The sequence below is a fragment of the Podarcis liolepis genome, assembly GCF_965112155.1.
Source record: "Podarcis liolepis genome assembly, chromosome: 6".
In the NCBI taxonomy this organism is placed as follows: Eukaryota; Metazoa; Chordata; class Lepidosauria; order Squamata; family Lacertidae; genus Podarcis; species Podarcis liolepis.
Window position 1 is genome coordinate 54,613,140 of NC_139559.1, and position 1,153,433 is coordinate 55,766,572.

The window sequence follows — 1,153,433 nt, forward strand, 5'->3', positions numbered from 1 at the left end:
GATCACACCCAAAAGTCTTATCAATCTCAAAAGCAGTCTGCTGTTACCTAGCCAGCTTGTTACTGGATCCACTCAGTCCTCTACTTTCTGATTATAAAATGGTTGTTTAGTTATATTTGCGCTCAAGTATGATTTATGAGGGCTGAGGGCAGGATGGGGGGAGTTGTTGATTGACTGCTTTGTGTTCACGAAAGCAGTCTGGTTGTAAGGGGAAAGGCTTCCACAGCATTAATCATGTTAGACATGATTTTCCACTAGAACTAAACAAACACTTAGACTCATACCTGTAAAAACGAATGTCCTCAGGAACAAACTATACATTATGCAGGAGATTGGTGATGGGATCATTGGGGGTGTGTGAGAGAGAGAGTTTCTTTTGGTAATGAAGAGCAGCCATGAGGGGGTCTTGGTAATTTACCAAGAGTAGTAGTGATGGCTGGAGCAGGGTGCCATGTTTTTGCTGAAACTTCCCCCAGCACCTTCCTTATTAGTAGAGTACTATGTAACAACACAGCAGAGGGCTTTTCAGTGGTGGCACAGCAGTTATAGAACACCTTTCGTCAAACGATGTGCTGGAGCCCTAAAACATACTTATTTTCCTAGGGGTTTTAATTTGTGCAATGCCTTAGTTTGCCATCTATTTTTTAGCTGCCGCTTCAGGCTATGACTTTATTGCCTATTTTAGTGCATTATAGAGCTCACTGCATTGGAATCTATTGGGTGAAGGGCAATATACAAATATGTTACATAAATAAATACAATTAATCTTTGCCCTTACACTTTGCAGATCTAAATCATTCCACTCAAACTGGGTGAGAGGGAGGATAAATCTATTTATCTCCAACAACTTGGTCCTCAGATGGTTTCCTTATCTGATTACGTTCAAGGTCAGAACCTTCAAATGATACACTCCATGGCCACTGGAGTCACACAGCACCCATGAGGAGAGGTGCAAAAAAATTGGCAAGCCTCACTTGCAGCAAAATGGGTGATGGGAATCAATCATCCTGCTTCGAAATTCAAGGAAGGAGTGATTTCTCAAAGTCAAGTCACTCAGAACCAGCAGCCAGTGCTAAAGAAAGACATTTCACTGCCTGAAGTGGAGCACCAAATGCTGTCCCATCTCTCTGCTAGGGCCAGCTATTATTATTATTATTATTATTATTATTATTATTATTATTATTATTATACCCCGCCCATCTGGCTGGGTTTCCCCAGTCACTCTATGCAGCTCCAAATAGAATATCAAACAGAATAATACATCAAACATTAAAAACTTCCCTAAACAGGGCTGCCTTCAGGTGTCTTCTAAAAGTCGGATAGTTGTTTATTTCCTTGACATCTGATGGGAGGGTGTTTCACAGGGCAGGGGCCGCCACCAAGAAGGCCCTCTGCCTGGTTCCCTGTAACCTCACTTCTCGCAATGAGGGACCCGACAAAAGGCCCTCTGAGCTGGACCTCAGTGTCCGGGCTGAACAATGAGGGTGGGGACACTCCTTCAGGTATACTGGGCCGAGGCCATTTTGGACTTTAAAGGCTAGCACCAAAACTTTGAATTGTGCTCGGAAACGTACTGGGAGCCAATGTAGGTCTTTCAGGACGGGTGTTATGTGGTCTCAGCAGCCACTCCAAGTCACCAGTCTAGCATACTCAACCATTTGGACATCAGATCTTGCCTTCATCTAACCCCACTGCCCAAATGCCACCTCCCCAAAGAGTTTCCTTTACTTTGCTACATGATAGGGGAGTGGGGAGTCTTGTTGCTTCAGAGTGCCACCAGCTAAGGTGTCCCATCCTTTCCCCACTCTTGAGAAAGGAAAAAGCTTGACCCTGCAGTCCTATCTACATAGATCTCACATAACCCGTTTTAAAACAGCTGCATTGGTTGCCAGTTTGTTTCCAGACACAATTAAATGTAGTCACATTAGTGATGAAAGCCCAAAGTGACTCAAATACCTGAAAGACAGCCCCCCTCCCTACAGACCCCTCAGGTATTGAGCAAAGTGGGCCTTATTGGCTGTTACACCACCTTCAGAAGCTTGGAGTGGCCCAGGAGAGGGCCTTCTCTATGGCAGCCCCTAAGTTGTGTATATTTTTTAAAGAAAATGAGTACATTCTATTCTAAAGCATGTTTCTATCTTCATGCAGAATATTGGAGGGTATGACATTGTGTTTTAATTGCTGTAATCTGCCTTGAGACTTAGAATGAAGGGGGGCAGTAGTTGTTAACAACAACAACAACAACAACAACAATAACAATTTATGCAAGAAAGACAAGACTTGTTTAATAAGCAGAAGGTCTAAGATGATTTGTTTCCCAAAATGATTGAACAATGGTGGTCTGAAGTCCACAAGAAATGTGCTGCAAGTTTGGCACTGGCACTGCCAAGCATATGTTCTCTTCTTGTGATCACATTTGCAGCAAAGTAAGCAGCAGGCAGGACGCAGGTGGAACTGTGGTCTAAACCTCTTGGGCTTGCCGATCAGAAGGGGTGAGCTCCCATTGCTCAGTCCTAGCTCCTGCCAATCTAGCAGTTTGAAAGCACACCAAAAAGTGCAAGTAGATAAATAGGTACTGATCCAGCAGGAAGGTAAATGGCGTTTCCGTGCGCTGCGCTGGTTCGCCAGATGCGGCTTAGTCATGCTGGCCACATGACCCAGAAAAACTGTCTGCGGACAAAGGCCAGTCTGTAAACTGAGATGAGCACCACAACCCCAGTCGCCTGCAACTGGACTTAACCGTCAGGGGTCCTTTACCTTTTTTTAAGCAGCAGGCAAGGCAACCTCTCTGATCTCACTCTGGGATTCTGAGTATCCCTGCAAGTGACCTGGAAAGCTGGCAAAAAAAATTGTAGAAGCATGCCCAGGAGATTGCTTAGTCATTTGGTAATGGGTCTGAGTGAAGGTATGTGGAGACGTTATCACACCATGTTATCAGTTCAGTTTAGAATGAAATAAATCAGCTCAGATATTCTGATCATCAAAGAAGTTTTGTCTTTCTTTGCACAAGCTGACTGGAAGGGGCAAAACTATTTGGTGGGAAATGCTGACCTATGTTTTCTTTTCCTGCCCTTTGACATGAAATTATTAGGCCTGTCAACCAATTTGTTAGTCCATTAACTGCCCTGTTGTAACCAATTAATAATTCAATTCATCAGAGAAAAATTCAATTCATCAATTCACAATACCAGGAAGATTCCTCTGGCATGCTTCCATAATGAGGCAGTTATTCTTTGAGTCCCAAAGCCATTTCATGAGCTCAGTGGATTCTTTAGGCAGACAAAGCAACTCGTTCACATATGTTGAAATCACCCATCACTGACCATGCATCTAGAAGGATTTGTTTATTTGATCTGTCCGTCTACGCCTGCTATATTTTATATAACTCCCTTTAACTTGCTAATGGTTTAGAAAAACTTTTTAAATTTGCTTTTTTAATATATTGACTCCATGGTCCTAGCCTATCAGGGACCACATAGTCATCCTGATAACTCAGTGCTATGAAAACATTGTTAGAGTTTCTGCAAGCAGAATCCCTGATCTCAGCCTTGTGTCAAGTAGACATGAATTTGCTCTCCAACCCAAGAATGAGTTTCAAAGCTTTATTGCAGAATGGCCTTAAAATAATTACAAATAAATGTTACAAAAATAGAAAGTAACACATTGTTCTTTAACAAACATGATTTTGCAACAGCACTATGTGTAACTCTTTGTAACATTACGCCAAACCTTGACTAAGCAGTTTTGTGACTGCCATGCTACCAGGAGGTAAGCCACGGTTTGGCTTAGCAATATGCGTAGACCCAGGTTTTTAAAAAATATTTTATTTTCCAAGATTTTTTAAAATAACATTTTCCTATTCATCTTAACACCAAATTCATCTTGTTTGACTTCCTCCCCACCCCACCCCCCTGTTTCCATTTTTTTTTTCATTTCTTCCCCTTTCATATAATTACTTTTCCAATTAATTTTCACTTCTTCATATTTAACTAAAATCTCAAATTAGTTCATAAATGCTACACCAATCCTGCTAATGTTTTCACATATTTACAGTGTTCTTTAGCATAGTCTATAATTTTTTTTCCAGTCTCTCAAATTTCTTCTCGTCCTGGTGTCTGATCTTCATGGTAAGTTTTGCCATTTCGGCATAATCCATCATCTTAATTATCCATTCTATGTGTAGATCCAGGTTTGTGGTTTGCCTCCCAGGAGTGGTAAGCCTAGAACCACAAATCATAAGCCAAGAGCAAACACCTTGGTTACAGCTCTTGGTTTGTTTGGAATGAGGCAAACCATGATACTTAGCTCATGGCAGTAGAAGCAAGGGAGGAATGAGGTGTCCATGATGTTCTAACTATGAACCAGTAAACTTGCTGATTCATGCTAACTCATAGTTTGGCTTAGCATTCCATTATATGGAGTCAGACTGAGGCTGCTGCTTTTTGCTCCCACTCTGAATGGGTGGATAATTTCACCTCAATTTTCACCCCTAAAAGAAAGAACTTTTTCACAGTACAGTACACATTTTTTTCACATGTACGCCCTTTAAGCTCAGCACTACTAGAAACTCAGCACTACTTGAAACACATAATACCTTAATAGCTTCAGACTAAATAAAGTGTGTGCCAAAACTACTAATATTTTAGACCTATTTACCAAAAGTCTGTGAAATCGGAGTAAATTAAAATAGGCAAAGATTTAGCACAGTACTAATTATAGCACTTGGGGTGGGTAGGTGTTGGTGAGCCACCAAAAAAAGGAATTCCTTTTATGTTCATCAAGCCCAACTGCTTCTCAATTTGTTACCCAGATAATTTTGTTAGAGATTCTCTTTGTTGTGAGTGTTCAGTACAAGGGGAATCATTCATAAAGTGGCTCCATGCCTGTGGCAGCAACAGAATGCTCTCAGTACAATTTTGTGTGTTGTCATGGTGATGCTTCGCAAAAAAACACCTTTGGAAGGTGTGTTGTTGTTTTTTTGAATGGTCATTTTTAGGCCAATCAATCCAGCTTATTGTTAATGCAACCTTTATTATACAGCACAGCACTTTTGTGCATTCTATTGTCTATTAAAACAGACTTTCATTATAGCACTAAATGAAGTCTTGACCCACAGTCACGTCTCCTAAAATACACGTAATGGGGAAAGGGGTTACAGTGGAGAGTAAATTAATATTACAAAATACAAGGGAAATATCTTTTTTCTCAGTCATGTCATTTCCCATGTTATTGCACTTTTCCTATACAGTTGGTAAGTTTGATACCTTTCGATCCAACTTATTAAAAATATGTGTGTTCCATCTATCTGCACTGTGTAGGCTTTGCAAACTATTTCCCCCTTTTTGTCCGATACAGTAAAACATATATTAAATGTTTCTCTGTGTATCACTGGTATCCAAATAATGCAACACACTGATTATTCCATTCTGTAATTCCATTGAGAGGACATTTTGAGTAGATTTATGATATCATAAAAGGACATCAAAGAGGATGCAATATTTGCAACTCTCTGCTTTGCAAATAGTGAACTGAGGTTAGGATGGAAAACCCTTGCTGAACCGGTGTCCGAGTGCATACCTGGACTCTTGTCTTCCCAGGGGTGGCATTATGATAAATGTTGTTTTTTTCTGGAACCTTTATCAGCTGCTGGACAGTGTAGACATGTTTTCATTTTTCTCAAACCTTTCATGAGGTTTCATAACATCTAGCAATCAGTTTTCTATTCAGAGTGTTTCCCCTAAAACACAAGTCCTCCAGGCACCACACGTCAGATCCAGCAGCAGGTGCTTTAGTTCTATTATGAAATGTTGACTGCACAAATTTCACTCATGGGATAAATCTGGTCATTGCCATCTGCAAAGTATATGAATAAACGGGGGGGGGTTGGGGGGAATGTATTCTAGCCTATGCCAAATGTGCATATGAAAGATCAGGGATTCCGTTGTAGCAACTTACAGGGATTAGAACATTATTAGCTTCAACACTAGAGTACTGATCATTAACATTAAAAAAGAATGATTCAGCTTTTTCTTTCAGTGCATGTAAGCAGGGCCGTCTTAAGTATAACTGGCACAGTGGTGCAAAGATCCCTCCGACGCCCCACCCCCACCCCATTTCCCAGAGTTGCTGACCTTTTTACAGCACTGCCGGCACCTTTGTGGGGCTGGAGGAGGTGGACAGTGGCTGGAGGGCAGCTCGTCCGGCAGGGAAGAGGCAGAGCTGCACTGCTTCAGTGAGGTGGGCAAGGGTGGTGAGCTGATGCCAAGAGGTGCCACGCCCAGCCTCCGCCTCTTCCCTGGCGCCTGTGGCCACGGCAGGCAGAGGCTTCGGGCATGGCGCTGCTTCAGCACGGCATGGCGACGGCAGCGAGCTGATGCTGGGAGGTGCTGCAGCCAGCCTCTGCCTCTTTCCTGGCACCCTCCAGAACTTGGTGCCCTGGCGCCCCTCGCCACCTGCCTCTATGGGCAAGACGCCCCTGCATGTAAGTCCCTGTTCCTGCATCAGGCACACTTAACATATGCAGTTGTGGTTCCTCCAGGGGACAAATGTTCCCAGACCAATGGAATTCCACCCAGAAAAATGGTTGTTTCCAACAAATAAATTGACCCTCTCTCTTGGAGTTATTGAAATCAATGGTTTAGCATTCTCAAAAGATGCCTCTGGAGTAAGTTTGTTCTCTTAACTTCAAGGGGCCCCATCAAAACAGAAGCAAATCATCAGAATCCTTCTACCAAGTTTAATGGCATCGAGCCAGACCCCAGAGATGCCTTGCCCTTCTTCTTCAGCTACAATTCACCACAGAGGGTTCTCATTCTTCATAACCAAAGCCAACCCATATTTGTATTCAGGACATTGACAAAGTACAGTACATTGTGTGTGTTTCCTGCTGTTGATCACATGATCTATTTTGGTCTCATCTCACGCATGTTTTCCTTGGGCCATTTCTTCTAGCGGGTCGATTTCATTTGACTTAATCTGCCCAATTCTGCTGAGTCACTCAAATAGCCTTTCTCACTTAGCCCCTATTCCACATGACAAGGACTCTGGTTCCTTCTCCCCACCCCCCCACCTTTTTTATTTCCAGCACCAGTTTCAATTTCCTTTGCCAGTACTAATAATATCTATGTGCATGGCACACTATATACAGGCCTGGCTTCTGGGTTCTGTCAGCAAAGCTGTTTTTTCTCAACAGTTTATTAACAGTGTTACAGCTAGGCAAATGGGGAAAAAGGATGTCACTGCCAGGAAGCAATTTTGTTTAGCCATGTTGCAACACTTGAGTTATTATTAGGTTCCATTGAAACCAACAAAGGCTTCTGAGCATGGTTATGATTATGACTGGTGCACACTTCTCCACGCTTGACAACTGCTCCCTGTTTATTTCAAATAGCCATAAGGACCATTCTTTTGGGGGGAAGCTTATTTATTTGATTGGGGGAAAATAACAATAATAATGGCGAAAAGGGAAGCACTTCAAATCAGAAATATTAAATATCCAGCTCTGCAGATGTGCCACGTGAAGAAGTCACCCAAAACTATAAACACCACAGCAGCCAATCATATTGACAACACATAATAACACCTTACATGGAGAAAAGGTTAATGCAGATGAAACAATTTCTCATTGCGTAATATATATTGTTATTATTTTATTATTATTACTTCCCAATCACCAGGCGGGTCAGCATTGAAATACGTTTTGAGTCTAGATAACTGTGGACTTCTTAACAATATTACATGCCACCCAAACCTCTAAGCGGTGCAAGATTCCAGATGCTTGCCCAGGGTTTGTGTTTCCTTTGGAATGAGGCACAGTAGAGACCGTGGTGTCTTTATGATATATGGTTTATTTATACATCTATACAACCTGAGCCTGTAATGGAGGGGTTCACAATATTAGCACACCAAGAGGGTCTTGCTTCTTCTATAGCCAAATCTTTGGATTTCAGCAGAAATCAGGATGTATCTCTCTCTCTCTCTCTCTCTCTCTCTCACTCTCTCACTCTCACTCACTCTCTCTCTCTGCCTTTCCTGCCTGCTGCTTTTGCATCCAGCTTCTAGCTCATTCAACTCTTCACTCTGGCCTTTTGTCTTCCCATCTAGCAGACAGTTAAGGGAGGGAGGTCCACCTATTTGTTCTATGGCAACCCATACTGTACTTCGCAGGTGATTACCAGGCTGGCTTGGCTAGTCCAGCAGTTGAATTCCTGCCTGGATTCAGGAATTGGAAGGGAGACTCACACTATTTTGAGTCTTTATGCAGACTACCTCAAGTGGAAGCACTGGAAGTGGTAACTTCAGAAGTGCCTGTGTTTTCTCTGGGTGCTGAGCAGACACCATCTTAGGCATCTTATACAAACCCCTTCAGCAGTGCTGACCAAATGATCCTCCTCTTGGTGAGAAAAAACAAGTGTTAGGCTTAACAGAGAGGTATAGTTGGGAGGAACACAAGCATACTTCAGCTTTTCCTCTTCTTGCCTTTAGGCAGATAGATCCAGAATATATGCCAAACTGTTAATGCTACCAGCAAATAGATAGAAGCATATGGGATATGGCAAATCAGGGAGTGAGCTCTTTGAGATGACAGTCCATCATTTGCAATAAGTAATTCCAATACGAAAGCCAAAATGTGCTTGTGAGCTTCTGATGACAGATTCTTGTCCAATAATGTATCCATCCTCTGTTACAGTGGGACATCTGTTTTATATTTCAGCATGTCTGACCTGTAACTTTGGCTGATCTGATTATTAATTCATATTTTAGTTATCAGAATGCAAAGAAAATATATATTTTTTTAAAAGGGGGAGAGAGAAAGAGTGCCTTGGTATCTCACTGATGTGCCTGAAATACCACAGTAGCCTCCCACAGTTTACCTTTGGGCTGAAGATTAAGCATGAGGAACAGCAGTGCAAAGGGAGAAGATATAAGCAAATGGATCAGAAATTCCCCATGGAATTTCTCTTTCAGCATCTCTGATATCTTCCATGACTCAAAAGCAGTTTGGAAGTATCTGCAATTCAGTGTCCCTTGGGAATTTGGAAGGGGTAATATGTCAAAAGTTCTTTAAAATCTGTTGTTGTTTTTTTAAAGAAAAGAAATAGAAATATTGGCTTTATGCAAGATTATGAAGTTAACAGTCCCAAATGAAGGTCTATATTTTGCATAATATACAAAGTGATTTGCAAAATAGCCCAGCCAAGGTTATGCACTTTGGAACTCTGTTTTATTTCAGTGGGAGACTTTAGTATGTGCTTAATAGCACACTCTAATGCATGCCATCTCTGAAGTCCCATTAAGGCCGTGGAGCTTAAGTAAGTAGGTATGTGACTGCAGCATAACTCTCTCTCATTAAAAAACAGTGGGACTCCCAAGTGATTCAAGATAGATCATGACATGTGTCTTGGCACTGTGTGCAGCGATAAACTTTTCTGCTGTGCCCTTTGCTTTTAGGCACTACCCTGTGGGAATGCATTGTTCCTTGCCCTCGTGATGCTCATAGCTGCTTGTCTCACGTTTATAACTCATATAAACTTAAACAGGAGCTGTCCTAATTGAACTCTGAAGAGGTGCAACCCAGATATAGGTTTACCACCTCATCTGCTATTTGTAACAGCCAGAGTCACTTTTTTTTTTTTAAGGCTGAGAGAAGGGAGGGAGAACTCCCTCTATTTCTGCCATGGGGGTGGCTGGTAAGTCAACATGCCTGCTTCCTGTTCAGGAAGTGTCATGAACTGGCAGGACAATGGGGAGGAGGAAGAGGAGGAAGAGGATCCTGGTGAGGGATGTAGCTGGCACTGAGACACACCAGGGCAAGCTGGGGGTGGGGAAGGAGAGGTTGGTGTAGTGAGAGGATGGGGGTCAGCACATAGGAACCAGAGCAGCAGAACCCATTACCACAGAGGGGCCCTGTCTTCATGAACACAGCAGGCTCTGGGGGCATAGGGAGCAGTGGGAGGGGCGCTCTAGGAGGCTAAGGCAGGCAAGGGCCCACAGCCCAGCTCCCTAGCTGGCCAGGTGGAGCTCGCTAGCTCTGGGAGGAGATGTTTGATTCCTCAGCTGGAGTAGGTTCAGAACAGGTGAGGGCCACATGCCTCATCAAGCCCAGGTGCTGAATCAGCATACAATATACAAAAGGGAAGCAGAGGTCAGGTGTTGTTTCTGCTCACCTGTCAATTTTAATGGACCTTGATCTGGATGCTCCTGGACCTCTATGAGACTGTGCTTTGGGTTTGACTCTGGACTGTATCCTGATGGCTGGACTTTGGACTTGGCTACTTGGATTGACCCTGAACCTCATTTCCTGACCTTTGGACTTTGCTTGTGTAGATCAACTCTTGGACTTTGAACTTTGCATACTGACTTGCTGCCAGGTAGGCCAAGGGTTCAGGACAGGAAGGTTTGGAGGAGGAGTGTGAAACCTCCAGTCCATGAACCTATTTAGGCCCACAAGGCCTCCTGCTCTGGCCAAACCACACCCTGTGCCTTGTGTCATGCTCTGTGAGACCACACTCTTAGCCGATTGTTTGGTCTTACAGAGCATTTTGCAATGAGCTTCACCGAGAAATGACAGTAAGCTGATTGTTGGGTCTTATAGAACTCTTTGAAAGGAGTTTTGTGGGCTGTGCTTTAGCTCATATTATTTGATTTCAAACTATGCAGGCAACAGGTTTACCTGATGTCATTGTAATATCAGGTGACTGATGGGCAGGTAGCCCCACGCACATGTCAAACATGGCCTGCAGGAGTGTGGGGTGGGGAGATAATGATCTGCCCCCCTGGCTAGATCCAGTTTGCCACCCCTGGTTTAGAGGATGCACTAGACATGAACCTAGGCAACAAGCTTATTGTCCCCTCCTGGTACGAACAGATACAATACACCTAAGGGATATTCTGCAAGTTTGTATTTATGAGCTGATTAGCATTTTCAGCACTACACATATTAGAGCTGCACTGAGCAACCCTGAAGTCTTGTGCATTTCTGTTTGAGAATGGAAGGGCTTCCTACTTGTACAGAGGCCCATTATTCTTGTGTGTCCTCCTGAATTCTCACACACCCAGCAGTGCTGCTCTCGAGGCTCTCTAGAGTCACTTAGTAGGAGAGCCATAAACCACAAGTAGGCACAGACCCTTAGAAAGCAGAAAATGTCAAACTTTCTGATCTACTGATTCCCTGAGGAAATATATATTATGAACTATCATGCAATAAAACATTGGGGTCCTGCTCATTTTTTGAGAATCAGAAGCAGTCTGATTAGAATTGCTAATTATCTGCTGAGTAGGTGAAATGCAATTTGTATTGGATCTAGTTTTTGGATAACCAGGATAATACAATTAAGTTCTTTTAATTACTTTGTCCTGTAAGCTTTAGCTAGGCTCTGTTGTTCTACCATGAGATTTGTAAGAAGATGGTCATTTCTAGGTGTTGTTGATTATTATTATTTTTTAAAAAAAGTAGTCTACAAGCTTATTTCAGATGGTCTATGGCAAGTCCACATTAAACATGTTGGTTTCTAATTGTATTTTTATTGCTTCTTTTATTTATTAGATTGTATTTTTATTACATACAATAATAATTACATGGAATTCAATAATTGGTTTGTTTTTTTAATTATTCCAGTAGATTGGAATTATGGAATAATACAAGAAATAAAAGAAGCAATAACAATACAATTAAAAATCATGCAGTATATTGCACAGCAGGATGGTCTGCCCAGATGCTCATCAATTTTCAAATGGTTTATGGGGGGGGTAGAGTTTGGGACCTTCTGCCTTGCAATCTTCCTATTCAGAGTGGAGATATATTGGGTATTGTAGACTTCAGGCTTGCAGGATCTACTTTGGTTTTTTACCAGAACCCCAAAATTCACTAATCAGAATCAGGTGCTGAAATCATTTCACCAAGAATTTGTTTCAGTTGCCATAACTGAACAGAACTCAGTCCTTCCGCCCTAAAAAAAAAGCCCACTTCCGATTAATTTCAGAAATATAATTTAGGGCAGAATGGGGGGTTAGTGATTTTAATGTACAGTTGTGAACCAGAAATCCTTGCCCATCTATTGAAGATCATCACCCCCAGATCTGCCAGCAGCTCCCTCTCTAGCTTCTGCACACCACAAACACATCATGTGATAGACCCGATCTTTCCAGTTGACGCGGTTCAACCCTACAGCACATGGCAGCATGCATAAACAGATGTCAAACAAGGGCATATCTTGGAATGATGAGTTAGTAAAATATAGAGACTTCTTGTGTGAATAAAAATCCCTTTCTTGGGGTGGGGGTGGGGGGATGCAGCCGGGTCTTGAGCAAATACCCAAACATAGACTTCTGATGACAGCTGCACAAACATGACTTAGTATAGTAGATCTCACAATTAAAATCAGGCTGCCCTAATTTGAGGGGAAAATAAACACAGGCCAGGGCTATGTTGCTTGCTTTCAAAAAGAATCAGCCTGAGAAGAGACAGTCCTTTCAGTTCATTGCAGCCTCAAATTGGGGGGGGGGGGAGAGAGAGAGAGACCAGTCTTGCTTGTGGCATCTGTGACTCACTGCTGCTCCAGCAACAGAAATAACCTGATAGAAGAAGGTCCAGCTGAGTGAAACGATAGGAGTTGAGGATTTCCCATTATTGCTTTTGAAATGAGCTGAACTCTTCCCCTGGCAAGTCATTTGCATTGGAGTGCAGATTTTTAAAACAATTGTTGAGTGATCATGACACTTGACAAAGTCTATTTGCCATGTCCTGTATCAGTGCATCCCAAACTTCTAACCCCCAGGCAGGGCCGGATTGAGGTCTGATGAGGCTCTAAGCTACTGAAGGTAATGGTGCCCTTTATATGTCAAGCTGTCCTTTGTCAACAAAAAATTGTCACTGGTTTTTGTGTTGAATATATGCTGCATGGTAATTTATGGACCTAATAGGTATCTAAAGCCATTTTATTTGGTTGTGTGTGTGTTTTTTTTCTTATATTTTGGAAATGTATATCCAGGTGTTTTTTCATTTTAATTTTTTGGGGGCCCCAAGAGAGTGGGGCCCTAAGCTATAGCTTGTTTAGCTTATACATAAATCCGCCACTGCCCCCAGGGACCACTTGATATTTGCTGAGCACATTTTGGGGGAATACTGTATAGGCCAAACAGAGGCTGGAATGGTGGTCACAGATTAAGGTCACAACCCACACATTTACCTGGGGTTTGGAGTAAGGGTCACTGAACACAGTGAGAGGAGGCATACATGGGTTGTGAGACATCCTTAATTCTGAAATACAATAGTTCAGACATCGCCCCCACCCATGTATTGGAAAAACAAGTGTGGGAAGACCGTGAGGCTTTGAACACTCTGATGCTGAGGATCACAGTGCCACCCCCCATACACCCCTGTGCATTTGACCACTGAACCAGTCCTTTCAAAATTCCTCCACCACCACCCCAAAAAAGGTCATGGAGGGTAAAGAAAATTTCTCAGAAATATTGCAGGGGTTCTGCACACCCCTGCAGTGCACTGCCAACCTGGAGCTCTCTGACTCTTGCCACCATTCCATCCCTGCCCTGATGAATACAGCATTGGCACCAGAAGGGCATCACTGTCTCGCTGCTGCCAATGCCGGCCCATCCATGAGGCATGGTGAGGTGACTGCTTCAGGCAGTAGGCTCCAGAGGGGCAGAAGGTCCCAAAGAAGTAGATCTTTGTTGTTGTTGTTTAGTCATTTAGTCATGTCTGACTCTTCATGACCCCATGGACCAGAGCACGCCAGGCACTCCTGTCTTCCACTGCCTCCCGCAGTTGGGTCAAACTCATGTTCATAGCTTCGAGAACACTGTCCAACAACCTCATCCTCTGTCATCCCCTTCTCCTTGTAGATCTTTATCCACCCCTTGTTCTTGATGTAGATCTTCATTCCCTGCTTCTTCCCTGGTGGGGAAGGGGGGCACCATTTTGTGATTGGGGCCAGGGTCCAAAATGTCTCAAGCCAGTCCAAACTCCTCACTGACCACTAGAGGGGTGATGCAGCTCTCATCCTCAAAAAGCTTAGCCACATTTAAAAAAAAAAAAAAGATGGCTACAACATATATTTCGCCAAGCAATGTTACAGGAAAGGGTGAATTCCTTTATTTTCTAGGCGACCATCTTTCCAAACTGCTGTGCAACCTTTTTAATAACTCTGGCTGCAACGAACGGAGTGTAACGTTTCTATTTGTCCCGGCTCCAGAGCACAGCTAACATTGCTCCCTACTGTCTGCTGGCTCAGTTCAGGGGAAAGGATATTAAAATATGTGCAAAAAGGGATGGTTTCCCCTCTTGTTTAGATTGTCTCCAAGAAAGCTGCACCTGCCTTGCCCCTTTGCTCTTTCTCCCAGATGACACAACTCCTTCCTCCCATTCCTCTTCCCCCACATCCCCTAGTGTTTGGCAGGGGACAGGCAGACTCATAAATGTTCTCTTCATTTGCTAGTGAATCATTCTCTCCGACTATTGAAAAACAGGCCTGCACATTGCATTAGAGCAAACGGCTCAGAGCGTGCTAGTGGAACATTTCTCTTCCTACAACATGACCCAGAAGCTGAGCTTTTCGACACGTTCGACTGATATAATGCACTTAATGCAACGTTAGCACCACCTTCTGGCAACAAAACGAGAACCCCAGAATTTCCTGCTGAGTATGAAGTGACAGGGAAAAGTGGAGGAACCTAATTCAAAGCACCAGTGTAGTTGCTGGTTCTCTTCTCTATCTGCTCCCCCTTGCAGTGGGGTTGCGGGAGGAGAGAACCACCCTCATCCTTTTCTGCTTTGTTCCACCTCTGGAGAGGAAAAGGCCAAAACCCACATAGAATCATAGAATCATAGAGTTGGAATAGACCACAAGGGCCATCGAGTCCAACCCCCTGCCAAGCAGGAAACACCATCAGAGCACTCCTGACATATGGTTGTCAAGCCTCTGCTTAAAGACCTCCAAAGTAGGAGACTCCACCACACTCCTTGGCAGCAAATTCCACTGTTGAACAGCTCTTACTCTCAGGAAGTTCTTCCTAATGTTTAGGAATGTTGTAGTTTGGATCCATTGCTCTGTGTCCGCTTCTCTGGAGTAGCAGAAAACAACCTTTCTCCCTCCTCTATGTGACATCCTTTTATATATTTGAACATGGCTATCATATCACCCCTTAACCTCCTCTTCTCCAGGCTAAACATGCCCAGCTCCCTTAGCCGTTCCTCATAAGGCATCGTTTCCAGGCCTTTGACCATTTTGGTTGCCCTCCTCTGGACACGTTCCAGTTTGTCAGTGTCCTTCTTGAACTGTGGTGCCCAGAACTGGACACAGTACTCCAGGTGAGGTCTGACCAGAGCAGAATACAGTGGCACTATTACTTCCCTTGATCTAGATGCTATACTCCTATTGATGCAGCCCAGAATTGCATTGGCTTTTTTAGCTGCCGCGTCACACTGTTGGCTCATGTCAAGTTTGTGGTCAACCAAAACTCCTAGGTCCTTTTCACATGTACTGCTCTCAAGCCAGGTGTCACCCATCTTGTATTTGTGCCTCTCATTTTTTTTGCCCAAGTGCAATACTTTACATTTCTCCCTGTTAAATTTCATCTTGTTTGTTTTGGCCCAGTTCTCTAATCTGTCAAGGTCGTTTTGAAGTGTGATCCTGTCCTCTGGGGTGTTAGCCACCCCTCCCAGTTTGGTGTCATCTGCAAATTTGATCAGGATGCCCTTGAGTCCATCATCCAAGTCGTTGATAAAGATGTTGAATAAGACCGGGCCCAAGACAGAACCCTGTGGCACCCCACTAGTCACTCTTCCCCAGGATGAAGAGGAACCATTGATGAGCACCCTTTGGGTTCGGTCAGTCAGCCAGTTACAAATCCACTGAGTGGTAGCATAGTCAAGACCGCATTTTACCAGTTTCTTTACAAGAATATCATGGGGCACCTTGCTGAATGCCTTGCTGAAATCAAGGTAGGCTACATCCACTGCGTTCCCTTCATCTACCAGGCTTGTAATTCTGTCAAAAAACGAGATCAGGTTAGTCTGACATGACTTATTTTTCAGAAATCCATGCTGACTATTGGTGATCACAGCATTCCTTTCTAGGTGCTCACAGACCGTTTGCTTAATGATCTGCTCCAGAATCTTCCCTGGTATTGATGTCAGACTGACTGGGCGATAATTATTTGGGTCCTCTCTTTTCCCCTTTTTGAAAATAGGGACAACATTTGCCCTCCTCCAGTCTGCCGGGACTTCGCCTGTTCTCCAGGAATTCTCAAAGATGACTGCCAGCGGTTCTGAGATCACATCTGCCAGTTCTTTTAATACTCTTGGAGGCAGTTCATCTGGCCCTGGAGACTTGAATACATCTAAACTAGCCAAGTATTCTTGTACTATCTCCTTAATTATTCTGGGCTGTGTTTCCTCTGCTGAATCATTTGCTCCAAATTCTTCAGGTCGGGCATTGTTTTCTTTATCGGAGAAGACTGAGGCAAAGAAGGCATTGAGGAGTTCAGCCCTTTCTGTGTCGCCTGTTTGCATTTCACCATCTTCTCCTCTGAGTGACCCCACTGTTTCTTTGTTCTTCCTTTTGCTACGGACATACCCATAAAAGCCTTTTTTGTTGCTTTTAACCTCTGTAGCAAGCCTGAGTTCATTCTGTGCTTTAGCTTTTCTGACTTTGTGTCTACACGTGCTGGCTATTTGTTTGAATTCCTCTTTGGTGGTTTCCCCCCTTTTCCATTTTTTGTACACATCCTTTTTTAATCTTAACTCAGTTAAAAGTTCTTTAGATAGCCACCCTGGCTTCTTTAGGCACCTTCCATGTTTCCGTCTCATTGGTATTGCCTGATGTTGTGCTTTTACTATCTCCCTCTTAACAAACTCCCAGCCATCATGAACTCCCCTTCCTTTTAGTATTACTGCCCATGGGATCTCACCCAGCACTTCCCTAAGTTTTATGAAGTCGGCTTTCTTAAAGTCAAGAAATTGAGTCCTAGTATGCTTGGCTGCTACTTTCCACTGTATAGAAAACTTCAGAAGAGCATGATCACTCGCGCCTAATGATCCTTCCACTTCTACCCCACTAACCAGGTCATCAACATTGGTTAAAACCAGATCTAAAATGGCTGTTCCTCTTGTTGCTTCTCCCACTTTCTGGACAATGAAGTATCCGGGTAATTGAAGTCCCCCATTACTACTATCTCCCTTCCTTTTGCATGCTTGGCCATCTGTTCCAGGAAGGCATCATCTATGTCCTCCGTTTGGCTTGGGGATCTATAGTAAACTCCCACAATGAAGTCTCTGTTATTCTTCTCTCCCTTAATTTTGACCCAAATGCTCTCACTTTGGCTTTGAGGTTCTAAATCTTGGATCTCTTCACAGGTATACACATCCCTGACATATAACGCCACTCCTCCTCCTTTCTTGTCTGGTCTGTTTCTCTGAAATAGATTGTGTAGTGGTTGGGAGTTACTCGTGCGTAATCCTGCCCCGTTTGAGCATCGGATTGCCTGGTTAAACCCTCCGGACTGCACAGCCCATCTTAGCGTGGCTGCCCTTAGTCACTCGTAGAATCTGTCTGTGGGCGTTTCTTAAAGCGCTGCCAACATAACAGCTGTTTGACGCCCAATCGTCTCCGCCTCTCACTGCGTGGGAGTCTCCTGCACAGGGTGGGCATGGGCAGCGGGGTGCTTGGGCTCTCCTCACTAACTTCCAATGAAGAGTCCTGGAGCCCCTGCACCTCCCTGTCCCGTTGCTCTCCTGGATCCCCGGTGTTACACTCATTCTCTTCCCCTTCTTCCCAGTTGAGTCTCCCCCTAGCGCTGGGACCTTCTCCTGCAGAATCAGAGACCCTCTCCTTCTCCCGTGCCTCTGATGTCAGTTCCCTGACAGATTGTATCCCCCCATTATTACATTCCAATCGTGGGACTTATACCACCAGGTTTCAGTGATGCCTATTATGTCATATTTAGTTTGCTGTACCAATGACTTTCGGGTAAAGTTGTTGGGGGGGGGTTGCCAATTAATTTTTATTGCTTTTTAAAAAAATTTAACAAATTAACATCAAATTAGTTCAAATTTAATACAAATTTAAAAGCTGACTTCCCACCCCACTACCTTGATGTTTCCCTTCCCTCCCTTACTCACTGCTCAATGTTACATACATCCCCTAATTCCATAGGTGAAGTTGTTTTAAGGAGGATATAACTTTGGCTGAGAAATGCAGGGGAGGGGGAGAAATGCAGTCCTTAACCCTTTATTCACTTGCCGCCTCTCTCTTTTTTTAAAAAAATGATATTTATTAAGAGTTTTAGAATTACAGAAAAAACAGAGAAGAAAAAGAAAGAGAAAAAACAAAAGAGAAACAATCTACGATCAAACAATACAAATTGATAAAAATCAAAAACAAAAAATAAAAACAAAGCACATAACACAACACAATCAAAAGGCAAAAATAAGCCACAAAAATTTAAAAACAAATCCAATATTCTCAAATCCTTATCTGCCATTACCTTCTTTCTTTGACCTCCTCACTCCTCCCTTTTTTTGTATCCTAATTGTTAATAGTCACAGCAAATCCTTTCCATTTTTCATAATATTCTGTCATTACATTACCTTAATCTATTTTAACCTTATCTTACTATAAAAGACCCTAAAACTTAAAACTTAGATCTTATTTATACCAATTTCTCATAGCCATAAGATGTTCTTACATAATTCTTTTAACATTTTTGCTAAAGTCAAATAATTTCATTCCAACATTTTTCTAACATTCATCAATTTTATAGGGCAATCCTAATAAAAAAAAATTTTTTTTCTTCCAATCTTCATCCAGCGTCTCTTCCTCCTAGTCCCGGGTTTTGTCAGTCCTTTCTATCTCATCAATCTAGTGCATTAACCTGGTAATCTTATGTCCGAGGCCCTTAAGTCTCTTCCATGTCCCTTCCGCGGCTCTTCTTCATATTTATACCTGTACTTTACTTTGTCTCCTGCTCCTTTCACTCGTGGGAACTCCAACTTGACAGTGTTTTTGACCCTTCTCGACAAATCAATCCCTTTTCCATGCTCCACACTAAACTCCATGTGGTATTTAAAAACATATCTCAAAGTCCCTCCAGAATTAAGAGCCCCCACAACCCCAAACATCTCACAACCCTTCCATGTTTCTGTCTCATTGGTATTGCCTGAAGTTGTGCTTTTACTATCTCCCTCTTAACAAACTCCCAGCCATCATGAACTCCCTTTCCTTTTAGTATTACTGTCCATGGGATCTCACCCAGCACTTCCCTAGGTTTTATGAAGTCGGCTTTCTTAAAGTCAAGAAATTGAGTCCTAGTATGCTTGGCTGCTCCTTTCCGCTGTATAGTAAACTTCAGAAGAGCATGATCACTCGCGCCTAATGATCCTTCCACTTCTACCCCACTAACCAGGTCATCAACATTGGTTAGGACCAGATCTAAAATGGCTGTTCCTCTTGTTGCTTCTCCCACTTTCTGGACAATGAAGTTGTCTGCAAGGCCAGTGAGGAATCTGTTTGACCTTATGCTCTTGGCTGAGTTTGACATCCAACAAATATCCGGGTAATTGAAGTCCCCCATTACTACTATCTCCCTTCCTTTTGCATAGACGCTCTGAGAAAGGAAAAAGGAAAACTTCTTACCTCCTCATCTTTAAAAGGGAGGCTACGTTCCAAAAGTTGCCAAATATCCCACAAACTTTCATAGGGGACAAAAATGATCTGTGTAAGTGTATGGGGAGGCATCTCTGACTGGCATTAAGACTGGACTGAAATATCCCTTAAACAGACAGAATATACAGAGCTGTTTGTCCCCCATGAAAGTGTGTGAGGTATTTGCCATTAATTTAGAATGAAGCACAACTGTATATTTCAAAGCATAACTTTTTGGGAGCCCTACTACTACTACTACTACTACTACTAATAATAATAATAATAATAATAATAATAGCTGTGGTCCTTGTATTAAAGTAAGCAACACACACATACAAGGGCTGGCTGTCCTTGAAGGCAAATTGGAAACTTCAATCAGTCCAAAATATAGTAGTCAGCTGACCTTCCACTTAGAACTATTATAACCCCTATTTTAAAAGAGCTGCACTGCTTGCCAGTTAGTTTCCAAGTCCAATTAAAGGTGCTCACGCTAGTGTTTAAAATCCCAAATGTCTTAGGCCACAAATATTTGAAAGACTGCCTCCTTCCCTAGAGACTCTCTTGCATGTTAGGATCAGCAGAGGGGGCCATCTTGATAGTTCAAGTCGCCTCAGAAGTACCATTCTCAGTGGCAGTTCCTAAGTTGTGGAATTCCCTCTCCTTGGCCTTTGACACTTAGACAGAAGGAGGTTCCGCCCTATTCCTGCAACTGCAATTTGTTTTAAATTGTTTTTAATGTTGTATTTTACATTGATATAGCCTGCCCTGAGACCTTCTAGTGAAGGGTAGGTGGTGGTTGTTTTGCATAAATAATTTCCAATCGGTGTGTCAGCAAAAGGTTTCTTGCATTGTGAGATGGAAAAGCAAAGTCTGGGAAATTGCCCTTGTCTGCATTTTCCACAAAAAACAACAACAACCCTAGCATAATGATTTCCAACACAGTTTCAGAAATGAAGAAAGGTGATTAGAAGCACACTTCCTCAAAATGGCCATTAGGGGGGAGAATAAGACAGAAAATGATGGATTGCTATGGCAGTGTTTTATGGCAGATGACATTGCTAGAGGGGAGCTGTCCTTCATAATCAGGTAAAATATAATGGTGAACACTTATCACTTGTAAAACCTGACGATTCGTAACATTTTCCGCAGGAGGATGAATGTGAAACCTTCTGCCCTGTCCAAAGACAAGTGCAGACTCTTCTATTCTGTGTCAAGTCTGTGTGGAGTTTCTTTAGCAGTACAATTCTACACTTGGCTACAGAAGGTGTATACGTAGATGATTGCAAGTGTGTATATGTATGATTGCAGCCCAAGTAAGTCCATTTAACCACAAACATAAGAGAATGTTGGTTTTCTTTAGGGGCAGTGTTGGAGAGTTGTGGGTGAGGGGACACTCAGTGGAGGAGCATCTATTTTGCCTCCAGAAGCTCCCAGGCTGAATTCTCAGCATCTCAGTAGGGCTAGGAGAAGCTTCTACCTGAAACCCTGGAGAGTCTCTTACAGTTGGTGTAGGCAGTACTGAGCAAGATGAGCACAGTATAAGGCAGCTTTGTATGTTCCTACATCAAATGCCTCCAGCCACCAGCTCCATGCTTTCCCCTCTTGTCTCCTTCAGCTTATGGCTACAAAACAATAACCCAGAAAAATCAAAATTCAGCCTAGGGGTCATTATTGGGACTATATTATATCACATGAACACTACAATTCCATTAGGGAATGTATAACAGACCTACCTGTATGGAACAGGGCAAGACATGTCTAGTTAAATGAAGCTTTTGTAAACCTAGAAGTGCTGGCTTTCCTTCATGGTGAACTCTAATTTGCCTTCCTTTCTGGGTAGACCCATACAATTACTGAAAATGGCACGTTTTCAGCATCAAGGATCAAGCTAAATCATTTGGCCAGCTAAACTGGGGCTCCTTCTGGTGGCTGACTCTTGCCCTTTGGTTTCCTTTCAGGAAGTGGGCGGTAACGTTTTTTGCCTTCTCAGGCTAGGACTACCACTTGGGAGGAGAGATCCTTTTCTGATGACTCCAGGTGGTTCTGCGAAGGAAATAAGAGAAAGATTCAATGGATCTCTAAGCATCTCCCTATAGGACTCTGGAGACAGTGCCCAAACACCTCCCTGAGATTTAAGAAATGAGATCCACTGCCTGGGTCCGCTAGGAACTGCCAGTTTTTGGGTCTTGTAGATGCTATCTTTGGGCACATCCCTGGCTCAGCTTCTCCATCTTCCTGCTCCCTCCACTCTGTTCTGGGACTGTTTAAGCCCTTCTCCTGATCCTGTTCCTCCTTTAGCCTGATCTCAACCAGCTTTCCCTCCTTTCACTTATTGAGCTGACAAGTGAGTGAGCCATGAAACTGCCTGATTTATTGTTCAGGGTGCAGGCTCTCACCAGCATGGTCTCTGAAAGGCCCGGCCGTGGTGGGACCAACCATGGCCATCTTAAAGGGATATACTGCAAGAAAGCCATGTGCAGTAGGCAGAACCCCAGCAGTCCCTCACACTGAAGCAGGATGGGATATTATCTACCTTGAACTAAAAGGAAAAAGCCAGTTTTAATGGCCATTTTGGCTGTGAGTCCTGGGAGACCTGTTCCCTACCTTGCAGGCCTTTTCTACCTGGCCTGGGAGGGCAGGGCCCTGACTGACTCCAACTACTAAAGCTGAAGCTGCTGAACAAACACTGGGGCAGGGTAGAGTTGGGGGGGCTTTTGAAGGGGTTGTTTTGGCATCATCTTGTGATTTCTGTGTAAGTTGTTCAGTTTGGATGTGTACTTTTAAATGTTTTATTTATTGTTTGTGACTACCTTTGTCAAGTTGTGGTCATGTTGTAAGCTGCTTTGAACATGGTTTGAAATGTGACAAATAAAATTATGTGTGTTTGTATGAGATACCCAATGCATTTGGAGCTTTTGATAAAATCACTGCTATAAAAGGTTTTCTCCACTGCCACCCCCACAAGTACTCATATCCAAAAATTAGTTTTTGGAAAGATGCTGATTGCTTTGTCATGAGCCCTGAGTGCATGTTTAATCAAGCCAACACAACAGTTTCGGTGTGAGCGTGTCACCTGATCTTAAATTCTACTAAGTGTTTGCTTTCTTACACTTGTGAGCTTTAAATAACAACTCAAGGGGGTTGATTTTCAGAGTAACTGTGGTCACCTGGAAAGAGGCTCCACTTTCTAACCTTACATAGTACTGCCATGCAATTTATTGTGTTTTACATACAGTGACCCATTTTGCATGTAATGCTAAGTCAAACCATGGGTTGTCTTTTATTTGTCAGATGAGTACAGTGGTGCCTCGCAAGACGAAAAGAATCCGTTCTGTGATTCTCTTCATCTAGCGGTTTTTTCGTCTTGTGAAGCAAGCCCATTGACGGATTAGCGCTATTAGCGCTATTAGTGGCTTTTAGCGGCTTATCTGCTGATCGGATCAGCTGATAAGTGGCTTAGTGGCTTAGAAAAGGGGGGGGGAACCCCGCAGGAACTCGCAAGGCATTGTCGTCTTGCGAAGCAAGCCCATAGGAAATTCGTTTTGCGAAGCACCTCCAAAACGGAAAACTCTTTCGTCTAGCGAGTTTTCCGTCTTGCGAGGCATTCGTCTTGCGGGGCACCATTGTATATTTGTCACCAGGAGTGGTTTAGTCTCAACACTGATCTAGCCTGCTCTTTCTTTCTTTCTTTCTTTCTTTCTTTCTTTCTTTCTTTCCTCCCTCCCTCCCTTCCTTCCTTCCTTCCTTCCTTCCACCCTGACATTTACTCTAGGACTTAGAGACTCAGGGTGAAGTATGATTATTATTACCATCTACTAATAATTCACTTGCCAAAAGGGATTGCCCAGGGATTGCTGGGGAACAAGCACCTTTTGTTGGAAGAGCACCTGAGCAAGTCACTCCTGTTTCTCTACTTTCTTGATGTTTAGCACCAGAAAAGAGGAAGTAATCCTCTTCTTCTGTAATACAGATCACTAATGTAAGCAACCAACAGGCACGGGCCACTTCCTAGAAGGACTTCTCCAGCAGTTTAGTAAGGCTCAAATGTTTCAGGGGTAGAGTTGGGCAGTCTTTTGTAATATGGCTCCCTGTGCAAGCCCAAAATTTAGCACCCCTAAATGGATCTTCTCAATTATGGATGTTCTCATTTTTGTGCCCCTTCAGCTCAGTGCCCTGCATGGGGGAAGCACCCACCCTGCCCTAAATCCGCTGCTAGAGAGAGGTTGGTCCCTGGTTGCTTGAAGGAGGCAGTGGTAAAACATCTTCTTGAGAAAAATGCCTATTCACCTTTTTAAGGTGTCATGGGGCAAACACACATTCAGGAAGTTGATGCAGGTGCTCATCTGATAGACATTGAGCTAGGTAATCTGTGATAATCTGCAACTGGTCTTGGGTGGAGTCTGATCAACTGTGAGCGGTTTTTCTGGTCAGGTGGTTTTGAATGAAACTACCACAGTGTATGTAAATAATCCAAGCCAAAGCAAATGTCATTCAGCCCCGGCTTCCAGTTATCAAACACAGGGATGAGAGGGAGGGAGGAGAAATGTAGGCTGCCTCAAGCACACATCAAGGAGTGCTGGTGAGGAGTGTCCAAGCCAGCCAGCCAGCCTCCACTTTGAGATGAGCCAAAAGTAAGGCGAGGCAATAGAAGGAGGAAAAGGGCAAGAGAGAAGGAGACAGAAGCTCAAGGTATTGTGGAACTCGGCATCATTCAAGGGGCCAGGATTATCCTAAAGATACCATAGCAGGGTTGAATTTATCAGTTGCTAGTTGGGAAGAAATAGGCATTCTAACAATACAAGTCATCCTATGGAACATTTGTAACAAAATTTTATAAAGCCACTATGCAGTATTGATGTTTTCCAATTATAAAAGCTCCGGATGTATGGCTCTTCTCCCCTAATAGCTTTGCTATTAGTATCTTGCAAGATAAAAATACATATTTCTCAGCTATTATTTTGAAAGGAGCACTTATGAATCACAAAATGACTATGTCGTTGTTCGTGAGGTGCACTTTGCTTTCAAACTGCAACAGGAGTTGCGAGTGACTCAGGAGCTGTGGAAGGGCAGGGCAAGCAGGACATAAGGGAAAGAAGAATGCTGGCTTGGGAAGCCCTGCAGCATAGAAAATCATAGATTTGTAGAGTGGGAAGGGATCCTGAAGATCATCTAGTCCAACCCATTGCAATTTCTTTGGGTTGCATCCAATGTAGTGCTAAGTTTAAAAAAGATTGGCAATGAACTTGTTTCACTCGCTCAGGAATTTGGAACCTGCGGCCCTCCATGAGTTTTGTAGACTACAGCTCCCACCATTTTTTATCATTGCCCAAGCCAGCAGGGGCTGCTGGGAACTGGAGTCCAATGGCATCTGGTGGGCCACAGGTTCCCCCTCCTTGCAGATTGTCCTGTTCAAGTGTATCCTCTTGTGCAAAGGGTTCTGCAGTTGGATAGCTTGTATTCATATGTACAATTTGTACAGAAAAGAAAAGTGTATCTGAAGAAGTGTGCATGCACACGAAAGCTCATACCAAGAACTAACTTAGTTGGTCTTTAAGGTGCTACTGGAAGGAATTTTTTTATTTTGACTATGGCAGACCAACACGGCTACCTATCTGTAACCAGAAAAGAAAAGGAAATTCTACCGCATTTCCACCAACCCAAGCTCTTGTGTAACCATTGCATTTATTTTCCCAGAACTTGGTTGCTGCTTTATTTCAATAGGTTAGTTTATTTTACCTTATTTTAGCTCTGCTTGAGTTATCAGCTGTGTTTTATTCTATATAATGCTTTCGGTACTGATGCAGTTTAATACTCATGCCTGTAGAAATGAAAAATCACGGGAGACGAGAGAGGCAGGTGTAGCTAGGCGTCTGTCTGGGCGGACCCTGAGAGCCTCTTTTATTGAATATTACAAGCATTGCCAAAAGTGTGCCTGTGGCTGATTGGTTGATACATACACACAGAAACTTGTGATTGGTTAACATAAGTACTAAGGCGGGAATTACATGTGAAAGGTGGGGATTACATGTGATCATTTATCATTGATGGAGAGAAGGCTGAGAATCGGAGCTAGAACTAGACAGGCATGAAGCCTCCTAATTGAATTGTAACTAGGGATTAATTGGCACAAACAATATAACAATCGGGTTCTATAATTATGGTCAGCTAGGTATGGAGAGCAAGTACAGTTTGTTTTCCATGAGCTTAGGATGTCTGTTACTAATGATTGATCATATCATGTAACAATGTAATCAGGTTTTATGATCAGCTAGGCGTGAAGAGCAGGTTCGTACAGTGTGTGCAAAAGCAGGGAAAAACCTACAAGCAAGACTTCTCAGAAAGCAAGAGAAAAAGAGGAGCAAGGCTTCCCCAAAATGGAGCAGTTTTGTGCAGAAAGAGACTTCCCTTTACATGCCGTTGACTGCCACCTTGAAGCTGAGGTAGTAGATGGTATATAAACATTTTAATGAATGAAGAAATAAAATGAAATAAAAATGAATGGTTTTACCCATGGTCTTGTTGTAGACTCCTAGCACAGTCTGAACTCTTGTTGACAACATTGCTACAATTATTATGGAACAATAAGAATGTCACCAAAATGGCAATACATTGTTTCTTGCCATTAAATATCTGAGAGTTATTAATATCATGTCCCACATGCCCCAGATCTCCTTTCTGGTTGAAATGGGGCGCCTGTTTACTACTACTACTACTACTACTACTACTACTACTACTACTACTAATAATAATAATAATAATAATAATTTATTATTTATACCCCGCCCATCTGGCTGAGTTTCCCCAGCCACTCTGGGCGGCTTCCAATCAAGTGTTAAAAACAATACAGCATTAAATATTAAAAACTTCCCTAAACAGGGCTGCCTTCAGATATCTTTTAAAGAGAAGATAGCTGCTTATTTCCTTCACATCTGAAGGGAGGGTGTTCCACAGGGCGGGCGCCACTATTGAGAAGGCACTCTGTCTGGTTCCCAGTAACCTCACTTCTCACAATGAGGGAACCGCCAGAAGGCCCTCGGCGCTGGATCTCAGTGTCTGGGCTGAACGATGGGGGTGGAGAGGCTCTTTCAGGTATACAGGACCGAGGCTGTTTAGGGCTTTAAAGGTCAGCACCAACACTTTGAATTGTGTTTGGAAACGTACTGGGAGCCAATGTAGATCTCTCAGGACCAGTGTTATGTCCCAGCGGCCGCTCCCAGTCACCAGTCTAGCTGCCGCATTCTGGATTAATTGCCGTTTCCGGGTCACCTTCAAAGGTAGCCCCACGTAGAACGCATTGCAGTAGTCCAAACGGGAGATAACCAGAGCATGCACCATAAGATAACTAGAGCATGCACCACTCTGGCAAGACAGTCCGCAGGCAGGTAGGGTCTCAGCCTGCGTTCCAGGTGGGGCTGGTAGACAGCCAGGTGGAGTTGGTAGAATTGCATTTTCCATGGCACCCAATTTCCCCAGATGCACCACACATGGATGGGAGTGCTTTACCAGCTCACAAATCCTGTAGCTGTCATCTTGTGAATAGGTACCTACCTGGCCCACTTCCCAGTACTTACTGAGAGTGATGGCATGGCCAGGAGGGTGTGATTGCCAACGCCAAATGCTTCTGGGAGGCTTTGTAAGCAAGCAGTCCCTTGAACGTGCAATGCATGCCAGGAGACTAGAAACACTAGGAAATTGCCGTTCTTATGGTACCCAGCTTTTACTTACATGTAGTGATATTCAAGAGTTCAGTGAAACAGAAGCCTTTGTGTCTTGAATGGAGATGGTCAAGCCACCCCTTCCATCAGCCTCTGATGCAATTTGATGGAAAGGGGAGCAGAAAGGTCTAATTCACTGAGCAAAGACTGAGCTGGGTTCTGAGGTTTTCAGTCTGTGATGTGTAGGGACGTCATTTATCCCCACCACCACCATATATGTACGCACACGCATATATGTAAATTTAAGGAAATAAATACAGTGGAACCTTGATTCCTGAACGGCTTAGTTGCTGAACAAATTGGCTGCCAAATGCTGCAAACCCGGAAGTAAGTGTTCTGGTTTGCGAACTTTTTTTGGAAGCCAAATATCCAACACGGCTTCTGCTTGAGTGCAAGAAGATCCTGCAGCCAATCGGAAGCCCTGCCTTGGTTTTCGAACAGTTTTGGGAGTCGAACGGACTCCTGGAATGGATTAAGTTTGAGAACCAAGGTACCACTGTAATACAATAAGTTAAATAAAAATGCAATGTATCTCACCATAATGAGGAAGACTGTGACCTGATGTATGTGCCATCCAGCTGCTAACTGAAGTTGGGTTACTTTAAGGCTCCTGTTCTCATGTCTTAGGGATCTTTATCTTTGAACCAGTGTTGATCCTCTATTAGAAGGTTCTTTGGTTCGTGTTCTGCAGAGTAGAACACATGGCTACTTTAATGTCATTTCCTCACATTAGCAATGCCTAAGGATACCAGCTGCTGCTGTTGGCTTTGTGCACAGCATACATGCCCCCCCCCCGAGAATCCTGGGAATGGTAGTTTGAGAATGCTGATAATTGTAGCACTGCGAGGGATAAGCTACAGTTTCCAGGATTTTGGGGGTTGGTGCTTTAAATGTATGGTAGGTATGCAGTCACTGTTTGTTTGTTTTCAGATTAGGATACAGACTCCATTGGGTCTGGTCTGCAGCTATGTATCCTTTGATTTTTCCCGATTCCCCCCCCCCAATTGCTAAAGCAGTATGAATATAGATCTGTATCCTTTTGCCATATATTCACATTGTGTGATCTTCAAGGATTGTGATCTCCTGACCTGAGCGTCCTAAATCTTACCTGTAGACAGATGTTTGTAGATGTAGACGTGCTTCTTGAAAGACCTGTGGGATGCTGGAGTTACTAGTTAACACAATAGTATTTCAAAGCTTACCTAGGCTCAAGGTGCATCACGTAGACAAGATTTTACAGTTTGCTAATGGTTCTTGCAGAAATCATTGTAGTGAAAAAGCAAAGGTTGCCTATAAGTCACACAGTGGTTCAAATAATATTTCTGGAAAGGCATCATGAAACTATTTCCCTAAAACCTCTCTTTCAGCTGCTTAAAGAAATGAGATGGTGGCTCTTTCATGACATCAAGTTAATGTTTAAATAGGTTGTTCAGCAAAAAAAACCCCATGGTTTGGGCTCCTTGTTCAAGAAAATGCTGCTTCATTATTTGATGGTGGCTTCCATTCCTGCAAGCTCACCTATGCAATCTTAATAAGTAACCTAAAAGCTGACTTGTGTGATTTAGTAACAATGTGGGAAATTTGTGTCTAAATTGCTGATCTTTGCTTCCTTTTCCTGCTCTTGGGATGGAGCCCTTTGGTTTTATTCTATCAAAATCTATTCAGAACCTTATTTCTGCTGCAATGTTTTGGGGAAAATCTGTTGGATGTTTGCTTGCCAGTGGTGGATTGAACCAAAGCTGGCAGAGACAAAAAGATGCTGGACTAACTAATTTCAAAAAAATGACATTCGTGATTCAGTTGTCACCATGTCTATGCCAGATCAGAATTCCTAATCCCATGCAGGTCTGCTCAGAAGTAAGCCCTGTAATAGGAATGCAGAACAGTTAGTACAGCAGACCAATACAGCTCCTAATCTAGAAATCTAGGGAAAGTACTTCCTTTCTGATTTTAGTGTGTTATACACACAAATGGCAGAAGTCTACCAATTTATTCTCAGACAGCAGGAGAAAAATTTATCCCCGCCCGCCAAGTCAGACAGTATTGCCCCGTTCAGTTGTCCTGAAAATGCATAGAAAGATGAGGAAACACTTTCTGAAAATAAGGAAGAAGCAAAAAGGAAAGGAGAGAATGGAAGACTGAGCAACATGAGAAGGTGCCCAGGAGGTCATGTCAAGGCTATATGAGATCCTCAGATTGCCCACCTGCCAGCATCTCTTTTGCTGTTATCTGACTACATGTTAAGACCTCCACAAGGAGAGAATCCTGTGACTGTGAGTAGGACTGCCAGTGAGAATTTATTTATTATAAAGGTAGGAAGCATCCCCTTAGATGCTTTTTTCTTTTTCTTTTTAACCGGTGCTAGGCTGCAGAAACACTCCATTAACAGGACAAGCTTTCTCCTATTCTACCTTGCTCAGCTGGTACACTTTCTCCTCTTCCACAATTGTCCTTGTTCATTTTTTTGTGATGCTACCAGTGTTTGTTTAATGAAGAAATGTGTTGCTATTGTGAAAGGTTAACTGGAAGTCCTTTACAAGTGTGACGTGCAAACAATCCTCGCCAACCTACTTCAAGGTGCAGAGTGCATATACTCTGTTCACAGAGAACATGAAAGCAGAGGGGAAACGTAGATGGCCCCAATGAAGAAAAATAATCCAGACTGAAAGTTAGAGCAGATTTCATTTTTTTACCACTTTACCCACAAGATGGTGCTGTGCTACCCATGAATGCATAGATACCATTGTCTTTATGGTTCCTAAATTGCCATTTGAAAAACTATTTTATTAGGATTGGTGAAACAGTGTTATAGCTAGCGCCTGTGACCATTTACTGAAAATTAAATCCCACTGAGTTCAATAAGCATAACATCTCTAAGTTCTGTTTCTGTGCGTGACGGTAGGCTGGCTAGCTAGCTGGGAGGGTTGTCATCGCCTCCACCCCACTTGAAGGAGAAACGACTCACCCTGTGTCTGTAAGAACCAAGGAAGCCATCTAAACTGCGGCATAAAATGGCTCCCCGTCTGAAAATGGGAGTATCTATGCCAAAGAGGAAGCTCTGACAACCAGACTTTGGGGACAGGGTTAGCATTATATGTGGCAAGCCTCGTTTTGGTTTCACTATCTTCCGTAGTTCTGTGTACCAGTCAAGCCCGCATAACAGCTGTTTCCATAACAATTATCAATAAAGTAATTATGGCGCAATTCAGCCCTCTGACACACAGAGCTAAACTACATTCCTCCTCCTGCCCTGACTCACGAGCTGTGGTACAGCCACGTCAGCAAATGAGATGCTGCAGCTGTCAGTATTTAAATGCCAAGGAAGGGGGCTGGAGAAAGCTTGCTGTTTCTAAGAAGATGCGTCCAATGTCAGAGTGTCATGGAAGAGAGACAGCTTGTCTAATGGAGACCACTGCTTTGGGCAATATTAGAGATAACCAGATCTGGAATCAGTCCCCACAACCACCACCTTCAAATAACTTGGGTTATTTCATTGCCCAATGTTGATCCTGCTTTATCCTATTCTACTTACCTATTTAAAAGATGTTAGTACTGAGCTGGTATCTAACTCTAGAGCAGCAGCCCTGAGCCCAAGAGCTACAGCCAGAAGTGGCTCACCCTGTGAGGCAGAACTGCAGAGCTTCCCAGCCTCTGCCACCCACCAGGAGAGAGGAAAGATGGCTGAGAGGTCAGGGTGTGTAGGCATACCAGCAGAGACAATCTGGTGCTCCCACCAAAATGTCTTCACTGCTCTGATCTCCTTGCCTCCTTTGTTGGAGGTTTTTAAGCAGAGGTTGGTCATCTGTCATGGGTGCTTTAGTGGAGATTCCTGCATAGCCAGAAATTGGACTAGATGACTCTCAGGGTCCTTTCCAACCCAACTCCCAGGAAGCAACAGCAACAAACTTGCCAGGAAGCCCCAACAAATGATCCACTTCTGGGTATAGCAAATCTCTACTACAAGACTTTTCTTCTCCTAATCTGTTTGTGCCTTAACTGGAGGGATCAGCCAGGAGGGGAGTGTAGAAATTCTGCCTTTGTTTCTAATATGTTCTTCTCTTCAAAATGTTAAGCTAGAGATTGCTACCAGGTGATCTGTTTATACTGTAAATCACTTCAAGATGGCTTACGGGAAGCCATTCAGAAGCCCATTGGGCCAAGCAAAAATCACACAATGTTCTGCCACTGAGAGGTCAAGAAGAATCAACAGGGTTGCACACCCCCTGTTGATCAACAAAGGGGGGTCCTCTCTATCAACAAAGGTCATTCATTTATCAGGAGCCTGAACTGAAATGGGGTTAGAAACTTGGTCTCATCCACACAACTAATGACATATCAAGCCAGATTATGCAGGCTTGGTTTATGGACTCACGTTAGGTACCTGCTACGGCTGAAATTTTTGAATTGGCCACAACTCTCTCTAAAAATTCCAGCACACAATGCATATATGTGAGAAATAGCTGTGACGAAAAAGTTGTTTAGCTGGTTCAAACATTACAGCTGAACAGCACAGATCCATACAGTGTATCAAAGCTGCAACGTGTGAATTGTCTGTTTTGATGGACCTGCCTGCTTCTTCATCAACATTCTCACTTTCTCAACCCGGTTAATTATTATTAAAAGGGAGTAATGAGGAGAAACGTGTGCCGAAGTCCATTGTGAGATAAAGAGGCAACAGGCGACACCTTTTTGGGCAGTCATGAGCCAAACACCAGCCACTACTGAGCCACCCACTGCCAGGCCTGAAGAGAAGAAACTTACCTTTGAAGTGCCAGACATCATTGTTGTCGTCCTTTACTTCGCCTTTGTCCTTGCTGTTGGAATATGGGTAAGTCAGCCGTTTTGCAATGACTAGTGGTGCTAGATGTCTCTTGTTTTTAAGAAAGGCCTCTTCACTGAACAACATAGCACTGTAGTGATGCTCCTATTTAACATCTCTTTTCCTTTTGGCTGCATAGAACAGAGCCAGGTTTTCTCCCTTTTTCCCATCTAAGCTCCTAGGTGGGCATAAATCTGTGTTCAGCTGTGCTTTTCAGAGCTGCAAAGCCATTGTTTTTTTCCCTCCTCTTCATTTCAGTCTTCTCTTCGAGCCAGTCGGGGAACAGTTGGAGGCTATTTCTTGGCTGGAAGATCCATGACATGGTGGCCAGTAAGTATGTAATAACCCACACCTTGAGAACAGCCTTTGCCAGATGTTGCAGATGACTGCAGCTCCCATTAGTCCCAGGCAGTGTAATGGTGGGATCTGATGGGCGCTGAGTCCAAGAACATCTGGGGGTGCCGAGTTGGTTGCATTACTCTTGATCAGAGGTGGCCAGCCTTCCAGATGTTGCTGGAGTAAAACTCCCATCACCAAATCACCATTGGGCTTGTTGTCTGAGCTGATGGGAGCTGGAATCCAGTGCTTTTCTTTCAGGGGGTATTCAAGGGTACGCAGTTCTGGCACCTTTTTCCCCTAGAAGAAAAGTACTGCTGGAATCCATCAGCATATTGAGGGCACCATGTAGGCTATCTCTGTTTAAAAAGCAGTATTCCTTACAGTGTGGTTTAAGCAATTGACATATATACAGATGTCAAGGGATAGTTGATGTCAAGGGATAGGCTGAGAAAGAGGGAAGATGAAACTGGGATGATCCTTGCTGTGGTGAAAAACGAGTGAAAGAATGCTGCACTAGCTGTAGGACGAAAGTGGTGAGGGTGGGGGTGATAAGAAAGGAAGAATGTGGCATATCTTTCCTGCTGTAAGAAATATGTAGCTAGGAAGGTTATGCCAACTGCTGCACTCTCAGTATCACAAATCATAGCCTTGTTGCGCGGTTGCAAAGCAATTAGTACTGCAAGCACTGAAGGAAATACATACTGAAGATTTAAAACTTTAGGGCAGTTTTTAAAATACATAGTTTTCCAAGAGTGTGTGTTTGTGAGTGAATATGGATGTGAATATGGCAATTGAAGCCAAAACACTGTTTCAAGGGAAGTCCTAGTGGACACACTGAAGCTCAATTCATGCACCGGATTGCACTGTTAAATGCTCATGCACCCAAATGAACCACCAGTGATGTAAAGCAGGGATAAGGAACCTATGGCTGTTCAGTTCCCATCAGTCCCAGCCAGCATAGGCAATGGTCAGAAAAGATGGGAGCTGGAGTCTATTAACATGTGAAGGCCTCGGGTTCCCCATCCCTGGTGCAAAACCTTTAGAAACAGCAATAAACAAGCAGCCATATTGCTGGAAGCATATGAAGCGTATCAATTCTGGAATTTAATATATATCAGGTAACATCAGGCTTTTGCAAAGTGGCATTGTTGTTGCAAAGAAGAGAGCCAATTTCTTTTTTAAAAATCCAGCACATCCAACAACCCTAAAGATAAAAACAAAAACAAGGCCTTTTTCAAATAAAAATGAAAATTAACTCAAGTTCAAGAGCAGTTCCCATTCCTCTCATGAAACAACGGCAGGAGTCTCTTTTGCACTGTCTAGTAACTTCTTCATTTATTGAGCAACTGTGTTAGGACTGCAACTCTCCACACTAAACCACCCAGATATAAATCTCCAAAATGATTCACTGGAAAGGCATAAACCTTTTGAAGGACACATTTTCTTTGGAGCAGAAAGGTAATATAACAATAATTTAAAGACCCAGAGAAATAAGTGTCAGAGGAGTAAATATCCTTTTTGCCCTGTCACAAAAGAACACAAGGCTGTAGATCTTGCAAGTGTTTAACTGCAAGCTGAATGCAGTTTTGAACTCCAACATTAATTGTAAATTCCATAGGCTACGTTTTCTCCCCTGGAGACACGCACTCGCACCTGGTTATTGTTCTAATGCGCTTTGTGATTCACTTTCTCCCAGGTGACATGTAAGCATTGGCTTACCTGTAGCCTCTACAGTTTCATTGCAGGAAATTTAAGGGGCTGCCAAGAAGTCAAGTGTCCCCATCATCGTTCCTGCTGGACTTAGTTTTTTCAGGGAGAACAAAACTTCCTGGGAACTGAATCCAAGCAGAGGCTTGGATTCCCATCACCCTGAGTAAGGTGGCTGTTTAGCATTCGTCATTTATCTCTTGTTTTGGTATCCCATGGAAGCCCAGGGCAGCTAACAGCAACAGTGAGATACAAAGTATAATAAAACAATGATTAAAATATCTAGCAACATGGAGCCTTTAATTTGGGATGCCTCCTAAGTGTCCTTTCTAAATGAAGACCTGATCTAATAATCCTGCTCATGTTGCAGGAAATCTCACATTATACACTATCTTCAACTTTTTGCAGATCCACCTACACTGTGGGTTACCAGAGCTTGGGTTCAATAATGTGGAAAGGCAGCATACAGAGTTCCCAGAGAAGAGGGATTGGTTGTTAAACTACTTTGGGAATTGTAGCTCTCTGGAGGTGGAGGAATAGGGACCACTTAACAACTCAGCACCCTTAACAAACTACAGTTCCCAGTGTTATTTGGGGAAAGCCATGACTGTCTAAAGTGACATGTATTGTGCCCATGAGGCCTCAGTTATGAACCAATTCCCTTTCCAGGGTTTCACTTTGGGGCTGAGAGGACCATTACCTAAATCGTAACAGGCCTTTGCTTGGGATAGGAAGTAATGTTTCCCTAAACTCTTAACTCTGCCTCAGGCTGATTAGTGTGACTTTTCCTCCCCCAAACCTGGAGGAAATGTTGGTAGAGGATGAATCGCTGCACAACATCCTTTTACTGCCTCTGTGTTCCAGGATATAGGGAGCGCATTATGGGTTTAGACCCAAGTGCTGCTAGGAAAATTATAAACTCTGGTTACTTAAGGCCACTGTGGCATTGTATTACATGGCTTTACGTCGCCTCTTTTATACTGTCTACTACAATAAGGACATGTGTCTTAAGGAAAGTGTTTACATTTCTTGGGAGCCTTTCTGTTTACCCAAGATATGAATGCGTATTGTAGCCGTTAGTCTTTCAATCAGAGGCTTCCCAGATGAGATGTTTGCAAGTGTTTGCTTCAGGAAAAGTTTTCAGTCTTATCTCGTATTAATATTTTAACTATCCCAAAGGTCTGGAGCAGGTCAGATTCCATTAATCTTTGCTTAGGGCTCAGCAGTGCAAGAGGCAGAAAGACCTGCTACTTGGAAAAGGAAAACCACAGAGCAAGTGAGGCAATACCTTTTATGGGGGGTGGGAACACAGTAATGTTGAAAATGCTGGATTACAAAAAATAAAAGTGTAAGTATTGAAAGCAAACAGCAACAAGGGAGTAATGTCACATTGGTCCAGTAACAGGTAGAAAATTAGAAAAATGGAGCAGACTAGTCTGGAATCCTTTCCCCTAGTATTTTGTTAGGTTGTTGGGTCTTCTTATTTTCACATATACATAAGGAGCATGCATTCAGGAATATTGTCCAGAGACATCTGGAATGGATGAAGCACCTACATTTCTGTGATATAAACCTATGGGGTCAAAAGCCATAAGTTATCTCTAGTCACACAAGCGCTTTCCTTTAAAAAAAAATAACAAAAAATATTTCTTGCAATCACATCAGGAAATAACAGTACACAGCCAGTATGTACTGGATACAACCTGAGGTGTGCCTCATAACTTACGTCTACATTTTCATATATTCTCCTCAGTAACAGCACTGTTAAAATAAACCCAAGGTATTTCACAGTCTCTAACCTTTCACAGTTTACACTCTGTATATTTTTAACCAAACAGAGCCACCTACTTTAAACACACACTGCTGGGCTGGGTGCCCCATTGCTTGTCAAGGCAATATTTTCCTTCATGGCAGGCCAAGCTGAAGCTTCCAGCATGCAGTATAAATATTTGCCCGCAGATATGTCCTGCATTCTTTCATGTAAGACATGATCCAGTTCCACCCTGCCCCTGCTCCAGAGTCCCTGGTTTGAGATGCTCCAGGTTGGCTGTGACGCTTGACTTGAATCAAGTTGTCTTTACGTTGCAGAAAACATCAATTCATGTAACTCTGGTGAATCCTTGAAGGTCTCCTTCATTACAATGAATATATTACAATGAAAAATTGATTATTGCATGATAAATATGTAAATGTGTTTATTTAAGTATTTACTTTGAAAAGCATTTGCCCTTTGCAGATGTTAAGTGGCTAAAATGCATGATCACCATTGATGGCATGGCTGATCACGCTGCTCAGCCATTAACCATCTGAAAAGCGTAGATTGACACCTTCAGACTCAAAATTTGCACCACCATTTTTGTTTTCAACACAGTTACAACATTCTTAAAACATCATTACATACTCTGCAACCTTGTTCCTCTTGGCAGTGCCACTATTTATGCACATTATCCATATCTGTGTATTTATATTTGTACATGTAGCAGACTTAAAAGTTTGGCTGGTTTGGAGCTTCATGTTCAGCTGGTTTGGCCAATTAGCAATGATTAACCTGAAGTTAGGGACGCGGGCGGCGCTGTGGATACAACCTCAGCGCCTAGGGCTTGCTGATCGCATGGTTGGCGGTTCGAATCCCCGCAGTGGGGTGAGCTCCCGGCTTTCGGTCCCAGCTCCTGCCAACCTAGCAGCTCGAAAGCACCCTTAAGTGCAAGTAGATAAATAGGTACCACTTTATAGCGGGAAGGTAAACGGCGTTTCCGTGTGCTGCGCTGGCTCTCCAGATGCAGCTTGTCACGCTGGCCACGTGAGCCGGAAGTGTCTCCGGACAGCACTGGCCCCCAGCCTCTTAAGTGAGATGGGCGCACAACCCTAGAGTCGGACACGACTGGCCCGTACGGGTAGGGGTACCTTTACCTTTACCTTTAACCTGAAGTGTAGGAAGCAATACAGTTGAATGAGGTTTTGTGTGACATCCTCCATGACTGGCCACCCAGAAGATACTGGAATGGCCTGATCAGTTTTCAAGTGACCAGGCCAGCTGATTGATCTGACATTATCACTTCCACGTTGAGACTAGTTTGGGGTGTGCCTTCTAAAAGTGCACACATACAACCACTAGTGGGATCTGGAGCCATCCTAAGACATTTTGCTCCTTGGAACAAGGAGGAATAAGGAAGTGGAGACAAACCAAGATAGAAATTCACCTTGGGGATAAATGAGGCGTATATAGATACAAGCTAGCAGCCTAATACCTGACATTGCTCAAAAATCAGGAAGCCAAAAAATCAGCACGGTTTTGAAAGGGTCAGTCCACCATCTTGATTTAAAATGGTGTCCAATTGTACCCAAACATAAACAAAAATCCACTCCTTGTACTCAGGAACCATCGTGTTAAATTTGGTTACGATATCATAGGAGGTGCCCAGATGTGTAGCAAACAGACAACTTTCCAAAATATATAGCAGAGAAATAAACAGAGAAAAACATGCAGTCAGCTCTTCCAATTTATGCTTAATTATGCAGATTAAAAGATTATGGCATTTGAGTAGTCCAAGTATTGGCAGCCAAACACTCAGAGCAGTAAAGTAGGAATCTCCATCACTTATGATCTTAGGATGAATCATGCAGTCTTTGTTTTTAAACAGGGAAATTAGATTTTGAGGTGTGAACTCTATGCTTTCTCCCCACAGATAGAACATACAGCTGACCTTTTTCTATCAACTAACGGCAGCATTTTGTGTTTTAGATTGGAGCATCTCTGATGTCAAGCAATGTGGGGAGTGGCTTATTTATCGGCCTGGCGGGTACAGGAGCTGCAGGAGGCTTGGCCGTTGGGGGCTTTGAGTGGAACGTAAGATGTCCTTGAAGGATTCAACTTGCTCTTGACAAGGGATGTGGGTGTGGGCATCAGCTTAGTCAAGTGAAGAGGTTATTTGGTACTCCCCAATGCCTGAGTTTTATTGTATCTCCAACAAGACAATTGGAAATGCATAACTGATTTCAGCAGAAATGTTAGTAGGCTCATGTGGCACATTCCAATGTAAATAAGCAGGATAAAATTAATGCTAGAGCACATTTTCCTAGAACAAACAACAGTCTGAAACTTGGAAACCTCTGTAGCTTCAGATTTATTTTTTATTTATTTTTTTGAAACATTGGGCTGGATTCATTTGTGCTAGCCAAAGCCAGGGCAGCAAGACCCACATGACCCAGTTACCTCCCCAAATCCCCCAAGAGGATCAAGAGAATCCCCAGAACAGCACATGGGGGCATGGAAAAAGGGGAGATGATTCTATCTGGCAAGAATGAATGAATTAGATGTAGGATTGCCTGTTCGAGGTCTTGAAACATTGCCTATAGCTTTAAGAGCACTGAGTCATAAAGAGTGTATATAGCATCATGGTATTGAAAGAGGCTATTTGACCACTGCTCCATCTTCTTTAGCCTGCAGTGCCATCTAGGTGTGTAGTGCCATTGTTTCAGTGGCTGGTGTCACTTGTGATCTTGGAACTCTTAAAACAAGTTTCTTGGTCTGAATCTGGCAACCTTAGCTGGATATGTATATATGACAAAAGTCAGAATGTGACTAAATTAACTTTTTGTGGTTTGGCATTATAGTTTACTATCTATCTGCCCTAGCCAGATGGGAGAATGAGCCCCTAGTTTTTGCCATGTACCCTTGGTCATTTCTTGATGGTAGGAATTGTTCTAGCTATATGTACTCTCTCCCAGAGTTGCCAAATGAGGAATGTCAAGTAAAGGGTTGGTGCCAAGGATTAAAAACAAATGTTTAGTGGATAAGTTATTCTCTAGTTCACCGCTATGGATTTTAGAGAGCATTGGGGCAAATTTGTTTCAAAATTGAAAAGGATGCTAACATGAACACTACTAATGGCAGTATTCTACTCCTAAATGTGAAACTGTCTTCGAGCAAATGTTGATTCATAATAGTCACTTGCAGCAAACGTCAGTTGTATTAATACATTCCTGCAATAAACTCCTATAGAGTTTCTAAAATAAGAGGATTATCTTGTGGAAAAAAATGTTTTAAATGACAAGTGCCTTTTAACTTTCATCAAATTCATGTTATTATCATGATGATGATAATATAGTATTTATGGTAGTTGAGAGGTAATGTGGTTCCCACTTCTATATATTTCAAGAGGGTGTGCAGAAAGCAGGAGAAGGCAGGAGAAGTGAAGTGAAAGAGGCTAGCTCTGTGCTAGCATTGTTTGAAAATCATGGCTATGCCGCTACTGGAGGAGCTGGTGCTGCATGCAGTGACAATGCTTCACTCACAGCGCAGGTCTGCAGCTGTCCTGAGGGATGTGTGAGCTTCTCTGCTGCCAACAAAACCGGCAGGTTGGCTGTCTCTAAGATGAATGACTCCTCTTGGTGCAAAAGGTCACCCAGTAATATACCTCCTGTTGCCACAAAGTTCACTCTGGCTAGAACAACAATGATGTGGGATGAAAGAGGGGGCTCCAAAATAAGGCAGCATTCATCTGAGCTATCAACAGTGTTCACCTTCAAGCAGCCTGATCCCATTGCTTGGCTTTAACCACAGCAGTGTGAGCCCTGATGTACGTTTCAGCAGTGGTGGGGGACCCATGGAGTTCCAGATGTCAGAGTCTAAAACAGGCATAGGCAAACTCGGCCCTCCAGATGTTTTGCCCAGGATCTATTTCTGGCAACCCACACCCATGGCTTTTGTGATTCACCCTTGTCTTTTGAAAAGTACTGATCAAAGATTGTATCCATTCTCATCTTTACTCCAATCTGTCTAGGGATGGGTGGACTCACAGAAGCCCAGTCCATCCCAATTCTCAAAAGTGACAGGACTAAGTATATTCTGTTCCATTTCCAGGTGTATTTTTAAATTCCACCTGCAAGCACACATTAGGAATATGTGTTTAGAAGCATCTTATGAAGTAGTCTGAGCATTGCATTCACTTCCCCCAGTTTCTGAAAGTGTGTTGCTAGCCTTCCATGGCCTGAGCAGCTAGGGTCTTTTTGCTGTCACATGCCTTGAGTGAAGACAGAGCAAGTCTCCCTTGTAATGACAATGCTTAATGACGTTCCATTGCTCCCGGGGGGAATTGTACAGAAAAAAACCCCACAATTGCCTCCAATGCTTAAAGGGGGAGACGGGACTAGACCACTAATAGAATTTGCCAACCTGCTGATTCTGAAGTGGATCATTCTTCTAATCTGGGTCAAGATCTGGCCAGATTGATCAGGTGAGTTCACACTGGAATCTGAGTAGGGCAGATTCCTTCTCCATTCTTACATTAATCCAATGGACTTAGAGCATCTTTTCATCCCTTCCTTTACGTAGTTGAGAACCAAGCAAGGCATTCCAGTTTTGTAGCACATGTTGTATCTGCCATTCTTGTTCATTAGAAATACTGACAATTTGCCTTTCCAATTTTTATATAAACTATTGCTTGCATAGAATTGACTGTGTAGCACAAAGTCTGGGCATCCATTGCATGTGTTCTTCTTCTTTGTTAGGCCACCTGGGCATTGCTGGTCCTCGGCTGGATCTTTGTGCCAGTTTACATCTCTTCGGGAGTGGTCACCATGCCTGAATACCTGAGGAAAAGATTTGGAGGGCAGAGGATTCAAATCTACCTATCTGTACTGTCCCTCATCCTGTATATATTCACCAAGATATCAGTATGTATCTCGGGGAAATAGAGTTGTAGCCTGTAGAGCACAGCACTTTCACAGGGAGGTAATGGGTCATTAGTGTGGAAAAGTCATTCCACTATCCTCACTGAACTAGTCCTAAATACTGGATCAGTCCCTTCACTAAACATTATATACAAGCTTTCAGGGCTACCACTCCATGTTGGAGGAGGCCTGTGGTGGTCTCCCTCTTCCATCAATGGGCCCTGGTGAGCTTGTGTGATAGTAATCAATGGTTGGATCTACCTGCCATTGTAATGTTCTCTCCAAAACCCTCATTACTCCAGGGTCTTATGAGAAATTTAAATGCAATGAGACCTAGCTGCCTGATACAGCTTGGACTGCCAGGCCAGGATTTCGTTTAACAGGTGGGGCAGAGCAAGTGTCAGCCATAGGCCCAGTTGGGGTGATGGAGCCTTGACAGGTGTCCAGAGATACCAGGTATGAATTCAGCTAGCTTTTGTCAACACATGCATCAGTTGAGATTCTGGCATTTCTGATGCCTGGTTTGATTATTTTCAAGAGTGATTTTAATGTGATTTTCCAGGTAGAATATTTCTTAGAGATGTCATAATCCGATTCTACTGGTATCAAGGTCCTTTTTCTTGTATTTGTTCCAGACAGATATTTTCTCTGGTGCACTTTTCATCCAAGTCTCCCTTGGTTGGAACCTTTACCTTTCTACAGTGATCTTGTTGGTTGTGACAGCCGTCTACACTATAGCTGGTAACTATGCTGTATAATAATGTCACTACGAAAAGCCAGATATAGCCAGATAGTGTGGACAGTTTCAGGTCATGGTTCATGAATACCACTGAGGGGGCATCCAGTAGGTGGGGATTTCAACTGATACCAACCAAGCTACCTACAATGGACTTAAAAGTATAGCACCTGTAGTCAGGTTGGTGGGTGGGGAATGTTGTAAACTTCAGATATCTCCAATGTGCTGCGTTCAGACTCGTGCTTTCAAAGCAACTTTGCTGGATTTGAGGATCAAGCTACTTGAGGTGCTCAGCTGTGTGACTGTCTTCCCTGAAGTGTGTGCTTGAAGTTAAAGCAGCTGTGAGGAGCTAGTATCTGCAGCAGGAATTTACGAGGAGGGCAGAGGGTGTTTCTCTCCTACCCTGCAGACCATTCTTTTCTTCTTCTTTTTTAAAAAACACAATTTTCAAGCCCAGGTTGTCATATGTCCTCATTTTCCAGAACACGTCTTCTTTTTCATGGGTAGAGTCGTCACAGTGATCCATAGTTAAAAGTGGAAGTTGGCAAATGTGTCCTCTTTTTCGCTCTTCAAAATATGGCCGCCCAAGGCCAGGCAGGCATATTCTCTCCCCAAGAGGCAAAACGTCAGCTTAGAGTAGGCAATTTGGAAAAGAAAAATAGCCTAAGGGGAAAGATTGAGAAATGGCCCCTTTCCCTTTCTGATCCTGACTGCAGTTTCCTGCAACTGATTTGTCACAAGTTTGGTCCGAAATGTGCAAAGTTTGAAGAAACAGTGGTTTCATTATTCCATTCCTGAATTGCAGGGGTTTGGTTAGATGCCTTTGGGTTCCCTTCCAACTCCACAATTCTATGATTCCATGATTCATTTTATGTACTCAAAACCTTAGTTTTTGTACAATCATGGAATTGTAAAGCTGAAAGAGACTCTGATCTGATCCAACCCCCTGCAATGGAGGAATATGCAGCTGCCCCATATCAGCACCACGGTCTAACCAACTGAGCTATCCAGGCTCTTGCTCATGTGTTAAAATCGCATTCTTTTCATCGATTCATTTATTAGAATCACATTCCATTTTGTAACCGAGTAAGGGAAAACACAAAAATGTAGAAATATTGGTCTTTGAATCAGTTCTTTCTAATCTTTTTCACAGGTGGTTTAACTGCAGTGATATACACAGATGCTTTGCAGACTGTGATCATGGTGCTTGGAGCATTGGTTCTTATGTTTATCGGTGAGATGAAGATGGGATTGTGTTGCTTTATTTCTTTGACTAATAGAATGACACATCTTGAAAAAAATGCCAAAAACCATCTGGGTTGATGTCGTCTCAACTTCTACATCAAAGTTTTTTTTTTATGAGAAGAGAAAACTGGACTTAAGTTTAGTTATATGTTTATTATGTCTCATCTAATATCTGCAAAAGCTCTGCACAATTAATATGGCTTGTTTATCCAGTGTGTGGCTTGTTTGAGCATCTGAACCTAGCCTAGCAGATTTAACTATTTTGTATTCTGGCAACCAACTACAATGCAAAGATATGGTTTGTTGTTGGCTTGCAAAATGTGGCTTGTTTTGACTATAGTTTGGTGTCATGCCTGAACCCAACAACCTTGCTTACTTTGGGTTTGTCTGGCCACTTAAAGTGCCTTCCATGGGGGAGGGGGTAATTATTGGTAATCCATGGAGTCAAAAGCTTAAAGCCCTTCCTTCCAAATGCCATGGTCCCAATCCAGCTTACCCCTCCCCACAATACTATTCCCCAACACAAAGAAAACCATTAACAATTCATATTACAAATTTCACATCTGGTTTGACCCTGCAAAATGTGGCTGGAGGGGACGATGCATGGCTGGGGGGGAAATATGGGTGGATGACATGAGCTTGCTGACTGGACTGTGGCCTCTTTCATTTTAGGCTTTGATAAAGTTGGGTGGTACGAAGGACTGCAAGAGAAGTATAGTAGAGCCATCCCCAGTGTCATTGTACCAAACACTACTTGCCACTTGCCACGGGAAGATGCCTTCCATATGATGAGGGACCCTATCAATGGAGATATTCCATGGCCTGGACTTATATTTGGCCTCTCAGTGCTTGCTCTTTGGTGCTGGTGCACAGATCAGGTAAAGTAAATCAGATAAAGTAAATATGTCTTTCTTGCTGCATGTTTGATATATCACTGCCCTCTATAGGAGAGTTTTAGGACTAATTTATTGTGCTGGGATCAAAAACCCATTGGATTATTTCAGTCAAAATCAGCATATGAGATCTCTGTTTCCTTGTATTACAGCACGTAGGAATCATTTGCATTACTCAGATTCTGAGCACGCATTAAAAAATTCAGAGGCAGAGTTAAAGCCTAATGTCACGAGAAAAAACAATGGGTGCCTTCAGTGCTAGTTGCACTTAGAGTAGGCCCATTAAAGTTAATAGACACAGTTAACTTAGGCTCACTAATTTCAGCAAACTAAAGAAACAGCCCTAACTCAGCCCTGTTACTTGAGGTAATGGGATGGAATACAGTGGTACCTCGGGTTACATACGCTTCAGGTTACAGACAGTTCAGGTTACAGACTCCGCTAACCCAGAAATAGTACCTCAGGTTAAGAACTTTGCTTCAGGATGAGAACAGAAATTGCGCAGCGGCAGCAGTGAGAGGTCCCATTAGCTAAAGTGGTGCTTCAGGTTAAGAACAGTTTCAGGTTAAGAACGGACCTCCGGAACGAATTATGTTCTTAACCCGAGGTATCACTGTAAAAACTTTCCTTATAACCAGTCCGATTAACCATGCATTAATTGTATAGTACATTTAAAGCTCACAAATGGTTTTTTTAAAATCATAGATTAAAAGTATACATTTTAACAGGATACGTATGTTTCACATGTATTTAGGCAGCTTTTGTCTCTTAATTTGAGAAAGGTTATCTCTTGAAGATTCTTTACAAACCCTCTAGCCTAGCCTTCAGTTTTTAGCGACTGTCATTTCTTAACAATTTGGTCAAAAGATTGCTTTGACTATCTTGGTTCTCATCCGTTTCCAAGAAAATGTGAAACAACCTGTGCAAAGTTTCCTTAAAACTAACTGGTTCTCCTTTCAGGTAATTGTGCAAAGGTCACTCTCTGCGAAGAGTCTCTCTCATGCTAAAGGCGGGTCTGTGCTAGGCGGTTATTTGAAAATCTTCCCAATGTTTTTCATTGTCATGCCGGGCATGATTAGCAGAGCTCTCTATCCAGGTAAGCTCCTGCTGGCTGTTCTAAGGCTACAAGTGCCCACAGGTGGCCATTTACAAGGAGGGTGGACAGCTGTAAACATGCAACTACCTACAGTAGGAACTCATCCAGCTATATGGGGAGACAAACTTTCCCAACTTGGTCATTGGATAGGCAATAATATTGTATTTGCTAGCTATTTGCAGTAAATTTATAAGCAGCGTTCACAAAGTAAACACAGTCATCTGCTGTCACCCTATATATGTATGGGTGGCACTGTCAGAAGTAATAACATTTGGGACAGGAAACGCATGGCATAGATCTCAAACACAACCTGAAAAGCATATGTCTGCTGCACACTTAATCACCCATAAATGTAAACAACAACTGCTTCCTCTATATCTCCTATAACTAAAACCTGCATTTCTTTATTTACTTGCTTGCTCCAGATGAAGTGGGATGTGTAGACCCAGAAATCTGTGAAAAGGTCTGTGGAGCAAAAGTGGGTTGTTCAAACATTGCCTACCCTAAGCTAGTAATGGAGCTCATGCCTGTAGGTAAGGTAATTCTATTCTTGTCGAGAGCGAGGTGGACTACATGGGCAAGCGTTGGCCTGCTGATGAAGTGGGCTAGTGCCTGGGTGGGCTGGTGAGAGTTCGCTGGTGAAAGTTAACTAGGCTTTCCTTGTTGACTTCTTAGGACTCCGTGGCTTGATGATTGCCGTGATCATGGCTGCCTTGATGAGCTCTCTCACCTCTATCTTCAATAGTAGCAGCACCCTTTTTGCCATAGATATCTGGCAGCGACTCCGCAAGACGGCCACTGAACAGGAACTCATGATCGTCGGAAGGTCCTTTTTTCTTCCCCACACCTTAATTTGCTTATCAAATATGCTCCCTGAGCAGACACTGCCCACAAACTGCCTAGTACCCTCAGTTTCCCCTTATCTGCAGGTGCACCTAGTGCAGTTTCTGAAGAGGTTTCATGCCCATGATTATCAAACTTTCTTGTGTGCCCTCCTGTTAAGGTTCAGTTGGAGCCCAAGCAATGAGTGAACTGCGGCAAGAACTTGTGAGATGCTGCAAAAGTCATAGGAAACATTCCACGGTGTATATTCCGTTTCCAGAGCCGCATATTCTGCTTCAGTTAAGAACTGAAAGCAACTCAAACTGAGCCACAAAAGTCTCTGATCCAAATCACTGAACCTGATCCCAAAGCAGATTTAGTTGGACCAAACACTCATGTCATTGCCCTCCACAGCTGGTGTCCTCCTGTCTCCATACCCAACTCTGCAGCTTGTGCTGTTGGCTGTGTGCTCTCCCCATTTCTGGGATTGCTCTGCAGCTGTTCAAGTGACTTCTGCCTGTAAAAAATCATGGCCGCCAGAGATGCCTCATCTCTGCGGGATGGGAGCTGTCCACGATCACTGCAGCAGCAGCAGCATGTTTGCAGCTTTCCCTTAACGTCCTTTTGGTCAATGAAATGTACTCTCTGTTTGAAGTCTTGACAAAGCATCACTTGCTGAGTTTTCCCCAAACCCCGTTGTGCCGTGAAGGGGGAAATCCCCACCCCCCTTTCCATGGCTCCATAGAGAACATCAAAAGTTAGATTTGTCAAGTTGTGCAGAAGTAACATGCTTTGTCCTGCTCTTGCAGGGTGTTTGTCCTCATTCTCGTTGCCATTAGCATCCTCTGGATCCCCATCATCCAGCTAGCCAACAGCGGTCAGCTCTTTGACTACATTCAGTCAATAACCAGTTACCTAGCGCCACCCATCACTGCCCTCTTCATCCTAGCAATCTTCTGCAAGAGGATCAATGAGCCAGTAAGTACAGAATCAATGAGGAGGTGCGTATGAATAATAGCATCTCCCAAATGTCATCGTTTCATAGTTTTTCAGGGCAGACAAGACCATTCATTACGATTATATTGACTGACTTTCCCTTGAATGCAACAACTGTGGAATTTAGGCCCATTAGAGGACAGCATCCCTTTAAAAAAGATTCTCGGGGCTTTGATTACTGGTTTAACTGAAAGAAGTGATAAGGCACAGGAAGTGAGAGGGGGGAGCAGGGAGAAAAGAAGGGACTTCATAAAGATTCACCAAAACTTATTCTCTCCCCCCCCCCCACTGCTTAGAAAGTAATTCTTATTCAGAAACTGAATTTCCCTAGCTTTAATCTTCCAGTCATCAAATCTCCTTTGGTTTGAGACTTCAAGAGAGCTGAGCCGTATATAATTACGTGGGAGATCTAGCCACATTGTGAAATCAAGCCAAGTTTCACTTGTTTCTTTTTGACAAACTTGCTAAATAGACCCATTTCTGCAGAACTGTATGTCCCGGTATAACACCAGCACCTCAAGTTGAGGGGAACGCCATTTTTCTCTAAACCCACACAAGTGAGCATTCAGTAACCACCTTCTGGGGCTCAGGACTCAAACCCCAGGTGCCCCAGTGTGCAAGGAATACCAGTTAGGACTTGACTTCCTGAGGACCTTGGGGACTGTGCCTGTCCCAAACCCATAGCATTTAATAGGATAATTTGAATAGGTATACTCCCTTCAAAGGGAATGGGGCAACCCAAACATTGACCAACTCACTTCAGGTCTTTGCCCCTTCAAACCCAGTTAAGGGTATTGGGGTGGGGAGTGGAAGGAAAGCGCTTTGTTTTTGTTTAAAGGGAATTTCAAGGAATAAAAAGAAGTGGCATGTTGTAAAGTAAGACCAAACAAAAACAGATATCTGTTATTCTAGGCTACTTGTAGATGTGCAGTATAATTTCCTGGCCTTTTAACCCATAGGAACCCATAGTTCTTTCATCAGTTTCCAACACCATCAGATTCCGCCCCCCCCCCAGGTGAAAGCCATACATTTCATGCAAACTTAGGTTTTTCTATCCATTCAGTCCCCCTTGCTTGCTTTCCCTCCCCTCCCCTTCCCATGGGCACTCTTTCTCTAGCTCAGTAGAGTTCCACTGCTCTTTACATCATTGTAACTCCAACCACTCCATAAATGAACCCACACAAACATACACAGCTACATAAATGTCATTTACATAGGTCTGTTGTTTATCCAGTGTGGTTTGGGCAATGGCTGCATTAATTCTGTTCGTATTCCAGCTAATTGTATAGCTTGACTGATGAAATTTACAGGAACTTGGAGGGGAACATTCTCACTTAATGCTGAAGAGCTAGTTTAGGACCTATCAATGTTTCTAGGGAGACTGGTGGTCAAAGCGAGAAGGGTCCTGGAGAAACTCCACCTGATAATATGGATGCGTTTTAATCTGGGTTCCAACCAGGCATGCTATTTTATCATTTCTGTGCTTGCTTTAACACATCCTTGCAATTTCAGCCCTATGTCCTGGGCACTAACTTGATATCTGATCCTGAGTTCATGCCCCAATGCTGTCAGCCTAATCCTAACTTCTCCTCCTGATCTGAAAGCCATCCTCTCCAACGTTGTAGCAGTGCAACACTATAATCAGTTCACTCATTAGTCTTTGCTGTCTTTTCAATGTAATTAGTCCCACGGGAGCCTCTCTAGAAGTTTCCACTGTGCTTCTGCAGTAATTAAAGGCTTGTAATGATGTGGGTTCTTATCTTGAAAATCTCTGCCAGGATGGAATTAGGGACCCCGGTTTTGTGTTAAGGACTCATGCGGTTGGTCCCACTCTTTGTATGCCTTTAAACATTAAACTAGTGCTGTAGGATAAACTGTCCAAAAAGCTGTTCTGAAGGCATTACTTTAAAAAGGTACTGTATTTTTCGCTCTATAACACGCACCCGACCATAACACGCACATAGTTTTTAAAGGAGGAAAATCTGTAGGCATGCTACCCGTAGGCATTCCCTCCATAACACGCACAGACATTTCCCCTTACTTTCTAGGAGGAAAAAAGTGAGTGTTATGGTGCAAAAAATACGGTAAATACATTGGCTCAGAGGCAGAGTGTTACAGTGGCCAAACGCTTATTGGTCTAGGGATGTGGGTTTTTTTGTTACCAGAACCAAGATAACTAGGTTAAGATTTGAAATAAGATTTCTAAGTCTAGATATGGCAATCTTATATATTAGGCGACAATGACTCTCATAAACAAATACCTGTTAAAATTTAAATGTAGTACATATGTTTAAATTATAACTAAATATGTTTTTAGCCCTTCTCCCAATAAACAACGAAATTGGATCATGTTAATTTCCAAACTGGGATGTTTTAACAAAATCAGTAAGCAAGGACTGGATTTAACTAACTCATTCCACCAGTGGAAGCCAGCCCAAGGAATTCCACTAGCATAACAGGGCTTTCCCCAACTCTCCCCCCCACACACACTCTAACCTCCACTATGAAGGGACAGGAGAACCTGCAGAACACCATGTGTTGGTAGTGGAGACGCCTCCCTTGGGCAAGCAGAAATACTTGCACTGATGGAGCAATCTCCCAAACACTGATTTGAATCCCACCCTATATTTCCAACTCCACCACTCAAATTTCATCACATCTCCCTATGTTTTGTTCCCAGGGAGCTTTCTGGGGGCTGATGTTTGGGTTAGCAGTCGGACTCGTTCGGATGGTTATGGAGTTTATCTACATGGCGCCCTCCTGTGGAGAGGAGGACCAGAGGCCAGCTCTGTTGAAAGATGTGCACTATCTGTACTTTGCTATCCTCCTGTGTGTACTAACAGCAGCTGTCATCATCACTGTTAGTCTCTGCACACCACCAGTCCCAGAGGAAAATGTAAGTGGCTTTCAAGGATGAATATTCTTTTTTAAAACAAAACAAAACACTAAAACACTTGCTTAGTTTTCCTTGTTGTACCTTGGACCCCTCAGTACTACTGTAAACTGGAAAGCCCTACAAAGAAGTCTTCCTTCTCAATGATCTTGCTTCCCAGGTATTATAGGGTTAAAAATCATTTAGACTCAGTGAGCACTGGAAATGGAGAGCAGGCTTCCATGCTGTGAGGACACTACTGGCACATCCTATCAAGTAGAGAGGCAGACAGTGGGGAAGAAATCATATTAGAATGGGCTGCTGAGGAGGGGGTGTAATGGCTCTAATTGAACCCTCTCTCGTATTTCAGAAGAGACGGCATCAATCTTGTAAGCTAACAAGATTAATATTGTTGGAGCCTTGGCATTTAGAAAGAACATTCCATCCCAAAGTGATCTCAATTACATTGAACGACTGAGGTTTGGTAGCAAAGAACTTTATTTCATTTGCTGCATAAAACTGGTTAAAAAAAAAAGTTTTCTTTCAGTGAGTTCTTGAAGAGATGCTTTGAATACTTTCTCACAACTCTGGTTTTCCCAAAAGCAGTCCAATCCTGGTTTTACTGGGTCAGCTTAGTGAAGAATGGAAAGAGTTTTCCTCAATGAACAAAAGTATGGATCATATTCTCAACAATAACCCATGGGTTCAGAGTGCCTGTAGCCCTCAGCTTTTCCAGGTAGCCTTCCTTCCAGGTGGCAGACAGCTTCAACTCCACTTAACTTCCCATATCAGAGTGGGGCTCTCAGAATTGTATGGCCTAGGAATGGTGAAGAGATTTGTCCAGGCTGCATTTTTCGGTGAGCTGGACTAATATGTAATCTGAAGCATAATTATCCTTCAGATTTTGCACTGGTCCAAATTTTAGAATGCAGGTTTAAAATACATATTTTGTGATAAAACGTGTACTTAAATATGAATATTCAGACAGATTTTTAAAAAACCAAAATGTAAATATGCAATGGAACACATGCAAAACTGACAAGGACTGAAAAGAGAATGGGCCATTCATCCTAGCATGGCCACAAAGGAGTGATTAGCGAACCTCAGGCTGAAATGATCTCTTGAATGATCTCTTGAATGGATAAGGACCCTGGCTCATTGGTGCAGAGTTGAGTACAATCCTCCTGGAGTTTTATCTGGGAAAGAGTGACTACACATGGCCTCACAAAACTTTCTCTGATGACCTTCTCCTCTGACAGTAGCAAATGGACAGAAGAGGAAGGAGAGATTTGTATCTGGTGTTTGAGGAGTACCGTTAATGCACCAAGCTTTAAATGAATTACAGCCTAAAAACAGCAAGCAGAAGCATTTTTCCCTGCTGTTTTGGACACTCTCCCATCCCTGTGGTGATGGATGCTGTACTGCAAAACAAATATGCAAAGAATTTGTTTGGTATGCCTCAGAGTTCATATGTCTTCATTGTACATAGCCCATATTGTGTCATGTCGTCCTTGAAAACTCTGCAAAGGAGCTTACAATTAAATTTGAGACTGTGAAGCTGAAACGCAACTGCCAGATGCCAGATGGCATTTTGGAAGAGAAGGATTTATTCTAGTTCGACAGAGGAAAAAGGGGGAGGGAAAACTTTTTTAAAAAATCTTGACAAAGTTTCTTTTAAGGTTTGTCAGACGAGAACACGAGGAAGTGGGGAGTGGCAGTGGAGGAAGTGAGGTCACAAGAGGATAGCGGTACTGTATTAATTCAATTAAAAACTATATCCCACTTTTATTTATAAAATAAACTTGGATCAGATTGCAAAAATAGTAAAAGGTCTAAAAAGACAATGGGAGTCAGGATTATGTGGGAGTAATGGGGTTGGTGCAGACTCTCTTCCCCACCACTTCCTTCTCCTCACAGCAGCTCTCCCCCCCCCCCCGAATACTGAAACTATTCTGCTAAGGGTTAGTGAACCCTACTGATTTATTTCTTTAGATGATTTATATGCCCAGGGTGGTTTACAGCAAAGCACCCAGATCAAAATCCATAAAAACAGAGTAATCCTTTAACAGCACATAACAACTAATTAGTGAATAACAATTAACTAATAGCAGCAGCAGCAGCAATCACATCTCCCCTCCTCCAAATGCCCACAGAAAAAGATGAATCATAACTAGCCTCCTAAAACTATAGTTGGAACCAAATGCACCTTAGCAGTATATCAGGAGCCACCACTGAAAAGGCCCTTTTCAAGGCTATCACACCATTTACCTCATTCTACAGAGAGAGTACCAGGTGGGTTTCATCTGCTGATCTTAGAGCATGGACAGGTCGAGTCAAGACATTGGGGGCTTTAAATGGGGTGGGCTGTAGCATGGGGAGCAAAGGGGAAGAAAGATCCTCCCAATTCGGGCAGAAACATTTACCATGTTGCTTCCACTCAATTTTGTGGGATTCTCACTCAACCCTTATGGTTATTTGAATGTCATTCATTCATCAGATAAGAAAGTCCTGCAGCCACTGTACCTCCCAGCTTGTAGGTTTACTACTCCTTCACCTGCTCAGTGTAGTTTGTAGAACTCTAGTATGTGCTTGAAAAAAACAAGAGAAGACAGGCTAAGCAACTGATGGAGTAATGGGGTCTCAGGTTGGCATGATGGGCCTTTCAAAAGACACATGGTCTCTCTCCAGATGAATACATATGAACTCTAGTATGTCAGAAATAAGTGTCCTACACAAGCAAAAGTCATGATGAGCCTTGCCCATGAATCTGTTTCCTATCCAATAAGTGCATTTTAGAGTTACAAGCATTAATCACGCCTGCACTTAAATTAGTTTAAGTGTTTTTGTCGCTACTGCTAAAACTATTTTATTTCATCCTAATGTATCTCTTCCCCTTCACTCACCAACAAGCCATTTGTGTTCAGAGGAAGAGGAAAATGTCTCCTGGATCCTTTTGTGTCCTCCAATTTCATTACATTCTAGTTAGATTTAATGAGTAACCAAAAGGGGGAAAAAAGGAAAGGAACGTAAAAAAGAAAGAAAGAAGCCCCTAAAAGGATTCTTCAGGAAAGATGAGGATCATCAAATCAAAGCAATTTAGCACAATGTGACAAGAAAGATTAGCCTTGCCTGATGCTCATCTTGGTTGAAAATAATTTAAATAAAGCTATAAATCTTCCAGAGATTATACAACTTTTTGTGTCAGCTGGAAACTGCCTTCCAGATTTTGTGCCTGAAATTCAAAGTATTAAAACTACTGTTCATTTATAAGTGACCTTTTGAGAGTTACTTTCCAAGTAGAGTAGTATGCTAATGGCATGCTATGTGCAAATGTATCTGTATTAGAACTCCCTACAACATTTTTGTTTTTTAGAAAAGCAACTTTAGGAGGGGTCAGTTTGGAGCAGAGAAGTGGGGAGGGGTGTGCTTTATGCTTCAACACAAGAGAGATGGGTGGCTTCCACATGAACTGGTGCTGCTTCCACATGCAAGTTTTTCACATGTTGCCATCCTCTTCAAAATACCCGGGAGGTTCCAGTTCTCTCTTCTGTTTTGTATATATAAAGGTTCTGTGTGCCACTCTACAATTCTATGATTTTATATTATCGTGATTCTGGGAGACAGCGAATCACAAGGTACTTACTTTCGAGTAGACATGCATCAGATTGTGATGTGCCTTTTTAGTACGAGTTGCAGGACAACCTATCCCCACACAATTCATGTGGCTAAAGCCATGCTCCTTTAAGCCCTTCTGTGTCAATCTTGCTAGGTCTAAAGCAAGCAGATGCATAAGCTAATGGTACACAAATATTCTGCAGCTTCACACCTTTGTTTTTGATTTGCAAATTACCCAGCTTGCCCGACTGACATGGTGGACTAGACACAGCAAAACAGATGGAAAAGACTTGGAGAGCCACACCTGCCCAAGCACAGAGATGATTTCCTCCAAGAGAGAGAATGATGTACCGGTAGATACTGTTCAGTCAGAGAATGGAGATTTAGTATGTAAAGAGCATGGAGGTATGTTACCTGTTTTCTTCTGCCAGTTGTGTATTTTTGTGTGCGCACAATATACATAGGCCATCCCGGGTCCATTAAAGCCAACAGATGACTAGAAAGCTTGCTCCCTAACCTTGTGTCCTCTGCTTAGTATAAGTGGTTTGCCAGACTAGACAGGCCATGGTAGATAGGTGCAACTTTCTGCTCATGATATAATGTATAGTACTTTTTCCTGATTTTTATGGTTGTATCTTTTTGTAAACTGCTTTGGGGGTTTTAAAATCAAGCAGTGTATAAATGTTATGAAATAAATAGGGAGAGAAATGTTCCTAGAAATTAGTTGAATCTATTAGCATGGTAGGTTTTGTTTTTTTGCAGCAACATGTGCCAAATTCTACAAAAACTGATCAGTGTAGCAGCCAATAGGTTATATTTTATAGCCCGCCCCCCCCCCATGACTGTTGTTCTTTAAGAGGCCTATTTTGAAACAATTTCCTTTGATATGTAACATTTCTCCACTAAAATGAGGGAAACCAAAGATTGGAAAGCTTAATTGCACTTTTGGTCAGAGGAGTTACCGTATTTTTCGCTCCATAGGACGCACCGGCCCATAGGACGCACCTAGTTTTTTTGGGGGGAAATAAAGGGGAAAAAATTATTTTTCCCCCAGGTGCGCTGCGCTAAGCCTGAAGCTTGGGGTGTGCGGAGCTCAGCGCGCCCCAAGCTTCTGGGTGCAGGCAAGCTCTCCGCTAGCCCTGGGAGAGCTGGGTTTCCCACGGCTAGCGGATAGCTTCCTGAAGCCTGGAGAGCGAGAGGGGTCGGTGCGCACCGACCCCCCTCGCTCTCCAGGCTTCAGCGAAAGCCTGCATTCGCCCCATAGGACACACACATTTCCCCTTCATTTTTGGAGGGGGGAAAAGTGCGTCTTATAGGGCGAAAAATACGGTACTCTTTTACAAGTGCACAGCACTGCAATGTTATCTTCTGGCAGCAATTTCAGAGCAGAAAAGGGAAACCCAGTGGTTGCAACTTGAAAGTTGGATGGATGTCAAGTGTTGTGTTTAGCTGGAATAATCATCATTCCTTATCACAAAAAGATCTTGCATAAAATGTTTTAGTCATTTTCATACAGAATGCGAGTCAGCTCAGTGAGGAGATGCCACAAATATTTGTTTAGGATTAAAGCCATTCTCCTTGCCTCTCAGTCTAATCCGCAGGTATAATGGGAAACAACAACAAAGCAGCTTAAAAACCAATAAATGTATTATGACATGAACTTCTGACAAAATAGACTGCAATCCACTAAAGTATAAATCAAAGCATAATAAATTAGTTTGGTCACATCCACACCATACATTTAAAGCACATTTAACATGCCTTTAAGACACACTGATACCCACAAGGAACCCTGAGTACTGTGATCTCTTAAGGGTGCTGGAAATCCAAGCTCTGTGAGGAGTAAACTGCAGTTCCCAGGGTTCATTGTGGGGGCGCCGTGTGCTTTAAACGTATGGGGTTGTATCCAACACAGCTAGAAGTCACTTAGCAGTATACTTGCTCCACTGGTGAAATGTTTTGTACCAGTGGAACATTGTTGCAAGAGAGAATGCACAAGCAAATTTTTGTGCAATCGGCTATGCAATCTGTTGCACTAGATTCCTCTGCTGCACAACATTTAAACGCACCCTTGCACTGGCAGACAGAGCATTGGATAAAGCCTGTGGCCTTTAAGGTGCCACAACACTTTGTCGTTTTTGCTGCAGCACACAGCTACACTTCTGGAAATTGTTGCATACCAAGTAAAATGGGATAACGTTTACAAAGCCCCCTCCCAAAATCCTTGGATTTTCTAACTTGACTGAATTCCCACCCTTTGCTCAGAGCTGTTGGATTTATCTTCATCAAAGTGTTCCTTTTAGAGCTCATTGTCCCATATCTTTGTACAAGAATGGGGAAACTGTGGTAATGCACATGCTGTCGAGCTCCAACTACCATCAGCCCCAGACATCATGGCCAATAGTCAGGGATGATGGGAGCAACATCTGGAGGACCACAGGTTCCCTAGCCCTGCTTAGTCCCTATGGAATAACAACTAGGCTAGCCCACATTTTAAGTCCAGGCTTTTGAACTGAGAAAAAAGGCAGGGAATCAGGAGACGGGGGGCACTATTATCCGCTGAAACTCCTTATTGTGGAGAGGTCCAAAGGAAACAGGTCTGGAAACCACTGAAAAACGAGGAGACCAGACTTTGTGGGTCTGACAAGTATAGTTTGATTCACATTCGAAGCAGCTGTTCAACCTAATGTTGTTAATTATTTGTCACCTTTGTTTTCACATGAACTAAACTCATCTGTCCTTGCATCTGTTTGTAAACAGCTATCCTGAAGATGAGGTTATTAGCACTGACGGCAAAGGAAATGTAACATCCTTCATGCAAAAGCATAATGAGGCTCTCTGTGTGTGTGTTTATGCCATTTTAGTACCTCAAAGGGCTGCGCTTGGAAAAATAAGTGGGAAAGATATAAGATATAAGGGTTTCCTTCTGTTTTATATCTGGTCTGTTCTACCATGAGAGATGAAGAGGTTCAACAGGTGAAGTGAAGCATTCCCTAGCAGGCAGATGTTATTAAAGGCACAGGAGCTGAGAAAGACAGGGCCACAATGCTATGCACACACACGTCATATTAACCAACAGATCTCATTTGCTGGAGGGACTTCACAGAAAGAAAGCAGGACAACAAAGCAAGAGCCTCTACTTCACAGCTTAGCATCCAGGAGCAAGGGCTTTACCTGTGTTCGCTAATAAGGTCCTTCCAACCGTGCACCCAATAGTATTGGTTCCCATTCATTATGAAGTGTCCATGGGATCTAAATGCTGCTTCCTGGTAGCTTTAATAGTTAGGCTATAGCAGTGATGGCCAAACTTGGCCCTCCAGTTGGTTTTGAACTACAACTCCCATCATCCCTGACAGGACCATTGGTCAGGGATGATGGGAATTGTAGTCCCAAAACAGCTGGAGGGCCAAGTTTGGTCATCAGTGGGCTATAGTCTAGAAGTGGGAGCCAATGCTGGAGTTCAGGGGATTCAAGCCACCTGGGGATTGGGGTAGTACGTTGACCAGCAGTATAATGTCCTCTTGGCTCCAGTAACCAGTGCAGTAGCCATACTGTACTTCGGAGTTGGGGAACCTGTGTGAGTTCGTGACTCTCCCATACTTCATCGGTCTCTGTCATAAAGTTACCGCATCCTGCTAAAACTGTAAAATACCAGTAAGTGGTTCATATAAACACACAAAACGTTAAAAAAAAACCTACACCGTTTTCCTCATTTTTCCCCCATTCAGGAGCGAAGCATCCTTGCTGGAAGAAAGTGTTTTTCTGGTTCTGTGGGATTTCCACTGACCCCAAACCCACTTTAACCAGAGAGGAGGAAGCGGCGCTTGAAAAGAAACTCACCAGCATCAAGGAAGAGCCAGTGTGGAAGGCTGTTTGCAATGCCAATGCTGTAGCTCTCTTGGCTATTAACATCTTCTTATGGGGATACTTTGGATGAGCCCAGTATTGCCTCGCTCCAGTTAGAACAAGCACAGGCATCAACCGGAAGCTACAAGTTGCAATTCATCCAGCTGTGGACCTACACTGTGGCTTTAGCTGGTCCCTTCTCTCAGTCTGCACCCCTATCGGTGATACCTTGACCTACCTCATTGGGTTGTTGTGAAGACACACGATAAAGTGATTTACACACCACAAGTCTAAGAAATATTTATTATTAATAGCTGTTACTTTCCTCCAAAGCTCCATGCTTCTGAAAATGGAAAGACGTCTTCTTTATTTATATATAAAGTGGGGAGAAGAACTACAGGGTAATTTTTTAAAGCAAGAGATGCAATTAATATACCTTCCGGTCAGTCTTATTTCTTGAATGGCATGTACTCAGGCTGCCAGTCAATGTAGACAAAACTAAGCTAGATGGGGCAATTATGTGACTGGGTATAAGGAAGCTTCCTATGTTCCTATCCGCAGGTAAGCCTCAGAACAGGAGGCAGCTAATATCAAGAGTGTGTTCATTGTGCTCCTTTGGCAGCTGCCTATGCAGTGTTTAATTCAAAGGTCCAGCCAGGATGTGCTGCATGAATTGTGCTGAGAAACAGAATAGGTTTCTGAATGCATTCAGGTGGGGTCGTTGGAAACAATGGAATATAAAATCCAGATTTCCATTCTGTTCCCAACCACTGATGGCACCATCAGAACTAGCAGCACCAGAACTAGGCATCAGTTCAACCGAGTAGAACTGTTTAGAAGACCTATATGCAGTCTCATACTGTACAGACATGCATGGGTCAGAGGCTCTGACTCACTAAAGAAACAAATTCTTTCCAGTAGCACCTTAGAGACCAACTTTGTTATTGGTATGATCTTTCGTGTGCATGCACACTTCTTCAGATAAATCACTAAAGAATGATTTTTTTCATGCTGGGACATTTCAAGAAATGAGTTGTTAGCACTATAGAATTCATACGTGTGTTTGTGTTGTAAGCAGATTGTGATATAGCAGCACTATCCTAGGTGCAGTGAGTTGCCTCAATTGTAATTGACGTGTAAGTCCCTTGGCAGCAGACATTTTTAATGATGTCAATGCATACTTTCTTATTAATCTTCCTTGCTAGGGCTGTGTCGATCAGCAAATGATTATCATTCATTTTCCTGACAAATCTATCAAGGTCATTCATTATTGTTCCACACACAAAAAAAGAATCTTCTTTTAAACTAAGATTAATGACTTGCTGTTTTGTTGTCAGGCTGGCTGAGCAAGAGGAAATGAAATTAACAATGAACCCCTACAAACATGTCACTGCACTAATTTATTGGGGAAATATTTTAAAATGTTATCTGAAATATAGTGGGTTTAAAAAGAAAACCTGCTTCTATGGCACATTTTTAGTACTGTAAGCAAAAAAAAACCCTCTACAAATTTGAGGAAGATGGGCATCAGATTTGCAAATCACTTTTCATCTTTTATGCACTACTCCCTATAAATTCTAAATATATAGAGGAGTTAATAAGATGACTTTCTCACCAATTAAGGCATTCATCTTTATTACACTGCAATCCATTTTGTCCAACACCAAGAAAATCCTTCCATGCTCGTTCATTCAAATTTAAAAAGACTTTCAGCTGCTAGAGACCATTCAGATCAGATAATTACCTTCCATTTCCAGCCTGAAATCCAAACTTTGTTCAGATTGTTATACTGGCAAACTACAATGGCACATTAAAAACAGCACAGTATTCTGGGATGTTTTCTTACAATGTTAGCAAGCACTAAATAGTATACGGCAGTAGTTTTCTTAAATAGTTGAAAAACTCTTTTGTAAGAACAGTTCCTTTGCTATGCAAGCACAACTGGGGTATGTGTGTGGCAGCGCTACACCACCACCTCATGTCAGGTGATGTCACACAACCATGTACCTAGGAACCCTGGCCCAGTCAGGTTTGTGAAACCTGCATGGGTGTTCAAAAATGTACATATTTTCATCTTACACACTGTATGGGTTTGTGGTGGTAACACCAGTGTACATGCAGCTGAAAGGGGATGCGGGTGGTGCTGTGGTCCAAACCACTGAGCCTCTTTGGCTTGCCAATCAGAAGGTTGGCAGTTCGAATCCACCCAACAGGGTGAGCTCCCATTGCTCCGTCCCAGCTCCTGCCAACCTAGCAGTTCAAAAGCACACCAGTGCAATTAGATAAATAGGTATCTCTGCGGTGGGAAGGTAAACAGCGTTTCTGTGTGCTCTAGCTTCCATCATGGTGTTCCGTTGTGCCAGAAGCGGTTTAGTCATGCTGGCCACATCACCCAGAAAGCTGTCTGTGGCCAAAGCCCACTCCCTCAGCCTGAAGTAAGATGAGTGCCGCACCCCGTGGTCGCCTTTGACTGGACTTAACTGTCCAGGGGCCCTTTACCTTTTACATGCAGCTGCCATCCTTGTTCTGGAAAGTGTGGCACTCTGCTAAGGCAAGAGTTCAGAAGTGTTGTCTTCTCAGTTTGGCACAGCTAAGGAGCTGGAAGTGAGTGGCAGAATCTCTCACTGTTGTTTAAAGGGCAGTTCCCACAAGTGGTCTGCTAACATGAGCGATATTACTGGGTGAACTGAGAGGTGACAAAATGCTACGTAGCTTTTGCAGAGCAATGGAAGCACTAGTGGGACAGAGGCAGTCACATTTCAGTAACTCAGTGCTGCTGAAACAGTTTAGCACAATGCGGTGGGGCAGGCAGCACTGCCCTTAAGTATCGGACACACTGAAACTGTTACGCCAGAAGAAGAGAAAATCAACCTCTGTACAAGCGAAAAGATGGTCCCTGGTGAGATGGTGATTCCTATCTACCATAGTCTGCATTTAAGCAAGGAGATGAAGAATGTGTATGATAACTGCCAATGGAATTGATTCCAAGAGGTGGTTCCTCATCAACAGAGGCAAAAGCATTTTTCACTCTTTCTCTGTTGCCTGTGGGTTCTGTTCAAACCATTTTGTATTGTGTCTGGGTCATTCATCTTATCACAATGATACGACTGGGTTTAAAACTCAGTCGGAAAAAAGCTACCCTACACGTGTTACCACTGAAGTAGCAAGCAGACTTCAGAGATGTTGGGGCTTTTTACACAGAGGGCATAAGAGAAAGCACAAAACAACCCACACCAATTTAAAAAATTTAAACTGTTTATATTGCTGTAACTGCCCTGGGATCTTCTAGTGAAGGGCAGGTAATAAATCTGATGATGATAATAATATTCTGCATGTAAAAGTACAAACAATTGCAGTACTCTTTAGAGGCTTCTGAAGATATTCTACTCTTCATACAAATAAACCACATAATTTTCTGCAGTGCTGAGACCTGCAGCAAATCAACTTGCTAAGCAAATATATTGCCCAAAGCTGCACTTTTTTTCAAAGAGAGACTCACTAGCTGAAGTCATGTAATTGCACAGAGACTTAACAGTGGTGTGGGAAAGGGAAGTTATGTCTCCAACACTTTTTAGGAGAGTATGTTTAATAGATGTTTATTAATTTTTCAAAAGTACAGAAAGGAGGAAGGCTTATCCTTTGCTATCTAGAGGCATAGGAAATGGGAAGAAACAAAGACAACTTTCTTTTAAAAATTACAGCTTGAATGTGGAGAAAAATACCGCTAGAAACATCTCAAGATATTTTATTCCAGTTTTTGCTGTGAATTGGTGGAGCTCCCTTGTTAGCAAATTAATGGAAACTCAAGCCACTTCTTTGGAATAATGTAATTACTGTTACGCCTTTTTAATTGTTGCTTAAAATGGGAGTCGTAAGGGAACCTTCAGCAATGAGTCCTGATCACTTACACGTGGGACTTGTAATCGTTTCTGTTGGTGCAACTGTTTACAACTGATGGGGACAGAAGCACTGTGTTGGAAGCTCCAGCAAACCACCATTTTAGTTTTTTTGTTATCCTACAGCCATCATCTCTGAAGATTTACAGACAGGCATAAAACAGATTACTGTTATAATTTCTTAGTGTCCGCAGGGCTAAAAAGTTTGGAGAACTTTAAAGGTTATTCGAGAGTGAACTGAAGCTTTGTTTAATATCGAGAAAAGGGAGGTGGCAGAAACTCAGCTTTTTACTTTAAAAGCTCTGTTTTTCTAGTTGCCTTCTGACATTCATTTGCAGTGAGCCACACGTTTAAGTGCCTTGCTATTTGATCCTCCAAATTCAGTGGAATGAGAATGTGTTTAGGCAGTATTAGCTCTCCATCGTGCTTTTGTGCAGTGTATGCACATCTTGAGATCTCAGAGTCTGCACTGGAAGAGGCCAAATGGGCCACCATTACCAGCATCTCTGGGAGGAGACCAAAGGTAGTCAAAGCAGAATACAACATGAGTACACCATATTTCAGGCCTTCTAAAAGCTCATCCAGATATCCCACATTTTTCTTGATGGTTACTGTAGTGCTCAATATGTAGCAAAGGAAGAACCCTGAAAAGGCAGATCTTGGGATTTTTTAGTGTATGGCTTCCAAAGGCCTTGAAGCTTTTCTCAGCCATGTGGACTAACAAGGTTGAGCATCATTGGGAACACCCGAGGTAAATGGGCTGTGGATTAGAAGCACCGAAACATAGCATTCAGTCTGCAAAATTAGTGGTGCTGAGTGGTGGTTTCATTCCTGCACCACTGGCTATGCTGTCCTTTCAACGCCTTTGTTTAGGAATGGATTTTTAATCAGCAGATGGAACATGATCAAAGCCATGATGATAAATAAACTGCCTCCAATGGTGAAAATTTCAGCAAGGGAAGCTTTTAACTTTCACGAAGACAAAAGACATCTGCTATCTTCTCTGTTTAAATCGCATCAAGGTATATAGAGCAGCACAGCAATTTAGAATCCATGCAACTTTCCAAATAGTATCTTAATCTCCAGCCCTTATTTCTGGTGTTAACAATAGAACATTCATTCACTTTTATACACTAAGCACAAGGCATAATTAAGAAAGCAACTCTCGTGTGTATGCTAAGCCCCTGCCTTGATTGGCCAAATTATCTTAGATTATTTAGAATGCAAGACCCTGGAGCATCCTCCAGGAGTTTTTGTGTTTCTTTGCTATTTTATCTTCTGACAAGTTTCCCGAAATAGAAGAATGGGGTACAGTACAGTCGAGTTGCATTGCAGCCAAGATACTGCCTACACAAATGCCAGGGAGAGAAGCAAAATGAACCCCGAGCATATGGTGCTCTGCTGACAGAGCTAAGAAACCAGTTCTGCATGAGCAGCGAGGAACATCTTGAAGCACACAAGACATATGTGTTTTAGGGAAAAGATTGAAGTGTTTCATAATAGAAAAGGACAAAGTGAAATACAAGTGCTGCATAAAATTTTAATTAAAAACTGGTTTCACCCTTCAACGTGACTAGGCAATATGCTTCACAGATGGATTTCGTATTTTAAGTATTATCCGTACCAAAAAAGTAAATGAGACAAATAAAGTCTTCAAAAATGCCACAGAGGCTAAGATGTATGTAAACACTAGATGATTGTGCAGAAAACAAGGCAGGCAAGGAAAGCAACCTTCTGTCAAATGTTTACTGCTGGAGAGTGGAGAAAACCAGTTCACACAATTGCAGCCTTTGAATACTTTCATCCTGCTGAAGTCTTTCCCCACCCCAGGAGAGGGCCAACTCACAACTGCCCTGTATTAATTTTATGCCACACAGATTAAAATGGCAGCTGACAAATTAAAATATATCTGCCTATGAAGACTGAATTCAGAACTGTAAAAATACAGAATCTTCAATATTAAAATTGAACCAGTTCAGTTTAATTTCTTGTTTGATACTATCTATAAACTTATCCTCAACCTCAGTGAAATGGGTATATTTACCTGTTTCCTTAAGAGTGATGTATATGGAAAGAACGCTACTGTTGCAACCTAAAATTCGTGATTCCTGAGGTACAAACACCAAATATGATTCTTTCTGGATAGTAATCTGCACAAAAAGTAAAGTGTGAAAAAAACTTAACAAGCAAGGATGGAGCTTTAAGAGAGCTCTGGAGTAATAGTCCAAGAGGTAGGGTCAAAAAACGCATGTCACAAAAGGTATGGGTATCTAGACATCTTACAATAGTCATGGCATTCCCAAAACTTCCAATCTAATGAGCAACCACGGGAGTGTCTAGCTGGTAACAGCCTCTCCAGCTCCCTTTGTGGAACAAGTAATTATTACATCAAGAAGGTACATGGATGAAATAATCTGTATCTGTTGGGGAATCACACACACAATTTCAAACTACCAATCTGACTGATTTTGTTGGGTTTCTTTAAAAAATAAACTATTTTTAGATCAATGGGTATAGATGTTTAAAAAAAAGAAGAAAAAAAGAAGGGTGAAATGCCTCCAAAAAGGGGCAATAGGGACTGCTAATTACATAACTGCTACATGGCTGAAACAGGTACTACTTGATAGAAACCAAATTACTGCATCATAAACCCCCACTCTATTATTTTATATCAGGCCAATTCCAGATCAGAAAATGTAATTTAACAATTTCCACTGTACTAAATTGGAACTATGTAAGTCAATTCTCAGACTGTGAACTGCTTTAGCATTTATTTACTTAGTAATTACTTTAACTTGAAGATATTTTGGCTTCAGGAAAAGAATCATTTATCTGATATTTTATCACAGGGGTGGGGAAACTTTTTTGGTTGGCAGGCCAGATTCTTATTTCCCCAATCCTGCCAAGCCAAATTCGATTGGTGGGCAGTCACCTGCCAGCACAATGACATCAGATGATGCTATGCTTTGAAGCCACAATTGTTGGGGTTTCAAAGCACAGCATGATTTATTTGAAAGTCCTTTTGCAAACAGCCCCATACTGCTCTTTCAACCTCTGACAATGAGAGGGTCAAAGAAAAGTGTGTGGCTGCTGGAAAAGGGGATTTCAAACCAAGAGTCTTGGTGCACCACAGAAAAAAACCAAGGTTGACTAAGGGGAGAAATGGAAACAAGACAATATGCCAGTGTTTAGAATCAGGAGTGAGGAAAAGAAAATCAGCCTGCAGTTTACATTCCTTCATGGGCAACCTTTTCAGGGTTGCATACCAATGGCAAAAGTTGGTGGAGAAATTGATCTAACACTTACCTTTGTATATTAAGCTACATTCCTGCCACATGGATATCTGAGGTTTCACACACAACACACATGCATCCTCCATTAAAACAAGCAAGGGGTACTGTCACAATTCAAGGACACATTCCAGCCTAGCAAAAGTGTTCAAGGACAGCACAGTATAAAGTTGGTCAGTAGCCTGGAGTAGAGTCCTGAGAGCCTGATAGAGAGGCTTCAAGAGCTGCATTTGACCCAGGGCCTGAGGTTCGCATCCCATGCTCAAAGTTCCAGCTTCTTAACAGTGTTCCAGTAAAAATCTTCCTAGCACTTAACAGGAGTGCTGCTTTCTTACCTCTCCAGAAAATAATAGAATGTGCATATAGAATATAGAATATAATAGAATGTGCAGAATATAATAGAATTTTCTCTTCCAGTAGGAGCTGTGCAAAGTTAAACTCAAACCATCAGTACAATCAGACCATGTAAGTTTCAAACTGAAAGAACTAATAAAAGGAAACTTGGGAATCTTTGGCTCATTTATTTATTGTGATGAATAGCCTAAACCTCTCCCCACTGCTGTTACTAGGTAAGATTTCAGCGTCTTTGTGCTTTAGGAGAGGACTTGACACTTTTGTCTCCATTAACTGAAAGTCAATGCTCAAGTAATTAATGTCTAAGGCATTTTAAGAGTTCTGCATAACTTTTCCTTCCTAACTTTACTAAAAACCTTTTTCCTTCCTAACATTATTAAAAAAAAAACCTTTTGTTGCTTGCAGTACAAAAACATTCTAACAACTTCACAGCTGTCTAATGCATTTACAATTGCTAGAGGAGCACCATGTTGCTTTAATATACGTCAGGAAAGTCACTCAGAAATGCAGGGACTCTCCAAAATTGTGATAGTCTTTAACTATCCATACTTTAAATGTTTGCTAGCATATCACCAGATGTTCTAGCAATTATCATGGCCACTATGACACATTATTATTGAGCCAGAAAAGGCAAGTAGGCAACTGAACCTGGTCATCAGATTTAAAGAGAACCAATCAATATTTTAAAAGCCTAGCTCACTCAAGACCAAGGCCAATACAATCGTACCTCCGCTTATGTATCCCTCCAGTTACGTAAACTTCAGGATACGTAAGCGGCAAACCCAGAAGTATATTTCCAGGTTTTTGCCCAGCGCGCATGTGCAGAAGTGGTAGACCACTTCTGCACATGCAAGGAAGCGATCTACCGCCATGTGCACAGAAGCGGTCTCTCCAGTTGTGAAAACCTTGGGATCTGGCTGGACCTCCAGAACGGATCCCATCTGCAACCGGAGGTACCACTGTATATATTGTTAGTACAGTATACATAGGAAATTATATTTTTACACAGACCAAATATATATTACATGAATACAGTAATTCTCAAAAGACACTTCACACTGGAATATTTTTTCACACAATCACAAGTTACCAAGGTATAAATTTATCAGATTTCAGACTCTGGTATGTATTTGGAATGAAAGGAATGAAAAACCACTCAATATCAATTAGGATGAGCAAAGCTGAATTTCTTCCCATCTGGAACTCAACCAGGTTTTATGTGCAGAAGAGAAGTGAATATATGGCAAAGGATTCTGGAGAAGAGCAAGGCACAATCCAGAGAAATTCCCTTCTCAGAAGGCCCACTAAAATGGGGGATCTACCCAATAACAAAGTAGTTTTATTATTAACTGTGACACTTTGTAAGCAGCTTTATTTCAGCACAGTTCACTATCTTAAAATACCACCAATTATTCCAATACTCAAGGAAAAAAACCTTGAACGTGGTGGAACAGGTATACCTTTGAAAGATTAGAAACACACAGCGACTGAGTGGAAGCCATTACAGTGTCATTTTGCACATCAAAAAGTCATTTTAAAAGCCCTCACTGACTTCAGGTGTGCCGAAACAAGACCCAGTTTACACCAGCTGAGCCCTAAATCAGTGAAAGTTGAGAACAGCATGAATGGCAGGCCCTATAGACATAAATATTACACTTGCACTCTCTCAGTGGACTCTGACAGCTTTAACATTAGGCTCCATCACACAAAGAACAGTGGTTGTTTATTTCTGACAGCTACATGATTAAAAACCAGTAAACCAGGAAGGCTACAGCAAAGTCTTTTTTTCTTTTTTTTTTAGATGTTGGGCTTCTTAAAAAGAGGTGCATGTTTTTAACACAATGATAAATCACGTTTATGACAAAATCTGTCAAAGGTTCACAAACATTCATTTCTGTATCACTGTGTGGTAAGAAGGCACAAGGTTTGATCCACAGGGTTCTAACAGCACAAATAGAAGGAATACTTTACAGGTTAAAAGCTCACACTGCAGCATAACGTCATACCTACAAAATTCACTTCTATATACAAAGAACAAAACAAAACCATATAAGATCTGAAGCACCTAGAACCCTTGATTCATCAGGAATATCCCAAAGGGGTAACGTAGTGTGAATAGTGAAACCCGTATTGCACTAATCCAGCCAGTTTGTTCCAGATGAGGGAATGTGATTTAACTCTGCCCCCTTTCTGCTACAACTTCATCTTGCATTTCCATGTGTCTGGACCAGAGTCCTCCACTGAAATGAATAGGAAGCACCCTCATTTAACAGATTTGCAGCTGTCGAACCACACATGGATTTTTGGATCAGCATATAGAACTTCCAGACTATACCAAACCTCCATGCATTTTTGGAAATCCCACGGCATTCTTAAAATTATTTTCAAAATGAACCCAATACAAACCCAATTTCCAAACGGGCTGAGCTAAATCCAGATTGGCTGGATAAGACAACCAGAGGTGCTAAATTGAATAAAAGATTGCAGGGGTCTAGCTAAGCCCCGCCCTGCATAATCAACCACATGACACAGTGCATATACACTATTTGAATGGAAATGCCCATAAATATTTTTTGTGGGGGCCAAAGCCCCCACAGCCCCTAAGGACTGTTTCCTATGAAAACAACATATCCTTGCAATACAATTACAGTAATATGCCAATATTTAGGCATATCTCACTGCTGATCACTAGAAGCTTCTGCCCAAGGAATTAACCACTCAGGGTGACTTCAGCCACCATATCTTAAACTAGCCATTGAGAATTTCACCATTATTTTGTTGCTGAGATTTGGTGTTCATCTGTGATAAAGATCTTGTGATTTGAAGGGATATTACGATTCCATAGTATAATGCTAAATTTCCATTTGGTAAATTGTTCTCTACATCCATCCTCTGTTGCACTTTTATGAAAACTGCATCGAAAGTGGCTAACTTGTTCATCACTGCACACCACACGGGCTTAGAAATTTTAAGATACTTAAATCCACAAAGCATTTGGGATTCCTTTTACATTCCTTTCGATTTCTGAGCTCACGGAGCACATTGTCAACACTTTTTCAATATAAGGAATTGCTGCTTTATGCTGATTACATTTTTATATTGTTTGCAGAAAATACCATGCCTGGCAGGAATTTTCGCATGCTGCAACACTACTTATTTATTTTGGAAAGAAAAGATTTCTTCTCTAAATTCCAGCTCGCTCTTCATTGAACCAGTTTTTTCTGCACTTGAGTAGACAGCTCTTTTTAAGATGCAAAATGAAGCTGGTGGAATTGTGCCATCTCATGCCACCAACACACCACTTTGTGGATGACAAAAGATAAGGAACAAGCACAGAAAAATGTTATTTAAAGCGCTGCTTGGGAACTTGGACATTTGCATTTGATAGAAGGGATTTAAATTGTATTAGAAGGCAAGGTGCACTAAACAATTACTGTTTATTACTATGTTGGTTCATTGCCTGAAATGTTACTTATCACACCCTGCAAGTCAAAGAGGAGACAGAGTCTGCCCTATGCACACTGCTGTTTGCCAGCTAACAGAAGGTTAGCCAACCACAGAAAGTGATTTGGGGATTATACATGGGTAAGGATGAGGAATTTCTACCTGCTTTCATATCTCAAATAATCATTAACATTCAACAGACTGTATTATTCTACAACTTTTAGAATTATATAATTAACATGCCCAGGGCTTGTAGGCAGAGACAGGTGAAGCAGAAAAGTGAGGGATATTTGTGGGGCCAAATATTATGGGCAGAAACAGGTGCAACTTCACCCCAAAATTTTGAAACAGTCCAAGTGTTCCACCAGCTACTGCGGTGATAAAAATACAAGGGGAAAGATCTATTCCTGGATGTTTGGTGACGCTCCTCTTTTGTCTTGACATCTATCACTAGGAACTCAACCTATTGCGCAAAGTGATTCTGAGGGAACTACTGGAAAAAGAGTGACCAGAGAGCGAGTACCATTGAATTAAGTGGGACTTAGCTCTGAAATAGACCACACATGGGTTTGCACTATTGATGTAAATGACCACTCAAAGGCTGCAATTCTAAATACACTTACTAGAGAGTAAGCCCCATTCAACACAGTAGGGCTTACTTCTGAGTAAATATCTCTAGGAACAGGATTGTGCTGTAGCAATATTCTATAACAGGCATAGGCAAACTCGTCCCTCCAGATGTTTTGGGACTACAATTCCCATCATCCCTGATCACCGGGCCTGTTAGCTAGGGATCGTGGGTGTTGTAGTCCCAAAACATCTGGAGGGCGAGTTTGCCTATGCCTGTTCTATAATAATGTCCTACACCTCTGTGTGTAAGTCATTCTGCTTAAATTCTGAATTGCTTTGCTGGTGTGGAGGAGGAGTTGTGTAAAAGCCAAGGAGGAGGGAAAAGGTATTGGACAGCGCTAGCTCTCCAATGCTTCAATTGCATAGGCGAAAAGCCACAGCTTTGCCTTGCTACAGGGAAATCAACACCCTGTGATACCAATAGCTCACTCTCATCTCAGCTCTAGCTACACCTCATACTAAAGACCACCATGCTCAACAGGCCTGAAAGCAAAAGGCAAAGAATTAAAGGGTAATACAGAGGGGGCAAGCCACCAAACAAGGTACTCACAATACCTTCCCACCTATTGGCATTAATTTGTCTAATTTGACACTCAGGGCTTTTCTGTTCACATAATAATTTAAATAATAATTTTATCATTTATTCCCCACCCATCTGGCTGGGTTTCCCCAGCCACTCTGGGTGGCTCATATCCATTCCAACATATGTATCCCAACCCTACATTCCAAAAGTACACTACATGACCTGTATGGATCATAAGTAATTGTTGGTTATAATGTTTTGCTGGGTTTCATCCACCTTTCTGTAAATTCATCCATATGCTGGAATTACAACTTTTCTGTGTCCACTACACTATCTCCTGGTCCATCTGCAGGAACAATTCAAAGTGATGGTACTTACGTAAATGACTTCAGACCTGGATAACTGAAGGACCACCTTCTAACACAGGATCCTGCTTCAATACTGCATTTGTTATTTTAGGCACCTCTCTGGATCCCACCACCATCCATCATGAGATGACTGATGACCAGAGAGGGCCCTTCTGAGTTGTGGCATTCGGCTTATGGAATGCCATCTCCAGGAAGGCTTGCCTGGCACCACGTATTCTTATGTTGAGCTCTATGGAAGATTTGGAAAATAAATAATAATAGTGCCCTGTGATTTCCACTACATGCATCCTGTCAGTTTTGCTGAGGGGTGGTATAAAAATACTTCTAACGGGTTGGACTCCCAAGTCCCATCAGCCTCCGCTGGCTGGCCAATGGTCAAGAATGATGAGAGTTGCAATCCAGCAACGCTTTCAGGCCTGTAAGTTACCTGCCCATGCTTTAAATAAATCCATCGACATCTGACAAAATGTAGATGTCTGTACAGAGCTGGCAGAGATAGGAGACTTTCTGAAAGACACAATAGAAAATGGAGATAGGCAGGCGGTAATCTTGTGCATTGCGTACCCCTCACACTGTTTTCAGATACATCTGAAACCACCTTTGGGCATCTATTATTTCTACGCTCTAATGATATAAGTATTCCAAAAGGAGTATGTTTACTTCTTTCCTTTCTGACAAGAAGTAGAAGCCAAACACCCCTGCCTCTATAAATTTCTGAATGCCTAAAGAGCAGGCAGCCTGCCCTTATTTGTTAGCATGGGATATACTCAGTGGAAGGCTGGAAAGGTTTCTTCTCAGGGGATGTTTCAAAACTGCTGGTGAACATTTGGTGGCCTTTAGAAGAGAGATGCCCGCTCTGCCAATGCCGCTCTGCCAATACATCCCTTGAGCCTGTAAGAACAGACTCCAAATTTGATCAGTTTGAGGTGCAGAACATTCATAATGTTTGCATTTGGGTGGGTGCACTAGCTGATGTGCTCGAAGCCTTGCTCTTTTTCATATCCAATAATGCACTGATATATCTCTGATGCAGTCTGAAAGGACACTGGGTCCTATTTGATCAAGGGATGATTGGGAGCATATATAAGGGAAGTGATATACTGCTGACGTAATTAAGCTAAAAGAGGATTACAAATAGAAGCATAATGATTAAAAAATAGCAGAGAGAAAGGAGGAAGATGTAGCCCATCGGTGTGCAGAAGACTGGCACAGTTGGCTTACTTCACCCATGCCTGACAACAACAACAACAAAAAATTTGCAGGCAAAAACACACACACAAAACCACTTGATTTTTACAACAAAATATGGAAGGTCTATTGTTCACATGACAATATTTCAGGTCTTATAAATCAATTCTGAATACTGTATTAGGCTTCTTATGTTCACTCTCCCTCATCCCCAACTCTCATATGTCCATGGCTTCCCCACCACTTGCCCAGAGACTATTGCAAGATCCACAGATTTTCGGTGACATGCTGAATGATATAACACCCCTGAAAAAGAGCCCAACAGATACTTTTCAGTAGCACAGTATTGGAAACACATTGCAACCATAGAACAACTGTTTCCACATGTGCCTCTATTAGTGCTCTAGGCAAGACACATACCTACATGGACAGCGATGTAGTGGAGATGTGTGCAATTTATCCTAATTCAATTGGAAGCCAGATGCTTTAGAAATGGGGAGCCAAAACTACTAACATGCCTATAAATCCCATAAACAAACAATGTACCCTACTTAAAACCCTCCAGATTTTATTTATTTTCCTGTTGAGAGTCCCAGCCTCAGAATTTCACAAACGCATATAAAAACAGAGAGAGAGAGAGAGAAACATTTGTTAGACACACAACATTTTCATTAAAAATATTGATCTTTTATACTGTTCATTTTCACCTGCATCACTATCAGGAATTTATTTATTCTTTGATTTTGATCCAGAAGCTTTTCGGTACATATTTCGATAGATTTTCTGCAGACTGTCTTCAAAGATTGCTCTGTGGGGTTTGCTTTTATATTCTGCAGCTTGACTAGTCCAATAGTCATCATCATCCAGTTGAACCATGATGCTCTGCCGTATAGATGAACTAGTAATACCCAAAAAAACCCCAAACACACATCTATTAAAATGTGATCTTTTGAAAAGGAAAAGAGTGAAGGACATTTATTATTTGATTACTCTTTAAGTAGCATAGGCACTTGAGTGACACCTACAAGGTTTGTTTACATGGCTATTTCCAAAATAGACAATATTAAAGAAAACCTGTCCTGACTGCACTTTCTGAGTATACTCTACAGATGTCTCACCTCAGAAATATACTGGATCCTTCTATAGTTTCATAAATATGGAAAGTGACTGTTCAGTGTCATTTCTTTCTATGTGCAGATATGTTTGTATTCACTTGATTAGTTTCTGATACAGTCACTTTGTCAATCACCTCGGCATCTATGAGCCCAAGATTATTTTTATAGGTTTTGATCCACCCAGTCTCCAACACGCACCTGGTGGCTTCTGAGCTTTTTCTTCATGGTGAGATACTGCACCACTGAATTAAGTTACTATTTGGACAGGGCTGATTATATTGGTCTTCCATAACAAGCACTCTGATAGACCCTAGCTACATGCCTGCTATAGTCACCTACCCTAATAGTATGGAATGCTACCATGCGAATAGTGGCTCCCAAGTCACAGTTTTCTACACTGCTCTCATAAAAAGAGATACTGGTCATTTCAACTAGTAGATGAGTCAGCATCTCCTGGATGGCTTTCACTGGTCAAGATAAATATCATACCTGCTTGAGAGTTGATTGTGCCCTAAGCACCTTGTCAGCATTTGAGTGCAAGACCCACTGCTTGATTCAAATACCAAGTTTTCCATAATTCTGTCCTGACCTCTAATCTAAGAAGCAGCTTGGAACTTAAGTCCGGCTGAATGCAGATAATTTTTAAATGTAGGTGATAACTTGCATCACAGCAGGCAGCATATGATTTATCCTTTAGATGAGAGACAACTGGATTGACCAGCAGATTAGTTTCATTTTGCCCTGAGGGGAGCAGAGAAGAAGCCGATACTGCTGCTTCTAAACTCTTGTATTGTCTATTTTATTGTAACCTTTTAATTATTGCTTATTGTGCCAATAGTCTTATGTGAGGTCCACCTATTTAAGGTATATTAATACCATAAATAAAACACACACACATATATACATATTTCGTGGATGCTAAAGTGGGTGAGAAAAAGGAACTGTTTATCAGTGCTATATAGCCATGTAATGGCCCTTTTAAAGAAGACCATGATAAAACTTGCAGGCTTTAGCTTTATATTTGAAGCCCAGCTGACCATGTACTACTTATTAGTAAGGTAAAATGCAGTGAATGGAGACAGAACAGGAGCACAGTATGAGGAATAGCACCCATAACTCTGGTTCCATAAAATCCAGACTTTTCCACCTAGAACCACAGTCATCATGACAGTCTGAGATACGCTCATGAAAAGCGGCAGCACTTCCTGTGATTTCCACGTCAACATACTGACAATGTCACACTTTTTGAGTGTGCTCACTTTTGGTGCATGGCCATTAGTCATCCCTTCCTCATAAGAAATTCAACAGTGGAACGGACACAGCTACATCCATGTTAGAAAAACGTCAGTCTGCCGCCTTAACTGGAAACTATCCTGACAAGCTGAGCTGAAGTGATCTGGGGATTACATGCACAAATCATATTAAGAGCAGGGTAGCTGCACTCAGCTCCACTTTCGGAAATACCTGTCATATACCTGTCACATGCTTTTGTTCCATCTCCTTTAGAGTCCCACAAGTTCCTTTCAAAGTCACTTGCACTTTAAATATTTCAGCATCACGGACCTTCTGTGCAGTCCCAATGGTTTTCAATCATTTACTTTAGTGTGAACATTTGGTCAGCAAAACTACATTCTCCTCTGAACTCTGCCTTGGTACGGTTATTTATGAGGACGCTGGCAGACTTCAAGCTGTCAGAATGTCCTTGAGTCCCTTTCTTTATCCCCAACTCTCACGACTGCTCCACAGAATGTGATGAACCCATCAATACCCAGACCCTACTTGCATATGACATTTCAAAGTCCATCGTTTTCGCTAATGCTGTGGCAGTAGTTGTTGCAGATTCTTTATTCATGCCTGTAGGTCCCAAAATGATCCCCGTGTCCCAAACTATCACCAGACATATGCACATAGCTTTGCTTGCATCAGCTGACAAGACGAGGCTTAGAGTATGAGAGGCAGGGGAGGTGTTGACAGGATAGTAAGAGAAGCAGCCCTGGCTTCTCATATTATTCTGGCAACATGAAAAGGAAGAGAATAGCAGCAGATTAAATCAATAGACGTAAGAGTGCCTAGGGTTATGGTGGGCTGTGCTTCAAGTGTAAACCAATTCTGTGCATGGATTGGTTTAGAAAGTTATACAAGTCTAGTTCACTTGTATAATTTATTCCAACTGCAACAGGCATAGATAAGGAGTATTTTGGTAACAATTGCAGTGACAGCAGTGAATGGAAAAGCTACGTATGGACTAGGACAAGGGGGTATAATAGGAATAGGAGCTTTACCTGCTCTGAAGATCACTGTGGCTTAAACGGTCTCTGTCTGAAATGTCTTTCTTCTTATTGGAATCTTCTGTCTTAATTGAGTCTCTTGACTTAGCAGAATCGTCTTTTGACAAACAACTCTCATCCTAAGGAATCAATACAAAGATGATAATCTCATGTGACTGAAAAATGTAGTCCTTTAAAAAAAGAAAGACAATTATATGTATTTTTATTTCATTTAAAAAATTAAATCTTGATCAAAACGAACACTTAACAGCCACCAGAGACATGAAAACAGTGGCAATGCAGCGTAAGGTAAGCAAGCTACGGGCTCTTCCATTGACATGCGCGGAAGGGATGGGAACGAGAAAAAAGAAAGGGTAAGGAAGAAAAGGGAGCATCTGGAAATGGGTGGCCAGAGGTCACCATGTGATCCTGTTGAGGACCCAAAGGTACAATGGGTTTCACAAAGCAATTTGTACATAAAGACATAATGTCATGAATAGTTCCATGACAGATACAATGTTCAATGGCAAAAATTGTTCATATATGTTATAAAAGTTATCCCCATGTACTAATGAAAGGAAACATTTTTTTAAAAAGCGGGGGTGGGTGGGTATTTTCTCCATAACACTTTAGGGGGAAACGTACAAAAGTTAGCCTTTGCCTTGCACTGTGAGTCCTTAAAATATTTCTCACTCGTTTATGGATCTCTTCTCCATTTACTGTTGCACTCCAGCCAGAACGAAACCTATAATCAAAAGAGAAAAAGGGAAGATTTTAAGTTATGGGCACCGTTTGATCTTTAGAAATGGATACAAGGTCAAATGGTTCTCTATTATGATGGCCTCATTTTATCAAGTGTAAAACTTACTGTTAATTCCAGTAACGTATAGTATATATTCTGCAATGTATGCTACATTAGAGGAATATATTAAGCAAATATTGATTTCTGCATATTCATTATCTAAATTTCTAAAATATTCAAAAAAGAAATATAAGTATTGATGTTTACTAAATGATGGGGCAAAGAGATGTACAGCACAATGCTAAACATGGTTACGAAGCATGATTTCAACATGACTTTGAAGCCAAGTGTGCTTCATTCTCCAACTATCTGATGCATTGTATTTGTCACAAACTGAAGCTTCCTGTAATTGTCACAATATTAGCCCTGAGAGGGACAAAGTGAGGACTAATATCACCCCTTAAAACAAAAAACCCCTGTAAATCCCTATGGACATTTCTTTAGTGAAATGACAAAATAATCCACTAGTGTGCGCTGTGGCATAAGAAATGTTCACTCATCACACACACCTCAATTTTCTACATTCAAAAATTTAGGTATTAATAAAAACAGTATCAGCGCCTTTTTAATTGTCTAATTTTAGACATAACTATAAAACCTAATCCACACTTTAAGCCATTACATTAATATTTACACCACCCAAAGTCACCATACAACAAAGCTAAAGCTAAAATTTAACACCCATAATCTAAATTGAAACCATTTTATGATGTGCAACTCCTACTGGAGTTATTCTCTGAAGCTCATTTTCAAAAAGCAATTTCTTAAAACTATAAATAAACAGAATTTCTAAAGCATAAAGACTCAAATAATGCTTGTGCAAAACCGCCAACTTCTTACATATGGGATTAAGGTGTTGGTAGTTTCTTGCAGTGCTGCCAGAATGGTCGTATTATTTTACTCTGACAAAACCAAATAAACTTCTACAACTGTATTCTTTGTCATACTTCCAATTTTCCTCGGGACTAGCAAACATTCTGCAGTTACATCAGTTTAAATTGTTTATCGATTCCAATAGATTGTATAAACACTTTGGATATATAGCTCGGTGACCTAGAGTAAGCCAGATCAATATAGAACTACTCATAATTCATTTCAAAGATGCTATGTCGAGAGCAATCAACAGAACAAACTATTTTCTGTTGTAATGTAGCTAAAAGCATTTTCCCTCTTTTATAAGGACTTTTAAAAAATGATAAGCAGAGTTGTATTTTTCAGCAAAAAGAATCAAGGAACAAATCCAGAAATCTTATCAATGTGGCCAATCTAAATTTTACATATTCATCAGGATAAAGTAGACAATTTAAGTGAAATCCTATTCATGTCTACTCTGAAGTAAATTCAAAATGAGTCTTACTTGCAGGTAAGTGCCTATATGACCGCAGCCTCAGATGTACAAAAAATAAGATTTGTCCACATGGACTGTTTAAATAGAAGCTTACCACTCTATAGTTTGCAATGGGTATGTATTTTCAGAGACAGCATTTCTAGCAATAAGTGCTCAAATCCTCTATTAGCAAAGAATACTAATGTATCTCATATCAACAAAGTAATTACAGGCACATTCTGCAAAAATCATTTGTGGCTCTTAATGTAGTGCTTTCCCCCTGCCATAGTGTATCACAACAAGAAGTGCAATTGCACTTCTGTGGCTTCCATGAAGAATTTATCAGTTTCAAAAGGCAGAGGATTTGTGCTGAGAGGAGAAGGAGAAAAAAACATACAAGGACAAACTATCACAGGGTAAAAATCAATAAAGTACTATAGTAGCAGATGCACATCTACTGAGCAAGCAACTATTGTAGAAAGGGCGGGGGAGAGAAGGGGAGAAATTGCTCCATGGATAACTACAACTGCAAAAGCGAATCTCTGAGAACTTACCAATGCAATTATGCTCATTAACAAAACCAGATTTAATTTAAACGTAATATGGCCTAGCAAGAGTCATTCAGTACACAAGGAGCACTTTTAGATGCCAAGAAATTAGCCCTGGAATAATCCAATGGAAGACAGCTATATCAAACCATATGAAATCAGAAACAATGCAACAAGAATTAATTAAATCAAACAGAGATTAGATAAAAATGAGGTCACTTATGATTCCCCCTCCCAGTGAATTCAGGCCTTATTTACACATTAGGCTGGGCTTAAGGAGGGAACACAGGAAATGAAGACTCCCTGTGCCTGCTCAGGGGCCTCCCATCCTTCACTTTGTCCCATAATCCTAGAAAGGAAAGAGATTTAGATACCATTTCAGGTTCACCGTGGTCATTCTTGCCAGAAAAAGGGATGTGTTTGTACTGCTTGTAATTTTCTTTCTGGAGGTAAATGCAGTTGGGTGTGCGGTGGAAAGAGTGCTGCTAAAAAGAAAAGCTTTTCTACAGCTTTCTGTCTCCCTATCAACAGCACACTACAGCTTTCCAAGTTAAGTACAAAATGTTTACCAGCCTGAACACCTGGGCCTCCCCACCAAACTACTCATCCAGAAGGCACTGCCACACCACACCCAGTGAGGAGGAAGGTAGCCAATGCCTCCCCTTGCCCACAGAACAATGGACACTATGATGGAAAAAATGTGCCCAAGTGCTTGTGGATATCCTGCGCTACCATACCAGCTCTTGGAAAGTTGTATGAACAGATCACCTCCGGAAAGCATTAAAAACACAAATGGAGGCTGCCAAACCTACTGCCATTTCAAGTAAAATCACTCCATCTGTTTTGACAAATATTTCACAGGAGTCTGAATATGAAAGGAAGTAGGTTAGAGCATCTGGCATATAAAGAATGATGTGGTGAGCATTACAATAACCAACCTTCTCAAGAAACACTTTGGAAATCTATTGTTCTGACCTACAGCAGACAAGATCAAGTCTTGATGAACCATATCAGACAAGTTACAGAGGCCAAGAGTAACTGCTCGTGATGAGCTGCACCTTTCCGTTTCTCTAGGCCAGCCAGGCAGTTTTTGATACCTGTCAACTGCAGAACAGACAAGGTCACATCACGCTGGGTGAATCAATCCCCAAGATATGCAGTCCCCTATAACGACAGGAAACTGTAAGCCTCTCTCTATGCCTGTATCACCTCGTAGAATCATTGGCACTCTGTTCACAGCTCCATCTCAATGACTGAGATCTGTAGCCGAGAGAATCCATTTTCTAGCTTACTGAGATGTCTTTACGTAAGATGGATATCTGTATCAGACTGCCTTATTTGTAGCTCAGACTCTTATTGTCTTCTAAGGCCACATCTTCACCTCAGTTGCTGCTATTCAGAATCGGCACGAAACAGAGAAGAGCATTGCATGCTTGTTGTGGGGAAATCTTGAGGCAGGACTCCTTTTAGTCCCATTTCAAATGCAGTCCAGATTCATCAGTAGGGACCTTTATAGCCTCTCCTTAACTGGAAATGACTCAGAGGTCAAGGAATGTGGGATTTCGTTTGTCATTTCTCCCGTCTCTTAGTTCAGTTCGGAAAGCAAAGAAAACTACAAGTTTCACCATCCCTGACAAAAAAACCAATGCTTCCAAGTCATTTCCAGTTAATGGAGATGCAAGAAAAGTGTTTCCTGTTACTAGTTACCTTCCTGCTTTGTTCTTAAATGTGTTTATTTGGAAGGGGGAATTGCTGGTGGAGAGCTTGGAGGAAAAAAGATTTTTTTATTTTTACAGGTGAGCTAGGGGTAGTTGTCCATTCTTGGTAGAAGTTATGTTCCAACCCATAGTCTCAGCCAGAACCTCAGGTACCAGCTGAGATGGAAACATTTCTAAAAGGTCTCCAGGGTATGTCTCTTTGCAGTGGGATCTGGGCCTGTTCCAAAATTGGCATGAGGCACACTGCAGGCGGTGTAGACACTTCCCCAGGAAGCACAACACTCACCATGAGACCTCAGGAGTGATGAAGAAGTATCACTGTCACCTTTCACTTGCTACATCTGAAGCTCCAGACATGCATACATGTCCAGAATGAATAGCAGAATCTATTTTAAATCTCACAATCATTCGGGAGTTTTGACAAAGAGAAATGAATAGATTCTGCAAACCCCAGAATCTGTTTTGCATGTAAGTTAATATCCACAATGTAACATACATAATGTCACCTCATCTGTTACAAACAACCAAGACAACATCAGCAAAAATACAATACAAACCACCAGAGACCAAATGCAAAACAAACATTCCACTATCCAATGGAATCTGCCCACTCACAACAAGGTGCCCATGCCGCTCAGACCACTTCCATACAGAGAGCACATTGCCATCCACTCCAAAGAGTCAGGATTAATACAACTGTAGCTGACACTGCAGACCTTGGTGCCATAGCATCAACAACAGGGAAAGAGCCACACAACAAGAGCACTTTGGCTCATGCCCCTAGCTCAAGTAGCTCTCAAGTGAATAAAATACCTGCAAGGTGGGAGAGGCAAGACAGGCAAGCACAGCTTCCAGTGTCAAGGTGTTTCCCCTTAGTGTACCCTCCCCACCAACCTCTTGCAGTCAGAAATGCAAGTCACTGACGAAGCTGAGGGGAAATTTGGAATGTGACAGATGACATATAATTGACCTGCTGAAAGTGGCTGACTGTTTTAACCCTCAACTGTGAACTGAATAGTACTGTACATACAATGGGAATTAAAGGCATTTATGAAATGAAGGTAACAAAGTTCCCCAGCTGGACTGTACCAGTAGGAGTACTTGAATAGGGTCAGCTGCTTTGTATCTCAACTCTGGAATATCTGCCTTCAATGCCAAATTAGTATATTTAAAGCCAATGTTGCCGCATGGCTTATACATCACTACACAGGCATACTGCTAGAGACACTTCATCCTAAGATTTTAATTATCATCATACCAGAAATGTGCCAATACGCCAACAAACCTTAAGTTGTTAACCTATCGGTAAAAGAACCAACCACCTGAAATACTAAAAATACAGGTAACACTGAGAAGACAGCACATTTGTTCAGATTTTGTGGATAAATGACATTACCTTTCTCTAAGAGACAAGCAATTAAACATAGGAGTTGAGTAATACTTCTGCAGTTGTGGAGGTGCTGAATGCATTAGCAGTTGAGTTGAATGGAGCTGCCTACCAGCTATACTCGAAATCAAGTGCTCATCGTAACTGTGAGAAAAACGATGAAGGTCTTTATCAGAATGTGACCTGGTAGCCTGCCGGAAACAAAAAAAAGAGGAGCATAATTTTAAAGAAAGATACATAGTATGTTTAACATCTTGGCTATACCTGAGTACTACAGTACTGAGTATTGCAGTACAATGAAAACATTGTTTTTGTATATTAAAAATCTGAAGCAGCAGAAATAGCTAGAACACTACAACAAAGGAATCACAGTCCTTTGCACCCTAAATGCCATCTCTCAGATCATCCACATATTTGAAATTTCCACTTCAGATTTTGAAAATTCTGGTGACTGCATGAAGGATGTTTTATTTAATTTCTTCAAGGTAAGGGGTTGTTCCCAGCATATTTGTCTTATTAGTGCAAGGACTTCCATTTGCACAACAGGCCTTCCTCTCTTCTCCCTTTGCAAATTGAGAGCAAGCAGGGATAGAAGAGAGAGGGGAAGGTCCATTGCATAGGCAGAATTGTGCTAATGGGATGACTGTTGGATGCAACCCTAAGACAAAAGTGTTGGCCATATTTAGTAAAATGTCACAGTAAATGAGATTCTACCAAGATTTAGATGCAATGAAAATGAAATAACATGCCTTCAAGGCAGCCCTGTTCAGGGAAGCTTTTAATGTTTGATGTATTAGAGTATTTTAATATTTTTTTGGGAAGCCGCCCAGAGTGGCTGGGGAAGCCCAGCCAGATGAGCAGGGTACAAATAATTTATTTTATTATTATTATTATTATTATTATTATTATTATTATTATTATTATTCAAATAAAACCCTTTTTGAGATTTAAGCAATGAATGGCAGGATTGCCCAAGTCAAGAGAGAATATAAATTTTAAAACAGTGTGCTTGTCTCAAGGTGCCTAACTTCAACATATATCTAAAATAAACACATTATAAAAACAGTTTAGAAAAAACAAAAACAAAGCAGAAACCTCTCAGGCCACAGTAATGCCAGAATGTAAACATTTTGAGCTGGCATCCATCAGAGAGGAAGCCAGATAGAAGGATCTCCCGAAGTTCCACAGCCCTACGGAAGTGAAGCCCCTTGCCTGTGTTACTGCCTACTGAAATTTGGATGGTGCTGGAACACAGAAAAATGGCCTCTTCCATTGTCCTAGGACAGAGGACAAGAACGTATGGGAAGAAACAGTTCCTTAAATATTTTGGGTCCAAGCTGCTCAGGTCTTTAGAGGTGATAACCGACCCTTAAAATTGAGCACCGAAATGACTCAACTGTCAAGGAGATTGACGTTTAGGCAGATACTCACTTTACTCCAATCATCCCTGCCAAACTCCTCCAACTACACAATATTTTCCACAATAAATGAGGGGAGTAGCTTTTACGACACCTTCACAAGCTGCAGTTGATGGAGCAGTTCTCCAAAACCAGCATGGAAATGCAGCAGGATAGCAGGAGGAAGGATCAGTCCATCACTTTTGTGCCTGTTCACTTGGTAGAAGGCACAGGGGTTTCTGTTTTTATTAGTCTGTTAGAGGGCTAGTAACCTGTGTTTTCATGCTGGCCATAGAGAACGGGACTTCTCCTCCTCCATTGCCACCATGGAAACACAAGTGATAAGCCTCTTAGCAGGGAGCAAATATTTTTGCAGGCTTATTCACAAGGCTGTCATAAGAGCCACTATCATGATGGTGAATTGATTGTGTCTAATAGATCATTTAGGCAGCAAACCTAACCAAGTCTACTCAGAAGTAACTCCTACTGAATTCATTGGGGCTTAATCCCCAAAAAGTGGAGTTAGGATTGCAGCCTTAGTTGTGAATCATCACCAGAATCCTCATTTATAAAGCGGTCGCTGACACTGGCATAAGTCAGTGTCCAACAATCAATGTATGCAATGACATTTATCTTGAGAAGAGCAGGGACAGTCCTTTGAGTTAGGACTTGGAAAGTTGCAGCTGACAATACTTGGCTAGATAGATTCATCTAGGCAGCTTCAGATTTTACGTGTTCATTGTGGCAGTTAATTTTTCCTCACAATTTGTGAGGCTGTCATATTTTAACAATGCAAAATATAGAATTGTCAATGGTAAGGAAATAACATTATACAGCAGTAAGCCACTCAGCTAAGATAGTTTTACTCAGCTCATCATATTCAGTTTTAATTATGCAACCTCCTTTTCAGTACTTACTTTTCGATTCTTGGGTCTATAACTGCCAAGAAGGGTAGGATCTAAAAAAATAAAATAAGATAATGTCTAATTTGCAAATACGTGTCTTTGCTTTTATAGTGCGCATTTATAATACCAATGTTCAAAAAGTCCCCAAAGTATTAGTCCTACTGCACTACCTTCAACTGCAACCTCTGAGAACAGTGGCTTGTTTGATTACCACACAGTATTAATGGTAACTGAGCACATAAACTGTTTGGACAGTGAAATAATTTAGAGTTTGGGACATAATTAGTTATTCAAACCAATGTATCAGTCTCTGGATGCATGAATGCATCAGCAGTGTAAAACACTTGGGATAAAACAAGATACTTCCATTGAAATATCTCTGCTGAATAGATTTTCCACATAAGACAACAGCTTTTCTGGTTCTGTTTTTCTGGGATGTATTAATCTTCCTTCCATTCTTCAAATGAAGCTCCTTACAAGAGAGCATCATTTGGGAAATGGACTAAATATTCTCTTACAAGGATTTTTCAGGACCAACAGGAGGCAACTCCACAAAAGGGTCCCAGAAAAGCTGTTTGACAGTGGAATTTGCTGCCAAGGAGTGTGGTGGAGTCTCCTTCTGTGGAGGTCTTTAAGCAGAGGCTTGACAACCATATGTCAGGAGTGCTCTGATGGTGTTTTCTGCTTGGCAGGGGGTTGGACTCGATGGCCCTTGTGGTCTATTCCAACTCTATGATTCTATGAAAATTAATAGGAAAAATAAGCACAATAATGCTTGTTCTATTGTCTAAGCCTTCCCTTTTATTGTCGTGGGATCTTGTTAAGAGTTTTTCACCCCATGGCAGGTCTGTCTCCCCAGTGGAGAGAAGGATTCTGTCTTCTTTCCCCCCTGCTCCATGCTCTCCTACAGGCTGTTGTCATCTCTATTCCCTCACAGAAGGGGGGAAATCCCTGTCATCTTTTCTTTCCCACTCTGGGTCCTTTTAAGTAACAACCCTTCTCCCTTATAGTCCCACTGTAAGGCCAAGTCCCACTCTTCTGCATGTACATGCAGAGAGAGAATCGATTTCTATTCCCCTAGCCTCACCAACTCTCTCCAGGCCTCCTAAAAAGCCACAGAAGATTTATTCTCCTTCTCTTCCCCCAGGTCCCCCAACTTCTAGGTGACCTCATTTGTCAACACCAGCAGCCACAACTGAGTCTCTACACTGGAGCAGCTTGGAGGCAGCAGCAGAAATGAGCCAGCCCTATAAGACAGGAATAGGAAAACTCGGCCCTCCAGATGTTTTGGGATTACAACTCCCATCATCTCTGACCACTGGTCCTGTTGGCTAGGGATGATGGGAGTTGTAGTTCCAAAACATCTGGAGGGCTGAGTTTGCCTATGCCTGCTATAAGGCATCAGCAGCATATTACTAAAATCTCACTGGAAGCAACCTAAAGCCAATACAGTACTAACAATCAAGAACAGCTTTACTTATTAGCTTTCATTATTATTATTAGCATTTATATGTATTTCCATCCAATTTTCTGACCAAAATGCTGCTTACAGGTAAAAAAACCACATATACAAAAATATTAGAAACAATGTTCATTTTTTTAAAATTAAAAAAAAACCTCATTTATTGGTAATTATCACTTAACACAGAACAGAGGTAAATAAGTAAGTTCACAACAAATAGCAATGGATTGGGCCTCTACTGTAACACCTAATAATAATAATAATAATAATAATAATAATAATAATTTTTATTTATTTATATCCCGCCCTCCCCAGCCAAGGCTGGGCTCAGAGCGGCTTACAAGCAATAATAAAAACAAGTCGAATGATTGCAACTTAAAAACAAAATTAAAATACAACATTAAAATATTAAAATGAAGCCTCATCGCAGGAGAAGAAGAAAAAGAAAAGATAGGGAGGGAATCAAATTAGCTTCGAGCCAAAGGCCAGCCAGAACAACTCTGTCTTACAGGCCCTGCGGAAAGAAATCAGATCCTGCAGGGCCCTGGTCTCATGAGGCAGAGCGTTCCACCAGACCGGAGCCAGAATCGAAAAGGCCCTGGCTCTGGTTGAAGCCAATCTAACTTCCTTAGGGCCCAGGACCACTAGGGTGTTGCTATTTATGAACCTTGAGGCTCTCCGTGGGGCATACCGGGAGAGGCGGTCCCGTAGGTACGAGGGTCCTAGGCCATGAAAGGCTTTAAAGGTCAAAAGCAGCACCTTAAATCTGACCCTGTACTCCACCGGGGGCCAGTGCAGCTTGAAAAGCACTGGGTGAATATGCTCCCATGGCAGAGACCCCGTGAGGAGCCTCGCTGCAGCATTCTGCACCCGCTGGAGTTTCTGGGACAGCTTCAAGGGCAGCCCCGTGTAGAGCAAATTACAGTAATCAAGCCTGGAGATGACCGTCGCATGGATCACTGTGGCCAGGTCGGGGCGGGAAAGGTAACAGGAGTCATAGTATTAGGCTGCAATTCTATACACCTGAGGTAGGGACCTCTGATCCTTGGGACTGTATCAACACCACACTCCCCGCCCCCACATTAATAGGGGGTATTAATTGACTTGGATAGAAAAGGCAAACTTGCAGTTAAAATGCATGGAACTAATTGGCTGCCTTAGTCCTAAGGTCTGAAATGTATGTATCAATAAAATAATGGGTCACCATATCAAGTAAATTTGGACTTGTGGATCAAAAAAGGTTGGGAACCACTGCTGTAAAGGACTGCACTGCAAAAAGAATTACATAGGACCTCTTTTTCATGTTACTGTTAGGTTCATGGGCCACTAGGTTAACACTGAAAGCCTGTGGACGTGTGGGAGATATTCCTGTCTCAGCAACTGCCCGTACAGTGGTGCCTCGCAAGACGAAATTAATTCGTTCCGTGAGTTTTTTCGTCTAGCAAATTTTTCGTCTTGCAAAGCACGGTGTCGGAAAAGTTTTGGAAAAGCTTCAAAAATCACCAAAAACCTCAAAAAAGGCTACCACACCGCGTTCTATGAGTTGTTCCTCGAAGTCAAGTCGCAACTGTATTAACGCTGTTAAGAAAAAGGAAACAAACTTGCAAAAAATGCAAGAAGTTTTCGTCTTGCGAAGCAAGCCCATAGGGAAATTCGTCTTGCCAAGCAGCTCAAAAACCGCAAAACCCTTTCGTCTAGCGAGTTTTTCGTCTTGCGAGGCATTCGTCTTGCGGGGCACCACTGTACTGGTATACAATAAAGTAACTCTGACATTTTTAAAAGATATAAATCTTGCTGCATGAACTCTTCTGGCATGACTGCAAGCTTGTGACATGGGAAAAAGCCATGCTGGGCAGCCTCCATGCCACTTAGCAGAACAGGGAGAGACAGAAATTCTGGGTACTAGGAGAGTTTACATGAGAACGATGTGATACACCAGAATTCAAGCCACACTGCAAACAAGAATGTGGATAATATTATCTTACGTGGAAAGGTTCTTCTCTCAAGCGGAACGGTTCACAGAGGGAAATTACGTTCCACCCCGGGGATGATCTACAAAGAAAAGGGCTCTCTTATCTGATGCTCTACCCTGAGACTCTTAAACAATAATTGAGACCTCGTTTTTGATCCCTAGAGACTATGACACACAAACAAAAATCCATATAAAAGTATGCACAAATGCCAAAAACCTAACAAAAATGTTTCAAAGCAGTATAGTGCCTTAATTGCAAATGAACATGACAGGTGGTAACACCGCGAGAGAACGCTATATGGAATTGCAATGGCTTTCAACACGGCTTTTCTCTAACAGGTTCCAACTCTAATCCATGGATTACTGGAAGCAACAGAGCAGATAATCCAAGGGGTGTAAATGGGAAATAAGAGATCATAAGCTCAGTGAGACTTCCTGAAAACACAGTCAGCAGTGAAGGCTGACTTTATAGGAGTATGGGGTTGTATTTTTAAAGTCAAGTGAGAGATATGAAACACAAAATGTCTAGATTGTAAGGAATGAGGCAAAAAGACTTGTAGACTCCCCAGTCAGGAAGATGGTACATATCAACAAGGAATACACAAGTAGTATTTGCTCCTGTTAAAAAGCTAAGATATTTTAGAATTATCTCATCACTAGCAATATTTACAAAAATGTGTTATGCTGTTACCAAGAATGTAAGGAATCAGATACTGTGTTAAAAACCAGATTTTTTAAATGAACTAGAACAGAGACAAAATTCAGGCCACTGTAGTAATTACACATTGTAAAATATAAACATGTTTATGTCTATAATTGCACACATCTTTTGTATACAAAAAAGTACTTACCATAGGTTGTCTCGGGCCAAGCATCTTTTATATTGTCCTTAGGACGGCACCAAGTAAAAACATCAGGTGAAGCTGACAGCTGTTCTGGCTGAAAATTAAATAATTTCTTAAGTGTTTTATTTATAGTGTAAAATGTGTGTCTGTATACAGTGACCCAGTTTGGACATACAAACAATGGTTTATTGTTCAATGCATGAGTGCTGGACTCATGCACTCCTCCCTACCCTACAGCCTTGCCATAAGGTTAGTCGCTTATGCTTCCATTGCTGTTTAATTGCAGCTTAGTTTTACACCTGAATCCTAAACTATGATTAATCTAAAGTATGGTTTATGGAAACAAGCCAGCTTCCTGGTTTGAAGTTGGCTTGTTTCCATAAGCTGCAGTTAAGACCAACCACAGTTTGTCTAGGTTCAGACATATCACGTAATTATAATTAGCTAAAAACAGAAGTGCAAGCTATTAGACTTCCAAATTCCCAGCCCTGCCAAATTATATTATCATTACCTCAGTTTGTCATACACACTTGTTTGTCATTATGTCTAAATAATGCCTTTTTAAAGTGTCTTATTGAAAGAATCAAAGACATTACAATTTACACATTATATGATATTTAGGAAGAAAATAGTTGGAAATCCATTGGATACACTTTCAAACCCAGAAATATGTGTGGCCTGAGGCCTTTATTTGGCCATGTACATCATACTCCTGGTCAACAAAATCATGACATTAGACATTTCTCCAGAATATATTTTTTTTAAAGTTTTCCTTGTTTTACAAAAGTAGCCTAATTAAAACACACACACACATAAACATAAGGGCTTTAGCCCTTTTAGAACTTTCAGCTACTATCAAGCAGAATTTATACAACCATTGTGCTATCCAGTGCAGTGGGAAAATAGACACACAAATAATTCAACATGGCACTCATGAAATAACAGGTTCTTTGTCAACTGCCAGCATCAACAAAAGAACTTGAGTAGTGAATTATTTTACATTTAGAGCGCTTAGGAGAAAATAAGCAGCCACAAAGAGAAAGAGCTGAATGAAAGGCTTCTTAGAGTAACTGTGAACAGCAAGATTTGCTCCTGGCTTAAATTGGAATTGCTGTAGGGCATACATACACGTCGAACTACAAATGGAGGTCTATCCGATTCTTTTCTGAAATCAAAAGGTCCTAGGTCTAGATGGGCCAGGCGTTGTCTAAGTTGCTGAAGCTCACACATTCGCCTTTTGGTGTAAGGAGATGGAGATCGAGAAAGAGAGGCTACTGTGGGCTGCTCATACGTTTTTGCTGCTAGGCCCTGCCTGTTCCTCTCAAGTGAGGGAGGATTCTTTTTTGGTGACCTTATCTGTGGCGTCCCATCTTTGGATGAACGTTGCTGCTGGTCTACGTTATCCTGAATTGAAGAGAGTCAATAAGAAAGAATGAATGGCTTCCTCACTATCAACAATACAGCATTCAACAATTACCGTATTTTTCGCTCTATAACACGCACCTGACCATAACACGCACATAGTTTTTAGAGGAGGAAAACAAGAAAAAAATATTCTAAACGAAACAGTGGATGCATGATTTTTGTGGTTCATGCTGTGGCCACAGACATGTGATCTGACGGTGAGTTTGGGGTAGCCCAATGCAAAAATCTTGAGGATCCATGTGGCTCCATGCTTTGTAACCACGTTTTAAGTGGGGAGGGAAGGAAAAGCACTCAAGGGACAAGGAGCACGCGTGGGGGGTGTGGAGAAGGATGCTGCTAATAATGCAGGAGAGGCTCCTCTCCTCTGCCACTTTGCTCCTTTAAAACAAGCAGGCTCTGCTTCTCTCCCTCCTCCCCGGCAAGGAAACCACGATAGTAACCACTCTGGGACAAATCAAGAAAAATTGCGACCAACACTCTCCCCCAACAAGCGCAGTGAGGTCAAAACACACACAGAGAGACACACAAAGTGTCAATCCTAAAGTCGCAGGGGCGCTGGGAGAGCGCAGGGGCGCTGGGAGAGTGAACGGGAAGCAAGAGAAGGAGAACGATCCCTCACACACACACAGACACACAGAGTGTCAATCCTAAAGTCGCAGGGGCGCTGGGACTGCTCACGACTGCAGCAGATTCCCCCGCTATCCATAGGCATTCGCTCCATAACACGCACAGACATTTCCCCTTACTTTCTAGGAGGAAAAAACTGTGTGTTTTGGAGCAAAAATTACGGTATATTGCTTTTAACACAAAAAGTCTCCAGAACAAACTTCAAAACCTCAAGATCACACACAGCTTCATTCTTGGAGGTGTCTCATTCTTCCCACTCTCTGCTTCTCTTCTATTCTTAGGTTCACCTGCCCTACAAGAACACTGAACCATCTTCCACCGCCTAGAAAAAAGAAACACTCTGATGCTCCTTTCAGAGGAGTTTCCTCCACCATTACTGGCATTGGTCTACTCAATCAAGAACAGCATATGGTGAAAAGAGTGGTGGTCCAAGCAGTAGTATTTTGCCTTGCTTACATATACAGGAGTTGCATACACAGGAGTCGTCAAACATTGGGGGGACCTAAAAATTGCAGATAAAGAGACTAGACCACAGAATGGTGAGGGCATGCCATGCACCCAAATCAACCACTGCTGCACTCACTCTCAGAGAACCTATTTGCATCTCTCCTCTGTTCAGAACAAATGGAAAAGTGGATGTCCAGTCCTTCCTATCTATGAAATATGAGCATGTTCAAGGCAACATGTTCAATGCAGAAGAAGTTAAGGCAGTGCCAACAAGAAGTGAACAGGAACAGCAAACAGTGTCTTGTGAATGGTGGACTTTTGAGGAGGCATATGATACCCAGGATCTTTTGCAGGCATCATAGGGGGTACTAGTCCCAGCAGGTTACCCTTGGAGTAGGGTATCTAATGCATTTATCTATTATTATTATTATTCCTATAAAATATTACTTGCCTATCTTTCATTGCAAAATACTAAATTCTTGGGTAAACACAGATTCTTGTAGCTGCCACTTTCAGATTCACTTATTTGCAATGTTCAGGCTGCCTTTTACTGAACTTGATTGAAGATACAAATCAAAATTTCTGAGAAACTTTCATAAGAGGAATTTCACCAAAAGAAACAATCTAGCTATCAATACTCAATCTAAAAATTAAAGTGCAGATAATTAAGTTATGCTAACCTGCTTTTGAGCTTTTTCTGAACGTAACAGGTTTTCAGAAATAAGACAACTTGTGAAAAACTTCAATTTTGGTGCAATTCCCTAGAAGAGAGACAATAATTGAACATCAAGCTCCAACTAGAGAGATAAAGGGTATCAAAGAAGTAAATGTCACCTACTGCAACAAACCATTCCTAATTTTAACAGTTTCCTTTGTTAATTTCAGCCTTTAATAAAGATAATTAGAAAAGACAGAACAGCAATGGTAAATGTCAAGAAGATAACATTTGCATTTCTGACAATTCAATTACTGATGATTATATTGCTTTTGTACTACAATTAAGGTCTGCCGTTTATTTCAACACACTGCTTTGTCAAAAGCATTTAAAAAGATTTTCATGGCATGTTACATATCACTAATTAAAAGTCAAGTATTGCTGTACAACCTTTACTCACATCACTTTCAAACTTTTTGATATGGACAATGGAGACATTATGATATCCTTTGTTTACACAAAACCTACATTTCCCCTATGTTTGTTTGCCACATCTTAATGCTGGACAAAGGAAAACAAATTATAACAAACTCATTTTACTTTTCCAAAAGTAAACACCCCGCCCCACCAGCAGTGAGGGCAACATCATGGTTATAAAAGAGAGTATCAGGCAATGCCTGTCAACCAGAATGACAAGATGCAGATTTTTGCATTTTCCTCCCTGTAGCAGGCAGAAGGTGTAGTCACTGGTAGAAATATGTGGCACAAGGAATACAGGGGAAGTAGCATAGGATTTGCCATTTGTGGGGGAAATGTTTCCTCCCATTCCATTCCTGTTATTTGTGTCCAGTCTTAATCCTCACCCTATATTGTGTCCTTGCCCTAACTAGACTTACTGCAGGCAACTTGCACTGATACCATGTGAAACGAATTGCACCAAATGACCCCATATGAAGAAATGGGTGTTAACCTGGAATTTTGTAGCACACTCACAACTCAAATAGGAATCTGCTGAACTAATAAAAATGTTTGCTAAAAGCAGCCATTCACCACAGGATCTGTAGGTAGCCAATGAAATGCCATTTTTAAAAAGATACAATAAAGTGAAATCTATGTAATTATAGATCTGTCAAGATACATTTTGTTCCAAGGACAGTAATGGAAATAATTGCAAAAGGTAGGAATGGCACAGAGAAAAACAAGTTTTGTTAAGCAGCAGCAGCAGCTTGGATTCTATAATAGAAGTCATTCCTCACTATTATGGGAAGTTTATACTGGTTCAGACTACTTATTCATCTAGCTCATTATTGTCCACTCCTTGGTGTTTAGGTGGGCTTTAAAAATATTTTTGTTCAGGATTGCTTTTAATTAGTGTGTTGAATATAGTCTTATATACTGCTATGGCTTGCTGTGGTACATTGACTGAAATGTTGACATAACTGTGATTATGTTGTTATTTTATACGGTTTTAAATACATTTCAACATTGTAAGCTGTCATGGGAAAATACTGTCTTTCGAATGGCAGCCAATAAATTTATTAGATAGATAAACAAATAAAATATTTGACCAACAGAAGCTTTCCAGGGTCTTGGGCAGAGGGATTTTCTATACTGAGAACCTTTTAACTGGAGATACCAGATGAATCTAAAGCATGCATTCTGCAACTGAACTATGATTCCTTCACAGAAGACCATTCTTGTTTATAGCATGTGGTGGCAATAGTCAAAAGCATATCCCCCAACCAAGTCGCATAGCAACAAAATGTCAGAAAAATTCAATTCAAATAAGCAAGAGGAAGTGTATGCTCTGTGAAACAAAATGTATTGCATAGAACAGTACAAATGGATCAGGCCTTAATTCAGCACATCTCTTAAACAAATATCCCCAAAGCCTGGACACTGAATCATATATTGTGATAATGTGGATCTTAAATAATCCACATTGTACACGGAGCATATAAAAGTATTGAGCAATATTTCAAAGCAAAGAACAATTTCACCACTTACTGTAAAACCAAAGGCCTTCTTCATTAAAATTTCACGAACTGACCCTCGTTGTCCAGTGATTGATTTAGGAGCAGGGAAAAGGAAATCTCTTGTATTTTCCTCATAAGTGGCTAGAATTTCTCCAACTGAAAATAATAGTTATACATATGATGGGGGGGGGCAGATATCACCTGCTTTCTCTTTTTTATCAAATATAGGCAAGCCAGACTGTATACAAAAAGGATAGCCCAATTGAAGTTAAGCATTTTTGAATCCTACTAATTTCATTAGAAGAATTAAATACAGACCTATTTTTTCCAACTGAAACCAATGGGTTATATTCAACTTTATATTCAACCCACTGAAATCAATGGATTATCAAGTTCTGCCTTCAATAGGTCTACTCCCAATATGATTGACATGGAAAATTATCCTAAAGACCATGTAAGCAATTCTACTAGTTGATAATGGCATTTTAAAAAGCAGATCAGAGCCATCAGGAAGAAGCAAAAAATATAAATCTAAACTGATTTTTTAAAATCCATTTAAGAAAGCTCCCTGTTTAAAATTAATGTTCTCAAATTTTAACACACCAGCAAAAAAGAGCACCTTGTCAAAACAATCCAGAGCAAAAGTGATAGAAGGTTATGTTGTGTATTGAACATAATTGGTTATTAGCAATGTCTGTGCCTGAGAAGGAATGTTGCTTGTAAGTAGATACTGAAAAATAAGATTAATTCCCAGTGCATGATTGGATAATTACATAAATAGACAACAGCTGCATGATTGGCAGTTCAGTTATCTATGTAAAATTTATTTTTATCAGTTTAAACAACCTTACAACTACAAAATAGACTATCAAGAATTTAAAATACGATACAAAATTCCACAATAAATCAAGTTTGAAACAATCTTTCAATTAAAAGTACCAATAAAAATAACCCAGATGCAGCAGAATGACACCTCAGACATCTGAAAATGGAAGCGACTCCTATTTGTCAACCACAGGCTCCTGGTCTGCTAACTGAATTCTACTAGAGGCAGAAGGGCGAGATGATTTTCAGTGGTCCCTTTTTCAATCTCTACCCCCCCCCCCCGCACCAGGTCCCGCAAGAGAATCCTCCATCCACCTGGACATAGAGGGCTGCACCCCATGGGAACATTTAGATATTGGGTTCCACTGAAAATATTCTGGATCCAACCAAATGTAAACTAGTGATTGCTCTAAAAAATTTAGCCCACCAACAAAACAGACTTTTGAAGGAGAAAGGCTTTTATAGCCTTCCTGAAACTCTGGAGAGTATTGGCCATAGGGATCTTATGAGGGAGAACATTACACTCTGCTCCCCCTTACCCACGTGCCAAGGCTCAGGTGGTCAAGACACTCAGTATGGAGATTCATCAGACATTTTACAAAAGTGGTTTAGAAAGGCAGTTTCTAGTATATCTGTGGACTAAAATATAAATGCACCTTTGTAGGCTCTGCACATGAGGAAACTGTAGAGTGAAGATCATAGAATCATAGAATGATAGAGTTGCAACTATCCTATATGGGGATCAAACCTGCAACCTTGGCGTTATCAGGACTACGCTCCAACTGAGCTATCATATGGACAAACACAGAGAGGTAAGCAGGGAAGAGGCCATTATCTTCCCTGGTGTAAGGATAGTGTGTATTGTGATTCTATGCAACAGTGGAAGATCCACAGCTAAGGAAGGTTTATTACGCTGACTCTGAATAGTTGAGAACTATGCTGTTTGCAACCTGAGAAGCAGAGTCCTCTGCAATATGTTAGGCATTCATGAAAATTTCTCTAAAAAGCTCCATAATTCATGAATTTATCAATACCTGGAGGAACAGTTTGTATTAATTCAAGCACTGTTGTGTCACCTAGAAAAAAGAGGAAAACTATAGTCAGAAGTTGTTTTGAGATGCAAACGAAAAGCTTTACACCAATTTAACTTTCTCTAACCTGAACAGAGAAGGTTTGCACAATTTTGATGAGGCAATGATTAGCAGAGATGGATAGTGGACACATTAAGGGGGAAATAGTAGTGAAGATACTAGTTTTTAGCTTGTAAGAGCAGATGGGTTGACTGCTCTGACACTTAATATACTTTTAGAGCTTATCATACATCAGATAATCCAGATACATATGGTACAACAGCTGCTTCCTGAGGTTGTTTAAGTGAAATCTTTATTCCTGGCATTTTGGAGGGGTAACAGGAAGAATGCCCTTGGCTGGTTGTTCTATTGGCTGCTGTATTCCACCAGTTAGACAGTACTGAAGCAGACACTGGACATGTACTACCTGAAGAAATAACATATGTAGATGTCATGGTACACGGCAGACAGTCAAAACCTCTTGCATCCCTAAGACTAATATTTGAGACACTGTGGCAGTATAACACCCTTGAAGTGTGAAGGCAGGCTCAAATCCTCTGGTGTTCTGATTACAATATGTTTTGCTATCATAAGCATATGGCATAGATAATTTCCATATATAGTGACATGTAATTCATAAAGTTGACACCTGCTCAATTAAAGGTAAAGGTAAAGGACCCCTGGACAGTTAAGTCCAGTCAAAGGCGACTATGGGGTTACGGCGCTCATCTTGCTTTTCAGGCTCAGGGAGCCGGCGTTTGTCCACAGACAGCTTTCTGGGTCATGTGGCCAGCATGACTAAAGTGTTGGCACAACAGGGCACCGTGTCGCGTGCCAGAGCGCACGGAAATCCCACCGCAGCAGTACCTATGTCTCTACTTGCACTGGTGTGCTTTTGAACTGCTAGGTTGGCAGGGACAGAGCTACCAAGTAGCAGTATTCAATTGCAGCCTTCAAGTCAAGATTTAGCTAAATCTTTCTCCCTTGTTTATTTAACATACCCCACCTTTCTTCAGTCATGGATAGCTCAGTTGGTTAGAGTGTGGTGCTGATAACACCAAGGTTGCAGGTTTGATCCCCGTATGGCAGAGCTCTCCAACCTTTTCATGTTGGTGACACCCTTTTTAAACATGTATCAGTTCGTGACACAATAATTCAGTTCTATTAGCAAACCGGAGGTTAAACTAACCCCTTCCCAACCCCGGGAGGAGCGTGGAGAACGTTCACACGGCACACCTACACACTGCAGCCGATACACTAACAGGTCCCGACACACAGTTTGGAAAGCTCTGCCATATGGGATTGCATATTCCTGCGTTGCAGGGGGTTGGGATAATGATCCTCCGGATCCCTTCCTACTCTACAATTCTAAGATTCTATGAAACTTAATGAAGCATACATGGGTTTCCTAGGTGGTCTTGGCCCAGGTATGGGTCAGACCATGATCTGCACAGCTTCATCAAAATGACCATTTTATATTTCCCCAGAATTAAAAGATAACCTGAGCTTTTGTTAACTTGCTTTCTTGTATTGTCTTTAATCTCTTTGCTATCCTATTTTCACTCTCTTTCTCTCTCATATTCAATAGTGACTAGTAATATTTTGTGTTTTTCGGGGGAGGGGGCAGAGATTAGACTTATGACAAATCTCTGCAAGTGTGATAATGAGCAAAGGTTCACTGAATTTTAAAATTACAAAAGCACCAGTTATTCAAAAGATTATCAAAAATATTCCCAACTGAATACATAGCAATCCATAATTAAACTAATTCTATGGGTTTTCATCTAAAACTTAGTGAGATATTCCAATGAACACAAACACATTCTCATCTTAACTTAGGGTGTTTTTTTGTTTCCTTGGCACACCTTACTTTGAAACTTTCTTTTATTTATTTTTTGAGAAAGTGAAGGTGACTTTATAGTATATTGCAACTGTCATTTTCTCACCATTCATAAAAAAACCATACAGTGGTACTTCGGGTTACATATGCTTCAGGTTACATACGCTTCAGGTTACAGTCTCCGCTAACCCAGAAATAGTACCTCGGGTTAAGAACATTGCTTCAGGGTGAGAACAGAAATCGTGCTCCGGTGGCACGGCAGCAGCAGGAGGCCCCATTAGCTAAAGTGGTGTTTCAGGTTAAGAATAGTTTCAGGTTAAGAACGGACCTCCGGAACGAATTAAGTACTTAGCCTGAGGTACCACTGTATTCTGGCTTTTTTCCTAATCTCCCATTGGCTTTTCATACTCTATACTTTAAAGTAATTTCATGCAAAGAATATAATAGAGATAAAAAGTTTTTTAAAACCTACGTTCAAATAGTTCAACAAGGTCTCCTGGGTCAACTACATCAGTATATACCTAAAATGAAAATTTAAGAAAATGAAATGGAACAAGTTGGCCTCAGCTATAACAAGGACATAGAATATGGCCACCATAATTTTAAAAGGAAAGGAAAAGGAAAACTGCACTCATTTCTTTCAAAGAGAAAGCAAAAACCAAGATTCATAATTTGGCACAGAGACATAAGCTTTTTCACAGAAATAACCCATTTTCTTCTCTGATTTTTGCCCTTTCCAGTATTACTTTAGTCATATATTCAACCATAAATAACAGGAATGTAAATCTGTGTTGCTTTCAACACAATGGAAAAGCCCACTGCTTACTACCAAATGGGAGGTGGTATTCTTTATTGGTTACTTTATTAGGCACTTACTAATGAAGAGTAATGAGAGTATCAACTCACTTTTAGAGTGCATGATAAGATGCACTTGTGAGAACTGACTGAAAGTGGTGTTAATTCTAGCAAGCTAGGCTGTATGGGCTACAAAGACCCGTGTGGGTGGGTGGTGCCATAAGCCATGACACTGTACAACCTCATGAGTCTGAAAAACTGCCTGTGAATAGCTACCTTCACTGAACAGTAAACAGGCCAGGAGACTATGGATAATGCAAGACTGGGAAGGACTCACATATGCACCCTACAACAGAGTTGTGAACTTGCAGCTCTTCTGATGTTGGACTACAACTCTCATCATCCCTGGTCACTTGGTCATGCTAGCTGGCAATGTTGGAAGTTGCACCTCAAGAACATGTAGGGGTCACACTCCTGCCCTACAACCATTCTTGAATCAACTTATTAACTGTAAAATACGCAGTTTCCAACCTAAATATCAATTAACACTTGAACACAGGAACTGAGTTCCCATGTGGGTGGGCTTCCCTGTTGACTTCAGTGTGAAGTCAGACATGTATGAATAACAGGAAACTGTGCACAGGGCTAACAATAAACAATTAAGGCAGAGAGGAAACCTTTGTTCATGCGACTGTTTGTACATTGCATTTTCCATCCATGTAAGTAGTGCTTAGATCAAAATGCCAGTAATGCACTGAATGTCATACCCAGGACACGGTGAACATTTACCTTTTCAAATATCAGTTTTTCATTAAATAGAAGGGGAAATATTGCACGAACAGACGATGTCTTCTTATATTGTCCTAGAATGCGGGCACTGATGTAAAGGTCATCTTTGGCTTTCAGGGTAACTCCCGGACATGTTATCTGGAAGATCAATGTTCAATTATGTCACAAAATTTGTATAGCTAGTTGATGCCAACATGGGGTTGCTGCTAAAAAAACTGCATCCCTATACTGAATTCTCTGTCTGCTCCTGCTCAGCATCTTTGGCTGCAGCTGCCACAGGCAAGGAAATGAAGCATATCATAATGTCACAACATTAAGTATTTCTACACAAACTTCTATCGATATGATAATGCAGTAATTTCATATAGTTTTGTTTCAATTAAAAAAGAAAGAAAAACATGTTGCAGGAGAGGGGGGAAACTAGATATGGCAATGCCATTTTCAGGAGCAGCGTTGTATCAAAGAGTAAAGAGTCTGTATTGAATTTTTAGTTCAAGCTAGGAGAAAAATGACACCAATATTGAAATGCGTGTTTATTTATTGTTTACATTTATAGATCACCCTTCATCCAATAGGATCCCAGGGCAATGAACACACAAGATAAAACAATAAAACAATTTCAGCATAATTAAAGCATCACATTACACCAATACAACAGCTCAGCAGCTGCATTAGAATTATCAATTCCACTCACAGACCTTTCAAATGACTGGGTGAAAAGAAGTGTTTTAAGCAGTTTTCTAAAAGTCATCAATTGCGGGGGGGGGGGGGGGGTGTGTCAAGATGGGGACAGCTGTATGCCCGGCAGGGGGTGGAAGTTCCACCAGCAGATTGCCACCACAAAGAAGGCTGTGGATCCCCCCTGCATCACTGTAAAAAGGCCCTTTCAACCAGTGAAACTGCAAGATCCTACACTACCAAATTGCAGAACTCAACTTGACAGATATGTGTGAGATGTTCCATCAAGTAATTGGGCCCTAACCTATTTAGGGCTCTACACATTACAGTCAACACCTTGAATTAGGCTGACCGGCAGAAAGGGAGCTGGTACTACAGTGTTAAATGATTGTTTATCCACAAACAACTCCCAACCCATGCAGTCACATTTTGTGCTGGCTGCAGCTTCCGCACTGTCCTCAGAGGAAGTCCCACATATAACATATTACAGTGGTTCAAATGGCATCGTATCAGAGCACAGGTCACTGTGGTCAGCCTATCCCTGACACTCCTAAGCACTGAAGCCACCTGGGCCTGAAGTTAGTACCTGCTGCTTCAGGTAGAAAGAGACTCCATCTAGAACTGGTTCTCTCCCCAGTTCTCAGACATGAAAACCATTATTGTTGGGCTTGAAGGGGGAAAGTCCCCCAGGATCATGGAGACATATGACATGGGGCATCCCAACATTTATCTGGGGATTCAGGGTCATATAAACTTTACTTTGGAGTTCAGAGAAAGATGAACTCCCCCCTTTTTTTCCGTGTTCCAAACTTTCCAGCAAATAAAGAACAGGAAACAAGTAACCATCATCATGAACAAAGTTACAGCTTGTGGTTTGTCTGGAGTGAGACACATGCCCAGGTTTGAACAGCACACTAAGTCAAACCATGGCTTAGCTCACAGCAGTACAACTGCTGGAGGACAGGAGAAAGAGCAAAGCAACCATGATCTTTTCTCTGGGGACCTGCACATTCACACTAAGCCATGATTTGCCCAAGCGTTACATGCAAAACTTGTCACTCCTGCAAGTATTTTAGCAGCTGATTAATTGCATTCAGCACCAGATGTGCCCAACTCACATTCCACACAGGGATTGGTGCAGAGTTTGCGAAAAAGGCAAAACGCTGGCGTCTAATTGGTCAGGAGGAAATGGAGAGGAGGAGATTTAATCTAACGGTTACTGAAGCATTTCAGGAAGTTTGGGGGTGGGGAGGGGAGAAGAGGCAAAATGAAGTTTCCAGATGTACTCGAGAACGTCAGTCAGTAGAAAGGGGGAAAGAAAAAGTTGGATGGGGCAGGATTTTAGAAACAAATCAAATAGAACCACGTTTTCTGATTGGGCAGCTTTGCTTGTAACAAATCCATCAGCGGCAGCAAGTGGGTCACAGACCAGGCGCATCAGTCATGCACCGGGTCCACCACCCTCCCGATTTCCGCCAACACCGTTAGGAGGAATTAAAAAACCCCTGCCAGGATTAGATCAAGAGTGCGCCCCCATCTCGCCCCACCCTCATGATTGGGGGGAGGCTTTTTATTTCGTTTTAAAGCAGGAGTGTTAGAACCTGAAGGCGAAAGAGCAGCCCCACAAAGGAAGAAAACTTTGAAGGCTCCCCCAAATCGCTTCCTCCAGGTCTCTCCCGTAGACACCGAGGCGCCCCCTCCGCCATGGCATCTTGGCCCCCATTCCCCTCTCGCATCCCCCTGTGTCCCACCCAGAGGCCACCATCTTGCCCCCGCCGCGCGCGCTTAACCCTTTCCCCGCCGCCTAGTTCGCCTCACCGAGCGGATCTGCAGCTCCAGAACGCAGAGGAAGCCCTTGCTTGGCGGCATTATGGGGAAGGAAGAGGACGGCGGCGGCAAAGGCGGCCCCACTGTCCCACCCGCAGGGTGGGGAGGCACGGGGTGGAGAGGTCGGAGAAGGGGACCTTTCGGTCCCCACACAGGACGTGCTGCACAACTAGGCCCCGCCCGCCCGCCGCCCGCCCTGGACGGACTCGGTAACTATGGCAGCCGGAACGCTAACGGGGCCCCTGAGGGTGGGGAGGGGGCGTGGCTAACGGAACCCTCGCTGCTTTGAAAAGCAAAGAGGGATTTTGAAAAGGAAAATCTAATTAATTCAGAGCCCCCGGCGACCGTCACTTCCGGTTCCGATTGCAGCGCTTGGCTTCCTTCATGTAGGGGGCGAGAGTGGGGAAGGAAAGAGGGATTTTTTTATTTTTAAGGAAAAGCTCCCATGGTAGATGTGTGTGACAAGGGAAGGTCGAAACACATGTATTTCACTGATGGCGACGTTTTGAATCTATTATCTGCCTTCTAAACGTGTGTTCTTGTAACTGTCTTGGGACTTTTGGGTGATGGAAGGATTGTAAATACCCGAAGTTAATAAAGGCCGAGATTGATCAGTTTATTGGGTTCCCCTACATAGAAGCGCTTTAAAACGTTTTGGGTAATGAATCTTCAGTAGGGCCTGTGCAGAACCTTTTTTAAAAAAACCGGAGGTGGACCAGAAAATTGTGCCTAATCCCGTGGCTAACCTGCGGCTTCTAAACCAACTCCCATCTTGCCCATCCAGCACAGTCCATGGCCAGCAACGTCTACAGGGCTGTCCTGTAGCCCCCACTGTTTTACTTCTTTATTTTATTTTTTGAACAAAATTAGTATACAACTTGCTTGTAATAAAACCTCTAAGTGGACTACAGGAATATAAAATAAAAGTACTAGAATTAATGATTATAAACCCAGTTAAAAGCAGGGATTAAAAATCATTAAAGAGATGGAGTTCCGGTGGGATGTCAATAAATAAATAAGCTTGCAGACTTCACGAAAACTGCCCCTCACCGGTCGTTAATCAAATCTATCCGCTGAGTTATGCAGACCTGCGTTACAAACAGCTGGCACTCTTGCTGTGTGGCAGATGCTGAGGTAGAGGCGCTACATATGCAGGAAGAAATCTCTTGGAGTTGGCACAACACTTTGGGCTTTTAATTATCAAAGTAATTATTCCGTCTCCGAATATGAATTTTCAAGGTATCCTACACTCACAATAGATAAATTATATTTTAAAAGGTCATAAAATACAACCAGGAAACAAGGAAGATATCAGGAAACAATTTACTAATACAATCTCATAATTGTAGAGTTGGAAGGGATCTCAAGGATCTCATTTCCAACAATCTAGTCCAAACTCTTGCAATGCAGGAATCTCAGCTAAAGCATCCATGACAGATGGCCATCCAACCTCTGCTTGTCACATTTTAGTGCCTTTGAATCGCAACTGCAAAGACCTTTCCCCAGATTGCTCACCTAGCCTTGGGGCAGTAGTACCCAAGAGCCTCAGATTGTTACCTTAACAGTCAAACAGATTGGTGTGGGAGCAGGGAGTCTTTTGGGTGGATTAACAGCTGCATTTGGGGCAACTGAAGTTTCTTTGAAGTATCAGAGGCATCCCTACATACAACACACTGGAGCAAACTAATTTGGATGTTGTCTGGGATAACTTGCCAAGGGGTCAGGGTTGATGTTGGCAAAAGGCACATGGTGCCTCAGATGCTTATTGGTAATCGAGAGAGGTAGCTCTAAACTGCACCCTTAAGCTGCAAACTGGATCCTTTAGGGGAATTGGACTCCAACTCCCAATATCTCATCATTGGCTGGGATTGATGGGAGTAGAAGATCAAAGACATCTGGAGGACCAATAGTTCCTTAACCGTGGTTTAGGGGAAGTCACCTCACAGGTCAGGTAAGCACAAAATATGATGTGTACCTTACTATACTGACATGGTAGCAATTGTGTGGCCCAGGTCAAGCCCTCTATTTCCCATTACCCATTAGCATTCTCATGAAAACTGCTTACTGCACTAGTTGAAACAGAAATGCTTCACTATTTTCAAATGAAGCAGCCTCTGGTGCCCAAAACACCCTTTATATAAGAAGTAAGTTGTCGACATTTCTTCTCCCACACCTGTCCATGCATTTCTTTTACACCTATGCTTTGTGTGCCACTACTGTGTAATATCTGGCAATGGTGGCTGCTGAAAGCCTCAATATTGCTGCTGCCTGTTCCTCACTACCTTGCACTGAGTTTGAGCTCCATTCTGTTTATTCATATCTTGCAAATAAACTGTGCTCTTACGTTCCACCAAGTGGCTAAATCAGCTTTTCCCCAAACCAAAGTCCGCCAGATGTTTGGACTACAACTCCCCATCACTGAACTAGGACCTGGGGGACCAGCGTTCAAATCCCCCCTTGGTCATGAAGGTCACTTGGACTAGTGACCTTGGACCAGTGACTGCCTTTCAGCCTAACCTACCACACCGGATTGTTGTGAGAATTATATGAGGAAGGGGAGAACCACCACTGTGAGCTTGGAGAAGAAGGTGGGATATAAATACAATAAATAAACAAATTAACATTCTTGACCGTTGGCAATGCTGGCTTATGAGAGTTGTACTCCAACGCATCTGAAGGTTGAGGAAGGCTAGTCTAAATAATAAGAAATGCAGTAGTGGAGAATACGTTGGTTATTGTGCCCTACATACTGCTGTCTTTACTAATAGTATTGCACTCAATGAGATTTAGCTGAGCGCTGATCATCCACTATATCCTACATTTTGAATTATTTGTATAATCCAACCTTCCTCAACCTGATACTCTCCAGAGGTTTTGGACAACTGCCATCATCCGTGACCATTGGCCATGCTGGGGCTGCTGCTAGATAGGAGTCCGACAACAACTGGAGGGCATCAGGTTGTGGAAGCCTGATGTAAGCAAAAATGTGCATATCAATTTTCCTTAGATGCTGGTACAAAAGTGAAAAATTATTCCTGTCCGTTTAAACTCCATGTTTGCCTGTTTACTTGTAGTTTAGTACATTTCTTTGTAAGTGCTAAAGCCCTCAACAGAAAGCAAAAATCTATGAGACTTGATGGACCATTTGTCTTATCTTGGATGGCATTTCATCTGTTCATCCCTGATTAATTAATTACCGGATTAATAGTACATTTCACAGTAACCAAACTGCAATTTGTACAAATTTGTTTAGTCAAGGGAAGAAGCCAAAAACATTAAAATGAAACAATCCAACAAAGACAGGCAGAATGTTATAAGAAAAGAGATTATAACTAGCTCTAGTGGGAGCAAAATGAATCACATTATCAAAGCGTAATGAAACAGGGAAGGTAGAATGATAGATTATAGATGAGATTAGAGGACGGAGATTACCTAAGGGTTTTAGAAGAATTCACAAACTGTATTTTTACACAATCTTTTTGCTTTAGCACAAAAGGAAAGAACTCATGTTTTAGAATACACTGATATTCTTTGCTCAGATAGAGACCATGTTCACTTTGTGTTCCACATTTGCATATTATATTATACATTCATCAGCCATCTGAAGGGACATCAGCCCCCCCATACTGGACTTATATCTTAAAACTGTTTTGAGCAGCAGTCCATGCACATATTTTCACTTCATAAATGCTTCAGGTTCAGCAGAGTGTCTTCAGACCGTGAGGGTGATTTATATTATAAAGCAATTCAGATGTGGCTCTCCAGATGTTATTGGACTCCAGTTCCAAGAAGCCCTTACCTTTGGCCATAGTGACTGCAGCTGATGGGAGTTATAGTTCAGCAAAACCCAGAGGTCCACAGGTTCCCTTTATCTGTTGTAAATCATCAAAGCCATAAACACGAGACATGAATGTGTGTTGGCTGGGTAATCACACATACTGTGTGAATTAATGAAAAACACAGTTACTCAGCCATTATCACTCATTTGCACTATCTGTCATCTATTTACTGCATTTACATAATATAGTATAATGGCGAAGGGGAGGGAAAGAGACAAAAGCATTCAATATTTTGATCATCACATATCTGGAAATTTGAGTCCTATTTATATTCAGATGAAGGTTCTTGGAGGACAGACAGTAAATTGAAACTAACAGAAGATTCATCACAATATGACATTTCCCTGTAATTTTTCAGTGGTTCCTCGTTAAGTGAGCCAGGCAAGGCAAAATCAAGACACCACCAATGAAAGTTCAATCACTGAAATCGAGCTGTCGCTTCCTATGGTTGCATCTTGGTTTTGCCACTTGAAATGCATTTGTGAGTTTATGGAACAATATCAGGGAAATGTCACCTCATGATATTACAGTATTTCCCTCTAAAAGTAGAGTATATGAACTTATCAGATAAGCAGATTTTTGCAATGGGGGTTCTGCTATGCATAGGCAAAAGCATTCCTGGATTGACTTTATACTTGCCAAATGCTCAACGTTATGATGGGTAATGTGTCTCTGGATTTTATTATATATAATTGTCATCTGTACAGACTCGCCACAAAGACATATTCCAGCCTATTGCAGGACCCTTGTTAGAGAACTCAATCACATGTGTCAAGAATATTGAACCTATTTTAATACTTTTCCTTTTCCCCATAGACATAGCAGCTTTTCACTTGCATGCAAAAAAGTAAAGAGGTGAACTCAGGGACATACCATTAGGATGTGGTCCCCCTGTTAAATTGGGGGTCATAAAACGCTGATTGGTAGGCTTAATTTGGCCCAGCAGAGGCCCTAATTTAGCCTGCAAACTATTTTTACCAAAACATGCTTAGTAGCCTCACTCCACCACATGTGGGGCAGGTACAGTGGAATGATCTGGAGCCTACAGTGAGCTCCCAATGGTCCCTTTGCAAGAGGGGCTCCATGTCAGTGCTAATCAGCTGATCAGCTCCAACAGAGAGACCCACATGGATCAGCTGCACTAGTGAGTTCCTGCTTGGGAATTCCCCAGTGCAATTGAGAGAGCTCTGTTTTGAAGCAATTTGCATTGAAAGTGCTTGCTACATCAGAAACTCTGCAAAGAAAAAATATATCAATTTCAGCAAACGTTTTCAAAGCAAACCACACGAACGGAGCATGCCTCTTTGAAGGCACGGAGGCTCCCCCTGCCAATCAGCTTTCAAACATGCATACTCCATTAGTGCAAAGCAGTTTTCTTGCTATGGTGTGGGGGGTGGGGAAGCTCCATTTAAAGTTACCCATAATGGGAGTCCTGTGGCACCTTGGAAACTAACAGGTTTATTCTGAAGTGAGCTCTAGTCCACCATAATATATCTGCTTGCCCTTATGACACCACAGATCTCTTTTTTGTAGTCTTCTTATTATGTTAGTGTCTCTTCATACCTGTTGGTAGACTGGTCCAATGAGACATGGACTTTAGTATACATAGTTTCAAATGCATTTTAAGACCAGCTTTGGGGTGGGGAATGAATGAAGGTACTGGATTGAAAATATTACAATGAAATTACAGAGAGGCCCAGTTCTCATGGGACAGAGCTCCCTTGATGGCAGCAAATGGTGGATCCAGACAAGGCTAAGCAGTGGGGAGCCTCTGCCGCATCCAGCCCCTCCCAGTATGGCAGACTGAGGGTTTGGACTGGTGTGCCTGGGGCACTGAATATACACTGAGTATAAAAAGAAGAAAGTGTGGGAGATTTAAGCAGTCAAACCTAACAATGCATATATGCTAGCTGGTATATGAAGGGGTTAAGGACCACGAGTCTTCTAATTGAAAGAGTATGCTCAGTTAGGTCACGCCCCCTTTTCTCCTAAAAAGGAGGAAGTAAAGACTGTTTCCTGTTCCTTCCTTCTCCTCTCTCTTCACTGTGTACCATGCAGGTGGATGTGTCTCATCTTGGTTCCTAACCTCAGGCACATGGTTGTAGTTCTTCCCAAGTATTTTACCTGCATTATTTTATTGCTGCTGCAGAAGGAAAATGCATGCCTGAGACCTGGAAACTGTAAGTATTTTAAACTTTGTTGGTATGTGGTTTGTTTATTGAAAAGGGCATAAACAGGGGGTTAGCTGCTTCACACAGCTGAACGGAATAAGTAAGGTTTAATAACCTGTATTCCTACACTTCACTAAACTGCTTAATGATGGGAATTAAATTCTGCTGTGGGCTTTCTCTCACCAGAGAAATTGCAAAGCCCTGTATTTTGAAAACAGGGACCAGCCGTTTTCCTTTGTGTTCATCCACACACGTGGGTCTCTAGAGTTTTAAATATAACTAATATATCCTCTTACCAATTTCCATATCAGGAAGGTGGGGGGAGAAGTGGGTTAAAAAAACAACAGTGAAGCAATGCAAAAGACAGTAGTAGGTGTGCTACAGTACTATGTAGAGCAGAACACAAATGAATATGGAGTCCAAGCATATGAGTAAGATTCAATCAGTGTGTGAGAGAGACCCATTTCCAGCTAGAAAGAGCGAGATCAATAATGTATACAAACGCCTAAATAGGGGAAATTACTTTCTGCAGTCAGCTAGAGACCAGATACTATAATATCAAATTTGCTTATTAATTCCAATTCAGCAGCTTCATGTTGAAGCGCAGGGGGGGGGGAGGGGAGATCAGATAGGGAAAAGGTTGGAGAAAAATGATTATAAGGTCTGCTACAAATGTCCAGGAAAGTTGGACTTCACTTATTCCTGAGTGTTTCTATTTTAAATGCCTTTGACCTATGTTATCAATGGGAACTTGGCCCAACCTATATCAGGGATTGGAACCTGTTGGCAGGTCCTAACTCCCACCAGCGCCAGACAACATGGTCAATAGTCAGGTTGATGGGAGTCAGAGGAGTACAACATCTGGAGGATCACATTTTCCTATCCCTGGCTTGTTTAAATAGGAAAAGGGGATTGTTGGACAATGGCATCTTCATGCCAATAAAAGATGTTTAGGCAAATGAGCCCTCAATATTATCTGATGGTGCCTGGTCCTCTGGTAGTACTCCTTTCTTCTTTGGTGATCACTTGTAGCCAAGTAAGATTGTCTTCCATGAATGTGGTCTTAACAGTGAGTCTGTAGGTGACTTTGGAGGCTAGTGCTGGATCCACACATCTTTCCACAGTGGGGTCATAGGTTTCTGGGTGGGAGTTGATCACAGTGAGGATTTGCCAAATCTTAGATCTTCCTGAGTTCATGTTTCTTCAAAGTCCATGATGGCTGTTCTCAATTGGAGCGCTTGGAGGCTAGTGTTTCCCAGTTGTCGGTGTTTAACTACTTTTTTTTTTTTGCCTTGAGAGTGTCTTTAAACCTCTTTTGTTATCCACTGACATTACACTTTACATTCTTAAGTTGGGAATAGAGTAGTTGCTTTGGAAGACGATAATCAGGCATCCAAACAACATGACCAGTCCAATGAAGTTGATGTTGAAGAATCATTGCTTCGACAGTGGTGATCTTTGCTTCTTCCAGTGCGCTGACATTAATTTGCCTGTCTTCCCAAGTGATATGTAATTTTTTTCAGAGACACTGTTGATAGAATATTTTGAGGAGTTTGAGATGGTGTTTATAAATGGTCCATGTTTCACAGTAAAGTTGGTAGCACAACAACTGTATAAACAAGCATTTGGTTTCCCTGCAAATTCCATGGTGTACTAAAGAAGTTAAGGGAACAGAATTGGCACTGCAATAAGGAAAGACAAGTATACCGCCCAACAGCTGTGGAAGATTTATTTATTTATTTATTTATTTATTTATGGTATTTCTTTCCCACCTTTTATAATTCCTCCCCCGTGTGTCATTTCCAGAATCTTCAAGGGTAGACTAGAACCTTTTTAGATTTGAAACGTATAAAAGCTGCCTTATACTATTGTCTACACTGACCGGCAGTGGATTGCCATGATTTCAGACAAGTAATATTCCCAGCCCATATGCAGATGCTGGGAAATGAACCAGAGACCTTCTGCATGGAAAATGGATGCTCTGCCAATGAGCTATAGCCTTTCCCCATGGAGAGAAAACTGTAGGTGATGACAGTGGTATTCTGAAGTATGCTTGTTCTTTCCCTATTTCACAAGAGGCCTTAGGAAAGGAGATTTAGAATAGTAAAAGACAAAGGGGGAAGGGCTAAGCACTGTTCTAATAAAATTCAGACTTATTTACAGCTGATTTAAAGTAGGAATAAAAATCATAGAATCATAGAGTTGGAAGAGACCACAAGGGCCATCGAGTCCAACCCCCTGCCAAGCAGGAAACACCATCAGAGCACTCCTGACATATGGTTGTCAAGCCTCTGCTTAAAGACCTCCAAATAAGGAGACTCCACCACACTCCTTGGCAGCAAATTCCACTGTCAAACAGCTCTTACTGTCAGGAAGTTCTTCCTAATGTTTAGGTGGAATCTTCTTTCTTGTAGTTTGGATCCATTGCTCCGTGTCCGCTTCTCTGGAGCAGCAGAAAACAACCTTTCTCCCTCCTCTATATGACATCCTTTTATATATTTGAACATGGCTATCATATCACCCCTTAACCTCCTCTTCTCCAGGCTAAACATGCCCAGCTCCCTTAGCCGTTCCTCATAAGGCATCGTTTCCAGGCCTTTGACCATTTTGGTTGCCCTCCTCTGGACACGTTCCAGTTTGTCAGTGTCCTTCTTGAACTGTGGTGCCCAGAACTGGACACAGTACTCCAGGGGAGGTCTGACCAGAGCAGAATACAGTGGCACTATTACTTCCCTTGATCTAGATGCTATACTCCTATTGAGGCAGCCCAGAATTGCATTGGCTTTTTTAGCTGCCGCGTCACACTGTTGGCTCATGTCAAGTTTGTGGTCAACCAAGACTCCTAGATCCTTTTCACATGTACTGCTCTCAAGCCAGGTGTCCCCCATCTTGTATTTGTGCCTCTCATTTTTTTTGCCCAAGTGCAATACTTTACATTTCTCCCTGTTAAAGTTCATCTTGTTTGTTTTGGCCCAGTTCTCTAATCTGTCAAGGTCGTTTTGAAGTGTGATCCTGTCCTCTGGGGTGTTAGCCACCCCTCCCAGTTTGGTGTCATCTGCAAATTTGATCAGGATGCCCTTGAGTCCATCATCCAAGTCGTTGATAAAGATGTTGAATTAAGACCGGGCCAAAGACAGAACCCTGTGGCACCCCACTAGTCACTCTTCTCCAGGATGAAGAGGAACCATTGATGAGCACCCTTTGGGTTCAGTCAGTCAGCCAGTTACAAATCCACTGAGTGGTAGCATAGTCAAGACCGCATTTTACCAGCTTCTTTACAAGAATATCATGGGGCACCTTGTCGAATGCCTTGCTGAAATCAAGGTAGGCTACTGCGTTCCCTTCATCTACCAGGCTTGTAATTCTGTCAAAAAACGAGATCAGGTTAGTCTGACATGACTTATTTTTCAGAAATCCATGCTGACTATTGGTGATCACAGCATTCCTTTCTAGGTGCTCACAGACTGTTTGCTTAATGATCTGCTCCAGAATCTTCCCTGGTATTGATGTCAGACTGACTGGGCGATAATTATTTGGGCCCTCTCTTTTCCCCTTTTTGAAAATAGGGACAACATTTGCCCTCCTCCAGTCTGCCGGGACTTCGCCTGTTCTCCAGGAATTCTCAAAGATGACTGCCAGTGGTTCTGAGATCACATCTGCCAGTTCTTTTAATACTCTTGGATGCAGTTCATCTGGCCCTGGAGACTTGAATACATCTAAACTAGCCAAGTATTCTTGTACTATCTCCTTAGTTATTCTGGGCTGTGTTTCCTCTGCTGAAACATTTGCTCCAAATTCTTCAGGTCGGACATTGTTTTCTTTATCGGAGAAGAATGAGGCAAAGAAGGCATTGAGGAGTTCAGCCCTTTCTGTGTCCTCTGTTTGCATTTCACCATCTTCTCCTCAGTTGCTCAGTTTTTCTCTTGCATAATGCGTAGTTTGAAATAAAAGAGAGAGCAAGCTGCAGTTCTCACTGAGGCAAAACCCTTTGTGCCTCAGTGTGTTTAAGAGTAAAACACTTCTACAGGGGCCTGAAAAGCTTGTGAGTTCTTAAAAATCCCCAAAACATCTTATTCTTAAAATCTTCACCGCTCAAGAACCAGCTTGCAAAATTAGTAGAGCAGAAATATTTTCTCTCCACATCTATGTTGAACCTCTGTACTGTTGATATGCCTTCCACGGCCCTTTCCCTTATGGTAATATGTAGCTTGACCATATTACTTGTTACTGTGTAATGTCATTAAGTGGATGAGCAGCAGTTAAAAGAAGGAAAATCAGGTCATGAGTGAACCAGAAGTTGAGGACATTGTGAGGCAAAATATGAGAGAAGTAGAAAAAACACATGTTGACTTGATGTGTGAGATCAAAGGTAGTGTGAGAGGGCTTCTTCTTGTGCAATGGGACTTGTAATGGAAGTACAGTGGTACCTTGGTTCTTAAACTTAATCTGTTCCGGAAGTCCGTTCCAAAACCAAGGCGCGCTTTCCCATAGAAAGTAATGCAAAATGGATTAATCCGTTCCAGACTTTTAAAAACAACCCCTAAAATAGCAATTTAACATGAATTTTACTATCGAACGAGACTATTGCTCCAGAAAATGAAAGCAGTAAACAGTGTACTGCAGTCACACAATCAATCACTCAGTAGCTGAACTGGGTTCCACACAGTCAAAAAAATAAAACAAAAAGAGCCGCAAAAACAAAAACACAAAATAAATAGCAAAAATAGGCAGACCTCAGTGTAACACTCAAAATGGAAGTGTGGCACTCAAATCGGAAGCGCAACACTCAAAACGGAGCATGTTTGAATGAATGAATGAATTTATTAATACGGTCACAGACCAGCCGCAACATACACAATATCGCAGATCATAAAAAAATATCAGAAATACAAAGGACAATATGAATATAACAAGGATTTAAATATAAAATTAAAATTAATTATTAGCGTGCTCCCTGTAGTTAACATTTAGGGGTTTGGTCATTATGGGATACCACTTGCTTCCTGCGATTGATTGCTGACACACAGAATTTGGCTACATTTAATGTAGTCTTGGGATTCTTGTCCTCTAGCAGTAGTTTTAAACTATGGAGTTCCGATACTTTCCTGGACTTTTGCAAAACAGGTGTAATAAAAGTCAAATGTATATCCTCATAAAAACGGCAACGTAATAGTACGTGTGGAGCAGTTTCAACTTCCAATGAGCCACAAGGGCAGACCCGTGCTGTATATGGTTTACCCTCAAATCTGCCCTGAAGTAAGGCAGAAGGGAGAACGTTGAATCTGGCGAGGGTAAAAGACCGTCTGTATTTGGGTACCTGAAGACCTGACAGATAATTAGCTGGAGAGAAACCTCTCCCATGGTCCCTTATTGCTGGATGTTTGATCATTTCGCTCATGTGGCATTGTAATTCTACGTCCCAGATACGCTGGCGAATTGTAGTCCTAGCTTTCTCGAAGCCTGTCGCTGTCAGGGTCTGCTGTGGGATCCCCAAGCCTTTAAGCTTTTCTAGCAGTGTAACTTTCCATTTGGATTGGTAGGTATCTAATAAGGTTAAAGGTGCCAGCCCAACCGGGAAGAAAATAAGCTTTAGCCAATAATGAATCTTCAATATCCAAATCCGAGTACCAATAGGAATTTGCCCAACCTCCAAACGGACCGCTATGTTGGATACGCAAGAAGGGATCCCCAGCAGGCAGCGGAAAAACTTAGTTTGGAATGCCTCTAAAAGAGTAAGGTTTTTAAAGCTGCAGATCTGGGATCCATATAACAATTGTGATAGTATTTTGGCAGCAAAGACCTGTGAGGCTGTCGGTATGTGTTGGCCCCCTTTCCCATAGAAGAATCTTATTAACGCTTTGGTAGATCTTTCTGCATTTGCAATCTGAAAGCGCCAGGAGCCCCTTTCCTGGAAGGTTACACCCAGGTATTTAAAGGTTGGTACCTGTTCTATTGAGCGATTGTCTATTCTCCATTTGTGCCTCCTCCTTTTTTTAGAGAACACCATGACTTTGGATTTGTTGTAGTTAATTGTTAGTTGTTCGATGCTGCAGTATTTAGTAAAAGATCTCAAAAGTTTTCTTAATCCAACGCAAGAAAAAGAAATTAAAACTGTGTCATCCGCATATAAAAGGACCGGGAGGGGCGTACCAGCCAATTTGGGGGGGTGGGCATTTTCTTTCTCCATATTTCCTACTAACAAGTTGATATAGAAGTTAAATAGAGTAGGCGCAAGGACACACCCTTGCCTGACCCCCTGGTGGATTTGGATTTCCTTGGATAGGTGGCCCAGTCGGTCACACCTTACCCGGATCTGTGTATTTTCATATAGACTGTGGGTGAGATACAGGCGTTTGTTTATATTTGCGGCGCTTAGCTTTCCCCAAAGCCTGTCCCTCGGTATTAAATCAAAAGCAGATTTGAAATCTATAAAGGCCACATATAGGGTACCTCCTTTTCTTGATGTATATTTCTCCGCAAGATGTTGGAGAACAAGGCCCTGGTCTAAGGTTGACCGATTTGCCCTAAAACCAGCCTGTGCTTCTGAAAGAATGTGGTCTTGTTCCAGCCAGTCCACTAATTTGTCGCATAGGTGGGCAGCGTACAGTTTGCTAATGATACTAAGGAGGCTGATTGGCCTGTAATTAGCCGGGTCTGATCGGCTCCCTTTCTTGAATAAAGGGATGATGATTGCTAATCCCCAGTCCTCAGGGATAGTGGCCGATTGATCTATGCTGGTAAATAGGGCAGCTAACACAGGAGCCCACCATTCAACATTAGCCTTGAGGAGTTCCGGAGTAATGTTGTCTACGCCGGGGGCAGAGCATGTTTGACTTCTGAAAAAAGTTTGCAAACGGGAACACTTACTTCTAGGTTTGCAGTATTGGATTCCAAGTTGTTTGAGTACCAAGGCATTTGAGAACCAAGGTACCACTGTATTGTTACGCAAGTGGGGGTACATCATTGGAAGTTACCCAGAAGGACGTGGACCAGTCTTGAAAGTGGCAGATGAGCCTGAACAAGCTGCACAGTCTTTATATAGCCAACCTAGGTTTATGATAACAGAGATCCAGATCAGTGTTTCCAGCCTAAGACGTCATTGTTTCTGTTACTGATTCACATCTTCCAACGTGGATGTAGATCAGGTGCTTCAAGCAAATTTATCCCAGAGACACATGAAGTGATGCTGCTAAACACATCAAAACTGTGCTTAGTTCCCTGCACTGAAGCAGTGTGTATGTGCTATTGTATTAAATTAGAATGCCCAGTAGGTGATTGCTTTTGTTCAGAAGCTCAGTCTCTCTATATAAAATTAATAATTTTCCTCAGCAGCTATGCTGCCTAAGCAAAGTTTAGCCTAAAACAATTCTTCTACTCACATTATAAACCCATGAAAATAGGGGGCTTATAATGCGAAGGCAGCTAGACCTTTAACAATAGCGTCATGAAAGACGCTGCTATAATTAATGATACTTCAGGAAGATTTATGGGCCTCAGACGGAGATAAAACAGAAATATCATTGCTTCTTTGCCTCCCATCATTTTATCCTCTATAAAATTTTATGTGAAATAAGTCAAATGAAAAATGTAAGCTCTTAATCTTTTCCTCGAGTCCCATCTATTACTTGATGAACACTTTTGTAGAATAAATTAGAGCTTTTTATTTCTTATGTATGCACCATTTTGTATTTGAAAAGCAGGGGGAAAGACATTGTTGGGCTGGCTAAGGCACCATCCATAGTATGGATAGTGGGGAAATGAAAAAGCGAAAACTTCGGTTGCGATATATTCTTTGATTTTTGGTAAAATCTTCCCTGAAATTATTTTACAATCAAGCAGTCGATAGGACTGGCCCTTTGCTGGACAGTTTAGCTCTGGACAATGGTGAATTTTCAGAAATCCCAGAGTAAACCTTATCATCCAGCTACTGCTGCTGCTACTACTACTACTACTACTACTAAGAGTCAGGAACAAAGTAGAGACAAATATAGGAAATGACTTAAACAAGTGAAATGCTTTAGCAAATATTCTAAATCATAATATGCTCAGTATCAATAGCAGTAAGAGATGAAAACTGAAAGCAGAACTACACAGGGGCAGAATAGAGATAATGGAGAATGAGCAAGAGAAGAGATTGGGGCTGCCACACAAAGTAGAGATGGAACTCTTTACAGTGGACAAGTATTACTAAGCCTTCTTTTGTGTTGGGATAGCAGGAAAACAGGCATTAATCAGGCCCTTCCAAATATGAAGGTAAAGGGACCCCTGACCATTAGGTCCAGTTGTGTCCGACTCTGGGGTTGCAGCGCTCATCTCGCTTTATTGGCCGAGGGAGCCAGCGTACAGCTTCTGGGTCATGTGGCCAGCATGACTAAGCCGCTTCTGGCGAACCAGAGCAGCACAAAGAAATGCTGTTTACCTTTCCGTTGGAGCGGTACCTATTTATCTGCTTGCACTTTGATGTGCTTTCGAACTGCTAGGTGGGCAGAAGCAGGGACTGAGCAACGGGAGCTTACCCCGTCGTGGGGATTCAAACCGCCGACCTTCTGATCGGCAAGTCCTATGCTCTGTGGTTTAACCCACAGTGCCACCTAACACATGTGGGAGAAATTCCACCTGTGAGGCACTGCAGGAAACAACTAAGGGAACTCAAGTGGTCCAGAGCACTAATGCTGAACCACAGCACCCCCTCCCCTACATTATTCATAACACTGTCTCACATAAGTTACATTACTGGTGAGGACCCAGCAGCCTCAGTGACCCAGCAGCCTAGGCACTGCATTCATTCTTTCATTCATTCATTCATTCATTCATTCATTCATTCATTCAGTGCAGCCTAGGCACTGAATTTAGAATCTGAGTTCTCCTTAATGACACACATCAATTCTTTATAGAAGCAAACTTTACTGGGGTTATTTAAGTAACAACAGAAAAAGGTCCTGTAGCCCAATGCAATATAAATGAGTAAAACAAATTAGAAGTTCAGGGACCCTTGGAGTATAGAACCAGTACACACTAAAGTAAGAAAGGCTTTTCCATCTAACATTAGCATATACCTTTCTCTCCAACCTCAAACCACCCAGTCCCAGCACTGCATCCAGGCACCAGCTTAAAAGTTGGGTGTCATCATTGTGCCCCAAACCTAATGACTATTCCCGATAGCGTCATATACACATTAAAGGTAAAGGACCCCTGGGCAGTTAAGTCCAGTCAAACTTGACTAGGGGGTGCAGACCTCATCTCGCTTCAGGCTGAGGGAGCTGTCGTCCACAGTCAGCTTTCCGGGTTATGTGGCCAAAATTATTAAACTGCTTCTGGCACAACAGGACACTGTGATGAGTGCCAGAGCACATGGAAATGCCGCATTGGGGGTGGAATAGTGCCCTGCTGGACATACTCTTATACAGAGTGAATTAAAAATTGTGATTTATAAAATAATAAAACTTTTTTTAAAAAAGTAAACACCAAGTTTCTCTAGAATAATAACTTATTTAATAGTAATTAATCTGAGTACAAGTATGCAAGCCTTACACTCAATTTCAGAACTGAATTAATGCCTCCTACCAGATACATTGAGCTAAAGGAGGCTCTTCAATGTAAATGAACCAATTTGATCATTTCTCAGGATTCTTTTCCACTCTACCTACCAAGCACAGGCACTTCATATTCACTTTATAGTGAAAATAAACTGCTCCAGTTCATCCAGTAATTATCACACTTTTCTTCAACCTGTCAGTTATGAGCTTTTCATTTTTGCTACTTTGTTTTTGTGAGTGTGGGGCTGGTCCAAAGCAGAGTAAATCAGAAAGGAGCAATGCTGGAAAGAAAAGGAGGCAATGTGCTGTGTGCAGGTTTCTTATATACTCACGTTGAGCTTCACAAATACCATGGCAGATAGTCATAAGGCAGGCCCTATAGATGGGAATATATAGGTAGGTAAAAAAGGAAAAGACATTCAGTGCAACAAATAAATGCTACACCTGGTTGTAAAAAATGAAACAACAGTGCAAAAAATGCACCATTTACTTGCAACTGAACACAAGTCATTGCTCAAATTTGTACCATTGTTCATCAAGTATATGAAGAAGTTTCCATGAGAAACTTGATTTAAATAGGTTTCTCACTAAATTACCTTGATTGAAATCAGTTCTGCCTGCTTTTACAACTTCTGTCCATAAACTGTGAGAAATCCTGGCGAATGAGCTGGAGACAAGCAAATGGTCCGACAGTGGAACAAATTGATGGTAGTCCTCCCTTGTTGAAGGTCTTCAGAGAAGGAACTGGCCAGTCAACTTTTGCAGATGCTCCAGTTCTGGATTTCCTGTTTTGAGATTAGAGTATGTGTGTGCGTGGAGTAGGTGGCCTATGATGCTTCCTTCAACCAGCGGTGGAGTGTATCTTCCCAGTGCCCAGAGTGGGCCCACAAGGTGATGTGAGGAGGATGCAACAGGGCAGGCACACGCCCTTCCAATCATCCCCGAAGCAATGCCCCCCCCCATTACCCTGCCCACGCTACACCGCTGACTCATACTAAGCATTACCTCTTGGTTCCTCCTTGGTGAATCTCAACATGTTCTCCACCTTATTCCACGAGAAGAACTGGCTAGATCAAGCATATAGGAAGAGGACAATTCAAGGACCATTCAGTATGTCAGAATCAGCACGCAACTGCAGATTTTTGCAGTTCTTTCAGTATAACTAGCAATCTGTGTAAGCTGAAAGGGTGCTTCACGACTCCCTGTAACACCACAAAAGCGGATTATGGGGTAGGTTGCCTATTTCCTGTGGGAAGCCAGCATGCTGGAACAGTGCATGGATCTGGGTTCTCTTGCTGCTATAGAGCATTGGCTGCACCAATGGGATTCTCCGTGATAGCGGGTTCTAGAATGTTTTCTAAATATATGCTGTAACATTCCTTTGAACTGATCCTGCCCACAGAGCTTGGTGGCTAACTAGGTTTTCAGCCCATCTATTATTGATCATGCCTCTTAAGTCTGCAGGAGATTACTTTAACATAAGATTATTGCTGCTCTGCATTGTCTGACTTTTAAGTTTCGGAAGCAGAATTGATCTTTGATGTGTTTTAAGTCTATAGTAATTTGAAGCTCAAACGGACTGACTGCAGCTTTATGGGAACAAAGCTATTGGAACATGATAGACCTTGCCATGACAGGGCTTCCTCTGACCTAATTTTTCTTCTGGGCTTATCTTTTTCATTCATCAAAGTTGCACAAAGCCTTTGGAAAGCTGGGTTTCAATGGAAACACCTGCAAAACTCTGAAAGCCGCCTCATAAGTGGGTTTCTGTTTCTCTACCACCAAATATACTATGTCTAAATGTGCTGTTTTGCAGTTTCTACACCCCCTTTTGTTGAAACTAATGAGTCACGATTAGAGTAATGCTTTTCTGTGACTTCAAAACCATTTTGCTTAATGAGGTACTAAGTCTTTATAATTAGGCCCAGAAGGGAACTGGGACATGGCCCCTTAAGAGCAATAATTATTTAGGTTATTTATGGTAATAAAATGTAGAAAATAGGAATGCTTCCTCAGAATGTGGCTATTTATTCTTTTACATATTGCCTAACAGGCAATTACCCTATTAATGCAACGTTTTGTTGCTAAAGACATTAATTGAAATGTAAATTAAATGTAAATTGGCTAATTAAATTGATATGTAATGAACTTGTCATGCAGGCCTCTGAGATCAGATGCATTTGGCTAATAAACAAGTATTACTGAAGTACAATTGTGCCAGTAGAGTTTAAGTTGCATAAGCACTGCCTTTATATGTAGCCTCAATATCAAGTGGTTTGCAATGAGTGGTTACAATGAGATGTTTCAACTTTAGTAATATGACTCTTCATGTGCAGCAAACTCCTGTGCAATTTCAGTGGAGTTGTTAATTTCCTTCCTTAATTTTTTGGGTGGTTGATAGAGTTAAGCGCTGAATGTTTTCTGGGCCACTGACGGAGCCCACTGAGCAGTAGTCGAGAGAACTGTGGGACTTTATGAAGAAACTCTCTATGAAGAATGAAAACTTAGCATTTATATTGCACTTCATAGTGCTTTGCATACATATTCTCAGCAAACCTTGAAATTTTCACAGGCAAGCCAATATTTATTAATCCCAGAAGGCCTGATCCAGAGGCTCCAGCTGGGGCAAAATGCTGCAGCTAAGCTGTTGATGGAGACAGACTATTGCCAGCTGATAACTCGGGTGCTCAAAAGCTTCCACTGGCTGCATATATGCTGCTGGGCCAAATTCAAGGCTCTTATATTATTTTACAAGGCCTTTAACAACTTGGGTCCAACTTGGGACTGCCTGTTAGTGGTCCCCCATGGCTTGGATTCAGAGTTTATATCCACCAGTTGCTTGTGTTCAGTGTTGTGGGCCCAGTTTGATGGAACGCTTTTCCAGCTGAGGTCAGACGGACCCTCTCCCTGTTGAATTTCCTGGGCCTTTTATTGCAGCAGGTATTTGAACTGATTTTATAGTTTTAACTCATTTTTAGTCTCCTGTACACTGACTATAATTAAGCAGTATGCTAGCTGTTGAAATTAAACCAATAAATAAACTAACTCTCTTTCATTAGAAGTTTCTAAGCAGAGTCTGGACAGTCTTATCAGGGATCCTGTCGCAGTGGGTCCCAAAGGGCTAGTGGCTGTTGCTTAGATTAGGCTAAAACGTTGCTTATACTTTCAGAAACCTCTAAATAAGTCAAGACAGACTCGGAAATCTCTTATGAGTTCCATTTCCCATCACTTGCTATGTGATAGCTGGAGATGTCAGGGATCAAAGCTGGGGTTTTTTTGCATGCAGAGTGGGTGCTCTGCCACTGAGCTGTTTCCATCCCTACAGTCACTGCACACTTTGCCATTGCCAAAGTGCCTGTACCCGCTTGCTAACTGTCGATGCCATTTTTATTTTATCCATATCAGGCTCTGTTCAGAAGATCAAACCTAAAAATGGTCATAGCAGAAATGAACCATGGTGGTGGCTGGGAGGTCAAGGGGAGGCAGAATCAGAAGGCACTTGCATTGGGTAGCAGGTAAAGGTAAAGAGACCCCTGACCATTAGGTCCAGTCGTGACCGACTCCGGGGTTGCGGCGCTTATCTCGCTTTATTGGCCGAGGGAGCTGGCGTACAGCTTCCGGGTCATGTGGCCAGCATGACTAAGCCGCTTCTGGCGAACCAGAGCAGCACAAGGAAACGCCGTTTACCTTCCCGCCAGAGCGGTACCTATTTATCTACTTGCACTTTGATGTGCTTTCGAACTGCTAGGCTGGCAGGAGCTGGGACTGAACAACGGGAGCTCACTCCGTCGCGGGGATTCGAACCGCCGACCTTCTGATTGGCAGGTCTTAGGCTCTGTGGTTTAACCCACAGTGCCACCTGCTTTCCAAATATGTGAGAATGATGATTTTATTATTTGTATCCCACCTATCTGTATCCCACTCTGGGCGGCTTCCACCAAATATAAAAGCATGCTAAAACATGGGAGATTAAAAACTTTCCTATACAAGACTGCCTTCAGATGCCTTCCAAAAGTTGTATAGTTATCTGTCTCCTTGACATCTGATGGGAGGGCGTTCCACAGGGACTCTCAATAAAACAGGCGCATGGATACAGGGGAGCACATGCCACTGATCCCAAATCCCAGCATTTTTTCTTTCTTTCTGTATCCTTTCGGGGGGGGGGTTGTTATTTGAGCCGGAGAATCTCTGCCGCTTCAAAATCAGCCTCTCAAATTAAAAAGAAGCATGGTTAGAAAATGGATCAGCTGGCTGCATCTATGGTAATGAGCGTAAAACGTATGCAGTCCAGTCACTTTGCTTGTCCTGTATCATATCTTTCAGCAGGCTAATTTTCCAGGCTGAAATGCACAGAGGATTTTGGTTCAGTGGGTTTAACTGAAGCGCAGCTATCTGGAAATGGCAGCGTTATCTACTATAAAGTAATGCCTTTCATTTGATCTCCTATTTTAGGCTAGGCTAGCAAAGTCTTAAATGCCTGGAAAAGTATCTCATCATACGCTGGTCCTCAGGTAGGTCATCTAGTCCAAGGCTGCCAAGTCATTTTCCAGCACCAGTTTCTGAGATGGCCCGAGATGTTAACAATCTCCCTTCTCGTTGTGCTGCACAACTGCATTTTGTGAACAGGAAATCATTTTCCCCTTCATTTTTTAATTTGAGGAGCAACCTACCTTCCTAGAGTTCCAGTTCTTCTGGGGGTATTTAGAAACGCACACATTCCAATTTATACAGCTACCGGTATCTTGTTTTCCATTATATACCTTCAAAGTGCTCACAATATGAAATATATTCCATGGGTGAATAAATAGTAGCCAACATTGGCCTACAGTACAAATTAATTGTGAGAAGGAATTGAATGAGAATTTGAAAATAATAAAGCTTGGCCACTTTGGAGTATTCAAAGTAGTTCACATATATTTAAATATAGGAAAGCACTCTCCTAAGGGTCCCAAGCATTAACTGAGCAGTATTCAGGTTAAGTGCATTTATTAAAATGTTCAACATGCACACTACTGCTTGTCATCCCGAGGTATTACTCTTGCGTAGTGATGCGGATGGCGCTGTGGTCTAAACCACTGAGCCTCTTGGGCTTGCTGATCAAAAGGTCGGTGGCTCGAATCCCCGCGACGGGGTGAGCTCCTGTTGCTTGGTCTCAGCTCCTGCCAACCTAGCAGTTCGAAAGCACACCAGTGCAAGTAGATAAATAGGTACCGCTGTGGTGGGAAGGTAAACGACATTTTCGTGCACTCTGGTTTCCTTCACGGTGTTCCATTGCACCAGAAGCGGTTTAGTCATTCTGGCCACACAACCTGGAAAGCTGTCTGTGGACAAATACCGGCTCCCTTGGCCTGAAAGCAAGATGAGCGCTGCAACCCCATAGTCACCTTTGACTGGACTTAACCATTCAGGGTTCCTTTACCTTTTACCTCTTGCATCTGCCTTTCCCACCCTTCCTGCCAGTCCCCTGCCCCCCCCCCAATCTTCCACAGGAGGGAAATATTGCCTTGGGAAAAGGGTTAACAGGTAAGGGAGAGCAAAAGAGTGGATCAGGCAAGTGGACAAGGCGACATCCTGCATGAAGTGTTGGACACACAATCCCTAAGACTGGGAGAGGGCCTTTTTGGTGGTGGGCCCTGTTTATGGAATGCTTTCCCCAGAGAGGATTGCCCGATGCCTACTCTTGCTATCGTTCTGTCACCAAGTGAAGACCATTAAACATTCTCCATGGTTTTAATTTTAAAACCAAAATATTATTACAGTGGTACCTTGGGATGCGAACGGGATCCATTCCAGAGCCCCGTTCGCATCCTGAACAGAACGTAAGACGCGACAGCACGTCTGCGGGCTGCGTTTCACTACTTCCGCGCATGCGTGTGATGTTATTTTGACCGTCTGCGCATGCGCGAGCAGCGAAACCCGGAAGTAACACGCTCCATTACTTCCGGGTCACCGTGGAGCGCAACCCGAAAATACTTATCCTGAAGCATATTTATCCCAAGGTATGACTGTACTTCCAGTTGTTTGCCCACTGGTTTGGCTTTCATATTTATTTATTTATTTATTGCTTTTTTCATTGTGTAAATCACTCTGAGGCTATTTATATTGAAGGAGAGGTTTTGATAATACCATGTACATCTTCAAACTGGGTGTATTCCTCACTCCTATTCTCAGAAGTAGTAGTGGGAAATTTGGATGGCTCAGCTAATGTGGCAACAGCTTCACTTGCCAACACAGGGTGTCTTCCTTACCTTTTCAGCCTTTACACCTCAATCCAAACCACTCCTGTCACTGGAGTGGAAATGAGGAGCAGGGAGTATTCCCATAGCTCAGGTCCTTTAGCTGTATAGCTGGTCATGCTTGATTATGATCTTCGCACGGTAGGTAGATAGTTTGCATCAGTCTAAAGCTCACTTTGGTTCCTTCCATTTCATTTCCACTAATGGCATCTTGACGTGCACTTTATGGTGTCTTCAGTTCTTTCAAAGATATAGATTTTTGGAAAAACGGCCAGTAAACGTAGTTAGGAAATCCATTGCACTCTTGCAATATCATTAATCAAACATACATCATCATTCCCCACAGCCCTTCAGGGTGTGACCTTTGTTCAGTTCCTTACCCCCACACCCTCTACAGGCATTAAATAAATCAGTCCGAGCACAAAGTCAGTCAGCTTCTGATCCTGATATTACTTTAGCTGATTTGTTTCCACCAGGTGTCCCTAAATGGTTAACATCTGCGGTTTCCAGAGAGAGAAACGTGATGAACACAGCAAGAGGGTAAGAGCTGATTAAAATTCATCCTGCTATATCATCCATAAATAAGAAATAAAGATGAGAAGAAAGAAAGAGACATGTCTGTGATTAATCAATCTTAAAATGGTCACTGCCTGCTTCCTGCATTTCATACAAATGCAGCTCACATACAGACCCCCAAAGAGTGGCAAGCATATTGCTTTTATTAGCCAGAAATATGAAATTCAACAAATATCAGGTATTTTATTCAGATGCACACTCAAACAGTATTATAAATCACAACATCATCAAACTATGCAAAGTCAAGTATTAACGATCTGGGTCTCCATTCAGCTGCTGATAGTATTGACATGTTAGGGAAAGCTGAAAGTCTTCATTGATTAGTCCATGTGATTAACCAGTTGATTAATCACAAATTCAAGGAGCCTTTTAAATGAGAGCTATCCCCAGGGGTTGCAGTGCTGATAGCATCGTGATGAATCTGTGATCTCTTGAATTAAGCCATGTGTTTTGATGATGTTCTAAACAAGGAGCTGCCAGGGTTATTTAAGTAAAGGTAAACTAATCTACGCTAAGAGGATCCTGTTCTGCTATCAGTTACACATAGCCCCATGTTGAAATGGTGGGCAGGGTTGCAAATAAGAGATGCTGTAATCTTGATTGTGCAGTCAATTTGCCCAATTAAAAAGATAAAATGCAAAAGAGTGAACTGATCTGAAAGATCATCAGTTTATTGCACAGTGTTGCAATGTTCAACCCAGTGAATTAGAATGAGAAAATTCTACAAATCCTAGAATAATAGAATTGCACAGTTGGAGTCTACCCCAAGGGTCATCTAGCCAAACCCCCTGCAAAGCAGGAATCTCAACTGGATCATACATGACAGATGGCCCTCCAACCTCTGCTTGAGAACTTCCAAGGTAGGAGAATCCACAGCCTCCCAAGGGAATCTGTTCCACTGACTAACACCTCTTACTGTCAGAAAGTTCTTCCTGATGTCTAGTCAGAATCTCCTTTCTTGTAACTTGAACCTATCCAAGTTTGCTTCATCTTCCATGTGGCAGCCCTTTAGGGATTTGAAGATGGCTACCATATCTCTTCTCAGTCTCCTCTTTACCAGGCTAAACATACCCAGCTTCCTCAACTGCTCCCCATAAGGCTTGGTTTCCAGACTCCTGATCATCTTGGTTGTCCTCCTTTGCACATGGTTCCAGCTTGTCTATATCCTTCTTAAATTGCGGTGCCCAGAACTGGACACAGTATTGCAGGTATGGTTTAACCAAGGCAGAATAGAGTGGGACTATTACTTCTCTTGATCTAGACACTTTTCTTCTACTGATGCAGCCTAGAATGGCATTAGCTGTTTTTGCTGTTGCATCACACTGTTGACTCATGTTAAGCTTGTGGTCTACTGAGACCCCACGTCCTTTTCACATGTACTTCTGGCAAGCCATGTATCCCCCATCTTATATTTATGCAGCTGATTCTCCCTTCCTAAGTATCTTCCATGCTCCAGGTCATGGATCTCGTCACACGTGAACACATCCTTTACATATAATGCTACTCCTCCTCCCTTCCTGTTTGATCTGTATCTTTTGAGCAGGTTATACATCTGAATTTCTAGATTCCAGTCATGGGTCTCATCCCACCAGGTTTCAGTAATGCCTAGGTTAGTTGATCAAAAGAGGAAAATGAAACCTAGCTTCCAGATATCAGTGTCCCTAGCTGGCTGCCTATGATTTTTTTGATTCCTGGTTCTTGTCCTACTGTTGCCCCTGGTCAAGCCAAAAACCCAAACTAAAAACCCAACACTCACCCACAGATGTTTATAACACAAATCTTCCAAACTGCCTTCAACTCTGAGAAAAATATAACCAGCCTGGATCCCATTTAATCATCTTCTTCATCATCCATATCCATCATAGAAGGAATGGGTGTCTTTCATATTTTAAGGTAACCAAAACTCCCTGTGACATCTGAACTGGGGAGACTGGCTTCTTTGAACTATGGTTTGAGAATCAAGTCAGGTCCTGAAAACATGGTTTAATCCTGGCTTGTTCTCATTAATGAACAGTAGATTTGCAGCAGCTTGCTCACATAGTAGAAAGCCATAGTTTCCCATTACATGTGGAGCGAGCGAGTGAGAGAAAACGATCTCTGAACAATGTTGTGTTTGCACTATCTCCAGGTAAGGCAGCAGGCATGCTTTTTTATTTCTGAACTTGCAGCTGTATATATATTGTTTCTTTTTAGGTTATAGCAGTTCACAGTGGTTTCCAGCAGATGAACTATTCAATTACTTCAGGGCTTTTCCATTTGTAATAGTATGGAGCAGTGATAGCCAGAAGACTTCACCTGTCTTTTAGAGATAGCCAGACTGGCAATTTGAAACTGTTCATTTTATCCACACCAGTAAATTTCATAAAATGGTTATAGAAAGATTCCTTTTCTGTCTGCAGAACCTTCTCCCGGGAATTCCATATACAATATTGTCGGAGCCGTAATGGACACAACCTGAGATTGCATTAATGTTCCCCTAGCAAAAGAGTCAACTCATTTTGTGTTTCTGTAACAGGTTTGCAGCTTGGCGGTAAAGGTGCTTGATAGTGTGATAGGACAAAAAGAATAATTTTAAATGAAGGCCACCCCACCCTGTCACTGAAAAGTGCCTAATTCCACCATCACAGAGAGTCCAATTCAAGCTAAGACTATCTGTGCTTGGGGGTTATGGTAGGATTTTTTTGTCAGAAGAGCAGAATGCGCAGAAAACAAAGTAATTTTATTCTTTTTTAAAAAAAATTATGGTGAAAGGTCATCTTTAGTGGTTCACCTTTGGGTCACATACTGTTTGCTTAACCCCTTCATCAATAATAACACCAGTGGAACAATCGAGTTGTAAAATTAAGAGGGACCTCAGATGCTTATTGATTTACCCCCTGTACTGTTCCTAAAATGTCTCTTGCTTTTTCTTAGAAACTCTTTATTGGTGAAGATTCCACACCTTTGTTAGGTACCTCATTTTACTGCCCATATATAACCCCTAACACTCTGCCTTTTGTTCTCCTATGTAGCAGCTAGGTTGGGTGGGGTGGGGTGAGGAAAGGCCCACCCATTAGTTCTATGGCACAGAGCAACCTATTTCGTTATGCAAAATCCAGGTCCTTAGCTAGCCAGCCAAAGCCATTACCTTGACAAAGGAACTGATTTGACAAAGTTCCTTTTGTATATTTTACGCTCACAGATAGAGGATTGCAGGCTCAGAAAGGGGAACCAGGGTTCCATCCAGATTAACCCCACCACCAAGTCATAACAGTAACTAAGAGAAAATGTGTATTTCTGTACCACCATCTCACAAAATATCAGAGCAGTATACAACATAACTAAAAACAATATAAATAATCATTAAGGTAAAGGTAAAGGGACCCCTGACCATTAGGTCCAGTCGTGGCCGACTCTGGGGTTGCGGTGCTCATCTCGCTTTATTGGCCGAGGGAGCCGGCGTACAGCTTTCGCGTCATGTGGCCAGCATGACTAAGCCGCTTCTGGCGAACCAGAGCAGCGCACGAAAATGCCATTTACCTTCCCGCCGGAGCGGTACCTATTTATCTACTTGCATTTTGACGTGCTTTTGAACTGCTAGGTTGGCAGGAGCAGGGACCGAGCAACGGGAGCTCACCCCATCACGGGGATTTGAACTGCCAACCTTCTGATTGGCAAGTCCTAGGCTCTGTGGTTTAACCCACAGCGCCACCCGGGTCCCTTTTAAATAATCATTAAAGCAAGTTGCTAATTTAAAAGCTGTCAAGGCCTGTTGGCATGAAAAAGTGTTCAAGAGATACCTGAAAGTCAAAAGCGAGTGTGTTTGCAGAATCTCTTCTGGAACAGCCTTCCACAGCATGGGAACTAAATGTCCAACTTCTAGTGATGGCCAGTCAGTCCTTTGTAACACAGTGCCACACATGTACATGTCAGAACACCTTAATCGGCTTTCCTTTTTTGTGAGCTCTTTCACCAGCAAGCATGGGAGAGAAGTGCCACCAGGAAGCCAAAAGAGATGGATGGAAGAATACTGATTTTGAGGGACATGTGATCTTCCACCCGGAAATGCCCCGTTTAAATAAGAAGCTACTCCACACTGCAAATTAATGCCAGTTGGTAGACAGCCAAGTTCCTTTTTGCATATTTGGACAGTTTTGCTATGAGTGATCTGCAGTCTTCACTGCAAATGGTGACCTGCTTTAACAATCAAGAAACAGACCGTGATAAAGCTAAGAAGTTGTGCGATAGCATGACTAAAGGCACAGGATACAAGGGAGAAATGCGAATGAGGGAAGAGTGCAGAGGAGAGCAGGGGCAGAAGTGAAGACCCAAAGGTACTCAGAGCAAGAAGAGCCGAGGGACTTCAGAAAGAAAGGAGGGAGCAATTGATCGGAAAGGGAATTTGAGCTAAGCAACCCCCTCAACTACAGCCCTGCTTTGAAGCTACATTTCCATAAAATTCCCCACCATATGGCCTGTATTACACTTAAATACAGTTGTTTTCACATGCACACAGTGTTACTATTTCTGACAGCGAATTTCAAGTTCTAGTGGCATATGCTGGGAAACAACTCAATACATGCATCAAGGAAAAATGAAATAATGGGCTTACCTACGTTGCCTGTATAGAGTTGAAACTTCCTGCAGAGCTTGTCGATCAGAAGATGCAAAAGGAACTGCATACTCGTTCAGGAAATCATGCTTTTGCCTATATTGCAGTTGTTGACAGTCCAGGGATCTGCTTTCGTTGCAAGGTGACCCATGAATTCATTCAGTAATGAGGGAAAGTAGTCCTGCACATGTTCAGAGACTTTTTTTTTTTTTTTGCTTCACAACATATGTTCAGCAGTAGTACTGAAAACTAATTCCAGGACTCAGAGCTGTTGTCTGAAATTAAATCTAGCAGCTCTGCCTATATCCAGAGGCATTTTGAAAGTTTGGATAGGCGTCATGGCATTCTACTACAAACAGGAAGTTCTTTCCAGGGCCAAGGTTTGGTTCAAATTGAGTCCTGAGTTTACCAGTGCTATCGACCCCTATGGAATTTAACAAATTATGCTGCTATATAGCATAACCTTATTTTGCTTATTTTGCATCACATACAGTGGTACCTCAGGTTAAGTACTTAATTCGTTCCGGAGGTCCGTATTTAACCTGAAACTGTTCTTAACCTGAAGCACCACTTTAGCTAATGGGGCCTCCTGCTGCCGCCGCGCCGCCGGAGCCCGATTTCTGTTCTCATCCTGAAGCAAAGTTCTTAACCTGAAGCACTATTTCTGGGTTGGCGGAGTCTGTAACCTGAAGCGTATGTAACCTTGAAGCGTATGTAACCCGAGGTACCACTGTATTTTGAATGGACTATTTGGGCTTTGTTGGAAGTTCAGCATTTTTTGCCATTACTGTTACCAAAAAAAAAAAAAAAAAAGTTTAGGTCTCTGAACATGGACAAAAGTCTGGAGCAAATAGCACAGAGCCATGGTAGAGAACTGTGCATATAGAGGCCATTCTCTCTAAGCAATGAATTTCCTGTCCTACGCTTCTTTTACTTTTCCAGCAGATACTATATGGTCACCTGCAACTTTTAACACTGATGAGGACTAGAAACAATTTTTGAAAAAATAATAATAATGAAAGCCAACTTTCAATATTTCTCAGGAATCCACACTTGGAGCAAGAAGCAGATTCTGTATAGTATATTTTCAAGGCAAAATGTTAGTAGAAACATTTGCAAAGAGGACTGCAAAAACAGTTGTGGGAAGGAAATGAAGTTCTGTGGAATGGAGATGTAGTACAGTAGTTCCCACAGATCTCAATCTGCTGTTCCCTTGATGTAAAGAAGAAGTTAGAAGAGGTGGAAGCATTTCAGTTGATTGAAAGATGAATTTTGAAGGCGTGAAGGAGAAGAAAACTGAAAAATGGCACCCAGCCTGTAATGAGGAGGGATGGTGGTTACACGCAAACAAGTTAGGGTAGAAGATACAAGGGAAGAAGAAAAAATACAATTTTATTTATTTAAAGCCTTTTTATACTGCTCTTGCACACCAAGAGTCTCCCAAAGTGGCTTGCAAGACTCAGATTCTATCTCAGGTTCATAATCTAAAAGACACAATGCTGAAAGAGAAGAGCTGGCTCAGAGGCCCTGAGGTACTAGTCCTCTTACTAGCCTGTAGGAATGACTGCAAATGACAATTGAGGGAAGAGCCTGATGGAGCTGGTTTTTCAACAGAGCAGACATAGCTATGCTGAATTAAAGCTGGCATTAAGTGATTCAAAATATATTAAGACAGAATAACAAAGGTGGGTTAATGAAACAGATAAGAAGACATTATACAACATGGCTTCTGTGTACAATTTAGCTGAGGTTATGGTGTGGGGTCTGACCTATAATCAGACCCTTAGGATCCCTTTCCCCCATATGAACCAACCTGGACCTTGAGATCAACATCTGAGGCCCTTCTCTGTGTGTCCACCTCCCAAGGAGACTCACCTGGCATCGACGGTGTTGTCCTCCTGGCACCTGGGAAACCCAGTTTTATTTTCTTGGGCATTTGGACAGCACCGATGGTTTGGCCATTTCTTCTGGTGTTCATCCTTATTTATTTTATGCTGCCGGGTGATTTTTTGGGTGAACACTTTTAGCATATTTGTTTGGTTTTAGTGGATTTTTTATTATATATTATGGATATTCTCTGTAAATTATTTCGGGACTGCTTTCGTGTGAAGTCATACATACACTGAATAAAATCTCATCTAACCAAGTGAAAAGCAGCAGCAGTAAAGCTCTTATTTGCCTTTGGTAACTAAGTGAGCCTGCCAATCAATGAAGAAACATGAGCATGGACCAAAATAAAAAATAAAAGCAACAGTTGCATTTAACTCTTTATTAAGTGCTCCAAGAGCAAGTGACCAGGTTTCACCTGGTCTTGTGTATAACATAGTACAGATTTCCTCAACCTGGTGCCTTCCAAATGCTTTGTCCTGCAACTCCCATCAGCTTGAGGCAGTACAATCGTTTTAATCGAAAGCATTTGGAGGGTACCAAATTGAAGACTGACATGACATAGCATAACATAAGTAACATAACATAACAAACTCCATTCAGAAAGCAGCAGCAAACTTTGCAAGTATTTTGATTCCATCAACATGTTGAATGGACACACACATATCAACCAACTTTGAAAATATTCAACTGAAACCTTACAAAACTCAAACACAGTATCAGTAGTTTCACGCACAAGGCTCCCTCTGCCTGCTTTTTAATCCATACTGGTTAGAGGTCATTTTGATTATCAAGCTTTCTTTGCGAGTCATTACTTTGCATATATTCTAGAGGAGCCAAGAGTAGATACATTGGCATTCAGTAGAAGTATTACAGGAGTTTCCCTTTTCCTACAAGGATTTCTCTTTCCCCTTTCCCCCCTGAAAATTCTGCACCTGATTCCTCAATCTTTTCTGGAGGTTTCAGGGATGCTCCAGAGCAGATTGGTGCTGGTACTGAAAGGAACAGGAAAGGGGGGGGGGGGAGGTTCATTTACTCCTGTCCACACAAACTTGGATATCACCCACTCTTTAGATATTAAAGATGACACATCACAGTGTCCTAGGGAATATTGCCAGGACCTGTATCCATGTGAATTAACCCCTTTAACACTTGCAAATGATATATGTCTTACGCAATAAATGTAGAGATTACCCAGCTTTCTTCGGTTTGCTCAGTGTTTCGAAAAGCTCTTAACATGGCAGGAAGTAATTTGTTGGTTTGCTTTTGAGGGAAAAGGCTTGCGATTAATCAACCAATAACAAAATCAACAGTAGCATTTGCAAGTAAAGTAGCATCTCCCTCCCCCCCCCTTTCAAAAATGATTGGCTGGAAAGAGAAAGGGAAGCCATTTTGAATCCAGTTTTGTTGTCCCAGCTTCTCCGAAGGGTTTATCGTTTTAGTGCTTTATGATGAGTGCGTGGGTTCCTTAAGAGTTGCCTGAGTTCTCTTCTCGGTCTTAGTGGAAGGTTGGTTATTCCCTTGAGCCCGATGGTAGGAACATCTATTGGAAGATGCTTTTTCCTTCCTGCCAACAAATGAAGACAACAAGAGATACTGGTAAAATACATTCCAGTGTTGACAGTGCTGCATATGTGGAATGATCCTATGAAAATACTTGGGAAGAATCTCAGAGCCCAATTGTTTGCTGCCAGGAAAATCCCAAAGAAAGATATAATTTGTTTAAAAAGCTCAAAATGAGCCCTATTCAGGCACTGAACAAACACAGAGAGAAAGCTATTCTAGCCATACAATTTATTCCTTCTGTCTCTTGTTACAGGGATAGCACTCACAGTTTTCTTTTAACAAGACAGCACAACACAGCACAACACAGAAGACTTGCGGTGTCTTTGTAATACTTGTCTTATTTGCAAATGGAATACCACAGCAAGCTAGAAGCAAATCAACACCCGTAAAGGATGCACCTAGTCTGCTAACCCTGCCTTAGATTCCCAAAGGGCAGCTTTAGCTTCTGTAATATTGCAAATGAAATCCTCCCAGTTTATATTGATTCCATCCTGAAGAGGGGCAGGGAACGGCCTTCCAGGCCTCTATATTTAGAATCTGAGACTCTCTCCAGACCACACCCCTCACTGGCCTTGTACCAATATTTTGTACCAGTTTCTTTGCTTGCCACAGTAAGAACTTAAAGTGATATGATTAGTGAGGTGATATTTCTTGGTAGCACCATAAGCCTTATGGCTTAAGATAAACACATGAAGCACACTTCCTAAAAGGTTGCTCCTTCATTATGTATGATCTCGCAGCATCAGATAACATAGGCATGCAGAGTACGAAAGAAGAGGGGAAAACACAGTGACTTATTTAAAATCAAGTTGATGGGTGGGTGGAAATTTTCTTGGGGGCGATATCAGAACATGTGGGTTATCCCTGCTAAACTGAAACACCTGGGACTTTAACCGTGTGGTGCAAAGCAGAGATTTCATTGCCTGTCAGCCAACGATTCTTCATTTCAAAGAGAGAGCAGGATAAGGCATTGTCAGTACATAGAGGGTCGGAACAGTTCCTGGTGCTCCTCCTACTGAGATGAAGAGGTTAACTGCCCAACTTTTCCTTCTCTTGTGCTTCTGCCGAAAGGCACAGCCTCAATTTGTGTGTTTGCTGCATCTGCATCCATGCAGCCTGTGCGCAAAATATGGGGCTGCATTGTTCCAGACGGCATTTTGATTTCTAAAGCCCTTGACAGGGTAATTGTTGTAATAGGGTATTTTGGTGAGCCCTCTGCTTGAGGCTGTCCAAGCAATGCAAATCTCTCTGATTTCTGTAAATGGATCCCTTTCACTGAGCCCACGCAAATGTGTCACAGTTTAAAACTGAAAGGGTTTTATTTTTCTGCCTCCAGCAGCAGCTACAAGCATTGAGATCTGCAATTAAAATGTGCAGACGCATGTAGGAGTAAAACTGACAGATTATAATTATCAATAGACAAGGGGGGAAACAAAAATTAATTTCTGAGGCAAAACATATAATTTGCCTTTAAACGGTAATAGCTATTCCATTCCTCATGCAATTTACTGCTCGGCAAAATCAGACTTAAGTTGTTTGGGATTCCAGCATCTCTCCCCTGCCCTAAATTACATTGACCTATGGGAGTGTGATGTGGGCTTTCAAGTGGATGTCAGTGGACAGTATATGAAAATGCAAAGATAGCAGATAGCAGAGGCTATGGGTGCAAGCCAACTGGTGGTCCTAGTAGTGTTGTAACTGGAGAATCTGCTAATGGGGGTGAAGGGAAAGTATCTGACAATTACCTCTCCGCCCTGCAGCCCCAAAGGTTTCTGATAATCTGTTCTGGAGGGGTGGGATAACGCAATGCAAGAGAGCATCTCAGATAGCAACACTTGCTTTGAATAGGGTGGGGGGACAGTGCCATGTGTGTGAGGCAGTTTCCTATAGGCTTGTAGTGTGTGTGTGTGTGTGTGTGTGTGTGTGTGTGTGTGTGTTAGATCAATTGGAACTGCTTTTCTCACCGTGCTGAATGGCACGGGCCTCACTCCTGCAAGAGAAGTGCAATTGCTGTACAAATGTAATTTTAAAAAACGCAATGCAAATTTTATAAATGTAATAGAGGGATAGAGGGATAACCTTTCAACAGAGGAAATGCTTAGGAACAAAGAATGGTAATGGACCTGAGGATAGCTCTGTTGGTAATGTGAGGGTGCAGTGCATATTTTACAATGAACAGATTTAAAAAAAAAAAATCCCTGAAATGATACAGCATTGCTCTTGATGGAGAGGCAATCTTGCCCTTCTTTGTTTTTAAAAGCCTGCATGAGAACTTGTGTGATAAATCAAGCCAGCACTCACTCACTGTTATAAACTGTAGCGATGGAGATGGGTCACAGGATTGTGCCTAATCCTCAGTGATATCACAGATACTGTATTGTTAAAAAGGCACTCATGATGGTCTTAGAGGAATGCACAGATGTCTTTCACAGGACATGGCACTTGTGATTTGGGGAATGGGTTTCAGATCCAGGTTATGGAATCTGAAGGAAGGTTCCCCCAAAGCCCAAATACTTCCCTTGATCTCACATGCTGGTATCACTTCGTATTGACTAGGGGCAAAATGACAAAATTATGACACTCAAGCAATAGACAAATAGCTTCTTTAAAAAAATATGTGTGGCATCTTATGCTGCTGAAATGTAAACCTTAATACTCGAGTCACTTCCTTATCATCAGAAGTAGAAGAATGTGTATTTTATGAAAATACTCTGTCTGTGATGACATTTAATTAAATTGGATTTACTAAATGGTTCAGAAAGCCTGTTTTCCAATTAACTGAAGCGTTTCACAGGCAGGCTATTTCTCTACCTGCTGTGGTGTCTTAACAGCACAGGCATGGTGCTCAGGCTCAAAGATTTACCAAGGCCAGGCCCTTCTCGAAGCACTGTGCCAGAAGCTAAAATAGAAAGAGGGACATGCTCTGATCTTATCTTGCCGATTCTAGTGTAAGAAATACAGCTGATATAATCACTGAAAGATTTCAGAATTATCTGTTTACAGGCGAAATATGATTTGCTCAGTATTTCTGTAGTCGCTGACTATATGGATGGACTATGAGCTGCATGTAATACAAACACATCAGAGATTGTGTAGCTGAGAGAAGTGTGTTTTGTTTTGTCAAATTCTGCTGCTTCACAATGCATCTGTGATCACTCTTGGCTGCGAGGTGGGGCAAAGTAAAAGGTGCAGAGGTGTCGCAGCCCGAGTGCAGGTTCAGTGAAAGAAACGATAGCAGCATTGTGAAAATGCACAAAAGCTGGAGATTCAGTAATCCACCCCACATTCTCACACTCTGGTGGTTTTGTTTCATCAGTCTCAATAATCACCTCATTCCATTCCATATGAGTTTGTCTGTGAATCCCTCTCAATGGTGGAGCCCCTTCTGTCTTCAGAGTTGTGGTGAGGGTACACAAGAGACAAGATCTTTTTATATGGTGCCTAGACTGTGGAACAGTGCCCCAAGAGTGGTATTCCTGCCCCATCACAGCCCTCTTTTAGGTAGGCAGTCAAGCTTACATCATTCCAGAAAATTTGTAAGGAATTGTGACCTTATGTCACTGTTTCTGTCTGTTGCAGTTTTTTCTTGGAAGATATGTTTTTGTACTGTTTTATAGTTTTATGGCAAGCTTCCTCGGATATCAGCTTACAGAAAAGAAGGGCATAAATTGTAGCAGCAAAGAAACACTTATTATTTATTTGTATGTTTATATTTTGCATTTCTTCCGTCATTGAGCTCATGGTGGTATAGGTGGGGTTTCCAGATCCAGATCTACTTATTTCAAGTGAGATACCTTCATTATTATTTGTCTACATGCCTTCAGGGGTGGAGAACTTGTGGCACTCCATATGTTGCTAGAGAACATCATCCCTGACCATGCATGAAAAAGGACCAAGCTGGCTGAGTTCCAATTGCAGCTCTTGGGCTACAGGTTGCCCACCCCTGGCCTACCACTTCCCAATCATTAGTACTTGTGTGAGAGCATAGCCTTCACCCTCTCAGTTATGTCATTTAAATACACATACTAGGCTTGCCGATCAGAAGGTCGGCGATTTGAATCCCCGCGATGGGGTGAGCTCCCATTGCTCGGTCCCTGCTCCTGCCAACCTAGCAGTTTGAAAGCACGTCAAAGTGCAAGTAGATAAATAGGTACCGCTTCGGCGGGAAGGTAAAAGGTGTTTCCGTGCGCTGCTCTGGTTTGCCAGAAGCAGCTTAGTCATGCTGGCCACATGACCCAGAAGCTGTACGCCGGCTCCCTCAGCCAATAAAGTGAGATGAGTGCCAGAACTCCAGAGTCATCCGTGACTGGACCTAATGGTCAGGGGTCCCTTTACCTTTTACTGAACTCAGAAAGCTTGGGAAAGTAATTTTTAATTAGTTTTGAGTTTTTAATAATACTAGCAACATTTTTAAAAAAAAATTGTGGAAAGCAAGCTCATCAACGATTCCATCACACACACACCACTGTATCACTGCCATTCAGGAACATAGATACCACATTCTGGAGATTTCATGCTAAATCAGGATGGCTTTGCTAGGTACACAACTGACCACGTTTACCGTAATTACATTAAAAAAGGTAAAGAATTCTTTTTCAAAAAAGCCAGATGCATTTTGAAGCCTACCATGTACTTGAGATTGGTGCCAGTGGCCTCTCTGTGATGCTGTTTAGCCTGTAGTAATCCAAAAAGGTTCTGGCCACATTCCTTCCTAGTTTCATATCTGAGTGTCTAATTAAGGAGAATTGCTTAAAAGAGTTTTTTAAAATCCAAACCAGCTGCAAAGGTAAATTACAGTGATATGATGCATAAGTAAATTTGAGATTAATACTCCAATAGATCTGACCTTAATATTTATTAACAGGTTTACAAGTGTCATAATTGGGTATCACTTTTGTTCAAACCAAGTAATATGTTGCTAAAATTGTAACGTATGCTCCCATTTAGATTACCTCATGCACACTCATGTGACTTGGCTACTCTGAAGCAGATGCTCAACTCCTGAAAGGGAATGTTACGTACAGCTTGATTATGTATCACCTTTACATAACCTACTGAACCAAACACCCTGTCCCTCCAGCAAACACCAATGATTGTCCATGATTTTGTATGCACTTCCATTTTGTGCACACATACATTATATTATTAGCTTTTTGTCCATTCTGAAACTTAAATCTATTTGTGTCTTGTACAAATGCAGTTATCAGTAATTACCTGATGCAATTTCCAGTAGTGGGAAATTCCAGAAGTATAACATTTCAGGGTTTCCAGGCATCTTATGTAAAGATGCCAACTTCTAAATGAAGCATTTGTTATTACCCGCCTACTCACATTAGGGATATCAAAACAAATGAATTTAAGATGCAGAGTTCACACTCTGTGGGGGGAAATATCTCTGCTCATTATTTTTTCTTCAAATGGAGAAGATGACTAATGTGAAATCATGTAAAGTCTTAGCTCTGTGGCTGAAAGCTGGAAGTATTATACAGAGAAACTAATCCAAGAGGTTTGTAAATGAGCTACAGTCTAATTGTAGAAATGACCCTGAAGCCTATGCAGGATTATTATTCAACTGGGGCAAAGGGAGACAAAGTAGTAGAAATACCTTTATATATATATATATATTCAGAATCAACTTTTATTAGCAAGAATGTGCCAGGTTTCACCTTGAATCAAGCTATTTCTCATAAGGAGGATAAACCCGAGTCTGGATTGTACCACTTCTGACTGTAGGTGGGGGAATCACATCATGGAAATCTGTAAGAACAAGACTTCACACTCTTGGAAATAACTGAGCTTTCATTTAAAACAAGGACACTAGTCACTTCAAGTAATGTTTGATGTCAGCTCAGAACCAACCACTGTTTGTCATGAGGGACCTAACCCAAGATCTAGGCAGGAGTAGAGAACCTGTGGCCCTCCAGATGTTGCAAGGCTATAGTTCCATCATCCTTGAACATGCTTGCTGGGGCTGATGGGAAAGTTTTTTAAAAAGAAAGAAAACATTCATGATATCATTCAGAAGGTATTACTATTATTATTACTCTGCTTCTTAATGTAGCACAAGTCTCAGTGACCAAAACCTTTTCTAAAGTCCTGCAGATACACTGTGCAGCACCTGTTTCATTTATTCTTTCTCCGGATTTCAGCTTAACTACATTTGATGTAGGTGCATATGAGAGGTCAATTGTTTCATCTATCATTGGCTCCAGGTGTTTAGTACTTCATAGATCTCCTGCAGAAAGCTGCATTGGTAGTCTGAAAAAGCTTGATCTTGGGATGTTTCTCAGTCACTCTTTGCAGACAATTGCATCTCTCACATGCAAAGGAGATAAAGGCTTTGCACCTTTACTATTGTAATGATTCTCTTATCTCAACTTCAGATGCGCCCCAGTGTCTCTGTCCTCTAATCAGTTGAGCTGGTAACAAATGAAATAAGGGTGCTGAAAAAGGGCTGGTTCTTAAAATCCACTGTACAGGGACTCTTTGTCCACTATAATTGCAGCAATGTCTTCAACTGGTTCCTTTTTCTTTCTTTTGCTTGACTTTTATTTTTAGTTTTTCCTCTTACGCTATCCTGCATTTGCAATCTATAAAATTATGCCACAGGAGAGAGAGATAGAAAAAAAACCTTACTTGACCCAATGCAGTGCTTACTTCAATGGAATTAACAATGGCTGCTTCCCTGGATTTCAATTTTCCAAATGTGTTCCCCAGAACATTGGTTCCTGCTGTCATTACCATCCTCGTGATGGCTATTGGATTAGTATTCCTTCCTCTTTTCTGGCCCAAATGACATGGTGAAAGACCTGCTCTTGGAAAAACAAAAGTGGCAGCAGTTTCTCCTCTGCTAGTGGCTACATTTCAATACTTTTGGAAGGAATATAAGAAACCTTAGCCCCCTAGGAAAGGATATCATTTGAAGTTAATGGTGGGTGAAATTTCCTGTAACGCTATCAATTACCCATTTTTACCCATCCCAACTGGTCAGATAAAGGCACGTAAAACCTTGCTCTTTATTTAAATCCAAGTAAAACACCATATTTCTGATTAGTTTCAGTTTCTTATTATGCAGTATCCTTTCCACTTCTATAGTCCTCTTTGCTGTCATATTGAAACACTTTGGGGAGTCATCCATTGCCAGTTTTCACTCAAGAAGATTTGTTGCTCCTGTTTAGTGTCAGTCTGCTCACAACCATTCCCTGTAATCGCAGCTTCAAGAACTGCACACAGAGCCTTCTTCCAGCAATAAAAACCTCAATTTGGAAACCTGTTAGCGCTATGAGTCTTTAGGGGAGGTACTAAGCACTGTAGCTTTAATAGCTCACTGATCATTTAATAATGTTGCCACTGCAGAGACCAGTCGCACTATGATCCATCCTTGCGCTTGTTTTACTTCTTAAAATGTGGGGTCATTTTGCTTTCAAGAGTGTGGGTTGACTTCCCACCCCCACCCCCCGTTTTGCAAAGCAGTGGCAATTATTGGAATTAATAAGACTCCTTTCAAAGCCACAATCTCATTTTAATAAGATCTGTTGTGTCATTTCTATGCCACAGTGAGTGAGGCTTCTGCCGCGATAAGGATTTGACAAGGGCAAAGCCAGTTAGCAGCGCCGTTCAATATTTGATAAGTCCTTTGGGGGTCTCCATCAAACGGATTGGATCTTAACTTTTATGTCTCTTCTAGAGGACAGCACCTCCATCAGCCTGAAATGCTATTGGCTGGGTTATTAGTTATGGAACTCATCCAAGTCTATCCCCCTAAGAGGATTAAGAACTATGACCTTCTAGACTGGAGGTATCATTTGACAGACCTGTGTGCTTCTTTGTTTTATGCAAGCAGTTAAATTATGAAAAAAGAGGAGGAAGAGGGAGGGAGATGCACACAGAGGAAAAAGCCAACAACAAGATACAGCTCTGCTGAGTATGCCAACTTTGCTAGAAAGTCAGTTTTCCATTACAGAAATTGCGGCATTTATCAAGCAGAGAATTTCCTCTCTTTCATGTAACTATGGCCTAGGAATATATTTTTGTCGGTTTCATTAAGAAATAGGTCCTTAGGTGTGTGGGTACTGATGTTCAAGACTATGGAAGCTTTTCCTGAGTTGAAACTCTGTCTTGTACATCTCTTTCATCACAGTTACACTAAATGAGCATTATAAATCATCCTCTCCTCTCACACACCCCATCTAGCAAACCAAACAATTCTCCCCACTATCTGGCTGAATATTTTTTCAGCTTCAAAATGCAATCCCCCCCCCTTTAATGGTCACCTACACTTGGGAATGCATGTAGAAAATCAGAATATCAAAGAGAATGGTCCAAGCTAGTCAACTTCCTAATGTGCTAGTTTTCTATGTACATGGATTTTAAAAAACAGGATAATAGAAAGACCAGCATTCAGTTACCATAAGTCTGTTGTAGAGGGTTGCAGGTTGGACACTCCATATGAGATTTTGAGCTGAGTTGCATGCTTAAAAGAATCATGAGAATGTATATATAAATACCTCCCAACATACTTGCATGTAGAAAAGCTGCATGTTGTGAATGAGCTTAGCCTTCTCTCTGTAGTGCTAATTTTCTCTTTGCAAATAGTTGTTTTTAGGGATGGGGGACAAAATTGGTTGAGTTCACATTTGAAGGTGGACCTGCCTACCGTAATTTGCTCTGCCTGAAGCAAAAAGTGAACCGGAGGACAGCTATCCTTTGAAATTTGCACTTCTCTGAATTTTGCAATGCAGCTCTCCAGACAATGTGTACAAAAAATGCATCTATTTGAGTAAAGTGTGCATCAAAATGCATAGATTTGTGAAAACAACATCAATGCATTACATAAATGCTACTGAATTTTCACAATGACCCTTTAAAGAAAGGAAATTTGCAACTGATACGGACAATGACAGAAGCGTCCGGATATAGCTTGTTTATTTTCAATAGTGGACTGTGTTCAAACATGTGGTCCTGCACCTGTAGTCTGCAGTGGTGCAATCCAAGAAAGACTGTACTTTATTCTTCTTCTCAGCATATACATTAGCAAGCAGAGAAACTCAGCGACATCAAGTGCTTTCTCTCTTTTTTAGAAAAAAGGTGCCAGTATGCACCATGAAGTTGTTATAGGAAGAGACACACTTTTAACATGGGTGGGGGGGGGGTATGAAGGTGCCAGTACTGTGTACCTTTGAGGACCCCCCAGAAAAAGCACTGCCAGCATCAATAGCTCTATATCTATGTGAAAGGAGATACAATTCACTGCCCAGTGATTTAATACAGATTCTTTCTAAAAGAATATAAGCTGTTCCCACAACGTATTTTAAAGCGTTATAAATTGTACTTCAAAAATTATGTTCTTTCAAGATGATGGCACAGACTGCTTTCCAATCAGAAATGAATCCCTTTAAAGCACATTCCTATACATACTGTACCTGTTTAGAAGACCGTCTCATTGAATTTAATAGGATTTACTCTCAGATGAGTGTGTCCACTAAGCGACTAAAATTAGCTACCACGGCCTGGTCAATGGTAATCTGGTCCAACATGTGCAGTGGAAATCATGGAAATGGCACACTTAGGCTTGTATCCAGTGAGGCGTTAAGTAAGCCTCCTGTCAGCGCAAGGATTTCCACTTGCACCATGGGACCCCCCCCATTCTGTCTCCTCTCCCCTTCCATCCCCTAAATCTGTTATGGGGTTTTCTCCAATGCTCCAGAACAGATATAGAGAGAATGCAGGTCACATGCGCATTAGGAGCCCTAATGCGCATGTGGAAATCCTTGCACTGACAGGATGAGGGACTTGGATATTGAACTCATATTGCACATGCCAGTTTGGGTGTGGCCTCATGCAACCAGACTCTGAACAGAGAAGAAACAAATACCAACAATCCATGCAAACCAAGGGAAATGTTCAAATGTCTTGCCTGGTACAATGCATCACAAAGAAACGAGAGGAATTACCTTAGTAAATGCTACTTGGCACACCAAATTGAAATGGATCAGATTTACTGGAAAAGAATAAGGAAATCTGATGTCCAAGGACCTGGGCTGAATTAAGTAGAAAGGTTTTTAGTCTTCTCGTTGGATGTTGCATATTGCTGTCATGCAATCAGAACAAGGGAAGGGCTCCCATAACTTATCCCGTTTGACCCCCTGCCAAATCAGGATTCCCAGCCTTATACTGTACAATACCTGATTAACAGCCATCCATTCTCTTCTTAGAGACCTTTTGGGAAGGCTGTTCTGCAACTTCCCTGAGGTATTTGCTCTACAGCCCACCTGTTCTTATGTCTAAAGCATTTTCTTCACCCCTAATGTTAAGAGCAGATGAAGTGGCATGGAAGCCAATTTGCTTGCACAGAACCAGCAGGCTCCATCATGATAGAGCTCCCCTGGGGGAAAGGTTGACAGCCTCTGATGCTGTACCTTTAAAAAAAGACTTGCAGTCCCTAAGTAATAGTCATGCTCCAGTGTGTTTAGTATTTTGGCTGAGCTCAGTGCAAACCACAGTGATTTAAAGCTTGGAGATCAAGTAGGATACAGCAGATTCAGAATTATTTATTTCTTTACTGCAGAAAGCCTCGCTACGGATTATTTACTGCATGTGGGGCTATTTAGGATGGGGGGTGTTGTAGATTGATTGAAATTTTTCAATTAAAACAAGCAGTCTTTTAAAAAGATTTAAGGTTTTATCAGTGAGAAGAAAATAACTCAAAGAGGCAGAAGCTCTGGTAATTCTCTGGCTGCAAATAGGGGCCAAAGGGAAGGGGGACTAAGGAAACTTTATTTTTCAAGGGAAGGTCAAAATTAAAATGGGGGAGAACCTACCAGCATTACTGTTCTCTCCTTCACAACATTCATGTTATCTCTCCTCCTTGGTTATCTATGATGTCTGCTAATATTTAATGGGAGCAAGGAATTGTTCTGGGGATTAATTACAATCAGAGAGCTGTTTCAGTCCACAGCACCATACATTGCATCTGAATGAGATCTAGTGATATTATTCATATAGCATCAATGTATGTGAGGAGGGGGATGAAAACAAGGTTTGCAGAGGTCAGGATTTTTCAGCCTAATTTAAGGTGCTGCATCTTTTATCTGAGGGAGTTCAGCGTTTTTTAGGAACATTAGTTGCATTCAGGCATCTCAGTAATAGTGCCAGTTTAGATTTTTTAAAAACAACAACAACTGATATTGCATCTTAATCACTTACATAAATGTAGTGCTTCTGTATGCAATGGATAGCTGGAATTCAGCTGAAAGTTCTACTCAACACAGTTCCAGTGAATTAGGAAGCAAATGGGAATTTGGCAAAACCTATTTTATAGCCCCGAACAAATTTTTTAGGTGCTTATCAGGACTGCAGTAGGTTAAAACATTACTCTAGACACCTTTAAAGGTGAAGAGGGGACTAGACAGCAGTATTCATGAGATTCAAACTAGAACGGGCAAAGGGCAAATGGAGAAATTACACGGGGTGATCTGCAAGGTTAGTCAGAGTAGAGTTATTGGGGAAAGAGGAGACGAGCAAAATGAGGAAGAGGCAATAATGGAAAAGTCAGAGGATTAAACCAAGGGGGTTTAGTCCTCTGAGGGTCTGAAGGCCACATTTTCTTGTGGGCAAGTTTATGGGACCTGAATGCCAATGGTGGGTGTAGCCAAAAGCAAAAGTAGGGGCCTGAAGGGGCACATTTGGCCTCTGGGACTGAAGCTTCCTGGCCATGAAAACTACCCTGCGCATCCCTGGGAAATTCGCCCCCCCCCCAGGTTTTTACTTTGCCCACCCCTGGAAAAATTCCTGAAGATACCCATGCACCTCATAGATCATACAGGTATTGGTATATAAGTCTGCAGCATGATTTAGTTTTGATTAAGATCCATCTGCAAATGTTAAAGCACTGTAACCATCCCTACCAGTGGGTTCTGTGGGTTTTTGTCCTCAGGTGTGTTAGTCCCCCCCCCTTAAATGCACTGCGTTGCTAAGAAGAGAGAAAGAACCTGCTGAGGGATGCTTGCCTCATGAGTTATCGTAGATTAGAATTTCATAGGATAAAATCCTGGTACAACAGCCCTGTTTTTTCTAAAAAGCTTTTATGTACGTAATCCATAATTTATTATAAAAATGGGGTATTAGAAGGGGCTGTAGGAAAATAATTGACTGGAGGAGGAGAAGTAACACTGTCAGCTCCAATCCCTCAAGGCCCATAGATTTCCCCAGCCTCAGCTTCCATTCCCTGCTTAGATCCTGGGCACCTGCCAAGTAAGCAATCTGAAGAGCTACATATTGACCAAGCATAATTGCAGTTCTGATTGTGCCCAATAACAAGGAAAGATGGAGCATGGGGTTGAGAGGCAGACTATAACACAAGAGAGAGAGAGAGAGAGAGAGAGAGAGAGAGAGAGAATATATACCCCCACACCACTTTTCATTTGTAGGAAAATACCGAAATGGTTTCCAGTGTATTAAAACTATACAAAATCCTATTAAAATAAACGAGTTAAATAAAACAGTATCGAACAAAAACAAAAAAATAATCAGCACAGTAATCCGGTGTGAGGTATCAGTACTTGTTGTTGTAGTCGTTTAGTCGTGTCCGACTCTTTGTGACCCCATGGACCAGAGCACGCCAGGCACTCCTGTCTTCTACTGCCTCCCGCAGTTTGGTCAAATTCATGCTGGTAGCTTCAAGAACACTGTCCAACCATCTCGTCCTCTGTCGTCCCCTTCTCCTTGTGCCCTCCATCTTTCCCAACATCAGGGTCTTTTCCAGGGAGTCTTCTCTTCTCATGAGGTGGCCAAAGTATTGGAGCCTCAGCTTCAGGATCTGTCCTTCCAGTGAGCACTCCCGGCTGATTTCCTTAAGAATGGAGAGGTTTGATCTTCTTGCAGTCCATGGGACTCTCCGGAGTCTCCTCCAGCACCATAATTCAAAAGCATCAATTCTTCAGCGATCAGCCTTCTTTATGGTCCAGCTCACACTTCCATACATCACCACTGGGAAAACCATAGCTTTTACTATACGCACCTTTGTTGGCAAGGTGATGTCTCTACTTTTTCAGTACTAACTGAAAACTGATGTCTCTACTATCAGTACTGTCAGCAAATGCAGGCTAAAGTACATTGCAGATCAGCTGCGTTCAGTTTGGTAGATCACAAGTTGTGCAAGTTGTCATGCCCTCACTCAGAATAAGCTAAACAAACCAATGCTCTGATTCAGACCCGCCCCTTATATTCCCACACCTGTCGTAACCTAAGCAGTTGTTAAATCCTCTCTCCCCCACCCCAAGTAGTTATAATTTCCTGGCCAGTAATATTTTTATAGTTCATTCTCTCCAGGAATCCTCTTGCTCCTCTCAAATTGTGTCAAGTCTCCCGAAGAACTCCTGGGCCACCATCAGCCTTAAGGAAGATGTGACTATGGACAGAGTTCAGATACAGTCAAGAGCAAATGATCAAAACAGTGTTGTCATATCCACCGGCAAGGATATTTTGAGGTCTAGGCCTAGACTGAATGAGTGAAGAAGGAAAGGAGTGCTGGAGCAAATACATGGGCCAGAAAACATTGCCAAAATAGTGTGTTTCCTAGACCCTACTACTGGAAATCATGTCTGGACAAAAACAATTCTGAAGATGCATGGCAGGAAAGTGATTTTATGCATAATTTGCAATGGTAGATGGAAAAAACAAAACAAAACACCAGCACCACTTGCTCTGTTTTGGGGGGTAAGCTTACATTCCCAGCCCAAGATGTATAAACAAGATAGCCACTGAATCCCACTGATGAGAATTTAGTGCAAGTCCTTAATTAAAGAAGAACTAGAAGAAGAGTGCATGTCAGTTGAACACACTCAGGAGAATGCAGGAGCTTGGTGAAATTGAACAGGGGGGAAGCAAAAAATAGAAAGTAAATGGAAATTGTTCAAAGGTAATTGAATGTATGTCTGAGCATTTATGTGTGCTAGCTAGCAATAAATACACTTTGCGGCAAAGCAAGCCAGTATGGGCAAATAAAGAAAGTGCAGAAAGCAATCAAGGGGAAGGAAGAAGCATAAGCAAGCTGAACTAAAGTACTGCTTTGAGCTGGAATGGGAGAGGAATAAAAGCCAGAGTGAGAGAGTCAGTTTGCACTCCTGCAGCTGATGCAGAATTATAGACATGGCAAGTAGGACAAAACCCACACAATTGTCTTAAAAATATAAATATACTGCCCACCACCTGTACAGATACCAGAGTGAGGTGCAGTGCATAAAATAAATAAACCATATGATATGATAGATGCGGTAGAAAGTCTAGCAAGATATCAGGCAGACGTTCCAGGTCACTAAGTTGCTCAGTGTCAGGAAACGGAGCTTTTGCTGGGCCACGACTATAGGGAGATTTAATGGGAATTCTGGGTTGACTTTTCTAAGGTGTGTGTGTGTATGGGGTGTGCTGCTGACAGGTGAGCATCTTTCATTGCTCTATGTACAAGGAGTTAATACAGAGAGTATAATCCCTGCAGGACAAACAGCACCATTTAGAACAGCCTTTTTCAACCATGGGTCCCCAGCTATTGTTGGAATACAACTCCCATCATCCTTAGCTAGTAGGACCAGTGTTCCAGGGTGATGGGAGTTGCAGTCCAACAACATATAGGGAACCAAGGTTGAAAGAGGCTTAAGTGTTTCTGGGACTCTGAATTCCTGCTGGGGAATGAAAATCCATTGCTTTGTCTCCAGTCCACTTTCCCAGCTTGATCCTCTGAAATGTTTGGTTCAGAAGCATGAAGAAGGTGGAAAATTATCTAGATAAATTTATGTTTGGCTCCCTTCAACAGGTGCATAAGAAATGGAGCTTAGTTTGCCATAGGTCCAAGTTAAACTCTGTCTTAAGAAGGGGACTGGCTTCCACCGGTCACTATTTCCCATTAACGTGATGAATAGTCACATGGTTAATAGTTCTCCTTTGGGAATCACATACACTGAAACCCAAGACTCTACTCAGGCCCGAAGGGAAGTGTTGAGATATCCTAGCAGCTGGATTCATTTTCTCAATTTTCTATTGGCAAAATCAGGAACTGCAAGTTTCTAAAAAAATTTGGAGGAATTATTAGAGCCTTCTGCTGCCACCTGCTGGACCAGGATCGATTGCAGCACTCCAAATGTTTCCATTTTCCAATGCTCTTGATTCCCACCCACCCCCATTCTACACTCTCAATTTTTGCATATTGGCAGAGCAAGCAAGGGACTCCAACTCCATGAGACGGGCCAAAGGAAAGAGACTTTCAGCTGTGCATTTAGACCTTGGGAGGAAATGGCAAGTTTTGAAGTTCAGAATATCTATGTATCTACAATCTTCTGGCTGCTAATACTTCTGGGTTTTTAAAGAACTTTTTAAAAATATGGTTGTTTGGCCATCTCTCAGGTGTGTGTGAGAGGATGCAGAAGCAGCTATCTAGACATGCAGATTGGGGTTCCAGGTGTGTGTGATTGTTTTTTTTTTGGGGGGGGGGTTCTTCAAGCTAGAACCAAATATAAAAGAAGAAAATTTCTAAACCCAAAACCTGTCCCTGGTCTCTGACCCATGGGTTTTATTTACGGGGGTTTGCCCATAATCTTATTTAAATTGCTGAGATAAATCTGTGTAGCTATTGCTCAAATCCTGAACTGGTGAATTAGCATTTCAAACATTTTATAATATGTATTAAAAGTAACAATGGAGGGTGTGTCAGGTAGTAGTAGTAGAAGAATGAATGAATGAATAATGTATGATGTTGAACAAAGCCATTATGATACGTTTACATCTGCACAGCAAAGCAACACATATGGAGGGAATATGTACAGAACTTCTTCTAGATCTGAAATGCCCCTCCCACATTATCTTTCTTAGGTAATGCCTACTTTTGGGGCCGAATTGCTACTGATGTGTAGTCGCTGTTCTCATGATCAACATCGGGCAAATTTCACTACTGCGTGATTAACTTCCAGTCGCATGGCTACCACAGCCAACGCTGCTAGACAGCTCAATGATTTTAGCAAGGAACAAAGAGTCTTTTCACCTTTCTTGCACCTTCAACAACTCACTTAAAAGGCAGGCAGTGAATTTGACCTGCAAGGATAACCCCTATGGGACCCGGATATCACTTATCGAGTCTAAAGATTGTGCCCTAGTCTAGGCTGATGTGAAGTGCAGCACCCTTGGCTTGAGTTCTTTCCCCTTCCTTGCTTCAACCCCAGCACAAAAAAACCTGTCACCTTGGCTAGGAAACATACTACCTCAATCACAATCACACTTCAATCACCAGACTGTCTCTTTCTCAGCTCCTGTCCTTGGTTCTGAGTATTTACAGCCCATCTGTCAGTCTCAAACACACTTCTCATTCAAGAGGGGAATTAATCTCTCTCCTCCTCCACCTCCACCACACATTGCCATTTGCCATGAACTGCTTCCCTTTATCTCATCAAACATTTTCTTTGACTTGGAAAATGCTTTGCACCCACCACATCTGGGCAGGTAACTGACTGCACTGTTACTTAGTTACCCCCTATATGGCTTTCCCAGCTAACAGACATATTCACTGCAATTTTTAAAGTAGGTACAGAATTCAGATGCCACATGAGTGCCGTCTCTATGTCTGCACATTAAATAAGAGCCAAATTCTTGTAGAACATATCAGCAATGTGCCATTAATGTAGAGTACCCCATTCCAGATTCCCTAGCATTTTTGCTTGGGAAAGAAGGGTGTGTGTGACAAGGGTGGCAGTGACAAAGATATACTTCTGCAGAACTGACCCTCTCATTACTTTAATATCAACCCAGTGCAGGATTTAAGGTGGTGTGAGCTGTTCTGCCATACAGGGAGCTGAGCCATGGGGGCACACAATTGAGATGATCCATAATGGTGAAGATTTTGGGGTGCCAGATGTTGGCCTTGCAAAGGGTGCCATAGTTTGAAAGATTACCAAAGTCTGCCTCCAATCAACCTATGCTAACACTATGGTAACAGGAATTTCAGATTTCCTAAAGAGTGAAATATACTCCAATCCTATAATTGCCATTGGCAGTTCTTTTCAGATAGCTGAGAATAAAATGATAGAGGTGTTGTATGTGTTTTCCCAATACAACCCCATTGTCATTCTCAGATTTGTGCAGTACTTATTTTATTGTTGTTGTTTTTAAAAAACCTTCATAAGCCAGTTGACTGTATGTTCCACAGGAAATAGCACCTGTATTAAACCACCTTCAACACTCTTATCTAAAAAAGCTTGCATCCTAAATGCTTATACTGCAACAGACATATGCACTTATAAGATAGATAGAGTGATCTTTATTACATTCCTCTAATTGTGCTACATGTTTTATTTAAATGTAATAAGTAAAGCCCAATGTGGAAATGATAAAAAAACCAAAGGATGTTAAACTGTGCACGCAGGCTTGCTGTCATTTACTGGTGTTTATATTAAACACTGCCTCTTCCTGTCTTGTTCTTCTGCCAACATTAATGCCTGGCTAATGATGCAGATTGCAACTCCTGTGACAGAAGATAATTGTGCAGGCATGGTTCCTTCACACTTGAATTTACAGTGTCTGTTAGCATGGTAAAAGGAAGAGCAGAAGGGACTGCAAACAAACTTGGCTTGAAGTGAACCAAAAAAATTAATCTGCCTAACATTCACCCGCATATGTGGTTTCATATGCAGTTGCTAATGTGTGCAGTGTTCATCCACTAGCCCTCCTAGGCTAGATCAGTTTAAAACAGGTGAGAAGGCACTCATTCTTCACGTGGTGGATGTACAGGAAGTCAGTCTGGTTCTTTCCAGCTATTGTTGGACATCAGCCCCAGGCAGCATGGTCAGTGGTCAAGGATGCTGGGGCTGAAGGCAAACAATATCAGAGGGCACTGCATTGGCTACACGTGGATGAATACTGGGTTAGAAGATTTGGATTTAGGAGCCCTATGGTCAAAACCCCACGTGGACCATGAAGATCACTGGCTTGCTTTGAGCCAAACACTGTTTTTTAGCCTAGGGTTGTTGTAATGAAGACAAAGTGAGATAACTCCTTCCATGTACACTGTTCTGAACTCCTTGGACAAGGGATGAGATATAATTGCAAGGGGCATATTTTATATTAGAAGTATATCCAAATTGTGAAAGTGTCTCTTGATTACCTAGATGGAGAATGCAAAGATATTTGTGTATGTGTGTGTAGAAACCTCTGTTTTTTATATGGCTGGTCTTTTCCACATCTGTTTATTCACCCACCTTTGCCTCTGACTACACTCACTGGCTGCATCTAGCTGTGCTTGTCACTGGTGTGTAGCCAAGAGAAAACGTGGACTTTGGGATGAAAACGTTTCCTTCCCTGCCTGATTTTGATTTTATTTCATAAAATTTATACACTGTAAAAAAAATAATCCCTCAAAGCAGTTTACAAAAAAAGATAAAACAATAAAATTTCCATCATAAAAATTAACAACAATTTAAAACTTTCAAAAAGTTGAAATAACAATAAACTAAAAACTGATTAAAACTCACACCAACTTTCTAAACATCTGGGTAGGCTTGTCTAAATAAGAAGTTTTTAACAGGCATGGAAGGTGCTTGCCTGGTGTCAATAGGCACAGGGCTTTCCCAAATGTAGGTGCTGCCACACTAAAAGATCAAGTTCTTGTAGGTGATTGACTACATGGAATTGGCAGAAATGACTGGCAGAATCCGAGAACAGGGAGAAGAGTCGGTGAAAGAAGACTGGAAGAAATTCAAAGACTACTTACAGAAACATTGTAAAATTAATGAATGTTAGAAGGATGTTGGATAGAAACTAAGCGGTTTCCAGCTGTAATGTTTTAAGAGATATGGACAAAAAAAGGTTTCACAAATGGGTAAAAGTTTAATGGTAAGGATTTGCTGAACTAACAAATTGAACTGGAATACAAAGAAGGGAGGTACGAGGAGGTCCGAGGAAATAAGTGTATGGAAGTTATGTTATTGAAAATTAATGTGTGTTTTTAACTGTTTTTTTTAATTTGGTATGTTTATTCTTTTTTTTGTTATATCTTAAAAACTTTCAATAAATATCTTTTTTTTTAAAAAAAAAAAGATCAAGTTCTTGCAATGGGTATTATGGAACACCTGTAACAGTGCCAGTTCCGCCAGAAGCAGTTGTGTGGGCATGTATGGGGTAAGGCAGACTCATAGGTAAACAGAGCAAATGAGAATACAGTTGTGCGTAGAAGAGCTTTTGCGTTGCAGTTCAGCCATTATATGAACAATGTGGAATTATTAATTGAGGACAGCGGAGCTGGGTGTTTAGTAATGCATCATCTAATGGACAGTATATGTGCCTGTTCTGTAGCAAGCATCCTTCTTTTATGCTTTCAAAAAAATAAAAATGTAGCAGTAGCCCGAGGGAAAGAGGGGAGGGAAGAGAAACAATTTACCTTAATGACATGGTTTGCTTAAGAATTAAGTGTTGATGAAAGTTGAAAGCTAAAGCTTACTTTTTAATTCACAGACCAGCTGCAACACAGCATGAGGAGAGAGTGGGGGGTTGGCCGTTTCATTTGCTAAAACACCTTTCTCCTGGTACGATGATGACTATACTCTTCAGTAATTCAATTTAATTGAAATGCCACGCTTGTTAAATCTAAGTCCTATATTGATCAACATATGTCAACTGTGGAAAATTGCACTAAATTGTGTTACATTTCCTGGGATGAGTCAACTGTCCACTGGTGTCTGAAGCAAGCTTAGGCTACCGAGGTAAGATTGGACCAGGACTGATATTGCATCTAGAATTGGATTTTCTTATCAAGTCCTTTCTTTTCTTTTTAAAGAACAAATGAAAGAAAAGAGACATACCCAGAAAAACTGCAGGATCTCATAAGCGTTGGTAATCAGGCTATGCCAGCCCAGCACTCTTTAAGAGCAAATATTGCAGCAGCTAAACGTAGTGATGGCAATGGGAAGATTAATATCAGACTGTACTTAAGCAGCAGAGTAGTTGTAACTACTTAGACCTGAGGTCTAAGGGCTGTAGGGCCAGTTCACATGTGATTCATTTCCTACAAGAACATAAGTGCTCTGCTGCATCACACACAACACCAACCAGTCCAGCATCCTGCTCCCACAGTGGCTAACCAGATAACTGTGTGATAGTGCTCCCTCCTCATGATCCCAAGAAACTGGAATCCAGAGGCATTCTGCCCCTGATAGCGTAGATAATAGGTAGCCATTAGTAGCCAATGATAGCCTTAGCTTTGAATTTATCTAAGCCCATTTTAAAGCCATCCAAGTTAGTGGCCATCACTATATCTTCTTGTAGCAGATTCTATGGCTTAGCTATGCTTTAGAATGCACAGAGTCAGTTGCCTGATCCACTAGGTTGCAGTAATGAAACAGAAACCCCAAACCACTTTCATTTTTTAAAGCCGAAACATGGTGTTGAGGCTTTGGGCATCCAGATGTTGCTGGACTACAACTCACAGCATCCTTAAGAATAGGCCAAGCTGGCTGGAGCTGATAGGAGAAGGAATCCAACAACATCTGGAGAGTCCGAGGTTCTCCTCCCTGCCTTGGTTTAAATATGGCAGCAAGCCACACACCAGATTGTGTTCAGATCACTTCTCAACTTGGACAGACTAACCACATGGAGTTGAAGAGATCAGCACCTGGCAGTTTCTCCTTTTCAAGTGAAGATTCTCAGTAGCAACTGATTACACTGCACTTTCAGTGTGTTGCTTCACCTGTTAAGTGCCTCTTGCGTAACACTTTGAATGATAGGTGCTTTTACTTTCAAAAGCATTCAGAAGCCATATTCAGGCACACACATGCACATGGCTTAATTGACGCTGTTTTCACAAGTCCTTCATGTCACCTGCAATATCAAGTCATTTAAGTGATATTTTCACAACCTATTTACTGAGGTACCTGCCAATCAATCCGCCCACACGGTAAAACAGAAAGTGTTTGGAGGATGGGAAGAGCTTGGAAAATGGCAGAGAAACTGTCACTTTCCTCCAATGGCAGTCATCATGGTAGCTTTGCTGGATTACATTGCTTGACACTTCGCTGGAAATAAAATTTACAGGCTAAAGCCTCCACAATCTTGACAGCAAAAAAAGCCCTGCTCTGCAAATCAATAAAATTCCACCGAGAAGAGTGTGCCACACATGTGCACAAACACATAGTGAAATTCTATATAGATCTACTCGGATATAAGCCCATTGAATTGATGGTCCCCAGGTAAGCTGGTTTAGGGCTGCAGCCAAAATAGATGCATTTTAGAAACACCCACCACTTTACTGCTTCTTTTCCTTTTAAATGTATAAAGGGAAATGCAACTGAACAGGACAAAAAGCTGTAGCCCTTTGACTGTCATTATATATAAGTAACATATAGTGTATCAGAATAATCTGTAATTTCAGACCTACTTTTATTTCACTATTTGTTTTATGCCTTTGTTTTCCTCTGTTTCTATCCCAGCAAACAATGAGTGCTTGAGGGCATGGCCAAGGGTTTGGGGCTTTGTCTGGTTACCTAGTCTGTAGCAAGCAGCACAGGAAAAGATTCGTTCAAGAACGCTGAAATGCCACTCAGTGTCCTTACTGCTTCTCTTTGCACAAGAGAGTTCAAGCGACAAGATATTTTGCAGTGTCCTCCATGGAGGCAGACTTGTGGACACTAGTGTCATCAGTGAAGAATAGGAGCTGCACATTTTGCCATGTATCTCTGATTCTCCAAGGGCACAAGGACTCCAGGCTAATGAATGGTAGAAACAGGCAGTGGGTGGCATGGATAGAATCAGGGTGAAACCTGTGAATCCACTTGAGAGTATTGCCGTCTAGCCCACATTTAACTCGTTTGCTAACCAAAAAACATGGACAACTTTGTCAAATGCTTTGCTGAAATCAAGATAAATTACATGTGCAGCATTCCCACAACCCATTAAGCTAGTCACCGAAGTAAAAGATGGAGAGATAAAATTAGCCTGGCAGGATTTATTCTTGACAAAGTCATGCTGGCTCTTACTAATCATTGCATTTTAAATAAAACACAAATGAACTCTTTTTATAATCTGTTGTAGTGTCTCCCCTTGTATCAAATATAAACTTGACCTGCAGTTTCCCAGAACTTCCTTTTCCCTGTCTCCTTTCCACCTCACCCACGGGCAAATTCAGAGTGGAGAAAGGCAAAAGGAGCAATAAAAGGTGGAGCTGGAATATAGGAGGTCCACAAAATATGGAGTAGTTGCCTATTTAAGTGACCCCCACATGTTGATATTGTGAAGTGTGCGCAGCACAGGGCAAAACAACAGCAAGCACATTCCCTCCTAGCAACTGTTTACAAAAGCAGATAGCTACCTACCATTTATCTCGCAGAGCCGGACACCACCTATAAGCTGGAATGCCAAAGGTCATGTGTCCATGAGACCACTTCCCCCTGCTTGCTTTAGTGTGATAAAACCGAGAGCCTGCCCTGTTCTGATGAGTTGGCGCATCATGACTTCAGAACCATTATCTCAATTCTGAGTCACCTGCTGTGTGGCTATAGCAGCAACTTTGGCAGCTAAATGGTTTAAAGCACGTATCCTTTCATCTGCCAGACCCCCCTACAATACAAATGATGTTGGCATGGCTGCATTTTGTCTACAGCAATTCAATAATTTGGAGACAACAATGTCTCACAGATCTCTGCTGGAAAGCATATTCAAACATGTACCATTGACTCCTGTGTTGATTACTCACACAGGGGGCTTAAAAAAGAATGCAGTCATCAGCAAACACAACAGTGCACACAGAAAACAGGAAGATGGAAGCATTCAAAAGTACTAAAGAAAACCCTCCCCGTGCTCTTGCCAAACTCCTAATAATTTTGGCTTTCCAAAAAATAAAAAATAAAGTTGGATTATTCTGCTCTTCATGTATCAAAACAACCAATTAACACAGCTAATTAACGTCATGAACAGCAGTCAAAAGAATGGTAATTTAAATTCAGGATTTCAAAGCTTTGCTGATCGTGGGCCAATGCAGCTAAGCACAGGGAGGCTGAAAGTGTTTGCTTATTGCAATACAATTTTATAGTGTACCATCAATTAGCAGCATCACAGGGAATGCTCACTCGCATGATTCATTTGTCTAATCAGAACAAAAAAAGGGACAAAAAAGAGGGGGAGAAATAACACTCCTTAATGTATGCAGTATCAATTTTTCCAAATAATTTATACCGTAGCTGGAAATGATTGTGAAGAACAAATTGTCCTTCTTTAAAGTGTACTGGCATACAGAGTTTGTTTTTCTTCCCTCTAGGGTGTTCAGAATATGAAATATGGCACAACAGGGTCAAAGAGTCATAGGACATTTTTGAAATCATTCCTTAAGAAGTTTGCAGCACAGCCCCAGACATGTCTGCTCAGATGTAAATCCCACTGAGTTCAATGGAACTTACTCCCAAGTAGGTGTGTACAGGATTGCAAATTACTAGCAAAATAAAGACTGTCAGAGGATATCATGTTTTGCCCCTAGCATCTTGGTATCTTTTGGACACAAAATGCCTGTAGTGAACATGGCCAAGAATATCCAGGAAAGGATATCGTAACTTCTGTTATGAAATTCTCTCTTGCCATTGCTTTCAACACTGCACACATCCTCATCATCCAGACGCTCTGCCTCTTGCTTCTTCCATGTGCACAGTGCACTGGTGCTGCCATCTTGCTTATAAACAGCCATTTCTTGTGTTTTCTGTCACATCTGCCCACTCTTTAGATTTTGAAGATTCTACCAGCAACCCATCCCTATCCTCAACACTTGAGAAGTTTACTCCTCTCTTCCAGTAAACTATTCTCCTAGATCATCTTTTCTTTCTTTCTTTCCTTCCTTCCTCCCTTCCTTCTTTCTTTTTTTGAAGTGGACTTTGCTGAGTTTCTAAAATTTCCTTCTAAGTTTGAGGTTGGAGAACTTTTACCAGTTTCTTATACAGTCGTACCTTGGACCTCAAACGCCTTGGCTCCCAAACAAATTGGCTCCCAAACTATCGAAACCCAGAAGTGAGTGTTCTAGTTTTTGAACAGTTTTCAGAAGCCAAACATCCAGCGTGGCTTCCGATTGGCTGCAGGAGCTTCCTGCAGCCAATCAGAAGCTGTGCTTTGGTTTCCGAACGTTTTGGAAGTCAAACGGACTTCCAGAACAGATTCCGTTTGGCTTCCAAGGTACGACTGCACTCTGCTTAACCAAACTGTAGCCTGGTTGCCAGTGGCAGCCAGTCTGGTGGGGGCAGAGCTACAGAATTGCTTTGCCAATGCTGGCACTGTTATAGCTTATCAAGATGGAAATGGGGCTGCATGGAAACTTCCACCACGGCCCTTTGCCATTACTGCCAGTGGGCCCCCACAACCTTGTCACCACGACTGCCCTGCTCTTCTCCAATCCCATCCAAGTAAACTGTAGAGACATGGCTCTCTTCCACCATACTGGTTGCTCAACTGAATGAATTGTCTCCTTGATACTGGTGTCCTTGCTTCCCTCCTTCCAATTTTAGATAATAAGCTCCTCAGTCAGGAAACTGGTTTTTCATTCACTAGGTTGTAAAGTGCAAAGTACATGGATGATACTATATTATTAACAGACAGCAACAGCAACAATAATCATGGTTCTATTTCTATTATACAGAGAAACAGTGGTGAAAAAAGTTAACATGCAGCTCAGAGTGGTTTTCTGTAAATCCTTGGGACTATTACCACTTTTTAAGGCATAAAGCTCTAATGAAGATCTATAGACTCAATCTCCCGAAGTCACGGTTTGAATCCCTGCCTCCTTTTTATTAAGCTCTGGCCGCTCTTGCCCACTCAATCATCCTTAGCATAAAGGAGTGCATTAGCTGCTTCTTTCATCTTATATAGAAAGAGATTTTCATATCATGTTGCAGATTTTTGATAAAATGCCTAAATAATGGGCATTTATTAAAAGTCATGTGCTTTATGTGGATGTGCTATCAATTCTGGTAGTGAAAGACAGAGGCAGATGTAAAGGTCAGATCGTAATCAACAAGATGAAGCTGAAGGCCCAACAATCATCCTATTTATTATGTATCTGATGTAGCTCATCTCCCACCTCCCAGAACATGAGATTCAACACAATGTACTTGTTTAGCCAACTTAGGGACTCAAAGCCACATCTTACAGCATGAAGACTGCTGTGTTTTGCCCTGTTTATCCTTTAGTTCTAAAAGTATTTCTGTGCAAAATCTGCCAGTCAGACAAGTCAGGAGGATGCTGTCTGAGTCATCCATAGTTATTTACTTATTGTTCACTTACTTAGAGTCATTAACCATAGAAAATAGTGCTGTTCTGTTCTAGTGGTTTCAGCTAGCACTGTAAAGAACATCTTTGGGTAGATCAAACCATAGGTTTTGGCTCCAACTATGTTTTATTCTGGAGAGCTTATCTCTGTGAGAATGAAGATAAATTGCAATCTCTTAAGTTTTAGTTTCACATCAGGCATTGCAGCCTTCACCCAAGTTCCACAAAGTCTACCTTTTGTGAATTTACACCAATGACTAAACTTAATCTGAACTTCATTTGTGTGCATTTTAATTGTGACTTAATGGATATGCAAAATGCTATACGTTACAATTAATAAGCCCAGCTAGCAGGGGGGAAAGGAAGTCTCATAATGCACCTTGTAGAGTCAGGCCATTATCAATCACCATTTTAATGAAGCATAATTACATCTGTTTATGGTTCCCACCAGGTAAGGCAATAATGGTAGGTGCAACCAAATAAACAGAGAAAACGAGTTGCTTCTTAGAGCTAATATTAATTGAACAACAGTAACTGGGCAGGCCAAAGCTGCCCCCCTACAAAGCCATAAAAATAACAGTACTGGTTAAAATCCAAAAGAATATAAGTAATGTGAACTGGAAGTAGTTAATTAACAGTGCAGAAACCACTTTAGGTGAAGTAAAGCCACACACTATTGGGTCAGTTAAATTAAGAAGTCATTTCGGCACAGCCAGTATCTTCAGACCACATAATAGCTCATGAATTTTCCACTTAAAAAAATGTTGCTCTTTAGATGAATGTTGAAACAGGGGTTTCACTTTAGTTCAGATGTTCAAATGCATCATTTCCAGTAGTGGATGGCTTGGTGGGGCACCACCAGTCACTCAACCTCTGGTTGGCCATGATACTACTGCTTTCTGAGAGGCAGAGCTAGGAGATGAGGCAGTGGGCAGATTAGCATGGTGCAAATACATGGGCTGGAGAGCTAGATTTGCTCTGCCAGTGTGTTCACACCACCCTCTACTCCCTCAAACTTCTCAACTGAGCAGAGACATGGGCAATTTGAATTTCCACTGCCTTATTCACATTTCTGATAGACAACTGGAGGTCAGGAGCGAGATCAGCAGGCACTATCCCAGTCCCTGTCCATTCATGCATTGAAAGAACATGTGAAAAACACATGATACAATTCTGCTGATGAAGTTAAGCAGGTCTGGCCTGGCCATGTAAGCTGCATCACTGAGAAACAGCATGGGAACCATATTTAAGCAGCTCCAAGCTCTTTGGGGGAAGAAGCAGATATACTGTATGAGTTCCCTGAGCTCCTGCTATCTATAGTAAGAGATGAAAGAACTCTTTCAAATCTATGCCTCAGTGCCTCATGCATGTAAGTAGCAGGAGGCAAATATGTATAGAAGCACAAGTTCAGAAGAAACAGTGTTTGTTTGGGAATGTGTTGGGCTAAAGAAATAAGCTTTGATACACAGACTAGAAGAGTGACTGCCAACCTTTTTGGGCCCAGGGGCACATTTGAAATGTTGAGAGTATGTTGTGGGCTCCAGTCACAAAATGGCTGCCACAAGGGAGTGTTACTTGAAAGAAAATTGATAATGCTTATATTCCTATATAAAAAGCCACAAGTGATTGGTTGACCTGAAAAACCAGAGTACAAATCCCTACACATTCACGAAAATGACTGGCCAATTTTGCATCAGTCACTGTCACACAGTTTAACTTATCTCACAGGATATATTTCAGCTGCCTGAAAGATAAAACAACTGCAACAGCCAGCCCCAAATGTTTAGTCTATCTAATTTAATTTCTCCACATTATGTTCCAAGGGATAGCATAACTACAACCTCTATCTGGACTCCTAGACATGCCTACTCAGAAACAAGCCCTATTTAGTTTAGTGGGTCTTAGTCCCTGGTAATTGGGTAAAGGATTGGAGCCTAAAAGGTATTGTCTCCAATGACTGAAATCCTAGACACACCTTCTTGGGAGTAAGCATCACTAAATACAGTGGGACTTGCTTTTGTATAAACATGCATAGGCTCACACTGTGAAGCCATTCCTTCTGGATTGCTGACTCCACACCAAGTAGTGTTGCTGTCTCTTAAGATACATTCTTAATGAAGCCACTTTAATGATTATACATATATAACTGAACTTACCCAACCTGGCTAATGTAGCCACCTACATCCCTGCCACCCACCGTGATGTCCATTTGCATTAAGTCCTGTGTTATTTGGATCTTGTTGACTAAGAAAGAGCATCTCAACCTGCTGCAGTGGCCACAACATCGAAAGGATTTGAATATACAGCCATGAATATACAGCAGGCATTTTCCACTACAGAGGCAAATAGGTTACTTTCCTCCCCTATACGACACAAAACATATTGCAGCCAGCAAATAAAAGGATGGGAGGAGGAACCCAATCTGCAGAAAGAGCTCAAGCTACCAGTTGAACCGTATTCCATTTGTTGCTACAGAGATTGAAAGTGGGAGGAGAATTTCACTAGAAAGAAAGAGCTAGCCAAACAAACGGCAGAAAGGGGACAGAAAAGGAACTCAAGTGCTCTGCAGCTCATGTACCCAGAGTGACTCACCTTGGGTAGCTGACTGTGGACTGCTTTGAATGGGTACATGATGCACCTGACACCAATGGCATAAAGCCCCAAATAGAAATGTCATTCAGGGCAGGGAAAAGCAAAGAGACAAGACTCAAGGCAAGGGTGGGGGGGGCATCCCACCTGCCGCTCCCTCCCCCACTCTAAATCAAAATGCATAAAAGAGCAGGAAGGCAGTCTATGAAGCAAGGGAGGGGAAGGCATCTATAAATGGCTAATACAGCACTCCTAAAAATCAACAGGTTTTACTGTCACTTTCTGGGACCCTTAGAAAGCTCACCGATTCTAAGATGAAGCAAGCTGGGCAGACATCCCCATTGCCTCTTCTCTCTACCCCCCCCCATCAAAATGGCCTCCAGGTCTAAAAAAAGAGGAAAGGTAGACCCCTCCCTGCTTCTCTACCTTCATCAAAATGCCCTCTGGGGCAATAAAAGGGGGAAGACAGTCCCCTCACCACTACCCCACAAATAAAAATGCCTTCCTATGCTAGAAAAGTAGGAAGGCAAACTATGAGGGGAGTTAGGAGTTCTTACCTGCTTCTTATCTGTCCCCCAAAGGAGGAGAGCTGTTGACTGCCCAACCAATTGGAATAAAAGGGGGTGGATTCTTCCAAGGCCAGGAATTGCTCTGAGACAATATGAACCTCATAAAGGGTACTTGCACATTTTGCTGCATAACTTTTTTCTAGGAAGTTTTGGGACCCTATCTACACAGGCATCATGGCACCAGTTTGGCAACCCCTGAACTAAAAGTTCAGTATGCTAGACTGAGATGTAAAGATTGGCCCAAAGTTAACAACAAATTTCAGGCCGAGCAGGAATTTGAATCCAGATAACTTTGGTCTAGGTCCAGCACTTTAGCCACTATATTACACTGTCTTGGGAAAGGACAGTGCCAAGACAGACTCAAATGCTCAATAATAATGCATATACTTTATCGAAATGCTTGCTAAAAGCAAAGCCTGTGATTAGCTCATGGTGTCGTTCAGATATAGAATCACAGAATTGTAAAGTTGAAAGGGCCCATGAGGGCCATCTGGTCCAATCCCCTGCAATGCAGGAATCTTTTGACCAACATGAGGCTTGAACCCACAAACCTGAGGGTAAGAGTCTTGTGCTGTACTGAGCTATACCTGATAATATTTCTCCATGGGGTTATTAGCAGTGGACCAAAGCAGTACAGTGGTACTCCGGGTTACTAACTTAATTCGTTCTGGAGGTCCGTTCTTAACCTGAAATTGTTCTTAACCTGAGGTACCACTTTAGCTAATGGGGCCTCCCACTGGCGCCACGCAATTTCTGTTCTCATCCTGAAGTAAAGTTCTTAACCTGAGCTACTATTTCTGGGTTCTGAGTCTGTAACCCGAAGTGTCTGTAACCTGAAGCGTCTGTAACCCAAGGTACCACTGTAGTTATTGGAACATGAAGTCTCCCCTAACCCTGAGGAAATAAGTAGTAGATAGGTAGCCGTGTTGGTCTGCCATAGTCAAAATAAAAAATTCCTTCCAGTAGCACCTTAAAGACCAACTAAGTTAGTTCTTGGTATGAGCTTTCGTGTGCATGCACACTTCTTCAGAAGTGAAGAAGAAGTGTGCATGCACACGAAAGCTCATACCAAGAACTAACTTAGTTGGTCTTTAAGGTGCTACTGGAAGGAATTTTTTATTTTGCCTGAGGAAATAAACCACTGACACCCCCCCCCCCACACACATGGTTTTTCGCTGAGACCAATCCTGTGGAAATGAAATCTGAATGTGTGGTTTCCAGTGAAGAGAAATTGAGTCAATCTTGTTTTTCCTTTGACTGTGCTGAACTCCTTCTCCTACTGACCTCCTCCCCCTTTTGCTGCAGCTTGCAGGAGGAGCCAAGACGCCATGGGACATAATGTAACATCACAGCCAGAAAGTTGGAGCTCTTTTATGATTTCCTTGCCTGGAACCATTGGAGGAGGAATACCTCCTAGTTGGTTGGGCATGATCAATATTACACCCAGGATTTTCTTTTTTTCACGGGAGAGATTCATATGAAGGTGGCTGACTTTCAGCCACCTCAGACCCCACCCCCCCTCAGGGCCTTCTGAAGCAATAACTATTAATACATTACTTGCCATTTGTCTGATGCAATTCCTTGCTCCACATCCATCTTTGGAGAGCTGACTTTCATTAACACTTCAAAAATAATTTAAGGTTTTCGCTGTGAAGGTTAGAAACTTTTCACAGCTCAGAGCTAATAGCTCTGCTGTTTATATGCTATAATGTCTTGATAACCTTTTCAAACCCACAGTGGCCAGCAGCTGGGACCTGCTCTTGCTATTTTTGTTCCCGGAAAGTAGCAGCAGAAATGCTGTGACTTTCTGCCCTTCGAATGGGCATTTCTTCTCTTTAGGCTTTTCTTTCATATTCACGCTAACAGAAAAGACCTCACCTTTTCTCCTGTACTGAAAGGCAACCAAACCTGCCTTTCCCAGGAGAAATGAACTAGTCAAACTGAATCGCAGAAACCCAGCTCCAAATCAAAGCTTTAATTTGGGTGAAGCATTGGGGAAAACAGTGGAGGAGTGGGGGAGAAAAAAATCTCAGGACTTCTCCCTAAAACATAGAAGCATTTGTATATGTGTTCGTGCACACATACATAATCTATGGCAGAGATCTTTCTGATATTTGACAGAGGTGACTGTCAAAGCTTATGTAATGGCACAAGACCTATCCAGGAGGTATCAGCAAGCTTGTGTGTACCCCTGGGTTTGCAGAAATAGCAAAAACAAAAACAAAAAAACTCTACACAAACAAACCCAAGGGCTAGGGGAGGCAGAGATTAGTATCCAGCATGCATACACACCCACCCATACCCCCACTTGATGTTTGGTTTGCAATAAGACAATGTATAAGTTTTTAAAAGAGAAAATATAAATAAATCTAAGAGAAACAGTCATATTTGCTGCTGGAAATGGGGGAGAGAGAGAAATGGGAGTTACTAACAAGAGTGATTCCAAACTGTTACTATTTTCAGGTGGGATTCAGTCACATACTGGAAAATTAAGGCTGTGCAATTAAAATGGATATGGGGGAGAGCAACCTACACATCTAAAAAAAAATCAGACTTTTTGTGATAAGAAAGGTGATGCACTGGAAAGTGTGGAATAACATTTGCTTGACATAATATCATCTACCCTCCCTGAAAACAAATCAGAATGAATTCTTAGTAAGTAACCAGTGTCATCTAATCTTCCTGAAAACAAATCATGATGAATGATCCGTAACCAAGGTGCTTGGAGGAAGCACAAAGCTGGAGGGGTGTCCTGATCCTCTCTGGGACAGGATCTCTCACTTGCCTCTTTGCCTCCCTTTATCTACTTGTAGATTTGTAAATAAAGCAAATATTCTAGAAATTCTGTTAAGTCTCTGTTCCTTCTATCCCATTTAAACTGCTAAAGTACTATTTGCCCTTATAGCAACCCAGCCAGGTTTTGTAGGCAGCTTAGCTAAATTCCCCAGAGAAAGTGACAAATTTAGTGGAAAGCAGCAGTGAGAATGGCTACAGATCAGGCAGTGGAACAGAAAGGAGATGAAATGGCCGAAGTAGCTAAATTAGGTCAGTGCATATGACTTTCCCGCTGCCGTTTTTAGGTTATGCAAATGACTTGGGGAGACAGAATTTTTAGGCTTCCCAAATTCACTGGCAGGGCTGAGAAAACACAGCCAAAAAGCAACCCACGATTTACAGCTACTCCGGAACTGGGTCAACATACGGCAATGTGAAAATTAAAGTCAACAAATGCAAAGTAATGTTTGTTGCTGTGCGATTCTGGGAGCCCCTGCTAGGCCTAATTTATATAAATGGCTCTGAGAAGCTGACTGAAAACTGGTTAAGTCTGCTGACAACATGGAATTGGGCATCCGAGTGGATGCAGCAGGAGGGGGGAGACCAGAAGAAGAAAGAAAAGCCAGCATAGAAATGTTAGTCTCCTTCTCCCAGCCATGTTGCTTGGCTGATGCGCAGCAAATGAGGCTTAATGTTGACAAATGCAAAAGCAATGCATTTTATTTCTTAACAAAAGCAGATGACAGAATAGGACTTTCCTGGGATCTCAGCAGCAGTAAGTTTGCAACATCCAGAGCAGATAAAGGGGGAAGGAGGGGAAGAGGCTCTTTCTTCACATAGCACAACCAAAAGATGCATTTTCACATAAGGAATAAAGCAGAACTGCAGAAATAACTTTCACCTGCTCAACTTTTCTTCTAAGTAAAAAGGAATGAATTGAAAAATATATTTGCAAATAGATGTATTTGAATAGTAAAAACTCCATTACTATCCTGCTCAAAACTGGCCCCTCCTGTAAACAGACAAATGTCACACAAATTTTAAAAAGCAGACAGCACCCCCAAACAAGCAACAATAAGAAGCCCATAAGCCTCAACTAAAAGGGGGAGGAAGTGACAGGATGCCTTGGTGGGTGTCAAGGAGAATGTCTGAGGGTGTTACGGTGCCCATGGGTTCCACACTGGGGACCCTTAAATGAAATGGCAGGAATAGCCAGAGATTAGCTGGAGACCAGGTTGAGGGGTTTTCATTCCCACCATGAGATTGCTGATGGATGGATATACATTGAAAGTATCCTTTCAGTATGGGTATGCCTACATTTATGGGCCTTTGTCTTAATTTATGCTTCTGGGTTCATTTAGAATGTATCTACATGGCTTAGAGGTGGGAAAGGGAAAGTATAACCTACAGGTCTGCCAGTTAATTGGGTCTCCTTAGCTGGGCCATGTGTAGATGTCATTTCCCCTGAACTCTGATGCTTTTCATATTCCATACATTCCAGAGTGATCTTTCCCGTTCAGAATGCAAAACAAGAATCACTGCCATTAGGCTGAGTGAGAGAGCCATGTCAGACACCTGATTTCAGGCATCATGAAAGGGCAATAAATGGTTTGCTATTTAATTTGTTTCTATTTTACTTTTACTACCAGGGAGGGAAGGAGGTGCTTGCGGGATTTTCTGACTCGGGTACTAAATAACTTGGATGGCCTTGGTTATTACACACTTTGGCTTTCATTCATTCATTGGTTTGTCTATATGCCACTGTTTGGCTCAAAGGTCCCCCAAGCAGTGAACAGATTAATACAAAAGCAAATATAATACAAAATAGCAAACATTAGGTACCCCATCATCCACACTTTGTGCACTAGTGAGCTACATTCATGCTCTCACCACAAAGGCAGTTCCCCAGCATCTACCCTCTCACTTAGAAGTCAGGTTGACTCACCTCTCCATCTTTGACCTAGGAGCAAGCCCATTCACAAACAATTGTCAATTGGGAGTTTCCTCACCCTCATCCTAAGCCAAAGGACCAACCCAAAGAGTAACCTTCACCTTTAGCATCAGCTCCCTCTTTAGTGCTGCCTCAATCATCCCACAGACACCTCCAAATAAACAGGCTTCTCCTTAGAAACAGGTAAGGTGTGGCCAAGTTCTCACTTTTGCTCTCCACAGGTAAGGCTAGATGGCTCCACCTTCTGGCTCCTCAACAGGCTGTTCTCCACAGGTGCAGAAGCAGATGCAGTAAAGAAGAGTTGGGGAAGCTAAATTTGGCATTCGCCTTCCTATTATTGTTACCCGCTGTCTCCATTTGTTTGTGTGAATGGAGGGGACAGGGGCACCATCTGCTTCCACTCTAAACGGTGAATGCCTTGGGCTGGCCCTGCTTCCTAGCCATTGGCTCCATTAGGAAACACCTGTCAGACGTTCGGCACATTAGCAAGCAATGTCAAGCAAAAGAGGTTTGAGCAGACAGCATCCATAACAGCATGGTATAGAAAAGGAGTGGGGATGTTTTTCAGCCCAAGACCCGTTTTTCTTTCTGAGGATCCTTCCAGAAGCTAAATGCCAAGGGTGGGTAGAGCCAAAGGCAAAGGTGGGCAGAGGAATGAATATGAATGTTACCTGTGTTCTGTAGGCTAGATTCTACACACACACACAGCCACACCCTCTCCATCCATTCAGGAAAGCATAAACACTCGAGAAGAATGGAAAGCAAGGTGGGGGAGGGGTTTGTGTCCTGGGAGTACAAAGGGCTGGATAGAGAAGCCCTGCAGGCCTGTGGTTTTTCATCCCTGGTCTAGGTTAATGATACAGACATTGGGAAGCACAACGCACACCAGAATTACCATAGAAGGCACAAGGAATAGTTGCAACTACAATAGGAGAAAAAGCAATGTCTAAACTGAGTAAAAAAATAGGACATTGAGGATAAAATACAAGGTCCTACCTTGACCACCAACTTTATAGCACAATTAAAGGGTGTCTCCATTTAAAACAACATTTATTCTGTAAGTTCCAGTGAAGCAAGAAGCATCTGTTGACACCAGCATTAGAGTGACTAAATGAATAAAAAGTCCTAAGCCACTGTAAAGAAGACCTGTGAGAGGAAAGGTAATATAAAGGGCTAGACACAGATGTACTGTATCAAATAAAATCCCAGTGCGTGACCCCTTTAAAAACAAATCAACTCAAGCTTTCAGACCTTCTCTGTGCATTAAACCACTTGAAGCACAAGTCAAATAGTACAGAAATCTCTGCAAGACCACTGTTAACTCAGTGTTGAATCCGAATTCCCACCCCCAGTAATCCTACTAATCCAAGGGCAGGTGGCCATTGGCAGATTTCAAGAGACTTGCTTAACACCTTTATAAAGAAAGAAACAATGGAAAGTACACCTAGAGAGCAGGTCATAAATTGCTAACCTAGAGAGCAGGTGGTAAATAGCACAAGTGGTTTCTGTACTAGCGTAGGGGAAAAAAAACTATCTTCAGTTTTGTCCGAATTATACAATGAAATTTTAAGGTATTTAAAATCAGGGATGTATGAAACATACCCATTTAGTTCTATGGATATATCCACATGTATATTGCAAATACTCCAAGTATATATTGCATGCCCAGGGTGATTATGTTCATTAGAGTAATATGTCATACCATTGCTGCAAAGGTCATTTGCATTCTGGTTTAACTACTCTGTAATCAGAACATATTCTTCCCCATCATCATGCCTCATTCCATGCAATTGGTTTAACTGTCAATACTTTGGACAAGTCATCACTTCTTTTGCGTATTTGAATCAGCAATAACTGCTTGGAAACTTATTACAGGAACACCCTGTTTTATTGTATTTCACCTACATTGCTGCTTAGGAGGAGGTTGTGGGTGCAGCTGCAGGCAGCCCAGCTGCTTCCAGGAGAAGGAAGCCTCTTCTTGCCACAGGAGTGGAGCTGGTTAGGGTTGGAGGAGGGTTTTCCCTTCCCATTCCTGCAGCCAGCGGGTCATGGCTTAATAAGCAACTCTATAGTGTCAACATAACTAAATGCACTGGGAAACCATTGTAACTCACTTTAGTACAATATTCACTTTATTGTGCTGGTCTGGAACTGAACCTGTAATATCTATGAGTCTATTTATAACTAATAAGAAGGTATTTAGGAAATTATTGCCTAATTATTAAAATTTGATTGCTACTGATAGTGGACCCCTCTGGTGGAGTTCATAGGAAATTTAAGAGAGAGAGAGAGAGAGAGAGAGAGAGAGAGAGAGAGAGAGAGAGGACTGACAGTCACATTGAAAGTCACCTCTTAAATCATTACAATATTAATTGTATACATCGTATTTAACTTTTGGGACCAAATTCATGACACGCGCAAGATCAAAATCATGACAAGATTCAAGCAAACACTTGTGCTACTAGATTTGCTCATGTTCCTATACATACATACAACTCACAAACCTGTATCTTATCCATGTTGTCACAGAAGCTACTCAAACTCACATTGCCCAAACCATAAGTGCAAACTTTTCCTGTTACAAAGCTAAAAAGAAGCAGATAAACTGCCTTATATCGGGTAAAGATGGGCAGGGAAAAGGTACTATGGGGAAAAGCTCAAATGCAAATCACAGGACTTTAGAGCAGCAAGATTATGGGAATGAGCAAGATAGAGGTAGTAGGAAGACATTAATAATTACCTGTCCCAAGGAAGGGGGAGTAAAGAGTTTTATTGCTTTCAGAGTTTTACTGTGACCTGCGGGTGCAAGGTCAGGGCTGGGTCTTGGACTCTCGGCAAAAACTAAGCACAAATTATTTGAGGCTAATCCGCCTGGACATCATTAACAGCAAGCTTGTGAGCTTTCAGTAAACAAGCAGAAAATATTTTCTAGTCTCAAGTGTTGATGGGGTGGCTCAAGGTAGGCTAGGTTTCATAAATTCCCACTGAGATAAATCCTCTCCCTACCCTAGGTTCCATGAAAAGGCTTCCTTTCAGGGTAACACTGGCTTGTGCTTCCTGCAGGGGTCTTGACTAATGTAAGAGGAGGAAATGGGCATGGCTAAGAAGCAGGGAGGCAGAAAGGATGCAAGATTTGTGATCCAGGTAAGCTGAAGAAGTAGTCTGACTCCCAATGGCATCCATGGTGTCAGAGAGTTGGATGATGTGGAAGAGCGTCCTGGAGGATTTCAAAAAGCTGAATGAATAGGAGAGAGACATGGGACAGCTTCAGTGGAGAAAGATTGGTCATAGTGGAGAATGAGAGGTGACCAGTTAGTTGTAAGAAAGAAACTTCTTGATGGGCATAGCTGTAACACAAAGAGTGATCTCATTAAGGACAGGGCTGGAAGGAAGGGGCATTGAATGCCAAGGATATAGCTGTCAATAAACATCACAATACAATTTTCCTGCCAGAGAGAGGCAGGGAGGTCATGAGAGAGCTCTGGTTAATCAAAACTCACAGCCCAGGTGACTGAGATGTCCCTCATTGGGAAAGGTGGGGATGTTTCCAAAGGAATATAATCCAATTAGTGGGAGAAGATGCTTGCTGGAGGATGCCCTATTGTTACTTTCCTAGAGTTAATTGATAATTGAATAAGAGTTTAGTGGCAAAAGTTCCAGCAACTAATTAGGCTTGAGCATATGTCTTCAGACCCTTGCACAGTTCAATCTCAAGTACTGTTGTTGTCGGGGACTTTCTTTAGCTTACTGCTAAACTGGGATGTGCTTAAATCTGAACAATAATCACTTTCTCTGATTCACCACAATGGCACCAGGTGCACTGCTCAGAGCAGAGCTAAAATGCACACACAGTATCCGGGCAAGTGCAGAGTTTCAGTTTAACTGAGTTCTCCGCAATACTAGATAACAAAAGATACAACTACGTTCGCTTTCAACAATTTGGAAGCTCAAAATGCAGTGGTTGACAATTAGCAACATCTTGATGAATGTCTATATTTCTGGTTTTGACCAGCAACCAAACTTTTGGTGGTTCAAAATGCCTGGAATCCTACTCTCCCCTTAACTCTGGGGCACAGATGCAGCTTCTCATTAATATGAGGTAGTGTAGCAGACTAGCAATTGTGGAGAACATGATGAAGGCTGGACCACTACTGTGGGTGAGGCAGAGGATACCAGATGAAGCCACAGGCTGTTAAGGGCTGAGCTTCCTGATTCATTTGAGTCATTGTGCTTAACAAACACTGTGATAATTTCCTAGTGCACTACAGGGAAGAAAGACAGATTGATAGTTACTTCTCCTTTCCTGGTCTAAGAGTAAGCAGTAGAACATTGTGCCCTTGAAATCTGTAGAAGAGAGTGTTGGTTTCACTGTTGCAGCTGAGTGACAGAAGACTGCATATTGGCAATGAAATGTTCAAAGAGGTATGAGCTGAAATCCGCTAAAACAATGAAAGGTTCACCAATGCAAGTGAGGCTGCAACCAGCTCTGTCAGAAATGCATAAACATAATGCTGAGGCAGGCCACATATTGACCTGGAAGATTGATTTCACGGCCTCCTAGAAGGAACATTAACTGTCTATGGCTGGAGTCTGAAGGTGTACTTCGCTCTGGGCTTTCACTGCTCTTTAGATCTGGAGTCTTTGCATCAAAGGTCATCAAGATCAGCCAGTATATGATCCAAGTTAGGGGCCTGTCAGAAGGAAATCTCAGAAACAAATCACCCTGTAGCAGCAGCATTAGTTCCAGGTAGTTTAATGGGCCCGGGGTGCTTTGAAACAAGAGCTGCTCTTTATGTTTTAGGGAGATATGATGGAATGCCACCTAAGAGTATGAGTTTTCTGGAAGCCCTGGTTGCAGGCCTATGATTACTTGTGCTATAGATTAACAGGAAAAATACTAACAGAATATTAGGGACCAGGTTCATTATATTCTTTAAACACAGTGAAACACAGTAGTACGTCTTGGGGCTTTTAATGTTAAATCTGTACATTAGCCCTTGCCCATTTCACACATGCTTGTGGCTGCATCTGATATACTTCATACAGGCTAGAGATGCATGCCCTTGTAAACGTCAAGGTCAAACACAAATATCTTGTATAGCACTTCCCCTGCGGTTCCCATGGACTCCCCATAGGCCCTGATGGACCCAGTTCCATATTAAGGGGAAATCAAAGCACAAGTTCTCTCACGCAACAAACCCACTGTACTACATGCCAACAAATAAGCATGCATGCCCTGATGCCATTCACATACTTCTGTGATGGGAAGTGGTAATACGTTAAACACTTTGTGGTATGGAGCTAGAAGCAACACCAGTTAGAAACAAGGTAATTCCAGAAAGAAACGAGTACTAGAATGAGGAGGGAAGAGGATGCACAAATCTTTTTTGCAGGTTGCGATAAGGAAGAGCAGGGGTTTTGCTTACATCCTGACCCCACTTGAGTAGCACCGACACACAGATCCTTAGTTTCTTATAAACATGCCACATAAATCCACGTGGCTCTTAAGAAACAAACACAGCATCCATATAAAATACAATCAGATTCCATCAGGGGCTGTTCTGTATTTGTGTCTCCCCCCCCCCCCAGCAGTTTCCAAAGTGTAGAAGAGTTTGCAAATTGTATCATGCTGTTCCTGTTAATGCAGCTCAGGTTGTTGAGGGTCCTCATCCCCAGTCAGAGCAGGAGTCAAGTAGATTTGCTAGGAAACTGTTCTGACTTCTGCAATGTTTTCCCTCCTCCCCTAGCTCATTTTCCATTGACACCTCTAGCCTGGTTTTCTGGTTCCTGGCAGGGTTAACTGGCAGACCCAGCAGGGGGGAAAGGAACGTCTCTGCCCCCTAACCGATTTCCTTTTATCACTGCTTGCTGTCCAGTTTGCAATGAACAGTTGGCTCCTGAAAGGGTTACATTGCCAGCTCAACATGCAGGAGATTTATTACAATTCCACGATGAGGCCTAGTTTATACCACACAGTCACAAAAGTGTGACCTGCAGCTGTAGAAAAGTTGTTGCCACCATGAAAGAGCACAGGTAATTCATTGAAGCGACACTATTTAGACTCTTGCCGAGCAGAGCAAGATGGTCCAGAGATCTCAGCAGATCAGGACATCTTGATCTCGTCAGCCCAGCTAAGGCAACCATAAATAAAAACAGCCCTAGGGATTGTTCTCAGTTTCACCAACAGAGAGCACTTTGTTCCCTGCAGTGGGTTGAGGTGTGTGTGGGGGGGCTGTTTTGTTTTTAACAGGCCAAATGACTAGATCATGTCAAGAAATACAACCGGCCATTAAGTGAGTTTGTATGAGGAAGCCTCAGCTCACTGCCGTTATCTATGAAGTTGTAATTCTTAAACTGCTTCAGAACAGAACATAAAGCATAAAAGTGATTGCATTAAACAGAAGCTGGGACTTTTAGGAAACAGTTTAAGATGGACAAAGCACTGTGCAGCTCAGGATGGAAACCTGGTGTCTGTTAACTTCATTATTCAGCATGACACACCCCCCCTCCTTTAAACCTATTAGATATGATTGCATTTGCCCCCAGGAGCACATAACCATTTACCCTCCTACTCAATGAAGAAATCAAAAATAACTCAGTTTGAAAATGATGATGGGACCACTTTTTTCTGAAAAGGACATCTATTTGCTTAAATTTAGCAGGATACTTTTAAGAGAATGTCAGAAAGAAGTTTTGCCAATTTTTGATGGAGGGGAAGGGGAAGAAACCTTTATTTTGGCAGAAGGTGTTGTGCGACCTTCTGTCTCAACAGGCTCAGATCAGCCTCCAAGCCTATAGGAATATGTGTCATTATAAATTTATTTTAAACAATTTACATCCCATCTTCTTTCCATGCGAGAAGCAGAGGCAGCAAGATTTCACACCATACCCTGGAACCACAATTGAGGAATGACCCTGCTAATCCACTAGTTACAGCATGCATGGATATCAATTTAGGCATCATTTGAGGTGGGTGGGCAACTGCACCAGCAATGATAAAGGTCTGTCCCCACAGGGTACAAATGTGTTATGTATGAACCCCAACCTAATTTTCTTCATCAAAATTTTAATATAGATTTAACATGTACCAGGCACTAGTGATTGGCTTCATGGGATTCCAAGAGCAGACTATCTGAAAAGTAGCCTACTGCTTGATCACATCCCCCTGTTACCTTCTTTGGCTGGAGCTTACCATGCACTGCTTTATATCAGTATTTACTCAGCCCTTTTTATGGAACACATACTGTTTTAGATATAAGTGGTGCTATTACAGGCTCACAAAAACAACATGCGCTCAGCATTCTTAAAACATTGGCCTGAGCTCTGGTTTTTGGTGGGTTTTTAAAAATATCATTATTGCTACATTTCTACAGCATTCTCTGGTTTTACTCTTTCGGGAAACAACACATCTAAACTGCGTGCCTGCTTTTGGTTTCCTGACGCTGGGTGGCTGCATTTTGTTTCTATTCATTTTTAATTTACAAGCAGGTGTTTGAAAAGAGCCATCCCAGTAAGAGGCCCATTGATTTATGTTCTATTCCAGTAAGTTTCCTTTATTAAAAATGGCACCAGCAGGAGTAGCTTCTAAAAATGAAGGACTCCTATTGGTTTGACAATATGCTTGCATCGTTCACCTGCTCACATCTCACCCAACCAGTTTTTTTTATTTATTCACACCTTATGTATGCATTGTGGGGATACAGGGTATGTAAGCAACTCAGCTCTGGTTCATACATTTGCATGAAATAGTGGGGCATAGGGTCCCTCTTTGCAAATAACCTCCCATCTGAGCCAGACCTTATGGGGGAATGCCTGGAAGATACAGAGGCCTGCTTCACTTGATTCTTTCGGGGAAGGCGGTCTGTGAACTGGACTGGCATGAGACTGAGCTCACACAGGCAAGAGTTTTCTACGTGGAAGAAGGGAGAGGTTTGTGTCCTGTTTCACCAGTGCTTCTGTGGTACTGATGCTGACTGCCAAAGGGCTGTTTAACACTTTGCACAGCCAACATGATTTCAGCATGTCTATCACAATAAACACCATACCAAATGAAAGGGAGACTCATCCCAGTGAATGCGCTGAAAGCACAATGGGTATGTAACAGATGAGGTGTGGCCCTAAGCAGAAAAGACTAAACAAGAGGTAGAAGGCAGTTGAAATGAATTTGCCCATTAACCTACAGCAGGGCAGTAGCGGGGGGGGGGGGCTACTTTTCCACTGAACTGTTATCTAGAAATGAAATGACATGATTTTAATTATGCTGATCTCGTGTTGTACTCTGGCTAATTAAAATTGCCCCATTGGTAGAAAAGCAACCACAACAGACAGCAGAACCAATCCCAGGTGAATTAGCCTATTTAACTGTAGCAGTTCTTTGTTGGCCTATCAGCTCTGTGAAAGAATACTGTATAACCTTTCCCTCTACTACAGTGTAAAGACCATAGCCAAGAATAAGCATTCCCTCAATGCCTTTCTTAGGTTTCTTTTGCACCCTATTTTCAAAGCAGTTGGCAAAATATCCTATTTTATTTAACCACTCAACCTTGTTAGACTGAGGGACAAATGTCTTGCCTAAGAATGACTTGGAGGGATCAGTTCTTCAGTATTCCATGCTCAACTATTTTATGCTCTACAATGTTGCTTTTTTCTTTCTTTCTTTTTTTGTTTTGTTCTGCAGTGTTTCAGAAATGCCCCTGCAACACGATCATCTATCGACATAGCTCCTGGCACCTAACGATCGTGAGACCCACCACTGGCACCTCAGTTACACTTCCACACAAAATCCTGAACAACTCCTGCAATGTTAGAAGGAGGCCCAAAGAACACCTATGGATGAATAGATGACATCAGTGAACATTTTGGAGTGATTTACAACAGCTTTGGTATCAAACAAATGTGATGCCTGGAAACTATCCTAAAGGGACGCCAAGAGAGCTTTTGAGCTGGTTTTAAAACTCTGTTGATTGCTGTTTTGACAATAAATAATCCCAGAAGGGAGTTACGGAACAGATTGCAGCACTGGAGGATTTTGAAACAGAGAATACAAAAAAAGGGCGGACCATTTCTCCAAGGACTGACAGACAGTATGTCCATTACACGTGTGCTGCACTGGGTGATGACGAACATATATTCCCTATAGGATACAAGGAAACATATATGCATGCTGCATAAAGACTCAATGCCTGTTTACAGCATTAAGATTTAGAGGTTGCCATGCCCAGGTTTCATCCTAAGACTGTTAATCTTTAATGATGATTTTCCAGTTTAAAATCCCTAGACCAGTCACAGATCCTTGTATTTCTCTGTGAAATCTCTAGTCTGATGGGAACTCTGTCAGCAACTCCACGCCAGAATGTTGTTGGTTCAGATCTACCTCTGCCCTTGCTTCCTCCAAGGTTGTGACCTAGTGCTGGTGGCTTGTTTCCATATGCTACACCTGCTCACAAGCCACAGGCAGATGAAAGAGAAGTTAAGACTCCCTGATCTGGTCATGGACTTGTTAAAATGTAAACAAGTCTGAGTGGCAAACAGGTCATTTGTAAACATGATCCTATTATAGCAATCTAAAGAATGTTCCTGGAATGTGAACTAATGCAATATACAACGATGTTGTTGGGAATCACGCTTCCCAACTATACAAGGTGGAGAGACATTTGGTATGGTATACTCTGTTTCCCTAAAACAGACTCTAATAGGAACCTGGCTGCAATGCAAAAGCTGAGGACAAAAACACCTGCCTGAGTTGAGTCACCATCCAGTTTTCCCTCAACATGCTGGCTGGGAAGCAACAGCAGTTTTTTTTTATTTATTTTGATGTGACAAGAGCTAGGCTGGCTTTGGAGTTGATTAACATCATCTGTTGCTGCCTATGCACTTGTCCCTGCACCCTCATATGTACAGGTGGTGGTTCATGATACACATTTATAAACAAATGGGTTGTTGTTGTTTTCTTTAAAAATACCCTATAACCCTTGTACCTCCTATGGCAGAAACACCCCCCCCCCGTAAAGATTGTTCCTGAACTTCCCACTATAATGAGATGATGACACTGAAAGAAAGATTGCATCAGGTTTGCAGAACAACTTTGTAGTATGAAGTTATCTTTTAAGAATGCCCTTCGATACAACAAAAACCTAAATGTAAACCAAGCTTTGCCTCCTATAACAACAACAAAGTAAATGTCCAGATCAACTGATCCCTAACTTGACTCACAAACTTCAGCTACAATCAATGGCAGTGTGAAACGTTCCATAAATATTGTGAGAATGCGAAAACACCTGCAACAGCAAGCAATTAACTCCTTCCTTTTATTAAAGCCTCATTTAAATCCAGCTACATACTTCTACAGTGACTGCTAACCTTGAATTCACATTGGCAAGTGTGTCCGCAACTGGCTTTCTGTGTGGATCACTTTTGAGAACGTTTAAGACAAATGCCTGCCTGTTCTTCAGTCACCTCTTTTCTAACCAATAAGCCGTGAAGCTACTGAAATCATTGGCAAAATTACTCTTGATGTTAACGGGGGATGGTTTGGCATAGCACACTGCAGTAAGGGGATGAATTGAGGCTGATGCACATACTAGGCTGATCCTGGCATGGTCTGACAGGCTAGTGCTCCAATTTATGCCTGATGAGGATATAACCCAAAGAGAAGAATGGAGCAGAGACAAATGTCTTTCATCTATTTACAGCAGCATCTGTAACCCTAAATATGATTATTTACTGTCTTCTGTATGTAAGAAAAGGATGAATCTCAACCTATTATAGCTACAATGTGGATAATTTCTTTCCCCCAGCTATTACAGAAATGCTTGAATCACCATGATGATAACTACTGGCCACCATCGCTGCCTGCCAAGTGAAACTGAAGCTATAAAGATTTTAAAAGCAGGGGCAGTGGCTTGACTTTATTTCACAGCAACAAAGAAAACATCCAAATATTTCTCCTGTAAGGACATTTGGAGGAAGGAGGAAAATCTCATTTGTGCCACAAGAGGGCACTTTAACTACAGACAAATGCAATCTATGCTGTTTAGGAATCACCCAGGAAAGAAGGTGATGGAGGAAGAGGAAAACTGCTTAGTTATCTCCTGGGTTATAGGATGATTGCATTTGACTGCAGAGATACAGAAAGATGCACCAAGCCAGTAGTTTGCAACAGAATTCCCTATTTGCCTGCTGCTGCTGCTGCTGTTGTTGTTTTCTTTTTCTTTTTTTAAAGTCATATGGGCTGGCCCATATATACTGCAAAAGGGGCAAACTTAAGGAAAAACGAAGATTGTATTGACCAGATGCAGGACACATGGCATTGCTTTTCAAATGAAAAGCCACAAGAACGCCAAAGCCCATGGGTCCAAATCAGTCTCTTAGATCGGACACGCATGACCCACCAACCCAAGTGCAGATCACCAGCCATGCAGGACAGGACTGTTCATCGGGGCTTGAGAAACCTATGGGGATCATTTCTTTTGCACTTTGCCTGGAACTGCCAAACAGAAGGCAGAGATTGCTATGCATATATATGGGAGGCCACAATACAGGGATGGGAAGCTAAATCTGGCTCGGTGGTCACAAGTTGGGCTGGCCTGTCACTATAGGTGCTCCTTAACCCCCCATACTATTTCTGATGCCCTTTCTAGGTATCTTTCTCTTTACTTGCACTCTGTGTGGAGAGGGAAACCTTTAGGGCACCTTTGCAGATATATCCACAAACTTTACTAGCAGAACACATTTTTATATGGTGAAATCATGCCCATTTGAGGCTTGAAAGCCAACCCCTCCCAAATAAACTCCCCATTTGCAGCCCCTTACCTGCACAACTACCTGATTTCACAGAGCTCCATGTGAACATGAGTCTTTCTGTGTGCACTGGAGCTGCAGAAATCTTGTGACTGGTATCTGCCTCACACACGACGGCGATTAAGGTTTTGGAATAACTCAGAAGGTTGCTTTAAGTTTGTCTGGTGTAAGTGTTTAAAGTTAGCAGGCACATAAGTAAGCCAGGCACGGACAAACTGGGGATGAAGGTGTGTTTCTCAGACAGAGCTGGCAGCTGCCTTCGTTTATCGGCAGGCCATTTATCATCTCAAGAAAAATATTGACGGTTCACAAGATTCACACTTGCCCTGGCCCTGGGCTGAAGAAATGCTGTCTTCCAGGAAGGCTTTGAAAATGGAACCAAATCAAGGAACTGTGCCTCAAAAAGAAAGGGAGGGCATTGTATTAAGCAAGCAGAGGAAAGCGGGAAGACTCCTTGTGTGAAAAGCTGGCTACAAAAGGATAACACTGGTGCCAGCCACTGGGAATACATTTCTAGTAGATTCCATCTTTCTACCCCAACAAAAGTAGGCCTAAAAAGACTGATGTGGGCATTTTCAGGATATTGCCAGAGAGAACAGCTGGCTGTGAATTACAAGAAAACCCAAGTCATGGTTTTCTCAAGAAACTATAGAGCCCATAGATGGAGCATGGACAACCAGCTCATTGAACAGGTCAAAGTTTTCAAATATCTCAGCCTTATTTTCCAGTCTACAGGGTCATGGGGAGCACAACAGAAGTGTGCAAAAGAAAAAGCTTCCCAGAGTATCAAAATTCTGACACGCTTTTTCTACAGAAAAGGTGGTAAACATACACTATCAGCCCTAGAAGTGTTCCAAGCTAAACCCCTGGCACAGTTATTATATGGGGCTCAGATCTGGACAGGCACTCAGCTTGGATCTATGGAAGCTGTCCAATCAAAGTTCTTAAGGCAAATTTTCTCTGTACCACCTCATTGCACCTAATCTTCCCTTGGCAGAATTACGGGTATGGCATAGGACACTTAACTATTGGCTTCGCCTAAACTGAAATCCCCCTGGTCTAATATCCCTAGTGCTGCAAGATCGTCACAAGAGCACCTGGACTAAAATTGTCTATCAAAAACTTCACTCTTGTGGTTTATCACCACAACAGCTACTCACACTGGATTTTAGTAAAGCAAACAGTCTAATTAGTCAGTGCCTAAATGATATTAAGCGAGAGGACAACTTGGCCATAATAAGGAAATTTTGTCCATGGTACGACTATTTCCCACCTACCCATTTCAACTTGGTGGCGCATGCCCTTCTGGCTTGCACTCTTTATAAAGACTTGAGGAATGAGGTTATCATCCCTCTTTTATTGTCCATTCCGGGTCACCCAGCCACTGTCACAGTGTCCTTTCTTTTGGCAGATCAAAATGAGCAGGTGACAGCAAAGATTGCAGGTTTTTAGCTGGGGCAATTAGAATAAGATCCTCTATTTGACTATTGATTCAAAACCCAAAAATGTATTTTATATAATTGACTTTTTATCTTTATTCTTTGTATATTGTATTGTTGTTTTATTGCTATGGTCGGTGGCTGATGCAAATAAAGATTCATCCATTCATTTATCTCTAGTAGCTGCATACTGCAGAAGTTGTTTCGGACAATAGCTGAACCATTATGTCTTTGCTCCTGTAAATGTAGATATGTGGACAACGCACACCTGTGCCACAACTAAACTAATGTCATTCCAGGATGGCGGGCTCGGAAATAAGCTGTATGTCTCAGAAAAGGATTTTAGCACACTGTTTGTCTAGCCTTCCTTAAACCAATAACTTAAGGGCAAGGGCCAAGAATGGAGCATTATGAGTGCTGTGTTCCTGGTTTGTGTGGCCACTGTCAGTGGCAAGGAGTTTTGAGCAGGGCTCCTGCTAAGGTGACACATCAAGCTGGGTTTAAGGTCTCACCCTTGGCATAAGAGGGCAAGTGGGTGAGGATGCATTTGGGTTCCCTAGCACTTTCCTGTGCCCTTCCCTATTGCCTCTGGATGGTGCCGGCTTACCCATGATGAGGGGTGGAAAGCGAGAACTAGCCATGCCCAGCTGAGAAGGACTAAGTCACTTTGAATGGAGAAACATATATGCTAGTTATAGGTAGTAGTTAGTAGTTAAATTTGTGGGGAAGTGTATCCACAACTGTTTCTTTGCTGACTTCCTTAAGTATGGCAGAGTGGATTGTATGTGAAGGAGAAGAAAAGCAAGAACTGTAGTTAGTCTAGGATTTGTTATTCTGCTGAAAGGCAAGGATTTCTAAGGAGCCTGAGAGATCTAGTTGTATCTCCATGGGGATTTAGACACCTTACTGCTGCTTGTTCTCTGGGTCAACTTCTAAATCTCATGTCCAGGGGATTAAGGTGCAAGTCAGAAAAATATACAATCACAATGATACCATGAGTTCTGGTTGGTGACAAGTATGAGATGGAGCAATGATAGACATATCCTGCACTACTACTACTTCTTCTTCTTCTTCTTCTTCTTCTTCTTCTTCTTCTTCTTCTTCTTCTTCTTCTTCTTCAGCATCTCACATTCATCTTTGGATATACCCCTCTCCAGTGTTCTCGGTTGTTTGCTTCCTGCACCCACATAAGGCTTACTGTTAATCTTAAATCATGCTCTCATCACATAGGTGGCTGTCTCCTTAGTCTTTTAAAATGGTAGGGTCCCACACAAGCATATTCCATTGGCCTGAGTCATCTCTTGCCACATATCCCGCACATGCCCATTTTAACTCTGCAGACATATGCAGGACACCTGGCAAGCGATGGAATAAAGTAACGCTAGTGTGGAGATCTCTTACATGTGAAGAAATGATCAACCCCGGAAGATAGTTCCACTTAAATTATTGGTAAAGCGAGCTGAGAAATAGCACAGAATTTGTTAATATAAAAGCAGCAGCAACACAAATGAATATGGATAGCTGACACCGCAGTTGCAATGCAGAATGGGGTCATCTAAAGTAACAGTGTTAAAAAACAACAACACCTCTTGGAAAAATAGCTCATTTCTAAGTCCATTCCAAATTTTAAGCTTCAACATGGTCCTGCAGACATCAACAGGAATGAGACTGCTTGTAAGACAACACACGCACAGCCTCTTTCCTGTTCCCAAAACATATTTGGCAGCAGCACTACCACCACACGGAGAACTCTTGAGAAAGGCTGGTACTGTTCTCCTAATTATGCCTGAGGATGCTGCCACAACAATGTCCCAGGTACAAGGACCAGGGAATTCTAAACAACGGGCATTCATTTCCATACACACACCCAAATCCAAGACCTGTCACTGCCAGGGCTTTTTTTAAAGCCAGAACTCACTGGAACTCAGTTTCAGCACCTCTCAGGTGGGTACCATTGCCATTGTAAGAGAACAAGGGAGGTGTTCGTGGTGAGTTCTGGCACCTCTTTTTCTAGAAAAAATAGCTTTTGAGTAGTAGTGGTGGTGGTGACCTGTGCTATCTTAGAAACTGCTTAAATAAGATTTGAAGAGTGGGTGTTCATTGTTTATGAGGAGGGCTAGATTTTACTCCTTCGGACAAATCATGCCATTTTGTACATGGCAGCCAAAGTAAAAAAACAAACTACATTTAACACAGAAACAAAGATGCCTGTAATAAAGGTCCTGCTCTTAGGGCTGTTCAGCAACAGGAAAGTATGCCAGGTTTGCGGAATTCACTGGAACTTTGTTTGCTATACTAAAGGTGGATTCAATTTGTTTCTTAGCTTCTCCAGACACTTTTTAAAAATGTAGGGCAGGGAGAGAAAAAATCCGTACCTAGCAGGATGCTGTGCATTGTCATTAATTAAAGTCTCTAGAGAGTACAAAGGCAAAAGCAAAAATGAGAGTATTATTGCTAAATTAAATCAATATTGCCAGCATTCTCTTGTGACATAAATACAAAATAGGCATGCAGGCTTCCCATGGTCTCTGGAATTTGAATGGCATAAATAATATGCTGCCTTCCTAGAGCAGATTACCAAGCATTCAAAAAGGTGAGATGTCGTAGTCTATGAGAGATTTTATTTCTGTAGGGGATGCCATAGGGTCAGTAGTTTTGACCAATCAGTGGTCACTTCGGCAGCTGCTGGTTGCCATTATTACTACTACTACAGGGAATCAGACAGGGGGCCTTCTTGGTAGTGACACCCACCCTGCGAAATGCCCTCTCATCCAATATTAAGGAGATGAGTAATTATGTAACATTTAGGAAACATCTGAAGGCAATCCTGTATAGGGAAGTGTTTAAGGTTTAAGGATTTATTATGTTTTTATATATGCTGGAAGCTGGGTCAACCCAGTCAGCAGGGCAAGGTGAAAATTCTTATAATTAATAATTATTAATTATTATATTCCACTCAGCTTTGCGCCAATATGGTGGCATCTAATGTTGTTCTTGTTTTGTTCATGCTCCAAGCTGCCAGGTCCCAGAATTTATCTTCCCTTTGCTCAGACACCGCCAGCCCTAGTTCTTGCCACTGTCATCTCACAACATTCGCTATTTTACAAAATTCGCTATTTTATTCTTAAGGATTTTCTTATATGTTACTCTAATCCTACTTATATCCCCCTTATTAATTACAGAGGGTACCCCCCTCAAAAAAAAATCCTAATAACTCTTAGAAGATCTTTCTTTGCCTCCTTGCATTGCCCATCAAAACAATTTCTCTGGCTTCCCTGTATACCGTTTGTGGCATTGGGATATATGAGATAGGGTCTGATGACTGTATTACACACACACACACACAAACACAAACACATATTGTGCCTTGGTCAGACCACACCAGGAGTACTGTGTGGACTCTCCTTTCTTGGAAGTTTTTAAGTAGAGGTTGGATGGTAATCTATCATGTATGATTTAGTTGCAATTCCTATATTGCCAGGGGTTGGACCAGCTGATCCTCAGGGTCCCTTCCAACTCTACAATTCTATGAAACGTAGAAGCTCCGCTGCTATTGTAAAGAGCCCCATTGAATCTCTGGCTAGAAAAGGAATTTCCCAGAGACACTCCTGCAAGAAGTCTAGAAGCACAATACAGCACAGTGAACTTGTAAGCTTATTGCAGGCAAACAGGAACTTATATGGAGTGAGGAAGTATGTGTGCAATAATTGAAAATAGCTTTTGTTTTAGTGTGGCGATAAAGCAGCATTTCACAGATGGTACAGAGGACCAGGATCTTACTAATGGCTTGCTAGGCTGATACTATTATAAACTTGGCAAATGGTGCATGTGGAAGCTAGTAGTGTACTGTAGCATTTGCTTTGGCTGCAATTAATTGATAACTTAGATTCCTGCTGACACTTACTTTTTTCCAGAAGAGAACTGGCAGAAGATATGCAACTAGCATTTCATTTTCTCATTATAAAGGAGCATACTTTTTTTTTTTAAAAAAAAAAAAATCTACCTCTTGATACCAAGCACATTGGAATGTGAAGAAAAAGAACTTGGGAGGAGGCAGGGGCCAGGGAGCTGAGTTCTGAGTTAAAACAAATGTCGCTAATGGAGAAGGCAAGGGAAAAGGGTATGGCAGTGCATGGTGGAACAGCAGAAACCTGTCTTCACATATTGCTGAAAAGGAGGATGTGCATCACCACATCCAGTGCTAGTCTAACTCAGAGTAGACTCACTGAAGGGAACAGGCTTGACTAACTTAGGCTCATTAATTTCAGTGAGTCATCTCTGAGTGGTCTTAGTTGAATACTACTCTTAGACTGGACACATCTTCAAACAGAGGGCTGTCTTCCGATAGCCTTTCAAACAGAAGACTGTAAAATCAGGAACATGGTCACCTTCTGCCTTGCTCTGCATAATCTGTAAGTGGCACATGTGTGTATACAGGGCTGTACCCAGCAGTGTTAGAATAGAACCACTAAAATCACTGAAATGAACTTAAACTAGTTACAGGTAGGTAGGCGTGTTGGTCTGCTGTAGTCGAAACAAAATAAAAAAATTCCTTCCAGTAGCACCTTAGAGACCAACTAAGTTTGTTATTGGTACGAGCTTTCGCGTGCATGCACACTTCTTCAGATACCTACGCATGCACACGAAAGCTCATACCAATAACTAACTTAGTTGGTCTCTAAGGTGCTACTGGAAGGAACTTAAACTAGTTGCTTTCATTTATTTCAGTGGGTTTGCTCTGAGCATGACTTAGTTGGATTCAACCCATAAAGTCCAGCCCAATAATATGCAATAATTATCCCATACAATTGGGTAGGAAAGATCAGGGATGTGTGGATGTTAGGTCAATTTTGTGGAGGCAAGGCCAACCAAGGAGGAAGCAAATGTATGAGGTCCAACATGTTTAGCACATTCATTGTGCCATACGCACATATAAGATTCGACATCAAGGTGGGATGTGAAGTTAAAAATGCATTCAGTTTGAAGACTAGCAACATGGCAGCTCTAGAGAAGACATTCTCAGAACTTCTATTCAGGTAATAGAAATAAATCTTATTTTAAATTTAGCAATATGCACCATACATGCATTTGTTTGTACCTATATTATCCTTTAATCTGAGCAGTCCATACACACACACACACACACACACACACACACACACACGGTGTATTAATACCTTCTGTTTAGAAGCCATACTCACAAACATGAAACATGGCAGAACATCTCAAAAAACCCCAGTGATACACAGATTTTTGTAATTAATCTATGCCCCAGGGGTCATTCAAAGTGTTCATTGCCCCGTCTTATTTGTACTTCAGACAGATGCAAACACACAGGTACCAAGTCAGTTGCCAAGCTAAATCTCCAATCTGACATGGTTGTTATCAACTTTACTCTCTTCAGGTAATTTTTGTAGACTGTTCATAGTTTTTAAGCCCTTCATTGCCTCCACTGCCTTTCAGCTTAGTATTGCCCTTTCTGTTGCACCTAAGTTTTGCAAGTATAACTAATAGGAATTTAACATTTACCAAAGAATTATTTCAACTATAGGTTTAATAGCATTTTTATGGTTCTCTGAACAGCCAAGAGTTTAGCTATCAGTTCCATCTGCTTCGCTTCCTTCCAATTTGCTTATATGTAAGAGAAAGGAATAAGGACAAGCTTAAAGAAGGAAAAGAAATTGTGGTGCTCCCATTTAAATATGTTTCCCATTTAAACACTTTTCTCCTTGTAATTTTTTTGTTTCTCTGTACAAGCACCATAAATCATAACCATTGTCCATTTCTGTTTAAATAACCAAACTAAGAAGTTGAAAGCAGTGAACTGGGGGGGGGGGGCGCACACAGAGTTGGTTTATTCTGTGCTCTTATTGAAATGTAAAGCATAGGAGACATTTTCAGCTCCTGTTTTGCATGCAGATTCCTCTCCTCCTCCTCCCCCCCCCAACCCCCCAACCTGGGCTGAACTTCCACCCTGACACTAGTGAAACCCCATTGAAATTTATGAGCACATCACATGGGTGGCACAAGGGTTATACATGCATCAGAGGTGAGGCATTTTTGCAACGTTTCCAGCAGCACCAAAAGCTACCCTTTTAGCACTTTGAGAGGACAACATAAAAGGGAGTGTAAAAATGCTTGCCCATACAGAGCGAGGGCAATGAATGATACAACTGGTTGGAATTCTTCACGTGCCTAATGCAGCAAGCTCTGTTAGTTGGCTTTGTTTCCTTTAAGTGATGTCATCACACAATCAAATCTGATTGGCTACATTGCACCTGGATGTCATCCCACTTGCTACATGACTTTTGACTGATAGATCTCTCTTAAGAAAGTGAAGAAAACCCTAAACAGGAAAAAAATACGCTGAAATAGTATCAGACAGAGGAAAGCTATTTTCAGCCTCAATGGTGAAATGCAGAAATGTACACCACAGCCTTAATAAATATTGTGGTCCTGTTTTGTAGCCCATAGTCAGTACATGTGTAGTCACTGTGGTACTTTCCAGATGTTGCTGGACTACAACTCCCATCATTCCTAATAATTGGAGATGCTGGGGCTGATGGGAATTCTAGTCCAACAACACATGGAGGGTATCACATTGGCTATCCCTGTTCACTGCTACCAGAAATAGTTACTGCTTCCTCTTCCAGCATCTTCAGGAGAATACATGCTATTGGGTTGGATCCAGCCCAGGTTTGACCAGCTTAGGTCTTATTGAAATTAATTGGACATCCATTAGTTGTAACTAATATTTCATATTACTTTCAATCGAACCTAAGTGCTACCAACTTGTTCTGGATCCAATCCACAGATTTCACTGTGGGCCATATAAATAAAATTAACATATTGTTTGAATTAACATAATCAAATTACACTTTTAAATTCTCCTCTTAAAAAGTACAATTAGCTACAGAAGGGTTCATCTCAACACAGTTCAGTAGAAAAAAATGTTTTCCCTGCAGTCATTAATGAACTCCAAGGTCATTAAAAAAAACCTCAACCATGTTATTTAATTACCAATTTGCAAACATGCCCATAAAGAGCTGCTGCAACCTAACTAGCATGGTTTCATTTTAGCTGCAAGTACGTCGGTTACCAGGACACATCTTGACATTAAAGAGGGTGATTTTCAACGCTGACGTGTTGTCTTCTTAAGCTTGATCATTTATAAATTAGAAAAACAGTGCTCCACACAATACATTAAAGAACTCTGCTTTGTCTTCTACTTAAGAAATGCAGCTAACTAGAAATCACAATCACCGAGTCTCTCTGGTAAATTAGGATGATTTGACAAGAGTGATTTCTTAGATAAAAAGCTGGTGTTTTGAGTACAATCCCTGGCAGAGACAGGAACTCTTATCCCTATTCCCATGATAAGGCTGTCTTTTTATGCTTTCCTAACATGCCTCAATAGCTCCACAACATAATCTTCAACAAATTTCTTTATATCCAAGCTTGGGCACTCTAAAGGATCGTGGAATTTATAATGAAACAGTATTTCAATTATAATGAAATAGTATTCAATTAATCATTCTTGTGCCAATTAATTTAGCTTCTGCAGTGATGATTTTCAAGAAGCTTGCTAGCCCTGCTTCTAACTTCCCAACCACAGTCATTCTTGGCCAGGGTCACAGAAAGTGAAATGTAACATCAGAAGGTGGCAGGGAATGAGTGCAATGGAATTCAGGGCAAGGTAGGGCTTCTCCTCTTTGAGAGATCTAACATCCGCAAAGGAGGAAGGAGAGGAAGTTACATCCAAGCAGGGTAAGATTTTCCACATTAATACACAGGTTATGCTAACATTTTCCATGTTTGCCTGTTCAAACCAGCTTGTGCTACTTTTAGCACAGCAGGGTCAGCCATGCTTATGGAAATCAAACTGCAGTCTCAGCTTTTCTGTACCTCATCACCAAAGATAATCACTGCTATCTACAACTTATTTTCTGCTCTGGCTGGCTGATGGCAATGATGTATGAAGCAAGAGTGATATAGCTCCATCTGCATAAGACAAGTTGATCCTGCAGAGATATAAAGAGCCCCAACCCCCCCCCCCATTCCCCAAAAAGGGAAATAAAAAGGAAGGATGACTTTTAGCAGGGAGCTGAGGAAGTGGGAGATGTAAATCATGGAGGGAATGCATAATCAAGGACAGCACAGTCTTTTTTGAATAGTGACTGGCATTTTCTCACAGGGGCTAAAATTGCTTTTGACAGTTTAGACCAGGATTCAGAAGAGGTTGACGACAGAACAAATTTAACACTTGCCACTGGATATAGAAGCTAATAGAAACTTCTGGCAAACCTTTGGAATATTATAGAATAGTATGAATAAACAGAAAAGGTGCACATTAATGAGGTTATACAATATACAGCCCTAAAAGAGGGGGGAGAAGACAGGTATATAGACATAGTCTTTGTTTCTACGGTTATTTTACTTGAAGAAGTTCTTGGAAGGAAAGCTTGCTATTGCCTCCTCCATCCTGCAGCCACCTGCACCCCTCATAAAACCTCAAGAGTATAGAAGGGCCCCCAGAACAACATGTGATGGGGAACAAAAGACTGATGGCGAAATGGGGGGGTTCAACCCCAGATTAGGCAGAAAGCTACCCAATTTAGCCTGGTTCTCTTCTGACCCAACAGCTCCCTCATGTCCCATCCCACATTCCCAGATACTCTGGCAAATGTGACACAAATGCTGCAGGGAGAATGAGGGGATGAGAAACATTCCGCCCATGAATTTTCTGATACTAAATTACTTCAGGATCCAAGCCATATCCTAACAGAAACTTCTGAGAAACCTTGAAAAGATGATATAACAGTGTGGTTGAGCAAAGAAGGTATTTTTTTGAGCTGCTGTTATTCCAAGTCTTTGCTTACCTTAGATTCCCAGGTCGTGGTAGAGCGAAAACAAAAACTAAAGCATCACAAAGGATACACGTTTCTTCTGTGTACGGGACTGTAGAAGTAGTCCCTCCAACTATGTAACTGTAGAAGGAAACTTCCAGGGTGTAGCAGTAAGAGGTGTCATCAAGTAGCCCGCCAAGGAACCGACGGCCTGTCCCTGCCTTAACAGCATCTCGGTTGAAGGAGGTGCTTGACTGTAAGAAAGAGAAGGTGAGAAATCAACTGGAGCAGGGCTGAGGCCATACTACTGAAACACAACTGGAAAGGTATTTCCCAGAAAAAGTCCATGCACATGCAAACCACATATTTGAGTCCAAACTCCTGCATCTAAAGAGAACACCAGTGCCAGTTGTTCTCGTGTATATGCACGTTACCTCAGTAGAATGAAGAAGCTGCTGTTTGTAAGTTTCCCATAATATGGCAGCTATCAACTAGAGGGCGGAAGCTTTGCCTTGAGAATTCAGCACTTGAGGAAAGGGTTAAGTTCCTCTACCCCAGCACTTCAGTCTCAATCCAAACCGAATGATGCAGTCTGCCTCTGGATACCAGTTGCTGGGGAGAAAATTACTGTGGGCTCCTGCCTTGCTTGGTTGGCTACTGTGAAAACAGGATACAGATCTAAATGGGCCTTTGGTTTGATCCAGAAGGGCTCTGCTTACATCTAAATCTCTCCCCTGCCCCAAACATCTGCTCTTCCCTAAATTTTAAAGAAACAGGAGATGTAATCAGAGATCTCTGTCATCTTATCTAGTTAGGTCTGGTTCTAAAGAGAGAATTCACTAAAACACAGTCTATTCAAAACACAATTTTATTCACACGTTCACATATATAGGCGTTCCCATAGTTCTTGGAATGTTCAGATCCCCTCACCCCAATGTACGTATATGTAGACAGGAAGTCCAAGCACACCTCACTGGGATACTGCAAGTCCAAGCACACCTCACTGGGATACTGCAAGTTCACATCTCACTTCTGCTTTAATGCTCAGCATCACCATATAAATTTTAAATAAATTTTATTTTCTCTATGCAGAGAAGAACTCTGGGGGGCTGTAGGATGTTCCTACGCATCTGGCTCTCTGGATGGGCTCCACTACCCTGAGAGATTGCAAAGATAATTTCTTTATCCCTGTCCCAGTGCTGCCAGAATCTTCTTTCCCACCCCACTCCTCTCTTATTTTCATGCAGTGCTCTGTGTTCTGCAGGGTGGGACAACATCTTATTTTACAGCTAGAACTATTTCCACTGAGTAGCCATTTTAATTTACTGCAGCAGCAAAGTCTCTTTGTCGGTCAACAAATGTGTGCAACATCTAACCCTTCTTTTCTGCGCTCAACCTTGGGCAATTCAGTGTTCTGTCACAAAATCCAGAATGAATTTGTATCCTACCGTGAAAGTGTAACAGCCACTAGGTGGAGCAAACTCTTTGCCTAGACTGCAGGTGAGCTACTGACAAAGCAATAAAAGACCCCATGCCCACCACAAGCCCCTGAAGCCAGCTGTCTTGTCAGCCTAGAACATATGCTCGTTCACTCCATGCAATACCAGGACTGCCAGGAACCAGTACCTGAGAAAATGGGAGTATAAAAATGATTTTTAAACACACACACACACACACCCCGCTGCTTGATTTCCTTAGCTCCTTGTAACTAGGACTTGAGAGCTAACAGATATGTAGGAATTCATGGCAACTCTTGATAAATGAGGTGTACAGGGAGACTGCAGTTCAAAAAATACCTGCTGCTCTATCAGCATTTGATATGTTTTAAAGCTTCTCATGTTATAAAAAGGCAAGTCTTGCGGCTAATTAGAAGTAGATGGAACCCAGTTTCCTATTAGCATTAAATGTAGGAAGCTTTAGCTGTTTCACTAATGTTTTATGATAGTAACATTCCCACTGTTGACTGTTTTGTGCCAAGCAGTACTCCAATGCATCCTCTCTAATGAGATCCAAAGTACTGATTTTCAGTCTCTGTAGCAGCAGAGTGGACCATCTTATTATGAAAGAAGGGTTGACAAGTGGAACCTTAAAGAAGAGAAAAGTAGGGCAGGGCTGTAGAAATGGTGAAGGAGCAGAAATAGGAACTATTGGAGAAGAAGGCTTCATTTTAGAAAGGCTTTCACTAGCAACTTATGAGGTACACTTAACTGTAGCAGCTAGGCATTCAGATCACATTATACTTATCTGGTGACAATCTGTTTCCAGGCCCAATTTAATGGACTGATTATTAACCTTTAAAGCAGAAAATGGTTTTGGATCAGACTCTCAGAGCAACTACCTGCACCCATATGAACCTGAAGTTGGAGGTCCTGCAGTGTCAACTGGTTAGAACTGGCAATGGGCCACATATCACATTCACTGCAGCAATGGCAACTGCAGGTTTGCTCCGCTGGCCATGTATGGCTGGAATCAGTAGAGTCGCCACATCTTCTGCCTTCTGTGGCTGCTAATGGTGAAACTCACCATTTGGAAATCCAAGCCTTAGAGATTTCCAAGTCCAGAGACGATGCATCATATGCATTTATGCTCTTAAAATGTTCATAAGGAAGGAATGCAGATAGAAGAATGTCTACATACAGATATAACTGTGAAATTATCACAAATTTGGCATGGAGTGGTGCTTCCTTAAAGTAGAGATACAAATCCATAGTCTCCTGAGAATACTTATCTATAAAAGGCAAGTTCTTAGTCCTTAAGATTGCAGGTGAAATCTCAAAAATAATGTGGCAAATGCTTTCACCCTAAGCCAGGGATAGGAAAAACTGTGGTCTTCCAAAATGATGTTGGATTCCAACTCCCATTAGTTTTAGCCAGCATTGTCAATTGTCAGGGATGATGGATGTTGTAGTTCCATTGTAATCTGGATGTTCCTCACCACTGCCCTAAGTAATACTTCAGTAATGAAATGGCTGCAGTGTCATATGAGAAGCTCCACATTTTATCTTCAACAGAAAACTCTCTCCTATCATCCTAGTTTGATACGACTACCACCAGCAGCCACACACACACACACACACACACACACACAACCACATCCTGGTGTCAGGAGGACACAGGAGCTCCAGCTGCCTCCCACAACATTCCTATCCTGGCTCACTCAAATGAAAACACAGGTGAGCCAGGGGAGAGACAGCTGGAGGTCAGCAGCTGCAGAACATTAATCAGATACCCAGGGTAGCTGCATAAAAGGCAAGGTTTGGGAGTGTTTGGATAGAGGTCCCAGGAAATTTATTAATGGTGGAGAACAGACACTGGAAGAGGGAAAAGGGCAAGACCAAGGAAGATAGAAATAAATTGAAGTGGCTTCAGTTAGAGTGAGAAAGGAGGGAAATTAAGTCAGGGGTGGGGAGTAACTCCAGTACAGAACAAGTAAGTGAAAATTGCAGAATAGCAAAGGCAGGTAAAGGGAACTGCTACACTATAGGCAATCAGACATGGGTATAGGAAACAAAGTTCTACATGTTGGAAATAAAAAATAGTTCAAGCTGTAGTCAGACTGCTTGACAGAACACAGCTTAGTTTAAAACCTGAGTTGCAGGACCTTGGAGAGCTCCAAGCAAGACAATTGCACACTTGCTCCAACAAGGCCTAAAAATCCAAATGAGACCTATCTTACTTCTCAGTTCAGACTACTCCTCTCAGGCTCAGGCTCTGTCTTGGAAATGGATGAGCTGAAAGTGACCAAGACTGCAGGCTGCATGCAACCCTCCAGGTCTCTCTATTTGGCCTTCAGGACTCTCACCAGGCCACACACCCTACTGGATCTATTCTGTGCCCTCCTTAAGTGTCTTTGCTGTGGTGGAATGTATCACTGAAGTGCTTGCCTGGATGGAGAGGTGGATGTGGAGGCTGCTGTATGGCTGGAGTGTAGCCTGCTCTTTTAAGAGCAACATATTACCCATGTTACCCAGCCTGGGAAGGTTGCCCATGATGGAAAGTGGTCCTTGGGCTGAAAAGGGGTTTGACTCCTGCTTTGAGGGATTTTGCCAGTTGTATGTAACAGACACAGGCCAAACTATTCTCATGTTATGAAGGATTATGCACAAACAAAAACATCTCAAAGATATAGCAAGAAAACCTAAGGGTAGAAGCCAATATACACCATTTCCATCTATAGTTCACTACATTTTTATGTTCCCTAAGCAGAACAGAAAATAGAGGATTAGGAAAAATTAAACCTGTTATACATCCTATCAGCCTTACCAATGCAGGCAAGCAACAGTTAAACCTATGAATTTCCATTACTCCTTTCTTTTGTATTGAGTCTTTTAAGTAGATGGCTCTGAATCATATGTGCAGGAACATGTAGGAGAGCTAATTTTAAGAGGATTTCCATTTCAGGCTCGAGGTACAAACAAACACCAATAAAAGCCACAGGCACACAGATCTAATTGCCCAATGGATCATAGGCAAAACTCACCACATGCAATCTCACTTAATCTTCTGATGAAAGAAGAAGTCTTATTCGCATTCCATACAGTGTAACTGGAGAATGGAGACCCATATGAGATGAAAAACTCACGTAGGTCAAGCTACTGTTTTGCCACATTTCCAACAGCCGTGATAAGTGGCAGAAGCCTTCTGAAGGAGGCACAGTAGAGCTCAGAACACCCTGAAATGGCCACACCATAAGATATCTAGTTTCCTGCATCAGATTTGATTAAGAGTAAAATCTAACAACCAGACCTACATCGATGACCTTGGACTTTGAGGCATGGAAGTAGAGACAGGTCAGGAAGGCCTCAGACCCCATTGCAATACCCTTTTCATCTCTTCCAATGCCTCCTACCCAGACATACACAAAAAGAGATTATAGGTGGGTGCTACATCACCACACAATTAATGCTGTTTTTGCACTGGGTGAAGCAAGATATTCTGCAGCAGTCATTCATCAGGAAATGGAACTGGTTTCCAGGTTGGAAGGTGATAAACTTGGTGGTCATTTCCAGTATTATTTAACCATAGTTTTCTATAGGTCCCTGTTACCTTGGGGGGTGAGAAGCAAGAAGTTGAGTATCAGGATCAATAGGATACATATATTTGCACTGAGATAACACTTTCCATGTTAGGTGCCTTTCAAGAGGTGCTTTGTTTTTGTTTACTGAGCTAGAGAAGAACTAAAATACTACAACAACAAGCCCAAACTCTTCTGTATAGTCCACCCTTGCAGGTTCTGGGGGCAAAAGTACTTTCATCATTCCTCTCATATCAGTAGAACTGCCAAGTTCTCCAGAAACCTCCTCCTATATAAATATAACAAAAACTAGGCCCTTGCTGGTGGTTTTTATGAGTGTAACTTTTACTGGTATGTTTGCTTAGAAAATTGGTTTCATCCCTAAGCACATGGGATTTCTTCCCCCTGGGCCTTTAAAACAATGTATGTGGACAAGAAGTGGCAAGAAGAAAACAAGAAAGAGTTGTGTGGATATTTCTTCCTTTCTGTTATTTTTGGGGGCTATAAATTAATTTGAAGATGGCCCTGTGGCTAACACGAGCAGATTGGTTTAACATCATGTGACAGATTGGTTTCATTTAGCCAGGAATATCCAGAGGGTCCTCGTTCCTGAGCAACCAGCATTTGCAGTCTTAAAACACATACAGTTCCCATCCTATTTTTTTGTTTGCCTCCAAAATGAACACCAAAATTCCTATGGCATGTCCAATGTACAGAAATGTATTCCAAAGGAACAAAAATAAAATAATAGTTCCATTTGTCTTCTTAGAAAAAAGGGGGAATAGGAGAGCTTCTATAGCAGAGCTACTGCAATAAATTTATCTGTTATTTTACATGCAAGCAGAATCCAGTTTTGTGATGATGAGGAAAACGTAGCTGGTTTTAATCCCAGCTATCTCAATTTTAAGTGTCGCTATCAAATTTGCTATGGCAGTGTCAGGGTCAGAGCCAGTACATTGAGAGGAGCCAATGAACTCCAGGAAAACCAGTATTCAAGACTAAAGGATTATTTGAGGCCAAAGAAGAAGAAGAAGAAGAAGAGTTTGGATTTGATATCCCGCCTTTCACTCCCCTTCAGGAGTCTCAAAGCGGCTAACATTCTCCTTTCCCTTCCTCCCCCACAACAAACACTCTGTGAGGTGAGTGGGGCTGAGAGACTTCACAGAAGTGTGACTGGCCCAAGGTCACCCAGCAGCTGCATGTGGAGGAGCGGAGACGCGAACCCGGCTTCCCAGATTACGTGACTACCGCTCTTAACCACTACACCACACTGGCTGAAACATAAAGAATTTTATACTCCTTCTTCCACATGAAGACCCAGTGGTCAGTTTGAGAATCTAAACCTGTGAATACGGATGAATGGATTCCAAGAGCCTAAGTCCCATTATTTCAAAGGAGGGATATTTAATTATGTACTTAACTTTCTCTCCCATTGAAATCAATTACAGAGATTGCTTTGGGCTAATTCCATGGCTAATTTGAAGACATGGCAATTCTCTGAAATTTAGGTAGGAGTATGGGAAGTTGTCATATACTGAGGCAGACTTAACTGACTTATCCATCTAACGCAGCACTGTTTATTATACAGTACTGGTGGGCAGTGGCTCTCTCAAATTTCAGATATGGACCTTTCCCAGCCCTGCTTACATATGCTAGGGATTTCTGATAAGAAATTATGTAAATACCTAGATTAGAAAGTGGTGGTATTTCAAACCGAGTGACATTTTCTCAGAAAGAATAAGTGTCCATAATTGTTAGGGATTCAGAGGATTAATGTAAGTAGCCAGAAATAGTTTCCCAACAGATCATCTATGTCAAAGTCTTTCAAGCCTTTGCAAAGTTTTATTCTGCATGGTTTCCATGCAGAATTTCAAGGAATGCAGCACAATACGCAAAGAGAAGACATTTAGGAGAGTGACTATCCAAGATCCATGACTGGGCAGTAGCAGTTCTAGGCAGCACGATTCTGAGAAAGTACCAGTCAGCTAACCTGGACAACCAGTAGTGATGTATGGAAGTATGGAAGTGAGAGCTGGACCATAAAGAAGGCTGATCGCCGAAAAATTGATGCTTTTGAATTATGGTGCTGGAGGAGACTCTTGAGAGTCCCATGGACTGCAAGAAGATCAAACCTATCCATTCTTAAGGATATCAGCCCTGAGTGCTCACTGGAAGGACAGATCGTGAAGCTGAGGCTCCAATACTTTGGTCACCTCATGAGAAGAGAAGACTCCCTAGAAAAGACCCTGATGTTGGGAAAGATTGAGGGCACAAGGAGAAGGGGACGACAGAGGACGAGATGGTTGGACAGTGTTCTCGAAGCTACAAACATGAGTTTGACCAAGCTGTGGGAGGCAGTGGAAGACAGGAGTGCCTGGTGTGCTCTGGTCCATGGGGTCATGAAGAGTCGGATACGACTAAATGACTAAACAACAACAACCTGGACAAAAGGAAGGTGAGAAAATGCCTGTGGCACAGTTCTGCTCTGCCCAACCTGTCCCTTTAAGATTGCTACCCTTGGCAGAAGGAACGATGCCCAGGAGCTGGTTGTTGACTGACTGCTTCTGTCATCTGAACTTGGTTGAAAAACTGCAGGAGTCAACACTTGGCCCACTTTGGGTGAAAAGAGTAAAAGGAAGGGGTCACCAATATGGGGCCTAATCAAGACATCTCAATGATTACAGCTAGACCTAGCATCTGCCTGAGGTGGGTGGATGGATGGGGAATGAAGCCCTCTCTGACTGACTTTGTCCATTTCCTTTTCCTGGAAAAAGAAGAGCAAATGGGCCTCTCTGATCCCATTGCAAAGAGCACAATTAGTCATCCCCAAGCTCTAATGGCTTCTTGAAATGCTCAGCTGCTTTTGATGACTAATCTGCTAAGTAAAATAAGTGATGCCTAGCAAGGCAGCACACTCCAAATCCAGCTTTAGCTTTATATTATGAATGACATCAGATGCACTGGTAATTAAATCAGCAGATACTCATAAAATCTGGTGACTCAGCCTTTGTACTAGTGACTTTTAACTTTTGTCCATGAAAATATAAATAAGTAAGGTATGATCATTTACTGAAAAATGTTTGCAGGTAAAACTTTGAGTTTCAAATTCCTCCCTCAGATAGAATGGATGAGAACCATTCTGGTTATAAAGAAAGTAAGGCTATGTCCAAATTAGCAAACACGTCATATGTCATTTGTTTTGTCCTTCATTTAATTGACTGCTACTATGGTCCCCCTCACAAAAATGCCCGGGGTGATCTTGAGATAGAGAATCTAAAGGATGTAATGATGATCACTAACCTGGATGGCTTTGAAAAGGGGATTATGTGTCCTTATGTAGGATGGATCCTGAATTCATCAGACTTAGTTTGTGGTAGAAAAAAATAGCAGATGAAATTAGCAAAAGAACAGTTCAGGGATTTACAAAGTTGTTCTAAAACTTCCCTGGAGACCCAGCTGTTTGGAGGGAGCAGCTTCTGACCAAGCACATCCCTAGACAGAACAGCCATTTTTCCACTGATAGAAGAATGCCCCATTTTATTTATAAGAATCACCCAGGGCAGCAATAGCGGTATCTGGGGACTCACCATATCAAACATGTAGATGGAGCATTTGCACAACCAGATATTTAGAGTATCACTCACCAATGGGAATAAGCTCCTTATGCATGAAATACACTCCACAATATAGTAATGCAAATTTTTCCCAGCCTAATTAAAGTAAACCATTCAAGTGACCATCTTCAGGATGTTGTTTTTGAAGCGGAAGACCAGGATTTGCCTGAGCTTCAGTCATGCAGAGTGCTGAAAGAAATCCCTTTGAGTGTAGACTCACAGATAGCATGTAAAATCCAGACAAATGATTGCTTTGCCAGTGATTCCCATTTTGCAGCAAACAGGTTATTAGTGTGGGACTCTGTACAAGGAGCCTGCATTCAAAAAGCCTGTTCATTATTAATGGAATATGAGCTTTTGACATCAAAGGGGATCCATTATGTATGCTAAACGGTGGTGTGAGAGAAAAGAAGGACCTGCATTTCAAGTCCTCTCGGTGCTTTTGTCCCTTGTAAATCAATCAAGCTTGACAGATACTTTAAGGAGAGTAATCTTTTCAATGATACTGTCAATGGATAACATAATGGAACATTGTCTTGATGCTGTGTGAAGACATGAAGCTAGTCAATTACAGACAACACTTCATGCAGCCGCCAGCTTTCACTTGAAGCAATTCTAGGGAAGTATTCTAATCCTTACAAATGTCTGCTGTAGCATACAATGTAAATGAGACCTCCTGAAGCTTCAGAAAAATAATTAGCTACAACAGTGGCCCATTCCCACACTTCTCAAACATGGGCATGATAACGTTTACTGTGCAGTTTTCCGTCCTTCTGGAGCGTTCGGTGCCTGCTGTGTATTTATATACACAGCTTTCTAATTGTCACCGCTTTGTTCCTCACACCCACAAAGGCTTATACCGAGAGTGTCATATCTGCACATATCTCTTAACAAAGAAATCCTGGTAGCCTGGCCAACTGTATTCCCTGCTGTTCTTACTACTATAGCTCAAGACACTACTAGGGCTTGTTTATTTAGAAAGAGTCGAGAGTTTTGCAACCATGTGGGACGATCACAGGATTGTACAGACCTCAACATGACAAGGGTTTCTGACACTAAGGCAGAGATTTGCAACAGGAGCATCCCTGTTACATGTTGGGAAGTGACCAAAGATTTGCTCATGTCATCCAAATTATAGTAGCCTGTCAAGCAATAGAGAACAGTAACGGCCACCAGTAGTACCTGGTGGAGAAGGGGTATCCATAATAAAGCATGTCACGGATCTTGCATCCCCCTGGTTAAACATTTGCAGATCTTTATTTTAAAACAAGATTTCTTTAAAAAAAAAAAACACATCCAAGTACAACAGAAGGAATGTGAGCTGCCAGTTTAAACATGTGGATCAACAAGACAATGAGGCTATTAGTTTGGGGCCTGCTATTTTGTCCAGCGATAACTGGCATTTGAGTCTTGTTCCAAGTGAATTCCTCCCTGTACAAGGTCACACACCAAAACTGCTGAGTCAGTGTGAGAAGCTGTGAGCCAGCAGCTCCCAGAATAATCTCAAATACGCTGGCTGCCAGCATGTGCTGAAGCCTGCCAGTTGCCTCTGGAAGTGACCTGGAGCAGGAGGCAAACAATGTTTATTTGATTGTTGGCACCTACTTTCTCTCTTCCTAAAAGGCTTCTCTTCCTCTAAAAACAACAACAACAACCATCACTACCAAATGACAAGGATATGCACCCTTCCTTCCAAACAGAATTAATTTAGTTTGTATTTTATCCAATATGAGAAGATACATAGTAGCAGCAGTTTAACAATTCAAGCCTGGCATATAATAACAGTCTTAAAGGGTCGAGTAAGTTGTCCCAGCTAGTTCTGAACCAAATGGTGATCTAGGCAAGGAAAATGTCTGGCTCCCACTCCATTTGTTCAAGTTTTTAAAAACTTGCATTCCCCCCCCCCCATTTTTTACATTTGTAGCCTAGTTCATTATTTCAATGCACAATCTGCAAGCCTGTTTTATCTTTGTCATATAAGACAATATGTTTGCCTGCACTGATTTGATCACAATCAGTCATATGCACATAATTTGGCAAATTTCCACAAGGATATAATATAGCAATCTTGTTAATGCAATATTGGCCACACAGACTGGCAGCTTTACAAGTAAATATGAAAGCACAGGATTAGAACGGCAGAACACGGGTAGCCTTTTTGTAAAACCCACCATCTCCCTTGGGCTAAGTTCATGATGAAAACCTCCCTCTCTAGAGCTGCTATTTGCCCCACGATGCATCGTTATTTAAGTGTCCATTGTTCAAACTCCCACCCTCAATGGCACCATCTTGCTTCTATCCCCAAAGGCACCGTAGGTGCTATTTAAAAGTTTAAAACCAGACACAATAATTGCAATCACTCTACCAACTTCACATCTATTTGGACCCCTAAAAAGACCAAGATGCTTTTTTTTCCTGTTTGGGACTGGGCACACTGTTTCCCAATCAAAACTATACCAGAATCCTGGATTCCTCCATCATTTTCTAAGATTCTGACTCAGGGTAGGCCATCAAAAGAATCAAAGAAGTTTGATCCCTGGACAATTAAATTACGGCTTTAATGTGCACACATCCCTACCCACCCAAAAGACTCCAGTTTTTATACTAACTGAGAAGAAAAATGACCTAGCTGCATCTTAAGCCAGTAATGTCAATCACAGACACAACTTCCTGCATTGAATAAAAGGTGGGAGCACTACATGGCAGGGCATAACGCTGGCTGCATCTTTTGCCTCATATTTCCTAGAGACTTAGAAAAATGGAATTGGAATTTGGGCCGGGTAATGATCCAGAATTCATGGAAAATCCACCCCAGTGGGCCTTATGGCAACCTTACCACTGTAGTGAAAGCATTTCTCAGCAGCAGGACCTTAAGCTATTAGTAACATACTGAAGATCTTGACCTCAAAAGTGGCTTTGACACTTTTGACCCTTGGCCTACACTTTCTGCAGATAGATACCCAAGCACTGTCACCAAATCCAAGTGCATGTCTTACCTTAGTTTGTTTATCAGCTCTGCACTACAAAGTTTTTCCTTTTTTTTTATTAAGTGAAACCATGAGATGCAAACAATTTCTATACAGTACTGTGAGGTGGGGAAAACCCTTCAGGCTAGCATTATTGCTAGTAGACAAATTGGACTCTCTGTTGATTGCTTTGTTTCCAATATGCAGACTCAGCTGCTTTACGTTGTTTCTGTGCAGGAAAAGCCAGGGAGGCCCTTTATAGCATGTTCCCTCTTCCTGCACCTTCAAAATATGGGTTATTAGGATGATATTGGCTGTGACTGGAATAATGCAAGATTAAACACAACTCAGCAGCTGGAACATCCATTGATGGCATATTCTGGCTGGCTGGCTGGCCTCAGAAAAAAATTAAGCACTGAGGAGAAAGGAAAAGGGGGAAAAAAAATAAAGGCCAGGTCAGGTTGCGAGGGGTGGGGTGGGGGGGGGAGGGGAGAGAAATATCTGTCCAATATAGCATTTAAGGGATACAACATAACATCCCATTTTGACAAACAAACAAAAGTTTTTGTATCAAGTACATTTTTTCAGTTAACCACCTTGCTGGATCAGACCACTGTTCCATCTAGTTCAGCACAATATTTCCAAAAGTGACTTGCCATATGTCTCTGGCAGCTCACAGCCTACCCCTGAAGTCCGACTCCTGGTAGTCAAGGATAAGCTATATTGCCTCTGAACATGGCACTTCCATTGAGGGCAAAAATCTATTCTAACTCTGTCCTCTGCCATCAGCCCCAGCCAGCATGACCCAAGGGTCAGCAATGATGGCAGTTCCAGTCTAGCAACATCTGAAGGCAGTGCTGGATTTACGTATAATCTAAACAAGCTATAGCTTAGGGCCCCACCTTCTTGGGGGCCCCAAAAAAGTTTAAAGAAAAAAACTGGATGTACATTTCCAAAATATAAGATAAAAAACAAATTACTTTGATAAAATACATATTTTGTTATGTGCAAATGGCTTTAGATACCTATTAGGTCCATAAATTACCATATAGCAAAAAAACAGCGACAAATTGTTGTTGACAAAGGACAGCTGGACATATAAAGGGCCCCATTAGCTTCAGTAGCTTAGGGCCTCATCAAATCTAAATCTGGCCCTGTCTGAAGGCGCATGTTCCTCGCCCGTCTCATAAACCCAGTATACAGTCAGTTACAAATGTGACCAGGCTCTACTGGTTGTGACAATGCTGCCACAACAAAAGTGAATCCACTAAGCAGCAGCAACACACACATATCTCAGCCATCATGGCTTGTATGGAGCACGGGCTGCCTGAAGACTCTGGTACTGCCAAAGGCTGAATGAGTTGTGTGAATTTGTATTTAATAATACTACAAAAAAAAAAAAATGAAGGGAAGGGAAGGGGGAGGAAATACAGTAGAAAAAGAGAGAGAGAGAGAGTTGCTTACAAAGGAGAAGTCTTCAGCATTCTGGCAGAGTAGCTTGGGGAAAATAGCCTGTCTCTGAAATCTTTCCTCGTCTTCAAAAATGTTCCCATACATAAAGCCATTCATCATCGTGGAGTGAGCATGGATGTCGATATAGAATTCCAGGGTAACTTTCTGTATAGAAAATATATACATGCACACAAAAGATAAATTGAAAACATATTTCAAAAGGGAACTCAGCTATAAAGCAACAATGTCATCCCTGAAAATCAAAACATATAGCAGTAGGAAGTGTTGTGCCAGAATGAAGACAGTGTACCAATTAGGGCTGCTTCAGGTCTTTTCCAAAGTGGCACACACAGCCCTAAAGCTGACATTCCTGTGCAGATGTTTCTCTTTGAGATGCTCACACATCTCGGCCCACTCTTGAATGGAAATTTTCCACTCATCCATATGGAAATTGCTGGTTTTACCCAGACCTAAAGATCTCAACTGAAGAGAAAAAGAAGTTTTCAGTTTACATCTCTGTAATAAAAAGAGAATGGTGGAGTTCATTGATTATCCATGCCAAACAATTACAAACAGTCTACAGGTTATTTCATAAAATCATTTTTTCAGGAAGAAGTCACTATGGATGATAAATCATTATAAAGCTTCTGTACATTTGTACCTAAAACTGTTTCCTTGTGTAGTGAATGCTTGTAGGAATTTCTCACCTCATGGTGACATTTCCTTATACAAAAGACATTCTGAGCACTTGAAAAGGTGAAATCTGGTAGATGGACATGTAAAGAGAGTGAGGAAAATATTTTAGGCTGTAATCCTATACCTGCTCAACTGGGAGTAAGCCTCATTAAACTCAATGGGACTTATTTCTGAGTAGACATGTATAGGGTTGCACTGTCAATTTTATAAAGCATGTTCTCCTTCATGGAGAGCACGTGTTGTGGTGGGGGCTAGCAAGACACCCCGCTGTTGCTGGGTGGGAAAGAGTTTGGCCACCATTAGCAGAGGGCTGACTGTTGCTGGGGAGAATTATATGTTGCCATTTTTTGATTGACAGCCCTAGTCTTTAAATGCCCTGCAAGCAGCGTTGAGCTTCCTCTTTTCGCTGTGTGCATCAGATCACCCGCCCTCCCTCCCTATTTTAGGCTTTTCGCTTGACCTTGCTATGCCTGTCATGGGGTCGTCTGCTGTTGGGGCAGGGGCCCAGTAGGAATTTTGTCCATTTGGCTGATTGGCTGGTGCCATTTGGTTTTTGCCTACTGCGTAGCAAATCGTCACAACTTGTAAGGTTGCAATTAGGCATTGGTTTGGGAATTGGTTGGTGGAGAGGTATGGATTCGGCTGTGCCTGCCCCTCCAATAGTGCTGCTGCTGCAAGGGTTTTCCATTAGAGGAACCCAAGGGCTCGCCATGCTTTTGTCCGAACCATGTCAAGGGGCTAGGGCCATGCAAGAGCCCCTGGGAGCATTTGGGGAGAAGTGAGGCATGGTTCCCAGTCCCGTCTCTCTCCCTGGGTGTCTTACCCTTTTCTTACTTCGCAGGCATGCGAATGTCAGACTGTCTCCATGCGGGGTCAGATAGTTGCAACCAATGCCTAAGCAATCACTCACATTGCTTGTAATTTAATAAAGTTGTGGCCAAAAGTATGCCAAAAACCTCAAACAAAAATAATGTGTCATTTGTGTTTTATTGGGGGTGTCTTGGGGACCTTGACACACAAGCTACAGTGAAGATTCTGAAAGCCTTGGAATCCTTGTGATTAAGAAGCAGGATATGTACCATAAATAAATGAATAAAACACATTAAGAGTATAAAACCAAAACATGGGAAAGAAGAATAAAACTGATGGTTAAAATCAATTCAGTATTAAATGGGTGAGCCTTCCATCTTGATTCAAAATGGCATCTAATTGTATCCAAACACAGGGGAAAACCTGGCCCTTGATCCCTGGAACCATCATGAAATATTTGGTTAAAATCAATGCAGTTTTGAAGGCTTCACTCCACTACCTTGAATCCAAATGGTGTTGTTGTTTCCAACCTTAGATGAATCTTGGGAACCATCGTGCAAAATTTGCTCACAGTATCTCAAGAGGTGTCCAAATGCATACTGAACAAAAACTTTCCAAAATATATACCTATAGGTGTTTTGAATTACAACCCCCATCACCCTTGACAATGGGCCATGTTGATCAATGGGAACTGTAGTCCAAGAACATCTGTATGGTAACAGGTTGGGGAAGGCTGTCTTAGAGTATATTTTCAATGCTTTGTAAGCTGTAGCCAGAACTCAATTAGAAGAGTGAAAATCAACCAACAATCAAATAACCCTTCACTATTCTTCTCATTGCACAGTAGCCCAACCCCTCTCAGTAACATGGCCAACTTTGCACTCGTAATTACCTCTCAGAGGTCCAGTTGCCGGGCAGCTCTACCAGTTAGGAGAATGGCATTTTAGTATTATACATGTTCTTTTTTTATGAGTCACATCTGATGATGATAAAAAAATGAAACATCCTTCCCATTCATTTGCCCAGCAATGGATTCATTGTTAATGTAACACAAATATTCGTAGCAGAAAGATTCTCTTTGTTTGGAACTACAAAGAAGGCTTCCTGGCCTTATAATGGCCAGCACTCGCAGAGTTATTCTACTGCTACACTTCAGGTTTCCACTTCATTTTGCTGGTATTCATTGTGTTACGGAATATGACTATGGAGAGCTGTTTTGGAGCATGGTACCACAGTTGAATTAAGGTACATACTCTATTTTTTCAAAGAAAACAACAATCTCACTTCATAATGCAATTGTTTCTTGTATTAATTTTTCTGGAATAGAAGGCATCTATGATACAAAAAGAAATAAAGGCTACAGCAATGTTACTCAAAATGGAGGGCGCAAGATCCAATGGCATGTCAGCTACATTTGTCTGCTGCCAAAGTTAATCACAGGAATTGCTCTCTGGTTTATAGACTTTCATGAGTGGGGAAGAACCCAACAAGCTCAAAACCTGGCAATTGCCATATTCAATCATGCCACAGTAATGAAGAATTAAGTCTTTATGGCAAAGGATGAAGATAGCAGAGAAGAAAATATGGCAGTGATTTATAGAAAGCATGGTGATTTGCTAGGTCTAAGTATCACAAAGGATTGGTAACCCTGTTCCATGGTCCACGAATGCCCTTCTGTTCATGGAAATGTCTCTGATCGGGTGACAGCTTCCATAAATGGAAAGGTGCCTTTCCCTCTGCAGTACAGTGGTACCTCAGGTTACATACGCTTCAGGTTACAGACTCAGCTAACTCAGAAATATTACCTCAGATTAAGAACTTTGCTTTAGGATGAGAACAGAAATCGTGCTCCGGCGGCACGGCAGCAGCAGCAGGCCCCATTAGCTAAAGTGGTCTTCAGGTTAAGAACAGTTTCAGGTTAAGAACGCACCTCCAGAATGAATTAAGTACTTAACCCGAGGTACCACTGTACTCTGTGTACCCCAATCTGACCCAGTTGTTTGGAGGACTCTGCAGAATTGAGAAGGATATGTGTGGGGATGACAGAGGAAGTTGCATGGAAAAGGGAAATTTGTTAGTATCCCCTCTCTTCACCTTTCATTCACTGGTCCCTCCACTGGATCAGGCAGCAGAAATGAAGGACACCTCTGGATACAACACAGTGCTTTGACATTGGGCTGTTGATATATATGGACTATTAATGCCAATCTCCAACCAAATGAAACTGAGTACCTGGCCAAAAGTCAAGGGTATGTTGGCTCAAAGGGGCTTCCAGGCAGAGCTTAATATCCCCAAAGGCTGATTCAGGTATTGTAAACAGGTTATCAGCAAAGGTTTCTTAAGGTCTTTTTTACTCTTTAGATTTTGCTCAGAAAGGATAGATCTGGATTAAATTCAGAGGGGAATGTGGCTAGCATTTTGGTGCTGATGGCATTGTGTGGATGCTGTGAAGAATTTGCATGCATAAGCAGCAGCGATCCTGTAATAAAAAACCCTCCTCAAAGCACCCTAAATCAAAATACCATGTCTTAATTGGCTGATGAAATGTAACATCAATTGCCAAGTTGCAAATTGTCCCTTTAACCCAATCTAAGAAACAGGAAATGAAACCACCATGGTGTGTCCTGCACATTCCCCTTCTGCCATTTGACACCCCGCCCCTTCCTGCCTCTTGCACTGAGTGGCAGGTGTGTACTCTCACAGCTTAAAGATTGCTAGACCACATTTCACTGACAGACACAATTTTGCTGATAATTATGCTAAAAAAAAAAAAAAGTTTTAGAGTTCTCCAGCACTTGAAAAAACATTAGTTGCCAAAATCACACTGCCTGGAGCTTTCTGTAACTAAAAGCCAAAAATATGTGGAAGCAAATCAAACTGTGAAGCTTTGAATTTAAAATCAACCAACAAATGATAATAGAAAACACTATGCAATGTTTAGCGATAATAACAATACCTTACAGGTATTATCAAGATGAAGTAAACATTGGTTGCATAGATGTTCCAGATTTCCTAGATAATTAAAGGTATATTTCATTTCATTATTATAAGCCAGTATTTTCCAAGCCCAAGTCTCTTCGAGCATGTCTGTTCTTATAACTATCCTCAACCAAAGGAGGATGGGGATCAAGAATTAATTATCGAAGGCAGCAATCTAGAAACAACAACAAAAATGTTGAATTTTGAGGTGTTACAAAACCCAATAATCATCCTTCATACTTTCCCAACCTTTCCTTGTGCATTCCATGAAGTATTGGAGGAAAGTGTGTTCATTCTGCATTTTCATTTCATAATCTTGATGACTTTGGAAGACCATTAATTAAACAGCCCAAGGAAAAATGATACGAACAGCCTGGGCTGCTAGGACCACAGTTGATATCCCAATGCAATTATGATTCTTAAGCACAGAGATTTCTTTTTTTAAAAAAAATCAATAAAAGCTATAAAACAAAAAGGGATAAATGTGTATTTAGCCCCAAACACAAGTCACTGGAGAGGAAAGCAATGTAGGGAAAAGGTAGTGCTGCAAACCAGCTGTCACTTCAATATAGATTTTATTAATTTTCTGCTATAACCCTGAACTAAGAAGGAATTGAAGGGCTTCCTTTACTCAGATATTGTACAAGAAAAGAATGGAATCATCACTCCCACTTTACTTTATGGAGGATTTAATTCATGGAGTTAACACCAGTGCTCATTTGAAAGTATTTCTTCTTTTTCTCCCAAGGACTTTGCTGCAGAACAGAAGCTCAGAGCTAAATATGGTTGTGTATTTCTTTTTTTAGAATTATACCTTCCCATGCTTCTCAAGAGCAGTCAGCAGCAATAGCCTCCCAGCACCAGCATCCCTGTCACTTACCAGGAGTAGGTGAGACGAGGCTGTAGTTTGGTCAAGCTCTGTGGGGACACCAGTGCAGCCAACCTGGCCCTCCTGCCAATGCACTCATGCAACCCCATCCTCACTAAAGTGTCTCCCCTCAGCCTCTCAGTAAGCAACAGCAATGCCAGAGCTAGGAGCATTGTTCGTTTGTTTCTAAAATGAAATGCAGCCTTAGAAGGTTGCCATTTTGAGTGGGCCAACCTAACCCAAAGACCATCTGCCATGGCATGGGGGTCCACATTGTGGGAGGAGAGTGCTGAATGCAGCACTACTTTGAACATAATCTATTTGATATTTACCATTTAATATTGAAGGAATCTGAAGGCATCCCATTGGATCACCCTCTCAGACAAGAGCCCCATTCTTCAAGAGAAGATCTGTTGTTGTACCCTGGCCCCTGCCTCATCACAACAAAAGCCTCTGCAGCCCTGGCCCTACCAACCCTGGACCCCTAATGTCAGCTGGAGATATGGCTTCATTTTATGTCAGTTTCTTTAAAAAACAAAAAGAAGACACTATAATGCTTTTTTAAAAAAGTTTTTTTGGGGGGGGTGTGTGTTTTAATTGTAATTTTCATCTACCCAATGATCCCTGGAGCATGTTATCATACACTTGCAGGCAGCGGCCCCTGCAACTTAAATTTCCAAGTTTTGAAAATGCCAAGAGCTTCATGATGATATATAAAAACCCATCCCTCAAATTGCTTTCCTTTACCTTTGCACTTATCAGAAGTGAGGCAAGAGGTTTTACTGATATTTTGAGTCTGATTCTGTCATCATTACTTCCAAAGAGATACTTTTCCTGTGCCAACGCAGTTGTACAGCAGAAGGCGGCTTGGCTAGTCATTTCACAAAAACTACCTGCCGAGAGATTTTCAGCTCTTCAGCCCTTCAAATCCCACAACTGTCTATGTCTCCAGACACCAGTTTCAAAAGCCCAGCATTCATTATTTTTATTATCAACCTTAAAAAAAAACTTTTGAGACTCTCTCTCTCTCTCTCTCTCTCTCTCTCTCTCTCTCTCTCAAAACAAGTTATCTACAAAATTCAGGTTGAGTATTTGTTTTTCAGTGGTGGGGGTGTCCTTAGATGAATCTCATGAGGCAACTGTAAGTATTTTCTGTGTCAATAAAAAAATAAGTAAAAGTTTTTATTGCAGACCATATGACAAATTATGGCTAGTTTACCCTGCACAAGCACATATTGTATAAATATCATTTCAAAAGGCTGTGGTCAAAGCTGTAAAACTCAGATAAGCTGGAAAAAATTCAGGATGCTTCACAAGAAATATACAAAACGGAAGTCATGGCGAAATCATTACAGAATGTGCTGAAGCTGGTGACAGGGAGGCAACAAGATGAACAGGACTGTCCCAGCTTGGCCCCTCACATGTTGGTTATTGTAGGGGCAGGAGGAAGAATGACTGACAAGGGCTGTTGTAAGTGTGTGCGTGTACACACAAAGGGGCTTGCTGGATCACAGCTTTGGTATACCATGGTGTAACTTAATGTTATAAAGGAAAACAGCACTTTCCCACTGCTCTATATTCTACTCTCTTCATTTGACCTCTGTAATATAATTCATATGTGACATGATGTGTGGGTTTTGTGCTCCCACTTCATATAAATAATGGCTCAATGCGTGGAAGGGACACAGAGAAGGGTGACATCACATGGCTTGGTATACTATATCATGAGGCAGAAATGTGACATAAGGATAGCTTCATGGTTCTTGTAACAACTAGTTCCATAATGGAGCTGTTCCTATTTTGATTCCGTTTGAGTTTGGGAGGTTTTTAACAGGACATGTTTAACAGGGGTGTTTAGGAGGGGAAGAAATGTCATTAAACATCTCAGGGGCTCTGGTGTATATATTATTCCCTTCAGTTATAGGTGACTGATCTAAAATTCTAAGAACAATTTGAAACCCTTAACTTACCATTATGCCATCCCTCAAGTGTCCCTTTGTAAGTTAGTGACTGGGGTTTAAAATCCCCAAATAGGAAATCTTCAACTAAGAAATGATGAAACATATTAAGCAGACAGCATCTTTTCTCTGTTTAGCTTAGAATGGAGTACCTTCTCCTAATGACCTTTTTCTCTCAAGAAAATTAATTTTTAAGTGGAGAGGGGGAAACACAAGGAAAGCAAAGATTACTGTGTGGAAAATATATCAATATCAGCAAGAAAGAGATTTGATTTTTTCATTGCTTCAGGTTTGAGTCTTTAAAAAACAAATAGACATTCTAGTCAGACGTGAAAAGTCAAAATTTGCATTTAAATTGAGGTAATTTGGGCTACCTACCCACCCCCTCACTTCTCTCTCAAGTGCAGAACACAAACTACTAGATCTCTCAATTCTCACAAATGGAAGTACAGCAAAGAGGTTCGCCTTTCACTAACTACACTTAGGGTTCAAGCATAAGAAGTGCCCAGATGATTCACAGGCTACTTAACAGTTGCTAACCTGTTTCAACAGACATTTCATGATGCCAAAACTCTCAGATAAGGATGGGAAATCTGTCTATTTCTATCCATATCACTTCTGCATGGTTTTCACTCATAGTTCTGTTCCGTATCTGCATTAATCTGCATTTTTAAAATAAAAAACCTCTTTCAAACTATGCATTTAAATACGTATTTAAATATGTAAATGTTCACTTCCTCTCAAAGCAAGTATTTAAATGCATATTTTCCCTCAAAATATTATTTCAATGAGTATTTTTATACATTTAAACTACCAAAAACTGCATGGCAGGAAAGTGCAGAATCTGGTATTTTATAGCTAAGTTCCAATCCACACGAGTCTGAGAGATGAAGATCAGGTCATTTAATATAGGGACGCACACAGACAGGATTCTGCAGGCATCCTTACAATGATCTGCAGAATCCAGTTTGTGCGGATTTCCTACCTCAGATGACCTGATCTGCACCCATCAGACCAGGCTCAGGAGCAGGGATGGGGAAACTGTGGCCCTTCAGATGTTGTTGAACTCTAACACTGACCAGTCTAAGCCTCTTCCTAGCTAGAAATCACTTGCATAACCTTCCACCAGGGGTGTTAGGGGAGGAGTAGTACCTGTAGTGGGGGACACCTCATGCTGTCCACCTTTGGTCCCCACCCTGCACTCAGCTCTCACCTGTGGCTCCTAGAAGCTGTTAGCATGCAACAGTGGCCACACCACAGCAGATGGCTTTGATTGGCTGGCTAAACCAGGTGAAGGTATCCAGTGAGTTAGGGCCTTACCCTGCATGTGAAGACAAGCTCCAGAGGATTGAGCAGACAAGAGTGGGGCAAATGGTCAAGAAGGCGGTTTCTGCAGATGCTGTAGAGTAGAGCTTTCCAAACTGTGGGCTGCGACATGGAAATGTGTTGGCTGCAGCGTGTAGGTGTGTTGCATGACATGTGTCCGTATCTCTTATAAGGGGTAAGTTTAACCTCCAGTTTGCTAGTAACACTGAATTAGTGTGTTGTGAAATGATGCATGTCTAAAAAATGTGTCACCAACATGAAGTTCTGAAAGCTTTGCTGTAGAGGGAAGTGAGGGGCAGGTGGGGCTTATCCACCTGGGAAGGTAGCCCATCTAGGAGAAGGAAAACTCTGGTCCTTAACCTCTGCTGCCTTACGGCATGTCTTCAGGGGAAGAAAAGATACAGGCTGGGCAGCTAAGAGACAGAACCATGCCCAATTTCTGCTGGACTTCTGCTGGAATTAACATCTCTTGTGGTGTTAATGCTGTGAACCTATCAGATGAGGCCTGATAGCTGGGGCCTCATAGTCCAAAATATCTTCAAGTGGAAAAAGTAGGCTCAGGATGTATATATGTGTAAGTAAACCATATATCCTAAAGACATCACAGTCTCCAATGTGCCTCATTCCAACAGAATCATGAATCCCAGGGTAAGTGCCTGAAGCTCCTGGAACCTTGTAGCACTCAGAGGTTGGGCTGGCGGGCAACAATAGGATGAAAACTGCCACAAGTAGAAGCAAATTGAAAAAGCTGAAACTGAAACACTAGGATGGCAACAATGGCAACTGTTTGCAGTCCTGTTTCCAATGTTTCGACTCAGTTAACAATGTAAATGAATAACCTGAGGGTCCCTCAACCACAGGGGGGCTCTAATTCTGCACATACTGCCACTGTGCCCAGATTTCTCTAGCAACACAATAAGGCTCAGAGACATTGTAAGACGTTACAGGTCCAGAACAACATGAGGCATCTTTGCTGGTCCCAGGCACTTCCTCCTGACCTGGATTTGGATATGAAAGGCCAAGGGAAATTGTGGATGCATGGAGGATAAATTGTCAGTAAGCACAATTTGTGACCTTACACAATATCATTACCGATCAGAGTGTGTTTCTGTAAAGGTATGAACCTCAGCTTCTAATTTCCAGGCTGTTTGGACCATGAGCCAACGTGAGATAGCTTTAACCCAGGTCTTAAACCAGCCTGTGTTTTGACCACTGAATAACAATTCTGAGGCAAGTTTGCAGCTGCTGAGTAAAATTGTGGGTTTTCCAACCTTTTAACCCGGGATGGAAGTAACCACGCCAGTCCAATTATCGCCCTGACAACTCCACACCTTCCTGGCATCCTTTCTTATATCCTTTCTGAAACTTCTTCCTATCCCAAGCTGCCAAGAAAGCTCTGCTGTCAGTCGGCTGCTGGGTTTATTACACCATCTGAACCTTGTTTTTATTTGTGTATGTTATTAAGGAGACAGTTCTACCAACCCTTCCAGGTGCCTGTAACCTTCATAAAACAAACAAGGCCTATAGACAGACAGTGGCACGCTTCCCAGAACTGCGCCTTCAGCTGGAAAACAAGAACAATGTTACCACATGCTTTGACTTTTAAAAGATGCAGCTAATTGAAGTGCCTCCTCATGTCTTTCTCCAAGTATATGTGTGTGTTTTTTTCTAAAAGTAAGGCAGCAAAATGGCTAATGCCGCAGATGGCCATAGAGGAAAAGGAGCATGTTACAGTTTTCTTGCTGCCACACACTTTCAATGCACATAGAACTGGTCCCCCTGAGAGTGATGGGATGATGATATTCTGTCACTCCCAAGGGGAATTACACGGGGCGGGGGGAGCTTTTATTTCCAGGAAAAGGTAAAGGGACCCCTGACCATTAGGTCCAGTTGTGGACGACTCTGGGGTTGCGGTGCTCATCTCACTTTACTGGCCGAGGGAGCCAACGTTTATCCACAGACAGTTTTCCCAGGTCACGTGGCCAGCATAACTAAGCCACTTCTGGTGAAACCAGAGCAGCGCACAGAAGTGCCATTTACCTTCCTGCCAGATGTGATTTCGAACTGCTAGGTTGGCAGGAGCTGGGACCAAGCAATGAGAGCTCACCCCGTGGTGGGGATTTGAACCACCAACCTTCCAATCAGCAAGCCGAAGGCTCAGTGGTTTACACCACAGCGCCACCCGCGTCCTGCATGCATAGGGTTGCATTATTAGTTTACTAATTTGGGATCAGCCAAGACTGAAACGAAAAGTGCACCATCTAATTGCTATTAAGTCCCCTGTACAAAAATATAAATTGGTGGTTACATTGTAAACTGAGACTGATGTTTCCAGTGATTTAGGTAACTGATAACAGACTCTGCTACAGGTACTTTCAGAAAAATGTCCATATTATTCAAAAAAAAGGGTTCTGCATTGTGCAATGCTAACTTGTGGTGGTGTTTGATTGAATGTGACAGTTTCTGGTCTAGGAACTGCCGTGAACATTTTCCCCACAAGTCTGTTACTTCCCCAGTCAGTGCCTAGGGGCCAACACAGCCTCAAGTCAACCCTTGCTAGTGCTATGAGATGGCTTCTATTTGGGAGGAGGAAACAAACAGGCAGATAACAACAACAACTGGAAAGACTTCACTTTGATTTTAGAATGTTATTGAGGGTTTAAATAGTACTCCCTCATCTCCTCTCCCCAAAATTTTGTGATCTGTAAACCCAACAGCACTGTTTCTGAATGCCTCTCAGAACCTTAGAGATGAAGAGCTGGGGGAACATAAAGATCACCAATCAAAACCTATCATACTGAAGTACAATCCTGATGTTCAAAAAAGTGTCCCTGGCCAACAAACATGTGTGCCATGTGCAGAAAGCAAGAGAGAGAATCACACCCATGACAAAAGTGTCCACTGCAAAAGGAAAGTCTTTTAATAAAACAAAGCAGTGCAGTTTGGCAGGCAAGCCAGACCCTGCCAGAATCTTAAGCTATCAATGAATCTGGCCTTAGAAAACCTTCTTCCTTAGCCCCATCTATTCAGCTCCTTCTGGACCAGGTGGTGGGGTATAGGAACAAATACACACGCAGAATCTCCTCAAGCCTGGCAGTGCCGCTGATCTCCTTGCAAAATGACTTTGTGCTTTGCCAGTTGTCCAGTGTTTAGTGTTATTTTATGTAAGAGCTGATGCTTGAACAGAAATGAAACAAAATCACCCTTAAAACAGGAGTAGAATAAAGTTTATGAAGATACTATGCTGATCATTATTTGGAAGGGCCCTCTAGGACACAATGACCTTCTCAATGAGTTGGCTTGCTCTCTTGTTTTCATGTGGTAATCATTTCTCCTGAATGGACCCCAATACAACCATGATAAATGTCATGTTCACTGCAACAAAAATGATGGTAAGAATCAGCCCACTGGAGATATTGCAGTAAAAAAACGACAACCAACTCCTATGTTGGCTTGCACGAACTTTCTACTTGATAAGTAAAGGATATTAGGAATAATATTGTTGCATACCACCCCAATCTCCAAGCAGTGTGAGATTCCAGGGGTTCCAAGCACCTACCCAGGGGTTTGTTTTTCCTTTTGGACATGAGGCACAATGGAGACTGTAGTGTCTTTAGGATATATGGTTTATTCACACATATGTACAACCTGAGCCTATGATGAAGGGGGTTCACTGCATCAACATCCCCAAAGGGTTTGTTTTTCTCATAGCTGCAGCCTTGGATTCAAAGGCAACCATCATGCTCTGACCCTCTCTCAAGCTTGCTGCCTTTACCAGTCTGCAAACTTGTCTTCCTCTAGGTAACATCACAGCCAACCCTAAAGGCTCTAATTCAGACTCTGCCTGTGTCTTCTAACTAACTATCTGAGAGCTGTAGGAAGACCCATCCATTTGCCATCTGGCCCAGAGCCTCCTCTCTTTAGCTTTGTTAATGGTCCATCACCTTTCCCTTTGTTCTCTCTTAATGGCTCATCTCCCAGGCGATTACCTCATGAGGAAACTAGCCTGTCTTATTTTTTAACCCTTGCTGAATTCAGGGGTTTAAGAGGTTTGATTAAATTTGAACACTTACTGTCCAGGTCCAGGAATTTAGGGGAGCCTGGCACCCACAAGCTCATAGCAACATATTGCAACAGGGCCTGCAACAAAATGCTGTAGTGCGGAGTGCCCTTGTTCAGGGAACAAGCCAGCCATGCCTTCTTCCAGGATATTCCAGTTCATTCCACACTGAAGACAAGCAGAATTAATCCCCATTGCACTCTAGAGGTGTCATGCGCAAACAACAGTGCTTCCAAAAAGTTCCAGTTCCTGGTGGTAAAATATGTTCTACTGGGGATCACTTGTCTCCAGGTAGGTTTTTGACCTTGGGACAGAGAAAGGGCGACAGTAGGGGAGGATGCTTTGTGAATCTTCCACTGGGGCAAGATATGGGGAACTCGTGCATCCCTCCCACACACATAGATTCATTATAATCTGGCAACCATAGCAACTAGCTTTTGGAAAACTGCCGTTCTGTGTTTTCTCAGAAGGCAGCCACTTTTGTGTGTTACAGGAGAGTCGTTTTTTTTCCATATTAAGCAGAGCACAGCTACTTTTTAAAAAACCTAGAAAGCTGATAATTGTTGGTCAGATGGGTTGATGTATGTATGCAGTGTGGTAGTTTGCCCTCCAAGCTGGAGAACACAATAGTTCCCGGCATGCCTCTTCAGACCCTTCCTGTTGTCTAGAAGCTTTCTGTGTTTTTTTAAAAAAGAACATGAATATATATAGCATTTCCCCCTCAATTTTTTGGAAGTTTCAGCCTTCTCATTGTTTACAGTCTCTTTAATCACTCCACAATAAATGGAGCAATGGTATGCTTATCTGCAGCTAAGACTGTGTCCACATAGTCAACAAGAAATCTTTTGAGCATTCCATTGTGCTATTGTGTTTGCTATCTTCTCCAAAGATATCTACAGAATAAAGGTGTGTGTGTGTGTGTGTGTGTGTGAAAGAGAGAGAGAGAGAGAGAGAGCACTGCAGTGTGAAGCATGAGAATATTAATTTAAATCACCAGCCAGTAATAATAATAATAATAATAATAATAATAATAATAATAATAATAATTTTTTATTTATTTATATCCCGCCCTCCCCAGCCGAAGCCAGGCTCAGGGCGGCTAACAACAATATTAGATATTATTTTTTAAAGCTCTCAGTTTGAAATATACAAATACACAGTAGATATTTAACAGCATGGAAGGAATGAAGGTACTTTCCTCATCAGATTTAAATATGCCTCAATAAATGCTTTCAACCAACCTAATTTTTTTATTTTACAATTCATCCAATTCTGCAATTGCAATTCATCCAATTCTGAAGTTGGTTCAGATTTTTTTAAAAAAGAAAACAAGCTGCATACGCAGACACAAGAAGTTAATGCAACAAACAGAAATTGCTGCCTTATAACATAAAGCCTGCTAAGTCTCACTGCAATCTAACATATACTTAAATTGGAGAATGCTTGTCCTTAAAATTAAGCTTTTGTGTAAGTATTACACAATTTTCACAGAACAAGCTCCATTGAAGGCAAAGCTTACAAATTTATGGGAACAAGGTTTGGAAGAGATTGATTCTGGTCAAAAAATGATGTGGACTTCTTTTTAAAAAATAAATAAACATTTACAAATAAGCAAATAAATAAACAAACAAACATTTATTTTTATATTTATTTTCACCAGAGGCCTGCAACCAGTGAAGTGCATCTGTCTCCATCACTATTAACTTTTAGGTGAAATTTAAAAACATTCCTGTTTACCCAGGCATTTGATGGCTGAAAGTTCTGTCCCTGCCAACCCTGAAATTATTAGTTTGAGAGTAGGTGATTGCTTTTAGGAGTTCTAAAATGTTTTTGAGAAAGCTGTTTTAAACTGTTTAAATTTGTTTGTTTTTTTAAAGAAACTTTTAATTGTGTATGTTTGCTGTCCTAGGTTATTTTGGAGGAAGGTGCACGGTACAAATCAAATCACTAAATCAAATAGGTTCATACATCTCACCATCGTCACCAATCAACAGATTATGGGGGCAGGGATTTCCGAACTTTTGTCCATTTGTGTGTCTCATGAACCCTGAGCCTATTCCTACCCCTCCGTTCTACTTCAGATTCCAATTCCCACAATATTTGAGAGAGAGAGATGGGCAGCTAGAGAGGGAGTAGGAGTGACCCCAGACAAGAGGCATTGGGACTTATGGGGAGGGAAAACAATTATGGGCACACTTAGAACTTGGGAAGTGGGGCATTTTTCTGAGCATTCTCCATTTCTCTTTGTAACTGCCAGCTCAAATCAAGTTTGAGGGAGCTTATCCACTGCTAGAGAAGACATTGAATCCAGTTTAGTTCTACATCCTCTTCTTGCCTCAGCAGCCTTGAGACTCTAGAGCTTAGGTTTGGGTTGAGCCATGTCCTAGAGCTAACCAGCCTCTTGTTTCTTTGCCTATGGCTGTTTCTCTGCTCCCATCTCCAATATCATTACCCCCATGACCGCTTCACCCCCTGCAATCACATGATCCACCATACACGCTGGTACATGTTCAGATTGTAACCCAGTGGCAAACTATTTGCAATCCACACACATTCCACACTGGTGGTCTGTCTGCATCTCCTATGCTGTGCAAAGGCCCTCTGCGATGCAGTGTAATCCTTCCCACAAAACCCTACACATCAGTGCTTGTAGCACGAGCGCTCTGATGTAGTGCGGCATAAGATAGTAGACGAATTGCCCTGTACGAGCTTCATGCTTTCTGTTCTGTGCTCAGAATCACCTTCTCAACTCTTATCCCAAATCTCGATGCTTTTTTCATCGAGCCCCACTGCTTAGATCCCCCCCCCCCCCAGTTAATGATCTCTCAGCTCCGCCTCTGATGTAGGCTGGCTCTGATCACACTCTGCCCTGATCAGCCCACACTAGACACCAATGCTGACAGTCATATGGGATCAGTTGTCAGGGTAAGCACAGTGTGATAAATGTTGTGCTCCTGTGCACACTTTAGAAGCAGCTACTGTAGCACCCTGCTGATTTTATTAGTAGCTACCCAAGTCCTTGTAAATGTCATTGATTCATTCATAAAGCTATGGCATTTTGGTCTTTTAAAGTGTAGGAAAAGATTCATGTGCAACCGAGTTCGAGCCTTCCTTCCATGAATACAAAGTCTAAAAGGAAGCTCCTGTGGAAAAGAAAGATTCCCACCCCCAGCTCTGTTTTCTTTGTTAACTTTGTGGAACAAAGTGCTTCTGTCCTGCCCCTCCTCCATCATCTTATCTCTTCCCCTTCTATTTTGTCTTTAAGGCTCTGCATCTTGGAAACCACTTTTGTGATTTTTATCTCCATGATTAAAGTAGAAGACTTTATTGAGTTCTTTGCATCAGCCTCAAGATCTGCAATGCAGGATTTTACATAACGCTTCACTACTTCTCACACCATTACTATTGGTAACCTGATAGAAAAGAAATGCAAGATACCATGTTGCTTATGTTGTATGTTTCTGGGATTATGTGCGTGATTAGCAAAAAGAGGGGGAAGAGCTACATGTGATAAGGAACTGCAGAACCAAACATGCAGTTTTGCACACCACTGCGACCAGGAAGTGTTCTTAGATAATGGCAGTTTGTTTGTTTGTTTGTTTACAAAATAGAAAACAATTAGAAAAAAGTGCCTCAGCATTTCATTCCACTCCAGCCGCTTCCTAACTAAAAGGTCAAGAGGAGGGAAAGCAGTTAGAAAGTGCCAACATCTCTTCTTTCACTGGCATTCTGGATAAGATATTCAGGGGTGGGGAAATAAGAAAGATCAATTGATCTGCCATTTGGGTATTTTAGTGTGTGCATTTTTAACTTAAGCCTGTTTGATTAAATGATTGAAGCTGGAAGTCTGACTGACACCCAGCACAAGGTGATCATGTGATACGTTATCTCAGAGGACCGGAGAATTTATCAAACAATATCTTTTATTGGACCAAATAGCTATTTAAAGTGTCACAAGCTTTCAGCAGAGGCAGCATACACCCTTGATGAGCTTCTGGAGTGGGAGGTAATGATGGCTTGGTATCTGACACACAATGGCAGAAGCCTAAACTGTTCCATGCATGCTATATTCTTTGCTTAAATGTCAGATTTTGTAAGTGATGCTAATGCTCTGATTCAACAAAAGAAAGCTCACATCCTCAAGTAGAAACTGTGAGAATGTTTCCAGAAGCCAAGCACAGCCCTTGGTAGAGAAGATTACATGTTTGGGTGCAGAGGTCTCGATTTAGTCTTTGCCATTCATTGCAAATGATTGACACTATTTTATTGCGGGCTGCATGCATGAAGCTCATGTTCCGCCTTTTCAGTCAGGGAAATATGCATACAATCTCCAATTGTGCATCATTTTTTAAATCACATGCAACACATTCTAGCAAATGTAGGAGTCACATTCAAATTAGACACGTAGTGAACACACACACAAAAATGTTAAGTATTACTTGTAAAAACAGCCTAAATCTTCACATTTTTAAATTAAATTTATATCCTAGGGTGACAAATTACAGATGATTTCAGATCACTTTCCGTCTTGCCGCAAAATAATAATAATAATAATAATAATAATAATAATAATAATAATAAGCCAAACCATGGTGAGTAATAAGCCAAACCAAGTCTGGAAGAAAAAGAAGTGTTTCTATGCATGTCCAGTGTGCCTCCCACCTAGCACGGTAATGTTCACCATTTCCTTGTGCCTCCCACCTTGCACGGTAATGTTCACCATTTCCTTGTAGCTATTAAAGTTCTTATTGTAACCTTTTATCACAATTCATGCAAAATATATTTTCTCATGCTGAAAAGGCTTGAAAATGAAGAGTCAGGAATGAGTGTGGCCAGTGCCACCCCCCCCCCCCCGCCATCAAATGTATAGGAGTACTCTCATTTTGACTCAAAAAGATCACCATTTTATAGTTCAAATTGGAAAAAATAAATACAGTAAATGTACAAAGATTCATGAAATGTTTATGGGTATGCATACCCCTGCATCCCCCCCCCCCCGAAAAAAAGCACTGAGTGTGGCAATAGAGTGTTGAGCAGCAACGAAGACTTGCCAATCCACTAAGTTAATAGTCCATCTTTATGGCACCATTTCCATGCACATTTCCACTAATGAGTGGGAATTTATTCAGTTACAACAAAATGTTTTAGCATTCATTTAGAGTATTCAAAGTGCTCTACAGACATTATCTGAACAATTCTTACAACAGCCCTGCAAAATAAGTCAATATTGTTATCTCAACATTGCAGCTGGGAGGTTGAAGCTGGAGAACTGTTAGATTCACATTTGATGTATGTTTTGAATCAAGGACATCACAGCTCATACATTTTAAACATTATACTCTACCAGCTCGCAACAGATTTGGGACCCTTCAGAATAGGCTCCAGGGTTGTATTCAAATAAGCTTTTACTTGGTATAGATGCAATGAAATGAGCAAACCTTAGTCATGTTTATTAACTTCAGTGGGTCTACTCTGAGAAGGACTAGCACGGAATACTACTTTGTATCTTCCAGCCTTCACTGGATTTCAAGTCCTTCCGAAAACAGAATGAGTCCTTCTGAAACCAACTCGCTATGCAAGTTTACAAACGAAAATTTAGGGAGACTCCGAAAGAGAGCAAAAGAGGGAACAAAAGAGAGGGAAGAAACAGATGAAACAAAACCAGCCTCTCTTATTCCCTGTTGGAATGCATCAGAAGGCCTGCACCTGGAAATAACATTTTTACTTGTGGAAGAAGCAAAGTAGAGAAGGAGCCACTGGGGTTAAGCATTGTTGCTACAACATCTATGTAATGAATTGCTTGGCAGAGTACTGCTATTTTTAAAATCTTTTTTTTTCCTGAAGGACAATTTGTTTTTTAACTGAAAAGAGCTTTTAGGAAGCTCTCCAAGCTTCAATTCCTACTCATGTCAGATCTTGCTCTTTTGTATTTGCTCTTTTACTCTACAATGCTGTTGTTTGAAGTATAGCAGAATATGTATGTTTGCTACCTCTGGTTCATCAGGGTGTCATGTTTCTTTGCTGTCAAGGAGACAGAACATTGCTACTTTCCTCGGGAGAAGCTTTGTCCATGATGTATGAAATGTCACATATAATTAGGCTTCTCCTATGAATTACATTTATTAAACTATGTTTCCATATCAACAGGTATGTTACAGGGAGTCTGGCAGGAGAGAAAAATGGTGGTACGTCAGAGCAGGGGAATGTAAAATCTGATCATCCGTGACCCATCTGGCCTATACAGTTTGGCTATTGGTTCCTCTCTTAACTATCAGGCCTGCTACTTTGGATTAATCAGTCCGGGAACTGCAGCCAATGCAAAAAATGGATTACCAGTTGCTATAGAATTCAATGCTTGGAAGGGAACCAATAGGTGACCTGTCTCAGTTCAAGTCTTTACCCTGAAGCCAAACATTTTGTAGACTAAGCATCTTGACACATGCCCGGCCAACCTTTCCCTACAATCTCCAAGGATGGAAATTCTCCAACCACCCCAGGCATCCTGTTTCATTGCTGCATAAGTTAATGGACTCTTCCTAGTGCTTAATATCCAAATTATTTTTTAAAAAAATTCCTTATAAACAGAATAATTAGTGCAACTCATATATTGCTAAAGTTGTATAGTTTAGAATGTAAGTATCTAATCACAACAAAATTACAGTGAAATAGTGTGAAGCTGTTTGACTTGAGTCTCTCATTATTCAAGCATTATCTCAAACATTTAATTAAGACAACCATTTGAAAAGAGAAAGCCAGCAGCCTAATCCAATTGCTTTGAATGGCTACCAGCCTAATTGTAAATGGTTGATGTCCAGCCTTTTCTTCCAAGATCTCAGTCGGTTTCCAAATCTATACCAGTGGCACCAGGAGCAGATAATTAGATATTTACATTTTTAAAGACATCCTCTTGGAGATATTCATGCATCATGCCCTAGGTGTGTGTGTTTTTCAAAAGTCGCTGTTTCACAGCCTGTTAGATTAGAAACCATAAACCACTAGCCAGTGTGCAGCAAATGATCATCAAACAAACCATTTCACAGTTTCAGTTTAGGAATTTAGAAACAGATGAAAAACCTCAAAGCAAGAAAGACCTGCAAATTCATGAAGTCAGGAGATCTCTAAATGAGGGGAGTCAATAATGTCAATCTCAACAGAAGAGATAACCTATCACAAACTGGGAAACAATGAAAAACTTTTAGGATTAAAACAGAGTCTTATTATCCACTGGCTTGTTTGTTTTTTTGTTCTCAAATCAAATAACCAAACAGTTTACTCAAAACAAGCTGCTTATGTTATCAGCATTTCCCATTTACCTTTTGAAATGCTGGCATTTAAAGAGAAGATTTCTAAAGGTAAAATTGATGCTAATACAGAATCCTATTAAGCACTGTAGGGCAAACTCATTCAACTCAATCTGAGCTTTTTACTACCCAGTTAAAAGAGATACTTCTTAGAAAGTACATATACAACAGGATATCAGAATGATTGGGGATAAGGTTACAGATATTTCAGCAGAACTTTATTTCTGTCAGATTATTTGCAATAATTGTTGTCGCACAAAATGTACTGCTTAACTGACATTCTGCTTCACCACAAAACACACAAAAATAGGCAACTTCACTGGGGAGAAAAATCATGCAGAGTTTCTCATAAAATAAGAAGGTTCTAGCTGTGCAGCTGACACTTGACGAAAGAAGCATGAAGCTCATGATAAGGTTTTGAAAAATTCAAGATTACAAACAGCTGAACAACTTTATGCAAATATATTCACTTACTCAGCTGGCAAAACTGTAAAACAAAAACAATATAAAAAAGCATTAAGAAGCTTAATGTTTGAGCTTAAACGTTTTTTCCGTTTCACTCATCTATAAAATGTTGGCACTGAGAGCAGAGGAAACGAATCTGTCTTTCTGTATATATTGCATTATTTCTTTGAAACACTGCTTGAATATCAGATTCTATACCTCACAATTAGTGACTGGCTGGGCTGGGATTTCAGCCTAGCAAGAAGGATCTGCGCTATTTGCTTCAACTAGGATGCCTCTGAAGATGCATCGCAGGCAGATAGCACTTAAGGGCCAGTCACAGTTGCATGGATCTATAGGACCAGAGTGCTAATCACTTCAGATATCAAGTGGCGTAATTAATCACCAGCCATTTAACATTTTAAATACATCAGAAAAATGGTCCAATACGGCTGAAAACATTCCATTGTTTTATGAAGGCTGGCCGAGTGTGACTTCATATTGTCCCAGGAGACATATTTAGACGTTACCCCCACATGCAGGGGGAGGGGGACTATTCCCGCGACACTGTTACAGACACCCATGTGTTCAGCAGGACATCTGCAAAGGACATGCAGGCAAAGGCAGGCAGGTGTTGCTTGCAAGTGAGAGCTTCAGTCATGCAAGGTTGCTGTACCTACATGTGTACAGCTGCACACACACAGCTTCCCCTTTGCAGATGCCCCACCGAGGGAACAGTAGGTGGCTGGTCATATAGGGCACATAAGATTGGTGGCAGGCCAGCATGGGTGGTCCCACTTCTGTTCCATGCATTGAGGAGCACCTATATGCTGCCTGGACTGGTGTTTACTCATGACAAAGAAAGATTGTACCATGTGCCTAAATTAGGGGTTTCAGAGAAATTCTCCAGATTGGTATCTATGCACAAACCTGGAGTGTTCTGGCACCCAAAAATCCATCCAGAAACAAAACCTTTTGTGCTTAGCTTTGTTTTCCTACATCCATTTTCTCCAGGGCTTGCAGGAAAACAACTTAAGGGGTATCTCAGAGAATCATTGGAAAGGGCAGAAGGGCAGCATCCTCTTTCTCTTTGCCCCGGTGCAACCATTAGGAATAGGAATGATTGGTTATTATGCAATGTTTTCCTGTCCTTGAGGACTAGGCTTGATCTGTATATAATCCTAGCAGCAATGCATCCAGTTGTAAACTGCGCCAGATGAACACCATGCCACACGGGGAGCTATTAAATGCAAGACAACTTCCTATGTGGTTTGGCTGATTTCCTGCTGGCAAAATCTCTTTTTCATGATTCTGTTTTCAAGCAGTGGCCCTGCCATTAGTGCAGTGCAATGGACTGGGCCAAAAGTGATTCGTCTGGTCTTTGGCGGTCCTCTTTCCCTCACCTTGTACCTAGTCATGCACAAGATGCCCAATATGCCTCACATACAATCTTACATATCTGCTCAGCCTCCAAGCCAAAGGGGCAGCTTTTCTCCAATTGCAAGCCTATATTTTACATCCTTCCTAGCAGAGTAATTTCAGGCGGCTGCTCACAGTTGCTGTTTAGGCCACGGGGCACAGTGGAATTCTGCACAGTCTTCTTTCTGCCCCAGCCCCCTACTATCCTGTTCATTCAGCACACACACACCACAGCAGGAGTCATTGCACATCTGTACAAAGGACAAGTGGAAGAGTGGAATGACAGTTCTTTTAAAGAATGAATCAAAGTGCAAATTAACAAACACCAAATTTGCTGTAAACATTAAATACTTCAGACACAAAACCTTCTGCGCGATACAAGAGCGCTTTCAGCATTATCTATTCACAACAGCTCTCCTCCTCCTGAGGGTCATAAACACAGAGAGACGGAGCCAGGGAGAGAAGGGGAGGGGGGAGCTGGAGGAAATGCTCTCGTTGAAATTCAACTCACAGCAAAAGCAATTTCCGAGTGTGCAAAGTGCTGTCAGCAGGCCTGATGTTTGTGTATGAAATATAGACAATATGACTGGCCCATCGGCAGCCACTGTCAGCCTGATGGATGGCGCCTGAAAAGAAGTAAAGCGGCTGCCGTTAGGGCCCAGTCTATCAGCCTCTTGAAGGAGATTCAGGGGCTTAATAGAGGGAAAACTCTCTACTAATCGGACAAAATTTCCAGCTGCGATCGCCAAGGAAATAAAAGGGATGGGGATGAAAGACCTGAGCTAGGAACACAATGCACGGAGGGGGAAAGCCAATCTCTCTCTCTCTCCATATCTTATGCTCTTTCCTTGTTCCATGGACATATATGTATATGGTATGTTTCAGCACTCGAATTCTTTTGACATGACAACAACCCCACCCCATTTTTCTTCCTTCAGATGGGCTAAACCTATTTTAGAATGAGCTATAAAAACAAACATTGTTGAAAGCCATTCATGTACATTATCTAATTATTCCTTGCACAAACCCTATAGGGCAGGGTTAGGTCTCCCACCTCCACCACCATACTGTAGCAAGAGGGGGAGGACATTCTGACGTACACCATCTCTATGCGTTTGTCTGCACCAGTTTTCTCCAGGAAGACTGTTGTAGCGAGCAGAAGGCCAGTCTGGTTCAGAGCCTGGGAAGTGGCTCCATTGCTTTTCTCTTCCTTATCAGAAGGAACTCTGCTCCAGTCATCACTTGTCCTGCGACTTCAGTAGTAACAAGGTCACTCCATCACCAGCCAGAAGACTAAGGGCATGAGCACCAGCCAGGAGAGAGCAACCTGGCTCCAACTGGATATAAAGCCCTGTTAAAAACTCACCACTTTTAGTCTAGCTCTTGTCAAACTGAACTCTCTCCTGCACCTTTACCCTCAACTTCAGTTTCTTTGCTTGTCTTATCTTCCAGTTTGTCAGCCTGAGGCCAAGGGCCTTGCATTTCATTTCCCTTCTTGCAACAGCCCCTACCAGTAGCAATGAACAATGGATTTAAACTGGCACGACTGATTTGCATTTTTTTTTGTCTCCCCAAATTTAATTTTTTTATGTATTACATTTGTAATAAGTTCTCTGGGTGTCCAAAACACCCTAATGTATAAGATAAAAATTCATAATAAAACACTAAAACCAGAACAAAAGAGACCACAACCGGGGGGGGGGGGCACAACAAAAACTAAAACCAGAATAATACACAGTAGTCAAAACCAGTTAAAGTCAGAATAAACCAACATGGGAAAACAGATGCACCAGATTTATTGTAATGAAAAAGCCTGACCTGAGAGAACAAGCAAACCATAGTGCGGGTGCCACCACTGAAAAGCCCTTCTCCCTGCTTACCACCACCTCAATGCAGAGTTCAGACAGCAAAAGAGACATCAAAGCTCTTCTACAAATACAAAAAAAGTACACTTAAGAGTAGAAAGCAGGGGTCCTTTGTGGATCCTTCAGTCTGAAAGGGATTTAATCATTCTAAAAATCTCCTTAGGGGGAGGGCTAAGAATGCAGTGGGATGGCGTCCCTAATTTCTTTAAAAAGGGAAGATCCAGTTCTTCATACTGGAGTTACTGGCCACCAGTGCAGTACAAGTAGTGATTAATCACAACTGCAGCCAGTTTGCTTCTCTTTCTGTTGTGGGCTATAAAGGTCTGTAGGATGCTATGCATGAGAGAAGTCCCTCAACCTTGATCCTTTGTTGTCTGGAGTCAGATTGCTGATCAATAGGATGAGACTGTAAGGGTCCTCTGGGTTTTACATCCTGATACTTTGCTGCTACCAGCATTATAATAAGTACCAAGCCTTATACCCACTAAATTTGCTCCATGGTATGCAAAGAAGGTTTTGTTAGTTTTTTAAAGAACAGATAACAAAGCATGAATCTAAGCACTGGGCAGAACATCTATATGTGGGGAGCATAGATGGCTTCTTAGATTTCTGCCTTCCTTTCAAAAGCCCAGAATACATCCCTCTCCATTCCTGTTGATTAATCGGCTACTATAAAAATCTGATGAGGATGACAATTTACGATAAATAAATGACCCTGGATCACTGCCAAATGAATGCAAAGTGTATTAAAAAGACTTTCCACACCGTGTTTTGACAAAGCTTTTGTGTTTTGCACTGTAGATACTGTACATATTTTTTTTACATGGGAAATCAAATAAATAAATAAGCAAATAAATAAGCATTGCTAACACACTCACATGGGACAGAATCCAGCTACAAACAACCCATTTATTTTAAGACTTCAGTGCAGCAGAAATTCCCAATCAGAGATAGAAAGAATGATTTTTAAGGGTGGCAGGGGAGATATTTTGGAGAAGCGGGAATAATTTAAAGTAGAATATGATTTTTTGATGAGGCTGCCAAAATGAAAGGCTCCTGGAGAAAAAAAAAAAGTTAATTTACATACAGACAGAGCTGTCAGCCGAGTCACTGCCAGAAAGAATGATAACAATTCATTTGGTAACTACTCCCTTGTTAAGAAAATAGCAGCATCCAGGGGCTTTATTTGCTTGCTACAAAAGAAAGGTTCCCTGAGCAGATTTTTTGATGGGAAAACACAACTTTTCTATGGGGCTTGTTTGTTTTTGCAGCTGTCTATAATAGTTAGGACTCTTTGCTTTCAGCCGAGAAGGATCTAGGACAGGGGCTCTGACAGTCCATCTTTATAGCCCTTTGCAAACCGCTAGTATGGAGTCATCAAGGCCTGGAGAAGGAGCACTGGTCCCACCCCAACATTCACATGCTGGTGGCTATTAAACAAAGAGCTTGTAGGCACGCCCAGTTCCAGGTTATGGGCCTCCCAGATACATTGCCCTCAATGGACCACCCCTGCTGGCACAGTGGGCTCTCTGCCAGGCCTAGATCCCTCACCACTTATCGGTCAGGCTCCCTGCCCACCAATGGTAGCAGCACTGAGCAGACCTCCAGGCTTGCATGATGCAACCTACATCAAGGCAAGGACAGCACCATGGGGTGGGGGGAGAACAGGCGTGCAGCCCTGGAATCCTCCTCAGTGTAACCACTGGGCTGCACAGTGTTTCTGGCCTGGAAATGCTGCTGAGCAGTGCTCAGGGCTCCCACAAGCGATCTTGCTAGCATTGCCAGTTTAAGTACATCAGCCCCCACCCCTGCCCAGATGTCCATAATCGTAGCAGTGTAATAAAGAAGTTTAAGATGCACCATGCGTAACCAGGGCTGTGTGCTGGCACCAGGCCTGACCAATGGCTCTGTGCAGAGGATTTGAACGAGGGGTGGAGGATGAGGTGGGATTAGGACCAGCTAGAGCAATCCCCTTTATTATTACAGTTGGTTACATTTTATAGAATCACAGAATTGTAGAGTTGGAAGGGACCACGAGGTTCATCTAGCCCACCCCCTGCAATGCAGGAATCATTTTGCTCAACATGGAACTCCAACCCACGACCCTGAGTTTTAGAGTCTATTGCTCAACTGGCTGAGCTATCCCAGCAGGATTCTTCTGGTACAAGGCTGCATCTCACAAGGTTGCCTCATCATGTTGAAACCACGCCCTGGGACTTGAATTCCCCCACTGGGTTATCTGCTCAGGGCTTTAACCTTCAGATCCACCTGCCAATCTTCTTTTTTCTGCTGCACTGATAGTTAAAGGCAGGCAGCCCCAACATCCTGTCTCCATTCAGATGCTGCTCCAATCCAGTACAGTGGTACCTCAGGTTAAGTACTTAATTCATTCCGGAGGTCCGTTCTTAACCTGAAACTGTTCTTAACCTGAAGCACCACTTTAGCTAATGGGGCCTCCTGCTGCCACCGTGCCGCCGGAGTACGATTTCTGTTCTCATCCTGAAGCAAAGTTCTTAACCCGAGTTAATATTTCTGGATTAGCGGAGTCTGTAACCTGAAGCATATGTAACCCAAGGTACCACTGTACTTCCTATCTGGGTTTCCTCTAACTATAGCTTGTCTCTCTATGCAGAGGGAAATCAAGACATTCATATTCTAGCACCCTAAAAACTAATGTTCTGATCAGCCCTAGGCACCATTTAATCTCCTAAAAACAGGAGCAGAGCACCCTGTTTAAAGCCTAAATGCAAAGCCAAACTGTTGGAGCTGGATGATCTGGAGCTGGTGACAAAACCTGAATATTATTTGTTTTCAGGGAGATTCTAGGCTGGAGTGGGAGAGTTCAGATGCCTGCCTTGCCTTCCATTGTCTCTGAATGCACTGATCAATCTCTCGCCCTGCAACACGAAACAGTGAAAATCTCTCCCCAGCTTTAACTTTGTAACTATCACTGTCTTTTGTGATTTAATTTATGCCCTCACAATGCAAGCTGTGTGCACAGCCAATATTATTTGTAGACACCTATTTGGATACACTTCCTATTGTGTGTCTTCATGATTTAATGTGATTTTCTAATGCGTTTCTCAAATGCTGCCTTGCAGCTCAAATACAATTCAAGAAATATTTGCAGCTTTCCATTTTCTCTGCCTGAGTGCACAGCAGGCAGTAGGTTGGGAGCAGGAAGCCACGAGACAACACTCATATTTCTTTCCAGTCCCTCAAACACAAATTTCACTATGGAAGATGCTATAGACCAAACACATTTTGGGTTGTAGGAGAGGGTGCCCCTGGAGTCACAGGATCTCTCTGCCACTGGTGGAGCGACAGGCCCACACCCAGAAAGATCTGACCTCCTCTGCTCCCTACGTGAAGCTGCAGAAAGGTCCTCAGCAGGTGTTCCTCTAACTTGGAGAGAACAAAAAGGAGGCATTCTGAGGTGTGTGTGTGGTGTGTCTACATTTGAGAGTCCTCCCAGCTCCCTAACATACCCCTGGAATGGGACAAATACAGTTCATTTGCATCCCATTGACTCCAATGGTAGTGAGACTGTATGCTGTTTTTTTTAAAGACACAGAGAAGAACAGAGAAATGCTTTGTGTTCTGCTGGTGCATGCCTGGTAAGGCACAGGACAAGGTAATTTGTCTGCCTCAACCCCCTGCCCCCTTTTTTGGTCTGTTAGAGAGGATTCTACAATCTCAGAGTTTTCAGGGTGGTGTTTTTTTAAAAAAAACATTCTTTCAAATATATGCTGGGATTGGAATAGACTAGAGGGCCATCAAAGTGGGTGCCAGGCCTTTAGCGCCTTTAGGGTGGCAGGGTGCAAACCCCACTCCCACATAAGTATGCAAGCCTATACCTACTTGGAAGCAAGTTCCATTGGATGGTAGCCAACTCAGTCATACTCAGAGCAGACTCACTGAAATCAGTAACCTAACTTAGGTCCACTGATTTCAATGGCTTTCTTCTGTGCCTAGTATCACCCATTGTTTATGAACGGACTTACTCGGCAATAAGTGTGTTTAGGATTGCAGGTGTCAGCATTTACTGGTCTTGAAATTCTTTTGATATTCTGTTTAAACAGAAAGCACCAGTCCTTGAATTCTAAGTGAAATTTGGCAGTAGTGAGTTCAATGTATTTTGCTGATTTCATCATAACCTTAATTTCTCTTAACTTCCCTTCCTCATTTGTGATTTCCCAAGCATGAAACACCAATTTTTCAGCTAAGGATACATTCGGTGGCAGCTCTGTTTAAAAGGTTTCACCGGGACCTACAAGTTAAGGCAGACAACATGCATTTGAGACAGGGGACATAAATAGCATGGGACAAAACTGTGATCCAGCAACATCTGAAGCGCACCATGTTGGCTTCCCTGGTATAGGAGTTGGAGGCATTTGACAATATCAGGGCAGGGCATTTTTCAGTGAATGTTTCAAATATTATTTTTAAAACAGACACATCTGCCATAGTAGCAGAATATTGCTGTGTTCTATTTTTTGACACATCCCACCTAAGAAAACCTGAAGGAACAAGGCAAACAAAACCAGGCAAAGAAATTTCCAGCAAACTACATATACTTATGAGAGGTGGGGGTTTATTAGCTACATAATAGAAGGATAAAAAACCCAGAGGATTTGCTTGGTTTTTTTTTTTAAACTAGATAATCTTCTAACTATGTCCACAGCTGATAGAACTTTGCCAAAACGGTGGACAAGAGAAATATATTTGCAGTTTCTATGGCTTTAGTAATTCATTCTATCCATAACTTTTAAAAAAAGAGAAATGCATGAGCAATATTTAATAAAAGTTGGTGTGACGGTAGAAAATATCTTTGCAAGATGTTATGTTTCAAAAAGCAATCATGTTACAAGGTGTGATGGATAAATATGAAGAAACAGCTTGAAGGTAAGGTATTCATCTTCTTTTTATGACAACACTAATACATTTGTTTCACTCCTTAAATTAATTTTCTAATAGTAAGAAAGGTCAAAAATGAACTAGAGCAATATGAGCCTTTTTGTCATCTTTAACAAATTATCCAAAACAGCTCTGTCAGATCAGAAGGGATAACATTTTGAGTAATAAATGTTCATACTTACTAGCTGGTCAAAGCTAATTCTTTCCAGGAAGTGGATATATCTGGAAGGCACAGATCCATTGATTTAATCCCCCCCTCACTTATTTGCAGTTTGGCCTTTTTGCAACCAGATTTACAGGGTTGTGTTTTGGGAGGCTGACATCAATTAGATGGAATGAGACCAAACGTCTCATATCAGTAATGTGGCTTAAACGGTCTGCGGATAGAAATCTATTTTGACAGACAAGTTCTAGGAAAGAGACTGAGGGTGGGGAGGAAACAATTGTCAGTTAATGAGATGAGACCATGTCTCTTTTCAAATTTTTAAAAAGGCAAATAAAACAAGATTCATTCCATTTCTGTTTTGGGAAACATTTATTTTTCTACAGTCTGCAGTTGTGTGGATGGCAAACTGGGACTGAGAGACAATGCTTTGCCAAAGGCCAGAGTTGGATTCTGGCTGAACATGAAACTAAACCCAAAGCTTCCTTGTCCAAGTTTAGCATTCCAACTACTGGATCCCAGGCTCTCTCAATTATAGGCTTTATGTTTCAGTAATAGTTCCCATTGTGAACCCATGCAGTACAATAAAGTACAGTGGTACCTCAGGTTACATACGTTTCAGGTTACATACGCTTCAGGTTACAAACTCCGCTAACCCAAAAATAGTGCTTCAGGTTAAGAACTTTGCTTCAGGATGAGAACAGAAATCGTGCTCCGGCGGCGCGGCGGCAGCAGGAGACCCCATTAGCTAAAATGGTGCTTCAGGTTAAGAACAGTTTCAGGTTAAGAACGGATCTCCAGAATGAATTAAGTACTTAACCTGAGGTTCCACTGTACTCAGTATTAGCAGTGGTGGAAGCCATAGTCCTATCATGGTTTTGGATGTTCAGAGTTGGGGAGAGGAAAGCACATGTTTTAGACTGTATGCTGTCCATGCTTAACTTTCACATTTTTTCCTCACAATAAAAGTGTGTTTCCAATGTGGTGAAAGCTTTGCACATGAGAATAAGATGCATATGCTCTCTTTTGAGTGCTGCTAAAAGGGGTCTGAAACAGAAGAAGGAAGCTCTTCTACTTCCTCCTCTCCCCTCTACATCTCAAAATGCCCAAACCTGCTCCTATAATTTTCATGGCCCAGAAATCTCATTGAGAAAATGGAGGCAGAAACCACTGAATCAACTCAAAAAGAGCATAAAAGGACAAAGAAATCAGCCTGTCCATAAGAATGTGATCGGTTTGTAATCACCAATAAAAATAATCTCTTCTTTGTTCAACCAAGAAAATGGCCCAGGGTAAATTTCCAGCCGTCTTTTTTTCTTTCCTATGTTTTAAAAAAGTTTAAAGTGAAAGAAATAATTTAGAAACACAAGGAAAAGAGAGGTTCTCACAACTTGGTGAAATTATTCCAAATCCATAGTGCAGAAGTGAGTTAAACAAAGGTCAGGCTCTGTGCTGGGAATTCCTCCTGACCTTTCAATGCAACATCCATCATCGGCATTACACAGAATATGCCATTTATCATACAGAACAAAGAGCAAACCACAACATCCTCCCATAGCCCTGAAAAGCACAAAACTTCAAGAGTTATTCTGCTTTTGGATACTACTCAGGTGTTCTCAGGTTACCCAGTTGCTAATTTGCCACTGACTGCTTCTAGTTGATCACTTCACTGGTTTATGATGTTATTATATGCTATAGGCACAGATGGTTACTCCAAGAGGCAGGCAGTGAGGTGTGGTGGATTACATAGGTATAGACATGATTATGACAGGAAACAGCATGAAATACATGACATGAAATACATCTACAAGGATTTTGTGTCTGTAGATAAAATAACACCTGCAGGGGTTTTTTTTTTCTTGCTGCAAACAAAATGGACATCTAAGAACAAAGATGCCTCAACTGGGTGATGTCTGCACACCCTCTAACACTTTAAAGCCAAAATTGGGATGCCATCTTCCCTTTTTTAAAATCATGGTTGTCGTGATTACACATCATCGTTTCTCCCCTTAAAAGTGCTTTTCTGGAGGGGCGGGGAGATCATGCCACAAAATCATTAGAGATCATGTCAACCAAAATGACTGTCGTTCTCTCGTGATAAAAAGGTATGTCCCTCCCAGTTTTTCTGGGACACTTGCAAGGTATGGGTCTGCAGCTGTCTCTGGTCTTCCCCAGACCCCTCAGCCCACCCCATATTATCCCTAATGGAGGCTGAAGCCCATTGGAACTGGTGGGGCAGAAGGCTAAGAGTAGATGGAGCAGAGGAAATGGCTGGCAGAGCAAGAAACAAGGAAAGTCAGAGCCAACTAACTCTGGTTTTCTCCCTATCCTCTTCTCTGTCAAGTTCTGTAAGGGCAACACTGAGGGAGGAGGAAGATGATAGGCAGTGCCACCCCTGGGCTAGATTTAAGGGGGAAAGGCAGGAAAGTGGGGACTGGCCAAGACAGGCTGAGCTTGGTGAGTCAGTGCCCCACATACCCTAAGAGACCAACCTCCACTGCTTCTTACTCTCTCTGCTTTCTCAAACAACCACACAGATCTCTTAACAATAAAAAACAAACCTAAGTAGCTTCTTAATGATGTTTTGCACTTCTCTTTGAGAGCTAAACCACAGATAAAAGTCCTCAGATCCACATGTTAGTAGACAGGAACACGATAATATTCCTTTCCCAAACTCCAGTCCATCTAGCTGCCCCAAATCCCAGTCCATTTGTAGCTGCAGAATCTGAAGATCTTATGGAACATGCTAATCATGAATGGGCAAGGCTGTTAGCATCCTATTGACATCTAATGAGAAAAGAAGGCAGAATATAATGCAGTCATGAAAGGTGGGGGAAGATGTGAAGCCAACTTAACGCAGCTTTGGGGTTTGGTACTGCAGAGTGCTGCAAAGTAATACAAATGCTCTTACATGTGATGTTAGGGGAAAAAACACATGCACTATTCTAAATGTGATGGTGTATCTATTAGTAGGTGAGATAAAACCCAAGATCCCAGGAAAAGGAGGGTAAACCTCACTCTCAGAAGATCAAGCTAAGTGCATATTTTTGCTGCTGCTATTTACTGCTTTTCATGATGAATTATATTGTCAGTGTAGTGTTATTTTTAATGTATTACAATTTTATTTTAATATTGTATGTATTTGCTGCCCTGAGATCTTTGGGTGAAGGTTAAATTACAACAGTTCTAAATAAATGAATAAAACCAGGTCCATGAATATGATTTAATATATTTCTTTAGTTTTGAAAAGTGTTTTCCAGCCTTCATCCAAAGGTTCCAGGGCTGGCGACAAAGCATTTATATACAGTTGTACCTTGGTTCTTGAACGCCTCGCTACTTGTCCATTTTGGTTCCCGAACACCACAAATCCAGAAGTAAGTGTTCCAGTTTTCAAACTTTTTTTGGAAGCCGAATGTCCGACGCAACTTACGCAGCTTCCAATTGAGGGCAGGAAGCTCCTGCAGCCAATCGGAAGCTGAACCTTGTTATCAACAACACAATTTTACACTGAGAAACTAGGCTGTATGTCTGGCTTAGTAATGAAATACATTCGAGAGACTGATAGGGAAGGAAGCTTGCACCTCCCCTGATAGTTTCCCATACCCTCTAGCAAAAGTCTATATCACATAGAAAATCCTTGCAATATAACACACAAAATATCTTAGGATACATGTGCTACAACTAAATAAACTTGCCTAGTTGCTCTTTGTCTGAGTTATGTCCCACAGGAAAGCAACTGCATCTCAGTAAGTATGGAAGTAATTCATAACCAGAATTTTTCAGCTCACAACCACAACAGCCCCTCCCCTCTAATTCCATTCAATATCTACAGTCCTCCCTAACCTGGCTTGTTTTAAAAAAGCCAATTTGAGTCATAATGACTTATTTTGTGGAGAAATGACCCATCTAGTCCACCATCCTGTTTTCACAGTGGTTGACTAGATGCCTGCAGGAAGCCTCCAAGCAGCACCTGAGAACAGCGGCACTTTCCCTTCCTGCTGTTTCCAGCAACAGGTATGCAGAAGCATATTGCCTCTGACAGGGGAGGTAGATCACGCCATCATGGTTAGTAGCCACGGAAACAAAACAAAGCTCATCAAAAGCCATATTCTCAAGCAGCACTGGCCAAATATGGTACTGATGGATACCTGAGAAGCTAGTAACCTACCTATGCAAAGTATAGGGCCAAAATCCAGAAATTGAACAAATCAAGCACAGCAGAAGGGCAGCACATGAATATATAATGTGCTTCTGAATGTGGTATTTGATATACAAATATAGGCATGCTAGACCAATATTGTTGTAACAGATCTGGGGTAACAGAGTTCGGGGTTACCAGGACACTGAGACAGCTAGAGTCAGTGGATATTAGAAATTAAGAAATGGTAGAATTTAGATAATATTTGGAGTATTGCTGGGAAGTTGCCAGACACTAGATTTAAAAGACAGGCTGAACCAGTGATCCTGTCCAAGAGATTACTGATAGAGTTGCCATTAAGAACACAAGGAGAACCATGAGATAACCCTCATGGTTAGGGTTGCCATTCCCAAAAGAAAAAAACAGGATACCCCGAAAGAGGAAGAGCCCAAAATTGTTGAGGCTTTTTTTTAAACAAAACCACCAAAATTGTTCAGCTCCCCCCTTTTTTTTACAAAATCTCCCCAAAAATAATAATTGATTGGCTTGCCTAAAATCCAGGACAAAGCACTGCCTTTTGGAAATCCCCCCCCCCAACCTTTGGCAGCCCTACTCATGGTCCCTTCCAATTCTTCAATTCCAGGCCATTAAAGAGCAACTGACCACGTAGATGCGTCCTCCCCCCCAGCTGTGTGCTAGTTAGCAGAAGAAACATCAGAGTTGGGAGGAGGAGGTTAGAGGAAGCATGATGTCACACAGGAAAAATGTGGCCCTTTTGCAGGTCTGGATAAGGGGGGTGAGCAGACTGATGGGGAGAAGCTGCTTGGAGCAAGGGTTCTTGGGAATGAGAAGGGTGGAGTCAGAACTCCAGGCTGAGGGCAGAACTATCATGGCAGGCAGGATGAAGGCAAGGCAGGGAGAGAGGCACAGAGATGTCTAGGAATCCAGTGGAGGGCTGCTATAAAGGACGGGCTTCTCCTGAGATGTGAATGCTGTGAAATCTCTCTCTGCTGAAAGCTTCCGGTGTAAATCTGTGCAAATAAACATATTTCAATCATATTTCAAAGACACTGCAGACTCCGCCGTGCCTCAGTTGGGGTGGCCGGCCCATAACATTATGAACAAATCAAACAGCAATGAAATAGGGTCCAAAGCCTTAAGATCTCACTCATGGTACAAACGTCCTCTGCCCTCAAGAGAGGTTGCTGCCTATTCCAACCGTTCTATTGTGAAGAGTTTTTGTCTTCACTGGGTGCCATGTAGACTTTTAAGTGATATGTGATTTGGAAGGCTATCCAGAGCAAGAAGGGCTTGCCTCAGCATTTGTTATCCTTGGGCAGCTGCTGGAGCTCCAGTATTATAGCAGGGCCATGACTAACGCCTGCCCCAGGGCTCAAATTTGACCAAAAAATTTTCCAACACAAGATGCTTAAGTTATTGCAAGAGGCAGGCATCTCTAATCAGCCCTAGTGGGCTGAGTCTAGCCAGCATTTTAATTTTCCACAAATGCACCTGGCATGGTATTTTTCTGGACACTGTAAGAAATATAAATGGAAACTAGCCCCTGTTGCCCAGTGCTGTTCACGAGGTAAACCACCAGAGCCCAGTGCTGAAGGAGGAAACCACCCAAGAGTAGTTTGCTCAGTCCCCACATGCCCAGACTATCCCTGGTGCAAGTAACATTATGGAATCTGCTGGCTGCTATATTGCAGAACATTTCAGGAATAAGGTGTTCAGAAGAGTGGAAGAACAGAAATGGAAGAGTTAAAAAAAAAATATTTCCAGAAGAAGTAGGTTCGCAGCACGAGTAGCTAGGTTTAGCAATAATCCAGGCTCAGCTGCAGACAGGAAGCAGAGGAAATCTTGTAAGCCTGTTCTTATGAGGTTTCCAGCTTAGTTACTCGGATTCAAAATGCCCAAGGCAAAAGCCAAAATGGCCCTCCAAATCTTAAGAGTAACATCTACTGCTGTGTCCATCTAGCTTGGTCTACAAATTACTAAAATGCACTGGGGGGTATGTAAGAATATATACACTCCTAACTCCAGCCATGTAATATTAAGCACACTTTCAGGACTAAGGGAAAAACAACAACTCTGAGCTCCAAGATTCAGTTGAAAAGAGAGCGCTTCACTGAGTGATCAGAAAGAGGACAGTTGTCAACATTTACAACTGAGAATACAGGGGGAAATTTATTTATCACAAGTTAAGCAGCTTAGTACTTCATGTCAAGAATCAATTATTAAAGTCAGCCTAATAATCACAGAATCATAATAAATTCAGTAAAGTCAACTGTGGTAAATATTACACTAATTAGACATCTGTTCATTCAGATTCTATGGTTGAAGTCAAGGTCTGGCATACAGCTATGTTGTAAAAGTGGAAGTCATTTATGGCCCCAGAATATTCCTTAGGGGAATATATCCACTGAATTTTTCAATTCTCTTAAGCCATGACTCTTACGACATGTTTATCTAGTGGCTTCCTTCACTCCTAGTTATCTACTGCAGAACATAGCCAAGACTTTGGGAAAAAGCAGGTACTGTTACCATGCCAGTTTTCCTTACTGGATCAGAAGTGGGAAGTTAGCCAAAGGGACTGCAGATTATCCCTGTTTGCTCCGTAGTTGAGCAGGGGGTCGACAAATCTATTTCTAGTCTATGGCATCCCCGCCCCTGGTTTTACCCATAGCAGTTCCTTTCCTGCATCAATCTGAGATTTTTCTTTTTAAAAAATCCTCTCAAAATACATATGCAAATGCATTATTTTATATGTTTAAACTGTCGAGAACTGTTTTGCAACATGCAGGGAAGTGTGAAATCTGACGGATTGCTAAATTCCGATCTGCGCTAAAAGGTGTGGAGTAACCCATTTTGTGTGCAGTTTCACAAAGATTCCATTCTCCAAACACTCCAAGACGGCATATGGGCATTTTGTTTGTGCACTGTGATGATGATTTGATATGTGAAAACACCACACTGACATCCATCAAAAATAGCTGCGCGCCCACATCCTTAAAGTCAAATATCAGAAAATGCTTGGCGGCTATGGCTACAATTCAACCCCTCTCCTTTGCACTGGAAGGGGACAGATGGATTGGGGCCTCTCCACCCAGTCTTGCTTGCCTTAACCACCCGCTGCCCGCAGAATAAGAGGAGCAGCATTCCACCCCATGTACACCCCGCATTGAGTCTTAGCTGATTATTAAACAGCAAATGGTGAATCACATCCTTTTGCAGCAGGGTATCAAGAATCTCCTGGATTTAATTTTCTCAACTTTTGCTGCTTCTGTTGGTGAATCAATTTGAATGGTAGCCAGATTTATAGGGGGCCTTTTAAGGTTGATTAAAATAACCCCAGCATTGAGAGGATTATATCTCACTAGGGAAGCTGTAGATCCAGCTTTGTATAGAATAAATGCCATTTCTTTCTCAGCACTCTTATCTATCTTTTGCACATAATCCTAACTTTCCTTCAAGAGCAGAGAGATGAGGAAGTTGGCAATTGGTCTGGATACCCAAAAGACTACTTGGCACACCATGGTCCCTGGAGCTGAATATGCAGTTGGCTCCTTTTCTCCAACAGAATATCTGGGGAGGTGATCAACATTCTCATATTGGTCTGTTCAGCTACTGTCAGAAAAACAAACATTTCCATTAAGGACATGGACGTGCTTTTGTATCATGCTGTATATGGAAGTGTAATGAGATAACATGGAGAATAAAGATGCATGTGTCCTTGTGCCCCAGCAAGATACTTTTAAAATTCTGGCAGAAAGAGTTTTAGGATTGCTACAGGGAAATAAGGACTAAGGTTAGGCCTCATATTTTCTTCCTTCAGTTGTCAGTAGCATCTGGGCACCTTATTAGGAGGTTTTGGGGACTGGACCTTTGGAAATATAGGGCCTAGTACAGATGCATGTGACTTGCTACAGCTTCTGACGGCCCATCCTGTGGATACCATATTGATTAACATGCAGTGAAATTCCATGCAAGTTTATTTAGAAGCAAGATCCTCTGCTGCAGCCCAACCATGCAACCCCGTGTGTGCTTACTAAAAGGTCAGTCCCACTGTGCAGTCTAATACTGCAAAGCTAAACACACTTACTAGGAGGGAATAAGCCCCCTTGACCATGATATGACATTCTTCCAAGCAAACCTGCATGGGATTGTACTATAAATGTATTCATTCTAACTGGTACATTATGTACATATTCTCTGCTTATAACTGTCCACAAACAACATGAGGTGGATTGATCTCTTGGAAACATTTGGGGGCCGCCATGGGAGAGGAGTGATGGAAGGGGTATCCAGCAGTTGCATACAATATAATACCACATTCTACTTAATCTCTTCAAAGTACCAGGGTAAAATGGACACACAAAGCACCAATATTAAGAGGGGCTTCTCGCTGTCCAGGATGTAAGGATAGCCACTCTCAATTACATCCTAAAAATTAAAACTATTTCTTTAAAAGGTCTCATGATATTTGACTTTAAAAAACAAACTGTCATCAAGTGGTAACCCTGTTGTTATATCAGTTTTTACCTGTGCTTCCTGAATTAGATAATTAGAATGGGGGGGGGGGCGTTCCAAGAGGAGGCGATGTGGCTTGGTTTTTGACTTTAGTTTTCATATCAACTCTTGATAGAATATGCCTACCACTTGCAATGAAAGCTTGGTGCCCTTAACAATATTTGGTAAATGCTGAACTCCAGCTCAACTGCAGCCAGATCAATAGAGTTCTTATCAAAGGGATGTAAACAACATAAAAAGACCATTTCTGCTTTATGATTTAAAACCACTGCAATAGCAGAGAACCCATTTGTTAGAAAGCATGGTGACCATCTGGGATTGGTATATAGAAGCGATTTCAAGACGCAGAAGATCAAATTCTTCACTGTCTAAAAGCCAAGCCAGGCATTATCTTGGTAATATGGTCCCAGCCCCACATTTGCTGAGGCAATAGGGAACACAGAGATAAGGTGACATTTCTGAAGGGGGGCTGGCAGGTGCAAAGGGTGATGTATTTCTCGCCCTACCTTTTGGTTCAGAATCCAGGTAGCAGGAAAACCTTAAAATTGCAGAGTTTGAGATTTGTAGGAAAGAATCCATGGGATGGGGGGTGGGGGGAGAGGAAAGTAAAGGACTCCTTGCCACCCATACATTCCAGCTATGTGAGCAATGTTGCTTGGCTCCATTAGCAGAATATGTTTTCCACTTATGGAAGGCTTGTTTCTGATCTAGTGGAAGAGCCATATGCCTAGAATTTCCCAGACACAGTGCTTTTTTCTGGGGGGGGGCATAGGGGTGCGCATACCCCTAAACATTTTGTGAATCTTTGTACTTTTGTCCATTTACTGTATTTATTTTTCCTGATTTGAATTATAAAATGTTGATTTTCTTGAGTCAAAATGAGAGTACCCCTAAAAAAAAATTTTTAGGGGGGGAAAAAAGCACTGCCCGGACATATCCAGAACACTGCTGTCAGAAGCATTGTAAGGGCAGAAATGTCCTGGGAACTACTTTTTTGATGATTTTGTCAAATAAGCTCAACAACTTTTCACTGTTTGAAATATGGCACCCCTACTATATGAGAAAGTGGCCAGAGATCCAGATGAATTTTTTGAATTGTGCAAGCTGTTATCTGCCTTGTGGCCCTGATCCGGGGGGCCCTAACAGGTTGACGCAACCTGTGGACAACCTGCCCCACCGTGGATCCCGTCCTGAATTAGTCTGGCGGTATGGCTAATGTTTAATAAGATTGTTTAAATTACAAAAACTCCTAATTAAACATATAGCCTGGGAAGGGAAGGGGGAAATAGATGTTGCATCTCCTTTCCTCTGGCTCCCAACCAAGAGTAGAGAGGAAGGTCAATTTTGCTGAATGGGAAGCCACCGTGCACCTGTCAGGACTGATGCCCCTGTTGACATTCTGCATGGTGCTGTTCTAGAGCAGGAAGGAGAGTTAGAGTCAGGCAGCTCCTACCTTCTCCAGGGAAGATGCAGCTGGTAGTCAGGGTAGCTTTAACCCCTTGTGCTGGGGCTTCCTGCCCAATGCCTGCCTCTCCTTTCTGTCTGATGCCCCACCTGTTGACAGCCATGGATAGCTCTGGGCCACCCAACCCAACCTGTAGCAAACCATGGATGTCTGTACCTGACTTGTCCAACTCCTGAGCCCCTCTAAATATGCCCGATATGACTTGGAGCTTGGATGAATCTGGTGCCCAGCTCCAGTTTATACCCTACCAGTGTTTTTATGTTATAGTATCTATTTCCTTAATCACCATACTTCTTATGCTATAATACAATTCCTGATACACTGTGGCTGATATAATAATACATTATATGATTCTTTGCATTCAGACCTTGCCCCAGAAATATATTAATTCAAGTATTTTTCTCTCGGCAAGGAAAGTACAAGAATTGGGGGGGCAAATTTCTAATTGTTACCCTAAGCTTCTATTAGATTGCCTTTTGCCACAAAGGTGTGTTTTTCGGATACACTGGAGACAGTGTATCAGAAATTAATTTGTCCAAAGCAGGTTAAGATCTGACCCTGTAGGGATAAAAGGCATCAGTTCGGTCACACTCACTCGCTCTAACACAGCTCTCTGTGTTACTGCAATTTCAGCCTGTCTTGTTCCCCGATGCCCTGTGGGCTTCTGCTCAAGATCAGGATCAGGGAAGGACATGGACTCCTACCAAGCTATAGTGATACTAAAAATGTGCAGTGGGGCTCCTGTATATGCCAGAAATGAAATGGTGTACAACAGATTGGTACCACTCTGTTACCCTGTGGTGGGTTGGCTTGTTTATGTTTAGTTTTGTGGTACCTAGAAAGGAACTCAACAGAATTGGATAAGACCGCCCATGTCTGAGACTGCCGCTGACTTGGTTTAAGTAGGGTTGCCGTATGTTTGGATTTAGTTGTCAATAAAAACAATACAGGATCATATTCCATAATTCTACCTCAATACTTTTTAGCAGGATGATATATCCGCCATATATGTAGATGAAATATAAGTCTTTCATTGGCAGTTCCAAGTTGTTGAATTCCTGTTCTACAATTGAACCATTAGTCTAAATAGAAACTTATCTCACATTTCAAAAACAAAAAATCACTACAGTGGTACCTCGGGTTAAGAACTGGAGGTCTTCTCTTAACCTGAAACTGTTCTTAACCTGAGGTAACACTTTAGCTAATGGGGCCTCCTCCTGCTGCTGCGCCGCCACAACACGATTTATGTTCACATCCTGAAGCAAAGTTCTTAACCTGAGGTATTATTTCTGGGTTAGTGGAGTCTGTAACCTGAAGCATCTGTAACCTGAGGTACCACTGTACTTGCAAAGAAGGGTCTTGGCCTACAGCCTAACACGCCGCCCCCCCCCCCGGACACAATAACAACATCGTAACAATATATAACATAGCTATGTAGGTAGGTGCACAGTCCACTTCAAAGTTACATTTCCCCCTATGAATGTCTTCAAAGGATGGCTCATAAGGGCTGTCTGCATGCAGGGGAACATACTGTGAGAACAGGATACATCTAGAGACAAGGTGTATTAGAAAAAAATGTTACATATATTAACTGCCTTGTAGCCATTCCCCTTTCATATACAGCCCCTCTATAGCTACAACCTTCTGTTGTCACGCTTTCATCCACTTGTGTATTACTCTTTTTTGTGTTAGCCACATTTAAAATGCCAGGAATGAGGGTTGTTATTATATATCTAGTGTGAGAGAATTTTGGCAAACTAGTTTCATAGTTGTACAGAATGCAGTGCACCAAGAATATGGGTTTAGATTTTGCTCTGTTTTATTTGCTCTGTGGTCAAAATAAATCCTTACCCCACAAGGAATTAACCGCTTACTTTGTTATAGCTGCCCACGTGGAAATAGCATGATATTGGAAAGGTGATGAGGATTTCTCCTAAAGGTTCTGGCAGCTGGCACTAGATGACAAGTTTATGTACCAATGCAGTCTAGCTAGGGAAGACATTAAGCACGACACATTTCAAGAAAATTGGATGCCTTTTCTTTCATTGTTCAATTCCAACCCAGAGGAACCTGGAAGACTTCTACCTTGGGGGGGGGATTCTTTAAGTATAGGTAAAAGGTAAGGGATGTGGGTGGCGCTGAGCCACTTGGGCTTGCAAATTAGAACGTCAGCAGTTTGAATCTGCACGACAGGGTGAGCTCCTGTTGCTCTGTCCCAGCTTCTGTCAACCTAGCAGTTCGAAAGCATACCAGTGTGAGTAGATAAATAATTGCCACTACGGTGGGAAGGTAAACAGTGATTTCCATGCATTCTGGAACTCATCACTATGTCCCGTTGCAGCAGAAGTGGTTTAGTCATGCTGGCCACACGACCTGGAAAGCTGTCTGTGGACAAACACCAGCTCCCTCAGCCTGAAAAGCGAGATGAACGCCACAACCCCATAGTCGCCTTTGACTGGGGTCCTTTACCTTTATAAGTATAAATTTATATGTGCTTTGATAGTTACTTTTTCATGAACCTATTTTGTATACATACATTGTGTGATTAGCAGGCAGTCAAGTGAGAAACACGATTTGCATGAACAATTGTTGAACCCTTGCTTATTGTTGTCATATTTGTTTATCTTGAAAGGATAGGAAATGAAAGGAGGTGCACTATGGGTTGGATCCAGACTTAGCAATGGGGTAAACTACTCAAGACACAACTTGGCCCACTGATTTCAGTGGAAATTCAACACAACTAACTTAGGGCACAATCGTAAGCAGATCTCTGGCTCAGCCAGCTGGTTCTGAGCCACACAGTGGCCTCAAACCTAGCTCACCATCATAGCCCCCCCCCCCATCCCAACTCAGCTGGGGGCTCAGCTGTCTGAGTCAAAACCAATGTGAACACAGTAGAAGCTGCACCCTGGAAAATAAAGAGAAGTTGCAGCATTGACCCACAGGGAGAAGCAGCCACAAAGTCAGTTTGGGAGGGGTAAAAGCCCCAATAATACCCCCATCTCATATGTGGAGGACCAGCAGCAGCCACAAACACACCTAACAGAGGCTGGCAGAGCAGTCCAAGCTGCCCTGCAGCACTCAGGAGCACTGATCCCTCTGGAGGTGGGGAAATGCCACCACTAGCTTCCAGCCCCCAGTACTACTTGCTTTGCAGGGAATCTGGCATCATGGCTGCCAAGAACATGTGGAGAAATGTAAAGGGTTGCCAGTCATGGGCAGGGGAAGGCACCTGCAACCTCCACCTTCATTACCATCCAAATGTTTGCTTGCCTGCAGATACACAACTAAATACACTGCAGACTTGGTAACAATGGCTCTCTCCCACATCTGGTATTTAATTTTAAAACATAATTGCCAGTCACATCATCAGTGTCATGTGTGGTTAAGGCCCTCAGAAAAAAAAGGAGACACCATCTATTTAATGGTTATCTAGGGCAAAATGCAAACCTAGTCTGCTTCATTTATTCATATTCAAAATGGCCACAAGATCTTTACTATTGAGAGATAATGGAATTATTTGGAGTGGAAATGGGGGAGGGGAAGGAGGTATACTGAGCAGAAAACAATTGTTTCCAACCATCCAAATGTTAGATGAGATGATACCACTTGTAGACTCATAGTATAGAGAGCTCAAGTGTGCAATTTAGACACAAAACCCCTGCCAAGTCTATTATTATATTTTATTCGTCCACTGCACAGTTTCACATTGATGACTATGCTAATAGCATCATTTCAAGAGTGGAAGCAGAGCCTGAAAATGGACACAATTTGCTGCCCTGACAAAAGGGAAATTTATGTCAGGCACCAGCAGGGTCTGTGCATTCATGAGACCAGAGTGTTATTCTTGCATATGAGTTATTTGGTGATGAACAGGAATCACAGAAGTGGTGCAAAAGTGGGAGGTAATTTAAGCAATGCTATCATTTGAAATGGGCTCAGGTTGTGAGATATGGATTGGCTGCAAACTGCAGACCACTTGAATGCAAGTTAGTGGATTAGTTTTTTTCCAATAGAATGTAATGTGTCTCCTGAAAATAAGACCTTTCCTCTCTCTTTTTTATTCAGATAAAGCATCCTACTGCAAATGGCAGAGCCACCTTGCAATGTTTCGTAGAATAAATATGTAAAGCTACTTTCCAGCTAAGGCTATTTTTTGTATACCAAGGTGGGGATTCGGGACCAACAGTGGACTCATGTGACCACATTTTTTCACTATTTTTCATAGTTTCAAGTTGTGGCCATTTCAATCCCAAATATGTTGTCATGTTAATCCATCCCATGTTGAAGCAGAATGAGGAATTAGTCAATGAATTGTAATAGTGATCCACTAGCTGCTTTCAGTCCTTGAAGGAAGGGATACATGTGCGATCTGATACAACCTACCCCCCACCCCACAAAAAGGAATGGTAGCAATATTTGCTTTAATACACTACTATTCCCTGAAAGGGAAGCTGTCAGTGTGAGATGGAGCATCAGGAATTTTACTCAACAAGAGCCATCTATAAAATCCCATTACACTTCTCAGAAAATGCCTGTTATTTATTTTATATTTTCAAATCCACCTCCATCTGTGCTGAGAGGTTTTTCTTAGGTCACATACTCAATAATCCTTCCACACTTTGATGTCACATATTCAATAATTGTCTGTCTTCCACTCTTCTTTGCTCCTTAATCCATCTCCCCTGATTAGCAGCAATTTCACCTTCAAAACACCCCTGCTTCTCCGGCCAAGCATCTGACTGATTTTCTGTTTATGTAACATTTGCAAATGCTATTTCCTTTCTGCTCTGAGTTTCACATAGCAACACCTGCCTCCGCACTGCATTAAACAGCAACACCATTTCAAAATTTGCATTTGGGGCTATGTCTATTAGAGCAACACTCTCCCTTTTTGCAGCTAGAACATTACAAAAGCAAGCATGTTCAATTCAGACCATGTATTCAGCATAGAGTGATCACAAGGGTTGCTTCAAACTCTTGATAAAATAGGTAGGTTCTTTGGCTTTATTACCATTGGTAGTCCCATAGAAAGAGACATTTCAGAAGTTTTACAATGCTAATCACAGGAGATGTTTTCCAACAGATCAGCCTTCACAAACCTGGTACCCTACAGTTATTTTGGACTAAAACCGTCACCCTGATGAGATGTGTAGCCCCAAACATCTGGAGGACACCAAGTTGGGAAAGGCTACAATAGATAGTCTCCCAGACAGCAGATGAATTGCAACAGAGTCTTGATCAGACCTGTGCAACGTGGAACTGGTCATGCAGCTAAAGGTTATATGCAGAAGAACCAAGGAAGTAGAAGACAGGGCGCTGTAGTAGCATGTTTGAGTAAAAAACACAACCCTACCGTGCTGAATTATTGCCACAATGTCTCAATGTGCTCTTGAATCATCAAGACACTGTGTGATGGTGCATGCGGAAGATAAAAGAACAGTTTTAGATAGATGCTTAGCTACTATTTCAGTGTGAGGTTGCTCACTCACCGGATTGTTGTACATCTGAACAATGAGCTGCTTGACACCGTGGAGAGTGGGATGAGCCCAAGGCGAGGGATCTGCCCAATGCCTGTTTAAATCAAAGCCCATTAGGGAGCACCTGTAAAAACAAAGACAGGACAAGTTGTCAGCGCTCAAGAGGCCAGTTTGAGTGTGTGGTGATGGAAGTTTGGTTTCTCACACTACCTACTTTTCTTTCAGCCGCCCACCACTCCAGGTGAACTCCTGCCTTGCCAAACTGACACCAGTTGCAGGCTGAAAGTCCGTCACTCATCTCACTCCATGTATCTCTGTGTTCTTGGGATGGATAGGGGGAGTCACACTAAAGGCTTCTAACAATCAACTTTGGTTGTAATAGGTGCACGTTTTGTGCTTCTCCTTCCCATAAGGCTGGTGTTCAGCTTGAAACCTAATATGCCCAAAAGGGTCTCATCTGATTGTCTTCTACCTACTCCCAGACACTGCATCAAGATTTTCAGCAAAGGAAGACCAAGATAGTTTGATTTACACCAGCAGCCTCTCTCTCTTCCCCACCTTGTGGTTTTAACATCCCGATGCAGAGATCGGGGGGCACGAAAGCTTGCCCACTGGTTTGTATCCTTTAATAAAAGTACTGCCCTAATTATGGATTTGGGTTTTATATCAAAGGTACAATATAGAAATTCCTGAAAATAAGGAGGAACCACACAAAGTCACAACTTTTGCTATATGTAAAATGAAACAATAAAAAAGTCATTTTGCTACTATACTCTAGAGCTTCTAGAGAAGCAAAGAGCTTTCACTTGATACTAGGTGAATGGCTATTACAATCTATTATTTAAACATATCTATGGAAACAGCTGAGATTTGTTCTTGTAAAGCTGTCTGATGAAAATCCCCAATGTCTGAGAAGGAATAAGGAGAGAGAAAGAACATTCATAAATACTAAGCCACACATTCTCCAGCTAAAAATGGGGAGAAAGTAAAGGAGAGGGAAGCTGAAATAGAAAATTAAACAGTTTGTAATCCACAAACTAATTAAGCTGTAGATCCTGAACTGAATGTGTTTTGCACAATAGTTTATTTCCTATTCAGTTGTCTTAGGGCTGCAGTGTTATAAGGGAGGGAGCCCCATTGAACTGAATGGGACTTACTTTTGAGGAGGCATATGTAAGATTGCATATTAGCATTTTAAAACATGGGGGGCCAATCTGTAGTATAAATGTCATAAGCAGCACAGATATCCATCTGGTAACCCTGAAAGGAGCTGGGAGGCCATGAAACTCAGCTGTGGCATGTGGTATACAGTCAGGGCAACACTCCAGCTTGGCTCTTCAGAACTGCAAGATGCCACTGCAAAGCACTGGAATGCCACCAGAATGGCTCTGTCCATATTCTAGATTTTAACTGTGGCCCATGTGCCAAAAACCTTGCCTTTAAATCAGACCATTTCTTGGTCTTTTAGAAGGGAAATGTACTAATGGGACAGCATTAAGATGAGAGAGAATCAGCCCACGGCAAAACACACTGTAGGGAACCCAACAGTTTCTTCTGTCCCCTTCTCCCCAGGTATCTTGGCCTGAGCAAGCTGAAAGGCTGTCCTTTTTCAATTGAAAAATCTAGCCTCCCTTCCTCACTCAGATATACAGTTGCTTCAGATGGAGAGGGGGGATTCCCTTCAAATACTTGCAAGTGGCCAAGAAAAAACTGGACCCCCACTTTTAAGTATTTTGGAGGTTGTGTTTGAAACAAGCATGCACCCTGATGTGATGCATGTATGATTTGTACTTAGGGAAAAAATCTTGTGAGAAGCAGCTCTGATTCACCCTGGGCATATAATTTATCCCTTGAAAGAGCTCTTGGCTGCCTGCTATTGTCAAGGAAGATTTAATAACATGCCTGAAGATGTGTGTTATTTTTGGTTTGCTTATTTTTCTTACAGTCCTTCCTTGCTTTCAAGAGTGTTCAATCTATAGAAAATCGCTGGGACCTCTGACTTTTCTTCCTTTGATTTCCCCTGTCTTTTATTTCCTGCACCCACTATATGCCTGCAGAGTCTCTTACAGGCCTATTCCCAGAAGGTGAGAGAAATGGAGAAGAATGGGCTAAAGGAGTTAAAGAAATCCTTTTTCATGCCCATGATTTATTACAAAAAGAACTGCACACACTTCCCGTCTGCTTTGTGAGGAAATGCTGGTTCACTGAATCAGTACTGGGTGAATGTACAGATAATACCCCACACAAAGCCTGCCAGTGCAAATCCACAAATGGCACTAGTGGGAAGGGTCAGGATTTGAAAATGAAAAAGGGAAGGGGAGCATAAAAGTACCATCTCTCTCTCTCTCTGCCCCTCCCCATTAGAGTTGAGAGCGGGTATAATTGGACTGTGTAGCCACTTTACTTGAAGGCATGAATGCTGGCTGGAACTCTTCTGAGTCTGTAGCATGTAGCAGGAAAAGTCTCGTGCATGCAACAATCACAAAACCAAAGTCTTAAAACTGTACATCAACACTTTGCTTCCTATATTAAAAGAATTATTTAAGCACTACTTAACTTATCTGAGGTTGTCAAATTTCAAAATCAGCTGCACTTAGGGATGGGGGGAAACATGTCCAGTTTAATTCCCAATTTCCCCAATCTTAAATCTGGTTCGCTACTTTTCCACATTGGTTTGCATTAAAAATAATTTTAAAAATTTCATGAAAATTTTGGAAGCATAAATTAGGAGAGCTGTGAATGGGACCCCCCTGATGGCACTCCAGACCAGGGCTTGACATGCTATTTTTTCCCTTAGGTTAAATTCAAATGTCATTTCCCTCTCCATGCAGTGTCTTTCTATTTTATACTTTGGCCATGAAATTGTAGCATTCATGTCAATGCAAGTTATATATAGGACTGGATCACTGTGCTTGAGGAAGGACTTTTCTGGTGGCCTGACACTATTGGGACCTGACTCCAGTGACAGCCACTTCTGTTGCTATGCCAATGCTTGCGTCTTATGCATTCGGTGCAAAAGTGCTTGAGTTCCACTTGCAGAAGTGGGCCAGATGGTGCCAACATTATGTGGCATCCTCAAGGCCATCTAAAGCCCCAAAGGAGCCAACATCATTAGCAAAACCTAGTGCATTGCTAAGGGCTTTTTAAATGGCAAGTGATACAAGTTCGTTAGCTCGGCTCCACATGCCAATGCAGGATTCTGGGTTAGCAGATATGGCATGAACAGCAGTTTGCACCACAGCAGTTAGTGGCTTTGTAGGAGCAGGGCATCCTGATTAGATTTCTCATTTTGCTTTTATTCATTCCAAACCCACAGGGCAATTTGGTAATGAGGCATGGCATTTGGCTGCATTTCCACCCAGCCAGCTTTCTGCACCGTTTTGCTTCCGTGGACTTGTAACTTTAAGAGAACTCACAAAAGAATATTTAATAATGAGTTTCTTAGCACAGACAGAGTGGGCAGATCAGCATTAGCTGCTGAAGGCCACATGGTGGAGTCGACGTTTGTAGAATGAGTGACACAATTTTAAACAGCGAGTGATAGTTAACAAAGCACTCCTCCATTTTCTCTTGTTAAATAAAAATAAATGTGCAGTGATACATGTCTCCTTCCCATGTGCCCACCCATTCCCCCCTCCTAACTTGTGGGAGTGCTACTTCCTGGCACGAACATCAAGGAAGAACTGGGGCATTCCACAGCATGCACTGCATTCCTCTAAGATCAGCAAGAAATACCTTGATTCAATGTTTATTTTCTTCTCTTTCACACAAATCTCAGTAAGGCCAGAGGAAGAAAGCACCAGTCTGTGCATAGTTGCATGTGTGGGCTCATTTAAATATACACAACATATAAATGGTGCTTTGCCTAACTAACACAAGCCTCCACTATAAATAGCTAAGTGGGCAAGAAATGAAATGAAAAATAAAATGCACCAATGGCTGAGATTTATTTTTCTTGGGGGGGGGGACTTAAGTAGTCTTCATCACACATACAGCTATTTTAAAAAGTAGCCTGGTTTTAATAGTTATCAAACATTCCTCCACTGGCTACGTAAATCACTAGTTAAGAGACACTAGTCTTATTTTCTAATATAGACCTGCATTCCTCATTCTTGAGGTGGGGAGAGAACCATGCCTGCCTATGCTGCTGGATGTCTGCAAAGGGGCATTCACATACATATAGCTGTACAGTGGTACCTCTGGTTACGAACTTAATTCATTCCAGAGGCCCATTCTTAAACTGAAACCGTTCTTAACCTGAGGTACCACTTTAGCTAATGGGGCCTCCTGCTGCCGCTGCGCCACTGCTGCACAATTTCTGTTCTCATCCTGAGGTGAAGTTCTTAACCCAAGGCACTACTTCCAGGTTAGCGGAGTTTGTAACCCGAAGTGTTTGTAACCTGAGGTACCACTGTATGTGTGTTGGAACTCCGTGCAATTGGGAACCTTGCACAGTTGATTGAGAGAAGTCCCTAAATTGTTTGCCAGATTTCTGGAGGATTACCTGCACCCATATGAGCCTGCCAGAGTCTTCAATCCTGCTCTCTGGTCTGGCAGTAAGATCCACCAAACTGGTAGTTAGTCTCCAGAGATAAGAACTTTTCACTGATGGCTCTATATGTTTCAAACCGTCTCCTTCGAAAGGCACATGTGGCATCTGCATTAGCCTTTAAACATGAAGATATTTCTGTTTCAAAGTGTTTTTTGCCAAAATGCTGCATGCTGGACGTTTTAGCTGCTGCTGTTTTAGTGTGAGACAGGGTTGTTTATTTTGTACTTAATTGTTTTATCCTGATGTCAATAAGCTACCTCTGGAGAGCTATGCCCTGAAAAAGGGGGTGGGTTTCAAATCCATTAATTAATCACTTAATGTACACAAAAATAAGTACTGGGATTAAAAAAAATCAGGCAACTACTTGCATACTCAATCCCAAAAATAGTTGGAATGCTGTTAACAAACTAGGCACCACTAGTGTGCTAGTCCCACCATCAACCCTACCACTGAAATCATTAGGACTTACATCCCAACAGACAAACATAGGATCGGGGCTGCATATCACAGTGTTGCACAGTACAAACATAACATTTGGAGGACACTACTGCACTTTCTTTTCTTTTTACACACACATAAATATATTTAAATATCAGGCCAGTATCTATATCACATAGCAAAAGGTCTCTGCATTGATAATAAACCTTTACTTCTCCCTAGTTGATTCTGATCACGTTGGGGTGCTTTTTGCACTCACAGTAGTCAGTCTGGTATCTGTATAAGCATGAGCAGTGCATATGTCAACCAAAACACCCCAGATCTCAGCAGCAGCAATTTCTCCTATCCCATTTTATACATATATTCAGAGCACTGAAACTGGTGGTGATAGCAGAGATGCATAAGACACACATTCACACAACAGTATTTCTATGAATACAGATACCCCAAGGGCTATTTTGAATGTTAAGAATGCCCTGCATAATTTTCGGGCATCTCTTGAATATTGTTCAGTTATGCTCAGTGTGGATTTGTGATCCTGAAAACGCATACCCTATTGCCAACTGACGTCTGATCAATAAAAGGTATCGCCTATTTTGCATCTCATTGGAGGAAAGCCAGCACAACACCTAACTTCTATTTGCTATTTTCATAATAATTTGCACAGTCCCTCCACAACTGGGCTCTCATGAGTTACTGAATTACAGCAAACCACTATCACTGTCTGCTGACGGAAAAGTCAAAATATATTTCTGGGTAAGTAAGGAACAGATTTCAATTTCAAGCTTCCAAGGGCATAACATAAAAAAGCATTTAAAAAAAATATAGAAATACAGGGCATAGGAAGAGAACATTGATAGAGTCCTTTAAAAACAAAAGAAGGAAGGAACAGCATTTGAGATGCAGCAGCAAGACTGAATCATTTATATAGCCGGAGAAAAAGATCTTATTCATTTCACACAGATTGCTCATTCAGATAAGCATGTGCTAGAGCTGACTTTGTGACACCAAACATAGTATTTGCAATGGGTAGAAAACAGAGATGGTTGAACTGTTTAGGAGAAGGGGAAATGCTGACATTTTCAATACCAAGCAGCATGGTTTCAAAATAATTCAATAAAATTTATTTTTCTTGCTTTTGTTGCAATTGTCTTTGTTGGAGGAGTTGCTGAAAAACAATGCTACTACTGATTTTCCTATTTCCAGTCAAGGATGGAACAGAACAGCACAGGAGACAGATAGGCATATATGATTTTTTTTTAAAAAAAGAGCTGTATGTCTTAAGCAAAAGAATTCTGAGCTAGCATGAAGAGTATTCTTAAATGCTTGAAAATCTACCAGAACATGAAGAACAACTTTTCCCTCCTTTCTACCAAGGGAAAAGGAAATGGACCCAATCCAGCAGTCTTAATCTGTGTACAATAATGATGATGCACATTAGGAAAAACTGTTAGACATTGCCACAGTTCCATAAAACTTTGCCACAGTTCCATAAAAGAAGCAATATAACACGTCTTCCATAAGTGCATAAAGATATCAGGGGAATCTGATGAAGATCAGCAGGACAGTTCTGCCTATCTGTTTCTGCATATGTGCACCACTATCACAGTGGTGATGCAGTCTGTCCTCCCAGATTGGCTATCCAAGCCTTAATTAGGAGGCAGATGCATGTGCATTTTGCAAATAGATGCCCCAAAGGTTTTCATTCAAGTCCTCTTTAATATTCAATATTAAGCGACAGAAAGCAACATTAAATATATATTAGGCTATCAGGGGTGGGGAGGAGAGAAAACCAGGAAAAAATAGTATTTAAAGAAAGTGGGGGGCATCTTTAAGGATGTTTCAGATTGGCATATTGTGGGTAGAGGAGAGATTTAGTCCTCAGATTAGGTGGCGGAAGAATGAAATCTTAATTAGAAAAGGTACTTTGCTTTCACCAGTCAGCAAATCCACACCTTAAAATAATTTGGAGAGGTGGCTTACAAACTGCAGATAAGCAGAAATATTCAAAGTCATTGAATGGTCTAACACCATGCAAGGTGATGCAAAAAAATTTTTAAAAAATAAATTAGTGAAGAGCAGCTATCAAGACAGTCTCCGGAAAAGCTGCATGTGTAATCACAGTTTGCTTAAGGGTGAACCTCATTAACAGTGTCTCTGATTAGGCTGTCGGGACTCTCCCAGCAGGAATCTTTCAAAAGTGCTGCTGCAGGAACAGAGTTTAATGTTTCACTTTTGGAACTAACAGATGAAACAGGGATGCTGAAATTAAAATGGATTTTGCTTGCTTCAAAAAATAGATGACCCATATGGTGCTGGCTGAAGCCAAAATACCATGGTTTAATCAACTAGTAACTAGGGGTGGGCAGATCTGACGATTTTGGTTTCTCTCAGCATCTCATTGCTATAAACTCAAACAAAAAAAGCAGCCGGTTCCTGGAGGGGTTCTCTGGCCAGCTTAAATAAGTCCAAACAAGCCAGCACCTGGCATACCAGTGGTAGACCCTGTGGTCTGACATTTCAGCGGTGCCCTGCAGAATGCCAAAGTTTGGCACCCTGCTCTTCCATTCTACATCACAGTTGTGGCGTCCCCTGCAGTACCCCAAAGGCTCTGCACCCAGCGCAACCAAAACTGGGCACGTTCTCCTAAATCTGCCTGTGGGCATGCTGTGATGTGCAAACCTGGGCTTATGGTTTGTTTCTCTTGAAACAAATCATGGGCAGAAGCCAAGCTATGATTACCACTCATGATTTGTTTGAGTGCAACAAACCATGATCCTGGATCCACATGTTAAGCCACGCCAGATTCTGGCATGTTTGTCTTTTTCCCCCTCTCCCACAAGCAACAGTCAGGAGTGGGGGAGCAGCAGCTCATGCTCACTAAACCATAGCACATTTTAAAACGTAGTTTAACGTTGCAGGCAAACCAGCTCCAAGTGTCAGATGCGTCCATACAATGCAGTTTTGTGTCATCACACACAAGATGAAGAAACCTAAAACAAACTCTAATTTCAGCTTCTAGGGCATTTGTTGTAGCCTGCAAAACAGATATTAGCTGTATGATATTGCCGCTTTGCCCATCCTTTGGAATATTATTTTCATGCTGCTGGGTAAAAGTTTTGCTGCCGTACTTTCTCCCAGTCTTTTGTAAAATAGCCACCAATCAGCAGGGGAGAATGGTTGTTCTTCTGCAATCTTTTCCTTCATTTTATTTAGGCATCAGCTACACAGCAAACAGATATTAATATGTGCAGAGCTGCTGAATAAATGTATGCGCTTATGGGGTGTTCCCAGGGTGTGTTGGGATGGAATGAAAATGAAAGGCCTGCATCAATTGTCTCTCCCAGTTCTTCAGTTCTAATCAATGAACTCCAAGAGCTTAAGGGCTCTCAAATCCTTCCTGCCTTTTCCTGCTGCAGTTAAAGGAGCCCTGTTGCCCACTGTGACGTCTGTACCACTATCAGTGGCTTCTCAGAGAGTCCAGGCAAAGTCTCAGTGGTCCTGGCTCAGCTTCAAAGATGTGGAAAAATTAATTGGATGGCATGAAAGTTACAGGAGAAAAGGGGGGAGAAAAACTTTGCATGAAAAGACTTCCGACAAAAGAGTTTAATGAAATCTCTAATCCAAAAAGCTACAATACAGATGCCCAGCAGCACACTTGATATTATATCTGAACCAATAATGATTATGTGCATTTGGGGGTTGTTGTTCTCCCAGACTGAGTACATCACTGTAAGGTGCCACTGTGCAACATGTACGTGAATTTATTTTAACATAATTTATTAATCCTGCTTTTATTTTGTTGCATCAAGTAGACATGAATATCAATATTTGCCTTGTTATTTGTTCCCCTGTTATGCAAGAGCTTAGCTAATAAATACATAAACTCGTATATTCCCAACAGATATTTGATTCTCAGCATCCATTTGCATTGTTCTCTATTTAAGCTTTTGTTGAAAGATGAGCCAGATATTTGTCATGACGTGAAATTCATAACTTCAGAAAACGCTGTATCCAGTTGGCACAGCTCTAAATGACACGAGTGTTCTTCTGAGGTGACTGGCTGATGGTCCAGATAACTTCACTGTTTTTCAGGTCTTCTCTCTTATGTATCATAGGACCCCCAACACTGAGGACCTTGAAAAGGATGATGAGGGGGAGGAAGAGGCCATGGATCAGAGCCCTCCTGGTCAAGTTCCTGGTCAGACCCCTCCACTGAAGCTCTCCCTCTGGATTTCTGACATGTGCCTCTATAAAAATTCAATACATTCTTGTGATGCTCACTCAAAAACACTCCAATCATAATAGCAACGGTGCAAGAAGTGTGTCAGAAGTAGATGTCTGAGACAGCAGTTCCTGTGGTATGAATACTCATCCCCCTATCTGTCTTTGGTAAGCAAGTGTTAGAGGCTTTGATTGCACTTTGAAATCTTCTTCACCAGGTATACTGGAGCAAACAACATGTAGAAACCTTTAAGAAAAAACACCTTCCACTCACTAGAAAGACATGCATCATTGATAGCCACCTTCTCCCCACTGTGGTGCTCAGAAATGTTGACAAGCACCTTCTCTACATTGCAATGTTCAGAAAACTCAAAATCCCTACAACAGTAGTTCTGTCTTGAGGGAAGATGCCTGGATCCCATGCAATAAATTAGTAAGTAACTGCCCGTTTATTTTGCACACACACATTTATGGGAACGGTTTGTAGAAACAGGAACCATTGCAACTCAGCTGATGAGGCCAGAACTAAATGCTTCTTCAACAGGTTCACGCAGGACCCACACATAAAGCACGTTTCCCCTAAAATGCCTGAATTCCTCTCACCTCTGCGTCAACACAGCATTACTCCTCCAGGTGCGCTTGAGGGAATCAGCAAAATTTACTGTTCGTGTTTTGCTTAAAGTGACTGCTGAAATCCCCCTTCCCCATCCATTATCACTGTATAATCTGTGCAATTCATCAGCTCAATGGCCACATCAGGAATGAAAGGGGGAAGAGTCCATTAGTAACCAGAGCACGGATGTTATACAAGGCAGAAGGTTTATGATCTGCACAACCTGAAATAAATGCTTCTTCTTTTTCCCTGGGGACTTAGGTTAACACTGAGTAGCTGCAAGTTAATTCGCTTACGGTTTTATTAATACACATCCCTTCCGGCTTGTCAGGAGGATGAGGGAGACATAAAATAAAATGCTTCCCTCTCCTGGATCCATAGTTATCCCACATCTTCTGCATACCAACAGTTTCTAATGTGCTATTCCTCTCGGTGATTTGGGGACCACTTTCAAGAGTGTCTCTTTGTCCTAGGTCAAGTAATCGCTTTACACACAGCTTATAGCTAGGCTTAAGTTAAATTGTATTGAATCAAAAGATAAGTTCTCGCCTGTTTTATAAACATGGTCAGAATCTCAGTACATCACATTTGGAAAAGCAATCTGAACTGCCTATGTTGCAAGAGCAGATCGGGGACAACCTTAAGCAAAGCAGCGAAAGCTAAGTGGCTGACAATGTAAGATTCAGTTGCAAGATCAAACAAATGAGCAGAAATCAAAGTGATCTGCTCTTGCAAGAGCTCACCTGCAAGATTAAATAAACTGACTTATTGTCCATTGATCTCTTAGCAGACCCGGCTGCAAGATTATTATTTGTTTATCTATTATTTGCTTATTTTCTCTTTACAGACCTTTCACTAATATGGTTGCATCATTTTCCATTGGGGAACCTTTTTGCCCTTGGCAGAGCATCTGCTTTGCCTGCAGAAGGTCCCAGGTTCAGTCCCCAGCACCTCCAGGTAGGAATGGGATCCACCACTTTCTGAAATCCTGGAGAACCACTGCCAGTCACTGTATACACAATACTTAGTTGAATGGACCAATGGGCAGCAGAAGGCAGCTTCCAATGTTTCTATGCAATCCATCTATGCAATGTTTCTATACAATCCATCCCAAACCATCTCAGCTCTTTCGCAAGACACAAATAGAAATGTTGCCCAAATTTAAATTTGTGCAAAAATGGACACCAGGCAGGACCTTTGCCCTGATCAGAATCCCACATCTCTTCTGCTAGTTCCAAGTTTTGCCCCAGTGCCACATTTTGATGGGGTGGACCTGCCCTGCTAGTCCTAAGCACCACAGCCTATAATAAATGACAATAAAATGAAGCACGGTCTAGTCACTTTTCTGCTGTCTCTTAAAAGTGATCAACTTTTCCTTTGATTTGATTGTACAGTTGTGCTGCAGATGGAGTTGTGCGGGGACTACAATGAGGTTGCTTTCATGTTGTGCTACTGACACTGCCCTAACACCTAAAAATACAAATTAAATAACAAAAAGCTGCTGCTGTGATGTTTGGCTGTGAGTCCATATTGGCTGTGAGTCAGGGAGGACCTACTCCCTGCCTTTCAGGCTTTATTTCCACCTGGCCTGTAAAGGTGAGGCCCTGACTGACTCCAGCTACAAAAGCTGAAGCTGCTGAACAGACTCTTGGGTTGGGTTGGGGACTTTGTGTGTGTGTTTTTTGAGGGTGGGGGGTGTTGTTTGGTTGCATCTTTCTTTCAGATCTTCTTGTGATTTATGTGGAAATTGCTCAGTTTGCTTCTGTCTTTTTCCATGTTTTATTTATTGTTTATGGCCACTTTTGTTATGTTGTAGTGATGTAATTTTCTCAGGTTGTAAGCTGCCCAGAGCGTGGTTTGAACTGTTGAAAGGCACCATACAAATAAAACTATGTATGCATGCATGTATTTTGCCTAATGACTTTCAAGGAATAAGTAAAAATCCTAGCTATCAAATTCCAGATCATTTTTAGCTACCCTGGGTTCCTTTTGGAGGAAATGTGAGAAATATTAATAAATTAACCACAAAACAACCAAAGAAGATTCTGAGTAATATTACCCCTAACATGCTCACTGGAAGGACAGATTGTGAAGCTGAGGCTCCAATACTTTGGCCACCTCATGAGAAGAGAAGACTCCCTGGAAAAGACCCTGATGTCGGGAAAGATTGAGGGCACAAGGAGAAGGGGACGACAGAGGACAAGATGGTTGGACAGTGTTTTCGAAGCTACCAACATGAGTTTGACCAAACTGCAGGAGGCAGTGGAAGACAGGAGTGCCTGGCGTGCTCTGCTCCATGGGGTCACGAAGAGTCGGACATGACTAAACAACAATAACAACACGCTTAAAAGACAGAGGAGGAGCATGTCCATTCACATACACTGGTTCTAGCCCTACAAGTATTCAGAGGAATATCTGAAATAGCTTATGCATGCCCACACTATCAGCAACCCTGAATAAGAAGTTCCTCCAGTCACATTGAGAAATCCAACGTACTCATATTGATGCAGTATCTAATCTCACCTCAGTTGGAGCAAGACTACAGAAACTGTGAGAAAAAAGAATGCTTGTTACCATGGCACTGGGGTGGGGGTGGGGGAACCCCTAAGACACATCCTAGATGAATCCAAGAGCATTTTAATTTGGGCAAATTTGTCTGCAATTTTGTCTGCAATTTCTGATCATGCCAATTTGATGGCCATGATTTCTATTTATATGTAACAACAGAGTGGAGTGAAAAGGGCAAGATCCTTGTCCAAGGAGCATTCAATACATCCCCCCCCTTTTAATTATGGAATTTAGAAGATGGTGATTGAATCAGCAAAACTTTTTACCCTGCCCTCCAGTGGTCAGTGGACATCTTTCAAAAATGATAAATGCAAGTATTGACAACAACAACAACAATAAACAACAATAATAAACAGCAGAGCAAAACTCCAATTCATAAGGACTCACAAGAGGTAATATTTTGAAAATTAACCATTTTTTTAAAGTCTGGAAACACAGGAAGAGCCTCATCTGGCACTGGGAAGAAAGCAAAGAAGGCACCAGGTGAGCATCTCTGGGGTGGGCATTTCATAGGCAAGGATCCAGGCTTTTTTTCTCTGGTTAGACACTTCCTGGAGGTCCGAAGGTGGGAGAGAGTGGGCAAACCTCAATGAATGGTTTTGTGGGCAGGAGGGTATGGTTTACCTTACACAAACGAAGTGCCATATGGAACCTTAAAGTCAAGTGTCAGCACACTGAACTGAACTCAGAAGAGAACAGGGAAGACAATAAAGTTGTTTCAAAACTGGGGTAATAAAATTCCAACTCTTGGTCCCTGTTAGCAGTCTGAAAGTTACATTTTGAACTATTTGGAGCTTCCAGCCTGTCTTCAAGGGTAGCCCCACAAATGCCAGCCTGGGAATTAACCACCAGAGCATGGATAACAGCAGTGAGGCTATCTATCACGGCAGAAATGAATTTACTGTATAGCAACTGATCTAGAGAGTTATATTTGGTAGGCAAGCAATGATGGGATAGGAACCAGTGACTGGGCATGATAGGTAAATAGCTGCAAGCTTTGCTAGATGGAGAAAGGGCCTATAAAATGGCTTGGATCTGGACTAGGCTTTGCCACTATGAAGCCCAGAGAGAGCTGAGCTCCATATCTAAGATGAATGCACAAGTATCAGAACAAAAGAAAACCTAACAAAGGTTCATTAAAACACATATCCTTTAATTAATACAAAGAGGAGCTGTAAGCCATTCAGAAAGTGGAAACAAGCCCAGAAAAAGGTCAAGCAAAGACCAAGAAGGAAATCTAAAAACGTATTTCCATATTTCAATGGAGCTTAAGCAAAATAAACCTCCAGTTTCAGTTGATTAGAAATTGGCTATGACTAAAGCAGCAATCAGGATCAAGGCTGTTTAAATGGAAAATAAATAGATTTGTTGCTTTAAGGGGGCACGGCTCATTCCTGGAGGAATAATGGCAGTTATAAAAAGAACTATGGTTTCAATTCTCTCACATTAGGTCTCCTTGTGCCATCTTCTCATGAGAGGAAATGGGTTACTTTGTATTTTCAGATCAATGTTACTAGAAGGTGAAGGACAGAGCAGTCACACTCAAACTAGCTACAATATGACACATTATTAAGACTGCCACCACAAAATTGCCCAGCCTTTTATACATGCCGGATTAAATTAGACATTTCTGCACCAAAAGAAAAGTAAAGGATGCTTTATTTAATGTTGCTAAAAAGGTTCAGATTCAATTGACATCCCAAAGTGTGAGGTTTTGTTGCTAAAGCGCTTACGCACACGCTATTGATTGGTGCAATCCTCTGTGCAAGAGAATTTGTCACATCAATAGCAACTGAAAAATACTCAGGAGCTGTAATATGGTTTAAATGAGCAGTTACCACATCAATATAAAGAGCATTTTCAGCATCAGGCAGTAGAAACCCTTTTGCAAGCTGGTATTTGTTTTAAGATAAGAGATGACAACCATTTTACAAGGGAGTTTTTTAAAGCAACAGAAAGAAAAATCTCAAAATGACTGAAAAACTGACTTAAAACTGTCAGCAAAATGAACAGTGAAACCAGAATGGAAATATATACATGCATATATATGCATAAACATGTGTATGATACAGACATGTTTGAACCACAATTTTCAAACAAAAGATGGTACTTGTCTCTAAGGCAGTTCCTGTTAGTACGCCTTGACCAAAGGGTGATAAAACTAGTCAAGGAGTTCTTTACCTCATTCTTAGTCCCTTAAATGTAACTGATTACAAGTAAGAGAATGGCTTCTTACATATAATTTTGGGTTGTGCCAAAGCTGTTTAAAACATGTGGGATTTTTGTTTGTTTGTTTGTTTTTGTTTTAGTCTTTGGGTGTCCTGGGGAGTGAATTTCTGATAATTTTTCACAGTAAGTGAAAAACTACCTGTTCCTCATCCAGTGACATAGAGTGGGTTGCCAGTGCCCGGGGCTGCGTGGAGTGGGTTAGTGGGAGGGAGGGAGGAAAACAGATGGCTTATGCATTTAAGCACAGAAATAGGGGGAGGGGGGAGAGCCATTCTGTTTTCTGGAGAGGTCACTTTCTGGTTTGCACGGAGAAGCTGTTTTCAACGAAGCCCTGCAAAAGAAGTGTGCAGTTGTATTGAGGCAGCCCTGGTTGTTGAAATTTTGCATCCCTAATGATTTTGCACCTGGGGCAACCACCCCTGTGGCCCCCATGATACACCACTGCCCTGATCAGCTGTACCACCCCAAAAGAAAGACATCGGTTGCATACCCTGCCAATCTTACCAATGCAACAGAGGTCACATTGGTTGTTGCTGTGAACGGCAGAGACCTGTAAAATCTACATTGGTTGCCTATATGCTACCAGTCCACTTCAAGGTTGCTGCTGACATGTAAAGCTGTGAATAAATTGGGGGACAAATATGTGCAGGAACATCTCTCCCTATATCAACCTGCCTGGGTCTTTAGATCTGCAGGGGAGGTCTTTTTGGAAGTCCCATCAGGAACTGTGGTACAGTGGATGGCGACTCAAGACAGAGCATTGTCTGTGGTGGCACCCCAACTGTGGAACACTCTCCTGCCAGAAATATGGCTGGCACCAATACTGTATGAGTTTTAGTGCCAGCTGAAGACAAAGCCAGTGTTGCCCGTTTGTAATTGAGGACTTCCTTTCTGCTGTTGATTTGGTATGGAGTTCAGATTTGTTTTTAATTTGTTATACTCTCTTTTACAATTTTAATGTATTTGTGTAGGTGCTGAGATCACTTATGAATAAGGGCAGTATAGAAATCAAATAAACAAATAATCCACTTGGGACCCAGTATCTGAGGGAGTGTCTCTTCCCATTCCAGTCTGCTTATGTCTTATGATCTTTTGTAGAGGTACAAAGGTAGTAGAAACTGTACTCTGTGCTTCCTCAAGGACAAAGGTCGTTGATAGTGTCACGCAGGAGAGGGCCTTTTCTGTGGTGGTAGCCCAACTTTGGCATATCCTCCCTAAAAAGACATGTCTAGTTGCAACATTACAATCTTTCTGGAGCGAAGTTAAGCCTTTCCTGTTTGTCTGGGCATTTTGAGATGGAAGTTTGCTTAGGACTGCTGTGACAGCTGAGTCGCTACAGCATCAGACTCTTAATCGCATGATCATTGGTTCTCGCCGCATGTTGGGCAAACAATTCCTGCATTGCGGGGGGTTGGACTAGATGACCCTTGTGGTCCCTTCCAACTCTACAATTCTGTTAGCCTATGCTTTTGTTACTTAGCTTTAGTATTTTTAGTTTATTATTTATTGTTGTTTAGGTTTTTTAAAAAGATTGTATCTATACTGTGTGAATTGCTTTTGCACTTTTGTTCACTGCCCTAGAATCTTCTTCCGAAGGGCAGTTAATAAATATTTAAAATATGTAAGTAAATACATTTTAATAGACAGAATACTGTGCAATTATTAGTTTATAGACATAACCACAAGGGTTTGATGTAGAGAGATTAGGATGAGAAACAGGGGGCAACCCAAATTTCATGACTGAGTGGAATCCCGTTATTGCGCTTCCCACATCTGAACACAATGCTCTGCCCATAGAGATGCCCCCACAGCTTTGCCTTTCACTGAGATAATTGTACTCTTGATTTTGTCATTCAGACTCTGCAAGAGGAAAATGAATGCATGCAGTGGTAAGTTTTGAAGAAACTGAAGAGAAATTTCACAGTATCCAGATATCTTTAGGATAACTGCTTATTTTATGATGACTAATAGGCAATTACTATGGTAATTCTGCAATACAACATGTGTGAGGTATCGGAATGAGAAATTATAGGTAACTATTCCAGACCCATTTCTATGGTAACAAAAAGGAATTGTCATTAAATAGCAGTTATGCTGTGGCTGTACCTGGTAATTATAGATTTTTTTACGCCTAGAAACATAAATAAACCAATACATTTATTCGTAGGTTTATGATTGTTTACTTATATACACTTTTAGGTGCTATATAAATAATAATGATACTATATAGCACTTGCAATGACAAATGCCTAATTAGGAAAAATAAGCCCCATGAAGAGCTTTGTTTTGTCATCCTGAGATGGATATTCCCCGTTACAACTTGAAGTAATTTATCAATTACACATACCGGTACATGAAATGAAACTAAAACTAAGACTTGGGCTTAACAGAGAAAGAGGCAGTGTGTTTAGCACAAAACTATCCAATCTGCCCTTACCACATGATAGTGAGTGTTGATCGCATGAGAATGAATGTGTCTGGGATTGAATTAGGAACACAAAGGAGCACATGCACCAGCCCACCCTCAGTGATGCAGGGGCTCCCAAATCCCCACATTCAGCAGGAAAGTCTGAAGGGGTTTCTTAATACATTTGGATTAATGAGTTTAGAAGGTGGAGTGGCGCCTCATGGGATTCTGCTATCTGAAGTGAGTGGGCTTCATGGGTGGGCTGGCCCTGACTGGGAGCTCACATTAAGACAGAACTCTCAGTTTTAGGAAGATCTTAAGAATGTTCAGCCAGATATGCAGGGGTGTCTTACCCATAGAGGCTAGTGCTGCGGGGTGCCAGGGTGCCAAGTGCTGGAGGGCACCAAGGAAGAGGCGGAGGCTGGCCGCGGCGCCTCCTGGCTTAGCTCGCCGCCCTCGCCTGCCTCAGCCATGCCGCACCGAAGCAGCGCCACGCCTGGCACCTCCATCTGCCGTGGCCACCACAACATGAAGCGTCCAGCTGAGCCAGGAGGCGCCGTGTCCAGCCTCTGCCTCTTTCCCGCCGGAGGAGCCCCCCTCCAGCCACTGCCGGCAGCGCCGTCCTCCCTAAAAAAAGGTGGACAACTCTAGGAAACGGGGTGGGTGGGTGGGAGGGAGCTTTGCACCACTGCACCAGATATGCTTCAGACGACCCTGCTCACAAGTCCCCTCCAGACTGCCACACTAAACATGAAAAGTCAGGAGGTCAGGGATGAGTAGGGTCACCATATTTCAACACCCCGAAAGTTGTTGTTGAGCTTTTTTAAGGAAATCCCCTGGACATCAGTTCTGCCTTTGGAATTCCGGTAATGTCCAGGAAAATCTGGACGTATGGCAACCCTAGGGATGAGCCTAGTAAATATGGGAACATGGCTGGGGTCATTGCTGGTACTTACCATAAATTTGTTACAGTAAGTGCCACACCAGTGCTTTTCTTCTAGGAAAAAAGTGCTGGTGTGTTTGGCAAAATGGGGGTGTGTTTGGCAAAATGCCTGCCCCTTCCCCCCTATACACATTTGCCTTCATGTTTTCAGTCTGAATCCCTGAGGAGGACTGGGGTGTCATACAGAACCTTTAATGTGCTACTTAGGTTGCACCCACGTACCTGGAAGCAAGCCACATTGAATTCACACGAACTTACTTTTGAGTAGAAATGTATAGGATGATACTGTAAATGTGGAAACAAGTTTCCATGTGAGAGTGAATTCTTCTTCAAGCCAAAGGAAGATGGCGGCGGGAAACCACTGTTGCAATGTTAACATGTTATGTTTATCTGGTGGTGCATTGAAACAACAGTCCCAAATGCTTTGGTAATAGTAGGTGTAACACTGGGTATGGACCAGGGGACAGGCGCTCTTGCCTTGAGGCAGCGTTCAGCCCTCAAATGTTTGGTCTCAATCCTGAAACCTGTTTTCAGCATCAGGGCCAGTCATTTAGTAGGTGAAACAATAAAGAACAGGGAGCTTGGTTTGGAGCTAACAATGGTTTGTGGCAAGGCCCATGTAGATATAATGCTTACTTTAGAGGAAAGGTAGAGGGGACTTTGGGGGGGGGGTAATGAAATATACAAGCCATTCCCATGTTCCCATTCACCCAATCACAATCTTTGTGTGTTTTGTTTTATTTATTAAAAAAAAATCTATCTCATCCTAAATTCCAAGGCAGGTTATACAGATATGAACGCCATAATTTTTACAATAATATCCTAGAGGGTCAGCTAAATCAACCAACAATGAGACCCGATTAAAAAAAATGCTGTGGATGGATTGGGGAAATAGGACAATAGAGTAGGCAGTCCTCACATTTTCCCATGTTATTCCATTTGAAAGTAGAAATAATACTGAATCCTCTTTCAGGTATCACAGGCACTATATTTTGCAAATAACAAAAATAAAAATGTATCCAGCTCCATTCAACAGAGGTGAAAACAGAGAAAGAGTGGCGCTTTGTGGCATTCCTTCTCTAAAGTAGGTGGGTGTAACTGAATTTGTTAACGCTGGCTCCCCATCGCTTCCCCCAACTAATTGGGCACATTGCGAACTTCCTAAGAATAAGTCTAGCAAATGACTGCCTGGAGCATCCCCCTAGCAGGGCATTCTCTCATCAGCATTCACTATCTTCACCAGAGTGCAAAGGAGGGGAAAAGCACATTCTCCCAGGAGCATGTGAAGAGGAGATAAAAGGGGGAATAGTGACTCAGAAAGAAAGGAAAGGCTCTCAACTCCACAGAAGGTTTTCTTTTTGCCATCTTTCTTGCAGATTCCTCACCTAAGGATCATGCTACTTCCACATATAAACAACAAGATTGTGATTCCTTATTATCTCTTCCTAGCAGGTCTTAGTATAATTTCAGTTCGATGCCAGCTGGGAAGGAGAAAGTTTGGGCTTTTTGGTTTTTGCACTGAGTGATGATTTCAGGTTGGACAGCATCCACTGGGGACACTATTATTCTCCCTTTGTGAGATGGCCTTCAGAGGAACAAATCTCTAAGTAACCATTGCATGCTTGTGTGCGCTCTTGGGTTTGAAAGATTTATTTACCAGCTTATCTCCCATGCATGGCTGGATTGGTTTTTGTTTTGTTTTGCTACCTTGGGAAAAGCTATTTTCCTTCCTACCTGGCAAAAATGTGCTAGTCTGAGGTTAATAACATTAATTGGTAGGATCTAAAATTGCACAACTATAAGACCGCTCATGTAACAAATATTTTCTGTTGCTTTTGCTTTACTAAAGTCCCTTGCACTCTCAGAAAAGCCTATTTGGTGGGTGGTGTCATCGTGGGGGACACTTCTACAAAAAAGCACTTCCTGCTTGCACAACTTTGGATCCAACCCAATTTGTTCTGTTTCAAAATTTAGAGAGCAGTAGCCATGTTAGCCTCTTGCAGCTTAGAATCTTAGCAGCTTAGTAACAAAATTAACAAATTTATGAAGGCATATATTTCAGGAACTTACATTTTATGAAGCAGACTGTAGTTTGCAAACTACATAACAAATTTGTAAGGCTTTAAGTTGTCACCAGACTTCCTTTGTTGTAGAATTGTGGCAGGTGCAACTTTATATACAGTTTTAAACTGTAATTGCATTAAATTCAGATTTAAACATTTTAGGGTTATGCAACACAAAATTCAATAAATGCAGGGGAAGGAATCACCATGCCGAAATGCTATTGGTGTAAGTCATCCTGTCCTATTATTAAAAGCCTCCCTTTGGGCTTTGCATGGCCTCCTTATTAGTGACTCCATAGGAAAAAAACAAGTTTGGGGTGTGAAGGAGTAGTAAGGCCAGTTCTTCGGGGGGGGGGAGAAGATATATATACATTAAATATGAATATATGATGACTGAAAGCTAAGGGATATGAATGGGGGAAATGATACCCCTCCACGATCCCTTCCTGTCTGTTGGAGTCAATCCTGTCCAAAAGAGTTGAACATCAAGCAGAGCTGAGAAGCTAAACATTTTGGATTCTAGAAGGACTGAACTGATGTGCTGAGATAAGAATAATATGTACTTGTTTCCACATCCTCATAATGCATACCTACACATTTGTGAATGACTAGATCACTGAGAAGATCCCATCCATCTCACATCTTCCAGTGCGGTGAGGGTGATCAGGAATGGTTAAGAACTTGTTGGATAAATATTTGGATTTGGAATACAAGAAGGGGAGGTGAGGGGAAGTTGTGGAAAAAAGTTATTGAAAATGGGACTCTAAAGGTTGAATTCTTTTGTTTTTTCTTTTTGCTTTTCTGTATTATTTGAAACTCTAATAAATATTACTTTAAAAAAAAAGGAATGGAAAAACAGTGGGGAAGGGGTCACTTAACCATGTTGCTCATGACCAGGGGTGCCATCTTGAATAAAATATTGGGGGGGGGGAGAGGGAAGCAGGGAAGCATTGCCCCACAGAATCGATCACATGATGTGGCGCATGCACACCATTTGAATGGCAATGTCCATCAACTTTGGTAGGGAGCTCAAATATTTTATTGGGGACCTTTAGAAGACATCTGAAGGCAGACCTGTTTAGGGAAGCTTTTAATGTTTAATTGGTTATTGTATTTTAATATTCTGTTGGAAGCAGCCCAGAGTGGCTGGGGAAACCAGCCACTCTGGTTGTTGTTGTTGTTGTTGTTGTTGTTGTTAAATGCTTATCAGGTTATTGTTACAGACATTTGTATGTAATGTTCTGTTGGGCTTCAGAATATCCTATGGGAAGCACTGAAGTGAAATAGGAAGGCGCTTATAAAAGTTAGACAGCTCTCTATCACCACTGACCCTTAACACCATGCTAGTATAGAGAGAGAGCAGCAGAAAGACCTTTCCCTACCAGCACAGACACTGCAAAGATTTCAGGTTTGAGATGTGACAGGTCTGCATGTTATAATTAGCATGTATACTTTCCTTGCCCAACGTGTGTCACTGTCACAGCAAATAAGTGAAAGCAATAATGAAAGGGTGTGGAATAGAGAACAGCAGCTGCTACCTGCTAGCTCCCGATTCATAGACTACAAAGCTTTCAGAGGAAGTGTAGGCATCTTTTGCCGCTGCCTTGTCACCGCATTTCAAGGGTGCTTCAGCAGAGATCTGCCACTATTAAAAAACATATTCCCTTCCATGCCATCTTGGGGTCTCTCATCTCGGCAAGGTGAGAATGACAAATTGGAACTAATCTAAGCTGAAGATGGCACAATTACAGCCGTCTCGCCTGCAGGAACAGATTTCACTCGTTCAGCTACACAGTGACAAGTTTAGAGCAAGCTTGGGATAAAGGAAAGTTCAGCAGAGGCCTCAGGAGGTGCAGCTTTTAAATCAAGAGTACTATGTTGCCTTTCCTTGGCCTGTCTATTGTTGCCGTAGGTATCGGAATATATCCAGAAGGTGTTAATGGTAAACTGCTGGGAAACACGAAAAGACATATCCAAAATCCAAAGAAGGATCTTGCTCAGAAGTTGCCAAGCATTAAAGATTATGGAATCGTATTTATCTGAATGTTTTGCAGGGAGAATGCGTGAAGATTTCATTAGGTCCACATTGTTAAGCAAACGGACCTGATTCTCACTTTCAGGATGAGTATGTATATCAGAATGCATTTATCCTTTGGTTTCACACTCTGCAGAATCTTGTGAAATACTTATTGGCTCAAAAAATCACCCCCTGAAGCATATTTTAGGTTGAAATGTATAGAGAAGATAAAATGAGTATAAAAATGTATGCTTTAGGAAAGTTTGTAGGAAACAGTGTATTTTGTGAAGAGAAATAAATGCTTAAAAGATTTTTGTGCTTTTCAGAAAAGTTGAACATGGATGCAGAAACAGGACAGAACTATGTTGACTGGGTAACAAAATCACAAGCTTTCTGCTACATCCTCTTGAACAACAAAGTGTCTGGGCATCAACCAGTTCCAGGTACTACTAGTATTGTCTAATCTCCTGTGGATTGCACTTTGTACAATTTGATCAAACAATAGGTAAAGGTAAAGGGACCCCTGACCATTAGGTCCGGTCATGACCGACTCTGGGGTTGCGGCGTTCATCTCGCTTTATTGGCCGAGGGAGCCGGCATACAGCTTCCAGGTCATGTGGCCAGCATAACTACGCCGCTTCTGGCGAACCAGAGCAGCGCACGGAAACACCGTTTACCTTCCTACTGGAGCGGTACCTATTTATCTACTTGCACTTTGACATGCTTTCGAACTGTAGGTTGGCAGGAGCAGGGACCAAGCAACAGGAGCTCACCCTGTCGCAGGGATTCGTACCGCCGACCTTCTGATCGGCAAGTTCTAGGCTCTGTGGTTTAACCCACAGCGCCACCTGCATCCCAACAATACAGATCAAACAATACAGATAAGTAATAGATGTTTAGGAAGTGGGATAATTAGTTTGCATTGGGAAATGTATCTGGGACCTGCTAATAAAGGGTGGGTTATAAATATAACAGCAGCAGCAGTAGCAGCAAATCAGCATGATATGAAGTACTCAAACAAATATATTCAGGGTCAAGAGCACAGGATGCATAGAGGCAGCATACTGCTTCTATCTAAGACCTGGCAAAAATGGCTAATAACTAATGAGGCCGATACAGCCTTATCTTCAACAGCATAGTGGCAACATAGGGAAATTATTCTGGTTTGCTGCCCAACAATAAATGACATTGATTAATGCTGACCATGCCAGACTAACATTTAAAGGATATTTTATTCATCCCATAACTGCTAGAAGAAGGTACTAAGTACCTTGTCACACGCAGCTAGTGGTGTGGAGTGTAATTCAGTTTAGGCAGGGTACTTCTCTCAGCAAAATTAACTTAAATCCAGAAACACTGACTTAATTAATTGGTGGATCACACTGAAACTACATTTTACTGGAGTACCAGAACTCAGATTTCAAATGGGACTGATAAAAGGTCATTCAGTAAACTTCAGCAAATGAAACTCTTGCTGTGAATTATTCAATAGCCATCAAGTATTCACATTATCAAGATTTTAATATCCTTCTTCCAATAATAGGCAGCATTCTGCTTACTATATTCATTTTTAAGTTATTAGTTACATTAGGCATTTTTGTAAATGGTGTGGTGAAATGCAAGCAAATCTAATGCTTTTCCATCCACCTCATTAGCAGTCCTTTTACTTCAGAATAGCTAAATTTCCTGCATCTGATGAAAAGGCTAAAATTATAATGTGCTATCAGTTCAGCAATTAAGGAACGAAATATAATTTTCTTTTTGTAATAATACCTAGCTTCTCAGGGGACACTGAAAATGATGGGCCAGATGTGTCTAAGAAATATTGGGCACCTCAGTTGTAGTCGCCATAAATTATCATAACCCTGCTCACACAAAAATAAAAAAAATCAATGAAGGGTGGATGAATGCATGCAGGTAACAAAAGTTACTTCGCTGTAGTTATTACAGTTATTGCTACAACATAATCTTACCCCTACCTCAAATTTCTACTACAGAGGCAAAACAATTCTTGAATCGTGGGGCCTTCTCAGCAGCATCCAAGCATTTACAACAGAATTTGTGTGCTTCACAGATAGAAAATCTGACCTATAGCACTAATTTCTGAGCATTAATCTCTCCTTCCCCACAGAAGGCCTCATGATACTTCAAAATGGAAGCCTGAATGATGCTTCACATGAATGCTTCCATACTGAAAGCTTCTCCCTGAATTGTTTGATTTCAAAATGCAGAGAGGCTTACAACATTATTCTTCCACCCTGGATTCTTAAGTGTTATGGTCCCAGGACATACCATGTGCTTTGGTTGAACACCTGATTTGGCCTGAGAATTACTGAGAAGGGTAAGAGGAATTTCAGGTATGAAAAATGGAGCAAAAGTAACACAGGATAACATTACTACTTTCCTCAGAGCATCCAGAGCTATAAAAGTAAAGTATTAATTGGGAGGAATGCATTCAGTTATTGTTGAGTAACTCCAAAAGCGGAAGGAAAACTCCAGTTAAATTGTGTAAAGGTTGGCTGGTTGGGATATTTTTTATTTAGTTTTTGGCAAAATGAAACAAAGCTGAACAAAGTATAGTGAAATTTGACTCCTGCATTCAAGAAAGTATGCAGTATTAAAAACATCATTTCATCATCAATCTATTATTCTGAATAAAGTTGAACTGATGGTACCTCGTGCCACCATTTTAACCTCTCACCCCTATTTTCTGGCAACATACAATATTTGCTTTAATTACAATGCACATTATAAGCAAACTTCCACAGTCTTGGAATGAAAACTCATACCTGTAATTGCCAAGATAAACTCCATCTGGATTAAGCATCGGCGCAATTTTGAAGACCAAATGATCACGCAACACTTTGGCAATTGGATGTGGACTCACAAGAAAATCAATGATACCTGGGAGAAACAGGGGAAAGAATATTAATTTGCCATTATTATAAATCAGAAATTCAAAATATGTTATACAATATATATTTAATTCTGGCATTTGGCTGACTAGATTTCACAAAGGCTTTCCATTACCCACACACTAATTTAATAAGAACATAGATTCCGCATATCATAATATTAATATGAAGTAATGAAAGAAATGAGTAGACTTTAGTTTGATTGTACATGTGTAGAAATGGTGATTAGTACTGCTTCAGTTCCCATCCCCTTCCTATGAACAGTTTACACACCATCCTTCTCATTCAACCCAAAGTTAAATGTCTCAAGGCAGGTTTTCCTATCTAGACTAGAAAAACAAAAACACATTCCAAATTACATAATAAATATTTACATGAAAATTGTTGCATTATAATAAAACTAAAATTCTAAAATTAAAACAGAATACCCAGGATGCTGCTCTGAATGGACAACAGATAATTTCTCTATTTATGTACGAATGTATATCCCGCCCATCACACAAACCGTGAGGATTGGACATGTAACATCTAATTCCTTAGAAATCAGCACTGGCACACCACAGGGATGTGTGCTAAGTCCCTACCTGTATTCATTGTATACATACTGTCAGGGGTTCAGGAGCAGAGGCGAGGGCAAGGGAGGAAACAGAGAGCGAGGGGGAGGAGTCCGAAGAAAAAATGAGTGATGACGACGACGACCCGAGATCTCCGAGTCTTTCCAGTGAATCAGAAGATTCACAGAAAGGAGCGCCAGTGGCCAGAGCAAGGGGGGAGCCTAGGGGAACACCCCAGGAAGAAGGGTCCAGAGGGGGTTCAGAGGGCAGCAGTTGGAAATCAGGGCCAGCGTCCCCAACAGAGCGCAGTGGAGACGAAGGGCGCCAGGTATCGAGCTCTGGCAGCTCGCAGCAGGGGGGAGGACATGAGTCAGGAGTGGCCACACCTCCATCGGGGAGCGAGGAAACGGTCAAGCGGAAAGTGGCAGGTTGGGCGCGCGCGCCAAGTTCAAATGCACAGGAAGGCGGCGCAGTAAGCAGCCCGGAAAGGGAGCCAGGTCCTAAAGCCCGACGCAAGGAGACAGAAGGGTCCGGGGGGTCAGCGTCAGAAGAGTCCAGGAAGGAAGAGATCCCGGGGGGGCAGAGGGACCCAGAGAAGAACAGTCAGGCGGAAAAGGTGGAGTAAGGCTAGGGTATTAAGTTGGTGTACAGGGGGCGGAGACTCAGACGGAGCTTCGCCGGTCTAGCTTATAAGACGTAGAGCTGCACGCGGCAACTTGGAAATGGAAACTGTAACTCAATAAAGACTTTTATAAAGTGAACGCTGGCTAGCGTGATCCTCTGTGAGCTAGGATCTGGGAGCAGCTCTGACACATACGATTGTGTATCATCTAACCCATCTACTGCAATTATTAAGTGTGCAGATGACACCACCATAATGGGTTTAATAACAGGGGGAGACGAATCAGCGTATAGAGGCGAGGTCCAAAAAATATCTACATGGTGCCTAGGGAACAACTTGCACCTTAATATCAGCAAGAGAAAGGAGATGGTGTTGGACTTTCGGGGGAAGAGAGGAGAACTAGCCCCACTGTACATCGGGGAGGGCTGGGTGGAGAGAATCTCTTCCTTTAAATTCCTAGGAGTTTATCTCAGTGAAGACCTTACTTGGAAACTAAATACAACCCGGGTGGTTAAGAAAACCCAACAGAGACACCATCTCCTCAGAGTATTGCGGAAGAACAATGTCAATCCCAAATCTGATGATCTCCTTCTACCGGTCAACAATAGAAAGTGTCCTTTCATACTGCATCACAGTGTGGTACGCTGGTTTGACATCATCTGATAGGAAGTGCCTACAGAGGGTGGTGAATACAGCACAAGATATTATGGACTGTCCCGTGAATCCGCTAGATGAAATAGCGGACGAACGTTGCCTCAGGAGAGTGAGGAAAAGTCTCAGGGATGATTCACACCCTGGCCAGCACTTTCTTGATCTCCTGCCCTAAGGCAGAAGATATAGAAGCATGATTAGTCGCACCAACAGGGTAAAGAACAGCTTCTATCCGTGGGCTGTTAGGCTGCTGAATGAAAAGATAACAACAGGGCAACTGATTTTCGGGTTTGGTGGGTATGCGTCAGTAAACAAGGGGAATTAAGACTAAGAGAGCTGAGTGGGGGTGCTCATGTAATCTCACTGTATACAAGTTGTACAAGTGACAATAAAGTATTTCAATTTCAATATGGTCACACCACAGCTTATAAGATATCAAAATCAATCCAATGAAAAGATATAAAAATACATTAAAAATAAAATGCAATTAAACATTTTAGCAGTACAAAAATCAGTATGCACAAATCTGACAACCATATAGATTTCTTCCACATGCTGTCATGAGTCAACAAGGCTGCTTTATGGTCACTGCCTCTCTAAAAGCTTTGTACTACTTACTGAAGTTGGTGCAGAAGAGATATGCTTCTTGAATGGAATAAATTTAAGTTACAGTGGTGCCCAGCAAGACGAATGCCTCGCAAGACGGAAAACCCGCTAGACGAAAGAGTTTTCCGTTTCGGAGGTGCTTCGCAAAACGAATTTCCTATGGGCTTGCTTCGCAAGACGACAATGCCTTGCGAGTTCCTGCGGGGTTTTTTTCCTCCCCCACCCTTTTCTAAGCCGCTAAGATCAGCAGATAAGCCGCTAAAAGCCGCTAAAAGCCGCTAAAAGCCGCTAAAAGCGCTAATCCGCTAATCCGTCAATGGGCTTGCTTCACAAGACGAAAAAACCGCTAGACGAAGAGAATCACAGAATGGATTATTTTCGTCTTGCGAGGCACCACTGTACTTAGGAGTTACTTAGGCATTACTTGAATCAAAAATACTCTTTTGCAGCCTATACAATCCAGCAATCCCAATAATGAAGGCAATTGAAGTCTTGTCAAAGACTAGATACTGTCGATACTCAGAATATTCATCTTAACCTAGTTTGACATAGCTAACTTGATATTGCAGAGGTAGGGCTAGGCCATGGCCAGAAGTTTCCCACTGAAGAGACTGATTCAGCCCACACACTGTCTGCATCTGCCCACATGGGACTGCCTGCTTTTGCCACTGTTGGTCCTTAAGCACTCCAGAGAGCTATGGGTGGAGTCATGTGGGCTATGAAGTTTTCATTGCCTTCTCTATTCCATTCTGCAAAAAATAGAACTTGCTCAGGGTCTGAGGGAATCTGTTATATTATGCTTTTTTGATGTGTGATGTTTTATTATGCATTTATATATGGTGGAAGTCATCCATAGCTGCTGGAGGAACCCAGTCAGATGGGTGAGGTACAAATAAAATCACCACCACCACCATCATTATTTGCCATCAAGGGAAGTTAGTCACACTATCCTTTTTGTTTAGTTGCTCTGAAAGCACAAATTAAACTTCTAGAAAAACTTATACAGAGGAGCACCTATGTTTTGCCTCCATAGTCGAAGGCACTATTTTTTTTTGGGGGGGGGGGATACCAGTTGTAGGAGGGGAGAGTGCTCTTGTGTTCAGGTCCAAGGTGCTCATTGTGAGAACAAGATGCTGGACTAAATGGGCCACTGGCCTGAGCCAGAAGGCTCTACTTACGCTCTCATTTCTTGGAGAACAATTTAGCAGCTAAAACTAACTGCAAGAGAATGTCACCATAGGGAAGGAAAGAAAGAAATGAATAAGAAAAGCAGAAAGCTGATAAACACAGGAGGTCTCCTAGAAGGTAGGAGAGCTGTGCAAACACAAGCCATACCTCCCACCGCTGAATTCTTTAGCTCTCAAGAAGGTTTTCCTGCTTTCCTACCAACTAAACAGAAGGGAACTTCTCTACAAATGGGATTTGAGATGATATGAGTTCCTTTGTGTTTGCTAGGGGAATCTAGAGTTATCATGTCTTGAGATTCACTGCTGGGAGTATCTACTGATCCATTGGGCATATAGCTATAGTTGGCAAGATTACCTACACAGACCTCTTGTGAATGCCCCAGTCTAGGGCATCTGCAAGGCAGCAAGTTGTGCTTCGCTATAGTAAATTATTCAACAGGTATTCCAATTTTATACTGCGAGGCCAATTTGTATGGGGCCCTGAATATAGTCACACTAGAATACCTATGAATAACATTCACACAATTAGTATCACATCTAGTTTGGTCCTAAATGAGAATGTGGAATTTCAACATAATTCATTAAAGGCACAGAAGTTTTCTAATCAAGAGCAAATGCAGTCTTGTGTCTCTAATACTGAACTTGAACCAGGGAAACTAAATTTTCTTTTTGCCATGTATCTCACAAAGTGAGTAGATTTGTGTCTATCACAATCTCTCATCCTAACTTACCATAGAGGTTTTATGCAATGATAAAATCAGATAACCCCATGTAAGCTGCCCTGGGCTATTTAGAGGGAAAGTGCGGTGAAAATGTGGCAAATTACTCTATATATTCCAAAGGCTACTCTGTGAAGCTGAACACTTGTACTGAATTGTCACCTACCAACATGTCTGTCATTTAATTTCTGTAACAGGTTGGATTAAAGCAAACTGGAAATGAGAATCAAATCTGATCAGCATAACTTCTCTAATGTGATGTTACACTTTGGAATAATCTCTCCTGGGAAGTAAAGAAAGGCATATGAATAGTTTAAAATAGGAGAGGAAAAAGATCTATGGAATACGAAAGAAATATAACTTCTCACTGTACCTCCAAAATGGGTTGGCATAGACTAATTGGATGCCTTGGAAAGCCTTCTCTCTTTTTTGTTTTTTTATAATACAGTCAACATTTGGTGTTAAACTAATATGCACTGCATGAAAGAACATTAAAAATCCATTTGGCAGAACTGAGGCACATGGCAATGGGAAGGATTCAAAGCAATGCTCTCTCAAAACTGACCAATTTTGGCATAATGAGTATTTGCTTTATACACAACAGATCTAAGCAGTTACAGTGGCAGAAATGGAGAAAACCATTTCAGTACAAGTATTGTGAGGTAAACATGATGTTACAGATGCATCAATTTCCTCAACAATACAAGATTCCATAAAACATGCTGTTTCTGTGTTTCCAATTATTCTGCGTTAAAAGCTGGGACCATATACATCTGCCTTATTTGAACTACATTTCCCAAATGTTTTTCCCATTATGTTTTCCTTTTTCTCTGAGAGGTTTTGAGACAAAAGAAATTGCTGAGAGGATGGGGAAATAGGCATATATATATATATATATATATATATATATATATATATCCAGCTTCAAGAAAAACAAAAACAAACATTATGACAGCCTTCAGTGAAGATTGTATCTTAAAACCTTTATAGCAAAAGTCAAAGGCAAATCTCAGTTCTAAAGACAAGAAAGAAATGGTCTATTGATCATCATGACAAAGATGCAAATGAAACCTTCCTTATATGTATGTTAATACCCCACAATCAAATTATAGTGAGGACTCAGTCAGTATTATTATCTCAAAGCTTTTCTTTCAGATGAAGATGATAGCCTTCAGATCAAGAAGGTTTAAAACTAAAATAATTTGCTTGTTGTGTTAATTAATCAATGCAAACTAAAACTTACATCTTCTATAATCAGCAAGAAACATATCTTGTATTTCGTTAAACCAAGGTGAAGAATCTGGCAGAAACCAGGTCCATTTAATATAATTTACTTGAAGACAGACACTGTGATAGAACAGATGCCCTAATTTATTTGTTGGTCCTTCTATTAGAATAACAGTTTGCTGGTAAACAGGAAGACTAATGATGCCAGTCACCCTTGTTAGTGGCTAATAATTGCTTAATTTGTCCACTAATTGACCTATGCTACTGTTGAGGCGTTGGACCGTGTTGCAGTGCTGGAAGAAAACAAGACCACTATAATGTTACCTCTGAGAATGACTTCTGGAAATGGAACTACTTGTTGCAATATATTTTCTCTTCACAGATGAGCAGATTAATTGGGTTGCCAATTAGTGCCCTATTTTTATAAAATAATAATAACTGTATTTCCATATATTTCTTTGGATTTTGGAATTATTATGCTGCTCTTGGTCAAATGGTGTGATCCAGTTTGAATCAGCAAACCAAACATGAAATATAAGTAAGTTAGTTTTGAAAGAAGGAGGGGGGAAAGATGTCTTGATGGCTAAAAGATCAATTCCTCAAACTAGCATTCAGTTCTGGATGAATTTATACAGATCCAGCGCTCCCATGCAGCAGGGTTGAGTGCCCTGCTTCAGGTTGTGCCATGGGGGTAGGAACTGTTGTTTGGGTAGAACAAAATGGTGACCCCAGTATGGACTGAGAGAACTATTTGGGCTCTGCTTATGGGAACAAAATGTATTGGGCTTGTACTGCTCTGATAAATATGCATAATTCTGCTGGATACTTCTCTATTTATGTCAGTAATTTATGTATCTATATGCAGAATGTGATATCAAACATCACTCGAATGGACTTCCACTCAGGTGACTGGACCCCTTTCCTCTCCTCCCCCATGTGCCCCACATCTGCTCAGGAGCATTTCCCAACACTCCAATGAATATTTGGGGGGCACATGGGCTGGAGGGGAAAGGAAAGGAATTGAGAGGGAGGTCATTCCACTCATGGATGTCTATTCCACTTGCAGGGAGACATAACTGGCTATAACTCACATATTTTTATGAACATATATTTGCTTCCTCCATTGGACTGAATGGAAAATCACATGCAAAAATAAAAGATAATAACACCACAGCTGTTCTTTTGGTAGTATCCAAATAAAACTTGGAAGAAACCAATGGAAATTCAAAAAGAAAACAGCTCTCCATTGCATTGCTAGACTCAAGCATAAATAACCATCATTCTTTCAGCTCAGACAGGATCAATTAGGATAATCTGAAATATATTACTGTCTGGTTGCATATGCAAAAGAATGCATGAGTTGCTTCTCAGGACATAAAGTTACTGCTGGTACTAAATTCAAGATTGCCCTCTTCTTATTGCATAAGAACTATAAGATACGGTAAGATACTGAAAAATGTTGTGGATAGCCAGCTAGTCTTCTAGGAGATTTACCTTTCACCTAAGACCAGAATTAAATAGTGAGGATTTTCAAACCAATGCTCAATACAGTCTTTTTTTATGGCACCTCCACATCACACTCATGCCTATCCCAAATCGATGGACTCAGAAAAAGATTTGGAAGCAAAAAGTGAGCATATTAGATATGCTTGAGCCACAACTACTGAAAACCATATTGTGTTATAGGTTGGCACAACATACAACAGTAATAATATAGGCACAGATTCAAATGCAGCTTTAGACTCCAGTGTTACTGTAATAAATAAATATACGTAGAATAATTTATTAGAGCTCACACAGAAGTGGTACTTCAGTCAAATTCATAGCAAGCTTTGCAAATTTCGTAAGCCAATAGTCTGATTTATTACAGAGGCAATGGGCAGTACCAAAAAGAATACGCTTTATTTATTTGATGCCCTCCTTCTTCAAACACAGTCTACTAACTGTACACAAAAAAGTGGGGTGGGGGAGGGACACACAGACATAGTTTTACTCTCCTAATGCTTTGAACAGATTCAGGCTTCTCTACAACTTTGGTGTCAGACATGTGATATCGCCTGTTGATCTCTTGTATTTCCTTTTGTAGTGTTCCTTTAAGCTTCCTTGATCTATGACCAAAACTTCGTTGTAAAAATTATACATCTTACCTATTCAGGTTGCTCACACTAAACATATCCCATGGTTTCACCATTCCTTCTGTATGCTCCTAACACATTGAATTCCTTTATATAATGCTGGCATGCCCGCCCACCCACCCCACTCACACACGAAAACAAAGATCACCACAGCCAATCACAAACAAAGGAACACAAGTGAACAGCAGAGAACCTGCACGAGCAACGCTGACACCAAACCCTACATACATTCAGCAAAACAGAAACATCGCCACCCAACCCCACCCCCACCCATCTTCCCCCCTCCACCCCTTTTCTTCCTAATGTCTCAACAAATGAAACCAATTTGTAAAAAAGTTACATGGAAAAAATACGAGAGACATTACACATACTTCTATAAAACAAGAAAATCTTTAATAAAAATATATATATAATGCTGGTATGCCCTCTCTTTCAAGTGCGTCTTAAAATATTCCAGAAAACTTTTCATACACTGCACTTAAGCTATGTGCTGTGGAGAGGAGCATTTCTTCACATATATATGCTTCAGCTATTATATCTTCTTTCTCCTTTGGTCCTACTGAGGTACTTTAACTGTGCTCAACTGTACACAGTACATTTCTCAGGACAGAGACCATGCTCTTAGTTCATATAGAACCTTCGGCTGATTAACATTCTAAATGTTTTTTAAAATGTGTTTGTGGGAGGGGAGTTTATTGGTTTGTTTTTGTTTCATTATGCATTTTGTGTTTTCGTTTTGTATTTTTATGTTGTGCACTGTGATCTTTGGATGAAGGGTGGCATACAAATTTAAGAAATATAAATAAATAAATATAAATAAATATCCCATGTGTGAACCACTACAATAACAACATCCTCTATTTTCGCCTTAATTATTTGGAAAATCAAAACCAAATATATGGGTAATGCCAGTATTAAACACATTTCTGTGCACAATGCATATTCACCACAGCGCTGTTCACTGGAATTACTCATTGAAGCCCCTGTCCTGAAGTTTTTCTGATATACATTCAAAATGAATGTTGATAAATGACCCATGTTGGCTAGTATAATAGATATCGACAAGATCAAGCATTGTGCTGTCATGGGAATTTTCTCTAGAAAGGATGATTGCCCCAAAGAATCCATAATGGAAGGTCAATGTGAATGCTAACACTACTTATTTTAGGCATGGGGGGGGTCCTGCTACCGAGTTTTTATTTTTTAAAAAATAGTAAAGTTGTGTGTGAGACAAGTTGTAGAAAAAATTGTGAGGAAAGGTGAAGTTCAATGTTTATTTTTAAATATTTTACCAAGGGTTGTTTTATTTAGCACACACAACACTACTCTTTATATTTCAGAGGACATGTGTTGTCTAGCATGCTTTTCTATTAGTAGGTTTTTGCTGACATGCAAAATTAATATAAACATGCATCTGTTTTCAAATCGTAAGCTCCTTGGGTCAAGGCCTCCCATTCTTTAAGCAAAATTATCATCAGTATACAGTATGCACTGTTAAGGAAGAAATCTTTAATACCTTTTCAGATAAGTCACTGACTATGCACTGGAAAGAAGGAAGAAGATAGTAAATTCAGTCCACCTCGTGAGGAATGCAAAGTCTTGATTTATGTCATCATCATGTATTCTACATTCAGAAAACTCTCACAAAAATAGAATCTGCACGCCAGTCAAGCTAGCAGCTGTGTTCTGGTTTTGTGGTTCCTCTGCTGAAGCAGGTATGCAGTGAACAATATCATTAGACAAATTCAATAACTACCAAGCCAACATTGTGGAATCACAGGAATGTGACCTCTAAGGTCATCAAGTTCATTTAAGGCTGTAACATTTAATCAATTAATCAGTTAGATTTTAATTAAAAACTTTTGAACAGTTAAAATTAATCAAGGAGAAGGCTTTTCTTTTTTTTAAAAAAAAGTTAATTACTTTTTAACAACAGCATTTACAAAACCAGTAGATGTCAGGCGCCATCTTAGAAGAGGTATCCCCCCTCTTATTTGCCACACAGAAGGAAATCTATTTTCTAAGGTGGTGATTGCAGTACTCCATGTGCACATCATCTGAAAAAGGTAGGATAAAGTGCCTTCAGAACTAATATTTTTACTCAAATGCACTGACTAATTGATTAAAACCCATATGATCAATTGGCTATAGATTTCTTTATTCAGGCGATAGCCCTAAGTCCATTATATAAACCGCACGATGTATCATATTGTGAATACATCCTTTGGGTTAAACTAATGTAAGTTGCCAGTGCTAGATCAAAGGCATCAATAAACTAGAGAACCTAGAAGAAGAAAAGAGCAGAAAAGCAGAGTGAGAGGACCCTATTAATTGAAAAGTTCCATCTTTAATCATTATTAGAGTTTGAAAGATTAGCTTAATTACAGTTAAAAACATTCTTCCATCAAATGATCAAGGGGCTGCCTGGTGGTTATATCCAAGGAGTGCAGAGTGGCATGCATGCTCCTATTCCCCCTGTTCATGTATTGAGGTAGATTTGGCTGAAAGATAGTGACTGGACAAAGGTCACCCAGTCAGCTTCATAGTTTAATGTGATATTTGAAGCTGAGTTTTCCCCATCCTAGTCCAACGTTCTGAGACCGTAGTGCATATTGGTTTGAAGCTTAAACATATTTGGGGGGGGGGGTGCAGTGCATATCTCGGGATCCGATGTTGGGTAACTGCTCTGTTACTTTATACGAGTACCTGGTATTTGCTTCCACTTATACTCTGCTTCTATATTTGCTGGGGGTGGGGAAGCAGTTATCACAAAATCACTGTAAGTGTCTAGTGCGCTCCCAGACAAAGAAAGTAAGGCCCATGTGTCATGTGTGAGTGCATTTATGTAGGTCACCGCAAAATAGATAGATAGATAGATAGATAGCTAGATATAGCTAGCTAGAGCTAGCTAGATAGATGATAGATAGATAGATGATAGATAGATAGATAGATAGATAGATAGATAGATAGATAGATGATAGATAGATGGATAGACAGACAGACCTTCCCTCACTCTGAGCTGCTGCCCAAGTGAGGGAAGGTAGCCTTCGATCGACCAGTGATGCGGGGGGGGGGGAGACCTCCCTCCCCCTCCGCTGCTTCGCCGTGTATCCGCGCTCCCATCCTGGCACCATTTCTGCTGGGCACCTTCTCACCCTCTGTGGCCAGCTGTGTGCACTGTCTCCTCTAAGGCAGGCAGGGAAAGGCTGGGCAGTGGCCCCAAGCGATTTCCAGGGGGAGTCTCTCTCTTTCTCCCTCTCTCCTCCCTGCGCACCCTCCCCATTAAATCCGGGTGAGTTGCCTGCACATTACTTTCAGCGGCAGTGTCTGTATTTCATCATATCAATTCATGGGAGGTAGGTATAGGGTAAGCTGTATATCTGTTTCCTTGGAGGACCATTCATTCCCTACTGCAGATGTTCATGCGTTTTAATGCAGTATTTCTTTCACATGGTTTAGCTGTTTCAAAATTCTGCAGCTGCAGTTTGGAGCTTTTTGCTGCTCTTGTACCTTTAACTGTTATTGACTGGCATTATTTTGGGGTATTCTGATGGAGTGCCATTGCACACATGTTCTTCTGGATACAGGCATCAGGTTAGCCATTGTGAAAAACAGCATCCTGTACCGGTTGGGCCATTGGCCTGATCCAGCGGTCTCTCCTGTCCTTATCAGATGATTTTGATGAAGGCTTTTTGGCAGAAAACTAACCTAAAATATAAATAATAAATAAATACATCCTGAGCCTTAAGCCACCACACTGGATACTGAACTTGAATTCCCTGAAGCTAATGACATGGATCTTGCCTTTAAATGCACAATTCTCAAAAGCAGGAATCACATTCAACTCTCGCACTCCTTCAGTAGTGACAGGTGGTAGACAAACTTTCAGTACTGGAGAGAGAACTCTTTTAAGCCCACAGCAAATAAGTATCTTAAAGAGTTTTAATCTCACGGCAAGAGAAAACCAGCTGGATAAGATAATTACATATGACAGAAAGGATGGCAGTCAATCAAGGGCATATCGAGCAGCAAAGACAGGTACATATGCTTCATGATATATAGCCACTCATGACTTAATTTCAACTTAATGATTTTTTTTAAAAAAAAAACATGAACCAACTGAAACTGTTAGAAGACTTACTGCTACGCATGGTGCACTACTTATCTCTTAACTAAAAGCCAGCTTAATAAAAATCCCAATACTTATGTTGTTGTTGTTTAGTCGTTTAGTCGTGTCCCACTCTTCGTGAGACCATGGACCAGAGCATGCCAGGCACTTCTGTCTTCCACTGCCTCCCGCAATTTGGTCAAACTCATGCTGGTAGTTTTGAGAACACTATCCAACCATCTCGTCCTCTGTCGTCCCCTTCTCCTTGTGCCCTCCATCTTTCCCAACATCAGGGTCTTTTCCAGGGAGTCTTCTCTTCTCATGAGGTGGCCAAAGTTTTGGAGCCTCAGCTTCAGGATCTGTCCTTCCAGTGAGCACTCAGGGCTGATTTCCTTAAGAATGGATAGGTTTGATCTTCTTGCAGTCCATGGGACTCTCAAGAGTCTCCCAATGCTTATATTTTAATATAAATATTAGTAAAATGCTTTCCCCAAATTTTGTTCACATACTTTCTGATGCTGTTTTCTTATAATACGTTTGGACACATAACTTGGTAGGCACTGAACAACAATGGGCTCAGGTCAGAACCCTGCGGCACCCCACTTGTCACTGTTTTCCAGGATGATGAAGAACAATTAATGAGTACTCTTTGGGTTTGGTCAACCAGCTACAAATCCACCTAACAGTTACCTTGTTCAACCCACATTTTACCAGTTTCCTCACGAGAATATCATGGGGGACTTTGTCAAAAGCCTTACTGAAATCAAGATACACGATGCCCACAGCATTTCCCTGATCTACCAAGTTTGTAATTCCATCAAAAAAAGAAATCAGATTGGTCTGGCATGACTTATTTTTGAGAAACCCATGCTGGGTCTTAGTAATCACAGCATCCTTTTCTAAATGCTCATGCACCTTACCACCTCTTTTCCTGTCTTGGGCTGCAGCTCCCTTCTTACATCATTTATTCTGTTATCACCAGGTTGAGCATCACTTATTTTGTGAAGAATAACACAAAATAAAAACAAATGCAGATGCTATTGGTTGCTGTCATATTGGTTGCTTCAGCAACTGTGCATAATATTTAGGGTTTGATTTTATAGATCCTATGTGCTATCTTAGTATTTGGCATGATGAAAGATAAGCTGCCTTGGGGACCCTTTGAAGTATAACTCTTTAAAAGGTACACATTTCAAAAATAAAAATAGAAAAAATAAAAAACAATGACTAACTAGCAGGAAATCTTATACCATTATGAAATACGACATGATTATCATAAACATGGTCAAAACTGAGTCACTAATCTAAATGGAAAAGTTAAACACATTTCAGATTTCTTCTACTGAATCCCATATGACTCAAACATGCTAAATCTGGGCAGAAGCTAAAGAGGAGGAGCTAACATGGTGCCCTCCATAAACCGTTGCATTCTAAACTCCTGCTGTCCCTGATCATTGGCCATGCTGGCTGGGGCTGGTTCCTCATTGCTTCTTCAGCTTTAAAAACCTGGTCAATTAAACATTATAAATATTTTGAATACATAAAAATCCAGCTATATACTCCAATTACAAGATGTGTTCAGAAAAAGTCTCCCCCCCCCCCGTTAATTCCTATGAACAATGCATAATGTGCAATTTCTTCTTTCATTTCTTATGGGCAGTTAGAGAGATAGAATGAAATTAACCTCTTCTTCAGTTCACAGATATCTAATGTGTCTTTTGATGCACTTCTTTTGGTTAATGTGATTCTAGAATGGCAGCCCTATGGAAAGCATTACCTGCATGGGCTCCAATTTTAGCTAAGCTGAAGGAACCATTTTTAATCAACAGATGAAAGAAGAGTCACTTGCCTGGCTTTATGCTGTCCACTGGGGAAAAGAAAGCTGATTGATTTAGAGGAATGCTGAGCTTTATTACAGCAGATTTGTTCTTTTATTTACCATATCGGAGTTCTCTGCATTTCCAGTGGAACTAAGGGGCTCCCTGAAGTACAGGATTAAAAGCAAAGGAAATCTCAAATAATGGGATAAAACGAGTGTGTAGAAAATAAGTTATTGAATTAGATTGCAGTGGATGGAACAGAGTGGATTCCACTACAAAATGCAAGGCATCTGGGTAATTTGGTGCTCCACTAAAATGAGAAAATGCCCACGTTCTCAAATCAGCAGTTCGCATATTCTGCAGTGTGTCACACCAGTCAATACAGCCCTGTTGTCTAATAGGACAACATGAGAGTAAACTACACAGATGCCTAAAAGCACGCAGCATTACAGGTTTGGTTCCAATGCCAGCCTAACACTTTTTGCTGCCTGAGGCAGCAATCCAATCATGGTATATAGTACCCAAGGCTGCTCAAGTTATTTTGGCACCTGAATCAGAATATTCTACAACTGCCTCTCCCTCTTCCAAGCAGAAACAATGCAACGACAGCAACTCGAGTAACTCACAGTTTACTGCCTTTTCATGACACCCAGAATCAGCTGCCTCACTTTGCCTACTACAGCAAGAGCTACCATGATGCCCTCCAGATATTGTTGAACTGTGACTCACCATCATTCCCAACCATAAGCCACGTTGGCTTGGACCAGTGGGAACTGGAGTCCCAACAACATCTGAATGGCACCAAGTTCACTACCCTGGCCCAAAGGTTCCAAGCCAATTTTTGCTGCTTCATCTATGGGCTTTTAATCTGTGTGTGTTGGGGGGGGGGCAGTGTTGTTTTTGTTTGCTATTACGGCATGTATTTTGGTGTGTTTGTATTGTACACTGCCTTGTGAACTTCAGATGAAGGGCAGTACAGAAAATGAATGAATGATTTGACCACCCTATCCAAGTTGAGTCAGAGTGGATACTCGTGACAGGGATCCTGACATGTAATGAGTTGACATCTACAAGAGACCCTCACCTGAAGAGCCCGGTGATCAGCTGGGCATTTAAATTAAGGTTACCAGATTTTTTCCAAAGAATCCAGGGAAACTTTTTTTTAAAAAAAAAGAGAGAGAGAAAATATTATTAAATTTAAAAAATAATAATTAAGAAGTAATATCTTCTCTTCTGTGGTCTCCTCTGTCACGCGGCCTTCCTCTGGACCCCAGCCTGTTCTCTTGAAGTGCTAGCTGCTGTGGAATAGACTCAGATTGGGCTTGGGCTTGGCCACATGTCCTTGCCCTCCCAGTGCTCTCCTACCTCTTTTCCTCAGTGGCGGCAGCAGTGCGGCAATGTCAGGGCTCCCCTCTTTTTTCTCCTTCCTCTTTCTCTCTCTTCCTTCTCCTTCACCTCTCCTTCTCCCTGCGTTGGCTCTGGGGTTTTCCTGGCCCCAGAACCTGCTGGGCAGTCAGCAGAGTAGCTGGAGAGCCAGTGTGGTGTAGTGGTTAAAAGTGGTAGACTCGTAATCTGGTGAACCGGGTTCGCATCTCCGCTCCTCCACATACAGCTGCTGGGTGACCTTGGGCTAGTCACAATTCTTTGAAGTCTCTCAGCCCCACTCACCTCACAGAGTGTTTGTTGCGGGGGAGGAAGGGAAAGGAGAATGTTAGCTAATTGAGACTCCTTCGGGTAGTGATAAAGCGGGATATCAAATCCAAACTCCTCTTCTTCTTCTTCTTCTTCTTTTGTTCCCATGTGTGTGTACGTGCCCCTTCTGGGGTTGTGCAGGCTGAAATGATTACAAATGGGTAAGCTGTTCTTCTCCCAAGATAGATCCTCCAAACTCCTCCTCCTCCTCCTCCTCCTCCTCCTTCTTCAGCAGTTTCCCCAGTTGATGCACTGGGTGTCCCCAGTTCCTCCTTGGCAGTGGCGGTGGCAGTGGCAGTGGCAGTCTCAGCAGCCCGGAGCCAGCCTGGTAGCGCAGTTGGCTCTGGCTGGCTTTAGGAGCTGCTCGCTGGCATGGCATCCACCATTTTGCATCACCAGAAGTCCCCATATGGTGTGCCTTGTGCCGTTGAACCAATCACACAACATTCAATTCCTACTAATAAATCTACAACACTTAAAATATAAATCCAGGGACATTAAATGAAATCTGGGTACATTCCAGGGGCGGATTTTGCCCAGGGACAGATCTGTAAATCCAGTGACTGTCCCCGGGAAATGGGGACGTCTAGTAAACATAATTTAAATGGTGAGATTAAAGTTTAGATAACCTAATGCCAAGCTGTGTAGGGTTTTTACACTCTTACCAACACAAACTTGGCTCAGTAGCTAATTGGCAAGCAGTGCAGTTCCTTCAGCAATGTGATAACATACGGCAATAGTCTGCCCCTGGTGAGTAGAAGAGCTGCTGCTTTTTGCACAACTTCCTGGCCAACCTCAGGGCAGCCCCACATGGTGCGCAGAGACAGGTTTGGAGATGTGAAAACAGCTCCACAGTATCAACACAACTGGCATAACTACTAGGCAACTATATCTTGAGGTTTTGAAATGCAGAGTAGTCCTAAGCAATAGAAGATACTTCTGCTGGCTGCTTGGAAGCCTTCTTTTTATTTTACTGGGATTACCTTGAAAATGAGATTGGCAAACAGAGCACGAGAAGCAGTGACTCAAGAATAAAAGAGCTGCTGCAGAATCACACCAGATCTTGACTCTGTGCGTGTGATTTTATGTAATGTGGTAAAAATAAAATAGTCTCCTGGCATTTCTTCCAGCTCACTCTGTTGTCTGGGTGACCAGTTATCTTCCAAGATTCCTAGAAACATGGTGGTTTGAACTTCTATCACTCATTTTGTTGCAAACCATCAAATCATAGCCTCAGGCCCCATTTTGATGCGATGTATGTAGACTTGTAGTAGGAAAAAACCTCAAGCTGTAAAAAAAGCTCCTGGTTTGGGAAATAAGATTATGAGCAGCAATCCTAGTAACAAAATATAGCAACAGTACAGTGTCCGCAAAAACTGTGGCTGAGATGCTGTGACAGAAGATTCCTCATATGTATCATCTGATAGTCAGGAATATTATATTAGAGATATGATATGATGAAATGATATGATTATGATATGATGATAGGATATATGATATGATATGATATGAAGCTGCTGGCAGTATCTAGATGGAGTAAGCCGAAACAAAAATCATTTTGGGCTTCTTCTTTTCTTTTTTTAAAGGGCATTTATCACTTGCCAACATCTTATTTAGAATTTCATATTTAAATATGTTTTATTGGATTTGCTGGGCTCTCTGGAACTAGAGGTAAGGCATACACAAGCATATTCACCATAGACAAAGTCATCCTTTGCTGTATCTTATTAATTCTAGTTTTTCTTATGTTTTAGCATGTCATACATTCATGTTCTAGCATTTCATACAATACCAAATTGTCTTCAGATTACAATTTAAGGATCTTGTTTGTGACCTGTAAATGATTTGAACCCAATATAATGTTGTCCTAAATTCCAGTGAGATGATGAACTCCAAGATGAACTCAGATAATCCTTTTAACATGTTTTAAAGGATAAATATCTTTTATCCATGTACCAGGTTCAAAATAGAAGGGTCCACACACACACAAAATCTGCATAAGGTATTTGTAGTTAATTTATTCCACTATTGCACCCTGCTCCCAAGACACCTGGGTTGAATCTACACACATATTAAAAACATTCTGAAAATGCTTTTTTAAAAAGCGTTTAAAAGAATACACAAAATTTTCCATAAGCCTCACCATCGCCATCTAGCGTCACATTGTGTATTGCACTTAAAACACACTTAAAACGCTTTATTTGCAGCTGTATAGCTGAGTCCCTGGTTTCTTTTGAAAGATACTATTGAAAGAATGCCTTTTTGGAGCTAGGTCTCAATCAGTCAGGGCTGGGGTTTGTCCTGGATTTTAAACAAATTAACATGTATTTTTTATTCTCTTACTAAATATTCCCTTAGTAAAAATCCTCAGGATGGGACAGACAATAGAGTTAAATACTGTATACATAGGCAAAGGTAAAGGAACCCCTGACCATTAAGTCCAGTCGTGGCCGACTCTGGGGTTCTGGCACTCATCTCGCTTTATTGGCCGAGGGAGCCGGCGTACAGCTTCCGGGTTATGTGACCAGCATGACTAAGCGGCTTCTGGTGAACCAGAGCAGCGCACAGAAACAAGGTTTTCCTTCCCACTGGAGTGGTACCTATTTATCTACTTGCACTTTGACGTGCTTTCGAACTGCTAGGTTGGCAGGAGCAGGGACCGAGCAATGGGAGCTCATCCCGTCACAGGGATTCGAACCGCCAACCTTCTGATTGGCAAGTCCTAGGCTCTGTGGTTTAACCCACAGCTCCAGCACTTGATAACGGATCACCCTTGCAGCTCATTTAACTTGCTTAGCAACCAAATGTTTTAGGAGCTATAAAAATTATCTACAGGAGTTTAATTTATGCTACAGGAACAGCCTGTAAAATTATAGTTTGGAAGATCGTGTCAGACCCATCAGTAAGAGGACATATCTGAGGGATAGTGCAGCTGCTCTCACATTGCCCCGGGGATTCATAAATTCACTTGCGTATCCTGAGCTGAGTGGGTGGTTTTGTTGCTTGGCTTTTGTTTTCTTTAATTTTCCTAATGCACACAGTAAGGCACTTAGAGAATTTCTTGCCCCCCAAATGAAATCTGTTGCTGCCCTTTCCGTGAGGTAGCTTGTCTTTTCTCACTGCAGAGCAAACGAAAGAGGGATCCCCGGAGGACCATGCCGGGACCATATGATATAGGTTTTCTTAATGAACGATGCTGGATTTATCTGAATCATTTTGAAGACATTCTGCAAAAGAATGGCGAGCTTGTTCATTATTATTCAAAGTTAGTCCCTCTTGTGACTTGGTGTGCTTCAGACAGCAGTAAATTTTTGCCGGATTATGGTGCTCATTTTAAGAGAATTAGCTAGTGTTAAATGCAGCCGAAATGTTAACGCCGTAGAAATGAATAAGAATATGGCTTTTTGTGATGTCTAATATGAAAGGGTCACAACCTTGAAAAAATCGATTACTGCATTTCAGGGGTGAGACATAAGTTCTGAGTGAAAGGACAATAGTTAAATTGACACATTATGGGCAGAATTAATGTAAGCACTATAGCTGACCCCACAATGTGAGACCTTTTCCTCCCCAACAATGACCTTAGAAGTAAAGAATCAAAAACATCAAATATTGTGCAAAGAACAATGTCAACAACCTATAGCTTTTAAGTGTGTTCTGAGTGCTTTTCATCCATCTCTGCCAAAATACTGCTGGGCCTTTTTTGCAAAGTAATGTGCCATACTGAGTCACTGTAGGTGGGGATATGACCTATGGATGACTTTATTTGGAAAGTTCACGAAATATAATTTCATTTTCACTTTATATATTTTGAAGATAATGTTGGTTTAAGGAACAGGTATGTATAAAAGGAGAATTCCTGGATGCCAAGATCCAAATTTGGGGCAAATACTCTTTAGTGAACCCCAGCGGAGATTTAAAATCACAACTTTTGCTATGAAATAAAGCAAAGAAATATAGGCTGCAAAGCCTTACAATGTGCCCTTTAAAGTGAGTTACAAATCTTCCCTCTTTCTCCAGCATAGAAAAAGAGAGCACATCTTTGGTGAGCTAAAAATTACAGTATGGCAAGTACATTAATTAAATATCTAGGTTTGTGCCTTGCAAAATGCTGCGTCCAGAAATCCTGCTGATTCTTGGAGAAATATGAACCTCTGGACGTTCTGGGGGTGAGTGAGTTTGGCTCCTGAAAAAAACCTCCAGAGCACAGTGAGCAGAAAATGCTGAAATTGCCTGACAAAGTCTGATAATGAATATCTGGCAATCAATGAGAGTGGAAGAACCCACATTTCTTCAGGATGGATCATGAGTATTTCAGACAAGAGAAGAAGAAAAGAAGAAGTGATTTATATGATGAAAGGCTAAACCTCCTGGGGAATCCTATGTCCACAGAATCCTGCATGCATCAGAAATCTCTTCAGATTCAGAAATCTCTGAATTTGAGATGAAAGTCACACACGGAGGTTACTCTGCTGCTGAGAGAGTTTGCTGGTTGCCATATCAACTGGACTCCTACATAGGAAAGGTTTCCAGCCACCCTCCGCCCCAGTCTAAGATGTGCATTAGAATAAAGTACTGCTGCCGATCAGCTATGCCCCTTATCAGCAAGGTTGAGTTTGTTCTAATATTTACATGGCCCGACTGAGTTTCATAGAAATGAAGACTTGGTTGCCCATTTCTGATGGCTGCAACGGAGCACAAATGTTATGCTACAAGCTTTATATAGCAAATATATATATTTCACTGTAGAAGCAGTGGTATGTCAGGGACTGTAAAGCTCATGATAATAGCTGATGGAGAAAATAGAGGTTTTGTTTGTTTGCTTTACAAAATGGACTTGTCTCACACAATATATAGCAACAGATGTTTCCTTATGCTTATGTCTTGAGAAGTCAATCCAGTACATGGATGCTAAAAGTGGACAGGGGCAAGAAAGACCCCCAGTATGACCTTATGACCCTCGACAGCTTCACCCTTGTTGTTTTAATTATCCCAGTGACTTGAAATGTTTTATACTGTGATGCCAATAAAGGGATTTGATTTGATTTGATTTGACCCCCAGGCCTGGCTGTAACAGAATAGCTCCAGTGAGACTTAGCTGGTGCTGACTTTATTAATTTTTCAGCACCTGCTCAAGGTGATTTTATTCTCATGGGGTTTTAATTAATACATTCATTTCTATCTATCTTGCTTTATTAATGCTTTTATATGTGTTTGTTAGCTATAGTTTAATTGTGTGTGAATTTTATTTTTTATTTTTAACTGTTGCAGTGATCGTTAGCTACCTTGGAAGCGTCACCTGAAAGGTGATCTAAAAAACCCTTTAAGTTAAAAAAAAATCAAGCTTACGTTTCTGTCACATCTTGCATGTTGAGCAGCTGCTGTTTTCTCAGTTCAGTAGGCCAGAGGTGGGTCCAGATTGTTTTAGTACTATCCAGCCATTTGTCTTCCATTGTAAGCAACAGGCAGAATTGTACCAGGCTTCCCACACTTTTGGGTGCAGCTCTTTTTGTGTGTAAGCAGCCTGCTGTGTTCCACTCACATAGTGAGTCATGTGGGTGAGTGAGTTGTGATGCACTATACCACACCATTTAGTGTTTTTTGGAATGCTCTCCCCAGGGTGGTTCATCTGACACCTTTGTTATATATCTTTAGGCACCAGGCAAAAATGTTCCTCTTCAACAAGGCCTTTGGGTGATTAATATTCTACAGCTTTTTTAAATATGTTGGGGGGGGGGGCTATTGTTTCGGTGTTTTTGGTTTGATTACTTATTTGTGGTTTTATATTGTATTTTTATCTTGTGAACCACCCTGAAATCTTTTGAGGAAGGGTGGTATATATATCTAACAAATAAAAAATAAAGTAAATAGATTTAGTAGAATGCCTATTTTAAATCAAATTTTAAAATTTCTATTAAAGTGCTTTCATTTCAGTGCTATTGCACAAATATGTGTTATTAAAGTAGCCACAAGGATAATTTTAACTGAACCTCAGGTTACACCTGACTCTCACCTCTTTTTCTTTATACAAAAGGCTTCTGTATCATTTAGGGGGCAATCACATCACAAAGTGGTGCATAATCCATACAATTAATCAAAACAGTTAATACAGCAGTAAAACAAGAAAAGATCAAATGCTGCAACTTTGATAAAACCCTATGGCTGCTACTGACAACTGAAAAACAAAACATGCACCAGCAAGTTACACGTTTAGTATTAGGTTTGGTTTGGTCTTAGAAAGGATCAAAGAAGGCTAAAAACTGATGAGCGAGGGCAAAGAAGAAAGAAAGTAGGAACACAATGATGAATGAGAAATCAGATCTAGCCTTCTCGGTATTGACGCCTGCCTTGTGTAATGCCCTCCCGTCAGGTGTCAAAGAAATAAACAACTATCTGACTTTGAGAAGGTATCTGAAGGCTAGGGATGTTTTTAATGTTTGAGGGTTTTTTGTGCTTTTAGTATTTTGTTGGAATCTGCCCAGGGTGGCTGGGGCAAACCAGTCAGATGGGCAACATATAAATAATAATATGATGATAATGATGATGATGTAAGGAAATATAAAAGACTAGGAACACTCAAGCGAAGCATAACTCCATGCCTGATATATACACCATTTGTGCCAGACAGCAACTCAAGGCTGCCTGTCTGTAAGGCTGTTTTCATCACTGCTGTTACAAGAGTTCTTTACCAGTTTATAAATGGAGACATTACACAGCTATGGCCTCCCAACAAGGAACCGTTTCCAGTGGCTGGGTCACAGTCACACATGAATGCCACTTCTCACAGCACTGTGTGGAGATATCCAGGGAGAGCAGGAAGCAAGTGGAGGGCAATTTAGAAAGAAAGGAACTGAAACCAAATAAAAATAAAAATCAATTCAGCTGAACTGTGCCAGGGCAGGCAAAGAACAAAGGGTCAACAGACAAAGCAGGAAACTATAGACTAGCAAGATTAATATCAGTTGCGGGGGAAATCTCGAAAACTATTGAAGGTAAATGGAAAAAAGGCTTTTTCAGAAGGTAACCATGGCTGGACACCAAAATCATTAACCCAGCTCATATCACTCTACCCCACCATATATCAAATCTGGGAACAACCCCACCCTGAAACCATTTTCTCATTATGAAACTGAGCTCATATTAATGATAGCTACTGTGGAAATTAGTATTATTTATATTGCTTCAAAAAATAAAGAAAGAAGGAACCAATGGCAGCTTTTAAAGTTGTGCATCAGTTGTTGTGGTAAAAGAAAATCAAGAATATATACCAATTTAAGGGGTACCACAGTGGACAGACCCTAAGTGGGCATGCTGAATGGTGCAAACTTTGACCTCACAAAGAGAGGGAGGGGAAACCATTTTAGCCTTCTTATTCAAGGTTAAAAGATATTTATTTTTCTTTGTGAGGCCAAATAAATAGCTTGGAAAGAAAGGGAAAGTTCCTAATCTTTAGCAAGAAAAAAAAATCTTAGTAACCCACAGTACTGACATATCTTGCTGGTTCAGACATTCAAGGTCTTCTGTGAATGTCATCAGGTGGCATTCCCATGGAAAGTGTAAAGTGTGGTTTCCATGGAGATAGCTACAGCTTCTCAGAAGCAAGTCTCATAATCATGGCAGCTGAGAGGTAGGGTGCCATGAGCTTGAAATATCAACCGGGAAGCTGATTTTTCCCCCCCTCTAGGTAAAAAGGTTGCATGCTACAGTCTCCAAACAAATGCCCCCCCCCATGGGGGCAGCCCTGCCATGTAGTAGAGTGAAGGAAATAGCTTCAAGTAACTCCCTGGGCACAAACTAATGCAAGAATGGTAGCAAGGTTTTATGTAATATTTGCCCCAGCAGCCTGGAGGCGCGCGCGCGCGCGCGTGTGTGTGTCATTTTGGGTGTTATTTCCAGCAGCAAAATATCTTGCACCAGAATTGGGGGCATACCCCATGGTGAAAATTTGGAACATCTGAAGTGATGTGGTTAATATCTGCTCTCACCAGCGAGGCTGCATTCAAACATATTCGCCATGCAAATTTGGTATGCTATCATGGAGGCATGATACTTTTACTATGTCAAAAGGGCATGTGAAATGAATCTCAAGTCTTTTGCTCCCAGGTGTATGGTAGCAGGCATGTCCAAAGTCTGTTTTGTGGGCCTAATTCAGCCCCCTGGCCAGTTTTATCTGGCCGCTGTGGCAGTTTATTTATTGGAGTCAAAAATCTCAACAAGCTCAATCTTTAAAAAAAGCTCAACACACACGTTGACTTCATCAAATCTGGCCCTCTTTTAAAAAAGTTTGGGCACCCCTGGTATGGTGTTCTAAAGGTCATGAGAATACTGGGAATATGAGCCCTCAATGATTACCCTCATACACGGTGATACTAGAGCATACCTTAGCAAACACCTTGTCCCAAACATCCCTCCTAGCAGTTGAATTCACCTGGAGAAGACTTGCTCCAGGTCCCATCCTATAAAGGGTGGTATATATCATGAGGTCTCAGAGACAGCCTTTTAAGTGGCGGTGCCATGAATGCAAAGTGCCTTTCCCAGGTAGCTCTGCTATCTACCTCCCCAACAAATTTACCCGGACTATCAGGCCGTTGAGCGCAACTAAGGACGCTGCTATAGTTGTTTTTATTGCTAATATTGCGTGAATCTAATATTGTTGAAAATGGCTTTACAATGGCTTGCTATAGAGTACGCATGCTGGAACACATTGCCATGCAACAGTAGAGGTTACTTCAGTTGGGTCTCTTATAGTTGGAAATGAAGGATCATGGAACAGTTCTAACAAACTTTCATAGCAGGAGTTCATATGGGTGAACAGTACGTAGACTTATCTGCTACTGAATATTTGAAATGCTGTTTAAGCAACATCTCCCGGTGGTGGTATCACTGGATTATAGCAAGAAGCATAGTGTCTGCATCTTTGTGGGTGTTTCAGGTCAGAGAGCTGCACAGAGGGTATTGAGACAAATTTACTTTCATATCTCAATCCGCAGATACCATCATTTTGAGATTACAGCAGGCCCACAGGTAGAAAAATAGTTAATTCAGTTCTTTTTCCCCATAGGGGACTGTCTAATCCGCTAGAGAAATGGAAATGTTTCACAAAAATGAAATCTAAATCTGCAATGATCCTATCTCTTCAGTCAAGGCCCCATCACCTATTGCCATCTTTTGTCTGGCCTATTTGCTGGGTTTACTCATAGATAGGAAGCTATTGGTCTGTTTTAGAACTTACTATTAAATCCTAGTGCTAGTCCTGCTGCTGAACACAGATAAAAGACATTTTTAAAAGTAGCTAAAGGTGGAGGAAATAGAACGACAGAATGTGATTGGATTGATCATATAGATGTGTATGTATGCACACACACAACTGAAAAAACCTCTGGGCATCTCTGCTCCTTAATTACTCCTTAAAATTAAATTTAACTCTAAATAAATATTTTCAAAAGCTAGTATTTTATATATATATATTGCCTGAAAATTTATTGGAGAATAAACAGGTAATTAAAGACCGTTCAAATTACCTGAAAAAAATGCAAAATGACATTTTAAAGAAATTTGCTATTTTCACTACTGTAGGGCAGAACAAGTTTCCTAAGTTCCCAAACTCAGGCACATGCAACTATGAACCACAGCTATTACAATTTCCCTAAGGTCACATTATTGGGGCTGAGAGAGAGAAAGCTTTCTTGTGACTATAGTAGAGAAAAGTAATGGTCTCTTATATTTATGCTCATGGGAATATCTTTTTATTGGTTAAGTCCCTTGGATGATGTCTCTGAGAAGTGAGCTGGAAAACCATCACCCATTTGGAGGGGCTACACTGGACTCTTCCAGGGAATAAATTCCCAAGACCATCAGAACACAAAGAAACATTGTAATCACTAGACGTTCCATTACATGTTGGAAGAGTGAGCATCTGTATATGATGGAACATCCAGGTCACCTAGCATGAGATGCATTAAATAGATGCTGTGCCCAACTCCCAAATCCATAGCCCCAGTGGATCCAAACTTACTTAGAAAGTTTCAGGTTCTTTCTCCACCATAATGGAAAGAGGCTATGTACTAAAAGTAAAGACATTAGGCTCAACCTGCTGTTTGGCACTGAATAGATTTTCATTTCACGCCACTTGATTTAACTTGGTTTGGCGAGAGAGAACATTGACTTAAATTGTGTAATGAGAAGAGATCTAAAAGCCACGTTTTGGCTCCACTCTTTTAAGATATTACAATCCCAGATGTCAGTTTTGCTGTTGCCCTCTTACTCATCGGAATACATGCTCATTTTGCAGTTTACAAAACGTCAAGGTCTCTTGGAGGTCAAACTATGCTTAGCTGAAGATGAACTATATGTGTCCAGCCATTGGATATTCGGTGTGTGTCCCCCCCCGCCCCCAGATAAAGAAATGTTCCAAGGTTGTAGGGAGGGCATTACAACCATGCAGAATATATTACAGTAAAAAGACCAGGGTGCAAAGGTGGTATTCTCTTTCACACACAAAATGCCTGGAACAATGAAACTAAAAATGGGAAATTGCTTAAGTAGATTTAGTAATTCTGTGAAGCTCTTCTGCAGGCTGTGATTTACAAGGGTTGAGACCTCATTTACATGCCATGAAAATGTGAAGAAACAGAAGTCTTTAAGAACACAGCCAAAGAGTGGACTTATTATACAATCAGATCTTTAACTCCTGACTGAGCTTTGTTTACACAAGAAAGAAGTAAATAAAAATTTGCAGTGATCTCAAGGCAAGGAGATGATCCACGGGTCAAAAATCAAGATAACATTTCCTATGTGACTACTTCACTTAAGGTCAGGCAATGGAGCAACTAACATCACAGAGAACATACCTGGTTGTAACCTGGGTTAGTTTTGGAAATTGGGTGTTAAGTATTGGAATTAAAAATACAGAGAATGTAAGAAGAGTCCTGCTGGATCAGACAAAAGACCCATCTAATCCAGCACTCAGCTCCCAGTTTCCTATCCCCACCAGCAGTACAGGAGTGCAATAGCCCTCTCCTGGTTGTGCTTCACAGCAACAGGCATTCAGAGGCACACGTCATCTGATGCTGGGTAATCTATTGCATTAGCAAAGAGATCTCTTTAGAGTGCAAGCCTGGGAAGTGTGTATGGAGGTCCTGGGCTGCCCAGAAAACAACACACACACACACACACACACACACACACACACACACACACACCCTCAGCCTGACTGATGTGGTCCAAAGGAAAGCAGAGCAATATATTTTGCACCAGCTTGGTTCTTGGAAGGAGGAGTACAAGATACCATCCAACTGACTCCACTCTGGATTTGTGCAAGGTTTACTCAGTCCAGTATACCTGAAGGAGCGTCTCCACCTCCATTGTTCTGCCTGGACACTGAGGTCTAGCGCTGAGGGCCTTCTGGCAGTTCCCTCACTACAAGAAGTCAAGTTACAGGGGACCAGGCAGAGGGCCTTCTCGGTAGTGGCACCCACCCTGTGGAACGTCCTCCCACCAGATGTCAAAGAGAAAAAGAACTACCAAACTTTTAGAAGACATCTGAAGGCAGCCCTGTTTAGGGAAGCTTTTAATGTTTAATAGGTTATTGTATTTTAGTGTTCTGTTGGAAGCCACCCAGAGTGGCTGGGGAAACCCAGCCAGATGGGTGGGGTATAAATAATAAATTATTATTTACTACTACTACTACTACTACTACTACTACTACTACTACTCCTTAGCCTTTTGTTCCTCTTCAAGATGTCCTGCAAAGCAGCAGGTACAAATTATTCCTTGGGATTTACTCCCAAAGCCTTTCTCCTGAATGACAGTGGAGGTTTAGCGTAAGAGTTTTCCTTCTCCCAAATATGCTACCTTCCCAGGTTCATGAGCCCCATCTGCTCCTCATTTACTTCTATAGCACATGCAGTAACCACCTTCTTGACAACTGGACCCACTACTGGTCTCGTCTGCCAGAGTCTGTCTTCACATGCAGGGGTTTGAGATCCATCTGCAACCCTCACCTGGTTTAGCAAGCCAGTTGAAGCCATTCTCAGGGTGTGACTGCTGTCACATTTTGAGGGCTTCTAGGAGCCACAGGTGAGAGCTTGAGTGCTGGGTGGGGCCCAAAGGTGGACCAAGTACCCCAGAGGGACCACGATGAGTCCCCCACCAGAGATACTACTCCTCCCCTAACACCCCATACACCCCTCAACAGGGTTTGCTTACAGGAAAATACAGTGGTACCTCGCAAGACGAATGCCTCGCAAGATGGAAAACGCACAAGACGAAAGAGTTTTCCGTTTTTTGAGTCATTCCGCAAGACGAATTTCCCTATGGGCTTGCTTCGCAAGATGAAACATCCTGCAAGTTCTTTCGAGTTTGTTTCCTTTTTCTTAAAGCCGCTAAGCCGTTAATAGCCGCTAAGCCATTAATAGCCGCTAAGCCACTAAGCCGCTAATAGCCGCTAAGCCGCTAATAGCCGTGCTTCGCAAGACGAAAAAACCGCAAGACGAAGAGACTCGCGGAACGGATTAATTTCGTCTTGCAAGGCACCACTGTATGCCTAGGTTAGCAGACTAAAGCTCTCTCCTAATTATGCTGAGGCTGTGTGTGAGAGAGTCTAATTTGTTAGGTGTATGTAACCAATAATAACTGGGCAGCTGTTCAGCCAGATTTACTCAGAGAAGAGATGATCTATAGATCAGATCTATTACAGTTCTCAGGTAATTTTGTGTGCATCTCTAATCAACTGTAAGACATAGAATGGATATAGCAAAACCTGTGTCATTATATCAGTTAAACCCAAAGCAAAGTTGAAAATGCAATCAAGTAGAAATTCTTATTCAGTTCAATGTCATTTCAGTCATAGGCTCTCAGAAGTATGTCACTGAGTCCTCTGAATATACAGTTGTGCCCTTCATTTTGTGTGATCAGTGGTACAGCAGCATCTAAGTCTACTTTTCCAGAGAGGTTGGGGTACTCTGATTTCATATCAGCCCTTACAATACTAATGGCACACAAGAGGCCGTTTCGCAAGGGGCATTAAGCAGAATGGCTCAGTGAACATAGAAATTCACCAAGTTCCAATCCATGAATTCCCAAATAAGTCAAGCATGCACCATAACTGCAGACAAGAAAATTTCCAATATACATTTCCAGCTCTCATTCTTTTATTGTCTTACAAAGAGTTTTGATGCTTTCGGAGTCAAAACTTGAAAAACAGACCATAGCTTCCTTCGGGGCCTTTTGATCAGGTTACCCTTCTACATGTTTAATTATTTCATTCCAGTTAATCTCCAGTGCTAGATTATAACAGCCTTGCTGGTTTACATGCTGATCCAGACTGCCAGATGCTTCTGGAAGCTCTCAAGTATGAACAAATGTGAGTTTTATCATTCCTCCGGCTTATTAATGTGCTTATTAAGACTTTGTTTAAAATTTAAAATCAAGGAACACCTGCTTAGGGTTTGGAGATGCGCTAAGGACCTTAAAGGCCATGGACATATCAAATGCAGGGATGAGAAGTTCCCATTCCTAGCTTTCATTTCAAGCACCGTCATATGGAGCTACTTACCTTGGCACACAAAAGATGATGGTGTTTCGCCGGGGTGCACACGGGCTGTAATAAACACAACTTTCTGCTCTGTTCCAGGACGAAGGTTTACTGTTGAGGAAAACAAAGAGACAAAAAATTGATAGTAACAACTCTGAAATTTTGTACTTGTATGCAGGGCATAGTTTTCCCCCATTATTTATTTTATCTCAATGAATTGGAGCTTCATAACCATCAGATATGTAAGAGATTCAAATTTGTAAAGAAAAATCTTGACTGTCCCTATTTTTTTCTTGCACAGTTGGAGTCTACCCACATAGGTCACTAATTGATGGAGATGAAGTGTGCGGGGGGGGGGCACAGGCAGACACGCCAATTATCCCCCTTTCCTCCATGCATACTGAGTTGGCAATCCTTCTGTCTCAAGAGACAACAGAAGAGTGTGCCATGGCGGCGGGGGGGGGGGGGTAAAGTTAAACCATTGGAGAGTTACAGCACATAGTGTACATCAAATAATTGCACTGGCCTTATATTCTGTTTTTACCAATTCAAACATGATTTTAGCTGCTGGACAATAAATGTGAGTAGAAAAAAAATCCAGATATTTCTATGCCATTAAAAAGGGAATGGCTAACAACAGCACTATCTTTCTAGAAAAAGAGGAGCCGGGACTCACCTCCCATGTTCTCTTATAATGGCAATGGCGCCCACCTGAGAAGTGGCAGAACTGAGTTCCAGATGGAAAAAAGAAAGCAAGCCCTGACTAACAATTAGTTCTCATAGAAACATATTGTGGGCTATTAACACTCTTCTGCTAAGTCCCAGGCTCTGGCCAGGTATTGCCGCAAGGCAACCTACTGGATAGTTGTATTCAAAGGAAAGTTATATTTAATTATTTTTATTTTTAATAGAAATGGTTGTTCCAGCCTGTGTCAATCAGAAGCCTGAAAATCTGAAAGAAAACAACAACACTTATCAATACATTTTCAGTTCCTCTCCAGAAGCAATTAGCCAAACAGCCCTGGAAATATTCTCTACTCTTGTATTCTTTTAGTCTCTTAGGAAGTCCTACAACTGCTTAGCCTGTAGTCCAACCATTTATTTGGTCTTTGATGTGCTAACATCACACATCTCTGGTGCAAATTTGAGCCCTGGAGGCAGAGAAATCTTTCAAGAGAATGTTTCTGACAAAAGCAGCAGCTGGTGGGGTCAACCCTGTCTCTAGAAGAAAAATGAGAAGCAGCAGAAAGGAACATAATAATATCAGCAAAAAACTGATGATCAACCAGTGTCATCAGGATTAGCACAGAGTGATGAAGAAGGGTGGAGATAAATTAGCCATGAACTATACAAGGTGAGAGGTAGAAACTGTAGTTTCTGAAGCTGCAAATTGTTAAAGAGAGAGAAAGAGAGAATTATGTTAAGTAACCATCAATAGGTAACATGTGCCACAGTTTTTGTTTCTCTTACTTTTTATTATGTTTTATGCTGTGCTCCATTAAATAATGTATATCATTCTATTAATTTACAGTCAGTATGGAAACCGTGATATAGGTGTGCATTATATAGCTGCCAAACTGTAATACAGGGCTAATAGATGAGACCTATGAGATCAGGAAAATGGTGTAGGGCCACAGATCAAACACCCCTGCCATAGGCACAGCTCTACTGATTGGATTGGATCTCAGCAGCTTTGACATTTGCAGGGGTGGGGAGGAGAAAAGAACTAGGGCAGTCTAATAATGGATTTCTTAAAACACATTTCCTTTAGCACATCCCCTTTAACTGTAACTTTAAAAGGGGAAATATCCGCTCTTCTTACACAATATAAGATGGAAGAAAATAGCAACCAGGGAAGACAAATATTACCACACTTGGATAGATATGGGATCTGGCTTGCATTACTGAGACTTGGGTGGGTGAACTGGGTGGGCCTGACCTTACCGAACTGTGCCCACCTGGCTTTCAGTGCTGCACCAGGGTAGACAAGCAGTGGTTCTCAAAGGGTGTGGCACACCACACTGGTGTGCCAGGAGGGGATGGCAAGTGTGGCGGGAACATTCAAGGCCAAAAAACATGTAAAAATAAATGAACAGAAAGTTTGAAACTAGAAAATATCAGGTATGAAGTTTATGCATCTTTTCCCTCATTAACATGGTGGGGCAGTTCAAGTAGCATTAGCGAATACACACTACCAGATTTTTTTTTTGGAAATCAGTCACTCAGTTAATAAAACATATTTTACAACTTCACGCCCAGTTATACACATTTCCAAGTATTGAAGTGTTTCAGCTTGTTATGTATCTTCTCTAACCTTTTCCTCTGCCATGTGTCTTAAATGTCAAAACAGTGTGTGTGTGTGTGGTGTGTGTGTGTGTGTGTGTGTGTGTGTGTGTGTGTGTGTGTGTATTCACTATTCTTATATATGAAGCAATAACATTTCTCACTGGCTATAACACCTTTAAATGAAAAAAATGAGGAAGCGACAATGTTGCTACCAAGAAACAGAACTCAGGATAAAATAAACGATACTGTATATAGTCTTGTCTTTACTGTTAGTGGTATATCTGTTGGGGCAGGTGGGGGAATCGTCTCCTTTATTGACTTCAGTGTAAGATAACACATCCTTTCTATTTTGGGACAGTAGCCAGGCTGCGAGAAAATGAAGGAAGATAAGAAATGTGATAGGTAGATGCTGGAATGTACAAGATATTTATAAAACGTGGAAGGAGATGTGGACGAGAGAGAAAAGACAGAAAGGAAATGTTTTTGTTTTGTGCCACTTGTCAGCACAGAACAACACACCACACACACACACACACACACACACACACACACACACCATTCAGCTCCGCTATTCAAGAAAGGTGACACATCAATAACATGTTGACTCTCAGACTGCTCTGCTGACTGCCTGAATCTGCCTCCTTCATGCCACGGGGCCTTCAGATGCAATAGCATGGGGGAGGAGCACAGGGGTGGATGCCCTGGGTGCAAAATTGTTAGGGGCCCCAATTTTGTTAGGGGCACAACACCCGGTGCTGCCTCAATGCAGCTGCATGCTTCTGTTGCTGGGCTCCGTTGAAAACGGCTTCTCCATGCAAACCAGGAAGTGACCTCTCCAGACAACGTAACAGCTCTTCTTTTCTTATCTCTGTGGTTGTGATTTCCTGAGTGACGCAGACGCCGTTAGGCGGTTGAATGTGCACACACCATTTCCCTCCCCACCCACTGCACAGCCCCGGGCACTGGCAACCCACGCTATGCAGATGTACTGAGAAGATCGGGTTGTCCATCTGCCAAAGTGAAATGGTGACACAGTTGCAGAAATGACCTTTCATTACAGATAGAAATATGTAGAATTACCGGGTGTTTGTTTTCATTTAGTTTCATTTCTCTGCTGTGTTGTTATCACGCTGAGAGCTAGCCAAAAGAGAGAGCTGATGGGCTTTCAATCCAATCAGAAAAATAATATTGTCTGGTTGCACTAACAATGCTAATACTCATTATGCATTCAGAACATGTCATTGAATCTGCCATCCCAGATATTTGAGGATAGGCATTCAAAACAGAAAACCCATGGCGGTTTGTGTTCCCTGCTGAAATTCAAATGTTCCTGTGAAAGTGAGGTGGATTCCAACCATTTCATATTAATCTGGCAGTCTGAAAATTAGAGCCATTACAATGATCTAATTTGAGCTCTTGATGTGTATGCTGTTGACCTAATAGACAATTGATTTTCTTCCGCTTTTTTCTGCTGACCATGGGGGGGAAATGCAAATTGGGCATTATATTTGCACGCTAATTTTATTGCGCCCTTGTGTCTTCATAAAAAGGTAAAGTTTGGGCTAATAAAAATAAAACATTTCTGGTCCTAATGCAAGGAAATGTTTATGCAGGCAGGTAACAAATTGGTTTGTCATTTAGGGGAACATAAAGAACGCTATAATCATCTTTAGGGAAAATAGATAGGGGCTTTTGCTTAGCTTTTAGCTTTCATTTGCAAAATCACTTTAATGTAGTGCAGCATTTCTAAGACAGAGTGACAGGAAATTAGCACATCTGTTGCCTCATTCCCATCCACATATGCAGTTTATTAAAGCCCTGGTGAGCGGTCAGGAGAAAAGCATAGAGACAAACATGATCAAACAAGAGAAATGGAGGATTTACAGTGCTGTCCTATACTTGCTTACTCAGAAGTAAGTCCCACTAAATTTAGTGGGGCTGAATCCCACATAAACCATCTTACTCATTCTCTCTCTCTCTCTCTCTCTCTCTCTCTCTCTCTCTCTCTCTCTCACACACACACACACACACACACACACACACAGAGAGAGAGAGAGAGAGAGAGAGAGAGAGAGAGAGAGAGAGAGAGAATCCACTAGGGACAGGTAAACACAAATAAATCTTATAAAGACATTTGGAAGTCAAAGGCTGAAGCCACTTGCCACTAATCTTTGCGACACTGGGATTTTGGAAGTGTAAATATATTATGTGTGATCTCTTTACTTAGCTGTTATTTTTCTTCTTTCTTTTTGCACCATCTGAAAGATAAGAGTTTCCAATGGATTGCGAGAAAGTGAACTGCAATGGTAGCTTTGGCAGGCAGCTGATCAGCAGCCTGAGATCTCTAGACCAAAATCAGCTGATCTGCTTAGATCCAAGAGGATCAAGCCAGCCCTTGAACTACTCAATACTGTTTCCTCCCTCCATTCCCCCCCACCCCCTTTAATGGAAATAGTGTACTTCTCCCTCACACTTTCCTCATTGAAGGTGTTCTATGCAGAGGGCGAAATTATGCAAACTGTTTCAGTGTTAATACTTGACTGCGTTTTCAACTTAATAGCCCAGCAAGGGAATGTTCTTGTCAAGCAAAAGGCCAGCAATATCTTCTGGTAAAATTATTTCCAAATACAGAAAGTCAGAAATGGCAAAGCAATTTTGAGAGAGGGGATTTTTGCCCTCCCCACTTCTTATTTGTTTGTTTTTAATCTGCATGAAGTCTTGGAAGCAAACATTTCTGCATCTGTGCTTTCTGACACTGTCATGCTCAATGCCCCTGCAAGGAAAGGAAATTAACTAGCACACAAAAGCTGCTAGGTTTATGCTTTTCCTCCCACCCCCCTCTTCCTCTGGACAGGATTTTGCATTTAGATTATTCACAAGCATCTGCATTTTTGGAATGTACTTTCCCATGGAATGGAATAGAAAAAAGAGGAGTATGAGTGGCATGTTATTTTATTCCAACAGCCAAGATTATAGTAATGTGCAATTAAGGGTGCAGCACATAGCATTTATTGTCACCTGCCTGCATCCTCACTGTAAGCATAATAGTTCAGCAGACAAGTCCTTTGCTTGCTCTCTTTCCCCCTTTCCAGCTTTGCTATTTATAAGACCATAGAACAGATAAACCCCCATGCCCCTCAGAGATGAAAGAAAGGCAGCTTCTGATGCTAAAGATAAGTGGTACAGTAAAAACATGCCTCCTCAAAGGCATAGATCATCTGCTTGCATTTGATGTATAATCCCAAAATTCCAAAAAACCAATCCAAATATCCTCAAAATGTCATCTGAAGAAGTACTAGAGCAAGAGTGGGAGGGGAAATTCAGGACATACAATTCAAGCCATTTCTTTCCCACAGCATAATTATTTAAATGGTATTTTCCAAAGAAAGGTGTTTTGGGTATGTGTCTTCTGTTCCCTTGAATACTAAATACCACGGTCTATTCCAGCAAAGGGATTATGTTGTGGAATCAGGCTTTTGCACGTGCCACCAACATGGATGCCAAGTCCACATATGGTGTGCATATGGGTGCAGATCTGCATCATAATGCTTGCTCAAGACCCATGAAAGTATCTTTGCTCATTTTTGGATGCAGATGTGCATCACCATCTTGGGCAACTAGTTGTTATATGTGATTAAAATATGGATCGGTGAGCACAGATGGGTCAGCAATATCTACTACTAGGCCGATTTGACTTCAGATTAACTTAACTTTACCACCACCACCCCAAGAAAACTGTTGAGTCTAGTTGCCTGCCACAACATGTCACATAGTATTGGTACACTTAACACCACATAATAAGGATCAACCAGGTATCCCCAACATTTGCAGTGACAGGTCTGAAGGGTGACTGATCTGTCTTGTGCTTTCTTCTCCAGCCTCGATCGTTGTAGTTTGGTACTATCAGAAACAGGAGAAAATAGACTGCAGCACCAAGAAAAGAAGGAAGGCTTGATCCCAGAGTTTCTCCCCAGCACTGAGCAACATTGGGCTTTATTGCCAGCCATGCTCTGCCTAATGCAGAGCAACTTGATGAAGCCCTGTGAGCTTTCCCAGCCAATACATAATAAGGGGTTCCTAACTTGCAAGGGTCGTCAACCTTTTTGGAGCAGTGGGCACATCTGGAATTTCGAGACCATAGGCACCAGTTACAATACATAAATAATCAATATGTGTTCCATGTACAGTATTGTTCCATTTGCATTATGATTCCCCAGTTAGTAGGTTTTATTATATTGATGGGTGGCTCCCCATGGGTTCACCAGCTGGTACTAGGGCTTGTCATGCAGCACAAAAGGCTTTCACTTCCAGGACAGATGCTCAATTTAATCAGACTTTTATAATGTTAATAGTCTGACACTAACAAAACTTTGATACCTGGTCTAGACCAGTCCTATATGAAAACCCATCCAGTTGGATTGCATGAATCAAAGATTTGATAAAGCTCTTCTCCTCCCTCCTTGTGTGCCTGGTCACCTAGAACTGCAATTATGGGGCAGCCCCTAACAAAACACATTGCACAGCTAGGGGGTTTCCTTCAGCTTAGAAGGTCGTAAGCTGTACTGGTTTTGTCTAGATAAATTAGGGTTGCCATATTTCAAAGAGCAAAAAAGAGGACACATTTTCTGACTTCTACTTTTCACTATGAATCGCTATGACGACTCTCATGTTACAGACCCATGAAAAAGAAGGTGTGTCCTGGAAAAAAGAGGACATATGGCAACCCTAAAAATGACATCACAGAAGCTATGGCAGAGCAGCATATTTTCATTATGCTGCAGTTACACTAACATAACTAGATTTTCCTCTCACTGCCACTATCAGTTGTGTTTCAGAGATCAATCTGATCATGTTGAATGGCTTGAACTTTTGCAGGGCACACACTTAATGAAATATTGAAGATGAAACATGGTCCTGCAAGGGGCCAGAGGATTTATATTCCAGCCAAGTATGCAGTGCTTGCTAATGCACAGCATACGTCGCGTTATTATAATAGGTTTTCCCTGATAGTGTATCATACCAATAGGGAGTGCAAGGTGCTATGAGGGAAGATCAGCCCTGGGGGAGTTTGCAGTGCAGTCTGGGGCAAAAACAACAGATTTGCCAGTAATTGTACATGGGGAAAAATGCAGTCAGACGAGATACGTTGCCAGGTATGAGTTGTGCCAGGAAAATTGGGTTTAGACAAATTCATACCAAGAAATCTGTCAGAAAATGTTGCAGTGGGGAATGCTTCTGTTTCAGGTGTCAGTCAACCAGGCTCTTCTCAGGGAGACTCCATTCCCAATTCCCCTTTCTGTCCCCGTCCCCCTCCAATAGCCATGGTGACTCTTTTTTGCACTGACCACTGATGCAAACCTTATGGCTTCCTGGAGCCTGCTGATACCTCCCTCTTGTGCATGGATGATGACAATTCGGCTCCACAGAGATTGAAACTGAGAGAATGAGTTCACTATTAGCACACAGGATAGCTAGATGGAACCTCCACACCCAGAGGCAATTTGCTACTGAATCCCAGATGATGGAAAGCAAACATAGAAGATGACAATTGCCTTCAGGTCAAGCCTGTAGGCATATGGATGAGCCACTGTGGGTCACAGGATCCTGGACTTCATGGATCTTGTTATTGGTGTCCTGTGGTCTTCTGAGTGGTCATCAAGAAAGATAATAAAGGGCATCAATTCACTAGGAACATCTCTTTTGCCTTTATAGTATGCCTAATGCTGTCACTGCCTGTTTAGTGACCTACCTAAATAACTATTACTATCCGATGACAACATGAACAAGCAAGGAGATTTTGATTACTCTGGAGCTCTTTTTTATTTTAAATTCATTTCAGCCTTAGAGTTTGGTCATATAGTAAAATCCAATACAAAATGTCAAGGGGTTATAATTACAGGACGAATGTCCAGATAAATGAGGCTATAAAAATGCAGATTATGGTGCACACTCTATCACTCACAAACACAAAACACACAAACAGGCTATGCAGAATATTAAATTATGTGTCTAAAAAATATATTTTAAAAAGCCTACCCAGCAAAATGTGTTTAAAAAAGGGAAAGGAAAAACCCAAGTCTACCAGCCTAGGGAGAGCTTTTAATTAACGTCAAAGGCAGCTTTAATAGTCTGGGGGGGAAATAATCTAGCACAGCAAGAACTAAATTAATAAAATAAATGCAGCATGCTGAAGCCCAAGGGCCTTGTTCACAGCCATCATTTATTTAAAGGATGGGATATGTCAGTGGAGAGATGCTGTGAAAGAAAGAAGGAGAAAAAAAGCGATGGAAAACTGGATGCCTGATTTTGTCAAGGCAGAATCTAGCCAGGCATATTTACTAGCACTAGCACTAGTGTTCTCTTTTTTAATGCATAGTTTATTGGGTGTTTGTTTGTTTTATAAAAACCTATAATAAGCAATAAATAAAGGAAAAAGAAAACACATTAGCAGAACACGACCATTCATAATACCATTTTACAAAACCGGGCACATGTGGTCAACGCCAAGAGGAAAAAAGAGAGAAAATGATAGAGGAGGGTCGGATACAGAAGGGGAAGGGGGGGGAGCCTCTGGCGGAGCTCATATGACATTTCATGCAAATAGCTCTAAAGGGTTCCCAGATCTCAGAATAGATATGCTCTTTGCACCTCTGGGACAAAGTAGCTTTTCATAGGCAAGAGAGGAAAGGCCCTCCAAACAAGGAGGTATCAGGGGAGCTGTTCAGTCTTTCCAGTTTTGGAAAAACAACTAAACAAAAACCCACAGTCATTTGGCCACAGATAAAGTATGCCGGATCCCACTGTGGTGCCCCTCCTTCAAATTCCAGGATATTAGGGTATTAGGATTAGGATTATGAGGTGAACATCCAAAAATTTCAGAGAACCACCACAGGACAAGACCAGATCGTATGGTCTAATGTCAAATCAGGGATGACTCTCTCTGGGTTTGTGACAAAAGAAGTAATATGCTATTAGCATACAAGGCCACTTCATGTTCCTCCCCTGCCACTACTACTGCTCTTGACCATGAGAGGAACTTTTTTCCTGGTGCATGTTAAGGACCAGCAACATATAATAAACCTAGCTGTCTAGCTAACGGTAGAGTGGCCATTTAAGTATCGCACACACAAAGGAAATGCATCACCAGAAAAGAGGGGGGAAACAGTTTTGCATTACATTTGCACATTCCATACACTGATTCAAGCATAAAAGTAATTGCTATAATTTAAACAGAAATACAATACATCTCACCACAGTGTGGAAGGCTGACAAAGTGACCTGTGCACCTGTTCAGTCTGCTATCCCAGTGCTAAATATTGATGGGCAATTTCAAGAGCCCCTCCTCCTGCTCTCCCTTCTTATGGTTATCTTTAAACCAAACTATATCTCTAAATCATAGAATCATAGAATCATAGAGTTGGAAGAGACCACAAGGGCCATCGAGTCCAACCCCCTGCCAAGCAGGAAACAAAGGACTGTTCTCTGACAGCCCTTCAGAAGCTGGGCATATGGCCACCCTAACTAAGGCTGTGGCTTTTATTCCAATCTATGCTTCTGCTGCTTGTGTCTCATTCAGTGTGTGTGTGTGTGTGTGTGTGTGTGTGTGTGTGTGTGTGTTGGGGCAGCTGTTGTATGTTGACCAGCAGACAGCAGAAGACATTGCCCATGATGTGTTATCCTAGGGCAGATTCTTAGTTGGAATTCTTGGCAGAGTTCCTTTTAAAACACCAGGGCCAGCATAAAACTGTCTTGGTTTATGTTGTGCTGATATGGAAGCATTTTCAGGAGATCCCAAGAGCCATGATGTAGGGGTTAAAATGTTGGACTAGGACCCGGGGGACCAAGGTTCAACTCACCAATTGTCCATGAAGCTCAATGGGTGATTGTCAGCCAGTCTCACCCTTGGGCTAAACTAGCTCACAGGGCTGTTGTAATGATAAAATGGATGGGGAGGGAAAGAGCCATGTATGCTGTCCTGGGCTCCTTGGAGAAAGTGTGAAATAAAAAAAATAATGGTGTTCATACACCTCTATACCAATTTTCTTTTCTGATACCCATTGGTTTAATGAACTAAGACTACAAATCTGAAATCTATCCTATGAAGACAGGTGAAACCCCAATAAAGCAGGGTTCACAAACACCCCAATTCCACAGATAGCAGGTTTTGTGCCAAAGTAAGGATTTCACTGGGGGGAGGGCATACAATCTCAACCCAAAAACCTGAGTTAAAAATAATAGCCAAAGGAATATTGATTTAATTTAGCATTGTCTTTGGCTTGCAGAATCCATTGTCCTATTGTGCCTACATATATAGACCTTCTAATAAATCTATTACACTTCAGCTGTGTGGACATAAGTGTTTCTCATCTTGTTAATTTTGTTCTCACTTTATAAAGCCGTTCTTGTGAGCTAAGGAGATCTGCATGCAATACAATACAGCGGAAGAATGTTAATGGTTTCTCAGCACAGCTTAAATCCATGAAAAGCTTCCCTTTTCACAGTCAGACATAACAGCCAACCTCAGGTCCACTGCAGCTTTAGCAATCAACCAGTCTAATTCTTTTTATAAAGAACACATTACATTAGAAGATCACCGTAAAGCTCTTTGCCATCTGACCATGTACAGATCTGAGGAGGGTGGTGCATGTGTAGTGGGGAAAAGAAAGAAGGGAATAAGTACAACGCAGAAGAGGAACAGGAAAGCTAATGAAACCTTGAGAGATGCAGAATGCAATTAAATTCACCCATAAGGAGCTGAATATTGCAAATGCAACAATCATAACCAAGGGGACATAAATGTATAGTATGTAACCTGATTTTTAAAAATATATATTTTTGAAACTTTTCTTAATCCGATTAGGAGGAAGGTATGAACACTAAGTATCTATTACTATTCATATGACAACCTTCCTGTTGTAGAGTTAGCTTTAAAAATCAGACATCAAGATTTGTTCCCTGAGAAGACAGGAGGCATTAGAGAAAAGAATGCAAGTTTGCTGAGGAGACAAGTCCCATTGTTTTCCACATAAATGATGCTGGGTTACCCCCTGAAGGTCATGCAAAAAGGAAAAAAAGATGCATTTGATGATTTGGTGCCAGTATGTCATAGAATGAAGTCTACATAAAACAGTGCATGAAAAACATTCCACTTTCCTATCCTTCAGCTGAGAATAAAGCTCTTGAGCTGCATGCAAATAGGTCAACAGCTCATGATTATTGTGAAATCCGAGTATATCGGCATATCTGTGTAATAAAACTGGCACAATTAATAAGATATCATTAAATGGAGAGCTAATGTGTAACACTCTCCTATCAGATACATGTAAACAGACATTATCATAACAAAGCTGGGAACTGCATTATCAAGGAGCTAAGTATATAAAAAGCTGTCTTTTCCAACACTGAAGCAATTTATATTTGAAGAGTGTTCTTTCCTATTGAGATCTTCATTGGCTTGTATAAAAACACTGCTTTTAATCTCCAATCCCCACTGGCATTTTCATATAAGCACTAGAAATGCTATTGGGCTTTAGAGATTTAATTTAATGAAGGAAAAGTATTTCTGTTAAAGTGTATATATATTTTTCAACAACACAACATCTTTAGAGAAGCCAGAGAAACTGGGATTATTTCAAGTTTTCAAAAACTGGCTACCCTGTGCCCTTTCAGAGCTGCTTCGTCACAAAGAAAGCTTAACAGGGGCTGGGCCTGCAAGGTGAAGGATAAGGGACCCTCAAATCCAGATGAATTGCTAAAAATGCCAAGCTTTTGCTTCTGAAGAAGCCCTGCCTCATTTTTTTTTAAGAGCCTCACTGCACTAGAGACTTTCTAGTGGCTCATTTCCTGATGTTTGACTGCATGTACCCATACAAAGAAGATGAGGAAGTTTGGGAGCAGATCAAAGGAAAGTGCTCTTTCCTTATAGCAATTATATAGCTGACAGCGTAAGATCTGGACTAGTTGTGCCAGCACTACTCCTACAAGCATGTACCAAGAGTGTGAACAGCCATGCTAAACAATCTCTAATCTCACAATATCATTCACTTGGAGTCCATCTCTGTATGAACATGCAAAACATGAACGCATATGAAAAACTAACTGCTTAAGTACCCTTAGGAGTACAAAGCCCATGATGCAGTTCAACCATGGATGAGTGAAACATTTGTGAAAGCATGTGGGACATCATATTGAGAAGCCACATTGCCCTGAAGAAACGGCTACAAATATGGAATCGCTTGAAATTCAGACAGGCGGTCAGTTTTTCTGCAAAAAATCTTCTGCAAAGTATTTGAGAACAGAATCACAAGTTACAGTTCTTCCTGCAAGTTTTGTATGTGCCTGACTTTTAACTGAGAACTGAGAATAGGTACAAGAGGGCTTCTTATTGGTAGCTGACCACAAATATAGAATTCATTCCGAATATTTCACAGCCTGATTTAGAGCCCGCTTTTTAAAAATAAACAAATACCATAATTAAATCTTTTCTTTTACTAGCCTGGTAAGCTGAAATGTCTACAGGATCAACTCTTGCTACTTTCAGCTCTTCCTGATGGAGATGGTGGTAAAACCTCTCATTAAGAAATCATCCCTGGACCAGAAAGACCTGAAAATCTATTGTCTAGTCACTAGTGCTCCCTTCCTGGGCTGGTGGTCACTGAATAGCGACACTAAACTCTTCCGAATGAGATTAATTTTCTGTGTCCATTTCAACTGGGGTTAAGACCCAGAAACTGCCTTGGCAACTCTGCTGCTTTGTGAGGAGAGACAGGGGGATTGTGACCAGGTTGGTTCTCTTTGTTCTCTCAGCAGTTTTTGACACCATCAACCATGGCATTGCGGAAGTTTTCTTGGGGGAAGGTAGCAACACTTTGTGAATAGCTTCCATTCTACTCGGATAGCTGCCCCCCGAAGGTGGTGCTTGAAGAGTGCTCCTCAGTCTTGTGGAGCTTCCAATGTGGGGTTCTGCAGAGGTTGATTTTGTCCCTGGTTGTGTTTCACATTGACACAAAACTGCTGAGTGGTTTCAGCTGGTGCTTTTGAGTGCATTATCAATATACTGAGGAGATGCAGCTGCTTCTCCTTAGCATCTCAAGTAGGTGCAGTGGTTAGAAATAACTTGTACGTGAACCTTTTCCCTTGGTGTGAATCTTCACGCTCTCTTATATCACAGTCCTTACAAACTTGAGCTCTGACCCTTTCCCTTATCCTTTCCCCTTGTTTCCATCCTCCTTTTTTCCTCTCTGAAAATATGCCAGCTTCCTTTCCCATCCTACCAGCAAAAGGCTATTTGGTACCCTCATGAACTAAGTGCCCCGACAGGCAATCTGTCTTTGTGGCGGATAAGCTGGCCTTGAGTTGTTACCATGTGTGCTTGTTTAAGGCAAAGCCTGAGCATATTTGTATCACAGCATTTTATCAATCTTGTTTTTAGAGGGATTTTATGTGTTTGATTGAAAAGTGCTGTAAACCCACCCTGAGCCTTTGGCGCAGGGCAGGCAGGACAACTAATCTGAATACATGAGTAAATAAAACAACACATCCAAATGAAATGTGAGTCTAAGTAGATGTGCACAGAATCATATTTAAGAGAGGAGCCATGTGACCAAGGTGGAGAATGAATGTGACAGAGGAAAAGGCATGGGTAATTACATTCTTCAGTAAGAAATCTTGATGCTTCCCTGTTTTTCCACTGCATTCTTATGCAAAGTTCAGTTTTCAAGGTTACCTACTTCCCCAGTGACTTAAAATTGCATTTGGTGGTAGAAGGTTTTATTTTTGTAAAGTAATCGCTCCAATCTGCCCCTTTTCTATTTACAGAGCATAAAAAGTAGCAATAAAATGCCATTGGGTAAGAGCAAATCTAATTTACCCTTCCTATAATACTGAGCCATATGATGATTATCTCATTTTCTCTCAGATAAATGTGGCATTATTGGACGGTGATTGTGGGGAAAGGGGGGGGGGTGTTGCTACATCAGCTAAATCAAGGTAAACACAAATCAAAAGTATGAAATACTGAGCAGCAGCAATAAAGACGCAAGAAGCGTCTCAGACTGGTGACCTGTTTTCCAGCGTTAGTGACACAAAGCAGGCTGTCATTTTCTTTACACTATTTACGGCTCCTTCATTTCTCCTTGCCACTTTTGCTTCCAACTGCAAGAATAACTATTTTCTGATAGTTTCTGATGCGGGGGTTGGGGTGTGTGTGTGTGTGAGAGAGAGAAATGACACCACTTCTCAACACCAGAAAGGGAAGAAGGGGAGAAAGGTGGCGAAGACAGCTTTGATTTAGCCACTTGAAATTGTCCAAAGGCTTTGCATAGAGGAAGGGTCACAGGTTACACTTCACTTGTGCGGAAGCCAAAATGAAACATACAGAAGTGTGCAGCAGAGAGTGTAATGTAATCTACAGAAGGAATGACTCCCCCATCTCAGGTGACGGTCTGCCATTGTTTACCCATTTACCCAGAGTAGTTACATTGGGTTCAATGGCTTTACACCAGAGCACATAGCTTCAGAATTGCAGATATTATCTACTTCACTTTCCCAAACGTTGAGGAGAATGACAAAACCATTTTTCTCTGATGATCGGGTTATAAAAGACTTTGCCATCAAAACGTGACAAGAGAAAAATAGCACCCTATAATAGGAGGAGATAGGAGAGCGGCCGCATGAGCCATATTGTACCATACAGCAAACCTCGTAGAGATAACAGTGGCAGGCAAATTAAAACTGGAGTTCAAAAACACTGTGTAGAGCCTGTTCGTGTGCACAAGCTCTAGGCAATAATGTTTGCATTAAAACACCTATGGCTTTGGGCTGCTTTTACGCCTAAGTTCAGTCATATCAAGGGTCAGATTTAACTAACCTGTTCCACTTGTGGAAACCAGGGCAAAGACTCCACCTGTGCAATGGAGCTCCCAACCGCCAGGCACATTCAACTCTTTCCCCCAATCTTCTCTGGAGAGTCAGGAGAAGCCCCAGAACAGGGCACAGGAGAAGAGATGGGATTGTTCCATCGGGTGCCTAGAAGTCCACTCCATGCTTTTCAACACCAGAATCTGGACCAGTTATAATTCAAGACTCAACTTCTCTTTCGCCATGCTACACCTGCTTAAGCCATGTGAAATTCTAGCCAGCCTGCTTCTTCCATATATTTGGTTCTACCAAAACCATGGTGTGACCATGAATACTTTATTAGGCTTCTCCAGGTTCCCTGAAAAATCTTTTCACAATATATGATATATTGCGCTCTTGCTGAGGAGCTGCATCGGTGTCCTCCCCATCTCTTGCTCCCTTGCAAAGGAGCCATAGAGTATTTCTTCCGCCCTGTATTCTGGTTTGGCAAACATATGTTTGTTGTGACATACCAGGAATGTCAAAGCAGTTATAAAGCATGGAATCACAAGGCGGGGGGAGGAGAAGACGAGAAGTGTTACTTCTGCACTTCACTGCGCAACTAAAACAATACATGCAGCCATAGGCGGAGTATTAAGAATATTAAGTCCAGGTTCTAAAATCACTTAGCTGCACCACTGGCAAATTTAACAGATTCGTGTCTAAAAAAATTAAATAAAGGAGCATCACACGGTTCCTCTAGTCCAAGAAAGCTTCTGCCCCGCCAACTTTCCCAGAGGCCCATTTTCTGTTTCACCGCCTTTTATAGATAGATAGATAGATAGATAGATAGATAGATAGATGATAGATAGATAGATAGATAGATAGATAGATAGATAGATATAGATGTTTTCGTAGATTTTCACGGGTACAGGAATGCAGGTTTTGGTGTCCTCGGGTGTCTTCCCGTGTAAAAGTTGGGGTGTCTAGGCGACGTTTCGACGAGGTCTCACTCGTCATCTTCAAGAAGATGACGAGTGAGACCTCGTCGAAACGTCGCCTAGACACCCCAACTTTTACACGGGAAGACACCCGAGGACACCAAAACCTGCATAGATATAGATATATATACCTCTTTTTTGTGGCTGGTTCTCTCCTCTATCCTCTTCTCTGTCCCCACTTCCTTCTCCCGCTATTTCAATCAACTTTCTTTGTTCCCATTTTCTTATCCTCACTATCTCTCACATGCCACCATGGCCATAGCAGTGCTGCCACCTGCAGTGGCCCTGCCTTGCCCGCTCGCCACCCTGCACAGACTCTGCAGCTGCCTCCTCTCCTCAGCAAACCAGGAGGCACTAGGGATGTGCTTCTCTCCTCGACCCTTGCTGCTGCCCCCAAATTGAGCAGCCTTCCCTTGGAATCAGGCAGCTGGCAGGGGCAACCCCAGAGAAAGCCTGCACAGTTGAATCCCTCCCTGGCTGGGCTCCCATAGGTGACAAGTGCTTCCTCCCCTGGCACCAGGGTGATGCTGAGTGGCTGAGACCAGTGGGGAGGAGGAGGGCATGCACAGAGAGCCATGTCTGCTAAGTCCTGCCTGGAGTTTGAGTCCTTTCTGGGGTGATTTTTGCACCACCATCCTGGTTCTGTGCCCCTGGTCCTGTGCCCAACCACTCAGTACACCCCTGGGTATATTTCTGAATGGGGATTACTACTACTGCATTTATATCCCACCTGTCCTTCAAGGACCACATGCCAAGATACATTGTTGTTCCACAAATGCCCAATTTTAATACTCTGTAAGGTTGGTTAGGTCCAGGGCTTTTTTCAGGGGGAACTCTCTGGAACTCAGTTTTGACACTTCTCAGAGTTCTGGCATCTCTGAGGTGAGTGCCATTGCCATTCTAAGAGAAAGAGGGAGGCATTCATGGTGAGTTCTGGCACCTCTTTTTCTAGAAAAATAGCACTCGTTTGACACTGTCATCCAGCAATGGGGAACCAGAACAACAACAACAACAACAACAACAATTTATTATTTATACCCCGCCCATCTGGCTGAGTTTCCCCAGCCACTCTGGGCGGCTCCCAATCAGTGTTAAAAACAGTACAGCGTTACATATTAAAAACTTCCCTGAACAGGGCTGCCTTAAGATGTCTTCTGAATGTCAGGTAATTATTTATCTCTTTGACATCTGATGGGAGGGGGTTCCACAGGGCGGGTGCCACTACCGAGAAGGCCCTCTGTCTGGTTCCCTGTAGCCTCACGTCTCGCAATGAGGGAACCGCCAGAAGGCCCTCGGCGCTGGATATCAGTGTCCGGGCTGAACGATGGGGGTGGAGACGCTCCTTCAGGTATACAGGACCGAGGCCGTTTAGAACTGCCATCAACCCCGGCTAGAATGGCTAATGGTCAAGGAAACTGGAAGCTGCAGTTGTAGGGTCACAAGTTCACAATTCTCTACCACTCTAAACCTTAGTGAAATCTATATTTGCCCTGAAAGTGTATGATTGCTGCATATCATTGCATAAACAGATATCACAGTGGTTGACTGTGATACCGGGAAGGCTAGTGTCTGTCTCTTTGCTATTCATCTGTCCCAAATGCTACCACTTCAACTGGCAGAATAACAGTGACATATTAACAACTTGCTCAGAGTAAACATTTGTCCTTCACGTCCTGCTGATGTTAGCTGAAGCGTTTTTCTCAGCGCCTCCTTTTCTGTAGTCTCTTCTGCAAAATGCAAATGAACCATGAAGAAGAGAACGTGAGGGCTACTGAGCCATTGCAGCCTCCCACTACTCACATTGCTTCATGATTTGAATACCTAAGTGGCCCAGTGCTCTAACATTCAGCTAATGAATCTGAGGGATACAGGGAAAGGGAAAGGGAGGAAGGGGGCGGGGGGAGATTCACACAAGATGTTGGCTCCATGAACTGTGTTATCCTGGATGACTCTCTGATGAAGGTTAATGAGGATAGTTCAAATGCTAGGATGTAATTAAATAGAAATAATTGAAGCAGCTGACACCGTGGTAAGCAGCAAAACTCAAAGAGAAAAGCAAGTCTGGTGTGTGTGTGTGTGTGTGTGTGTGTGTGTGTGTGTGTTTTAATCACCTCTTATTAAGACCCTAAAATGCATGGACTGGAAAGTGCTCCTGTTTTTCAAAGCTGTGTGCAAACACTACTTAATTGGTGTCTAAAAATAGATTTGGTCCTCCCTCCATGCCTTTAGGTCTGTGTATACAATAGTCAAAAGTTTTTTTTGAAAAAATTAATAAAAGCTTCATTGGTGCAATTATTATAACTGCCAAGAGTTTCTAACCAAAGGTGGACAAAAACAGCCCCAATTCATAATGATTGCTTTCTGTAGCCACTGTTCCTTCCTCTTCCCAATGGTCTGGGTCATAACTTCTGCTCTGCCTTTCCTTCTCCTTATAGATTTCCCATTCAAAGAAAATGGAAATGTAACCACAGACTACCTTCACTTTCATTCTGACAGGGCATGCTCAAATTGTGTACATCTTGGCTGTTCATAATTCCTTTCCAATGTGCAAAAATAACAATGAAGCGTGTATGTGTTTCGCCTTATTATGAACCTCAAATCATCCACGTGGCAGTTTCTCCTAGATATTTTCCTATTACGAAAGTGACTTGTGAATTTGTTTGTGTGTTCATATTTATATTTAGCAACATTCCAAAGAACACTTTCTAAAACTAGTCTTCAGGTTATAATATGATAGTTAAATATGTTGGAGCTCCTAGAAGACACCACATTGCTGGACTGAACTTCAAAATTCAGTTTGAAAAGATTCTGTATAATTATTATTATTATTATTATTATTATTATTATTATTAAAATTTATACAGCACCCTTCATCAAAAGACCACAGGGCAGCTTACAACGTACAGCCCAGATCCCAGAACGTAACTTAAAAACAAACAAAAACAAAACCCCTATGAATACAATTATGATAAGGAATGCAGAATAAGACACAGATTCTGGTAACAGCAACAGCATAAACAGAAAATCAGCATCAGGGTATCTAAAATAAACAGATAGTGCACAAATACAGAACCATCTCTCAAAAGTAGCACTTAATTCTGGCCACCCACGGAAAATGATGGACCCTCCCAGTTCTTACCTGGCAAATCTTTACTTCCTTGTCTCTCACTCAAGGTCCTTCCACAAACTATCTGCCACTGCTTCATGGGTGAAGCCCTTGGCTCCCAATGGCAGCCCAGAGTGGGAGACACCAGAGGGGTAATTCTCTATGGTATCTCCCTGCCAAGGAGACTCCCGCTAACAGTGGCCCATCATGGGGCAGCCCACTGCTTGAAGCATACCTGGCTTTTCTCTCTCCATCCTGAAACACACCCTCAGGGTGGGTCGAATCCACTTTGTCTGTATCTAGGCAGTGCCAGCCAACCAGTATTGTTGTTTCCATTGGGCCATTCTTTTCCATTTAGAAAGAAGTAACACTAGGTTGTTCAAGGCAAACCAAAGATTTAGTTTCATTTTTTTAAAAAAAAACCTAACTCACAAGGCACAAATGGTCCCATGAATGTGTGTGTGAGAGAGAGTGGTATCTCATCCAACTAAAATAAACCCTAAAATTCACTCCCTGTGAATGAGGTGGCATCTCTGGGATGGCATGGGGGCATTTTCACAGTCCTAGATTCTTCTCTAAAACAGTGTGGTAGCTGGAAGTCGGATCTTAATTTTATGAGTCATGCTAGCTATAAAGGGAATAATCTCTAGTCAGAAAACTGTCAAGCTGTGAAAAGGCTCAAAGAAAAGGAAAGCAATATCAGGATCTTTGCTCACAACCCCTGAATTCTTTGTATGGAATGACTTTCTTTCCCTTACAGGAAGCCTTGCGTGCTGGTCACAGAGTTCAAATCAGAGAGGAGAAGAGCTTTTAGATGCCCTATGAATGTAAAAAAGCTGTCAAAATCCATAAGGCTGAAGTTTCTCTCTTGCATATCAAAGCATCAGAGAAAAATGTATTGATTAATACAGATAAATAGGCACAACCAATCTTATTTTCCTCCCAAAGGCTTGTATGGGTTTTTTAAGGGTATCAAATTACTTTTCTCCAAATGGGTATTTTGGGGTATTCTTCACATTTCACAAAGGAGCCACAGTATTGCTACCAAAGCCCTCTTAAGAGACAATAAACGTGTAAAGAGGTCAAGATGTGCTTGCTGATTACACGTAGAGACATCCACATACAGCTGCATGCACAGAGAACTAATTCTGCTTGATTTGTAACCCCCACTTCCCACAATAACCAGTCAGACGCACCCAGGAAGCATACAAGGTGTACCTGAAACAAGTTATCCTTCAAATCATACTGCCTCCACTCACAAAGCCGTCACAACTAAGGCTGAAATCCTATACACACTTGCTCTAGGTGCCATTGGACTTAGTTCTTGGCAGACATGGATTTGTGTGCTGCAAGAATAACTGATGGACCCTGTCCTCCGTGAATTCCTCTAGCCCCCATTTTAAAGCAATGGAAGGGCCACACTACTAACTGGATGCAATCTTAATCACATGATTTGGCCTTGCTTGGCTGAACAACTAGCCAGATTCCCCCAACTGAAACCACTCTCCTTCTGAGCCTGCTATTTGCAATGGGTGGGAAGTTATTTTAGCATGTTGTCAAAGCACCCTATATGTGCTTTTACAGTCGGCCATTGCAACACTACTCCAAAGTCCACCATAGCAACTTTTATTCACTGACAGAACCATTCACACTTGGCTCCTGCAAGCCTTTCTATATTCAGAGCAATAGGTCCTGTCTAGTCCGATCATCATCATCATCCTGAATAGGCAGTGGGTGCAGGCCTTAATGAGAAGTGGAATGAGTAAAAAAGAAAGTGTTAACAAGGCTTGAGGAAGCCATTATGCTGTGAAAATACTTGCTGCTGAATATTTGATGTCTGTTGTAGTCTTTCATTTCAATATGATGCACCTCCGGGCCATTTACCCTATTGTACCTGAAATCTTTCACCATCTATTATCCAGATGCTTGGAGCAACCCAAGTTCAAACTGCATAATACTCAAAGGACTCCTCAATCATACTGGCATAACCAAATTAAAAAGACGTCCTTTTCCAGCACTGCTATGCGGCAGAGACATTGAGGAGCAGTTAGCAGGCAGCCGGCATACAGTGTGCATAGAAAATGAGAGTAAATGGCAATGAATGGCAAAAGGAAGGCAAAATGTATTTAAATGAATCACCATTGAGGGTGAGCACAATAAAGACTGTAAAGCATCTTGGAAATTATGTTACATACTTTATGACTAGGAGTACTGCTAGAAGAACCCAGTATGGCATTACAGTCAAGAGGACCTTGCACTCCCTTTAAATGAATACTGCATGCAAAGACTCTTGTAGCAAGCATTTTAGGTTTGCCGAGTGGGGACGATCTGCAAGCACTACAGACTTCCTTCAAGGAAGGTTCTACAAAAGAGAGTGTGTGTGTGTGTGTGTGTGTGTGTGCGCGCGCATACACATTGCACAGATAAAAGCTACATAGTAATAGAGCTTTCCCTACAATGTTCCTACCTCCTTTGCCGCTCCATTATTCTCATTGTTCCATTTAGTGGAGCTTATCTAAAAGGGATCTTTTACACTTTAGCCCAAAGGAGATGGTGGGCCCTATGGCAGCCCACTGTGGATTGTTTGCAAAATATTTTGACAGTAAATGTGATCTCCACCTCCTTCACAAGACACATTGCTTTATATTGGCATCAAATTGGAACATGCCATTTATTTATTTAGCTAGAAAACTAAATGTTTCATGGAATAATGTATTCTACTAGGCAAAACAAAAGGGATTTTGCTACACATGTAATCAAATGGCAGGAACTACTTTTCTCTAAGGAAAAGCAGCTCCAGGAGAAGACAAAGTGGGGGGGGGGAGCAGATTTAGGAGAGCACAACTGGTTTGGGTGCCACAGCTATGTTGTAGGATGGAAGGTGAGAGGTGGGGGTGCTGAATTTTGGCGTAGCACCAGGTTGCCACTGAAATTTGAGACCCCAGAATTCGCCACTGAGGAAGGAAGGGGTGCTCACCTACTGACCATTTTGTGCTGTAGGTTTCCCCAAATTGCTGTTCTCCTTAAGGGTTCCAGATACTCTTTATCACACGTCTAATATCATGTGGGGGTATTTGAAGCGGGGGGGAGGGGGGAGGGAGGAAGGCCAGGAAATACTCCTCTCTCCCTCTGCTTCTCTGCTCAAATTACCTCTTCCCAAAGCTACTGAAGAGGAAGATGTCAGGTTTTTGCTACATACCGTATTTTTCGCCCTATAGGACGCACTTTTTCCCCTCCAAAAATGAAGGGGAAATGTGTGTGTCCTATGGGGCGAATGCAGGCTTTCGCTGAAGCCTGGAGAGCAAGGGGGGTTGGTGCGCACCGACCTCTCTCGCTCTCCAGGCTTCAGGAAGCTATCCACTAGCCGTAGGAGACCCAGCTCTCCCATGGCTAGCGGAGACCTTGCCGGCACACAGAAGCTTGGGGCGCGCTGAGCTCTGACGCCCCAAGCTTCGGAATTAGCGCAGCGCACCTGGGGGGGGGAATAAAAAATTTTCCCGTTATTTCCCCCCAAAAAACTAGGTGTATCCTATGGGCCGGTGCGTCCTATGGGGCGAAAAATACGGTACATTCATGTGTATAATTCCATCCTGGGGCTGATGTGAGTTAATGGTGAAAGAAACACTTTCTAGGAAACAGGAAAGTTTTCCACATCACATTTGATTTTTCAGCAAAACTGACATTGCAATAATTATTAGGTGCCATGACTGCTTGGGCACTCAAGGGATCAATTAAGGTGACAGTTATGTAGAGCATGTGAGGTTCATGGTCTCCTGCAGCATTGTAGAGGATGTCGCAATGCAACTCTAGAATCATGTGCTGAAACCACTTAGGGTAGCAGAGTATCTTGGACTGACTGGAGATGGTTACCCATGATTCATTATGTTTTTATGATAAGGAGCAGTTGCTCTTAAGACCAGAAGAGCACAACAGTCATACTATCAGCCTTTATAGTCTCATCCTGCTTAAGTAAGTAAAACCAGTAGCTCTTTCTAGCTACTTTATGGCACACCCTTTAAAACCACAGAGCAGTGTTACTAGTAATATTATTATTATTATTCATTTCAGTGCTATGAATAAGGGGGGAAATCTCAAAGCGGTTTACAACCTACTTGAAAACATCAGAAACTGCGCACTTAGTTCTTTCAGTGCAGCATAAGGAAAGAGAGTTCTTTTTTTAAATGATGTGTTTGAGGGAGAAGTGAAAGTAAACAGATGTATCATTCAAACAGAAAATATTAAAAAGTTCTACATGGGTTTAATTCAGTTTTCCTCTTTCCTGTGTATGAAAAGCGATGATTTTCTTGGTGAAATACAATTCTTACCTAAGTCTTTGAGGATGAAATATCCTGCTTCAAATCAAAACTCCTGGCAATATTAGAAAACTGAAAATCAGCTGCAGTCTCTTAGGATGTTCTCTGTTGGGCCTGGGGATGGGGATTGATTTTTTAGCTTCAGAAACAGATCACAGTCAGAATATATTGAAAGCAATAGCCAAGCCAAGCTATTTCCTTCATTGTGTCTCTTTCCTTAAGAGCAGAAAAATATATACAGGGACTACCCTTGCAATGCGATCAGAAGAATGACAGCAAAAATACAATCCATAGTAAGAAGCTCCTAAATCAGCCATTCGCTCTAATCACAGATAAGCTAGAGGGAAAACTTATTTATAGAGAAGTGTCAAAATGAATGAGAGTTAAACTACCAGGAGAACGAAGGGTGATGCTACTGAGCTTACTTAATGGTAAAAAAAGAGGGACTAGACATATTTTACTGATTGGGGAAAAGACTCTCTGGTTTCTGGTCCATCTGTGAGGCTAAAATAAATGGAATAAAGTAGTTGAAAGGACCAAAGTCCACTCATTTAGATAGGAGGTTCATCTGTCCATCCACAAACCTCCCACAAATCAACCAATTCATATCTAGACCTTAGCAAACCATGCATACTGCAAAGGCGTCTTATTTCTCAAACTCACCCTCAGAGTCTCTCTTAGGTCTGAAAACTGAAAGAATAATGGAATGGGTCCCTTTGGCGTAACATGAGAGCTGCAGCGTAATTCTGGTTCCTTTCATCTATGCCCACCCCTTTGTCCAGAATAGCTCCCCCTCTTTTTCAGTTGCTAAGTTTCTTCCCATAAATTCCTTCTCAAAGCCTGATGTTTAGGCAATGCCTTTCCTGAATAGCCATACGTCACATGATTTTACCCAACTCACCCCCATTCCTGAGTGTATGCACGTATCTGATATTCATCCACTTCTTGTAGAACAGTGGTATTTCTGCACGGGTCTGTTGGGTGCTATATGCATATTAAATAGAAGTCACAACGTGAGTAATATAGTCTTCCTTCGTCAACAGAATATTTATGCACATTAGCAAATGATCTTTGCCTCCCATCCTTCACACACACACTGGAAAGACTGACTAGTAGAACAAATATGAACATGCAGATTCTACAGGTCCCTTCACTTCCCTGAAAAGTGTTAGTAGATGGGGAATAAATATATGTAAGATTTGTCTTTGAACAAAGGTGACACCTCCAACTTCAACATCCAGATACCATGATAGAAATATTGCTTGCTCTAGAAAAGAAGATTGTGTACATGAACAGTGCAACAGTCACGTGACCTTGCCTGGTCTACCAAAAAGTATGACATTGGTTGGGAGATTCAACAGTATTCACTGCAATTTCAGTCTTGTTAATTTTCCCAATACAACTTGTGCTTACTTTGTACATTGTACCTACATTAGCTAACTAAGGACCAATACACACAGTACTTATTAACATGCTGAAGGTACAGAAAGTCAACTTTGCCTCCTTTTGTTGATATAGCAAATGTATTCCATGACTATACCTCCAAACAGCAAATGTGAACCACATTAGAGAGCTTCTTAACTTACAAAATTTGCCCTGATGTGGTAACTTCCAGCCACCACCAGCTTAAGAAATATTCACCACATGAATATAATAATATAAATCATGAGTATTTTCTGAAATAATGGTGGCTGTGGAAGAACTTGTTAAATGAATACATTTTTGCACTGACATATTTTCACCCAGAATACAAAAATACCTGGCCCTTTGCCAATAAAGATGGCAGAATAATCCACATAAAGAGAACCTCATTTATCACAAATTGCTTTTTGAGAGCACAATGTAATGTCTGCCCTTTAAATGACAGAGGTCTTTGCCCATTTTCAGTGGGCTTCTGTTTGCAGGATTCTGAGGGCATACAAATGTTTGTTGTTATTTCCTAAAATTTGTGATGCCATAAAGGGATCCCACGTGGCAATCTTTTCTGAAAGATAGGTTGTTAAAAATGTCAACCCTTAGCCATAATTACGTATTGAACACAGGCCTCTTTCTTACAAAAACACAAAAGTCAAACTCTGCATTAAAGACAAGATTTTAAGCTCTGAAGTGTTTAGAACTTGGTTTTGTGGCTATTCAGTGGGAAGTTCTTGCATCTGAAGTTTGAAGATTTAACTTCTCACCTCAGTGCATCAGAGCTGGCTAAATTAGTCACACTGCATTATGTTACCTGTCAGATGGGAGTCTTGTTTGATGAGTCACCTGTGCCACACATCAGCAGGGAGACTTGCAATTTAGCAAAGAATTAAGGACACATCCCAAGTACCTCTAGATATGTATTCCTTAAATATGTTCAGGTGAAGTATATTTGCTATTTATTCATTCAAGAATAAATACATTATAAAAGATCACTATTGAAAAATTATCCAGCGTTTCATGTCTAGTGAAGTTGGAAGTTGATCACATTTTGGGAGGTGAACAATACTCACAGCATGAATTCATCCTCCAGTAATTCCAACTGGATAGGATAGGTTTGCTACTAAGCCCCAGGGATGCAGAAGGTGCTGTGCTAGATCCTGACTTTAGGTGACACATGGTCACTTTTCCTCCTGGTCAAATTTTACCTAGAGGTGCTTTTAGAGGTACTTGACATGATCATCAAGCAATTCAGAAAGGACAAGCTTTTCCATTGTTCCCAGACCTGGAACTGTGCCCTACAACATACTCTAATTTCAATACCTTGGTTTTGAAAACCTTGGACTGCCAAAGGACAGTCATGTCAGCAGATGGGCATCTGACGAGAAACACGCTCCGGCATTTCTATGTTCCAGTGACAGCTGTGTAGCTGCTTTTGAATGCTTTGTTTCTCCCAAATGTCCGGAAGATCCAAGGTTTATTTGGTCTGCCATGAAATACCACATATATTGAAACCACCACCTGCAGGATCATTTCCCACCAATTGCTCCAAGAAGCAAAGCCAAACACACATGTGACACCTGAGATCCATGGCTCAGGTCTCCTTGAGTGATGATGAAAGGGAAGTGAGGGGGTGTGGTAAAAGAAAACACCTGCTGAAAATGTGAAGAACCACCACAAAAACATATTAAGTGGCACTACAATGTGTCCAAATTTGAGCTGCATGTGGTTTGATATAAGTGGAGTGGAGGTATTTCTACAAATTGTAAATCCAGATTAAACTATAGGAAGGGAGGCCTTCTCAGTAGTGGCGCCTGCCCTGTGGAACGCCCTCCCATCAGATGTCAAGGAAAGGCTTTTAGAAGACATCTGAAGGCAGCCCTGTTTAGGGAAGTTTTAATGTTTGATGCTATATCACGTTATTATTAATTCTGTTGAGCGCCACCCAGAGTGGCTGGGGAAGCCCAGACAGATGGGTGGGGTATAAATAACAAAGTAGTAGTAGTAGTAGTAGTAGTAGTGGTAGTATTAAACTGCATTTCAATGAAAATTTATTTATTTTTAATGTATTTTTGTTGTAAACTGCTATTTCATAACAATACCACAGCAGTTTACAACAAAAATACATAAAATCATACAGTAAAAACCATATTAAAAAGTTAAAACCCAGACATCAATTAAATATTGTGGAAAGATGCATTAATTGCTTGCATAGGCCTGGCAGGATATAGAAGTTTTGAGCAGGTGTTTAAAAGTTGAAACAAAAGGCGCCTGCTGAATCTCTGTTGCCAGAGTATCCACAGGACTGGGCTGATGACCCTGAAGGCTCGCTTTCTCGTTGTGATCAAATGAGCCTCACTAATAAGGGGAATGGCCAGTGGTGCTCCTGCGGATGATCTCAGAGATTTAGCGAGGATACAGGCAGTCCCTAAGGTACCCTGCACCTAGGTTGTTCCAGATTTCATAAATTAATATGACGGCATCATGCGGACACAGCAAAAAAAAATATTGCATGAATAGTAATGAATCCAGACTAAATTTCCATACGTTATCACCCTGAATTGTCTGCAGTGATAACAAGAACTTTGGCAGTTAGGTGGTTTCAAGCAAGTTTCCTTTCATCTCCTAGGACAGTCCCCCCCCCCCTTACAAATGATCACAAATGATGTTGGCCAGGCTGCATTTTGTCTACAGCAATTCAATAATTTGTAGACAATAATGTTTCACAAATCTCTGCTGGAAAGCACAGTCAACTGTGTACCATTGACTCCTGTGCTGATTACTCACACAGGAGGCTTCAAGAAGAATGTTGTCATCAGCAATCACAGCAGTGCATAGAAAAGAAAAGAAAATCAAGAACAGAGAAGCATTCAAAAGTACTAATGAAAACCCTCCCAGTGTTCTTTCCAAACTCCTACTAATTTTGACTTCCAAAAGATAAAGTTAGATTTATCTGCTCTTCATGTATCGAAACAACTAATTAACAGCAATCAAAAGAATGATGATTTAAATCCAGAATTGTCAAATATTTGCTCATCATGACCCTAATAAACAGAGTAGCAGATTCTTTTTTTAAAAAAATAAATAAATACAAGTGCTTGTAAAAAAACTGCAGATGGCAAGCACCATTTCTGAAAATACTTTGTTTTTTCTTATTTAACACAAAGTGTATTGCTTGCTTAAGAACTTGTTTTTTCTTGCAGAAGCAAACAGGAATCTAGTTCACGGATCCATCTAAGTGGCACTGTAGAAATAAGCAAAGGCATCACTAACTGCAATCACTTTGCTCCTGCTCCTGTTCTAAAGCTAGGTTATGGTACATGAGTATACTTGCAGACACAAAGGCATTCAAATCAATGATAACTGCTGGGAGAAGAGACGGTGGAAGAGGACTGGAAAAAATTAAAGACTATTTACAAAAATATTACAAATTGTATGAATGTTAGGAGAATGCACAAATGAGAGTAACACGGCAGCAGTAAATTTAGTGTAAGACATATGAGAATAGGTGATGTATAAGGAAATAGCGAAACTTGAAGAAATATTATGTTCAAACTTAGCAGTTTAATTTACGACAAAAACATTCTAAAGTTGGAATTGAATGTTTGAGATTTATAAAATAAGAATGGAAGCAAGGTAACAAATTGCTGCATATAACTATATGATTGAGAACGCAGAGAAGGGTGATGTGAGGAAGTCTAAAGATTATGAAAATATGATTTAAGAATAACTCTATTCTATTTGTATTTTCTTTTCTTATTCTTACTTTTTCTTATAACTTTACTTTGATCTTTTTTGTTTGTTAACTGTTTGATGTTATTTTTGTTGTTTAAAAATTGCAATAAATATTTTATTAAAAAAAACAAATCAATGATAACTGTATCACCTTTTTCACACCATAATGGAGGTGGCCATTGATAGTGATTCTGTAATTTTGGGAAACACGTTTAATCACCCCTTCAAGTCTTTTGTTTCCAACCTGACACAATACACAGCCCAGATCAGTTTGAGACAACCTACCACAAATGGCACTTTCTGATTTCTGTATGGGAGTGAACCAAAAGACAACTCAAGGAAAGCATGTACATACCAGCAGGGTGCACACAGTCTCCTACCACAGCCTAGTATAGCTGGAAATCCATGTGGGCAGGCTTTCTGCTATTGCTATTTCAAGTTAAAACTGCCATATTCAGAAATCCCAAATAGCTGCCTTTTCTATACAAAGACAGACAAGATTAGTTTAGCAATTTTGGAGGTTTGGACAAAACTAATGTTTTTCAACAGCATGGTTGCTTACTAAAGAGAGAGCCAAGGTGGCAGAGTATTGCATCCTTTCTTTTTTGAAAGAAGCTTTCTGCTACTTCCAACAGCAGTTGAGTCATAAAAAGCATCAACGTGGTGGCATTCCTCATTGCAAACAGAATGGTCCAAAACTAATGTTGCTAAATGTTGCTAAACACAGCATAATTCACACCCTACCAATCGGTTTGTATTCACACACACACACTTTTTCAGGAGACAAATAGTCCCATAAAAGGTGAGCATTTTCACCCCAACCTAAGGGTCAAGGATATATAGATCATGCTCTTTCAGGACTATACAGTCGTATCTTGGTTTTCGAACAGCCTAGTTCTCGAACGTTTTGGCTCCCAAACGATCAAAATCTGGAAGTGACTGTTCCAGTTTTCGAACGTTCTTTGGTAAGCTGAATGTCCGACGGGGCTTCCACAGCTTCTGATTGGCTGCAGGAGCTTCCTGCAACCAATCAGAAGCCACACTTTGGAAGTCGAACGCTTTGGAAGTCAAACTGACTTCCGGAACGGAGTCCGTTCGACTTCCAAGGTATGACTGTAGAAACTAAGAAGAGAAACTCGGGTTCCAGAGACAGTAGGAGCTGTAAAAGAAAATATGGTGTGTAGTGTACAAAGGAGCAGCCACACTCTCATTGACTTGTAAGGGCCAACTTATAATAGCACTATTTAGAATGCAAAAAGAGCCATTACCTAATGAAACATTATTAAGTTATAATGCCTTTGCCATATGCATGAATGTTGTGCCAAAGAAGTTGTGCAAAATATAGAATCATGGAATTGGAGAGTTGGAAGGGACCTGAGGAGCTGTCCCATGCAGGGATCAAACCTGCAAACTTGGCATTATCAGCACCACACTCTAACCAACTGAGCTATGTCAGCTTACATGGACACAAGCAAATGGGAGGAGGAAAGGGATGAAACTTTACAAACTCATATAAGCATGGAACTTCAGTTTCATGATTATATAAGAAAATACTGAAGGACAGACCTAGAACATTGAAGAGAGGTGCTTTGTCAGTAATGACAAAGTCTTAGGGAAATTTAAAGTGTTTGCCAAAAATACTTCCTTCTGTTGCTTTCTTTCTGGGTTAGGTTTCTCCAACCCATTTTTCTGTTTTCATCACCTTGTATTTTGACAGTTGATCAGATTTAGATTAATTTTAAAGTGCCTAGCTAGGTTGCTGCATGATTTAGTTATAGCAAGTAATAAAAAGAAATCTTCAGGGGGGAAATTAGTGGGGACATAATTATTCCTTGTGGTAACTCAAAACAGAGTTTGTTTAAACAGATGCTGTGGTGGTTTCTTAATTGGAACACCCCATGGACTCCCCTTGTCATCCCAATTCAGCAAAAAAGAGAGAGAGGGAGAGAGAGAACAATTTCTTTTGTAACATCTGAAGCATTTTAGTAGATGTCTAAAAAAATACGTCCAAGAAGAATAAAAGTACAATAATTCAATTTGTTATTCATTGTTTACTTTATATTCCTCCTCTGCTTAATCTATATTTGGCATTGCTTATTTAATGGGAAGCTAGCTCAGCTCTTTCAGCATAATTCAATGCCTCTTTAACAACCAGCCAATGGAGTATTAAGAGAGTAATCCTGAACATCTCATACAAAGAAAAGCAAGAGTTTGACATCTCTGACAAGGACTGGGAATGTAAGTGTTAGATGGAATGCTTGCCTAATACAAGACACTCTAAGGGTCAAACTAGGGCCCATTGATGGCTAACTTATTTAAAAGAAATTGTTGGTGTGGAGAAGAGGAGTTGAATTAGGACCCTGAAGTGAGGGATGGGAGCTTTAACCCTTTGCACTCAGTGCAGTCTCAGTCAGAAGCACCCCCTCATCACCTGCTATTTGCAGTGGAAGGAGAATTCAATGTCGGCCAAGTTGGATAATTTGAAATAAAGCAGCACTCTCTGACATGGAAGCTATGATATCACTCTGGATCAAAGAGGTTTCTTTTTTTAAAAAAGGGTATGGCTTTCAGATGGGTTGGCCTGTTTTTGAATACTTGGATTTCCCACTTCTTGACAGATACACTGTTCATGTCTCCCTGATTAAATAAGATGTTTGCTTCTAAGGAATTATCTAGAAAATGATGGAGGGTTTTTAAGTGTTTTTGTTCACTTTTGCAATTCTTAAGAATTCAGACCAAACTACCAGTGTTGAACATCGAAGCTAGGGAACTCCTGACCTGACTAAACTGCTACTGTGTGTTTATTTTATTTGAATAAATATCTGTATTTATGACGAGCCACTAAAAGCTGTATATAGTATGTTAAACAATCTTCAAACAACAAACCCACTGTAGTCTTTAATGCAAGATGTGACCTCTAATTTTAAACACAGAACCTGAAGACAGCTTGTATGCCTCATTCCTACAATTCTGTTTGTTAGCCTGAACTGGACCTGCCATCATCCAAACTTCTGAAGTTTCTTTTCTATGATTCCAGTATTCTTAATGTTTTGATTGAACATAACTGTTCTTGAATTTGTCAACATTCTTCTTAAACATTGAAAGACTCTATTGCACGCTAGATAAGAGCTACAAAGTTGCAGATCAAGTATTACTATGATATCTGTTTTTTTACTTCCAAATGAAAGCTAACAAAATGAAAGCTTTATTTTAAGAATAAAGGTCTTTGAGCAACTTCTCCAAATAGACATATTCCTGTAACAAGGCATGCTCTTACACACTTCAAAAATAATCTAAAAGGAAATAACCAAATATAAAGTTCTTTTGCACCTTTGTGAACTATTCCCAATTCATAAATTCACTGCTAAGAAGATTTAAAAGGAGATCACCCATCCATCAATCTAATGAAATTATTATACATGCATGAAGTAGATCATGGAAAGCAGCAGATATCTTAAGCAATATTTACTCTCAAGGGATATTATTTAGTAAAGGAAAGTTTTCTTTTGCTCCAATGCACACTCTGACATGGGCAAGTAATCATTCAAATGCTTTTAAGAGAAGGGTGTAGAATGCTTTGCAGCTAGGGAGAAATGAATGTAGATTACAGCAGTGATAGAAAAGCTATAAACACATATTCTGCCAGTTCAATCAAGGGTTTTATTTTTGTTTTTTGTTAGAGAGAGAGAGAGAGAGAGAGAGAGAGAGAACTTTCAAGACCATACTATATTTCTCCTTATAGGTGAAGGGGACTGTTATTAGTGATGTCAAGATTAAAAGTAGCCTTTTGAAGGACAAGTGAGGGTTATAATGTCTAGTTGTCCTTTCCTTTCCGTGGTAGATATATTCCACTATTTCTTAAAATTGCTTAAAAACTATTTTTAACCATTGATCTAGGCTAATGGAAAACAAAATAGAAATGCTTTGAAAATCAATGAAAATATAATTTTGATATTCTTTAAATGATCACACTTTTAAGAAAGTGATCTCAGCACACAAAGAAAGAAAGCCCTTTGAATTTCGGGGGGGGGGAATCACATGACTGTAGTTTTGCACAGAGTCAAAGTACTGTAATAGGAATTGTGCACAGAAGGCAAATGTGGATGCATGTGCTGCCTTGATTCTAGAAGTGTGCCATGTATAACATCTACTGAGAGCCCTAGGTGGTTTGTGTGCAAATATCAGGCTGTAACCAATTACATGTGCTAAAGCTGCTTAGCAAGAAATTGAGATCATGTCAGTTAGCTCTTTTCAAAATGCATGGTGCACCATAATTCAATTATCTATTCCAGACACAGGAGAATTAATATGAACAAGACCTCCTTCAACCACAGTGGCTTCCCTCCTAATTTAAATGCAATGAGTCAACTCATGGGCACATTCCTTCATATGCTGGCATCCAACTACCGGTAAGTCGTACTAAGAGAAGACCCATTGAAATAAATGGACTAACAAGTCCGTTGATTGCAATGGTTCTACTCTGTGCATGGATCGGTGACTTCCATTCAGACAAAAGAAAGTTCTTGCACAAAGGTTCATCATATAAGAATTCACAATTTTGGATTGAAACAGATGATTCCTATAATGAGATTATATAAGCATATTGTGTTTTTTCACCAGGCTAAAGGAGCATCATGTTATAAGTTCTGAGTGCCAGAGTTTGTGAGTGTCAGCCACCCATGATTCTTGGATTAATCATGGTTTGATTAAACTGTGCCAAACACAGAAACCCTAATGAGCTAGGCCAGCCTGGCAGAGCTCACTGAGTGTGGGTTGTTAAGAGCACCAAAGAAGATGGTGGACAAGTCGTTAACCCATCAAGACTTGCCATCAGCAAAAGCTAAGGCTGTGGCAGCCACAAATTGGGGGGGGGGGGTAGTTATTAAAGACATAGCCAGTAGATTTGGGTGTAGGATTATAGTTGGCCTGATATGCCAACTATAATATGCAAAAATATTTCCAGTCTAAGAGTGGCAAGTTGGAGGAAAGGGAGGGCAGAACACCATGTGGGCTGGTTTAAAAGCTATAACAAAGAGGCCGACAACATGGTGGATATCTCTGTCTTTAGACTCAAGCCTGCTGCACCTATGGAAGGAGGAAGGGACCATATTGGGGTGTACTGCTGTGAACTCCTCCATCCGAGAGTCAGGTTGTATGTATGCATAAATGAAACCATATATCATAAAGACACCACAGTCTCTGCTGTGCCTCATTTATGAAGGAAACACAAAGCCTGGGTAAGCACCTGGACCCCTAGAATTGTGCACTGCTATGGTGATGGGGTGGCATGTTACATTAGGAAACTCCTTCATGCCAGGCCATACTACTTGCCCAACTAGTCCAGTGTTGTTTATAGTGCCTTGCAGTGGCTCTCCAGGATCTTAATCAGACATCAGCATACAAGGTATGTACTCTACTACAGAACTATGGGTTCCACCAAAAAAATTATTCACACAAAGCTGTTAAATAGAAACACCATGGGTTGTATTCAACTAACGCTATGCTTTCAACACTTCTCCTCTGAGTATGATTTCATTGGATTCAGCCCTCTATGTGCAGCGGAAGAGCACAGTCTTGAAGTTAAAGAATTCTAGCCAGTCATCATGTAAACTGATCCTTAATACTGGACTAACTGCAAATCAGAATAACTACACTTCTGAAACAAAAATACTGTAGAAGAAACCATAATGGCTGATCTCAAACTTTGCAAGCTTACAATTCAAAACAAACCCCACCAGAGTATATTGTTAGCCAGTTTGCCACATTCTTATCCACAGCATGATCAAATTAGATGTAACATTTGAGGAACCCGAATTAGGACTGCCCTGCCAAGAGACTTTTTGTCAAGCTGTTTTCAGCTATGAAAAGTCCTGCTCTCTTTGTGAGGATAAGGTGAAGGGGTAGCAAAAGTTTCCTATTTTCACTCTGAATAGGTAAAAGCTACCTTTATTCTGAATTAACTAAGGATGTTGTCAGGTAACCAAATCAAATTGCCTGTATAAATTGCCCATTCAGAAAGAGGACAAAAGTATTGCCCTCACTATGAATTAGTTACATGGAGTTATGATGATATTTTATTTATTTATTTCATAAAACTTACACTCGGCTTGATTGTTGTTCTTTTTTAAAAAAATAAAAAACAAACAAACCTCAAAGTGGTTTACAAAAAGGTAAAACAAGGAAACCTCAGTACCCCAAATCACATGCCCCGGATCACATGCTTGGATCACTCAATGACTGCAAAAGCCAGAGGGGTGAATGGCATGAAATCAGCAGACAGAAATTCCTTGCCTGGTTTATGTTGTGTGACCAGCACATCTCTCCCAACCCTCCACGGATTGCACTGACCTTGGCAACATCTGAGGGGCATATTTTCACACAGCTGAACTACAGTGTTCCTGAACAAATTCTCCAAGGGTTTAAATTCAAGTAGGTTTTTCTCCAGTAGTTGACAGATATGTTCTTCTCTTTCTCTCACTCCCTATATTTTATTTATCAATCATTTACTGTGGCCATTGCAAATAAAATATCATTCTCCATGCTTGACTTCTCTAGTATAGCTTTTAGGGTACTGATGCAAGTACATGACTACATTGCCTCTCTCTCTCACTCTCTTTCCCCACCCCTGTGTGTGATGTGTCTATTAGTTTTAGTGTTGTCTTCAAGGGAGGCATGGTATATAACTGCTGCTTTCAATTTGTTTTCAGGCAATTTTGTTTTTTCTAGAAAAATTGGAAACAGATTCTAAGAGTCAGAAACATTTTTGTGCAGCAGAATCCTATATATTTTTATGCAGAAGGAAGCTTAGTAGACATTACTATCAGGTAAGCAGCTACAGGATTTCAGCCTCTATTGTGAGATCACAAATTACATCTGTGAAATGGAAAAACCCCTTTGAGGTACTGTATTTTTGGTAAGTACAGTGGAACCTCGGTTGTCGAATGTAATCCATTCCAGAAGACCGTTTGACTTCTGAAACGTTCGACAACCAAGGTGCAATGGGCTGTCAGCAAAATCATTTGGGAAAATGGAGAAACACGCCTCAGCATGCATTCGAAAACCAAAATGTCCAGCTTCCAAGACACTCAAAAACCGAGGTTCCATTTATGTATGTGCCATTTATGTTTTTGTTTTAAAAGTGGGAAACATTAAACTAATAAAATTATTTTAGTGAAAACAAAATGTTTGGAAGAACATGTTCTCACTCCACTACCCTCAAATTGGAATACAATAACCAGTTCCATAATTGTTCTCCATGAAAGAAGAAATCTAAATGAGAGCAGCGTATGCAAAAATTTTGAATGCGGAAACCAGAAGCATCAATATGATGGCTGCTCAAATGATCTGCAACTCAATCCTATGGCTGGTCCTTTGTTAAAGATTATTTCTGTTCCCTGGGTCTCCGTCTACTTCTTTTTATGAGCTCTGCTCAGCCATTCTGCCTCCTGACATGATTTCCATCCTGTGGACAGGATGGGGAGTGGCGAGGAACCCAGTGGCCACACCCGTTGCTGTTCCTGCAGCCTCCCATGTGTTGGGGGCTGAACATCTGCACTGAAGAGCCTGCTTTATTTACATTTTGTTCATTCATTCATTCTCTTTGTATGCCACTTTTCCACACGCAAAAAAAAATACAACCAAGAAACAGGGATGCATTGCAAGCAAACATTACAAAAACAATTTCATAATAGCGTAGTGAAACAAAAATATAATAACACACAGAAACAGACCCTCCAAGTGTCCCTATTTCCCATGGATAGTCCCAGATTTACAGAAGACATCCCAGTTTCTGATTTGATCCCAGAATGTCCTGCTTTTCCTTAGGATGACCCTATTTTCACTGGAGAAATATTGGAGGGTATGGAGTTATGTGACCACTGAGCCAAGGAGATAAGTACTTATATAACCTTTAGAAGGCAGTCCTGTAGAGGGAAGCTTTTTAATGTCTAATGCTTTATTAAGCTTTTATATATGTTGGAAGTCACCCATAGTGGCTGGGGCAACCCAATTACATGGGTGAGGTATAAATATCATCATCATCATGGGATGTCCCCATTTTCATCAGAGAAATGTTGGAGGGTGTGCAAAAAGCTACATTTCAATACTATAAATATAACAAGATTAAACAACATGCAACATCCAATAGCAAAAATCAAAAGGGAGTTCATAGTTTCACTTTAGTCCTAAAAACGCTCCCCCCATATTTGAGTATGTTTCCCACACAATTTCCCAGGGTCCTAAATTGAATGAGGACACTACTTTCTGTACTCAGAAGAAATTCAGAGCCCAAACACATGGAGTGTTGCCAGAAAGGCTATGCTCACATGCAGGAGGGGGCAGGGCTAACAATCTGACTCCCACTTTCAATTTGCATGTCAACAGCCTTGTGCTTAGGGTCACCACACCCTTGCCTGGGCTTGTCACTGCCCCTCTCTACCCACATCTGGCTCAACCAGACCATCCACGCACAGTGTAACTTCACTGCATGGAAATTCCTGGGCGATTTTCCCAACTAGTGAACTCATAACTCACAGTGCTGCGTTCGTGCAATGACTCTTGCATTCAACCTTATCCATTTTTTGCCTTTTGCAACATGCTTTACAGCATGGGACATTAGTTCCATTAACTTAAAATAGTATTAAGAGAGATTTGAGCATGATTAAATCAGCTTAATTCCAGGTACTTTAGCTCAACTGGATTGTATGCTGCCTGGCAGAAGATTAATGAGATCATAAGTTAAATTCCCTCCTGACCGCTGTTGGCTATTTGCAAGCAAAGTCCAGCACTTTGGGAGCTCTACATAAATGACAATTAAAGTAGCCTATCCAATGAAATTATGAACTCCAACAAGTGTGATATCAGCTAAGATTCCACCTCCAATTTCCATGTGATTAATTTTAAGAGCCAGCATTCCTGGCTGTAATATGTAGAAAACTATTTATCCAAGTCATGAACTGTGCCCAAAATTGGCTGCAGCAGAATGTATGATTACTTAAGTGATGGCACTTGCTATCCAAATTGGTAAGCAAGTTTGCAGCAAGGTTGCCTTTTTTTTATTAGAACCCAAATTTTGAATTCCATTAATGTGAGACAAAGCACTTGATGCTGTAATTTGATGCTAAAGAAGAACAAAAGACCATTTCGGTTTTTGCTTTGAATTCATATATCTAGGGGTTTGCATTCAAAGTTATTGTCAGAGGCCTTCAGGGCTAATATGTGAAAAATAGGCTCTAAAAACCACAATGATCAAGAGGAATCCTTTATGAAATCAGTGTTTTGCAAATAGCATGCATTAAGCATGTGATGCTGATGGCAAACAATATATGGCAGCAATGAATGTAAACCATGAAAGTCACTCAGGAATTCATCATGACTTTAGTCAACAGGTGGATAGTTCTTTTACTACAAAATGCCTTGTGGAAATCTATTATGAGAAAGGAGTTAATTTCTAATCTGTACATATGGAAGACACTTTCAAGTTGTTGTTTTCTAGAAGAATAAAATGGGTGACAGTAGGATTCAGAGGGACATTAAAAACTAATTTATTTACTAGTTAGTTAATACATTAGTTTTCATAAGCAGAAGCACTGGAATTACTGTAAATGAAACTTACAAAAGCCCATGCTGCAAGTGGTGCATGCTCTAGTTATCTCCCGCTTGGACTACGCTCTATGTGCGGCTACTTTTGAAGGTGACCCAGAACTGCAACTAATCCAGAATGCGGCAGCTAGACTGGTGACCGGGAGTGGCCGCCAAGACCATATAACACCGGTCTTGAAAGACCTACATTGGCTCCCAGTATGTTTCCAGGCACAATTCAAAGCGTTGGTGCTGACCTTGAAATCCCTAAACGGCCTCAGCCCAGTGTATCTGAAGGCGCGTCTCCACCCCCATCGTTTTGCCCGGACACTGAGGTCCAGCGCCGAGGGCCTTCTGGCAGTTCCCTCACTGTGAGAAGTGAGGTTGCAGGGAACCAGGCAGAGGGCCTTCTCAGTGGTGGCGCCCGCCCTGTGGAACGCCCTCCCATCAGATGTGAAGGAAATAAACAACTATCTGATTTTCAGAAGACATCGGAAGGCAGCCCTGTTTTGGGAAGTTTTTAATGTTTGATGTTTTATTCTGTTTTTAATCTGTTGGGAGCTGCCCAGAGTGGTTGGGGAAACCTAGCAGGATGGGTGGGGTATAAATAACAAATTATTACTATAGTATTATTATTATTATTATTATTATTATTATTATTATTATTATTATTATTATGTGTTTGGATTGCCTGAATATTTGGTTAAATGCACTTTTATTTTATTTGGTAGCTTATGGGCTTTATTCGCCAACAAAACATGAAGAAATATTAAAACTTCTACTCCAGACTTCTTGTTTACTGAACAAAAAATGTGTTAGAAACACACAGGGAGAGACTTGCAGACACAGAGAGAGATTTGCAGTGTGAAGGACTGTACATGTTTCTGCAATAATCTCAACATCTCTTCCCTGTGGATGCCTCTCAGTTACACTAAGTGCAGAAAGTGTTAGCAACTCCTAAAAGACAGAGTTATGTGAAGAAAAGGCATCTCTGGTGTTAACAAAAGAAAATGATGTGTTCTGAGGGGAGTTGGAAGCATATTCCAGCATGCACTGTGCCAGTGTTCATAGTGCTGATTTATGGCTATACTACATTTACTGTTTAGTCATAAACTAAAGATTTACTCCAACTATCTGGGCTATAACAATAGCTAGCAATTCGACAAGTGCCCTTGATCCCTGGAGATGAATAGATATTTTAGTCTCCCTCAAGAATGACAGACGCGTTAGGCATTGTTCAAAGATTCAGGGCCTCTTCTTCAAAGCCACATCACCGTGTGTGAATGGGACAGCCACAGGAAAATCCTTCATAAACTGACTTCCAAACAGCCAGCATTTTGCACACACAAGGTCCCAGGTTCATTCACCAGCATCTTCGAGTAGTGCTGGGAGAGATGCTTCAGAAGCGATCCTTGAGCTAGAGGGATCATTGATCAGACTCACTATAAAGCAACTTCCAAGGTTCCCGCGTTGTGGTGAGACCATGTATGTGTCATGGCAACAAACAGGTTTGGTGTTGACTTTATGCAAACGGGTCCAATCAAAACTCAAGGTTTTGCCAGACATGACCCCTGCCAAGTGAGAAGCAAAAGAGGAAAGGCAAAGGTGAGGCAGAACAAACAACAGGAATAGTGTTAAGAAACATGACAACCTTGTGCTAAGTCTGAACAGGGAGCGTTATTTTAGGAGTTGTGAATGTTAAGCTCTCAGTGGCCTTTTCAGTGGCTTCACCTAGGCATTGGAATTCTCAGCCCAGAGAGACCCACTTCACTCCTTCCCTGATGGTCTTTCAGAGCAGTGTGGAGAACTTTCTTTTTATGACTGCTTTGGCAGTAAAAGTGTCTCTCCTGTATCAGTTTCTACAGCCACAGCAGGCACTGTAACTCTCCAACTGTTTGCCTTCAACTCTGAAGATGCACTCTTCCATTGTTTCCTGAGACAGACGGATGCCAACCAACACTGATTTTAGTGAACTGATGTGTTTGTAGTGATGGTTTTCATGTGATTTTATCTTTCTGGTTTTATGTTTCTTTTGTAAGTAACTGTATTTTAGTGTTTTATATGTTCTTATTGTATTTTTAATTTTCTCTTGGTTTACCTTTCTTGGGAGCCATCTGGAACTTTTTGGAAAGGCGTGACATAAGTGATTTGTAGGCGGATAGGCAGACGCAGGTGGTGCTGTGGTCTAAACCACTGAGCCTCTTGGGCTTGCCAATCAGAAGTTCGGTGGTTCAAATCCCCATGATGGGGTGAGCTCCAGTGGCTCGGTCCCAGCTCCTGCCAACCTAGCAATTCGAAAGCACACCAAAAATTGCAAGTAAATAAACAGGTACTGCTCCAGTAGGTACCGTTTCCGTACGCTGCTCTGGTTTCGCCAGAAATGGCTTAGTTATGCTGGCCACATGACCTGGAAAAACTGTCTGTGGACAAACGCCAGCTCCCTCGGCCAGTAAAGCGAGATGAGCGCCACAACCCCAGAGTTGTTCACAACTGGACTTAACTGTCAGGGGTCCTTTACCCTGTACTATGCAGACCTTAACATTAACCCCTTACTCTCAAAACTCACTGGTTGCTGTGAACCATGTGATCTGACCCAACAGCTTTTTAATTGTGGGCAACTTCTCCAATTTTATACCAAAGGAGCCCAATTTAGTCAGTTCCCTTAATTCTCTCCTGTAAATGCTTATGTGGCTGCTGTCCTTCATCCAGGTCTCAAAATCCTCTTTATCCCGAGGTGCTTTTGCTCTGGTAGTTGGGGCAGTTGAATTTAAAAGCAGCTCTATGCCATGTCAGATGCTGAGAACAAAAAAATCCAAATTGATTTTGTTATGATCTCAACAGGGGAGGGAAAAGTTACCAGCTGAACCACACATCAGCCATCACCACCACCCTGGAGCAGCAATTATTTTTTTAACTACATTTATATTAAATGCTATAATGCAATTAATGTAACATGTCATTTGGCCCCAAGTGCCTGCTCATCTCACTTTTGTCAACATTTTTCACTCAGGGGCTTTCATCTCTCAAGTTTGGGGACAGAGGTGCTCATCACATTGTAAAAACTGAAAACTTTATTTCATCTTCTATGACTACTCGGTGTCTCCTAGATCCAAACTGTCATGCCAAATGGCAAGAGCTGAAGATCAGAGACAACAAGTGTTGCTTAACAGGAACGTCATTCTCCTTATAATCCCACATTCTGCCTGAAACAAAAATCCTCTGGTGTACCTGCCTTTAAAGTGCTTTGTGACTCATGGGAAAGTTGCAACGTGAAATAATCTGAAAAGCTTCATTACATGTTATATCATTTTGTCCAATACAATCCAGACTCTCATTACAAATAGCCTGGACAAATCAAGAAAAAATATGACGTCCAGATATTATCATTTTTGTGTGATGGGCAAACATGCCAACATTATATTATGGTTCACTTCTAGTGACTGCTTCTGTAATGTCCAAGTGAAAAATGAACAAGTTACCTAAATGAAAGGGATGGATTACTTATGTAAAGGTCTTTGAAGTATCTCCAAGGAGATATGGCAGTAATCATCTTCACACTAAATTACTTCTAAAACATGACACTGACTAAAAATTAGAAGTTCAGTTGTCATACCAAGGATATTTTTGGCCTACATTATTAGGAAAATATTGTTCTTCATTAGGACTGTGGTTTGGGACTCTGGTTGGGTTGGGAAGGAGAAAATACTAATCCAGACTGAGTCCCTGAAAACTTAAATCCCATTGATTTCAGTGGACCTGACTCGATTTGGATCCAACCTTTGTATTTAAATGTTTTAAATACAGACAACATACCCCCCGTACCCCCCAAAAAATAAAACATGAGGAGGAACATTTGAAGTTTGGGGTGGAGAACTTTGTAAAGCCATTGTGTCAAGATAGCTGGCAGGTGTTATGGGTCTCACACCAGAACCTTGAGAAGCAGGGCTATCTACCAGTTCCCTAAACCATATACAGCGGGGATGGCTAGAAATGACCCCTTGTTGTAGGATTACAACTCCCATCATCCCTGACCATTGACCACATTGCCTTGGGATGATAGGAGTCGGAGTCCAACACCATCTGCAGCATGTCAGTTACACAGTCAGTAATGAAACTAGAATGCATTCGACATAACATAAAGTGTATCAGATTTTTCCTCACACAACTGAATTATCTCCTCCTCTCCTCCCCCTGCACACCCTCTAAATCTGTTTGGGGGTTTCCCCCCAATCCTCTGGAGCAGATTTGGGGATGGCATGGGTGCAGGCAGGGGGGAGGAGAGGGGCAACCTCCCCCCCTTGCACTACCACAAAAAATGTAGTTAAATACCACTCTGCATCTAACAAGACAAATGTGAACAATGGGGTATTGTAAGGAAACAAGGATCAATTAAAATCACTGAGTAACTTGGAGGTAAATGGGACCTACAACTAAGTGTTGCAGTGTGAGGTGCTCTTGCTCAGGGTTCAAGCTGACTATGTGAGCCCACTTCCAGGATTCTGTTCCATCCATTTCTTGCCCCTTCCCACCCCCAATAGTCCCTCAGCACCCCATGGCAACTAATCATGCTGAGTCCACACTGGGCTGCTTTAGGACGTGGTTCCACCACTTAGGATGTGTTGTCTTTTTTGTCATTCTGCGCCTCATGGGTTGCCCTTATCCTGCTAATGTATCTCTCTTGTGCACAAGTAGTGCAGTTTGTGCTACGTAAGCATCAACACAAAGAAGGAGTGTGCTAGTCATATATAGACTAATTCTTATGTTTTAAATATTACGGCTCATATAACAGGGTCCTACCATAGCTGTTACTGAGGTACAGTTACCATTTTCTGTACCTCAGACAGAATACTAGTTTTTTTCACTAAGTAAGTCCTATTTTCCCTTTGTTCCTCTGGGTTCCAGTCGCAACCAGTAAGACATCCAGCTTCTTTCCTGTTCTCCCTCAATGAACCTTGAAGAGAATTCCCAAGATATCCACTTGCTGTGCCTGCAATAAGCTTTCAGGACTTGTGTCTAAAAGTATGGCTCTCCTGTGTAAAACCAGGCATCTCTCATGAGGAATTAGATCCATTCCCTAAATGCAGTCTACTTTAAGCTCTTCTGAGTGTTCCTAGGAGAACACTCATATGGGTGGGCCAACAGCAACTGGCTCCCTTTCCATTCGAGAACAGAACACTCAGCAATAATCACTTGTTTCCCTTCCTGCATAAGTACAGCAGAGTCAGCATGCACAGTTTGCTCATGCTCATTTCACTGGCTTGCTGCCTGGGCTTTGCAACTTGCCAATGAACCCCAACTGAACAGCCAAATAAAACCATAAAACAGAACCATAGGTCTGCAATGCAGATATATGATTGCATCCCAAATTGCTCATTTTCTGTTTATTTTCAATGAGCTCATGTGGAGGAGTTAAACCCATCCTGCTTGCCTCCTAATATGCAGAGCCTGTGCTCGTCATCCACAGCTCAGCTAGCAGACTCCAATTTTATGACTTGCACTTGGAAGATTCACACCTTATCTCTCTAGAAACTGTCTGTTTGGGTCTTGGCACAATAGCCTGATCTGGGATAGGGATGGGAACAGAGAGCATGTCTCTGGTGCAATCTCCTGTAGATCTGACATTAAACTACTGTGAACAAAAATGCCTGTGGAATAAAGCGCAAGTCTAATAGATGAGGAGGAAAGTATACGATTCTTTTAAAGCTATTCTTCTAAGAAAACCAGGACATGTGTAAATAGCTCCCTGTGGTGATGGTAGTTTTGCTGAAGATTTTTATATATTTTTAAAGCTGAAGTGTAGCTAACAGAACTTAAACAGAGAAGCAACAAAATCAAAGCAGACTTTTGAAAGGCAGGAAAATATGTCATCAACCTTGCTATAAAGGGCTTCACCTTGTCAAGATTTTGGCATGCACACAGTTCAGGAAACAAAGGAATCACCTGTTGCCATTCACTTTGAGAAATTTCACAACACTTTTGAAAATGTACAGACTAAGAGCATGTAATGTCACCGTTGATAGGCAGCTCATAGAAAGAGGACAGTCTCCCTCTTGGCTTTGCTATGAATTCCAAACACTAGTAACGCTAGTGATTGATACATTCTCCAAATTAAAAAAAATAAAAAATCACACTTTGTCCTGTCTGACAATAAAACAAAAGGATTTTTTTTAAAAAAAAAAAACTGTATGTGCTGGGCTGCCAGTTTTAAACAACTTTGGGTTGAATGCAATTGGATGGAAAATCTTACTTTAAAACAAAATTGTGTAGCTGGCAGAAGACAAATTAGTTAAACATTTTTACAGATAAACAGAACTTAGTCAGCTATTGGTCTAAATGTGTCTCTAGCTTAATATGATTATTTTCACGTTTTCCTTTGACTGGAATTGTAAGATATCACCTTGGGAGGAAGTATGCAAATTTAGAGCTGTTATCCTTTTATTTATTATCTCTTGGGCATGGGAGTAGCATATTTCTAGCATGAGAAAGAAACAGTCTTGGAATAACATACCTGTGTTGTTAATATATCATGATATTTGAAAGAGGTTTGGAGCAATAATCCTCAGACCCTATTATTGCCACAGTAAAGTTTAGGCTTGGATAAGAAGAAATCAGCACTACCATGGCAGTAGGACGATGCCCTATTTAGAGCCACGTGCACTACCTTGTCCCCATGATTGAGGGGGCCGAAGACAGAACTGTGTGATGTCAGCATGCCACATCAGTGTTTTCCTTTCTAATAAGTTTTTGCATTTCCCCCATACCCTATAAAGGTTTTTCCCACTTATGTGGTTTGAGAAACTTCTATATCTTGGCCTTCCCGTACCACAGGCACACATGCCACCCAAATTTTAGGTCATGCCTTTCCAAGTCCAATTCTTTCAACCAACTTAAACATGATGCATCAAAATATAATTGTAAGTCGGGAGGGTGGAAACCACCTCTCTCTTTAGTGTCAATCATGATTTTATGTTTTATCCTGGGTTTTCTCTCCTGCCAAACAAACTTAGATAGATCTTTTTGCCATTCGTTTTCTCTCCTGCCAAACAAACTGGGTTTTCTCTCCTGCCAAACAAACTTAGATAGATCTTTTTGCCATTCGTTAAAATTTTGGATGTCATTAACTCTAGGTACTGTCTGAAATAGGAATAGCATCTTTGGGAGTATATTCGTTTTTATGACCAAATTTCCCCCCAGCAACGACAATTGCATTCTACTCAAAATTTGCAGATCTTTTTTGATTTCTTTTCAAACCTTTACATCGTTATCAATAAAGATGTTATGATTATTCACCATTAACCATATCCCCAGGTACTTCACTTTCTTTTCACTCTTCATACCACTAACTCTTTCTAAATCTTCCATGAGTTGACCACCCATGTTTTTGACTATCATTGTTTTTTGTTTGTCCAATTTAAAACCTGCCAAATTACCAAACCCCATTATCTCTTCCAATACCACTGGTACACTTTCTAGTGGGTTTTCCAAAGTCAAGACTACATCATCGGCATATACTTTTAATTTATAATTTTGCTGGCCCACTCTTATTCCCTTATTTTATCATTATTCTTTATCTTTTGTGCCAATACTTCCAAAATCAAAATAAACAATAATGGAGACAGTGGACACCCTTGTCTGGCTCCTTTCATGATTCTGCACCCTTCAGATATAGTGTTACAGGTATTTACAATAATATTTGCTTGGTGTTCTGTGTATATTGCTTCTATACCCTTTAAAAATGCTTCCCCCAGATTCATTTTCCCCAAGACTCTTTTCATAAATTGCCAAGAGATGTTGTCAAATGCTTTCTCCATGTCCAGAAAGATCAATACTGCCTGTTTTTCGTTATGTACTTCTAGAAATTCTATCATGTTTATTATATTTCTAACATTATCTTTTAACTGTCTATCAGAAAGAAAGGTTGCTTGGTCCTTGTGTATTAAATCACTCATAACCTTAAGTCTGTTCGCTAATATTGCTGTGAATAGATTATAGTCACAGTTTAATAGTGAAATCAGACGGACGTTTTTGGGCTTTGTTTGGGTATCAAAGTGATATAGGCCTCTTTCCAGGTTTCTGGTGCTTGTCCTGTTGCCAACACTTTGTTCATAATATCTTTTAGGGGGGAGGCTAGTTCATCCTGGATTTATTTTTTTATAGTAGCCCACCTAGAGGCCATTTGGTCCTGGGGCTTTCCCAGATTTTCCCAGATTTATCACCTGTTGGATTTCCATCACTGAAATTGGCATATTTAGTAGCTCTACACTTTCTCTCAAAAATTTACCCATTTTACTTTCCTCTGTGTAATTCTCTATTAGTATCTTTCTCTTTTCTATACAAATCTGTATAGAACTTCACAAATTCTTGTCTTATTTCCTTTAGGTTATTTATATGTATTCCATCTTTTATCAGCTTGCTAATTACTCTTTGTCTACTCTCTTTTTTAAGTTGCCAAGCCAGCAACTTCCCTGGTTTATTTGCAAATTCAAAGTTTATTTGTTATATAACCTTAATTTCCTCTCTATTTCTTGGTTTACAAGCACTGAGTATTGTATCTGTAATGACTTTGTCTCTTGTAGTATCTCTTGATTTTCCTTTTAAAACCAATTCTTTCTTTTTCTTTATTAATTCGTTAGATATTTCCAGTTTCTTACCTTCCCTTACTTTCCTCTGATATGCAGTTTGCTGAATAAAATAGCCTCTTGGAACTGCCTTGCTTGCATCCCACTCTGATTAAGTGAGTGTCACTTGCATTAATATTAATCAGTTTGCACTAGCAATCTTTTTGGGAGAACAAACCCTGATCTGCTGAAAAACGTTGAATCTAAATGTTGAGAAACTGAGAAATGGAAGTCAGTGTTTACACTTGTGCAGTCATATGGAAGCCACAAGAGGACTGGACTTTAAAAATAAGTCTGCACACATAGGAAGTTGTCAATCTGTCAGCCACAGATGACATTTTGAACCACATTCTGGGCTGTCATAAAAAAAATCTGTTATTCTAAATAGGGTTTACCAAGTGGAGGGGGGAAACTACCCATTAAAGTAGATTTTCAGGACAAACACAAGATTATACAAAGGATCATCTTGCTACAATCCTTAACTGCTCCCCATGTATCATGCACAAGACTGGTTCCTCTTCACAGCAATATAAGTTCAAGTTACACAGCTGAATTCCAGTGTAGAGAATCAAGCTTCATGTGTGCTGAGTTTATTGTCAGCAATAAAATTATACATAAAGCATCAAAATTATGTTCCATCTCCTGCTTCCCCAACAAACCTGCCTGCTAAATTCCAGTCCCAGAATCTTAACTGTTGATGATGATGCTGGTGCATGAAGCATAAAGAACACAGCTTGAATTTGAGATGCCACAATGAGCTTGCAGGGCTGGCTGGCAGGTACAAAAACCTTGTTTTGACTTTAAAACTGAACAAATCTGATATGGAAGTCACTGATGGAGAATAAATAGGGAAGAAACGGATTTCAAATTGCATCTTTGGAAAGCATGAGTTGACGCAAGGCAGAAGGGGGAAATGCAAAAGGCCATTGTTAGATTTATATAAGAAGAGATTGCTGTTAACAGACACTGCTTATAGCTGTGTTAAAGATGTGGTATGCAATAGAAATACAAATTTGGAAATGCGCAAAGGAAACTCAGCCAATATAAACGAATCAAAACATAAGCAAAGATAAAGGGAACACATCTTGGGGCTTTAAAATTTTAATTCACTTGTATTAAATGTATGGTTATTTAGAGTCATAAAATCTCTCAACAGTATTAACTAGAGGTGTGCAATTACTTCATTTGTGCCCCAATTTATGAGGAAAATCACACGGATCTAATGGAAGGTCCTCGCATTTCTGACTCATATCAAGCAGTTAACAAAAGGAAACTCAAGTCAGATGAGCTTCTGGGTGGCTCTATGGCCTCTCAGCTGTGTGTGTGTGTGTGTGTGTGTGTGTGTGTGTGTGGTTTTTAAAAGAAATACCTCTGCCCCTAAGAAACAAAACTGTCACTGGAGTTTTGACAGAGTTCAAGAGTGGTATGGATGAAGAGGTGGGATGATCTCTCATATGGACAGGCAGCTCTAGCTTTTAATCGCAATGAATTACATTCGAAATCTCAGTGATTTGGAGCTGGGGGAGAGATATTGTTTTACACATGGATTTTTGTCTTCTCCAGGTAAGTCAATGAAGATATCTCCGTTGCATCCACAAAAATAAATTGGTGGGGGATAAGCTCCACTCCACCAATGACCCTTGAGGTAACAGGATTCTTGCTGGGCATGTGAGTGACATTTTCCCCACCCCTATCTTTCCTAGGATTTTATACTATTTTCTTCACTACCCCCTTCCCTGATACAAGTGAATGGAGAACTCTTTCCCGGGAGATGCTGCATCCCTATAATTTCATGGGGCGGCAGGGAAATGTCCACTGCTACCAACAATGCTTGCAGTAACAGGGTTCTTTGTGGAGGAGTGGCATTTTCCCCACACCAGTCTTTCCTGGGTATCTATTCTCTTTTTTCTACCAACACCTCTAACCCCTCAATGTTTCCGATAGTATCCATCCCAAATTGTTATAGTCTGCCATTGAGGGAGAACCACTGTAGGTAGTATTCTGAAATCTGCCATGCCTCATACCCTCAGATCATGCTTGAAAATTGCATCCAAGTTGCAGAAAATGAAAAGTAATATTCATTTATTTGCTTCAAGAAACCCCACAAATGCCCTGCATGAAATTCCCTGGATGCATCTTCCCACAATGTTGCAGGTTTAATCCTCTCTGAAGGAGCTGCTATGCCTGCAAATTTCACCCATTTCTGTCGGGGGAGAAGTACAGCTATTTTTAGGTTTTGCACTATAGTAAATTGGGAAGGGGGGGAGGACAGAGCTTCACAAATTTAATTTGGTCCCAATTTATACTGAGTTGAATTAGAAAGACACAGAGCAGCTCCAAAATAGTCTGGGCTGCTTTCCAAAACCAAAGATACAAAAAGAAGCTGAATATTGTGGCTGGTGCACATTCCTAATATCAACTGTCTTTCCTCCATGCAGCAGAAATTGCCTAAATGCAACCCAATCTCACTCTGTTACTTCTAGAATTAACCTAGTAACCTACAGATTGAAACACTTCATTTTGCTATTACTCTCTGCTGCTCAAGTTTCAATCCTCATAACAATGTTGATAAATCAGATTAAAGCATTAGGAGAACACAAAATATGCTATTTCCAGGGCTGTTACCTGCAACCACCTCTCCAAAAAGCCATCTCAGGCCATATTCTAAAAGGAGAAACGGAGGAATCCATGTATGTGGTAAGTTAAATGTTGGTAAAATAAACTCAGTTTCCTTGTCAAGCATCTTTCTGGAAGGCATAACACCCAGCCCAAATTTCAGAGTAGTTGACAGTTTTAACGAAACAAACTTACAGGACAACCCTTTCCATCTTCCCATATATGCCAACTATAAATAAATTAGGCCTGGCACTGCACAGTGTAAAAAGGATATCACATACCCCAGGAGGTTAGTAGCACATTTTCTACCTAGGGGGCACACACTAACATATAAAATAGTGTTTGAAAGCCTCTCTCTTAGTGTGAACTGTACTGCACAGTGGTATATAGCTCTGTAGGGCACCACTCACAAAAAGGGTGAAGATCAGTAAGAAGAGACAACAATAATAATTAGGATCAAGAAACTTACTAGTCTATCTGTCAGACATGCTACATTCAATTGCAGCATCTTTCTCAAACTGAAGTCAGATGTAGTCAACAAAATCAGACAAATACCTATTTTACATTTCAGATACGTGTAATCCAACAGCAGAAGTCCAAAAGGTCTACTCAGGCCACTATCCTGTCTCTACTGGTGTATAGGTATCACTTTTACCTTCCTTCTCTCCCCCCCCCCAATTCCATTTCTCTCCAAAATGAACTGACCACCCGTAACAAGAAAATGGAGAAAACCAGGTACATGGGGGCTTCTTCAACCACCACTGTGCCATACCATAGCTATATGTGTGATGCTCACTATGCAACATCTGCATCCATTAATTTGCATCCAGTAACAGAAAAAATGTCAGAAACGACAGAAAAAAGAGCCACAGACTTGGACGTGGTATGTGCACATTTGAAGCAGCCCAGAATTATGTATGCATAGAAGCTTTGCATCTTGTGGGGCTGGCAAGCCTATTATGAAAAAGGTAAAACCTAATATCAAAACATGAAAGTATCCATTTTCATTGTGGGAAAAGCTGCTGCCCTGTGTGATGAAATCTGAATTACAGATATATTAGAATGCAGTTTGTAAACGTTGTATTTTTGGTTTATTTTTTAATGTTCCAAACCCCGTATGTGTGTGTGTGTGTGTGTGTGTAATTTTACAGTGTTTTATGTGTATATATATATAGTCTCCTGAACCAGGATGGGGAATAAATGCAGAGAAGTTGCTAAGCACAGCAGTAATTAGATGCTTTTTGTACAGAGTGGAGAGGTTTCCTTTGGACACTTCTGTCAATCTGCATTTAGCAAACACAGCAACCTACTCAGTTCAAGCCCATGAGTGCTCAAGTTTTGCATTGAATTGACCTTAGCTGTCAGCATAGGCTGTCCTCTTCAATATCCGCAGCTCAGCTTGGAACATTATGTGAACATGTGCAGGGAGGGGAAGATGTAAAAAAGTAAAGGCACAGTGAGCAAGCAAACCCACGGCCTCAATTAAAAAATTAAACAGGTGTCCAGAGATTGTCAGCCTAAAGATGGAGCATCCACGTTTAATTAAAGGGATAAGTTTAGCAGAAAATGCCACTCTAGCAACTGTCAGAATGCATGATTAATTTGCTATAAAATACCCAGGACCGTCTAACAGAAGCAGACAGCTGGGGACCATGTATTTACAGCAGAGCTTGTTACTTCAAGCCACTGCCAATGACCCTGGGCTTAGTGTCAGAAATGTTAAAAAGCAAAACAAAAACAAAAAGCCCTCACATCTGGTCTTATGAACTCCTTGCTTTGTTGGTCTGGAACCTTATTATAGTATCACCTTACGATGGTAGCAAGGAAGAAGTTCAGCACTTTGCCATAATGAACAGCAGTCACATTCTCCCAAGTTAGGACTCAAACTCTGCCAAGAGTGTACGGTCTGACAAATTCCTCCATCGCCTCGCTGACAATTTCATTTCCCAGAAGTTGGAAGAACCAACAAGGGGGTCATCTGTCTTGGACCTGGTCCTCACCAATAGGGAGGAAGTGATTGATGAAGTGGGAGTGCTTGGAGACTTGGGAGGAAGTGATCATGTTCTCCCGGGTTTCAGGATACAGAGGGAAGGGAAAACTAAGTGTAGTCAGACACACATTCTGGACTTTAAGAAGGCCAATTTCGAAAAGCTACTGGGTGTGATCCCGTGGTCAGAATTACTCAATGAGAAAGTAGCCCAAGAAGGATGGGAGTTTCTAAAAGGAGAAATGCAGACAATACCAACAAGAAAGAAAAGTAGGAGGCATCTAAGGAAACCGGTGTGGCTGAAAGTTAAGAAGGGCATATATAAGAAATGGAAGAAAGGGGAACTCACAAAGGAGGAGTATACACAAGTAGCCAACAGTTGCAGGGGGAAAGTCAGGCTGGCTAAGGCTCAGAATTGGTATTCTTGTCTACCAGTTAAGATGCTAGACTGAAGACTTGAACACTGGTCAGTATCCAGCTAAATAGGTATGCTGGTGCAAGGACTTTTGGCTGCACAAAGGAACTTCCCCTCCCCTCCCATTCCTCTCCCTGCCCATGCCCCATGCCCCATGGCCTCTGGAATCACCAACCTTCCAGAGAAGGTTTGGTGAGGGCACAGGGGGCACACAGGCAGGGAAGAGGGAGGGAAAGTGCCACTGTGAAAATTGAAATCCTTGTACTAGAGGACCTAGTTAGTTGGATACTGCCCTCAGTCTATAAATTCCAACGAGACATTACATAATGTTAACAGATTTTGGTGGGGACCCCTCCTAAACCCTAGAAATTAATAAATTGTAGGATTTTGATTATTTGGGGTATTAAAGGAAAGCTTGGAAGTCAGTGGAAAAATACAGGCTCAGTTTGCTTTCCAAGCCAGGGCCTCACCTGGGATACAGACATTAACATGACAAAAAGTGTTGTTGGCCCATCTAAGAGGAATCCTGGGCCTTTGCAGACAGAAGTTGCCAAGGTGATGAGGTGTGTGTTTGAGGTGACAGTGCTTTTCAGCATGGTGTGCTGGGAAGAAGAAGAAGGGAAAGAACGGAGACTGGGATTGATCTTGGGCAGGCAAGCCGAAGACTGGCTAGGAGAGATGCCTTTGACTCCAGGGATGCACTGCTGTGGGGGACAAGTTCATCTTGGAATTGCCATGCTATAAGATCTGGATTCCCTCCATGCAGACTGAAGGTGTAAATGGGTGAATAAAACACATTTCTTAGCTGTGTCAGCTGTGACTCCATTCTCCAAAAGAACACAGACCCTGGGTGAATGCCTGGAACCCCATGGACTCTGCCTCACTTGGAGGTGGTGCCCAATTCCCCACCACCACCACCACCATTATCAAACACAGCTACAGAAGGCAATGGTTTTGAGTGGAGAAATAGAGGGACTGTTTAACCCCTTTTTCACTTTCCCCCTTAAAAATCCCCCAGCACCTTTTCTGCTATGGAGAGAAAAACATGGGTGTGCGTGCAATTTTGTGTGTGAAAACACCCAGAGATTAAAGGGTCAAGCCCCTCCCCCAATCCACTCACAACCTTCTGAGGCTACTTTTTATTCATTTATTTTTTAAAATAAGGGGAAAGATACACAACAGCATGTCATGTCTAATTTGTTGCCAAGTATTTACTTCCATTTCACAAAATACCATTTACAATGGTTACTGCAATGTGCTCCTATCTTTTGCATAAACTATTGCTAATGCAAAATAGAATGATTATGAGCTAGCCACCAACATGTAGATATTCTTATAGAAGCACTTAACATGTCCCATTAGATCTAACGGAGCATTAGCTTTTCCCCATTTGTACTTCAGTGCCATTACATAGGCACAGAAAGTAATAATCATTTGTCAGACCCTCGACTTTACACAGATAGCTTCATTTCCATAGAGGTGAAAGTTTAATAGTCCACTCCAGTGTTCTTACTTTTAAGAATTTGGTGCAATCAGTGTGAATCACGCTTTTTTATATAACATTTTTTGTTGTTGTTATTTTCAAGATGGCCTCTGAGCAACCAGTCTGCCAGGGTTTTCATTCTCATCAGTCCAATACACAATTAGGGGCAACATGAAGTGCTTCTCTGCAACTCACCATTCTGGAATAAGCACAGACAAGTCCTGTTTAATTATCTACAATGGCAAGATCTGCTTTGTGAAAAACTAACATTCAATGTGCATGTTCTCCTTTACCATCAAAAGTATTCCAGCCTGTGAGCTTGTTAGACCTCAGAGGCAAAACACTTGAGGGCTACCTGAACAAAGTACAGGACTTGAAGGAAAAACTAGATGCAGTAAGAACGGTTCTATGAATGGCATAATTACCTCTGATTGTGCTAATGGCTTGGTGCATCAACCAGCTATAGCTAATAAGAAGAATGTAACAGTCCAGAAACTAAGATTCTGGTGAACCACTTGTGGGTGGTAATAAAACTGCAGAAGGTGTATGTGTGTTTAGCAAGAACAATCTTAACAAGAACAAATACAATTGGCAAGTATTTCATCTTTCTCTCCACTTGAAGAAAATGGCCTTTTTACCTTTTGGTAATGAAAAAATAACTCTCTCTCTCCCTTGGGAATATCCCATGCTTTCAGCTGTATTATGTTCATTATAAGATTGCTTCCTTTCTCCCTGTTTTTGGATTTGGCTGATTTTGGGGGGAAAGTATTTGTGCAAATCCCAAAACAGGGCAATGCAGGGAAGAGGTTGGTGATCCCTGATTTATTCCACTGCAACAATAACAAAGGCTTCTTATCTTTTCTCTTAAAAACAAAACCAACCCCTTTTTTGAAGTTGCTAGCACTGCCAGTGGCTTCAGTAGTGTGGCACTACTGCTCTGGCTACCACTATGATATTTCCTTCCTTTCCAGTGACTGGAATAGAAGAATGTTGGCAGCTATGCTGCTAGAACCCAGAAGCTATTAAAAACATGGTTTCTTTTAAGGTTAAAGAAGGTAAGAAGCCTCTGTGTCATATTATAAGTCCCCTCAAATTGCAGCTTCCTAATCTGAAGCAGCTGCTATCATTTCTATAGCTCATTATGCGGTCTTAAAGTTCTCCAAAACCATCACTTGAAATGTCCATTATCAACTAAAAGTTAAGACTTTAACTTACCCAGGGAAGAGGAATCATTTACCTGAACTTTATATTTTATGGATCTATGCTTGGGACAATTTTGCATTTTCTGCAGATTAACCACTTTAGAAATATACAGTACTTGCAATGAGCTTGTGGGCATACAGGGTCTACATGTGTGCAGTTTGTACATGTGCTGGGACCATGCAACATGTCTAGTTAGTACGGGAGGAGACTGCTGTCATGATGACTTTGAGAAGACTGCTATGTTAGAGAAAGCTGCCTTACTAGAACATACAGTTTCTTTATTTTGGAAACTGGAAATACAATAAACACGGGGGGGAGGAGAGAAAGTGATGTGGCAAGTATTCAGAATGTAGACAATGCAAGTACAAACTTGTTCTCTGCAATGGTGCTCAGTGGATAGCCTTGGACAAATTAGTTTCCATTTGCAGACCTTATCTCTCAGGAATGATACAGTGCAAAAATGGCATTGAAGTTGCTAGCACTGCCAGTGGCTTCAGTAGTGTGGCACCACTGCTCTGGCTACCACTATGATATTTCCTTCCTTTCCTTCCTTTCCTCCCTTGGAGGAAGGGCAAGATACAGATGTAGGAAATCACATAAGGATTACAGGACCCAGAGCTGGCATTTCCCAGAGCTGGTATTTTGACCCAGCAGTTTTCTCTACTTGCAGTTCTTTGTGTGGCTTCTTTCTGCCAGGACATAAACAATAAGTGGGGAGGGGGGGACCTGCTGTATTAAAGCCCCAAATTTTAACAAGGAAGACAACTCCATCTGTCATAGGGAAAGCCAGCAGCCTGAAATACTGACAAAGTGTGCACCTGCCAGGAAGGTTTTTATTTTTACATTAAATATTGCTTTAAGGAAAGAGAACATTCTGGGAGATAAAGGCAGCTGGAAGAATGAATAGCTGAGATATACAGATAATAATTCTCTTTTCTGCATTTGTCTCTGATTCTGCTAGTTGAATGAATAAAATCTGCTTATAAACAGACTACTGATCCCTTTCAGAAGAACAAAGCAACTATCGACACTTAAAAAGATGCAAACTTCAAAAAAAAAGTTATTAACTTCACTAAGAGCAAGATTTAGAATGGACAGATGCTTCACTCCCAGTTTAGTACTCAAACCCCTTAAGATTTAAAAGTAAACATTTTGGGTTGGATTCTGACTTTTCTTCTGCTGGAATGGAAGGAGCCCTTCTGTTTGTGGAAGGAAAAGGGGAAGGTGGTGGTCACTGATTGCCACATTCTCCTGCAGCCCCTAAACCCTTCAAAATCTGCTCTTTAGGGTTGGAAAACCTTCCTAAAAGCACTGGGGTGGTGCTGGGGGCTGCAGGGAAAAGATGAAATTGGAAAAAATGCATCCTGTTCTTCCACCAGCAGGATTGTCCTAAGCAAAACTCAGGATAGTACCACTGGCAGAAAGAAACTATGGATTCAGCCCAGTATTCTTATTCTGGTTTCCCCTTCTCATGCACTTACAGAATTCAGCAGTCCTGAAGATCGAAGCTGATATGACTCAAGTTTGCTCATGATTCAAGCCCGGTCACTGATATACAATATAACACTGAAAACATATAACTAAAATACCTCACCAGAGAACTATAAGAGAGAAGAAACTGATGCAAACTCTTTACAGAAATGTAGTATGTAGTACTTTTAATTTTAGAGCATCACAATTCTATAGAAACTCACAAAATGAAAAGTAAATCCCTTCAACCCCAAGTAGACCCCTATTTCCAGGGGCTACTTAACCATTAACTACTGTACTCCATTGCAAAGTGCCAGCTGTTGAAGAATTAGATATTTCCTCACTTCCTTAAGTGTCTTGCCCACATGAAACAGGAAAGGGGAAAAGATGGGGTTTGGAGTACTGCTGGTTGTGAAAAGGTGTGGGAGGTGAATTCTTCTCTGGCTCATATTAAAATCTGAGCTGAGGGGAAGAATGTGGATGTACGAATGCTTGGCTCTTCTTTGAATGAAGCATTACAAGCTGCCTAAAACTCATGCTTCGAAACCCAGAAGTACATGCTTGGTAGCATCCCTAGGTGTGAAATGTTGGTCTCCCATATTTCATCACCAAATTTTATATATTTGGGAATATTGTTGTTATCTTTCATCAGTTTGCTCTAAGTCTACTGCCCCACTAATAATGAGTGAGTCACTCTTTGAGATCTTTGTTAATGGGAAGCTGGGAATTCTAGAAGATTCCATTTGTCCATGCTGCTTTTTAAATTCTGCTCTGTTCATTTTTATACATCAGTCAAAACAAACATTTAAAAATGAATATTTATCACAAATGAAAACCTTTCACTCAAAGACTTTCACATCTGTAGAATACATTCTGTTTTCAGATAGATACATAGATAGATGATAGAGATATAGGATAGATATAGATTTCTCCCCTCTCCTTACATCAAGCCCTTGGTTCTGTCAGGATTGTTTTTATGTTAGTATAAGTCAGTCACTCTCCATGTGTCAATAAATATGATATATGCCTGCTGTGAGACAGGCAGAGCCAGTGCCACTTTGCCGTTCTTCAAAATATAAGCTGGCACAAAAATACAAGGCATTCAACACACACACAATGACAGGCAGCCCTGGCTGCTTCTCCAAACAAACACCAGAAATGACAATAGCTGAAGAAAGGCAGGGGGAGATAAATGTCTAATGACTTCAAGAAAATGAGTCTCTTCTTCTCATCTTTGAGGATGTAAAAGCAGGAGATATTTACTTGGCAGCAACAACCCTGCACTTCCCAGCTGCTCAAAGAAATCAACATCTGTGCAGTGGGTCAGGCATTGTGAATTGGTAGCTGAGATTATTAAAAACCAGCCATACAGAGAAGAGAAGGGAGGGAGAGCTGGCTTATTTACAGGCATTCCACAGTGTAATAACTGATTCCCTTGCAGGCATTAATAAAATTAGTCCCATCACACTGCTCAGAGAAAGGGATCTGGCTGCTGTAGGAAACAGAGGAAGAGGCTGAGATGCAAGGGACAAATGTTCCATTTCTGTCCTCAGATGTTGTCTTTGACCTTGGCCAAGTTAACTCTTCTTGTATGTATTTCTAACAAATAGGGAAAGAAAATGAGAAAAAATTCTCTACAATATCCCTTTAAATGTACGAATCAGCCATGATATCCTCTCTTTGCAGCCCGCTGGATAGCCCTTGACCGAAAGCCTTCTGAAGACAAAAATTGTTCCTGTTTCTTGAGTATCTTGTTCCATAGCTCATAACAGCTCCATTGATTAAAAAAAAATAAAAATAAACACTTCTTCTGTTATTGAGAAAAAAACACTTAATGGTACTATGAGAGAATACAGTATTTAAACAAGACAAAGTACATAACTTTAAATATTTTCAAATATTTTATCTTGCTTAAAAATATGACTTGAAAAAAATACAAATACCATAAAACAGCAAACTAAAATATATCACAAAGATAGTTAATAAACGATCTAACAAAAAAAACAAAACAAATATAGTTATAAGAGCAAGGATAATGAAAATACAACATGAGAGAATAGAGTTAGAACAACAGCAACAACAAAAGTTCCATATTTTTATACTCTGAAAGGTAACAAGCATTTTTAAACATGCATTGTTTCTGCTATCTTCCATTTTATCTGAAGGAGCAATTCCACCCCCATCGTTCTACCCAGACATTGAGGTCCAGCACTGAAGGCCTTCTGGCAGTTCCCTCACTGCGAGAAGCCAAGTTACAGGGAACCAGGGCAGAGGGCCTTCTCGGTAGTGGCACACTCTCCCACCAGATGTCAAAGAGAACAACTACTACCAGACATTTAGAAGACATCTGAAGGCAGCCCTGTTTAGGGAAGCTTTTAATGTTTGATGCATTACTGTATTTTAATATTTTGTTGGAAGCTGCCCAGAGTGGCTGGGGAAGTGAAATATACTCAGAGTCGCAAAGTGATTTCATGCTCTTTATTCAGCTCATAGTGGTGAGGAGGAATGAATGAATGTCCCCTCACAGTATCTGCTTTATATACATTATTTACACAATGGGCTGCACATGATTGGCTAATTCCGGAATTCTACTGTAAGCCAATCAGGTTGTGGATTCACTTCAATCTGGAGCAGGATTGGGTGGTTCCTGCCAACCAATCATACTGCTGCATTGTTTTAGGACCAATCAGACTGCTGCATTCTGAATCCTATTGTTCTAGGACTAATCAGACTGCTGCAATTTGGATCCTATTGTTCTCAGTACATAACAGGAAGCCAGGTCAGATGGGCAGGGTATAAATAAAATAAAGAAGAAGAAGAAGAAGAAGAAGAAGAAGAATTCTATGTACCATATTTTTCCATCTATAAGACTCAGATTTAAGAAACTCCACCCTTAGTACTATCTGTGTATAAGACCGGCCCCCAAATTTTGGACATTATTTTTTAGGGAGGGAAACCTAGTCTTATACATGGAAAAATATGGTATTTTAAAGAGCAAAGCAGCAATCCATACATATGCCCACACTTCCAAACAGATACAGTATAAAAGTTTTGAATTTAGTTACAGGTACCCAAGGGTAAAAATGTAGCTTGGCAAAAATGTATCCTCCAAGGTTTTTCTGATTAACAGGATTTGACTGCATTTTCGAATCTGTTGGGAGGAGGCTGGGATATAGAAACAATATTTCCATGTGTCTGTTGTGGATTCCTTGGTGGAGTAAACATCAATAAAGAATTAAAGAAATAAATGACTATTATGGTTCTGACCTGAAGGGCACAAATGCACAAGTGTAGCTGAGAGTTAATGTTCTGTGAAAAGGACAATACGGGAGAAGAAATGGCCATTTCTTTTTATATCTCATATTGAAAGGTGTTTGGCAACCTTACTGTTGCTTTGCCTATAAAGCATACACACAAATACCCCCTTGGGGAAGCAAGGGAAGCTGTTTTAACACCAGCACTTCCTTCCTTTGCTTTCGGTGAAAAGCATATCAATACCCTCCTTTTCTGTCAATGAACACCATTCTTAAAGGATAACCAACAGCTTAAAAGAAGGCTTAGCACAAATTCTGTTCTGAACAAAACACTCAAGGAGAGAAATAATTTCCTCAGACACATTTTCCAGCAACAATTTAATAAGTGAGAAATCAGTGTTATCGCCAAACATAATGTTCATTACCTAAAATAATCCTACAATGTTCTTCTTTCTATTTCAGCTGATTAGACACATAGCTGTTCACATACCAATCCCTGGGGCTTTGAAGAAGTTTGGTTCCCCACCACCAACACCACCTTCCCCCTAACCTTTAGGCAGTTATTTTCTCTCAAGCCAAATGCTTACGTTAAGGAAACAAACGCTAGAACATCTGTAGGAATTAGTCCGCCGCTGCCAATTTACGCACTGTGTTCTCCCAGCAGTCGCATACATGATAGATGATTAAGCTTTTTGATGCCCAAACACAGAAATGTTTGGGATTAACAGGGAAAGTTGTAGGCTTAGGGACTTTATTTCCTATTCAGCCTGCAGGTTTTAGTAAACCACCACAGAGGGGATTTTAGGCCATAAGACCACGCCAGGGGTCACGGTGAAGACCCAGAACAGCAGCAAAGTCACATTAGCCATCTGAGGTGAGCTTTGCAGGTTGAGAACGTCTATCTTCAAAAGACACACTGCCAGACAAGATAACTTTAAAAAGGCAAAAACTGCTGGGGCTTTTTTTTTTCCTTTTTCTTTCTGCATTTCTCTTTACTTTTGGCAGCAGTGTAATGTGTGGGAGAAGGAAAAAGAGAGCTTGATGTTGAATTGCAAATCTTTTCATTCCTTATCAAGAAATAGCAGCCGGGCCTATCCCTTCAAATAGCTCCCTTTTTTTAATTGAAAGATCAAAAGTGCTTTAATGCCACTTGCACAAATCACAACATTTAGCCAAAAAATAAAAAACCACCCAAAGAGCCTAGTATGCCTGTGATCTGATAAACCGGGGTGGGGTGGGGTGGGGTGGGGGGAATCTAGCTGAACGTTACAGGGATATTGGGACCATCTTGGATAACTATGCACTGTGCAGTGCCCAAAAATGAAATCCAAAATAAGTTTGGTTAATGTTTCCAGTATTACAAGTGTGTATTTCACATTCAAAGGAGCAACAGTAAATCAGAGAGCAGCTTTGGGTAGTACTAGCCTGGTCATGAATTTTAAAAGAGAGGCTATAACTTCACACCACAATTTTACTCTTTGGCTCTCTTCTCAAAAAGAGATGGCAACAATTTTGGGTCGGGGGGGGGATCTACAGAGAGTGTTTTGTGCTGGTTTTATGCTTCCATCCCATTATTTCTTCAAAATGGACTCTGATCTCAAAAGTACAACGAAAGATTAAATCTACAACTGCAATATGATCCAGTACATTGTGAGTACTATATAATATGGATTCTGATAAACTGAATTCTGAACCAGGAATTCAGATTGTGCTACACTTGCCCGCCTACTGGCCTGCCCCCGCCAGCAGCATATGATGTGCAGCTTTGAGCCTTAGCAAAATAATAGCTTTTGATGCCTTCACTCTTTAGCAATAGGTCCTGTCCACTTCATGTGATACAAAGGCATCACATCATGATTTGACTGAGGCAGCTGCAGGGTGAAGTATATTGTCCAAGGAATCCCTTGGCCAGTTTGCACACACACAAGACTAGGAGTGGGTGGGAGGCTGTTCACTGGAAACCTAAAGCTGCCTGCAAGGCTCATGTGGCTGGATTGTCAAGAGATGGAACAAAACCAAGAGTAATCACAAGTGATGTGACTTTGCCATACATGTTTTCATGATGTCCTGAAACAACAGTTCTGCAGGACACCTCAGGGTGCAATCCAATGAAAGAACACAAATAAAAACTATATCTGAAAATCTTTGAAGCCTTTCTTTGTGTGTTCCCCTCCATGTGAGGTTTGAAGGATGGCAGCAAGAGAATGGGCCTTTTCGGTGGTGGCCCCCAGGCCTGTGAAATGCTCTCTCCATCTATCTTTAGGTGCCAGGCAAAGACTTCTCTTTATGCAGGCTATTGGCCCTCAATCTGAAGGGTGGCATTGTGGCCTCTCTTAACAGGGCAGGATTTGTAGGTCCCACCTTCTATTTGTATAGCTGTATTTTTAGGTCCTATAGTTCTTTTAATAAATTAATTAATGATGATGATGATGATGATGATGATGTAAGTCACTTTGGAACGCTTTGTAAGAAAAGTGACTAACACCACCACCACCATTGAAACAATTAGTCTTTGCTACCAAAACCATTCACCTCTGCTTCCTAAATGTTCTCAAACCATCTTTCCATACCCTTCCACATCCAGTGTCAATGTCATGCCCTTGTATGGGAAGTCTTATACAACCTTGCCAAGCCTATATTTCTGCCGTTATATCTCAATATATTCCTGCCTATGGTACATCACATTTCAAAGGCTACAATTTGTGTCCCCAAAATCTCTTGATCTGCTAAAAGGCTCTGACTACATTCTTTTTTTGCTGACTGTTGTGCATGGAAGTTCTGTCCAAAATTCCTTTTCAAAATCCACCTTTTGGGTGGATTAACCCCTTCATCCTATCCCTATCTGAAAAACTACAGCTACGTAGGTGTAACTACATTGTTACCAGAGGGATGGAGGTAGCACTGTGGTCTAAACCACTGAGCCTCTTGGGCTTGACAATTGTAAGGTCAGCAGTTCAAATCTGTGTGGTGAGGTGAGCTCCTGTTGCTCTTTCCCAGCTCCTGCCAACCTAGCAGTTCAAAGGCATACCAGCGCGACTAGATAAATAGGTACCACTGTGGTGGGAAGGTAAACAGCATTTCCGTGCACTCTGGCACTCATCATCATTTTCCGTGCACCAGAAGCAGTATAGTCATGCTGGTCACATAACCTGGAAAGCTGTCTGCGGACAAATGCCAGCTCCCTCGGCCTAAAAGCGAGGATGAGTGCCACACTCCATAGTCAAATTGAACTGGACTTAACCGTCCAGGGATCCTTTATCTTTACCTTTACATACCCTTGCCTCTCTTTTATTCACCTTTTTTCTTTCTGTTAGTCTTGCTTTAGCCTCCATCTCAGCCCTTTATTGTTTTGCCTGCTGTTGAAAATCAAATGGTAAGTTCCTCTATAAAACTGTAAGTTCCTCTATAAAACATCATGTACTCTCATGAACTTAAATAATTAGATAGGCCCCAATACAGAAGAGATTTTTCAGTTATTTCAGTGTTAGGGTATCAATGAAAACCTTAAGATCTAGCCCACAAGGGTAATTTAGAGCTAGCTCAATAAAGTAGAATTGATTGCTCATTATCTATGTGGGGAAGAAACCTTTGGCAATGGTTTTCTAAGTTATCGGAGGAAGCACCTGGCTGAATTCTTCAAACACACACACACACACACACACACACAAGTATCTGAATAGTTTCGGTGACTTTAGCCATGGAACAGCTCTGCCCTGTCCCTGGTACAAACCTGCCATTCTTCTACACACTTCAAATAGTTAAAAGAATTACTCTTCACAATCCCCCCTAGAATTTAAACTGTGCACCATCCAGTGCATTAAAAGATAAAGCACAAGAAACACAACAACACATTTATCTGAGAGCAACAGGATTTTCAGAAATAAATTTCACAAAGAAGCTGAACATCACAGTGTGTTTGTCAACAGTTTGGCTGCTTTACAGAGAGATATGCACTGGTCCACATTAAAACAGAAACCTTTTCTTTAAAGCCATATTTGAAAATGTACAGCCTTTCCTTTCTTTTCCTTCCCACAGATAGAGAGTGAATTTATAGCAAAGAAGGTGCGGAGCAAAGTAGCACATTTCTCTTGTTGATAACACTTCCTATTATTGTATCTTTCATCAAAATAAAATAAAATTCTTCTTTATGTATTTGCAGCAAGAATATTTATCAGGAAAAACATAAGGTAGAAAGGTACTACCAACTTCTGTATCTAACTTTAAAAATATGTTTACTGATATACATTTAATGATGTTATACAGAAATATAATTTTATCTAAGTGTGCAGAGTGCGATTCAAAACAGCCTTTGGCTCAACCATATCCAGTAATCTCTCCTTCCTCTGACCCATAAAAGACATGTGTTTTTCTCAGCCCTTTCTCACATAGTTACTTGAGATGGGGGAGAAATTCAAGTTGGTTCACATTTATAGGTATACATACCTAATTTACACCTTCAGAATAATGTGAACTGAAACATAGCTATTCTTTGAAATCCACATTTCTCAAAATTTTGCAATCCAGTCCAGCAATGTGTACAGAAATGCATATACGAGGGGGAAATTGTCTTGCAAACATGTATATATTATGCAAAACTGCATATGAAAACAATGTGTACAATTAGGAGCAAGTCACACAAAAATGCTGATGAATTCTCATGAGACCCTTTTAAAAACTGCAAACATGTGGAAACGTCGAGAACTAAACTTAAGATAAAAACATCAGAAACTGAGAGAAAACAGAATTGATAAGATTCTAAAAGCTGCAAGTAAAAATAATGGTGGTAGGTGAGCCCTCTCTAACCCAATTTGGAATAGGCTCAGGTCACAATGTATGTAAATATTTTTCAAAAAAATGGTAAATAAATTATTTCATTTTAGGTGCTCATTCCAATGACCTTTGCACCCGGGGCAGTGCTGTGCATGTTTACAACAGTCTTAGGTGAAAGATCCATGGGAAATATGCTCCCTCTGAATACTGGTAAATCAGGAACTATGAGAATGACGGTTCCTTGTCATCCTTGCATTCAGACACTGTTCCGGCAATTTCAGTGGGAGCTCCACAGCAAGATCTCTTCAATGCAGCTGGCAAACGGTAGCTTTAAGAGAAATGTAAGGAAGTTACAGTAGCAGTGGTGAATACAAACCAAGCCTGAAGTTCAGTTCGCCTGTATTTATTTTAGAATTAGCCTGGAGACTGGGGTTTTGAATACTTCCAGTAAATCATAGCTGTCAAGTGTCCCTTATTTGAAGGGAGAGTCCCTTATTCCAACGCCATGTCCCGCTGCTGTCCCTTATTGATAGATAGATGTCCCTTAAATGTCCCTTAAATGATGTCCCTTAAATTTCAAAGGAAGCAGCTCCTCTCCCTCCCTCCCTGCCGGCCAGGGAGGAGGGAGGCTCCAACTGTGTTGCTTGGCTGTGTTGCTCACCCAATAAGAAGTCTCAGAACGACTGGGGGGTGGAGCTTGCATGCCTTGTGTGTGGCTAGTTAATGCAAGCTGAGGGGTTTTTTGAATGCTGGACGCCATTTTGTTGCACGTGCTGCTGCAAACTTTGCAGTGCAAAGCCAGACCAGGGAGCCATCTTAAGCTGAGGCTGCATAGGCCTTGTGGTGCATGTGATTCAGATTCTATTCAGTTGAACCTCTGGTTACAAAGTTAGTTGGACAGTGTTCTCGAAGCTACCAGCATGAGTTTGACCAGACTGCAGGAGGACAGGAAGACTGGAGTGCCTGGAACAGGTGAGGCTGCAGGTCCCTTATTTTCAAATCTGTAAGTTGACAGCTATGCAGTAAATTGATCTTTCATATTCCATCAAATCTTTGTTTCTCTTGCCTTGTAGGCTCCCTTTACTTCATGTTCCCCATCAGTCAAGGCACACAGGTAAATAGAGATTCTACTGAAGCAGCACATGGACCACATTGCATCATATGTTTATGACTACTTTTGTTATGCCTTTTTTTCATGTTGTAAGCCACCATGAGGATGGTTTGAACTATGAAAAGAGGGCATCCAAAAACAAATTAGGTATTGTATTTGATGGCATTTCAAAATTTCCATTCAGTTACGTGTTGAGAAAACAACAACCCTCATGCAATGTGGCAACATCATAGTATGGTTTAGGGGGAAATGTCTCCTTTGTGAGAAAATGACTAAACCACTCTTTGGGCCTAGGCTGCAGGGAATCAAGAGGCGGAGTGCTTGCTTCCCTTTAGCCACGCAAACTCCCAGTCTAGCACACATAGCTCTAGCACACTTCTCTCTATCTGCATAAGGATATAACATATGTGCAAATTACAGGTCCCACCAATTTGGGATGCACTTTCAAGAGGGGGTGTCAATTTGACACTACTAAGACACACAGAGTAGGCCCATTGAAACCAATTGATTTAAGTTAGTAACTTCCATTAAAATCAATGGGTCAGCTCTGAGGATGACTAGCTTTGGATAAGACTCCCTCTTTTCACTTTTACCATTGATAGAAACCATCTCATGCCTTGCTGTGTTCTACTATGGATGGCCACAACCAAACACAGGGAGAACAAATTGAATTTTTGATATCTCAGATTCTGTGATAGCTAAGATTTCCATGCTGATGAATTATTTTACCTGAAAAGTAGATGTCAAATAAGCTGCAACGAGCAACAGACACTAGATGGTACTTTGCAGGTGCTATTACAGCTGAGAAAAATGACATATTCTTTGCTGCCACTGCCATGGCATCACTTTAGTATTCAGTCAGCTTTAGTGTTCTGAGAACTGAAAACTACTAGCCTTTTCTCTCTCTCTCCATATACTCTCAAAGGGGGATTTTGTGCAGTGTGGTAAAAACAGGTAACAGTGGAGGTCACCCAAGGGCAACCAGCTGAAGGACTAGGTGCAGCCTGCTGTTCCACAAATCAGCCTGACATCAAGAGAAATCAGCAGCTCCTACAGTATCCTGGGTGAGACCATTCAAGCTGGATTCCTACTGGAAACACACCCCTAATTCAGGTTCCTGAATGGAAGAGAAATTATTGGAATTTGAAGGCTCACCACTTTACTATTAAAAATATAACATTAATAAAATATGTAAAGGTAAGGTAAAAGGTAAAGGACCGCTGGATGGTTAAGTCCAGTCAAAGGCAACTATGGGGTGCGGCACTTATCTTATTTGCAGGCCGAAGGAGCTAGCATTTGTCCACAGACAGCTTTCCGGGTCATGTGGCCAGCATGACTAAACCGTTTCTGGCACAGCAGAACACCATGACGGAAGTCAGAGTGCATGGAAATGCTGTTTACCTTCCCACTGCAGTGGTACCTATTTATCTACTTGCACTGGTATGCTTTCAAACTGCTAGGCTGACAGAAGCTGAGATAGAGGAACAGGAGCTCACCCCATCATGGGGATTCGAACTTCTGACCTTTCGATCAGCAAGCCCAAGAGGCTCCATGGTTTAGACCACAGTAAGTAATATTTTGGGACACAGGTGGCGCTGTGGTATAAACCACTGAGCTTAGGGCTTGCTGATCAGAAGGTCGGTGGTTCGAATCCCCACGACGGGGTGAGCTCCCGTTGCTCGGTCCGAGCTCTTGCCCACCTAGCAGTTTGAAAGCACGTCAAAGTGCAAGTAGATAAATAGGTACCACTCTGGCAGGAAGGTAAATGGCGTTTCCATGCGCTGCTCTGGTTTTGCCAGAAGTAGCTTTGTCATGCTGGCCACATGACCCGGAAAAACTGTCTGTGGACAAATGTCGGTTCCCTTGGCCAGTAAAGTGAGATGAGCGCCGCAACCCCAGAGTTGTCTGCGACTGGACTTAACTGCCAGGGGTCCTTTACCTTTAAGTAATAATTAGAACAATTAAACAAATAGAAGATGGAGAAGTTTTTTCAGGCAAAAGATGGGCAAGTTAAAATGTCCAAGATGCAGATGTGCCAGCTGCAAATCTACTGCACTGAGGAGTCTTAAAACATTGCATGATTGTCCTTACATTTAAGACCACAAATTTGAACATTAACTCTGAGTGGAGAAATCATTTTTCAGACATTTTATCTCTAAAAGTGTAATTCCAGATGCCAGGCACTTATTTCATAAACATAAATTATTCAAAATTGTCATTTTTCTCCTTTTTCCTGTGAATTTACTTTCATTCTTAGCTGCTTTCTCATTTGCACTCTTTTGTCTGATCATGTAAAAGGCTTTGGAAGAAGTACAAGGAAGAAATAAAAACAAAGTGGCTTCCTTCTCTCTACGAGAGGGCATAACTCTAAATTTCTAAAAGAAAGTGTTTTGCTTTTAATAGCTAGGCTACTATTTCTACAAGTGAATTGTTACATTTTGAAACCAAGATTTAAAATAACAAAATAATTATATTGTTATACGGTTTTTTGGGGTGCAAGACTCCTCTAAAATATCTGGATTCAGTAAAAGGTTGGAATTTGAGCAAACCCCTAAATTATTAGGGAGCCTAGTGGGGCTGGAATTTAAACCAGTTTTTCCATGTCCAGAAAACTGCCTGAGGAAGAAGCATCAGTAGATAATCACTGGAATGGCTGTGTCATTAACCCATTAAAAAGGCCATTAACAGAGACTCTCTGGTCTGGACAGAAAATGAGGAAAGCTCCTCCCTGAGGTGAGAGATAGTTTGCAGGAAAAAAAGGTCAGAGTTTAGGAGGGAGAGGCAGAATTGCAGTGGGCGATGAGGTAAGTGAGCAGGTGGGGAAAGAATCAGTTTTGCAAGCTGGAGGGGCAAAAGAAGTGAATGCCTGTTGTGTCCTTGTCAAGCCGCCCTCTAGTGGGCTGGCAGGGCATCAGGAGGAATGTGCCCCCAGCCCCCCCCCAAAACTGCCAGGGGCAATGGGCCCCCCAGCCATGCCCATGCTATGCCCCTGGAGAGATGGTCCTGCCTGTACCATTAAATAAATAAAAATGATGGGTCTTATCGCAAATGTCACATTTCACATAACATGCAGTTATGTCATTAAGCATACAGTTCTTTCATGTGATGTTTATGTATTGTGCAGGACTGCACCATTTTATGCTGAATAGAAAAGACTCTAGATACAATCACCCCTAGACTGCTGTGATAAAACACGGTGAAATCCCAGTGCACTCATTGGTAAGTTTGGGGTGGGCCAAAGAGAAGAGATGCAAATGAACTGAAGGAATTGAAAACTACTGCAAACTGAGCATGAGACAATTCCATAATTTATTTTTAGACGTCCACCTGGTTAAACTGGGCTTCAGGAAGACTGGACGCAGGGCAGAGGAAAGGAGAGGGTCTATTCATATTATTATCATCTCAATTTGTATCCCCATCCCTCCTCTCAGAGGAGCCTGTGGCAGAACAAAAGAATGTTACTAGGTTCTGGTTTATTTCTGAGCACAATTCAAACTGTGGTTGCTTACCTTCAAAGCCCAGCACAGCTTAGGGTCCATGTATCTGAGAGGAATGCCTGTTTCCACACCATTTGAAGCTCTCTCTTTTGAGCACACAGAGAGCCTTCTCAGCAATGGAACCCCATTTCTTGTATTTTCTCCCCAGAAAGGCACCAGCATTTTTATCTTTTTGGTGCTAGGTGAAGGCATTATTTCCTCCCAGGAATTTTAATGTATTTTAATATATTAACATTTTTAAAATGTTGTTTTATTTGTATTTTATCTTGTCAGTTGTTTGAATAAACTACCCTGGAAGCTCTGCTGAAGGGTGGCACGCAAGTCTTTTATATTCATAAAAGAAATAAACATAATGCATGGATTACTGTTGCTACAATTTAAATTTGTTAGTCACCTAATGTTGCAGCCTCTTGCAGAATCGGTAGTATATGTTCACAGGTCAATGTCAATATAGGCAGTTCTCTCTGGATCCTATTAACTGTACAAGAATGCTATATATTATGATTACAGGACTGAAAATAAGTTAACAGACGCTTCTCTTTCGGAACGGAAGTCACGTTAGTTTCTGCCAGCTGCCTATCCTGTGATTTCTTTTTCTTCCTGTGTGCTTCCACAACACCATTAAAGTTATCTAATTACTAAAAAAAAAAAAATACTTATTGGCTGCATTAATGCTTCTGCAATTTTAATAGCAGTATGAAAGCTGGGATTTATATTATTTTCTCTTTCTGATTAATTATTTACACAGAGACAAGCCTGGGTTATTAAGTATCTGTGAGCCCCGCTGTATTGCAGAGAGCAAAGATGAGAGAAAAGTGTGTGGAAAACACAGAACTTAAAGCTCTGGAAAGAAATATCAATATGGAAATACTGCCCAGTAACAAAGGAGAATAGATCACTTATTCCAACTTCCAGATATAGGGCAAGATCACAAGTCCCTGTCACGTAAAAAGGCAGGGTATAAGTAAGTAAATAAACAAATAACAACAACAATAATAATGTATGTCTAAAGCATTTCTGACAGATGCTTCTGCTGATTCATTGAAAACAGAATAGAACAGCAATTCCTTTACTTTCCAAGGCATTTCATCCAAGTTACTAGAATGAAAACCAGGGTTTCAAAGAGCAGTGCAGGGCTATTTGAAAGCCCTTTTGTAAACAGCCTCATATTGTTCTTTGAACGCCTGCTTTTCAGAAGCTCACAGAGTTGCGGTGGGAATTGAAACAGTAAATAAAATGAATATTCCCTCCTCCGTTTGAATGGTAGTTTCAATGGAAACCTCTCCCCACCCCACCCCCCACACAAAGCAAAGCATGCTCCCATCACACATCCTGGGTGGATGGGTGTGCACCTTTTGTTTCTTGTGTAGTGTTGATCTTTCAAGGTCATTTCCTCACAGACATTGCCAAGGATTCACAGACATGATTCACAAAAGGTCATGGGTCCCAGAGAACTTGCCTCCTCTGAGTCACCCTTTCTCCAAAATTACTTGCCCATAAATTTTCATGGCTGCCACGTATACTTGTGGATATGTTGGTTCTTTGGCAAGGCCAACTCATTTCATGCTAGAAATGGTGACATGAATTGGGCCTGGATCTACTTCTTTGACCTACGCATGCATCAGTCACATGTAGTGAAGCGGCATGTTGAGTCAGAAGTGGGGTCATGTTTTTAAGCCCTGCCCCCGGTGTCATGTTTGCTTCTTGCAGCAACCACACACATCAGCCAATTGCCAACAGGTGAGTCCCTGCTCATGTGTCGGGGCTCCACCTGGTTGTGAGCGCCCCGATCTCACAATTGCCCCAACATGAGCACATTGCATGGTTGTTACAGGAAGCAGGCACTATGGCAGAGGTTGCTCCACCAACAATTCAACATGCTACAGTGGTACCTTGGATTAAATACTTAATTCGTTCCGGAGGTCCATTCTTAACCTGAAACTGTTCTTAACCTGAAGCACAACTTTAGCTAATGGGGCCTCCTGCTGCTGCCAGAGCACAATTTCTGTTCTCATCCTGAAGCAAAGTTCTTAACCTGAGGTACTATTTAGCGGAGTCTGTAACCTGAAGCGTATGTAACCCGAGATACCACTGTACTGGCCTACTGGCCTATAGTCAAGTAATATGCACAAAAGGATATACTACAGTTTACTTGCTTTGCCAGATACATTCACATCAGTATTTAAACTTCAGAATGACCACAGTTCATGTGGAAATGTGTTGATGTGCATTCAAAGATTTAAACTGTAATGCAACTCCTGTGAACCACAAAGACACTTTCTCAGTGTCTGAGTGGGCGGCGAAGTTCAATTTGAAAGCTTTGGTCATATTTTCCTACAGCAGACTTAGAAATTCCTTGCAGTTCTATTAAACATTGTGAACGCAAGCCCTTCAACATCCTGCCAATTAAAATTGGGCCACACATCTTTTGGGGCCGCAGTCCCAAATGAGCCAGCTGGGGCTTCCCCATTCCACTCATCCATCCCCATTACTGGAAGAAGCTCCCTCAGCAAGAGCCACACTGGCACCTGCAGCTCCTCGTCTTCCTCTTCCCCATTGTTCTCATCCTCGTTGGCTTCTCCCAGCCCCCTCCTTCTCTTCCATGGGCTCCAGCTCAGGTGCCTTCTTTCACATCAAAGACACACGCCTTTGGGTGGCAAGCTCTCGTTGGAGCTAGCTGACTCACGCGAGAGCTTGGCACCAAAAATGGTACATCCAACAAGAAGCCAAGATGGCTTCTGGAATTCTGGGATGTCCCAGCCAAATCAGGATTGTTGATGGGTATGTGAAAGACATAATGTACCATTATGTGACTTATTTGTATTGTCCACAAAGCAACCTTTACCTATCACTCAAATAGAGAAATGTCTTTCTCATGAAGAAGGCTTGGACGACACTTGAGATGTTTTAAGTCTTGTGGGTAAATATATGCCCTAAGGAGGATTGGCTTGTAGAACTGCCACTGACATAGGCCATTGTGTACATACCACAGTTTTTCTGAGGCACCGCTCTGTGGGGCTGGAAAAATAGCATTAAAAAGGTCAGGATTGGAGGGTATTCTTTTCCATCTTCCAGCATGAGATTCATGGTAGAGTAAACTAGAAACAGCAAGAAAGCCCTGATGTGTATAAAGCAACAGAGGAGTATGAATAAGAAACCCTTTCATCACCCTGTCAAAGGAACAAGCTTCCTGGGGTTTGAAAAGAATCTTGAGCCTTAAACAATTTGCTCTTTAATAAGCTTTTCATCTGTGAATCAGCAGGTGAGCTTTGGTTTGGTTTAGAGACAGGAGGCAGCACATGTTGTATGACCTCAAAGAAGTATTTTCCTACAGCATCTAGCCTATTATCCTATAGCCACACGATAAGGTTACTAAGCAGTAGATCTGGCTAATGCCCCTGATTTTAAGTGGCATCCCTCACTGCAAATGTTCTTGTTATTCAACATATTGTTCCACAGAACCCTATTAAAATGAACACCAGAGAGCATATAAGTAAAATTCTGCTCTAGAAAGCCCTCTGAAAGGACTAGCTACATTTTAAAAATGCATTATTTACAAACAATTATAGCCACCCTTCACCATACAATGCAATTAAACCATGTAAAGTCTTCCACCTTTGAAGGCCTTTATTATTAATATTTTCTTTTAAAAAAATACCTTTAAAGTTAAAAACCTTGTCAGGGCAGTTTATATAAAACATAAAACAGTAATAGATATTTTAAAATATATTTAAAATCCTTTAAAATACAAAGGCTATGTGAGACCCAAGACATGGTACTATATTTGTATCATAGGAGCTGTCAGTGAGGTATAACCTCAGCCTCTAAATGTTACAGACAGCTCTTTAATGCCTTTTAAAGTTTCTAATTAGGACTGAAAGCATTAATGTAATCAATGTGATGGATCGATTAAACAATCAGACATTTAAAAATGGATTCAAAATCTGAGCTGTCCTGGGAACAGCATTATTTTAACCCATCTATTTGCATCTCTCTATTTGTGTGTGGTTTTTTCCTAAGGGGGGGGGGGTTACTCTCTTGGGTATGGTCCTAATCAGAACATCCATAAAAATACCATTTGATAGTGAAATATGGTATGATTTATTTTACTCAATTGCCCAGTTAAAAGCAATATAATTAAGAACCTTTAATCACTTTTAGCCTTCATTTGTGAAGCAAACCTAAAACTATGCTGTAGTATGCCACGCCTGCTTTTCCCAGTACTAAAGGAAAAGCAAACAATGCAGAAAACCTTTAATTTCACATTTTTCCCCCAGCTGGTAAAACTAAAAGCTAGATGTGTGCACAAGTGTAGTCTTCTCCTAAACAAATGGCACAATGACAAACCGGCGAGGGAGGTGGGAGAGAACTCTGCAAGCTGGTGTTTTCAATTTAGAAACTATGCATTATTTACACTGCCATTATTCCACTCAATTTGAGTTCACGCTTTCATCCTAATTTCAGTATAATCAAAGTCAATGAATATTTAATCAGCATTGCTTCCAGAAATTGAGCAATGCCATTAACATAATGTTCCCAGGACTTCAATGCTGATTTCCCTCAAATGCAAGGGGTCTTCAGCTCTGGTTCCCTACTCACTTTTCCTGTTTTAACCAATGGTTGCACAAAAATCAGTGATAAGCCTCTGCCCATCGCATGAAATGGGCATAATGCTGGGTCTCTATAATACAACAAAAGCATTGGACCAAATTTTTTACATGTCACACATTCAAATAATGTCCAGCCACACCACGACTTGTACACCTATGTGAAGGTGCTTGTTTCTGACAGCAGTGGAAAACCTCATGTGAGTATCATGCTTTACATATTACTTTTTCCATCAAGGCAGCTGCTGTGCAGACAGCTTTTCTAATCTATGTTCGCACAACCAAAAGCTGCTTGTGATACCATGCAAACATTACAAAATACATCTCTCTCCACCCCACCCCCCTGCCCACCTCCGATACTCATTAATTCCTGTGTAGGAAAAAGCAGCATTTCAAACCCACGTGCTACTAAAAACTGGACACACACATATGTATATGGATACACACACATGAAACTCCATTTGCGGATACCTTACTGCATAGGGATGGATAAGGCATAAGTCTTTTCTTTCTCATTTTCTATGATTAAAAAAATAAATTCAAATTGTACACATTTCCCCATAAAATATGCATCTTTGTACAGTTTCCCTTAAAATATGCGTTTTGTATCCTTTTGATGAACTGAGAATGGCACAGCAAAATTCAGGGACATGTGCAATCCCAAGGATAACTACCCCAACATTACTCAGGGAACTGCAAATGAGGTCAACCTGCTTAACAATATGGACTGAACAAAATTTCCAACACACTGTTTCCTGCTCATGTATTTGCATCAGTTCAGTCTTCTGCTGCTTGGCGGTCATGTTAATTCTTTCCTTTCTTCAGCAGCAAAAAGAAAATCACCTTCCACATGGAGAAACTATATATGGGCTGTGAACCACTGGCTTCCATTCTGTAAAATTTGGTCACATTCCTGAAGATATGATAAGATTCATCCCTACCTGGACAACCCAGCCATTGCACAGGCAAACTATGATTGGATTTCCTTGCATAATTTTCTTCTCCTAAATGCAACCATGGGGAGGGGCTGATTTGGTAGGGTTATGATGCTAAGTGAAAGGGGGTTTAATCTCAGGGGGTTTTTTGTTTTGTTTTAATCCATTGATAATCTGGCAGTCATTTATTGGAAAGCACATTTATCTCCAAACACAAATACTTGGACAGTATCCCAGAATGTACTTTGCAGGTGCCTACTAACCACAGAGAACAAGTCACGGGAATAGCTCCACATTTTTGCAGGGTCAATCACTTTTAATGATCAGATGCAGGACTCAAAATGGGATGACAAAAACCGTAGCCCCCTTCAAGGTTGACAAGTATGCAAACGTGCTTACAAGCCTCCCTGTGGGCATACTGACAAATCCCTTTCAGACCTTGTTCAATGCAGCAAGATGAGGGGCGGAAGGGGTTGGCCAGGCATGCAGTCTTTCCCCTCCTACACACTTACAATTTAATAATGCTTGAAGAGGGATTGTAAATGTGTGCTATGCATGGTAGGCACTGCTTAGTGGAGGAAAGTGGAGCAGCTCAGCAGGTATTTTCCACAACAGTCCCCAGTAAAGTATTGTTTACTAAAACTGGTGTAGTCTGCAAATACCATAGCATTCTACTCTGAATTAGTGTAGTTGTGCAGGCTGGGAGGACAATGACAACTACCTGGTTTCACTGGAGAGGGAGTTGCCTTTGATAGCAGTTCAGAACCAACAACCTTTATGGATGGCAAAGGGGTGGGCCATAGGAAAAGACAACCTACATCCTATATCCAAAGTCCCTCTTGTGATTAACATGCAATACTATCTAAGAAAATAGATTTAGCACTGGTCATTGCTCTAACTACACTGTCTTAATTGTTTTCTTACTGGTTAGGTTTCATTGTATGCTTATTGATTGCATTTTTTACTAATTGAATGCTGACTTATTTAATTACAGAGGCCTTTGCAAATTGTACATTACATCAAAGTCAACTCTGAAATTATATATCACAGCACACATGGAGCTCTGAATACCACAGGCATGGATATTTTGTGCATCATGCTATGATTAATGATGCTTGGTTCTTTGACATTCTAATAACATGTTAATGTTTTGTACATGCCTTACATTTCCTAGGTGGAACATTAAAAGCTAGCTGAAAGGCTGAATTAAATTCTCTGCATAAAGACAAAACTGAAAATCTCAAAATGGGAAGAAAACACTTTCTTATTATACATTCCTGTTAATTATAGGACTAGAATAGTCACAATCTGCTATGGCTTCCTAAAATAGGAATATTTGATTCTGTGCTTGTTTTCAGCACTGGTCTGACCAAATACCAATGACAATGAGGTTGATTTTGTAACATACATATTGTGTGAAGAGGATAGGAAGAAATGTTTGTTTAACTATACAAATATAGTAATATCGGCAAGCACATTTTGAAATGTGGAAGTTCAAGAAATAAGCTTTATTATTTCATTGCTAACCCAACATATCCAATATTGTTGGTTCATCCTCCTTTCCTATTCAATAGTCAGTTTCAAATTTGGTCTAATCCAAACACACTGGAGCCAGATGAAATCCTCCAATGACCTTTCAGGCACTTTGGAGTTGAACCTGTAGGCTCTTCTCTCCTGTATGTTAATAATCCCTTTACTGATCTCTAAAGGGTTCTTAAAATGGGAATAATCAAAAGGAATTTGTCTCATGTAATGTAAGCCCATTCTTGAAGCTTCAGGAGCCCGTCAATTTGAATTTACCTATATTCAAGTTTGCCAGTCTCAAATGTTGAAACAGTTATAAAGTCAGGACTGGAAAAATCCCAAGTGCACTATAAACATCATTGGGCTTTCAAAAGCAATTTTATTTAGGACTTTCTATTTACTCTCAAGACATTGGGCTAAATTAATAAACAGCTATAGATTTTTCTTTACATTATTTTAGCAGCTAAAATGATGTTTTGTTTTGTTTTTTAAAAAAACCAATTATTAGTTATAATGCAGTGTTTAATGCAAGTGGCACAGCCAGACTCTATATACGAGGCTGAATATCTGCATCTTTGCCCATAGAGGTTCCCCACAGGATTTAGAAAATGACACAACCAAGGTTCTAAACTCCACAGGAAGACTCCACAAGCAAAACCACTACTGCTGCTGCAGATGGTTAGCCCTTCAACACTAAGAGGACAATGGGCACTGTGGTGGGGACACACTTTTATTTGTATGTCGCCTTCCCCCAGTTAAATCCATGCTCAGGGCAGCTTACAGCCTGACCGTGGGCCAGTACCAGCAAGTGCAGTTCCATTCTCCCCATTGGTGTGACTGGAATAATGTGAAGAGGAATGCATTCATTAGGATAATAAATTTGCAAAATCCCATTAAGCTACCCTGATCCTCTGGTGCACATGTCATTAAAAATTGCTTCGCTGTTACTTTAACATTCACATGTAAAACTAGGCTTATCATAAGCTTATTATTGATCCTCTTTACCCTGGAGGTTTTTACTAAAAGCTGGCACAGAAATCTTCAAAATAAAAATAAATAAATACATGTAAGCTCATGTGGATCTATAACCAGTCAGAGCTTTTCAGACAGCAACTGGTGTAAAGGGAGGTAGGCAGCATTTGACTAAGTGGGACAGAACAAAAAAACAACAACTAAGATTGGTTTCATATAAACATGACATCTCGGGATTAGAAATAACAGCAATAAGAAAATGAAAGGGGAAGTTTAACAATTACTTAGGGCGCACAGAAATGAAGTTTGGATAACAGAGTGCGCAAAATAACGTATTTGCTGAATCATAAGCTTTATTGTAGTTTCCAAGCAAGCAACCACATCCCATCCCCAAAGTTGACACAGATAGACAACAGATTACAGCCTTCTATATGTAATAATTTTATTTCAGGCTCCATTCAGGAGTGTCAGGTTAAAGTCTGACATAACCAGGCAGAGGGCCTTCTCGGTAGTGGCACCTGCCCTGTGGAACGCCCTCCCATCAGATGTCAAAGAAATAAACAACTATCTGACTTTTAGAAGACATCTGAAGGCAGCCCTGTTTAGGGAGGTTTTTAATATTTGATGTTTTATCATGTTTTTAATATTCTGTTGGGAGCCACCCAGAGTGGCTGGGGAAACCCAGCCAGTTGGGCGGGGTATAAATAAATAAATAAATAAATCCATTTGGGGGAAGATACTTTCTCAACACCTCTTATACCAGTTTTCATCATAAAAACCTATGGCACAGAATTATTTCATTTTGCCACATTTTATGCACATTTTTATTCCAAGGGTGTATTCTTGCATGTTAATGAAACGAATGATAACATGGCAAAGAAAGAAGGTGGAGAGGAGAGAGAGAAAATAATTGGAGCCATGGACATCTGCTGATTCAGCACCATCCATCTTAAACATTCCACCACCTCAACATCTGCTGCTGCTACTGATTCATTACACTGATGTAATCTACTAAGTAACAGCCAGAAGTACTCTGCCCTCCCAACTCATTGCAGAAAGCGACTTGTCACAAACCTACACGGTAGCCAATCGATGCAAACCTATTTTTCTTGGATTCCATTGTTTTTCTGCATTAACCTTATTAACCTCTATGCACAGTGGAGGGACATTTTATTTGCTTAAGCGTCTACTCTGGATTTCACTGATAACACTGTGGAAGTGAATTTTGCTGTAAGAAATAAATACCTTCCCAAACCCTGTCTCTTGCTACTCCTGCTACAGCTATGTGCAGAGTTGAAGGAGGATGGTTTATGTACAACCTGAAAATCTGATGATCGCTTGAGCAAGCGAGCTAGGGTTTTCTAATGCCTTTTAAGTCCTTCTCAACTGGCATCCTGGTTCAAGTTTTCTTTTCCTTTTGATTCAGATCTAAATCCACAAGCCTTAACTTTCCCTCAGATTTGTGTAACGAGTACCACATTACTGCCAGACAGCAATCCAGTCCTGAGAAAAGTCCCAAAAATTACAATCCTAAGTGAAGTGTAGTCTAAAAGGCGCCTGGCGAGGAAGAAAAAACTCATCCATTTTTTACTTGCCAATACTGAACAAACCGATATAAGATTTCCAGTCAGGAGCACCTGCAGACCAGATCTGAAACCTGAAGCAAGTCTTTTTGACACAAGGTGTGAGAAAGAGCATTTCAGCTCTGTTTCACCTACAACGAGTTTTCAGATTGCAAACAAAACAAACCTCCAGAGCCCACACATTAATATTCTCTTTGGACTTTGCTATGGTTGAAGCATGGGGTCCAAAATGGTGAATCCTGTCACCAAGTCGATATAAAAGATCTCAGGAGGGGGGCAGATTATAGTTTAGTCATGATTTATTGTAAATATTGTGAGTGATTTTCTGTTTAATTATTATTTGCTGATATTTTGAGAGTTAATCTTATTGTGAACTATTATCGAATATTTATTTGATACAAGTTGTTTATTTTATTATGACTTATTTGTATTGGATCCAGTTAAGTGTGATCTTTGCTATATATTTTGTGGTTTCATCAGCTTGTAAGCTACCTTGTGTACTGTATAGCAATACAGAAACCTGGTATACAGATGAAAAGGGAAATGACAATGAAATGAAAATCTGCATTCTAATGTATTTCTGAAGGCACATTTGAATTCAGATGCTATTCCTCTGCCCTATATTACTCCCAGTGCATAGCTTCATGGTACTTCCTGATACGTCTTTTATTAGAGGCCCAAGTGACCTCCATGAGTAGGAGTGCATTTTAACATCTGGTATGCCAGCTACATCTGGAATGGGAGAGACTGGACACTGCAGTCCATGCACTAGTAACCTCAAGACTAGATTCTCTGTAGGGCTGCCCTTGGGTATGGTCTAGAAATGCCAAGTGGTGCAGAATGCGGCAGCTAGGCTGCTGATGGGGGCAGTCAGCATGTTACCAGGCCAGGTTCAAGGTTTTTGTATTAATATACAATGACTTGAACAACATGGGCCCAGAATAAGGGCCCACTTAAGCCCCATCACTGAGATCATCAGGAGAAATTCTGTAAGTTGTCCCCTGTGTCTCAGAAGTCTGACTGGCTCACCTAGAATTGGGCATTTAGTGTAGCTGGTCCCATGCTGTGGAACACCCTCCAGTGGAAATTCAGTAGACATCCTGGGTGTCAAGCTTCAGACATCTCATGAATATCTTTTAATGGTGACAGGCCTATTTGTTTGCTTATTTTTCTTTTTTAGATGAGCCAGTCATTCTTTTGTTATTTTGTATTGGTGAACAATATTTTATATTGTGTGTCACTTTGATATTTTATGTGAGTGGGTGGTATATAAATGCCTCTATAAATGAATAAAACAAATATATGGAAGACACACTGCAAACAATAAAACTGCAAATAATTTATTGGACATAGAAGCAGTGCACTAAATGGTATAAAATCAGCAGTGTTTGAGTTTGTGTGTGCATGCGCATGAGAAAGAATGAAAAGTAGGATGCAGCTTCCAGCAGCCAAGCCAGATAACAGGGTCAACCCTAAAACAGCATACGCAATAAGCAGTGCTGGTAGCAAGATTAGAGGTGGTGACTGCTTCATAAATGATATTTGTATCGTTTTCAAAATGAAACGATAAAATGGATGAATACGTGGAAAGGAATTGCAAGTGCTCTCGTTTACATTCCTCGTGAACTAACTGTAATAAGAGTGACAACATTTATTTTGATATCTTCCTTGAGAGTTTAATTCACCAGTATGGGAAAGGTATTCCGTTGCAGGAGTTGGAGCTGATGTTAGCTTGCGCTTTAGCTTCATCTGAAAACTGAGAAAAGTTTGCAATTGTTTGGATAATAATGAACTATTTTAAAAGTCAGTGCCACACTACAAGACCAGTCATTCAAGCTGAGGAACTTAGCGTCGCTATGTTGCACTTAGAATTCCTATTAATATTCCACTACGATACACAGTGCAAGAAGAATGGATCATCGGAATAATTAAAATATGTTTAATTTGCATGGAGCTCAGGGCATTGTTCTGACATCAAACATCAGTGTCAACTATATGTGAATTTCAACTGACAGTGCTTCATTTATGTGAAAATTAGCTTAAGTGTACAAAGAATGAAAAATTTATGATTATTTCACATTTTAATAAATGCAGCGTTGTGCATTAATTTTGCCTTCTGAAACTATTTTGACAGTGACAAGGGAATCCTTAGCAGACTGCACCACTGTTCCCAGCTTCCTTTGGAATTCTACTGCTGAAAATATTATGCCAGTTATGTTTTCATTCTTTGAAAAATATTATTCAATAAAGCTTTTCTGAAGAATTCCATTTTCCCTCTTTCCCTTTTCTGTCTCAGCTCAAAAGAACATAAGGTTTCAAATCAGTCTGCACATAGAATTAAATATAAACCTTCTCTGAAAATGCACATATTAAAAACACTGGCAATCTTCCAGAGCTGTCTGTTGCACATGGCCAACAAAACAATTCTTATCAATGCCAGATGTTGTTGGCCTCCCCATCAGCCCCAGCCAGCATGGCTAGCAGTCAAGGATGATGGGAGTTGTAGTCCACCAACATCTGGAGGGCATCATGGTGGCTATCCTGGCCTATGAGATATGTGACATATTTTTAAACTTTATGGTGCTTGAAAGCACAATTCTGGTTTACTTGTTCATTGCAGACCCACACACTTACATTATGTGCATCAGAGGAGACCACTTGAAAGGCTTTCAAAGTAAACCCCAGTTTCTTCTATATTGAAGTGTCCTTAAGTGTGTCTCATGCAGGTGTACCAGAATACACAAGAGCCTTGTTTGAATGTCCTTAGAACCTTTCACGAGTTGGAGGGAAATGTCTGCAATGGAGAGCCTGCTCTAATTGTGTAGGCTACATGAATGGTATAGAACAGGCTTCCTCAACCTCGACCCTCCAGATGTTTTTTGGCCTACAACTCCCATGATCCCTAGCTAGCAGGACCAGTGGTCAGGGATGATGGGAATTGTAGTCTCAAAACATCTGGAGGGCCGAGGTTGAGGAAGCCTGGTATAGGCCCCTGGAAGGTGATATTTCTTAATCCCACAGGAAGTTAATAGAAAAGACTTCACACTTCAGAAGTTATCCCTCCAACTTAGATGGGGATGGTGATGAGAACAGTGGAGGCTGGTGGAACCTAGATGTGGTGGGTGCATAGGAAGTCGCGTGGGTGGCGCGTAGGTCCCCAGTCTCCTCCCTTGTGAGGAGGATGTTGTAATACTAAGTCAACCCACTTGGCAGCCTGCTTCCTTGTTCTTTTAAGGGAGCAGCTCGATGCAACATACTATCATGCAAATGGACAGATGACTGCAGGCAGTATATATCATTTGCCAAAATAAAATTATAGCAATTACCCCAGTGTCATGTAGTGAGTTTTGTGACTGTGTGAGGTTTTGAACCCAGGTCTCCCAGGCCCTAGCCCAACAATCTTGCCACTGAATCTGTACACTGAACCGCTGGTTTTGGCACTATCTCAAGGTGTGCTGTGGATCTCCAGTTGCCAGTGAATCACAGTTGAAGGACCATTCAGCCAACACGATTTATAGATCCCTCATCTTGCATGCTACACTGTATTGGCTGAAGTCTTCCTAGGTGCATTGTAGAAATTACTCCAAACACCTAGAAAGTATTCCCCAATCCCAGGTGTGGGCAATCTTTGACCCTCCACATGTTGCTGAAGTACAACTGCTATTATCACTGCCCATTGATCATGCTTGCTGGGACTGAAAGGAGGGGTAGTTCAGCAACATCTGGACAGCCAAAGTTTCTGTCAGGAGCCGTCCTACTCTCAAGTAGGACCTTGGTAGAGACACATGCCTGACTAGCATGTTCTCTCCCTCCTGGTCGATCGTTCGGGAGCTTCAAAAGCTTTCTTATGCCCGAACATCACAGTGACCGATGCCAACAGACACTGGCACACTCAGCTTGCGTAACAGACCTCGGCAACTCAGCATTATGGCTAATCTACTTTATTTATATATAAAACACTTGGAGCATTCTGACTTAGCTCCTTCCTCTTTCTCATCAGACAGCAAAGAGAGAGAACAAAGGACAATAGTCCCACTTCACGGAACACAACAATACAGTGGAGCCCCACAAGACGAATGCCTCGCAAGACGGAAAACCCGCTAGACGAAAGGGTTTTCTGTTTTTGAGCTGCTTCGCAAGACGATTTTCCCTATGGGCTTGCTTTGCAAGACGAAAGCGTCTTGCGAGTGTTCCGATTTTTTTTTTGCTTTCCCCCCTTTTTTCTAAGCCGTTAATAGCCTTTTAGCCGCTAATCCGCTAAGCCTTTAATAGCCGCTAAGCCTTTAATAGCCGCTAAACCGCTAATAGCGCTAATCTGCTAAGCCGCTAATAGGGTTGCTTCGCAAGACGAAAAAACCGCTAGACGAAGAGACTTGCGGAACGGATTAATTTCATCTTGCGAGGCACCACTGTACAAAACATCCTGTCTCTCTCACTTCCCACTCTGTGGAATGATAGACAACAATCTCATGACTGCAAACATGGAGCAGGAATCTTAACCGTTTCCTACATAAGCCAATTTCATACTCCTCTCGTGGGTTCTCTCTCCCCCTTTTTTAGCAAAAGGGTAAGTGGTTTATTAAATTAATTACATTTGTTAGACCAGGCTTCCTCAACCTTGGCCCTCCAGATGTTTTGAGACTACAATTCCCATCATCCCTGCCCTGCTAGCTAGGGATCATGGGAGTTGTAGGCCAAAAACATCTGGAGGGCCAAGGTTGAGGAAGCCTGTGTTAGACCTACTACTAAGAATAGTCTTGAGGCTATTTATGAAGCCAACAAGAACAACAACAAAGAAGGCTTATATAGCCTTGAGCAGAACAATCCCAGTTTCTCCCAGAACATTCATATATAAAATCACTACCAACACAAAAATAGACCAGCAAAATGTCCAGATCTGTGGGAATGCTGAAGCATGATGGAAACATGGGTGTTTTTTTTAAGCACTGACAAAATTACCTTGATATTTAAGGTATGGTCCCTTCTAACTCTACAATTCCGTGATTCTATTATTCTATCCCCCCCCCCCCAAGCTCAGTTGAAGCCAATGAGACTTTTCTATTCCAATGGACTCTTTTATAAACCATGATTCTGCTCCAAATTATTCAAAGCTCTCATTACAGCCTGACAAAGTGCACCCATATCCCTGTAGAGGCATCCGCCCCAGAATCCCTCATCTCCAAAACCTGGAAGTGAACTAGTACAAAACCACCTGGGGGTGTCCTCAGTAATCCAATGCCGAGCACATTCTTTCTCAGCACTTCCCGACAGCTGCATCCAGCAGAGCTGGCAGGAGATAAACAGCCAGCTGCTAACCCTAAGAGGAGGTACAATGTCACCACTGCAGGTAGATGAAACCGGGGACGGCGGGGGGAGGAATCTGTCAAGAGACTGCATAGGCAGAAAACACAGAAGGAAAGAATTTAATGGAAAGAGAGTTTGGGGGATAATTACAAGACAGGTATTTTTAATGGTTGCTGGCAGATTCCCTAACTCTTGTATTTAAATGGCTTTTTTAATTAAAAAACAGCAGGGTTTGAATACTAATCTTTCTCAGCAGATAGCAGATGATGTTTCTCAAGTTTTGGAAGGACTAAATCAGTCTGAATCCCACCCTCTGTCTTCGCAAGCCAACTTTGTTGCCATGCTATACTATTCATGTCTGTGAATGTGGCTTTTTAAAAATATTCATCCCAACATGGCAGGAAACATCTAGGTGGGACTAAAATCACAAGATGTCCCCCCATTTCTCAAGCTTATTTCTCCCCTTTCTTGTTCTTTTTCGTGAGAGACAATATTTTTGAAGTAACAAGAAAGGACAGATAAGAAGGGAAACAGTTGCCAATGTGCAATATATAACCCTCTAATAGTAAAGGCAGAAAAGCATTTTCTTCTTCTTTTTTTGTCTCTCTCTTTGTAAGTTATTTAAGTTGCAGGAGAAAAGGCTACGTTGTCTCACACTCTTGGGTTTTCTTTGGAATCTTAGCTCATGTGATTGTAGGAGGGGTGAGTTCCAAAGAGAGGCACAGGTATCAAGCATGCTATACATAAATAACTGGCTAGCCAATATTTTTCTGTGAACTGAGGCTTCCCAAATGTACAGCAATTTTATTCCATCCCAAGTCACAGTATCTGTGGGTAAGAGGGTTTTAAAATAAAATTAAGCCACATCCTATTTGGTGTCAATACCTGTGTGTCACTTTTTGGTTTTTCCTATTGTACATTTCTATTTAGCCTAGAAAAACATCAACTTCAAGCAAAGATACTTCAAGCAAAAGACTAACTTCAACATTACACTGAATCTTATTCCTTAAACCTACATACACTTGGCTCAAACAAAAAGCCATAAAACAAATCAGCAAGGAAATTATTGCATTTTAAGGCTGCCTTTCAAGTACTAGTCTTCACAGTTTCTTATGAAATTTCAGTTTGTTTTTTGGTTCATACTTTATCACTTCCTGTGCTTTCTCCAATCTCTTCCATGTCTCCTTTTCTCTTTAGTCTGAGCTCCAGGCCTTTCCTATCAACGATTCATTCCTCTGACGTTCAGCGCTGTTGCCACAGGGAAAACTGAGTGATGGTTTCCCTAATGGACAGTTCTTCCATAGACAGATTTAAAGCTATGCCTGCTTCACATATGAGTCTCTATACACTGATCTCAGAAACAGGAGTTGTCAATTAGAAAACCAAGCAAGTGCTCCAATTTATGCTGATTATCCTCAATGATGTTGTCAATCAAGCTCATACATCTGACTTCATTCTCAACTACCTTCTTTCCTTCAGTCCAAACATTACCTCTAAGAATAGCTTCTTTCTAACTATTGGAATTAAACACTGTATATTATTAGATAGCATGGGGGGGCGATATATGAGAACTTTATGAAAATTTAGAAGACTACTCCCAAGCCTGCAACAATGTTTAACAGCAGACTAAACGATTGATCCTGTTCAGAGTTATCATGAACTTAGTAAAGTCTATGGGTATAAGCTGGTGTCAGCAGTTGGCACCATCAGGAAGTTGCTGGCAGCCCATACCTTTATTGTTTATTAATAATAATAATAATTATTATTATTATTATTATTATTATTATTATTATATTTATATCCTGCCCTTCATCAAAAGATTTCAGGGCAGTTCACAAGATAAAAATACAAGTAAGTAGTTAGAACAGAAACAAAACAACAAAAAACCCCTCCGACAAACACATTTAAAAGGCTGTAGAATATTAAACAGCAAGAGGCCTGGTTGAAGAGGAACATTTTTGCCTATATATCTAAAGATATATAATGAAGGTGCCAGACAAACCTCCCTGTGAAAAGCATTGCACAAATGAGGAGCCACTGCTAGGTATTACAAGGAAGAGCGGAAGGAGGGACATGGAGTAGCAGCACTGATGTGTCTCTTGCTTTGGCTTTCATGTTGTGAACTTATGAACACTTACTAGGAAACAGCTTCTGAAATCAAGGAGGATTTCTTCAAAGCAAGGTGTTTAAGACTCAGCTGCAGTGTGCTTTTTTCAACTGGTGCCATGGTGAATATCCAAGGCTTTTGTGCCTCTCAAAATTACCTTTACAATTCACTTGTCTGAGGCAACATAAGATGGCACTGGTGAATATATTCCTTCTGTTCAAATTCCAAGCAACTTTTCTTGTTAATTTGGCCACTGAGATGGCCAACATTACAACTGTATCAGAGTGGTTTTCAAGTTTGATTTGCCATAGCCATTGAACAGAAGCATGCGGATCAAACAAGGTTGAGCAGTTTGCCATCCACCTGTTTCTCAAGAGCAACCAGGCAGAAGAAAGCTTTTCTGACAATTTGAAAGGGAACTACTTCCAATTTAGAAGGAAATGATTGTGTACAATCCAACCTGATGCCTCTTAAACTACATCACAAAGCAATCCACTGTCACTTAGTGTTCTGTATCTGCCAGTCACCCAAATTAAAGTGATTTCAGATAAAATATCAACACCACCTTGATTCAGTCCAGAATGATTTCATCAGGGGAATATGGGGTGGTTTTTATTTTATTTTAGTTATTCTATCTATTATAGCAAAAAATCTTCATCAAGTAAAACATTTCCCTTTTAAGTTTCTAAACGTACAACTTGTGGCAAGACAGGCATTCAGCTGTAAAGGGTTCTTTGCTTTTGAGAAAATACATTTAGCTGGTTGCACATATTGAAGGAGGGAAGAATGTTTGATAGTTTGCATCAATGACCTGTTTATCTCCTTAGCCATGGTCTTTATTTTATTTAAATTTAGGGACCACCTTTTGGCCTCCAGTTGCTCTCAAAAGCAGCTTCCAATCAAATCCTAACCAAACACCTCAAAATGCCAGAAGCAAGAGTTTCCAAAACAATGTATAAAACACACAAATGCTAGCAGCAGTTCCTCACATTAAGAAAGAGCCCTAGTTCTCAGAAACCTTGACAGGGGAAAAAAAAACCCCTCATAGATCTACTACAAATCACTCTGTAAGGCACCTGTCATTACAGGAATCCTATATCTGAGAAGAATAGTCATGGGGAATTAAATATGCAAGAAATGGCTGGCATTATAACAGGAGCCTGCATATGGGGTGCAATTTGTCTTTGATTGCTCTGTGCCGGCAGACACATTGCTTCCCTCATGGGACCTCTGGCAATGAAAGCCATGCCACTCCATGTCTGGGACAGGCTGACATTCAGCTGTGTCCTATATTGCAAGCTATTTACTTTGTCTCGTAACCTTGAGAATGGAACTAACCCAGTTTCAGAGATGGGGGACCTGTGTCCAGATAGTCCTGGACTCCAGCTCCCATAATCCTCAGCAAGCATGGCCAGGGGTCAGAGATGATGGAAACTGGAGTCCAGCAACATCTGGAGAGTCAGTGTTTTCCCATACATGCCCTGTTTGTGTAATTTCACCCTTTCATTGGCACAACCCTACCCAAGTTGAATTGTTGTTGTTGTGTCATTCTAGAATGGATAGAAACAAAAACAACAAACAACCCAGCGCTGCACCTGCACTTCTGATTATACCTGCACAAAGCTTAGAGACCCACCCACCCCTTTTTGTGTGGGTGCAAGTTGCTCTTGGAGTGCCAGTGGTACTAGAGAACAAGGTGTATGTTAAAACACTAATCAAATTATTGCTTTGTCTTTGTAAAGACTCTGCCTTTGCAAGTGATTGCAAGTGTAGGTGATAGCATTCAAGACATTTGAGTCTGGGACATGCTGTCCACTTGATCATTTCTCTGTATTCTGATTTTTACCAGCCTCTCTTATTTACAAAACTCATTCCGAGTTCAGAAGCAACCACCATTCATAATCCATCAGCTCAGCACTATTCCTGCAAAAGTAGTGTGTTCTTTCTGTCTGACTGAAGCACATCCTTGTAAATGAGTGCAGCTTCCAGGGTGTTCTCTCACTCGGCCCCTCTTCCTCAGACTCTCCCTTCTAAGTTTATATACTGTATCTATATTGATATGCTTTGTATACATGGAAAACAAGGAAGAGAATCACAACTAATGGAGATCTAGCAGTACACACTGCAAATTCTGCATGCATGCAAAATATTCCATTTACAGCATATTCCTGAACATATCTACTCAGACATGAGTCCCACGAAGTTCAGTGTGCTTTTGGGGAAAAATAAGCTAGTAGTGTAAGGTTGTAGCCTTAGGGCACATGCATTTCAGTTACAACAGGCTTCTTCAACTTCGGCCCTCCAGATGTTTTTGGCCTACAACTCCCATGATCCCTCGCTAGCAGGACCAGTGGTCAGGGATGATGGGAACTGTAGTCTCAAAACATCTGGAGGGCCGAGGTTGAGGAAGCCTGAGTTACAGCTTCATGAGTCTTTCTTCCTCCCAGACCAAACCAGAATAAGTCAGCAAAACTGTAAAGACCACATTATTCCCATTCATTGTATCTTGGGACTAGATGACCCTTGTAGTCCCTTCCAACTCTACAAGTCTATGATTCTAGGCTGAGAGTTAGTAGGGGTGCCAAGAGCTGTTAGTATACCCTTCACAGAGCTACAGTTCCCAACACCCTTAACAAACTACAGCTCCCAGGAGAATGAACATCCACATTTTAAGATGTCTGTAGAAATCTATCACCAGGAAAGTTATACCCAATCAAATTTTCATCCTGCTATCTCCACTCAAAACTTACCCCAAAGCTGAAAATGAATACTACTTACAACTACACTGTGCATCATCTCCAAATGATTCTGTTCTAGTATTGAATGAATGCTCCAGTATTGCCCATTGACAGTTTAAGACTATGTCAGGCTATGGAGCTCACTGGTCCGCCTCTTGTGGCAGCTGTGAAAAAGATGGGCTGATCTAAAGGTCATTTTCGCATGCAGATTTTCTAAATAAGGATTTTTATAAAAGGGGGGGGGGACAATGTTTTTTTCTAGACTGGAGCTATAGCCAGCCATAAAACAATACCAGCCTCACAGATGTAGGCATGGCAACTCCTTGTGCTCATGGCTGAGGTAACGTGGCATACAAGGGAAAGTACCAATTGTTATTGAAAGGTGGAGGCCCTCAAAGCACAGAAGCTGGAGGGGGGCTGACAGTAGTGGTACTTGCACCATTCTTACCAGCCTGTCGCTGTACACGAACTCTCAGTGCTGGAAATGCATGCTGAAGGAATTAAAGTGCTGAAACAGTGCAGAGCTAGTGCAGCATAGTGGCTAAGAGACTGAGCTATGAATCAGGCAGCCTCTGGGTGTAATCATTTTATCTTGGCTTAAGGCACCTGTCTAAGGCACCTGCCATATGCTGGAGTAGGGAACCATTTTCCACCAATGCCAACCTTCTGAGGGACAAATGTTAGTTGTGAGTGGGTTCAGAGGCAAAAGTGGGAGGAGCGCCAAATTAAAACGTTGCCTTTATACCGTTGCCTTCTCTCCAAGCAGACGAGCATGAGGCATTATCAGAATTCAAGAACTCATTTCAAGACTAAGAGCAGAAGTTGGTGCAATGGTTTCTGAGGTCACAAAGGCACCTTAAGCAAACAGAGTGGGCATCTACAGTTTTGAGTGAGAAATGTTATTTGGGACTCTCTTCAAGGAGGAAAGTCTTCAAAGGGGAAACTCTCATCTTTTTCAGCTTTCAGTTGGTACCTCTCCCATCTGTGCCAGAAAAACGATACAGGAGGAGAGCGTTGACTAACTTTCACAGGAAAATCTAATGCTGTCAATTTAAAATTATGCTCTAGAATATATATAACTGTGTTATATAACATTATGAATACACATCCTGTATTTCACACCTAGTTTTCAGATATCCATTATTACAAATGTGATCTAAGAACCCAACACTGGTTAAGCTTCAAGTTCTTTAATTAAACCTTGATCATGCACCTTAACAAACTAGAGCAGTCCTAGTGAATCCAGTGGAAGAGAGCTAAGCACATGCTTAACTTTGTCACTGAAATTACTCAGAGGAAAGTGCTTGACTTTGGTTGGATCATGCCCTCCATTTGTATCTGAAATTAAACTAGGATTTTTTGGTGACATAATTTCAGGCCTGCATTAAAATGTTACATTTAAATGACCTCGTTCTTCATCTGCAAAAGATATTAAAAACCAAAACAAATTCCTCTCCATCATGTGCATTTAGGATAATTTAATGGGCTTTTATTCGTGCTGGTTGGCAGCGTAATAAATCCAAAATAAATTTATTTAAATATTTTAGAGTTAGTTTGAATAGAGAGCTTTCCATTTAGTTGAAAGCAGTTAATGATACTATTTCTTCTGCCACAATTTCGGGGTAGGAGTGGAGAAAAAGAATGTGTCTTTATTCTTGTTATGATAAATGACATTTTAATGGAGAGTGCCCCATCACAAAATTTGATTTGGACACATTATGAAACAAATGACAGGTGAGACCACACAGTTCAAAACAGACCATTTAGGTTTGTTTAGCCATTAAAGAAGTTTTATTTTTCCTCCCAAAGGCAGCTACAGTTTTGATTAAAGTGTGATCCCAAGAGCCAAATAATTTTTGAGAAAGCATATATTCAGTTTTTGAAGTTCCTGTGAGAGCTCTTAAAAATACGGAGAACCAGAAAGACAGGTTTTTCAGCAACTAAATAATATATCTGATTTTCTTTTCACCACTTAGTCTCAGTCACACCGTGATAATGTGGTTTTCACAAGATTTACAGCGGCTTCCGGACTGTTTCTAAGTTCAATTCCAAGTGCTTGTTTTAATCTATGAATTCATAAGGAGATTTGAAGGTCTGTCTTCTCCCATACAAATCAGTTGCTGAATTCCAATAATCAGAAGCCTTTCTCTAGGTCTCCTTGCCCTCAGTAGCCCAGAGGTCTGTCTCATCATACGACTCCTTGCACACCTCTTTCAATTTGTGTAAGTTGTGGCTCACCACTAGGCTTCTTGACCAGTTTTCTGTAAAGGTTTGTCTTCACTATCTTCTATATCCATCTCCAGTCCTTTGTTTCTCTCCCCAGTCTTACATCCTTCTTCCACTATCCTGTAACTTCCCCTTTCCTAATCAATCTCACAGCATCCTTCCTAATGTAGCCTCTTTGCTTCCAAGCCATTATTGTACCACTCTGAGACAGTTTTAACCCCATCCACTCTTTATGCAAGTCCTGGGTGTCAAGGAACTTCTCCTAAAACCTGGCCCCGCCCTGACATGTTTGCCAAGTATTCCACAAGGAGGATGCAAAGATGGTTGGCTCTATTATGGCTCCGTTGCCCTAGTAACACCAATTGGGCTGTTCCACGGCAATCCTTATTGATCACCCATCCACAATGTCTCCCCTCACCCGACTAATTTACACAGAGTTGCAACTTTTGAAATAGCTGCAATTTAAATAGAATTGCAGTGCACCTCACCGCAGTGAGGAAGAGTGGGACTAGGCAAATCTGTATGTCTCCTCAGCTCCTGATCTTCCCCATGCATTCCAATGATGCAAATGTCCTATTACAATAAACTATACTCATATTAAAAGTTATTGACAACACGGGGCTTGGTTTAATAGAGAAATTAGTTTTAAACAAGCATTGCCATCTGTCAGGGCCTTGAAAAAAATGTGCAATGATACACAGCCATAGTGTGACATTTTAACGCATGTCCTGGCTTCAGCAGCCTACAAAGGCTGAATATTAAGCAAACACCTGAAGCTGTGAGTGCTGTAGCATAGAATAAGCCCTTCATGTTTTGATTATGTGCACAGACTTAAAGAAAACTGGGTGCTTCCCTGCCTCTGTGTTTCCCTTAATTATTCAGACAAAAGCATATACTACACTTCACCCCTCATTCAGAAATCAGCCTGCAACCACTAACACAGCACCACACCCCTTTCTTAGAACACTTAATTGATCTCAGAATAAGTGACACTGAGGATTTCTTAGAAGAGTCCCTATCTGCAAAAATAAACACACAGAGAGGATCCCTATCTGCAAAAAATAAACAGCTTGTACAAACTGTAGCTTTGATTTCCTACCAAAAGCAGGGGAGTACAGCAACATGAAACCTGTAACTTCCCGGCCTACCTGGCAGCAAGTGAGTGTGCCAAGTCTCCAGTCCAGGATCAATCCATGTGTCCAAAATCCAAACCAAAGCAGTGTCTCATAGAGATCCTGGAACATGAGCAGACACAGCACCTCTGCTCTGCTTCCCTTTGGTACTTTGCATGCTGATTGCAGCACCTGGGCTTGATGAGGCAGGCGACCCTCACCTGTTCCAAGCCTACTCTAGCTGAGGAATCAATGCCTCCTCCCAGAGCTAGCGAGCCCCACCTGGCTGGCTAGGGAGCTGGGCTGTGGGCCCTTGCCTACCTCAGCCTCCTAGAGCGCCTCTTCCACTACTCCCTGTACCTCAGAACCTGCTGTGTTCATGTGGACAGGGGCCCTTCTGGCTGTGGTGAGGGGTTCTGCTGCTCTGGTTCCTGTGCACTGACCCAGTCCCATCCTCCTTCTCCTCCGTCACCCCATGGGTATTACCTACACCAATGTCTCCTTCCCCATTCCCAGCTTGCCCTGGGGTGTCCCAGTCCTTGCTACACCCCTCACCTGGATCCTCTCCCTCCTCTTAATAGTCCTGCCAGCTCATGACAGGCTCAAACCTATGGCCCTGAGATGCTCTACCAACTGAACTACGGAGGATTGGATTTTTTTGTTGAACACAACCCAGGGATTAGTAAAATCCCAAACTAAGTAGCAGCTTTGAAACACCAGAACAAGTTTTTTTAATAAGTGATCTGAAACCTGCTTATTCTATTGAGGATGAGAATGGGCAGCCAATGAATCCATATCGGGGGGATTTGAATTAGTAAAAAAGTACCCATGCCAGCTACAGGAATGTTCTTTTGTTGCTATCCCATGCAGACCTTTGCTTAGACATAAATTATTTCTGTATGGCTTTCCCACACAAACAAATGCACAGCTGTGAGTTGTTAAAGTTGCTCCAAAGAAGACAATTCTACTGATGCTCTATTACATTGCTCAAAATGAAATAATCTATCACTAGGATGAGCTGATCATTTTTCCCCCTCTGGAATACTTTCATTGCGTTAGTGAGTGTTTTGTGGAATTAGCCAGGGATCACAGGCACCTATTGTTCAGTGCCTATGACATCCCTACTGATGAGCTACAAGGCTTCCTTTCTTGCAACATGCACACACTACACAGACATGCCATTTTAAAAAAACTGAATGTTTTAAAATCCCTTAGATGCTGAAGTCTCCTCTGCTAAAACAATCAAATATGGGAATGCTCAGTTGCAGCCCTTAAAACAAAACAGATGTTGCATGTTTCAAAGACTTCTCAGAATTTTCTGTTTGTGCAGAATGCAGCTTCTAGGCTACTCTCAGGGGCCTGCTATACACTGCTAGTTCTTAGACAACTTCATTGACTGACAGTCCATTTCTGGCCACAATTCAAAGTGCACATGTTTATTTTTAAAGCCCTCAAGCTTGGGGCCTGGGTATCAGGGATACCATCTCTAATGTAAGCCTGCACCGATGTTACATTTATAATTGGGGCTGCTTCTCTGCCCTGCACCTTCTGAAGTTGGGCAAGTGATAATCAGATGGGCCTTTCTACTTGTGTCTCTCCATATGGTCAGTGCCCTTCTCTGAAAACCTTTCTGGTATCAAACTTGATGTTTTCCCAGTACAAGAGACACAGCCTGGGCCTGGGTAGCTGCTGCCACCCTTTTACAGGTCTCTGCTGGCTTTTATCAATCTGAAGAAAACAATCCTGTGTTGTGTTTAGTTTATATAATTATTGGTGCATTTCTGCAATTATTATTCCATGTAATGACTGGCCTCTTTAACCAAAAATACCATTGATAGCTGCCTAAATATCAAAGCATTAGCTGCTTCTCTAATTTCAGCTGGTAACTGATTCCATATTTATTATTCTAATTGACTTTTTCTTGTTGCAGGGCACTTTTTATTTGTGAGCCATTCTGAGAGCTCTCAAACTAAAAGGTAGCACATGCATTCTTAAACATACAAAGTGGGGTAAACACAAGTGAGATTACTATGCTTTACCCTCCTGCTTCTACAGTAGTGCCTATTTTTGCATATTTCACCGCTATGTTTCCTATGTAATTTTAACCATGACGTCCCCCTCTCAATTTTTTTTAAAGAAGCAAAAAAGGATAATGCAATTCCCCCACAGCAGCAAGGCTGGCTCCTGGGGCAAAGCTGCCCCCATTTCACTCTAGTTGTGACAGGGTAGCACGAAAGAATATGGACATGAGCACACACATTCACAGAAAAACCGGGACCGTGTTATCACCTAGAAAGACCCTTCCTCTAATAACTTGCCACCTTTGTGGCACAGCCATCTTGTTAGGGATGGAGAAATTGAAGTCAATTAAAAAAGCTGAATGCAGCAGTAGGAAATCAAATTTCCCTCTCCCCAGTTATCCTTCTTGCCTTTGTTATAAATCAGTGTACGATGCCTTCCCGAAGTTCTGTCCCCAGGCAACAGCCGCATTTGCTTTTAACCTTTATAAATTAAAACAAGTTTGGAGTGCACTTTGATTCAATGCCGTGGCTCCATTTACTTTTGATTTTGTTTACTCAAGCAATTCCCACTTTGTAGCATCAAAGTTTGGTGTTCGCAGTTAAGCGCTGTTAATCTACATGATGAATATAACAAAGCTTACGGAAGAATCCCAAATGGACAAGCATGATAAGAGATGGGACAAAGCACTTGGCAAGGCTCCAGGTATACAGGATATTTGGTATCCAGCCTCTTTAATTACTTGCAGACAGAAATGTGACTAATAGAAGGGCTTAAAAGTATCAGACTCCTCTAGTGGCTACTGGGGATTCCTCCGCTTCCTTACAAAAGGGGATATGGCACCAAAGATTCCTCTTCGTATGAGTGCAAGCATTTCATTTCCACTTGTTGGAAATTCCCTTATTCCAAATAGGATTCCTTGCAACAAAAGGGAAAAGTTGACAGCTATGGTCAAGGCTTTGCCTGTGTTCCAAGCGGACATTTGAAAAGGCTGAAGTGCATTATAAAAGTTTGCGCTGCCTTCTCCAAGAACAAGCAGCTTATCACGAGACAAGGGAAGGCAGAGGCAGGGCGGAAGATCCTACTGCAGGTTCTGATCTCCAGCAAAGCAAGGGCCTCAAGCAGGGGTGGATGGCACCCTGTGCAAGGCCAAATTGGACACCTTCCCCTAGCCCAAATTCACCTCCCCAAAGCCAGGAAAGGGAGGCACTAGGCTTTGGGGAGGAAGCGCAAAGCTCTGGCAGGGACCTAGAGCTCTCTCACCTCCTTCTCAAAGCTGGGCAAACACTAACTAGGCTTTGGAAAGGCAATGGGATGACTTCAGGACCCTGCTAGAGTCCTCATCCCTCCTTCCCAAAGTCCAGGCTTTGGAAAGGAGGCGGGAAGGCACCGCCTTGGCCCCTGCACCCTGTGGGGGGGGGGGAAGCGGTCACACTGCCCTAAATCTGCTTCTGGCCTCAGGGGTGGGGGGGACCTTGAAGCCAAGACTAAATTGCCTTGTGCAGGGGGCTATGGTTGATTGCTAAAGGAGAACAGTGCTCAGATGTTGCTGTAGCAACAGCTAACATTAGACTGAGCAACAGTTCTGAACCATTGCAAGATCTGCCTTCACTAATATGTGCCTCCCCAGTTACAAGGGCCAAGCCCTCTCCATAAGTCTTCTTTTCCGAAAGAGTGGAAGATATTCTGGTTACCAAGGGCTCCTGCAATGGGAGTCCTCTTAGTTAGAGGGTGGAAATGTGACATATTTGGGTGGGAGGGCACTAGCATCACAGACTTGCCTGGTGGAAGTGCGTCTGGGGCTGACCCTGGGTGCCATCCCCCTTCAAGTTCATGCCCTGAAGAAGGGGCCTCTGACCTCAGGGTCGTGGCAGGGGGGCACTCTAGAACCCAGCAGACCAATTATTGCTGCCAAGAACAGGCATTACAAACCCCAGACTCCATGGTGGAATACTGACTCCATTTCTGGCCAAAGGGAAGGCCTTGGCAGGAGCTGGCAGGAGCATACAGTACCTGTTTCCTGTGAAATGAATCACCCTGCAACAGTATTCACACTGCCAGTATATTCAACATCTTTACCTTCAATGATGACCAGCAAATGTAAAGGACAGCGAAAGGGAGGGAAAGAGAATCCAGAAACCCACCAAGAAAACCACCTTCACAAGCCACTGGGATAGTTATGTTTCAGAAAGTCTGAACTAAGCCGGTTTGCCTTTAAACTGAATTGAATTGCTCCCCTTCATCTCTGTGTCTCCCTCAGAAAGGCAGAGAACACAAACACTTGCACCCTACATCTACTACATCCACAGTGCCCTTACTTTCCCACTTCTTTGCCATCCCTCTGCCAATTTCTCCTTGCCCCCTCCTATACTCTTGGCCTTAGTCCCTCCACAAGCTTTCTCCCTCTCCTTCTATTCTCTCCCCTTTCCTTCAGCCCTCTGTTTCTGGGTTCACTTCACAGTTACAGGCTTTTTTAGCTCAGCTTTCTCACCTCGCTCCCCACTTCCTGCCAACAGAACAGTAGGCTTCCTGAAACACAGATCAGGGTGCGATTGTCCCTCAGCCAAACGGATGTGTTGTTTTCTTCACAGAAGATGCTCCATTTGAGCGCATGCTCTTGGTGTGACATTCCACTTAGCAGAGTAGATAGAATGTTCTTGATGTTTACTGTTCTCTTGGCAAGTTTTCTCTTTTAAAAAAATTAACCAATGAAGTTAGGCAAAGGTCATTGGCACTAACACCATTTTAGAGCTGGCGTTTGTTGGTTTGGTGAGTTGGGGATGAACAGGGTCATAAAGAGGTAGAACAGGATAATAAAGATAGTCATCTTTGCCTAACCACCATCACTTTTCTTATTTCCCTCTTCTGGTTTACTAGGAGTTTAACAGATAGATGTGTATGTGTGTATTATAGATGAATCAAGTATTGGCTTCTTGCAGAAAATAAAACGCCATACACACTCATTGACTCTTATTTCATACATCTGTCTTCTAAACTTTTATATTTGTGTCCCAGTGTCTTTTAATTGAGTTTTTGCATTTCATTTTCTGCTTTAGGGAAATGTGCATTTAAAAAAATAAATCAAAGTTTCCTTTAAATCTACATATGCAACTTCATTACTTGAACTAGAGACATGTAAGAAATCTCTCTCTGATGTGGAATGATCTGCAGGGTGGAGTAGAAAGAAAATTTGCCTTTGTTTTTGATGTTCAAATTAGATTACAAATTCATACAGCCCCTTTTAATACAGCCAGATTAAAAGGGAAGATAGAACACAATCTACAGAAGAGCTAATTTATGCAGATCCTTCTCTAAAGTTTATGGCATAAAGCATTTTTAGATAAAAATGTAACAATATTCAGCACATCACACCTTCAAAGGTTCTTAATAAGTGAATGTGCACAGCATTTCACTGCAGTAATTTTGCAGGTAAATAGTATAAAACTATTTTACAGCAGAACCTACCTTTGTTTCCAGGCTGTTCCCTAATGTGATATTTTGTGGCTGCTCTTTTGCAGTTCAGTACAAAGAGCTTTTTTCCGGGGGTACTCAAGGGTATGGAGCACTGGCAGATTTTGTTTTTTTCTAGAAGAAAAGCGCTGGTTAAAATTGTGGCACTTATTGTAACAACTTCATGGTAAGTACCAACACCTTTTTTCTAGAAAAAAAGCACTGAATACATAAATAAAATTCCAAAGCCCTCTATGGATATACACCAATCAATGTTACTACCTCAATATTTAAGCTCCTATGCTGAAGTAAAGAAAACATTTTTATGGACAATTCTTTCAGCAACTGTGCTGTCTAGTTGAAAGGGTATCATTGCCTTTATTTATTTTCTCAAATTTACAGTCTGTCTTTCTTCAAAATTAAATCCAAGGTGGCATACTTGCAATTCCCATCAAGTCATTGACCAGACCAGACTGGCTTCTCTTCAGCAAGACCTTTATGAAAAGATGTTGGGTTATGATTCATGTTGCTGGGTGAAGCACCTATTGAGAACTACCTATCTTAAACTAAGGACATTTCACTTCCAGTATGGAATATGTGGCTGAGTTCCTATGCAGCCAAGATAGAGGGAGGCAAAGTTGAGTAAGACTGGATCATCATCTCATCTATAGGTCAACAACCATCAATTTTGACTGATGGGGCTCATCCTTGACAGGTTAATCCTTTAGCTGAATAGGTGCACAGGTTAAGTCCCTTCCTGGTGTCCTTCAGAACAGGTCCAGGATCTGTTGTGGCCTTAGGTTAAGAAGTGTTGCAGAAAAACAACAACATCAGAGTGACTCTTTCTTGCTCTTGCATATGGCAGCAGTATGGTGCTGATTTTGTCAGTTGATCCAGATGGGCAGCAATCAGCATTGGAATTAGCATGTACAGATCATTCCAAGAGACTGGTGTTGGGGATTCAGAGCATCAATCACCTGCAAAGGACTCCTTGCAAACAAACGTGCTTAGACTCTGGTAACCAGGCCCTTAAAAAGAAATGCAGGTTCCAGGAGAAAAGTAATATCCGCTTTAGTTTCTAATTTAAAAAACAAACAACAAAAAAAACAGGAGGAACCTTTCATTTTTCATTAAAAAGAAAAAGAAAGATATACAACAAAAGCCTTCCTCTGTTGTCACATACAAAAGAGATTAAAATGGCACATACAAAGCAGATAACACCCAAAGAAATGGCAGCCGAATACGCCAGGAGCTAATAACAAAGAGGATACACAAAGATCAAAAGGTAAGAGCTCCCCCCACCCTGTATCTTTGTTTAGACTTGTTTAAAATGGCAAACATAACGGCATTGTCCTTCCATGATCTGATAATCAGCAGATGAATTCCTATCTTCACAACTAAAGAAGACTTGTTTCAAAGAGGCGACAACTGAGATTAAAATCATATAAAAGCCAACAAATTTCCTCAGATGTGTTTGCAATAACATCAGAGTTTATTAAAAGAGAAGGATATTAAAGTAACACCCCCCCCCAGTCACATAGGGATGGTGTGGAACTTTAGGCAGGTGAACAAATATTAATCCATTGCTGCCACAGTGTCCTTCTAGAGCCACCCATTCACCAAGATCAGAGTGTCACTCCAGGAATGTGTGTGTTCACCATGGTAATGTGATGAGCAGGCACTATAATCTGATTGGTAGCCAAAAAAGATCAGAGGGAGCAATCCATTAAAGACTGCTGCTGGACCTTTTATTGAATTACAATCAGTCGTGTTAGGGCATACCTACACAGTATTTATTTTATTGTTTATTTAGAAAATTTATAAACTGCTTGCTAAAAAAAAAAAAAAAGTTCAAACAAACCATGACTAAAATATGAATTATAGTTGTTAAGCAGGCAGAAAATTGCAGCACTGTGAGAAGCTACAGTTTCCATAATTTGTTTGAGGAAGACATGTAAATTAAATGTCTGACGTGTACACAATCCAAGTGTTAACATGACGTCATGAAGAAAAGGAGGAGCAACTAGATATATTTATTTACAGAAAGTGAGGAGGAAGGAAAAACACGAATAAGCACGATGGTTAAATATTGCCATGAGGAAGATCAACATATTGAATATATAAAGTTCTATCTTCGAGCCAAGCTCTCTGCCCTAGCCAGTCTGCACCTTAACAGAACAGGAGGCTGTTACCCTGAACAAGTGCCAGAGAGATCTGCGTGGAGCTTGCTACTATCACAAGCACAAGAAGCCACTGCAGCTCAGTTAGGTGTCATGCATAATGCAGGGTGCACGTCTACAGCCACCCTCTGAAGACTCCAGCCCCCGTTCCTGCGCCAAGTGCACACTGTGCTTCCAAATCTGTACCAAGGCAACTTAAAGTGCCACAATGTAGAGATGTTTTCAATATTAAGAAAATCTAACATTGCTTGAGCAAGAGAGAAATTGTTCAAGGAAGTAATTGACACTTTTCATACATGGTTTACAGCAAGACATGAGAGCAACATCCAGCAAAAGATGCCTTATTCCATTTCTTCTTGCATTGGTCTATGATGCGCTTGGAGGTCCTTCCATGTTCTGTGATCTCTCAGCCTTTGTGCTCTCTTTTCTACTTGTCTGAACAGCAACATTTTGCTTTCTGGGTCATCCGCTCCAGGAGAATTGTGTTCTGGATGGAATTGCCATAAACTGAGCAAAAACATCTAGCCCCAAACCAACAACAACATAATTCTTGTTTTGTTAATAAACTGTCCAGAGCTTCTAGCATATTTGCAGGAAAGTTTATTATCAGGATCTAAACCCAATGACCGCCCCTACTCAGGAATATTAATTTCAGATAGAAGACAAATTAACTTCCATCATGATTTACAGACAGATAGATTTCCAATGCCAAAAGGGGTCATTATAATCCCCACTCTGGCTTCCAGCATAAAAGATCCCACGGAGATAGCCTGAATAATTACTATACATGAAGGCCATAAACTTTTGTCTGAGCTTGAGCTTGTCTATTGGAAAGACATCCAGTCTTGATTTAAGAACTCTCAGCGGTTGGAAAACCCAGTAGCCCTTGGTAAATTATTTTACTGGCTAATTATTTGACCTCTTGAACATTTGCAAATTCATAGTGCCTCTTATTTTCGGCAGCTAGGCTTTCTTATACTTTTCTTTGCGGCTTCTAAGAATATATCTCACAAAACGTCTAACAAAATCATTCCAGTGAAAAAAAGCGATAATAATAGACCAAACTTATTTGTTACTCCTATATGTAATCATTTCAACAGTCACCACATTCATGTATTTCAAATAACTTTCTCAAGGCTGACTTGATATATAGCACATCGTGCATGTGCATAAGAGGGAAGGCTTTGAGCAAACCCAACTCCATTCAAACACTGTTCTTTATGCCAAAATAATTGTTCCGCACTCTTTAAGCAAGACAGTGTATCTGAATGCCATCATAATTCATTTTTATATACCATGTGCACTATATGGACTAGTTTAGCCATCAGCTAGCAATGAACTAAGTTATATCCAGAGAGAATGTGAGTTATTGTTACTGTTTTGTTCTTGCTTGAGAAAAATAAAGTTCTGGTACAGTATGTCCTTTAAGGCTTCTATGACATGCACTGTGAACAGGGCCTCCCCTAGGATAACTAGTGCCCTGGGCGAGACATGCCTTCAAAACACACACACACACACACACACACACACACACCCCTCCACTATCACAGCTTTTACTTTTAATATTTTTGTTTTGTTTCATAACAGTTCCTGTCTTTCAGCAAGCATTCTTTATTTTAGAGCAACAATTATTTTTTCCTTTAAAAAAGTTATTAATAAAAAAGGTATCCAGCTGACCTCTTACAGCTTATGACTTTATTTTATTTTTTATAGTGCTTGCAGTGTTTATAGGATTTTAAGTGCTAAGCATTCAGTAACATTGTCTCACAGTAAAGTACATAGGACATCAGAGTGGAAAAACTGAAAAAGGAACATATTTTGACTCTAATTGAAGATATTTGTAGTTAGCACCTGAACATTCTGTTGAATAAAGGGTCACAGCACCTATTTTTTGCCACCCCAGCTCCCTGCTACCAGTACATTCCAAAGACGCAGCCACTGAGCCTCCCCCAGCTCAAGGCTCTGATCCACCGGCCAGGCTCACCCACCCCTAAGGCCGGCCCCGACTGTGAAGTGCCACAAAGTCATTGTTCTCCCCAGATATTGGGACACACTGCAAGGCACAATGCTGCCTATTAGGTCGAAAGACCCTGGTAAGCAAGAGGAGAACTGAGAAGCTCTTTCCATGCTACATCTCCCCACTGCATGAAAAGCTTTTGAGCTCTCCGCCTTGTGTGCGCTTCCTTTTCGTGATTGCATGCCAGCCGGCTGCCAAGCGCATTAGGCTGTGATCGCACACAAGCTGAACGTGCGCAAGTTGCGAGTCGACTGTATGCAGTTTGTTTAGCAAATATCTGTAAGAAATAAAGGAGAGAGGAAACTTTCCCCAGCCTGTCTCATAAGGAATCATTCTACTTCACTTGTTTAACCTTCTTTCCTAGGTGAGATGGTCCCTGAAGCACCTGCTGAAAGGGGGAAGGGCAGTGGCTCTGGATTCTGTAAGCAGAGAAAAAGTTAGAAACCAAAGGCATTGCCAAGGCCAGAGAGTTCCAGCTTTGCTAATCCCATCTGCCACAGAGATGCCAGGTTAAATAGCCAGGAAGCGAAGAGCAATGGTGATTTCTGCTTGGCTGCCTATTCGATACCTATGTTGCTTAGGAGATTTCTCCCTGAGTTATTACTTAAACTTAACAACCATTACAGCAAGATTGAAATTTAATCTGCACATAAAATTAGCACCATAACAGAAGGAAAAGAGGGGGAGGGTGAAAGAGCACGCAAGGCATCATTATAGCATTTTCAAAAAAGCTTTTGCGTGGATGCTTGTTTTGCAGATGTTAGGTATGCAGTCTGAGGTGTGTACAGTTCCTACAGAAAACATGCCAAGAGTATACTCAAGGTAAGTGGGTACTTGAACAACAAATCCAGGCAAATAGGAATGGCCTAATGCAATTTAAGTTTGTTTTGATTTTTAAAGTCAAAATCCATCGTTTCTTGTGTGTGGTTCAGTACATTGCAAGAGGGACCGCATCCAAGCGCCAAGTTGGATCAAAGCTGTGGAAGTCCATTAAGCAGCTTATAAAGATTACTGCCTTAGTTTTTTTTGGCACCTGCCATACATCCACTCATAGGATACATGGAGGGAGAATATGGTGTATTTGCTCAGAACACAGCAAGAGGCGGCAGGAATCCAGAGCTGTTCTAATCTCTCTTGAAAAACCAGTGTTGCCCAACCCTGGCCAAATGGGCCTGTAACAGCCTCCAGGGTTGCAGCACTGGGCCTTAGAAGCACATTGATATAAGCATCCTGTTGTGGGGGAAAGCGCTTCTATTAAACCAGCCTTTCCATAACTATAAGGTAATGCTGCTGACCCCCATTTTTCTTCTTGCCCATCCTGCTATGGTGGTTGGCCAGCTGTGCCACAGAGGAAGTTAGGAGCTGAGGTTTTGTAATTGCATCAAACAGCCACAACAGGACCGTGATCATGTCTATTTTAGTTGCCTTGAACTATTCTCTTCCATGCATGGTAAAAACAATGCCCATCATAATCTGTCTCATAATCTGAGGTTGTCACCTGCTTCTCCCCCTAAAAAAAAGCAAGGCTAGTCAGCCCAGTACAGGCCCAATGGCACCGAGCAGCAGAAGAAGAGGAGTTTGGATTTGATATCCCGCTTTATCACTACCCGAAGGAGTCTCAAAGTGGCTAATGCTCTCCTTTCCCTTCCTCCCCCACAGCAAACACTCTGTGAGGTGAGTGGGGCTGAGAGACTTCAAAGAAGTGTGACTGGCCCAAGGTCACCCAGCAGCTGCATGTGGAGGAGCGGAGACGCGAACCCGGTTCCCCAGATTACGAGTCTACCACTCTTAACCACTACACCACACTGGCTCTCAAACCCCTATTGCTGGTGCTGCTTGCTTGCCACTGTCTCCTCTTCCTGCCACTTGCACTTCCTCTTCCTTTCTGCTGTGTGGGGTGCAAGAACACAAGAGAAGCTTGGCAGGGTGGAAGCGCCAGGCCAAGCAGCCCTGCAAACCTGGAGCTGGCCTTGGTTCAACAGCACTATGATTGCATTACCATAAGGATAGATGCCTGATGCCACCAACTCTCATATAAGACATGCATGGTGGGTGCTGTCTAGTAGATCTTTTACCTTTTTGGCTTCAGGAATAATTGCTTAGCTGGCAAGTGACTGGCAGAAAGAGAGAGAACCAAACCCTTATAGGTTATTCAGGGCAAACAGTGCCCTCAAATCCTCTGCTGAGGGATGTAATCCTATAACCGCAGTATTGCAGCATGGTGAAGAGGCACATCAGTGGCCTCATGCTCTTCTAAGACAGCTTCATTTAACTGAATATAACTTCAAGTGTGTCTTTGCACTTAACACACATTGGGGGGGGGGATACAAATAGCTGTTGACTGGGAGAAAGCTAGCAATTTTCAGGACCACAGTAGTAGGAGAAGGGGAGGTTACCATTTCCATTTCCTTCCCTATGGTGGCCGTGACAATAATCACTCCTGTGAAGTTGCTATTTGCATTTGCACCAATGAGTGATTGGGGGGACTGTAGAAAGTGTTTTTATTTCAGTGCACGTGGGGCAGAGGACAGACTGGGTGCAGTTCTTTTGTAAGAATTTGATATGATCCTTGCTGAGTCAGTCCAAACTTCCATCTGTTCTAGCATTCCATCTCCAAGTGCCTCTGTCAGCTCACAAGAAGGGTATGAGCATGAGAGCATTTCCCATTGTTTCCCACCACCCTCGGCAACTGCAGCTCAGAGGTAAAGTGCGCCAGAACATTTGGGAGAGGGGTAATTATTAGCTCTCATAGCTAATAGCTGTTGGCAGATCTAAGTTCCCTAAATTTCTCTAATCCTTTAACAAAATGTCATCACAACAAATGAATTTAGATTACTACTTTCACCCAACTCATAATTAGGTTATGTGTAGCTTTACTTTGTGAGGCTCCTTGGATTTATTTTTATCTCTGCAAACGAGACTCAGGGAAGGGAGCAACGCAGAGCAAGGCATTGCTTAATGTTGGCTTAAAGGACAGAGGGAGGATATGTGGCCCTGCAGGTGTCAATGGACTACAGCTCGCATCATCACTGACCATTAGCCAAGTTGGCTGGGGTTGATGGACACTGGAGACTAACCACATCTGGAGGACCACAGGTGCCTCATGTCAGCTTTGAACTAATAGGTTTGGGGGTTCAGATCCCACTTCTGCTCTGTATTCATTTTGTTGCTTTGGGCAATTGTGTTTGGTGCTTAGATTCATTTTTTACCTTCCAAGTTTGTTGCCTTGATCAAGCAGCATGTCTTCATCTAGGCCAACATTTTGTTTCCAGTACAAAAGAGGCCAACCAAATTTATCTGGCAAACTTATGAGGTAGGCATGAGGTCACCAACATACCACTGATGCAGCCCTGAGCATCTAGAATTCAGAGACAATGTCTCTGAACATGAAAGTTTAATTTAGATAGAATGACTAACAGGTGAGGCTTCCAGTGACAAGTCTGGGATGGAACAGAGAAGAGATGGGTGGAACTGTAAGGGAAGTGTGGTGGGAATGGACAGGATGAATAGGGCTTACTGCATCCCCAGTTTTGGGATGAATCACTCAGAACTGCTTTCTACAACAGCAGCTGTGTGACCCAATGCAAGAAGAATGAGGAAAATCAACTTGGGAAGATGGATGATGGCAACAAATTACAAATTAAAGGGAAAATAATAATCAGGCATCCAGCAAAGGGACATTAATTACATTTCAAAAAGCAACATTCATAATTAATTTTCTGATGCCCTTACAAATAGGAACAAGCTGAGACAGTGGTTTCACCATGTTTCTAAATTGCTAAATTAATTAACAGTCAATCATCACAGAGAAGATGAAGGCATCTTTCTTTGACATCATTCAGTAATCTCTATGGAAATACTTCATTTTCTTCCCTTTTTTAATGAGGATTACAAGTTTAGGTTTTCCCCCATCTACATATTTGGATCAACTTTCTCCTACAGAATTTTAGCAAATCATTCCAAAATGAATTCTCCTTCTCAATTAGCATAATTCCTCGGAGATAGGTAATCAACCAACACTGTCAAGTCATAATCAGTTCGAACATGCAAAACGTTTCATTGAGGTCAAATAACAGCTTCAGCAGTCATAGACCATTTTGTTGCTATTGTTTTGTAACTTAAAAGTCATTTGGCTTGAAAGGAGAAGGTGGTCATATAGGTGCTGTGCTGCGGAACAGATACCTGCTTGGAGTCTTACTTATTTTAGTACATTTGCATCTTGCCTTTCTTACATCACAGAGCTCACGGTAGTATACATAGGGTTTCCATGCAGTCTCCCATCCAGGTATTGGCCTGGCAAAGACCTGCTTAGCTTCAGCAAGGTAGCTCCAGCATGTGCCCTCAGACCACGCCCCAAAAGTTTGTTTCAGCTTTGAGCAAAGCGCAAGCCAGCACATCTCTGCAGTTAAGTCTAGATTGGATTAAACCAGACAGCTGATATTAGGTTGCCTTGAAAGGGCATACACAATAGAAAGCAGGGTAAAAGCTCTTATATAAAAAGGGAATTAATCAATAAATAATACAGTTCTGATAGAAGTTTAACTAACTAAAGATTTAAGTCATAGCCAGTCTGTGAGAATGACATTTTAAAATTACAAAGACAAAGGACACAACTGCACTGCGGCATACAACTTCACACTCTTAGATAGTTAAGACTGAGTTCAGAGCATGTTTTAGCATTGAAACAGCAATTCCAGTTTTACTTGCTAGAATCCCTAGCATTTTTGCTATAGAATTTTTGCTACAGGGCTCTGTTTTATCCCCCATGCAATTTAATATCTATATGAAACCGCTGTTTGAGATCATGCAACTTTAGGGAGAAGTGTTATTGATATGTGGATCAAACACAACTCTGTTTCAGTGGCAGTGCTATAATTACTGCTTCATCATGGTTACCAATTGCATGGAGATGAACAAACTGAAACTCAAATCTAGACAAGGTGGAGGTACTGCTGGAAGGTGCTACTTCAACTGCACTGGCTTCCAGTCTGTTTCCACGTCTAATTAAAAAATGCTCATTTTGATTTTTAAAGCCCTTTATAGCTTAGGACTAAGGTAATTGATGAAACATCTGCCTCCTTGGGTAGCTACTAGAGATTGTCTTCCATAGAGGGCTTCCTGGGGTATCCCCACCTTCTGATGGGAAGGAAGTGGTTCCTAGAAAGAGGTGGTGGTGGCTCTGATGTGTTTCCACAGCTTACAAATAACTTTAAATTTACATTGTTGTTGTTTAGTCATTTAGTCGAGTCTGACTCTTCATGACCCCATGGACCAGAGCACTCCAGGGACTCCTGTCTTCCACTGCGTCCCGCAGCTTGGTCAAACAAACATTTACATTAATCCTATTGTTTTATCCTTTTTAAGCTTCAGTGGCTTTTAGGTTTTTATATTTTTGTTTTTACAATTTTTTCTAAACTTTGTCGGAAAAATAATTGAAGGGCCAGACAAAAATACAATAAATAAAACTGTAAGAAGCAGCTAGTCTTCCATCGCATCTCACCATCTACGCAAAGATCAGACCTACATATGTACCGTAAGTAGCCTAAGAGTACATCCTGTTCACTCTAAGTATAATCACACAGCAAATTCCAGCTGCTGGAAATTTGGGTATGTGTAGCAGTGTTTATGTGGAAGTTCACTGAAGAGTGGAAAGAACTGCCACAATTTTGGTGTGACACACTAACCGAAAGGCTGCCATAGCAGCAGCCTCTCTGTAGGACTGTGTCCTCTGCAGAGTTAAGCGGAAGTAGAATTTGATCAAGTATAAGGAAAACTCTCATTCAAAGCAAGCGGCACATCCATTTCTCAAAGGAAAGAAGTCAGTGACCAGCCATGTAAAATTTCTTGTTGAATAATTGTTCCAATTTTAAAATCTAAGTCATTTTTCTTCCTATTAGAAAGCCTGGGGAGAAGAGTCTTTTGAAATATCTGAGATGGTAAAATTTAAAAATTAGCTACTGAGCATGAAGTATGCAATAATTGCTCTTCATAACATTTTTATTGCCTCTACATTCTTTGAATTATTGCTTTAAACTGCGCTGTGCCATTACGATGAAAAAAATGGTATCAATAAAGTATGTGTGATTGATGTTAAGATTTTATCACTTTAAGACTATGAAAATCGGAGGCATGCCAAAGTAAAACCATTTTTCATGACATTTCTTCTTAATTCATAGCAATAATGATACCCACGCATTTCATTTACCAGGGTGTTTTGGGCAAGTGGTTATGCCCACAGCGAAATCCATACATCCTATGATTTTGCGTGCCATTATATATGCAGTTTGAGTTTTAAGAATTACTTTGCTTCTAAGATGTTGTGCACCGTGTCTTACATTCTTACTGAAAGTAAACACTGAATCTTTGCCAAAAAAAAAAACAGTTAATGAATTCTTAAATACTTGTTTAACATATATTAGTTATGGGTAAGAAATTCACACAGCTCTCAACGTGAGGTCAATTCAGTGGCATGAGAGTAAAGAAATAACTGGGAAGTGGCTCCCACTTTGCTAGAGAAGTGTGTACACACACACACACACGGGATCCTAATGCCTGCCCGCACACATTACTTCCAGGAGTGTTTTGATTATGGACTTCTCATGGACTACAGTATTAAAAAACATGCAAGCTGACACTCTAAAGAGCAATTGCACTGTACTGAAAGGCGTACCAGGAATCCAGTGTGGTCCAGGGATCATAAGTTGCTTACCCCTGTATAGAAGCATGAGGAACAACATACTAACCAGTGGCGTAGTGTGGGGGGTGCAGGGGGGGCCGGCCGCACCGGGCGCAACATCTGGGGGTTAGGGTTGGGGGGCGCAAATCCACGGGTTAGGGGGCGCAAATCCACGGGTTAGGGGGCGCAAATTACTTGCCTTGCCCCGGGTGCTGACAACCCACGCTACGCCACTGATACTAACACTTACAAACAGGAACCAAGATACAACCCTGAATAGCTCCAATGGCAAAATATATATTAGCATCATTGTTTATGGAAAAACTCATTGTTAGGTTGTATTTCTCTCTAGTTCTTTCACAATTCCTCTTTCTTATAAATGGACACCCAAATGGGAGAAAAACGAAGACACCAAATGGAAATTCAATGTTATAATGATTAATGTCCATGGTGTGAAAGTGAAGATGTCAAACCCCATGCCAGAAATCCACCAAATATACCAGCAACATCATAGTCTAAAGAAGCCCTTTTTGCGATTTCCTGTATCACCACCCACCACCAGGAAAAAACCCACGTGTGCCAGAAGTACTTTATTTTGAACCAGGCCATGGATATTATGAATTATAGGAACAATGTTTAAAATATCAGGCTCAACAACTCTTCTGCAACCATAATGCTCCTCACGTTCAGGGGAAATAAAGAGACCCCAATGATATCCAGTATATCTGACATCTAGTACCCCACTGATATCCAGCAATATCTCTTTCCTTGCATATTAACAGATTCGGACTTGCATTTTGAAAAATCAACTCAGCCCTTGCATAATCCCATGATTCCCAGCCTAAACAGAACAGGTTATTTGCCACTGGGATGTGGGATTCCACAGGCCCATTCCCTGATTGTAAATCACACATTTGCAGCATTGTAATCCCAAGTTATCTCGGAAAGGTAACACCCTAAAGTGGTGGCATATAAATCTTTAAAATAAATATATGAAATTGAGCAGGAACTAGTCAAGCTTTTGAAGAATGGGTGTTGTATAATATTTGGGACATGAGAAGCCCACATTCATTGCTCCTGCTCTGCTAAAAATCACTTTGTGCCACTACCAATCTAAGCATTATTTTCCCATTGAACTTACAGAAATGTGGCAAAGATGATTAAGGTAATTCTATGCATTCAGGAAGCTTGGTTAAAACATTTGCTTTCCTTTTAAAGAGATAAGATGTAGGTGACTAAGCAAGACACAACTGTACTTTTATTCCAAGTGCTGAAGCAAAATGCAGCACAGCAATTTTAATAGGCTTATATAAACTTCAGAAAAGCTTGAACATTTTGCAGAAATCCAGTCAACCCAGACCAGCCTTCCAGCAAGGAACTTCCAATATATAGCAACTTTTAGAAAATCAGTATCAAAATACATTATTATCCTAACCTCCCTACATACAGCTAAAACATTTGCCTGTAATAACTGAGAAAGCTACCAATGAATCCTGACCAAACCTATTAAGAAAAGCTTCTTTGTATATTTCACCATCCATACACAGATGCTATATGCGACAGTTTTAATGCACGAGGCATATAGTAGAGACAACTAGGTCCAGAAAGTAAATACAATATGGAAAATTTATTGTAATAGAAGGTGGCCAACCTTGAAGATGGCCCAACTTCAATCTGGACAAAAAATCACTGGGTTTTTATTTAATAGTAAATGTAAAGTCAAGCATCCAGACTGTCAGCTACCAGTTGCCCAAATATACAATGTTTTTTTTAAAAAAGAACCTGATTGCGCCATCAAGTGGACAGAAAGCATTCTCCAGTGGGTACGCTGCCTGTTGGAACCGGAATGGCAGCAACTGTGGACAAAGACATATCAGAAATCCTCTTCCATTGCACACTTTCTATTCTTCCACATGCTCTTATCATCTAGAAATAAGGATGTAGGGGTGGGGGGTGGGGACAGGAAGTGCAGGAATGTGTATCTCAACATTTCTAAACTTTTACACATTAATCTAAAATACATTTTTAAACGTCTTTCACAAAAATGGCTTGTTTTACTTATTTAATAAGATTTATATACTGCTTAATCATTCATAAGCTCTAAGCTGCTTACATAGAATATAAAAAGATTCATTGTATCAAAAATATTGATGAACTGAACATCAAAACCAAGTTAACTGAAAAAACTATCAAAATATAAAACCGGCAGTTGTTAGAAATTATATGTAAACATTACTTGTTTGGGTTGGCTCACATGAATCTGTAGCAGGTGCCCAATCCAATCTAGTGACCAGTTCCTAGACCACTGTGACCAAGCTATTCTAGCCCAGAAGTGGCTGCAACTGTCGTACAAACCAAAGCTGAAAAAGGTGCTCCTAGCTATCGAGGCTACTGGGGCCTCTAATTATGGCACTAGATCCAGAGCACCCCCAAACTGTGTGCCTGCTCCTTCGGGGAAGTGCAACCCTGTCCAGGGCAGGCCATTTCTCAGAATTTTAAGGTGCTCAACCCTGCAAACAATTTCCTGGAAGTAGACAAACTTGCATAGGACTGCAGTGTTAACCCTCAAAACCACTCTTTGTATTGTTTGTACTGTTGCAGGCAGCAGAAATCAAGAAGGTAAATACATTCACAGACAACAACACACTAGTTAAACCATGAATTACGAGTGGTGTATTAAGCCACAAATTAGTGTGGTGCCTGCGCGCTCCAGTTGCATGGACCTCAGCAGTTCTACTGTGGTTTCCTGTTCTAGTCATTCCAGTAAACTGTGGTTTAATCTCCTGCCCCACAAATTCTCATTTTCAGTCCCTAGTATATAGAAAAAGTTCTATATAGAAAAATCCTATGGAAGGTTATTCACAAGAAGCTCCACTTACAAGGCTTACTCTATAGTAAGTGTACTTAAGATAGCTGCCATAGGCTATTAATGTAACCCAACGGGTTAAGTCCAGTTGTGGATTTATTTGCTTCAGATGACACCTCTGCTAACAGAAAGGGAAGGCAAAGCAACTCACTCATCCTCCTTGCAACAGATTCAACTTGTATTTTCAACACATTTTCTAATAAAAAAAATTATCAGAGTTTGGATTGTTTTTCAAATAGATCGAATGCAGATTATATACAAGTATAGTCCAGTGCCCTCATTAAAGGGATTTGTTTGCTTCTCTCTCTGCCCATCAAATTATTCCATCCCAATCATGTAGTTTTGTTTACACTATTATGAAAATGCACACCTTCCCCAAAGATAATCTTAAAAAATGCAGAGCACACACAACTTGGAAGTACAATAGATGAGAAGAAAAGAAAGATGCTTACTCAAACCTTCTTTGTAAAATATACACAATAAAGAAAAGTGATCTATATGTTAGTTATCAAATAATTTGAATTGCCTAGTTTTACAAATTTAGAATGAGTATGTCCTCCTGTGGAAATCCTGTTCTTATGCACACTTAACTATGACTGACTTACCGAAGTTGACAGGACTCACTTTTCAGTCAATATGCATAGGGTTGTATTGTCAATAGTTGCTTTATAAAATAAGACACAGAAGTTTTTAAAATTGATGCTTTCCTCAATGACAAATAGGACCAACGCACACTCCTTCACTTTTCTAAAGCTCTAATGAGAAAGCCAGTGTTTCCATCGCTTATAGTTCCATAGTTGATTTATAGAGACTAATAGTACATCTTAGCTTTTTCTATTACACTACATTAGAATCAGAATCAGAAGAATCTTTATTTGCATCAGCCACTAGCCATAGCAATAAAATAAAATAAAATAAAATGTTCTGAAGATAAGAGGTAAAAACTTAACTATACAAAATACATTATGGAGGTTTACATCAATAATAAAATAATAGATCTTATTGTACGGTAATTGCTTCCACTAAAAACCTTGCAGTTTTTGCTGTCACCTGATCATCTTGATCTGCTAAAAGAAAGGACACAGTAGCAATGGCTGAGTGACCTAGCATGGACAATAATACAGGGGTAGTAACCTCACGCCTCAAATCTTTATAAAGAGTGCAAGCCAGAAGACATGAGCCACTGATTCAATGCTGCCATCTCCACATGGACAGAACCATTTTTCCAGTGGAATTTTTTGAAACAGATGCTCAAGTACAGCTGAAGGCTGTATATTCAATCTTGCGAAAGTGAAAGTGTAACTGTATTTTGGAATTGTTACACTTTGCAAATAGGGTGCCAAAGTGTCAAAATGACTAAGTGGAAAATAATAATACTATGGACAAAATGTCCTTATTATGGCCAAATTATTTTGTCATTCGATATCATATAGGCACTGTCTAATTAAATTATTTGCTTTACTGAAGCCCAGTGTTAATAACTGTTGTGGTGATAAACCAGAAAAGTAAAGCTTTTGGTTGACAATTTTAGTCCAAGCGCTCTCATGACAATCTTGCAATACTAAGGATAGTATACCAGTGGGGTTTAAATTTAGGTGAAGCCAATAATTAAACGTCCTACACAAAATCTGTAATTCAACAGAGGGGAGATTAGCCTCTAAGCACAATGAAGCATTTGGAACACAGGATGGAAGAGAGGAAAAATTGCCTTAGGAACTTAGATTGAACAGCTTCTGTAGATACAAGGCATGTTCCTGTCCAAATCTGAGCCCCATATAATAACTGTGCTAGGGGTTTACTTTTAAATTAAACAATAACTGTGCTAGGGGTTTAGTTTTAAACACAAGTGCTGACAGTATGTGATTGCCACTTTTTGTATGGAAAAAGCGTGTCAGAATGTTGGCACTTTGAGATGGGTTTTCCTTTGCATATTTCTGATGTGCTCCCCATGACCCTGCTGACTGGAAAGTAAGGACGAGGTACAGTGGTACCTCGCAAGACGAACGCCTCGCAAGACGGAAAACCCGCTAGACGAAAGGGTTTTCCGTTTTGGAGGCGCTTCGCAAGACGAATTTCCCTATGGGCTTGCTTCGCAAGACGACAGCCCATAGGGAAATATCCGGGACAGCGGGGAAGCGCAGCGCGTCTTCCCCACTGTCCTCGGACCTCCTCCGAAGCCGGGCGGTGGGGCGGGAATGCCTCCTCCCGCCGCCGCCCGGCTTCGGAGCGGGAACACCTTCTGAAGGCGGGCGGGGGGCGAAAGTCTTTGTCCCCCCTGCCTCCCGTCCCAGGGGCTTTTAAATCGCCCCGGACAGCGGAGAAGTCCTCCGCTGTCCCGGGGCGATTTTAAAATGCCGCCCGCCAGCATTTTAAGATCGCCCGGACAGCGGAGAAGTCCTCCGCTGTCCCGGGGTTTTTTAAAATGCTGGGGGTGGGAAGAAAAGCCCTTGTTCCCCCCCCCCCCCAGCCTTCAGAAGAGGTCCGGGGACAGACTGTCCCCGGACCTGGTCTGAAGGCGGTTTCCCTAGGAACACATTAATTGATTTTCAATGCATTCCTATGGGAAACCATGCATCGCAAGACGAAAAGACTTGCGGAACGAATTAATTTCGTCTTGCGAGGCACCACTGTAGTTAAAGACTTAGGGACACGGGTGGTGCTGTGGTCTAAACCACAGAGCCTAGGTTTGCCAATCAGAAGGTTGGAGGTTCGAATCCCCACAACGGGGTGAACTCCCGTTGCTTGGTCCCTGCTCCTGCCAACCTAGCAGTTCAAAAGCACGTCAAAGTGCAAGTAGATAAATAGGTACCGCTCCGGTGGGAAGGTAAACGGCATTTCCGTGTGCTGCTCTGGTTTGCCAGAAGTGGCTTAATCATGCTGGCCATATGACGCGGAAGCTGTGCGCCAGCTCCCTCAGCCAGTAAAGCAAAATGAGCACCGCAACCCCAGAGTCGGCCACGACTGGACCTAACGGTTAGGGGTCCCTTTAAATATTGACTTTAACTTGTTTGATCAACTAATTATCCATATACCATCTATGGGCCCTATAGTTTCTTGAAAAAACCATTACTTTAGTTTTCTTGTAATTCAACCAGCTGTTCTCTGAAGAAACACAAAGCCATTAGACTACATGGCCTCCAGGAATAACTGCAACATACGTACTAAACAGGAACCACAGCTCAAATACAACATTTTGCAGATAAAATATAGTTTTCCCCTCTTTTAAACTGAACAATTCAATTTTGGGCACAATCTAGATCATACGTGCTCTGCAACAATCATACTGACTTTAATGGTATCTACTCTAAAAGGCTTGCATTCCAATAAAACATTATGAAAAAGCATGAAGATGTTTAGTTCATTAAAGGAAAGAAGTCAACTAAAAAGAAAGCTGTTTGAAAAGTACTTTGTGAATGAAGTATCTTTATTCCACGGAGCAATAGGATGACAATGTAGTATATAGGTCTGGGACTTGCAAAATGATCTGCCACAGGCTGAACCACAGTCAGCATGTCACTTTCTTTGAAAAACTAGGGAATTTGATTCTATTTTGCTGTAGTACTTAGATGAATAGTTTCTCAAAACTGTTTAAAAGTAAGCCAGTATTTCATAATACAATCCACACCAAAAGGTCACTTTAGCCCATCACCCCAACACCATGAAATCAAGACCACCACCAGAGTAAAACACTAATACTTTATTAAAAATTCAAAATTTATTGCAAATTATATTTTGCTTCTCTCCTTTCTTCATTTTTACATGATTTATTGATATCCATGATTTTTTCACAAATGTACTTGTTGACTTTGGAGAGTCTCTGTGCAATTTCAGTTTCGTCCACAGTTTCTTGTGCTATCCTGTCATACAAACATTCTGAAATGGAAAAAAAATGGCATTAAGAATGACACCTCAACAAATGTAAAACACAGCCGATATGACTGAGCAAGGTAACAGGCACATGCAAGAGATAGCAAGAGGGCAGCAGTTTGTTGACAGACTTCAAAAAATTTGGCTTATGCACATGGTTTTGTGCATGCAGATCTCTGGATCATGAACAAAATAATGTACAATAATACTTTTGGCTACATTTTAATACTGCAGTGTGAAATGTTTCTGGTTGATTTGTAGTTTGGATCATAGGCTACTAATCACAACCCAACATTTAACTCCATTAAAATTAAAGGCTATAATCATATGCACACTTCTCCATAGAACCCTTTTGAGTAAACAGGTTTAGGATTAAACCAAAAAGGAATGCATATAGCATTATTTGACCATTATCTAGCACATATTTACACTTTCTAGCTCTGAGGTCTTGTTTTCTAGGCTAAACATTTCCACTATATCACACAACCATGGTCACATGAACAAACTCCAGAGAAAAATCTATGTTTCTCAATGTTCCCTTTGCTGCTGCAGATAGCAGGTTCCCTAGTCATTTCCAACAAACGTTCCCACTTTTTCAGATTTTGTTTTCCTGAATCACACTAACATTGGTAGTCTGAAGAAGTGGAAGCTGACCTATGCTGAACATATAAGTGATGCGTTATTCCAGCAGCAGCACACTTCTGTGACAGACAAAGAACTATGAAGCCTCCTCTGGTGGACTTTTGAGGTGCTCTAAAAGCATTAATTGAAGTAGGGTTACATTGGCCAACATATTCTATTGGAAAAAGAGCACACAAGGTGTAGTCAAGAGATACTTCCAAGCAATGTAGCTGCATATTTAATGCCCAAGGTAGTTGAAGGCAGCAGGCTGAAAGAGATGAGGATATAATCCAGAAACTATAAAGCCATGGTAATCTTTGGAAGGAATAAATGGGTTGCGAATAGCCTGGTTACAAAGGCACAACTTTAAAAGGGCGAGCCCTGCTACTCTTAGCACTCCATATAATATCTCTCTCTCTCTCTCTCTCTCTCTCTCTCTCTCTCTCTATATATATATATATATATATATATATATATATATATAAAAACACACACACACATGGTGGCAAAGTGGCAAAAAATATAGCCATTGTGCCCACTGGTCCTTACTATTGCTGTAATGGCTTCCAAACTGATTAAACAACTTCTGCTTTGCCTAGTATTTTCCCCACCAGCAATTTATTGCTTCATATGGTAGAAAACCATGGAGATTCACTTAATTAACAGGTTTATAGCATTGTTAACGTACCATATTAAAGTTATGACAATTAAACATTCTATACCCTTTTCAGTTTCCTCTGACACCTTTCAGAAGTTTTAGAAAAGGTTATTTTTCAGTGACAGGGTTTACAATGTTTGCATAGCATACTTTTTAATAACTTCCTTAAAATAAACTACACAACAGGGACTACTAAACAGCAAGACATATTAGCCCCATTAAGGCTTTATTCCATTTTTTAAAAAGATGTATTTTAAGGAAGCTATTCTAGGACCAGAGAATAAAAGTAAAAACCACATCAAACATGGATTTTACGAGCTCTCATCTTGAAATGCAAAAATTATTGGACAATGAAAAATATATTTAAAATCCTAGTTATAATCTAAGCTGAAAAGGGTAGCTGCCAATATGCATTAAAATGAGGTCTGAAAGAGCTGGGGGAAGATCCGTGGCTAAAAATGGTGTTCTAACTTAAAGACTGACGGATGAACTGTGATCAAGGAAAACTACCTCCCACCCCTTCTTCAGTACCAGAACACTGAATATTTGAACTGAAAAACAAGGCACAAACACACAGAGAGGGAAATTCAAGTTATTACTGTGCATTATTGAAATCTACCCATGCTGGCTGTTACTGTTTTATTTCCAGCATGATTCCCAGATGAACCATCATCCCAACGTTAAAATCCATCTCACAGTCTTGCCAGTGAGGGGGGAAAAACAGTACAATAAACCTTGATGTGCACACAGATCTGGTCTAAGTGCATTGTTGCATCACTGCCTACAGACATAACCCTGATGATTAGCAATGAGTGTGAAAGTTCCACTGATTTCACTAAAATTTCCTAGACAGAAAATAGCTTGTGCAGGATCATAAGTTTAGAATGGAGTTGTTAAGCTGTTGCAGAATGTTGAGCGACAACTCAGCTTACTCTGCAGACTTCAGCTGTTCCTAGGGTTTAAGGAGCCACAAAGTCAGTTTCCCTGAACACTACTAATTTTACTCATTCCCAGAACATTGGCTTGAAAGCCCAGAAACACAAGACAGCTGATTAACTAAGCCTGCTGCTGCCCCATATCTAAAAATATTTTGGGAGAAAGGAAAGAGCTCCTAGCTATTGGGCACAACAGGATTATCTCTAGCAGCACAGGAAGATGTCTTATAATCTACCAAGTGAGACAGTGGGTTCATATAGCTCAGTACTCTTCACAGTGAACACTGCTGAGCTGCTGCCAGTCAGACGGGTGTCTTTTCCAGCCCTACCCTGAGACAGCAGAGAGTCAACCTGGGCTCTTCAACCTGCATTCAAAGCATTTGCTATGCCACTGAGCTACAGCCCTTCTCCATGCTCATTTCTGCTCCTTCTCAGTAGCACTTGGAGCATCTCAATTTTTTTCTTTCCTTGATTGAAAGCAGTTTCTGCACCACTCCAAGTTAACTTCCTCTTCATAAGAGCTGCTCCAGTAGCATCATTGGTTTCCATGCCAATGATAACCTGGCTTACAGTCTTGCAGTGCTGGTGTGAGGACCAGCCTTGTCCACGTGGTTTCCTCAAGTGCTACGAGGAGTTGCCATGCACATATATCTGTGTCCCTGGTTAACAGATGAAGTGGGGCTTGCCCTCTCTTGTACTATGCATTGAATTGGATGTGCATAATACTTAGTGAATCCACTTGTTTTCTTAAGCTACCGAGAACTGATATTTATAGCCTTATGCATCATTTAGATAGTACCAGACTTAGATGATGTGAAAAGAATGTTTGAGGGTTCCTTGTGATTATGTATTCTCTTTCAGTGATATAAAGAAGTGATCATGCTATACATGGATACACATCAAGACATGGTACGTGGGAACAAGGCTAACATAAAAAGTCAATTTGGCACGGCCAAGGAGAAATCTGAATACATGTAGTAGAGATGCCCTCCAAATGTTACCACACTACGATTTCCATGATAGGCCCAGGCAGGTCAGAAATGATGGGAGCTGTAGTCCAGCAACATCTGGAGGGTCACAGGTTTCCTATCCCTAATATAAAGTATGCAGGTCAGAATATATAAGGTACACCTAAACCCCATTGAAATTAGACCCTACATATTCAATCCTAGGTATACGTTTTAAGGAGTAAACTTCACTGAATACAATAGGATTTGCTTCTGAGTACGCATACATAGGATTGTACAATTAAGCACATTAATCGTACAATTAAGAACATTAATTAAGTACTTAAGTTGCATCTATTTCAATGCATTTTTAACTGGGTTTATTTTTTCTGGATTGCAACCAAATTTGAAGAAGCTTTGAAACATAGTTCCTTGATTGAAAAAGATAGTCAGACATGCATACTCTTTTACCATTTCTAAAGGTGCTGTCAAACAAAATTTCATATTAGTTTTATTTTCAGAAGCAGGGATTTTCATTCAAATGCCAGATTAAGTATGGCAATGCCTTTCTACTTATCAAACTGCCTTAAGGTGTCTATTTTCCTCTTTAAAATGGATTGTAGATCCTCTGTCTGCATTTTGAATGAAAATTTGGAGATTAGAGAAGTGGAAGGCTTTATATCGACATATATTTTTGTATGTATGTAGCTATACTCTTTTTTTTGTGTGAGAGAGAATATCTTAACAAAGTCTCAGTGCAATGATTGATTAAAGGTGTCCTCATACGCTCAAGATCCACTGGTTGAGGGCCAGAGAAGATGGTACAAGTGCTAGTAGAACACATCACTGCCATGACAGACACCTTAGTGAAAATATCAAATACATCAACAGAATGGCTAAAACAGGGCAGAGCTATGGGCAGGAGACACTATGACCTACAATTCTCCAGACTACAGACATGGCCCCATCAACAGCTAAACATTATATCATGCCCAGACATGATGCAATTTTACTCCCACTGACTTAGATGCGAAGGGGTGGGAAACGAAAAATAGTCCATGAAGGTAAAGGTAAGGTAAAGGACCCTGGACGGTTAAGTCCAGTCAAAGGCGACTATGGGGTTGTGGCGCTCATCTCACTTTCAGGCCGAGGGAGCCAGCGTTTGTCCACAGACAGCATGACTAAACAGCTACTGGCGCACGGAGGACCGTGACGAGTGCCAGAGTGGAAATGGAAATGCCGTTTTCCTTCCCACCGCAGTGGTACCTATTTATCTACTTGCACTGGCATGCCTTCGAACTGCTAGGTTAACAGGAGCTGGGACAGAGCAACGGGAACTCACCCAATCGCAGGGATTCGAACTGCCAACTTTCTGATCGGCAAGCCCAAGAGGCTCAGTGGTTTAGACCACAGTGCCACCTGCATCCCTTTTGTCGCCATATGACAGGCCATATGACACAGTGTAACTCAGCACCCAATCACAGCACACTACCACTAGCATATAAACCCAACACAGGGGGAGCACAACTTGGTCTGGAAACCAAGCCTTGGGAGGAATGGTTGAGGGAATTGGGTATGTTTAGCCTGCTAAAGAGGAGACATTGTATCCATCTTCAAATATCTGAACAGATGTCACATGGCAGATGGAGCAAGCTTCTTTTCTCCTGCTCCAGAGGACTCAAACCAATAACTTCAAGTTACAAGAAAGGAGATTCCGACTAAACATCAGGAAGAACTTTCTGACAGTAAGAGCTGTCCCACAGAGGAACAGACTCCAATGAAAGGTGATGGACTTTCTGTCCTTGAAGCTTTTTAAGCAGAGGTTGAATAGCCATCTGTCGTGTATGATTTAGATGAGATTCCTGCATCACAGGGGGCTTGACTAGATAACCCTCAGGGTCCCTTCCAACTCTACAATTCAAGTGTTCTATGACTGGGCATGTAGGACATCATACAGACGTCATGAGACCCTGTCTTCTCACTCACCCCAAAACACCTGCTCCAGCTTCAGTGGCCATGGGCTGCTGACTATTGCTCATTGTTCCCTGTCAGTGCCTCCCTTCTCTTAAAAGATACAGGATCCACTTGAAACCTCATTCTGCACAGACCATGAGAAAGGTCCAACGTATGACAAGCAGCAGAGACTAGGACAATTCCAGCTTTTGCTCACAGCATCCTACTTGTCCCAAGGATGTGCATACATCCTTGGAAGATTCATCACAGACACAAAACAGATGAAGGTGTCCCTAGGATGCAGCTGGTGCCACAAGGAGAACCTGCTCTTCTGTCTATTGAGCAACTGTCATAAAGAGCCTGCTTTGGCCATCCCAGAAAAGTGTTTTTTTCTTTCAGGGTCCACTCTATCCCAGATGCGCTGAGTTGAATAAAGGCTATGATTCTGCAACATGTTTTTTTTTGTTTTGTTGCTGTTTGTAGGGTCGTACTCAAGTAGGATCTGGCCTCAGGATGGGACTCTGAGAGGGGAAGGAAGGAAGCCTGAAGTGGTGCTTTCAATGGTTGTTCACTCATGAGTGGGCAGGCCTATCAGGTTGCACAAGTTTGATGGTGACAGCGTGTAGTAGGCAGTCATTTGGCAAGGAAGAAGGAAAAGAGAGAGACAGAGGCCTACTGAGATTTTACTCAGCAGCGCTGGACTATCAGGCAAGAGAGCAAGGAAGGTGACTGGTCACATGGGGTGCTAGGGGAAAGGGTGGGTCAAATGGTCTGGTTGGCCCACGCAGCAGCCAGGCTATTGCTTCATGCAGTGCTCCTCCTGATTTGCTAAGGTGTGTCAAGTGGGAGGAGGGGGGCTCCCCATCTTTCCTAGTGTGAAGTTGTATCCTGCATTTTAAACTGGAACTCCTGTCATGTAAAATGTGAGCTGTTCCACCCAGCTATGGCTCCTCCTCCATTCCTTATGCTCCTGGTATCTATGGCTGCGTATGGTGGATGAGGGCAGCATTATCTGGACTCTCCTGTTCTTCTGTGTGTGGTGCTCCAAAATGGTGGTTGTGAAGAGAGTAACTCAAGTCAAACCCCTGCCAGGAGATACCTGGGGACTTGCAGTATTGTGGTCATTGATGGCTATGCCAATGGGGTTGGTGGAGTGAGGTGCTCCAATGCTGTGTGTTGGGGTATGACTCTGGCATTGTGAGTTCACTGACTCTCTCCATGTGTGAGTAGGGATAGCAATGGTCAGTTTTCAATGTATGCTAGGGGCATGTCTGTTGCTTCCCCACCATTAAAGAAAAAACTGGTTATGTGTTTCCCGCCTCTTCTCCTGGGTTGAGCATGCATAGGTTATATGGGCTTTTCTGTTGGTGTAGCAATAGCATATCTCTCCTGCCCACAACAGTGTAACTGGAATGTGGAATTGTGCTGCATATTTGAGTAATTTTTTTTTTAAAAAAAAGAGGAAGAAAGATTCTCCCATTTCATCACAGCAGTATTGCATGCTCCAAGTCACGTACCTCTGACAATGCTTAATTTGTGAGGGGACAGAGGAGGTTTGGGAACGGCGTCTTTCTTTTTTTTGGTGGCGACTCCTGTGACACTTCTGTTCTTAAGAACATCTGTTCCCCAGATCATAACCGCTAAGTTTTTTGTATACTTTGAATCCCCTTGCGTTACTTGCAGTTGGTGCCATTTCTCCTCATCTACCCAGATGCCGCTGCCAAGATGGACCTGAAGTGTAAAGGGAGGGAAATGCAGTCAGTTTCCAAAAAGCAAAGAGCATCCAGATTAGTAGTGATTTGTTTAATATTTCATAAGAACCAGCCACTGATCTTAAAAAATAATACTCCTGCAATATCTCAAGGTATGAAATGTTAGAATTAACTTGAAACTGAGTTCTGTGTACATTCATGTAAACTGAAAGCAAGTTATATCAGAAAGTGAATTCATACAACCATATAGGCTCAACGATGATTGAAATACTAATCTCCAAAAGACATATACACACATAGATATCTATGAATCAGATCTAGGAGTTCTGAGTTACTTTCAAAATCTCTCACATAACTGTGTCTAACACATGGGAAGACATTCCAACTCTTCTAAAACTATGATTTTCACCAGGTGTGGTCTGTGAGTACATTTTGCCAAACAAATGCAAAAACCACCAGGAAAGGAAACCACAACTCAAGAAATGTCTGTGAAGGTCTTCTAGATTTCTCTTGGCCTGATATGAGTGACATGAAATTCACCTAAATTCCACATGACAAATATTTATGAAGTAGCCTCCTAAATTACCTTTCCATTCTCAAGAATATATTTGTCCATTACTGGAACAGCAGCAGGATAGTATGTTGATGTATTTGCTTCCTCACTGAAAGCATTCTGTACTTCAGGCTCAGGCTCAATGGATTCTGGCTGAACTTTTTCAAGGTCTAGTGCAGGACCTACACAGTCCAGAAAACAGCATTTGAGTATATCAGGCAGCATTAATTTAAACAGATTACACTGATTCTATAAAAAACTGGATCTAACTCAAAATCCCAGGGCTAAAAATATGTAATCCACATTCAGTACAAGGAAAGCACAACTCTATCCCAGATTAATCCAGATATGGGCAACATCCAATTGTTGTTGGCATTGGTCTGTCTTGAGAAACAATGAAGGAGTGCACATTCAGGGGTAAAGTCAACATATGGTCAGGAGCATGGATAGGCAAACTAAAGCTTGGGGGCCGGGTGCAGCCCAATCGCCTTCTCAATCTGGCCCATGGATGGTCCTGGAATCAGCGTGTTTTTACATGAGTAGAATGTGTGCTTTTATTTAAAATGCATCTCTGAGTTATTTGTGGGGCATAGGAATTCATTCATTAGATAGATAAGATCGCACTGTGGAGAACAGAAAGGTTTGATCCAGCTGAGTGATTTGCCATGTACCCTGTACAAGCAGAGTGCGCAATCCTGCTGGGTGCTGCTTTGCAAGTGCCTTCCCTGCGGGGAACATGCTTGCAAAGCAGCACCTTGCAGCTAGCAGGATAGAACCTAGCTTGCAATCCTGCTGGGTGCTGCTTCATAAGCATATTCCCCAAAGTGGTGGTAGCAAGTGGAGGGTTCAATACTGCTGACTGCAAGGGGTCCGCTTCACTAGTGTGTTCCCTACATGGAATGTGCTGGTGAAGCAGCATGCAGCAGGATTGAACCTTCCTGCTCTCTGCAGTGCAGACAGAGGAAGGGAAGGAAACACAATGTATCTCCACAGCCATGTATGGTGGGGAGGGTAGAAAATGGGCCCCGAGGCAACATGTCAAAAGGTATGTGCTATCTCCAAGCCCAATTCCCCTTCACTCATCCTGGTTGCTTCAAAAGCAGAGGGCAAGACTAAGTCTCCCTTTGCCCCCCAAAGAGCAAGTGGTTTTAGGGCAGGAGACTGGGTGCATGGGAGAACCTTGAGAAAGTCTGCACTGCAACCAAGAGCTCTTGGACACAGCAGCAGCTTCTGCAGAGTTGTCCTGCCTATCCCTTTCTATAAGCTGAGCAGGAAGTGCTTGCTTCCAACTCAGCTACCGTAATGATGCTAAGCCAGGGCTTTCTCTTCAATCCTTCCCTGGCTGAATGTAGAAATTCCGTAACTGGAGAACCTGAGAAGAGAATAGCTCACTCCTGTATCAACAATTCAAGGGACGGGCAAGACCTATTTCTATCTCGTAACAACAGGAGTGTGAACAGCATTCCCCTTAGCTACATACAATTCTTGCAGCATGAAGAAATAATACAGAGAACAACCAAAAATGTGGACACTAAATATTTATTTGTAAAAAGAAAAGGTTACCTCACCAGAAACCATTATGCTATTTCTATTTGGTGGCCTTCTGCTGTTTGCTGATAATCTATATATTTGTACGTGTGAAATTAAACTATTCCTAACATAGCATGACTAGTAACCTCTACCAAAACAGCAATCCACAGTACCACTAGAAAATAAATGCCGTACATAAATGAGTTTCTATTACTTATGAGCCACTGACAGAAAGCAGTAAAATTAAGAGTTTATATCTGGATAGTTTTATTTCCAAAATCAAAGCCTCTTCTAACTAGATAAACTTCACAGTGATTTCACAAACTACTAAGAGTTGCATTTACAGCACAGCGTGTTGTGAATTAGACATGCAATTCCTTTTACTGTGTTTTTGCTAATTGGTGTTGCGTGCCTAATTTGCCATGCACCATGCCTACTTTTAAAGTTTCTCTCTCTTTGTGGCTTTTGTGCTTCGGTAAGCAAGAAAGAAATTGTGCAGTAATGGGAGGTTTCTGAAAGTCAACAAAATTATCTTAACCTAGCAAACACAAGTGTGGAGTAAGGAAAATCCCTGTATCAGTGAAAAAATCTTTTCATTTGTGAGGTGTAGAGCATCCAGAAAAGAAATACAACAGTGTTAGATATTTTTTCCATAGTTTTGCTTCCTAGGTTTCTTGTGGATCATTTTTGTTGTTTCAAAGTCCCCAAGTGTAGCATTCTGGGATAAAATATTACCAGGTTATACAGTAAGATAACTTTCAGATGATACATTTAACTCATGGCAAAGACCGTGTCTAGCATTGGCCCTGTGGGACACTGTAAACAGATATTCTTGGCTACCATCACCAACAGACAGCCAGGGCAGATATATGAATCTATTAGCCAAAGGGTGGGGACTAGTAGCAGACTGTTTTTCACAATGCAGCCACATTTCTGCCCAGAGGCACCTAAAAGCTGGTGCCTGCATATGAGGCCACTAAAAGCTTGTGGCTGTACCTCACACAAGGGCTGGACGATGTTGGGTTTTCAACATCATGGTGTATCGCCAGCCAAACATCGCGGTTTGACGATATACAGCGATGTTGAAAAGAGCTGCAGTGGCCCCAGCTGGCAATATACTGGGTGAAACTCCTGCAGCTCTCATCGTGGGAGCTCAGGTGCTTTCACCCCAGCGCCTCACGGGCTGTGGCCAATACAGCTGGTCCAAGCCTGCTGCTCAACTGGGGGGGAGGAAAGGCTCCTGCGTCCAGCTAAGCAAGCCCCAAGATCCCTTGGCCAGGCTCCGCTGGCGGCAGGAGAGCTCCAGCTCCCAGCAGAGCCAGCCCCAAGTTCCCTGCCACTCACACTGGAGAAACAAGAACCTTGGGGCTCCTTGGCCAAGCTCCCTCTGCCTTTGCTGGCACGGGGGGGGGGGGCAGCTACCTTGCCAGCTTGCCCCCCACTCCCCGAAGTCAGACCAAGCGGCAGTAGCCAAGCGCATGGAACCTGTCAGGCTCCATGTGCCTGACTGCCTTTACCTGTGCGGGTGCGCTGTCTCTCTCCTCTGGTGCGGGGTCATTCACCCCAGGAGGAATGATGCAGCCCACACTCCAGGGTGAAGTCTGCAAGGCACGGGGTGCAAAGCTACCGTATCCGTGCCTTGTGGGGAAGGGCTGCTGGAGGCTGCTGGTGAGCGCTGGGCCCGCCAGCAGCATCAAAGAGCCCCTACACTGCCTGGCCTGCCTTCCATGGTGGGCTCCATCTTTCTGGGAGGAAAGGTGCAGCACACCCTCCCGGAGAAGGAAGCCAAGCACGGTTGGGGCTCTCTCAGTTGGGAAGGGCGAGCTTCAGGCTTCTCAGCTGAGCAGCCCCAATCCCACTCCTACTCGGGGGCAAACAGCAGCAGAGTCGGAGATCTCTCAGCTGGGAAGAAGAGGCTTTGGGCTCCCTAGCTGAGCAGCCCCGATCCCGCTCCTACTCATGTGCAAGCAGGAGTTGGGGCAGGGCTCTCTCAGCTGGGGAGGGGGAGCACTTTAATGGAGCTCCCATCCTTGGCTCGTGTGAGCCAAGCAGTTTAAAGAAGCGGAGGAAGGAACGAGCGGTATCAGCCCCTTGCCGATTCAGCTCGATTCTCCCTCTGGCGGGGCAGAGTGCGATGGCGGTTTCACCAGCGGTTGTAAACAGCAACATTGAAGTCTGGACCAGGCCTTTAATTAGACTTACAGCTCCCATGGTAGGCCCTGGGCTGCAGCACAGCCAGATGGTGGGTGAGCCAGACTTCAATCCAGCTGCTGCCAATGCTTTGCTCTCCTGCTGCCTTCCCAGGCAGCAGGCACAACTGGGACTTCTGCGTGGACAGGGACCCACTGATTTGCTGCTTTAATTCCAGTACACACTACAACATAACAGCACAGCTTAAGTTTTCTTTCAAAAAGATAGCGGGGAAAGCCTTGAATGTAGATTCACACTTTCTGAGATGTATTTGAAGTGGTAAGAGTCCAACATACAATATTTAAGAGATCAAAAGAGCAGAGGCTTGGGATTTTAGAGTGTGTGCAAAAAATATGAACTGGGCTTCTCAGCTCTTAGAATGTTTCTCTATCAAAAGGAAACAAAATGAAATATGCAGAAATTAATCCTTTCTGCTTCCCTGCTTCACCTGTGACTGCTTATGCCTTCTAAAAATTTATGGAAACTAGTTTTTATCTCCTGACACACTTGACATTAGATCACTTAGGGAAAGAGTACTACCTATGCACTCACATAAGGAAGTATGTTCTCTTCTCAACGCTTTGATTCTGAAAGGTATTTGTAGTAAAAATAGAAAAGTACCTTCTCACCAGTCCTTTTCCTAAATCAGACCTGTATTTAGCTGAATAGCCATAGGTGACCATGAAGGTCAGTGAACTGGCAGAGAATGGACAGGTATCTCCATCCCTCTTCCGCCTGCCCATTCAGTTTGCAGGCTAGCTGTGGAGGAAGGGAAACTCATCCCTCAGCTCTGCCCCTCCTGTGCCAGCCTATTTCGTAGGGCAGTTTTTATCAGCCGCTAACAAACTGCATTTCCATGGCCACTAGCCTCTTAGTGGGCTAGTAAAAATAAAATAAAATGCATGGTAGTATTTAGAAGGGTAATCTAAAGGGAAGTGCAAACATTTTGAGAGTTCAGCTTACTTTGACTGCATGAAAACCAGCTTAATAAAAGAAGAAAAGATTTGTAGCTAATTAAATATCTGATATAACTGTAATAACTTTCTTTAAAAATTAAACTTCAAGTCTAAATATTGTTTACTACTGCATCTTATCTCTTACCAAGAAACACAACATTTGTCTTCCTTGTTTTAAATGTAACTGGCTACTATAATTAAGAAATCCGATTTGTCAAAATAGAGGGCTATCACATCTTCAGTGACAGCACACTCCAAGATACTGGAGGAAAAAAATAATCTAACACTTTCATATTTTCTTCAAATACCCATTCACACAGTACTGGAAAATGTAAGAGAAGCCACCCAGCCATCCCTATATTTCAATGAGCTAAATGAAACTTCAAAGAAGAATGAGCAGGGGAATATCAAGTCGAAAATTACGACATCATGCTTAGAAGAGGGAACTGAGCAGAACCTTTTCATAATACTTCCCAGTGGAAAAGATGTCAGATGCTAAGAAAGAGATTTGTCACAACTTCCAAAACAGAAAAGTAACCAAAAAAAGTTGCACAGAGAAGGACTGAACACTGACAATAAGAGGTATTTGTAGAGTAACACGAATGAAAGATGAGCATGGCATATGTATGCACAGATCCAATATATTGTGGCAGTGGCTTAGCAGTGGTCTAGCAGAAAGCCTATAGATTAAACAGTTTATTGGACTGCTTCTCTCCATATGAACCTACCCAGACCCTGAGATCACCCTCTGACGCTCTTCTTTGTGTCACCTCCATGGCAGGTCTGGAGGGTGGCAACACGAGAATGGGCCTTTTCTGCAGTGGCTCCCCATTTGCGGAATGCTCTCCACAGGGAGGTTCAGCTGGCACTTTCATTATACCCCTTTAAGGCACCAGATGAAAACACACCCCTTTAACCAGGACATCTGATGCACTTTTAAAATATGACTGGGGGGGGGGGTTATTGGGTTGTTTTTGCTTTTATTATGTATTGTCTGTCACATCATGTGAGCGACAAAACATAACTCAACTCTTTTTCTGAATCAAGTGACTATGCAGGAATTGGGTAAGTGCTTAGGTGCCATGATGGGCTGGATGAGGGTCAATAAACTGAGCTTGAATTCTGATTAGGATTAAGGTTCTGTTTAGGAGCACTTCCCAGGCCAGGAACAGAACAACTGACTGTTCTAAATGGGGTTTCACTCTCTGAAGGAGCAAGTAAGTAGTTTGGAAGTGCTCCTGAATCCATCTTTGTCACTGGAGAACCAGTGGATAAGGAGTACCTTCTGCTAGTTTGGCTGCTGCAACAGATATGACCATTCCTTCATTGGAATAGCCTAGGTAAAGTGGTCAAAGCCCAGAAAGTCTCCAGATTAGATTACCGCAATGAACTCTTTGTGGAGCTTCCCTTAAGGTTGAACTGGCAGCTGTTGCTAGTGCATAATGCCACAGCAAGACTGTGGAAGAGGGCGCCTATCAACTGTGCATAACACCTGGGCTGAAAGAGTTTCACTGGCTGCCATTTTGCTATTGAGCCAGGTTTCAGGTCTTGCTATTGGCATATAAAGCCCTGGACATATTGAGATGAGGTTACCTAAAGGAGCACCTTTCCTTATAAAGTCGCGACCTTGGTTCTAAAATGCCTTGGTAATCGTCCATTTTGGCTGCCAAACACTGCAAACCCGAAAGTGCGTGTTCCAGTTTGTGAACAGTCGAACATCCAACGCAGCTTCCGACTGAGTGCGGGAAGCTCCTGCAGCCAATTGGAAGCCACGCCTTGGTTTTCAAAGGTTTTTGGAAGTCAAACGGACTTCAGGAATGGATTACATTCGAGAACCAAGGTATGACTGTACCCCTATCTGGAGACTTTGAAACACTGGAAACACACTCATAATAGTGCCACAAGCCTTGTTTGTCAAGCCAGTACCTGATTGTCCAAATGTGGCAAAAGTGTCTTTGGTTTTGTGTAAACCAAACAAAGTTTTAGATAGTATACATTTTGAGAAAATCTAAATTGAATTTTAAAAATCAATGGAATTTACAGATATGGAACTGAAAAATAAATTGGAGCAAATGTTGTTTGCTCAAGGAGATCACTTTGAAAGTTTGGCTTATGGTTCTCCAATCCTGTGAACACTTATGTGAAAGGAAGTCCTGCTAAATAGTGAGATTCCGAGTACACATGCAAAGGATCATGCTGTAAGATGGAACTCTTATATTTATTCAAGATATTTATTGGATTTATTCTACCAAGAACTTCGGCCACAATACTTAAGATGCCACAAATGATGTTGCAGACATGTTACAAGGACCAGTGTGCTATGAAAAATTCTTATATTTCTGCATGCTTTTTTCTGGTTTGAGTGGGAAGAGATACCTAGATGTATTTATTTATTTCAAAACATTTATACACTGCCTGATTATAATAAAACCTCAAAGTGGTTTTCAAAAAGAGTATGTTTCCACAGCTGCAGCACAGCATGGCTGTGTGCAGCCCTGGAAAAGCATGCCAATATTACGAGGACAAAAATTTCTATTAATAAAAAGAATGAAAAAAGGAACATGAATACATAATTTTCAATGTATGAAATGGAAGATTGGCATATGCAATGAAGCAGATTATATTGTGATTATTTCAGCCATTCTAATTTAAAATTAAATTATTTAAGAACTTGTCCCACATATATCCAAGTACTTACCACTGCCTAGTCTGAGAAGCAGTACATCCTGTAGCCGTCTGTTCAAGTCTCTGAGCTCCTTCATTTCTGACACTAATGTCCCATACTCCTTTAGCTTTTTTGCTTGCTGAACAAGCTGCCTTCTTGTTCGCTCAAGTTCTTGTTGAATGTGTCTCATTTCTTCCTGTTGCTGCTGATAGCTTCGCAGCAATTCTTCATAAAGAACTCGAGGAACTACAGCATCGTCCATATTGTTCATCCTTTCAGAACTTTCCATAAATGTTGCTTCAGGACTGGAATTGCTACTGAGACTCATTCCATTTTGTTTTTCAAGGCGCGCAACAACTGCTTCAATGCTTTTGTGCGTACCTTCATTTTGTTTCCTTCCATCTTGTCTCTGTGTGTTACAACAAACATTGTGTTAACATATAATACGTAGCATGCTACAGAGATCTATAGTTAATTAAAACAGGAATTCACCAGAGTCCTCAAGTAAACGATGTGCTTATAATGAACTATACTAAATATGAAGTCATTCTTTTTATTGAACCATAATAATAATGATCACAATCTTTTCAAGTTAGCATTTGGAGAAAGCAGGGCTGACGGTAACCCCAATTTGGGCTGCCTACCAAAGTTAGTCAAAAGTTGCGGACAATTGGCAGTGGGAATTCTCCACAATGCACAGAGAGTCCTTAGTATGCTGAAGAGAATGGGACCACACTGGTTTACATGAACTCCTTTGCTGGTTTGCAATTGTGACTTTTGTATGAAATTTATTTTCTCAACACACAAAGAAAGTTGTTAGCACCTAGATATTTTCCAACAACACTATTAAGTGTTGAATGCTCCCAGGGGGAAAAATAGGCATAGATATTGTGTTATTTCATTCCATCAACTGAAAACTTTATTTTTCTCAGTGCATTGAGGTGACAAAACAGATTAGCTGAAGGCTAGCTAATAGTTCTCTGCAAAATTTCCTGGCAGTACGCATTTATGTAATGGTTAGTGTCAGACCAGGACTTGGGAGAGCACAGTTCAAATCCCCACTCAGCCATGAAGTTCACTGGGTGACCTTGGTCCAGTCACTGTGTCTCAACCCTACCTCACAGGGTTGTTGTGAGGGGGAAAATTGGGAGAAAGAAGCATGTACACCAGCTTGAGTTCCTTGGAGTAAAAGGTGGGAAATACATACAGTGGTGCCCCGCAAGACGAATGCCTCGCAATACGGAAAACTCGCTAGACGAAAGAGTTTTCCGTTTTGGAGGTGCTTCGCAAAACGAATTTCCTATGGGCTTGCTTCGCAAGACGACTATGCCTTGCGAGTTCCTGCGGGGTTCCCCCCCCCTTTTTCTAAGCTGCTAAGCCGCTTATCAGCTGATCCGATCAGCAGATAAGCCGCTAAAAGCCGCTAATAGCGCTAATCCGCTAATCCTTCAATGGGCTTGCTTTGCAAGACGAAAAAACCGCTAGACGAAGAGAATCACGGAACGGATTCTTTTCGTCTTGCGAGGCACCACTGTACATACATACATACATAAAATAAATTTTTGTACGCTACTGGTGTGGCCACAACTTTCACACCATTAACATAATTGGGGGGCATCAAAGCTCAAACCAAGTGACTGAGTGGAATAATTCCACAATATGACAAAAATAGTAATGAAATAATTTCATTCGGCATCAGGCTATCCAGTACTGTGCAATAATCAGCCATATCTCAACTGGGGTAATGTCTCCAAGGCAAATTTATCTGCCATCCCTTTGACTCCCAGTATTAATACTTAAGCTTTCTTACAGCTACTTTGTGCCCCATTTTAACATCAAGCAAAGCAGATGTGTAACTGAAAGAGTTTGCTTTAAAATAATAACTGTTTTCATGATAAAACTGCATTGTTTTGGCTTAGGGCAACATTATAGAGAAACAATACATATGTAGCTAGTAAATGCAAAAATATCAAACAGCCCGTGTTTTCATGTTGAATTAGAAGTTTATTTTAAATTCATAACAAAATGAGAATGTGGCAATAAATGCAGAATAAAAACAATGTCAATATACTGTCACAATAGCACTAAAGAGTTTATCAGTATCATAAAACGGATGTATCAAATGTTAAATTTGTATTTGGATATAGTATGTGCATGAACAATAAACTGCACATTTTTATACATGTTAGCAGTAATGGTCAGTGCACAGTTCTTGAGTGAGAAGCATGTCAGAGCTGCAAAATTTACTTTTCCTTATTTTCTAGTCATCACCACCAAAGATCTAAAATTCTGAACGAAAACATACAGAAGACCAGCCTGAACTTAAATGAGAAATACTCAAGTATGACAAAGCATACTCATACTTAGGGTTGCCCTACGTCTGGAATTTCCTGGACATATCCAGAACACTGCAGTCAGAATCCAGACATAGGGCAACCCATACAATTTTCCTTTTAAAAAAAAGCTCAAAAACTTCATTTTTGTGATTTTTTTGGGGGGGGGAGGCTCAACAACTTTTATGTCCAGTCTTTTTCACTGTATGAAATCTGGGATCCCTGAGTATACTTGCAACATAAAAACAGCAAACCCGTTCAAAAGCCATTAAGGTAAAGGTAAAGGTACCCCTGCCCGTACGGGCCAGTCTTGCCAGACTCTAGGGTTGTGCGCTCATCTCACTCTATAGGCCGGGAGCCAGCGCTGTCCGCAGACACTTCTGGGTCATGTGGCCAGCGTGACAAGCTGCATCTGGTGAGCCAGCTAAGCACACGGAACGCCGTTTACCTTCCCGCTGGTAAGCGGTCCCTATTTATCTACTTGCACCCGGGGGTGCTTTCGAACTGCTAGGTTGGCAGGCGCTGGGACTGAATGACGGGAGCGCACCCCGCCGCGGGGATTCGAACCGCCGACCATGCGATCGGCAGGTCCTAGGCGCTGAGGTTTCACCCACAGCGCCACCCGCATCCCTATTTTTAAAGAACATACAGCTCTGAACTTCAAATGCTTTATGAAGACATATCTTTTTACACAAGTGTATACCAAACAATAGTGTTTTGCCTATTGTTTTAGAATTTTGTAACTTCTCTTGCAAGTTTAAAATGGGGGGGAGGGAGGGAGAAGTAGGGAGAGAGGAGGGGAGAGAGGGAGAGAGGGAGAGAGAGAGACTTGTCTTATTTCAAGTCTTGTAGTCCACTCTGGCAGTACCTGCAGTAATGAAGAGTGGGTAATTATTTTTGTAAAACAGAAATAAGAATGTAATTGTGAAGTATAAAATCCAGGATTTAACAAGGAGATCAGTTTCTGAAAAGGGTAGAAATTCCAGGTCTGAATTCCAATTAGCTATAGAATTTGAAGAATCATGAAAAATTCAAAACTGAAACATGCATCAACTGGAATGATTCTTCTACTGTTCCACAGTTGATCTTGTCACAACAAGAGGAAACCAGGATGATGAATCTAAGAAAATAGCAGGTGTGACTCCAAGTGCAGGCAAATAGAAAGATATTGACAGCATATTAATTCTGAAAGATGAAGAGCCATAATTAACATATTTGTCCGCTACTGAAAGCATTATCAGTTCTTTCAGATGGTCCAGTGTATTTAAGTCCAGGTATTTGCTCAAGTGCATTTCCAAAATTATTAACTATCTGCTGAATAATAAGTGTGCTGAATGCTTAAAGGAGTCAGTCCCTCTAATCAAAATGCCCAAATGCCAGAACATCCACTGATCTAATCAAAAGAAAAACAGTATTTTCTGATAATACACTGTTCTTCACTGCATCCAGAAATTCTCTGCCAATACTTTTAATAGGCCACAGGGGGAGAATTATTTGAAGGCATCCTGTTATTTGGGGGTTGTTTTGAATCCTCTTGATAGTGCTCTAAAGTTCTCTGGTGGATCACAACATCTCTGGACTTTCTTGAAATGTTGCCCGGTTGATAATTTTATAGGAAATGGTGCAACAATATTCAATGGCACAGTTTATATCTAAGAAATATAGGATGTTCCTTTAATGGCTGTTGAGCTCATTGGCACAATTTAGTGACAAGGTCTCAACTTTCAGCAAAATATAACTATACCCACATCGATTGTGGGCACAGTACAGTATGTGAAATAGTGCCACTGAGCAGCTGGTCATTCTCATCTTATTAAAATATTTGGAATGGAGCACAAAACTACAATTCAGAGGAAAATGTTTCTCTTTTATGGCAAAAATAAAGAACCACTTTAGCAAACTTTACTGCGTGGAAGGATAAACGTTTGCAGGCTATAGTCTACCATATTGCTGCATCAGTTTTCATTGACAATCAGAACTAAGATGCAACCATGACAAATGTGATATAATGACAGTGCTTCATGGGCATCAAGCACCTCAAACTTTTAAGAATACTATTTATGCAGAAAAGGTCATCATTATACCTGTCACACCAAGTGCAAGCTGCTTTTCTTAAACTTTTTATGTATAAGACCTTATTTTTTTCACAGCAAGATGTCCAAAATAAGAAATACAACATATCCTACATACCTAAGCTGTTGACAAAACTAATTTACAGCTTAATCATGAAATAAGCAACAAAAACAAGTGCTACAACAAAAATGACAAAATAACTACCATAACTGTACATGAAACACATTATGGAGCAGTAATAAAATAATACAGAACGCATAATACAGATTGAAAATAACCTTTTGCCTTAAAAGACAGGCAGATATTGGCCAGGTTCGAAAGTCACTCTAAATCAAGCAACATCTTACTGTGAACTTGCAGGCATTTGGACTCTGAGAGACGAGACTGCAGCAAGATCTTGACAAAACTGAGCCACTAAGCTATTTTCAAAACAGCTTGACAGTCTGGGTAACTGGGTGTGTTCCTTCCCATGTTGACTATAGCTAGCATTTATGAGAAAACATACCGTATTGGCCTGAATATAAGCCTCACTTTTCCCCCAAATTCCGACCGTGAAAAGTTAAAGTGCGGCTTATATTCGCAACCTTACAGTATGCAGTCAGGAGCGTGGGGCAAACAGTGGCAGGAGCGCAGCAAAGCTGTGCCTGCCCCATGTGTGGTCCCCCGTCCTCTTCCCCAAGGCCGGGAAGGGAGTGAGGAAGGGAAAAGGCCGCTGGCAACGCAGTGTGGTTCCCCCATCCCCCCCAAGTATGCAGCTAGGAGCAGCAAGGAATGGAGTGGCTTATATTTGGGTATTTCCCCCTCTCCAATTTTAAAGGTGTGGCTTATATTCAGGTGCAGCTTATATTCAGGCCAATACAGTACTTGCCATACCTGGAGGTATAGCATTTCATAGCACACCGAATACTGTATACTACAGCAACAAGCAAATGAACTAACTAGCATGGAACTTTCCATGTATTGCTATTGGATTATCCTACATATAGATTTAAGAAATGTGTGTGAGAGAATGAATGAGGAGCAGCTGTTCCCATAATTCAGAAAAATACATATCTGGTGAGATTGCCTTTTGAGTTTGGTTGAAGGGAATCAAAATGTGCTTTCCTGGACCCGGCATGTGGCAGTATTGGTGGCAATAAGATTGGAGACCTGGTTACTCCATGAAGTCCAATGTAAAAGCAGAATGTAAATACAGGGAACTCGCAACTTGGGCATATTTAACTTGTGCACATTCAGCTTTATGTGCTTGGCAAATTTTAAAAATAAAGAATAAAAAGGGTGAGGGACGGGGACAGACATTGAGGAAAAAATACACTGGCAATCTCACACGGTTTTGCCTTAGCATGGGAATAGCATGAACTATTCCCAGAACGTAACCCAGCAGTAAATTAATAGTTGCTTGCATGTGTGCATCATACTGATCTACAATTCTTATACATTGATCATATGGTGTGGTTATCATGCTTCTACCATTTTTTCTTGTTAAACAAATAAAATAAACTTACACTGCAACATTAAAACACAAACAGTATGCCTGTGGCATACGTACGTAATAACTTTTGTATATGCTGTTTCTCTATAACGTTGTCACTAAGCCAAACACCTATTCCCTGACTCTAATGAAAACATTGGCAGTCATCATGAATCTAAAATAGTCAAAATGTGCATGCATATGCTCCCTATCTGATTTTCCTAGAATTAAAATGAAGTACACCTCCACAAGCAGGCTTGAGTACTGGTATGTATTGGCAAAGGAGAGCCAGGTAATGTTTTCTTCAGTATATAAAAGGCTGATTACTACACAGTACCTGGTGGCAGGCTAAAGAGGGAAAGCTTTGGCAAATAATATGACCCAGAACTATGTGTCCCACAAACCATTTTATCACATAAGCAAAACCTGGAATACAAACATATATTAAAACATTTTTGCATGTCTGTTGTGTACTTTTTGTATAATGCTTCTTCATTGTATCACAGATCTCTTCATTTTGAGCATTTATTCACTCCATTTACTTTTAAACCAGGTGAGTTCAAGAACTGTTTGTAGGGTACATGTCTTTAGATGCATCCTGACAAAAATCAGGAAGGAATTTTCCTGAGAACTTTTAGCTCAAGGTCAGTGTATTTCGTTACCTAAATCCACTGAGGAAAAAATAGTTTCCAGATGGTGAGACTACAATCACTGAGCACATTTTCCTGCTCAGCCAGTCACTTAAAAAGACAAGCACACTGTGTATTGTTTTATGTTTCATACTGATATTTTTATGTGACACTTTCAGTTTACCATGTGCTTCTTGTGAAGTAGGCTACTATAATTTCCATCTAGTAACAAAAAACATAGGATGAAGCCCCAAAGCTGTCACGGTAACCTCATCGATCACATGAATTTGGGTATCAGCACTTTTATTCTCAATTCCTTCCCTAATGATCCCCAGCATGGAATTTGCCTTTCTCACAGCTGTTGCACACTGGGTCAGCATCTTCACTTAGCTATCTACTACAACTCCAAGGTTTCTCGCTCCTCTCCCCTCCAGTTCAGAGTATATATGCGGAATTACGCTTTTTCCGTCCCCACATTAATCACCTTACGCTAGTTTGCACTTAAATGCATTTGCCATTTTGCCACACTGGGTGAATACCCAGTTTGGAGAGGTCCTTTTGTAGCTCTTTGATGCTCCTTTAACAACCCTGAGTGGTTTAATATTTCCCACCCTCATGCACACTCTAAATCTGTTCTGGGGGATTCCCCCAACTCTCTAGAGCAGATTTGGCCACAGCATATTGAGGGAAGGGAGAGGGGAGAGGCCCGTTGCATGAGCGGAAATCCTTTTCTGATAGGATGAGGGAGTTGGATGTTCCCCTTCAATAGCAGAATGAATTATGTTGTATATATTTCATTGTGGGGTGTTTTGTGTGTGTTAAGATTAGACCTTTTAAATATCTAGAAAAGGCAGATGCTGATACTCTCAAACCCATAAACACATGGATTATACATGTATCATACTTCATCCACATGCCACACTTTAGAGAATGCCACTCCACTCTGATGTTATTTACTGGTGTTAACACCAGTAACCAAAGGGAAGAAAAGGCAACCAATGAAGGAGTTCTGCAACAGACATGAATGTGAAAGAGAAGTTTCTTTCATGAAGTGTCGTAAAACTTTCTTTTAAATTTACAACACAAAATGAGTAACAACGCTGAAAACTCATATTCACAAAACCCTGTAGCTGACCTTCAATTAAAAAACTAGCAAAACAACTCTTTGGGCCAAAGTGAAAGAGTGTCCAACAATGACTAAAGAAAGGAACTTGAGCAAATAGAATGAAAAAGCCCCATGCATTTACAAGAGAGACATTTAAAGCAATTCAGGAGTCTTGATCACATTCACACTCCCATCAGTCATAGCCAGTAATACAATGCTTTGTATGCTTTCCTTTAAGGTCTGAAGCCACAAAGTTTAAAAAAGAGCAACAAAAAAACTTCCAATACCTTACAGTGTCTAAGTTCCATATCTTCATCCCCATAATCTGTAATTTCTCCTATTTCTTCTAGGTGATTGAGAGAAAGCTTGGGGATTTTAATTTTCTTCTGCATCACACTGTTTTCAAGATCAGTTTTATCTTCTGTAAAATTTATATAAAAATAAAAATGGTCAAATTCATCAAACTTTTCATCAAACTTATCATTCAAATGCTGTATCACTGAGGCCAGACCACTTAAAGTTTCCCATGCTCAACTGTCTTCAGTGTGCAGTGGAATTCAATTGCTCCACAGACTCTAAACATTAACACCAAAATGAAGAGTGCCACATGCAATTCTACATTTTTTTAATTCTGTATTTTCCAAGACAGAAAAATACAATCACCACATTTCTATTTGTGTTATTTCATTTCAATGTATGAAAATTTTAAACTTCCTATTACAAAAGGACAAGTCTTTTACAAAAAAACAAAAAAGGAAGAGGCAATGTTTAAAGAAGATATGCTGGCGTTCCTCCAGCATATATGCATTAAAAATACCTCTCCCCCATCTCTCAGAACAGTTATAGTAAATTCCCAAGCAGCTGGCATACTGAGAAATGAAGTTCTTTCAGCACTGTTGACACCTGCAGCAGGTAGCAGCTCAACTTACAAGAGTCAGGTGGAGAAAAACAGAGACCACTCTCCCAACATTACCACTATGGCATTGCTTTAAAAAAAGCTGTCACTGCCACTGTCACTTGCTCAGATTGCTCTCTACATTAATGTACTAGTGCATAGTGCTCAAAAGCTCCCACAGCACTCTTCCTCTCCCCTGCTGCACTGTGGACAAAGCAAGCCAGAGTCTGGATTGTGATGTGTTTCCTCCAAACAAACCATGAACAGTAACCAAGGTTTGTAACTGGCTTACAGCTCATGGTTTGTTTGGAGGAAAAACCATGAGCCTAGGTTCAGATGACATGACAACACAGACTCTGGGTTGTTTCATCTGCTGTGTGGCAGCAGGAAGTGCAAGGGAAAGGTGCTGTGGGAATGTCTGCGCAGTATGTATTACACTATGGTTTAATGTGCCGTACAAACTGAACCAATGTCACCACTGGTAAATATCCAGGCAAGTGGGCTTGCTGTGGAAAGGAGTTAGACCTTGTTTTACTGAGCCCAATTCAAAATAAAACTGTCAATATTTTCATTATATACAAATATGCCATTTCCTTTGCTCTGGCAAGGAAAAGATTAAGTGGCAACAACAAGCAGGACTTTCTGCATCACAGGGACAGGCAGAGGCCTGAATGGGACCCTCCAATCCTAACTATGTTTACTGCTTTTTGAAGCAGAGGCCACCACTGGAGTCCAGTGGCTTGAGAACCAAGACAGGAGTGTGCATGTTTATTTGCAGAACTCTGGAGCCTTCAGGTGCAATTTCCAGGCAGACTGTTCAGAACCCATATCATCCCTGAAAGTTTCCTTCCTATACTTTTCATTTGTCACTCAGCTCCTGGCAAGCAACACATAATTTGGGACCAAGGTAGATATTATCAAGACATCCAAGAAATCAAACAGGGTTGATGTTTCTGCTTACTGAGATGCATAATCTCCCTCTGCTTTCTGCAAGATGGTTAATATATTTTCATTTGTTAATGCTTTTTTGTTCTCATGCTCTTTCAGCTTTTATCAAGGGATTATATTATCTATTGCTCTGCTGCTCTTGATTTTTGGATCAATTCTAATTATTATTTTTTTAATGGGCTGACTTTACTTGACAATGTTTTTATTGTATGCATCTTTGATCTTTTGAAAGGTGTCTAATAAATCTTGTAAAGAAAGGAAGTTTGCTTTGGTGTACCCCTGCAAATTTTAATATATTTACCTATGATTATTTCGTAATATATGAGTGAGACAAACTTAAAATTCTGATCAACATTTATCTGTAATTTCCTTTCTTCTATGTAAACCTAACTTTCCCACCCCCACTCTCTCATTTTTAATCTCCTGCTCCTTATGACAACATCAATCTGATGACTCCTTTACATTTTTTCTCTGTGGAAATGAAAATGCGATTATCCAGACCTAGCAGTCAGACTGATGTGTTGTTAAAAATGGCAGACTTATAAAATGCACTGAGAAGAGGACTCTGAGGATTGCTGTTTAGAATTTTATTTCATCACTACTTCTTGCATCTGGCTTGGTATTTCTTATGACTGTCTGCAGTTCATTTTAGCTTGTCTTGGTTCCCTTTTTTTGCATCTTTTGTATGTATTTTCTTTACTCTGCCTCAGGATACAATTTCACTAGTTGAGAGATCCATTTCTGTCTTTGACAAAAAGGAATTGCATTCATCTGTGTAACTCATCCCTAATGAATGCTATGCTCCTCATTAAACCCTGATTTACCTTTGTTTTCCTTTTCTGCACTGTCAACACTAACCATTTGTGAGCCCACTGAAAGCTGCTGCTTCAGAAAATGAAGCTAAGTACATACGGTACTAGCAGCATCCACATGGAAGTGTTTCAGAGAGCTTCATGGAATTTTTTCTTAGAACACAGTGTGTCTGTGCATGTTCTTTTCCTAATCAGCAACTCCTAAAGATGTATTCAATCATGTGTTTACAATATGTTGTGGAAAAACCAGCATCTCTTACAGCACAAACATTCTAACCTCACTTTATCAGTAATATAGCATCTTTTATGCTTTGAAATTTTATGTCCACTAAACCAGTCTTCCCCAACTGGTGTGCTCCAGATGTTTTGAACTACAACTCCCATCACGCCTGATTAGTTGCAGCTGAGAGGGGGGCTGTAAACCAAAACATCTGGAGGGCACCAGGTTGGGGGAAGGCTGCATTACACTATATTAGGCATGGCATGTCTTGGAAAATTACTGCTTAACTGGCAAAAAACTGGACAACCTTTCAGCTTCTGAATTTTAAAGAGAGTATTGGAAGCTAATGCCCAATCTCCAGTCTTTGTTGTATCAACAAATACATTCTTGCAACACAGCATAGCTACATTCTATGACACAAAATAGGTTAGGTTTGAAATAAGTGTGTGACTTCTTCTGCAAACCCACATAAGCCTTGGATGTGTTTCTCAAACACCAGGTAACCCTGGGTTTTGCAAGGAAAACTGCCTTTAAAAGAAAGAAAAATCAAGACCAGTTTGTGATGAGGGAAGAGGAATATCTGTGGTTTAACGGTGGGGAGGTGGAGATAATCCCTGTTGACATGCCCAGTCCTGGCTTACGGATATATAAAAAAAGGGTAATTCAAAATAGATTTATAAAAAAAGACTTTAAATAAATATTAATAGCATAATTCTCATTGATTTTCTATTGATCCTGAAGGCAAATAGTGATGAGCACGCCTTGGATTGGTGTAAAAAGAGTTACTGGCTCACAAAACTTTCACGGACCTGTCTATCTATATGTAAAAGTGTCAGTCATGTTTTCAACAGCCAGAAAGGAAGGTAAAGAAATCCCTCAAATTTAAAGATTTCTTTGTCTGGGCACCTGGAAGCAGTTCTGACAGGCAAGCAACTATTGGGAGATTTCTGCAACATGGAGCACAAACCAAGGAAGTACCAGTATTCTGGGACCATATAAAGATCCTGCCAGTGTTAAAACTGATTTGTTTTATTTATTTTGGTTGCTTTGGATAATGTTGAAAGCAAAATGTTGTCAAGTAACATCAGAAGAAAGCAATGGCTCAATCTATATTATCATTAACCAACCCATACCCGTCAACACCTACTAAGCCTTACAAACAAACTAATTATGAGAACCTGATATTAGAGAAAATGAAGCTGCAGAACATCACGGTCTACTGAACTTTAGAGAATTTTTAAGCTGGCTGTTACTATAACTGCTCAACAACGCCCTATTTTTCTTTGTCAGCTTCCCATGAACACTCCACACAGGGATGTTTCAAGAATCTGTTAGTGCTTGTAGCCTTCTTTGGTATCTGATAGCTCCTGAAATCCTTCTGAAACCCAAAGAAAATATTACTAATACTAAAAGAAGAAAACAGAAGGAAGCAGGTTCTCCATGTTCAATTAGATATGTGTGGATTCATGCACAGCCCAATACATGGCAAAGCAAAATAGACAGCTGATAATCAAGCTAGCATATTATCATAAAGCTGTCAAAAGCAGATAGGGCAATAGAATAACAAGCATGAAGTGCATTGTAACAGATAGATGATGAAGCAATATTGAGACTTTACTGTATGCCAATTTTTACACAGGACAACTTCAACATATCAGCTGGATCACATCAGCAAATCCAAACCTTGTAGGCTAGGAACTAGGGTTGGGAAGCTGTGGTCCTCCAGATGTTGTTGGACTACAATTATAATAATGCAAGACCTGGCCTGCTGGATCATTCCAAAGACCCATCAAGTCAGCATTTTGTTCCCAGGTGCCTATGAAAGTCCACAAGCAGAACATTAGCACAAAAATACTCTCATGTTACCCAGCAAGTTGTATTCAGAGGCATCCTGTTTCTGATTTGAAAGAGCAATAACAGCTGTGGTGTCTAGTAGCCAATGATAGTCTTATCCTGAATGAATATGTCTAAATCCAACCAAGTTGGTCATCACTACATCTTGTAGTAGCAACTTCCATAGTTTAACTCTGTGCTATACTTCCTCTTGCCTGTCCTGAATCTCGCACCATTCAGCTTCACTGAGTAACAACAATTCGAATATATATATATATGGGGGAGCTCCATATTCACTTTCTTCACGCCACGCATGGTTTTTTTGACTATCATGTCTCCCTTTATTCATCAAAACATTCCAATATTTCCCCTCAATAATTTTGGCTGTGGTTTTCTGGCTCTACATTTTTGGATGTGACAACCAGAACTAGATAAAGTATTCCAAGCACAGTTGTACTATATATATGTATCAAGGTATATTTCACTCCTAATGATCCATCACATGAAATTCATCCTTTTCATAGAGCTGCCCCACCTCTCTTTCTTTGTCAGCCATTCTAAGTTCAAACCCCATCAGTGTATCATTTCTGATCACTGACCAATGTGACTGGGGTTGGGAGTCCAACAACATCTAAGAGCCACAGATTACCCACCTCAGTCACAGGCAGAATACCTATCAAGAAATTCAAATACACACTGCAATATGTCATTTCCTAGCTCACAAAACTCAGCCAGAACGGACCACACCTTGTACAAGTTCAATAGTTACAATCATGAAATAAATGAATGAAGAGCAAGATTATGAGCAAGTGGTAGACAGCTAACTCAGCCTGCTCCAAGAACCTTCACTTCACTAGTCCAAACTGCTGTCATCCTTGTCATTCCTATATTGCAGGGAATTGGACGAGATGAACCCTCAGGGTCCCTTCCAACTCTACAATTCTATGAGTCTAATGAATGTTGGAAATTCTGTATTACTGCTTTTGAGGTGGGGAACCCCTCAGAAGAGTAGGGTCTTCCCCAAATCAGGCATTCTCAATAGAGAGTCATCATTCCCCATACTGAGAATTCTTATTTTCCTACATCACGTTTGTAACCAGGCATGCAGCAGGTAAAAATCACCTCCAGCCAACCAGGAAGGGAAGAGTTTTTAAAAGACTGTATGAAGCACTTGCTTGAAGTTTCTGACAATAAAAAAACCTAATTTTTGCATCAATATCACCACTGAATTTCCTATATTTTGGATACGAATAATTAATTGTTATGCTGTAGTCATAGAAGGGTGTTGTTCTTTCAGTAAAATATACATGATAAAATCAAAGTCACAACCCTGGGGGAAATTACAGCAAATGTTTGAACTACGGTCTAGCAGTGAAAACTTTGCAGTGGGCCACCCTGATTAAATAATTGATACTAATCAGGAATTGTCACTGTTGTTAACTACCATTTGTTCTGCACTGATTGAACTTAGCATCTAGGTATGTTGTACTCAGCATATATAACGATTTATAGAACAGGTACCTTTTACAAGCTACAGCTTCACTTCCTGTCTTGCAACAGATATGATATTCACCTCATATTTTAACACAGATATGGGGATTTTTAATGTTACTGATTGCATAAATAATCCTGTGACCTGAAATGCTTCTTGCCCCCTAAGTGTGTTTAGCACAAATCCTGCTGTTTGGCATTTTGAATACAGAGCATTATTCTAGATTATATAAGGTTTTCCTCTTGCGGCACAGAGGATTGTTAATTCTCAGTCCTGCCAACAGAGTCACCACACCCCCAACTTTTCAGCATGTCTTTGGGATCAAACAATCCTAAAAGGGTAAAGGACATTTTGGTTTTGAACTCTGTAAAACAGAGGGGGGGTGTTTTTTAAAAATGGCACCTCAACTGCCAGCTCATAATGCCCAAACTTGAGAATGGATACTTAGAAAGAAGAGCCTCTTCGCTATGCACGCCCCCAGAATGTTCTGCTCAATGTGTACCTTTCTTAGATAACAACACCCTTGGGATTATTGTGTGCTGCAAGTAGTTTTCTCACTCTGGAGATATACTAAAAAATAATATTTTAAAGCTACAAACAAACTTGTATTCGCGAGGGGGAGGGGGGCAAACAACTAACTAAGGAGCAGTGATGATATTAATTTACTCTTTCCAGTTTTTGAATCATAGTTCAGTAGCTCAGGCCTTTTAAAGGCTAGCTTTTTCCCTCTCCCCCTTTTGCCTTCCTTCTTATCCTTGATGTAAGCACTTTTCTATAATTCTGAAAGCGGGGGGTGGGGGGTGCTGTTTCACAGATAGAAGATTGTGATTTTACACAGCACATATAGAAAGGATTTGTTTATTTATCTGATAGACTTGTATTATCCCACTTCAGAAAGGTATTTTCTAGCAACATGTAGTTTAACAATAAAAACAAAACAAACTAATATGAATAAGCAAGTTCAAAATAACATGTGGCAGCACAGGAAGCAATCAAGTTGAAATTTCAGCTATAAAAGCAGCAGAACTGAAAAAGCAACAATAAACTAAAGCCATTTTTGCATGGCATAGAAGAAATTAGTAAAAAATAAAATAAAAAAATCATCCAGCATGTGCCTAGTGGAAATCATTCCACAGACTGGAAACTACTACAGAGAAGGCACATCACCTAACCTCAACAAGCAAAAAACTGAAAAAAATCTCTTAACAGATAATCAGAACCGGTGGTCTTTGGCATAACTTATAAATCCTGGGATCAAGGCAACACCACCACCTGGAAACATACAGGAAGTCAATTAAGATGGCAAGATAACACATGCCCATCATCAGCATGGTAGATATGTTCTCAATATGAGATACTTCTGAAAAATAACTACAGTGGTACCTTGGGTTAAGTACTTAATTCGTTCCGGAGGTCCATTCTTAACCTGAAACTGTTTTTAACCTGAAGAACCACTTTAGCTTATGGGGCCTCCTGCTGCTGCCGTGCCGCCGGAGCATGATTTCTGTTCTTATCCTGAAGCAAAGTTCTTAACCCGAGGTACTATTTCTGGTTTAGCGGAGTCTGTAACCTGAAGCGTATGTAACCTGAAGCGTATGTAACCCAAGGTACCACTGTATAGCTCAGTAGTTGAGCACCTGCCTTGAATGCAGGTTCAACCCCTGGAATCTTCAGGTAGGGATGCAAGGCTCCCTACCTGAAATGCTGGTGAGCATCTGCCAGTCAATACAGACAGTACTATGCAAGATGGACCAATAACATGACTTGGTATAAGGCAGTTTCCTATGTTCCTAGTGCATTGTTCCTAATGTATTGTAGTTGTCAAGCCTGAATGGTACAAGGATAAACACGGCCAGGCTACGTCTGCTCAGAAGGAGTAGCAACTGGCACTCTAGTCTGAAGCGCTTTGTGAAAAGTGCTGCATGCCACCAACATGACTTGGGTTGTTCATAGCAAAGGATGGGTCTAACAGTACTGCAGACTTAAGAGGGCATGCAACCCTAAGCAGAACAGATCCTCAGTCAGGCAGGCTACTTACCTACAGAACCTGCTTTAGGTTGCATCCCACCTTGAAGTGTAACTTTAAAATATTTAAATAAATAAAAATCCCATCTTGTTTGGACTGAGCTCCATTTTACAGCTGGACCTTTGTCCTTAACCACAGCTAAAGGACCCCAGGACAACCTTCTGGAATCCACCAAGTGCTTACATTCCAATAACCTGGTCCAGGATGGTGTGGCTGATAGTATCAAATGCCACTGAGGTATCCAGAAAATTATCAGTATCACACTTCTTCTGTCCTTCCACAGCAGGTCACCAGAACTAACAAATCAGTTTCTGTGACAAACCTAAGCATAAACCCTGATCTAAATAATCAACATTATTTAGGAATGTGTAATGTCCAGCTACCATCTGACTGATATCTGGTACTGGAAGTAATATTAGTGACCAGCCAGTAAGGTAAAGGGACCCCTGACCATTAGGTCCAGTCGTGACCAACTCTGGGGTTGCAGCGCTCATCTCGCTTTATTGGCTGAGGGAGCCAGCGTACAGCTTCCGGGTCATGTGGCCAGCATGACTAAGCCGCTTCTGGCGAACCAGAGCAGCCCACGGAAATGCCGTTTACCTTCCCGCCAGAATGGTACCTATCTATCTACTTGCACTTTGACGTGCTTTCGAACTGCTAGGTTGGCAGGAGCAGGGACTCAGCAACAGGAGCTCACTTGATCGGCAAGTCCTAGGCTCTGTGGTTTAACCCACAGCGCCACCCACGTCCCATGACCAGCCAGTAGTTGACACTAATAACCACTTCCTGAGCATGTACTATGAAAATAATTAGGCAACACCCTAAATCTGTGACTAAATTGTTTTAATTGTGCTGTTCAGGCTGTGATGAATGTCAGCAATTTTATCCCCAAGCAAGTCACAATAGGCCTTCAAGGTTTCCTTAAGATCTTTCTGTGGACTCATTTGGGGACATCTCATCATTCAAAGACACATCAGTATATGGCACTGAGATGATACAAAAGTGGTAGAACAGTATACTCGTTGGGCAGTATCGCTGCCAGAGAGTGGTCTCAAATATGAGCTCTCACTTTTGTCCAGTCATATTTGTATTCTAGACATTGCCACCCCCACCTTCTTCATCAGCTATTGGATAAGATAAGGCACTGTACAGCCTCAGCTCAATAAAAAGAGGAGTGAATTTACAGTCCACATCATTTCAGAACTCCATAATGTGAGCAGGGCTTCAACAGCTACAACAACAAAATCTCAAAGACTCTCAGGAATTATTCAGAATCCATCAGCCTCTGCGGCCATCTTAATAGGTCTGCAATGTGACACATGAAATATCACTGTGATCCAACTCTCTGAACTGCCAGGATGTGTATGTGTGTGTGGATGCAGCAGAGGTGTACCTCTCCCCAGCCTTGTGTGGCTCCACTGGCACAGAACACTTTAAGCCACAGAACACTTTGAGCCATCACCAGCAGTTACCCCACTCACCAGTGGTAAGCATAAACCTACAAAATGGGACATTCTGGAAGGTGGAGAGGGAGCAAGTAAATGAATCACTGGCTCTTCAGCAGACCCTGCTTCTGTCACATGACAACAATGAACACGATCTGGGCCTCTTCGGTACACCAGCTTAGGTGTTGGCTAACAAAATGAACCAGGCTGGTACAAGAGGTGTGGATGTGTGAAAGTTGTTGCTCTGCTCTGTTAAGCCTTGTTGCTGCAGACCAGAGGTCTGAATTGCTCTCCACACCTCAGTAGGAAAGGAGAGTGGTATATGCCTAGGGGCCTACTTCTCCTTGTGCACTGTTGAAACAATGTATGGCAGTAATAGCCAGAATTTAGGTTCAAATAGTGACTATATGCTGGGGCTAGAAGGGGATAAGATTACCTGGGATAAAGTCCACCTATCTCCAGCATGACTCCCTTAATTCATGTGGATGGGGGGGGGGAGAGGGACTCTGTGAATAAAAGAAGGTGCCCATTATGTGCAGTGAGGCATACTTCCTGTGTGTACTTCTGTGGACTTAAGAGTGCAATCCTATACATACTCACCTAGCAGTAGACGTTTATGGGACTACACTGTTAATTTGTAAAAATACCAGCCATATAAAAAACCTTGTTGCACTGCATCTGACAGTTCATTAGCAGAAAGGACAGAAAACTATGGTTAGTCATAGTTATTGTCAACAATATCTGGTACAGTGGTACCCCGCAAGACGAACGCCTCGCGAGACGAAAAACTCGCAAAACGAAAGGTTTTTTCGTTTTCGAGTTGCCTCGCAAGACGAATTTCCCTATGGGCTTGCTTCGCAAAACGAAGCTTGCCCCGGGGACAGCGGATCTTCTCTTTGAAGCAAGGGGCCGCGGGGAGATAGCGATCTCCCTGCAGCCCCTTGCTGCAAAAGACCGGGGGAAGCGGGGAAGCGAAGCGCTTCGCTTCCCGCTTCCCCCGCACCTCTTCTAAAGCAAGGGGCTGGGGGGAGATAGCGATCTCCCCGCAGCCCCTTGCAGCAAAAGATGTCGGGGGAAGCGGGAAGCGAAGCGCTTCGCTTCCCGCTTCCCCCGCACCTCTTCTAAAGCAAGGGGCTGGGGGGAGATAGCGATCTCCCCCCAGCCCCTTGCAGCGAAAGATGTCGGGGGAAGCGGGAAGCGAAGCGCTTCGCTTCCCGCTTCCCCCGCACCTCTTCTAAAGCAAGGGGCTGGGGGGAGATAGCGATCTCCCCCCAGCCCCTTGCAGCGAAAGATGTCGGGGGAAGCGGGAAGCGAAGCGCTTCGCTTCCCGCTTCCCCCGCACCTCTTCTAAAGCAAGGGGCTGGGGGGAGATAGCGATCTCCCCCCAGCCCCTTGCAGCGAAAGATGTCGGGGGAAGCGGGAAGCGAAGCGCTTCGCTTCCCGCTTCCCCCGCACCTCTTCTAAAGCAAGGGGCTGGGGGGAGATAGCGATCTCCCCCCAGCCCCTTGCAGCGAAAGATGTCGGGGGAAGCGGGGAAGCGAAGCGCTTCGCTTCCCGCTTCCCCCGACATCTTTTGCTGCAAGCGGCTGAAGGGAGATCGCTTCTCCCGGTGCTCCGAAGCCGGGCGGGGGGCATGGGACACCTCCCGCCGCAGCGGGGACACCTTTTGAAGGCAGGCGGGGGGGGCAAAGACTTTGGCCCCCCGCCCGCCTTCAGAAGAGGTCCAGGACCTCTTCTGAAGGCTGGCGGGGGGCAAAAGTCTTTGTCCCCCCTGCCTGCCTTCCCAGGGGCTTTTAAATCGCCCCGGACAGCGGAGAAGTCCTCCGCTGTCCGGGGCGATTTTAAAATGCCGCCCGCCAGCATTTTAAGATCGTCCCGCACAGCGGAGAAGTCCTCCGCTGTTCCGGGGTTTTTTAAAATGCTGGGGGTGGGAAGAAAAGCCCTTGTCCCCCCCCCCCCAGCCTTCAGACGAGGTCCGGGGACAGACTGTCCCCGGACCTGGTCTGAAGTCGGTTTCCCTAGGAACGCATTAATTGATTTTCAATGCATTCCTATGGGAAACCGTGCATCGCAAGACGAAAAAACCGCAAGACGAAGAGAATTGCGGAACGAATTAATTTCGTCTTGCGAGGCACCACTGTACTCAGAAGTATATGGTTTCTGAATATGAAAGTTCCATTTAGCACTCATGGCTAATGACAGTTCATTTGTCTGCAATCTGGGGGCTGGGACTCACTGTATTTCTAGCCTGGTATATACTACCAAGAAAATGTATTTGCTACCATCTATCTTCTTCAGCCTCTGATATTTTGGTAAGCTGTGCTATTATGCATGTAGGTCACCTTTGCAAATGGATCACAGGAAGGAGCAATTCTTGTAATAATATGGCCTCTATATGATACTCCTCATGGAGGTTTTTAAGATGACACACATTTTGAAGAATGTCCATACAAGCACACTTAATACTAGAACTAATTCTCACAAAATGCTATTACATTTGCTCAATGGAATTGAATGAGAACAGATACAGGAAAAAATATCCCACCATGTAATATAGCTAACTTATGGAACTCACTGCTCCAAGAAGTTATGATGATGTAAAGAAAAAACGATTGATCAATGACTTTAGCCATGGTAGTTCACTAGATCATCCACATTCAAGAGCAGCATTCCTTTGAATAGCAGCTGTTTGGCTGCAAACAACAGAGGACTGTTGCATTCATACTTTGCTTGTGGAATTCCTGGAATCATCTGGCACACTACTTTTGAAAGCAGGGTGATGCTTCTGTTTTATTCAGCAGGGCTCTTTTTATGACTTTTTCTGTGGTAACTACATCCTCAACTTCCTCATGACCAATCTGCCCATGTTCATCCTTTGGTTTCCATGCCTATCACACGTGGCCAAATAACCAAAGGCCTCCTCCTTCCATGCACAGAATTGCTGCAACAGTTCCTTCTGGACCCTCGTTTTCTAGGCTCTCACAAACTTCCCAGTCCTTGCCATTATGCCCATTTCGGCATGTTACCCCTGACCCAAACGCCCCCATTCTTTCCTGTAGCCATTCCTTCTTCAGCCAAAAACATTCATTCAAGCACTCTTGAGCACCTTGGGAAAATACTCTCTTAAAAATAAACACACACCCCATTATTACTGCTGCTATTCTCATACGAATGAGCATCCCTGTGCCTATGAGAAGCCCCATCCTAGGCCTCTGCAGCAGAGACCCCTGGAGACGCATGAAACCCCTCCCTCAGCAACACACACACACACGGAGACGGGCAGGCCCTACAAATAGCGGGGCTGCAGTCGGGCCTCTTCCCTCCCACCCATTTCCCCGGGTGGGGGAGCAGGAGCAGCAGCAGGAGCAGCAGCTTCTCCCCGACCCTTTCCTTCCAGGAGCAGGGAGGTTTTTTAACTGGTCTGGCCTCCGGATTGCACCCCCCTCCTCCCGCCGTCCCCGCGCGCCCCCCGGTTGCCTCACCTGCCAGCGCCAGGATCTGGGCCTTGTGCAGCAGCGGCCGCTCGCCCAGCTCGCGGGGGCTCTCGTCGCCGTCCTCGGGGTCGTGGGCAGGGCTGCGGTAGACGGTGTAGACCTTCTGGTTGTCGAAGTCGAGCCGGGATTTGGGGCTGAAGCCCTGCACGCACGACACGGGCAGCGCATAGCACACGTTGTCCTCCAGGAACCGCACGAAGGCGTACATTATTGTGGCGCGAGCGGGGGGCGAGTTGGGGGGGAGGCGGCCCGGCGACGAGCTGGCGGGGCGGGCGGGCGAGCGAGGGAGGGAGGGGGCCGCGCGGCTCGGCTCCCTCAGCCCCAGCGCTTTCTGTTATTGTTCCTGAAAATCCGGCTCGGCGCTCGGCTGAGCCGGTCTAGGCTGCACAGGCTTCTCTTTGCCAAGGCAGCCTCGGGCTCGGGCTGCGAGCAAGCAGCACGAGTCGAGCGCCGAGCGGAGCGAACCTCAGCCTGGCGCGCGTCTCAGAGAGAATCGGCCCGGCGCGTGCGGCGGGGGAAAGTGCCGCTCGCTCCCTGCCAGGGGATGGCGGAGGGCAGGAGGGGGAAGAGGGAATTCCCAAGTGATGGGCGACTTTCGGGAGCATGCCTCCCATCAGAGAGAGAGAGTGTGAGATGCCAGCTGCGGGTCCGCGCTCTCTGCGGGGACTGGGGCGCGGCGGCCCCGATCCTCCGTGCCACGCGCGGCGGGGGAAGCTGGGGGCTCGCGGGCGGGGCTGCCCAACGAGATCGCACGTTTGCTGCGGAGGAAGCGCCTTTCCCGCAGGCTCCCCATCGCCGATCCCCATAAGGAGGCGAGCAAGCTTTGGGTTGCCCTTGGCGAAGTTCAGCCACAGTTTAAACGTCTCCCCCGGCGGCCCGCTGGATGCCCCCTCGGCGGCGGCTGCTTCCTCTCCCGGTGGGAAGGTTGTGGGCATAGGCGAGCGAGCCAGTGCCTCTTGCTAGCTTGGCCTCTCTCTCTCTCTCTCTCCCACCCGCCGAAGCGAGGGGAAGCGAGCTGCGCCTTGCACGCCCTCCAGCTCCCAGAGGGCTACAGAAGAGGGTGCAACGGCGGCCGGTCCCCGCACAAGTAACAGCAGCCGCTTCCTCTTGCAGGGCCCCACCGGCCGGCCAGGCGGATCCTTCCTGTCGCGCGGCGGGCGGGCAGAAAGGCGGCGGGCGGGCAGGGACGCTTCCCGGAAAGAGCTGCCTCCCACGCTTCGTCTCAGAGACGTAGCATGGAGGATTGGGCCCAGCAGAGATACTTGGAAAAGGAGAGTGACCCAGGCAGCTCGTGCAGGGGCCCGGGGGATCCCGATTGTGCTCTATCCGGTTCAGAACACAAGTATGGAGCAGCTGCTCCTGTAGGGATCAAACACTTTTCTCCTCTTGTTCGATCTTGCTCTCTTAGTAGTCTTGCTTGTCCCAGTCAAATGTCATGACACATGCAGGCTTCAGTTGGCCGCAAGGTACTGTATTGCCCGGCTGTGGACTTTGGAGTTCAGAGAGGGAGTCAGTGCTCTCTGGGTCCCCGGCCGCCTTATTCCACCAGCTAGAGATGAGTGAGTGGCATGGAGGCAGCAATAGCTACTCCTTTCACTTGCCCATCTTGGTGGAAGAGCAGGCAGCAGCTATGTGGCGCCCCCTGAGTGGGAAGAGGAGAGAGGAGGAAGTACCAATGCTGCCCTCACAAGTGACACACTCCTGTGGGCCCTCCAGGCACTTCAGCATTCTTCACTCCTCCCTGAGGCAACTCTTAAAGGCATGGGAATCTTGAAGTTCCCTCAACACCCCTCCCACTTACACAGAGAAGACAGCACCTAGAAAGCAACTCTTGAGTGATCACAGATATGTACAAATTCATTCAGAATTGCCTTTGGAAAATAGTGTATCTTCCAAATGGTCGTAGGTATGTATTATTACACAGTGATGATATGAACCCTTTGGGAATTCTGCTATGAAGTCTTCACAACATGCCAGCACCTTGAGCTGCCACACAGACCCTTGAGCACAATTTTCTCTGCGGGTATTTGATAGAGAAGGGCCTTTTGCTCTTGCAATTTCCTGGCACCTTTTTGTGTTATGAATGCACCAACCATTTTAAAACCTCATTTCTCTGTATTATATAGAATATGCTAGTGGGTGCATGAGATAGATAGATAGATAGATAGATAGATAGATAGATAGATAGATAAAAACACCACACTAGTTATAGCCAAGCCATGGCTTCTGATGAAGCTTGAAGAATGTGCAGGGGATATATATCCCTGCACATTCTTTAAGCTTCATCAGAAGCCATGGCTTGGCTATAACTAGTGTGGTAAAGTATTTAACAGTCTTGGTCTCAGACTTTGGAGATCTGGATTCAAATCACTGCTCACTGTGCGACCTTTGGCCAGTCACATTTTCTCAGCCTAACCTATCACACACCCCAGGGATCTTGCTCTGGGTTCCTTGGGGAAGGGATGAGATTCTATGAAATAAGTAATACATTTCTGCTGTAGAAGTGCAGAAGAACTTTTACTTGGATGTAACTCCCTATGAGTTCAATAGGATTTATTCTCTAGTACTGTATAATGATAGTGGGCTTCAAGGTCATAGGAATACACTTGGATCTATCATCTTTGCCCATAAGAACGCCTGGGTGGATATGCATTGTAACCATCCAGTATCAGCTCTGCAAACAAAGCTTTGTGATACTCTGTGGATCTGCAAAATGGATACAATATAGAAGGAATACAATTTATAAACATAGGCAAGATCATCATGGCCATTCAGAACAAGAAATGATAACAATGCACATTCCTATGGCTGTAGGGGTTGGGGGAGGCTATACTAGTGTGCCTCAGAATTATTCAACATGAATATAGCAAAAAACTATAATGCAAGACATTGTGCAGAATCATACCCATCCTAAAGCATTATTGCAGCCATATGTAATGTTTCATAGTAGACTTGCACCACATAATTTAAGCAAACATACTTTACAGGTCTAAGGAAGACAATACACATATACAGCAAATGGAAAAGCAGATTGGGACATCTGGGTTTGTGTGGCAATAGGTAACATAGTAAAATCTGAAATGGTAGATGCTCAGCTGCAAGATTAAGGGTTGCAAGATGCTACCATCTTAAAGTAAATGAGAGTTTTCTTATTAATTTTAATAAAAGCATTGTACCTGCTCTGGCTGCTTTACAGTGCAATCTTATACATGTCTACTAATAAGCAAGTTCAGTCGGATAAACGTACGGTAAATACCAACAAATACCACCCATCCAAACATTGCATGGATTTACTGCGATGGTGAATGTGAAGTCAAAAAACCTTTGCAGGTCAGGGAAGGTGTAAGGAACAAAGGAAGCAAACACTAACACATTTACTGCTCTGAGCTGGTGCAAGGGCACATCACATCCCTTTGTTCGCCACTAAGATCTGACCCACCCACCCCAAATCCCATCCAGTGGCAGCTACTTCACACACCTGCATTGGGAAACTGCTTCAGGCAGCCTGTTTCAGGATACACAGCAAGCAGAGAGAGAGTGGTCCCTTGTACATGATTCAAAGAGCTATCAAATGCAATCTGACTGAACAAGCACTCCATGTTGAAATTCAATTCATACCATTGAGAGGGGACACGGAGCAATAAAGATTTATTTAGAAAAATGTTTCCTACTTTTCTTGCAAATCACCTTACACACTAACCAACACAACAGTGCTGAAAGACCAGCTCCATCAGGCCTCTTATTTTTCCACAGTCACCCAGCGGCAGCAATCTCATTAAAAAATTTAAAAAAAGGAAGGGGAGAATATTCTTGTTTATTAAATGTATATCCTGCACTTCCTCACACAGGAGCCCAGGATGGCAAACAACAAGAAATTAAAAGAGTCCTCCTAGTGGTGCAGCAATAAAACTGCTAGCACAATGCAAAGCTAAGGGTTGTGTATGGTTTCAAATTAGATGGGGGGGGCATGTATTGAGATTCCTGCATTGCAGGAGATTGGACTAGAGGACCCCCAGTGTCCATCCCAACTACAGTTCTATGATTCTATGAAGATAAAATAAAAATTCAGGTACAGATGCACACTGGGAAAGATCTCAAAAGTCTTGTTGCAGTGGCAACCTATACCATTTCAGTGCCTAAGGTGAAACGGCAAGGTCCCATTTCTGCCAAAGCTCCCCTACCCCTGAAGCCTCCCTTACCTGGGAAATGTGGGAGCACCCACAAAGCAGTAATGCCAGTGGTGGGTTCTGGCAGTGCTATTTTTCTTGTTTTCTTAGAATGGCAATGCCACTCGCCTGAGAGGTGTCAGAACTGAGTTTCAGTGAGTTCTAGCTGGGGAAAAAAGCCTTGAGGTATTGTGAGATGTTATGGAGTGCACAGGTTCTCACTGGAAGTTGCTGCTGCTTCCCCACCAGCGGTGGCAGGGTGGGCAGGGTGCTTGCGGGTGCACTGCCTCTTGGGGTTCCACCACTTGAGGCAGCAGCGGCAGCCTGCCTCATGGGCAGGCAAGCCCTGGCTTGTTGAAAGAGGTAGGTTGAAAGGATGACAGAAAAGACAGTTGTCTAATATTTAAGGAGAGGAACTTCCAAAGGGTAGGTGCCACAACACTAAGGTTTGGTTCCTGTATTGTGTAGTATGAATGTACTGATAAGATGGTATCTGCAGGGGGCTCTAGGCTGCAAAGCAGAGTGATCCATATAACAATCTTTCAGGTATTCTAGTCCCAAGCTGAATAGGGCTTTTATACATTAAAACCAGCACTTTGAACTTACCCCAGTAGGTAGTTGAAAGCCACAGCTAATTAAAGCAGGGAGATGTAAAACAGTGAGAGCTGGACCATAAAGAAGGCTGATCGCCAAAGAATTGGTGCTTTTGAATTATGGTGCTGAAGGAGACTCTTGAGAGTCCCATGGACTGCAAGAAGATCAAACCTCTCCATTCTGAAGGAAATCAGCCCTGAGTGCTCACTGGAAGGACAGATCCTGAAGCTGAGGCTCCAATACTTTGGCCACCTCATGAGAAGAGAAGACTCCCTGGAAAAGACCCTGGTGCTGGGAAAGATTGAGGGCACAAGGAGAAGGGGACGACAGAGGACGAGATGGTTGGACAGTGTTCTTGAAGCTATGAACATGAGGCAGTGGAAGACAGGAGTGCCTGGCGTGCTCTGGTCCATTGGGTCACAAAGAGTCAGACATGACTAAACGACTAAACAACAACAAAACACAGAACAGGACAGAGCAAAACTGCTCATCCCTACAGAGAATTTATTGTTGGCATTCATTCTCTCTGGAGTTGTCCTCCGTGTTACAGAGCCTTCAGGAGAAGTTGAGCATTTACTCTCGCCAGTCCCATGCCATGGAACACTCTGCCAGCAGGGATTTGGCAGGCATCCTCACTCTTGACTTCCAGGTGTCTCTTGACATTTTTATGCTGGCAGGCCTTTGCAGATGTTTACATTGATTAGCCAGTCACTCTTATGATAGTCAGAGCTCAGAAGCTGGGTAGGTGCTTGGACGGGCAGAACAAGACAAGACAAGTGCAAGGTGCTTTTAGGATCACCACTCTGAGGGGCTACCAGCAATTCCTGAAGTGACACTAAAATTAGGTCCATGAAAAATCTTAACATGAGTCAGAGATCACCAGGACCAATTTCTATTAAAGCCTGTTTTCAGTTATAGAGCTCAACTCTGGGAAATGTGCAGTAACAATAAAGAAAGGGGAGCCTTTTGTTCAGTACTGAATTGCAAATAGCCACATCATCACTAGGATTGAGAAAATAATTTATAGGTAGAAGGGTGTGATTTATACAGACCCAGCATCGCCTTTTCAAAAATTGAACATTATTGTGTGCCTTTATTGGTTTCTAAAAGAAGGGGGGACCTCTGCAAGTTTTTAATAACTGTGGCATTTATTTTTTTTACAAACCCAAAACAGAATTTTTAAAGATATCTTTAAAAAGTGATGCTAACATTAATATGTTTTATGATGGCTCCTACATGGGATGGCATGCAGCCTTTAGAGTGATATTATGCAAATGCAGCTGTGAAAACTAATAGCAAAAATCTGCATTTTTCCACATTTGCAGCATGTTATGTGCGTTTATAATCTCTGCTGTTAGTAGCATCTCTTACTCATCAAACAAAACTCAGAATATGCTGCCCGCTATTTAAATTCTCTACAAACATCAAAGCCAGACATTTGAATAAGCAATTTAATGTATACATTTTGATTCAGTTCAGTATTCTGATCATCTCCTGGTTGGAATAGTATTCAGGAGGATGATTGAAGAGAAATACACCACTCAGAATATCAATTGGAATATTCTTGCAATACACTGTTCTGTGAGGATAGTGCAGTACTGAGATTACATTCTACATATAATCAAATTCTGATGCCTCTACACAGACTCTTGGTATAACCATTCCTTTATAATGTTGTATGCAAAACACAGCACTCAGATATTTTGAAGCACATACAGTCTTCAGCTACAGCTTTGTCCAAACTGGCGAGAAAATAAGAGTCAATGAGGAGGGCAGGGGAGGAAGGCAATGTTGCAGACATGTTGACTTTGTGAAAGGCATCCTTGCCAACTTCATGATTTTGAGAAAGGAGATAGTGTATTACCTTTTTCACTGTAACAGCTGAAGTGTGAAGAGAGGCTGAGTATTTAAATTCAATATAAATGTACACGTTGGTTCTTAGTTGTTTGCTGATGACTTATTTAAACCTTGGAATATTCTGATGTGTGAAGTATTTATTGATGGTTTGCATTTTCTAATTTCTACTTTCTCTCATCTAAACTTTTATTCTTAATGTCATTTTATTTCTAAGCTACTCTTCATCTGACAATTTCAGGGCAGTGTACTTCAATACATAAAATCTTACATAATGTAAGAAATGTATTATACAATCTTAACATGAAACACACTGTGCATCATCCCAACAAACTCATGGAAACCATAGTATCACGTATAAGACTCATGCTAATTACTATCTGTTATGAGTGAGTTGATGCAACTGTTTAAGGACTGATCACTTCTCTCTATAAATAAAAGTTCCTTTCAGGATGTGACAGCTCCTAGAGCCTGAGTCATATAGGACAAACCTTAGAAAAGGACGGGGAGCCCCACCAGCCCAGACTGGGTTATGTGCTGGTACCAGGAGCAATGTGATTTTACTAGCCAGGTCTCCAGGTCAGCCCTTATGAAGAATGGCCTGCCGTTGGACTTGGTCAAAAACATGGACTCAGGTACATAATTGCCATAACTTGGGACTTACTTTTTTCAGAGGGTGTCCCACACACCAAAGGCAAAGGAAGCTGTGAACCCAGAAAGAACCAGTTACAAGTTGGGGGTGCTTACTTTGCAGCAAAAAGTTTCCCCTTTTCAAACTTAGTTCCTAGAGAGTTAAGTGCTTCCAGAGCATAGTTTACACTGATGCAGAAAATGTGGCTCCACAAAATCTGCAAAAGAGCCCTCGGTTTCCGCCTGGCTGGTGCAATACATGAGTAGCTCAGTTGGTTAGGGCATGGTGCTGATAATGCCAAGGTTGCAGGTTTGATCCCCATATGGGAAACTGCATATTCCTGCCTTGATGATCCTCAGGCTCCCTTCCAACTCTATGATTCTGTGTACAACTCAGCTCCTTGTTATAGCTGTCTTATGGACAACACCACTGCTGTGTTTCAGCAGTCATGTCTTGTACTAAGATCTGGCACTTGCCTTCATTCTCAGCTGGATAGCTCCCCTATCTTGCTGGTGAGACCATGACTCCAAACCACAATCTGTTGTGTTGATATATTCTGTTTTAAATTGTTGTAATCTGTCATGGGACCTTACAGTGAAGGGCAGATAATACACTGAAATAATAATTCTGCCTTAGTCTTTCAACAGCCTACCATGCATAAGCTTGACCAAGAAACTGAGTCCAGAATGAAACAATGCAAATAGGAGCAGACATGATTCTAAAGGACTGCGCTGGTAGCTACGGACAGTGTAACAGGCTTAACTCCCATCTAGGTTTGTCTTTCAGTGGGTAATGGGAGGGGCAGGAAGTTACAAAGCACAGTAACAAAAGAGCAAATAAGTCAGAGAAAGCCTGAGGGGAAAAATAAGTTATGTGAGCATAAATAAAGAAGTGGCAGAACAAACATCGGTAAGAAGATAATTCAAGGAGTTACAAATTGATAACAAAAAGGGGAAATGAAAAAGTGCACAGTGTGGTTGTCTTAATAAGGAGACAGTTGCCAGAAGAATGAAGAGAATGAAAGGGAACATACAAACGTCTCTGTTTTCAGTTCATAGAGTCCTTTCTACAGGTCAGTTACATTAGGTGTGAGACACTGCTATCATATGTATTATGAGGTTGGGGGGAGGGAGAAGTGGGGAGAAAGAGGTGGGAGAAAGAAGGGGGGTAATGATTTTTCATTCTTTTGCATAGTGTTTGTACAGAGTTTTTGTGTCAGCTTCTTGTGGATTGGTGGATAGGTTTTTTGTTTGTTTTTAAAGATTCCTAGTACTTTCAGTGATGCACTGGTGACACATGTAGTTTAGCTGTAAGAGGAGGCAGAACAGTACTTTATCAGGTCTACTAAAGGAAAAAACAAAGGAAAAATATAACTTTAAACTGCAACCAGGCAGATTAAGTTGGCCAGCAAAAGCTCAGTCACAGACACACCACTGTCACTCCAGAAAGCAGAAGGGCTGTGTAAATTTTTGCTATAGCAAATTATGGAATCATCTCTGTAGGTGTGTGAATAGAATCTTAATAAGCATGTGTAGGAGTAAGGTTTGATGCAGACATCCTATTTCTAACCTAATTAGGATAGAATGTTGAACCTTTAGCGACACCAGCTAACCAGATCATTCTGAACTGCAGATTCCAGGCTTTGCAAATTGGCATGGCAGTAAATCTTAGTTGTACTCTAGAATGCATCTACTCCTCTAAATAACAGGTGCCAAAGATCTATTGGATATACTGACATCCTATTTTAGGGCCAGGCACTGTACAATTCAGTTGTCTAATTCCTTCCACAGTATTGCACTTGGGCCAATGCAACGCGTTTTGCTGCCTAAAGCAGGGTAGTTTACCTCTACTTTTTAGTAAAATTGTGCAGTGAAAATCATAATAAATAATGGCATTTCACAATTGTACTGAGTGCAACTAAGTGGTGTCGGCTGTGGACAGAGCTCAGTTATAGTGTGCATGTTTCATATGCAAGAGATTGCATGTTCAATCTCTGGTATCTCCAGCTGGGGTCAGGAAAAACTGTGGAACCTTGAAAAGCTGTTGCCAGTCAGTGTAGACCAGGAGTAGGCAACTGGGTATCCTCCATATAGGTTGGAATACAACATCTGGCAGCCCTGACTACTGGGCTATGCTACCTGAGGCTGATGGGAGTTGTATTACATCAGTTTACCTATGTAGATAATACAGAGCTAGATGGACAAATGTTCTGCCACAGTATATGCACACACATACCCACACATGAGCATACGTTCTGCAGCATACATTCCCTGCTCTACCTTTCCTCCCCTTTCAGGTTTCAACTACTGTGCTCTATCTCTCTCCTTTCTTATTTTAGATGTTGTACCTGCTGTTGTCTCTTTCTAGCATTACCTGGTGCTGCTGGACCATCCTTGTGCTAAATGTCCCTTGTCCCATCCTAAATCTCAGCTTCAATTTGCAAAAGTTATGGATGTAACCTTGTACAGCAGTGCCATTGGTAACAACCGCCTTTACTGGTACACTGGAACCCAAACACCTTAATTCACAGGATTAGGTGATGAAGTTTTCCTAGCTTCACATCCTATCTTTTCCCTTTCATAGTTGTGACTTAATGCAGTTTGACCTTCCTTATTTCTTTTGATCATTCAAAAGACTTTGAAAGAACTATGATGAAAATAAACTGAACAGTCTGTACTATAAAGATCCCAGAATTCTGGCAGAAGCAAATGAAATGACCAGGAAAAAAACTAGTAAAACTAATGCCACCAGCTGATATATTAGTTCACATTATGTTTTCCAGGGGGAAATGTCTCTGGGCTTTCTTCTGTGCTCATTTACCACTTGTCAATCAATCAATCAAGGTGATACTTCATATATAATTAGGTAGAATACCTTGGTGGAATTTTAATTTTAATATATTTCGAGTTCTGTTCATCAATCCTTCAAGGCTGTGAAAGTTGCACAGAGCGTTGTAAAAGAACCAGGTTGTGAAGCTTTTATATATTTCCAGGTGACCTTCTGTTGTGAAAATACTCTCAGAAGAATCAGTCTTTATATTATGCAAATTAAGATATATGGATCAAGGATACTCTGACACTATCCTAGAGTTAACAGCATGAACAATATAAATTATTGGTACAGCTATTTGAGCTGTTCATCTGATTCTTTGACGAAACCATCCTATTGGAATAACATAAAATACAGTATCTTTTGTACCTATACACCTAACTTGTTATCATGATTAACAATTAGAGAGAAGAGAGAGGTGTTTAAGAATCACCTCTCTCTTCTCTCTAACTGTGAATAAGACTTAATGACTGGGAAAGTAGACAGAGGTCAAATGGCAGAAAAAATAGGAGACAACTGAATGATGTTCTTGCAGTATAAAAAAAGTGAGTGGAAATATATGTTTCTGATAGGAAATAACAACAGGGATTAATGGCAGCTCATCTGAATTTACCATGAATAGCTGAAACTTTAGGGTCTCTGGATAGCTAGAAGACGCGAGTGCCTTTATCCTGATTAAATTAAATCTCCCAAAGAAGTGAAAATACACCCCCCCACACACACACAAAGCTACTTTGCAACAAATGATCTTTCTGTGCAAGTTTTTTGATCCCTTATGAAACATCCAATAATTAGAACACACATAGGAGAAAAACTTGAAAAGACTTCATTAGGATCTAAGCAAAATTCAAGGGAAGTGTCACAGCACCTAGAATACCCACAGGCATGCTACAGAACTTTGCATTTGACATTACTGTTATGAAGGGAAGAGTAATAAATGTGGTTTAAGCTTCCTAAGGATGGTAGTACATGCCCTGCATTACACATATTTAAATCGCTGGAGGATCAAGGCACAGAATAATCTCTCTCTAGAGACAAGACATGAAATAAAAATAAAGATTTAAAACAAAGCAAATTAATATAGTGAGTCTCCCGCATAGACAGATTTTTAACAGAGACCACATGAAGCATGTGAAAGCAATATAACTAAGGATGCCATTCCAAAGCAAGCAACATGCTTGTGATTACAAGGGTGAATTGGGAAATGGTTGATATGGCTGTACTTTGAAATTGCTTCAATTTTATCACCATATGTCCTTGCACCATTGTGTCCTATAATTTACAGACCATGTGTTACCTGTCATTTCATATTTTAGAGTACAGATACAAAATAAAGTTTATTTAGGCTGTACAAAAAGCCTACATACCCTTCCTAACTTAAATTACAGGCAACGTCTGTCAACAATTTTATTTTAATGAAAACTACTATATCTCAACACCCCATATGAAATAAGAGGTACAGGAACATCAGCTTGGAAGATTAAAGCTCTACAATTGCTATCAACAATAAACAAACAAAATCCTATTCAATGTAAACAAAATTAGGACAAGTAAATGGTACCCAAAGATTTTCCTTAATGAACCAAATGTTCTTTTAAAATGGGTGGAACTAACTGTTATATGACTTCGTATTCTGAATTTCAAATCTGATCTTTAAAAATTAGCATGAATTCAAGTTTTACCACCCCCATCCCTTGTGGTTGGGGAAGACTGCTATGCATACAAAAATAGGCAGGGGGGACTAGGAAGGAAATAAACAGTACAAAAGAGAATGTGAGTGGTATCAAAGTCTCTGTTAATGACTTACACTAGAGGTAGTAAATGTAGTGCCTCCAGATATTGTTTGAGAACTGCTCCATGACCATGCTGGCTGGGGCTGCTGGGATTTGGGGTCCAACAACCTTTGGAGGGAAGCATGCTGGCTATCCCTGACTTACACATTCTCCATTTTTGTAATACTTTTGTATTTAAGTATTGTGCACGTTGGGTTGTGTTCTACTTGGTGTAGACCCACTGAAATTAATGGACCTAAGATATTCAAGTCCATTAATTTCAATGGGCCTACTGCATGTAGAACTTGGTTGGATCCAACCTTTTGACTATTTCTTCCAAATATTAGAAATAACTCAGCATAATTGACAAACTTAGAAGTTTATTTGAATGAGAGAAAGTGGGTTGGTGGACAGCAACCTAGGGGTGGTTGGACAAAATCTGACTGTTCCACTATATCCCAGGGTTTTAATCACAAAAAGACACACATCCCCCCCCCCCAGCAAATATCTAAAAATCATCGAAATAGGCATAACATCAATATACAAGACTCTCCTGTTCATACTCAAATTCCTTTCTGACTTTCAAGTAGAAAGTTATTCCCACTCTGCTTTCTGGCTAAAATGTGGGAGGCTAACATTCCACATCAACACAGAAACTAGTCAGTCTTTTCCCATTGGGATCAACATCTCTTAACTTTGCCCTTCTGGTACAGTGGTTAATTTGTGATAGTACTCAATGGTTTAGAACTAATATCTGTTCAGAAAGCCAGGCAATGGAGCAATCTATGGTCTCTTCAATGTGACAGACAGTTCTGAATAATTACTTGCTTGGTTGTAGGCAAAGTCTTTATGACATGGCCATCATAATCATAGTTTATGATTTTTTAAAAACTGTAGTTTCATCTGAGAAATACTCTTCCGACAAGTTTAGCAACTTGGCTGACCCCCAACTTGGGACACATTTTAATCAGAGGAAAAGCTAGCAGAAACCTCTTTCTTTCTGCCTGTGGACCATGTGCTGAATGTTTGCCGTGTTAGAGAAACCTACTGCAATTCCCACTGGAGAAAAATGACCTATTTTCAAGAACACGCAAGGAAGTGTTCTGAAATAAACTCAACTGCTAGCTGCACTTCCTTGGGTACAATAGTAACCATGCTACCTAGAGAAATTTGATACTACAAATGGGGGAAAGAATGCAACTAAATGCCAAAGGCTCAACAACTAAATATATGTTAACAGACAGAATCTGTACAGATACATATGCTCCCATTCATTTTGGTCAAGAGCCAGTAAACTGTTGAGAAAATAAGGGTGGATCATAAAGGACACAGGACATAGACATACTGTTTAATAATTGCAGAGTGAAAAAGCTGGACTAGCTATTTATTTATCTTTCAACTCTGTCCGCATTTCTTTCAAGCTAAAAACCAGAGTCAGATCATGGTATATAAACATATTTTGTAAATACAGTAAATAAAATATACTATGGCCTATATTAGGCAGAACTGGAGCTGATTTTGGTCCCATGAGGCGACGGCAAAAATGCTTAGCGATTACATACCAGAGCAGAGTTTTCTAAACTGTGTGTCACGTTATTACCGGTATGTTGGGTGCAGTGTGTAGGTTTGTCATGCAAACACTCCCCGCACTCTTCCCGGGGCTGGAAAGGGGTTAGTTTAACCTCCAGGTTGCTTATAAAACTGAATTACTGTGTTGTGAAATGATGCATGTCTATAAAGGGTGTCACCAACATGAAATGTTTGGATAGCTTTGTTTCTAGAGATTTAAATTATATGATTTTACTGAGTTACAGTGCAATCTTATGCTTGTTTCAATCAGAAGAAGTCCCATTATGTTCAATGGTCTGTGCTCTCTGGCAAACTTGCATAGGATTGCAGCCTAAAAATCCAACTAAGTTGTACTCAGAGTATTCATTGAGATGAATAGACTTGACCAATTTAAGTTAATTATTTTCAATGGGTCTACTGTAAGTATGGTTTAGCGGGATATCACCCACTGTTTCCAAACATACGGTTTTATATTGACACTGAATTCCACAAGTTAGCAACATTTATCAGATAGTTAATTATTCTGTTTAAACTGATAACAGTAAGAGCAATAGGTGTTCAATTGCTTGGGTCTTTTTTATTTGCATTTGAAATGTAAATCAGACTGTGCAACTTTAATTTTAGATTTTGGAGTTCTGTCAATTTTTTTCCTAGTTCCATTTCTGTATATTGGCAGCTCTGGCATTGGCTGCTATGAAAATATATTCAAATGGCTAGATTAACAGAGAAGCCTTGATGCTTAATCCCCCCTCCCTTTTTTTAACCTACTGGCTAATTCAAGCATCTGAATTGTCCCAGAGATTGGTGAAGAATTGTCAAGTATTTTTTGTTACTCAGCCAATAATTGAGAGACAGAGAAAGACCACTAAGTAAAACATCATTTTGAAAATGTGTTTCTCTGCCAGATTCTGTGACCTGAATTTTAAAGCATTTTTTCCACTTTCATATTTTTTGAAACAGAAGCAAACATATGTAATAACCAATTGGAATAAGTCAGAGGTGTCCATGAGATGCAAGCAATTTTATGGATGGCAGAATAGCAATTTTGCTTAAATGACAGAGCTCCATAATATGTCTCTTATTTAAATGACTCAAAAATAAGATATGTGGACATAAAAGTGAAAACAGAATATGAACCCAAATATTTTAGGAATCAGGGCACTTAGTAATCATTTCCAATGAACATATCATTGTATGTGTCAAACAAGCTCATACCTAAGACTTTTGGGGGGTTATGTGTATTCAGCTGGTCATTGATTTCACAAGCTGTGCAAACCTACTGTGTTTGTGAGTTGAATTGAGAAAAATGCACTAACACCAGCAATTGTGCACATTTACATTAAGGCATGAAGAATGGGTATAAAAAATAGAAACCATAAATAGGGATTTTTGTGCATAGTCCAATCAATATTTGAGCATTTTCAACTGCAGCATTATTGTGAACCAGCCTGGAATAAATTTCTGATGAAGGACAGTATATAAATATTTCAAATGCTGGAGATTATAAATTCATCGACTTCTTTCATACATTTCCTGGCAAATATACATAATCTGCAGATGGAGACTCAACATACAGTTAAAATAGGGTTTTTAAAAGCTTGCGGTGTACTGGCACAACAAAATATTGAATCCTCCTCTTTAAAAGTGGGAGGATCCAATCCTGCATGGTGCTGGCCACCGCAATCCACTTGCATCCCAGTACCCGCATCCCATGGGATTGATTGCGCCTTGTTTCTCCTGGGAAGACACAGTCATTGGTCTGGCAGGTCTCACCACCACCCCCTCCGCCATCTTGCCTGATTATTCTTTCTCACAGATGCACCTCCACCCTCACCCCTGACAGCCATGGATTGCTCTGAGCCAATCAAACCTGACTTTCAGCAGTCTATGTCTCTGTGTACCCGTCTCGTCTAATGCTGTCTGAATATGCCCTATATAACTTGGACCTTGGGTGAATCTGATGAAAAGCTCTACTGTTGATATGTCCCCTGCCAACCTAGCAGCTTGAAAGCACACCAGTTGATATGTTCAATTAGTGTGTGTCTCCCACATCACTTCAAGATTAAGCATGCTAGATAGCAATATCTATGACATTTGCTGACTTTAATGGACTGTATCCATGGACAGCCCAGTTCACAATGAATGTTTTTGTTTTTTTCCATAGTGTCCCATATGAGTAAGAGATCTAATGAAGAATGCAGGCAATGAGTCCTAAGCAACTGGAAGTTAAAGAGTATGTTTAATTCTATATAGCTCAGATCTCACTCAGTGCAAATCTGAGGTTTCACAGAGGTTGAACATTTCCCCAGCTCAAGGGCTGAGATTTTGCTCTTTGTTATCAAATCTTCAAGGATCCCAGTGACATAGTTTAACTATTAAAAGAAGCTATAATTATAACTACAACATGGTGGCTTTTAATCACTTGCCTACAGATAGGATCTGCACTTATAGTTCATATATGCAGTCTCTTTAGGAGGCAGCCAGTTTCACTAAAACATCATTAATGTAATTAATATATTTCATTACCTTTGTTCTGCTTCAGCTGCTCAAATTGAATGCAAACACAGAAGGATTTTGTCAGCTAAGTAAGAAGAAGAAATGTCAACTCTAATACAAAATTTCTTCATTATGATTCCTGAATTTGATTGTGGCACTGAAGCAAAATTTATTTGTCAGGATAATGGCAAAAGAAAGGCAAAAGAAAGTAAAACAAAAGGAAGTCTTTGTTATTTTAAATAGTTGAGTTGTTACACAATATGATGGACTTCTTCTGTTGTACCTTAACGGATAGCAACACAATCAATAAGTGGCTGTAACAATTTCGTTCTGCTTCACCCACTGTAATTGAAAAGTAACTCAAGCAGAACTTTGTAACGGTTTGTGGTATTTTTTTTTTGTCCTTTTTAGCTTTTTTATATTAAGATGAAGATTAGGCTTTAGTGGTCAAAGTAGGGGTAATTGTTATTATAATCACCTTTCAACAAGATGTCTTATCTATGAGAATAATCATGTAAGACCACTGTAGAACGATTGAGGAAGCCTAAAGGAAAAACCATGAATTTGAAACTGAATGGCTGGCACAAGATTTTTATTACAAGAAAGAGGAAACAGGGAGGTCTATGATTCCTCAAAAGTATCAAGCTGAAGATAGTCCCAATTCCCTCTATAAGGAATGGCAGAATACCAAACCCTATACAGTGGTACCTCGGGTTAAGAACTTAATTTGTTCTGGAGGTCCGTTCTTAACCTGAAGCTGTTCTTAACCTGAGGTACCACTTTAGCTAATGGGGCCTCCCGCTGCCGCCGTGCGATTTCTGTTCTCATCCTGAAGCAAAGTTCTTAACCTGAGGTACTATTTCTGGATTAGCGGAGTCTGTAACCTGAAGTGTCTGTAACCAGAGGTACCACTGTATTTACATAGACCATATTGTTCATGTTGTGCCATGTCTGGGGCATTAAAAGTTATTAGCACATAAGTAGATGGCAAGCCTACTTCCAAAGAAGAGTTTTAAAATTTACAGTGGAAATTAAGTTGACAGAAATACTTCATTCTACATCCAGTAAAGATAAATGCAAATCCCTCCCCAGATCTTATAATGCCTCCATGATAAGAACAACTCTACTAGTATTCTATCACAATATCCATAGTGATAGCAGAGCTCCGGCCATCTTGCATCAGGAATAGAACAATGCTTTTCAAGGAACCACTGGCACTTTAGAGGGGAGTGGTGTGTGTTTGTGAAAGACACACACACACTAACACACACACACACACACAGAGAGAGAGAGAGAGAGAGAGAGAGAGAGAGAGAGAGAGAAGCAACCAAGCCGAAGATTGAGGCATTCAGAAATATAACAGAAACCCTGAAAATTCTAGACAACACAAAGATTGACCAACATCCAAGTATCAATGCTGAGTTTTTTAAAAAAATGAAGTATTTAGGAAGCAGATATGAGCAATGATAAATTGCAAGAAATGAATAAATGCACAAATAAAATATTTCTATATATTTGAACTGGGGCATCTCAACATCACTGATACCAAACAAGTGGAAACTTTATTCTGAAATCTTCATGATATCCAATTGCTGATATGTTTGGATGTTTCCATTCAGCCCTAATGGAAAAGACCTATTACCTTTTTCACTACATTTTCAAGTGTACAACTGTAACTATGTAAATAAATGATCCACTATTGGCAGTGGTTGCTGTGTGTGTGTGTGTGTGTGTGTGTGTGTGTGTGTGTGTGTGTGTACAGCAACACTTTGAGTTCTGTTTGTAAGTGAGGTACTCAAAGTTGTGCAAAAACTAATCAGCTGATAAAACTCAACTTTCTGAAACTATATAGACTGTGGCTCTTCAGCGCAGCTAAAAATGGAAGAAAAGGAGAGGTGACATATGATCAGCAGGCAATGTTAACAAGCTCTCCAGTGCTCTGAAAAACCAGATGGAAATTATTTCTGCTATAATGGATACCAGCAGGATTCTAAGAGGCCAAAGAACAGTCCATTTGATGAGGCTTAACACCTTGATATGGTGAGAGTTCGCAGGTATCCTTTGGTGCTTTGCAGCAACAGATAACCATGCTTGAAGTGTGAAGGTAGATTCCATCTCATAACAATAATTTCCCACTCTGCCATTAGGGGATGTAGATAAAATGTGGTTTCATTTATATTCATAACTACAAACAGCCAAAATGCATGTACTCTGTTCATGAAATGTGATATACTTTTGGTTTCTGAAACTGATAAACCCAGAGGTTCTCAGTTTTCATGCCTATCATAAAAATTACGCTGTATGAAAATCATTTATCATAAAGATAGGATAAAGAAAAGAACCCCAAAAGAACACAAGCAAATATAAGGGAATAAGATTACTTTTGATATTCTCTCAGTGCCAATGCCAATTTCATACTATGTTATTATTACTAGATCTATTCCATTCAACACCATCCGAAGTACAGGTAAGCTAAAGGCGAGGAGGTAACTTGGGTCATAAGCAAGGCTCTGTTTGGTTTGCAGCATTTAGAAGATTTGGTGGGGAAATACATTTAAACCAGGATCAAATAACCACATAGTGGCAGAAGAGTGAGAAACCTGAGATGGTCTTTCAGCAAAACTCATACGTACAGTTTCCTACTAACAACATCAGCCTCTTAGCTTATAATTTCTTTTTTTTTTTACCTTTTTAACTATGAAGTTTTTCACCTTTTAGGGTCCCCTATGTTGTTTTTAATAAAAGGGTTTCATGTCTCCTTCTTTGAATAAATGACAGTTTGAGGTAATTAAATCTCAGCCATTAAATAACACAGCTGTCAAAAAAGCTCTTTAAAAACATAATGTAACATTCCAAAATACATGTTAGGGCAATGCTTTTATTATGCCAACCAAAATGTCACAAAATGGTGCACAAGTTTTTGAGTTCCCTGGAATTCTGCATTAGGTTAGATAGTTAAAAACTTGGGGGGGGGGTATAGCCAAGCGGGGGCAGCTACCCCCCAAATCAAGTAAATAAATAAAAATACTTAACTGACCAATCACAATTACAGATAGCTCGGTTCTGCCCCCCCCCCAAAAAAACCCACATAAATCCTGTCTATGTCTGGGGCAAGGGGCAGTGTTCAAGCCACCCTTGTTTGTATCTTGTAAGAGTCTTAAGATGGAGTATGGGAGAAAGAAGCAAACATTTAAATGAGACTCTTCGATGTTCTTTGCAAGAGCCAGGTTGCATCTAGGCATCATACGAAGGAGAAAACATATAATGGCTGATTCCCTATTTCTGGAAATACAACCCCCAGTGCTTTGTGGCAACCCCTAAATAATGGAATTCTCTCCCTCAGAGATGCATCTACCATCAGCATTGTATAGCTTCCACTGTATGCTGAAGACACCTCTCTTTACCTGGCCTTTGACACTTGTGATGAGAGTGAGAGAGAGAGAGAGCTGATGGTAAATTGATGTAATTGATTTTAATATTGTATTTTTATATTGTTGTAAACTGACTTGGGTCCTTATGATGAAGGGCGGGTTGTAAGTCCAATAAACAACAACAACATGTGGCTCTGAACTGTGACAGTAAGTAATGTGGGGCACTGGAATTGCTTGTGGGAAGTGGAATGGAAGAATGCCTGAAGAAGGCTAAGGAGAAATCTGGTATCTAGAAACAGTGATGTCCACTGAATGCACAGTTGGTCTTGAATCTTGAAGATATGGGTTCAAGCCCCACAGCTGCTGTGGTCTCTCTATATGGCCTTGGGACATATCTTACCCTATCTCAGCCTCAGTTTCACAGATGTAAAATGTGAATAATAAGTGATATACTGTACCTTACAAAGCTATAGTGAAAATGAATACAGGCATTATGCTTTTATGTGCGTTGTTTTGATAACTGTTTTAGAGATACCACTTACAGGGTTTTTTCATTTTGGGTTTATATGGTTTTATAAACAAATCAAATTGCAGAGAGCAATTTGCATTATACAATAAGCAGCATCCTACCTATCTTTATTAGTTGTTACTGTAGAATCACAAAAAACAGGTTTTGCTCTGATTGCCTGAAATACCACCTTGTCCTATCTTCATAACTATGCAGGGAAGTAGTTATCTTACTGCTTATGTATTGCAATCACATGAAAGTGATTTTTAAAACAACAGCAACAGGTAAATAGTACTATAGAAAATCAAAATGGGAGCCTGGAAGTTACTTTTGGTAATTTGAAGAGTCTTTGGCAGCTAGAGGACATGCTGGTTTAAATAATAACTTTCAAAAAAAAAATTCTTTTAAAAAAAATCTTTAAATACAAAAGGTGAGCATAAAATTGGGAGAAAATGTAAGCCTAAGACATATTTTTCCCCCATTTGCCAACTGCAAAATAGCACCAGCATAAGAGATTTCATCGGGTAAATTTATGGTTCTGCAAATGTTCCATCCATTTAAATCACCCACTCTGTGACTTGATATCTGCAAATCACCCTAAAACCTTGATAGGCTGAAATGCTAAATGTCAGAATGGGCCATCTAACGTTCATTCTTCTTGATAAACATGGAGGAGGATCTATCATAATGACATTGGGGCCTTTGGAGGAGCCTAAGGTCTAGCAATTATGCATATGAACTGAGTGTTTAAGTCTAATCATCAAGGAGGGGTGATGGATGGGTCATCCGTTCTTGTAGTTCTAAGATGCCTGCAAGAGCAGGATGGTCCCCAAGTGGCACCCATAAATTTTGGCCTTTCACAAATGCCCACATGTTGTGTCAGTATCACCCAAAGCCCTCATTAGTTAGACAGTGACCTTTGTGGCGTGACTATCAGGCAAAGGCCTGGAAGAGGCCAGCCTTCGATTAGCACTGCAATTTGTTCATTAACTTCTGACAAGAATTTGCAATTCTCAAAGACATTTCTCTTTTGAAAAGGTCAAGATCTGAACTGTGGCAGCGGCCCAGGTTTTGTAGGAGAGAGAAGAGGGGAAAGCACCTGTCTTAAAAATACAGCTAGAGTACAAATAAGTGCTTCATTATCTCCATTTAATCTGTTTTCAAACCCTCAAACTGGATGAGGTAAACCCAAATTTGGGGCAATCAGTCAGCATAGAAGCCACATCCTAAATCTCTTAGACAATTTATCTTGCTTTTTTTCCCCCCAAAAACAACCTTGAAATTACAAAACATGTATCTGAAAACAAATTATCCCTAATTAATTAATTACCAGCCTCTGTTGGCAAACTTTACTGTACTGTTTATTTATGTGTTTTCTGATGTTACTTGTAAAAAGCATTTAAAGAAACAATTAACTTTTCTGCCACTTACAGCTGAGTTGCAACTAGCTTTGAATATTGTGAGGCTGCAGTGGCTTTAAGGCATTGGCAGCCATGACATTAATTTAAAACCCATTCTCCTCTCACACACAGCGAATTTGTGTGTCTAGCCACCAACACAATTCACTCTTCCAGCACTTGATATGACTTGTACCTGCAGAGAACAGCTGCTCAGTGTGGAGACAGCCATATAAACAAGTAACACTTTCTGGGGAAAACAGGGAAATGTACCAGAACCAGCAAAGGAAGAAGTTCTGAGGAAAAATTCACTTGCAGAAGACAGGTGTTGGTGCATAGACACTTGCTAGCTAGCTAGCTATCCCCAGCTCCTGCACAACAATATCCACCAGATTAAAAGGGGTTCATGTCAGCTATAAAGAAAGGGAGGAGTTAACATGAAGTGAACATGATGAGGTAATTTATTATGGTACTGACATGAGATAAATTTGATGTATGAAAGTATAGATCTTGAACAGAATTCTGCATCTGTCATTCTGAAAGTGGAAATATCTGAAGAAAAACAATGTGTTTAGGGCACACATACACTGACTGGTGGTTTGTCAAAAGGTTTTAAAGGTGTGCTTTCTCTGAGCCAAGCCTGTTTTACAGGGAAAGTTCAGGGTTCCAGTACTACAAAACAGAGCAGCTGGCATGAAATGTTATTTTCTGGAGACATAGTCCATTCAATTACACTCTTTATTGGAATTCAAAAGCTGTAGTTATCTCTTTGGCAGCAGCTGATAAAACCTTGCTTGCTACTACAGGCATTGGGCAAAATGTCAGAAGACCAGGCAAACATGAAGAGGAAATTTGACCCACTTTTGTAAAATCATAAGGGTCAAAGTCTTACATTAAATCCAGTGGGAAGTTCTGGAACAAATCCCATTTGATCTACAATGTTTAATTCTGAGTGAGATTTACTTGGCTGCTATCATTTTCTAAGCTGTCCCTGCTGAATGATACCCATCATTTGCTGCATAAAAGGGAGCAACAATAGATCACAAAATAAATCTAAAAATTGTTACTCAAATATTTTTAGAGAGACAGAGAGGCATTTGAGAGAGAGGCAGTGAGAGGGAATCAAGTGCTATTCTACATTAGGCTGCCAACAGTAATAGAGCAGTACAGGCACAGAGAGGATGCCGAGCATGCAAAGAGCGATCCAAATCTTCATTACTATGGGAAATACAAGAACTTTGTAAGCCTTATAGCAAACTATAAAAATGAAAGGATTGTATAGAAGCACAGAATAAGAATGGCATTACAGTGCTGTACTGGGGTAGTTGCTTTTTCTTATTTTCTGGAAATATCGGGTGGAATTCCAGTGCTAAAGAAATTGTTGCTTCAACGCAACTATTTCTGCTTGCCTGATGGAAAAAATCTACAGTCTACTCCAGATAGGAGGGAGGCACAGGGGTGTGGGGGTAAGAGAGGAAAGGCAAAGACCCACTGCTCTAAAGAAAGTCCTTCTGTTGGTTTCTGCTAGAAGAATGGGTTAGTTGAATATGGCCCATATGTATTGCTTGTGGGTCAATGCTTTCATGGTGACAGTGGTGTGATTATCATTTCTCCTTGGCTCCATCTCATGCCACTAGGTAACATCATACTATAATCCTTGTAGGATGAACAGGATCACATAGGGCAAATCACTAAGCATATCTAAAGTCAGATCAGAGGAAGGGCACTGGCATAGGAGCTAACTCCTTGGGGCCGACGGGTCTACGGCCCCCTCAATAAAATACGCCCCCCCCCAAAGTTAATGGGCATTGCCATTCAAATGGTTTACATGCACCGCATCATGTGATCGATTATTCTGCAGCAAGCTAATTCATTACTGTGGTGGTCTTTGGTTACAGGCAAAAAGTATGTTTTTATTATTTTTAAATTCATTAACCAGTTCATATTTAGGTACAACAGTTCTTTTTACCTTTTACTGGTACAACTGTGCCTATCAATTCCCATTTTTGGGAAAGTACATCTCATGTGGCTATAAGTCCCAGTATTCCATCAGCTCCACTCAAAAGGATGAATAATATATATTATGTTCATATCACTTAATTCCTCCAACTAAAAGTACCCTTTACTTGGGCAAAGAAGCAGAAAGAACTCAAAGGTGTTCTTGTAGTAGAAGTTGGAGGGAAACACGTAAAATAGCCATACTGGTTCTTCCAGTTGCAATAGCTTTGCAGGGGGTTGGACTAGATGACCCTCGGGATCCCTTCCAACTCTACAAGTCTAGGGGCAGCTGGTCCTATCTCCCTCATCCCACCACAGTCTAACCACTGACAGAAGAAACAGAAAGTAAAAAATCAGTGACAATCCATTGCAAACTCTTTATACAAATCCTTCTTCAGACCTGGGACAGACCTGCTCCGCTAGTTTTAAACCACCATGGGGGACAATTCATGGACTACTTACAATAATGTAATTGCACTGAAGTTAATGGTGCAACACTAGTGTAAGTAATACATGGTATCACTTCTGCCACATTTAGTAAAAACAAAGCCAAGTGATCAGAATTCCCCCCCCCCCCCCCAATTTCAGTATGTTTTATGTGTGACTGTCCTTAATAAATACCTGCCCTGGTGAAATGGCACAGAAAACATACTTTGAACTGATGGACAAAAGAAAACGGTGCCTGTTCTCTGAGCTGTCTGTGACAGAAAGTGTAGTTGCAGGGGTGAACTGAAAGTCTAGATTTTAGATACACCCCTTGTCAATAATCTCAAAGTCAGGCTGCTGTGGTACAGCTTTCTTTCTAGGCTGTTGGTACAACTCTATAGAACTAAAGAAAATGTTTGTTTATATGCTTGAGTGGCCCAAGGTTGTGAGAGGCTTCAAAACCAACAGCTTTAACCCAAGTTGGGTGTCTTATATAGACAAAAGGTAAGGTATAATCAAAACAAACAAATCTGCTCTATGAACATCCTGGGTTAACTACATCAGTGGAACTAACTGACAGTGAGAAGGTTAAGAAAAAAACTCTACAGTGCCGAGGTGGTCTTTTTTGTTCAGTCAGTCCATATATACTAAGTGCAGAAACGTAATTATCCTCAGCAGATTAGATGAGTTTCTCAAAGTAGTGAACATGGTTCTTAAGGGATGAAAGAAAAGGACTAAATGCACTGAGGAAATGGAAAGAAGAAATCTTGAGCATCTCAGCCACCGAACTAGAAATATTTAGAATTTGTGGGTGCTTTGGGACAGACACATCATTTCCTTTTTAGAATGCAAATGCAGAAACTTACAGAACCTTCTCTGGGCCATTTGACTAGTACAGTCTATAAATATAAATGGCAGAAGGAGAAAAGTCTGCATTATTCAAGTGCTCATATCTACCTTGCTTCAACCTGAGCCATGCCTCTTGATGGTGCAGAAATCCAAGGTGAAGCAAGTTAAGAAGTTGCCTTATGGTAAAAGACCGTACAAGACAACTCTGTTTATGGAGTTCTTCACAAGATACATTTTAACCTCCCATAGTTCAATTCCATATTCATACCAATAATAAGTGAAGCCAGTATTCCTCCCCACCTCCACGTACTTAATTATGAATTAATGGCCTGAAGCAAAAGATCTAAGCCACAAAATCCTTCAGTTTGTTCAAGAATTTCCCAAGAACCCCCCAGGTATTTTTAATCTTTTTCCTAGTGAAAGAAAACTATATCCATATATACTCCTTACTATTAACCAAGATATGTTTAAAGGAGTCTTATTTGAAGTATATGGAAAACAGTGAGTAATGTTTGATCACATATCAAGTTTGGCACACAAAGAAAAGAGCATTTCTATTTCCATTTGCCTAGTATATTGCATTATGATTTATTATTTCTTACCCGCTCTTCACCATAATGTCCCAGGGTGGGTTACAGCAATGTAAAATACAACATTAAACTCAGTTGAAGCAATCTACAATCAAGAGGTGGAAGGAGGGGGTTCTAAAACATATATAAAGGTAAAGGGGCCCCTGACTGTTAAGTCGTGGACGACTCTGGGGTTACACGCTCATCTCACTCTTATAGGCCGAGGGAGCCAGTGTTTGTCCACAGACAGCTTCCAGGTTATGTGGGCAGCATGACTAAGCTGCCTCTGGCGAACCAGAGCAGAGCACGGAAACGCTATTTACCTTGCTGCTGGAGCGGTACCTATGTATCTACTTGCACTTTGATGTGCTTTCGAACTGCTAGGTGGGCAGGAGCTGGGACCGAACAATGGGAGCTCACCCCGTCATAGGGATGCGAACCGCCGACCTTTTGATCAGCAAGCCCCAGGCCACCCACATCCAGGTGTCAAAAGACAGTGTAAAGAAGTGCATCTTATCAGTGTGTGATAAAAGGTATACAATTAAGGTGCCAGACACACCTCTGTGGAGAAGAAATTCCACAGTTAGGGTGCTGCCACAGAGAATGCTCTCTTCAGGGCTACACACTCCATAATTCTGATGGTGGTAGAACTCTCAAGGGGGGCCCTTTTGCTGATCTCAACACTGAGGGTCTGTAGAGGCAGAGGGAGTCATGGATTTGGGGCCTAAGTCATTTAGGGCTTTGAACACTAATGTGAGCACTTTGAACTGGGTCCAGAAATGAACTGGCAACCAATGCAGCTGGTTCAAAACAGGGGTTACATGCATTCTAAATGAAACTCCAGCCCATAATAGGACTGCTCAGTTCTGGACCATTGAAGCTTCTAAGTTGTGCTTCTAGGGCAGTCTCTGTATGGCATATTGCAGTAAACCAGTCTGGTAGTTACCAGCACAATGAATACTGTGGCCAAGTCATCTCTTTCCAAAAGGGTCCATAGCTGGCAAACCAGCTGGAACTAGAAGTGTCACTCCTAGCCAGAAGGTCTCCAGAGCTCTCAGCGGCAATGCTGGATCTGGGGATACCCCCCAAGTTACAGACCTGCTCCTTCCAGGGAAGTGTAGCCCCTTCCAGAATAGGTAGCTTCTACCATCTCTTGGGCCCAAGACTTCAGAAAACTAAAACCTCTGTCCAATCAGGATTCAGTTTCAAGTTATGGGCCAACTCCTGTCACAGAAATGCCACTGGCTCTTTGTTTTAGATATACCTTCTAAATTGTCACTTATTGTTGAAGCTCAGTTGTACACCATGTCACATGCCTCAAAGAAGTTATAGCCATAACATCTCAGTTGTAGGTAAGTTAAAATCACACAGATTTTTCACAAGGAGATTCCTCCAAATATAACTGCCTATTATATGAGCCAAATCCCCAATCATTTCAAATTTTTATGCTCCCTCCCAGCTTTTGATTGTCCACACATCTTTCCCCATGTCATAATCACCCCAAAACTCTTTGGCTTCCAATTTAGATGGCTCTGTGGATTCTGATTACTCCATTTGCCACCTGTTTAAATGGCAACCGTCGGTCGCAAGTGATGAGCCATGCCACATTGTTATGAAACTTGGACCCTCACTGGCTCTACTGCAAATTTGACTTGACTCCATTTGATGAGCTGGCAGGGGCAGAGCTTACCTCTGCATCTCTTGTAGCTCCAGTCACTTTGAATCAATGTCTGGCAAGTTGTAAAAACTGATGCTCATCCAAGGACTCCTTTTCTGCAGTCCAGAACTTTCATAAGCAATCTTCCTGTTTTCAAAGATGCCAGCTTGAGCATCTTTCTATTGCAGAAATATATCCTCCACCCTTGGCATCCCTTCTCATTGTTTTCCTCTCTTGCTCATGAGGTGCATTTGGCAACTGAACTAGACAGATGCAAAGCTTTCCCCCTCCTGTTTTCCAGCAGAGGCATTTTGAGGTCTGAGTCTAAAGGTTCTTGGCAGAGCTGCCTGTTTTGTCTGGGTCAGTTTTGCTTTGCCGAGGTTAGTCTGTTTGCCTTCTAGATACAGTGTCTCTTGACCCTTACACAAGTGTGAGGAATTCAGCTCTATCAAGTGCATTTGTGAAGAGAATGAAAGGCTGAGTGGATGCACACAAGTTGCCCTTAGAGCATCTCACTTTGATGTTTGCCTCTGTTATATAAATAGTTCCTTTGATGCTTATGAATTAATAATTTGATTTCACATAGGTACACTAACTCAACACACCAGCATGAGAAGAAAATGGGCATTGCACTTTCTTTTACCCACAGGTCAAATGTAAGTAAGTCTTAAGCACGCCACTGTCCTCTAGAAGCTTAAAATAGGGCCATTGTTATCAACTATGTGCAATATTTCATTTCTTTTTCCTTTGCAAACTGAACTGCTACAACTGTTACTTGATCTGTGAAATGCCATTGATGAGATTAAATTACCTACTTGTTCATTTTGCCCAAATGAGAGTTGAGACACACTGTCAGGTTGATGCGATGAACTGCCCCAGGGCCACACCTGCCTTCCATGTAACTAGATACCTTCAGTGTGCCAAAATAAGAGATTTCTAAAGAGCTGCAGACCTCAACTTCCACTCCTTGAGATGAAAGTAAACCATGTTTTGTACACATAAAGTAGGGAAATGGCACTCCAAGTATGACTAATGGGCTGACATTTTGCTTTCTTCATCAAGATGCAGAGCCTTAAGGTTAAAATTTGAGAGTTGTGCCTACTCAGCTGCAAGTTATAGTTGATCAACTTCTCCAGACATGGAACTGTAAATCTCTTGCACTGTTCAGCCAAACAACAACAACATATTTCTACCCTGCCCATCTGGCTGGGTTTCCCCAGCCACTCTGGGCGGCTTACAACAAAATATTAAAAATACATTAAAACTTCCCTAAACAGGGCTGCCTTCAGATGTCTTCTAAATGTCATATAGTTATTTATTTCTTTGACATCTGATGGGAGGGCATTCCACAGAGTTGGCGCCACTACCAGGAAGGCCCTCTGCCTGGTTCCCTGTAGCTTCGCTTCTCGCAATGAGGGAACCGCCAGAAGGCCCTCGGCGCTGGACCTCAGTGTCCGGGTTGAATGATGGGGGTGGAGATGAGCCTTTAGGAATACCAAGCTGAGGCTGTTTAGGGCTTTAAAGGTCAGCACCAACACTTTGAATTGTGCTTGGAAAGGTACTGGGAGCCAATGTAGGTCTTTCAAGACCGGTGTTATGTTGTGTCAGCGGCAGCTCCCAGTCACCAGTCTAGCTGCCATATTCTGGATTAGTTGTAATTTCTGGGTCACCTTCAAAGGTAGCCCCACATAGAGCGTGTTGCAGTAGTCCAAGTGGGAGATAGCTACAGCATGCACCACTCTGGCAAGACAGTCTGTGGGCAGGTAGGGTCTCAGCCTGCATACCAGATGGAGCTGGTAGACAGCCACTCTGGACACATAATTGACTGGTGCCTCCATGGACAGCTGTTAGTCCAAAATGACTCCCAGGCTGCACATGATACCAGAGCATGACACCAGAGGTAAAAAACAACAACATGGGTATATATGCATACCATATTTTCCACAACAAATGGGGGGGGGGGGAGATGAACCCTGTTTTTGTTCATTATACGCAAGTGTTCAGAAAAACAAGGATTTTAAAAAGTTGTTCCCACTCATTCTTTGCTTTGAGGGAAGGCTGTAGCAAGGGTCACTCTCAGGCTTACAATTCTGTGCCAGGCCTAAAGCCGTACAATAATGCAGAAGTGATGTAACCTTTAGTGGCTGAAATCATCTTGAGATTGTGCCTAGCAGCAGACTCATCCTACCTCTGTCTAATTAGATCCTGATTGTGATACGGTGGTGGCTGCTTTAGATACAGATGTAGCAACATAGTATGGTACTACAATGAAAAACACACATTGTGATACCAGAACAACCTGACACCCTGGCTTGTAACATTGTGCTGACACATCCCATCATCAGATATATTTTTAATGGGAGAGTTTTACCTCATGGATTCTGAAATGCACGGATTGTAAAATCAGGGTGGTATACACAAGAGCATGCAATTCACCAACTCTTAAGAAGAGAGTGTGACTCTTAGCATCTCTAGCTACACAGCATTGTCTGTACAGTAATTCATTTTACTTCAAGATATGCATAGAGTTGCTTTGTATATTTATAGGCTTTGACGGATGAGCCTATTAATATGGAGGCAAGTTTTTATGAACCTGCAAATGGGGGCTGTCCATGCAGCCGCTATGACAATTGTGTGAATTATTTACAGCTGCAGTTCATACAAATGGTATCTCCACAAGTGTGCTTCCCAGATGCAAGCCCAATAATTGTAGCATACATACCTAGAGGAAAATGTATGCAGGCTGCTGGATTAAAACCAAGATGTAAGTAACACCTTGGCCTCAATCCAGCATATTTAAGTCCATTTAATGTCAAACCACATATTATGGTAAAACCACATTCACATTCAGGTGAGTGTGTGTATTTTAAAATAGCAGCTGTGGAGGTTTCGGACAGAATCAGTACTATAGAACAGGTGGAGGGTAGTTTAACCCACTTCTTCCATATCACAACTGCAGCAAAAATCACTAATTCTAAATCTGTTATTGGCCCAGGAGGGGAACTGCTACTGTGCTCCCTTGGCTGCTACTAAAAATGCATAAACATGCAAATGTGATGAATACACTTTTAATATAATGTGTGGTTTGCTTCTCATTTTAAAGGGCTTAAATACACTTAACTCTGTGTTGGATTTTGGCCAGTGACTTTGTGGCACTGAAGATTGCAGCCTGAGTGAAGCACTTTAAATCTCAGTGTAGCGAGAGTGTCTTGATTTAATTGTTTTGCATTCAAGAGCAAAATGCTATTACCACCAAAGAAATCCAAACATTAATTCTTAAAAAAAAAAATGCATTCCCTTTGTCAAGTTAGCTGCTTGAGGAGAATGCTGCCCATCCAGGGGATTCTAAATCAATTATGCTACATAGGTAACTGCCAAGACTAATAAGACTTTTGTTTTTAATTTGTTGTATATTTCCTCAAGATGTCACTTTTCTCATCAAGTAAGACTAAAGGCACTCAAACAGCTTATATCTAAAATAATACAGAGCTTAATAATGGCTTCTTGTCTTGTTAGAGGGATAAGTGAACTTCATTCTGATCAGGATTTGTATTTAAAACAACAACAAGCAGAAACAGGGAATGATAAGATGTATAAACTTGTAAATTTGGCATTACTCATTATACACCCTCTCATCACAACTCCTTTCCTCTAATACAGTGTGAGCCAGTGTGTTGTAGTGGTTAGAGTGTTGGACTAAGATGTGGGAGATGGAGATTCTAGTCCCTGCTCAACCATGAAGCCCACTGGCTGGCCAGTCACTATCTTTTGTTGTTGTTGTTTAGTCGTTTAGTCGTGTCCGACTCTTCGTGACCCCATGGACCAGAACATGCCAGGCACCCCTGTCCTCCACTACCTCCCGCAGTTTGGTCAAACCCATGCTGGTAACCTCGAAAACACTATCCAACCATCTTGTCCTCTGTCGCCCCCTTCTCCTTGTGCCCTCCATCTTTCCCAGCATCAGTGTCTTCTCCAGGGAGTCTTCTCTTCTCATGAGGTGGCCAAAGTACTGGAGCCTCAGCTTCACGATCTGTCTTTCCAGTGAGCACTCAGGGCTGATATCTTAGCCTAACCTATTTCACAGGGTTGCTTTGAGGATAAAATGGGGAGACAGAGAACTATGCACATCACCTTGAGCTCCCTGGAGAAAGGTAGGATAGAAATGTAACAAACTAACAAACCAACCAACCAACCATGATTTAGACCCAAGTTTTCACTTGCTCGTAGCAATGATCATTTTCTTGTTTCTGTGGCACAGGACAGCTACAGAGGGAGGGAGATCACCAAAGTGGGACATCGTGGGCAAGTGGGGTCATTTGCTCTAAACTCATCCATTGTGGTGACAGGTGAGCAAAGTTCATTTGACACCAGGTAAGGATATGCAGTCTTTCCCTTTTATTTCAAATGTTTCAGGTTCAAGCCTTAGCATTCACTCTCAAAGGTGCTTAAATGCCTTGGCCTCATACCTGGAACTAGGCAGTGTCACTAACTCTAGTTACAGCAATATTATTTGGAAGAAGTAAAGATAGAAAGGAAACTAGGAAGAAGTTTCTAAAGTGAGGTATAATGGGTCTGGCAACAAATTGCTTCCAGAGAAAACCATATGAATGTTTTTGCATTTTGAGAGGCACAGAACTTTCTAAGACACTCTTGTGCTTAATTGGGAACAATTTATTTTGGTTATCCACACACTTCACCTTGAGCCTGCTCAGACTTTTGTCCCACTATGGCCTAAAAGCTTCTTCTCAACTAAATGTGTATGGGACTATATAATGTGTATAAGACTATAACCCAAGTATCTAAAAACAGATAACTGGAAGTAGCATTTATTGCCAGGCAAGAGCAATTATATATGTAGGCATATACAGTGGTACCTCGGGTTAAGTACTTAATTCGTTCCGGATGTTCGTTCTTAACCTGAAGCTGTTCTTAACCTGAAGCACCACTTTAGCTAATGGGACCTCCTGCTGCTGCCGCACCGCCGGAGCAAGATTTCTGTTCTTATCCTGAAGCAAAGTTCTTAACCTGAAGCACTATTTCTGGGTTAGCAGAGTCTGTAACCTGAAACGTATGTAACCTGAAGCATATGTAACCCGAGGTACCAATGCATGCTATGAAGGAAAGACAATTGCAACAGAAATTGAAGGCTAGCCAGCTAAATATTTTTTGGAAAATGTGTTTTGTAACAAGTTACCCCAAAGATAGATAATCAACTCTGGATTCCGTATATATATAGTAATTTTATCCCATCTCTAAATATAATTGATTTTTACCTTTACTTCTTATGCTTTTAATGTAAATTGCAGTCTCACTTGTGTTGTTATTAATGGACTACATCCAATGGTATTACTGCAATTCACAAGAGTCAAAGACACTGTTCAATAAGAATGAACTAATCTGACACACTCCAGAAGGCCAAAAATCTCAAGGTGGTTCATTTACCCTAAATGTGTGAATGTTATGGAGCTAGAACAATAAGTGTGCCTGACAAAGGGCATAACTTTATTTTATGCAAAACAGTATTGTTTAAAATTAACTTAAATACAGCAGAAATTTACAGCCAACTTATTTTAGCATCGCCTTACTGATCTATTAGGCTTTTCTACAGCAAGTGATTGTAGATTGAAGTCTAACAACCCTACCCCAAATTTAATTGGGAGTAAACATTATATAGACTTGTTTCCAAGTAAACGGCATTGGATTACAGACTAACAGTGTAGCAGTGTTATTTGAGCAGCTTGAATCTCACAGGAATATATGAGGATTTTCACACAGCCTTGAAAACCTTCCACAACAGATGCTCAACACCCAAGGTATTGATCTATCCATAGCCATCACCAATGGCCACCACTCTGACATTGGTGGTACAGATCTTTGTGTTCAGTGAAGCCACCTCTTTCACATTTTAGCTCATGGAAAAGGCTCACCCCAAGACACCCTGCAGTACATCCATGTGGCTTCCAAAATGTCTGGATAGCGCTACAAATTCCCCTGATACTTCAAGTGACAGTTGCCATTGGTGAGCTTATCTTTTCAAAACTGAAGCTCATCAAAACACACTTGCAGTCTACCATGGCAGGCTCACATCACTAGCTTTGCTATCCATCAAAAGCACCATTGCAGAAAGATCTTTCTAAGTTTATTTGGCAGGGGAGAAAACCCAGGATAAAACATAAAATTATGAATGATACCCAAGAGAGAGGTCGTTTTGTTCTCCCTGACCTACAATTATATTTTGAAGCATCATGCTTACGTTGGTTGAAAGACTGGATTTTACTAAAGAACAGCCATCTGTTAGACCAGGAAGGGCATGATTTAAAATTTTGATGGCATGCGTGCCTGCGGTACAGAAAGGCAAGGGTATATGAGAGCTTTTCAAGTCATATAATCAGAAGAAAAAAATCTTTATAGGGTATGGGGGAAATATAGAAAACTACTGTAAAGAAAAACACAAATGTGGTTATCACCAACAGAAGCCCTGGCATGAAAAAAAATGTCAACATAGAGACAAACTGGAGTACATACAAAGACCTTCTAAATATCACTGGGGAGGAATGTAAATAGAAAGAGTATGAAAAGATAAAATACCAAGTGACAGACTACCAGTTGAGGGGGACATTTAAGTTAGACAAAAAATATGGATTTGCTGAAAAAAAACTCAGTTTGAAAAGGAGCTGTTGGGATCCAAGGTAAAACAATTATCAAAAATATGCAACTTATTTCTTGAGTGGGAGGCAACGGAGGAAACAGTAAAGTATTCAGTGATAAATTGGGCTAGAGACATTGGACACAATATTGATTTTATATTATGGGAACAACTTTGGAGAGTAAATATAAGATTTACAGCATACTACACGTTTTAAAATTTTATGAAGATGCAACATAGGTGGCATTTGACACTTAACAGATTAGCAAAAGTGTCAAAATCAATAAAGGGTAACTGTTGGAAATGTAAAATAGCAGAAGGAACTTTCTACCGCATGTGGCGGTCATGTGGCACAATCAAAAATTATTGGAAAATGATTTTATACTGAACTAAAAGAAATGTTTAAAAAATCATTTTCTAAAAATCCAGAAGCATTGCTCCTGGAATTAATAACAACAGAAGTCTCAAAAAAAGAGAGAAAAATTTGTTCCTATACACAACAACAGCTGCCAGTGTACTATTAGTCCAAAAATGGAAAACCACTAAAGTACCAACAAAAGAGGAATGGCATATAAAACTGTTAGAATATGTGGACCTAGCAGGGATGACTACTAGAAGAAGAAACCAAAATGACGAAAGATATAAAGAGGACTGGATATTGTTTATGGAAGCACTATAAGCAAACAATTTACCTAGCAGGATGGTAAGATTTTCAGCAGAGTAAGAAATAATAAAGTATATAAAAGTTGTTGCAATAGGATGAACTAAGAAAACACGGGGAAAAGAGGGGATAAACAGAACCATGGAAGGAGAGGTTAGGAAGCTGATCGGTCAAGGAATGTTTTCTGATTTTTTGTCTATTCTTAGAAATCTTTTAAAAAAGAAAGATCTCTTTTCTTTATTTCATATATTTTTCTTTATTGTATTATTTTTGTTCATATTTTGTTGATATGGAATCTTATCAGAAAAGCAAAAAATAAATAAATTGAAAAAATAATAAAATAATTACTAATTATTATTTTTATTTTAAAGTGATGCCCCTAGCAGGAAGGGAAGGCACTATGCAGGCTTCAAACTGTGTTGGTGTGGCACTGAATGAAACATGAAGCATAAACTGCCTCAGCCTTTGGGGTTAGAACCTGTGAATCTCTTCACAACCTGGTAACTTACTGATATTGTGTGACCAATCAACTGGTTAAATACAGCTTTGAAGAAAACTATGTAGCTGTACGTATGTCACCAGACCTGAATTGAGCAAGAGACATATTTGGTGGGCGGAATAGGAAATAATTATTTTTTAAACTTCGTTTATTTGAAGTCTGCTTTAGCAGACTAGTTTCTAGGCATATAAATTCTATAGGCCTACAAAATCTGTATCCAAATCTCCACTGTCACTTGTGATTATTAATTCTTTATAATTCTTCATTTCTTAAAGTACCATCAATTTACATTTGGACCTTGCAGAGTTTCAGTACGGAGAAAATAATCTCAAATTGCTTTTGGATCTGCACTATCGAAACATTTCAAATACACACAGTGGTATTTAAAAATTAAGTGAAGCTAGTGCAAAACTAAAAAAAGCTCCCCCCCAAGAAAAAACCCCTCAAAAACTTTTCTTTGTGGATTTTCACTTTTTGAAATATGGCAACCCTACTTTAAGGACATGATGCATTTTAATCCTACTTTGCAAAGAGTAAATTCTGTCTATCCATCCATCCATCCATCCATCCATCCCAAAGTTTGTAGATTTCTAGAGCTATTTCAAACAGAAGCCATCATTTCATCTTTTCATATATATTATTTCAAAGAGAAAAAGAGGCCCATTTTTTAAAGCGCATGAGGCATGAGAAGTATTATATACTTCTAGGAAATAAATAATAAGTGCCTTGTGATTCTAGGGCAATAGAGAGGTATAGAACTGGTACAAAAATCTTTATTCTGAAAGCTGCAGATGATGCAACTAGTATTCATAGATTCCCTACACTCTTATCTACCCTCACCAGTCTTTTTTACTCATTGAATTTTAGCATCCATCATTTTATTTGATTTTATAAAGCAACACAAAATCCCCTCATGCTATTCCATCATGTTAAACAGATGCTGGACTTGTATGTGAAAGGCGCATATTGGTACATTTTGTTACATGTAAATTGCATGCAAATACATTCAAAATGAATTTGTTTATCATTCCTGAATTCTAATGCAGAGGTCTTATTTTTAAAATTCAGCTTATATTCTGACATGTATATAAATGAGTTTGACTCTGGAAAATAACTTCATAAACTTGGGGTTAGCAAAGCAATTAGAGGAGGCATCTGGGAATCATAAAATGTGGAAAAACAACATTTACATCTCTTGGTACCTCAAAGGTTTCATTTTCTCTCCACCCCACCCCCGCCGGCAACTTAAATGAATCATTAAAAATGTCACACTTATTTGTCGAAGATGGAATATGGTAATGCTAAGTATTCATTTTGTAAAAAAAGAAGAAAGGGCTGACAGAGCATAATTCTTAAAATTTCCTGGCAAAATTTATAAGTGGACACTAAAGCTTTTATATTAATTATTGGTACTTTCTAGAGAGCCTTGCAAATGCATAAATATACTTCATCAAGGAACGGGAACATTTTAGTCATCTTATTCCTTTAGTCATCTTATTCCTTTATGAGGTTAAAAATGGTCCTTTTACTTATGAAGGATACAAAATAGTAAGAAGAGTAGCTTTCATGGGCCTAGTGATCAGAACAGTGATCAGAACTTGCCATACCGTATGTTTGGAAAAGATAATGTAGCAGAGCCACAGCTGCCCACATTAATCCATCCATCTCAGCTACCTTTAGCTGCCTTTGCCCCACAAAATGCAGTCCCTCATTTGTTCCATTACCAGCTTATCTGCATTCATTTTAATAATTAATATACTGCTTAATATAACAAAATCTCTAAGTGGTTCACACAAATTATAACAATAGAAACGCAAGCAAAAGGTCAGTACATAGCATCCAAATGCGATAAAAATACAGTAAAACGTTAAGCCGAACATTAAAACAGAAATCCTGAAATTATGCCTGTGGGCTGTTACAGTGCTTCAGTAAAACGACATTAGAGACCCACGACCCTGAAGAGTCACTGACAGTGGAGGCAATACTGGACTAGATGAACACAATGTATTCTATCAAGGAACTTCATGAGATCCTATCATGGTATCACTGATTTGATGCCTACAAATCTTAAGGAGTTTTGATCTACCATGACTAGACAAAGGTGAGCACTACCAGAAGAAAGGAGTGGTCACTTTTAAAAGTTAGCCGTTAAGTGTGAAAAGAAAGTGACAATGTGCCACTCACTATCTTAGCACCTTCCTGCCACCGCAGACCTGAATGAAAGGAGAAATGAGCCCATGTCCTTCTCCAAAACACTCGATAGTCAGAGGATTCTCATTATTTTGATGACTGCCTATTGAAAAGGCAATATGTGCACCACAACAACCATGACCTTTTGTTGTTTAGTGGCTTCTTCAGATACCATTTATTCCCCTGGATGCATATTCAGATCAGGAAATGAGTCAGGGGCTTATACACACCTTTGGTCTTTCATGATGTGTGTAGACAGTAATAACTATCTATATACTAAGAGATTCTATATTTTCTCAACATGTAATATCTCCATCTATGACCCAGCAATATAGGCTTTCATTTCTAATATGTAAAGGTCTGAACAGGCCTTTGACGTCACTGACCTGTGCAGAATTAAACCATTTCTGATATTAAAACTTCATTTCCTTGTTGTTTTAGATAGTGTCCTTTTCCTATACATTTTTTTTGCTTAGGTGAGCCTGAAAGAATTCCCTCCTGCTTAATGAGTAGATCAATTATTGTTCATAGAGGAAGATACTGTCTCTTTAAAGGTTATTTGAAGGTTGATTGTTATCTTATTGCTTATATCCAGCAAATCTATTCAGGCTTATGAATGAATTTGACCTTTTTATAGTTAGTGGGAAGAAAAAAAAACAGAACAAAAGTTAATTTAGAACTCTATACTACAACACTTTTTCCCAGAGAAATGAAAGGGCATTCAAATCGATACCTGCACAATAACACTTCTGATGAATGTTTGTACCCAATTTTCTCATTTTGCTAACTTGAGATTGGAAATTTTGAATAGTTTTCAAAGACCATATTCTTTATGTGCTGTGAAGTATGTGGTATTGTGTCCAAACAATGCAAGGGGATAATCATTATAGAAGTATCACTGGGCCTGAAAAGGTCAGTTAGTTGGAAATGTCAGCTTTCAATGCAACTATGCTGGACCTTCGTAGGCAAGGATCCAATTAAAGGGACATGCCAAGGTGCATGGAAACATCACAGTGACCTAGAATAATAATAAGGTGTTGCAGAAAGATTTCAAAAGTAATGGTGTTAGCTTTTCAAATGCCTTCTCTATGGTTTTTATTTAACTTGATGAAAAACCATTTCCCGACAGAAAAACACACACTCACACACACTTAATATTCAGGTTTCCTATGTACTGTGTGTGTGTGCACCAAAACTAAATGTTAAGCAAGCAAAAAGACCAATCTTACAGTGTTACAAGCAGCTCTGCTATAATTCCTATTTTTAAAATAACACCTAGCAACGAAAGTCGCTATGCTAGAAATTGGGTTAAAGAAGAGTCCCATATTTAGTCACAAAACAAGAGATGGGGGGGGGGGCTGAGGAGAAAATATAATATCCCTATATATTCCTATATGTAATATTCCTATATATTCTGTGGGATATATAAGGATATTATATATCCCTATATAATATCCCTATATATTCTGTGGAGATGCATAGAAGCTCCTTTCCAGAGTAGCTGATTTGTCTGCCTACCACAGCAAAATATTGGATTGTATCGTTAGCAAGGCTTGCATCACTATGTATATGACCATCTAGTTTTTAAAACTGCTGCAAAATTGTAAGTATCATCCAGTCATCTAAGCATACAAATTATTTTGGAGAAAGACTGATGATACAAGAGAAAAGATACCGTAATTTAGGCTGGATAGACAAAAGTAGATGAAGGTCAAGTACTTCAAGATGTGAATATTCATACAACATAATGTCAGGTTTCAGCTTCAGACCCCAAATAAAATAAAACTCGAATATGAGTCCAGTGAAGGGAGCTTATGTAAACAGCAAAGACTTATTCTGGAATCATGATTTGGAAGATGCAAAAGCTGGTCTGAAGAACAGAGGCAATGAAGCATGATAATGCAGTAGAGCACAAACAAGATGGAAGAATAGGGTGGGAGTCCATAGCTGTTGGATCTCCATTTTGCTCTATTGATTGTGACAGAACGGAATGGCTGCTAGGAGGAGAATTTATATGAATATCCTGCATGAGGGGACAAACAAGCAATGGCATAGGAGAACCTGACAATAGCCCCCACACAGCTCTTTTCGCATGGGATATTTCTCTGCTGTGTAAACAGAGTACACTTATAATTTGGCAGCAGTTTTAGAAGTTTAGGTGGACATATACAAAGTGATGCAAAGCTATGAGGAACAGAGGCTACAAGGATTGAAAAGGCCATTTCTGCACCTGAAACTGGGAAGCTGTCACACAATAAATCATTCCATTTATGGCTTTAAAAAAGAAGCCTAACCTCTGCTCCCCAGGTATTGCTGTTCCACCCCCTCTGTACACCTGCCTGATGATTTTCTACTGTGAAAATATTCTTCTGCAGGCAGCCAGGATTCATTTGAAGGACACACAAATATTGGATCATGATAGGAGGCAAGCTTGGAAAAAGGACAACTGGGATTGCTGTATCTTGTTCCTCAGCCATGTCTCTGAACCAGTTGCTATCTCTAAGCCTAGCATATATCACAAGGTTGTTATGAGAATGAATGGGAGGGTGTGTGTGGAGGACTCATGTATGCTGCCTTGGGCTCTGTGGAGGAAAGGCAGGATATTAACGCAATAAATAAATAAATACTGTTGTGAATTCTCTTACATGGTTGAGGTTTCCCTTGAAAAGGCCCAGGATCTTTTCGTATCCCGTGGATGATAAAAATGCCAGAATCAATATTTCAGAGCAGGTTTAAGTATTTTGCTGAACTAAGTTACTGAGATGCTATTTTTGTAGTCTGTTGGGATTTATTAGGATACTTCTCCATGTCCCACTGCTATTACTTTATCTGGTCATGGAATTAGGTAAATCGGATGAGGCACAGTATCAGAAGTTACTTTTGCTATCTCAGAAATTATATATTAGAAAACTCCATGATGGCATTATCCCAGCTGCTCCAGCTGTGCCATTTGTGCTATATGAGACCTGCACAGACCAAGAACCAATGGAGCAGCCCTCCCAAAACTGATGCCCTCAAGATGTTTTGGATTACAATTCCCATAATCTTCCTGCCCATTGGCCATGCTGGCTGGGAATGAGGGGAGCTGTAGTCAAACAACATATGGAGGGTGCCAGATTAGAGAATGTTGCAAATGAGTGCACTGGATGGGCAAATCCAACACGTCAGTACTGTAGTAACTGTAGAATACAAAGCTGGGAGAACCCATTGTAAATCTATAGCTGGACAATACCACTTCAGACTGTAAGTGGGAGCTCATTTTATAAAATGCTCTCATATTCACTCATACACACACACACTACCCAAAGAAATGTAGAATGTCAGGGAGAAGGCTAGATTTTCCCCTAACTTTCTAAGTGTAGGGATTATCCCCCCGCCCCCCAGTAAAGAAGCATTCAGCTCCTCACCAGCAGTCTGAATTGATATAGTCCAAACACAGGTCTACCACCCCAGCAGCAGTTTGTGCAAAGCAGACCATTGCTGATTAAAAACAGGAAAACTAAGATGTAATGATTACATGAGCAATAATGGCTTAAGGCTGCAATCCCCTTGATATTGGAGAACATACGTCTGAGAAAATATGCATAAGACCAAGGTCTCATCTACTAGCCTTGAAAACTAATCCCTCTTCCCAGCTTCCATAGAGTTGTGTAAACATTATCTCCAGAATTACTATTTAACCTCGCAAACAGATTAACATACTTCCACACCTGCTAATTTATTTGCCCTCTTCTTCTGAGCATTATTATATTTTCTTCTGCGCAGACTGTCATTAATAGGAAGATATGTAAGAATTCATTTTAAAATACAACAGCCTATGAAGCTCTCACCAACAAACATGAAGAGTAATTATGTGTGGTTGTTTGAAAACTCAGCCAGGATCCCTTGACGTGTACTTTGATCAGAATCAATGTAGTAATAATTAGCATGGCCTATTAAGAATAGTTGGAGCATGAGTTTCAGTGGTGAACAACTTTCTGTCACATTTTATTACCCTGTATCATTTTTACTAATAGGTGTATTATAGCTTCATGACTTTGAGTTCATATTATTTTCATGCTTCAATTAGTCAGAAGCGTCCAGAATGTTCAGGACTGTAATAGCAATGGCTTTTCAGAGAGTTTTAATAGTGGAATTTGTTCTTAAGCAACTTTCCCCCAAAAACACGTCTTAAAGCTTTTCTTTTCATCTAATTTTGCACGGCAGTTTCCTAGGCAGTGGTATGGAGGAAAGCAAGCCTCAATCAAAGGAGTAATACAGTAAATCTCACATATCATCCCATTTAACTCTAGGAAGGTTAACATATTATTTTCTAACCAGTGAAAAATTAACTGAGCAATGCAGAACTGCATCTATAATTTGACACAATAAAACAGCTCTAGCAGAAATGAAAGCCACCTGAAAATTATCCATGTGTGAGTCACAAATTAATGAAATGGAGATAATCTTACATTTTCATGTTTAAATGAGTTTTTAAAAAGAGAGCATAGAGTATTGGATATACCAAGGCAATTTTGTATGTTCAAGTTTTTGAGTGCAATGAGCTATCCCTCCCCCCGACATACAGGCTTGGGTGGGGCCATTTGGAACTGTAGTCGTATCTGTAACTCTTGTTTACTTCTCTCTCTTCTATTTCTCAAATGACACTGATTATTCGTCCCTCACGAGGCCCAAACCCCCATCATTTTTGTTCAGTCTGGTACATCTAGGGCTCCCATGCAGTTTACAAGACCCTTAGTACCACTCTCCACTCTCACACGTCAACCATAACGCTCCCTGCCTCCATCTATCTCATTTATAGCAGCAAATAAGCTGTTGACCCAGCCCACATGGGAGTTGTTCAGTCTGTATATAGACCTGTTACCATTTTAAGTTTTGTGATTATCCCATTTTGGAGTCTCAAGCAGCATCAGCATTTTACCTTCTGATTCTTTTGGTACTTGTTATAATAAACTTTTTAAAAAACCTGAATTGGTATTCAGTGGTCCTTGCTAATTCCTCCTAGTAATAGGACTACAGTACAACTTCTTCATGACACACTATCTCTCTAGACCCAAGATCTCAAAATATTACACCTATATAGCGATGTGTTAAAACATAAGGCGTAACCTGAGATATGTGTAGGCTTGGTAACATCACACTGCCTCTGTGTTCTATGCTGGAGTTTTCTTTTTGATGAGGTGGCAGCAATATATGTCAGAAGCTTTGCACAAGACAATACAAGGTCTCAAGGGATCTCCCTTGGGCTACATTAGCCCCCTTCAGCTCCAATCCTCCAATGCACCATGATCACCATGCTCTCAGAGGAGATCAGAAGAAGCCAAATGCTTTGGGTTTGGATCCTTTCCATTAATGCTACATGGTATCAGCTTTCAGTTTTTTTCTATTTATTACCCACAACTCAGACTTACTCCAATGCTTAGCTACGACGACACAGAACGGGGTGTGCCATGCAGCTACTGCAATATCCTGTGTCTGCTAAGCAGAGTCATCCAGCCTTCACCCCACACGGCCAATTCTGTTGTTTTGAGCACTTAGCAGGAAACAAACAAAACTAGTATGAACATTATTGGCATGATTAATCACCACCGTACTAAACAGACAAGCAGCATTTAATAATAGCCATGCTAGTATGTTCTTCAGAAAGCGGTTTTCAGAAACATTTTATTTTAATGTAGTATTTTTTAATAATATATTTTTCAAGATGACAAACACATTCTCTCTTTCCAGCAGTGAGCAATGATAATATCGGCTTCCTCTGTTCTTTAGTAAATATCTAAGTTTACCACTGCAGAGAGTTAAATGGAATGCTTCTGTGATACTTGAACATACATTGTGAATTATAGCATATCTACCCTGCAGACATACCACTAACAGTAACCCCAGGAGGCTTAAAGAAATATCAGCACTCAAATTCACAGAGTAAAGGTCTGAAGAGGCAGCTCTGTGAACGGATAACTGCCCGCGGCTTTACCAAGCACAATATAGCTGTCAGTTGTTATTATGTTAAAGATTTTCTGGTGAACAGTGTTTTTCATTTTGCATGTCAGGGAGGGGAGAAAGAGACACATTCAGACAACCATCTCTTTAAGAAAACATAAAAAGAACTGAGCCTTGTGGCTTACTCACCAGGGTTGGTTATAGTCAAGAGGTCAAGTTGCCGCTGTTGCTGAAAAACAAATGATAAAAGGAGTTGCTGAAAGATGACTAATTTTCGTAGGTCAGCTTAGACATGCCAAGCAAGTGTTCTGACATTTGCAATAGAATTAATTATGACTTACATGGCTCAATGTTATTCTTTTGGATGGAAGCCAAGTGCACCATGCCCAGCCCTTTGAATGCCTTCTCTCTTGCACTCTTTTAGAGTGCTGGTAATTAATTTAGTGGTAAAAATGCACATATGCATGTCTGCTTAGATTTAACAACCTTTGTCAAACCAAGGAAGCATTTAACACATCGGCAAAGGATATTATATGATTTAAAGTGTGGTACTGATGTGCAGGATTCTGTGGCACAAATTAGCATCCTTGCTTTTTTTATAAAAATAAAACAACACCTTATTTTCACAGTGGAGGAGTAAATGAGATAGAAGTTAATTAAAAGTGAGAGAAAGAGGCCTTGGATAATCAAGGGCTTTGTTGTTACCACAAATAACTGATCCTGTAACTATCCTTCCAGAAGCATGATGCCATTGGACACAATACCAGCACTTGCAGGAAAACAATACAGAGAACAAGGAAGCAGAACTATAAACATTGAGGCCCACTTCATGACCAGAACAGCATTGAAGTTACCTTTGCATGGCTCCCATTACCATTCTGGCAACATATATCAATCAATCAATCAATCAATCAATCACCTTTCACATATATATCTCAAGGCAATGTACAAAACATAATAAACTAAAACAGTAGTGTTTAGTGTTAAGAAACAATAAAAAACGGACACCAAATAGCAGAGACCTATTCATCCAACTGGGAAAGCTTGGAGAAGAAAAGAGGGCAGGAATTAAGTCACATGGTTCTAGAGAGGTGTGGAATCCAACCACATGGAAGCTGTTCTCATATCACCTCTGAAAAAATGTCAGCCCTTGGATTCAGAAAATATATGCACAAATTTTCAGTGAGTAAAAGCAAGAATTCCTTCAATGCTTTTCTGAGATACAGTTTTCCAAAACTTTGTTAGATGGTTCAGTGTATTTCAGATACAAGACGAAAAATTCGCTAGACGAAAAAACTTGTGGAACGAATTAATTTCGTCTTGCGAGGCACCACTGTATCCTACATTCAGGGAGCCCTTTCCACATTGATTTGACAGTCATGGTGCTATGTACTGTTAAAACGTGATAATTGGAGTGGGGCATATTTGTTCTACAGGGCCTCTTGGTTTGCCTTGGCCACCAGCAGGGAATGGTGGCTTACCTGTTTGACATCCCTAGCAAATTGACAAACTGCCCTAAAATGTTCCCTCCTCCCCCTTGCTGGTGCAAATGTCAGATCAGGGAGAAATAAGTAATCGTTTGCAAGCCGCCCAGGGTTGTAGGAACACACTTTGAAGTCCACTGCTCTCTAGTCAAATCACTTGGAAACTTTCCACTGTCTTCATCTGTAGAATAAAAAAAATTCCTTCTAGTAGCACCTTAGAGACTTAGTTGGTCTCTAAGCTGCTACTGGAAGGAATTTTTTTATTTTGTTTTGACTACAGCAGACCAACACAACTACCTACCTGTAACTTCATCTGTATAAGTAAAAGAATGTGATCATTTCTTCAAATTGGCATTGGAGCTGTACTGTGATTAGGGAAAGTAGAAATTCCTACAATATTTTATCCTCTTCCACTAAAATACTGACTAAAATACAGTTTTGATATCTTGGTTAAGAAGCTACAATATTGGCTTTGACTGCATATATTTGATATGAATTCCAAGCATATTTGTATAATTGTGTACTTAAGAGTGCACATGTCACTGTGATGTGATGATCTACCCACACATCTGAAAGGTGAGCTTACCTGTCCAAAACCATTTACAGAATTTGTTCAGAATAGGTTGGCTCAGGCGAAACATTATAAAAACAGTACAATGAATTTGAAAAATGAGCAGTCTGGATCTGGAACTCATAGAACAACTAATGAGCTCTGAAAAGATAAGCCTTATTTCTGCAGATCTCACATACATATAGTTTTTTGTTTAAAAAGTTTTGGAAATCCTCATATTTCTGGTTCGCAGAATCACCAACAAAGGTGTTTAGACTAAGTATGTTCTGAACAAGTTATCTTATAATTATTTTAATCTTTAAGCATGTCACTGTGCACTCGTCACCCATCAATGGTAGGTAACTAAATTCTAAGAAAGTACTAGTGCTATTCACATTGACAATTCATTTATTTTGGTGCATCCAGCATTCGTTTGACATTCACTACAGCATAGAGAGTCCCCCCCCCCCCTTTCATCATTCAAATGTTACAGCCATTTACTTCTTTTTCCTTACACTTCCTAATAGTTGTTATTCTTCTAAACTCTCTTCGTCCAACATTTGTGTAGCACTGGCATTGCAGAATATACTGTCCACTTTAATTTATCTCTCCTAATCTGCTCAATAATGTCTGTGTTGCTTTCATTTATTGTCAGGCCTATTGATCCACTTCTAATCTAATTCTCATCATTACGCTGTCTCTATTCTTTTGGTGACACTTAGAAGTCCTTGAAAATGGAAGCACGCCTGCATGAACACTAAACTGAAAAGTTTGCCTTTCCCAAAATCTTGCTCTTTCAAGGCCTCATCTAAAAGATTGAAACTTATGTCTGTGCAGTCGAAATGCTGAATGAAATTCATTCGATGGTATACGAACTTTACTGACAGTCAAGTGTGTTTAGTTCCTACTTGCAACTGAACATAAGATATAATTCATGTCCATGAAAGGGCACTAATGGTGCAAGTTTGGCCACCTCCTTTTTCCTTGGGAGTGTTATTGTACAAGAAGAAGAGCATTGTGGATGTTAAGTTGTGGGTGAACATATCAGACGACACAGCGATTCTTCAAACAGCTCTTGTTTATTCACAGACCAGGACAGAACTGAACTGAAGGGTTCAGTCAGCCTGCTTATATAGAGCTCCAGTACAATGTAACTGTAACAATTTTCTAAAACTATCCAATCACTGAACGTCACTTTCAATCCCTTATTTGCATAGCTATCTACAGTATCGCCCTGTTGGCCCAGGGTGAGAACTTCAGTACATAACAGTGGACAACTCTGAGCATTGGTTTACTTAGGTCAGCCTTTTTCTATGTCTTCCAACAGGTCCCATCCCACTGCAGGTTTCAGGGTACAACAATATTTAAACCCAAGATACCTTGGGGTGGGAGGCCAAATTCATAAGATGGCAAGCTATCTGACTTCTTACAAATACATTCCTAAACCAAAACATACCTATTAAGAAAGAACTGAACTATTTTTTAATCATAATGAGTTATATAGGCTACGATATGACACCTCCTGACTCTTATCAAGTGGAGGTGGTTGCCTTTAACAAAGGGACATTTTTAGAACCAAAATAATTCATTGTATCATGTACTTCTTTTTATCCTCATTCGATATGAACCAGCATTTAGAACAAAAACTAAAACAAATCTCCTCAACACTTCAAATTATCTTTCTACTACCATGGCAGCCACCTTTCTCCAACTGAGCCAGAATGTTGAGCTGTTCTAACCCCTCAGAATATATGTGTTGAACCCATTATACAGACACAACCCACCAACGCATGCCATCAAGCACTGTTCATTTCAGTATGGTAGCCAAACTTTTATTAGGCTCTAAAACTGTCTTTATTAGATTTGTCGCTGAATAGTTCTAAATTGCAATTCTAACCTGACCTTAAAATTTCTTCATTGCTTACTTCTTCACTAACTTTTCCTGACTTAAGACTTTAAACTTTCAGTGTTCTTTTAACCTTTTATACTGGCATATATTCCCTCTCTTTCTCTCTCTCAGCACTTACTTCTTTTCCCTAGTATTGATGCCCTTGGAGATATTTGCTGACTTTTTTCTATTTAATTCTAACCTTAATTAACTCAGGGTGAGTTGGAAGAGTGCAAAGAAGGAATTATTTTTTGTGTAAATTAACTAATTCATTTAAGGCTAGATTATCTGCAGGATGTTCTCCTGCACCACTCTTATTTCTTCTTGGTACATTACCCAACTCTCACTACCCACATGTAAAGGTACCACAGATCGTTCAGTTCTTTCCTTTATCATACAGTTTGTGAAAAGAAGCCCAGTACAAAGATGGCTAGTGATACCGACACCTAGAACTGTTTCCTCGTTAACACCACCATCAAATTACATCTGACTGCAATCAGTTCTTGATCCAGACAAGGAAGTGTGGTATGTTTTCTCCAAAATGTTAAGCTATCAAACTCTGAGAAATTAAGTTCTCTTGATGAAGTTTCTACATTTTTTCTCTGATTGGATATTCCTTGGTTGGAGTGCCACAACACCCTGCAGTACAATTTGGATATACCCTCTGATCAAGACAAAAATGCTATTTCTGTTCCTTTTAAAGCAGATACTCTGATAATTAAAAACATAAAATGTTATCACACTCAAGCACTAAATAAATTCTTTCAACTAACCCCTCCAACAGATCTTTATTCATGTAATATAGCACAATCTCATACTTCCTTTGCCCTCTATTATTAGTTGCAAATGTATCATTGGATCATGATAAAATGTGCCACTCATCTTGTTGACACTTGGCAGGGATCTTCGTAAAACTCAACTACCCATGCCTATTACTTTGTGTGGATTTTATTATCAATAATGCAGGTGTGTAGGTGGACTCCAATAAAATGTGAACACTCTTCGTAGGAGCTTTTGTGAATTTCCAGAAGCATCTGGTCAGTCACCTTCCTATACACTTTCTATATCTTTGTATTTCCAGTCGTGGTTCAAAAGCAGAGGCCAATATGAATAATACAAAAGAACACATATGGGTAGTTTAATGACTATTGCAAAGGTATGGGGGGGGGGGAGTATCATGAATGGAAACAAAACTATCCCTATACATTCCTGCTATTTCCATAGTATAATGGCAAAGCTCGCACCAACATGCAATATAAAAATCAAACTCTACATGTGGCAGAATCCCAGCTCTTTCTTATTGCTTCTGATGCATAAGGAATTGGAGCACAGGGTGAACTCAATGCCTCGCTTGGGAAAGAGGTCTTTCCTCAAGGCAAGGCATTATGGGTGAAGTCACTTAAAGTTACTTTAAGTTTAAAATGCAAAGATACATAAAGCAGTACGATTTATTTATTTATTAAAGTATTTATATAGCACTATCCATAAAATATATCAGAGTGGTTTGAAGCAATCATACATAAAGCCATACAACAAAAACCATACAAAAATGTTAAAATCAGATATGAACTAACAGACATTTTATAGCATCGGTGCAATATGGCGGCAGCATAGCAGTCTCTGCTGTGACCTCATTAACAATGCATCACTCTGAGGAAGGGCTGTGCACTCAGAGAAATGCATAAGATAGACTCCCCAGAGAGAATTGGGTTGTGGGCAGCAGCAACAGTGGGTAGGTAGGAGGGAAGAGCAGCAGCTGGGAGGAAGGAGGAATCATTGGTGGCAGTAGTGCCAGTGGCTAGTTGTCCAGCCAGGGTAGTATTTGTCCCTGCAGGCAGCAGGTAAGAGGTGCACAGCTCACCATCTGAGCCATGTGGCTCAGTGTGGCCGATGATAGGATTAATCCTGATTATAAAGACTCTTATCACCAATTCTTTAATGCATAATATCCATTAGCAAGGTAGAAAGCAATAATTGGGCAATCACTGAGTTTTGGAAGCACATAAAAATGAAATGATCTCCTCTTTCTCCCATTCTTTACTTATACTCTGCCTCCATCCCTGCTCACCCTTGCAAATTTTGGACATCAGAAGGTTGGTCTTAGAGCTGAAATTTCTCAGTCATTTTCCATTTGCTCACCCCCCCAAAAAACACTTTGCAGAATTTTCTCCGAAAATTCACCACCATCTTTTTTTGGGGGGTGGGGGGTGGCAGCCACCACCACCACCCCACAATACCCCAGAAGGATGCTAGACCTAGGGCATTGTGGCAGATGCAAGGTTGTGGTTTGGCTGCCAACATAGTTGGTGCTCTTCCTGCCATTTACAATGGCAGCAAATATAGTAGCAAGTAAAAAAACTCAGGAACAAATAAGAAGCTGTGCTGCTGCTGGTGGTAGGCACCCAAACCCACAAGAAATTGTTGGGTTACTCCCTCACTAGAGAAATGCCCTCTCCTACTTTTTCTGCCTGTTGTCTTTGTCCATGGAGTTTTCTTGGCAGGGATACTGGAGTGGCTTGCCGGTTCCTGCTGCAGGTGGATCACGTTTGGTCAAAACTCTCCACTATGACCTGTCCATCTTGGGTGGCCCTGCACAACATAGCTCATAGCTTCTCTGAGTTATTCAAGCCCCTTCGCCACGGCAAGGCAGTGAGTGATCCATGAAGGGGAGAAGAGAAGACTCCCTGGAAAAGACCCTGATGTTGGGAAAGATGGTGGGCACAAGGAGAAGAGGACGACAGAGGACGAGATGGTTGGACAGTGTTCTCGAAGCTACAAACATGAGTCTGACCAAACTGCGGGAGGCAGTGGAAGACAGGAGTGCCTGGCGTGCTCTGGTCCATGGGATCACAAAGAGTCGGACACGACTAAACGACTAAACAACAACAACACTTTTTCTGCCCACAAATACAATAGAACATTTCAAGATGCTATTTGCATATGGCTGTAGTCTTAGATGTTTTAGTATTCAGGGCCAAAACCAGGATTGAACCAGTGGATGTGCCCATGCAACGACTCATCCCCCCTAATAAAGTTTTGTTGTGGTTTTTTAAAACGCATTCTAATTTGTGACACAACAGCTTCCATTTGAAGAATGAGATCTTGTTTTCCAGAGCAGCCAAGCAGCAAAACCAGTGATGTCTCCCCATGCTCAAAATTTCATCCACTTGCTCAAGGTGGAATGTTGAAAAATAATTTATCACTCTTATCACACAACTTGCATCATTCCTGACTGAAGGGAGTTGGTCCCACATCTGAAGAGCCATAGACTCACCATCCATGTATCCATTGGATATGACTACTTTCTTTTCTGGTCAACCCAACAGTAAGGTCAAGATAAAAATAAACAACATGGAAGAAATCCAATTTATGAAACCCCTTGGCTGGGACAGCATATCTGAAGTGAGGTCAAACTGGGAATGATTACCATGGTGGAGGCCCTGAATATTCACAAGGCAAGTTTTTCAAGCAATAATAGTAATTTTGGACATATTGTGGAATGTGGAGCTGTGATAATCTGATTTATCTCATAAGCACATTAAGAGAAAACTCTTCAGTGTTTTTTCTCTTGAGAGCAGTAGCAAATGTTTAAAGGCTTCCTCTGCTGTGATGACCCTGAACTGGAGGAATATGGTGACTCTTACTACTTGTTAAGAGCACAGGAAAACACTTAAATCGATTCCAATATGACAAATTAGAAATCAGTTCAGTGAAAAGTGTTGAAAGGTATCAGGTGCTACAAGATCAATTCAAGAAGAAAGATTAAAATAGCTGAGGAAGTACAGGTTGGCAAAGAAATGATTAAGGGAATAGGAAATCATAAAAGCAGACTTCTCAAATCTGAATGGTACTTACTCCCCCCAAGGAAGACTGGTGGGGTTTTTTTAGTTCAAACATAAATGCACAGTCCTACAAGTCCACTACCAGGAATAATGGATGGAGCTTAAATGAAAAGAAATATCACTATCAAATTCAACACTTTCTTTCTCAGACAGGCAGTACAGAGCAAGAAACTGTGCTCTTAAGGCTTTGAAAGCCACACTTCTTTTAATGATTCTTGGTACATGATTAAATATGTACTGTGAGGCCATTCCTGCTTTATCAAGGGAAAGAAAACCTGACTATACCCTGTAACCTCTGTGGTTTAGTAATACTGATTCTCATTTTATTCATTTAGAGTAGGATAGTGGTCCAGTTATTCAGAAATCAAAATGTTTGGAAAACTGGTATGATTAATTGCATCATTCAATATTTGAAAATATTAAAACTGGGGTTGTAATTGCATTTAAACTGATGGGAAAGACTATTTCATGCTGATGGTAATGTAGAAGGTAAGGTTTCTACATCTCTTGCATTACAGAGTTGACACAGTCTGGAGAAGGCTAACGAACTCCCACTGATATCAGGGGGAAAGACACTGTTACAATACAATCCTATGTATATCTATTGAGAAGCAAGCTTCATTGATTATAACAGAGTTTACTCCCAGGTATATGCCATAGGTATAGCCCTGCAGCCCTAAGCACGGATGTTTTCAAGGGGACTAAGCACACTCCTGTCATGAGATTGGACCTAGGCACGGGTAGTGCTTTTTTTCTAGAAAAAAAAATAGGTGCCAGTAGTCACCATGAAATTGTTACAGTAAGTGCCACACTTTTTAATAACAAAAAAAAAGAGGTGCCAGTGCTGCGTACCCTTAGTACCCCTGGAAAAAAGTACTGGGCATGGGCAAACGTTTCAGTTTCTGTCTCTCTGTTTCTCATTTTTCCAGTCTAAAGTTCAGCTCTCCACACTACCTCATCAGTTTGTAAATAAAAATAAAAATTGAAGTCTTGAAAATTCACCAGCATTTTAATGTAATTTTCTCCTAACACGTTTGTATGCAATTTTATCTATCCTGCAGAACAATTTCTCCTACATTGCCCATTTTTGTATGCTATTTTTTTACTAGCATATGCAGCTTATGTACAGTTTGCCCTAGTATAGGCATTTCATACACATTATTTCCCTAGAGAATGGTATTGCTAAATTTGGATAAATGTGAATTTTGAAGGATGGATAGGTTTCAGCCCTCATCTTGTTTTGAAACGTGAAAATCGGGTAAGTTCGCCTTTAAATATGAACTAAATTGAATTTCAGTTCCCCAATTGGACTCAATATGTGTAAAATGGCTTCCGTATCTTCCTCTCTATACTACTTGATCAATAAAAAAATGTTAGTTCCCTTAAGAGATCTCAAATATTAACTGAACTGAGTTACTATTATCTTTTAAAAAATGGTGTGAACCAGTTAAAATCAAGGCCATCCATTTAGGAACAACCTTTAACCATCTGGCAGGCCTGTGCAAATTGAAGTTCTACTCCTCCTGAAGTTGCTTTAAAAATGTTAAAAGCTTTGTTTTGGTGCACATATAACATGGAGATTTTCCTGTGGCCTGGAGTTTTTATTTGGTAAAATTACAAAGTCATAGCCTTATTGCTGTGTTTGTAACATCAATTACTATAATACCAATACAGATCACCCTAGTGCCACAAACAGAGAAATAGGCCTGAATGTGAGAAATAAGCAGCAGGAGCTAATAAAATCTGTGTTAAACAGCTATTTATTTCAAAGAAAGAATAAACAGAATAAAAACAATAAGGGCCACATGTGGTGCTATTAACATTAGAAAAAGAATCTATATAGGATATGGATTACAACTTCAGCCTGGAAGAACTGCTTCTTCGTTGTCAGACTTAGCCTCTGTGTAATATTAAGTAACACTAAACAACAGGAAAAGCATTCGGACAGAAAAAAGTATAGATTAGGGAAAGCAATTATTAACATTTAGGGCCTGCGATTTGTTGGGAAGGTGGGCTTTGCAATTCAATGAATTTCTAATTAGAAACAAAGTGCATCTGCCTATAGCAGTAATAGGATATTGATCAACCACTGTTTGTTTATGGGAGTATTATTGATAGCAGAAATAAGGTTTACACAATTTTCAAACCAAAAACACAGATCAATTTATCTAATACCAATTGGGTGTTTTCTTCAAGCCAGGGTAGGACAATCCTTTTCTTGTGTTGGAAATTAGTGTCAAGCCATGCAAATAACTTTTTTAAAAATTGTGTCAAATGGGACATTCCTACTCTAAGACAGGGAAGGGGAACCTATGGCCTTCCAAATGTTGTAGGATTCCAAATGGCTTCCAACAGTCCGGTTCCCACCTGACCCAGACTTTGAGAAGACTTCGTCTGAGGAAGAGGCTTGGGACCCTGTGAAGAAACACAGCATAACTAAGGACCTGGAAGAACCAACTGAAGTGCCTTGGCTCAGATGTCTAACCTCAGGCCTACAATAACCATCAAATTACATTCCTAGAACAATTCCCTGTCCATAAAGGAGCTATGAAACCATGGTTTAGTAGTGCTATAAACACAAACAGCAAAGGGCTGCTGAAAGTCTTAGGCTCACATCTTCCCCTGCCCAACTCTTCTCCCAAATGGCGAGAAAAAGAGGGCTTTAGCAAATTTAGTTACACTTTTAACAAAACCTGGCTTATCATTATATATGAATCAGAGGTTATAGTTTCAAACAAGCTCAAGTAAATTTCACAATAAGCCACCTTCAAACTAGGCAAAAGCAGCAGCACAAGAGCTCTGTGGTATAGTCTGCAAAGTGGACACAATGTAGAGCAGGAGATTGCTAGCTCAAATTCACTCAGTTCCCCCACCATTTCCTGGTACCATTGATGCAGTGTGAGTGTGCTCCTACCCTGTGCTGTCCACATCCTGCCCTCAAATCCATCCTGTTTCACTTTATCTTTGCTTGCAGAACAACCATGCCAGCAGCGTATCACCACATTTTTTGTGTGGAGACAGTTTATCTGCTCCTCAGCCTGTATAGCAGGACTTCTGCTGAAACCTACAACCATTCAGCTGGCAGAATTCAAGTTTAGAATGACTCTGTTAATCTCTTACTTTGCTGCTGTCAGAAAGAACAGCGGAGGCAATGGATAAATTCAATTAACAAAAAACCTTTCAGTTTAACACGTCGTATTAAGGGCTTTTCGTGTTCACTCCCCAAAATGCTGTGAAAAGACAGTTGTTAACAGACATATTATTTAGGCAATACTGATATGGTACTGTATGGTATCGCATCATGTGATTAGTTCTTTAAAAGTGTTTCAGCTTTTACTGGTTGCCACTGCTTCTCCACCTATAACAGCTGCCTCCTTTTTTTAAACAAGGGGGGAAGGTTGGAAACACGGGTTGCCAACTTCCCCCATCCCCACCAGCCTCCTATATTATATTAGCAAACCGCTAATGACTCCGGCTGCCTTTCTGCTCATTTTTTTTAAGAAGAGGTTATAAATAAGGGTTGCCAATATTTTTTCTTAACTAGGCTCCTATGTCTTTATTGGGGTTGCCAACTTTTACAGGCCGCTACTTCTCTACCTGTAACAATTAGTTCACTGGGCAAGGGGTCGTGCAGGTTCATGTGCCTTGCAATCATCCAGGCAGATTTCTGCACCGTCTATGAATGTGAAAGGTCCAGGAGCTAGGTGGTGGCTAGGTGGTTGTTGTTCTTGTTTAGGTCAATTGTCATACCTAACCTTAGAGGTTGCACTCGAAAAAGAGGATTTTCAGCATGTACATACAGTTGACCCCTAAATCTCCCTTCCCTCCATTTTAGTTTGAAGGCTTTTCTGTGCCTTCAAAAGCTGCTGTCAAGAATGCAGCTGTAGTGCATCTCAGTTATATTTTCCACTCCCCTCTTGCCTTACAAACTATTTTTTACTTATCACCTGTGGTTTCTTCGCCCAGTATATTTTCACACCTGTAATTTCTAACCTCTTGACTACTTGAACTGTAAACACTTCAAGGCTGATAGGCCTAGTCTGTGAATATTTCCATCTCTCTCTCTCATCTGTCCCTCTCCCCACCAGTGTTTTTCTGTCCTTCAAAGAGCTACACTAATGGTCATATTCCAACCAACCCTCTCTGCTTGTCATTCACTCAACATTTCATTCATCCCTCTCCCCTCAACATAACCTTCTGTCACAACAGGCACTTGCAGGGTCTTTTCTTATAAACCCCCATTTAATGACAGTGGCCACAAAAAATGCCTTTAAAACTGCAAACATGTTACACAATTCATGGGCAATGACACATACTAGATGTTCCCCTTGACCTAGCACGATTTCCAAAAGGACACAGTATAAATAGAGAATTTTTCCTTCAAAACTACTCCAGCAAAGTTTGTGTAAGAAATCAGCATACTTCTCAAACCTGATCACCACACATTTAGCTCATTCATAAGACACCATTTATTATCCTTTCCACCTCAAATGCGGTATGGGCCATACTCATCCTAACCTCTCATACACTGCCAAGTTTCATAGAATTGTAGAGTTGGAAGTGACCACATCTAGTCCAACCCCTGCAATGCAGAAATCTTTTGCCTTATGTGGGGCTCAGCCCACGACTCTGAGATTAAGAGCCTCATGCTATAAAATCAGTCTGTTGAACCATTTATTTATTTTTTTACAAAAAGCTGTAATACCTATTTTCCCCATCCCAATTTTTCTTTGTAATTTTGGGGTGCTATTCAGCCAATTTCTCCTTTGCGTACCTATTCAAAATCTTCATCGAAATCAGGTTTTGCTCCATCCTGTGCACTACCAGCCTGCTTTCTTACCTGGTGTTTCCATTTTAATGGCATCATTGTTGAGATGAAGGCCATCAAAACATTTGTCTCAAGGGGTCTGTTTGTGTGTCCAGTGCCTACTGACAAGGCTGTGTATATTCCACGCTTCAATAATTGCATCATGAATTTGGTACATTTGGTTTCTGACAGGTTTTAATTTGACCTATCTTGATGTCACCATTTAACTTTCTGAAAATCATATGCATGTGTCAACAGAAATCTCCATTCTATTTAAATTATTCAAAACGGAATAAACAGATGGGAAAATAACAGATCCCAGTAGATACTGTTTAATGAAAAAGGAGGAAGCAAACATTTGTGTCTTGACAGAAAGGGGGCAGCTAGTTCAATCTCTCCAAGCCTCCTTTCAGTAATTTGCTCTAAAAGGTAACAATGTATCCAGTTAATCAGGATGCCTCAAAGGGAACACAGCTACATAGTGTTCCTGCTTTTTAATTTTGAGGGATTAATCTATTGAGCAATCTTTCCTTGTACCATTTTGTCATGACATTTATTCACTCCGTGCGTAGCTTCTAATCTGTGTGGATGATGACGTGCTCAAAATAACCACAAAAGAAAATCTAATGGCTTTGATCCAACAGAGCCCAGCGCTAGAAGCTACTTGTGGAGTGAGTCTCTGATTTTTTTTTATTCCTCCTGTTGCTGCAGCCTGCTTTGACCCACAGGAGTTGCTTTTTGGGAACTCAGTGAGTTGCAGTAGGGAGAAGGCAAAAAAGCACTAGTCAATGAGTAAAAACCCACTTGTGGTTCTTATGATACAAATCAAGGTTTATGGACAAATGTATGACACTGGGAAAGTGCTGCAGGTCAGTGATGTACAAAGTCCTAGGTTTGATCACAGGCAGGGCTGGGAAATATTCCCTGCCTGAAACCCTGGAGAGTCACTGTCAAGTCAGTGACAACAATACTGAGATGAACCAATGGTCTGTATTGGTATAAGGTAGCTTTCTATGTTTTATTATTTTCTACAATCTTAGCTAATACTAATTTCAACTTGAAGTTTCTGTTCTAAAAATGCCATTTGGAAATCATAGTCATAACCGCTAAGATCCTAGCAGAGATTGCATTATTATGGTTTCACAATCAGTACAAATGGTTGTGCATATACTTCATAATCCTGAAATTACTGTAACTGATTATGATATCATGAAGATACTTCCAAAACTATGAGACAATGAATTTGGGATTAGGTGACTTTTGTAAACAGTCTTCCCCATGAAATTCAGCTCCTCCTTTAAAGGCAACTTTAAGGCAAGATTTTTCACAAAAGCCACTACAGAGGAAAGGGGCACCCAAAACACGCTCTAAGGCAATCAACCCCACTACCACCGTAGTGCTCCATTTTATTTTTGGAAGCTTCAGTGCTATTTTTGTTTTGTTCAAAACAGGTCCTCTTCTTGAATAGCAGTGGCATCAACATGCCGTCAAACAAGATTTGGCTTCAAGATAAAACCACGGGGCAAATAAAGCAAATTCAAAATGAGAGCAATGCCTCTGCTCAACACTAGCTTCGTTTGTTCTTAGTGATGTACATCACCATGAAGTTAAATCTGGGTAACTGCATGAGGATATCATTGCTGCTAGAAATGCATTTTTCTCTCTTCATCTAACAAAAAATTGCCAATGTTCTAGATGACTGGGATGGGGCAATTAACCAGTAGGTGGAAATATACACCATGAGGAGCCTGAATAAATACTTTATCACACACCCCAGCCCCTTCACATGCTGAAAATGTTTCCTGGAGATCGGTGGCATTAGCCCCAATTGCTGCCCTAGATGTGTTATATCATTGTATTCCAGTTGTTTTTAAAGCACACTCTAACCTTTCAAATTCTAATATTCAATCCTTTTATTACAAATTAAATATCAACATAATTAAATAATCCCAGCAGCTGCGCTCTGGAAGTTATACCCAAATTAGACCGAACATATTGTTCTTAAAGCTGGGTTAGATTTCTCATGCTCATACTTAAATGCTCCCACAGAATTCATTCTGGGGGAAATGCGTCACAGCTTAGTACATTATTCATAGGATGGTTGGGACAAAATAAGCCAGAAACACAACAGCTCTATCTACAACATGAGTCAAAGGAAAGCCAAAAAGAAAAGAAAAATCTGGTTCAGAGTTTAAATGTTTGCATCAGCAAACTGGTCATATGTTCAAAACATTTTGCTGCACTGAATGTTGATAATTAAAGCAGTACACCCTGTAGTCCCACTTGAAAATAAGAAACATCTAGCCTTTCAGATTCTCACAAATGTCTCATGGTTCATATTTACAGGAAACCATGTCAGACAGTAGTCTTTATGTAAATATATACTATGGACAATCAAGTTCTAAGGGAAGTGTTTCCCTAAGGTCTAAAGGCTTCTTTCTTTGTCAGTACCAGATCTCAAAGGAGATAGAAAACATAAAATATTTACCCTTAATAGATTTTTATGTTTCCAAGCCAATCATTGAAGTGGGCAAGTCAAGATGCATTTAATCACAAAATTAAATGTGTCCTGCTACGAAAGTCTAGCATCTTATGCTAAAATGGTTCAAAACCAAAACATCTCTGTTCATAATTGTTTATGTTTCTAAGCACTAAGCTAGAATCCTGTAAATTCTCAGCACAGAATTCTGCTCTCCTTGCATATCCAGCAACACCAACATTCACAATTTTATACAGGAAATGCTTGTCTTTGTTTCCCTGCGGATAACACATTTTGTAGTCATTTGAATGGCTCTGGTATGTAAAGAGTAACTCATGAAGAAATATCAGTCCATTGTTTCAAACCAATTTCACAGTTGCAGGAAAGGTGAACAAAGTTTCCATACGTGAATGAGCAAGGAAAATTTATCCTCATTCTGATCGTGAATTCCATTATACCAGACAGCTATATTTGGGGTTTTATGGAAGGGAGGGAGAAGTAGAACATAAGAACACAGGGACACAAATGTAAATGTTTCAATTTATAGGATAAAAATAAGTATCAGATTTCTTTGTCTCCCCATCAAGCTTAAATTGCTCTTCTGGGTACTAAAGAGAAAGATTGATTTTCTTGTGAAATGTAGCTCCAGCGTACTACTTTAGGCTATAAATTCTGGGTGCTGGAAACAGGGGTCAATGCATTAATGTCATAGACTAAAGGAACAAGAACATCAAAATCACTAGGCTGTGTTTCAGAGATTACTGGAAAGTCTGCCCCTTCTATTGACAATGTCACAGCAGTAGTACAGTAATATCACCACAAATGATAACCATGAAGAATTAGAAACTTTCTAAAATATATGGATATCTTCACACAAGCATGATTGGACTCCTGCAAGCGACTTTCACCAGGGTGGTTTTATACATAATGCTGCTGAGTAGTTATGAGTCCAAACATAGAAACTTTGTGGTCACACGAAACCAGCAATGATTTATGAGTCCATAACCATGAAGCACCATCCAGTTATCTAGTTTGCAGAATGGTCAACATGGGAACTGCTTTTTTGATGAATATCATTCAGGAAAGAATGATGACTACTTATATATACATTTGTTATTAGCTAAAAATATTCAAGAGCAAAGTGCGTAGCTATTCATAGTTTCTCTGGCTACTCTCCCAGAGGTAAATGACATGGCAGACATTTCCCATGGCAGATGTTTGGTCTGGCAACTGCAAGGACCCTAGTGTCCACTGAGGGGAGCTCTGCCTTCTCCTTATCACCCACTCCAGCATAAGCAGTATGAGCCAGTTTAATTGAAGTCAACCTACAAGCTGATTGACACATGACAATTTTTTTATGTGGGTATAATTTCCAGGAAGCCACGAGTGTCAAGTGCATACACCTCTCAGGCTGGCAAACAGATATAGATTTATTATGTGTTGCGTTGGGGTGTGTTGCATATGTGTTTGTCTTCAACAAAATAATTGCACACTAAAGGTTTGTGCAAATGGACTCTCAAAATTTGCTACCTTATTTAAGGAGAGAAATTGGGGAGGGAAAACCATTCAGGATGTATAGGAGTGGGACTCACCATCAGGAATAGCACATCTCCCCCCCCCATGGTCCCCCCCCCTTTTCACTGCTCCAAGTGGAGGCAGGCCCACAAATGGGTGCAGACTGGAACATTTTGTATTCTTCACTCTGCCCCAGATCTCGCATCTTTCTGATACATCGTGTGTTAAATCATGGGCACCACAAAACAAACAAACTGATAGCAAATACTCAAGAGAAAATTTTGCCAAGTGGCCTTCTTTATGATTGCAAATTCTGGGGAAACTTTCATCTGCAAAGCTTATATGTGCAAATGCCCCCTTGCTGCAGGTCTTTACTTTGTACACATGGACACCAGGGTTAGGGCTACTCAGCAAAGCACTGCTCCTTGTTTCCATGTTGCTCACTGAGGAAGGGAAGACTATCAAAACAGGACTTATGCTTACCCTCCAAGGCTGAGTCACCTCAGCCTTGGCAAAACTTTCTATTTTTTTATAAAATAAATTTTATTAGATATTAATAAAGAGTTACTAAGATTAATATTCTTTTTTGTCCAAACTAAAATGCTAATCTAGATAAAATAAAAACATTGATCCCAAGGAAAAGAAGAAAAAAATAAGGGGGGAGGAGAAAGAAAAAGAAAGCAAGGAAGAAAAAAGAAGAGAGGGAGAGAGGGAGAGATAGAAGAAGGTTTCAAAGTGAGAGAAAAGAAAGTTAAGAAACCAAGTCACTTCCAATTCTTCCTTTGTCAGCTATATATATATAAGCATCATTCAACTCATCCACTCCAATATAACTTGGCCAGACTTTCTAGAAGAGGACATTGTGTCCGCAGCACAGAGTGGTGGCGTTGGGCAAAGGAGCAAATAATTATGCATAGGCTGAGGAGGAGTTAAAATGTCCACAGCTTTTATTAGTTATATCTCACAGAGTTTGGCTTGGAATAGGACAGAGATCTGCTCCTTGGACTACTTGACTTTTCCCAATACACCAGCCAACCTGGGTTTCTCGGAGTTGCATGAACCTCAGGCCCACCATGAAAAAAACCTGATACATATCAAGCAACTTGGGAGTGTGGTGGCCATGCCAGTCCCCCAAGCTGAGGCTGAGACCTTGAAACAACACCCCCAAATGTGAAATGGTATCAGGGCCCATGAGGGAAGGTGAGGCAGTAACTTTAGGTGGCAGATCCAGCTTCCTCTGTATCCGGCCGCCACACCCACCTGGCCACCTAATCTGCACCTAGCCATGGCACTGGGAAGGCACAGTGGCAGGAGGGTGTGGTGGCAGAGGGCAGTGGCAGAGAAGGTGGTCAGGCACAGAGGCAGTAGCTGCTGTGGGGTGGCCGGCATTTTCTGTTTTGCCTGAAGTACAAAATGTCCTTGGCCAGCCCTGTATGTGTTGCCCGCCACATGCTTATCCATGCTGTGGATCCAGCCACAAGCTCTAGCTCCTGCGATAAAAAAAGTATGACAAAATATACTGAATTGGCATCAACAACAAGCAATGCTATTCCCTCAGAGACAGCCCTGTCTATATCCCTTCCTAGTTAAGGGGGTCCATAGATATGTCTGGCTGCCTTGCTATCATCAGTATTGCTTTTGGCACTAAGCTTCACCCCAATTAACATTTCTGAGAATCATATCACAATACTCTCTTCTCAAGCAATTTTGCATCTCAAATGTTTTGCGCCCTAAAAAAGCTATTAAGGCACTACTGTAAATAAAGGAATGACAGCATGTTCAGTTAAACTCTTTTGTTTGTCTTATGGAGAAATAATTACCAGAGAGGTATTCAACTGAATATACAGAATTCTATTAAGACTCCCCATTTTGACAACAAAAAAATGTTTCACAATCTTAACTGAAGTTAATCAGGGGTTCTTTTTGATCTTGTGGAATAAATACAGCAGAGACCATCAGTTTTGATGACGCTTGTAGAAAAAGACAGTAGGATTGCATATTGTTCTCCCTCTCTTTCTTCAGAAATTCTGGCACCACTTCCCTGATTTTTGAACCTCAGATATTAAAGAAACCCTTTGCAGAGAAAGGAAAAGGCGCTGGTCGTAGAAATCACACTAATCTTTTTCTGGAAGCTGATGAAAGCAGTGTACAGAATTCCTCTGTGCCTCTGTTCCACATGAGAACACAGGAAGCTGCCTTATTGTCACATTCACATCACACATTTAAAGCACCATGATTACCCTTTAAACTATTGTGGCTTCCCCCAAAGAATTCTGGGAGCTGTAGTTTGCTAAGGGTGCCGAGAGTTGTTAGGAGATACCTATCTTCTCCTCACAGAACTACAATTCCCAGAGTCATTTAACACTCATTCCCTCTCCCCAGGGAACTCTGGGAAGTTTAAAGTGGTGTCTTTAAATGTATAGTGTGAATGTGGGTCTTTTTTCACTGCAGCTGATGTAGGTCTGAATGCAGGTCTGAACACTGAAAGAAGCACGACAAACTCCCCCCCCCCTTCTGTTGTAATTTACATGGGAGGCATATTTCCTCAGCAATGAGGCATGTGAACTCCACAAATCTGAATTGGCCAAGCACCTTACAGGTTATTGTGCTGCATGTTACACAAGCAGCCCAAAAGAAGAAGCAGAAATCACTGGTGCGTTCTCTGTCAGCACTTCCAAAATAGCTCTTCAGTTCAGTTGTTTTTTATTGTTTAGTCATTAGCCACTACAACCATTCAATAGCTGAACCTTCCCTCACACAAGACCTTGGCTGCTACAGCACTTGTGGGGGGGGGGTGTCTAAGAGGCAGAAAACTAGGTATCCTCAGACTGGGCCCAATCGGAAAAATCTAGTAATTACTGTATAAACTTGTGCCACAAGCTGTGGCAATTGGCACTGGCTTGGAGGCATGTTGTTGTTTAGTCGTTTAGTCATGTCCGACTCTTCGTGACCCCATGGACCAGAGCATGCCAGGCTCTCCTGTCTTCCACTGCCTCCCACAGTTTGGTCAAACTTATGTAGAAGACAGCTTAAAAATATTTGGAAGGTATTGCCGTAATATTAGCCATGATAATGCAATGCAAAGGCATTTTGCCTCAGGGGGCCGCTGACTTCAAGCCCTGCTGTGGACTTCACAGAAACATCTGGCTGGCTACCATGGAAAATAGCAGATTGAACTGAATGGACTGTTCCCTGAGCTAGCGGGACTTTTATTATATCCCTCACTACAACATTTCATTCTTTCTGACTTAAAGATGTCTCAGGAATGATAATGTATGTAGAATCATAGAACTGTAGAGTTGGAAGGGACTACTAGACAAGGGTGGAGGAACAGGGTGCGGTGGGGGCAGACCTCCCCAAGTGCCCTCACTGAGGGTAGTGACATTCGGCGCACCGCCCACCCTCGACTCCCAAGACTACCCCAAGCCGTTGGGGTAAGGGGGGAGCTGCGCCACTTTGCTGGTGGCACTCCCTGCTTCCCCCTTTGTTTTGACAGCTTCGGGGAGGCTTGGGAGTTGTGGGCACCCGAGCAGCTATCCCGGGCCTGGGAGAGCACCCTCCACGCCATGCCCCCCTTGGAAGTGCGCCCATCCTGGGCAGCACGGGCATATGCTCCGCCGCTGCTACTGGGATCATCTAGTCCAACCCCCGGCAATCTTTTGCTCAAGGTGGGGCTCGAACTCACGACGCTAAGATTAATAATATCATGCTTTTCCAACTGAGCTATCCAAGAGCTAAGAAAGAATAAAAAGAGAAGCTGATCTGAAGAGATTGAGGTGAAACAGAAAACCTAGTCTAATAATAATAATAATAATAATAATAATAATAATACGCCACACATCTGACTGGGTTGCCCCAGCCACTCTGGGCAGCTCCCAATAAAATAATAAAAATACAACAGAACAGCAACCTTTAAACACTTCATTGTACAGGGCTGCCTTCAGATATTTTCTAAAGGATGAATAGAACAGGATGAATAAACTGAGGGTGAGCGTCAACGAATGAGTCCCATCAGTAGGAGACTATGTAAGCACTCCTGCTTGATCAATGAGGCTTTCCCTCCTCTCCTTCCCCCATGTGCCCCCACGCCCTACAAAACAGGCTTATGGGGACAGGCATAGCTGTCAACTTTCAGATTTGAAAATAAGGGATCAGAAGCCTCACCGGGGACAGTCTATGGGATATCTAACAATCCGGGATAGCAGTGAGAAGCAGCGGGAAACAGCACTGGAATAAGGGAATTTCCCGCAAAAAAGGGAAGGTTGACAGCTATGGGGACCGGGGAGAACTAGGAGAACAAAGCACAGAGGGAGGAGAGCCAAGCTGAGATGCTTGCCCTGATGGAAAGATCAACTTTCCCCTTGAATTCTCAATTTTGACACATAGTTTGTGTAGAAACAAGTAACAAGATGAAGCTAGATTGCCAACTGTTTTATACAGCTATTTTGGAGTAAACTTTGGAGAAGCAAACAAAGCTTAGTATCCAAATGAGTGCAATTTGGCAACAGCTCTTAAATAAAAAGGTAACAAGTTTTCCAAGCTAAAACATTTTTTATTGGATGTTTCTTAGTTGGTTAATAAGGAAGATGGTACTGATTCCTTTATTTCAGCTCAGATATAAGGCCTAAGTTGGCAAAACAAATATACCCATACACACACATTCAGCATAGCACAAAGTAGCCTATGTAGTGTGCTCATAAAATAAAAAGGTGATATAAAGAGAAACAACAAAGAAGAGGGAAAATACAATTCACAAGGAGATGAGAAAGAGACTTTATATAGAGAAATGTATACACTAGATGAAGAAGTTGTTATATGTACCCATTCAATTTAAACTGACCTTATTCTGTTCTTTTTATTTTTTTTCTGAAGGATGTGTGGGCTCTGACACATGACAGCATGGATAATGAAGGGAAGTTTAGTCATAAGTAATGACCCTGTAAAACTGTATGAGTAACCATTAAAAAGCAATGGAAATTTAATTGAAGCTCACAAACAGCCTTTGTTTCACACTAACTACAAGTCTTTTATTTGGTTAGTTGGTTGAGTTTATAAAATTTGTGGAAGGGTTCCCACAACCAAAGGTAGCCCCAAAGTGCTTCAGAAGAGAATAAAAATACCAGATTGTTGTTGTTGTTTAGTCGTTTAGTCGTGTCTGACTCTTCGTGACCCCATGGACCAGAGCACACCAGGCACTCCTGTCTTCCACTGCCTCCCGCAGTTTGGTCAAACTCATGTTCGTAGCTTCAGGAACACTGTCCAACCATCTCATCCTCTGTCGTCCCCTTCTCCTTGTGCCCTCAATCTCTCCCAACATCAGGGTCTTTTCCAGGGAGTCTTCTCTTCTCATGAGGTGGCCAAAGTATTGGAGCCTCAGCTTCAGGATCTGTCCTTCCAGTGAGCACTCAGGGCTGATTTCCTTCAGAATGGATAGGTTTGATCTTCTTGCAGTCCATGGGACTCTCAAGAGTCTCCTCCAGCACCATAATTCAAAAGCATCAATTCTCTGGCGATCAGCCTTCTTTGTTGTCCAGCTCTCACTTCCATACATCACTATAAAATACCAGATTACAATATGGAATAAGATCCATCCCCACAAAGCACAGGAAAGAACACCAGAAGAACCACCCCAAACCAGGCTGCTAGTGCTGTCCAGATGCCTTGGAAATAAATGTATCTTCACTTGGCACTGAAAAGGGGATAGTGCCAGCACCAGGTGAGCTTCCCTGGGGAGGGCATGTTATAACTGGGTCAGCACATTTAAATCAAACTTCAGCATTCTGTTGTTTGTCCTGTCCTTGTGCTCCAAGTCAATATTACTGAATCACTGAGCCTGGCATTTGGTTGAAAAGCCTCCAGAAGACATGCTTACTCTAAGACAAATTTAAAGAACCTATGAACTCCAGGTGTTCCTGGACTCCAACTCTCATCAACCCCAATCGGCATGACCAGAGGTCAGGGATGATGGGAGCTGTAGTCCAACATCTGGAGGGTTACACATTCCCCACCCCTTCCCTCAGAAAACATACCATCCTTATTTTCCTTGGAACAAAATGAAAATATATTGCCAACCAGACAGTATCTTGGGAAATCTTTTCACTCTTCATTTTCAGCGTAAATTAACATTTTTAGTGATAGGCAACAGTGTACATGCATCCTAATAATCTAAAAAGAGCATTAAAAAGAAACAATAAGTGCCTTCAGGCATACTTCTTTTCCTTCCTTGAATGTTTATTACCTGCCAACACTGTGGCATTTGATTGCAAACTGCCCTCTGCCTGAACTACATTCCTAATATGTCTGAGAATTATGCATTCAATAAATCTCAAATAAATCTCAAGAATGGCACATACATTGACTGGTGTCTCTGTGTTGTTGAGCAGAGAATCTCAGACTAACAGTGTTAGAGCTGATGAAAAGTTGCCTTAGTAACAATTGCAAAATATTTATCAAAAGTTAAATTCAGTTACAAGCCTCAGAGCTTGTCACCTATACATTTTAACAAATTAGTCCTTGATGTGCACACCTTTCAGACAAGAGAAAAGCTCTCCTTAAATTAATCTGACAATAATAGTTGTGACTATTAGGGTCCAGTTCATCAATCTTTGATTTTCTGTGGGCGTCGCTTCATTTTTCACTCTCTATCTCCAGGCAGCAAAACAATTCTGTTTATGATTGACTGTCAAAATGAAATCCAATGATCAGAACAGAAATATTCTGCTCTGAACTCCTGTATGTTTACTGAAATACAGAGAGTAAACTGGACACAATTAATCAAATCCATGGATCCAAGAGCCAGACATTTGCTAAAGGAGCTTAGGGGTTAGGATACCTTCACAGAGAATAAGCTTGTTGTTAATGGTTCAGTATCTTCTGCTAGGCTTTATGCATCTGAGTCCCAGTTGCTGGAAACCACAGGAGGGAAGAGTACTGATGAATTCATATCCTTCTTGCATGCTTTCCATAGGCACCTGGTTGGCCAATGAGAAAACAGGATGCTGGCCTAGGTGAACCATTCAGTAGGCTCTTCCTACTATTTGCCATCTAAGGGGACAATAGACTTGATTCAATTGTCCTCTTCCCTACTGATCAGTTATTTTCTAACTGCATGGGATTCTAACCACATATTTGGTTGATGCCTAGCTTGGTCATTAGATAATAGCTACAAGCAGAAGCCCCTAGAATCAAGGTTCCGTTTGTCAAGGACAGCCTATCACATTTATGCCCAAATTTCTTTGCCTTTATAGGCTTAAGCCAAACCTTTCATGTTGCTCGAGCTATTTTTGAGGGGAGGGGGAGGGGGGAAAGTTCCATCTATTTAATGAAGTCATCCACCAGGCTCTAATCGGATACTGCCTGAACAGATAAAAACAACATATCCTGTCTGATGCTGTGTCCTTTGGATACCAAGATGTAGTTATGGATTTGTCAGGGCAACTTTGAAGCTCTATGTGAAGAAATAGGATTTGACGGTTTTCTTCTGCTTCCTTCGTAGGTCTTATTTGGCTGGAGAAGATGCTATTGAATTCTTGAAAAGATCAGACATGTGAATCTCTTGAGCAATAAAGAGGATGCCATTCATTTTTCACTTGCCCCACCCTAAGAAAACAAGTGTTACGGGAAAAGCCAAAAAAAAGCAAACAAAGCAGTTATGTATAAAGGAAAAGGGAAGACTGCCATACAGAAAAATTGCATTCAATGGAAGTTCATATAATTATTATTTTTCTTTTATTCCATCCCACTATTTAGCGTAGAATTCAAAAAAATATATATCTTAAACACCAGTAATTCAAATACCTGTACATTTGATATTACTGATGAGAACTCCATAACAATATAATTATCCCAACTATTATGTGGATGATAGTGTGATTTGGGGTGGAGGTGTATAATCCTAATATAGTAGAGATGTGAAAAATGGAAAAAAATCTAGTTAGCTCAGGACATTGAGAAAATTTATGATACAGAAATATCAATAGCAAATAGTTTAAAGATAAACAAATTCCTACCCAGAAATAAGCCCTGCTGAGTTCAGTGAGACTTACTCTCACATAAGTATGTGTAGCAGTCTTACAGTAGTGGTGGCATTAATGTGGCGCCAAACTGAGGGCTCCTCCACACTTCCTTTTGCCTGGCTGGTATATAGTACTATAATTGATATTTTAAATACATTGAAGTCAGACCTCCAAAGGAGTCTTTTCCATTCACCTGGAATAGCACTCTGAAAACAGGATTATAATTCTCCAAGACAATTAATGGCAGCACTCTCACTCACTCACAATATGAATCCTTTGGGACAGAATATCAGAATGTGTTATAGTGCTGGATCCACGGGTGCATTTGAAAAATTAAATGAGGATTTAGCTTGGGAAGGAGGCAGAGAATTGGAGTTGTGATAGCTTTAGACAAAATGTCAATAGTATCGACTATAGATGAAGGGCATTTAATCGGCTCTCCATCCCAGTGCTGTCTATGGGATTCTCTATTTTCTTCAGTGTTCTTCCTCCCAATTGAGCTGATAAGGGATTAAAAATAGGAAGGCAAACACAGGAAAGAAGTTTCATACAGCAGCAGATAGAAAGGGCAGCTTTGTGCCACCTTCCATTATTTTGAAAGATATGACGCCAATAAATCTAGTGCAGAGCAAGGGCAGCAACAAGCTTGTGTTAGTATTGGTCTTGGCCTATTTATGTGCTCTGGGAGAAAGAAGAATGATACTTGTGTTCCACTTGAGAATCATAAAACATATTGGTAGTAGGAAATGAACTCTGGGCTTATGGGGCATCAGCACCGGTGGAAGAATTAGTCTGATGCTCATCAAAGCGCAGCTGCTTTGGGTTTTTGTGTATCACAACAGTCAATTTGCTGAAAATGCTTTTGGAATGTGTCCCTACAAAATTGCCCCTCCCCACCAATCTTCTACTGACTTCTCCCTCCCAGCTTACAAACTTCTGTAGATTAGGCAAAATTGCATATAAAATGTGTGTATTAGGAGAAATGTGATTATTTTTCATGAGGACTTAAGAAGAATCACAAACTGATGTGGAAAAGTGACAAACTGAATTTAAGATTGGGAAAACAAGAAAGCAAGAGGAACCAAAACCCACGTGCCACCCTTTTTAAAAAATTGGCTATACAGTGTCTCCCTGGAAATTAAAAAAGAAAATTCTTGAAGAACTAATGAGCAACCAGCTTAGTGAGCCATGATTTCTGCAGGAAACACATCTTATGTGGTACAATTATGCATGAATTTGGAGAAGCCAACTGGGCCAAGGTTCCCAAACACATATTCCCAGGTACATACGTACAAGTGTTGTATGATTGAAAGGAGCCACCAGTTCTACGCTGGCATTTCGTGGATAATCATAAACTGCCCATAACCAAGGGTGGCTACAATGATCAGATGAGACCTGATCCAAACTGCTTCAGATCTAGTGCTAAAGACCTATGAGATATTTACTGACAACTACACAGAAAATTTTAAAAGGAAATAAATCAAACCTTTAAAATGGCACAGAATTCTCCTGGTTCAGGCAGTAATGTGAAGGTTTTACTCATGCACTGCTTAATAAAAACATGCTGCAATTTATCTCTAAATTCCAAACCCCTTTGTAGACCAAAAAAGAATATCAGGCAAACATAAAAGGAATATAGTGTAAATAAACAGCTTATCTTGGGAGAGAAAGATAAAATGGACAACATTAAGGAAGAAGAAACCTTTGCTGCTGAATTTGCCACTTATAGATTAATCTGTCCATTATCCTTCAATGGAAACCTTTTGCAGCATTCTGCCAGGGAGTAAGTAGACCCCCACCCCATCTACATTTAAATAGATGTAAAAGGCTACTACTGTATATCAGGCCCTGTTATTGTGAAAGCATAAGGGCATGGATACAACCCAGATTATATTGGGGGGGGGGGACAAATTCTTGAATAGATCTCATCATAAGCCAACCAACATGATTGAAAACACGAAATATTATAAGGTTCGCCTGACACACGCTTAGGTGGCTGTGGGTGCCGAAAAGATCTTCACAATCACACCAGACTTACTGTTTGGTAAAGACAGCTTTCTTAAATGACATTAAGCAGGCTAAGGCCACATAACCATCTCTATTATGTTGTTCATAACGTGCCACCAATACATGCAAATGTGTGTGGATGTGGCAGTGGTAGGTACACTCCTTTCCCCTGATAAACAAAGGCAAAATTCCATCGTAAGAAACCAAGTCTCTGCATCAGAAGCCCTTCTCAGCCAGCTCACTAACACAAAGACATTTCGGAACAGTTTTATTGTATGGAAGTGGAAAGGCTTGCGGTGGGGGGGGGGGTGGTGAATCTAATAATAGGCTGCTTTTACGCGAAGATCCAGCAGGTAAAAGCTCTGATTGAATTTCATCTTGATTTCATTAAATATTCATAAAGGCCAATTAGAAGGGCAGCTAAGTAGGCCACAAGGCCCCTTTCCATCATCCTGTCAAAGGCAGTCCATCAGGCAGCAACTATTTGCATTAGGACCCAGCAGTCAATATCTTCATTTAATCTTTATGTACTGTCCCTCTAAATCACTGCTCTCTCTCCTAGTGTATGGTTTTTATAGCCAGATGAAGGAAAGCGGAGCGGGGGGGGGGGGCGGACCTAATAATTCTGAAGGCAAGATGCTTACTCGGTAGAAAGCAAAATGCAAATGAGAAATAACATCCTCAATCAAATGTTGGAATGAAAATCTTTTCTTTAATGAGAAATGACATTGGTGGAGCACTGATTACCATGAAGAAAAACTGTTTAAAATTCATAATCAATCAAGCAAGTTTATTTTAACCTTTCATGACTAAACTGCTGGGTTACAGTTTAATTTATTGATGGTGCTTATCTCTCCCTCCAACCACTAATTTTAAAATTATAACTCAGATAGAATACTCTGTTGAGTTGCAAATATATATGCTGATGTTTACATTGAGGGAAACCTATTAGCCGTATATTACAGATAAAGCAAAAAATAAAGATATTCTCACATCCCTGTATACACTATATATTCTGTATATGTGCACACACATGCAGTGCTTTCCTACTTTGTTTTGCCCCCCACCCAACAAAAAGAGAAGGCTGCTCTTTTGTTTGGAAGCCACATGAATGAATTTAATTTCAAAATCCAATCAACCTTCAAGGACAGCTCAGACACAATCATTGTCATGTGGAGGCCTTGTGACTTTCTAACAATAGACACTAATAGAAATGTCCATCTATTTTGGCCACAGATATAACCATCTAGGAAAGACTGAAGAAAATACAATTTACAACAATACTTGCATCCTAAGGAAAACAGGAGATAATATCTCAACACAGAAGCACGTGGGTGCACGGAAGGATTTGAATTTTTAAAAACTAGCATCTGCCTTCATCGTGTCCTATTAGAACTGATGCACAACATACCGAGAGGCAAAGCAATTGAACCACAAGGAATATGGAACAACACAAATACCAGAAGCCTGCAGCAATGTTAAGGCTGGTACATTCCAGTATACACAATCTGCTCTTATTTGGGATCTCACCCTCACATCCCTGACCCTCTCTGTCTCTGTCTGTCTCTCTCCTGGCAATGTTTCACCTATATGAGCTCAAGTGGGAGGCAGCAGCTATTGTTTTATAATGGGCATGGGTGCCAGCCCCTTCCACAACACACCTCAAAAACTGTGAAGTGGGTGCCCATGATCACAAAGATGTCTTATCTGAGCAGTCAGTGGCTAATCATTAAGTCCATGGATTATTCTGTTATATAGTGAATTCCTGTGGATTTCTTCCAGTAATCTACAAAACACTGGTGCTCATTTATATAGTTTTTAATTCTTACTATCTTTTCATAGCACACTGTGATCTTTTTTTAAAAAAATACTTGTACTGTACATTAAAAATTCACATTACTAAAAAAAATGTTATCCAGGGACGGCAGATTCGGAAGCTACTGGCAGAAGCAGGGTATAAGTTTTTAAAATAAATAAAAAATAATCTCTGAGTGGTTTGCAGTAGATTGGCAGGGTTCTCCTACTCCCAATAATTTAACTATAGCAAGTAAAATAGAAAAATCTCTGCCATGGCTGGCCCTGTCCTAATCACTTATGTCTTTAACCTCAGTGTACCTTTCCTGTAAAATATGAGTATTGGCTGCTTTTGACTAGCTCTTTGTGCTGTTTTAGTGGCCACTATGAGAGTATTGTGCTAGTACCCCTGATCTACAGCAAATCAGATTAAAATTATATTTGTATATGCTAGATGCTACCCACACTCGGACCTGTTTGAAAAACTTGAATAACTTTTGTAAAAACAAATTTTCATCTTAATATTTTCTCATGTGTATTTTCAAATTTTATTTTCTCTTTAAGCCAAAACATGCTTCCAAATGACATTCTGAAACTGGGCAAATCAAGCCTGCTCATAATTCTGATTTTATATGGCAGAGTAGCACTTACAAAGCACTCTGTTCTCAACTTTGCAGTTGTTCCTTGCAGCCACTAGAGGCCACTGTGACACTTGCCAAGGGGGCATACAAGGGGTCTCTGTACCATGGGCCTCCTCACTCAGCCCAACAATTTTGTTTGTTTGTTTGTTTGTTTGTTTGTTTGTTTTAGCAGTTGGATAAAAAGCCACTAAAGAAGGAAGTGGTAGCTGCAACAGTTTCACTGGGCCATTTATGGTTGCCAAAAGAGTCCAGTACCCTGGTGAGTCAGATTCTTTGTAAGCATTATATTGCACTGCTTTTTTTATCTATAAAAAGCTGGCTCTGGGTTTCTTTGACACAGGCTTAGACAGAGTGATGTCTGACTGTCATCCATATCATACAGGTTTGAACTATTCAGGGTGACCTCTGGCACAATGGGGAACTGGGGGACCACCTTGGGAGACCAGGATTCAAATCCTCATTCAGCCATGAAGCTCACTGGGTGACCTTGGGCCAGCCACTGTCTCTCAGGCTAACCAGCCTCACAGGGCGGTTGTGGAGACTGAATGAGAAAAGGGGAAGACCATGCACACCTTGAGCTCCTTGGAGAAAAGGTGGACTATAAATGCAGTGCATTAAGTAATAAATTAATAAGACACCTATCACCAGAATCCCATCATCCCATCTTTATGTTGCCAGATCCTAGCATGCCACACACACACACACACAGTTTTGCTACCCAGGCATTTTCTTCAGGAATGATTATATCACCTCTTCCTCTTTATGCTTCTAAATTGTATCCTCTGGTCCTGCTGGGCAACTGCTCTTTTACGTTATCACTGCAGCTGACTGGGAAACTGTCTGGTGAGATTCCTCACCTCGTCTTTCTAGACCAGCTCCAGGTTCGCAAATAGTGAGCTCATTCTCCAAGCACTAATCTTAACGTAGCCAAAATGGTGGCATACACAAACAAGGGAAGTGTCAGTAGACTTAAAGAACCCCCAGGTTTGAAGAAGCATAACTCATTTTTTGGGCAGGGGCGAGGGGGGCAGGTAGACCTTCCAAATCAGCTCAGTGCATTGGTGGGGACTGGAATTGAGTATTCTTGGTATAGGGATAACAGGAGACAAGTTTCCTGGCTGTTTAGTAAACTGAAACAGAGCACTTCACACAGCAACATTTGTTGCAGGGCCCCTGTGTCATTTAAAAGTTATGATTGGGTTGGACAGATCTCACTTGAAAAGAGTGCCACTGTTGGAAAAAGCCATGTTCATAGTTCAGAGAGCCTCACAACTGATAAGAGTGGCACCTGAAGAGCTGTTTCATCAGATTATTTTAAATCACAAGGAACATGTGGAAAAGGTGTTCTCTAAGATAACAGTCAAAGTGACATGCATATTTTTAAATGTTTATTCCTGTTGCCCAGGTCTCAAAATCCGAGGGAATCAAATTGGAGAATAAGGAGGCTAATCGAGGCCTTCAGTCTCCTGTCTTTTAACTACCCTAATCAATATCACTTTCAAAATGCTGTACTACAATGCTTAATAGAGAGACTATGGTGGAAACTGCCTAGCCCTCTCCACACTTGACAACAGACTGCCACAGACTTTCTCCCAAGGACTCCCCCTATGGTGTTCTTCAGTGGAGAAAATGACTGTGATCGGGAAAGGAGGGAGACTTTGCTTCTTTGAGCATAGCACCGCTAAGACTTTCAGAGAAGTATCTAAAGGGCTGAAAATCCCACAGAGGCCTACAGACCCTGCTAACGAGAATTTCAGAATAGGCCAGGAGGATTCTTTCTAGTGTGGTCTGGTACACCAAACACTTTCAACTGTGCTTTGATTCTATTTGTCCTTCTCATTTATTAATCTGAATTCTATCAGATTTTCTTTCAAGGCCATGCCTAACTCATCTAAATAGAAAACATCAACATTTCCCAGACAATCCAGCAACAATCTAAAGAAATGCACAGCATGGCTGACTGTGATTTTGGCAGCAACCTAACCCCCCCCCCCGAAAGGAAATAAATGGTAGAAAAGGGCTACAGTGCACTTGTATCATAACAGGATGGATCTGAGGTATATGGAGGATTTCAGAAGACACATCTATTGACATCATGGCAAAGCACTCTGTGCACTATTGCCACTCCACATTTGTTATTTTCTATGAAGAGTCACAGTGACCCAAACAAGCACTAAATGTCATTTGATTGAATATTTTGCTTTTTAGTTGTTAGCTAGAAGCTCTGCAAAGAAGACGTGTTTCCGTGAATTTATAATATCACCTGTATGTTCAAATTTCTATCTAATACAGATGATTCAATCACTAAAAATGACATTCCAAGATTGACGATCAGAACATGACTTCTTCCGAATAGACAATTAATAATCATCTAGTACTTCAATAAAAATGACTCAGTGCTTAGCATGACTCACCCCAATGATTTAGGGAAGATGGAATCACTGTTTTCCAAAAGGCTATCCACAGACAAGCCTTCAAATTCATTTCTAAAATTACCCGATAAACTAATGGTAAAGAAGACGTCAGTGCACTATGGAAGTCCATTAAGAGAACAAACTCAAAGAGAAGCAAATAAAAAGTCAAACATCAAGCATAAACTTGGTCTGCTTCCCTCTCTGCTCCAAACCATAAATAGATACAAAATGAGCATTGCATATGAACATCCTGAGAAGCTGATAAAATGCAAAGCGATTCACAGCAAATTTAAGAGAAGAAAACCACTATGTTGGTGAAGTCAGAACCCAAGACATTATACAAATATCCACCAACTTCGTGAGAAGCCAAAATATTTCATCAAGATGGTGAACAGTAAATATTTGAGATAGTCCTACGAACCTCACAGTCAGGGATGTTGTAAAACGCCCTGGGGTGCCCCTGCAGCCCCCAAACTCCAAGTGTCCTCCAGTATGTGCAGTGCTGGAAAAGGCAAATTACCCAACTGATATGTAGGATTTCCCATGTCTTTGGATGTCAAAAAAACATTCAAAGTTCACGCTAACCACCCAAACCAGAATTATGAAATATTACAGAAAATTCTGTGGAAGCAAAGTAATATTTTATCTAAATCCAGTTCTGGCTTTTGTACAGAAAGGAAACTCTTCTCTTAGACATTATCTCTCTGGTGTTAGAAGACATCTTGCACCTGGGTTTGAATGTAATGTAATTTGTGAGTTTGGACCCCTCGATGGTGGGGTTGCAAATGCTGATAGGCTTTTTATTATTTATTTTATTTATTAATTAATATATTTATTATTTATTTTAGAATCAAATTGCTCCATTGGCTAATTGTAAGGGTTTGTTTTTTATTCTTCTGTGTTTAGAGCAACCTACTTTAATTCAGCTTTTTTATCTGCTTCTGATACTTGTTGCTTGTTTGTTCTGCCCTGTGTGTTGTTATAGTGCTGCATTTCCCATTTTTTCATGTTGAAGTTATAAACTACTTTGGATATTTTAAACAGAAAAGTGATAAATAAATATTTTGAAGAGATAAAATGAATATAAGTAAGAATAATTATTACTTCCCTCAATTCACCACTGAGCATCAGTTCTTTTTCGGGTTAGGGAAAGACATTCCCCATACACACACAATCACAAAACTTGTTTCACTCTCCTACAATTTCTTGTTCCAGGTAGACCACAGATGAAAAGAGGTATGAATTGTCATATGATCATTCAGATCCCACCCCCCCTTAAGTTAGTGAAAAAACGATGTTCTGTACCTTTTGGTGTCAAGGCTACTCCTGCTGGAATGAATGAAAAAAACTTTTAAAAAGCACATTATTTGTTTGCTTGTTTTGTTTACTTATGTTGCTTCAGATGGAAAATTCCCAAAGTGACTAACAACAATAAAAATCCAAAACAAGAACCAAACATAAAAACAAGTATGCTAAAAGGTAGTCAACAAACATCAATACTAAAACCCAACAAAAATATGAACCAATTGCTGCCAGAAAGCCACCAAAGACATATCAGTGCCCACATGCCTGTTCAATACATTTTATTTAAATAGCCACTTTTATTTAAATAGCCACATTCCAATTTGGAATGATTTCCAGTAAGGGGAGGGATCCAATTTTGGGGTATAAGAAGCAAGAGAAAACTTCAGGATATACAAGGATATACAAAGCAAATTGTACATATCCCCAAACACCTGCCCACACCACAGAAGCTGAATCTTACCTGCGAAGCATCAGTTGGCTCCAGAGCTTCTACAGAGAGGACATCGCTGGACTTCCTCAGTGGATAAGGTAGGCCTGGGGCCTTTGGCTCCCCCCCCCACAACCACGTGGGCCCTTTGGGCTGTGGGGGGGGGGGAGGAATATTTCCTCAGCTTTCTTAGAATGGTCAACTGCTCTCTCAGTACTGTCATACCTTGGGTTGCAAATGTGATCCGTGCGGGAGGCACGTTCGCAACCCGCAGTGTTCGCAACCCGTAGCGCCGCATCTGTGCACGCGCGCACCGCGATTCAGCGCTTCTGTGCATGCAAGTGATGTCATTTTGTGCTTCTGCACATGCACGAGCGCTGAAACCCAGAAGTAACCTGTTCCAGTACTTCTGGGTTCGGCGCGGTCCGCAACCAGAAAATGCGCAACCCGCAGCGTTCGTAACCCGAGGTATGGCTGTAACTTGTTTGAAATGCAAATATGTCACTGCTGAATGTTCAGCGAAGCAATTTTAAGCTTCTTTTTTGTCTAGCACTCATTCACATATCTCTACAGCTCCATTTGGGATTTTGGTGGGCAAACAAACACAAGAGGAAGAATGGAAGTGTGCTACCAAGCCGGGGTGTCATCTCTACACAATTTAGAACCCTCCATGAGTTTGAAGGTGAAGGGCTGAAGTGGGAAACCTCCTCCACTGGCGGAGCCTTTCTGTGTGATTTAAAGCTCTGCACTAGATGCTGGGAGTCTCAGTGAATAGAGGAAGCTCCCTACTTTGGATCTTCACCCTCATATTCTAAATGTGCAGAGATTATTCCCTGGAGAAGGTGGGACATAGCAGCACCCCCTAATTCTTATGTGTCTATTTACGCATGAGATTGAGTGCCTGAATAGGGCTTATATGTAGATGTGTTTCTGTGCATGATTGCTTGCATCCTGAAGACAGAGACAAAGAGACAGAGAGATCACCATCATTGCAATCCAAAATACATTCGCTCAAAATTACGTCCCACAGAATTGAATGGGCCTGACTCCTTGGTAAGTGCGCTTAGGATTGCAGCCCGTTTCTCTAAGTGGTGCGATGAAGCCTTTGAAGGAGAGAGACTTTTCCATTATTACAAGCCATCGTCTCAGAACACATCTAAATCTGCACATGGGGATTTTCTACAATCATATAGGTTTAGTTTTATTCTGACATTCTATTGCTATTCTGATCGTTAGAAGGTATTAGCCTAAGTAGCATATTACCTAGAAGATCAGTATCATTTTCAGTTTTCTGTTCCTACTCTCTACACCACTATTCTTTTCCTTTCTTTACCCTTTCCTGTCAATTATCTCATCTCTGCCTGCTGCCCATCTGAGCAAGCCAGCAGGACCCCCCCTCCAGTGCCCGCCAGACTGTCTCATTCAGCTAACTCTCAGGTTGCTGCTGATTGCCGTCTTTATTCATTACCAAAACACTTGCTACATAGCGCTTGAGCCCTGGCAACCAAACTCTAAATCCTGCCAGCAAGACCATAATTACTAGTACGCTGCAAACAGGGGACGGAGTCTGCTGTGAGTTGTTAGAAACAGAAATGAAGAGAGACCCTTGCTATTTTCCTGTAACTGTAGCCGGCCAGTTACTTGTTGGTTGGTAGATATTAATGATGAAGCTCATTCATTTTTAACAAGGTTTATCAGGTGCAAAATGTACTTCCAAACAAACCTCACAGATCTGCCAGAGATAGCACTTGTAACTATTTATGGCCAGGATATTATTTTTTAACAAATGTATCCTTATGTATAGATTTATGATGAATTCGGAGCCACCAGCCAAGTTTTAAAGCAGCACCCAGTCTGAAAAATGATGCTTCTGAAACACTTGACATATTACACTATATATACATTAAACTCTGTCCAATATATATTTACATGTGTGTGCATAGTGTCTTTTTATCTTTTTAGAACATCAAACCACACACACACACACAGTGTGTGTGTGTGTGTGTGTGTGTAGTAATCTTTGATGTTCCAGAAAGATAGAGGGTGGGGAAAGAGAGAGAGAGAGATTCTTTTCATTATCTTTTTAGAGCATCCATATGACAAATGGGTTTTTGGTTGGTTTGTTTTTACCAAAGTCTGCACATTTTTAAACGAACAACATCCTGAATACTGGTGTCCTGGACACTGCTGGGCTGGTCTGAGGTCAAGACATGTGAGCTATCCAACGCATTTCATTTCATTACCAACACAACTCCCAACAAATTGGCCCAATATCATTTAACAACCATAAATATTTTGTTACCAGTCATACTTTCTTAAGAACCTATGGAAGCAACCATTTTATGAAGATATGCTAGCTGAGGGGCAACAGTGGAAAGTGTTATAAGCCAGTGCAATGCTAGATATGCTGGCCCAACTTCTTGGATACAGCTGCGGAACACTCCACCAGTGTTCCTGCTACACCAGAGAAAACATGCTAGCGGGGTGGAAAATGTGGTCTCCCCAGCATGAGGAACATTGGGTTTTCCACCAAGCTAGTGCTCTTATTGTTGCCCACATGCTCCAGGAATATAGAACTGGATCTTGAGGGAGGGAGTGGGTTGTGGGTGGGAAGGCAAATGCCCCATGATGTGTGTGCTGCCTATCAGTCGCTGTGGCTAAACTGCATTGTAGTATTTGCAGAGAAAACTCTCCTGGGCCTGACTGCTGTTGGCCAGGCCTGCAAAAAGTGAGTGTGGCTGTTCCTACTCACTTGCCCCTGGTGCATTTGGAAATTTCACCTCCTGGTTCCCATAGCTACAGCATATTTCACTCCCAGCATAATTGGTTTATAGAATAGCTTACCCTGGCTACAGTTTGGTGCACTGCTCAATAAGACTTGTTTGTTTTTGTGTTATTTAAATGTACATAACTGTACACTGGAGTAAAGCATAAATCTGTTAAAATGTTTAACCAGGCAAATTTCTGAATGCTCACGACTTTCTAACACAGTTGAAAAGCAAAAATTTAAAAACTGAGTCATCCATATGTGGCATTTATCCAATTCTGTAAGCCCGTATTATCGATGCAACTTTTAATACTAAACAAAAGTTGCACAGAGAAGAACAGTGTGAATACCCAATATTATATACGGAATAGACACTTTGTTGGTACACAGTCAAAGAGATTTGCTTTAAAAGAAAAGAGAAATCTAATTTACTGTACCAGCTTGGAAGACCTTGCCCCTGGATTTGTTTGCAGCGCTTTGCTTAAGGTTTAATTCTATTGATTACACATTCCATTTCCAAAGTGCCATTTGCCTGAAGGAGCAGGTGGTGTTTGCTGTTTCCATTTAACTGATATATTAGCCATGTGGTGCACTGCATCAGTGGGCAGTATTAATCAATTTATAGCAAGATGACAGAGAGAATCACTCACACAGCAGAATTGTAAGAGGGAGAAAAAAGGACAAAGGCAAGAAAATAATGACCACTAATGGAGAACCTGAGAACAGTGGAAAAACTCTGGGGTTTTGAATGGCTAGTCCTGTTAGTCCTTCCTAAAATCTGAAAGAGATCTGAAAAAAGCCAGCAAGCATCCAGATAATAGGAGGATTTTCATGAAATTTTAAATACAGGAGATGCTTAGATTTCAGAGGAAATTGAACAGTGCTTTGGATATATAGGAGTGATATTTTTCATTATACAATCACCTATACTACCTTATGTGATTTTTAGTTTAAAATGCATGAAACCACATGCAATCAAAGACACATCAGAAGAGGTACTGCTTTCTGCACTATGTACATTCCCACCATTAAGCCTAAACATGCAGTCTTGTGATAAAGTAAAATATATAATCAGTTGGATGCTCTGTGCACCACACTTTTATCAGTGACATTCATGTAACCATTTGCAAGATCAGATCCTTTTATGACAGCTTCACACAATCATGTGATAGTTATGTAATTTGTCCATGTTAACAGCATCAATGCAGTGATGTGATTAGGTAATTTCAGACTTGGGAACTCTTTAGATGGTAATGTGTATTATTTCACTTGCCTCAAATTACAGCAAGCTAGCCCTGCTGCACTTGAGGGTCTTCTTCCTCATTCTACTGAGTAGGCCCTGTCTCAAAGACTTGCCCTTACAGCACCACTGTATCAAATAATCATATCTGATTGGTTACATGGCATCATGATGTCATAACGCTTAAGTGGTCCCTTATTGGTTGGGACTGTACAGCACAGAAGAAACAACAAATTAAAAATAGCACTGAAGCAGCACCCTACCTGGCTTGTGAAGAGGACTGAAAGCCTACTGCAATATAATGTTTGTGTATGTATAGTATGTAACTAAAAATTCAATAAAGATCATCTAAAGAAGAAGAAGAAGAGGCTTTGAGCACCATTTTACATCATTCAAAAGCGAGTATTTGTTGTTCAAAAAATAAAGCTTCATAAAAGTTCAGCACAACCCTAATCAGTGCTAGCACATTTACTTCATTTATATTATCTATACGATCTCCTTATATATCAGTGTTTGTTTAGATTGCTTAATATATTATATTGCTTTAGTATAGTGAAGTGCCATATTACACTGAAGCTACACTCTATAAATTAGCAAATAAAATAATGTTTGAGGATCCTGTCTAAATGATGTAATGGTAAAATGAATCAAGCACTTAATGAGAGCCAAGGAATCATTCTGCAATGGAGGACAATGTTGCATAATTCAGTACAATAAAGTTTTAACAGCTCTAATAGCTGCATTTTATAATGTAAACCTGACCAACTTTTCAATTAGAAACCATTTTATATACCTAATAGCTGCTTTGGATATTTTTAAACAAAACATGTGCACTTTACCAAGAGAGAGAGAGAGAGAGAGAGAGAGAGAGAGAGAGAACATTTAAGGGTCATGGACATTGGAATGGGATGTCTGAAACACATAGGACTGTCTCCAATTGGTATGAAACACTGGGGGGATGTAGAGGATATAGCTGGAGTTGTGAGAGTTATGTTGTGTATAGAGAGGTCAGAGTAGGGGAGGATTTCAGACCATGTGATCACACATAAATCTAAAATGAAAAGAGACAAAAATTAAATAAACTAGAATTATAAAAAACGCTAGAATTATAAAAAAAGAGCCACAGCTGCCCCATTCACATCATGTCTCAGTAGTTCAAAACTATGAAATAAATAAAATAAAAATACATATCCTCCTGACTTGGTAGTGAAAGAGAAGGGGCCTGGTGAACCTGGATAATAAGTCCATGCCCTTTGATCTACCCAAGCATGAAAAATCTTAATTTCATATAAGATCGTCAGGGCCAAGCTATTTCATTTAGCTAAAAAGAAAATATCCAAAGGTGCTTCCAGGCTGAGAGTATTTAGCACCACCCACTCATTGTTCTACTATTGTAAGCTACGTAACTTTTCATCCTTCAGAAGATATACCTTCCCCCTATCTTGTTAAATAAACTACAGGGCAAAGACTGCAAATTCCACATTAAAACATCTAGTGTGCAAATACCCTAAGTAGGTGTTGGTGTGCTGCACATGTATTGGTGCATTTTTAATTTTCTATTTTATTTATTGGTAACGGCTGTAGTTGGAGAGAAACAGAGAGAGAGAAAAAACAAGTACATTTTTGCTGCCAGTGCAAACAACTGGAAAAGAGTTGTTTTCATACTATAAAATAATTATATTAAAAAGGGGAGATTTGATTGGCCACATTGCTTTGGAATTTGTTGTGATGAAGGCTGGGGCACAACAACAAGCCTGTGCCATCCAGAGCATTGTGGTGGAGTCATTAGATGCTACAGAGACAGGTATGGCTGCCAAGAAGATTCTCCAGAAACTCAGGAGTGTCCTTGGTGATGCAATTAAAACTGTGAACTTTATTAACTCACAGCTGGCACATTGAGGAATCTTTGCAATCTTATTTGAAGTAATGGGAGCCTATGAAACCATTGCTTACTACCTACTGAGGTTTCCTAGCTCAGTATGGAAGAAGGATTGACAAGAATATATGAATGGCAAAGCTGAAGTTCCTATTTATTTCTCCAGGGCAACACAACCTCACTGCCTGCAAGTCATTTAAAAATACAGTGGTACTGCAAGTTACATACACTTCAGGTTACAGACTCCACTAACCCAAGAAATAGTGCTTCAGGTTAAGAACTTTGCTTCAGGATAAGAACAGAAATCGTGTTCCGGTGGCGCGGCAGCAGCAGGAGGCCCCATTAGCTAAAGTGGTGCTTTAGGTTAAGAACAGTTTCAGGTTAAGAACAGACCTCCGGAACAAATTAAGTACTTAACCCGAGGTACCACTGTAGTCTTGTTCTCTTGGTGTAACAGATATGAACATATAAATTCTCTCTCTGTGTATAGAGGACCATTGGGTCATTCATTACAAACAGAATTGTGATGCTCAAATGTACATCTGGATTATCTGGTTAAATTACCATTACTGGAAGACTTTGTATAGCAGAACGCAAGCCTTGGCCAACACTTCTGTGGCCTACAAGACCAATTTCTTTGTACTTCTCAAGAAGTGGGTACAACTATCATAATAAACCAGGAACTCAGGTTTTTCCTCATGTAAAGCCTGTCAGATAATTTAATCTCCCAAATAACAAAGTCCTACTGATTTGCCAAAGAGCAAGAAAAATTAGAGCCAGTGTGGTGTAGTGGTTAAGAGCGGTAGTCTCGTAATCTGGGGAACCGGGTTCGCGTCTCTGCTCCTCCACATGCAGCTGCTGGGTGACCTTGGGCCAGTCACACTTCTCTGAAGTCTCTCAGCCCCACTCACCTCACAGAGCGTTTGTTGTGGGGGAGGAAGGGAAAGGAGAATGTTAGCCGCTTTGAGACTCCTTAAAGGGAGTGAAAGGCGGGATATCAAATCCAAACTCTTCTTCTTCTAAAAACAAATCAGTAGTTTCTATATAGCTGTGACACAACACCACCAGCCCTTTAGCCAACCAAGTATTGTGGCTTGCAATCCCAAACAGAAGGTTTATCAAATGCTCAGTTGCCTGGATTAGATGACTGATGGGGCTGCATTCAACCAGATAAGTTATAGGTTGTGCAAGGTTGTCATATGTGGTAAGTTCCATGATCAGTATGCAGTCTTCAATATTTTGTTCAGATTTCCCTCCAAGTATAAGAATGTTCCTTTGGATTCACCTTTAGGGCTATTGAGATAATGTTTAGGTAATAAAACACACAAACACAAAATAGGCTCAAAATATACTAGTGTAGCCTTTAGCAAAGGCCACAACGAAGCAAATCTGCTCACCCAGCAGAAAAGCCTTCCGTGTGAAGTGAGCAATGTTCAGAAGAGAGAGACAATGTGAGAAAGGGCAACCAAATTCCATCCTTTTCTTTACTCACTGCCTCTCAGCCTAACCTAACTCACCTGGTTGTTGTGGAGGTTGAATGAGATAGGGAGAACCTTGAGCTCCTTGCACAAAAAAGTGGAATATGAATATGAATGCAGTAATATGTAAATACATGCATGAGAGAAATACATACACGAGAGAGGGAGAGAATGTGAAAAACTGTTATCCCAATTCCATATTTTTATTTAGCAAAACCCAGCCTTCTCAAAATGGGATGGTTATCCCAATTTATCTTCTCTTTAGCAAAACTCAACCTTTTTATTGTGTCTAAACTACTGATCCTATTCCGACATACAGGGAAAAACAATGGAGAAAAGCCTGAAGAGAAAGTAAACAGAAAAAGAAAGGTTAAAAGGCTAAAAGGGGAGGGAGATACAAGAGAAATAATTAATTAGACTGATCTCTATATGCTTTAGTAACACCCCCCCTCCCACCCATCATCTCTTCTTTGAAAATGTACATTGGTTTATGAGACTGTAGAGATTTATAGCATGGCAATGTAACACCAGAAAAGAATGGATTCTAATTAAGAGATATATCAGTGGAATAGAACTTTGTCACAGGATAATGAACTCCTGCTGTGAGATAAATGCAGAAGCAAAACTTACGTGGATTGTGAAAGTAAATAGTGAGGTGTTGCCAAGACGTTCCAAATGGGAATTTTTTTTGTTTTTTTCTAATAGCAGTATTTTTGTTTTAAATTTCTTTCATCTGTTTGCTGTGTGTCATGTTTGTTGTTGTTTACATTTTTAGCAGAAATGTTTCTCATTTAGCAGACTTGATTTTGCCTTTTTCTTTTATACTAAATTATGGTTGAAATAAAGGAGAAACTCAGTGTTCACTAGCATACATATTAATATAGTAGATTGGCCACCGTGGAATGAAAATCATTTGGGCATTCAGTTCAGAAAAACTGATGGGCTTTTTACATACTGCCTCAATATCCTTGGGAATACCTGTTGGATTCAGATATGCAGAAGCTTAAGCTAAATGCATTTGTGATACCCTGGATTCAGTTATTGTAGAAATGCTGCCAAAATTCTCTTCATCTAAATTTATACATGGACGTTGGAATTCTAAATTCCTAAGTGAAAATTATGCATTAGAAATCCTCCATTGTTCTACTTTCTGAATCTCATATAGAGTGCCAATCATGTGGTTTGCCACAGCTTTCAATTCTGTCACATTTCACTGTGCTCTTTCTTACTTACACAAATAAGCACATTGATAAAACATCACAAATAGTTATCATGATATGATTATATCAAGATTCTCTTTGAAAATTGTGAAGGAATGAAAATATTCCACCATCTTGTATTTTGCAATGATTGCTATTTGTTTTAGAGGCTTTTTTTTTTTACATAGGAGGGTAAAAGTTTTCAGGAAGGTTAAAGTATACAGAAAAGGACTAAGAGAAAGCTCCAAAGGATCCCAGAAGCTGAACTGAGGAATGCAAATGGATAAGTATTGGCTTATGTAAACTATCCAGAATAGGTATAGCTGTAAGTCTTTGTTTGCTCTTACAGGTGATGACCAAAACTGTAAAATTATATATTTTGTCTATAATAACGTTCTCAAAAAATGTTTGGCTTGTTGCTTTACTAAATCTCACAAGTGAAAGCATGGGTTGTTTGGGAAAACGTTGGTCTGAGGCTTTGTTATTCACTCCTAAGTATAGGGAGAAGGTTAAGGTAGCCAATGGCCAAATGGACAAAGGGTTTTCTAGTTCGTGCAGTCAAAAAAGGTGACTTGCAAAAGAAAACTTGGATCATGTAATCACATGAAGTGATATCCCATGGAGATATTGTGGAGAGGATGGTCAGATGATGATGGTTGGGAGGAGCTCGGAGACTTGGGGAGGAGGTCCTAGTGGGTTGGGGGATGAGAAATTGGGACTCCAGGAGGCATGTGATCTGGATGAGGGTCCCAGTAGATAAGAGGGAGACGGATTTGAGGTGTAGTGGCCTCTTAGAGGAGCAGCCTACCTCTGGGATACTGGACACCTCAAGTGCTGTGTCATCAGTTGTCAGAGATGGCTCTATAGTCCCTGGTCATTGAAGAGCCCTTCCCTTTAGGGGAGGCATCTAAGAATAAATCTGACAGTAACCCAGGTTTGTTGACTCCCTCTGTCTCCAAGGACATGGAGGCAATAGCTCCAGCACAAGCAAGTCATTCATACCCAGCCTCTACAGAGCATTGCCCACTTGTTTGGATATGACCCATGCAAATAGCTGTGTCTGTCATGCTCTTCAAAAGGAGAGCACAGGGGACATGTCAATTGTTGGAACAATGTCTTAGCTGAGGCTAGCCAGGCCTCAGAGTGATCTGTTGTGCTTTAGCTGTCTAACCTATAACCTCATGTTGGGACACTGTTCTGATTTCATCAGAAGCTTTTAAAACTTCAAGTTGTGGCAACAGGTCAAGTTCTGAGTCTGAGTTTGTTAATGAGCACCAGAAACAAAGCATAAGGAGAAGATATGAACAAACAGAAGGAAATGAAATCTGCAGTAAACTTCATGCTCCAATTCTGGAATCATTTTAGAAATTCACACCATTAAATTGTAATTCAAGAGGAATAGAACTCAGGACAGAGCCAGTCCACAGGGCAATAGCTGGAAAGGAGAAAATCAGTTTTTTATTTCTTTACTGCAGTTTTTTAATTGAAAAAGTGAGTAATGTTGACTCATAGAATGATGCCATTCACATATATTCCCAGTAATTCTTGTAACTGAATCACAGATCAGGAAATGAGATTGGACTGAGGGACATTGAGTTCATGGCTGAGCTTGGATATGAAAGGCAAGTTGGTATCTAGCTCCTAGAGTTAACATTCATAACCAACAGGCTACACTAACTCTTTGGGAGTCAGGAGCAGCAGCCAACGTTACTTTTCCATGTTCACATAATGTTTTAGCTTGGAGTCCTTGTGGCTTTATTAACTGGACAGCTCTTGGTCTGGTAGAAAGATCACCTACTTCCATAAATAGGCAATTCATATATATCCCAAGGATGATATTCCCCTCCCCATGCAATATAATCCATGCATTCAATAAATACGGCAGCATCACTGGAGCAGCAGCCAGCACCCGCTCTACTGATCTACATACATTAACTGAACATCTGAAAAGAACCCTGCTTATACTTGTGGGAGCCCCATTCAGGAGTTTGATTAAAGCATATATATCCTGCTGCCCATGCATGTTTATTGAACATTCAGATCATATATCATTAAAGGTTTCCTGGTTAGCAGGGAGTGAAGAAAATGCACAACACTTGCTGCATGGAAAAAATAATTCCACAACCATCTTTGGAAGCGATTACTGTGGCCAGTTAAAATGGTTTCCACCTATTCTTAGTACCTCTGTGTGAAAAGGGGCTATTTAGTAAAAATGGCATAACTTGTCAACAACACTGGTCACATTTTGTTATATTGTTATTATATTAGTATATTATATTGTGGCTGCTATCATTTGCTCTTGGACTGTGAGCTCCCTGTGTGGCCCACCAACATGACGTTCAGGAGCCCTCTCCCCATTCGATTGTCATCACAAGGTTATACAAAGTCTGCTGCCCTGCAAGAGCAGGATCCTTTTGGAAGCACAGGCTCTGACAGACTTTGCACACAGCAAGGCATCCGTGACATCTTGGCGCCTGCCAGCTCCATTCTTGCTTGATTAGCTCTTGGTTACCACAGTGATAATGTCTGGAGGCACTGATTAATGTACAATAATGGTACATCTCACTGGAAAGATAAGCTTATAGAAGATCAATTAAATGCTGGCAATTTCACAGACTACAAGCGGGAAGAATGGGGCTTGGAGCATTTTCCTTCAGCTATTTTTTTTCAAAAAAATACCCCAGCTTTCCCTGCCTACTCTAGAATTTTCATGTAAAACAGCTGGTATTATAGAAGGAGGGGAGGGGGGAAAGAATGCCAATAAAATGAAAGGTGATGGTAACCTATTAAAATTACAAGGGGAAATGGAAATGAATAATGGCCCCAAACATTCCCTCAGCTGTCAAAAGAGTACATATTCTGCTTTGATGACAGGAAAAGGTTTTTGCATGTGTTTTTTGTTTGGTGTGTGTGTGTTTTTAAACTTGACATAAATGTTACACGGCAGAAAGCTATTGTTTCATGCAATTGCATTGTTGCCAGGACAACCAAGTACCAAAGTTAATGTAGGTACATGTGCTAAAAGTGAATTCTTAAATTGGCATCAAAAGCGATTCAGAATAGAGATCATCCATAGGAAAACATAGTGACCTTAATGGAACATAATTCTTCAACTGAAATGTGAGCTTTCTCCTACAATTTCTGCAATAAATATAAAAGAAACTTAAATTTCCAAAGTGTGAATACCACATTTCCATGATTATGGTTTCTATGGCTTCAAGAAAGGAGATTTCGACTTAACTTTTCAATTTCATTGTTCCGCATGGGACAATGACAATAAAGATATCGTTAAAAAACATCAGGAAGAACTTTCTCACAGTAAAAGCTATTTGACAGTGGAACAGACTCCCTTGGGAGGTGGTGAACTGTCCTTCCTTGGAGGTTTTTTAGCACATGTTGGATGACCACCTGTCATGTACGATCTGGTTGAGTGTTGGACTAGATGACCCTCAGTGTCGCAACTCTATAATTCTATGCAAACTGAACTAATGTTACAGCTATGAGTATCCCATATATATTTTTCTTAGCACAATGTGAACCTGTATGCTTTATGCATTTCATAGACTTATCTATCAGTTCTTCAATAAACTGACAAAGTTAGGATGGGCGCACAGAGATCATTGACCCCACCCAGCAACATGGGCAACAGGAGGTCAGGTGAGCCGAGCCACCCTGCCCCACTGACCATTACCAGATAAAAGGACAGCAGAAACTGGCACAAATCTAACTATTTAACCACCCATTGGCACTGATCTAGGGCACTAGCCCTGAAATCTGTGTTAAAAACAACTACCTCTGAAGCAGCATTTGTATGTACCAATGAAAGGAGAAGACACTTGGGAAAGTGTAGCTGAACATCCATGTTGTTTTGGATGGTTCCCATTGGTGCGTGGCTATCCAGCAGCTCAGAATAAAAAAAGAATATGCTGCTGCAGAGCCGGTACATATACCTTTAAGCTCCTAAAGTAAATACTAAAGTTTCCCTCTTAGGAACCAGCCAGCTAATGAGACCAGAGGGTGCCACAGTTCTGAGGCACTGACAAACAGATTCCGTTTCAATTAGCATTTGATTCTCAGATGACAACTCATGAACAGAGAGGCTAGGGAATATTTGAGGCCTAGATGTTCAAAAGAGACATAAGACAAAAAGGGAAATGAAGGATTCTTAAACCGCAAATTGAGTCATGAGGCAAATCCCGCCCATCATTATTAATTATTATTATTATTTTGATAAGCGATTGAAAGGCTTTCGGGGAAGAGAAGAAAATCACAGGGAAAAAATCTGTAATTAGACAAAATCACTAAAATCCTGAGGGAAAACCTCAGGAATTATGATAATTTAAGCAGTTAATTATTATATCAGATATAGCACAAATAGCTAAAGGGAGATGATCCCCAGTGAACAGAAAATAACATCCAGGGGAAGTTTTATTCCCAGTTGCTATTTCCACCCTAGATTATGATATCACTGGTGATGTCCATGATCAGTGCTGAGCTAACAGTTTTATGGCTCCAATTTGTGGGTGGGGAGAGGCTGCAGTGGCAACCATTTCTTGGAAAAAGTCTTTTTCAAAAAGGAATTCAGTAAGCATATCCTAAATATGAGAATTTGTTTGAAAATGGATGCTAAATGTTTTTATTTCTGCAGGCCAGAGATCATAATTAACAATATACTTTATCAGTAGAAACACCAAAGTGAAAATATTATATTCTTCTTTCCAATTCTTTATCATACTTCTCTTCTTTCTGAAAGCTCAGAGCTGCTAATATGTGGTTCCCAAAAGTCTCCTATTGAGCTATTGATGAGGTCCATAATTCTTTTTCCCGTGCTATAGGATTTGGTATTCCCTGCCCATTCACCTGAGTAAGATAATCATGAACACAAACAATATACATTTTACTGATCCAATAGTATTTCTCTAGGTTTGCACCACAGTGTAACAGAGATGTACTCAATGGTTCAAAATGCGAATTTTTTTATCAAAAAGAAAAGAGTAGATTGGGTGAGCATTTTTGATAGTTCAAAAGCACTGGAGGTTTGTTTGTTTTTTTCAGTGGGCTTTTAATTTGTTTTCACAGCGGTTTGAACAAATTGAATTTGTTAATTAAAGTGGTAAAATGAAATGCTGAACATTATTGACTAGATGCTAATTACATTAGCAGAGATATGGAGAGAGGGAGGAGCTCTTCTTTTGAATAGTCAGGATAAATCATATTAAAAGAGACAAGTGATTGGTCTGAGACCAAACTCCATGGGGAGAAAATAGTTTACATATTGGGATCTAATGTTTATCACTTGTGATTTTCAGTTGACAATATCAATGGAAACACGATTACTGCTGTACCTCTTTTCAAAGCGGTCTGCTATTTGGAACATTCACTGAGCAGAGATCATTACCCAATTAAATGTCATGATGCATACTGTGCTAATCAACAAGGACATTGTTTTGAGCTTGCTCTTAAGAAAACCACAGTGCTTAGAATCTGCTATTGAAAGTCTCAAAGAATGGTAGAACTAACAAGAAGAGTCTGCTTTTTCCCAAATCTGGAATGAAATAAAAGAATGATGAACCTGTCCTCTGCTCACGCTGGAGGAAGTGGTAGGTTGAGGGTGACTTCCACCAAATTTTACCAATTCATCATTCCCCTACAACCCTGTGGCCACTGCAAATATGCTTTGGAAGGTTGGAAGACCCCCATGTTGGGAGCAACTAGAGAGGTGGTGTAGGGGCTAACAGGAAAAAGCAGGGGATCAACAAAAAAGGACACCCCTTTTCCGCAGTGGGGAATGTCTACTGGATGTCATTACCTACCATGACTTTAAAGAGTCTTTCCATCTGCAAGACAGCAACCCATTGACTGGCAGTAGATTTCCAGGGTTTCGGCCACCAGTCCTACCAGGAGATGCCAGGGATTAAGCTTGAGACCTCCTGCATGCAAACCATGTGTTCTATCACTTAACTGTGGCCTTTGTCTAAGGACTCAGGTAGCAGGTCTTTCCCAGGCTGGCTACCTGAGATCCTCTTAAATGGAGATGCCGCAGACTGGAACTTATACCTTCTTCATCCAAAGCATGTACTCCAGCACTTCCTTTATACAGGAGCACCCTTAACAACTAATGTTGCCATGCCACATGCATTTTGAACTTAGAATCTGGTTCTTAATTACAAAATCTGCTCAGTGAAATGGCCCTAGTAGAAGTTCTGGTGCAGTGTTCCCCTTGTAATTGAAACTTCTTAATATTATCATTTGAGGTTTAAAATATGAATCCAAGAGTTTACTGAACAGTCCATAAATATGTGGCAACACAATCATTTCATACATTTCCATGTGAGCAATGCAATCCAGTATTCATTTGTTTAGACATGAACTCCAAAAGCTTCAATCCTATACAAGGTACCAGCTAACACGGAAATATAATTGTGAGAGAACTGTTACAATTTTGGTACAAATCCTTGCAAAAAGACAGCCTCATGCAAAGCAACAAAAAGTATTCAGAATCACGCTACTAAGGAAAAAAATATTGTGATATATATATATATATATATATATATATATATATATGTGTGTGTGTGATGGGATGATGAGCTGCTTGTGCGTAAAATCCAAGTCCCTCAGAGTTTGCTCAAGTCCGCAAACCTCTGTCTGTAACGGAGCCCCTTAAGCATGGCTCCATCAGTCGCTGGCAGATTCCGAAAGTGGTTGCTTTCAAAATCTCTTCCAACATAAAAGCTCCTTAACGGAAACACGTCTTCTGGACTCTCTGCGTGACAGTTTCCGGCGAGGGGTGGGTGTCCCTACAGGAGGTCCTGAAACCTCCCCACTACCCTCGCTGGAAGTGTCCCTGAGCCATCCCTCCTGCTCACTTTCCCTCGGATCACCTCGTCTCCCCCTGCTGGTTCCCTCTTCCGCTGCTGAGTCTCTCCCAACCTGTGTGAGCCCTTCCACCTCCCGTCCTTCCGATGGCAGTTCCCTGACAATATACCTCAATGGTTCTCTAGCAAAACTCACATCTGTGTCTGCCCTCCAAAGCTACAGAGTTCGGTAGGCAAAGAAGGGGTGTGGGGGGAACTTTTACACTCAAATGTCAAGAAGACTAAAATCCAAAATTTGGCTGTGCTGAATTACTGCAGTAGCTCAACTTCTTGCTCCCATAGCAATACCTGCTAAATTTTGCAAAGAAATGTATCTTAGATACTAGAAATGGAGGATTTAATCTTGCATGAATTAACTTGCTCTGAGGGGATATCTTTCTCATCTGGACATTAAGTTTTTAAATTATATGAATAAATAGTTAATGGAAATAAGAGCTTGGATATTTGGGAATCAGGAGACAAATCCAGTAGTTTATATGCCCAATAGGAACTTGCTGCAACACACCGCTATGTAACTTACATCAGTTCAGTCAGAGAGAATAATAAAGCCCCAAGCAGATCCATGGAGACAATAAATTAAAGGTTTTGAACACTCTGGCATGTTGATAGCATCTTCATGAGTATGGTTGAGAAAATAAACAAACTGTGTTTAAAGCTAAACCCCTTGCACAGTTATTATATGGAGCTCTTCTGAATCTGAACAAACACTGTACTTGCTAGTTGCAAAAAGGCATGTGCCTTGTCATCCTTCTTAGCCACTATAAAACAGGGAGCAGTCACAGCATTAATTTTCTTCAACTTCCCTTTATGGAATGCTGCACTTCCAGATATCTGAAGGGCACAGTCATGTTACAAGGCTGGAAATGTGTCAATACTATCGCAGGCATCATTGTACCACCTTCTTTGCTTGCAAGAAGGGAGCCTGAAGCAACAAAAAGAGTGCAGATAGCTAGCTTGTATTCTGACATAATAACAATAGGGAGAACACATAGGGTGTAGTTTTCAAAATATTTTGTTGCAGTGCAAATAAATATTTCGAAAGCTGAACCCTGGTTCAAAGTGACTGATATGTGTTCCACCTATTGCTCTTATGTTTACCTAGTTGCGAGTTGTGATATTTTACTGATAAATGTGAAGAACTCTAGGAACCAGTACCAGTTTGCAGATTTGATTATGGGTTTATTCACCTACAGTTATTGTGGATTATTTATACAGGTCTTTGAATGCAGAAATTAAGGATATCTTTTATCTTTTCATCCTCAAACATCAAAATCCCTATGATAAAGAACTAAGGCTGTAAAAAGAAACTGGCCCTCAGACCAATTAAGTCTTTTTTTTAGCTGGGACTTGAATCCAAGAGTCAAGCAGTGGCGTAGTGTGGGTTGTCAGCACCCGGGGCAAGGCAAGTAATTTGCGCCCCCTAACCCGTGGATTTGCGCCCCCTAACCCGTGGATTTGCGCCCCCTAACCCGTGGATTTGCGCCCCCTAACCCTAACCCCCAGATGTTACGCCCGGTGCGGCCGGCCCCCCCTGCACCCCCCCCACGCTACACCACTGGAGTCAAGGCTCTTTATCTGGTGCTCTGGGTATTTGGTCAGCTGGCAGTCAACTGTGTTTTATGGATAGTCCAAGGAGCCTAGATGGGAACTGTGACAAGAAATAAGAGCCAGTTCTAGAATGCCTTTCCTGGGGAAAAAGTCAACTACAAAATATAGCGGAAATATTGTGGTTTTTGCTAGGCATTCTGCAGCTGCGCCTCTTAACATAAACTGCAGAAAGAAATGAAAGAAAGAAACTATATAGCTGATTCACATGCATTTGCAAATTTAATAGCTCCCATAAGCAGTCTACTTGTATGAGCAGTCTTATGCATTAGGAGAGAACTAACACCAACACAGCCTAGAAAAACAGAAATGATTGTTCACAGAAGTTGCTTCTACAATATTCTGTGAGCTCCTTCCTTCCATGCTACATTCTAGACTATTCATCTGAGCTGTTGTGTGCAAAATAAGCCCCTGAAACAGGATAACCAGAACTATCTTTTTTCAAGTCTGTTTCTGGATACTCATCCCTATTCTATACACACCACCAGCACAGACCATAACTGCATTATTTAATTCTGGTTTTTTTAAGAGGAACAATAAATCTAATTCAAACAAGAAAGTAGCATTCCAAAGGGGTTGCATCTCTCCACTTGAAAAGTGCTGACAATTTAGAATACAATTTAGAGGTGGTATAAAAGAAAAAGAAGTGTACAGGACCTAATTAAAGGTGATGGGCTTTAAAAATAAACCTTTAAGCAATTGCTAGCTTCTTTCAAGGAAAGCTTGATTGAAGACAAGAAACAATTAAAAGTACCCCATAATTCAAAGAGGCAGTGATACTACCTTGCTATTTGTCAAGAAAACCATACTGGTTAAAACTGCTTACTTAGAAAAGGCATGTAAAAAGAAACTACAGATATTACGTCTTGAAAGACAAGGATGGTACCCTGCAAGCAAAAATATTAATTTTCACTAGGCAAACACATGGAAGGCAAAGCTAAAAAAAACACCAAAACAGTAATATTCCTCCACTGTAATGCATTGTAAGAATGAACTATCTGGAGAAAGCCTACAGTATAGTTCAGTGGTAGACCACTATAAGCAGAAACGTCCAGGTTTTATCTCCAGGTATCTCCAGGCAGCGATGGAAAAGGCCCCTTCTGGAACTCTGGAGAGCCACAACTAGTCCTTGTAGACAATCGTGAGCAAGATGCACCAATGATCTCAACTGGTATGAAGCAATTTCCTATGTTCCTAACTGGCCTCCCTTACATTTTCGAAGTGATCCATTGGATCCTGCTGATCCAGCATTCTCTATTTCCTTTTATCTACCATGCTAGTGCTATAAATGCAATTTAAAGATTTTGGAATTTTAGTTTCTACTAGAGATAATTGGCTGTCCTCTCTCCACACTTCAGCTATTAATTGAGGGGAATATATTAAGAGAGCTAGAAAAGTTCCTTTTAAGGGCAGTTGGCCTCTAAGGCACAAACCACCATACTTCATCTTACTAAGCTGAACCATTTGGTTCTTGTTGGAAGCTGGATACGACCATATCCATGGAAAGACAGTCCAAATATACACACCCATTCCAATACCGTCTTTACCTGTACCACCAGTAAACCATCAATTCCTTAAGCAAATACTCACAGCCCCAACTTACCTGCAACCCACTCATCTAGAGTACTTTACCTGCCCCAAGAGGGTGGCATGGTGCTTCTTGGGCAGTGTGCTTGCCCTTGTGCTTTGCAGCAGAAGGATGCTGCATTGAGTCTAAGCCAGATGCTTGGTGCGAAACTATCCCATTGCCACAATGGATAAGAATTGTTGGAGACAAAAGTGGTGATAATAAAGTTTCTTTCCAGACTGCCATGGTTGGCCCAGACTGAATGGATTCATATGAGTGGAATCTCAACTCTCTCACTTCCTTCAATGATCACCATGTGTAATACTAATACAGTATTGTGCTGGGCAAGAGAATAAATCTTTATGCCTCCTATAATATAATATTTACTGCCACACTGAACACTGGGGGAATAGTTTTTGACACTTTTATATGGAATTGAAAGGGTGTATTGAGACAACTTTTACTGCACTATTGATCTAATGGATAGATCACTAAGAACAAATTTGCCACATAGCTATCATGTAGGATTTCAGAGGCATGAAATGATTCCCAAGGTTCAGATATATTATACAGTGAAGGATTTCTTTTCTCAGTATAGGTTTCCCATCTTTGCAAATAATCATCTAGGATAGATACTTTTTTTTTTTTTTTTTTTGCTAATTTATCAATCATTCATCATAGAAAGTAATAGTGATTTGATTCTCAAAGTGTTAGTTTGTATGTAGCCAAAATGGTGCCATCCATTTGTACACAAAAGGGGACATATCAGCGGGCTCAAGGGAACCCCAAGGTTTGCAGAATGACAAAAAATAATAATCTTTAGAAAGAAAAGTCTTCAGAGGAGGATGAAAACAAAACAAAGCCCAATGAGGACTGAACATGTTCAGTGACTACAGAACGCTGACTGATGGAAGATTAAAGAAAAATGGGGGGAGGAGTGGAAAGAGGGCAGGATTCCAGCCAGCTAATCATGAAGAGGAACATTTTGTTGCAGATGCCACTTGTTAAATCCTACAAATAAAAACTTCATCACATGACATTATGAACAATTTATTGAACCTGAATGGTTCCCTGTGGTTGCTACTCAACGAGGACTAACTGAAAAAAATGTGCCCATGGCTTGCCATCCCATTTGCAGGCAGCAAACTGAGGGGATTTTTCAGAAGGTAAATCTTTAAAGAGTTTGGGGTTCACCTCATCATTGTCATTGGGGCATTGTTTAACAACCACAACAGAACTCCTCTCAGTGGCTGCTAAGAGTCAGCCAGCACCCCCCCACACACACACACAACTGGCACAGATGTTGTGTAATTCCAAGGATATCCTTGGTTAAAATATCAGCCCTACCAAACATGGCAGCCCCCAGTATAGCTGCCACTTTCCTCCCAGGACAACTCTGTCCTCACACAGAAAAAGTTCTCAATTTGTGGTAACCACTTCTCAAAACTTTCTATGCTGTTTGGGTCAAATAACTTAGAGGCATAAGATCACTACTGTTGCTTTTGCATGAATGAGATGGGTTGTGGTAATTGCATTTAGTGTTTGACAATATGCAGGTACAGAGGGGCTGATAGCCACAGACGCCTTGTCTCAAATCCTGGTCGCACACCTCCAGCAGAGGAGCTGCTTTCACTACCTGTAGTGGGCCCAGCAGCCTCCTTCCCTCATCCATTGTTGCCTGTCCACCATATGCCCAGCCTGTGTTTTGCTGCTGCTGCTGTGTTGCAAAAACAACAACAACACTCTACTGAAAAACACATCAGCAACAAAGCTCTGGTGTTTAGGATATGTTGTTTTGTTTACCAATGCTGGTGAAATCAGGAAGCACGGCGGGCTTCTTAAAACAATCACCCAGGTACACCTGCACAACTGCTAGATTTCTGGGAGTGGGGATAGAATTACTACTCATGATTGCCAAAGCAAAAATACCAGTCTGAAAGATTGTCAATCTTTCCAGAATGGACATACAAGCAAGTTGTGAACAAGGATACCTTCTGAGCCACAGCAACAAAGTGAACCCAGGAAAAGTAGAAGTTAGATTCTTCTGGCATTTTGACTAAATACATGCAAACTGTATGCAAGTTAGGTTAATCATATGTACATTTGAATGAGCATGTTATCTTGAGAACTGCAGCTTGAAATATGATTTCAATGTGTCCTGAGTGCTGAATGTTGCTCAACCTGTTAAATACAGTACCTAGGAAGCCAAGGTTTCACCTTAAATGCAAAATGCAGTTGAACTGCTGACACAAAGTGGTGCCCACTAAATAGCACACAGACTCAGGCAGTGTTAAAGATTGTATGTTAATCAGTTATTCAGGTTGTCATTCATATGCCATGAGGGTAACTTCACAGCTGATATTATGTATATACATTCACAGCAGTTAAAATTGGGTTTCTGTACTGTTTTTTCATATACATTCACAACATGAAGTAAACTGGAGTAAAAACTCTATATGTTGTAATGATTATTAACAATGGCATTTATTAGTATATGTTAATGGATTCATAATAACAAAACTACAGTCAAATACTATTATAATGTATTATGGAAATTTGGAACCATGTAAAAGTGCCTTTTTAATCCTCAGCACTTGGATTGTGGGGTTTTTTTTAAAAAGAAAAAGTATAAATAGATTGTAGTGCAATAGTTTGTAAAGTTATACAAATTCAGAACATACCAAAGGAATAATAAAATGTGTGGGCACATCTTCTGTGAGTCTAAATAATTTTCAGAGTTTTTCATGAGGAGCTGGAGAAACTTCTGTATTTAAGAGCCAACATTTCAACAAGCTTAGGGAAGCCACTAGTCAACTCAACAGCCCTGCAGGATCCTCTGTCCCCATCCCCCTCCACCCCAGAGCAGCGTCCACCAACCTTTCCTTGATAACGATAATGAGGTACTGCTAATGCACTTAGCGCAGAATGAGCCTAGTTTGCCAGCAAGAGTTCTAATCCAAACACTCCCACCCTTCCTAGGGTGACACTGCCGCCAAGATCCAGACTCACCCCTTTGTATGCCAGGAACAGAAAAGACAAATTGATCAGTCTATGGCTGTGATGTTCCCCAGGGAGAATAACTCTAGTGCTGTGCAGGCTTATTTGCCAGTTTGAGTTCTCTCATCTTCTCATTTTTCTAATGTTAAATTTAGTTCTCCACAATTAGTGAAATGTATTTTTTTTAATCCTCATGAAAACCCATCAGAATTTTAGTGCAAATATCTCCTAATAACATATTTTTTAAATGCAGTTGGAAGCAATTTCCCCACATATAATGGATTTTTGTATGTTCCATTTCACCAATATATTCATATTTATGCCTCCTTTCCCCCTCATATATGCATTTTTTTTAAAAAAAAAAAACACCTGTTTGGTTGCAAAACTGCATTGAAAAATTGGGATGGCTGTGTTTTGGTTCTCATATTGTTTCAGAATGTGCAAATTTGAAAGATTCGCCATGAAATAAAAGCCAAACTGAATTTCTCCTCCAGCCCTAGCTGCCAAAAAATTAATTGCCTCAGCTGAAATATATATCTTTCCAGACTGGAAATGCTAAGCTCTACTGTGATTCAAGCACCATTATCCCGAGAACTCTGGAGAAACAGCTGAACTTCTCCCCAAACTCTCACAAATCAACCACCATCCAATTCAAGCTAAGGGGACTTCACCCATCACTATCAGAAAGTGCTTCAGAAAGAGAAGGTCAGAGATATGGTCCCGCAGCTAGATGTAAAATGGCTTGGTCTGGATCTGCCAACACCTTTGTGATTTTTGCAGTGAACTCTGCTATACGAATTCTCACCTACAGTCTGTGCATCTGGAGAGGACAGTTATGTGCCTTGCACTGGACAGCTCCCTCTGATTTGCAAGGTCTCTGCTCCACTACCCCAGTCCAATTGCAGACCTTTGCTGGTTCTCCTTTGGCCTTCCAAGCTCACATGAGCCCCCAATTAAGATAAAATTTAAAGTTGTTGTATGTTGCTCCTATAATGATGCTCCTATTATCAAACAATCAAGTTTGGATTAAAATACATTTTTCATGGTGATGCTGAATTATTTATAAATGACGCCTTCTTACAAGGCTGCCATTATTAAATCACAGAAAAGCAGAAGGGGATCGAATATGTCATTATTTCAGCATCATAAAGGACTCTCTGAAGCATTCAAAACTCTAGTAGGAACAGGAAGTATGAATGCAAATTCCCTATGTGACTTTATTAGATTGCTAAGAAAAAGCACACATATTCTGTGATAGGATTCCTCATACCTTGAAAGTAATGCCGCTTCCCTAAGACTTCAGAGTGTTTTTTTTAAACACTCTGAAGTCTTAGGGAACATAGACTTTAAACACACACAGACCTGGCTACAAAAATCTTTCCACATGAATAGTTGTTGTTTTCTTCTTACAAAGGTTGGGACATCCGTTTTACTAGGAATCATGCATGTTAAACAATCAGTTATTTAGAGCAATTTCTGATATTGAAACGAGTGTTCAGGTATTTCCAGTCACCCTTACTCAGAGGAATATTTTTTTAATTCTTGAGATGCTCTTGTGGGTGGGTAAAGACAACTGAAAACAGAGCTCAATTTTATTACTTTCTATCTTTTTACTGAAGGGATGTGGGTGGCGCTGTGGGTTAAACCATGGAGCCTAGGACTTGCCGATCAGAAGGTCGGCGGTTCGAATCCCTGCGACGGGGTGAGCTCCCGTCGTTCAGTCCCAGCTCCTGCCAACCTAGCAGCTCGAAAGCACGTCAAAGTGTAGGTAGATAAACAGGCTCAGGCGGGAAGGTAAACTGTGTTTCCGTGTGCTGCTCTGGTTCACCAGAAGCGGCTTAGTCATGCCGGCCACATGACCCAGAAGCTGCACGCCGTCTTCCTTGGCCAATAAATCGAGATGAGCGCCGCAACCCCAGAGTCGGTCATGACTGGACCTAATGGTCAGGGGTCCCTTTACCTTTACCTATCTTTTTACTGAATTGTAAATAACACACCAACATAGGCAATGCTGTCATTTCCCTATTATTATTTTATTATGATCATGTTTGTCCTTTGGTTAAAGGTCAGCAGGACTATTTGTATCTTTATACCACGATCTTCCATTTAATCTGGCAACACAAATTAATGCTGCTGCTTTTGGTGGTTTTCCTTCCTGAAAGTGACATCCTTGCCTCTGTATTGCAACTCTCCCTGTTCTAGTTCTACTTGCATGCTTTTGGATCTAAAAATACAGGCAGAGATTTGCCCAGTTGCACTTGAGATGGGGTGATGCTGCTGATAAATCCACCAATAGGTTTTGCAATCTCAACTCATTTGTTTATTCATTCGTTTCAGTAAAACCAGTAATGACAAACGTGGGCAAGAGATTATACTACTATATATGACTATACAATCTGTACTTTCCAAGCCTTCTCATGGCAACCTTTCAATGCCAGCCTCAAGCATAGAACATGAGTACCAGAAGTGAACTGAGCATCTGCCCATAATTCCATAACATGTTTTCATTCATATCACAAGGGCTCTGATTGACTACACTGGCATGCGGCAAAACACACTTAATTGCATGAGGCCAAACAGCTGTCTAGCATAACTGAAAGGCCACCTCCCTCACTTGAAGTTCTCTGGGCTCTGCTTCTGGCATGTCTGATTCTCCACATGAGCTGAGCTGAGGATGCACAGCTTTCTCTCCCATGGTGCAAGTGTTCCTCCTGGATGCACTAACTGCTCATATGGGACAGTCCTGCTTCACAAATGACTACAAAACCAGGCTGAGGTGGCCTTAGAACTGCTTGAGGTGCAATCAATACTCAAAGAAATCAATGGCTAAAGGTGATTACAAATGATCTAATTATGCCAAGAAGTGGGAGTGGCTCAGGGAGTAATAAAAGGCTAGCAAATAGACTTGCACCTGGAATTATGCATTCATTAGTGGGTTGCTCCACATAATCATTTCCCCCCTAAAAATCAAGCTTCTTTCACTGGGTATAACTAAAACACTGGAAGAAGAAGAAATGTTTTTGAATGTGAATCTTGGTTGCCCCATTATGCTGACACACTACATTTCTTCACTAAATGTTAAAATGAAAAAAATACCGTATCCCCTGCCACTATGTAAAAGAGTGGTTATGTTAGATGGGAATTAAAATGTTTACTTCCCTTTACTCACAAGAATATAAAGCCTAATATATTCAAGAGCTAGTTCATTGCTATTGGCAACAGGCAAATCCACTTCACTTCAGCTAGCAACTGATTTATAAAATACTAAATTGTAATTAGCTGTACCATCCCCAACTGTAAGAACCATTGTACTGCAAAAATATTTCAAATGGGTGGGGGGCAGATCCCCTAGAATTAAGAGCAAAATCTGAATGAGACAATAAGTTTCTGATCAGTAGGAAGCATTAATCTACATGGGAAAGAAAGTCATTTCTTCCAGCTATACAGTTCATATTTTTCTGTTTAACTATGTTCCAAGTGATGCCAATTACCAATGAGTTAGTCACAGACTTGATTATCTTCCTAATTTTCAAGAGCCTTGCTCCATTGATAAGAATCTCTGGTATACAGTCTGGATCATCCGCTGCTGCTCCATCAACAGATATTGAGTTAAAAGGACCATAAATCCTCCTTGGCAACCTGGTCTGCTGGAATAATGGAGAGCATTTGGCAGCAGAGGCTGAGCTGTAATTCAAGCTCATCTCCTCCGACAACTGGAGAGGGACACACATGGCTGCAGAGCTCATTTTGGAGTCTGAAAGCCATTAAACATCTTTTGCTGGCTCTGACGCCAAGTAGCGCAATGCCAGAACCTCAGTGCCAAGGGATACTCAAAGAGAAGGCATATGGTCTGTTTTCACTTCTGTTGAGAGTTCAATCTCCTTATTTAAAGAAATAATGGAATGTATGTTTCTTTACATGAAAATTGCCAGCTCATTTTAAGGGAAGGCTAGTGATATGCAATTATGCTTACTGTATGCTATAACTTAGATCCAATCAAGCTACAACATGCATCATGCCCTTTGTAGCACAGAAGGGCAGGTCGGGGTACTCCTGCATCAGCCATCACCATAGGGTTCCAACTAACTCTGTTATATTTCCTTCTGTACATAGTCATGAAGTAAGTTAGGGCAGGAAGTTGGCATGGGAGTGAACTCACATCAGTGCCAGTGCACTGGCTCCTTCCATGTCTAAGGGGCATAGGGGCATCATTGCTGCAAAGGCCTGTGCTTGAGTGGTACCACAAGTGTTGCCGTGAGTGTTGGGTGGTGCCTGTCATTTTTGCTCTGTTGTGCGCTGTTTAGAGTGGTGTGTTTTCTTCCTCCTGTTCTGGGTGAGTATAGGATTTGATGGACATTATTCTGGCATAGTTAGCAGCAACTTCTGCCCACCCCACTCCACCTACGGTAGTTGGTGAGTATGATAGCTCAGCCTGCAACTTGATTGCCAAACAGATTGGTAGGCACCATTATTCAAGTTTGGATGATCAAACAAATAGAAACTCAAGCTTACTTCGCCAACCTCCAGTCATCAGGGCCAACAAATATATGAACAGAGACAATATGGCAAACATTTGTGATATCCAACATTAGTTATCTGCTCTTAGACACACTAAAATCAATGGAATTAGGTAAAACCTAAACAGACTTGGCGAATGGGCAACAAAATAGCAAATGAGATTGAATGTAAGGAAGTGAAAATAAGGGATGTTACAATGTTAGGCACAGAATCCTAACTTCACATGTGTACAGTGGTACCTCCGGTTAAGTACTTAATTCGTTCCGGAGGTCCGTTCCTAACCTGAAACTGTTCTTAACCTGAAGCACCACTTTAGCTAATGGGGCCTCCTGCTGCCGCCACGCCGCCGGAGCATGATTTCTGTTCTCATCCTGAAGCAAAGTTCTTAACCTGAAGCACTATTTCTGGGTTAATGGAGTCCGTAACCTGAAGCGTCTGTAACCTGAAGCGTATGTAACCTGAGGTACCACTGTATACTGACTGTGATTATCCAAGAAAGTGACCTTGGTAAGAATTTGTGTGGATAGTTTAATGAAATAATTGAATGTATGACTGAAGTGGCAGTGGAAAAGGTAGATTCAATGCTAGAGATTATTAGAAAGGAATTAGAAATAAAATGAGCAAGGCCCTTGAGGTCTTTGGAAGCATGACAGCAGTTGGTTCTCACCATTCCCTGACAAACTTCAAGTCTCCCTCAATCTCTATGCATACTATATTATTTAGAGAATGACAGTATGCTTCTGCATACAGGATGCCGACAACAAGTGGTATGGGAAGGACATCACTTTCATGCCTTTCTTGTGGGTCTTCTGGAGGCATCTGGCTGATCATTGAGGTATATAGGATGTTGGACTAGATGGACCCTTTGTTTGACCCAATGTGTTCTTGATTTAGGCAAAACACAGCTAAAAAATTTAATTGCACAGAAGTACAGTATATGATTCAATGCATGTGATACATTAGTGTATTCCAGATGGAATATTTTTTTGATGGCAACACACAGTTTCAACACCATTGGATAAATGGGTAAACACAGGTAAATAACAGATTATGTCAAGATAGTTGAACAAATCCCTATGCAACCTTGAACTTTCTCTTTCCTTCTCTGCTACATTATATTGTGAGAATCTGCTATCTAGATGAAGCCTAAGAATATTTGGCCACCGCCATTCCCACCCATAACAGCATGAGAGATAAGTATGAGCTGTTTTCTGGTTCACAGAATCTGGCATCCATACTAGACAGATACAGTCAACTAGCAGAAGTTAGGGGCACAGGACTGACCCTGATGGAAATGAAATCCAAGGGCAGACATTTGAATAGCAGCCCAATTTTTTTACAGCATGTTGCCAGGCTCAATTATAAGATGTAAGGTAGTAGTGATGGCATTGTGTCAAGTGAACTAATACATCAGTTTTTAAATAACAGAACACAACAAAATAATTCCTTTCATGAATACAGTTACAAACAGTAAAACTATTTTGTGTCAAAGTGAGCTTTCTGAGCAAATGTCAGTTTTATCAGTCAACTAGAATCTTATAATTTGAAAGCTTCTTTAGATATATACTATATGAAATGAGGGCTGACTAAAGGATAAATGACTCGGGGGGGTGTAACAGTGCCTTTCCAACTTCCATGCACACAGGCTGGTATTTTATAATAACTGCTGTCTGAAATGCAATTCAGAGTTCAAAGACCATTTTGGGTCCATCAGAGCAGAAGCTGTTTTCATAATATGGTGTGATCTGTGCCTGTTGCAACCAGATACAGTGGTGCCTCGCAAGACGAAAATAATTCGTTCCGCGAGTCTTTTCGTCTTGCGATGTTTTTCGTCTTGCGAAGCACGGTCCGTCGCAACTGCGCCTCTTCAAGCAGCTTTAAGAAAAAAGCGCAAGACGTTTTTGTCTTGCAAAGCAAGCCCATAGGGAAATTCGTCTAGCGAAGCAACGCAAAATCGAAAAACCCTTTCGTCTAGCGAGTTTTTCGTCTTGCGAGGCATTTGTCTTGCGGGGCACCACTGTAACTGGCCCTTACATAGAAAGGCATGTTAAGACGCAAACTTAAATTGAACATGATCATCAGGAACACATGTGTAAATGAATTCTGACACCACCAGTAATATGCACAGTAATTTGTGTGCCTGTAAAATTATTAATTTTAACACTTACCTAGTTTGAAGATTTATTTCTCATTACAGAATCTCTATGGTACTAAAGAAAAGAAGATAAGCAAGTGGGAATCCAGATGTGTTTCTTTGAATGTCTACATCAGTAGCCCAGAGTCAGTTATGCAGTGTTATCTTTTTTTATCCCCATCAAATTATCACAACACTATTTCTTTGCCTTGAAGCTACAAGAACTAAAAGCTTGCCCTTTCTCTGTTCTGGCTACCTCCTAGTTGGCAAAGACATCCAGTTCAATCAGTATGCTGGCAGTCACAAGGTAACATCGAGCCACCAGACCATAGCAGCCACTTAGCTTCCTCTTCTTCTTACCCTCCTTTTTTTTTCCTCCCTGCCTCCCTCTCTTTTAACAGCAAGACACTAGAAAGGAGCCATCTGTCAATCAAACTGAATCTCAATAACAAGTTTGCCCTGCTTATGTAACTTGCATGAGGAATGGGGTAGCCAAACCATTGTGATGAAACAAACCCAAATTTCTGATTCGAAAATGTTTCCATTTGTGGTCAGATGGATACTAGCCTGACCTTAAAAAGATGTTTATTCTGAATTAAGTCTTACTTATCTTGAAATGTACAGGATTGCAGTCTAAATCTCTTAATGTGAGTTTGCTTTCTTAGATAAATGTAATAACTACACCAACACGAAATCAGCATAAAATAATCATGGAGTGGCATAAAATAATATTAGCATTTTGGGTCATACATCCAGTGGCCCACTTAGAGGCCACTGTATCACAGATTAACTAACCGTCTATATTTACTGACATCCTTATGAAGGAAATAGCAACTGTAAGAAGAAAGGATCTTTGCAGGTCATGTACTCAGTCTAGAGACAATACAATTTAACACCACTGACAGTAAATTATTAATCCTCCTCCCGTCTAAATTTATTGTTCCTTGTTATGGGCAGATCAAGTGTATGGGGTGTATGTGGGATTAGGAAGATTCCATGGAGCAGGAACTGTTGTTATTGTTTAGTCGTTTAGTCGTGTCCGACTCTTCGTGACCCCATGGACCAGACCATGCCAGGCACTCCTGTCTTCCACTGCCTCCCGCAGTTTGGTCAAACTCATATTTGTAGCTTCAAGAACACTATCCAACCATCTCGTCCTCTGTCGTCCCCTTCTCCTTGTGCCCTCCATCTTTCCCAACATCAGGGTCTTTTCCAGGGAGTCTTCTCTTCTCATGAGGTGGCCAAAGTATTGGAGCCTCAGCTTCACGATCTGTCCTTCCAGTGAGCACTCAGGGCTGATTTCCTTCAGAATGGATAGGTTTGAGCTTCTTGCAGTCCATGGGACTCTCAAGAGTCTCCTCCAGCACCATAATTCAAAAGCATCAATTCTTTGGCGATCAGTCTTCTTTATGGTCCAGCTCTCACTTCCATACATCACTACTGGACTTACTAAATTTGGTTCCCTTTTTAACACTGTTCCTCCTGCCTTCCATGAGTTATAATGGGAGATAAAATATGCCAGTTCCAAGACTGTGGTAGTCCCCCACCCTAGAGATGCACCTGCCATGCCCTTTTAATGCTCCCCTTTTGCCCTTACCACCCATGGAAGGCAAGGTCCACCTGTATCCTATGGCTCCTGGGACATCTTTGGTTTCTAACTTTCCCAGTGTAAAAGTTCTAAGTTGCAGAGGTCTTCTGCTGCAGGAGCAGTGTCCATGAATGGACAGGAAGAAGGTGGGGGAGTAGTGAGGCAGAAGGGAAGTTGCAGGGAATTTTTACAAGGTAGTCTGGGGACAAATGATATCTCCTTTGGGAACCATCTTTTTCTTAGGAATCCATATTTAGTTGTTATATTAATTAGATGCCTCTATATGGCAAACAATATAAAACACTGAAACAAAATATAAACAATTCAAAAATAATCCAAATGATCAACAAGAAAAAGCAAGTAATTGGCACCGGCACAATCATATAAAAAAACTAAAAACCCCAAATGCAAGCGAAAACTAATTGCCATCAGATTAAACACAGACTAAAATTAGACTTGTTAAAATAACATTATGATGTTAAAAGGCATGGGAGAAAAAGAAGGTCCTTACTTAGTGCTGGAGAGACATTAAAATAGATTGCCAGTGGAGCCTCTTTAGAGAGGGCCTCTGCAGATTATATTAGACCAAGGATAACCCAATACATGAGAAGTTCCATTAGGCAAAGCGAGTGCATATCTTGATAAAAGCAATTTGCTTTATCCTAAAACAACACACCTTAAGAGTCCAATATTTCCAAAGGCAATAGCAGGTATAGAAGTGGCAGGCCGCCAGGTTCCTCACAGCTGGTGGGGAGAGGACATCAAGACATTGTCACTATGAAGGCCTGCACTGTTTCTGCCTTGCCTTACAGTAGAAATGTGTCTTCTCTCTTGATAAACAAGTCTAATCTGGGCAAAGTCTCAAAATGTCAAACATAAAGTGTTCCAAAGGTAAATAAGTAAATTTCAGGTTTATGGCACAGCAGTAGCTATGATGTATTGGGCTAAACACAAAATTATATGAAGACGTAACATGGATACAAGAAAAGCTACATAATTAGCCACCAAGTACACACACACACACACACACACAGCGCAATGTTAGTGGTAACATTTTCAACAGAGGCAGAAATTTTTCAAGAATTCATCTGAATAAGAACCAAAGACCTATATAATCTATGGATTTAAACTCTTTGTTTTATAACTGAACTACTGAAACAAAACTTACACTCTACGATGCAGTGATAAATAATGAATATGTGCCGCAAAAATGCAGTAAGATTTACTTCTGAGTAGGATTTTAGGCTTAAAGACAATTAGTCACCATGTAGGTACTGAATTACTAACAGAAAACCTTCCATATCAAAAATACTGAATTTTGTTTCCTTAGCGATTAGAGCAGTCATAAGAGTAAATATGTAAAGAGCCTGAGATTCAAGACCAAACTGCACATTAGGTAAGGGGCTAATTCATAAAGGGGTGAAATCCCCATTGCCAAGCAATACTTGCTTCAGGACTGAAGCAGGGGAGGGGAGGAAAGGTTAAATTCCCTCTCCACACTTGTTGATCTTTTCATACCCACACCAACACACCCAGATGCAATTTGCATGTCAAAACTGGGTTGGCTCTCAGGTTTTAACTGTAATCTAGTCCATATGCAAAAATATTCACTGGTTTGTTTCCTCAGTCAACATTGGTAGATACCAAACTGAACATCTTGGTGTTAACATCCACAACAATACTGCCCTGTATTATGCAGCAGTTATGCAGCAGTTCAGAGCATAAGCAGATAGAGGATTGCAACCCTAAGGGCATTAATTGATCCTTATATTCATCACATAATGACTCCTGTATTATCTGATTAAGGAGCCTTCTCATCCAGGATCTTCTTTTGTCCACATTATATACTGTCTCTGTCTGAAGAAGTAGGTTCCATTTAGCCATCATGGCTAATAGCTACTGACAGGGCTATATAAACTTTTTTTTAAAAGCCATCAGCCAGATGATGTAGTATATACTACAGCAAGGCAGTTAATACTCGGGGCTTCCACTCTACATTCATAGTGCAGGTATATATACACAGGTCTTTCTGCTCACAGGTAAGTTCTGCCTTGCCTCTGCAAATATTCAAAAGCTATGCCAAACAGATTATTTGCACAAAGTCTAAATATTCAGGAGAACTCCACTGGGCTTTTTTTGTTGACTTTTATCTGACAGGATTGATAACTTAAATGCTAAAATAGCTCAACAGCATCCTCACAGAAGTCAAGAGGCAGAACAACCATTTACTAGCCCAGCCTTACAGCAGGAATTTAGGTTCAAACTAATATATCAAACATATTAAATGATAGCATTTGTTACACGTATCAAATTCTGATGGTGATGATTACTATACCTAAAACCACCCACTGGGAAAATATGATGTGGCATAATTCTACCTTTTAGTCCTAAAACACTTAGTGTGGTTGTTATCATACCTACATGACAAAGCAGGTCCCTTGAAAGCATCAGCAATGCTGGGTCCTCAGATAAGCACCTTTATGACTGCTTCACATATTAGGAAAGAAATGCTGCTGCAGGGTGGGTATAAGGCACTCAACCAGCCTGATTGCTGTCTATGCCACTGGTGCTGGCGATAGCTATACATATTAAACAACCGGTCCACATGTTTTAAACATTACAGCCCCAATCTACAGCCACAGTTACATGGAAGCATCCACCATCCACCATACAACTACCATAATATATGAAGGCACCTATATACAGGTCCATTGCTGGGAGGTATATTTTGGTGCTAGAATCCTAACTTGTGGTCATCCGACTTTAATCATCCCAAACTGGACACACTAGCTGAAGCTGATGGGGACTGGAGTCCAGCAACATCTGGAGAGCTTCAAGCTCCCAATTACACAACAGCACCAGGCACCAGCCAAAAATGAGAGCTAGGAAGAGACCTTCTTTTCCTCTCAGGAAAGCTGGAGTGCTCCTGCTCCTGCTACCACTGTGCTGCGAAATGCAGCTTAAAGGAAAGGGGTGAGAAGAGACCGAGGGACTGCTTGACTGTGCATAAACCACAACTTGGGACAGCATGGAGAACCCGCTAGATTAAAAAAAATGGATGCTTCCAATCTCCTCCTCTGACATATGAAAGGAGAGGGAAAGAGAAGCCTAGTGACATTCACCATTGTTTCTGTTGCATTTGGAGTGGGTCTTACAGATCTTCAGCTCCAGAAGAAATTTGTCATATTGTGAGACAATGGCCAAAGTCTAAATACAAAGCAGTTTGGAACACTAGAGGCACAATGCATGAAATTTCCCGTGATGTTGAATTAATGAACACATTCTCAGAGTTTTCATTCTATTAATACTTCAGACCCAGGTTTTAAAAATAGTCCATTTTTAATAAGTGCAGAGTGTCTCCAAGAAAGATTGATTGCAGGGGCTTTAAGGCCTACGAATTTTGTGCACGGTATATTTTGGAAATCTTTGAAAAATTAACCCAATGGGTTAGCTAACTAGAGACACCACAATGCACCACAACTCCAACACTGCCCTGGACTGAGTGAGACCACTAGGGTCTCATGCAGATACCTTTCCAGCCCTGCTCCATGGGTCCTTTTAACTGGAGATGACTGGGATTGAATATTTTACCTTTCTGTTTGCAAAGCATACAGTATACTATGAGCCAGGCATCCCCCACTCTTATCTACCCTTCCCGCATTTCTATCAAAGTATGTTCAGATGAAAGTTCTGTGACTCTGTACTTTTCTCCACAGAGGAATACTTGGATGAAATTAGGTCAAATATATTGAAAAAGTAGACCAGAGAATGTAATTATCTCCTTCATATGAAGAGTCTTACTGGGTCACACGAGCAATCAATCATACTCAATAGTTTACCTTTTGACAGTGGCCAGTTTGGAATGTTTTAGAAAATTCCAGCTTTCAACAGCATATTGTCTTGGGATAGCTAGCTTTAGCAAAAAGATATATTTTGGGGTGATCTTAAGTTCTGCAATTTCAGAAATTCTAAACTACCCTCTGATTGTGTAGCATATGTTGATACCCGCTGAGAGATGAAGGAGATACAGAAAATATGTAAGAAAAGCAACAGTGGTCATATCTGAATGAGGAGCCAGTAAATGAATAGTAAAGAAAATGCCACTGTCAACAAAGACTATACATTTGTTTGGTTCCTTGATCCCAGATTCTACTTAATCAGCAGACATACATATATTTTTTTCATGTTCATTTAAACGTGCTACTTACTATGAGAGTAGCCAATGTGTTGCGCTCTGGGTGTCGTTTGACTATAATTCCCATCATCCCTGACCACTGGACCATGCTGGCAGGAGTCACAGTCCAACAACATGTGGATGGCTTCCATTTGGATACCCCTGGCTTACCAAGTCAATATCCTCTAGTAACAGAAATGTTTCCTTTAAGTTTCCCATCCTTTTTTGTTTTTAAATGTCCACCACATCTCCTTTCAGACATCTCATTTCTAAGTATCATGTGTTCAAATTCCTCACATAGAAAATGTTCCACACTTCTGATTTATTTTTTGTATTTTCCCATAATTTTCTAGTTCTACAACAAAATTTTTGACATAAGGTGACCAGCACATATCACAAAGCAAAACAGTAAATGGGCCAAAGATTTAAATGACAGTGCAGATTTGATATGGCCCTGTCAAAATAATATTAATTCTAAATTATTATTTTTTGAAAAAAGAGTTCCATAAGGTACTTCCTGATTTATTGTTTGCAGCCAATGATTATTATAATGCAACTTATAAAAAGCACACTCCAAGAGTATGTTAAACATATACATTTTCAGAAATGCAAGTTGTCTAACGCTACAATGGAAAAGCCCCCCTAAATTAATTAGATTAAAACAACTCCTTGGAAGTCTACACTGTTTGGGGTAAAAATGATAACTCATAACTTTCTCAGTGCTAGTGCAAATAAAATTACTCCATAGCTAACAAACTTCTCCACTCTGGCTACTTCCTGATTACATGCATATATTGTTATTATTATTATTGAGTTTATGTTCTTATATTTATATCCTACTTTTCTTTCATCATGTAACTCTAGCGAGTGTAGATGTAGTTCCAGGTGGTCACCAATCCAGGCACTAACTAGCCCAAATCCTGCTTAGCTTCAATAAGGTGTGCACATCATGTGTTTTCAGACACATGGGTATTATGTAATATTAGAGTATTACATAATGCTTCTAGGGTATATAAAACTATTATAGCTTTCATAGATTTTCTCCCATTGGCCAATTATATATAAAAAAGTGAAGTATGCATCTCCCACAAGATAAGATGTCCTTGGTTAATGCAGGAGAAACATTACATTTTGATATATTATATTGCATTCACAAGCTAGGGAAAAAATAAATAATTTCACTATGGTTAGATTACTGTTGTCAACACAGCGGGAAGTAACAACTACCAGGCTTTTTCTCTCTCTTTTTTTGCAAGTGATTAATTAAAAGGAAAAAAGAGTTAATCAAGATAAACTTCTGCACCTGGCGAACACAGGACTGAAAGTTTATCATGTCTAAATATGTTTCTCATACATTTACTGCAAATTAGTTTTTGAAAGTGAATTTCAAGGTCTAGCGACTCCGAGGTTCACTAACTCAGTTTTCATTAAGTTTTCACAAATGATCTACTGTAGCATTATTCTTTTATAGTGCTGCAGATTTAGGACCCACTATGAAAAGCAATTATGCTGTCAGAAAAGTGTATTTTGACTTATTAAAAAATTGAAAGGTTTCAGAAAACTATTTATTTTGGATCTCATTGGATGTGCATGTTGACAGTATAGTGGAAGAAAGCATTTTTCTGTGGGGGGTGGTTTTTGTGGCTGATTTGAATCATATGTCTTTGCTAAGAACTTAGAAAACACCTTTTGGCAAATATTTACCAAAAAAAGCAAACAAAACTGAGTTGAACGCAGAACACGCTACAGATAATGTGCAACACACTTATCAAGCCATAGGTGGCCTTACAGTTATTAACTTGGTACAATATCCAGATGGATGATATTGTCTCCAGGGAATGCTGGGTAAGAGCATAAGAAAAGCCCTTCTGGATCAGACCAAAGACCCATTAAGTCCAATATCCTGCTCTCACAGTAGTAAACCAGAAACGTGCAAGCAGTAGTTTTAAAAGAATGGCTAAGGGGAAAATCCCATGTTATGGACATAAACCTTTGGCAATATCATATCTACATACTAATCAGTGTGGAAGGGAATCCACAAGCAATGAGGAAAATCTTAACTCCTCTTTGCAGTCTTCTGGCTTCTCCACTTGTCTCTAGTCTTCTCATTGGTTTACTACAGGCTACATACAGGGTATGTTCACAGAGGAGTTTTGGAGAAGTGGGTATGCTGATTCAGTGCACCCATTCGCTGAAAGCCAAGCAAAAGCCAGTAGTGTCCAACTCTTATCCCCAGTAGTCTGCACTGGGGTCATTGTGAATGGTGCGGTACACACAGGACAATGCAAAATTCCAGGAAGGTGGTACCAAAGTGGTGTACCTCAACCCAGCCACTGTGTGTTGACTCCTTATTTCACCGTCCAGTTGAAATAAGGGTTTATGGCATTCTAGAAATTAAGCTCTTTCAGTACACATCTCTGAGGAATGTTGATATAGCAGATAGAGCATTGAGTCTGGCCTGGGGATGTGGGCTCAAATACCCAGCAGCGGTGCATGAGGAGCAGAGGGATCCTGCTGTGCTTGCTGGGGCAGCAGAAAGGTCAGGAGGGGTATGGGTTGGCAGCAGTGGCAGCCCAGCAGGTGCACACCAACCTGGAGCTCCATTGACCTTGCCACCAACTCACCCCATCCTGTCCCTGTCTTGGCATGTGGCAGCACCTCTGCTGGAAGAGCACCTCTGCAGATACCAAGTTGGCTATGAAGTTCATTCTGTCACTTTAGACCATCCATTATCTCTCAGCCAGATCAATCTTGCATGGTTGTTTGGAGAATAAAATAGAATGATTCATGTATACTATTCTGAACTCCTTGAAAGAAGGTGATTTAAATGTGAATTATAAAGAGAAAAAGTGATTTCATGTTCAGTGTGTGGCTTCTTATGTAGCCAAAGCAGTGCCACCCATGAGAAGAGGCAGATATCTACAGGCTCAGAGGAACCCCAAGATATGCAGATGCAAGAAATCTTTAGGGAATAGTATTATAAGAGGGGATACAAAATAGCCCAATGAAGACCTAGGGCTTAGAATGATGACTGGTTGTTAAGGGGAAAAGGGGGGAAACTGGGGCAGGGGGAGAGAAATGAATCACATTATCCAGGAAAAGAGTATTGCTGGCTGGCTGGAATTCTGATGAGGAAGATTTGCAGATCCCACTTTTAACAACAGTAAGTTTTCAGAAATAGATAAATCATTTGGAACATGATGACTCCACTGAATTTCTCAGAAACTGTGTACATGCACTTAACTGCTCCAGTGCAGTGACACCAAACAATGGAGGGGGTTCTGTTGCGCAACTTGAAGTTATTCTAATTGCACCGTAATTTGCTTGGATTCAACCCACCGGCTTCATTTCTCCTGATTAATGAATCATTACATTCAACATTTTGAAACTTTCATGCCAAGCTTGCTTGCTTCTGATTGGTTTGGAATCAGCTGATGAGCCATTGTGTGATGAGCAAAATAAAGAGCTGGCCCTATGCTCTCAGGAGGACAACTGCTCTAAACTGCCACATATATGATCGCATGATGCCAAGGATAATTTCTGTTTTACAATTCAGCATTTAGCACCAACTGTGTGGAAGGTGCAGCACAAAACAGTACTGGGTTTTAGCTTGCAACAAGGCATTGCATGCTATTTACTCAAAATATGTGATTTAGAGCACTTAAAATACTACAGTACATTTCATATATAGAGGAAATTTTTGTAGATTAATTTATTTTGAAGAAACAGCTTTCTTCTAATTGCCTTGAAAGAGTTAAACTCTTTTCAAGGTTAGTGAGCAATTTTTTGGCATTGAATTGACACAAAGTGAGGGATGCTGAACTTCAACAGCTGACACGGGCTTCTGCAGGTGCAAAATCACAGATGGTTACATGTCATTACTGCTACTGAACTCACAAAAATTTGCCAGGTTATGCAGAATACCATACACACAATATGCTATAGAGTTTGAAGAGCTTTGGATTCACCTCAGTAAAATTAAACACATGACCAGCAAAGGGCTTGCTCAGAGGGAAGAATTGGCTTCCAAATATTCCACTGTGTTCACAGTACGAAGAAACTAGAAAAAACTTTGCCATGATTTTCCAGTTTCAAGAGTGGCAATAGACCAGATCAGTTTTCAATGAAGCAAGGACTGTGGAAGGTCCAAATTTAGACGCAAAAACGAAGCCTGTGGCTTTTTCACCATGTTATATAGCTAACTGGCATAACATCTAAGCAGGGCAGCTACGTATATCAGGGAATGTTGTGGCTTAGAGTCATTCTCACACTTGACAGCCACTTCCTACCAAAAATGAGCAGCTAATCCACTGATCTGAGTTAAAAGTTCTAAATGTTTTTGATCACTTCAAATTTCTATGTATTGCAGGTGACAGAAAGGTATTTGCCAGGGACCGGAAAACCTGTGGCCCTCAAGTGTTGTTGGGCTACCAATTCACATCATTCATTACTATTGGCCATGCTGCCTTGGATTGATGAGAACTGGAGTATGACAGCCCTGGAGTCACAAGCTTCTCCACCAAATTTGCTCCAGAGGGAGAAAACGGGGGTAACTGAAATTGCCTCTATCCCTGTTCTGTTGGCAGATTCCCTTCCACCAAGGGATGGTCACCCATGGATACCACCCAAAGAGATCTATCTCTATTGAGTGAAGAATCAATGCTGGGATGGACTGGCAATTTAGATGTCAAGAATGTCTAGAGATTCAAAATATGCACATCATAAAAACAAGAATAATCAAAGTACTAAAAACAGGGACACTGGAGAGAACAGATGAAATGGGGGGGGACGTGGGTGGCGCTGTGGAGGACACGGGTGGCGCTGTGGGTAAAACCTCAGCGCCTAGGACTTGCCGATCGCATGGTCGGCGGTTCAAATCCCCGCGGCGGGGTGCGCTCCCATCTTTCGGTCCCAGCGCCTGCCAACTTAGCAGTTCGAAAGCACCTCCGGGTGCAAGTAGATAAATAGGGACCGCTTACCAGCGGGAAGTTAAATGGCGTTCCGTGTGCTGTGCTGGCTCGCCAGATGCAGCTTGTCACGCTGGCCACGTGACCCAGAAGTGTCTGCGGACAGCGCTGGCTCCCGGCCTATAGAGTGAGATGAGCGCACAACCCTAGAGTCTGGCAAGACTGGCCCGAATGGGCAGGGGTACCTTTACCTTTAATCCTATCAAGCTTGACTAGTTTCACACCTTTCACACTTGGCTCAAGTTCCATCTTTTCATTTCTCTCCTTTCCCAAGCCAGACTGTACAAGCTTTCCCATTGACTGAATTTCTTTCCTTTACAGTACACTTTCCAATTTTGAATATTAAAATTACAGTCAGCACAAACTGGCAATTTAAAACTTTTCCCCAACTCTAGCCAAATGGATTACAATCAGAAATGTCTTAAAACCACAATCTATTAATGCTACTGGGTTGACAAATTGCCTGCTGTGCAAGAAAACCAAACAAAGTTATAATAACTTGGACGTCAGAGAATAAAAGTATCAGCAGTGGCTGATTTTTGTAATTCATTTCACTTCTACCCAGTGATTTATTGGAATTAAAACAGAGCACAGACCAAGGACAAAGAAATATTGTGGAAATTACTATTAGTTAGGGGCTTTACAGAATAGCCATTAAATATCTAACCATCTAGATGCTAAACTCTGGCCTTTTGTCCTGATACAGAATTTTTTTGGGGGGAGAATAGAGAAATAAATGTGTATACAAATCATGACAAGTGATTTTTCTCAAGAGGTCTCACAGAAATGATAGGGAAGTGAATCACCCTTATTTATGAATATGTCTGAAATACAGCTATTATGGCTCCCAATCAAACAGAGGCAAGTGCCAACTAGAATCCCTGTAGGTTAATCAGACTATTGTAAAACTAGCCATCAATTCTCTTTCTAGAAGTGATGCAAGACCCCAGGGATTCTCTAGGATTAGAATTTTAGAGGAGCAACACATATATTTGAATGGTTACTAGATTTGTTCCCTTCTGGGCACCAGTTCTATATCCCTCCTCTTTCCCCAAATCTATTAAGATTGGCCTACTTTGCTTGCATGTGAAATGGGGGCCAATTCAAAGGCTGGTCCAAATTTTCCCCTCCTCGGGTTTCCTGAAAATATTCTCCCCTTCAAAAACAGGGGCTGATTTCATGCAGCTTTGCTGAGGAAGGAGGAATTTCTCCAAAAGCTTCAGGAGCATGTTGCCAATTGCTTTACAGGGTCTCACCAGCAAATGCCGTCAGCAGGAAACTGAAGAGAGCCTTGCACCACTTTCCCCTGACAACCCTTCCCCCAAAGCCCTCAGATTTGCATGGAGAACTGTGACACTGTGACTTCCACTGAAACAAAGTGACCTAATAATGTATGAAGTGTGAACCCCTTGTTGGTCAGACCTAAAATACACCAAGGGACGCGGGTGGCGCTGTGGGTAAAACCACAGAGCCTAGGACTTGCCAATCAGAAGCTCAGCGGTTTGAATCCCCGCAACGGGGTGAGCTCCCATTGCTCGGTCCCTACTCCTGCCAACCTAGCAGTTCGAAAGCAAGTCAAAGTTCAAGTAGATAAATAAGTACCACTCTGGCGGGAAGGTAAACAGCATTTCCATGTGCTGCTCTGGTTCGCCAGAAGCAGCTTAGTCATGCTGGCCACATGACCCGGAAGCTGTACGCCGGCTCCCTCGACCAATAAAGCGAGATGAGCGCCGCAACCCCAGAGTCAGTCACGACTGGACCTAATGGTCAGGGGTCCCTTTACCTTTACCTTTAAAACTCACCAATATCAGCCCTTTATCAATTACAGCGCCTTGAGTCAAACGCTACAGATAAGATCATGCACCAATGATTTGTCCCTGTGTGTATACAAGCTGGAATCTCCCACTGTAGGCGATGACAAAGAAAAGCACCTGTACATTTGTGGAATTCCATCTGCTGTAACACATGTGGGATCCCCATGGGTGCATGGGGCTGTGCATCAGAATCAATATGCATAATGGAAAACAGGAACAATGGTTTCCTCCATTCCTTACTAATCACTCCAAGTTACCGGTAATCTAATTAAAATCTCAAGCATGAGGATACATTCTCTGAGTATCTCAGCAAATTGCACTTGATATTCTTGTCCTTAATGAATATCTGAAGGAATATAATTTCATTCTTTGCTGATGCTTAGAATGTACAGCGTCAACCAGCCAGAGAAAAGAGTAATTATCAATTCACATGTGATATTCTTGAAAGAACGGCAAAATTATACTTCTTAAGGCCCTGATCCTGTTCTGATGGAAAGAAATGGCACAATTATTACTCCTTCCAATAGAGACTGCAGCCTTGAAGCAACCTCCAAAATATCTTAATGCCCAGTGAGGCACAAGGAGCCACAACATTAACCCTGCTATGTATCCCTGCTATGTATGCCTTCAACACCTGTAATGAAATGTTGTCACAGAAAGGTAAATACAGTGGTACCTCGGGTTACATACGCTTCAGGTTACAGACGCTTCAGGTTACAGACTCCGCTAACCCAGAAATAGTACCTCGGGTTAAGAACTTTGTTTCAGGATGAGAACAGTAATCGTGCAATTGGCCGAAATATTGGGAAATTTTGGAACAAGAGGGAGACGGATTAAAATTGCAGAGTTTTGAAAAACTAAAAAATAGACTGCGAGATTGGCTCCATTATTACCAAATAATGGAGGCATATAATTTGGATAAAAAAATTGGCTTCCAGGTGGAAAAATCAAAATTGGAAACAGAACTGTTAGATCCCAAAACTAAGAACCTGTCAAGAATGTATAACTTGCTGTTGAAATGGAATACTCAGGATGAAACGGTGAAATCAACTATGATTAAATGGGCACAAGATGTAGGACATAATATTATGATGGTTGACTGGGAACAGATATGGGCCACAGGTATGAAGTTTACGGCATGTAATGCCTTAAGAGAGAATATAATGAAAATCATCTACAGGTGGTACATGACACCAGTCAAGCTTGCAAAAATATATCATTTGCCCGATAATAAATGTTGGAAATGTAAAGAGACTGAAAGCACATTTTTTCACCTTTGGTGGACATGCCCAAAGATTAAGACATTCTGGGAGATGATTTACAATGAAATGAAAAAGGTATTTAAATATACCTTTCTGAAGAAACCAGAGGCCTTTCTCCTGGGCATGGTCGGCCAATTGGTGCCAAAAAAGGATAGAGCTTTTTTTATGTATGCTACAACAGCAGCAAGAATACTCATCGCGAAGTATTGGAAGACACAAGATCTACCCACCCGGGAAGAATGGCAGATGAAAGTGATGGACTACATGGAACTGGCGGAAATGACTGGCAGAATTCGAGACCAGGGAGAAGAGTTGGTGGAAGAAGACTGGAAAAAGTTTAAAGACTATTTACAGAAATATTGTAAAATTAAGGAATGTTAGAAGGATGTTGGAATGAAATAATGCGGTTTTAGCAAAAATGCTATAAAGGATTAAGGAAAAATAGATTGCTAAATGGTGAAGGAGGGAAAGTAAAGTTACATTATATTAAGATAAAATAGAGGACAAAACCTGGAAAAGATGGAAAGGATTTGCTGAAATAGCTAATTGAACTAGAATACAAAAAAGGGAGGTGCGAGGAGGTCAAGGAAATAAGCAAATGAAAGATAAGCTATGGGAAGATTTATTGTATTTTTTCCTTTTCTTTTTCTTTTTCTTGTTTGTTTTTTATTATTGTGATGTGATGTTTTGTATTTTTAAAATATGCTGTTTTTTAATTTTTTCTTTTTGTAACCCTTTAAAATTCAATATATATATATATATATATATTTAAAGAGAGAACAGTAATCATGCTCCGGCGATGCAGCGGCAGCGGGAGGCCCCATTAGCAAAAGTGGTGCTTCAGGTTAAGAACAGTTTCTGGTTAAGAATGGACCTCCAGAACGAATTAAGTACTTAACCCGAGGTACCACTGTATTCTATGCGGGGTGGGGTGGGGTGGGGAGAACCAGCATCTCAGAGGACAGTCGCAACTGTGGATAAACATTCATAGCCCCAAGCTGGCAAACTTTCATCCGTTGTCAGGTAAGAAATAACCAGAGGTCCAGAAGTGGGGCCAGTCAAATGCCAAAGCCAAGACTCAGGAACTCCTTTTATCACCCAGCAACATCCCAGCCCATCCCCAGAAGCCATCAGACTCAGGTGGTTGCCTCCTGGGATGGGGTCTGGGCTACACATATACTCAGTAATCTGCTGACCACACCTGGAGGAGGATCCATCTTGCTCTCCACCCTGCTGCCACCATGGGGTAAGCAGATATCTAGGGTCTAAACCGTGGTACCAAGTAGAATATGCAATCTTGCACGTGTCAGTAGCTGCCCAAATCCAGCAGTCCATGTCTATGAACTGCAAGCGCCTAATACAACTCCAGTGGTCATGTGAATTGATATTTCGCTTAATAGTATAAGAACCATATAATTATTTTGCAAGGACATTGCTGTAGGATCAATTTCTCCACCTTTAAAATAAAATGCTATTTCTTGCTTTGCTTCCACATTTACATTTCATAAATGTCACAGCTCCCTCCCCCTCCCCACCAACATTTATGCAGCAGCAGGGGACCATTATCCTATGACAATGAATGTTTAATACCACTGGCATACCATTGGCATAGTGCTTAATTAAAATTGATCTTTTTTGCCATTGATCGGCTATGCATGCCAAGCGTGCCCTGAAGCAAAACATTTGGGTGAGGATTGAGGAGAGCAGTTGGATATAAATCCTCCATCATTTAATTGATGACCAATCAGAAATCCGAATTTGGATCCTTAAGGCAAAAACAGACAAACACTAAGACAAAATCCCCAATGGATTTTGCAAATATAGTCTTTTCATAAATTGTTGCATTGAGGAGAATATTATACTCCATTTGCAAACAGTTAACATAACCCCCTTGCTGTGCAGCAGTCACAGAAAGAGCCTGCCTAGGTATTGACTAATAGGGCAGCAGATCTGCAGTGGCTAATATAAGGGAGCTGTTTCCTGGCTCAGTCCTGGAGCACTTCACATTAACAGTAAATGAAATAGTGAACTTCTATCACCCATATGGAACCACAGCCAGCCTCTACACATCTCTCCATGGTTTTAAGTTTGGTAATGAGTTGCAATTCTATACAAGATCTCAAAGTAGCTGTTTTACTACAAAGGAATTTCAGAAATAGACTGGAAAGAGAAGCTGCTGAATTGCAACTCATTACCAAACTTAAAACCATGGAGAGACCTGGTCTGAACAAAGACATTGGATTCTTATCTCATTATACATGACTAGCCATTTTTCACCTTCTCACCCCTTGCCTTTTCCTGTAAGACCTATTGCAGTTGTTAAGAGTCATCAACAGGCTCATCTCAGCTATCCGCCAATCACCCATTCCCACCACCCTTCTGAGTAATACCCCTCCCCACCTTCTCACTATATAGAAGGATCTGGCAACTTCTGTTTCAGTGTATCTGAAGAAGTGTGCATGCACACGAAAGCTCATACCAAGAACTAACTTAGTTGGTCTTTAAGGTGCTACTGAAATAACAATAATATATCTTTTATCACTAACATTGTAAAACATCCCATATGTTGTAAGTAAATAGAGTGTAGAACTATGAGTGACATTAGCTGATGTCAAATCTCTGTGTAGCTATGAAACTCACAAGGTCATGTTTGGCCAGTCACCATTTCTCCCTTGAACCTCCCACACAGAGTTGCTGTGAGAATAAAATGTGGACAGGAAACCTATGTATGCCACCTGAGCTCCTCTGAGCAAGAATGTGCTAAAAAGATCATTGAAATGTGTCCTTATCTCTGTTTCAATCCATACTTTTACACACACATTTATGAATCCCTATTTCCCTGTATGTCACATTTTAAATGCATCTTCCAGTTGTGAGGGATATAAATGTGGGTGTGTTTAAAAAACTTAAAATTGTGATTCTTTAGGAACCAGATATATTATCTAGCCAAAAAGCTAACAGTTGTAATATGTCATCACAACTATACAGTAAACTTAGGTCCTTGAATAAGAAATGACAATTTCTGCTGAATATTTCACAATGATGGATTAATTGTGTTATGGTCAATTTATTAAATATTTTAAAAGGAACTCAGGGTTAAGCTTTTTTAAAATTGCTACACAGTGTCTGATTGTGTGAATGTGTCTCATAAAGAAGAGCAAGCTAGTGTAGTCTTTGAAGCAAAGTCAAAATGATGTCTCTCCCCCATTTCCTATTTTTAGCGACAATCAGAGATGAGGCTGAAGGGAGGAAAATAGCTCCTGTGTGTTGTGTCTGCTCAAAGTGACAGTTTCACATTGCTTTGTTGTAAGGCTGCCCCTATGGGTTACTGTGTGGAGCATAATTTTCAAGTCAGATTTAAAAAAAAGTTGCTGAGAACAAGACCATAATAGCATCAAAGTAAACGAATGCAGGTGACACCTCTTCCATTACTGCCGTGACACTTTGGGGTGTTCATATTTGTGCTTTTACATGTGCCACTGCAGATCGAGATTATCACTGGAATGTATTTTACCAACTGAAGCTTACCTAAAAGGATGAAGGAGGAATAGAAGATGCTCAGGGCTAACATGGCATAAGCTTAAGTTTACTTTTCTGAAGCCCGCTGAACATGTGCACTGCAAGAATGCCTCACCCAATGAGGTGGAGCCACAGCAATAACCTCCCGGCCGTGGAGTTGCTGTCATTTACCAGGAGGTGTGAGGCAGCGGCAAGGTCAGGCCTATGGGGGTGCACCTGCAGGAGGACCAGATTAGTTTTGCTGGTGCTCCTACACAACCCCAAACTCATTGTCGTCTTGCCCTTTCCAGTGAGCAGCAGCGACAGCACTACTGGGTGAGTATACGAGAAAGGCAAGTGCACACTTTTTTTGAGTGCATATTACTGGGTAAGTTATTATTGAATATCGGACCCTATTTACATTATACACTGAAACAAAAATGAATTAAAATCCTCTTAATTTTATCACAACACTGCAAATGTAAATAATATAAATCAGTAACTACCTGTGCCTGTGAAGAGCTAACAGTCTAATTAGACCTCTTCTATAAATGTCAAATGAAGTTAAATTTAAAATGTGTCTTGAAGCCATGCAGAAAAAATTGCTTCATTCAGAAAAAAAGTGGGGGATGTGATCCAAATATGAAGAAGTCATCATTTACAGCAGAAAGGTATAAGAGAGGAAATTACTATTAATGATCTGTCGCTGTGATTCAAGCACCCCTTTGACCTGGAGTAACATTGCTGTTTAAAAACCGTCAGTCTCTAGGCCTCTGTGCCCTCCTGACATAGCCTACCAAACATCAGCATTTTTTTTATAGAAAACTATGTGAAACTATTTCATAGAAAGCTTATGCGCCTTCATTTCACTGGTGGTTAAATGTACCGGTAGTTATTTATTATGGAACAGTTATGCATAGGTAATATTTGTAGTATGTGCTCCAAGAGAATATTTTCGCTTACTTGAGAAAACTGTTGAGAACCTTCAGGTGTCAATTGGAAAAGAGTAGAGACCTGGGCCCTTTTGCCAGCACACCCATATGTCTCAAACGGTTAGGTGTCTGAAAATTTGTGTAAGGCGCTGATAGCAGACTAGCCAAAAGAAGCCTCCTAACAGCATTAACACGGAGATCCCAAAGTGTGCTGCTAGACTGTTTCCTAAAAGTGTAGCCACCCTGGGTTTCTTCCACATTTTGACTGCATCTTTGTGCTGGAAGATCAGAATGGCCAGCAGCTTTCACAGTCAGTGCATTAATGGGCCTGCAGAAGTCTGCATGAACAGCTTCAAAGAGTTTACTGAATTGGATCAGTCACCATCCAAAAACCCATATAAGGAGAGCTCCATGCAGATATGCTCCTGCAGAGAGAGAAGAGCAAGAACTCTGATAAGGGTTCTGAGGGAATGCTTTCCATGCAGGAGAAAGTCTCTGAGAAAAATATTGCCAGAAATGGCAATATACCACCCTGCCTGAAAGGTTGAAAGCAATTCGAATAGAAGAAATAGAGAAACAAATAAGGTTATGCTTACAGAATGGCCTGAGAAATCCAAATGTTTGAACTTGCCTTAATAAAAAGGCAAGAAGACAATGCAATTCAAGCATGGGATCAGAGATTATTTTTTAAAAGGCTTCTGCTGATTCTATGCCATGCGGGCCCAGCCTGCTGCCACTCAGAAACAAAGGCGAACCACCACAAGACAGCCCAGCCTGATAGCATCCCTGACTACTGGGAGGCTGTTCTTACTGCTGCCAGCTTGGGCTCTGACTGTGCATCATCTAATGTATGTAGAATTGCAACTCCACCTCCGCTACTCTGTTGAAAGGCCAGAACTGAGCTTTGGCAGGGAGCTGTGAAGGAAAGATGTCTTGGCAAGCAGGAGCAAAAACAAGTTTCCTGGAGAGATATCATTAGCCCACTGCATTAGTTTGTAGCCTAGAAAATCTTCTAACAGCTTTCCCTCCTACACTCTCCAACCCCCATGCACATGCTTAAGGACTGGAGAATATTCTTCCCCTTTATTTTAATTGGCAGTCTGCTAGGTCTTCTTTTCCCACAACATGAGCAATATATGTATGATTATATTCTCCCAGTTTTCTCCTGACGGGGGTTCAGGATACATTCTTGACAAGATACTGCCAATTGCATGCAGATGTTACACCAAAATAACTACACAGGAGCACAAATTAGAAAGCTATTATTTATGTTTCTAGTATTATGATTTTCACAGAGAATAGGAGAGTTCACTTCTTTTCACTAATGCAAATTTTTAAAGAAACTACTGTAAGCCCCCAGTTGTTATACGATGATATAGCAGAGTGAGTGGCAGAGAAGGCAGAAGCAGTGCCTCATTTCTTGCCCAACACCTGACCTTTCTGTGCAATATGGATCTTTTCTTAGAGGTTCTGTCCTAAGGAAGCCTTGGAGATATCTACTATTATTATGGTATTACAGCAAGAAGCACAGGAGCTGCCTGGATAAAAGTAACAAATCACAACTGCCATATGTCTATTTCTTCTAAAAGGTGTTGCTCTGTTTAGACCAGTTCAGCCCTCATGCAACGAGGGAAGACTGGGGGTGCACGGATTGGGCCTCTCCCCTCCATAGCATCCACACTGGAGGGCAGTGGTATGCAGCAGGCAGTCTGATCTGTGCATGCACGCTCCCCATGTAACTTAGAATCCTGACTGTGCAGAGTTCTAACTTGTGCAGGGAGACTTCATGCCTAGAACAGACTCCCTCCAATGCATGGAGGGTGGTAGGGCCAGGCAATGGGGATGCAACCAGGGATGTCCCCATTTTACCCTCATCACATGAGGGCTAGAATATAAACAAGATTTTGTCTTGTTCATTTGTACACTATGCACTTTACATATGTGACTTGAAAGGGCTAAAGCACTTCAAAAGGGTACTTTTAGGCAAACTGACAGTAATGATTTGCACATTTTATCTCAACCTTTCAGCGGCTTGTAGATTCTTTTTGATTCATATGCTGAGTACTAGTTGAATTCCCCTCCCCCCATTCTATGGGCTCCATCTTCCATGGAAGTACAAATCAGTGCAAAGATTGCCATAAACAAGTATTAAAAACACAAATACACAAGAAACGCCATGTCTAGATGTTTTTTTGAAAAAACTTCAAGATATCAGATGTGACGACATGACATTGAATGTGAAGCTAAATAGGTTTTCTAATTAATCAGGCATTTAAATCAGGCCTTTTACAAAGAATTTTACCTTCTATATGTCAGCTGGATGGGTCCAGTATTATAACAACAACAACAACAACAACAACAACAACAACAACAACAAACAACAACAAACAACAACAACAACAACAACAACAACAACAAACAACAACAACAACATATAGCAGGTGTTTCCTTTTTTAAAAAATGAATAAAACATACTGGACATTAAAATGAGTAATCTGTATTTAAGTGAGGGTTTTCAACCTCATTCTATTCTGGGTAGCACTTGGGGGGAAACAAAACTAGTGCCAGTTATTGATATAAAAATTTCAGGCTTGCAATACATAGAAAAACAATAAGGAGGAAGATTCAATTTTGCAAGGAGGTTGTAATAGGAGTGCTTCCTTGTGGGATAAAAGAGAGCATGTGAGAGGTTGGATGAGCATCAATCCACTTTCTTTTTTTTGGGGGGGGGTGTCCTTGGAAGTTTGTCTATAATTTACTCTCCCAAGGGAAATTTCACTCAAGTGCGGCAATTTTTCATTTCATTTGGCTGATGGACTAAGAGACTCTTAGGGAAAGGAAACCTTTTAGACATTATTTATATACCACAGCATGTATTATTTTACTGACAGAGGATAATATTTTTATAGTAGTACCAACTCCATATGAGTGCGTATGCACACAGATACAAATACACCTTTTGTCTTATAAATGCAGTGTAATCAATGGTCAATAATCTTATTGCAGAAGCAGTGTTGTAGCTGCATGAAGTGAAACAAAGTAAAATCTAAAATAATAAAACATGACAAGAGACACATTCATGCCACTCTCTAAATAATGTTTCTTGCAAGAAATAAAGGGAGATGCTTGCCAGAAAATCTGCCTTTCTTTCTCACAACCTAGAATAGTGCTGTGTTGAAAATCTTTTTTGCATTTTTGACCATTCTCCACTATTTAATATGAAAAACACTGCATTCAAAATGCACTGCACCCCTTTGGTGAAGGGGAAAGAAACACCTATAATAAAAGTGAAAATGTCAAGGAAAACAATAACTGAATACTTTTAAAATAATAACTGCACCAACATTTATTTGGTGTACTAGGTTTTTTGTTTATTTTGTTCAATTTTATCTTTCCTCCTAAAGGAGTCCACAGCATTTTCATGTCATACTACTTTTTGATCCATAACAAAGGTAATAAAACATATAACACCTAATTGACTGAGGCATCACGGCAATGGTCCCAAGCAGATACAGTGACCATAATTCCTTGATTCTTGCATTCCTGTCTTTCTGCTGGAATGAAAACCAGACCTAGAATCCAGCACTAAGTTATTACAAATTCAAAACATAGAAAAAATATCATGGCATTATGCAAACGACAAATAATATCAGATTTTTAATTATCATCTGTGTTTTCTTTGTGTGTACCCCCTTAGCTCTCCTTCCTAGTATGTGGAACATTTTTATTTGCCAGATTTTAATAAAATCTGGCAAACAATACTGGTTTCATTAGAGATCATGGAAATACCATTGCAAACTCCCATCAATGTCACTGACTAATATTTCATGCTTCTTTTAAAGACCTTTGAGATGTCAAAAGATTTGTTAGGCATTTCAGTCAAATTCCCCCAAAATTCCACAAAAGGAATCACAAAATTCAAATTAATCAGCATTCACCTAGGAGCATTGAATAACTCTACATTTCAATGCTTTAATTAATGGTTGTAGAAAACCTAGCAGTTCAAAAGCACGTCAAAGTGCAAGTAGATAAATAGGTACCGCCCTGGCGGGAAGGTAAACGGCGTTTCTGTGCGCTGCTCTGGTTCGCCAGAAGCGGCTTAGTCATGCTGGCCACATGACCCGGAAGCTGTCTGCAGACAAACGCCAGCTCCCTCAGCCAATAAAGCGAGATGAGCGCTGCAACCCCAGAGTCGGTCACGACTGGACCTAATGGTCAGGGGTCCATTCACCTTTACCTAAAACCTTTTATTTTAGAAGACCAGAAGAAAGGTAATGCAAGACCCTGGGGGCGGGGAGATGATCCTACTAGCCCTCTGATGTAAGCCATTCATGGAGTAGGGATAAGGGCTTGGAATCATAGGGGAACATTGGCCAATGCTTCAGGGGTCTGGAGGTCAACTACCCCATTTCTTCTCACAGACATTTGTACCTGTCCTTTGTCTGTTTTTTCTTCATTGCACTCCCAACTTAAATTTGGTGATCTTATCCAACATGCAAACTTAAGCACATCAAGTTCATTTATAATCAGAGGCCATTTGTCCTGTATGCTCTAGCTGAGATTCCTGCATTGCAGGGGGTTGGACGAGATGACCCTCAGTGTCCCTCCCAACTTTACAATTCTGTGATTCTATCATTTATTCTAAGCACAGAATGCAGACTAATTTGGTGCAGAATCCAGCCAGACCTGAGTGTAAGCAGCATACTCAGTCATCACTAGCATGCTCTCTAATAGTTGTACGTTTTCTTCCAAGAAGCACAAACTGTGTGAGTTCAATGTACAGCAAACATTTAGCATCTGTTTACCTCAATAAAAAAGTGGCAGAACTTCTCATGAAGACATTGACTTTACAGTGCCAACTGTACATTTGTCAATTGTGTCTAATAGCAGCTGAAGAATTAATGAAGGTTGTGAGAAACTGGATCTTGTACGAGAAACAGGACCTCATTTTAATAGCTGTTTTGGCTATGACAGCATGGAGTAATGAAAAGTGACAGTAACATTTTACAACTTCCATTACAGAACTACTGAATACATATTACCTGTTTCCAAGGATAACTATAATGATCTAAAAATAAAGAGAAGGTTTCAAGAGAAAAATGGAAGGTAAAAATGAAATATTTTGCCTAGTCAGATCAACAGTTTCTTCACATCTTAATGCAGAATTAAAACAGCAAGAGAAGGGCTTAAAATTAGTTGGGAGGATGCTGGCTTCAGCAACTGTACAATAAATATTTTGGGCAGGTGGTCTGACTGGGTGTTCATGGCAATGATTTAGCTGGATGGATTCTGGATGCTGCTGATGAACTTCAGGGCCCTTGCAAGTAGATCACAAAGTGTTTCTATAAATAAAGGATCCGTGCCAGAAATGTGAAGCTTTGGGAATTGCCATTATTCAGCTATTGATTAAAATATCTATGCAAAAAATAGGCTAAGATAGGGAACATTTTCTAGAGGTAGAGTTTAGTACTTATACAGTTGAATGGATTCCATAACACTGGGCAACAATTTTTTACTTTTTGAATGTTGTCTAGATTACTACAACTGATTTAGGATATTTTTGCACTGCTGAATCAGGAAATGGCATCCGTTTCTCTCCATCAGGTCAGGTTTACTGTAAACTGAATGGTGGGCATTGATAAAGGTAAGTACACGTAAATTGCATATTGCTTCACCATTTTTCAAACTTCAGGGCTTGAACTTCTGTTTCTTGGAACTCCAGGAATGCTCAGCAGCAGGGAGGTCTCTCTTCAGAGTCCAACAGTAGTCAGCCATCATGACTGCATCCCAGCGACCCTGATACCTAGTCTCCATCTCTTTCATGTCCTGATGGAATCTCTCCCCTTGCTCGTCACTCATTGAACCCAGGTTCTCAGGAAACCGGTCCATATGTGAAAATAGGTAATGCATCTTGACGCTCATGTTGCAGCCCAGGTTTCTTAAAGCAGTCAGCATGTTGTTGACAAGTTCTGTGTAGTTTCTGGCCTTATTGTTGCCAAGAAAGTTCTTCACTACCAGAACAAATGCCTTCCACGCTTCCAGTTCCACCACGTTCACTGAGTTTCCGAACTCTGGATCTCTGATGAGCTGACGGATCTGAGGACCGTCAAAGATGCCAGCTTTCAACTTCTCCATGGTCAATCCTGGAAAAGCCTGGCACAAGTAAGTGAAGCAGTCACCATCCTTGTCCAGAGCCTTGGTGAACTGCTTGATTAAGCCGAGCTTGATGTGCAGCGGTGGGAAGAGTATTCTGTCTCTGTCCACCAGAGGGTCGTTGATGACGTTCCTTTCTTTGCAAGGCACCAGTTCCTCCTGCACAGGCCAGTCCTTCTTCGTGTAATGCTAAGCACGGTCCCTACTATCCCACATGCACAGAAAACATGGGTACTTGGTGAAGCCAGACTGTTGTCCCAACAAAAAGTTTACCATCTTCAGGTCAACACAAATAAACCACTTATGCTGATCATAACCAATTTTCTCCAGCACATACTTCACCGCTTCATAGTTCTCCTTCAGTGTAGTCGAGTGAGCCAGGGGTATAGAGGCAAACTGGTTGCCATTGTGTAGCAGAACACATTTCAGTGATTGCTTGCTGCTGTCAATGAACAGTCTCCAATCTTTGGGTTCATACTGTGGCACTCCAAGCTTGAGCAGAAGCTGTGCAATATCTGCACAGTACACCAAGTCCTTCTCTTCCAAGAAAAAACGGAGGTACTCTTGATGCCTGTTGCGGAAGAAGCTGATGTGAGCACTGTCAGAGAGGAGGTTTTTTCCCTTCAATCTGGATGCCAACAGTTTGGCAGAGTCCTTTGACAAGCTGAGGTCATGAACTAGATCATTCAACTCCTTTTGGGAAAATGGATGTGGAGCATCATCTTCAAGAACCACTTCTTCTTCTTCATGTCCTTCAACACTGGAGGCATCTTCGTCACTAATGTCAGGAAGTTCTCCGAAGATAGGCACTGGAATTTCATCACAATGAGCTACAGGACGACGTGCTGATTGAAGATCAGGATACTTGAGGCTGCTCCGGTTCTTTCTGTTGGTCCCAGTCACATCAACAGCGCAGAAGTAGCAGTCAGTGACATGGTTTGTCGGCTCCCTCCAAACCATGGGAATTCCAAAGTTCAGACTCCTCTTGCCAATGGTCCACCCACGTAGAGTCTCGGTGCATGCCTTGCACACCATGTGTGGCGCCCAAGCTTTATCTTGGTCATCAAGTTTAATACCAAAATAACTTTATGCTTTGCCGCACCAATTTATGGAAGATTTCGAGGTTTTATGACTTCAAACTGATCCCTTTTCGACATAATCACCCAGAACTATCGGACCTGAATACTTCTTGTCATTAAAATAATCATTTCCAATCAAAACAATTATTCGACATGGCATTTTACCCCCACCAACTTCTTCTAAAATGCTCCACACAAGCGTACATGTGAACAAAAACGTAAAAAAGACATGTGGCCATAGCTCAAAAACTTGATCTGATTGAGCAAAACCAATGTGATTTTTGGATTCAGCGCATCAGATTCATCCTAAATCAACTGAAAAAAATGCAGACAACAAATTTGTTGTTGACCAGTGAATAATGACTATTTAAGACATACGGTAATCTACGCAAATTTATTGTATACACGCATTTTAAAAGACTGGAGGAAAGACGCACCAGAGATTTCATGACAGAATTTAAGGGACTGTAAGATGCAGACACTGCATTCAAGAGCTTTCATAATGTCGAGACTAATGGTGGTCCGAGCAATCTGTGGTACCTCAAACTTCACCAAGAAGTCGCATGCTTAGATTGAGGAGCACATGCCAGAAACAGTGTTTTATAGAGCCAAATCGGAGCCTATTAGCTCCTCAAACAGCTGCCTGATCAGAAGAGAAAAGTATCTTCTGCTCTCTGGCCATCTGAAGAAGTGACACTGCAGAGAATGGAGACCAGCAGTTCCCTCTGTCTGCCAGCTGACCAAGTGATTACAGGGAGCAAAATCCCCTGACCCTTAAGATGTCACACACATTATGTTGTTGTTGTTGTTTAGTCGTTTAGTCGTGTCCGACTCTTCGTGACCCCATGGACCAGAGCATGCCAGGCACACATGTGAAGTTAGGATTCTGTGCCTAACATTGTAACATCCCTTACTTGCACTTCCTTACGTTCAATCTCATTTGTTATTTTGTTGCCCATTCACCAAGTCTGTTTTGTTCTTGTTCAGTCGTTTAGTTGTCTCTGACTCTTCATGACCCCATGGACCAGAGCACGCCAGGCACTCCTGTCCTCCACTGCCTCCCGCAGTTTGGTCAAACTCATGCTGGTAGTTTTGAGAACACTATCCAACCATCTCATCCTCTGCCGTCCCCTTCTCCTTGTGCCCTCCATCTTTCCCAACATCAGGGTCTTTTCCAGGGAGTCTTCTCTTCTCATGAGGTGGCCAAAGTATTGGAGCCTCAGTTTCACGATCTGTCCTTCCAGTGAGCACTCATAGCTGATTTCCTTCAGAATGGATAGGTTTGATCTTCTTGCAGTCCATGGGACTCTCAAGAGTCTCCTCCAGCACCATAATTCAAAAGCATCAATTCTTCGGCGATCAGCCTTCTTTATGGTCCAGCTCTCACTTCCATGCATCACTAATGGGAAAACCATGGCTTTAACTATATGGACCTTTGTTGGCAAGGTGATATCTCTGCTTTTTAAGATGCTGTCTAAGTTTGTCATCGCTTTTCTCCCAAGAAGCAGACGTCTTTTAATTTTGTGGCTGCTGTCACCATCATGAAGCCCAAGAAAGTAAAATCTCTCACTGCCTCCATTTCCTCGCCTTCTATTTGCCAGGAGGTGATGGGCCCAGTAGCCATGAACTTCATTTTTTTGATGTTGAGCTTCAGACCATATTTTGCGCTCTCCTGTTTTACCCTCATTCAGGGACGCGGACTTATAAAAAATATTGGGGGGGCCCGGGAAAGCTCATGAATAATAAATAAGCTCATGAATATGCAGATAAAGTGGCGCCGCCTCCTCGTGAGCGAATAGGGGAGAGCGTGCTGCGCCTATTAATCAGCTCCGAAGGAAATTGGGTGGAGCTTTTGCTCGGGAGGGAGGGCAGGAGGCATGCAGCCCGACCCTGTGCATTTTGGGCTGGGGGAGGGGCGGCGATGGCGCTCTGCTGGAGGGGCGCCGGAGATTATTGGGGGGGCGGAGCCCCCCAAACGAATTTTTGAGGGGGCTCAGGCCCCCTCAAGCCCCATGGAGTCGGCGCCTATGCCCTCATTAAAAGGTTCTTTAATTCCTCCTCACTTTCTGCCATCAAGGTTGTGTCATCTGCATATCTGAGGTTGTTGATATTTCTTCTGGCAATCTTAATTCTGGTTTGGGATTCATCCAGCCCAGCCTTTCGCATGAGGTGAAATGATTTTACCAAAAAAAACACCCTGTTATTTTTTTAATAAAAAAAATCAAAAGAACTACAACGATCATAATACCATCTATGCCTTAAAAGTTGCTTTTGGGGAGAATAGCTAATATATTTGTTTCAAGCTTCTCAGCATACCCAGGCTATCTGAAGCATAGTCAATCCTTGTTTTGCACAGGGGTTCAGTTCCAGATCCCTTTGCATGCCAGTGGAGCATTTGTAAGCCCGTTCCACCCCTTTTCATGACATACTAATGACTTTTTAGGGCTACTACTAGGTTCGGCACCATGCATGAATTCGGCCATGCCTAAATTGGTCATTGCCTATGTGCCTCCTGTTGTATATTTCAAAAAATGCACCCACCCACTTCACTGCAGAAGTCTGGACACAAGTAAAAAAAACTATTAAGGGAGGACAAGCTGCAGGCAGGGATGGGTGGTGGCAGTCAGCCTGGCAACAACCAGAAAAGCACTTGATTTTCTAGGTGGGCCACCAAGATGGTACAGAGGGGCCTGGAGGGCACCTTGCCCAAGGTGCTCTCAAACTGAGTGCCTTGTAATATAAGAACTACTGTGGATTCTTTGTATGTGTTGCTTAAAGTGGAAGAGGCATATACATCACTTCCAAGTAAGTTCCCGCTGATAGTCAGTTTCACTGTGTGTAATCAAGTTTATACCTAAGAAAGCATGCACAGGATTGTGGCCAGGATTCACATAGCATTTTTCATTGATATTTTTATCTGGTCTGCATCCAATTTCTATTACACAATCCGTAAATCAAGCTGAACTTGTCTTTGAAACCTGTATTCAGCAGGAAAATTGATGGAGCAAAAAAGACAAGGGGTTAAAGTGTCTTCTTGTGTATAATATTAGTCCATATAAATGTTTCCCTGTGATATCACAAAACACTGGTGCAGTGTTTCCCCCCCCCCTTACTAATTAGATAAGAATCTTTCTAGCTTGTTCTCTCCAAGGACACAGTTCTGGGCTGAAAGTTTCATTTTTAACTTGAGGGAGATGTTTCTCACCTTTTTCCCTCATCGGGAGGGCAGGTGATTTAACTAGCTAAATAATCCTAAAGGCATTTTAAACTAACAAGATAGAAAATTACTTAGAAATTCAATCCCTGAAATTCCACTGAGATTCTTGCTTTCTGTGAATGTTAAAGTGCTGGGAATCTAACTTCCAAATTTCTTCAAATTGAAACCAGTGCAGCATGTATGATGCTGAGCTGATGTCGCATACATGTTAGACGGATCTTTCCACATTAGTTTTGGATTTACTTCAGCTCCTCAGTAGAAGATATAAGTAATTTTTCAGGAGGCATAATCTTGCAACGTGATTTTCACACAAAAAATCTCCTTCTGAGAGTTAGTCTTCCTGCCTCTACACCCACCTTATCACCAATTCAGGTTAATCCTCAAATACAGGACAGCAACAGTACCTGAATACAGAGCAAAATATATTTAGCCTGCAGTGTTATATAACCTGTCAGTTAACAAATGCATGACACAAAGTAAAGCCATGTAACCCAATTGAAACAGTTTGTATGGGAGGCTGATTTCCCTTGGGAACAGCAACATCAAGTAAGAAACTGAACCCGTTAAGTATAACCTTTTCAAAGGGCAGAAAAATTCAAAGGTAATCAAGGATTTTCCCCTAGAAGGGCATTTATAATTATATTCCACTTTTATTTATAAAAAGCCTTTTAATGTTGGTACTACAAAAGGACTCCACACAAAGAAGTCTTGCTTTATATAACTAGATTCCATCCCTGAGCCCTTTTATATGCAAACGGCTCTTGACACAAGCTAAGCACTGAAAGAAGAGAATTCCCTTTCAGAACTGGGAGACACATTTCCAAAGTAGCGCATGAGAGTTTAGTCATATTTCTCTCACTAATACCATGGAAGATCTCTCTCTCTCTCTCTCTCTCACACACACACACACACCACTCTTATATGTACACATTCAAACTAAGTCATTTTCTTTTTCGTTCCAGAGTGGTGATTGTTGATTTCTAAATGCCATCAGACTGAGCTATTATTATATGATGGTAATAGGCAGATTCCAGTGGGCTCCTAATTTAACAGAGACCAACGCTACTGCACAGGAAGTCACATTTGAGGGATGAGTTCCATTTTTCTCCTGTGGTATATATATGGCCAGCAGAGTCTGAGAGCCTGAGGACAACCTTGGAGCCGAAGGAACAATTTCTTAGTAGCCACTATAATGCTTTTCTCTCTCCCCCCCCCCCTTTAGAGTGATTAGTCTGTATTTTTAACTCAAGTCAGATTCCACCCTTCCCAACCCATTTCCTGCAAATTGAGAGGAGATGCTTTGTCTATATGTAGACATGTGATAAGGAAATTGAGGGGGTTAATTTTTGTAAATTCTGGTACAAATTGACCGATTTTATGATCCATGAACTCATGTGTGGCAGCTGTGAAAAAGGTGAATTTCATGGTAGGAATTTTAAGCTAGGAAAGTTTTGTTTTGTTTTCTACACCCTACTGATATTATAATGCTTAGCTACAGATTTTATTTTACTTTTATACCACCCTTCATCCAAAGATCACAGGGCAGTTCACAACATAAAAATACAAAATGAGACCACAAAATACATAACCAAACAAACAAGCCGCTGCCACCCCATAAAAGATCGTACAGATTATTTAATCAGACAAAGACCTGGCTAGAAACATTATTTGTTTTATGAAAAGAAAATGCATGCATTGCAGAGGTGTATAAAATTACACAGTGTGGAAAAACGGGAAAGAGCAACATTTTTGCCCCCTTTCATAACAAGAGAAGCTGAATGGTGGGGGTTTCAGGACAAAGAAATAGAAGTACATGGTTAAAACTATGAAACTTACCACCACAATATGTAGCAATGGCCACCAACTTAGATGGCTTTAAAAGGATATTAGACTAAATCATAGTGGATAAAACTGTTAGTAGGCACTAGTTGTGGTGCATACACCCTACCTCAAGGCAGCCTGCATCTGAATACCAGTCAATGAGGATCAACAGTGGCAGAAGGCTACTTGCTCTCATTTCCTGTTTGTGGGCTTCTTTGTAGGGAAAAGGATGTGGGACCAGAATACGTTGGAGAGGATATCAGAAGCAATGCAGAGGAATTTCCCACTGCCCACCCACGGTGGTTGACCAATTGAGACACTCTGGTCAAAAGGCTATAGGTTTTAATCATAGATCTTTGCTTTCTGACAGGATGCTTTCATAAAGCAGATCCATTTTAGGTGACTATAATGAAATACAAACTAGTTTTTGAAGAGCTTTTAAGATGCTTTTGAGAAGGTTCAGATCAAAGACCCAGTTAACGTAACTCGACACATTAAATATTTAGTCCTTATCCAGTCAATCATTCCAGGATCTTGAAATTGCAAAAGGGGAAAAAGAGGACATTGAATGCGTTTCACTGTGGGATATTATATTGAATGAAGACCTACACAAGTCTGTTGATACAAATGGATGTCTTCTAATTGCTGCATTTGTGTAACTCATATTGAGGGAATTCTTTCTGCACTTTCATGAATGTGAGAATAAATTCCTTTAAGTGTCAGTTCAATGGGAATGAGTCAAGTGTGGTGTAGTGTGCTTAATCCTTGGACAAGTTATGAATTTGCAGCCTAACTGGGCAGGGGCAAGGCAAAAATGTAGTAATTTGCCTACCTAGTTGAGATTAACATGGACCCATTCAAGTCGGGGGCTGGTCTGAAATTGAGAATTTGGGGGGGGGGGAGATGCCTCCCCCTTTCCATTAGTGAGAGCCTCAGCAGTAAACAGAAGGGTACCTCTGGATCCAACCCTATGGCTATAATCCTAAACGCACTATTTAGTAAGTCCTATGGGACTTGGTGAGGCTTACTTCTGACTAAACATGCATAGAAGTGCTATAAGTCATGATCAGACACATGTTGAAGCACTGGTCAGACATGCCAAAACTCAAATCCACGCTGATTGCACAGTGAGAAATATTGTTCTTGAATCAGACCGAAAGGTTTGTGTCCTTCGTCTGGCAGCAACCTTTGAAATCTGGCCTGTTTCTGTGTGACCTAATTGCATCACTGTCTGTTTCTCTCTGCCCACAATGGACTTTTTGAGTTCACCTACATATCATTATCTACTATACATATTAATTTAAAATAAACTTTCAACTTCTCTACTTTTCTGGCATTGAATTTTTTAAAAAGCTAGTAGAATCAACAATTTTCTATAGTGTCGATCTTCCTACATAACTTATAAACAATCAGCACACTGAAAGATTTGTAGCTACTCTTCTCCCACTACTGCTCAGGTGTTCTGTCTCAACTAAGCTCCTGGTGATCAGGTTGAAGCAGTCACCCTTATTGGATGAGCAGACATAAAGGTAAAGGTACCCCTGACTGTTAGGTCCAGTCGCAGATGACTTTGGGGTTGAGGCACTCATCTCACTCTATAGGCCGAGGGAGCCGGCGTTTGTCCACAGACAGCTTCTGGGTCATGTGACCAGCATGACTAAGCTGCTTCTGGCGAACCAGAGCAGCGCATGGAAACGTCGTTTACCTTCCTGCCGGAGCGGTACCTATTTATCTATTTGCACTTTGATGTGCTTTTGAACTGCTAGGTGGGCAGGAGCTGGGACTGAACAACGGGAGCTCACCCTGTCGCGGGGATTCGAACCGTCGACCTTCTAAGTGGCAAGCCCTAGGCTCTATGGTTTAGACCACAGCGCCAACCATGTCCTGGTGGTCAGGTTGAAGCAGTCACCCTTACTGGATGAGCAGACATAGGTAGGCTATAACAGATCACGGAAAGCAAGACAAGGCACAGGACCCTGGACAGGTCAGTGTGGCAGACGATTGCTGGAACTCACCCAAGGACAGCTAGACCTGCTATTAACTCAGGAGCTGTGTGTTTCTTAAAGGACTATCACACAATATCACACCATGCAAGGGGGTAGAAGAATTTAACTCTTATCCCCAGCTGTGGTTCTGATAAAATCCTCTAGCAGAGCTACTATTTGCATTAAGAGTGATACCCCCATTAGTGCTAATGGGCCTGATTTTCATTGGTTCCAATACTGCTAGCCCCAATCCCCCACAGTTGCTATTTACATTCAACACAAACCTGAAACTTGTTTAGCTCTGAGGTTATGAATGTTTATCAGATACTTTCTGGGCACCAAATAGAAGATTCTATCATTTTAAAAATTATAAAAAATAATAGTTTGTATACTGTAAAGCTATACAGCTTGTACTGTTATAAACAAAGCTGATTAATATTTAAATGTCATCCTCAGCTATGTGGAACTGTAGCTGAAACAGATTTCCTTTTAAAACTGCATGATGTATATTAAGGCAGTAGTATAATCTACTTACATACAGGAAATTGAGGTCAAGTAGAAATTTATAAGCTATAAAACAACCTTTAGAATATTATAAAGCAAATAACATTTTATTAAGCACTTTGTAAAATGTGAACCTGAGAAATGTATAAGAAATAAAAAACATACTTTCTTAAAGTAAGAAAAAATGCTCTAATAAAATTCCATTTGTACTATCTTTCTCTTGTAAAATGTAACTCGCGCCTTGCTTTGGGGGGCTATTTTATCTCAATCATCAGCTAACAAAAGCCTGAGAATCATATTTTTCTTACAAATAAAAAAGATTTCTAGTTTTCAGGATGAGAGTGACTGCTGCAAGGGTAACATTGGTATAATGGAAACATGGAGTCAGTGATTTGTTTTAAATATTTAGGGTTGGCAAGACTGCTTCTTAAAATGGAAGCATAATCATTAAAGGACATGTGGAAGGCAGTGGAGTTCCATTCAATTTAACAGATCATATGCTGTTCTGATATTTCAAGGCTGCACCTAACCTGAAACCAGACTGTGCTACATTCAGAGATACTCCTCTCACTTCTAAACCACCAGGTCTTTAGCTCTTATTAACTTGCGTTCTACACAGAAATTATTCAGGTCACATAGAACTTTTAACACCAAATGTAACCAGGTAGTCTTTCAGTCTGTCAGTCACTACCGAAAAGAATCATCTCCCTAATATTTTGAAGAGTGAAAGATAGAGTTAAGATCACAGATTTCACTGGAGGTGGCCTTCTTTACTAATAAAATTAGTACCAAGCTGAACAAACAAGCATCTCCTTCAGGTTTTTGGTAAATCTACCCTGCAATCCTTTAGAAGAAAACACAACTGGCATACAAGTATATGCACTGGGACATGGATTACTGCTTGCTGATGGGCAAACTTTTCCTGGACTCACTTCAGTGGATTAGCTTTTTCTGAAGAACTGAAACCCCACACAAAGAAGAAGAAGAGTTTGGATTTGATATCCCACTTTATCACTACCCGAAGGAGTCTCAAAGCGGCTAACATTCTCCTTTCCCTTCCTCCCCCACAACAAACACTCTGTGAGGTGAGTGGGGCTGAGAGACTTCAGAGAAGTGTGACTAGCCCAAGGTCACCCAGCAGCTGAATATGGAGGAGCGGAGACGCGAACCCGGTTCCCCAGATTACAAGACTACCGCTCTTAACCACTACACCACACTGTTTTCCAAGTAAGTTTGGGGAAAGGAAACCAGAGAGGGATAGCTGACTTGCAGGCAGTGATGGCTGGGGAATGTGAACCATGAAAAGAATCAAGCCCAAACCAAAATTCTGGAGGGCCTAAACTCACTCATAGTGGAGTAAGACTTTTCATACTTCAAGTTCCCACGTCAAACCTTCTCCACCAGCATCATTAGTCCAAATTCTATAATCCATTCCCAAATGCACCTCACAAATAGAGGACATCTGGCAAATCAAAGGTGAACTTGTTTGCTACAGTCCTAGCGTGTCAGGAGTCCTGTAGTGATAGTTTATATAATGGTTCCTAGTTCCAGAATATCACAATCCCACAGACTATAACAGTTCAATATTTCCGAGGAGGAAAAATAGATCAAAATAATCTGAATTAGCAACATTTTGCAATGCCCATTACTTCTGAAATTTTGATTTAACCTTTCTTTCCAATCTGATAGTCAACAAATTATTGCTCAATATTCAAGAGAAAAACATGGATATCAAATTCCTGAAAGGTGCAGTTTAGATGGTTTCATGGCATTCTAGGACACTGCATCTGTTGCTCATTCTTTTCTTTACCAACCGTGCATCATTTGTCTGTCCTTGAGTACAGTCAAGCAAATAGTAAGCGAAAGAAAGATGTAGTTAACTATCTTATACTAATTTAGAAACAGCACCACAGCCGGTTCTTTTAATAGGCTTATACAAAATAGGCTTGTATAGATTGACAGTAAACAGCATAACACACAGTCCATTGATCATTATTCCCTCCAGCAGGTTTTCCTGCCATAAAATGGGTTATAACAATCTGCAGTTGATTCTGCTTTCTCATCCCAGCAGAGCCATTAAGTTCAAACTTCCCTGAAACTTCACCCAGTTCTATGCTTTTTTCAATGAGTTCAGAACAGGGAAAGTGTGAATTTGAGGGAGGGGGCAGGGATGACCTGCAAACTTTACTGATAATTTTATTTTTTTTAAAACAAACCAACCAACCTGTGTTTCTAAACGAACCATAAATTGTGACTGAAGGACTTTTTTTATATATACTATAGCCAATCAAACACAGAAAAATCCCTAGAGGAGTGATTTTCATATATAAAATAACCCAAGGTTTTGTGAATGACAGACTGTGGCCATATTATTTCTTTATAGCCACTTTGATGATGTTTGCAGAGCACCAGGAGTTAGTGGTGACGAACCTGGAAGTGCTTTGGGGGCATTAGCAATACAGTGGTACCTCCGGTTACGAACTTAATTCTTAAGCCGAAACTGCTTGTAACATGAGGTGCGCTTTCGCTAATGGCGCCTCCCGCTGCTGCTGCGCTGCCAGCGCTCAACTTCCGCTCGCATCCCGGGCAAAGTTCGCAACCAGGGGCATCTACTTCCGGGTTAGCGGAGCTCGTAACCTGCAGCGTTTGCAAGGGGTACATAACACGAGGTTCCACTGTATACAATTTCTTCACTCTGATCTCTGTACAATAAAGCCTTCTGGGGGGAAAGGAGAAGTCACTAAACAGACTTCATTCTGTGATCATTTGGCATAAGACAATCACTTGAAGAAACATGACACAATTCTTGTAATTTTGTTACACCTTTGATCACCCAAATTTTTTTTATTTATTGGGATAATGAAAGCATGCTAGACTCTACTTGAACATTTAGTAACTCTCCCATTTTTATGACTAAAGAAAAACATAGGTAGAGATCACCAGATAGGTCAACATTCCCAATATATGCTTTGATAGTTCTTTACCCTGCATAGGGTAAAATCAAATAAAATTCAAACAACCTTCCATTCCCCTAATTCTTATAAAACATATTTTCATTTTTTAAAAAAAATTAGGATAAGGGGATATTTATTTTTTATTATTTTAAGCTGTTTTGACCTGTTTTTAATATTGTGCTTTAATGTTGTAAGTTGCCCTGGAACCTTATGGTGAAGAGTTTGTGAAGAAGAAGAAGAAGAAGAAGAAGAAGAAGAAGAAGAAGAAGATCTGCCCAAAGCCAGAGCTCCAATGATGTTGTAGTGCATACAGATGTATGTGTTTCTATATTTCATAGCTGTTTCATAGAACTATAAAGTTGGAAGGGACCACAAGGGTCATCTAGTCCAACCCCCTGCAATGCAGGAATCTTTTGCCCAACATGGGGTTTGAACCATGACCCTGACATTAAGAGTCTCACGCTCTACTGACTGAGGTGTTTCAATGGACAGAGCAATCTTATGTCCATGTCTCTATGCACAGTACAAGAATCAATTAACAGTAATCACTTATGTATTTAGCAGTCACAAAACCGTATGGTGGAAGGATTTAAAAGAAGGATGGGGAAAATGTGACCATCCAGATATTGGACTACAACTCCCTTTAGTCACCGCCAGCAAAACCAGTGCTCAGGGATGATGGGAGTTGTTACCCAACAATATCTGGAAGTCCAAAGGTTCCTCACCTTTCATTTAAATTTAAAAGGCCATCTAGTCTTACAGCAGAATTAAGCAACAGGTAGATAATCTCTGAATCAAAAAACTGAAATGGATCTGTCAATAACTTGTAGTTGGCTTCCTTCTCACCATTAATACCCTTGAAAACTATTATTGCCCATTACTGTATTTGAAAACGTCATCTGAACACCTGGAAACTCCCGGAAAGGACCCAACAGAAGAATTTATAAATGCATCATGTTTTCATGACTATACAGTAGATTGCAACATAAAGAATGACATGTTGCTTCTATTTTGCTTAGCTATTCACATATTGCTGTTTCTGAAGCAACCTTAATGTTGCATCTATCTGAAATTAAGTAGCCCCCAAATGACTGAGGATAAAATTTCAGTGCAATCACTGCATAGGAGAGCACAGTATTTTGATTGCTGTAAGATTATGATTTGCTATACTCCGTATTCTTTTCAGAGCCTGCTTAATACATTGTTGTTTTTTAAGGCAAGCCTATTCAGAAATGTAGAAGTTATGTGTATTTTATCTCTTTTTAAGCTACTGTTGATTTTAATAGTATTTCGAATGTTTTTAAACACCTGTTTTTAACTGTTTTATCGATAATTTTGAAAAGTTTTATTTTATATTTTTGTAAACCCCTTGGAGATTTGTTTGTTTTTACAACCAAGCTCTATATAAATATTGTTTAAAAAAAATAAATCATTTGGCATAGTTATAATACTATGCCAAAGCTATAATAACTGATTTGCCACTAATTACCTGGCTGATTTTTTTCTTTTTAAAAAACCAACCACTCTAAGGCAGAACAATCATGTCAGTAGAAATGGTACCAAATGGGTATCTGCCATGGTACCAAGCTTGTAGGATTGCATATTCTTGAGATCATTTCACAGAATTTTAATGCTCTCAGATATAAAAAGTAGAATCAGATCTGCTTATCTTCATGCTAGCAAAAAGAACATGTGCCATTTGCCATTTGCCTCTACAACCACTGTGAACTTTGGTAATCTAATGGAAATTGCATGTCCTGTACTGCTGTTCCAGTTTTAATTTTCAAAGAATTTCAGGAAGCATTTATGGATTTAATTGTGGAAGTTTTCAGAGGAGAAAAAGTATAAATGTGATTAGTGTCAAAATATTAATGCAGCATGATGAGTGACTCACCAATCTCTGGGTATAATAACCTTATTCTGTCTCCTTTATATGCTGCAACTTTAATCTATTACCCAACAGAAAGCATCTGCTTTCAATGAACTCTCTCAAACACTGATAATTTAAGTTGTTCAAGATAACTAAGTGAGTGGGTGGGGAGCTCACCTTTTCTCAGCCTCTTAAAACTGAGCATGAGCAACAAACACTGTAAAATCTTTAACTCACATTTTCAAGCTTTCTAGGAAAATGTCACATGAAGAAAAGCTAGGATTATTTAAAAAGTACTACATTATTTGCCAAGCTTTGACAGAGAGCAAGGTTCAACAGTTGTGCAGTAGTAGATGTTGGTTTTTTGTGATAAAAAATGGAGTAGCTCTGTTGCTAATCCTCCATCACTCAATATGCCTGTTACAGAAAAACCAAGCTATAATGACCATAACCCAAAGAACCGTGAAATTAGCTCTATAAGTCCACAATTAAAAATCTACCATATAACTCCCCACTCCACAATGCCATATGGCCAACTGCTAAGGAAAAGCAAGCTTAAAAAGATGTTAGCGATATGATGGTGGAGGGGAGGGGGGAAAACCTTCTTGAAGAAAAAAAGTTTTTTTAAAAAAATCCACTAGCCTAGCAGAAGCCCATTGCATCAGCTTAAACATATCTGACTCAAAGTCAATATTTAGAATGATAACTTAGTAAATTCTTATACCATATTTTGAACACAAGCTATTTTTGCATTGCAGCTATATCACAAGTAATTGGGTAGAACCCAATGTACTCTAAAGCCATTATTTCAACATATGTAGCTATGTAGAAAGAGAAAAAATAAAATCTTTGTGCCTCCATTATAAGGAGTTTCATGATTGTTTTGAACATTATGCCAATGTTTGTGCTCAATCAAGAAAGAAAAGAAAAGAAAAGAAAAGAAAAGACAAGACAAGACTACAGATATCTGCATCCTCCAAGATGGGCATTTAAACATTGTCAGTATCACAATAACAACTTCATTTTCCTTTTATGTAATTTGCCCTCTCCTTCCCTCCCCCTTTTAATTTTTGATTCTCATGTAGGGAAGCATAGAATAGAATGCTCCAACAGTTTTATTCTTTCTGAATATATCTTTGTTTAAGTTTCCACTCTGATAAACTTGAAACTATATTCTACTTTTTGCACTTTTTTATTAATCAAGGAAGCAGCTGATAAACTTGTAGTATAAACTCTAGAATTTATAAAAGGACCCTTTATAGCATTTACACCTTTTGGACAATGATGATCTTCAACTCGACCAATCCTACCTAATACAAGTCCTGCATTACTTTATAGTAAGAGAAGTACCATTTTGACATGGAAAAGGAACAGACTGGACAGGATTCATGAGGGGTAATGTACACATCCATATGTATGCCTGGGATTTTCCTTATTCAGACCCAACTTCAGGTTTCATGGGAACCTGAGTGAAATATCATCAATGGGCTCCCTCCCTTTGACTTGACGATTCACTTGTAATACCATACTTCCAGAGTCCTCTGCACCTCATTGGTTTGCCCTAACCAGTCTTGGTACAGATCAGTTCCTGGTGGCCACCAGTAGTAATGCAGGCCATACTTTTTGATACTAGATTTATGTAGCTAGCTCTGGCAAAACTAAGCAGAGGCAAGCCTAAATAGTTTTGTTGTTAACAACAGTGGTAGTTGCAACAGGAAGTATAAATGCTGGACACAACATGGGCATGTTTTACATATGCCCACACAAAGTAACATCCCATTTTGGAGAAACACATTACTTTGGGAACAGAATCATGGTGAATGTGGAGGGAGAGGATGGGAGAGTAAAGGTGTTAGCAATAAAATCCATGCCAGAATGTTTTTCTTCTTGTTTACATTTTTCTTTTAATATCTTTGGAGGGAAATTCAAACTATGTGGCAATTTCTCCATGTCACAATCATAATGCTTTTGTGAACCTGCATTTGCCTATATTTCAATGTTTGGCTAAGCTCTGTTGTGTCCTTGATAGCAACAAAGCAAATACATGTGTGGGTACATCACCTTAGATGATGAATGCTACTGTATTGCCATTATGGTCCAGGGATCGACAAGGAAATATTATGAGCAGCAAATGCATTTATTACTCACCACACTAAGTCCCAGAAGTTCTCTGCAGTAGTAGTCCATGCTTCTCTTCTGTAAATTATCAAGATAATGCTGAAGCCGCGTGTAAGTGTACGGGTAGCAGTAAGCAAACTGGTATATGTCATCCTCTCGATCAAAGCAGAAAGCAAATGACATAACGTAGTTCTTCCTGTGATCAGGGCAGCGATAATAATACACATTTTTGGGTGGCAGCCTTTGCCTAAAAGATAAAGACAAATGCCATAATCAAAATCCCATTGGCTAAATTAAATGCAACAGTGAAGTTGTACATATATGGAGAATGGGGAGTCTCTCTTCTCTGACATAATGGCTCTATGGCTCTGACTGCAGAGGAATAAATCTGAATCAGGTTTTGTATGTAGATAATCCACTTCCATTTTCCACGTAATCATCCACCACCTTCCAAGCTTAATGTAGAAGGAAGTTAAAACTCTGACAACTGAGATCTGGATCACTCTAGTTCTTTGAAAAACTTCACCTCTGCTTTACCATACATCACAATCCTAGGTATGTCTACTCAGAAAACAGACCTATTAAGTTCAGTGGGGTATTAAGTCAAGTGGCTATAGGGCTGAAGCCTTTCCTTCTATATTGTTGCTGTTCCTTCTTGGTTTTTTTTGCATTTATTGTCAATATTATATGAAAAATCTTAATAGTTAGAATAAATAAAATAAAACCACATCATAAGGCAATGCAGGTGTCGGCTCTGGAAGTAAGAGGGGGGAAACACAGTAGATTTCTTATTTAATTTGAACGAGAGAACCTTGTTCTGTGCAGCATCTATGCACTAGCACAATAATTCAATATGATTATGTAGCAATCTTGGAAGGGTGAGTAAAAGACCATTCCCTAGGCAGGCAGGCTGTGGGTACTGGCTGTACACCTTTATCTGCCTGGACAGACTCCACAAGGGTCTTGCAATTAAATACAACAAATTTTCCAATCCTATTTGGCAAAAGCATACTATCATCCCACAGACAGTAGCTTATTCAATTAAGGAATATCATAAACAGGTCCCATCTAATGCTTGTAGCAGAAGTCAGCTACCGTTAGGCAATGATGGCGAAGAAAACGTAATATGATTTACAGACATAGCAGTAGTAATGTGTCCTACGGTAATAGTTCTGAGAAATGAGACAACTGGAGAGGATCAGTTTTGGCCTTTCATTGCTAATATGAAATGGAGGACAGAAAGTTCTCATGATAGAAGAGTCTTTCCAATTAGCGGCTGTTAAGGAGTATGCAAAGAAAATGGACATCTTCCTGGCAAAATACAATGAAGACTCAGTGATGCAGTTAATTAGAGATGACATAAAAATTATTTGTTCTTTGTATTGCTTTGGCTCTTAAACTCCAGTGAATAAAGGGGACCACTCTTGATTGTTGTTCTTTGTTTTATTTACATTGTGCTGACTAAAGATCCTGATGTTAACCAGCCACAAACTACTACTACTATTATTTCTTGCAGACCGCAAAGACAAAAGGGCAGAGGGTTATAGTTTTCAATCTGATATAAATAGCAGTGAAGGTGGGGGAATAGGTTAAGGTAAATGACCCCTGGACGGTTAAGTCCAGTCAAAGGCAACTATGGGGTTGTGGCGCTCATCTCGCTTCAGCCGAGGGAGCCAGCGTTTGTCTACAGACAGCTTTCTAGGTCGTGTGACTAAACCACTTCTGGTGCAACAGGACACTGTGACGAGTGCCAGAGTGCACGGTAACACCGTTTACCTTCCTGCCACAGCAGTACCTATTTATCTACTTGCACTGGTGTGCTTTCGAATTGCTAGGTTGGCAGAAGCTGGGACAGAGCAACAGGAGTTGCACAAATTCAAACTGCTGACCTTCCAATCAACAAGCCCAAGAGGCTCAGTGGTTTAGAATACAACCAGCTAAGCAAATAGCTTCCTGAAATATCTTAACATATTTCTATCATCCAACATTACTCTGGTATGCTATCAGGTATCTCCCACTGTATATAAGATCAAACAGATTATATGGTTGTGAGTAAATAAACTGAAGCCCCCAGACCTCAAAATGCAATGCAAATTCAAACAGTGCATTGGCAAGTGCAGAACCTTTGTTTCTACGTTGGCAACAGGAGAAGCTGCATTCATTATAATGAAACAATTCATAATGCTAGGAAAAGCTACTTGAGATTTGTTTGATACTAGTTTGCTACTAGTTCAGATGGCACACATCACAGGTTGCTTCTATTTTATTTTATTTTTAATCTCTTAATCTAACATGCTTGTGTGTTTCTGCAATCATGCTTTGGTGTTATTGCTGTCTTCCATTCTGGTCCGAAGAAGTCAAACATCTGGGTGTCAACAGTTTTAACGAAAAATTATTTATCTATATGCTTGGATATTATAGTGAAACTTATAATTTAGGACAAGTCATAAGCCAGTTTCACAACCCAGTGCCTTTCACTGGAGGAAAACCTACCCTTACTTGAGCGATAAAAACCCAAAGTCTCAGAAAAGGTTCAAACTCTTAATACAAAGCATGTCCCCCCTAAATATAATTGTAATGGGACTCATGGGGCTGTTAATCTATTCTTATCACTTTTAACACTTCGTCAGTGCTAATCTGTTCCCAAGTCAAAGGGAAAAGGAGACTGAGTGTTTCAATACCAACAAAACATCTTTACATACAGGAGCCTAATCAGATTAGATTTTATCTGGGAATTAAAAAGGGAGGAAGGGAGAGAGACAGAGGAGCACAAGAGACAAGGTGCTAGATATGGCCAATCGGGGGTTTTGATAAGAAAAAGACATTGCTCAGTTCTTGCATTAACCTCTGTGTCCTAGACATACCATTGTTTAGTCTTTCCCTCTTTTTGTTCTACGCCTGCTGGAAAAGGACACCCACACACTGTAGCAGCAGCTGCTTCTATTAATTTAAAGCTATTACAAAAATTAAAATTAAACCCAATTACTTTGGCTGGTTTATAGCCGGAGAATGGCTGAGTCTGATTGTTCCCTCTGGTTATGGACAAAACAATATTACTACCTATAGGCAGCTGCCAGTAGAATACTAATGTGACCTAGGCCTGGCAGGAACAGATTCAGAATGTGAAATTTAGCTGCATTTCTAAATAGAGAGGGGAAAATATATATCTTATCACAGATCTGCAGAAATGCTCCACCCTTTCATGCTATAGGCCATGCAGTACGTGACAGCTAAAGTGAGGAAGCCATACTGGAGCATATTTCCAGTTACATATATCCTCCAAGAGCCTTAGTTAGGACTACAAATGTACATTGCTAACTAATACTTATGTGCACTGTCGAACTAACTAAACTTCTGAATGGCGATTTGATGAAAATATGTCCAAAGTCCATTCATAACAACAGCCATCATCTCCCACTCCATTGGCTTCAGCATGATACTGAAACAACGTTTGGTATTCCTAACTAGTGTTGGCTGTTTGGATTTCAAAACACACATGCACAAACCAGTCGCACAAACTGATGAGAAAGCTTGTACACAAGTTCTTGATGGAGGACATTGAAGGGCAAGGTGTAAAATGTTTGGAAGCAGCAATTTCCTGTCTAGACAAGCAACACTACTATCCCCTGAATAGATTTTAACCATAAGATGTACAGACACCTTTACATGCATTCCACTCATGCATGACCACATTTATGTGAGTCATCACAAAATAAATTGGCCTTCCCTCACTCGGGACTGCTGCCTTGAAGTCACTCGAGGGATGGCAGCCTTCGATCAACATTGCTGTTGTTTCCTTCTAGAAATGGAAACATGACGCGGACCAACACTTTACCTAACCCTGCCCAAATAATTTAGTAGTAGATAGGTAGCCGTGTTGGTCTGCCATAGTCAAAATAAAAAAATTCCTTCCAATAGCACCTTAAAGACCAACTAAGTTAGTTCTTGGTATGAGCTTTCGTGTGCATGCACACGAAAGCTCATACCAAGAACTAACTTAGTTGGTCTTTAAGGTGCTATTGGAAGGAATTTTTTTATTTCAAATAATTTAGGGTTAAGAAGGGGTTGCTTGTTTGACATGGAACTGAACGGCCCTTACCAGGGGGAAGGGTAACCACAAAAACATTTTGAAACCATTTTCCAAAGCAGTTTCAGATACTGAGATATAACTGCTTTTGTTCTGGATGCAATTAATTAGAAACACTTCTGCATATATCTCTCCTCTTTAACCACCTGATTGCAGTCCCCATAGCTTTTATACCTTTTAGAACATCTGGCTGTTTCTCTCTGCACAGAAGAAAAATAAAATGAAATATCATAACCTTCAGTGTTTTAGTTAAAAGTTAAGAAACCCGCACTCTAAACATATTTATTATTGAATACTAATATTGATCACCTTTCATGAATATGTGGACTGTAATATGAACATAAGAAGCTGCCTTACAGTGAGTCAGACCATTGGTCCATCAAGCTCACTATTGTTCTATACACTATTGTTATCAAGCTCACTATTGTTCTATACTGACTGGCAGCAGTTCTCCAGAGTGCCAGGCAAGACTCTTTCCCTACCCTTCCTTGAGATGCTGGGGACTGAACCTGGGACCTTACGCACCCAAAGCATATGCTGTACACAGATTTCTTGGTAACTGGAATAATGCAATGTACATTTACATTGTGTGCTAATTAGGAAAAGGGGGAAACACAAACTGCAAAGACAGTGCTTCTTTACCTGCCAATCTGACTTATAAACAACCTCTCAAAACACAATTCAGTCTCATAGAATCGTAGAATGATAGAGTTGGAAGGGATCCCAAGGGACATATAGTTGAACCCCTTGGAATGCAGGAATCTCAACTGCAAGATGATACACGACAGAGGGACATCCAGCCTCTGCTTATAGGTCTACCACCTCTCACGGGAGTCTGTTCCACTGTCAATCAGCTATTAGTGCCATAAAGTTTTTCCTGATGTTTAGTCGGAATCTCCTTTCTTGTAACTTGAAGCCATTGGTTTGGGTCCCAACCTCCAGAGCAGGAGAAAACTAAGCCCAATTCCTTCAACTGTTCTTCATAAGGCTTGGTTTCCAGACCCTTTATCACCTTCGTCTCCCACCTCTGCACATGTTCCAGCTTGTCAATGTCCTTCTTAAATTGTGGTGCCCAGAACTGGACACAGTATACCAGGTGTGGTCTAACCACATTACCCCATACATGGCTGCTTGACCAGTTTCGTCTGCAGAACTAGCACAAGTGCCATACAACATCCATTCCACACTTGTAATGGATCAATCCTTCAGCGTGGCTGCATCTACACTTTGAAACTTACTGCTTTCACTGTACTGTTTCTGGCACCTGCTAAAAGCTCTCTCTTTTTTTTTGTTTAGGAATAATATGAATGTGTTATATGTACAGTGCAGGGTTGGGCAAAACAAGCCACTTTTATGCTTCTGGAAACAAATCTCTGGCTTGGAGCCTAGCATTCCTCCAGTCTGAGAAATTCATTTGAGCATGTTGCCAGGTTGAGATGGAGACATGAGTCCCTACAGTGGATGAATCCAGTTCTGTGAGGATTGCATGCTCCATGAGTAAAAACTTAGAAAGTCCCAATTTGGATGAAGAGCCCATGGTCCACTTGGGCTTGGGCTGTGGCTCAGGCCTAGCCATGATGTCGCCTGGGTTGTCCTCTGGTGCTGCTATGATGAAGGTCTGGGCCAGCCCCTCCAAACCAAAACCTTGGCTGCTTCTGAAGTGCTTCTGAAGCTGCCGGGACAATTGTCTTTGCATCTGTGTGCTGCTGAATGTGGCTGGCCCCTCCTCATCAGAGCCCAGGTTGTTGCACCAGGCAGGGATCCTCATACCACCCATAGCTAGAAAAGCAGGTTGTAGGGTGGGTTTTGAGCAACAACATGGCTGAAAGTGAAAAAGCTAAGCACTCCTCCTACACAGCCATTCTTCCTCTTCAACTCATAGCTTCACAAGGCTACTTTTAGTTAAAAAGAAGGGTAAGAGAAGATTCCTTGTCCTTTCCTCCTTTAGTCCTTTCACTTTATGTTATTCTTCAGTTCTCAGTCTAATTGACTAGAACTTATCATTATGGTATAGAATGTTTTGACTTTATTTTTTTGCAGTCCATAGCAGCCTGGGAACAAGAAACCAGCCTCAATCTCACACCCCAGTCTCTATGGTACATTGTCAGTAGACCACACGGTCAGCTTTAATAGCCTCTTAGCTTCAATTAGCCAATTAGACTTTTCCTCTATTTCCCATCTCCCTTTCCCATCTGTTCATCTATTCCCATTCCCCTCCTTCCTGCAGAAATAATTTTTAAAATCCATGTGAACTTCATTTAGGGTACTCTTGGGTGGCGTATCTTGCACACAAGACTAACTTTAAAAACCTCCCAAGAATGTAAAAAACTACAGCAGTAATTTGGTGATGTCTGAATTTCGGATGCTGTTTTCACACACATCTGCATCCAAACTACAAACATAATGGGTTTTTGTTGTTGTTTGGTCACAGTGTAAGTTATTAATATGAAATTAAAGTAGCTGCAATACAAATACGATGTAGACAGAATATCAAACAGAATTTGTTGAGTCTTCTTTGGGTTTATAATAGTATTGCATATATTCGTTGATTTTTATTTTTACTGTGGAATGTGTGATTCAAGTGGGCAAACATTTTCAGATGCACTTTCAGAATAAACTAAACTACATAATCTCAATAGAAAACATTTACAATATGTTTCTCTGTGTTTAAGAGCTTTGAATTCTCAGCACTTTCTTTTCCCAAGAAATGATTTTCTGACAGCACATGCATTTATTTATTTTTTAGATTCTCAGTAAGACATCGGACTCTGTAAACCCCCTACCATCTTGTAGCCCTTGCTGAACTGTATCCCTGCCACTCCCATGACTTCCATTGACCCCAGATGTTCTGCAGATGAGCACACTGACCCCATCACCCAATACCTCTTTCTGGTGGTGCACAATTGGATGTATTCTATGATTATTTAATGCCATATATTCATTCATTGCTCATTTTATACTCATTCAAAGTCATCCCCTCATCAAGAATAGGTCAGATGAATCCATTATACAGGGACTGGGGAGAAAGCATATTTGGGGAAAGGAAGATTAACAGTGTAATTTGGAACACATTTTAACAAGTGTCCAACATTCTGAAATACCTTATTTCCATATGGAAACCTCGAATCACAGTTGTGAGTGGGGGAGAACTTGGGAAAGTATAAACAAGAGGTGAAGAGGCTGGCTTTGATTTCTGTGAACTCTTTCTCCTTGGAGAGTGAGTGTTTACAGGTTTCTCTCGTCTGCTTTTTGTCTTTGTGAAAGAAGAGTTCACACTCAAATGCTTCTTACATTTATTTAAGCATTTTCAAACCAATCCACTTTGTGCTAGCCTAACTTTCACATTCCCTTTAGTTAATTACTTGTAGCTTGTACTTGAGAGAGCAATATTAGTTACTCTGATCAACTCTAATTTATTAGTTACACTGATCTGAACACTGCTTTAAAACGGACCCCTTTTCCCTATTGATTTGAAATTTGGCAAGTATAATTCCTAGGAGGAACAAGAATGCCTGAAAAATTCATGCTGATTTGAAAAATTCATGCACAAGTATAGACAGCAGAAATGCAGCTGGGTCTCCCATTGAAAGCAATGCAAAAAAAAAATTCCCCTTCAGTTCCCTTCAACTAGAGCAGCTTTCATAGACTTGGGTCTCTAGATGAGGAATGATGGGAGTTGTAGTCCAAAAAAACAGCTGGAGACCCAAATCTGTGAAACACTTATCTAGAGTAGAATATGGTTCACAAATAACCTGAGTGAACACTATCCGCTAGCAAAGGTAAAAAGTACCCCCAAGCAAACAAATGACCACAGTTTGTGTGTGTTTAGGATTACAGTCAAAATTGTCCATAATGATAAGTTTGCATTGCTCTTCAAACAGGTATATGTGGTATTAACCGGATATGATGTTTAGGACATTTGTATGCTGCCCTATAACCTGGTACCAAAAAGACTGCAAAGATTTTAAACAAAATGGAGCAGAACAATCGTAACTGGATGAGGAATAATTATCAGAGTAGCAGATTCACCACTGTATTCAAAACCCTGCTAGCTCCTTCCAGTCAGGACAGAAGGTGTGGTGGTAGTTTTTTGTTGCTTCTTCCTGCACCAGCAATGGGACTGACACAGCCGAGGGACCTGAAAATTGGGTCTCTTGGAGGATCAACAGAGCTCTGGATTCGTTGGTGCAACTTAGGCCCATGCAGAGTTTGCCTGAGGCCCAGGGTAGATGTCTCGTTAGAATATAACAAAAAAACAAAACAAAACAAAAAAACCAGCCTGTCCCTGGTGGGGCCAGTTTAGCCCTCTGAGGCCTGGAGCAAGTGTATCCAGCTGTCCTCACCTGCCACACAGTACCACACCACTTCAGGGCTACTGCTGACAAAAGGACCACCAGTGATAGCTACCCACCTGATTGGGTGCAGCTTGGACCTCCATCACAGCACAGAACAACCTCTACCACCAACATATTCTCTGTCAGTGGAGGGTGACTTACCCTGCATAATACCCCCCCCCCATCTCTGCCCATTAACATCAAGAGGTTGGTAATTTGTAAAACAAGAGCACAGCAGTTTAGAAGGGAGATTTTCTTCTGTATTAACAGCTTCACAAAAGCAAAGATGTTGCATGAATATTTACTGATGCATCCTGTTTTACAGATTCACATTTCCCTCTAGCATGTAAAACAATCTCTCGCTCCATCAGATTCCCTTTCATACAGTGATAAAACATTGCAGAGGGAGACGGGGATGCAATTACCTGCCATTCTCTTAACTTACTCTCACTTTTCAATTTGGATGTTCCCATGGGCTTTTTAGTTAAACAAGAATTGCCCTGCATTGTACTTAACATATATTTTTTATTTGTCTCCCAGAGTTATGGTCAAATCTTACTCCCACTACAATTAACAGTTCTCTGTTACTAGCAAAGGACCTTGATTAGAAAGAGCATTTACATGAGAAACTTGTTATTTGTTAATGTTTAAACATTGCTCTATATATTCAGGCCTCAAATGGCAAATACTTAGAAGTTAGCATGCTCACTCAGTGTCTTCATCTATTTACTTTGCTGTAGGGCTTGTGGCTGGTTCTGCCTGCAGCTGGAGAGGCCCACTGCACCCAGCCAATCATCTTAGAACTGGATAGCTAAGGAGCAGGGCTACCAAGATGAAAATTGCTCCTCTGCAGCCTGTGCCTAGAGTTTTAATATGGACAAAGCTCAGCGCAGGAGTAAGCAGGAGCAGTATTATTTACATAGTTCTTAGAACTCTTTAAGTAGTCTCAATGAACTGTGAGTACTAACTAGGACAGAATACTATAGTCACTGGTTGCCAGCCATGCCAGAGCTACTATAGAACTGGAAGCAGTTCATAAAAGAGCAAGCAAAATTATAAAGCAAGGTGGAGCAACACCCTTATAAGGAAGCATTGCAATAATGGCAGGGGTGTTAGCTTAGGGGGGGGGAGTGTGTAAGAGAAGGCATAAGAGATGTATAAAATTATTCATGTTGTTGAGAAAGTTAACAGAGGAAAGTTTCACCCTCTCTTGTAGCACTAGAACTCAGGAATATCCAATAAAGTTGAATGCTGGAAAATTCAGAACTGACAAAAAAAAAAGTACTTCTTTCACACAGTGTACAATTAAACTATGGAGTTAGCGCCACAAGAAGTAGTGAAGACCACCAACGGGTGCCTTTAAAGGAGGATTAGGCAAATTCATGGGGGATACGGCTATCATGGACTACTAGCCATGATGACTATGTTCTGCCTCCACTGCCATAGGTGGTGAATAACACTTGCTAAGAATCACAAGTGGCAGCATGGTCTTATACTCAGGTCTTACTCAGGCTTTCCTATACGGATCTGGTTGGCCACTGTGAAAACAGGATGCTGGACTAAATAGACCACTGGCGTAATCCTGCAGGCTCTTCTTAAATTCTTAACTGAGAGCTTCATTCCAGATCTCAGATGATCTCTCCCAATGACTTTATATAGGTGTTTAAAAGTATAAGGAATACAAAAAAGTATGAGGAATACAATGGAACCTTGCAGTACCCCACAGCATAAATACCCAAGGTTACCCAGCAGGAAGAGTCAGTTTAGTGCCCCCTACAAGCAGTTCGATTGTCAACTACAATGCAGTATTCCTACATGCTTTATGCCAAATTCTATAGAACCTGGAAACAAGATTGTGACCTCTTTCAACTCAGCACTGCATCTGTTGCCCTTGTCTTTCCTTGGCAACCTGATGGTTGGACGTGGATGACTGTGGGAGGTACCAGCTGGGGGACCACCAAGGGAAGAAGGCCCAGGCAGTGGTGGTGGGACAATGTTGAGTGGTCAGAGGGAGAAGAGGGAGAGGAGGTGTCAGAAGCTGAAGAGGTAACAGGGTTTAGCAAGCTGAGACTATGGCAGACAGAAGTCCAGAATAAGAGGCAGAAGCTGAAGTCGGTGATTGGGGGAGGAAGGCCAAGAGGCAGAGATGGTGAAGAGTCATGGGTGTCTCCCCCTCCTGCTGCAATAAGCTCCGCTTCCCCTCCCATGTCCCAGAAACAAGCAGAGCAGCAATAGGCTGCATGCAGGCGAAGTCTCCAACTGCTTAGGGGAAGCCCTGGAGAGGAGGGGACTTAGACGCCTGTGGGAAGGTGGAGACTTTCAATCTTGGCAACTAATTTCATGGAGCAGGACCTGCTATGCTCATTAGGCCTGACAGTCAAGACTGTGGAGACTGTGTTTTTGCAAATAGTTAACTCCAACTCTGAACTGTGTGATTGCTGACCAGCATGCTCTGTGACACCTGATGTGAGCTTTTCCCATTCCACTGGTTGGCCAGGGATTGAGGGCAGGAAAGGGGACGGCCTCTTCTGCAAGTCAAAAGGCATGCAGAGGTTCTTCCACAATGTCTCAGTATATGGATTTGTGCTAAGTCTATGCTGTACAAAGTATTCTGCTAGCTCTTGTGCAGCACTTTGCAAAACCTCAACAGAATTTCTTCTGCTGGCCTATCTTTGGATCCTCAGAAAATGGAATGAAATCAGTCTCACTCAGAAGCTGACATTCTATGGGTTGAAAACGAGCATTTCAAGGACCATATGCATCCTGCTGGCCCGTTTCCGAACTGTACTGATACAGCAATTCTATGAGTAGTAAAGAGAGCATTTCAATATTGTTCTGTGGGATTGTGGGAAAGATCCATAGCTGTTTTTGTTTAACCAAATAAAGAGGCAGATGTAATCAAGGAAAAGCAGCATATGGGAGAAAACTTATAAGCAAATTGTCTTAAAATGTTGCAACACTACCATGCATCTCATCAAGAACTAAAGGACATTTGTCAATACACTTACATAAAATGTTTGAGAAAGTACCTGATGTATAATTCATGCAGCTATCAAGTTAAATATACAAATGTCTAAAATGTGGGCTGTAATATATGTATGTGAAAGCTTCCAACACCATACAAAGTTCCATATTTGTTGCTGTTGTGGGCTACACTGTGTATATCAAATGTTCTCTCAGTCTTGTATTGTGACAAGATTTTGTTGAAATATTTTCTGTGCTAGCTACCAAGATGGAATTTCAATGATGGCTACACCGGTTTATAATGCAGTACTCTAGCTGCTTTCTTTGCTGTCCCATGTTGGCATCCGCTTCTTCTGAGAGACAAGGGAAGAGTGTGCCATCAGGGCTAAAGTCAAACTGTTGGAGAGTTACAGCACCTGCTGTGGCTGTGGAGACCGATATGGGAGAGACATGTTTTGTTGCAACTGGGGCAGATGAAGGCATCCTGTTTTGATGCTATAGGTGCATCATGGTGTTTCTTCTCTCTACTCTCCTCCCAGCAGTCAATTCTCCTCTGATCACTGCTGTGGATACACAACCTGTCTCCAGGCTGGGATTCCCACGCAGCAGGGTTAATGTTTCCAGCCTTCATGTTATGTTTGCAGACATTTTTAGAAAGCAGAGTTGGTCTGCCAATAGGCCCAGTACCTAAATCCAGCTCCCTGTAAAGCACATCATTGGTAATCCTGAATTTGATGGAATTTGCAGGATGGAAGCCCCTTCTGTGGGTTTTAGGTAAAACCATCAACAAAAGATTTTATCTGAAAAGAAAAAGGCCTTTCATCTGACACCGAAAAGACAAGTGTTTACCACCAGTGGTGTAGGAATAGAGGTGTGGTGGGCATGGACCGCCCCGGGTGTCATCACTGAGGGGGGTGACAAAATGGCAAAAGTATGTGTTTTAAAGGTAAAAATAATTTTAAAATGGGCTCATAATTTTTTTAAAAAATAACTGCCGCACCGACTGTACTTCCTACATCACTGGTAGCTAGGTGAGGCAGCAGGCACCACGCCTGGAGCGTGCCTGAGCCATGTGTCTCTCCTGGGGGAGGTAGCGGGCAGACTGCCTGCAAGCTCTGCGCTGAAATATACTTGGAGTCAGCTGCTTTTTCGAGCAGCATGGGGCTTGCGTCTGCCCACCACCTCAGCCACCCTATAGCTGAGGGGGAGGCTGCGGAGAGGCTCCACACAGCACACCCTGCATTGGCTCGCCCCGCCCCCATGGGCAGCTTGCCCCACCTCCATGGGCAGCTCGCCCCACCCCCGACTGCAGGACGCGCACAGACTGGGCACCCAAGTGGCTAGCTACAATGCTGGTTACTACACAAGTCATCTATAATGACACTACTCAAAACCAGGGTGCCACCACAAAAAGGGCACTCATATGGGCAGTGTGGATTTAGAGAGGAAGCCTTGTGATGTGTCAATTTCCCTCATGAATCTTAAGAATTATTTTAGACATGTAAAGAAAAATTAAAAGTTGAGGAATTTATTTTGATTTTGGAGCAATATGCTACCCAACATTTTCTGCTGTGCTATATGACCTTTCTGCCTAGCTACTGTTTTGCTATTGATTTTAATTACTCGGTTTAATTTACTGCATGCCAACACAAAGCTGTTTACTTCTACTTGCCAAAATGTTGCCTTAGTCTCCCAGAGGAAGGTAAAATGAGTAAAACGTATATGTTTCACTGTTACATGCTATTCATTATAAAGAATTTAATAGATTCACTTCCCATAAATGTCACCACTCTAGAATGTAACAGCCAAATACACTAAACACACACACAGAAAGAGAGAGAGAACACACACATTATACCAGCAAGGAATTTAAAACAAAAAGCCTTATATTATGAAAGGCTATGACTTGAAACAGCTTACATTTTCAGTTTTAATATTCATCTCCTAATGCGTAGGGGAGACAGGCCATATGTTCCCCTTCTCCATAAAACGTATGGACAGAAAGAGTGTGAAAGTTAGCTGTCTCTTAGATATTAAGCTACTATGCTAAATAAATAAATAAATTGTTTTCTCTGGTAAAGACCACAATTTAACAGTGTTAGGTGTGGTTTTAACACACATTTGCTGTCCTGAAATAAATGTTACACCTGTTATCACCCTCAGTTCCAGACCATGAGTGCTGTAGCAGAAACAGTATGGAGGGACAATGAAGTTCACAAGGTTGATTTAATTGCCAAATACACAGAAGGTCCTGACCTTCAAAATCTACCTTTACTCACAACAGTTGGAGATTTATGCTTCCTTGAGCTTCAAACATGACACTCAGCGTAGGCAGCTTGGCCTTTATTGCAATCATACCTTATTTCAAAAATAGAACACAGTTATTCATTTCTGAGTCAGGTACAGAAATTTGTGATTTAATATCTTTGCACAACATACATTTATCCCACCCCCCACCGTTCTATCTCATCAACTGACTTGATTTCCAAATGTTGTATTTTCCTAGTGCTTTTACTATGTTCCAAATAACTCAGCAGTTGCTCTTTACTTTTCACTTCAGCAGAAGTCAACAACCACTCACTAAAATAATTAATATCATCTAAAATATGAAACCTGTATTTAATGAGACCTCTTGCCCCAACCAGGCCTTATCATATATGAAGCAACATAATAAATGTAAAAAGCAAATTAGGATTAAACTCCAAGTGGAATACTAGGAGTGCTCTTATTCAAGATTCTACTCAGCCAGGAAAATAAATGCTATATTGCTTTTTGGATGGGGGGGCAGGAAGGGGGGGCAAAAAAAGGGAGGGCAGTTTTCAGTTGACATTCCAGTGTGTCAGTAAGTTATGGAGGATTGCTATGACAGATATTGAAAGGAGGAGGAGCTTGTGTTTGTGTGCAATACAGTAGCACCAGTGTGAGTGGAGGGGGGAGGAGGAAGAGGGGGAAGAAGGAACCTGCAAAGAGGGAGGTGTAAAGGGGGTGGGCAGAGAGAAAAAGGGAGGGGGAAAATGGGTGGCAGAGAAGGAAAGTTGCAGAAAGAAAGGGTGGCAAAAAAGAAAGAAACCCCAGACTTGATCCCTTTGCCTTCACCACAGTAGATAAATTTCAGAGTTTCCCCTCCCCCAGATAAGCACCTGCCTCCACTGGCATCATGCCGATCCAAGTTTTCCCTCCCTGAGCTCCTGCCTGGAGGACAGTAAAGATGCTGCTTGGCCTTGGAAAGGTTCAGAGAGAAGGGGAAGGAGGGAGATATCTGATCTGCCTTCCTGTCCTGACCTCTATCCTCTATCTCATGGGTAGGCAAACTAAGGCCCGTGGGCCAGATCTGGCCCAATCGCCTTCTAAATCTGGCCCACGGACGGTCCAGGACTCAGCATGTTTTGACATGAGTAGAAATGTGTCCTTTTATTTAAAATGCATCTCTGGGTTAATTATGAGGCCTACCTGGTGTTTATACATGAGGAGAATGTATGCTTTTATTTAAAATGCACCTCTGGGCTATTTGTGAGGCAATAGGAATTTGTTCATTTTTTCTCTCTTCAAAATATAGTCTGGCCCCCCACAAGGTCTGAGGGACAGTAGACCGGCCCCCCGCTGAAAAAGCTTGCTGACCCCTGCTCTATCTCAAGGGGGAGGGAGGAGATGAGGGAAAGGAGGGGGAGAAATGCCCAGCTAGGGAATGGCAGGGAAGGAGACAGGGGTCCTGAGCCGGGAGCAAGCCAGAGTAACACGCTCCCCTTCCCCATTGCACCCCAAAATTAGGCTCCCACCCCTACCCTGATCCACACAAGAGAGTTGCTCAACTGTTGTTTTTACTCTTCTTTAAATGGTTTGTGGTTGGCATGGGGGGAGAGCAACCCAGCTGTGGAGCAGGCAGAAATTAAGTGGAGTAACCCTTTTCAAGAATAAAAGTGCAATTAAGGGGAAAGCTACACCTGTTGACTAGCATTGGACACAACCCTGGGTAGTCATTGCATCCCATGGCACATCTTCAGGGAGGGCTGGGAAAGACAGCCCTGCCTAAGACCCTGGATAATATCAGTCAATCAGTGCAGGCACTACTCAGCTATGCAGACCAGTGGTCTGACTCAGCAATCAGAACAGTTTTATGTTCCTTTAAAACTTATTTTTCCTTTAAGGTGGTTCACTGTTAGGTGCAAAATAGACATTTTACCATTCTGTGTCTATTGTTGCATTCACATGCACTGTTTTCCTTTTACACACAATAAATAACAAATAAATAGCACTTTCTTGCCTTGTTTCATATCATCTTAATTTATATGCTCAGAGTGGCTGTTAAGATTTGTTTTACAAAGTGAGTCCCAAGACTATTTGTCTTTGATGTATTGACTGAGATCTGCTTCAGTCAAACTTTTTTTCAAAACAAAAATCTTATCTTTATAAGGACATAACTATAGGCATACTTAAATAACGTTTTCTTCTACTGTTTTATTTATAGTTGCCACTTGTATCTTTAAATATGTAATAACTACAGCACTGCTTCAAAATAACCTTGAAGAATATCATTGCTAGAGAAAGGTAGAAAGAAATGAGAAAGGTTAAAAAGAAAAACAGGGGGGAAACCCAGTCACCCTAAGATACTTTTCTCTGCGCATTATCATATGTTTGCTAATGGCAGCCTGCTATCTGGTTTCAAAAGGGGGGGGGGAGAAAACACTGTTTAATTAGAGCGCAGTTGCTGCTTTATTGTAGCATTACTGTGAAGTGTGCTGAGATGCCTTCCCATAGGCAGGTGCAGGTGGCTGTACAGCTCATTTAGCCTGGGTGAGTAATGTCAGTTCAGGAAAAGAGAGAGGCTTCTGTCTTCAAACTTTCAATCTGCCTCCATTATCTGTGATCAAGGTGGAACCACAGGGGAGTGGAATTACTGGCAGGTCTAGGACAAGTGAAGAGGCAGTGAATCTATAAGACATATTAATCATCTTTCCCTTCTCTTCTCTGGCGCCAGCCTGTGCCTCCGACTCCCCGGCGCCAGGCAAATGGATTTGCTGTCCCCACAGGTACAAGCTAGTGCCTTTCAGGGGCAAGTCATCAGAATAATAATTACTGACACTGCTGAGATCAGCCCTAACCAATCCAGAAGGGAACAGAAAAAATATTATGGGACGGATGGATTTCCTGAACTCCTGTGTTAGTATATATAGAAGCAGGCTTTTAATCTATTACAATAACATTAAGAATTTCTTTTAAAATCGCATCTCCCTAAATATGTACCATGGAACAATTTTCATAGTATGATTTGCATTGCATTAATATTTAAGATCTTGATGGTTTTTCATATATATTACTGCATCGTTTTACATTATCTTAACTGCCACCACCCAGTTGATGTTAATGGCATGATTTCGCAACTCATGGTTGTAGGCTGCAGATCTATACAAACTTACCTGGAAGTTAAGTGCCACTGAACACAATGCAGCTTATTTCTGAGTAGAAATACGGTATATTGGCTTGTACCTTAACAAGAACTTTGGGTAATAACTCCACAGAGTGAATGTAGTCCAATCCTACACATGTTCACTTGGAAGCAAGTCCACAAATTATAACCAAACTAATCTGTGAGAGACTTTCCTTTAAATTAAATTCTGAGGTAGTATTATTTATGCATGTACAGTGTGTAGATTTTGCCCCATCCTATACTCAAAAGCTAAAGGCCAAGAGCAATACTGTATTTTTAGAAGTCCTTTATCACGTAAATAATATATATATATATAATTTGTGGTGATGATACACTGAATGACATACTTCTAATTCCTGAACACACATTTTCACAATGACTTGCATATAGCATACAGGTATTTAAAGGAAATGAAAAATAAACAACAAATTAAAGATACTATTGAATATGTATTCTATAAGATAGAAGAAGAAGAGTTTTGATTTGATATCCCGCTTTATCACTACCCGAAGGAGTCTCAAAGCGGCTAACATTCTCCTTTCCCTTCCTCCCCCACAATAAACACTCTGTGAGGTGAGTGGGGCTGAGAGACTTCAAAGAAGTGGGACTAGCCCAAGGTCACCCAGCAGCTGCATGTGGAGGAGCGGAGACGTGAACCCGGTTCACCAGATTACGAGTCTACCACTCTTAACCACTACACCACACTGGATATTAAACTTAAGGGTGGAATTCAGTGTAGCACTCTTCCATCCATTCTGTTTACACAAAAATTACAGCTTGTCAGATGGAATGATACCCCTTCTCATCCTCTATGCACTGCTATTGTCAGGGACTGGGCAGAGGAGTAATGGTGGAGACCATGCCTCCCCAGCCTGACCCTTCCATAGAAGAAGAAGACAGTTCAGAATTACAACAGGAGTTTGAGGGAGGTCACAGCTCAGGGGCAGATGAGGGGGAAAGCTGGGAAATAATGAGAGAGGTGGAAGAAAAAGCACTAGAGGGGCACAGTGTCTTTAGAAAGCATTCCAGACCCCCCCTCCCAGAACCCGGCAAGCATTGAAAGTAGGAGAGCAGACAGCTCAGATGCAGAAGGCACTGTTCAGTGATGACACATGAAGAGGGGAGAGGGAGGGGGCGGAGACTCACTCAGAGCAGCACCATTATTCAGAAGGGCCACATTCCCAAGCCTCTTTCTGTGAACATTGAATAAAAGCCGATGGTAAGGACTTTTCCCTTGTCCATTCCTGGCACCCTGACGTGGGGGTTAGTTCCTCTGCTGCCTGACAGCTCTTAAGGTTCTCCTGACAGCTCCACCCCCAGCCAGTTGGCAGGGCAGGACATGCAAAGGAAGAAGAGGGGTAAAAGGTCTGCTGTATTAGAGTCACTACCCATCTACTCCAGCATCCTGCACTCATAGTGGCCAACTAGAGGCCTACAGAAGCCTGAGCACAACATCACTTTCCTTGCCTGCAGTTTCCAGCAACTGGTTTTCAGAAGCACACTGCCTCTGACGGTGAAGGTAGAATGCAGATCTGTAAATCTGTAGCCTTATCTTCCATAATTTGGGTAATCCTCTTGTAAAGCTATCTAAGTAAAGCCCTGTTTCACAAGTCTTACACTGTTTCACCTGAAATCTTTTACTATTCAAAATACAGGTTAAAATATACATAGCTAATCATTATTTGTAACATAAGAGGAAAAGCAGCTCCTAATACATTTTCCCCTTCAAACAAATTCATTTGCATTTGCAGCATATAAATCAATGCTAAATATTTCAAGTGTCAATGATTATTCTCAATTTCTAAACTATCAAATGAATTCATGATCAATATTTCATTAATATAATGAAAGCCGTCAAAATTGCAAGCATAAATGAGTGGATTAACTTGCATTAATTGATAATCAGTTGATCTCAACATTAATCTTAATGGCAATATTTTGTATCATAAAAGCATCTCACACCCTGACTTCAGCTTTGAATTCCAAGATAAGCACTTTTAATTTATGTATATACCCTTTGTGGTAAAATTCCAAAGGAAACAAATTATGTAGATTTGTGCAGTACCATATGTACTCATCATTTTTAAAACAGCACTTTTAAGTCTCACCTGCTCATATTATAGACAATGTCAAATCTAGGAGATGACTCTTTATAACAATGGGGCAGGAGGAGCTACCATTCTAATCATCATTTTTCTCTGTAACCTGCTGCAGCAACTGCCAGTCATTTCAGCCAGTCAAAAACTTCCATTGATTTATGCCCACACACACACACTGAACAGTTTATCAATGACTTTAAAAAGAAAATATTAAATCAAAAGAAATGCACACTTGATTAAAAATCAGCAACGAAGGCAGTAGATTTGCAAAAGATGAAACAATCAGACACCTATGATTCGTGCAGAACTGACCAGTATACAAGGATGCTTTATCGGTTTTCTTCAAAGCAATGATATATTCTGTCTCAAGCATGCCACTTTATTTAGAAACTAGTTATGTTTGGCTATGCAGAAGCAGTGTTAGCATTAACCAGTGCAGGGGGACAAGAAGGCTGGACCATCTCAGGAGAAGATCCGAGTCATGTAACTCGTGGTAATGTATTAAATGTATTTTGTATTGCCTCCCAAGAGCAATGAAGCAGTCCTGTGTCCCTAGCACTGCTATAACACCACCCCAGTAAAATACTGTAATAAGGGAACAGAGAGGCAGCAAGGGCTATGAAATGGCAAATGAGGCAAAATTGCATGGATGCCTCACATGGGAGTGACTGCTTGCTTTTGAATATCAAGTCTGTCCTTGCACTGAAGCAGTAACATGACAGCCGGGGACTGGATAACCTGTTTCAATTTGACACCATGTATAAATAATGCAGACACTTTAGGGGTGCTGATGCTGTGAACCCCTCCATTGTAGACTTGGGTTGTATATGTGTGTAAATAAACCATAGATCCTAAAGACACCACAGTCTCCACTGTGCCTCATTTTCAAAAGGAAACACAAATGCTGGGTAAGCACCTGGAACTCCTGGAATCTTGCACCGCTTGGAGATTAGGGTAATGTGCAACAATATTTCAGGGCAAAAAGGGGTATTTCTTACAAGCTTTTCCAAATGCCAGATGTTGTCAATTAACTTTAAGTCATGTCCAAGAAATCCTTCTTGTTATATTCTGTAGTATTATGTGGAAAGTGTCACCTCTGGAACAGAGGAACAAGCTGTTTTTCATTATCATTCAATTGTCCCAATCAATCGGAGAATTAAAAGCAAAAGCCCCTTGCCGCATCATACGAGCTACTTGCTGTTACTTCGAACAGCTGCAAAAAAAGAAAAGCAACTCTTTTTTTTACTTAAAGACAATGCCAAGAAACAAATCACATACTTTAGAGATAAATTAAACATACACTTATGGTAGGTATGGGAAGACATCTGAACTAACAAGTAGTTTAATGAAATTAGCTTCTGCTGTATGTTGATGTGCTATTTGCAAAAGCGGTATTCACAGAGGCTTTTTTTTTAACTGCTATTAGTATCTTACTCATTTAAATACGGGGAATGTAGTTCATTAAAAACTGGCTTGGCAAATGCCCACATTAAAGAACTGCATGTGTAAGCAGTACAAGAGCTTGCAGAGGACAGATTATGGCACGGGCGTAAATAAATACAGATGGCCAGAATAATTCATTCTGTTCATAAGATTCAGGCTGCAGAAAGTTAGTACAGGCAGCCTAAATGAACCAGTGATAGGCCAACAGGGAGAATTGTTGAATTAATTAACCATTCATAAACTGCTAACTGTAGGGATATTGGGTGGCATTCAACTAAGCTTTACTCAGAGTAGATCTGTTGAAATGAATGAACATGACTAAGTTAGGTCCATTAATTTCAATGGGTCTGCTCTGATTAAAACTTAGTTGAATACTATCTACTATCTGCAATTTGATTAGGAGGCTATTTTCTCATAGTAGTTTCCATCACAGGGCCTATAAAGAGTGTATGCAAAATCAGATGATTCTCAGACAGAGGGAGAGATAATAAAAAACCAGAGGTTGATTTAGGGGTGCGTGACTGGTTTGGCTGCACTGGGAGGGGAGCCTTGGGGTGCCACAAGTATGGTGTAGAATGGAAGGCAAGAGACAGGGGGCACTGAATTTTGGCATCGCACAGGGTGCCACTGAAATTTGAGACTCCAAGGTACACCACTGATAAAAATAAAGATTGACAAATGAGACTTGCAACAAAATATGACAGTGTTCTGGTGAGTTCCGGCTGGAAAAAAAGTCCTCTCTAGAGCTCTTAAAAGAACAACAACACCTGGAATGGAACTCCTCCTGATGAACTGGAACACGTAAAACATGGAGCTGATTCTATTAGCATTACACCATGTGTGGTTGTATGGACGTAAATCTTACTGTATTCAGTCAGCCTAATTCCCACCTACAGTAAGTGTCATTCCTATGCACATGGGATGATGCTGTTAGTCCTGACATCCATAGGCAGTTTCCAACACAAACCTCACAGCAAAAGTCACCTAATATATAAATGTCACTCTTACATTGCTAAATTTCAGCTTATGTGTTTTTTGTCCATCCATAGAGGTTTCTAACCGATAAGACATTTGCTGTTGCAAAACCACTGAGTCAGTGCATAAAAATAGTATATGCAATTTTGCATCAATAATAAAAGAGAGCATACAGAATAAGCCACATACAAAATATACGGCACACTATAATGCATGGATAAGATTATGATACCTAAACTTTAAACGTTTTCTTCATAAAATTAATGTGTACTTTTAATCTTACCAATAGGTGTAATGTCCTGTATGTTATAGTGCAGTAGAATTGTGAAAGGGTCTATTTGGTTGCTAGGTTCTGCCTATTTTCTTATGGAAATCACACAAATTAAATTATCTCAAATAGCAGAATAAATTCCAGTAAAATCATATTTTCAATATGAATCATTATCTTCTCTAGTCATATTATAGGTACAGCAGTGTTTCTGTATTTATATTTTTTCATTAAACATAAAATGATTAATTCCACAAGTTAATTTACTTTCCCCCATCAAAACACCAACATGGAAATTAAATATTCTAGTGCTTAGAGATATTACAAACTAATTTATTGAATGAAGTTTATTGTTTTAGATGCATTTTCCTAGTAAGTGTATGCTGCTGTTATAGTTCTGCAGTGTTTAATAGCTTGTGCACTATTGTTTGCCATTTGCAAACAGTTCTAGAATTTATGTTTGTACCAAATGCATATCTAAATGGCAAATGTTCTATGTGGTAGGTTTGAATGATTCCCTGTATTGTTCACGAGCATGTGTATTTAAACACATAAAACACACACATACTACCGTCATAATAAATCTCAAGAATGAGATGCAGCATAGAATAAATTAAAAGTGTATGTGTGTGTGACTGCCAATTAGCTATCAAGCTAAATTCAGGTTGCTAGTTTGTGTATATAAAACCCTATACAGCTTGGGACCAGGACTGTCTAAGATAGAGGTTTTGAACCTTTTTGAGTCCATGGTTCCCTTGACCAACTACTTTTTTTCTGTGCTTCCCCTGTGGGGAAAAGCGCTCCAAGCTTCAGCAGCCCAGTTATGTCACCTCTTGCCTGCAGAGCCAGCAACCTCACTCCTTTTCGAACACTCTCCCTTGTGGAGTGTTCCCTCTGCCTTCTCTCCTGGGTAGTCCTCTGGGCAGCCGCTGCCACCGCCATGGCGTCAGAGGAGGCAGGGAAGGAAAAGGGATGGAGGCCAGTGCTGTCCGCGGTACCCCTGACCATCACTTAAATCACCCCAGGGTGCCACGGCACACTGGTTGAAAACCACTGGTCTAAGCCCTTACATACCCAGTCAATCACTGTGTTCTGCAGATGAGGTCCTCTTGCAGATAACATTTTATTCAGAAGGTCCATTCCACACAATACAGAAATCAGTCCATTTGTTGTGGCACCTACCCTCTGGAATGCCCTTCCCTTAAATACTAGACAATTACCATATTTTTTGCCCTATAGGACGCATTTTTTCCCCTCCAAAAATGAAGGGGAAATGTGTATGCGTCCTATGGGGCGAATGCAGGTTTTCGCTGAAGCCTGGAGAGCGAGAGGGGTCGGTGCGCACCAACCCCTCTCACTCTCCAGGCTTCAGGAGTGCCCCACCGCCAGCCCCACAAGCTCGGGGGACAGTGGGGAGGCGGAACGCCGCCACCCCGCTGTCCCCCGACTTGGTTAGAAGGCTGGCGGGGGGGAGAAGCCTGCTCCTCCCCGTTGCCAGCCTCACAAACTCGGGGGACAGTGGGGAGGCGCAGTGCGCCTTTCCTGCTGTCCCCCGACTTGATTAGAAGGCTGGCGGGGGGGAGAAGCCTGCTCCTCCCCATCGCCAGCCCCGCATACTCGGAGGATAGTGGGGAGGCGCAGCGCGCCATCCCGCTGTCTCCCGACCTGGTTTGGAGGCTGGCGGAGGGCTTCCCCCTCCCCCAGCCCCTCAAGCTCCAAGAGCGATGCCAAAGCTGCACGCAGCTTCGGCATGGCTCTGGGTCCCGTTCTGGGAGCTGGGGTCGGGGGAAGCTCGGGCTTCCCCTGCCCCAGCCCCGTGCCTGGGGGGGGGGGTAATTTTTTCCCCTTTATTTCCCCCCCCCAAAAAATCTAGGTATGTCCTATGGGCCGGTGCATCCTATAGGGCAAAAAATACGGTACCATCTGTTGTCTTTTGGGTGCCTAGAAAAGATCTTCCTCTTCCAACAAGCCTTTTAACTTGAGATCTTTCCCAGTCAGCATCTGTATTGGAATTGTTTTAAATGTATTTTTATTGTTTCACTACTTTTTTTCTGCCATGGGCTCCTTTCTGAGGAAGGGCAGGAAATGAATTAATCAAAGAAAGAAAGAAAGAAAGAAATGCATGTGTTCTGAATTCTTGTCCCTTTTGGCTTATGAAATCTAGCAGTGAAGGAACAGCTCATTGGGCCAGTGTGGTTTTAAATGCCTCACTGTGAGTGGTATTGGTCTGATGTTGCTTCATAGTTGGGGTGTTAAGGCCACTACTAAATAACTTTTCCTTGGACCCAGAAAAGAAATGATAAACAAATAGCAAATATTTCCTTCCTAGGAATAGTTCTGAAGTGTGTGGTTGCAGATCAGATGCATGTGGTTTTGAATGAAACTTTATTTTTGGGATCCATTCTAACTGAGATTTCAGACCACCTTAGTTGCTCAGTAGGATAATTGTGTCAGGACAGAGACAAAGGGGCTGTGACCTATTGGTTTTCCTAGATCTCTCAGTGGCTTTCACTATCATTAATCACTGAATATTTCTGGGATAGATGTCCAAATTAGGGACAGGGTGATTTTGCACCTACTTGAATAACCAGTCCTGTAGGTTATTCAAGTAGCCAAGCCTACCTCACAGGGCTGTTGCAAATATAAAGGGCTCCTAAGCAGCAAAGCAAGATACAAAAAGAAGTCACACAGTGCATAGTTGAACTATGGAATACACTCCCATGAGAGGCAATGTTGGCCACCAACTTGGATGGTTTCCAAAGAGGATTTCTAACCTTCAATGCCTTACATTACTTGGGACTCCAGTAGCTAACAGAGTGGCTTATCTCATTTGAGCTTACTTGGGCCTTGAGATCATCTATGGAGGGCCTCTTCAGATTGCCTTCTACTGCTGCAGTTTGGAAAACAGCAAAAATGGCACCTTGCCTCTGTAATACTCTCCTTACCCCCACCCCAGAAAAGTTCACCTGGCACCAGGCAAAGACTTTTCTTCTTCTCCAGGCTTTTAGCAGCTATTAACAGTTATTAGTGTTTATTTCACATTGTTTATTTCTGAAAGGCAATCCTGTGTTTTATTCAAACTTGTCCTTAAAGGAGGGGTTTGCTGCTGGTTGATGTTTCAATTTAGGTATTTTTTTAAAATGGTATTCTACATGTTTTGTTTTCATTGTAAGCAGTTTGGAGGCTTCTTGCATAGGCAACATATAAATAAATAGAGAAATAAAGTTCTAATGGACACTGCCCTATAATCTATACAGTATGTGGTTGAATTATAGTAAAAATAATACTATTTGTGATATTTGTTTATGTGTACCAGTACTGTCATGCTGTAACTATAGCCTAGAGGAATGAAAGATCTTAAAATTTCAAAAACCCCAACTTAAGGAACAAAGAAGACAAATAGACAAGCCAAAACCTTCCTATAAGTAAGCACCATTAGAGTGCACAATTGTTCCAATACTAGATGTTTTTGCTCACACATATAGTAAAAGCCCCATCAATTCAGTCAATTAAATCTGGACATATAAGAGTATTCAGATGAATGGATCAAGGACAGGAAATCAGACAATGGAAACTACTCAATGCAAGGTTTTGTCAGGCTAAGAGAAAGGACTTCCCTTCAAGCCATCTGTTCCTCGGGGTTAAGGGAATTTGTGGTGTGACCTTCTGTGTTATTAGACCACATACAGAACAATGGGCAAGCACGTGCCGTTCGATTAAATTACTGTTAAAAACAGCAGACATCTGCTCTAGTAAAGGTTACACTGTGCTTTACATATTTATGGTGTGCTTATAATTAAATCAGATACTATCTTAATAAGATTATACTGTGATACTGCAATACTGCAAGTGTTTACTAAGTTAATAATGGAAAATTGCTTTCTGTCTGATTTTACAGGATAGAACCTTACAAGGTTTTTGGTTGTTTTTTTTTAAAAAAAGCTACTGTACACTGAATGTATTTCTTTAGTCAGAGCAGTTGCCTGTCATCATTCTCATCCTGTATTAGTAGTAGAAGTATTTCCACCAAAAACCCTCCTTAAAGTTTCTGGTGCAATGCCATGCCTGTATGTATACCTAGGGTCTGTGAAGAGTGGGGGAGAAAGTAAATATATATACCCTTTAAACTTCACAGTCATTAAATAAAATAAAATACTCAACTGTGCATCAAGGAATATCTTGTGTGTCAAACTAAGGTAGCAAATTTGCTTCACTAATGCTCACCAGGGAGTGGACAGAAACAGCTACAACCTTCCTATTGAGGTTAGCAGGCTGTAAATAGAAATACATCAGCAAGTGAATCTAATATATTATCAGCTATTTTACTCAGATGCCTCATTACTGATGGCTGATGTGATACCCAAGTTGTCTATAGACACAAAATTCTATTTAGTCTGTTTGAACAAAAATGGTAGATAAGGGAAACAATCAAAATTTAGTTTCAGTGAAGTTCTATACATTTCTGGGATAGGAGTTCTTTGCTCAAATACTACTGATAGCCAGACCATGAAATAAATTAACATACTTTCAAATTATGCACAGTGGTACCTTGGTTCTCAAATGCTTTGCTTCTCAAACACCAAAAACCCAGAAGTGTTCCAGTTTTCGAACGTATTTCGGAAGCTGAACATCTGATGCAGCTGTCGGCTACTGTTTCCAGGGCGCCTGCACCAATCAGAACCTGCGCCTTTGTTTTTGAACATTTTGGAAGTCAAACGGACTTCTGGAATGGATTAAGTTTGGTGTTTTTGTTTTTGAGGCTTTTTCAGTTAATTTGTTTTTGTGACTATTTGGAACCCAGTTCAGCTACTGATTGATTGATTGTGTGGCTGCAAAAATGGATATAAGCCCCCCATCCAAACAATGACTATCATCAGTGCAGGTAAGAAAGAAAGAATTTTTTTTTTATCATCTACAATACTGTCTTATTTATTCTATAGTATTGATTATTGCTTTCATTTTATGGATCAGTGGTCTCATTAGATAGTAAAACTCATGTTAAATTGATGTTTTAGGAGTTGTCTTTAAAAGTCTGGAACGGATTAAACCATTTTGCATTACTTTCTATAGGAAAGTGTGCCTTGGTTTTGGAATGCTTTGGTTTTGGAACGGACTTCTGGAACGGATTAAGTTTGAGAACCAAGGCACCACTGTAGTTGGAAATGCAAGATTGCTGCTTGAAAGCCATATAATTCATAACACAGTTCAGCAGATGGGCAGGTTAGTCTCCAACAGACACCAAAGTACAAGACTACTAGGCTCAACTATTTTAATTGAAGGGATACTCTAGACCAGTGGTTCTCAATCTGTGGGTCCCCAGATGCTGTTGGACTGCAATTCCCATCATCTCTGAGCTCTGGTCTTGCTAGCTAGGGTTGATGGGAGTTGTAGTTCAACAACATCTGGGGACCCACAGGTTGAGAAAGGCTGCTCTAGAGCCACAGAGTGGAATTCAACCAAGTCTTACTCATTGCAGACCCAGTGAAATTAATGAACATGACTAAATTAGGTCCAATAATTCCAATACAGTGGTACCTCGGGTTACATACGCTTCAGGTTACAGATTCCGCTAACCCGGAAATATTATCTCAGGTTAAGAACTTTGCTTCAGGATAAGAACAGAAATTGTGCTCTGGCAGCGCAGCGGCAGCAGGAGGCCCCATTAGCTAACCCCATCTAGGAGAAGGAAAACTCTTGCAGGGTATCTTTGTGAGAAGAAAAAGTTAAGGAGTAAACCCAAGCAAATCTGAGTGGAGTCCCTAAGACGGTTGGTGGCATCAGCCAGTGTGGTGTAGTGGTTAAGAGCAGTAGTCTTGTAATCTGGTGAACCGGGTTTGCGTCTCCGCTCCTCCACATGCAGCTACTGGGTGACCTTGGGCTAGTCACACTTCTTTGAAGTCTCTCAGCCCCACTCACCTCACAGAGTGTTTGTTGTGGGGGAGGAGGGAAAGGAGACTCCTTAGGGTAGTGATAAAGCGGGATATCAAATCCAATATCTTCTTGTATGCCTCCTTTCAGTAACTCCTGCAGCCAAGTTGGTGTCAAATTGCTCTGCTTTTCTTTTAACAATATCAATGAGGTTGACAGGAAAGTCTTCTCATCTGGGCAGCCCAGGACCTCCATACACCATGCTCAGCCTTGCGCCCTGGAGATGTCACTTTGGGGCTGCTAACACAGTGGTTTGCCTTCACCCTCAGAGGTGCACTCCATTGTCTCTTAAGATAGACATATGACAACAATTCTTAGTAAACCTTAGTTGAATACTGACATGAAGCTATGATGTTTTTGAAATATCTTTATTTGTACTGTAAGGACTATGATATTCTGAAATAAGGAACAGTACTTGGAAACGCAACTTACTAAAAGATGAGGCGTTTTAACTTACCCAGGACACATTGTCAACTCTATGTGTTACAAGTTCCTCATTATACAGCCCAACAAATTCTGTAATTATTTAGAAAGTAACTAGGTACTGTATCATGCAGTCCAAAGCAGGTGGTAAACTTCACCTAAAGCTAAATACCAGCATGAGATCGATAGTCAACAAGTACCATAAGGGAAAGTTTAAAATAACTTTGAAGAGAGAGTCCAAGAGAGGGTCAAACTGTCAAAAGGTAAACTAGGTACTACAAAAGAGTAGCATGTTAAATAAATTATTAACAGAAGTACAAGATTTTTGGGGATTTATTACGGTGCAAACCAAGATGCTCCCTACATAACCCAAATATACTTTCATCTCTAGCAACTACTTCTAAGATTTGGACTTAGTAAATAGCAACATCCCTTAAGCCCTGGGTTGTCACTTCAGGACTATACAATTAACTGGTGCCAGCGATAGATTACCAAATAGGCAAAGTAGGTGCCAGCCTACGGGCCCCATGCCTTTTAGGGCCCCCCCCACTTGGTTTATTAAAATTGTTGGCTGGTAAAGTAAAAAAACAGATTAGGAGATAATCTGTGAGCCCCCCACCCTAAGATTTTGACTGCCTAAGGGCCTCCACAGGGTTTAATCCGGCACTGGCAGTGACTCTCAAAGGTTTCACACAGAGGTCTGTTGAAGTTGCACTTTGGAGTTTCTTTTAGCTGAAAATGCCAGTGGTTAACTATGGGATCCTCTCCATGCAAAACATGTGCTCGTTCACATAACTATGTTCCTTCTTTCAAAAACCATGAAATTCACAAACCTAAAACTGTAGCATTTGAAATTTGCTAGCATTGTACACTGAACAGAAGACAAGTTACCTAATCTCCAAAGAACTTTTCTTCGTCTCTTATGTAATTAAAGTGTATATAAAGAAGGATGCACAGAGTAATCTGGTACGATGCCATCAATGCCCAGCTTTGCATTTAAGTACCGAATGGCATATCATGCTTTACACTTAAAATGATAAATTCCACATCTACATTCTTGTTAAAATGCCAGCTCCCATATCCCTGTAATAATCTGTATTGCTGGTGGGTGTGAGGGAGAAAGCATTTGTTGGCTTCGTAACTTATAAGGTTCCCCATCATGCACCATGCTCCTTATGATGATATATTTACTCTCACCATTTTTCCTGAAAAGTCTCTTGCAAGATACATTAGTTTCTCATTTTCCAAATGTGTATTTAAAACCTCACTGTTGCATGATGTGTGATCGGAGCATCTGCTGGCAGTGATGCTTCTTTTATTTGAATAAGCATTTAATGGATGAATATGGAAGAATCTGTACGTAGAAAGATGTATCTTTTTTTTCATGCGAAGGTTATGTTTTGTGATATTTTAAGCTGTAAATTGGTTTGGGTAGGGTTGCAATTTGGCCTGAGAACAGGTGCTTTATAAATCTAAAAAGAAAAGACCACAATGATATATAAAAATAAGAAAGGTGGAGCAAAGTTCTATTATTACAATAATACAAATCTAAATTGACTATATCAGCACTTTACTGGTATCACAAACATGCTACTGTGTGCTAATAGGACAATATCCGGTCTTTATCGCAGTCTTTATAGATAGAAAGTAATGGTAGTCTCTGGAATTTGTCTGCCAGATATAGCTCAGACTGGAGCCAATGAATGAAAATCTGTTTTTGCTTAATTTACAGCAGACACCAATCTAATCATTTGGGTAGACATGAAGAGGCACAGTTTTCCATCTCCCTGTAAAGCATGGAATCCTTCACCCCCCACCTGTCTATTATTAGACAAAGAATGATTTCCTGTGAAATCAGCATTGTGACTCAATGCATTAGAGATTCAAAAGATGACTATGTGCTCAAGAACATTCAGAACAATTAAGTTACATTAATTATATTATGAGGCAATTATAGTTACAAAGAGCTCGGGGCTTTTGAAAAACCCCATTTAGGGAGCATTTTTGCTTTGTAAACCAAGGGGAAGCAGGTCATGGTAAAATCAATGTAAGAGCCTGGGCCAGAAAGCAAGAACTCAGTAGTTGCATTAGCAAGGCATAGACTAGCTTTTCAAAGTAAGGAAGAATGTACCGGTAGCTAAGCACTTCCAACATCTGACAGCTATTGGGGAGAAAGACTGTGATTCGGTCTTTGCTGTTCAGTAGAAGAATCAAAGACCTTTTGTGGCCTTCTGAGCCAATATGCAGTTTCTTCAAAGTCCCACACTGTAGCTATGGAACCTGGAATAGCATGAGGGACCAAATATCTAGGCATGAGTGACCTGGAGAACAGAAGAACTGCAAACATATTTATTAAACCAGGAAGCAGGGATTGTACTGCTAAGACTGCTGTGGTGCCAGAGTTATGGTTTAAACTGATCTGATGTGGCCTTTCTTGGACATTTCCCTCATTTCATTCTATGCTAAACAGGCAACTTTATATTCAATATATTCAAAGATCAGAAATAGCCCTTTTGTCTTTTAGTTAGCTCATTGATGCATAATACTGGAGGGTGGAGGCATATTAAAGAGTCCAAGGTAAGAAGGAAACGTACTGGGAGCCAATGTAGGTCTTTCAGGACTAGTGTTATGTGGTCTTGACGGTCACCCCATTCACCAGTCTAGCTGCCGCATTCTGGGTTAGCTGCAGTTTCCAGGTCACCTTCAAAGTAGCCCCATGTAGAGTGCGTTGCATAAGTCCAAGTGGGAGATAACTAGAGCATGCACCACTCTGGAAAGACAGTCTGCAGACAGGTAGGGTCTCAGCCTGCGTACCAGATGGAGCTGGTAGACAGCTGCCCTGGAAGTGACCTGCACCTCCATGGACAGCTGTGAGTCCAAAATGACTCCCAGGCTGTGCACCTGCTCCTTCAGGGGCACAGTTGCCCCATTCAGGAACAGGGAGTCCCCCACACCCACCTGCCCCCTGTCCCCCCAAAACAGTACTTCTGTCTTGTCAGGATTCAACCTCAATCTGTTAGCCGCCATCCATCCTCCAACCACCTCCAGACACTCACACAGGACCTTCACCGCCTTCACTGGTTCTGATTTGAAAGAGAAGTAGAGCTGGGTTTCATCTGCATACTGATGAACACCCAGCCCAAGCCCCCTAATGATCTCTCCCAGCGGCTTCATATAGATGTTAAAAAGCATGAGGGAGAGGATGGAATGCTGAAGCACCCCACAAGTGAGAGCCCAGGGGTCTGAACACTCATCCCTCACCACCACTTTCTGGACACAGCCCAGGAGAAAGGAGCAGAACCACTGTATAATAGTGCTCCCAGCTCCTCTAGATGGTCCAGAAGGATGTCATGATTGATGTTATCAAAAGCCACTGAGAGATCCAGCAGAACTAGGAAACAGCTTTCACCTTTGTCCCTAGCCCACCGGAGATCATCGACCAGCATGACCAAGACAGTTTCAGTCCCATGATGAGGCCTGAATCCCAATTGGAAGGGATCCAAATTGTCTGCATCCACCAAATTTTCTTCCTTAATGGATTTGATGTGTTTTTATTATTTTAAATGCCGCTTTGGACATCTTCTATTTTAATGTGGCCCAAAAAATGCTTTATGCTGAATACATTAAAATAAAATCAGCAGTGAAGCCAAGAAAAAGACTAGGGTCTTTTGATATGAACCAACTAATATGAACCTACTCATATTATTTTTTGAACGGGGAAATGGGTTAGTTTTCTTGAGTAAAACTAATGTGAAGATGCAGCTACTATGCTCATCTCCATGTTTTTAAATACAGAGCTACTAATCCACTACCAGGTCTAGCAAACTTCAGATGAAATCTCATAGACACAAAGCCTTCAGCTAATAGGAAAGTGAACGACTCAATGGAAGTCTGTTTGAAATTCTGAAAAAAATATATGATCGCTGTACACAGTGCATTCCAGCAAAGATTATCACAAATCCATCATAGTTGCCTATTAAAACGACTTGATGCATAACTCTACTTGCACTTTGGAGAAAATGTATTTGAAAATACAGGTGACATTGCATCTTTTTTCTCCCCGTGCTTGGCACCCTGCTGGCAGCCCTTAACACTCACATGTATTTTACATTTGTTAATAGGAGCAACACTTAACCGTAATGTTAACAACAATGATGGATTCTGGACTCCGTGTTCTTTCCCCCTGTTATTCTGCTGCTGCTGTGGTGTTCTATAATTGGCCTCTCTGCAGGGGACCAATGGCTTCCTTCTCAAATGATTTCTCTATAAAGTCTCAGCTCTTGTTAATAGATCCTGACAAATAACTCCCACTGCTCCAAGGTTCCTTGCTTCTTGTTCTTATTAACAACTGGAAAATATACATTGGTATCTGTTAAACTTAAGTATGCTTGAGATGCCCGGCAGAAATGCATCAGTACATTGGTATATCCCACCCAGGCCATTGCTGAGCAGGTTCCTTGTCTCCCAAATTCAGTCCCCAACAGGATTGGTTAATTAGAAGCTCCAGGTGGCCTTGCTATTCCGAAATTAATGGGGATCTCAGAATCCCTTTGGTCTTTATAAGGATTCAAATCTAAAAGGGATAACATATTTCAGACTATCAGTTTTGCTTCATCAAACCCACAAGGTTTTGATGGTTAAATCTATAATGTTAAAAAAGAGATTTGGTGTGAGCATAATGTACAGAGTATGCTGGTTTCATTGCTAATATTGCATTTGATGGTAACTATTTTTTTTATTGGTGTTTCGAAAAGATTTTTTTTTTTACAATGACAAAAGGCCAATAGTTAGGAGCAGTTGACCCCTAGGTCCAAATTTCTCCTTTAGCACCATTCATATACCCTGTTATCTAAACAAGGTCCAGTCTTCCTTTAAAGAAAAAGCGGGTCCTTTCCAAAATTCATTATTCAAAAGGCCTTTTTGACAGCAAACAATAGTAAGCAGTCTTTTACTACGGTAGAGCAGTGGACTGGTGTTGTTAAGAACAGCCAAAGCTCTCCTGCCTTCAAGTCTAGAACTCTGTTTTCACAGCGGCCAACCAGATGCCTTTGGGAGCCCACAGTCGGACGTAAGTACAGTAGCACTCTAGCTTGTGATCCCTAGCAACTGGTATTTAGCTGCATGCCAGCTCTGATACTGAAGTTAATACAGCCATCATGACCAGTACTTATGCTCCAGGAATTTGTCTATAAGAACACAGGGAGTCCCACTAACATAGAGATAGCAGTTAAAGCCAAGTTCATATGCTCCTTGTGTGGTGAACAAGCTTTCTGGTTCCCTAAAGCCCTTCTCATTATGGATACGCAAGCTGCCTGATGTATGACCCCTAAGGAATTGAGTTTTTGCAAGCATATTACTAAGCACTCACAAAAGCACACACCCTTTGTGAGTACTTAGCAGGTGAGCAGAAGAGTGAGCTCCATCAAAGCTTGCACACTTATACACAATCTGGTCTCATAACTCACACACAATACCTCATGATTTGATACCAATCTTCAGATATACTTTTCACCCCAAAGCTGTTGTTGCTGTTCTCAATAGCCAAGCCTAAGCTCACAATTATGCATGACTTGCTGTCATTGTTCTTGCGGTTCCCGCTGGATCTGACGTGATTACAATGTGTATTGGAAACTGTCTGTTCTGTTTCCTTTAATGCAGATTCTCTCCACTGCTGATGTGACTGTCAGCCACCAAATACACTTTGTTTTTGGGAAGCGGTTGTTTTGTCAGTGGAGCTTGGTAAACTAAAAATGTTACACTAACATTAAATCTGCTTAGAAATATTGTATTTCTGGTGGGATGGAACACTTTCAGTGCAGCAGGAAGGAGATGGTGGATGCAGACTTGGAAAGCCAGCCAGAGACACAGTTGCAGTCCAAGACAATAAAATATTTTTTACAGAAGTGATCCAACAATTAAAGGGTTAAGTGTGCACCTCTGAGCAGGGGAAATGAGGCATGGGCAGTTGATGGGGCAGTAGATGTAGTTGGTACTTTAGGTAATCCTTTCAAATAATAGGCTAATAATAGGGACGCAGGTGGCGCTGTGGGTTAAACCACAGAGCCTGGGGCTTGCCGATCAGAAGGTCAGCGATTCGAATCCCTGCAATGGGGTGAGCTCCTGTTGCTGGGTCCCTGCTCCTGCCAAACTAGCAGTTCAAAACCACATCAAAGTGCAAGTAGATCAATAGGTACCACTCTGGTGGGAAGGTAAACGGCAATGCTCTGGTTCGCCAGAAGCGGCTTAGTCATGCTGGCCACATGACCCAAAAGCTGTATGCCGGCTCCCTCGGCCAATAAAGCGAGATGAGCACCGCAACCCCAGAGTCGGTCACGGCTGGACCTAATGGTCAGGGGTCCCTTTACCTTTTTAAGTTGAAGAACAATGAATGCTGCTTGTTTAGCTGTCTCTGCCCTGCAGGCAAACAAAGAAGTGGGTGCTGAGGAGGTGGCTGGTTGAAGTGAAGAGGACTGGAGGGTGAAGGAATGTTTATAATAATGCAGATATGGGGGAACTATGGGGGAGCAATACTATTTATTTTGTGGAGGTGACATTAATAGAGTTAAAGCAAGTACATATCATATTGTAGAATATACAGTACTAGTAGTAAGTGCCTGGGGTGGCCCAGAAATTTGTTCAAAAAAAAAAAATATTGTGATTTTTAAATGGATAGTGTAATTTATGAGTTTAGACCCCTCACACCAAATATAATATAAAGCCATGCCAAAGTCATGATCTTGGCTCAAAATGGCAGTTAGCATTAAAACGCCATTGAAGACTGCCCCCACCCAGGAACTTTTGTGCCAAGTTTGGCAATGCTATCTCAAAAGACAGCCAGGTTTATGCCCCAAAATGGATGAAGTCACACCAAAGTGTGGTCCACTTGATCTTGAATCAAACTGGCCTGCAGCCACCAAACATCAATGAAGATTGCTGCCGCCACCTCAGGAACCCTCATGCAGAGTTTGGCAACATCTTGAGAAGTAATCAAACCTATGCCAAAAAAACAACAACCAGGCAAAGTCATGCCAAAGTGATGTTTTGGTCCACCACCTTGTTTCAGAATGATAGCCGCCATTCAGACATTAATGGTGACTGCTGCCTCCACCTCAGAAACTCATGTAGAGTGTTTGGCAATGACATGGGTAGGCAAAGTAAGGCCTGGGGGCTGGATCCAGCCCAATTGCCTTCTAAATCTGGCCTGTGGACAGTCCAGGAATCAGCATGTTTTTACATGAGTAGAATGTGTCCTTTTATTTAAAATGCATCTCTGGGTTATTTGTGGGGCCTGCCTGGTGTTTTTGCATGAGTAGAATGTGTGCTTTTATTTAAAATGCATCTCTGGGTTATTCATGGGGTTCATCCGCCGCCCAAAAAAATATAGTCTGGCCCCCCACAAGGTCTGAGGGACAGTGGACCAGCCCCCTGCTGGAAAAAATTGCTGACCCCTGGGCAATGACATCTCAAGAGGCAGCTGAACAGATGGACAAACAGACAAACCACTTTCCAAAATATATAGTAGACAGAAAGAAGTTTCAAAACACAGCATTTTTCTCTGTGTCACTCTTGTGTGCCTTGGGGGCAAATGATTTGCATTAGAGTCAAAATCAGTCAAGCCTTTTTTGAGCTAGAGATCAACATTTTTGGTTCAATGGTCTAAATCTTGACAAGTCAAGTTCATGGTTGACATTTCCAATATGGGCCGAGCCCGTACCGACTAAGTATTGACAAGAACTGAACCTGCATGATGACAAAAAGCAGACCTGCAAACAGGCAGACACATAGCAGAGAGCCCCATCTCTACTATTTAGGCTTGTGGGTGCTCAAAGGTACCTTCACATTTCTGTGTCCTAAAGGTCGTTGGTGCTTCCAGGATTTAGGCTAACAGTCCTACCTGTTCTTCTCACACAACTGTGAGCATTCCAGTAGGAATACTCACTTTTTGAGTGCTTGTATCTGAATCTTCAAAACTTTTCACAGCTTGTGAAATTATGTATACAGAATGAATGCAGAGAGAACAAGGTAACATCCTTGCCTTACTTTTGATTTCCATGGGCTTATTGGTTTTGTGAACATGGAACTGACCAACATATAGAAGACAGGGGCAGCAGACACATGTGACTCTGTTCATCTTCCATGTATTCCTTATACATGTTTTCAAACCAGGTAAAATGAGCTTAAATATTTACAATCAACAGCAAGTGGCAGGAGTGCAACTTGATATTGTGCATGTTTGCTCAAAAGCAAGCTCCAATGGATTCAGTTTGGCTGGCTGTCACATATGTACAAATAGGATTTCAACATTAGTCTGCTAAAAGAATGGGAGTATGCGGCATAGCAAAGGAAGTAATATAGCTTCCTACCTACAAGCAAGAAGTAAACTACTATTTCTTTCACATTGTGAGCATAACTTGATATGACAAATCTAACCAATATGGTCTAAGATGTGCCCGATATTATACAAACAATATTGACATTCACATTTTAAACACACACACGATTACTGTAGATGCTAAACAGAAAGCTAATTTTGTTTCATTATATGCTAATCCATTTAGGACATAAATCATTTTTCAATTTAAACAAAAACATCTCCCAAACCTGCGTAACAATTATCATAATCACCACTTTTGCTAAATTTCTTCCATGAAGACATTATACATATTCCTGGCAGACTTTTTAAAAAGCATTTCTAGTTGAGGTCAGAGTATATTTTCCCCATATAACCATGAGGATGAGCCCCAATCCCTTAGTCTGCAATGGGAAAGTAGCAAAACTGAAGTGCATGAGTGAGCCTAATGCAAAGGGTTCCTTGAGTCCCTGACTGGCCTTTAGGGCAGCCTCCCCAAATGCATGGAAGCAAAAAGAAGAGAAGACGTGGATGAAATTGGGCCAGAGATGAGGCAGTAGTAGAAAGTGGGTAAAACAAGATGAATGAAATAATTTAGACAGATGCAACAAGGGGGACCCACAGCAAACTGTTGCAGTGTGAAGTGCTATTGTTTAGCGGTTCAGTAAGTCAGCCATGCCCTTTTTGAAGATATTCTATTACATTTCCCATTTCCTTTACTCTTCCATCTCCCTGACATCCAGTTGTTTTCCTATGGCCACCAAGCATCTTCAGTCACCATTGGTTTTTCTCCTCCCCTTCAGGTTTTCTTTTCTTTTCTTTTTCTAAATGTTTCTTGCGCTCTTTTGTATGTGGATGATGCTGTTTGGACTACATAAGGATGCACACTCAGAGAATGAGTTTGCTTTTGTATATAGCACAACCATGAGAAGGTCATGTAAAGGCAGTGAACATCTGCAAGGAAATGGATAAGTCCAACTGTTGGCAGACAGTCCAGCAATAAAGATTGTGACAGGTGCCCAAGATACTGACGTGTGTAAATCGAACATAAAATTAATGAGAGAAAGCAATGTAATGACTGAAACAACCAACAACCAGGCAGTGAGAAGAGCTCTAAAAAGGAAGCCTCTACTGGAAATCCATAATCCAGTCCCTCATTGTTGGAATAGTGAATGTAAAACAGCAGCAAGATAGGCAAATGCCGTATTTTTCGCTCTATAAGACGAACCAGACCACAAGACGCACCTTGTTTTTGGAGGAGGAAAACAAGAAAAAAATATTCTGAATCTCAGAAGCCAGAACAGCAAGAGGGATCGCTGCGCAGTGAAAGCAGTGACCCCTCTTGCTGTTCTGGCTTCTGGGATAGCTGTGCAGCTTGCATTCGCTCCATAAGACGCACACACATTTCCCGTTACATTTTAGGAGGGGAAAAGTGAGTCTTATAGAGCAAAAAATACGGTAACTTGAAACAAATGATTACAATTTGAGAAACAAGCAGGCCCATTGTCTTTAGGAATCTCTACGATCAGTAGCAAGTAGAGTGGTGGGCCAGAGCTGTTCTCTTGAGTCCTGACACAGGTGTCACTGCAGATAACCTGGGGGCAGTGAGGTTGGGGCTTTGCAGAAGCACTGATGGAGCCAAACCAATTCTTCTGCTGTTGAAACCACCCAGCAAAGTCCTATCCAAATAAGATGCAACGATGCTGGTGTTTGGGTGGCGGCTCCACCATACATACCACATTGACTACTTATTGTCTACAATGATTCTACACAACATGGCCTCCAGTAGAAATTAACCCAAGAGGATAGAAACCAGCAGGTTTCTTATATAGCCAGTAGATCACTGTAGTCTGCAGGTGAGTTTCTCCTTAAGGTCCAAAAATCTCAGAAACCTACTTGGAGTAGGGCTTTCCGGGTGGCTGTCTCTGTTCTGTGTTCTGCATACCCTTCAAGATACAACAGGCATCCACGACCTATACTTTGCAGAAACAACTGCATTTTTGTTCCTACAGGCTTTCACAACTGGATAAATGGGTCTTTGCCACAAGTGTTTATTTTTTATTGTTTTAAATATATCTACTTTTTATGTTTTTAACTGTATTTTTGCTGTTTTTATTGTATATTACCTTGAGATAATTATGTAGAAGGTGATTAGTAAATTAATAATGGTGATAAATAGTAACAAGCAACTAGGGAACAAAAATTAGGATCACTCTGAAAAGCCAACAATACATAATAATCAGGATTTATAAATGTAATAAAAGTTATTTTTAAAAAAACCAAAAAAAAACAACAACATGCCCCTCAAAAGCCTTATCTCAGGTGGCTACATGGTTCTTCTCCCCTCCTCACACATTTGTACTCTCACAAGAATCCTGTAAGATAGGCTGGGTTAAGAGATAGTTACTGATTCAAGGTCACCTAAGAAAGATTTTTGAATTCGTGTCTCCCTAGTCCTAGTCCAACATTCTAACCACTACCAAAAATACAAGATGGAAACGCATGATATCAGTGTGTTCATAAGTCAATAAACAGAGACAATATATCCCATTGTTACAATTAATTCCCAATTCTATTTCAGGGTGATTGAAAAATGGCAATATTTCCAAAAGTACCAAAGCCACAAAGTTACAAAAATCAATTGATAGGAAAATCCCACCACAGTTTCTGTGGTCACTGAGAACAAATATATTCAAAACCAATGAGATGCTTTTATTTTTGTCAGTTGCTTACTACTTTAGAGAATCCATCATATCCCCAAGAAACCAAGCTAGATTGAATCAACTGCACCTTTCATTATACAGGTTCTGCAGTATCCCTATGGACGCATATGCAACAATATTAGACAGAAAGAAAGGCTATATAGTCATTCTAGATTTTTTATATTTTTGAACTTATTTGCTTTATACTTGATCATATTTATTATTTTGTGTTTATCTATTTCATTGTCTGAAATTCGGAATAATCTTAATTCTTTTGTTCTCTAGTTTATTCATGGGGACATCAGCCTCTTTTTAGCTTCTGTCTCTAGTAAGGAATGCCTAAATGCTATGCACTTGACTGCTTCTGATTATCTTTCTGTTTGGGAAATAAAATAGCTGCTACCTACAGATTTTCTATGCATACTAAGGCTGGATGACAGCTTCAAGGTCACATACACCAAAGACTCCCATGCAGAGGAAAAGACAAAGAAGGTGGTCTAATTTCAGCAACCAAACAAAAAAAAAGTCTAATTTAAACAAAGAGGAAAATATGACAACAGTGATGATGACGATGCATCAGCAGCAGCTTTTCCTAAGGTGGGCGTTGGGGAAATTATCTAAGTCGTATTCTACCTTATTTTAACAACAGATGGTAATAATATAATGATAAAAAAGAAAGAAGCAGGATTGAAACAATTGCAGTTTGATCTCTATTCTTCAGTCACTCATTATTCCTGAGAAAGGAATAATGGCTGAGGTCTTTGTTCACACCAATATCCCTGCTCTCCTCAGTCAAACATTATTTACATTATAGATTTATTATAATACTCTGTTCTGTTGAGATAAAGTACTTATTTTAGTAGCTAAAAAATGCAGATGTCCTTGGTGAAATTAATAATTCAAAAGCACATAAATATTTTAAGTACAATAAGCAGTCTGCTTTGGACCAGAGACAAAGGAATGAAATTAGTTATTTGTAGATGAGATCTTGATTCCAACAACATGTGACCTCCTCATGCCCATTTTGTTACTTCATAAGTACTATTATTTATTGTATCTGCATACCCCCTTCCTCTGGAAAGTGCTGAGCAGATTATTTGGGACTGCCAGACACTTTCACTTTCAGTACATAATTTTTGCCTTAAACATGTTGTAAAAGTGCTGAGCAGATTACTTGGGACTTGTAAGGATTTCTAAGCCAGGCAATTAGCAGGTCTACAGTTAGGGATGGGGGATAAACTAGGTTCGGTTCACATTATAACTCCTACTCTCAAACCACTGCACTGGTTGCTACTTACGGTATCTTCCTGGCCTTATTCAATGAGTTTCTATTGATGTCTAAAGCCCTGAATTACCTGACATCCAAATATCTGAGAAAGCAGCTTCTCTCATACAAACTTGTGCATATATTAAGATCAGCAGATGAGGTTGTCCTGCTGGTTCCTGGGTTAAATGAAGGGCTTGGTGTGAGGCTCCATGGAAGAGCCTCTTTACCTGGATGCTAGGTAAAAACTTGGGGTGTATGCAACCTTGGCATTATCAGTACTATGCTGTAATCAAGGGAGCTACCCAGCATTGTAGTTCCACTGGTACAATGGACTTCCGTGCATGCAACAAGGCTCCCTTGTCCTCTTCTTTCCCCTTCAGCCACCTGGACACATTCAAAAGCAATTTTGAATGGGGAGGTTCGTCCCATCTGGCAAGCTGCAATGCTTGCACAGACAGAACACCTGTAACAGTGTGCCACTAAATTTCACTTATTATTTAAGCATTTTTGTTAATATTTTTGCTTATTGTGTATCATGTTTTTGGGTTGCCTTATTTTGCTGTAAACTACCTTGTGTCAAGGGACACGGGTGGTGCTGTGGTCAGAAGGTCAGCGATTCGAATCCCCGCAATGGGGTGAGCTCCCGTTGCTGGGTCCCTGCTCCTGCCAACCTAGCAGTTCAAAAGCACGTCAAAGTGCAAGTAGATAAATAGGTACCGCTCCGGCGGGAAGGAAAACGGCATTTCCGTGCGCTGCTCTGGTTCACCAGAAGCGGCTTAGTTATGCTGGCCACAAGACCCGGAAGCTGTACGCCGGCTCCCCTGGCCAGTAAAGTGAGATAAGCGCTGCAACCCCAGAGTCATCCGCGACTGAACCTAACGGTCAGGGGTCCCTTTACCTTGTGTCAAGGGCAGTATAGAGCAATCTGAATTTAGTGATGCAATTCTCCAACCAAAATATGTGTTTAAATATGGGTATCTAAAAGACACGTATTAATGAAAATAACAATTATTGGGAGGAAATCGCTTTTAAAATATATTGTAGCAAAATTGCATAAAATGTGTTTATTGGAAGAAACATGCAATAAAATTATGATGAAGTTTGATGAGGACCTTTTTAAAAAATAACACTAAACTGATGTGGTAATCTGAAATAACCATAATGTAAAGTCATATGTAAACCATAATGTAAAGTCATATGGGAAAACCTGCAGATAATTATCATTAAGAAGGCCATAAAATTAATTTAAAATTCTAACATACTGTTGTAAAGGAGCATAGATAAACTTTACAATGGACTGGTGTAGCCACTCTGGACTGGACTGGGTGAACTGGACAGGACAGGATAGGATGGGCTGGCATTTCAGCTTTGAATAAAACATAGCTATGACAAATTAGTACCTTGATCATGCTAGATATAACTATATTCATTTGTTTAATTAAACAATCTAGGCTTCTCTTTGTGTGGGTCATTTTTAAAAATGTTAAAAATAAAATTGAACACATAATTAAGCTGACAGGAGATAAAGACCCTTGTTCAGTAAGCTGAAGGCAGTTAATTTATAAGGAGCTTAGTCCCTGAAGGCTGTGTAGTTTATTAAACTTACTGAGGCAAAGATGTGATAAAATATTTTATGTAGTTCTTTAAAGGCTAAATTGCTCTGACACTTTTAAAGTCCACAAGATGCAAACAATTAGGGTGCCTTGTTATCGGGATTTCCTTTCAAACAGACTTCATACTTTAAGTTAAACAAAAATCATGTCTATATACATAATTCTGTAGCCTTTTCAGATTTTCTCTTTTGAATGGCAAGCATATTTGATTTAGTGATATTCTGAAATAGTCATGTGTTTGTAAGATTAATTAAATAATTCTTTGGGTGTTATGTTTTCTGTCTTGGAATGTTTAAAATAAATACAATATATTAGACTGAAAAATAGATTCACCATAAGCTGGGAATTCTATAAAAACTTCCCCACTCTAATTTATTGGCTCTCTGGTTTTAAAGGCTGGTCACTATGTTGTTAATAAATGTCACCTACATGTGTCAGTGAGGCTACACTGACAGACCAGTTTCAGGATGAGCTGGAAGACATCCTGAATAAATACCCTGTAAGGGTGGTGGGCCCATTTGAATGGCCTTCTCTTGGAGATTGAGGGGAAAATAATGTGTTCCTGAATTCTCTGGGTATTTTCTAGCAGAGAAAGCTGATGATCTGATCTGGACTTGCTTGGAAATAGCAAGATGAAGCAGGCAACTGATAAGATTGCTTCCAGTCTGTTCTCCAGCATTGTAGATTGAGAATGGCTCCTTGGTATTCTGGTGAGCTTTGGGCTATGATATAAGCTAGATGAAGACTAAAGCATAAATGGTGCAAGTCTCACACCAACAAAGCCAACAGAACACTGGTTAGCACATATAATTGCGCCTACCATGTGGCAGTGCAAGCTGCAAAGGAGGTTAATTTTGCAGCTTACCTTGCAACCTCTAGTAGTCTGCCACCATAGTTATTTTGATTGCCCCAGAGTTTATTGACTCCCACTGTGGGGACGGACCTCTGGGACATTTGAGGACACACTGCAACCAACTAGCTACAACTTTAAGGAAGGAATATACAATGTTTCCATTCTTGATTCAAATTTCACTATTGAGAGTGGGGCAGAAGGCTTAACTTAGCACAGCACACCACTTTCAAGTCAGCAATTCTTGCTTTACATTATAGTGAAATATTATTTATTAGGATTTTGGCTGTCAAACAGCAGGAAAGAGGAAAAAGAAAAACATTTCAGCATCATTCAGGTTAACGAATATAAATATTTGCTGCCGACTTTTTGGAAAATAAAATAAAAATATATGAATACATACACACACACACACACACACACACATATATATATATATATATATATATATATGCAGGTTTTGGTGTCCTCGGGTGTCTTCCCGTGTAAAAGTTGGGGTGTCTAGGCGACGTTTCGACGAGGTCTCACTCGTCATCTTCAGGCTGGTGCTTTCGGCTTCTTGTTACTGGAACAGAGCGGGATCTCAGTGTTTGAGTTCCTATAAATACTGTAGAGGGGTGTGGTGTATTGCCTCAAAAGTTCTGGGCAGAGGGGAAGTTCCCAGGCTAGTGTTCTTTTCTTCTTTTGTTCCTTAATTACTTGAGGGATATCTTGAGTGATTACTTGAGTGATATTCTGAGTACCACTTAGGTGGGTCATTGGGTGTGGATTAGTTGCTAAAGCCTTCGTGTCTTGACCTCTTGAATTTGTGAAGAGTTTTTCTGGGAAGATGGCTGTACTGCACTTAGTTGTGCTTTGGCTTGGCTTCGTGTATAGGGGCGAGCTGTGGTTTTGTGCCCTGTGCCAGCCAGATCTGTGTAGGGATTGCAGGGGGGTGCAGCATCCGGAGGTGCCACTATGGTTTGGTTACTGGATGGTGTCTGTAATTTATCTGTGGAGAGGGTCTGGGTTTGGGTCTGGTGTGGTTGATTGGTGGTGGCGTTCTGTGTGCCTCTGGATCTGGTGTCGGTTTTTGTGGGGAGGGCTAATTTCCAGATGTCTGGCAGGCGGGACGTGTCGTCACGCTTGTTCATGTTGTGAGGGTGTTTCTCTATCTCGATGGCTTCCATGATTATTCTCTTGTGGTGATGTTCCATGTTAAAGAGCAATTTGGAATCTGTAAAATTAATTTCGTGTCCTGTTTCTTTCATGTGTTGGAAAAGAGAGGAAGATTTTTCTTCTTTTTTGACGGCATTCTTGTGTTCTGCGATACGTGCATTTATTCGTCTGTTTGTTTGTCCAATGTACGTGGCTGGGCAGACTTTGCAGGGTATTTCATAGACCCCTTGGTTTTCCAACTGGATTTTATCTTTGGGGTTTCTGAGGATATTGGCTATTTTTTGGTTGGTGCAAAAGGCTGTTTTGATATTGTGTTTATGGAGGATTTTGCTAATTTTATCTGTAGTGCCCTTGATATAAGGAAGGAGGGCCATGCCATTGTTTTCTTCTTACACCACACCCCTCTACAGTATTTATAGGAACTCAAACACTGAGATCCCGCTCTGTTCCAGTAACAAGAAGCCGAAAGCACCAGCCTGAAGATGACGAGTGAGACCTCGTCGAAACGTCGCCTAGACACCCCAACTTTTACACGGGAAGACACCCGAGGACACCAAAACCTGCATTCCTGTACCCGTGAAAATCTACGAAAACAAATATATATATATATATATATATATCCCGGCATTCACAAAAGCCACCCAGCAGTGGCCATTACAAAACAGGCAAGGAGAGTAAACTACTTTTAAATTTCGTAGTCAGATGCGGCTGTCAAGTAACACTATGTTCTCCACTGATGTGAAACCCTCAAGAATGTCCAACAGTTGGGGGCTGTCAAGTATATCCCTGAAATCTAAAGACTTTAAGCAAAGAGCTTAATAAGATATGTATGAACATCACGCCAACTAACACTAATATATGTGACAATTCCAGTGATAGGCACTTCTTTCAAAACCCAAGCAGCATATGCCACTCAATAGGTGGGTTAACTTTCAAAAACATATTTTATGAACTAGCCAAAGGAGAGAGAGAGAGAGAGAGAGAGAGAGAGAGAGAGAGAGAAGAAAGAAAGAAAGAAAGAAAGAAAGAAAGAAAGAAAGAAAGAAAGAAAGAACCTGATTTCTATTCTGAACTACAATATTCTATACTGTGCACTGTGAAGAGGGAATGAAATTTGGACTTGGTTTCCAGTCTGTCTCCTGCACAGAGAGATGCTCTGACTGATGGAATGCATCTCCTCTTTGAAATAGCAGGTAAGGTCAAGATTGAGTGACATTTGGCTGTATATTTTGATAGGAAAACATTCCCAATGATTTGTTCAGCTTCTGTTCTTTTTATTTTTTAAAAAATGAACTTGGATATGGATTCCCTAGTCAGATATTGTCAATTCCCAACTTCCTTTTTGGGACCAAGTAGTTTAGCAGGTGGCTGCCTAGCAGCTTTAGGCATTCATAGATAACCGCAGCTTCCTATAAATCAGAGGTGGCCAACTCTCAAGTGGCTGTGATCTACTTTCACAATTAAAGACTGGCAGTGATCTACCCCCATTTTGGGGGGTTCAGCTCAAGGTTGTTGAGCTTTTTCAAGGAAGGAAAAAACCCTGTTTTTCAGGGATTAAAAAAACCTTTGGGGGGGAACTTCCGTTTTTGGGGGGGTTAAAGGGAAGGTACAAAGGGGTAAAGTCACTCACAAAAAGATCGCTATGGATGAAAACATATCAAAGAACAATGGAGGGCGGGGTGATGGAGCACTAAGGAAAGGGAGCAAGAGATCGACCGCGATCTACCAAAACCTCACGGGGATCTACCAGTAGATTGTGATCTATCTGTTGGACATCCCTGCTATAAATCAACCAGTCTAGCTTTCAACCTAGCCATGGCTGAATCAGTCCCTTTTCAGTCTGTGTCACTAGTGCTTGTGCTCAGCCATGATTTCATTCTGTTCCATTTTTGTAATAATCTACTGTTTATTAAAACATACACATAAAACATGAAAATCCACTTTAAAAAATACTTATATTATTTTATCCCCCTGTATTTAGACTATGAGCTGAGAAATAAATGAGAACAACTGAGAAGTGCAGTGATTAACCAAGACTGCAATCCCACCTTCACTTACCTGGGATTAAGGCCCACTGAATTCATTAGGGCTTACTTCTGAGTAGACATTGCACTTTAGGCTAGGATTGTACTTTAAGTTCTGTCCTGCAAATCATTCCCTGAGGTGCAAATCAGATCAGTTCATATTAGAACTTGTAAAGATCAAATTCTACAGGTGTCTCAGACATGGAATGGATACTGCACTACTGGCTGCTTGTCTTGTCTTGTCTTATTTATTTTATTTTATTTTAATGCCAACCAATCTTCCCAAACCATTTTGTTGCTCTTGGTGTTGTTGATTCCTGATGTATGGGTGTTATAACTGCAGGAGCTTGAGGCTTTTGGACTGCTCTTGATACTACTTGTTTGTTGCTAGCAGGTCCCAAATGGCTTGGCATCTTCCTATAAAATTCCCTCTTGGTCCTGCAAAAGATCCACCTTGTCCCCTTTCTTCTACAAACTGCCTGTGAAATTCCTACAAGGTATGCTGCTAGTTTTCACCCAAATGCTGATGACTCTTAACTGTGCTTCTATTTTTTCATGATTCAGACACTGGTGTTTTATCCAATGCATGTTCATAGCGAGCTGGCTGAAGCTAAATCTTTACAAGACAAAAGTAATGGTGGTCAACTGGCTATGTGACCTGGAAGAGCTTGACACTTCCATTGTAGACTGGGTTTACCCCCCAAGACAGACTTCCATTACCCCCAAAGACAGACCTCCCATGCTTGTAGTCATTGGGTGCTTCTGGATCTGCAGTTCACTTGGGATCCTAGGTTATAGTGATGGTTTAGGGCAGGCTTCCTCAACCTCGGCCCTCCAGATATTTTGAGACTACAATTCCCATCATCCCTGACCACTGGTCCTGCTACCTAGGGATCATGGGAGTTGTAGGTCAAAAACATCTGGAGGGTCGAGGTTGAGGAAGCCTGCATCAGCACAACCAGACGCCTTCATCTGCCCCACCTGCAACAAAACATATCTCTCCCGTATATCTCTTCCAACAGTTTGACTTCACCCCAAAATGTGCACGCCTCCCTTGTCTCCCGAAAGATGGGTGCCAACAATCCTTAGCACACTTACTAGTGGAGAAATCCTATTGAATGCAATGTAACTTAAAGGTAAAGGTAAAGGGACCCCTGACTGTTAAGCCCAGTCGTGGACGACTCTGGGGTTGCTGTACTCATCTCGCTTTATTGGCCGAGGGAGCCGGCATACAGCTTCCGGGTCATGTGGCCAGCATGACTAAGCTGCTTCTGGCAAACCAGAACAGCGCACGGAAACGCTGTTTACCTTCCCGCTGGAGTGGTACCTATTTATCTACTTGCACTTTGACGTGCTTTTGAACTGCTAGGTTGGCAAGAGCTGGGACCGAACAACGGGAGCTCACCCCGTCGTGGGGATTCGAACTGTCAACCTTCTTATCAGCAAGTTTAGACCACAGCACCACCTACGTCCCTGTAACTTACTCCTGAGTAAATATGCTTACAATTGCTCTGCCCATCACTCAGAATACAGTGACATTGAATTTATGTAATTATAGCTCCTTATTGTTGAAGCTCCTGACAAAATCTTCCAAAACTGTGCTTTTCTCTAAGAATGTCAATTGATATAAAAGTCCTGAAGTAAGGCAGATGGAATTTCTAAAGGTAAAGACTTTAGCCTCAAGCAAGCTGTCTCAAGATTAGAAGAATGATTAACACAAAAATAATTCAAGGCATAGATAAAAATTTGACAGATGTTTCCATTTCCTTGCCAATCCATTCTCCTGCATTTAGATACTGTGGACTAAACCAAGATGAGACCACTGAAAATACAATCACTTAGATGGCGAGGAGAAATTATGTTCTCAGTATACCTATGGTATATTAGGTCAGGAATTTCTTATCCAATGGAGAATTCCATTAGCACTGAAATTACAGGAAGCAGAATCTAAGTTAGATATGGCATGCAACATATTTATAGAGAAAACTGCAATGAAGCTTTAGCTTTTCCAGTAGACCCTGTTTTTAGGTGTCTTGGTAACAATATTCATAGCCTCTCCCATTAGTTTGACAATGTTTCATATGCCTAAAGCTCTATTTTAGATTGGTCCTTAAAAAATCGACTTGAAAACAAGATACTTTGGAGCATATGTTCTTAAGAAGTATGCCTGAGGTGTAGAATCTAAAATAATCCTACCATATTCAAACTAAAGGTTAGGATATTTTCTCACATTACATTTTGAATTTTGTACTTGTTCTAAACTCAAGGAGATAGTAACTATGATTAGACTTGCCTGTTAACAAAATGCATTGCCAGAACTAATAGGTGCACAAAGAGGTGCAAGTAGGCATAAGCTACCTTGACCTGGGCACTACCATAAGTGTCCAAATCAAGAGAAATAATAGTGCTGCTTTATTCTACCTTAGTCACAGTACATGTGGAGTATTGTGCCCAATTCGGGTACCACAATTTAAGAAGGGTATTGACAAGCTGGAACGTGTGCAAAGGAGGGTGACCAAGATGATTTAAGGAGTCTGAAAACCAAGGTTTATTAGGAATGGCTCAAAGAGTTGGGTATGTTTAGCCTGGAAAAGAGGAGACTTGAGAGGAGATCTAATACCCACCTTCAAATATTTAAAGGGCTGTTAAATGGAGGATGGAATTAGCTTGGCTTCTCCTACTCCAGAGGCTAGGTCCTGAATTAAAGGATCCATGTTACAAAAAGAAGATTCCAATGAAACATCAGAAAGGACTTTCTGACAGTAAGAGCTGTTTATAAGTGGAACAGACTCCCATGGAAGGCGATGGTCTCTCCTCCCTTGGAGGTTTTTAAGCAGAAGTTTGATGGTGATCTACTGTGGATGATTTAGAAGAGATCCCTGCATTGTTGGGGGTTGGACTAGATTACACTGTGGCTCCCTTCTGACTCTACAGTTCTATGATTCTGTGATTTTATCCCTCTTCCATTCCTAGATAATCCATTTTGAAGATAGAAAGCTACATTTTTATCTCTACATACAATAATTAATCTGTATTTTTTATTTATTTGGGAGTTTTATATTTAGACAACAGTGGGGAATGAAGGGTTAAAATCTGCTACTCCCCAAAGCCAGAGCCATGCCTGTTTTGATTCTGTTCCCTGTGAGAAGCCCTGCTTGGATTTCATAGTTGAGCACACCTGCTTCAAGTGCTTTCCTCACCCTTAATTTGAATTTTTATATGACATTTTCTTCACTATATTCACCTTCACCCTCATAGTACTTAACTGGTGATAATACTCACAGCATAATACAGCAGTGCTGCAGCTTGAAGAAACCTTTATTTTCCTTTTCGGCATGCCTTTTAATTTGATCAAACCAATATGTATCTAGTGTGAAACAGATGGTATATATTTGGGAAAGTTTTAAAAGGGAGACGCTGAAACACAACTCATCTAACTGCAACAAGGTTTTGCATATACTCATTGTACCATACCACTCTGATTAAAGTATCCATAGCAGTTCTATTGTTTCAGAATGTGAGTTGAAGTGATATTTCAGTAGGGAGAAAGTAAGCATCTCAGGACTAGTAATTAATGAATAGCCTGGGGGAGGGGGAGGGAGGGGAATCCAGCCCCATTGAGAGTTTCAGAACATCATCAACATCCCTTCCCCCTCAGTGCCCAAGAGGAAAAGTGTGTGTTGCTCCTGATGAGAAGTCCACAGGGCACAAGGAAGGAGTGGAGAGAGCTCCGAGGGAACAAATTGCTTCATCAAAAAGTGTAGGACATGTAGAAAGGCTGCTGGGTAGAGGCCTGGCACTGATCCTGGTTGTGCAGGATTCCCATTGCCTGTGGGGAGGGACCAGCAGTTTTTTTCTGGGGGTGCAAGGGACAAGGACACAGGTTTCAGAGAGCCTGATTCAGGGGTCCCTGGCTCTAGGCCCTTGCTTTCATTTCCTGGTCCCCAAGGTAAAAATTATATTCTTAAGGAATAAATCAAGGGATAGGTGTATGCATGCAAGTAGAATTGACAAGCAACCTGCTCAATTCTGACTGTGAAGAAATGACCCCTGGAGCCCTTGAAGATCCACTATGACCAACTTGCGGCACACTGAGAGACTTTGTTACTGATGTCCCCACCAGCGTCTAATGCCACCGCCTGTGATGTGCTATGGGATCACTTTCAGTTTATGCAACCCGATTGTGTGAATAAGGTGCTTGAATCTCTATGGCTCACCACATGCCCCATTGATCTCTGTCCCTTTGGGCTTATTAAGCCTAGAAGAGTTTTGACTGGTTGGGTCCTGACCATGGCTAATTTTTCATTGTGTGAAGGGGTGGACCCTTCCACTCTGAAAGAAGTGGTGGTACGGCTACTCCTAAAGAAGCCTAAAGAACTTTTAAAGAAGTTTCAGTCCTAGTAAAGCGGCAGGTATGCAGCCTGGGGGTCCAAATTTGTCACTGGAAGGCCAGGTGCCCCCAGTGGCTAGAAGCACCTTTTATTAGTTCTAGCTGGTAGAGCGGTTGCAACCATTCCGTACTGATCTGTGATTTTAAAAAAACCCACCACCCTGCCAATATATATTTAAATGTATATTCTCTCTCAAAAGACGAATTTTAGATATGTATTTTGATATGTTTAAACTGCTGAGAACTGTATTGCCGTGTCATCTGCCTTGTGGAACGTGCTGCCCCTTGAAGTTAGATAGGCTCCACCATTTCACAAATTTTGCTGGATGTTTTAAAACTCTCCTATTTTCTACAGGCTTTACCAGAAGGATAAGTTGACAATCTTATATTTTTCTTTGGAAAACTGTTTTTATCTTTTGTTGTACAACACTATGGTAATTTGCAAGTTTTGATGGTTTATAAATATTCAAAGAAAACTGTGAAAAACAGTGAATAGCTGTGGTCTGAATTGCACAGTAGTCCAAAAGCTGTGGGTCAGGTCTTATTTCATATAGGAATTTGCAAAGATCCAATTCCTCAGGCATCCCTCAGTAGGTACTGTGCTGTCAAGGTGAGAATTTGTCCTTTTATATGCAAGTGTAACCTTGCCAATGCAGCATAAAGGATAACAGGAAGAAGGAAGCAGAGAAGATGAGAATCGCAGAGCTGCCTAACAGCATTAGTTCAACTTTATTATGAAAGTGTTTTTAAATTCATGTAGGGATGTAGAGAAAATGAATCACATCTGAGTGTCTATTATTTTTTGCATCTGGATATCACTAGGAAGTAACTGGACATAAATTTTACACTGATTCCAGACTGAGAAATACTGTATGATGGGTTAGCAGCAATCACCAGATCACTTCTGACAGAGTACTATGGGGACTTGGAAAACTCACATCAGTGCTTTAAGTCTTTGAACCAAAATCACCTGTGTGGCATTTACTACACTTGACATCCTGAATCTGAAATTGTTCCCTAGCTATGCAAGGTCAGCTCTCCTCCTCAGAGAAATTGTAATAATAATAGCAGAAGGGACTGCTATATAATTGTTAAGGTGACATACATTCAGGGGACTCTTTGGGTCTATTTCATTGGCTCCCAGCCCTGAAATGTCATATATTCATAAACTCTGTGATAAACCTGACTAACAAAATGACAGGCCCAATTTCAGGTTATTGTGGGTCCTGAACATACACTTTTACACACGCTGGGGGAGCTGAATGGATGAGATGGTCTTCTCTCCTATGTTGGCAGTGATTGCTGCTCCTGCTCCACTTTGCCATTTCCACTTTACGGGGAAGGGCTCATTGGTAGAGCATCTACTTTGCACTCAGAAGGTCCCAGATTCAATCCCTGGGATCTTCAGGTAGGGCAGAGGGAGAACCCTGTCTGAAACCTTGGAGAGTCATAGCTAGTCAGTGCAGGCAATACTGAGCTATATGGACCAAGTCTGAATCAGTATAAGGCAGCTTCCTACATTTACTTACTTGCTCCTTGGACCCACACTAGTGGCACTGAGGAGTAGAAGCAATTGCTATCATTGCTGCTTTATCTGCCTGCTTCCACCTCCTATAGTCAATGGGATAGCAGAAGCAAGGAGGATGAGCATGAACTAGGGAAGGTCTAAAATCCACCACGCCAAAACACCACCTTGTTTACTGGATGCAGAGTTGGGGATACATTTCAGTGATTTAGAAGGGGAGAACCATAAAAGGAATGAAAGTAAAAAAAGAACAGCCTTGGTTGCTGGCGGGAGCCATCATTGTGAGGTTAAATCCAGTTGAGAGCAGAGCTTCCTGCCCTTACTCGGGAGTCTCAAAAGAAAAAAGAAAAAACACAGCACAGACAGTACTTGGGAGTGAAAACATTTGAGCGGTAGCTGCTGAAAAAGACTTGTGAAGAGCAGTTTTGTGAAGCTCCCAACTTCAATTAAAAACAGTTCTGGAAATAACTTTTGGCTCCACCATAGCAGAAACAAATGCTAGAGGGTGAGTCAAGAAGGACTTGGCCAGTATGGTGGAGCTTCCCTTCAGCAGTGTTGGAGCCGCATACTGGGAGGGGTAAGATCGGGGCTGTGTGGGTGAGCCAATCCAGCTCCATGTGCAGCTCCACCCCCACTGTCTGTAAGGGGCAGTGACCCTGTTGCCAGGAGACTATTGTGGCGATTCCACCCTACAAGGCAAGTTGCTTCTGCAGTAAGCTAGTGGGCAAATGTAGCCACAGCAGCTCCCTTCCTACCACCAGACTGGTCCCTCTTTGCGCCAAAGCAGTGAGAAGAAAGGTGAGCTGCTGTCATCTGGCACAATTTGGAGGGACTCAGGAAGTGATTCTCAGTAGGTTCCTTTACAAACATAATTCTTTTGCATCTAAAATGAATACAGTTGCAGACTGTAGATGTCTCCGTAAAATGCACTGAGAAGTGTTTAATAGCTAGATCTTCTCAGGTTTCCCATGAGCCTCACAAATTTTACTCAGGGCTCTGACAATCCAACACAACTATATGCATCAAGCCCCTAACCAAAGTGCTCCTCACCAAAATGCCAAAACTTTCTTACTCCTGTCCTGCTGACATTATTTCCAGTTTGTCTACTCTGGAATAGAGCCCAGCTGGGTTCTTGGCGTACAGTTCCATGATGACAGTTTACAGTAAGAGTTCTCTTAATGTTAAGTATATTATATACTTTGAGGCCATTATATTAAATATCTTTGTATGGCAAAATTGAAAGGTTTATTTTTATAGAGCTACAAATACCATGGGAATTCATTAAAAAGGCTTAATGTATAAAAACAGAGGTGGGGGAGTAGAAAGCTGTATGTATTCTTTTAAATTATCCCAGTTTTCATAAAGTTTGATTATACCCCCTACAAGGTATGAATGCAAGTGTAAGAAAGTGTAAGATTAAGACACTTAAAAAAATTATATACAACACATTCATTATCATTCAAGGAAACAGTTGTATGCCACAAAAAATGTTTCACTCCAAGTGTTTCAGCACTTACAAACTCAATTTCTAAATATGTGATACCGTAATTAAAACCCAGAAAGGCCTTCAGGAAAAGGGGGGCAATTTGGAAATGGATCCTACAAGCACTAGTCTCATTAGGCAAGCTACACATACAAACTACATTTGATCACCACCAACTCCTCTAGGAGTATCTATGCATATTTCTTAACCATAGAAGAGCCTTCATAACAAGGTATTTTTAAAATCTCCTATTTAAATGTGTATTTCACTCTTCAAACAGAGACTGATATGTGAAGAGTGCAATTAATTTAAAAGAATTTTTTTCCAGTACTCTTACCTTCCTGCTCCCGAAGCAAAACAGGGTATTTTTTATGTGCACCAATTTGCTTTAATTCTTTGGTCAGAGTAAACCATAGCAAGTACTGCTTAGTGTTATGCAGACTGGCATTAATTAAAATGTAGCTAAATGTGTTTTACAGTCCAATTTTTAAACTCTTGTTATATGCACTGAGTACAGAATTACTTCGGAATGTAATCATATTAAGTTTGGCTCTAGCTGTATTAACAATAATGCTTTGTAGTAAAATTTGACTTGTACCATGTAAGCACTTGCATACTCTTAATCAAACATTGCAGTGCAATATAATCTAAAATGAACATTCAAATCTCCTAATCTATGACCAACTTCCTGGCAATTACATAATATACAACCTTTTACAGGTGATTGTGGGCAGAGAAATTTTGCTAACCGGAGGAAAATTTAATTTTTGCCACTTGAAAATGGGCTTTGTTTTCTGATGGTTATAGTAGGCTTGCCATATGTCAGGAAAATTCCTGACATGTCCTGGTTTGTGGGTTTAAAAATGGCGTCGGGGGGGGGGGGATTTTGACAAATTGGCAAAATGTCAGTGAAAACCCAGATGTATGGCAACGTGATGGAAAAAGCAGAAACAGATCAAAAAGCTCTAAATCACTATTTTGGGGTTAGGCTTCCCCAAAAAAGCACAACAATTTTGGTGGTTTCCTAAGCTCAACAACTTTGTGAGTGTCAGAAATTTTACTTTTTGAAATATGGCAACACTATGGTTATAGTTTGCCTATCCATTAGGTAATGCTATCCAATTTGGCTTTCACTGACTTTTTTAACTACCATAGTTCACCACCTCCAGATTTTTCAATATAAAAATTACCATATTTCTCTGTATCATGAATGCTAGATGAAACCTGGAATCTGCATACGACCTACTAGTTTCACCAAACAGGTTTGCTATTCTCTTGTACACTTCATTTTAGGACTGTAACAAAACAAAAAAAGCTATAGTTTCAATATCAAACCATTTTCACCTCTGCCCACACAGATGCTAAACATCCAACATGAGGAATTTTTCTAGAGAACTCAAAAGCTTGCTTACTACTTTGTGACATCAAACAAAGGCATGACCCAATGGTAGATTTTGCCGTTTTTCTTAAGAACCTACATAGCATCCTTTGCTTTTTGTGTTTGCTTAGATCAGGGATAAAGAACCTGCGGCTCCCAAGTTGTAGCTGGACTACAACTTCAATCATCCCTGACCATTGGCTATGCTAGCTGGAGCTGATGAAGTTGGAGTCCAATGAACTTTGGGAGGGCCGCAAGTTCCCCAGTCCCAGCTTCAGTGCTCTTTAACAACTATAGCTGGTTTTATTGGTTGGTTGGTTGGTTGGTTGGTTGGTTGGTTGGTTGGTTGGTTGTGGTGAGGGAAAGGGTAGGGTTTAGATATACTTCTATTGCTATTGAATATTCTTGCCTTTTCTCAGTTATGCTTCTTGTGCTAATCTTAAAATGATCATAAATGAATGCTCCGATCAGAACTGAGCTGAAATTTGCCAGAGAATAGATTTTCTGATACTATTTCTGAGAATTTTATACCCCACATCTGAAAAAAAAGACCATTTTGCAAAGTATTTTCATTTGGTTTTCTTTGTTTCTGCTACATTTAGGTACCATTGTTTGTTTGATTGTAAGTTGTCCAGAGAGTTTCACTTTATGGGGTGCCATCAAATGCTGAAAAAAATAAAATATTTTTGCCTCCCCCTGCCCTGCCCACTTTGGTGATTGCCACCAGGGGTGCCAACTTGAATAAAATATTGTGGGGGACTGGGTAATCCCAGCCCCACATAATCGATCACATGACGCAGTGCGCACACAGCATTTAAATAGGAATGCCCATCAACTTTGTGGGGGCCCTGCCCCCTCAAATATCTTCTTGTGGGGGCTGAAGCCCCCATAGCCGCTAGGAGTTGGCTCCTATGATGGCCACCATTTTTTCCTCACAGTGCCCTGTAATGATTCTAAGTCAGGGGCAAGGCAGAATATGCAAAATGGTAACCAGTTTGACAACATAATCGCTGTGTCTTCTTACAGCAATAGCAAGCGGAGTGAGAGAGGGAGAGTTGAGGGAAAAGGCAGAGGCCTTGCCTTCTGTTGCTGGTATGGAATGTTTACTTGAAATAAAACTGGTTCAGAAATGGAAACTTTGTCATTTTCCAGATGTTAGAATCATAGAATCATAGAATCATAGAGTTGGAATAGACCACAAGGGCCATCGAGTCCAACCCCCTGCCAAGCAGGAAACACCATCAGAGCACTCCTGACATATGGTTGTCAAGCCTCTGCTTAAAGACCTCCAAAGAAGGAGATCCTTGGCAGCAAATTCCACTGTCGAACAGCTCTTACTGTCAGGAAGTTCTTCCTAATGTTTAGGTGGAATCTTCTTTCTTGTAGTTTGGATCCATTGCTCCGTGTCCGCTTCTCTGGAGCAGCAGAAAACAACCTTTCTCCCTCCTCTATGTGACATCCTTTTATATATTTGAACATGGCTATCATATCACCCCTTAACCTCCTCTTCTCCAGGCTAAACATGCCCAGCTCCCTTAGCCGTTCCTCATAAGGCATCGTTTCCAGGCCTTTGACCATTTTGGTTGCCCTCCTCTGGACACGTTCCAATTTGTCAGTGTCCTTCTTGAACTGTGGTGCCCAGAACTGGACACAGTACTCCAGATGAGGTCTGACCAGAGCAGATTACAGTGGCACTATTACTTCCCTTGATCTAGATGCTATACTCCTATTGATGCAGCCCAGAATTGCATTGGCTTTTTTAGCTGCCGCGTCACACTGTTGGCTCATGTCAAGTTTGTGATCAACCAAGACTCCTAGATCCTTTTCACGTGTACTGCTCTCAAGCCAGGTGTCACCCAGGTGTCATGTTAATGGACTCCAGCTCCCATCGGCCCCAGACAACCTGGCAAATGGTCATGGGTGATGAAAAATGTAGTTTAGCAATATTGAGAGGATCACAGTTTCCCCACCCTTGCACTAGCTACCTTCAGATCTTCACAGCTTTGCTGAAGAGCCCAGGGCTTCTGTCAAGTCATAATGCAAAGGTGTTCAGGCATCTTAAATAATCCTTGTTTTATTGCACCTCCGCTATCCTTTATTGGTGTGCCATCCTTAGCTATTGAAGTTTATATTGTTTTATATTGGGTCCCTTATATGTAACTAAAAGATGCAGTATTTTTAAAGCTAAAATCAAGAAGAAACAACGTAACCAAATATTATTCAAGTCAACCATGACATGGCATGTAATCAAAATACAATCACTGATGGGGAAAGCATTTTCATAGCCATTGTCCATTTTGTATGAAATATGCATTAAATTATTAATAAGTCCTCTTAGGATAAAAATGTCAGAGCTTTTTAATATATGTTACCAGCACCAGTTCAAAACAGTTATTGTTTGCCTTCACCACAGAAATGCTATTAAGCCTGTGGCTGTGAGTGACTGAATCATCTAATCCAGCGCAGTAAAATTGACTATATAATCTGTCGGAGAGACGCTACATGTACCATCAAAGCCAGCAAAGCAGAACCCCACATTCTATTTTCAGGTTCCAATTTTTATCAATACCTTACTGTGATGTGACTGATGCTTAGTATTACCTGAGAATGATAATAACAAAATTCCTGATATGCCAGTTTCAAAAATCTAATGCACAAGAAACATATCTGGAGCAGCAGTTTCAGCAGTAATGGTGCAAATTACATCATTTGTAACCATTTTAAGGAAAGGATACCTTCAAACAACGATAAAATATGGGTGCAGTTCTGTATACATTTTTCTTTTGATATACTGCAAGCCATCCATGAAGTTTATTAATCTTTGCCACTTTTCCTATCAGTCATGAAGCTGTAGCTTTCGCTTGCATAGATATCTGGCTCAGAAGCAAAATAAGGTGTTTGTGGATGGGGGCAGGGGAGGCCCGAAAACGTATTTTAAGAGGCACAGTACCTGGCTGCAGCAGACAAATTGCAGCTCTCAACTAGCTCTTACCTGGTCTTGGTACACAAGGTTCAAAGTGGTGGGGATATATGGATATAGATTAGAATTGCCACTGAAATCCTGTGTAAAATTAAATTCAAAGCAAAAGAGGGGGCTCCTCCTCAAGTGAAACATCGGAGTAATTTGTACAGAAGCCAAGAGAGTTTTAATAATACTAGCACAACCTCATGCAGAAGCAGCAGCCATCAAAAGCATAGGAAACTAACTCATCAGGCATAAAGAGCACATATGGTCACATACCCACATTACAATCATCACATGAGAGACATTTTAAATGTATATAGTTTGTGTTTCTATGTATATCCTGTTTTTCTGCCGCAAGGTACTCAACACAGCTTGCAGCCAGTAACTAAAACATATGAGCACACACTTCGGATTTCTCAGATCACTCCACATGAAAGCTATTACCATACAGTGGTACCTCAGGTTAAGTACTTAATTCGTTCCGGAGGTCCGTTCTTAACCTAAAACTGTTCTTAACCTGAAGCACCACTTTAGCTAATGGGGCCTCCTGCTGCTGCCGTGCCGCCGGAGCCTGATTTCTGTTCTTATCCTGAAGCAAAGTTCTTAAACTGAAGCACTATTTCTGGGTTAGCAGAGTGTGTAACCTGAAGCATATGTAACCTGAGGTACCACTGTACAGTATGCCATTCATGTGCAGTGGTTTGTATGGGCTGAATAGTTTTCTTTATGCCAGGGTGGGGGTGGGGACTTTGATTCTCTCTACACTGGTGCAACTTGTGAGATGTGGCATTGCAAAATGAGAGTGTTGTCCACCCACAACATTGCAGCTGAAACACAAAGGGGCCACCATGTCTCATAGTCACTGTCTTCTTGGAATACAACACCTGCAAATGCAGACTTATGTATTCAGCTTTATTTAAGATAGTGGTCATCATGTACTCAAACATTTATAGCGTGTTAAGGCAGGAGCAACATGTAGAATTTAAAATAGAATCTGGAATCTTGTGTGATATGATGAAAATTTTACAGTTTAATAATTCAAACCATAGAGAAGCATCTCACAATCTTGAGTTCCCAGATATTCTTGAACTACAACTCCCGTCATCTCTGACCACTGGCCATGCTGGCTAGGAATGATGGAATTGTAGTCCAACAACACCTGGGAACCCAAGGTTGAGAATGGCTGGCTTACACAAAAGTGAAGGGGACTGCCAGTCACTTTCACTTTCAGTGCACAATTTCTGCCTTAAACATGTTGTAAAACTGTTTAAATGGCTTGTATTCTGTATTATGTTGCATATTTTAAGGTTCACATTTCATGTAAATGGGGGAAGTTCTCTCATTAAAAATTACAATAGTGATTTTATTGTTTTATCTTTTTGGAAACTACTTTGAGGGTTGTTTTTATTTTTAAAAAAGCAGTGAAGTGATGCATGTGTGTGTGTGTGTGTGTACACACACACACACACATTAAATAAATAACTAAAATTCATAAAAATCTTGAGAAACAGGAATCAAGTCAATTTTCTCACTCAGTGACTCAGGCTGCTAGACCTTTTAGCTCAGCTACCAGCATGCAGGTTACTGTAACAAGTGGTAGAGTGTCTACGGTCAGTGCAGTGCTTTCACTTGTTTGTGCCTTGAACATAAAGAGCAATTCAAAGTCAAAGTTCAAAAATGGATGCAAAAATATACAGTATTGATTTAGCAGTGTACAACACAGTAACAGCTGCAGAAATTTTAGGGCAACGGCAAAAAGCAAAGGTGCAGGGAAAGGATTTGTGCTATTATTCCAAGTAAAAGTGGTTTCTGTGAAACGTCAAACCCAATTTCATGTCTGAACATCACTTGCCTCTTTCAGCCCAGGCCAATGCACTTCTATTGAAGTAGAACCCTTAAGACAGATGAATGCTTGTAGTTTGTCAAAGATATTTCTGAATTCAGAATCCCTCAGGCTAGAAGCCCCCATATTTCAAATAAATGACTCGATCTCACAGCCTTGTTCCATCATTTCAGGAAATTCAGGAAAACAGTTACAGTAACAAAAATGACTCAAACTTTAGATGTCACAGAAGACAATACAATACCAACTGTGTATTTTAGCTTCCTGTGTAAGATGGTTCATTAGATTCATCACTAGGAGATGGCTCAGAGATAATGTCAGTTCCACTGTTTTTTTGCTCAAATACACTCCAGGAAATCAAACTAGGACTAATGGGTTAATTTGTCTCCTCAATTGAGTGTCCTGGTTCCTTCCACAGATGGCTGCATGCTTTAATGCAGTTTCTGGAATTCAGATGTTCTTTACAAAGTTATCGTGTTGAAAAGGTCCATAGAAACTACCACTATTTTGTAAATACAAGGTTCTAAACTGTACTTCACAATCTATTGAATCCACTAATGGTTTGTGGTTCACGTGTTACAATTTATTATCTATTAACAAGTGAACATTGTGAGGTGCACTCCGAACCGCCCAATAATTAGCATTATGTTATCATTTTAAAATAACCACTGTATTTTTTTGAACAGGAATAATAGAAAAAAAATCATATGACTATTTGGATGCCGAAGGATATAAAAGCTCTATCAGCAGAAGGTACAAACGTACAAAGCAAAGTGTTGGCATATCCATGGATGCCAAGAAGTGAGCGCGCGCACACACACACACACACACACACACACACACAACAAACAACTGGATGCTATACATAAAACTGTGGCCATGGACCACATTTAGGCTCCATGTTTAGTTCATCAGCTCCCATTATGAAATCCAGAGAAGCCCAGATTTCATTTACAAATCTTAAGGTTGAAGCTGTATGTTTGAAAATGTAAAAGAGACTCCCACATGATATGTGCTATTATTCCAAGTAAAAGTGGTTTTGTCTGATGGTATGAAGCAAACTTCACATCTCAATTGCTGGCCAGCAGGGGGGAGGGGGAGCAACCAAGTGCCCCCTCAGCTCATCTTTAAGGTGAGCAAATGATGAAAAGCATGGATCAATAAAGTGTGATCCAGTACACTGAGAGAGAGTGGCATATCTCCTCAAGTTACAGCAGCAACAGTCCATGTGGTGCCCTGAGGTGCTTAGCACCCTTGACACCCACTGTCCATGACCAGCACTTTTTCCTAGGTGTCAGTACTCACCATGAAGTTGTTACAGTAAGCGCCACTCTTTTTAACAAAAAGAGGTGCTGGTACTGTGTACTGTTGAGTACTCCCTGGGAAAAAGCAGGGTCTATTACCAATGGCCATGCTGGCTAAAGCTTATGAGAGATGGAGCCCACAGCATCTGAAGTGAAACCTCTTAGCTACCAGTGAGTTACAGGGTACCTGTGCGGTTGTGGAGAATGTTAGTTATTCAATGCTTGTTGCAGATCTTTACTGATTAATAAAGTTGCAAGTATGACTTAATTTCTATCTGGGGTTTTTTGTATTCTTATACCATTCTATTGTATTTATAAAATAATAAATTCAGTGAATTAAAAAGTAATAATGTAAAGTTAAGGACCTTGCATCCAAATACTAGCATATGTCTTCATTCAGGGTGGGTGTGGGGAGAAGGTGGCAATGAGGAAGGACCAACCTCTAATGCAGGGGTAGCCAACATGGTGCCCTCCAGATTCTTGCCCTTCTTTTTGGCAGTGATTGTATTTTATTAGGCCTGTGTGTGTCATTTTACATCCTACTTCCAGAACCTATTGCACAGCCTAATCCTTGGTGAGGAGGCTGCATACTAGCTATGTTTCGGGGGAAAGCAGTCAAATGAAAGACTACAAAAAGTGGAAAGTGGGACCACAAACCTGCCGCCAAAGACCAAAAGACAAATGGGGACACACACAGTCTGGGTTTGCTTTGCCCCTAACCGCCATTCATTGGTCAGAAAATGTGTGCCTACAAACATAAGTTCTGAATTCCCAGTCATTTGGCAAAGTACTGATTGTTTGTTTGGACTAGAGACTGGGTCATAGAATCATAGAATCATAGGTCGTATGTATACAGGCCCCTATGCATAATTTCCAATCAATATAGTCTCATTTCATACCTCTACACCTTTTGGGCCATCTGTACAGGGCTTTCATGATGCAGACATGAGTTAAAGAAGATATCTTTCTTTTAAAAGCCATGTTGTACAAGGAGGGCCCCATCCCCTGCATGTACACAAACAAACAAAGAGAGACACTTGTTTTATCTTGCCGCCACCCTTTTTTTCTATACACATGGCTGCTGGAAAGTTTTGACAAGGTATATTTGTTTTTTGTTAGCATTCATAAAAGGTGTGAATAAGATTCTAAACTTTTTAGTACAAAGCAAATCCAAACAAAGAGAACACTCAAATTAAAGCTCTTTCATTTTTTTCTCCAAGACACAGCAGCCTTTTCTAAGCTTTATTAGAAAATTATCATGCCAGCTGTCTCTTTTCCTTGACTGTTATTCACACAATATGCCCCTCTCTTGTTTCTTTTCAGCTTTGTACATGTATAATAATGAGTTTTTCTAGAATGGAAAACCCAGTGGAATATTAAAATTGCAAAGAGCAGTTCTTCAAGTTAATTTCGCCAAAGTGCATCACAACACAATACAACATTGTAAGAATGAATATCTAATAGGGCCTCATTCATGGAAATTAATTAAAAAATGTTATTCTGAATATAGCTTTTCATATATGTACCATTGTCTATTGGCAATAATTTTAAGAAGTTAAACATTTATGAAAATAAATTGTTCAAGACCTATTTAATGGATTATGTTATGAACAGCGAGCTACCCTTTATTTTTAGGAATTAAAACTGTGGATTTGGTTGAGAGATGTGTATACTATTATGATTCTTCAGGAAAAAAGAAGGATATTTTTAGTCAAGCTGTAGCTTTATTTAGAACAAATTAGATGATCAGCACCACTGTTGTGCCTTTGGGCCAAACTAATTGTAGCACATCTTAGCTCATTATTACTTAACCAACGGCAGTGGGGGTGAGGAGGAATCCACATGAGGACTGCAGTGTTGAGGCTAACCCCCTTCCTCCCATGCTGTTTTGCCATCAAAAAATGCCAAAATGGGCTGCAAACAACTTCTTTGGGAGTGAACAGAGTGATTGTAAGAAGGAACTCTGCATTGGAGGAGAGGTTTAAAGCGTTTTTTAAAATCCCCATCCTCCACCACCCAGCTGCTTTTTTTGTGAAGAATGAACAAAACTAAGCACAGATGAAGAAACACATTACTGTGTTGGTTCACATGATATGCAGAAGCCAAACTTCAGTTTAGTCGGATTGCATGAATGTGCAGGCTCCTGAAAAGGAGCTTATTCCTCCCTGGTCCTTTTTTGCCTGCCATGCTAAACCAAGTCAAGGATTGGCTTAACAAGTCATCTGAAGCTCCATTTGCCATTAGCTCTAGTTCTCCCTACTGTCAATCCCTCTGCCTTTTACTGTAACAGTCCCAATAGGCAGCAGCCTCTACAAGCCTCCATGGTAATAAAAAGCAGCTACCACGTTTCAAGGGCCCCTTAACCAATCAAAAATGGATTAAATGTATACTATATGAACAGATACAATAACAGAAGAATGAAGAGACTGGTAGTGCAACAACACATGGATGGCCGAAGGTTCTCCCATCCTGATCTAATCCATGCATAGGGGTATGTATGACATTGATATTGCAGCATTCAGAGTGCAGAGTATAAAACACAAAATGTTTAATAAATACAGCGTAATTCAGATCACTGCATCTCAAGCATGCTAAATAAGATCATACTGTACAATTAACAGCCCTATTTTGTGTACACCGTCACTGGTATACACCAAAAGCTTAAGAAAACAAACTCAACATGCATCTGGCAGGCACACCAGAAAATAGTCACTGAGTGGATCTCAAATGCCTTCTTAATAAGCCAATGCTTTGGGGGCAATACTTTCTGGATTATTTTGAAAGTAACAGCTAAAACAGCTGAGTATATGGGCAGTTCCCTTTGCTAAACTAAATGGGGTGGGGGGGAACCTTAGCTGATCTTTAAATGGTATGGCAGGTTTAGGGTGGGAGTAGTTACAAACACAAGCAAATGTTACAAAGGTCTGATTCACATATAACACTAAACCAAACCATGGCTTAGTGCAAATGTGTTGTGTCTAAATGTGGGCTCATGATTTGTTTGGAGGAAACAAACCATGAACCCACAATTGGACATAAGACAAGTAGTAAACCAAGAACTAACTTTGGTTACAGTTCGTGGTTTGTCTGAAGTAAGCTGTGGTTTGGTTTAATGCTGCGTGCAAACTGGACCAAAATTTCTTTGGATTTTCTCCTAAAAGAGTTATTCATTTTTCTAACTGTCAACCAAACTTCTCCAAGGACTAGCAGCACTGCTATAAAAAAATCTGCCTTTTCTGAAGCATGAAAACATATGTGCTAAGACAAATAAGCAATTACATATGTCTTTGGATAAGTTTAAAATGCAGTGCTGTTCCAGGACAAAGCAGCAATAGGAAGAATGAAATAGCATTGAAGAAGCCACTACCATCATTTGCCCAAGAATACTGTTGCATGCCACCCCAATCTCTGAGCAGTTTGTTCTAGGGGTTCCAGGCACTTACCCAGGTTTCATGTTTCCTTCAGAATGAGGCACAGTGGAAACTGTGCTGTCTTTATGATATATGGTTTACTTACACACATATATAACCTGAACCTACAATGCAGGGGGGGGCTCACAACATTAATACCCCAAGAGTGCCTTGCTTCCCCAATAGTTTTGCTTCCCTGGATTCAAACAAAAATCTATATCACTCTGTCTCTCTCTTCTCCCAGCTTGCTACTTTTCTTCTAGCTCACATCACTTCAGTATCTGCTCACAACTCTGGCTTTTTATGTCTGTTGTTGTTTAGTCGTTTAGTCGTGTCTTACTCTTCGTGACCCCATGGACCAGAGCACACCAGGCACTCCTGTCTTCCACTGCCTCCCGCAGTTTGGTCAAACTCATGTTGGTAGCTTCGAGAACACTGTCCAACCATCTCGTCCTCTGTCGTCCCCTTCTCCTTGTGCCCTCCATCTTTCCCAACATCAGGCTCTTTTCCAGGGAGTCTTCTCTTCTCATGAGGTGGCCAAAGTATTGGAGCCTCAGCTTCAGGATCTGTCCTTCCAGTGAGCACTCAGGGCTGATTTCTTTAAGAATGGAGAGGTTTGATCTTCTTGCAGTCCAAGGGACTCTCAAGAGTCTCCTCCAACACCATAATTCAAAAGCATCAATTCTTCGGTGATCAGCCTTCTTTATGGTCCAGCTCTCACTTCCATACATCACTACTGGGAAAACCATAGCTTTAACTATACAGACCTTTGTTGGCAAGGTGATGTCTCTGCTTTTTAAGATGCTCCCTAGGTTTGTCATTGCTTTCCTCCCAAGAAGCAGGTGACTTTTAATTTCATGACTGCTGTCACCATCTGCAGTGATCATGGAGCCCACAAGTTGTCTAACGACCCGCAAGTTGAGGGAGGGGACCCCACCCATTTTCTGTCTTGCACAGAGCTACTTCCTTAATGGCCCATCACCTTACCAGGAACCTAACTCAGCTTTCCCAGTAATTAGAAGGGGCCCCAGGCATTTGCCCTACCCATCCCCCCCAAAAAAAACTTGTAACACTATTCATTTGAATGTTCCGTGGTAAATCTAATTCTGTAACCCTGCTTTTCAATTAGGTATTCTTCAGGTGTTTTTACTGGGGATTCATTATTCCCTGCTGCTTTCATACACGGATTAGTTAAATTTGCAGTTTAATTTCCATCATACTCTTCTAGAATACTTTCTCTTGTTCCGCTTCCACAAAAATCAACAAGTTATTAAAGCCCTACAAGCAATCATCTGTACTAAGAGGTTAAATGGGTGGCAGTGGGTGAGACCAAAAGATATATATGCCATTGCTGACATTCTCTCGGGAAATGCCACCAGTTATGAACTACAAGTTTGGATTGTCAGCTACGTAGGAACTGCTGATATTCTGCCATTATGACTTTTGTGCAAATGAAACTGTGTGGGTGAAAACTGTATTTAAGCAGAGTGCCTGGGAATTTGTAAAATGCAGACAAAGTTTCCCACTGCAATTTAACAATTTAGCAGGTAACTTCAACAAATAGGAAAGTAAATCGGAGAGAAATCAAAGCCAGCCTGTCAAAAGAAAAACTGAGCAACGAAGTGCTCTACCCACCACCAGGTAAAATGGGAGACCATTCCCTCACACCACATTTAGCTTCTAAGAGGACAATGGGATACAACTGTGATAAAAGATAAGTTTTCTCCATTGCATTCTTTAGCCACAAAACTGACAAGATAAGCAACAGGACACAATATTGTGCTTGTATGGTTCTCATATACTTAGTGAGAAATTATATTTAACTTGCAGTCATTTTTTTAACGACACACTTTGAATGTTACTGTTTTCGTTCATTGTGATCTTGAGCTTTCCCTTATGGACTACAAAATCCATTTGTACCATATGCCGTTATAATTTATTCCTGTTCTTATTTTTAAAACTCGGGAAGATGAGTCATGCATAATCTCAGATACATTTCAAAGACAGTGTACAATATGTCTTTTAATATATTCTCGCAATGCTACACAACGTTTGCAATTCTCAGCACAGCTGGACATACTAACTCTACAAATAGGGATTCCATCGTGTCAACCTCGTCCATATTAAAGCTATATGGGGAAAATCACACTGCTGCCCTTTGGCAAGAAATGGATGTTGTTGCAGATGCTATCCCTTACATACTAAATAAGCAGGAAAGTATGACCTCTCTCAAAGCATTGTGTGAGAAAACTAGGGTGGCAGTTATAGCGGTCACGGGACGGGAGGGGGTACCATATGATGCAGGGTTAATAGACAACCAGTGCTCCAGGAAGATATAGATAATGACTGTGTTGGGAGTAAGATGGCAGGGATTAGAATTGGACTCAAAGAAGGATACATTGTGAGATTGAAGCAGGCTCTCTGTCCAGTTGAGTGGGGGTCAACAGTGTTCCTGGAGTTGTGCATTTGGGACAGATTAGGGATTCTGCTGATTTAGCAGCTGCCTCACTGTCCAGTAGTCTCCCAGCCTGAGCTGACAAAGCTGGTCTCAAAGGCAACGTTGAGGACTCTCAGACTACTGGTTTCGGGGACTCCAACTTCCATGCCAAGATGACCAGCTTTGGGCTCAGGACTTCATGGCCACCATGACAACCATATGGCTGTCCCAATGTGTCATCAACCCAATGCAGGTTACACTCTGGACATTGTTTTCTCAGCTGGAGAGGAATATACCAATGGTTATCTGAAAGCGGGGGATATTGACATCTGTCCCTTGTCATGGCCAGATCACTTCCTGTTGAGATTTAGGCTCTCAGCACTTTTTCTCCTCTGCAGAAGCCCTCCCTGGAACTGGAAAATCTTGCCCTTTGGGGCAATCTCCCCTTCTTGGGAGCTTCTTGAGTGGGTGGTTACAGACCAGATCAAGGGGCTTTTGAAGGAAACAGTTCTACTTCTCCTTTACAAGTGCTGATGTGGCAGTGGATATGCTAGACCATTGTCTTGCCTCACCAATGGACTGGATAAGGGGCAATAAACTGAAGATGAATCCAGATAAGACTGGGGTGCTGGTAGTGGGTGTTTCCCTAGATTGGATGGATGGGAGGTTGCTTGCTCTTGATAGGGTTACACTCCCTTCTGAAGGAGCTTAGGGCTACTTCTTAATTATTTGCTGTTACGTGAGGCTCAGGTGGCCTCAGTGGTATGGAGTGCCTTCCATCAGCTTTGCCTGATGGCCCAGCTGGGCCTCTACCTGGACAGAGCTAGTCTAACTTATGTTGTCTATGCTCTTGATAACCTCTAGGTTAGATTATGGCAACACATTTTACGCGAGGCTGCCTCAGAAGATGATTCAGAAACGTCAACTGGGGTAGAATTCAGTGGCAAGTTGCTCACTGGAGCAAGAAAGCTTGAGTCAAAGAACAGCAATCCGTGGAACTCAACTTCATGCTGTTACAAACATTGTGCCTGCGCAAGCATTTCAGCTTATCAAATGGAATGGTCTCCCTCATTTCCCACTGTGCACTATTCTGAGGGCTCTCTCAACCTCCCCGATCCCATTTTGGGAGGACATGTGGGGAGAGGGGCAGTAGAGAGAGCCCCACTGCATATGTGGAAGTCTTTGTGTAGGACTTCCACCCACAGGGTTCCTAGGGTGAATCTCACCTTTTATGTGGCTCACCTTTTATGAGGTCAACAAATTCACACAGATCTACTTTTATCTCTGAGTCATATTGCATTAATTTCCTTGCTCTCTGAGATCATCAGGCAAAGCTCAGATTCCTATTCTACCTAGCTCAAAGTGACACTTGTGAAGGCTTGGAACATGCATAGAAGCATACTGGATTTTCCATAGGCCACAATTGCTGATCTTATATAATTCTATCTTGTTAGTTTTATGGTTATTTCACATCTTTTATGGAATGTATTAACTGCTTTGGGTCACCAGATAGGGGAGAGAAATGGGATACAAGTGGAATAGATGAGATTTTACTTTTTAATGTTAAACGTTTATAAATCATATGATCAGAGAACTTTCAGGGATCAGAAAGCACAATAATCGATGCCAACTGCCTGAAGGCAAAAAAATTTCACATTGTGCCATCTATGTGGAGGTTTTTGTTATATGTTTTGGGGACCATGTATCACAAGGAGATGGTAAAGAATGAATAAGGTACTTCTGACCAGAGAATAAAGCAAACAATAATGCCCAAGAAAGTACAAGTCAAACCACACAATGAAAGAGAAGTCAAGTAATAGTAATATTTAAAAGGTTACTAGTTGTAGAGAGAGATTCATGCTGTGACTCATTTGACTATTTATTTGGAAACCATAATTTGCATTAATACTGAATTTTTTAAAATCCTGAGCATTTTAAAGGATCACACTCTTTTCTGATGTATCCTCTCTAAAGATATCAATTCTTTCCAGAATGAGCCCTGAAGAATTTGAGATGTTTCCTTCACATCTCAACATCTGCCTACACAGCTGTCATATTATACTTTTTCTAGTAACAGCTGCATGTCACAGCTGTGTTGAAAAGGGTAGTGAGCACAGAAGGGTATACACTATGAACAATGCTGAAAGCAACAACAGAATGTGTGATATTACTCATTTACAACCACAGTGAACATTGTTGAGCCTTTTGTAATTTGGCTCAACAAGAATACCACCACTTTACCAGTCCATTCCTTTTATTTATTGAAAGCATTAAGAGGCATTTTCATTTTGAAGTATTAAAAGCACTGCTTATATTTCCTCTCCTGACCCTCAAGTAAATACTGAGAGAACAAAAGTGCTTTCAGTGTGTGACAGAAAGCCAGAACTTCAATGGAACTTCGACTTCAAAGTCACTAAAGTGCTTTTGAAAATGTTAACACTCATTCCTTGCTAGTTTGAATTAGACACTCATTGTTCTAGACCAAATGGAGCTATAACAGTTATTCATTGTAAGTCTCTCTCCTCGTTTTAATAGAAATCCTTCCTTTGCTGGGATAAAAATAAATCTTCATAGGAAAACCAATCAAATGTGACAATGCTATCTGATTTTTCATAATTACATATAAACTCTATATTTGAAGTTATAGTAGTAAAGTAAAATTGGCTCATATGTGTCCTCAATGTATCAGTTTAAACTTATTACAAACTGAGTGGTTTTTCCAACTGAAGGGAAGATTTAGGATGGCCAGATTTAACTGTACAACTGAAGAGTCAGAGATAAAAATTAATTTCTGTGGTTACTATAGTAATCTACACAACCTGAAGAAAAAGCAGGTCAAAGATTTTTGCCTTTTGCTACAAGTTCCATAAGATCCAACATTTCAAAAACATTATTCAAACATTTTTTATTTAAGTGCCCTCATAGCCACTCAACTTTAAAAGAAAATATTTCACATAATTTATTTAAAACCATTCACCTTGGATCTTCTGGAAGCTTGTAGCAAAAAGGAAAAAATATTTGACCTGCTTTTTCACAAGGTGGTGTAGAGTACTACCGCAACCTCTTTAAGATACTCAAACAGAAATTAAATTTTCTATTTGGCTCATCAGTTATACAGTGCCCCTCTATAGAAAAACCATTCAGTTTGTAAAGCAAGTAGATACATTAGGATATTTGTTTATTTTCTCACCTGCTTTGGCAACTACAGAATGCAAAGTTCAGCTTATGTTCATGATGCCTCAGCTCACAGCCTTTAAAAATTAAATAAAGCGTTAATGGTGACATCATCAAGGCATTCTCCCATACACTTTTAGAGAGTCAAGCCATTGCTATAGCTGCCTTGCCAATACAATTGTCCTGTTCAGCATTGATGGAGAGGTTGCTGATTATGAAAGAACCCGGGTAGACAAAATCATCCATCACCTCAAGCATGCAATCACCAATTTTGATGTGTGGAGTGCTGGTGATGTTCTGACACAGGATGTTGGTCTTCATAAGGCTGGTGGCAAGTCCAAATTCCCTGCAGACTTGGGCAAAACAGTTGATGAGCCTCTGTTGGGCTTCCCCAGAGTGCACTGTTAAGGCTGCATAATCTACAAACTGTATCTCTCTGATAAGGACTCACTACACTTTTGTCCTGCCACAGAGATATGTCAGGTTGAACAGACCCCCTGTCACTCCTTGAATGGATATACACCCTGTCTTCAGTCATGCTGAAGGCAAATGAGAGCAACAGGGAGACGAATATGCCAAACAGTTGGGGTGAGAACCCATTATAGATCTGTTCACTGATTAATGTGGATACTAAATTATTTACAGGCATACTGGCCAGTAGGCTTTCAAAAACCTTGCCAAACTATGTCCACCATGACCTAGTTGGATTCATAAAGCAAAGATCTAATAGCCTTTCTTATTAGAAGGGTTATCAATACATTTTTTTGGAGGCAATCACATCTAGAACCTACTGTTCTCCTGATGCTGGACACAGTCAAGGCATCTGATCATTTAAACTGGCAATATCTCTTTACAATTCTATGTTCCTTTGGTATTAGTGCATCCTGGGTTGATATGCTGTATAATTTATACTATGGAACACTGGACCAAGTTCTGGTGAATAAGGAACACACTTTGGCATTTCCCATTGGCTGGGGGATTATCGTTTCCTCTGTTGCTCCACCCCACCCCCACCCCGACCATGGAACCTTTAGCTGAGGTATTAAAAGCACATGGTGATGTAAAAGGTTTTGAATTATTTGGAAAAACTCATCCATATGTTCACAGGTGATGCTGAGTATTCCTTTCTGAAACCTCGTTACCTGCTGTTAATGCACCAACTTGCTATAGATGGCAAGGTATTTGGATTCACCGTCAACTTCACCCTGCCAAACCTAGAACTGCATTGGCACGAAACATCTGGCCTGAAACTTTGTCATGCCTACTTTTAATACCTGGGAGTGAATATACCTAAGAATCTAGCCAAACTAGAAAAACGGAACTTTACTCCCTCAATAAAAGATTTAACAACTAAGATAAAAACATTATCAAAGCTAACATCCTCATGGTTGGGCAATTTCTATAACAAAAATGATGTTATTACACCTTCTTTACTTATTCAGAGTCTCACCAATAAGCATACCCATTTCTCATGTTAATAATTGGGGGGGAGGGATCTACTAAATTTTATTCATGCAAACAAGAAAACTTGGCTACTTCATAAAACCTTTTATAGGTTCAAGAAAGAAGGGGGTATAGCAATACCTAACCTAAAATAGTATAAAGACGCCACTCACACAATATTATTTTGCTTTTACAAGGCTCAACAAGGTCCCATGGTTTAAAATGGAGGATGATAGAGGTCAAGAGTGGGTTAGAATGGGAAAGATGGAGTGAAGCTTGGACTCAGAAGCTTTTCAAATGGGAATTTACCATCAGTTGGTGGCTAAGTACACATTTACAATAGCACAATAGAGTGTGGACAACCCACTCTTATGCAGGTTTATCTCTGGATTGGGACAAATGAAAATAAGCTACTAAAGTAAGCATATTTTAATAACTCAATTTTTCTATGCATCATCAGCTCCTGCCTCCCCTAGAGGGCTTATTAGATTCATATAAGAAAATTCCTATCACCTAGCTACTTAAAAGTTGCATTAATCATTTTAAACTCCTCCCAGATCATGAGCAGAAGGTTTGTTCTTGTGCAATAAATATAGATGCTCCCCATGGGTGTGAATGTACAGTTAATAGTGTATATATGCACAAGAAATACTGCAGACAAAATTTGGCAAATGTGGACAACATGTAGTTTGGCAACATATATGAATGCAGCGATCTCTTATGGCTGTGGAAATTTTAATGAGCTTAAAGGAGTTTGTCCCACCGCAGCCTGTCTTGTCCTTGATGCCATAAAACAGAATTTCACAACATGCCTGATGATATCCAGAACTTGATCAGCAAGAAGGTATTTAACGTAAGTTTCCTCTAAACGGCTAGGTAATTTCCTTAATAATGGTTGAATTAGCTCTCTTTGGGTATCACAATACAATGGGCAGTATAGAAGAACGTGCCCAATGGATTCAATCTCATTAGACAGGCATAGGCAAACTCAGCTCTCCAGATGTTATGGGACTACAACTCCTATCATCCCTAGCTAACAGGACCAGTGGTCAGGGATAATGGGAATTGTATTCTCAAAACATATGGAGGGGCGAGATTGCCTATGCCTGTCATTAAGAGTTGCATGGGCATAATCTTTGTTCAACTGGGATGTCATGATATCTGCCCTCTAATAGAGCTGAAGGGAGAACATTAAAATGGGCTCTGGGGAATGCCAATATTTAGGGTTGGGGAAGAATGTAAGATATTTTCTATTGTTGTTTTGGACTGCTGGTTTCAGAATGAAATTGTTTAAATTGAATTGTGTTTGTGTTTTATGATCTTGATTATCTATTGTAAACTAATATTGAGCACCTCCTAGCAGCAAATCAGTCCAGAATTTAAATATGAGTGAATTATCTTGCCTGCATCCACCACAGAATGGATGGAATAAGCCAAGCACTGTGAAATAGCCATGGAGAATGCTTCAGAAAAGCTCACATTTGATTTGGTAACCCATTAGTGATTGTGGGGATAACACTTTCTGTAATGTGATAACACCACTGAAATCTAGATCAACATAAACAGAGATGATGTAAAAGTGAGTGAGAATTCTGTTGTCTCGTGGAACTAGATATTAATTATGAGACAAACATGGTCTGGCTTCATTCCTGGAAAACTTTGCACTTGTCTCAGAGCTACTCTCAGCCAGTTCCAGTTCTCCTATACTATTAAAGTTTTTGAATAGTATCTTGAACATAATATTTTTATAGTTAAATCTTTGTAGTACCCTCAGTCTGAATATTTATGAAAGCATGTGTATTTTTCATTTTTTTACATATAGAAAAAATGCCTCATAAAATATCATTACCAGCCTTAGTATACCCTCAATTTTCTGTAATAAGAATGTATCCTTTCTTCTCATTTCTGCTCACATGAAATCTGTACTATCCTAAATAGAAAATTAGTAGCCTTCACAGCTAAAAGAGATCATAATTTTTGCTTAAAAACTTGACCGTGATCCTTGATTTGATTTTTCTAGGATTTTAGCCCGTCCAGTCTCAGAAGTTGAGAGTTTGTTACAATGAATCCAAGCACAGCCACCCACCCCTAAATGGAAAATATGGAATGTTAAAATCCCCCTTTTTCCCCTCTCTTCTTCTTCTTCTTCTTGCTTACTTTCACCCATGCCACTCCTCTCATTCTTTGTTCAACTGTGGATATGCTCACAGCTTTAAAAAAAATTTAAAATCCACACTCTTTTTTCTCTCTGTATGCTGCATCTGGACTAGGGAATATAATTTGAGCTCATGGCTATTCTTTATTAAGTACTTTACTAGGTCAAACCAAATAATGATCATCATATCATAAACATGCAACAAAACATAGACATGTTCAATTAGAAGCCTTTGCTGAATTGGCAAATAAACAATAGAAGAGGAACATTTCTCTCCCGTTAAAGTAAATTACATCCCTAGTGGATTCTCAAGGCTAACTATTGTCTGAATAGCTCCTTCCCAGTAGGTCCTCTCATTTCCCTCTACAGCACAGTGGTTTTTAGACTGTTAAATACATAGGGACACTGAGTGTTTTGCTCACATTCATGTCAATTAAAGATGCTGGTGAAGGTCACTGGCTTCAGGGCCTAGTGAGGAGTTGGGGCGGGGGGCTTACTAATATTTACCTCAAAGCAGAAGCCAGCATTAGAAAACAGCCAGTTCTTCCAGCTCAGATTAAAATAGGAGCCAAAGAAGATTGTGGGCTGAAGTGCTACACTGAAGAGCTGTCCTTGCTAAAAGTGCTGTTGGATGGGCGTGCAGAAGCTCACCTTCTGAAGCAGGAGTGTGGTGTTCTTTTGCCCCAGAGCAGCAACTTTGCAGGATGCAACTCTTCAAATAAAAACAAAACTACAAAAAGCAATAAGAAACATTTGCCTTGGTGACTGCTTTGATGGGGAAAGTTACCGTAACTGAGAATGGCTCAGAAATGACTGCTCATAAATGAGTCCTAATTAATTTCATGAGGTTTACTCACTGGTAGCAGACATCAGGATTGCAACTTTAGACCCTCTGATCAAGATAAAGCTCTGATCAAGTATCCATGTTCATCATCACAAGGCCTATTTGTTTAGTCAAACCTTTGGCTAAACAATGTGCTCTGACTTGTTTAAAAGTATTCATTTAATCTGATTTTTACTGTATTCATTTGTTGTGGCTATAGAAATTCACAGTGATGATCTATATCACAATTTGACAATAATATATTGACGATAAAAGGAAGGAGCACAATTACACCAATATCAGGGTCTGCACCCAATATTATGTGTTTGTAACGGACATTTGCTATTATGAGCAATTGTGGAAAGAACTCAAATGGCCAAACCCAGACTAAGACATTTACAGAACAGGCGAATAACACACTTGCAGTGCATTCATGAAAGTATGAAAATCAAATAATCAGAAGATACTCTGATCTAAGTGTGGCCCATGGTTACCAGTGGATGATGCTGCTATATAGGAAAAGACGTAAAGAGGTTCCTTAAATTACATAAGAAAGCTTCTGTGTATCTGAATCCATAAGCAAGCTAAGCTCTTTGCTTTCAGAATGGTTAAAAGAGCAAATCACAATGTCACAGAAACAAATTTAATGTGACATTTGCAGGACATGAACTTCTGTCATATTACTATCTTATTTTCAAATATAAATTGATGAGGCAAGCAGTCTTTCCTTGTGGTTATTTTTTTCATTCTATACAGGGAAAGAAAGAATAGTAAAGTGTTTCCAAGAAGTGTTAAACCCAGTACTAACCTCATTTACTTACAACAGAAGACTTAACATTGAATGTGTGTAAGAGAGAACTGGAGGAATAGGGGCAAGAGGCCACAGTCACATTGTAAAGCAAGATGCAAAGGCTTCAGAGGATGAAAAGTTAAATCACTGATTCAGAAACAGTGTTGTGAAGCCAGAGCAAAAGGAACTTCCCTTGTTTAAAAATAAAGCAAAGGAATTTGTGCCTTTGGCTGTATGATACAACAGGTAGGCTGGCTGAAAATATGGGTGCTGGAGACATAATCAATCATGGCTTGAAACACAGGGGCAGTGACTACACTCCATCTTCCCTAAATGATGCACCTGAAGGTAGGACATCCATAGCTTCCTAAAGGTCTCAAAAGCAAGTCAAGATTTTTCATAAAAAGTTTGACATCTGGTTGCATGGGAACAAACTGCAAGATCAGTGGCTGGATGTCATCATTCACTTGAAAGCAAATGAGGAGGGGGCGATATGGATCATGGCCATGGTGCAGGGGTTTGAGAGTGAAAAGATTTCCATCCTTTCCCTCACAGACATTGTCCCATTCCTGGAGCTGTTCTTAACCAAAGAGATGAAATCACACAGGCACCATAAAAGAAAGCAATATAGTCACCAGAGAAAATGAAACAATGCCAACCCAAAGCTTGCTGGAAAAGCAAAGTCTCACATTCCCTTCTGAATCCCAGCAGGGATACTAATCTACATAGCTGTGTGGAAGGCTCCACAGCTTAGGGGTCACTACCATAAAGACTCTTGTTCTAGCTGCTACCAGCCTTACTTGATGCAAGGATGGAGCAGCAAGCAATGCCAGTTGCCCACATCTCAAGTGGTGCATCAACCAGCAGTTTTTAATAAAATAAAATAAAATAATGACACAGATCTATACAGTGGCAGAGCTTCATACTCCGGCACCAGGGGCGGAGAGCAGGTGGTGGCGTGGCACGAGTCCCAGGGGCATGGCACACCGTCCTGGGGGTGTGGCGCACCACCTGTGGGGCATGGTGCCCAGCGCTAGGGGGGGCAGCCGCAATGGCACCCCACCAGGATCGTGGTGCTGGGGGCGGTACGCTCCCCCCACCCCCTCTTCTTCCACCAGTGGATCTATACCAATAGGTTTCTTCATCCTATGCTACATTTTTATATTGAAGTATTATTCTGATGGAGAGGTATTGCACAATAACTGCTTGTCAAGTGGCCACCACTATCCTGTAATTTTTTTTCAGTTTCTAAATCAATTGGTCAAAGGACTAGTGCACGTTGTAGAGATTGCATCAGTGGTGAACTGGCTCACCATGGGATTTCATCAAGGGATTTCATCCATACGCCTTCCTGCCCACCTGCAAACAGGAAAGCAGTAGCAGGTTATAGAAAATCCTCCCATCCAAGTCATGAGCCACTTCCCAGAACTAGCTCACCGTCTAGTAACTGCTATCCCATGGAGCAATTTTGAAATGCTATTTATGTAGCAGATATACAAAGCTGCAACTCTGTATACCTGAAGGAGCATCTCCATCATTCAGCCTGGACACTGTCCAGCTCCAAGCACCTTTGGGCAGTTCCCTCATTGTGAGAAGTGAAGTTACAGGGAACCAGGCAGAGGGCCTTCTCAGTTGTGGCACATGCTCTATGGAATGTCCTCCCATCAGATGTCAAGGAGATTAAAAAACATCCCTTCAGATGTCTTCAGAAAGTTGTTTACGTTTGATGTTTTGCTGTGTTTTTATTCTGTTGGAAGCCACCCAGAGTGGCTGGGGCAACCCAGTCAGATGGGAGGAGGAGGAAGAGGATATGTTGGCATTATTTGAGGTGCTGGCAGCTTATTATTAAAAATATTTTTTTCCTCTTCCAGTTTAGTATTTCCGTTCCTCCTCCTTTTTCCTTCTTCACTTTTTTGTCTGAGCACTAGCATAGATTTATGTATTTTGTTTTACTCTCCCAAGCAAGTCATTATTTCCCTGCACACCATGACTGTTCTCTAGTACGTAAAGCCTATAGTTCTTCAGTTGAGCAGCAGAAATGACTCATTTGTTTGTATACAGAATATATCACAATTGCAATTTTATATCAAATTAAATTGCTTATAAATATTAAGATGATTAATATGCAGTGTTTGCATAAAGTAGGTCCCATGTTGCTTGATTTTCTGAGCCAGCCTCACTCATATGCTGGATAATTATATAGATTTTTTTTATTGTTGTTGAGGAAGTAAAATGTATGCAGGCATTTTTGAGAAATAGTGGCCTTGGGGATTGCATGAACAATGGATCAGATTCTCTTGTTCTTGTAAAGTTTAAAATCCACATTTCAGATGCTTTAATTGGGGAGAGGAGGATTTCAGTATACAGCAGTTCTAGATCTCAGAAATATTGTCCACTGAGAGCAATGCACTCGGTGCTACGTCCATCACACCTGAACTACATTGATCTAATGCTTCTCACTACAGGCGTGCTTTGGGACTCTCTCCCATCAAAGAATGCATGCAAGATTTAAAAAAATTAAGAAAAAGATCTACCATAAGAGACTACCGTATATTCTGCTGGCTCCTCATCATGGATTTTTGCTAACTTTTACATGGTTTTTCAGCCACCCATGTAAATGTTTTAGTCTGTGCTACTACATAATCTTGATTATTCCTGTTTTGTATTGGGGTGGTTTTTAAAAAAAAATACTACGCCTTGTTTTTCCAGCAACTGATGTCCAGAGTTGTCTAGCAACAAATACTATTCTGATTTATTTATTTCATACAAATCATATACAGCTTGATTGTAAAACAACAACCCTCAGAGCAGTTTATTAAAACATTGTCAAAATAAAACACATGCAATTAAACAATAACTAGAATAATGAAAGCATAAAACAAGCGAATCATCAGCTAAATAAGCAGTGAAAAAAATAATAATAGAATATCATACCTGCCAAGTGCCCGAGTTTTCACACAAGATTGTGGCAGCCATTTTGGGTGCTACGATCTCACATGCTCATGTGCTGCGCTCTGACCCTGAAAAAAGCACTTTTGGGTGGCCGCAATCTCATGCAGCACCCCTAAATGCTTTTTGGGGGGCACCATGTGAGATTGTGTCCTGAAAAAAGCATTTTAAGGGGAGGGGCAAGAGTCTGGTGCAGGTCATGTGATTCTCCCGGAAGCACGTCCCAGAAGATATGCATCTTGGTTTTCAATCAGAAAAATTGGATGGTATGAGATATTACATATCAACAAAGGCTTGGTGCTCTGTGCATACAAGCATAACATATCCTCTGGCATCAACCCAAATCTAGACCCCCAGCGTAATGCAAAAGCACTCCTGCCTGCCATTGCACTGCAATGCAACAAAGGCTGGCCTCACAAGACTATGAGCAGGAGACCTGTAAGCTGTCCAGGTGTTGGTGATGGGCAACCTCAAGGCCTCTGCTCTCCATTATTATGATAACCTAAACAGAGGACAGCTCGCTGTACAGTAAGGCACATGGCAGCCCTGTCTCCAGTGACCTAGACTTTCATCACAGTCAAAGGCATGGAGTAGTCAGGCCCTTGCAGCTGTGGAGGCAGTAGGCAGGCAGAAGCAGGTAGCTGGGCCAACCTACAGTTGCTTGAGGCCCAGTGTCACAAGTTCATGGCCATGGTATTTTGAAGAGCCATTTGGAACCTGGCTAAACTTCCTCTCTGGCACATGATTACAGGCTCCCCAACCACGCTTAGTCACAAGTCACTGATGGAATCCAGACACCAGGAGTACAGAAGTGATCACCACACCCAGACTGAGCCATAACATCTTCATGCACAAAAAGGAGGATTCTGGCCCCCAAATAAGGCTGTTAAAGTGAACAGCAGAGATTTTTATCATTTCACAACATTTATATACTGCTTGACTGTAGTAAAATCTCAAAGCAGTTTACAAAAAGAATAAAACTATCGGTTTAAAAAAAGAGAGTTAAAAACAAATATTGGATTAGATAATTAGAACATCATTGTCAAGTTCTAGTTCTAGAATCCCTGCCAAAAATTATATTGCTATCAATCTGCACTGTGAATATGGGGACAGACTGAGGGAAGCACCAGGACAATTATATTTGAGTACTACTTAGAAGAACAGTTGTTTAAGGAAATAAGTGATAAAGACAAAAGCAGCTTTTAGAAATTTCCCAAGCATATGATTCATGCTACAAGGCAGCATGTGAAACTGATATTTGTGAAAACGATGGTGTGTTCTCTGTATCTTGCCTTCACTTACCCCAAGACTTTTCTACTCTTAATGCACATTTCTGTAATCTTAAGGGGGGGGGGTGCCCTTGTTAACTAGGGATGTGCTGCAATGTTACTGCAGAGAATGTCCTTATTTCATGCTCCAGTGGGAAGCTAATGGAAGGCTTGAGTAGACAATGTTTCCTTGAACATATATGATCTCCCCTTTTGTATATTCATGGGCACTGGCTCTGCACTCACTGTTGCCAACTGCAATTACTAGCAAAATAGTATTTTTAACCTACTCATACAGTTCCTATTATTTCAGCTATTCATTCATATCTATCTGGAAGGCACAAATTATATATGGGGAGCATTGTGGGGGGTTTTGTTCAGTATCCCAGCTTACACTTATTATAAATCATGCCTTGTGCAACTTAATGGATGTGAAGATTTTGAAGGAAGAGGGCTCTGAAAATGTTTTGTTTGTCATAGGTAGTCTGTATACATTTACACACACGTGAGCACAGTACTCACACATTTCTTTCATGAATAAACACAACTCACATTCTTCATGCAAACACATGCCATTTTGACATCCATATTCACTCATGCTCCTTAGCTCTCATATACATATGTTGCACAAACCACTGCCTATCTCCTTTAAAGCCATGCCGTACCTGGTCATGGCCCACTCAAATCATTTGCCCTGTTTCTTATAGGTCCTGCCCAAAAGCGAGTGGGCAGACAGCGGGCAGACCTTGCTATGGAAGCCTCAGTTGCCGCATTCCATCTAGATAAATGGGCTGCTCTACAGGTTCATCACCTACCTCATAGCAATCATCACAACTTTTGGTGGGTAAAGCATTGAGTGGCATATTTAGCTTACTAGGTACCCCGCTAAAGGGATCCTGAAAGCGGTGTCTCTGTCTGGGAGTCCCCACAGGGGCTGACAGCACCCTTCCGAGTGGCAGCACTGCTGGGTTCACCCCAATGTGATGCATCACAGGGTAACCGTCTACCCAGGGTTGACCTAACCTCTTATCAGTCAGCAGGTGGGCTGACTGACACCTGATGCATACCTAATGCCTTCCTCTAAGCCTACTTACATCTGTAATCAATAAAAGTTGTGGGCTATTTCAATCCAAAATTGATTCTGTATATTATTTTTATCTTGGCTGGCCCCACACTGGACTGCGTACTTTCTGCCCTACGGTCCACAAAAAATATCCAAATAAAAACGTTGAAGGACCACTGAATTAAATGAACTGCATTCATCATTCCAGTCTGTTAACATTCATCAACTTTTCCATTTCCAGAAACCAGCAGGTGAAGTAATCATAGTGGTCAGTTCCCCCAGGTAAGAACACTTAATCATTCACTTAAAATAGAATATATGGGCAGGTTCTAGCTAAAGGTCCTGCACTTTAACCAAGCACATACTTAACTTTCACAGGGTTGTATACCTAGGCATGTGATTAAAATGTGATTAAAAACTGCTACAGTTTAAAAATTCGTATTATCTTTTTCCACTTCACTATCAGAGGAAGTAACTTTTGCCAACACATATCAGTCATCCCAGAAATTTGGCAGTGATTCTTTTATGAATCCCTCTTATTTATTAGAGAAAAATCCCTTATGTTACCAAATGCTAATTATACAAATAACCAGTTTCACAATTGTATTTTTTTTCAAAGGGTTTAGAAAGAATGAGAGGCAGGAATGCATATTCAATCTGAGGATGAACATTAGAATCCCTGAACTCTTTTCTATCTCATTTTAATCCTCCCTCCCACTCTTCTTCCCTCCACCCACCTTGCTCGGCTTCCGCTCTAGCAACAGCTGTAATGGGAAGAAGAGGTCTCAGTTTCCCCTTTTTCAGTCTCTTTCCCCCCTCAGCAGCTGAAATGCTACTAGGGAGGTATACCCTAGTATACCTGAAGGAGCGTCTCCACCCCCATCGTTCGGCCCGGACGCTGAAGTCCAGCACTGAGGGCCTTCTGGTGGTTCCCTCATTGCGAGAAGCAAAGCTACAGGGAAGCAGGCAGAGGGCGTTCTTGGTAGTGGCGCCTGCCCTGTGGAATGCCTTCCCATCAGATGTCAAAGAGATAAACCTAACATTTACAAGACATCTGAAGGCAGCCCTGTTCAGGGAAGTGTGACATTTTAATGTATTTTTAATCTTTGCTGGAAGCCACCCAGAGTGGCTGGGGAAACCCAGCCAGATGGGCGGGGTACAAATAATAAATTATTATTATTATTATTATTATTATTATTATTATTATTATTATTATTATCATTATTATTATCATGGAATCTTGGGAGATGCTGTTTCTCCCCAGTGCCTGAGAAACGTCAAATGCCTTGCGGAAATCACATCTCCCAGGGTTCACTGTGCATTCTACTCTAGTATATTGGACATGCTGAGGAAGAAGGGAGTACAGGCCTCTTTGCCCATTCACTCCATTGGCTGCTGTGAGCACCGGAGTTGTGGAAGGAAGAAGAGAAAGCCAGAAGACCCCTATGGTTAAGAAACCCCTCTCCCCCCTAACATAATGGTCAGTAACTACTAGATTTCTTCTCACTTTCCCACGCACAATGACCTAACCTCCAATAACATCTTCTACAGAATGCAAGTGACAAAGGCATACCTGCCCATGAAACTGAGGTGACTGCAGTCTACACCCAAAAATAAACTTTAAAACAGACAAGTTAGAGCTAATCAAAATTCAGATGCTGTCACAACAACTCTGCCTTCTCCTGATCAATAAAACATGAAATACAGCTCTTTACATTTGCATTTTATTTGATAGATTTATAGAAAAGCAATGCAAACAGTAACCCTCCTGATGTGAAAGGAAAACAAGTTTACTGACATCTATATAAATTAACATTTAAGTTACTCCACAGGAAGCTCTCCGGCACCCAGACCACTACAGGGAGAAATGCTACAGCAGAGTCTAAAATAATTTTGTAGTAGATGTAATAGATGTCAAAGCACTGCTTGACTAGAAAGACAAGTCCATGTTTAACAGCCATTTTGAAGAATGAAATATAAAAAAGGAACACTAGTAACAATTTTGCCAAGGCCAGAAGCCTGGAACCTGATGCTATATATAAAGAGTAGAGAGTTATAAATTCTCTCTTCATGCAGTTAATGTCCTATTGTTTGCTGACTGATATAACTGTTGACAAATGTACACCTGACAAGCTTCTCCGAGAGTTGAATACCCGGGGCAAGAGAAATGCAGGGCCCTCCTTCGCCTTCCTTGTCATACTGCAGGTACAGAGGTGACGTTAGTCACTGCCTCCTTCCCCTGAGAGGAAGATCAGGTGAACATACGTGGCCCACAGTTGAGCTGGTCAGCTTTCCCAACAGAAAACTGGATATTGCCTCAGTGGCCCTCATGTCACTGAACGTACCACAGGGGAATTCTCTCATTCTCTTACACTTTGCAGATGCTTCTAGAATGAGCTCCCGTTTCCTAGTTGTATGGGTACACAACAGCTGCATGAGAAGCAATTTTCACACACTGCTTCTGAAGCACATGGAAACCTTAGCCTGGCCACAGCATGCAGAACATGGCAACAGATTGGAGTTCATCCTCATCTCTAAGCAGTTGTGAGGCCCCACTGGTCAATGGGCCTCAGCATATGCCTGACTATGTCACTTGCTAATGCTAGGCTTGTTACAAGATTGTCACCTGCAGAGAATAACCATCACCACTGCTGATTTGTTCTTTGTTATCACTTACCTCTGAATTGTCTGGACTTCACCTAGCACTCTCTCCTCATTAAGATGCAGAATGTTTGAAGACTTAACAGGTGTCAAATAGATATTTGCCAGCTACAGCTATTATTCTACAGGGACGAGCTGCTGTTTCATAAATACTAATTAGAGTTTTGCACAGGATCTTTGCTGGAATACCTAAGGTGATGAGTGGCCAGTTGTTACTTTAAAAAGATTAGCGCAATTTGAAAACTAATGTCCCCAATGAGGCAATGCTCTTGCTGAATAATCAAGAGTTATAGCTAGCCTACCCAAAGAGAGTGCTTGCTCACTTCATCATTTAGAAAATCTGCTGCTTACTGAACAAGTCACTTTTCCGTTTCACTTTGAAAAGTTGCAAAACCTTGAGGAATCAGGGGAATGGCAATGCATGTGTGTGCAACGCATAAAATTTAATGTATTAGAGCCTATACAGTAAAACTAATGGTTTGGAAGAGTGGAGACTAGTATATGAAATTAGGGAGCAACAACAAACACTAAAATGAACAAAGGGGGAAGGAGGGGGTGTTGAAACAAGGCGGAAGAACAAGGGAGGGGAAGGCATATAAGGGAGGCATATTGAAAGCAATTGTTGGAGTTTCAAGAAGGTATCTGCTATTCAAAAATGTTAGTGCTATTTAGAATCAAGCCAAAACTTCCTCCACAGTATGCAATGAGTTCACTGCCAGCCATCATTTCCTGTAGATCTCCTTCCCCATCAAAGTTATATTTCGAGGAAGGCAGACTGGAAGGTAGGCTAGATTGTGGTAGAAAAGTTATTGTAGGCCTATTCTTAAATCCTATGTGTTCCTGAATATGCTTAGGAGCATCCTTTGTCACCAGGTTGCTTGGCAGTTGTAGTTTCTAATACATCTAAGCCAAATGAATTGGGCTGGGGGTTTAAGAAACTAATATTTTGAATCCTATGCACTGCAAGTGCAAAAAGATGCTCCTGAACATGCTCAGGAATATCTAATTTTTTCCCCACTGGCCAAGCCTCCTGTCGGAGGAGCTACTGGGACTTAAGCTAGATCTGTGTGCAGCTTCCTCAAGAGATGAGCCATCAAATTCAGCATCTACCTAGGCAGCAAAGTGCCCTCAAGCCCTGAACTGTCTGCCGAGGCTGGCCATTGGATTCTTCTGGACAGGAAGGAATATATGACACTTCTAGTTGAGCCTTGCCTGAGCAACACTGTTATCCTGTATTCTTTGGGTCCTTTGATTCTGCCTCCTGGTTTCTCCTTTGGTCCTAGCCTCTGACTTTCTCCTTGCTGCTACTTACGCCTTGGTCCTGACTATTGGCTCTGTCTCTTGACTCTCATCTTCTGGTGCAGCTCCTGGTTCCCAGCTCGTTTCTTACTGCCATCTCTCTCATCTCTGTACAATCAACCCCCTGCCCCACACTCCACACAATGGTATGCTTCCTTGGGAGGAAGATGGCAGAAGAAGTTAGGCTCAGGCTCTCTTCCATCAATGTGGCCTTCCAAAGCATTCTCAGGGAACTTGTGTGAAAGTCCCCACCTTCTTCTGAAAATTCTCTTGAGAAAGCTCAGACAAGCCAAACTACTTAGGTGAGTCGGGAAAACCATACCCAACAGTAACTAGCAGTGGCAGCAAATGTGAACACTGTAGGTTCAGAATGTGTCTCTGCCTAATTCATACAGAAAGCATTGAAAATTACATGTTGCACGCATCCTAGTAGAAACTAATGGTCCCAAGCAAGCTCAGGAGCAACCTGGCTAGTTAAAAGGAGGACTATTAAGACATTTCCTATCTTCAGCAAATTCTCTCCCCCCCCCCCCCCGATTCAGGTAGGTAGTTGTGTTGGTCTGATGCAGTCAAAAAAAAAAAATAGTTGAGTAGCACCTTGGAGACCAATTAAGTTTGTTCTGGGTACAGTGGTACCTCGGGTTACATACGCATCAGGTTACATACACTTCAGGTTACAGACTCCGCTAACCCAGAAATAGTACCTCGGGTTAAGAACTTTGCTTCAGGATGAGAACAGAAAATCGTGCTCCGGCGGCGCAGCAGCAGCAGCGGGAGGCCCCAAGTGGTACCTCAGGTTAAGAACAGTTTCAGGTTAAGAACGGACCTCCAGAACGAATTAAGTTCTTAACCCAAGGTACCACTATATAAGCTTTCATATGCATGCACACTTCTTCAGAAGTGCTACTGGACTATTCTTTAATTTTTTATCTCCACTCCCAGTTCTTAACTCATTTGCAAAACAAGCTTGCTTGGGAAGTATGGAGATGGCATAGAGGACTGGGGCTGATCTCCCAATTTCTAGTTTTCTTTTTTTAAAAAAATTAAGTGCTGTAAGACCCTAACAGTTTTCTGATAATTTTCCTAGAAAGAACAATGGAGTACCTTCTATGGTAAGCTAGTGTGAGCTCACACATCACCAATAAGGGCAGTATACATAGGTCTATTGTATCAACTCACAAAAGAGATCTATAAAAGCATAAACACATTTCCCCAAAAAAATATTCACATCATTAAAAAGGAAAAATAAGAGTTTGTTGACAATTGTAAGAGGAATCATCAAGAAAAATAGACCTGAGGTTTTGCCATTTAATGAGCAAATCATTCTGATCAATTTTACCTGACAAGTTACATCACATCTCATTGGTTTAAATTAGCATCTTTCCCATTTCATTGCGTCTTTCTTATCTGCTGTGAAATGCAACCAATATAGCTTGATATGACACAACACTACGTTACTTCACAGAAGTTGTGGTTTAGTGCCATGAGTTCTGACTGACATAATTGACATAAAACCCCTAACAATGAGTTTTCAGAATATATATGATGGCATCTGATAACATACAATGATACTGTATTTAGTATTTGTCACTTAACGACTTGCAATATATTTGATATATTACTAACAATAGATGCCAACAAGTCAAACAGCTTGAGCCTGTGCTTCTCATATACAACCTCCGCACAAGCAACCAGCAACCACAAGGAGACCACAGAAGTTCCTGGGGCTGTCATGTCCCCTGTTGGTCTAAAAAGGACTCTGATACAGATGTTACAGCAGTCACCCCAACTCGAGGGAGCCCCTCAACCTGAAGGGAGTCTTTTGACATGGCTCTTCCATCCGCCTCAGAACCTGAGGACGATTCCACTGTACCTTTTCATTCTCCACAACCACACAGGAAACTGTAACTGTAGAATAGGTTACAGTACAGGCTCTTTAAATCAGAGCTTTCCAAACTGTGAGTGCCGGCTGCAGTGTGTAGGTGTGTCACACGAATGCTCCCCACCCTCCTGCCGGGGCTGGAAAGGAGTTTGCTTAACCTCAAGTTTGCTAGTAAAACTGAATTAATCTGTCGTGAAATGATGCATGTATAAAAAGTGTGTCGCCAACATTACAAGTTCGGAAAGCTCTGCTTTCAATATTGCAAACAGCTCTCCCAGAGGCAGGGGTGCCAACCTGAATGTTGGAGTAAGGAGTGCAGATAAGCCCTGCCCCACATAACTGATCACATTATGTGGCGCATGCACACCATTTGAATGGCAATGCCCATCAACTTTTTTGGGGGGGGGTCCAGCCCCCTTAAATATTTTATTGGGGAAGATGAAAACCCCTCAGCCCCTAAGAGTTGGCTACCATGCCTAGAGGAGTGGAACCACTGGAAGCTCAATGTTTTTATCATAATAGTGTGTCTTTAGTCTGTATACCCCCTTGTGATGTTTATATGAAAGTGTGGCTTTAAAATATTTTATGTAAGTAAATAATAACATAATTCTAGATGCTTTAATCTACTTCTAAAATGTATCTTATATTCCATGACTGTTGAAGTGCAGGGGCATTAGTTATGCTCCAACCATTTCCAGACAAATCTAGGAAAATGGCCATACCCCTTTCCATATAGGAAATAAAATAAATTCTGCACATGGCGTCTATAGACAGATTACAGTCAACATAGCTGCCAAATGAAGCTATGCCATTCTGTGTGCATGCAGAAATAGCTTTATTTATTTGAGTGGTACCCCTTCTGCCTTTTATTTTTATTTTCCCCTGCAGTATTTGATACTTGTCACTGTTTGATGAAATTGTAACTGGTCTGATTTAGTCAGCTTGTTTGTATATAGTGGGAAAGATGCCTGAAGGCAAAGAAGAAGAACAAGGAAAAGTTCCTTCTCAGGAGCACAGCAATCTTTGTTTTAATGTACATATGAACAACAATTTGAAACACTGAAATATTTAAGTTACTGAAGAATATGTGCAGGAATATCCCTTAAAACAACAGAAAAGTCAGTATATTTGTAGGCCTATTTTACATAGATTTTTACAGATTGATGTTTCAGTGTGAAACCACATCAAGGGAATAATGAAGAAATCAGTGGTACTTAATTAACAGTAAAAATTAGAAATTAATTCTGTTAATAGAAAGATTCAGAAGGTGCCCTGGTGTACTTGATGTATCTGGCTTGAAACTGTTACAAATAAGATTTTGGGGAACAGAATGGATGAGAGAACAATAATAGTTCATATGCGTGCATATATGGTACTTTATTGGTCTTACTCCATCCAAAATTAGTAGTTTCATAGTTCTAAGAGGGTAATTTACAAAGGACATATTTGCTAGCAAGATCTCAACAAACATCTAAAATCCCAATTACCGTATTTTTCGCTCTATAACACGCACCTGACCATAACACGCACGTAGTTTTTAGAGGAGGAAAATCCGTAGGCATGCCACCCATAGGCATTCCCTCCATAACACGCACAGACATTTCCCCTTACTTTCTAGGAGGAAAAAAGTGAGTGTTATGGTGCAAAAAATACGGTAATTGGGCTCTTCTTGGGTGGCATGAAGTAAATAAAAAACAAGGCAGCCTGATCTTATCTAGCTTTCGACACTTGATCTGCTGTGTCTAACCTCTCCAATGCCTCCTCCACATTTATCAGGTAAATTGTATACACATATCTTACTATAAAAGACTACTGGTGAAAATTTGCAACAATTTTACCAGCAAAGCATCCAACTGAGTCAACTGCCAAATAATATGCAAAAGTGCAAAGGAAAATTGTTTATTGTCTCTGACTCTGGTATGGGCTGTAACTACCCTCCTATGCCAAATCTGCCACTCACAAGGTTATGCCATAATATAAAAACAACTAGCTTCGGTTGTGGAGAGAAAAATAGCATAATAGCTGAAAACAAAGATTATCCAAGTTTAACCAAAAGAGCAGCAGTTCCAAGATGTGTTGTGGGCAAAGCTTTTTCCAAAACCACAATTATTAACTGGTGTGGTAACTTACCATTTCGGCCTGCTTGTGGATTTCACCATTGGAGCCATTCCATCCCGATAGAGGCTTTTTGTTTTACTGAAGTTTACAATGTTGAAAATGACTCTCTGAAAGACACAAGGTGAGGGAGAATCTCAGTTGTTTATTAAATATATTTCACATAGATCACCAATGTTAGAGCTGTGTAACCAGATGCCAAATTTTGAAATATAAACAAGACAATCATTTAAAAAATCCTTCAGGGGCATGCGGAATGCTTTTGCTTATATATTTAATTTTCCCAGCATTCTTGTGCACGGCTGAAAGTTGCTAATTGTATTCTACTGGTAACCATTGCAGTTGGGAAAAGAAAGATAAAAGAAAACGGGAAGACAAGAAAGGAGCTATGAGCAAACTTGCAAAAAATAGAACATTTATTATTACTAGGCCTCTAGTGTATTCCTTGCCAGAAACAAGATATGAAAGAAAACCCATGGGAATATGTTTTGAATCTACCACAAAACCAAAACACCAGTTGGGGGGGGGGGAGGGGAGTCTTTCCTACCTAATAAGACACCACAGGCTATGTCAGGCACAGTGTGACATTCCAGTTAAAAAACAAATCATAGCAATGTATTGGTGGAACACCTGAACCAGATTAAGAACTGGCTAATGAATTTGAGAAAGTAGCCATTAGTGGAAATGGTTTCTAATTTAAAAATTAAGCAATTTCTTAGTATTTAATAATAAATGGTAAATTTTATCACCTTGCACTCTGAAATCACCAGACGGGGCCTGGATAAATCTCCTGACACCAGGGGTGGGGAACTTCCAGCCCATGGGCCTAATTAGGCCATTTTGGCCAAACCATGGCCATTTGCCCTACACCTGATGGCATAGATATTGTGTCAGGTGTGCTGGTTCTAACCAGAAGATGAAGAATGTGAAGTATGGTTTCTGCCAAAATCTTTAATGCTCAAACCAATATACTATGTAGGCCAAATAAGTTTCAAAGACACAACAGGGTATATCCACAGATAAGTCAACTAAGACATTAATCCAACAAGCACTCCCTTGGGTAGTCAGGGGAAATGACTGAAGTAAGTTCAAAAACGTAAGTCTTGTAAGGACTTGGTTTCTTAAGTGGGTTACCTGAGACAAAGGTGCTTAAGCTGAGGCTGAAGCTAGGGGTGGGGCAGGATTCTTTAAGACATAAGGTTTATGGAAGTAAGACAATATAAATTTCCCACCACAGGATGACTAGACAGTCTTGGAGAACAAACGTGAGGATTGTATGAGCCAGTAAGGAGAAAGTGCCCCAAGTCCATACCATATTTTTGAGTGACAAGGCTGTATCATGTGCAGAATGGGGGGAGGCACCCTTAAGAAATGTAAATGAGCACTCTAATTAGATTACCAATGGGCAGTGCCAACTGGAAGGCTTTTGTCTTTCCAGGACAAAACAGAATGACACTTTCATGTCAGCAGTTGGCAAATACAGTGGTACCTCGGGTTACATACGCTTCAGGTTACAGACTCCGCTAACCCAGAAATATTACCTCGGGGTAAGAACTTTGCTTCAGGATGAGAACAGAAATCATGCAGCAGTGGCACAGCAGCAGCAGAAGGCCCCATTAGCTAAAGTGGTGCTTTAGGGTAAGAACAGTTTCAGGTTAAGAACCGATCTCCAGAACAAATTAAGTTCTTAACCTGAGGTACCACTGTAGGTTAGAATTAAATCATACCGTCCAACATTTGAATGAACAAATTCGGGGTGAGCAGGAGTCAATTGACTCATGTTTCCTCCTCACAGCTTTCTCCTGTGCATGGGGACGTTACTATTTCCCTCTCTACAAGCCTGCTAGCAGTTACTGCTTCCCCCATCTTGCCCTCTTACTCCCACACTAAATGCCACCCAGTTTCAATCCTCGGCCCTTTCCTTGAAACGCACATGACTTCAAAGACTCCTACAATCAACCATGGAGAGGAGAGGGTAAAACGAGAGCGTATCCCTTGAGCTCTGTAGCTCTATATGTAATCGAGGAGAATCTCCCCGTGCTTTCGAGGTAGATGTGTGATTATTTCGAAGCACCTCAATGCTTTTCAGAAGTTTCCTCTCTCCCTTGCTTCCTTTGGTAATCCAAAACAAATTGATCAGATTTCCATTTTATCTATGGCCCATGGAGAATATGCTAAATGCCAACAACTGTCTCAAGCTATGAATAAGAAAAAACCAAGAAGCGCACTCTTTCCCCAAAGTTTATTCTAGTCCATTTCTAATAGTAATAATAATAATAATAATAATAATAATAATAATAATAATAATAATAATATATTTATACCCTGTCCATCTGAGTGGCTTCCAAAAAAATATTAAAATACTGTAAGGCTCAAGGTGAAGGGGCTATGTTGGCACTGTCAGTAAAGCAAAGCAACCTTATTGATTTGTGGCCTCAGGAGAGGGAAGAGGAGAGAGCTTCAGGGCAGGAAGCTTGAGGGCTCTGTAGGGTGCTAGAATCCAACCTTCTCCATCCCAAAGGTTATTAAGTACTAATAAGGCTTTGGGAATAAACCCTCATGCCACCTTCCGATGCTGCTGTCGCAGCCAAAAAGCGGGGTGCCTCAAATCCAAACAAAACCCTGGGGCACCTGACTGAAAATACGGACTGCCAATAGGGCAAAATTGGGGCAGGGTCTGTTGAATTAAGTATTCACATACACCTGGAATTCTAGCTCCACTTCCCAAGTGGACAAGTTTGTTTTCTGCTGATGAGGATAACCAGTATATATACCCAATGGTGTTAGACTCCAACTCCCAATCAGTTTCACCCAGCATGTCAAATGGTTAGGGATACTAGAAGTCCAACATCATAGGAGGGCTACAGGTTCCCCATGGCTGATGTATGTACTAATTATGTACTTACTAATTGTGGTTTTCAATTTGCTATGTTCAAGCTGACTATTTAATGGGCAGGATGTCCATGTAGTACAATTGCTGTGTTTCTGCTGTTTACATTCCCAAAATAGCAGTATGGCAGTTTGTGATATTAATATTCAATAGTAAAAATGTGTTCATTCCAAACTGTAAAATAGAAGCATTTTAAATAAAATAGAAGCTGTTTAATTTGACTTCTGTTTATAAAACCAAATTAAGCTGGAGCAAATTGGTTAGTTAAACCTGATGTTCTTGGTGAATAATCAAAACTAACAAAGTGCCTCTATTACTTTAATGCAATTATGATGAGGTTGGCATGAAGGAACTTTCTAATTCTACGAAGTGGATAATGACTAACACAGGACAGGTGGCAGACACTAAGAATGGTCTCATCCCAACCAAGTGGGTCCCCAGCCATCTCTGCTACTAGTTTTGGGTAAATTTAACTAACTAGGTTAAGCAGTGAATTTATAAATATTTTATAAAAGTATAATTATACAGCTTCAACCACTTTCTCTCAAAGTGCAGTTAGCAAGCAGTTTCAGTCCTTTCAGGAAGCTATGCTACCTAAAATCATTTCATAGCAGTGATTTACTTTATCAAATTATGCCCCTAGTCTAATGTAACACAGAAACCCCAGGTTTAAAATTAAAATAGGGAGCTATGGCATATTATCAGTACATGTAAAACTCTACTAGATAGCCCACCAAGTGAAGTATATAAAATGTAATAATGTCAATACACACCTTAACAGAAACAGAAAATATGCAGCTTGCACACTAAAGTATACAAATATATCCTGAAGTGAAATAGTGTAATACAAGTTTGTGATACAGTAAGGAAACATTTGCTGACATTAATAAAATAAATAGCTGCTAGATTTGACACACACACCCCTTTTGTAGGCAATTTAAATATTCCTGCTGGCTTTACGTAAGCGCTTTTTCCTTCTTTACACATTTTTTGGTTAATTGTGACAATCTGATACTAAATCATGCAATACAAAGTTGGCATTTATTTCAGCAATACAATACTTGCATCATATTGGTGATACTAACCAGCATAACAACAACAACAATGACCCACCCATTGAATTGGGTTGCCCCAGTCACTCTGGGCAACTTCCAACATATATAAAAACATAATGAAACATGTCTCAAACTTCCTGAATTAACCCCCCTCCCCCATACCAACAACTACTTACCCTATCTTCCAGGATAAGCACCACCATTCCATTCCAACCAGTGACAAGCAGTGTAGATAGTGTTTTATGTGCTACATTATTTCATGTTGTTTCATGTTTGAGGGCAGAGGGACGTTAAAGCCCTTTGATTTCAGGTGTGGGGAACCTTTGGCCCTCAGAATGTTGCTGAACTACACCTCCCATCATCCTCAGTCATTAGTCATGCTGACTAAGGCAGATGGGAGTTGTAGTTCCGCAACATCTGGAGGACCAATGGTTCTCTCACCCTATTCTGCATGAATTAGCAGTGATTCCCCAGGGTTTAAGAAAGGAGTGTTCTTGTTTGGATATGCTGGGGATTAGGAACTTCAGTGTGAAAAACAAGTGCTCTACAACTGAGCTATTAACTTAATCCTGTTTGTGTTAAATTTCATGTGAACATTTGTCAAAGGTAGATAATACTATTTTTATACAGCCTGCAACTTAGGCACATTTCACTTGGATGCATTTGGATTTACAACCTTCACAATTTAAAAAAATAATAATGGAAAGGGGGCAGATGCCCAGGATAAATGACATTGGCAATCTTATCCACCATTAACCAATGTGCTTTGACTATACATAATTTTGGCTTTAGGCATTATCCCTGGAATATAACCCCCACATAGGTTACGGGCTTACTGTACTTTCCAGGTGTTCAAAGCATGGTGCCTACTAATAACAACAGCCACTAACCAATTTTTGTACCACTTATGACTGTGCAAATAAATCAAACTTCTGTACAAACCTGCCAAGAAAGACTGGTAAACATTACATCTTTCAGTTTTAGTTCAGCCAGCAATATTTACAGTTTTAAATATCCAGTTGAATCACTCCTTTCACATAATACATAGCTGCTGCTTCTTTTTTAAAAAAATTAAATATTTATGGCATTTAGTCCTCCCCTACCAGTTAACAAATATTTAAAGCCTGTCTGCTGTCAGGGCAAGAAAATTCATTCCCACCTGTGGAGGGAACTGTACAGAGCCCTAGCTGATTTGTTAATCAGGAGCACCTGTGCCTTGTTATGCTTAAGTTGTCAAAGCACAGGTAGCTACTGAACTCATTTAAAATGGCAATGAAGAGGAGAGCTTACATATTTGCATGCTTTCTCCTACTTCTTGGACTTCCTATTAAAGATGCTTTAAGAGGAGAAAAAAAACCCAAAAATAAGACAGAGAAGAATGACTGTATTTAGCTGAATACATTATAACGTAAACATGGCAAAAAGCAGCTATCCTTTAACAAAATATAGCCAGATGGTTGTATTTTGTGCATTCTTATGAATAAACTTTTGACAATTAGTATTTGGAAATGATTATTTTGTTCTGGCAATAATTGCAAGATACTTGGTATAAAATCCATGTGTGGTTTGTTTTGGTTTATAACTTTTAAATTCCACAATGCACATTCCGTACCTTGGTAGTAGTCTTTGCAACAAAGTATTTTAAGTATGATCATGCATTAAACCTCTCAGTTTCCACATAATTAGAGAAGCTATCCATGTTTAGGCATCCATGTTCTTTTCAATCACTATTATGGCTGCAGGTGGGTGGTAACAGCTGGCTGCTTTAGAAGTTTACTTGCAAAATCTGCTGATATCTTAATCCTCAAGAGAAGGCAGCTGAGTGATTCAAGTTTCCATTCTTAAGGGTAAGCATTATTATGCAGAAAGAAGCAACACTATGAAGTTTAGCCAGAAATTACCTCAGATTCAGGAGTGTTAACATTGCAATTGAAACTGTATACTGGGTAGGGTTCCATGATTCACTTTCCATGGGACAGAATTTCTGTTGCATTAACTGTTGTACAGACAGAATGTTTCATCACGGGCATTTCCCCCCTCTTTATAATATTGCTTTAATATGTCTTTGATGAAATTCTCCTTCCTTCACAATAACCAGCGTCATGGGAGTCCTGTTCCAAAAGTATTAGGAAAAATAATGTGCTGCTAATACGTGACAATATCTATGTGTGCAGTGCCACTGTGTGCAGAGATACAACAAAGGAAGTCCAAATCAATTTTGTGCACAAAAACAGAGTTTTCAATGCATGGGCAGGATTCACCTAACCAGCCCTGTCAATGGAAGCCGTGTGCAAGGCTTTCTCCTTGTGCAGTGGGCCTTTAACCCTGGCACCCCAACCCTGAAATAGGCTAGGGAGTGGGGTCAGGAGAACCTCCAAAACACTGTGCTGTGGGAGGAAAGGGGGGATTGTTCCATAAGGCAATCTGTAGTGCTTCTTCACATGAAGTTATTGGAACAGTGTGATAATGAATGTCATCCTATGCAATTTTGGCCTTACCACACTCTAGCTACAGGACCTTCATTTGCAAACCGAAAATCCATGGCCTACAGTGAATTTGTAGTGGTCTAACCTTGTTTCTTATAATAATCTGATGCAATAAAAACTGCCAAACCCTTGAAATCTTCACAACTGTTCTCTTGTTACAATTGAGTGACAACACTGTGACAGCAGTCTCTCTATTTACTTTTTATCAGTCAAGGTTTCACAGTTTTGGTCTTTTTACCGATGAAGCAATGCTTTTATGGTAGGTTACCAGATGTGATATGCCAAGCATAGGCAACCTCACCCTCCAGATGTTTTGGGACTACAATTCCCATCATCCCTGACCACTGGTCCTGTTAGCTAGGGATCATGGGAGTTGTAGTCCCAAAACATCTGGAGGGCCAAGGTTGTCTATGCCTGTGATATGTAAATCAAAGTATGGAAATAGAATCTGACAATGCCCAATTGTGTCTGTTTGTGACGTGGTCAGTGTGTGCTACAAAATTAGTCATTTGTGCGTCTACCTGTGTTGTGTGAAAATAATTGGGCTGCCAGCCTTGGAGCTTACACGTATTTTTCAGTTAACGTTTTGTGGTCCCTTAGACATAGTGACCCCTTCATGGATCCCTGCCTTGCAGTGGCGTAGCGTGGGGGGTGCAGGGGGGGCCGGCCGCACCGGGCGCAACATCTGGGGGTTAGGGGGCGCAAATCCACGGGTTAGGGGGCGCAAATCCACAGGTTAGGGGGCACAAATTACTTGCCTTGCCCCGGGTGCTGACAACCCATGCTACGCCACTGCTGCCTTGTTGTGGCAAAGGGGCTTGAATAATTCAGAGAAGCTATGCGCTATGCCATGCAGGGCCACCCAAGATGGATAAGTCATAGCTGAGAGTTTAGACTAAATGTCATCCATCTGGAGAAGGAACTGGCAAACCACTCCAGTATTCTGCCAAGAAAACTCCATGGACATAAAAAAGGAGAAGCTTTGAGAAGAATGTGAGAGTTTTCAAGGCATGCTCTGGTTCATGGGGTCACGGAGAGTCGAACACGACTAAGATACTACAACAATAAAACATAGTGATGAGAATAGATTTGCTCTTATAGTTCCTGTTTCCTCATTTCCTACTGTTTCCCCATTTGACTAGTGAAAGGCTTTTTGCAATGAAACTGCAGCCTCCTTAGTCATCATGCAACACCAAGATTTGCAACAGGGCACTAATGCTATGGCCCTTGCATTTGATCCTATCTACTTTTTGCCCTGATCATATGAGCAGGCTATAACTTTGACTCTCTACATCCTCTGGTTTTTCACATCTCCTTCTATAAGATGCATCTCAGAAGGCAGATATATAATGGTTGTGTGGTCTTAAAACAATGAATGTCAAAATAGTATGTTTCTTCAGTTATCGATGTGTATATAATTCTCCCATCTAGGATATCCCTTTATAAATCTGATGCTGTAGGCTCTATCTCAAAAAAGCTTATGCCATCATAAATGTGTTAGCTTTTAAGGTGCCAGCGGACACTTCGCTGCATGACTGTTGAGAAACGGAGCAATACATAGTGTAATGTTGAAAGAAGGAAGTAGGAAGACTTGATACATAAGGAAGGAACAAAAAAATTATTACTATATTGCTGAATGTGGGGAAAACAGATGGTCTCCAGAAAAGCAAATTAGCTAAATTACTGGTAGCATCACAGGGATTATGTCTTTCTGTTTTTAAAAAAGAAAAAGAAATAAGAGAGTCTCCAATAATTAAACACAGGATTGGGTTTAATTCAGCGGTAGACAAGAAGGCCTTTGGTGATATTTTGGTGTATTTTGAATGGCTTTTATTGCTATTACAAGGTTAATCACAGGCTTTGCTATTTAGGTTTAGGTCTCTCGTAATCTTCTTTCATACTACAGAATAGTAAAAAAAGTAAGATTTAATTTCAGATTTCATTGATAATGGTAGTGGAACAATGCATGTTTGTTGTTGTATGGCATTACTATTCTAATATCAGAAAAAATAGTTTCAGTTGTAAGATCAACAACAAAATTGAAAGGTTTTCATTGTTGTTGATTTGCCAACATTGGTGATTTCTGACCCCACACATTCAGCTGGACACAGCCTGGACTAGGTTTTTGGTGCTGTATAGGATAAGGGTGATCTAGATACAGGCTTAGATACAGTTCTGTTTTCATGGACAGATGGTTATCTGGTCAGAATTAGGATCACTGGCATCCCAAAACTTTGCAGGGGATCTGTTCTGATGGCTCCACCCAAAAGACTAAAGGATCAGAATGATTTTCTGATTGTTCTTGTGGATTTCCCTGTCACACCAGCTGCTGATCCTGTCAAACCTGCAGTCGACTTCTGGAACAGAGAAATAGCCAGGGACATTTACATGATTGCTCCTGAACATTCTCTCCATGGAAGTGGAGCTCAGCCAAGTTAATTATTATGTGATTTGAGGAATGCTGGCAAAGAAATGACAGGGAAGAGTACTCAAGTGATAGTGGCAGATTTGTGACAAATATGGTTGTACACAAGCTATAGCTTATCACAGACCTTTATGTGGGGCAATGGTGGTGGCAAAATAAAAATTAAAAACCCTCCCACCACAACATCCACAAAGTCACCCTCAGAAAGGGTGTTATGGTGATAGACACTCGGCTACCCTGCCTGTCTGTCTCTGCAGTCCTCGCTCCCATTGATAGTAGCAGGTTCCATCTGCTTTGTTAATTGGAGACAAAAATGCTGGTAATAAATGGTGATATTGAAGTTGGTATCACCAAGCAACAGTTTTTTTATCTGCATAATTGTAGTATTAATTAGCTGGTTAGTTTCCTATGACCAGGCATTTGTACAGCCGTCCTGATTTTTAAAGAAAAAAGAGTACCTGTTCTTCCCCTATACAGTGGTACCTTGGGTTAAGTACTTAATTCGTTCCAGAGGTCCATTCTTAACCTGAAACTGTTCTTAACCTGAAGCACCACTTTAGCTAATGGGGTCTCCTGCTGCTGCCGCACTGCCAGAGCCCGGTTTCTGTTCTTATCCTGAAGCAAAGTTCGTAACCTGAAGCACTATTTCTGGATTAGCGGAGTGTGTAACCTGAAGCGTATGTAACCTGAAGCGTATGTAACCCAAGGTACCACTGTACTCCTCTCACCAGGCAGCAGGAAAGGAACCAATGCGACCGGTCCATTTGCTTAAGCAGGGAGCAGTGGGTGAGCAAACGGCTAAGGGAATGGTATGCCCTCTCATGGTCTCAATGTGTAGCAAAATATTTATCCCCTTTCAGATTTGGTATTTAAATAGGGTAAAACATATACCATATGACCAGAATTCCTAAATATAAGAAGCTTCACAAATTCATTTTCACATCTGTGATACTTCATACCCAAGTTCATACCAAATCGCTTTTGACGATGTCCCCCAACCCATCAATGTTTATTCTTACATCCCTGTTTTCTATATTTTTCTGATGAAAGGAGGTGTTGCGATGATAGTACTGATTGATGCCCAACTTGACTACTAATTTGCTTCCAAAGTAAACTGGCAAGTGAAGCTGACATATTCAGAACTCCTAAGCACCAAATGATGCTATTATACCAGTTGTAATTTGAATATTAATGTAGTTATAGCCTTATAAAAATATTATAGCATCAAGTAATTTGTCCATACCATTCCCTCCCACTATCTGTCACCCAAATAATAAATGATACCTATTATATTAAAGCATAGAATCAGTACTTTATAGTATCTGTTGTAACCTTAGAGCAGCCCTGGGATTTATAAAAATGGAAAATCTAACTGCATTGAGCCAATTTTATTCTTTCTAAGTGCTAAAATTAAAATCTCTTATGTACTGTAATGTCACTACTGGGTGTGTTTTTTGGCATAATTTCCTTCTTGAGCATGCATCTGCTCAGAAGAAAATAAGAGAAATGTGGATATCTGATTCTTTAAGCTTGACTGCTAAATGAATTATTTTAAATATTTGCGACCTGCGATTTGGCCTTCCAAAAGGTTTCAATACAGCCCATGCCAACAGCAAAATGTAAAGTACAACACTAGATAAAACAAAGCAATAAAGGTAACCCCAAATGATGAATTCACAGTATGAAAGCCACAAATGCAGCATCAACATACCAAAACCAGTTTTGAGTCAACAAAGTCAACCTCAGCTTACTGTAGTTCAGAAGGGATATATTTGGTGGGATTTCCAAGGAAAAGAGTTGTGCATAATGCATTCAAGTCTGAAAAAAGTAGTACTGTAAGCACCATTTTAGGGCTCTTAATGTGGAAACCAAGAGGCAGGAGTGGCTGGTGCAGTGAGGTGAGAGTGCAGAGCCAGCCATCTGACAGCAGGATTGCACTATGTGGGTGGGACAGGCAGCAGTGAGGTGAGGTCAGGACACATGAGTGAACACATGAGTGAAGCCAGTCTGGTGCTCTTGCCAATGTGCACAAGCACCCCCAACCTTACTGGTCTGCCTGGCTCCAGTAAGCACCTGAGATGCTGAATTCTGGACTCACAGCTGTCCATGGAGGCACATGTCAATTCTGTGTCCATGACAGCTGTTTATCAGCTCCATCTGGTACACAGGCTGAGACCCTACCTGCCCACGAACTGTCTCACGGGCATGCTCTAGTTATCTCTCGCTTGGACTATTGCAATGTGTTCTATGTGGGGCTACCTTTGAAGGTGACCCGGAAACTACAACTAATCCAGAATGCGGCAGCTGGACTGGTGACTGGGGGCGGCTGCCGAGACCACATAACACCAATCTTGAAAGACCTACACTGGCTCACAGTACGTTTCCAAGCACAATTCAAAGTGTTAGTGCTGACCTTTAAAGCCCTAAATGGCCTCGGTCCAGTATACTTGAAGGAGCGTCTCCACCCCCATCATTCTGCCCGGACACTGAGGTCCAGCGCTGAGGGCCTTCTGGCGGTTCCCTCCCTGCGAGAAGCCAAGTTACAGGGAACCAGGCAGAGGGCCTTCTCGGTAGTGGCACCCGCCCTGTGGAACGCCCTCCCACCAGATGTCAAAGAGAAAAACAACCACCAGACTTTTAGAAGACATCTGAAGGCAGCCCTGTTTAGGGAAGCTTTTAGTGTTTAATAGACTATTGTATTTTAAGATTCTGTTGGAAGCCGCCCAGAGTGGCTGGGGAAACCCAGCTAGATGGACGGGGTATAAATAAATAAATTGTTGTTATTATTATTATTATTATTATTATGATTATTATTATTATTATTATTATTATGGCAAGGAGGTGTTTCTGTGCCCCTGCTCCACCAGCTTAATGAGGATGCTAGTATTGGGTAATTGTGTGTGAGCAGGATCAATCTGTTGTGCGTTTTTAACACTTTTGCAGAATAAAAAGGATGGCAGATCTCTAAAGGAAGTGTACTACTGTGTTAATGCATCATGACCAAAATAGAAGGCTATAATAATCTGCAAGAGAGGAAGTGCTTGCCAGCTCAGATACTTCCATTCAGCTTTCAGAAGCTTTGATCACTGGTCATTGTGGAGGTACAGGACTTGCCTCTTTAATGTTATTTCCATATGTGGAATGGAGTCAATAAACTATGAACTCCATTCCACAAGAGTACACAATCAAAGTTCAGTTTAGCAGGTAGGAACGAGGAAATATTCCTACTATCTCCCAAAATATTTACTTCCAAACACAAAGATACACAAATCAAGGATCTCTTGCCAGGAAGTCCACCCAAGGCTAATCTGTAGTTGCCTCGCCCCACTTCAATCTATTTCTCCTGACCATAGGGAAATAAACGTTACTAGGTTGATCTGCGTCTTTGCCTAGCATGGCAAGTTGTCAATAGTCTGTAGAACTGCCTAGGATAGAATTATTTAGAACTGTTTTATTCGCTTTATTTGCTATTTCTTATTTTGACAATGTGAATAAATCTTTTGATTTGAGTTCTGGAATTGACACAGTATTTTATCTAGCTGATAGTCCACTCTATGTGCCAAGTTGTTTGGTGCATGCTACCAGCTAAGGGAAGGGACGCGGGTGGCGCTGTGGGTAAAACCTCAGCGCCTAGGATTTGCCGATCGCATGGTCGGCGGTTCGAATCCCCGCGGCGGGGTGAGCTCCTGTCATTCGGTCCCAGCTCCTGCCCACCTAGCAGTTCGAAAGCACCCTTAAGTGCAAGTAGATAAATAGGTACCGTTTTATAGCGGGAAGGTAAACAGCGTTTCTGTGTGCTGCGCTGGTGTAGGCTCGCCAGAGCAGCTCCGTCACGCTGGCCACGTGACCCGGAAGTGTCTCCAGACAGCGCTGGCCCCCGGCCTCTTAAGCGAGATGGGCGCGCAACCCCAGAGTTGGACAGGACTGGCCCGTGCGGGCAGGGGTACCTTTACCTTTACCTTTTTACCAGCTAAGAAGGAGAGAGAAAGTGAACAGAGTCAGGCACTGTCCAGGCAGCAACCAGAGAGCTTGCTAAAAGCTATTTCCCTCCTCTCAGGTAAATAAACTTCTTCCTCACTCAGACCTACATAGAATCAAGGAAGTGGTGGAAGTTACTAGTCAATACATTTTAAAAGTACATTAAGCCCTGTCCACAGCACAGGATAGGTAGAATGTCATTCTTGATGGACATGATCTTAATTGGCATTCTTTGTCCTACAAGGTGATCAAATGTTTGTCCCTGCTCAACACCCCATTTCTCGTTTGTGATACCATAAATAAATAAACATTGTCATCATTCTGAACTAGCTTTGTTTGCCCTCGGCAATGCTGTCATGTAAACACATCTGAGCTGCTACATGACAACCTCACTTGGAAGAATGGCAAACGGGCGAAATGCCTTCATGTCCAAATTGGTGCTGCTGGTCAAGTCATGACTAGAGAGAAAAGGCCTGAAAGGAGGAGGGGAGCTCTGTATTCTGCATGGGGAGGGGGCTCTGTATTCTGAGAAACTTTTCCAATGTCCTGGAAAGCCTCCCTTTCGTGCTGAAAATACTTCGTGGAGAACATTCAGCACAACCTTACACGCAACAGAACACAAAGGGGCACAATATTTGAGCAATATCAGTGTATATAATTGCAGGCATAACCTTTTGTTAAAAAGCGAAACAGAACATTAATGTTTGAATAAGCTTAATGCAGGTGCAGGGAATTCAAGAGCAAACTCAAGCAAGTCTTGTGAAAGCAGTCTGTCATTCTAGGTGACCTGTTATATTGCATATGTTAATGTGACCCAAGAGTATGTTTCTAAAATTCTGCTGTCACAGAACAATGAGCAGCGATAAATAATTGATATTTGATGTTTTGTGCAGCTTTCTGTGTTTCATAAACAAATAATCATTTAAATTATTGATGTTTCTGCTTGTTTGTTTTCAGCTTTCTTTGGTAAATCAGAATTTTATTTACAGAATATACATTTGTTGCAGATGCCTTTCAGGCAATGTGGAATTGTCATCCATCTGACAAAGATATTTTGTATGAGATTTTCATCATTTTGTGACGTTCGTGTTTTGTTTACACCACTTCAGTAATTCACTTCTGGGACTAAAAGTTGCTTTTGAGGTTTAAACACACTGCAGGATGCCAAAAAAGCATCAGATTCTTCTGTGTTTGAAAGCTTTTGGGCCATCAAGTGATCAAAACCTGCCAGAATCAAACTTGAGATCTGCCATTATAAATAAGGCACTGACAATTCTTATTGTGAAAGGTCATCCCAAGGGGTAAAGAAGCAAAGACAACTGAATTGCCCTTGTTCTTTGCTAGGATAAAAATGTGTATGCAATGTAGAGCTCTTTTGGAACTTTGCTTGTGTCAGTGTTTGATATGTATCAGCCTTGGAATTAATTAATTTTGATTTCATTTTGAAAAATGAAAACATATAGCCATATTTGTCAAATATAATGTACATCTGAGGACAGGTTTTGGCCATTCTTATGTTTTCCATTCTTTACAGACAGAATATTGCAAAATACCAAGAGGACGTCTAGGTCTTTTCCATTTCCGTGTATTGAGGTAGAATGACACTTAGCGCCATAGTTCAAATCACTGTATTCATTCCACAAATATAGCAAGGTACCCAGTGCTGTGCAGCATAGGATTTTCACATAAGGGGAATTCCCCAATTGCTCCTCTCCACTCCAGCCAATGCACTCCCAAACAGAGTTGGAGGATCATCGAGAGAAGCCTGGGATGTGGGACAGGGAACTGCAGTGGGAGAAACTGGGCAGAGGCAACTTACAGAGTTATCTTTGTGATCACATTGCACTGCATACAGCACAAAACTGCAATCAGCTTCAAAAACCTAACTCTTATTGGCCAAAACTCCAGTGTATTTTACTATTTTCATACAAACACAAGCAAAAATAGAAAACTCATGCTTAAATGTAGTGGATTCTAAACTTACTTTCAAAATTTAAATTAAATGTGGTCACTTAATCTTTGACTCTATATTAGCAGTTTATATTTTCCTCAACAGAGATATTTGACGACTATGGTTTGCAAGCAGTACTGTATATATTTAAACCCTTTGGCTGGGTTTTTTTTTGGGGGGGGGTCTGTTTCGCAATGGCATTCTGAAAATAATGCTCATGTCTCAATTTAATTTGTCATTTTAGTTTATATGTCAGTTTGAAATGCTGATTACCTTTTATGGGAGTATTTAAGTCCAACTTTTAAAAGTATGTTAGAATTAGGTTGTGTACATGGTCCAGAAAGGGGCATGTTTCTGTACTTGTAGAATGACATTTCCATACACACACACACACACACACACACACACAGACAACAGTTGTATGAGGAACTATACGTAGGTATTTCACACAGTTTCTCTGGCTCAATCCAAAACCGGTTGCATGTGCATAGCCCTAGTCAGGTAATTGTTTAGACCGCCCCCATTCTGTTTCCCCTTAACATCTCATCTGCCAATTATGTGGCCAGAAATGCATGTGTGAAGCCAGATTAGGGCCTTTGCATGTATGAGACACTTCTGCTGAATCAAGGCATTTTTCATATTCTACAATCCTCTTGAACATGTCTCAAGAAGAACAAGTTACATTCTCACACAATTTACAACTCATTTCCACAGGGGGTACCCAAGAGGAGTTTACAGCAAATTGCAGCCCTTTACCCCAATCCTGCTAAGGAAATCAGTATGCTTTTCACTTGCTGGATCAGGAACTAGGGGCATCAGTCTGATTCAGATTCAAGTGTGCATTGGCATATGCATCTGAATATGGATGTTGTTCATCCATACTGCATTGCTTTCAGCTGAGTATATATTTGAATTTTAATAGCCATCCACATTCTGGTACAACTAGTCATATATAAATGCATCTTTAAAATATGCCTAGAGTTGGATTAGGACACTTATCAGGCACACACATTTTAGTAAAACGCGCCGAAAAGGGGAAACATTGAAGAGTAGCATACAGAAAAAGAAATACATCTCTCACAGATGCCAAGAAAAAGGATGGGCTCTTTATTTTTGTAACAAGCCCAGCTCATTTTGGCCACAAATGCCTTTGTCAAGGACTTAATGAACCAGTCTCAAAGCTTGCTGTTGTCAAAGTCTGTTAGGGCAACATCTCATGTATTTCAGTAACCTTTTTTAAAAAAACAAAAGCACAAATTTTCAGCTGAACTTTGGGGAACATTTCTGACACAGTATACACATTCCATAGTCATTTGCTGCTAATCTAATGTGTAAAGGCATATTAATAAATACATTCAGCTAAACACAATGCTTCCTGCAACTTGGATCCAAAGAGCAACTTGTGATACCAATCCCACTTATGCAGGTGTGTGACCACTTCTGCCAATTTCCTCCACCACCTGCAGCCTCCTGCAATGTGTCATGCACAGTTAGAAAAGGTTCCACAACCTTCAATAGTGGGAAGAAGGTAGGAAATGCCCACTGAATGAGCATAACTCTGCTTGCGGTCCTTTGAATTTAAGCTTAAGTTGCCATTCATCCTGATCAAATTCCATATTCTCCCATATATTTCTAATAGACAATAGTTTTTTACAGGGCAGGTTTTGAACTATAAACTCATGAAATATGTCATTTCAGATAGGGCAATGCTTGGCATAAATTTTCCAGTCATTCAGATAGATGGGTCATAAAAATAATCTGCACATTTATTGGAGGTATGATAAGTAAATGTGTTATTGCCTTCAAACAAATGTGTGTAGCTACCATGAGCTTCTGAACGAATGGCAGTTTTTAACAGTAAACTTTCCTAAAAGCTGCATGAACACAAAAGCAACTTTATTGCATCTGAGGCAGGTGCTTTCCTCCTAAAATGAATTTAAAACATATGAAGAAAACTGTATTAATGATGTATATATGTGCCAATACATATATTGTGTATGTAAACACAATGTCCTGTGTGTTGGATGATGATCACTGTAGCTAGGGATTTATATGTTTTGTACTGCACCTAATGCTTTTGAATTATGGTGTTGGAGGAGACTCTTGAGAGTCCCATGGACTGCAAGAAGATCAAACCTCTCCATTCTGAAGGAAATCAGCCCTGAGTGCTCACTAGAAGGACAGATTGTGAAGCTGAGGCTCCAATACTTTGGCCACCTCATGAGAAGAGAAGACTCCCTGGAAAAGACCCTGGTGCTGGGAAAGATTGAGGGCACAAGGAGAAGGGGACGACAGACGACGAGGTGGTTGGACAGTGTTCTCGAAGCTACCAGCATGAGTTTGGCCAAACTGCGGGAGGCAGTGGAAGACAGGAGTGCCTGGCATGCTCTGGTCCATGGGGTCACAAAGAGTCAGACACGACTAAACAACTAAACAACAACAACACTGCACCTAACATCTTATTGGTATTAAATAAATCAGAGATGGACAGATGGTGAGCCTTACTTTGGATCTAACCCCTAAAACAAATGTATATGGCTCTAAGTAATGCTAACAAATTTCAAATCAAGATATAGTAGTAGTTGGGGTTTTTTTAAGCAGCTTCAATGGTACAAAAAGCAATGGATCAATGTATTTTTTTACATTATTGGGTGATAGCCAACTAAATCATAACCAGAGTTGAGTTACTAAAATAAAAGAACTACTGTTAGGAGATTTTTGAAATATTAATTGGTTTATAAATGCATTTCAGTAAATACATTGACTTCAATGGGTTTACTCTGAGTATGAGTAACAATGGATACCACCCATTGTTTTCCTCTCATGCATATTATGAAGGGCAAAGAACACTGTCAGTTCTGCCTTTTGAAAGTGTATTTTGCTAAATTCATTGCTTTGCAGCCACCCTCCCTTCACTGACTTAATGCTATCTGAGCACATACCTGTGAAGCACTTACTACCAAGCAAACCAATGTTGCTATAAAGCCTGACCATCTGTGAGGGATTTGGATTGTTCCACCACCTGGTCTAGAGTGGCCCTCAAGAATTTGAAAGTTGGCCAAGTCTGAAATAAACAAGTTTCGAAAGCAATTTCCACAGGGCTACCTTTGTCAGTCTCTCAAAGTGAAAACAACAGAAAGTCTTTTCAAGCCTTAAAGACTAACTGATTTATTATGGCATAAGCGTTTGTGTATTATCGTCCACTTCATCTGATGCAGTGTTATCCTCAGCTGGTAGACACAGGTACACTTGGCAGTGAAAGAGAGAAATGCTAGCAGTGATGCCAGAGAGAAATGAAATGAAAGAAATACAGTGATACTGTGTTAAAGCATAAATGTATGTAGAATAATTGCAGTGACCATTCACCATTCACAAAGCAGTGTTGCCGATTACGCAAATACAATTACGCATTGGCAAAGTGATTAACACCTGTAGTGGACTAAAATTCCACTACTGCAATAGCACTAACACTAACAGATACAAATTAAAGGTACAGAGTGTCTTTTAATTCTGCTTTATAATCTTCCTGAGAATCTCCATTTTCCTTTTACCAGTGGAGAACTAAGGCTAAAGTGGATATTCATACTTGTGTTAAAGTGTTTTTAAAATAATAGCCAGGGTTATCCATTACGGCAAACAACAACTGGGGTGAATTCAACCCAGACTTAAACTTGCTTAACCCACTGAAATGTGTAGCCTTAATCATGCTTAACTTCTGTCTTAGATTTAGGCTTTTGTTGTTGTAATAATGGCTAGCATATTATAGTTTGTCTGAGTTGTTTGTCTGAGTTGTGGGGTCAATGTTAATCAGTGAAGATATGAATTAAGAACACTTTTTTTCTATTTTTGAGTCTATTTCAGTTTTCTATTGTATTAAGAATCAGTATAGGCTTTTCTTACTAACAGTGAATGGAAGCTTGTGTTAACATGCATATTTATTTAGATTTAATTGAATGATTAATTGGTGGAAATGAGATCATTAATCAACTATGCAGTTTGTTAAGCATGACAGCCCTACTCTTTCTTTTACTTTTTTTTAGAAGGTAATTCTCTGCAAAGATGTGACATCCCAAAATGATCCTGGGCCAGAGAGAGATTCCAGAATGTCCACTACAGAGGAACAGGTATAGCGCAGAATAAATAAATAAAACAAAAACGTGACCAGCCACTTTAAGCAAGTCCCACTTCGTCATCAGAAAGTCAATTCACTCAGCTTAGCAGCATTCAATTCTCAATAACATTTTGTTCTGGGTCTCTGTCAAGTTATTCTAGGCTGTGAAATTGTCAGGAATGATGGATGACTATCACCCTTCTGCTATCTTTTTGCTTGTTCCTTAGAGATTTGCAGCTGCTGACTGCAAGACTCTTTTCTTTCGTTCTTTCTTTTTTCCAAACATGCCAAATGAACAACAGTAATTACCAGAGAGCCTACACTACAATTATTGTAGCACATAACTTTGTATCGACATCTGCAAGAGACAGAATGTTCAAGATTGATTAGTAATGATATCGCTTCCTGCTTTTCTACCAATGTTCACATAGTTTATTTATTTGTATCTAATTTTCACATAAAACATTGCCTTCTCATTTCTCACTGTTCTTAACCTGTAGATTTCTACTAATTTCTTGCAATGTATAATGGTTTAAGCAAGCGTTCTGCCAATGCCCAATTAAGTTGTACAGCATCTGTAACGCAGGGCAGAGTAAAAGACCACACCTGTATTTGTCAGGAAAAAATAAAAAAGTTACTCTGTTGTTCCAGAATAAACTACATAAAGGAGTACAGCAGTTCAGTGTGTGGTCTGTATAATGAGGTAAAGCAGGGTGACTTGATGCGTTTTCTGCCTCTCCCATCACGCTGAAGCACAGTGTCAAACTGCCTACATTGGATTAGGGCCCTTGCAAAGCCTCATGTTGCTGTTGTTTCTGCCCTTTACAGTTCTATGTTTTCCTTTTTATCTGTGTTTCCCAAGGTCCATGAGCTGCAACAGATTTTCGATATGCATTCCCATATGCAGAATGGTAGACTGGAATGTAAGGACAGCTGCTTCAGAAAGGTTGTAGCTCTGTGGTAGAAAGAGTGCATGCTCTGCATAGAGCTCTCAGATTAAATCCCTGATCTCACAGAATTGCTTATCCTCCATCATCCCATTTTTCAATATCAGGACACTCTTCGGAGGGGGGGGGGAGGAGTGTCCTGAACTCTTGCAGGAGTGCAAGACCCAAAAATGTGTGTCTTTTGGTCTTGTACTCTGGTGTGAACCAGCTAACTCACGCCAGAGCACTGGACAAAAAAACGGGACATTCTGGGATCCAATGAGAATGTAATTCAGGGAAGTCCTGCTCAAACCTGACCAAGGCAAAATAGTCTGACCAAGGCAAAATAGAATGATACTATTATTTTTCTTGATCTGGACATTATACTTACGTTGATGCAGTTAAAATGACTAAATAAGCTGAAGAAGAAGTAAGGTTTACAGCTCAGTGATGGAGCGTATATGTCACATGGAGAAGATCCCAAGTTCAAACTTGATTTTAAAAAATCTCAGATAGTAGGACTAGAACAGAATGTTGTCTGAGTCTTTGGAAAGCTGTTGCCAGTCAGAGTAGAATGTACTGTTATACAACAAACTATGCTTACACTGCCTCAGTACTATGGGGATGTGCAACTGATAATATTTTCAAGACATGTCATTTCTACTACTACTACTAATAATAATAATAATAATAATAATGGAATATGTATATGCCTCCTATCTAACTGGGTTGCCCCAGCCACTCTGGGCAGCTCCCAACAAAATATTAAAAATGCAAAGTAATTTGCAATTCTCATCTCAAATTTTAAAAACACAGTTTGCTATTTAGCTGCTGAGAAACACAAGCCCCAAACTCCAGTGGGCATGTAAAACCAGTAATGCAACTCTGGATTGTGACCATAGTAATCTGCTCATCTATATTCTGATCAGGTATTTGAACCTAAATTTCTCACACCCAATCCAAACACAGTATTCACTGCACCATGCTGCCCCTTGGTGGTTTAAGACATGAAAACTGGTAAGAATGTATTAATGTTTATAATGAAAATTCATGGCTATTGCATTGTAGAACACCCCCTGCAGAAGCCAATTCCATGATGCTCCTTGTCTCATCTTTCCATATCCTATGCTACTTTCAAAAGAATGAATAGTATCTGTGATGCAATATACTTATTTGTTCACTTTCAAACCTTTGTTCATCAACAATGCAGTATATATTTTTAAAGGACAAAAAAATGAAAACAGTAAACATCTGCATGTAACAGATACGTAAGTACTTTGGTAAATTTACTGGTTTATCCAAGATTAGAAGTATTTATCAACAGAAAAATATAGACCGATCATCTCAATGGTTTACAGAACAATCCACCCCACTTTGTGATAGGTTGTTTGGGGTTACTGCAGCATCGGGTGGAGCTTTCCCTCCACTGGCCTCTGAGATGCCAGAGTCACTCTGATAACACATAGCTCTGCTTCCATGCACCCAATATGCAGGTGAGTGGAAGTGCGTTCAGTGTGTTCCCCAATGAAGGAGACAGTGGAAAGTTCTGGAATCAGGCATTCCAGGAGCAAGCAGGTGCTGAGCTGGCCCAGCTTGTGGTGGAGGCTCTGTTATACTGTTAAGCCTTGCTGGGCAGTAGCCAAAATGTACACTGCATCCTTGCATTTTTGTAAAGAAAGCCATGAACAAATGCAACAAATAAACAAGTGTATATAGGTCACCTAGCTTCTTCCAAACTTATACAATCCAATACAGTGGTACCTCGGGTTACAGACGCTTTTGGTTACAGACTCCGCTAACCCAGAAATAGTACCTCGGGCTAAGAACTTTGCTTCAGGATGAGAACAGAAATCGTGCTCTGGTGGCGCAGCAGCAGCAGCGGGAGGCCCCATTAGCTAAAGTGATACCTCAGGTTAAGAACAGTTTCAGGTTAAGAATGGACCTTCAGAACAAATTAAGTTCTTAACCCGAGGTACCACTGTACTTGGCTATGAAACCCCTACATGTATAGCCCCTGAAATATTTTGTACCTAATTTTGAATTAACAGCAGATGTTCTACAATGAAAATTAAATGACCTTTATTTCTTTTTTTAGGGTGGGGATCCAAAAGATTGCTCAAGGAACTTTGCAAGATAACAATAAGGTTTCAGAGGTGACATTCAGCCATCTCTGATGCAGTCAAAAAATGAGGAAGTTCTGGCTTGTGGGCAGAAGGAATTGCATGTCTCTATAGATCCCAACTGTTGTGGCTGCATTTACCAAACATAAACCAGCTGCTTCCTGCTTTACCCTTTAACCCTGTAAATGTTATCTCTATTGATATTACACCTATAACTACTGTGGAAGAGATTTAACAAGGCATTATAGAAGCTTCTGAGTTTGTCTGCAGCTCATGCGTGCTTCTAATTGGAAATTACTGCACTGTCTTCACATAGAGATAAGGATTTATGTCATTTTATCTAGAGAATAATTTTCTCACAAGAGAAAAAAATTAAAACCACATTTAATCAAACATTAATTTACCATTAATGTGTTCATAAGTTATCTTACTTTATTTAGAAATTGTCAGTTATCCTGTTTGTGTATGCATTTAAATACAAGTCAGTCACTTCCTTTCTTCCTCCTCCTACAATACTCATCCCCATTCTCATGATATTACAGTATCACTATGACAACAATCGTACTGTTTTAAGAATGCTTAGAAAGGGAGAATGAAAGTGATCTTATCTGTGCAAGTCTGCCTGAAAAAACATATGGTGAATGAAGGAGAACTGAAGAAAGACGAAACAATACATTTACACACACAATATTAGTTGAGATTCATATAACAGCTATTATTAAAAGCTAGCAGCAGCATATAATTTTGAGTTCATGACAGTATAACCTAAGGTTTGCAATCACGCACTCAGTTAAATAGGTTTTAAGTGAGCATATCTGGATAGAGAAGGGCATATGTATACAGTAGGTAGCAAAACATTTACAGGAAACTAGAGAAAATCCTTTCTTTGCAACGATACTGCTTATGTTCTAAGGCTGTGCATTATGAGCACCAACATCTTGCCCTCAGAAGAAGTTTAGACAGTCTAACTTTGAATTGTTGACATCTCCTCGGTTTATTAAATCCTATTTACAACAGACCATGCTCTATTTTAGTGCAGCTTGTGGAGTTCTGTTCAGAACTTCTGAGTTTTATACTTACTGCAATTTTGAAATTGCAAGAGTTTGGAATCAGGGAGGAGCTGAATGAGTAAGGTTCGATCCAGACAAAATGGAGATGTTGACGACAGTTCTTCCAGTTAACACAGGAGAAAATGAAGGTTCAGTAGAAGGTTGTATTCCCATATACACTCTTGAGCTGCTCCTAGACCTAAGCTCTGTTCCTGAAACCTGGCTGGCATCTATCACAAGGAATGCCTTTCAGCAACATAAACTGGTGAGTCTGTGGCTGCTCTTGGAGAAGGTCAAATTGGTCACTGGCATTCAGGTCTTGGCAACCTCCAGGCTGGAGTTGATGAGGCTGCCTTTGAAGTCTGTTGAAAACTTCGATTAGTTTGAAGTTCAAAGTGTTTACTTTTAAAATACTAAAATACTGTCTTTCGATTAACCTTTGAAGGTGTAACTTGAGAAGTTTTGTCCAGCTGATTTAACAGCCACTGATAAATTATGATGTATTTTAATGCTCCTTTGGAATATTTCTTTCTTGCAGTTGTGTTATAGTTCCTTCTTTATATTTGCTGTTATCTGTTGGTTGGTGGTTTTGATGCCTTTATATTTGCTGGTCAATGCCTGAGGGCTATGTTCAGCTGATGAAGGAGAAAAAAGCCACATATCAATTCCAGTAGACTGGAAACAGCCATGAGAGTGGCAACCACTTGACAGGAAAGTGAAGATTCTCAATGCACTATGCTTCCAATGCAGTGGATATTCTCCCATGCTTGTATACTGAAGGAGAAGGTTTCTGACTTTCATTGGTTTATCACTATCTTCCTTGAAGGTATTTCCCCATTGTTACCTTTCCAGGAAAACTGTGCTAAACTGTCCTTTGTGGTGGCTTGAAGACCTGATTGAAGACCAATGAGGTGCAGATCACAGCTTACATGTAGACCAGCCCACAAATAGTGAATTTAGTCAGTGGTCATAAACATGGACTCAGATCATGGTTCAAGGATTGTAGGTGAGGAAGCAGTCTTGTCCCTGTCAACTTTTCCAAGGACTAACATAGCAGGACACGCTGGAAGTCATTTGATAATTTGAAAATGGCTGACAATAGTTGGGTTACGTTATAGCCAAGTGACAATACACTTCAGGATCTAGGTCTTCAACAGATGCCACGTCTTGTACCGCATAAACCCAGCAGCGAACCCCTTCCTTAGGACAGCTGGTGCAGAACTAGGCACAGTATCACAACAGCAAGTAACCTCTGTGCCCAGTTCAGGTGGTCTGCAAAAGCACCATAGGACCCAAAGCACTTGCAGAACAGCATGAATTTGCCTTACTCTGAAATGCTACAAGACAAAACTACCCATTGGAACGATAATTTTATATGATTGGGAGGCTACACAGCCAGCATCTAGCAAGTAACAAATAATGCAAGAAAAAAAGCAGGTACAGGAATGGATAGTGTAACTTAAGCAAGTTCAAGGAAGGAATGAAAGTTTTCAATCTCTTGTTTCCCTGTAGCTCCCTGTGACCCCTTAAAAGGCCACCCCAGGAAGTCAAAGGGTAGTTCTGAAATGAGGTGTAAGAGGCTGCCTGAGAGTTTAATTATCATTAGGACCCAAGTCCAATTTTGGATAACTCTATCCCCCAACAGCTTCCTACACCCCATCCAACATTGTTGAGGAAGACCTAACCAACTTTTCAGAGCAGCTTTCTGGGAATAGGGGTTTTGCTGGATTTAGAAAAGGATACAAAACTTTCCTTCCATAAATTTCCTTCATGTAGCATATATGTGGATCCAAGCCATAATTAGAGCATGTGTGCTGATCAGCCAGCTATGTTATTTGAGACGGCACAGCAGTGGGGAAAATTACTTTGCTCCTGACAGTGAGTGGGCACAAGGTAAGAGTGCTGCAAGGCTTGAGGTGGTCAACAAAGATGTGGGCCTTAATAAACTGCTTACATACACCCTCAACAAAAACACCTTCAATAAATCAGACTGAGTCTGAGCTACTGCACAGCTGCATTTCTTGACCCATCCCTTATCCTTCAGAGACCATCCTTGATGTCTGCTCACCTGGAGACATTGTAGGGAAAGCAAGAAGGATACATTATCTCTCTTGACAAGAAATCTTGAAAATGCAGTTATGAAAATGAAAAAAGAAGTCCCAGGAAGCCTGAAAAGAGTGGAGTGGGGTGACACAGTTTGAAGTCTCTGACCTTTTACACTCTGGTTTGGAGGGGAAAGTAAAAGGTCTATTCAATGGTAAGGTACTTGAAATGGAGCTGTAGAATATCTGGATATGCTGGAGTTTAAAAGTTTTAAAATAATGATAATAAGCCAGTTCAACGTCTTTATAAATTTACCATTTGTCTTGCCTACCAGCAAGACTTTCTTCAAAGAGGCTGTTTGGAAGTTGGGTTTGTTGTTGGTATCAGGAAAACTTGTCTGTTGCCTTCAAATGTTGAGATGTTTGCTTTTACAAGAAACAGTAGCATGACATGACGCCTGTCACCTTCATTGCAAATCTTTAGGTGCCAGGCAAAAACATTTCTCTTCTCCTAAGCCTCTGGCTAATTAAGCAACATATGGCCTTTTAAACTGGTGGTGAGAGCATTATTTTGCTTGTTTGTTACTATGTTATAAAATTTTGTGGTTTTATATTGTAAGCTGCCCTGTGATCCTCGGATGAAGGGTGTTATAGAAATTTAATAAATAAATAAAAATAAAATGCCCAGTCTCTTTTCTCACCTGTAATGCAGGAGGAAGAGTAGGGTTTGGAAGAGGGCTCAGGTGTAGAATAGCATGAACAGAATCATGAGGAAAAAGACATTGAAGAAGCTGTGTCCCATGAAGATTTCCACAAATAGACATTGTTTGTCTATTTTTTTATTGTATGTTAGTTTTAAAAATAACCACATGAGAAAATGAAGAATATCAACAGGAGAGACCTTTATTTTTGACCATGAAAACAAAAAAGAGAAAGTAAACATCTGTAATATGCTTATCATTTCAGCCAAAAGTTGGCCAACAAAAGTTGTGCTTCCCTTTAGCAAAAATAAGGAATTATCTTTTGACATTATTTCTTTAGAAACAAATGTCCATTCCACTTAGCCCATCCTAACAGCCAGATCCTTTGCTTAGCTCCTCCAGAGTATCAATTTGGTGGTGTGCCTTCTGTCTGTGCTGCCCAGTCTCCTCCTCTCTTCCCATGGTGAAAGAAGGTCTGCTGGCAAAGCAAAGGAAAGAAGAAGAAAAACAAGGTTGTGTATTTTTGTACATTGTTGAAGCATGTGCACTTTCAGTCATTTAAGTGCCGATGTGAATTTTTATTTTTCATAATATGTAGTTAACTTTTACACCTCCAATATTATTGCTCATACCATCCTTATTAGCATATTGTTCATGTTCATTTTATAACGTCATTATCATGCAGTTGTTGTTTTCATATGTGAAGGTTTGCCATTTACATTTTTCTTGAACTGAGATGGCTACTGAGAAACAACCATAGATCCTCTGCTCCTCAACAGAAGTGCCTTTTCCTGTTTCCTCATACTTCCTCGAAGTAGTATTATTTAGTTAACAAAATCTTTATGTCCCGCACTCCCTGTTCTGTTGATACAACCTCCAAGGTGGCTACAGTTCCTTGTTTTACTTCCATGGGGCTTGGAGCACAGTTCTACAATGGTTCAGTTTTTTTCTTGTGATTTGTCTCCCTTCAATAAACCACACACATTAAGCCAAGAACAAACCTCGTCCAGAGTGAGAGAAACCATGAACCTGGGTTCATATGCCATGCGAAGCCAAACTTTCACTTAGTCCAGGATAACATAGCAGGAGCAGGATTAGGAAAGAAGCACTTTGGTCATGATATTCACTCCAGGAATGCACACAAGTTGCTCATTTGCCCCAAGGCATATTTCAGCTTTATGTTACATGTGAACCAGGCCAGTGTCAAAGCGATAAATTATTTTAAGTTCAAAGTTGCTTTTAGTCTATGCTCCGAAAGCATGCTCAGATTTATATAAATAGCCTTTTAGTGCCTAGGATGGAAAAATAGGGATGAACAAGATAAACAAAGGACCAAAGCAACACGGGTCTTAGAAGAATGTGAGCCAACAATTAAAAAATAAAGTAACACCAGGAGCTTTAACTTTCTTTTGATCACAAATGTGCTATTATGATTATTAGGTAAAGAACAATATCAAAACAAATACATCAGAACAAGCTCCATATTTATGGAACTGTAGGTTTGTAGTATTCTTCACTTTAAGGGTGATAATTAAAATATTTGAAACACCTACCTATAAAGCTGCAGACATTTAATATAGTGTGCAATAACAGAATTTGATAAGGATGTCACCTTCATCAAAAATCATAGTTAACTGTGTACAGCTTTTTCCTAGGGGATTTTCCAAACAGAATTAATTGTATTTCTTCAAGTTAATTTTACTAAGAAATATTATAGCTAAGCATAATGTGTAATTTGACAAACAAACAAAATAACACTTTTACTTACAGATTATACATTTCTCTGACAAATTTCTGCAGTGGGGGAAAAGTGTTGCAATACCAAGAAACAAACAAACCCACAAAAACCCACCACAGAACAGTTGACCTAAATTATCTTCAATCTAAACAGCTGTTCACAGTACAACGCCACACAAAAGCTTCCTCTGGTTTATAATATAACTTTCATTTTAGTATCCAATGAAGTCATGGGCAAGGACTCCCATTGTGTTTAATGTGGACAAGGTACCATTATTCTTGCTAAAACAAAACAGAAAATGAGGATAGAATTTGAAAAAAAAACTACTGCAGTTGTTCCCAAGATGGAAATTGCTTTACACCATGAATTTCTGTTCTCCAAGTCTTCTGGATGGCTTTCCTGTTATGGGTTGTAACTTCCTGGCAGCTGGTTGCCTATGCTATCTGAAACATGCACTGATTTAACCAGCTAGAAATGGTAGTTTTAGAGCAGGGGTGGCCAACTCCTGAGGGACTGCAATCTACTTTCAGAATTAAAATCTTGGTCAAAGTTGTTGAGCTTTTTTTAAAGAGGAATGCCCCATTTTTGCCCATTCAGTTGGGGGGGTTCAGTTGGGGGGGGACTTTTAAGGGGGACAGGATTAGTCGCTCACCAAATCAGCGCTGTGAAAAACTCTGTCTTTCATTACAGATATCAGGAGAAAATCCAGGCAGGGAAGAGGGGGCGGGGCCGGGTGCTCTTAGGCAAAAGCAAAGGAAAATGAACCCGTGATCAACAGCGATCGACTGCAACCTCCCGGGGATCAACCACTCAATCCCGATCAACCTGCTGGACATCCCTGTTTTAGAGAATTTGTTTCCAATACATTTGCATCCAAACAAATAAATGGAGCCCAGACTTCCTGCAAACTAAATAAAAGCAAAGTGCTCTACAAATATCTAAGGTATACCAACGGTGTTCTTGAGGATGAGTAGAATTAGCTAAGAATGAGGGTAAAATTATTTCCTGATCACTATGGAAGAAAAAAAATCATGTTGTGGACAAGGACCTTATCTGGCCTAAAGACCATTTTGTTAAAGTGAGGAATTAACCCCCTTCAAGTAACAGGTGAGAGGGATAATATTGGGCAACATCAGTAAGACTCATCTTTTATCAGTATAGATGTCGTTTAAGACTTTTACTGGCTGAATTTGTTTTAATTGGTTTTAAAGTATGTTACTTTGAGGCACTTACAAATAAAATAAATAAATAACTTCTTGGAACAACTACAGGGGTGCAAATTGATAACTGACCACACCTCAGGGGTGCAAATTGATAACTGACCATTTACATCCCCCCTTAAAAAAAGATTCTAGGCAAAGTTACAAGGACTCTTATATCATCAGGAGGAATCAGTATATGACATTATTTCCCCTGGCTCTCACTCTGCGCTCAAGGACTGTGCCAAGAAATGGGTTTACTGAAGAACACGAATTGCAGTTATTTAATGGAAATGGAGCTATGTACAGCAAAGACAGAAGCACTCTCCATCATCATAAGGTTATGCTTTAGGTTTCTGTTTTGCCCTAATATTTTATATCTGCTTCCCTTTTGGAACACACATGAAACCATTTAAAAGCTTTTGTTTCTGGTAAAAAATTACTACAGAACTAAAGAATATTAAGCTTTATAACAAAAATCCTTGAAAGAGTGTATTGCAAAAAAACAACAATAACAACACAATTACAGTTTTTGCCACGGAACTGTTTTTAGGATTACTTCCTGACTCGCAAGAGAGAGACACATAAGAAGAGCCCAGCTGGACAAAACCAAAGCCCCATCTTAGTCCAGCATTCTTTTCCCACTGTGGCCAACCAGATGCCCTTTGGAAAACCATGAGCGGAACATAAATGTAACTGCACTGTTCCCCAGAAGCTAGTATTGCAATGATAGCTTGCACCTATCAAGGTTTATCAGAATTCCCCATAAAAGTTTACACTGTATTTAAAAACAACCCTTTACATTCCTTGAAATTCCCTGCCTAAGCTGAAATCTCCCAATTTTACCTTGCAAATTTGCTGTTGGCAAAATTTCGCAGCAACTCAAGTTGCTTCTACTAGTTCAATTTCTAATGGATTTTTTATGATGGTGGCCTATAAAGATTTTGGTTTATTCTCTAGGTTTTGCATTGGTGAGCATGTCTGAGCACATTTCTGTTTTGTAACAATCTAGATGATAAATGCAAACTTCTTTAAGCAGCACTGAAATGCTTCTAAGTGAAAAGATTATCCCATCCTTTTTGAAGTGATACTAAGAAATGGCAATACTTTTTTAAAAAAAATGAAAACAGATTTAAAACTGCTATTAAATGCTACTATTTCTGGAGATTTTTTTTTAATGAAAGAGGAATAAGAAAGCTGAGACTGAATAGAACCTTTGTTACCATAGATACTGGGCAGGTGTGTCATTTTCAACTGTAAGCATAAATTTGATAAGAGGCTTCTCTGCAATGGTACCTGAATAACGTACAGAAGATGTGCAGAAAAGCACGGATGGGGTGGGGGAGAGACTGAGCTAGCTCACACCTCACATTTATCTCACAGTTGATCTGCTATCCAGTCTTTGAAATTTCCATTAAAACAAAGGGAGAACAGGTTTTTAGAATTTACTGGGCTGTGATCTCTCCAATCTGTTCACCCTTCACTCCACCACCTTTTGCGTAGATATTAATTCAAAAGGCTCTTGCAATGGGTGACATTTCTAAACATCTGAAAGTCTTTTTTCAGAGCGCTGTCTTCAATGTACAGAAGTTGAGAAATATTAATTTCCCAATGGAGATAAGTGAGAAAAATATTGGCTGGGGAAGGAAGGAGGAGGGCAAAGAAGGATGCATTGCAGTTAGTAAGCAGCTGTATAGAAAAGAGAGAAAGTGTTTAAAATGCATTTCAGAAGAATTTAATGTATATTAATGATGCATTCTATGAAACCAGCAGCTTGTCAAACTTTTACCATATCAGCAAAATTGCATCACACTACCCTGAACTTTTATGAACAGAACGGAGACAAAAATGTCACTTTTAAGAATTTTAAGCAATTTGCCCCACTTCAGTGCTATCCATCCTGCTCCTCATTGGAGGACAGCTAAAACCATTTCTAAACCTGGTGCAGCTATTTATTTGGTAAAGGCTGCTATACTCGCCCTCTGGAAATCAAATGTACACTGCTCAATCAGCACAACATGTGCTGAAAAATAATAAATGCATCTAATTTGAATCAGGAATTTTCATAATCACGAAGAACCCATACATACAAAAAACAGTTATAACATCTAAATTTGATTCTGGAACACACATTTCACATCAAGATTGTGGAGAGCTCAGGCATACCTAGGTAGACAGAGACCATTTAGGCTTGCTGAAAACTAGGACAAACCACATCCCATTCTGAAAGCAAAACCTATTAGTCTATGGAGCCATGCCCAGATAACTACCAATTATGGAACAGACATTTAGCAGTTTTAAGATATTCCCATAACTGCCAGGCTTGTGAATGGCAGATGGGGTGTTCAGGAGAAGACAGCCCCAATGCACCATGTTTGGGACCTGATAATAGGAACACTCACGAAACTAGTGCACAGCCAAATCTTTCAACTAATGTTTTTCACCCATTTGAAAGGGGTGGTCGTGGTCCCCAAGCAGGAATTCTTCAGCTACAGAATCCTATGATGGCAGCCATGAGAAGATGAATCCACTCTGCTGTCCTTCCCATGTGGATCCACTGACAAAAAAAAGCCTGCATCTTGTCTCTTGAAGTCTGAGGAAAAATCTATGCCACTGAACTCCTTTGGTAGAAAGGGTGGAATATGAAATATTAATATTAATAATATGTAGATGATCCTCAGGGCACCTTCCAACTCAATGATTCTATAACTCGGTCATAGACTCCTTGTCTTGGAGGATTAAAAAAAACCATTGATGAGTGTCCCTCAAACCAGTTGCCAGAGCCTATAAAACAGTCAAGAACTATTAGAAAATGGCCAGTTGCAACACTCAGGGGTGGGTCTTCCATCCTGACTACCCAAACTAGACTGTATAGCTCTGCAAATTGCTGCAAGACTCAGCTGACAAGTTTTATCTTCTGCCTCAGCTGCAGGACTGCTAACTGCAGTCCTGAACAAGCATTCAGCACCTTGGACAAGGACCATAACCTCTCTTTGCCTTAGGGCTTATCCACACTTAGCTTTTGCCCTGCAGGTTCCAGGCACAGGGCTGTGCTTTCAAGTTTCCTGCCTGAGCACCTTTTTTTCCACCCCAGAGCTTTCCCCACAAAAACCCACTCTTTAAAGCTGAAGCGCAACAAATAGCAATTGTGAATAAGCCCTGTTCCGAAACTCTAGGCCTACTGATTTACATCTTGCTAAGGCAATCAATTTCCTTTGGATCAGGACTGGGATGGGGGGGTATTGAAGATGTCCTTGAAGAGGGTAGGTTTGTGCTTGCCTTATCAACTGTAGATTAATTAACTTATTTAATATGAGTTAATTAGCCAATTAAGTGTATGAAGTGACTGAGAGGTCTTCATGGCTCTTGGAACTTTAGAAAAAACCCATGAATGCTCAAGTGGCCTGAGGCTCTCCAGTGTGGCAGAACTTCCTGACATGCCTATGGGACCAGACAGTAACATGTGAGGTCATGCACATTCCTCGAAATGCTGCCAAGCTGGGAATCTGCAGGAGAGAACCCTGTGCTGCAAATGTGCACAGGAACTTTCCTAAAGGTTTAACAGCCTAAAGATCCCTTGGCCATCTATTACAGTTAATGAAGTAAGTGCAAATGCCTATTTCTATACATCAATGACGCCAGAGAATGAATGACAAGTGAAACGAAGGGAATAAAATATGGGGGAAAGAGAGGGTACAAAGTTGGGCTCTTGGCCTACAGTTATGCTTAAACCACCAGGTTAGGGCAAGTGCATTAGGAACAGGTCTGATGTAGGATGGAGGCTATGTGACTAGGAGTGGAAATGACAGACACTGAAACAACTGTCTGTACATGGAACTGCTGTTATTTGAGTGTCAACGAAGACATTCATGTACTTTGTAGAGGCCTTTTACACTTGACAAATGCCACAAACACCAATAATTATTTTGTCAAAGGCATTCTGTACAGCAATAGTTCCCAACTTTTTTTGATGGTGACCCACAAGTCCAGATGTACTTGGTATGATGATTCATCACTTTATTGACACATGAATTTTGGAACATGGGTCTCTGGTAGACATTGCATTTAATTTTTAACTACGTGTTTGCCTATTTCACAGCCATTACATGAGGCATCCAAACAAAAAAATACTTAACATCCCTATTCATGTGGAATTTGTTGAAATATTTATAGTACTTACAAAGTTATTCACAGTTTTGTTTATGGGAATGTAAGTACACCAATCATATGACTGCAGGATATTGCTTCATAAGCTATAACAATGTATTCTAAAAACAAATGCTTAAATGAGCAGTGTTAGATATAATTAACTGTGGCTATCTTTTATAGTTTAATTCATGATAAAGTCATTTTAGCAAGTATCAATGGGGTGCCTGAACTTGTATTTTGCCAATCGGGAAGTCAATGCAGGATTTGATGGTTGTCAGAGATAGTCTCACATAATTATTGATATGTAATGTTGATATATTATTCCTTATTTCAACTAAGCAAACCTCTATCACCCTTGGCTTAACTATTAACTAATCTTGTTGGCAGATCCAGTGATGGTTCACCACAAGGTGCTTGTACAGGGTGTTGTTCTGAATTACTATTACAGCTCAGTTCTGATGGTAAGCAACTTGCGGTGAACTGTTACCAGCTCTGCTGCCAGCCTCCAGAGAGCAGTTTGCAAATGTTAAAATTCAGTTTTTTTGATGATCAGTTACAAGTGTCAATACAGCTTTATAATATGCCAACAAAACAAAGTTGGTATTTATCATACCAGTTAAGGATTGTAACCAATAATTATTTGGGGTTTACTTCTAAAGCCTGTGAGCCATTTAGACAGGCTTCACAACCCGCATTGGAATATGGCCCACAGGTTGGGAAGCATTGCCCTGGAGTAAATTCAACATTATACTAGTATACTCACTGAATGAAGTGTTAAGTAATATAGTTATTACCTGTGGAAAAAACTGGTTCATCCATTCATAATGCAACAATCTACAGTACTTTCCCCTTCTTAAACATTGTCAAAGTGCCTAATCACTGAGCCATTTATTTAAATATTTGAAACTGTCTAATACCAATTCCACCCACTGATCTACTTAGCCATTAACTGATTGTCAGTGGTGTTTCAAAATCTCTGGCTGAGGTCTCCCCTAGCCTGCTATGGTACCTGGGAGCATTTTAGATGGAGATGCCAGGGACTGAATTGGAATACACACTCTGCATGAAACTATATATATTACTACTGTTGAAACCCCTCCCTCAAATCTGGTCCCAGGATGAGGAAGGAGGTAACAAAGGGAATATCTCTAAAAGACTTTCATCATATGGAATTTCCCTTAGGAATCTAAGCCAAAGTGTGTGAAATCACACATGACATGCACAATTTTCTTCCTGCTTTTATGGATTCTAATTCTGCTTTAGTAGTAACATCACTGAGAGACCATCTCCATACCCACTTATTGAGAGAACTCTGTTACTGCTTGTTGTTATCTGGATAATCAAATCATAAAGTCCAACTGGGCACCAAAGCAGAACTCCCTTGCTAACTCTAAAATACTTTAAATGCAATTTGTTCAGTAAACTGCAGTACATTAATTTTTTATATTAAGTAAATTATAAGGAAGAGTGCACTTTGCAGAATTAAAAAGTGCTCTGTTAACTTATCTATTATTCCTCTGGGAAAGTTTCCAAAGTATGTCTAGTACAATTACAGAATTTTCTATATGGGCAGGCTATAGATAGGAAAAATTCTTATCGCTCAGCAAATGATTTTCAGTATCATTTCAGAATGCTTTAGGTCTCCCACCAACACCAAAAAAGTGAAGCTCTCTGACCACAGACCAAAAACATATCAGTAGAAGCAGCTATTAACAATATTTCTGGTGACTGGGATCAGAGAACTATTGCCCACTGAAAGCAGTTAAATTAAATAATATTATGTCAAAAAGTTGTTCTTAATGGAGAGTTGGCAATGTGAAGTAAGTAGATTCATTGTGTATACTTCACTAACAGAGAGCTAATTTCTCTGAGTACTGTACCTAAAATGGCACCACCCACAAGATGAAGGTAGCAGCAAGCTTGGGGGAACCCCAAGGTTTCTGGAAGTAGCAAAAAGTAAAAGAAAATTTCAGAGAAAAACCCAAAGAATGTACCCCATCCCCTAAAAACAGAGAGCATGTTCAGTTGGCACAGAATGCTGACTGAATATTGGGGAGGGCATAAAACAAGGGGGGGAGTGGAGCGGAGTGGCTAAAAACCTTCACACATTTGTTTGCCAGCCCCGCTTGTACAAACAATGGGTTGTATCCAACTAAATCAGGGGTCCTCAAACTCTTTACAAAGGGGCCAGTTCACTGTCCCTCAAGACACTGTTGGAGGCTGGACTATAGTTTGAAAAAAATATGAACGAATTCCTATGCACACTGCACATATTTTATTTGTGGTGCACAAAAAACAGGAAAAACAATACAATATTTAAATTGAAAAACGATTTTAATCAACGTAAACTTATAAGTATTTCAATCAGAAGTATATGCCTGCTTTTGGCAAATGAGATGGTCAATATCCGGTTCCATATTTGTCACTGCTAGTCGTGGCAAGTGATGCAAGTGTTCACCAGTTAGTCTGGATGTGGTTGGAGATTTCAGATGTTTCATTTGGGGAAAAGTCTGTTCACAGACATAGGTGCTGCCAAAGATGGTTGCAATTTTGAGTGCATGGTTCCTGAGATTAAGAATTGAGATTATGTCTCAAGAGCGAAGAGATGCATAGAAATTAGTGAGGCTGCTTGATTTGAATGCGTCTTTCAGAGAGTCGAAATTCTGTAGTTCGGCCAATTCCACTTGGTAAATCGGATCAACAATAAAATATCAACAGAACATGGGTTCCAGAAAAGCTGTATGTCCGGTTCATGGAGATGAAGCTCTTTAAATCTGATTTGAAACTCCTTTTGCAACATTTCTAGTAAATCCCCATATGTTCTGTTTGGGAATGCAACTGCTGGTTTTTCCTGCAACTGCTGGCTGACCTCCGACCAAGGAGGTTGGAGGAGAGATGCCTCAGCAGCTGCCAGTCTCAATCCCGAGGCGGGGCCTCCTCCCACCTGCTCTGCTGGGCGGTGGAATGAGGCTCCCCGGCCCCAAAACAGCCACTTCCCTGTCCTGCCTCGGAGCATAATGGCTGAAAAGAGAAAGCGGGGGGCGGCCAACCTTCCCCCCCTCTCCGCGGCTGCCTCGCCCGAGTCACTCACTTTACGCAGCGCAGCTGAAGGAACTCTCAGCCACGGACCATAGAGAGATGAGAACGCAAAAGCACCAGCCCGCCTGCTGCACGTGTGCAGGATTGCATCATCCCTCCTCTTGCGCATGCATCACCCCCCCCCCACAACCAATGAACCAACCACTCATGGTATCAACGGACACCAGATGCAGAGGTCGCACTTGCGCACGGGACGCCATACTTCCTTTCGCCATAGACCCATTAGACAGCAGCGGGCTCTGCAATTGCCGGCTGGGCTGGGTTCAGGACCCTGGCGGGGCGGATTTGGCCCGCGGACCCCAGTTTGAGGACTCCTGAACTGAATTGTTCTGTGGGGGGCAATTTCCAAAAGCCCCACAGTATTTCCTCCCCTTTCTTCCCCACCCCCTATGCCCCCCGCACTGTCCCCATATCTGCTTGGGAAGAAACCCACAGGAGTTTTTTTGGGGGGGCATGTGAAAAGAGGAGAGGGAGGGGAAGTTCTGTTGCACTTGCAGAAGTCACTTTGTGCATGCAATGATTCAGTTGGATACGATTGTTATTTTAGTAAATCAGTTTCCAACAACTGATTATCTGTGCTGCATGATGTGAGTGAGACAACTTAAAAAAGAACTTATTTTATAAGAACATGACACTTACCTTTCCCCTGAAATCTAGCTCTTCGTGTGTCAGGTTTTCATTATTATTTTTGCATGAAGAACATTTGGTATGTGCAATTGCAGCCCCTACAGCTGTCTGAAGTGCCGCAGACCACAGACAGTTTACTATTTCATTTATTTTTAAATTACATTTTTATATTGCTCACTTGATATAAATCCTCCAAGTGGCTTACAAAGAACAAATTTAAAATATTCATTAAAAATACAGATAAAAATAAACAAATTTTCAATTTTTTTAGATACAGATTAAAGCAAATATTAAAAGCAGGTTGACATACAATTATATCAAAATAGAAATAAATACAAAATACAATTTAAAAACGATTATACATAATAAAATTACATGTTAAAATTACATGCCTGAGTAGGATTGCCAAAACAAAAAGGGGTTGGTTCTTTTAGTAAGAACTATTCCATATTCAGAAGATGATAGCTGGAAACCTGAGTAAACAACAGTTTTATTCAGAAAAGTTGGAAACCAGACTGGATAAGACCAGAGAAGATAAAGAAAAGAACAAAAGAGTATGCAAAGAAAGCACCGCATTTAGATCACATGTTCAAGTTGTTGGAAAACTGAGGTATGGATGGAGATGGGATTATAATTACATAGGGACATACAAATCTGCCTAACACTGAATCAGACCATTGATCCGTCCAACTCAGTACTGTCTGCATTGACTGGTAGTGACTCTCCATGGATTGAATTTAAGACCTTCTGAATACAAAGCATGTGCACTAGCAAACAAATTGCCTGCATATCGTCAAACAGAAACAACTATAAATCATACTTTGCTCTCCTTGGCATGTGATTCTTGCAAAATTACAATTGATTAGGCAGGAATGAACCCAAAGTATCCTAGATAATTCTGCAGTTCTTTCTACCTTTTTATATGGCTCAGAAATATTTAGCTGTATCACGTCTCTCAGGAAATATTAAGGTAGCATCTACTTCCTTGCATAGTTGATTGAAAAAAGGATTATATTATTCAAGATTTTGACCTCAGTTGTGAAGTCAGTCAATAATTATCATTTACTATTCAGCAGTGGCATAAATCCTTTCCCATGTGAGAGAGGAACCATTTGAATCTCTTACTTTCATTCATAATTAATCTTATGAGTGCCTTCCAGGCAGGAAGCTATTTCCTTTGATTCAAGAATCTAAGAACAAATTTACTTCAGTGTATATTGGATAACTCACTGGCCACTTTCTTCAAGGTCAGACCCAGTAAATAAATAGGAGCATGCCAGTAAGTAGACATAGGTAGTATAGGTAGATATGGAAACTTAGTGTATCTCCTTCCTCCACATAGTTATGTAATATAGATTTAATGAAACAAATAGTTTCTGTGTGAATTGGGATAGTTCTCTTCATTCTGCGGATAGGCATTAATATTGTATCACTCTGAAAATAAAATAGTGATTTCTGAAAGGATTGTGAATAGCACTTTAATGGCTAAGAAAACTTATATCGCTGGTCTCCTTTTTGTGAACTAGGCTATTAGCTTTCAGATAATGATGCTAGAAAGTGTACTTTGTAGCTAAAACAGTAGTTTGGTGGCAAATTATAACCAGTCTCGTAATGGAGGAAAGAAAATCCCAGGATGTTGTCACAGAAATTTCAGTTGCTCAGTTACCACATACTAAAGTCTGCAAGGGAAAAGTACAGTTTTACTTTTCTTCTTCTTCTTTTTTAGTAAGATGTTTTATGGGGATGGGGAAGTTTTCTGTCTGTTTTCTGAGAGGTCCTAGAGGCTCATTTGTGTCTTGAGCAGATGGGTGTTCAGCTAAGCTATTATTCCTCTTCTCCCCACACTTCAGAAAAGTGGTGAGGAATGACAGAGACTTAGCTTCTCATTGTGCTGTGATCTGCACAGAATGGTTGTTAGGTAACCTCCATCATGGAGAGTAATGGGGGAAGTAAGCATTCACTCCCTTCATCTCTTCCCACAGAAGGAAGAGGAGGATAGAAGCCTCTAGAAAAGAATTACCATTACATAAGAGAGCATTTAACAAAATCTTAGTAAAGTGTGTATGTAAAAAATTGTGTGCCACCTTTTTGGTCAAAGTAATCCCAAGGTGGCTTACACAGATAAACGAAACATAAAACTGGAACACTTTATTCCAATAAAACTCCTACACTGACTTCTTGTGCACTCCTAGAATTCAACACAAGCTCCATGTTACCTTCAAATCACTCCATGGCCTTGTTTCCTTTATCTCTCTGCTCTTAAATTACCAATATTTATTTGCACATAGCCTTCCCTGCTTCAGCAGCACCACCCTCAGCACCTCCTTCTCTCTCAAAAGACACAGTCCTTTGTCCCTTGCTGCCCTTGATGCTTGGTTGTGGAGTCCATGGGTGCAAAGGCATCCATAATTAGCAAATGGCAAAGATTACTAAATATTTGGAATCACTAAATGTGGGTGTCTTCACCTGGGTGCCAGACAGGTTAACAGTGTAAAAATGCAGGCTGAGAAGAAGAGCTGGAGAGAAGAATCATGTAGTACAAAGAAAGATAATGGGCAAAACAGTTACCCTGTGTTGGGCAGCAGAGGAATGTGAGTCCCTCCTCCTATGAGGGAATGCTGAGCAGAGACCACAGCAGGGATTAGGATTTCAGCGTTGGATGATGTAAACTGGGAGGGGGAGTTCCAGGTTGGCAGTGGACAGTGACGTAGTCTGCAGGGAAGATCATGGCAAGAGGCTTGGAAAGTGGGGGTAAGGCAGAACTCTTGGAATGGCTGGCTGAGACAAGCTGGGTCAGAGACACTGAGGTGGCATTCTGGCTACTCTGGAATCTAATGCTGCACTCCCTCTTGAGATGTGAATGCTCTGACCTGTCTGCACAGTAGACTCAGATGTGTAAATGAAACCATATATTTTAAAGACACCACAGTCTACATTGTGCCTCATTCCAAAGGAAATGCAACCTAGTAAAGTGCCAAGACCCCTAGAATTTTGCATAACTCGGCAGAGATTGGGGTAGCCTATAACAACATATAAACAAAACCATCACATATTTTTTCCGTTTGTTTCTGCCTCAACTTCCTTCCTTCCTCTTCCTCTGTTGTGTACCCAGTGAACTCTTTTAAATTTTAAGCTCCACGAGGCAGAGATATAACTTCTTGTACCCTGTAATGCAACATGCACCTTAATGCTGTTAAATAAACAAATAAGTCAATTTAATAGTAATTAAATAGTCAATTGAACTACTCTTCAGTTAAACTACTCCACAATTCCCTTGGAGCCCTCATGCCCTCTTAACTGCCCCAGCATGTATGCCTTCCCTCTTGGAAGATGGACACCTCTCAAATTCCAGCTTCTTAATTATTTTACAGGGATACCAGTTACTTAGATACTTTTACACCCAAACACCCCCACACACACACACATCAGTTGCTAGCTCAAGACACCGACTTATAAGTTGCACTGAGCTTCTATCATTGTGGCACTGCTCCCAAGTATGCACAATGTCTTCATATGATTATAGTACACAGGAAAAGTCAGCTTACCCTGTCTTAAATTGTATACCTGGGTGAATTTTAATCATTCACATAATGCATATAGGCTGTCATGTCATATGCAAGAGAGCAATATTCAATCCTTATCATTTCCTTTAGAATGGGCAAATGGTAGGTCAATCTAGGAAGTGGGGGGAAGGGGAATCCTTAATCCCAAACAACTTAAATTGTATCTAATCGCTATAAATCAAAGAGGAACTCTTTTAGCAAGTGAATTTTAGCCGGGGGGGGGGGGCAGTGGAAAGCACGTAATAACCATGTTTTCAATATATTTTGTTCCCCATTATATCCTTTTCTGTTGTGAGGCTTGGCTGAGCCACTGATTACAGTCATTGGCTCTGATAGCCATTGAATTACACATGGGTCTCATTGTAAAAAGTAGTAGAAGGCACACTACATGTGCATTTAAAATGCATTATGAACAATAGAGCCCTCTGCCTGGAATAAAATGTGTTTTTATTTTCCAAAACATTCTGAAGCATAAGAAGACAGGCTACTAAGACCATCCATAAACCCAACCACTAAAATATTTGTATTTTAAAATGTTTATATAGCAGCAACTCCCCACATCAGGCAACTGATGATAATTTATTTTTAAATTGCAGCCTTCTGTTTTAGGCGTATGGTTACTTACAAAGAAATACATTTTGCAAGCCATTACTGTATCCCAATGGCAAATATGTGAGTAATAGTGAATTGATTTCAAATTATATTATATAGCTATATGATTATACAAAAGCATTATTATAGACAAGACTAGACAGGGTGGACCTTTTCTCCCAACATTACTAACTGTTCATCCTACTATGAAGACTTCGTCCTGAAACACTTTCAAAGAAGTGGCCAAGAGTTAAACTTCAAGCCCTTGTTGCTTGTAAGTGATGATCGCATCTTGGATCACTGCAGCAGTCTGTCACTACCTGCTGCTTAATGTATTGAATTCTAGGTGTTTGAAGTGCTAAAGATTTTGTAATTAGGCCACTGCCTGCTTGATGTAACAAAGAGACACATAAGATGCTACTCCCACCATGACTCCCACCAAAAACCTCTTCCCTGTCCATGCAATCCATTTAGCAAGGATAATGCTTAAATGCCTCTTCAGCATGTGCCAGTTTAGCATCTGAACAGTTTCACATTGGTGTGAGCTACCCCCTGGGCTATGTGACACTAATGCTCCATGCTTTTAAATCAGTACATAGGGCAGGAACACTTAAATAATAATTTGGTACACACAGATTGCTTGACAGGAAGCTTTCACAGCAATTGTGAATGAAGACCTATGTTTAATTTAACACTAAGAGTTGCATACGATGGTTACTCATGTTTACTCCAAGTATGATTTAGTCAGATATAACCCTAAGGCTGTGACATCAAACAAACTGTCCCAGTGAAAACGATGTCCAAAGATATCAGCACAACATTTTAGGTATTGCAGATTTAATCTTTTAATATATAAGCAACCAAGTACTGCAAATTCTGTTTGATAGTCAGCTGAGTATAATATTGGTCTACATAATAGCTACTTTCATGGTTACAAGAGAATGTACAAAATGTTTATTTTCTCTAATAAGCTAAATCTAAGAAAAATTTGCCATAGAGAATTGCAACCACTTTTCTCAAGACAAACCAAAAATGAATTGGGGTAAGCCCTATAATATATGGATAAAAAGCCCTGCTAGTGCAATCATAAATGATGTAACCATTTTGCAAGCAATTCACATAAATTACTAAGGGAGAAATAAACAAAATATCCGATGGGTTTTCTCAGTACAAAGCATTTCAAACATAAAGAACAATGAAGGGAGACAGTTTTTAATACTCTGTTGGGAGCCGCCCAGAGTGGCTGGGAAACCCAGTCAGATGGGTGGGGTATAAATAATAAATTATTATTATTATTATTATTATTATTAAGAAATTAGGTGTACTGGGATAAGAAAAGCAGAGGTCACTGACCTAAAAAGAAGATAAAGAAAGATAAGGAATTATGTGAGTGTAAATGTTTGTGATATGGAAAGGCAGGGAGGAAAAAAGTTATATGGCTAACTGTGCAATCCTATGCACACCCACTTAGAAACAAATCCCACTCAACACAAGCCCTATTCAGGCATTTGCCTGAAGACATTATGCCCTATAGTGGGGAGAAGGGGAGAAATCCTCTTACTTGGAAATACATCAGGCAGAGAAAGTAATGACCTTTAAAAGGGTAAAGGTAAAGGACCCCTGACAGTTAAGTCCAGTCGCAGACGACTCTGGGGTTGCATCACTCATCTCGCTTTATAGGCCAAAGGAGCGGGCGTTTGTCCGCAGACAGTTTTTCTGGGTCATGTGGCCAGCATGACTAAGCCGTTTCTGGCAAAACCAGAGCAGCGCACGGAAACACTGTTTACCTTCCTGCCGGAGCGGTACCTATTTATCTACTTGCACTTTTTTGCGTGCTTTCAAACTGCTAGGTTGGCAGGAGCAGTGACTGAGCAACGGGAGCTCACCCCGTCGCAGGGATTCGAACTGCCGACCTTCTGATTGGCAAGCCCAAGAGGCTCAGTGGTTTAGACCACAGCACCACCTTTAAGTACTTCTAAAAACATTGATCATTTTTATCCAGTTTTCTTCCTTTACTTAATTTTAGGAACTTTTATTGAACATTGTTTTTTGCACTTCATTTAGCAGTATTCTCCTTTCATTAATTAACATACTCAACTTTTAAAAACAATTTTAAAGTAGAAGATGAGTGCTGTTCCTAAGACATGCAAACTTCAGGGACAAAACATGGGCATAGCCAGTGGGGCACAGGGAGGGAGCTGCCCCCCCATCAATAAAAATGTTTAACTAACGATTGTGTCACAGATAACTTGGTTCTGCCCCCCTCCCCCAAATCCTGACTACATTGATGGTACAAAGTATATTGCATGTTAAAAACACAATTAGGACCCACCATGCCTCATTCCTAAATTCCAGCTTTGAGGATGAGTATGTGTGTGTTCCAAATCAGGACCACACCATGAGGATTGTGGTTTTTTTGTCCAAAATCCTCCCCTAAGTTATTTTCTCCTGAAGCAAATTTGCTGCACCCTGTCCCCAGGACACCGCTAGCCCCACTTAAGGTAGTATGTAGTTTGGCCCCAAGGCCACTCCAAACAGGGCGTTGTTCATACTGTTGTAGAAAGTGATGCTAACACATAAAATGCATTAAAAAGATTACAGGGATAGTAAATAATGGGAATTGGACGAATGCTTTTATAGGGAGCAAAGAAGCGCAAAAAAAAAAAAGCATCTAAGTCTTTAAATGTTTTATCAGGCAGGGATTTAAAGCATCCTACAGCAAATTCTTAGCCTTGAAAATCGCTACAGCAGTGACATATCTGGTCCTTAAGAAGGCTTGTGCAGAAATGGCAAGGGTAATGAGTTTGCCCTTAAGAGGTTAGACATTCTGCAACCACAGCTAACTTTACCTTGAGACCCTGCCAGCTCTCTCATCTTGAAGCACAGACAGGTATGCCCTGCACACTTCCACTCAAATGAAGTGTGTGTATTAATGCCACTCATGAGTCACTGTCCCACTATTTTTTAATCTATTTTAATGCAATAAAATCAAAGCATTAACAATAATATGAGGCAGCTACTAAAAATATACAGCAGACTGAAAAGTTTTAAAAAGGAAAAAGAAAAGCAAGGCTTGAAAAGAACAGGCTTTTTATATACTGTGTTTCTATAATCTGTACTGCTTTAATTAATAAATACATTATTAGTGTAATTTGTTATAATGTAACTATTTTACAATATAACAAGGGTCGAAACTGTGTGTTTGTATGTGTGTGTTTTAAAACAAAGCAGTTCTCTGCAGCACCTTCACCAATTTAACTCCTACACATTCTATTATTAGCACTTCCTTGTTTTTATTTTCCAGTCTCCTTGCGCTATAAAAAACAGTGTTTCCAAGTAAGGCACAGCTCTGTTGAAACAAAGATAAAATGTGGCATAACTTGACACAGTGCATCGATCCACACAATTAAATATCTCTATTATCTTTTATTTATATAAAATCCTATTCATTTGATTTTCTTTCCCAGGTCTCTAGTTAGCATCTGAATATTCTAATTCTCATTTGAGATTTGGTGAGTGAAAAAGCCCCAGCAGGCTTTTGATGCCTGCTTATCACATCACTAATTCTCATTTGTGCACTTCCAAAGCCCCTTTGAGTATGAATTTAGGCATTTCTTTAAAAAAAGAAAAGAAAAAGAAGAATAGTAGCTATAATTAGAGCCTTCTCAAAATTACTGTCATAAAAGAACAATTGAATGAAAACCATGAATAACTGAAATAGGAGTGATGGGAGTTTAAGTAGAACCTATATTTTAAAAAAGGCTATTAAAAATCTGATCCATAACTGTAGGCTATTATTCGAAGACCTACAATTGTGCTGCTTTGGACAGACTCCATGCACGTGCACTACAATATGATCCATGCTTCTGTGCAGGTACTGCCTCAGTCGTTACACTCATTCAGCTTAGACAGTGAACCCATATGGCATGATTGGGAGAACCATGATTTGCCTGTAGAATTGAGGGAGAAGGAAGAAACTGAGTGGTGTATAAGAAGTTAAGGAAGATGTGTATTAGAAAGAAAACAAAGAAGCAATGTGTGAAGGGATGGAATATCTTGGTCTCAATACTCAATAATTCTATATAAACACTTGGAAGACTTGATCTCCTGAATGTTATTCCTTTACCCCACTGAAGGAACTCCACTAAATCATACTACTGGTTTAATGTATCAAGGAAGAAGAAGAAGAAGAAGAAGGAGGAGGAGGAGGAGGAGGAGGAGGAGGAGGAGGAGGAGGAGGAGGAAGAAGAAGAAGAAGAAGAAGAAGAAGAAGAAGAAGAAGAAGAAGAAGAAGAAGAAGAAGAAGAATTTTTATTTATGCCCCACATTTTTCCCTGACTGGGACTCAAGGCAACTTAGATAAAATAAGAACAGCTAAAACATTTGGGGAGGGGGCAATAAAAACAACAACTAAACACAAACACACACACACATTAATTATACGATCTATTAAAAACATGCAAATAATTTTGATTAAAACACAACAGCACTAGCCAGATTCAACCTTTGTTATTTGCACTGGCTTCCAATTTCTGGGCCCATTTCAAAGTGTCAGTATTAACCTTTAATGCTCTAAATGACTTGAGGCTAGGTTACCTGAAAGATCATCTCCTCCTATGTACATCTGTCAACATTAAGATCTTAATCAGAGGTCCTGTTCTATTTTCCCCTGCCAAGTATGGTGAGCCAGGTGGCTAAGTAGAGGTCCTTTTTGGTGGTAGCACCCCTGGTTATGGAATGCCCTCCCCACTGAAGATTACATGGCACTTAAAATCTTAGAATCATAGAATCATAGAATCATAGAGTTGGAAGAGACAACAAGGGCCATCGAGTCCAACCCCCTGCCAAGCAGGAAACACCATCAGAGCACTCCTGACATATGGTTGTCAAGCCTCTGCTTAAAGACCTCCAAAGTAGGAGACTCCACCACACTCCTTGGCAGCAAATTCCACTGTCGAACAGCTCTTACTGTCAGGAAGTTCTTCCTAATGTTTAGGTGGAATCTTCTTTCTTGTAGTTTGGATCCATTGCTCCGTGTCCGCTTCTCTGGAGCAGCAGAAAACAACCTTTCTCCCTCCTCTATGTGACATCCTTTTATATATTTGAACATGGCTATCATGTCACCCCTTAACCTCCTCTTCTCCAGGCTAAACATGCCCAGCTCCCTTAGCCGTTCCTCATAAGGCATCATTTCCAGGCCTTTGACCATTTTAGTTGCCCTCCTCTGGACACGTTCCAGTTTGTCAGTGTCCTTCTTGAACTGTGGTGCCCAGAACTGGACACAGTACTCCAGGTGTGGTCTGACCAGAGCAGAATACAGTGGCACTATTACTTCCCTTGATCTAGATGCTATACTCCTATTGATGCAGCCCAGAATTGCATTGGCTTTTTTAGCTGCCGCGTCACACTGTTGGCTCATGTCAAGTTTGTGGTCAACCAAGACTCCTAGATCCTTTTCACATGTACTGCTCTCAAGCCAGGTGTCACCCATCTTGTATTTGTACCTCTCATTTTTTTTGCCCAAGTGCAATACTTTACATTTCTCCCTGTTAAAATTCATCTTGTTTGTTTTTGCCCAGTTTTCTAATCTGTCAAGGTCGTTTTGAAGTGTGATCCTGTCCTCTGGGGTGTTAGCCACCCCTCCCAGTTTGGTGTCATCTGCAAATTTGATCAGGATGCCCTTGAGTCCATCATCCAAGTCGTTGATAAAGATGTTGAATAAGACCGGGCCCAAGACAGAACCCTGTGGCACCCCACTAGTCACTCTTCTCCAGGATGAAGAGGAACCATTGATGAGCACCCTTTGGGTTCGGTCAGTCAGCCAGTTACAAATCCACTGAGTGGTAGCATAGTCAAGACCGCATTTTACCAGCTTCTTTACAAGAATATCATGGGGCACCTTGTCAAATGCCTTGCTGAAATCAAGGTAGGCTACATCCACTGCGTTCCCTTCATCTACCAGGCTTGTAATTCTGTCAAAAAACGAGATCAGGTTAGTCTGACATGACTTATTTTTCAGAAATCCATGCTGACTATTGGTGATCACAGCATTCCTTTCTAGGTGCTCACAGACTGTTTGCTTAATGATCTGCTCCAGAATCTTCCCTGGTATTGATGTCAGACTGACTGGGCGGTAATTATTTGGGTCCTCTCTTTTCCCCTTTTTGAAAATAGGGACAACATTTGCCCTCCTCCAGTCTGCCGGGACTTCGCCTGTTCTCCAGGAATTCTCAAAGATGACTGCCAGTGGTTCTGAGATCACATCTGCCAGTTCTTTTAATACTCTTGGATGCAGTTCATCTGGCCCTGGAGACTTGAATACATCTAAACTAGCCAAATATTCTTGTACTATCTCCTTAGTTATTCTGGGCTGTGTTTCCTTTGCTGAATCATTTGCTCCAAATTCTTCAGGTCGGGCATTGTTTTCTTTATCGGAGAAGACTGAGGCAAAGAAGGCATTGAGGAGTTCAGCCCTTTCTGTGTCCCCTGTTTGCATTTCACCATCTTCTCCTCTGAGTGACCCCACTGTTTCTTTGTTCTTCCTTTTGCTACGAACATACCCATAAAAGCCTTTTTTGTTGCTTTTAACCTCTCTAGCAAGCCTGAGTTCATTCTGTGCTTTAGCTTTTCTGACTTTGTGTCTACACGTGCTGGCTATTTGTTTGAATTCCTCTTTGGTGGTTTCCCCCCTTTTCCATTTTTTGTACACATCCTTTTTTAATCTTAATTCAGTTAAAAGTTCTTTAGATAGCCACCCTGGCTTCTTTAGGCACCTTCCATGTTTCCGTCTCATTGGTATTGCCTGACGTTGTGCTTTTACTATCTCCCTCTTAACAAACTCCCAGCCATCATGAACTCCCTTTCCTTTTAGTATTGCTGTCCATGGGATCTCACCCAGCACTTCCCTAAGTTTTATGAAGTCGGCTTTCTTAAAGTCAAGAAATTGAGTCCTAGTTTGCTTGGCTGCTCCTTTCCGCTGTATAGTAAACTTCAGAAGAGCATGATCACTCGCGCCTAATGATCCTTCCACTTCTACCCCACTAACCAGGTCATCAACATTGGTTAGGACTAGATCTAAAATGGCTGTTCCTCTTGTTGCTTCTCCCACTTTTTGGACAATGAAGTTGTCTGCAAGGCCAGTGAGGAATCTGTTTGACCTTATGCTCTTGGCTGAGTTTGACATCCAACAAATATCCGGGTAATTGAAGTCCCCCATTACTACTATCTCCCTTCCTTTTGCATGCTTGGCCATCTGTTCCAGGAAGGCATCATCTATGTCCTCCGTTTGGCTTGGGGATCTATAGTAAACTCCCACAATGAGGTCTCTGTTATTCTTCTCTCCCTTAATTTTGACCCAAATGCTCTCACTTTGCCTTTGAGGTTCTAAATCTTGGATCTCTTCACAGGTATACACATCCCTGACATATAACGCCACTCCTCCTCCTTTCTTGTCTGGTCTGTTTCTCTGAAATAGATTGTATCCCCCCATTATTACATTCCAATCGTGGGACTTATCCCACCAGGTTTCAGTGATGCCTATTATGTCATATTTAGTTTGCTGTACCAAGAGCTCAAGCTCATCTTGTTTATTTCCCATGCTTTGCGCATTAGTGTACAGACATTGAAGTCCATTAATCATTCCCCCGTGTCTCTTATTTAAGGATTTTTTCCTCCCACCACTAGGTCCGTGTGCTGTTTGCTCCATTTGGTCTATGACATTTGGATGATCATCTTCATTGATTGATAGACTCCTACCTTCAGGAGCACTGTCTCCCTCCCCCACATTAGTCAGTTTAAAGCCCTCCTGATGAGGTTTCTGAGATTTTTGGCAAAAACATTTCTCCCAACCGTTGTGAGGTGCAGCCCATCACTTGCCAGAAGTCCATCTTCAAGAAACTGCAGTCCGTGATCTAAGAATCCAAACCGTTCCTGTTTACACCATTTGCGAAGCCAGCTGTTCACTTCCACTATTTTCCCCTCTCTCCCTGGGCCACGTCGTTCAACTGGGAGGACAGACGAGATGACAATTTGTGCATTTAGTTGCTTCAATTTCCTGCCGAGAGCCTCGTAGTCTCTTTTGATCTTCTGGAGGCTATTGCTTGCAGTGTCATTGGTTCCCACATGAACCAAGAGGAAGGGGTATTTGTCAGTGTGAAGATCTTTTAATTATTCCAGGTTTATTAAAATTATGCTTTGGTATTTTTTAGTCCTTGGATCAAATTATTCTTGGCTGGGTTTTCATGCAGTTTTGGAATAATTTAATGCTAGTGTTGGGGAAAAATTGGGGTTCAATGCTCAATACCCTGTGGGTTCAGCCAACACTAGTTTCCCCAACACTAGTTTATAGATATTATTGTTTACATTTATTTGATAGCTTATATATTACTGCTTTTTTGAAAAACTGTGAACTGCTCAGAGGGAGGAAGGTAGGTGACAGTCAATTCGTGTCAAAACTAAATAAATGCATAACAAATAACAATTCTTATTAGACATTTCCCAAATACGATTTGGCTGACTTGGCAACCATGCTAAATTACATCTTGATCTGCAAAGGAGGAAGGCATTGTAATTTAGGACTAAGGTTATTGATAGTATAATGTTAGAATGCTTTCTATGTAATACCCCTGAGTAGGCAAAGGAAAGAAATTGTGCTGTTCCTGTTAAACATGCATCCTTATTTGGGCCAAATGTAGAATAAATATTACATGATAAACAACAATAATGAAAATGATTAAACAGCAAAGGTTCTGAGATCTCAGATATCTGAGGCTGACCTCTCTATACCTAAAAAAAAAATAGCATTTTCATATTTGCATAATTTGTTGTTAGAGGACTTAAACACAATACACTGGATAAAAATCAGCAGGGAGGGAACAGCTGGCTGGGCCAGGGAGGTCATCAATGCCTCTTTACAAGAGGGGGTGGTCCCTGCCTGTTTGAAGGAGACAGTGGTAAAAACATTCCTTAAGGAACCTTCCCTGGATTCGGAAAACCTAACTAACTTCTGGCCAGTTGCTAATCTCCTTTCCTGAGCAAGGTTCTGGAGCAAGTGGTCACAGTCCAGATCCATGTGCTTTTGGAAGAAATTGGTTTTCTGGATCCATTTCAAGCGGGGTTTAGGCCGAGTTTTGGCACAGAAACTGCTTTGGCCACCCTGTATGATGATCTCTGATGAGAGAGAGAGAGAGAGAGAGAGAAGGGAAACGTGCCTGTGAATTCTTCTCGACCTCTCAGCAGCTTTCAATACCATTAACCATGGTATCCTTCTGGAGTGACAGTCTGAACTAGGTGTGGGTGGGCACTGCTTTGCAGAGGTTCCAGTCCTACTTGGATGGTTATTCCCAGAGGGCCTCCCTGAGACCTCTGGATATAGGATGGTATAATAATAATTTTTCAAATATTTTATTTAACTATTGATATACTATGATAGATGGAGAAGTCCAATATTGGATATCTATTAAATAATAATGTTTTAAAATCCTTCAAGTTTTCTGTTGTTTTCCTACAAGCAAAAGTTTCACTGTATTCTCCAAAGGTTGTATCCCCTACAACAGCAATTGTTGCAATAAGAACTACCAGCATAACACTGCTTTAAAATTTTGTATAGTTTCATTTCTATTTCCATGTCAAATGTAAACATGAAGAAAGTGACCTTGGATATAAAATATAAGAAGGCAATGTCAGAATTGATAGGACCTACCATTAGTATTTCATTCTGACAGGTAGGAAATAGGCATGTCAGCACTGAATGCTACAGACTGAGCTGTGGCCCTGATCACAGTCAAAGCGGTAAATTTCATCCTACCAAAGTAATTTTCAGCAAAAACAAAAAGTGCTTAAATAATACAACAAAACTGTCTAGAGAGAGGTATAATTTTTTCATCCGAACTGAAAGACAAACAAATGAAAGTGATATACACAACTTTTGTGTTGTGTGAATATCAGTAAAACATTATTTGCTACTAAACAAGATTATTGTTGCAAATTTATAGCTTAGGTTTTGCTTCTTCAAAAAGTTACTTGGCTGATATACTGGAAAGTTCATGGAAAATATGTTTTAATTTAGTTAATTCTTTTAAAAGGCAATGCAAATATAATGGGAAAAATGTGTTTATGCATGTAATTAATGAAACAAGGCAAAGATTACAACAAGAAGTAACACTGCCTAATACACGATGGTGGGCTCCTCACTTAGCATCTAGCTATGTTTGCCTGAGCACTGTTGAAAAGCCCCTATCCAACAAACAACCTTCCATTTTTAATTCCTATTCTATAACTTCAGCAAGACCATTTTTTCCTTCAGCAAGACCCACTATCTTGTGCAAACTATGTCCAATTTTTGACACGTGTTTGTAACATTGGGAATGAGGGACAGACTGGGAGCTCTGCTAGTGTACCAGCTGCCCTACTACCAATGATTACCCAATACAGTGGTACCTTGGTTCTCAAACGCCTTGGTACTAAAACAACTTGGAACCCAAACGCTGCAAACCCAGAAGTAAGTGTTCCGGTTTGTGAACTTTTTTTGGAAGCCGAACGTGCTCCGTTTTGAGTGTTGTGCTTCCAATTTGAGTGCTACACTCCCATTTTGAGTGTTACGCTGAGGTCTGTCTGTTTTTGCTATTTATTTTGCATTTTTGTGGCTCTTTTTTTGTTTTTGTGACTGTGTGGAACCCAGTTCAGCTACTGATTGATTGATTGATTGATTGACTGACTGACTGACTGACTGATTGAGTGAGTGACTGCAGTACATTGTTTATTGCTTTCATTTTATGGGACAATGGTCTCGTTAGGTAGAAAGATTCATGTTAAATTGCTGTTTTAGGGGTTGTTTTTAAAAGTCTGGAATGGGTTAATCCATTTTGCATTACTTTCTATGGGAAAGCGCGCCTTGGTTTTGGAACACTTTGGTTTTGGAACGGACTTTCGGAATGGATTAAGTTTGAGAACCATTGTGGACGCCTGGCCAAATAGTCAAGAACCTGGAGTACCGACTAGGAAAGACTATAGTATCTAGGAGTTTTTAGTTGATACCTCCATCCCCCAACAAATGTGTGGCTCAGTTAAGTGCAAAACTAAACTACATAATCATGCTGAATATAATTCTGTATATTTTAATTTATCACATTGCTCTTTTTGTATTTTGAAGTGACTGTGATGAATTCTTTCTAGATCTTTTACTTGCTTTTGGAAAAACTAAAGCAACTTAAAACTGTGGACACAGCGTAGTACTAGACATTAGGAATGTTTTGGCATAAGTTTGTTGTAGTATTCAGGTTAAATATTCCCTAAACTACTTAAAGAAATTAACTCCTTGGTCTGTTGGATTTCACAGGGGCTTTAAAAGCTTCCTGAATCCTTTCCATAAACAGAGGCACTGCTAAATTAGTTGTGAGAGCAAGAAGGGCATCTGACCATTTGTGTGCGTTTACATTCTGATGGCATTAGCCAATGAGTATTTTGGTTCTTCTTTCTTCCAAGTAATAAGCTGGGTCAGAAACTACTGCCATATGATGCTTCTGCTTTTTGCTGGATCACTTTTGCAGATGGAGTCACCATCAAAACTAAGAGAGGCAGATTATTATTTTTATAAAAAACCTGCACAATACATTTGTTCCATGAAGAAATCTACATACCCCCACTTTGAATATGGTCACAAGGACAGAAGAACGGCTGCACCAAATCCTTTAATTTTTTAAATGTTATTTCACTAAAGGATTACATATTTATCCTTGTTCTTTATAATACCTTTAATGATGGGCTTTAGAGGTCTCTAATTAAGATTCAAAGCATAAAAGTGTGCAAGAGCTGATAACCCACAGAACTTAACAGATTCTCATTAACATTCAAATGCTTCCTTCATTTGGACCGAGACAGTAAGACTTTTCCACCTCGGTGGCAGACACTAATGATACTTGCAAATATGACTAATGTCTTCATTGGTGAAAAATTAATGCACCACAATAATTTTTCTACCTGGGGTTAATGAACATGTCACATGCTTAAAATGAGTTGTTTGAAAGTAAATTACTATAATCTATATTTAGAAGACACTGCTTTTAAAAAGAAAGTCTATACTATGTTTGATGTCGCTTACTTTTACCATGAATTCTGTTATTCGCCAAGTAAGACTATCTGCTGTGCTAATGGATACTGGATCCCCCCCCCCCAATTTCCTTAGAATGTCCATTATTTCAAGGACAGAAGGCAAGGTCTGTGCACAGTTGCCATAAACAACAACAAGCTAATCATCAAAGCTAAAAAAACAAACATTCTGAATTCTAACAGAAGCAGAGCCAGGGTAAAAGCTCAGGAAAACATTTTCCTCTGTTATGACCTTTTGGCTTATCCCACACAGTGATTTCAAAATTGTGGACTTAACTGTTTCCCTGGCACTTTTCCTCAGATAACAGTGATTGAATGATGCACACAGTTGACTAATCCAGGCAGTGAAAGTTTCAATAACTACACTCAACAAACCAAAAGGATATGGTTGTTTGAAAACGTAAGAGTCCTCGTGATTCTATTTGTTCATTTATATTTCTAGCACATTCTGTGGAAAGCAACATACACAATCTTTACATAAGCTTTACAAGAATGACCCATACTGCAGTGTGTAAAGCAAGCTGAGACAGATACAGATAAACCAATGCAGAGAAAGGAACCTGAGAGAGGTACAAATTAACCTAGGCCAGCCCAAGCCATTTCGCTGACAAAAGCAGAGCCTAGATTGCACTACCTGCCCCCTGCAACTTGGACTAACATTTTAAAAAGCCTTGCTGCAACAGATACTCTATCTGTATACCCATACACACCCATTATGCCACCCAAGACAAACTGCTTCACCCTGATGAATAGTGGGGTCAGCTTTGTTTTAACCATATTGTCTGAGAGGACTCAGTGAATCTGCACAATCATACACTTCAGCCTTCACTCACTATAGCAGAGGTCTGTTTGACTTCATGCTTTTTCCATTACATGAGGCAACCGATATGCCACTAGCAAATGCAAAGTACTACTATTTTTTGTTGATGTCTCCTAGTTCCCAACATGTGGGGCTAAGTAAGCTAATGCAGATACATAGGTCCCTCTTGAAGTTGTGGAATACCAACTAGGAGCCCGTAATCAAACTATGGAACTTGATTCTACACAAGGCAGTGATGGACACCAACTTGGATGGCTTTAAAAGAGTATTGGACAAATTCATAGAGCATAAGGTTGCCAGTGGCTACTAATCACAATGCTCTGCCTCCATGGTGGGAGGCAGTAATACTTCGGAATACCAGTTGCAGGAAGTCAAAGGAACATAGATTCTTCTTGTTCTCAGGTCCTGCTCGCCAGTTTCCCACAGACATCTGGTTGGCCACCATGAGATCAGGATGCTGGACTAGTAGGCCATTGGCCTGATCCAGCAGATTCTTCCTGTGTACTTATGTTCATTTCTAATTTTCAAGTTTACCAGAAGCCAAATAAGCCAAATATTTAATGTGTGGGACCTGCAACAAAACTGTGGTCTGGATTGCTTTTGCTCAAGTTCCGGTCTGCTACTCATACCTTTCTCCAGGATGATATTATTATTATTATTATTATTATTATTATTATTATTATTATTATTATTTACTAGTTGCTTTTTTGCCATGACAGCTCAAAGGAACTTACAATATTGGGGTTCTTCTGAGCCTGATGATACTTCCACCTTGTCTATTTTGCTGATAGAAGTCATGCTAGGAGAATGAGTCCACTGTAAATATATAGGACAGGGTTTTCTCATATTGGTTTGGACTGGTTTAAGATGAATGAAAACAAGTGCAAACCCACATGCAAGCATATGCCAGTCACAGCTGGGAAGTTGGAGAGTTCTGAGGAAAAGAGAAATGAGTACAGAAATTGCTGATGTTTGCTGAGTTGTCCCATGTCTGGAATGGCAGTCAGCTGAGTATGATTCGTATTTACTGTTGTTGCTAGCAGTCCTCAAACAATTTGTGCACAATTTGCATTGAAATGAATGGGGTGGAATAATGTGATGACAATGTAACTTACCTAAGTTACATAAATTTGCCACAGTGAGCAATGAGGTGAATAACATAGTTTTGGGTAGAAGATGAAGAGATGCAAAACGGAAATAGTTTTGCACCCAGCAAATACAGAGTGGAATGGAAAGGCTGCCTTTTTACACCATTAGTCACAACATATACTTAGGAACTGGGTTGAGAGCTCATACCTTCATTTTCTCCCTTGCTCATCTTCCCTCCTTCACTCATACCTTCAACAAACACTCCCCACCCCCACCCCACCCCCGCAATGTGGGCATGTCATTTTAGAGTGTGAAACTTAATTTTTGAAGATTTCTTCAGTGAGGGGTCTTAAAGTATGGTTTTGGGTATAAGGAATTCAAATCTGCTATTATTTTGGTGATTTGGCAACATTTAGCTTTGTAGGTCTACATTTGATGAAGAAGCACATAAACCACTTGCAGAAAACCAAAGAATTCTAATTTTACTTTCTGAAAATGTCAGGTAATGCTAATATATAATATATAACTGCAAGTACTTGGCAATCATTTTTCATTATTTCTATGCAACTTTACACACCAGGCAAAACTAATTATATAAATTTACCCAAAATATCTTTTGAATTCCCAATTCATGTTGCAACTTTTAAGGACCCCTCATTTTTGGAATCTGAAAGTTGAAAAATTCAGCATGTCCTACATTCACATTTTCTCCTACCACTTCAACTTGCCTAGCATTCTTTCCTGTTCCATATTCTTCCAGAGGCCAACTGTTGAAGATGCTGCTAGATTTCCTGCTTATGAAGGAAACCCAGCAGCATCTTTGTAGGGAAGGGAAACTACCTTGGAGGTCAAATGTCTGAGGGTGCAAGTACCCTGAGTCCTATCAAGTTCTCCGTAGTATTTTAGGCTAAAATCCTATTCCCAGTTACCTAGCAGTACACCTCACTTGAACTCAGTAAACTAACTTCTGAGTGCTAGAAGGCAGTCCACCTCATGAAGTAAAGGATTCATGGGGGAGGGGGGATTAGGTTAAAGGCACGTGTCCTTCAAGGCTAATCACACCCACTCACCCATTAAGGTCTCAGACAAAAGGAAAGCAAGTGACAGGCCACTTACTTTCCATAACTCTGTGACCACTCAGAAATGCTCCACTGCATAAACCTGAAATAATGTAACAGTGAAGGAGAAAAATCATTAATAGTAATTTACCTCCTTCATACATCACAGTGCAGGCTGATACTGGGGTTTAATTTCATCTTGACTACATTCATCATATGGGACATGGGTGGTGCTGTGGGTTAAACCACAGAGCCTAGGACTTGCCAATCAGAAGGTCAGCTGTTCGAATCCCCGTGATGGGGTGAGCTCCTGTTGCTCGGTCCCTGCTCCTGCCAACCTAGCAGTTCGAAAGCATGTCAAAGTGCAAGTAGATAAATAGGTACCACTTTGGCGGGAAGGTAAACGCCGTTTCCGTGCACTGCTCTGGTTCGCCAGAAGCAGCTTAGTCATGCTGGCCACATGACCCGGAAGCTGTACGCCGGCTCCCTCGGCCAATAAAGCGAGATGAGCGCCGCAACCCCAGAGTCGGTCACAACTGGACCTAATGGTCAGGGGTCCCTATACCTTTTACATTCATCATACATTTTCCTCCATCTGCATTAGATACTTCTACCCACCACCCACACAACTTGCTTCATTGCCCTGAACTCAAGTGTATACCCAAGAAGTGGCATGGGCTGTGCTCAGCAGAGGCATGCTCTTGGGACTAATCACGTCAACTGTCAATTGGGTCCAGTCAAGAGATACCCAACTTTAGGCTCTTTCCCTTGATGATACTGTAGGTATATTATAATCCAGAGAATGTGGTTGTTTTTTTAAAAAAATACATCAAGAATTAACAAATTCATTACAACCACAGGAAAAGTGTTATAATTTAGATCTCAGGGGCCACTGAAATACTATCACTTCAAATGAAAATGTGTGTTTGCTTTCCTGGCAAATTCCTGTGGGTAACACTATGATTTTCAGTTTTCTTTGCTAGAGCTTTCTGTTTTCAGTTTTATAAAACAACGTTCTGGACAATTACTGGTTTTATTCATTTCTTGTTTTCTTACTAATAGTACTTTGAGGCAAGCTAGAAAACACGCAGTAGAATTTTACTGTTCTTAAATAAGCTGTCTAAACTCAGAAATTCTGTCACTCCATTTTGACAGATCAAGTAATAATGTTATCCACCATGAGAGAATATAAATGTACCAGTCCAAGAATCATAGTGGGCGTATAAGCTGTAACCATCATAAATGACACTTTTTATTCCCTTTGAAAATCTTCCTGATTTATTTCATTTACTTAGACAGTGTCGCTGCTTATTTTTAATAGACACATTTTTTTAAACATTCCATCAGAGCAAACAGATAGGGAATGGTGACACTATAACCCAAATTGTCATTATTCAAAATGATTTCTTCTGCTTAGGTTGTTTTCATTTAGCAAAATAATTTCATTTTTCTGTGTCTGCACACATTATACTCACAGGAGGTAATGGAGGCTTAAAACAATGTCTCCTGCATTTAATATGCAAGGAGAATTCTTAATAGAATCATTTGCAGGATAATTAAAAGCCTGCTGATACATCTTATGAAAGTGTGAAACAAGTACAAAATGAATAGAGCCAAATGGCAATTGCTTATTTCTGTAGAGTAAGTGCTAAGTCAAAGAGGTCATAATTGCTACTTTACACAGAGAAAATGGCTTTGTTTTATCCTATATTTTTCAGCATTGAAAGTATCATCTGCTGTTTTCATACAGAAATTAGTTGCATTTTGTGCAAAGGAAAGCTGGATAGCATTGTCATTGGCTCTGACAGTTGCATCAAGCATAATAATACCAGAAATTAAAATTTTACTGAAGAATAACATCAGTTAAATCAGCACCTGCTTGAGGTTTATTGAAGGCCAAATTATGCTCTCTGCCCAAAGAAAGATCATTTATATAATCTAGCTTCTCCAAACACCCACAGGACTTACACACACAGTTCATTTCCAGGCCCAATTCAAGGTGCTCATGTTAGTGTCTAAAGCCCTAAGCAACTCATGTACCAAATACCTGAAAGACTTCCTCCTTCCCTACAGTCCCATTTGGGTGCTAAGACTGGCCGAGGGGTTTATTCCACCACTGCCCTCAGAAGCTGAGGTTGGGGTGTGTGGCTTGAGAGAGGGCATTATCTGTAGCAGCTCCTAAGTTGTGGAATTCTCTCCCCACAGATGTGCATCTGGTACCTTCATTATACAGAGTACATCAAATGTTGAAGCCACATTTTTTTAAAAAACCTGGCCTTTGACACTTGACATGTATGTTTTCAGGACCCACTTTATTTCTGTGATATTAAGTTGTTTTAAATGATTTTTAAACTATTTTTAATACTGTGATTTAATGTGGCAACCCAACCTGGGGCCTTGGCATGAAGGGCAGATAATTAACCCCTCACCCCTCACTGAGAGGCTAGTGTACAGGCCCCTCTTTGCTAACCTTGCCCAGCAGAGAGAAGTACCATGGTGGGATGGGGGGGAGGCTCCACTACAGCAGAGACCCCAACCACACAGATAGGAATCTGCCACCAGTGATTCTGCTGCTGATGATATCAGTGGAAACTCCTCCCCCCACCGGGGTGTTTCAGGGCAGGGTTGGGCACCAGAAACTTTAGATCCACGGGAGCCAGTTCCTTCCAGGTATGTGATGCAGCACCCCATAAGCCCAACTGAAAGCCACCACAGATGTTAAGAGTGTGGTCTTGGTGCTGATGCTGCAAAAAAGGGTGAAAATTCACATTGAAACTTTCACCTTGGCTGTGAGCAGCAGGATTTTGAATATGCTACTTCACTGTTTGCTCCATCATGGCCACTGAGCTTTTTGCTGCATATAAGAATCGTCACAGATACATCAAATTTAAAACTGCTGAAAATTAACACTTTGACCCCTTATTTTCAAGTTATTAAGACAGCAAGCAAGTCATATATTTCTTTCCAATTTTGGTGAAAACTACTGACATATAAAAAAAATATTCTTGCAAAGTAAAGCCCATACTGGTGAAAATATTTGGTGAATTTGGTTTGTAAGGGTTCAAATGTTATTACGTTATCAAGGTTTCCTTGTCCCATTTAAATCTGAGGCCATCATGTGGCAGCAATGGAGTCAGCCCTACCCTCAAAGCAAACTGCTTCCCCCACTGTCAGCTTTTGCCCAGCTGGCATGAGCAGGAGGGCTGCAAATGTGACAGTGGCCTTGCCAGAAAATGACACAGGCCCTATACCTAATCTCTGAAGTAATGTGATAGAAGGAAAATTCATCTTCCAGTCAATATGAGAACATTTCTAACATCCCACAAAACAGATTAAAAATGGGCAAAATATTATAGATTTATGGCTTACATCCCATTTTGAAAAAACTAACAGATAGTAATTAACTCCCACACCACTTTATTGAATCCGAGAACATTTAGTGCCAGCTGGGGCAGGCAAATCCCTAGGGATGGGTGGGTGGAAGGAGCATAGCCAGCCTCACTGCCACCACATGATGCCATCAGGCCCAATAGGTCTACATGCACATGCAGCCATTTGTCTGTCCGCTCACCTTCCACCACAGCTGGTGTGGCAGCAGGAATATGGCTGTGGCCCTACTGCCTTGTTAAGCCATAATGCTCCTCAGTCAGGGTCTGGACTGTGCATGTAACATGTGTTTCTGACCTGCCAACACCCACCTCTAGAGCCTTGGAAAGACTACAGCAGTGACAGAAGGAATGGGCAACCTTTTCCTATCATGAGCAAAATTCTCTTGGTGGTAATCTACCAGCTGTGAACCAGGCCACAAATGGCAATGGGTGGGACCAGAGGTTCTTCCCTTCTCCTTCCCTTTCTTTCTCTGCTGGGTTATGCTTCCTCACTGGGCTCATTCTTCCCTCTCCTGGGATTTCAATGATGATTGCCCCCTTTTTCCTAAGGGGGTGATTTCCATCATGATTGTGAAAGGGAAGGTTTAAAACTTCCAACTTCCTATGGCTTTTACTGTGCTTGATTATATTTTTACCGGTTTTTCACAAATGAAATTTTGTTCCATTTTAAAAGCTATTCTAATTTATTTCAGTGCACATCAGATTTTTTAAATAAAAAACAATAACCAACAGTATACCTAATACTGCAGTGCTCATCACTTTGTATAAAATGTTGTTACTGCATGCACATTGCCATAAACTTGCTGCGGCTTCCATGGTTATAAATCAAGATGCATGGAATTTGCCATTGTATGAAAGACTGCACAAGGGGCTCTATGACACGTTACTCCAAGTAGTTATTTAATCATCCAATTACTCCAAATTTGGCATTGATTTACAACTTGTGGGACTCTTGTTGAAACCAACAGGATTTCCTGAGACACACAACAAATCAACTCTGAATTTTGCCCACCTTAGCTATTATGGGATAAAACAGTTTAACACTGTGTCAGCGCGAATATACATGCTCAAATTCACAATGACCTTATGATTGTGCTATAGACCAACCATATAAAGGGCCATTTAATAAAATAATCTGTCTTCCACTGCCTCTTATAATCTACATTTATGCTCATAAACTATTACATCACAATGCAAGCAATCTGATGCAGGACTTGGCTGGTATTCCATTACTTCCTGGCAGGCAGTTCTTATACACACTGATCACAGATATTTCATCTTCTTCTAAAAAAAATCCATTTTGTTCCCCCCTCAATGTTCAGTGTGTACATAAGGTCACTGGATGAAAAGATGTGAAGCTTCCAACTAATGTGGTAATTTATAATGGCTTCCATCTGCACATATATAATTGACCCTTCATAAAACAAACTAATTGTATACAGGTTCTATATAGAAAAACACTGGATGGCCTTACTCTGCTGCAAGAGAATGAGCTGGCTGTATACTGATGACACCCAATTGCAAATCCTCTGAGAAGCACATTTGGAAGCTTCATATACGTTTTTAGCAATGTGGAGGACAAAATAATATAAATGTCATGGAGCAGAAGTAAAGTATCCACATTCTACCTTTTGGGATTTGTTTTCCAGGTAGGAGTAGAGCACTGGAAAATTGTGCCCCTATTCCAAACAGCCTTTATTCAAGGGAATACCATTGTCAGTGGTACTGAATGCTGCCAAGAGATCCAACAGAAATCATGGAGTTAAATTACCATTCTCTCTCCCCTAGTACATGTCATTCATCAGAGCATCAGATAATCAGGGCAATCAAGGCAGTTCTAGTTCTAAATCCTGATTGAAATGGCTCAACTAAGTCGGTTTCATTAGTGCTTGGAGTTGGCTGACAAGCACTCACTCCACCATATTGCCTAGTAAAGGGAGACTGGCATCCAGTCAATTGTTGTTACAATTCTGAAGGTCCGCTTTCAGCTACACACCCCAATTCATGCCGGATGCCTTTTGCATAAATCCTCCCGTTAAACTCTCCAGGGGTTCTGGGGAGTCCACATCCCACAGCACCATGCAGTCCTGTGTCTGTCACTTCAGAAGGCAGAACGGGAGTGATCTGGGCTCCTGCAGTGGATGAGCCTCCATTACCAGCATGACTTGTGGAAGGTTCCTCCACAATTTGGATAATTGGCATTAACTTAGAGGTGCCCCAAAGCAAGATATACAAATGGGCTGCAATAAATGAGATGCCAACAGAATTGGGACTTGTGAAGGTATTTGGATGGATTCTTGAATGGTTTTTCTAAGCTCTAAAATCCTTACAACAGCAATGAAGGAAAGGGGGAGGGCAGGGTGCTTTGTGTTTTTCTTATCAGGATGGTTTGATTTCCCTTTCCCCTCCCCTTTACAACAACATAATGAAGAGATGTGTGCAGTTTCTATTTTATCTGGTACTTTGAAAAGGGGGGGGTGCGCTTCAGATTTATGTTTTACAATGAATTTACTATAGTTTTGCTATGCCTAAACCCCCCCCCCAACTGAGGGTGAATGGATGTTATTTATGGCCATCTCCAGACATGGTGCTGGAGGAGGAAAAATGCTATGGTAAAATGAGCACCAACTGGACTGGTATGGACCTGCAAAAAAAGTTGAATTTGAGAAAGCCTGAGAATGAAGTGCAGAAGGGAAATTAATGGCGGAGATAGAGCCTGGAAAAATTCACTCTATATTCAGTTTTGCCTGCTTGTTTGTTATTACTGGACTGGAATGCGGCCTTGAAGAGATAACACTGTAGTGACACCTCTAACCAGGGAAGGATGTATAGGTGCTCAAAGAGACAAGGAACTGAACTTGTAAAAACACACCATGTCTGGAAAAACTGAATAAAGGATTGAACATGCAGGATGGATATATATTAAGGATTAAATGAAAGTTGCTGTTTGTAAGGTGATTAAAAAAGGGCAGCTGGAGAATGGAAAACAACAGCAAGTGAAATGATGTCACCTAGAGACTGAAGTGACAATGGACCCAGCAAATTGGGAAAAATCTTGGGCATATTTTGTAATGAGGCGGGAAACCAGTTTTATTAAGCAATTGTATTAAATAAAATTTGGTTTAATCTGTAATAATTTGGAAAATTAATTGTAAAAATTGTAAAAAAAAAATATTCTGAGGGTCCAAGGAAGCTTTTCCATGAGAGGTCCTACAACTATTTCCTTTGAAGTGACTTGGACTCCCCACTCTGGTAACAGGGCACTTACTATCTCTGAAACTCAGCAAGTCAGTCCCTCTCACTAGACAAAAGAAGTTATGAAGTGCAAGAGCCAAAGTCGCAACTAGTGATCCAGACTCCCACAGCACTTTATCCACATCCTTAGATCACAACTGAAACACATTCCCCAAAACCAGGTTAGGCAGTATTTTGGATCCTTCTCTGGAATGACTCATTGAAAAAGTGACATCTAAGGCTGCAATCCTAAAAACGTTTTCTCAGATGTAAGTCCCACTTAATTCAATGGGGCTTTCTCCCAGGTAAATGGGATTAATATTGCAGCCTTAATCATTAGAGTTTAATGGTGCAGAATAAGTTTAATTTTGTTGTCTTTCCATTCAATATTATATCCTCATTTTGAAAGTTTTCTCAAGGCAAGAAACACTTATCTAGTGTAATATATAAATTCTATTGAATTACAAAAAACACTTTGGGATTAGACAATTTTTTTGGCTTTCTATTTTTGCATTGAATTTCCAAGAAGAGCATCCAAAAGAGTTGTGACAGACACTGACAAAAGCCAGGAAGCTGAATTTGACACTTTGTAAGAAAACAAATTGGGTGAATTAATGATAGAATGTTAGCTTCTGCTTTGCATTTTCTGTTCCTCCCCACTGCCCAAATTTGCACTTACTCAGTATTATTGTAATCAAAGAAGAAAGATATTTGAAAGTATTTAAGTTCCAAATATAGACTAAAGTAGACTGCTAAAATCAATACAATACTCAGGTATGTCAGTTCTTAAATCAAGCCATGAAAAGCAGACAAGGCACACATCAGTGACTGCAGACAGCTACAGTGTGCAAAGATGGTTGGATGTCACTGTGAAAAGTCACTGCTACTACAATGACAGACAAAAATATGTAAGAGTGGGGGGAGGTTCAAGTGACTCCAGCCTGCTCAGATAAGAGATTTTTCTTCATATAGTTATTCTATGTGAAGTAAAAGGTATTCAGAGCTTGATTTGCTTTCAGATAGTCTAAAATACCCTCCCCTCACAAAGGAATCAAAATTATAATTAGTTTTTATTCATTAAACTGTTATGGTCCATTTATTATGGTACTTAGTAACATTTCATTAAAAAGTGTCAACAGTCTGCAAATTTATGGCAACAAGAAAAGTTTGTATTTTACAGTATATAGTATCATAGAATGGAGTAGAGCACAACAGTATGGGAACACTCCCATGCAATGGCTATATGTAAGATCAACATACAATGATTTAAACCACTTGGGCACCTCATACATGTTGCAACAAGGTCATTCGTGCAGCCTTTTCCTAGTGTATAATAGTTAAGAGAGAATGGGAGGAGAGGGAAGTATGAGAAATTAAGGAAGAATATCAGGGGCATTAGGCATTCCTATTCTGATCAATTGAGCATCATATTGATAAAATAAAAAATCCAATGTTTGGGGCCACAGACAACACTTAGCCTTTCATTCTATGGAAGATCTGATGCAAGACTCCTCTTTCTACTTGCATCAACATCAGTACAACACGTATGTAAGTGCACCATTGATTCAATATGTTTGTCACTTCTTTTCACTCACATGTGCCAGGTTACAGCTCCCACATGCAAGTACTTGTGACAGGTGCAAGTACTGGAGTCCATGCTCCAGCACCCCCATTTCCCGTGCAGTAAATAAGCCCATTTTTGGATAGACAGTTGGTTGAATTGCCTATACATAAGTAAATTTATTTGTAAGTGTCCCATCTTGTTTTTTGAACCAGTTCATTTATTTTTCATTTCCCCCTTAATACTTGAATGGTATCTGAAGAAGCACAACAAAATGAACCAAAAGCAGTACAAACACTAGGCGAAAGAATAAGAAACAACATGAAACAAAATATGGGGGTAATGATGACGCAGGTTTCTATTCAATAAAGTTCCAAGTATGACTAAGTTCACTGAAGATGTTGCACTTAAATAAATGAGACTAATGTAAACACAGATCTGATTAGGCTATTAATCTTAAAGACAGTATACACTGGTTTGGAGCAGTATCTTAACAAAACAAAGGAACAACTAATTCCTATTTTGTTTGATGTATATGACTTGTCAGGAATTCTGGTCCACTTAGCTGATCTATAATTACCTATAATTTTTTGTTCTTGCTTTATTCAGCAAGCATTTAACAGTCTCTTTAAATGTAATGCTGTTGCTATTATTCTTATTCATATGATTAAAATTATTAAATTTGTATTCCACCCTATAACCGCAGGTCTCAGGGCAGCTACAACATAAAAACACAATGTAAAAACACAAAGTACATTTATGTATATCATGAATGAAGGTAAAACAATCAGGACAATATATTCTTACAAGAAATTACCCATTAATGAACAACCAGCTCTGCTTCATGCTGAAAGAGTCCTTGAAAATTTGTTGGTTGGGGTGTAAGGCCTCACCACATCCTCCCACCACCTTTAGATTCCAGATTGTAGGGAAATGAACTGCTCATCTACCTGGCTCCCTTTGCTATGAAGGCTACCCCTGTCAACACAAGGACCACACACATCCACAATCTTTGACCCATACCAGTTTGAGAGGTTTGAAGGAGGCAGTGATAATTCCAACCTAATTAGTCTAATAATTCCAACCTAATTTGTAAGAGCAGGAGTATTTATAATCAGTGGAGATCCTCGCCTATTCTGCCTTATCCACGGTTAGGTACAGTGGATATCTGCAGGTGGATATACTATGTCTGTAATATATTTTATATTGCATAATGTTTTTCCTACTGAAAATACTACTTACTTGGAAACCAGAGGCCTTTCTCTTGGGCATTGTCGGCCAATTGGTGCTAAAGAAAGATAGAACTTTCTTTATGTATGCTACGACAGCAGCAAGAATACTTATCGCAAAGTATTGGAAGACACAAGATCTACCCACCTTGGAAGAATGGCAGATGAAAGTGATGGACTATATGACATTGGCTGAGATGACTGGCAGAATCCGTGATCAGGGGAAAGAGACGGCGGAAGAGGATTGGAAGAAATTCAAAATTTATCTTAAGAACTATTATAAAATTGATGAATGCTAAAATGTCGAGGTGTTGAGAAAGAAAAAGGGATTACAGTGACATAAGATTAAGTTGAAGAAAAGACTAAGAGGACATATATTTGATAAAATTATTTAGAAGCTGCTGAAATAATTTTGGAAATTGGGATGCAGAAAGGGGAGGTATGGGGGAGTCCGAGAAGTGAGGGTTATGAAAAAAAGGTTATGAAATTATACATGTTTGTTTGTCTTTTTATTTGTTTGTATTGTTTAAAAAATGCTGTAAAACCAATAAAAAATTTATAAAAAAAGAAAATACTACTTACTTGTGTCCTAAATGCCATTCATGGGGTGGGATGGGGGCATTAAAACTTCCCTTGTAAACATTACAAATCATACTTCAAAATAAAATGTTTACCATCACTGTGTAATATTTATTGTTCCTACTCTACTTAGTCTTTGTAAATGGCAATTGATATTCCAAAGAACTTTATAATGTTTTCATAATTTGAAAACAGTAGCAACACATTCCTGGCTTCTTGTTATATCAAAATGTAGATGGTAATGTAATACTGTATTTCATTTTCTAGCTCAAATACTTGGTTGACAAGGAATTGTTCAGTACTGGATTCTCTTTAGTTTTAAGATATAATTTTTAGGATGCAATTCACAAAAGATACACTAGTGAAATGAACCATGAACATATATTATTCACCATCACATATAGGAATTTATTTATCCTGTCACCAAATGTCACTGACATTGGTTTTGGAAACTTTTATCTGACAAAATCTTTTAACTACATTCTTCAGGATTACAGAGGAATATTTCAGCTCTTCTTCATGGGATTTACATTTTTAAAAATTTACACTTCACTGTGTCGATTGCTCAACAGCAAAGCTGTATCTTCCTGTGTTTCAGCACTAATTCACAATGGAATTGGCTACTTGGGAACTAATTAGAGAAATTCTTAAATGCTCTAAACATTTTCACTAGTTAGTAATGTAATACTCATGATACCAGTCTAGGCTCATATTACTCATTAACAATTGTAACTGCTTTCACTTTACAAATGAGACAGACAAAATAGGAGCTATTTAACATGCAAAAAAATTAATAATATCATTAAAAGTTGAGTGTTTTGAATGTCAAGTCAATATATAAACCCAGTGTAGGAACACTGACTGACCTGAAAGTTTAAATGGAGCTTGGTTCTACTCTATAAATATTTCAGAGGGCCCAGAGCTTTGGATTTTGTCAAGTGTGGAGTGGTTCAAAATCAGAATTCTGGAATAAGGCAGAGGGCCCCTTCTTGTTGTTAAGTTCTTATTTAATCTAAGGCAAGGTTGCTCACTTTGTAGAACCAGGGCAAAAAGGTGTTTATTGATACACACACATAACTCTACTCAGAAAAGAAATATAATGGATCTTGAAGTTAAAAATGGTGGTCCCTCAGGGTCTCAAGGAGGAGATGTTTTTATTTTTAAAGTGATATACTAATTGAGTGAAAGCTCAATTATTCCACATAATGACCTCTATTATATAGAATATAATATAAAATTCTGTATTATATAGTATATACATTCCCTGAAGGGATTGTCTGGTTGGGAGTTTATAGGTGATCCCTTTCTTCTTTTCCCCTTGGTAATTAAGTTAAGACACCTGTGTTTGACAGAAAGCATTTAAATGTACAAGTTGAGTTGGATACCCATGCTCCAACCAGCAGCTTCATCACACACACCACGTGAACTAGTAGGCTTAGAGACATCACAGTTTAGTTTCTTAGTAATGCACAAAAACAATTTTGGAACATCTCACAAAAACGATAAGTATTTGTATTTTTCAAAAAAAAGAAACATTTGCTATTATGAAATCTAAAAACCATGGAGAAAACCCAGGAAAGACAAGCTGTTTCTTAAAAGATGAATCTAGCTATGAAATTTTGTAATGTGGAGGACTCATCATCATCAGCCAATGCTCACTAACACAGATGTCATTGAATAATGTAGGAAAGTTTTATCACTTGGTAAAGCCCAACCTTTACTATTCTAGGGCTGCCATACATCCGGATTTTCCCGGACATCACTGGGATTGATGGCGGAATTGACGTTGGGGGAGGGGTTTCCAGGGCTTTGTCCTGGACTTTAGGCAAGTCAATCAAAAAATCGTGGGGGGGAGGGTTGGGGGGCATTTTTGTAAAAAATAAAAATAAAATAAAGCTCAACAATTTTGGGGGCTTTACTTTTTGAAATATGGCAACCCTAATCTGCTCACTAGAATATGGGGCAATAAATAAACACAGTGAATGAATAATCACACCAAATGTGTATTAATGCAGATGACCTAGCAACTACAGAAAGCTTACCACGTTGTATTTTTTTAAATTTTATCTAAAAAAAATATTTATCCAGCTTTTCAGACAAAAAGGGTTCCCAGATCACTACCAACAAGATAGTCTTTCCCTTCAGGCTTACAGTAACAAAGGGCATGACGTAAAAGAAAAATGGATTGGGACAGGGAAAAAATAAGCAAATACAAGTTTTAAATTACAAGTTGCTTGAATGACCAGGTAGAATGGAAAAGTTCAAAGAGAAGCCAAATGTTGCTGGTCTCTCAGTTGCACCGATGGAGTGGACCAGCATCCATTCTCAATACTGAGGATGTTGGTCATCTGTATTTATCCCCTCTCTTCCACTGTCTGTTCTCAACTAGTCCTAGTGTTTACAGGTTATGTAATAAAAAGAAAATACAAGACTGAAAATCACTCTATGTACCAGCTATAGCTAGATATAGCTAACACAGGTATAAGAACTCCTGGGTAGTCTTCACTACGGGGGGGGGGGGAGAGAGAGAGAGAACAATTTCATGTAAGTATGGGTCATTCATTCCAAGATCTCACATCAACATTGAAGTGAGTGCAAAATCCTATTATATGTACAGAGGTCATTGTGTAGACAGAAAATCTTTTACACCTAAAGAACTGCTGCGTACCAAATACAGAAGTCAATGAAAAATGGAAATACTACACAATGAACAGCTGAAACTGTGAAATTGATGGGAGTCTGAAGTGTGTGTGCCAGGCCATGGGAAGTTGAATAAACCTTGTAGGGAGACACTAGATGCCAGCAGTGAACTGAAAGCAACTGAAGGGAAAGGAAGGCATTTCTTCCAAGGAAAGACTTGAAAAGCTACAAACTTAAAACTTAAAATACCCCTGATAGATGACTTCTAGATTCATCTTAAAGGCACCAAATAAAGTAATTTCTAGTTTTCCAACACAAGTCAAACAGTCTTCACACAGAGGAAATTATTATTTATATTCAAACAAATATACACTGTTGAAACATATTTAGTAGTATGGGAAAATGTCTAATTTAAGCACTACATATTGCTGCTTAGTGAACATGCAAACCACAGTTACAGAAATCTGAGCTCAATAAAAGTTATGGGCATGCACTGGAATGCAGAACCCTTTTGAAATAGCTTGACAGGTACAAGGTAAATTAGTACAAGCCTACAAATTGAGTATAGATCTTGTTTTGGCATATGCTTGCACTGAACACTGCAGCTTTAATAGCCTTTTCTCTTTTACAGAATTAACACCTGGAAAATATTTCCCTAGCAGCAATAGTAGTTGTGTCTCTAGGGGCTTTCTAAACTATGTCTCTAGCTCAGTGTTTCCCAACCGGTGTTCCGCGGCACACTAGTGTGCCGCGAGACGTTGCCTGGTGTGCCGTGGGAGGGAGGCGGGCGAGTCGGGCGGCGAGAGGCGGGGCGGCGGCGGCGAGGAGAGGCCGCCCAGCGCGGGGCTCTCGCCGTCTGCCTGCCTGGCTGCCTGCGTGGCGCTGACGTCACGGGGCTGTAACGTGCCCCACATAGGCACACGCGGGGCGGCGAGCGAGCTCCCTCCCACATCCCATCGCCGCTCGCTTCGGCCGGCCTACTGGGCTGTCGCAGGCGGAAGGCCTGCGCATGCGCGAGGTTTTTGTGCCTCCGGGATTCCCTTCACGCCTTCCTCCTCCCGGGTCCTTGAGAGCGCGGGAAGCGGCAGCGCGAGACCGGCGTTGAGCCTGGTAGGTATTGCGCTTGCCAAGGCAGTCATTTGGGAAATGAAAACTTGCAAAGCAAGCAACCAGTTCAATCTGAAGTACGTGTATGCTTAATATCCTGTATCTGAAACCTGTTCTGCCCCCTCCCCCACACTTGGTGCCATTTTCATCTACACATGCAGCAGAGTAAGTTGACCCAGAATAGTACCAATTCAGATGGCAGATGGGAGAATGACAGTGCTGAATGCTTTCCCATGTAGAACAGTCCCTGCAAATAAAAACCAAGCATATTTGGCATAGGGATGCTAGCCTAACCATTACCTTCTATGCTGTTACTATTTTTTTATTTTTTTTTACATAAGTAAAAAGTGACCTTTCCCCATCTGGCATGGTGGTGTGCCTCGAGATTTTTTTCATGAAACAAGTGTGCCTTTGCCCAAAAAAGGTTGGGAAACACTGCTCTAGCTGAATGTGTACTGGCTCCAGAGCAGTTAGCATCTTCACAATTGCCTCTGGGAGTGCCTTAGGGTCAAGGCTGCTGGTGGACCTTGTGGGCTGACTTATTTTCCCAAACAGTTTTTCTTTGACTCGTGCTTCATTGTGAGCACTTTGTTTCTCTGTGCTTCTGTATAAAATATAGATGAGTCTTCTTCAGGGATTTTTAATAGTGAAAAGGAGTAGAAAGACTATCTGCCTCAATATTCTTTGCCAGGATGGAAGAAGGAATTATGCAAGGAAACAAGTCATTTTTAAATATTATCCACATTTCAATGTGATTGTTATGTTATTTTTATTAAAACTAAGTACTTTATCAGAAGTAAGATGCACATTTTATATGAACAAAATAAAAACAGTTGATCTGTCACTGAGACATCTTATATATATATATTAAAAAACAAAAACTTGCATATTTTCAGTTGCAATGTAACAGCTGGTACAAAATATACCCTGCACTAGAAGTGAATATGTTAAATATGGAAAATGCAGATGCAAAAATGTAGCCACCTAGTTTATAAAACTGTAATTATTATTAATCATTCTGTATACTTGTGATTCTCTACCTTTTTACTTTGAGACCAAATGTGAGCATGTTTTATTTGTTTGGAATCCATTACATGATTTATCTGCAAACCAACCTAAACCTATTTGCTGCTCTGTACTCACAATAGCCTAGTAACACTTTGACAGAAAATCATATGGAGTTGATGACACTACCAGCATTTTTCATATTACCCAGACAAAGTATGTCACCTGTGTAACATGCCAGAGCAGATTGCAGGAGCTTATGGGATGCATACAGGGAGAGGAGGGTGGAAAGTTTTGTTGTGCAAACAGAAATTCTTGCACTGATAGAGTGTGTTAGTTGAATACCGACCAAACTTTCTGCTTGTCCCTAGTTAGCCTCTTTCTTGTCAATCAGAGTTGGATGCCTTGTCTTTTGCTGCTCTAGTTCCAGAAGTGGTAAAAAGTTCTTACACTTTAAAGGTATCAACAATGCTTCAACTTTATTCCAAGCATGAATCATTATTTGCTATGTTTTTAAACACAAAACAATTCTAGACCAGGCTATAACTTTTCAGTTATATTAAACTATTACTAAGAGTACGCTCATTGAAATTAATGGACCTAAGTTACTTGTGATAATTAATTTAGCATAGGAAGTGGGGTGCAGGGGGTCCGCTTTGCCCCGGGTACCACCGTGACGGGGTGTGTGTGAAAAAATGGCAGGCGGCACTCGTCACTGCAGGGCCTGCACCACGCGTCTTGGAGCCCGTAGGCTCCGCACTGTCCGCCCGCTGCCTCCCCCCCCCCCAGCTGTAGGGCAGCTGAGGCCCCGCTGCATGCCCTGTTCCTATGGGTGCCGTGTGCAGCATCTCGTCCCTATGAGTCTCGTCCCTATGGGCGCTGTGCGCCCCATGGCGTGCAGCACCCATAGGGATGGCACGCAGCACCCACAGGAACAGCACATGATGGCACAGCACAGAGCATGCGGCGCCCCATTCTGCCCCTATGGGCACCGCGCACCCTGCCCCTATGGGCACCACGCCCTACCCCTATTGGCTGTTCACCCCGCCCCTATGGGTGGTTCGCCCCACCCTGGACACTCCGCCCCCGGTGCCCGAGAGGCTTTCTCTGCCACTGGTTGAATACAGTCCTTCATTTCTTGATAATGAGTTTCTATGAAATCAGTTTGCAAGTGCTAACTTCAGCAGCATATATACTAAAATCAGTTTGCAAAACAGTGATGGAAAGTTGCTTATATATACCTCTGCATGTTTGCACTTGTGTAAGTAAACAACTGAATCAACTTTTAAAATAATAGTAAATAATACTTACTGACTATCTCTAAAGGTCTTAGAGTCTTCCTGCTTTCTAAAAGCATGTTATTTTCACCAGTAAAGCTCATGAGATAGCAGTCAGTCTAATGCCCAAGATTCCTCAGCAAATCAGTAGAAACGGTGAATTTTGGGGGTCAGTAGCTTCAGGGCCCCCACAGGCAATCATACAGCTAGTGTAAAACAATGTATGAAATCTACCATGAATTTTGTTTTCTTAGCAGTAAGTCTGGTGGAAGAGCTATATATCTGTGCAATGGCTGATAGGGACCTGGGTCTTAGCATTATCACTACTTCAGAATTTTATAGGCAGAAATAAATACTTTTCAGTAGTACATACATGTTGCCAGACATATTATTTTTCTTTAAGGTAAGACAAAAAATAATAACTTAAGCAATCCAGAGTATGGAATTAAGGTAACAATAATATAAAGTAAATTGATCATTTAAAAGAATAGTACAGCCATATAATTATTAATCACACTTCATCCTTGGAACTAACATTTATTTTAAAAAGACTTCAGACATCTATATTGTGTTACACTTGTGATAGATAAGCTACTGAGATAGCATGGAATTTTCATAAGCATTCTAAATGAACAAAACACAAAGCTGTCAGTATTTTTTTGCAGTCTCACTTCTTTGATGAAAGGAACACAAACATTCCTTAATAATATAAAGTAGTTTTGCAGAGCAGTTGAGGACTAGAAAAAGAGGCCAGATGGTTAGAAAAAAGAGAAGCAGTGGGTCTAGAACAGGGACATCCAACTCCCAAGAGACTGCGGTCTACTCACAAAATAATAAACTGGCAGTGATCTATCCGTTCCCCCCCCCCCCCCGCTCAGGTCACAGGTCAAAAATGGAGGATGGGGTGAGGGACTTACCAGCTACCAGAAGTACCATTGCATTTGCCCAGGAGGCCCACATCTCCCAACTACACAACATGTTCCTTTATGCCTCTACTTCTCTACTAAAAATGGCCAGTAAGTCTTTAACAGGAAGGGGTTTTGGGGAGAATCATTGGCTTGGCTTGAAATATAACCAGAACTATTCTCAAGTTTTTGAAAATAACCAACTTTCCAGACAAGCCAATGTGAATATTGCTATTCAGGCAAATCAGTACTAACAGTAATACTGTATACCAGAGAATAAATACATGCAAATTAGTCACATTGTTATTTATGGATATAGGTTATTGCTTTGAATGGTCAGGATAGCACTGACTAAAGATATTTAACTATACTGCGAGGTCACCTTAATGCAAAGCAAAATAGTGAAAAATGATTCTTAACCATTTTTTCACATGATCAGATCTTCAAATATACAACTAAATTACGCAGAAAATGCTGCCATGACTTAACTATGGCCTATGCTTGTTTCAATTATTAGTAATGGTATAAGACAATAAAGATAGCTGCATTTGTTGTTGTTTAGTCGTTTAGTCGTGTCCGACTCTTCGTGACCCCATGGACCAGAACACACCAGGCACTCCTGTCTTCCACTGTCTCCCGCAGTTTGGTCAGACTCATGTTTGTAGCTTCGAGAACACTGTCCAACCATCTCGTCCTCTGTCGTCCCCTTCTCCTTGTGCCCTCAATCTTTCCCAACATCAGGGTCTTTTCCAGGGAGTCTTCTCTTCTCATGAGGTGGCCAAAGTATTGGAGCCTCAGCTTCACGATCTGTCCTTCCAGTGAGCACTCAGGGCTAGATTTTCTTAAGAATGGATGCGTTTAATCTTCTTGCAGTCCATGGGACTCTCAAGAGTCTCCTCCAGCACCATAATTCAAAAGCATCAATTCTTCGGCGATCAGCCTTCTTTATGGTCCAGCTCTCACTTCCATACATCACTACTGGGAAAACCATGGCTTTAACTATACGGACCTTTGTTGGCAAGGTGATGTCTCTGCTTTTTAAGATGCTGTCTAGGTTTGCCATCGCCTTTCTCCCAAGGAGCAGGCGTCTTTTAATTTCGCGACTGCTGTCACCATCTGCAGTGATCATGGAGCCCAAGAAAGTAAAATCTCTCACTGCCTCCATTTCTTCCCCTTCTATTTGCCAGGAGGTGATGGGCCCAGTGGCCATGATCTTCGTTTTTTTGATGTTGAGCTTCAGACCATATTTTGCACTCTCCTCTTTCACCCTCATTAAAAGGTTCTTTAATTCCTCCTCACTTTCTGCCATCAAGGTTGTGTCATCTGCATATCTGAGGTTGTTGATATTTCTTCCGGCAATCTTAATTCCGGTTTGGGATTCATCCAGCCCAGCCTTTCGCATGATGAATTCTGCATATAAGTTAAATAAGCAGGGAGACAATATACAGCCTTGCGGTACGCCTTTCCCAATTTTGAACCAATCAGTTGTTCCATATCCAGTTCTAACTTCTTGTCCCACATAGAGATTTCTCAGGAGACAGATGAGGTGATCAGGCACTCCCATTTCTTTAAGAACTTGCCATAGTTTGCTGTGGTCAACACAGTCAAAGGCTTTTGCATAGTCAATGAAGCAGAAGTAGATGTTTTTCTGGAACTCTCTAGCTTTCTCCATAATCCAGCACATGTTTGCAATTTGGTCTCTGGTTCCTCTGCCCCTTCGAAATCTAGCTTGCACTTCTGGGAGTTCTCGGTCCATATACTGCTTGAGCCTTCCTTGTAGAATTTTAAGAATAACCTTGCTAGCGTGTGAAATGAGTGCAATTGTGCGGTAGTTGGAGCATTCTTTGGCACTGGCCTTCTTTGGGATTGGGATGTAGACTGATCTTCTCCAATCCTCTGGCCACTGCGGAGTTTTCCAAACTTGCTGGCATATTGAGTGTAGCACCTTAACAGCATCAGCTTTTAAAATTTTAAGTAGTTCAGCTGGAATACCATCACTTCCACTGGCCTTGTTATTTGCAGTGCTTTCTAAGGCCCATTTGACTTCACTCTCCAGGATGTCTGGCTCAAGGTTAGCAACCACACTACCTGGGGTGTACGAGCCATCCATATCTTTCTGGTATAATTCCTCTGTGTATTCTTGCCACCTCTTCTTGATGTCTTCTGCTTCTGTTAGGTCCTTACCACTTTTGTCCTTTATTATGGTAATCTTTGTACAAAATGTCCCTTTCATATCTCCAATTTTCTTGAACAGATCTCTGGTTCTTCCCATTCTGTTGTTTTCCTCTATTTCTTTGCATTGCTCGTTTAAGAAGGCCTTCTTGTCTCTCCTTGCTATTTTTTGGAAATCTGCATTTCAATTTCCAGTATCTTTCACTATCTCCCTCGCATTTTGCTTGCCTTCTCTCCTCCGCTATTTGTAAGGCCTCGTTGGACAGCCACTTTGCTTTCTTGCATTTCCTTTTCATTGGGATAGTTTTCGTTGCTGCCTCCTGTATAATGTTGCGAGCCTCCATCCATAGTTCTTCAGGCACTCTGTCCACCAAATCTAAATCCTTAAACCCGTTCCTCGCTTCCACTGTGTATTCATAAGGGATTTGACTTAGATTGTATCTTACCGGCCCAGTGGTTTTTCCTACTTTCTTCAGTTTAAGCTTGAATTTTGCTATAAGAAGCTGATGATCTGAGCCACAGTCCGCTCCAGGTCTTGTTTTTGCTGACTGTATAGAGCTTCTCCATCTTTGGCTGCAGAGAATATAATCAATCTGATTTCAATGCTGCGATAGCTGCATAATTATCTATTATTTTTTAGGTGCTGAAATTTACTGGATGTGATTCAGGAATAAAAATCAAGCATTGCCCTGAATACAGGCTTGTATTCTAAAATATTGGTGCTGGTGATGGCAAATATATAAGAGTGTTAAAGAAAAACAGCTGTGAAACAGAAAATCAATAATGTGTTTTCTGTCAAAAATACTAACATACAAATTCCCAATAAGTCCTGGGGTCATTGGGGACTTTAAATTGGCTGAATGAATAAAAACAAAATCAAATTAGACTTAAAAGACAACCCAACATCTTTGACCTATGTGAAGGGGAAACTAAATGGATAATTGCTTTTATTTTGTTGAAATCCTCAAAGTTAAGTAATGAATCCCCTTTGGTACTGATCAGACAAAAAAAATAACCTGTTAGAGGTTTGCAGCAAGATTCCAATCTTTTCCTATTTAAGCTTGCTACAAAGTAAAGAAGAAAATGCTTTGCCACACTCGGACAAAACTTGGAGTAAAAGTGTGTTTGCAGCAATTCTATAGTCTGCTAAACTAACAGTTACTCACTGAGGAAACTTTAATCTTTGAGGATATTACCTCAGCATTGCATTACGTGCACAGAGTGAAGAGAAACATTTATCTGCTTGAGAACCTCTGGGGGCTACACCCTTTACAGGTAAAGAGGGAAGATGTGGCATTTAAAATTAGAAGAATATAGTCGATGGCATATGGTCAAGTATTTTAAGTGTGTTTATGTGCTTGAAAAACAAGATACTATCTTTCAGAGCAGTCTGCCTGAAAACTAAGCCTTTATTTATTTATTTTTGCTGCTGCTACAGTGAAAACTGTTCACAGCAGCAATTTATATATTATTACACACTTATAAAAGAACATTCATGCTCTAAGGACCTTAGTTTTAATAGACAAAATATAATACAATGAATAAGTAAATAAACAAGACAAACAGCCCAGATAGGATGCAACAAGAGGCAACATTAAGGCAAAGCATAAACAAGTTTCTGTTTCTTGCTAGTACTGATATTGAAACAAACATGACAAAAACTATTGTAGAAATTTACTCATTCATCTATAACACAAGAGCTCTTTGTGAAACTTTGTAACCCAGCTAGCATAACCCACATTGCTATAAAGAATACCAACACTGCAATCTGAAAGGTAATTGAGGTATTGTAATCATGATAGCACAGTCTTCTGGAGTAGTCCTAAAAAAGCAGCCTCAGATTATTGTTATGAAAGTGGTACTTGCCAAAGTGAAGACAATACAACTTCAAGAAGCAGGATAAACTGCTGAAAGCAGCATTAACAGCTGAAAACAGAAAGCTCTGTTGGGATAATTGACAACAGGCTGTGTATCCCCTGTATAAATTAAGCTGTATCATAAGTGATCCTGGCTGGCAGGTATGGGCAGGGGGAAAAATAGGGGGGGGGGGATTTGATAATGTATGAAATTGATTGATTGATTGATTGATTGATTGTACCATTCTTCATATCAATATCACAAGGTGGTTCACACATAAAAATACAAAATGAGAACACAAAACACATAACCAAAAAGACCTCACAAACAAAGCAATAACTCCACTCCCACAAACACATTTTAAAAGCCAAAGATTGTTTAATCAGCCAAAGACCTGGTTATAGAGAAACATTTTATGAAATAATGCATGGTAGTATAATACTAGAACCACCTAAATAAACAGAATATTGGAAGATTCAAGACAAACAAAAGAAAGTACTTCTTCACACAGTGCATAGCTAAACTATGGAATTTGCTTACACAAGATTTGATGGCCACCACCTTGTATGGCTTTAAACCAGCATTAGACTAATTCATGCCAGACAGGTCTATAAATGGCTAGTAGACATTAGGTTTTGTTCTACCTCCACTGTTAAAGGTACAATGCCTCTGTATACCAGTTGTGGGAAATCACAAATGCAGTGAGTGCTTTTCCACTCAGACTTCTGGCTGGCCACTGAAAATAAGATACTAAATGATATTTGGTCTGACTTCACTTCATCAAATCTGGCCCTCTTTGGAAAAAGTTTGGACACCACTGGTCTGATCCGACAAGGCTTTTCTTAAGTAAGATACCTACTTTTAATATGTACATAAATTATTGCCATAAGATTGGGTGGAGGGCCCATTCCACACACAACATATTGGGCCCAGAAAATCCTGTTGGCACCCCATAGATCAGCAGGGGTAGGCAACCTATGGCCCGTGGGCCAGATGCAGCCCAATCCCTTTCTCAATCCGGCCCGTGGATGGTCTGGGAATCAGCATGGTTTTTACATGAGTAGAATGTGTCCTTGTATTTAAAATGCATCTCTGGGTTGTTTGTGGGGTCTGCCTGCCGTTTTTACACAAGTAGAATGTGTGCTTTTATTTAAAATGCATCTCTAGATTATTTGTGGGGCATAGGAATTTGTTTATTATTTTTTTCAAAATATAGTCTGGCCCACCACATGGTCTGAGGGGCGGTGGACCGGCCCACGGCTGAAAAAGAATGCTGACCCCTGGTTCAGAGTAAGCCGTGGTATCAAGAGCTAATGCTTTTCTCCCCAAAATCAGCCTAAATTTGCATCTATATGTTTACTTTGGCACATGCAAATTTGTGGGCCTATATTCTGAGTCTTTAGAATACCTAACAACATCTCTGGTCAATAGTAGGCCCAACTGTGTTTAATAGGACTTATTCCCATTTAAGTGAGCACAGGACTGCAGTCTTAACGGTATCCTGTGATCACTGCTCTTCTGACATAATCTGGATGTTTGTTCCTCAGAGAACTGATACATTGAACTGGGGTAATTTATATTCTTGTGTTTTGCAAATTAATTATCAGCTGTTAAGAGCATCACATGAGTGCAGCTCCATGAAGGAAATGGTACTGGAACTGAATGTACACTAGGACAAGGCTCTAAATATTACCTTTTTCATACCTTTAGTATGAGTTTACTTGGATAAAACAAAAAGCACATATCTAGTAAAACTTAACTACTGAACATTTCTGAGACATCTCCAGTATATTTCATTGTATATTTGGATATAAACCTTACAGATCATACAAAAATCAATTAGGAAAGGCCAAACAGAATATATATTAGGTACCTTTTTATATCTACTTATACCCAGGAATGATATTTTTATTATAGAAAACTGAAGACTGAACTAATCACAAAATATTTTAAAGTATTTCCTCTATTTATGTCAAAACTGTTCCATATCCCATATGCTGTATCTACAGACCAACAACAAGAACAAAAAAAAACATGTCAAGTGCAACATCATCACTAAGTAGTAGCCAGCTCTTATTTTAAGTGTTCTTAAATGGTAGCTAATTTAAGTGTATTGTATTTGACTGATAATGGAGCCACAGATATTGCTTGTCTCTGAAAGTATCTATTGATATGTAAAGCAAAGACATTAGCCATGTAATTAGCCTACAGCATAACGATCATCCTTCACTCAATCATTTCAGTTCCAACTGCCCAAACAATGGTAACATTTCACAATGTTTTCACTTGAAATAACTGGTGCTGTAATCATAGTGTGAGTTTCTTATAAAAAGCTCCCACAGATAGTGTACATCATGCTGGGAAAATGAGTTTAAGTAGAAGAAACCGATTAAAACTCTAGCAATCTCCCAAGGATAATTTGTTAAAGAAGCTTTGTTACTTTGCCTTTTCTATAAAAAATATCTCCTTTATTAAAATCTCCAATACCATAGAAGTATTTAGGGTGCTATAAGACTAATTAATATTCATCTATTTATAGTCTGCACAGTTTATATTAAGAAATTAAAGCTACAATATTCTTCTGCAGAAGTCTCAAGAAAATAATAATCTCCCAATAGTTTTCAGTTTCATTAGTTATTAGGCTTTTAAGAAAAAGGGAGTGCTCTCCAAAGAGGAAGCTTTTAAAACAAAACATTTTATCACATTTTCAAGGCATAATTTTTATGGTACATTTTCAAAAGAACATAAAAAAGCCAAGCTGTGCTAGGCCAAAGGCCCACCTAGTCCAACAACCTGCTTTCCCAGTGGCCAATCCTCCTCCTCCTTTGGCGATCACTCGTTGCCAAGTAAGATCGTCTTCTAGGAACACAGTCTTAACAGTGAGTCCATAAGTGACTGTGGAGGCCAATTCTGGATCCACACATTCTTCCACAGTGGGGACATAGGTTTCCGGGCAGGAGTTAATAATCATGGTGAGGGTTTGCCAACCTTGCCTTCCTCTTAGCACATTTCTCCCTTTCATCCTGAGTCTGAGTGTCTTCAAAGTCCACGACACCTTTGGTAAACGTTCTCCAACTGGAGCACTCACAGGCCAGTGTCTCCCAATTGTCAGTGTTTATACTACTTTTTTTTTTTAGATTTGTCTTGAGAGTCTTTAAACCTCTTTTGTTGACCACCAGGATTACGCTTTCCATTTTTAAGTTTGGAATAGAGTAGTTGCTTTGGAAGACAATAATCAGGCATCCGAACAACATGACCAGTCCGATAAAGTTGATGTTGAAGAATCATTGCTTCGACACTGGTGATCTTTGCTTCTTCCAGTACACTGGCATTTGTTCACATGTCTTCCCAAAAGTTACATAAAAATTTTCGGAGACACCATTGATGTAATCTTTCAAGGCATTGGAGATGGTGTTTGTAAGGGGTCCATGTTTCACAAGTGTACAGTAAGGTGGTAGTAGTTGCCAATCAGACGCCTATAGGAAGCACACAAGCAGAAGCTAAGTGCAACTGCACTCTCCCCACTTATGATTCCCAGCAACTTTTATTCAGAAATATACTGCCCCGATCATAGAGCCAGAACACAGTCATCATAACGAATAGCCAATGGAAGCCTTCCCCTCCATATGTGATTCATAGAAGCACATATTAATTCACGTTAGAAGACGTAGTATATGGTGAAAATAGGATGGCTATATGGTGAAAGTAGGCTAATTGGGAACAGACTGGGGAGGTACACACTACAAAGCTATATACATAAATGTGGGTCAAAGTAAATTTAAACTTGGGAAACTATCTTAACTGAACCTGCAGCCTTAAACACACTTAATTGGGAATGATCTCCACAGAACTAAATAGGATTGGCTTTTGAATAAACATGCATATGATTGCACAGTAAGTGTCCAGTTTTTAGGACTGCATAGATGATGGTGATGATGATTTGTACCCTGCCCATCTGACTGGTTGCTCCAGGCACTCTGGGGCGGGTATGTAAGGCAACCATCCTTCTCGGATGGTTTTTGTATCATATTTCCATGTGTGGCTGAAAGAGTTAATGTTGGATGTGCAGGAACTGCTATAGTATGGTATTTATAAACTTCACTAGGAAGTTCAAAAGCATTCTACTTCTTATGCTCATAGTTCTTGTGGAGCTGTACGAACTCATTTCTCATCATAGGTTTGTCTGCCAGCCTAGAGTCTGTAACACCAGATGTCCCTTCTACGTGCCAGAATTTCCCATTTGTTCATGTGAAAGTCTCTTAAATCAAGTTTACAAATGTCCTTATAGTAAAACTTTGAATGACCCCTGGAACACACAGACCTGGCCATCTAATCATACTACTTTCCCTTTACTTTGTGTACATCTTGCATGCAATGCACATGTCAAGTCAGCACAGTTCTCTATGTCTGAGAAAAGACAGAATTTATTAACTCCTCATCATGCCAAAAGACTGATTCAGTAATTCTTTCCATTGATGCTCAATCCTATAACTAATGGTGATGCTTTGGGGGTGAGGTGACCAGAAAGTTCTTTCACTCGTCACTTAGTTGACCAATGTTTCAACTATGTCTATATCTGGAGGCAGTGGTGTAGGGAGCCCTGGTTGACACCGGGGCAGGTGTGCACTGCTCCATGGAGGCGGGGCATGCCGAAACGGGGTGTGGTGGATGAACCTTGCTCTGGAAATTGTAGTCAAAATTAAAGGGTTCAAGAACTCGAACCAAACCACATTTTATAAAATCATACACAGACTTTACTAAAACAAAACTCTACAAGAGAGAAAAATTCCAAATAATTACACAGATTAAAATGGCTCAGAAGGTAAGAAAACAACAAACACTAAATTATCCAGCTAATTAACATAAACACTTATACTTAAATCTCAGTAGGCTGAACAACGGAACAAGATGCTGTCAAAAGCCCAAATAGACATTTCACTTGGCTGGCTGCTGAGAGCTCCCACCAACCCAGGTTTTTTAGAAACCACCTTAATTACCTTGTGACACAGGCTTTGAAGCCTTAAGGGGAGACAGTTGCATGTAAGATCATTATTTATGAGGTTCTAACCCAGGCATAGGCAACCTTGGCCCTCCAGATGTTTTGGGACTACAATTCCCATCATCCCTGACCACTGGTCCTGTTAGCTAGGGATCATGGGAGTTGTAGTCCCAAAACATCTGGAGGGCCAAGGTTGCCTATGCCTGTTCTAACCCATTCCCATGAACCAGTCTTAAAGGGGTGATAGTGGAAATAGACACGATTATAGCTTTACACAGGATCAAAACAGCCAATTCTTTTAAAGAGAAAGACATCCATTCTAATGTAAGGATAATTACCAATATAATGTGGAATCAAACTGGATTTATCTGGAACAGTGGCAAATAATGACTGAAACATCATAACTCCTCTCCAAATTCCCCTTGTTGTTAAACAATCAGCTATCAGACATTTAAATTTCACCAATATCATTCCCACCATTCACCAGTAAAACCAATCCAGAAAGTTCTTCCTTATTTCCAATTTGGATTGAAATAGGGAATATCACATCAGCCCTTTCTCTGCATGTCATTGGACTGAGACCCTCTTGCTCTGCAACTGTAAACAATTCAGAAGTTACAATCTGATTAACTCCTGTTTGTGGTTGACTATCTGATCCCTTTTAAGTTACTGCCGAATTCCCCCAGACGCCTTGAATCGTGAACACGTTTGAATTGGCATCACTTTACTAACTTTTAACAAATCTGCCCCATGACAAAATCATATCCATACTTCTGATGAACCAAGAATACATGATCACCCTCCCAATTTCTAAATTTCACATGCACTTTAGCAAGAGCCACCCATTTAAGTTGGCCTTTGTAGGGCTCGACTTTAATAAAGCCGGCTGGTTCCCACTTTAAACCCTCAAGCACTTTGCAATTAACCGAGCTGATATCAGCCCCAGAGTCCATAGAACCCCTGATGATCACACTTCTGTCCAAAATAAGAGATTCAGTTCTTAATTTATCAAGCCAGGCCTGCTGCTCAGGAGGAATAAGTTGTGAAACATCCACACAATCCATTTGATTCGTTACTCCAGCTGAAGCAATTCTAACAACTCCCCCATCTGCATCAGGCTAGGCCACTTCGGTACCAGATGCATAGTTTACCCTTGTTCTTGCTGCCGTTGTGGCCCAATCAGATCACTGTATATGGGACTGTTCAGTGATTTTTCTCATCACCATATTATTAGGCTCTTCTCTTCAATAGTCATCTTCCTAGCTTTCGAAGCTGCCTGGGGAATTAACAGGACTCTGAGCTCTACCACCTCCGTTGTGAGTTACACTCTTGGCCTTATTAATTGTCTCTGCTGTAATTTAAGGCAGTCTCTTTTTATATGAGTGATCTGACATCAATGATCTGATCCTTGCCTTATAGGCAGTAACAGGTTCTTTTAGCTTAGGGAATGCTCTTCAAAGTTTGAACTTAAGTTGGTCTTTGACTAAAGCAAATTGATGTAACGCCAACTGCTTAAACTTGTGATAGTTCTGCGCATCCTCTTGGGGTAACTCACCCAGAACTTCTGCAAGCTCTCCTGACAAATGCAAGTGAAGGATCTGGTTGTACTCCCTTTCAGGCACATTGTATCTTTCACAAGTCACTTCAAAGCGATTCAAATATGCGCAAACATCTTCTCCAGCATGAAATTCAGGGATTTTTTTCCTCTCCCAGTCCTCTCCAGATTTACAGTCGGACTGAGTTGATTGTCCTTAATTAACTGATGGGCTGATATGAAAGTTTTTAGCCACTGCCTCCAATCCTCTTCATCTCTCTGCCCTCTACTTTGGCTGCGTCCCCTGGCACCTACCACCAAACCCCCGGCACCTCCCACTAAACAGTCCTCTCTTTCTGCCTCTGAGTCACTGTCCAGATGTGCACGGCTTCCTCTCTGGCCATTACCCAGGCGGAGTCTACCCTCCTCTATTCCAGCATTCCTGGAAGGGACTCTTCATCCACTTCAGCCTCCTCATACTCCATATTATTTAATCTAACTTGCTCCAGTCTTCTCTACAAAAGTAACTACCCAACTAGCTAGCCCAAATAACAAACATGCTTCTGAGCACTGCAAATTTTGGAGTTTGGCGCGCTGCAAGACCAGCCCCAGGCTGTGCTGCTTTGGGGAACAGCATGCTGGTCTCTGGGGTGCAAGGCCTGCCCCCCCCCCAGCTACGCTACTGTCTGGAGGCTAAAGAGGCACTGAAGTCTCTGGTGACAGCCCTCAGATTCTGAATGGGCCATCACAACCCAAATCCTAAGGCAGCACCTACAGTTCAAGTCATCCATTTCTATCAAGGAAAGGACTACCTTATCCCAGTTGCAGCCTTATAAAACATGGGGATGGAGGTTCACAGGAATATTGTGTTGCAGACCCACTCTTATGAATATTGCTGAAAAGGCTTAGGCATGCACACTCCCCCCCCTGCAGATGTTTTATACTGTGGGCCAATATATAAAAAAAGGTAAAGGACCCCTGACAGTTAAGTCCAGTTGTGAACGACTCTGGGGTTGCGGCGCTCATCTCGCTTTACTGGCCGAGGGAGCCGACGTTTGTCTGCAGACAGTTTTTCCGGGTCATGTGGCCAGCATGACTAAGCCACTTCTGGCAAAACCAGACCAGTGCACCGAAATGCCATTTACCTTCCTACCAAAGCAGTACCTATTTATCTACTTGCACTTTGACGTGCTTTCAAACTGCTAGGTTGGCAGGAGCTGGGGTGGTTCATATGCATATGATTAAAAATAGGAAGACTCCACTAGACCTCCACAAAAGTGTGTAGGCATGGACCTGAGTGCCATTATAGAAGACAATAACATAGGCATGAGTTTCTGTAACATCAGTGATCAAGTTAATTATCCCACTGCAGGGCTAGAGCTTAAACACTGTTCGAAATGGCGGCATTTCAATCTATATTTTTGGCAAGATGCTCTTGCCTTCTAAGTGAGGTAAACTTGAGAATTCTCATGAAATGCAAAAAGAAAGAAAGAAGATGCTTCATTTAATTAGCACAGCATGTACTTGACAGTTGGGAACAATTTACTAACAAGGGAACATCGGACAGTGAATTATGGGTGTTGCTTGTATTAGACATGACACCGCTTTATATCTGAATACCACCTTGAGGACCTCCCTGAGCCAAAAGGCAGTATATGAGAGGAAAGAAAAATCTTATTTGTGTATCTACAAGTTCTCTGATTTCAAACTCTTCTATTAAGTACATATCCACATATATTTATTATTATTGTTTGCTTTGTATATGGTATGATGCAATACCCTGCTACTGCACTTTAAATTAAATATATATAATATAAAGTTTTTTTTAAAAAAATGAATAATATAAAATACAAAATAAAAACTCTACAAAAAGACTAACTTCCCCTGCTGATTATGGGAGCTGGATAGCCAGCAATTCTCTTCCTACCCTACCCCAGATAAAAGGCAGCACATTTAATCCAAACAATCATTGTAATAGCTATCCAGGTGATTTGGACTTCATGGGGCCAGCCATATCACTCTCTTTTATTACATAAATGTATATCTTGAAATCATAATGTGTATTTCTGCAACACTTAGACACAGCAATAAGCTCTACTGGTTTTTTAGTTCTAGTGCAAGAAATTTTATCAATAAAGGCTCCTGTGGCTAATTCTTTTTCCTTTTTTTAAAGTAAAATATCAGTCAATCTTTATGCAAATGCACTATTTGTGAATTGGTCAGATTTAATGCAGAATGGGCTACCAAAATACTACCGTTTCCCATTTGTGCTGCTTATCACATGAATGATACACAAGTCTTGTGCTTTTTTCCAATTCTCAAACAGAGGACTCAACAGGAGGTGGTTGTTAATAAGTAAAAGCATTAGTCTCTTTATAAGGCAGCTTTGCAAAGCCATGCTTTTGTCCTGTTAATAAATGGGAAACCAGAAATTACCAGTAATTTCACTTGGAGCACAAAAGGAAAGTAATTGTGAGAAATATCAAACACAGTGCTCTGAATAATTATAGCACATAACTGGCTGAGGTTTTAAATCAAGGGTACTTATCTTAATTGAACATCTGAAATGTTTTATTTATACAAAGAGAAGGTGTAAGAAAATTTAACTGATCCAAAGCATGAGGAATATAGTGCTTTGTTCTGGAAGATACTCATGTGTGAACTCCTCCTTTTCCTTTGACAGGATAGTAGGTAGTGCTTTAAAGCCAGCAGCATTGTCAAAGCACATTAAAGTTCATACAGACCTTTTGGGTGAATAAGCACTTTCTAGTTATCCACAACAGAACCACTGTGTTTTTATTTCAACAGCAGAAATGTTGCCTAAATTTTAAATAAACCAGGTTGGCTATTGTGGTTCCTTCTGTCAGTGATCCATACAATTTTCCTGCTTTCAGGGCATCCTTTCATGAACCACACAGCACATGCATATTATATTGCCTATCGCGACCTCTGCCTGGATCTTGCCAGGAAAGCAGACAGGGAGGTCAACAGGAAACCAAGCCCGGGTGCCTGGGAGAGTTGCCAGTTTCTCCTGATAAAGGCTTGATTTCCGACATCTGACACCTACTAAATTAGCAAAAATGTTTAAGTCAGAATCAGATACCTGCTAGAAGTGTAAAGAGAAGGAGGATACCTTTTTCCATATGTGGTGGTCATGTAACAAAAGCATTCTGGGAAATGATTTATGAGTTGAAAAAAATGTTGAGGATAACTTTTGTTAAAAAAACAAGGTGTTCTATTAGGAAAACATTGTTTATGTCTGCAACTACTACTGCCCAAATGATATCTGCCCAGAAATGGAAAGAAGCAGCAGTTCTAACTAAGGACTAGCAATTAAAACTGATGGAGTACGCAGAAATGGTGAAACTTACTGGAAGAATAAAAAATCAAGAAAGATGATTTAATATAGAATGGGGGGAAATCATGGACTATTTGAAAAATTATTGTAAACAAATCATTAGCAGGATTGACATTAAAAGTGCAGTATAAATAAATTAAAAGGAATATAAAAGGAAAATTAGTAAATAGACTTGAACTGGATATACAGTGGTAAAAGATATAACATAAGTAACTGCAGAAAGAGGGTTCGAAAGATGTTTTTGGATTGATTGTGTAATTTCTTTTTTCTTTGTTAAAATATTTGTAAATTGAGAAAATAAAAACAAAAAAGGAGAATATATGCAAAATAAACCATATTTCTTACAGAAAGTAGCCTCTGCTGTGCTTTATTTCAAAGAAATGCAAACCCTGGTTAAGTACCAAGACCCCTGGAATTTTGCTACAGCTTGGCAGAGATTAGAGTAGCCCATAACAATATCCTCTACAGACAGAACCTTTTGCAGAAAATTTCACACATCTATATCTTAGTCCTTTTTCAAACTCTGGGAAATCAAACCAGACTGGTTATTTTCACTCCAAATCCTCTCATTAGAACTGTCTGAAGGACATGTCACCCAATATTTAGGAAGTATAAATACAAGAGCTCAATTTCTTCAAATTTACAGACTTCCAGCCTATTTCATAGGTCTCCACTTGTTACAATCTAAGCCCCACAAACTTATCTAGTTATTCCCATTGCTATATATGTGGTATTAAAAAGAGATACTGACATTTTCAAAACTACTCCATTAGATGACCAGGAATTTGAATCAGAATCTCCTATTCCTTGCCAAGCCAGGTCAACTAATATGCAAACAGTTCCAGGATATGGTGGGCAATCCTTTGCCAGAGGTATTTTTCCATAGGGGCTGGGTGACATTTGTCAGGGATACTGTAGTTGCACATTGTATTGCAGGTCCTGCATCAAGCAGGACATTGCACTGACTGACCTTCAAAATCCTTACCAGTTCTATAAAATTCCATGTGAAATTTGTCTAAACAAGTTAACTTAAATTGGTTTGACTGGAATGGAATTTAACAAAAAGTGATGAAAAGTAAGTTTCAGCAGCAATAGTATTTCCTTATTATGAAGTTAGCCTCTGTGGTAGTATACCCCCGAGAAAGTATGTGTCTAATGAGCCCAAAAGCCAAGTGGGTATGTTGTTCTTAAGTTGTTTTCACATGGCAGTGCAAAATACATTTTCAACTCCTTTTGCAGCAACTAACCATGCAGGCACTGCTTAGAATTGCTCCTGCTGTCACCAGGAGTTAATAGACATGGAGACTGGAGATGCTAAGCACAAAGCAGAAATAATTGAGTGCTTCCTCCCTAAATGAAGTGTGGGAGATGATGGAAAAGCTGCAAAGAATCACCAGCCTGAGGCAACACAAAGTGTCAACAAGACAGGAGAACATCTCTGATACAGCTGCAGCCAGATTCTTTGACTAATCACTCGACAGCCCCATGTCAGAAACAATTTGCTGCCTCTAGGGGGGAAATGCAAAAGTGCTTGTTTTCAGCTTTCTGCAGTCTTTAGCTATATAGTAAACTTCATTTAATGGCAAAAACACTCAAAGGCTGGTACAAGCTAATTTGTTGCAAAGCAAATAGGGAGTATACATTTTGTTTCATATATTAGATTTACAAATGCTAGAAAAGTAATTTTTAAAAATAATAATCTGGGAGTGTGCATTATAGTTCATCTGGCAGGAAAGGCATTGTTTTGCTTAACAAATGAACAAATGAACAAACATTCTACCTTCTGCAACACACATGCAGCCTTATGCGACTGTCTGTTGTTCTCCTAACAAATATCTAATGATTCTACAGCAAAGTACAGCAAGAACAGATTATCTGTGGGAGCTCTCATAAAAAAATAATTCTTTTCTTAAAAATTAATACAGAATTGATAGAATGAGAATTACATTCACATGCATGTAGCCTGATCCTCATTTCCTCAAAAGTAATTTCACTTATTTCAGTGGTACTTGTACTCAAGTAAACATACAGAATTGCAAACTGAAAGGTAAAATGCTAATCTAAAATGAATAAAGACACACTGGCCGAAATGTGACACTTATTGCAGCTATTGTAGCTGTTGTTGTTGTTGTTGTTGTTGTTGTTGTTGTTGTTGTTGTTGTTATTATTATTATTATTATTATTAGACTGCCTATTGACTTGGTAACTAAAAAATCTTCTGCTGAATTTGCACAGTGTATGATAACTAGAAATATAAACATGTTTAATGTTAGTTGAAAGTTCAAACCACCCCATCTCTGTATACCTATTGCAAGAATTATGTGATGACACACTATTAACATGTAAAGCGGGACAAAAATATGTATTTTAGTTCCCATTTATGTCATTAATGAGTGTGAACAAGGTTTTCTGAATACAGGTATTGCCAGATGAAAATAGTTCATCTAAAATAATAATAATAATAATAGTAATAATTTTTATTTATACCCCGCCCTCCCCAGCCAAGGCTGGGCTCATCTAAAATAGCTGAATAATGTGAAATATACTTACCACAGAAAGAGTGAATGCAATGGAGTTTCTTTTTGACTAAATGTCTTAAGAATTGGTCTGTAAGTTGTTATATCGTTTATGTCTCTTAAAAAAAACACTTTGGTCTACCTCTGCACCTGTGCTGAACAGGCATATGGCTCTCATCACAGTATATTACACAATGAACAATATGCCCAGAATCAAGATGTGCAAACAAAAATGAACTTTGGATCTGGCATTTAGAATGCAATAAAAATGCATTCTTTTTGTGAAGCAGGTCCCTTTTATTTATGGAACTCAAACTGTCCAAACAGACAGATAAAATACTCTTCCCTGTAATGTAATAAGCAGGATTCCACTTACCTGTAAATGTTACTCCTTGAGCGCTTGCCTGGGGAATTCCATTTATTGGATTGTACATGTGCAAAGAGAGCAATGATCAGTCCCTACTGTAGCACTTACTGAATATCAAGTTTTTCACAGAGAGGCATGAAAATTGAGTGAAAGCATGCCTTTCACCTCTCAAAGGCCCACGAGTGGAGAATGAGGAAGGCAGACACATGAATCCATGCAGAGCTGCTGGGCCCTGCCTCATAACTTCCTTCTTCCCCCTCCTTTATTATATAGTGATTGCACCCATTTTATTTGTATTTTTTATTTATATAACTAGGCATATAACAGAATGGGGGGCACTAATGTATTAGCCTTGACGGAACAGTATGCCACAATTTAATGAGAATTTAACAAACTTTACAATTGATGAATTCATGTGCATAACCTTGTTACAATCAAAACATCTGGATTGTGAACCACAGGCATTTGTTTTACTATTTTACAAGCCACTACTACTGCTTTGCCACAGTAATTTTTCACCCATTATCTTTCTCTGTATTTTGAAACCCAGTGAAGAAAGTCCATTGTTACAGGTGAGATCACTGAAATGGAACTCAGTCAAAGTGCAATAATAAAATGAAAAAGAATATAGTAAAAAAGGAAAAGCTTGACGGTCATAATCATGGCTATTGTTCTTGAGTTTATGGTCTCTGCACAGTCTAAAACATTAAGAGCAACTCATAAAATAATAACAATATGCACTGAAATAAAACTGGTTTATCCTGAATAACAGGGGACTGACCAGATTAAACAAATCACTGTTATTGCTGGCTTCTATCCTAGTGGTGATATTGGAGGGAACAATCAATTCATTTTTGCAGAATATTTGTTCTTCCTGTTTGTTCTCTTTCTCAAATGCATCAGTTTTGATCTAAAATTGCTCATTTGTTTTCTTCTTTTAGCATCACAATTTGTTCATCTATATTTGTGTCAAAGTTTCCAGCAGTGCTGGTAATACAAACACACCCCACAGATTAATCAGGTGATGTGATCATTTATGTGCTACAATTAATATTGTTTTTAAAAGATATATTTATGGTATTTTCATAAGACAGATTTGTTGTCCTCATTTCTTTTCAGTATTCTTAAAAGTGTAGATAGTTCTACATGTTCTTGCCATTTATTGCACCAATACATAATGAAGGTACTTAATTTTTCAATGTAAATATTATTTAAGTGCCTCACCAGATTGCCCCTGATCTGATCAAGCAGCCAGGAACAATCCGGAGTCAAGGGGCAGGGCAGTGAGCAGGAAGGAAGAGAGACACATGGAGTCTGCAGAAAGAGCAGCATGAAACTGTTTATAAGAAGGGCTTTCTAGCATGCCTCTTCCCAGCAGGGGAACTGCACACATGGTCCAACTGAGCAGGATTGAATGCTCTGCTCGCTAGCTTGTTGCAGGGAGCTGCTTCGCTAGTTTGCTCCTCACATGGAATGCACTGGTGAAGCAGAACCCTGCAGGACTGAACCCTCCATTCACCAGCTGGTAAGTGAACAATGCAATCCTGCTTAGTTTGGCTGTGGGTGCAGGGGTGTGCTTCGCCAACATGTTCCTCATGCTATACAGTGGTTCCTCGGGTTACATATGCTTCAGGTTACAGACACTTCAGGTTATAGACTCCGCTAACCTAGAAATAGTACCTCGGGTTAAGAACTTTGCTTCAGGATGAAAACAGCAATCATGTTCCAGCGGTGCGGCGGCAGTGGGAGGCCCCATTAGCTAAAGTGGTGCTTCAGGTTAAGAACAGTTTCAGGTTAAGAACGGACCTCCAGAATGAATTAAGTTCTTAACCCGAGGTACCACTGTATATGAATAAGCTTCCACATGAGGTCTTGGGACCATGCATAAATAGAGCTAAGCCATCTGTGTATGGACTGATATTAAAGTCTCTCCTTCCTATTTTCCTTCCATACAAAAGTATATGTGGAAAAAATGCCACCCCCCATGTTGTGTGAGGAATAGACTGCAAAACTGGGAGCCATTTTTGGTATACCTTTATCTAGAACAGATTGCTGTTGATTCTTTCCAGTCCTATGATTTATGAGGAGCTCTTTAGAATCAGCTACCTCTATTTCCACTGGTGACATATTTTTCAGTTTGATATATTTGAAATGTGACATTTTATGAAATCTACTTGAAGCAACACAAACTTTGTCTTTCTTCCCACCCACTCTGTTCACAGAATGAAAGAGCTGAATATTTAAAACATATCTGCAATATAAGATGCATCATGTATATGAATGAATATGTATATGAATATCTACTATTTATTCATATCAGTTTGTTCTGCATTTTCAAACTATAACCAATTTTTAAGAATATGACAGCAACACAGAATTGTGGAGCTAATGTTTATTATCTCTCAATGCTTTTTAGCACCAATTTGTCCTTTTTACAACTAAAATTATGACTGCTCTAGTTCACAGCCAGGCAAACACAAAATGGCATCTTTTCAACAATCTGGGCTCCTCCTAGCTGAAATAGCTAGCAACATAAATTTATAACTGAATGCAAACAATTCTGTGACAAATGTAGAATGCAAATATACTTCAGATTATTCTGGCCAGGAAGTCTCTGGACAGAGGGACATTTTTCTTGTGGTGTCACTGTCCTGTTTGAATATTAAAAGTTGTGTTAAACAGACTCGGATGAAAAACAAAGACAGGGGGAGATAGGGTCTACAGGTAGGATGATACTCTTCTTTTGTTCACAACTGGAGGATTTTTGCTTTTCTAAACTGAAAGGCCAGCAGAGACAAGTTCAGTTTTGAGGAAGCATTGTGCTCCTTGGAGTGGCTTGTGCAGGGTAAGCAGAATTTACTCTAAATGGTTGCTTATGTTCTATGGGATTGTTTGCTGTATGTGGAAGACAGAGGGCCTTTCTTTCATAGGTTTAGTGATTTGGGTGCTACAAATTTGTCTTTAGGGACTGACCTTCAGGACAAGAATCTCTGGGGCTCAGTGTTGGAGAGTTTATAACAGGTTGTGAAAGCTACAAGGCTCTAGGAAAGGCTGTGAGTGAAATATAATCATACTGTTGCCAGCAGAAGGAGGTAATAGGGCCTTTCCATTAAACCTGGGAGGAGATTGTTCTTAGAGAATGGATGCCAACCATTTAAAGTGTTTATATATAAATATATATATATATTCAAAAAGAAACGGCATGGCTAAAGGCAGTGGTACTGTGAAGATGGTGCCATTTTACATGCTTTATTTCTGTAGTTCATGGCATCAGTGAACTCAGTATAACTTGATATTAGTTAGTTATTTCATAAAAACTATACACCACTTGATTGAAAATACTAAGCATCTGAGTAGGCTTGTCTATACAATAATGTTTTTAGCAGGTACCAAAAATTACAGTGAAGACACCTGCTGGATATCAATAGGAAGGGAGTTCCAAAGTGTAGGTGCTGCCACATTAAATGATTGGTTTCTCACAAATGCAAAACAGGTGTTATGTGGCACTTGTAGTAGTGCAGACAGCCCAATTAAAACCATTTTAGCATATCTGGTATCTCTAGTCAATATAAATGTATCCATTTCCCCATTCCCCTAGATGTATTTTATTATTTGCTTATTCTTTAGATTTATACCCTTTCAAATTTATTATATCAATGTTACTTACAATAAAAAAAATCCAACCTACTGTAAAACAAAATACTTTAGGTGTCAGAATACACATCAGTTTACTGCAAGTGTATCTTTACTGTTTCCCATCATTTTCCTATTCGTCTCAAGATTTCATAAAGCATGGAAGAAACAAATTATACTCAACAAAAAAAGCAATCCATTAATATGTGGTGTTAAACAAGACAGCATAAAATATGCACAGAAGTGGGGTATTTTAAAAACTTACTCAAGAGATGGAAATCTGTTCTTTAAAAAGATATAGGATTTTTTTTACGTAATTTCACTGACGAAGAAGTGTAGCTATATCCTAATCTGAATTTTCTACATTTGATATCTGCAATGGCTATGGGAGTTAATGGTGATTGTAAACCTTTGAGATTGCTTCCCCTGCCTGCTCAGAAGCACAAGGTAGTCTTGGTTCCATAGTGTAAGAAACGTGACTAGAAAATAAAATAAAATAAAGGCCTTTTTAAATCCTCAGGAAGTCAAAATTCCAAATATGTTATATGTCTGCTTGGAAATACAAGCCTACCAAGAATATTATTCCACTTACTCACAGATTTATGTAATCATTGATGTCTGAATCACAGTTTTTTTCAATTCAGTAAACTGTTAAACATACCTGCTTGTCCATATGTGTGCACATATACTACAGACTAAAAAAAAACTGTGTAAAGAGTGTACTCTTAACAAAGCATAAGACTTACTCTCAGGATAATACAGAATTATAGCCTAAATAAACTATTGCTGATGATTCAGGTTATCAAGGGCTACATAATAATAATAATATTTATGCTATTAATGGAAACAATTGCCTTCTCCTTAAAATATTTATTTTCATTGTTCTATGGAAACTTCTCCAAACATTCCTTACAATGTACAGTTTGAAAAGAAAGATAATGAATTAACATTCACAACTAAGAATAGTCTATTTGTCCTAGATGAGCAGTTGCAGGATAAAAATAATCCATTTGTTTTGATTAAGGGATCTGTCAGCTTTGAACTGCTTAAATACTATCCTCCTCTTACGTAACAGAGACATTATTTTTATATTCATTGTTTTCAGTCATATGCCCTTCTTTCAGACTACTAAATGGCAATAAGAGTGAAACAGGAAGGGGAATGAGGTCTCTCTCTCTCTCTCTCTCTATATATATATATGCACCTTGTGCTACAGCTTGTCGTAACTTCCCAGCTAGTTGGAATTCTAGGAAGGTAGCCAGAGGAATAGGGGATGCTCCTGAAGAAGCTGAGACAGAGAAAGATGAATAGAAGTTCTAGAGAGGAGAAGGAAGGCCGGGGAGAAGGTGAAGGAAAGGCACAAAACCAGGGAAGGAATGAAGGGGGAAGCACTTGTCCCTCTTAGGTCATACCTCCCCTCAGAAAAGGGGGGGGGGCTGCAGTCTGCCTGTGAACATTTGAATTCTGACATGCTCCTAATAATCAAAACCCTATTTTTCCAAGCTCCATTCAGACAGCAAGAACCCAACCACTTTCTGAAGTTCCAAGAAATAAGGCAATGCAGAGGAATGTTAAGGAACCTGGAGAAAGAGGGAAGGCAAAAAATACCTCACAGAAAAATGAGGGTTGAAGAATGAGGGAGAGGAGGGTTTCAGGTGCCTATCTGCGATAGTTGAGGCAGCCCCCACGACATCACAGGGATCAAAGGCAGAGAAAAACAAGAATGATAGAGGGTAAATCATTCTTGGAAATTCCTCCCAGGGCAGGGAGGAACAGGCTTCACTTGCAGTCCGTCTCAGTACCTGGCATTGAATGTGGGGATCAGGGAGGCACTGAGTGTAAAAGCACTTCACCTGGTGAAAACCCTCCTATACCATCATTAAGAAGCAGAGGTTCTCCTGTTAATTGGTGATTAATTAAAATGAAAGTACTCCAATATCCCCCGGACAGGGGTACCTTTACCTTTACCTTTCCTCCAATATCCCATGCAGTGGAAGCTGGATCCCACTTTCTTGGGCTGTCAAAATTTCTAAATATTGAATGAGTAGTGAGAAAGAGTGGACTGATGGCGTATGTTGTTGTTTGGAAACACCAAGCAAGATGAGAGCATGATGGGAGGGAGCTAATGAGATATTTTGAGAATTCTCCAGGATTATAGCCCCACCTCTCAGCCTTAAGCTAAGAGACAACATTAGCTGGAGGAATTTCAAGAATGGGACAGCAGACAAAGTCCAAGGACATGATAATTGGACATTTATTAACATGAACAGTAATCACTAAAAATGCAGCTGTTATCTAAATGATTAACATACAGTGGTACCTCTGGTTAAGTACTTAATTCGTTCCGGAGGTCCGTTCTTAACCTGAAACTGTTCTTAATCTGAAGCACCACTTTAGCTAATGGGGCCTCCCGCTGCTGCTGCGCCGCTGGAGCACGATTTCTGTTCTCATCCTGAAGCAAAGTTCTTCTATAGTAACCCGAGGTACTATATCTGGGTTAGCGAAGTCTGTAACCTGAAGCGTATGTAACCTGAAGCATATGTAACCCGAGGTACCACTGTACCAACTGAAAGGTAATTAGATATTAATAAAAAATATGCTGCAGCAATATAAGAACTGGACAAAAAACATTGATCAAGGAGCACAGGAAACCACTTTGATTAAATTGTATAAATTTGGAAATAATTGGAATTATTTTTATATTAATTTGAATCTGTATAATTGGCAAAACTGTGGTTAATAAAACTTTATTATAAAAAAAAGAAGAGGAGGAGGAGAGTAGCTTTGCTGATCAACAACTCTGGCATTGATTCCAGCCCTCGATTGATTACATAGAACAAAGGTCATCCACCTCTGATTTACTGCCTCTAAGAATCCCCCAAGAGCAATTAGCAAACACAATTACCTAAAATTTCAGGTAATTTGATAACCAGGAACTATTTTTTTGTGAATATCAAGAAGTATGATTGTGTGCAAGGCATTAGTATTTCCTTTGTTCTATGTAGACTGCTCACTCCATGAAGAGCATGGGAGGGGCACAGACGTGGTTACAAAATTCTTAGGGGTGCAAAATTTCCATTCCTCACTCATCTGAGCCCACAAAGCCTCTGAACTGCAGCTGTACCTCAGAAATTTTCTCAGCAGCACCCATAGCCAGTTCTGCAGAGCACTGGCTCCATCAGCCAATGGCAGGGCAGAAAGGCCGGGACCTAGACCTGGGTTTGTGCTTGTAAGCAAGGGACTGCAGTTTCTACTATAATGGAAGCAGCTGCTAGTTAGGCTCAGAAAGATAGGAGACAGAACAAAAGTGGGGAGTGGTAGGCAGGAAGCATTGTAACAGGGGTGAAAGAGAGCAAGAAGGGGCTCGTGGCGGAGAGATGTGCCCTTGCTCACCGCAGCCAATTCATTCTGTTTCTCCATCTTTCGTTTTGTTCTCCTTGCCTTATGCTTATATAAAAGTGGGGAGGAGAGTGGGAGAGATAAAAGCTGGTGGCAGTGGCAGTGACTGGTGAGAGCTGAGGCTATGCTTCTCTGGCTCAAAACTGCCATCCCTAAGAGATGGAAGAGGCTGTGGCACCCATTCAGTTAGCTGAAGGGGTGTGAGGTGTAGGAGCCGTTGCCCCCTCACTCTCTTTGGAGGGGGGAGTTAATGGACTGGGCAGGGGTTGAGGGGAGAGAGAAGCCACGCAACACCCTCCTTCTCTGCTGAGGGGCCCCCACTGCTCCCTTCCCCTCTGCCCCACCCTGGCTACGGAGACCTGCTTCTGCCTCAGAATTGAAGCTGTGCGGTGGTACCCGCACGGCATATAAGGTGGCGCAGATGGAAACTCCTCCCGTTTTAACTTCTTCTCTTCTCACACCCTCCTGTGGAGGCAGGTTACTGCTTGCCCCAACCCCTCCTCTCCCCCCCGCCCCGGCAATGTGGCTAGAAAAAGCCCTTCAGCACTTTTTCAGGGGAAGCACGACAACTCCAGAACTTTGTGTGCAGCCTTAAGGGAGCCTAACTCTCCCCCTACCCCAATATGTAGGGATGTGCTTTCGTGCTGGGGGAGTTGCCGCAGAGGAGGCACAGTACTTGCCTTGCTCTGGGCGCTGACAACCCACACTATGACACAGGCACAGGCAAGGGTTATCCAGCACTTGTTGGGCCACCATGCAAGTCTGTGCCATATGTTGTGCACACTTAAAGAACCAAAAGCTTTCTTAACAATTGAGTCATCCATTCTCTTTATCATCTGTTTTTACTTGAATAAATTCATTAACATATATAAGTTGTCTGGGAAAGGCTGTTTGTGTTAACCTCAGGAGCATGTAGATAGTGATGTTTATTTTATATGCATATCATCATTCCACTCATGCCTTCTTCAACTGCACAAAGCTGCAAAAGGGATGAGTTCTATTTTAACTGGGTAATTGCCATTTTTATTGTGAAAAGTCAATACTCTAAATTTACCTAGAAATTTGCTGGTGCTTTTTAAAATAATCAATAAATCCTAAAACATTTTTCTTCAATGCATAGTGAATCAAGATATAAATGGTTTTCTACACAAACAAGATATTCAATATTCAATGAAATAAACAGACTACCTTTCAACAGTTCAACAATTTGAACATGAATGATTAGAGAAATGTTCAGTGAATCATGTGTTCCATTAATTTGCTTTAATAATCTTAACTCTTACCTTTCTGTCAAGTACCATCCTAATACTGAAAAGCTAGCTTTTTTTGTTTCAATCTACAAGTGTTGTTTTCATGTCAATAATATTACTTAGTGTGAATCACACTATTGAACCACATACAAATCTAATAAGTATACAAGCAAATAAATGTACTTGCTACTATAATTTATTTTGACTGAAAGGTCATTCCTGGAAAATCAATATTCTTCTGTTCCTAGCTAACAAATTTGTATATAATATAGAAATTTAGGCCATGATCTTATCATTCCTGATGGAACCCAGAAAGCACAAAATCATTGCTGTAGCTGAGACTGCTTAAGCACAGAGCACAATGCTGAGATGTCTAAGCATGTTGTGCAGTAGTGGCATGGTTGGAAAAGTTGTATGTTCACCTGGACATTGTTCTTAAGAACTGGGTGGTAATTTCATCAGAGTATCAGCAGTTGTGCACACATAGTTTGCTTGCAGACACATAAATCCACATCATATCTTACTTTCCACATTGTACTAGGCCTTATTTTAGGACACCAAACTTTTATGTGAAATATCTTCTTCTTGCCACCTCCAAATCTCTATGATACTGCATTTGCAGCTGTGAAGCCTCTGGCACCAACTGGCTAAGCCGTTGTGGTGGCATCCAAGTTTCTCCCACTTGGATCAATGTCCAGGGAACAAAACTAGTCTAGCTTCACTTAAGAAAAGTTGTTTGCTAGGATTGAAACCTCACACAGCTGATGAATGAAAAAAGAACCTGAAACTTAGGGAAATTAAGGAACAGGCAATTCAGAAGTAAAGAGACTGTGACGAAAGGCTACTTTGGACTAAATAACAGGTTCCAAGAAGGAAGACATAGGTAATAAAGCTTACTAAAAAGGGCACATAATCATAATCCCTCCCTTTTTTTATCCTCACATGATCTGTGATAGCCAACTTATTCTTACTTCCACTTTTCAGTTTGGAGACTTGAATGAAATATAATGCTTTTTTTTAATGGCCACTCTTACTTTACCATGGCTCTTCAAAAAGTGTGCACTCCTACATCCAAATAATTAGTTAAACAAAGATATGTGGAATGTAGGAAATAAATGCACATTTATTATGAAAAAAACATAAACTAAATGATATTATGAAACCAGCCAAAACCACAGCTATATGAGTAAACTTGGCATTTGTTAAAATTCTGAGCCAGTATAATCACCTTGCTCAGTATACTGGAATCATTAAACTACTTTTCCATTCAAAAAGGCAGTCCCCATCATCAATCTTGCCATCTAAAAAAAATTACCAACCTGGAACTAGTGTAATTAAATAGGGATGCTGCTAATAAAAGCAATAGATAATTCCTAGATTAAAAAAAAAATCTGAAAATTGAAGAAATGCCCTTTTAATTTCTATGCTGAGAATATATTTGCTTCAAAACGAAATGTATTAGAAGTTTGACAGTCTCTCTGATCAAATAATAACATAATAGCTTTTGTCCTGTGTCAGTATATGTTAGCCAGCATCAGAGGAGAAAATAAGCAGAGGGTTGCTATTGTGTTGCTATTTTAGAAGGGCCTTCCATCTGGTAGGAAGCACAAGCCATCAGCATTGTAATTAAAATGCAATTACTGTCCCCCATCACAATCCCAGGATGATCATTCCATCTGTGTGATATACAAGGGAGGGGCACACATTTCCCCCCTTTCCAGCCCCATTAAGTTCATTTTCTTTGTATTAATTTATCTAACACCAAGGGTATAGTGTTATCTTGCATAGCAACATGTCACAAACTCTGCACTCCAAAAGCCTAAAATCACATATTTTGAATTTCTGCACCATCCTTTGAACAAAAAACATTAATTACTTCTGATTCACCATCTGTAATTAAAATATATCACTACAGCAGATTTACCTGCACTTGTGGGTATCGGGGTGCACGCTTCTGTGGCTGTCACAAATGAATGCCTCAGAGACATTAAAATAGAAGTTAAGATATATTGCAAAAAAACCCAAAGAAAAAGAATAGAGGGTTTAAATGAAAACAACTGCATTCTTTCCACCTTCACTGCAGTATATCCCTGGTGAGCATGTGCCACTTGAACCAGTGATAAAAAGCTGAAAAAACAAACATTGACATCAAAGCCAGGATGCTCTAACTCAGGCCTCACTTTATATGCAAAGTTTAATTACTATTTGTTTTGGACATTTAAGGTACAACCAGTTTAAAAATAGGTCAGTGGTGCACACAACTGAGTCCTCGATTTGTACTGAGTGGTCTGAGGGACCAGGTTAATTAGATTGACCTTTACTGAAACACAAAGGATGTGGGAAATTTTTGCCTGGGCACAGAAGCCAGACACAGTGGTGAAAGAAGCCTCTCCTGCACCCAAGATGGGGGCACTGAGGGGTGGGGCAAACTGTCTGGTAGCGCACACGCGGTACCCGTACAGACAGTGCTTGAGTGGCAGCCTGTATGGGCGCTGCGCGCCCTTGGCCACTCTACAGCTGGGGGGGGAGGCAGCAGGCGAGCTTGTCACCCCTCCTAGGGTGGCACCCGGGGCACACAACCCCCTGCAACAGGCTCGGCACCTCACTTACCGCTCACACCGATGTGCCCACTCTCACTTAAATATATTGCCCCCACCTCACTGAACAACCTTTTACCCGAAGGCTTAAAAACAAAACCTAACTATCCCAGAGTATCCTGTGGGGGATCTTTGTGAGGGGGATAACCAATAAGTTGGGAGTCTCTAGCAGGTGTTCTTTAAATAAACAATAAATATTTATTTTTAAAACAAAGTAGTATAGTACAAGTGGAGAAATTTAGGTTACTTCAATAATACTGTGGTACCTCTAGTTACGAACCTGAAACTGTTCTTAACTAGAGGTGCGCTTTCACTAATGGGACCTCTTGCTGCCTCTGTGCCGCTGGCACACGATTTCCATTCTCGTCCTGGGGCAAAGTTCTCAACTCAAGGTAACTGTTCCAGGTTAGCGGAGTTTGTAACCTGTGGCGTTTGTAACCGGAGGCGTTTGTAACTCAAGGTACCATTGTAATATGCTAGTTCAGTTCAATTTGTTTTCAGAGGTTTCGACTTTATAGGTTGGTTCCTTTCCAAGGCGGTACTTTCCTTCACCACCCACCCCTTTAACAAATCCAGCTCCTGAGGTACTTTCAGTAACAGTCTTAAGGGCTTCCTTCACTGGGTTTTGGGAGTCTCTTCTTTCCTCAGAAGTCTCTCCCCTCCAGACTAGTTTGAGGCCTGAGTAGATTGATCTTTTTCAGCTCCTACTTTTCCTGTCTCACCCTCAGTCTCCCAGCAAGATCCGGTCCTATTATTCCTGCAGGACACTACACTCAGTCCTTCACTGTACACTCAGAGTGGATGTTTTCTCCAGAACCAACTCTCCCTCCTTAACACTTTGTATTCCAACCTGACTCCTATCCTATCTCCCTACCTAACTCCCAACCTCCCTCCTCAACCACCTCAACTCAACCACCTTAAACTCCCCAACTAACTCTATCTCCCTACAAAACCTCTCCTTTTAAACTCTCCCTCCTGGAACCATAGTCAATCAGAGGCTGCCATTCTTTAACCATTTGCTGGCAGGAGAAAAAAGTGAAAAAGAAACACTTGTGGAACCAACTTTTCCGTCACCCCCCCCCTTCGTACGCCCCTGGCCAGACACAGGACCACCAGCAAGATCAACAATGGAGTCTCTCCCTCTCCCCTCCCCTCTCTCCACCCACAACAGGGCTTAAACTGTGAACTACACTGCAAGATTGTAGCATACTATTATCTTAATCCAACCTGCAACATGGTGCACTGCAGAATTGTGGGAAGCTATTCTATCAGATTCAGCCCAGCCTCCAACCTGCAACATGGGTTTAGTACCTCTGGACAACACTGCATGGGGTGCTGTAAACCACTCAGAGTCTGACCCTCATACAATAGAATGTAAACTACAGTAATCATTCTCTTTTGCTCTCAGAATACTTTTCCTCTTAGAGGAGGGAAAAGAGGAAGAAGAAAATGGAACAAGAGGCAACAGAGGAAGAGACAAGAAATAGCACTGGCCTTCTCATCCTTACCACCAACATACTCCTTGACTGTGTGTTCCTGTCAGTTAGCTTCTCCAGCCAGCCTCTCCAGCCAGTGTTCTGAAGTCTCTGAGGTTGCTGTAGCAATATTCTCCTCCTCATCAGCCACTGCCAGCCAGACAGCTAGCTGACGCCATTCTCCCTTTTTTCTTTTCCAACTGATTCAGTGTTCTTTGCCTACTGAGCATGTTCACTCCTTGTTGAACAGTTCAGGGGATTTCCCCCCTCGTAGTTTGTTTTAAAAATACATGTTTGTACTTTAAACCTTTTAGGCCTTACTGCTAATATCCACCAGTTGATGTGGCATGGCCTGCATATGTTTACCCAGAAGTAAGTCCACAGCGTTCAATCGGGCTTATACTTAAAACAGTGTAGCCTTACAGCTCATTCCTATGTATGTTTACTCAGAAGTAAACCCCATTAAGTTGAATGATATTTATGCCCTTGTAAGGAAACCTGGGATGCTAACTTTAATTTTGTATTGCATAAGGGGATGCATAGGTGCAGTGAAAAGATGACTTGGTGTGACACACTCCCTAGTGGTCATTGGTGATAAATCAGAACAGCAAAAGAAGATAGTATTGACATCTAAAATGAGATAATTCATTTCTCAAATGAGAAAGCAATTTCCATGGTTGCTGAGTCCATCAAAACTATTAATGACTTTTAAAGAGTTAGTCCAGGAACCAAGGAAAAAAAGATGGATAGACTGCATGAGTAAAGCATTCTCGTGTGGGCATTTATTTGCATAGGTCATTGACACTGAAGAGTATATGTATGGTGGGTTTGCTTCTGCATATTGCTATATGTATAGCCTTCATACCTTGGCTACATATAAACTGGCTTTCCATCTATGGACCACCAAACTAAGGTACAAGAAACAGGAAGGCTGAATTACCAGGTATTATTAGATTTGACAACAGAACTGTAGCAATTGTACTCCATATCTTCCATACTGAACTATCTCTATTTTCTTTGGATCTGGCGCTATTGTTTTTATAGAATCCAGTTTTTATAGAAACTGGGCTTCCAGGAAAACTGATTTAATTTTAATGCAATTAATCAGATTTACTGACCAGCTTCAACCTTATGGGGTGGTTTTAAAATAAACAGTTAGTTAGTTGGTTTATATCCACCCTAAATGCTTTTGTGTCTAGAAAATGGTCAGATTACAACAAACAAAGGGAATTATCCCACAGCCAGTGTCAGTACTTGGGCACCAGCAATTCTCATACCCTGATATGTAACCCACTTTCCCATGTGCTTTCCAGACACAGAGAAAAGTAGCAAGAAGTATGTATTAAGGACCGTGGAAGTAATGCGGCTAATGAACCCACCTCAATCCGAGTGAGCCCCTCCTCAACCAGAGTACACTGTGCTTCTTCCTTATATTCTGCCTAAAACTTTAATCTATAACAAATCTAACAACCTATAATAAAAATTTACCTCCATGATGTTTCATTTGTATTTACTATAAGAAAAATTAGATTCAAGAATCACAAAAAGAAATTGAGTGCTCTTGGTGGGAAACGTGCCATAATTTGCCTGCGCTTCCACAAAAAGCCTGGAAAAGGTTCTCATCAAAATTTAGATTGGACCAAATGCCAGAGTGAAGAATTGTTTGGTACATCTTCCTTTCATGTTAACTCTGAGAGTATGCTTCTCAAGGCCTTAGCAAATAAAAGATAAACAGAAAACACTAGGATGTTATTTATTTTGTCACTTGACAAGAATGGTCAGAACTAAAACACTTCCTTTGGAAGAAGACCACAATGGAGGTAGTAATATCAAAGGTAACAATAGCTGAGACATCTAAGTATGAAACTAAGGTTTGAGCTTTTAAGTGGGAATAATCACATGAAATTTAGAATGATTTAGTAGAATGTTTAGCTAAAGGATGCAGTTCAATAGGAAATTATACACACTTTTTTGATAAGTCTGAATGCTGGTATCTGATCTTTTAAATGAATACCCACTCCTAATGAAAGAAGATGAGGTAACAGCAGATGTCATCCATAAAGAATATGCTTTTATCATACTATATTGATATAAACTCCTCATACTTGTGTGAGTCAACAAGCACCATTCTCAAGGAACTGAAGGATGGTATTGTGGTTGTTAAGGTATACTTAAAGCAATAGCCTGAAAGAGCAAGCTGTGTTTTAAAAAGGGCATGGTCTACATAGAAAAACCTTGAAAATATTCCAACATGCATGCTGTCATTTTCAGCAACATTAAAATAATTGAAAATGCAAGAAAGAAACAGGAAACATTATTTTAAGGCATGCGGACAATTAATGCTTCTGATACTTGAGTTAGCAGCCTTGGGCAGCCTGCCCAAGGTTAGCCCAGCCTGCTTCACACATGGTTATAATGTGACTGAATGTAAGTTGTCTTGAGCACTTGTTGATAAGGCAGAATATAAATTAATAAACAAATAACAACATTAAACTAAACAACAGCACTCATCATGAACTAAAATAGCCAACCCACGTCTTTGACACAACAGCCACAATTCAACACAGAGTTCACATCAATAAGTTTCAAGTGTCAGAGTGCCCTGAAACCTTCCTAAACTAAGGAACAAACTCTCTTAGCTGGGGGCATATGGGTGTCAGTCATTCTGAAAAGGACTATCAGAGCACTGCTTGCCTAAAAGTGATGCCCCTCTTGGATCTAAAATAAGCACACTCTACTATGTTCATTAAAATTAATTCATGACAATATATTGTCTAAGCATAATTCTAAAATTCCGCATATGAAAACCATCAATAACCATGTGGAATAGTTGAAAGACTGAATTACAGGGTGCTTCCTTTGCTCATTTAGGCGATAATCTTGTAGCAATATATTATAATCTTTTTTTATCCCAGATCACAGCCCTATCGAAGAATTACCAATAGGAAAAATATAAATAGGTGAAGGGTTCTACCCTGCATCAGTGTGACATATTTTAACTCATGGAATATGACATTCAAAATCTGTGGAGGCTCTCCGAAGATTTTAGAAATCTGGAAAATCAGGGTTCTAAAATACATGGGAGCCTACATGAATACATAAGGCTCCTCACTTCAGTAATTTTCCATGAGTGAAAGATGTCAAAAGATGTCACCTTCCATGAGCTGAAACTTGTACACTTGTCTATGCCATCCTCCCCTCATGCATTCATACTACCTACTGGTAACACCTGCATGGGGCTAATGTTGGGCTGAAACACAAGAAGTGTATAATACTTCTCAAGCATACAATTTACTTCTTTTATGATTTTAGGACTTCTTTTAGGGCTCCTGATTAAGCGTTTGGTACTTAGACTAATGAGAGTTTGAGATAATTATTTTGGAACAGTAATAAATGGTAGCAGTTAAGAATTGCAAATTACTTTCGTTGAAATAATCTGAGGTGGTTAAATAAAAATCCAGAAGTCAATACCTGGATTGTAAATTGTTAAATCCTAAAAACTAGTTTAAGATAATTGTGTACATTGTCAGTGAAAAATCCAAGGGGTGGTAAACCAAAGAGTTCTTCCAAATAGTGCCCATTTCTTTAAGACCATGGCTCTCCAGCTGCTGTGTCTTGTAATATTGATCTTGATTCACAAACGGAAAAGAGTGAGCTGGAAGAAAGCCCAATTTGCCACATCCAATGACTGATGTTGTGCGGAAACCTCTATGTGCTTGTTCAGATCTGAACCAGATCATCCATGCCAAAATGCAAGTCATAGGCTCATGCTTCTTGCCAGGCTTATAAATAAGCACACAAAGATTACCACTGGGGGCTGGCAAAGGAGGGAAAGAGAGCAGCCCTCTATATTTCTAAATAAATAAATATTATTTATTTGCAGATATATAAACTGCTTCGCAATCAAAAGTTTCTGAACTGCTATACAGTAAAACAAAATACAAACAAAATAATAAGATTACAAACACAGTAAACTAAAGCACTAAAACCATTTCTACAATTGTTCAATTATTATTCCATAATAATAAGCATTATTATACAAAACTATATTAAATGGCTGCCGAAACATCAAAACAGTAGGGATTTGTCTAATCTTGGCTGGTAACTGCTCCAGAAGGCTGGAGATGCAACACCAAAATCCCAGGCTCTAGTACATACCGAATGTACCTCCAGGGCATGTGGTACTCTTAGCAGTGCCCCATCCAAGCTGAGTGGGGCAATCCTTAGGCAACATGGTCTCAATATGTTCAGGGCTTTAAATCAGAAGTGGGGAACTTACATAATTAGGCTCCTGAAGCTTCCCCCCCAAAGAAAAGCATGCCCACCTGTCATATGTGATGTCAGGTGTGGGACAGGCAAAGGCATGGCTGGGATTGAGTGCACCTGATGGGGCTGCCTCTTGGCATCAATCGGCAGGTTGCTGATTCAAACTGCTGCTGTGCAGAAGGAAACTAAATGTGTCTTTACAGGCAGGAAGTGAATCCAAACCATGCATGCAATCAGACTTTAAATGGGTTTGCTCTCTGATTAGCTGATGGGCGCTATGAGCAGTCCCTTTGCAGGTGCAGAGAAATCTATATATGCCAAAGGCTTGGAAGGTCCTTGCTTTCCAAAAGGTGTCTGTAACACCAGCTCAAAGGAAAGGAGGTGTGCGCATTTGTATTTCTGTGTATGTTACTCTGGTGGAAATATTCTTCATCATTAATTTATCCATTAACATGCTTATCCCTGAGAACTGAATAAAATAAATATTTACATACTAGCAAAGGGCACAGCATAATACAGACTGTACTACCTGCTTTGGGAGTGTAACTGAAACTGTCTTTTGTGACTTCTAGACATCTGAAAGACAGTAGGAAATGAAAGGGATACATTTTCTTATGCCCATGCAGTTTTCAAAGTGAATTCTTGAGAGCATGACCTTTCACTTCCCCACTGATATGTGGAAATTAGATTGTAAAGGCAAAATAAAATGGCAATCTTGCATCATATCATCAGCAACATAAATAAATAAAATGACAGGAAGTTAGGATTTATGCACTGGGGATATTATTCAGCGATCAATATACCTATCTCACTGGTCTAGGCTGCATCCGCTTCACCATGGTTGGGAATACCTTTGTCATTCATTCTCAGGATTGGTGATCACAATAAGATGCAGGGAAGACGGGAAATGTCTGAGATTTATAGGGACAAAGTCAGCACTGTTCACACATGCAAGTGCATTTGTGTGTTATAATACATTATTGAGACTGGATGGCCATCTGTCATGAATGCTTTAGTTGAGATGCCTGCATTGCAGGGGGTTGGACTAGATGGCACTTGGGGTTTGTTCCAACTCTACAGTTTTTTAATTCTATGATTCTGAGCATTTTTGTTCCACTGCTTTTGATCATCTTTTCGGCTTTACTCTCACAGCCAAAATGGAAGAATGCTAATTGGGATATACTGTATATTACTTTGAACAGGAGAAACAGCTTTTTAAAGAGTAGTTTAATTCAATAATCCTGAACTAGCATGAAATGAAGGTTAATTCAAAGCCTGCATATTTACCACTGTATTTAAAACATGTTTAATGCCTGTCTTTGTTGTATCATTTTGCTATGTTATTTATATTATAGTTTAAAAAAATTCTAATCTGCTCCTTAGAATCAGAACAAGTAAATTCAGTTTAAAATAAAAGGTATATACAGGCACCTAACTACTTACAGTTGGGGACCTTTTCATTAACCAAAATGAATGTTGTTAATGCAATTGTGCAAATCACTGCATAATGCGAGAGGAGGGGGGATGCCCCATAAACAAAATTGCTTCAGCACATCGCTTAGCTAAATGTAACAAAAGTAGTAAATCACACAGCAGAAAGTGCAGCAAGATTCAGATCAAAGCTGAACATGCATGATTTCTAATATTAATTACGGAAACTGTCTATGTAAAGATGGAGTTTTACCAGGGCCAATCTATAGAAAATTCATAAAATCTCTAATTATTTTCCCAGTGCATTTACCAAAATATTGAGATGCAAACAAAGACCTTTACTTTAGCCCACATCTATTCATTTGGAAGTAGAAGTCCACTGAACCATCCCATACTCTATAGTTCTGTTTACCTTAGTCTTTGTGTTTATTCAATAATTCATGTTATGAACTGCCTAGACAACGCAGTTAGATAGACAATATAAAAGTTTAACGAATAATAACTACCATATATTTCCGTGTATAAGATGCCCCATGTATAAGACTATTTTGGGGGACTCCAAATTAAGAAAACACCCCTCAGCACTACCCATGTATAAGACAACCCCCTATTTTTTTGGTAAAAAAACCCCTAGTCTTATACACAGAAAAATACGGTACTTAAAATAAAAAAAATCTGAAGTTACAGAAGCAGAAATGTGATAGCAATCTTCTCTCAGTTTATTGGAACATACTTAAACTATTATGTTTAAGAATGCCCTATGCAGTTCTGCAAATGTTCTACAACTTGTATTTAAAATTTTTAAAATGTGTGTGTTAAAAAGACAGGATTAATAGGATTATATTGTTTAGCAGTTTTTGAAACATGAATTTAGATCTCTATTTTTACTGCTCAACTTGTTTTATATAATAAAAATTATAACAGAAACATAAATTTTTGTGTAAGAGGCTATATTTCAATGAATTCAATTTGCATTAGTCTGGCACAGGTGGTTATTTATTACAGTGTATACACACATAATCTTGATGCTTTGAAGGTGACTCAGACTGCCTGAGTAAGTAAGCCAGGGACAGACAGCAAAAGCGTTTACTCAGCATCTAGGGCACACATTACAAGCTCAGCTATGCATGAAGGGCAATTTCTGCCATGAAGAAGCAGCAAACTAAATCAAGGGCAATGGTAGTTTAATACTTTCAGTTCCATGCGGTAAGAACAAAATCTTAGTTTAAGGGGAAAGTGGAGACAAAAAGGTTATAAAAATAGTTCCACTCTAGTGGTAAAAATGATACACTAAGATTGCACTATTTTTGTGTGAGCAATAACATAACTCAAGTTTTAAAAAATGTAGTTCAAAGGTAACTAGTTTTTCTTAGAACTTTCTTTCTTCACTATTTATGAAGAATCCAATTATGTTCCACAGCACTGCAGTTTTAAAAGCTGTGTAACCTGCTAACGCACGCATAGTATAGAAAATTGACGAACACACACAGTCAAAATGTTAACACAAAGCAGAGATGCAATTGGTGATCGAAGTTACTTCAGAGTCAACAGAAACTGCTAAGCTCGGCAGTCTATGTAATGGGAAAATGGGGAGGGCACAGTCGCATCTAGCAGTGCAGGAAGTGTGTACAGCTACCGAAGGGCATAAGTTGACTGTAGAAAGGGACATTAGACTTAGAAGAAAACTTACCCAAGGGGTTTGCTTGTCTCAGTTTAATTTATTTTTAATGTTGGTTTGGAATACATTACCGTATAGATGGAATAATTTTGCTTTAAACCTGATCCCAGCAGCAAAGTGCTGAAGGTCTGATAAAAGAAATCCCCATGAGTATAGAAATTCATCCACCAAGCACACACCAAGAAAGTGTGTTTTCCACATTCACCATTTAGAAAAATAAATCTCTAATACTAAAACCAGCTTACTTATTACAAAATTTGTCCCATTCTCCTTGGACTGACTTTTTATTATTGAGCTACTCTATTACCATACTGACAAATTCAATTGTATCGTTGTGGCAGTTAAGTACCTATTTAAATTGACACATATGCAGGCATGGATGCAAACTTTATCTTTCTTCTAACATAGTAGCATGTACAATCTTGTGCTTTATCAAAGTAATCTGGAAATTCAATAGCAAAAAATGCATGTGAATGAAACTAACGCTACAGGTATTTATAAATGCAGATATCCCTCTGTTACTTTATATTGTCATCTATTGTATATGCATGGTTCACAACGGTTCATTAAAAGTTGTATCCAATCCTAGTCCTACTCTGAAAAACCCCATTGTAATTAATGTACATTACTATCTAAGGTTCATTAATTTCAGTGAGTCTACTCTGAGTAGAGCTGGCAAATATTTACAGTAGAACAAGCTAGTTCAGTTGAATGAAGTGAACTGAACTGTTTTGAAAAATCTCTGAATTGCACCAGAAAGAAGTTCCCACAAATTCCCAGGTGAACTAAAGGTGAACTGAGTTATATCATTCAATTTGAATGATTTCTATCTTCATGCTCACACTACACACACCAAGCAGGAGGTAGTTCCTTAGCTTTCATAACAACAGCAGCAGCAGCAGCAGCAGCAACATCCACAACCCTGGACATCTCAATCAATCAAATGCCTCTTCCCTTGAGGGAAATAAATTTCCAAATAAAATGGCAAAAAGACAAGTTCTGCAGAATATGTCCTTAGAATTTAAGATATAAAGTTATGTCCTTGAACATCAATTACAACTTTGGGCTGGTGGTTTCGTTCAAGAACAGTACAGAATTTATTGTTTAGTCTTTTAGTCGTGTCCGACTCTTCATGACCCCATGGACCAGAGCACGCCAGGCACACCTGTCTTCCACTGCCTCCCGCAGTTTGGTCAGACTCATGTTTGTAGCTTCGAGAACACTGTCCAACCATCTCGTCCTCTGTCGTCCCCTTCTCCTTGTGCCCTCAATCTTTCCCAGCACCAGGGTCTTTTCCAGGGAGTCTTCTATTCTCATGAGGTGGCCAAAGTACTGGAGCCTCAGCTTCACGATCTGTCCTTCCAGTGAGCACTCAGGGCTGATTTCCTTCAGAATGGATAGGTTTGATCTTCTTGCAGTCCATGGGACTCTCAAGAGTCTCCTCCAGCACCATAATTCAAAAGCATCAATTCTTCGGTGATCAGCCTTCTTTATGGTCCAGCTCTCACTTCCATACATCACTAATATAATTTATTACTCCCAATGAATTGTTTGAGTGATCTAAAAAGATACTAATTTAATTTTCAGAAATTTTATTTATCTGTTAGTAAAATAGATTACCCATACCCCTATCCTTCCAAGAAAACAAACTCCAGTTCCCTCAAAGCCAAAAACTTTTATCTGCTTGCACTTAGACATCCAAAATGTTTGGCAGCAACAGAATTACAAGAATATTAGTATGTTATCAAATGAGATGCAATTCCTCCTAACTCCTGCATCTAACATAGGTTTATGTGCAACCCAGATTAAGTTTTAGATACATTTTCTAAGCAAATTAGAAAATATTTGTAAGGATAAGTGATCATACGAAGTAAAATTTAAAGTGAAAGAAGCATGGAATAAACTAAATAGTATAGATACATATAAATAAAACGTACAAAAATATGTTGATTACTAAGAAGATAGGTTAATTAACCTGACAGGATGGGATGAGATCCGTTAATATATAAATTATATAAAACACAAGGACTACATTGGGGGGGGGGAGAACAATGAGGGTTTATTTATTTATTTATTTATTTTTATTCTTTAAGGGAGGAAATACAACAATCAACAATCTGCTCTTCTTTCTAAAGGAGTCCAGTGTGGCAAACACGCAAGTAATAAGACAATCAGAACATCTAAAAACAATTTGAATACAAACACAAACTTAGAAGGCTTGTTGAAAGAGGAAGCTCTTCAGTAGGTGCCAAAAAGTCAACAGAGATGGTGTCTGTCCAATATGTAACAAGAGTGAATTCCAGTGGGTAGGTGCCACCACCCTACGGGATCGACTGCTATATCATGTGCAATGGAACTCCTGATAACATGGTATCCTTCAGATTGCAGTGATAGAGATTATAAAGTCTATATAAATTAAGGTATGAGAATATTTTTTAAGGTATACTGGTCCCCAGGTATAAGGGGCTATGTAAAACTTTGTGTTATTAATAGGCTTGCCATACATCAGGAAAATTCCTGACATGTCCTGGTTTGTGGGTTCAAAAATGGTATATGGGGAAAATTTTGCTGAATCGGCAAAATGTCAAGGAAAACCTGGATGTATGGCAAACCCGGATGTTTGGCAGCAGTTTCTGCAGATAGATAGTGTTAATGTATGTGGAACCAACTGCCAGGTTACTAATTAATGGAAGAATTTCCAGGAAACTACATTTGAAAGAGGCACACAGACAGAGTGCATTAGAGCCAGTGACTACTGTTATAAGGTAACATGAAGGCATTACAGAAATAGCAAGCCAGAATACTGAACACAAGTTGAGACTATATGCAGATACAATAGTAATATACATGTCTGATAAACAGATACGGAGGAATACCAGAAACAAATTCAAATTATTTGGGATGAGAAAAGAGTTAAAGCTGACAAGAATGGAAGCTACAAGACATGAAAAGAAAGGAGGTTGGGCATTCCCAATTTATTTAGTTACTACAGTGCTGGAGTCCTGCAGTGAATATCAGTTGTTCAAAGAAGCAAATAAATATTTTAGACCAACAGAAGGGTCTATACTGAGAACTACACCAGGAATCTATTATGGTTGTCTAAACTCACCAGGAAAAAACACTAACTAAAATGGGCACAGTTACGTGATCAATATATGTTTAAAACCTGAGATGGATATGCGAAAGTTTTATAACTAGAAATTAACAAAATAGCACCAGTAATTAACAATAAGAAACCTAAGTTAAATGGACAACTAGGAAATTTCCAGACATAGATAACCAGCAGGTTATCTCTGTATCAAAATTAGGTATGACTTAAAACATATGAGCAAGCCATACACGATATAGAGAGCAAACCATCTGTTTTTCAATGTGTTCAAATAAGAACAGATTACATTGTAAACAACCAACAGAGAATTTGAAAAGTAAAGAATACAAAACGAAATATTTGCAAAAAAGCATGGGCTACTGAGAAACCAAAATGATCTATTTATACCAGTTGGTGGGAATCACAAATGGAAAGAAAGCTGTTGCAAAGATTCAGAGTAATCAATAACATTTGTTTTATGTTCCAGAAGAACTGAAAGAAGCTTCACAAGTATCCTACAGATTTTTCTGATAAGTTTCCTTGTAAAAACTGCAGGAGTTTACTATGGGGCAAGAACTACTAAGCCAACTATAGTAGTTATTTTGGGAATTAACGGCTGTAAAGGAAAGGGATGGTACTGTTATGTTTTTATTGTAATAAGTATATATTGTTTTAATTCTATTCATATTTAATTGCTTTTTAATTATTATTTTCTATGTTTTTAGTTGTTTAGTTGTTTATTTTATCTGAAAGTCAAGTTCTGGCCTGGGGAAAAGGTGATATAAATCATCTTCATCTTCATCATTATATTGTCTATTGAGTTGAACTTTCCTAAGAAATTGACTTTGGGGAGCTAACTCATGATTTTGCAATGAAAACACCCAGAAAAAAGCTTTAAAGAGAACTAGTTTATTTAGCAAATGTTTGCAGCCATGTTAGTCCATTAGAAGATGTCACAGACTGTCTGGACACAGAGGAATTGTGGGAGGCACCCCCATTCTTCTCAAAGGAAGGCTTAGAGCCCAGGGATTGGTGGTGGGTCAAAGATGAGTGGTCAGAGAACAGACTGGGAGGAAGAGGTGTCAAAACCTGAAAAGGTAACAGGTTTTAGTGAACAGGGATCTGTAGCAGAAAGAAGTCCAGAATCAGAATCAGAAATGGAAGCAGGAGAGGTTATGAGGCAGAAGATGAAGAAGTATGAGTGTCTTCTCTGCTCTGCTGCACCAAACTCCCCTCCCTCCCGTCTCCCTGGTAAGAAGCAGGAGGAGCAAAGGCAGACATGCTGATGTTGCCTCGGATTGCTTGGAAAAGACCCAGAAGAAGAGGATACAGTGGTGCCTCGCAAGACAAAAAGAATCCGTTCTGTGATTCTCTTCGTCTAGCGGTTTTTTCGTCTTGTGAAGCAAGCCCATTAACGGATTAGCGGATTAGCGCTATTAGCGGCTTTTAGCGGCTTATCAGCTTATCGGATCAGCTGATAAGCGGCTTAGCAGCTTAGAAAGGGGGGGGAGGGAAAAAAACCCACAGGAACTCGCAAGACATTTTCGTCTTGCGAAGCAAGCCCATAGGAGATTCGTTTTGCGAAGCACCTCCAAAACGGAAAACCCTTTCGTCTAGCGAGTTTTCCGTCTTACGAGGCATTTGTCTTGCGGGGCACCACTGTACTTAGGCAGCTGTGGGAAGCTAAGAACCTTCAGTCTCCACAACTGCCTCATAGGGGCAAGACCTACCGAAAAGAAATACTGTGCTCATTAGGTTTGGCGTTCTTGAGCAGATCCTGCTTCTTCTAATAAAGTGATAACTTCATTTATTCCGTGTGATTTATTGCTGGCTCGCTCCTAACAGAAGACTATTTCTATAGGACCAATCCAATTAATAAAATTATAAGCAAGTTTATGACTTGTTTTCACCAACATGGGAGAGGAATTGCAGAAAAGCCCCAGTGTGTAACTTTAGAATCAAACTCAAACCATTTCTTTCATCATTCACAAGACTGTATGTATGGGATGGGATCATCGGTAGATACTCTTTATTTCTTCGTACTTACCATTACAACCTTTAAAAGATATCTGAAGAAGTGCCTTCTCTACACCAACCTACTTGTGAATTCAATGGAAACACTTTCCCATGTGTTAGAGGAAGCTTGTACTATGCTGCTGCTCATTCTCTGGGATGCCCTTCCCAAAGGATTATGGCTAGAACCAATGTTAGAATCATTGTTGTGCCAGATCCTTTCCCCCCCCCCTTTTTTTGTCCAGGCATTTAGAGAGGCATTCACTTCTTTTAGCTGACTCTCTATAGGATTTTAATAATGTACTTTAAGTGATTCACTATATTTTACTTTTGATATGATTGTTTCTTCGGGCCTATTGGGGGAAACCCTCATACCTTTGAAGAAGAGTGGCATAAAAATATTTTAAATAAGTAAATAATGGAGGTGTATCAAAGGCAAAATATATCTGGTCACCAACAGCAGCCAATTCATTTCATTTCATGCTTTTCCCCACCTCTTCTCCCAAGGACCCAGAAAACTCTTTGTAGATTAGCTATAGGATTTTCAGATGAGTGGCATGGTGCTTGGGTCTCCATCACTCTGTGCATTCTTAAAGTAGAGGCTCAGTTTGGAAACATTTAGACTCCCAGTTTTAGGAATATTGGTGGATAATTTAAAAACCACAAAAACTATAAACTTAAATACTACTACTAGGAACTTTGTAGGAGTATATAGGATATAGTCTTTGTTTCTGTTTTCAGCAATATGAGAGAGGTGTGTATGTTGAGAATGGCTACTAAGATCCCAAAAATATACACACAACTGTAATATTATCCTAATTTGTTTTCCTTCTGTGTTGGGAATTACAATCTCCTGAGAATTACAACCCCTAGCTAAAATTATTGTCTTCTGTTCTCATGCTCTATAATCTGTCATTCCAATGAAAGTGAGGAACAATTTTTAACCTTTCAGTAAGAGGACATAACCCAATAATTAACTCTTCTTCCTCCCACCCATTTCTTTATAAAAGCAAAAACAACGAAGACTTTGCCAAAGGAGCCGTAATTTACATGTTCAGAGGAAAAGAAACTAGGAAGATAAACATTGTAAAACAGTGTAATTTTATTTAAATTAGTTCAAGACTTCAAAATGGTTGCCTTCTTTATTCAAGCAAGAACCACTATTTAATCAGCTGAAGTAGGGTTGCCATAACCCAACCCCTAAATCAAGATAACTAGCATAACATGCAAATATGCTGAGCTAATTATAGTGGCTAATCTACATAATTTCTATCACACGCTTCAGCCTTCTTCCTTCCTTAAATAAAGAGTGATGCACATGGGACAAGAAAATTTCCCTTTTCACATATACACTGATAAGGTCTAAATTTGCTGTTACTACACAAAGAAACAGAGGTTGCAGGCATAGTGCAGAGCTCACTGCTATACCAGTGAAACAGGAAAATTCAGTTTTGCAAATGATTAGGAAATGGGCTAGAAATATTTTTTTTTAGTGTCATTATATAAATGTACAGTGCAGCCATGTTTAAAAGGTTTTTAATTTCTGTGAAAGCTAGTATACAACTAGAAAATATATGGAAAAGTTTAAACTGCATAAAGCCCCTGGTATAGATGATCTGACAGATAAATTTTATTTTTTAAAAATTCTGAAATATGGATTCTAACAGGGGCAATTGTCCTGCGATCCTGGAAAGAGTCTAGAATAGTGGTAATATTGAAACCACGTAAAGATTCAGAGACTCTGGACACATTTCATGCATTGGGCAGGGTGCTAAAACATTTACTAGTATTCCAGCTAATATCAACTGGTAAATATATTACCTAGTATAATCCATGCAGAACAAGTAGGTTTTGTTAAACATAGACATATAGCAGATCTCATACAGAAGATGCTGAATGCAGTATATTATGGAAAACTGTTGTGGAATCCATTTGTGATTGCTTCACTAAATGCTCATAAAGCGTTTTATAAAATACACTGGAGTTATTTGTATTTACTCCTTAGCAGTGCTTTTTTCTGGGGGGATGCATGGGGATGCATACCCCTAAACATTTTGTGAATCTAAGTTTGACCTCATTGAGGGGCAGTATTTCAATATGAGTAGGAAAATGAGAATATCCCTAAATATTTTTTTAAGAAAAGAAGCACTGCTCCTTAGATATACAGTTGTACCTTGGTACTCGGATGCTTTGGCTCCCAAACACCGCAAACCCAGAATAGAGTGTGCCAGTTTGCAAATGTTCTTTAGAACATGACAATCCGACGGGGCTTCCATGGCTTCTGATTGGCTGCAGGAGCTTCCTGAAGCCAATCAGAAGCCGCTCTTTGGTTTCCAAACGTTCTGAAAGTCAAACGGACTTCTGGAACCGATTCCGTTCGACTTCCAAAGTATGACTGTATAACAGTGCAATGCTAACCATGTTCTCCCCTGCCTATCTGACTTTTTTTCCCCTACTTATCTCAAGTCTGAATGCCATAGAACAGATGTAAGCAGTGTTGTGCCCTTCACATGTTGTTAAACTGCAACTCCCATCAGCTCCAGCCATTACGTTCAATTATCAGGGATGATGGAAGTTGTAGTTAGCAACATCTGGAGTGCAACATGTTGGGTGCCCTGCCACTATCTAACTGGATCCTGAGTTCTGAATTTCGTTTTTGGCAGAATAACTGGTGGTTTGGTTTGGGATTTTTAAAGGAAGGATGGAGTCTGGTAGTTTGTTCTGCAGACAGATTTTGAAAATTATTATTACAATGCATAAAATACACAACAAAACATGATGAATATTTTCTGTAGAGGAGGTTAGAAAAATATATTAGAAAATAAACACTCTGTCTATACATGATATTTGATTCAATGCTGCCAAATTGCTACTACAGTGCAAAGATGTTAGGTAATGGAACTAAATGTTAGGTAATGGAACTAAGGGCTCCCAATTGTCTGTTTATATTATTCATTAAAAAGATATTATCTGAATAACTACTCTTTTAAAATAATGGACTCTGCTATCATTCTTCATGCTCTTGCACTGGGACTATATGAGCCATAACAATGAAACTATATCTTTCTAGATACCAAACCCAACGTTCCCCTAGTATTCCTTGGTCATTCCATACAATAGTAAAGCACATAAAGAAATTGTTTGGCTAGGCTCGTTTAGGATGTTGGAAATTACACTTGGTCAACATTTTTTACACCAAGACTGGGAAATTATGACCCTCCAGTAGTTCTTGGGCTGCAATCCTCACCATACCTGATGGTGAGGGTTGCAGCCCATGCAGGCCATGCTTGCTGAGGCTGGTGGAAGTTGTAGTCCAACATCTGAAGGGCTACATATAGCCCACCCTTGTTTTACAGGCATAACAGAAGCATCAATACACCTGAAGGCACACCATTTATAGATAACCACAAAGGCAATGATTAAACATGGAGTTTGCCTTATTTGTGATAATCTGTTTACAGATGAGGAATGTCCTTGAACAGCATCTGGTAAACCAAGCAGCCACACTGTGGAAAAAGATATCAGAAAACAGTTCAAAATATTATCAATCTGCTAGAGTCGTTATGTGCCCACCCAAATATTCACACACGCACACACACACACACGGTTTGACTGCTAGAAAACAAAAGTAAGTTTGACTATTTTTCTTCTTCTTTAGCATGGAATGAAACAAAAGAGAAAGAAACCGAAGTAATACAATACTTTCTAATCTGATAAAGCAGCATAAATAAAGACTATAATGGCAAAAAAAAAAATCAGTCATGCTTTTACAATACTTTGTTCTGCTTATGATTACAGGTTGAAATGAATGATTTTCTCAATGACAATATTTTAAATAGTGTGTCACACTGTCAAAATCTGAAGCTTGATAGGACCAGAGTACTTTTAAAAAATATAAATGTAAAGCATTCAAAGAAGCTCAAAATTTAATTAAGCAAAACATTAGATCAGTTAAATCTAAACAGTAGTATAAAATATTAAGGTAAAACATGTATTAGTGTGAGATTTGCATTTTTATGAAGTATGAATCACAAAGAAATGAAAATGCTGCTAAATTTCAGTTAACTCCTTTTTAAAAATCTTGTTTCCATGGCAATGCTGACAGTAAGTTTGCATGGGATGTAAGATACGGCTTTTTCCCTTTTCTCTTACAAAACAATTTAGCTGAAAAGTGGCAGCATCATGGACTCTTTTCAATTTTCTAATATGCCTGAGAGGCACAGAAAATAAGCCAGCAGAAGTCATTGACTGGAAAAAATGCAGCAGTTGAGCCTTTCCCCCCTAGTTTTCTAGCTTGCGGTATGCTTTTAAATGAGCATGTTCACAAACATCACCCACAACATTCTAATTGTCAGATAGAGGTCTTGTCTCTTTAATCTGTATTCCTTGCACTCCTGGTTCAATTAAGGAAGCTTTTAACAACATTAAACCTTAGCACGGAGATAATTTGAAATTCCAGTAAAGACTGCCTACAACACAAGCACTCAAACCTCTCTTTTTCATTCTAGATCTAAAAAGAACTGCTCAATTCTCTAATGAGTAATCAGGGATTGAGGTTTCTAGGCTACAAAATCTTGTTGTCGCAAAAGAAAAGAAAAAGGTAGAAATCTAACACCCAAATCAATACTGTATTACTCTCTCCACAGGCAAGAGATGCTGGGTCAGGAAAATCATGAAAAATTCATAGCAGAGGTGGTCAAGTCATCCATAAGACAGAGAAAATAATGCTATATCTAAAGATCCCTTGAGCAATCGAAGACACTTTACAGATTTCACCGTGAATAAGTGCTGGTTTGTTTCATCGATGTGCCTTAATACTGCTCCTATCTTATTTCTGACAGTAAATGAGGATGTTTTGATCTATATTTACTATCTTTCTTATTTACTATATTCACTTCTCAGCCTCTGTATTAGTCACTCATGGGACAATTCCAAGTAATTGTTTTCTGCTGAAAAGGGGGATAACTCATCAGGGAGGAGGCCTTTCCTAAGTGCATATTTCTCGGTACCAATAGCTTAATTCCAACAGTCTAGAAACAGTCCTATTGAATTCTGTGACTTCATTTTTCCAAGGAAAAAAGAGCCTTCCTCTCTTAAAACTCAACGTTTGAAGCATAAACAAAGGAAGACACCAATGTAGTTCATAGTATGGTATGTGGGGGGAGGATAGTACCAGTAAACTATAGTGACTATGTTGCAAGGGCAGAGTTTGATAATATGGAACCCTGAGCGATGACAAAATTTGGTGCCCTTCCCTAAATATTTCTTATTTTCACAATAATTCCTTTCAGTACAGTTTTTTATGGATCTTCTCAGTAGCTACCTGTATAAATACAGGGTTTTGTGTTTTTGTTTTTATTATTTTGCACCCACTTGGCTTGGCACCCTGTGCAGTGGAACCTCCCAAACAGCCCTAAATCCAGTTCTCGATGTTGGATTATTAAATAGTGTTACTATTAAAAAATATATTAATTTCCCTATGGGTAGCTCACAAAGAAATCACCTTACTGTACCAAAACTCACAGAACTAAACAGAACTTAGGAATTTTATGAACTAGAAAGGTGTCAATAATTATGATGGTTTGGATAATATGAGGGAAGGTATATAATGTATGTTGAACAGTTCATGTGCACAACATCCAACCACAGTGCATATTCACCAGGCCTCATAGAGAATATGCATATAATCTGTCCATGAAGAAGGAATTTTGTCACATTTCTCAGTATACATAATTTTTGTCACATTTCTCAATATACACAATTTCCAACAAGCCTTGAGGAATGTGCATATCGCAACTGCATTTTGTATATTCTCCAGTCAATATGCACAATCGGTAGCAGGTTTTAGAGAGTATGTATACAGTGGTACCCCGGGTTACATACGCTTCAGATTACAGACTCCACTAACCCAGAAATAGTACCTCGGGTTAAGAACTTTGCTTCAGAATGAGAACAGAAATCGCGCTCCGGCGGCACGGCAGCAGCAAGAGGCCCCATTAGCTAATGTGGTGCTTCAGGTTAAGAACAGTTTCAGGTTAAGAACGGACCTCCAGAACGAATTAAGTACTTAACCTGAGGTACTACTATATCTCATTTGAGCTTTATACATTCTACACTCAATATACATTACCTTCAGGAAATATGCCTGTTTTCTATCTGTCATTTATAAATGTTCAATCTGCATTCTGCAGACTGCTTCTGACCAGCCTAATCTTATGTGATTCCCCCACATACCTTCCCACTGAGCAGCAGGGAGTAGAGGTGGGGCTTCACTTTTCACATATTAACTTTCTATTGCACCCCATACTCCTTTTCCTCAGTGTCAGCTGTTCTCCTGTCGGATAAGCAGCAGAGTGGAGGAATCACAAGCAGATGAGTTTTAAACCTTCCCTTCCCTTCCATAATCCCTTGTTACTTTTGCTTCTGATCCTCCTCCTTCTTCCTCTTGCCTTTTCCCTGGTCTGTATTTAGGTTGGCAAATACATGGCATTTTGCTTATGTTACTTGGTGAAGTACCATATATATGAGGACATTGTTTTGAACAAACACAAACCAAATTAACATCAAGTATATATTGTGTAAGAAAAGTGGTTGATAGGCTATATTGTTTTATAGTGATCTAGAGGTTCATACATAATTAGGTGCACTCACAGATTTCTTCTGTGTGCACACTGCTCAACTGACACTCAAAGATGTTGAGGGTAGGAAAGGTCCATGATGGGTCTCTGATCAACTATAATTGGGGAAACTAGGGTGTCCAAATAGATATTGATCCAGACATTTTACATTTTAAGGTTTGCACCCAGCAGTTGTGCAAGTGTAAAGCAATTTGCACAAACATCCGGTATTCCTCTTCTTGCCTTTTCACTTGCATCCCCTAAAAAGACTTTCCGGGGGGCTGTGGGAGCTCCCTTGAATAATGTTGGCTGTGTTGCATGGGGCTACAGTGGAAAGGAGGAAGTGCCTGAAATTGGGCAGAGGAACCCATGCAACTCTGGTCAAACTGTTCAGGACTTGGGAGCTCTTTTGCAGGAGCTGTAGAGGAGGAGGAAGGGAAAAGAAATATCAATTTCACAAGCTGCCTTCCATTAGCCAGTTGTGGAGTGGCTTGGGAAAACAGTATTGAGAAAGAGAGGGGGAAGAAAAGGGTACCAAGGCTAACAGAAAATGCCCCCCAAAAGGAAATTAAGGAAAGGACAAGGAAAAGCCCCTAAGGAAACTGACAGGGGGGAAAGGTAGATGGTAGTTAAACAACCATATATGGTCCCAAATATACACAAAAAAGAGAAGGAAAAACACTAGAAAGAAAAACTGAGGCACACACACAAATTCAACATATTGCCTCAAACAAAGGGATTTTCACCAAAGAAAATACCAGACCAAACATAACCATAGGCAGGGTAAAAAGGTAAAGGGTAAAGGGACCCCTGACCATTAGGTCCAGTCATGGACGACTCTGGGGTTGTGGCGCTCATCTCGCTTTATTGGCCGAATGAGCTGGCATACAGCTTCCAGGTCATGTGGCCAGCATGACTAAGCTGCTTCTGGCAAACCAGAGCAGCACACGGAAACGCCTTTTTACCTTCCCACCGGAGCGGTACCTATTTATCTACTTGCACTTTGACGTGCTTTCGAACTGCTAGGTTGGCAGGAGCAGGGACAGAGCAATGGGAGCTCACCCCATTGCGGGGATTCGAACCACGGACCTTCTGATCAGCAAGTCCTAGGCTCTGTGGTTTAACGCACAGCGCCAAACACATCTCACATAAGCAGGGTATATCTGTACAAATACCCTGCACCACTACTATCCCCTGGAAGAGGAGATAAAAGACCCTGCCAATCAAGTCTAGAGGGAGGCATTATCCTGTAAACAGAATATCTTCCAACCTTATCCAGCAAATAGCATGTTGATTTAGGAAACTATTGATTTCTGCTTTTCTTAATGGTCACATTGATATTTGGGTCTGGAAAAAGCTCTATCTTGAACAGATCACTTGATAGTTTAGAATTAAGACCACACCACATACTGTATGACGCAGCACAGTATCTTTCTTTGTGCAGTACCACATATGGATTCCATGCCTCGGCAGAGCATCATTCAGAATGTTTGGCTAGTACTCGGCATTTTAGGCTCTCTGTAGTTGCTTTGCTTCCCCTATGGCAGGCTTCCTCAACCTCGGCCCTCCAGATGTTTTTGGCCTACAACTCCCATGATTCCTAGCTAGCAGGACCAGTGGCCAGGGATGATGGAAATTGTAGTCTCAAAACATATGGAGGGCTGAGGTTGAGGAAGCCTGCCATATGGTATTAATGGGGGGGGATGCAAGACCTTGCAAACAAAATGGGGGAGGGCTTGTTTTGGCTGTCGTTTTCATCTCACCTGGGTTTGGCTGTTTAAAAAGTCAGCAAGAAAGTTTCAGACATTGATGCTGATTTTCACTCTTTAGTTTACTAAAACAAGTAGAGATATTCTAAAGTAATTCTTTTCAGCTTAATCTTAATTTTATCAGTTGGATAAACTATATTCCTTTGCATAAAGTATGTTCTGCTGATGCTTCTAGATTTGCATTTTCATTAGATTTCAACATTCAGCACCTAATACCATAAATTTGTTTTTGAAACTCTTTAATTCCCTTGAGTATTCCAACATATTGAATGCTATTTGCTTTGTATTATGTTGGTAACAAATCTGTAGTGAAAATGCTGTCAATATATATTCATAGCTAACGTTGTTAACTAAAAGCAATATTGTTTTTCCACTGTAAGCTGTCATAAATGTTTGGCACCCTGTTGTGTAAGCCAAAAATGTCAAAGAAATGATTAAAAAAATAAAAAATAAAAACCCTGTGGTGATACCATGTTAAGTTTTCTTCAGTAAAATACATCCCTTTTGTATAAGCCCTTGCAATTTACCAAAAAGGGGAAAGCTTCTCCACGTTATTTTAAAGTTAGAATATTGTGACTATATGTACATTAGGAGAGGTGTTACTTGAAAGTGTATTACAGCATAAGAATAATGCATATATATATTCATGATAGCCGTTATCCTTCTAAAATGGTAAGAAACTTTACATTTTAAATAAACTAAATATTTCATAAGTAATATTATACATTTGGGAACTGAAAATTATACTGATAAATAGACAACCTCTTCTGAGGGCTGTACCCCAAAAAGAAGTCACTGACTTGTATCCAAATGGTGCCCTTCCATGATTGCAAGGACTTTTGACCCAGCAGATGTATCTGCTAAGTGTAGAAAACTTTGGCCAGTGCGCCAAATTAAGCTTAGCATGGGTCCTAATTTGGCCCACAAGGCAATTTCCCCTGGAATATGCCCCACTTCTACCCACTGCTGGCTCCCAGCTCCCAGAGACTTGTCCAAAGTCGAATGCAGATTCAAGGGGGGAAAGGAAAGGAAAGGTTCCCCACCACTAAAAATTGTCCTCTGATCCAAAGTGAATGTAAGGCACTTACGGGTAATAGCTACATACTCCCACTCTCTATTCTTCAAACATGATTTCAAACTCTGAATAATAATGAAGCCTGGTTAGAATTAACCATAGTTAAGGTCAGTGCTTCAGAAAACTTTAGCCATTATTAAGACTCTAAAACTCATATATAGGTGGTACCAAACCCCTAGAAAGAAGAATATGAGAGAAGTAGTAAGAAAAGAGAAAGAGAAATTGTGAATACTTAAAGTGAGATATTGTAGCAGTATTTTCTGTATGCTGGATTTGTCCTGAGGTCTGCCAGTTGCCAAAAACAAGTGTGACTTGAAAAGCATGCTACAAATAAGTTCCTAAATAGAAGCAAAACTAAATGTGTCACATCACTAATATAATGATAATTACAACAAAGCATCCTTCTTGTTTGTACTATTTAGAATTTTGACATTCTGATTGACAGATGTCATCATATTAAGTAAGTAAACACACCTGGCTATTTAGATTCTACGCAAGAAACATCAGTGTAACAATCAAAAGTATGAATATGCTTGCTGTAATTTCAAAAAATTGGCAACTAAGGTGGTTTCATAGACATTAGAAATTAAGTGTATAAATTTAACACAATTTTATCTATGTCAATCCATATTAATTATATTCCAAAAGCTGGAACATGTTAAGGAAGCATTACATAAAATGCTTACTATGCATTACATTGTAATGATTCAAAAGAAATGTCTCTACTTGAAAGGATCCTACTGGAAGAATATTAATAGGCAAAAGTTTCCACAACTGCAAAGTTACTCATTTTACAACAATGGTGTATGTATGGAATTGATATTTCTATATAAAATATGAGGCATCTCTAAGATTCTTAGATATCACTGCTTCATTCTGCATTTAATTTACATTTCACACAGAGTAGCAAACAAATAATGCAATCATATACAACATTTATCAATTCAGGAATAGAAGGTTACAAGGGACAAAACTGCTCATAATGAATACCTAATTACATTCATTCATTCATTCGTTTGTTTGTTTGTTTGTTTGTCCATCCTCCAGTGTTGAGATGTAATAAAAGGACAGTTTTTCATAACATGGGAATGTAATATACAGAAACTATTCCCAAACACTTTTCAATTTCAGCTTGAAACAGCTTAAATTTTTGGTAAGAAAACAAAGCAAACAAATCTAGAGCAATCTGTCAGGACACATGCTGGTGATGGGCAATCAGAGTAGGTGATGCTCTGGATTGACCGTCTCAGGTCTTCTAACATTCTGCTTCACTGGATGTCCACATGTTCTACTGTTGTGGGAGAGGAAGAAACACTTTTCTCTAGCCACACCAGGAATAACTGTAAAAGTCAGTTTAGGCACAGAGACCTTTGTTTACCAGCTGTTTCAAGGGCACAAATAAGATGCAGAGGGGAGGAGGGGGCAGGAAACTTCCTTATGTTAAAACCCAGGGCAGTATATTTGTGAAAATGTTTTTCTTTTACGTAATCTCTTTGTAGATTTAATTTTGCAATTAAACAATTATAGACTTGGAGTTGTAAAGGGATCTTGTGGAGTTCAGCCCTTTGCAACAAACAAAAATCTATGCAAAACTATCCTTGTCAAAGGACTGCAAACTCTTCATGATAGAATCTCATCAAATCACTGTAGCAGACCATACAATTGTATACGGGTATCACAGGTGGATTAATGATATTGAAAACATAGTTTGCTTTCTTTACATTCTTCTCTTTGCCACTTCAATAACAATAATAAATGTAACATCAATAAGCTAGTTTATCGTAAATATGTTATATCAAGTTAATCAAGACCTACTACACTGAAATAATGACATTTAAACATGCTTAACTATGAACTGGACTGCAGCTCTAATGCCATTAAGGAGGGGTTATGAAGAAGGTGCAATTATATTTTATAATCTTAAATAAAGCACTTAAAATGATTTTACAACCTGTTCAGAATACACCAAAGAGACTTTTACAATATGTTTCTTATATGACACAATATAGTTAGTAAAAAACACACAACAATTTGTAGCATTTATTTAATACACTAAGGTTGCAGTGTCTGGTGGTGCCCAGTCTGAGAGATGCTTAAGATTTCATTATATTCATGTAGGACTCATTTTAACGGAAATTTGAGAGATAAAAAAAGCAGATTGCAGGAAGACATATTATAAAAACAGACCTCACAAGTCAAAGTTAATAGTGAACCCATTCTTTTTCATGTATACAACCATGAAAACAAATATCCTGTGAACTCTAGATATATATTGTATCTCTACATGAGATCTTGGTGCTCATTGAGACAGGTACTCAATCATCTCATGGCTTTACAATCTCATCATTGTTGACTAAGGAACAAAACAGGGGAATGGGACCAATCATCTATGCAGCACCACAAATTTTGATAACACATTTCATGATTTTTTTCTTGTAACATAGGATAGTCATATAAAAGAGGAATTATTATTAAATAATTCTTCCATTAAAATGTTATTTTAGTTATGGGTTTTTTTCAGGCAAGACATAATGATACAAAATCATGCACAGACATTCATGTATACAGAACTACATATTGTAAACAGCTGGGCCATATTAGTACTGACAAAATGTACATTAAGGAAAGAACTGTGGAATAAAAGCAAAGTAGTATCACTGGGTTAAATCTGGACAACATCCACTCACCTGCTTGAAGGTGAAGTGGTATATATGGCCTGGCACAGCCCCACTGCCATCTAGTGGTCCCAGGCTCTTCAGTCCCAGGCTCCAATAGCTGATGGGAGAAGCAACAACCTCTCCCACCAGCTATTAGATTCAAATTTGCCCACTGGGCACAACTGGCCAATCATAGGTGGGTGAAGGGGTGGAGCCTGGGGGCAGGTCTGACAAAGACTCCTAGAAGACTTCATTCAGGTCTGCTCCCTGGGCATAAAAATTGCCCTGACCTTTGGTAGGGACTGCAATAGGCTTTTAGGATCTTCCACCCACCCTCCCTTATCTCATGGTTGGCGCCCCTTTTACTTGTGTTGTGCTTTGCTTGACTTTGCTATGGTTTTATGGTTGACGCATTCAGGGCCAGGGAGGAATTTTTCCCAACTGAAGGACCTCTACAAGCTAAGCAGATGACAATATTTAAGATCTGTCACATTTTCCTGGGTTTTATTTATGCTATCACACTGTGTTGCTCTTGTTCTCTAATCAAACATCTTTCTCCCATTTTCGCCCCTTACAATTAGTTGTCCATCAGGAACAAAACATTTTATAAGTTTTCTTGCCAACATTGTGATTAATCATTTGGCTCTTGTGCAGTCCAAGGAGACATTTCTTAACCTTAACTCATGTGCCCTATGATCTGCCTCCACCACTAACCACAGAAACACTTTCTATAATGTATAGCTACTAGATGAGCATGAAGGCAAGGTTGTCCACATGCAACTGATCTTTCACAAGAATTTGTGCAAGGATAGTCTTACACTTCTTGGAAGCTTAAGGAAAATGGTGTCTTTCTATTAAAATATTGGTTTTTTTAAATAAAAAAACCCCAAGCTAAAACAACCAGTAACTGTACAAAAAGAAAACATTATAAAAAAAGTTCACAAAGGCATCCATATGTGAATTGTTTATAGTTCCTTTCTAAAAACATTACTGGAATTTTTTACCAAGATGACATTTCATCTGTGCTCAATAACAAACGGCAAAGTGCTCAACTAGGTGCTCTGCTAAAATGGTGTCTTAAATCTTAAACATAGCAAAATGAAAACTCTCTTGGAGGCAAGCACAAACACGCCCACAAAGGAACTGAGTACAGCCCATGTACTTTGGCTGTTTGTGAATTCACATATCTGTTCGTTAGGGGACAACCAAGGCAGAGATAAGAGGTGAACCATAAAAGGAACCCATTATAACGTGTATTGGAATACAACAAGCTAGTTACCAACAGACAGAAGTATAATTAGGAAAAACTGGTTTAAAAGTAGATCAGTTAACTTATCTCCTAGACAGCTGGTACACTGGTTTGAGGCAAGCAGCTAGGAGTGACAGATTAGCAGTAACCATAGCATGAGATCTTCAGACCCAGTTTAAGGTATATTTTAGCCAAATATCTTACTCAGGCCAGGATATATGAGAGAGACACATTTTACCACCTGGGAAACAAGTTTCTTGTCAAATTAACATGTCTAAATAGCAACAATATAGTACAGGCCATCTCTAATTCAGCTACAGAGCAGCCAGAAAATAAGAGCTATCTAAATATTCAGAACATTTCTGGTTGTCAAGCAAAAGTTTAGTTCATTCTCATTTAAATTGCACTTACCTGAGATTCTTTCACATTTTCAACTGTGAAATTGAACCAGACTCGAAAACGGGGATTACATGTATCTGGTCTGATAAACAGGTCATACTCAAATTCAGTAATATAGTCCACACGTCCAAGGTTACCTTAAAAAAATTATAAAACAGAATGCTATGTTAACACATTCCAGAAAAGCCCTTTGATCAGTGATACCTCTCTTAGAGAAATATTCTACCAAAAGACTCAATAAACACATTCCTGAAGAAGCCTCTAGAGCCAACATATTGGCAGAATGGTTATATTTATTGAAATATAAGATCAGCAAATCAAGAGCCAATTAATAAGTGAGGGCAGACGAGTTTATTCATTGTATACAGGGGAGCACCTCCTAGCCACGTCAGCTGCTTCACATAGCAGTTTTCTAGCCAAGGATTGGGTGTACTTCTCCCCCATCCTTTGGGGTATTGGGGGTGGGGCTGAGCATGTAGACCATGACTCTGCAGCAAAGCGTTCACCCAGGGCCACTCCCTGTGATTGGTCACTTATACCCTGGTAACCTCCTTGTCCCCTCCCCTTTGGGAATTCCTGCTGAGTCTCCTTCAAGTAATGAATAGGTAGAGTAAATTCACTCTTGATAATGGCAGGAGTGCCACTGTTTGGATTTGAATATGAAAGAAAGGCAGAGCGTAGGTGTGAACAAAAGTTGGGGCTATTTCTGGTCTACTCTCTTGAGCAAAGGACATCCACCTCCCTTGGCTGGACATGCCACTAACAGAACAAAACGTGAAGGCTTGGATCCTTGGGGCACCATCTCTTTCTGACATATGGTAAAAAAATTAAGCATAATAATAAACTACCATTTGTGCCTCATGTTTCCAGAATGCCCAATAATAAATTGTAATGAAATTCCCCATAGTCTGATTTAGAATTGGGTCAGCAATTCCAATTCCAATACCACTTGAAATAGTTAGCTACTTGGCATTTAACATGGTGGCTTGTGGGAGGAAAGCTTTAGACGTCATGTCAGCTACAAGGTTTTAAAAATTATTCCATCTTCACATAAGCTAAGGCATACTTGGATTATAAAACTTCCTAATGATTGGCAAGACAAGGTCAAGGATTGCACAGATCCTTCTTCCTTCTTCTCTGGATTTCACTCACTTTTTCGCAGTCATAAAAGTATCATTTGGTGCTTAGTTTTGCTTAGACTATTATTACTGTCCAAGAGCTGGACAAGATAGATGAACTAAAAGCAAATTCTGTATACATGCAGAACCTTGTCTTACATTCTGGGCAGCAGAACTACTTTTGAAGGAAATGACATTTAATTTGTAGTACATCTGAGCATTATGTTAGGTAAATTCATATTCAAAAGAAAAGTAATGACAAAGTTCAGCACATTGCCATGGGTATAGCCAGGATTTATGTTGGGGGGGCAGGCTTTATGTTGGGGGGCAGAACCTCAGTAAAGTTTGTTTGTTGTTTTACTTGATTGCCCCCTGTCCCGCCTTGGCTGCGCCCATAAACATCACCCGTAATAAAGAATCATTCTGCTGGTGGCAGAAATAAGAGTGGCCAATAACTTTAGATTAATTAACTGAAAGGATCACGAATACCTATACTAAGCTTATGACATAAAGTTAGAAAGTAGTTTTTAAATAAAATCTTGTTTAGCATATAGTGGGATTTTTAAAACTATGTTTTAATTTTCATCTTTTAAATTTAAAAGAATTGTAAAAAAAAAATGGTACCCGGAACAGAATAAAATACAGTTATTTTACTGAAATACATTAAAAACTATTGAACAGAAACTATATATGTATTAAAAGATTAATATTTTATTCCATATGTCTATTGTATTGAGGAGAATTTTTTTGTAAAAAAAAATCAATCTGTTCTGCAACAAGAGATTAATAATTTATAGTACTATTTTATGCATGTTTACTTAGGACTAAGTTCAACTTTACTCCTAACTGCATACAAGTCTGTGTCTAAATAAATATTTAAGAACATTTCTTACATTTCTAAATGTATTTTATCATATAATATGCATTTCATATGCATTTTGGTACTTTTTGAGTCAATAACTGCACTACAAAATTCTGGAAAATGTGAAATATGAGGGATAACTGCACTCTGATTTGCACATTAGTCTCTGAGGTGTGGATTAGGTCAGTTCATATTGGAATTCAAAAGAACAACTTCCTCAAAATAATGTTCTGTAACATATTTAAAATACAAACACTGTAAACTAATTCTAAAGATGAATGTCACTAGGAATACACACACACACACACGATTACTACCACTTTATTTAACCTACCATATGAACTTAACTCTTCATCAAATACTAAAACAGGGTGCATCCTAGATCAATAAGAAAGGCTGCATTTCAGGACAAAAGAAATCCTGTTCCAGTAAATGCTAGCTGGAGTTTTTAAGTATGCCAACAATTATTATAAAAATGCAAGAAAACACAGATATGTTAAGCAATCCTAAAATCTTCTTAAACCACACATTGTGCTTTTCTACAGAGAATTTTAAGATGAAAAATAGACCTTGAGGGTCTTTGACAAGCCTCAGGCAATATAAAGGAAAAAGGTCAAACACACTGCTAAAAAGGACTGTTATCTTCAGAACAACAACTTATCAGCCAGCTTGCAGCCCTGCTTATTTACAGTTATTGGTCCCAGAGGAAGTGCACTTCAACACAGGTCACGATTACTTTGTAATGAGTTTGCCAGAAATGGTAAAGGAAACTAATTTGTAACAATGTGCTATTCCTTGCACATGAACTTTTGCAGACACCATTTTTTTTGTCCAGCAATGAATAACTAACTTCAGCTTCCTTAACAAGCAATGAAAACAGGAGTGTACTCAAAAATCCAACTTGCAGGCATGAATGTGTTGAAATATCAGTAATTATCCCTCTCAGCTGTCCATTACACTATTCATGATTATGATCAATTCCCCTGTGGTTGCTATACAGAATACAGATTTCAGGAGATGAATTTGCACACGCAAATTAACACCATTTGGACAAAAATAGGTTGCACCTGTCAAAGCTTAGTAACAAAAGGTCAGATGCCCTCTTTTACACCTAGAACATTTGGCTATTGTGTGCCTTGCTTGCAGGAATATAATTCTGGTTTGACTAAATAGAGAAAAGTGAGCACCATGGTGAACAGAAGAAAAAAGAATTAAACCTTAACTGAAAGCTCACAGTTAATCCATTCTTTAAAATACACGTGAATAGAAGTAGCCAAGGCAATTTTGAGTAGTTTTTCAAAAGAAATATATAAAGTACTCCTCTGTTTTTGTCAATACATTGCCAGGCCTCAAAATACTATTTTTCATCTGAACAATAAAAATCTGGACAAGATGGCAATAGAAAATCATTAATACACTTGCAGCTGCATTTCAATCTATACAAAACCCTTAAATAAAAACAACCTGGGAACAAATGTGCAGAATTGCATAATACATACATCATTTACAGAGCTCGGAGTCTGAAATTGTGCTCAAGATAGCCAAGCAGAATTAATCTATGCTTTCAAATAAACTTTTTAAAAAAGCATTGAACTTTAATATTCATTCTAGAATGGGCCATCAGCTGAATGCTACTGAAAAGATAACAAAACTGAGGTGATAAAATGAAGCAATTATATAGATTATATTCTAAGTGAAAGCGGAAACTTCTCAAAAAAAGTCTTTAATTTTTTTTCCCAGAGAACCATGTGACACATTTCATTTTTTTACTCGAGAAAAAAGATAAATACGGTGATGGGAAGCAGTCAAATTCATTTTTTCAGACAACAAAATTATAAAAAGGAATAAAACTTTTTTAAAAAATCATATTCACTATATACACCACTATTCAGAAAGCATCTGTACCAAAAAAAAAAAGCTATTCTTGGTGTACGTAAGTAGATGGCGTTGTCCCCTATGGGGGATGCAGATACTGTCACTATTATCACCATGCTCTCTTGAGATGCATAGAGTATATTTGGAGCTTTCTGTTGCTCTTAAGTCACAAAACATTCTTATGAACCAAGTACAGCCAAGTTTGTAATGGAGACAAAATCTTGAAAGTCAACATCTAAAAGCTCCTATCCCACTTTGTTTCCCCCTCTGGGGTCCTACAAAGTGTTGTTTTCCTAGTAAAAGCCTAACTGCTTCACCACCAACACTCCTACAAAAGGGAGGGGAAACATTAGTAAGTATTCACAGAACATGCATCTAAGTTGCTGAAAAAAGGGACCAGTTGTTCCAAATGCTGCAATTGTGTAATAAAACAGACTGCTTTCTTGGAAATTGCTTGAAGATTTTCACTATAGGCACTATATTTGTTATATAAATAAATGAATAAAATTGTGGCACCCAGCCAGAAGGTATAGGGAGCAACTATAATTTGGGTATTCTGTCAAGTTAAAGTTTATCTGTTTTCACAGGCCTTTGGAGAAAATGGCTGAAGGCCCTTGGTTTTTATCTTACACTCCTATTGTTCTTACTGTTTGATGAGAATTATAAATGAGGTACTTTTAAAAAAGAATGTGGCTCCCTGACTTTTATATGAATGGGGTAGCCCATTCTCTCTGCCAGCTCTCCAAACCATCAACTACCTCCTGGAGCCCTGTTCCCACTGCCCATGATCCTTACAGATGGAAATTAAACATGTGAAAGGATGGATCCACAGAATTGTGGCTGCAGCAACCAAGGAAAGCAAAGCAGCTGCCAGTTCATTTGTCTTTTTGGTCCCTGATTTAGCTCTACTCCTCATTTACCCCAACCATCAAAGCAGGGGTAGGATTACCCCCTCATCCCTGACATTCAACATGCCTCCCACCATTCCTGCTTTCCCATTTTATGACCTTGGGGAAGGGGACAGGGAAGGGAAGGGAAAAGGTCAAGCAGTCAAAGATGGAGCTAGGGGCACAGGGTGGGTTGGAAGCAGAGGAAGAGGCCGCTCAGGTGAGGGGCAGGCCGGTCAAATCTCAACTGTATCCAGCCCCACTGTTGTCAGGGACTGGCAGGGTTCTAAAGAGTGTGTGGTGGAGGCAGGGGACCAGGGGAATGACCCAGGAGAGGGGACCAGTGATTTATGGGGTGTCACACAACCCACAAGACAAGAGCCTGGGGAAGGAGAGAGAATCAGGGCAGTCTGATGCAGAAGAAGGCACATAGAATGTGGCAGAGGAAGAAGGGATGGTTCAGGCGAGGGTCAGTAGATTTTCACTCACCCCACTGTCTCCTAGAAACAGGAAGGACTGGAAAAGGGAAGAGCATGGATGACTTCAATGCAGGATAAGTCTCAGGTTGTGGGCACGCAACCTGTCAGAGAAGTGTATATAAGCCAGAGGAGGGGAGGTGGTGCCACGCTGTTGCTGCAACTGCTTCATAGGGCCCAGACCTGTGGACAGCTGCATTCAGGCTAGAAGCATGTGAGTGTGTATATCCAGAGCACCATGGAAGCTGCAGTGTTCCTCTTGCTAATGAAGAGTTAACTATCAGACGAGTGTCTTCCTTATCTGGAATGGATCATGACAGTTGTTTCTTAGAACCAGGAGGGGCTTGAATAGGGAAGCACAGCAATGATTTCTGTGCAGAAGTCTCAGGCTGCATGTGTGCACTCCATCAGACAAGGGTACAGAAGCCTGGGGCAGGGGGGCAGGGTCCCACTGTTGTTTCAACTGCTCTAGCAGGCACAAACCTGGAAAACAGCTACATAGACATTAAAATTGTGTGCCCATGTGGTAGACCTTAGAAGCTGCTGTATAGGTGTGCATGTTTTTGTCAAGAAAAAATTAACTATCTGCCATTTGCCTTCCTTGGCTGGGTGTGCACAGGACATGGGGGCACCCATTAACCATCTGACAAGCTTCCTCTGAAGAAAGCAGAAGGACACCAGTCAATGTCAAAGATGACATGTGCATGAGGCTGTATTTTTGCAGTGCTGAAAAGGAAGATGTGACATGACTATATGAATATAACGAACAAAGAAGAGAAAGGAACTGTGGGCAAAGCCAAGGCTTTGTGCATGTTTAGCAGAGTGGGTCATGATATTAATTGATACACAGAGTATAAAGAGAAGGGAGGCTTGGGAGAAAAGATAAGAATTTCATTGCTGAACATAGTGAACTTGACAAAGTGATGAAATATCTAAGGAAAATTATCCAATAGGCAGCTAGAGACACAGAACTGGATTAGACTAAAGTTCTGGGCGTACAAAGTATCAGGTGGTACAGAGAGCCATGGGATTTGATGAGGTGACCTAGGGGTGGAGTGTCATAGCACAGACTAAATAACAGACGCATAAGGGACCCTTCTTTTTATCTGCACCCTAGTCTCTGTTCCAGGAGTTTATAGTGGAATATTTTCTTGCTGGTTTTGCTAAATTTGTTTGGATGCTTGATATATTGCATTGTAGTTTAAAATATCATATGGCATTGGAATAGTCACATTTGGCTGGTTTCTTTACATAATAGATCATATTTACAATTTATTTCCTTAGTTGTATCCCCTTTGGTCTTATGTGATATTTTTCATTATTTCTAAATGCTTATCACATTAGTGAGATCCTCTTTCCCTCCATCCCACCCATATACTTTTAAAATACTGACATTTTGAAAGATATTTTGGTCCTCCCTTCTGATTAGACTATTTTCAAGTGACTAGCTTTTTTCTGTTATTTCCTTTTACCAAATACAGAAGCAGTTTCTTTTATTTCAATGTATTTCAGGGTTTGTGGCAAATTAAACATTAATCTTTCTCTGTAAATGTCAAGTGATATTTAAATGTTTTCCTGGCAGATAAATTATTATTAATATTAATGCAATAAAATTGCAGTTTTTGTCCTTTCTTTGATATTTACAAAAATACTAAGAATGTCAAAACAGTTCCATAGGAAAAAAAATCATTGGTCTACCATCCAGTCCACATTAGCATGAAAGGTTAAAAAACAGAAAAGAAAAGAAAGAAAGAAATGCCAGTCTTAGAAAACTGTGTTCATATCATGAAAGGAGAAAAGTGAAATTCTGTCTCGCTTCCACATTGACTGTATCACTTTCACAGCAAAATTGCCTTAGTAAAGTTCACTTTAATTTAAACCTTCTTTTTTTTGTAATTCAGTGACTGCTTTAAAATAATGAAAGACACATTGTCATTCTCATTATTAGTTGCTGTTGTACTAAATGAGAAAAAAAAATCTGATCTACAATCTATACAAGCAAGGTCATATATCAAAACAGAAGTAGCTTCATATACAAATCTGCAAACAGTCCAAAAATACACAAGGCTTAGAATTGAAGCCTAGTAGTCATAATCAATTTTTAAAAAATTATGTAACCTCCACCTTCCTTTCCAATCTCTTTGACCGGCTAGATTTATCTCATATTCTATAGCCCTATAAATACAATTTGCTGTTTAGATGCAAAAGCAACTTCAGCACCAAGGACAACACAGTAAGGCAAAAGGCTACGAAAGTAGTACTATGGGGGGCCACTAGGGGGCGCATCGGAAGATGGCTGACAATAACATCTCTCCGACCCACACAAGGTAATTTGGAGGCTATGATGGGAGCAATTAGCCTCCCTACTCCCCCCAGGATGGTGGGGGGGGGGACTGCCCTTGCCTGCTGTGCCCTATACCACCCCCGAATTTGTGGAGATGGGGGCACTAGGCACAAAGCCCTCCTGTGGGATTCCGGCACTCCTGGACGCCGTCCCTACTAGCTGCAAGAACTTCAAAAGAAACAATTTGGATGAAGGAATGCACATATTTCAAGGAAGGAGGGGGAGTAAAGACTGCTAACAGAAGAGATCTCTGATAAAACAAGACAAGAATAAATCATGAGAAGATACTCCAAGATACGGTATGGCAAATGACTGATGGGGGAGGGGGAAAAACTTTCCTTTCTTTCCTTATGTGATTAAACAAGAATCCCCTCCCCTCACGAGTCAGAAATGTCGTTTTAAGGACTTAAGCTGTGGATTTAAGGCTGTGTGGAGATAAACCTTCGAACCAAAGCATGTTTTAAGAAGAGCGTGGAATGTATAAGAGCTTTGGAATGGCACAGTTAAAAATGCCGTCGCCATATTGGGAAGTTCTGTCGGAGGTCTTGAGTCTGGGAGGAGAAATAGAGAAATAGAGCTGCTTTTATATTGTGGGTGAAACTCCTCAGAGGGACTTAAGAGCGACAGTTTTGTGAGATTAATGATGGAAAGTGCGATGTTATCTATGAAGGCGATGATATATGGAAACCATCTCGATTTGAGGATTGGAAGAACGGAAAAATTCACACAGGATTAATATTGGTGTTTATCGGCTTAAGGAGACTATCAGAAGAGATCATAAAGAAAAAAGAGAAAATATATGAACAAGATGCGATGTGGAAACAGCAAGATAAGACTGGATAGAATTATGAACTCTGTTTGGACTGATTTGGTCTGATTTGGACATTAATGCAATAGCAAGAAGATGATCAGAATCACCCTTCGGATCTTGAAATATGGGTCCCCCCAACAAAATTTAAAATTCGGCTTTGTAATTCGGAATTTATGTGATGTGATTTAATTTGATTTGATTGTCCGGTTAATAAATTTAAAAAAAAAAAAAAGTAGTACTATGAACTTTAGCAAAGCAAAGTCAAAATTAATTTACATTTTATTTTTATTTAATTGCACTGACCATGGAACAAAGCATATAATAGCAATAAGTCATAAAATACATGTAAAGCTCACATTAATACTTATAAAACATCCCATAGCTGTATTTAGTTGGAAGCAGAACCCATTGGGAGAAGTTTAATGTAGTGCAATGGCAATTGATCTGTCAGTGCAAGCATTTCAGCTTGCAAGATCAGAAATATCCCCATCAGAAATATCCAAGGATGCAAGTAGACCCAGTCCACCCACAAGAATGGCTGTGTCTCCTTGCCTAGCCCCATCACTTGAGCCGAGAACCACTGGAGGTTTTTAAGCAGAGGTTGGATCTGCTTAAAAACCTCCAAGGAAGGAGAGTCCACAACCTTCTGAGGGAGTCTGTTCCACTATCCAACAGCTCTTACTGTCAGAAAGTTCTTCCTGATTTTTAGTGGGAATCTCCTTTTCCTGTAACTTGAATCCACTGGTTCGAGTCCTATCCTCCAGAGCAGGAGAAAACAAGCTTGCTTCATCTTCCATGTGGCAGCCCTTAAGATATTTGAAGATGGCTATCATATCTTCTGTCAGTCTCCTCTTTTCCAGTCTAAACATACCCAGCTCCTTCAATTGGTTTCCATACCCTTGATCATCTTGGTTGCTGTCCTCTGCACATGTTCCAGTCAGTAAATATTCTTCTTAAACTGTGGTGCTCAGAACTGGACACAGTATTCCAAGTGTGGTCTGACCAAGGCAGAACAGAGCAGGACTATTACTTCCCTTAGGGACGTGGGTGGCACTGTGGGTTAAACCACAGAGCCTAGGGCTTGCCGATCAGGTGGTCGGTGGTTCGAATCCCCGCAATGGGGTGAGCTCCCATTGCTTGGTCCCTGCTCCTGCCAACCTAGCAGTTCGAAAGCACATCAAAGTGCAAGTAGATAAAATGGTACTGCTCCGGCAGGAAGGTAAACGGCATTTCCGTGCACTGCTCTGGTTCGCCAGAAGCAGCTTAGTTATGCTGGCCACATGACCTGGAAGCTGTACGCCAGCTCCCTCAGCCAATAAAGTGAGATGAGCGCCGCAACCTCAGAGTCGTCCGTGACTGGACGTAATGGTCAGGGGTCCCATTACCTTTTATTACTTCCCTTGATCTGGACACTATACTTTTATTGATGCAGTCTAGAATATCATTAGCTTTTTTTCCTGCTGCATCACACTGCTGACTTATGTTAAACTTGTGATCTGCTAAGACCCATAGATCCTTTTCACACCTGCTACTAGTAAGCTTAGGTGCCCCCAATCTTATATTTGTGCAGCTGATTCCTCCTGCCTACATTTCTCCCTATTGAAATTCATTTTGTTAGTTTGGGCCCAGTTCTCCAATCTGTTAAGGTTATATTGAATCCTGAATCTGTCTTCTGCAGCATTAGATACTCTTCCCAATTTGGTGTCATCTGCAAATTTGATGAGCATCTCAATTTCTTCGTCCAAATCATTTATAAAGGCATTGAACAACAGGCCCAGGTCCAGGACAGAACCTTGCAGCACTCCACTTGTAACTTTTTTACAGGATGATTAGGAACCATTAATGAGTACTCTCTGAGTTCAGTCAGTCAACCAGCTACAATTCCACCTAACAGTTACCTTGTCCAGCCCACATTTTACCAGCTTCCTTGCAAGAATATCATGGGGGGCCTCCAGTCTGCAGGGACCTCACCTGTTCTTCAGGATTATAGACAGAGGCTCTGAGATTACATCTGCAATCCCCTTTAGTATCCTTCAGCCCAAGAGAAGAGGAGCCAGTTCAGGCACCTCTTGGACCCAAATATTGACTCTGTGGGATTTATTCTACTGCTGCTCCCAAAGAATCTGAACCTCATCACCATTTTCAAATGATGGTAGAGACTGAAGTCAAGAGCTTCACTAGCTGTTTTCCTATCCCTGCCACCTGTGATTGAACCACTTGACAATTTATTATCTAATGGTGATAACATTACTTGCCAGTCTCCCACAAGCTACTTATGCAGATTTTAAAATCTTTTGCCATGTTCCTATCACTTGACAGGTCATTAGTCAATTTGAACCCCTTCTGGCCTTAGCACTACTACACACCATGTCAACTTCTTTAGTGCCTGACAGCTACAATTCAAAACTCAAGCTTAGTTTTGGAGCCTTGCATTCCTTTAATATTCATGTATTGGTTTTATAAGAGATTTGATATCAGCTGATTTATCCTTGAAAGGTCCTTAATTTTATTTATATACTGCCCTTTATCAAGTGATCCCAGGGTGGTGTGCAACACATTTTATAGAGAACAATAATAAAAAACATATTAAAAATCATAAAAATAAATGGCATAACAGTCTCTGCCCCCACTCCCCAGCTTTACCAGGCCATAGATTATTTAATGGTGAAAGGCCTGGGTAAACAGGAACATTTTTGCCTGTCTTCTAAAAACATGTAATGATGGCACCAGCAAGCATTCCATAGACGGGGAGCCTCCACCAAAAAAGGCCCCTTCTTGTGTTGCCACCCTCCGAACCTCTTGGGGAGGGGGAATATTGAGAAGGGCCTCAAACTTGTGTGCAAGGTCCAGGTCGTTTTGTATGGAGAGAGGTAGTCCTTAATGCACTGAAGTCCTGAGCCATGTAAGACTTTATAGGCCAACATGAGCACTTTGAATTGGGCCCGGAAACTACCAGTAATTGGCAGCCAGTGCAGTTGGGCCAGGATACAGAGCTATGAGGGCATATTGCTACATGGCAAGCCCCCACCCCACCCCCATTTAATTATTTAACTTTAAGAAAACTATGCATAAAGTGCTTGAGTTTGGGTGATTTCAGAATTAGGAAAAGAGCAGGTAGCAATGTTGAGAGCTGCCATATATTTCTTTGCACAGACAGCTGACTTGATAGCAACTGGTAGAGTCTTGAATTAGTTATCCTCTTCCTACCTTGATGGAGTTCCTTGCTGATGTCAGCAGCAGTTTTGGCTGTCTTGACCATGGATTTATATCATATGAGGTTTATATCATTCTGAGAACTGTAGATTTATGTTATGAGGTTACCTGAGCTGACCAACCTCATGTAGGGAACTGGCGTAGCAGCTAGTAACATAATCAACAGAGAACACAAGCTCTTACAAGAAAAATGAAACACAATATATCCCGTACATTAGTATTTGAAGGAAAAACATTGTTATCATCAGCTGATTCCAAACATATGACAGGAAAAGAGGGGATAGCATGGTAGGATGAGATAAAAGCACCCACATTTGCTCAAAGAAAAAATGCAAACAATTCTGGGCACACAGGAATTATATCTGAAAATACTGAAAGACTGGCAAGATTATGTAAGGATAGCAAAGGGAAAAACAGAGTGCCTATATTTTAACAACAACAACATGGAGACAGGGGATTACATTTAACTTGACTTCTATCTTCAGGAAATTATTACACATTTCAAAAAAAACTTCAAGGAAGCGGCCTGTCAAGGGAAAAGGTGGGGCACAACAACAACAACAGTGGTAAAATAATCTGTTCATATTTACTGCAAAGCCTGCCCCAAAGTCTTGTGATGCCTAATAATATAATAAAACAAATATAAAATCCAATTAAAAATGATAAATAAACAGTCTTTTAACAGCTACAATGTTAGCTTCAAAATCTTGCTAAACAGAAATCCTAAATACCAACTTTCAATTTAGAACACTTTCAGAACTTGCCTAAGGTAGAACTAAGGTAGAACTATCACTGTGCAGCAGCTTCTGGGGCCTACTTATCATACCCTCCAACATTTCTCTGATGAAAATAGGGACATCCCGCTCCATAATGATAATTTTTATTTATACCCCACATATCTTACTGGGTTGCCCTAGCCACTATGGGCAGCTTCCCACATATATGATAACATAATAAAACATTAAACTTTTTTTAAAAAAACTTCCCTATACAAGATTGCCTTCAGACAGCTTGGGAGTTAAATAACTCCATACCCTCCAATATTTCTCTGGTGAAAATAGGAATGTCCTAAGGAAAAGCAGGACGTTTTGGGATCAAATCAGAAACCAGAATGGCTTCTCTAAATCAGGGATGTTTCAGGAATCTAGGGACACTTGGAGCCAGATGGGTAGGGTATTATTATTATTATTATTATTATTATTATTATTATTAACTGCAAAGTGCCTATATGTTTGTTTAGTCGTGTCATCCAGAAATACATATTAATGATTTAAACACTCACATGTAGAAATGTCAGCGGATTTCAGTCCAGTTCACAATTTGCTGAAGTGCACCTTCATCTGTCCCATTGAACCAGACCTCAGGAAAAAACCTAGATTTGTGGTTTATTCTGCAGAGCTATCAAGAAAGCTAGTTTGACTACACGTAGTACTTATACAGTGAACTAAGTACTGCTATCTTGCTTTAACAAAGTAAATACCATACAGCTTCAAAGTATGGTACCTCCACAACATTAAGTAAAAATGCATTTTTAAATGGTGCAGAAAATTACCGCACTTCCTGTATACTTGCAAACACAAAGCCACACACACAAACACACATCGCCCCCACTCCCAAGACCCCTTTTGTGCATTGAATCATACAGGAATCGATGTGTGGTCACTTCCTGCAATTTTTAATTGTCAAGTTGCAAGAAAACCCCAAACTCATATTGTGAATCTGAACACTGAAACACCTTTATACTAAAAAGCTGTAAGAATAAGTACCTGTGATGGGAAATGGGAAATGGATTGTACACTTCAAACATATTTGCTGAGAAATTACAGAGAAACAGCAAAGAGGCTTAGCAGCTGTTGATAAAAAAATAACAAGACTCAGTTACTAATGCGAAGAATGGCTTTGCTTGAGTCCCATGAATAGCAGATCCTCCAAGTTTCCCTATTTTCTAGGGTCAATCCCAGATTTCTGGAAGCTATCCTGGTTTCTGATTTGATCCCAGAATGTCATGCTTTTCTTTAGGATGTCCCTATTTTCAGTGGAGAAATATTGGTGGGTATGATAGGACATCCCTTTTTCATCAGAGAAATGTTGGAGGGAATGGAGATAAGGAACTATACAACTTTTAGAAGATACCTGAAAGAAGCCCTGTACAGGGAAGTTTTTTTTAATGTTTAATGTTTTATTATGTTTTTATATGCGTTGAAAGCCACCCAGAGTGGCTAGAGCAACCCCGTCAGAAGGGCAGGGTATAAATATTGTCATCATCATCATTATTGAATAGGATGTCCCTATTTTCATCAGAGAAATGTTGGAGAGTATGGAATGACACTTGCACTGAAGAAGAGAAAAAGAATGTTCTTGATGGTGCAATAGCAGATGAAACCACAACAATGAAATGGGCATGACACAAATTACCTTGTGGTTTATGAACAAGCGTGATAATAATGTTTAATTTGGACACAAAATACCTTCAACATGAGCAAGCTTCCAACTGTACTTCCAGAGAGAAGGAATGGTGGATTGACTACCAAGTAAATACATTCACACTAAAAACAATTCTTTAAAATACACAGTGTTTGTGATGCCAAAAGTCCAATTACACCAGACACCACAGAAAACAAATAATTCTTCCTAGGTGCAATTCAGACTATTAATCTGTTGCAAAATGCTACCATATAAAAAAACACCTTTATATATTGTAGTAATTTACCTCCACTTTGTGTCATTATAGTTGATCCCAAAGTTCCTACTAGCTTTAGCAAGACCATGCAGCTATAATAGATGGTGTGCACCCAGTTTGTTTTTAAGAAATACAAACCCTAAATCAAAATTAGCATGGTAAAGGCTAAACCTAGAATGCAATTAGACCACTGAACAGAATCAATAAAGGCAAACGTGAAGAGTTATGTGCCTAATCAGAGGAATTTTATGTGCTTAACCAGTGGAATATTATGCTTCAAAGGTAACATTTTGTATTCAAATGAATTTTGAGCTTATCAGGAAAGATGTTAATAAATTATTTCCCTCTGAGTCTCATTACAGAGGATGTTCATCTTGAAATAGAGTAAAATTGCTGATTTTGCAGCAACAAATCTTCCTAAATAGGTTCTCTAACCAATATAATTTAAAGAAATAGAAAATATGGACCATTGTTTATTTCATGAAACCTGCCCAAAATGTATCTGTAGACTGCAGACAGCTAAGTCATGCTATGGGTCCCAATTACTCACTTTTGACTTCTGAACATCTCTTAAAAACTTTTTATGTTGATAGGTCTAAGTGGCTATTTAAAATTTACTTAAGTAGCTAGTCATTTTAATGATTGTTATGTACAGCCTTTTAATGGTTTTGTATGCTTTTCTATTATTCATTATTTGAAGAATTCCTATTGCACTTTTCAGGTAGACATCACAAAATGGTTTACATAAAATTATTACAACAGCCAGCATCATTTTTAAAAAAGAATCACCCACAATTGAATTATTATTAATTATTATTATTATTATTATTATTATTATTATTATTATTATTATTATTATTTTATTGCTTATTCCCCACCCATCTGTCTGGGTTGCCCCAATACTCTGAACGGTTTCCAACATAATATAAAAACACAGTGAAACATCAAATATTTAAAATTTCCTGATAAAAGGCTGCCTTCAGATGTCTTCAGAAAGTTGTATAGGTTTTTTTAATCTGTTTGACAACTGATGGGACAGCATTCCACAGGGCGGGTGCCACTACCAAGAAGGCCCTCTGCCTGGTTCCCTGTAACTCCAATTCCCACAGTGAATTGGTGGAATCTAACCACCAGAAGGTCCTTAGAGCTAGATCTCAATGTGCAGACTTAACAATGGGAGTGAAGCTCTCCTTCAGGCACAGTAGCCAACTCCTAGGGGACAAGGTCCCTTCGGCCCTCTCAATAATATATTTGAGGGGGCCACCCCCACCCCCTAGTTCATGAGCACTGCCATTTGAATGATGTGCATGTGCCACATCATGTGATCGATTATGTGGGACAGGTATTACCTGTTAGGGCTTTAAAGGTCAGCATGAACACTGAATTGTGCTCTGAAACGTATTGGGAGCCAATGCAGATCTTTTAGGACCCATGTTTTATGTTCCTGGAGGCCACTCCCAGTCACCAGTCTGGCAGTCGCATTCTGTATTAGTTGTAGTTTCCGAGTCACCTTCAAAGAAAGCCCCACAGAGTGCATTGCAGTAGTCCAAGCGGAACATAACCATAGCATGCATAATTCTTGCATGTTAAGAAAAAGCTGTCACATTGCTTCTTCTCCCCTGCTCTCATGGAAAGATAGCCCTTCATATGCCCCTGTGGGGACAGTTAGGGGGAGGGAAAGGCCTATTGCTTTTATTATAAAAAAATATAAATGAGTAAATAAATTCAGTGCTCTGGTCTGATTGTGGTGATACAAATAGCAATTTCAAGAGAACATAAGATGGTTTAACATATCAAAAAGGTTATAAAGTATTCAATTTTTTCAAAAAGCATTTCCTGAACAAATGTTTTCATTATCTAGGAATTTTAAAATAAAAGCATTATTCTTCCCCCTTTTTATTCCTACACAAGTGTTGGCAGAATATGGCTCATAAAATACTTATGAGCAGTGATTTTAATAGCATATTATCATCTTTCAGGTAGTTACTAAAATTAAATGAAGACTGAGTCACAACCAATCTTTACATTTCCTTCCCCATTTCCAGTTTTTTAATTAGCTTCCACTGTATCTATTATGCTATACATAGGCACAAATATATTACACAGTCCAAATGAACATGAACAATTCAAAATAAACACTGCTATATTTATTGGAATATTCACCATCAATATTCACGCAAACCACTTAAGAGTTTAACTATAAGTAGAATATAAATTATCCAAATAAAATAACAATAACTGCACATGCACATTTATTTCCGTGATTGTAGTTTCAAGTGAAGTGTGTTATGGATTTCTTGATGCAAAACGTGTGTTTCTTCATGGTGCTTACATGAGCCCCAGTTTTCACTTAGAGAATTACTTAGGAACCCCAAAGGTCATATAATCCAACCCCCTGAAATGCAGGAATCAAAGATAAAGATCTCTGGCAAATGACCATCCAAACGCTGTTTTGAAACCTCCAACTCAGGAGTGTCCACCACCTTCTGAGGTAGCCCATCCCACTCTTGAACAGCTCTCACTGTCAGAAAGTTTTTCCTAATGTTTAGTTGGAATCTCCTTTAAATTTTATTGGTCTCAAATGTCACTGAACCAGGCTATGACAAATAACTAGTTTAGATCTATATCCTCCACATCCTATCCTGCTGTTTGACAGTGGAATGGACACCCTCGGAAAATGGTAGCTTCTCCTTCATTGAAGGTTTTTAAGCAGATGGTCGGATGTCCATCTGCCATGGATGCTTTAGTTAAGATTCCTGCATTGCAGGAGGTTGGACTAGATGACCCTCAGGATTCCTTCCAACTCTACAATTCTAGGATTCTAAGATACACACAAAGTGAGATTATATAATAGCAGTGTAAGTTCTATCTTACACTGAAATAGTAAAACATCAGGCATCTGGAAACAGGATGAGATGATACAAAAAAGTAGTTATAAAACAATTTCCTTGAGTAGCCGTTGCAATATTTGTGAACCATCATAACAATTTCTTCAACATACTACTATAAGGATATCTATCAAAGGCATTGATGTAACATTTTAAGCTAAAAATGATTATCGTTAGGACACACTCAGTCAAAATGATGTGACGCTACCCACAATAAGCTTGTTTTTCATGTGTGTATGTGTGAATATATACATAGAAAAGTCTATGCAGTTATTCAGACCTAAATAACCAATTTTGTCCAAAACTATTTTTCAAGTGTTGCCCACCAAGATATGGGTAGTGCCTGCATGAAATTTTCAAACAACATTTGATGTTCATACAGTATTTCTGAGTGCTCAGGATAATTTATATACCGTAAATGCTCATCAAACAGCTGCAATAATTCTGCATATGCTGGGTGGGAAGCCTGTGCTTGAGATTGTCTAGAGACACCTATTGAGTTCAAGGCTATGAACAAGAGACACCCCACAATTCTAGAATACACAGTTCTAATATGGACTAAAAATTGCATGCAAACACATGTAACAGAATGCTACTTCTCAAAAAGGATAGGAACCAAATGATATCTAGAGCAAGTAAAAAAAGAGGAGTGGATAACATTTTTGTTGCCCACAATAGGTGAGGAAAGGGTGCACTTTGAACATTCACTTGCTGTTGTTGGTCCCTCAGATTCTTTGCTTCTATTATAATTGGTTTCAAAACAAAAATATAGCTAGTTAACTTTGTCATGTGTACTGCCCAACAAAAGATAGGTCATATTCTAGAGATTATACCAGCACCTAGCTGTATTAACTAGTTTAAATGTGCAACATTGTTTATCACTTTGCTATTATATAGATAAAATGGATAAATACAAGTTAGAAGATGATTGAAGGTTACTTACCATTTTAAAGTTAACAAGCTGGGGAAAAAATGAACCTTTACAAAGGCCAACTATTTTCAACATCATTACGGAGGATTTTGAAAGCACTCTGTTCTGAGCAGAAGTATCAAAACTAAAACTTATGACCTAACCAATACTTATTTATGACCCCCAATCCATTATGTTCAAATAGGGCAAAGAGACAACATTCCACTTTAGAAACTGCAAGAGTTTTCTGGAAGAAATAAACTAAATGTCAGAAAAATAATTTCATGAAACCTCTACCTCACAAGTAAAACACTAATAAGTGTTCAGAGTTGCAAAACATTTTAGTCATATATCTCTCAAAGATGTCACCTGAAGTCAAAATGGAAAACACCTTGCAAAATAACACCTAGAGAGCTGAAGAACAGTCAACTACACTACTCCCTGTAGACACAGAAATCTGTCCTATACTATACTTGTCATTCTAGACCACTAATGAGTACTGCAACTGGAAAGAGTTCACCTCTGATTTTTTAAACCAACAATATAAAGGATTAAACCTAGGACTTTCTGTTTACAAAGCATGAACAATGTTCCTTGTCCTGTGAATATTTATATAGAAAAGACTGGATAAAACCATTCTAGACAAAACCAATTTTATCTTGTTCCTGCAAACATCCAGGACTAAGGATTGACCCATCCTTTTCTGTGGGTCTTTAAAAAGATTTACTCTGCTGCTACAACCTGCTGGGTGACATAGCATCTCACTTTCTTCCTGTTAGTAATGAATTGTGAAAGAATTATTTTGAGGTTATTGTATTATTTGTGATTATGAAACTGTTTTAAATTCTATATACATGGAGGTATGAAGGATAGCAATGCATTGCTGATGTATTTATTCTCTTGAAGTTTTGTCATGGTCTAAGAGTAACATATAGAGAAAAGTATAACAGAAATGAAATGATGATGACAGTGGCCAGAATAATTAATCAGTGTTCCATATCTCTAGATTATGTCCACAGTAGTACAAGTCTGTCTATGCATGTTGAAGCAACAATCAACACATGATGTATACATTGGCAACATCCAAAACTATAGACTAATTGAAATCAATTCACCATGTATTACATTCTTGGTTATCACTGTTTATAAACATTTTGTGGTCTAAGCTGGCAAGTTCATAGATGTCTGCAACATCTTATTGTTTTATAAACAACAATATACTTACCACTCTCAAAGCAGGCATCAAATATGAGATGTCCCTTTTTCGGTTGTCCAAAATACCCTGGTGGAACAGCAGTGCATTTGTTTAAGTTTCCTGTGATAATTTCATCTATTCCTATGTCACTACCTGTTGGAATAAAAATAAGTTAATTAGATATTATTGTAAACTTGATACCAAAATAGAACACAGGGATTATCTTCCTTTGCAGTTTTAATAGTTTGTACAGGTGATGAAACATAATACTCACTCATATGCTATGATGTTTTCCAAGTATATTCTATAATAGTATCTGATAAACAGCATTTCCCAGTAGCAATGAGATTTCAGGAGCTAATGATCTGGCAATGGCAATTACCTTGCCTCAACACCCCCCAATAACAGGTGGTCTAGAAACAAGGCCTTATTAGATAATGTCTTTTGCATAGGACCCCATCAACATGTGTGAGGCTAATTATTATTTAGAATAGACCCACATTTGCACTGCAGAGCATGAAGTTCAGAGCTTTCCCTAAAGAGACAGTCACATCATATATTATAAACATTTTCCACAGCAAGACACTGTGGTAACCTGATTACCATCTCCCAGATCAGATGGCCAGCAAATTCAACCAGTGAATTGTGCACTAGATAAGGTGGTACACAAACATTAAAACAGAGCTCCTACAATGGGCTTTAAAATTCACAGCTGCCATGCACAGCAGCTTCAATGGACTGCTGGTGGTGGCTAGTGTACTGTAATAGGGAATGGATTCAAGCATTTGTGCACCCCTGTGCTGGAATCCTATGAATTTTGTTCTAACCAAATGAACTGATAATGGAATAATACACATAGGGTTCATCCATATCACTGCATAAAATTGCTAAAATTCCAATCATGGTCAAATAAGTAGGGCCATGGGAGACCTCTTTTTCCATCTGCTGGTCAGCCATCCTATGGCTGCAGCATGCAGCCCTCTGTTTACTTACATTAACTACTATTTTCTTCTCCCTTTGTAATCAAGAACTCACATTCTCAAATGATTCAGTGTCCTAACTGGGAATGTTGATTTCAGAAAAGCATATATTGGGTTAATTTAACACACTGCTTTTATCGTGTAAATATAGTTACATTTATATTCAATTACGTGGGGAAATCAACTGTTAATTTAAAATGAACACATACGCTTTTGGTTAGAAATTAGAGGATTACCTAATTCATTTCTCTAATGTTTCACAAATGCTCCTTGTGTACATGTGCATAGGTAAAACACTATACAACTAGAATCTTGGTTTAATCATATACACAATCACACAATATTTTATCAATACAAGTGTTCACAGCAGTAATAAAACATGAAGGAACTGAAAGCTGCAGCAAACAGTGCATGCATAGCAGTTGTTTGTAAAAAAATAAAAAATAAAATAGAAACAAACAAAACAGAGCAGGATTTCTAATGCATTGGCTCCACTTTGCTAGCACAACTAACTCCAAATGAAGACAATTCTGAAAGCATCCCTAAACCCAGGCAAATTATCTGGGAGTTCATATCTATGGAAAGCACAGCATTTCCTTTAAGAAAACTGTGGTGATTTTCCTACTTGCTTGCTCTCAAATACCAAACCTGATGCACAGATGCCAACATCAGTTGCTCTACCAAAAATTATTTTTCAACATCAGTAAAAGCAAGAGTGTAGCACAATTACTTTCAATACTTCTGAGACTGATTACTTTTATATCCTCTTCAAATTAGAATTTGGAAAGACTTTGATATCTGTTAGTTTTTGTTTAACCAAGTTAGTTAAATATAATGCATGGTTTCTTTGCAACAAACCTAGCACCTCTTTAATGAAATCACTTGAGAAATTGGTCATTTGTGTTTTATTTTATCCAGCTCATACTTATTATAACATCACTACACTTTTCTGTAAAAGAAAGATCCAAACTACAGTAGTCTAATCTGACAAAGAATGTAACATTTCCTTCTACAGAGAGTGTACAGCAAAGTAGACTTTAATAGGACTAAATCAGAAAGAACTGCTATTGCTAAACTATTACTCTTGCCAAAGTCTGCAATCGCCAGTCTTTTCCTTAATCTTTGGAAAAGAAAAGTGGTTTAAAATAGCACAAAGACAGGGCAAATTATCCTAAAATGTACTTTACTGAAAACACTGAGAAGTGCTTAAGTCTGCATGGTATTCAGGAACAGAGCTTGAAACACTGTGTTCTTTAGCAATATGAACGAAACTGTTTCAAGGGCCAGTTGTTGTACATAACTGTTCCTCTGAGTAAGTTAACCCTTCATATTTTTTACAGGGTCTGACCCAACACTATCCCTCCAGATTGTGCCTCAGAGGTAAAGACCTAGCACCATTGGAAAGATGGTTGAAGAGGTTATTTTCTCTGGGCAGGACTTATGAACCATCCCACATCTAACTCAAGGCTGGGAGATCTTTTTTCTGTAAAGGACCATACAGTGGTACCTCGGGTTACAGACGCTTCAGGTTACAGATGCTTCTGGTTACAGACTCCGCTAACCCAGAAATAGTACCTTGGGTTAAGAACTTTGCTTCAGGATGAGAACAGAAATTGTGCGGTGGTGGTGCGGCAGCAGTGGGAGGCCCCATTAGCTAAAGTGGTACCTCAGGTTAAGAACAGTTTCAGGTTAAGAACAGACCTCCAGGACGAATTAAGTTCTTAGCCCGAGGTACCACTGTATTCCGTTTGGGTAATCTGTAAGGGCCTGCTTTCCAGCAGCAAGAATGTTCACTTCCCTTTTCCATAGTCATATTTTCAAGAGAAGGGATTCAAGGGAAGGAGGAATCTAGTATTTGCCCTAAGCTAATTTAAGATGTTGTTTAGGATCAGCAAATGATAACAATACAAGCAGAAGTAAATCCCAGAGGATTTAACTTACTCTCATGTACAATGAATATGATCTCAACCTTAATATGTTAACAGTAGGTACAAAGCATTATCCAGTTTTGATTCCTTTATAACATTACTTCCAGTAGGCTAACTGTATTACTGTAGCCACAACAACAATTTTGTTAGTTCACATTAAAGACTAAATACTATGGGATATACTTTTGTGGATCAGAGCCCACTTTATCAGATGCATGTAATGCTGTTCTCAGTTGGCAGGTAAATATACAAAGGGGTGGGTTTGGGTTTGTGGGTGCCCCATGATGGGCATAACCAATGGAGGGCAGAGGGGCAGCTTCCCCCTACCCCAACCCATAAAAATTATTGAAAATCATTGAAAGTACTCAGTTAACTAAGGTTCTACACACACCCCAGCAGAAGCCAGCCTCCCAACCCAAGCCTGCCCCTCTTAATGTCACCAATTTGGTGGTATCTTTACCCGTGATTTTTTTAAAAAAAATAAATCCTAACAAAAACCCTATGCCTATGTGCCAGACCCCTCTAATCCCTGGATCCAGCAAGTGTTAAAATACAAGACAGGTTAGCTTCCTCATGAGGTAACTGCCTGGGGGATGGGCCAACAAGGGAAACAAAGGAATGGGAGACAGCAAATGGGTGGGGCTGCTCCCCCAGCCTGAAGTTAGTGAGAAGGACAAAAGGCAGAGTTTAGAGCTGAGTTTGCAGTGATGTGGGCCAGAAGCAAAGCAGCAAGCACAGAGAGCGAGCCATGCTGTGACTAAGGAAGAAATAAGACGCATTTGGGGTGTTAATGCTGTAAACACCTCCATCACAGGCTTAAGGTGTAATAAACCATGTAACATAAAGACCCATGGCCTCTGCTGTGCCTCATTTCCAAAAGGAAACACAGACCCTGGGTAAGGGCCAAGAACCCCTGGAATCTTGTACCACTCAGCAATTGGGGTGGTGTGCAACAACACATACACAAAAGAAAACTGAATTCAGTAGCTTTATCTAGAAGTTGGAGAAAATGTTCCTCTGAGAATAAAACAGAATCTTCAGGTAGTATAAAATCCTTTCCCTCCAGTTTAGGATCCCACTGTTGAATAGCCAAATTCAATAGAGAAGAGTTTGGATTTGATATCCCACCTTTCACTCCCCTTCAGGAGTCTCAAAGCGCTAACAATCTCCTTTCCCTTCCTCCCCCACAACAAACACTCTGTGAGGTGAGTGGGGCTGAAAGACTTCAAAGAAGTGTGACTGGCCCAAGGTCACCCAGCAGCTGCATGTGGAGGAGCGGAGACGCGAACCCGGTTACCCAGACTACGTGACTACCGCTCTTAACCACTACACCACACTGGCTCTATATTATATCATTTGAATATGGTGGTATAAGTTTTGTTACTTTTTTCTACACCCATGTGGACAGAACCTACCAACTAAAGATAACATTTGATGCAGCTGATGAAGTGTACTTCAGCCCATAAAAGTTTATGCCTTAATAAATTTGTTAGTCCTTAATGTGCCACAAGACTCTTTGCTGTTGTTTTTATACAACAAAACAATCTAGCCAGCAGAGTTTACCACTTCAAAGGAACAATTAAACGTTTAGATAAGGGAGGGTAAATGTGTGGCTTGAAAAGTTCCAACAGGTTTGGAAAGCATCTCAAATGATAGCCAGACAAGAAGACAGTTAACAGTTACTTTGAAATCCACATTTCCTATGGTTGTTATTACCCCTATTGCAACTACAAAAATCAGTTGGTTTTAAAAGTTACTTACTTGGTGAAAATTAGATCCCCAGACTGTTACTGGCCTCACAAGAGGCCTTTTTTGTTTTGAGTAAGAGAGGGATAAATAAGAATGTCAGTCCCTATAGGCAACAATCCAGACTTTGTCCCTTCTTCTCACCAGTCTATAATCCCTGCACACTGTGCTGTTTACACTAGTAGTTTCCAAAATCCTAGTTCTGGCTATCATTTTATTGTTATTTATTTCCTTATATGCTTTCTATGTGGTATTTCAAAGAAATTTGCACTATAATAAAGTATATTTACATATACATAAATATTTAAAACAGATACATATATAAAAATAGTTTACAACAATTGTGTGTGTGTGTGTGTGTCTATCTATCTATCTATCTAGTTTAAAATAAAAACAGCATATACTTAAAATCAATTTCCAGTACAGATACCAGCTAGTATTGTGTTTCTGTGTGATGCATGGACACTATAAAATACATGGACACAAAATCTAAGGAAAGTAACAAGGTACAATTTCACATAAAGAGACATGGTGTCCAGGAGACTACCACTAGTAGACACTGAGAGTAGTAATACACAAAGAAGGTGACTTCCCCAACAAGATATCAAACCAAGAAGATCTTCTTTAGATCTTCCTGAAATGATGGAGAACCTATGGCTCCCCAATGTTGTTGGATTACAACTCCCACTACCCTTGACCATTAGCTATGCTGGCTGGTGCTGATGCGAGTTGATGTGCAACCACATCTAGAGTCATAGATTCACTATTCTTGCTATAAAGGCTGCAGCAGAGACGGAGAGGAGAGAAAGCACACCACCACCATCTCTGCTGACAAGCCAGCTCCTATTTCTATCAATTGTCATCTAGCAGCAGACATTTCACCATGATGCAAAAGAAATGAAAAGGTTCACTCCATTAGCTCTGCTCTGAGGGACCAGAAACTATAAGTTTCCCACTCCTCACATTATCTCCATTTCAAGTGGTCCTTACAAAACCTTCTGCCTGACTTTTGCTTTTTTCCTCCTCCCTTCCAAACACATTTGTGTCATGTCATTAGGATGATAAGCCTGAGTGCAGGGACTGTCATATTACTGATCTTTGTAAGTCTCTCTGGGAACCTTTTTTGGCTGAAGAGCAGGATAAAAATGCTTCAGATAAATAAATAAAAGTCTTGATTCCACAAGCAAAATGTCAATCCTCTTCCATATGATAAAAGAAAGTGAGCTGCTACCAAAAACTTAGGCTTCAAGCAGTACTCCCACAAGTCCCTTTTAAAAGACAGCATCATGAAACTCATCCCTGCATAACTGAGGTGGAGTATGACCTCACTGCAGGTAGACTGTGTTCTCCGCTTTAATTTTTTTTTTAATCCAAAGAAACTGCAGATAACTAAACTTCTACCCCCACTTCAAGTTACTGTAATGAAATTCTAAGACATTCCTCCAGATGTGAAGGAGAATGGCCCTGATATATAGCAACTACAAAAAGTGCCAAAGCGTCATGTTAACACTGCTAGGCTTAATTGGCACTGTAGGGCAATGTTTACCTCAGTAGAATAAGAAGGAAATTATTTAAAAGCACATAATAGCAATGAATGGGGAAACTGCACTACAATAATGGCCTAGACACAGTCAAAGAGGTCCCAGTGACACTCATACAACTGCATTCTATATACAGCTTTCACAATTTACATGGTATTGTGGAAAACCTCTATAATTCCAGCACACAAAATGCAATATTCTGTTGCAAGGAAAATGCAATACCCCCACAAAAGAAGTGTTATCTTGATAAAATATATTAGATCCCCTTGAAATATGGGACTCTCTCTACATTTACTGCACATGTCGATATAATTTTTTAAAGGGCCCAACTCACCCCCCTTGCTTCAGATTTTTTTTTACAAAAAATGAAAATCCATTTTATGTACAGTGATGTAAGATCTGAACAAAGCTCTTTAGGGTGCAGTCCTGCAGACATTAACCTTTGAACAATGAATAATAATAATAAGGACTTATTTCTAAATAGACATGTCAAGGATTGCAGTGTCTGCCAGTTTGACATTCTAATATACATCTAAAAATGTAAACTGTACTAAATTAGTGAAATATGTGGGGCCTTCAAGAAAAACTAGAACTCAGGAGGGTCAAAATGCATTTTATTCATGGCAGCATATGTATGATTACAAAGCGTGAAGATGGTGCAAAATAGATCTGATGCTAAATATGAGTTTACAAAGTTGTGTGAACAGCTCTCCTCCCTCTCATGCTTTTATTAATTTTCACACCTCTCTGCATATTTATATACAGCACCCAACAGAGCAAGATGTCTTTCTCTCATTCAAAATGCCTTAGTCTGAGGCTATAAAAGTTTGCAACTTCACACCCTACTTGATAGCAAGCAACATAATCCCCATCAGTAGGATTTTCATAAAATTATACATCAGTATGTTACCTTCAGAGGACAAACATTAACCTCTCAATACCTCCTTCCTCTTACATATTTGAACTGTCAGCATGATCCCTTTTAAAAACGACTGCAATCCGATGCACATCTGGAAGGAGCAAGTCCTTCAGCAACGCTTTCCTCTGGGGTTAAACATAATCAAACTCCTCCAGACTGGGCTGCGATTTCTGAAGGGCAGAGCAACCCTAAACATGTTTGCTCAGCTCCCCTGTACGTCTGAACAGGATTGCAATCCAAGTGGATCCCCGAATTGCTTTTCTGGCTGTTTTCCGGCCCTCGTCGACTCCCCACCACCATTACCTCATACCTTGTGAAATGTGCCCTAACCCTCCCTGTGCCCTAACCCTCCGTTCTCCTCAGCTGGGTGTTTGTGCCTAGGCTAGCGGGGGCCTCCTTTTCTGCCTCACCAAAGTGGGGGTCTGACCCCCCAGATATCCCCTTTATGAGCAGGCTTCCTTCCGACCCCCGCATTCCAGCAGGGCGACGCTTCCCTTGCCTTCTTGGCAGGTCTTCCTCACATAGCTCCTCCTGTCCCCCCACAAGGTCGTCCCCCGCCAAAGCCTCAGCGGGGCCCCAAGTTCCCTCGGTGGTTCCCTCCGCCAAGGCCGCACCTCCCTGCCGCCTAAACGACGACTGTTTCCACCGCCCGTCGCTCGCTTCCATAGACTCCAGCCAGCTCTTCCCGCCTTCGCCTCCCTCGCCCCCCGCCCCTCAACCCCACGCCGCCCGGGACTGCTGCTAGAATAATAACTGACCCGTTTCTGCCGTCTTGCTCCTCTCCGCCATGTTTGTTTTCATCCCTTCATTCCCTCCCCCTCCCTCCGCGAGACGCTGTCCGGACGTCACCATGGCAACGCACGTCACAGCCAGGGGAGTCCCCCTTTTCTTTTGCTCCTCCTGGAAAGCTGAGCGGCGCGAGGGAGGGGAAAGGGGTTAACAAGAGCCCAGAGAGGCGACGGCGACCAGTTCCAGGCGACTCTCTGAGGAAGGCTCATGTCCAAAGGCACGCTGGCATGGGAAGGAATAAGCCCCGTTAAGCACAGTGGAGGTTACTTGCAAGTGCACATGCCACAGGATCGAGCCGCGTGGCTAAATATCTGTGCCTAAGCTTTGCCATGCTTACTCGGACGTTAAGCCCTACTAAGTTCAACAGGAATTTCGCACCCATCACCCGAACTGCACGATAACCCTTTCCGAATACACCCTGTGCTTGGGGTTTAAGGGACGAAACTCCAGGCATAGGCGCCAACTCTGTAGGGCTGAGGAATCCGGATTTATGTATAAACTAAACAAGCTATAGCTTAGGGCCTCGGTCTCTTGGGGCCCCCAAAAAATTTTAAAGGAAGAAAAACCTGGATGTGCATTTCCAAAATATAAGATAAAAAAACAAATAAAATAAAACCTTCACACAGCAACAGTGTTCTGTGTTGTGTAGGCTCCTATGATGTTAGTTATGGGCCCCGCCTGCTAGCCTGCTCCCCAAAATATCACTGGTTTGCTTGTTTCTATATATGTATAGAGTGCCTACATTCTGCAGGTGCAAATGGCTTTAGATACCTGTTAGGTCCATAAACTACCATATAGCATATATTCAACACATAAAACAGCAACAATTTGTTGACAAAGGACAGCTGGACATATAAAGGGCCCCATTACCTTCAGTAGTTTAGGGTCTCATGAAACCTAAATCTGGCCCTGGGTTCAGGGGACTAAACTCCAGTCATAGGCACCAACTCTATAGGGCTGAGGTGTCTTCAGCCCCTCCCATGAGCCCCCCATTTCTGTTGGGACGGGGCTGAGTCCCCATTCTTGAGGGGGCAGAGGAGGCCGAGTGCGACAGTCATGCACATGACTCACATTGGAGCCCCCCTAAATCCAGGGCACCCCTCCCACTGTGCTGCCACCCCCACGTGCTCACACCTGCCATCACCACCGTCGCTCCCCAGCCAAAGTTGATGGGCACTGCCATTCAATATTTACCGGTATATGCTTATATATCTGTCACATAGTTATGATTAGCAATCATGGTGCAGGAATATGCTATGCACAATTGACATGACAAATCTGGATAATCTGTCCTTCCCTCTTTGTTGGAAGTCTTGGCTGTTTGTACAAAATGCCCTTAAACTGGTTTCTGCTTAGGTGCTCTAAGTTTGTGGACATGTGTGGACTGACAGGTGTAGACCCTTTCCATATACCTTATTGAATTATACAGCTTTGTGAGTTTATTGGCTTCAGAGTTATTCAAGATCCCATCCTCTGTTGCACGATGTGAGGGCAGAAAGTGGGTAGAGGGAAGCCATCTTGGCCTGTCCTTTGACTCCAATAGGAATGTTTTAATACTGTCTCCTTTGCAACTGTAATATTATACATTGCAGAGCTTGGAAACAAGCTTTAAATAAGCCAATGATTTTTCTTAAGCTCTATTCTTCCCCTGCTCTTGCCCTTTTTGGCTTTGGCATTGGGAATGCTTCATGGGCATTCTGGTAGTGCAAGAATATAACTCCTCTAATGTTAATCTCCCCCACCTGCGTAGCGCTGTGCTCCACTGTCTCAAGAGTGCCTAGAAGCTAACCTATCCTGTTCCTGCTCTGTCACACGTAGCTCACAGTTGGAATGTCCTATTGGAGACTGAGCCTTCTAGAAAGTAAATTTTAACATGGCACATGGAAATAAACCTCAAAACTGTGCATTTTATTTTCTTGCTGGTCATGTAGGTCTTCTCTTTTTAGATTTTTATCTGACAAACATTTCCACACACAATAAAAGTGACGTCCATGTGGGGAAGATGAACAGCTGAGTCAGCTCTGCTGGGATTTTAGCATGTGGGTCGAGTTTAAGGATTTCAAGCATGAATCTTATGGCTAAACAAGAAAAAACAAACACATTGCTCTGTTCAGAGGCAAATCAAAAGCACTAAAATGGATTCATTGATTATAAGGGAATCCTTATTTGGAAAAGTATTTGTGTATAGTTACAAAAGTGGTCAATAAACATAGAATCATAAAGTAGGAAGGGACTCAAAATGTCATCTAGTCCAACCCCCCTAGCAATCCAGGAACCACAACTAAAGAATCCCTGGCAGGTGCCCATCCAACCTCTGTTCAAAAACCTCCAATGAAGGAGAGTCCACTATTCACTTTTTTAAAACCAACAACAAGAGCACCACTAATTTAGATTATCATACAGCATCATGTTTCTGTAGGAATGTATTGTGGTTAAGAGAGAGCAGTTCTGACACGTTGGAAGGGCTGGTAGTGGGCTGGTTAAATGACCCCTGTGGGCCGCTTGTGGCCCATGGGCCTTAGGTTGCCTACCCCTCTGGTAGAGCATCTACTTTGCAAGCAAAAGGTCTCAGGTTCATTCAAGCCCCACCATCTCCAGGTAGGACTGGGAAAGCGTTCTTGCCTGAAACCCTGGAAAGCTGATACCACACAGTGTAGTGTCTGGACCAATGGCCTGATTTGGTATAAGATGGCTTTGTATATTCATATGTTCCTGTAGCAACCTACAATCTGCATTTTCACAAAAGGGAACAAAAAAATGAAAAATTCCAGGATTACCTTTACATTTATTTTCTTCTGAGAGAATAATACTGTAAAAATAATTACTCTGAAGAGGCAATCTCTAATGTTTAGAGTCTAAATCAACTTCCAAAAATCATAGACTGATCATAACCTTCCAAGATAAAAATAATTAAAACCAAGAAAACTGTTGTACACAGGGGAGGTGCTATGTACGACCTGCATGGATACATTAAAACAATACCCTCTCTAGTGGCTCCTCTCTAACAGCAAAATGGTCTCCAGATATAGATTGCCCCAAAAGAGGTCAGAAAAATATAAATTCATGGCTGGGTAAGCACAGAAATTACCATTATCTCTTTGGAATCAGTGGTTTAATCTGATTGCAGTTATACAAAAAAGTAATTCATCCCAGGCAGTACAACAGGACAACTATATAAACAACAGTCTTATGTTTTATAAGAGTTTCCAACAAAATGACACTTGGTTGAGGTGTTGGTATCTAGCTTATAATGTCACCTGAATGTATACACAAAAGTCCATATAACTGCCCAGTGTATCTCCTGTTCATATTTTCACATTAACAACACAGCAGAAGTGGCTGTCCCTCTAATGGAATAGTCCAAACTATGATTTGGTGTATTATTATTGCAGTATTATTATTATTATTATTATTATTATTATTATTATTATTATTATTATTATTATTACTATTATTATGCCCCATGTAGTTATAACCACAAGGGGTTAGATGTTGCAACCTGGTGTGTGTGTGTGTGTGTGTGTGTGTGTGTTGCATTGGTACACTGGCTGTCAGTCCAAAGAACTAGAGATGACTGAATGAGTCCAGGGCAGGCATAGATCCAGAGACTGCAAACAAGCAGCCACGGGCAGGTAGTAGTCCAATATAGGCAAAAGGCCAGGTTTCAAAAGAAGCAACCAATGCTTTAAAACAGGGGTCAGCAAAGTTTTTCAGCAGGGGGCCAGTCCACTGTCCCTCATACCTTGGGGGGGGGCAGACTATATTTTGAAGAGAGAGAAAAAATGAATGAATTCCTACGCCCCACAAATAACCCAGAGCTGCATTTTAAATAAAAGGGCACATTCTACTCATGTAAAAACACACTGATTCTTGGACCATCCACGGGCTGGATTTAGAAGGCGATTGGACTGCATCCGGCCCCCGGGCCTTAGATTGCTTACCCATGCTTTAAAGCAACCTTCACCAACTCCTGGCTGGGGCTGGTGGGAGTTGTAATCCTAAATATCTGGAGCCACCAGGAGGGCAAAGGATGCTCTAAAGCAGTGTTTCCCAAACGTTTTTGGGCAACGGCACACCTGTTTACTGAAAAAAAATCTCGCGGCACACCACCATTAAAGCCCCGCCCCGTGACGTCAGCGCGCAGCGTCACGCCGGGAGGGACGCACAAAAGTGAAAGTTTTTTCCCTCGGCAGCTCCTCTCAGCTGCGCTCAATCCGCCTCGGAGCGCAGGAGCGATGCCTCTCTCTGGCTCTCCCTCCGCGCAGGCTGAGGGAGGGAGGGAGGGGCGCGTGTGACCCGTCTCTGCTGGGAGACCAAACCCAGCGAGGCAGAGTCACACGGAGGCGCCCAGGCAGCGCTGCCGGCTGCGAGGAGGAGCGCCAGGCAGCAGCAGGAGGCGCGGCCTCTCCTCGCCGCCGCCGCCCCGCCTCTCGCCGCCCCGCCTCTCGCCGCCCGACTCGCCCGCCTCCCTCCAGGCATCTCGCGGCACACCAGCCGATGTCTCACGGCACACTCGTGTGCCGCGGAACACCGGTTGGGAAACACTGCTCTAAAGAACATAAGTGTTATTATTGCATACATTATAACCATGACCGATAGGTTATTGGCAGACATATCTGTGGGGCTGAGGGAGCCTGCATACATCTCTTAACACCAGCGACATGCACAGTCAGTCACCACATATTGTGACTCTGCAGAGACTGAATATAACTTTGGAACAAACCTAAAGCAATCCTGGCTGGTGTCTAGTGAAACCTGTTGTGCCAGACTTGTTTTCCTGTTGCTTGTCTTTCAATGGCTGTCTTCATAACATAATTCATTTCTACAACACCTATTTTCTATATTTTGAAAGAGTGGTCCAAATATTTGCGCCAGTGGCACACTATGAAATGACAAAGGTTTTCGCTTCAGTTGGCTTGTTGGGTATTTAAGGTAAAGACTTAATCTTATTTTTGGATTTATTAATGTTTATCTTGGATTAGACATTTATCTGCTAAGGATTTTGACCTACTTCTGTTGAACAACTAAAATGCATGATCCTATAATAGCAGATTAGAATGGTTTTTGCTATGTTGACATTTTAGCACACATTTCACATATGGTCCCTATTCAATTCTTATGATACCTTTCACACCTATACTTCAAATAACTGCTTATTTTCTACTAAGTACAGTCTGTCTTGCAGCATTCAGCAGGTGTTATACTGTTTGATTAGGAACAGCTTAAATATCAGGCTTCACAACCACACAAAAGGTTTGGAATGATTCTTACCTCCGCAGTTCCATTTTTATCATATTGCTAGAAAGAATGAAAAACTTATGTTGGCAAAATTCCGTCCCATTATTTTTATTTTCACTCACTAATAGTTTTTTGTTCAGTCTAGTTCCAAATTAGTATGCCTAAAAACCATTTTTGCTATTTCAGTGCGAAAGGGCAGGCACAGATTCTCATCAAGGTTTAAAGACACTCCCTTATAATTCATAATAACTATATCAGTGTTAATCAACACATGCCAAATAGCTCCCACTTTAAAAACATGGATTATTGCTCTTGCATTCATATGCCTATTTAATTTATATCAATAGTAAGTGTGTAGAACAGGAGGGGGACTTGAAGTCCTCCAGATGAGGTTCAGCTCCACCTCCCATCAGCCCCTGCCAGCATGTTGTTAGGGATCATGGGAGTTGGAGAACAGCAACCACAGGTTAGCTATTCTGTGTGTAGAACTGAGAGACTAGAAGCATTGTTATTTCAGAGGAATAATCACATGTGGGGAGAGAATGCTATCTCTGCCACAAACTGAAAGTGCCTCTGCAGCTATTCTAAGATATGTTCAGATGCTCATTACAAGCATTATTGCAGCCGCAGACTGACTCACTTGCTACTTGAGAACTATTCAGGCCGGGATTTTTCACAGCATGGACAGTAGCAGCAATGGGACAGCTACTGAAGGTACTAATTTATATGAAAGGGTGGTGTGTTAGCAGAGCAATTTGAAGAATGCTGTCAATAAAAGGGATTTCATTTTCTGGGCCAATTTAATAAAAGCTATTGATAAATTTAGTTTCCTGTTTCCTGTTGTGAAGACTATAAATATAGAAAATGGTAGTATCTTCCACCGAAGCATTGTTGCATGTGTCTGAAAGAAGAGGCATTAGAAGACCAAATAATCTAGTATGTCCAATAAAAGCTATCCCCGTCAGTTGTTTAAAAGTGTTTTAATCCGCAAAGATTCATTCAGTCTGCATTGGCTTTGCTCACAACAATCCTGTTGCTCCCATCTTATAGACGGGTAACTGCTCTTGAGAATCAGATCGTCATACGAGTCTAACAATGTAATCCTATGCAGTTACTCTGAAGTAAGCTCAAATGAGTTCAGCAGAACTTAATCCCAGGTGAGTATTTAGAGTTAAAGGGTCTACGCCCCTTCATGATATAGTTTCTCACTAGGATGCTGTTTATGTGCATTGTTGTACACCATCCCAATCTCAGAGCGGTATGAGATTCCAGGCGCTTACCCAGGATTTGGTTTCCTTGGGATGAGGGACAGCAGAAACTGTGGTGTCTTTTTGATAGGTGGTTATTTACACATACAGTGGTACCTTGGTTTTCGAACGTCTCGGAAGCTGAACATTTCAGTTTTCGAACACCAAAAACCCAGAATTAACTGCTTTGGTTTTCAAAGGCTTTTTGGAAGTCAAATGTGCCACACAGCTTCCGTATTGAGTTTTCTGTAAGTAAATGCTTCGGTTTTCGAACGTTTTGGAAGTCGAACGGTTTTCCGGAACGGATTATGTTCGAAAACTGAGGTATCACTATATATACAAGCTGAGCCTAAGGGCACTGGCGGAGGAAGAGGAGTGCGGGGGGAGCACACCGCCCCCAGCAGCGCGATCCTGGTGGGGTGCCATCGTGGCTGCCCCCCCCTGCCTGCCTGGGCGCCACGCCCCTGCAGGAGGCACACCACGCCCCCAGAACGCGTGCCAGCCCCACGCCCGCCTGCTCTCCCTGACCCCCCCCCCAGTGCCGGAGCATGAAGCTCCACCACTGTCTAAGGGCTCACAGCTTTAACACCTCAGAAGATCTTGCTTCCCCATAGCCACAGCCTTGGATTCAAGCATAACTCAATCATGGCTCTCACTCTCAAGCTCCTTCCGGAAGCCTGCTTCTAGTTTAGTTCAGCTCTCATTATTCATCTTCTCACTACCAGACAGGTGAGGGAAGGGGCCCACCCATTTGTCCTTTGGCAACTTCCTATATTATACTAACAGCCCATGCTTAAGGGCACTACCAAGAAGCTGGCCTGCCTACTTCAGCAATGGGATTCCCCATTAGATTTTGACTTTTCATGGATCCAGGAATTAGAAGGGACTCAGAAATACAGTCTACCTTCCCCACCTAAACTCACAACAGTGGTTAGCCTCTGTCTTTCTCGAGGGACAATAGAGTGAAGCCAAACTGCTGGAGAATCTCAGGGATATTTACAGCCTAAAATATTATTTTAAAAAACCAATAAAACATTTTATAACTAAAAACTGTAGCCACATGTGAAACAGCAGGAGTTAAAATCCATACAGTGGTACCCCGGGTTACAGACGCTTCAGGTTACAGATGCTTCAGGTTACAGACTCCACTAACCCAGAAATAGTACCTCAGGTTAAGAACTTTGCTTCTGGATGAGAACAGAAATCCACAGCAGCGGCGTGACAGCAGTAGGAGGCCCCATTAGCTAAAGTGGTGCTTCAGGTTAAGAACAGTTTCAGGTTAAGAACGGACCTCCAGAACGAATTAAGTTCTTAACCCGAGGTACCACTGTACTGCAACACTTCAACATCTCTCATGCCCTAAGACCCGATCAAATAAATATGTTTTGATCTAAAAATGAATGCACCCACACCAGAATCAATGGAAATTCTGAATGTTTAAAGACAGGTGTTGCCATCCCTTTTATTCAGTAATGGTACTATCGTTGTCGTCTAAAAAAGAGTATTATAAAAGCTTCCCTAGCACATCTTTAAAATGTGCATAGTATTCTTTCTCTTCTTTCTCTTCTTACCAAACAGCTATTTTAAGACTCCGTTGTCTAGTCTCAATTTTAAAAAATGTGAAGTAGATCTAAATGACAAAATGATTTGGGGTGTAAGTTCACAAAATAATTTGCCTGTTGTACTCTAACAGCACTGTCAAATTTCAGATTCTACACTTAGTCAGGAGACACTATTAGCAAAAGTTCATATTTTGCTTTTGGATTTTTGTTCTGAGCGTGCAGTTTTCTATAAATTGGGCCAGTTCTATTCATATCCATTTCTTCCAGAGGTTGTTATTGTTGGAGGACAAAGAAACAGGGCGGTCTGTGGGCGGAGTAACACAAATTACATGCTCAGGTACAGAGGACGCTATATAGACAAAGTAAAAACAGGTGTTTTTTTCAGTTCATACATACATGAACCTTTGCAATTGATTAAGAATTTCATACAACACATACAAGACTTTTTCCTGCGAACAATGTAAGTTTTCATTCTACTACTAATTTTAAGAAGATTGCTATTTTGTTTGTGGCAAAATTATTCTAACATTAAAATCATTAATTTTCCAAAATTATTAATATGAAGCATTCAGTCTGGAGTAACAGCTCATAATCTGTTCTATTTTAAATGAAAGTTATATTTAGAAACTATATTTAGAGGGCTAATATGAGTGTTTACAACTTGAATAGTAGCTGATTTCTAAACAGTGAACAACTTTGTTATGATATACTTACTTACTAATTTTAAATAGGTTATTGCAGAAATGATGTTTGAGAATAACAACAGTTTTTGACGCATTATAATCCCAAATCAATGAACCTTGGTTTAACTGGATTATGGCACAGGCAGTAAATATGAAGGATGCTTTGTCAAAGGGATGTATTCTGAATTGGACATATTTCAAAATAGGTTATATAGAAAGAGTTGCTCTATTAATAATTGGTGTGTGTGGTTATTATTGTTTTGAATGTAAAACACTACTGTACTAGAAGAAATGAAATGTGAAAGCATCAAATCTATATTAAATTTTAAAAAATAGTTTCAGCAAGTGAAAGGCTGGGGGAAATGGTAACTACCAGATTCCTACATGTGAGACACACTAGGAGTGGGAATGGTTTTAGACTGGAAATTTAATATCAAACTCATGGCAGTTAAGTGTTGTCCAAAATCCTAACCACACTGAATGTATACAAAATTACATATCTGTGTTTCACTTACCCTAAAACATAGGAAGATGAATGTGTGTTCTGTGTCTGTCTGATGTCTGCCATTAAAACTGCTAAGAGTAGTGGTGCCCACATGCTGAAATGCTTTGGCCACTGAAGTATATCTGTTTCAGGGGCTTAATAAGATATTGCAAACAGGAAATTACCAACAAGGTTTAAAAAAAACAAAACCAAAATGATGGAATTCAGATTAAATTGATTAAATGTGAATGCATGAGGAACCCACCCATCTGGCAATCAACACCCATCTCAATTTAGCGAGCTCAATCTCTGTTGGGTTTTGTCATTTATTTATTTATTTATTTATTTGAGTTATGAACACTTCTTATGAGCACCTCAAAGCAATTCCACAATACAATTAAAACATGTGTAAAACAACTGCTTACATACAAACAGCTAAAACCATTACATATTTAACAAAAAATAAAATGCAACGTAGCTTAACTGGGATAAACATAGGTTAACGGGGATAAACAGCTCGACTTGTTGAGAGGGCAGTCTTCAACAGGCATTGAAAATACTACGGAGATGGTACCTGCCTGATATGTAATGGGAGGGAGTTCCAAAGGGCAGGTGTGAGCACACTAAAAGCCCAACTCCAGTATCATAACAGATGGCTTGATACCTTTTTGATATCTGCAGGATGCTCTCTCCTGCAGAGCAGTGATTGGTTGGGGATGGATCTTCAGCAGGACAAACCTGGCTGTTCCAGAAGGTGTTGTGTTGTGTTGTGTTGTGATGGGTGGTTGATACTCTTGATATTTTTACTTGTTTTTTTTACAACTCGGTTTACATTTTCTTATTTTTATTATTGTTTTAGATTGCTTTATGATGACTGTTCATCAGTTTTGGTGACAAAGATTATGCTTTATAACACTTCTAGACACTTTCTTTCTTTTGGGGAGTATTTGCATATTTAAAAAGTTATTAGAAGTTCTCACAGAGCTAGAGGAAATTAACATTCCCTTCAAACTGACTGAACAGCCCTGCATATGTTAGAAACTTTTACCATGTATTTTATTTGTACACACTTAATCAATCAGAACCATATTATTAATAACAATCCATTTTTTGTATTTAAGTGTTTATTAATGAACTGAAAACAGCCTATGTAATGAATTGGACACTTTTTGTATTTTATCATCATATAAATCATTTGCAACCAGGATTATTCTCTCATATATATATATATATATATATATATATATATATATATATATATATATATAAAAGCTGAGTCCATTTGGACTGAACAGATTTTGCCAGAGATCAGACGTCCATATGCTAATATTAGTAACAGATGGGTTTTCATATTATACACACTGAGTGTAATTCAATGCTAATCTGCCTTTGTTCAAGTACAGGGCATAGGGACTAAAAATGTCTTTAGTACCTTCCTTAGTTTCAATGATAATACAGAGCAGTGTGAAAGTCAATTAACAGAATCAAGTGTCAGTAGTGCCACCTAATCCCATCCAGACAGATCAGATCAATGTTGAAATTTCCTGTGGAAATCTTAAACAGCTTAATGAATGTTAGATTATTTTCACTTTGTGATAGAAACCCCACTAAAACGAATTATAGCAACACTCAAAGTAGCAATTTAGTATTGGTACGCTGGTAGAGATAATTCTACCACTTTCTAGCGTTCAGAGACAATTCAGAGATCACTTGTACTGTACTAGCAGAGTTCTGTTAAAGACATTGAAATCACAGGAGTATCTGGTATTTGTAATGGCTTCAGAAGAAAATATTAATAGGATAAGTGCCATGTATTTTACTATATGCTTCTGGGGTACTGGTTCCAGTGAGACTCTCTGGGAATTGTTAGGGAAGGCCTAAGCTTATGACACCTCAACTTTCCATTTTACAATATTGTTGATTGTTGGGCAGAGATATTCAAGTCTAAGGAAAAATGAAGAAGGGTAGGGAATCCACCACTCTTATTATTTTCATAGGTTTCAAATGAAGATAAAAAGATTGTGAGAGTTGTTCTGTTGCAGAAACTTTGAATTGCATTTTGCTTCTGCGTGGTAAAGTTGAGGGCTGCAACCTGTTTCCAAACGTAATTTATAATTTTTTTCATTTCTTTACTTAAGAAAATATTTATATTGCCCATTCTTATTTGTTCTGTTCTCCCAACTGGCTGTACTGTATACTGCAGCCATATTTTCTGTTCAAACACAAAAGCTAGAATTACAGGCTGTCTTGACAGCTGGGGCTTCGGTACGTTTTGCTTTAATCACCTTCTAACGTGCATTTTCTGACAAGCCCAAATGTACTTGGGCAAAATTAGCTAGAAATAAGTTCCTGCGTGTTCAGTGACGTTTGCTACCCAAGTAAGCGAGTGCCATATGCAAAGATGTTGTTTTCCAAATGCACAAGATCTAATAGCATTCAAACGTTTTCTATCCCCACTATCTAGTACAGTATCTGTCCAATTGTTGTAAATCCAAGAACCCCGTGTTTTGCATGTGTGAAAGTCCTCCCATCGGTGCTATATAAGCGCTCTGGCTGCTGGGAGAGAATTTTAAGGGCTTATTTTGTATTTTGCGGTTATGAGGAGCTCCTCCCCAAAAGTACCGTTCTAGTATGTATAGAAACCTATAAGCAAAGCCTCTGGATTGGCCTGAAAACTTCCCCCATCCCTCTTAGCACACAAGCAGGAGTAAGAGCGCCAGGGGAGCGCGGGAAAGGTCTGGCCTTCTTTGGGAATTCTGCACAATCGCCGATCTACGTGGCAGCAACGGGGGCGAAATCCCCGAATTGTGTTGTATGTTTAAGCCTTGTCCGTGGAACTGTCCTGCGCGAGATCCCGTCTGCTTGAGTGCGCAGCCCTAGTCCCCCATTCCCACCCGCTTTACCCGATCGTGCTTTCTGGTAGATACTTAAGGGTTAATTCACAACATGCCCCGATTGGGATCCTCGCCAACCTAAGTTCTCTGCTTTATTGGTACCGATGTTCTTCCGTCCGCACCCTTAGTTCCATGCAGCGTGGGAATGGCACGATGGGACACGGGGCAGTAGTTGCTGTTTCTGACATTTTTTAATATTTCAAACCGCCCTATGATCTTCGGGAGAAGGGTAGTATATAAATTTAATAAATAATAAAAAATAATAATATTGCCGTAGGCTTTTGGTTCCAGCTAAACAAAGTCGAAATCTAACGCCCAAAGCAATTGCTCGGAACGCCTGCCGAAGATACGTGCTTGCAACGCCCGCCTGTTCTGCCTCGTGTCAGCGGTTCCCGCTTCCCCAGGCTCAGCGCTGCATTCCCATTGGGCGAGCCGCGCGCGCTTGGAACGTTGCGTTGCCCTTTACTGGCACGCCGCCGTCACGTGGCGCGCTTTGGAAAGTTCTGCCGCCTTCGAAGGAGCGTTCCGTCGTGCTCGGGCGTTGCTGCTGAGACGCCGAGGCTTCGGAGCTCAGCTTCTTCTTCCCAGGGCGGGTTACCTTCTCCTGAGCGGGAGAGCGCGTCCTTCGCTTTCTTTCTCCTCGCCGTTGCTCCAAGAAAAAGAGGGGGAAATGCGCCTGAAAGGCAAAGTAACGGCCACCCCTCCACGCCTCGTGCAGCAGGGCCGATTCTGCCGGGATCAGAATGCGGCCAGGATCTCATCCGCTCAGGTATTTGCGGATTAGAACAGCCCCTTTTGTAGGTCAGGGACCCCCCCCCCCCACAATTTCTGCCAGGGGCAGAAGGGGCTCCATGCTCTGACGATTTCCTTTGCTTTTGGAGATAACCTTAGCATAAGTATCTTACTCAAAAGTAAGTCCCGTTTGAATTCAGTGGAGGTTACTCCCTAGGCGGATATAAGATTTATTTCAGGTTTATAACTAACCGTGAATTGAATTTAGTGAGGCTTGCTTCAAGGAAAGTAAGCGTAGGATTACAATATTAAAGTGAGAGCATGTTTACTCGCAGGTAAACTCTACTGCACGTTGTGGCTTAGACCAGTGGAAGTGTGTTTGGGATTCTGGCCTGAGTAAATCAGTGCTTCCCAGGTCCTGAGGGAAGTTCAGACAACTCTCTGAAATATTCAGTGTAAAGTTTACTTCAAGATCAAATAAGAAAACAATTCAGTCCAAGTGTTATTTAATATTTAATAATTGTGAGACGTTTCCTTGTTAGCCCCATTCCCCCTTTTAAAATAAAGGCATTGCTGTTGCACAACATATAGCATTTGAAATCTCCACTTTGCTGCTTGGGGTATAAATTATATATATAGTTCTGTGGTCTCCATTCCTCCCTTGCTCTTCAGTTTAGCACTGGTTTTTGTTTTGTTGAAGTTTCTGTCAATGCTGGGTGGATAATGAAAATCTCAGTGTACAGTGGTGCCCCGCAAGACGAAAAACTCGCTAGACGAAAGGGTTTTGCGGTTTTTGCGTTGCTTCGCTAGACGAATTTCCCTATGGGCTTGTTTCGCAAGACGAAAACGTTTTGCGCTTTTTTTTTAAAGCCGCTTGAAGAGGCGCAGTTGCGATGGATCGTGCTTCGCAAGACGAAAAACATCGCAAGACGAAAAGAGTCACGGAATGAATTCTTTTCGTCTTGCGAGGCACCACTGTAGTGTGATGGCTAAGAATTTGAGCAGGTTAGAATCTTGCATCTTCAGGGGCCTTTGCAAATGGAAATGCTGTCTCGGCCTCCCATCTGCAAGAGCTGCATTACAGGATCTTTAAAATGTTCACTAAATAAATATATGTCAGATGTTTTCAAGTATATGCAATATAGATGGTAATATCAGGGACTGCTGTTTATGGACAATTTCTTCGTGCCTTTAAAAGCTGCATACTGGAAATCAACTGATGGAGCTGCTCCTTGTTGCAGTGATGGGAATAACTTCACTTGCTGAAGGCATACAGCTTCTGTCTATGAAAGAGCAACACACCTATCCAAACGCAATTGACAGTTTCCCAAGAATATATATTTATTTGGAAGCTACTACTTATTCTCCCCCCCCCCCCTTTACAAAAGGCGCAGAAAAATGTTACAGATAACACATCTAAAGTAAGGAAAATTTGCAAGTCAATTGTATAAAAAGGGCAGCTGCATACACTATAAACATTTGCAAAATATTTTTTTCTACTTTTACAAAATATGTTCCCATACAAAGTGTTTTTCCTTTTGCAAATTGCAGTTTAATGGAAGCTTACAATTTTCTAGTTACCCCTAATTGCCGATTAAAAGTAGTAGTGAGAGTACTGCTTTCATTAGAAGTAGATGAGAGTTTCCACTGCAAACCTGAACCCACGCTTATGTTATTGGATATATCTGTACAGTACGTGGATCAGCTGAGGAATGAAACCTTAACATTTTGTTGATAATACCTAAGCACATAAGAGCTGTCCTACTGGATTAGATCAGTCGGTCTATTGCAGCATTCATTTTTGGACTGTAGTAAGACAAATTACCCTAGATAGCAACCAACCAAAGAATTTATTTTATTAGCCAAAGGCAATAACAATTTCATTACAATTTGCCAAACTACAAACCATAACATACAGCATGCATCAATTACCTAATAGAAGGCATCAAGGATTTAAGGAAAGGGAGTCAAGAGTTCATTAGTGTAATGTGCTAGCTCATACCTATCTTACTTTCTGTTAGAGCTCCAAATCTCCAATGCAATTTTTTGCAATATTGTCTGTCTCTCCCTTTCTCATACAGTGGTACCTCAGGTTACATACGCTTCAGGTTACAGACAGGTTGAGAACAGAAATTGTGCTCCGGCGGCGCGGCAGCAGCAGGAGGCCCCATTAGCTAAAGTGGTGCTTCAGGTTAAGAACAGTTTCAGGTTAAGAACGGACCTCCGGAACGAATTAAGTACTTAACCCGAGGTACCACTGTATTTCTTACGGTCACTTTATGTGTCACAAATCTGTAAGTGTCACTCAAAAGAAAGTGAACTATTTCTGAGATAGTAAACCCGCTTCCAGGAATTAGCAAAAGTTTCAGGAATCAATCTCTTTGATCCCTATACAAAGGGCAGATTAACATATAATGTATTGTTGTCTTCCACCTGTGGTTGACCACTTATGCTGAGTCTGTCATATGGAACCCTATGATAGCAGCTGTCCAAGACTGCTATGGGCATCACCTTGAATCTTAGCTCTATAAATGTGTTTCTTAAGGCACCAGGGATGAGTTGGGTCAAATAATATGCTCTGAAATACTGTTTTCAGAAATGAGAGCCAAGGTAAGAATCTGGATTTCCTAATTAAATGAAAATCCCTTCTGGGTTCTGTCCAGAAGATCCAATCCCAAAGTTGTCTCTTATGATGGGATTTGGACTTAAAGAACGTTGCGATGGCCTCAGGTTCCTCACCTTAATATTTTAATTTAGGAAATGTTATAAACCGTATATATATGGAACATACTTAGAATTAAAATTTAATAAAGCAGGAAAATATTTTTCAATACTACACAGATAAAATCCACAGAATTTAAAAATAAGTATACTTAACTAAATTATATGTCCCAGGCTACTTGATAACATAAAGTTTTTAGCTGGCATCTAAAGCAAGATAATAAGGTGTTTTCTAAATGTTAATAGGCAGGGAGTTAGCGCCAAAGCAGGGCATGTTGGCAATGACCATTCCCTATATGTCCTCAGGATCAGGTACTGAGAACTATACTGCCTCCAAATGTAACATTCCATTTAGTTCTCATAATTTAAAGCTGTTGCTAGATTTCAGTCAGTGTTATTAGGTGATCTTAGCTCTGGTATTACAATAAGTGATGAATAATTTCACTTTCTTCGTGCTATTTACCGTGAATTTTTCTATAAAATTGGCACGTTTAAATTTCTCTTCAAATGTTTTAACCCATAACACTTTTGAGAATATCTGTAGTCTTAAGGGGCTCAAACCACAGGTACCTGTTCCACTCTCAGCCTCCCCAAATGAAGCAGAAAGGCTTTTCACAATATGAAACACTTAGAGCATAGGGTTTCAGATCTTGGGGAAGCTACCAAGTGTGTTTAGCTGAACCTGTTTAGAAGCTCAACATGGGAAGGTAGAGCATGGAGCAGGCATGTCTGTCATGTGCAGGAACAGTGGGAGCAGTGGCAGAGTGTACATCTCCTTCCTCAGTTTGAGCCCTTCCACATTCTTTTTGAATGTCTGAGGAGGGAGAATGAGATTGGATAAAAACATAGAAGCTGACTTCTTATTTGAAACTTACTTGTTTTATACAGTAGACTAGATTTTGTTCCCCAGTGTGCCTTGGAAAGTAGACAGAACTGAGTCCATAGAGGACTCAGAAAAACATATCCATGGAGACACCCAAGTTTGTTTCTCATATTTGCTATAATAAATGTTGATGACGATGTTTGTAAAACATTCTGATTTTGTAATAAAAATTAAAGCGGACAGAGAATTGGTGCTCTCTTTTCTCTTTGTAGCTGATTTCCTTTAAAAAATGCTGAGGTCAGATTGAGTGCATTCACTGAATCTTTGACTTATTTGGACATTCAGGGACTAAAGTTGACATGAGTTGAAAGTGGATCATCAATCAGTTCCTCACAAGATCAGTTCCTCACTTTGTCATACATTTCAGCAAAGTTAGTGTTTCCATTGCTGCTCCATCCGGTCTCTTCTGCAATGCTTTTAAGCACATTTGTGTGTCTGAAAGTAATCCCCAGGACTGGAGTTGCTAGAAGTTTTTTTGCAGGGTGTTTAAAGTTATGCATGCCCACTTCTACTCTAACATGTGGCGTGGCTACATTTCTAAGTTTTTCCACATTTTTCTCATAATATGAGGTATGTGACTTTCTCATATGTTACAGGATATAAGTGCATACAGAGCAAGTGTTAATTAATACCTTGCTTGTACAGTACTATAAAATGTGAAGCCAATGACCCAAGAACGTTAGAGAGGAAGTGTGGCTGAAACACCCTTGTGTATGTAGACAGGTGCTAATTCATGATAACCCTGGGATTGCAACCTCTGCAGCCAGATAAAGTATAACAACCTCAGGATAACAACCCTGAAAAAAGCTTTAACTTCCCTTGCTGCTCAGAGGCAAGCTATTAGTCTTCTGGATTACTTACCTTCGCCACAGTGCTATGCAAAATATTCTGCAGTTTTCTTTTAAAAGGTGAAACGGAGCTGTTGTGTTTATATGAGTATCATGTATTTAAAAATTGAGTTAAATGCTATTGAGTTATTTCTGTTTTTTCTACAGGCTTCTCTTATGAAAGTAAGTACGTTTATAAGTACAGTGGTACCTCGGGTTACATACGCTTCAGGTTACATACGCTTCAGGTTACAGACTCCGCTAACCCAGAAATAGTACCTTGGGTTAAGAACTTTGCTTCAGGATGAGAACAGTAATCGTGCTCGGGGCGGTGCAGCGGCAGCGGGAGGCCCCATTAGCTAAAGTGGCGCTTCAGGTTAAGAACGGACCTCCGAAACGAATTAAGTACTTAACCTGAGGTACCACTGTATGGTTGAGTAGAAATAAATGAATGCTATTCTTTGAAATACTTGAATGGAAGTACAGTGGTACCCCGCAAGACGAACGCCTCGCAAGACGGAAAACCCGCTAGACGAAAGGGTTTTCCGTTTTGGAGGCGCTTCGCAAAACGAATTTCCCTATGGGCTTGCTTCGCAAGATGAAAGCCCATAGGGAAATCTCCGGGGACCTCTTTTAAATGGTAGCGGTGGGGAGCAAAGCCTTCCCCCCCCCTCCGGCCTTCAGAAGAGGTCCAGGAAGGCTGGCGGGGGCCGAAAGGCTTTGCTCCCCAGCGCCAGCATTTTAAAAGCAGTCCGGGATAGCAGGGAAGCGCTTCCCGCTATCCCGGACGGCTTTTGAAGGCAGGAGAGGTCCGCGAAGCCTGGGCGCGCTGATGTCAGCGCGCGCAGGCTTCGGCATGCCGGCAAGTCTCCGCCAGCAGCGGCAGCGCTGCCGCTGCTGGCGGAGCGGTCCGCGAAGCCTGGGCGCGCTGATGTCAGCGCGCGCAGGCTTCGGCATGCCGGCAGAGGTCCGCGAAGCCTTGGCCGGACAGCTTTTGAAGGCAGGCGGGGGGAGCAAAGACTTTCGCCCCCGCCAGCCTTCAGAAGAGGTCCAGGACCTCTTCTGAAGGCTGGCGGGGGGCAAAAGTCTTTGTCCCCCCTGCCTGCCTTCCCGGGGGCTTTTAAATCGCCCCAGACAGCGGAGAAGTCCTCCGCTGTCCCGGGGCGATTTTAAAATGCTGCCCGCCAGCATTTTAAGATCGCCCTGGACAGCAGAGAAGCCCTCCGCTGTCCCGGGGTTTTTTAAAATGCTGGGGGTGGGAAGAAAAGCCCTTGTTCCCCCCCCCCAGCCTTCAGAAGAGGTCGGGGGACAGACTGTCCCCGGACCTGGTCTGAAGTCGGTTTCCCTAGGAACGCATTAATTGATTTTCAATGCATTCCTATGGGAAACCGTGCATCGCAAGACGAAAAACTCGCAAGAAAAAGAAACTTGCGGAACGAATTAATTTCGTCTTGCGAGGCACCACTGTATAGTAGAACCTCTACTTACGACCGCCTCTACTTGGGCCCGATCCAAGTTGTGACCGTGGCAAACCCGGAAGTAAATTCGCGCAGAAGCGGCTTCTGCTGTTTGTGCACGTGCAGATCCGGCTGCCATCGTCTACACATGTGCAGAAGTGCACAGCCATTGAATGCGCCTGCGCACAGCAGTGCTTCTACCAGCGACCAGGATCGACTTATGGATGGACCTCCGGAACTGATTACGTCTGTAAGTAGAGGTTCCACTGTAAATGGATTGTGCCCAGCTGTGTCGTTTTGCTGGTGGAAGCCTTCTATCAGCGGAAAGTGGAGGGAGGTAATTCCCCAGCCTCCCCCACCCCCCGTGTCTCCCCTAAATCTTCCCTGAATGGTCCCTGGAGAGACACCATTGGATTTAGCCCAATATATTTATTTGACCAAAATTAAACTGAGGCTTAGTTTGCATGTTAAATCAAACAGTGGGTGTGCAGGAGAGCAGATTGTGGCTGCTTTGTTCTTCCCTAGTTGTTTTTCTCATGCACTTACTTCATAAGCTTCTGTTAGATTCCAAACATCATGGACACAGCATCACAGTCCTGGAAGGGACACATGGATGTTATCCAGACTGACCCCTCAATCTTATAACACTCGAGGGAACGCAAATTGTCATGCAATACAGTAGAATATAAGGAATAAAAGAAGCCATAAAATGCAATTAAGAATCACACAGTATCTAGTACAGTGCATTACAGTTGCTATGACAGCAATCCCCCCCCCCCAATTAAGTGGTCCACCAAAGGCCAGCAATTATGGGGTGGGGGTGGTGAATTGGGAGCGGTTATAATGACAGACCTTTAGCCATCAGGCAATTTTGAAATCCTTCCACATTTTAGTCCAACATTTTAAATTTCCACTGTTGTTTTGAAATGTCCTTTAAAATACAATATAGTTTTATGGATAAGGTGGTAGTAGTAGTAGTACCGTATTGGCCCCAAAATAAGCCACATCCCCCCCCCCAATTCTGACTGAAAAGTTAAAGTGCGGCTTATATTCACGACCTTACAATATGCAGCCAGGAGTGTGGGGCAAACAGTGGCAGGAGTGTGACAAAGCGGCGCCCAGCCCGCGCCAAGTCCGTCGTCCCCTCCCCCAAGGCTGGGAAGGGAGAGAGCGAGGAAGGGGAAAGGCCACCAGCAACACAGCACGGTGCCCCCCCCCAATATGCAGCCAGGAGTAGCGAGGAAGGGAGTGGCTTATATTCTCTCTCTCTCCCCCCCTCCAATTTTAAAGGTGAGTCTTACATTCTGGTGTGGCTTATATTTGGGCCAATACAGTAGTATACCACCCTATACCTGTAGATCTCAGGGCGGTTCACAAAATAATATTTGTATGGCTTTTAGTGGCTTGTGCCTCTGTTACTTCTCTTAAAAAGTCAGGAGATTTATTGTGGTACCATAATCCAGAGTTTGAGTTATCCACACTTTGCAGTTGCCTCCTGTCCATGTGTGCATTTATCACATACAGTATTTGAGATTGGTTGTTTTCATGGGACTTTGCATCAAACATGCTTTTTTCCAGCTTTGAAAGTTTTCCAGAAAATACTGAAACTGGAAAGTTTTCATTTTCTCTAATTCATTTATATTAATTATGGCCCACATTTTGTCTCAAAGGAGACATTCATAAGCACTTACATCAAATAACAGTAAAAAACAAAACCATAAAATGATTGAAAACAGAGTTTAAAAATGGAGGAGACAGCAAATAAAGATGCTAATACAGTTTTACAGTAAATAGATTGAGATCTGATTTAACATGTAATGAAGTTAAGCAGACAGTGCAACCCTATGCATGTCTATTTAGAAGTATGTCCCATTGAGCACCATGGAGCTTATTCCTATTACACGTGTGTACTATTGAAGCCTTAGCAAACAAAACTAAAAAAGTATGCCATCTTTGTTTTGTATGTGCTGTATAAATATCTCATTTTTCCCCAATAGCCAGAAGTAGTTCATCTGAAATATTAGACTAGGAAAAATCAATGAAGCACATTTAAAGTGGTATAAAAAATGTATTATAAGAAATTCAAAGCTTTACTTGGAAATTATTTTTATTGGATTACTTGTAAATATTTGAAGACAAGATCATTCAATAGCATATAGATCCCTTCTATTATTCAGATGGTGGTAGGAATATAAAGGCACTGAAAACATACATACCAGTTTTCGCATGCCTGAGGACCTGTACAACAAATGTGTTTCCTAGAGAGAACGACTTAAAGCAAGTTTTTTACAACTTTGATTTTAAGCTTTTTGAACAAGATTGTTGTATACAGTGGTACCTCCAGTTGCGGACGGGATCTGTTCCGGAAGTCGGGTTGGATCCCGAGGTTTCCGCGACCTGAGGACTGCTTCTGCGCATGCACAGCGAAACCCGGTAAAATGCTTCCAGGTTTGTCGTGCGCGCATCCCAAAGTTTATGTAACCAGAGGGTTACATAAATGGAGGTTCGACTGTAGCGATAATGTAAATAAAAGGATAACTGTTTTAAAAAAGGAGTTGCTGAGTACAGTGGTACCTCGGGATGTGAACGGGATCCATTCCGGAGCCCCGTTCACATCCCGAAGCGAACGTAACCAGTGTCCACGCATGCGCGAGTCATGTTTTGGCTCTTCTGCGCATGCGTGTGACATTTTGACGGTCTGCACATGCGCACGCGGCGAAACCTGGAAGTAACGCACTCCGTTACTTCCAGGTCGCCATGGAGCGCAACCCGAAAATGCCTAACCCAAAGCGTATTCCTCCCAAGGTATGACTGTAACTGGAATGAAATTATGGTGAATTCATTTCTAATTCCTGTTATATTTGCTATATTTGAATTTGTCAGTGATGTGGAGTGGATCCTTCTTCCAGTGCTTTATTTGTGGAAAATGGATACCAGTTGCTGATAAATATGTGGCAGTTGCAAAGTTCATGGAATCAGAATGGTAGAGATGGAAGGGGCCTGAGGGTCATCTAGTCAAATCCCTGCAATGCTGGAATCTTTTGCCCATTGTGGGGCTCAAACCCACGACCCTGAGATTAAGAGCCTCATAGCCCTACTTACTGACCTTTTTTGTTGTTGTTGTTGTCGACTAAATACAGGTAAAATAAACATTTTAAATTAGATCATTATGTAAACCATAACGTTTTCCGTTTCAAATTGTTCTTAAAAGTCCACGTCACTGTTTAGGATTATAATTTAGTCAGTTGGGTTGTGTAAATGAACATTCCAAATTTCCCTTCACTAGAGCTAAAATCACTACATGCTGTACGCAACTCAGTAATTCAGGATCAGACTAGAATGGCTCACATTTAGTAGGATTTGTAGTAATATATGTGAGTGTAATTGAAATGGGATTTTCCTGGGATTACTGAATTATTTTTAAATTTTTCACTGGTTTTTAGAACAGTGAGACCTAATTTAAAAACAGCAACTAAAAATTGGCCTCTGGGATAATGTTAGTTTAACAGCACTTAACTTCCTTCCTTTTATGCCGATTTTTCTTTCTTTAATTCCCCTCCCACATGGGCTCCAGTGGTTTGGGGGCAGGCATTATTTTTTATGCCAACTCCAAAGTGTTGTAGAGGGAGGAACCTTATCCTAGGGCTTCTGCAATGAATGAAGGGGCCTTGGATCCAAGGGATCCTATCCCTTTTCTGGAAATGCCTGTTTCAAGGCCTGACACTAGGAAGCCCCAGTGAAAGGAAAGCCAGCAGTAGATCTGTCCTGCAGACCTATCTGTAAGTAGGTCTTGGTCTTTCGTACCTGATAGACGCCTCTGCTAGCAAAGGTTTTCTGCCAGCAGCTGTGTTTCTTCCTAACCCCCTCCTGCCCGTGAATCTGCCAGTTAGGATTGCCTCGCCTAAAGTATACAGTAGTACCTCGGGTTAAGTACTTCATTCGTTCCGGAGGTCTATACTTAACCTGAAACTGTTCTTAACCTGAAGCACCACTTCAGCTAATGGGGCCTCCTGCTGCTGCTGCGCCACCGGAGCACAATTTGTGTTCTTTTGAAGCAAAGTTCTTAACCTGAAGCACTATTTCTGGATTAGCGGAGTCTGTAACCTGAAGCATATTTAACCTGAAGCGTATGTAACCTGAGGTACCACTGTATGTTTATTTCCTTAATGCTTGTCATACTATAAATTGGCAGGATTTAAAAAATACCGCATTTTTCGCCCAGTGCAGTGTAGGAACAGGACAGGTAATCTGGTGCAATTGTTTTTGTTCCGAAACAACTTAAAAACAAAGCACTGCTAGTTTATTAGGGTAGTTTAAAGGTCCCTTATTGTCCAGTGTCAGAAGAACAATTAAGTTTTATCTGAACAGAGCAGGGTGTCTCTAGACACAGGTAAACAAAGCATGTAGTGATATTAAGAGAGAGCGCTTGTTGCATTGAAGAATCCTTAAAAAAGGTGAGGGGAAATGCCAGGGGGGGAGAACCATAAATCTGTTTCTGGATTGGAATATGTTCCATTGGAAGTTAGTAGCATATGGCAGTGTAGATCTCTGTGCTGCTAGTTTTTCTACAGTTAATGCCAGTTGTCTTTCATTGCTAGAATATTCTAAGAAACCTCTTGGTTTGAAAATGTGAAATGTTTATACTCGGGGAGGGGAGGTGCAGAAAGGAAGGTCAGCTTAGGAATTACCTTTTTAGGGAGATCTGCCACACCCACTATCTTCTGCATTTGAAGGGCTCTGGCAACATTTTTATTTCATAAGGTTTTTAATGAGTGACTTGTGATTGACTATAAATTTTTAATGTTGATATATGTGGTTGATTTCTTTATTATTTTTACTCAATACAGTTTTAATCGTAGTTTTATTACTGTTCCATTGTTTTAATTCTGTAAGCTGCCTTTGAAAAGAATTATTATTCAAGGCGGAATAAAAACGACTTCAATAAATGGAGGATAAAAGAAAATCACAGCTTGCTTGCTTGCTTGCTTCTGACCCAAATGGTATTGTTTCCACGTGGGTAAAGGCTCATCCTTCTCAGGGGTTTTGAAAAAGACTTCCCATTTGAGTTTTATGTCCTGTTATGTGAGTGTGAGTCCCAGATTTAGAGCAGAACCAGCTTGGAACTCCTGAGGAACAGAGATGCAGGGAAGTTGCAGAATTTCTTCAAAGGCTTCTTTACTATACAATTAAAGCTTTAATAGTGTTATGTCACAAACTTTGGTTACACAAGAGGTCTTCTGAGCCACTTTTTGTACCTAGATCATTGCCTTAAAAAATATTTCTCTTCCAAATGACTGCTCTGTAGTAGTGTCCGTTAATTGTACAGTGGTACCTCTGGATAAGCACACCTCCAGTTGTGTAGCCTTCAGGATGCAAACGTGGCAAACCCAGAAGTATTTTTCCAGGTTTCAACACGCACACATGAGCAGAAGTGCTCTACCACCACATGCGCAGAAGCAGTCCCTCCGGTTGCAGAAACTTTGGGATCCAACAGGAGCTCCGGAACAGATCCCTTTCTGGGGGAGAAAGAGCAAGGAGATTGTGAGCCGCTTTGAGACTCCTTAAGGGGCGTGAAAGGCGGGATATCAAGTCCAAACTCCTTCTTCAGCAACCAGAGGTACCACTGTACAGTCATACCTCAGGTTACAGATGCTTCAGGTTGCGTGTTTTTGAGTTGCGCACTGCACCAAACCTGGAAGTACTGGAACAGGTTACTTCCAGGTTTCGGCACAGAAGCACTAAATTGCGCTTTGCGCATGTGCAGAAGTGCTGAATTGCAACCCGTGCGTGCGCAGACGTGGCATTGCGAGTTGCGAACGTGCCTCCCGCACGGATCATGTTCACAACCCGAGTGTCCACTGTGCTAGTTTATGTAGGACATAATTGTGGTTGCTGCATAATTTTGTCGTTTCAAAGTGGTTTTCATAGTTTTCAGTACATCTTTTAAATAACTTGTGATTAGCTTGGAATCTTAACAGGATTTCTGTTTCATAATGTGGTACAGGATGGCATTTGACACATTCCTTCCTTCCCACGCCTTGGGTGCGTTCACATACTTCCCTGCATATTTTGAAGCTGAGGATCTATTTGATGGGTCCGTATAACATCTGAATTGTGTTTGAGAAAGGTGTGTAGTCGTATTCTGATCTGTAGTGTTGACTCCTTGCACATGAAAGCTTTCTTCCTTCACTAATAGATTGAAAATGAGAGTACTGCTCTTTTTGTTGGCGATCTGTTTCAGTCACATTGGTCTGGTGTGCAGTACGGCATATGGTGGTATGTCAGTTGTTTGATATTGATTGGCTGCGTTTCGCTCTGGGGATTTCGGCTTCTTAAAAATGTGTCTTGTGTCTGCTCACCTCCACTTTCCCTTTGCTGTTTGGCTCCACTATAAAACAGTGCTCTTAACAAACAGGATAATAAAAATCTTGAAAATCTAGGAAGCCATGAATATTTTATTCAAAACAGTAATTATGTTTTGAAGTTACACTTTAAAATTAATGTTCGAGAGATTAACAGAGGGACCTAATTGAACAGAAGAAAATGTGTATATCAATACTTCCTTGGAAAAGGGATATATTTATTTTCAATGTAAATATGGGGAAATAGTAATAGCAGGCAGGAAGAAATGTGATGTTTATGTGAAGAAAATGATTGGGATTCACCATTTATTTCATTGGGAAATACTAATTGTGTCAGGTGAGGGCATGCCTCTCAAAGGAAACTGCACTACATTTTGGTAACATTAGTAGACATATTCTTCAACCACCACAGTTGGGTCTGGAATTCTCTGCATTGAATCTAAGTAAGTCACTATGTGAGGGGAGTTAAATTTGCTTGCACAATGGAACTTTGCCTTCTCCCAGTATCCATCCCTACCACCAAATCTGCTCTGGAGGATTGAAGAGAAACCCAGAGCAGATCTGGGTGAGTGGGGGGGGGGGGCTCAGGGGCAGGAGGAGAGAGTGAGCGTTCTCTTGCACAAGTGAAAGTTGTTCTGCTTGGACAATTAATTGGATGCAGCCCTTTATATACCTGGATTTCAGTGTTCTGTACCTTCATATTTAGGCTTGCAAAATCGAAGTCACCTGAGTAGATTTATTAGCATTGAGAAAAGAGCAGTAGCCCAATTTAGATTGCCATTGTGTTGCTGGTTTTCCAGAGGCAGAAAATAGGAGAAAATGGGGATAGTTTTTATAATGGAGGTAACTTGATTAGTGGCAAGGTTGCAATGATCTATATTAGGACCATTGTTATTTTTGCTTGTTTTGTTTTATTTTATTACATAACAATAATATAAATGTTTGAGAAATACAGAAACAAACAATGACTTGCCTGTTTGACCTATCTTATTAAGAATTATTTAATTAATTTATAAATGCACTGCAGTCAGCAGTGATTAGCAATGTGGCCAAGTTTACAGATGACACCAAATGATTCAGGAAAGTGAAAAGCCAAATCAATACAGCAAGGAGTTCCATATGGACCTCCATATTGGTGAATCAGTGTAAGTGCAGAGATGCACATATGGGCAATAAGAAAAACATATATACACTGACGTTGCCTACATTGACAGTGACTAACCAGGAAAAAAAGATGTTGACATTAGTTATGTGTTAAATAAGTACTTAACTTGGTCATTTCCCTTTGCTGTTTGGCTCCATTATAAACAGTGCTCTTAACAAACAGGATAATAAAAATCTTGAAATTTGCATCGGTGCATTCCAGACCTTTTAAATATGGTATAGTCCAGACTACGAAAGGGGATTTGGGGTTGTTGTTTTTATTTTGATTATGTATTTTGTGCTTTTATGTTTTGATTTTATTCCCTGAACTGCCCTAAGACCTCCAGGTATAGGATGGTATATAAATTCAATTAAAAATAGTCATTTGGAGAAACAACAGCCATGCTGCGCCAGGTTTCTGCTGAAATCACTCTCCACATCACTGCTGTTTACCCACAAACATTGGGGGGCTATTTCAGCAGAAAACCAGAATGGGGCCCTAATCTAAATTCAAGACTCTTATCCGGAGCTTCTCAAAGCATTGTTCTGGTCAATTTCAACGTGCAATCCATAGCTACCTGAATTGTGCCTACTCAGGACATCATGGCTAATAGGACAGCCATGGAGCTCTCAACACATCACTGCCCTGGCATATTAGCAGGTCATATTCTGATCTGGTCTTTTCCATGGTTATGCTGGTTGGTGGTCCAACTGATGGATTTGTAATTCTTGTCATGGGCAAACCATTTCTAAAAGTTCAGCCATTTTTGGATAGAAGTAGTCTGGCCATAATAATCCATGCTCTTGATAACCTCCAGACTAGGTTACTGAATTGCACTCTGCACGGGGCTGCCCTTGGAGACTGTTTAGAAGCTGCTGGTGCAGAATGCTGCAGCAAGAGTGTTGATTAACATGTCTTAAAAGTCTTTGCTGTCTGCCTATATGCTACTGAGCTCACTTTAAGGTTCTAATACTTACATGACCCAGTTAGCTGAAGACCACCACTTCCTGTATATTCCTTTCTGGGAATTACAATCTGCTGGAGATGCCCTGTTTGTTAATTCACTGCTGAGTTGAGATTTGCACCTCTAAACTTGTCAAACTACCATCTCAGCAATGGCTCTAGACTTTAGGAATGACCTCCCGCTTGAAATTTGGCGATGCCAAATTTGCTTAGTTTTCAGGGCTGGCTAAAACCTTAACTCTGTAGCCAAGTTTAAAAGTGAGACTTTAGTGTATTAGGCCACTGACTTTTGTAGTGAGGTGTTGGTTTTCATATTGTGTGAACGAGTGCTTTTGTTGGAATGGTGGTATTGTTCGTTTGGTTTTTATATTTGCATCAACAAAAATTCTGATGGTCTACAGTGATCTAATTTAGCAATGCATGTTTCACTTGTACTTAGTAAACAAAGTTAAAAACGTGGAAACGATGAAGCTTGCCTAATAATGTGTTTGCAGTTGGCATCCATTCATTACTAATGAACTGGAAGAGGTTCCTAAATGTTCAACTATGGTTAATGCCTTCCAAACAGGGCCTGTTTTTCTTGATGGCCATTGACAATACAGTGGCACTTCGGGTTAAGGACTTAATTCGTGCTGGAGGTCCGTTCTTAACCTGAAACTGTTCTTAACCTGAAGCACCACTTTAGCTAATGGGGCCTCCTGCTGCTGCTGCGCCGCCAGAGCACGATTTCTGTTCTCATCCTGAAGCAAAGTTCTAACCTGAAGCATTATTTCTGGGTTAGCGGAGTCTGTAACCTGAAGCGTATGTAACCTGAGGTACCACTGTAGTTTCCTCCTGGGATATTATGGTTAACGGCAACTCCCTGTCTTGTTTCCTTGCTTGCACAAAAGAAGCAGCAAAGTGGATGCATGTGTGTGAGGCTCATTCATATCACAGCTTATTAAGCCACATTCTAAAATTGGCAACCTCCGAGGCTACATCTTAGGTAGGTGCCTGCTGAATGGGGGTGGAAATGGAAACCTTTGTTATAGCTAAGTAGGGAAGGGGAGTGTCTCTCCTTAAGGGGGTATAGTTTAGATGCAATAAGCCACATACTCCTGCATCCCTGAGGTACCAAGAAGAGGCCCAGTAGGCTTTTTTGCTCAGCAGTCTCCTAGGTCCTGCAATCATTCATTGGACTCAGAAGCTGTCTTCCTGTGAATTGTCCAAGTATAGATTGCAGCACACAGTTGAGTCTTCTAGTGCATATGGACTGGATCAGTACAGCACACTCTCGTATTGAATCTTACCTAGTCATTTCCCCAAAAATCATGTATTCTGTTAAGCTTTTGACAGAATTCCTGGAATCTCCAGCCCCTACTGAAACTTAAGGCTGCATACACTTGACAAGGGACGCGGGTGGCGCTGTGGGTAAAACCTCAGTGCCTAGGACTTGCCGATCGCGTGGTCGGCGGTTTGAATCCCTGTGGCGGGGTGAGCTCCTGTCCTTCGGTCCCAGCTCCTGCCCACCTAGCAGTTTGAAAGCACCCCTAAAAGTGCAAGTAGATAAATAGGTACCGCTTTCTAGCGGGAAGGTAAATGGTGTTTCTGTGTGCTGCGCTGGTGCAGGCTTGCCAGAGCAGCTTCGTCACGCTGGCCACGTGACCCGGAAGTGTCTCTGGACAGTGCTGGCCCCCGGCCTCTTAAGTGAGATTGGCACACAACCCTAGAGTTGGACACAACTGGCCCGTACGGGCAGGGGTACCTTTACCTTTACACTTGACATTCTAGAATCAATGGAGATGGAAGTTCTTTTTTCTACATAGTCCACACGCTGTCTAGATCTACTGCATATTCTTTGCCCTTGAAAAGCTCTTCTTGAGAAAGTTGTTTCATGCCCAAATTAAAATATCATTGATTCTGCATCACTGGGATTGTATCCACACTTTCCTAGTGATGTTGTGGGTGGGTGTATACGATGGTGGGTTTTCAAATGGGTACCAATGTGTATCAACTAACCACACCCACCCTTGGGGAAGGCAGTACTAAATGTAAATCAAAAACAGCATGTTGAGGACAATTCTTGATTGAGAAAAATGAAACGGTGCTACAAATGGGTTGCGTGTGTACACAGCCTAAGGTGAAGTATATGCAACTGAATGAACATACATTATTCTCAATATCTCTTTTATCTGCTGTCTTTCTGAGGTCATGTTTAGATTTTAAGCTCCTCGGGACGGAGAGCAGTCCTTTTAAACTTCATAGAGTACTACTGCTGCTACTACTACTACTACAACTACTGCTAGTAATAAATATAGTATCCCTGTAGTCTTTTGTATCTTGTTTACATTCTCCATGAAATGTCATACACAAATCTGAATTGTAGATATCTGAATGGGGCCTTTCAGTTGCTTAGAAAAGGTACTGTTTTGTTCCCAGTACCACAACCTAAAATCAAGGGTGCTTTGTTTTAGCTGGAAATCACACACTGAAGACACTGAGATGATTTTTAAAAAAAATATTTTAATCATCACTTTTAGCTTATCCGTTCTGTCACAAGGACTATAAACATCAAGCAAGAACTTGCAAGTGGCATAAAAGCTAGGATGCTCAGCTTTTCTGTAGGCATTGTAAATTTTTCATCCAAACATTACACTAAACCTGCAATTTACGTGGGGGTCATGTTCCACCGATCGCATCTAAAGCCAAAATTGTGTGTAGTCAAAATACATTGGATTCAGTGGTGGGTGGATTGCCAAAGTCTGTTTTCCTGGAAGTCCACCCCCTTTCCGCTCCTTATTTATTTATTTATTTATTTATTTATTTAGCAACCAACCAACCAACCAACCATGTAAAGCTGAACGCGCACAAGGTAAAATGCACATAAATTGCAGGGTTACTGTATTCCAAGCAACTAGACGAGTTAAATGGGATTGTTGTAGAATTCCGCTAAACTGAGCAAAGGGGACAGTGCTGAAGTTTAATGAACATTTTCCTAAACCCTTTCAAAAGTGGTAATTGGGGCTTTTCATTTAAGATGCCTTGTTTTCTTAGGGGGGGGGGGACCCTGGTAAGTAATTTTTGAAATGGCTCATTTATTTCCCCCCCCCCCAAGCTGTGCATGATTCATTGACAAAGCAGACGATACAATCATGCAAGCCACACCTTTGTCCCTTATAAATACTTGGCATTTTATTTGTATAAGGAGCCACAGTTAGGAGCTGTTCAGTTGCAATCTCAAGATGTTCATTTTGAATCATTCCACGCTGCCCACCTGGTGGCTAGAGAGTGAACTGTTACTTTAAAGAACAGTTTAAGTAACAACCATGCTTTGGAGTAGCAGGCAAAAGAGAGCAGTACATGTTACAGGAGTGAGTCTGCTCTGTATGCGAAGAGGGAAAATGCAGCTCACTGAATAGGTGTTTTAATGTGTTAAATCTAGGGAGAAAACATTGTTGTGTGCAGGAAATTTGACTTCCCCTGTGCTGATAGAGGACTGGATTTGCAAAGGATTCTCTTTTCCGTTTCTCTAAAACCAAAATCTGTGGCAAGATGTTTGAAATCACCAGGACGCTTAGTGCTGCTTTGTTAAATAATGAGGTAATATTTTGTCACATCTTCTGGGCAGTGTTTGGTTTTTCTTCTTCTTCTCCATATGTTTAGAAAAGATTCCATCCTCAAAAGTGAGAGATTTAAAAGAGAGAGAAAAGAGGGGGGGGGGAATGGAAATCCTTCGCTTTATTTTTCTTTTTTCTTTTTTTAAACAACACCTCCCATCAATCATTTTGGATAACAGGATTCTCTTTTATTTGTGGTTTTAATCAGCTGCTGTTGCCTAGGACATTATGCCACGCAAGCCTTCTTAACTGCACAGTGTAGGTAGTTATTAACGCTGAATTGGCTTCTAGTATAGTCCATCTGGACTCTGTATGAGAAAGCTTGCTGGCGGTTCCTGATGCTAAGATACCCGCAACCTTTGGGATGTATGCATGGTGGAGAGGGACACAGTGCTATGAGATCACTTCTTTTAAGGGAAACTGTCATTAATGAGTCAAGAAACTGCTCATTTATGGTAAGGAAGAAGAGGGAGGGCAAAAGGACTCGTGTGGTTTCATTTTGAAAATGGATTAGCTGCATTTTGAGTCAAGTTTTTTGGGGGAGGGGGAGATAAAGGGGGTTTCATGAAAATAGCATCTCCACTTGGAGGCTTCTCTCGGTTTATGGTTGAGAGACTTTATTGAAAATTTTGATGCTTTACAAATTGTGTCACTGCTGGTGATGCACTGGTCAGCCCCCCCCCCCCGAAAGATGAATGGTCCTATTGGAAATCTGATAATAAGACTGTTCCCCAGCCCCAACAATAGGATTCTGCCTTTGTCTTTAGAGAGAGGCCTCTATGGACATTGGTGTATTTGCCTTGTGGTTTTTTCCCCCCACTTGCTTTATTATTTATTTATTTCAATTCTCTTAAATATTTTTCTTATGTGGTTCTCAGTGTTGGTGCACATTGTACAAAATGCATGGATTTTTAGGTTGGCAAGACAGCCAATTTATGCTTGTATCTGCAATTGTATTTTAAGACAAAGAGCTGAATAATGATTCTGGACATTTAAAAAACGGTGGCTAATGAAGTGCGTTGAGACGGAGAAAAGGATGGATAGAGGATTTCTTTACTCTGTTTAATTTTTTTTAACCTCTCAGAAATTAATTCAAAATCACTATTACAAATGAAACTTGCATGTTACAGTTGGGGTTCACCATCCTCTTGCCCAGCCATTAACTCTACCGTCGTACTACTTGATGTTTTTAAGTTTTGATATGGGTTAGTTGAATCTCTTAGTTTTAAGTAGACAGCAATCAGATCCAGAAGCAAAAGGGAAGCTTACAGTTATTTAAACAGTGTACAATTTTCTTTTTCAGTGAGTTGCTTTTATTTCAGTTTTCACTTCTTTATTTTCGTTATGGGTTATGTTTGCTCATTGTATAGTAATATTGTGGTCTCAGTGGAAGATGTGTATGCTGCATGGTCCATAGTAGTGTTTTTTACTCAGATGTGGCTGCATTAGAAACTGACGAACAAATCAGTTTCTAAAAGCTTGGAAACGTTTTAGCTAATTTCAGATGGCACACAGAATAGTTTTGCTCAGAACATTCAGTGAGAGCATATTTTGTGTGTGGGTAAAATTGTTAATCCGAGTTGGCTATAGTATGAGCAGGTTCTAGTTTATATGTTTGAAGCAAACATAAGAATAGTGAATGCGTTTTGGAAACAAACTCTTTTTTATTGCAAGTGTAAATGAAGATATCCTTATCGAAAGTGTTTTCACTATGTGGGTGGACAGTGAAAAGTTTGTGAAATTTTGGTCACATTTGTGATTTTTATTTTCTCAGATGCAAATAAGCAAAGAAATTTCCACAACCATAACAAGACTTAAAAATACTCTCTTGTATAGTGTAGAAAAGCATTACTGTCTTTTGTCTTAAACCAGAACAGAACAGTCCCTAAAACAAATCCCTAAAATCTCCCCCCCCCCATTTTCTACCTGAACATTCTGACTAAATGTTTTGTCCTGAGAAATATTCCGTGACTGTAATTTTGTAAATCAAATTTACAAAATAGACGAACGTCCTTTATTATGGGCAGATCTTTGGGAATTACATAGAGACTAAACACCATAGCACCAATGAATAAATACAGTTAAGATGCGCATTAAAGTGTTTTTGTCATATCTTTTAAGCCTAGAGGCAGATCATTAAATATGCATTTCTCTGGAAAGCAACTGTCGAGAAAGATAAGGTGGTTTAAATGGTCTAGACTTCACAGCCTTGCATGGAAGAGGTGAGAGGATGGAGTCAGTGGAGCATGGCTGAGGTGTAACACTTGAGTGTTAAAGTGCTGGAAACTCTGAGGACTGGCCTGAAACTGCCCCTCTCTCTGAGTGACTGATGGAGGAAGGGGGAAAGAGGAGTGGGTAAAATCCATGCATGTGTGATGTTCCTAAACTGGCCCTTAATTACTAGACACAAGCAGCAGTTCAGAAATCTGGTCTCTGTTGTTGTAGAGGTCACCAAATCATTAACATTGTCAATCTGGCAGTAGCTAATTTCAATAGCACCTGATGTTGCAACGCCTCCTTTAGTTTCCCTAGCCAATCGGATCTTGCTTTCAGCTGACAGATGGTCCCATAAATGGATGTAAAAAGGAGAAGCTGCTAGCCAATTTCATCAAGGCTCTATTCAGTTGTTAGCTACGTTCTAAAATCAGGGGGCTTCATCACAGTGCTTGGGTTTTTGTTTTGTTTTCCTCATTTTGCTGCACCCTACAACAGCACTGTGTGTTTTGTGGATTTTTGATTTTGATTTTTAATTTATAAAAAAAGATACAATTCTAACACATTTAGTTCCCTGAAACCATATCAAATCCTTAGAGGAATTGAAGCCTTGCAAGACCTATTATTTGCCATTAAGAATGGTTATGGTAGGTATTAGTAGTTTTTAAAATCTGTTTGTTACAGCAGTCTTTCATAGTCTGTGTATAGAACATATAGCTTTCCCCAAGTCTGCATTTTGATCAGTCTGTGTTGTCACATGAGTTTAGTTTGCTCCCGCTGGCTCGCTTGTTAAATGTCTTTCTCCCTTCATTTATCTTCCTTCTCGCTCTCTCCTGCTCTCTCTCGCATTGATATACTTGCCTCGCTTTTAATAAAGGGCAGCCGCGATGTACTTTGCCATTTTAAGGTCATTATCATTTCTCTTTTGGAATAAAGAAAAGGCTGGCTTCCAGCACGAGGCTGCGTGTGGCCAACAGAAATGCTGAAGGCGGGGGTTGGGGTGGTTATTTCCCCCACATTCACACGCGGGCATCACACATGCAAAATGGAATCCTTGAAAAAAATAAAATAAGGAGGCAATTGCCTTGGGACTGATACTTTTTGGTTTGGTGTATTGCGCAGTAGGCATGGTATTTCTTCCTTCCTTCCTTCCTTTTTTTTCTAAGAGAGTGATTTATAGGAGCTTCAGTAAATGCTGCATATTGTATTTCAAAGAGTTTCCTGTCATGACCTCATAAAAAGAGGAGGCGGCTTGTATGTGTACCAGCGCCTAGTATATGCCGATTTGTTGCATCGTTGGGCAGGAGTTCTGTAAGAAGGAATGTCAGCTTTTACATAACGTTCTTTTTGCTTTTGACACTGTGCGGGGCTGTAAGGGTCCATCTTTGTGATCACAGATGGAGTGGAATGGCTTGAAAATGGTAAGTGGATGCCGGCAGCAAACTGTCCATATAGGCTTGGTGCAGTTGGTATGCCTTGTGAATTATGCTTGTTTAGGGTGGCAGATTGTGAGCCATAAATAAAATTACAGGTCGTTTTGGCTTTTAATGGGGGCACCTGTGTATGTAATGTGTATGTACAACTATTATATAAATATAGTCAAGTGTCGTGGCACTGAGTGTTTCATCCAGTGAGCATGCATTTGGATGATCTCCGCTGACAGTCGCGGTGCTTTTGTAGTGTGTCCCCAGCACAAGACGCCTTTTAATCTTCATTTGTGCTACACGATTGCTAAGTTGAAATCTAATGACTGCATGTACTGTTGCCGTAGAATCCGAACGCTATTGTGAAACAAGGGTGCTTTCTTTTCTGCCGAAGGAAGTTAAATCCATTGGTGTGATAGTAGTATTTCTATTTTTGGAGCATTCTTCCAGCAGAGAAAAATCAGAAACTACATGACTTGTTCTCTCTACTCCCCCCCCTCCCCACCACCCCCTTCGCTGTTTCTTGTGCTTTCCTTATAGATTGTGCAAAATGGCTCTATCAAATATGGACTTTTGAATCTTTCAGAACAGAGCAAATCACGGAGGTGGGGGGGCAGCAGGAGGGAGGGAAAAGGCATTAACATTCACCTCATTCTTCCTACTTTTGTTTCAATTAAACATTTTGCAGGCGTTCCCTCTTCTCTCTCTGGATATTTATTATAAACTGGGAAACAAAGCTGTGGTCTTTTCCCTATTCTTATAGGATTTCTTTGTCTAGCTGCTTGTTTTGATGGGTGTAAAACAAATAAGATTAGACTGAGCAGCCGAACTGAAAGCGATAGCTGGGAGGAAAAGCCAATGAAAGGTTGCCGGGGAAACGAGCACTGGGGAAGCTGAGGGGGGGAGCAGGTGGCAGTCATGTGGGAATACTGCAAACAGCGTAAAAAAATTCTGGGGCTACCTCAATTATCTTTGGCGTTCTTTGTGGCAGTCACAACTTTAATTATTCTTCATAAATAAGTGTTAATTACATTTCTGGCTCAAGCTTACAGTGATTTCTAGAATCCTTTTTTTCCCTGCATCTGTTCTTTTTCTGCATACGGTGGGTGGGGGCTCTTTAACCATTTTATTTCTGATGTGAAATTGCATGTGCAAGAAAGCACAAGGCGCAAGGGAACCGGAACACTATAAGGATACAGGATGCTGAATGGAAGTAGCAGACTTGCAAATGCTCTCTTAGAGTATTCATCAAATGTCAGGGTGAGAACTGTGCACAAACTTGCCCTAAGTAAAGGTTTTTATGTGGAAGTGCTGTTCGTTGTGTGTTTTGTGAAATGCCATGGTTCTGTAGTGGAATCATTATTTAATGCAAATACAGCCTGTCATTTAGTTTATGCATGGAATCGCAGATTTCAAATATAATGAAACTACTCTTTTTCCTACCCAACTTAATTTCCACAGTCTTACAGATCTTTTATCGCAATATGTTATCTGTCTTTTGTGAAGCAGTACTTAAAATACAAAAATATAAGCTAGGTGCTGTTAAGAACAAACTTGAGTATCTGTTGCTAATTTTTATGGTGCCATATGTTGTCGGGCACAAAATAATAGCATAGCATCTCTTAAAAGAAGGTAGTAGGCATGTAAAGCATTAAAAGACTTTGTTGGTTGGCAGGTGATGGTAAATATAATACAGAAGGCGAAGGATGCACATGCCCGGAATGTATGGCAAGGATAAAAGAGAAGCATACCAGAAATACAGGGGCACACCTTTTATGCTTGCCAAATTTCGCATTCCCTTTCTTTGGCACATAATTTGAATGATCAGTTAGAATGGAAATGCTAGTGTTTAGAAGGATTAAAACACGAGAAATCAAGTCTGCTTGGATTTCATTCCTTAACTAATTCTTTTGGAGACTTCAGGGTAGATGAAATTGACCATGTCGCTATATAGGAAAAGAAAGTTGTATGGATTCATATATGGAAACTCTGATGAATTTTAAAAAATCATTTTCAGATGCAATATTATGTTCATATTCTTCATTCCACATTCAGACTATTGAGTGTCTCCCTCCCCATTCTCAGAGTATCGGCATACAGCTCTATTGTTTTCTTGAATCATTTTGGTAGGTGTTTTTTTAGGGTTCTCCTTTCATCTACTCTACACAATTTTAGTGTAGATTTTCATTTCCTTCTTACATATATCTCATTGGCATTGAGCTATCAGATTTTTGGTGCCAGATTGATGTAATATCCATAGCTTCTACGTATATGTAGCTCTTTATTTAGAAGAAAAATATATAAAACCAGCAGATTATTTATGATTGTTTCTGCACTGAACCTTTAATTGGATACCTAAAGCAGGTGAGATGTGTGAAGCATTTTATTTATATATCTATAGTTTACAAAATTCTAGTCAGGACAAATAATCCATTTTATGGATTGTTTAAATATTGACTCCATCCTTTAATTTATAATTATTCCTATTGCAGTGCACATAACTAATGAAACTGGCACGTTACGTAGAAAGATGCTCTTCTAGGTGGACATCTTTCCTTTGGCTCCTTTCTTTTTGTTGCCTCGTTTGGCTGCGTTGGTAAAGGAAGAACTAACATGCTGTATTAGAGAATCACAACAAAAGGGCGACCAAGAAAAGAATGACAACAAAAGGATGCTTCCAGTGGTGGGCTTGGTTATATTCTGTTCTTAATAGGCATAGAAGAGTTCAAACTTCAATGGATTATTTTTTCAGTGTTATGGAATCTTAATAAATTGTTTTTTGGTAATACCTTTTCTTTTTTTCATTTTTCAATCTTCCACACGTTTTGCCCCATAAGTTATGTTTTAAAAACTTTTGAATGCCTAGTATGTCTCTGGGAACGCTTGTTAGGAGTTACTACATATGTAACATTAAGTCTTACATATGCATGACCTTGTGGGGAGGTTATGGTTCTAGGCTGTGCATGATTACCCACATAAAGTAACTTCAGGAGTATATAAATCCTTGATATTTTTGTACATAATCCAGGACCTTAAGATACAGAGTGGGCATGGAGTACAGCTTGAATATTTAATTGCACTCGCAGCGTTGTCACACTTTTCAGTTTCTCTGTTGTGTGGCATTTACTATACGTGATTATGTGCCTTCTTATTTGGTTTGACTTTGGGGCATCTGACAGAATACCCTCTGATACACTGGCAAATACTGCAATGCAGTATTTTTTTCAATGTCATTGGGGTTTAGGGAGAAAAGAATTGCAAGAAATTTTATGCAGGGCTGAATCACTGATGGCATCAGATTTTGTAAAATTGGCCAGTACCTTTTGGAAAGGCAATTACCCATCTTCTGCCATTTCTGCTCTTCTCTCTGAGGTAGATGAGTGAGTGGGGTGTATGTGTCTGCGTGTTTATGCATGCGAGCATGTGCGCACTTGTGCTTCTATTGCTTTGGTTTAGTAAGGCTAAACACATTTGGTCTTCTGTGAGAACAGACAAGGATGCATGAGATGTACATAATCCTATGGTAGAAAAATACATAATTCAGTGAAAACATTTGTTCTTTTCACCCCTTTCTAAAAAGTACTTTGGCTAAACTTATCCTATATTTTTAGTTTGTTATAACCAGTGAAGAATATGTTCGTTTACATTAAACACAGATTTATTATGTACAGAAGAGCTATAAGTAATGTTCAAAATTTACTTAGCTATTCCTTCAAGCGATCTCCTAAACACCTTAAAGTATAGAAGACTTATAGGTCACTAGCTTCAGAGCTGAAGAAAAGAAAGCAGAGGTAGTAAATTTATATGCCATTGCAAAAATTGTGTAAACTAAGCTGTCAAGGGAAAATGAAGGGATAAACGGGGGAATGTACCAATCCAGTACGAGAGATAATGGACAAATTTTGAATTTGTGTAGTAGAAGTGTCAATAGCTTGACTTCGTATGCTTTTTGCTTTAATTATTATCTATGTTTCTTCTTAAATGATAGCATGGGGCAGCAAAAACAATCCCTTATTAATTGTTTTGACAATAGTTTTGGAGCAGCAGTGTTTTAAAAAAAGCCATATAGCTGTATATGGCGAACATATATTTAATATTTGTAATAATTTGATGGTGTTCCCACAACTAGAAATCATTTATGTATTAATTCATTAAGAATTACCTCCATGGCCAGGGCTATTTATTTTCTCTAATAACTACATTAGTTTGCTTTAGCCATGGCACAGCTTTTGTGCCCATGGGGCCCTGTAGAAGTAAAGAGGAAACTGAGAATAATTCCCATCCATTATTCTTCCCTTAACTGTACCTTTTAATATGAAGTAGTAATCTAGAAGAGCCAGGAAATACCAAGAAGCAGCGAGAAACCCTTAATTAAATTGGATAAAAAGGCAGAGAGAACATTGAAGAAACAAGGTCAGTTAAAGGCTGAACATGCTTTTTAGAAATGCTCTATGCAAGGCTGGGAATGAGAACATATATAAAATGCTGAAATGTTCCTTTGTTGCTAAGGTGAACACAATTATGCCCAGTACTCTACCGTGATGGGCAGATGAGATGTCCTTGGCCTGGCCTCTTAAGAGGTACTTTAATTTTAAATTAGCTTGTATCATTAAAACCAGCAGAGACAATGCTGTGGGCATATGTGGCTATCTGCACATGCAGGAGCACTGGATTGGGTGTTGATCCAATGTGTTGTATGCCATTTCAGTGATCCTAAACCTTGATGATACAGGGGATATGCTGTTTGCCTGTTTACTTGAAACTGATGCACATGAATATAGAAGTTGTAGTCATTTGTAACACTTCAAGGAAAATCCCTGCGAAGCGCTTCTGTGCGTGCTTAAGTGTTTCTGAGTGTTGGCTTTGGACTGTGATACCACTGGATCCTTTCCAGTAGACAACATCTTTAAATTCTGATCACTTTTGCATTGCCCTAGGCATATTTGCTTTTTGATTGATGTGATACGTAGACACTCGTAATTTCTAACTCCCTGTAGATTGGAATATTGACCAGAAATACGCCTGCGTTGTAACCTAGAAGTTTTATAGGCAATGTTAGAAATTCACTTGTATTGTAACAATAAGCAGTACTTCACTCTGGCTGGTAATGTAAGTTGGCCTTGCAGAATAGCCTTTTTGATATTCACTCTGCTGGTCAGTGTATTTATTCTCCAGGTTGCACCTGAAAAATAGCAGACTGGCTCCATCTTCATAAAGTGCCCTCTTTAAGCAGACTTAGCAGTGGGAAAGAGCTGTGAAAAATGAAGTGTAGCAGTCAAACTTGTTTAAAAACTCCAAGCTGAATTATAGTTAATAAAGGAGTGTTGTCTTTTCCATCGCTTTCTCTAACAAAGGTATTTTGGAATTAACATAGAAGTAAGTAGTAGTGGGGTAACTTTCCCCACCAATTAGTTCTAATTGGAGCTGGCCTTTTAATGACTAAGACCCTAGTGTATTATCAGCTTACATAAGAATTACAGAAGCCTCTGCCCCATGGATTTCAAGACATATTGGTTGTAAGAAAAACCTAACCCTAAAACACCTTTTCCATTAAAAACAACACCCTACACTTGTGTTCTACTTTTTGTGGAATACAAGGGTATTCTTATTCTGTTAATGTTTATCATCACTAAAGCACACTGATAATTAAGATTAGACATATTTCATATGAGAATTGTGTTAACATACATTTGGCCTTGAAAGCTTCCTGTCAGTGCATATAAAAATGGAAATCAGTCTGGTGTTTATCACAAGCTTAAAAGACAAAGGCTGTGATTCTGCATTCAAGCTGCTTAAATCTTAGTGACCTCAATTAAATTTAAGAAGCCTAACTGCAGAATTTCCTGCCAAAATGTGGGCCTAAAGACAGTTGAATTACAGTATTCGGTTTACCTGCAGACCTAGAATCTAGATTTTAATTCCCTCTGGAGTCAGATAGAAATGCTCACTGAAACATTCAGATACCTTTTCCAAAATCTTCTGCAACCTTTAGGATATTTTGAAAGGTGCTAGTAGTTGAGCTAAGGTGAAACCTTCAAGTAGAATACAAAGGGAGAAGGTTGAACCATATAAAATGAAACTACTAAACAGGGTATGCCCACCAGCTGTTGGGAGTTGAAAGAGACATGTGTTTTGAAGGGTGAACCACCATCTAAAATGTGTTACTTTAACTGTCTTCTCATAAAGTCAAAGAAGAAGCATACGTGGTCTTTTCTTCTGCCACCATCCATCTAACACTGGCACTTTTTCGGTGCTGCCTTCAATGTATGCTCCAACTGTAAGCATTTCTTAGTACTAAATTAGTTATTGAACTGAAGGTAATCCTAGTGCAGCAGTTGCGGCTCATTAGTGCAGTGGGAATGAGCGCAACAAATACATATTTTTGGGATGAAGCAGGCCACTTATTTATTTTGGATTATTCAGCAGATAAGCAGTGTTGGCGTGACAGTCGGGCAAGGATCTGGTCTTCATTTGAATCAGTGTTGGAATAAATACTGCTGCCAGACAGTTGGGAAGCACCCATGAGAATTGGCCAGCATTAGACTCTGATGTGGTGTAGACCAGGCATCTGGGTTCCCACTGGGCAGCTGGGGAGGGGAGGCCGGGCCCCTTTTGAGTTAGGGGTGTGGCTTGATTCCCCCCCCCCCATCCCAAGACCTCTTATGGAGGTTCTCATTATGTTTAGATCCTGCCCAATGCTGTTCCACCCAAGGTCATCACAAAGTATAGAATGCGTAACAGAGTGACCTTGACCATCCTGCCCACCTAGTACTCTTGCCAGATCCTGTGGGACCTTGCATGAACTGGCTGGGGAGGCCGCAGCCTGGCAGCTGCCGATCCACCAGACAACAGCATCCCACACGAAAGGCATGGGAAGCTATGGTATAACATATTGGTCCAACTTTATCTACAGGTTTTGGTCTTGCATTTAGTCTGAAACAAATGTGGCATTTCAGAAATAGAAATGGGATCCAGAGAAAATGTTGCTTGAATGCAGTGTGGTCAGATGAGCAGTTTTTAACAGCTCATTTTCAGTGTTAACTTTGAACTTGTAAATTTTATAATTTGTATTTTATAATTAACATATACAGTGATGTCTCCCTCCCTCTTTTTTTCTTTCTTTTGGCCTGTATTGCTGTGCTGCTGTTGAAATGCATGTATTTTTGATTACACAAATATCCATATCTCTTGCTAATGTGTGCCAGGTGTGCTGTTAAGGTGCAGCTTTTGCAGTGCCACATTGCAGGAACCTTTTAAGAAGCAAGCTCCACTGAATTCATTGAGGCTTAATCCTACTTAAGGAGGGCTACAGCTTTGAAGCATCAGTTGTTCTTTCTGTAAGAACAGCTATTGTAGCGAATTAGCCAGGTCTGGACAGATTCATGCATTGTAAAGGCAAACTTATAATGCAATCCTAGTCATATCTATACAGAAGTAAGCTTCATTGAAATCATTTTGACCTGCAGCACAATCCTAGCCATGGCTTCATCAATACACGTCCTACTGAATTCAGTGGGGCTTAGTCCCAATTAAGAGGGGTTTGGATTGCATCTTTACTCCTAGGTAAGTCTATTTAGGATTGCAGTGTTAGTATAGCAACTAAAACGGCTTTGAATGTGCCCATTTGAAGGAGCCAATTCAGTAGCTCTGCATAGTAGCATATGTGTTTGGAACACTTCAAAAACTTTACTGCGAGTTTAACCTACTCAGAGAATCTTGAATGTGGTTAATGAGTTGACATCATGTTTGATCGTTCAGAAAGTGTGGTATATATTTAACAGTAGAACTGCTATTTCTGTAAAATGAGTGTATTTTTAGTATCTTTTTTTTGCCAGCACTAGATCTGAAGAAAATATTTGTAAGTTGAATATTTGATGAAGTGGAAAATAAAAGCTGAAATTAACACTGTGCTTCTTACACAACTTTATCTGGAAGTTTAGTTAGGTGTGGAAATCATGAGGTGTGAGTTAGCAACACATTTTAGTGAAGGAGGAGGAAACAATATTTTTCCACCACAGTTTTGGTCTTTAAAAGGCTTCAGTCTGAATCCCAGCAGTCTTAAGTCCTAGTATACGCACACAACAAAATGAGATGGTAGAATCCTGAGGCAGTACCCACTTAAACCTGCAGGTGATAGGGAGTGCCAGGCCCTAAGGTGCTAGTTTTTCACTTGCAGAGAAACTTCTGCATAGGGAGATTTTTTAATATAAAAAAAATGATTTATGCCTGCATCCCATCCTGTGACCTGTCTCTGTCACCTTGTTTTGCTGAATATGCAGACCAGACCTAAGCTGCCCTTCTGCGGCTATAGGTTGCACATAACGACATAGCTAGCTCCCTGTATTATCACTTCATTGTCATGTCCTATACACTTGAAATGAACTGATAGATTATTCTCAATTTGTGAACAAAGTAGGAGACAGTATGAATGCAGGTGGACAGTAATTGAACATCATGCACCGTTTGCGAGGTGTTACTAATCCTGTAGGGGCAGAGCTGTTTTGTAACCAGAATTTAATCTGTATTGTTCTCTACACAATTATTTTGTTATAGTATGCAGTGCCATGAACAACTTCAGGTGAGGAAACTTCAGTTAATTTAGGGTAACCAATTTGTGTTTTTTAAAAAAAAAATAATCCTATAATCTATATTTTACCATTTTAATCTGAGATGCATCCAGCCTCTTTTTATTGGTCTTGTGCCACCAGCTGAAGACAGTTCTTTCCCCGCAGGCGTTTGCCAAGCAGTATAATATAATATTAGTGCACTGATCTCTGGTTTTAAAGTTTCCTTTATTTGCTGGCAGTTCTTTTTTATTTAATGTGAGGTTTTCCTTTTAAAAAAGCGTTAGATCTTATGTTTTAATATTGGAGGGTAGATGCATTTATTTGATACATCTAACAAAGAAATAAAAAGTAGTATTGAAATTGGCGCTTTTTCATTTCCCCCCATAAGTGATCTAGATCCAGAGGTAAAAATGAGACAGACGCATTTGATAAAATCCCATCAGAGCAGTTTCTGCATGTGCTGTAGATGGAAGTGTAGATGGATGGGGCTTGTCAACCTGGGAAGGTAGCTCACCTAGGAGAAGGAAAACTAATCCTAAACCTCCGCTGCCTTGTGGGATATCTTCAGGAGACAAAAAGGCTAAGGAGTAAAGCCTACACAAATCCACTGTAGAGTCCCTAAAATGGTTGGATGGCTCCTTGTACGCCTCATTCTGTCAGCTGCTCTAGCCAAGCTGAGGATACCATGCTCAGTGATATCAAACACCACAGCAAGGTCTAGAAGTGAGAACGAGGTCGCAACCCCACCCCCACCTCCCGTTCATGATCTCTGTAAAGGTTCCATGGACAGACCATAACCCAAACAGACATGGATCTCAATAGATGTGCTATCGAAGAATGCTTGCACCTTGCCCTATCACAACACTCTCCGCCACATTCCCCGAAGGGGTTTTTGTGACTGTTAGTTTTTCTGTTCAAAGAGTTGAGGCACTGTATTTTAAAAATGTCATCTATTAAATAAATATTGCTGGAATTTTAGTGAGCAGCTGTAATTACAGGTGTGATAGTGTTAAACTTCTAAATATAACCATATATCACCAGAAATGCTTTCGAAAGGCAAAACAAGTAACATATCAGCTGATCTGTAGAAAATGTAACTTGGAAAGAGACATTGCACATACTTTTGTAAACCAAAAAATCTTTAATAAAAATAAATTTAAAAACAAAAAAAATTAGATGCTACTTAATTGTAAACAAACAATGTAAACTGATTTGGTAGTATTCCCCAGTTTTGCTGGGGAAACTTGAGTAACAGTGCCATGATGTTCAACTGATAGAAGTAGAAAATAAATATTCTTGTGTTCATCCAGGTAGTGGTAATATCAGTGATAGTAATATCTGACTACATGAAGTATTTGGTGTCATTTGTGCCCTCTTCTCAGCTTCTTCCACAATTTAACATTTTGGCACACCTTTTCCCCTCTAAATTTTGATTTCTAAACTTTCCATCATTTCAGCTCTCCCCACCCCCTTTAAAAATAGTTGTGAATATATTTCAGACCATGTGTAGGCAAACTAAGGCCCGGGGCCTGGATCTGGCCCAATCGCCTTCTAAATCCGGCCCGCAGATGGTCCAGGAATTAGCGTGTTTTTACATGAGTAGAATGTGCCCCTTTATTTAAAATGTATCTCTGGGTTATTTGTGGGGCATAGGAATTTCTTCTTCTTTCCCCCCCAAAATATAGTCCAGCCCCCCACAAGCTCTGAGGGACAGTGGACCAGCCCCCTGCTGGAAAAGTTTGCAGACCCCTGTTTCAGACCTAGTTTACATGTCAAAGTGTGCACCAGTGTATATCCAAAGAATCATACCTGTAAAACAAACATTTCAGTATTATCAAATGTTTCATTTCTAAGGATCCGTTTTAATAATATATATTTTTATGTCCTACCTTCCTTTCATTGTGGAACTGAAGGTTGCATGCAAAGGAGTCCCAAGTGAGCTCCCACCCAGAGCATTCATCAGATTCTGCTTCAGCAAAGTTGTTCATTCCCTTCCAGCCATGCTCACATCAGTCCATACATGAGACTTCATTTATTTTACAGTGAATTAGCACTTTAGATGGCCATGTCTCGTCCACAAGTAAGAAACACTAAAATACTTTCTATCTTCATCCTAGATCTGCCAGATAAACTGGTTGTAAATACTTTACCAAGGAATGGTTTGTTATTCTGTTGCAAACTCGTAATTGGTGCCTGCCTGTTAAAGGCCACGATCCATTCTAAGGTTGGATATAGGAGATAAAAAGATATGTATTTGGTGAGACAGGATTATATGTTTTTATTTCCAGGTATTTAGTGAGAGAAAGTAGTATGTTTTTATTTCCAGCTTTTAGTATTAAGTACCCACTAAAGGAGCGACTCAAACATTAGATGGCCGGACATTATACGCTTGCACTGCTTTCTGCAAATTTCATTCTAGCCCCAATTCCCTTCCTAAGAAATCACTGCTGATGTTGTTCTGCACTACTTTTTCTTTCTCTCTCTCAAGATAGTTACTTGTACAGAATCAAATACATTATCATTAATCACACTGTTTTCAGTTTCATCAAATGAAAGTGTGTTTTAGGACTGGGTAATGGGGGAGCAGAAATAGATCATTAGCATTGCCCATTGCTTTGTGGATGTGTAGTACCTCAAGGTTGTATCCAGTCCTACTCAGAGTACACCCATTGGAAGTAATGGCCTTTGAGCATAGTTTACTTGGATACAATCCATAGTGTTGGGCTCACCACCCATACATACTTGACCCAATTTCTCCGATAAAAATGGACTTGTTTAATTGGACTAGAGTTCTGTTTAGAATAGCATTGTCTGTGATGGTGGCCAGTCTCGTGTCACAAAGATGTTTGCGGACAGGACAGAATGATTGCCAACCTCTTATTTGTCCACAGCAACTGGCAGTAGAGGTTTATCACCTTGGCACATGTATATTTTCTTTCTGACTTTGACGGCAAATATCCCTTGATTATGTCCTCTGAAACATACTTAGCCTCGTAATCATCACTTTATTCTGTGACGGTGAATTTTGTTGGGTTGTTATTCTGGTGGAGGTGGGAGGGAGGTGTTCCCCCTGGCCCCCTACACTGGAGGAATTAAATCTGAAATCTAAATATAGGAATGACATGTTCTGCTATTAAATTGTTTGTCATTGAACTATGAACCTTATGTCCTTTATATCCTAGCGGTAGAAGATTACAACAGATAGTTAAATTATCATACCCCAAGTACATAGGAAAGCAACACCAACCCTGTATGAAGATAGGTTATGGTGCAACCATTATAAAATTAACTTACTTACTTGCTCTTATCTATCTATTTATCTATCTGAAGACAGTAGCATGAAGATATAAAACGAAAACACAAAATAACAATAAAACCCCAAGACTCACAACCGAGATTGTCTCTTGCCTCCTTAGCAATCTCAGCATTTTCTAGCTGGTCAGGGGCTAAGCCATTTGCAAAGTGTTTGGCCTATGTATTCATAAAGTTCTGAAATTTATTAATTTTTTTAGATAGGTGGTGGAAATTGAAAGCTCACCTTCCCATTATGCATAGTTTGTTGGAGAGATTTCAGGAGGAAAAACAGAGTGCTCTTATTATAAGAACATAAGACGAGCTTGTTGGATCAGACCAATGACCCATCTAGTCCAGCATCCTGTTCTCACAGTTGCCAACCAGGGGCCCATGGGATGCCAGCAAGCAGAATTCAAGCGCAGGACCACTCTTCCCTCCTGTGATTTTCAGCCACTGGTATTCAGAAGTATTACAGCCTCAAACTGGAAGCAAAGGATAAAATCCTATTTTTAAAGATAGAAGTTCTCAGCATTGTGATGCTGTTCGTATATGTCATTCTTCAGCCTCTCATCTCTGCAGATACTTGCTTGAAGTATAAGGAACACTATAGTTAAACAAAACAAAAAGAGCAAAAGAATGCTTAATACAGTGGTACCTTGGGTTACAGATGCTTCAGGTTACATACGCTTCAGTTACAGACTCCGCTAACCCAGTAATAGTGCCTTGGGTTAAGAACTTTGCTTCAGGATGAGAACAGAAATCGTGCTCCGGCGGCACAGCAGCAGCGGGAGGCCCCATTAGCTAAAGTGGTGCTTCAGGTTACGAACAGTTCCAGGTTAAGAACGGACCTCCAGAACGAATTAAGTTCTTAACCTGAAGTACCACTGTAATTTTAAACAGAAAATGAATTTATTGGCTAGAAAGCAAGTTTATTTTCGAATGCAAACTAGATAACAGCAGAAAAGTATGTGAGCTGTGAGAAGGTTCACCCCAAGCACCTTCTAACACACGCAGGGCAGCCACATTGAGAGAGCAGTGGCACGATTGCTAATGCCTGCACTGCATCTTCCTTGGCTTCAACCCCTCATGGCATTTACGCTGCCATTGGCAGGCAGTTTCAAAAACTTAATTACTACTGGAATTTCTGAGGGAGCAGATAGTAAGAGAAGATTTTACTCTTCCTGCATTCTGTGGTGTCCTCTCCATCCCCGCCCCCCAAGCCTGAAGTTCTGGGATAGTTTTTTGGTAGATAGGTTCTGCTCCATCTGTTCATGCCTCCTTGGGCCACTTTCAGAATCTAGGTGATGGGTGTGTCTGACCCCTCTAGAGAAGCAGGGCTCAGCTCAGTGACTGACATTTCTGAGATGGGTGGCATTGGCTCCTTCCCAGTATCCTCACTGTCGGGCTCCCCCAAGTCGGGCACCTTCCCAGGGTCCCCACAAACCATCTACAGTGGTACCTCAGGTTACAGAAGCTTCAGGTTACAGACTCCGCTAACCCAGAAATAGTACCTCAGGTTAAGAACTTTGCTTCAGGATGAGAACAGAAATCAGGCGGCTGTAGCGGGAGGCCCCATTAGCTAAAATGGTACCTCAGCTTAAGAACGCACCTCCACAACGAATTAAGTTCTTTACCCGAGGTACTGCTGTACCTGTATCGTCCTGATTTGACCAGCCCATGACTGTGTGTGTGTGTGTGTGTGTGTGTGTGTGTGAGAGAGAGAGAGAGAGAGAGAGAGAGAGAGAGAGATGGTTCCACTCATCATTAGCATGTGACCCCCAAGAAGTTAATCACCAGGGAATGTTGACCTTGGACAGAAAAGGGTTCCTCACCTATGATGAGTGCAGCAAACTCAACAACACAAGAATACCTGTTTGCTAATAGGAACAGAGACTATACAGACAGTGGTCATTTTTGCTGTGGTTAATTAAAAATTTATGTGCTATTTTTGTCTTGGAACAAACTCTTTAAAAGCTGAAGCTCTGTGGTTATGCTAGAACTAGCTCAAGAGTACAGTCCATGTAGGGATTTATAGCTAACACTGTTTAATTATAATAAATATTGGAGTAAATTTGGCAAATATATCTTTGTCACATACATAGTTTCTGGGATAATTCTTTTTCTGTGAGCGACACCTTGGTGAAAAATCAGGCTTTTATTGTGAATTTTGTCAGCATTTTGACTAAAATAAGTTTATTGATGCTTAGAAACATTTATGTAAGGATAGGTTGCATATGGCTATGGAGCACTGATGATTATCAGAAGGCACATAATTTTTGCTTTCTAATTCTCACAAGTTTTACACATCAAGAGCCATCTTGGATTTTTCACACTTGGAAGGTAATAGTTGCAGGCCCCTAATAGTGTACAGTAAGTTGGACATACCTTACAGATATAGTCTTGTACAGTGGTACCTCGGGTTAAGAACTTAATTCGTTCTGGAGGTCCGTTCTTAACCTGAAACCGTTCTTAACCTGAAGCACCACTTTAGCTAATGGGGCCTCCTGCTGCCGCCGCGCTGCCGGAGCACGATTTCTGTTCTCATCCTGAAGCAAAGTTCTTAACCTGAAGCACTATTTCTGGGTTAGCGGAGTCTGTAACCTGAAGCGTATGTAACCTGAAGTGTATGTAACCCGAGGTACCACTGTATCTTTCTAGATAATGAAAACGACGAGTAAATGAAGCTTGTATATAAGTAAATTACTTGTACACTTCCTGCTCTGCTTTGTTTCCAACATGGCCCTCAGGACTCACTAGTCCCAGTCTTGACTTGCTCTGTGACCATGACTGCAGCAATAGCTTCATAGCATCTACATTGCTTCCATTTGTCTCGCCCTCCTGGTAAGGTTGTGTCTCTGCTGGTTCACCAGTGGATCCAATTTGGTGCTCTCACCGGTGTGCCCATTCAGCAGTAACCATGCTGTTCCCTTGTAAGCAGCTACTGCTGGGGGCTATTAATATGGCTTTGTCCATCAGATAGAGCCGCTCCTGTCTGGGTGGCTCTCTTAGTAGCAGTGCAAGGGCTAAAGCAAATGTAATATCATGTGAGATAGGGATGGAGCAGAAGTTATATTCAATTCTTATGTCTGATTCAGTTCTTAGCTGTGATACCTTCAGTCCAATGACTCTTGGGACACTGTTCTATGATTCTCATTTAAAGGCAGACCTACCTAATTTGCACTTTTCAAACTGAAGCACAGCCATCTTTTAAAATTCTGGGACTTTCTGAATGCAGAACACAGGCTGTACCGTTGAGCTACTGCCCCTCTGATTGGATTCTCCCTTTTCAATGACTTCTGTTATACTATGGAAAAATAAAAACCAGCAGGAGATCTCGTCAAGTCTTCTTTGGCCCTAACATTACGCTAGGGTGCTTTTTAAAGAATCTTGTAGCCATAAGCATATGCTTCTCTCTTTTTTGGAATTGACATTGGCCTTATTCAGTGATGGCCAAACTTTGCCCTCCAGCTGTTTTTGGACTACAACTCCCATCATCCCTAGCTAACAGGACCAGTGGTCAGGGATGATGGGAATTGTAGTTCCAAAACAGCTGGAGGGCCAAGTTTGGCCATCACTGGCCTTAATTCATGCACCACATTAAAGTATAGTAAAAACAAATGGTCATTTCATGTGAGTGTGCAGTCTGCTGCTGGAATACACTCATTCTGCTCCGACCCTACTCTTGTTGTCTTGGCTTGTTGCATCTAAAGCCAGGCAGACTCACAAACCAAAAGTGATAACCCAACAGTTTGATGGAAACAAACCAAGAGCCTGGAATTGGATTGTTGTGACAAACCAGACTCTGGCTTGTTTCTGGAAGCGCAGCAGAAGCAGAGCACTAACTTTTCAGAAGCATGTACATTAAGATACAGTTTGTTCTTGATTTAATATGATGTGCAAACCAGTCCATTTCTCTCATGCAATATGTCAAAAACCAACTAATGTAATTGAGACAGAAGCAGAAATGCGAAAGTAGAAATGCGAGTCCGGGATCTGAATTACAACCTGTTCTGGTACTTTTTCTAAAGGATCGGTTTAGAGGGGTTTCTGGATGTACAGACAGCTGCAATTTCTAGGAATGCCTTTTCCCAGTTTGGGGTAGTGTACTAGTGCACACATTCTTGAAGAAAGCTGATCATCCATGGTTACACAGCCATTAATCATATCCATATTAGATTATGGAAACACGCTGCATATGGGGTTGTCCTTGAAAAGTGTTCAAAAACTCCAGTTGGTACAAAACATTTTGTCCAGAATAATTTCTACTGTTCACTTTTCTGACCATATTACTTTGGTCTTGCTTAAATTACACTGGCTTCCACTTTTGTTTCTTGCTCCAATTCAAGGCACTTGCTGCCTTTGAAGATGACCTGGAAACTTCAGTTGGTCTAAAACGCAGCAGCCAGATTACTGGCTCGGTTTCCATTTAGAGCTTATAAACCCTGTTTTAGAACAGCTGCATTGATTGCCTGTTTCCTGGCCCAGTTTAAGATGCTCATGCTAATGTTTAAACCCCTAAATGACTTAGGTCCCAATAGCTGAAATATTGCCTCTTCCCCTACAGATCTTCTTGGATTTTAAGTGGTTCAAATGCCCTCAAAATCTTGAGGGTTGTTGGCCCAGGAGAGAAGATTCTCTCTAGCATCCCTGAAATTGTGGAATTTCTGCCTAGCATAGGTGCATCTGTTACACAGTGTATATCATGGCTGATACTGGCCTTTGACACTATTATATATGATTTTAGAAAGCAATTTACAATGATATGAAGGCATACTTACCCCATAAAATGCAATATAAAACCCTGTAAACATTTAAAACATAAACTTCAATATATTTTTGTTATTTATAGTTCAGTTATTATGCAGGTATTTTGCCTGTTACGGTGCCCAGTAGTATGAAACCATAAAAGTGCCAATTTTTAACTTACTCATGTTACAGGCTGAATCTTACAGTTTATATAAAAGTTGTAACGTTTTGTCACTCAAAAATTTAGACATTGATAAGCATCCGTTAGACCAGAAGCTTTTAATTTTTCTTGACAAGTTATTTCTGCAACTAAGAAGTTTTTCGCCAAGGTTCTTTGGGAAAATGTTGATGATACCCTCATACATTTTTGCAGGTTGTTGTGTCAAAATGCAGAGGGTTAAAGATTTATTTTGGGGATATTGGATTTGCCTGGAGGCAGAGATACTCTGAAACCTAGTTTTCCCCTTTTATTTGGAGTTCGTAATGTATTTATTAAGTAAATAATAGCAAATCTTGTGCAGTACAGAAGCTTTAATAAAAATAGTAATTGACATTGAAACTTGGCAGTTGTGTTATTGAGAAGAAAATACATTTTTGAAGGTCCCACAGATAAGCTTTTATATTATTTCCATGGCGTTTTTTTCAGATACCAGCCTACTTAAGCAAGAATAAGTTTATTGATTGATATATTAAGAGGTTATACCCTGTCCTTGAAGCACAGTATCAGGATTACTTCCAATGAAATACTGAAACACTATGCAATAGCTAACACATATCAAGAAGATATTGATTGCACAATCTAAACAAATTTAAGCATTTATCCCAATGTTTTAAATAGAAGAAATTAAGTATTTGTTGAAAGCTTATGTCCACTTCTCTAGGAATAAGCCCCAGTGATCTTATTGAGACTTCCTTTTGAGTTTGCATGTATGAGATTGTGTTGTAACTCACCCTTCCAAATCAACACTCGTGAAAACCTTGGATTTGGATTTACCTTATACTTGAGGGGCATTTCTGTTTTGGTCAGAGTGTGACATGAGAGATTGGCTGGAGGTAAGAGAGAAGACATTAACTGATGTGATTTGATCACAAGGATCATCAGTATATCCTTTTGCTTTCTTCTAGTATTTTTCTAACATTTTGGCTAGAGGAAATATGGGTTTATCATGTCTGCACAAGATGAAGGATTTGGGGTCTCACATTTTAATTCTTCATTTCCTAGAGTAGTAATGCTATACCAGCAACTGAGGATGGGTGACTATGTTAATTTTTGGCTTCTTATTTTTTTGCAATATTAAGTTCGAGTCTTCACATTTTCAAATCAGGTTGTGATTTTTTAAATGCAAATTTCTCCTAATATACAATTTTTTTGCATGGATTCTTTTTAACATGCATATTTTTTGCAAAGTATTTGTATTTTTCACTAATGAATGCATTTATATGCACACTGTACCCCACTGTAGGCATATTTTACATATTACATGACTGGAGAACAATATTGCAAACATTGGAGATGTGAATTGTGGAGGATGGCTGTGTTATAGTTTGCATATTATTTCAAAAAGTATGAATTGGGTAAATTAGCTTTTAAATGCAAACTGAATCCATTTTCTCCCACATCTCTATCAGCCACAAAGGAAGAATCAAGAAGCTGCCAAAGTGTGTGGCACAAAAAGTTAGGAGTATCTCACCACCTAATTTACTGGAATCTGAAGACTTCCCGGGTGGGGGGTGGGGATCAAGAATACAATTTCCCAGTGCAATATTATTGGCAAAGTTCATTTCAGCTTTTTAGAAGTATAGTCAGAGTGAGACCTCTGTGATGCCAGGTGTTGTACAAACAAGAAGGGAGTTTGTTTGTTTGTTTGTTTGTTTGTTTGTTTGTTTGTAAAAGGAGCATGCAAGGGACCACAGGTCGGCAGTTGACACTACTAAAGTCATGATGGGTGGAACTAATACCCCTAGATTGAGTTTATCATATTAACTTAATTACTTAGTGTGTGTTTAAAATACTTGATTAATTGGACATGGGTTTTCTGTCTATTAGCTGTAACTTGGACTGAGTTAATATAGGGATTCAGACTGGATTCAGATAATCAAGAAAGGAGTATAACTAGATTCAGGTAGGTAGCCGTGTTGGTCTGATGCAGTCAAAATATATAAAAAATATTTTTTAAAATTGTCCAGTAGCACCTTAGAGACCAACTAAGTTTGTTCTTGGTATAAGCTTTCATGTGCATGGTATCTGAATAAGTGTGCATGCACACGAAAGCTTATACCAAGAACAAACTTAGTTTGTCTCTAGGGTGATACTGGACAATTATATATATATATATATATATATATATATATATATATATATATATATATATATATGCAGGTTTTGGTGTCTTCGGGTGTCTTCCCGTGTAAGAGTTGGGGTGTCTAGGCGACGTTTCGACGAGGTCTCACTCGTCATCTTCAGGCTGGTGCTTTCGGCTTCTTGTTACTGGAACAGAGCAGGATCTCAGTGTTTGAGTTCCTATAAATACTGTTGAGGGGGTGTGGTGTATAGCCTCCAACGTTCCGGGCAGAGAGGAAGTTCCCAGGTTAGTGTGCCCTTTCTTCTTTTGTTCCTTAATTACTTGAGGGATATCTTGAGTGATTTCTTGAGTGATATTCTGAGTACCACTTAGGTGGGTCATTAAGTGTGGATTAGTTGCTAAAGCTTTCGTGTCTTGACCTCTTGAGCTTGTGAAGAGTTTTTCTGAGAAGATGGCTGTACTGCACTTAGTTGTGCTCTGGCTTGGCTTCGTGTATAGGGGCGAGCTGTGGTTTTGTAACAAGAAGCCGAAAGCACCAGCCTGAAGATGACGAGTGAGACCTCGTCGAAACGTCGCCTAGACACCCCAACTCTTACACGGGAAGACACCCGAAGACACCAAAACCTGCATTCCTGTACCCGTGAAAATCTACGAAAGCATATATATATATATATATAATTATATATATATATATATTGGAGTATAACTGTGTTTTGTATTTTGTTTTAAATGCGTGGACTAGCTACCGTAATCTTTCAGCTACAAGTCAGGTTCTGAAACATGGATGCTATACATGCTGTAGTTTGCAATTGCAGAATAGAGCACAGTGTTGAAAATAATTATTTTAAAGGAGTGCATTTCTACAAGTCTTAAGTTTGCAATGGGTCCCCTCTGACACTTTGTTCTGACATGCAAAAGCATGTTGGAATGATAATGAAAGAATTGCCTTTGACAACAGAATGCTGCATTATTTATCAAGTGTTTATTTTATGAAATAATTTTCTAAGTCTGTTCATTAATTAACATTTAGAAATAATATGAAATTATAGTTAATGAATTTTTGATAAGTTATATTTTACCACAGTGACTTTCCTTGCCATTATAAACTTTCACAGTCCCTTTGAGTATTTTCCCTCCCTTTTAATTTCAGAACCCATCCAACCAATTTGGAAGTGATTCCATTTTATTACCATATTTCCCAGTTCCCTTTGCTCACTTAGAAATTGCTAGTTTGTGAATGCTTGTCAAACTTGTTTTAATAATTGGGGGGGGGGTACTTTTGTTGCTCATTCAGACATATTTTCCTATTGAAAATAGATGTTTTCATGTACATGCACTAGTCAGATTGGGATTTAATAGATTTTATTTCTACAATGTGAGGTTCTTTCCAGTTCAATACCCAGATGTTGCTTGACATCTGGGAATATTAACATTTTTTAAGAAAATGAACATTTCCCTGTATTGATCAGGGGCAGTGGGAGTTGTAGTCCAATAACGTCTGGAATAAGCCACATTCACAACCTCTTCTTTAGGCTATGGGGCAACTGAGTTTAGAAGCTGCAATAAAGGTTATTGTAATTTAAGTTGTCCTTGTTGATACCACCACTTTGCCAAATAAGTGGAGATAACGGGAAGAGGGAATGTAAAGAAAAGAGGCAAGAGTAACAGGATGGATATAGAGTAACAGGGAGAACCACCTATCCACCTGCCATTATATTTTTCCAAGTGATTGTTCCTCAAGCCACTCTTCCCTTGCAGGGTTCCAGACATATAGTTGTATATCCTGTGAGATTTCAGGCATATTTGCAATGGTGTGTTGTCTCTGAAAGATTCCATCTACTGCAAAGTGCACAGCAGTGCCCCAATTCAGCTCCATCTAGGTTTGGAAACTCCAGTATGCACATGATGCTTGTGCATCCTGAAGGCTTTCTTGCTAACTTAAATAGAGAGGGATGGGCTGTACCAAGTGTTCAACATGAAGTGTGTATGGCAATAGGAAAGTCCACTTATCAGGAGCTCTATGTCTGTCTGGGTGTTAGGCTTTGAATTACAATATTCTGGTCCTTGATGCTCTGTGGAACAGCATGCTGCATCTGCCCCACCATTTTATTGCTGAGCATTGTTTGAAGAAAAAGGAAGGGTGTTCTAGGAAAGGGCAGAGATTTAGAGGCTAATGCTTAGGTGCAGCACTTGCATAAGGCAAATGGAGCTCAATTTCCTCTTCTCACCTTTTAGTCCAAACTTTTTGTTGATGGACAGGGGATAGGAGAGGAACAGCTTTATGTTCTGCACAGATAACTCTTTAAACATGGGTCAAAAAGTGGCAGCGCTACATGAAGTATATACAGGCTGACTGTTGACTTGTCTGTCTTATTTAAAGGAATGCAGATTTTTGCTTCTTGAATTGTTTTGCTGGTCCACAGCATCCATCAGTATTTAGATTTGAAATCTGCTTGATGCAGCTGCGTGAGCACTGTGTATATGGGGGGGGGGTATGTTCAGTTGAATTGGGACTCTAGAATACAAATGGAGATTTAAGGTTTGAAATGTGGGTGGGAGCAGGGGGGGAATGTTGCTTTAGCAGCCGCTCATATTGCCGTAGCCTTTTTCTGAATCTTCCATGTTACATGAGCATACAGTTGTAGGAGGAATAGCCAAGGCAGAAATTTCCTGAATGGCTGTGAGTCCTGGAAGACCTGTTCCCTTCCTTTCAGGCCTTGCCTTACCTGGCTTGGGAGGGTGGGACCCTGACTGATTTCAGCTACAAAAGCCGAAGCTGCTAAACAGACTTTTGGGTTGGGCTTTTGTTTGGGGGGGGGGTTTCTGTTGAGGGAGGTTATTGCTTTTGGCTTTCTCTGTCTTTATTTTAGATCTTGTTCTGATTTATGTGGAAATTATTCAGGTTGGTTATGTATTTCGGTTGTGTACTGGCAGTAAGATGGAGCCATTACCTTGATCTTCTACATCAGTGGCTCCCAACACAAACACCACCACCACCAAGAGATCGCTTGAAAATTACTGAGGGTCTTGGTGGAGCACTAAATGATTTTTATGCCTGTTGTAGCTATTATAATGTGGACTGGATATGTGTCCAGTGCCTTTGCTATACCTGTTGCACTGTATAGGCACCTCCCCACTTGCTCATGATCAGCACATGTGTGACTGCTGACACATGTGTTGTTTTCAGTGCCAAAAGGGGGGTGGGGCGAAATGGACTTGCGCATGTCCAGGAACAGACTCCCCTGCATAACCAGGATTCCCCTGTAGTCCATGAAGTTGTGGCCCAATTTAATCCAATAACAGTTTGTGTCTGTCATTATTTGCCACCTGCTCCTGCGCTACCAGCTCCACTGTTCTTAGGTCTGCAAAGTGGTCTTTACAAATTGGTTCTCAGAACTGCACTTTGAGGTATATGTGCTTCCTGTGTTTATATCTAGAATACTAATGCAAAGATTGCATTCCAGAATTTCAAAAACCAACATCGAGTTAAACACCGAGAATAATCGTATTTTGATTTTGCTAGCACTCTGAGAATTTGAAGCAGAGTATTAAGCAGTAGGCTAAATCCCCCTTACTTCCACAACTTCCAATATCATGTATGTGGTCTTTCTGAAACAAGAAAGCTCTTGAGAAAAGCTTTTGATTACAAGTGGTGCATGAAACAAAATACTGCAATGTGGAGTGCTTCTGCCTAAGATCACAGCCAGCTGTGCCCTCACCCAGTTTCAGCCCCTTCCCCTTTTCCATCCTCGCCCTGCCAGTCAGCATTCCATGCCTGCTGAGCCATTGACATTAGACAATGTTATTTGCATGAATGGTGTTGCTTTGGCTGCGTAACAGTTGGCAGGTTGAGAATGAGTTTGCCATAACTATACATTGGTCTCCGCCCCTGTGAGGCAGCTTGCCCACCTGCCCAAGTCCCTTGCCCAGTGCTTCCCAAGCATCCAACAGCCAGCTGGTTGCCAGGCACTTGGGAACCAAAGTGTAAGGGTTTGTGCCAGCCTTGTGCTTGCCATTTTCCAAGTGCTGAACACACGGCTGGCAGAGCTACTTTCTGCAAGGATCAGCTGTGCTAGAGTTTCCTACAGGGAACTAGTTTGCATATTTTATCCAGCAGACTTGAAGACATTGCCCACCAGCTGATAGGTGGTGACTTCAACCCTGCTTTGTGCCTATACTGGCTGCATGATAAAGTTCCCCACAGGGAACCCAGTCACACAGCTGGCCCAATTGTGCCTCTGCCCCACACCTGATGTCACATATGATAACATATTAGGCAGGTGCGTATATTTTGGAGGGGCAGATTGGGACCCATGCCTTGCCTAACTTCCCCACCCCTGTGTCTTCACTTTTTCTACCAAGTCTGCAAGTCCCCCCTAAACAGACCCTAAGATAGTTTCTCTGAGGCTTGTAAGAAAATTGTTCTCCTAGCTATTTTTGCAAGAGGAAGTGTCATCTTCCTGGTGGTAATTCTATTATTTCAAAAGATGCAGTGAACCTTCCTGTAAAGTGGCCGTCCAGTTCAAAGGGTAACCACCATTGATGACTAAGGATTCCTTGGGAACCCAATAAGTATTATAATTTTTCTCCTACTCCTATGCATCAAGAAGATTCTGATGAGGCAAAGGATGTGCCTATGCGTGCATCAAAAGATGATGATGACAGAGCTGTGGCTTCCCGCTCCCTAACATTTGCAGCCCTGGTGAATGCTTGTGAGAATTTCACATAAGGCAGCATGCACCTTACATTCACACACCTGTCTATGAACAAATACAATTTGTTAATTGATTGTTGCAGAGTAGTTTGTGTCATCAATAGTTTGCCGCCAACTATTTTATGTTCCTTTTGCACAATATCTTGCATAATTAAAGCCTAAATAATTTCCTTTCATTTATTCATATGTAAAATTTAGTTCTGCTATTGGCCTGTGTAAGGAGACAACTTTGAAATCTGTAGCATTTGAAAATTGTAGGTTATGCTAAGAACCATGTTTTTGTTTTTTCTCTTCTAGGATAAGAATAGAACTGTTAAATGCATCAGTTTGCTTTCATAACTCACTATGGCATACCCAATAATAGTGTGATGGAACAGTGAGAGATTGTTCTCAGAAATAAAGTTAAAGCATCTTTAGGACCAGGTGGGGTTGCTAGGTCTAAAGGTGGTAGCTCTCCATTTGAATCGTTTTAAGACTCTGAAAGAGGGCACAACTTTTCTGCCCTCCTCTTTCAGTTCCTTTGCCCATCTGCTGTGGAAGATAGGACACTGGTTTTGCACAGTTGGTAAAAGGAAGTAACGATAGCATTTCTTTTTTTCCTATCACCACCTCTTTCAAGTTAAGAAAAGCAAACATCCCTAGATCAGTGTTTTTCAACCTTTTTTTGGGCAAAGGCACACTTCTTTCATGAAAAAAATCACGAGGCACACCACCACTGTGTGCGGAGAGGGAGATGTCAGAGCCCCGCTGCTCTCTATGGGGAATCGGATGAGAGCGGACCGCCTGTCCGCTCTCATCCGATCCCATCCGATCTGATCCCCACCCAGGATGGATGGAAAATAGGGTGGACACAGTCCGGAGCCCGCCTAGTGGGCGAAAATTTGACTTTTTAAAAAAATCTTTCGAATTTTTCGATTTTTCCCACGGCACACCAGGCAACATCTCGCGGCACACTAGTGTGCCACGGAACAGTGGTTGAAAAACACTGCCCTAGATCACAATCAGCATAAGTGTATGATAGAAGATTCAGGACAGACAACAAGAAGTACTTTTTCACGCCGGCTATTTTATTGAGAGGGCTAGTGCACACATCTCGCTTGCATAGCTCCCAGAGGCTTCTGGTTGGCAACTGGGAAACAGAATTCTGAGCTAGATAGGCCTTTGGTCTGATCTAGCAGGTAATTTCTTATGTCTTAATGAATCATGTTGAATAATTCTGTATGATTTTAAAGCTTGCGTATCCTTAAAAGAAGAGACATTGGCTTAATAAGAGTTTACATTCCCTATCTTGTACCCCCTTTTTAAACAAACAAACAAAATGAAGAGGTTCTTCCAGTTTCAGCAAAAGTGGGGCTGTTTACTTGTGCAACATTAGCTCAAATATATAAGTATTTGCAGTTTCAGGCCTTTAGTGTAAGAATAAATCAAAAGAAGCCCTTGGTGATAAATGTAAATTGAGAATCCAGGCCTTTCAGTGATACAAGTAAGTGTGTTCGGTAGAGACTTGAGAGGTTATTGCTTCAAGCTGATCACAGTCACATCTTTCTGTAGCTTGAATGCCCTAGATAAACCTGTCACAGCGCTGGGTGTTACAGTAATTAAATAGCTAATGTATTTTTACCTTTTCAGTTTCTACCTCTATATGGGACTCTTCCACTTAAACGGAACTATGATTTTAATCATAGTCATTATACCTTAAATCAATTAAATTGGGGTGGTGTAAATACACATTTGTGAAAAAGGTTACACCAGGAAAAGAGAAATTAGCTTTTCATTAACAAAAAAAGGAGGAGAAAAAATAGACGGGGAGGTTTTATTTGCCTCTGCATCTTAGTATGTGCTCTCTGCCAAAGACTAGCATGACCTACTTTACAACAATAGCAGAAGAATCAAGCTGGGTTTTTTTGTTAACTGTCTTAAATTGGCCATGAATGCTACCTACGTGTTCATTTGTAAGTATCTTTTTAAAAATAGCAACTGTATCTCAGACTTTTAAGATGGTATTTCCCTCCCTTTTCCTTTCTGTTCTAGATAATTAGCACCATGGAGCCTCAGGTGTCAAATGGCCCAACATCCAATACAACCAATGGACCTGCCAGTAACAGTAGGAACTGCCCTTCCCCTATGCAGACGGGGGCTGCTACAGATGACAGCAAAACAAACCTCATAGTCAACTATTTACCCCAGAACATGACCCAGGAAGAGTTCAGGAGCCTTTTTGGGAGCATTGGTGAAATAGAGTCCTGCAAGCTTGTGAGAGACAAAATTACAGGTAAAGTGCTTCATTGTTTTCTTATTTCTTGAGATTGGGACTTGCATGCCGTGGGCTTCTTTTTCTTTCTGACGAGGTCTTTTGCCAAAGTTTACTACATCTTTTTTATAAAAACACTTTACAGTGCCCAGCAATATAGAAATCATGTGTCCATGTTTCATTACGATACTTCCCTCAGTCATCCAACACCAGCGGCATGAGGTATGCTAGATATTCTGAAGAAGAGCAAATCGCACAAGCGCCTGTGTGTGAAATTACAAGATGAGGAAGCTGAGATGCCTTAGACCTAGATGAAAGTAGTATCCATATGACCAGGCATTAACCATAGCTTTGATGTAACACACGAGGAGGGGCGCTGCTGCACACCTCACCTCCAGGCTACACTGCTACTTACCAAGGGGGCGAGGGGTAAGACAGTGGGGATGTCAGCAATATGTGGATATAACGGTGGAGCCAGTCCAGCGCTCCCACCAACACGCCTACAGACTGCCCGATAAATACGTATAGATGTTTACTGTGAATGTAGTACCATGAGGCCTAGGTGGCGGAAGTAGATGCAGGGGTTCTCATGGGGACTGAATTTCTAAATCAACGCAGAAAGGGCTGGAACCATGGAGGTGAACCTGTTTGCAAGTAGGTCACACAACTAACTTATAATTTCAGCTCCCTTTCAAAATTAGGACCATTTTAGTTTCTTTTACGGTAATCAAAATGTGTATTCTCTTAAGTTATCCTGTTCCTCTCCCCCCCTCCACTTTATAAATTAAAATAAGGTTCTTGTGTTGGTTCAGTTTAGTTCATCATTATGGATTGTTTTCTATAGACAGTTTGGTACAGCTTAGATACAGTATGGTAATCAACCTTTTCCCAGTACCAGAAAGGTTGACTAAATTTGGGGAATTCTGGACATAGTTTGTTGGGGTTAACAAGTCAGGGTTGCCCAATTAGCTTGGTAAAACAGCTCATCTTGTTTGCTTCATTCGTTATTGAGAAGAGATGACTGCTGCCAAAATGTGCAGAGGAGTTAACAAACTTCCTGCTTTAGTTTCTTTATTTCATGGTAACAATAATAATATACGACACATTGTGAAGAAGCAAGCCTTGTAATCCAGAGGGTTTAGGAACTGTATTAAATTGACAGAAGCATGTGGTCAAGGATGAATGGTGTCTTGGGAGGGGCTGGTAAGTTAGGGAGGTTCAGGAAAGGGTTTGGTGAAAGAATGGGTATTATAAAATCAGCTGAAGCAGGAATGGATATGACTTGAATAACAGGGAAGACTTGTAGACAAAGGGAACAGTGATGAAGCTTCAGGGGGAACACAGAAGACCTGTAGACATAGGGAATAATGATGAGACTGCGGAGGGGAACAGTGGTGGCTCAGATGATCATGGAGAAGGCAAGGAATTGCAGATGAGAAGAGCTAGTTGAGAGTGCAGTAATTGAGAACATTTAAAAGTAAGAACTAGAAGCATAGAACATGATAAGGAACCAATGTAAAGGCTTGAAGTGACACATTTTGACTTGGTTGGAGACAGTAGAAGTGGCTGAAGAGGACTGGGAAAGGGGAAGTTTGGTTATCTAAGAGAGAGGTGACCAGAGAATGAAGAACAATTAGAGACTAAAGAGCTGTGTGTGGAATTTAGATGTGCACACTGGGGCTTAAACATCCCTCTACCACATTTAATAGACCTGTACATCATTTCAAAACCCAATTTCAAAACTCATGGGACTCTCCAGAGTGTCATCCTATGTATATACCATGAAAAACTGAAGCTGGAGCCAAAAAATTATTGGGGTTATCCGTGGGAATCTCCATCCCAGCTATAAATAGGAAATTGAATACAGGACATTGAAAGAGATTTAGAGGCTGCTTGAGTGTAAGAAAAAGAAAACAAACAAACAAACAAACAGAAGGAGTCAAGGAATAACTGGTATCTCAAAGAGTGACCAAAAATATCTGTATACAGTTAGTGGGAAAAGCAATGAGAATGAATATCATCTACCTGTAGACATGCTAACAAGAAGTAAGTAGAAAAGGCTGAAGGCAAGTAGATGAGAAAATTGAAGCAGAGCTGAAAAAAACCCAAAGGAGATGGGATGCAGGTAATGGAACTGAAGCTGATTCAGAGCTGGAAGAGCTGGAAAATACGAGACCAAAGAAGATCATATGGAGGGTTGGAGAATGTAAAGTAGATAGAAATTTTAACTGGATTGTGTACACTTCTGCTTGACTACATTTCCTGTGGGATAAGTGGAAGGTTTATGTTATATGGAAGATGAATTTATGGGAACAGTGCTCATTTGTATTTCTATTGAGATTCAGATGTTAAATGCTTAGTGTATATTTTAGCAAATAAGCCCTGCCATATAATGTGCTGAATTCAAAAAAGTGTAATGTGCGGCACAAGCGGTATGGCACCTGGCCTTCTCGTCAGCATCTTAGTGAAAGAACTGCATTTGTTATTCGCTGTGCAGTTCTGTGGACAGAGGGATGGCTTGAGAAATCACATTGGTTGCAACATCAGCATCCTTCCTGATAGGATGTTTACTTCTACATATATGAGCTATATATGAATTGTCACCCTTGTGAATGATACTTTGTTGGAAGGAACACAAGAAGCTACTATATCCCAAATCAGACCATCGGTTCATCTAGCTTAGTATTGTCTACCAGGCAAAGTCAGAGATTGAGCTTGGGATCTTCTGTGTGCATCTCAAGTGCTGTACCCACTGAGCTGTGACGCTGTCACCAGCTGCACTACATTTCAGGCAATGCAGCAGTGGACAGAATAAATCTGAAGAGATTCAAGGTAGACTCAAGTTGCTAATTATTAAGTTGCATTGCTCTTCTTGATATAGTGAGCTTTCATAAGAATTTTGTTTTTTGGTCCTTGTTGGCCCATGCTTATCCTGTCCCAGCTGTACTAAGAGCCAAGCAAGGTTCAGCTGGAGCTGGAGTTGCATGGTATCAGTCAGGGGGCATTGAGCAACATTCTTGGGAGCCAATTCCATATAGCATGGAGAGCTCAAGATTCTGGAAGAGCCAGCAGGCATTGTTTAGGCAGGGGCCTGAGCTCATAATCTAAATGGCAAAGCAGCCTCATGAGCCCCAAGATCCATTCTCTTTCACGAAGAGCCACCAGACAATGAATCGGGTAGAGCCTTTCACTCAAGCACATAGCTGTCAACTCTTCCCTTTTCTTGCGAGGAATCCTATTTGGAATAAGGGAATTTCCCTTAAAAGGGGGAAAACGTTGACAGCTATGCTCAAATTCCTGAGGCAAGCACCTGTACTTTGGGATTACTGTCTGCAGTATCTGGAGATTGGGACATTCCAGGACAGGTATTGACCCAGATTCCTATACCCCAATACTTGGTTTCCAGGATGCTGTTGAGATCTAGTTCAGTTTCATAAATTGTAACTGATTTGCACTGAACAGTTTGACATGTTTGGGTAATATATTGATAGGTGCTGGAAGCATTCATGTAACTTCTTTCTTATGTCAAACAACTTGCAGTGGCTTTTATGTTGGAATGGCCATGTGCATTCCTTTTGAGGAATTAGTTTATATTGCGGGTTTCACACCTGTACTATATGAAACTGGTCATATTTATAACCTACAGTATTTATAGTCTAGAGTGACTGGCATAATGAAAACCTCAGTACTTCCACTGCTGCAAAGGAAGTAGAGTTTAATAGGCTAACACTTAACATCCAAAATAATTTGATGATAAATTCAGGGTGTGTGCAGTTCTGATATTTTAGACAAGTATTTAAATGGTTATTGTAGGGCTGAATAAATCCCAAATATCTACCTGCTGGAGTACCTAAAATGGGGGTGCGAACACAACAGAATTTAAAATATTTTTCCAGCTTTCAGTTAACTTAATAATAATGTTCAGAGTCTTCATGCTGGCTTTTAGGTAGGTAGACTTTAGAATCTGATTCATAATGTTGCACATTGCTTTTGAATATGCTTTTAAACAAGCATATTCTTTTACAGAAAAAATGCTAATTTGGTAGTATATCAAACCAAGTTGACTGGGAATGACAGCTTCTGAGACAGCCTTTAATTTGGACTTCAAAACCAAAATTGTAAATTTCAATTGTGTTTAGTAGCTTCCTAGAGCAGGCATAAAATGCTAGTGATCTATATTTGCTATAACTTGGGACAAACTTTAATTGTGACAGAGTTTGCAATAGGGGAAATGTCTTAATTTCAGAGTTTTAAAAGAATGAGCCCATAAGAAAAGGAAGGCAGGATAGGCCAAAGATGTTTAGCTTTGTTTGGCAGAGATGTTTAATAAAAGCATAACTTCTAGTTGTAAAGTGTGCTTATTAAATTCTTCATTTACACTACCTAATTAATTCTAGCATTTTAAATTAACACTGAAACTGGTCCCTGCTGTATCATTTCAAAGCTGCAGCATATTTTGCCCAATAACCCATTTGTGAGTTTTAATCAGCTGCTCTTCCAAAACAAAAACAAAACAATGGAACCTTGAGTCAGTGAACTATCTTGCACAGAGAAGGTACAATATTAGAAAGAGGGAATACTTTTCTCATTGGGGTGGGGTGTGGTTTGAAACCTAGGGCTTTAAATTGAGACCAAATTGAAGCAAATTGTTTTCCTAAATTATATTACTCTTCATGTATGATAAACAAGATATGATTCTTCCTACAGATAAGCAATAGTGCCAGAGTATTTTGGCCAGTAATTAAAATACAAGTCAGTTTTCTGTGCATTCCTAAGAAGTATATTATGCTTGTTTTTATCTAGTTTCCTTATATTCAGGAATTTTTAATTTTTTTTCATATAAACTGAAGTAGCAGTTGCAAAGCAGCACCGTCTTCAATAAAAATTAACAATTGAAAACCTATGGAAGCCTTGTAGATAAACCCATGACAGTTGCCGGCCTAGAATAAATAAATAGCCATAGCCTGCTGGAGGCTGGCAGAAGAGGGACAGAAAGAAAGCTTCATTCTTCTGGTAATATTCCTTTGCATTTTTATACTGGACATATAGGAGATACAGTGGTGCCCCGCAAGACGAATGCCTCGCAAGACGAAAAACTCGCTAGACGAAAGGGTTTTTCGGTTTTGCGTTGCTTCGCTAGACGAATTTCCCTATGGGCTTGCTTCGCAAGACGAAAACGTCTTGCGCTTTTTTTTTTTAAGCCGCTTGAAGAGGCGCAGTTGCGACGGACCGTGCTTCGCAAGACGAAAAACATCGCAAGACGAAAAGACTCGCGGAACAAATTATTTTCGTCTTGTGAGGTACCACTGTAGTTCTTTGTTGTGCTGGGCACAGAAGAGGAACAGGGTGCACCATTCTTCTGCTGTCAGTCCACTCAGTAACCTACATGTAATTCCTAGTTGCTTGTAACTACCAGGCTAGTGCTTAAACACAGGGCTGAGGCATGAATTAGAGGGGGAAATCTGTGTAACTGTGCACCTTACTTTCCGCAATAGCCTGTGTACATACTTGAATAATTTGAAACCAAGCATGGTGCTTAATGCACAGCATCCAGATAGGTCTCTTGTGTTGTTGTTGTTGTTGTTGTAAATTAATTACAGCCATGGGGGAAGGGAGAGAATTGCTGAGATCACAGTGCATGGATCCCTGACCTCTCTGGACATGGCACACATACACACCTGAAAATCCTCCTTCCTCAGCATGGATATCAGGCTTAGAAAAAAATGTTCCAATAGGCACCAGTTTGCAGGAGGTTGTGGTGGGGAAGGAAGGGGTAAACTGCAACCCTAATAACATTGGGTTCCCGCAGCTGTATTTAATACAAGAAAAACAAGAGACAGAGAGCTGTATGCTGTGCATAAAAGTACAATGTGTAGTATGATTCTTTGTCTGCAGCTCAGCACCACTTAGTTCTCTCAAACCATTGGGCAAAGTGGTATATCTGCTTTGGTTTTCCTCAACTGTGAGGAGAGCCCATTTTATTCTGAATGATGTGATGAAGTAGCATCCATCTAGCAGTGGGTAGATTTTTTTATTTTTATTTTTTAATGGTTTGAGTCACTGGCCAGGATTCCCAGTCCTACTTTAAAGAGTTCTACAAGGACACTTTCCCATTATGTAACTGGATGTTAGAATGCCACGAAGAGTCATTGTGAGGAATTAATCCATTTGTGTAAATTAAATTAAATAATTAACTGCATGGAAAAACAGATTATGAGTTCATGGTAGATAGCTCAGTGAAAATACGTACTTAGTGAACTAGGAAATTTCCATGTTAGGGATGGAAGTTAATACTACCTGTATTGTAGTGCTGCTGTTAATAATAATAATAATTTTATTATTTATACCCTACCCATATGGCTGGGTTTTCCCAGCCACTCTGGGTGGTTTGCAACACATATAAAAACATAATAAAGCGTCAAACATTAAAACAAATGGATGGTGTAGCTACATTTGGACTATTGTGTACAATATTATCTTAAAAATTATATTTAGTAATGTCGTCAAACATCAAGAGAGAGAAGGAAATAAACAAGAACTATAAGGTTTTCATTGCCTGCTTAAAAGTGAACAAAGGTGAGGCAAGTCAGACCTCTCTGAAGGGAGTATTCCATAATTCGGATTCTGTGTTGAAAAATGCCTTTCCCTTGTCCCACCAACCAAATAAATGTCTGCCAGAAGGGCATCCAACGCGAAGGGGATGTAGTAGAACCAAAATTACCACGGGGGCTTCTAAAGCACTTGGAAGCTTTTCACTTTAGAAATTATATCTAAGGAGGGGTCATGGTAGAGGAGGCCTTTAAAGAATGCATAGAGGAAGTGAGTATATCTGATTTCTCATTCTCCGGCGTAATAATAGAAGTCAGAGTCACCCAGTTAAATTGATGAGCAGTGGAGTCAGGATGAGAAAAGGAAAGTCTCCTGGAATTTGCTGCTACAAGATACTGTGACTACCACTGGCTTTAATAGCGTTTAAGGAATTGAGACAAATTTCTTAGTTCTTTCAGCGGCTGCTAACCATAATAACTAATCGGAACCTCCCTGTTTGGAGGCAGCGTAACTTTGAATACCAGTTGCCAGGGAGCAAAACAATTGGGGAGTGATGTCGCTTTTGCTCTACTTGTAGATTTCACAAAGGCATCTGGCCACCTACTGTTAGATACATACCACTGGTCTGATCTAGCAGGCTGCTATTACATTCTTAACAGTGCCTGCCTTTTGCTGCATTATAGCCATGAAGCAGAAATTCAAAGAAAAGACACTGAAATATGGATATGTTGGTTCTGTGAAGCTTAGAGTTACTAAATATGTTTTTAGCTTGGTGCATTATTTTTGCTACTTAATCCACTGTTTTTGTTTTTTGGGGGAAGAGTTATTATTTCTTCAAATGTATCTGTGTGTGTGTGTGTGTGTGTGTGTCATACACGTCTGTGTGTCATAAAATTCATTTACATAGACCATACAGTGTTCTACCATCATTTGGTAAATCATTGAACCCAATATTTGTATGTCATATAGCACCAAGAAGTAGAAAATAACAGTTCTCTGATACCTGGATTTGTAAAATACGTTTGGTTGATATGATGTTTGCTCTGTCTGTTTCCAGGCATTGTCATTACATTTTTTTACCCATAATCCTGCTTTTCTCCCGCATAAGTTTTTTATTTTAGAAAAATATGCATTTAAATGTGCATTTTCTCTACTATATGTATTTAAACATGTAGTTTGATAGGTTTAAACTGCATAGAACTATCCCAGTGTTAAGTGAAATATGAAACTGGGGTGGTGGTGATTAACACCTGATTTGCAAATTTGCAGAGAGTTAAAATATATTCCTGTAAGAGACCATTATTCATTGGTTGGATCTTGCCTCCATGGAACCAGACAAGCATGGCTAAAAGCATCTTCCTAGGAGGAGGGACACCTCCCCCAGCAGTTTCAGGGAGGCTTTAGGTTTCATATCAGAATCCAGCATTTTAGCAAGATGCACTCTTTCCTCTTCTCCCGTCTAACTCCTAGGGTACCAATACACCTTTGAAAGGCTACTTAACTTCCACTTATCCAGGGATTGGTAGTAGCCCATGGGTAGGCAAACTAAGGGCCAGGGCTGGATCCGGCCCAATCACCTTCTAAATCCGGCCCGTGGACGATCCGGCAATCAGCGTGTTTTTACATGAGTAAAATGTGCCCTTTTATTTAAAATGCATCTCTGGGTTATTTGTGGGGCATAGGAATTCTTTCATTTTTTTCAAAATATAGTCTGGCCCCTCACTGTCTGAGGGACAGTGGACCGGCCCCCTGCTGAAAAAGTTTACTGACCCCTGTAGCCACCATGCCACATGCACTCCAACCTAATTCTGAATATTAAAAACCCAGTGCATTCAGTATAGTATTTGCGCAGAAATAAAACCGCTAGCATATTTGCAAAGCCCAGCCGGGTCCAGCATAGTTCCCCGCAAGCTCTCTGCTACCTCCACCTACAAATAAAAATTCTGGGATGGTCACGTGTTTCACACCTTTTCAGTGTGTTAACAGGACAGACACCTTCACTGTTGTACTGCAGGGTCTGCTCCAGTCTCTAGGGCTTATCATGGTATTTGTGTCGAAATGTATTTTAAAAAATAAAAAAATTGTCCAGTAGCACCTTAGAGACCATTGGTCTCTAAGGTGCTACTGGATTTTATATATATATATATATAGAGAGAGAGAGAGAGAGAGAGAGAGAGACTGTGTCAGACCAACACAGCTACCTACCTGAATCTAGAACCATAGTATTTGTGTGTGCAGGATTTACTACCCTTCCTTAGGGTGTAGATTTTTATTTTATTTTTTTGCTGTTCTAATTTTCAGTGTTCTCATTGTGATGGGAGGAGGGGAAATTAATATTTTCAGAATTTCTGTACTTCGCTTGGAAAGAACAATCTGCCCACCCTGGATAGTCACATGAATCCTTCTCAAACAGATTGTGCTAATTGCTGCTTTGTTAGTGTTGGACTCATTTGCTGGTTTTGTAGTAACTTTTTTTGTTTGTTTGTTTCCTATCCACTTCTTACTTCAAATACCTTTTCGTTTTGCTTTGAGTGCCGCTCTCCCTTGCGTTGCTTGAGATTGGTGGGATAGCCCTCCGCACAGGGCAAGAGGTATTTCATTCACAGGAAGAGGTTTTTAGCGGTGCTTAGACTCAGCTTTGTGGAAGTCTTTTAAGTGCCCTTCTAGTATTTGTTTTATCATTTTCTTTTAACGTGTGCCTTGTGTTTTGAGCAGATAAGATGATGTGCCCTAACCTCTAATCAGAAAGAATCAGTGCAGTCCTCATTTATTTTATCAATTAATGCCATCAAGAAAACCTGGCTGTCAATTTGTTTCTAAGTTGTGCTGATAAAGCCTGTTGCGACTCAGGACCCCATTTCCCATGCCCAACGATTAGCATCAGAGGCCTTTGTGTTTGTGTTCTGAATTGCGGCTGTTCAGACAGTGGCAACAAGGTAATCAGCCTTTTCAGTAGTAGCCCCTTTTCTATGGAATACTTTCCTAAAGGGGCTTGATTGACAAGAGGATCTCTCTGTCACCTTTGCTTGCACCCTGTCATTTCACTGCCAGTTGCTCTGAATGGTCAGCTTTTTTGAGGAAGAATACTTAAGACTTTGAACTGCTGTACACAGTCTTTTTTTCTTGTCTTTTTTTAGAAGGGTAAGATTTGATGTGAACTAGCGGGAAGTGATTAAATGCCTCATTTTGAAATACAGATGGTTATCTCTCATGCTATCTTCTCCTCAGGGACTAGTTAGGAAATAGAAACTTGAATCCCTTTCAAATTGATCACTATTAGGCACATTACATGTGTCATTCCCCATCTCCCAGTTTTGTAAACAAGATACTAGAAATACCAGATATTTGCCAAATATATGCACCTAGAAACTCACTTCTTTTTGTTTTTTGAAGTAATTAAACGTAGCTCTGATTGCATACCAGGTGTGCTCATAAGAATAAAATGTGTTATAAACGAGGACCAGGAAATATAAAAATACCCCTTTTAATGGGGAGTTTTCTTCCCATTTGTAGATTTGCTAGAGATAGATTTTGTGCTAGTGCCAACCCCATATGGCCTTCACATACTGCTCGGCATATAGTGTTTCTAAGATTGGCATTTAACCAGTATAAAAAACAACCCAAAAAACCTTAGAGAAATATTACCAAATAATAGCCAAGTACTTAAACATTAATTTTCTACAACAGTATTAAATAAAAGTGAATGAGAATTCAGAAAATGCTGTCTTCATAAGGATAGCAGACCCTTCCAGAAATTTCACTGAACCTCATGCTCCATGCACATGGAGACCTTTCAGATACAGTGGTACCTCGGGTTACATACGCTTCAGGTTACAGACTCCGCTAATCCAGAAATAGTGCTTCAGGTCAAGAACTTTGCTTCAGGATGAGAACAGAAATTGTGCTTCAGCGACGCGGCAGCAGCAGGAGGCCCCATTAGCTAAAGTGTTGCTTCAGGTTAAGAACAGTTTCAGGTTAAGAACGGACCTCCGGAACGAATTAAGTACTTAACCCGAGGTACCACTGTATAGTTGACTCAATGGCAGTGCTGATTCATTGTCAGTTGTGATCTGTTACCTTTTGGTCACAAAGTTCACTTTTTGAACTTGGGCTCTCCTTAGGAAATCTCATTATCTTCCATATCCTCTCTGCCCATCCACCACCATCCACCCGTTGGGCAGATTAATGTGCAAAGTTCCATATCTGCAGTTGCACATTAAAATCTGTGGACTGGGGATGAATAAGTATTCAGAAAGTTAAATTTTCCACTAGTTTTCCTCATTTATTTCTCCTGACAGTTTTGAGGGCAGATGCCTATAGTTTAAAATGAACTGATTCTCTATTGTACCTAGCCACGCAAGAGGAATTGTTAGTTTCCTTTTTGCTTAGCTCTGTGAATTGGGTTCTTCAGCTGATTCTTCCCCCCTCCCCACCCACCAACCAGCATAGCTTTAAAGGTTTTTCAAAGTGCTCCAAGTATGAGATCCTTTGCAAATTTGAATTTGTAGATACAGCTTCCTGTGAATGTGTGAACCTGACAAGAGTCTTCCTGGACATAAAAAATAAATTTCAGAAGCTACTTCTTTCTAAATTATTTTGCTTCTCTTTTTGGCTTTAGGTATCTTGTGAAGGTTTTCAAATAATGTATACTATAAAACAAGTCTCTTGAAATACATCGATAGTTATTTGAGGTACAGTGGTGCCTCGCAAGACGAAATTAATTCGTTCCACGAGTTTTGTCGTCTTGCGTTTTTTTTCGTCTTGCGAAGCACGGTGTCGGGAAAGTTTTGGAAAAGCTTCAAAAATCACCAAAGTCTTTAAAAACCTCAAAAAAGGCTACCACACGGCGTTCTATGAGTTGCTCCTTGAAGTCAAGTCGCAACTGTATTAACGGTGTTAAGAAAAAGGAAACAAGCTTGCAAGACGTTTCTGTCTTGCGAAGCAAGCCCATAGGGAAAATCGTCTTGCGAAGCAGCTCAAAAAACAAAAAACCCTTTCGTCTAGCGAGTTTTTTGTCTTGCGAGGCATTCGTCTTGCGAGATACCACTGTACTAACTTGGCTTGAGTTTAAGAAGGGTGGATTCTGGCAGGGAGGAAGTAGGGATGGGGATTTGCCCTTTGGAGATCTATCCAAGGGTAATGTTCTATGAGTTTAGTATATATCACCTAGGTTTGCCTTTAATTGATGTCTTGAGTAGCTGAATTGAAGTACACAGCTATTACATTCCAAGGCACAATGCCCATCAGTGAAATCGCATATACTTGTACAGTGGTACCTTGTATTAAGAACTTAACTCGTTCTGGAGGTCTGTTCTTAAACTGAAACTGTTCTTAACCTGAGGTACCACTTTAGCTAATGGGACCTCTCGCTGCTGCCGCGCCACCAGAGCAAAATTTCTTTTCTCATCCTGAAGCAAAGTTCTTAACCCGAGGTAATATTTCTGGGTTAGCAGAGTCTGTAACCTGAAGCGTATGTAACCTGAAGTACCACTGTATCCCATTGAAAAAGCCTGTAAACACCCCATTATGTCCCCCTCCTTCATTCTACCCTTTTAGTGACATTTTTATGGCATTTCTGGGTTCGGCGCAATACATGTATTCACTGTCATGCACATACTGAACGTGCGTAAACGGGGGGCTGCCTCTACTGAATACATCCTACTGGGTGCTTCTGAATTAAACTGGCTTCTTGAGCTTTCACCATTTTTTTATTTTTAAAAGAAGAAGTAGGACTTTGCCCTTAAGACGGCTGTCTTGAAACATTGTTCAAAATGACCCCTCTTCAGTCCCAGTGGAGCTCACTATGAGCCCTTTTAAAAGGCTGAAATCTGTCTGATCACTTGTTTGGAAGGGAAGACACCTTTTTTTCTTGAACAACATCTGTGGAAGCTTAGCTTTTTAAGTACGTTTCCATTTTCTGAGCAATGGAAGCTAAGTGACAGAGAGGGGGACCCCACATGCAATGCCCATATTGCATTTTCCATCTAAGGATATGTACATGGTTGCATGTCTGCTAGTATTGGGGATGAGAATAAATCTCAGTGGTGGATTGCTTGGGTGGGGCATAAATGCTTGTGTACAAGGTAGTTTGTTTGTATTTTGTGAAATGGTTTTGATTTTGTCAAACGATCAAATTGCAAACACTTTTCTTAAAATCAAAGCACCAGAGGGTGAGATTGCACCTAGCTCTATGGACTTCAAGAAAACCAGGTGCTTGCACTTGGTTTTGTTCATGTTTCAAAATAAATGTGTCTTTTGCTGTTGCCCTCATTTTTTTCTATTAATTTCTGCAAATGCATCTTGCCCTTCCTACAAACATAAACACTGTTTTCCAAAATACGCACTGCTTAAAGTTCTGCAGTTTAATAATTTTTAATGACATATAAAAAGCAGTTTTATTTCTGTTAAGGTGGTATATTATTGATAGATGTAATTTCTCTTATCAATTATTATTGAGGTATCTGTAGAGTTTGCTTCCACCCCACCCCAGTTCATTTTTCCAATTTGCGGACTGTGTCCATTTAAGTAGCAGAAGTAGATAGGGCACAAAGACCTGTTCAGCTTTTACCTTTCAATTCATGATGTCAGCATAAACAGTACTTTTGATTTACATATTCCAAATCTATTTAACCATTCGTATAGGATTTGATGAAGAGGGAGCTTGCCTTCTAATTTCTCTTCTGCAAGTTGCTTATATTTTATAAATGGTTGCATTTTGTTTGTTCAGCAAACGATGCACAAAATGGATCAGATGTTTATAGAGAATTTAAGTAGCTGGCAGAAGCAACCCAAAGAGGAGAGTTCCCATTAGAAATGCCACTTGAATCCTTACGTCTTCTGTATCCAGTTATAGTGCAGAATAATTGCTATTGTTCCCCATTAGTATTTGCAGAATTCAAATACACGTAGGCTGCTATGGCTTTTAGTACATCCCCAAAAATAATTCTGTATCCTCTCACATGTGTGTACGTATTAAGAATGTGTGAATATTCCTCAATCCATTCCGACATTTTTGCACTTTCACCTGGCATTTTCTGTTCCCCTGCAATTGGTTTATTTTGTGCAACTTTTTCTTTTGTTTCATTGTCCACTGTATCCCCTTTCAAAGTTGATGCATTTCCAGAGGGGTAGCCCTCTTACTATTTTGCAGCAAAAACAAGAGTTTGTGGCATCTTAAGGACAATGTTTATGAAGGGGCTGATGGCCCATTACAAAACCATCAATTGCTGCAATCCTAACCATGTCTACTCAGAAGCAAGTTCACTTCTGAGACTTACATTTGGGCTTGCTCCCAGGTAAGGGAGGTTAAGATTGCAGTCTTACTGTCCTGATTTTATGGTTCAGTATAAACGTGAGTCCAGGTGGCGACCATTTTGCGTGCGTTCAGTTGACACATAACCACTGACACACAGGTCATTTTTGACCTGGAAGATGACCAGGGCGGGCTTATGTATGTTCTGCTGATGTGCATAGGGGCCAGGAACGGAACTCCTGCACAAGTTAGTTTACTGTATATGTGTGTAAGATAGATGACTGAGTGTGTTTTCAATAGGTGCATAATCCAACGTATTTGGTATTTGCTGATCTATTTCTTGTATCCAGAATATCAACATTTGAGTGGCAGTCTATGTAATTTATTTGTGTATTAAATTTCTATACCTCCCTTCATCTAAGGATCACAGGGCGGATTACAACTAATCCAGAATGCATCAGATAGACTGGTGACTGGGGGCGGCCGCCGAGACCACATAACACCGGGCTTGAAAGACCTACATTGGCTCCCAGTACGTTTCCAAGCACAATTCAAAGTGTTGGTGTTGACCTTTAAAGCCCTAAACAGCCTCGGTCCAGTATACCTGAAGGAGCGTCTCCACCCCCATCATTCTGCCCGGACGCTGAGGTCCAGCGCCGAGGGCCTTCTGGCGGTTCCCTCACTGCGAGAAGCAAAGCTACAGTGAACCAGGCAGAGGGCCTTCTCGGTAGTGGCGCCCACCATGTGGAACGCCCTCCCACCAGATGTCAAAGAGAAAAACAACTGCCAGACTTTTAGAATACATCTGAAGGCAGCCCTGTTTAGGGAAGTTTTTAATGTGTGACATTTTAATGTATTTTTAGTCTTTGTTGGAAGCCGCCCAGAGTGGCTGGGGAAACCCAGCCAGATGGGCGGGGTACAAATAATTTATTATTATTACTACTACAATATAAAAACATAAAAATACATAATATAGTATTTTACATAACATATACGTAACATACCCTCCCCACAGTTTCAAAAACCATAGGTTGTTTAAATAGCCAAAGGCCTGGGAGAAGAGGAATGTTTTTGCCTGGCGCCTAAATAAATGTAAAGAAGGCACCAGGCGAGCCTCCCTGGAGTGAGCATTCTACAGGCAGGGAGCCACCACAGAAAAGGCCTGCTGTTGTGTTGCCACCCTCCAGACCTCTCGTGCAGGGGGCATCTGAAGACGGTCCTCAGTTGATGAGTGCAGGGTCTGGATCAGTTCATATAGGGAGATGCGGTCCTGAGATGTTTTGCTGTCTCTTCCAACCATGAATTGTTTGCATGATTCTTCTCATTGTATTTTCTTCTATTCATGGGCTGTCCAGATAGAAGAAAATGATCAGTTGAATTCCTGCATGATGTTTAAAAGCATCAGTTCATTATTACAATTTGTTGACATATCAAGCCTGTCCCACTTGTTTTCTCTGTGTAATACAGCTGTATTGCAGGAGTGCCATGGTGAGTTCTCAAAGAGAATTCCTGCATTCCTAGATGCAGGTATGCAACTCAGTCCTGTGCACGTTTACCCAACAATATGATCTAATTTCAGTGGAACATGTTCCATAGTAAATGTGTATAGAATTGCAGTCTAGTTTCTTAGTATCGAGGAGAAGCGATTAGGAATGATAACATCTGACAAAGATAGGTCTGTCTAGCTCACTGGTTTCATGAAAGAAGTTGGATGTGTAGGGAGGCAACTGTTTTGCTAGCTGTTATTTTGCTACAGACAAAGATATGGGGCGGGGAAACCTGTTGATGTTTTTCTAGGGCATGCATTATGGTACATTCTAAATGTTTATAACAAATGGAGCAAAATATATAATTTATATAGTTATATTCAGAATTTCCAACATTGTTTTCCTTATTTATAGATCACTCTGCCGCATTGTAAGAACTAATTCAGAGAGAAATAAGTTACTTACTTTAAACCAACATTGCATGCTACCCATAGAATCCTCTGGCCCGTTCTATTTTCAGTTTTCTTTCTCTTGCAATGCTTTATTATACTGGTCAGAAGCAATCCTGTTTTTGCAAAACAGACCTTTCCCCCAAACATATTTTTTACATTTTCTTCGAGTGTCTGCATAGTGTTACATGGAGTGCAGTGTGTTAACATGAGACTCTTGTTGGCCACTTGTAGTCTCCGGCTGACCACGCAACTAATTATTATTTATTAATTTACCACTTAATGCCCAGATATCTACATAAGCTTATTATTATTATTATTATTATTATTAGCTAAGTTTGTATACCACCCTTCATCCGTAGATCTCACAAAATATGCTTTAACTAAGGGACATTCTTTTATTGTATCTGGAAAGCTGTTTTGATACATTCTCCTATATTGCCTAGGACAGTGGTTCTCAAACTTTTTTCTCTGGGCCACACTTTAAGAATAGAAATTTGCTCGTTGGAAAACAAAAAGAAACAACAACTAGCAGTGTTTGATTTATAATGTAGAGCGCGACTACTTTATATTACAATCATGGGACATCCAGAAAATATAAAACAATGCAGCTACATAATAACATGAATCATTCCCAAAATATAATTATAAATGAACCTCTTACATGTGTACCTTAGGTATGTATACAAACCCAATGAGAGGTGTGAACTTGCAGTATCATGTGATTATCTTGCACTTTGTTTTGATAATATATATCCTGCAAATAATAACTTTAAAAATATATTACACTACACTACACTACACTACACTACACTACACTACACTACACTACACTACACTGAAATGTTTAAATGTTTCTTTGATTGTCCTTGAATCTTCCCGCCATACTTGCCATTTATGCTGCCACACTCTTTGAGAACCACTGGATTAGGATGTCCATTTAAATCACGGCTTAGTAACCAGTCCTGCAAAATTGTTCCTAGCCAAAACCTAAATCATCTTCAAATACCCAGTGATATTTCCAAGCCTTGGCTTAAGTATTTAATGGCAGTTTTTACACCTGCTAGCACAATTAACACTCCAGTACTCCAGCATTTCAGTGATATGACATATCCATATAAACCAATTTGCTTTCATCACTAGACCTGCCAAGTTTGGTAGCACAATCCATTATTGGTTTTTTTAATATTACAAAAGCAGTTTAGGGCTGTGGCCCAAAACAGATTTGAGAGAAGAGCACAGGACCAGAAACTGTAAATGGCATTATACTCGCAAGATAATGTTGGTGCATTTGTTATAGATTTGTTACTGACCTTTCTCATTTACTGAAGGAAATGTTTTTCGGCAGCCAAAAAGCAACTTTCCGGAGTACATTTCCTTGCATTTAAAGCTTAAATATATTTTTCCATCTTACTTACAGTTTACTACAATTTTTGTCCTAAGATTATTTTCCTGATTCTTATAGGGAATCATCAGTTATTAGTCATAATCGCTGATGCTTGCTGACTTCCTGTAGCTGTCAGCCTGCCTTGCTTAAGGTAGGGTGCTTCCCACTTCAGGGGAATACTGTGCACACTTCATGCTGTCATGTATTTCAAGATCCCCACTCCATTTATCAAAATTAGCAGGATACGGTGTTCTGCAACATAAGGATGGCAATATTTTGCTGAAATTCTGTAGTTACTTTATCTGCTATGGAAACACTTCAGTGATAACAACTGAGAGGTCCTTTTTTCATGAAGCAAGCTCCATACTGTTTTAATTTTATGTTAAGAATATAAATTGAGCTCCTAGTGAAGCTAACTCGATTCATTCCACATCAGCTATTATGGTTGGATTCTTCCACATGAGGTGTTTGCTTGTTTGGCTACTTCTATATTGCCTTCCACCATACAGTCACAGGGCAGTTTACAACATATTATAACACACCAATACACCGTGAGGAACTTAGTCTACAGACAGGGGAAATAGTAGAGGGGAAGGAATTAGGCAAGGAAAAGGTTTAACATTCACTTAAATTGTAGTAGCCAAATGACTTTAAAGGGGCCTATCTCTTTTTGTGTGATAGTTGAACTGCTGTGTGAGGGGTCATTTTGGTGTGGGAGGAGTGGCTAATTTCCCCACATCCACGGCTGTTACTAAACTGGAAAATGTGCAGTGGATGTTTTCCTACTTGCAAAGAAAGGTATTTTCTTACTTGCAGCAAATACCTTTGTAAGCGGCAGTTTAGATGGGGGAGTGATGGAGGGAAGCTTCAATCTAATTTCCCCCAGCTGTGTTTTCTTTTGAAAAACTGGGGAATCCTACATTCTTATCTATTTGCACCCTAGGACTGTCCCAAACAATATTACCTCTTAAACTAATGCTGTCATAGTTGTACAAATGATCCAGTTGACATAGTGTACTTGGACTTTCAAAAAGCTTTCAGCATCACCATAGACCCATGACTAAGTTTAACAGTCATAGACTAAGAGGAGAGGCCCTCTTGTGGAGTAGGGCTGTATGGAGAATTCTCCAAATGGAGGGGTGTTAAAAGTGGAGTCAGTCACAGGGGGAAAGAATTGGGATTTGGGCTTTTAAAATGATTTAGAGTTGGAGGTGAGTAATGAGGTAACCAGGTTTTCTGTTGAGGCTACATGGTTAGGTTGGTTATAACAAAAAGGGATTTCTAAGAGCCCCAAGAAGATTTTTCTAAGCTGAATGAATGGGTGGTGAAATTGGAAATGCAATTCAGTGTAAACAACCATAAAGTGATGTACATCAGGACAAAAATGTATTAATTTTACATGTACCTTCCTGGGGTCTGAACTGGCACTACTGATTAGAAATGAGTGCCTAGAATTGTAGTCCAATGCAGTGCAGAAATCTCTACTAAAGCATCCATGGCAGATGGCCATTCAACCTCTGGTAATAAACCTCCAGTGAAGGAGAGTGCACCACCACCTTCCTACGTAGGGAATCTGTTCCACTGTTGAACAGCTCTTGCCGTCTTCTTGATGTTTCATCACATTCTCCTTTCTTGTAACTTGGATACACTGGTTTGGGTCCTACCCTCTGGAGCAGGAGATGTCAACCCAATATGTGGCGACTGTGCAAAAGGCAAATTCCATGCTAAGGGATCATTAGGAAAGGAATTGAAAAGAAAACCGCCAGTGTCATAAAGCCATTATGCAAATCTATGGTATGGCCACACTTGGAATACTGTGCCCACTTCTGGTTGTTTCACCTCAAAAAGGATATTGTAGAGTTGGAAAAGGTGCCGAAAAGAGCAACCAAAGTTATTGTGTTGCCTCTTGGTTGCCTTTTCTCTCGGCTTGAAAGCCTCAGTTGCTGTAACCTTTCCTCACAGGGGAGTGTGCAGGCTTCTCATAGGGGCCTTGGCTGGCCAATGTGAGAACAGGATGCTCCGTCAGATGGGCCACTTCCCTGTCCTAGCAGACTCTTCTTCATGTACTTAAGTTTCAGTATATGGTCTCTTTTTAATCGAGTTGTTTACTTCTGATCCAAACATGGCTGTGTCCGGTCATCCCTACAATTGGTAATACTTAAAGGCAGTCAATCCTGTGACATGTCGTATGAAGCTAAGGTAGCCTTGGAAAATAACCTCTATTAAGGTTTACTAGCCAGCAAAATGTTTTACTCATCTGCTTTTTATATAACAGGGCAGAGGAGGATGGACAGATCACTCTGTTCCTCCTTTGCCAGTCCCTCTTATGAGTAAATAGTGGATGAATAAAACATTTTATAAGCTAGAAATGAGCACTCTGTGCCTCTTTTGACAGCCCACTTGGTTTCTGTGCTGACCGTGCAGAAAGAGGCTTTGCTTCCTGCACATCCAGCCTTGAAGCAGATGAGAGGTGAAGTGATCCATGCCATTTTATTTCTACGGGAGAGGGCTTCAGCTCTCGCACATTCAGCATAAAAAACTGCATAGATTACTGTGCCCCTTCACCCACTGTGCACCTGTGCTAGATGTACATCCAGCATAGAAACCAATCATGTGGCAAGTGGTGGCACAAAACCACTCAATCCCTTTGCCATCAATCTAAGTTGGCATTTATGTGCTGGATATGCAGGAAGTGAAACTTTCCTGCACACCCAGTCCGCAGTAAGTCCTCTGGGTTTTGTAGGAAAACAGCAAGCCGGCAGAGGAGCGAAGGAGCATTCTTTTCCTCTTGCTTTCTGTTCTTATCACACAGGAAAGAGCTTGACCTCTTCTGTCTTCAGTATAGAAGCATTAAAGGGCTGCCAGCAGGATGGGACGATACATAGCTTCACCAGCAGCCTGCTTGGTTTCTAGGCTAGGTAGAAAGCATGGATCTTTCCATTCTCGAAAAGCAGGGCAGGATTCACCTAATGAGCGCTATCAGCGGAAGCCCCATGCAAGGACCTCTTCTTGTGTAACAGGGCTTTCCACCACCCCTGCAAATGGCTCTGGAGAGGTCAGGGGAACCCCCAGAACAGCAAGGGGGCAGGGAGGAGAGGGAGAATCATTCCATCTGCAAGCTGAAATGTTTGCACAGACAGGATGATTTTTACAGTGCAACATTGAATTCCACCCACAGAAGCCCCAAGTGTTTCATCCTCTCTTTGGCGGCCTTTCAGTTTCTGCATTAGGCATGGAGGAGTCAAAGTACTTTCCTCCACATCCAGCATAAAAATGCTGTAAGTAGCTGGAGAAGGGACTGGATGCTTGATCCCACTTCGGCTTTCTTGCTCACTCACCACCAAAGAAAAATTACTAGTCATCTAAGTGGACCAAGTTGGACTGAGGCTCAAATTAGATATTACAGGCAGAGACCATCTAACATGTGTCTGATCGTGCGCATGCTCCTTGCTGCCGACCCAGAAGAGGCCCCAAAACATTGTGGGCTTATGCGCTTTGCCCATGGGCACAGGGGTCAGGAACAGAACCCTCGTGCAAAATGGTTGCTGACTCTACTTCATTGGCAGTTTTATGTCTTTTTAAAACAAGATACTTTCAGGAATTGGGCTGCAATGCAGGGAAGATATAGGCCTACTTAATTATTGATCATTCAGCTCAAAATCCCCATCCTCAAATTGATATTTTTGTTCATATGGCTGTTTGAGAGAGAGAGAGAATATAGATTTAGGCTGCTGGGGGTGATGGAAGTTGTAGTTCAACAACATCTGGGTGGTCACAGGTTGCCCACCCCTCTTGTAGGTGAAAAGCACCAGGAAATCAGTGATTTTAAACAGAATAGCCAGAGGGGAAAGAATTAAGCAAGCTTCCTTTCCCTATTACACAGCTTGTCTAAGCTGATTTTGCTTTTAAAATGTGGGCTTCACCTTAACATGTACTTTATTCCTGAAAGCAGCCATTTTTTGGTATTTACACTCCTTCAATATTGCACTGTCCAAATTGTTCCAACTGCAGAAACCACAAGATATTGAGAAGACCTTTCTTGCTATTTCTATTACTCTTCCTATTCTTTCTTCTTGAGAGTTTACATTGTAGCACCGGTTGGGAATTTTTGCACATTTCATTGGGACCAGTGCTGGGCCAAGATATTTTGAAGCTGCCCACTCCCCCCCCCCCATTGGATTAATATTGAAGGGCAGGCGATTCAAAAATAATTTTAATTGTACCTTTGCAAACAAAAAAATACTCCTTTATTTTAAAAGAAAAACAAAAGCCAGGCCTTTTCAAGCCCATTTTAAACATGAACACTACTGTTTGATTTCCATGTGAGTTCATTAGGCTGCAGGAGATCAGAAACCAAATGGCAGGCACTCATTATTTCTGTTTTCTTGGACAATCAATTCTTCTCTTCCCCATGTCCAATCTCTCTTCCTGGGAGTTTACAAGAGAGCATGCTTAAAAATAAGTTTGAAGTCTGGTGATAGAGAACACTAATGGAGGACTGAGCTGTTGTGCACTGCTTGTTTGACCATTTCTGATTCATGGGCAGTAAAATTACCATGTTTCCAACTTCCAACACAGCATTGCACTGGAAATTATGGCATGAGTGCATAGAAGTGTGAAAACTATTTCTCCACCCTTTACTGAATGCTACAGATGTTCTAAAGGAGGCAGGTGACAAATTCTTCACTTCGTAGTTTAATTAAAAGATTAGTTAAGTAGCTGTCACCATAGGGGAAATGTCATTTGCCTTCCGCTGCAGCAGAAACGTTGCAGCTGATTGGAAGTTGAACCAGCACTTCTGTTTCTCTTTGCTTGCGCCGAGACGGCAGTAGCAAAGGAAGTATATCACTGAATTTCATCCCACTGCATGTAGAGTGCTTTGGTTGCTGACGTTCCCATTGACAGGACTTTCTAACCATGATTACGTTCCTCTGAATTTGTACTTCAAGTTCTTCACACCTTGATTGTGGTTATCAGCTGGAAATCTGTGGTGCATGATGAGACCCGTCACGTATCATTGCCTCGTACCTTAGCGTAATTCCCCTGAATGAGGAAGAGAAGTGAGGTTGCTAAGAGACAGTGAATTCATCCCATGACGGTGGCAGTGCTTAGAAATCCTAGCAGTGAGTCAATCACGTAAATTATCTTGTTGCAGCCTTTAAAACAATCTTGCAAGGTAGGTTAGTATTAACTCCATATTGCAGGAAGTAAGCTGGGGGGGAGAGAGGCACGTTTAGCCACCTAGTGAGATTTGATCCAGGTTTCCTTGGTTGTAACTCAGGGCTGATTCATACTTACCTTTCGTTCATGCTTTAAAGTTCCCTGTCCAAATTCAGTTTGAACCTGGGTAGTCAGGCATTTTGTAAATTCACAGTGTTAAGGCAGGCAGAAAACATGGCATCTCCTTCTGAATTTCAGTCTCTCATTCTCTTGCCTCATAATGGAAAAAGATGGAGATCTCCCACTAGATCCTCCGCTTATCGTTTAGTCAACCAGTTTCAATGTACATTGAAATCAGTTGTGTGTATTAAAAGCTGTTGAATCAAATCAAATGGGGGGGGGGAGATCCTATATAGAGATAAAGGGGCATTTAGTCTGTGTACACACCCTACATTTGAAAGCACTTTGCCACCGCTGCTCCCAAGAACCTTGGGAACTGCAGTTTGTTATGGGAGCTGTGAGGGTTAAACTGCAGTTCCCATGATATATTTTTTGACCAAGGGGGGGGGTTATGCTTTAATTGGATGGTGTGTGCCTCCTGTGGGGGGACATAGCATATGTAAAACAATGAAAAACTGAATATATTGAGGCAGAAGAACGGAATATGAACTTGGGCAAACCTGGTAGCTGCATGTGCATGGTGTTGATTGGCGTTGGTTGTCATTTTTACTGTAATTATACTCATTACCTTTGAATTAACGAGGGGTGGGTTCTGATAGATTATAGGGGGGGGGGTGACAAAAGTTTTCCTTGGTCAAATGTTCTTACTGCGTTGCAAGGCCAAGATCATCCCTGACCTGTGTGAATCCCTATGGTATGTAATTAGCACCATGTTAAAAAGCTAAGCTGTTTGTACTGGATAAAGTTGATCTGCGAAACGTAAACACGAAACACGACAATAAAACAGAAGCTGTTGAAATTTTGGCTGCTAAAATGGGTTCCTGCCATCCAAATGCAGAAGCACTTTTACTGTTTTGTTCTTCCTAGCATCACCACATGAGCTCAGTGCAAAGAGCACAAAGTAATCATCTATCCTGCCATGTGATATTATGTCATTTCCGATGGTGTATGTGCTGTCACAGACAAGGCAGTAACATAGACGCTAATTTGTTGGCTTTTACATGTTCATTTTTAGAGTTCATCCTGATTTTTAGGTAATCTTTCTGTTTCTTTAAGCTTCTTATTAATAAGAGCCCTTCCCTGCTGAAAGGCAGTATATAAATATTGTAAATAAATACTATTTTCAACCAAATCAGGTAAAATAAATGCAGGGTTTCTAAAGAAAGGTTTCTTATTTGTAAGAATTTGGTTAGCTACTGATATGTGTTTTAGTTTAAGCATTTCATTTATTTCACTTTAAATTGCAGTTGAGTTGCTTGTACAACTAATTTTTATTTTTTTATTTCTGTCTGTTGATTAAAATAACACAAATCGTTTATAAATTCTGCATGTAATTCTGCTGCTACCTCTCTCTTGTCTTTTATTCTCTTAATGTGATTCCTGTAGGGAAAAACTTCAGTAAGTGTGGCCACTAGTAAATTCTTAATATATTCATTTAGTTTTCCTAGTTTTAAGGGCACTATGGAATCTAGAAGAATCAGCACCTGTTAATGACAGACTCTCAGGATAAAAATATTTCTAAGCAGTCCTCCTGAAAGCTGTGTTGGCTGTATGGGTATGCTTTCTGGATTGGAATGGAAGTGTTAGGTGAAAAAGTTTATCAGAGAAAAAGGATTTCATTCCCCCATTTGGAAATCGTACACGTGTGCTGCAAAGAATACTGAGTCCTTTTTTTTTGTTTCTTATGTTTCAACAGGGCAGAGTTTAGGGTATGGATTTGTTAACTATATTGATCCAAAGGATGCAGAGAAAGCCATTAACACTTTAAATGGACTCAGACTCCAGACCAAAACCATAAAGGTAAGAGAATACAAAGAGTATTTTGCTAAATTCAGGAGGAAGAGTGTAGTTAAGACAGTGTCTGGCTATCTCATCAATGTTGCATTCTTCACAGCCCAAAGGGTGCAACTAGCTCTTACTTTGGAACAAAAGAAAGGTGTATAGCAGATGGCACTTTCTTCTTCTTTTCAAACTGCCTATTGTTTTTGTTTATAAAAAGAAAAGAAAAAAAACAAGCAGAAAATCTTTAAATGACTATTACAGGATTTCAAGTCAGCATGTCAAAAGCACAGCGTTTAGAGAGTCATCCACAAAAATCATAGCAGCAAATTAGGGGAGAAAATAGGCTTTTTACGAAATGGCTACTACATGGGGTTTGGTTGCTTATTTCGGCTATCATTATCTTGCCATGAGATAACTGGACATACAACTGATGCTCTTGTCAAGATGCACCTGTAGTTACCCTAGAGTAAATGGTGATCAGGTACCAGTTTTTAGCATTAAGTTTGTTTTCCAGAAAGCAGAACATTCTGAAGGAAACCTCAAGATCAAGTGATCTTAAAGCACTTGTCTGCATTCTGTTAGCATTTTTGGTCCTGTAGTTCTTTATGGGGGGAACTATAGTGCTGGGCTGTAACGTCTTCCTGATTTCAGAGAGAAAAGCTCCATACAAATTGTTTCATAATATAGCTTCAAGTACGTTGTAGTAATTTAATATACATTCTATTTTTAACATATTCCTTCTAAATCCACTTAACATAGTATCAAATTTGATATCTTTTACACTGTAAGAAAATGCTTACTATAGGATTCCCTGCAATTGCTACACATTTTGCTTCAGTGAGTTAATATGAGGAAACAAAACAAAAATATTCTTATCATTACAGTGTAGTACTGAGTCAGCAGCTTCCTTGTCTGCTTCCAAATTAAAGGAAGAAATTGCTGGCTTCACCTGAAAGCCCATAAGCAAAAAAAAGAGGGGGGTCACTTTTTTAAGAAAGAAAGGAAAAATAGATTCTATGTGTCTTAAATAGTCCAACGTGCATTAAATTTACCCTCAAGGTAGAGATTTTTAGTGCCGTGTTCACTTTCTGTATTATTTTTCTGCTTGGAAGCTTGGTCATCTTTGCTGTTTTATAAGTTGCTTTCTCATGTTATTATCATAGTGCTATAGACTCAGATTCAGGGTGGGGAGAAACCATGATAAGCAGGATCCTAGAACCCCAGAATTGACTAGGACTCTAGTATCCGCTTTTGGATGCATGGATTTAAATAGGTTTTCATACTTAACCAGTTAATGACTAAAAAAACATTATATTTTGATGGTGTTTATCTCTTGTTTTACTCATGTGTATTTTGAGGGGCAGGGGTGGTCTTGATCTAAAGGCCAAACTTCTTTTAATTCAAATATGTCTACCATATCAAATTTGGATAGTTATTGTTTTTTAAAGACAATGGCTATGATTTTGGTCCAGGGTACATCAAGGTGGTTAGCGAAGAAATAATAAAGGAAAAACCCAATATAACTGTGCTGTGCAAAGGTATGAAATAATATGTAAGAAGCATTAAATAAGTTTTTTAAAAACATCCTATCTCCCCTAAAGGTTTGTTTTGCTGGTTAGGGTGTGAAAGTAAAAGAGAATGTTCAGCCATTTCAACTCATTTGTTTATGTATAACTCGTTCTGTGTCCTTGTTTATTTTTCGATTGTGATATGTTCTGATCTGTGTAAACACACCAGAGAGGATTATGTTCATCCGTAATTTTTCCTATAGCAGTGAAGGTTTTCTTTTCTTCTTAGTATCTGCTTTGTAAAATGACAGGCTGTTCTCCTTGGTGTTAAATGGGACACCTTCACCTTGAAATTTAATAATTTAACAATTACTTATTTTATTATTATGGCCTAGAAATGTTACTGCTTCTTTGTTTTAAACCTTCTTGTTTCCTACACTAAAGTGCCTCCCACACATGTGCACTGAATATGGAAAACAATAAATAGACAGGGATTTGCTTTTGCATTTCTTCACATGAAAGAAAGCCTAAACTCACTCTCTGTGCATGGGGGAAAATATATCGTGAAGAATGCTAGAATTCCCTCAAAAACTAATACTCTGTGGGCAGGGTGTTGTTGTTGTTTTTTAAAAAAGGGACAGCAGGATCCCCTAACTGCAGTTTGAAGTGATACAATTTTATATAGATCATGTTAATGAATTATATTTGTTACCATGTAACTAAAAAAACGGGGGAAAGCCACCACAATTACCAGTACTTAAAACACCATAGATGTGTGAAATAAGGACATAGAGCTTGCTTAATTCCTTCTGATTGGTTGAATGCTTGATTAAACTATAGTGGGGTTTTGATTAACTAAAGTTGCTCTCAAAACAAGGGTAGTTAGTGATCTGCATGTAGAATTACAGAACCGAGATAAAACATCTGTATGTAAATTGTGCTAGATAATGAGATAACAGTTAGTCATCTTGTTATAATCATAGTACATAAGAACAGATTGCTGGATCAGGCCAGTGGCCTTTGTAGACCAGCATCCTGTTCTCGCAGCAGCCAACCAGATGCCTGTGGGAAGCCCACAAACGGCATCTGAGCACAAAAGCCCTCTGCCCACCTCTGGTACCTAGCAACTGGTATTCAGAGGCATTTCAGTGCTGCAAGTTTACAGTGTCCTCATAATCTTAAACTTCATGTAAAATTATGAATGAATGAATGAATGAAACAGTGAAAATACTTCCTGAAGAAATACAGCCGTTGAACAACAATTGTCCATTTTTAAGATGGCTCCTTCTGTCCATCCATGACCATGATAAAAAGTGTAATTACACAACTGTCACTATTTTCTGACAGTTTATTTAGTTTTAATAAAGTTTACATTTCCTCATACTTCTGGTACTGAATTACAAAGTTGATTGGCCAGAAGATGAAACAACGCAAATGGCATAAGACACAAGAACATGGATATTCGGTTAATGGTTATTGGGCAAATTTAGGCCACAGCTTTATTGGTTACAGAATGTGAGTGGTATTGGCTTAGGCATTGGAATTGACCCGACTATATCTGACTCCTGCCCGTCACACAGGGAGTCCTGTAAGGGTCAACCACTGGTAGGGGGAGCCCTGTCGATGCAAACCAACTGAAGCTCCCCCTAGGTTCCTGACGGGGTTGTGGCACGGCCCTAGCCCTGCCCCGGGCTTTGGACAAGATCCACACCCTCGGATTCCTTTAACGGAATACCCTTAAGCTTGAGGGGCAGTTGATGGCCACACCTCCCCTCCCCCATCATAAGACCAACCAATGCCTAACCGCCAAACCTTACAAAGTTGTGACAATTGCTACAAGATAGGTGAAAACCAAATGGCCCATGCCAATTTGCCAAGTGGAAAAATTCCTACCAGGCCTCTCAACGACGACCAACTGAGGTCCATAGCAAGGCCAATGTCGAAACCTGAAACTAGGGAGGGCAGGCAGAAGATCGATGAAGCGAGCCAAGCGGAAGCTCTCCGGCTCGCGCTTCAGTTTAAATGAGGCCCGGCCACGCGCCCCCCCCCAAGCCAACGGATTGGCTGGCTGGACAATGACGTGGCCGGGAACCTCTGGGTGACATGGGACTTCGTTCCCCGCCCCCGGAGGGGAGTGGGTGGCCACGTGGTCCACTGCAACTCTTCCCCACTGGGAAATAGAGTGGATTTAGCACCATTCCAGGCTTCAGGGGCAGCAGTGGATAAAGGGGCGCAGCATTTGAGGGAGCAGAAGATGTTTGCACACTTGACATGGGTGGAGCTTGAAGAGCAAAGGCCACAAGCAGGAATTCATTGGGATCTCAGAGCAGACAGATCAAACTTGAAATGATGAAATAATGTTCACGAATAGTCAAATGAGAAAATACACGGGAAGTACTAGGCTTGGGAACGGGGGAAACAAAATTCTTGAGACATACTGTAGCCCTAGAAACTTTTGTAGGGAAAAGCAATTGGTAGAAAGTGTCGGGGGGAGGGGGGGAATCCCCTTTCTCAAACATTTCCTATTATTAAAGGGAGAGGGCAGGGAAATAAGTTTTATTATTTTGCTGTTTGTTCCTTGAATACTTCTACCATAGTTGCCTCAGGATGTGGAAGTAGAAAATTGCAGATTTAGGGGTGTGATTCACATCCCACTGAAGTTAGTGGCAAAGTTTAGTTGATGATAAGGGCTGTGGATTGCAGCCTTACAGTAACCAATGGGAACCATTCTGTTGGCTGTGGTGCTTTAACCCACTTGCGAATTTTATTCCCATGGTATTGCCAAAATAAGTTACTGTGTAAGTTTTGCTTGTCAGGCCCACAGTTGCTTTTACAATCAGTAATAGTTGCTATGATGCTTAGTTATATAAATATTCCTGACATTTTTAGCATTAGTTAATGTCATTGGCCTGTCAACAGTATTGTTGCTTCTTTTTTTTTAAGTGACTGCTTTTGGGTGACCTAAGTGAGTGATTTTGTTCCTTCCACTTCAACAACAGGCCAAGTAATTGCATGAGGGCAAGTAGTTAAATTTTGTCACATAAATGGTTGTCATTAAAAGGAAATACATTGCTAGTGTCCGGTATAATTAGGTTTTTAAACTCTCTCATGTGTCATCTTTGACATGATGTCAGAGACCACTGTAGATGACCAGAGCATCTATCTGCAGCCCTAGCTCTTCCAATGACAAGCATTTAAGAAAAAGGAAGATACTAGCAAATAATCACACTTTTAATGGAATAGTGATCACCATATATGAGAACATGCCCATGAGACAACACAAATTTCAAATACCCTTGTTACAGAAATGATTTTGACATCTTATAGTGTGTGTCATGGTGTTGGTCACCCTGTTATGCCCATCAAATTTCAAACATCTTGGCCATTGGGCAACATTTAAATTTTTGGTCTTCATCTTTGGAGGCGTAACAAGTGGAGAAGTTATTAACCTTTTGTTTGAACACAGACAGAATTTTTGACCAGTATAAAAGCAGTGACTCGGGGAGATCAGGCCAGAGAAGAAATGCACAAATTCAAATTTTCTTAAACACAGTTTTGTCAGAGAGGAAGCTGTAGCTTTTGGAGTAGGAGGGCTGAGTCCACAATGTGAGACACCGCGGGCACCTGTCTGTTTTGCTGCCGTGATAGATGTCCATTGTGCACACGAGGAGCTGATTGCAAAGTCAGGTCTCACAGTTTAACTGTCAGGTGCCAACCATGCACCGAAAGATAACAGCATGCCCAAAGTTGCCATCCACCTTGTACTCAGAGATCTATATAACTATCACATTTGTCACTTCTGTCACAATCTTCACACCGCATTTATTTCAGCCTCCAGTGAGGCATCCAGTGCAGTGGCTGCTGTGACATGGATAGGTTTCAGCTGATGTCACCTGAAGATGTGCGCAAGATGCTTCGAACAATGCACCCAACCATTTGCTTCCTCAGCCCTTGTTCCCTCTTGGCTTATTAAAGCGTGCCAAGCAAGGTTGACTGGGTGGGCCCTGGGTGTGGTCAACACATCATTGCAGGATGGAATGGTCCTGGCAGTTTTGAAAGATGCTTTGATTCTACCACTCCTGGAAAAGCTTACATTGGACAATCACTGCCCGGTCACAAATACCAATTCTTGAGGAAAGGTGATTGAGGGGGCTATGACAGGACAGTAACAAGTATTATTGAGTGATACGAGTTACTGACATATTCCAGTCAAGAATCAGGCTTGGTTTAGGGACTGAATCAACAGTGAGCACCCTAACGTATGACTTTTATCAGGAGTACAAGAGGTGTGTGACCCTGTAATTCTTGAGTGATACCATTGAACATGATGTGGTCCGGAACTGATGAGATGTGCCGTGTTTTTAATGTTTGGTGTTGTATCGTGTTTTAACTTGTTGGAAGCTGCCCAGAGTGGCTGGGAAAACCCAGTCAGATAGGCGGCATATAAATAATAAATTATTAATATTTTACAGTGGTTCTGATCCTTTCTTTGAGGTCAGTTTCAGAAAATAGACTGGTGGTTTTTCAGCCCCCTGGCAGTGGGGTGCTGCAAGGTACCATCCTGCCCCCCCCCCCCGGTGTCATTTAGCGTGTATGAAGCCATTGGGAACTATCATTAGGAGATTTCAGTGTTAGAAACTGAGATATGAAAGCTAGGAGCTAAATGGCACCTTAAACCTAGGTTATGGGTGCAACAACAGAATGTCTAGGCGCACTTTTTTAATAACAAGAATGCAAAGCTGAAAATGAATGAACTGCAGCTAAAATATTGTGTTCATTTTTCACATGGTCTAGTCCTTCTCCTGCCCACCCCGTTAAATTCTTAAGAAGGTCTCTTTTCCAGTCTTCAGAGAGTAGCTAGAAGTGGGGAGGCTGCAAAAGGTCCTCCTTTCCTTCCACTCAGCAGTTTTAATCTGAAATCTTAGGTGCAGCCCAGAGCTCAGAAACTGCTCGTGCTAATGAAATTTCCTGTCCTAGAACAGTAGGAGTTTCAAACACTGGGAGATTTTAAGGCTAGGGTATCTAAAAGAGTAACCCACCCACACTATACCCTGCGCGTGTCTTCTCATCAGGAGGTATGATATAGGAATCATACCTTTAGATTTGTTTGGGTGCCTGATAAAGACATTCCTCTTATCACAAGCCTTTCAAGTGAAGGTTTTTACCTAGTCTTTATCCGCATTGAACTGGAAATTGTTTTATATATCTTTTTATAGTTGATGTATGTTTGTTTTTCTCCTGCCAACCTAGCAGTTCGAAAGCATGTCAAAGTGCAAGTAAATAAACAGGTACCACTCCGGCGGGAAGGTAAACGGCATTTCCGTGTGCTGCTCTGGTTCGCCAGAAGCGGCTTAGTCATGCTGGCCACATGACCCGGAAGCTGTACACCGGCTCCCTCAGCCAATAAAGCGAGATGAGTGCCGCAACCCCAGAGTCGGCCACGACTGGACCTAATGGTCAGGGGTCCCTTTACCTTTACCTATGTTTGTTTTTATTGTTAATTGCTTTGGCATGTTTCGTGGTAAGTGATTCTTACATGAAAAAAATTCTAGTACTATTGTGCTATCCTTCCTTTGAGGATCTCAGTGCAGCATACCTGGGATTTCCCCATTTCATCTTCACACCAATACTGTGAAGTAGGTTAGCCTGAGAGTGATCTGGGCCAAAACCAGCATTTAATACACTACACTACACTGGCTCAGTGTGAGGTCCATGTGAATTAGTGTTAACTGCCCCTCCCCAAAATAGTGTGATCTCTTAACCTAGAAACAGTTACGATGTCTGAATAATTATAATGCTAGTATCCTGGATCATATTTTTATATCTAGCTTACAGCTATTTTTATATCTTTTTATTTTTATAGCATATTTTTATATCTAGCTTTCAGCTCAGACACACCTGCTTTAGGGCTTCATGTAATTCTTGCCTCCTCCTTACCATGTTCTAAGCCCTAGGACTGAATTACCAGATGGCAGACCAACTGAATAACTTCAGCCAAGCGGTTATTCTAATCCATTTGATGTTGAATTAGAATAGCAGATTAATTTGAAAATAACAATATGAGGCTATTCATCTTATGTTACTGAGCAAAGTCCTTAAGCGGGTGGTTGCTAACCAGAATCAGGTTCTCTTGGATCCAGTCTGGTTTTCTAGATCCATTTCAACTGGGGTTTAGGCCTTGTTTTGACACAGAAACTGCCTTGGTCGCTCTGTATTTGTTGGGTTAGGGGTGGATGAGAAACAGGGAGAGTGTTGATTGACCATGGTATTCTTTTAGAGTGGCTCTCCAATTAGGGAGTGGGTGGTTCCACTTTAAAATAGTTCCTACCCTACTTAGATGCCCATCTCCAGAGAGTGGTGTTGGGAGATGCTGCTTGGCCCCATGGATTCTCCAGTGTGGGATACCACACGGACCAGATTTGTCCCTCCAGGCTGTTTAGCATCTACATGAAACCACTGACTGGGCTCATCCAGGGATTTGGACTGTGTTGCCATCAATATTCAGATGAGACACAGATCTGTTTTTCATTACCTGTTCTTGATAGAGTTGAACTTCTCCTAAAGGAGCAAGAATACAGTTTGGGGGTGCTTAGGGACACAGCAGGTGTCCGTGGAGGCACAAGTGACCTCAGTGGCACAGAGTACCTTCCATCAGCTTTCACTGGTGGCACAGTTATGGCGCTGTCCTGACAGGGGTAGCCTAACTTCTATTATAAACACTGTGCTAACTTGCTTTAGATTACTGCAATGTGTTATACTTCGGGCTGCATTTTAATACAATTCAGAAACTGCAGGTAGTGCAGAATTCAGAGGGCAGACTGGGAATAGGTGATCTGGTGATACCACACTAATCCTGGCCCAGTTGGCTGCTAATTAATTTCCAGTATCAGTTCAAAGTGCTGGTTTTGACCTATAAAGCCTTATGCTGCTCAAGATTCCAATACCTTAGGGGCCAGCTCCTCACACATGAACCTACCCAGACCCTGTGTTCATCATCTGAGGCCCTTCTTTGTGGACCTGAGGGGGTTGGTGAGGTCTTAAAAGGGGAGGGGGGGTTGACAAACGAAGCAAGCAGGGACACAGCCCCTAGCAATAAATAATACTGATAATGATGTTCCTAATAGGATCCAGTTTGGTCTTTTTTCTCCTTAGGAAAGGAGTGAGTTGATTATTATCTTGCTTCTCACGTATATTTGGATTCACACATTTTTTTTAATTACTACGAGCACATTTTTCTTCACTTTTCTCAAAAGTAGCTCTCTGGTAAGTGGGGAATGCTTTGCTTCCCCAACAATAACATTTTCCCATTTCAGTAGTAGATAGGTAGCCATGTTGGTCTGCCATAGTCAAAATAAAAAATTCCTTCCAGTAGCACCTTAAAGACCAACTAAGTTAGTTCTTGGTATGAGCTTTCGTGTGCATGCACACTTCTTCAGATACACACTGTGTGTATCTGAAGAAGTGTGCATGCACACGAAAGCTCATACCAAGAACTAACTTAGTTGGTCTTTAAGGTGCTACTGGAAGGAATTTTTTATTTTCCCATTTGGAAGAGTTAGCAGTGGTACCAAAAAGATGCTGTACAAGAAGGAATATTCATGGTGTATTATATAAATGCCACATCCAGTTTTGTGTTTCAAGCATGAAAACAAGCACCTGGATTTTAGGGTTCTTTAATCCCGAAAATATGCATAACACGAGCAGATTACTTTAGGTTCCTCTGTGTTCCCCTATAGAACCCTTCCTGAACTGTTGTGCATCCATTCATTTAGGCACATAATGCTTCACATTCCCTTCTTCCTTCCTTGTTGCTTTTTCATCAAGTCTAATCTTTCTCTCTCACTTGCATCTTACCTGCACTCCTTAATGTGCACCCTCAGAAGCTACTGAGTCACCTCCATATTAAATAATCCATTTGTGCTACTGACTAGCACAACTTAAATATTAATAATGAACATGGTAATAAACATTACATTAGGATAAAGGTGACATGTTCAAAATGGCCCAACTCCTGCAGTGTATTTCACCTCAAGCAATTGATGAAACCCAAGAGTGAATGGTGACAAATGGAGTGATCTATTTCTTTTCCTTTTCATTGAACTGCCTGGTTTAGGTATATCCTGAAGCATTATCTGTATCCCCTAGAACATCTTGACTTAATAGTTATTGATGCTCCTATTTCCCTTGAATTACATAATCCCCCTGTGCAGCTTGTTATGAAAGGTAAACAAAGCATTCTGGAAAGTACTGTCTGCACATGAATTCGGGGTTTTTCTGTGCTGCCTCCATGGGTACCACAGCAAGACACTTACTAAGCTCCAACATATTTAGTACTTACGCTCTGTGGAAGTTCAGAGTTAACAGATACAGAATAAATATACAAAGGGTGTAACTGATAGTCGTTGCTTGGGAAGGGAAAGAGAGAGGCAGCCCCAGAACAGCACATAGGGAGAGGAGAGGGGAGTTAGTTTTGTCAAGAAAGCAGAAATAGTTGAGCTGAATAGTCCCTTTAGCACTATATTGATTTCTACCCATTGTTTGATTGGGTAACTATATCACAAAATTTGGTCAAGTGTGAATTTCAAGGGATGGTTGTGTTTTGGTTCTCATATTGTTCTGGAAAGCGCAGGTTTGATAGATTCGCCTTTAAATGTGACCTGAACCAAACTGGTTCCGATCCCTACTTTGCAGACAGCTTATATACTTTGTGTTCTTGCTGGATCTGATTGTGGAGGGGTTTAGGGCAGATCCCTCTTGTTTTTCAAAAGACACTTCAAGAAACTTTCCAGACCCATGATTCTAACTAAATAGTACATCCACGTATCTATATATCACTCCCACATCTGGAATAGAGCATAGATGTTAGAAGAAAATGGCAGAAAATTGAATGACGATCAGAAGTAATTGTGCCATCTAGAGTGACCACTGAAAATGAGGCCTTAAAAAGTGGCTTTATAAATATAGAAGCTTCAATATATGCAAGAGGGAATCACAGAATTGTAGAGTTGGAAAGGATCGCGAGGGTCATCTAGTCCAACCCCCTGCAATGTGGGAATCTTTTTGCCCAACATGGGGCTTGAACCCACAATCCTAAGATTAAAAGTTTAATGCACTACCTACTGAGCCCCTCCCTGCAACACTTCATTTTGGATCCTTCCAGCAGGATGTTAACACACACAAATTCACTGGATTCTTCCAGCATGACGTTAACACACACAAATTCAGTATGAATTGGTGGGCAGTAGTGAGCGCTCTATGCCAGCATAAAGGTATTTGGATTGCTCTGTCTGAAAAACAGCTCCCACTGTACTTTTCTATGCCTTGTAACTCTGTGGGCAAGGGGGCTGATTATCATTGGGAATCATGGTTCGGGAAGGGAGGGCTAAATCTTCCCTCCTTTTGGAAATGACCGTCACACCTGGTATCTAATTTTTTTTTTTAAAAAAATGCAGTTGCTAACCACACTTAGTAAATAAATGTGTGTTTTGGCCTTCATTTTAGGATTTGTCAAACTACTACTCTAGGCTCTTCTTTCCAGTTGTGATGTATTGGTCAAACTGCATGTTAGCGCTTAATACATAGTGTGCAGCTACATTGCTTGTTTGTCCTTAACCGCATGCTCAGGGGGCTCTGTTATTGGGATTGCAGCATTTGGGGAGAGGAGGTTTATCCCTGTCTTCCGGTGCCGCAAAACACACAGACGCTGCATGGCTACAAGGCTTAGAAAATAATTCCCACCTCTCTTTGGAGTGAAACATTTTATTTGCAGCTGTCTCCTGAGTCCTTTCTCTTTGCTGTCTCTGCAGCTAAACTACAGTGCGGTCTTCTGACCTACCCCACTCTTATTTGAAGCCCTGTTTCTTATCTTCATCCTTTAATATGATCTACACAAATACCCAGTTACCACTGTGTTTAAATTCCACAGTTCTGTCCACCCCCACCCCCCATTTCAAGTAAGTGAAGGGAGCAGCAAGAAACATTCACGCAGCTCTGCGTGCTGCTGCTGCTTCCACCACTTTATCAGACTCTAATATATGCACCTTCTAGGACGCCCTGCACATTCTAGAACCCTGACTTGCCAGGGTACTGAAACAGACAGGGAGCCTCAATGAGTATAGGAAGCTATGCAATTGAGACGTTCACCCTCCACAAGTTGGATGGTATGGCCAAAAGAGACAGAGCTACTGCCTCCTTCCCTTTTCCTGTAGTAACATAACACTTAAGCCAGGCATAGGCAAACTCAGGCCCTCCAGATGTTTGGGACTACAATTCCCATCATCCCTAGCTAACAGGACTAGTGGTCAGGGATGATGGGAATAGTAGTCCGAAACATCTAGAGGACCGGAGTTTGCCTATGCCTGACTTAAGCTATTACAATTATCTGTGTTATATGTATAGGAAGGTGCTTACCCATAAACAAAACTTAAAAATTCCAGCGTTAGGAATGCGTCGTTTACATTCCAAGATTTTGGAATGTTTTATTGTCATTCATATAAAGCATAGGTTGTATTATTTAAGTTGGATTTGTCCATTTTGCTTTCTCCCGGTTTCCCGTTTTTCCAGTGTTCAACTTGTCCTGGTAAACCAGAAAAGGAAGAGTACCATGAGGCTATGAACATTGAATGTATTAGCTCCTTCGCATAATTATTAGAATATTTGACTTAGAGGACAGCTTCCATGAAAGTTAAAGCTCAGGTTGCTTGGGTATTGAAGTTTGAATACATGTAGTTTTCATTCTCCAAGTCTTACATCTGATGTATTTGTGCATGTCACCTGAATGAGTACTTTCCATTCCCCCCCCCTCCTTGCGGTCTTATATGTATCTTAGGAGTCAGAATTAGGACAAAGCTATGATCCACATATAGGGATGCAGGTGGCGCTGTAGTCTAAACCACAGAGCCTAGGGCTTGCCGATCAGAAGGTCGGCGGTTTGAATCCCCGCAACGGGGTGAGCTCCTGTTGTTCAGTCCCTGCTCCTGACCACCTAGTGTTTGAAAGCATGTCAAAGTGCAAGTAGATAAATAGGTACCGCTCCAGCGGGAAGGTAAACGGCGATTTCGTGCGCTGCTCTTGTTCGCCAGAAGCATCTTTGTCATTCTGGCCACATGACCCAGAAGCTGTCTGCGGACAAACGCCGGCTCCCTCAGCCTATGGAACGAGATGAGCGCCACAACCCCAGAGTCGTCCGCGACAGGACCTAACGGGTCATTACCTTTATGATCCACATATTTTTAAGACATTGCAATGGCAACGAGTAGTATTAGTATATACAGATGAATGCATGAAATTATGTTCGCAAACACAGTTTATATAGAAACACTAGGACTTAAAAAAATAGTAAGTATTATTTAGGCTATGAAATTTTGAGTGGCACCTGTGTTGGTATGGTATAGTTAAAATAAAAAAGAACCTTTGCCTCCTTAGACAATGTTATTGTGACATCCGTTTTTGTGAATTACAACACACTTTATCAGATGGATGCCATGTTACCCTACATTCACACAAGTGCTTAGAAGAAATGAAAAAGTCTGTATATAAGTAGAGCCAGAAAGTCATTACAGTTAGGGGATAACAGTAGGTGTTTGCTAAATTGCTATGAAGAATCTAATTTTTTTCAAGATAAAATCAAACTCTACCTGGACACTCCATTGCCTCTAGGTTGCAAATCAGAGTACCCTGGCAATATTCCTACATTGGTGGTGGTGGTGGTGGTGACTAGCCAGGCTCATTTGTTTTTTGTCAGAAGAAATATAGTGAGTACTTTGCTGCTAATACACCTTACCAGTATGTTTTTAATTCTCCTTTTGCTCCCCAATCCTTCCTCACAATACATGGCCTAGTACATTTTTGTGCTTATCTGCAAGACCGTGTGAGATTAGAGGAAGAAAATCCAGTGAGTAGGCAGTTACAGGATCACTGCAGGCAGTCTTTCATATGTCTGATGCCTGACTAAATATTGGGATTTTTTGATTACATCCCACAAAGGAATAGAACTGATGCCTGTATTTTGTATGTAAGCCTTTTTTAAAAAATTGTAATCACTGGAGAAACAAAATAGGAATTAACTTGATAAATATAAACATGTTTTTGACAAGCTATGTTTATGTTTATTGTAGCTAGTTTTATGCATACACAGGTGTTTTTAAAATGCTGAAGTTGGGCTGACTTCCAAACCTTTGCTACCTAATGGCCCCTCAACCCAACACTTATAATCTGTTTCACATGCAGATTTGCCCATTTCCAGCATATGAGGATTTGTTTACTGGGGTAATAATATTGTGCAAGTATTACAAGAGGAATAGCCAATATATCTTTGACATCCACCTACAACCTTGCATAGGGAAATAAAAGAAGAGAGCAGTAGCTCTTTTCCCAAAACAATTTGGGATGAGGTGTAAGTAAGGAAATTGTTATCTTCACAAACCCATTGTGGATAAGTGTACATTTGCCACATCACAGGCTTTGCTGATGATGAATGATAGCTGATGGGGCTTGAAGACCCTGTGTCTCAGTATCCTATGCCTCTGTAGAGTTTTGTGAAAGACTCAATGTTCCCTGAACCTAAAATTTGAAAACCACTGTCATACACTATAACCAGTCCCTCTAATTGTTTGTTCCCTTTTTATCACAATTCTTTTTAACATTTATATTTATATGCACTGGGATACTTTAGAAAATAAGTTATGTCTGACTCCTAAATATTGAAATGTGGTTTTAAATTCTTTGCAGGGTAAACGTGTGTAACGTGTTGATCTTCTTCTAATGAAGATTGTGGAGGCAAATATTAGACTTTCTCTGATATGTTCTTTGTTGACTCATCTGTTTTTTGAAGTGGAGAAAATACATAACATCTATCAGTTGCCTTTTTGAGAGATAGGTGTTGCTTGTCGTGTTACTGGCTTGGACCCCCTCCACACATGCTGTTGCGTGAATGTAATACAGCAATTTGTGGATAAGCTAGACTTTAAATACTTGGTTTTAGACAAAAGTGAAAAGCTTCACAAAGTGGTTGGGTTTGTATATTCGAGTATTATAGTGTGCCGAAAAGCTTAATCTCTTTATACTCTGTGTGGAATTGCTAGCAGTACAAGGAATGGGTTGGCAAAATGGCTTTTTGTAAGATGGAAAATACATATTTTCAAACTGGAGCTGGTGGAAATAGGAAACCATATTGACAAATTAAACAGACCTCTATATATAAATCATACATTGTATGTTGACTGCAGTTATTAAAATGAATATTAAATCATTCTTTCACCGAAATGAGTTGTATTTTGCTAAAGCATTATTAGAATGCTGCATAATATTTTAATATGTATTGACTGGCATCAGCTGGATGTTTTTCCAGTTTGAGGGGCAGTTAGAACTGAGTTGAAAATAGCATGATGCTGAGAATGGGTTCACTAAGCAGATGTTTCGTTAGTTATTCTGTAATGCAATCAGGGCAGATCCTGCCAGTTTAGTATGAATACATAAAGAGAAAATATCTCTCTGTAGAAAGCCTCATCTGTTTCTAACCATTAAAGCAAAACAACACTGAACCTGTACGTACTAGGTTCTTTCGGATTGTGCTGGATACAGTAAATCATTTTATACACCCACAGCCCAAAGGGGCAAATTTACAAAGCTGATGTGTGGGAGGCTGCACATTAATCTGCCTATCTTCAGTCACTGTTTTTATTCCTGCATTTAAGGACCTTATCCTTGCATGTGTTTTAAAATTATTTCCAGCTTTCCTTTTGTTCTCAACATTTTTTCTACTTCTCAGTTTCTATAGTAAGAGCAGGTAGAATCAAGTGAGAAGGTTATTTTAAACAAGCTGTCGGAACTCAAAAGGTTGAAAACAGTCTGTTAACCAAGTGTGTGATGTAAAGGTCTTTGTGGGATTTGTGCTTTTAAGCTTGTCCACATATGATCTAGGATTGGGGTGAGGAGTGAGGCAACCACGTTTGCCGATAACAGTAAATTGTTCAAGGTCATTAAAACAAAAAAGATGGGTGGCAAAATAACAAATGCAGTTCAGTGTAAGCAAGTGTGAAGTGGTGCGTGTTGGGACAAAAAGGTCTTAATTTCTCTTAAAATTCATGAGAAACTCAGTGACTGACCAGGTACAAGACCTTGGGGTCATGGTGGATAGTCGAACTGTGTGTGGCAGCTTTGAAAAAGCACTAATCCCTGGTGCAACTGCGTTTGGAAGACTGTGAACGGTTCTGGTTCCTCACCTCAAAAAGGATATTGTAGAGTTGGAAAAAGTTCAGAAAAGGGCAGCCAGAATTATTCAGGGGATCGAGTAACTCCTCTATGAGGAAAGGTTATAGCCTTTAGTTTAGAGGAACGGCATTTAAGAGGTGACATGGCTGGTGTTTATAAAATTATGGCATGGAAAAGGTGGGTCGAGAGGAGTTTTTTTTCCTCCCTCTTTCATAGTACCAGAACTTTGGACATCCAGTGAAGTTGAATGTTGGAAAGCCCAGGACAGACAAAAGAAAGTACTTCTTCATGAAGCACATAAACTATGGAACTTGTTCCCACATTTAATAGCCAACTTGGATGGCTTTAAATCGGGATTAGACATATTCATGGAGGACTATGGTTATGTTCCTCCCTCACTGTTGGAGGCAGTGCTTCTGAATACCACTTGCTGAGAATGGCCAGAGTGCTGTTGTGTTTTTGTCTGCTGTCAGGCATCTGTTTTTGGCCACTGTTAGAACAGGATGCTTGACTAGATAGGCCACTGGCCTGATCAGCAGGCTCTTATTATGTTTAAAACATAATACACTATTTAACCACATGTTGTTTAACTCCTAGGTTTCCTATGCCCGTCCAAGTTCGGCATCAATCAGAGATGCTAATCTGTATGTCAGCGGCCTTCCAAAAACGATGACCCAGAAAGAGCTAGAGCAGCTTTTCTCGCAATATGGGCGCATCATCACCTCAAGAATTCTGGTTGATCAAGTCACAGGTTGAAAAACATTTTATTTATAAGCACATTTCTAAACTTGAATTTGTTTGGAAGATCCTTCATTTGCTGTTTTAATTAAAGCTCTCAAGTGCTTTCCCTCTACTTTTTCTACACAGGAATATATATATAAAGGAAATTGCATATTTAGATTTGCTGACAAAGGGAGGGGAGGTTGATAATCAGCTGTAATTTCCAAATGGTGGGTTGGGGACAAATCAGTATATTTGGAGAAGTATTGTAAATGTGTGATCAGTTGGAATGGGGGCAGGGAATTCTGGTTCAGGCTGAAATAAACATGGTTTCATCAGAAAAACATTTGGACAAATATGATATTCCACATTTATAAGAGGGAAAACAGCCATATGTTTACAACTCTATATCAATTTTTAAACTTTTTTTTTACGTAACTGTGTATAGGACCATAAATGTTCGTATATAGGTAGAGTTATTAAGGCTGTATCTTTGTAAACAGCAGAGAGATTACATAATTAAATAGTGTATGAATTATTTAAATAAAATAAAAGGGTTGCAATTGCAATAGGTTTCTTTAAAGGCCAACTTAATGCATGCAAAGAAATAGAGGTAAACAACAGAATGGGAAAAACCAGAGATCTGTTCAAGAAAATTGGAGATATGAAAGGAACATTTCGTACAAAGATTACCATAATAAAGGACAAAAGTGGTAAGGACCTAACAGAAGCAGAAGACATCAAGAAGAGGTGGCAAGAATACACAGAGGAATTATACCAGAAAAAATGGATGTCTCGTACACCCCAGGTAGTGTAGTTGCTGACCTTGAGCCAGACATTCTGGAGAGTGAAGTCAAATGGGCCTTAGAAAGCACTGCTAATAACAAGGCTAGTGGAAGTGATGATATTCCAGCTGAACTATTTAAAATTTTAAAAGATGATGCTGTTAAGGTGCTACACTCAGTATGCCAGCAAGTTTGGAAAACTCGGCAGTGGCCAGAGGATTGGAGAAGATCAGTCTACATCCCAAACCCAAAGAAGGCCAGTGCCAAAGAATGCTTCAACTCATTTCACATGCTAAAAATGTTATGCTTAAAATTCTACAAGGCAGGCTTAAGCAGTATGTGGACCAAGAACTCTCAGAAGTGCAAGCTGGATTTCGAAGGGGCAGAAGAACCAGAGACCAAATTGCAAACATGTGCTAGATTATGGAGAAAGCTAGACAGTTCCAGAAAAACATCTACTTCTGCTTCATTGACTACGCAAAAGCATTTGACTGTGTTGACCACAGCAAACCATGGCAAGTTCTCAAAGAAATGGGAGTGCCTGATCACCTCATCTGACTCCTGAGAAATCACTATGTGGTACAAGAAGCTACAGTTAGAACTGGATATGGAACAACTGATTCGTTCAAAATTAGGAAAGGAGTACGACAAGGCTGTATATTGTCTCCCTGCTTATTTAACTTACATGCAGAATTCATCATGCGAAAGGCTGGGCTGGATGAATCCCAAGCTGGAATCAAGATTGCCGGAAGAAATATCAACAACCGCAGATATCCTGATGACACAACCTTGATGGCAGAAAGTGAGGAGGAATTAAAGAACCTTTTAATGAGGGTGAAAGAAGAGAGTGCAAAATATGGTCTGAAACTCAACATCAACAAAACGAAGATCATGGCCACTGGTCCCATCACTTCCTGGTAAATAGAAGGGGAAGACATGGAGGCAGTGAGAGATTTTACTTTCTTGGGTTCCATGATCACTGCAGATGGTAACAGCAGTCACGAAATTAAAAGATGCCTGCTTCTTGGGAGAATAGCAATGACAGACCTAGACAGCATCTTTAAAAGCAGAGACATCACCTTGCCAACAAAGGTTTGTATAGTTAAAGCTATGGTTTTCCCAGTAGTGATGTATGGAAGTGAGAGCTGGACCATAGAATTGATGCTTTTGAATTATGGTGCTGGAGAAGACTCTTGAGAGTCCCGTGGACTGCAAGAAGATCAAACCTATCCATTCTGAAGGAAATCAGCCCTGAGTGCTCACTGGAAGGACAGATCGTAAAGCTGAGGTTCCAATACTTTGGCCACCTCATGAGAAGAGCAGACTCCCTGGAAAAGACCCTGGTGCTGGTGGGAAAGATTGAGGGCACAAGGAGAAGGGGACGACAGAGGACGAGGTGGTTGGACAGTGTTCTCAAAGCTACAAACATGAGTTTGACCAAACTGCGGGAGGCAATGGAAGACAGGAGTGCCTGGCGTGCTCTGGTCCATGGGGTCACGAAGAGTCAGACACGACTAAACAACAACAATGCATGCAACACTTTATTTCCTGTGGTGTTATGTAACTTCCTGTGGCCTTGTGTAGTAGGTTCTTGAAACTTTTTCCCCTTTCTTCTTTTGCTTATTTAAATGCAATATTCTTTTCCCAGGTGTTTCTCGTGGTGTAGGATTTATCCGTTTTGATAAGAGAATAGAGGCAGAAGAAGCCATAAAGGGACTAAATGGCCAGAAGCCTAGTGGTGCTACAGAACCGATTACTGTGAAGTTTGCTAATAACCCCAGTCAGAAAACAAGCCAAGCCCTCCTTTCCCAGCTGTACCAGTCTCCCAACAGACGCTATCCGGGACCTCTCCACCACCAAGCTCAGAGATTCAGGTAACATTCTCCAAATAATTTATTTTATTGTTATTATAGGTTACTTTTCAGTATCTTATGACTGGGAGTTCGGTGGGCCATCTTTTTGCAGGTTCCTGAGTTGACAGAACTGTGGTTTGACCAGATTTTGTCGGGCAAAGGAATGATAGGACAATCATGTAAACAAGAAAAGGAATATGTGTGAATTATTACCCCACATAAAAATGAGAAACAGAATTCATTTTTCATTTATACATGGTGCATTGATACAAAAAGATACAAAACATTAACATAGCAGTAGGGTAATTAAAAATAAAAGCCCCAGTCAAGGGAACTAGAGATACAGTAAAAAAAAACCCTATGTACTTGTTGCCATGTGCCCCAGGATATGATTAGCTTGCAGCAATCCCTTGTTAAGCAAAAGGTGCAGGAAGCAGGTTATATACTAGATCTTTTCCTCTGGCAATCAAAGTTGACAATACTGATCACCTGTTAGATGTCTCTAACACAGTATAGTTGCCCTGCTTATGAAGTACTGTTGTGGGGACTTTCCCTATTCATGGCAGCCTTTTGCGTAAACTTGTTTCTACATTTGGATTGGTTTCCATAGAGAAAGCATTAGTACCTATTGGCATTAAATGCCTGCTTTTGAAGTGCTCAGATAAAGTGCAAATAACACACAGCTTTATTTCAGTATGTGTTCATTGAGTTTAATACATATATAGATAGAAATAAATATAAAGTGGCCTCCCTCACACATAATACTAAACCATGGTTAGTTTAACCAAAGTGGGATGCGTTTGAGTGTCAGCCCATGGTTTTTTTCTGGTACCATCACAATGTGAAGCCATGGTTTGTTGTTGACTACACAAATCCTAGGTTGTTTTAACTGTGGTTCAATGTTATGTCCTCTCTCTCAACAGTCTTGCCTAATGATGGTTTGTTTGGCCACCTTTCCTACATGCTTGCCGAACTGTGGAGGCAAGAGGAGCTGGAATGTAAACCCAAGTTCTGGGGAAACAAGCCATGCCTAGTTTACTTGTCAGTTGAGACAAATTGATATCTGCTTAAACTAACCAAGGTTAAAACAAAACCACAGTTTAGCATTCTGTGCAGATACAGATTTCTGAACAGAATATTCACAAATTGTTTCACATTTAAAGCATTTACAGAACACTTCTTGGTTTTTCTGATGAAGTGTGATGGATGTTACATTTTTATTTTAAAGTTAATTGTTCTGAACAATGTAGCTAATTTCAGTTCGTTATTTATTGCCTACAACCCTGACCCCTTGGGAAACAAAAACCCATTTGCATAATACATTAATATGGAAAGCTCCATAATTTTTTAAGTTGGGGAGGCCTTTATACATGCTGCATTGTGACTGCCCATCATACTAAACATTGTCAACTTTGTTTAATGATCTGATCTGAAAAATGTTAGGATAATCTGCTCTGGCTTTTAGGCATCAAAAATAATTTCTCCCAACAAAAGAAAAATGTCTACAATTCACAATACTAGTACAATCCTAAACGGCTGCCACCAGCATATTTTTTTATTATTATTTCTATTTACAGGTTTAATGGCAATGGAAAGGTAAATAGTGGAAATCATAGCAATAGTTACAATTTCAGGCTGATATAGTGTGCAGAAGCAAAACCGCAAGGGAATTCTTCTGTGATGAATCAAATTGTAAGATGGTGGAATGTTACCTTTCTACATTACCAGCACATTTTTAAATGTCATTTGTTTATTGTGGAAGTAAAAGCAGCTCTATAGCTCCTGATTCATTAGACCCGCTAGATGTACAGGAGTTGATGTTACGAATTTCTTCTTTGAAAATGGAGCATTATTAATAAAAGTTCCATTGAGCAATCTTGCCATCTGTGAGACATTAACCCAGAGACCCTCCTTCTCTTTTCAGGCTGGACAATTTGCTTAATATGGCCTATGGCGTAAAGAGGTAATTAGAATTGAACAGATTGCCAGATGTCCATGTTGGCACAGATTGGTGCTATAATTTTTTTTTTAATCACTAACTTTATTTTGTTTTTAATTCTTTCCTTTTTTCCCCCCACCAGCATGCCAAATGTTTTCTGTCTTTTCGTTTGGACTTCAGTTCGTTTTCTTTAACACCATGCACAAACACACACACAAAAAAAATAGTGTGTGATTTTTGTGTGCATGTTCTACTTTTTCTTTTGTTACAGGTCTTCTAAGATGGTTTAGGTGCAACAGCTACAAGCATTCTGATTTCCTAAGTGTATTGTTAAATGACTCTTTAAAAGTCTCACTCAATCAGAGTTTATTATAACAAAGATTTGGTGTCACTGGGCTTATAGTGTGAAATTGTCACTGAAAATGTGACTCAAACCCAATATTGTTTAGAAAGGTAAGGGAGCTACCCAAGTTTCATAAAATGCTGTAACTGTGTGCACCTTAATCAGGCCTCTTATTTTCTTTGTTGCAGGTTTGACAAGTGTTTCCAGTAATTTGGAGCTTGTGGTTTGCCTTCTTTTAAGTTAAATTGCTTGTTCTGATTTTTATTTCATAGTGTCACTACTGGAAATTTGAAAATACTGTCCTGATGGCATGAAACTGTTACATTAGTATGACTTCTCTGTTAATAATCCACATACATCAGCACAGAGGTTAAAGGACTGTTTCTCACATTTAGAATCCAAAAATGCTGTATGTATAGCCTCTCACCGTATCATGGCATGGTACATACACAGCTGTGTGCACACATGTCCAATTGTGATCCATCCATGTTGAAAAAGTAGGGTGTGACAAAACAGGCCCACCCACTCCAGTCTTTGAGATGGGGTGGGCTGCAAGGCACTCTGTGGATTTCCAAGTAGGACAGAAATTCACCAGTCGGGAAGCCCCCTCTCCTTGACACCACATTTGTCACATCCGCAGAACAGAATTTGATCAATAGCATTTGCCAACATTCCTGTGAGGTGTGAATGGGGCCATTCTCCTCCAGATGGCAGACACAGTAGGGGATATGCCCAATGAGGGAGATGATTTGGATGTGCTTTTGCTTTTTAAAAAAATAGATTTTATTAATACATCAGAACAACAATAAAATGGGGAGGGGGACATAAATAACATAAAATTTTGACTTCCTTTGGATGTGAATTGATCTCTCCTAGTTAATGAAATGAAAATTTCTGGGTGCAGATATTTTTTTAAAGGGACAGCGTGAGGTGGGTTGGGGGCTAGCTTTTTATTACAGGGTGTAGGCATCATAAATATAGAATGTCACCCACAGACTGTAGGTATATTTCATGCTGCATGTCAATACTGTGTAGGTGCAGCAACACACACGTGCAATATTTCTGGATTGTAGCTTTGAACCAGCACTTGGTCTGCCTTATGAAATCACACAGGGTGGGGCAGCCATGCTCCCCAACATTTAAAGATTTTCAGCTGTTTTATACATTCCCCAAGTCTTTCTGATCATTGTACTCCTGGCAGGGTAAAAAACATCCCTACTGCACTTTAGAAGTAACAGAGTACCTATTTTTCCCTGCACAGATTCAGGTGAGAGTGGTCACTTCAGAACTTACCACCTGGTGCTTGAAAATATGAACTTAAACTAGGGCAGTTAAGCAGTTTTGCTTGAATAATCTCAGCGTTAAACTTCGTTCCTTTTTACCTCCCCGCTTCCCTTGATTTCTGGGGTGGTTGTGGTGCACCAGTTACAATCGGCTTAAATTGCATGCTACCGAATACTACCTCCCCATGTGATTTCAGGTGACCATGTGGTAAGTTTTAAGCAGCTACCATATAGTTTCTGGACACTGGAATCCATCCAGATCAGGGTGCTAATGTGAACTAAAACTCAAATCATCCCTGACCATTCACCACCATGGCTGGGCCTCCCAAATACTAGAGTCCACAACAACTAGAGGGTGTCCTGCTGACTACCAGGACCTAGATATTATATCCATGTAGGGCAAAGATTTACATGAAGCAGTCTTTAGTTTTCATAACTTGTCATGTTAATGGTATAGCAAGTAATAAGTCTAGTAAATTACAGAAAACAAAAGTGCTTGCTGCCCTCTGTGGGGGTCAACAGTTGTGGTTCAGCTAAGCTAGCCCCACACAGCTTTAAATATGTCTGTGTAAAGAGACAGAACTCACACATGTAATACACATTCATATTGCACACAACATCTTAGACAGGATAGCAATGCTTTTTTCTAGGGTCTCAGTAGTTACAAATAAAGGTACTTGGTAATTCACTGATGCCTGTGTGAATACAATAGAATTATAGAGTTGGAAGGGACCCCAAGGGACATTTTGTCTAGAAGTCTGCAATGTAGGAATCTCATCTAAAGTATCCATAACAGATGGCCATCCAACTTTGGCTTAAAAATCTCCAAGGAAGGAGAGCCCACCGCCTTCCGAAGGAGTTCGTTCCACCATTGAACAGCTCTTACTGTCAGAAAGTTTTTCCTGATGTTTAGTCAGAATCATCTTTCTTGTAACTTGAAGCCATTGCTTTGGCTCCCAGCCTCTGGAGCAAGCTTGCTCCATGATCGAACCCATTAAGCTTTCATCAGGCAATAAAGGTAGTAGCTACAACCTACTCCGATAAAACCATGTACTAGATCACAACATAAAGGAGACTTCATTTGATTGCAGGGTGCAGCCAAGTTCTCCAAGGGAACCACTAATACACGCTCAATTTCAGTTCCTTATAATTGAGTTCAGCAGCTGTTGTTTCAGAGGCATTTAGTAGTGCTTTTTAAACTGAACATTACGCCGTGTGCTGAATGTGCGTTCTTCACTGCAGAGAATTTAACAGGCTCTTTTTCTTTTCTTGGTCTTGGTTTTATGTAACGTATGCTTGAAAACTGATCTGTAGATTAGCCCTCCTCTCTTTTTTTGTCTTTGTTAATCCGATAGGTTTTCTCCGATCACCATTGATGGGATGACGAGCCTTGTAGGAATGAACATCCCTGGCCATACTGGGACTGGGTGGTGCATCTTTGTCTACAACTTGTCCCCTGACTCCGACGAAAGTGTCTTGTGGCAGCTCTTTGGCCCCTTTGGGGCAGTCAATAACGTCAAGGTGATTCGCGACTTCAACACCAACAAGTGCAAGGGATTTGGCTTTGTCACCATGACCAACTACGATGAAGCTGCCATGGCAATTGCCAGCCTTAACGGATATCGCTTAGGAGACAGAGTATTGCAAGTTTCCTTTAAAACCAATAAAACCCATAAATCCTGAATTTCATATCCTTAATAATTATTATAAATATATATATATATAAATATATATACGAACAAACAAACAAAAAACTTTCAAGGCTTATACTCAACCATGGACTTTTATAAGCCAGTGTTGCCTAAGTATTAAAACGTTGATATCCTGTGAACAGGAAAGGATTTTATAATGCTTAGAAAAAAAACAAAAAACCTTTGATGCATTGAATGTTCTTTCATAGCTGTCGTTGTTGAATATAATATACATAGATAACAATGTGCAGGGATTTTTACCCGGCCAGCTAGTTTTACTACCTTCCTTGAAGGTGGGTCTTTTTAAGATGACCATTCACTCATTTGAAAAATAAATAAATAAATGAAAAAAATCTAAAACCATTTTTACAGACTAATGGGATTAGCAGATTTTGCTCTCTTTTTTTTCCAAAATGTTTGATCCAATCAGATTGGTAAACCCCCAACATAAATTAAAGAGGAACAATAAAAATTGCAAAATGAAGAGAGAGAAAAAAACATAATTTTGCAACTTTTTTATTTTTCCTTTTTTATTTTATATCATGTGAACTAAACAGTCTTCTGTTAGGGATAGGGTAAAAGGGGGGGATACCTGATGACATAACAGTTTAAATAACATTAACAATGTTGCCAAAGAGGTGGTCTCTTTGCTGAAAATGGGTTTCAAGAAAAATCTATTTTTATAAAATATAAAGAATTTTTACAAGAGAATCTGGATTTGAGAAAAAAATATTTTGACTGGCTAATTTAGGGGAAATTGACAACTTTGTCATGTTCATACTGCACTGGTAACTTTTTAGAGATCAAGATGTGTGTTTTAAACTGGATTAAGTAGATTGTTTTTTGAAGGATGGGCTACAAACAGATGATCTTCGTATCTTTTCATAGCATGTAATAAAAATATTAAATACAGAACGGGAGAGTGTTCTTCCCAGGCACACAGTTACCCACAGTCAAAACCCAAAAGCAAGGAGATGAGTTGCAGGGTGGTTTTTCTTTAAGTCATCAGTATGGGATATCAGCAGAACAAAAGTTTTGGAAAAAAATTAATTTTAATCAAAAAGTTCCTTTCTTTGAGCAGTAGGTGCTACAAAAATTATTTACATATCTTAGTATCATAGTTAAATGTAACGTGTTTAGAGGGGGGGAAAGTACATTTGCTTTAAATTTGTTAAGAATTTTCAGATTCACTTTCTAGCCCATACTGATATAAATTGGGCTGTGTTGGCACATTTGAAACACTCTTTACGTTGCTTGAAACACTTATTTATTTAATTGCTGATGTGACGCATATGCCAAAATCAAATATTGCTAGTTTGGCTAGTCTACTTATTTGTTTACTTAAACTATGGGAAGAAGCATATTATTGTGTCATTTTGTTGTGTGTGTATGTGTATATATAATATAAATATATATATATATATATAAAAAGAAGTTATTTTTTTCCTTTTGGTTAACTTATTCTAAGTTGTAACATTTTGCTAGTTTCGTTTGTATATGTCTTAAAATGTTTTCTTAATGATACTTAAAGTGGCAAGAGGTATCAAGGTAACCTGTGTAGAAATATTGTTTGATATATTGTCATGTTTGTCGTGAATTTTTTTTTTCTTACTGCACAGTAGAAAACAACAACAACAACTGGGTCTTTATTTTAATGTAATTCAGATTGGGGAAAACAGAGCTAAGGGAACAAAATGACTGAGGGAGTCCTCTCCCATGTTCAGTGCACTGATCCTTTTCGTATGTTTGTGCTTTGTATGGTTATATATTTAAAACAAAAAAAAAAGGTCATGCTCTTCCCTGAGTACTAGAAACAGTTACTCGCTATGCATAATCTAGTTGATAGTTAAATTTGCTATTGCTTTTCTTGTCTTGTTATATACAATTTTTTCAATACCAGTTTAGTCTTAATGGTAATAAAACGTTATGGTTCTTTATAACTTGTGCTTATTTTGTGCATCCCCCCCCCCCCGCCCCATGCTTATACCCACTAACTGCATGTAAACTACATACTGGTTTTATTTCATTTATTTATTTTCCACACTGAAGCAGCAAACATTTTGTAGTACAAGAATAATTTAACAGCAAATGCTGTGCATCCTAAATGTCATCAGTTCATTTACATTTTGAAATGATTTTAAATTTCAAACGAAACAAAACAAAAAAACAACAACCGAAAATGCCCTCATTCAATGTTTGGGGAAAACCTTTCTACACCATCTGCTGTGAATGAGCGGAGTTTGCTGGGAAAGTTTTGATGCAATTTCTAAGCATTAGTGGGGAAGGCATGTCAGAATCTTTTCTCTACAATGTGTTTTACTATCTGAAATTTAAAATTAAAAAAAATCTTTCTTAGGACCAGGCAGTTGTATATTTTAGTTATAATGTATTACTTCATGTTTAACTTGCTAGTTTAGATCATTTCTGAGGGAAAGTATTGTAAATGTTTTTTTTCATAACCTTGTTGTGTTTGAATTATTTGTATTTAAATTGTCCAGACAATAAATGAAAGTGTGTAGAATGGCTATGGACTTGCCATATTTTTAAAAGTGTTCAGCTGTTTTCATAACCACAGCTTCATCCATATATCTTAATAGTTTTTAATCCTGTAGATCCCATTTTTAAAATTCTGGTTTCATCTTTCCAGCCCTTATAACTTTTCCATGCATGCAGTTAACAATGCACTTATTAGGGGCGTATGCAGGCACTAAGATTTGCCTTGAATCTGTCTGTTTCTGTACTTGCTCTGCTTCAGTCTGTGTTTTGAGTTCCAAAGCATTCTGTATAAAACAAAGTTGTATGTTTTCCCATTAACTGTAATTCAAAAATCTAAAAACATCTAAACAAATTTACCTTTAAAAAAAAAATGAAATTTACATGTACAGGGAAGTCTCTCAAGAGTGGCCTTAGCCTCCCAAATTGCAGCCAAATAGTTCCAGGGATGTTTTTAGAGGAATGAAAAGAGAGCCGGTTTCCTACATAATGCCCAAGTCTCTCTTTCTCATCTAGTATGTATACATTTTTTCCTCATAATTATAAGCTGCCAACCAAAACCAGATTCTCTTTGGGATAAGGTGGAACAGTGTCTGTTCCTCAGGAGCTGTGATGATGTAGCTGTAGGTCTTTATTGTCTGAGTGATGCTTGTCTGCAAAGGGCGGGTCATAACCATAGAAGCCCTAACAGTGAAAGGCATTTCTCATGGCTTTTGTTAAAGATTAACTATATTGCTAGTGCAGAATAGAAAAATAGTACTTCCTACTTATTGATCGCAGTTTTGGAGAGAGTGCTGCTGAATAATCCAGTCAGAAGAAACAAATATACTGTGTGGCAGCTGGAAAATAAAATGTGGGAGGGACAACAGTGAAAATGGAATCATGGCAGCCAAATCTTGTTCCTAACCTTAAGTGTTTGTAGGGATCAGAGAGTATCCACGATCCAATTGGGCCTCTTGAATGGCTTCTTCCCCACCTCACTGGTTTTCCTGCAGTTCTCTCTTTTAGTTAAAGCTGAACGGAATACAGGCTGAGCCCCTGATGATTATTACCTCCTTTGTATATATCCTGACAATGAGAAACCACAACATAAATCTGATAACTGACTGACTAACTAACTAACTAACTAGGAACAACAACTTGGGAGTGGTAGTGGATAGCTCAATGAAGATGTTGCTGATAATAATTTCACAGGATTTAGTAAACCTGGTGATTTGAATGGCATCAGAGAACTCACTTAAGTGATCAACCAACCTATAATCACAGCACCTTAAATGGCCATAGCCCCTGGAATTAGAATTTCAAGAGTGAATCAGTCTCTAAGCTTACTGAAAGAATCAAAACAAAATAAAAATAAGTCCTTCCAGTAGCACCTAAGAGACCAAGTTTGTTCTTGGTATGAGCTTTTGTGTCTATGCACAGTTCTTCAGATAGAATCAAGAAAGAATTCTTCAGAAAGAATCAAGAGCACTTGGTAACATTTAGACTTTTGACTCACCTGCCTTGTATCCTTGGTTAAGTGGCCATACACAGAAGACGCATTGGCTGTAGTATACAGAAACTAGTAGAGGGATCTAGAAAACTAACAAGCCAAAGCAAGTTGAATCTGGAACGCCGGAACACCTGGAACTCCTGTTTCAAATGATGTAGTTATCTTAACCGTCCAATGATAATCTCTAACCTGTGTAAAGAAGCAAGGAATCACTTCAAATAGCATGAAATAGTTTAAATGACCATTTGCCAGTTAGCCATCCATTTTGAATCCCCGAGTGCTTGTATATTTTGTAAGCATCTGGAGTCCAGAGAGACATCGCTCTGTTCAGCATCTCTGCTACAGTACTGTCTTGAGCAACCTTTGTTTGCTTCTAATGCGCATAAATAATTGGACGCTGTGGCTGCATGAAATCAGTTCATTTCCCTCATACTTCTAAACCCTACTGGAACTTGCATAGCAGTAGTGTTTGCTGAATTATGATCCTCTAGGTTGTCCTAGATTTCAGCACTTTCCCATGGATACCTTTAAAGCAGAGATGAGGGACCTGTGGCCCTAAATGTATGCTTGGACTCCCAACTTCTATCAGCAGACCAACTGTTGGGGGGGGGGGGGTTACTGAAGCTGGAGTCTAGCAACATGGAGTATCACAGGTTCCCCTTCTCTGCTTTAAAAAGTAGCAAAATATTTTTACCTTCATTTGGAGTTTAAACAGATTTCTCCACTTTGTTTATAGCTCGGATAGCCTCCTAGAGGTTTATATGAATCTCATAAATACAAAAATTTGCTCCACATTTATCTTTTCTTCAGGTTCTGTTGCTAATTGGAAATACATAAAACTGCAGCACTGCTCTTCATGTCCAAGCTTTGGAATAATATATCGGCTATCTGCTTGATGGTGTGCAGTTATACAGGACTTTTACTAATAACAAATATTTCTCTCCTTTTTTTGCAAGAGATTAACAGTAGTGACAATAATTAGTTTCATGCTGTGGGATGAGTTTTTGCAGCTTACGGCCGTCTTAAATAAATTTGAGTATTCATTATAACATTGCAAGATCATCAAGTTTCTTTATGTGTGCATTGTAGATCACTGATCACATGATGATTGTGGATTATGTGTGGAAGGAGGTTGCTTGTATTCCAGGGAGAGTGGAATATAGAAACTTTATCCATGTATTTTATGGGTGCTAATTAGTGGAAACAAGTCCACCAGAGGTTGGGAACTGCAATATTGTCCCCAAATGTTGATCTTTTTTCCTTACGAAGAAGACATAACTGTGTGCCCTCTGGGCTATGACTACTGGAATCCCCGATTCTAGACAGCTTTCTCTCATTCTCAGATCTTTTTAAAAAAAGAATTGCTACAATAGTTGCTCAAGAGGCATAGATACCTTTCACTGAAGACAACCTCCTGAGGGGACATCAAATCTGGCTAGTCTCATGAAAACTCACTGTTTCCTTTTGACCCTCCAGCATTAGATACAGAAATGTGACAGAGAACAGGTACCCTTCGCTATTCTCTTTTACTTCCCAACCTTGCTTGCTTCCAGTCCCAACCTCGGCCCAGTTTCCATTGTATCGGAACAGATCTAGGTATTGCTCTCTGATGACTACTATGACTGAGCTGTCAAGAATTCATGTCGGCTGACTCCTTTGTGATAACTAGCCTATTCTAGACTACACCTCTGCTGGATTTCTGTTGACACCTGTTCTTGTCACAGCCTGGAGCTGACACTTTCCTTAGGTAAGGAGACTGATTTTAATCGTGATGATGCATAGGTATGTTCATAGTTCAATAACAACATCTGCATGACCACAGAGCTCTAGAAAATGGATACTGTTAACTTGTCAGATATTTCATCCTGTCACTTGTATTTGATACACAACTTCAGTTGCACTACCAGAAAAAAAATAGTTTGGATATGGGCATCCTTCCAACAACTTCTGCAGTGAATATAAGAGTACTTCACATCCACCGGTTTTTCTGCAATCAGCTCTTCCCTGTCTTCATTCAGTGCTTTCTGCCTACCCGTTTCATCTAATGGCCCTGATGTCAGTTTTTGGTGCTCTATTTCTGACATAAATTGCTACATTTATAATAAATATTTGCAGTAATGTGAGTGCCTATAATTTACTTCAGTTATTAGAGCAGGATTGTCCAAAATGTGTATTTAATATGAAGCTCTGCACCCAGATATTGTCTGTGTGTGTGTTTTCCCCAAGAATGGTTAGCCAAGATTACTATAGTCACATCTTGAGCATAAGGATATCTTGCTAATGTTTAAGGACGAGGAGAGATGAGAATGGGTGATGAAAACTAAATCCTGCTACTTTTTCATGTTCCTAAACTTTTTCTGAGATTCGGTATTTGTCACTATTGTAGGCAATACATTTGGCTAGATGAGTTGCCTGTTTGCCTAATAGTATGGTGGTGCTTTAACCATGTATTTGGTATTGACCGTTTCCAAACATTTTCAAGCACACTTAAGTTCTCTGTAAAAAGCAAGAAGTTATCTTTTTACATTTTCATTTCTTATTTCAAAGAACTCTGTAGGATATGGAAGCTTGTGGAAAACAAGCATTCTGAGAGCTCCATTGTACTGCGTATAATTGAACACTGATTGATTTCCTTAGCAACCTTCTGCATAGCAACATCTGGAAAAACTAATACTCCAGCCAAAAATATGACACTTATTTACAAGTGAATTTCAAATTTACAACAGCAGTAGCATTTCAGTCTAGAAGACATGGCTGCATTTACTGACTAATTAAAGGAAATACTCGAAACACCAATTCTTGTGTTGTGTACATCCTTAAAAACCACAAGCATGAATTAGCTTTTAACAAATAATACAATTCTGATTTTAAGTCTCAGTATGAAGCACTTAATTAATTTTGTAGGATAAGGAATCTGTCGCAAATATACAGCACTTCACCCACTCAACACCATCTGCTGTGGAGAATTAAATGTACAACTCGCAAATGAAATCCTACAGAGCTGGTGCAAAAAGGTCTTTGCTTGAATTTAAACAAGGCTGTGGAAACCAGCAAACACATTGCAAAAGATCATGAAAACAACAACAAATGTGTCCATCAGTGAGTCATTCTCACAGTGGTTTTTCATATACTGGTTCTGTTGCAAGAACATTTGCACTTGATGCTAATTTTCCATATGCAAAATTCTTGCTTCAGCTTCTGATTGTACTGCCTTGCTTTTGCCAAAGCTTTCAAACATATTAAGTCTATGATTAGCCCAGCAATGTAAGCAAGAGTTAAGAAGTAATAAAGTTATTTACCATAAAACCAAGTTGTCATTTTTAAACCATTCTTCTGAGTGATACCTGGGTATTATTTAATTTCCGTACCTGTGCCTATTAGGCCAATTTAAGATGGATTAGACATTATCAATGAAACATATTGTCAAATTTTAAAGTTGAGATTGTCTATTTGAAAATTTGGCAGATGTGGAAATTGTAAATCCTGTCTCACAAATCTGTTCAGAGTTCTTCAATAGTGTCAGCAAGCAGATGTGATCCAGCTGATATACTAGGACTTTCAAAAAGCTTTCAACTAGGTACCTCCCCAAAGACTCCCAAGTAAGTTAAGGAATAAGAGGAGAGGTCATCTTGTGGATCAGGAACCGGTTAAGTAAACAGGAAGCAGAGAATAGGAATGAATGGACAATTCTTCCAACAGGGATGTAGAAAGGGGATTCTTCCAGGGTAAGTATTAAGACCTCTGATTTTTAACTTGTTCATAAAGTGTTCAGGGTGGCTTAAACGAGATTGTGAAGAGCTCCAAAGGGGCTTCTCCAAACTGGGCAGTAAAATGGCAAGTGCAGTTAAATGTAATCTTAATTTCACATCTACATTCATGGGGTCTGAACTGGTGGTGACTGACTAGGAACAATAATTTGGGAGTCGTAGTGGATAGCTTGATGAAGATGTTGCCCCATGTGTGGCAGCTGTGGAAAAGGAAAATTCTGTGCTAGGGGCCATTAGGAAAAGAGTTGAAAATAAGACCGCCAATATAATGCTATCATGCAAATCTATGGCGTGACTGCATTTGGAATACTATATGAACAGTTCTCATCACCTCACCTCAAAAAGGATATTGTAGGGTTGGAATGGGATCAGAAAAGGGCTGCCAGAATGCTCATTGGGACCAGTGGCAGAGCATATCTAAATAGTGCCTGGGTTGGGGGGGGCATGGAGGGAGCTTGCTGTGGCACCTGGGCAGGGGTGTACTCGGGCGCCCCAGTTTAGGAGAGTGGGTGGCAGCCACTCTCAGCCCCCAGGGAAGGAGGCGCCTCAGCCGGGCGCGCCACAGCCGATCTCTGGAGTTGTAGCCAGTCACTGCAGCTGCTTTGTGCACCGAATCAGGATTGACCCTGGGAAGGAAGCAGCAGCTGGGCGTGCCAGGCATGGGAGGACATGCAGAAGGTGATCTCCAGCCCCCGCTGCCAGGAGGATGCGAGGGGGGTCTCGGGTTGTGCCTGGTTCATGCCCCCCCCCAATTGTGCACCCAGGGCCCTTCCCACACTACGCCACTAAATGGGACTGTTAACAGCCTTTAGCGCAGTCTTTCTCAACCTGTGGGTCCCCAGATGTTGAACTACAACTCCCATCACCCCTAGCTAACAAGGCCAAAGCTCAGGGATGATGGGAGTTGTAGTCCAACAACATCTGGGGACCCACAGGTTGAGAGCCGCTGTTTTAGAGCTTTTAAGTTCAGAGAAAAAGCAAGTAAGAGAGATGGTAATGTATGGTATAGGGAAAGTAGATGGAGAGTATGCTTGTCTCCAATCGTTACAGCACTAGAATTCATGGACCACCAATGAAGCTGAATGTTGGGAGACTGTACAGGCAAAAGAAAGTACTTCCACGCAATGCATAGTTAAACTAGCGGCATGATGGTCACCAACTTGGATGGCTTTACAAGAGGATTAGACAAACTGATGGAGTATAGGGCTACCAATGGCTACTAACCCTAATTCCACAGTAGAAGGCAGGGTGCTTCTGAATATTTCCACCCACTCCATTTTCTGTTCCTTCCAATAAGTCTGCATTCTTTGCCCATTTAGTATGATCAGTCCATTTTGCACTATTTGGTAGAAGTCCCTCCTAGATCTGCAGTTCTGCAAACATTGTGGTCTCCCCAGGCCTGCTTATTTCCTATTTTGCACAGAGAGTACCATTTTGGCTGCATAAAAACAGGTAATACAGTAGGCGAAATATGGGTATTGCTGCTGAAACTGCCCTTGGATGGGCTCAGTTTGCAAGGGGAAATTGCCCTCAACCTGCCCCCACTACTTTCCTCCCCCCCCCCCCCCCCCGGCCAAGATCAGATTAACAGCATGACAGGATGCAATGCAATAGTGGGGGAGGGAGATTTAGTTCTTGTAGGTAGACCATGTTATTTTAAAGGGTGGAACTTTCTTTTTTTTGCAAATTTCAGTGAGGCGGTCTTCAAAATACGTTTCTGGGTGTGATAAAGTCACATTTGCTGTTTTTGTGATTGGACATTTATCTTGGTAAGTCTACATTGGATAAAAAAGCACATAAACTGCTTTGAGACAAGCAAGGAAGTTTAATTTTACCTTATGAAAACCTCAGGTAATGCTGAATAATAATAACAAATATTTATATATATAATATAACAGCAATTACTTGGAAATCATTTTTAATGATTTCTATGCAATTTTACACACATTTTGCTTACAAGCAAAAGTAAATTATATCAATTTAACCAATATATGTTTCGGATTCCCAAATCATGTTACAACTTTTTAGCAATCCTCATTTTCGGAATTTGAAAAGTTAAAAAAAACCAACACACCCTTAAGTGGGGGCTCTTGTAACTCCATTCTGCTGATCTCATGACTTGAAACTGCTTTAATTAACTGTTTTGATTATTATACTGTTTTAATTGAATTGTTTGTTGTACTTTTTAATTGTGGATGTTTATTTTAAAGCAGTAGTGGGGAATCTCTGATCCACAGGCTTAATTGCTCCTGCCAGACCATTTTGGCCCAGCCACACTTAATTGCCCTTATGGGGCAGCATAAAAGTGCCACTTGGCTGGGTTTGCAGCTGTTTGGTTGTACCTGAAATGCCTCCTGCTCAGCAACAGTTGGCTGATCATTGGAGATGACCTTGGTCTAGGAACATTTGCACAGGTATCAAAAATGTGTCGTCATTGTCTTCCTAGGCCAAGATAAATCATGGTGTAGTTCAGCCTTTGCCAATCTGGTGCCCTGCTGATGTTTTGGACTACAATTCCCATCGTCCCTAGCAACACATGCCTTGCTTGCTCTGTTGGTCACTCATTTGCCTCCTCTGGACCAGAACGCAGGCAGCCATGCTGTAAAGGATCAGCACCCTGGGCAGGGTTCTTGTGCTGGCCCTCAGTCAGGAAATTGGGTTTCAACCTGTGCCGAACCACACCAGCCCATGGCACTGCACCATGGACTGCTCATAAATGTTAATAAAGATACACTAACCTCTGCTGAGTTCACATTCTGTTTCAGTAATGTAAGCATTGATGTAAATAATACTGGATGTGTTGCAACATCTTACAGTTGTATGGTTACTACTCTGCTGATTTTAAACTAGTCTGAAAGATTGTTTTGTTCCCCTAGACAGTCTTTACCACAGTTCTCCCTCAGAGCTAGTCGATGGGATTTTTAAATATTTGCCAACATTTTAATGAATTCTCATTTTCAGTGGTCCTCCTGAGAGAGAGAAGAACCATAGATTATCCAAGTGTTTTGGGTTTCCATCCCTCACCCCCTGGGCATTTAAATGAATGTGGTTGCAACAAACATAAGTTTGAGCTTGCAAAACTGTTCCTTTTCATTATTAGAAATAAAATGTCCTTGTGCTATATATTAAACTGCATTTATATGCAGATGCAAATTCTTTCAACGTAATTAAAAGCACAGGAGAGGCAGGACTTTTCATAACGGAAATGCTGACAGATTTCTTCAAATGGTGCAGAGGGATTTCTGCTGCTCTTTTGACCAGATAAACCAAACAGGTAATTCAATGTGATGTGCCAGCCATGAACTTGGTCCATTTAGTTTTAGGCGCTTAGGGAAGTTAAATATAAAACAGTGCAAAACTACACTGGCTTCAGGGCTCTATGGTTACACAAGCACTGGGGGTGAAGCTTTTAAGTTTAGCTTTTATTTTTCTCAAGGGCAATTGTTTCCCAAGTGAGATAGGCTTCCTCGAAGAAAAGCAACTCCCTACTCTGCCTGTTTGGACCAGAAAACAGAGTGGAACTGTCTGTAAGTCAATGCATTTCAAAACTAAACCTCAATCACTGCTTGCCAATAGTGGTAGCCAGCAGTCCCAAAGATGGCAGTTTTGGGGAACAGCAGACCTGCTTTTCTCCACCCTTTCTGTTTTGATCTTCTTGTCCCCTGGCTGCAAGAAAAGGTGAATATTTCCAGCAATCCACCTTCGTTTTAGTTTCCTATGCATGCCACACCTCATTTTCAGCTACAGCGTAGGAAACCAAATGAATTAAATAACCACTATCATAAAATTCTTAGAGCGACAAAGAAGCAACCACTATGCTCCCCAGACACAAACATGAAAACATCCAGCCAGACTAGTAGCTTCCGCAGTGCAATAGGCAAGGCTACAAGCTTGGAACAATTAAAATTTCTTGTGGAGCCTAAGAGTTCTATTATCCACACTTTTAAGAAGGTTGCTGTAAAAACACCTGCTTTAGAAACATTTGTCTTCTGCGAAGACACTTCCATTAGAACTGATTTAGTTATTTTGATTCTGTTATCATCCCTGAACATGCCTTTTAGACTGGTTCAAGAACATAGGATTCCGTCTCGAATATTCCTAGACTTTGCCATGTGTTTATGGGGGAACTTCTACTTTTGCTTTTCTGCATTTGAGATAAATGATGGGAAGTGTGACTAGTACCTCCAAATACATGTCCACATACACCACAAACTGAAGCATGGATGGGGGAGAGAGCCTAAACAACAACAGTGTGCCTATGCCAGAGGTGAGCAGCCCAGAGCTGACAACATGGGCAGAGTCTGTAGAATTTTTAACTCAACTAATTTCTTTAAAAGGAAAAAAACAAAACTTAACTCCCAACATACCAAAAAAAATAATAAATCTGAAGCTACCCCAAATCAAACATGTTAATTAAAACTGAGTTTAACAGCATGCCTAAACTGAAGTGCTTTACAAATAACAGGCAATAACTTTCACAGATCTCGGCAGGTAATCTGTTTTGCATGGTGGTGGAACAGTAGAGATGTCCATATCTCAAGTCCCTGCCAACCTGCCCCTTTTTATTTGCTGCCCTCTTCCCAGATTTTAAAGGTTAGGTGACCGAAGTAACATTGAGGAATGGCCAGATGGAAAAGGGCAATCCCTAGCGTACATGAGACTCAGATTGTTTAAAGTTGACATGGGGAACCTTTGGCCCACCAGATGTCACTGAAGTACAGCTCTCCCCTGATGTTGGCCATGCTTGCTGAGACTGATGGGAGTTGTAGTTCAGCAGTGTTTGGAGGGCCCAAGTGTCCAACACCTTGTTTAAAGCTGTTTAAGAGAAACTTTCGGCAGTGACTACTGTTAAAGCAGTGGGACAAACAGCTTTGTGAGGTGGGAAACTCTCAGATGAAGATATTCAAGCAAGAGATGGTCTCCCAGTATCTCTCCTAACTCTATAATACTATGAATAACCAGAATTGGCAACAGAGGTGGCCAGGGTCACTGTTTTCAAATTGTGTGGATATGACGATGCATTCCTGCTCCTATCAGGAGGAGAGGCAGATAGCCCAAACAGACTGAATCTATGGGTCAGACACCAGTGCCTGTGTGTCATGTGGTTTGGCTTGGACACATCAGCCATCTTTTCTTTAGGGGGAAAATTGCAATCAGATGCAGGAAGGGTTGAAGCCGAATGGTAGAGTACATGGTTTCTTTCCCCCTGCCCTAAGTTCCAGTTTCAATATCCTAAGACTTTATACAGTTTCCACTGTATAAAGGGAAAGACCCCTGTTGAGACCTTGGAGAGCTTCTGCCAATCCAAGCAGACAATATGGAACAATAATAGAACAGGCAAGATGGAACAATAATAGGTGTTTATGTGGCATGCAGTTAGATGGCCTCTTACTGTTCTAAGAGTTTCATAGACATTCATCTGAGGCTTGATTACAGTTGTCTGGAATCGTTTCTTCTTCATTGCTCTTGGTGACCGGAGTAACATTGGGGAATGGTCACCAAATATTCTAGTACAAAAGGCACAGTCACAGTGACAGTCCGGCAGCTTATGAAATGCTAAAAATGCCCCAGAAAAACAGTGAAGTATGAATTCTGTGGTTTTCTCATTCCCCAGCCCCCACCCCCTTAAGCTCTGAAGGAGAGAATTACTATCTTCTGAGATGGATAGCATCATTAATCAGAATCAGACAGTTCAGTTTCTTGCACAATGCCAAATCATCCTGGACTTATATTTGCTCTGACTGCACAGGAAATAAATATAGTCAAGCAACTGTTTGATTAGGAATGCGGACAGAAGAAGGGGTGGAAAAATATTAAAGGGGAAATTTTTGAGGCATAAACAGAATTCCAGCAAAAGATTACTTCTCTAACATTATTATAAGTAAGATTATGGGGGTTATGCATGTGTGTGTGTGTTTTTATGAGCTTAGCAAAAGGACATCATAAAATAAAATGAAATTATGTGTTTCAAAAATTTTAGATGCTTTTAACTAATACAAGTTGTAGCCAGTTTGAAAGTATGTATGAAAATATGGTTTAATTTATTAAGTATCCCAAGACAGACATAATTCTAAACACTTCATGATCTCACCTGTTTTGGTTTCAAAAATGAATGGTGTGGGTGACTATTTAAGACAGCTTCAAAATAAATGCAAAGCAGCAATAAACAGAACACCGAACAAAAATAGTAAGCAAATGCATAAACCTTTTTCCATGTAGGATTAACTAATGCTTCTCTATTCCTCCTATACTCTTAACAACATCTGTGTTCTCTGGCTTATATATGGGATTTAAATTGCATATTGTAAACTGCCTTGAGTGGAAATAGGAGGTGCAATTTTAAAAACTCAATAAATGTGTACTGTGTTTTCTCACTAGGTTCTTAAAGAAAGTCTTAGACCTAGTTTTCAACTCAACAGCCTTCTGTCCTTCCACTCTGGTCAAAAATGTCTGCTAAGGGCTCATCCACACTTCCTCTTGTCCCACTGCTTCCGCCCAGGGAAAACTGCTCTTTAACACTCAGTAGGAGCAAACAGCAATACAGGTTTTTTCCAGATTCACATTTGCTCCAGTTTAGCACTAAAGAGTGGGTTCTCCATGGCAAAGGAGCAGGCATGGGACAAGTTCTAGGCATGGGACAAGTATTGATGAGTTCTTACTCTAAGTTGGCCTCTATGCAGGGCCATTGTGCTGATTTAGCTAGTGCTGAGAGAGTGGGGCTGTTGAAATAGTACTAGCTCTCCAGCACCATTACGAAGAAGAATGGTATCCATCTCAAACTAAGCCACTTAAGCAAATGAAGATGGACGTCAACAAGTCCATTGCCCTAGAATAATCGCAGAGCCTCTTCACATATTCAAACATTAGCAGGTTCACTGTGTGAACTATCTTGTAACACATGAGAAGATTTCTTGCTGCTCTTCCTCCATGTTTATGCAATGTGTACACGCTGCACAGGACTGCAGTGGGACTCATGCAGGTAGACACGATATACAATTGGAAAAAGAAAAATATGTTTACTAGGTCACACTTTACAGGATACATGCATAGCACAAGTGATAGAACCAAAGCATAAAATGTGAAGAGCTTTTGCAGGATTATTTCTGGGGGAAGGCTGGCAGTGTTTCTCACACTTGGGTCCCCAGCTGTTGTTGGACATCATCCCTGCCACTGGTCCTGCTAGCTAGGGATGGTGGGAGTTGTAGTGCAATGGCAGCTGGGGACCCAAGTTCAAGAAGCACTGTGAGACATGAAAGCTAAGCCTATATGGGAGAACATAATCTTATGGGCATTCATAGAAACACAGAATTTGTAGAGTTGGAAGGGGCCACAAGGATTATAGTCCAACCCCTGCAATACAAGTATCTTTCATCCAATGTGGGGCTTGAACCAAAGACCCTGAAGAGTATCGTGCTCTACCGAATGAGAGCATCCCCAGGATGAGTGAATTCCTTACTTGGGTGGTCCGTATAGCTTCAGTCAAACTATTCTGACGTTGTTAAAAAAAACAAAAAAGACAGTGAAATTTACTGAGAGCAGCTAGAGCCTATTCTTAGCATCAAAACCTTATGACACCCTTCAGTTGGTTTAATCACAATGGTGTGGCATGAACATTGCCATTCAAGTATCAAGCATGTCGGAAGAGTGCGGTTAGTTCAAAGGTTAGAGAGTTCCAGTATATATTCAAGCGGACATGATAAAACAACCAAATGACTGATTCTAAAGGTATGGTCAAAGCAACAGCTGCTAGTGTGGGGTACTAGGACATACACTGTTATGCTTCAAATTTCGTAAGGAATTGCTGTTACTGAAATTTCCCTCCCTTTTTGTAAGCCACCCCAAGGTCTTATTACAATCAAGTGAAATCAAAATAGGATACACAAGTCAATAAGAACCTGATATTGTGCATTGACAATGAAGTTCATTGTCCTCAAACTGATGGAGATAACAAAAGTTGTCTTCAAACTGGTGGAGCATTGGCTCCTTCAAGTTGTTACCCGATGCCAGACGTAGCTTCCTGAGGGTGGAGCGGTGATGTAGGGCCAGTATGCTAACCTCCAAGCAGGTGGGTCCTTGTTGCCTGCTGAAAGGGAGAGGTGGTGGGGAGGTTGTCTCAGTGCAAGGAGTGTCTGATTGCCTCTGCTGCCACATTTGCACCACGGTGGCCTCTCTGCGTTGCCTCATGTCTCCCTGCTCTCCTGGTAAGCAACTCACCTGCCAGGAAGTTAGCATAGTGGTTCCACCTCATCCAGCAAGCTGCTGCTGCTTAAATACTTTTATGCTTAAAGAAGTATCAGAAGACAATTGAAATACAAAAAAAGAAGAGCTTGTTGTGCTGTGAACACACTGCCAGCTTTGCCTCAAGCATCTGTGCTGCTATCAGAGGTCAGAATCACTAGGCACCTACCAAGGCCCAGTCCACAGCAGGGCAGCCAACTTCTAACTCCTGGACTGCTGCCCCTGATGCTGCTGCCAGTTCGTCAGCCTTTCTCTGAGGGAGGGAGCAACAGTGACATCAAGGAGAAGCAGCTTCTACTTGCCTTGCCCTTTGAATGCTGGTGCAAATTGGGCCCTTTGGGAGAGGACAAGCAAATAAGCAGTTGTCACTGTGACAAACAAGAAAGGGACCTACTGAGGACATGTTGACAAAGGACTCCCCCAAACCTGCCTAGAGTATCAGCCAATCAAATTCTATGTCATTTTTGCCCCACTTTCTCTCATGCACACCCATCTCCTACTGCTGTCCACCTCCTCATCCAACTGGGAAATAAACCAATTAGGTGACAAAGATGGGAGCAGTGCAGCCTTCTGCAGTCAGAGGCATTCAGCTGACGGGTGCCCTGCTACCCAGACGGAGGGTGATACCAGTAGCAGCAACTGGGTAAAAGAGTGAGTGAGGAGTGCCAATGGCAAGTTTGTTTGATTCTCTGGGTTGCTAGAGATGGATATTAATGCTAAAGAGAGATCTCACAGCGTGTTTACAGCACTGTGAGCTTCCTTTTTATATGACAAATGTTTTCCACCTTAAACCTAGAAGATTCATACTGAACCATATTGTCTGATGCATGGACCTTGAATCTTGAAATATATTGGAAATGCATTCTATTGGGGGGGGGCACTATGCTTCCCTGACTCTGAGAATTAATATTATGGAACAGTTCATTTGCTTAACCCATCCAGTCTTTTTTTCCTTAATTAATTGTTCACGGTAATCCTTTGTCCACCAGCATAGTATATGTTGCCAGGAGCACACTATAATGTTGAGCTACTGATGGCAGCAGGAGGATCCTGCCTCTTATCCACAGCTGCATCATAATTCTTTATGATACACAATTAATCTTCTGCATAATTGGCTCAAAGCTGGTTGTCCCATGTAAAACCCATCCAGCCAGTCTCTGAATTTCTGGTGTCCCGAAATGTTCACAAACATTTTAACTGCTAAGGGGAAAGTTTCCATCATAGAACATCAGCAAGCAGAACAGATTCTATGAAGGAAGGAATTTCCAGTTCCTTTGGAAATTATGAAGCAAACAATGTATATCAGTTTGGCTGGCAAAACTGGACGCAGAAGACTGGCAATTCATTGTAGGGGAAAATGTGGGGACACAGGCAGGATGCAGAAAGGTGTGGAAACACATCCCTGGAAAGCTTGGAGGAAGGTACCTGAGGAGCAAGGGCCCAGATCACATGATAGGTCAATGAAATGGGACAAACATAGACATTTGAATTTTGAAGCAGGACCCAAATGGGAGAATCAAGGGAGAAGGAAGGAAGAAATAGTGAGGAGGAGGCAGGGAATTGTAGGAAGGATGAGTTGTTGAAAATGTTGTGTAGGAGGAACAATTCCACACAGTGTTTAGAAACGGGGATAGATGTGCTTTTTGACTGAAGCAGAGCAGATAAATCACACAGATTTATAGGTCTGGAACACTGGGGAGAAAAGAGACCAAAGGAAGGATGAATTTGGTTCCTTGATTTGAAATGACTAGTCAAATAATCTGGTTGCAGAATTGAGTATATGTATGGTGATTTGCTCACTGGAAGGACAGATCGTGAAGCTGAGGCTTCAAAACTTTGGCCACCTCATGAGAAGACTCCTTGGAAAAGACCCTGATGTTGGGAAAGATTGAGGGCACAAGGAGAAGGGGACGACAGAGGACGAGATGGTTGGACAGCGTTCTCGAAGCTACAAACATGAGTTTGACCAAACTGCGGGAGGCAGTGGAAGACAGAAGTGCCTGGCGTGCTCTGGTCCATGGGGTCATGAAGAGTCGGACACAACTAAACAACAACAATGGTGATTTACTTTTTAAAGGGCAAAATTTTCAGAGTATTGAAGGAAAGAGCTCTAAATTTTTGAGCTCCATCTGTAACCTAGACTGGATCTAGACACATCAAAGAAGCATTCCAGTTAAACGCGTTGCAAACTTTGTATGAGAAATCGGGTTAGCAAAAACAGAGCTCCACAGCACCATCTGGTGTCACAGTGTTAGAATGCATAAACAAGGCAAATAAAACACTTTTTCTTTACCAATGTAGCTGAGTCCCTAGAATGCATATTAATCTGGAGTTTATGAACTAGCAAAGTTCTAAAAGGCATTTGTGTCAGCATAACACATATAGATACCAGGCTGCCAGCTTACTTGGGAATCTGAAGAAACCATTGGCTGTGAAAAGCACTTGTTACTGATCTTTAACTTAGTAAGATTTAAAAGTGTCTAAATATACAGCTAGTTGCTGAGTTATTAATAGTGGGACTTTCACATTCATTACTGCTATTCCTCACTTTTTGGAGTGTCTAATTAAAGGAGTGATAGAGGAATTGTCATTTGCTGTTAAAACACTGCTGGCTGAGAGGTGTGAAAGTAAAGACTCTTTTCAAACATTTGAAACCCTAATGGATTATGTCTATCAGAAATCTCAAATGCAAATGGAATTACCACTAGTCTTCAGTCATGGCAAACAAAATTAGACTGAATGGAAATTAGGCACTGCAGAATCTACATAGGAATTTTCTCAGAAATGCCACAAAATATATCAATCTAAAAAGCCAAAGCAGCATTTTTCTGGGAAACAGATGCTTTTCTCCGACTTCAGCTAATTTTAAAATATGGAGAGGTTGTTTTTAATTTCAGAGATGGATTCAGACCTTCCAGTTTCAATGTGTACTTGGCAAAAAAAAAAAAAAACCGAGATTTTTTTTAAAAAATCTCTACTGGGATTCTGTACAACTGTGCATTGCAGAAAGGATGCGGGTCATTGCTCCCTGCTGATTTTATCTTCCCCACAATGAACATGCAGAATCAGCAAGCTCCTGCCTTCCTTGTGCATGTTTATGCATTGGTCAGGACCAGGTGTCATAGCTGCATGTACACATACCGGAAGCCAGGAGATGGGGGAGTTGTGGAGGGCTTCTTTGTTTTGTTTTTTAATGTGGCTGAGTGCAGGAGAGAGCCTGCTGATTCTGTATGTTCACTGCTGTGGAGGGGTGGGGGGGAATCAATATGAGAGCTGAGAACGGGTGCAATGGTGTACTGCAAAGTGTAACGTTAAGCTGTTTCTGGATGGAAACAGAGCTGATTTATTCTTAATGACTTCACTTTGCTGACCATCAGGTTTTTGTTTCATTATTCAAAGGCAAACACTGAGCAAGCATTTTCTGAAAGTGCCAAGCACTCTAGAGCAGGAACAAGCAAGCACACTGTGTGTCCTTCGGATGTTTGGTTTATTTATTACACACAATTTGAGGGAACTGTTTGCTCTTGAAATGCATCCGGAGAAGAGCTTTTTTAACAGGCCTTTCCCCACCAAGTTTTGTGCAACTGCTCTTTTTTCTTATAGGCATTTCAGATTTACACAATATCTATGGCGAGATGCAAAGAGCTTATTTTAGGCCCAAAAAAAGCTTGTGTTTCTAAAACTTTCTCTCTCTCTCTCTCTCTCTCTCTCTCTCTCTCTCTCTCTCTCTCTCTCACACACACACACACACACACACACACACACACACAAACCACGTGTGTCAATTACTTGTAAAATTCTCCTAAGTTTCAACAGCAAACTAACTTGCAGCATGAGGCTCCATGATTCAAGATACTCAAATCCAAAGTGCCCTCACATGGGATTCAGGCTCTCATCTCTTAGTATAAGGTGCTATGCATCGACATCTACCCACCTGTTTCTCAGCCTTTCAGAAATATGTGTTCCGTCAGGCCAACCTAACCAGATTTGGAGGCGCCCCCCCCCCACTTTTCTGCCCCACTGCTGCAGGCAGAAATAGCCCAAGGCTTTTTGCTGCCTGAAGTGAAGGACAGAGTCAGTACCTTCTGCCACCGCCACATTCTACATATAGAAGGCAACCGGATGGGCAGCTGGATCATATTTCAACATGTGCAGCAGGACAGTGCCCTCCCCAACACCTGAAGGCAGCAAGATAGCTGCAGCTTCAGTGGTGCAGAGCAGGCCCCATGGCACACACAGCTCTCTATCTTCCCAACACTTGCTTTCCTTACTGCTTCACCTGACACCTGCTTGCTGCCTACTCAAACACGTTGTGTGAGCAGAGTGGAACATGCACACACAAGTCGTGTGGCCAGAACTGGCAGGCTCTGCCTGCTCACTCGGTCAGGATTTAGGAGCCTTTCAAAGAATTTAGCACACTGGGAGAAGGCAACATGGTAAGGCAGCCCACAAGCCAAGTCCAGCAACAAGCATCACTGCCTCTGGGGCACTGGCTCAGGACCACAGGATTGGCCCAGGGAAGGCATTCCGGAGGACAAGGTCATAATTTGTCCACTTATTCATAAAATTGTTTTATTTTTAAATTACATCGAAAGCACTGCCAGCTAATATAGTTTCCCGAAAGGTGACACTTGCAGCTGAGATACACTCTACCTTCCATTTCCACAAACCCCAAAATTCACCCAGTTATATAGAACATTGAAGACAATGGCAAAGATTTATGTACGACACAGCTTTTCTGTAATTCAAACTCAGATTTCCCAACTGGATTAATTTACGGTGCTGCTATTAGTGTCACTTTTAACTAAGTATGAGCAGAGCAGGATCTTGGGTAATTGAAACTGCACGAGGAAGTTTTATAACTTTGAAAGTGAGATGACACTTTCCTATTATAATATATTTCTGGATGTAGCTTGTGCCCATTAAGATTGATTATGCTAAAATTGCTCCATCAAAATCTGCACAAGTCCTTTTGGAGGCAGCACTAGACAGATACTGAATAAAGAATTGTTTTCAAGGAATTATAGATTTGGAAGGGACCAAAAGACAGAGCTTAGAGCAACCCTCCACCACCAATCAAGCAGAATAACTATTTGTAGATAATCTAACATCTACAAATGCTAAGAGTTCTCCTTGCAAAGTTTAGGAATCCATTAGAGAGATGAGGAGCTCACATGTTGGCAATTCCTGCCAACTATGAGCCCAATCATAAATATATTTACATATGTTATAAACACATGCATGCTTCACACATTGAGCAAAAACTTAAGACTGCCCAGAAATGTCCCTTAGATCAGAATACAGCTGTGAGGTTACAAACTGAGACCAGGAGCATGAAGCATTTGAACCCAGGGCTTAAATAACAGTGCTGGTTGTCTGTCAATATAAAGGGGATGTGTAAGTCAGACAATGCAGGTGTTGAGCCAATATTGTAGTTATATCATTAGATGTTGTGCAGAAACAACAGCAACAACTAACCCCGTGTGGTTTCTTTGAGATGTCACTACTGCTCCTTTATAATTATGAAGCAGCACCCAATTAGGTCAGGCCTTCAATAAACGTAACATTTCTTAAATACACCATATGTACATCTGCTTCCTAACAAAAACATGACCACCAAGTGGCTTGCAATCATAAAACCACACATGTAATCACATATGTAAAAAGACAAGATCATTCACAGACACAGTTTATACTCTAGATACCCTATCCGGATTGATTAGTAGGCAAAGTTAAAGTTCCAAAGTGCACATTGAGCAGTGTCAATGTTAAGGTTCATAATTTTTATTTCAGTTACAACTATGTTTTGCCCTGTTAACATTTGATTTGACCAGCTCTACAAAAATGAGCTGTGCAGACATTTTGGAGTTTAACTGGGGAGATCTGTGTTCAAATTCCTGCCTGGCCATAACGCTCTCTGGAGGTTAACTGGGGCCGATCTCCATATCTCAGCCTAACAAGTCTGTTGTAAAGATAAATGGGGGAAAACAGTCTATGCTACCATGGATGCTTTGAGGAAAGGAAGAGATAAAAATATAACAAATCTATAAATGCATTCCCTGTTTACCAAGCAAGCTTTCATACAGCCTATATTAAGCCACAGCATACAGAAATTTTAAACTGGGTCTGACTTTGGTGTATTTCCTTGCCTGAAGTAAAGCCTTCCACCAGATAGTTTTGGCCAGGTTGAGAAACTACAACTCCCATCAGCCCCAGTCAGCATGACTAATGGCCAAATGTGATGGGAACTATAGTACATTGGAGAACCAAAGATTTCCCACGCTTGGAGTAGGTCCTTGGGGTATGCAAAGATCAAGCACTAACTGCAATGCCAACATCCCTTCCCTCCCACCTGTTTTTATTTCATTTCACTTCCACTGGGAAATGCTGTCACCTTAGAAATAAAAGTTCCCCTCTCTATTTCTGCAAAAAAAACTCCAATGTGAGCAGAGCAGCTCTCTTGCATTGTTCTCCACATGACTCCCTGTTTTAGTCAGTTATGGCTGTATATACTCTCATTTTCTCTGATTCTGGAAGCTGTTATGTATTTAGGTGGAAAATCTGTCAGCCCATGCTCCTAATAAGAAACGTACACATAGACATGAGCAGGACAGTGGGTGAAAACACTGACCATTAAAATGTAGTTAAAATGTTAGTTAATCTGATCTACAGAGCTCTGCAAAATGATTTTGTATGATTTCCCCCCAGCTTAACATTGTAGCATTAATATTTCATTGCCTAGAATTCACCATGATTGTAGTCCTGTTACTGTCTTGCTCAATTTATTGCTTGGGAAAGTTATTTTTAATCTCTTGCAGGAACTAAAAATGCACACTTAGGAAAAGCCCTCCCATTTGGAACTGGCTTGATACATTTCTGATTAAAGCCATGTGAAGATGGATCCTGAAGCACTGTTTATTGGAACAAAATTATACAGTAATTTTCTGCTGCAGCTGAAACTCTATGCATGACGATATTAGATCACACAATTAGTTTTAATAGACGGCATGGCTGGGGGGTGAGAAATATGCCACGGATGGCGGGTATGATGTGTAGATCCACACTAAGTGAGCTTGCTTGAGGCAACTTGCTGACATGGTTACATTGGGTGGTGTCATGGACTGGCCGGACAGAAGAATGGTGGGAGGCACCAGCTGGGGAATGCTGAAGAGAAGAAGACTCAAGAGCCTAGGGACTGGTGGTAGGATGACAATGAGTTTTAGAGGGAATGACCACTCCCCACATCAAATGGGGGGGGGCTTTTGCGTGGTCGCGCACAGCCCCCCGGATCCCAGTGCGGCTCCCAGTAGTTTGGGTTGGCTTCACCCTCCCCAGGCTGGATATCTGGAGGTCTCCGCCTACCTCAGCCAATCGCCCAATCCCACCTGGGGAGGCGTTGCCAGAGGATTGGCCAGGTAAGGAGAGGGACCACCCTGCCCACACAACAGAAGGTGAATCTTTCCAGAGGCAACAGGGTTTAGTGAGCAGGGAGAATCTGTGGCAGAGAACTCCAGAATCAGAAGTGGAAGCAGAAGAGAATGGAGGCCATGAAGCAGAGATGAGTCAAGCTAGTGAAGAAGCAAGGGTGTCTCCCCTTCCTGCTGCAACAAGCTCCCCACCCCTCTGGTCTCCCAGGACCAGGAAAGGTATGAAGTGGGAAGAGCAAAGGCAGACACGATGATGTAGTCTCAGATTGCGTTGGGAAAAACCCATTAGAGGAGGAGATTTAGGCAGCTGTAGGAAGGCAGTCTTCACAACTTGCTTCACAGGGGTAAGACCTCTTGAAGAAGAGTTGCTGTGTTCATTAGGCCTGGCACTCCCAAGCAGATCTTGTTTCTTCTAATAAAGAGTTAACTTCACTTACTCCCTATGATTTATTGCTAGTTCACTCCTGGCAGGTGGCCAGATGCTGTTTGTCTCCAACTCCCATCTAGCTAACATGGCCAGTGGCCAGGGATGGTGGTGTGTGCGGTCCAACATCTGAGGACCAACAGTTGGGGCAGACTGGTCTAAAGGATTTATCTTATTATGGGAAATTAGCAAAGGACTAGAAGACAGGCACTCCTGGGTTTTATCATGTTTTCTGTTTTGTGGTGGTCCACCATGCCACCACTAAATGAGAGTTCAAATCACATGTCAGTCAACACCAAAGATCATCCTGTCACAATCATGCTCTCCTTTTTTTATTTCTGGCAATCATAAACTGTACATGATTGCTACGCTCTTCTTGTGTGTGTCTCTCTGCCTTTGACAACTGCAGAATAAGGAGATGGGGATAAGCTTTCCTCATATAAGGGGGGAAAGGTGGAAACCCTAATTGCAGCACGCACTCGCACGGCAATTGTTAACCAACATGTATGTTGGAGCTGCATACAGCTGAGGGGGCAGGGGGCAATTACTTGAGATGCAATCGAGGCCAGGTGCACCAAACGGAGTTAATCACTGAACTCAGGTAGATATTTGAATCCTAAATTGGTAGAATGCCAAAATATCATCAATCAATGCTACAACACTGGCAAAATACCATGATTAACCTTGGAATATGAAAATCCTTTAATTGACATACATGAAAAGAATTTGAAAGAAAGGATCAGCCTCCTTGCACACTTTAATTGCTTAGATTGTGTGAACAAAAGATGGCTAATGATGATTAAATCACATTCAAGGGTATACTAATCCAAGATAAGCAGTCTTGACAACATGCACCCAAGATAGCTCATTTGATAGGCCATTGGTAGTAACTTCTATGATTTTTGCATATTTTTAACCAACTAATTCACCTAATCCACTCTGTTAATAATGGATTCCTGGGGGGAGGAGCCATGTTGGCTCTCTGGAGAGTTTACACAATAGAGTTTTTTCCTATATTGAGAAAGGGGAAGAGTGAATGGATTGCAAATCTTTGTGCTATTTATTGTTCTGCCAATATGTATCACAGCAATATTGTAATATATGCAGGCACACTTATGGATTTTATTTATGTTCAAAGAAGTCAGTTACTTGCACTCGCTGAGACTCGATAGTCTCATTTTACCATTGGGTCTGCTGAAAACCTCTGGAGAATTAAAATTCTCATTAAGTCCACGGGAAAGCAGAATTTAATCAAATGCATTCTAAAGCTCACTGTTAAAAAATATGCAACTATAAATTGAATTTCTGTTAGTAGCTGGCACAGCTCTTCAGCAACAGCTAAAGTCTTTTTTTATTTATTATACTATGAATGCAAAACAGATAAAATTAAATCCTACATCATCAGTAGCTCCAATCTCGATACATTACTTACTAGTGAAACTTTTCTGCAGTACCTACAAAAAAACACCATCATGTGTCATCTTTCCAAGCCTTAAGGAACATCCTAATCTGAAATTGAAAGATAAATATTGCAGTTATGAGTCTTTCTGTCATGACTCAAATAATTTTAAAATTGCTGAGATGTATTCCTCTAACAATGGTAAAATGGGTCTAATGCAGGATAAAATGGCAGTTTTAGTCTCAGTAATTTTGATAGCAGCTTGTAATTTTCATGTACTTGTTACATTTCTCAGATCGGCAAAGATTACAAGAGAACACTTTCCCATAAGGGAAAAAATATCCCATTTTACTGCTCATATTCTTTACACACAGTATACTTCAGCTTTGAGAACGATGAGGACTTTTCTGAGTGTGGTGTTTGATGCTATAAATATAACATTGGACCATTTGGCACTGGAACAGATTGCATGAAATTAAGATGTTATTAGGAGCCACCTAGCCAGTTCTAAACCAACCTGAACTGGGATTTTTTTGTTTACATTGGTAGTTTCTTAAAAAATCAGCCTTAGCACTATTTACAATTTGTACGTAACTTAATTAAGCTCTGCAAATGAGTACTGTATTGGAAAGTGACAATTCTGTTCTCCCAATTAATAGTGCTTACTGCATTCCTTTGTACCAAGAGTTGCATTCTCCTCAGGATTCTGCATGGTAAATATCACAATGATTCCTGTTTTGTCTCTCGCAGAGGTTATTTCAACTTTAACAGGGGAACAAAAAGACGTGCAATACTTTTTTGCTTATTGTGAATGGGAAACCTGCAATTGGTGCACTTCTACCTGTCACACCACTGTTAATAGCAGAAGAGCTTTGGAGAAGTGGGCTACTTCATATTAACCCTGATGGAACAATTGTCATTCCCAGGCCTAGTTACTTGTGCAGTGATCCGAAGCAAAATTCCCAAGAAGTAGTAAGTGCCACTTGGTGGCCACTCCCTTCCAAGCACATCTGTTCAGGGTTTAGGTCCACCACCCAACCCAAGGCCGAAATCATACAGCTCCTGGGGAAATATTTTGCTTCCTTTCCCAAAGAATGGCACTTTTTCAAATAACTAGGTGCCTTAAGCCTTGTTCAGATGTTTTCCCTTGTAAACAGCAGGAAAAGAACTCAAGGAGGTGCCAAAGTATGTAGAAATACAGTGTAAAACCATTTCTCACACACGTTCAAGAACCGGGCTTACAACCAGGTAAACAGGTATAGGATTGCAGCCCAAGATTCTAAGCACTATAGCAATAGCCAACAGGCTGGAAAAGCATATTCACGTGTGGAGTTCACTCAGAAGCCCCTGTTTTCAATCTATTAGTGTTATAGTTCATTTCTTTTTCATATTAGCAAATCACCAGCTTACAAACTATTTAAAATTCAAAGTGGAGGAAGCTTAAATATACAACTGAAGTTTTTCGCTGCTTTGCATAAAACTTTGGAGACACTGAGAAAAGGCTATCCATGACCCTAATATATAAAGAGGATTATTAATGTCCCACATTTTTGGTTCCCTGCTATTAATTTAAGACCAGATCGCTAGATTTGGTGCCCCAGTTAACAGGACCATGTTACTGAGATAATAGTGAATTATTTTTATCCTCCCTTTCCCTCCCCCCCCCTTTTTATTTAAACTCTCTGAATGTGAAGCAATGGGGATAAACCCAACCATGCTGTCCTTACGGAGAGAATGAAACCATCACATAACAACTCCTGCACATAGTTTTCTGTCAAATCTGTCCCTTGTTGCCATTGTAATAAATAGTCATCGGCAGTGCAGTCCAGTAAACATTGCTCCCAAGTAACCTGAATAGAAATCGGGTAGAGAGATAGGTATACGTGTGTGTGTGTGTGTGTGTGTGTGTGTGTGTGTGTGTGTAGATGTGCAGACCTTCCATGTGTCCCTATTTTCCAGAAGCCATCCTGATTTCTGATTTGATCCTGGAATGTCCTGCTTTTCCTTAGGATGTCCCTAATTTCATCGAGAAATATTGGAGGGTATGGAGTTATGCGACCCTTGAGCCAAGGAGATAAATAACTATACAACCTTTAGTAGACATCTGAAGGCAGCCCTGTACAGGGAAGCTTTTAGTCCTTAATGTTTTATTATGTTTTTTTATATGCTGGAAGCTGCCCAGAGTGGCTGGAGCAAGCCAGTTAGAAGGGCGGGGTGGCGGTGTTATTGAATAGAATGTCCCCATTTTCATCAGGAAAATGTTGGGTGGGTATAGGCGAGTGCTGCAGAACATTATTTGCTTTTTATATTGCATCCTTGGTAATCTGTGTGGCCTCCTATGGTACATGTAACAAACTGTGCTGTAGACAGTTACACTTCTTAGAAAGTTTATTTCCCATTTTGTGAAATATTTTATTATTCTTTGTAAACAAATGTTAAATTTACTAAATCACAGCCCTTTATTGGAGAAATCTGGTAGTGTCAAAATTCTCTACTAAACAGAAAATAAGGACTAACTCACATATTTAATTCTAAGACTTATAGTGTATAGAGATGTCTGCTCAGAAGTAAGCCCCACAGAGTTCTGTTTGAGCTTACTCCTGGATGTGTATAGGATTGCAGTCTTATTTCTTTTGTCATCCTGGATCCAATGTGGAAGCAATGGTTTGAATATCCCAGCATGGTCATGCAACACTGATTTATTGCAATGCTAGACACAATATTTTTGAAGTGTTTGTAGCGGTGCACTATTAAGGGTTGGACTCATGATGAAACATTCAGACAATTGCATTACTACCTCACCTTTAAATTCTGAGTTGACATACAGAGTCACTTTAATTGCCAAATGGAAAACACGGCTCAAAAATGGTTATATGAATGGCTCTCATTGTTACAGAGACACTTTGTGTGCTGATTCAGGTGATGTTTTCAAGAATGTAGTGAAACATTTTGCTTGCATTATGTTCTATCAGGACAGAAACCCATTTTAAAAAGCAAACAACACAACGCAGAAACTCTGAACTGTTGTCTGCCCACCTAATGAAGGAAACAAGTCTTTCCCACATGTAATTAGAATTAAAATGTCTGTGCCAACTTTAACAGTCTAGCCATTGCAGCTCGTCCTACCCCATCTTTCCTGTTTTAATGCTTTAAGAAATACATTTTAATCCCTAGAAATACATTTTAATCCCTAGCAATCAGAATATATGTCAAGAGAAGATATCATTGACCAGAATTCACACCTTAAGGAAATGTACTCTATGTTGGACTGAAGAGAGCATCCCCATTGTTCAACATAAATTATCATTCATGCATAGTATTTATTTTTAATTTAAAATCTAAAACAGTGAATAATTAAGTACCACAGAGAATACTAATATGCTGAACAAAGTGGTGCTAAATGGGACTTCTTCTGCAAGCTTTGGGTGAGCCTCTTCCTATTACTATAAAAAGAGATTCTACCGGGTATTTGCATAGTACATTGGGTAAGCGGCATTAACACAAAATGAAGTGATTTTTATTTATTAATAGTTTTCCCTTCAAATCCAATAAGTTTCCTGAATTTGTGAAACATTAAAATGCAAAATGCACAAAACAAAAACAATATTAATGAAAACTTTGAATTATTAAAATGTACGGCCACTAATTATTGATCTGATGCTGTTCTATATAAAGGCAACATGCTTGGCTGCACAGAAATATTTGAAGATCATTAATATACATGTGTTTATTTTGCTGAGCCTAAATTGGAAGTGGTAGATTATTCCTATTGTCTAACAAATTAGGAAGTGTGACAGTTACTGCCATGCAGGCATGATGTACAATTTCTTTCCCCATCTACTTATTAATTTCTGTCAAATTAAAACTAAAATACCATTGCAAACCTTGAAGAGCAATAATATGAAAACTAAATGTGAATAGCTATTAGGAAAACGTACTACTTCTGATTGCTCCAGGCAAACACACACAGAGAGAAAAGGAGCAAGGAAGAAAACTAAACTCTGTATTTGTATAAGTAAAAGGGGGGACTCTTTGAGGAGCTGCTGCCAGATCAAACTTAAAACCTTGTCAAAACAACATTTATACTGTGGGGAAATTCTGAAATCTTAGTCCATCCTCCTCCCCTTTCAGGTTTCCCCTTAAAACAAAAACCAAAGTGAAATTCAGTTCACTATAGAATTGCCAATGCATGGTTTCACTCCGAGGACAGATTAATAATTTCTTATCTTGTTTCAGCTGAATTTCATGACCAAGATATCCTGTAATTTTACACCGCCTCATGATGACCTTTCTACTGTACTTATTTCACCAAATATCACTGGCAACATTCTTTCCATTCCAGCAACCTTCAGGATACATGGATCTCGATATTACTTTGGAACGGCTACACTATGAAGCCCTCCGTAAATAATTGATGACATGTAGCTCATTCATTGTGAAATTCTGAAGAGTCTTAATACTGGCAGAGAGCATTCATCTTTAATGCATTTTGTATAACTCAAAGTTAACCTTTAGAGAAGGTACATGCTTCCTTTCTATGAATCCCCAAATCAGCTTTTCTAATCTTACACTGGATAATCACATATATCTCTCAGAGCAATAGCTGAGCTCATGCTGTGAGTTTGACTTCCAAATATAAAGTGTTACAACAAAATGCATTTTTGGTGTAAGCTGAAAGAACCTGGCAACTGTCGAGTTGCAGCTCGGCATCCAAAGAAAAATCAGTCTCACACCATGATAGGTTCCGAAATATGGCTGCTCTAGGGCTAATGCAGCACAGCTTTTATTGTGTGAAATAGAAAGATACAAAAAATACAAGTCAAGCAATTTGTTCTAGCCAGCAGATAAAGACCTTGGTACTAGACCATGCGAGCGATCAGGCCATACTACGTTAGCCAATCATATGGGACAGCACGAGCTGTTCACGCGCTATTCATGCTCCAAGGATGCTTCTAGCTATGAGATCACCCTGTAACAATAAGAACTTTGCTCATGCTCTCATGTACAAGCAATCATTTCCCCACATGTCCCCTTTTCTTGTTTATATTATTAGAGGAAAAGAGGGACCATTAGTCCAAATCGTACACTTCATTGCCTAAGCGTCTGCACTTTGCAACATAAATTCCTCTTGTAACCCCTGTGGTGGGCCGTGGTCGGTACCACCATGCAGTGCATTGGGAAATCAAAGAGGGTATGCATTGAATGCAACAACACACCATAATAAAACCAACAATACATGCAATTACAATCAATAATATTTTTCTTAACCATACTCCATTGGGTAACCAAGAAGACAACCACTCCCATGGATCAAAACTTTCAGGTGGATTCAAAGGATTATGGGCTATCATTTGTTCCATATGATCAATAGTAGCAGAGATATTGGTCGATTGATCAGTTATATACATGCAGCAATGAGAATAAATTAAGGCACAAATTCCACCTTTAGAAGCAAGGATCACATCTAAAGCATAATGATGTTGAAGAACTACATTTCTTATTTCTGATATTTCTTTGTTAATCATTTTTAAAGCCAAAATGGTGGAATTAAACAAATTTTCTGTCCAGTTTGCCAATTTATGCAAATCACGGTAATTCATGGCTGCACCTAAAGAAGGCAGAAGGGACCTAGAGATGGCTGTCCCTGTTAAACTTATACGATTGTCCTTCATATTATTGCTAATCTTAAATGAAGCATTTACTGGAATGCTAGAATACCACCATCAAAAAAACCTCAAAGCTTCAAGAAGCTTTTTAAAAATCATTTTTCTCAGCAGCTAAAAAAAGGCACTAGCCAAGCATATTTCGCTTCAAGCATATTCCACTTGCTGTAACTAAAAAGATTGCAACAAGGTCGAGAACAGAGCCCATTGTATTCGCGGGCCGTGCTAAAGAACCATATTGTAACTTTCTATCTGTCCGGGAACCATGCCAAAGCACAAAAATGAAACAACTGGAACACACTGAAATACCCTCACCCCCTCCCTTGCCAAGAGTCCACAATAGTTCCAAGACAGCCCTCTGTACATGCTCAGAGGAACACATCATAGGGCAGGACTCCTGAGGGAGGAGAAAAAAAAAGAAGAGATCTGGGGGGTAAAATCCAAGCGATGCCAATAAGGATGAGAATGGTAAATTATTCCAATGGCCACTTCCGAGCAACCTGTGTGATATTCCGTGGCTTGATTATTGGCATGTAAAAACCACAATCCAGAAGAAGTCACACAACTATTTCTGCAGATACAGGAGCCCATTTGCTGTAAATAAGTCTGATGTATTGCTCCTTGTACTGCTGAGGCAAAAGTCCAAGCCCAATGAAGCGTGATGATACAGATGGGATGGTTGCTATTAGGAGGCAGCAAAACTGTAATGATGTTTGGTGGTTGAAGTGGCTTCCCAGGGAAAAGGGGGGCCAATGCAGTAGGGATGAAGATGGCCTTTCAGTGTGCCAGGAAACACTGGAACAGCTGTGGAAGAGCCTCTTCCATTGCAGAGGTGATTGTGATCTTGTCCGCTGGATTCTTGTGTTCTTTAAGGGCAGAAAATAGTGGAGACAGAGTGGAGGTGGGCAGGTCCAAATAACTCTTTATCCAATTCAGCTGTCCAAGAATTTGTTGTAAATCCACCAGTTTAAAATCAGGAAACTGTAGTTGAGGCGTGACTGGAATGGCTGCAGATGCTGTCAGCTTGTGTCCGAGGCACGTAATAGGTAAGGTCCGCTGGATTTTCTCCTTAGCCACTGTCAATCCAACAGGTTGTAGCCTTTGCAGGATTTTGGGACACGGAGGAGGACCAGGCCGTGGCTAAAAGATGAGCTTTGTGCGTCTCAGTGCCCACTGACTGGCAGGCTGTAAGGATATCAGCAATGGCTATATTTGATGTTGCCATCAAAGGGCGCAGCACTTGCTTACAGTCCTCATGATCAAACGCAAGCTGGCGTACAATCAGTTCTTGTGCTGCCAGGTCCTGAACTTGCCGCTTGAGGGTATTATACAAGCGATCAACAAATTGTCCATAGGGCTTTGCAGGATCCTGTCTGATGCTTCCCCATCGGCCATTGCGCTCATTCTTGTCATCAGGGACAGAGGCCAGAGTCACTTGGGCAGAGGCTGTAGTGGCTGCCCAATACTGAGGATGGAGAGTTAGCTGTTGGGCAGCAGTAAGAAAATTGCCTCCTTCCGTCAGCCCATCGAGAACATCGGTTTGGGTCAGCATGACGGGGGCTGGGGGTGCAGGAGCAATCACAGGAAAGTGATTTGGAGTATCAGAATCAAAAGGCAACAACGGAGAGGCGGCACGGAGAGATTCTTGGAGAGGAATAGTAGAAGCGGTGCCAAATGCCTTGGGCGGAGGAGGTGGAAGAACGGGGGGTGCTGCAGAATTTGAAGAATGCAGGGGAGTGACAGGAGGAGCCGAAGAGAGAATGTCCGGCGGTTTAGGAGGTAGGTTTGAGGCAGGCAAAGCGGGAACCGGGGCGGCGGGCGAAGAAGCTGTTGCCGCAGCCAGAAGAATGTTTGAAGGAGTTAAGCACGACATAGCTTTGTAGACGTTACCCCAGGCATGCAAAACCTTTACATCAATCTGAGGATGATTTTGAAAGAAGTGTCCAATTTTTTTCCAATCGTCTAACCCCCAATTTCCGTCCTGGGGGAACCACGGGCAGTGAGTGTCCAGGGCTTTTATAAGGGACTTAAGGTCAGCTTTCCGAACAGCAAGGTTGTTACTGGCCAAAAGGAATTTAAGGTCTTTAAAAAATTTTTTCTGTGGTGCAGAGAGAGATTTTCCCATGATTGCAAGAGTTGCAAAAAGAGCAGGGAGCACTTACCGGAGGGATCCGTAGGAGGATGAGTGAGACGCCTTTTGCCCTGTCCGGGCGGAGATAAGTGCTGATAAGTCCGTAACGTAGTCCAGAATCACATTCACACGGGAGCTCTCACCGGGGATCCACTACGTGGATGAACGACGCGTCTGCAGCCCTTGCGGGGCGAGGTGAGAGCTGAACGTTGTACACACGGGAGCACTCACCAGGGATCCACTACGTGGATGAACGACGTGTTGGTGAGTGCTGAATAATGAAAAACAGGCAGTCACACGGGAGCACTCACCAGGGATCCACTACGTGGATGAACGACGTGTTGGTGAGTGCTGAATAATGAAAAACAACGTGAAGTCCGAAGGCAGTCACACGGGGCACCAATTGTCGAGTTGCAGCTCGGCATCCAAAGAAAAATCAGTCTCACACCATGATAGGTTCCGAAATATGGCTGCTCTAGGGCTAATGCAGCACAGCTTTTATTGTGTGAAATAGAAAGATACAAAAAATACAAGTCAAGCAATTTGTTCTAGCCAGCAGATAAAGACCTTGGTACTAGACCATGCGAGCGATCAGGCCATACTACGTTAGCCAATCATATGGGACAGCACGAGCTGTTCACGCGCTATTCATGCTCCAAGGATGCTTCTAGCTATGAGATCACCCTGTAACAATAAGAACTTTGCTCATGCTCTCATGTACAAGCAATCATTTCCCCACAGGCAACTGGTCCCAAAAATCTTTTGTTAACGCTTCAAGAATGCGTTTCTGCTACAGTGACATCGGCTAAGCTTTTATTCCCTGGGCAGCTCCATTCTTGGTCACTGTGAAGAGCAGTTTATTAGCAGGCATTTATCCTACTACCATCACAATATTTCACTAAATATCTGAATTGATAGAAAGGCCATCAAACATAGCAGACTTACCCAGCCAATGAAGAAGAAGAAGAGGAGGAGGAGGAGGAGTTTGGTTTTGATATCCCGCCTTTCACTCCCTTTAAGGAGTCTCAAAGCGGCTAACATTCTCCTTTTCCTTCCTCCCCCACAACAAACACTCTGTGAGGTGAGTGGGGCTGAGAGACTTCACAGAAGTGTGACTAGCCCAAGGTCACCCAGCTGCATGTGGAGGAGCGGAGACGCGAACCCGGTTCCCCAGATTACGAGACTACCGCTCTTAACCACTACACCACACTGGCTCTCCTCAATGAAGTTATCAGGTCCTCATGACTGACCACTGAATAAACCAAACAAAATGGCTGAAGCATACCCACGGAAATGCAAAATCTAGTTGACCTATACAGCTGTTCAATCAGGTCACATGATTCCAAGACACAGTTATTAGCCAGAAATAAGTTAGAAAGATCTTAATTGTTGCAAACAGGCTTTGTGGACTGGTCAAAATACTGTTTGTAACACTCATCATTTGCAGCAATGTCACACAAACAAATCAAGAACAAAAACTGCATTGCTCCAGTAAGCATACATAGCTTACATAGCCACATGTATAACACAAATATTTGCAGCATGTTATCAAGGAATTAAGCATTCAAAAGAAATTCTGGAAATCCATGTACTCATTTCACAGAGAGGAAACACTGGAGCTGAGAATTTCAAGTCTGAAGGACAATCGGTCAGTATTGAGAAACTCAAAACCTATGTAAAGAAGATCTCCCAGGGAACTGAATCAAGTTGCAGGCTTCAGGTCAAGCAATTCATGGAGAGAAGTCAAAGCCCATGCAAATATCGTATTCCTCTATTCATTCCCTCTTTCTCTCACACACATTACATGCAAACACACAAGTCCCACTTCACACTTGTTCACAGTTGTGTCCCATTAACCACGGTTTGTCAGTTTGGACAACATGACAGGTAGTGGTTAAGCAAAAATGGAAGTAAAAACTTCTGAATGTCTTGTGGTATTGTTAGAAGCAGAAAAGAGTTTGAGACCTGTTGCAGCTTGTTCATGCCATGTTAATTTACCGTTTAGTGTGGTGTCTGAATGCACCCTTCTACACAGACATATGCCACACACATTTACTCTGTGGTACCTCGAGTTACAAACACCTCAGGTTATAAACTCCGCTAACCTGGAAGAGTTACCTCGAGTTGAGAACTTTGCCCCAGGACGAGAATGGAAATCATGTGCCAGGGGCGCAGCGGCAGCAAGAGGCCCCATTAGCAAAAGCACGCCTCTAGTGAAGAACAGTTTCAGGTGAAGAACAGACCTCCAGAACAAATTAAGTTCATAACTAGCGGTACCACTGTATATATTTTGTCATGTGTGAGAAGTCAAAGGACAGTGGCTGGAGCAGAGGTGCCCAGTTTCCTCTGCTTTTCGGCAACTCACCACTTATCCTCTTGAAAGCCCAAAACTCAATGCCAGTGCAACTCAACCATCTCTCCACAGCGCAGAGTTTCTACTGTAGCACCAGTTCTACTTACCACCATTTGGGGGCATGAATATTGCTACCCCAAGAAGCCATCAAGCCAGCCAGCCACGGCTCAGGATAATGGCTATTATCAGGTACAGAAACTATTTCAAGCTTTGCCCATATATCCATGAACACACAGACACGCTTCATTCCTGCTATTTATCTCTCAGCTCATTTTTCTAGAGACTTTTCATATTAGTAAGCAATGTCCTAAATTTCAGTTGGCTCACTTCATTGCCCTTGCTCATCACATGTGTATTGAGAGTCTTTGTCTGCCTGGGTTTTATTGCAAATACATGCTATTATTTGACCACAAAGGGTATGCTCTGCAGGTTAAAATAATAATCATGTAGTATAAAATAAATACGAATAATGGTAGTAAATGTCTGTATGTAAAAATATTCCTCATCAATTGCCTATGCTTTTTTAAAGCTAGAGATGCAGGAAGTATAAACAAGGAACGAATGAAAAAGCATGCTGCCTTATTAACATTTCCCCTAAGCAGCCACAAAACACTGCATCCGCTAATATTGTCTTCTAGACCTTGTTTTTATATATTTTCTTTTATTTATTGAGACCACTTCTTGGTCATCTTTCCAATTGAGCGGGTGCTCAATGCAGTGTAGAAAAACAATTTAAAATCCAAAATTTGAGGACATTTGGCTCAAATTCCAGAATAGCTGTTGGGAGTATTGAGTGAAAGTGTGTGGCGGGTGGCTACACAGCAAAGTGTTTGCAGGATTTCTGTTCAATGAACAACAAGTTAATTAAACTTGCAAACGCACATTTTTAAACTTCTTTTATTGAGTGTCAAATGAAAGCTGGACGAACGCTGAAGCTATCTCAGCAAATGACAACGTAATCAATAGACTGCTTTCTTTCTCCTCCCTTGTTTACTGCAGCTTTTTCTCAGACAAATTTCCAGAGCAGCTGACAAATATTAAAAAGAATCAAAGGAGAGAGATGGTAACAAATATCTAATAAGCTGAGAAAAGGGTCTATGGTGATGATTTTAACACTTTATTCATTATTAATATTATTAAAATTTGTAATTCATCCAAAGATCTCAGGGTGGTTCCCAGCATTAAAATACGGAATAAAACCACAAAGTATATAATAAAAACAAGGACAGAAATAAAACAAACTACTTCTCAGCAGTGGAGCGCAGCCTGTGGAATGCCCTCCCATCAGATGTCAAAGAGATAAACCACTATACAACTTTCAGAAGACATCTGAAGGTAGCTCTGTATCAGGAAGTTTTTTATGTCTGGTGGTTCATTATTTTTTTATATTCTGTTGGAAGCTGCCTGGAATGGCTGGGGCAGGTGGGCAGGGTGTAAGTAATAGAAAATAATCATTAATATTATTATCACACCTCCCACAAATATATTTATAAGGACATAGACTATTAATTAGCCCAAGGCCTGGTTGAAGAGTAACTTTTTTTCTGGTGCCTAAAGATATATAGTGAAGGTGCCAGACAAACCTCCCTGGGGAGGGCATTCCACAACTGGGGAGCCACTGCAGAAAAGGCCCACTCTCATGTTGCCACCCTCTGGACCTCAGATGGTGATTATAGGGTCTGGATCAGTTTATATGGGAAGAGGCGGTCATTGAGGTATAGTGGTCCTGAGCCATTTAAAAACAGCTCTTTGAATTGGGTCCAGAAACCATTTGGCAGCCAGTGCAGCCAGGGCAGGATTGTTGTAATATGTTCAAACCAACTTGCCCAGGTGAGCAACCTGGCTGCCAAATTCTGCACCAGCTGAAGCTTCTGAACCATCTTCAGAGGCAGCTCTACATATAATGCATTGCAGTAATCTAATTTAGAAGTTAAGGGACACGGGTGGCGCTGTGGTCTAAACCACTGAGCCTCTTGGGCTTGCCAATCAGAAGGTTGGCGGTTTGAATCCCTGAGATGGGGTGAGCTCCCGTTGCTCGGTCCCAGCTCCTGCCAACCTAGCAGTTCGAAAGCACGTCAAAGTGCAAGTAGATAGGTAGGTACCGCTCCAGCGGGAATGTAAATGGCGTTTCCGTGCGCTGCTCTGGTTTCGGTGTTCCATTGCGCCAGAAGTCATGCTGGCCACATGACCTGGAAAAATTGTCTGCAGACAAACACCTTGGGTCCTTTATCTTTACCTTTTTTAATTTAGAGGTTACCAGAGCATAGACAAAAGAAGTTAGGCCATCCTTATCCAGATGGGGCACAGCTGGGCCACCAGCCCAAGCTGATGAAAGGCACTCTGCGCCACTAAGGCTACCTGAGCCTCAAACAACAACAAAGGATCCAGAAATACCCCATCAAGAGCAGGCAGCCTCCCAGGTCTCAAGATATTTACAGCTTTAAAGGGCTATTTAGGGCTTTAACCAACATTTGTGTTCAAAAATGCAGTGGTAGCCAGTGTATTGGTTTCAGGAATGATGAGATATGTTTCCTTCAACTGGTCCCAGTGCGTGATCTTGCCTCTCAATCAAGGGGTCTTCAAAGATAGCCCACATATAATGCATTACAGTAATCTAAATTAAATTAAAATTAACTATTGCCAGAGCATGTGCCTTAGCATTCTCTATTCAGAAACTGTCTCAGGTGACTGATGCTAGTGAAGGTATATAATGCCACTGAAACCACTTGACTCCCCAGATAAGGCTAAATCAAAAAGGACCCGCAATCCATGAGCTTCATCTTTGAGTCCTGCCTAGGATAGGCTGAACACCAGTTTTCAAATCAGACAAACCACTCACTAACAATAGCTCAATCTTTTATAGTTCAAGCTTCAGTTCTTTGGTCCTGTTCCAGCCCATTACTGCTTCCAAACACAAACTTAGCATCTCACTTGAAGAAGACAAAAAGGAGACATGGAACAGAGTAACATCAGTTTAACACAGCTTCACCTAAAATTCCCCAGATGACCTCATGGAGCCATTTCATGTAGACAGTAAAACAGCTTATAAGACAAAACAGTTTGATGGCATGACACAGCATAAGAGTCATGGGATCAAATCACTGAGCTAGTAGTCCTTATGAAAATGACTGTTCAGATAATAGTGTGATGACTAGAGAACAGTGTCCCCAATTCCCATCTTGGACAGTCCCCAACTTTGCTGATTGTTCAAGGTTTTAAATCACTCAGGGTGGCTCCCCACTTCAGAATTTGGCCTTGTGGAGAGCTCTAACCTGGAGAGGGACAACATAGCTTCTCCTCAGTGTTTGTTTACACACCAGAAGACTGAATACCTACCAATGGGGGTTAGGTACCATACACATCTGAGTCACATGACCTCTGGCAGCATTGTTTATTTCCTTTCTGGGCTGGCTGAAGTGCCCATTGGCAATGCAGTTATCAAAGCACTCTCTGTCATGTTGCAAACAGTTATTCAGTGTGTCCCCACAGACAGAAGGCATCAAAGGTCATACAAATTAGACTTCACTCTGTAGCACCAAGGGTATTATTTTGCTGAATGTTCTCTGGTGTTTTAGAGTATTTCTTACCTGTTACATCTTGTTAGCTCCATGCCCAATCCACTACCACTGTCTCCATGGAAAGGAGGGTATGCTCTTCAACTTGATGGGTCATCAGCAATCATCCAGGCTTGCTATGCTTACGTGCTAAGCCTCAGTTCACTCTAGCAAGGCCTAACCACCACTATCCCTCTTCTGTGGGAGGGGGAGCAATGGTATGTCAGGCTAAGATTCAATCCAGTTATGCCAGACACCAGGCCCAGTTTTAGTCCTAGGGCACTTTAAGGTAGAAGGAGAGCACTTCACCATTCTAGAATATCCCAGAAGGAATCCCATCCCCACTCCCCCCCCCCAAAAAAAAATCAGTAGGGTAAAAATAATTACAATCATTCAAAAATGTTGCTGAAATTTAAAATGTCATATTCAGTGACAGTTGTTGGGATACAGTGGGACTAGACTTGATTTTTACACCTCTTTCCCCCTGCCCTCTAAAAAGTACAACATTCATTGAATTCTAAGAGGATAAAATTGCAGTATTTATTTATGGAATCTTATTCTGCCTTATCCCTGAAGTCTCGGGACATATAACATTAAGAACACAATCAAAATGCTAGTAGTAAGCTGTGGCAGTGGTTGTATATATTTTAAAAATGTATAGCTTGTGTAGCTCCTTAGAGACAAATGTCATATTATAAGGCAGTAAGATTTCATACACGATGAGTCTACTTCATTGGATGCCAGAAAATGGAGTTATAGCAACAAGGCTATAGAAACAGTCACTCGGTTTCTGGTAAACAGATGAGGTAGGCTGCAGTCTGCTTGTGGGCTCCCCATAGGTATCTGGCTGGCCACTGTGGGGAAAAGATGCTGAATTGGATGGACCTTTGGTCTGATCCAGCAAAGCTGCTCTTGTGTTCTTATGTTCTAATTTAAAACAAAAACAAAAACCTGAATTTCCCCCCTTACAATAACAAAAATTAAGTCTCAAATGTGCCTCATGACTCATGCATTCAGAACAAAAATCTTAAAATGCTGCTTAAAAAACCCCAACTACTAGCACAATTCCCTTCTCATTGTGTCCATAAAGTGAATAAAATAATCTTATATCACTTAGGGGATATACTCTACTATACCACAAAGTTAAACTGATGTGCAGAACAATCCTGTCCAGGTTTACATGCCAATCAATTCCACTGTGTTCAGTGGAATTTACTCCCTAATAAGAGCTGGTTTGCATGATACAATAATGCAAGCTATGGTTTACTGGTACCGTGTAGGTGGATACCCTGAGAGGAGCTTATTGCTGCTTTGTTCCTCTCTGGTCTTTTTCACTCCTGCGCCACACTGAACTCAGTGTTGACTGAACCCAGGCTTGTGATTGAGGTCTCTTCTCATGTGCTGTGAGCTGTAGCCAAGGTTCGTTCTTGGCTTCAGCTTGCAGCTAGTGAGAAGAGAGCTTAACCACAAGTCCCAGTTCAGAAGACAGGCTAAGCCAACTTTTGCCTTAGCTCAGGACAGCGTGGCAGTAAAAAGAAGCAGGGAGGAGCAAAGGCTTCAGGTTCACATAATCTTATTAAGCCATCGTTTCGCTCACCATGCCATGCAAACCAACTCCAAGAGTTTTTAGGACCAAGGCCTTTATAACCATTCAATCTCCACAGGCAACTCTGGTAACTGCAGGTCTACTCAGAAGCAAGTCCCATCAGGTTCACTGGGACTTACAAGCAAGTGTGTGTAGAACTGCTATCTTGCAGACATATACATCTATTATATTTATCTCTGCATTGTAGAATTATAGAAGTCACTTCCTATTTTTGGAAATGCAATAAAATAGGAAATGGGTGGAACGTCATTCAATACTACACATGCATTGTATGTTCTTCTGGTAAAGCATTTGATTCTATTATCTGCATTAGGAGAAGATTAAAACTGCACTAATTTGTGACGTGGGAGAGGTTCCCAGTAAAAGCTTCCATAATACATTTATGGCATATCTTCTACTCTCTCTAATGTGCCATCTAGCCATGAGACCCCATTAAGCCCTTGAAAGCTTAAATGCCCATGAATTTGATTAGAAGGGGAGAATCGTTTTAGTTTGTAACAAGAAAGGGGGTTTGTACATATGTCTCTTTAATAGGATTTTCTTTGGAACTAATCAGATAGCAACTTGTTATTAAAGGTTAAGATCATTTTTCCAAGAAGTATGTGTACCAACAGCATCTGAAATTTAAGCGTCAGTTGCATCGTTCCATCCCCTGCTTTGGTTTACACATGACAATATTAGATTTGCTGATGATATAATGAAATGACACTGCAGTGGCTAGAATGAAGGAGGATGCAGCTGTTTTATTACAGAATATTCTTGGTGCCTTAAATGGACAGATTTAGACAGTCTAATGGACTGGAAACATTAGACAGGAAATTTTAAATACCTTTGTGGATCTCTTTCCTCTTTTTTTAAAAAAAGCTGCTTTAGCATCAGCTCACCTGGTACTTACATTTTCTGTCTAGATTACAAATTTTCTATTCCTGCCAGTAAGAATCTTTAGGAGTTTGATTCCCATACACTATTTTGTGCTGAGCAAGTCTCCTTCATCGATTCAGGCCCTGTAACCATGGCCTCTTATGAACACTATTGACTGCAACAATCTCTGACTACCCAGCCAGGATTGCTTGTTATTATGAAGTGGAGTTGTTTCTTGTCAGCACTACACATCTTGAGCATGGACCCTCGCTCTGCAGGCTGCTGCACCCTGTACCATTCAACCGTGAATTAACAAAGGTGACCTTGTGACAGATAGGAACTGCAATACTTTTGATTTGAGTTGGTTTATTAAACTTGCATCATACCCTTTTGATATGATTGGCTTGTAATAAGTATAAACCTTGCAAACTCATTAAGAGGGCCTTGGCTACATGAGTCCCTCAGCCACCCAGTGCTTCTACTGTGCCTTATTATGTCTTCTGCAACTATGGTTGCTTGCATGATTACCACACCTAAGATTCTGCCTTCCCTGTGTTGTTGTTTCTTCATCTTGCCAGTTTTGGCTAGACCATCTGTCTTTAGATGGGTTTGTGGCACCTTGCTCTGTGTTTTTGGCCCTTACCTTTTCTATTGGCACTTCTTTCAGCACTTGGTATTTGGTGGTGGTTTTGATAAGTGCATATAGGCACGTGCATGAAGGCTTATCCTTCCTTTGCTATATTGGTATGAGAACATGGAATAGCCCCTTGATGCCAAAATACTATGTGATATTTGAATATGTTTGTTACAATTGCTTTCCCTATACATGTGTTATGGTTAGAACATAGCAGGCTTTTTCAGCTACTGCCATTATGGTTTTGATTACGGGGGTGCCTTAGCTGGAGGAGGGGAAAGTCAGTTGGGGAGCATAAGATGGAAGGAGACATAAGTTCATACAGAGATGAACCCTAAAAAAAGGGGGTCAAGAGCTGAGCTTATCGAACTATGTAAAAAGTCTGACTATCATATCAAGCTGGAATATCAATCTATCAGAGGTTACTAGAGAGAACATCAAAACTACTATGCAGTGGAGAGTCTACATAGTACCAATTTGCCATGAATTGTGCATTTGAATCCGCTTTGCTTATTTCTTTTCTCCTGTGGCAGTATTCACAATGATTCACTCATTGTTTCAGCCACTTAAATTATGCTGGTTATAACTATGCTTATCTCGTTTCAAAAACAGATGTAGCTTGCGCTTACTAAGAAAACTAATATCTACACCACACACCAAATGCTGCAAATCTACAAATCCATAAAAGCATAAGGTAGAATGAGGAAACAAATTCAGAACCATCTTGGGTGATTTAGGCTGCAATCCTAGGCACGCTTACCTGGCAACAACAGGTGTCAATCTGCATCATAATGCTTATCTACATAGAGAATGTGAATTTCCTTTCAGGGGTCTTTGTTGTATGTAGCTAAAACTGGATTGAATCTCTATACATTCTGATAGTAAGAGCTGTTCAGCAGTGGAACAGACTCTCACGAGAGGTGGTGGGCTCTCCTTCCTTGGAGGTTTTTAACAGAGGCTGGGTGGCCATCTGTCATGGATGCTTTAGCTGAGATTCCTGCATTGCAGGGGGTTGGACTAAATGACCCTTGGGGTCCCTTCCAACTCTATAATTCTATGATTCCCCATGTATCCACAAATACACGTCCCTAGAAGCACTGCTATTTGGATGAATGAAATTGCACACTTTTATAATTGCCACAGGCAGAGATTACAGCTGGATTGTTGGTTTTGTTCCATAAACTAAAACCAGAATAATCAGAATTCCCACATCTAATTGATGGAGAGGCTATGGACTCTGTATTGGTGTAAAGTGAAATTGTTAATGAGAAATTAGGACTGCAGTCCTATATACACTTATCTAGGAGTAAATCCAATTGAACTCAGTTGGACTCACTCCCAAGCAACCATGCATAGTATTGTACTGTTAGGGTATCTGTACTGAGGAAAAAAGATATAGGAGCTATTAATACTGAAAAATTGTATTGTTTAATTAGCAAATGCTAATTGCACAATGGAATATTCAGTGCAAGAGCAAAATATCATGTGGTAAGAGAAGATAGCAAAGTATTCTTATGCTGAAAAGGTACGATAGACAAAAAACACAAAACATGATAAAAAGGGAAGCATGATTGTTCTTTCAAGCAGCAAAATGCTATTACCTGACAAAAATAAATGAAGGCTATTTTTCTTTCTACTCTGTATAAGGCATCTGTAATATGCTCTTGTTTCATTTTCCATTTGCATATGAGTTCAAAAAGAAATATATTATAATTTGGACAATTCAGCTGGATAAATCAAGAAATTCAGTGAAGTAGGGGGGAAATCTACTCAGAATGGATACACTCTTATAGGAAGGATGTGGAAGATGCACAAATAGCATAAGAAAAATACTACAGCAAACAAGCAGAGTATAGTACGCATTTCCTTGTTACCAAAATGGAATTCCAATAACTTTAGCAAACCATTTTTACAAGCAAGGATGTTGGACTCAAAGTGCCATGAGCCTCAGCCAACATGGCCAATGGTCAGGAGTGATGGGCAAGGCCAGATTATCCATGGTGTAACTGGAGCAATTTCACAAGAACCCGTGTCTACAAGGGGGCCCGGAACCTGAGCTTTCTTTCTTTCTTTTCTTTATTAAAAAGGAATTTAGCCCTGCTAGATGGCAAGTTTTGAATCAAAATGTGCAGGGTGCCAATCTGACCAGAGATAATATTTTCCTAAAGTCCAGGACACAAGTTTCATCTTATTCTGTGGTTTCATAAATTAGAATAGCCTATAGCTCATAATTCAAGACACTAACTGTAATGGGTAGGTGAGGAGCAGAACTTAGACCAAGTGTCCATCTCCCAGTATTTGTGGGATATTTCCAGCCTCATATAACCAACATGCTTAACTCTAGCAAATGTATGATGGAGTTAAGACCATAGAGTAAACTGTCCTGCCAGGCTTAGCTAGGTCATACCCTCTCACCTTGGGAGGAAAGGTTACCAAGCTCTTTGTTCTCTCATTTTTTCCACCATGTGAATCCAACAAGTAAGGATGTCTATAGTGGATGCTCCAAGCTTAGATCGTATGACTTTATTTATCCATATTTGTGTTTCTATACAAATAATTTAGAAACATTTGCCAATTTTGAAACTAAGTTGTACTGCCTGTCTTTTCTTGCTGCTGTATGGAAAAACACATGAACTTGACCTTTGAAGAATTTGTAAGTAAACAATTTTTAATTTATCAAATGTGTGGTCTCTTTCTATGCTAAGGGTAGTGGGAAACTTTGAAAGTGATGTAGAAGGGGATATTTTAAAAGCCAAACAGCCTATATTTCCATGCTTTACTTTGCTGCATGTTTTGTGATTTTAAATCTCTGCCGGGGCTCTCTCACCAAAGTCCTTGCCCGAAATTCTCTTTTTCTTTTTTTAAACAAATACACAAAACCATCACTTTTTACCCTAAGAGAAAATTTATTTATTTTTGCAAGTAACAAAAATGTCATGAGAAGGAAGACACACCATTTTCTGTGCTATGTGCAAAAGAGGTATTGCCACTAAAAGAGTTCACTAGAGCTTAACTACAAAGACAGGTACGTGTTATTAAAGCTGCTAGCTGATTATTCTTTTGTTGTTAGGCAAATCTGGGCCCTTCCCTAGAAAGCTGATTTGGCACACGCTTCGTCCAGGACACTCTGATGAAAAGAAAAGTCTAAAAGTGTGTAGGTCTTTCCCAAGAGAATTGAACAAAACATATATCCAGAGACAATTGTGGCTTTCATAAAAGTTGCCAATTGACCACTGCATAGTCTCTTGCCTGTTTCTCAAATGGAATTGTTTGACATGTTTAGAAGTTAATAAGGCTGTAGATCAGGGGTGGTGAACTTGTGGTCCTCCCATCAGTCCCAGGCACCATTGCTATAGCTCAGAGATGATGGGGATGGGAGTTGAACAACAACTGGAGGGCCACAGGTTCTCCATTCTGAACGTAGAGGGTCAAATGTAGGAATTCTGAAATCTGTTACAGTTCTACAGCCTGCCATATGTTCAGCACCTGGGCCATAAAGCCTAATCCTAGGAACTATTCTGATGGGACTATTGTTTAAGGATGCTAGCACTATCAAGAAAGCACAATTGTTTTCTCAAACTGGGACCGGCGTTCCATGTTAATGCTGTACAAAAGGTTTTCTACTTCTGCCATGAACAAGCATGGGATTATAATCATCCTGTATGCAGTATCATACAAGTTCAGGGGCCAGGACTAGCAGAACAATCACGTATCACAGTTCCTCATCTGAAAAACTTTGTAATGGCAAACAAGCCATAAGAAAATACTTTAGCTTTAGCCAGTAGAACGCATTTGTCGCATTCAGCTTGCTGCCTAAAATGCACAAGGTTCAGTTCCGGTTGTGTAACTGGCATTCACTAATCATCCCATTAGATTTGAAATATCACAGTAGCAATGCCACTGCCACTTATTACACAACTAGAATACATTATTTGTTATGAAAAACACAGTAAAAAGATGAAAAAGACACAGAGGACTTAATTAAAATGAATTCCACTCCAAAAACAAAACCCTCTAAATCATAATGAAATCCTGCTAGCTGTGAGCTGAATCCCACATGTAAGCTGCACCTTCGCTGAAATGTAGATACTTTGATAAGAATCGCAGTCCCAATATAGGTATGCTAATAATGCAATATATGGTGAAGCTTCACTGCAACTCATCACTGGGGTAAGTCTAAGGGGATGCACGCAGAAGCAAATGATCCAGCTGATTGGATCTGAACTGGCTGAGATTCTCCAGAAGGAAAGAGGTATTAGGGGTATGTGAAGGACAGCTCATTGAAAACATCTACTCAGCATTCAATAGCAGGGATAAACAGAAGTTAGCATGTTAAGGGAATATTAGGAAAGATACTGAAAAGAAAGCAGACACCATCATGGTGTTGGTGAACCCTTTTGCCCAGTGAGCCAGATTTCTCCACCCCTGCAGGTACACTCTGACAGGTGTGTGGGGAAACCACTATTCAGCTGTTATGTACTGAAGTTCTCACCCTGGGCCAGCAGGGGGATACTGTAGATAGTTATGCAAATGAAGGATCGAAAAGTGACGTTCAGTGATTGGATAGTTTTGTATGCAAATGAAGGATCCAAAAGTGACGTTCAGTGATTGGATAGTTTTAGAACGTTGCAACAGTTACAATTGTTCTGTAGCTCTATATAAGCAGGCTGACTGAGCTCCTCAGTTAGTTGTGTTCCAGCTTACAAAATAAAGAGCTGCTTTGGAGAAATCGCTGTGTCGTCTGCTATGTCAACCCACAACTTAACATCAGCCATCTGGTGGCGTCTCCAGAGTTGGATGTGGCATTTTAGATTGGCCCCCAATTTCTGGATCAAATTTCAGAAATCTTGATCTTCAGTCCACCTACTGACTTACATTGGGAAACCAAAATGGGCATAACATTCTGCTTCTTTTTTCACATAGGGACATGAAATTTGAAAGCTTGGTAGCCCATCATAAGGAGATTAACTCTGCCCAATTTCAGACAGATCTGATTCAGGCCTTTTTTGCGCTAGTTAACTTAAAAGTTTGCTTTATTTCTTAAAAAGTACAATTCAGAAGGCATCAGCTGTATCTTGGGATAAAATAGTAAGTCATTTTTTCTCTCCCTTTAAACAGAAACCTACTAGTATGGGGACATTCTGGGAGCTTGGACAATCTTCTGGCTGCTTTCTATGTGGGGAGACCATTTATTCCCCTTAGCATATTACACTGGAAACGTGAAAAGTTCCCTACACTTCCTTTTACTTAAATTTCTCTCTTAACTGATAGTCCATATATGCAATAGATGTTAAAGTTAAGAGTGCAGTAAGAAAATATCAAGAGCATGAGTATTTTTCATGAGAGAGAAGAAAGGGGGAAATTACACCCCCTCCAAAGAGGGGGAACTTCAAGGCTGTTGCTGTCCTAAGTCCAACTTGTATTAGTCAGATGTTCAAATGGAAGACTCTATTCTACAAAGTAGGACACATGGCCACCCCATGTCTCCAGATTGGTGTCTTCCTTATTTTTCAAATTAGCTCAGACAATTTCCCTTTACGGTAGAACTGTGGCTTTTATGTTCCTTTCTGCTGCCTCTCCACACTACCTCCACCTTGTCAAACAACCCACATACTTTCCATGCTCAAATCCAAATGGGAAAATGATGTTTTCGTTACCTGTGCTAGAGAGACTGTTGGGCTGAGCCACACTGAAGTGTGACTTTGTCACTTTAATAAACCGCTTCCGTAAGAGAAATGTCCCTAGCATTCAAACACAACCCCTGAGAACTTCAATTATTTTATCTACCAATCATGAAGATTACTGACACCTTCCCAGGGGAAAGCTGTTTTAGATTAGCCAAATCAGATCCTGCCTTGCCCTCCTTTGAGATGGAGAATGATTTAGCTGCTTATCCTTGGGAAATCTGTGTAATCCAAAAATTAATCTAGAAAGCTCTCCTCTCTTTGCAGTAAAACACCATTTTTAACAAACTGCTTTCTTTGCGCAAGCATCATTGTCTCAATGCCTTCCTCACCCCAGAGTAAAAGCAGCTCTAATTGTCCTAATAAAAGTACCTTAGCATCAAAAGGCAGCAACTGTCACAATATAATTTCTCGCCCAAATACAAATTTGTCCAGGGACAGGAATGGCTGCTACTTTTCTAACTCATGAGAAAGGGAGTTAATTACTTACTACTAGTTAAACCAAAGCCCAGAGGAACTGATGAAACAGCTTTCTCTTAGACTCCCCCGCCCAACGTATCCTAGCCTTCCATACTCTCACTGCCATATGCAACACGGCTTTCAAGGCATTGTGACAAACGAAGCCACGCAAGTTGCACCACCTGAGCTGCTTCATTAGTCTGATTTACCTCCCAGGTTCCTGTTTTCAGCAGTCTGCTGCTCTTGTGTGAGAGAGAAACAGGCACAATCTCCCTCCAGAGTTATCAGTCTTTTGTCCTTCCAATCAAAGCAATATGTGCAGCCAATATACAGGAACTCAAACACACCAAAATAAAAATAAGACTCTTTTAGAACAACTGGGGGTGGGTCTAGCACATTTTTAAGGCCACCTTTTCAGATTCAATTTCTATTATTTTTCAAAGTTCATTAAAATTCAACCCCACTATAATTCTGAATTCATTTTTTCTTAGGAAAAAAAAATCAGCCTATTCTACTGATTTTTCTACTACAGAAAAACAACCAAGTCTCAGGAGTTCAGTAGCTCATGGTTTAGTATGAAATAGCAGACTTTCCATTGTATCCATCAAAACAACCTCCCCCAAACTGGGACTTGGGCTGTTGGGAGTTGTAGTCCAAATCAGGAGGAGGGCACCGGTTTGAGGGCGGCTGTCTTAAAATATAGTTTACATGATTAAAAGGGGAGGGTGAATAACATTGTTGAGGAAGCACAGATTTGACCACAGTATTTTCATATAACATGGAGACAACAATATGGTAGTATTTATATTCTTATAAACTCAATATATGTATCTGCCAGGATACATATACATACAAATGATAATAACCCAATTTAACCTCATTTTCAAGTCTTTTTTTTGGGGGGGGGTGGCTTCCCAAAACAGCCTTCCTCTTGTTTCTCCCCAGGCCCTGTTATTCAAAGTTATGCTCCTCTTGAAAATGGAAACTTCATTAAGCCATCAATAAATATTCATAGATTTATTTTTCATAAACATATCCAATCATTTTAAAGCCAACTCAGTTAGTAGACATTACTTCATCTTGTGATAGCAAGAACATAAATTACACGTCAAACGAACAAGTGTCCTGCCAGTCAGTTTCATTGGATGGCCCCATACATAGTGACTAGTTCAAAAAATTACCTCAGTCTGATCTCTCTATACCAGTCAAAATTCTGTTAACCTCCTATTACTTGTTTCTTTGTTGTGTGTCCCCCGCCCAAGCTGTAGAGTCCCCCGAAACACTTCAGCTTTTCCTCCTAAGGACTCCACCACCTTGCTGGTTTCGGTTGCCAACCTCTTTTCTATTTTTTTTTCCAGGTCTACAAAACTATTACATTTTTTGCAGTTGTAGCTGTTTTTCAAGCAACTGTATTTGCAAACAGAAATGAGAAAGGGTGGGCCTCAAAACTATAGTTTGTAAGATGTACTCTTGGAATAATGGGACGCGGGTGGCGCTGTGGGTTAAACCTCAGCGCCTAGGATTTGCCGATCGCATGGTCGGTGGTTCGAATCCCCGCGGCGGGGTGCGCTCCCGTTGCTCGGTCCCAGCACCTGCCAACCTAGCAGTTTGAAAGCACCCCTAAGTGCAAGTAGATAAATAGGGACCGCTTACTAGCGGGAAGGTAAACGGCGTTTCCGTGTGCGGCTCTGGCTCGCTAGAGCAGCTTCGTCACGCTGGCCACGTGACCCAGAAGTGTCTGCGGACAGCGCTGGCTCCCAGCCTATAGAGTGAGATGAGCGCACAACCCCAGAGTCTGTCAAGACTGGCCCGTACGGGCAGGGGTACCTTTACCTTTACCTTTTACTCTTGGAATAAAGTAAAATGGCCAACATACATTTTTTGTACAAGCAAGCAATAGCTCAAACATTTCGCATGAGATAAAGCCCACCAGAAATTGATGCCCTCAGCTACCTCAATACCTAGCATTTAAAGTTTGTGTGTAAGACCTGGAGTGGAGCCATCCTTGATCCTGGTGAACTGGAATACACATAAATTGTGGGTTGCATACCCCAAAAGTTCACTGTACTGAACATGTGGCCACCCAAATAGTAAAGCAATCTGATTTATATATTTATAATGAAGCAGCATTTGAAGACAAGTACCTTTAAACACTATAGAAGTCCCGAATGATAACAGAAGAACCTGCTCCAGATCGAGTGGTCACTTCAATTTACGTAATCCGTGTTTATGCCACAATTCCATAGTTTCTTTTCTTTCAAGTCAAGTGGAAGAAGATCCTGTGCTCTGTGTCAGCAGATAAACAAGGTAACATCTGTGGCTGAGTGGTCCAACAATAGTGTGTGTGTGTGTGTGTGTGTGTGTGTGTGTGTGTGTGTGTGTACCCCCCAAAACAACAACAACATGGAAAAGAGAGCATTCAAAGCTATGCTGGTAAAAAGCTTGCAATGTTAATGCAGTTTTCAATGTGAGCAGTTGCATACTGAAGTCAAGTGCTGCTTGTAACTGAAGTAATCTAAGTAACTTACTCTCTTGCTAATCATTGGGAACAGCTGAAGAGATCAAGCTTCTTGGGGAGGGAGGGGAGAGAAAATGTTTTCAAACATCTTCCCTGCCATGGAGATCTGTAATGCAATGCACCACAAGTAGACCTTGTTGTCAACAGCATGCTACAGGAGAGGCATAGGCCCTTTCTGTTTACATTTATTTGTATTCCCTTATTGGTTTTTCCTCCACCTAAACGACTGCCCTCTGAATTTTCTCAGTTTTACGTGCACTGCAGTTAAATGACTTTTAACTGATAAATATGGAAAACTTGATGACTTGGAGAGAGAAAAAAACCTTCCATGTCAATTCGGCAGTTCATATTCATGCTGAGATTGTATCTAATTTTGAAAATCTTCACACTTGTGCCCTGCCATCATGTGTAATCTTTTATGCATGGCTACCTCCACTGCTGCTGATGCAGTTGCTATGCGACAGATGAACCTGCACCGTAGGGCCCTGACATTAGTAAAAGCAAATTGACCACGGGAGCACTAATCTAGCATGAAAAGCAGTTGGTGCCGCACATTTCCTTGAGAAGGATTACCTAATCAACAAGCAAAACCTCCTTTCAAACGTGAGCTGAATTTACCTGGGCTCGGAGTTCCCTCATTCACATCGTCTTTGCTACATCATATTAGCTTAAAGGGGTAAAAAATCTACACATGTGTTAGTCACAAGCTTGCTCTTTGCAGAGCCTGTGGCGTTTGCTGTGCATATTTGTAGATTTCATGTCTTCCTCTTGTTTACTGAAAACAGCTTCTTTTTCGAGGTCACTGAGGGTATATTCACAAATCATGATGCCTAAGATGCCCCTGGGTATTTGAAATGAATAGCTTTTTACTTTCAGGGATCCCTTTCGAGATCAGCTCCCCTGCTGAGAAAGGTTAGCACATTACTAGGGAGTCTACGACTGCACCACACATTGGGTTTATGTGGGGCATTTGCCATGTTTGTTGGTCTTCCGTATCACCACCTGATGTTTGGTTCTGATCTTGAGCAGAGCATACCAGCATACCCTCCAACATTTCTCTGATGAAAATAGGGACGTCCCATTCCATAATGACAATTTTACTATTTATACCCTACACATATGTACTTCCAACATATATAAAAACATAATAAAACATTAAACATTCTTTTAAAAAACTTCCCTATGCAGGATTGCCTCCAGACAGTTTGGGGGGTCAGATAACTCCTTACCCTCCAACATTTCTCTAATGAAAACAGGGACATCCTAAGGGAAAGTGGGACATTCCGGGATAAAATCAGAAACCAGGACAGCTTCTCTAAATCAGGGATGTCCCAGGAAAATAGGGACAATTGGAGGGTCTGTAGCAGGCAGTGAAAGGAGGATGCAGGCTTCTCCCCACCTCACCCCGTATGGGGGTGCTATACTACTGAAGAAGCTCTCTTTTTCATGGAGATGGGCAAATCTGACAATTCTGGTTTGTCATTTTTCCATCTTAAGCTCATTTCTCCATATTCACACATGACTTTGCATTTTTTTAAAGGCCTCATGAAGTATTTCTCCCAATATACACCCTTTTATATCCAATTATATGAGAATTCTTGGTTTGAAGTGTGTGTGTGTGTGTGTGTGTGTGTGTGTGTGTGTGTCCTCCTAAACATTGTTGCTGAGTGGCAGCATTTTTTCATTCCTGCTCAGTGATGCCTGGTGATTCCCTGTGACTCTTTGCACATGGTGAATTGGAGGCATTTGACTTGCTTCCCTTGAGCAGAAGCTTGAATTTTGTACACCAGCACAACTCCTCTCTTTGCACACAGTGTGGGTCTGAACAGTGATGTGAGAAATTCCAGATTAGGTTTGCAGGAAATATGTCATTGGCCATAAGCAAAAATCACACAGGACCAGCTCTACCATTAGGCAGAGTGAGGCGGCTGCCTATTAGAAGGCTATTGTCTTTGGTGCAGCCATTGGCTCTTCTTTGCAGTGGGATTCGGGGCAGTGGGGAGTTGGTGTGTGAGAGTTGTACAGTGTTTTCTTGACCATCAGAGAAGTCAGTCCATTCCTCAGTACATCAGCAGCAAAGCTGCAGCTTCAGGGTTTGGAGGGTTTGGTACAGAAGCTGGTGCTAGTGGATCTACTCAGTATGGTTCAGGTAGTCTGTTTCCTTCATGGAGGACTCTGCATGTGAGAACTTGGGGTATGGGGTCATGGCAAGAGGTGCATGCAGAATTTTCAGATGCCAAAATAACTTGGCTGGCCTTGGGTGCTATGTCCCTTGATTGGGGGTGGGGGTGGGTGCTTGAAGCTCTTCATCAGCCAGAAAAGTGTCACAGGCAAGCCCTGATGTGCACAGTGGCACCAATAGGCAGATATTTAAGTTACACAGGTGTATGCAACATTCTGGAGCATGCAAGTGTAACAGATTTAGATTCCAGAATGTTCGTCTATGTTGCCCTGGGTCATCTTGGGTCATGTCTGCGTATTTATTCAACTTCCCTCACTTGTGTCATTTTTTCTTGCTTTAATGTGACAGAGTCATCAATCAAATAAGATGTTGCCAAAGGTGAATGCAAGGTTTTGTTTTGTTGCTTATTCTCTTCCTTGTTTCTTGCTAATTGTGAGTAGCACTTACTTCTCAGCTGTCACCTTTTATCAATATTAACACAATATATGAGCACTGCAATACACAAAGCAAAATAAAGGAGGAAGGAAGGAAAGCTTACTTACTACACATTACGGATCTAGGGATTTGGAGCATTGCTGAGAAAACAGGCAGAACGCCTTTAAACATTTGGCAGTGATGAAAATAATTTGTGGGCATCTTATTTTGTCAGCTGCAGCTACCTGAATTTGTTCACTTATGAAGTGAATTTCCAACATGACATCATTCATTTTAGATTATGAATACCAAGGCCATTTTTTCACAAGTTATGTTAAACCTCTCTGCCCCAACCCCTATCGATACATTTACCCAAATTTAGTGAAAAACCCTGTATATCTATTTTTGTTTTGATATCTTTTAAATGGCTCGCTTTCCCCCTTTCTGCATTCATAACTTCATCTTATGTTATGTTAAATATACGTAGCATCTTTTAAAAAATAGCTGCCACAGGGATAGGAGCCCTAGTCTGGATCTTGACTGAATCAGGGATTGTGGGTGTGCTTGGTGTGGTTGTGTGGGTACACCTTGCCATTGTAGCAATGAAAATTACCACACACACACACACACACCAGCAGCTGCTTATCACACATGCAGTAGCTGCTTTTCTCCCAGGGCAAAGAGCAACTAGGGAATGACTTGGATGGAGACCAGAGTTGGGGGAGTAGGGAGGTTAAGATCATAAGAATAGCCCTGCTGCATCATTTGCAGTCAGTTCTCACAATGGCCAACCAGAAGCTTATGCGAAGTCCAAAGACAGGACATGCACACAAGAGCATTCTCCCAGTCACAATCTCTAGTATCTAGTATTCAGTTGCATACCTTCTCTGGTACTGGAAGTAATATAGGCATCATGACTACCAGCCACTGATAGTCTTATCCTCTGTGAATTGGTCTAATTGACTTTTGCAGCTGTCCAATTGAGGATCCAGCACTACCTCTCGTAGGATAGAATGCCATGGTTTAACTCTGCACTTTGTGAAAAAGTGCTTTCTTAGTGTCTGTCCTGCATCTTCCAATATTTAGTTATTTGATGACCCTGTGTATTATGAGATAGAAAACGACCTCTAGACACTTCCCTTGTGCCATGCATAATGTTATATCCTTCTGTCATGTTTCCATTTACTTGCCTTGCTTCCTAAACTGAAAAGCCTCTGGTGTCGTGATCTTTCCTCATTGTGGAGTCTCTCCCTCTCCCTCTTTAGTCACCCTTTTCTAGCTCTACAATATCCTTTCCAAAGTGTGATGACTAGAAGTGCAGTATTCAGAGTGTGGTGAACCACACTCCACCTCGACTGTGGTCCCACTCTGAGTGGCTTCCTTTGTGGCTCTTTTTATTTATTTGTTATTAAATTTATATTCCATCTTTCCTCCAAGGAGATCAGAGTGGCCATCCCTCTCTCTATTTTATCCTCACAACAACTCTGTGAGGTAAGTCAGTCTGAGACACTGTGGCTGGCCCAAGGTCACCCAGTGACCTTCACAGCTGAGTTGGGATTTGAACCTTGGACTCCCAGATTCTTGTCTGACACTCTAACTACTACATCACATTGGCCCAGTCAAAGAAAGAAAGAAAGAAAGAAAGAAAGAAAGAAAGAAAGAAAGAAAGGCAAATACGAACTATGTATTGATTGATTGATTGATTGATAGTATTGTATAGTTTGGCCCTAAAGCCCATTTAAGATGGGGATTATTTTCAAGTAAATAAGAATTTGATCTGTTTCCATAGAGGACAGCATAACTTCCAAATTCTTTTCATTTATATGCTGCAAAAAAGATAGCATTTTAAAAGCAGCAGAAATCCAGTGGTGTGTTTTGGGCCATATGAGCCTTTCTTTAATGGCTTCAAATAGAATGCTGTTGCTACATTGACCCCAGAGGATGAGGGACACCAGAAAGGTAAGGAAATGGCTTTTATAGGTCTAGCATCTGTTAGCGAGAGAGTTCAAGCTTTTCACCCCAGTGAACTCTGCATGAAGAATAGCACTTAAAAGCTTGCACATTCCCTCACCAACAGATGCCGGTCCAATAAAAAGTATCATTTTACCCCCTTGTGTCTTTGTGTTCCTTTAATTATTTCATAATGAGATCTCACTTGAGCTCTAAAGCAGAAGGCCCAAATTTCTGAGCTGGAGGGTCGTGGTTGTGTAGGTTCTGGAAAATGCGAGAGACAAAATTGGTAAGATGCTATCTTTATTTGAATCGAGAGATACAGACAAAAGACTGTGAGTGCTTATGAATAGATAGAGCTATTTGTAGTGAATTTGGGGGAAGAGCATGCAAGCTTTTGAATGACACAATGGGCTTGGTCTGTTCAAAGTCTTGCATACTTCATCTTTCTAATCCAATTACTTTACCTGACCTAGTCCAAGGATTGAGTTTAATGATGAAAATGGAATGTTTGCTTTTCTTTAACTAACTTTCTATAACCTGAACTGAATGATCTATGTCAGTAAAATGTTTTCCCTTCCTTTCAAACTACATGATGTTTTGTTGGTGCTTCGAAGCTCATATTGGGTGCTCAGCATTTACTAACTGGAAAGTTTTAAACCCACTTGGCCAATTTGTTTCTAGTGGCTGGCATAGAAGCAGGCTGACAGATATGCGGGAAGAGAAGTTCTGTCTCAGTAGAAGGTGTGTATGCAAAGGATTCTGTCTTAATCTCTTGTATATTTTTCAGTGTACCTCAGATTCCAAATGTAATCATTATTAAAACTGGTTTCTCACTGTCTTGCAAAATTGCAGTTTCATTTAACTCATCCAATGAGCTGCCTTTCCAGTGCTGCCGCTGATGTTTACTTCTTAGTTCCTGCCAAATCCTGGCATACAGGGGTGGCAGACTATTCAACATGCTATGTTTAGGGATTTAGCAGTGTGACTCCCATTAACCTTAATGGGGATTCATGCAGCTTAATCCCCACCCTGAATATTTAACCTCCGCTGTCTCTGTCTTTTCCAGTCGGTATAAATTGCCTTGATAAGTGAAGTAAATAACAACAAACACACTCTGACTTTAATATGATATTTAAATGTATGCGTTTTCAAACTAGCCTTTTGTATATTGCACTTAACAACCATCCACTGCACATTCTCTTCCATGTATTGAGCCATGAAGCCTCTCCACAAACAGCACATGTGCCAGTCTGGGAAGAGAGGAGATAAAGGTCAGAGTCAAGTGCCATGCACATTATTACCCACGTTCCAAAAAATATGTCCAAATAGCCTTCCCCCTACTATGGCCAGTTAAATGTGAATAGAGTATGCTATATAGCTGCTTTCCAAGTTAAGTCCTTCTTTTGAGTTTCATGTTTTCTTTCAGCAGAATGAGGTCCTCAAAGCCTGGCCTACATAAGTAGCAAAGGAAAGTGGGAATGAGCTGCTGAGGTGGCAGAATGCACTGTCCACTTCAGAAGGCAGGCATAGAATCCCATTTTTAAATGTTCCTCCATATTATAAGGACGAGGTGAGCTCCCGTTGCTTGGTCCCTGCTCCTGCCAACCTAGCAGTTCGAAAGCACGTCAAAGTGCAAGTAGATAAATAGGTACCGCTCCGGTGGGAAGGTACTGTATTTTTTGCTCTATAAGACTCACTTTTTCCCTTCTAAAAAGTAAGGGGAAATGTGTGTCCGTTTTATGGAGCGAATGCAGGCTGCGCAGCTATCCCAGAAGCCAGATCAGCAAGAGGGATTGCTGCTTTCACTGCGCAGCGATCCCTCTTGCTGTTCTGGCTTCTGAGATTTAGAATATTTTTTTTCTTGTTTTCCTCCTCCAAAAACTAGGTGCGTCTTGTGATCTGGTGCGTCTTATAGAGCGAAAAATACGGTAAATGGCGTTTCCGTGTCCTGCTCTGGTTCACCAGAAGTGGCTTAGTCATGCTGGCCACATGACCCGGAAGCTGTACGCCGGCTCCCTTGGCCAATAAAGCGAGATGAGTGCCGCAACCCCAGAGTCGGCTACGACTGGACCTAATGGTCAGGGGTCCCTTTACGTTACCATGTTGTAAGGGAGAAGTCTTTAGTATATTATTCTCTGGGGCAGAATTCTTTATTTTATTTAACTTTCAGGGAGTTTGTTTACACCAGGGACTATTCAAAAAGGGTATCTCCCACCTGAAATTTGAAATGGTACATACCATAATTATGTCACCTCCTGTTATTCCCTAATTCTACTGCATTTGTAAAGGAGGTCTTAATGTGCCCTTTTGGAGTTACAATTTTTCCTGAAGGCACGGATATAGGAAAACCAGGTTATAGGAAACCAGACTGAAATAGGTCCAGATAATTAGCTTCCTGCAAGCACACCTGAAGTTGAATGGCCATCACAGTGTTAGACACCTTGGCCAGAAAGGGGATATTTGTGACTTGACAATAGTTGTTGCAAACCTCTAGGACTATGGAAGGCTTGTTGAGGAGGAACTGTGCCAGCGTTTTTTGGACCCACCAAGTGAATCTCTCCAGCTGGCTCTTACCAGCCAAGATAGACACGGGTTGAGAACACATATGGTAGGCTAAACTCCCCCAAGAGCTCTGCACACTTCACCAGGCCACAAAAACTGAAACTGATCCCACACTATCTGAACAAAGGGCACTCTGGACACTTCTAGATCTGAACTACAGTGCTGCTTGTGGCAAATGCAAGCAATTTTACTAACTTCAAGGTCAAACTAAGGTGAAAAGAAAGAAAGAAAATCTTAAAAGTTAAATTTATATATTTACAGATATATAAACTTTTCCATAGATTCCTGTGTCTGAAAATGCCCAACAATAGCTGCACAGTGTATTCTTCAGGGTCCCAATTAAGATACTGAACTGCTGTTCTCTGTATGATAACAACCTGAAGTGCTGACAACACGCTACCTGTCAACAGGCAAATGAAGGCCAACCATCTGTTCTACTATAAATTGTCTCCATTACCTTCGATGTGGAAATCTCTTATAAAGACACCCTAATTATCTAGTAAACTGAGCTAAATGATGCAATATTATTTTAACTAGACCTGTCATTAAAAACAGGGGGAAACAAACATTAGAAAATTTAAAGAAAGAAAAGTTATTGAAAACAACATTTGATTGCATGTCTGGGAGTCTGATGAACATGCTTGCTTAGGTATGTGAATGGTTGCTTTCTAGAATCAGAACTGTAGAAAGCAGCAGTTTAGGGCACTTTCAGATGTCCTACTGAGTTTCCGTTGTCAGAGAGAAGGACAAATCAAGACTCCCAGAGTCGTCTTCTCTCAAATCACTGTTCTAGAAAATTCCAAGTAATACGTGAAATGGCACATTGTTTGAAATTCATATATTCTACTAAGCATATATGGAAATTAATAGACATACCTATCAGACAGGCAGGAAAACAGCATTAAAGGGAATGACATAGTCTGTAGTTTTGATGATGGAATATATTTTCAACAAGCACTATCTTTCTGCATCTAGCTGAAATAATTAATGCATAAACAGCATATTTACATAACTAGCTGAAATAATTAATGCATATACACCAAAACTGGATTCTTATAACCAGCACCCATATAGTTAGTGAACGGTGGCTATGAAAACAGCAAAACAATGGGAGCTATAGTGTTCAGAAATGCTATTATGAAGATACTTCCATACAAAATTATTAGCATCACTTCAGTAGAGCTATTAAAACATCTTTACATATCTGTTATATAGTTATTTCATGGTTTTTATGTGAAATTTTATTTATTATTCATTTTGTTTAAGGGCGGTTTACAATAATAAAACACAGATTAAAATGCATTTTATACTGTGCTGCTTTTTGTATTTCTATTATTTTTGTGAAATAGATTTGTTTGAGGGGAAACACATTACAAACACCAAAAAGACAAATGGCAGAATAGTATAAAATAAATATACCAAAAAACAAGTCATTGGGGGGTTGGGGGTTGGGGGGGTTAAAAGTCAATCTTAAAATGAAACCACTAGCTGGGAAAAATGTCTATGAGTCTAGAAGCCAATAGACTGTTGCTATTTTGGGGTGGGATTCAGTCACATACCAACATATTGAGGTTGTGCAATTATCAGGACCGGCAAGGATCCACAGGTGCCAGAATCCACAGAGGCAGCAAATCCCAATGTATATCTTTATTTTTACATATTTCTACCTTGCCAATGCGGCAAGGTGAAGCAAGGTGAGGCAACTGGGGTAGTAGATGCAGATGTCAATCTTTCTTTCCCTTGTTCCTGATGTAGAGCACCTCTGACCCCTTTCTTCCTTGGTGGGAAGTAGGATACCATTTGGGGGTCTACCATAGGTGCCAAAATGTCTTGGGCTAGCCCTAGCAGCTATAGTTGATTGAGAGGTCTTGTGCAACAAAGTCACTTCCCAAGCCATTGGAATTTTTTGCAGTAAGGAAAGTGACAGGTAAATGCACTGCAAATTGTGGGGTAACACTTTGGTGTAACATCATCTAATCTCTCTGCAACAAATTCAAATGACTGCTCATTAAATATTGCCATTGTTAGCCAACATTGTCTGCAAACAAATCAGGATGAATGCTCAATAATCAAATTGTCTAGAAGCACTCTGTGCCATCAAAATACTGGCTTGTCAGAAATACACTAGACTATAATATCATAGATGTTTTAGGAGTAAGTTATTAATCTGTAGCTAAAATAGTGGACTCAAGACATTATATACAAATTTGAGTTTATCAACATGAAGAATGAACCATAATTTGGAGCAACAACCAGCCTGTTTTTATTATGTCATTTGCAAGCTGTTTTGCTTCCAATGTTTTTGGTCATTGGGTTGGATCTAGATTTTATGGATGGAGAGTCTTCTTCTGTACTTGGTGATCTGTGACCTGTGGCAGATGGGGTAGACAACTTTTCTGATACCCCTACTACACCTACTAGTAGCACCTAGTGGCACCTATTACACCATTTTCAGAGGATCCCCAGAGTAATATATTTGACATCCTTATACATTTCTTGCTCCACCTACTTTTGCATCTGACTCTGCAAGGTTACCCAGAAGGGAATGTGGCAAAGGCTTCCAATCCCTGACACATTCTTTCCTAAGCTAACTCTTGACTTTTAGGAAAGATGGAATAACATCTCCTCCAAAATAACAATTTCCCATTTGTTATAAATGGCATTATTCAGGGAATTGGGGATTGTTTAGAATTCATGCTTCATAGTCCAACAAATGGGTTGCATTCACTTTTAGCATGCCAGCTATGTGTGTGCATATGTGCTTTACATTTCTGTTATCTGTAAATATCACATTGATGTCTTACTTTATGGGTCTATGTATATCAACCAGTGTCTATATCAGGCTTCCTCAACCTCGGCCCTCCAGATGTTTTGAGACTACAGTTCCCATCATCCCTGACCACTGATCCTGCTAGCTAGGGATCATGGGATTTGTAGGCCAAAAACATCTGGAGGGCCAAGGTTGAGGAAGTCTGGTCTATATGCACCTCACATCTTCAGAGTCTATTCCATCCATCTGATGTAGTAGGTTGTTGATCATGCCAAAATAAATTTTTAGGCATCACAGCATTTCCCCCCTCTTTTTTAATGTGCACTTTGGACACTGTTATGTGCAAGCCACCTCGAGGTGTTATACATCATAAAAGCACAAATAAGAATCCAAAAGGGAAGTGTGATAGATCAATGACAAAGCATCTGCTTTGCATGCAGAATGTCCCTGGTTCAATTCCTGGCATCTCCAGGTAGGAGAGGAGCCTGTCAGAAATCCTGGAGAGCCAGGGTTACTCAGTATAGTTAATGTATAGCCAGATGGACCAATGGTCTGACAATAAGTGAAGTTTTTTCTGGGAGATACTTTTAAATCCAATATCTAAATTTTGGATGTTATGTATAGTAATGATCCATTTTTCTGCCAGATTTTAATCTAAATTCACTTTGTTTGTTGACTTTTTGTATTTCAGAAGGCATATCTTTTAAGAAATTGAACTGGGTAGCTGTTCCAGGAGACCTTTCTATTAAATGAAATTGGATCAACTCATGATTATGTGAGCCAAAGTTATGTCCAATTTACCACTTTCCTCTCGTGATTTTGCTGTTCTCCTGGAACCAAATTTGACTTAGCATCTCATCTTGGTTGAGTAGGAGGATAGATGATGGAGAACAGGATTGGTTATCACATACATGAGTAGTTGGGGTCTCCTTTTGTTGGTGGCTTTTATTTATTTCCAGATCTATATCAGGAAAATTAAAGTCATTCATGATAACATAATGCAGATTGGTATATTGTCCAAGATTGCAGGTCTATAGCACACCCTTAATTTTAACTCAGTTGGAACCACTCTTGTCATTCTTGCTTCAAGAGATCTTAGGCCACACTGATTATGACTGATTGTTCACGCATTATTATCATCAGTACAGTTGTGTTGTTGGATGTATAATGCAATCTTATCATTAGCTCAGTCTTTCCTTTATAACTCAGACTCATCAATGTCAGCATTTCAATCATGGCTACTATTTTATCACATTCAAATGATCTCTAAAAATACCTAGGTTCTATCCTGCATCTGATTCATTCCTCCATGTATGAGTATATACACGCCGTGCCAGGCCGCGTTCTCAGATGAGAGTATAACTTAAATCTTTATAGGTGTAAGATTCCATGTTCTTAGCAGCCACTGATATCAGAGCCAATAACAAGCAAAGGCCTGTTTTTCAGAAGTCACTGACCAAGACATGGCAGCTTATTAGAACAAGTATACTAAGTAGCCCATGAACCAGAGGTTCCATTCTAGGAAATCAGTCAAATCCAATGTGCCAAACTCATCTCAGATCCACCCATCCAAAAACCCTCGTAGTTGTTTAACAACAATAACAATAATGCTTTGCTATTGTTTCAAATTCCTGACCTATCACAATGGGAAAAATCACAGAGAGACCCAATCACAAAAATCAGGCAGAAAAAAATCCTATTAGTTTAGTAAATCCTTACTAAATCTTTTCAGATTTTCAAATCCTAAAGTGGCCAAAACAACAACATCAACCCATGTCCCTTCCACATCTGTACTCCCGGAAAAGGAAGGTTGGTAAAGGAAGAATAGGGAGGGGAGCTGTGGGGTGTGTCTGTTTTCCTCACAGTTCCTCCTTCATTATTATTTTTTAACACAACCTTGCCTTCTTATTCAAAAGGTGGAAGGGAGAAGCTATAAAGGAAAGCCATGAAGTCACCAGGCCAGTTAAGTATTCAGCAATTTGGGCCACTCCTGGGCAACCTTCTGCTCCCTACCTCCACAAGAGGACACAAGGCCTTTAGCAGACCTTCTCCCCTCTCTTCCCCAGGCCCCTCTCATGGCCACAAGCCACTAGAGGTCTTCCTTTCCCCTCCCATCTTCCAAGGGCACCTTAAAGCCTTTCATAGGTATTTGTATCTCTTGGAGGTCCTTATCAGACTTATAATATCCCTCAGGCCTTTTTGCAGGCCTGTCTCATCATCCTACACACCAACTAGCACCGCACAGCAAATCAGTCGGCTCTGTTCCTTCTTCCTTTCTTAATTTTCCTCTGCAGAACTTATCTGCAGCACCAGCACTTCTCAGCTGGTGCTGGTCGTCACTCATTGAGAAATCTTTCTTACTCTTTCTTTCATGTTCACTTCAAATCTTCCCATTGCAGCAAGCGGGTCCAGCCAGTCGGTCTCTGCCTGGCCAGTTAGAGCTCCTCCGTCCACCTCCCATCTTATTTGTGGTTTGGTTGCACTTTTCATCCCACATTCCACCATATAACTGATTGCCATTTAGGGGAAGAATGAGTTAACGTTGACTTTTGACTGCAGGCAAGCAGCTCCGTGAGCAACAGATCAGCACCACGGACAGTGTGGGCAAGCCACACCATTGATTCAGTCTTCAAGCTTCACAACTAAGGCCACATCCCTGTGCAAGGGGCAAAAGTGAACAGTGGAACAAAAGAGAAGTTGCTAAAGCTACTTAGGTCCTTAAATATACTGGTTGGAAAGCAAAAGCAGTGTTGGAATATACAAATTCCCAGAAAACTAATACCACAGGCTCCCCAAATTTCATAATCTTTGTTCAAAAACAAGGTCAATGAGTTTCATATAGAAAAGCTGAAATGAGAACTACATCATGGCAGAGACGAGAACAGCTCAATTCCCAGTTTAGAACTGGTTGTATAAAGCAGGGGTCAGCAACCTTTTTCAGCCATGGGCTGGTCCACCGCCCCTCAGAACATGTGGCGGGCCAGACTATATTTTGAAAAATAATAATAAACAAATTCCTATGCCCCACAAATAACCCAGAAATTCATTTTAAGTAAAAGCACACATTCTACTCATGTAAAAACACCAGGCAGGCCCCACAAATAACTCAGAGATGCATTTTAAATAAAAGGACACATTCTACTCATGTAAAAACACGCTGATTCCCGGACTGTCCACGGGCCAGATTGAGAAGGTGATTGGGCCATATCTGGCCCACGGGCCTTAGGTTGCCTACCCCTGGTATAGAGCATTGGTCCTTTGTGATTTGCAAGAATTTGAACCTCCAACATAAAAGCACTTCTAGGACCCGTTCAACATTTTGATGAAATTTAGTTTGAGTCAACAATTGAAGCTCTAGAACTATGAGACAAAATTGGTCAGCAATATTCCCCTAAGCACAGATAGGAAAAAGTATACAAAATGTTATTTCTGCCATAATTTTAGGCTTTGATGCACTACAATACAGATGTGCAAATATATGTTAATCAATATATTGTATTAAGAGCAAAAACTGCTTTTGCTACATGATAGATGTTTCATAGTATCTCATAATTAGTTTTGTTAGATTATTTTAATTCTGTTTCTATTGGCAAGATGCAGTATGAAATATCCACTAATTAGATAGGAAGTTCCCCTAAAGACATCTATCAACTGTTTCTATTAATATGGGCATCTATGAGTAGGTAGGAAGGAAGAACATTCAGGAACAACTTTTTAGTTAATTAAATTGATGTATGGCTGCAAAACATTTTTCCCACCTCAACAAATGCTTGATCATGTCTCCTTGACAACCATTTTAAAACTTTCCACAGTCTTATTTCTGAGTGAAAGATAATCCTGAAACCCACAGGACCAGAATATTTTGAATCCACAAAATATACATTCTTCATATATTAGGCGAAATGTATCTCAGCTCTATTAAGTACATAGAACAACAGACAAAAGATTTGTTCTTTTCTTTGTTGTTACCGTAGATAATGATATTATCATTATCATTATATTTATTACAGGGGAACCTCAGGTTACAGATGCTTCGGGTTACAGATGCTTCAGGTTACAGACTCCACTAACCCAGAAATAGTACCTCAGGTTAAGAACTTTGCTTCAGGATGGGAACAGAAATTGTGCTGCGGCGGCAGTGGGAAGCCCCATTAGCTAAAGTTGTACCTCAGGTTAAGAACAGTTTCAGGTTAAGAACGGACCTCCAGAACGAATTAAGTTCTTAACCCGAGGTATCACTGTATATACTCTTCACCATCAGGTTCCAGGGCAGGTTGCAACAATTTAAAAATCAATACTAAAAATACTTCAAACAATTTACAGTCACAGGAATAGGATGGGTCCTGAAAATGCACATTTTGGGTGTCAAAGGCTAGCATAAAGAGGCATACTATGGCTGCTGTCTTTTGAACCAGCTGAGGTTTCCAAGTTGTCTTCAAGGGTAGCCCCGTGAAGAGCACATTGCAATAAGCCAATTTGGAAGTTATCACAACAGGGAGTACCATTGTCAAGCCATCTCTGTCAAAAAGGAGCTACAGCTGGTAGCCTCATTCAAGGCAGATGGTACCTACTCCCCTCCCCTCCAATGTAAATTTATCATTCCCTGGATCTACTCAGGCAATTCCTAATGGTTAGCTTTAAGAAGCCAACATAGGCAAGGATTAAGGGGGCAAGTGGTCAACCGCCCTTCTTCATGCAGTTTGTTTGCATTATCAGGCTGCAATGGAACAGATGGAACAGACAGTATATTGGATACATTGATCTAACTGTGAAACCCAACTCTTTGAATCTGAGCAATTTTGCCCCAAAGTGCCTCTCAGCATTGTTTTAGTGAGCTGCTGAGGGTATCCGAGCAACTCTCTCTTGGCCAGGTGACAAAAGCCCATTTGCCACACAGAAAAACTATTCCAGACTGCTAACTGCAGATGCAATGGTAGTGGAGCAGTAAGTTTTTGCCATCACTGTCATGTGGTAGGGACAATTATGGAACCTCACATGTGTTCGGCCAGGTTTACACCAAGATTTACACTGCTTGTACTCTACCTGTCAAACTTCCTGTTTTATTGAACACGAGGACACTCAGGAGTGATTGTGTTGAAGACTTATAGCTCACTATTTCACATTATGACCACAGTATCAACAGTAGCACCATCCATATCAGCCAGAAAATCCCCCAGAGCATTCAGGAATCAATCATATACCATAATTATCCAAGGGCGGACCATTTCAGTACATCCTCCACCCCTGCAATGCGAAATTCAGCCCAAACCTTATTAGGGAATGATCCATCCATTACAACACACTCACAATAAGACCCCAATCTGCTGAATATTATCATTCTGCTCTGTGGTATATACTAGGCCACAAAGGTTCTTTAAAACTGTGTTAAACTATAGTTTAGTGCTAAGTCTAAGTATAGCCAGTGAGTTACTTTTATAATGCTTACTCAAGGGTAAAAGTGATTGCTCTGGGTGACTGCATATTATTAAAATCCGTAATTCTTATAACACAACAAAAATATGAGTCATTTAGTTCAAGGTGTTTGTAATTAATTTTCCATTACACACTTCTATAGCCTGCATAAATTCACCCACGAATTTGCCCTTTTTACCCAAGGTGTTTCTATATTTAAGGAACATATTAATTATAAGTAGGTAAAAGTTTCTGGACATAAAACCCTCTTCTTATCCAACTTAAATGTTTCTGAGAGTAATTCATAGATATTAAAATACACAAAAAAACTTGAGCTTGATATCAGGGTTCCAGAAACATTGGCTGGTTTCCTTAACTTTATTTGAATCTCTATGCTTTAGCATGGAATCTGAATGCATATAACTCACAGCTGTTACCAACTAGAGTTTGTATTCTAACCAGTTTGAAAGTAGGTTTAAAGTTAGCATCAAAGCTTAACCCAAATGAGAGTTTTGTAGTTGTAATTTGAGTCCTCAAGAAGACATCCAGTAGAGCAATTCTGCGTTGTTCAGAATTGATTAAATCTAGCAGTTCAAAAGCACGTCAAGTGCAAGTAGATAAATAGGTACCACTCTGGCAGGAAGGTAAACGGTGTTTCCATGCACTGCTCTGGTTCGCCAGAAGCAGCTTAGTCATGCTGGCTGCATGACCCGGAAGCTGTCCGCGGACAAACACCATATTCCATTTTAAAATACCCCTGTTCCACTCTCTATGCTCTCCATTCCAGTATAGAAACTGCTGGTGTCACTTGTGGTCTTTGTTGGGTCATCATACCGAATCGCACAGACATACACACCCTCAAATCATATTATTCCCACAACCATTTTAGAGGTCTTCCAATGAGGGTAATCCCCACAACCCCTGCAAAATTAGGCTGCATGTGTTCACCTACAGTACACAATCACTCGCAAGCAAGTCTAAAGAGTGCAGACAAGTATGTGTGAAATCACACATGGGTGATCATTGTACATGTTTGCTCATACACATTTATAACATAGCTAACCAAATGGGAACATCCAAACAATGAAGGGTTCTGCTACTTGGGTTTGGTTCAACAGTCAGTATACCATTTCAGCTCATATGTGAGAAATAACAAGAGGAGATCAATCAGTTTGATGCTAGCTTATTTCACTTCTCCGTCTCCCTCCCACTTCTTAAATTCAGATTCTTTATCACCTGCGTGTTGAGAATGGAATGAGTAATGATTGCCACTGTGATGGAGGATGTCTGCTTAAATCCCAGTAAGTCATCAAATGGCTGTTATGTACAAAGATAGTGCAGTCAGTAATCAAGCCTTTTTTCAGTAGGGTTAGGGAGCAATGTTATATGTGCATGTTATAGTAGTTACAAAAATGGGTATTTCGCTATAAGCACCACATGTAGATCAAACTGACAGACTCCTTGGGGAATAAGCCCCATCACCTTCTGAATGCAAGACAAGCATAAAACTACTGCAGCAGCAGGGGGGGAAATATCAGTTTGAAAATAATTAAACAGCAAGTCAGCCACCCATAATGATATTCAGCAGTGCACATTAGGGACAGTTTGCTGGGAATGCACAAGAGCACTCCAGTTGTTTAATTAACATTGAAACGGCAGTTCCACAAGAACTAAAAATCCTGTTAATTTATGTGTCTCTTAATGATGCTCATTTAAATACTGTCAACTTTTCTTGGGTTTAATATTCATGATTTCTAGTCATTAAAACACCAAAGCTCCATTTGCGGATTCATTGCAAAAACACACATTGTTTGATAAGGATGAGTAGGACACAGTTCTTTAATAAAAGTTAGGGTGCTTCCCTAAAGTGTACACTTCCAAAGAGGTCATGGTGACTCGCTCTATAAATGATCTCACTTTGCTCATTGTGGTAATGCAATAAACCACTTGGGCTTTCTTCAGATTTTACATGTAACTCCAGCTCACCATATGAAAAATTATGTCCATAAAAACAATTACTTTTCCATCATGGAGCATGTTAGCTCCATGGAAATGTGTCTATATATGGAAATTATGTGTTTAAATATAAAAATAATGCCTTACAGGCCTTGAAATACTGCATCCAATATCATTTGGGTTCAGCTAATAGCCTTACAGTTTGGCTTCGTCAAGAAAAGGAGAGTTTTGACTGGATCAGCTACCATACATGAAAAGTACTGAATTCACAGGTGAGAACTCAAAGGATAGAAATGAAGGAACAGGAAACAGAAAAAAGGGAAAGGGAACTGACATTTCTGCCTGTTGCCACTACTGACATGTAGCCCAGTCCTATGTTTGTTTATTCAAAAGTGAGTCTAAATTCAATAGGCGTTACCTCCTATAGGTATATAGGTATTAAAAATAAATTCAATAGAGACAAATGTAAAGTTCTACACTTAGGCAGGAAGAACCAGATGCAGAAATATAAGATGGGGGACAGCGGACCTGCCAGTAGTACATGTGAAAAGGACCTAAAGGTTTTAGCAGCAAAAAAGGCTAATGCTATTCTAGGCTGCATCAACAGAAGTATCGTGTCTAGATCAAGGGAAGTAATAGTCCTACTCTATTCTGCCTTAGCCAGACCACGGCTGCAATACTGTGTCCAGTTCCGGGCACCACAATTTAAGAAGGATATAGACAAGCTGGAACCATGTGCAGAAGAGGACAACCAAGATGATCAGGAGTCTGGAAACCCAGCCTTATGGGGAGCAGTTGAGGAAGCTGGGTATGTTTAGCCTGGTAAAGAGGAGACTGAGAAGAGATATGGTAGCCATCTTCAAATCCCTAAAGGGCTGCCACATGGAAGATGAAGCAAGCTTGTTTTCTCCTGCTCCAGAGGGTAGGACTCAAACCAATGACTTCAAGTTACAAAAAATAAGATTCCCACTAAACATCAGGAAGAAGTTTCTCACAGTAAGAGCTGTTCGACAGTGGAATGGACTCCCTCAGGAGGTTGTGGAGTCTCCTTCACTAGAGGTTTTTAAGCAGAGGCTGGATGGCCATCTGTCATGTATGATCTAGTTGAGATTCCTGCATTGCAGGGGTTGAACTAGATTATCCTTGGGGCCTTTTTTAACTCTACAGTTCTTTGAGTCTATGATTCTATGGTTTAATATTCATTCACCTGTCTGATTTAAGTCTAAAGCACTGGATGCAGAGTTATGCGCAGATGGGCAGGCCTTTCTGGTGGACTCCTTAATCCATGCCAAATCCTTACCCAGATCAGCTGGATCTGAGGACAAGGTAGAAGAATAGTTTATTAGCTGTATTCCCAAATAATTGAAATGAATATTAATGGAGTTTCAATATTACCATCTATCTGAAAGAGTTTTTGGCAGTGAAGCCTTGGCCAACTATAGAGAAATGTTAAGTGCTCCCAAGAATGATTGCACTAGGCTGAATTTGCAAAATACCTGGGAATTAAATCATTTCCTAGTGAGAGATCAGCATCAAAGCAATTTACCAAATTCTCATTCAGCAGTTCATTTCAATTTGTGTGTGTGTGTTAATTAACAACAAGAACTAAGAACATTCTGTGGATGTAAAATACAATTGTAGTTAAATTATAAAACACAGTTTCTTAATATTCCAAGCACTGTTTAGTAGAAACAACATCAATGCATTCTTATCTCTCTGGAAGTACATTTTTTATTAAAATGAAAAGTTTATTATTTATGATTATCTTAGTGAGAACATAGGCTTATGCCTATATGGAGGAGCTAAAACTTTCATATTCTCTTGTGCCCTATATTTGCCTGGCTGCCTCGTTCACTTATTTGGGGCTCTTTAATGTATTAGCTTCCTCTGGTTATTTTGTACTTTATACAAACAACTGTGAATAAATTGTTATTTGTGTATAGAGAGTACTTTGTCGGCTCTGGGATATGTTAAGGTGAGGCCCGGAAGAAAGTGTTCATTTAGTCCACTTTATTTTAGCTTCTGAAGGGGATGGGTTTATGGAGGCCATTGAAGGTTCAGTTTTACAGCCTCATTCTACCATCTATTGTACTGTAAAGCAGTACTTGGGAGGAAGACCAATGACCCTGACACCAGCAGGTTATTGCTGTGGCCTTGTGAGCTAGCCCATTATCTCACTATGGTTTGACCTCTCTGCCAACCACTACTACTCTGATTGTGTTTTAATGACTGGGTGGATGGACACAGGCAGCAAGGCAGTTAAACCTAGTGGTGCAGCCATTTTGTAAAAAAATAGAGTTGCACAGCGTCAGTTCTTGTTCCATGATTCAGTTGCCTTTCGTGTCATTTTGGACAGTTTGCCGTTTCAAATATTACAGCCATCATCACCAGAGATGTCACATACAGCCTGTATGTGGGAGACAAGTGGGCAGAGTGGTTGGGGGCTTTGGCTAGATTAGCATGAGTAGATCAAGAATATGTCTCCGTTGGAACAAGACCAAAGGCAATATTTACTAGGGAGATGAGCAGCATAAAGCTGCCATCCTCACAGTGATTACATTACGTGGAAATGGACTGATAGGTAAAAGCGGACGCGTTTTGTCAGGAGGAGGATTCAGTCAGGTTAGTCATACCTGAAATCTGGAGCAGTACAAGCCACCAGTGAGAACTAGGCCCCATCTGCACTGTACATTTAAAACAGTATCATACAGTAGTATCTCACTTTAAACAGTGAGAAGTATGATTCCCCTCCCAGAGCTACAATTTCTAGAGTTCCCCAGAGATTGACTGTTAAACCACTCTAAGAATGGAAGGCCTGTGAGGGCCATAGGTGTCTCCTAACAACTCTCAGCACCCTCACTTTGGGAAAAGCCACACACTGTAGCTTTGTGAGGGGAATAGGGGTCTCCTAACAACTCTCAGCACTCTTAACAAACAGATGGAACCAAGATGATAGGTAACAGCGATGAAGGAGAGTCTGTGGAAACAATTTTCTGGGAACCAATTGTGCACAATGAGTTCTTGTGATGAGATAAAATTATGTCCGGGAACAATCAAGTTGTTACTTGCTGTGACCCAGCATTAGTTGGTCAATGAAGTGTGGATACACCCAATGATTCCTCGAGCAAGACACTTGTCCAAGTCTTTAAGATGTTCTGTTTTCAGACTAGTGCCCATGAAAGTAGGAATAGCAAAATAAAGGAAGGATTGGGACAAGGGGCTAGTGGCCAGAAAAGTTCAAGGAATTTCTCTCCCAATATAGACCTACTCACATATATCTATTCATCTTCTGGGGTCCTTCTCCAGGTGCCACCACTAAATGAAGTGAATCGGGTGCCACTGGCTACTAAAGTGTGAATTTATCTGCTTTTATTGGGGAATAGTTTGCTGTTTAAATGAAAGTTTTATTGTTCCCCACCTTGAAATCTTAGGCTAAAGGGTAGGCTGTAAATATTTCAAATGAACGGATGAAAGGAGGGACATTGTGAAATGTTTTCCCTGGATGTTCTCACCTGGCACCCATTTTGAATTCTTTTCAACATCATGCGAAGACCTTTTTATTCTCCCAGACCTTTTAGAAAAAGTGCTTTTAATGCCATTTCCTCTGTCATACATTTTTATATCAGTTTTAAACATTGCTGTTTCATTTTGTTTTAGATTTCACATGCAGATGTTTTACAGTTTTGGTTTTAAAATGTGTGTTGTAAACTGCCCAGAGAACTCCAGTTATTGGGCAGTATAGAACTGGAATAAATAAATGAACCTACATATCTGTATACCTGCAGTGAGCTTTAATACTAGGATTGATAGGATAGGTTTGCCCTACGAAGTATGTTGCTAAATCAAACCACTTATTGCATCATTAGAGCTCTGCATACCTGGAAGACTGCAGTGGCCATCTGATATCTCTATAGCAGCCAATTCTCATTGGGTCAGGGTTTCTAGATATTCTTCCTCTTTCTGTAAAGTTCTTTGAGTCACGAAAAAAGACAGCTAAATGTTCTGACTGATGTGGGAGCAGCACATTTATTGATTTTATTTGCATTCATATGGATGAAGTATTTGTGAATATTTTTCCATATATATATATATTAACAGGAAGCGACTGAATGAAATGAAGACAGCAGCTAAAGATGGGAGAGAAGAAGGAGTTTAATTTTACACTGTGTAAAATTAAACTTTGTGGGGAAGTAAACCCTGGGATTTTGGAGAGGACATCAGAAAAACTGAGTTTTTAATATTTAAATTAAGGCAATTACGGTACATAGAGATTCAGGCAAGATTTTGAGGCAAGATGATTTTCCACATCTATATTCATATGGCAAACTGGTTTCAGAAAAGTAACCCTATATTATAATAAATCAAGTTACCACATCCTTAGTACGCTAGACAACTCTGTCATCTTAAAAAAAATGATCATATGAATTGGTTTTTAGTCTGCTTAATGGTGAAGTATAATTATCAGAAGCTGGGTAATAAAGAAGCAGCATTTGGCTCATTCCATTTATTCTCATATTTACAGGACAGTTCATGTGATAAATCATGCCATGACTACAACTGCATGTTTTATTCATTTTGCTGTTTATTTTTTAATCCTGCCTTCTATACATGACGTGTCCTGTCTTGAATACAGGATCTTTTGAGTATCTGTTTACCATGGGAGAATGGCTAACATTTACTATTTTGTTCCTACCTCCTGAGACCTTGAGGGACTGAATTCACCTAGGAGAGTTGTTTTGGGGAAAACATTAGAAGAGGTGTGGATTTTTGGTTCCAATTACCTGTCTTGATTTTACTGGTGGTTCACCACTGAGATGGCCAAGCATTTGAACCCACTTTTAGTTGCTATTTTAATGTTTGGTTGTAACTGGATTAAAAGAATAAAAGAAGAAATCCCAGGGTCCCTAAGATCTAGGTTTGGGGCAAATATTCTCTTAGTGAGAGAAAGCTCCAGCAGAGATTTAAAATCACAAAACATTCAGCAAAGTAAAGAGTGGAAATATGGGCTGTTAGACCTTTAAAATATTGCCTTCTAAATATCTTTCCAAAGTTACCATTTTGTTCTTCTTCTTTTAGCATAGAAAAAAAGCACACATGTGGTAAGTTAAAATTGTTTACTTACAAATGCTTCAAAGGTCAGATTCTTGTGCTTTTCCATACAGCAGCAAGAAAAGCCGTGGAGTTTAACTTAGTTTCAAAAAGGTAAGAGTTTCTTAATTATTTGTATAGAAACAGAAAGATGGCTTGACAAAGCCATGCAGTCTAAGCTTGGAGCATTTAGCTCAGACGTCCTTTCTGGCCAGATTCACATGGTGGAAGAGAATAAACAAAGGCTTTGGTAACCCTTCTTCTCAAGGTGAGGGTGTGTGACCTATCTAGGTCTGGTATGAATGCTTACTCTATAGTCTTAACCCCTTTGTACATTAAGTAGAGCTAAGCATGTTGGTTACATGAGGCTACACACTTTTGCATTAATAAGTTTCAGTACTTGAGGTTTCACATGCCTTGTTTGAGGTTTGTGTGCCCTGAATGTAACCTTCCATGTTTCAGTGTGGGTGTCATCCTACCCAACCTTTAAAGCCAAAGACAGTCCACTACAGTGTGGCAACCAACGAGTTCAACAGGACTCAGCTGGAGGTATCCAATGCCCTTGTTCCATTAGTGCACAGAGGAACTTGTCCCTTTCTCTTCCCCTTCACATTCTCCCAAATCTGCTCTGAAGGGTTGTGTGGGGACCCCCCAAAATAGCTTTGGGGAGTGCATGGGGAAAGAAAGGAGAGGAAGTTCCATTGCACAAGCAGAAATATTTGAGCTCATGGAGTGAGTGACTTTGTGCTACTTTGAATATAAGCCCACTATGGGTCCTTACAGCAGGGGTAGCTGATGTGGTTCCCTTCACAAGTTATTGGACTACAACTTCCATAAGCCACAGCCAGCATGTTCAATAGTTTGGAATGATGGGAATTGTAGTCCATTGTTTAAAAAAACAACGTGGAAGGCACCATTAGACAGCGGAGAACAGTGCTAAAAACTGAATTGTGGACTAGGGGAAAGAAAGAAAAAAGATTGTGAGAACAAAGCTGATATGAGGCTTGCTACTTGCAGTTACTTTGGGAGCAATTGCCTTTATTTTACAAGCACTGAAATGTGCGAGAATAAGCTCGCTGTTATCATTGGCTGCATTTGGTGCTGAGCTTTTTATTTCCAGTCTCTTATGAACTCAGTGTTTGGCAAAAGCTCAGAGAAATCCCATCTGCTTTAGCATGTGGTAGGAGGTTAATGGTGACAAAAAGTCACACTCCATGAGAGCTTTTCTCATTTCTTCAGTTTTCCTGACAAGTGGCTTTGCCAGCTTTCAGGCCTCCTTTTCCCACAAAGGGCATCAATGTTTCATTAACCCTTCCCCCTCCAGAAGATGGCCTGTTTTATGTCAGGAACGCCGCTCCTTTTTCCTGCACCTTCTGCTTTTCGCAGGCAGGGCTGTATGGGGCCCCTAATTTAACACAGTTTGGGCAGAGACCGTTTCTTTTCTTTCTTCAAATGCCAAGGTGAAGCCCAGTAAACTCCTCACATTGCTTTGTGCCATTCCATCAAGGAAGGCGAGAAAGAACTTCCATTATTGAGCAGGTCACCATTCTTTCCTGATGTCAAGTGATGAGTTTCCAGACTGTAACCATGCTGACATTTGCTGCTGCCCTTAGAAAGCTGAAGCATTGAATTGAGTCATAAATGACTTTTTGACTGAGCTCAGTCTTGCTTCTTGTGAATTTTGTTGCTTCGCTTGATACAGATTACTACTGAAGGGTTCTGGGAACAAAATAAAACATCAGCTCATTTCCTATGGTATAAACAAATGCCGTGGATAAGAAGAGAATCATATGCCTGGTATTTGTGTCGATTTTTAAAAAATCACAACTAACTGTATTGGGGGGCTGCCTAATGTGTGCAATAAGACATTGGCAGAATTTGGGGCATGCAGTGAGTGCCTGGTACCTTACCAAGTGAGAGAAATATATACATATTAGAGTGGAAGGTTGAGAGAAAGATGTGTGTGTGTGATAGAGGGAGAGAGAGAACTTATGATCAGAGAGATCTTATGATCAGAATCTCAAAACACAACATTTACAATGGTGCTTGTGATCACCATTGGCCAAGTGAGGGACTACAGTGCAATCTTACCTATACATGCCTACTCAAAATTCAGGTCCACTATTTTCAGTGAGTATTACTATCAGCTATCTGTTTATACGATTGCATGCTTACTCTTTTGTTGCTTGGCAGTCAAAATAAGGATGGATTTGGCCCAGGGGTTTCTTCCTTGTGCAAAAGTCGTATGGCGCTAGAGCTTGTGCAAATGGCCTCGCAAAATTAGCCACCTATTTCTGCTTAGAGAAATTATGGGGTTGGAGAGGTACCGTTTCACCAGATTTATCCTGGGGAAGAAAAATTATCCAACAGTGTCTTAAAAGGTGATGCTCACCTTCAGCGGTGGCAATAGTGCAGCTTATTTCTTTTTTCCAAAGGGAGTGTTGGTGGTTGCTGCTGCTGAGCCTTTTCACTGGCACTGTCCACAATGCCCCAAAATGTTGTAACTGTTGCCTGCCCCTCCAGACTTTGGGGTATCATGTTAAAGGGGTCTGGAAAGAGTTGGGGTTCTTACTTGATGTATGTCATAGGACCCCCTCACCTTTGATTGATGTCTACAAGGTGTACATCCAGCAAGTGGGATGGTTGTCAATGGTCATACCCAATGCCTATGCCAAAACCTTTACACCTGTAATCAGTAAAGTTGTGGCCTGATTTGACCCAAAGTAATGTTGCCCTATCCGTTTATGGGAGTCAGATATTGGGGGGTGGGGGGTGGTAGGGTGGCGGCACCTGGCCCTTGCAACTTGCTTAACCAACTAACCTGGTTCTGGTGTAAATGGGCTGACTCATCAGCACAGGGAGAAGAACGAAGCATACTACTACTATCACCAGGTGACTGCTGACCAATCATACTAGACAAGAACCACAGCTCCTGCCACTGCAGCTGGCCAGCCCAAAACACAGTGTGGTCTGTGCAGGTGATGATGGGCAATCAGGCACACAATTTCTGCTGCAGCCAGCATCCCCAGGTAATTCAAGATAGGGGATGTCGTCACACCAACAATAATGCTTCTTTTGCCACAGCAATCATGCTGTTAGTTTTGTTACCACCATATTGCTCTCCCCCTCCCTTTTCCTCTCTCCTTTCAAACAACTGGAAGAAGCCAGGAAAAGGGCAAAACAGCGCAGTGGAAGAAAATGGAGGAAAGGATAGACCACACATTGCGCATCTTAGCTCGGAGTCTGAGCACAGCCCTGACCCCAAAATGTAGCTTGGAGACGGAAGGGCAGGAGTCAGTGGGAAGGGCAGTGGCAGATGGGCTGCTGCCACCACCTCTTCTGCTGCTGCCCGAGGAAAGCAACTTAGTTTGCCTCATTATGAAGGTGGTTCATTTCTTCATCCCCTTCATTTTGCACCTTTTATTTTAGATCAGCTGGACTCTTTTCATCTCTTTATTCCTGCTCTTTTTACTCTTCTGCCTTTCTTCCACTCTCTTTTAGGAGGGTGTAGACAGCTTCTGTGCACAACATACAAATTGCTTCCAATGTTCTCATTTTGTTTCCTTTGGGTACGCTTGCTAACTTTTAGAGTGCAAAGATGCCTGCACCCATCACATCCTGTTCAGCCATTTTGAGATGCGATAGCCTCAAATGCCATTTCTGCACTTAGATGATTATCTTAATAGCCCTTGAAACATCATTATTTGTTAATGTGCACTTAAACAAAGGGCAGTCATAAACGTCCCATTGAAAGTGGGGGGAGGAATTGGCAGCAGTATTTAAGAATGCATTTAGTCCATTAGTGTACACCACATACATAAGAATAAAAAATGAAGGATCTGGTATTTGTTTCTATCATTATACAGCAGTTTTATATTTACTGCCAAACCTTGGTCTAATAACTCTGCATGCTGAAAAATGAAAGCAACCTTTCTTACTTACAAGTGGCCTCTGAATACCATTTTGCTGGAATCCAAGTGGGGAGTGTGCATTCCACAAGGGTCCTTCATGAGGGCTTCACATCGGCAACTGGTTGGCCACTGTAAAAACAGGGTGCTGGGTTAGATGGCCCATTGGACTCATATGTTGTGTATTTCCAAGAAAAGAAAAGAAAAAGAGAAAAGAAAAAGGCTAAAGTTTTAAATTTTCAAAGGTCCTTATAGAAACAAAGGTTTATTTGCAATAGTTTCTCTATCTTGAAAATAGCATGTAGCCACACAAACTTTCTCTTTATAGCAGATTCACAATCCAGATCCTCCCCCCTCCCCCCCCCCGTTGTGTTTTTTTGCCTGGTTTATTGAACTTTTCCCAATTCTAATAATTATCTTGAACAAGATACCTGCAAAATATGCCTGCTTAGTTTCAGAAAACAATGCCAGCAGATGCCCATGTCATACTATCTTTTGTCAAAGTCTTTCTACAATTGCCTTCTCTGTGGTTATTCAGCCACAAGGGAGACAGCTTTTCAGTAGTGGTACCCAGTTTTGCAAGCCCCTTCCTAAGGATAAGGAAGGGGCTCGCAATGGCAAGCCTAATGGCAAGCTCCTTGCCATTCCAAAGCATGTTTATTTATCTAGACGCTTTAAATTGTCTAAGCCAAGCATGTGGCCCTCCTAATTTTGTTGGACTGCAAGTCCTGTCATCCTTGACCATGGGTTGTTTGGGCTGTAGCTGTTGAGAGCTGGGGTTCAATAATTGAGGAACCACATTTCTCCCACCCCTGACCCAAGCTCCAGTTTACTTGATATTTTAAAATAATTTTGAGTATCCTTGTAAAAAAAACCCATACTACAGTTAATGGATTATATCCAGTCATGTTGCTCAGCTGACAACAAGGCTTCTGTCAACAGAAGAAGGATGGTAGCCACTGCCAGTGATTCCCTCTCCTGTTGCAGCCCCCCCCCATACCTCCCAGCCCTCTGCCATAGATATAGGACGGCTCAGATGGGGAAACTGCCAGAAATTCCTTCCGCCTTTTGCTAAAAGAAGCTTTACTGTCAGCTGAATAATACTGTGAGACACAGCCCAGCTGGTATTCAACATGAACACTTGAGATCAAAAGTCAAATGTGTTAAATGTGGCCTGATTTAGCAAAAGATACTGAGTTTTTGGAGATGTAGCGTCTGATCCCAAAACTCTTCAAGCAGTAAAGGGTCGTCTGAGACCGCTGCCCTTTGGGAAGCACATCAGATGCAGTCCCCTACTCTGGTGGGGCTGCCAATGTTATTTGATTTTGTGAGAGCATGCATATTGTTGTACACTGCTCTGGAATCTGAAGTGAACAATGGCTATGCAGATGTTTCAAATTAATAAATGCTATACCCTTTCTGAAGGGACGCGGGTGGTGCTGTGGGTTAAACCACAGAGCCTAGGACTTGCTAATCAGAAGGTCAGCGATTCGAATCCTCGTGACGGGGTGAGCTCCCGTTGCCCAGTCCCTGCTCCTGCCAACCTAGCAGTTTGAAAGCACGTCAAAGTGCAAGTAGATAAATAGGTACCGCTCCAGTGGGAAGGTAAATGGTGTTTCGTGCGCTGCTCTGGTTCGCCAGAAGCGGCTTAGTCATGCTGGCCACATGACCTGGAAGCTGTGTGCTGGCTCCCTTGGCCAATAAAGCGAAATGAGCTCCGCAACCACAGAGTTGGTCACGACTGGACCTAATGGTCAGGGGTCCCTTTACCTTTACCTTTTATACCCTTTCTGATAGCCAAGGAGTGGCAGCCGGTGTCTGTTGCTCTCTGCCAGTGTCTGAAAGGCCTGATGCTGAAGGGAATCCTATCAGCCCCAACTTGCATAGCCAATGGTCAGGGATGATGGGAGTTGGAGTCTGGAAGGCACCAGGCTCAACTCCCCTGATACATGCTGTATGAGAACCAGCCAGAGGAAGACTAGTTCTTATCAGCATATCATGGGTGGGGATGAAGATAGCATTAACTAGGTAATTCTGTTCATATCCTCCAGTGCACCGAGCCTTATTTCCTACTTGCATTTGCAGCAACAGCATTTGTTAGCTTTTGGTTTGTCCATTCTAGAAACACAATTAGCATAGGCTAAATATGATTTCTGATGCAACGTATTGTTGTAGTTATTCTTATCAGTGGGAGGCAGCCACATTAATACAATGGTAACTAATACCTGGTGCTTGGAAGGCGGTGAAATAAAAAGCTACAGAACATGCCAAGCAAATTATCCATTGCTGAACGGGGAAAGAAAATTTTCTTCCTGATTTCCACAGATGATCAACTTATGCCTTGAAGCATTAGACTTGATTACGCTAATCATTATTTTAGCTTACATAGCTACAAACTTTATTAGTGTTGCCCAGTGACTTTGCTACTTTGGGAATTTAATCAAACGGTTAGAGTAAATGGAGCTATTTGCTTTATCCCTAGAGGCGTGCATATATATATATATATATATATATATATATATATATATATATATCCACTTCAAATATCATTGAAATAAATATTTGACTCTATACCCCAGTGAATTTTAGAAGGTTATTTATTTATTTATTTATACTCCACGTACTCCGGCTGTATCTTAGCCATTGCAATTTCCCAGGGGCTTCTTCTACAGTTTCAGTAGCTTTGGGGCATTTATAATACTGGATGCCAAACTCTGGTTTTTATAATATTTTGCCTTGCACTACAATAGATGTGCCATAGTATTGTTTTCTTCTCCACCCTGCCACTTGATAACCAGAGCTGAGCTGGATGTTGAGGTTTTAAGAGTTCCATATTATAATTTGCTTTTAATAATTAATGTATATGTGGCTTTGCTTTTAAAATATTATTCTCCACCTATGCTTTTACAATCCTTGCTGGAGGCCTTTTGGTACAAGAGGGAAATGCTTTGGGATACTGATTTCTACTTTTTACATACTATATGCTGCTCACAGAGCTGGCCCAAGACATTTTGCTTCCTGATGTGGAAAAGCAAATGTCACACAAAAATCAGGTTGCATAATAATACCTAAGGCCAGCCAGGTTATTTAGGCACCTGAGGCAAAAAACCAAAAATGAAAAATGAAACACATCTCCTGCTTATTCGAAGAAAACAGAATAATGATGAATTAATAAGTTTTTGCTGCCCTTTCATGACACTCAGAATCATCCACCTGATGCACCTGCCTCACTCTGTCTAATGGTAGAGCTGGCTCTGGCTACACATCTAAACTATACACCAAAATGCCTTCAGGAGGGGGAAAGTGTGAACATAGAACGGAATAAACCACCAATGGGAGATGTGTTGGTGCATTCATTGTTGGGGGGCGGGGAATTGACGCGCAGCGTAAATTAATAATGCAGAGTTTTAAAGAATAAAAGCTTTACTGAGTTAAAATAAACTTCTTTACAAACAACATGGTTCCAAACAGTTTGACTGAGATTACATACTGACTCTGTTCACAGCTGAGGCAGACAGACTCTGACTGAAATCTTACAGAGAGCACAAAGTGAAACTGGTTGCTAAGTCACGTGTCAGAATGACTCAACAGTTAGCAGTTAGGCTTGAATAACTTTAGTAGGAACAAATGATTGTGCAGTCCCAGCACTTCCTGGCCTGCTTTGCTGCTTCTGCTCTAATGTGTCTTTGTCACATGACAAAAATTGTATAAAATAAGAATTCCTGCACGCTAAGATCCAAGTTTGGGGCATGCTCGAAGCAGATCCCTAAAGTAGACAATACTGACCTAGATGGAGCAATGGCCTGACTCTGCTGCTATGATTGAGCATCCCTAAAGCACTGTGCTTAGCCAACTGCCACCTTTGCATGCCCAAAGGCTTCATCTCTTCAGCAGGAGGACCTGGAGTAGGGCTGATTCTTTGTAGGGTTAAGATCAGCACAGGCCAACACCTGAGGCAACACAAACCCTTTCACAGCAGGACAAGACAGGCATTCACAAGCAACCTGCTCCACCTACATCACCTCAAAAGGATTCAAAATCCAGATTAACACCCGTGACTTAATCATGTTGTCAAGCTTATTTGTGAAACAATTGGAAAGAAAAGCTTTCCAATGTTCAGCACTGGAGCAATTACACCTTTGAGCCTCGCACCTTCAAGATCGTGTCCCTTCTCACTGGGCTCATATGCCATGTGGAGTAGTATGCATCTCCTTAGGGATGGTGACACACAGAAATTCAGCTTGGGCTTCACTCCCACAGAGACAGGAAGATCTGGTGCTAGTAGCTGCTCAAGTTTCCAGCCATTAGACATCACAGAATCTAGCTCTTTCTGGAGTTGTAGCACCCTGTAAACATAATTTACTGGCACCTGTAAATATTCCGCTTCTTCAAGTATAGCTTTCCCTGTGAGATCTCCATGTCAGAGATAGTGGAGCAATGGTCCAGGTTGCATTTCTGTCTATTAAGTCACCAGCTGTGACTTGTTGGAATCAAGGTACAGCTGGCCTGGCAGAGGCAGAAAAGAAAGCTTTTGGGGTCCATGCAGAGCATCTGCCAGGTGCCACCTACACTCAGCCAGATCAGTTCCTGGGGGTGCTGACAAGAGAGGGAGGGGCAGGAATAACAACTCCCTTGCAGTTGTGAAGAAGAGGAGCTGCAACAGCAGCAGGAAGCAGAGGTAGACCTGGGGTCCACATTAAAAAGAAAGGCACAGTCCCATTTGTTTTTCAGTTTCTCGCTCCTGTTGGCCCAGAAAAAGTTCGTGTCTTTTAAAGGCTGTTCTTTCACAATACAGGAGCATGTCTATAATAATGAACAGTATTTTTGAGCAGCTTTTGAAGCCACTTTTGAAGAAACGGCTTTGTATTCCATTATCTTTTCACAATGGAGAGTAGTAGTTTTTTTACCTCCAGTTTCCAGACAAATCTGTCAGTTCCATGAGACCAATATATTCTTTCAGTGCAGCTGCTTGTTCCATGTTGAATTAATTCAAATGTTATCTGTCAGACCTTCCTCTGTTTGAACCCCATTACTAGAAGCCCCGTCTTCAAGGAGATGTGCATAAACTGCTACTTCTCCTTCACTCCTCCCTGCCTCCTGCTGCTTGTTTTGCCTCCTTCCATCTCCCCCTCCATTCCTAACTTTTTCATTCCTCTAACTGTGGAGTATTTATTCTAAACAATTCACTTTTACTTGTGTGCCTCTGAATTGCAAACTGCCCTGTTTCCCTGCTGAATGTTGTAATCTCCTCATTTGCACCCCTTCAACTTGTGTAGATTTATTTCCTTGGCCAGGTCAACAAGGAGGTCAAACACTTGATAATTATCAACCTGAACTGAGGCTGCTTTGCTCGGGTTGATTAGTATGTTTCCAACCTCATAGGTAATCACTCTATCTTTGTCTTTGCTTGCCAATTCACACTGCCTTTCTGGCAAAACAAATCACTTCTTAGATCCAATTTAATTCCTTCTTGTTCTTTTGTCTTGATGACATAAACCATATATCCCTTATTACAAGAGTTTACAGGGCATTATCAAATGTCTATGTGTCCAAACACCATCCAGGATTCTGGAAGGAGAAAATGGAAGCTATTTGAGAGAAAGCAAAAGGAAATAGATAATTCTAGCATTGGGAAATGACAGCAGGGGAAGTCTTCACAACAAATGCCCAATATCAAAAGCCTGCTAACAAAAACAAAGAACGCTTGCTTTTCACTGCCACAGGCAATTGCCCCAAACTCAAAAGTTGCAGGAACAGCATAAGGCTGGATAACTGCTCTTATATTTGTATACATTATTATTATTATTATTAGCTAGACTTGTTAGTAGCTTGTTAAACAAAACTCTCCAGGTGACCTTGCATTTAAAATCATTGACGTAGATACATTATAAAATCGACACATTCATACAAAACTACATTCAATTCATAAAAAAATACACAGAACGCACACACTGTAGATATGCAGTCCCTAGTAAACAAGTTTATGCTGTCATGACCTACAATTTGGGGACCCTGCAGTACATGGCAGAGGACTCTGATGAGGATGAGGTTCAGGATCCTTCCGGGGAGTGGGGAGAGAACCACCCGGACCTCAGTTAGGGCTCTTCCAGCCAGACGCCACAGTCTTGCAACTATCCTCTGATTCAGAGGGTGAGTCTCCTGCAGCACCTCTGCCTCCCCACAATCTTTAAATGGTGGCGTAAACTCAAGAGGCTGTGCCAAATTTTCATGGTTCCATTTGTCATACTAAAATTTGCAATTTCAGTTGGGTAGACTTCATCATCATCAGATCACATTCAGCAAATTATCAAAAAAGGCCAGATCCTTCCCTCATCGCCAACTACATTTCCAGTCAAGCTGCCCATGAGCTGCCAAAGCTGTTGCTGATTCTGCCTCCATCTTTGGCAACAGTTCTGTAAATGGATCTCTGTGCCAAATCAGATGCCATGTAGCAAATGGGCTGACGTTGCACTGTGATGCATGAGATGGCGAAAGCCAACAAAATGCTTTATAGTAAATAGTATACTGTATGTCATCATGTACTGATGGGAGGCATGGCAAGGTCACTTGAACAAGCACAGGGCTTCATGATTCAAAACAGGTACACAAATGCCAAGGGGTGGGTGTGTCACAAATTGCCCTTAAATAAGTCATTTTTTGACATACAAAAATGTTTTTCCTCCTTTGTCAAAAGAATCTGAAAACGCATGAGTAATTTAGGCTTGGATTTGGACACTGTGCAAGGAGGGGGTAGAGACAGTGCAGATGGTGAAGTGGAAAATATATATAAATGCTCTTAAATTGTATTAGTAAGACAATATTATTTTTTCAAAAGTTCTAGCTAATGTTTCTTTTAAAAATCTACATTCAAGGGATATTCAGGGATGCAATCTACCATATTTACACAAATCTAATGTGCCATCGAATCTAATGCACACTTCCATTTTGAAAACCTTGAAACCAAAAAAGGATTTGCTAGTGAATGTAAATGTGCCATCGAATCTAATGCACACCCTAATTTTCATGATGCGATTTGGCAAAAAAAAGTGTGCATTACGTTAGAGTAAATACGGTATTGCTATGTACGTCCCATGTCCCTGCACAGAGCAATCCCCATGGGGCTCAACTGAACCCTGCTGCCACTTTTTCCCAGGTCCTCATTTGACCCTCTTCTTCTGCTCAGTAAAGTTATGCAAGCTCCATCCAAGGGAAAGATGTCCAATGCAGGAGGTGCACATAACCATCCATTCTCCACACTGCCTTGCTGATGCCTGTGCTCATGTGCACACATGGAGGTAAAGAGTAGGTATTTTGGATAAGTCAAATGAAAACAGAAATAGGAGCAGAAAGTGCCAATGTTCGTTTATTTATCCCTTGTTTAGAACAGAAATCATTGCAAGGAATATGATCAGTATTCACTAATGTTCTTGCTTTCCATCTGCAAACAATTTGTAATTGATTGCATCACCCCTTTACCTTTCCATTCCTTTACACTGAGATGAATAGTGTGGAATAGAGTCATGCTGACATAATTTACGTAATTAGTTATGTAAGTTAAGTAATTTTGACACAGAAGTTTTCAGCAGACGACGAACCGCAGTGGAGTGGAAACACCTCTGCATGTGACAAATACAAAAACTGATGTCTTCTTACTGATCTTTAGTGAGTGGGGGAAAGATCCATGAGGATCCATCTGTTTATAGGTGAGTAATCTGTGTGGGGAACTGTCATATCCTTTGTTTTCTCTAAATGGTCATGCTGTGATTATATCTTTTTAAAAAACAGCACAAACACAATATTTTCATATGAATTGATAATGAACTTCTCTTTTATAATTACAAATCTAAGCGGATTACCTAAAGAGGAAAGTGCCTAGAAAGCATTCAATAATACTGGAAAAGGCAGACCAAAGTGAGAGAAAAGTTCCCAAAGGTACAAAATCACCATTTCTCCAGAGCCCTATCTCACAAGAAACAGCTTTCCAATTAGCTTACTCCAGACAAAATGGCTTCTTCATTCTCAGAATTTTGTTCAAAATCTGTCTCCCATCTCTATGTTGGCTTTGTCCTGAAAATCACAGTCAGTCTCCTACAATGAACATCTACTCTGAAATGCCATCTCAGCAAGGCACTACAATGGAAGAGTCTGCTATATGACCCTTCTTTTCTCACCAGTAACGTACATAATGTAACCTATGTATCTTGGCAACACAATGCTCTGCAGCAGAATGCTCTGCTCATTTGAAGATGTTGGTATAAATCCATGATGTGTTCTAGAATATAACAGGATATTGCTCTAGTGAAATTCCTCAGAGCAGTATCTCCCGTGATCTTCTGCCCGGACACTGAGGTCCAGCGCCGAGGGCCTTCTGGTGGTTCCCTCGCTGCGAGAAGCCAAGTTACGAGGGCCTTCTCGGTAGTGGCACGCCCTCCACCAGATGTCAAAGAGAAAAATAACTACAAAACTTTTAGAAGACATCTGAAGGCAGCCCTGTTTAGGGAAGCTTCTAATGTTTAATAGGTTATTGTATTTTAGTGTTTTGTTGGAAGCCGCCCAGAGTGGCTAGGGAAACCCAGCCATATGGGCGGGGTATAAATAATAAATTATTATTATTATTATTATTATTATTATTATTATTATTATTATTATTATTATTATTATTATTATTAAAGGTAAAGGTACCCCTGCCTGTACAGGCCAGTCGTGTCCGACTCTAGGGTTGTGCGCCCATCTCACTTAAGAGACCGGGGGCCAGCGCTGTCTGGAGACACTTCCGGGTCACGTGGCCAGCGTGACAAAGCTGCTCTGGCGAGCCTACACCAGCGCAGCACACGGAAATGCCGTTTACCTTCCCGCTATGAAGCGGTACCTATTTATCTACTTGCACTTAGGGGTGCTTTCGAACTGCTAGGTGGGCAGGAGCTGGGACTGAAAGACGGGAGCTCACCCCGCCGCGGGGATTCGAACCGCCGACCATGCGATCGGCAAGTCCTAGGCACTGAGGTTTTACCCACAGCGCCACCCGCGTCCCGTATTATTATTATTATTATTATTATTATTATTATTATTATTATTATCTTCTAGAACAGATATGTGAAACCTGTAGCACTCCAGATGTTGTTGGATTCAATCATTCTTCTCCAGCATGCTCGGTGATGGGGGTTGGGAGTCCAACAACATCAGGATGGCCACAGGTTCCTGTTCTTTTGTTTCTTCCCCTGCCTTCTGCTGATGTTATGAGGTGTTACAGGGTTGAGTGGTTAGCTCTTAGATGTCTTCTGCTGTCCCTGAAAGCTCAAACCAAATAGAAATAGAGCTCCAAAAAGGCCTAATAACAAGATAGATATTACATAATCTCACGTTGTGTGACTTGAAACTGAACATTGATTCTGGATCCATATAATAAGACACAAGGTGTGCACCACAATAACTAGGGAAGTCTGTACTGGAACCATTGTTCAAGGATGCCTGCCATTCTAGGAGAACCACATGACTCTTGCATCATGTTCAACTTCGCTGCCCTATCATTCAAGCAGAGAACACCCCTTACAGTTTTCTGTGGTACTGATATGGTTTACTTTCATTGGGAAGACAAAGGTCGAATATACACACATATAAAAAACACTGTGAAAATGCTTTTTTAAAAAAACGTTTTGAAAAATATATTGAATTTGCCATAGCTCACCATCGTCACCTAGTGTCACTTTTGTATATTGCCCTTCACAACACACTTACAACTTTTCATTTGAAGCTGTATAGCTGAGTCCTAAGTCTGTTTAGGGGGGCTCTCAATTTATTCAGAGGACTGAATGACATTATTCTAAAAAGAAAGGCGGAACTGTTTCAGACTCCTATATTTTCCTCATTTTTATTTTTGTTTTCTGTATTCAAAAATTTACCCCAGAACAATCTAATGTATTTGGGAATTATTAGTTTAGAACAGTGGTGGCTTTTGAAAGGTTTTGAGGCAGTGGTGCCCCCATCACTACAGCAGCAGTGTGGTCACTGAGATGGGGATGTGGCGAGTTTCGGGGAAGTGTATAACTCAGGATCATCAAATGAAATAAATTAGCAGGAGATGAAGGATAAAAGGAAAGATTTCTTCACAAAACACATAATAAAAGTGTGGAATTTGGTACCAGAAGATGCGGTGACAGCACCTAGCTGACATGGCTGCTCTGAGGTTTAGAAGGCGTAGGGAGCAATAGCATAAGAGATTATCCACTGTAGGAAACAGGATGTGGAGTGTGGTGGGTCTTGGGCCTGTCCCATTTGAGTGCTTCTCTGAGATCGTCAACATGGACGCTCTCAACAAAGTCATTTCTACTGCAAGTTTCAACCAAAAGAAAACCAGCATGTTCTTCCTTCACAAACTTTGTGATAGGGCTGGTGACAGTGAGTTTATTAAATTTAGCCTCAGGATGGGCAAAAGATATATGACATTTTGGTGGCAAATGTTAATTTCTCCACATAGCCATATGGCCACATAATAGTTGGAGCTGGTTTTTTTCTGTCATTTAGCAGTTATTAATAGGCTTAACAATTCACTTTTTCAAAAAAAATATTATTTAACAGAACACATTATTAATGTGTTCCATAATATTGGGTCTATTTGTCTCATTGTCAGTTTATTTTAGACAAATCCAAATACCATGGAATTGAGGTGCCAGGAGCTGCAAGCAGCTTTCATTCTCTTGATTGTTTCAGCCCAGGCCATACTGGCTGTGCTACAAAAGGCACCATCTGGTGCTGTTGATGCTTGAAAAGAAGCCATTTTCCTTTGTGCAAACCCTGCAGTCCACAGCCCTGAAGAAGGTGTGCCTATCAGCTGCTTTGCCTCACTAGCATATGGGTCACTATTTGTAATACTGAGCAGGATCTGTCCTTATCATGGCATCTAATGTCTGCACTACATCTTTCTTCTTGAATCTATATAGAAGGATCTGACAACTTCTGTTTCAGTGTATCTGAAGAAGTGTGCATGCACACGAAAGCTCATACCAAGAACTAACTTAGTTGGTCTTTAAGGTGCTACTGGAAGGAATTTTTTTATCTTGAATCTATAGTTAACTGAAGGGAGCAGTTGCGCTATAAATGGCTAGTAGTCTATATGGTAGCTGTCACCTAATCAATTTAAGGGAGGTTAAAGACCCATAAATGACCTGCCTGTCTCTAGCTTATCTTGGACCACAGAGATCTCAACCATTTAAACCAAAATGGACCACATGATGGATTAGCTGGTGGAACAAAACCACTACAACAAATATTTCAGTGAAGCATCACTGACCCACCATTACCATACCATTAGCATACCAGGAACAAATTTCTATCATATTTTGGAGGAAACTTCATTAATTTGAAGGAAGCAAGGCAACAGAATAAATGATATTAGAATGCACAACATAACCACCACTTCTTTCTTCCTTTGGTCCGTCACACGGCATAAAAGCATTCATTCATTCTTCCCTCTCCCCTTTTTTCCACCCATGACCTTTCCATTCATGCCTTGTGATGGCCCAAAGGGAGAAAGAAGAGGTTATTTGTGGTAACTGAAAGCCAGTTTACCTCTAGAGTATCTACACATACCTAAAGAGAACACAAAATTAATGTAACATGCTAGCTATGCTTTGTTGTTCCTCTGCCAATTCAAGGGAGCAATCAGGGATGTCTGTAAGTTTTAAAGCTTCTTAATAGTTGTTCGGTAGCTCAGATGCCTAAGATGATGTATTATTAAAGCATGAGACCATAGTGGTTGAGCATCATCATCAAGATGACCACAGGAGGGAAACTATCCCAAAATCTAGTTCTTGTGAGTAACCTTCCCATCAGCCCTAGCCAGCATATACTGACTGGGACTGTGAAAGTTGGAGCTCAAACATGTGGAGGGCACCAGACTGCATTGCCATGAGGCTGGAAGTTGTGTGTCTTGTCCAATGGTCCTCTCTATCCTGTCTTGACGCTAATCAAACCTGCCTTAGTATTAACAGCATATTAATTCAACTCATGTACTTTGTGCCGTATAACACGATTCATGCATAATAAAATCAGCCACAACATACACCCCCCAAAAGTCCCACTAAGCGTGTTTACTAGAGAGTAAGGACTGTTAGAAACAGTGGGGCTTACTTCTGGGTAAACATGCTAGGTTTTTGTCTATGGACGCAGGTAGCATCTGCACCAAATATTTAAATTCCTCTTATACCATTTTTAACAGTCATAGCTTCCCCCCCAAAGAATCTTAGAAACAGCAGTTTGTTAAGAGTACTGGAAATTGTAGCTCTGTGAAGGGTAAACTTTGGGATTCTTTGGGAGAAGCCATAGGTGTTAAAGTGATAGAAGAAGGCTTGTGCTAAACAAGGGCTGCTTGTTATGGACCAGATGACTGTATGCTTAGTTAGGGAATTGGCTAGCTAAATCAGAGGGTAAAGATAATTCATTGGTCCTAATCCAGCACACAGCATTTGGCACATTTAAGTCCACTGAAAGCAATAATAAGCAGCATTATGCAAAGACTTTTCAAACAGGCAAAATCATTTTATGTGAATTTATTGTGAATGTGTCCTTCCTGGTTTCTTCAAAGACTGGATTGTTTTTTAGATGGAGAACTTGTGGCATTCCAGATGTTACTGGACTACAACTCCCGTCATCATGACCGTTGATCATGCTGGATGGAACTTGTTGGAGCTGTGGTACAGAACACCTGGAGGGACACAGTTTGCTGATCTCTGCTTTAGGAGTAGGAGGTGGGAGTGATACGCCGCATTTGTACATAAAATGGTTTCTCTTGCTAGAATGCTTCCTACAGTAAACTCTTTGGCTTAATACTAGCTGTTATTGTATTGGCAGAAGATGCACACATCTGTAAATTTCCTTCAGCTAAGAATGTCATTATACTGTGATTGTTCATAGATGGGTTTTTATTGTTAATTAAGAAGTATCCGGTTGAATCATTTCCCCTATATTAAAATAAAGATCTAAACGTAACCTACAGTTACGATCAGAATATAGCACAGAAACTGAGCATAGTAAATGCAAAAAAGGAGAATGCTGTTAAAATGGCAACATGATCTTCCTCGATGCATCTTGCCTACTGATTATCTAGAGTAGGTCTTTTATTTTTTTTTAAGTGCAACTCTCTTTGTCCAGATATAATACGATTTTTTAAAAACACCAACACATATTTTGAATCTTCAGAGCACAACTTGGGCAGTCCCACTAACAGCACCAGCATTGCTACAGCTCTGCCAATCTTGCACACTGACTCCAGTATATTATGCAAGTGTTGTCATGATATGGCACTGACGCTGTAGGATAGATGCTATTTCGCCATCCCAGCACTGACATTTTAAAAAATCAGCTAGTGTGGGTTTTGTCACAATACATGGAATGGTTCTGCTCCATTTTCCAATTGTGGACATCTATGTTATGAGCAACAGTACAGATTGCGATTTATGTGATTGATTGATTGATTGATTGATTGATTGATTGATTGATTTTTTTGCCAGACCACCCCCTCCCCCCGGGGGGAATTGCCACACAGCTGCATGTGCTTTAGATTCATTTATTTCAATGGGACTGACATGTGTTGTTGAGCTGCATGCAGGATTGTAGTCCAAAGCTGGCAAGTGAGCAGAACTAACAGGTGAGAGGGGTGCTCACAACGCATCTTCTATGCAGGCCCATGTTAATGTAACCCTGGGCGAACAGTTTTTCCTTTTGCACAACCTCTGATTATCCAAATGTGTTGGAGATCCCCCAGGCAATTCAGGTATAGAAGGTTAGTATTTCATATTTCACTCTAGGAACCGCTTTGTGACAAAAAGCAATTTTTCATTTTAGCACATTTGCATGCAGAAAATAATTTACTCACTTACACCCTCTAGTGGATTCCTTTAGCTGAATACAAATACATTTTCTTCAGAGGTTTCATGGTGCAATCTTGCCACTGGTTTTGAGCAGGTGGTGGTGTTGTTTTTTAACTTCTGTGGCTTTTATACGTGGTCAGCAGTGTGAAAGGTTGCTTCTTAATCTCCTTTTTTTTGTCTGTGTTAAACCACTGCCATACTCACAATGACTTACTAGTGCCACACTTTAAATACCTTTAAGAAATAATTGTTCTTACTTTTGTCTGAACATTCCACCACTATTTCTTAATTGCCATGTGGCTATTATGCTTTGCCATGTTGGTTGACATCTGCAATATATACAGGACGAACTCTCATTTAAAAAAAAATACTTCCATTTGTCAAACTTTTAGCTTAAAAAGTAGCAATTAAATTGATGCAGCTGAAGATAACAAAGGAGAAAGAAAAGAGACAAAAACAGGGGGAAGGAACACATGGTGCAATAAAAAGATTCAGCCATTTAGTACATCAATTCAATGCCATTTGTGACAATCCTGGCTTGTTCTCTTATAATTTCTTCAAGCTTTCTTCCAAAGTCAGGGCCCCTTATGCTGGACTACAGTGACAATGGAAATGGCACAGGAAAACTGAATTGCATATAGCAAGCAAAAATAAAGCCATTTTGCAGAGCCACAACTGACACACCTAATTTTTTCCTTTATTTAGGTGGTTTCCTAGGAAGGCAAGGTGAAAGAGAAGTGGAAATAGAAAGGAATATATCAACTCCTGAAATAAAAAGAATACATGAATCCGAATTTCAAACATGCTAATGGGAGTCTGAGTTAGTAGTGACTGGCTAGGAGATGGTTCGTGAGGTTACCTTGAACAGCTCAGTGAAAGTGTTGGCCCAGTATGCAGTAGTTGTGGAAAAGGCCAAAAGACGAACTTCATGTTAGATATCTTTGGAGAAAGGATCAAAAGTAAAACTATTGTGATTACAATGCCTTTACACAAAGCTACAGTGCAGTCATACTGGGAATGTTGTGTACAGTTCTGGTTGCTACACTTCAGAAAGTATATTGTAGAGCTGGAACAGATTCCACGAAATAATCAAAGGGCTAAAGCAACTCTCCTGTGAGGAAGGATTGCAGTGCTTAGGGCTTTTTAGTTTAGAAAAAGTGAGAAAGGAAAGACACAAAAACACGGCAGAGGTATGTAACATCGTGCATGGTGAAGTCTCTAACATGTCACTGCAGCAGACAGGTTTCCATGATATAAGCACATGACATGGAGCCATAGGAAATCTGATATCATGTCACTTGTCATGTATTTACTATTTACTATGTTTTCATGTATATGGAAAATGCTATACCAGAACCTATTGAAAAGGCCACATATAAACCAGCCTCTGAAGCTTGCAAATGTGACCTCAACTGATGATTCACACATGTAGGTCATGACTAGGTAGAACAGGAAAATGCAGATCCACAAATACATTCCAATCAAAGAGTCATATTTTGGGGGATGAATTGTCTCCTGTACCCTGTGATGCATTATCCATATTTACAGGTGAAAAAATGAAGTAGCAGTAGTGTTCTTAATGTCAATTTGATCCAAGCCATGTCTTCGGAAGTGCATATGAAGTTGCACTAGGAGTTGGAAGAATGGTCTGAAGGCACCTGCTTCAGTTCTGGTGGCTTAGGCCTTGCTATATCTGGATGGGAGGCCACCCTATGGATGCCCCCATTAGCTCATGAGAAGAAGAGTAGGATACAATTGCAAAAGCCCATTGTTTCCTTCTAAGTGGAGCACAACAGACACCTTAAGCCTGCAAAGCCAATCTGATTTCATTTTGTCCATTGCATTGAATCTGCACATGCACATTCCCTTCATTCACAGTAATATACACCTTGCTTTTCATATGGTAAATCCTGATTCAACAAATCACATGATCAGGTTTATTATACATTTATAATACACACATTGACCAAGTCTATGCAACTTTTTTGAGGAAGGAAATCTAATCAGTTGCAGTTACCCCCTTGATAATTAATGCAAATTCTGCTGACGTGGTGTATTATATTAAATATGCATAGCAAAATCTATCACCATGCTTCTCTCTGCTACTGTGGTTTAATGTACCAGGATATGCATAACAATCTCAGATACTGGGTGACAAGAAGAAGAAGCAAGTAGATATCTAGCTGATCTTTTGCATTTAGATGTATTTTAAAACTGAGTACCCCCCCCCAAAAAAAATCAATGTTCTTCTCATGAATCTAGTTCATTTGCCTTTCAAGACACGATGGTTGTATTCTGTATAAAAATAGCCACATGAAAAGTCTGCAAAATCAAGCTTGATACTTTACCAACCTCACTAACACAAGACCTTGGCAATCCACAACAATAATGCCTTTTTAAAGAATCAATTGTGTACATTATAAAATTAGCCCTAAACTGTGGGCCTCGGCAGCACAATTTGCTCATTGCATGGTAAACCACTAATACATATTTGGGTTGCATATTTGAATGTTTGTCCATCTCATTGGGGGGGGGGGAGGCTGCCTTAGTTCTAGAGATATAAAAACTCCCCACAGCTCAGTTCAAAATGATCTCGGATAATTTAAGGTGTTTTCCAAAATGAACAAACCCGTTTCTTGTGAGTCCATTCAAAACTTTGAAAAGTTCAATGCACTTTTTATTACATCATTATAAACATGAGATCCAAATGCTTCCTCCAATAAGCTTTATATCTCCTTACTGCTCCAAGATATAAATCCTGATATAACACATTCAATGGCCAGATATTGTATTGCTATGGTTGACATACGTCAGAGGGTGGTATGTGCCACACAGCAGCTCTAAAACTGAATGTTTGATTTACATGTTTTGTGTTCTTTTATCTTATGCTTGCCTACTGTGAGAATATGAGTATGTGCACCCTCTACTTCTGCAGTTACTCAATTGCCCTTCTAACATATTTTATTTACATATGGAGGTGCTCTTACCTTCTGCTGATCTTTGACCATAATAAAGATTTGGATGATTGGAATAAGCTTCCAAAGTCCACTGTGAACCCCGCACACTTCCAAACCATGAGGTTGGGACAAATTTTGGGGGAAATGCTGCTCAATTTGCAATACAGGGAAGCATTATGAGCTACAATTCATATTCTGAACCAAGTAATAATGAGTATTGTCAACCTCATTACCTAGACTCCTTTCCTCTGGCTGGGTTTTCTCTGTGCAGGATGTTGCTTGGAGTTTTCCTACGGTGGAGCATTTGATCAGGCAATCCTTCCACTTGTTGTCTGAAGTGGTGCATCCCACACACACAGAAAAGTTACCACATGGTGTGTCGTTTGTCTTTCACAGTTAAAAACCTTTGTTCATGGGAATGAGGGCCAGACATATGTTTGATTTAAAAAGAAAGGAAAACAAAGATTCTCGGGAAACAAGATTTTCTCTCAGATACTCTGCTGAATGGCACCACATGTAGGCACACTGGATACATACAGCCCTCTGCTCATAAACTGCTAATGAGATTACTTTCAAATGTCATAGGATGCTGCCTAGCACCAGCACAAGTCAGTTATAATCAGTTGCTCTATTCTTAATCACACAGCATTGGTGTGGTACAATATCCCTACAAAAGTCCGCAGCCTAGAGTACAGAAACCACTGTTTTACTGGTGGGGGGAGAGGTTAACTGCTCAGTCTTACCTATAGGAAATATGGGTCCAAACCATCCAAGGTTAAGGTACTGTCTGACTTGCAGGGGAAGCAGCTTGCTGTGTTGACAAAGTAAAGTAGTGAAGGGATGTCATTTTGTTTGAGAGCCAGTGTGGTGTAGTGGTTAAGAGCGGTAGTCACGTAGTCTGGGTAACCGGGTTCGCGTCTCCGCTCCTCCACATGCAGCTGCTGGGTGACCTTGGGCCAGTCACACTTCTTTGAAATCTCTCAGCCCCACTCACCTCACAGAGTGTTTGTTGTGGGGGAGGAAGGGAAAGGAGATTGTTAGCCGCTTTGAGACTCCTGAAGGGGAGTGAAAGGCGGGATATCAAATCCAAACTCTTCTTCTTCTTCTTCTTGTTCAGAAAAACACTTCCGGAGGTAGAGATTATACCTCTTCCCTCCTCCTGCCTACCACTGCTCTGAACAAATTGACAGCCTGCCATGACAGCATTTCAGGGAGAGCTGGGGGCAGAGGAGTTAGGAGATCAACCGTAGATCTCCTGCAGAATGTGTTGTTTGGCCCTAACCTACATATTTCAATGGAAGAGATTAATCACATGCAGGTATCTTCCTCACGTGTTGAACTCTTAATATTGAAATTGATGAAATACAAAAGTGCATAACTTTTCGATAGATAACGTGCTTTGTTTTTAAAAGGTGCCTTTGTCTAAATGAACATTTTACATTTTAAAAATATTTATTTCTTTAAATTCACCACCACCATAAACTTTTCTTGATAGTCCAAAGTAGATTTTATACACAACAACAACAACAACAACAACAACAACAACAACAACAACAACAACAACAACAACAACGGGTTGAAAACCAGCAAATAATAATATGTAGAAAATAAAATATAAAATACTATTTTCCCCTTAGCATCATTTTCTGACAGAAAACAGAAGAAACATAAGATTGTGTTGGGGAAGGCATAGCAAAATGAAAGAGACAAAAAATCATTTTCCATATCCTTACAACTGTTAGTGTCATCAATATCCTATGTGTCATCTGATCTGACAGAATAAAAAGCATGATATTATTGTCTCTCCTAAGGTAAGCCTGAAGAGCATTCACCTGTGCTGCTTTCCAGAGTATTGCTGATGATGGTTCAGAATCCTAGAAACACAAGCTATGTGTGCCATTTATTTCACCTACGTTGATAGTTTCCTAGTGTATGTTTTATGCAAAGAAAATATTATTCAAAGTTATTGTAGGATATATGCAGCCTTATACAGGGTGAGTCTTTTAAAAGAGGCCTTGTGGAACATGTGTACTCTTTATTCACGAGGCCTCTTTTTAAGGACTCATCCTGTATAACCAACATGATTAACCTAATTAAATCATGAATGGGGTTAAGACCATAGAATAACCAGTCCTCCAAAGCTTAGCTAGGTCACAGCCCATTACATTGGGAGGAAGGGTTACCAAACTCTTTGTTCTATCACTTCCACAAGATGAACTCTACCAATAAGGTGATCTTGAGCTGGATACTCCAAGCTTAGACTGCATGGCTTCAGCAAGCCATCTTTGTGTTTCTGTACAAATAATTTAGAAACTCTTATCTTTTAAAAAATAAGTTAAACTGCCTGTCTTGCTGCTGTATGGAAAAACACATTAATCTGACTTTTGAAGAGTTTGTAAGTAAAGCTTATAAGTAAATTACCAAACATGTGGTCTCTTTCTATGCTAAGGGAAGTGGGAAACTTTGGAAGCAATTTAGAAGGGGATGTTTTAAAGGTCTACAGCCTATATTTCCACACTTTACTTTGCTGCATGTTTTATGATTTTATGATCTAGACATCCATGGAATTCTTTTTTTATTATACCACAATACAAAATTAAAGACCAACAGTTAAAATGTTTTATGAAGTAAAAATCAAGTCCAGTCCTTGGAATACAGTTTTAAATCTGAACGATGCATGTAAAACCAATCCAAAACATTTGTAGCTTTCAGATATACAAATGTGAATTCTTTGAGTTTCTTTTTCCTACTGCCTGGGAGGCTTGGGAATAAAAAAGTTTTATAGGCCTGGGCAGTTAGTCTGGATATCATCCATGGGTTTCTGTTATGGAGGGTGGGGTGATTAAAAAAATAAATCTTCCTGTCAAACTAGGAATATGCCCTCACTTACCAAGTTTAGGATATTCCACCATTCTTCAGTGGAGTTTCTTTTCTTTCAGCAAAGTAAGTGGCTCATGTGTATGTCAAACAAAGCTTTAATAATAAAGAAAATTATAACACAATAACAAACTGTCTGAGAGAAACTGAGAGAAAACAACATCATGAGGCAAGAAGCAAGAATGACAGTTGGTCTCTCTAATTGAACTTAACTGAACACTTGAAGGGAGGGGCTGATTCTGGAGCAGAACACAAAAGCCCCGCCCACCAGATGCCAGACATTCTACTATTCAAATTAGGCCCCAGTGTTTTTCTAACCATTTCATCCATGCCTGTGGCTTAATTTGTAAGATGAAATTCTGTAGTAGAAGGAACTGCTGAAATGGCAAAACTCTGGCCAAGTTTGTTAAGCATCTTTTGCATGGCTAAAAGGTTGACCCAGTCCAGATGTGTTGCTAGAGAAATGACTAGCTAGTAGTGCTTCCAAAAAAAAGGACAGACTTTTCCTCTTCAGGCATGAGACCAGTTTCATTCAAGGAAACCAAACTCAGGATATGTGCTCATACTCCATAAGTCTCTCGACCCTCGGAGATTGGGGTGTGGGTAACATTGTATACAGCCACAGTCATGCCGCAAGTGGTGACAAATTCATAGAGCATAGGCCTATCAATAGGTAAATGAAAACTCAAGACTTGGATGTTGTAGCCTTTGGAGTTACCAGATACTAGGAACCAGGAATACTGTGTGGCTGTTGCCTTCATGATCTGCTTATGAAATTAAGCTTCCAGAAATATCTCTCTGGTTGCTGTTGGCAACCATATGCTGAACTAGATGGACCAGCAAGGCAGTGCTTACATTCTTATATCACCATTAATTTATAAAAGTAGTGAATTACTAACCCTACAAGTCATTGAGAAACAGTTGACAAAGCAAGAGGGGGCCTCCTAACACCTTTTTGTTTGCATGCTTCTACAAGTTTAAGGATGCAATCCTGTATACTTACTTGGAAGGAAGTCTTACTGAATTTATTGGGACTTGTTTCTGGGTAAACATAATTGGGATCATGGTGCAAATCTATTTGGCTTTGGGACCATTTAGAACAGGGGCAGGCAACTTTTTTTCTGTCAAGGGGCACACTCCCTAGGGTGAATCTGCTAGACCCAAAGGTGGGTGGGCTTGGGCTAAATTGGGTGGAGTCAGAACCAAAAGTTGTGGGCCACACCTTCTCTGTCTGTGTCTCTCTCTGTCTCCCTCACCCACCACCAGGAAGAAATTAAGTCGATGGTGCCACCACTGATTTAGAGAGTAGATAATTAGGACAGCTATTGCAGTGTTTCTTCCCCCCTTCCCCGTGTTTTATGATAGTAGAATTTTGTTGAAATAAAGACTGGAACTCAATATATCAGAAGCATTCCACCAAAGATGTCTCCTACACAAGCCTCATCCAAATTAATGAGAGGTGTGCAGGATATTAATATGACTGGAGAAGGCCTAAGTGGTTTCTTCCCATGATCCTTTGCCTTCCTTGCAACAGCTCTCGCCTAGTTATTTCTTTACTTTTAGTTCTGCTAGGAATTATAAAAATGATCTCTACCTTTTTCATAGGTAAATAATTTTAGAGCTGCTGTCTTTATATTTGCTATATGGGGGGGAGTGTAGAGAGAAAGAAAGAAAGAGAGATTTTACTTAGGTGAAAAGATAGAAATAATTTGAAATAAATGAATGAATGTTGACCAAAAAGAGTTCCAACCTAAACATAAATACTGTGTTATTTGCAGGTTCGATCAGAAATCCGAGTGCCATGCTCATTGCAATCATCATTCATGATGTGACTGTTATAGAAGTAAATGGTTTCTCTCTCACAAACCAGAATTATCTCACACAAAGCTATGGATGTATTAATGGCGCATGGGAGAAAGATTTATATGCCGGATGGGCCCATTGGAAACAAACCCCCTCTGCTTGTTATTGAACAACTGACAAAAAGAAGATGTACAGTACCCACATAATTCCTTATTCTCAGGAAGCTCTCTCACTTTATAGTAGGGTACAGCCATGAGATTTTCATGCCTCTAAATCTGGGAGCATCTATGCTCATGGATCACAGAAAACACATTGTGCCCCTCAGTATGAGAAATAATCACTGATAATATTAGCCCACATAGTGGTAAGTACCTTTCTTAGCAGTTTGGTCCATCAGAAGCCCTAGAATCCAGTACATGTGTGTATGAGAGGCAATCCTGGAACGTGCCAGCCTCTGGATTCTCACTTCAATAATGCTGAAGTATTGTTAATGCTTTGTTTGTTATTCCGTTGTGTATTTTTGTGTTTTTCTACTGTGATCCTCAGATGAATGGCAGTATTTAAATTTAATAAATAATAATAATAAATTCAGATGAGGACAAAATATTGCCACAGGAAGTCCAAAGCTATGAACACATCACAGCTGGAAATTGGGTCAGAAAATACTGCCACCTCAAAAAAAGAAAGAAAAGGCTATTACAGATAGGAATGCTATGTGAAGCAGAGAAGAAGACCTCTTACATAAGAACTTCTTCCTAAAAACAGAGATTTCTTATGTGCAGCCCAAGCATCACCTGTGGTGTACAAAGAAATGAATAGAAGAATAAATTATCAGCAATTTAATTTGACCCAAATAGAAGGATGCCCTGCTTAAGCTGTCAGCAGCCCTCATAAAGTCAATCACCTGTATTATTTAATTTCACCCTATAATACCAGGTACAGTATGCAAAATGGGTTATTATGATTTGAGTTGAATCACATATCTTTACTACCTTGCTTATAATGACTGAAATGGTTACAGAAAAATACTAAGGGGAAACCCACACATGATAAGTTTGGAGATCCTTTCTTTGTTAGTAGAAAACAACACATGAAAATTAATTAATTAAAGAATATCAGCTATCTTTCCCATATATAATGGTGTCATGTTCCTTTAGAATTTTTACCTTTTCTTCTGCTATGTTTTCTTTTCCTAGCAGCAAAGAGAACCCATATAATTTCATAAAATATCTGCAAATTTTTTTAAAAGAAAAAATAATGCTTTTGTTGCAAAAATGTTGGTGTGCAATTACTTCCATCTATTTTTTTAAGGCCATAAAGAAAAAGCACCTATTTGTTCTGCACTGCAACAATGCCAGCTGCATTCAATCAACTAAAAAGCTGCAAGCCATAAACCTTCCTCCACAGCTATAGAAGAAGAAGAGAGAGAAAAGGCAGGGCCATAAAAATTCATCAGGATAATGTAGAGATGAGACGCGTTTGAATCACCATCCCTGCAATCAACCAATCACTCATCCTGTGGCATTTACAGCACATCTCATTCCCCTGTTCCTTAAGGACAATTGATTTTCCTGATTCCATTAGCATAACGGCGAGGAAAATGACTGCAGTGCAATATTTCTGGAAAGTTCCAACAAGTAAGCTGTGTGCTGGAGTGTGACCACAATAATAAGCTACCTAGCTAGCAACTGTGTGTGCTGCTGTTGCCGCTGCCGCGGTATCACAAACAGCAGTAAAAAGGACACAGCCTAAGTAATTTTGGGTTCAAGCATAGAGAAATTCCCTCTTCCAAAGAATATGAAACCAAAAAACAACTTAGGCAAATAAACATAATTTCAAGGTGGACTGAACAGCTGGCAACATCCAGCAGCCTCTGTGTGTCAGTGTGTCATGGTTAATAATTCCATTTTCTGAAACATTAGCAAATACTCCTGCATTCGTTTTCCGGGGCTCCTGTTTTTCTGCAGCTTTATAGAGAGAGAAAGCAGCATCTGTAATAACCCCAGTTTCTGATAAATATACAAGAATAACTCCTCACGGATTCCCCAAAGAACACCTCTAATCATTCAGAGCATTACACAGTCATCAGCCCCAAGCAGGGATCTACTCATTTCTCAAATTTTCTCTTTAACTTGCAATGAGATAATAATGCACATATTGTCTTAAATTATTCAAGATGATGAAAGTTTACTAGTTGTGCATGCACTGTCTACGTTTAAACACTGCACATAATTATCTATGCCCTTGCAAATGCTCCTTAAAGATGCGTGCATTTTTTTTTGAAGTGCAATTCAGAGATGGCTCTATCTCAAACAACATAAAATGCATTTCCATCTTTTGAAGCATCCTTTAAACTTCTGGGTCCCTATCTGTTGTAAATATTTGAGTCCCTTTATAGTTGCGAACCCAGTGGGTTATTCATGTTAAGCCCAGTCTCTAAATTGAATCTGGAGTTGAGACGCTGCCCACCAAACAGCCTTCCAGTTACAACCAGTGAAAATCAATAAACTCCAACAATTTCATTGGACAACAGAAGCTGTAGGACTATATTATTGTAGGACTAGGACCCAAAATACCCTTCGTTGTTATTGGGTCCATAATGACAATAGAACCCATTGTCTCTCAACCAGATATCCTGGTGTGTTTGGCATTTGCGTTTGCATCCAGTGCTTTTTTCTGGGGGGACGCATACCCCTAAACATTCTGTGAATCTTTGTACTTTTGTCCATTTACTGTATTTATTTTCCCCGATTTGAACTATAAAATCGTGATTTTCTTGAGTCAAAATGAGAGTACCCCTAAAGATTTTTTAAGAAAAAAAAGCACTGTTTCCATCAATTTATTTTATAAGATAGTTAACATTATTTGTGCTGATTTTGCACCCACCCCCCCCCCAAAAAAAACCCCATCAAGCCCTAATTTTTTATACTGCTTACTGTCTCCACCCCCATGGTTATCCTTTTGATTTAAGTTGTCTATGCCTTCTTAGTGAAATGTCTCATTTGTAGTCCCATAAACAGCACTGATAATTGTAATGTTCCTTAATTCTCCTATGCTTAGATGTGCTGCTGCTGCTACTGTAGGTCAAAGGACGGGGGAAATTTTGCTCAGGCAAAGTGTGGTAGATCAGTTGCAGAGTGCAAATTTTGCCTTCAGGCAGTCTTGAGATCAATTCCCAGAGACCTCATCTAGGACCTTCTCTGAAATCCTGGGCAGCCACCGCCAGTCCATGCAGAAAATACTGAGCTAGATGGACCAAGGATCTGACCTAGCATACTGAGCAGCTTCCTATATGTTTCTATATTAACAGAAAGCACTGCTTGCCCACCCTCCCCACACTGGTATGGTTCCAGTTGTTGTTTCTCCATTTGCTGACCTGCACCTGCTGACCACGAATTTCAGTAAACCATAATGATCTTCACTGAACTGAAATGAACTTCAAATTAAACTATGCAGCCAACCGTTTGGTGTGTGGATGGCACTGAAAGAGGCATGTAGGACTCTTAAAGGGCCCTTTATACCAGCTGTCTAGGAAACACAGTACAAAAGAGAACCAAAAAGAAATAAACCTGCTCTCTTGGCCCTGCAATAACCAAGTGTTTACACAGTGAGAGTATTTCATGGTTGTTTTGTGGTGGTTTTATTGTGGCCGTGACGCTTTTTATTGTGTGTGTTTTTGTTGTTGAAAATTGCTTTGGCTGTCAATCTGTCAAAAAAAATAGTAAAATAAATCTAGGAGAGCTGGGCTCCAAAGGAGGCCATTGGGATTTCTTCTCACTGTGCCTGACCTTACATGGGGTGGCTAACCTCTTTCAGGCCAAGAGCCACATTGACTCGTGGTCAGGCTTGAAGAGGCTCAAGTGTAAAGTAGACATGGAACATTTTGCAGAGTTGGGGGGAGGTCCACAAATACCATTTTTCATCACAGAATCACAGCAGGGGGCCTAGAGGGATATATAAACTAGCAAATTATTATTATTATTATTATTATTATTATTATTATTATTATTATTATTAATTATTTATACTCCGCCCTCCATAGCCAAGGCCGGGCTTGGGAGGGTCACCAAAAAAATTCACTTCACAGCATCACAGTGTGGGTTCTATAGGAACAGTCGATGGTGATGATGATGATGATGATGAAGGAAACAGGACCTCTGTAAAGTAGGAAACATGGTTACTCTGAGTGAGTGAGTGAGTGAGTGAGTGAGTGAGTGAATAAGTGAATATATGACTGACGATTGTGAGGATTGTGAGGTGAGGTTTGCCTCTCTTGGTATCCCATAAAGCAAATCCCCTTGCTAATTGTCTAGATGGTGATGAGAGAAGCCTAGAGGGAAAACTACAAAGGCAGGGCAGCCAGACTGACTAAAGCTGCATGGTGAATGAAAGACCTTGTTCTAAAGGAGGAAAGAAGAGGGGACGCAACAAGCAAGGTAAAAGGAGGATAGGAAAATGGAGGGAATGGGAATCAGGAATTGATAACTTTGAGGAAGCTGGGGAAGTGAGAGACTAGCAGAGATGGTGAAAGCAGAGCTTGGGATTTAGGAAGGTTCAGACCATAAGCCTTAGGGAAATGCCCCGCCCATCCATCAGAAAGGCCAGCCAAGAATGGGAGATCCCAGGAACTAGCCCACCAGTCAGATCCAATTCCCCATGGCTGTCATAAGGGGACAGCAGCTGAGAACACGGTGGGGAATGCCAAAAGGATGGTTGGATGGGCAGAAAGAAATCAGTGTTGCCTGTAAGCAAACTATGGGCTCACAGTGGGAGGCGTGTGTGTGTGTGTGTGCGCGCGCACACACACACACACACACACACACACACCAAACCAGGTTTGGCTAACAAGTGAGAATGACGGATGTAAGAGCAGCCTTACTGAATCAGAACAATCCCCCCCCCGAAAATATCAGCACCAAGGTGATACAGCTTTGTAGGCATTTGAGGTGGTGACCATGACAAAAAGGTTTGTTTATCCTTGATTATTCACATACATAGATTTCCTTGCTCTTCCAGCTACCCTTTTATCACACAGGAACTTCTCCCCCCCCCCCCACTCTGTTTTGTACAGTGTTCTAAAGAGAGCAAACGCTCCCAGTCCTCCTTGGGGACACTGTATGATAACTCATGCAAGCATTATGGCTGCTGAGGGGGGTGAAAATCACCCTTATTAGCAAATTAAAAACCTGTCTGTACAGCAGGATGGAGAAGGACAAATTTGGAAGTTCTTTGCTCCAGCCCACAATGTAACACTTCTCAGATTACCACTGTGTATCTAAATACAGGCTCAGGTGCTTGACTCGGTTTTTAATTTATTGGCCTCAGGTTTCTGTTTTTAGATTCCTTTGCTGTCCCAAAGGCAAAAACTCTAGTTGATGTTTATATTACACATTCGATCCAGCCTAATCCCAAAGCATTTTACAAATGATTATACACAGAGATTGTTCATAGGTGCAAAGTGACAACCGAGAGCTATGTGTCTGACTTCAGGACTCAAATGTGAGTCACAGAGAGTTGAAGAAGCAGAGGAACAAGGCTGTAGTGTGAAGCTGATACTTCTGTCGTCCTCATCACCCAGCCTCACAGCTTTGGTGTTATGTTAATGCGCTAATAGTATGAGCTGCTGTTGTGAAACCAGGAGTGAGCCTATATAACATCTTCAGTATGTGTGCAAATGTAAGCAGTGGCTGCTTGCTTAAAAGTGCTGTCAGCACAGAAGCAGTTCCCCAAATATAGATGGGGGCAAAGGGTGCTGTTTCAGTTGTCCTTCCACACAGGACTGTGTCCATCCCCCGTCCCAAATGCGGACCAGAAGACTTGCCAGGCTACAATAGGTGATCCAATCCAAATGAGCAATTTCCTTGTGGCTCTCTCTCTCTCTCTCCTGTACAATTTTGTATCCCTCTTCTGCAGTACAACTTTCTGGATCTCTGGTTAATGAAACCAATACTAATGGGAAGGCCCTTTTGATGTGAACCAAAGCCTAGTCTATAGCAACACTACCATTAGGTAGATGTCATTCTAAAGGGAGATTCTGCTTTTGCAAATGATATTGTACATCTAACACAAAAAAGTGAACCAGGGCATTTTGCCGCCTGAGGCAAAGAAGAGGTTGGCTTCCCTGCTCTATTCCACATAAAGAAGCCAATCCTATGTCAACGCCAGTGATGGGACAATGTTCCACACTGCAGGTAACAGTAGTCAACTAGCTTAAGGGCTGCAGGACAGGCTGTGTGGCACACCCAGCTATGTTCATCAGCACCTCACTGCCACTTCCTGTTCCCAAGCAACTGCTGTTCAAGGTGGGCACCTCACACTGCCTAATGGCAGCACTCCTATATTCCGGTAATACATGTTACATTTCTTGTAGTGGTGCTATAAGTACTGGAGGACCTACCATGTGGATCACATCTGCACCATACATTTGAAATACTCCTATATCACTTTAACGTTCACAGCTGCCCCCAAAGAATTCTGGGAAATAAAATTTGTTGGGGGTGTTCTGCCCACACAGGATTCAGTTATTTAGTGAAAGCAAATCTGTGTATTGGTATTAGGTAGAAGGAATCACAATGCTGCCTCTTGCTGCTCCTTTAAGAAAAGATAGTGCCTTTCCTCCTTTTTAGACCCCAAGGCAGACTGGGAAATGTAGGCACAATATTCTACTTTTTATTGTTTCTGTCAGATAGCAAGAAAAGACCTCCCTTCTATTGGCTCTGGCCAGAGCGGAAAGAAACCCCCCTTCCTCCTTTGCAATCTAGTGGCAGTCTAGTTATGGCAAACCCAAAAAGAAGGGCGAATTCACTTTGTCCTTACAGAGCTCCACAGAGAACTTCATAAAAAGCTTCTAACAATCTTCATTCAGAGTCATAGAACAGCCTATTGGAAAGTGAGTAATATTTCTACATGTGCCTTGATTTTCTTCAATAAATCTTTGTATGAGAGCTTTGTGGAGTTGTGTTAATCCTATCCAGAGAGAGAAATCTCCAGATGGAACAGGAGGTGCTGGGAATTATAGCCCTGTGGAGGGTCTTCTAACAACTCTCAGCGCCTTTAACAAACTACAGTTCACAGGATTCAGGGGGAGGGGGCATGACTGTTAAAGTGGTAAGAGAGTGCTTTAAATGTATGGTGTGGGTGTCACCATGGACTATATTCCAAGGTGGCCATGTAATATCTATCATCCTGTATAAGGATTTATATAGGATCAAATCCTCCACCCATTAATATTGAATAACATTTTGTCTTCAAGACAAAAAGTTTTTCATAACCAGGCATTTGTTTTGAGATCTGATTTTTCAACAGTGAAAATGGCTATTCATTAGAGCAGACATGAATAATATTCACCAGGAAATTCACACTCACTGAACTGTTCATAGTCTACACATGGAAAGTTCTCAGAATGGCTCTGTGATGCTCATGAGAGAAGTCGAGAGTTTAGTGCTGGAAGAACCACGTGTGCTGCCTTTTATGCATTACAGATTGCATGTGTTATTCAAAAACTAGTTTGAGCCTCAGTGTCAGAAAAAGTAACATATAAGGCAGTCCTCAGAGGACACAAGAAACAACTCAGAATCTTAGGACAACAATTACCCTTCCCAACTGTAAATGAAGCAAAATAAAACCCTACCCCATCTTTAAATGTTTTTTCTGCACTTATACCATCCATATTTAAAACAAATGGGAGCTTTTGTTTCCATGGCTGATGAAAGAACCCTTTTTCCAGAATTTCACCCTTGCAGATAGAAATCTTCTTTTGATCTTTACCCTAGATATAATAATGAATAACATGTTCATTTGTTCTGCTTTAACCTAAACAATTCTCCTACTTTTACTGCATTAAACACCCTGATGAATCTATAGAGGACAGCCTTATTTCCATATTAATAGAGCAATTACATCCGATAATGAGGAAATAAATTGTAACTACTTTGACTATCCCAGCCAGAGAAAGTTCAGTTCTGATGCACTTAAAAAGACATAAAGGTTTTCTATCTATGGTTGCAGGTTGCTTCAGACCCAAGTGTAATGAAAAGGTTAATTTTTCAACAGCGCACTGTACTGAAGTGGCATTTTGAGGCTGCATAATAACTTTGAATATATAGAAGTGCTGTAGTTCATAATGAGTGGGGCAGGCATGGATCAAACCACATTGGCCCCGTGCTTTGTAGTCAGAACTGGAGAATTAGTCATTTGGGGTCCAAAGTAAAATGATGGTTAATGTCCCAGGTATAGTAGAATAGAATAATTAAACATCTATCCCAAACTAGAGTATGTTGCAAAATATATGAGCATCAGGAAACTCAAAAGAGTTTGGCAACCAACAATTACAAATTCATGGAAAGATATGCTTATTTGTGACTCCACAGTAAGGCTAACACCACTGTTGGGGAAGTATCTCAGCAGAGAACATGCAGAAAGTGCTCAGTGCAAAATGGCAACGAGAGGTTGCTCCATTTCTTGTATGTCACGTAGCCTGTGCCTAGAGATCTTAGATTTGTTGAACTGAAGTCTGACATGGTTTAAATAAAGGAAGCCAGTGAGTCAGAGCAGAGAAAATAGAAAGCTCTAGGCTTCTGATCCTGGGCACAGAAGCAGCAAAATGCTGCATTTCCAAAATCAAAGCCCTGGCCAGCAGTGAAAAGGTACTGATCTTCAGTTACTTTACATTTCTGAAGCACTCCTTGGGAGGGAGGGAATCATCCACTTTTTACTGTCCCTTCTGTCATTGGGATGATACTATACCCCCGTGATTTAACTTTGAAAATGGGAACTATTATGGGAGAAAGAGGGAAGCAGTCGTTTTAAGGGGTCTGTCTGGCAGACACAGTTTTGAGCAGCTTTAACAAACGACTGAAATGGCTTTTGACCAGTTTTTTATTATTAAAGTTAAAATTGAGAACATAAATCCCACCCTTTTAGATTTCTTAATAAGAATCAAGCTCTTAGGGCTGGCATAGTCATCATGTGTAAAAGTAACAAGGGAATGCATGGCCACTTTTGATAAACCTTGTGAAAGGTGAATTGAACAGAAAATTTGGGCAGTGCGTGCCAGTCGATGGAGACAGAAACAGGGAATTGTGGAGGTGGAGTCTGTGAGGGATGATGTGGGCCAAGGGTGAAGCAGATAGAACAGGAAGGCACTTTGTTGTCATTTGCTGCTACTGCTGCGGTAATTTTATAGCACTTTGAACAGAGCTAAGCTTTTAGCATGTGATCCTAGAGACCTCAATCAATTTGGAGGAGGAAATGCTTGAAAATGCTGTAGAAGAGATTATCTCCAGGGGTAGAAGCTGATGGCCAAATCTTAAAAAGTGAAGAGCATCATAAGAGCCCTCCTGGAACAGGCCAAAGGCCCACACATCTGGTCCAGCATCTTCTTCTGAACCAGATGCATATGGGAAGCTCACAAACAGACCTGAGTGCAACAGCACTCCCCATACCTGCAGATCCTCTGACAGTGGAGACAGAACATAGCGATTGTAGTTAGTAGCTGCAGATAGCCTTATAATCCTCCATAAATTTATCTAAATCTTTGTGGCCACCACTGCATCTTGAGGGAGTAAATATCATAGCTTAACTGTGTGGAGAATTTTCTTTTGCCTTTCCTGAACCTTCCAGCAGTCATCTTCACTGGATGGCCCCGGGTTCTACTATTTAGGGAGAAAAATCTATTTCTACCTTTTACATCACACATAATTTTATACACCTGTATCACATCCCTCATTACACACCTTTTCTCATGAAACTCAAGAGCCAAGTTGGACTGACTTAATTTCACTTTGTAGCAATGGGTAATGATAAGAGTGAAACACTGTCTCCCATTGCTTTGGGCTGGAGCTAAGACTCCATTCATTCGCTAGCTCCTGTGATTAGTTTTGTTTTCCAATCCTGTTTTGCTTCTGGAGCATAATCAAAGGCAGTCCTACAGAAGGTATGTAACAATTGCGTCATCTGGATGTAACCAAGGAATGGGTAACCAGAGAAAAGATCAGATAGAAACTGTTAGTAATAATCCCACCAAATTAGAAAATAAGCATATACTCTGCCACCACAAGAGTGCCGCGGGTGGCACTGTGGGTTAAACCACTAACCCTAGGACTTGCCAATCAGAAGGTCAGCGGTTTGAATCTCCGTGATGGCTCCCATTGCTCGGTCCCTGCTCCTGCCAACCTAGCAGTTCGAAAGTGCAAGTAGATAAACAGGTACCGCTCTGGCGGGAAGGTAAACGGCGTTTCCGTGTGCTGCTCTGGTTCGCCAGAAGCAGCTTAGTCATGCTGGCCACATGACCCAGAAGCTGTACGCCGGCTCCCTCGGCCAATAAAGCAAGATGAGTATGCAACCCCAGAGTCAGTCACGACTGGACCTAATGGTCAGGGGTCCCCTTACCTTTACCTTTACTGCCACCACAGTCAGAGGCAGTATGGTTCTGAATACCAGTTGCTGGACACTACAGAAGGGAAGTGTACTCTTGTACGCATGTCCTGCTTGCAGGTTTTCCATAGGCATCTGGTTGGCAACTGTGAGGGCATTCTGCTGGGCTAGATGGGCCATTGGCTTGATCCAGTAGACTCTCCTTATGTTCTCAGAAGTGGAATATGAGATGAAATATTGTATAACTAACTCACACTTTCTTGTCAGGAGAAATTACTAATTAAGCATCTAAAGGTGTGGCGGACCTAGCTCTATGTAGGCACAAGGAAGCAGAAATTAGTTGGGGGGGAGGGTTTCATAGCACAGTCATCTCTGCTGTGGCATCTCTGCTGTGGGTGGGGGGAAGCACATTAAAAGAGAAATAACAAACCCCCATGTGCTCCTAAAGGAGCTATTGCCATTTACATTTTATTTAGAAAGCTTAATCAGGAATTTTTTTATCACTCCCTAAAAATGTTTTAAAATAAAGACAAAACCTTGACTGCAGCCCTGGGTGTATTTTGCAGAAATCCGTAAATAGCAGGGGCTCTTTCAGATAACATTTTTTAAACCTTCCAGGTGTTGGAACATGGGCAAACAGCTGCGTAAAAACAATGGGAGCCATGCTCCTGTAGGTGAGCCTGTCACAACCTAGTATCTTCCAGATGTTATCAGACCACCCCCTTCCAAGTTTCCATGCCTACATAACTCCCATGCAATGTAAGGCTTTCTGTTCACCCACTCACTACTGGGGTAGTTCTTTTGTTTATTTGCAGAACATCAAGAGCATGAGGAGAGTAGGCATGTGTGAACTCCAAGCTGTGCAGTTTAAAATGAAATTCTTGAAGCTTCCTTCAGTATTCAAGACTGTGTGTGTGTGTGTGTGTGTGTGAGAGAGAGAGAGAGAGAGAGAGAGAGAGAGAGAGAGAGAGAGAATTTCTTTTGTCAAGTAACTTGAGCACTTACTTTTTGGGACGTATCCAAAGTTACCTTGTTTACTTTTGGGGAATTTAGCAATGACTAATAACTTCCAACACTATCTTATTTGTTTAGGGGAATTTGCAATGATCACACACATAGTTATAAGTATCATATTTATTCACAAGAAATGGCTGACGAAGAATAAGATGGTTTTGCACTTACACAAATATGAAAGAGGCCATGGCTAGTTTGTACATCTGACAAAGGCTACACACCCCAGGTTGCCTGGACCACATACTTTAAACATGAACCAATAGAGAGGTAAAGATAGGTGGACACAAGCCTCATATGGTATTCTGGGGTTGGCATTTAAACCAAGCAAAACTGAAAGGAGAATTAGAAGATGAAAAGTTCACGTGCAAATAATTGAGGTTCAATGTCCAGTTCTCATGGGAGCGAGAGGTGAGCAAGACCCATAAAATAAGGAATGTAAATAAAAGTGAAAGGCTTGGCACACAGTGGTTATTTGTCTTAGAATGACAGAAGCATGGACTTGTAGAGTTGGAAGGGACCCTGTGGGTCATCTAGTCCAACCCCTTGCAAGGCAGGAATATGCAGCTATCCCTTGGCGTTATCAGCACCACGCTCTAACCAACAACCTGCCTGAAATAAAATGATCATGAAGAAGCAATTGTGTGGATTTACACCATAATGTGTTGGTACATTTTCACAGCTAGATTTAAGGGCTAGTCAGGGTTTCATCATTTCCTTCCACATGTCAAAACCGCGATCTCCATAGGATCTTGCATTGGTGCCGATTTCAAATAAGATCATGCTGGTTTGGGGTACAATCTCATCAGCGTCATATGAGAACTTGTGTAATTTAGGTGAGCTCGCACCAGAAATTGGGACCGTCTGACCCAAAATGGGCACTAATGTCAGAGCTGCTTCTCCACTGGTGGCAGAGGTGGCGGAGTGGTAGTGCAGTGAGAGCATGGCACTTCCTGTTTCACCTCAAACAGTAAAATGGGATTGTACTGCCTCAGAATACAGGTTTATAGGTACACATATATAGGTACCTAAAAGGAACGCGGGTGGTGCTGTGGTCTAAACCACTGAGTCTCTTGGGCTTGCCGATCAGAAGGTCAGCAGTTTGAATCCACACGACAGGGTGAGCTCCTGTTGATCGGTCCCAGCTCCTGTCAACCTAGCAGTTCAAAAGCATGCCAAAAAGTGTAAGTATCCATGCACTGCTCTGGTTTCGGTGTTGCGTTGTGCCAGAAGCGGCTTAGTCATGCTGGCCACATAACCCGGAAAAACTGTCTGCAGACAAACGCCAGCTCCCTCGGCCTGCAAAGCGAGATGAGTGCCACAACCCCAGAGCTGTCTGCGACTGGACTTAACTGTCAGGGGTCCTTTACCTTTTTCTTTTTTATAGGTACCTAAACAAATCTAGTAACAACTCCACTACCATCCTGCCCAATATATATGGGGGGGGTTGCTGTTGGATAACTTGAGACATTAGTTCCAGTATTATTTACCAGATTGATTTTGGGTATCCTTATAAATTATTCTCACCTTTCTTATTCCCATCCTCCATTTTGCAAATGAGAGTTCAGCTCAGACCTAGTGCTATTCATATGTTTTGGACATGGATTTCTGTAAAGAAGCTCCAAGTTTTTCTTTAGGCAAGCATTTGTCTTGCCTTCTATTTAAACGTTTGTAATCTCTCAGTTGAATAATTTTGCTTTGTGATGTCCTTCTTGTAGTATTATGATCTTAAAGTACCTTTTTGTATTGTTTTTGCATATTGTATTAGAGTGGGGGGAAAGCATGGAGATGGGAGTGAAATCAAACTGCTACCACAAACTACAGCATATGTTGTGAAGAGGCAGGCCAAAAGACAGATTGTAGCACATTGACATAGAGAATTAGATCTGCTATAAAGCGTGGGAGTATTTACTGCTAGACTTCACTTAAGAGCACTGCAGCATATTATAATCACAATCAGACAATGGGCATTCCTTAATGCAGGGTCGCCGACATGGCCGCTGTAGGCACACATGCATGCACAGAGGCCTCCCCTGCTGCCCACAGGGACCTCTCCACACTCCTGCTGATATCAGTCTTGGAAAAGGTTTTGGTGTGTGCTTGGTTTGAGTATGCGTTTGGTTCTAAAGTGCCTATAAGCCCAAAAAGCTTGGTGATGCAGCTTGACATGGAGTTCTCTCCACAGGCATTTGGTTATCATAGATTTGCATATTAATTTTAGGTGCCCCTCCTCCAAATGAGAGTTGTCACAATTTCCAGTCTTACAGTATACAGTCGCACCTTGGTTTTTCAACAACTTAGTTCACGAACAATTCGGAACTCGAACGTCGCAAAAAAACCAGAAGTAGGTGTTTCGGCTTGCAAACTTTGCCTCAGAAGCCGAACATCCGGCTGGCTTCCACGGCTTCCAATTGGCTGCAGGACACTGCAGTCAATCGGAAGTCATGCCTTGGTTTCTGAGCATTTCGGAAGTCAAATGGACTTCCAGAACACATTCTGTTAAAAAACCAAGGTACAACTGTATAGAAAATGAATTGTTCATTCTTCCAGCCTGAGGTATGCTCAGGGATTGAAAGGGATTATAGGCTCATTTTGAAGTCCTGTGACCCAGTCAGGGGCGACCCATCCTATTTCACCACCTGAAGCAAAACAGGCCTTCACACGCCTGCCACCCCCTACTGCCCCTGCCGGCCTCGCTTACTGGGGTTGGGCAGGTGTGTCTTCCAGGTTCTAGTGAGATCTCGCAAGAACCCCACAAGGTCATGGGGAGGACTCCAGAAGTCACCACAGCTGCTTCTCTTCACTTCTCTGGTGGGATGTGTTCGCCCATGGAGGTGCCTCTTGGCTTCCGCCCTCTTGAGGTGGCTTCTTCAGTCTGCCTCATGGATGGGCTGGCTTTGAACTCAGTTATAGGTGGAATGCTACCAAGGCACAAATAGCAGCTTGTACTCCATCCATTAAGGCCAACCCTTTAAGGCTGATTCATAGCAATTTGTGCTGTGTCCATTAAAGCTGCCCAGTGTTACCATTTGTTGTAGCACTTGGCTCAGTTTTGAAAGTAGACTAAAACATTGGCCAGAACAATGACTGTGCTATTGAGCTACATCAGATACTACTGTGATATATTGGTGAGTCTGGTTATCATCAATTCATTTACTGGAAAAATCCTTCTTAATGCCATTTTTCCTATGCACCAAATCTTTCTTTTTCTAAAACTATATTTCTCTACCATTGTGTCAGTTTAATAGCAATTGTCATTAAGTGATTTTTTCCATTTAGCATCAATTGAAAATTACTGATTTCCTGCTCCAAACAGCAATTAATGTCAATTATTCAACACAGTGCCATGCAGTGCTACAGATTTTTCCATTTTCCACTTAACTTCAATATGTATATGTCACATTTGGCACTTTTTCAAATCTTTGAAAGAAGTTCCAGAATGGACTTGAGGTGGTAATAGCTCTTTAGGATATTAAGTATATGGTGCTAGTCACTTTAGAGGAGTAGATTTATGCAGGAAAAGCAGAGAAGAAACTAAAGAGGTTGGGTGGGCATCCTTTTTTTTTAATTTCACATATTAGAGGAGAAATTTGTTTATGTTTACTTTATATGCCATCTGATAGCCTAGCCAGGACCCCAGGGCTGATTTTAGCAAGAGAAAATTCAGAATAGTGGTCTTACTCCTGAAAAACTGTTACATATATATTATCAGTCAGTGCCAGAGGCACTATGTCTCTGAATACCAGTTGCTGAGGAGAATGCTGTTGTACTCAGATCCTGCTTGCAAGCTTCACATAGGCATCTGGTTGGTCACTGAGAGAACAGGATGCTAGATAGATGGACCTAGCAGGGTTTTTCTTATATGCTTCTGATAAGCACATTAGCCTACTAGCCTAAAAATGAATAGAATTAATATGTGTAGCTATATGACTGTGTCAATCAAAGCATTGCTTTCAATTCAGAATATTGCATGGAACCGAGGTGGTTATCACCAGTGGAGGCCAAGGCTCGGAAAAAAACCAATATGGAGGCCGGCTGGCCGAAATATTGGGAAATAGTAGAAAAAATTGGAGATAATTGGAGACTGCAGAGCTATGAAAAATTAAAGAATAAGGTGCAGGACTGGTTTCATTATGCCCAAATTCATGAGGTTTTTAAGTTGGACAAAAAAACAGGATTCCAGGTGGAAAAATCGAAACTAGAGACAGAACTGTTAGAACCAAAGACTAAGTTATTATCAAGAATGTATAACTTGCTGCTTAAATGGAACACTCAGGATGAGACAGTTAAATCAGCCATGATAAAATGGGCTCAAGACATTGGTTACAACATTATGTTTGAAGACTGGGAAAGGTTATGGACCACCGGTATGAAATTTACGGCATGTAATGCCCTGAAAGAAAACATTATGAAAATGATATACAGGTGGTACATGACCCCAGTCAAGCTTGCTAAGATATACCATTTGTCTGATAATAAATGCTGGAAGTGTAAGGAGGCTGAAGGGACATTCTTTCACCTCTGGTGGACCTGTCCAAGAGTGAAGGCCTTCTGGGAAATGATCTATAATGAGTTAAAAAAGGTGTTTAAGTACACCTTTCCTAAGAAACCAGAGGCCTTCCTCTTGGGCATCGTCGGCCAAAAGGTGTTAAAGAAGGATAGAACGTTTTTTATGTACGCAACTACAGCAGCAAGAATTCTTATTGCCAAATATTGGAAGACTCAAGATTTGCCCACACTGGAAGAATGGCAAACGCAATTGATGGACTACATGGAATTGGCTGAGATGACTGCCAGAATCCGAGATTTGGGAGAAGAAACAATTGAGGAGGACTGGAAAAAAATTAAGGACTATTTGCAAAAATTTTATAAATTATATGAACTATAAAAATTCGCATGATTTGGAATGGTTAGCTCCAGCAACGAGAGTGGACGATACATGAAACTAGGTAATACCAACAAAAGGATCAAATGTTTAAATGTTTAAAATGATATTATATTGGTTTTCAAAGTAAATGGATAATAAGTAATTTAAACAAAAAATGCAACGATTAGAAAGTACAAAAGAAACATATGAAACAAGGTTATAATTTGCTGATAATTTTATTGTTAAGAATGCATTGTGTGGGAGATGCGGGGAAGTCCGATAGAAGACTGAAATAAGCTTGGAAACGATTCATTTTCTCTCTTTTCTTTTCTTGTTGTTCTTGATTCTTTGTATATCTGACTGGTTATCTTTATCTGGAAAAAATGCAATAAAAATTTTATGGAAAAAAAAGAATATTGCATGGAATACCAAACAATTGTGGCTTCAGTTGTGAATGACAGATGGTGGACATTGCAAAATTGTCTCAAGGCCTCTGTCAGGCATGGTCTACTTAACTAGATTGATACTGGTTTGACCTGACAAGACTGTGCTCTGAGGTGCCTTGTATTGATTTATCTTGTTAGTGCATATTCACAAACACATGTGTCTGTGATTACACATGTACAAGACGAAGATGTGTTTGGGTCCTGAGCCAAGAATGGTGGTGAACCAATAGAAGCACTGGAGCTTTCTGGAGGTGGGGGGTAATTGAACAATTTATAAAGAGATTATGTACAGATCAGTCCAGAAATTGCATGGTTAACTCTAAGGGGAAGTAAACATAAATATGAAGATGGGGACAGAAGGGGAAAGGTTTGTGAGCTAACTTACCCTGACTGTACTCTTTGATGAATTGAGCAAAATGTCAATTTTAGATAGTCTCCTAAGTGTACATTATTGGAAGAAAAGCAATCTAATCAACAATAGTACAGTATCAGTATCCCACAAAAGCTTTTAAAACAATGGATATAAGATTTATTAATTCATTTGCCTCAACGTCCATTTTTATTAAAATTGTGAACTTAATTAGTGTTATCTAATCAATTAAAACTCAAACGTCATCTCTATTGTAGTAATGTATAGCATCAGTGGTATTCAATCTATTGTTAGTTTTTATGTAGATGGGACATAATTTTTTATTTAATTAGATGGTATTGATTTATTGATTGATTGATTGATTGATTGATTGATTTAGATTCCATCCCTTTCTCCATGGAGCTGAAGGCACTAAATTTTGGGTTCCCGGGTGGAATAGTTGCATGAATCATGTACCTTCAGCCCATGCCTTGATTTGAAATAAAGACCTGCATATCACTGGTAGAGAAAGCATTCACAGACTCTCTGGAGGAGTTCCTTTGCCTTGTGGTTTCACCTTAGGGACTCATTTTTATTGGGCTAAACTTCGGTACTACTAAAGGAGTGAAAGCATCTTGCTTGGAAACATTCTTACTGCAATGACAAAGCCTCAGAATCATTTCTTTTTTGTGGCTAAAATCCAAGACCATAATCCATGAATGGTACTGAAACTTAGTCTTTCCTTTTTGTGATAAAGCTTGCTGAGCCACTATACAAATAAACACATACAGTTTTAAATGAATAAATCATGCAAATACATGCTAATGTATACTAAGGAGAATGAAGAAAGGAGATTACCATTTTTTCCTGCACTTTCAAAATATGTGAGCGATATTTGCTTTCGAAAGAACAAACTCATTTAGACAGAGTTTATACAGAGCCAAACAAACACGAATCAGCAGTGAAAGCTAATTTTATGTTCAGCAAAGAAGGAAGATGTGCTTCCTGTGTCAATAGGCAAAAACCAATTAAATTAGGCAAACTTGAAAACATGGAAACAAAAAAATATGTTCTAGTACATAAAAGAAGTTTAGGAGCTTCATTCTGCTTGCACATAGTGAGCTGGAGGGGCTTTTGTGAGAATGATGAAGGTGGGATCATCATGGGAAGTAAGATGATAGCAGAATGTAGTACACTATTCCAGTTTTGAACCAAAATCAAGGATGCAATCCCATACCTACTTATCTGCAACTCAGTCCTGTTAAATGGAATAGGATCTGTTTCTGAGAAAATATGCATAGGGTTGCATTTATGCTTTCTGGAGTTATTTGAAGCTAGAAGATCTAGAAAATCTGGAAAATAGCTGTGGGATCTCCTGATAATTCTGTGGTAGTGGGTGGACACAGACTGTTGAATGGCTGACCTAGTTGAAGTTATTAATAGTGAATTCTGTGGAAATAGTAACAGGACAATGTGTCGAAAAAATTAAGATTACAGTTGGTAGTGTCTTTTGACATCAGCAAATTAGCTTCGTCCCTGAAAGACATAATACTTCACTGAAGTATAGCAGAGGTCTGACTATTCCTCTTGTAAATAATTATTACATTCAAACTAGTTACTGTGTTTTGTAGAAAGAACATACATAAATTTTGCTTTTGAAATTTGAATATACCACAACTTTATCAGCAGTCAAGTGGCACATCCAAAATAATTAGATAATCAGAATTTTTTGTATACTTGAGTGGTCATACTTTAACGGCTCTTATTATGGTGTTATATACAATGGTTGTCCTGCAAGCATTCTTTTAAATCCTGTTATCATGCAAATTTGCAAAGATTCAGTTGAGCCCAGATTCAGAGGATCAAGTTATAGAACTGTGAGGGCCACTCACTAGAACAATAAACTATTTGAAAATAATCTCCATTTAGCAGCCACCAAAGCTGACATTTCATTACCCATTTTTATCCCAAACCATCAAACCATGAATCATTTCTCTTGCATATCAAACTTTTAACATCAGAATAAAAAAGTATGTGTTTTTTGCAATGCAAACAAATTCAAAAGATGAATTGTCATCAAACATATCACTACAACAATGCTGCAAATTTAACTGACCATTTTGTGATCTCTAGAGATGTCAGCAGTTATTATAAATGACTTTCTAGTTAATTACCTGTTTGGGAAATGGAGGAGACTGGAGATTCACAGCTGCTCGGCTAAGTAGCTTCCGTGCCCACCTCATTCCATTGAATATGATAAATAATATATTGTCTACCACCCAGGCTGCCAGACAGTGGCTCAGTCAAACCCCTTTGAGATCTTGTTCTGTCTACCATGTGTGAGAATAGAAGCAGAATTGGATGGTGTTTAATCTTGGTGGTCTCAATCCCATATGGAAGACAGCAGTGATTTATACAGCAGCTCCTTCTCAAAAGCAACAGCTTTAGAAACAGGGAGATATTAAGTCAAAAGATGTTTTAATTTAAAATGTTTCAATATACAGTGTAATGATATCTCAATATCATTTCAGCTTTTAGAATTTTCTTCAAAAAAAGGAATGGGTGGGGAGAGAAAGGAAGGAAGAAAGGGAAAAATATCAGCAAACTAATTTAGGTGAATTATGCAATTGCAGTGCAATGTCCTGCACTACAATCCTATGCACGTTTAGTCCCACTATGTTCAATGAGGCTTTTGTTGTTGTTTAGTCATGTCCGACTCTTCGTGACCCTATGGACCAGAGCACACCAGGCACTCTGTCTTCCACTGCCTCCCGCAGTTTGGTCAAACTCATGCTAGTAGCTTCGAGAACACTGTCCAACCATCTTGTCCTCTGTCGTCCCCTTCTCCTTGTGCCCTCAATCTTTCCCAGCACCAGGGTCTTTTCCAGGGAGTCTTCTCTTCTCATGAGGTGGCCAAAGTATTGGAGCCTCAGCTTCAGGATCTGTCCTTCCAGTGAGCACTCAGGGCTGATTTCCTTCAGAATGGAGAGGTTTGATCTTCTTGCAGTCCATGGGACTCTCAAGAGTCTCCTCCAGCACCATAATTCAAAAGCATCAATGGGGCTTACTTCCTAGTAAAAGTGTATAGCAGCTGTCCCCAGTATTGTGCCATGTATATGTTTGGACTCCAACTCCCATCAACCCCAGCTAGCATGGACAATGGGGACTGGAATCCAAAACATACAGAGGGAACTAACAAAGAGCTTACCATAGAGAGACTGCTGGAAGCTTGATGCCAGGGTGTACTTTGTCCAGGAGCAATGATAAGATGACAAGGAGAGGACAATAGCACTATGTCTGATATCCTTCTGCATCTTGGGCTTTTCATACTGTGCACATTATTCTTCCTATCATGCAGCTGTAGCGAATGAATAGTGAGAATTACCTGAAATACTGATTCAAAGATTCAGCACAAACCCTATTTTTATGCAAAAACTCAGTGTTCAGTTGCTCAGCTAAAACAGAATCTCTGCTGGAATCTACTCAGGAATATTTATATTGCATTTTATTATGGAGCCAAGACTACAGAGTTGTAGCATTTGAATTATGCTCCACCTGCTACTGTGAAATTTACAGATAAATTCTTATTAGTCAACTCATCTCTGCTCCTTTTGGGTATGGAAGCCAAAAATAGCTTATTTATGTATTTAGCTTTTAATGGCAAATGTAAGATTTTTAGCTAGGTTGACAACACTGCCCTCCAAGTTCATAAATATTTGTCTCCTCAACAGCAGCATTTATCTCACATAGGCACACAGACCAGTTTTGCTTCTGACAAGTTTCTTGTTTATTTATTACCCTAATAACAAATAGACTGTCAGGTTTGCTGGGCCTCAAAGATGAACTAAATCTGCTGACACAACTGATTGGGAAAGGCTGTAAATTTCATTTTAAAATTGTGCAATAGCTTACCTCCAAGGGAAAGTTGTGGAGATCACAATTCTTCTAGTGACCCACATATTAGTAACAGGGCTCTAAAAATGCTTTCCCTCACACAGGGGTGTGGCCAGATGTGATATGGTAAGCCTAATCTCACACACTTTTTATTGTACACACAAGCATGCAGCAATACTGAGAGGCCATGATTACAGAATTTAATGGATTCTGTGAACTAAATACATCTTTGCTATGGGACTACAGTAGGATACTGATTGTATGTTACGAAAGTCCCCCTCCCCTATATAGTTAGCTGAAGTGTACTGGATAATTCATAAACTGCTTTTCCTGATGTAGGATGCTTCTGTGACCCAGACAAATCCAGAAAAGGTGTTCAGGCAAACATAGTTTTATTTAAATGATTTTTCAGACCGTCATTGAGGTTAAGCCAAATACCCGGACACTGAGGTCCAGCACCGAGGGCCTTCTGGCGGTTCCCTCACTGCGAGAAGCCAAGTTACAGGGAACCAGGCAGAGGGCCTTCTCGGTAGTGGCGCCCTCCCTGTGGAACGCCCACCAGATGTCAAAGAGAACAACAACTACCAGACTTTTAGAAGACATCTGAAGGCAGCCCTGTTTAGGGAAGCTTTTAATGTTTGATGTATCACAGTATTTTAATATTCTTTTGGAAGCCGCCCAGAGGTAGATGGACAGGGTATAAATAAAAAATTATTATTATTATTATTATTATTATTATTATTATTATTAATGAAAGGGGATTATTGGTCATTTTCAGGGTAACAGGTGAATTCAAAGAACTGTGGGTGGTGGCTTACCTTAAAGATGTGGCAGCTAAAGACTTTTACACATACAGACAGAGAGAGACAGACAGACAGACAGACAGACAGACAGACACAGATAGATAGATAGATAGATAGATAGATAGATAGATAGATAGATAGAAAGACACATGCACAGACACAGGCACAGTCTTTGCTGCCACTTCAGGCAACAGCTTGGCTGGCCACAACAACCCAAAGGCATTCCCTTCATAATTTGGGACAGAGTCCCATGGGAATGATGCCATGTCATGACGCAGTGGTGTTCCAAGGGACTTTCTTGCTGGGAAAAGATGGCTACCTTGAAAGATTTAATCTTCATTGCATGGCTTCACTCTTCCTCCAAAAGCAATGACAATGTCCAAGCCACGTACTTTGGCCCAGTATTCGTAGAAACAGGCATATAAAATGAAGCTGACCGTAATTTTCAATGGTTTCCTAAACAGGTATTGGAGAAGGGAGAGAGAGAGAGAGAGAGAGAGAGAGAGAGAGAGAGAGAGAGAGAGAGAGAGAGAGAGAAAAGCACTCCAGATTCTGGGGGGTATCAAATCCAATGTGCTAGTTTTACATGTGGTGGTTTTCTTAATATCTCTCTATATATGGGAAAGAATCAACACATGGGATGCCCGCAGTTCCAGCCTAAACTGGTGCAGCCCAGTAAATGTTGCACTATGGGACTCATCTGATAGTGTCGATTCTTCATCTCATAGATTAGCTGACTAATGACTCCATCACCTGTTAGCAGAGCAAAAACAGAACTAATTAGAGTTCTTACCTGAAGGTGCTCAATCCTGCAGAGACATTTTGAGTTGATGCAGATGCCAGGGAGAATTCAAAGCTCTTCATCCTCCAGGATAATGGCACTGTTAATTCACTGTGTTAATTCATCTGATCAGGCTTGGGAAACATGGAAGGAAGGTTGGTGAGGAGCATGTATAGAACTTCCCACCAACTGTCCCTTGTTGACAAGGAGAGGAAGGTCCCTAATGTGACTGAATTCAGAGAAGCTACAAAGCCTGGCATTCTCCAGGCCAAAGGCCAGGGCAGTACTTAGTCAGATCACCCTAGCACACTCTAGAAGGCATGCCATGGCACAACTGCCTCACCATACCATCGGATTGTCTTACAATTTATTTGAGCAAAAGTCAATCCTTCTGCCTGTGTTTGATTTGAAATTGCTTCAGAAAAGACTTCAAATCTCCCCACCCCCGCTCTGTGAAACAACTTGTGTTAGATTTCTCTGTACTGCTGTGCGTTTTAAGAAATGAAATCAATAGTGTCTAGGCAACTGGCATGTCCTGGCTCTTGGTTATCATACTGTTCACAGCTGCTTCAAAATTATCTTATGTGAGGTGGCAGCCATCTTATCAGTTGTGCTGAAGATCTGACTAGAGACTTCTAGCATAAGTGGCGCTGGACTGTAACAATCTGCCTCTACCTCTTTACAGGGAGGATAAGTAATGCATAATGAACATCTACTTGTCCCTTTGTTAAACCTCCTGTGGTCTCCAGTGTTATACTTAGATTGTAGACATTTTGAAATGTGTATATATTTTAGCTGGATTTTCAAAAGTGATGCCAACATGAGGATTTTGGAGTAAGTCATATGATGATATTTGACTGAATTATATTCAGGGTAGACCCATTGAAATTAGTCCACTTACATAATATCAGTGGGTCTACTCTGAGTATGACTTTGTTGGATACTACCCATAAGGACTAAAATCCATATTTGTTCCTGATGTTTCGGGAACGAATAATATAATCTCAGCCAAACTTCATACAGCTCATGAGCAGGGAGCTTCATTCCCTCCCCAAGCAATGCAAAAGAGGATCTCTGTTGGGAAGAATAGGAAAACAACAGCTGCTATGTAACTTGTTTTGCAGTTTCCCCTTGTAAAACAAATCCTTGATATTAACCTGTGTCCTATGACATTTCATTTTTAATTACTTACTTATATTTTTTGTAAATCTATCCCACCATTCCAGTGCCAATACACCACTCAGGCTGGCTCCTAACAATAAAAATATAATAATTGGTAGTATTAGTATCATTTACTAGTGTTCACCCTAAAGTCCTAACGTAGCACTTTAAGCACAACACAGCAATATAAAATATATTTTAAAACAGTCTAAAACAAATCGCAAGAATATGCATCTCAAGTGTCAAAGGCCAGATTAAAGAAGTGTGTCTTCAGAATTTAACAATAACTGTACAGTGAAGGTGTCAGATTGTTTGGGAACAAATCCAGAATATATTTGTATCACAAGGAGTAAGAAGTGATACTTGGCAGTTACTCCTTTGGATGCCCTCAAAGGTACTCAGTCACAGGCCTTACTTAGACTTGCTTGTACACTAGAGTTCTGTAAAGGCGTCAATAAGTTTGCTAGAATCAGCATTTATTATAGTAAGACCATATGATGGATGTGGTGGAAGTCTGACCTGTTGCCTGCCAGAAAAAGAAGGGATGGGGCCATTTGTTTCCTTTGTTCTTTATTTTCCTCTTCCTGTAAATAAAACCTGTTCAAGAGCAACTTTATAGGTCTACATTGCCTGTCTGAATCCAGAAGAACCGCTGCATTTGTCAAACAAAACCTTTGGCAGAATACAGATGCATGTCTGTGGGGAAGGAGTTGCACTACTTTGGGGCTGCCACAGAGAATGCCCTCTCCTGGCTCACCCTGAAGTTCTGAGGGTGGTGGAACAATCAAGTGATCTGCTGATCTCAATATTTGAGATGTATACAACAAATAAAATGCACATTAAAATTCATGGTGGGAAAATTAGGGTAAGAGCCAGGAGTCAGCTTTGCCTTCTGAACAGCAGCCTGAAAGGGGAGAAGGTGGAGTGACTCCACCTGCAGCTGATCAGCCTTCAAGGACACAGAGAAGGCACTGATGAGAACCAGCTGGCTTCAGCCTTCTTAAGCACAGCTTCTAGCAGCAGTCAGGTGCTGATAACAATGCTTGTAGTTCCTGGCTCTACCTTGTTGTTTCCTGCTCATCTTGACCCCATGATCATCAGGTTCTCTGACCCCTGGACTGTCTGGCTATGCAGATTGCTGTTTGCCCAACCCTGGGACTGGACCTGACTTTGGATGCTGAATCTGCCTCTAGACAAATACACCTCAGTGACTCTTCTGGTTGGCTGGCCTCCCACTCCACTGACTTCTGCACGTTGATGCCCAGCAAAGAGACTATGACAGGATAATCTGCAACTACCCAGGTCAGTCTCAGCTATTTGACCAGATTATCTGCAAGCCACATTCTGAATACATGTGTGACAGGGTGGAGTGGCAGGCCATTGCCACCAACCTCACTGCCACCTTACATCTTCCCATTAGCCACTCCACCACCCTCACAGAATGCTGCTGGTTATAACTGGTGGAAAAGCAATATAATTTCTTCAACAGGAGAGAGTTTGTGCTGTTAACCAAGAACAGAGTTCAACAGACACCACCTTGGTTCTTCTTTCCTGATGAAGCCTAGCCCAACATGAACCATATAAATCCATTAAAGACTCTGTGGGTTTTACTGGTTCTACTCAGTCCTCACATTTATAGCCACTTGGCCCTTACTTTGAGACATTTAAAAATAAACCCTTGGATAACTGTGTTTAAAGTACTACATTTTTTGGTGTGCAAAGAAGAATCTGCTTTACTCATTTTATATTACAACAATTTATTATGCAATGTGATTACATGTTGGCAGCATCTCTGATTAGGACTTTAAACAGGAACTAGCAGCAGTTATGTTGAATGTGGTTTTCATTGGAGAAAGCACAATACCATTGATTGGATGGCGATTATATTCAGCATTAACTCCAGCTCTATAAAAAGATCACAAAGGAAATGGGTCTGGTAGCATCAGATATTTCTAATTGCATGGATGAACAGCACATGTTGTGACTTTTGATTTTAACAATCTGAGTAGACAAAGGATGCTGTAGGTTGGAGCAAAATCATTAATCTCGGTGGTTATTAAACATTTCTCCAAAAGGCATTCATGACTTGTTTTTGACCTTGCATTGTTCAACAGGGTTAAAACAAAAAGCTGAGTCAAATATTTGCAATGACCAATGAATTTCACAGACCTGATAAATTATCTTTAGAGGCACGCTTGTTTCTTTTCGCAGAGGTGTTTATGACTTTTTAATTCAGTATTTGGTAAATTCAGAACTCGCAATATGGTTTCCTGATTAACAGTTTGTCGTTTGACATCCATAATTGTAGGGTTATGCATCTTGTTTGTGTAACATATGGCTGGTTGACTGTGGGCTTCTACTAATGAAATACAAATGCTACTGTAGGAACAAGGCTCTCGTAATTGCTTTTGCACTGGACTTGTACATACAGCTTTGGATAAGACTCAATGCAGTCCCAGTGGGTCAATTCCTTTTCTTGCTGGGACCCATTTCGATATAGTTTCTGCCTCTTTTTCCTACTGCCACCTGATTCTTTACCATGTGTCATGTGCAGCTGTACCTCCACAATGTATGCTTGTATTGGAGTGCATGAACACCCAAATACAGATCCAAAACCTAATATTGCTCCCCATATAGCACTACTGAGAATGTGTAGGTGTAAGGAGATACCATACTGTAACTCACCAGATAATTTCGTTCACACCCTTGTTCCAGTAATTTGTTTTGGCAGGCTGTGTGCCAGTGTACTCACTAGTCAACTGCATAATATCCTATGTGTTTAGGCCTTAACCTCTGCCAAATTCTGATTCAAGTATCCATTGTAGGGAGCATTTTGTTCATTTCATAAGGTGGTCACAGGTAGTGATTTTGGAAGGACTTGAGCAAAGGAGATTAGAATATTCTGAATTGGGAAGTTTCAGACTTATTTATGATTGTCATATCTGGATTTGGAACAGACAACAAATAATTACCAATAATCACTGTACAATGGGTAGACAAAATCTGTTGTGGATACAGGTTTAATAACCTAGAGCACTGTCTCCAAGCGGCTCAGGGTGCTCTACAAGGTTTTCCCCTATACGTTACAACAACCTTGAGGGTAGGTTAAACAGACTGGCTTGACTTTCTGCCTTGAACCACTGATTTAAACAAGAAACATATTTTCTATGTATATTTAATAGTGGGTCTTACTTATTAGTGCCCTGCCTTATAGCTGCCTGGTTTCCCTGATTATAATGATAGTCATTTAAAAATAAAGTCTTCTTCTGCTCTTCTGGTTGAATGGGTAACTATTGGAATGACTTGGAAAGGAAGGAATGTTTTACGTATTGTGTTGTACCATCTAGAGTCTGAGCAATGCCTTCCTGAATTCACAGACAACAGAATAGCAGAACTGTTCCCAGATGCATTTGAAAAATGCCAGTTCTAAGTGACTGGCTATATTGCTAGTGTAACTCACTTTCAACAGGCTGTGTGCATTACAGTTTAAGTATTTATTCCAAGGTTAATACAGGATAAACACCTTTATATAACATGTACGAAATATAATTCTGTGCACTGCTGCAGCCCAAACCTATGAGCTGCCACGGAAAGGTCATCCCAAGACACGTGGTTCATTTTGATGAGCACAGGAAAGCTGAGAAGACATGAATGAACTATGATAGATTTTTCTGTGGGTCTGGTTGATCTGGGAATGAGATTTGGGTGAGGAGCTGGAGCCAGCTTTGTAGAAAAATCTTTGGTTCACCAGGTAATTTCCCTTGGTTTCCACCAATATTGGGCAAAGCTCCCTCAGAACTACTCATTGATGGTTTTATAATCCAATTTGATTGGTGTGTATTCACAACATAGGCAACACCTGATGTTGGAGGGAGTGCAGAGAGATTGGACCTTACTGGCGCCTTTGGGGAATAAGCACACATTTGGGAGAGAGTATTGCAGAAAATCAGCTTAATTATTGGCCGACAAGTAGAATCAGATCTTACACTTTGTCTTCTCTCACTATTCTCAGCTGCTACTGCTAATCTAATTTTGAAATATCTATTGATATATTGTAACTGCCTGTTTAGTGATACCTGAAAGGGCCAATTACACTGGACTGATGGTAGAAGAAAGCCTTGCATATTGCTATTCGGGGAGTGGGGGAGCGGAGCCCACCATCTTAAGGTCTTTGGGAGCCATGGACATGGAAGTCTTGGCAACCATTTGGTGGCCTTTCATTAAATATATCACTACTCGGTCCTTCTGTGAATGTATCAAGTATGATTTTATTTGCTGGTATCTTTGAGTCATTTTATTTCTATTGCTGCCTCACTGGATTCTGTCATGTTCTTTTCTTTGTGGTCCATCTTACTTTCATAAGTGTTTTCATAATGCAAGGGGAAGTAGGGATAAGTTGTTTGTTGTCCTTTTGGTTGTTTATCCTTGACTCTTTGAATTATGTAAAAGGCACTACATTCAAATACGTATTGCTGGTGTATACATACACACACACACAGAGAGAGAGAATGTAATAAGAAGGTAAAATGCCACAAGCCACACAATCTGGAACAGGATTTGTACTAGAGTGTACAAAAATACTGACCTATTGAACACAACTATTCGCAAACTTAAAGGTCATCATGGAACTGGCCATTTAACAGCATATATAATAAACTCATAGTAATGTTTGAAAGCTGCCAAGGAAAGTGGCATGATGTGGGAATTAATTACCTAACCTTTGCATTGAATGTGTCATATCAGTAATTTGACTTTTATTAAAAGACTGTATAATCAGAAACATAATCACAAATGCAGTGTTAAAGAAAAAATGTGATATGAACCTTTGTACTCGGGTCACACATAATGTAATACAATTTTACTTTCAGCTTAATGCATTATATGTATGAGGTTATGCAGCAACACAAAAATGCAGAGTGAGAAATGAGAGTCAGCTCCAAAACCTCAATAATTAATCCTTAGAGCTGTATTGAATTTTTTGCAGCTCTTGACTTTCATATCAAAATGTACATTTTTACAGGGTACAATTTTTTTATTAAAAAAAACCCTAACCTGCTGTCAAAATATGCAAAAAATGTAATTTTCTTAAAACCGTTAAAAAAGAAAATGTTCCTATCTTTAACAATAATATCCACAGGTAAGATGGGTGTCTCCTTCCAATTCCATGTAGAAAACAAGCTGCCATTGAGTCTGTTATCCTACACCTACTTACCTAGAAATAAGCGCCATTTAACTCAGTGGGAGTTACTTTTGAATAGAATGTCTACTGTACCTGCACTGTAAAGGTGTGATGTATATCATGATGACATCCTCAGCCATTGTTTAATAATATTGTAGAAGCTGACATAACCAATCAGATACCTTAACATTAACATTAAAAGTGATGGTGCAACCAAGGGCCAAATGCGAGAGAGCCACCTTTTTTGAGATTTGAAAGTAGCTATAGGATGCTTGAATTGGGCTGTGGCTATGATGCTGGAGGAAATGGTTTTAACTCCTCTTCCCAATTTCACAGCTTTGATTTAAATCAGAGTCCTCCCAAGTAAGCTTCCATTAGCTTCCACCACCCCACCCTGCACATCCCTAGTGTGGGCAACCCAGCCAGGTGGGCAGGGTAGAAATAATAATAATAATAATACATACATACATACATACATACATACATACATACATACATTTATTTAACCTGGGGAAGATGCGGAGGGGGTGGAGAATGAACCACCCAAAATCAGATCACAGGTCTCCTGAATCATGAATTGTTTGGCCTTGCTTGTGAGCACAGTGCAGTGCAATTCAAACAAGGGTGAAAATAAAAACAGGACAGGTGGAATTGATGGGGAACCAATTGCTGTGAAAGGGTGGCAATTTTCAAAAGGTAGTGGCAGACCTTCTTGCAGTGGTGAGGGGCCACTTAGGATCACCGACCTCTAGAGACTAAGGGATTCTGAAAGAGTCCTGAATGATCTGTCAATTTTTTCAGTAGAAAGAACCAGTGAATAGTGCTGAGGGCTTTGCTGTTGAATAGTGAGATGTGGAGATACGTAATGGCTCCAGAGAATACTCTCCATAGAATTGTAGAGTTGGAAGGGACCCAGGGGTGCAGGAATCTCAACTAAATCATACCGGACAGATGGCCATCCAACCTCCAAGGAAGGAGAGTCCACCACATCTCATAGGAGTCTGTTCCACTGTTGAACAACTCTTCCCTTTAAAGTTCTTCCTGATGTTTAGTGGCAACCTCTTTTAACTTGAATCCACTGGATTGAGTCCTACTCTCTACAGCAAGAGAAAACAAGCTTGCTCCATCTTCCATGTGACAGCCCTTTAGATATTTAAAGATGGCTGCCATATCTCTTCTCAGTCTTATCTTTTCCATTCTGAACATACCCACCTTGATCAACCATTCTTCATAAGACTTAGTTTCCAGACCCTTGATCATCTTGGTTGCTTTCCTTTGCACATGTTCCAGTTTGTCAATTTCCTTCTTAAATAGTGGTGCCCAGAACTGGACAGAGTATTCCCGGTGTGTGGGGGGCTGAAGCAGCCTTAGCCATCCTGCTAGATGAGAAAGAGATGAGGAGGTTGGCCTTGAAGCTTCTGTTCTATCTCTAGGCAGCTTTCAATGCCATTGACCACAGTATCCTTCTAGACTTGCTCTGTTGGGGTAGATACTGGGAGCACTGCACTGACTTCCCATCCGCTACAAGGAGGCCAGGTTCTAGAAACCTGTCACTGGGTGTCTCATCTTTTAAAACTAGTGTCTTATCTTCATTTTTCTAGAATTATGTGGCTTGCGTGTGGGTGTGGTCTCGTATACTGGAAAGGAGCAGAGCAGTCTTTTTTAGCACGCTGTATGGGCTAATTCCCCAGGGTTGCCCAAGGCATTTCAGCACTTGAGGCAAAACTCCCTGCTGCCACCACACAATGTGGGTGCGGATTTCATAATTAGACTCCCCCACTGGACACTGGGGGAGATCCTTTATGGATCTACCCTCCTACCTGCCAGTGACACTTTGCATTGGTTCCTCCCTTCAAGAGAAGCTAGTGCAAATCCTTGTCACACCACTGAAGAAGAAGAAGAAGAGTTTGGATTTGATATCCCGCCTTTCACTCCCCTTCAGGAGTCTCAAAGCGGCTAACAATCTCCTTTCCCTTCCTCCCCCACAACAAACACTCTGTGAGGTGAGTGGGGCTGAGAGACTTCACAGAAGTGTGACTGGCCCAAGGTCACCCAGCAGCTGCATGCGGAGGAGCGGAGACGCGAACCCGGTTACCCAGATTACGTGACTACCGCTCTTAACCACTACACCACACTGGCCCTGAGGTGGGCCAACTCTGGCTAATTCACACAACCACTCAACCGACCTGTTGAAAATATGGGCTGACTAGATCCTTGCAGAGTTCAAACATGTAGCAAAGTGGGTGTGGGTTTGATCTGCCACACACCCGGTTTGCAATGCCACCTTAACCTTACTGTACTCTGCAAAGCCACTTAGATTCATTCAGTTGACATGCTGTCAAATTGCCAATTTGGATGGTGTGAATAGGTCCGCTATATTGCAGAAACTTGCTTTCAGGACACTCATATCTTCTGGTAAATGTTCACCACCTAGCCCTCACATGTGAGCTGGGAGGTATTTTGCGATCATTCATTTTTAGCCAGGTACGAAAGGAGTTTAGTGTCCAGGAAATAAATGAATCCTTGATTCTCTGTGAGTGAAGCTTTCTGGAGCTAAAATGCTTGGTTTAAGTCTCTAATGTTTCAAAATACGGTGAAAAATAGCAACAACATTGCCTTCTGTAGAAGCAAGGCAGAAATAAATCAGAGGAGTAATTTACTTCAAAAGCCTCTATGTTTGCCTCTTTCCCGTCTCCTAACTGGGAGAACAAAAATGAAAATAAACACCTAAAATTGTCAGGTAATACAAAGCTGTCACAACTAGAGTGATTCTGAATGCATCAGACACTGGATTCACTTAGACTATTTTGAGCACTTGGTGGATATTTTTGTTCCTTGGCTGCATTTCTAGTGTCAGTCAATAAGGCTGGGAGGTTCAGACTGGGAGGTTCACATGATTGGTCCCCAGAATGCGCACATAGGGCCTGGCACTTCCTTGAGAGTATTCCTCCAGATCAAAATGATGCTGCAGTTGGGAGGATTGAGAAGAAACCTTCCTAATGTATGGGAATCTAGCTGTTCCAATCCTGATCAAAGGCTCACAACTTTAGGCCTGCTTCTGTTCCCTTCTATTTTCCTCTGAACCCAATACTTCTGGCTGTATCTCACAAACTTTTGAATGGGGAGCCACTGCAGAAAAGTAAAACCACTGCAAAGAGAATGCTTAGCATGGAATTGGTGCTATGCCATGTTCCCAAGGGAGGAGCGGAACCCACAACTGATCCTTCCAGGAAAGTCTGTAAAATAAAAAATAAAAAAGCTTTTTCACATTGGATGCCATATGCACAATGTCAGAGCCTGTCTAACTTCAGTGCACAGTGTCGCTGTGTTGAAGAACCGACTCCAAGTCACCATTTCCCACCCTGAACAACAATCACATCTGACCATTGGCCAATCCTGGCTGGGGCTGTTGGGAGTTGCAGTGTGCAGCATCTGGAGGGCACCATGTTGGCTTCCTTGGTGTAGACCCAACAAAGTGGTTTGGGACCAGAGTGCCTGAAGGTGCAACTTCTCCATATGCGTCCATACTTCAGCTTTAAGATAATCAAGCAAAGCTACATTCCATGGACCATGCTTTGGAAATAAGGAAGCCTTGGGGCAATGAAGGAACAGGGCCTTTTTTCTGTGGAGCAGCCTTCCTGCTCTAAAAAGACTGGGTGGCTAGCTTGCCGATTTAGGAAGCTGGAGGGCAGGATCTCTCTGTTCAAGAAGGCATTTAGCTGACTGACTAATGCTGCTTGCATGGTTTCTTTTTTGCTGCTTTTGTATCGGCGATTTTAATGTGGTTTTTAAAAGTGGATTTTAGACAACTTTAATATGATTGTCAGCCATCTTAAGGACCTTTTAGGCTGGCTGGTTGGGAAACCATTTAACAATAAATAAATAAAATTGCCATCTATTCCACATTAGCAACCCTGAATAAATTCACTTTGCATTGAGATTAATTTTCACGATGAAATGCAAACACAGCATAAGTTGAGACTGACAATCCTATCCATGTCTACACAGAAATAAATCCAATGAGACTTTCCCCCAGATAAGAGTGTATAGGGTTGCAGCCTCAGTAATCTAATATACTGAGCACTAAGGAATGGCTACTACAAGCTGGGACTGCCTGCTTTTTAACTATGCCATAGCCTGAGTGCTGGATGTGGAAACAGAAACATAATTTGGCACCTTGAAAATGCCAGCTTTCATTTAAAAATAAAGCAATGATCTTGCTCCGAAGATAAGCTTCAAAGTGGGTGGGGAATGCCTGATAAAGTGGGATGGAAACTGAACATAAGAGTCCTGCTGGTTCATGCAAAAGGTCCATCTAGTACAGTACTGTTGTCACAGTGGTCAGCCAGATGCCTTTGGAAAGCCTGCAAGCACAAAGGGAGCAGAAGGGCACTCTTCCCACCTGTGATTCCAGCAACTGGTATTCAAATGCATAGTGCCTCTGACAGTGGACAACATAGCCATTACAGCCATTGATAGTCCTAGCCTCTCTTTTTTTTTAAGTTGTCCATGTTGGTGGCTATCATTACCTTCTATGGGAGCAAATTCTATAGTTTGGACTATGTGCTGTGTGAAGAAGTGTTCCCTGACTCTGCAACCTCTTGCCTCATACATGTGTGCAATCATTTCACAATGAATTAGTGAACAGAACTGAATCGGGTGTGTTGAGAATTTATTATTTCTGAAATGGATTGAGTAAAAAAAATGGGGAAAGGGGCTTCCTTGTTTCAGATGGCAGCGCAGCAAATTTCAGCCAAGCTTCTCACAGCTGCCATTTTGTTTTCTCATAACTTCTTGCACATTACACTGCTTGCCATGGTGGGGTGACATGTGCCGCACACACAAAAGGAGCATCCTAGCTGGAGGCTGCCCTTTGTTCCCAGATGTGTCCTTGTGCAACACAAGGTCTAATTCATTCTGCAATTGTGACAAAAGGAAGCAATGGACAAAACAACCACTGCCAATGAAACAGAAGGGGAAAGGAGTGGAGAAAGAGAATGAATGGGTGGTATTCAACAAATGTATCCCATCAGTGCAAGGATTTCCGCTTGCACAATGGGACTTTCCCCCTCTCTTGTCCACCCATGTGCACACTCCATGCCCTTCCTCAATTTGCTCCAGAACATTGGGGGGGGGCAAGAATTGATTTAGGGGTCACACAGGGGGAGGAGAAGCAGATAAAATTCCATTGTGCTGGCAGAAATTATTGCACTCACAGAATGTTCACTTTGACACTACATTGGATACAGCCAAGTGTAAGTACCAAAACAAATAAAAGTTGAGTGAATGGATAATCAAAGGAATATGATTTAACTAATACATAATTTAATGAAAGTAGTCTTTAATCATGAAAACAAATGGAATAAAAAGGTGGGAGGGACTCTTGCATACCCCTACTGCCCGCTGTTGTAGCTCACCCACCTTCAAACACATCTGTATCCTTTATTCTGGAGAAGTTATAGGTGGCTAGATATGTGACTACATTTACCAGTGGTCTTAGACCCTGGGAAACTTCTGCCAAGCCAATCTAATGGCCTCTATGACTTAAAAACAGCTCTGACTTTAATTTATACTTCTGCTACCCTGGAGTGTGTTATTGCTTTAAAAACAAATGAACTTTATTTGTTAAGTCTTTCACTAACACAAAACGTGCTTACTGACTGTTAAAATATATTTAGCATTATTCGGAAACAAAAATCAATATATCTGTATCTTCTCTCTAGCCAAAGGAATTGCTTTTATTCAGCTTCAGGATACATGGGAAATTATATTGCTAAAAGATTTCACACTTCCTACAATGAAGTTTAAACTTTTTCTGAGCATTCAGTGCAAGATAACACAATATCCAGGTGGTGATGAGAAAAGAAAGGTTTATTTTTATAGTATTTATAATGTATTTAACAAAGAAGGTTTTTTTAAAAAAACAACTGACTGGAAAAAAGGCTTCTGATTTGACTTTGTTGACTGCACAAGCCACTATCTTTCCTGGTTTTGCTGAGGAGAACATAGACTTGGAACCCATGAGGTTTAGAAGTAATTAATGCAAACAATTTAAATCTGATGTGGAAAGATGAATGAACTAAACAATGAAAGGTAGATTACTTTTTTTGCTGGCTGTTCACCAACTTGGGTCAGAAACGACACAGAAAAGATTAAATGGCACACTACACCAAGCAGCCTTCTTATCACTTTCATTATTGGAGAATGTGTGCATTTTATTGAGAAGTACATAAATGCATATGACATTCTTCACAAAGAAAATACATTGGCATTATTATCATGTTTATACCATACCAAATGGAAACATATCAGGAGATACTGCATACTGACTGGTGGGGAGATAGCAGAAAGGAATTGTTCAGATCTGTGCATAAGGCGAGTTGGTGCCATTGTCCATAGTGTTGAAGATAAGGTTTATAGAACGAATCGAAGAAGGGAAAAGGAGATTAGAGGAAACACTGAAGAGAATAACTAAAGGCAGTTTGGAGTAGGGATGAAGGAGAAATTTGACCCAGTATGCATTTAAAGTCAAACCTATCAAATTCACATGTTCCAAATCAAAATGCAAACCAAAACCACTATCCTTCAAAAAAAACACTTATCCAAATTTTGCAATGCGGCTATCCAATGACTGTTTACAAAAGTGCAGATACCAGGAGAAAGTGTGCATAAAAATGAAGGTGCTAGTGAAAATATACAAAAATGCAATATATGAGTAAATTGCTTGCAAAAATGTGTACATTGGTAAAAATGTAGTTATTAGGAGAAATTTGCACTAAAATTCTGTTGAGTATTCATGAGGAGGCCCCTATTCCCTTCAGAAAGCTACAATTCAGAGTTCCTGTGAAGGATTGGTTATTAAACCACTCAGGGAACTGTAGATCTGTGCGGGGACTAGTGCTCTCCTACAAATTCCCAGTACCCTTGACAAACTACAGCTCCCAGAATTCTTTGGGGGAAGCAGTGACTGTTTAAAGTGCTATGTTTCAACTTTTAATGTATAGTACAGAGGGGACCTGATTCTCCTCCTCTTTGCAGATTGAGAACAAATTTAGGTTACTGAGTGGGGTTATATGTTCAGGACCCTAACAGTGTGGCTTGGCATAAGTGACTTGCAAAGGGAAGCACTACATAAATTATAATTCCCTGATTTTTTTTCCCCTGTTGAGAGAATAGCCACTGTTGAGAGAATAGTCACAGTGCAAATGCTAAGAGGTTTGTTGGGTGTCTTTCCTCTTCCAGCCATTGCTTTGTGTGCTCTGCAATGTAAAATGAACTGGTTATGGAGAGGCTTTGCTGCAGTGAGCCAGTAGTCACTTGTGTGGTCATGTGATGCTGGAGTGAGCTGGTGTGGAGAGCATTCATCACAGAGAGAACAGGAACGAGACCAAAAAGAGGTGCCATTTGAGAGGCTGAACGGCACCTGTCTCCGCTCCAGCTGGACTGGAGAGAAGGAGAGCCCTTCAGCTCACCAAATTGCCAGTCCTTTTCTATTCAAGTAGAAAAACTTCACAAAACTGTGAGGAACGCATATTGTACGGATTTCAAAAGAACTCATTCAGTAGTATTGCTTTAAAGCAATGGGGCCTATGTTTCTTTAAAAACATTTATTCAAATGCTTTCTGAATACTGGACTATTCTTTCTTTTTTCCCCAGATTAAATGCACTTGGTAAGACAAATACTTATAATTCCTCGGTTCATTCCTAGTACTACTCATCCTTTGGGCCTTGTTTAATAGTGAAGAATCATCCAGCGTAGTTGGAGACTCAAAAAGACACTGTGTGTCAATAAACGAGTTTGTGCTTGCAATACTCAGGAAAGTTGTGTGTGCACATGATTGGAGGGTGTGTGTGTAACTGACCGGGGTGTAATTTGACATGACTGAAGCAGTCTTTGAAAGCTGTGTGACAGGCAGACATTGAGCAAGGTTAAGGTATTTTCAGAGAGAATTGAGAGAGCTATAGCAACTAAAATTCTGCCTGTGGTGTGGCATGCAGTTGTTAACAACACAGGGCCTCTGTTAGAAAAGATGGTGATGCTAACTAGAAGGGAAATTTCCTTCCACATTTCTGTTGTCCCCCCTGCCTTCTCTTCTCAATGCTTTCTATCAGCCATATGCTACCCTCCCACTTAGTCCCTTCATGCTGCTCAGCTACTGAAACCAAGAAACAACTAGCTAATGGAGAGGTTCGTGTACTTTGCCAGGTTGTTCTTGCACTTAACTTTCCCCTGCCCCCAATCATATCTTCTCAGGCTCAAATTGTTGTCTTCAACGGCGTTTCCGTGCGCTGCTCTGGTTCGCCAGAAGCGGCTTAGTCATGCTGGCCACATGACCCAGAAGCTTCCTCGGCCAATAAAACCAGATGAGCGCTGCAACCCCAGAGTCGTCAGCAACTGGACCTAACGGTCAGGGGTCCCTTTACCTTTACCTTTTTACCCCAACAAAAGGAACAGGTATTGTAGAGCATCATGTTCCTGTATAGCTTGGACAGCTCATTGGAGGGAGGATCCTGCTATCGTATGGTGGTTTTGGTTTTCAAAAATAAATACAGCATTTATCCATCCCTGGGAAATTGTGTTATTTTATACCAAAGGTTTCCCAGGTGCCAAGAGAAGAATCCATTTTGTGCTGTTTTTCAACTAAAGAAGCAGTGATTTTCTTATAAAGAAATGTCATGTCTTCTTCCATGGGAAAATTTTGTATTTTTTTCATACTTCTATTGAGTGAGTATATATAAAATGATGAGCTGGTTTGAAAGGTTTTCTTGAAGAGCAGCATAAATATGTGGTATGAAGTGAAAAGTCTGCATGCTGTGTGTACAAGCAGTTAACCAGACCACCAGTGCCGAAGGTGGAGGGCAGGTTTTGCTCTCCTGACAACAGTGTCACCAAGTACAGTGATATACTTAACAGATGCACTCAGGGCACCTAATGCTATGAAAGCTAAATCTGCTACCTGCTTCCAATGTCCCTCATGATTGAGAATCTAGCCTGCTACTAGCCCTGCCTCTTATTCTACTCAGGAACCCAACCTGGGTTCTCCTTCTTGGAGGGAGAAGAACTCCTGTTTGGTGGTAATACTCATGTTTTGCATGTAGAAAGCCTTATCTCAGACCCCAGCATCTCCAGTTAAAAGGATCAGGTATTAGGTGATGAGGAAAACCTTCTGCCTGATCATCAGAAGACCTTCAGAGCATACTGGACTGTATGGAGAAACAATAACTACCACCAGAAGAACTGCTCATACATTGAAGCTATGTGGGATTGAGGAGCAAGGCTGTACTGAACAGTCTCACTCCTGATGTCACACACACCAATTTCTTAGTTCTCAGAGGATACTGCCCTTACAGCCTGGAGAGCTCAATCAGCAACTAGGAAACTATGGGCTGGGGCTCCTTATTCTATTTCAGTGTAGCTCTCTATGCTTCTTGGTCACCCTAGAGTTTGACAGAATGTTGGCGGTGTATACAAAGGAGACTCTCTTGTCTTAACTGGGGTTGCCCCTGATGTTGCAGCAGCATTCTAGATATTATACAAGAAGATATAAAACAAGACCTCCTTTCCTGTATCCCATCTATAGAGTTAGCCAAGAGCAGCCTTCTGGTGTTGCCCTCTATATACCAAATGGGTATGTGGGGAGGAAGCGAATGCCACATCAAAGTTGTTCTTTTTCTGACCTCACCCCATTTTGGAACTCGTTCTCTTTAGGAGTTCTAAAATGCCTGACTTTCCAGAAATCACTTACCTAAGGATTTGGGGGGAGCAGGGCAGTGATGACTAGTGGACTTTAGTGTTTATTTGATTTGAAATCTTTACCTACACCAAACTTAGGGAAAATTTTATTTTTGTTTTTTATAAAAGGACTAATATTAAGACGGAAGAAATGCCAATTTGCTGATACAAATTTGGGAATAGGGATGCAAGGGAGGGGGTGGGGGGAAGTCAAGGACCAGGGTCAGAAAATAAGATTTTTGGGAATTATATATGTTTGTTGTTTTGTTTGTAATTGTCTTCGTGTTATGTGTGTTGGTTTTGTCTATATAAAAAGTGAAAACCCAATAAAAATTTTTAAAAAAAAAAAAAGAAATCTTTACCTACACCAAGGCTTCAGGAATAGGATAGGCAACCTGCATTGAATAAATGAATATATTAGTCCCTGTTCAGAAGAAACACAATCCATAGTACATACACTGTATCTCTCTTTATGCTGCAAATTTCAAGGAAGTGTTAGTGCTGAGAGATCTTCATCTCTGCTAGCTCTTTCTGGGATGAGCTGATACGTTCAAAGAATCAGCAGATTTTATGCCTGTTGCTTTTTCCTTGACCTGTTTCCAAATCTGAACCCAACATCCATAAAGTCATTCTGTCTCTGCACCAGTTTATGATGCATTCTGAATCAATAGTGTGGAGTGGGGAGAAAATACAAAAAACAAGCTAACTGAGGCAGTGCTGAAGTCTTCAGAGCTATATTCAAATGCTCCTCTCTAGCCGGTTCAATATAATGTTCTGAATAGCACACAGCAGGAATTCATTTGCTACAAATAGCTTTACACCACCAGCATCTTCAATAATTTTGTCATGCAGCGTTCCCTAGATAGGGCCATAATTCATTTAATAAACAGAAAATTAAAACAGAAAATAAACAAAACTGAGTGAAGACAAAGCCTACATAGATTTCCTTCAGCATTTAAAAAGAAAACATTGATCTTTTGTTTTCTATCTTTTTTTTTAGGACCTCTGTTGCAACTCCTAAGGTCACCTTCTTGACAATTCCAACAGGGGTTTATCTTGTACCATTTACTCTGACATACAGCCCAATGATTTATTATTGCTTAGTTCTTGATACTCTTCACTGCACAATCCAATCTAAAAGACACACATATTTCTCAATTCAGGGACTTCTTTATTTTATGAAAAATCAGCTTGGTGCTTTGTGGTAAATGCTAGACTTGCCACATGATCCTAATTTCTTTCTTAAGTATGTTTTCCACATACTGTTCCGTTTCCTGCACAGGTCTTTACCAAATGGCATCCCTCCCCCTTTACTTCCAACAATCCCATTGTGCTTGCATCCGGAGGGAAGATGAGTGGAGCTGTAGCACTGGAATGTTTCTATATGCATCTAAAAAATCTATAGTGTTATATCCCTCAAGTATTAGTAGCTGGTGTAGGGGTTTTGTTCTTTTCCTGTCTTCCTTTTTAAAGTTAAGGTTTATATTTAGACTAAGGGCTTTACAACATTGGATGCTAATTATATTGCCAGGGGAGACAGAATAAGAAAATACTTGTGCCTTTAACTCCTTCCCTGCTTTGCAGCTCAGTGAACAACAGTAAAAATGGGCAAATCATGTGTGTTTTATATAAGGTTGCAGCGATGCCTTTAAGAACTGCATTGTGGGTAGAAATTCAACATATGCTACACACCTCATCTGTTGATGTCTTACCTGCCACACAGTTGCATGTGAAATTGTGCTTTTAGATGGAGGAGGAGGAGGATTCTAACCCTTGCAATGTGGGAGAAGCAAAAATAAAGATGATGAGCTTTTCCTGCAGTGCTCTCCTATCTTAACTATCTTAACTGCTTAATTGGTGAGGCTTTCTCCCTCATGGAATCTCTGATCTAGGAAAAGATTTAGCTGTCTTGCAGTGTTTTAAGGTACAGGAACCCTTCTGAAAAAAAGGGGGCAGCTCTTTAAACTGGAAGCTGAAACTGTGTGTCACTTGCACTGCTCACCACTTAAGCAATGGTCTGATGTTCTTTGTTCAGTTGGTAGGAAAATCCAAGGTAACGTGTATCTGTATATACTACTAAAGGTGCAGTGATTGCTTAAGAACATTAGGAGAGCCCTGCTGGATCAGGCCAATGAGCAGTGCTTTTCTTGTAGGAAACAAAGGTGCCGGCACTGCGTACCCCTGGGTACCCCCAGGAAGAAGAAGAAAAGCAAGGCCAATGACCCACCTAGTCCAGCATCCTGTTCTTACAGTGGCCCAACTGGTGCCTGTAGGAAGCCTGCAAGCAGGACATGAGAACATCAAACTCTGCTTACCTGCAGTTCCTGACATCTAGTATTCAGAGGAATATTGCTTCCCACGGTGGAGGCAGAACATAACTATCATGGCTAGCAGCCAATGACAGCCTTATCCTTCATTAATTTGTCCAATCCCCTCTCTTTTTTAAGCCATCCACATTGCTGGCCATCACTGCCTCTTGTGGGAGAGGCTTAGATCCTATGTGTATTGGAACAACCATCACTTTACTTTTTCTTACTCAGCTTTGTATACCCAAGTACAAAATACCTGTGTGCTCTACCAAGTATGAAGGGTATGCTGCTCATGTAGAATTACATGAATGATGCCTAAAAACAAACAAACCCCCAAACAGCAGCAGTGGTTGAGTGTGCTTCCAAAAACTACTTCCACTTTTATGGGGGAGGGGGTTGGGTTAAGAAAATCATGCCTAATTAGGAATATAGAATGCTGCCTTAAGTGTGTGCTCTGCCACTGAGCTATGACCCTCCTCCCATCCACATATGCGCCCTCTTCACACGTTATAGCAGGTAAAGGAACTTGTGTTCCTCCAGAATTATTCATTTATTTATTTATCATTCATCCAAGGAGCTCAAGTTGGCATATATGGCCCTCTCCCCTTCTCCATTTCATCCCCACCACAACCCTGAGGCACTGAGGTAGGTGAGGCTGAGAGATGGTGATTAACCCAAGGTCACCCAAGGGCTTCATGCCCAAGTGAAGGTTTGAACCCTGGTCTCCTACATCCTACTGGGGCACTCTAACCACTATACTACACTAGGTTGATAAGACAAGAATTACTATCATTCCTGATGTTGAGGGTGGTGGCTGGGTCTGGTGGGAGTTGGGATGTAGTAAAATCTGAAGGACTCAAGGTTTCCCATCTCTGTTACAGGGCAAGTTTTTTGTTTGTTTTAACTTAGGCATGATTCACCAAACCAATTGGACACCTTTCCGCTTAAATATGTTTATGACTCTCTCTGTCTGTGTGCGTGTGTGTATTTATGTGTGCCTATTTTGCCTTTCTTTACAGTATATGAATATCTGCTTCAAAACTGTGACAGAATGCTTCTTAAAATCTTGGTCACCACTAAAGTTTTTGCAAGTGTTCCTGCAGGTTGTTTAAACCATTTGGTCTCATTAACCCTCCATGTACCTAGATCCTAGAATGCAGCTGCTTCCTTTAAACTGTTCCAGTCATTAGCTGGTACGTTAAGTAGCTAATGATGCTCTTACAGGATCTGCTGCCATCACACAGGTGCCAGGGAGTAAACATTTTTAAAAGGCATTTTTGTGACATGTCAATTAAGAGCTCAGATTTGCAAATGCTCTCCTGAGTAAGTTTAGTCACAGGTTCAGACCTGCCCTTCACTCAGTTCGAATGTCTCTCTTTGCAGAATTAGGTCTTTAATGAGCACAAATCAATATCAGACATTGGGCTAAAAGCTGTGGTATGGTATCTTAAAAAAATAAAATATAGCAAAGTAGGACTAAATGGTCCAGCAAGTACTCAGTAATCTATATTTCCACTTGCTGTTTATAAAAATGATGGCTTGCCTGTTGTTGTTTTTGCAAGAATGTGGATTTTACCCCTCCGTTCTGTGACCTCATTGTTTTCCCACAAATTGATCGATGTAAAAAAAAAAAAAAGCCCGTCAAAGAATGATGTTTACTCCCCTGCTAATTAGCTACATATAAGGAAGATTAATTGGATATATGTAAAATATTGAAGCCTTAAGCAGCTTCTGGAGTCTCCCCTATTCTCATGGGGCAGGTGGAGGACCCCTATGGAAAAGATGCATAGCAAGGTTAAGTAAGCAATCCTCATCTTTCTGTCCACATCTGTCAGACACCTTTGCGGTCCTGCTGGCGCCAGGAAATCAGACGCCAGCCTCCAAGCACGGAACCAGAGAGACGCAGGAGGCTGCCAATGTTGAATTTGATACCACAGCAGGAGGTGCCATTTGCTTTCCCATAGGAAAGCAATTCCACTCCTTTCCCTTTCATGCTCATATAAACAAATTGAAGATGATGTAATTGTTAAAGGCGTAGCAGTTTGGGATTCTTTTAAAATATGAATTTTCTCATTTGATTTTACTTGCTTCTCTGGCTGGCAAAGGCTAAAAATATATCCAGTGGACTTCCACATAATGGTGCTTAATTTTGCAGCCACATAGCCTGATCCTGTGTGTATTAAGTCCCACTGAATTGACCAGCATTTCCTCCTAATTGTGCATAGGACTACAGCTATAGCATGTGTATGTACTGTTCCTAATCCAGAACAAAATTGCATACGTACAAAGTCCCCTTCACGTGTACACCCAGTAGCGTGGGAGCTGCTTCATTGTGATGCAAAACCACACCACTGTAGTGTGTATGGAAACATTTTAGTGAAATGAGTAGGGCAGTCATATGGGTCTTCCCCACCTTGTCAGCATATGTCATAGTGACAACAGGCAATAGAGTTGTTGCAAAAATGCTTCCTCTCTCATATAACATACATTTTACAAAAGGGCCACTTTGCAGTGCAATACAGTGGTACCTCGGGTTACATAAGCTTCAGGTTACATACGCTTCAGTTTACAGACCCCGCTAACCCAGAAATAGTGCTTCAGGTTAAGAACTTTGCTTCAGGATGAGAACAGAAATCATGCTCTGGCGGCACGGCAGCAGCAGGAGGCCCCATTAGCTAAAGTGGTGCTTCAGGTTAAGAACAGTTTCAGATTAAGTATGGACCTCCAGAACGAATTAAGTACTTAACCTGAGGTACCACTGTACTAAATGAGCCAAACAGGAAGAGGCATCAGCCCATATGCAGGTATTTGAGTCATGCTTTCTTTCTGAAGTGAAAGACCTTTTTGACAAGAGACACAGCAAACAAAGTCAGTGTGCTGTAGCAGAGCATCAGACTAGGACCTAGAAGAGCAGGACTGAATCTCCACTTGACCATGAAGCTCACTGGGTGACCTTGGACCAGTCACTCACTGCCTCTCAGCCCAAGTTACCTCACAGAGTTGGGGGGAGTAAATGACAAGGATGTACACCATCTTGAGCTTCTCGGGGGGGGGGAGGCAGGATAGCAATACAGTAAAGAAATAAACTGTACAACCCTATACATGGCTACTCAGGTGTAAGTCTCATATACAGTGGTACCTCAGTTTAAGAACAACCCTGTTTACAAACTATTCGGTTTATGAACTCCGCAAAACTGGAAGTAGTGTCCGAATGGTGGAAGGGGACTGGCGGTGGGAGGCCTCATTAGGGGAAGTGCGCCTCAGTTTAAGAACAGCTTCGGTTTAAGAACAGACTTCCGGAACAGATTAAGTTCATAAATTGAGGTGCCACAGTAATTCAATGGAACCTAGTTCCATATAAATGTGTAGGGATTGCAGCTTCTTTCATCCCAAATGCCAAGTGTAAGATTCTGCTTTACCTGCCTTGGGGCTGCTTTGCACATAATGGTAAACCAGAGTTAAATAAAGGATGACTTACTAGAAACAAGCAAGTGCACTGGTGTGTTTTGCTCAAATTGTGCCTGCCTTCTCATCGATTTGCCACACCAGGGGGAGACAAACCAGAACACTGGCTTAGTGTTACATGTGAACACTTGTTTACTAAAATAATAATAATAATCCCCAGAAGAACAAGCCAGTGTCCTCCCAGTGTGGCAAAGGGAGAAGGTGGGGTCATTCTGATCAGTGCTTGCTCATTCCCAATAAACCAAAGTTTCCTAGCCCTTATGTGCAAACCAAGTCGCAGCAAAGACCGAAAGTAGTTGTCACCGAAAGTAGGGCAAATGCTTGGTACTGGACTGCCTATTCCCTTACTTCTTTGACAGAGCACTTCCATAGTATCCACAAAATATTTGCATTTCCTGAACCTCCAGCTGGCTGAGAGAATACGATCCATCTCTTTGTTCTCCTGTTTAATAAAAAGACATGAGTACATAGCTTTTCCCTGATATTCTTTGACATGCTGACATACTAGTTTTTTCCAAGCACAACCATATCCTAATGGACTAATGCTGGCTTCTTCTAAAAGCTGTTTTTGTTAACTATCTGGCCAGGCTGTGCCTGTGCTTGTGTAACTGTTTTTACAATAAATTGTGCCCACACTGCATTTTCATGTATTAATACTTCATTTTTTAAATAGCTACATCTTCCCAGAACTCCATCCTGAGGCAGCGAGCTACCAGTTGTCATATTGTTATGCTTCAGTCTTAGCTGACAACATATTTTTCAAATGTCCCTGGTTTTGCCTTTAAGTTTCCGCTCTCATTCTTGACCTAAAGTTGTCCCCAAGCAAACATTAAAATGTCAGATTAGGGGTGATGGCTCAGCTTTACTTCAGATGCCATTCCTTTCTCTTTTCAATATATTTTTGATACCATTTGTCTCTCTCTTCTTGCTATTTGTTTGATTGGGCTTCTTTTTAAACTGATTTTTAAAATGTATATTAAATGTCTAGAAACATTCTGTTCAGGGACATATGCTACTTGCTAGCCTAGTCACAAATTAATTTTTAAACAGCAAGTCTCTAGCCCCTGTGAATGCCAAAAATAAATAAATAGCTAAACTATCTGGTCCAGATTTTCTCTCCATCAGCCATGACTGGTGGCCCACCAGAGGCTTCATAAACCCTTGTTTTTGTTGCCTGTCTGGATTGCAAAAATTGGTGTGTGTGTGTGTTAAGCACCTGGCAGGCACAATATATATGGCTTGTGAATTTCATTCAGCTTGGTGAGTAACAAGTTGTGCTGGTGAAATTGCAGAAAGGCGAGACGAAAGCTTAATGTTGTCAAAGTGGAAAGTATAGTCAAGGGATAGACTTTAGTGTCCTGTGTAGCAAAATTAACTATATAACAGAAGTACATAAGCATTAGCTTAATTTTAATAATTACAGAATTTTAACAATCACCAAATTTAGCTAGTATTGGCAATTTATTTATTTCTTAATTGGTTATTTATATTTTTAGCACAAAAGATTAGTGTAAGCAGCAATTGTTTGACATAACAAATAATCCATAGGGAACTAAAGCAAAGTTAATTTGCAATTGCATAAAATAAACCATATACTGTACAGGATGAGTTATTTTTGGCTATTTGAAAATACCTTTATCTTTTTACCCACAATGCAATGCTGTACACTTACCTTGGAGGAAAACCCATTCAACTCAGTGGTTCTTACTTCTAGATAGCTGGGGTAGTTCAATTGGTAAAGCATGAGATTCTTAATCTCAGAGTCATGGGTTCAAGCCTTACATAGGGCAAAAAATTCCTGCATTGCATGGGGTTGGACTAGATGACTCTCATGGCCCCTTACAATTCTATGTATAGGACTGTACCATCTTTATCAAAGGCCTGGCTTTGTCACTCCCCTTACAACTTTTAGATACTGCTTTTCTTCTAAAGAAAGCACCCAAGTAACTAATTGTTAAAAGGCCTGTTTCCAACACTTTTGCATCAGTCTGTTCCACACCAGTTATTTGCAGATGTGTCAGCAGGCTAAAGTTTGAAAATAATGTTTACTTTATCCTGATGTTTGTTGTAGGCATTTACAAACATAAAATTCAAATTATGAGTGTGATATATGCAAAGTGGTTAAAACATTTGTCCAGGCTTCAGAAAATCTAGAGGTAAAAATATGCACATTCTACTTTAGGAAAAAGTTAAGTTACTCTATAGATGGGGATATGGTAGCAGTTTGAAGATTCACATTGCAGATTTAGCTTATTTCCAAAAGCATGATAATACCATAATGATACCAGTGTCCTTTAGCAAAGCCCTGAAGCCATCCAAACTATATCAGCACCATGGACAGCAGCTAATGTTTCGACAAGCCGCCTAAGGCCTGAATGAGTCTTTTCATATACAGGCCAGATGTTCACTCTTTCTTAGGCCAGCTTAAGGCTAAAACAAACCTTTTCAACCAGGGTTTATCAGAGTTTCTAAATTACATACTGGGAAGAAATTTAATTGGTTTAATTAAGAAAGTTTATTTCATGGTAATTCAGTTTTGTTATGCTGCAAGATTTAATGTGTCCTCTGGTAGAAGGGATTTGTTATAAATATTCATAGCAATTTTTTTTTCTCCAGCCCAGCCAAAAAGCAACTGTATGGAGAAAATGTGAATGGCTGTAAATAAAAAAATGTAGAATAGTTGTTTTAAAAGTCAGAAGGATGTCTGGTTTATAATCTTCCCTCATACTGCTATGCTTATTTGTTTATGTCGATATAATTAAATGTTATCTGTCTCTATCACTCTGCACTTACTTCATTGATTTGCTGTATATTCTAGAGAAATGTCATCAAGATGAACAGACAGGAAGGTTAGAAGCTGATTTTCTTCATTCCCCCAAATTTAGTCATTACTTTGCTGCTTGTTCAGTTTTTATCACAGTTTAAACACAAAGGACATGACTGACCAAAGTTAAGCGCTTGTTCTCAGCTCTCCCATTCAAATCAATGAGACAATTGGTCCAGATTCAACTAAACAATTGCACTAGTGGGAGCCAGAGCAACAAGCCCCTCATAGCACAATGAGGCTTCCCCCTCTTCCCCTGGCACCCCCACAAATCAGCCTGAGGGACGCCCCCTGCTTTCCAGCCAGGCCAACATGGTGGGGCTGTGGATGCACTGGTGGCTATGCCCTGTGACTGCCTGGCTGGGATTAGAATTGCTCTGCTCTTTATAAGCCATGATAGTGAAATCGAACCTCTATGTTGAGACTCTGTATACCTCTGAAGAGCAGGTGTTAAGAACAAACAAAAAACCATGCCTTCACTTTCATGCCTCACTTATAAGCTTCCCGGGGTATCTGGCCAGCCATTCCTAGAGACAGGGTGCTAGGAGATATGAGCATTGGTTGAATGCAGTAGATCAGTTCCTCTATCACAGGAGGAAACTTGCAGCCCTTCAGTTGCTGAAATACAATTCCTATCATCCTGGATTGTTAGTTGTGTTGGATGGTACAGATGGTAATTTGAGTCCCAACAACCTCTAGAGGGCCACAGGTTTCCTCCCCCTGTCTTATGGCTGTCTGTTATGTTCATGTGCCATAAGGTAAAGGTAAAGGTCCATTAGGTCCAGTCGTGACCGACTCTGGGGTTGTGGCACTCATCTCGCTTGATTGGCCGAGGGAGCCAGCGTACAGCTTCCGGGTCATGTGGCCAGCATGACTAAGCCACTTCTGGAGAACAAGAGCAGCACACGGAAACGCCATTTACCTTCCCGCCAGAGCGGTACCTATTTATCTACTTGCACTTGATGTGCTTTCAAACTGCTAGGTTGGCAGGAGCAGGGACCGAGCAACGGGAGCTCACCCCGCTGCAGGGATTCGAACTGCCGACCTTCTGATCGGCAAATCCTAGGCTCTGTGGTTTAACCCACAGCACCACCTGCGTCCCATATGTTGGGCCAAATGGGAAGATGAAATCATGGATATGTTAGTTGCAGGTGTGAGCTTTTCACTCATGTCTACACTGAGATATCCTGATGTAAACTTAAAAAAATTGGCTGCATATGATGTTGTACGTGATAAATTTCCCCCTGTTGTTATTGCTCTGGGACTGTGCACTCCAGCCAAATTTCCTCCAGGGAAGATGCAGTGCTGTTTGTAATTCATGCCAAACAATACCTACTCTTGAGCTGGCAGGACATCTTTTTTCTCAATTGGTTAAATTAAGAAGAACAATGATCTCTCCCTAGATTACTGAAATCCATAAATAAGCTGTCTTGACAAAGTATCTCTGCCAATTCATAGCAGCCAATTTGTAAGAGAGGAGATTGGATTGATGCAAAACATATTTTCTTTAAATCTTTGATGCATTTATATGGGCATTTTAGGCAGCATGAAGTTAAGACTGAAAATATATGTTCCTGATACCAGGTTCGTACATCTCACAAAAGGCAGCTTCATCCAGCCAATCTTAACCAGAAAATATGTGCCTGATTGACAATAGCCAAATAGAGCTCTCTTATTATCAGCATTCAAAAGTCAACACCGAAAAGATAACAGAGTAGGGAAATAACAAACCTTCTCACTCTGGGGACAATCCAGGCAGGGAGGGTAACATGAGTCAAACTCTTTGATAGTGTAATGCAGAAAACTTTTTAAGTTAACTTTTTGATACTGCAGCCAGCACTGAATGTGGGGCTATTTGTCAAAGCAAATCCAAGGGCCCAATATTATCTCTGACCTATACAATACATTCCTTTACCAGCACTCATGCTTCAAGGCAGGCATACAAAAGTTATTCACAGGCACACATTTTTGAAAGCATTCATCCCAAACACACTTATAAAAACAACGTAAGGTAATGATAGCTGATATCATTCAGGAGAAATGCAAGTACTACCGATAGGAAAAATGATTTAAAAAACAGGAGAGACTGGAGTGTCCCAGAAAACTACAGGTCCAAGCCGAATAGGAAAGCCGTTTTTTCCCCGGGCAAGTCGACTTGCGTCTTAAAGATGTCTCTATGGAGGTGCATTAATGTGATCAGAACATTATTCAGACATTGACCTTAGCCGCATTAGGACCCTTTAACCAATGATCAGACAGAGGTTAATGCCATCAGCTCCTTGGAAATGTCTCCATCCACCACTTACATACCTCCAAAGCAGTGAGATTGGTTGAGGTTACGGCTGATGAGGCAGGCACTTTCAGACTTCCATGTTCAAATGTTTCTCACCTTGACTATCTTCAAGTCTAATCTATGAACTTTCCATTTGAGGGCACTTAATATTTGACTTTCTGTGTGTGAGTGCTGCTCTATTAACCAAGAACTGAAGCAAGGATTGGGCCATTGGGTCTGTTGCTGCTGTTGCTGCTGCTGCTGTTATTATGGGCTCCTTTGGGAGGAAAGGCGAAATATAGGTTTATTACTTTCCCCCACTCTGTTCTGCCTGCAATGTATGCAGCAAACAGTCTATGAAACAAAATAAATACTTTCAACTTTACTAGAAGTCTCCAAATTGATTTTATTTATTTTTTGTATAAAACTAATGAACTCAAAGGATGTTCACAAAGCAGATAACATTAGCTGGAACTATCTGGATTTACTACACATCCCTGCAGTATGCAGTCTTTCCCATGCTGACTGCTATTTTTTATACACAGACTTTCTGTAATCGATTATTTATTGTTTATTGGGAAAGTGAAATTTGATTGATATTTGCTTCTTTGTTAGTTATACTTTTATCTCTCCCCCCCCCCCGCCCTACAAAGGAAATCAGAAATTGTGTGTTGCAGTAGCAAAATAAAAATAAATGCTACTTTGGAAATCCATTATTGGATCTCCTGTCTCTTTCTCTTAAAGCAGCCATGGGAGGGGTGATGAATGGATCAGGAGGGCAGCACTGTATACTTTTACCAAAGTAAATCACACACTTTCTTCTTGAAATTACTATTTGCATCATATAAGAGGAAATATACTTGTATTTAAAGTATAGAGCAGTGGTTCCCAATTAGCTAATTACTGAGGGCCCCCTATTTTTCAAAAGCCAAGCCATGGACCCCTTACTTCTGCAAATTTTGGTAACTATGGTAGTTACCTCTGCAAAGCATTTTTTGAACAAAATGTGGGGGCCCTAATAAGCAAAGGATTTTAGGTATACTAAAAAACAGACTAGAGCCGAGTGATATCTGGTTTTCAACATCACTATATATCGGCAGCTAAACATTGGGATATTTCTGGTATATCATGATGTCTGAAATTGGAGATTAGGCCTGGGGATGAGGTAAGGAGCAGTCATGGCTATCGGCGGTGCCTTGGAATCAGCTGTTCTGCTCTCCCTTGCTTGAGGAGCGATATATTGCTGTGTATTGCTGGGTCAAAATCGTTATTGCGGTGTGATATCAAAACCGATTTTGGCCAATATATTGAAAAAATGCACAGCACTAAAACAGACCACCATCCCCTCCAGACTGGCTGCCCCTGCCCTGCATGACTTCAAACTTGTCCTCTTACAGACTCAGCCCCCTTGTGCACATTTTCATTCCTGTAATCAAAGGGTGGCAGGCCATTCACTTGTCTGAAGTTTCTGGTCCCGGATTTGTGGAATGAACTGCAGGTGCCCATTTAAGAGTGGAAAGCACTCTACATACACCCAAAGGCACAATGTACCTTATTAATATTTTGTCTTCCAAGCCTAAAACCACGAGAAAGCACTGCTGGGGCCAAGGGCTTGGTGGCATGTTTCGATTGCCTCCTGCTGCCCACCCCTTAGCTTTTATATATAATGCCCTCTTTGCTGATGGCCTTTAAGTTTACAGATGTTTGTTAAGCATATCATCATCTCTTCTTTCCCCAGATACTTTTTCATTGTAACTGAGAACATTTTAACGTGTTGATTGTATTGATTTTTTCCCCTTTTGAAGCAGAAATAGCAGGCTGCTCCATTTCAAATGAAATTTCAAGGACATAAAGACTGCTAGAATGGAAAAAGCCATTTAGTTCAACAACCCTGTTCCCTTTATTTTTATCTCAGCCAGGCACAGAAAGAACCGAGAAGAGCCCAGTTTCCCTCTCCCTGCCCTTTATCCAAAGGCAGAATCCTGATTAATCTAGATCCCCAGATGAACTGGGAGGAGTCGTGCTGAGGGCAGAGGACACAAAGAGTAAAATAGACTGTGTAGATAGATACACATGACACTGGCTGTGTTTATAATCCTTATATCTGAAAGCACAAAAGGGACTTGGAATTGTCACGGCCCATTTCTAAACCGCTGTGTTGCAGCAGTCACCTTTTCAGTCCAACGTTAAAAGTGTTGAGTTCCACACTAGGGCTAAGCTCCTTGTGAAGCACAGGCACACTTTATTTGGGTCTCATTCTATCTCTGTTGTCAGATGCACCACAAAATGCCCTCCAGCTTTTTGATTATCATGAACTGCCTTAGTTCTCACGTGCCTGAACATCATTTGATTAGTGTGCACTCAATGTCTTGAAGCATGTGCAAACCAACTGGGTCAAAAGGTGTTGTGCTTGAAAGAAAAGAAAAGTAATAAGAACATTCCGTGGCTGGAGCATCTGAATTCACACAGGCCATTACCAATATCACGTCACACTAGGGGTTGCCAACGTAGTGCCCACAGGTGCCAGTGCTCCCACCAGTACCTCCTATGGCATCTGCAGAAGGTCTTGGTACATATACCCTCAGAAATCTGCAATGCAATACAATGCTACTTGACCATCCTGCTCAGATCCCGTTTGCACTGGCCCAGATTTTCCTACACTGAAAGTGCCTCCTTAAACATGTAAACACATTTCATGAGTTGCCAATATTGAGTGCCCAATTTCCTGAACAGAGGAGAGATGCAAACATGTGGTAGTGGCTCATGTAGGTGCCTCCCCCCCCCCCCCATTTTTGGAGCAGTTGATGGAGGATGGGCATATGCCTTTTTCTGCTTTTTTAATGAAATAATTTTTATTGGTTTTACAAATACAAAGTACAAATAGTAAAAACATATCTGTATAAAGAGATTCTCTGAATCTCGAGACTTTCCCCCTCCATCCTCTCCATGGGGTCTCATTTTAAACATCTACAGCTGCATATTCATCCGTACTCCAGTTTTTATATCAAAGCATATTATCCATAGTGATATTTACCCTACAAGTGAATCAAAATCCTGCTCTTGTTTTCATCTGCTCACAGTCGTCTCCTAAGTAACTTATAAATTTTTCCCATTCTTTTATTTTAAAAAAATTATCCTCTTGGCTTCTGGTTTTTCCAGTCCGCTTTGCCATCTTGGCATAGTCCATCAGCTTGGTTTGCCATTCTTCTCTGGTAGGGACTTGGTCTGCTTTCCAAGACTGGGCTAATAACATCCGGGCAGCTGTTGTTCCATACATAAAAAGTCTTTTCTGCTCCTTTGTTATGTTGGTACCTGTAATTCCTAGTAGAAAAGCTTCTTGTTTCTTAACATAAGTTATCTAAAGCATTTTTTCCCCATTTCATTATATATCATCTCTGGTTTCGTAGATATGGCAGCCACACACACCCAGGCAGCCACTGTGGAAACACACTTCACAGCCAGCTCCATTGCCATAAACATGTCCCATGTATAAAGAGGGATAAAAACTTTGACACAGACTGCAGTGCACAACCCTGACCTGCAATTCTGCCCACAGTATTAACAAACAAGAGAAATAACTACCTTTAAAATGCAGGTGTCAAATCTATTGGTAGGAAGTTATGGCTAGCTTTCAGGTCAAATAACTAACTTCATCCAGAACTTCCTGGATCCATTATTAACAGCTTTGCAGAAAAATGAACTGATTGTGGCTTCCATTTCTCTTTGCCCAAGGATAAAATTATTCTCTGTGGAATGTAACAGCAATAGTTTGAGAGGAAGTTAGAAATGAAACCACAAAGCGTCTCAAACATTGTATTGTACAGGGCTCAAAATTAAAGAGAATACGAAACCAAAACAACTATGGCATATGTGTGACAGAGAGAGATTGCTGTTGCTCCTCAGCATTCGGTGTTGAGCTTCCTCTGAACATGGATGCTCCATAGAGCTATCATGACTTGTAGCCATTGATAGACGTAGGGTGCTTCTAGACTGTCACTATTTGGGGTTAGGATTCAGTCACACTCTGGCAAATTCAGGTTACACAATCAAAGCAGATTTGATGCTCAACAAACCAACGATCCAACTTTTTGCAGTAAGGAAAGTGGCAGAAATGCTGTGTGAGGTAATGCTTGCTTTGATGCAATGGGCTTGTCCACACTTGAGCAGTATTTACATGTTAATCCACTCCCCACCCCCCATTCAAATTAGACTGAAGTAGTCCATGCCCACACATATTTGAATTTGCATAGTGAGGAACAACAACATTCTTTCTGGCCAGAAAGAACTCTAGGTTCTGTTCAAGGCAACCAAATGAAAATATCCCTCCCTAGAGATGATACAGGCCCATACTTAGGGTTGCGAGACCTCCATTTTTAAAGGAACATCTCTTGTTTTTAAAAGATTGTCTCTTTGCTCAGAGCATGGTTTTCTATAGAATATAACAGATGTCCAATCTTTCAGAGCACTGCTATCCGCAGCACTAAATTTAATTAGACCTCACAGTGCTATTGTGTCCTTTTATCTATTGGATTTTGATCTAGCAAATGTACCTAGAATAAAAGCTCCAAACCACATTCATGTAAAGTGCACAGCCCTGTGAATTCAATAGACGTTTTGAATGCACAAGGGTTTTAAAACTACTTTAAGAGAGAGGCCGACAGACAGATACTGAGAGTGTTTACTCAAAAGCAGATCCCACTAAGTTCAGTGGGACTTAACTGGGTTTGTATAGGATCACTAAGATATTCCCTTGGCTTCCCCAGAAGGGACAGGCAGAAAGTAATTTGGGATTTACTGGCTTTGAGCAAGAGTTTTTCACTCTGTTGTTTTACAATAGAAAAAACAAAATGACCCCTGCAAATTATGCTTCTGGAATGGGAGTGCAGGTTGCCAGGAGTGGAAAGACTGTGAGTTCAGTTTAGTTCTGAGACACAAGACACATTCCTGGGCTCAGAATTCATTAATTCCAAGGGTTGTCATTGGTATTTGACTCCTGTGGTGGATCTTAGTGCTCGAGTAAAATAAATAGATAGATTGCACAAATCTGAAGGTTGCCCAGCCCAGTTGCCTATGGCTATGGTTAAGTGTTCATGTGAGTCTAGCCTCATTATTTTGCATGCTCATGCACATAAGTGCTCTTCATTCTGTAAAATACAGAGATACTCTTTGCTTTAGAACATTTTTATTTCCTAGCAGGGTCAACTTCCAAAACAGAAACTATTTTAGTCTTTTGAATTTAACACAAAATAAATGAACCTGTGGGTCCTAGAGAAACTGGAGGCTTAAACAAAAGAAATAGGGTACAACCTTTCTGAAATGAGACTCAGCTTTGCACAAGGTACCTCAAAAGAAAAGGAAATCTCAATATATCACATTCTTCTGAATATCAGGTAGTAGCCTATAACATGCCAACCAGAAACTGCAACCTTGCTAAAGAAAGGAAATTAAACTCAGCAATATAGTTAATTAATTTTTTGTGTTAATCCTTTTAAGAAAAACTGAGAACATGAGGCTACTGAACCAGATAGCAATGTTCAGAGTTTTGGCTTCCAAACATTGTTTTTGGGTCAAACGTTCAGATGCTGAGTGTGAAGGGAAGTGACCAAATGTATTCTTTTGTCCTGCAGTGTAACGTGCTGTTTCCAAAGCTGCTGCTGACATCTACTGGCAGCAGCTTAAAAGAACACTCCTCTCGTGAGTTTTTTGGTTTTTTTAACAGAGGAGCAGCTATATGTCATAGAATCACAGAACTGTAGGGTTGGAAGGCATCCTGGGGGTCATCTAGTGCAATGACGCCTGTTGCAGGATCTGGCCTGAACTAGCTGCCTCTCTGCCTGTTGTATCAGCCAGGGGCCTCTCTCACAATTTTGGAAGACTAGTTGAGACAGGCAGACAGCTCAGGTCAGCAACAAGCCACCGTTTCTACTTCCAGCTGAGGAGGATGAAATAGCTCCAGGGGGGAATATATAGGGGTCAGTTTGTGCTGCTCCCTCAGCATCCACCACCTGAGATGGTCACTTCACTCTGCCTGATGGAAGAGTTTGCTGTGATAAAACACATCTTTAATACATTATCTTTAAAGACATTTATTCAATGAACCCAATTCAAGAGTATTCCTTAAGATCAAGTTCTCTTCCTCAAGAACAACTATGCTTTATTCACATTAAAAGTATTCACTTGCACAATGCTTAAAAGTGTACAATTTTATTTTATATATTTTTTAAAAAAATTAAAGTTTTGGTGATACAAGGAAAAAAGGAAATATATAGACACACAAAAATAAACTACTATTATTTACACAAACAAAAATCCTTCCTTCCTGTGACTTCCCATCACCATACCCCACGGCTTCCCTCCACCACACCTCGACTTCCATATATTTAAAATTCGGTACAAACATTGCAATCTTTTAGGTTTTAAATTTGAATCTCTTTATAACGTGAGTTATTAATGCTTTCTTTTCCACTTTCCTCCTTTAGTCTAAGCATATCAGCATATTCTTTTCTTCGAAACATTGCCATTCTAGTCTAAGTTTTTGGTTTGACTGCATTCTTATATATGCAGTTAGGGTTGCCATTTCTATAAATTCACTTACTTTATGTAACCAGTCATCTTTTGTAGGTATTATCTCGCTCAAACACAATCCTGGTGGCTGCTGTAGCATATAGGAAAATTTCTCTCTTTTTCTGTAGTATGTCTTTCTCCAGCAGACCTAATAAGTATGCCTCTGGTTTCTCTTGTATAGGCATTTTAAACATTTTTTTTAAGTTCTTCGTGAATCATACTCCAGTATGCCTTAGATTTTTTTTTGCAGCTCCACCAGGCATGGAACAATGTTCCTTCTACTTTTCCACATTTCCAGCATAGGTTGGACTTCTAATAGTGTACAATTTTCTTTACCATATTTAATCACCCTGCAAAGGAACACTTAAAATAGATTAAGGTAAGAAATGCTCATTTGCCAAAAGCCAACCAGTGAACTTCAGGACTAAACAGATCTGTGTCCCAAGGCAGTAGCCTAGACACTGTCCCACACTGACCATTCATGTGTGTTTTATCACATGGGAAGTGCAGTACATTGTCTTGCCACACCAGGAACTGCTTGTGTTTCTTCTAGTTTCAATTCTACAATTGAACAACCACCAGCCCAAAGCATGGTATTCCCTCTCTATAAAGTGATTGGCATTAAAGTTGTGCTTCTTATGCACCCTGTGTGTGGCTTCCTCTTCATTATACTTCTCAGAAATTACTAGGCATAAAGGAGGGGAGTGAGGAGTAAATCAGAGAAGTTAGAAAAGAAAGGAAATGGAAGGATTCTAAATGTTTGATACACCCTCATTAAAAAGACACATACTCTGTTGGACATACAGTGCTGAGGACTGGGAGTTGGAGCAAAATGCCTAGCTGTGGTTAGCAGAAAACATTAAGGCAGGTGCAGTTATTAATTGGTCCTTTCAGCTGGACCGCACTATCCCTCCATCCCAGAGTCTGCCTGCCATTTGGATGCATCTGCAGGGATGTCAGCTTTCCATCAGCATAACGAGGCAGGAAAACGAGAACTGGCACTTGGAAAGAGAACTCCATAAACCGTGGCACCAATGACAACATGTTGTGTTTAAAAAGGACATCTATTTTGATTCCAGTCCTTTACTCTTAGGCCCAGTTTCCTCCAACAAGCAGATGCTGGCTTCTCATTGCGGGGAATGTTTTTGTATGTTGGAGCACATTCAGTCATATGTGAGATCCCCACCTGAAGTCTGAGGCAACAGTGCCCAGATTATAGGTTTCCTGTCTCGTCTGCTGCAGACCCTCCAAGTCTCCCTATTTTCCAGGGACGTCCCTGATTTAGAGAAGCCGACCTGGTTTCTGATTTGATCCCGGAATGTCCCATTTTTCCTTATGATGTCCCTATTTTCACTGGAGAAATGTTGGAGGGTATGAAGTTATCCAAGTCGTCTAAAGGCAATCCTGTATAGGGAAGCTTTTTTAATGTTTAATGTTTTATTATGTTGTTATATATGTTGGAAGCTGCCCAGAGTGGCTGCGCCAACCCAGTAAGATGTGTGGGGTATAAATAGTAAAATTATCCTTAGGAATGGGTAGTCCCTAATTTCATCAGAGAAACGTTGGAGGGTATGCTGCTATGCTCCAGGGCTGGGTTCACTTGCAGGGTTGTGGGTTCAGGGCTGCTGGCACAGTAGCAGATTCCCTCTTCGGACAGACATATAGACAGAGAATCTGAGTTTGGTTGGCTTAATTCAACTTTGCCTGGAGAAAGGGAAAATGAATTGAAGACCTGCCATTTCTTATAGATGCACACACATATTTGATTTCATACCTCCCTGACCTCGTGCCCTCCAGACTACAACTCCCGTAATCCCTGTGCATTAGCCCTGCTCACTGGACTTGATTGAAGTAGTAGTCCAAAAACATCTGGAGAACCAAATGTTCCTCACACCTGGCCTATCCTGCAGACTATGGAAACAGCCATAAGAGCCCTGCTGGATCAGGCCAATGGCCCATCTAGTCCAGTATCCTGTCCTCACAGAGGTCAACCAGGTGCCTATGGGAAGCACAAAAGAAGGATCTGAAGGCAACAGCACTCTCCCCTCCAGCAGTTTCTAGCACCTAGGTATTCAGAAGTATGATATTCAGACCATGGAAGCAGAGCCATCCTGGCTAGTGAGCACTGATAGTCTTATCCTCTTCTGAAGTCATTGTAGTTGGTGGACATCCCTGCCTCCCGTGGGAGTGAAATCCACAGTTTGACTGCACTGTGGGAAGAAGTACTTTATCTGTTCTGAATCCTCCAACTTCATCAGATGCCTATGAGTTTTAGTGTTATTGGAGAGGAGAGAAAAGAGGTAGACTTGAAGAACTGATATCCCTTGGTACCACCTGGGAAGTGAAAGCAAAGGCCACAGATAGCAGCCGTGGAAGAGGAGAAAGTGGAAGCAGAGGCTGCATCAGAAGGATGTGCCCAGGATAGTTCAAAAGAGAGAGGAAATTGTTATAAATACTATCATAAGTGTACAGTGATAGTGCTTTAAAGAAGCTAACTATTTGCATGGTTCTTTTCCCAGGCAAAAGAGAGACAAGGTTTCTTGCTGCTGTATAATTTTTGCCTCTCACTGCTGCTTTATACAAATGGGAAGGCTGGTAGTTCAAAACATTTTGCTACTTGGCTTTTGGAGATACGACTGGCAGTTTCTGTTCCTCGGGTTGGTAAGAGATGAGAGAGCTATGGATTGGCAGAGGACAAATAGGATTTCGGTTTTTCTCAGCATGCGGTGGGCTTGATAAAAGTCCTTGGTCACTTCTACATCCATTTGGAAATATTTGAGAAGGAAACCCGGATGAAACAGGCACTTGGATGAGAGAGGTGCCTTTGAACGTGCCTTGTTTGCCCCATTCCAGAGTAAATGAAAGCCACGCCAGCAGTGGATTATGGGATATTTGCAAGGTGTCAGCCACATGCCGATTAAGTGTTACCATGCCAAGGTTAAGAACTTTTTTCAGGAGTTTCCCTTAAAGCCTGGGCCACTTGTTTTGTTTGGGAAGGAATGGAGAATGATTAGGCTGAGCAGAAAGATAAAATGAACCTGAAGACACTCCATTTCAAAGAACTTCTTGTGACTCTTCCAATAAATAAAGCATTTGAAACAAAGAAGGACATGCAATTGGATGCAAGAATTGTTACAGAAGTAAAATATCAAAGCTTGTTGTGTTGTACAGTTGTCACTGCACAGACTAGGCTGGCTAGCCAGCACAGAAAATCTACATCAACAATGTGGTAAAAAGGGTAAAAGGTAAAGGTAAAGGACAGTTAGGTCCAGTCAAAGGAAACTGTGGGGGTGCAGCACTCATCTCGCTTCAGGCCAAGGGAGCTGGCGTTTGTCCACAGGCATCTTTCCAGGTCATGTGGTCAGCATGACAAACCACTTCTGGCGCAACAGAACACCGTGACTGAAACCAGAGCGCACGGAAACACAGTTTACCTTCCCACCCAGCAGTACCTATTTACTTGCACTGGTATGCTTTCGAATTGCTAGGTTGACAGGAGCTGGGACAGAGCAACGGGAGCTTACCTCATCGCAGGGATTCGAACTGCCGACCTTCTGATCAGCAAGCCTAAGAGGCTCAGTGGTTTAGACCACAGCGCCACCTGCATCCCATGGGTGGTGAACCAGATACGGCCCTCTATACCTCTCTATCTGGCCCTCAAAGCTCCCCCAAGGCCACATCCCCTCCTATTCCCAGATGAGACTCTTCACCACTCTTGCTTTGTACCCTGAGTGTTTTTGCCTGGCTGTAATGTTTGTTTGAACTCTGATCAATCTTCTTGTTTGCCTGGATAGAGATGGTTTGGGGGGGTGTAAAGAAGTCAACTGTATAAAGGTAAAATTCACATTCACTTCTCTGCTCACTTTCGCCTACTGCTCAGTCCAACTCCTTTACAAAGAGTGCATTTGTCAGCACCAAGAGAACCCTAAAAGGATGGCACATGTAATCCAAAGTCACAGGAGCACATCAAGCTGATAGCATCAAATAGAATTTAGTGTCCCTTGGCAGAGGTTTTGAAGGACAATGAAGATATTAGCTAATGTAGGTGGCTCAGACAAGTGAGCCATACTGCAGGCTCCAAAAACAGGCAACAATCCTGGGATCCCAAGGCAATTTGGTCAGGAAGAATTTTGAACAATACCAAATGTTTGGAACTAGTTAGACGCATACATTCGAAATCCATCAGGCAGTTTTGAAATGTCATGAAAACAGGGGTTTGGGCAGTCTTTTGGATTAGATCTATATAAATTAATTTAGCCTGGTGTAAGGCCAGAAAGCTACATAGCTCATGCAATTTGGCTGTTTTCACTACTGAAAGTTGACTGCTGCTGGATAATTAAAGCAGACAGGAGCTTGAAAAGTCATCAAACAGTGAAAGGACATTTTACGGAAAAGGGTAAGGAAAACGGTGTGTGAATCCAGAAACAAAATGTTACCATTTACACTGACTGGATAACTGAGGGAAAATGGGGAGGAATGAATGAAAAATCTTCCAAGAATCTATTAGAAAAGGACAGCATGTTATGAAACAGAAGGAACTGACCAGCTAAACTATGAATGATTCAGTTGTGTGCAAAACCTGAGGGCCTGGAACTCAAGAATGGGGAGGTCTTTTTTTCAGCAATGTGCTAAAACATCTGTGGAACAGTGGTTGTATTGGGCCTTAATGAAACAAGAACAATGTACGGCTCCCTCACGTCTGTTTCTTTGAAGCTGGAGAATATTATTTTTCCAGGAAATATACAAGTTGGGTGTTGTTGTTTTTAAGTGGATTAGTATCCACAAGCTCAAAGTAAAAGGGTTTTTTTGTTAAATGTTGGGGGGACAGCTTTGCCAGTGCTGCAAATTGTAAAGCAGCTTTGAAAATGCTATGAAAAGAAACTTGTATACCAGCAAATTGCAGCATTCATAATCCATAAAAGAGTCTCTACACAGCTGCAGAGCAGAACATTTGAGCTGCAAAACTGCACTAGGGCAGATTTCTCTCAACAAGCCTGGTCATTTCAGTTTAGTTTGCCAGGGAAAATGGAATCTGTGGGGCTTTTTGGAAATACATTCTCCAGCTAAGTATTTAAGGTACTGTAAGGAAATTCTGTACAGCCTTTCCTCTTAAAGCCTAGGATGAAGAGCAGCTAATCTGAATATTGATTATATAGGGTAGGAAATGGATTCTCCTTTTAAAATACACCACCTTTAAAAACACACCACCCTAATCTCCACTGAGGGAGTGTGTGAGATTTTGGGGGTTCCAGGTACTTACCCAGGGTCTGGGTTTCCTTTTAGAAAATGAGGCACAGAGGAGACTGTGGTGTCTTTAGGATATATGATTTATTTACACACCACACACACACACACACACACACACACACACACACACATTTATTTATGCACACACACAGCATTGGCACACCAAAAAGTCCCTGCTTATTTCATATGCCCTGTCCTCTCTCCAGCTTACATCCCTGTTAACTCCCTTCTATAACTCTAGCTTACTCTCTAAGAGACCATTGCTTTCTATCTCCCCCTCTTTCTCTAAGCCAAGGTGGTCCATTATGCAACCCTGGGGCCACATGTGGCAGCCAAGGCCTTTTTAGGTGGCCCTCAGCAACATTTGATGCCCACCACATGTGCACACACCCCTCCTGCTGCCTTCCCAAGGCTGGGTAAGTGAGACACTGGGCTTTGGGGAGGAGGCATGAGGGTCTGACAGGGTCCTAGAGTCCTCCTTCTTCCTTTCCAAAGCCTACTTAGCGCTTTCCCTGCTTTGGGACCCTTCCCAATGGGTGAGAAGGCTTTAAGACCCTGCCAGAGCCTCACACCTCCCTCCCAAAGCCCTGAGCCTATTTGTCAGTGCAGCCTAAGGCTGAAATCTTCACACTTTCCTAAGAGTAAGCCTCAAGGAACACAGTGGGATTTGTTTTTGATTAATCATGCAAGGATTCTGTTGCAATATGAAAATCAAATTCAGGAGAAAAGCAACATACTAGGATAAATTGCAAGCATCATTCCTAAAGGATATGCATGCAAAACCTAAGGGATGAATTAATAGAGAGACAAAAAAACTGAAAGATGGATTTTCAGCTGAAGCCCACTTATTTAATGCAACTTAAACATCCAGGAGAGGGACGTGGGTGGCGCTGTGGGTTAAACCACAGAGCCTAGGACTTGCCGATCAGAAGGTCGGCGGTTCGAATCCCCGTGATGGGGTGAGCTCTCGTTGCTCAGTCCCAGCTCCTGCCAACCTAGCAGTTTGAAAGCACATCAAAGTGCAAGTAGATAAATAGGTACCGCTCCGGTGGGAAGGTAAATGGCGTTTCTGTGCGCTGCTCTGGTTCGCCAGAAGCGGCTTAGTCATGCTGGCTACATGACCCGGAAGCTGTACGCTGGCTCCCTCGGCACATGTGTTAAAAGCAACACTAGCTTAGCAGTGTTTGCGATGCAATTACAACAAATCTGAGAGGTATCTTTGACCCAGAATGAGTATGGTGGCTCAGTTCAGTTTTTGCAATGGTTGAACTGCAAGGCATGCAGGTAATTGTTATTTGAACTTAGCATTGCGTCCATTCAAAGTTAAGTTCACATTTCTGGGTGGAACAGTGACAAAGATGACAGAACCTGGGAGATGTTCTCATGTGCCAGGACAGTGGAGCAGTTCATTCCCTGGCAGACAACCAGTAGTGTCATAGCATAAGGGAGCTGCAGGACTCTTCCTATTCAATATATAGGTCACTTCCCATGTGAGCCAGGCAACCCCAGTGCACAGAGGCAACACTCACATGATATATCCTCCTCAAAAAAAGGGAAAGGGAAATCACCCAAATTGGGTGTGGTGGCTAGGAGCTCACAATAATGCAGTGGTGTTTGGAACTCATTAGAACTGGTAGGGCAGGAGGCAGGAAGGCAAATGGTGGGCGGAGTCAGAATCACTGATAGGCACACCTTATGAATTCTAGTCCTCCACCTCCATTCTCCCTATAAGGCAATACTGAGACTTAAGGAGCTGGAAGCTGACAACCATTACTGCCCCCTGTAGTGGTTCTAAGTACGAAGGCAGGTAAGTGGGGGCTGGCTGAAGTTGGTGGGGCCCTATTCACCCTAGTCAACCAACCTACACGGCAAGAATGATTTGGTTTACACTGGAGGCTGTCAGTCACTTGGTTTGCACTGCTTGGAGGGCAGAAAGGGTTTGATGTCTGATGTTCATTTCTGAAGCACAAAATTCCCACAAGTTTCCACCTATGACAACTGAGCTCTTCACCCACAAATGCTATGCAGTTGTGCTTTCAAACAAACAAAAATACAGGTAAAGAGGAAATATATTTCACACAAAAAAATAAATGTAGCCTAAGGGAATGGAGCCACATTGCATAGCACTGGAGTGAGTTCCGATGTCTCTGCGGAAAAGCCGTTGTCATAACAAGCTGGCATGCATTTATAGTTGGAGAGATGGCAGCATAAGAAAGCAAAAAAGCAAAGGGGCCAGCAGCTTATTAGTTTATAGATGAAGATGATAAAGGAGTAGCAGGTAAAAAAAATTCCCAGAGGGTGATCTGAAGTGAAGCAGACAGGGAATGTAAGTGGATTTGATGAAAAAGTTAATTAATTTATTTTAGTCAGTATGTTGGTTTTGGCAGAAATAGTCACTACTATCCTAAGCACAAGCTGTTCATTTTAGTTTAAGAGGAAAGAGGGTGCAGTTTAGCGGAATATTTATGCACATGCTACCTGACCTACAGCACATGATCTGTTACGCTAAAGCAGTGGGTCTCAAATGACACTGTGGTCCATCAGTTCATTTTAAGGCCACATTTAGTCCAAGGCTTCCCTCTTTGCTAAAGCTATCAAAGGTAACCACACCCACACCCACCCACCCACACACACACACACACCATTACATTGCATGAATGTCCTAAACATACAGGCAACAACCATTTTGTGCATGTTCAAAGTGTGCATGCACACATCGCTGCAACCCAGAGGAGGGCAGAGAAGGAGGCAGGGAGGGCTTAGACACACTCCACCAATCTGCCCATGGGTCAGAAACACAAACCCCGTGCAAAACGGCCATTGCCTGTATTACTACTCCAAGCATTGCTGATGTGTCTTGGGACATATTCTGGGAAGAAAAAGGCAGCACAAAGATACCGTGCGTCTATGATTGGACTGAAGGGTTCCAGTACTAACTGAAATGAATCAATGACGATTTCTGTATGGCTTTTATGACAAAGTTATAGGTCCTCCAAAAAGCTCAAGGCAGTGCACATGGCTCCCTCGCCTTAAAAAAAAAAAATCTCACACCAAACCTGTGAAAAAGATTAGGGTGTTATAATCCAAGGCTGCAACTACAGGGGAAGCAAGGTGTTAATGTTGTGAACCCCTCCATCAAAGGCTCAGGTTGTATATATGTGTAACCATATATATCATAAAGACACCACAGTCTCCACTGTGCCTCATTCTGAAGGAAACACAAATCCTGGATATCCCTGGAATCTCACAGCACTCAGGGATTGGGGTGGTGCATAACAGTATCATGGTGCATTTAGGATCAGCAGCAGAGTTTTGAATACTAATGATAAGGAACAAATTGCTTCCCTAATCATAGATTACAGAAACACAGTCAAACATTTGTGAAAGGCACTCCAAGATATACCGTAATCTGTTTTCAGTGCCCAGGTCTACCCAGCTGAGACTGTGCATCAGCCCCACTGAAAACAATGGGAGTTGAGTACTTAGATGTGCACTGAACATCCACTGTGAAGTAAACTCACTTAACTTTCTCTGAATTAATTTTTGAGCCAAAAGCACAATGATTTTCTTAGCCACCCTCTGCCCCTTTAAGCAGCTGAAGAGAAGAATCCTGTTACAAAGCAGTGAATCAAAAGAACAAAGGCAGGAGGAAATTAAAGTAAACCTTGCAATACTGAGCTGTTACATGCATCAGTAGATCAGGTCTAGTGGAGAGTTCTGCTGCATGGAAATGTAGATGTTGATATTCTGCTCACTTACATTCTTAACAGAGAATGAACAAAGAGGAGGAGAATGCCACTACCTCCTTGCTAAATCCAAGAGAACCTGCCTCAGGTACTTTCTTCTTACATCAAGTTTCTTGAAGTAGAATCCACTGCCTTGGTATCTGATGATCTAGGGGAAAGAGCCCTTAGGAACAATGGGACTTGAACCTTGTGTTGACATAAAAGCCAGTGGAATAGTCATTGACTAATTTCAGGTTGTACTACAGCCTTTCAGACCATCCCTGGAGGTTCAATCCCTTTGTGACATTTTTGTGCACCTTCCTGCTGGCATTCAGAGGTATACTGCCTGCAGAAGTGGAGGGAGAACACAGGATTCATGGTTAGCAGCCAATGATATCCTCCACCACTTTGTCCAATCCTCTTTTAGCGGCATCCAAGTTTATTTGTTGGTGGAAAAGTCTGTTCTTGATACTGAATACGGCTCCACTTCTGGAGTTTGTAATAGGAAAGTCACTACCTCATGAAAGAGGTACTAGCCTTCCCACAGTGTAAGCACAACACAAGGAAAAATCCTGGGGGGAACACTGACCCTTTTTCAATCTGGAGCATCTACCCACCAGCAAATCTACATGTAGGTGGTCATCTCCCCTCCCCCTCCCCCCGTTCTTTCAAGTAGGAAACTGCCTGGTCAAGCCACAAGGGCACTTTTATACTCTCTTTTTGCTCCTCGGCCAAATTTTTAGGAGCATTGTAATTTGTAAAGCACACCTGAGCATCTGTTGCATCTCTCTTCTTGCCTCCTCTCACCTCATTTCTTTGCCTGATTATTAGGACCTTCATCTGAGGCCCTGATCAGTGCCCCCTTCCTACACAAATGTGGTTGGTGGCAGCAGAAGACAGGACTTTTTCTGCTGTGGCACCTCTGTTGTAGAATGCCCTTCCTGAGTTCATTTTGTCAGCATGTGTAAAATGCTGTTTTAATGGAGGCTAGAAATTTTTCTCACCAGGCTAACACATGTAAAATTTTGTAGTTCTGTTAGTGCAAGGATTTTGGGCTGCACAATGCAACTTCCCCTCCCCTTCCTAGCCCCATATGTATATGCCCTAAATCTGTTCTGATGGCTCCCCAAGCCTCCAGAGCAGATTTGGGGGGTGCAGGAGCACTGGGGAAGAGAAAGGATGTGCCATTATACCAATGGAAATCCATGCACTAGTGGAAATACTTTGTTGGATGCTGCCCATTGTTTTTATTACTGCTTTCTTGAATGGTTGGTTTTTTTTATTATTGCTATGAGCTGCCTTGACAACTAAAGCTTTAGAGGCAAGATAAAAATATTTTTTAGTAAATAAAATAGCATATTCCTATAATTTTGCTTCCAATGAGTGCTTTGGCAGGATCCATTATTACTGAGCCCAATGCACTTCTAGGAATACCAGGCCCTGATCCTGCATCATAGTATTTATATAACTAAAAGTTGACATCACAGTCTTTATATAACTACTAGAAACAGAAATATGTCATTTCCACCTTTAAGCAAAGCTAGAACTAAAAGGTAGGTAAAAGGAATATTCAATGAAAAACTTGGAGTTCCAAGACCTTCTGACTAGTAATATTTGTCCTAAAGGGCATGAAATATTGCTTCGCACTCTGTAGCCACAAGGCTATTTTAAAAAGTTTGCTTGAATGGACAAAAATGCTCCTGTCAGATTTTTAAAAAAAGTACGGATCACATAATGCCAAAAGTTGGCCATACTTCTTCCTGACTGTTCCAGCAACACATGCACATCCCGATATTGTTTACGCTCCCATCGCCTTAAAATTAATAGCTTTCCATGCATCTTTTGACTTCTCCGTGGCTACAAGGAAAACATCTTAAATATATTCAAGGCTAAGTGTCATTTAAACTGCCTCTGATATACATGTATTATAGTAAATTACCATAAACATGCTATGTGGTGATCGAGACAAATGCCCAAAGAGAGAATATGCATAAACACAAAAAGTAAAACTGTCTTATACATATTTAAGGGCATACATAAAGGAGAGATAGCTGTAAAGTTGGTGCAGGTAATAGAAGATATATGTTAAACTTCATTGTGATAAAACTGAGGTTTAAAAGGTAGCATATAAGTTTTAGATGTTTATGCAAGACTACCGTTAAAGACTTATAGCCTTTCTGTTTAAATTTAAGCTGCCCACATAAGATTCTATTTAATATGGAACACAGCCATTGCATCTTCCGCTAAGGCTTCCATCCATCTATGCCAGTACTTCTTGCTCTGTGGAACGGCTGGATTTTCAATCCATCCTTTAACCCATTGTGCTTTGAGAGAAAATGGACCAGAAAGACATTCTTTTAGATTCAGTAAAGAGAGGGGAAATTGGTAGGAATATTTGTAGGGATTAAGATAAAACTTAAGTGTGTGGTTAGTTGTTTAACGCCAGGTCATTAATGTAGAACTGAGGTGACCTATTGCCTGGTGACTTAAGATGGTATGTACAGCATACATGTAAAGTACACACACACTTAAAAATTCTGGGAACTGTAGCTTACCCCTCACAGGGCTACAGTATATACTATTTATATCCAAGGCCAGGTCAGAGAGGACCAGCTGGGATCCTTCTAATAACACACATAGAGAAGCCTGTGGAAGCCTGTGGAAGAGAGTACTTACTCTTCATCCATGCTTTATGTGACTGGAATGGCTTCCAAGCAGAGGCATCAGGGTGCAGATTTAAAGAGACTGGCTGTGATTGACTATGCCCACAGACTTAGAATCTGGCCAGCTCCGACAGCTTGCTATCTTTCACCTCCACCACTTATCCTCTGTAATCCCTCAACATGTAGTTCTGGCAGCATGGAAATCAAGCTACTGGGCTTCTGTAATCCAGTGGTGGGCCCTGGCCAACTAGAAATATACGATGCTTGCCTTTTGAAAAGTGTGCATTCACACTTTCCAAAGTGAACCATTGGACGCCTTTCTCAGAATAAAGCTGTGTTCACTGGTATATGGGAAAGAATGCCCTATAGCTCCCATAAAGTGACTATCTCCTGGCCTGCATGATCTTGTATGATTTTATCATTGCGCAGGTTCAGCATTAGAAACCAATGCTTCAACTTCCCTCTCCAGGCACAGGAAAATGTACTGCCAGTTCCAGGGAGTAACTGGCTTGGTGCAATTCACTAGGAAGCCAGAAAATGATTTCACTGTGCTAAATGTGGAATTTGCACACATAATATGGAAGCTATTTGTGCAGTATACATAAAACCATTTTCATTTTAAAATGAGCATCTTCTGGCTATTTTACTCCTTCTTCATAGAGCCTCCTATACATCTTAGGGAAGAACAAAAGAGGACGTGTTTGTTATTTTTCTTTCTGTTGTTAGTAGTGATGCCCACCATTACATGTATAATTTGCTCCTAGTCCATTTGAGATTTATCCATTAAAATATGCCAGTTTCAGAATGAGTTTTAGAGTGTATTTCCTCCTGAATTTGCAGTAGATTATATTATTATTATTATTCACAAATAGCAGCACATCTTCAAGATTTCTACACCTTCCTGAATGCTTATTTAAAATAATTTTTAAAACTCCAACAATAACCCACATAGATTAATCAAATTTTACTTAAAGGAAAACCTGTAAATGGTAAAATACTTGGTGGTCATGGGAGATTCTCCTTACCTAGCCATTTGGGGATGCCACAGCTTAAGAGGCAGGAAATTAAAAGAAGGAATATTCCCACAAAAGCTTTCTTTTACACTCATTTCATCAATCCATTATAAGAAGGCTTTGGGGTAAACATAAAGGTTGCTGGTGTGTGTGTGTGTGTGTGTGTGTGTGTGTGTGTGTGTGTGTGTGTGTACACTGCAGTTATCACTTAAAGGCAAGACAGAATCATTTCATTGTATTGTTCTGTTTTAATCACAAGGCTATGAGTAAATTTGGTAAATATGAACAGGCCAGAGAGGAAGTGCAACCCTGAATCTAAAAAGAGATGCAATATCAAATATTCAAGAATTAGAGCCAAAGGGCATATTGTAATCCCCCTGCTCTTCCAATGCGCTTTACACATTGATTTCTAAATATCCCGTACCTTTAAAAGGCTATTTTACAGTAATTGATTCCTCTTTTTTCCTCTCCCTTGGAAGAGAAGAGGAAGAGAGCAAAGTTTTCTCTCCAAATTCACTGATCCTACTTCTTCTCCTCACTTTGCTTTTTGGTGTCCTCCCACCAAAATGTGTACATTTTCCTCTCCATTAAATCAGCTGCCAATCCATCCATAACACAAACTCTCAAGCAAATAGATATGGAATTGCTCTCTATACAACTAGGAAAGGATATCAATCTTTCTCTCTCATAAAGGAATCATAGTGAACATTTATCTTAGTCTCACTAATAAAATGCGTTTTGCAAAAATTCATCCTCCATGTTAGCCAATGCTAGTAAGTCAATATGACAGCAAGGAGAAATTCAGCCCTGTTTGTTTTTCTTTCTCCCAAGCAAGGGTGTTACACGTTTTAAAAAATAACCCTCAGTTGACTGAAAAAGTGACAAATATATATATATGGCACTTCCATCATTTCACAAAGAGGCCCCCAAGCTTAGAACTGTCAGTCATGAGACAGATGTACAGTCCTTCTCCAAACTTCTAATTCATTACCTGCAGGTCCAGATACTAATTAGGCCAGAAGTAATGCCTTGTTTATTATAATCAGCTTGGAAGGGTACAAAACTCATGATTCAGGGCTTCTGGCAAATACTGTCAGAGTTCAAAAGAGAACTGTCACTGGATTCAATTTTCTATTACCATGGAAGGATTTCTGCACTCTGCTATAGAAAGGCCCGTTCCCAGAGTCTGGAGGCCAAATAAGACAACAGAGGAAATGTGTGATTGCATTTTCCTTATCAGCCATGGAGACCCCAAACTGCATAATGACTGTGGTACACAGGGAAGTCAATTAACCGTTTCCTTCCAAGGAATAACCCCCCCACACACACACACACTGTGAATCTCCTGTTAGCCCCTCATAGAATAAACTTTGGAGGAATAGGTATTCACTGAGACTGCAGCACAGGAGGAAGTTTAAAGAGCAGCTTTCTATATGTCACCATCCTCATCCTGTTCACGAGGCACAGGGCTTCTGGGGCTCATCAGCAGGTGTCTCAGCAATGACGTCCAATGGAGGTGAAAGGCTGTGGGTGCCAGATTTTGCTGTTGCACAGGGAGCCATTGAAAATTGAGGCACCAAGACCGGCCACTGCTCTTCACACACCTGGACTACCATTTTGGTTTCAAAAACAGTTCTATGAAATGCAGTCTCCTGTTTTTCACAATATTGCATAGTTTCGCCTTAATACAGTGGTGCCCCACAAGACGAATGCCTCGCAAGACGAAAAACTCGCTAGACGAAAGGGTTTTCCATTTTTGCGTTGCTTCGCTAGACAAATTTCCCTATGGGCTTGCTTCGCAAGACGAAAACATCTTGCGCTTTTTTTAAAAAGCCGCTTGAAGAGCCGCAGTTGCGACAGACCGTGCTTCGCAAGACGAAAAACATCGCAAGACGAAAAGACTCGCGGAACGAATTCTTTTCGTCTTGCGAGGCACCACTGTACTGACTTACCCTTTTGGGTCACTGGTCTGATGCAGCATGGAAACACCTACATTTCTAGCAAATCTGTATATTTAGACTTAGTGAGAGCAAGACACATATTGGAAGGGACTAGAGAATTAAACCAGAGGCAGATTTAGGGGAACGGGGCTGGTTTGGCTGCACTGGGCACCAAGCCGAGTGGGCACTGCAGGGGGCACCACAACGATGACTAACAATGGAAGATGAGAAGCAGGAGGCACTGAATTTCAGTGTCACACAGGGCACTGCTAAAATTTGAAAGCTTACAGTCCACCACTGATTTGACTGAACATTTCTAGAGCTGAGCTGGATAGTTTATGTTCTTATTTATCCATTTTCACCAGCTATTTCTTCTATAATAACATATGGAGGGCCACAGATTTCTCACCCATGCGCTAGATGGACCTCATCATCATACCTTGCAAGTGGGAAAGTCCATTTCACACATTGCATAGTGGCAATGTGTTTACCATCCTGTGCAGACATAAGATGATCCTATGGCCAGTCCCAATGAACATGCCTGTATAATGCACATTTGTCACATTCCATATTTTTGGACAAATGTGCATGTTAAGATATCTTATGTATATACCTAAAATGTGTAGCGCATGAAGCAGGAAATATAAATTGGGTTTCTTTTTCCCCCTTCACCTGTCTCTTAACAGATTGGTTCATTTCATTTTACTAGAGCATATAATCTGGATTATGAGAGTTGATCCATGTGGAATAATGAATAAGAAGGAATCTGCCTGAGATGTGTGGAAGAAATAGATTGCCTTTGGGCCCTATGCAGCTGGCCCTTCTATATAATCCATAAAGTAAGAAACTCTTTCTCAGAGGTGGCCAACTCAAAAGTAACCTGTCAGAGACGCGCTCTAAATCATCATGCTTCTACTGCTAGAAAACACAGGTTGTGTACATAATTATAAAATAAGTCTTAAATTATGGCAGTTTGTTGATGAACCTTCCAGTCAAGACAAATTCATTTTTTGCTCACAGTTATTTTCCATTTTACACTTCTGATGGAATACAGTATTATTTTTTTAGATATTCTGGTTGCATAGCATTTTAAAGAACTCTGAGAATTAAAGACATCTGTATTTGCATACACACGCAGCTGTTTAGCCTGACATTTACACATGTAAATTAGATGTTCAGTTGTCATGCCCGTTATTAGCCAATGTTCCAGGGGTGGACACCCATGTATATTCCAAGAAGATTATTGCCAAGCCTCATGAACAATACATTCATCTATATAACATATATTGTTGAAATACCAGAGGAATGCTTCGCCCCCTCAATCATAGATAAAACTGACATCACTGAAAGCAGAACAGTAACATCAAAATGTTACTGCAGCAGAAATTCCAGCTGGAGTCTTAAGGCAAGGCAAAGCCTGAAGACCCACCACCTGGAGTAACTTCTCTAAACTTAGCCTTCAACTAGTAAGTTTCAGATTGAGGTAACCACCCATTTTGTCAAAGCTATATGAAGTAAGAGTGGACTGGAATACAACTAAAGGAGCAGTGAATTATACCGCTGCAAATTTGCTGTTCCTTACCTCTGGGAGGTGCCTATCAATTTTATTTAGATATTTACATACATGTTTATCCCATTCTTCTCCCAAGGATCTTGAAGCAGTGTACACACTTCCCTGCTCCCCATGTTGCTCTCGGTTACAACAACCCTGGGATCATGAGCTGAGAGAGATGAGTCCAGTGTCACACAGTGTGTTTCATAACTGTGTGGTGAGCTGAACTGGGATCTTCTTAACTTTGATTGACACTATAAGCGCACAGCATTCAATCAAAGGAAGATATAAGGCATTGCTCCTTCCACAGCTGAGGAGGGAGACCTGGCTTGTAGGAAGACAACTGGATCTTGTTGTGAAATATTGGTAGAAGCCAATATTCTTTGTCAGGACCTTAATATTTCATTCTGTCTTGATCTGAAGTGTCTTCACTTTCCTCTTGGAGTCTATATTTGAGTAAGCATGCACTTCTCAAGAGACAGGTCTTATGAAGCAGATGTTATGCTTCACAGAACTGTAGCAAAAATATTCATATTCAAGGCAGTAAAAATGCAGGATGTTAAGCTGAATTTGATAACAGTAGCATCTGACATCTGGGTCCTCCTGAATGTGGCCTTAGATGTCTTTCTTTACAGATAGGGGAAGAAAATAATGCCCTTTGAAAAAGTATCATGCCACAGGAATTGCTCAGGGCTTGTGTGAATATAGCTAAAGATAAGATCAGTTTTCTAAATCACCGGGACAGGCCTCTAGTTCCAAGATATTTCTAAAAGAAAATTGTAGTATTATCATTTGGTAAACACTGTGCCTTTAGAGCTGACTATGTGTATATCTGCTGTAACATATATTGAATGGTAAATGAAGATGAGAAAACACATCATTCTGTTATTACAGTGCAGAGCACCTTCAGTTAAGAAAATTTAGAGCATGCAGGTAGCTTCTTTGTGAAGGTGCAATGGAATCGTAGAATTGTAGATCTGGAAGAAGTCCCAAGGGTCATTGAGTCGAACCCCCTGCAATGCAAGAGTCATAGCTAAAAAATCCCTGACAAATGACCATCCAAATCCAGTTAAAAAATTTCCAGTGGAGAGTCCACCACCTTCTGAGATAGTTCGTTCCACGGTCTAACAGTTCTTACTTCTTTCTGACATTTAGACAGAATCTCCTTGTAATTTGAATTTGTTCAGGTCCTATCCTCTAGAGCAGTGTTTCCCAACCGGTGTTCCGCGGCACACTAGTGTGCCGCGAGACGTTGCCTGGTGTGCCGTGGGAGGGAGGCGGGCGAGGCGGGCGGCGAGAGGCGGGGCGGCGGCGGCATCTCCTGCTGGATGCAAATCCAAACATGGCGGGCGCCTCCCTTGCTCCTTTGTAGGCGGACCATCGAGAGAGAAAGAAAAGGAGGCGAAAGAGCGAGAGAAGGCGCCTGCGCGGAAAGAGGAGCGAGCAGTGCGCCTGTGCGCCGCGGCGCCCGAGTGCAGTGAAATTCCGTGAAGGGGGGGGGGCTGGAAAAGAGAGAAAGGAAAGATTTTTCATTTTTAAAAAAAAAAAAAAAAAGGAAGAGGGAAAGAAGAGAAAAAGCGGCAGAAGCTGAGGGGAAGGTTTCCGTGAGGGAGAGAGAGAGAGAGAAACGCGGGGCTGGCGGGACCCCTCCTCTTCCGCCACGCGTCGCCCGCCGCCTCAGAATCTCCTCAGGAGCGGCGGCGGCTGCTCCCCCTCCCCCTCGCCCCTTCCTCCCCCCCCAGCCCCCTCCCAACCCCCGGACGAGGGACGCGAGGCAGCGCCGCTGAGAGGACGGGAAGGCCCCCGGCGGCGGGGTCAGCTCGAGCAAGGAGGGGCGAGCGCTAGCCGGCTGGCTCTAGCCCGGCAAGTGGAGGAGGAGGAGGAGGAGCACGCCATCGCTTCCACAGCGGCCGCCCCACACTCCCCTCCCCGGGCACCGGCGGGGAGAATGACGGAGCTCCAGTCCGCGCTGCTACTGCGGAGACAGCTGGCAGGTCGGTCCGTCCGTCGGTCGGGGCAAAACACACCACAGCGCAGGCAGAGGCAGGCAGGCCTGTCTCTCCCTGCCCCCCCTCGGACCTGGCCAGCCTGGGGTTTGCACCCCAAACATTCATGTCCACCCCAGCTACACAAGCCACACCTTGCTCTCAGTTCGATCTGTCAAATAACTCACCTATCATTCACATAAAGAACCTAGTCTATCCTCAAACGTCAGAATGTACCTCCTCTCTAGCTTCCCCCACTTCATCTAGGCACTTTCAGCCCTTACTTAACCCACCCCAGCCTGCTTACTCTTCCTTCATTTGCTATAAAAACTAAATACAGAGAGAGACTGAGAGCTGTTGACGAAGAGCTACGTGTGTGTCTTTCTTCGATTCCAGCCAGAATATCAGCTTTGTGTTCAGCCAAACAGGCCCAGGTTGCGCACTGAATAAAGTATTTTATAATTTTTCATATTTCTGTTTACTTACTATTTCATAATAAAGTAATTATAAAATACTTTCTTTGTGTTTATTTGATTCCTATTAAAGAGAGTTACTTTATATATAGTCAATATAGGCACAGAGTTAATTTTTTAAACATTTTCTAATGGTGGTGTGCCTCGAGATTTTTTTCATGAAACAAGTGTGCCTTTGCCCAAAAAAGGTTGGGAAACACTGCTCTAGAGCAGGAGAAAACAAGCTTGCTTATCATCCATGTGACAGTCCAGATATTTGAAGATGGCTATCTTATCACCTCTCAGAATAAACACACCTCACTCCCTCAACTGTTCCTCATAAGGCTTCGTTTTCAGACCCTTTATCATATTGGTCACCCTCCTCTCCACACATTCCAGCTTGTCAATATGGCAGCCTGTCAAACAGAACATTGTTAGAATAGATTCAGAATACCCAAGGCAACAGAATATGTGTAGAAGTATATTGCAGTGAATCTCAGTAACAGTTTTTAAGGACCAAACTAGATGCAAAGACAATTTGAGTGAAAGCAATTCATGTGCACATTTTAAAATGCAAATGTTTGTAAGAGCTCTAGGATCAAATGGCACATAATGACACATGGCTTGCTTTAAGTAGCCAGTACAGTGGAGCTTCTTCCCATGCAAGTCCCAGGTATGGGGGACCCAATTCAGATCAAGACCACTGTTGGGAAGAAAAGGTAAAACCCCCTAGAACCCTCATAGCAAGATTGCAATCTGGGTGAGGGGTCACATGCTGAAAATTTTTGAAAGAAAAACTCAGCACCTAAGCGCTTGTTTATTTATTATTAGTATTTATTCATTACATTTGGGACACGGGTGGCGCTGTGGGTTAAACCACAGAGCCTGAGACTTGCCGTACAGAAGGTCGGTGGTTCGAATCCCCGCGACGGGGTGAGCTCCCGTTGCTCGGTCCCTGCTCCTGCCAATCTAGCAGTTTGAAAGCACGCCAAGTGCAAGTAGATAAATAGGTACTGCTCTGGCAGGAAGGTAAACTACATTTCTTGGGTCCCTTTATCTCTACTGTTCATTACATTTACATGCCACTTTTCTGCCAAGGCACCCAAGGCAGTTTTCAATTTTAAAGTTACTAAGACAAATTACTAAGACAAACATGCAAAATTGGGAAGGGGGAGAAAGAGGCAACCTGACTGGATCAGGCCCTGATGTTGTCTGCACCTTCCTTCATCCCAGTCTTCTTCTTCTTTCTTACAGGGCATATGTGGTATCCATAACAAGTAACACATTGTGTAGTTTTGTCTTTTAGATGAAGTTCAAATGGTGCTGCCCAAACTTAATTATATTATACTGGATGCAAAATGGATTTCAGATTGCAGCAAATGCTACTGAAACAATGAGACATCATAGTTGTTTCTGATTTGAAAATATAAACACCAGCAGTTATTCAGAACTCTAAAACCTATTCTGTGAAATTAAAAAGTTGGCTACTTAGAAGTTGTTATCCAACTACTACTTTTGGATTTCCACTCAGGGAAAACACAGTCATGGCTCACCTGCTTTGGCTTTCTAGGTGTACCTGGCATTCTTCTGTTACAACCCAAGCAGTTAGTTGAGTGGGTTTGGGTGTTAAACATCCCACAAAGGAGAAAATCAGAAGTGAAATGAGGGAGGATTTCAAATCCTCTGTCTCCTAGCCTTTAAGCTTGACCAGCTTGATGAAACCAAGGCATTGCTTGAAACCCAAGCAGTGCGCAATCCTATACATGTCAACTCAAAAGTATGCCCAATTAACTTCAGTGAGACTTACTGCTAGGTAAATGTGTGCAGGATTGCAGCTATTCCTTTATCCATGTTTTCTTTTTTGCCCTTGTACAGCATGCTGTCTAGCAACAGCTGGAGACGCCCAATTTAATATTTCTGATAAAGCCCTGGCCACTGGTGCAGAAGTAGAAAAACAAACCCATGCAAATGTTGGAAAGGTCTCCCATTATGATTGTTGAATATACAGCTACAGGTTTAAAAAACAAACAAACCTAAAAATAAAATCTATAAAGTTGTGAAGGGTGGGTGAGAAAAAGACTGGGAGGCAAGGTGTTATAATACATTTCATCAAAATAAATGCCTGTGTTAAGACTTAGGACTATTGTACCAATTTTGTGAAATAGCAGTGCTGTTCTTGTACTGAAATAGGGCACAAAGTTTAGCAGGATCTGTTAAGTATGGGCTGCATAAGACAGATAGAGTTCGGTCTTCCCCCAAAAGTGCTCAGAACGGCTTGCATGCGATTCTCAGGGGTAGCTTTCCCACCCTTGAGTTCTTCTGGAACAGAACTCAATCAGCCACCTTCAGTCATTCTTCTGGCTACCACAGATAACATGCTTTTTAATCTTTATCCTCCACAGTCACTCACTTGTTTCGTTGCGTGTTTTTACAAACATTCTGTATCCGTCTCTTCCACCCAAAATTGGATCCCCAGAGCAGCTTACGGCAGGTCTAAATAAACAACAATAAAGCAACGACTTGAAAGAAAGTAAATGACAAAGACACAGCAGCGACAGCAGAGAAAATTCAAGCAGCAAAAGTCATCCGTGAGCAACTCCACAACAAGCGCCCTCAGAACAAAACTGCAAATGGAGCCAACAAGGTGGATTTCTGGATCTTCCTGGGCAGCGAGTTCTGAGCGCTGCTAAGGAAATGGTCTGATTGTGAGTTGCAAACCTCAGTTTCTCACTGGGCAGAAGGACATGCAAAAGGGACTTCCCTGTGGGCTTCAATATGCAGAGAGGCTCATTCAGGAGGAGATAGAGGCCCTTCGGATATCTTGGTTCCAAGCAGCTAATAGGTTGTTTGTAATGCTTTCTGTGAGTGAGCAGAGCAGCCTACCCATCAACTGTCCTGATTAAATCAGGACATCCCATTTTGGGGCTCTGTGCTCTCTTGCAGGTCACGTGACACATGCAGGAGCACAGCCCAGAAAAAGCATGTCCTGGTCTTCAGCTGCAACCTGTTGGAGGGCATGGAACGGACTTCTGCTCATACAAAAAAGGACTTCACCATTCTCTCTTCCTCCCCTGAGGCCTGTTGGGATTTGCAGGATACTGGATAAGTCTACAGGCTTTGACAGGATGATGCAATACTCTGCTGGGTCAGAGTGACTCAGCAGGAGTGTGATTAGTGTAATTGGCTATCACCTGTTTTAAAAAGGAAAGCCTGTTTAACAGGGGGTGTGGTGGTTGTGCTGTAGTGTGGTGGTGCTGTGGTGGAGAGTATTCGTTTGTAAGTACTCTGTATGGACTGTTTCTTTTGTAAATGCCTGTAAATAGCTCACATTAAAAAAGGACTGCACTGAAAAACCTGGAACTCTTAGTGTTTCGCTGAAAACGCCGCGTGGAATACGCGACAAGGCCCTCCATGCACTCTCAAAATCTGCTTCAAGGGTATGGGAGACACTCCTCAAGGGACTTGGAAGGCCCACTGGAGAAGAAGAGATCAGTAAAGTCCCATTGTATGAATGGAAATCTGCTTGCACATCTTGGGTTCTGCCCTAGGGATTTAATAATAAAAAGCACATTAATCTGGTTAAAATTGCAGGGGGGGGTTAGTCTATGGATTTCTTTCAAGGCCCACCAGTCCTTCTATGATATGAGAATGGATGTGCACTTTATCTCTTAACATATATTTTAAAGGTGGTATATAGCGCATAGAAGACCGATCCTTTATCAACAGTGTGGGTGAGATTAGAATACTCCTGCAAGGCTCCCCACGCTGCGGATGTCTGCCTGGCGCGGGGGGTGCTCTGCTTCAGGGCGCCCCTCGTGCTGGGCAGCAGGCTGCTATCCGCAGCGTGGGGAGCCTTGCGGGGAACTCCTGCAAGGCTCCCCACGCTGCGGATGTCTGCCTGGTGCAGGGGGCGCTCTGCTTCAGGGCGCCCTTCGCGCTGGGCAGCAGGCTGCTATCCGCAGCCTAGACATCCCTGCCGGACCTCCCGTAGGGCTGCCTAGGCTGTGGATGTGTTCCTGAAGCCTGGAGAGCGAGAGGGGTCGGTGTGCACCGACCCCTCTCGCTCTCCAAGCTTCAGCAAAAGCCTGCAATCGCCCCATAGGACGCACCCAGATTTCCCCTTCATTTTTGGAGGGGGAAAAGTGCGTCCTATAGGGCGAAAAATACGGTAACTTCAGATCATTTTCAGCTTCACAGTTTGCAAAATCAAGAGATGTAAGGCATGAGTTGCTATATACACATCACTTCCGAAGCAGGGTGGGGGTGGCGGGGGAGGAGGATGATAAGTGAACTACTTGCTTGTTTTATCTCTCCAAATAATTTTGAAAGGGGGGGAAACAGTTATGATGGCAGCAAGTAATTGAATTGTATAGATAGAAGCACAGATGGATAACAACTCCCTTTCTCATTTGTTCCTGAAACTTCCTAAATGAAATTCACATCAAAATGTGAAAATCTGCAAAGCATCATTAATTTCAAGGGATCAAAGTAAGATTTTAAACAGGAACTATGAAATAGTTTCGGAGTGTATGCTTCTGATGCCTTTCCTATTTCATCTAATTAACAATAAAACAGATGTCCCGTGACACAAACAGTTTTTCCCCATCCAGTAATGCTCCTGACAATCTAAAAATGCCAATCCTTTCACATATGTAACTTAAATGTCAGTGCAGACAGTTGATGTGATTTGGAAATAAAAGCAAAGCAAATTATTAGCATTGTCTAAATCACTGCAGGGGTTCATCAATTCAAGGTGTGTGCCTCAGGAGAAAAGATGTTTTGTTCTATGTTGTTATTTTCCTGACAGAAAGTAAATTAAATTAGTGCCACTTTCTTTTCTTGTCTCTTCTAACTGTCACTCACAGCTGTGCAATACAGAAAGGAAGTTTGCCAGTCCAGGAGAGCCATTTTGAGCACACCCAGGCCAGGTGATTTCCCCAAAAGTGAGGCCTTCTGCAAACCTCACTTCATTACCAGCTTATGCCAATTACAAAGTGGGTTTGAAGGCTTCCAAGAATAGTTTCACTCAGGTTAATCCCACCATGCAGCTAGCCAAGTGCTTGGTCACATTCATATTCACCTGGCAGTGAAGCATTGTCACCTAAACACCTGGGGAGAGCATTCCACAGACAGGAGCCACTGCAGAAAAGGCCCATTCTCATGTTGCTAAGTTCTGGAGCTCCTGTAGAGCAGGCAGACAAAGAAGGGTCTCAGATGATTATTGCATGGTCTGGGCAGAGTCGTAGGAAGGTCAGATGGTACCCGGTGCAGAAAATATCTTGTCACCCACACATTAATTTTTTCCCCCTTACAAAAATGGTTTTACGTTATTTCATATTTTCTTACAAAGGAATGTGGATTCTGGGCCTCTGATAACAAGTAGACAACTATGGACAGATACTTAAATCTACAGGATGGATTGTGTTTTGGTTTGTGTTATTTTATTTATATTTATTGTTGTTTATTTATTTAATAAAATTTATTTTATAAAACCTGCAAAGTGATGTACCAAAACAAAAAACCACAGCAGTAAAATCAAGAAAAATTAACAACCCTACTTTAAAACATACAAAAGCTAAAATATTAAGATTAAAATTGCTTCAACTTCCCAACAACAACTACCAGACTTTTAGAAGACATCTGAAGGCAGCCCTGTTTAGGGAAGCTTTTAATGTTTGATGTATTACAGTATTTTAATAATTTTTTTGGAAGCCGCCCAGAGTGGCTGGGAAAGCCCAGCCAGATGGGCGGGGTATAAATAATAAATTATTATTATTATTATTTAGCAGGTGCCTGAAAAAAAGTCTAGCAAAGGAACATGCTTTGTTGAAATTTCAGCCTTCACGACATAGGAAAACGGCCAAATAAACAGCTATTTTCGTGGAGGAGGGTCAAGATATGCATGAAATTTCATATGTAGCTAAATAATCCCTAGTGTAGTAAGATAAGACCTTTGGAGCAGGCATTTTCAAAAAAAAGTTTTTTATGAACCACCCTAGTAGGGCAGTAATTGTTCCTTGATAATTTGTCACCCCACTCCAAGATGGCACCTGGGGCAGCCCACCGCCCCCCCCCTTTCCTACACCCCTGGGTCTGGGTCAGTTCATATGGGGAGAGGTGGTCCTTTAGGTACTTAGTACTGTATAGGTCAAAACCAGCACTGTGAATTGGGCCCAGAAACTATGTGGCAGCCAGTGAGGTCAGGCCAGGATTGGTGTTGCATGCATAACTGTTTTGCTCCTGTGAGCAAGCTGACTGCCTAATTCTGCACCAGCTGAACTTTCCAAACCATCTTCCAAGGCAGCCCCACATATGTGTTGCAGTAATCTAACCTGGAGGTTAGCAGAGCATGGACAATAGAAGTTAGGCTATCCCTGTCTAAACAGGGGTGCACCAGACAAAGCTATTGGAAGGCACTCCATGCCACTCAGGCCACCTGAGCCTCAAGCAACAGCCATGAATCCAGAAGCACCACCAAGTGGCATATCCCCTCCTGCGGAGGGAGTGTAGCCCGTCAAGAGCAGACAACTTCTTACCCATTCAGTCTAGGGAACCATCCACTAACAGCACCCCAGTCTTATCTGGGTTGAGCTTCAGTTTATTGGCTCTCATCCAGTCCATTATTGAGGTAAGACAATGGCCCAGCATATCTACTGCCACACCTGCAAATGTAAAGGAGAAGAAGAGTTGTGTGCCGTCAGTATATTGCTGACAACATAATCCAAAACTCTGGATGACCCCACTTAGCAGTTTCATGTATATGTTAAACAGCATATGAGGGATAAAATCGAATCCTGAGGAACCCAACACTGAAGGCACCACAGGGCTGAAGAGCACTCCCCAAGCATCACCCTGGTATGGTGTGTATACGGCCCCAGTTCCTGCTTTCATGCTACACAGTTTGCTTTTCAGTTGGGTGAGGGATTAAGACACCTTGTAACTGGCCCAGCAGCCATGAAAGTAGGGGTAGAGAACCCTTCTCAGGCCAAAGGCTGTGTTTGTTTCTAGGGAGCCTTCCACAGGCCACATGCCCATGTTGGGCTGAGCAATATGCAAATGTGAGCAAAGCAGTGAATGTTCATCTTATCTTTGTACAGCAAGTTTATTTCTACACACACTCCTCCTTCCAGGCAAGTAAGGGACATAACCCTATCCTCCTTCCAGGCAAGTAAGGGGCATAACCAGAATTCAAGGACACATTCCAGCCAGGCTAAACCACTCAGGGAAGGTGCTAAGCAGGGCCAATGAGGAGTGTGGTCTGTGGGGGGAGGAAGTGTGGTGTCAGGAGTGAGCCAGCAATAAATCACACAGGGTAAGTGAAGTTAACTCTTTAGTGGAAGAAACAGAATCTGCTCAGGAGTGCCAGGCCTAATGAGCACAGCAACGCTTCTTCAATAGGTCTTGCCTTTGCTCCTCCCACTTCATCCTTCTCCTGGTCGTGGGAGACAAGCAGGAGGGGAGCTTTCAGCAACAGGGGGAGAAACCTCATCAGCCTGACTCATTTCTGCTTCTTGGTCTCCCTCTTTTCCTGCTTCTGCTTCTGATTCTGGAGTACTTTCTGCCACAAAATCTCCCCTCCCACTAAACCATGTTACCTCTACAGCTTCCAACACACACCCCTACTCCCAGTCTGCTTTCTCTTCACTATCTGACCATTCATTGTTGTCCCACCACCAATCCCCTGGCTCTGAGTCTTCTTCCCTTGGGGGGTGCCCCAGCTGGTTCCTCCCACCATTCCTTGGCATCCAGCTAGTCCATGGCATGTGGCTGGGGAGGAGATGTGGCCTGGGAAGGTCTCTAGGGAGGCCTGGAAAGGCATATTTGGCCCTTGAGCCTGAGGTTCCCCACCCCTGCACTACAGACACAATCCTCTGAGCTATGTCTGCGAGGATGTAACTAAATCCCATTGTGATATCTCATTATTGCTGTGAGGTCTTCAGTCAACCCACAAACGTGATAGTTCACTTCTAGCACCCCCAAAAAAACCAGCTAGTTTTAAAATGGCATTGATTTAAAATAGGTTAGTTAGCAAACCATATTTACTCTGGTACAGGTGACACTGCCCATTGCTTTTGGAAGATGTTTGTAGGACTGACCCAAGCAGCGTGTGTGTGTGTGTGTGTGTGTGTGTGTGTGTGTGTGTGTGTATTCCCTTGCATTTCTAGCCTATAGTATGTTGGTTGCTAAGCCCCTAGACCAATCCACAAGTAACTAAGAAACAGTCTTTGGCTTTAGAAAAGTGCAGCTGGTAAATTAGCTGTAGATATAAACTGCTGATGAATAATTAAGGGATAATGTTTGAAACACTGAAGTGTTTGTAGCAATAAGGGCTTTTTGTGATTAGATAAATGCTGAAAAGGAAGCATTTACTGCAAATATATCTCTGTGCTTGAGTGATCTTATTTTGATGCAGTTGGATAAAGCATATAAAGTTCTATCATTTTCTTCTCGTGCTGCTTTCTCATTTGCTCCCAGTACAGGTTTATTTTTAATGATTCTGTAAACAGCTCTTCCCAGTAAAAGCTGCTTTGTTTTAAGCACTGTTGAAAATCCTGCACTGGTGCTGAAAACCATGATCATGAAAAGCAAATAAGTCCAGAGAATTCAGGGTTACTATTGCTGTTTATGTGGTTTGGAGATAAAACAGAAGCAAAGCTCCTGAAATTATTTTAAGTGATTAACACTCAGAATTCTTCTCTGTAAACTTTCATTCTGAATATTCTTCAGAATGTCTTTCAATACTTGAATATGTTCCACCTGCTCACCAATTATTTGATATTGGAATTTAATACCCTGTGAATTCAGTATTTGGACTCAAGTGACATGCTAAGCCATACCCTCCAACATTTCTCCAGTGAAAATAGGGACATCCTAAGGAAAAGTGGGACATTATGGGATCAAATCAGAAACTGGGATGGCTTCTCTAAATCAGGGATGTCCCTGGAAAATAGAGACACTTGGAGGGTCTGGCTAAACCAAATCTTGGCTTAGCTCAGCATGGCACAGAAGCAAAAAGGACCAGGAAGCCATTGTTTGGTTTATTGTGTTGTGCAAACGAGACCACTGAAAGGCATGCAAATCAGTACCTTTCCAAGTTAAAATACAGTGGAGTTCAAAGTCACTATTGGGTGCAGTCAACCCCAGAAATACAACGATCCTGACAGTAGGAGCAAAATAGTCTCCAAACTCAGAAATAGAGGGACTGGAGTGCAGGCAACTTATTGTATGCATTAGCAACAGAAAGGGGGTGACTAGCTCCCTAAAAAGACAGTGGACTTCCATTGTCAGAGCAGAAAATTAACTGGCTGAAATTCAGGACTAGTTCCATCTGCATTTATTCAGAAGTAAGTACCAAAGTGTATTTTGTGGGATTTACTCCAAGTGTAAATAGTGTTGCAGCTTTAATTAGCTGTGGCCGGGTTTTTTCTTTCTATATCTCTGTAGGTGCCCTACATGGTACCAGCTTATGTTCTTCTTGATTGGCAGAATCTATATAGTTTTTCCCATTCTAGATCAAAGGGAACTTTGTGATAGAGCTCAGAAATCTGAACACTAGTGAAACATACTGTATTGCACTCTCATGCTCACCCTCTCTCTCTTGTTTACTTCTGTTCCCCCTGAGATTGTAATCGGTAGATTATATGCCTCACATGAGGAGTAGACTTATGAGGTCAGCATGGGATGTTTCACAAGGTTTTCCATCCTGATAGAATCAATCCTGCAAGATGTGGAGGACAGAAGATGGCTAATGAATCCAGGAGCCTGCTGGAGACCGCCTTCAATGTTGCCAAGCAGCTCCTTTGTTGGGGAAAATACAGATAAATTACTTGCAATGACTAGGAAACAGCTGGAGACTCTTCTGGAAGGTTGAGAGTCATTTGGGGATAACTGCATGCTTGTCTTCCTCCCACACAGACACCCCCACATTCCATAGTCAGGGAGATGAGGCTGAGTAGGTGAGAGTGAAAAAGAACAATGGGCTGCAGCAGAAGCAACTTGTCGGATGGGTGGAGCCACTGCCCTATGGTTCCCTGTTGCTTATTGGGATCTGGTCTCTGACTGTGACATGGTCCTTCCGAACTACCTCATGGTTTTGCCTAGCAAGGTACATTATTTGATTCAGGTATACACAATGAATATCCCTCCTCCAAATAGATTATTTGTCTCTACCATTTAGATAAATTTGGTTTGCTGAAACTGAATGGAAGGAATTACCTTAGTAGAGCAATGATAATTGCCCAGATGGCTATAAAAGGCAACTTTTAAAATAGCACTTTCATCACAGAAAACCTTAATCTAATTTATAAATAAATATTGTGACTTTTGCTTTTTAACCACAGACAAAATTTCAATGTAACATTTAATCAGAAGAGATATACGTGACATTTAAAATAAACAACCTGAGAATACAAAATGCAATACAGTGGGTTAGATCCAGACTTTGTCATGCTTAGAATAGACCCCCATTAGAAATGAATGGGGCTTCTGCTTAGCCTTTAAAAAGAAGCAGCTTTCATTTCTTGCAGGCTGACACATGATGTGCAGAGCAAACTTGGCAGAGCAAAATCCCATGCAATCAAATGGGACAGATCAATCCAACCTCTTGCTAATTTAAGAAGCAGTATGCAGGTTTATGGCATGCAAGTTTGTGGTTTGGATAAAATGCATAAGACGCGACATTCTTAACCCCACTGCTTCTATACATCATCTCCATTCAATTCTGAGCTGCACAACAGCTCAACATCAAATTGCAATTAGTACATCTTAAGTGCTTTCTTAGAAACAGCTGTGCTTAATCCACCCTACTGTCTCAGCTTTATTCTGGATTGGTATCTGATGCCAGTGCAGTGCAATGGGCTGTGAGATTATGCTGGCACATTGGTTGCTTCACCCCATCCAAAACAGAGTGATGAAGTGATGAAACAGCAGGCCAAGGAAGGGAAACTAGTGTGCTTTATCTTGTCTAGGAATGCTTTAATAACTCAAGACATGCTTTTAACACAGTCTCTGCTGCCCTCTCGTGGTCTTGCAAATTATCCAACAAAATATGTCAATTTATCATCCAGGCCAATTTTTTGCAGGATCAAAACAGTAACCCCACCAAACTAAAACATACTGCATTCAAATAATATAGATGCAAAGCAGCATTTTGAATTCAAAAGCTAAAAAAGGAGGAGTGTGGATAGTAGGTAATTCATATGATGCTGTTACTGCTTAAATTGTTGTTGTTGTTTAGTCGTTTAGTTGTGTCCAACTCTACATGACCCCATGGACCAGAGCATGCCAGGCACTCCTGTCTTCCACTGCCTCCCGCAGTTTGGTCAAACTCATGTTTGTAGCTTTGAGAACACTGTCCAACTATCTCGTCCTCTGTCATCCCCTTCTCCTTGTGCCCTCAATCTTTCCCAGCACCAGGGTCTTTTCCAGGGAGTCTTCTCTTCTCATGAGGTGGCCAAAGTGTTGGAGCCTCAGCTTCACGATCTGTCCTTCCAGTGAGCACTCAGGGCTGATTTCCTTCAGAATGGATAGGTTTGATCTTCTTGCAGTCCATGGGACTCTCAAGAGTCTCCTCCAGCACCATAATTCAAAAGCATCAATTCTATGGTCCAGCTCTCACTTCCATACATCACTCCTGGCTTTAACTATACAGACCTTTGTTGGCAAGGTGATGTCTCTGCTTTTTAAGATGCTGTCTAGGTTTGTCATTGCTTTTCCCCCAAGAAGCAGGCATCTTTTAATTTCATGACTGCTGTCACCATCTGCAGTGATCATGGAACCCAAAAAAGTAAAATATCTCACTGCCTTCATTTCTTCCCCTTCTCTTTGCCAGGAGGTGGCCATGAATTAGGTTGGGCATAATATAAGACTTCATGCTCATGAGGCAAGTTTCAAGAGAGAGAAAGCCTCTGTCGCCTGCTTAGAAGCTGAAACCATATTCTTAAAGGGTTTTCCGAACTACTCTCCACAAGACTCAACAGAGCTCAGGTTTAAATAGAGTCCTGTCTTTATTCCTTTCTCATATCCAGAGTGGTTTAAGGACCAATACCTCTTCCCAGGGAATTTTGGTAACTACAGAGCTGTGAGGGAAATAGGGGTCCCCTAACAATTCTCAGCACCTTTAGCAAACTAGAGCTCCCAGGACTCTTTGGGGGAACTCATGACTGTTTAAAGTGATATAATGCTGCATGAAATGTGCATACATCCGCCCCTTACACGGGGGTTATGTTCTGGGCCCCCGTGTACATAAGTGAAATCATATAAAGTGTGAAGCACCCTCTAAAAAGTCCATAAATGCCTATTTTTCCCTGCTCTCCAACTCTCTCTCCTACTCTCTCTCCACACAATTCTTTCTTCAACTAGAGATGAAGCTCTGGGGCTGGCTGGAGAATGCTTGGGAAAGGGGCTGCTACTGCTGCTGTGCTACCTTGCCAGTCAGCTGTTAGGCAGGGAGGCTGGGCAGCCTAAACAAAGCTCCACTGCACCTCTGGTCTCTTTGGAGCTTCCTCCTCCCTCACTGATGTCCTCTTCAGGCTATGGGGAGAGCCTCATCGGAACCCATGAGAACTCTGTAGCGCTGTCCTGCCATTTCCTGATATAATTCTATTTTTTTCTTTATTTCCTGGCACTGCACATATACACGGTTGTGTGCAAGTAGCATGTGTAAGTGGAGGGATCATAGGCACCGACTCCATGGGGCCTGAGGGGGCCCGAGCCCCCTCAAAATTTTGTTTGGGGGGCTCCGCCCCCCCAATAATCTCGGGCGCCCCTCCAGCAGAGCGCCGCCGCCGCGGTTACTTTAAAAACAAAGCAAAGCAAAGCAGTACCACTCGTAGAAACATGGGCGGTTGATCTAATGCTGCTGAGGAGAGCGGGGGGTGGGGTGGGCCTGAAACTGCTCTCGCTCGCAAGAAGATCTGTTTCATTCCCCACTTGCTTTGTAGGGGGCTCAGGGTCACTCTCTTAGGGAGCAGTGCGCTGCCACTCGAGGACTCCATTTTTGGAGGAATCCTTCCCAGTCTTTGGTGCTCTGGAGTTTGACGACTGAGCCGTCCTTCCTCGAAAGCTTGGGGTTGGTCCGATCGGGCGTGAAGCGGAGCGAAGCACCTACCCCGCGCCCAAACTGGCTCCCTCCGCCGGTTACCCAGGAGGAAGAGGTCCTAGACCACTAGGGAGTTAGTTCGGAGCAGCCAGAGGCCAATGCCTTTCCCCTTCGCCCCTCGCGTCCAGGCCATGGCTCTTGTGGTGCAAGCCTCGACTCTTTCCCTCCATGCCATTCCACAGGATCTTGGGATCTTTTTATTGCAAGAGACCCCCGCCTCCTCCCCACCTGCTCCCTCGCCAGCCAGCCAGCCGCGTGCCCTAGCCGGAGAGCCCCGGCCGTCCCCGTCGCGCAATCGGCTGGATCTCCCTTCAGCAGGCCGTGCTCACAACTCGGCCCAGGGACCCCCCAGCAGCGGATCTCCGGCCCAGCTGAAGAATCCGGCAACAAGCCCCCTCCTCCCCAATCGCTCCGCCGAAATACGCTCCAAAACCCCCCAGATAGGCCGCCGGCCGCCAAGTCTCGTGGCGCCCTGAGCGAGGGTCTCTCCCCAACACCGCCACCTCGAACTGCGTTCTCCCGGCTACCCAAGCGAACCAGCGGCAGGATCCCGGTATGGGCCCCCCCAATATTTTTTATAAGTCGGCGCCCCTGGGAGGGATGCCAGTATAGAACAACTGGGGCCTCAGTTTGGACAGTGATGGCCAAGCACCAGGCCTTTGTGGTAAATGCCTCATGGTTGCGGAACCTCCTTCATGCAGAGGTGGGGAGAAAGGATCTCTGGCAGTTTTTCAGAAGTGGTTAAATTTAAGACACATCTCTTTCCACCAAGTCTTTGCTTGACAGCATTGTTTTCTGTGGCTGCCCTTATGCTACGGCTGATATTAGGTCATTTTTATGCTGCTGATTTTTTTATATTGTACTTTCGTTTTGATATAAACTGCTTTGAACCTTTTGGAAAAGCAGTATCTAAATATTTTAACAAATGGATAGATAAGTGTGCCCTTGATAGCTTGGAGGACCATTAGAGCGAAAGTGGACTAGGCTAAATCCAAAGCACTATAGAGTATTGTGGTTAAAAGGAACATAGATCTGTTTCAACAGAGATTGGTGTCACATACTGCTTCGAACCACAGAGGAAAGGAAACATTTCAAACTCTCACGGGAAAATGGGCTGCCTTTGACTAGGATAGGAAAAAAATGTTTGCATATTTAGAGGCAGCAGCACTGAGTATAGAGTGCAGAGGGGTCTTCAGCTAACTCAATATTTTTGGGCAGGGGGCAATGCCCCGCCAATATTGAAGGGGCTGCCGCCACCGCTGGGCACCCTCTGCGGAACTGGGCTACAGGTGGGATGAGTGAAGCAAATATCACCCACGCTCACCCCAGGGGCCTAGACCAGGGGTTAGCAAACTTTTTCAGCAGGGGGCCAGTCCACTGTCCCTCAGACCTTGTGGGTGGCTGAACTATATTGGGGGGCGGGATGAATGAATTCCTATGCCCCACAAATAACCCAAAGATGCATTTTAAATAAAAGCACACATTCTACACATGTAAAAACGCCAGACAGGTCCCACAAATAACCCAGAGATGCATTTTAAATAAATGGACATATTCTACTCATGTAAAAACACGCTGATTCCCAGACCATCCATGGGCAGGATTTATAAGGCTATTGGGCCAGATCCGGTCCCTGGGCCTTAGTTTGCCTACCCATGGTCTAGGAGTTCAGGAGCCAGGCAGTGGCTGGGATGAGTGTGACCATCTTTGCTTCACTTGTCTCAGCCATAGTCCGGCAGCCCAGCAGCCCAGTAGCTGGGCAGGAACTGGGATGAGCAAGCATGGAGACCGCCCTCCATGCATCCTGCCCTGCCTGGCACACACTGGGCAGCATCCGCGCCCCCTCAATGTGGGGGGCAAGTTGGCACCCCTGTTTAGAGGATTCTAGGTATCCAAGTCCATTGTCAATAACTACCAGCATCTGGGGATAGAGGATTTTTCTCCATAGCATGAAACTCCCATCTAACTGGAAATCTCAATTGGAAGTCTCTGGGCCAAAATGGGTGAACAGGAGTGCTTGGTCTTGGAAGACCACATTGATAACATAACAGAAACCTGTTGGAATGAGAAGAACCAGTGGGACACCATGTTTACTGGATATAAACTCTATAGGAAGGACAGGGAAGGAGAAACCAGAAATGATGTTACTCTTTATGTCAAAGAGGGCACTGAGCCCAGCAAGCAAGACTCCTCCACAGAATCATTGTGGGTAGTGTTATTGTCTCCCTGATTCAAATCCTCAGTGTGATCTTGATATCAAGAATGAAATCAAGGAAGCAGCCAAAAAAGGGAATGTTATAGTCAGTGCTTTTTTTCAAGAGGTACTCAAGTGTATGCAGTACCGACACCTCTTTCTGTTGTTGTTAAAAGTGTGGCACTTAGTGTAACAACTTCGTGGTGAGTACTGGCACCTATTTTTCTATTTTAAAAGTGCTGTTGTAGTAATGAGTGACTTCAACTACCCTCACACATTCTGGCTACCCATGTGTTCCAGTCACTGTAGAGAGGTAAAATTTCTAGGTATCCCAAGTGACTAAGCCCTAGCCAGTCATGGAGCCAACCACAGAGGGGCATCAACCCTAGATTTAATTTTGAGTGGTTCGCAGGATGTAAGTGTTGTCAAATTGTGTTGAAAAAGTGTTGAAAGCATGACCATAGTGCTATTAAATTAAATATACATGTAAACGGCCAATTGCCAAGAAAATCCAAAATGGTCACATTTGACTTCAAAAAAGGAAGTTGAAAGGCAAATTCAAGAGAGTCAATCAATCCAAAATGTTTTAGAGTGGGTTAAAAGCTAAACCACTGAGCCTAGGGCTTGCTGATTGGAAAGTCGGGGGTTCGAATCCCTGCAATGGAGTGAGCTCCTGTTGCTTGGTCCCAGCTCCTGCCAACCTAGCAGTTTGAAAGCACGTCAAAGTGAAAGTAGATAAATAGGTACCACTCAGGTGGGAAGGTAAACAGTGTTTCCGTGTGCTGCTCTGGTTTCTCCAGAAGCAGCTTAGTCATGCTAGCCACATGACCCAGAAAAACTATCTGTGGACAAATGTCAGCTCCCTCAAACAGTAAAACGAGATGAGCACCGTAACCCCAGAGTCATTCGCAACTGGACTTAACTGTCAGGGGTCCTTTACCTTTTTTTTTTAAGCACGAAATTAGAAGCTCAACTGGAGTATATACCCTGAGGGCCAAGAGGGATTAATGAACAGAGCCAAAACTGCTATTAGAAGCAAAAAAAGTCTTCCTTCAAAAAAAAAACACAACTCCAAATGCAGATAACAAAAAGGGACACATTTCCCCTGAAGAAACAAGTTTGCTGTTTGGAGGACTCAGCACTAGCTGTGCAAGCACAGGTGGCAGCCATGACTAGGAATGTCTTTCACCAGCTTATGCTCAGTAGCAGACCTTGGCATTTCATATGTCAGGGGAGCCCTGTGCAATGCCAAAATCCACTCCTCTCCACCACCTCTTGCCTTCCGTTGGACTTCATAGTTACAGTGCCTGCTGCAGCGCCCCAGAAGCTCTGCACCCGGTGCGACCAAACCACTCACCACTTCCCTGGATTTGCCTTGGTTATGCTAATACTCTGGACTCCTGCAAGGCATTCTGCCTAGGACTACTTTAAAGATGGTTCAGTTTCATCTGGTACAGAATGTGGGAGTCCAGATGCCAGGTGGTTGAAACACATGACGCTTATCCTCTAGCAGTTGTACAGTTGCCAGGGTGGTTCCAGCCCCAGTTTAAAGTGCTGGTTTTAAAGTCCTCAGTGCCTTGAAACCCAGTTCCTTGGAAAACCACCACCACTACGTGAACCTGCCCACATATTGAAATCAGTTTCAGAGGTCCTGAAATGCCTGCTAGTAAGATCAATTAAGTTTTCAGGGATGGGAGATGGGACCTTTTCAATAGTTGCTTATGTCTTCAGAACTCTTTGCTCTTCTATGTATGATTGGCCCCCTGCATTCAAGTTTCTAACTGGGCTTTGAAAACCCACTTATTCCAGCTTGTATTTTTATGACAGTTCTGGGATGGTGTTGCAGAAAATATTGTTAAAGCTTTTGCTATAATAAGCATTTAGCTACTGTCAGCTGGTGGTATTTTAAATAGGGTTTTTTATTATTATACTATTTCTGAATTGTTTTATATTATATGTATTACAAGCTGCCATGAGATGGTTTTTACCCTGAAAGGCAGCCTAAAAACACTGCCCATACTATATGCCTTCCGTATGCCTCTGAAGTTCGCTGGTAAGCACCTTAATTTGTCAGTGAGCAAGAAATATATTTTTGCCAGGTTTCCCCCACTTTCTGCTACTGATAAATCTCACATTGCTGCTTGGCCCATACAAAACAAGAAAATGAATAGAAATGGGCTTCTCTCAAAAACATGGGATATACAAATGGAAGATAAGATACATTTTTAGATCACTTATACTAATTGAAGAACATGTGGTTTTCAGGCTCTCATTCTACAGAGCCAGCTTGGCAGGATTCAGCCACACAGTGGCAGCAAAACCCAAAATCTGTTGTACAGCTTCCCTTTACCTGATCCTCATTCCAATAGTACTTTGATTAGGCTTATTTATGTCTCAGTCCCACAAATTGTGGCATTGAGGAGGGTGCCTCTCTCACCATCTCCCAACTAGAAACTCACTGAAGTGCCCCAGCTGCGTTTTCACCTTGCTGTCGTGCTCCTGCAAGCCCCAATCCAGCAACAGCAGGGGATATTGGATTGCTCTATTGGATTGCTTTGCTGCTTTTTGCTGCGTTTCCGCTCTTAAGAGCCTAAGAAGAGCCTAGATGGATCAAACCAAAGGCCCATCTAGACCAGCATTCTGTTCTCACAGCGGTGACTAGCCCAGATATCTGTGGGAAGCCCAGAGGCAGCATTTGTGTGGAATAGCCCTCTCTTGCTCATGATCATAAGGTCATAAAAACAACCCTACTGGGTACCTAGTCCCACCTAGTCTAGCACCCTGTTCTCATGGTGGCCAACTACATGGGAGTCAATGTGGCGTAATGGTTAGAGTGTTTGACTAGGACCTGGGAGAGCAGGGTTCAAATCCCCACTCAGCTGTGAAGCTCACTAGGTGACTTGGGCTCAGTCACCACCTCTTAGCCTAACCTACCTCATGGGGTTCTTGTGAGAATGAAATGGGGAGAAGTGTCATGTACACCACCTTGAGATCCTTGGAAGTCAATGGTGGTATATAAATGTAAATAATAATAATAAGTGCTTTTTCTTAAAAAATGTTTACGGGTACTCTCATTTTCCTACTCATATTGAAATACTGCCCCTCAATGAGGACAACTTGACTAAATGCATACCCCTGCGTCCCCCCAGAAAAAAGCACTGATGATAATGATGATGATAATGCTCATGGGAAAGCAGGACCTCACCAGGAATTCATATTCAGGGGTCTACCATAACTCTGATTAAATTGATAGAATTCTGAACAAATGTGGGTGTGTGGGTGTAGGTGGGTGTATGTATGGGGGGGGTTCAGCAGTATTGGAGAAGAGAAGCTTTCCTACTTGTGATGTTTAAAAATATTGCTGGGGGAGTATGCGCACCAGAGGTGTTCGTCATGAAGGAGCACGACTTCATTCTGTGTAGATTCCCTCTTAGATATTCTTAAAATAGTGCATTGACTACTCTGATGGCTATGAAATTCTGTGGTGTGTACACTTCCCCAGCAATCTTGGATTTGCCAAGCTGTGTTCCGCTAGCTTTCTGTTACTCTCTTGCTCCAGAGAATCCAAGATGTTTCCCCATAAAGCACTGAAAGGAAATCATGTTCTCCAAGCACTCAAACCACAATGTTTGATGCTGGAAATTGGAAAATGCACTTGTCCCCCACATACACCTCTCTTGTCCTTCAGAGGGTTGTGTGAGATATGGGTGTTCAAGGGTCCTGGGCACTTCAGCAGTGCTTGTGACAATATTAATCCTGCCTACCCCAGGTCACAATATTATATCATCATGAATAAGGATAAACTTCGGACTCAGCTACATTAGTGCGTGTGTGTTTTAAATGCGTTATGACACTGTGACACCAGATGGCGCTGTAGAGTTTGGTCTTTTGGCAACATGATTTCCTATTACAAGGTTTACAACGCGTTTTCCTGAAACGTTTTTTTTGATGTGTCTAGATCCAGCCTTTGTCTCCCTTTCACATGTAGAGGGAATAGGAAGCTTTCCATCTATGAACATCTTACCATCCAAACCCCACTCCCAATTCCCTGAGTAGCAGTCCCCACCCCTCTGTAGAGGCTTTTCGAGGATACTGGTGGCTCATGAGAGGGTCAGGAAATTTTCCTTTCATGCCCTGCCTTTAGTTAACTTCTCTTACGATCCAAGTATTTCAGTCTGGTGTTGATTGAAAACTGGACATTGCCGTGATGAGTTATGAGTTTGGGGTGTTATGCCATGTGCCAGACCCCTCTAATGTCTAGATCTAGCAAGTGTTAAAATGTAATCAAAACTTATAATTCCTGGCAATAGCCAACATAGCTTCCTGGTGAGGTGAATGGGGAGTTAGGGAGCTTGGTGTGAGATGGCAAATGGGTGGGGGCCCCTCCCTCAACAGAAAAAGCCAGAGTTGAGAGCAGAGTTTGGCAGTGATGTGACCTCGAAGTAAAGCATCAAGCTGGAGAGAGTTGGAGCAATGTTTGAGAGCAATGTTTGATTTCTGTTTGGATCCAAAGCTGTGGTTATTAGAGAAACAAGACCTTTTGGGGGTTGTTGATGCTGTGAAACCTTCCATCATGGGCTCAGGTTGTATATATGTGTGAATAAACCATATACCATAAAGACACCACAATCACCGCTGTGCCTCGTTTTCCAAAAGGAAACATGAATCCTAGGTAAGTGCCTGGAACCCCTGCAAACATACACTTCTTGGAGATTGGGGTGACGTGCAACCAATTCCCCACAGGCATCTGGTTGGATACTCTGAAATGAGGGTGCTGGGCTAGTTGGCCCATTGGCCTGATCCAGCAAGGTCTTCTTATGTTCAAATATGGAAAGGAAGGAAGGAAGGAAGGAAGGAAGGAAGGAAGGAAGGAGAAGAGGCCTCCCAAACAATGAGCTGAAGTTTCCAAAAAGTAGGGGGAGTCCTCTCATCAACACCAGTATGAAAGGTATAAGAGACTTGTCTTCATTTGCATGGGGTCACCCTGTTATTTAGGCCTTAGCCCAGGAAGGTGTCTTGGAAGCCCCTGTCCTTCCCTTCCTCACCCAGCTGAAGAGTTTAAGTTAAATCCAGCTATCCTCCCCCGTTAACAAGAAGCCCAAGATCGTCATATATATCTTTCGCTCTCTTGCACAAGCTGTAATTTTTAAATGATTTTTAATAATTTATGTATTTAATGCATAATATATTTAATAATAATGATTAGAGTAGATATGCGCAAGATGATTCCTTGTTCAGTTTAATGACTTCCAACAAACTATGGAAGATTGGTGTCCAATGCATTTATGCCCATGGGCCCAGGTTTGTGTGCCCCCCCCCACCAATATCTTTTGGTGGAATCTAGTATTCTTGATGCAGCCTGAACTTTGGAAAAGTATAAGTTTTTCAACTCCTAGGTGAAAGAGGGAGTTGGAATCATAAGGGGGGTGATGTCATTTGCACAAGATGGCAGCTTAGCTTAGGAACGATTCGTCCCACTGAACTAATACCTCTTTTAAAAGTTGATTAGACAATAGCAAACAATTACAATATCTGCACAGCCAGGGCAAGTACCAGGATTCAGACCAGGTTTCCGTACCAGCTCACCTTTCAGATCAACACAGATGGTTGCTGCAAGCTCAGACTGCATAGCTCTAATAAGCCTTTTTTGTGTTCCTATACCAATAATTTAGGAACTTTCACCACTGTAATTAAACCAAGTTTTACTACCTGTGTTTTCTGATTGCTGTCTGGGAAAGCACATGAATCTGACCTTTGGAGAGTTTGTAAGTAAACTATTTTTAACTTATCAAACATGTGGCCTTTTTCTCTGCAAGGGCAAGAGGGAAACTTTAGAAGGGCATATTTTTAGAGGTCTAACAGCCTGTATTTCCATGCTTACTTTGTTGCGTATTTTGTGGTTTTAATTCTGGGGTACTTTTACCAAAGAGTGCTTGCCCCAAACTTGGATCTTGGCATCCAGGAATTCTCCTTTTATACCTCACCACCACCAACAACAAAACAGGGTTATCTCCTAGCTCTACAAGGACATGACGGGGAGTGGACCTTGTAGTCTACCAAATGTGCTTCCCTAAGGCATCCTCAGTGCTGGTGAACAATATCCTTGGACAGTTGCTGGGGCTCCAGTGTCCCAACAAGGCTCATCATTATGCTGACACAACCCCTGGGATGTCTCCCTTGACACCAGTTGGCTACAGTGGAGGCTGGTCCATTATGGCAAATTAGGCACTGCCCAACCAACTTCAGTCTACCCTCAGCCGTCTTCCTACTTACAACAAATCCACAGAAGGGCACAGCCTGCAAACTTCCTCTTCCTTATTTATAGCGTTACCTGTAAAGAATGCAGTAGGAAGGGGGATGGGAAGAAAATAGGAATTTATTGGCTCTGCCTGCTATTGGTTCTGGATCCACCTATTGTTGGTCTTCCTGTCTTTCACCCTAACAGTCTCATTATATAGATGATAGATAGATAGATAGATAGATAGATAGATAGATAGATAGATATCATTTTTATTAGTTTTCCAATAAGAACATGCAATTAACAAATCCATCAAATCATAATCCAATTAAAAATATAAAAATAAAAATAAAAAACAGCCAAATTACAATCCAAATTATTAATTACAGCGGTACCTCGGGTTAAGAACTTAATTTGTTCAGAAGTCCGTTCTTAACCTGAAACAGTTCTTAACCTGAAGCGTGCTTTTGGTAATGGGGCCTCCTGCTGCAGCTGGCGTGCGATTTCCGTTCTTATCCTGGGGCAAAGTTCTTAACCTGGAGCAACCACTTCCTGGTTAGCAGAGTTTGTAACTTGAAGCATCTGTAACCCGAAGCATCTGTAACCCAAGGTACCACTGTATTAATTTTTTGAGCTTCCCATACTCTGGACCTCTCCAATATCTCCAATATCTCCAATATTTTCATTTCTCCCTTCTTCTTATTGTTCTCATATTTTCCACATTCCGATCTTAACGCTTTAAAGTTCCCCATCCCTGGCTGTGCGATTCTCCATCATGTCAGAGATCATATATCCTTTCATCCATTGGGTACAGTCTACCAGGGCTAATTACCCCCATATCAACCCTGAATTACTGGCACGGCTGAGGTCCAATCGTGTGAAAGTCAGCCATTTCTCACTGACGGAAACAGAAGCTCCCACCCTACCAGTCTCAATGGGCACCAGCCACCACTGTTCCAATGATCTTTGAGCTTCTTGTCATTTAAAATTTCCTACAATGCCCCTGATGTAACAGCACTCTTAGAAATTTAGAATGGTGACTCTGAGTCACCTGGCATTTGTTGCAGGACTGCTGCTACTGTTGTTGCCACCCCACCCCCCCATGAGATAAACCCAGTGGGGCCCACTAACCTAAGAGGGAGCCCAACAGAGGCAACTTACACACCTCTTTAAGCCTGAAGTCAGCCATTTTAAAAGTTGTTTAGAGGAACCCTGCAGACCCTCCAAGTGTCCCTATTTACCAAGGCCAGTCCCGGATTTACAGAAAGCCATCCCAGCTTCTGATTTGATCCCAGAATGTCCCACTTTTTCTTAGGACATCCCTATTTTCTTCAAGGGTACAGTAGGATGTCCCTATTTTCATCAGATAAATGGTATGGTATGGAGTTATGCAATCCCCGAGCCAAGGAGATAAGTAACTGTACAACCTTTAGAAAACATCTGAAGGCAGCTTTGTATAGGGAAGTTTTTTTAGTGTTAAATGTGTTATTATGTTTTTATATGTGTTGGAAGCTGCCCAGGGTGGCTGGGGCAATCCAGTCAGATGGGTGGGGTATAAATAAAATACTAATACTAATAATACTAATAAATTGTTGTTGTTGTTGAATAGGATGTCCCTATTTTCATCAGATAAATGTTGGAGGGTGTGATCCTGCCAGAAAAAAAAGTTGGCAACCCCAGCAGACACATATATTTGATAATAGCTGCATGTCTCACTTTGAACAGACCCATGCATTTTGGTGTTGATCTCTGCTTTTTCTCCCATAAATGGAAATAGATAGATATTTGCATACCATTTGCATTTTAGAATTAATACATACATGCATTAATGTGTATACATGGGTGTTAATAATAATAATAATAATAATTTATTATTTGTACCCCGCCCATCTGGCTGGGTTTCCCCAGCCACTCTGGGCGGCTTCCATAGAAACCAAAAATACAGTAAAATATCACAGATTAAAAACTTCCCTGAACAGGGCTGCCTTAAGATGTCTTCTGAATGTCAGGTAGTTATTTATCGCTTTGACATCTGATGGGAGGGCATTCCACAGGGCAGGCGCCACTACCGAGAAGGCCCTCTGCCTGGTTCCCTGTAGCTTTGCTTCTCGCAATGAGGGAACCGCCAGAAGGCCCTCGGCGCTGGACCTCAGCGTCCGGGCAGAATTATGGGGGTGGAGACGCTCCTTCAGGTATACTGGACCAAGGCCGTTTAGGGCTTTAAAGGTCAACACCAGCACTTTGAATTGTGCTCGGAAACGTACTGGGAGCCAATGTAGGTCTTTCAAGACCGGTGTTATGTGGTCTCGGCATTATGTGCATATGTGGAACTGTAACATAAAAAGCAGTCCTAAAGTCAGGCAGGCTGTGGTTTTATAGGTTCGTATCAGGCTGCATTGTCATTGTTGATTTTTATTTACCTTCAATCTGATGTAAAGGGATGTCCAAAGAAGAAACAAAGAAAATGCATGAAAGAACATGATATGGTTGAAAGCATGTGCACATATTTACAGTCAAAGGCTCCCCCCCCCCCCATCCATTTTGTGCTCGGTTTCTTTGTGGCCATGGGAAACCTTATAACCTGGAACATCACATATTTGCAGTCCTAATTTGTTTCATTTCAGAATGTTTGTGTATTGTTTGTGTTCACACTGGATCACAATACATCAGTGGCTCTGCTGGCTTTTACTGTACTCTTCTGTATAATTATGATGCATAGTTCACTACTATACAAGTTTATTAAAAATGGTACAGTATAGTACAGTATAATCTTTCTTAATCCTCTTTTGATTGCCATCTATCTTTTTATAATAGCTACAACTATTATAAATGTTAACATAGCAGGAGTCACAGGCATTATAACCTCCTTCTGACATGTTCATCAACAGCATTTGGAAAATAAATGTCCCCGAAAAACACAGAAGATGGACGCACAATTAACACTTTGAAGTGTTAATTAGACAGAGCTATTTTTTATTACAAAAAGGATATATCCTTCTCTCCTGTGGTCAGGAGTAAGAAGCTTGCTAAACAGCAAGACACACACTAGAAAACATATCATGAGTTACAATTTACTTGATGCAAAATTATACAATTGCTACATCTACAATTGTCTGCTATTGTCAGCTACATCAGAATTAACGGTAATGTTTGTGATGGCATCACAACTGCTAGTGCCATTACTAACTGCGCCCCCCCCCCAAAAAAAATAAGCAGTTTTGTTCACTGAGGCTGGACTGATCCGTAGAATCCACACCAAAGCTTACAGCAATGTGTACAAAAACAGACTTTCTTCCCACACATATTTGCTCATGGAAAACTTGAAACTGTACTTTGTTCAACAGTGGTACAGTTCTCTAAGAGTGATTCCAAATTAAAGTTTTATTGTGGGTGATCAGTGTTGTAAATCATGAGCATGAGTGAATCACCACAGTCCAAATTACGTACATTCAATATTACATTTCTAACCCATCCTTTCTCCTAAGAGCTGATGGCAGTATGCATGCCCTGGACTGGCCTACTGAATCCTCACAATGTGAGGGTTCTGGCAAGGACCTAGAGTCCTTTATCTTCCTTTCCAAGGCCTAGTTAATCCTAGTTACCACTTTCTCAGCTTTTGGAATGGGGTGGAAGGGCTGGAGGACCCCACCAGAGCCTTGCACCTCCTTCCCAAAGCCCAGCACCTCCCTTACCCGGCTTTGGGAAGGCAGCAAAATATGAGGGGGTGCCTCAAATTTTGACCTTGCTCCCCCTACCCCACACAACAAGGCAGTGTGTGGCCCACAGGTTCTATTTTGAAATATTCTTGTGGCCCACTTGGTATGAAAAGTTGGACCGCCATACTCTAGAGCAGTCAGGGAGAAACTTGGCCCTCCAGATGCTTTGGGACTACAACTCCCATCATCCCTAGCTAACAGGACCAGTGATCAGGGATGGTGGGAATTGTAGTCCCAAAACATTTGGAGGGCCAAGTTTGACCATGCCTGCTCGAGAGGGAGGGACCATTGCCCCATGGTGGAGCACAGGCTTTTCATGCAAAATGTCGTAGATCTCTAACATCTCCAGTCAAAGCCGATGATAAGAACCTGTGGCCTGCCAAATATTGTTGGACTACAACTCCCATCACCCCTGATTGTTAGCCATGCTGGCTGTGGATGATGGGAGTTGGAGTCCAACAACATCTGAAGGATCATAGGATCCCCATCCCTGAACTTCAGATGATGAGAAAGACCTCCAGCTGAAACTCTGGAGAGCCTGTGTAGAGACATGCAGCTGAATATACCATATTCATGTTCAATTGGCTGAGTTGGTTATATAGGAGGTGGGAGAAGGAGATGCCATATTCAGATAAGCAGCCTTTTAGCTCTTCCTAAGCACGCCGGCTCCCTCGGCCAATAAAGCGAGATGAGCGCCGCAACCCCAGAGTCGGCCACGACTGGACCTAATGGTCAGGGGTCCCTTTACCTTTACCTTTAAGCACTTCTTTGGGGCAAGGACTTCTTCATATATTATGTATTTGTTGTTTATCAGCAGTTTTATCCATGTTTCCTACACTTCAGTATAAAGCATTGCATTGCATTTGTTAAACTATGACATGGAAATTAAAAATTAAGCAATATTTTAGCAGTAAGTCAAGGTGGTGGTTGGGGGGGGCATTCAAAGGTTAGCAAATGCTTTGTCCTATGGAAAATGAAGCTGCAGGGCAAATACCATAGGAAAGCACTCTGTAACGCTGATCACAGAAGGAAATGAAACTATGGAGAGGACAACACCTTAAACCAGGAAACACACATCATTTATTCTGAATTTTTTTCTAAAAATCATGGAGTAAATCCTGTATTCATAAATAAATGTGCCCAAATATAGAGTTCCCTTACAAGCAGGCCATTCTGGACTGGGCTGCTCCATGTGTTTAATAAAGTATAGAGGGGGGGTGACTCTGAGCATATGCTGAGTTGTGGCCTTTCACTAGTAAATAACCACAATTAGCCTATAAAAATCCGGGCTTGGGGATAGGCCAATTGGTTTCCCCAAACTTGTCATTGTACAAGTTAACCTCTGAAGGGGACCTGTGCTGTGGTTACCCTCTGCCCTTTTCTCCTTTAACCAACCTGAGGGTGAGGAGGAAAGATGTTTGCTTTGGTGAGAAATGTCATTTTGCCACTAAATTGTTAGTATAATGTTATCTTTATTATGCTGTGGATTAGGGTTGATTTCTATTAAGCAACCAGGGCAGATAATAAACCTCCTGGACGTGCCCCACTCTCAATACACAGCCAAACAATGAAAATGCAACTGAGCGGATTAAGATTTTAATTAACAGAAAGTTTGCAAATGCTGGCACACTGCCTCTCCATTTTACAAATTATTTATACTTGCTTTGTTTAATTTTATTCAACTGCCAGCAATCTATTTATGGGGCGGGGGGAGCAGAGGAGGAATTTTAGTAGCTTTTAGACTACATCCCTGGGGAGAATGACCTGCCCTGCCCATCAAGAACACCTTCAGATACACCCCTGCCCCCCGAGATGGAGAGCAAGAAGAAATATACATAAACTACTGGCTAGATAAATATGAGAGATAAGCAACTGATGTGACCCGTGGTTTGGTCCTATGACATGACTGGTGTGATGTAATAGAATGATGAACTGTGACCTTGGAGACCAGGGTTCAAATCGTCACTCAGCCATGAAGCTCAGTGAGTGACCTTGGGTCAGTCACTGTCTCTCGCCTAGTCCATCCCACAGGGTTATTGTGATGATAAAATGGGGAGGGGAGAACCATGTACACCACCTTGAGATCATTGGGGGGAGGGAGAGAAGCTGGTATATAAATGTGATAAAGAAATAGCTCATACCCTACATCAAGGGATGGGGGAACTGTTCCCTATATGGTGCTGGACTCCCATAAGCCCCAGCCAGCATCACCAAAGGTCAGGGGTGATAGGAATTGCAGTCCAGTAACCTTGAGAGGGGCACATGTTCCCTTTTCCTGCCTTCTAGCCATAGCCTGGTTCTCAACACCACATTGTCCTTTTCCCCAGTGTGTTGCCCTACAATAATGTTCTTATGTCACTTACAGTTTAGGAGACTCAAGGGATCCCAAGGGGCAGTGGCGTAGCGTGGGGGGTGCAGGGGGGGCCGGCCGCACCGGGCGCAACATCTGGGGGTTAGGATTAGGGGGCGCAAATCCACGGGTTAGGGGGCGCAAATTACTTGCCTTGCCCCGGGTGCTGACAACCCACGCTACGCCACTGCCAAGGGGAGACAAGCAGTTCATCTGCTCTTTATACTGGCCAATCGAGAGGAAAATAGACTACTATTTAATGCTGGTCATGGAACCATTCAAACTATGGAGAGGACAACAATTGAGCAAGACTTTAGAAGGAAGGACAAGGATTTTAATTTGGACAGAGAGAGAAAATGCTTCCAGTTTGGTTGATTTTTGCAAGGCCAAGTGGCAAAGTCTCCTTTATTTGGCAGCCTGGGGCAGGGACTGTGTTCGTTCTCATGTTCACGATCAGATTGGCTGCCATGTTTGTGGTGTGGAGTGGGTTTTGTCATGTCACCCATCCCACCCACGCCCCTTCAAATTCAAGAGTGAGGAAGGGTATTTCACTCCACCGAGTGGAGTGGCTCCTTCTTGAGTAATTTGAAGTGTTTGCTCTGCAGTTGCCTCTCTGCTCCTTGCCTACTATTGTGGGGTTGTGCTTGTATTGGGACTCTGGGCATAGGAGCCAACTCCCCTTTGCACCCCCCCTCCCAATAAAATATTTGACAAAGCCTCTCCTGCCCAAAGCAGATGGGCATTGCCATTTAAATGGTGTGCATGCACCACATATTGTGATTTGATTATGCAAACAGGGCTTACCTATCCCTCCCCCCTCAATATTTTATTCAAGTTGGCCACACCCCTGGTTCTAGGATGTATGACTAGAACAGGGCAGAGAACCAGTGAGGTGTGGTGGTTAGAGCGTTGGACTAGGACCTGAAAGACCAGGTTCAAATCTCCACTCAGCTATGAAGCCCATTGAGTGACCATGCTTGGACCAATCACCATCACTTAGCCTGACCTACCTCACAAGCTTGTTGTTAGGATAAAATGGAGGCAAGGAGAAGCCCACCATCTTGAGCTCCTTGGAAGAAAAATGGGGTATAAATGTACCAAGTAAATAGATAAGGGGTAGCGAAGGTGCTGACTGGAGATGATGGAAGTTGGGATCCACAACTTGCGGAGGTATGGGCGTAGCAGGGGGGGGAGCTAGTTGCCCCTCTCTGGATCAAGTAAAACAATAGAAATACTTAACTAACTGACCAATCACGTCGGTTCTGCCCCCCCCCCAAAGATCCTGGAAACGCCCATGTGCGGAGGGCGCCACGTTGGCTACTGGAGGGCCTTTTGACGCCTTGGGACCACTGTAAATTTATAGACGTCTAGGCAATTTAATCCCATGAAATCCCAGATTTAAAAGGTTTGATTAGATAACCTCGGAGGTCCCTTCGAAACTTTGTACAGATGCGTCACTGAGAAACTTGAGGGAAAAAGTGCTCCGGAGAAAGAAACTCAAAGAATATATTCAGCTCATTCTCTTTGCAAGGAATGCCGTGTGTGGCGGGAGGCGTTTCCTAAATCGTGAGCGGCTACTGGGGCTCGCTCTCCGCAGCTGGAAAGTGACAATTGTGTCCACCTCATTTCCTTAAGTAGAAAAATCCTCTGTTAGCCCCACTCCTCTTAATCCCAGACCCCAGAAAAATCAGACGGCTCCCTACACACACACACACACACACACACACACAGAGAGAGAGAGAGAGAGAGAGAGAGAGAGCGAGCGCAGAGATTTACTCTGTCGCACGAAGTCCATCTTTTTCTCTCTGGTCCCCGCCCGCCCCATCCCCTCCCTTAACCCTGTCACATTATAACCGAACAGACAACTCCTTTTTTTCCAATTAAAGTGGAATTAGGAAACTCAATCAAATTAGCTCACTATTAAAGCCCTTCATTATTAAACCGTTTTGGTGTAGTAATATTACGTTTCAACCACTTTCGGAACCTGAGACTTTATTTTTTTAAAAAAAGAAAAAAGAAAAAAAAACCTTTCCCTTGTGCTATTGATTTGGCCGCCGTTAAGGGTTGGCGCAGGGGTCAAAGAATTAACTCGAATATAATTTTTAAATACACAACAAAGGCCGTTCAACCGCGTTTAAGAAATCACGGAAGAAGGGGGGAGAAATGCAATTGACTGGAGGTGTGTTTCTTTTAACCCCCTTTTTACTACCATTAATAATTATTATTATTATTATCATCATCATCACTATTATTTATTACCATGTCTTCTTCCAATAACCACTAAGGAATCCAAATTTTCACCCCTCCACCCCAATATATTAACTGGTTATAGGAGCAGAGCTGTCAGTTTTAAGCCAATGTTTACACAGTTATATTTGAAGTGAGAAAGTAAACAGTCCAGCTGCGCTACAGAACAGTTGGGTGGGATTAGGTTTCCATACCAACCAATTTTAGGAGCTTTTACAGTCTTAATTCAACCATGCACTGAACTTGTTCTTTGTGAGTAATAGTTTTCCTGGGCCAAACACTCTCCAGGGTAGAAAAGAAAATCCCTCCTAGATAAGCACTGCCATTCTAGAGGTACAGTAAGAAATTCCTAAGAGCTCTGTTGCTCGCCGTCATCCTTGCCTGCCAGTTAAACAGAGTCCGGTTCCCAGGTCTCCTCATTCCTCCGTGAGTTTTAGAACATATAAAATACTAAATTTACTTCCCAAGAAGGGCAGTTAGGATTGATTTGTGTATATTTCTCCAAAACTCCCACTCCTCAACAAATGACTGAAAACTAAATTCGTTTCCTCGTTTCACACTTCTTTTGCTTCCCACTGAATACACTGTCGGCTGACTTGAATAAACTTCCAAGTTAAGCGTGCTTTGTATCGGGTGTTGGTCAATTTCACCCGAAGAATAACTAGGCGATTGGTCGATCAAAGAAAAGGGAAGCTTTCTCTCCTGAAATCTAGCAGATATTCCTCCTTGAGCTGCGGAAGATTCTCACTAGGCGCATTTAATTAAAAAAAAAGTAAATAAAAACAATGAGTATCTACCCTCTTGCTACAGTCAATCCAATTAGCATTTTTAACAGGCAGAATTTAACCACCAACTCCTTATAGAAATCGCCAATACGATTAAAGGAAAATTATGCGCAATCCACCGCGAAGTTGGGTGCACAAGGCGCGTTGACAATGACATTAAGAGGGTCCCGTTGACTGAATCCGATTCAGTTCCCAGCGCGTGTGTTTAGGATCGCAGTCTCTGAATTTAGCATTCGAAACAGATCGATAAAATTTAAAATACCTTTTCAAAACAGCACCCGTTACTTCGTCCCAAATCCATTAAAAAGAAGAACCAAGGTAATATATTATTTCTGGTCGTGTGTGTTTAACCGCCGAACTGTGTACTGGAGTGTAAGGTTTACAGCTTTTCCTGTGAACGTCTATTGCAAGCACGGTACTGTATGTTAGTTAACCGTTTTGGAAGAATGTCTGAGAGTCCGCTCAGGGCAATCGCTTTAAATAGGTCAGTTAAGGATCAGAAATTACTACAACTTTGCACTAACTTGCATTAGGAAAGCATACCAAAATATTGCAAAAAAAAAACCCACACCCTTAAAATAAATAAAAAATAAAAACAGCAGGAGCTATTGAGAAGGCTACTTTTAATACAAAATAACATTTATTTCTAGGATTTATATGAAATGAAAACAGCGAAAAAGACAAAAACTTTTTGAAACAGCAAGAAGTTTGCTACACTGGAACCAATATCTTTTTTCTTGCGGGTCACGCATTAAAACGGTGTCAAGCACAGGTTTTGGATTGAGTCCAAAGAACAATTGCAAATATATCTACTTTTCAACTTTATTTATTTACAAATCGTATCTTTCCCCTCTCAGTGAGTGAATAAAAAGAAGCGTTAAAATTATTTACAATATATTTAATCTCTATGCTTGGTGTGTTTTAAACTGAAAACTAACTTTTTAATTTACCGTTAATACTAAAATCACCTACAAATTACATTAATAACTTAAGATTTCCATTTGATAACATTATACTATACACTTGCTGGTATATATGTGTATATATCTCGGTATGTATATACATATATATATCAATCTCACAACGCACCAAGAGGAATATCCATGCTTATTTATGGGCATAAGCAAAAAGATAAAAATGGCTGACAACTTTATAACAATGGAAATACGCCGGGGGGGGGGGACAAAAAACTTCAGTACACCTAGAAGTATCTCCCACATATTTGACCAGTTTTCGTTGCAACGAACAGGGTGAAACGAAATCCTGACAACCCAGAAACTACTCGGAACTCAGGGCTTGGGGAAGAAGGCAATGGAAATAATTCCGAGCAACTGGTGTCCGAATGCATTTTACTGGCGTTTGCAGCCGCCAATCTTTTGAAAACAACCCCATCTGCTCTAAATCGCTTCCTAAACCTCCCACCCCAAACTGCCTTCTTTATACTGGCTCCTACGCAGACGAAACGGGACGTGCCAGGATTCCTATGGCAGCCTCGCCTCCAAGCTTAAACCTGTAAGTAACTCCGCTGATTTACTTCCCAGAGAACTACTTTCAGAGCAATGCGTTTAACATCCAAGTGTAAATTATATTTTAAGAACTGCTGCGATCCCTGCGGGATATAAAACTCTTGGTCAGGCCTATGTCACTCAGCCCGTGGGCTGAAGGCATGGATCTCCTCCTCCCTTCCGTTGGTGTCGGCACAGTCTGTCTATCTTCGAAGCATGTATATATATATACACGTGTCTAATAAGCAGGCCCGGGGTTCGTGTGGGGTGCGCGGCCTTGTCCTGGGCCTGGCCTACTGCTTCTCTGGGGCGCTGTTGACTAAGGGCCCGTAGAGCCCGTTGGGGTAGGCCTGCTCCTTGTGCGCACTGGCGGCGGCGGCAGCGGCGGCTGCAGCGGCGGCGGCCGCGGATCTGTCCCTCATGAGGTCGCTGAAGGCGTACTCCATGGGCGGCCGGAAGCCCAGCGTGGGCATGAGCCCGGCTGTGGAGTAAGGCGTCATGAAGGCCAGGCCCCGGCTGTGCGCCGCCGCCGCCGAGTAGGCCAGGCGCAGCGGGCTCAGCCCCAGGTGCGTGCCCAGAGGGTAGGCGCTGGCCTCGGCCGCCGCCGCCGCGCCGAAGTGGGTGGCGTTGGGCTGCAGGGGCGAGAAGGCCGAGCGGCTGCCCAGCGCGCCGATGGCGGGCGTCATGGCGCCGGCCAGCAGGGGGCGGTGGTGAGCGGCGGCGCCGGCGGGCGAAGGCTGCAGGCCGCCCAGGGGCCCTGTCGTCGTGTCCCCGGCAGCCCGAGCCCAGCTCTCGTCGCTCGCCTTTTCGGGCCCCGCGGAGCTCAGTCCTGAGGCGGCGGCGGCCGCCGCGACGGCGAGGCCTTGGCCGGGGCTGCCCGCCCCGCGGTGGTGATGGTGGTGGTTGTTGAGGATCTGCTCGATGGCCTGCACCACGTCCCCGCCGCAGCCGGCCAGGACCAGCTCCAGCACGCTGCGCTTGTGGGCGGGAAAGACGCGCGTCAGGATGTCCAAGGGCGTCCGCTGCTGCCGGCTGCCTCCGGCCGCCGCTACGGCCGCCGCCAGCCCGGGCGAAGGGGCGCCCGCTTCTTCGCGCTCCGCCTCAGAGCAGCCCGAGTCGGAGCCCAGCGGGCTGATGGAGCCGGGGCTCTCCTCCTCGGCCGCGCAGCCGTCCTTGGCGCCCTTCGAGACGGGCGAGCTGAGCGAGGACTCGCCGTCGCCGTTCTCCGAGCCCGAGCCGCAGCCGTGGCGGGCCGCCTCCGGGGACGAGGTGCCCGGTGCGCCGTCCGTGCCGTCCGGAGACAGGGGCTTGGCCTGCTGCGGGGTGGCGGCCCGGGTGGTCAGCAGCGTCTTGGGGAACAAGTCGAACTTCTGCAGCTTGACCTCTACCGAGGGGAGACAGAAAGAGAGAGGGAGAGAGACGCGTGAGCCTCGACGGGGTGGAGCTGGGTTTGGGGGTCAGGCCGAGAACTCAGCCGCTCCTCGTGGTTGGCGGCAGCCGGGGAGCTCCATTCGGAGAAGTATGCAGCCTGCCCAAACTGGACTCACTACACACACCCCGCAAGGGGACACGCACGTCTCCAGGCATCTGCCCACCAGCCTGATTAATTCACTTCAGCACTTGCCCTGCCAACCCTATACATGTCAACACAGAAATAAGCCCCACTGAGTTATGTGGGGCTCACACACCCCGGGGAAGTGGGTGCATAAAGTGCTGTCTATCTTGCAGCTCTTATTCCTCATCCCCACCCCGCAATTTGCCAGGCGCCGCTTGGTGACCAGCCAAAGCACCTTTCTTGGTCCCCTTTGCCGAGCCAGTTTAGCAAACCAGGCCCCTGCTCGCCACACCACCTGGCACCTCTTTAGCAGGGTCGGATCGCTGGGGGGTCGGTAGAGGGCGCCATTCTCTCTCGCAATCTCCTTTGGCTGAGGCAGCAAGAGAGCCTTCCCCTAGAAGTCGAGCAAAGAACTAATGCGAGGCTGATGCGCGTTGCTGTCGGAGCTCCCTGTCCCAGAGCGATCGCTTACAATGTGGCAATCCTAAACCCACTTACCTGGAAATAAGTCCAACTGACCCCTGTTTGCTTCTGCATAAACAGAGGCTTCAAGCCATAAAATGGGTCCACAATAGAGACCGTAACCCCTGGTCATAGATGGGTCTGGAAGGAAGGTGGGGTGTAAATACATGTACAGATGGGTAGACGGGGAATAAGTATGGAGAAGGAAAGTTTAAAAGAGTTTCTGAGCTTGACAGAGTATATAAAAGACAAGAGGAATATATATGCCTCAGTTTGGGCTTGGAAATACGACCCGTTGTTTCCAATGGACCACATTTATAAGCAACCTGGTAACATCTTATCTATCATAAACAGCTTGGGTAAAATTGTCTCCCACTGAAATCACTGGGACTTAATTCCAACAAGTAGTACAGTATTGAAATATGCGTTGTTCGTGGGTGCATGGGACAGATAAGTGCGATGTGTGGAGAGCGAAATGGAGTGAGAATGGGTGGAGAAATGAGAGCAAAGGGTGCTAAGTGGTGGAAATAGGGAGGGGAGGAGGGAGATTCAGAACTGTTGTTTGTGTATGTCCAGGAGTGAAGTGTAGAGGCAAAGGTAGAAAAAGCGAAGGAACGGCGAAGAATGGAAGGATTTGAGAAATGGTGCTTGAGTAGCTGGACATATGAAAGTGGGTGAGATGAGCGCCGAGTTATATTTCTGCGCGCTCGGCTGAAGTCAGCTTTGTTCTGGACGTTATATTGAGGTTCAGCGGACTCCCCTTCTCCGCCCCGCTTAAACCAGTGAGATTCCGGGCGTGTTTCTTGGGAAGTAAGCCCCCCTGAGGTCGGCGAGACTTACTCCCTGGCCCCTGGCTTACTCCCCTTAGTGCCCCGCGGGGGACGGGCGCTCGTGGCCAGCCAAGGTGGCGGAATCGGTGCCTGCTCACCTGAGCCCCCCGTGCCTCCGTCTGCGCTGCACACCGAGCCGAAGACCTCGTAGGCGGGCCGCGGCGGGATGATGCCGTTGGCGGCGGCCAGGGCCAGCCCCTCGGCGGTGCCGTAGAGCAGCTGCAGCTCGCGGGCCTCGTTCTCCTCCTGCGCCTGCTGCCGGCGCAGCGCCACCTGGGCGGCCATGACGCGCTGGCGCTCGGCGATGAGCGTGCACTTGGCGCACAGGCAGTCCTTCCAGCGGCAGTAGCGCTTGTGGCCCTTGAGCGCAGAGACCACGCCGTGGTTGCGGCAGCGGGCGCACTTGGGCGTGCGGGGGTACTTCTCGGCCGCGCGCAGGAGCAGCGGCGGCGCCCGGAGGAGGCTCCCGGCCACGCTCACCGGCAGGCTGGCCGCCGCTGCGGCCGCGGCCGCCGCCACCGAGCTGGGCGGCACCGGAGCGGGCGCCGAGGGCACGCTGGGCATCTCAGACCTCAGCTCCATCCTGACGGGGAAGCAGAACCGACACGCTCAGAGACGGGCTCCCGGGGAAGCCCCAGGCGCGCAAAAGCGCAGCAGCTTCCCAAAGGCTCTCTCGGAGTTACGCGGGCGGGTTACACGCGACGGAACGCCCCTCGGACTAGCTGCTCTGTCAACACCCGGGCCCTTTCCAGAATTACGCCCCTCTCGCCGCCACTGCCCCCTCCTAAAAAAAAACCAAACCTGGGTGTTTTCTAAACCTCCAGATAGCCTTCAATAACTCCCACACAGATAGCCTGACACGAAACCCTCCGACAGCAACTGTCATGCGGTACTGGGCAATTTGCACTGTCTAGGCAGGTTTCCTAACTAAAATACCTGGAACTTTCCAGCCTTTCCTTCCCCCAGCAAATGATCCGCTTAACTAACTCTAGGCGAAAGGAAATCTGGTTTACTTTTCGAACGCGTCAACACAAAGTGGTCGCGGCCCTTCCTTCCTTTTCTGCCGTAATCCCCACCGCACAAATTAAAATCCCCGGGCGGAGGAAACCGTGGCTTCCGATAAAGCCCTAAAGTACCTGAGCCACCGAAATGACAACCAATCCATCTCTCCTCGGCCTCTCTGCAAAGCGTAGCCGGACCCTGTTCCCTAGTTCTTGCGGGTTTCTTCTCCTGCGGAAAGTTGCGATTGAGACTCCGCCAGGACAATGGCAACAGCGAGCGCCCCCTCTAACAAGCGGCGGCGGCGGCGGCGCCTTGGTGCGAAAGGAGACAGCTGCGCCCAAGCGCTTGCCAATGTTACAAAACACGGTCCCGGCTGAAGCGTACACAAGCCCCTGGAGACATAACAAAACCAGCGCCCTGTCCAAGGAGAGCTCGGCGGCTCCCTCGCCGCAGCCCCACAGCCCCGACCGGCAGCGCCAGGGAGACACAACCGCCCGGGGATCCTTCGCGCTCCCGAGCTCAGCAACTTCCAACTTCCCGACCCGCGCCCAGCAGCGCCTCTCAGCCTCCCCGCGTCCCCTCTCTCCGCCTCTCCCTCCCTCTGGAAGAAAAGCCCGCCAGCCCGTCGGCCAGAGCTCCCTTCTGCAGACGGCAGAGCCCAGCGCGGTCCCCCCCTTCCTTAGCCGCAACTTTGCATGTGTGACACTAAAGAGGGCGAGAGTTGCCAAGAGATAGAAATCTTCGCCGAGCCGCCCGCGAGCGCTCGCTCTATTGTTGCTCCTTACGTTTCCATTAGACAACATTTGACAACAATGTGACGCCCGCTATTGGCCAGGGGAAGAAAGCGCCTCTCTGATTGGCCGGCCGGATGTCTACAGTGTCCACCCGAAGCTTCTTTCAAATAAACTGTTTTAAAGAAGGAGGGGGGGAGGGCTAGAAGGGTCCAAAAGTGGGGGTGGGGAGTAGCATTGGGGGGAAACGCCGACAAATAGTTTCCATTTCTCTCCCTCTCTCTCCCCTTCTCTCTCTCGCGTGCGGTGTCTGTGTGTAAAATTTTCCCGATACCTCATTGCCTGGTACTTCGTTAAAATCCACTTAAAAGCAGTAGTTGGCTGTGCCAAACGATCGCGCGCTCTGCGCTTCAGGTTTTCTAGGGGTGCACCGTATCACTTGTCAAAGGTGGGGAGGAGGGAGGAAGTCGCTTGTGGAAACTTGACAGTTCAATTGATAGTCCTGCTGGTGATTTTATCTGAGAGCACAGACTAACTTTT

General features: G+C 41.1%; 5 protein-coding genes and 7 long non-coding RNA genes across 32 annotated transcripts in view; 6 read left to right on the plus strand and 6 right to left on the minus strand.

Moving 5' to 3' along the window:
- The first annotated feature begins 24,164 nt into the window (after window positions 1-24,164).
- On the plus strand, window positions 24,165-57,319 carry SLC5A9 (solute carrier family 5 member 9). Of its 4 annotated transcripts, XM_083509589.1 has the most exons (16): window positions 24,307-24,347; window positions 25,353-25,379; window positions 31,997-32,201; window positions 32,451-32,522; window positions 37,981-38,085; window positions 40,749-40,913; window positions 41,546-41,651; window positions 42,800-42,880; window positions 43,564-43,769; window positions 44,745-44,880; window positions 45,306-45,413; window positions 45,556-45,706; window positions 46,512-46,680; window positions 49,379-49,594; window positions 53,425-53,590; window positions 56,914-57,319. In XM_083509589.1, exons 3-16 carry the CDS (start codon window positions 32,073-32,075, stop codon window positions 57,120-57,122), a joined length of 2,019 nt encoding a protein of 672 aa, XP_083365715.1. In that variant the 5' UTR covers window positions 24,307-24,347; window positions 25,353-25,379; window positions 31,997-32,072; the 3' UTR covers window positions 57,123-57,319. The 4 variants fall into 4 exon arrangements, with proteins under 4 accessions (XP_083365714.1, XP_083365716.1, XP_083365715.1 ...); XM_083509588.1 differs by lacking the exon at window positions 25,353-25,379 and having other exon boundaries at window positions 24,165-24,347; XM_083509590.1 differs by lacking the exons at window positions 25,353-25,379; window positions 53,425-53,590; window positions 56,914-57,319 and adding an exon at window positions 49,941-50,063 and having other exon boundaries at window positions 24,232-24,347.
- Window positions 57,320-66,272: 8,953 nt separating this feature from the next.
- On the minus strand, window positions 66,273-99,636 carry SPATA6 (spermatogenesis associated 6). Its single transcript, XM_083509665.1, has 14 exons — window positions 99,415-99,636; window positions 96,919-97,056; window positions 95,807-95,855; window positions 93,459-93,500; window positions 91,631-91,755; window positions 89,649-89,729; window positions 87,598-87,873; window positions 86,476-86,563; window positions 82,203-82,243; window positions 79,898-80,079; window positions 74,752-74,851; window positions 74,122-74,246; window positions 71,432-71,622; window positions 66,273-71,030 (listed from the first exon to the last, which is right to left on the minus strand). The coding sequence occupies exons 1-13, from the start codon at window positions 99,463-99,465 to the stop codon at window positions 71,451-71,453; spliced, it is 1,470 nt and encodes a 489-aa protein (XP_083365791.1). The 5' UTR covers window positions 99,466-99,636; the 3' UTR covers window positions 66,273-71,030; window positions 71,432-71,450.
- A 3,989-nt stretch (window positions 99,637-103,625) lies between these two features.
- LOC310709733 lies at window positions 103,626-176,334 on the plus strand. Of its 2 annotated transcripts, none has more exons than XR_014527653.1 (3): window positions 103,626-103,743; window positions 105,321-105,442; window positions 171,656-176,334. It is a non-coding gene; the product is annotated as an uncharacterized lncRNA (long non-coding RNA). The 2 variants fall into 2 exon arrangements; XR_014527654.1 differs by lacking the exon at window positions 171,656-176,334 and adding an exon at window positions 149,314-149,546.
- LOC310709664 (BEN domain-containing protein 5-like) lies at window positions 128,627-834,775 on the minus strand. Of its 5 annotated transcripts, XM_083509645.1 has the most exons (13): window positions 834,205-834,775; window positions 826,363-826,485; window positions 807,086-807,210; window positions 678,992-679,086; window positions 590,740-590,956; window positions 489,539-489,578; window positions 296,376-296,465; window positions 267,374-267,488; window positions 242,543-242,654; window positions 198,121-198,273; window positions 185,154-185,316; window positions 134,452-134,548; window positions 128,627-129,826 (listed from the first exon to the last, which is right to left on the minus strand). In XM_083509645.1, exons 1-13 carry the CDS (start codon window positions 834,296-834,298, stop codon window positions 129,706-129,708), a joined length of 1,545 nt encoding a protein of 514 aa, XP_083365771.1. In that variant the 5' UTR covers window positions 834,299-834,775; the 3' UTR covers window positions 128,627-129,705. The 5 variants fall into 5 exon arrangements, with proteins under 5 accessions (XP_083365771.1, XP_083365775.1, XP_083365772.1 ...); XM_083509649.1 differs by lacking the exons at window positions 128,627-129,826; window positions 134,452-134,548; window positions 185,154-185,316; ... (2 more) ...; window positions 267,374-267,488; window positions 296,376-296,465 and adding exons at window positions 411,047-411,237; window positions 417,863-418,076; window positions 418,644-418,792; window positions 425,985-426,360; window positions 433,850-433,983 and having other exon boundaries at window positions 834,205-834,365; XM_083509646.1 differs by lacking the exons at window positions 128,627-129,826; window positions 134,452-134,548; window positions 185,154-185,316; ... (8 more) ...; window positions 826,363-826,485; window positions 834,205-834,775 and adding exons at window positions 411,047-411,237; window positions 417,863-418,076; window positions 418,644-418,792; ... (1 more) ...; window positions 433,850-433,983; window positions 446,716-447,849.
- LOC310709735 lies at window positions 435,573-443,974 on the minus strand. The gene is made up of 2 exons (XR_014527657.1): window positions 441,374-443,974; window positions 435,573-441,133 (listed from the first exon to the last, which is right to left on the minus strand). It is a non-coding gene; the product is annotated as an uncharacterized lncRNA (long non-coding RNA).
- LOC310709743 lies at window positions 643,262-700,989 on the plus strand. Its single transcript, XR_014527666.1, has 3 exons — window positions 643,262-643,332; window positions 647,809-647,944; window positions 700,894-700,989. It is a non-coding gene; the product is annotated as an uncharacterized lncRNA (long non-coding RNA).
- LOC310709724 lies at window positions 704,890-707,668 on the minus strand. Its single transcript, XR_014527638.1, has 2 exons — window positions 707,101-707,668; window positions 704,890-705,185 (listed from the first exon to the last, which is right to left on the minus strand). It is a non-coding gene; the product is annotated as an uncharacterized lncRNA (long non-coding RNA).
- Window positions 834,776-846,836: 12,061 nt separating the features above from the next.
- ELAVL4 (ELAV like RNA binding protein 4) lies at window positions 846,837-943,606 on the plus strand. Of its 8 annotated transcripts, none has more exons than XM_083509699.1 (7): window positions 846,837-847,112; window positions 894,322-894,562; window positions 918,702-918,805; window positions 935,104-935,257; window positions 937,660-937,885; window positions 939,789-939,827; window positions 942,785-943,606. In XM_083509699.1, the coding sequence occupies exons 1-7, from the start codon at window positions 847,014-847,016 to the stop codon at window positions 943,110-943,112; spliced, it is 1,191 nt and encodes a 396-aa protein (XP_083365825.1). In that variant the 5' UTR covers window positions 846,837-847,013; the 3' UTR covers window positions 943,113-943,606. The 8 variants fall into 8 exon arrangements, with proteins under 8 accessions (XP_083365825.1, XP_083365828.1, XP_083365829.1 ...); XM_083509703.1 differs by lacking the exon at window positions 846,837-847,112 and adding an exon at window positions 864,772-865,011; XM_083509698.1 differs by lacking the exon at window positions 846,837-847,112 and adding an exon at window positions 865,352-865,483.
- Window positions 943,607-945,974: 2,368 nt separating this feature from the next.
- Window positions 945,975-1,039,916, minus strand: LOC310709731. Of its 4 annotated transcripts, XR_014527647.1 has the most exons (5): window positions 1,039,781-1,039,916; window positions 1,020,103-1,020,200; window positions 968,394-968,470; window positions 947,112-947,294; window positions 945,975-946,681 (listed from the first exon to the last, which is right to left on the minus strand). It is a non-coding gene; the product is annotated as an uncharacterized lncRNA (long non-coding RNA). The 4 variants fall into 4 exon arrangements; XR_014527648.1 differs by lacking the exons at window positions 968,394-968,470; window positions 1,039,781-1,039,916 and adding an exon at window positions 1,024,221-1,024,805; XR_014527649.1 differs by lacking the exons at window positions 968,394-968,470; window positions 1,039,781-1,039,916 and adding an exon at window positions 1,024,206-1,024,805.
- Window positions 1,039,917-1,143,790: 103,874 nt separating this feature from the next.
- Window positions 1,143,791-1,144,494, plus strand: LOC310710218. Its single transcript, XR_014527896.1, has 2 exons — window positions 1,143,791-1,143,821; window positions 1,143,977-1,144,494. It is a non-coding gene; the product is annotated as an uncharacterized lncRNA (long non-coding RNA).
- A 2,614-nt stretch (window positions 1,144,495-1,147,108) lies between these two features.
- Window positions 1,147,109-1,153,433, plus strand: part of LOC310709722 — a 64,185-nt gene continuing 57,860 nt past the window's right edge. Inside the window, exons 1-2 of one of the 3 annotated variants that reach the window (XR_014527631.1) lie at window positions 1,147,109-1,147,126; window positions 1,147,459-1,148,320. This is a non-coding gene — a long non-coding RNA (uncharacterized lncRNA). Of the gene's footprint in view, window positions 1,147,127-1,147,428; window positions 1,148,321-1,148,748; window positions 1,148,880-1,153,433 lie in introns of those variants that run through there. The other 2 variants (XR_014527632.1, XR_014527633.1) reach the window with 2 other exon arrangements.
- Window positions 1,147,427-1,152,980, minus strand: DMRTA2 (DMRT like family A2). Its single transcript, XM_083509633.1, has 3 exons — window positions 1,152,297-1,152,980; window positions 1,151,259-1,151,743; window positions 1,147,427-1,149,697 (listed from the first exon to the last, which is right to left on the minus strand). The coding sequence occupies exons 1-3, from the start codon at window positions 1,152,323-1,152,325 to the stop codon at window positions 1,148,607-1,148,609; spliced, it is 1,605 nt and encodes a 534-aa protein (XP_083365759.1). The 5' UTR covers window positions 1,152,326-1,152,980; the 3' UTR covers window positions 1,147,427-1,148,606.

Bases quoted from the DNA above. Each gene is read 5' to 3' on its own strand.
- SLC5A9 (XM_083509588.1), top strand. From the start codon at position 32,073: ATGAGCCAAACACCAGCCACTACTGAGCCACCCACTGCCAGGCCTGAA. The intron at 40,914-41,545 runs GTATGTATCTCG...TATTTGTTCCAG, and splicing joins ATATATTCACCAAGATATCA to ACAGATATTTTCTCTGGTGC. The intron at 44,881-45,305 runs GTAAGCTCCTGC...TGCTTGCTCCAG, and splicing joins TAGCAGAGCTCTCTATCCAG to ATGAAGTGGGATGTGTAGAC.
- SPATA6 (XM_083509665.1), bottom strand. From the start codon at position 99,465: ATGCCGCCAAGCAAGGGCTTCCTCTGCGTTCTGGAGCTGCAGATCCGC. The intron at 91,756-93,458 runs GTATTGATAAAT...TATTATTTTCAG, and splicing joins AATACAAACTGTTCCTCCAG to TTGGAGAAATTCTAGCCACT. The intron at 74,852-79,897 runs GTAATGTCATTT...TTTTGATTATAG, and splicing joins TGCTTGTCTCTTAGAGAAAG to GTTTCGTTCTGGCTGGAGTG.
- LOC310709664 (XM_083509649.1), bottom strand. From the start codon at position 834,298: ATGGTGACGTCCGGACAGCGTCTCGCGGAGGGAGGGGGAGGGAATGAA. The intron at 807,211-826,362 runs GTAAGTATATTG...AATTTTTTTAAG, and splicing joins TGATGCCTGCTTTGAGAGTG to GTAACCTTGGACGTGTGGAC. The intron at 590,957-678,991 runs GTAAGTTACCAC...TTTATCTTTTAG, and splicing joins TCCACAAGCAGGCCGAAATG to GCAAAGGCTGCCACCCAAAA.
- ELAVL4 (XM_083509698.1), top strand. From the start codon at position 865,367: ATGCTAAGATACCCGCAACCTTTGGGATGTATGCATGGTGGAGAGGGA. The intron at 865,484-894,321 runs GTAAGGAAGAAG...TTTCTGTTCTAG, and splicing joins CAAGAAACTGCTCATTTATG to ATAATTAGCACCATGGAGCC. The intron at 894,563-918,701 runs GTAAAGTGCTTC...ATGTTTCAACAG, and splicing joins TGTGAGAGACAAAATTACAG to GGCAGAGTTTAGGGTATGGA.
- DMRTA2 (XM_083509633.1), bottom strand. From the start codon at position 1,152,325: ATGGATTGGTTGTCATTTCGGTGGCTCAG. The intron at 1,151,744-1,152,296 runs GTACTTTAGGGC...CTTCCCCGTCAG, and splicing joins TTGTCATTTCGGTGGCTCAG to GATGGAGCTGAGGTCTGAGA. The intron at 1,149,698-1,151,258 runs GTGAGCAGGCAC...TCCCCTCGGTAG, and splicing joins CGGAGGCACGGGGGGCTCAG to AGGTCAAGCTGCAGAAGTTC.